Below are 1,153,433 nucleotides of genomic sequence, written 5' to 3' on the forward strand. Positions count from 1 at the left end.
CTACCTCAGTGCACCGTAAGTCATCGTCCCGTGGAGGTAGGCCCATGCCGGCCACAGTGCATCGGGTGCCACTAACTCTATGCACCTCAAGTCATCGGCCCATGGTGGCAGGCTCATGTCGGCCGCAGTGCATCGGGGCCACCAACTCTGTGCACCACAAATCATCGTCCCGTGGCAGTTGTCCCATGCCGGCCACAGTGCATCGGCTGCCACTAACCCAGTGCACCACAAGTCATGGACTCTTTATGATTGAGTCTCGTGGTGCAGACACCATCATGTCACGTCCAGTAGTGGAGAATGTGATGCGGTAGGCCCCTTTTATTAGCAGGCTCACATGTCCTGTGACGCCTGTGCTGGGTGGGTGTGGTATGGGTGTAAACCAGCCCTCAGGGAGTAGCTGTGGCATGCAGACAACTAGACCAGTGATCAGCAGATCACTACAGGGAAGACCTGGGACATGTAGCTTTGTCGCCCCCCCCCCCCTGTAAGCATAAGCGGAATGGGCTGGGCTGGCATACGCCAGTCCAGCGTAGGGGTATGAACAAGGAGCCAGGGGCTCTGGGCGTGGTTCAGTTCTGGGCTGGACAAGGAAGTAACAAATGTGTGTGGCTCTGTTGTACTGTCGGCGCCACCCGGGATGCAATCGGCAATGTTGCACCCTGTGATTCAAGTCCCACAACATGAGCAACATGGACATAAGGGGGTATCACTGACCCTACATTCATCCGTACTTTCATACTTGAATGATCATAGACATGACACATCTGTGTGAATCTGAATGTTTTATTCACATTCATTGGAGTGTTGGAGCAGGAGCAGTACAGGGCCATGCAAACCCCACTTTACATTGTTGCCCCATGGAGGGCCAGCCAGAGTCCTTTAGGGAATGATAAGTTCATCGGAAGAGGAAGAGTTAAGTCCGCAGTCTGATTGCTGAGTCATTGGTAACCAAACAGAATATGGCAGTCCATGTCGAGGTCCAAGGTGAGTGTTGCAGAGTGTATGGTGGGACAGTGGAAGGTGATGATGCAGAGGGCAGAACCAAGCAGAAACAGGCCATATGGCGGAGATGAATGCTACCGCTTCCTTCTTACCACTAAGGCAGAATCATCTGCATCTTCGTCCTTTGATGTCTCATGTGCCTCACATGTGGGTGGTGGGGTTTTGTCTGCAGCACTGTGTGGCACTGACACATCAGGGGCCGGAGGTGGAATGTCTGCCGCACTGTGTGGCAGTGACAAATCAGGGGCCGGAGTTGGATTGCCTGCCGCACTGTGTGGCAGTGACACATCAGGGGCCGGAGGTGGATTGTCTGCCACATTGTGAGGCACTGACACTTCAGGGGGCAGAGATGTGGATGGAGTAGTAGCAGCTGCATTCATATGCGCCAGACCTTGTGGCAGCAATGCCATGATGAGGGTCTGCAGGGCATGGAAGATCCCAGCTACATCTTGCTGGTGTGCAGCTGTGGCAGCCATTCTTTCCACCTGCATCTGCTCCATGTTCTCCATGTTCAACCGCATGTGTCCCAACTGCTGGATGACTCCAGCGATGTCAGCCGGGGATTGTTGGAGAGCATGGAGCGGACTGTAGGTGTCCGTTAGGGACTGTAAGTGATCTCTAATGGGACTTAGACACCCACTTATGGCATCTAGTTTGGCTGCCATGAGGTCGAACCCCACCCGCACCTCATCAGCCATCTTCTCCTGGCACCCTAACACACGGCGTTGGAAGGCCATGTGTTGTTCGTGGGGGTCCTGGGAGATAGCCGTGGTGGTGGGTGCTTCCTGATGTGTGGTCTGTGCAGGGGGTGAGGTCTCCTTGATGCAGCTGGGCTGCCCTGCTCCTGGAGGTGAGGTGCCGAAGCTGTCCATGAGCTCTTGGAGGGCCTTGGGGTCGAAGGTGTGGAGGTCCTCTTCGTCATCAGTGAAGAGATGTTCGGTCTGCTTTGCAGGAGGTGTTGATTTCATGGCAAGACTGGAGGCTAGCATTATGTTATGTGGTAGCGGATTGCAATTCGAGGTATCTGAGGGATTACAGCGACTGGAAATTGAATGTTCAGATTTTCAGGAGGATTTATAGAATTTGGGGTCCATTGGAAGTGGACCTGTTTGCATCGAGGCTGACTTTTCAGCTGGATCGTTATTACAGTTGGAGGCCGGATCCTTTAGCGGAGGAGGTGGATGCATTTCAGCAGGATTGGAGGATAATTCGGGGTTATGCGTTTCCCCCATTTGCATTGATTCAGAGGGTGTTGTTGATGGTGAGACGCCAGAAGTGTCAGGTGGTGTTAGTAACACCATTTTGGGCATCTCAGGCTTGGTTCCCAGGTCTGTTGGAGTTGGCTATGGAGGAACCTTTGTTGATTCCAGAATCAGAAGACGTACTTCTAGGAGAGGGAGGAGTGTTTCATCCTTTGGTTCTAGAGGGGGCTTTGAGCCTTCTTGTTTGGAGGATTTCAGGGGAGGAGAACAGTTCAAGGAACTTTCGGACCAGGCTCAGGAGTTGCTCAGAGAGTCTTGGGCCCCCAGTACCAGAAAGAGGTATTTTGGAGCTTGGAAGAAGTGGTCTGGTTGGTGCTTGGAAAGGGGTTTGGATACCGTGGAGGCATCTGCCATAGAATTGGCAATTTCTTTTTCTGATTTTTTTGAAAAAGGATTGAGTTATAGGACAATTAATTGTTATAGGACATAGTTTGATTGAAGGTTGTTCTGTAGGTAGGGAACCTTTAATATGTAGAGTTTTGAAAGGGATCAAGTTGAGGAGACCTCCAAGGCCTAGGTATAATGGTTTGTGGGATGTTGGTAAAATCCTAACGTTATTTGAAGGGTGGCCAGCTAATAAGTTTATGAGTCTGAAGCAGTTATCGGGCAAACTAGCGAGTCTCTTGTTTCTAATCTCGTTTAGAAGAGTGTCGGACGTAAGGGCTTTAGACATCAGTGGACGGTGTTTTTTGCTGGATGGGGTAATTAATCACCTCTTGACCTCTTCCATTGTCCTCCTCAGCATTCCGACTGCATTCACCTTGCCCACGATGTGTCTTTAATGAAATCCAGATTCTCTCTTCACAGACTTGGAGAATCTACATTCTCCCTCTGCAATGTGAAGGGGAGATGCAGTTTAACATTGTGTTCACATGTATGTTGACGCATTGTTTATATACAGACTGCATGATAATGTACATTGTGACTGATTGGAAGGAGCTGCCTATTTGATTCGGGACAGTGGACATTTCAACAACATCACGGATGTGTGTTTGTACTTGAACATTGCCATCTCACGTTTCCCTGCTATGCCAAATGGGATTGACCAGTTCCTACACACAAGCGGCACCAGTTGTGTCCTCTGTTCTTTTGTGAACGTGTTGCAGTTTGTACCACATTGTTGTCAATGTTGATGTGCTCTGAATGTTATGTGTGTGTGCTGCATTTTGGGAGAGTTGCCCCTGCAGCTCTGATTTTGCTGCCCCTTATCCCTTTCTGGCGGTGTGCCTTTGACGTCTGTGCTTATACAATGCTGAGATGTTGCATACTCGGGTAAATTGGATTCTTGGTGGGAGTTGGGACTCTGGGGCCTGGTTTGTCTGCAGATGTGTTGTTGACGTCAGGGGTTGTTTGTGCACGTGGATGTGTCAGAGTGTGACCTGCTCCTTTACGAATGTGGTCCACACTCAGCCTCCTCAGAGTCATGGCGTGCAACATGTCATGATATATTGACTGCAGCCATGCTATTTGTCATGCAGTGTCACTTGCATTAGTGTGGCTCACAAACACGCCGCTTTGCTGGGTTTGGCACATGTGCACGGGTTGGATGTGAGATTGGTGATGTGTGGGAAGGGCCCCCTCTGGGCACATAGTCGATGGGGCCCTACTTGCTGTTTCTGGGTGTGCTGCAGTGTGCCAAGGGGATCAGGGACATGATCCAGAGTCATTATGGGTGTGCACTGTGCTATAATTAATTGCGCATGTGTGCCATTGAGCCCATATCCCCCCGTCCCCCAGTCCCTGGTCGTTACTTACCTTGTTGCTGTTCTGTCAGGTCATGTTGAGCAGTGTCCGGTCCCCCAACTCCTACCACCGTCTCCACACTGATGACTGTGGACACCATTTCCTCGATCTCATCTGTGGCGCTGGAATCCTACCTCCAGTCTGCAATGCTGTTTCTGGTTGTTGCTGAGTTTCTGCTTGATTTTGCACTTCACATCATTCCAGCACCTCTTGACCTCTTCCATTGTCCTCCTCAGCACTCCGACTGCATTCACTTTGTCCACGATGGACTGCCATATTCAATATTTTTGTTGCCAATTACACAGTGGACGACGAACAGTAGTTGATGGTGTTCTATCACCTCCGTTATCAGGATCCTGTTTTCCTGCGGACTGAACCGCGTCTTCCTCTTCTTCTTCTCCTTGCCCTTCCCTGATCCCGAGGTCCCAGGCTCGTCCTCCGTGGGGCTTGTGGGGTTCTGGCTGTCCTCTGTACTTGCTCTGGCTACCTCCATTGTGCTTCGCAGTTGTTTTGGTTTTGTTTGTGGGTTTTTTTCTGCTTTTATGGTGATTTTTCCCACCTGACGTGTGTGAATTGCAGCCCTGACGCAGCTTATCGCTGATTTTTTAATCGTGTTTGGGCCCATCGCCACTATTTTCACATTAGGCTTGAGATTTTTATCGCCGTCCAGGTAATTTTATCACGGACATTTCACCCGTTATTTGGAAACTATTGCATGTTACCTCTGTGTTGGGAATACGAAGTTAACACTGAGTTTTTTTCCCGCGATAGACGGCGATATGAAAAATTGCGTTAACCTATTTTGGCGATGATTATCGCACATTCTTGAGAATATCCCCCTACGTCTTCTATGTACTACACTATGAGAGCATAGAGTAGCTAACTTGTCTCTAGAATGTCTTGGGATTGAATGCACTACATACTTGTTCAGATTAGAGAAGCTGTGATTATCACACTTCAGTCAAGAGAGAGTATGTTTCTGAAGCAGTTTGGGCTGTCTGCAAGTCATGGGTTTCTGCTACAACATTAAAAAGACCTCTTTTTGAAGTAAAACTGCAACAAATGTATTAGTTTTTTCAAAACACATGTCTTACATGTCAATTTTATGCCAAGGGACACCTTTGATTACATATTAAGGTAGTGGGTACAAGGTTCTTTCACAAAACTGTATTATTTTAGAAACTGTAATCATATAAAGTTGGCTGGGCTCCAAACTGCAGCAGCTGATGTTGTTTAACTTTAAAAACAAACCATTATTCCAACGTGTGTGGTGCATAGGAATACACAAAATAGGAGTTACTGATAATACATGGTACAATCCAGGTATTAAAGGTTTACACATTCCATTCAAAGAAATTTAATCACAAAGTACTGAGTGACCTGGAGGATTTATGCTGCTGGAAAGAATAATAAATACAAGGTCATCTTCATTTAAACAAATGTAGACAAAAGGAAATTTATACAAGTGAAACAAATGTGAAGTGTGCATTTTTGCATTCCAGATGAGCAACCTACATTTCTGTCAGTCATGAATGTGGAAAGTTGTAATTTGGAAGGGAAACAAATGACTCCATGTATCAGCCACGAAACAAGTGGATTTCACTATTAGAATATGAGGTTCCCTCCATTTGTTCAGTACTTAATAAAGTGTAGGTGGATTATTCTAAGCCTTTGTCTTCTGTGTTAACATTTAGGGGCCGATTCCGATCAGGGTTGGAAGGGCACCCAACGCGATCCAGCCGGAAAAACTACGAGCCGTACGCGTGTTTTCCGCCAGACTCGTACAGCTGTACGAGCGAGCAAGTACGATGCGAGCTACGTGAAATTCACCGACCGAGTCGTTTCCGGGTCCGAACCGCTCCGCACGTCTCGGTCGTAAGCTAACCGTGGCGTGCAATGGATGTGATTTACGACCGAGCCAGTACGATGCATGCGTCAGACAGCCAGTGCGAGCCGTAGTGTCCGGCTCGCAAAACGTCTGGGTGGTTGCCTTTGGGGTCCGCGTCGGACCCCCTGTTACCCGCAGCCCTACGACTCGGACACATGGGGAGACCCAAGGGTCCCCCCAACACAGGCATGTACGGTGCGGATGGCACCGACACGTACCCACTGTAGGGGGCAGCCTTGCACGAGTTGTACCCATTCAGTCAATGGGAGCCCATGTACGCGTCGTACGACCGGCTCCCATTGACTTCTATGGGAGTGCGACCGAACTGAGTCCGGCAGCATACTGCCGCAACGTACTCGCTCGGTCAGACTGCAGGACTCCGGCTCGGTCGGAAAACACTCCGGATCCAGCTTGGTCGGAGTGCTTTCCGACCTGGATCGGAATCGGCACCTAAGTTGTATGGCTTAAAAATGGCTATTTCGTTTAGAAGTTGCCAGGGCACATAAAGTCATTGAAGAGTTTGTAAACCCCAGTGCATTGTATTATACTTTTACATGAACCTTGCCATGTTGTAAAAAACCTAAGTCTCCTTTACGGAGGACCAATGCTGAGGACATGATGTTATTTCATGAAAACACTCTTTTGGAGAGTGTGTACATACCATCGTCAATAAACTTAAAGATTGCTTGCATAATCTCTTTATTTCTCTGTCGGATTCTTTCAGCAGCTTCTCTTTCTGAGTATTTCTTCCATTTATTACAAACAGCATATATTTCTGATGCTATAAATCGTTTAGTTCTAGCGGGACATTGTCCCAGGAAGAAATCACTAAAACCCACAATTCCTTTACTTAGGGGACAAATGCTTCTTTGTATCTGAAAGACTGAGTGTGCTAACCAACGGTGGCATAGTTTACCCACATTAAATGTTGTAACAACTACAGGTATTATCCCGGGGATCAGGCGATTAGCTTTTGGATCAGGGGTGTTGGAAAGGAAGCAATGCATGCCTGTGTTGGAATCCTTGGGCCATAAGACCAAACCTTCAGGAGGGAATTGTGAGGAATTTTAAGTTCCATTTAGGAGTATTGCATTTATTTCAGAGTCTAAAATTTGTATTTGTGGGTGCCGGTTGAAAAACAGTGTTGAATCAACCTTTGTCATTGAGTGTATTTTAAGATCTTTCATAGTTCCAACTGCCAGACAGCTACTGTTTTTGATGGGATGAAAAAGCCCATTTCTTTGGGTATAATGCATGGTTGGAATAGGGCTTATTTACCTTGCATTTGCCAATGCTAGGTTCCCCAAATGCATTTCTCAACAATATTTTCCCTATATGGCTAAATTGTCATTAAACTCCTCTGAATAAATCAGCTTGTTAGTTGTAGTAAAGTTTTTCAGGAGTTTTAGATGTTGTGAAAAATAGAAAGCTAAGAGAAGAGACCTGTCCTCACTATGAAAATAGGAGTATTTCTATAAGAAATGTGGATGACTACTGAGGGGTCGAGCTTCACAATGTTCCCACTGTGTGTAGTTGTACATTTCTATGGGATAGCTAGTTCAATGTGTGTAATGGTGTGCATAAAGATGAAATCAATACATTTCTTTCTAATTTAATGCATTGAAATAGGTATCTTCATTGTTGTGGGTTGTATTTTACAGTCTTAGTGTCTCAGTCAGCTAAATTAGAACAAGAAATAATCAAATAGTTCATTGAAACTTTCAACTCATATGGCAATCGCAATGTCTCAGGGGGTCCCATCCCCTCACGGTGAACCCTTTCTAAAATGATGTCCTTGGGCACAGTGGGCTTGCAGTGTAGAGATCTAGTCAAGCTCTGTGGGAAGTAAGATGCAATTGTAGTTCTTAAACCATTGGTTGTGCAACAGTTCTTTTTGGGGCATAATGTCTATTAACTAGCAGCAGAATGATAGTCAGCATTATCATCCACATGATGAAAATAAACATTTGTAGTGATCAAAATTTAGGATCACGTGGTATCAAGTACCTGTCATGAAACAAATGATAAGTAAGAAGAAATCAACGGCATTGAGTGATGGGGGAGTCTGGTGAAAAGCCATCCCTGCAGAACTCAGATTCATTCTCATAATGTGTTGCTTCCTGAAAATGAATCATCACAGTCAATATTGACTGACATGGGGGTTTACAATAAACCACAGTGTTGATTGGAACATTTGTAACTGTAGTAATTGCAATGTTGGATTCTTCAAGTGAATACTAGGTCCAGGCACTAAACTCCGCTTGCAGAGTTTTCGGAATTCGGGACTCCGCACTTTATGGTGGACCACAGACTTTCTGGATTCCACCTTCCAGGCATGAAGCAGAGATTTTTTTTCTGTTTGCGCGCTTGAGACTTGTTTTGGCTCTCGTTCGTGAGCACCACGTTATTCTCGGGCCGCTAGCGAGCGCCACAAAACTTCGCACCTGCTCGCATCGCTTCCAGCCGTGACAGCGCCAATGTAGTGCCGCTCACGAACGCACAACTTGTTATGTTATGTTATGTTATTCATGATTTATACAGCGCACGGCTACTCCAAAGAGTGTCCCGGTGCTTGAGAAAACCACAGACAACAAACCAAAACGAAAAACGCCTCTAGTCGCCGTCATAGAAAAAAAGGAGATCTAAAGCTGAAAAAGCCACGTCTTCAGGTTTCGTCTAAAGGTCAGAAGGTTCGAGCTCTGACGCAGTGAGAGAGGGAGGCCATTCCAGAGTCGAGAGAACTTGAGTAGCTTTTGTGCTAGAGAAGTTGCTAAATCTACAAAAAGAGGTTTTCAAGTGAATTTTATTCTCCAACGGACCGTGCGAGTTGTTTATTCTGTGCATAAGCCCTTTTTTTTTTACTTTTTCTTTCCAGCAGGAAGAAAGTGCCCCAGAGACTCCAACTTCCTTTTCTTGTTCAACAGGCTCCCTCCAGTGTTTTGTCCCTCTCCTGGTCACTTTTCATTTGGATTTGGAGCTGGAAGGATCCCTCTCATTGTCTGCTACATATATACGATTGGATTTAAGGAATTTTGATTTGGGATTTCACAAGTAAGTTCAAAAACTCTTTTATAAGAGTGTTGTTTGTTTGATAGAGGGCATGCACCAGTTTCATTTGTACTTTATTCAAATTTATTGTAGTGGCTGGCCTACAGTTCAATAGGGGCCTACTTATATTTTTGCATAACATTTTCTTCTTTTGTAAAGGAACAATGTTGCACAGTTCAGTAAATTTTCTCCACGCTTGTTGAATTTGCAATATTTATTTATTTTACTATTGTGCCCAGTCTGCCAACGGGCCATCCAGTCAGTTGGCCCAGGCCAGTACTATTAACAGATGCATGAAGCAACTGATTCTGTGGTATATGTTGTTTTAAAACATCATTTTGGCCTGGGGTGGCATTGGATGAAATTCAAAATGTGGTGGATTATTTTTGTACTTCATACTTTTTTGTGTACAAAAAGTGTATATGTGGGGAAATATTTGATGCCTTGGTAGGATGTGTGTTGTTGTAACATTTTTCTAGCTCAGTTAATTTTTGTTTTTGGCATTGCTGAAATAATGGTAGTGTTTTCTTCAGTGTTATCATGCCTCATTTTTCTGGCCAGTGCGTCGTTGTTCTACATGCCTGCCAGGGGCCATTTTGTGGAGTCTGTGTCCATTGGCCTGAATGTGTTATTTTTGTTCCCCATGCCGACTTGCTCACTGTTGTTGTTTGGCCATGTGGCTGGCAGACATTTTGTGGATCCACCCAGTGTGCCTTTGCCATAGGCTTGCATATGTTCTTTATTTCCCATGCCTCTTTGCTCGCTGTTGTTGTTCGACCAAGTGGCACTGGCTGGCACTCATTTTGTGCATCCAGCCATTGTGCCTTTGCCATAGACTAACATGTATTCTTTGATCCCCATGCCTCCTTGCTTCCTGTTGTAGTTTGACCATGTGGCACTGGCTGGCAGTCATTTTGTGCATCCACCCAGTGTGCCTTTGCCATAGGCTTGCATATGTTCTTTGTTCCCCATGCCTCCTTGGTTGCTGCAGTTGTTTGGCCATGTAGCTGGCAGCGATTTTGTGTATCCTCCCAGAGTGCCTTTGCCATAGGCTTGCATGGATGGATGTGATATCCATTTAATAATATGCTTGAGGATCAATGTAGTATATATGTAGGAAGCTGGCTCTGTACTGTCACTATTTGTGATAGTGTGGTTGAGCAGCCATAGACCTAACACAGAGGCGGTGTGTAAGACATTTATTGCACCACAGTGATCAATAACGGACACATGACTCAAAAAAGAGATCCAGACCAATTTTAGATAAATTATACTTTGTTTGTATTAAGACTAAGACCTCCTTGCTAAGTTAAGTATGTTTCAATTAAAGGGACTTCGCACGTTCAAAAGTTGACAGTACAATATTCAAACAGTTCATGGTTCTCCTTTGGAGAAAATCAATTTGAGGGGTGTATCAAGCGAGTATACAACTTACAGTTCCAGTCTTTGTGTGGTCAGACCAACACTGAGTGCAGGGTTGGTCGTGGGGGACTGGGGCACCCATGCGGTGCGGAGTTCTGTATCTTCGCCGAGGCGGTCGATACCGGAAATGATAGAACCACTAATGGAAAGGTGCACCCGGGAAAGAATTGTAGTCTGTGAAGATCCAGTAAAATATTGCAGAATATCCTTTAATTCTTTCCTTATCTTCAATCCTTATACGTGCATTAAACATCCAGCCAACACATTTTGTTCAAAACATAATTTTTTTAACTTCATTAGGGCTCAGGTACGTTGAATTCAAAAAGCCTCTTCCTTTTAATTATTGATCGAGTCCTCATTGATAAAATCAATTGGAATTGGATCATTTAGAGCTATATTTCACTTAGACCAACAACATGCTAATCCAAAATTATTTATTTTGTGTCTTCCATTAATATGGTGTAAGGGGTAAAATAACCCCAAAATTGACACCTTGTTAGGTATCTTGGTCGTCTGCACCGGGTCCACAGGTAAAGCTGTGGACAACATAAATAATTTTGTATATAGCATGCTCTTTGTCTAAATAAATATAACTCTTTATGACCCAACTCCAAATGATGTTATAAATGAGTGACGTCAGTCCTCCCATCTTTTCCGCTTGTGCAGCTTAGTGCCGCTGCCAATTGAGAGCTTTAAGATGGCCACAAAGAAAGTTGCTTCCAAAAAAAGTGGTCAGTGAGAAGAAGCAGTTTTCAACCAGTGGCATGCAGACCACAACCTTTTTTGGGAGCTGTGTGCTTGCCAGACCAACCTCCGGGGACGAACCTGGGAGCAACACTTTCGCATCGACAGCACCACCCCAACCTAAGCCCAGGACCATATGTCATGGTCTAAATACTTATTGCTGTCTGAACCACACAGGAGCAGAATGATGCTAGATCCCAATACCCTTCTCAGAACCAACCCTGCTAGGTCTTTTAGTATTCCATTGCAGGTAAGTTCTAAGGGGGGAAAAGGGGTTGGGACAGAGAAGAGACTGCTCCAATATTCTGCCTGTTCAGCTATGTCTTCTTCTTCTTCTTACAGGACTGCAACATTAACATGTAAAAACCTTTATTTACTGTGTGTTTTAACGTACTGATTTTTCTATGGTGTATATATAACTTATCTTACCAGAAAGTTTACTGAAGCTTACTTCTCTTCTACTTGTCATGTATTGTTTGCTTGGTTGTATGAGAAGTCTTCACTCAAATCTCTTTTCTTTTCGTTCTCAGGTACAATCTGCACTTGATCCTGCTATTCCTTAATGTAAGAAAGATAAGGTAAGTATTTATTTCTGTATTCCTAATTTACGTCTTATTTGGGTTTCTCTTTCTTTCTATGAACTCACTGTTAAGAGACTGGAGTGGGCATTGAACTGGGGTTTCTGAAGTAGGATGACTGTTTTTCTGTCTTTAATTAGTTTTTAAACAATGCTTCAGAACTTAGGTTAAATGTTAAAAGGAAGCGTTCCTTTTATTCAGGCCTTCAGTTTTAATGTTTGCTGGAAGCACAATTTATTCTGCCCCGGTTTTATTGTTTGCTGAAGAGTTAATTTATTCTGGCCATAGAACATTACTGGAGTTCTTAACTGGGCCTTCACTTATTTATCTTAAAACCTAACACTGGCATGAGAAAGAAATATGGGAGCTTTTGACCCTGACTTTCACCTTTTAATTAATTCTCTGAAGAAAGAACAGCCAGGCTTTTGACCCTGACTTTCACCTTTTAATTAATTCTCTGAAGAGTGAACAAGTTTCAGTCAAAGAAGACAGGTGTGTTGAAAGGTCACATCCCAGTCTGACAGATTCTGAAACAGCTGAATAAGGAAAGCAATTACTGAAAGGTAGTTACAGTTTTTCCAACAAAGGAAAATATATTCTGACTTGGTTTCCTTTTTAAATAGAAATTTACCTCTGACACTATAACCTTTTCTCACAGGATGTTTTATTTTAGCTAAATAGTTTAACACTAAACTGATTAGTGAGGGAATGTAGTTCCAACGAAGCTAACCCCGATTTTATCGCAACTACCCTAACTGACTTCCACGATGCTGGGGAAAACAGGTGCTCTTCCAATTATTTCTTCATTGAAGTGCAAAGTAGAATGTTGAAGCACACTTCACCAGGTGTTCTGAAGCCTAAAAGACTAGACTGCTAACAGCAGTGTGCCGTTGCAGTATGTGCATGTTGGCAGCCATCTTGGAGCTCCATCAGTGCCAACAAGCAGTCCAGCTTGAGGGATGAACTGACCTTTGATAATTTAATAGGGGGGAGGTGGTAGCCAGCCTTGCGTTAAAAGGAGGAAGCCTCCCGTGAGTCCTGACAATACCCCCTCCCAACGGGGTGTCCTCCAATCCGGGTTTAGCAGGGAATTGTGCATGAAAAGCTCTAATTAATCGAGGGGCATGGACATTAGTACTCTTTTCCCAGAAACATTCATCAGGTCCATAACCCTGCCAATCAATGAGGTAGAAAAGTTCATTACGTATGAGCTTTGAATCTAAAATTCGTTAAACTTCATACTCTGCCTCACCATTAACAATCAGAGGATCAGGAGGGGAGGTCCTGCGCAACCCCGGTTGAATTGGTTTGAGGAGAGAAACATGAAAGACTGGATGAATTTTGGGAGTGTTAGGAAGAGATAGTTGATAAGTGACTGGATTTATGACTTTCTCAATTGGATAAGGACCCATAAGTGAGGCTGAAATTTACAGGGACCTTTAAGACTGAGATTTTTTGTACTCAATCAGACTAAGTCTCCTACATGAAGCTCAGGTTCTTTTTTACGTTTTCGGTCAGGAAGTGTTTGTAATGATCCTTCGCGATCGACAGATTCTGGGTTACTGAGTGATGGATCTTAGTTAACTGTCGGGCGATATCTTGAACAGCAGGGACATTAACTTCATCAAAATTAGCATGAGAATTGTGATGTCTGCCTGAGTTTATAAAGAAAGGGGCGTGGCCAGTGGATACATTTATAGCATTATTGTGAGCATACTCCGCAGTCCATAAATGGTCAGGCCAGTCACCCTCCTAGTCTAACAAATAAAGTCTGAGGTGTTGTTCTAAGTCTTGGTTAATGCGTTCAGTTTGACCATCAGTTTCTGGGTGAAAACTGGTGGAATACCGATGGTCAATATTTAGGCCCTTGATGTAAGCCCTCCAAAATCGTGATAGGAACTGGGAACCCCTGTCTGAATTGAGAACGCTAGGGATTCCATGAAGTCGGATAACATGTTGATTGAAAAGTTGGGACAATTGTTTAGCAGTGGGTGTACCTTTGAAGGGTATATTATGTGCAATCTTACTAAAGGTGTCGACAACCACAAGAATGGTATCAAAACCATGGGAAGAAGGTAGATCAACAATCAAATCTAAGGATATGGGGGAGTAGGCATGGGTTGTAGGAGACCTTTAGGAGCTTGCCTGTCCAATTTTCCCCGTGCACAAATCTCACAGCCTAACACATATTGACGGACATCTCTGTACATATATGGCCACCAGAAACGACGTTTGAGTAATTCTTCAGTTTTCACAACACCTTTGTGCCCGGCCAGAGAGTTGTCGTGACATTCCTGCATCGCCTTCAGCTGTAGCTCCTTGGTGGGTAAATAAATATAAGGTGGTGCCGAAATAGGGGAGGCCATTGCGAATGAAACGTTGTGGATCTTCCGTGGCCCAGATCTCCATTTCAAGGTCGGACATCAAATTCCGAACGTGATGTTCAAAAGGTTTTAAAGACATAGTTCAAATTAATTTTCCATCTGGTATGATTTGCTGATTTTCAATAGCTGAAGTTTGATTTTCTGTATCGAGTCTTGAGAGGACGTCAGCCTTTCAGTTTTTTGATCCAGGACGAAAGGTGATGACAAAGTCAAAGTCTGCAAAGTAAAGAGACCAACGAAGCTGATGTGGTGTGAGAGTTCGAGCAGATCGCAAAAATTTGAGATTACGGTAATCCGTAAACACTGTTACCGTGTGGTTTGCCCCCATTAAATAATGTCTCCAATCTTTGAAGGCATCCTTGATTGCCAGGAGTTCTTTTTCTGTAATAGTGTAGTTGCATTCTGTAGGATTAAGTTTGCGGGACCGATATGCCACTGGGTGTAACTGTCCCGAGTCCTTGTGCCTCTGAGAAAGTATCCCTCCGATGGCTAGGTCCGATGTGTCTGTCTCCAGATAAAAAGGCTTAGAGGGATCTGCATGAAGCAACACTGGTGCTGTGGTGAATCTGTCCTTCATCAACTGGCAAGCCTCTTCTGCTTCTCCGGACCAGTGGAACGGAACTCCCTTCTTCAGAAGACGAGTCAGCTGAAGTATCTTATTGGAGAATCCATTAATGAATCGTCTGTAAAAATTAGAGATTCCGATAAAGCTTTGAACCTCCTTGATACAGGTAGAAGATTTCCAATCTGTTATCGCCTTCACTTTTTGTTCATCCATTCGAACTCCTGCAGGCGATAACACAAAACCTAAGAGTTCTACGGTATCTGTGTTGAAAAGGCATTTTTCCAATTTAAGGTACAGAGAGTTCTCTCGTAGATGTTGTAAAACAGCTCTAACCTGGTCATGGTGTTCTTCAACCGTGTTGGAATAAATCAGGATGTCATCTATGTAGACTATAGCACATCGGTCAATGAATTCACTTAAGACATCGTTGATAAAGTACTGGAAGGCCGCTGGTGCGTTACAGAGACCGTATGGCATCACAAGATACTCATAAAGGCCAAATTTGGTCCTGAACGCAGTCTTCCACTTGTCGCCTTCCCGAAGTCTAATTAAGTGGTACGCTCCTCGTAGGTCTAGACAAGTGTATATCTTTGCTTCCTTCACTTGATCAATTAGTACCGAAATGAGAGGCAACGGATAACGATTCTTAACAGTTATCCTGTTAATTGCTCTAAAGTCAATACAAGTCCTGAGATCTCCGTCTTTTTTCGGCACGAAAAAAAGTGGGGAAGAGACAGGGGACTGCGACGGTCGAATAAATCCATTCTCCAGATTCTTAGTTAGGTATTCCTTCAAATTAATGTTTTCCTTCTCCGTTAAGGCATAAACCCTGCTGCATGGTAGATTAGCCCCTTGTTCTAAATCGATTTTGCAGTCATAGGGACTGTTGGGGGGTAACGTCTCGGCTTTAATCTCTTCAAAGACATCAGCAAGGTCTTGGTATTCTTCTGGTATCGTAGTAGTTTGGATCACACATACCGAACTTCCACCTTCACACAGCTGGGTGGCTGCACAGGGCACAGAAAAATGTGTTGGATCATTGAAACAATTTTTGGTGCAGTAGTTTGAATTTAATTGAATAGTTCGGACTCCCCAGTCAATTAACGGGTTGTGCTCAGTTAGCCATGGTAAACCTAGAATCAGTTGAAACTGGGGGGCGTCTATTAAACTAAATTGCAAGATCTCTTGGTGTCCCTCGACAGTAGTCATGTGTGCCAATTCTGTATGGCTGGTTATGGGCCCTGAAGTTAATTCTGTACCATCCACCGCTCTGACCTTCTCACTTTTCTCCTTCTTGATAGCTTGTAAACCAATCAGGTTAGCGAATTTTTGGTCGCAGAAATTACCTGTTGCCCCTGAATCCACCATGACGGTTATTCCTGTCAAAACCATACCTCTAAATCTTAATGTCACAGTCATAACCAAATGGGGAGAGGAGGCTTGTAGTGTATTTGCCAATTGGTGATTTTTTGGAGTCGTTTTTCCTTTCACATCCACAGGTCCAACTCCGCTTACCTGTGGTGCCTCTAGTTTTCCTTCTCCTTTGCGGGCAGCTTTGGTCTCCTTAAACAGTTCAGTCGGGATTGAGCATCGGGGAAGATCGTTGGGTGGCACATAAAATGCAGAGAGCATGGGGTCAATAATAATTGCGCTTTCTGCGGGTCTCCATTGAATCGCTCTGGAGGGGCAAGAGGAATTACTGGGGATAATGAGTGGATTACTTGTGGGGGGCAAAGGATGAAGTGCTGATGTTAGGACTATGGGTTTCAAAGGATGTGGTGCTTGGCCTAGATCCCAAAACTGGTGTTCCCGTTTTAAAGGTAATTATCTCCTGTCTTAGTATTTTATTTTCCTATCTAACTGCCCCCAAGTCCCTTTGTATATCACTCAAAATCTCGCCCAAATTTTTTAAATCAAGTCCTTCTGCCATTCTGCTAAGGTGCTTGTACCAACGTGGGCACTTCACTCTGTCACAGTCTAAATACTTATTGCTGTCTGAACCACACAGGAGCAGAATGACGCTAGATTCCAATACCCTTCCCAGAACCAACCCTGCTAGGTCTTTTAGTATTCCATTGCAGGTAAGTTCTAAGGGGCGAAAAGGGGTTGGGACAGAGAAGAGACTGCTCCAATATTCTGCCTGTTCAGCTATGTCTTCTTCTTCTTCTTACAGGACTGCAACATTAACATGTAAAAACCTTTATTTAGGTGCCGATTCCGATCCTGGAAAAACCGGGTACGAACCGTCGGTCGGAGCGTTTTCTCCGTCCGACTCGTACCCGGGAAAAAAACCCTACAAACTTGCAAGTACGATTCGTACGGAAACACCATTTCCGTACGAGTCGGACAAAACACTGACCGACAGTAAAATACATACGATTGTGATCCGGGACACCGCGGACGTGACGTCCGGACAGAGTTAGGCATGTTTTTACGTACCAGCAAGTACGATTTGTACCGACAGCAGTCCGGACGGCAATATTTTTACGGCACCCAAAAAGTGCCGGAAAAGGTAAGTACGCCGCGATGCGAGCGGTATAGGGGGCCCGGTACACGCCACACCCCCCAGCCCCCGTATGTACGTGCCGTCCCCCCAGCCCCCCGTGTATGTACACCCGTGTATGTATGAGACGTACCCCCACCCGTGAATGTACACCCGTGTATGTACACCCGTGTATGTACACCTGTGTATGTACGAGACGTACCCCCACCCATGTATGTATGGTGCGGACCCCAGCGCTACAGCGCTGGGGGTCCACACCGTACATACATGGGTGGGGGTACGTCTCGTACATACACTGGTGTACATACACGGGTGTACATACACGGGTGTACATTCACGGGTGGGGGTATGTCTCGTACATACACGGGTGTACATACACGGGTGTACATACACGGGTGGGGGGACGGCGCATACATACGGGGCTGGGGGGGACGGCGCGTATGCGGGCACATGTCTCCATGGTTGCTATAGAAGTTCACTCCGTACGGTGTTTTTTCCATACGGTTGTACAATCGGACGCACGGGACGGATCGTACTTGCGCGCTCGGACTTCAGTTTTACGATTCGTACGGAAAATCGTCTGGGGACGTGTCGGACACTTTTCCCGACCCGAGGACGTGTCGGGGAATTTTCCCAATGTGATTCGTATGTATTTTTTCCCATACGAATCGTACTTGCCAGTTTGTACGGTACTTCTACGATTTGTACGGAAAAAACCCGGATACGATTCGTACAGGGAAAATTTCTCCAGGATCGGAATCGGCACCAATCTGTGCCTTTTCACTTACTGATTTTTCTATGGTGTATATATAACTTATCTTACCGGAAAGTTTACTGAAGCTTACTTCTCTTCTACTTGTCATGTATTGTTTGCTTGGTTGTATGAGAAGTCTTCACTCAAATCTCTTTTCTTTTCGTTCTCAGGTACAATCTGCACTTGATCCTGTTATTCCTTAATGTAAGAAAGATAAGGTAAGTATTTATTTCTGTATTCCTAATTTACGTCTTATTTGGGTTTCTCTTTCTTTCTATTAACTCACTGTTAAGAGACTGGAGTGGGCCTTGAACTGGGGTTTCTGAAGTAGAATGACTGGTTTTCTGTCTTTAATTAGTTTTTAAACAATGCTTCACAACTTAGGTTAAATGTTAAAAGGAAGCGTTCCTTTTATTCAGGCCTTCAGTTTTAATGTTTGCTGGAAGCACAATATATTCTGCCCCGGTTTTAATGTTTGCTGAAGAGTTAATTTATTCCGCCATAGAACATTACTGGAGTTCTTAACTGGGTCTTCACTTATTTATCTTAAAACCTAACACTGGCATGAAAAAGAAATATGCGGGCTTTTGACCCTGACTTTCACCTTTTAATTAATTCTCTGAAGAGTGAACAGCTGGGCTTTTGACCCTGACTTTCACCTTTTCATTAATTCTCTGAAGAGTGAACAAGTTTCAGTCAAAGAAGACAGGTGTGTTGAAAGGTCACATCCCGGTCTGACAGATTCTGGAACAGCTGAATAAGGAAAGCAATTACTGAAAGGTTGTTCCAGTTTTTCCAACAAAGGAAAATATATTCTGACTTGGTTTCCTTTTTAAATAGAAATTTACCTCTGACACTATAACCTTTTCTCACAGAATGTTTTATTTTAGCTAAATAGTTTAACACTAACCTGATTAGTGAGGGAATGTAGTTCCAACGAAGCTAACCCCGATTTTATCGCAACTACCCTAACTGACATCCACGACGCTGGGGAAAACAGGTACTCTACCAATTATTTCTTCAATGAAGTGCGCAGTGGAATGTTGAAGCACACTTCACCAAGTGTTCTGAATCCTAAAAGACTAGACTGCGAACAGCAGTGTGCTGTTGCAGTATGTGCATGTTGGCAGCCATCTTGGAGTTCCATCGGTGCCAACAAGCACTCCAGCTTGAGGGATGAACTGACCTTTGATAATTTAGTAGGGGGGAGATGGTAGCCAGCGTTGCGTTAAAAGGAGGAAACCTCCCGTGAGTCCTGACACCATACCTGTCAGTAAGGCAGCCACTACAATTATGGTGACAATGATGAGCAGTGACGCTGAATTGCATTTTTCCATTTCACAAAGTAGTACCCAATCGTTTTATTATTTGGGAAACAGAGCAAAGTTTACAGTAACCGCAGTCAGCAATAGTACATCTTTCTGATGTTGGAGCAGAAAAGGAGGCCGAGCTTCCTGCCGAGCAAGAACATCCTCTTTTAGACTCATTAGCTCCCAAACCTCCAGCAAGGAAAAAGAAAGGCTCTACTCCACCATTTTCTCCAAGCGCCACTTCTGATGATGATGATGATAGGGTCATGTAGTGAACCCCGGCAGAGTCCGGGAGGTGCCATGACTAGCAAAAGAAAAGAAAAGTTCCTGAAAGCCTTAGAATTATGGAAGGAGATGATGATTAGGATGACGACGAGCTAGTCATTGTGGAAGGTGACACAGAGGAGTCCGACATTACTATTCAACCTACTCCGAGGGATGTGGCACAGGTAGCATTGCCAGCTCCCATATTTGCAAATCCCCAGCTGAGACCTGCACCAACCCCTAGCTCAGTAGACGTATGCACTGCCGAGAGGCAATCAACGACACGCCCACCTACCTTCATTTCTTCACCCCAGTTTGAGACATTTTCTATGGTTAGCACACAAGGGGAGCACATTGCAATATGCACCATTTGCCACACGAATGTTCATCGAGGTGAGCCTGGTTCAGATTATGGTACTGGAGGCCAAACAACCCATATGAAAAAAGGTTTCTCTCAATCCGGTGGAAGGAGCAACTTAAGAAACTGCTGAACGTGGTTGTTGTGGTGAAGGTGAGGGGGCTGGGGGGTGATGATGAAGAAGGAGAGGGAAATACCCTCACGCACAGCAGTCCTGTCCGCAGCAGTGCACCAGCAAAATCACCTGCCTCAGCGACTTTACAATGGCATAAGAAGACGCAGTGTAAGCTGGAGACACCACGGCATACAGTGACTGCCTCACCATGATGCACAGTGAGTCTACCACCACCTCAAAATTCACCTGCGTCATTGGCCCCAGAAAAGAAGAAAATACAGACTACTATTACAGGCAGATTTAAGCAGGAGGAGCCTACGATTGCAACCACTCAATGGCACGTTTGTACAATAGGAAGCTGACAAAAATGTTAGCGCTGGACAACCCTTTTTCTTTTGTGGAAAGAGTGGGATTCTTAGAATTTGTGGCAGCCATCAGCATGAAATAGAAGGTTCCAAGTCGGACCAAATTTGCCAGAGTTTCTGTTCCAGCGCTGTATCACAATGTGCTGCAGTTGCTTGGACAGTCTTTGCTGCAAAGTGTTGTTGACACTATCCACCTGACGACAGACATGTCAGGTGGCTGATTATATGTGCATCACTGCACACTGGATGTCTTTTGAAGGGGTGAAGCAAAAGCTATCTGCATGGATTGTAAGAACTTTCGGTGGCATGTAACAGTAGCCATGTTTGCCTTGGATAAATCACATACAGCTGCAAACATCATGGATGAATTTAATAGCAAAGTGTCTGAATGGCTGCAACCCAGAGGAAAACTGCACCAGGACAAAGGTGAGGTCTCCGAGCAAAGTGCGGGATCCCGCCGGGGAGGCTGGAGAGCTTGATTCGGAGGACCCCTGAAGAAGGGTCCAGTTGGACCCGAAATGTATTGGGTTGTGAAACACATGATGAATTATTGATGGATTTTCGTTGTTTAAAGCAAAGAAGATAATAAAAGTATGATTTAATGACGCACAAGTATGGACATAAGCCTTATTCATTGCATATAAAATTCATTGTGAATTTGGATAAGGAACTCTATGTTTCATTGAAAAAGTGCGCACATCCACCGGGAACTGGTACGCCTGACCTGATCATTTTTGTGCAACCCAGAGGTCTCAGAATGTGATTTTTTGCAATGGATAAAAGCAGTATCCTAGTCAAGGCCATGGTAGATAGTTGCTATTTCAGGATCCTGTGTTTGGTGCATTGCAGCAACCTGGTGGGGCAAGACATTTTCAAAAAAGAAGACGTAATCAGCAACACACCGACCACCTGCTGAAGAATATGCACTCATTTCAGCCACTCTTTTAAAGCCCGGACGTAGTTACAGATTATTCAGCGTGCTAATAAAGTACCAGTTAAAGCCCTAATACAGGAGGTTCCAACATGTTGGAACTCACCCTTTTACATGTTGCAACGTCTGTTTGAGCAGTACAAACAGATCAATGACCATGTAATTCAAAGAGGAGGGGATGCAATTGGTAAATTTATGACCATGGATGCAGACAAATGGTGCCTAGTCAAATGCCTGACACAGATGCTACTCCCTTTTGAGGTTTTCACACGGTAAGTTAGCAAGGAGGACAGTACGATGGGCCAAGCTAAACCAGCTAAAGAAGGTGTCTGAAAGGTTTGCACTCGTAGGTGTGAACAAAAACACAGAAGCTCATGCCTTGGTTGAGAGCCTAATCCTTCGCTTGGCTTGCAATACAAGGATGCAACATGACATCATCTTGTCCAAAGAGTACATCTGTACCACACTACTTGATCCATAGTACAAAACAATTCTCCCCACTTTGATTTTTTTTTCTGAAGGGGATGTTTTAAAATAATAGAGGTGGATTGTTGAGCAAGCCAGAGACTGGGAAGATGAACAGCTGGAACATAGAGTCCCACTCCACAGTTCTGGGGTGCCATCTTCAACTTCCAGAGAGGGCAGTATTGCCTCACAGCAGCCAACACCAGCAACTAGAACAATGGGAACAACATCAACAGAAGGATCAAACCCAACCTCTGCATTGGATTGGTATCAAAATGACCATTCAGAGGATGTTCCAGGATTATCTAGATGATCCAGAAGAGGTGCATTTGTATCAAAACCCATTGATGTATTGGTATGAGAAGATCCATCAATAGCCAGAGCTCAGCAGGCTGGTAATAAAGTGTTTTGCTCGCCCTGTCGCCAGTGTGTCTGCTGGGCATGTGTTCAGTGCAGCTAACGCAGCCGTTACAGTGAGATGAACTATTCTTTCACCTCAAAATGTGGAGAGAATGACCATGATCAAAATGAACCAACATTTCATACCACACAAATACACCATACCTGAAACAGCACAGGAGGAGGAAGATTGGTTAGAATAAAGTGTGTTAGATGATCAACTTCTGGGTGAACCAGCTGAGTTTGAGAACAATCTCTACTTTCCAGATTGAGTACGCCAGCGCCACCATTATTTTTTTTTTATTATTACTCGTTGAACTTCTTTCTTTGAAAAAAAGTTTAATAAAAAGAACCTTGTGGAATATTATGTTTGTGTCAGATTTATGCTGCCCCACCATTTTTATGTCACATATATGGCCGAATTGTAGTTGGACCTGTGTGCAGTGAAGAAACCTCCATAATTCCTTCATGACATTGGAGACAATGCCTGCCTCCCTCTCATGCCTATCCTTTTTTGTATCACTTAGCAGGGCTGCCCCAGAAGATCATTGATTTGCAAGAGTGCCAATACCAGGGGAAGGGTGTTCAACTAATTTGTAAACTTGATTTCGATGATTAGCAATGTTCAGGCCTGATGGGTGATTATTTTTCCTGAAGGTGATTGGCCCTTTCACATTTAGCGAAATTTACTTGCAGGGTCCACTCCTTTTTTCTGGTTCTTCAGAGACCAGGCCAGTCTCTTTAGTTAACAAACACAAACCTATACAAATTGCTGGAATTTTGTTTCTCTTCATGTTCTTCAACAGCAGAGCACTACACGTCTATCTTGCTTGGGTCGGGACTGGGACGGAGTTACTGGGAATCAGGAGGAGGATGGAAGGACTGAGTTATGGGTGAGTTATCGACTTCAAAGAGAAACCATGACTCTGAGGCCTAGTACTCAACTATGTGGAAATAGAGAGGTGCATTGATTTGAGAAATGCTGCTGAGTGTGTGTGTGTTGCACTGGTGGTAAAAGTGGAACTCCGAGTCGTCCTATGTCTTGCTCTGCATCTGAGTCTTCTTGGTACACTCCTCATGAAGCTTACCTTCCTTCTGTCCGTCTCCTTGTCTTTTCAATACAGTTTCTGTTTTACAATCCCCAGGCCTTTTCCTCTCCTGCATGAATGGAAGGCAAAAGGTGAGCTCAATACTCCTGCCTACCTACTCGACCGGTCTAGTAAGGCACCCAAGAGTGACGGCCATTCCTGAGGAGAATGTGGATACATTACCTAATTTGGCAATGCAGTATCATTTTTATTTTAAAAATAATATTTTTAGAACTGGGTGGGTTCAATTTACTCCTCCATGATTTGATTTTTTCAAACCTAGAAGACAGAACATTTAGATATCTGATAGCTTGGGTCTCTGGGACAGAAGGACTGTTTGCAATGCATTTAACTGTACTGTGTTATACACATTCCTTCGTTTCTTTCCACAACAGCTTGATGATGATGATGTGCTGTTTATAGCCCTGATGAATATTGTTCTTGTGTTGTGTTTGTCATTGTCACACCTTTGCCCAAATCCCCTTTCTCATCCATTCTTCAAACCACTTAACCCTCTTCCCCCAGGCTGTGTGATTTTTGTTTGGTGGTGTGTCTTAATAAACACCAAATAGATCACACATTTGGTGGAGCGGATGTGGTTAAATGCGATACCATCTTACTGCGGGATCTTCTATTACTTGAGCAGTAGCCAACACCAGACCCACTTACCCAACCATGCATAAGTAAGAACATCATTCCTCAACATCAGCATCATCTTTCAGGCCTTTGTTATGCTTGAATAAAATGCTTAAACTTGTTGACTACATAGTACAGACTTTGAGTACATTTTCCCTGATTTGAGGATTTCATAACTTTGACTTTCAAATTCCATGCTCAGAATAATTATAATTTACTGTTGGTAGTTTTTGTTATAATATGTGGTATTATTTGATGTGTCATTGTGGTAGGAGTCTCTCCTGAGTCTGGAGCAGAAGAACTTAGAAAAGAAACAAGGGGTAGAGTACTTAGAGGTGACTGGGTGGTCGAAGGGAAACACACCTAGTGTGTTCAGTTTGTAATGCATTGAAAACTTTGTAAATGCGACATTAACTGAAGCAGACTCACATTTCCCAGCCAACAATGCAGTGATGAATTGAGCCATGCTGCACTTAGGTTATGGGTGTTGAAATGTCATGGGCAGGGACTGGAGGGGGTGAGGAATGTTGATCTGTGGGATACGTATCTTCTTCGATTAACAAATACAGTGAGTCAAGGAAGTAGGCCAAAATTAAAATCCCCCCCACTTTGAACCATAGCTTTTATAATCATAAAACCAAGTAAGGAAAATAGGTGAGCAGCATGACCCTCCCCAGAACAGCTCCCTTGTTTATTAGTCCAAGCAATTATTCATTCATCCTTTCCTTCTCCTATATTCACCCATACCCACCATTATTCAAACTGTACTTTCTCTCATCCAGTGTTTTACAAAAATTCCCAATGCCCCATAACTATCCATTCAGTATCCACACTTTCTTTCAACCATCCTTTCACTCATCCATCCATTTACCCAATACCCACCCACGTATCCTTTCACCCACCTACGCATCCTTTCAGTCATATACCATTTTCACCTCTCCTTTCTTTTAACCTTCTGTTCTTTCCCATTTCCGTCAAGCTATCATGTTTAGTGTTCTTTATGTGAGGTTTTGTGGAGTTGCAGATAGGAGCGGTCTAGAACTCAACCATCGTTGTAGCTGCTAAGGCGGGAGGTTAATGACCAGGAGTCACGATGACGCCCTTGTACCTAGTAAGTATATTAATAATTGTCAAGAAGTAAGCATTGTGATTTGTTACATACCACTGCCCGCTGTCTCTCCCCCTCCAACCGACTCTTCTCCTGCAGCGGAATTTGAGAAGGCACTGGTGGTCTGTCGGACTAGAAAACCAAACTACACATTTTTTAGATGCCATATACGCCTCTCCTTAATTCTTTTAATCTAAAAAATACAACCGCAATACATCACTATAGTTTGGTTAGCAGTATCTTCTATCAAATATCACTCTGGCCATTTTGTTGGTTGACTATGTAAGAAAAGCCAGGGAGTCAAGCAAACAAAATCTTTTTGTAATGGAGGGGCAGAGCTATAGCCGATGATGATGACTCTGAGTCATTGAAGCACAATAAAGGGGTAGAATATTGGTCAATGAAGGATATATGGTGTTGGTTGGCAAATGCAATGGGACCGCATACTTTCCAGCCATGCTGCACTGTCATGGAAACTGCTGGTATACTGTATAAATGAATTACACAGCACAATCCTAGGGGCTGGGGAGTGGTTCATGACCATGGCCACTCTCTTGTTAACTGTTGAAGCATAAGCAACAAAAAGAAAGCCTTCCCAACAAACCCACGTGGTGAATATTATTTATGATAATACCTTACTTGGGCCTGCAATGTTCACAGTGGACAGTAGAGTACCAAAAATCTGTTTTTAGTCTTACAGTACTACAAGGGGAGAGGAAAGGTAACCATTAAAGTGGAAGAAAATTGCAGACTAGTACAGACCACAAAAAGTCGTCTACCAAAAAAAACATGAAATAAGGAAAAAAAAGATAAAGGAGGGATAACAGAAGTTAAACAAAAATTGGATAGGGGAATTGGAAAAAAAGACAGTATAAAAAAAATAAACAAGACACAATAAAAAGTAGTATAATAGTGGGCAGGGGTAAAAGTTTGGGGAATAATCATTTTTATATAATAGGACTTACCGTGCTGAGCAAAGCCCTCGGCAGTAGTGCTGGTGGTCGCCGCCTCCTCCCCAGCTCTTCCCCGACTCACCTCTGTGCTGCCCCTCTTCTTGCCCTTTGGTGCTGATGTAAGAAATTAAAATTTAAAAAAATGATTAGTAGTACAGTTAATCTCTACAAAATCATTATGACAGGCAAACACAGTAACATTGTACTTTTTTTTTCATAAACCTTTTTTATTGGTTTTTGTACAGGGTATATATCAATCAGAAAAACTTTAATCTTTGCATGACATTCATTATCCACATTGACATGACAGAGGAATTCCAGTCCATCGAGGACTAATTCGTCTTGACCCATATGGTGTGCTGAGATGTATGCCTGTTTGGGGGTAGTAGGTGACATATTGGGATGTCTGGTTCTCGAGTGTTGCTGATGCACCCTCGCTATATCTATGTGACGTTGGGAAGGATAACAAATCTGTTAATGCAACAGAACTGGGGAGACGAAACTCAGGGAAATGGGGCAAGGGCTAAGGGTGTTGAATGTCGCTGTGACAGTAACTCCTGGGGGTAATCCCCCATCAGGACGGGTGTAACGTGTGGCTTGGGGCAGTAGGGAGATGGTCTTGTTCAGGCGATGCTTGTGGGGTTAGGGGCATGTCTGGGTGACACGTGGGGTGTCCATGGGGGTGTCTTGCTCTTGTGTGAAGCTATGAAGGAGCATCGACCACTCCATTGATATAGGATTTCGCTGCATGCCGCGCGCTTCTTCCAGTCTAATGGCATCCTCCTTGGCCGCACCCCATTTCTTGACCGCCCCGGCCATGTCGCTATTGGGAGACCGTTAGGTGATCGCCATTGCAGTGTGATACTTCGCTTTGTGAGGACTAGGACTATGATTGCAAAACTGGTCTCCACCTTTCTGTTTGTGTCACTTAAATATCCCTGGGGCGCTGGCCTCCCACGTGTTGAGCCCCGTCAGGCCCGTGACCATTAGCAGTGTGGTGTGTACTCTTGTCCAAAAGGCTTACAGTGTGGGGCAAGTCCATAGCATATGGATGAATGAGGCATCTGGTGTGTGGCAACGAGGGCAGTCAAACTGCGACGTGGGGAAGAAGCGCTTGAGCCGTTGCGGCACGAGATATACACGATGTAGTACGTTAAATTAGATATTTTTAAATCGCTGGTTGTGTGACACTTTTTTGTGATGTTCCAGTGCTGTGAGCCATTCTTTGTCATGTAGTGCGCTACCGAATTCCTCCTCCCACTTGAGTCGAAGCCGCTTTAGCGGCGTATTTGTGAGTTCCATGACCGACTTGGATATCCATGTGATCAGGTGTTTCCCTGTGCCCATGTTTAAAATGGTGTGTAGTACCAGGTATGTTTTAGGTTCTCCAGTGGTAAGGTCCCACGTCTTTCTACAGTCAGCAATGAGTTGCCTGTGTAATAATAACTGTCCGGTGGGGAGCCCGCTCTCTTCCGTCAATCCCTCAAATTATGTCAGTTGGCCGTCAGTGAACAGGGCTGCTATCTCAGTGAGCATGTGATCTGTCCACACTCACAATTCGCCGGCTGCATATTCCCGCTTCCCCTACGGAGACCCGCTAGTGGTAACAATTGGGAGTACATGGGTGCCACTTTAGAGAGTCGATGGATGCGCAGCACACAGGATCTGGCCACTTTCACGAGTAGGGGGTGGGTCGGGTTGGGCTTAGTCCCTGGAAGTATTCTCCGGAATTGTCAGAGTCCCTGCCTGTGCTGTCATTTCGTCCAGGTGTCGGCCAGCCGTCCAGCGTTAGAGCCACTATAGCTGTGCTGCTAGGAAGTAGGCTTCAAAGGATGGGGCCCCCAGCCCTCCCCGTCTTGTGACAACTGTAGTGTCGTCAAAGCCACTCTGCGGTGACCCTTCCCCCAGATCGGTGAGATCAGCAAGGAGTCAATCTCACAAAAGAAGGTTCGCGGGGGGATCACAGGGACATTTGCGAAATAATAGAGAAGCCTGAACACCATTATCATTTTAGATAGAGCTACCATTCCAATTGGGGCCAGGGGCAACGTTTGCCAGAAGTTGATTTGGGTTTTCAACCCTCGTAGGACCCTGTAATGATTCCCCTCCAGTAGATCGTCCATTGTGTGATAGAGTCTAATTCCCAAGTATCTTGGGGCGTCTCCCTTACAGGACAGTGTGGCGTCTCCTACATTGATCTCCCAGTGGGGTGCATCGGGGTGAAGGGGGTAGATAGTGGATTTGGTCCAGTTCACCTTTAATCCTGTTGCCTCCCAAATTCGCGGAGTGGGGCTCAAAGAGAAGTGAGGTCTGCTGTGATGTCCCTGACGTAAATGAGAAGGTCATCTGCGTACAGGAAACACTATGTGTACGTCCCTCGAGTGGTACACCCCATAATTCACCCTCCTTCCTCAGTCTTATCGCCAGCGGCTCCATTGCAAGAGCAAATAATAGCGGGGACAGAGGACATCCCTGGCGCGCTCCGTGTGTTATCAGAATGGGGAGTGAAATATGCCTGCCTATTCGGATGCGAGTGGACAACCCGGTGTACAGCAATTTGATGTATGCTCTAAGTTGGAACCCCAGTCCCACCCGCTTCAGAACCGTGAATAAGTACTGCCACGCTAGGGCGCCTTTTCGAGGTCCAATAGAAGGCATGCGGCACGTGGGAATCTCCCCCGACACTATCTTGAACCTGAAACAGCCGACAAATATTTTGGGAGGTGTTCCTCCCGGGTACAATACTACATTGGTCGGGGTGTACAAGACGGGGGAGCACCTCTGTGAGTCTGTCCGCTAGGATTTTTCCGAGAATTTTTCAGTCCACTACAGTAACATAGTATGCCTATAGTACTAGTATCGACTATCATTGAGTTGGCCATACTAATCCTAAAATCCCTATTCCAAATTCCCTTAACAAAAACTGCATTTGGAACTAATGCATTGCAATGAATTACCTTTGATTCTATCCTCATTTCTCAACCACCTTGATGGTCCAACTCAGGCTCCCTTTTTTGCATTGCATACATGCATACTAGTATTACACATCACTGTGAAATTGCTTGGGACTGTCTGAGCTACATAAAGAAAGTCAAAGAGAATGCTAACTCACTGCTATCACTAATATTCACTATGGTGACAGGAGGGCAGAAGAGTTTGCAATGGGTTCTTAAATAATAAGCGAAAGCGAGTGCAGAGAAGTATGATTAGGTAGCACAGAGCATCTGCCTAGCTCAAACTGGATCACATAATAATATTCTTGATGTAAACTAAACCTACTTTACCTCTGAGTATGAGCAGCATGCTACTCAGAATTATTTTTAGCATTGTAGAACACAACAATAAATTAATATTCACCAAGGCCCAGAAACTGACGCCTAGCAGGTCGAGCAGGACCTGCTCCCGGTCAAGGATATCCGCCTAGTGGTGTGGCAGCTGCTGGGTGGTGTGCTGGGTTTGGCTGGCGCATTGCACACAACTGCGCACCCTGCCACAATGCAGCTGAAGCTCCAGCAGGGGTTACCCGCTGCCAGGCCTGCCGCCTAATGCCAGCATGGAGGGGAGGTGGCGCTGCACGAGAAAAACAAGTGCTGCCCCCTCCGCCTCAAAAAAATTTGCCCAGGGCTGCAACCCATGGCGACTCTCATGTTCGCCCTGCTCAGACATGGCAGGGGAAGAAAGGAAGTACGGGAGGAAGGAAGGAAGGAAGAAGATACAAATAGTAAGGAAGTAAAGGAAAAATAAAAAAAGGTAAAAAACTCACGAAAAACAAAAAAAAAAAAAAAACGATAAATACACAGACACAAAAACACGCACTAATACAATAAATAAATATAAGGGATAGATGGCGGAGGATTGAAAAGATCGATAAAGGATTCAAAAACAGGCCCAGCACCAAGAACAGAACTGAAAAAACAAGATGGCTGCACCAATGCAAACCGCATGGTGCCATTTGTGCGCAATTACCATTGTGAAAACAAACTTCGAGCTATGTATGATGTAAAACGCAATGTGAACGGGCGTGCCGGGAAACTTCACCCACCTGCAGAACTCCACGTAGCGTGATCCCGCAGACTCCGCCCACCCCTAGTGAATACACTGCTTGGCATAAAGCTAGAACCACAGTGGGTTCTAATATCTCCGGCTGGGTACTCAAGCTAGTGATGTTACGGCACTCTTCTAAGGGTATTTCATTCAGAGTAGGGAGAGACTGATAGGGTCTTCTTGATCTCCAGGAAGTTATGCTTTACAGGATCGGCCACATAGTGCTTTTTAGGTCTCGCCTAGGCAGCGCTTGAGCTGTCTCTTCGAGACATGTTGTATTCAGGTATGGACTCTAAGCTCCACCCACTTTCCGCCCATCTTTTCAATTGGTTCCTGTTACTGTCCTTTGTAACTGGTGGCTTTTGATTTGTAAATAGGCCTAGTAGTCCTTTCTCAGTGACGCCTTTTCTCTTGTTGTAAACTCCCATTAGGAATGCCTGTTACATGTGTTGTTACTCAGTATGTTGCATTTACAGTTTCTGAGCACTATTTTATTTATGACTTTCTCCTGCTGCTGTTGCAGGCAGGAAACGCTCTGCCAATTCTGCAAACCATCCTGCGATTTACCTACATAGTAAAGCTGCACACACCTATCATGTTCGACAATGGAGAACACGCCTTTCTTTTCTTCTGCGCTTCTGGACAAACTCTATTTTTTAATATTAAATTTTTTTCAAGAAGTGTGGCATGTCGCCCTTAATATTAAACAATGGCAGCCATGTGGCTCCTGCCTCTATTTTTTCATCATTCATTTTTGAAGCAGCGCTGCACTCCTCCTAATCACCAACATAGGTGGACGCGCCTTGCGTTTCTTCTGGGCAGCTTACCCAACTCTATTTTGTCAATAGTCTATTTTTTTCAATAGTATGGCACGCTGCCTTTCATCTTAAACAATAGGAGCTGCGCGGCTCGCACAATCTATTTTCTCATCATTTATTCATACTTTTTTTGGAAGCAGCGAAGCACGCCTCCTAGTCACCAACAATGGTGGCCACGGGGTCTCAAGCAACTGACGGGAGCCTTTTGTCACATTAAGCTTATTTAAAACTTAAGAATCACACTAAGGAGCATTTGAAAAATGTAAGCAATTTGCAGCATACTGCAGATGCCCATCTGCAAAGGGATAAACTTTAACATTCCATTTAGTTTTTCAATGACAGTCCGTCTTTTCATCGCGATGGACTCTTCTGTCGGGGTTTCTTAAAGGAGAACGGTTAATCTCCCCCATGCCGTCCCCACACACCCACCTCCCATTGTTGAATCATTGCATTGCAAATGTTTGTTGTCTGTGCTTTTGAAACACATCTTTAATCGCGGCTCTGCGGTGGCACACTTGAATGACCCATCTTTCTTTCTCGCCAGGTGCAATTTTAAAGTAACATTTTGTTGTTACAAGTGCATTTTTTTGTGATGGCGCTATGACCCCTGAAATCAATTGTACTTTATTGTCACGCAGATTGTGTGGGAGCCTAGTTCAACTTTAAGGATGACCCAAAAAATTACTTATCGTGGATCTGTTCTCAAACATGATCCTATACTTAAGAGACCCACCCATCAGAAGCTGTTGACACCTTCTCTTTGCTTGTGACTGCTTCAGCATTCTTCAGATTGGATAACTAGTCTCTGACCTCCTAGGTGTTCTGTAAGATATTTAAATGCTGTTCCAGATCAAATTATCTTTTCACCACCCTCCTAGGCTAATCTAGGTCAGGTACATACATGGGCAGTCCGCAGAGTACTTTGTATGGAGTTCGCCCTCTCAGTACTCTACTAGACAAGTCATTTAATTCTCTCTGAACTCAATATAGGTGATGGTACCAACTAAGACCCTAACTGAGCACCCTAGCAGTCAGCTTGTTCAATTGTGCCATTAGGATGCTTGATTCACCCATTACTCTCTGCTCGAAATGGATTGCTGAATTGTAGACATAATCCCAGTGCACACATAGCATCCCTGTAAGCCTTTGAGGCAAACACACAGGACCATTGTCTGAATTAAATGTATGAACTGCTCCCATGGCTATAAGGCACTGCAAGTCCTTTACGTCCGCTCTAGCACCTGCATCTTCCTGATGCCCAACCCATAGTAACCGAGAACATGAATCAGTTGCCACCAATATGTACTTCTGAATGTAATCCCATCTATGATCTAGAACTGGGACTGGAATATAACCAGAGCAGACACTTCTCCCTTAGTGTCACTTAGGATGATTGAAGAAACTGTAAAGACATTTCCAATTAACTTCATGCCTAAGTCTAGAGCCAGTGCAGCCATGTGCTCATTTTGTACTTGTTTCAATACCCCAGAGAGAACGTCTACTGAGGGTGTGCTCTATGTCTTAGTGTAAATGCATGCACATTTACTTCTCATGTGTTGCACCATTCTTCGGGTGGCACCTTTCCAAAGGGAAAACACATAGTTAGTATTCTATGGTTGTCTTAGGATGTTGTGAAGGCTTCCAACTGGTTGGTCTTATGATCAATTCATTGGGCAATGTCATCATGCTTCAGGGACATCTTTCAAATGAGAACGTTTATTGTATTTGGACGGATTGCTTGTACAGCATCCTGCACTACTGGTCCTGCTAGAGCTGGTCTAGTATTCATGGTTCATAGCACATGTTTTATTTTTCCTGTATAAGGGGACTCTGTAATTTAATATTTCTATAACGTCAGCGAGTGGTAGGGTCTCAGGATGTGGAAAGGGTTTGTAGCTTTTGCTGGCCATGTTGCCCCTTCATTACTCAAGGGACCCAATCTAACATTACTGTGTGTGTCTGTGTGGTAACTCACCACCAAGCCAATTTCCAGCGTTCTCGGTAAGTTAACAGGATTTTCAAATATTGGTATGCCCTATAATGTGCAGACGATGCTGCCAGTCTATCAGACTTCAGCTGGGAGACAGTATTCCCTTGGAAGGAAAACACTCTTCACCTAGAGGGGAGCTCCTCTCCTCTCTGTGTCAGCTCTCCAGATAGAAATGGATGCTGCAACAATCTGGCAGGACTCTTTCGAAAACCTGGGACAAAGACCTCTCTAATTCAGGGGTCAATTCATGACAGTTATACAGGGTTGATCATTGACTTTTACCCTACATTGGGAGAATTTCCATTAATCCCAAACACAACGAAGACATAGCTGGTATGAACCAGTATGAACTTGCTCAACTCAGACTACATGTTTATTTTGCACATTCATTATCAGACCTTGAAATGTAGATATCATGGAGCTTGTAGCAGACTTATGTTGCCTCATGTGTTAGCATAGTCATTGTTTGGATGAATTGATACTTTCATGAGGCCTGCGAAAGATAATGACATACTGCATGTGGATGAAAGGCAGATAGGCTAAATTAAAATGTTCAAAATGGAGTCTGGCTTTGAGAGTTTACGACAGCATGTTATTAGAATAAGCCATACATGGATGCAAACTACATAAAATGTTCTGCTTCTCTTAAAAAACAAAGATCTCTCAATTGGGTTTATACCAATTTTGGAATCTTTCAAATAAATAAATAAATATTTTAAACGAATGCAAACAGTATTTTTGTGTAGTTTAGTTTTAACTTCATAAATATGTGTGAATGATGTTTCATGCAGGAATCATCTAATACCTGTTCTATCTAAATTCAATGCTTTTACTATTCTTGTGCTAGTAATGTCACAAATTGGTGCACATTTTCAAATTTCTGCCTTTTTAATTTGAGAAAACTCATTGTTTTGCAGCACACGTTCTCAAGTCTCCAATTGATGTGGTGTGCTCTATTTTATCTTTCAACACATCTTTCCCATGCAAAACCAGCATTGGAATGAATCATAAATATGTATCTTACCATCCTTTCACTATAATTTTCTTTCCACTATGTTTGCTGTATGTGTGTGCTGCTAGTCTGTCTCTCCTGACAGTTCCATTCCAATAGGTGCACCCAGATTTTTCCTTAAACCATGGCACTTTCTTTCCAGGTCCAGCCAATTATATATAGCAGAACAGAAAGACCAGTGAAGAAGATGTAGTGTACTATTTAAATACCACAGTCAGCCCGCAAAAATAAAAAAAAGCACATTTAAGTTATTCAAAAATCTTCTTTTATATGCTAGCCTTACCTTAAAAGAGTACTCTAAAAATAAAAGAATGAAAGTGCATCCATTAAACAATCTTAATTTACATTAAAAATAAAAATTCACTGAAATAAATAAAGGTTAAAGTGAGTGAATGTTAGGTGAAACTGTCATTTAAAAGAAGCCATTAAAATTCCCCAGTTATAGTTATCTCAAGTAACTATAGCTCGTGCATGTAAATAAGTATAACTTGCTTCCCACCATACAATGTTGTCATCAATGATGTCATTACAGATGTTGCAGTGATATTAGTAATGCAGTCATTGGACATGTCATTAGTGTTGTAACATGTGAGGTAATTAGCACTGCAGGACAAGAGTGCTCGCTGTAGTTACTTTAGTGCATCCCCAAAATATCAACGTCGGCCCACTACTGTGCAAAGGTAAAATTACAATTTATTACCATAGTACAGCAAAACGGAAATTAGGAAAACACTGTTAACTGCCTCAGAGATTGTATGTAATAATTAGTTTCAGAAGGAATACACTCCTTTGAGTCAGAAAGCCTCTGCAATGTAATTTTAGGTTGCTGCACAAATGTAACCACTTGAATCCTGTTTTTTTGTTAAATTCCTTTTGTTGCAACAAACAGTGGTGGCTGGTGGAATTTGAAACTGGTGAGGCATATGCAGACAGATTTCTAACTCTATCCTCGACTGGGCTCCCTGATGATTTTAAGATCAAGCATTGGTTTTTGGTGTATTGATCAGCTGCTCTCCCTTTTGATATTGAGTAAATCATGATCCTCAAAACATTTATCTATAATAAATTAACCTCATAAACCATTCACATACCAGGCGATGGAGAGAGAGTGAGCCTTTAACACTGAGCGTTTGAGTTGTGTTCTAAACATAACAGAGGCCATCTTTAAACTCAGTTACTCAGATTGAACAGCATTGCAAAACGTGTGCTGGCTTCCCCTTTACATCAGGTAAAAGAAAAAAAACACGACAAAAGTGAAATTGGAAATACATCTGGGATAAAGAAGTCAAGTCTCGCGCTCACAAAGACTCCTCTGTCCATAGTTATTGGGCAAGTGCGACCCTTTTTCAGTTCTACACAAACACCGTCAGCATTATTTATTTTACAATGTATATAATTCTCCGATACGCGGCACTTCCCGGTCGCGGCCCTTAATATTCGCGAGGGTGGGTGGGAAGAAATCGGAGGGGGGTGTCACGCAGGTGTTGCAGGGGAGGGGGGGATGTAAAAAGAAAATGAAAAGTTAACTTACCTGACTGGGTCTTCCTCTGCTGCTCGGCCGGTCCCGCGCCGTCCCTGCTGCTTCCAAACACAGGAACTTGCATGCTGCTCCCTCCCCTCCTGTAAAGCCAGTCACAACGCTGCAATGGCAGCGTTGTGATTGGCGCTGAGTCCGGGGCAGCGCCAGCCGGGCACCAGTAGGGACGCCATTTTCTCTATGTAGGCTGCATGCAGCCTACATAGAGAAAATGGAGAGAACGCATGACTGCTTTGGTCGGCCCCCGGGGCCGACCAAGCAGTCTGGGCACTTAGAGTGGTGCAAGCCACTCCTACCTGACCCGCCCACACGCCCGCCCCCAAACAGGCATACCCTCCCGCGGGAGTCCCGCCTCCCCCGAACCAGGCATACCCCTGACGTCTGCTTTCTCGCAGCGCGAGAAAGCAGTAGGGCGGCGCCTCAACGCCCTAATGGAGCGGCCGCCACTGGCAACAAATATATATGAAAAGAAATGTCACAGCATATACGATATTTGCAAATGGCCAGAGTGTAATATGCTATCTATTACCAATGTTGAGGGAGGGGAGTGTCATCATAACCCACTTGATGCTTCACCTCTCGTGAGTCATGGCCCACTGCCCACACTCAACAATGGCAATAAATATCATAATATACTCATTTATACATATACAGTTATGCATATACATCTTTTAATATTTGTTGCTAAAACCCTTACCTAAACCATTGCCTATCTCTAAACCCTAAAACCCTCTCACTCTATAACACTATCCATCCATGAACTCCTTAACACCCCTGAAAACTACTCATCCCTAAGCACTAAAAGCTCCTTATTACACAATAAAACTACCCATCCATGAACTCTAAAAACTCTTTACCACCCCTAAAGACTACCCATCTCTGAACTCTAAAAACTCCTTACCACCCCTGAAAAGCATACATTTCTAAACCCTAAAAACTCCTTACCACACCTGAAAAATACCCATCCCTGAATACTGATGTAGTGTCATAACTATGTCATTGATTTACTTGTTTATTGATGTAGGTTTTCAACACATTTAATGTTGTTGTTGGAATTAAAATGTTGAGTTTATCTGAGATTTTTGTACTTCAGCATGTATCAGTTGGAAGTTTGCTGCTTACCTGTGATGCTGTAGTGCATGTTGGTGTCTTACTTTACTTAATCTACAGTAAAGATTGTGCTGCCTTATAAGTACTTTTCATCTGGTTTCTGGACTGGAAATAACCTGAAAACTCCTTACCACCCCTAAAAGCTGCTCATCTTGGAACCCTAAATGCAGACATCACTTAACTCTGAAAATACTTTACAACCCCTAAAACTACCCACCCAATAGCCCTTGAAATCCTTACTAATAGTGGTGGTTCCTTCTAAAGGGTGGAGGAGCGTCGTCCCACCTTCTGCAAGGGCAGCAGGTGAACACAAATTAATCAAATGGTACTTACCATTTTATTATATGTGTGTCACTGGCTTGCGCTGTTATAGTGCGAGTGTGAGGGCTGGGCTGATTCCTGCGGATTGCAGGTTGACTGCTGCCCCTGTCAATGGCAAGTGCACATGTCGGATTGGCCGGCTGTCTTGCGACGGCCAACCCGACATGCTCACTTCAGACCTAGCAATCCCAGCGCTGTGAAACAGCTGGGGGATTGTTGGCACAGGCCGGCAGCCTTAAAATGAGTGCTGGGTTAGCCTGCTGCAACCAATCCTGGAGCTGCTCTCATTGAAAGAAGCATGACAGCAGCTCCAGGATTGGTTGGATTTGCGTTGCACTTGGCAGGAAGGAAGTCAGTCACCTTCCTTCGCTTTCCTGCTCTTTGTCACCCTCAAGATCCCGCCACAAGAGGAGAAACACCGGACAGAGGGCCAGCAGCATCTCCGTGAGTTTTTTGGCCTTGTGCCGCGCTCCAGCATATTTTAATGATAGCAGCTGCCACTGTGACTCACTGGTGTGTTTGAATGTTGATTGAAGGCTGGGTGAGGTATCTAATGACCAAATGACGGTGTCTGAAAGCTGGCTGAGCGCAAAGGTCTCTCAGATCACACTAAGAATGTCTAAGAGCTGGTCTGGAGTGCAGTGAGCCAGGGGTGTTTGAGAGTTAGGTAGGGTTTATTTTTATTTTTATTTTACGTAGTTTTATATAGTGCGAACTTGACCCGAAGGTATCGGTTATCAGAGTACTTTACATAGCACCAGTTGCGTTACATGAGGACACATTAGTTTTTGTTAGGCACGAGAGATTAAGTGATTTACCCAAAATCACAGGATGATCAGCGTCATTGCCGAGACTCAAACCCAGTTCCCCAGATTGGAGGTCGACCGCCCTAGCCATTAGGCCAACTCCTCTCCAGTTGTTTAAAATCTGAAAAAACATCTCTAAGGCTTGGCTAAGGCACCACTGAAAGCCTTGTAGGAGTGTCAGAGTCTATGCTAAGGGTATCTGGGCCTAAATGCAATAGGATTTTGATGGACCAGATTGGTGTGTCTGAGATGCAGCTAAGGGCCTCTAATGGTGAGATAACAGTTTCTGAGCACTAATTGGAGGCATCCAAGTAGCAGCTAGACTCTTTTGAACCTCTCCAAGGAGAGAAAAACAGTGTTCAAAGACCGACTGGGGTATCTGAAGCAGGGCTCTTGGAGGATGGTGAGGATGGGGAGCAGTGGGATCATGTTCCTCATGTCAGCAACTCTAAGGGCAGCAAGAGGTTAAAACATAAAACCTAATTTTCTCCACTCCAGGGTCTGTGTTGAGAACAAATGATGACTAAAATAACAAACAATGCTTAACATGTGTCTCTGAGTTGGTCTCTGTTGAAGCCTAGACTCTCACAACTTCACTTTTTAATCACTGTACTGTGCGGATCTTATCCTCTGAGGTGTGTTTGTGATTTCTAAAATGTACCCAATTCCTTGCGTTTATTTGATAATACAGCAATTAATTTTTATGCAGAGGCACAATTCAGTGGCACCACAAAGAGTGTAGTGTACCTTTAAATTATTGGATGTGTAATATTCTGTGGTCAACTATGCAAGTGGTGCGTGATTTGAACACGCGTGCAGAGCACCGTATGGGCATGTTGATATCCAACTGTATGGCACATCTGTGCTCTGCGGTGTGTGCAATGTTATCTCTGATGTGATGGGGATCACTGACAGAATATTGGAAACAAAAATATCATGTGGAGGGAATATTGTGTCAAAAATACCGAGGACCAAAATATTGAGAAACTAAGTGCAAATAGGTAAGTATAGATTTACTATTCTTAACACTCCACATCTACTTACCTTGAAGATATATATATGGCCAAGGTACATATATGTGGAGTTATATATAGTAGAACCTTGCTTACATATAGAAAGTTACCTTCATGATATTTTTGTCCCTGATATTCTTGACACATTTTTTTTTTCCACGATCATTTTGTTTCCGATATTCTGTTTAAACACAATGTGATTGGCATAAGATGCATGATTAGAAGTGTATGCTTTTGTAAGCATGGATTTATGTACCTATATGACATACATGGGTGTGCCTGTGGTGTTCTGTCCAATACGATCAGTTGAGAGCAATGCTAACAGCCCAATACAAGATATGTATGTAATTGCACAGAAATTCAGAAGATTACCAGCCCTTGCATAGGAGTAAAAACACAGATAGGCAAGGTCATAGACACTGGTGTTAGGGTTCACTGCTGCCATCCTACTTCTTTGGGGAGATACTATTTCCATTGCTAACATCTTTGAGCCACAGATGTCATCACTCACAGGCTGCTCTGAACTGCAGCAATGCCACAGTGGTCTGTGTTTAACCATTTCTGTCATAATAACAGGGCTGTATATTCTTCAAATCCTGATGTAAGTAAATGAATACCATCTCATTTGTGTTCACTTGATGGTAGAAGGTGGCTAATAGATGAGCCAATTGAAATGTTGAAGTGGGTGTAGTGGACATGTGCTATCTTAAGACTGAATACATTATTGAGTGCAAGAGATGGTGTGGATGGCTCTGTACTAAGGTTGAGAGAGACTGGGGTTTTTGAGGTACTGGCACAATAATTTCCCCACCCCCCTTTTTTTAACTTGCAGTTTGTTTGATAATTGTTTTTATTTTAAGGATGTGTTCATATCAGATTTAGACATTCTGGTTTTAAAATATGTGTTGATGTTCATAGATTCTGAAAAGACGGGAGCATACAATACTACTGTCTTGATAAAGAAGGTGTAACATGAATAAACCTTCGAAACGCCTCGACGCCCTTGTTGTTGCCACAAATCTATTCTCATGAACATTACCTTAGATGTATACAATCTGAAAGGCGTCAGGGTATATGTGTACACGTTTTACTTTGGATTATGGCGACTGATGACAAAAATTACTGTCTGTTTTAAGCTCTCATTGTCTTTGCATTATTTTATTGTGATTAATTGTTTTTAAACTTTGTAATATACTGCAGTTTATTCATTGTGATTTTTGTATATATATGTTTATAATTGTGGAGGTTTTGAAAAGAAACGGTGTACATAAATTACAATTATCATTTCATCAATGTAATAAGTAGAAATATGAATGATGAAATGTCCGTTCGTTGTTGGTAACTTCAAGTATATTTATTGATGATTGAAGTTACAGGTATTTAAGTATATAAATAACAAGCCCCACCAGGAGCAGCCTGTACGCTGCTCAGCCCATAGACCAACTGACTCAAACCATTCCAACATTCTAACTCCAACATTCCAACATACACACACAACCTGGCTGAGCAGCATATTACAACATCTCCCTTCTTAACAATGAAAAGGGAGAAACTCTAAAAAGTTATAACAAAAAGTCACAGTAAAAGACTTAAGCGAAAACATGGCAAGATATGAAAATTGAAAGAAAACGCAGAAAACGCCAAGAGAAAATAGTAAGGGGGAAGAAACAATAAGGATCACAGGAGGCACGAAAGACGACTCAACCACCCATCTCCCTTTCTACCATGAAAACAACCGATACACACCCACAACCAAAACAATGAGAAAATAGTGAGTGGGAAGGAACAATAAGGATCACAGGAGGCACGAAAGACGACTCAATCACCCATCTCCCTTTCTCCCATGGAAACAACCGATACACACCCACAACAAAGCAATAAGTGACTCAAGTACAAAGATCATGAAAGCTGGCCGGGCCGACACGAAGGAAGTACAAGAGTACAATCAAGAACATGAAGAAGAAAACAAGACTGCAAGTTTTTGTGCCAATACGTTGTAACCACAAGGTTCAGGGGTGACTTGGGTGACTAGGCTTGAATGTTTGTGGTTTGGATTGTGGAGATGAGATTAGGTGTAGACATAAAATAATCCCAGAGGACGTCATTGTGAAACTATTGTTTAACCATTTCTGCCTGTGACTTGTCTCTGGCTGTCTTCTTTTTTTGCACCAGAGTTTGTCATTCCCTGGAGTGTGCATTCCACTTCAGTCAGCATGTATGCCTCCCTTCCCATCACCTTCGTCAGGGGAATACACTATGTTTTGTTAGTATATTAGAGAAGGAGGCGTTTAGGTCCTTCTGTTAACCCCTTCGCTGCGGCGGGAATTCCGCCGCAGCGCTGGGGGGTGCGGGGGGGCAGCGCGGTGGCGCTGTGCTCATGACGGAGCCACTCCGTCATGAGCCACGGTTGAGCTGTGCTCATGACAGAGCGGTTCCGTCATGACTCCGCCCAGTTGCGCTGTCCCCCCACACAGGCGGGGAAACAGCGCCGCGTGGGCGGAGCGGCCGCCAACGGTCGTGGCATGACGGAACCGCTCCGTCATGAGCACACGGCAACCGTGGCTCATGACGGAGCGGTTCCGTCATGAGCGGGGAAGAGGTTAATATATTTCTTTCAAACGACTTTAGAAAGTGTGAAAATGAATGTAACATTTCACTACTGCATGCAGAGTGCAAAAAGGAGCGAATATGTGACGAGGTGGAGGTAAATAACAAAGTGATGGGTAGAATGCTTGAATTAATTACAAGCACTGGTAATACCTGGGCTGATAATGGAGGTTACATTCTCTCAATATGTAGTCTGTGTCACTGGAGGAGTGCAAACATTCTCAAACTGTGTGTTATTTCTTTAATTTTAAGTGTATGTCCTTGCTGGTTTGGCCTTGTCGTTCCATTCATGTGTCACCCAAGGCTAGCTTTCGACTCTCTCCTTTGGTAAGGGCCAGCTGCAGTGCTCCTTCAATGCATACTACATCTTACAGGCACTATCCCTACTTCTACCTCCTAGTTGTGAATAGTGCCATTTCTTCTTTCCTTGTCCCTAGAATCTATTTAGAACTTCAGCTAAGGCACCATCCGGGTTGGAAGTTCTAAGAGATGGTATGGTCATGGGTGTCTGTGTCCTCAGGAACTCTACAATCATAGATTTGTTTTCCCTGTCACTACTCCCTTCTGTTGATGGACCTGGTCTAGCCAATAACAGAATATATATCCTTGAATTAGCTGAATCGCCAAAGCATAGGTGGCCAGATTGACCTTGCCCTTTTATTTTTGAAATGGGCCAATCTCCTGGAAGGAACAGAGCACAGGTATAGTTTGTGGCCCCTGTCTATAGGTCATGTCCCTTTAAAGGACATACGCAGCTTTCAAAAATAAAGTTGTGATACAGTGGATGAAATCAGTGGAGCATGAAGAGGACCTCTGACGTGTACATTTTATTTTCTTATTTGCGGAAATATCCGAATTTCTGAGATTTATGGGTTACATCCAGTGAGAGAGCTACAGACCTGATTTCCGGGTCACATTTTCATCTCACCAGCTAAACAGCCTCCAAGTACAAAAATGTATTTAAATAATGCAAATATCAAAACAAACAGCTCAGCTATTCAATTAGCATACTCCTTATAAAAGGTAAACCAAAAGTGAGCATTGGCTGCTTTCACCCCAAGCTGTAATGCTATTGGAATATTTCACCCACCGGTGGCAGAATGTTCTGAAATAAATAGGGAGAAACAAAAAGAAAAGCACTAGCATTTGGGAGGAGAAGTTCTATGCTCTCTACCTGCTAATATTTGCCTGGAGCCACAACATTGTCTTCAATATGCTCTCAACATTCCAACTGTTGTGTCAGTCACAACATTGGCGTAACTCTACAGGGGTGCTTTCTCACCCAGCGATGAATGCGAAAGACAAGGTATTGTAGCCCAGCAAAACACTATTCAATGTGTAATTGACATAGAAGTATTACTTTTGAGTTACTAATAATCCCATGAAGGGATTAAGGGCACCGTGAAAGCAGCAACAAACCTTATTTCATTATTCACAGTACCACACACACTGTACTAAGAAGAATGAACACTTTGCGGTAAAAGTATTTATTACTACAGGAAAAATATGTTTCTCAGTACATGTTAGACTTGGCATCCCTGGCGTGGTTTCCCTGACTTTTTGCCTCCGCCTCCTACATTTTTGACTGTGTACTGGATTTCGTTTTTGCTGGCTTAGTTGCTCGGGGCACTTTCCCACTGCTGATAAGTGTCAAAGTGCAAGTTCTCCCTGTGTAAATTGTGATTTGATTGGTTATCCATGATTGCCACATTTGATTTACTGGTAAGTCTCTAGTAATGTGCACTGTGTGTGCCCAGGGCCAATAAATCAAACGCTACTAGTGGGCTTGCAGCAATGGTTGTGCCACCCACCCACCTGAGTAGCCCTGTAAATGTGTCTCAGACCTGCCACTGCAGTGTCTGCGCACACAGTCTCAGACTGCAATGTCGAACTGGCAAGTGCACCCACTTGCCAGGCCCTAACCTTCTCTTTTCTTCCATGTAAGGCACCCGTAAGGTAGGCCCAAGGTACCCATATTGGCAGGGTGCAGTGTATGTGGTAGGTCGGACTTGTATTTTACATTGTCCTGATAGTGAAATACTGTGTTTTTCATTGTTGAAAATCTGGCTTATCCCATAGGCTATCATTGGAGCTGCACTGTAAAATTTACATTTGTAACTTTCAATTGGGAACAGCTAGAGATTTGGAGTTTAGGCTCTGTGAACTCAGAATTTAAGAGCATATCTTTTAGTAAAGTGGGCATTTTCTTGTTTAACCATCCTGTGTGCCTCAGCCTGTTTGTGTATTCACTGTCTGGTTTTGGAGTGACAGGAGCTGTGGATGTGTATTCACTCTACACAGTCACAGTGGGGGGGGGGGGGGGTTGAGGTGTGCCCTGTCTTTCCTGTGTGACTCATAGCCAGGCTGAATGGACCTTTCTGCATTTAGAGTGGTGGGAGGAGTTTTCACTTGCACCTCAATAGGCTGTGTCTGCTCTTCCCAATGCTGTCTCCACCTCCTGTAGTAAAGCTGGACCAGGGAAGACAGAACTGGGTTTTACTGAGCTCAGAGACTCTTGCAACAAAGACTACAAAGAGAAAATGGGGTATAAATATTAGACCTAAAACCCAAGAACTTTAGATCACTTCTGTAATCAAGAGGAACCTCTGCCAAGGAGGAGAGCTGTGACGAGGAGTACTGCCCCTTTGCTGTGTGTTGCTTTGCTGGGTAGGCCTTCAGTTTCGACTTCTGTCAAAGAGAGGACAAAAACTGGAGGTTTGCTATAAACCTGCTTAAGAAGAATCACCAAGAACTTGTGTGTGCCTGCCTCCTGTTCTGAAGTCTCAGGGACACAAAGCCTTTACCACCAGCTTCCTTGAATTCCACTGCTGGGAGTTATGACCTTCCAGGATGTGCCTATTCCAGTTCTGGGCCTCTGGAGGTTGTTCCTGTTGCTGGGAGCTTGAAGGAACCATGAAAATAAACGCATCACACTTCCAGTGCCTGTATTTTCCGAAGCAGCACCACCAAGCGGGAGAAATTTCCTTGCTCCACTGCTGTGCGGAGCAAGAATTGATGCAGCGCCTGCCAGCGGCTGAAAAATCCTCTGCACACCAAGTCCAGTGCACCGACCTCCGAAGTCCAAGATCACCGCACTGACTCCGACTCAGTCCTTGCTGTGCGGCTGAAAGAATCTACACATCCTGGGACAGCGGCTGAAGAAATCCACCCACCGCCTGTTTGCTGCCTCTGCATCAACCTCAGTGTCTCCCGGATTTCCACACATCGCACCTGTGCACCGGACCATCACCCACTGAACAGAACCGTCTTGAAATTGACGCATCACTTCCCCCTATTGTGCTGATTCGACACATCACTTCTCCTACATGCAGCAGAACTCTCCAAGGACTCAGGAACTGACGTATCACTGTATTATTTATGCTTCCCTTCTCTGCGGCTTTTTGGCCTTGTGTAAAGTCACGCATCCATAGTTTTCTATGGACAGAGTTGCATGAAATCTTTTTAATGTCATATTTTGAATTGCGTATGTTGGATTTTTGTCATTTTGGTCTTGTTTGGTTCAGATAAAGATACTTTATTTTTCTAAACTGGTGTGAGGTCCATTTGTACTGCTTTCACTGTGTTATTTTGTGTCTGGGTGCAAATACTTTATACATTGCCTTTGGGATCTGCCTGTCTGCTCATGCCAAGCTACCAAGGGGGTGAGCAGGGGTTATCTATAGTGTGTAACTCCCTTATCCTGACTAGAAGCAAGGGTCCCTACTTGGACAAGGTGCAAACTTCTGCCAACTAGAGACTCCCATTTCTAACAATACATCTAAAACAACTACACCGAATATTATAAAAACATCAATGAGACATTGAGAATAAAATGAACATTCGTAGCATTGTTAAAATGCATTAAAATGTCATGTAGAACCTAACATCCTAATTCCTACTTCTGTGCGCTATACTATAAGAGCATGAAAGGCAGAGCAACTTGCAGACTAGAGTTTCTTTGGAAGAAAAGACACACTGCATACCTTGTTGACTGCAAAGTCTGTCTTTATCAGTGAAGGCGTGAAGACAGTGTTCCCGGCGAAGGGCAAACACCCACTGTGGTAGCAGCCAGGCCTTCTTCCTCCAGGACTTGGCTTTATTAGCTTCAGGCGAAAGGTAACATCTGCAAAGTGTGAAGTGTGCTGACAGCAGGTGAGACTGTCTCTGGCAAAATCACAGGCAATAATCGGGGCAAATGACCTCTCCTGATACTTGGTCAAGTGGCAGTCCTTATATCCTAAATCTTAACAGAAATTGGAATTTCTGACATAAATTTAGGAATGTCTGACATAGATTGCTTGCATCAAGGTCCGTGCCTCAGATGTTTCCTTATGAACAATTCAGGATGTCAATTCAGACTACATTATTTTGTTTATATGTCTGTATGTGTTCTTAGGTAACCTTGACATGATGAGGGGGGCATTTTACCTAGGTGAATGCCATGTTCTATGTTGTATCTATGTCATTAATTGAAGAATTTGAAATCACAATTCTTAGAAAGATATGGTCTGGCAACATCTGCGTTAAAGGGCCGACATGACAATGATTCTGGATAAATCAGCCAGGGAATATGGTGGTGCCCATTGTCTAAGTTGAGGAAGATCAATAAATCAATCAATCAGGGTTCCCATAGAGCACGGCTAATCACCCGTTAGGGTCTGAAGGTGCAGGGGAGGTGGCGAGGGGGTCTCTGCTGTTCAGTCGGAGAGCCAGGTCTTGAGGTCCTTCCTGAATAGAGGCAGTGATGGTGATTGCCTGAGGTGCAGAGGTAGAGAGTTCAGGTCTTCGCCGCGAGGTAGGAGAAGGATCTTCCACCGGTTGATGTCTTGCAGAGCCATGGGATAGTGGCCAGCGACAGTTGAGCAGAGCAGAGATGTCTGGTGGGTGTGTAGAATGAGAGGCTGTGGTTGAAGTATGCAGGTCCGGTGTTGCTGTTGTCTTTGTAGGCGTGCATGAGGAGCTTGAAGGTGATGTTGATCCTGAGCCATGGAAGATGGAGACTTCCATGGGCTAGGATGGAGTGGGGGCCTACATGAGATGGTGTTGGACCTTAGAGACTTTGCGTTTCAACCTTATAATACATGTTATATGTCTTCTTTACTGTTATATGCCTTTACCTCTGGATCGGACGTAATACTCAGGTAGAGAGCAATTAACAGACGATGTAGCCCTGATTAAAAGTCGGTGTGGCCCTTGGCAGTGAGCTATAAAGCTACATGAGCTTCTTTTAAGGTATAATGACTGTGGGTCGGTCAGATTGTTTTGAATGTTTACATTAAATAACATCAGTCAAAATGATAAGTTCAGTAAAAGTCTGAAGCAGATGGCTTGATTGTCTGCCTACATACAACAGCACTTGAGGGAAGGTGCTGGTACCCTTATTGTTGAAATGCAGATGGGCAGTAACAGCCTACATGCCAACCCTCTGTTTTGTTTGCGCTATGTTATTAAACTGCCAAAACGGAAATGCTGATTATCTGTCACCATACATGCCAATAGGCCCGATTCAGGCACATTGCACAGGCACAGGTTTCAGTCTAAGTCAATGGGCAAATACATTCTCCCGACTATTTTTTTTATCTCCCACTTGCCAGCTCTGAAATGTTGGCATGTAGGAGTAACATATTGTTAATTGCCCCTTCCACATTAAGCTCCCCTACCAGAGTGCAATAGTTGCTATAAACCATGGGTACTCACAAACATTTTCCCAGGGGCCAAAATGTTTGGTCTGTGATGTGCCCGAGGGCCACATTGATGCCAGCGGGATGGCAGTTGGCAGTTGGCTAAGGGGGTTGGAGGGTTTAGTGGTAAGGTAGGTGTAGGCGAAGAGAAGGATATGCATCTAGTGGCTGAATTGAACAATGTAAAACCAGAAAATGTGGGATTAATCCCAGCTTCCCCATGTTTCCAAATTGTGTTATCTTAGGCAATTTTTTTATTTAATGTTCCTTCCTGTTCTCTTCATTACCACATATAGGAGGACCGCAAAATACATGACTTCAGGGTGTGCACTGTACAAAACTTGCTCCTGTGTTTGAGTTATTAAACTATAATGTTGTTAATGTATAATAGGAGCCCAGGCCACCCAAGAAGTGCACATAAGAACTGACTTGCCTCTATAGTTCACTATTGTCGTTGTTGTCAGGGGGAAGAATTAATGTTTCTAGATTCATGTTTAAAAACTATTACTTTACATTTATTAATACTTTTCAATGCACTAATATTAATCAATTGTACTTAGGTAAAAAGGTTATGCATGTTTATTAAACACACTTTTTGAATTTTGCAGAGACTGTCATCATTTTACACTTTTGCTGCAAGATGTCTATAAAAATGAAGCTGTTTCTATGGTTAAGCTTAGAACTCCCTAGCTACTTCCTTTTTTAACACCAATTAACCTTGACATAAATGATTGCCTGTCTGCTTAATTTCTTTTTGTTGTCAGTGCTGCTTCGAGTAACAGCAGCCCAGTGCTCCTGTTGACCAGAGGCGTCACATGTAATGGCCAGGAGGGCCGCATGCGGCCCCCGGGCCGTATTTTGAGTATCCATGGTATAAACTTTTGCACAGACTCAGTTTTCCTATATATATTAATTTATGTGCATTCGCGTCCTGCCTGCTAATGGCTCTCATGACACTGTCGGCAGCACCCCTAGTAAAATTGACGTCTCTCTCGGCATGGAAAATTACCTATCTTGAGACGTACTGCCCACCTTCAGCTCAAGCCACCTCTCCATCGTCTTTTCCTCTGCTTCTAATGATTTGCGCCATCAAACTCGGATGTGACCCCGTTTCTGTGGCCAACTAAAGGCATGCTCAGTTGACCAATACGTCCACTTCAGGGATCTGTGATTGGCGCCATGGCCACAGGTTCAAATCTTGGCTGATCTATTTGGCGTTCCAACTTTACAAAGTCAATGAAATGCAATGCTAGAATTGGGAAAAATTTATTCCAGGAACCCATAAATTGGGAGACAAGGTGTGGTAGAGGAAAAGGGGTGGATGGAGCCATGAGGGGGCGGAGCTTGAAAAGCAGAGTCTGGCAGTCACCATATGTATTTATTTAAAATGAAATCTGCTGCAGCAAGTAAGTTGGCAACAAGGACAAATGTGACAGTAAATCTGTTATAGCTTAATGAATTGGTCTCAAAGAGGATTCATTTTAAAATATTTTGCATGATTAATACACCTGCTGCAGAGATCTTTGAGTGCCCAGCAATTGTGAGCGGATTATAATAACAGTAAAATACCTTTGGTGGTTAATACAGTTCTGGGTGAGATCTGAGTTTTTCCCAGTCACAGGTTTGACTCAAAGCAGCTTAGAGGGTTAATGTGCCTACTGCAAAGCAAATTGTGTAATGTGTAGATCGCAGATTTGTATTTTTGTATTTTATGTAGATAGGCAAGTGGGCTACTGTTTTTGACCCTGAGATCATTTTGTTACCTCCAGTTCATAAGTTGCAGTCCTTCTACTATATCACGGTGATCTATTTACTTCCATCAAGGAGATGCATGCAAAGGCAGATGTAGAGACCTGACTCACTACTTCGCAATGAGCACGTGAGGCGATAGTCGATGCCTCCATGCTTGCCCCACATCACAATTAAGATCTGCTGGATTAGGTGTTTGGAAGCTTGTGTATTGTGTCCAGAACTGGATGCAGGCAAGATTCGAGGAGTTGGCCCCTTTGAGGCTTACTAGAACAGCACCTCATCTCAACTCTGCTCCTTGGTTCTCGTCCACTTTACGTACAATGCGACAAGACTGCAAAAAGTTGGAAAGGCAGTGGCGGCGCAAGTACGATCCTGTGGAGCGAATGAATTACCGAGGTGCGATAAAATCCTACTATAAACAGATTGCCGCAGCCAAAAAGAACTATTTGGAGCAGAGAATTGATAAAGCGGATAATACGAGCCGGGAACTCTTTAGGATTGTGAAGGAGTTTGTCAACCCGGTAGTAGGGACCCCGGTCCATTCTCATTCGGAAGAATGGATCAAACAGCTCGCCGACTTTTTTGTGACTAAAATCACAAAGATTCAGGCCACTTTTCCAACGGTGGATTTCCAATCGGTTGACGTTGTGTTAGGGGACAAGATGACCTATTCAGCACCCTTGCAGGCTGAAACTGGGTCCTTATTATATGCTTTTCCCCAGTTGTCCTGTGAGACATCGCTTGAGCTGCTATCCAGGCTGCAATCTGGTTCGCCTTTGGATGTTTGTCCGGCGAAATGCTTGGGCAAGGTGGCTTCGGCGGTGAACAGTCTGCTGAACCCCCTGCTTAATCTCTCATTGAGCTCAGGGGTGGTTCCATGCCAATGGAAACACGCACTCATTCTGCCGCTGATTAAGAAGCCTCTGCTCGACCCCCTGCAATGCGCTAACTATAGACCAATCTCCCTCCTCCCTGCTCTGGCGAAGGTGTTGGAGAAACATGTTCAGCATACTCTGACCACCTTTATTGAGAACAACAAACTGCTGCATGACTCCCAGTCCGGCTTTCGTGCGAATTATAGCACGGAGACGGCTCTGGTTGAGGTCACCGACGCCATCAGGGAGACGCTCGATCATGGGGGTAAGGCTATGTTAGTTATGTTGGACCTATCGGCGGCATTCGACACCGTCCCACACGCAGGCCTTCTCTCAAGACTTAGGGAGATTGGTCTGCGAGGGACGGTGTTGGATTGGTTTCAATCCTTTCTTGCCGACCGCCGACAGGTGATCTGGGCCCCGCCGTTCTCGGCCGAAATGCTTCCGCTGGAGGTGGGGTGCCTCAGGGTTCTATCCTGAGCCCCACCATCTTTAACATATACATGGCCCCTCTTGCGGAGGTAGCGGAGGCGTTCGGGGCCCGGGTCATCTCATACGCTGATGACACCCAGCTCTTGTTCACTTGCAGGAAGGGAGAGGCCTTTAGCGGCGGCAGAATCAAGGACTGCCTGAGTGCAGTCTTTGCGTGGTTTCAACGGCACAGCCTGAAATGCAACTCAGATAAATCTGAGCTGCTCTTTTTCGGCTGTGCCCCTGATCCGGGCTGGAAGACATGGTGGCCCCAGGACATGTCCCCCCCAGAGAAGCCTTCATCCCAGGTAAAAAATCTCGGAGTGGTGTCCTTTCGTCCACACATCCTGGGATTAGCAGGGAAATGTTTCAGCATCCTTAAGATGCTTAGGAAATTTCTTCCCCTACTCTCACTGCAGTATCGTAGGAAGGTAGTCCTGGCGCTTGTGGGCTCCCGCCTGGACTATGCAAATGCTCTTTTTGCAGGCCTACCTAAGTATCTGTTATCTAGACTGCAGATTGTCCAGAATTCGGCGGCCAGAGCTATCTATGGGTTGCCCAGGAGAGCTAGTGCCTCTGCGCTTTTGGCTAGGCTGCACTGGCTCCCAATTTCGGGGAGAATTAGATTTAAGCTCCTCACTTTGGCATTTAAAGCCCTTCATGCGATTGGCCCTTACTATCTGAGGAAGCGTATTGTCTTCTATGTGCCGCGGAGGCTGCTGAGGTCGGCGGACCTGGCTAAAACGGTGGTGCCTGTGGTCAAACGTGTTCGGATGGGAGGTCGCTCCTTCCAGTACGTGACAGCCTGCTTGTGGAATGAGCTCCCACTCTCCCTTCGGAAAGCGAATAATCTCCTGGCTTTCAGGAAGGAGTTGAAAACTCTGCTTTTTACTAAGTAACCTAGTGTGACGGTAGTAGGTTTTCTGTGCCTTTGGTTGCGTGTTTCTTTGGGTCACTTTGCCAAAGCGCCGGGACACCCTTCTGGGGTAGCCGTGCGCTCAAAAAGTGCGGATTAACATTAACATTAACATTAACATTAACATTGTGGACCCATTCGTGGGATGGGGGGGTGGAGTGGGGCTGGGGAGTCAGACCTACGTTGGACCAGTTTGTCTTTTTTTTATGTCCCCCTTTGTTGATATTGTAAACGATTTGCACCTCTGCCAACGCCACATGCCGTGGGCCCTGGAGTGGGCTGACCATGAACCTCAGTAGCGAACCCCTTACACTGAGGTGCCCCCACCATCGGCACTTTAGTAAGACCAAATACCTAGTTCTTTTTTTATTTACAGAGTTTTATATAGCGAGAACTTGACCGAAAGGTATTGGGTATCAGAGCGCTTTACACGAGCACCAGCTGCGTTACACGAGGACACATTCATTTTTGTTGGGCACAGGGAGATTAAGTGATTTGCCCAGAGTCACAGGCTGTTGCGCGTCCCTGCCAAGACTGGAACTCAGTTCCCCAGATTTGAGATCGACCGCCCTAGCCTTTAGGCCAACTCCACTCCCCATTTCATTGTTATAAGTACAGTGTACTGCCCATGTTTTGTGGTTTAATGCTGCTCCCATGATTGTTTTATTGCATACGATATTGCTGTATGCTTGGCAATGTGATTTGTCCTGACTTGTCAACCCCTTACCCCTGTTTAAGATTTAACAATAAAACAGATTCAAACTAAAACGCTATGAACGCCTTCAGTAGAGAGCACCAATGCTTAAATACTGCCTTATATTATTGGGTGAATGGTACTTTGAAGGAGTGAATAAAGATACAAGTAGCTGACAATGGTAAACCCTGATTGCAAATCCCGCAAACCGCTCTGCATATCTAGTAATGCTCGGTGTGCTTGTCTTACGTTCCACTCTATGCATCAAAACGTTTTCGAAACACCTGCTGTTACAAATTAAAAGGTGCAATAATGCACATATTTTACTGTCAGTGCAGAGGAAGCATGCCATCTCTGTCCTGGCGCTTTTTTTGTGTAGCTGTCACCTTTGTCTTTTTCTATGTGTGTTTTTCTTAATTAGGTTGTGTTCTTTTATAGAGGCAGAAGCAGCGAGGGAAGCCGGAACAATAAAATACATTCAGCTGTGATTTATTTTGTTTCAGCGAGCATTGTCCCCCGCATGACACCCCTGATCCTTGTGTTTTGCGGAATGCATCTCAGAAGAGAGTGCAGGAGCCCAGGAAGGGGACTTTGCAGGCGGAACAGATTGCAAACACCCAGCCCCCACTCTGCCAGGAAGCAGCAACGCTCTTGAAAATGCTACATCAAATAATATCTCTTATTAGGTGCAGTTGACATGGCAACTCACATGGCCAGAGCGACTGAAATTGTTTTCAGAATTAAACTAGACATTATGGTAGAGCTCGACTGGAAATCTTTATTTAGCCCTGCCCTCTAAGGCTGATGGGAGCGCGCATTCTCACAGCCAAGGAAGTGTTTAAATGGGCGGGAGGATACGTAATTGGCCCTGTTCTTCAAATGTCAGATAAGTAAACCAGAGCTGAACCATTGGGCTACTTCATAGCTGCTGTCCAGTGATGCGTGTGGGTTGGGTTGAAGATTGTTTTAACACGATCGCACATTTAACACTGTCCTCAGTGTTGGGGGATTTTAAAAATATCTCACAAATTCCCTCGTGTTGTAATTAATGCTCTATTCCTGTCGATGGTCCAGGGCCGCGTTGGACCCAGTCATTGAGGAGGCGTCCTAATAGCAACCCGTGTCTTTCTTGACCGTGTTGTAGCTTCCTTTCGTCTCTGAGCCCAGTCAGCTCTGTTGTTCGCAGGTTATTGTGGATCTGCAACATCTCTGGCTCTTGTGTGTGAGGGTTCATTTTCTGAAGGCTTGAATGTCTACGCCTCTATCAACTCCAAGTGACCATTTGCTAAGCGTCTCCATGCGCCCACATTTCCTATATCAGTGTGGGCCACAACTCCCCCTTGTAGATTCTGTAGGTACCTCTTTCTGAAGAACCATGCTCGAGTGAGGATATTCACACCAGAACATGCGAAATGCGGCATAAAGTACCACCGCACTATGGAAACTGCAGCAGTTCAACACCCGGTGACTTCCCCACTGATCTTCTTTCATGTGAACATCTTCACATGGAACAAAATTTTAAGAAATAGTTGGCCATATCTAGATTTTTTTTTCAAATATATCATCAAAGGGAAGGCCAAGTGGTCTTTCAAAAGAAGTACAAGGCCAGCTTATGACATGCCTTTTGACCTTTGTCCTCGGTGTCAAAAAGCACAGGCTGACTTCATACATATATTCTTGAATTGTCCAGTTTTTCAGACATCTTGGGATCAGGTTACTGCTATGTCTTCTGAAGATCGAACCTGTGTCAAACTGGAGTCTGCAGATAAAGCCTCCTTCCTCAATGGAAAGGAGAAATTGAATTTCATAGGTTCCTTGACCTAGAACTTAATAATAGAAAAACCACAGATTTTCTGTGGTGGGAGAATCCAGTTGGACTGGATTGCAGATGCCTTGCAATATGCTTTAGCTGAGCTTAATTGAAAGATGTTCTAGTCATCCCACTAAAATGGACAAAGCATTCAATGGACACACCACCTTGACCTCTTACTGATGTGCCTAATACCAAAGATCTTGTGCGAGGTATATCTGCTGAAACAGGGAGTGTTAGAACACAATAAGGTGCTCTCCAGGTAGAATAAAGTCCAAGTGTGAACCAGTGCAGAGAGACAAAGAGTTTGCAAAACCTCCCATTCTCCCACCACCATCCAATCTGAGGCCTGTTCCACCCAGCAGGAGCACAAAGACATACAAGCTATGATAGGCAATCATTAGGTGCAGAGAGCTCCTGGTTGGAATGCAGTCTCCTGTTACCATGTCCCTGAATCATGGATGTTGATAATGTGACTCACAGTGATAACACGGGGAAAGAGGGATGTGAAGTCAATAAATGATGTCTTCCTGCTCCATGGTTCCCTTATGTCAGTTCTCAGTACTCTTGTCCTTGCTGGTGTAATCAATTACGAATGATTATTGTTTACTTTCTATGACATTTGATTTTACATTGTGTAGAGCTGTATAGTAAAAAGTACTATACCATTTGTTACTTTTCTGTTGCCAAAATGTCAAAATTCCCAATTTCAGTGGAAGTACTTTAGTCATATAACCTCTGTACCTCGTATATTAACCCCTGAGATGTTTCATTTTTTATGCATTACAAAATCATAAAAAAAGATCTCGCCGTTTCTTCTCCAATTCAAGAGTGCTTAAAAGTAGGTTCCTGCTCATAGGGGCTCCACCTTTCCTGGCCTGGAAGACCAGCTTCATTCCTACATGGGACCAGGTCTCAGTGAGTCAGACCAGTGCACCTGGGGTGGGTGTGGCTGTTTCCAGTGGCAGCTGAGAGGTTTTTGCATTTCTGGTGGATATTTCAAAGAGCGGTCATGCCAGTGCACCGAAGGGTTCTAAGTGAGTGAGTTATAAAGGAGCTTATAAAACATCACATATACCCAGAGGTTTCTGGGCACCAGGACCATAAGCAGCACTGTTTTCACATTTCCGAGTACACCTAGAAATAGATGCCGGTCATATATATCCAGTACACCCAGAGCCAAGTATTTACTCCTAGAGTGTTTCCGCTAGTGGTGCTGGAACAATTTCAAATAGGGGGAGTGCACCCATCAATGTTAGATCACAGAAGTCATAGGGTTTGTGAAAATTCCAAGCGTCACTCAAAAAACAAGTGTGGCAAATGTATTCAGCAGGAGAGTGGTAAGGGTGTAGTATGTAGCTTGCGGTGCATTTTGACACGCACTGTCACAAATATATTGCTAAAGCATGGTGTGGTAGTACACTGCCATTTGCAAACATAACTTTTCTATTAAAATGGCCACCGAATGTGCACAGACACACACTTTTACTTGTAAAACTATATAGAGCACAAACAGTAATGTATGGAAATCATTTTTCAGCAAATACTTCATTTGCCTATCTCCACGTGTATTGTTTCGCTCCTAAAAAAAAATTTGCTTCCATCACACTTCAGAATTACAAACAGTGCGTTTCAATTGTGCTTTCCTAGCTGCCTATACATTCTGAAATATTTGCACAGTTCATTAACAGGTATTTACATTTTGTAGGGTGGCATCTTGCAGCAATTTCTTCCACACTCTCCTTAAACCAGCAAGATTGTCACTAAGTTCACTTTATAAAATCCCCTCACTTTTCAGTCAAAGAAAGAAACTTCAGAATTAAAAGAATAAGCAACTCTTTGGCCAAAGACAGAGCCTGACATTTGATCTCTGTTTTTGATTGCACAGCAATTGTGACAAAGATAAAAATAAAACTAAAGGCATCTTTACTCCTCATTCACATTTTGAACTCCAGCATTGGTGAGTTGTTGGTACTGCAGCACCCCTCCCCTGCACCCTTACTCCCAGGGCCTATGCATGAGTGGGTTTGTCAGAAAACTTTATAAAATCTGATCGGGTTCCTCTCCTTTCACCTTTTAAGCAAAGGCCAAATTGTGATGTGTAAAGGGTATGTGAATACACACAAACAGCTTTTTGATTTTAACACAATTTCCGACCCCCCACCAGACCCACATCCTTTTCCATATCATGTTATAAACTTAGGATGGTGGAAGATCGACAAATACTGATGGACCTTACACCTTTGAAAGTGCATGTTAGCAATCCAAAATTTTGAATACACTGATTCGTTGATGAATGACAATGTGGAATTTAGGCCCAAATGTACAAGGGTTTTTTTTTGGCAAACGGTCCAATTCGCAAAATCAGACTGTTTGTGATCGCAAAAAGACCTTTTGGTATGTAGCAAACAAATTGCGATTCAGTAACACATTACTGAATTGCAATTTTGATTGGCGACTAGTTAACAAATCAGTATTTGGAAGGGGCTTGTTTACGGTATCCCTTCCAAATACCAGTTAGAAATGGAATTTATTAATGTTTTAGAAGTAAAATCATGTTGCAAAACGTGACTATATTGCCGACTACACAAAGGTAGTGGGAACCCATTCAGAAAGGGGGATGGATCCCACAGAGACGCCTTCCCTTTTGTGAATCCACATGTAAGAGTAGGTCCTATAGATCACTGTCTACTCTTAACAATTATTTGTTAAACTTTTCATTTGTTCCCAATTTCCTTTAAGGAAAGCGGAATGGTTTTAAAAAATGTTTGCCTTATTTAAATGCAGTCACAGGCATGGTGGTCCGCTGATTCAAGCACACCACCATCCCTGTGATGGATGCGAATCGCGGTGGATCACAGTTTGTGATGTACCTCATTATAATTCGTAAAGTAGATTGAATTGCGACCCACTACAATTCGGTATTTTGCAACCTGACCTATTAGTACATAGGTCGGTTCGCAAAATACCACACTGGTCTCAAAATTTCTGGTCACAAATTGCTACCAGTATTTTGCAAAATATGCTGGTTTTAGGGGAGGTGTGGGCTGGCAAGGGCAGCATGTGTAGTTCCAGCAGGGTGAAGATGATTTGGTCATATCTCTTCAGCCATCCCTTTGATGAAGCATGCTGCCACAAGAGACCCATAAAGTTGCCCAGTGTGGCGTCTGGAAGGCTGTGCGGCATGGCTTTGCCAATCTCCTGCAGCAAGAGAGTGATGACTTGAACAGCAGTTCTGAAGTGACCTTCTGGGAGGAAATGTTTCCTTAGTAGCGAGAGCTGATGCTAGGCGATCTTCATTTTCTTAGTGGTGTGTTACTTGAGGATGATTTTAGATATCCAGTGTAAATCCAAGTGTCTTGGCATTGGGTGAAATTTGAGGTTCAAATCTATCTAGGTTCATGGTGTTGAGCCAGCATAGGACTAGATGTTGTTTGTTGTTCTTGGTGATCAGAAGAAATTCTGTTATGGTGAGTTTAAGCTTCAGGTAGGTGCCGGACATCCAGGTCTATATTAACTGCACACAGTGTATGAGGCATTGGGTATCTGGAGCAGAGGCGTCCTTTAAATACAGTTGAATGTCATCAGCATATTGATGACATCTTATGTTATCTGTGAGCAAAGCCCCAAGGGACTTCATGTGTAAGTTAAATATGACAGGGAACAAAATAGAATCCTCGGGACTCTGTTGGTGATTTGGATTGTGAGGCGCCCATGTGACCATACCAGTGTTGGATGGATGAGGAGGAGAAGAACCAGTGAAGGTTCTTTGTCATTAATATTATTGAAGACTTTAGGGCATGGATGAGGCAGGAGTTATTGATAATGTTGAATGCAGCTGAGAGATCTAGTAATAGTAGGAGCAGGGGAACTCTTTAGTTATCGTCAGGAGGAGACCACCTATGATTCGTAACTTAAGGTAGTTCTCCAGGTGGCACTGTGCTCTCTGAAGCCGGATTGATAGTCATGCAGGAGATGGTCGGGCTGGTGTGATCTTGTCTGACTAGACTACTTTTTGATGATCTTGCTTAAGAAGGGTAGATGAGTGATGCGTATTTGGCAAAGCATCAGGGTCTAGTGAGTTAAATTAGTGGGCTAAAGAGTCTTGCAGATGATAGCACTATTTATTTGTTAGCCACCTGGGCTACATATTGCAGCAATATTAGTAGTGGATAGGCCACAGACCGTCCTCTCTATCTCTGCCCTCTCTGTCTCTGACCCTGACACTCCCACAATAAGAGCATCTGTCCCTGGGGGAAATACAACATATTCTGGTCAAAATTTCCCTTCACCTTCAGGGTCTAACTGAGTGGAACTGACAGCCACTCCAAAGAGGGCATGAGAAATAGGATCCTGCAGGGATCTGGTGCTTTCAGCTTCTTGAAAGTGGAAAGAATCTGCGGACGTGGTTCTTTCTTTCTGGCATGTGCTCCTCTCAGCCTGCAGTGAGACACTGTGTCCTAATCAATCCTAATTTCCACCTCAGATAGGAAATTTTGTGAGCTAGGAAGAGCAATGGTAAAGTATCATATCAGAGGAAGCCATTATTTCTATTTTGGGATCTTGTCTTAGGGCCTGATTTATATCTTGCGGAATGTATACTCCATCGCAAGGGAGTATAAATACCGCCAAGACTGTGGTCTTGCCACCAGCACAGCAGGCGGGCCTTAGGTTTAATCCCTTCAGAGACTACTCCGTCTCTGCCGTGATTAAATACCTCCAGTGTCTCCGTGGAGCAACAGCATTTGGAGGCAGACCTCTAATTCCGGCTAGGAAATTTAGATGGCCAGGATTAGAGGTCTGTTTTCACTGCCTTTCACCACCAGGAAAACCCTAAAGGGTAGTAAAAACTGCTAAATGCTCCCCTTGCTATGGGAGAGGGCTTCCGTGGCTAGGGATGCATTTTCATTTTTTATTTTCAAAAACAAAATCCAGCTTCAGGATTTTCAGTTTGTAAATAAAAAAGAAACAGTTTGGTGCACGGCTACGTCATGTTGACAGAGCTGTGCCTCAAACTTCAAAAAGCATTGACAGAAACCGCTGCAAAGTAGGATCATGCCAATGCTTGGCGGTCATTTCTCAATTTGGCAGGTGGCACCCCATCAAGGTGTCAGAGAAGCAGTCCACCCACCTGAAAATAAATCAGGCTCCCAGTTTTGCCTATTATCATATTTTAATATTGAACTCTTTTTGGTATGTTGTCTATCATGATCATCACTAGTGAATGTCAGTTTGGTCTGTTTAGGCTAAGGCTTAGGTTGTTTGCGCTGCTTCTGCCCAGGGCACTGATCATTGGTATTCTTCAACATCTATCAATTTATCGGGGACACGCACACCATCATGAAGCGTGTCAAATTTTCTATAATATAGTCTTCATCAAATCAGTCGGTGACACGCACACCATATTGCAGTGTGCGTGCGTACCAGGAGCTTTGTGCTATGACGCTAACTTTGTTAAGCTTATGGAGTATGCATACTAGATATGCTATAGTCTGCTTGTGAGGCGTGTCTGACTTTGAATTTCATTCCATATTATATTCAGTGATACTCACACCTTTCAATGTGTGCATCAATCTTTCGAGATTCATGCTGACCTTTCCTTTCCTCTGCATTTTATATTAACAAAAGTATAAGACAACCTTCTGTGTATTTAAAAGAAATGTATACCTGTATAAAATTCAATTAACCTCTAGTATGTGTCCTTGTATAGTGATTTCGTTTTACTGTACGGTTTTGAAAAATTATTACTTTAATTGTTATACTGCCTATGTACTCTGTGGTACATATGTATTATGTTATAGTGCTGCATGTATTCCCATATGTTCCTTTTATAAAGAGTTATACATTGTTTATATTCATCCTGTTACTCCTTCCTTGTGTCCTCCCCTTGCCACCATGGCAGCCACAAGTAGGTCACAAACACTTACATTTCTGAATGAACTGGGTGAACCCAATTTATCATGAAAAGAGTGGGTTAAACATTTTGAATCATACCTAATAGCCATAGGAGGAGAAAAAGTCAGCCCAATCAGAAAACAGCATGTTTGACTCCACAGCCTAGGAACCCATGAGAGGATGATTTATGAGAGCCTTCCTGAACCAAATATCCCACAAGATGTGGAAGATGGAGACCTGGATGGATACAAAATAACATTTTTAAAGTTGGAAAGTCAATTTAGTGTCAAAATAACTATTGTACTGGAACACCACAAGTTTATCAGCAGAGTACAAGGGAAACAAGAACCTGTTATGAGTTACATTGCAGTTCACAGAAGATTAAGTAAAGATTGTGACATTGGCAATTTAAATGAAAAACTAGTAGAAAAGACACATAGCCTCCAAGACACCATCAAAACTGGAAAATCTATTGAGCATACTGCCATATGCCTCAAAGAAATCAGAACCTCCACAGAAAAAAATAAAGAAATCAAAGAAGAAAAAAACAGAGCAAATAGTATGTAAAATTTAAAATGCTTCTACCCACAACTAAAACAGTGTACCTGAACCCAATAAACGAAAATGCTACTGATATGGCAGCAGTAATCATTTGGCTAATAATCTTGTCTGCCAGGCCAGAACAGCCACTTGTAGAAAATGTAATAAAAAAGGCCACTTCATCAGAGTTTGTAGAGAAAGTGGGAACAAACCATCTGAAGAAAATTCTCAAGTAATAAAGAAAATGTTTTCCAGGTGAATGGAAAGAACTTAAATAATCAAATCAAATACCCAGAATGTACAGTGAACTTGAAAGGTAATCCGATATACATGTTTTCAGACTACTGTTCTCCATTCACTTTAGTAAATGAAACAGACTTTAACCTCCTATCAGACAAGAAGAATGCCATCCTACAATCACCTGATATCTCACCCAGTGAATATAACAAGGATTCCATGACCCTCACAGGCATGGTAAAAGCACACATCACTTTCAAAGATCGCTCCAAAGTGGGCATAGTATACATAGTGGAAGAGTGATCAAACCTTTTAGGATGGCAACACCAAAAAGAATTAGGAATTACATTAGATCCTAATAACACAGAACAGATCTTAGTTATAAATAGATTCATTAACGGAGAGCAGGTATGTGAGGAATTCCCAGAAGCATTCACAGAATAATAGGACTCCTAAATATTATCAGCATAGAGTAATCTTGAAACCAGATGCCAAGCCAGCTATACACAAGACTTACCCTATACCACATCTATTAAAAGAGCCTGTTGGAAACAAATGAACTGGATTAAACCATCTAGTTACAACTGATAGAATGTTTGGAATGGGTAGTCCGTATACTAATAGACAAAAAAAAACATGGAGAGAGAATCAGATTATGTGTTGATTTACGAGACCTCAACAACAATATATGAGCTGAAAAACAACCATTACTGAGCATTCACGAAATGTTAATCACGTTTGGAGAAGCCACGTGTTTCAGTGTGATAGACTTATCTATGGCGTATCACCAAGTGGAACTACATCCGGAATCTATGTGGTTAATTGCATTCGCCACACTCATGGGCACCTTTATGTGTGCTGCAGGATGCCATTTGGTCTGGCATCCACAGTTACTGTCTTCCAAAAAATCATGCAGTATATTCTTAAAGATATACCCATAACACTAAGCATCCAAGATGATGTTCTTATATATAGAGCCATGATTGATGAACATAACACAAATCTAAGAAAGGTACTTACTAAGTTTAAGGAGGCGGGTCTTCCTTTAAAGAAAGATAAATGCCAAATTGGAGTCCGCTCTGTTGAATACCTGGAATGCACTATCTCCAAGGAAGGTTTCAGCCCCAAAATGTCTTTTAGAAGCAGTCAAGAAAGGACCTCCCCCTAAGAATAAAGATGAGTTGAAATTCTTCCTAGGACTAGTGGAATACATGCCCGAATATGTCAAGAAATTTGCTGATTTGGCAAATAATCTTACAGACCTTATTTAAAGTGGCACCCAGTTCAATAGGCAAGAAGAACATCAACAGTTCCTTGAAAAACTCAAGGAAGCAATCCTAACAGTTCCATATATATGCAATAAAGTTCTAGGTGTTACATTATCTCAAATAGTTTAGAGAAAAGAAAGATTCATTGCTGTGGACTCTCACACACTTAATAAATAGGAACTTAGTTACTCAGTTATAGAAAAAGAAGCCCTAGCTTGTTATCAGTGGTAATTTGTCTCTAAGAAATGACAAAATTATACCTGTCACAGACATGAGAGACAAAACATCCTGAAAATAGGTAACACTCCTAGGAAATGCAAGATAAATGATAACGTGAAATATAAACAGCAACTAAATCTGTCACATGTATTAAATTAACGTATTTGCATTAAATGTTCTAAAGTTGATCAGTGTTATTTGCCAGTAAAGTTAAGGACATGAAAATAGAGTCAATGGGAAGCCATTTACATGTCTGTTTTTAATTTGATTTGCAAGTACCTGCCACACTTAAAGCACTGCATATAGGTGTGCTTGTACCGTCACTCCCCCATCCCGCTTTCACTGTGCTTCAATATTATGCCACCCCGTTTCCCAATTTTTTGTTTTTTAATTTTCAAAAACCTTTATTGGAGGTAACAAGTATTGACCACAGCATGGTGCCTACATCCCTGAACAGGCCGGCAACGCAAAGTAATGATCTGCAAAGCATTATAGGCGGGGGAATGATACACAGCGAGCCACCAACAACCACCTCGGGCCGGCCGCGTCAGTTGAGTCAAGGTATTATTCAATTTCTTTAATAATTTTCCAATAGATACAGCACCAAATAACATTATTATGGACCATCAATTCTAGCATTAATCAAACAATCCCTCCCTGAGAAATAAATGAAAACAACTCCCTCCCCCAAGCCTTAACGCCCGTATAGCAATGTAATAAAATACAGAACAACACCTTCAAACCTATATTCTAGATAGATATGACAATGACATTAGATAGGAAACAACAACCATCGGGGACAGGTCATGACTTAATTCAGCTTGAAAGTCCCGGGGAACATTTCTCCCCCCAGTCACATTATCTGGACACTTCCTCGTGATACCTACTTACAAATTTTGTGCCTCCCTCTCACACCCATGAGGGGAAAGGTGCAGGGTGCCTCACTCCTCAAGACATGAGCCATCTCTTCCCATCTCCTGGGTCGACTCCATTGTTTCCTCCTGAGAGAGGAGATATGCGATTAGTGGGTTCCAGATGTTTTTTGGACGTGACTTAACCGGGAGCAACTCGGCATAGCACAACAATTGTTCCTGCCAGGTAGTCAGGTCCTGTATCCACTCCTTGAATTTAGGGGCTCTTCCCCGTCCCCATTTGCAAGCCACTCTGTGTTTGGCTATAAAGAAACCCAATGCAAGGAACTTTCTGTGCACGGTAACTATGTCTTGTGTGCAACCCAGTAGTGCCACTACCGGGTCCGGTTTGAGCTGTATATCTAACATTCGGGACATGCCCTCGAACACCTGTAGCCAGTAGTCATATATCTGCGGGCATTGCCATGCCAAGGGGTAAAAATTCACCACCTCCTCAGCGCATCGCACACACCTATCCTCCTCACATAGTCCGAACTTATAAAGTTCAGCCGGGGTATAGTATAATCTATGTTAAAATTTATAATGAATGAGCCACAATCGACTACAAGCAGTAAGTGCTTCTGTGTGTTTGCAGCCAAATTCCCATTGATCGTCAGTTAACGGTGTGTCTAGGTCTGTGTCCCATTCCGCATGGGCAAGTGGGGTGAAAGATGTCAGTCCTTTTGTATATGTTTGTATAAGAGCGAGGTGACGTGTCCCGGGGGTTCCGTATGTAGAAGTGCATGCAGTGGTGGAAGTGTGGGTGGCTCTGAGGGAAATGACGGCGCGGCGGCTCTGATGCTCTCCCTGAGTCTAATGTACATAAAGAGGTCCATTGTGGTGGGATCATGAGCGCCAAAAAATTGTTTTTTAGTGCAGAAGTTACCTCCTATGTAAAGATCCCCCCATGTAGTGTACTTTAACGCCTATAGCATCCGGCTAAATTACCCCTAGTAGGTAGCGTGCAAAGACGGGTGATACACCAAAGGGCGAGTACAGCATTGGGGCATTCAGTTTGACCGCAATCTTCCTCAAAGCCATGTTGGTGCAATTGACCGTGGACGGGTCCCTTTCTCGGTCCCCTCATGAAGTAAAGAGGTAACCTGAGGGGGATGTAGGGGCCATATGACCCTCTTCTACTGCCAAATGCGGCATGAATGGGGGTGGGTGAAACCAGTACACTGCAAAGTGTGCCTGAGCGCAGTAGTAATAGAATTCAAAATTGGGGACTTCAAACCCCCCTTGTGCCTATGGTAGCATCAGCGTGCTTAAGCTCAGCCTCGCTTGTCTTCCCCCCCAGATTAGCCGAGTAACTTGCGTTTTTAGTGTTTTAAAAAAAAAAACTCCCTGGATTGTACGGAATATTAGTAATAAGATATAAAAAATTTGGGTAGGAGATTCATTTTAACTAATGAGATCCTCCCGGCCATTGAGAGGGGTAAGGATATCCATCGCGTAATGGTATCCGTTACTTTGTCCATTGTGACTCCGTAGTTATTACGCATCAGCTCCTCCTTGTCCCTAGTGACTCGGATACCCAGATATTTAACTTCATCACACTTCCAGACCAATGGGTAGTCTAGTTGGTGCGGCCTAGTCACATCAGTAAGAGGGCACACTGCTGACTTGGCCCAATTTATGTTTATGCCCAAAATGACCCCAAATTTAGTGATTTCTCGCAAAATAGGATTAAGATTGTCCTGTGGGTTCTTCACACATAGTCTGATATCATCCGCGTATAGCGAAACGAGGAGCTGTCTGGAAGGATTTACCAATGCCCGTTCCTTGTGGTGCTGTCTAATTTTTGCAGCCAAGGGTTTAATTGCTAGGGCAAACAAAATGGGGGAGAGGGGGCAGCCCTGCCGTGTGCCTCTCGAAATGGAGAAACGAGCCGATCGGGCACCATTGAGAAGCACAGTAGCAATCTGTTTTGTATACAACAGTTCCACCCAACCCAGAAAAGCAGGGCGCATTCCCATATATTGTGGGGTGCCGAGGCGCTTGTCCCACTCCACAGAATCAAATGCCTTGGTGGCATCAAGGAACACTGCAACGGCGGAACTGTTGGGATCTATATCCTGTAACACTGCCAGGAGCGTTCAGAGGTTATGAGATGTAGCACGATTAGGGATGAACCCCGATTGGTCCGGCAGGACCAGTCGCTCCATCAGGAGAGTAAGCCGGTTAGAGAGTACCTTCGCCAGTATTTTAGTGTTGCAGTTTAAAAGTGAAAGGGGACGATAGGACTCGCAACGGGTCAGGGATTTATCTGGTTTGAGTAGTGAGACAACCTGGGCCTCCCTCATGGTTTTCGGGAGACACTCCTCCTCCTTGGCTTCATAGAAGACTTCTTTTAGTATGGGGGCCAGTTGATTCAAATATGTCTTATAAAATTCTATAGGAAGGCCGTCCGACCCCACACTGAACGCATTTGCATTATGGCCGTAGTGATTTCGTCTAATTCCAGTTCGGTGCTTAAAAATTCCCGTTGAGTATCACAGACCCACGCTGAAGCCGTGTCCTCATAGTATTGAGGGAGGTCAAGTGCTTGTCCTCATTGAGAGGTGTATAAGGCCTCGTAAAACTGTACAAATGTACGCAATTGGTCTGAGAGGTTCCTAGGGATTTCCCCGTCCGAGTCCTGTATTTCGGCTATATAGTTTGAGAACTTGGATGGGCGAACTAAATTAGCTATAACCTTCCCTGGGCGATCTCCCTCCTCATACACTCGTGCTACATGGTATTTACTCCTGAATTTGCATTCTCTGTCTGCCATATTTGCATACTCTGTCAGCTTGTCGTGCAGATTGGCACGGGCCTCCCCCCTTCTGTGGAAGAAAGACTCCGCTCCAAGATTTCAAAGTCCTTTTCCAGCCGGCTTAGCTGTATGTCTTTAAGGATCCCCCCACCCTTTGATATACAATAGCCCCTGATTGTGACTTTAAAAGCCTCCCATACTGTGGTAAAGCTAGGGACCGATGCCGCATTGCGTATTAAAAAATCTTGTATTTCTTGGTCGAGTTCAGTCCTGAAAACCATATCCAGAAGGTGCGTAGGGTTAAGGCGCCACTGGGCATAAGGGGTTTGGTCCGTCTGAAGCTTCAATTCCAAGTGAACAGGCGAGTGGTCCGAATAAGTACGTGCTAGGTGAGTGACCGCGTCAACCCAATGTGCCATTCCCACTGATATAAACACATAATCTATTCTAGACCACGAAGAGTGAACGGCAGAGTGGTGTGTTCCCTCTTTGTGTGTGGAATGTGTGTATCGCCACATGTCAAGGAGGCAGTGTGAAGACACAAGATCCACAAGCAGTTTTTGAGTGGACTTATATTGTGATGCGGTAGCGTTAGATCTCTCCAAATCCAGGAACATAGTTGTATTAAACCCCCTCCCCCCCCAATAAAAAATTGAGCCAAGTGTCTGGAACTTATTCCATGGTACAGTTAAAGTCTGAGGGTCATCTGTATTAGGACCATTATAATTTGAAAACATGATGTCTTTAGATGCTAGTCGCCCCCAAATCAAGCAGTAACGTCCCTGAGGGTCAGCGTCAGTCCATCCCAAAACAAAGGCTGTATTGCGTTTAATAAGGATTGCAACCCCTCTAGCGTATGTGGAATAGGACGCAAAGCAGCGGTGGGAGGCCAATCTTGCGGCAAACAGAGGGGCAACCGTGGGGTCGAGATGGGTTTATTGCATGAGGGCTATGTGAATGTGGTGTCTCTCTAGATACCCTATGACCTGTCGCTTTTTCCGAGGGTTGTTTAAACCCCAGACATTCCAAGAGAGTATGTGCATCTGGTTATTGATTTCTGGCGTGTCATTCATTTCCTCCCTTTAAACAGCTAGGCATTGTACAATTGCGTTGAAGGCTAGGTAGCAGACTAACATCAGGCATTGCAGGGCATAACATTCCCCCCCCTCCCACACCGACTTCTCCAACTTGTCAGGCATAGCTTCCCTCCCTACTCAACTACGGACTAAATAAAAATTCAACAGATAGCTAAAGAATAGGGATCACCCTCACGGAGCAGGCACTAGGGACCTACGACATGCCAGCTCCCTTCCCTGTGTCACACCCACCTGCCACCAGGGTGTCTTCAGCCCAATAGTATTTGTGGGAGGAAGGTGAGTACTCGGGCGGTCAATCTTTTAGAGTCTCTTTGCATGCAAACGTTCACTAATTTAGGTCAAAGCATATAACTACTCGGTGTCCAGATATAGATAGGCAGCAGTTCATCAGGATGTAAAGTACAGCAGTCAGTCCGGAGCCGACACTGGAGATTGGGACCTAGACCGTGATCGGGTGGTCGCCTCTACAGGGGACAGTTGCCGGTGCCTTTTTAGATAATCTTCAGCTTGGCTCGGGTTTTGAAAAAAGTGTTGTGTGATATGAAGTTTCGCTGGATACAGTATCACATACGGGATATCCTGAGATTGCAATTTTTTCTTAACCGCCTCGCCTCTTGTACCTGCTGTGTGAACTCTGGGTAGAAAGCAATTGTAGTGTTTTCGTAGGGGACCCGTTTCTTCCCCCGGGCTAAACGTAGCACCGTGTCCCGGTCTCTATAATTAAGGAATCGGACTATCACCGGGCGTGGAGGCGCTTCTGGAGGCGGACGCGCAGTCAGGGACCTGTGCGCTCGTTCCATCACCATATGTGCTGAGAAGGATTCTCTCCCAAACAGCTCCACCAGCAGATGTTCCATGAAGTCTTCCATTCGGCCCATAGCTGTCGTCTCCGCAAGGCCTAGGATGTGGACATTATTTCGTGCAGAGCAGGCCTCTAACTCTTCATTTTTTTCCACGATGATCTTGAGAAGCTTGTCCATTTGTGAGACCCGCTCTCTGCTCTCCGTGGTGCCATCCTCCAGGTCTGATATCCTGGTTTCAGCTTCTTTGAGCCTGTGGTCATGCTGGTCCAGCTTATGTACCACCGAATCCAGCCTCGCGTTCATGGTATCCATTTTCGTGTCTATGGACATCAGGCTGTTTTTCATACTGAGAAGTAGTGCCTTCCAGTCTTCGGCTTGGCCTTCCGTCACATCTGATTCTGTAAGGTCCGTGGCGCCGGGTTTAGATGGTTTGCGTGCTTCGAAGGGGATTTTAGATTGCTTTGTGTCAGTTCTGCCCATCACGCTCTCTCTATTGCACGTGTGCCCTCGCCACAGGAGTGTAAATGGTCTCTGACACTTGGGAAGCGAAGGGGTGCAGGCTCTGCAATTATATTCCAAGAGTGAACCACTGTTGCACTGCCCCGACACTCTGGTCTTGGCGTATATGGCATCAATTCCAAGCTGCTGCTCAATGATTTAATCTTTACACTGCACAATAAGTGTTCGTATTCTGAAGAAGCAGGGGGTGGAATAGGGAGGAGCCGCTCCCTTTCCTCACACGCTGTACCAATGCTCTGTCTGTTAGCAGTTAACGTGGACAGGTCCCCCTAGGCAGTATGAGCGGCTTCAATGCAATCCCCCACCGGAGGGGAAGGTAGTGAACAAGGGCGCCACCTTACTTCAAGGCCGTTCGGTTTGCTGCGCCACCTGCACTGGCTGGGATGAGGCCTACGCCGCCATTTTAAATATCAATTTGCGCGCGTATACAGGGCCTCAATTCTGACGCGCTTTAATTGCAGTGCGGCATCTGACCCACTGACAGCCGAATTCATAAAGGGCAGACCACGTTGACACTGTGGCCCGCGGCAGCCTCACCAGGTATTTGAAGGGAGGCAGGTGGTTCTGCCTTCCATCACCATCAGCGCCGCTCCGGAGACAATCCACTCCGCACACCTCCTCACCTCGGATATGCAGGTCCCAATCGGAGCAGTGCCGCCGGCAGTGCTGAGTATTTCAGCGGCTGCGGGGCACAGGCCCACGCCTCCGCCTCAGACTGGGCCCGCGCACCGTGCGGGCTCGTTTCTGCGCCGCAGGCCAACAACATCGGACTCCAGCACTGAGCTGCTCAGCCCCACATCAAAGCACCCACAGCTCTGTCACAGTTCGCGTCAAGGCTGATGGACCCCCAGGGATTCCAGCAGCAGTTCGGCTGAAGTAAGAGCCCAGTAGATGGTCTGTAGTAGATTTTATCGCCCGGCTGGCGAGAGCCTTACTGGTGTGCGGCCATCTTGATCGCGCGCCACCTAGTGCCCCCCCCGTTTCCAAAAATGTATTGTTATTTTCCCTTCCCCATTGACCGAAAACATTTTAATAACACTTCTCAATTCCCAATATGCCTCATCTCCTATCGCCTATTCACTGTCTCCAGACTCAAAATATCTTTCAGGCCCATATTTATTAGGGTTTTGCTTCACCCTTTGCTCCTTCCAAAGAGACGCAAGGTCGACGTAAAATCTAAATGAGCTTTATCAAGTCACGCAAGGCCACCTTGCGTTGCCCCATGTGGCTTGATAAATCTATAGCGATTTGCTCTGCCTTGAGTTGCTCACATCCACACATACATTTTGGCACATTCCCAGATTTACCAACACTGGTAAACCTGGGAATTCATCCGAGTTGTACGCCTCCCCACCAGAGGTGCAAAGAGGAGGAATATCTTTATATCTCTAAGCTGTTTCCTCTTTCTAAGTGTGCAAAGAGGAAAATGCCTCTGAGGATTGTTTATGTGTTGGAAGGTGCCCCTTCCTGCACAAAACAATCCTGCCTTCAACGCAGGCACCCTTGCATCAATGCCAATTTTCTGTTTGGAGTGCTACGTGGTTCTTATCAGCACTGGTATATAGAGGCGCAGAGTTTGCGAGGCAGATAGTGTGCGGGCACCCAATCACTGTCTCAGGAAGCATTAACAGTCTGCCTTACTTAGCTGCTTCTGGCACACTGAAACTGTGATTAGAGAAGCGGTATTTCCCGTGAGAATAACGTCCCCAACCTTGCACTCATGAGGTGAATTTCAATCAAGATTCTGCGATTGAAATTCACCTCATGAGTGGAAGGTTGGGGACGTTATTCTCACGGGAAATACCGCTTCTCTAATCAATACTCACCCTTGAGTTCAGAAGGGTTACCAACCCTGCACCACTCACCACGTTAAACCATGATCAAAATCAGTTATTGGGTATAACCTAGGAGTGCTCTATTCCACATTCCAATTGGACTAATTGAACACTGAAACTGTGCTCAGGTGGTTGCACACAATCATAGTGACCCACAGCTTGCATAGGCTATGCTGACAAGATTGACTTTGCTTGGCAGGAATTCCCATTGGATCATTCATTAGAACTGAAAGGGGACTTTTATGCCTCCAATATGGCAGACTTGAGGTTAGCGGTATAGTGTACAGAGGGACAGGAGGGTAACTAACTTGGCAGCATCTGCCTCATCTTCCCTGCTAGCTTAGAGAATACAAGTAACAGTGTCGCGAGGAGCAGGGTATGTCTGGCTCGAGGTAAGCGGAGTTACTCGCAAACAGTGTTTTGTTTATCAATCTTGCCTGTTGATCGATTCTGGTTTAAGCTGGTTTCTAATTTTCTTGCTCTGAATTGGACTTTATCAGACATTATGTGCCGAGATTTGGCTATGGCTGTAGATCTGAGGGGACTTAGTATAGATGGAAGAAATGTGTACTTAATGGAATCGTGGAGCCGTAAGAGAATTTGTAATGTAAATTGAGTCTACATATCACTGGTAACATGCAATAATGAATTGCGGTGATTTTTAGTTTTGTCAGACCAAGATGACCTATTGTTCACTGTGTGAGGTGATACCAGGCTTTGGTATTCACATGGCATTTAATTTTTTAACACACCAGCATGTGGGTAGGAAAGGTGGAATTTTTTTCATGGCTACTCTTTTATAGTTTTGAGGTGTCTGTGAATGTTGGGCCTTCTAGGTGGTAGCACTTGACACTCAAGGCACTACCTATATAAGTGGTGGTAGTGTGGAACAAGTTCTTGAATTCATAGGATGGTTTGGGTTTGTCTAAGATTCATTGGATACATACAGATCATATAACCTACAGCCCACATGAAAGTGGTGATTAACTTGAGAGTTATGGGGTATTGTGGTTTGGAGCATATTAGGGCACAGCGCTAGGACTCAGGGTTTTTCAATTTTTTGTTTCCTAAGTGTGCAGTTATGGTAGTCAGATAACTATGCCCTGAGGAGACCCTTTAAAAAATTATTGGTTGAAACATTGGCAAACTCTCCCAATTGGTTGCATTGACAATTAACAAGAAATGATTGTGAATTTGCTTGAATTTCCCTTACCTCATTCTGTTTTGGCAAAGTGATACAACCATTGGGAATTTTACAGTGTCTTATGTATTGGATGTTGTAAATACAATCACTATTTGAGCACTGCTTCGTCTGCACTATAATCAGTTATATCACATTGCACTGCATATGTACTAACATAATACATTCTTGCTGAAAATTAAGTTTTTCCTGAGCTGTGGTTCTCAATTTGTTTTTTTTTTCTGCCAAATGTAGTTGAAATGAAAATATGGAGTTCAGTAGATGATGGATTCATCCAACGCAGAGACGAGGTTTCTCTTTCTGAATGAGTCCCATATGACTTTGTGTTTGGATAATCTGTATCAACCCCTGTCCTGTGGACCTTTAGGGTTGTCCTTGTTTAGTATGTCTAGGACATTATGGGGATCTCCTTAGTAGGAGCAGTGAATAAAAAATGAACGGCTCTGACCGCTCATTTATTATTCCCTTACTGCAGTTCATTTTCTTGTGGGTGTCCCGGTCCTACCTGGGGCACCGATACATCCGTTTTTCATTGGAGGCTGCGGGAGGAGCCCTTGAGCCCCTGTATCCCCACCGGAGCCCTGCAGGCAGCCCTATTTAATAGGGCCAAGCAGGGGCCGATAATTTTTAATAAATATTTTTTGGGGGTACACCCGAGCCCACACGGGGCACCCCACAAGATTATTGCTGTTGGGAGCCGTTGGGCGAGCCCCAGGCCCCCATGTCACTGCTGGCTTCCTTCTCCTTTCATTTATTTTTATTTTTGAGTGGTGTGCCCTGATGCTCCCGGGGCACCCCACAGCAGGTGCTTCATTGGGGATGGCAAGGGGAGGCCCAGGGTCTCCACAGTCTCACCTGCTCCCATGTCTGCAGCCATACGTGTTGCAGCGAGAGCCGACATTGCTCCCACCCGAAGGAGCAGTTTTCTTTTGCTCCTGCTGGGTGGGAGCAATTTAATGTTATTCCCTGCCCTAGAGCTTGGGCAGGGAAAATGGTTTGTGCTCCCACCTGACAGGAGGGGCTTTGTGCCCCAACGGGTGGGAACACATTACACTTTCAAGGCCCGTGCTCTCAGGCAGGGAAAAAGGCAGTGCTTCGGGTGTTGGGGAACCTGGACAACATCTGGGATAGGGTCCCCAGGGCCCAAAAATGGCTCTGGGAGGAGGGCCGTGTAATCCCCTCCCCATTTTGCAAGTATTGGCTCTGGGGAATGGGGTCCTGTAGGACTTGGCCTTTTTGGCTAAAGTTCCCTAAAACATTTTCTTTCCCCCTAGACCGTTTTCCTGACATAGAGTTGCCAATTTAGATGCTTTGGGTACTTTGCCACTGCTGATCAGTGTCAAAGTACAAGTGTTGCCTGTGTAAAGTGTAATGGCAATTGGTTGGCCATTCTTGGTATGTTTGCCTTAATAGTAAAGTCCCTAGTGATGTGCATTGTGTGTGCCAGGGCTAGTAATGCAAAGGTGCGCGGAGAAGGGAACTCGGGCCTGCAGTGTAGGGCCTGCTCGCAGTTTGCTAAGTTAGCATGTTGTCCTGACAAGTGCAACCACTAGTCAGGCCTTACTTTCCCTTTTGCGTACACAGTGGGCACCCCTGTGGTAGGTCCCGGGTAACCCCTGGGCAGGGTGCAGTGTAAGTAAAAGGCAGGACATATACTGAGATGTGTGCTATGTCCTGACAGTGAAAAACACTCCATTTCGTTTTTCAATGGTGAAAGGCCATCCTGTCCATAGGACAGAATAGGGGAGTCTGGGTATTGTGTTTGTTAGCCTAGTTTCCCATAGGTTTAAAATGTAGAGGTGAAGTTTAGTATGTATGAACACACAGTGTCATGAAAATGGTTTTGTCACTGTGTGTTCAGAAACCACTCTTTTAGAAAGTGGCTGAGTTTTGTGCTTTAAGCATTTCTGTGTGCCTCTGCTGAATGTGGATTGACTGTCTGGATCTGAGAGGTGAGAGGAGCTGGGGGAGGTCTTGACCCAGGACGGGGTTCAGATGGCACCAGGCTGACCTGCATCTGGAGAGTAGGTGTAGGAGAAGCCCCGGGAGATGAAGAGGCCTGGGTTGCTGCTATAAAACAATTGACCCGTCTCCTGCTGAGTGATTAAGGATCCAGACCTCCAGTATCAAAGGGAGAAAGGTGACACTGGGAGGGAGACACCCAGAACTGATTTAGGCAGGGGTTGGGGACCCCTGATCACAAAGAACTTCAAAGACATTTAGGGGTATAACTATGAGAGCTGAGACCCCTGAACGTTGGAATAGAAATGGATTGAGACTGAAAAGGCTTGGACCTATTTCGTGGTCAAGAGGAACCTCTGCTAAGGAAGGAACAACTGAAGAGACTGCGGGGGAAGGACCAACCCTTGCATCCTGATCTGGGGCTGGTCTGCAGTTTGCTGTTCTTACCAAGGAAGAGGCTGTTGGGACTGTGCTTTGTGCGCTGGGTCCCCCTGCTTGAAGAAGACTTGCTTTGTGTCGTGTCTTGTTACCCCAAGGGCCCGAGGTGAGCTGGCTCCCTGTTTGGAAACGCAGGAACATAAAAGTTTCCGGAGAAGTTTCAAGCAATGCGGTGGGCGCGTGTTGTGGCAGCTTCAGACCCTCAGAAGGTGTGCCCTGTGATCTTGGACACACGTAGGAGAGCTGAGACTCGGACGTGCTGGGTGCGTGTCGTGGTGCATAGGAGGCATTGGTGAGGAGTGCCTGGTCAGCATGTGCATCGAAGGTGAAGCGAGTCTAGTACGCGCTGGGTGCGAGTCGTGGTGCACCGCAGGTGTTGGTGAAGAGTGCCTAGTCAGCGTGTGCATCGGAGGTGAAAGGAGTCTCGGACAAGCAGGGTGCGTGTCGTGGTGCAGAGGAGGCGATGGTGAGGAGCGCCTGTTCAACGTGTGTATCAGAAGTGGAGTGAGTCTCGGACGCGCAGGGAGCATGTCGTGGTGCACCAGAGGCGCTGGTGAAGAGTGCCTGGTCATCGAGTGCACAGGAGAAGTGAGACTCGAACACAGTGAGCGTGTCAGTGTGCGGCTGAAGGTGTCGGTGAAGAGCACCTGTATATCGGGGCACCGGAGTTGAAGTAAGTCTCAGTGAAGCAGTGAGCGTGCTTTGGTGCAACCTGGGACTGTGGAGGTGTTTGGCTGATCATTGTGTGCACCGGAAGAAAGTGAGTCTCTGCAGCGCGGTGTGCGTGTCTTGGTGCCAACTGAGACCGCAGGAAGGAGTGCCTGGTGAACGTGCACTCGGAGTCGACGTCCAGTCCTATCAGCGTTGTGTGTGTGGCTTCATGCCAGAGGAGACCCGGAGGGTGCTGTGGTGAACGTGCACCCGGAGTAACGTAATCTCAGGGGCGTGGGGTACGTCTGCCCTGCGGCCGCCTGAGACCTTCCTAACAGTCGCGGCCCGGAACGGAAGCCCCAGAGGTGCTGAGCTGCGAGGCCGAGCTGCTGAGGCCCATTGAGAAAGTTCTAAACGGAAGGCCCACTTCGCTGAAGGAGGAGAGGAGAGTGGGGTCGCGCCCCCAGGTAACGTGCGTGCTCGGCGGGACACTCTCTCGGCCTCTCATTCCTTCAGGCGACGTGAGCCTTTGCTTCGGCTCAGATTGGGGTACGTACTGCCCAAAGGAGTGGCCGTACTGGGGCCAGATTGAGAAGCTGTATTTTATGTCATCATTGATACGTGTGGGGGGCAACTGTTATCGAAGAGGCTGATTTTCGTAATGCCAATATTGCTGCTAACGAACTGCCGGACTGTCTTATGACGCCTGACATTATTTCTGCATAACAAAGTACACGATTGTAGCGCTACGCATTGCATTATTTCCCCCTTGCAAAGTACAGGATTGTAGTAGCCCGCATTGCATTATTTCTCCCTTGCAAAGTAGATGATTTTAGCTACGCATTTTATTATTCCTTAATTTCGAAGTACATGATTGTAGCGGTGCGCTTTGCATTATTTCTTCATTGCAAAGTACGTGATTGGGGCGGGACGCATTGCCTTATTCATTCATTGCGCAGTACATGATTGTAGTGGTATGCATTGCATTATTTCTCCCATTGCAAGGTACCGGGGTGTATCGTTAAGCATTGTATTATTTCTCCTTTGCCAAGCATAGGAATGTATCGCTACGCAGTGCACTATTGTTTGTCCATTGCAACGTGTGTGATTCTAGCATTACGACCAGCATAGTATTTGGAAAGCGGTGGTTGGGATTTGAACCTACCAGCCAGCCGGAACGAATATTACCCTTTATTATATGTTGGCTTTTGTATCGTGTGGTTAGATCGTATATCTTTTTATATAAAATGTATACTCGTTTTATATAACTCGTGTGGAGTTCATTTGTGTTGTCACCAGAGGGTTGCTGTGGGTATGATTGCACATATTGTACACTTGTGCCTTGGAGATAGGCCTGGCTGCTCATGCCAAGCTACTAAGGGGGTAAGCAGGGCTATCTCAAATGGTGTCCTTACCTGGCCTATCGTTGGGGGAGGAGTCCCATGTCTCGCATTTGGTGACAGTGGTGCGGGACGGGGACTCCGGCTTCCAACAGGTGCTCTAGGCCTTTTCAAGCTCATAGTAGGGGTGGCACCCAGCTCTCCTACCCTAAATTAAAATGCCAGCCCCGGAGGATGTGCCCCTGCAGCCAATTAGAGGTTCAGGTATGGGAGCCATGCGCCACCCTCCCCTAATGTTGTATGTCACCCCAGGGGATAGGGTACCTGTGCTTTTTAAGGTTTGGGGAGGGGGGCCTTTTTTTAAATGTCAGCCCTGGGTAGGAGGGCCACAGGCTCCCTCTCCTCTATATAATTAAATGTGTTGTCCTTCATGGGAGTGCTACTTTTGATAGCGCTTTGACCCACACATTTTATTTTTAATTATAACCAGATTTGCGGATCTTCTGCGAAGTTTTTTATAGGATCCGGGACTGAGGCCTGAGTCCTAAGATGGCTGCTATGGCATCCTTCTTGATGTGGTGACAGCTCTCTTAGTACTCAGAACTCAGTCCCTGATCCTACGAAAAACACAACTCGGCTTGAGATCTATTGGCTCTGAGGAAGCTCTGAGGCATGAAATATTCAAAGTTTGTGAGCTTAAATTGATCAAAAACTTCTGAATGGATTTTCACCAGATCACAAAAAGCACATTTTCTGGACAAAGATCTAGCGTTCTGGCAAATTTGGTGTATTTCAGTTCAGCAGTTTTTGCGGTATCGCTGTTCAATTTTCCTATGTAAAAATTAATGGGGAAAACATGTTTTGGAACCAACCCCTTTTTCTCTGCCCTGCTTGTCGGATCACCCTGAAACTTTCCAGGAAGGAGCCGATGTGGGTGAGACTTTTTTTACTGACAGTTTCGTGAAGATTCATCAAATGGAGCCAAAGTTATTAGGAAAACAAATAATGCTTTTCCCATGGAAACACAGACCTAACAATGTCTACCCAGTGACGGTCGCCACTGGGTTGTTATAGTTAGGTGTGCGTTTCCATAAAATTTCTTTTTGGTTTGCACCATTTGACGAATCTTCACAAAGCTGTCCAAAAAGATTCTCTTTTTTTTTTGTCTGGTTTCTTCATGGAAAGTTTCAGGGTGATCCATCAAGCAGGGACCGAGAAAAAGAGGGTCCCAAAATGTAAAATCCCCATACATTTTCCATAGACTTTTTTAGGCAGCACCAAATTTGGCAGAAAGCTAAATCTTAGTCCAGAAAGCATGACTTTTGTGATTTGCTGTTAATCTGTTGAGTAGTTTTTGAGAAATTAAGGACCAAAAATGTTTGTATATCTGGACGGTTGGGTTCAGGGACACTTGCGAGATTCCCTCAAACCCAATTTCAAAAAATTAGAGCATCCTGATTGACTTAGTGGACTTTTTTCCCTTGGGCCAATTTACCCCTACAGGAGTAGTCACCCGTGGGAGTGAGCGGTCTGATTGGCTGCCTGCAACTTGAGAGAAAATGGTGCAAGCAGACATCACTGGACTCAGGGAATAATTACCCTGTCCTGAGTTTGTTTACGTAAGGGGGCAGGGTAGAGATACCCTACCCCACTGGGGCCAAAATAAAAAAACTAAAAATGTGTGCCACGTATCTTTGTGACTCCCATGGGTTTGCGGCATATAAAAATAAAATAAAATGGCGGTCAAGAGACGCTGTGTATAATAAAGTGGAGGGGGCGCGTGGAGCCCCGCCCGAGCCTCATCGAGACTGAAATGTAAGAATAATGGAGGAGGCACGCGTCACCGTTCCCTGGACCATTCATAGCCCCAGTGGCCCCATCTCCCAGGGCCCGGCACTATATGAAAGGGGAGAGGGCACGCATCTCCCTTCCCTAAGCCTCACTGGGGACCCGGGGACCCCATATCCCTGGCCGATTAAAAATTAATGGGGAAGGGGGTGTACGGCCCCCTCTCTATCCCTTTAAAGGCCAATGGGACTCCACTCCCTGGGGCCTACATAGAATGATAGCGGAAGGAGCACATGGCCACCCCTCCCATATCCACTAAAGGCCCTGGTGCCCCCATCTCCCAAGGCCAGCTCTACTGCAAGTAAAACCAACTGCTCCTGTCTGGCAGGAGCAAGGATGGCTCCCGATGTACCCAAAGTGGGGTGTAGAAGGCACTAATCAAACCATTTTTATTGTACAGTTAATTAAAGCCTTAACAATAAAGTGCTTAAAAATTATTTAAGATCAATTTCTATTATAATCATGTAATACAAATGTCAATGTCGTTTTCATGATAATTTCCTAAAAAGGTAATACATGAAATCGGACCATGTTTTTTTAAAACCATTTTAAGTGAACTCCCACAACATAATTTAACCAACGCACAAAAAGATAGGGGCAGACATATCTAATTAGTGTAAGAAGACTAGAAAATTTCCTATGCAAATTACCAGTAAATTATAAAACCAACTGCTTCGTCAGTTTATATAGCCCGTATTTAAATAGGATCAGGATCAAACAAAGTGCATCCAGAAATAGTGCATGGTATGTTGACCTTACGTTAAATTGGTTAGCATCAACAAAGTGCATTATAGGAAAGTGCAAGTGCAGAGAGGATGTAAAGCATTAGTAGAAATCAACTTTTTACCAGCAAGTGTTCGAAATTTTGTATACCGGCAGTTCAAAATAGGGTCCGTAACTTTTAGACTTGCGATTACCGACTGCCCGCCTATAGGTCCGAATCCCACATTTATTAAAAAGGGATTTCAACAGGAGCCTCCTTTCTTGCAGTAAGGCTGGACATAGACAAGTAATGTCTGTGAGATTTTCTTATCCACAATTACACAGTCTGCAACATTCCTTTGCAATAGACCTTTTCCCTGACTTTACGTTAATTTCACCAGGGAGGAGGCCAAAGCGATAGCGCATAAAGTATTTTTAAATGTCTTGACCAGTTAGCCTGGACAAGTATCTTATACGCACTTAGAACTGCCCAGGTGTGCGACCTGGAGGATATAATTGCGGTGTCTTTAAGCACAGATGCTTCTTTCATTACGATGTTGAGCAACGTTTTAAAGGAGGCTGGTGATGGAGAGTTTTCCCATATTGAGTGAATCCCTAGATCTTTAATGGCCATGATAACGCTGGATTCTTATCGTATCTTACCATCTCTTACCACCCTAAAGAATCCTCGGGCGACTGGATCTTTTTATCTGCTGTGAAGTGTAAAGGGGAGAGAGCCAACTCATTCAGATAATATCAATAACCAATCAATTCCGACGCTGAAGAATCACTACCTCCGAGTTAAGTTTAGGGGATTTATTACAAAGCCAAAAATAAATGAACATACAAGCACCTCATGACGAAGTTAAGAAAGTACATGGGCACTAATACAAAGTTTAGTCTACGCAACAACCTAATTCGATGAAGCATAAAAAGGATAAGGAACTCTAAAAATATCAAACAAAAGATAACTGCTCCAATCTCTAAATCAGTCTTCATGGATACCTACAAATAAATTGGTTAGTCTGTCCCTACTCTATCACTAAGGTGACATCCCTACTTAGCATATCCCAAACAAAATCAAGAAAAGGTGTCAGCGCGTGAAGACTTCCTAAGACGTACACTCACATTGAAAGGGTCAGAAGCCAAAACTACTGCTTCATCTCTAAGTCTCCTTCCTCAGTATCAATCTCTTCCTTCTACCCTCTAATGGCTCTCTGCTCCATCTACCCTCATCTGACACTCCTCCCTCGGGGCACCATCCCTAATACAAAATGCACAACGTGGAGGACACGCCTCTGCAACACCTCCTCTGGCTAGGCACCTCTTGTAGGTAAATTTTCACTAAACATGTACTCCGTCCAACAACGGTTGATACGTCCTTGAGTCCCAGGCTCCCTCAGCGCAGAAAGTAGCATCCTCCAATTATCAGCATTCCTGGAGACTCTTGTAACAATTCTCCTTCATACCTAACTCCTAAAACAAAAAAGTTAGTCTTAGCTAACGAGGACGGTGTCCTTGCACCTGCAACAGAAGCATGTGAACAGAAAATCTTTTCCTACACATGAAATTCGCTGACTACCTCCAATTGAGAGTTTTCCCAAGGAAAGTATACTTCGGCCTGCACAATTCAGCTTACATAAGAAATGCGAGTAGGCCTTTCATAGCAAAACACGGGCATTCATTTAGGCCTTTACACATTGATCATTACACACTAATAAACGTTGCATCTGTAAGCACTATATTTCATTACATTCAATATATAAGTAATCATTCCTACACGTGCAAGTCTGATGCATTACATTACCTTACACATGAGCAATTCATTAAGCATTTGCAATGAACAACAAAGTTATATAATCACATTTAAATGCCACTTTACTTTCTCGGGTGGCATGGATTTATTTTCTACCATGACAATCACATTTTTCATTATTACTTATACAATTCTAATGATCAGTTTAGTACCACACTTGATTACATACGGATGCAGGCTACCCACGATTATGATGCACCCCTACAATTTTCAAAACATCATGACGCTCTATCACCCAGGTCAAAGTAACGGTGAGCAGGGTCAATTTCATTTCTTTGTAATTCCTGCCAAAGCACTTGGCACAGTGGCCTTCCTGAGGAGAACCTTATTCTTTTCCATGTTTAACATTGGCCCCTTTCCTCGCTATTAGCTTATTTAATAGGCGGACCTCCAGCCTTATTTGGGCCGGGGAAGCATTTGGAGGAAGGTGAAAAAGCAATCTGAATATTTTAGAAGAGATGTTGTGTTTATGGTTGCCCCATCTCTGCCACAAAGGGCTTTGCTTCCATGAGAGACACTCGGGATGAGGTTTGCAGCTATTATTTTCAGCAGGGGTAGAAAGCTTGGTCCAGCAGGGCTCTTTGCAAAGTGCGAAAGGCAAGAATAAAAGTGCTGCCTCTCCTCATCAAGCCTTTCCCATCCTGCTGAAAAGAGCCTTTAACGTAAAAAAGAACTCCTAAATATCTATCGGTTCTTGCCTTCTCCAGTTGTTCACCATGCAGGAACCATTTGTAACATTTCTTAATCCTGCTGATTAAATCCATAATCTTAGTTTTCTTCAGATTTATTGTCATAACGTTGGTTCATGAATATAAGAATAACTTATCAAAAAAGTTAATGTAAACAGATTTTTTTGTGGCTGAGTAGGATAACGTCATCCGCATATAACAGATTTGAAATGAGCATGGTATGTATTTTGGGAGTGTGCAAATTTACTGCATTGAGAGTGGAACATAAATTGGCAAAAAAAAATGGTTCAACAAATATGGCGCCAAGACACCGCCTTGCTTTAGGCCCTGAGAAGTTGTTATTTTTCTCAACAAAATGGAGCTATCTCCAATTCTCACCCTTGCCTAGGTGTCTGTGTACAGAAGCTGTATGGCTTGTAGAAGGTGAGCCGGAATACCCCTTTATCTTAACTTTTGCCAGAGAAGATTACGTTGCACACAATCAAATCAATGTGGCAGAGATAGAGCGGTTGCTTTTTTTGCTTGAGCTTGTCCAGAATATTGGTTGATGTGCTGGGCCCTTGAGTGAACCCTGTTTGATTTGGGGGCACAATGTGTTTGTCATCAGCCCACCGCAGCAAACTACCAAAGTGTTTGCCTTAGTGTCCATACGGGTGATCAAACGATAATTGTGTGGTTGGTGACGATCACCACTCTTGAAAATTGGATTAATTATGGAGCCCTTCCAAGAGTCTGGAATGATTTGTTGCAAGACACTCCTAAAGACTGTTGTCAATGTGGCAGCCCAGAAAAGTGGATATGATTTAAACAGTGCTTGTGGTAGGCCATTCGGTTCTGAGGCCCCATACTCCCTGCCCCTTGGATTAATGTTGCATGTTTGTTGTTCCAAAAAGGCATCTGGAATGACTTCCGGGCTGTGAGATAGAGATATGGTAGAATAAGCCTGTATATATGGATGAGGGGTGGTCACTTCAGGAGAGATTTTAAAATGTTCCATCAAAAACTTAACCCAAGTTGCCTCTGTTAGGTTAGAACTGGTAGCTGCAGTATGGCGATCCGATATCTTAATGAGCCCCTTTATGTCTCAAGTCTCCCTGCTCCAGCTGCCCACAATTAATCCAAACAATAGTTCAAGAACATATACAATAAATGTACACTTTATAAACAAATGACAAATTAGCAGTCATCACAGAAATGAAGACAGAAAGAAACGAAAAGAAACTGAAGCAAACATGACCCTTATGTATACAATTATCAATAATTACAAATTTAAAGCAATAAATACATGTTTAAAAAGGAAAAAACAATGGAGCTCTATATAATGTGTTGGTAAAATAAGTAAATGCTTTACAGACCAAAAACAGTGGCAGACAAAAATACGTCACAATAACAAGGAACAAACATATAAACAAATTATGTGTCCTCAGTCAATTCACAGGCCACAAGTGCGTCAACGGCGTTTCAACCGCTTTTTCAGTATGCGGTCATCATCAGGACAAAAATAAGTTGACAGAGCATCCAAATTCTAGATTGAGCAAACACTCCACCGTCATTTCATGAAGCATTCAGTAAGCGATGGATGAAGTATACATAAAACCAATAGAGATAAATGATGCCTGCACATGGTATAATTAATCCATGTAGGGAAGACTCCTAGGACGTGCTACAACATTGGCACAACAGTGCCAAATCACTTAGTCAAGTCGGTGCTTTAAATTGCCGATCACTCGATGCTGCCCAATAGGTGCAACCGCTGATTCCTCTCCCAACCGAAACAGGAAGTTCCAATGGTCATGCCAGTAGACATGAAGTGTGGTCTATTGCCATTTTCTGTACACCAAATTGTACTGCCCCAAGTATTCGCAGGGTATGTCCTTCAGCCATGCTCACACTTGAAACAGGGGAGTGGCCATGTATGTAGTCCCTCTTCTCCCACTGCTCATTCTGCCCAGAACCCAGTGTCCATCCCTGCAGTTCCCACTGAGCATGGACTGACAGCATTCTCACTTTCCAAGAGTTTGCTACGGAAACTTCATTGGACTACCCAACCTTTGGTACCCGCTAAAACTTCCTGCCGGTCAATCTGCTCTGAAATTTTTAAGCGTGCTAATTTTGCTTTTGAAGGTTTCACAGAGATTCCACATCCTCAGGTTTTAGCAGCCCGAAATATTTATGTGATTGCATTCAATATTGTATGCACCAATAGGTATTGCGGACAGTACATGCTTATACCAGTGCAAAGTTAGATTTTAGGGCCAGAGTTAAGGTTATAGGAGAGAGAGACCTTACTACCATCTCATCATAAGTACGTCGGGGCTGTGGGAGTTAACATTCTATGCTTCTGGGAATTACCGCAGAACTCTGTGGGGTGGCGTGCGCCTGTCATGCTCTCACAAGGGCGCACTTATTTTTTTCCAATCCTTTGGATGGGGTTGCAGTCCTGAGAAAGGGGGATGGACAGAGAGGAACAACTTTTCACAGCCAGTCAAATTTGAATGACAACACTCTTTTTTTTTTACTTTTCATTTTTATTGAATAGAGCATGCCGAATTCAGTTGAAGAATAAGTGGTAGAGAACACAGCATAACCGAAAGTCAAAAATGACAGGTGGTCATGACATAACTTCAAGGGTGGGGGTTGGGGGAAGGGGGATTAGAGGGCATGATTGAAAGCTGATAGGGACCGACAGCTGTCAGGATTGTCTGTGGGGGTTCAGTAAAGGGTATAGGAAGAGTTTTGTCTTGTCTATAAACAACTGAGGTTGAAGGCAGAGCGGGAAGCAGCAGGAAAGGGACCTGGTCCTATGAGCATAGGCTAGGGGGGCCATGGAGGGGGTGTTGAAAGGACACAGGCACCAGGTTGGGTTATGGGTGCCACCTAAAGGAGAAAAAGGAGGGAAGCACAACGAGAACACCTCCATCGAGGCTATTCAATAACCCTGTGGATTCCCAAGGGGCCTATAATAATGCACTTGCAGGGATACTGCTCTTGCCATGCACGGATTCCCCCACATATACAGACCTGCCAAGTACCACGCCTCAGGCGTTAGACTAACACATTTCAGTGTGATGGTCCCCCTCACAGCACTGAAATGCATTGTCACGGATTATAGCGCGCCTCACAGCTGTCCAGCCGGAATGCCTATAGTGACCCAATGCTGAAAGCTGTGGTGGTAGAGCCATGCACGCTGCTCCGGCAGGCTTGGGGGCTGGTTCGTCTGCTCATGTGCCACAATGTAACACCGTGTGGCCTGACGTTAGGAGAGGAGTCATTGTCAGTGCCCAATGGCAATGGTCAGACAGCGTGAGTCTCTCACTGAGGTGTTATTCAATTTAATTGGGCCAGCCGGCACGTGGGCGACATTAATTTAAAATGGCTAGGCGGCTCAGCTGCAGTTTGCGTGGGATTTTGGCCGTGCAGCTGAGCATGCTGCTTGCTCCACGATTGCAGTGGCATAACAATTCGGTGGGCAGGCCACACCCTCTGCATAGCTGCCAGCTAACTCACAGCTAACTAAGGGGCTGATTAGGATGGCGGGTGGAGGCACATCCGCGGTGCTGGCGGTGGCAGAAAATGCTCTTTTCCGCACTTCATCGGCAGTCCTTGCGTCCGCCTTCTTATGATGGGCATAGATAGCCCACTTCCCGTCCGCTGCGGTGTTTCAGGTTCCGCCAGAAATCCCCTTCTGCACCGGTAGCGGATGGAGCCAATACAGAGGGACCACCGTGCGGAATGTGGTTACGACCGCCGGTCGAACCACGATGCCTCAAACAGCCCATCACACTACAGCAGAGAATCCGGCCATTCGGGGATGGCGGTGGCAATACTGCAGACAGCTCCATGTGTTCCTGACCGCTGGGAAAATGGCGGTCTTGGGCCTTTCTGCAGCAATTGCGACTGCCGCAGACGGGTTTTCAGCTTTTCCGGCGGGGTGTCCTGAAATTGGACTGGGATGCTTTTCCGCCCGCCATCCTAATCAGCCCCTAAGTTCTTCAGAGATCGGAATACTGCGGTCATTAATATGGGTAACGCGTATCAATTTCAACACTGAAATACCAAACTAGTGTAAAAAAATTTTACTACAAAATTCATTTCTAACTTACAGAAGAAAGCGTATATGCAGGCCGATACTGGGATAAGACCGCTAGATTACCAGCTGAGTTTTATTTATTGCTACTAAAAAATACTACAGGAGGGTATGCTAAGGTAGGGAAGGGCACAGGGCAAACTTCACAAATCTCAAAGTACTCCATGTTAGGTGTGAGTGGTTTATTTAATCCTAGTACTACACTGCATTTACTTAAACAAGATTTTCGTTTTGTACCATACATTTTCTAGTGCCACTGAAGGTGTCGCACATGAGACATGAATATCACTCATAGGTGACTTAGGTGACTTGAAAAAATTGAAATGTCACTCATTGCGTACTGAAAACTTGGCAGCTACGGAATGGGTCGAGCCAGTGAGGGTCGGGGGACTCTGGTCACTGGTGACGGAGATAGTGTCACTCATAGTCATTGAAATGTCACTCATATTTACACTGACATTTTGAAAATGTCACACTTAGCAATCTGAAACCTTGGCAGCTATGCATATATTAAACTATAATCCTGAAGTCTGTGGATGTCTCCAACATTTCAGGCTAAATATCTATACAATTTCTCCCCTGAATTTTTGGGCAATTTCTGAAACATGACAGGCACATATGTACCATATCACAAGAGAGTACACAAAAGAAAGTGACCTCTGCAAGCCAAGTTTAATGTTTATATGGCTAGCGATTTTTCCTATAGCAGTGTTTCAGACTTCTAAGTGGGAATTGGAATGGCAAAAGATATATTCAGGACCTTTGTTCTATGCCAATTAGCCTGTGTAAGAATTTACAGGACAGACCAAAATTACATTAACGTTTTTTAAAAGTTTAATGTAGACTCATCAGATAAGTCAACAGTTTTTGCAAAACAAAAAGTACTTTTTCAATGGACCAACGACTTCAACCACAACTACAGTGGTGGCCGTAGCGGGCCCCCAGGGGTTCTGGGGGGTGGGGGGTGCACATGGGGGTTACCTTTGGTACCCCCCTGCAGTTCCTGAGAGCACCGCCCGCCACAATGTCAGGAATGCAGGATGCGCCCGCCAGTGTGGCAGGCGCATCCTAATGTCACCAAAGGGACCCCCGCACCAATGGCGGGAGGTCCGATTCCACGACAGGATGTCCGCCAGCCATCCTAATGACCCTCATAGTGTCTAAGGGGTATGACTGGGCATTGCTGTCTTCCACCAAAATTTAGACTCAACAATATTGTTGGTCAATATTACTGCGCAAACAATTTTGTGATGTCAAGAACATTGTTGGACTTAATATTGCAGGTATGAATATCTTTTTATGTTTGTGTTTATTTTTTTATGTTTAGTATGTAATATTGATTTAAATATCTATTACTTTAATGTTGCTGCATATAATGTATATTTTTCTTTGTTACAGCATATTTTTAATATTATTTTTGCATATGTATGTTGTGATTTCTGTATTGTATTTTTGGGGGGTTTATCTAGTACTTTATTAGATGGCGTTTTATTATTTTTTGGCTTTTTGGGTCTATAAGGGAGTACGGTGGGAAGTAGTCTAAATTACATATGTTTTTGGAGTTAAGATTGTTTATTGTTTAATTATTTTGTTTTTTTTAATTAATCCATTTATTGTTTTTGAATTATAATGTTTATTTTTATCATTTTCCTGCTAGTAATAGATGGTGTTTGTTGATTAATATGTGTTTTGGGGTGGGTTATTAGCTTTGTAGAGGAGTACGGTGGGACATTGTGCACAGTTAATATTGAGGGGTCGATTTCGATCGAGAGCTGTTCGTAGCCTTACCATGCGACCGACCTGTACCCGGAGCGTGTCCGTCCTGTTGATGAAGTACGATGCGCATAACTGCCAAAAGACACGTAGACTGTGACACAAGCTCCATTCTCCGTCCGAGCCGTAATTCCTAACGCCGAACCGAGTCGCCCGGAAGTAGTATCCATAGCAGTTTCCGCCCTGACAAGTACGATGCGTACTTCCTACGCGCCGGACGGGACATCACAGCATCCGGAAAAGAAGCATATCAGCTACCATTCGTGCCACAACTCAATCCATGGCTACGAGACGGACCAGCTTGCAATGGGTACAAGACGTAGCAACAAGCAGCGTGTACGAGACGAACACATCATGAATCCCATCGTGCAGGTCATACCAGTACTCTACATCTATGACCGGATCAGGAACAGACACGGACGGCGCAGACGGTAAGTCAGACACCTACCACACACACGACACGTATCCGCAAAATGGCACACACACACAGGGGATCCATATCCTGGCCACTAACAACAGGCCACTTATGGGTTGTATGGCCAGCGCCACTACCAACCCCACCCATCGGGCTCATGTTGACCATCACTACTGCCACCCCCACTCATAGGGCTTATGTTGCCCATAACTCCTGCCACCCCCACCCATAGGGGACCTGTTGCCCATCACTACTGCCACACCCACCCCTAGGGACTATGTTGCCTATCACTACTGCCACCCCCACCCAAAGGGGACCTGTTGCCCATCACTTTTGCCACCCCCACCCATAGGGCCTATGTTGCCCATCACCCCTGCCACCCACACCCATAGGGGACCTGTTGCCCAGCACTACTGCCACCCTCACCCATAGGGCTTATGTTGCCCATCACCCCTGCCACCCCCTCCCATAGGGGACCTGTTGCCCATCACCCCTGCCACCCATAGGGCTCATGTTGCCTATCACTACTGCCACCCCCACCCAAAGGGGACCTGTTGCCCATCACCCCTGCCACCCCCACCCATAGGGCTTATGTTGCCCATCACCCCTGCCACCCCCACTCATAGGGGACCTGTTGCCCAGCACTACTGCCACCCCCACCCACAGTGGACCTGTTGCCCATCACCCCTGCCACCCCCACCCATAGGGCTTATGTTGCCCATCACCCCTGCCACTGCCACTCATAGGGGACCTGTTGCCCATCACCCCTGCCACCCCCACCCATAGGGGACCTGTTGCCCAGCACTACTGCTGCCCCCACACATAGGGCTTATGTTGCCCATCACCCCTGCCACCCCCACTCATAGGGGACCTGTTGCTCAGCAACCCTGCCACCCCCACTCATAGGGGACCTGTTGCCCATCACCCCTGCCACCCCCACTCATAGGGGACCTGTTGCCCATCACCCCTGCCACCTCCACCCATAGGGCTTATGTTGCCCATCACCCCTGCCACCCCCACTCATAGGGGACCTGTTGCCCATCACCCCTGCCACCCACACCCATAGGGGACCTGTTGCCCATCACTACTGCCACACCCACCCCTAGGGACTATGTTGCCTATCACTACTGCCACCCCCACCCAAAGGGGACCTGTTGCCCATCACTTTTGCCACCCCCACCCATAGGGCCTATGTTGCCCATCACCCCTGCCACCCACACCCATAGGGGACCTGTTGCCCAGCACTACTGCCACCCTCACCCATAGGGCTTATGTTGCCCATCACCCCTGCCACCCCCTCCCATAGGGGACCTGTTGCCCATCACCCCTGCCACCAATAGGGCTCATGTTGCCTATCACTACTGCCACCCCCACCCAAAGGGGACCTGTTGCCCATCACCCCTGCCACCCCCACCCATAGGGCTTATGTTGCCCATCACCCCTGCCACCCCCACTCATAGGGGACCTGTTGCCCAGCACTACTGCCACCCCCACCCACAGTGGACCTGTTGCCCATCACCCCTGCCACCCCCACCCATAGGGCTTATGCTGCCCATCACCCCTGCCACTGCCACTCATAGGGGACCTGTTGCCCATCACCCCTGCCACCCCCACCCATAGGGGACCTGTTGCCCAGCACTACTGCTGCCCCCACACATAGGGCTTATGTTGCCCATCACCCCTGCTACCCCCACTCATAGGGGACCTGTTGCTCATCAACCCTGCCACCCCCACTCATAGGGGACCTGTTGCCCATCACCCCTGCCACCCCCACTCATAGGGGACCTGTTGCCCATCACCCCTGCCACCCCCACCCATAGGGCTTATTTTGCCCATCACCCCTGCCACCCCCACTCATAGGGGAACTGTTGCCCATCACCCCTGCCACCCACACCCATAGGGGACCTGTTGCCCAGCACTACTGCCACCCTCACCCATAGGGCTTATGTTGCCCATCACCCCTGCCACCCCCTCCCATAGGGGACCTGTTGCCCATCACCCCTGCCACCCATAGGGCTCATGTTGCCCATCACCCCTGCCACCCCCACCCATAGGGCTTATGTTGCCCATCACCGCTGCCACCCCCACTCATAGGGGACCTGTTGCCCAGCACTACTGCCACCCGCACTCATAGGGGATCTGTTGCCCAGCACTACTGCCACCCCCACTCATAGGGGACCTGTTGCCCAGCACTACTGCCACCCCCACCCATAGGGTACCTGTTGCCCATCACTACTGCCACCCCCACCCATTGGATGGTGATGCGCCACACATCCATCATCCTCCAACATTAGATATGTCAGCAAAATACATCCCCCCTAACATCATGACAACAGTGTGTAGTCTGTGACAAATACCCACAACTGTGATTATGACTTCGAACATACAATGTAACTACCATCACATGTGTGACCAAAAAATGAGTGTGGCCTACACAAAGCAAGCATCACTATAGCACTGTGTCAATGTAAAAGTAACACCCCCTCACTGTGTAGAACAAAAGTTAAGTGTGGGGTTCCAAACTGCAGCAAATGTCGAGCATTGTGGCGATGGGGTCTAAACTCCCCCTCATCACAGTGACCAAAAGGTAAGTGTCATCATCGTCAAAGCTGCAAATGCCAAACAGCATGTATGATTCCCGGGCCCAACACATGAAACACTTTTGTTGCAAAGTAGTGGTTGTGTCCCATACCCACAGAGATGTGGTGAGGCTAACAGTGCTGTGAAAACATAACATACTCTCGGCCATGTGCAGACAAGCACCACACATGAGGGCTGACAATGCATACAGTGTACAATGACACAAACGCAGAAGTGACCATCACAAAGCATAGACACATCTCGAAAATAGACACACAAATCAAAACAACCTGTGTAGACTGTAGGTGTCAGGTCACAAACTCCCATTCCATGCCAGCAATGGCACCTAACAACCAGGATGAGTGTGCAGAATGATGTGATATGACTCACAGGGACAGCAGGGTAAATCACAAAAACAGCATCCAGACAATGGCCCACAACAGCAATACCAATGCACTGTTGCAGATGCACAAATAACAGGCAATCTCACACTGAACATCTGACACAACATGTGTGTGTGTGTCTCAGTATCCCCAGGCAACTACACAACACATGAGGGGGGCTAAACCACAGTGACACAGATGTGGACACAGGGCCATACAAAAGTAACCCATCATTGGGACCCCCTTAGAGGGCAATCAGGCATTGTGAGATGAGAGGGAGCACAACAGACACATGTGACACAAGCTGGAATAAACACAAACTAACACAGAAAGAGACTGACACACAACAGCACTACCCCCAGGGACCAGACATTGGGGTGACACAAGCATGCATGACACCTCCACTGTGATGACAAAGGTAGATGTCGTACAAACTGTGAAACCCAGACATGTGTCCTGTGCCCCAAACGTACATCACATCTACACAAACACAAATCACTCAGCTTGGCCCGTCATCCTCGAACAAACGGGAGCTAGGGGCCCATCCATGCAAACATATACATCAGTCCACCCTCAACACCACACCCTGGACTGCACCAATGTGCATCTGTGAAGCCCACATGGACAGGTGACATTGCACATGCACCCATGACAAACACAGGAATGTTGGGAGGAACTAAGGTGCACAGACTCATCACACAAGGACAGTTCACAACCCTGGTAAATGACAGACATACTGCACAGTATGCGGTACATGGCCATGATGTCAAAGCTCATGTAACCTTCAGAATACCTGCCACAGTCCTAGGACAATGCAGAAGCCAAGGCGAACCACAAGGCACACATGCTGACACCTGCAAACATTGCAGCCCTGAACCGGACAAGTGGGAGCAGTCACACACACATACACATGTCTCAATCACTGATCACTGAAAAGTATCACCTAGGGACAACTACATGATATTGCGAACAAACAAGTGCCTTGGGGACCCCTGACTATGTCCCATCTGTATCTGACAACATCATCACAACTCAGAACTGACAAATCCCAATGATGAAACACCAATTAACAGTAGTGTGACATGCACCCACACATCCGGTAGCCCATGGCAAAGTTGTGGGATGAACACAGTATCACTCAGCAAGCATAAACAACAGGAACATATCAAGGGAACACTGCCTGTGTATGAAAAGGGATGTGGACACACACACACATGCTCACACAACACACACCATGGGCCCAGGCTATGTCACGGAACAACACACTTACTTGAGGGGACCCAACTCCTGTGTAAGCCCAGCTGTGCCAAACATAGTCACATCACGTCTCAGTTATGTCAGCAGAACACTTGGTCATTCAACCATTAGTAACCACACAATGAAGGCTCTGGTCACAACAGCCTGGGTACGGGAGTCTCCCTTAAGTCATCTGCACATACTCAACACATATGTACAACAAGTTGCACAGAGAACTCAGTTGCTCCTACACCAATGATGCCCACACCTGTAGGTCCAGTGGTGATGCGCCCAAAGTCTGGGAAATAGACAAATTGGACAATGGGAGGCACATCATATGTGCATGTGTGCAAGCCACAGATGTGACCATGCAAATGAAATATTCACAGAGATGTCCACAAATTGTTGATCATGACACACCCATTTAGCTGCAAAGGATGACATGGATACCGACCAGAATAGGATACATATCTCGTGGACCACATGGAGTACCTCACATCAACACCTCAGTTTTCAACATTGGAAATCAAGCATTACAGGTGCAAGGTCATGCTAAACATAATCAACCTAATGTATAGCTAAATCAAGTTCACATGGATAAAGAAAAAAGCTTTATCCAGCAGATGAAAATGTAAACGTCCGTTCAAAACAAAGGCCAATGGCCAGTTCATTATCAAATGACAAGGAGTGAACTTGAGTGACAACTGTCACACGTTGCTTGCCTGCACTGCTAAGGACAGAGGACATTCTCTCGGAGGGGCATACATGGGGGCAGGCCAGGCACCGAAGGGACAGGATCAGGGCGCAGCAGAAGGAGGCAGTGAAGGGGTGGTAGATGCAGGAGAGTCACTTGCAACTGCAGTGGAGATGACTGAAGTGGTGGGTGCAGTCACAACTGTGGGGCACAAGTCAGAGGGTGTGGGTGCCGGCACAACTGCAGTGGGCAGGTCAGATGGAGTGGATTGGGTCCCCACTGCAGTGACCAAGTCACACAGGGTGGTCGTGGACTCCACTGCAGTGCCTAAATCCATGTGAGCGGAATGGGGTGCAGGTGAGGTCGGCAGGCCAGAGGGGGGACACGGTCACCACATCAGTGGCACTAACCGTCTGACCAGGTGTGGAGGAGCAAGTGGTAGGAGTTGGGGGCCTCAGCATTTTGGGGATGGTGTATCTGTGGGTGGGGGAACCTGGGGCAGGGAGTGGCGGGGGAACCTCTGGAGTGGTGGCCTTGGGGATGGAGGACAGAGACTTTGTCGTGGAGCTGCATGGCGGGGGTGGGGTCTTGCTCTTCCGGCTCCGGGGGACTTGCAGGTGGGGGCCTCAGTCTGACTGCGCCTGGGGGATGGTGTCCGGGTGTGAGGGGCACTCCCCTCTGTGTGTGGGGACTTCCTCTTCCCCTTGTAATCTGGATCTGCTGGTTCGGTGTGGAAGAGGCCAAGGTCACAGAGGAAGAGCTTCTGTGGAGATGGGGTTGCAGGTGAGGCAAGGGAAGGGGGCTGGGAGGGAGAGGTTTCGGAGGACTGCGGATTGGTTGTGGATGACTGTGTGTGTCTGCAAACCATCCCCTTTGAGTGTGGTATCAGTCCCCTGCACTTGCTTGTGTGTACGTCCAGACCTTGGTTTGGGTGTTTGTGTGCTGCCCGTGTCTGTGCCTTTGTGAGAATGTGCAGGTGTGTGTGTGCTTGGGACAGGTAGGGTGCTAGAATCGTGGGTGGTGCAGGGGTAGGAGGGGTGTGGGACTGTTGGAGGAGGGACACTGCTGCCGTCAGGGAGGAGGCCATGGACTGATTGGTCCTCTGTAGGGCACAAATGCCCGATTAAATGCCCTCCATGAACGACACCAGTTGGGTCAACAGACTGGTGTGTGCATGGAGGACAATCAGCATTGATGTCTGCCCTACATGGATCTGTCGAAGTAAGTCCACAGACTCCTCACTCAGGGCAGCAGGGGACACAGGGACAGGGGGTGTGGTGCCTGGCACAAAGGAGACATGTTCCCGAGCACGGGAGCCTCCATGTACCTCTGGGATGGGAGCCGATGGGAGGGTGGTGATGGTGGTGATGGTGGTGGTGGAGGTGGTGGCGGGGACAGCCTCCCTAGCTTGGGTTTGGTGGCTGCTGACACCCGCCTCCACAAGGGAGTCACCCTCTGAGCTGCTGTGGCCCTCAGCTGGGGTGGATGGTGCTGAGGACTCCTCGGTGTGGCTCCACTCGCCCTCCAGCCACTGGGTCCCCCTGACTCCTCTCCTTCTGTCCCAGTCAGGCTCTGTGGCTCCTCCTGGTCCGTGCAGCTGTCCCCTCCTGAGGCCGTGGATGTATCTGGATAGAAATAGGAAGAAAGAGAACAACATCAGTCACCTGCACTGACTGCACACACCACAGTGAGTACATCACATCACAGGGCAAGGCCTGGCATCATCAGCTGAACACTGCTCAACACTGTTTAGAATAAGCCAATTGTCATGCTCACCATCAACCATGGCACACATATCCCTCTTGGACTTGCACCCATATGTCTGTTGCATGTTGGATGCTAATACCCCAATGTGCCGACATGCACCACCCACACATTTGTTGGACATGCAAGTCAACATGTAGGAGTATGTCACTATACACACAGCACATCTCTTGCTGCTGACTCAGTTCAGGTGCCCGGATGAAGGGATGGGCAGAGACTCATTTCACATGCTTGTGATGCATGCCATCAACACAAACTATGATGTTCACATGTCCTGATAGTTACTACCACACTGGGGTGCATGGAGCACACTTGAACACAATGCAGGATCACTCATAGCAAGTTAAATGCCATGGCACTGGCATGCCTGGAAAGTCAGTCAACACTGTCTCCTGTCACAGGGGCAGGGCACCCAGACAACAACAGTATGCATTGTGTCACAATCATAGCTCAGGGGTAAAGCAAACTCTAAAGATGACAAGTGCACTTGCCCATCCCCTGCAAACAACATATCCAGGACCCAGAAGACCACACATCATAAAAATCAGACATATGAGTCTCTGCAAATACAACTCCCTGTACATTAGCACATCACAGTCTGCTGTGCATGTAACCCAGCTGCCTAAAGTGCACAGTTGCAGACACCATTGTGCGATGTCAAATGATCACACACCTATATGTCACACAGGTCTTGTCTCAAACAGTCACATCTCAGATGTCCTGCTGACCCTCAAAATCATTAACACCCCAGTTGTACGTAACAGGAAGCCACACCATAATGACACAGAGGTAGACACCTGAAAGCACATGTCATTAAGCACAACCTGTAAGTTGATACACAGGAGTGGGATAACAGAGCGTTTCTAAATGACCTTGAGTAGGCATGACTGCCCAGGTCTACGTGAAACATGCATAATTAGGAAGGCAGTGGACTGCACACTCACCTGCTCCCCTGGTTTTCCATACAGCTTGCTGTACTGTGGAAGGAGCCCGTCCAGCAGGGCCTGGTTCTCCTCCTCAGTGAAGGCTGGGGCCCTCTCCAGAGTACGTGCCATAGCAGGAGCCAGAGGATGCAGAGACAGCAGCAGTGGTAGCAGGAATGTGGTCCAGTAACATGTAGTGCAGGCAAGTGAGCTCCCTGGGGGGCAGCCAGCCTTATATCTGTGCTGCAGAGGCAGACTCTGTGCCATGTGTCCCCAGTGATAGGTCCAACACGGTTGCATTCTATGAATCTGGCCAATCCATGGAAATGTAAGACTCGTACACGTCTTCCACATCGTTCAAATCTTCACCTCCATGAAACCCTAGGAATTGCAACATTGTTGTAGGCATCCAACTGAATTTCCAGCGCACAACTCGTACAAGTTTTGAATCCGCATCCGTCTCCATGACAGTCCAGAGCCAATGGGTGCGCACGGATCGGTCAACTGACTGTACAATGCGTATTTTGAAAATACATATGCACCCGTCTCCATACGAACCAATGGCCAAGGCGTATGCCTGTCTCGGAACATGCCTACCCGACGCGCATGCATGATAGTCACCCGCGTCGGACCTCATTGCAGTCAATGGCAAAGCGTACGCACGGCTCGATCATGCACCTTGCAATGCGTACGCATTGTCACCCGCGTCGGACCTCATTGCTGTCAATGGCAAAGCGTACGCACGGCTCGGTCATGAACCGTGCAATGCGTACGCATTGTCACCCGCGTCGGACCTCATTGCAGTCAATAGCAAAGCGTACGCACAGCTCGGTCATGAACAGTGCAATGCGTACGCATTGTCACCCGCGTCGGACCTCATTCCAGTCAATGGCAAAGCGTACGCACGGCTCGGTCATGCACCTTGCAATGCGTACGCATTGTCACCCGCGTCAGACCTCATTGCAGTCAATGGCAAAGCATAAGCACGGCTCGGTCATGAACCGTGCAATGCGTACGCATTGTCAACCGCGTCGGACCTCATTGGTGTGACTATTTGACGGCTTCAACACACAATTACTTGCCAGGGACACATGTGCACACCTACCACACTACAGCATTGGCCACACAGTGTCCCATGGCATGTAAGGCTGCATTCCCTGCGTGTTGTTTGTTGTGTGGCACTTTTGTTCAGCCACTCCCAGGCTGTGCACGTGTTCATGGGGGCATAATCCTTTGTGTGTTGTGTACATTACCACTGTGATGTGCAACTGTACAGTAATGGGCATGAGTCATGGACACAGTTGCAGGTTGGATATGTTTAGGACATGTCACATACACCCTGAGTCCTGGGAGTGATGGCATCTACGTCACAGTGAGAACTGTAGCCACAATTTTGATGTGCACCCACAGTCTGTGTGCATGTTGTGTCTCAGATGTGGATGATCAAATGTGCCCAATGGGAGACAGTCTCCACATCCATATGATATGTGCAGCAACCTTGATGGTGTGTGTGTGTCTAAGAGACTTACATGTAGGGCCTGCAGAGACAACAGTGGCCACTACCTGTGGGCCTCATGCTCACTTTGTGGCGTGTACATGATATGCCATGTCATGCCAGTGTTGATGTGGCAATACAGGGACCCTGGGTATCTGCATGGCAAAGATCTGTGATGCCTGGGAGACATCAGGCCTCACTTGTCACTGTGGTGTGTGTTTGTAACATCACAGCAGTACATAGGTAGGGTGACACAGCCCAATGAGTGGCCATTGCAATACATGGGACTTATGTGGACATGTGGAATTGAGATGTGAGGTGATGGTCATGTAGGTGACATATGTGTCCATGCCCAACAGCACACACGTCAGTACATTGTGTAATGTCATGATGTATCATGTGATATTGAGCCTGATCATGGCCACATGGGTGGATGAACTGACAATGTTCCTTTGTGCATCTCTGTTCTGCAGGGCACCAGCTTTCCATCGACTGTTCCCAGACCTTGGAACCATGCAGGAACGCGGCTGCATCCAACATTACCGCTTCACCAGGCCACTGATTGAGGAGTTGGCGGAGCAGTTGGCGCCACATCTGCTACCTGGCCGGACATACCTTGCAGCACTGACCCCAGAGGTGAAGGGGATGGCAGCCCTGCACTTCTTTGCTACCGGTACCTTCCAGTACACTGTGACTACAGCAGGTGGGATGTCGCAAACCATGTTTAGTTGTGTGCTACGCGATGTCTTGGAGGGGATGTTGCATTTCCTTGACCTGTATATCAAGTTCCCTAGTCCAGCTGAACTCCCTGAAATAAAGGATGCCTTTTATACACTGGGGAGGATGAAAAACGTCATTGGGTCTATTGATGGTACACATGTGGCCCTGATACCACCACAGGCACATGAGAAGGCATACCAGAACAGGAAACATTTCCACTCCATCAATGCTCTGGTGGTATGTCTTGCAGACATGTGTATCACACATGTGTGTGCACGGTTCCCTGGTTCTGTGCATGATGCCTACATAATGAGGAGTAGTCTCATTGCAACGCTGATGTCACAGATGCCAGATCAGCATGTCGGTGTGTACTGACTGTTTGTCATTATTTGTGTTTGGCAATGTTGTATTCCGCACTCCTACAAAACTCAGCTAATTGTTCATTTGTTTGTGTGTAGGTGACCCCAACATGACGTGGTTGCTGACACCCCTCAGGAACCCTGCGACACCAGCCGAGATGCGCTACAATGAGGCACATGGTCGGAGAGGGAGGGTGATTGAGCGGACATTTGGTCTCCTGAAAAGCCGCTTTCTCTGCCTGGACAAGACTGGAGGGGCCCTCCCATATGAGCCTGCAAAGGTGTGCAAAATTATCCTTGTATGCTGCAAGCTACATAACATGGCAGTGCAGAAGAAAGTGCCTCTCATCCAGAATGACGATGACTGACCTCCGCCACCTGTGGAGGATTCCGGCCTGGGTCACGATGCCAGTGATGATGAAGATGAGGGTGACATCCGCTCACAGCTCATCAACAACTTCTTCACCTGAATGTGAGTTTACAGGGTTGTTATGTCAATGTATGGAATTAGCCTGGAATGTGTTGTGGCTGCTCTGTTGCTGTCTGAGTGTGTCTGTGTGCCACTTGACTGGATGCGCGCAGTGATGTGTCCAGTCAGGTGGTGTGTACTCCACAATAGAGTAGTACTGCTAACGTGTTTCTGTGTAGGTTTCTTGTGACATGTTTTGTGCATGTGTATTGCATTTCTCTCCTGTTGTGCTGTGCTTTTGACTGTGTCTTGTGTCTGTTCTTCCCAGGGTACTTTGCCTGTTGTTTGGTCAACACTGACCCCCAACACCCAGAATCCAACACCAGTGTGGGAGTAGTCAATTGCCATCAAGTGATGTGCCACACACCCCTGGACTTCAATTCTCAGACACTCTGTGACCGTGTGTCCACCGTAACGTACAATTGCCTAGCAACTATTTTTGAATAAACATGTTGCTGATGTGTAATGAACCTGTGCTATGCTTTGTTAGGTGTGTTGTCTGTCTTCCCACATCTGAGTGACATTTGCTTACGTCACCTGTGGACTTGTTACCACTGACTGTGGATAGGTGTTGTGTCTGTGCATACCTATGTGTTTCAGGTCGACATCAATGTGTGGGATGAGTAACATGGCCATGGTGAGTATGTGTTGTGTTGCCATAGTGGTGTGTCTCCCACACATGTGTCACATCACCACGACTCACCTGACGGTGGTCACATTGTTGTAGTATTTGGCATGCACTGTGTTATTTAGCAGATCGACATCTCCATGACACACGACAATTTGGAAACACAACAGAGGCAAGTAGGGTGTGCTGGTGAGATTATTTTCAAACATGTGTGGGGAAAGTGCACAGGATGGTGGGTGCTGTACATTGGTTTTTGAATCCAAAGTTCACAGTAGAGTTGGAAGTGTTGGTAGATGAAATGTCCAGAGTAAAGTCCACAGTCATCTGCTACATTGGACCAACATGAACCCTCCATGTCATGTGGGCGAGTTGTGTGCGATTGGACAAGGTGAACGGGTTGCACACAAAGAACATTGTCCAGAACAGGTTTAGAGGCCCTGGGGGATGTGCTGGGACATCTGCCTCTCACATATCCTTCTTTGGATGACCCCTTTTCTTCTTGGGGGGGGATCCTCAGGTGCAGGCCTCTGTGGTGCAGGGGGCTCTCCGCCAGAGTCCTCCTCCCTCCCTGTGGCACTGGCAGATGGTGTGCCAACAGATGCTGTGGCCACACAGGGAGGTGTTGACATGTTTGTGGTTATCTGGCTGAGGCATTGGAGTATATCCCGATGCACCACAGTAAGGGCATCCCACTTTGCCTCCATGCGGGCATGGTGGGCAACCTGCTCCTGTTGTATGTCCTTGAGGATCCCCACTACCTGGCCAAATTCTCCGGTGCTATCCTGGTACACATCTATGATGCGTGGAAGTTGGGGTTCATCATGCAGTCCAGACCCATCTGCAAGGCGCGCCCTGTGCCTCCCACCCCTCCCAGCACCCTTATCCACACGGGCAGGACCAGCGGCGGGCCGCACAGGTGACACTGGGACCCCTTGGGTGGTGTTGCTGGTGGTGTTGCCTGTAGCTTCCGGGGGTCCTGTGTCCCTGTGCAGTGGGTGTTCAGTGGCCTTGGTCCGTCCGTGTTGGCGGGGGGCCCTGTCTTTTTCCAGATGCTGGAGGCGTGGGTACAGGGAGTGCAGATGTTGATGCTGCTGGTGCTGCATGATGACTCACACCAGAGGGGCCAGGTTGTTCGTCGTCATCCGAAGAGGACAGAGACAGAGTCAAACCAGAGAGCTCAGTGTCCACCAGAGTCTGGGACTGGGAATCCTCTTCATTTGGTGCTGTGTCCCCAGCACCACCTGTGTTTGGAAGAGACACACAATGTAAGTTATGCTTCTACAGGCATCAATGGTTCACAAACATGAGATATTATACTGTACAAACGGATGCCTGCCTGTACACTGCTTTTTTCCGGCTTGTCACGGACAGAGATTGAAATTGTTGTTGCACATTGCCCAGCCATAAAGAAACATTTCAATGTGCATATCGAAGTGTGTACATGCCCAACTCATGGAGAGATTTGTCTGTACATGACCATTATTACTCAAGGGACATCACGTTGCTGACACAGGTGTGTCATCCCTGTATACATGTGAGCTTTAACAAGGACATACATGCTATTCCACTGGGGATATGTTGTACTATTGGGGCATGTGTGGTAGCAGAGTTTGCTAGAGTTTGTGTGCCACATTGGTGTATTGGTATGACCTGATCACAGTCCGGTATGCCTATGATCTCTTTGGAGGAAGTGTTTTCTTCCAGTGTTCCTAGTTCCCATCTCATTACATACAAGTGATGATGTCACCATCATTAATCAGTCTGGTGCTGAGTTTTGTACGTGCATATGTGATTTGACTTGTCAGTGTTCCCCATGTTGACAGGGATTGTGCAAAGTAGCACTCTGGCTTTTCAATGCTCATGATAGTGAGGGCTGTTGATGTGTGTGCTGCAGTTTGGCTGCTGTGAGTAGCATGTCTCCTCCAATGCAGTCCAGGTTTCACCTTGTGTCTACAGTGTCTATGTCAGTGAGTGGTGTGTTGTGTGAAGGATGCCTATGTTTCAGCACGATGTAGGGGTGGAATGCAGCTCACAACAGCACTGAGTGTGAATGAGACCATGCTATAGTGTCGGCTATATTGGTGTGTCCATTCCATTCACTGCCAGATGTCCCCTGTCAATGATGTATATGTGAGTTCCTGTGTGTTTTGTACAATGTACCATATATATGGCTCTCCACATTTGTCACCCCCAGACAATGATTTTGAACATACGGGTGCAATGGCTGTGTGTGCGACCGGGTTTTGTTTGGTCAGTGCATATGTGTCATTGTCAGCCACGTCATTTCCCAGTGTCAGACATCTTGTCAGTCCCTTCCCACTCCCTGTGGAGCGAGCATGTTTCAGTGTGAGCTTGCTGGGCCATGTGGGTGGCTGGGGATTGTCTGTGACTACAACTCCCATCATGCTCTTGACTACACCCCCCTTCTCAGCATGCCCATACTTCCTTACTCTTGACTCTGCTTCCCTGTGAGGGGGTGTGACAGCAATGGCAAGATGGCTGACTGTGAAGTCCTGGCGTTTGTTGGTGCCCAGTTCCCAGCATGGCCCTGTGCTCCCCACAACAGAGCCCAGTGTCAGACATTTTGACAGTCCCTTCCCACTCCCTGTGGGGCGAGCATGTTTCAGTGTGAGCTTGCTGGGCCATGTGGGTGGTGGGGATTGTCTGTGACTGCAACTCCCATCATGCTCTTGGCTAACCCCCCTTCCCAGCATGCCCATACTTCCTTCCTCTTGACTCTGCTTCCCTGTGAGGGGGTGTGACAGCAATGGCAAGATGGCTGACTGTGAAGTCCTGGCGTTTGTTGGTGCCCAGTTCCCAGCATGGCCCTGTGCTCCCCACAACAGAGCCCAGTGTCAGACATTTTGACAGTCCCTTCCCACTCCCTGTGGGGCGAGCATGTTTCAGTGTGAGCATGCTGGGCCATGTGGGTGGGTGGGGATTGTCTGTGACTGCAACTCCCATCATGCTCTTGGCTATACCCCCTTCCCAGCATGCCCATACTTCCTTCCTCTTGACTCTGCTTCCCTGTGAGGGAGTGTGACAGCAATGGCAAGATGGCTGACTGTGAAATCCTGGTGTTTGTTTGGCTACAAGTCCAAAGAGAGCCCCTGTGCTTCACACAGCAGCACCCAGTACGGTGTATCTTTTGCTGATATTTCACTGAGGTGTGGGTCAATGCATTCTACCCCGTGAGTTGTGTGGAGTTTGTGTTGAGGAGTGTGTTTGTCTCCACATGCTGGTAAGTTTGGTCAGAGCTGTCAGTCCTTCTTCCCACCCGGCCAGACATCCCACCATGAAACGTGCTTCCATTGGAGGGCGTGCAAGTTGTCTTTCAGGATGTCAGTCAGTGGTGTCCTGCTTCTGATTTGCACACAAGACCTACCAGGGCCTTGTGCTCCCCACAGCAGGACCCAGTGTCAGCCATCTTGTCAGTCATTTTCCACTCCCTGTGATGTGGGCATGTTTCACAGAGGTCTTGATGGGCCAATTTGGAGGGGGAGCATTATCTGTGACTACAAACCCCATCATGCTTTTGGCTACACTCACTTCACCTGCATCCCCACTATTCCTTCCTGTCAGTCAGCTGCACTGTGAGGTAGTGTGTTTGTGGTGGCAAACTGTCTGGCCGTGTTTATTTGGCTTTGTGCCACTGCCTTGCTCTATTTGTTTGTAGGTTGGTACATGTCATGACACAGTTCCAAGTCACTATGAGGTGGCTGGTATTGTGTTTGTCTGACTAGTATACACATCTTGGGATGATTATCTATTGGTTACTGTGGCTTTGCTTGCGGTGCCTGGTTTCACTGTCCCCTTGCCACACAACATTGAGTATGTTGTTTGTGTACTCACCAGGCTCTGGTATGTCTGTTAGACCATGGACGCTCTCTGGTGGTAGGATGTCCCGCACCTTCTCCTCCCAGGTCCTGAAGTAGACTGGTTTGGCAGGAGGGCCACCGCCGGTGCGCTGACTCAAGGCTTGATCTTTCTCGATGAGTTTCTTGACCCTCCTGTGCACGTCATACCACCTGTTCTGGATATCGTCCTTTGTGCGCAACATTGGTGCTTGTGCGTTCACCTTGTCCACAATCCTAGCCCACATCTTTGTTTTCTGTGACATGGGGGTCCTTTGGACCAATGTACCAAACAAATGTGGCTCTACTCTGATGATCTTATCTACCAGCACTTCTAACTCACTATCTGTGAACTTTGGATTCTTCTTTGGGGGCATGGTGATGGGTGGTGGTGATGAGTGATGTGTGTGTGAGGGTGTAAGTGAAGGTGGGTGGGTGTTGGTTTAGCTAGCTGAATGTGTGAGTGCTTTTGGTGAGGTGCTGATGGTGTGGGAGTTGTGTGATGGGTGAGTTGTGAGTGTGTCTGTGGTTGTTGTGTGATGGTGTTTTCTGCTGGCTGTGTCTCCTATTTGCAAAGGATCATGGTAGTGATTGATGTCCTTTATATAGGTGGAGTTGTGGGTGTGTCTTTGTCCCAGGTTTTTTTTTATATTTATTGGCTTCGTCACTGCTTGTTTGGTCCTTTTTTTGTCTTTTTTCCATTGTGTTTTCTAGGCATGAAGGAGACGTTCTTCTGACCGAGACGGACGCTGATGTTGGCTCGTGCGGGATTCTCCGCCTCGTTCACGCTGCCTATCTTCTGTGTTTCATACGCGTCGGTCGCGGAGATTTCTATTAGTTGTGGGCCCGGTTTTCTGTGCGTATCGGTCATGCGGCTTGGGCTCTGTGCGATTCGGTCTGGTTTTACACGCATTGCATCGTACTGCGCGGGTCGGACATCACAGGTACGCGTCGGTCGGGTTCATTCCGGGTTTGTGTCGGTCGGTGAAACTCGCGTCGGTTTTCCGACCGGATAACTATTTTCCCCTGAGTATCCTGTACATTGTGCACAGGAACCATTGTCTCTCTGTTAGATATTAATTGCCCTAGTTCCTTGTGAGTAGGGTTGCCCTTGTTCCTGGTATACAACACTTTCTAAAAGTGGCATTTTTAAAATAGTAATGTTAAATCCCACTTTGACGTTAATGAGGATTTATCATTACTATTCCAAAGAAATAAAACATAAAGCAGCCACTCCTTTCAGATCAGAAATTACAGCTTAAAAGTGTATTAAGAAATTCCAAATGTTACTCTACCAGAGGGGAAGGCCTCGCAGTAGTGAACACGAATTGAGCTGGTTGACATCACTTGGAAATTTAAAACTTAAAAATACGTGTCCTACCTTTTACTTACACAGGACCCTGCACTTAGTGCTGCCTGGGGCCTACTTTATGGGTGACTTAGGTGTAATAAAAGGGGAGTTAACAGGTTGGCACATAGATTTAAATGCAAAGTTAAAGTGGCAGTAAACTGCACACACAGTCCATGCAATGGCAAATCTGAGACATGGTTAAGGGAAGGGGCTACTTGTGTGGGTGACACAATTGGCCCTGCTGGCCCACTCGTAGCATTTAATTTGCAGGCCCGGGGCACATATAGTGCATTTTAATAGAGACTTATAAATACATTAAATATGCCAAGTAGGGATAAACCAAGATTACCATGTGTAGGGGAGAGAGCACAAGTACTTTAGCACGTTTTACCAGTGGTAAAGTGCACACAGTCCTAAAGCAAGCAAAAACGTGCTCAGAAAAATGGAGGGAGGCAGGCAAAAAGTTGGGGGAAGACCACAGAAGGTTAGGGCTGTCAGGTCTATCACCTAGCAAAACTAGAAAACTGAAACATAATCCCCCTCCCAACTACCCCACACCCTACACTTCCCATTGGGAAGCATCTGTCAACCCAACACATCAAAAACCACCCAAAACTAGTCATTAAACTGCGGGGAGTGCCAATGTGGTCAGCAGATGTTGCTGTGGTTAGGCGCATGAAGTGGCCAAGGGTCTTTATTTCGAAGTGCCGGACAGATTCCTTACTTTTATCAGAATCTGCTAACGTCTGTACCATGGAGGCATCTCGGACACCCAGTCATTGCGGAGTACTCCTTTTTGGGGTCCTCTTTCAGGAGCATCGGCTCCTCCTCTGAACCACTCCGGGAGACCACCACTCCAGCTCCCCCCGTAGGCCTTCCCCAACCAGCTGCAAATCGGTGGCCTAAACTCTAGGGGAGCTCCTCAGTACCCTTCCAGGCCATCTCCGGGTAGTTAAAGAATATGGGTTTGCTCTGAATAAACCCTAGACTCGAGCTTGGTTGGAAACAAAAGCATACATTTTAGGTTCAAGGCAAGGAGTGTTTACTTGACCTGCTCAAAAGACTTCCAATGGGCCTGGACTAACCCAGTGTAGTCTGGAAAGATAAGGACCTTTGAGAACTCATTAAGATTTTTGCCCATGGCTCCCACCAGGTGGTGGATTAAATCCCTGTCCCGGTAGTAAAGAAACAGGAAAATGATAGCCCAGGCAGTGCCCAGGGGGGAGAACACTGGATAAGCACCCGGGAGCTCGTTCAGTAAGGAACAGGTAAATAGTTGGTCTACAGGAAGAAAAGTCGTGAACCAGGTCTTGGGTAGATGTTCTGGGTTTGATCCTTTCTCTGCTCTTTGGGAAGTCCACAATGCTTAGATTATTGCTGCGGGATCAGCTCTCTGTGCCATCTGTCCTTGCTGTAATCTGACTTTCATCCATCTGCAGACCATCTGCTGAAGCTTGGTTATGGTATCCTCGAGGGACGATTTGCGAACTTCGGCTTCCGTGTGACCCGGTCCCTCATGGTGTTTAAGTCATGCTAGAGAAGTGATACACTGATGACACACAAATTGTTGTATCAGCTTTTAACCCGGGCAGCGAGGTAGCAGCTCATTTCCACGACTGTATGCTACCAGTCAGCTCTTGGGGGAGCAGACCCTGCCTGAAACTCAATTCTAATAAGACAGAGGTTGTACTGTTTGGGAATCTCTCTGCCTCCTGGTCCACCACATGTTGGCCAGAAGAACTAGGATCCCCCCGATGCCAGTGACTAAGGCCAGAAATCTGACTGTCCTTATTGCCTCAAATCTTTCCTTTGACCAACAAGTCTGTGCTACTGTCTCCTCTTGCTTTTATATTCTCTGAGTAATCAAGAAAATCCTTCCTTTTATCCTGTTGCATACAAGAAAGACAGTGATCATTGCCTTAATCCTCTCCAAATTAGATTACTGCTATGGCCTTTATATTAATATACATGAAAAACTTCTTAATGAACTACAAATGGTGCAGAACGCCGCAGCTAGACTCTTGCAAGGAATGAAAAATTTCCTAGCCTTCGTCACAGAAAGTTTCAATTCTATTAAGGACTCGGAGGCGAGAATTAGGCTTTTCTTTCTTCTTTACAATATACAGCAACATCACTTTGACCAGGAAAACGCTTTACTTACGCCTGACGACACATCCTGATGAACCCGGGTGGGTCTAGGAGTATCCTAAGGGCGGGCTAATCCTCGTCCCGAGTCCTTAATAGAATTGAAACTTTCCGTTACGAAGGCTAGGAAATTTTAGGCTAGTTCAAAGCTTATTCACCACCAGGGACGCAATGGAGGAGACTGGCTTGAAGTAAAACCTCTTAAAGGTTGAGTCCGAAGACCAGTCTGCCGCATTCAAGATGTCCTCCAAGCGTGCTCCTAGCGTGAAAGCTTTTGAAGCCATGGCACCCCTAGCGGAGTGCGCTCCAAAGACCTTAGTGTCGATGCCAGCTTCAATCATCACCCAACGAACCCATCTTGCGATCGTAGGGGAAGAGACCGCCCGGAAAGGTTTCCGTAAAGCAATTAAAAGCTGACGCTCCCCATGAGGGCGAACATCTGCGGTCATAGCCTCATAAGCTCTGATACATCAGACAACACAGAGCTGCGGACAGTCCGAGAAAGCCGGATAAGAAATTACCCGAGACTGGGTCTTGGTACGTCGGGACACATGAAAAGTGACGCCCTCCGGCGTGAAACATCGTCCTGTAATATCCAGGGCTCGAACATCCGAAACCCATCTGCAGGACACTAAGCATAACAACATGGCCACCTTCGACGACAATTTCTTGCGTGATAGGTATTTGTTACTGGGCCATGCGGCCAAAAAATGTAGAACCTTATTAACATCCCAGAGAACTGAATACCGTGGCTCTGGGGAAAGAGAAAGGCGAATTCCTCTGAGGAGCTTCCGCACCAGGGGATGGTCACCCACTGGATGATCCGCCACCACCGAGTGTCCCGCAGAAATCGCAGATCGGAACGTATTAATTGTTCTATAAGCTAACCCTTCTGAAGCTAGGGAAGCCAGAAAATTCAGGATGTGAACAACATCTGCCCCCATGGGATCCAAACTCCGTTGCAAACACCAACCCATCCATCGGGACCAAGCCGATCGGTATCGCTTAACGGTGCCATCGGCCCATGCCCTGGAGAGGAGTTCTGCAGCGTGGCGCGAAAGTCCAGGGACTTGCCATCGAGACCTGTAATCCGCCACGCCATCAAGGCCAACGAGCCGCTCACTATCAGGGGATGAGGGTTGTCCGAAGGATTGAGCAGGAGACGAGGGAGCCGGGGTAGTCGAATTGGAGAAGCCCAGGAAAGTTCCATCAGAACTGGAAACCAGGCTTGCACTCTCCAAATCGGGGTGATCAGTACCAGATCCGCCCCCTGTCGACGGACCTGCGTCGTCAATCGCATGATCCCGTGACCAGTCCTGGAGAAAGGCATCGGTGGCCGTCGCTCCTGGATCTGGCCGCCAACTGATATACCTGGGGATCTGAAAATCCAGACGAGAAGCAAAGAGGTCGACTGAAAAGGGACCCCAATGACTCTGAAAAGTGAGGAACACCGGTCGGGAGAGTTTCCATAAACTGGAGTCCCGAAGATGACGAGACTGCCAATCGGCTATCTGATTGTCCGACCCCGGTAAGTGTTCCGCAATCACCGACACGTGATTGACCAGGCAGTTTTCCCAAAAATCCTGGGCCAAGTCTGCCAGGGCTTTAGATCGCGTTCCCCCCAAGCGACTGATATAGCGAACCGCCGCCACATTGTCCATTTTGAGGAGGACGCACAAGTGAACTTTGTCCCTTGTCCAACAGCGTACTGCGAAAGAGCCGGCCATGAGCTCTAAACAGTTGATGTGAAGAGAACCTTCCTCGGCGGACCAACATCCTCCTGTAGTGAGATCGCCACAACGCGCTCCCCAACCGGAGCCGCTGGCATCGGATTCGATCACCAGGTCGGGACGGGAACCAAAAATGGCACGCCCGTTCCATGCGTCCATATGGGCGAGCCACCAATGAAGCTCGGCTCTGACCTCCTCGGAGAGCGGTACTTTCTGGTGCATATGTCAAGCCCCTGCGGAGGTGAAACGCCTTGAGACGCTGAAGGGCCCGAAAATGCAGGGGACCTGGAAAGATGGCTTGAATCGAGGCCGACAGGAGTCCGACCACCCTGGCAATACTGCAGAGGGAAGTCAGCTGTTTTCGAAGCAGCTGTCGGATCTCGTGTCGAATCTTTGACATCTTCCTGGAAGGCAAACTTAAGGTCACAGTCACCGAATCGATCACAAAACCGAGAAAGGTGATGGAACGAGTGGGGTGAAGACAAGATTTGGCTTGGTTTATGACAAACCCCAAAGACTGCAGCAGAAGTACCGCCAACCGGAGCTGACACAAGAGGGTCTGAGGACACTGATGCAGGAAGAGCATGTCATCGAGGTAGACAATCATCCTGATGCACTGCGCTCGTAACGCTTCCACCACCAGATGCAACACCTTGGTAAAACACCAAGGGGTGGACGACAGCCCAAAGGGAAGCGAAGTGAATTCGAAAATCTGTCCGTCCCACCTGAACTGTAGGAACCGACGGTGAGGAGGGAAGATGGGAACGGTCAGGTAAGCATCCTTGAGGTCCAGACGGACCATCCAGTCGGCAGGGCATAACAGGTCGAGAAGGAGGTGAATCCCCTCCATCTTGAAATGCCGGTAGACAAGCCATTCGTTGAACTCCAGAAGGTTTTTCACCGGACGCTGGCCACCATCCTGCTTCTGCACCAGAAAAATGTTGCTTTTGAAGGCCCCAGGCTGGGGATGCGAACGACAAATCGCTCCTTTGCGCAAGAGCTCTTGGAGCTCGAAGCGAATCAAGTTTGCTTCCGTCCCCGAAAACCTTATTGGGGCGGGAGGGAGAGAGTTGGACAGGGGAACCGAAGAATTCTATGTGAAACCCCTAAACTGTTTGCAGGACCCAAGCGTCCGACATCAAAGCCCGCCAATTTTCCAGAAACTGGGCTAACCTGCCCCCCAAGCAATGGCATGAGACAATTATAGAACTCACCATGATTGACGGTGCCGCCGGAACATCTCCCACCGTTACGCTGATCTCGGCGCCGGGAACGGCCACTGGTGGGGTAGAAACCCCCAAAGTGGAAGGAGTCTTGGTACTGCCCCCTCTGGGATGGTTGGCTTCTGCCGGAGGCTGTTTGCGAGAATTGGCCAGCCGAGCTCCCCCTGCCACGACCGGCCCCTCCAAAAACCCGTGCATTGAAAATGCGCTTCACCGTGGACTGTGCCTTGTCCAAAGAATTAAAGGTGGACACATACTTGCCCAGCTCTTTGACAAAAGGGTCTCCGCAAAGACCGCCCTGCGCCACCCGGCCCGCCTCAGACGTCGCCAACTCTCCCAATTTGGGGTTCAATTTAATCAGGAGCGACCAACGCCTTTCAGTAGAAATGGCGCAGTTTGCATTTCCCAAGAAAATGATGGCCCGTTGAGCCCAACTGGATAAGGTGTCAGGGGAGATCAGGGCACCAGACACCTTGGCGTCCTGAGCCATATCAAATTTTTTTACCAGGGGACCCGTGATGTCCAACAACTTATCCTGACAGGTGCGCCAGGATCTATCGATACCATTCTTCGGGTCCTTAATAAACTTGGTCAGATATGTGGTCATTTTCGCATCAATCTCAGGGGTTACCGCGACCTTTCCCTCCAGGGAGGGGCACGGGCATTCAGATCTAAGACGCGCACGGACGTTCTGATCAAGGGCTTTCCGAAGGCGCGCCGCCACATATTTGGCCACCTTATCACAAGGAACCCACTGCGAAGAACAGGGATGCATAAGCTCCTCCGGATCAAGCAGATCTGAGGGAATTCCACCCTGGGTAGCTGAGGACTGAACATGTTTCACTGAACCAGAAGGGGAGGGACGCCATGACCTACCCTGGTCCGAGTCGCCATCCGACGCACCCTGGGAGTCCTCCGAAGGGAGGGGGGGAAAGGCATGGGCTCAGGGACCCCCACGGGCAGAAGATCAGCCGGAGAAGGATCAGCCGGCAAGGACGGGGTCTGGACATCCAAAAAAGCCTGACGCAGTCGCTCAAAGGCGCCAGAATCAACTCTGTCGGAACGGGAGCGCTTGCGCGGATTCTCCGGAAGAGAAGCGGGGCTCAACTTTGAAGGTAAGGAACCCGACGGTTCCGGAGCGTCTTCCCTCGCAGGGAGGGGTTCAAGGAGCTTCACTAGGTCATCCAACCGCTTCTCCAATCTCTTCTCCAAAGGAGCCACCGCCTGGGAGACCACCTTCACAATGGAGGAATCCACCGCATTGCAGAATTCATCGGACAGCGGAAAAAACTGGGATTCCTTCTCCTCGTAATAATCATCAAACTCCTCCATGGCGCCGCAGAGAGAAGTTGAGGACAAGCATTGGCATAGCCAATAGGTCTCGCCTTTGGGACCTTATCAGTGTTTAGCCACGCAACAGTTGCATAACTAAACACTTATAAGGTCCCAAAAGTGAGACCTTTTGGCTATGCCAAGCGGCCGTGCAGCCGCGAAAGTGAAAGTAATCACGGAAAAGCACAGTGCGCGCGCACATGCACTGTAGCTCTAGGCTGGCCTGGTAGCACTTTTTGGAGCATGCGCTGGGTCAAGCGAGACCTAAAAAACGAGGTAAGTAAAAAGCAGGGGAGGTAATTGCAAGGGGAATATCACCCAGATCACAGAATGGAGGCAAGAACCAGGGCCCCCCTCTAAACAGAGGGCTAACACCACACTTCACAGAAGCAGGCCCCAAAGCTGTACACCTAGCGCCCTAAAGCGTAATGCGGGCTAGAAATCCTATGCCTGGGTACCTACAAGGTGTGTGAGAGTAAATGCTCAAATCTTACCCCCTCTGGGGTGTTAACCTCAGGCACAGAGACCGGTGAAGGCGCGAGTTAACTCGGGACGCGGGCGGAGGTGCTTCGCAACGGCCGTTATAAGTCCGCGCAAGCTCCGCTCGCGTCCCGTCAAACTCCGCACCGGAAGACATAACAGGGATGCGTGCCCTCTTACGGTTGGCGGACCGTCGCGCTCCCCACCGGGCACCACAAAGTCGTAGCGCGGCCGCGTAGGAGTGGGCAGAACGCTCCCGGAGCGAAAGCTCCGCGCTACCAGAAACAGTCAGGACTTGCGACAACAAAAAAATAAAATAAAACACACACAGAAGCAACGGAGCAGATGCTCCTCCACACACAGCGCGAGCCAATTCGCCAAACAGATTAATAAAGCCAGAGCAATACGCGCTCAAGAAAGGCAAGCAGCACCCACACGGAGCGATACACAATTAAAATGAAAGAACAACAGTGCCCCCTCAACCACCAGCAACGCGACAGAAGGGAAGGACACTTAACTGAGGGAGGCTGCTAGCAGCGAAGAAAGAGGATGTCCAGCACAGAACAGGAGCTGTTATGATATCAGGAGGCGCCTGATTGGACAATGGGCTACTGCATTGCATTGTTGTTTTTTCTGTAGGCTTCATGGGAAGTAAAGTCCTACTATTGTTTTTTGTGGTTTTCTAAGGCTGCTATGTGGAATAAAGAAGAAAGAAAAGCCTAATCCTCGCCTCCGGGTCCTCACATAGAATCCACAAATTTAAATCAGTCTCCAAGGATTTAAGATGTTTGCACTGGGTCTCATTGAGGAGCCAGAATACGTTCAAGGCTCTCAGCACTGCCTTCAAGGCACTGCACAACTCTGGCCCTGCTTTTCTTAAACACTCTTTTGAGTGGTATGTCCCCAGCTTCACTCCTCTGGATCCAAGTTTGTGAAGGTTCCTAGGGTACTCAGAACTTCCCTTCTGGTTATACCATTGTAGCTGTACATATCATGATTGTAAGCTCACCTGCTGCTCTTTAAGCCATGCCCCTCCACCATGTATATGTTACTTTTCAACCCCTGAGTTTCGTTCCACCAGCTCCATCCTCATTCTAGGTGATTTTTTGACATTCTTTAATCTATTTCCTTTAGCCTCAAGCAAGATTTTACTGCTCATGCCCCCTGATGTAAACTATGGCTACTCTGGCGACTTAGGACTAAGCGCCATCCATGATTGATTTATTCACTACCATGGAACTAGAGTTTGCCTAGGTAATTGCATCCTTTTTGATCATTACTTCTTTAGCCACTCCACCAATACAAAACCAGTGCCCGATCATTTTCATATTATTCTCCTTAGAAATCCTGAGTTTGGCTGCCCAAGACTTCATATAGATCCAACACCAGGACCCTTCTGTCGCGGGTTATACCGTGTATCTCAAGATCCTGGATATTCGGCATCTTTTCTCCACATTTGTAGATTGCTCTCTGTATCCTGAGGAAACTTTCTTCTTTACATGTCCATCTAGGACACAGTAAGTGATAGCCACTTACACTTTTTTACGCCATATTCGTTTTTCTTGGTGATTGGCACTTTTTGGACGTCTATTTTGTAGCACTTACACTGTTTTCATTTTATCCTTTTCACGCTGTAGCACGGTGCTCTCTTATCTTGAGACAGTCTTTTGTCTCTTAACTATATCTTTATATCTTCTACTCCATCTCTAATGTATTGCACTAGTTTCCCTTTACAAGTATTGGGTTTCTTTTTCCTTTTCTTTGTGCGAGCCTGCCTCTTACTTGTGAACAAATTGCATATAGATACAGTGTACTCCACTATGGTATATATATGTATATATAGATGACCTAAAATATTCTCTATATAGGTCTCTTAACATCTTTTTAAGAAACAAAGTTCTTATCCACTGATGAAACTGTATGTATGCTTATGTGTTTATATTTGTCTATACACTTCCATTTTTTGTCTTTTTATTTAGGAATTATCTTGGCTTTTTTCCTGTAGAAGGCATCTCAATGCCGAAACGCGCTTAGAAAATTACATCTCTCTACCGAAACTACCACCTTTTCCTCCCTTTTTCTTTTGGTTTTATAAGCCATTATATGTAGTATCCTATTCTTGTCACCATGTATTTTGTTGGAAATTCTGTTTTGTGCCAGTAATGTCTATCTTGTGGTGTTGCTAGTCTTATTGCTTTTTTGTACATATTGTCGGATGTTTTACTGAATATAAATAAAATGATTTAAACTAATTTTTGTTCTTAGTGAGAGTACACTGTTTTAACTACTTAGAATTTTGACATTGATTCATAATTCTATTACTCATGTTTACTGCCTAGAAATGTTATTTTGTTCTTGAACTATTTCCCTGTTCTAGGAGTACCTATTATTTACAGGGGGCCCTTATTTATACATTAGACTTGGTAGGCATTTGGCCATTGGAAGGCTCTCACGGCAGTGGGTGCACTGGTCGAGTCACAGGAAGTCAGGACGGTTGTCACCAGGCAGCATCCCCAACTAGCAGTCCGCAGCAGGTGTGAGGCTGCTGTCCCTCTGTGTTCACCTGTTTTTCTTTGGGCCTGGATCACAGCACCAAATGGTGTCCTGCAGTCCCAGCCACTCCCAGGGACATGCCCAGGTCTCACCATCCACCATTGCATCTCGACTCTCGCAACAGCAGGCCTGAGGCATTTGAATCCTAGGCGGTATCAAAGGGCGAGCAGCAGGTTCAGGCGTCCCCCTGGAAGCATCTCAAGCACCTGTGTAGTGCATGATGTCGGATGGACTATCAAACAAGATGCGCCCGCCATTTTGCTTCTTCGGCAACGCTCCCCTCTTATTTTAATGAAATAATTATTTGGTCAATTTAAATATCTGTTTTTAAAAAAAAATCATATAAATGTATTGTTTAATTAGACTTTTATGTTAAGACTCATTTTATTTATTATGATAGAATTATTAATATGCATGTAGCCGTTTCCATATTTAGGTTTTTGTTACGGTTCTTTTGGTATTAGTATATAATTTATTGGGAGTCCAACACTTCCCTATTGTGTGTAAATTTGAAATGGAAAAAGTAAACGTGGCCTCTCTAAAGTCCAACGCTTTGAACAATGTGGTTACAAGTGGAGTGTGAAGATTGAATGTTATTCTTTTACAGTCCAATACTTTCCCCCATGTGGCTTAGTTTGGAATGTGAATAATAAATATTATCTCTTTAGAGTCCACTCTTTTCCTCTTCGTGGCTTAGTTTGTAGTGGGAATTGCATGTAATACTTTTAGAGTCCAACACTTTCCCCAGTGTGGTTAACTTTGGAATGCTCTTAGTAAATCAGATTCCTCTGGAGTGCAACACTGTCCTCAGTGTGTCTAAGCTTGGAGCAGGAATATTAAATTTGACCCCTTCAGTGTCGATCACTTTTCCCAATGATGTTTAATTTGGAGTGGAGTCCATTTGACTTGATTAGAGTCCAAAACTCCTCCTAATGTAGCAAACTTTGGAGTGTTAGAAGTAAATATGATTCTTTTAGAGTACAGTACTTTTACAAATTTGGTACATTTATAGTGCAAAAAATATTTTTGCCGTGTACAGTTAAAAAAAAATAATAACATTGTAATTATTTATTTATTTATTTGACATATTTCAAAAGTCTTCTTTTTTATAACATGCTACTTTTTAAATATGCTTTTTTTTATTTTTGGAAGGAACATCTTTCAAGTAACAATATAATGCAGACAGTGTTAAGTTTTAATTATTTTTATTTTTGTATGTACTAACATAATGTGCAATATTTTGTTCTGTATTTGAAACAAATATGCAGAAACTATAAACAATGACGAAATAACTTTACAACATATAGCTAAACATTACATATTTGTATATTTTCATTTGCACACTTTTTTCAACAATATATACATTTTCAATATATTTTTAGTACATGTGCATTTTAGATTATTAATAAATTCTGTAAACACATTTTATGCAATTTATTTATCAGTATTTACTAACATTTTTGCACTTGCATTCATCAAATCAGTTTTTCATTATTTGAATGTTTTCATCATTTGTGTTCAATTTATATACATTTTCACCCTATTGTAATTTTTTATATTTATTTTAATATTTTGTGTAATGGAAAGAAAGTTTTTTTTGTTTCAGTTTTGCTGCGTTTTTTTTTACCCGTTTGTAAAAATGTATGTATGTATATGGTATTTCTATAACGTGAACCTAGTCAAAAGACACGGTAGTGCTCACATGGTCAAAAACAAACATAATGCCAACGATTATTAGAAAGGGAAACTGGTTTGTGGACGGTTAATGCAATGAGATGTAGTGTTCTTTAACAAGGTGAGTCCTCAACACTTCCTTGAATTGCAACAGGCCCATAGAATACAGGAATGGTGTTCCAAATTCTGAATGCATAGATGGAAACGGCCTGCTGTTTTTTTCTTTATTTTATTTTTGTACACGTCTTAGTCTGCGGTCTAATGGTGTGCTGTCTGTGGGTATGCTGAGAACCTGCAAAGATTGCATTGTCTGCAAAGCAAGCGGGGGTGCTGGTTGTGATGGCTTTGTAAATGAGCAACGTGTCAAAGTTGTAATGAGGGCCCTCTCTACATGCTGTTCCAACTCGAAATTACTTTGAAATGCATTGGACTAGAAGAACATTCAAGAGACAGCCCAATAGAATAATAGATATTTTTATTAAAAGTAATGGAAACTTAGTTACTCTGAATTTCTACACGCCACAGCAGTTCATCATTAATGGCTACCTGAAGAAGAGAGTCGATGCCTTCAGAAAGGGCCAGTCTTTTTACCACCTATGAGGGCTATGTAGGGGGTCTGACTCCAGATGAATTTGTCAGAGCTGGAAATTCGATCTTGTATCCTTACCAGAGTATTACCAACACCCAATCATCGAAAGTAGATACCTCCTACACCGAGGGAAAGTGTCGGATCCATACCCCTACCGCAAACTCCTGGCCATCTACTATATCGTCAGGAGCAAGGTTTCGGGGGAGACTTGGCTTTCTTGTCTCTTCCCCTCCGAACATGAAACCTGAGTGCTGTGGTTATCTCCAGGAGGGCTAACAAAAAGTAGACTTAGGTTTTGCAGGCTGCTTATCCAAAGACGGCTGTTTCAGTGAGGAGGAATATTTCTTCTCCTTGAACAACTTGTGCAGTTTTTGCTCAAGTTTGGCTCCAAACAACTGGTTAGACTGAAAAGGAAGCCTGAGAGTAGTGGCCTTCTGAGCTAAGTCAATGTGCCAGTCCTTTAACAGCAGGCCTTGCCTAGCAGCCACACAAGGTCCTCCAGAGAGTTCATTGACCCCTCACTACAGAAAAGAATATGTCAGATATATACTCCACCTCTATTTGCTCTAAGAAACCAGAACAATCAGAAACATCATCGTCTTGAAGAGAGTCTTAACGTCAGAGATAATGGACTGAACCTCATATGTTCCATACATCCATGTCCTCAGGGCTTGGTGTGACCCAGAATACACCTTTCGTAAAGCAGCATCAATCTTTCTATCTACATAGTCTCTGAGGACTGCATCCTATGCTGAAGATGTTCTCTCCACTAAACTAGCCACAAACGAGTCAATAGAGATTGAATCTGGCAGGTCTTGATACATATGCTACATACCTTGGCAATAAACCGTGGGAGAGTGATTTTGTCTGGGTCCTTCCATTCTTTCCTCATGACCTCTGTAATATAAGGATGCACTGGGACACCAAGTGGAACAGCACGCTGAAACTGCTGAAGGAGGGAACCAGAACACGTCTCTGGAACCCCGTCCTCTGGAAACACCATGTTGAACTTCACATGCATAATCAGATTAGGTAACATGTCCTTTGCAATATATTTGCCTTTAGGCTCCTCTGTACCAGGAGTCTCCTCCTCTGATTCAGAAGACTGAGAAGACCTCACTGGCAGCATATCCCTATTTTTTACTTTATCAGGAACCAACTCCAACAAAGTCTCTTTAATCAGCCTCTTCAATCTTGCATCATCACTCTCCCTATGTTATTTTGGCAGAGGGGGAGAAGAAGATGACTCAGGGGAGAAAGAGGACTCCACATGCCGCCTCTTCCTAGAATGCTTTCCCATTATAGGCACTTAGAAACGCGGATCAGAACTGTTGCCAAGAATAAATTTAAAAAAATCACATAACCACTATGCAGACCCAATTGCTGGTCTTTTCTACTCCCATTACTTCTTCATTGCTCTGGAGACAAGAAGCAAGCTTGCACATGCTCACTGGCTCCCACAGCCGCGCTTGCATAGAAACAGTTCCCGGAAGTACTATGGACACTTCTCCGATCCACTGTGTTCTTGCGCCGTGTTTCAACCACACGACCCACATCTCCCCACAAGCCCAGCAGGCAGGGAGATGAATATCCATGCTGGTCAGCACCCCCACCCCGCTGGAATGCTGGCAAAGGACCTGGAAAATATCACCGGGTTGACCAAACCCCGTAGGAGCAACCCCTATCCTCATCCTCTACACACCATCTGCTAGCCAGAACAAAAAAAACACAGGAGGAATGCTGGGTAAGTACTGCCTATGTAGTCTCCAGCAGGAGGGGATGGGACAGTAGGTAGAAGCATTCCTCTGTTCTTTTTTTCTGTATGACGAGATAGTTATATCTCACTTGTGATGAGGTGGACGAGGACAAGTGAGACCTGGGAATAATAGATCTGTGCAGAAACACTTGTGATATCAGTGTGGTAATTTATGAAAGATCAGTAGATTTAGTGTGAATCCAGTGCAGAAATTGCAGAAATACTTACAGTATTAGTGCAGTAATCTATGCTGTATTGGTGTAGCAGGTAGAAACTCAGTGCAAGAATTCAGAACTACTTGCAATGTCCTTATTTTTATTAATGCTGTATAATATATAGGAATACATTCTATGTACAGTGCCTGTGTAGTCATATTTGGGCATCAGTAAACGTATTACATTATCAAGGAGGGGAAAAGTAAAGTGCATAGTGTAAACATAGTAATGTTTGCATAATCAGTCCAATTAGTACATTGCCGGAATGCAGATTTTCGTATACTTATGTATGGGTGCAATTACTATTGATTAAGTGCAGAGATGCATGAATGCTTTATTAGTATGATAACATTGGAATTACCTTATTCCATTTTATAAATGTAATTTCCAAATGGGAATAGGTAGGCAATTCATGTTTGGTATCTCTGGAATCATAATTTAAAATCCTAATTTGTGGTGACATTGCATTTTAAATTGCAATTCTGAAAATAAAATGCCACTTTTAGAGAGTTGCCCTTTTCTTGCCTCAGCCATTTGGTGCCTGCAGCCTCTCTCTGGGTCACATGACTGGGTGTAGCTGACAGTTGGACTTTTGTATTCCTCCTAGACAGCCACACACAATGGGGAGCTTATGTGTGACTGGGTGGGCCATCATGACCAGGATGGGAGGGAGCAGCTGTGCCCAGCCCCACTCACACTTAAATTGGCTGTGTCCTCTCTCCACACAAAATACTGCATACCCCCTGTACTTAGTATGGAGCCAGGAAAGAAAGGCATCTGTGCACTTCAAAGGCATTGCTCTAAAATCTTCTCCCTACTTCAAAGACACAACTGTGTATAAATATGGGACATCAGACACCAGCTCTTAAGTACACTTTCGGACCTGTGGATATTATGCAAAGAAGAAGGACTGCAGTGCTGCTGAGAGGTCTGCCACTCTGCTGGATTGCTGCTCTGAAGGAATTGGTGCCCTCCCATGCTGACCTGCTGCCCTCTTGGCCAGGGAGGAAGAACTGAACCTGCACCTTCACATTGAAACCAAGGTCCAAGAGTGACTATAAGGGCTAGGCTGCTGATCTTCAGATCTCAGCCTTGGGGACTTAAAAGGCTCTTCTCAAAATGTTGAGGACTGGAGGTTATAGAACTTCACAGCTCTTAAAGGGTAGAGAGGTCCTCTTAAAAGAGGATGAAGGGATATGCTCTCCCTATATAAATACTAATAACCAAAGAGCATCCCTTCTGGAGTTCAGATGCCTCCACAGGGATAAAGAGGGGTGTATTGGGTATGTGCCACACCTATGCACTACTCCAACTGGAGTAGGGAAGGGGAAGTAACCCTTTTTATTATACAACCCTCACCCGCTCTAAAAGTGGCATGCTTCATCATCAAGTTCACCTTGACACCTAAAGGTTAGAGAGGGCTCCACCATATTCCAGGGAGCTCTTATGAAGTTTGTTAGTTATGGGGCTTAACTTTAAAGATAAAATGACCTCATCCACTCCCAATGTGTCTCTTTATTAGTGGGGTGGATGGGAAGGTTAAAAACAAAGACTATATAGGGTTATTAGAATGTGTAAATTTCAGCAGAAATAATCTAGGGACTGTATCCGACCTGCCTTCAACGCCTGTCCGCCTAAAAGTGTGACTTTGACCCTGTCCAGCACGACCAGAGATCCTGAGTTGGGGCTTTCTGCCATTGTCCGCATAGTTGAAGATGCGAGCAAAGAAGGGGCTTGGTGGAGAGCCTGTCGGGGTCCTCACAGCAAGGGCTCCATGTGCTCTTTCTACCAGAAAGCAGGGAGAGACTTCCCCCGCCAGAACCCAGCTCTTCAGCCAGTCAGTGATTAATTTAGTCCACGTGGTTCCTTCCGCTGGAATACCGACAATTCATAAGTCATTAAGTCATGACCTACCCTCTGCGTCCTCAGCTCTGACCTCTAATTGGTTCATCATTCTTATCAGGTAAGAAAGCTGGACCTTCTGCAACTTCACCATGTCCCCAGGTTCTGAAACTCTACCTTCCACCTCTGTAACTCTGTTGACGGTGCTCTGAAAATCTTGCCAAATTAGGGATAAGTCCAGTTTCAGCTTACCCATTTTGCCCACAATGGTCTCCTGGAGGTCCTGGATAGCTTTTAGGATAGAGGCCGTGTGTGACGCCTTGGACTCAAGCTCGCCCCCTCCTACCGCACCCACCACCTATGCCAGCAGCACCCTTTTTTTATTGATTTTATCATTTTTTGTTGGCCTGCTGAGGCTGAAGGTTTGTTTTGCGCCATATTGTTAGGCTAGCATTTTAGAGCTCATGGTTACGTGGTGCATGACTAGGATTGTCAAGTGCAGCTGCTTGGCCCAATACTGCTATTCATTGTAATGTGGGCCACAAAGGGGGCGCCTTAGGTGGTCAAGGCAGTTGCCGTCTCACAGGAGGGATCCCGTTAGATGTAGTCACTTTTTGGCAGGGCTCCTGCGGGATCAAACTGATTCCCCATTAGGGGGCAGCAGACAGTCTCTGGTTTGGAAGACGGGGTGGGCTTCTTGCTGTGGTGTATTTCCCTTGACGGAAAGGCCACTGCTATGGTTTCGTCACCCCAGTATATTTGTTCTGGCCGGCTAATTAGATGACGCCAGATACAAGGGCCAAACAGCCTAAACTGTTCGCTTGAATATGCCGCAGAGTAATGGGGCCCCACCAGGGGCAACACAGCTGTTTATCGCCCTCATCCTGCACCTGCTAGGTGGCTTTATGAGTTAGTACAGGGCACTCCTCCCAGTTTATACTCTGCCCTTTCTCACACATCACACCAGTTTATCATCCTGTTTCCATGGCTTCACACCCAGCAGATGGCCTAGAAGTATGTTTCTTCAGGGGCATCCTCCAGGGCCCAGCAGTATCAAGTCCTTTCTGTACTGGAACAAAGAGGCATGCTGGGTGCTCCCCATCCTGCAGGATGCCAGTAATCAGGAGAGTGCAAGAGGCCCATTCAAAAAAGTCTGCCATTTGTTTCTGCTGACTTGAACTGGTCAGTCTTATCACCATCCACCTTGCATCACATATGGGAGGGAGGAGAGATGGCTCCTCTCTGCCGCCCAACTCCACCTCCGGGAGGCTTTTGCTCCCCTCTTACAGGTGTTACATGGCGAGCTGCATCTAAGGCACAGTCAGCTCCTCCACATTCTCTCTCACCCAGTCCTCAGGCATTTGCTTCTGCCTGAGGGTTTCCTGTAAGTAGAAACTGCGATGAGCTCACAGTTAGTGTCACACTGAGAGGATCACCTGGCTTGTTTGAACACTGGGGATAAGCATTATTTCATGGATAAATGGTGTAGTGGCCCTCAGCTCTCTCACAGATCAGTCGCCCCCTCTGTCGGTCTAACCACGCCATCAAAAACTCCTGGCTCCACTTTCCTAACTTACGCCAGTTCATCCAGATGTGATCCTTAAGATAGCAGAAGCTTCCTGTCACCGGTGGAGTACCCTATGGCTTCATGCTGTTCACGCCATCCTCAGACTCTAAATGGTGACCTTGGGAAGCTTTCTAACTACCAGCCACATCACAATTCACCAATAATTCAACAAAACGCAATTCTACATCAAAGTCTCTTTCAGCTAGAGTCTCCACATTCAACATCTTAAGCGCAGTCTCCTGCTCCAGACCTAGATGTCCTTCACCGACCTGAAACTCAACCCCAACAAGATGGAATACCTCCTACTGGCTAACAACTAAAGACACAAACTGGCCCTGCATGGGTTACGACATGAACCTGCATAGTTTCAACGGATCAATATCAATAAATGCCAAGTCACTCATAATCAACTGTAGCACCTACCTCATCTTCAAGGTACACATCATCAAAAAAATCGATGTAGCATGGTACCTGCTCTCCCTCTTTTAAAAGGTGAAACTCTTTTCCCCCTTTGTTCAGTTTTAGAACTACCCTTCCTGCCCTAGCACTCTTGCATCTGGATGTAGGCATTGCCTCCACATCCACAGTCTCGCAGGCATCTAACTTGTCCCAAGAAAGGTATCATACAGGCCATGTTACGCCTCACCATGTGCTGAAGAAATTCATCCACATCACCCCTACTCTTATGAACTCCAATGGCTCCGCTTGTATGCCTGCATCATCTTCAAGACCAGCTGCATCACGTACAAGGCCACCATTAATGGCACACTTGCCTATCCTGCTTACAAACTTACTATGTCTTGTGGATCTCAACATAACCGCTGACTGGAACAAAGCCAGACTGGAAATAAAGAAATGTAAGATGGGTAAAAACTGGTTAGGAGACCTTCTCTAGCTACATCTAAGAACATTTCTTTCTGACTTCTTGAAAAGTCCCTTATGATTCACTGACTACAGTTACCCGTTTTCCCTACTTTTTATAAGTGATTGTGGATTGCAGTGTAGGCTGCTGGCCCTGAGTAGCTGTATGCTTCCATTGGCTAGTTTTGTGCTATACAAATAGTTGCATACATAATTCAAAGTCGGTGTGGATCTATAGGCATTATCAATGGAATTAGTATGCTGTTGATGCGGGAATACTTTGTCCCTTATTATTAGGAGGTACCTGAGGGCAGTCTGCACTTGACAATTGTAGGTTTGCCAGTGTCTGCAGACCCGAGATTACTCGGCCTCACAAATGATGGACCTAGTAATGCTAGTAGATGACAGAGGATCAGCTGGGACTGCGGGCAGCCACTGTGCCCGTTCCGCGCACACGACCTGGGAGGAGCAGCAAACACAGCCTAGCTCTTCCCTCTCATCCTGGCCCTTCAACCAGCTGGTAAATTGATACTGATTTGTTCCATTTATGTCCTTTCGAATGGGGAAAAGCACACCAAATTGGACTCAGTATTTCCAGCTCCTCGTGTTATTCCTGATTTGGGGGGAAAATAACTCGCAATTCATGTATTTTGGTACAGGGACACCAACGGAATTGGTGAATCCAGCCCCCGGGAACATATTATAAGGGCATTGATGGTCATTGTTAGAAATGGTATCTCTAATTGGCAGAGGTGTGCACCCTGTCCAAGTAGAGACCTTCACTCTAGTCAGGGTAAGCAGATACACACCCTAAATTAACATGTGCTCACCCTCTGGTAGCTTGGCACAGAGCAGGCAGGAAGGCTTATTTAGTTATTTTATTTATTTATAGTGTTTTGTATAACACAAACTTGGCCCGAAGGCATCAGACCACTTTACAGAGTTGGCAAAGTAGAGGTTATACGAGTTACATATGGAGTACGTACAATTACATGAAATAGATACAAATACATAGAAACAGTATGTTCAAAACGTATGGAATAGAGTCAGACAGTGAAATATGTGAAAGATGCAGTTCTGAATTCGTTATGGTAGAGTGTAGTGAGGGTGGAGGGAGTGGAGGTACAGTTTTACCCCAGGTAGTAGATAGTGAAGTTCAGATTTATTTAGAGAGTGGAGGTAGGAGCAGCAAGCCAGTGCAATGGCTTAGTGGAGGGGGTTTAGGTACTTGTTGAGAAGTAAAAGTTTAAGTTTCTTCTTGAATTGTTGGAATGATTGAATATCACGTACTTCCTGAGGCAGCGAGGTCCAGATTCTAGGAGCGTTCCCAGAGAAGGAGCGGGTGCAAGATTTTTCTTTCTTCAGTTTGGGCGGAATCAAGAGTAGGGTGCTTGAGCTATGAAGAGGTCTCTTTTGGTTGGCTTTTGATAGTTTGCAAGGAAGAGCGTTTTTTTAGTTTGGGCGGAATCAAGAGTAGAGTGCTTGAGCTACGAAGAGGTCTCTTTTGGCTGGCTTTTGATAGTTTGCGAGGAAGAGCATTTTTTTTCCATGTAGAGAGCTTTGCGTGTTATGCAGGCAGTTTTGAGTATACATCTTGCCTCTATTGGTTCCCAGTTGAGTTTCTGAGAGAGGAAGAGGGATGTGGTCAAAGCAACTCTTCCCCGACAGTAGTCTGGCTGCTGTGTTGAGTGTAGCTTTCATAGGGGCTAAGTGTATTTTTGGGGTGCCTGTAATTGTTACGTTACCATAGCCCAGCCTGGAGAGGACAAGGGACTGCACCACCGTCAGGCTTAATTTAAGAGGCAATTGTAAAGTATTTCTGCAACACTTAATACAGTAAAACAGTGACAACACAGCACAAAAAAAATCCACACCTGGTTAGAAAAATAGAGCTTGATTTATTTAACAAAATGGCCAAAATCTAATAAATAGAACTGGAGGTATGAATTTTCAAAGATTATCTTGAATCATAGTGCTTAGAGAAAAAAAGTGCCAACCGGAGCTCTCTGGTCGCACTGGATCTGTTCAAGTATGGAAAGTCAAGCTGACAGCGATGGATCGTGGGTTGGATACAGAAGCCACGCAGGCCCTGCTGAAACAGTACCTTCATGGAGGACAAGCATCGAAATCGAGGAGTAACTGCGAGGAGGGGGGGAGGTGATGCATCGTCGATCGGAAGGATTGTAGGCGATGTGTCTGCGCCGAATCATGCAGTCGGGTTCCGCATCGTCGTCAACCTCTGGGCATGGAAGGAAATGGGGCATCGTCGAGCTGAGCTGTCGGGTCCCGCATTGTCTATGAGCTTCGGTGTTGAAGACAATGGGTCATTGTCAAGCTGCGCTGTCGATACAGTGCAGTACTCGAAACAACGTGCGGTGATGTCGAAGGCGAATGTGTTGGTTGCGACAGCCGCAAAGTTGGGACTGCATGGAGTTTTGCAGAACAACATAGAAAACCCCACTTTCACGGGCCCAAAACTGGATTAGCACCACTTGGCAGGGTAGGACTCACAGCTGGCAGAGTCCAGGTGCTGGTTGGAGAGTTGAAGGCAGTCTTTGATGTACCTGAGACTGAAGACCAGGAGGCAAGCAGACAAGCCATTTGAGCCACTCTGGGCTCAAGTGATGAAAGTCCAGGCACTCTCACTGAGGCAGAAAGGGCAGCAGGCAAGGCAGCAAAGCAGAAAAACAGTTCTTGCTGAGCAGCAGTCCCAAGGAGTAGCAGCCCTTGAGCAGCACAGCAGTCCTTCTTCCAGGCAGAGTATCCACAGGTGCAGAAATGTACTGATTTGGTGGGGTCAGTTCTTATACCCAGTGGTGCCTTTGAAGTGGGGTAGACTTCAAAGAAGGGTTTATAAATGCACACAGGTCCTACCTTATCTGCCTAAGCTCCAGACTCACTACAGTGCTATATCTGCGCTATCACTACAACTAGCACAAATTCAGTGCAGGAATACTAGAATACTTGTAATCTTAAAGTGTCAGTGTAGTAAATGATAATATGTGGTATCAGTGTTTGTTGCTAGAATAAGGGAATACTTGCATTTCTAATGTGTAACATGTGCAATATTGGTTCATTCTGTTCAGAATTGGTGTGACAATTCAGAAGCACTTACCTTGTTGTGTCACATGTCCACTATCAATGTGGGTAATGCATAGTCAGTGCTGGAATATAGGGACTTTTCATGGGCCATTCTACCCAAAAATCTTCACAGACTCAGAGCAGTATTGCAGGAAGATAGTGTTGCCGAAGCTTCGCATTGGTAATCCTTTGTTGGCGGTCGATGCTATAGCACGAAATGGCAGTTGCCAGAGCTTCAGGTTGAACTGTGGTGCGAGCTGTGAGGTCTCGGTGTGAACTGACCTACTCCCTGTCACGAAGAACTCAAAAGTTGAAGTCAGCTCCCTTGAGCCACACCAAGAGTCAAGGACCTGAGGGGCACCACTTGGAAAATACAAACTTACTGCAGCTGGGTCCAGGGGCTGGTGCAGAAGGTTGAGGAGCCTTTTATGTCCCAGAGGCTCAGATCAGGAGACCAACAGACTAGCCCTTGAAGTCAGTATGGTTTCCTGTGTTTAAGAAAACATTTGAAGGTCCATTTCTCTGTACACCCAGAGGCAGCAGGCCAGCACAGCAGGGCAGCAGTTCCTTCAGAGCAGCAGTCCCACGGTGTGGCAGTCCTTTCAGCAGAACAGCAGTACTTCTTCCTGGCAGAGTATCCACAGGGCCAGAAATGTACTGAAGAGTTGGTGTCTGAGGTTCAGTATTTATACCTGGTGCCCTTCCACTGGAAAGTGGGAGAAGCTTCATGAATTCCCCTTGAAGTCCCCAGGCATCCCCTTCCTCTCTGCCCTAGACACAGCTTGTCTGGGGTCACTATAGATTAGTTATAAGCCCTTTGACAGAGTGCTCAAGCAGAGCCTATTTGATGGGCAAGTGTGGTAGGTGACAGCTCCTCCCCCTTGTTAACTCAAGGTGGCCCATCCTGCCAACACCTATGTTCCCTTTGTCTCACTGTCTGGGAGCAATACACAAAGACCAGCAGCCAGCTACACACAGCCATGTGACCCAGGATCAGGCTACAGGCACTAAATGGCTAGCACATGAAAATGCCAACTTTCTAAAAATGGTATGCTCAAAATTGTAACTTAAAATCCAACTTCACCATAAGTTAGGATTTTTCAATTCCAAAGACACTAAACATGAACCGGTTACCTGTTCCCATTTGGAAATTACACTTATTAAATATAATAAGGTAATCCCAATGTTATCATGTGGGAGAGGTAGGCCTTGCAGTAGTCAAAAAAGATTTTCAGACTTTTTTTTTAACTATGAGTACATGTAAAACTTAAAAGTATACTGCACCCTGCCCTATGGGCTGCTTAGGGTCTACCCTAGGGGTGACCTATATGTATTAAAAAGGAAGGTTTAAGCCTTGCAAAAGGTATATATTTCCAGGTTGAAATGGCACAAACAGCCTGCAATGGCAGACCTGAGACATGTTTAAGGGCTACTTAAGTGAGCGTCACAATCAGTGCTGCAGGCCCACTATTAGAATTTAATTTACAGGCCCTGGGCACAGGTAGAGACACTTTACTATGGACTTACAAGTAAATTAAATATGCCAACAGGGAATGAGCCAATTCTACCATGTTTTAAGAGAAGAGCACAATTCTTTTAGCACAGGATTGCAATGATAAATTCTAAGGACAACAAAAATAAATTCAGCAAAAATAGAAGGAGTGAAGGCAAAATGTTTGGGGATGACCCTGCATAATGGGCAAAGTGCAACACTCCTGATGTCCCGGACTTCCTATGTGTTCTGAGCAACAAGATAAAGTACTGCTTCTGCTCTTGACTCCCAAGTTTAGCGTGGTCCAAGCAGTCCAAGGCTTCTTTGTAGGGGAGGGGAGGTAGATACATTGTAGTGAAAACTGGCTTACAACTCACAACTCAAAATACAATCAGCAGCAACAATATATCACTTTTATGGAAAAACTGAAGTATATTTCTACTGCTCACAACACAAAAGAAAAATGCAACATTCACAAACAAGTACACAGTTTCCCAAACCCCCCACCCCACTGAGGTCGATATCTAGTGTTCTTTCAATGGTTACCTGTCTAGTGGCGTAGCTAGATGTACTGCCACCCAGGGTGGCCCCTTAATTTGCCACCGTGGTGCAAGTAGGAGTGGGGGCAACAGACAACTTGTTCTCTGGCCGGGGGAAGGTGGTAGGCGACAGACATGATTCCTGCTGCCCCCAAAAACTGTGATGCCCGGGGTAGACTTCTCCCCCGACCTATGCCACTGCCCCTGTCTGATTTCCTTCTCGCTCTAGGAAAGTGGCTATTCCCCATTCACTATTGGTAACATTCAGGATATGCCCCACTAGTAGTTTGAGTATCAAGAGTCTACTTTGACTCTAGTTAAAGGTCAACAGTGTTTCAGGGCTGGAGGCCTAGCTAGAAGTAAGTTCACCTGGAGCCTACAGGGCAGAAATCAGTCTCATCCAAATTGGAACACATGAAGAGTCTGGAGTTCCTGAGCACTCCCCATCCGTGGACTTCTGGAGCAGCTGCAATTGAGTTCAAGTGCATTTGATGCACACTGTTCAGATGGCTACACTCAGCGGGTGAAGAGTTTTTTGCCCGGGGTCGCGCTGCTGAAGTGACCGGAGTTTCTCTCTCCTCCTTTGGGGTATTTATCCGATCCGTCTCCCAGTGTGGTCGTTGCAATGATCATTACGCGGGTCCCTCATCTTTGTGATGTTGTGCAAGTGCTCCCATGGTGCCCTTGCTTCTCTGGTGGAGGTTGCAGATTAGGTCGCTACTCTTGATGCTTCTAGTATACAGCATACCTCTGACATACGGGGTCTTTCTGCCCTTCTCATCTTCCTCAGCCTTGTCTTTCTCAAGCTCCAACTTCAAGCTCAGGGTCTCTGCTAGACTCAACCCATGCAAAGGATTTACTCCTGGAATTGGTGAAGTATTCTAGAAATCAAAGGTGGTGAGTGTCCTGGTGAAACTCTGGAAAATGCATTAGGGGACACACTGTGCGTGTGTCTGGGATAGATAAGTCCTAAGGGGATCCTGGAGCCTGAATCCGCAGTGTTTTCTTCATGGCTTCCTACCATGGTTCCGTCCCCAGATTCAACTATAGCTTCTTCCCTGTCACCCAGTCTCTTAAGTTCTCCCTAATAGAATTAGCAATGATCTCTCTGTCCCTACTCATGGGAATCCTCCACCCTCTGTTCCTACATAAATCCTTCAGCTGATCTATGGACATGGTGCTGAGGTTAATTCCTAACCCTGTGTTTTCCATTGTCTATGCGTGTCGCCTTTGTGTGTAGGAAAAAAAACTGAACTTATTTACCCACAGCTGCAAACTGAAAATGGCCAATGACACTCCTGTATCCAGTTCCTAAAGGTTAGGTGCCGCCAATTGTCAGAACCCCTATCAGAGGGCCACAGGGGCATCTGGCTGGTCCCAGACACAGCTCTCCCCTGTGCCAGCTGCACTGCCAGCCCTCGCCGGTGCTACTGCTACTTAAACTCTTGCTTCTGGTCTCATCTCGTTTTTTTGTCTCACTGCTCTTGCTCATTCCTTTGATCTTAATCTTTGACTTTTGATCACTGCTCTTTCTGTTCTGTTCTTTTTCTGCTCAATCCTTGACCTTAATCTTTGATTTTTGCTCATTGCTCCTTCTGTTCTGTTCCTTTTTTTGCTCAATCCTTGATCTTAATCTTTGACTTTTGCTCACTCGCTCTACTTTCACCCGTTTTTCCAGCCTCCCATTTCCCCGCCTCCTGCCAAATCTCTTTCCTGATTGCTGCACCATTCTCCTGCCTTCTGCCTAGCCCTGCCACCCACCTCTCAGCATTCCTCTGACCTACTTAATGGAAGCTGCAGGGGCTGGTCTGTGCACATTGGCACCTGGACCACGCCCAGTATCAGGACCCTTGTTCTTCAGCCCACCCGCAGTTGCGATGCAGCCACTCTCCATGGCCTGAATACCGTATGATCCGAACGCTGCTGCCATGCTGCACTGCACTCTACGGTAGGACTGTTCTCCTGTGCCAGATGTGCCTTCTTCGGCACCAGCATGACCACTATCATGCCACAAAAAAACTTGCCAACCTCTCGTCACACCATGCCAGAAGCAACATACTGACCCCATTGCCTACTCCTCAACATGCATTTCATGTGCAAGCATTCCACCATCAGCTAATGGCAACAAAGAAGACAGCCCTCGCCGCAAGCATCGAAACCAGCACCAACAACACCATGAAACGTTTCTACATAGTTTTTTTTTTAAAGTATCTTTATTGGCATTTTCAATTTTTGCAATACAAGTCTTATAAAATAGGCATATTCAAAAAAGTCCTAAGTACAGTTATCGGGATAGCCACAACGCATGATATTTGCCATAGGTCACAATACATGGCCCGTCCTACTCAATACTTGACAATGTGCAGTGTAGGGCTAACCACCAATCTACCAGGGAACCCAAATAACAATTCAAATTTGCAAAATTCCACTTCAATTATCGAAAACATAATTCCAATAGCATGATAATAAAATAACTCCAAAATAAATGGCCCAACTGGAGCAAAAGAAATGAAAAAAGGAGAAAAAACAACAACAAAAACCCCAAACAAAAGACCTTCTGCAGAGGGGGAAACATATCATGTACATCTATTTCGGCTTGTGGTGGGGGAATTTTATAGAAAGAAATTACAGCAGAGAACATGCAGGTTGACACATAGGTGAGAGGCCCATAGCTACCAATAAAGGAGCCTCCTCCAGGATACACAGATTCTGTAAGCTCTTACTCACTCAGCAATTGGACATATTGCCCCATCAGGGCCCTAAGCCTTCTAAAGTAGTGGTAGGTGACACAGGCTGAGACGCCCCTGGGTGTGCATCCGTATTTGATTCGGGGCCCGAACCCATCTCCCTCTACTCCTGTCCCTCTGGATTCTCCCAGATCGCCAGCACTTCCCTCCATTGGCCAGCCATGGGGAGCTTCCTCATACCAATAGATTCTTCCCAACTGAGTGCTCTACTCTCCGCTCCACCCCACACAATAACATCTCTATGCCAGGTCGCGAACCGTGGACCCCTGCCAGATTTCCATTCCAGTGCAATACGGCGTTTCGCTAGTCCCAGCGCTATGTCCACAAGTCTGTTCCCCACCTTACACCTCGGCGGCCTAGGAAAAAAGACCCAAAATGCAAGTCTGTAATGTGAGAGGTAAATCTCTGCCCAGTACTTCAGTTAGCTCACCCAGGACTGCCTCCCAGAAAGGTCGCAAGGCACCACACTCCCAGATCATGTGACCAAAGTCCGCATCGGGGTGAGAGCATCTGGGGCAAGAACGAACCTCACCTCCATATGTCACATTGAGTCGATGTGGGGTCATGTAGGCCATATGCATATAATTAAACTGAATATATTTGAGGCGGGTGTTTCGAGAGATTTTCTTGGGATAACGCAAGACCCTTCGCCATTCCACATCTGTTAACTCTTTACCCCCAATCTCATCCCATTTAGCACGTAGTCTGGTCAAGGGGCGTACCGAGGCCTCCTGGAGGGCCACATAGAACCATTTCACATGGTGCCCCGCCGTGCCGAGTGTGAACAAGGCGTGAAGCACCGGATGTGTTTCCGGTTCGTATCTACCCACCTCCCACAACTGTGCAAATGTTCGGACCAAGCCTTCATAATACAGGAACTGGCCAGGGGGCAGACCATAATCCTCCACTAGGCCATCAAAGGGAATTAGGGACTTGTCCAAGAAACAATCTCCAACCTCGTCTAGTCCCACATCTGTCCAGGGGGCTAGTTGCTCGATTGTAAAGACGAACTGGGGGTCACCATGCAGCATGCCCACCAGGGCCAGCACCGGGTGTATTTATTGATCTGCCGTCCTCGGTTCCCACATCGCCGCCAGGCCTGAAAGGCAGTGCATTGTAGTAAGGAACAGTACGGTGTAAGCGTCCTAGGCCATAGCAATTTTGCTATTACCAATCTAGGACGGGTATCCGGGTGTGCCAAGAATGTACCTTCCTCTTCTATCCACTGCGCCAGCCACTGTAATTGACCAGCTAGCATATAGTATTCAAAATTCGGCACATTCAGGCCACCCTCAGCAGCCGGACGCTGCAGCGTTGCCAGCGACACCCGGGAATGGCCATCTCCCCACACCAGATCCCGAAGCAGAGCATTCAGGGGGCGGAACCACCGGCTAGGCATAAGGACAGGAAGATTGGCAAAAAAGTACAACAAGCGTGGAAGCATGACCATTTTGGATAAAGAGACCCTGGACATCACTGGCAGCTGCAACGTATGCCAAAACTGAACACTCCCTCGTAGGGATCGCACCGCCTTTCCGAGATTTCCCTCCTTTAAGTCATCTAATGAATGGAACACTTTTATACCCAGATATTTAAACGTGTGCTGAGCCCATACAATATTGGGCGCCAATGCGTCCGGCCTAGGAAGGGGGCCTGCCACAGGGAATAGGAATGTTTTCGCCTTGTTAACCTGCAAGCCCCAGAGGCCTCGTTTCTACATAGTTAAGGAAATCTCCAACCCCCCTGCCAGCAAAAACAACCTCACACCCTCACAGGAGCTGTGCGACAACCTCAACGACTTCTTCCACAACAAGATCGCAAACATATACAGAAACTGCAAACCCCAACCCACATCTACAGACTTCCTTAACAGACATGCCACCACCCTAACCAGCACAATCCAGAGACTCACCATTTGGAACCTCCCCTCCATCCAGGACGCCACCTCCTCAATAAAATTCACCAGGATCTCCCACAGACCCATGCCCGCACCACATCTTCAATCTTGGAAACCAAAAGATCGGCCATGGATTCAGTACCCTGCTTCACCTCCATCACCACTGCAACATTTCCAGACAGCTGGAAAAATCCCAAAGTCAGACCACTACTCAGAAAAACCCTCCGCCATCCCCAGCAAACTCAAAAACTACTGGCCAATCTCCCTGCTGCCTTTCCCAGTGAAGGTACCAGTAGCTGCTCGTGAAGGGAGTGCGGCGGGGCGGGCGGGGGAGGGTTTGAGTAGGGGGTAGTAAACTCCGGCTCACGGCCGACTGGAGTAATGTAAGTAAATAAATAAATAAAACAAATTTCATTGAGCGCGCTGAAATGCCAAATGCGTTTCAGAGCGCGCAATGAAATTTGTTTTATTTATTTATTAATTTACTTACATTACTCCAGTCGGCCGTGAGCCGGAGTTTACTACCCACACTCTACCCCTCCCCCGCCCCACCGCCCCGCGGCACTCCCTCCACGAGTCGCTACTGGAATTTACTGTAAAAGACCTTCAACAAGCAACTCATGACACACCTGGAGCAGAACCATCTACTCAACGCCTCCCAATGCTATGATTACTTACCGGTAATCCCCATTACTCTTAGTCCTACTCATCCTCGACCCAGTCATCACTAATGAGGTATTCCACAAGACAGGAAACAAAACAGGAAACGCTTTTTAGGCTCCACCCACCCTCCCGTCAGAGGCTATAAGAACCTAGCCAACCAAAAGCACATCCTGACATACCAAGCAACAAAGGCCCGATCAGGGAGGGCGGGCGGGAAGTATGACTGGGTCGAGGACGAGTAGGACTAAGAGTAATGGGGATTACCGGTAAATAATCATAGCATTACCTCTACGTCCCTCGTCCTCGACCCAGTCATCACTAATGAGGCATACCAAAGCACCCCCAGCAACAGGCCTTTGGCAAACCACACAGAAAACAGAGACCGAACACAAAGAGGCGTGCAGCAAAAGAAAAGTTTATTGAAAAACACAGAATCAGGGAGGAGGAACAACCCCCACAGCACGCAACACACCGCTACCAACATTGGTCCGGTCAGAGAGAGCACAATTCAGGCGATAGTGCCTCACAAAAGTAGAATCAGAGGCCCACGTCCCAGCCCGACAGATTTCATCAAGGGAAACCCCATGAAAAGCAGCCCAGGAAGCAGAAACACCCCTAGTGGAACGGGCCTGAACATCAGAAGGGCAAGGCAAACCAGAGCCCTGATAAGCCAAAGAAATAACAGACTTGATCCAGCGACCCAGAGTAAGCCGAAACGCAGCCTTACCCCGACCAGGCAAACCAAAAGTCACAAAGAGGGAGTCCGAAGAACGGAACCCCGCAGACCGGGCAACATAAAGGGACAAAGCACGCCGCACATCCAGAGAGTGAAGCAACAACTCAGCAGGTGAAGAGGGAGAAGGACAGAAAGAAGGAAGAATCAACTCCTGAGAACAATGGAAACGAGAATGAATCTTGGGAACAAACCCAGGATCCAAAGAAAGGACCACCGCGTCATCCAAGAAACGCAAAAAGGGAGGAGAACAACGCAAAGCAGTGAGCTCACCCAACCGCCGGGCAGAAGTCACAGCAACCAAAAACGCCACCTTAAAAGTGAGGAACTTAAGGTCCACCGACTCCAAGGGCTCAAAAGGAGCAGACTGCAGAGCACCCAAGACCAAAGAGAGATCCCAAGGAGGAACAGGAGAGCGCGAAGAAGGAGAGGACAGAGAGAAACTCCGGAACAAACGGAAAACCAACAAACCATCCGAAGAAGGAAGAGAATCGGGATCCCGGAAAGCCCGAAAAGCAGCCCACTGCCCCCTCAGAGTAGATTAGGCGTACTTCTTCTGAAACCCATCCAAGAAAAACTGCAGAATGGCAGCGATAGGACAAGAGACAGGAGAGAGACCAAGCCCCGAACACCAGGAGGAGAAAGAAGCCCAATGTTTAGAGTAGGAGGACAAAGTGGAACCCCTAAGGGACCCCTGCATCACAGGAATGAGGTGATCAGGCAAACCCCGGACCCCAAGCGACAACCGTTCAACCTCCAGACCGCCAAGGTGAGAGGGACCTGGAGGGAAGGGGAGGGGGACCTCAGGGGAGACGGATAACGGGGAAGAATCCAAGGAGGGCCCACCGCCAGGCTCAACAACAACGGGAACCAGGACCTCTGCGGCCAGTGAGGCAAGACCGCCACCACCCGGGCACCCACCCTCTGGACCTTCAGCAAGAAGGCAGGAATCAGGGGGAAGGGGGGGAAGGCGTACAGCAACCAAGGGGGCCACCCAAGAGACAACGCCTCCACCCCCCAAGCACCCAACTCCGGGGTCCGAGAACAAAACTGGGGGAGTTGAGCATCCGTCCGGGAGGCAAACAAATCCAGCAGGGGGGTCCCGAACCGCCGACAGATCAACCGGAACACCCTGGGGGAGAGACACAGGGAGAGGGAAGATGGAAACCTGCGACTCAAGGCGTCCGCCACCACATTGTCCACCCCTCGGATATGCTGCGCAGAGAGAGCCAGAAGATGACACTCCGCCCAACCCGCAATTGCACAGGCCACCAAATTCAAGAAAGGGCTGCGAGTACTGCCCTGGTGGTTGATGTAAGCCACAGTTACGGAGTTGTCCGACCTCACCAGGACATTGCACCCCAGCAGACGGGAGTGGAAGAAACGAAGAGCCCTGGCCACAGCAGACAGTTCCCTCCAATTGGACGAACGGCGGGACTCCACCCGGAGCCAACGAGCCTGAACAGACCACGGCCCCAGCGTGGCCCCCCAACCGGACGCACTGGCATCCGTTGTCAACACCAAAGGAGGCTGCAGGTGAATCCACATCCCCTTCGAGAGATTGGCGGAATCCAGCCACCACTGGAGAGCTGACACCACCCCCAAAGACACCGGCACAGACTGAGCATAGTCCCGAACCGGAAATGGCACCCAACGCTGAATATGCCACAGCCGAGGCCGAAGATGAACCCTGGCCCAGGGCACCGTGAAGACAGTAGCGGCCATATGACCCTGAACCTCGAGCCACTGAAGAAGGGGGCCGCAGCCTGGGACAACAAGGTCCGCAACAGGGACTGAAGACGCCGAATCCGTGAATCCGGCAGGAACACCTTGCCCAGGACCGAGTCGAAGACGGCCCCTATAAAAGTCCGTCGAGTAGCAGGAAGGAGCTGGCACTTGGGAAAGTTCACCAGAAACCCATGACTTTCTAGCATAAGGATGGTCAAGGACAGGTGCTGAGACATGACCGCCGGGGAAGGGGCCTGGAGCAGCCAATCGTCCAGGTAGGGGAACACCGACACCCCCCGGAGGTGAAGAAGGGCCACCAATGGAGCAACCACCTTGGTGAACACACGGGGAGCGGACACAGAACTGCCAATGATGACCCTCCAGACAGAAACGCAGGAACATCTGATCCTCCCGAGCCACTGGCACATGAAGGTAGGCGTCCTGGAGATCCAGAGTAGCAAACACCCAGCCGGCCTGAATCAGAGGAACCACACGCTGCAAAGTCTCCATCTTGAATGGGATCTTCCTCACAAACAGGTTCAGACTCCAGAGATTGATGACAATCCGAAACCCTCCTGTGACTTTCGGAACCAGGAAAACAATCGAATATGTCCCCAGACCGCACTCCAACAGGGGAACGGGAACAATCGCATCCTTCAAAAACAGAGCCTGAACACCGTCCCTCAAGGACTGGCGACGGGAGCGGCATAAGGGAGTCGGAGTCCGCACCACACCCGAGGGAGGAGGACGGGACAGGAACTCGATCCGATACCCCCGGTCCTGGACATCCAGCACCCACTGATCGGAGGTCGACAGACGCCAAGCTGAAAGGAACAACCTCAATCTCCCACCAACCGCGGGCGCCACTCCAGCGGGACCCACGACCGGAGAGGCATAGTCAGGAACGCTGCGGCCCAGGACCAGCATCACGAGGAGGCTTCTTCTGGAACTTCCGAGGGAAACCACAACCAGCACCTCTAGAACCCTTAAAGGAGGACTGCTGAAACCTGGAAGGCTGGCGAAAGGTCTTGGCCTGAGAAAAGGAAAAATCCTTACGGGAAGGCTGCCTTCGGAAGGAAAAGGAATGTTTGCGCTCCTTGAACACCTTATGCAGCTTATCTTCAAGAGCGTCCCCAAAGAGACGAGGGCCGGTAAAGGGCAAACGCCAAGCCATGGACCTCTGGGCGGCATCAGTATTCCAACCCTTCAACAACAGATTTCTACGAGCAGCGATAGAGGAACCACAAGACAGCGCAGAAGCACGCACAGAATCGAAAGCAATATCCGAAAGGAATTCAGCCTGACGCTCCATCGATTCCAGCAAATCCGGACAGCAGTCATCCTCCTGCATAGTTGAAAACAAAGTCTTAAAGTCAGTCAAGAGTGACTGAGCGACATAAGCACCATAGATACCAGAACGGATGGCCAGGTGAGAACCAGCATAGGATTTGCTTAAAGCAGAGTCAATCTTCTTATCAACTCCATCGCGAAGAATGTTATCATCAGCCATGGAAGGACGACCAACCAAACTAGCGACAATGGAGTCCACATGCACAGACTCAGGAAAAGACTCCTCCATGTCCTGCGAAGGGTAAAGCTTCGACATGAAGCGCGGCAACATAATATGATCTGGGTCCTTCCACTCATTTAAGAGCACATTCATCACAAACGGATGAATAGGAAGCGAAGTAGCTTCCGAAATTGCGGCAGAACAGCATCCGACGAAGTACTGGCCACAGCGTCATCCGGAAACCCCATGTTCTCACGCACATGAGAAAGTAAGTCCGGCAACAGTTCCCTGGAGACATACTTCCCCTTCAGATCCACCGCACCCAAAGAAGCTTCATCAGAGGACCCAGAACAGGAGATGTCAGAATAAAGGGCCGCACCCCCACCAGAACGACTCCCGGCAGATTTCTTGGAGGACTTCAGGTCAGATAAAGTCTCCAAAATCAGACGCTTCAACCGGTCCTCATCCAACCTGGGACGCTTCCCTGCAGGGGCAGGATCCCCACTGTCTGGAGGAGAAGAGGAAGAGGACACAGGAGACACATGCCTCCGCTTCCTATGATGTTTCCCCATAAAGAAGCAGCAGCGAGCAAAGGAACAGCAAGTAATCCAGCAAGACCTACACGGCAGCAGAGAAGCAGAGTAATGATCAACCACCTCCTTATGAAGAAAAAAAACCAAGACAAACCCCGCCCCCCAAGCACCCAGCAGAAGCCCGAAAGTGAGGCAAAAGGGGGCGTGGCCAGGACAGAATTACTGAAAACAAGGCAGCGCGCGGCCGCCGAAGGCAGAACAGCACCCAGCAGCGCAACCGGAGCCCACCCGGGCACCGCGACCATCGCCACCAGAAAGAAGGAGCACTCGGCCCCCAACCCGAGTGCCCCAAAGAAAATAGAACACAGAGCGCCCGGATCCATCCCGGGCGCTCCAACGGAAGGCGGGCCAAGTAAACAACCGAGCGCCCGGACCCATCCCGGGCGCTCCATCGGAAGGCGGTCCAATCAAAACAACCGAGCGCCCGGACCGCACACCGGGCGCTCAGCAACAAAGGCCCTGCCCGGGGCAGCAGAAGCGAGAGCCGGGAATGGAGCCCACGGAGCGCGCGGACCCCAAACCGGGAGCTCCTCCAGCTAAAATGCCGCCAAATGTCCAGCGGAGCACTCGGTGCAACCCGAGTGCTCCACAGTACCGCAGGGAGCACCCGGACCCCAACCCGGGCGCTCCGAGAACAGAACGCCTCCAAAAACCAAACGGAGTACTCAGAGAACCCGAGTGAAGTAAAAATATAACAGGGAGCGCCCGGACCCCAATATGGGCGCTCCAACCTCGCAGGCAATTGAGAAAATCATCCAAACCTCCTAAGGAGAGCCGTGAAGGAGCAGCAGGAGCAGGAACCAATGGAATCCAGCACAGCCCAGCAGGACCAGCAACCAGGAACCCGAAGAGTCCAGAAAGCCCAGCAGTCCGAGTCAATGAAGTCCCACGGAGGTCCAGTAGCGCCCCCAAAGCCCAGCAGAGGAGGACACCACAGGACAACAGCAACTTGAAGCAGGTAAATGCCCGGCACCTACCCCAGCGTCCCTGTCAGGTCCACTGACAGGAAACAAAACAGGATGTGCTTTTGGTTGGCTAGGTTCTTATAGCCCCTGACGGGAGGGTGGGTGGTGCCTAAAAAGCGTTTCCTGTTTTGTTTCCTGTCTTGTGGAATACCTCATTAGTGATGACTGGGTCGAGGACGAGGGACGTAGAGGTAATGCGTCTTTCACAGTAATCACTGCACCTAGAGCATCATGATCGCATCAATCTACAACAAATGAACCCTCCTTGACTGAGGAGAAACAGCAGCCCTGATCCTCCTTGACCTCTTGGCAGCCTTCGAAACCGTATCCAACCACATGCTGATCAAAAGACTCCACCATATCTGCATCCAAGGGAAGGGCTCAGATGGATCACCTTTATCTTCATCGGAACAACCCAGAGAATCCATCTCCCACCTTTCATCTGAGAACCCAAGGATATTGTCTGCAGTGTCCCCCAGAGCTCATCCCTCAGCCCCATTCTCATCAATGCATATATGACCCCGCTGGCCAACATCATCTGATTCCACACTCTCAACAGAATTTCCTACGCAGATGACACCCAACTCATCCTTTCACTCACTGACGCCCCCACCACCACAAGAACCAACAGTAGATGCATGACAAGCATCGCTGAATGGATGAAGAACAACTGCCTGCAGCTGAACACAGGCAAGACGGAATTACTGATCTTCTGCAACAACAGCAACACATGGACACCCACTTTGAACACTCTACACAAGGGGGATGTCTAGAGGACACTCTTGCACATTTTGGGTTGGTCCTCCCAAATAGGAGAGAAGAAGGGGTGGGTATTCCTACTTTCAAGGGTAGGTGTTTGTTCTCCACTATTGTTTATATATTTGTTAGCACAATTGTATATCCCTATGTAAAGGAGTATGTGGTACAATGGTAGCATCTTAGTGATCATAACCCTATTTATATTAGTCTAAGGGGTTGTTTAAATACTACAGAGGTGGTGGAGACCAGTGGCCCCAAACAAATATTGATAACTAGGGATCAAGGGCGTAGATTGAAATGGGCTAAGTTGGTATCAGACCTCTTCTTGACCAACATGTTAAACGTTGTAGGCACCGAGATAGCTATTTGTCTAGACAGCACCCAAGGAGGAGAGGCAACCATTGTAGCTTTTGAGAAGATCTGTAAACAGGTAGATAGTGCCCTCTCCCTACCTATGAAAGAAGGTGTTCAGAAGGCAGAGAGGTGGTTTGATTGTAATTGCCCAGCTGCCCACCGGAACTTATTACTCACCCTGAAACAAATACCCCAGGACAGAAATAGAATAGCTACACTAATGGCAGAGTACAAGAATTAAAAAATTGGTCCGTGACTCCTTTAAGGAGAACTAAATTCCAATCTATCTAGTGTGTGTTACATTTACATTCAACACTAGTATTCAATACCATGTAGAGAGACCACTCCGTTCCATGGAAACAAGAATATATTAAAAAAGCATACAATAAATGTGAAACAAAAGCGCCAGAGAAAATTCAATTAAAGTCTATTTATTCCATATGCTAGACTTAAACCACAATTTATGTATTTGATACAAGGTTGCATAAAGAAGAAGGGAGGGGGGAATGTGCGTGCTCGTGTTAGGTAGGTGAAGGTGAAAATCACTGATTGAAGAGTACACAATTCAAATAATTTCAAGAACAAACTGGTGAGGAAGACCAGTGTAGAGAGACCGGACCCCAAACCGGGCGCTCATCCAGCTAAAATGCCGCCAAATGTCCAGCGGAGCACTCGGTGCAACCCGAGTGCTCCACAGTACCCGGGCGCTCCGAGAACAGAACGCCTCCAAAAACCAAACGGAGTACTCGGAGAACCCGAGTGAAGTAAAAATATAACAGGGAGCGCCCGGACCCCAATACGGGCGCTCCAACCTCGCAGGCAATTGAGAAAATCATCCAAACCTCCTAAGGAGAGCCGTGAAGGAGCAGCAGGAGCAGGAACCACAGGAAGCCAGCACAGCCCAGCAGGACCAGCAACCAGGAACCCGAAGAGTCCAGAAAGCCCAGCAGTCCGAGTCAATGAAGTCCCACGGAGGTCCAGTAGCGCCTCCAAAGCCCAGCAGAGGAGGACACCACAGGACAACAGCAACTTGAAGCAGGTAAGTGCCCGGCACCTACCCCAGCATCCCCGTCAGGTCCACTGACAGGAAACAAAACAGGATGTGCTTTTGGTTGGCTAGGTTCTTATAGCCCCTGACGGGAGGGTGAGTCAGAACATAGGGAAAGGGGACGCCCCTGGGGACGACCCAGGGGATTGAGAGAACCAGTATGGAACAGAGGCAGGGGCAGGGCTAAGAAGCAGGTACACTTTCCCGCGGAGATACACGGCGACGTTCAGACACGTTGCCAATATTACCGTTGGTAAATACGGCCCAAGCTGACAAAGAGAACCCGGTAGTCAACCTATCTGGGTATACTCTTAGCCTGGACGAAGAAATGGTACTCCAGAAGGGCCTATCTTTTGTCCCGACCAACCTACCTGACAATTCCAACCTGAAATTAGAGTTACATCAGTTCTTCAGAAAAGTAAGGTTGAAATATTATTTCACCAAAATACCTTTCAATCCATCCTTCACCAGCACAAGCTTACGACCTCCCTCCACCTTTAATCCTCCATCACAGATGATGTCTCATAAAATCCTGGCATTTGAGCAGGTGATCATGAGGGACGTGATGCACTCTCTCAATCAGAGGGAGTATGTCAAATTCAACATTTCCAAAAGTGAATGAGCAGCCCTTGACTCACTTATCCTGATATTATCATTAAACCAGCAGACAAGGGGGAAGCCATAGTTGTTCAAAATACCTCTGACTACAAACAGGAGATCCTTAACCAACTTGGCATAAGTGATAATTACATCAAACTCAACTCCGACCCTAGTATTAAATTTGCCACATTCATAAAGAACATCACTGGCAAAGGCCTAGATGAAGGGTATCTAAGTAAACATGAACATTACTATTTGAATAACAAACAACCTCGCATGTCCACTATATATACTCTACAGAAAATCCACAAATGCATGCACAGCCCACCTGGGAGGCCGATTATTTTTAGGGTGTGGTTCGATACTGGAGCCATTGTGCAAGTATATCGACTATTTTCTTAAACCTATTGCTATTAACACCACCACTTATCTTAGGGACACTATGGAAACTATTAATTTGGTTGATGAACTGCCATTTGACCCTAGTGAGGAAATACTTCTAACCATGGATATACATTCCCCAAGAGGCAGCCCTAGACGTCATCAGAACTACTTTAGACAAAAGGCCCAGACCCACTCAAGTACCCACGGAATTTATCCTAACACATTTGGAAATAGCAATGACAAAAAACTTTTTTGTATTCCATGGTGACCATTACTTTCAAACGAAGGGTGTAGCTATGGGAGCAAGTTTTGCTCCCAATCTAGCTATCATCTACATGGATGCATATGAACAATCATTTGTACTCAGCCCCACAAATCCGTTTAGAGACAACATCAAAATATGGCGAAGATATATAGATGATGTTTTGATGGTCTGGCGAGGTACAGAGACCCAACTGAAAACTTTACACACTTGGTTAAACAGCAGATCAACGGACATACAGTTCTCCTTAGAGCAATGCACAGAGGAAATACACTTCCTGGACATCACCATTAGAACAGAGGAGGGCACGCTTCACACCACCCTATATAGGAAGGCCAGTGAACGCAATACACTGTTGAGGTACACGAGCCACCACCCGCGTAGCCTCAGGGATAATCTGCCCTATGGGCAGTTCCTGAGGGTCAGACGCAACTGTACCAAAAAAAGAGTACTACTTTATCGAGTCCGCAGACCTACTTAACCATCTCAGAGACTGGGGCTACCCCATAAGGCTCCTTAAAAAAGCTCGCAAAAGAGCTTGGTATAACCATAGGGAGCACCTCCTTGAACCCAAGAACAGAATTTCTTCTACACCGGAGAGATTGACCTGTGTCACAACGTTTTGCACCAAAAGCAATGATATTCTCAAAACGATCAATAAACACTGGCACTTGGTTGCAGACGACTTGGGTTCACAAGATCCTCCCATGCATGCATTCAGGAAAGGCAAAAACCTTAGAAATGTTTTGGTTTAAATCCTTACTCCCATCAAAAACGCCTAATGTCCAATTACCTCTTTGGAACATTGCCCCAATCAAGTTACACTTTAAATGTGGAAACTGTACGGATTGCCCTTTGAGCAAGGAAATCAAGGATTTCCAACACAATGATTACACCTACACCATGAGGGAACACACTAACTGCAATTCATCAGGGGTGAAAAACCCCATTCAGTGCCCCTGTGACTTTTTATACATTGGCCAGACAACACAAGAAGTAAAATTTTGCATCTTACAACACTCCAGCACAATACACTGTGGGGTACAAGGTGCCCCACTAGTGGAACATTTTACCACATTTGGTGGGTTATTGAAAGAGTCCACAGAAATCCTAGAGGTGGCAGGTGGCAGTTTCTCACATATCCTTAACTATCGTGAATGCAAATGGATTCACACATTTGACACAATACTCAGGGGTTTGAATGAATATGAAGAGATAGGCAGACAGGCAGCCACCCTCCACATTGGCTAAACCCGACTACACACCCTCTCTGGGTACTCTGTCACCTCGTAATCCTAGCTTGTAAATAGGCAGCCCAATTCCAATAGTCGAGAATGTAAATCGGCAAGTTTTTTAGCTCCAGCACTGTACATATTGGCACATTCTGTGTAACATTGCATTAACAGTTTTTTCTCCCTACTCTATCTATATAATTAATGATGGTATACATGTATTGTTTTGTGTCCAGCGCTACCCTCATTTCATTCTGTATGACACTGCATCAACAGTTTTATTTTCACCACCAATTGTATATGGTTTATTAGTGTATACAGGTGTGGAAATGTGGATTTTCCTGATCAGTTATGTCCCCTATCTTGGACCCCAACGGTTCTATGTGCATGTCACAAGTACATGTATGTTCCCTCCAGTTCCAGTTTCCAAAACGCAAACATATGTGCGTCCACCGTCAACATGTTCTCTGTCAGATCCGCCATCAATGGGCTGGATATTCGATTCCTAAGTATGAAAGGCCACCGACTTTATATGGCTAAGTTACTCCATTTTTACAGTTCAGGCAAGTAGGCCCGATTCTGTCCTCAAAGCCTTCCCTGCTCTCTGTCTCTGACAGCTTCAGCTTGAGCTCGCATCTGTATCCATGAACTTTGTCCTACTCCCTGTGCAGCTAACAGTGCCTGGCTCGGCCAGTTTCGCCTGCCTGCCAAGAAGCTGTATTTCACCTTCGAATTATCTACTTTGCTTTTCAGCCGATGCATTCCTGTCTAGTGATTTAGGTAAACATTTCCTTTAGCTCACAAGCAAAGGACTCGGCCTTTCCGTCCTCCTGCACGTAATTCATAGCCCTGTTGCCATGGAAAGTTTTCTGCCCCTCGCATCTCATATAGACACTTAGACGCTTGTACACGCACACACAGTCAGTATAGAATAGATTCTGTCCGAGAGTCTTTTTCTTGTGGATAACATCGTTCTCTAAACATAGGATGTTAGATATGATTTGGGATTAGGTTGACTTGACCCCCCAGACTTCTCGTCTCCACATGTAGAGCTAAATGTCAAGTCCCCTTCACCCCCTAGTTGCACGTCAATCACACGTCATACTGCTGCGCGCGCATCTATGTTAAGTATTATCTTATAGATCCACCTATGCATGATAATCAGAGCCAATCATGTTTCTTTCTGCTCCTTATTACGCCTAGTTTCGATTACGTACCACTATGTCATTTCTCTTATCAATTGTTACGCCTTTTGCATTCGTTTCATTGTAAATGTATGACCTATAAAAGTTACTTCTTGTCAATAAAGTATTGTACTTCACTTCCTGAACCCTCGTGGTGACGGAACCTGAAGGCCGCCACTCGAGTCGGCCATTTTGGAATAAAGCCCATTCAGAAAATCTCTTATACCACGGATTCTGCCTCTTGTTATTCTGAGCTATTCTACTTTATTTTAGATTCCGTATGAAATTCAGTCAAGGTAAAAAGAATATTTACCACATAATGGCGCCCGAACAGGGACACTTTCTCATCTCACGCGCCGGCGGTGCGTTGCAGGCCCGGTCTCCTGCCACAGCTGGACGGACCATAAACGCGTACCAGCAGGATTTCCTGTAAGCTCCCTCCGGTCAAGCGGGGGCGACTGAGGCTGCGATCAACCCAGACGAGGCGGTGAGAAGTGCGAAGTATCCCGACCAGAGCCTAGCTGAGAGAGCAAGATCCGAGGTATACAGAGGCCCACCAGGTTTTCGAAATCCCGATGTCCAGAGGGTCCGCTGTCCGCAGTCATCGAGTCCCGTTCATTCTCTGAGGCCTTCCGTTTCAAGGAGCTACTCGGTGAGTACCATCGCCGGGGAGGCGTGTTGACGCGCACATAGGTTGTGCCGGTCAAGACGGATTTGGGTACACAAATCCGGTCTGCACTGTTTAGCAGTGTATATGTACTGTTTAGCAGTATATCAAGTATTCCGAAGTATTCAGTTATTGTCAAGAATTCAGCTTGGTGATTAGTTATGCAGACTGTCATCATTTCCGGTCATTTTTTTAAAAATGTTTAATGTTTAATGTTTGAAGTGTTCAAATGTCTTGCATATTGTGGTATGAATGATTGTTCATTGTTCACCGTTCATTATTGTGTTTTTCGTATTAAGTAAATTCAAGAGTAAGTATCAGATCAGTTGTCAAGATGCCGCTCTTCTCGAAGTTAAGACAGATTACTACCAGAAAAGGGGTGCTTGAAGAAGCAGTTCCTACTCCTCCTAGGGACACTCCAGGGCATTTTATGTATCACAAGCATGGCTTAGATGCCATATTGTTTCTTGATCTATGGGTAGATTATACCAAGGGATTGCCGGAAAGTCAAAGGTGGCCCGCAGCGGGAACCTGGGATGCAGAGTGCATCATGAAAGTGGAGGAAGAGTTATGGAAAAGAAAAGTCAGACAGTCACAGAAAGACGCTGTTGAGTTATGGCGTAAAGAATCTCATAGACGTACAGAAAAAGCACGTAGACAAGAAGAGAGGAGTAAAGAGAGTTCAAAGGAAGTTCAAGAAAATATATTAATTGAGGAAGGTATCCGAGTGAAATCAGAACAAGTAGAAAGACAAAGAAACGCTCTTATGAGTGGTATGTATACCCTCCTAGCCGAAGGACTACCTAAGGCTGTTCCAGAGATGCCAAAAGACTTGCCACCCCCATTATTTCCAATTAAGGTACATCCAAAAGGGCATCCCAGAACCGCAGAAGATGTTTTTCTTTCCTCATATCTAGATGACGCAGCTCCCGAGTATGCTAACCCCACACCACATAGACCGTCTGGCGGAGGGGTTCAACGTCAGGATCAGGTATCTGTCCCCGTGCAACAGCAAGTCCCGACACGAGCTCCGGCAAGCACATCTGTTTCCGCATCTGTCCCCGCAATCGATTCTACAGTGGTATCGACACCTATAGTTGCTGTATCACGTTCGACGAATCCATTCACACCCGACGCCCCTGAAGGGGCCACGGGAGGTGCAAGCAATACTTTTACGCCACCTAGAATAAATAAACTTGTTTTTCAAGAATCAGCGCATTCACGTACACCCAAATTCATAAGTGAACGTACGCTTAAGGAACTCCTTATAGATTGTAGATATGACCCGGTGGTCGGTAAAGAGGACGAAATGGTCCTGGCATCATTACGTATCAGACGAGCCGCAGAGTATTTAGCGAGGTTACCAGGAATGACTACGCATCTAGATAACATATATCATTTTGTCCAAACAGGGCGAGACCCAGAATGTATTAACAGAGCTATGGAATTCCAGAAAGTAGAGATACAGGGGGAACTGTTACGTTTCCTCATAAACTGCGTGATCAGAAATCAAGACCGTCCGGGGGTAGACCCGAATACAATGCTTATTCTTACAAGATGGAGCCAGAATATATCAGAAGGGAGACACGATAAGAAAAACTGTATAATAGCCATGTGCCGAAAAATCCGTAGAGAAATAGAACGTATTCACGAAGAAAGATTGGAAACAGACGAGTTCGAGCAAGATGAAGTATCCGAATCAGGGAATTCCGCAAGACAGTCAGAAACCATAGCATACGTAGGCAGAGGAAGATCCTGTGATAATACTAGATGCTTTTCTGATCCCATACACTCAGAATGTCCAAATAATAGCAGAACGTATCCGACGCCTGTAATAAATTTAAAGTCTCCTGAACATTTGTTCCAAGCCGCAGATAAACTACTACGAGAACGAAGGGGTTACCACCTCCTCGATTCCATGGATGAGCAAGAATTGGCCAGATCAGCCGTTCACTGGATTGACAGTCCTGAAAAATACGGTGATGAGACCGTAGCACACACGTTTTTTAACCTTAGTGCAGATGAACAACGTTTAGCTGGAATCTATATGATTCAGCAACTCCTTATACTATATAAGAGCCAACATGCTGACCCTGGTCCTTTACCTGATATATTAACGGAACTACTCACGAACAGATGGAGAGGTTCTAGTAACAGGTTAATTAAAGAAATATTAGTGTCACGTAAACAGTATGTCCTTTTTGTAAGTCCGGATTCTTTCTCGCTGCCCCGCAGAGAAAGAACGCCGTATTATATGGATAGACAAAATCCCTTACGAGAAGTGCACCCAATAAAAGGCGAAGACAATGAGTTTCACCGTGTATTTGTATACACACCCATATCAAAAATTGAATTGTTAGAAATGAAGAAAGTAGTACCAAGTCATGACAAAGACCCAGCGGGTTTCCACCGAGAAATTAAGGACATGTTGCTGATGGGAGAGTATACCTATCCTGATATTATGACGATATTAAAGGTGCTCTTACCTGCTGGCATTTATGAAAAACTGAAAGAAAAAGAGTGGGAAGTGGGAGACCAAAAGATAGATTGGACAGCATTAGAAACGGAAGAAAAGGCCCGAGCTGCAGGTTCAGGGCTCGGGGATAAAGTCAAAGCATTACCAGGTTTACTAGTACAAGTACTGCCACGTTTATTAACTACGAAAAAGGAAGATTGGGGTGCAATCACGGCCTGTAAACAAAAGCATGATGAAGACACAAGTGACTATTATGCCCGATTTGAAAAATGTTTTGGAATAAATAGTGGTATAAAAACAAGTAGTGAGTCGTATCCACATTTATTTGTGACAAAATTAGTAGAAAATGCTTTACCTCCAGTAAAGAATAGAATATTGAAATTCGAGAGTACCTGGCAAAGTAACACTCCGTCACAAATGCTACAAATGTTACAGTATCATCACAATAGAATTAGAGATGAACAAGAACACGAACAAAGACGTATGAAAGATACAAAAATGAAAATGCTAGTGTCTCAGACAGTACCGGCTGAAGGACATAAAAAGGGTATGACACAGTCCGATTCAGCAGGACCGGTAAAAGGGACATGCAATTATTGCAAAAAGCCAGGTCATTACGTACACGATTGTCCAGTTTTAAAACATAATATCGCCATAGGTAAAACACAAGAAAGATCACGGCCACTCAGACAAGATCAGAATGAACAAGGAGCTATGCCGCATTCCCAGGCCATGCCAGCCGCACAACAGCCAATACAGTTTGTGCCAGCTGCACCACCGTTGCCTGTTACTGCCACACAAACCACAACACGACAAATGTATCAGACTGCACAGTATGAATATCCTGAGTATCAGCGTTACGCATGAACCAGCCTAGAGAGGGAAGTTGACTTACCGCTTATCGAGATTCCTGTAGATCAAGAAGGACCTTATGTACATAGTGAATTATTAGGTCAAGATAGAAAATTCTTACTCGATACAGGGGCAAGTCGAACAACTATAAAACGTAGTGAAGTTCCAGGGGCACCCCTCTCAGGCTCTCAAAATGTTTCCCTTGGTTTTTCAGGAAAACCTATTGTTAATGAAGTATCACAGCCTCTTCCACTTACGATAGGACCTTTGACACGAACTACAGATTTATTGCTTACTAAATCATGCCCAGAAAATCTGTTAGGAATTAAAACTCTGAAAGCCCTAGGAGCCATAATATGTTGTTCTCCGGAAGGAGTAAGGTTGTTTTTACGTGATTTTAAAGGTCACTATGTGTCTAGAGACATGGATCCCCGACTACAGACTTTACCAGCACATCTATGGGCACAAGGCCCTACTGATGTTGGTTGCATGAACATTACACCATACCGAGTTACACTCAAGGCAGGAGTGGTATTACCACGATTGCGACAATACAAGTTACCGCAAGATGCTGTAGTGGCTTTGCTGAAAATCATTGATGAGTTAATTGCCCAAGGAGTAGTTGTAGAAACAGACTCCAATGTATGTAATTCGCCGATAATTCCGATTCTTAAACGAACTGACCCTACTGCTCCGCCAGTATACCGATTGGTTATTGATTTGCGTGAACTAAACAAGTGCATTGTGCCACAATTTCCTGTGGTCCCCGATATATCATCATTATTGACAGCAATTGATTCCGAAGCAACATTCTTTACTGTAATTGATCTCAAGAATGCCTTTTTCAGCGTCCCAATAGATCCGGAAAGCCAATATTTGTTCGGATTCAGTTTAAATGGGCGCAGCTTTAAATTCTCACGCGCTCCCCAAGGATTCACAGAAAGCCCCAGCATCTACAGCCAAGCACTGAAACGAGAACTTGACAGTATCCACATGCCAGTCAACACTGCACTGCTTCAATATGTCGATGATCTGCTGATCACCGCGAGAAGCGAACCTGAATGTGAAAAGTCTTCTCTGACAGTTTTACATTTTCTAGCCGACAAGGGGCACAAGGTGTCTCCTTCTAAGCTGCAATTCTGTGTCCAGCGAGTTATTTATCTTGGTCACTCGCTGTCCAAGGAGGGAAGGCAGCTTACACCAGATCGCATCCAGTTAATTGCTAACATGTCAATACCCCAGACACAAAAGGAGGTGCGGGCTTTCATAGGCCTCACTTCATATTGTAGGCAGTGGATCCCTCAGTACGCATTTCTAGCAAAACCACTCATTCAGTTAACCACACAGGAGGCAGCCACATCGACTGTTCTCCCTTGGACTCAGGAACATACACAAGCTTTTGAAAGCCTAAAGGAAGCTTTATGCCAAGCACCTGTTTTAGCAACACCATGTTATAGCAAACATTTTACACTCTTTGTTACAGAACGCGAAGGTACTGCTTTGTCAGTACTCACTCAGGATCAAGCAGGATCACGCAAGCCATGTGCTTATTTTTCCAGTACATTAGATCCCGTAGCTCAGGCTTTGCCCGCGTGCCTGAAATCAGTGGCAGCAACAGCTTTAGCAATCAGACAAAGCGATGCCATAGTGTTAGGACATCCATTGACAGTACAAGTACCACATGCAGTAGAAGTTCTTGTGAACCGAACACAAACACAACACTTGACCATAGCAAGACTTACCGGTTATGAACTGACATTGTTTCAACCACACATAGAGATCCGACGGTGTAATACATTGAATCCTGCTACACTTTTACCTGTAATTGGAACAGACCCACTAGCTCATGATTGTGTAGAAATTATTGAAATAAAGACGAAACCTAGACAAGACTTGACAGACGTTCCATTGTTAGATCCAGACCTGACGTTGTATGTAGACGGATCGTGCATGAGAACAAGTACAGGAGATTTAGTGGCTGCGTATGCAGTCACAACAGACACTGAAGTTATTGAGACAAATTGTATAGATACTTTGTCAGCCCAAGCAGCAGAACTTATTGCTCTAACACAAGCCTGTATTCAAGCTACAAACAAGAAAGTTAATGTATACACTGACTCACGTTATGCATTCGGAGTTGTACACGACTTCGGCGTGCTGTGGCGAGAGAGAGGTTATTTAACCTCCCATGGTGCCCACATTCAGCACGGAACCCTCATTCATGCCTTGTTAGACGCAATACATCTACCAACTGCTATATCGATTATGAAATGTAAAGCACACACGAAGGTTACTGATATCATTTCTCAAGGCAATGATTTAGCTGACAGAGCAGCTAAACAGACTGCTCAGAATCGCACATTAGACATGACAAAGCCAATAGTTCAGACACCAACACAGTGTATGACAATTAAGGATCCCGCACTTGACGTAATTGACATACAGACACATGCTACTGCAGAAGAATTAAAGAAATGGACTGAACTAGGAGGGATCCAGACAGATCAGGGATGGATGACGAAGGAGAAATCTGTATGGTTTCTTCCTGACTCCATGGTCCAAGCCATTATAGCTACAATTCACAGCCCAGCGCATTTAGGAGAGAAAGCTATGCTAGATAGCATTCAACACATTTGGTTCAACAAACATTTACGAGCAGCAGCTAAACAAAAAGTCCGTACATGTATGATATGTTGTCAGTTCAACCCAGGAAAAAGTGTTCCCGTAGAACAGGGTGGATTCCAGACTCCTGATCATCCTTTTGAAGTGCTCCAAATGGATTATATCCAGATGGAACGATGTCGAGGATTCAAATATGTTCTGGTAGTTGTCTGCGCTCTCTCCCGATGGACTGAGGCGTACCCAGTATCAGATTACACGGCCCCGACTACTGCCAAACAGTTAGTCCGAGAATTCTTCCCACGGTATGGTTTACCACGTGTTGTATATTCAGATAACGGCCAGCCTTTCTCATCCGAATTAATGAAACATGTCTCACTTTTGTTGGGATATCAGTGGAAATTCCACTGTGTCCGACACCCCGAGGCAGCAGGTCTCGTGGAACGACATAATCAAATTTTGAAAATCAGATTGTCTAAAATATGTAAGGAGAAAGGTGTTGACTGGATAGTAGCATTACCAGTTGCACTATTTTACATAAGAATGGTAGCACACTCTCGAACAGGGCTATCCCCGTATGAGGTGATCTTCGGAAGGCCACCAAATATGTGGGGGACGCCTATACCACGTAAAATAACTGATGTTAATTGTAATATGCTGACAGATTACTTGGCTTCCTTGATGTCTGCACTACAATCTTGTCGTTCACAGGTAGCTGCAGCTTTTCCTGACAACACTGAGGTGAAACCCCATGACGTTGCTCCGGGGGATCTGGTGTTTGTAAGAAATTTTGATCGGAAGACCCAGTTGGAGCCCAGGTGGAAAGCACCGAAGCTAGTCCTGCTGACCACAAGAACAGCCGTGAAAGTTGAGGGCCGCAAGGGCTGGATACATTCCAGCCATATTAAGAAATTTCATGGACTATCCTCGGATATAGACACTGTGCCCTGCACTCCCTCACAGACTGATTCAAAACTTCCTTTCGTTGAACAGAATGACTCTCAGTGCTATAAATTAAAGCTTAGGCCCAAACAGTCGAGCAATTTGATTGTTTAAGTCCTCTCCAAGGTGAAGCGGTTGAATTGTCTCCGACATGTATCCCTTGGACCTGAGTAGAGAAAATACCCGAGAAATGTTGAAACGACAGGCGTATTGTAAATCACTGCGTAGCTACTGTATGAGGACATTATTAATTTTGTTTTTATTGAGTGTTTTAATAATTATTACGAGTGTGATTTTGCACATATATCATCCTATTTCTAGACATGTTTATAATGTTGCTGCTGAACATTCTTTTAGTGACCTACCGCCACATGAATTATCTTATAGACTTGCGCTGCGCAATAACACCTTCATTAGTATGTTACATCATTCCCATCAGACTAGTAATGCCACCAATTGTTGGGTGTGTGGCCGACTCCCTCCCTATCAGAATAACAAAGGAGTTCTGCCTTTCTTTCCACATCCGTTCACACACAATGGCTCCTGTGGAGCATGGTTTAGTTTACTAAATTCCATAGACCCAGACACAGCAGTTTATCAACAACATTGCATATGGGGAAATCTGAATCTAGTTTTATTCAAAGTCTGTCATCCTAATAAGGAGGGTCGCCCCAGTAGAACAGGAACTGATCTAGAAAATGAAGTGTATAAATTAGGTAATTTTACACCTAATCTTATGATTCTGAATGTCAAATCCGAAGTTGAACTAATTCTGCCCACTATGTCAGTATTTCCAGTTAAGGGTGAATTATGTGTAAGAAAAGTTGGTTCCATACATATGGGCCATAGCCAATGCGTTACTACAGTAGAATATAGTGATCAAGGTAAATCTTCATTTAGAGCTTCTCGCCATTCTTACTTTATATGTGGTCAGACGGCATATATGCATCTGCCTCTAGATTGGGATGGTACCTGTTACATAGCATTCCTTTTGCCACCTGTTTTCCTAGCTCCCCCTGATTATTATCGGAATGTTCATTTAGCACACAATAGAGAGCGAAGAGATCTCCCAGTTGTCGATTATACTGAGACGGCATGGGACAAGTATGTAGATTTCAATAAAGGCATCTTTCCCTATATAGGTACAATGTCAAATAGTAAGCTGATACGCAGACTAACCAAGACTCTTGAAGCTGTAGTAAACGAGACTATAGCCGCCCTAGGCAATCTGACAGAGGAACAATCAGTGATGAGAATTGTTGTTCTCCAGAATCGTCTTGTCCTTGACGTCATCCTGGCCGATAGGGGCGGAGCTTGCAGGGTCATCGGATCCAGCTGCTGCATATTCATACCAGAAAACTCGCCATCTGTATATAAAGCTATAACACGCCTTCATAAGATTGTGAGCCAGATACACGAGAATCCAGGCACTTGGACGTGGTCCGGGTGGTTTTGGAGTGTGATATCAGCCTGGGGATGGAGAGTTCTATCCTTCCTAGGTATTGGCCTTCTTATGCTCTTCAGTTGTTGTTTATGCCTGCAATGTGGACCAGCGATTTGTGGTCTGTGTGCCACATCATGCATTCCATATCAAAGTTCTCGTTCAGAATGCCGGAAGAAGAAGGAAGAAGAAATGATGCTCCATGAGCAAATCGATGGAATGATGAAGATTGATATCTCTTGAAGGGCAAGTAGGGGACAAGGAGGGAATGTGGAAATGTGGATTTTCCTGATCAGTTATGTCCCCTATCTTGGACCCCAACGGTTCTATGTGCATGTCACAAGTACATGTATGTTCCCTCCAGTTCCAGTTTCCAAAACGCAAACATATGTGCGTCCACCGTCAACATGTTCTCTGTCAGATCCGCCATCAATGGGCTGGATATTCGATTCCTAAGTATGAAAGGCCACCGACTTTATATGGCTAAGTTACTCCATTTTTACAGTTCAGGCAAGTAGGCCCGATTCTGTCCTCAAAGCCTTCCCTGCTCTCTGTCTCTGACAGCTTCAGCTTGAGCTCGCATCTGTATCCATGAACTTTGTCCTACTCCCTGTGCAGCTAACAGTGCCTGGCTCGGCCAGTTTCGCCTGCCTGCCAAGAAGCTGTATTTCACCTTCGAATTATCTACTTTGCTTTTCAGCCGATGCATTCCTGTCTAGTGATTTAGGTAAACATTTCCTTTAGCTCACAAGCAAAGGACTCGGCCTTTCCGTCCTCCTGCACGTAATTCATAGCCCTGTTGCCATGGAAAGTTTTCTGCCCCTCGCATCTCATATAGACACTTAGACGCTTGTACACGCACACACAGTCAGTATAGAATAGATTCTGTCCGAGAGTCTTTTTCTTGTGGATAACATAGTTCTCTAAACATAGGATGTTAGATATGATTTGGGATTAGGTTGACTTGACCCCCCAGACTTCTCGTCTCCACATGTAGAGCTAAATGTCAAGTCCCCTTCACCCCCTAGTTGCACGTCAATCACACGTCATACTGCTGCGCGCGCATCTATGTTAAGTATTATCTTATAGATCCACCTATGCATGATAATCAGAGCCAATCATGTTTCTTTCTGCTCCTTATTACGCCTAGTTTCGATTACGTACCACTATGTCATTTCTCTTATCAATTGTTACGCCTTTTGCATTCGTTTCATTGTAAATGTATGACCTATAAAAGTTACTTCTTGTCAATAAAGTATTGTACTTCACTTCCTGAACCCTCGTGGTGACGGAACCTGAAGGCCGCCACTCGAGTCGGCCATTTTGGAATAAAGCCCATTCAGAAAATCTCTTATACCACGGATTCTGCCTCTTGTTATTCTGAGCTATTCTACTTTATTTTAGATTCCGTATGAAATTCAGTCAAGGTAAAAAGAATATTTACCACACAGGTATCATTTTGCAACCAGCGCTACCCTCATAACAATGTATACTATCACCCTCACTCTACATATTGACACTTTTTTATACGTCCCCACCAGGTAACTGAAACCCTGGCATTTTCTACATTCGGAGGTGTACATGAGGCAACTGCCCCTTTGGCCTCACCGTATATACTCGCACTGTCCATTCATTGGCTACCCGCGTGTTTACAATTCACAGTGGCATCCTGTTAATTGCACTGCTTTTCCACTGGCAACCTCAGGTTGTATGCTCTCAGCAGCATCGGCATCACCCTCGGCACTTTACATAGCCGCCCTTATTTACTTTCGGCCCTTTGGTCTGCAATCCATGGTTGGACTCCACTCACTGTTATCTGTGTTCCATCAACTCAGGGCTCTTAGCTGATTGACGCCTAGCAACGTGAGCACGATGTGCACGCTCCGCAGGCATCGATCGAATTGGATTTAACCGGTTGCCGTCTGCCAGTTCATTCCTTGTTCTGAACTCGGCAGGACGACTACCGCGAGGTGCGCGACGCCCGTTCTTCCATTAAGGTAAACCGCCGCATTGAAACCCCTTGGCCTGATAACTGTTCTTGTGGGATGTATATGCTTACTCCCATCCATAGCTTCATGTTTTCCAGCCCAGTTCGCTGGGTTGTTACCATTCGGATTAGTGATATGTTAGCTCACTCCAACATATGGGATCCTTAATCCCTGCCCGTATGTTTGTTTTCCTTCAGATTCTTCCGATTAATTCGGGTTTTGCATAATTATGGATGCCCAACTCCAGGGTTCAGCTTTCCTTTGAGGACTTCACAAGTCTGGTCCGCCCAAGTAAAAGACACCACAACTAGGGGGTGAGTGCGCCACTAACTCCTTTTTAGTGAGCATCTGGTCATTATAGCCTCTACCCTACTAACCATGGCACGGTCTTTTCTCAGATGACACACCTGTGATGCCGCCGCGGCACCAGGAATAGGCCAGTTTCACCACTACGTTCATCACCAGCCTCCCATGAGTCTCTAAGCGCCCCAGTAATCCATTATTCTCTATCCCCAGGTTGCTCCACCCCGTCCTGAAGAAGACTCTCAGCAGAGGTCTAAATTACCCTCCATGCATTAGTCGAGTCGAAACGTCAACGCTCTCCACCAACACGAGGCCTGTGCCGCTTCCCCCACCCATTTTCTGAAAGTGGATTGATGCATGAAAAATGTGTATACAATGTTGTAAAAAATATTTCATAAAGGACAGGTCTTTCTACACTGGTCTTCCTTACCAATTTGTTCTTGAAATTATTTGAATTGTGTACTCTTCAACCAGTGATTTTCACCTTCACCTACCTAACACGAGCACGCCCATTCCCCCTTCCTTCTTCTTTATGCAACCTTGTATCAAATACATAAAGTGTGATTTAAGTCTAGCATATTGAATAAATAGATTTTAATTTAATTTTCTCTGGCGCTTTTGTTTCACATTTATTGTATGCTTTTGTAATATATTCTTGATTCCATGGAACGTAGTGGTCTCTCTACATGGTATTAAATACTAGTGTTGAATGTAAATGCAACACACATTAGATAGATTGGAATTTAGTTCTCCTTAAAGGAGTCACGGACCAATTTTTTACATTTTCATATTGTACCCAGGTCTGGTGATGATTTTTGGGTTACCCCTTTATTTGTAATGGCAGAGTACAAGCGGGCACTATGCAACCGCAAATCTGAAATCAAACAAGAGGCATGGGATGATCTATTGTCTGTGGATGTGCTTAAGAACAGCGCAAAATTTTGGGAGATCGTTAATAGACCCTTCTTCTCTGACTTGGGGGCTAACATAGTAGAGTGTAACATCCCTGAAGAGATCTGGCTTTCCCATTATAAACATATTTATGGGGACCAACCTGATCAGGAGAATACAGGCCCTACCTGCCCTAATGCTGCATACAGTATAACTTTGTCTGCACATGAGGTGGCTGTGGCTATAGCCCAAATGTCTTGTAATAAAGCACCGGGCCCAGATGGGGTCCCAGCTGATCATTTTAGGTTAGATATCAATTTATGGTCAAAATTACTTGCAAATGTTTTTAATATAGCATGTGCAAAAGGGTTTCCTAAATCATGGTCAACATCTATTATAGTCCCTGTTTTTCAAAAAAGGCGATTGGGGGATCCAAGGTGCTAAAGGCCAATATCGCTGATCGATTCCACCGTCAAGGTGTTGGGGAGAGTGGTCCTCAGCAGATTGACAGGATGGATTGATGAGCGGGGTGTCCTGTCAGACCTCCAATATGGTTATAGGAAAGGCAGAGGCACCATGGACCAGTGCCTTAACCTCTACCTTTTGATAGGGAAATATACAATGGCCAAGAAAGGGACTTTACATCTCGCCTTTATGGACCTTTCCTCGGCGTTTGACCAGGTGAATAGGTTCCAGGCTCTGGGATTTATTATTAGAAATGGGGATGGATAAGAATATTGTATATTTTTTGGCAGACCTGCACAGGGACCTCACGGCAGCAGTAAGGTTGGACCAAAAGGGTAATCTTACGCAGCATTTAGTTATCACAAGAGGAGTTAGACAAGGTTGTATCCTGGCGCCCTTGTTATGTACCCTTTATATTAACCATCTTGAACCGGTTCTAGCCGGAGCTGCTAAGGATATTCCCTTTTTTTTTTTTGTATTTCTTTATTTCCACAGTAATTCTGGCGACAATACAATTTATATATATGGCGTGACTGGATATTATACAAAAATATTATAATCAACCTCTGACAATTTAGATTTGAGACATATTAATACATTAATAACAAGTACCATACAATGTTTCATGACGCAAGGTAGTCTGACAAAACACCCCAAGTTAATAATCCAATACGTTTTTTTCTGACCCCCTTCAATGCATATAAACTCCATTCTAACTCATAGATACTGTAAAATTTGTTTCTCCACAATTCGAATTTCGGAGTGTCAGGGGAAAGCCAATCAGTTGCAATACATAAACGGACCACAGTCATAGCTAAAAAATGAAATATTTATTCTCACTTAGGACAGGGAGACCATTTAAATTTGGTTCCACTCCCAATAACAACATCACAGAAGATATCCTAAACGGATGATGTAGTACCGCTGACATAAATTTTTCAATATTGATCAAGAAAGATGATAATTTATAACATTGGAAAAATATATGCAGCATATCAGCATCGGAATCCCCGCATCTAAAACATTTCCCATCATATTTACTACCCCAACTTGCCATCCGTTTAGGAGTATAATATAATCGAAAAACTGTTTTATAAACTTGAGCTTTCAAATTTGCGGCTAAACATATCTCTTTAGAAATGGATAAAGTATCCTGAATATCCAGTTCCGGCACTCCAAGCTGATTTTGCCAATAAGTATTATATTTTTTCATATCGTCCTCTCTGGACTGCATCAAAATCAAATAAAGTGATCCAATCCTTAATTTCCTCCGAATCCCCTCCACTAAAGTATTAGACAAGGGCACAAATTGTTTTTGTTTTTTTTTAAACAGAAATTTCTAACTTGGAGATATTTAAAAAAGGAATGTTGAGGCAATTGATATTTAACTAATAATTCTGTAAATGTAGCAAATGTACCATTTCCATTATATAAATCTCCAATTCTGTATAAACCCTTTCTTACCCAACTCTTAGCAACGTTGTCCCAGTATACGGAAGGGAGAATTTTATCCGCACTGAAGGGAGTATAAAAGGTGATTCTGCCCAGATTTATTAAATTCCTAACACTTCTCCAAACTTGATAAGCTGAAATCAACACCTTAAATCGAGTATGCTTGTAATAATTACCCTCAAGTTCTTTTAATAAGCATCCTTTTGCTTGCTCACCCAGTAACAGAAAAAATATCGAAGGAGCTTCCGCTTCATCCACCGTAGGTTTGCCAGTCAACATATATCTCATTCTTTGTAAAAAACATACATAATAATAAAGTAAGAAATCCGGTAGCCCACGTCCACCCCTTTCTTCAGGTAGCGTCATCCATTTCATAGCTCGACGTACTTTTCCTGGAGCCCACAAAAATTCCCCACAAACAATCTGAAGTTGCGATATATTTTTAGGAGAAAACTGCAGTGGAATACTCTGAAATAAATATAATATTTTGGCAAGAACCTTCATCTTAATAATGTTTCCTTTACCAATTATTGATATTTGCAGTCGTCTCCATCTAGCCAGCGATTGCTTAATTTGTGATATTGTCTCTTGCCAGTTAATATCTACTATCTCTTGCATATGGGATGTAATTTTTATACCTAAAAATTTAACTACATTGGTAACTCGTGGATCCTTAAACTGAATATTTTGTGTACATAATATTTGAGTTTTTGCAGAATTTAATTTATACCCAGACCTTCCACCAAAATCTCTGGCTAAATGTTCAATCTCGGTGATTGCCTCTCCTGGGTGAGTTGTTACTACTGCGATATCATCCGCATATGCAAAAACTGAATAAGCTATCTCCTTTACTATAAATGGTTTAATATGGGACGATTTCTGAAGACTAATGATAAAAGGATTAATAAATAAAGCAAAAAGCAGAGGAGAACACGGACATCCTTGCCGTGTCCCTCTTGTTATAATAATCTTTTCAGATTTTAAACCCATTGCGGTTATTCTAGCGTTTGGTGTTTTATATAAAACTTGAATTGAAGTTAAGATAGCTTTTCCAAAACCCATCCTTGACATAATTTCCCATAAATATGACCACTCCACCCGGTCAAAAGCTTTCTCAGTGTCAAGTAATACTAGCGCTAAATCCCTGTTTTCCCCCTCTGCAATGTCAAACAAAATGATGACCCTGTTTATATGAGTGGCTGTACCTCTTTTCGGAATAAAGCCATGTTGGTTTATCGATACAAGCGGGGTTATAATCTTAGATAGGCGATTTGCAATCATCTTTGAATAGATCTTACTGTCACAATTAAGTAATGATATTGGCCGATACGACCCAGGTAGCTCCGGTGGTTTTCCTTTTTTACTAAATACCACAATTAAGGCATCCTTCCATGTATTTGGAGCTATTCCTTTTTGCGCCATTGTAAAGATATCTAACATAACCATCTTTAATGATTTAAAAAAACATTTATACACTTCTCCTGGAATAAAATCAGGGCCTGCCGCTTTTACGGAAGGTATACACTTGACTGCTTCCTCTAATTCTTCCATAGAAAAGGGGGTATCCAAAAATTGCGAATCAGTATTATTTAGCTTGTTAAACATCCCCTCTTCCCAATCTTGATCTTCAACCAAGTTGGGTTGATGAGTATATAAATCAGTATAAAACTGTTGAAATATATTTAGTATTTCCCCCGGTTCCTCATGAGTCACCCCTTTCTGATCTTGTAATTTAGGAATTGAACGCGAAGTGGAGTTCATTTTTAGGCGTAAAGCCAAAGACCGGCCTATAGTTTCTCCATATTCATAGATATGACGTTTATGAATTAGATATTTTTGTGCAATCTCTTGGGTCCAAATTCCGGTTATGCTCGTACGACACCGTGCGATTTTGGCTTCTGCCTTATGTATACTGGGTAAATTATTCTCCTTCCCAATTTCATTAATCAGCTCTACCTCCGCGATCCTTAACTTATTATATAGTTCTCGCATGTCAGATCGTAGTTTATTTTGATTATACAAACCATAGCTTATCGTCTCTCCTCTGAAACAGGCCTTAAAAGTATCCCATACACTTAGAATATTAGCCGACCCGATATTAATATTAAAGAAGTTTAATATCCACTTATTCATATAAATTTTATATTGTTCATCAAGACACAATTTTCTATCATATGAAAAATTTCTTACTCTGTATATCTCTTTTGAAATTAAAATATTGATTAATATAGGGGAGTGATCAGAAGTAACTCTTGGAAATATCTGAATCTTAGTCCCGCTATGAATAGATGTAGACATAAAAAAATAGTCCAAACAGACAAATTTCTTATGTGGAGCAGAGTAGTGGGTATACCCTGGGGACATCGGGTAATTTTTGCTCCATATATCCACCAGTCCATGATCGGTGACCAAGTCGTATAAAGCTTTGAAAACTCGTGGTTTACGACCTCTATAATTTTCTAAACCAGCAGCAAGTTCCACATTATTTAAATTGATATTAAGGTCGCCACAGATAATTAAGGGAGATCGCCATTTCGCAAGTTCTATATTCAAGTTTTCCAGAACCTCAGCTTCATCAGTGTTAGATCCATAAACTGAACATAAAGTAAAAAATCCATTTCCCACTTTTAATTCTGAAATCGCCCATCTACCCCATTTATCTGTTAGACTATGAACTGCCTCACAATAGCCGGGTTTTGATAAAATCATTACCCCTCTAGTATTATTGGTTTGTTGAGTGGCCGAAATTAAAACATATCCTAAGTCAGCTATAAGTTTCCTATTATCCCATGCCAGATGGGTTTCTTGCAAGCAAAGGATGTCGGGTTGAATAAAACGAATTTCGGCTGCAATTCTCCTTCTTTTATTAAATTGATTAAGCCCAGATACATTAAATGAGCATATTTTAGTATTTCGCGCCATACAATGTTGATTTCAAAGTACTCAAATCATACCTACTCATAATAAGTAATGAATTCTTTATTCTACATAAACTGATGTTCCAGCCACTATATGTTTCCTCTTGACAATTGCCATCAGAAATTACCATGGTTTTTCCCCTCTTAACCCTTATCACCCCTAGTGCCCACCACCTTCTCCATCCCTCCCCGATCCTCCCCTCTACCCCTCCCTCAATTGGCAACCCCCGCCTATCCCCCCTTAACGAGGCTTCAGGACTTATGGTCCTATCGATGGTTCCGAACTGAATATCCCCCCTACCGTCACCACAGGGAAAAAAAAACTATCCAGATTGCATATCAGAATGCAAAAATCAGAAGATTGTGAATCAGTGATACTTTTAAACTAGCACTACTAACTCTAATAATTCCCCCAAAAAAATACACATAAAATTTTGACAAAATTTCCGATTCCATAAATCTAAGAAAAAATTAAGAATCCTTCAAGGACTGTAAATATTCTTTTGCTGCCCCAACGTTTATAAAAAAGCAAATTTTCTCCTTATAAACCACCTTGAGTTTTGCTGGGTTCATAATATAGGCTTGGGCACCTTTTGTTTGATATAAATGCACCAGCTGTCGCAATTGCCAACGATTATCCATTGTATATTTGGAGTAATCAGGTGTGGCAAAAAAAAAGGAGAATACCTCCGCCATAGATTTCCTATTAGGTTGAGTGCTCATGTATACATCTTCTCTGGCGCGAAAGCTGTTAAAAGCTACAATGAAAGGTCTTGGTTTAATTTTAGTTGAATTCTGATCGGGTCAAAGATTAAAAGGAAACCTATGAGCTCGATCAATTTCACGTTCCCAGTCCCATTTGTTCAAAGTCGGAAAAGCCAGTTGAAAAAGTTCCACTATATATTTGCGCGGATCTTGGCCTTCTTTCTCTTCAGGAATCTGCATTAATCTTAAATTATTGCGACGAGCGCGGTTTTCAAAATCAGCCATCTTCCATAGTAAATCCTCCTTGTTGGCGCTTAAAGTTTCTGTTATCGCTTTCTGCTTGACCAGCTCGTCCTCAATATTGGAAATTCTAGTTTCCACCTCTGTGAATCTTTCCCCAAAATCTGCCTGTGCCTTAGCTAACTTCCGAATAGAGCCTTGTAATTTCCGACATGAATTCTGAATTTTATGGCTCTCTAATGCGGTTTTATCCATATGGCTGAGAATAGTCTGATATATCGTAGTTAACGTAATCTTATCTGGCACATCTTCCACGCCATCTGACGCGTGCACATCACTCAAGCCTCTGACGGTTACAGGACTCTCTTCTTCCATAAAATCAGCTGGTTCACTCTCATCATAATCGCTCTCTGCCCCCTCTAAACTGAGCTGTTTAGAATATTGTGTCGCTAAATCTTCACACGAAGAGGCTGAATTTTCTGAGACTTAGAAGAAATCCACAGATTCAGCCTCTGCAGCCACTACCGATATTGTCTTAGCAGACGTTCGGGGGGAAGGTTTTTCCGTTATATTAAAGTCAGCTGAATTTAACGTAGAGCCTTCTTTCTCTACAGTATTATACTGCTCTTCTGGGTTCACATAATCACTATGAATACTTTGTATTAATGTATCGGAAACATTGGCACTCTGCTGCGGCGCTACCATTAAATCTTCCCGGTGAGATTCTTGCCGAGCTTTTGAAGCCTTTGAAGCCTGCCCCTTTTGTTTTTGCTCTGAGGCCGTAAATAAGGCAGTTATCGTCTGTTTCACTCTAGCAGGAGTCCCCTTTGCATTCTTCTTTGTAATAGTACCGTTTAAAGTTCTCTCACCTTGATCAATATTGGTAGTTGGTGCCTCACACTCTGTTGTAGCCTCTTGTCCGCGTTGCTTACGCGTAGTTTTAGGAGCTATCGTGTGTCTCTGCAAGTTCTCCGAGCGAACGCAGTCGATGTTCTGCTGGTGCTTGCTTCGTGACAAACCGGCTACACCTGTGCGAGTTACCGCCCACCAGGCTCTACGGAGTTTCAGCAGCGCTGTAACTGCCTCCAACATGAAGGTATTTTTTTCTTCACCGTATTTGCAGTTTTTCAAAGTTTTATCGTTTTTTTAGCATTTAACAGAGAATCTCGCTCCTAAATGGTTTAAGAGAGAAAGCTTGAGCTTTAAAAGAGCTCCGAACAGCAAAAGCAGCCGATTACTGAGCGGAGTTATCCGCTACTCCATATCCTATGGTGTCGGTGAGAGAGGTTTCAGCTCACACGTCCAGCACAACCGGCGGCACGTTCGCCATCTTGCCTCTGCTAAGGATATTCCCTATGTAAGGAACCGATTGATTCCTGCATTGCTCTATGCAGATGATGCGGCACTATTAGCACGTACAGCCGTGGGGCTGCAGCACTTGTTGACCGCCTTCACTAATTTTATGGGCTCGTTAGTCTTAAATGTTAACCTGTCCATGTCACATATCGTGAGCCTGGGAGGGAAGTCAAAGGTAGCCAAAATGTTTTGCTGTGGTTGGATCGAACTAACTTAGGTCCCCACATTCTCGTACCTGGGCATCCTATTTGATGATAGGTGTTCATGGGTTCCGCAAAGGAGGGCGAAGAGAATTGCTATGGCTAGATCAACAGGTGCGGTTCTTGACTTTTCCCGAAGGCTGGGCGCCAGGCCCATGCAGGCCTTGTTGAATATTTATGAGGCCAAGAGGACCGCTATTGTGAAGTATGGCTCTGAAATTTGGGGTTATAATAACTGCACAGAGCTCCAAATTGGTGAAAATAAATTTCTAAGAAGCCTGCTCTCCGTCCCCCAATCTATATCCTCGTATATAATCCATCAAGAGGTGGGCCTCGGCTATGATTCTGATCTGATTAAAATGTCTCCCATTCTTAAATGGATCTCGATCTGGTCTAATCCTGATTTGGTGTGAAATAAAGAGATCATACGAGATTGCATGGCTCTAGATAGGGCACGTACATGGTTGAGAGATTTGAAAAGCACGACGGAGTGGTTAGGTCGACCAAACTTGTTTGACAGCCCAGAAAATATATGTAAAAAAGATCTTGTGTGCGCCAAGGAATTTTTTCAGTGCATAGCATCATTAGAAAGAGAGGCCTCGGAATTATTGAAACCCACTGTCCGTGCCCACCAGCTCCTAAAAACTTCCTATTTTATGGAGCCTTACTTGGATATTGTCACCAAGCCCCAACATCGTTTTCTTTTGACGAGATTTAGGTTTAATTATTTACATTTTTTTCTGGCTGATCCTTTAGGCTGGGCCAAGATAGATGACCTGGGTCCCTGCTCATCTGATTGTTTCTCAAGGCAAGACACTATGCATTTTGTCTTATTCTGCAATTTTTATTTATCTATACGTGGGCGTTATATCCTTCCAATTTTAAAGAATAAAGGTTTTTTGCAGGCTAGACCAGCTATACCTGCAGTTCTTGAGTTATCCTTGGGAAACTTTCAGCATTTCTAGCTTTTTAGTAGCAGCAGTTAGAGCAAGGAAAAAAAAGGAAGTAGCGACTGAAACAGGTTTATATGTCTGGATCTTGCTATGTATTTTTGCCCCATTGCACATGAAACGTTTTTATACTGTCTGTATTTTATAATGAAATATGCATATTAGGAACTGCGACTATGTTATATTTATGGATGATTTTATGTAATAATTCTTTTTAAACTTGTAATGTTGATGACTATTTTTAACATACTTTTATGGTTTTTAATAATAACCGAATAAAGTAATTTTGACTGACTGACAGAAACAACTCATGTTGCAATCAGACCTAGGACCCTCAACCGCTCCCTCCGACCACGCCAGAACCCTCAGAATCATCAATGACAACAAGTTCACTGTGAAATCACAGATCAACGCCATCTCCTCAGCCTGCTTTCTCACTCTATGCATGCTACATAAGATCTTCAAGTGCCTACCTGTGCAAACAAGACGCACTGTGACCCAGGTCCTCATCACCAGCCAACTGGACTACGACAATGCTCTCTACGTAGGATTTGCCACACACCTGCCACAGAGGCTTCAGCCCATCCAGAACGCTGCAGCCAAACTCATCCTCGACCTTCCCCTATGAACCAACATCACTCCCACCTCATGCAAGTCCACTGCCTCTCCGTTCAGAAGAGATACAAATTCAAACTGATGACCCACGCACACAAGTCCCAACACAACAAAGTACCCGCCACATGAACCACTGCTTGAACTTCCACCAACCGTTGAGGAGACTACACTCCACCTCCCTATCACTTGCCCATACCCTCCGCATCTACCGAAGCAAAAGTGGAAGTAGCTCCTTCCCCCACACTGTAGCAAAGACCTGGAACAGCCTGCCCATGCAACTCCAGACCATCACCTAGCTTCCGGAATTTTGAAGGGCCCTCAAGACCTGGCTGTTCGAATGAGCCTCTGTGACCGGCTAGCGTCTGGATACCCTATTGGGTGATTAGCCGCGCTTTATCATTTTTGATTGCTTGATTGATTGACAGGGCCCAACCATGGAGGTTGAGGCCTTTTCCTCCTGATGGTCTGGGGCCCGACTTACTATGGATCCTGAGCAACTGGTCCAAGTACCCTTTCTGCACTTGACTTTCAGGTTTAGCGTGGTCCAAGCAGTCGAAGTCTCCCTCGAGGGGAGGAGGCGGAGGAGGGGCAAGCGTTGGTGGATAGCAGGCCTCCCCCATCGTGTGTGTCAGCCCGGGCTGAGACAGCTTCCCGGGCACACACAGAGACAGTTTTTGAGCTTATTGCAGCCGCACCCGAGTACTTCACAGGTCTTTAAAAGACCATTTACGTGTTAACGATGCTTTGTTGTTTTTTCACCCCTTCATCTCCACTCTGCCTATTGCTGGAGGAATTGCCCCCCCCTCCCCCCCCCGACATTTTTAATACCCCTCCCCACCCGAAATTTGGCTCTAGTTGTGCCTCTTGTGGATAAAGTAGTGAACACAGGTTCACAACTCAAATTGAGTGCAGTAGCAACAATAAATCATTGTCCAGCCAAATACTCACTTTTAGGGAAAAAGAGAAGTATTTTATTACAACACACAGGAAAAATACACCATTCACAAACAACTACAAAGTCTGTGTTCATGCTGCTTAACTCCTGGTGAAGGCAGTAGTCTTTCACCACTATGAGGGTAGCGCTTTTGGTGCTCCTCCCGGTCCAACAAGACCCCAATCCGTGAGACAGGCCTATGTCATGGCACACATGCATGATCCGTGTTTGCCAATGGCAGCAAAAACCAGTGTTAGTGATCCATACTTGGGGAGAGGGTACGGGTGCATGTCCATCACCATGCAGAGGACTTTTCTGTCCCAACACTGAGCATTCAGTGCAGAATCAGTGTATGGATTCAGGAGGACACGTGCATTGTGTGCATAGCAATACCTGCAAGATCAGGGCAATTACCACAGACCCGTGTCTAGGAATGCAGGATCGCACGCACATTACTGCGCGTTACCTGGAAACAATTGCGTGGTGCTCATAGAGGATATACTTGAAATTTTATTGTAACATGTGGAGCAATAGCAAGCAATACCAGTGCCATGCAAGCAGGAAATGAGCAATGCCACTACAATGCATGCATGCTACAAGTACTGTGCAGGAATATATATGAACTACAGGAATGCAAGAATGCAAACAATGCAAATACAGCCAGCATGGGTTACTGAAACAGCCTGTGCGCAGGGTCTCCCTAGCATTGCCAGCAGGCAGCGCTCGAGCGTCGAAGCACAGGGGCTCGTGGCGTCCCCTCGGTTGCCCAGGGAAACGGCCGGGGTGGGCGCGAGGCTGTTTGTCTGGGAAGAGGAGCCGCGGACTCAGCACGTGCCGCTCGGTCCCGGGACAGGCGCGAGGCGAGGCGGACAGCGCGAGGCAGGAGCGCGAGGAGCGATTCCGGCAACAGCCAGCGCCTCAGGCTGGAAGACTAACTGGGGCTGCGCAGAAAGCGCAAACTGGGCACGCACCACGAGTAGCACGCGCGCATTGTGCGTTTAACGCGCAAACTGGGCACGGGTCGGGCAGGGGTGACAGCTGTGACAGACCGCGCAGCGGAAGCACGGCCAGGTGCACTGATATACGGTTCCACAAAAGGTGCCCGCTCCCTTGCTAGAGGAAGGAAGGGCACCTGTGAGCACCTGGCTTTTGTTCTGTTTTTGTGGTATCCTTTGTTTCTTCGCTCATCTTTCGAGTTGGCACGAGCGCTGGGATTGGCAGTAGGATGGGCAGAGTGTGAGGCGCCTCTGCCCGGTGTTTCACCGCTGGATTTGGCACCTGCAGCCCGGGGTTGAGAAGCAGCAAGGACCCCACCCTCCGCCGGTGCGCGCGGCATGAAGCCCACTGAGGGTGTCCGCTGCAGCCTGGAGCTCCTGCTCTTCCTGGCTCTGGGAGGTAAGTGGCACCGTCCCCGCGGCATGGCTGCTGCCAGGCACCACATTTAGGAGTTTTACTTCCTGCCGCCGGCGCACTAGAGGCCACCACCATGGGAATGCGGCTCAGGGTGGGTTTTTAGATGAAGCGCATTCATTGCATGGCCATGTTAGCGTGTCTCGGAAGCAAAGCTGTCCCTTTTCGCTAACAAAAGGCTACACCAAAGTTGTGCCCACCTGAGAGTCACTTGACAGCTGAGTGCTGAAGGGCTTAGATTTCTGGTCTGACTCTGGGGCGCCTTGGAGCTGCCACATGCTAAAACCTGGGGTGTAGCGCGCTGTTCTCACTTCTAGGTGCTGTAGAGCGTCTGTGCTGCGTCCCCTGTCTGCTTGTCAACTCTGCTCCTTGGTGTTGAGAAACTTCTGACTGCATGGCGCGGCGCTAGGCCGTAAGTGACATGCTCTGGTCGCTGTCTGTTGTGGACGTGCTCCGCTGTAACTAACCCTTGTGCGCTGGTGGGCCACCTGTGAACTGCTCTGACCCCTCTGAGCTGGGCATCTGCCCCAAACCCTGTGTGCTGGGTATCTGCTCTGACCACTGTACTCTGGGCATCTGCTCTGACCCCTGTGTGCTGGGCAACTTCTCCGAACCCTGTGTGCTGGCCATCTGTTCTGACCCCTCTGTGTTGGGTATCTGCCCTGACGCCTATGCGTTGGGCATCTACTCTGACCCCTATGCGCTGGGCATCTACTCTGACCCCTCTGTGCTGGATATCTGCTCTGACCCCTGTGAGCTGGGCATCTGCTCTGGCCCCTGTGCGCTGAGAAACTGCTCTGACCCCTCTATGCTGGGTGCCTGCTCTGACCCATGTGCGCTTGGTATCATACTAATCTTACCCCTCTGTGCTGGGCATCTGCTGCGACCCCTGTGTGCTGGGCTTTTGCTCTTCTGTAATCTTGAAGGATCCTCTGTGTTCACCCGTAGGTGCTCCCTATTTTGACTCCTGTGTGTTAGCAGCTTGAGCTACTATGGCCTCTATGTGCTGGGGATCTGCTCTGACCGCCATGTGCTGGACATCTGCTCCAGCCCCAGGGGCTGTGACGAGACCTGCCCTGCCCCTGTGTGCTGGGCATTTGCTCCGACCCCTGTGCACTTGGCATCTGCTCTGACCCCTGTGCGTTGGGCATCTGCTCTGGCCCCTGGACTCTGAGCATCTGCTCTGACCCCTTGGCACTGAGCATCTGCTCTGACCCCTTGGCACTGAGCATCTGCTCTGGCCCCTGTGCGCTAGGCATCTGCTCTGACCCATGTGTGCTGGGCATCTGCTCTGACCCCTGTGAACTGGGCATTTGCTCTGACACATGTGTGCTGGGCATTTGTTCTTACCAGTGTGCATTGGGCATCTATTGTGACCCCTGTGTGCTGAGCATCTGCTCTGACCCCTGTGTGCTGGGCATCTGCTGCGAACCCTCTGTGCTGGGTGTCTGCCCTGACCCCTGTGCGCTGCGCATCTAATCTGACCCCTGTGTGCTGGACATTTGCTCTGACCCCTGTGTGCTGGGGATCTGCTCTGACCCCTGTGTGCTGGGCATTTTCTCTGACCCCTGTGTGCCGGGTATCTGCTCTGACCCCTGTGTGTTGGGTGTCTACTCTGACTCCTGTGCGTTGGGCATCTGCTCTGACCCATTTGTGCATGGTATCTGCTCTGACCCCTGTGCGCTAGACATCTGTTCTGGCCCTTGTGCGCTGGGCATCTGCTGCGACCCCGATGTTCTATGCATTTGCTCTGATCCCTGTGCGCTGGGCATCTGCTCCGATCCCTGTGCGCTGGGCATCTACTCTGACCCCTGTGGACTGAGCATCTGCTCTGGTACTTGTGCACAGGGCATCTACTGCGAGCCTTATGTGCTAGGCATTTGCTCTGATTGCTGTGCGCTGGGTATCTGCTCTGACCCCTGTGCGCTGGGCATCTACTCTGATCTCTGTGCGCTGAGCATTAGCTCTGGCACTTGTGAGCAGGGCATCTGCTGCGACCCCTGTGTGCTGGGTGCCTGCTCTGACCCATGTGCGCTTGGTATCATACTAATCTTACCCCTCTGTGCTGGGCATCTGCTGCGACCCCTGTGTGCTGGGCTTTTGCTCATCTGCAATCTTGAATGATCCTCTGTGTTCACCCGTAGGTGCTCCCTATTTTGACTCCTGTGTGTTGGCAGCTTGAGCTACTGTGGCCTCTATGTGCTGGGAATCTGCTCTGACTGCCATGTGCTGGACATCTGCTCCAGCCCCAGGGGCTGGGAGCTGCTCTCTGGGGTGGAGCTCCATATCTTGAGGCCCATGGGTGTGTGATATTTGACCCGAGATGCCCTAGCGTGGTACTCTTGGCTTGAGTTGCGACACCTTGATATCACACTCGTTGGCTCGAGACACCTTGGCGTGGAATTCCGTTGCTCCAGACCCATTACTGTGGCATCTTCAGATCAGGCTCTTCTAGTGTGTAATTTTCTGGTATGAGACACCCTGATATGGCACTTCTGGAGTGGAGACGCTCAGGTATGGTAGTCTTAGGTTGATGGCATATTGTGTGGTATCTGTCTTAGACCCTGTTGACAGTCCCAGGCTCGAGACCTCTTGGTACAGTAATCTCTGGCTTGCCACTCTTTACTGTTGCACTCCCTCACTCAAGATTCGCTGGTCAGACATTCTTTGACTCAAGATTTCCTACTGTGTCTCTTCATGGCTCAAGATTCCTGGTGTGTCTCTTCATGGCTTAAGATTCCTGGTGTGTCTCTTCATGTCTTGAAATACCTGGTGAGTCTCTTCATGTCTTGAGGGACCTGGTGTGGACCTCCTTGCCTCATACTCTTCTTTTATATTCTCCTGGTGTGGTGATCTTGGCTCAAAACCCCTAAGCCTGGCCCCCTTTGGCTCAAGACCCATAGTGGGAGCACTCTGGCGTGTGCCCCCTGCTACGGCCCTCCATGGCTCGAGACCACCTGAAATGGCATTTCTGGAAAGGAGAGCACCTACGGTGGCACACCTTGGCTGGAGGCATCTTGATGTGGCCCTCGTTTAGGGGAGACCCTCCAGGCACTCTCTGGCTCGCAGTCTCATGGTGTGGCAATCTTTGGCTGAAGACCCTCTACTGTGGCAATCCTAGGCTCGCGCCCACAAGTATCCCAGCGCCTCGTTTGAGTCCTTTTGGTACAGAAATCCGTGACTCCAGATGCCTGATGTGTATCCAGTCATTCCTGAACCCCTGTTATAGAATCCTTTCTTTTGAGACCCATGGCACAGCTCAGCGTGACTACCGATGGTCTTCTACACCCCACCCCCTTGAGGTATCCCCTGTGTGAAGACCATCTTGTGTGGCGCCCTTGTTTCAGATGCAGATATGTACAAAAGACTGCGGAGCGCTGCATAGGGCCAAAGGGACAGACATAGTCAAGGAGTGATTGGTGATCCCTTAGCTTGGCACGCCGGGCATGGCACTCCTCAGATTGTCCTCCCCTGGGATGCCACTGTCTTACTCAGGACAACTTACTGTAGCATCAGTGGCTCGAGGGGCTAGCATGGCACTCTGTGGACCTGAAAACAGAGCCTTGGGTTTCACAGCCCTAGAGGAGCACCTCCAAGGCAAGGCTTCTTATAGAATGACGCTTCCCAAGCACGCGCCAGCTCCCTAGGAACTTCCACTGGCGCTTGGTCTCCACTTCTTGGCGCTCAGACCATTGTAAGCTAACACAAGGGCCGCTTAAGGTGACAGCCCTGCATGGCATCCACAGGGCTTGGAGCTTCTCTCCTGGCTCCCACCGTACGAGGCGTGGCAGAATGTAGCTCCACACTTGCCTGAATACACTATTTGCACCCAGACTCGGAGGCAAAAAGTTGCATCTATTAGCCCAGGAGCGGGCGGTATAACCACGACATTTTCATGAACCGACCAGAGCAAACGTGACAATATGCAAATTAATTTTGGGCTGGGTGTTGGTGTAAAATTGCTGAGTAACAGCAGCAACGGTATGTAATGCGACTCTGGTGCAACTGGCCCTCACAGGAGAGACTGTCCGTGAGAGTCCACTCAGAAGGGTGCACGTGACAGTTGCAGGCTGTTTCCACTTAAATGGAGTGCTGTGCCTCTTCCGGTGACAGACATACTCCGTTGCCATCTTCCCTGCTTTCGGACTGACTTCGTAAAGCCAGTTTGACTCCGTAAAGCCTAGCATAGAGAGTACTGCCCCTCCCCCCTCTCCATCGCATCACAACGGAGCGCGTTAGATTTAGGGCACCGTTCACGTGCCTAATAATAACTCTATGCAGCGCTGCTGAGTCAGCAGTTACCGTTACATTTCCCCATCCTTCCACCTCAGACCAGCTGCCAGCCCTTGATCTTCGTCTTCAATCCACCATAGGTCAGAGTTGAATAGTCAGTGGCAGTCAGTGGCGGGAGTTTTTGCTGGTCCATGCACCTTTCATTAGCAGAAAAATCCAAAAATCGAAAGTTTGAGTTCCAGCATCAGTGCCCTGGGAAAGAAGGTGAAACTTGAATGATAGAAAGGCACAAGCGTTCAGAGTTAACCCAAGGATGAATTACGTTTCATACATCCTAATCAAAATCACACTGTCTTCAAATGTATTGTTGTACTAATGGGGTTTTGTGGCAAAAAAAGTGTAGAAGGAAACATGCCTGCTGCAGCCATTGTTGAAAGGAATCTGATTGTCGAGTGGTACAAAAATAAGTAACGTCAGCAAGAGATCAGTCGGGAAAAACCCTAAGAATGTGGTGGTAAGAAAACTTGGATGAGACCTTAAGCGAGAGCGGTATAAACTGACGGTTGAAGAGGAAGTGATCCAACGTCCATGTTATACTATTGACACTTCCTCAAAAGTGCTCTTTATTTCCTACTGCAATTAGAGAACTGCCATGTTGGATTGGGAAGTCCTGCCTAGGAAATGGGGGCGAGAAAGCAAAAGACGCACAATTGATGGACGGAATGCAGAACAAATCAAAACATTCACCCCCAGTCAAAAGATCTGGGTTAAATCCATTATTCTTTTGCTCACCATGACACCCCAGTTTCGACCTGGCCATATGCAAATCAGTCTTGACCCTGTGCCTCTTGGGAACAGTCCAGCCCGAACTGCCAAGCCAGGTCCTCCCTGGACCGGACACAAGCATCCTAGGACCGGTTTCGGGGTTTCACCCCTCTTCAGCCAGGATAGCTTGATTCCAGTGGCACAGTGAGCCCAGGACCCACGTCTGGGCATACCTGGCGCACTTAGGGCGAGAAAGCAAAAGACACACAATTGATGGACAGAATGCAGAACAAATCAAAACATTCACCCCCAGTCAAGAGATCTGGGTTAAATCCATCAATCGTTTGCTCACCATGCCACCCCAGTTTAGACCTGGCCATATGCAAATCAGTCTTGACCCTGTGCCTCATGGGAACAGTCCAGCCCGAACTGCAAAGCCATGCCTTCCCTGGACCGGAAACAAGCTTCCTAGGACAGGTTTCTGGCATTTCAGCCGTTTTCAGCCAGGCTTGCTTGAATCCAGTGGCAAAGTGAGCAAGGGACTCACGTCTGAGCATACCCTGCCAACTTATGGCGAACAAAGCGGTACAAAAGGGGGTGGTGATGGACGGAGCATCAGAACCAATCAAACACTCACACCCAGTCAACTGATCTGGGTTTAATCCATCACCGTTCTTTAGCCCACTCTGCCACCCCAGTTCAGACATGGCCATATGCAAATCAGTCTTGACCCTGTGCCTCATGGGAACAGTCCAGCCCGAACTGCCAGGCCAGGTCCTCCCTGGACCGGAAACAAGCATCCTGGGACCGGTTTCGGGGGCGGGGGGGGGGGGGGGGGTTGACATGTCCTGCTGATGATCAATGCTCTTCTCCTCCCATCCACTGATGCCCAGTGCCAGTCCATGGACCAGAGGCTCCTGGAACTGCTGACCGTTTGCCTCTGTCAGAAACCAAACGAGCTGATCAGGCATCTGTGAAGGAAAAGCCATCCGGATCTCCCCACCTGTCTCTTAGCGATATTCTTGTAGTCCTGACATAGAACATTGTTGGGTGCTTTTCGTTAAAATAGGCATATCATATGCATAAAAATAGGAGATTGCAAAAGAAAACTAGCAGCCTATACTGATTATGGCATACTTGCCCTGTCTAACTCTGAGACTCCTTTTCCAAAACTTCTGAGAACAATTTCTTCATACACAGAGGTCTCAGTAATACAAACTTAAAACCATATTTAGAGTCTGGTGTACATAATTCAGTGTCCAAACTGGGTGAATATCCTACCTGCCATATCACAAATGCCATTGGGTATAATGCTCTTGTAATATGGCAGGCGGGACATCCGCCATATATGTGACACCGTATCCTGCCCTTCAAACTCCCTACATTTAAAAGTGAAGAACTGTCCATCAATGACCCCCTTCGACATTGAAACTAGCAGAGAGCAGAACATACTTAGTAGGTAATTGAAGATATAAATTCTAATCTGAGAATGGTCCCATAAAAAGCATCACATATTGGCAGAGTCTATGTTTGCTCCATTAGTAAATTATTCAACATGTGTGACCCTTATTTCTCCTGATACAGTCTTTCAATAAATTGACCTCAAAGTTTCTATAGACTATTGTTTAGAAAAGTATGTTTACTTGTAAAAACTGGAGGATACAACAAGCCCTACTTAAAAAATATACATGTATATTCAATTGGCCTTTCTAGCTATAAAGACGTGGCGACGTGATTTGGTTGTTAAACTGGTGAGGTGAAATCTTTGCCCAGTTTACCATGTGTAAAAATTACATAACGATGAGGTAAAAATATAAACATTTGCCACAATATTCCCTATAATTTTTTTAGACCCTACACCATCATTTGGTGCTCCCCTGCCGCGTAAAAATAAGGATTCCGACAATTACACAAAAACACGTGTCGCCTTATCCTGCGATTCAGTGCGCTGTTTTGTGGAGCGCTTTTACACGCGTTTCTCATTCAATGATGCATTCATTTAGCCCTCAGGGTGCCCGGACCCTTTTAACCCATGCGAGGCTGCATTTTGTGTTGAGGCGTGTACGTGTACCATGACACCTGGACTCTTGGTACATGTTGTTCCGTTGCTTTTAGCGCATCGCGTTTCTTTGTTGCTCTCCCTCGGCAGCTACCCCCCACCCTCCACTTCCTTTTGAAATGCATACTCTTTTCCAAGTGTGTTTCTATTTCCGTTCACCGCGAGCCTGAGCGCTCCACAGAAACATGGATCGTGTTGAAGTTATCGGAGTTGCGTTTTGTTCCCGGATGTACCTCTGCTGCAGGCAGAGCATTGTTGCGCGTTCTTTAATGTACCCGCAGGCCCGCTTTGGGGTCCTCCCCCCTCTCAGAGTGCACATTATCTGTTATGGGGGAGATGGTGAAACCTTAATATGTCGGGAAGATTGGTGAAAGGCACCATGCACCAATACGTGCACACACAACCTCCCCCTGTCGACCCGCCGCATTCACACGCGTGCATATATTCACATGTATGTTTGTGTATGCCTTTTTTGTCCACCCCAGGGAAACAACAGATTTCAACCTTAGCGGGATGCCCTTGATTGTAAAGAAAAGTGAGATATTTCCTGGTTCCAAGCAGACACCCTTTTCTCGGGTCCTTTGGTATCTATAAAAAGATACACTTCTCGAACACCTCTGTCTCACCTCCTTACTTTGGGGGGGAAATCAGTACAGATGTGTCATCTTCCATCGACACTTCTGCTCGCCACTTTTTAGCACTGTATATATTTCCAGCATGTGATCAGAGCTGTTTTCATCTGTTTCATTTCCTCGGTTTGCAGGTAATTGTTTCTTGGAGACTAAGGGCTGCATAATTTTCGGTGACCATCAACTCTTGGGGGACACCCAGGCTGCCCATCTCTGACCTCCGAGAAGCCTCCCTTCCATTTGCCCCAGACACCTCTGTGTAGAAACTCCATAACTCACCCAACAATTGCCCCCTTCCCTTATACACAAAATGGAATAACTTGGTTCAATATGGAGAATTGGGGTGCAAACGGAATAGCCATCAGATCAAGGTGAGGTCCTCTTAGGTCTAAATGAATGTGTTCAATAGTCCTGAAAACACAGTAACTTAAAACCAATTGCCCAGTGTTGTGTCGTTGATTTATAGATCCCTGTGCAGTTGCGTTTGGTTCCCTGCTGATTAATCAGGAGGTTGATTAGGTGCAAAACAAAAAAACACTGAAGACGTCTGTCAGAGTCGTAGCTGACAATCAGCAAATTATTTGTTGACAGAGTTCCAAAAATATACCAACTTTATGTATGATGCTGCGCTCTGAATTAGCAAGCGACAGCCAGCCGTGTTTTCTGATGTCTTGTGGTCTCCATCAGTGATGCTGAAATTAGGACATCTTCAGTCTTTGAATCAAATTGCTCTATTCTGGTCTCTTCTGTGCTCAGCCAATTTTTGATGATTCCCACAAAAACTAGTAAAGTGAAACCCCTCATTTGCCCCGGAGGGTCTGATCCCAGCTAAATGTTTAGCATATCTGCATAATGCAATTTTGCATAGAGGAAACCTAGCTGGAAATTCCTTGCATTATGTACAGGTATATTGAGAAGCTGGCATGGCATCGATGCATCTGAGGAACACCCCTGAGCAAGTGGCACATTGGCTTGATGTCCAATGGGAGCCTTCCTTGCCCTTCTCATAAGGCCAGGTCCGGCTCCCTGCCTCCACTTGGGTCCATCAGGAGTCTCTACACGCGTGGTGATGGATCCCAGATGCATGACTGTTTCTAAGAGATAGAAATGTATGTTTTATATTTAGCACACATTTCTAAAAGTTCTTCACCGTACGGAGATGGTTCACCAAAGCAATTACGTAACTATATCATGCAGGTTTCGCTACTTTGTGTCTTTGTGCTGTTCATCCAACAAACGAGCTGGGATGGTTGGTTATGCAGTAATCCATTCAATTAAGTATAGCTTTCTAAGTCTTTGGTGTAGAACAGAACTAGCTCTGAGAAGCGGCGGAGCACTTATCAGAGAACATATTTTAGTCTAACAAGAGACTCACACATCTGAGGTGCTGCATGTAGTTCACTAAGGGCTTGGTTTAGAGTTGGGTACTAATGGAAACCCTTTGATAACAGGCAGAGATGGCAGAGTCAACTAGTGGGTAACAAAACAGTTATTTTTTCCACAAATGTGCCATGGAGGGGTAAGGGTGATGTGAAAGGATCAAGAAAAGAATGGTATTGGGGAGTCAACACAAAGTTTGTCTGGCATTGGGTACGTTACAAAAAAAAATGCCTTCTACCGCCTTGGCAATACTAGTTTATTGAGATTTTTATGTTTAGAGAGACATACCAGTGGACAACTTTTGCAAAATACCTAAACTAAAGTCCAAAATGTGATAGTAAATGTATTCTTACTAATTCATTATCATGTATTCAAAATAGGCTGGTATAGAACAGCCGACATGCGTTTTGTGGTTTCATACTGTCCTACGTTCGCACAGCCCTATTGCTCTATTAAGGTTTATGAAGGACGTAAGGCAATAGGGTCCCTTTATTAACAATAAAATCATGTCATAGTTTTGGGGTTGGAGATTGCTCAACTCTCTCTAGCGTCTATGAATTGATTGAGTAGCAAGAAGGCGTTGTAAACGATAAAGTTGCCCGTGATACGGCTTCAGAAATCCGCCAGGTTTCATGTGCATGTAGCTGCTCATTTCCAGGGCCTTTTCTTCTGGGCTTCCTAGAACTGCAAATGATGTTGTGCATGGACCTTCGTAGGTGAGCAGTTTGCCTTTTATGCAAGCCTCTTTTGTGTACCTTTGTCGATTACCTGGCAGTGTGAATGTGATGTGGATCGACAGTCAGTGGAGTTGTCTTTTGGTGGGTCGATGCGTTTGGACTTCCTCTGACTGTTGACGAGCCTGCACTTGTAAAGTTATATCTCTGCAAATACATGACCTCTAAGGAATTGCTAGCACATGGTACCACTTATGTAAAGGAAGGCTGTCCATTTATGTAAGAGAGCTTGGTAAGAGCTGCTCAGAGTGACACTGAGGAGCAGTTTTTCTAAGAATAGAGAAACGTCTCCTTGAACCTGTGCCATAAAGGAAGGGTGTCACCATATGGATAAATTTAGGATTTAGAACCCTTATAGAAAGTGATCCTGTGAACGTGCATACATATAAGTAGATGAATCTTTAGGGAGAGAGGGTCAGGTGGTGAGCAAGGGAAGAGCCTGCAAACTGAGCCTAGAGCAGGGGTGTCCACTGTAGATTCAGGAGAGGCAGGTTCATATGTGATTTCCAGGATATCTGATTTTCAGGATATCTACATCAGACATGTTTCCATACAGTGAATCAACATGGAATTCATACATACAAAGTCACCGGGTATTTTGAAAATCAGTCACTGATCTAGCCCACCTGGACCCACTTTGGCCACCCCTGGTTTGGAGATAGCCACAGCAAATGACATAAGACAGTATGTTACAGAACATGCCACACCGCAGGTATTTGTGCTTTTTATGTGCCACCAGTAGTATTACAGACAGGGCTGGTTTTAGTATTGGTGGCGCCTTGTGCAACCATTTTTTGGCACCTCAATGACCTATTTTCCTCACTTCCACCCTCGTACAGTGCCCCTCATCTCCCCATAGCCCCTCTCTCACATACATTTCATTTGTTTTAAAGCACTAGTTGCGATTGGCTTTACTAATAAGATTCTATTTCTACTCAAATTAACCCTTTTCAGCAACATTGGGGAGACGATGTAGCCTAACGGCTAGGGCGGTCAACCTCAAATTTGGGGAACTATGTTTGAGTCTCGGCAACGACGCCCAACATTCTGTGATTCTGGGCAAATCACATAATCTCCCTGTACATAGCAAAAATGAATGTGTTCTTATGTAACACAACTGGTGCTCTAACCTATATTATGCAGTTTGCATGCAGCTCTTTAATGACAGTTCATAGTTCACTGTACTATATTAGGATTGTAATTTACAAACTGCAAGTAATGAAAGGATCTCTGTGACAAAAGCAGTAACCCACTGAGCTATTCACATAAAGTACAGTTTTGTGATTTGCATAGTACGCATTCTTTCTCCGCTATGATCTCTCTCCGGCAGGAACAATAATCACCTCAGTTATCCTGACATTTTTATTGTTGCCTGAAATCTGATGGGCACACAGAGAACTCTGCAGCAGGTGCTTGTAAATTTAGAAGTTATTTCTAAACACAGTGCCCCAAAGTTAGTGCCAGGTGCGGCTGCACCAGTCGCACCATCCTAAAGCCTGCCCTGATTCCAGATCAGGCAGCAGGTGCTTGTCTGGACCCTTCTGAAGTAAGGATCCCCTAAGCACACATTTTACGCCATCAGGATCTCAAGGGGGTGTTCCCTCATGTGCACGGCGCCATTGCTTTATGCAAATGTGTGGACACTTTCACCTTGGTGTCCAGGTCGTTTAGCAGACTTAAGGGAAGGAGCAGGCCTAAGGTGGACTCGGTGAATGCGAAATAAGAAATGGCGCCAGTCCATGTGCCCCCTGATAGTCAAGGGCGTAGCTAGGCCAATAAGGTTGGGGAGGTGGGGGTCAGCTTCAGATTCCTCTACAGTGACTCTGGGATATCTTGTTTTAAGACATAACAAGGGCTTAATGGGTAGTGGAAAGAAAGAGGAGGGCGTATTGTTAGGGGCATTGAAAATAGAACATTTTTCAAACTAATTAACAGTTTTAAGGACTTCAAACAAAGACGAGATAGTGTGTGCAGTGCGCTTTTTGTCAGTGTGGGCTTGTGAAAAAATCCCAGGTGAAATCACACCAGGGCCGGACTGGCTGTAGCGGGCACTGGGCAATCCCCCGGGTGGGGGCTGGTTTTGGGCTCCTGTGGGCCGTTTTTATTACAGGGCCGTTTTATCGGCCGAAAACCGGCCCTGGCAAAGAGCTCAGTGGCACACACCTCCCCCCACCCGGGGAGGGTGGCCGAGCACTTTGCCAGGGACGGTTGTGGTTCCCAGTCCGGCCCTGAATCAGACAGACACTTCCTCATAACTGACTGAAAGCACATGTAGCCATCTATTTACTACAGAATATATTTTTTAGGGAGGCGTGACAGCCCTCCACACTTCCCAAAAGCCACGCCCCTGCTGATAGTGTCTCTCTTTGGGAGTCCCAGCACCTCACCAGGCACCGCCACACCGGCTGGAGCAGTCACTCCCGCTTCTGGTTGAGTAGAGGGGGAGGAGAGGCGTGTTTACTCTGCGGAAGAACTCTTTATGCTGGAACTGTTCCCTGCCTGCTCACTTCATGCCTGCAAGGGACAGCCAGCACTTCGGAGATTCAGTCTCCCGAATCAGTCAGTTTACCTAATTCCACGTGCATCTCAAATTGTCATCCCGGCACACCTGAGGCGTGTTTTAATGGCCTACTAAAAAGCTCCCTGTGGTGTGTGGCGAGTGACGTAGGGGGTAGGGCGCAGCGCGCGCTGGCAGCCGTCTCGGGCGTTCACCGGGGAGTTGCTGTGCGTGCAACAATGCGTTCCGGCGTAGGGACTAATTAGCGTGTTTAATATGTGGCTCGCCCTCAGGGATGTGGTTTTATATGAATGGATGCATCTTTACATGTCCTACTGAGTAAACGAGGTACCTTCAGTGGAACCCACTTAATTAAATGTACCACCTACTTGTTCTGAATCTGTGCTACTTGTGTGAGAACAAATTGTTATGAGACGTCAGCGCTTTCCCTTAATGCAAGGGAAGGTTGTCCAGTTATGAAGAGAGCTCTGACCCTTCATTGCCCGGGCGGCTGGAGAACAAGTGTCTCCTATGAGATTTGGCCTTCACGGTCACACGCCCGCTCTCCTCTCCTTAGGGCGAACAATAACCGTAAGACATGGGATTGAAGCCACACACCTCGGGAGTGTTTAAAATGTTTCTTTACCCTTCTGCACATGTGCTTTCACAATAGGACAAAATTATTGAGTACGCCCTGCAGGTGATATGTTTAGTGGCAACAGGGCCTCACTGTTTTTACCACGACTGGGCTTCTCAACACACGCGTCACATGCTTACAGTTGTCTCTGATTCTCTGCACAAGGGCATCCCTCAATTCCCATCACGCGCCTCTCAACACACACTCCACATGCTTCCAATTGTCTGTGATTCTCTGCACAGGAGTATCCCTCAATTCCCATCACGTGCCTCTCAACACACACTCCACGTGCTTCCGAATGTCTCTGATTCTCTGACCAAGGACATCCCTCAATTCCCATCACGTGCCTCTCAACACACACTCCACATGCTTCCGAATGTCTCTGATTCTCTGACCAAGGACATCCCTCACTTCCCTTCACGCGCCTCTCAACACACCCTCCACATGCTTCCGAATGTCTCTGATTCTCTGACCAAGGACATCCCTCACTTTCCATCACGCGCATCTCAACACACACTCCACATGCTTCCAAATGTCTGTGATTCTCTGACCAAGGACATCCCTCACTTCCCATCACGCGCCTCTCAACACACACACCACATGTTTCCGAATGTCTCTGATTCTCTGACCAAGGACATCCCTCACTTCCCATCACGCGCCTCTCAACACACACACCACACGCTTACAAATGTCTGTGATTCTCTGCACAGGAGCATCCCTCAATTCCCATCACGCGCCTCTCAACACACACACCACATGCTTCCAAATGTCTCTGGTTCTCTGACCAAGGGCATCCCTCAATTCCCATCACGCGCCTCTCAACACACACTCCACATGCTTCCAAATGTCTCTGATTCTCTGACCAAGGACATCCCTCACTTCCCATCACGCGCCTCTCAACACACACTCCACATGCTTCCAAATGTCTCTGATTCTCTGACCAAGGACATCCCTCACTTCCCATCACGCGCCTCTCAACACACACACCACGCGCTTACAAATGTCTGTGATTCTCTGCACAGGAGCATCCCTCAATTCCCATCACGCGCCTCTCAACACACACACCACATGCTTCCAAATGTCTCTGATTCTCTGACCAAGGGCATCCCTCAATTCCCATCACGCGCCTCTCAACACACACTCCACATGCTTCCAAATGTCGGTGATTCTCTGACCAAGGGCATCCCTCACTGCCTGTTGGAACTGGCACTTTCTAGTTGGCTGGGGCGAGGCCCTAGGCACAATAAATACACTGAGCGTCGCAAAGAAGACTACACACATGATGTATGTAAATAACGTTTGTATTCAACACACACAGTAATCAACACAACATGAACATCATGTATTTCTGGGCATAAATCGCCCTTGGAAATATTACTAGCAGTACTAGGCTCAACCGTGTTGAGATTACATCAGTAGTATGCACATTTGGGAAAGATCATAATCTCCTCCCCCAATACCCCCAGCACCCTTATACGGTGCAACACATCAACCCGAGGCCCACCCTAGCAATTCTTATAATAGGGTGCACTCTAAGTCACAACGATATCGGAAATATGTACATACAGTATTCGGAGCAGTTGCAGGCTGAGGGCACTAGTCATTCACTCAAAAAGGGTTCCAGAAGGGCCTTCTGGCACCAGCCCAGTTCTGCAAATTACAGGGAGGGAGTCATGCAGTCTCTTGACCCAATTCTTATCACTCTCAGAAACCACAAGCCTTAGATGTGGGCGAGACGTCTGGGGCTCTGCACAAGGCAATCCGGTCTCCAGGCACAATTCTTAGTTCCATGCTCACGCCACGCTACCAGCAGATGATCTCGGTACTTAAGATGGCACCGCTCTGCAGGTGTCAGAAGTAGACAGTGTGGGTCCCTTGTAGGACATCTTTGATGACCCTGAGCTCTCCAGAAGAACAGGGGCAAACCAACAACTCTTTGGAGTGCACCCTTAAGGGTGCCACACCGCAGCAGGTAGTCAGCTCAGACCAGCCACTATTCAGAAATGACACATGGTCCCTTTCAATAGCAGTAATCCTCCTTGTGCACAAACACATTTCTCTGGCAGTGTGCACCACACAGCCAGATTTTCCAGTCCAGTGTTCCACAATTGTATCTCGCTCCTGCTGAAGTATGGCACCAGTAGTTATACTGTAGTGTGCCTTCGAAGTGGGAGAGGTTCAGAGGGTCTCCCTTCGTGCCTCAGATGTCTCTTCTAAATTTCAGTTCTGTCTGCCCTGAGGCAGCGGAATGCGATTCTAAACTTTATTGGGGCCATGATCTGGCGGGGCCAAGTGGCAAAATCTCTTCCTCCAGTCTATCCAGCCAGGCCCTCAAATGGCAGAGGTCTTTCATTCCAGTTGCATGCCCAGTGTTTTATATCTGTCTCTGGGGAATGCCCAGACATGCTCCGCCAGCCTCCAGTGCGGGATGGAGTCAAACAAAAAAGCACTCATAGACTCTTAGAGCAGAGAAATGCCCACTTTTTAAAAGTGGCCTTTATAAGGTAGTAATGGCATTATGAGGCTGCCCCACTGCAATCCTCTATTGCAGCCTGAAGTAATTTTAATCATTTCCCGATGTTAGCCTATGGGAAGAGCAAACTTCATAGGTAGTGAATACACTAATGAATATTCCTCACTACCCATCAGGGAAAGACTTGTGTACCTGCCTGGCCCTTCACGTACCACTCGCTTCACCGTTTAAGACGTACCCTGTGGGTGCTCTAGCGGTAGTGAAAGGTCCTCTCAGAAATAGCTACTGATTTAGAAAGGCCAGCCTGAGCATAAGTGCAATTGCGCACACACATACCTGCAATGGCAGGCTGGACACATGTTTAAAACCACTGTAGATGCCGGTACGCAGACACCGGCCTGCATAGCACGCTTGACACTTATTTAAAACCCCTATTGGTGCAATTGCGCCTACACCGGCTTGAAATGGCAGACTGGACATATGGTAAAAGTCACCATAGGCGCAAATGCGCACACCCCGGGCTGCAATGTCAGGCTGGTGGCATGTTTTACAAACATCAGGTAAGCACCACTTAATAACATTGGGGGGGAGGATGCGCATACCCTCACACTGCATTTACAGTGGGAAAAGTGCCCTTAGCCCAAAGGCCACAACAAGAGAATCAGAAAAATGCAGGTGGTGTCCCATGGGAACAGCCAACTCCATAGGTAGGGAAAGCCCACATGGGGGTTCTTCACTACCTGGGTCGAGAGCATGCATGTGTACCTACCTGGCCGCTCACCTACCCCGAGCTTCACCCTTCAGGACTTAGTCTAGGGCACTCTGGTGGTAGTGAAAGGTCCCATCAGGGATGGCTAATGAGTGAGAAAGGCTAACCGGAGTATGATACATGCTTGACAGACTATTCTGATGGGTGTCACAATCAGTGATGTGTCCCACTACTAGCCAGTGGAGTACCCGCACTGGGTATGTGGTGCACCTTTTTACAGGACACTCACAAGTATAACACCTAAATGAATCAAGTAAGCACCCCTTCCTGTAATGTGTAAGAAGGGCTTGTGCGCTTTCCCACTGCAGTACATTGAGAAAGTGCCCAGAATCCTATGGTCATGAAAAGAGAGTCGGCGAAAACCAGGAGGACAAAAAGCAATTTGTTTTAGGAAAGTCCCCCTAAGAAGAACCGTGTCCAACACTTCCCATCATGTGCCTCTCAACATGCCAATCCACAGCCTTCAAAAATGTCCTTGATTCTCTGACCAGGGGCATCCCTCACTTCACATCATGTGCCTCTCATCACACACACACCACATCATCCAAAAGTCTGTGATACTGTGATCAGGGGCATCCCTCACTTCCCATCACGTGCCTTTCAACACACACTCCACATGCTTCTAGATGTCGGTGGTTCTCTGACCATAGGCATCCCTCACTGCCCATCACGTGCCACTTAACACACAACTCCACACCCTCCAAATGACTGTGATTCTCTGACCAGGGGCATCCCTCACTTCCCACCACGTGCCTCTCAACACACACTCCACATGCTTCTAGATGTCTGTGATTCTCTGACCATAGGCATCCCTCACTTCCCATCACGTGCCACTTAACACACAACTCCACACCCTCCAAATGTCTGTGATTCTCTGACCAGGGGCATCCCTCACTTCCCATCACATGCCTCTCAACAAATACTCCACATGCTTCTAGATGTCTGTGATTCTCTGACCATAGGCATCCCTCACTTCCCATCACGTGCCACTTAACACACAACTCCACACCCTCCAAATGTCTGTGATTCTCTGACCAGGGGCATCCCTCACTTCCCATCACATGCCTCTCAACACACACTCCACATGCTTCTAGATGTCTGTGATTCTCTGACCATAGGCATCCCTCACTTCCCATCACGTGTCGTTTACCATATTGTCTACCTTGTGTCGTGTTCCCGACCCCACAGACCACACGAGACACGCCAGAGCTTGCAGGTATTCTTTATTCTTATCGTCGTCTCACCACTGGGCCCCTGACCTCTCGCCCTGAGGTCCTGCCCTGGAATGCCCCTTTCCTCCCCTTGCCCCCTCCCCTCACCGGAACTGGTGTCCAGTGTCCTCTGGCCTCTGCCCTTGTGTCCTGGGGTCCTAGTGCCCTTGTCTGGGCATGACATCTCCCCCCTAGTTGCAAACAAAACTTTTTTTTTTGTATAGAGAGAGAGAGAGAGAGAGAGAGAGAGAGAGAGAGAGAGAGAGAGAGAGAGAGAGAGAGAGTGTCTCACGGACCTCTGTCTCTTCACATTTCTTCAATTAGTCTTTTTGTTTTCTTGCATTCTCTTCTCGGTCGTTGTGTTCTGTCGTCCGCCTGATCTCTTTCCTCATGTGTCTCTCCCTTCAGCTCTTGTATTGGCAGCTCCTCTTCTTTTGATTTCAATTCTCTGAAGTGCGAGCTGTTGCGAGTGATGTGGTACGGCCCGGCTGAAGCCGTTATCATTGGCCCTTTGACTCCTGTCACTGTCAGTGGGTCCCTTGAGAAAACACTGTCTGACTTTCGCATTTGTCTCTGCCGTACTACCACAGTGTCTCCTTCTTCTATCTTTGTGCTTGCCGCATGTCTTCTCCGATCGGCATATGCCTTCATCCTTTCTTTCGCTTCGGTGTCTCTCGTTGCTATGTCATGTCGCTCTATGCTTTCCTTTTCTTTCACTTGTGGCAGCCTCGTCCTGCTTGATCGCCCCAACACCAGTTCTGCGGGGCACCTTCCTGTGGAGCTGTGCGGGGTGTTTCGATAATCCCTTAGGACCTGGCACAGAGCTTGTCCTATTGAGATCTGCGTCAACTTTGCTCTTTGTACTGCCTTTTTTATTGTTCCCATGAATCGTTCTGCCATCCCATTGGCTTGTGGCCATAGGGGAGTTATTCGTCGATGATTGATCCCGAGGTATTCCATGAACCTTTTGAATTCTTCGCCTGAAAATGGGGGCCCATTGTCCGTCTTCAGTGTCTGTGGTGAGCCCCATGCTGCGAAGATGTCGTCCAGGACTGGCAGTGTTGCATTTGCTGATGTCGAAGCTACCTGCCTCACTATTGGGAATCTGGAGAATTCGTCTATTATTACCAGCAAGTAATTTCCTGTCTCCAGAGGTCCATAGAAGTCAGCTGCCAGTTCTGTCCACACTGCCTTTGGTAGTTTGGACATTTGCAGTGGCTCTGGCTTTGATGGGGGCCCTGTTACTTGGCAGATGTGACAGTGCACCACGGTCTCTTCCACCATGTTGTCCAGTCCCGGGAACCACACTTTTTCTCGTAGCATTTTTTTTGTTGCTACAATCCCTCGATGTGACTCATGTGCTAGTTCTACTGTCCTTCTCCTCAAAGTTTGCGGAATTACAATTCGGGTGCCTCTCATCATTATTCCATTTTCGCTTTCGGAGAGTTCTTCACTGATCTTTTTGAATGCAAGCAGTTCTTCTTTTCTCACTCCTTCTTCCCAGTTGTTGTTGTTGTTGACGTGCCTCCACCTTTGCTGTTTCGTCACTTTCATTATTGCTTGCATGGTGGGGTCTTTCCTTGTCTCCTGTTCCAGTTCTTCCATTGATATCGTTGCTGGTGTGTTGAGTTTGAGTGCAAAGTTTAGGTATTCCTCCGCCATCGTTGTCGCTTGAGATGCTTGTGGCAGGGGGTGCCTTGACACATAATCCGCAGGATTGTGTTCTTTCCCCGGTTTGTGTATTATTTTGAAATTGTAGTCCATTAGCCGTATCCCCCACCTCTCTATCCTGGGCGGTATTTTTGCATTTGGATTTCCGTATATTGTTATCAGCGCTTGGTGATCTGTTATTATTGTGAACGGTTTTCCGTAAATGAACATGTGGTAGTGTTCACATGCCCATACTACCGCCAGGCTCTCTTTTTCTGGCTGGGAGTATCCTTTTTCGACATCCGATAGGCTTTTGTTTCCATATGCTACTACATGTCTTGGGGAGTCTTTTCCTGGTTGGTGTTGCGCCAGTATTGCCCCTAACCCCACTGGGCTGGCATCTACTGTCAGTTCAGTGCATAGCCTCGGATCGAAGTATGCTAAGTGGTCTACTGCTGTTACGGCGCTTCTGATCTCCTCAAACGCTTTGCTGCACTTTTCAGTCCATGCGAAACTTTGGCCTTGTTTTGTTAGTTCCCTCAGTGGTGCACTTACTGTGGCGAAGTCTTGAATGTACCTTGCACAGTAGCTGGCCAGGCCAAGAAATGACCTCACTTCTGCCACGTCTCTTGGTTGTTGTGCTCTTTCCAGCGTTTTTACCTTGTTGCGATCTGGTCGCATTCCCTTCTTGGAGAAGGTGTGGCCAAAGAATACTAGTTCGTCTCGCTCCAACTCACATTTCTCTTTGTTTAGTGTCAGCCCCGCCTGCTCTAGGTGAGAGCACACCTCTCTTAGCGCTTTGTCGTGCTCCTCGTTTGATTTTCCAAACACCAGGATGTCGTCGCTGTAGTTTAGGCTGTTCTTTACCGGCCTTATTACTTGTCGTATTGTCTCTTGAAATATCTCTGCAGCCGACGATACGCCAAAGCTCAGACGTTTGTATCTGAACAGGCCTAGGTGTGTGGAAAACGTCGTGATGTATCGAGACTGAGGATCTAGTTCTAGCTGGTGGTATCCTTTGCACAGGTCTAGTTTAGAGAATCGCCTCATGCCTGTTAGACAGCTGATCATGTCATCAAGGTGTGGTCCGGGATGTCTCTCGCGTTCAATTGCTTTGTTTGGTATCCTCATGTCGACACAGATTCTTATTTTCGACGTATCTTTCTTTGGTACGGCCACAATCGGAGACACCCATGGTGTTGGTCCTTCTGCTCGTTCTATGATGTCTTGCTTTAGTAATGCATCCAATTCCTCTTCTACCTGTGGCTGCAGGTGTATTGGTACCCTCCGATGATGTTGCGCTATCGGCCTTACTGTCTCATCAATGTGTAGTGTTATTTGCCGCCCCTTTAGCTTCCCTAGGCCTTGCAGTAGTTTGGGGTATTCATTCAGGATGCTTCCTTTGTCTGCTATATTGTAGGTCATTTCAAAAAGACCCATCATCTGAGCCGTGATGTTGCTCAAAAGGCATGGCGCTTGGATGTCGCCCTTTAATACATGAATTTCTTCCTTCATCTTTTGGTCTTTGTATGTCAGTTCTTCTGTGAATTTCCCCATGTTTGTTACTGGTGTTCGGGACCCCCAGGTGAAGACTTTAATTCGGGACGGCCTCAAGCTTGGCTTTATTTTCATTTTTTCGTATTCCGACGCACACATGATGTTACACGTCGCGCCACTGTCTAAAACGAACTTTGCTTTGTGTGACCCTACTCCTAATGTCACCGATTCTGTCTTTTTGATCTTGCTTTTGTCTACCAGACATATCCTTTCTCTGCTTTCACCCTCCTCATTTTGTTCTGTAGTGACATCCGACATGAGGTATAGTCGTCCCGTCGATCCCTCTTCTTTTTCTTCTTCTTCATCTGATCCTGTTGAGGAGCTCCTTGTTCCTGTGTCGACGTGTCGAACATGCCTGCTGGCTGGTACTCGTGGTCTTTCTGTTCTTCCTCTGTCGTTCCTGAATTGCATTCCTTGACACACACTGGCATAGTGATTTCTCCCATTGCATTTCCGACACGTCTGACCAAAAGCCGGACACGGTCCTCGATGTGGAAATTCAAGTCCGCACCTGTAGCACGTCCCTTCCGGTCGTTTCTTCACTGTCTGGCCATTTCTGTCCTTTTTCCATCTACTTGTGCTGTTGTTGTTTGTCATGCGGTGCACTTGGTCCACTGACCGTTCCTTTCCTCGTTCCATTTCCTTCGCTTGTGCTGTCGCTCTTGCTTCTGCTCTTGCTAGAGACAGGATGTTTTCTAAAGACGTTGGTTCTTTTAGAATTCTTGCGCGAAATTCCGTGTCACGGCAGCCCTCTATGATGCGCAGTCTGATTGCTTGTTCGTTATCGAATTTGTCGAACTCGCAGTGCGTTACTAGCTTTCGCAGTCTCGTTGCGAAGTCATCCAGCGTTTCATCTTGTTGTTGGAAAGCGATCGTGAAAGTGTATCGCTCAAAATCAACATTTCTCTGCGGGTCAAATTTGTTTGTCAGGCACGCCTTTAGTTTGTCGTAGGTGGTAGTCTCCTCTTTTGGCAGTGTCACTAGTAGGTCTTCAACCTCATCCCCTGCTAAGTTTAGGAATAGGCCTAGTTGCTTCGCTGCTGTCACATCAGTCGCTTCCATGTATCTTTCAAAACGCCTGATCCACTTCTCCCACCGTATTCCTGCTTGTGGCTCTGATGGGTTAAATGGTAGTGGTCTCCGATATTGCGCATTTTGTCTTTCTGCCATCCTTTTCTTTTTATTGCTGCCTCTTTATTTGCCTTTGCCAACCCTTGTTTTCTATTACGGGTATTTTTTTTTTGTCCTTGCCAATGCTTGTTTAGTCCTTCTTTCCTTTTGTTTGTCTTTGTCAGTGCTTCTTTTCTATTTCTGGTGTTTCTCTGTTTGTCCTTGCCAATGCTTGTTTCTCACTTATGGTGCTTCTTTATTTGCCTTTGTCAGTGCTTCTTTACTTTTTTTTTGTTTGCCGTTGCCAATGCTTGTTTGCCGTTGTCAATGCTTGTTTCCCTCCTTTTGCTGTTCTATTAGGTATCTCTTTATCATTGCCTGACTTCAAAATGGCCGCCGCGCTGTTCTCTCTTCCTATTGGTCGTTTTTGCCTGACCTCAAAATGGCCATCGGGGCGCTGCCTGACTTCAAAATGGCCGCCCACTGCTTCTAAATACTTAATGTCCTTCTTTCCTGCCTGACCCTGCCCTCTTCTCGCGATATCTCGCGCTTGAAACAGCGCGCGGTCACTCGGCTTCCACTCTCCTTACCGGGTGATGCAGGGCAGTCTTCTTGCACTCTGTTACGGTCGGGGTGGGCTCCCGCGCCGTGTTTTCTTCAGTTGCTGCACACACGAGCCAGGGTGGGCTCCTGGTCTCGATTATGATGTCTTTTGACACGGTGAATCGCTGCACTTCGATCTTCTGCTGGGCACTGGATCACGCACCTTCGTCGCCAGTTGTCGTGTTCCCGACCCCACAGACCACACGAGACACGCCAGAGCTTGCAGGTATTCTTTATTCTTATCGTCGTCTCACCACTGGGCCCCTGACCTCTCGCCCTGAGGTCCTGCCCTGGAATGCCCCTTTCCTCCCCTTGCCCCCTCCCCTCACCGGAACTGGTGTCCAGTGTCCTCTGGCCTCTGCCCTTGTGTCCTGGGGTCCTAGTGCCCTTGTCTGGGCATGACACCTTGCTTGTCTGTTAATGATTAAATAAGCTTTAGTTTTGGGCTCTGATGGTTTCATTCGCTTTGAACAATTGACTTGTTATTTTTTTATATCAGTTTTCCAACACCAGCAGCAGGAGGAAATTTGAAGCGAAGTGCTTACAAGTTAGCCACAGTTTTTGAATAACCATTTTTAGAAAGGCTACACTCTTTAAAACTAATTTTGTAACTCTAATTAACAATGAAAACTGAGCGTGTTTTAAAAAGGGGTGAATGATGGAGAGACCAATGATTTCCCTTATTTGTTTTGAAAAGTATAATTGTAAAGTTGAAATTATTCTATAAATTGAAATGGTGAGGTGTACCTACGTCGGGATCTGCAGGCTGCAGGGACCAGGCGTTACATTTTTAGTATTTTTGTAAAATAGGATTTTATTGTCCTGCAAGAATGAATGTATTATATACATTATTTCTCACAAAATGGCGTGCTTATATGGTTTTTTAAATGTTTTTGTTACTTTCAATTAGTATGCTATTTTATTTTTCTATTCTGTGGTTTCCACATTTTTCACTCAGCATCGTTGTGTCTTTGGTGGTTGTTAATTGTGTCGATGCCTGAGTATTCTCTGTGTGCTTGGTGTGCTGTGGCAGGCAAAGCTCTCGATATCTACTGTTCCTGTTGGAGCGCAGTCTTGAAACTAGACGAGATCTGAAGGGCACGATGTGCCCATACTATTTTATTTAAGGAAAACAGTTCCCCCTATTTTTTTGTAAAAAGACAACCATCCCAGGACTATTAATTCCGACAAATTATATGATTCAGCAGAAGTTTAAGACAGTGAGGCTCCTGGGCTGTGAAACCGAAGGAAGGAGAGACAGCTAAACAACCCTTCTTGCCAGGGTGCCTGTTTGCCTGAAAGATATGTAAATGTGAGTAACTGGTTAATCTGCAAATGTAAAGGCTGTTTGGAAGTGGTATTGGCTTTGATTGATGGAATAACTTGAAGCTTCATGATGACACAGATGTATTATTTTTGAGTGGTATTGCAAGGGAGATACCAGCTAAACTGTGAAGTGTGTGCTTTTAAAGGACAGTTATAAAAAGAATTTGCACTAGGACATTCCGGGTATTACTAAAATCTATATGTTGGAAACACTTTTTTATCTTAAACTATATTTGGGCATTTTGTAGCAGCCCATTATAAACCGTGTGTAATGCAAGTTTAAAATAATGACTTACATATTCACAGTGCTTTCTGTCACAGATGGAACCTCGTAGCACTAAACATACACAAGTAACTATTCTCCACTGCACCAATCAGGATTCAATTCTGTGGCTTTACGGTTACAGACACAGTCACAGACCTCTGCAACGCATTAACTAATAGATGTTTCACAATGTACAACACTGTATTTCCCACTGATTAACTTCATTTGCATTTATTTTTCATTTAAGCTGTGATTTATTTTACATCCCTCCACCTTTGTAGCACAATCCCAAGGCCTCTTGCAGCGGCGGTCCACAGTGCGTATGGAAGCCCCTATATAACGTGTTCCGATCACTTTAAAGCTAACCTGGTTCAAGGAACTATCAAAGAAATCAGCTGTAGTCCCAATCTTATGCTGCCAGTAAGTCTTTATTTAAAGCGACGTACAAGCCCTGACGCATTTCGGAGAGGGTATCTCGTTGTTCACGTGTTGTGGACTGCATACACCCAAAGTGCTTAAAAACCATAGTAAGTGAAAACAGACTGTATGGTAGTTGGCTGGGTCTTTTCTGCATGAAAATATGCAAGCCATTTTATAACAGTACACAATCAGGCAAACTGACAGTTAACAATGATAACAGCAACCAAGTGTACATAGACCTCAATTATATGACTGGCAATGTGCTATTCAGGCATCTATCTGATCCTAATTGACTCTGAAATAACAGTGCAATACATATAAGTTATTTGCACCCATTTGCCCGTAGATCAAAGTAGCTGATTAATACTTTACAATACATGAGGCCTATCATCCCCATACTTGATACAGTCATCTGCTCTGATTTTTTCCTTGTACAGTTGTTGTTATGAACCAGACTTTTACATTATGACTTCATACAATCAAACCCCAGTGGGCATAACCTGCTTCATTTAAAAAAAAAAAAATGTATTGGCATTTTCTCTAATTAAATACATCACATCAGTATCGGTGACATTGATATAAGATGATATATCACATACATTTTACACCTTGACATAAGGCTGGATAACGTCATGGTCTATAGCCTCCCGTACAGTCCCAAAGTTGGTGATGTTTCTAACGAGCGAGTGTTGAGGCAGTATTGACATTCATGCAAGGCAGTCTGTGTTATGTGATGGGATGTGAGGCGCGCTCTCGCTATTAGCCCCGTATTGTAGGGGTTGTTTTGTGCCAGTAATGATAGGAACTTGTACAAACCCGGGAGGTAGAACTGGGAAACACTGTGTCATATATTGCTCCATTTGGTGGTAGCCGCCTGAGTGTTGCAGTATGGCATGGTGGCTAGGTAGGCATGCGCAGTTGAAGGGGGGGAGAGTTTGGGGGGTTGCGCGTGTGGTAATGTATCTATGGCCCGCTCGTGGCTGTCAGTTGCGACCCGTCGGGCACCTGGCTCCTCCAAGAGTCACCCTGAGTTGCAGGCATAACCTGCTTCATGAAGTGATTTCCTCACAATCAAATTAGGAAAAAGGAACAATAATAAGAACCGAAACAAAGATAACAAAAAAGAGCTATCTCTGGGGTCAAGCACATCGAAGGCCATCAGATATATCAGTCTCTAATGCATTCAATTCCAACTCGATACGATACAGTTCGTTAATTACCTGTGAAAAATAAAACATAAAATTAACTGTCAGTTTAAAAATGAGTGTAATATTTCTTATTATTGCTTGAGACTCCAAAACAGGAAGTTGAAAGCTCAAAAGTATATATATCTCCATATATGATCTACGAAGACTGCTCCAAACTTGAGCTGGGTTTGGACAGAGATCACCTATAGCTGATAAACAGAAATATTGCATAATTTAAAAAAGATGTACTGATAGTTATTCATTTATCACCTTTTAAAAAATCACTAGTGTCTCTGATGTAAGATGCAAGGGATTCAACAAAAGGTCTTAAAAATAAGTCTGAATAGCTTGATGTATTTTCCAGCAGAATACCGATGAAAGACTCACTTGGTCTGCCTGATGAGTTTGTGGGGCTTTTGTGCAATTTGTGCAGGAAATAAAGAGCTGGAGTTTTAGGAAACTCACATTTTAAAAATTGGTGCTGCTTCCATTCAATCAAATTCTGATCACGTCAATCTATAAGTTTATCGTAATAATCCTTATTGGTTTGTGACATGACCTCTCTGTTAGATACTTCATAATTTGAAATATCTTTGATTTGCCTGTATCCTTCCCGTAGATACATATCTAACGGGAGTATCACCACATTCCTGCCCTTGTCTGATTGTTTTATCACAATCTAATTGTTCTCTTGCAACTCCCTTATTGCCTTTTGATGTCTTACTCACAAATTTCTCCACACATAATTCTTCTGATATCTCAATTTTTAAAATTCTCTGATAACCCCCGCTCAAACACATCAATTTCATTGTTGGTCATGGGAGATAAAAATCCAGACTTTGGCTTAAAGCCACTCGGACAACACCTGTCAAAATCAATATCCACATTAACTAAATTTAGAATGGATCAGAGGTGGAACTTGCGTTATCTTCTAATACGCTTAGTGTATATAGAAACCCAATATCACTTATACATAGGGTAGAGGGAATCTCCTTGGCCCTGGGCTTGTCCTGTATACACTTCATAGCAAACCATCTTTTGAGTTTCAGTTTTCTAATAAAACGGAACAGGTCTATACGACTCTGTGTGTAATCATACAATGACATCGGGCAAAAGGAAAGACCCAATGAAAGTACTGTGGCCTGTGAGTCACTTAAAACAAGGTTTGAACAATTTACAACCTTTTTGCGATCCATTACTTTGTGGATGTTTGGCCCCTTGTCTACATTCCCATTGAGACTCCAGTGTTGCCTGCTCTTCTTATACCTCTTCTGTTTCCACCTCGTTTGCTTCCACCACTTCTGTCTTGGGACCCGCTGGTTGGTAGTGATTTAAATCTTCCTAGGGTCATATCGTGGAATTCTTTTAAAATATAGTTTTTTACTCCCCCTATATCAGAATCAACTGAAACTTCACTCTCGCTGGTATTGCTTCCTGATTGGTGCCACTGGCCATTATTGGATTGGCAGACCGCCTCAATTTCCGAGCCCGTAACCATCTCTGTTCCAGTCCTTGTCACCGGATGGTTCCTGATGATCCTTCCGTAGGGAATCACATTTCCTCCCAAATGTTAATCTTCAGCCACTTTGGTAGTCAATCAGGTCTCCTTGAAATTTCCTTTTTTTTTTTTTTGCCTTTAATTCCTCTTCCGCTTTATCCAGTCTGCTATCCAACGTGCTCATCTCCGTATCATATTCCTTTTTTGTACACTTTTCATTTAACAATATGGAAATTCTCTCTATTTCAGCTAATAGTTTGTCCCGCTCCTTCCATGCATACTTTATCAGTATTTTCAGCATAGTTGTTGAGCAATCATGCTTGTTTACTGCCCATTCGTCAATTAGTTAAGGATCAGGATTATTGTAAGTGGGAATTGTAGAGTCCTCTAGGTCCCTGGCCACATACTTCTGTAATGTGACCACCTCCCACAATTTGGTCCATTTACTCTTCATTGTTCATTGCTCTCCATAAAGATTCCCATAACTGTTTTATACATTTATTTTACGTGTAGTTACTTGAAAGTTAAAGACCGAAAAAAGATACATAATATTTTGTGTTTTAGCCACGCCTTTCGCTGCGCCCCCACTCTCACTCACTCCAACTCCATTGCGCGCACCATCACAGTCCACATACTTTTTTTCATGCCCTTCGACTGCTGTTGCTGCGTCAGTGTCTCTGTACTTGCAGAAAGAAGAATCCTGCGTCAAACCTTGACTGTGCACTGCTTCCTTTTGAGGTACATCTGAGAAGCCCTTTCAGGGCACCCCCTCCTACGACTAGTGGAGCTTAGCATAAAGCAACTTCCGACCAGGAAGCTCCCGCTTGGCCACACACTGTGATGCTGTAAATATGACTTTCAACTTCCCTTGCTTCCCTCACCTACAAAAGTTGGGCTCCTTTATGAACAAGCTGACAGTCAGGTTTAAGGTCTGTACTTAAAAAAATCTTTTTTTTATTCAACTGAATATTTCTTTTTTTTTACTCTTTTCAATCGTTTCCAACCTATTTCAGATTCCTTCTTCAAGTATTATTTATGCTGGAAAGCGCATGCAAAATTTATACCACAAGACTGAATTTGATGTTTTTCGCACCACCCCAGGAATGTAGCTGTCTCTTCTGTTTTCTGTTGCTAGTGATGTTTTCGCTCCTTCAGAATATTTTTTTTCATTTAGCATCATTCATACCTCATTTAACTTAATTTGCCAGCAGTTTCGCCACGAATTCCTCCTGCTGAAGCCTTCCTTATTTGTGAATTGGTGCAACTCTGGCTGAAAGACACTGGTGGCTCGACTTCTCTTTGCATGTGTCTCTTTGTTCCTTTCAGTCACATGCTGGTGACAAGCGTGTCCGGCACTAAACGACTTACTAATGGATCCCACTAAGGGACAGCCGCAGCCCCCCTTGGTGTAAAAAGGCTGATGCCCTCATTTGCTACCAACATGACAAAAAGGAAAATTAAAACAAATAGGGGCTTGTTTATGAGCCCTTTGTGCTGCCGCTGGGTCACTTTTTGTGACGCAGCGGCGGTGTGAGAAATGTGCCATGTTGTGTCATATTTACAAAGTGATGCATCTAAGCAAATGCATCACTTTGTTAACCCCTGCCCTATATTATACCTGCGTCAGGTATAATGTATGCATGGTGGGTGTACCCCCGCAATAAAGGATCTTAGAAGTGGCGCAGTGAAATCTATCAGATTTCACTGCGACACTTCTAGGAGACCACTGCGTCAAATCCTTACGCCTACCTCACAGCAGGCGTAAGACTGACGCGGGCCGTTTCACATAGGGCTTGCCACATGTGAAAGGACACATTGCTGGAGTTGTGTCTGTTTTCAGACACATACCAGTAAGTCGTCACTTTTGCACCTACAGATATGTCAGGAATACTGACGTATCTGGAAATCCTTGCGACATGGACCGCCGTACAGTAAATACGGCGCATCCATGGTGTCGCAAGTAGGGCGCAGGTGAAACTGTTGCATCGCTGTTTTCACGCAGCGATGCAACCGTTTTCATAAATGAGGCCCATAACTCCTGATTCACAAAGATTTAGCTTTGACTTAAACCATACAGTGCTTCCGACTTATCTCTGAATTTCAGGAGTAAGCTGGGAGTACTGCTGGAGTATAAGAGTAAGCAAAGAGTTCTATAAGACTAAAGGTATGATTTAGAGTTTTGCACAAACGTGGCAGAGTACCATGTCCACCAAACTGATTGTCCGCCCTCTCTGTTTTGAGTCAGTTAGGCCGTCATGTTTCAAGCTCCCACTGGCTTCATTATCGCAAACCCTACACTGACAGCCCGATAGATCGGGGCTCGATTTAGGTGCTTCAGAGCACCCATCCTATTTAATGCAGACAGTCTGAAGTCATTTTTTTTTCAGTTTGCTACATGCTTGAAAAAATCCGAAAAAAATTAAAAAAGGACCCCCACAACCTGGCAGAAAGCTCCCAGGGTGTCAGGGTCATTAGAGTTTGGGGGGTTTTCAGAATCAATTCAAGCTTTAAGGGATTTGTGTTTGAAAAACAAAAATGTTTGCTGAGCCGTCACCTGAAATGTGGAGGCCACTCAGCAAAGTTTCCGTGCCTTCAGAGAAGTCTCCAGCGACGTATTTTTTTAATTGGGCCCATAATTTGCATTAATCTTTTATGCACATCTAGTTAAAAAGAGAAACATGGTGTGAAATATTGATAACAAATTTCCAAAATACACCGGTTTCAGATAAAAAGGAGGCTCCCATGGCTGAACCAGACCACTGTCCTCACTGCTAGGATTGCCGAAAATGTCCCTCACAGGTGGAGCGTAGAGGTGGAGTTCTTTAGGCAAACGTTGCAGACCAGCCTTATCCGAAAGATTTGGGCTAAAAAAGACATTACTGGTTGATAGGCTTGAGACTGTGGAAGTGGAATGCCCTCAGCCCCTTCCCTTAAATCTGAGCTCAGTCACGCTTATCAGAAGACTGAACTCTTCAGACTCGCTTTTAAATGCACCTTACAGATTCATGAGGCCAGAGACTGCTTGACATCAGCTATGGGCACCTACCTTCCCCTACATTTGCTTTCTCCAGAGCTGACACAACTCCATTCCTTCTTTGCGCTCTGAAGTTACAGGAGGTGAATTATATAAATATAAACAGATAGAAAAGAGGCAACAAGTATCATATAGGCGTCAATAAATTCCTTACTTTCATGTGGTCTGCTACTTAACGGCAATATCATTTTATAACACTTGGATATGTGAAGCATGCCTTATAAACTAAAGTAGAAAATGAAGGATTTGAAGGATGTGGAAAAGGATCAGGCATTGAACGCCAAGGTGGTCTGAAAGATGAGGTTGGTGCGTTGCAGGCCTAAACAGCTAAAGCTTTGCCTCTTGATCCACGCATTTGCTCCTGGCCTACCTCTGTCTTTTTTTGGGCTCAGAATATCTCCCCTGACCCCCAAAAAGGCAACGAAGGTGGGCTCATATTTTTGGTGCAAACTGTGTCGAGACATACCTGAAAAGGCAGCTGCTTCAGCTCTATCAGTGTTAGACTTGGCATCCTTGGCATGGTTTCCTCTGACTTTTTGCCTCCACCTCGTGTATTTTTATAGTATGAAGGATCTCGTTATGTGGGTTTAGTTGCTTTGGGCACTTTGCCACTGCTGATCAGTGCAAGTGCTCCCTGTATAAATGGCAGTTGTAATTGGTTATCCATGATTGGTATATTTGATTTACTGGTAAAGTTCCCAGTAAAGTGCACTGAGTGTGCCCGTGGCCTGTAAATGAAATGCTACCAGCGGGCCAGCAGCACTGGTAGTGCCACCCACATGAGTGTGCAGTGTCTGCGCGCACAGTTTTAAACTGCCATGTCAACCTGGCAAGTGCATCCACTTGCCCGGCACTAACCGTCCCATTTCGTACATGTAAGGCAACCCTCATGGGCAGGGTGCATTGCATGTAAAAGGTAGTGCATGTACTGGTGTGTTTTACGTGTCCTGATAGTGAAATAATCCCAATTTCGTTTTTCACTATTGAAAGGCTATCTGTCCCATAGGCTAAAATGGCAGTTGCTTTGTAACATCTTAGAAGTATAACTTTCCATTGGGACAAAATGGAGAAATGGAGTTTAGGCTCTCTGAACTCGGAATTTAATAACACATCTTTTTAGGAAGATGGTTTTTAAATTGTGTGTTTTAAAATGCCACTTTTAGAAAGTAGCCATTTTCTTATTTAACCATTCTGTGTGCCTCTGCTGTTTTGTGTATTGACTGTCTGGTTTTGGAGTGACAGGTGCTGGGGATGTGCATTCACTACAGACAACCACAAGGAGGGTTGATGTGTGTCCTGTCTTTCCTGGGTGACTCATAGTTGGGCTAAATAGACCTTGGCTGCATTTAGAATGGTGGGAGGATTTTCACTAGCACCTGAATAGGCAGTGTCTCCTCTGCACAATGCTGTTTCCACCTCCTGTAGTGATGCTGTATTAGAGAGGACATAACTGGTTTGGACTGTTTCAGTTTCAGTTTCAGTTTGGACTGGGCTCAGAGACTCTTGCCACAATGAAGGGGTATCAGGATTGGACCTGAACCCGAACCCCTAGACAATTAGATCACTTCTGGACTCAAGAGAAACCTCTGCCAAGGGGAAGCGCTGGAGAGCTGTAAGGAGGAGTACTGCCCCATTTGCTGCTTTGCTGGGTGTGCCTGCAGTTGCTTCTTCTTCCAAGGAGAGGACAAAGACTAGAAATTTGCTCTGTATCTGCTTGAAGAAGAATTTCCAAGGGCTTGTGTGTGCTGGCCTCCTGTTCTGAAGTCTAAGGGACACAAAGACTTTGCCTGCAACCCACTGACCAGCACCTGGACTCCTGCATTCCAAAGGGCGCCAAATCCAGTTCCTGGGCCTTGAGAATTGTTTGGTTGGTGCTGCAATGCAAAGAAACCATCTCCGACATCGTCAGCAACATCACTGTGAGGCTGTGACCTGCACCCAAAAGGCTGGTGTCACTGCTCATGAAGTGCACAACGCACTGCAGTGCAGCTCCAACGCCCTGTGACGCCTGCCGACACCTGCAGTCATTGACATTCCCGAAGCTAGCGCTTGCACCAATGCCGTCCCCGCCAGCACCTGCATCCTGTTATTGCATAGATAATATGCAACGAGGGTGACTTCACAAACTCTGTGACTTCGCATTGCCTCAGCGGAACCGAAGCCTCACCGCCGACGCTGCCAACTTCCCCTGTCCTGGATTCGATGCCTCGCCTCACAAACTCGGCGCTTTCCCCATGGCAACCAGGGAACCGGTCTCGACTTCTTCAACATTGTGCATAATCCATAGACTTCGTTTTCCAAGGTACTGTTGTTTGGGGATCCATGCGACTCCGTGCTCGACGCTGCGCGCCTTGTGGTTGGCATGTACTTTGGATTTACAACGTCTTAATAGCCCCAGTTGGAGCTATTTTGTTTCTACAAGTTCTATTTCTGAACTAACTTCTAAAATTGTAATTTGATACATGTATGATGGATTTTTTTTCGTTTTGGTCTTGTTTGGTTTAGATAAAGATACTTCATTTTTCTAAACTGGTGTGTTGTTCATTTGTGGTGTTTTCACTGTGTTACTTTGTGTTTTGAGTACAAATACTTATACATAGCCTTTGGGATAAGCCTGGATGCTTGTGCCAGGCTACCAAGGGAGTGAGCAGGGGTTATATAAGGTGTGTAACTCCCTTACTCTGACTAGCAACAAGGGTCCCTACTTGTACAAATGTGCATACCTCAGCCAATTAGAGACTCCATTTCTAACGATCACAAATACTCATTTTTATGTCATTTTCCGCTGTGCAACCACATGAGCAAGCACAGGGTTAGTACTGAGGCAGCATTCATTCCTAAGGACTGCCTTTACAGGAGCGAGATGCAAGCTGACAGTAGTGATTTGCTGATTTAGCATAGCAGATATTATTGATATTTTCATGAGTCTCCTATGACCATCCAGAGTTGCTTGGTTCTCCTTTGTTGCCCTCGCGCCGCCCCTCTGGGTCTTGGTGGCCCAAGCCTCCCCGCTCCCCGCCATGCTGTGAGAGAGGAGATAGTTGTAAAAATGACAGCAGAGACAGCAGCTGGGGCACATGAGAACAGATGGGCCCTTCCACCTCGATTATCCGAACAGCCTAAATATAGAAACATATCTGTATACATCTCTGTCCATTTTGAATTACCCGAGGGGGCGGTCTTAGGACACACCAGGCCATGGTAGCAAGTGCAAATAGAAGTCATCTGCTGACAAAGAGGAGCGCCAGAGGTGTCTGACCACTGCAAGTTTTAATATCTCACGATTTAAAAAAAATATGCATTCCTTTAAAAATTCAGTGTTGCTGGTGCAGCTGACAGCTTCATTTGTTCGCAATCACATGACTTTGCCGGTGCCAGCATAGTTGTGTTGTTTGATCATCTCCAGCAGTGTTGGCAGAAGTGGGATCCTTGCAAAGTGTGAAACTGTAGTGTGTGCTTGGTGGATGTGTGTATCTGTTGCTGGCATGTTTCCTTACTGAGATGCTATAAAATATTTAAACTGCAACAAATATTACGAGTGGCTCAGTGGAAAGTGTACATAAGCAGAACAGGTCTGATGCAGCTGGTTGTTGATAAACAGTCACTGGTGAGGATGCTGGGAGCCGCGCGCTCTTCCAATTCGCTTTCATTGAGTCTGGTTTGACGCGTCCATATCGCTGATGGGTGTGCATGATAGGCCGAGCAATGGGGGAGGGGTATAGAGCGGTAAGGAGGGGTGTGGCTGGACGTCACGTATTTTATTTATTTTATTTTTTAGATTTTATATAGCGCAGTTATGGCCACAGAGGCATCAGAGAACCTTACACGCATACAGTATCAAACCTTCACAGCAGGAGTACATCACAGAGATAATCCAGGAAGAATTAAAAGCAGAAAATCGAGAATAAGTGGGAGTTTTGCTGTACACAAGTACAGTTCTCAAACAATCGAGTATACTCCAGATACAACAAAGGAAAATTTAAAAGCAGACATTGAATGGGGAGAAAAAGGATTCAACCCAAGTGTCTTTCAAAGAGAAGAGCTTTGAGATCTTTTTTTGACGGTAGCGTGTGGTTGGAATATTTGTAGCACTTCCCAAGAGTGACTGGGTCATGATTCACTTCCGTTTAAAGGTGGGGAGCTCCAGGAGACGGAATTGTGGGTTTCTTGAGCCCTGTTTTCAGTCCAAATTGTTCACAAAATTCAGTTAGGTATGAAGTGCAGTGCCTTGTGTGTTGTGCAGACAGTTGTAAATTGGGCTCTCGCCTCTACGGGTAACCTGCCATTGGAGGGATAGCAATACAGAAGTGAGGTGGTCAGATTTCTTTAAACCTGTAACAAAGTGGGCTGCAGCATGCAGAACTGTTCTGAGCTGGGCCTTAGTCAAATTTGGGGATACCTCTAAGAGAGGAGAAGCAGCGGTGTGCAAGAATCCGGGTCAGGGAAGCAACAAGGTGCAAGGCCCATGCTATCACCATTTGAGCACCTGTATTTCTGAGCCTCCTGGAAGAAACCATATTTCATTGCCTCTGGGGCAGTTAAAGGGTGTGGCATATAAATATACCCAGTTATAATGAATGAATGAATAGACACTTATAAAGCGCATGGCTACCAAAAGCCTCTCGGAGCTAAAGACAGAGCCTAAAACCGCATAGGTCAGGGAATTCAGGAGAACAGCAGAGTCTTCAGCCGTTTGCGGCATAAGAGATGGTTGCCCCTTAAGCCGAATATAATCTGGTAACTGATTCCAACATTTCGCCGCGACGACAGAGAAAAGGCGGCCACCGCTCCGAGCTCGGTTGACTCTAGGGACAGTAGCAAGATGTTTTTTCTCAGAGCGAAGGGATCTTTTAGGGAAATACAGGGAGATGATGGATCGCAAAATCGGTGGAGCACTGTCCGACAGTGATGCGTGGGCAGTACATAGTGCCTTAAATTGGATTCTTTCAGCCACTGGTAACCAATGCAAAGAGTTAATATATGGTTTGGCAGAATCCCTGTTCTGAGCCTGCATAAGGAGACGTGCCGCACAGTTTAGTACCGTTTGTAGTTTTTTTTTGGTTGAGCAGGGGGAGCCAAGAATAGAGCACATTGGCGTAATCCCGCCGTGAGAGAATCAGGGCTTGTACCAGCAGTTTCCTGTCATTAAAAGGCAGAAGGAACAAAATCCTCCTAATCATTTTCAGGATGCCATAGCAGGTATCTGCTACCCTGCACGCCTGTACCTTGGAGTTCAGTTTATGGTCCAACCATACTCCGAGACTTTTTATCTGGTCTTTGGGGGATGGCATGGTCCCGAGACATATAAGCCAGAGTGCGCTGATCTCCAAGTTGGTGGTCTTACCTAAAAACATCAGTTCGGTTGTAGCAGCATTCAGCTTTAAGAACGAAGAGTCCATGCATGCTGAAACCTTTTTCAGACAATTGGCCAGATTAGACTTATTGTTGTCTAAGAGATTGAGGGACACAATAAGCTGAGTGTCATCAGCGTATGTGATGATCTTAACCCCGAAAGGCTTAACCACCTCAGCCAAGGGGCGCATATAGACATTGAAAAGTGTGGGGCTCAGGGAGGAGTCCTGAGTAACCCCACACTGCAGTGGCATCCATTTGGAGGCAACATTGTCCTCAAAAACTTGAAAGGACCGATCTACTAGGAAGGACTCAAGCCATTTGAGTAAAGTTCCAGTCACCCCACTCTCTCTAAGTCTTTGCTAACAAAAGCTGATGATTGACTGTGTCGAAGGCTGCGCTAAGATCAAGTAAAATAATGGCTGCGGACCCTCCGACATCGAGGATTTGCCTTGATTCTTCAGTCACCGCCAGCAGGACTGTCTCAGTGCCTTGCTGGGGTCTAAAGCCCGTTTGGGAGGAATGAAGGCGTTCATTCTCCTCCAAGAAGGCGGAGAGAATGGAATTAACGTATTTTTCGCTTATTTTAGCAATACCAGGTAAGAGTGAGATCGGGCGATAATTGGCAAGGACTTTGGGGTCCAGGGTAGGCTTCTTCAAGAGAGCTCTAACCATGGCCCGTTTCCAAGGGGAGGGAACGATCCCGGAGAAGAAGGAGCTGTTGACCAGATGCAGAATAACCGGGGCGACAGACTCAAATACCTGATTGAGAATGATGGGGGGTGCAGCGTCACGAGGGGAACCAGATTTTAAGCGTTCAAAGTGCATTTTTAAGACTTTCATATCCATAGGTGGAATGGATTCAATAGAAGGGTGTAGGGATTGGGATAGGTCATTAATCAAGGGGGAGCTTGCCGAGGCTAGTAGGGGGGGAAAAGCCGAATAGATGTCTTCAATTTTCTTAAAGAAAAAGTGGGCCAATTTACTGCACTGTCCTGGAGTATCCTCTGATGGCATAGGGGACTCAGGAGGTTTCAAGAGTGATTTAATAATTTTAAAGATTTCACGGGGGGAGTTGGAGGCTGAGATCATTTTCTTTTCGTAGTAGCCAGATTGGGCAGTTCTAATTTCTGCCTTGTAGGCCTTAACGGCGTCTCTATATTTAATTTTCTCAGAAGTTGAGAAATCCTTTCTCCAACTTCTCTCAAGGCGCTTACATAGCTGTTTCAGCTCTCTAAGTTTAGGAGAGTAGCATGCTGCGCCGTGCGCACATTTTTTGCTGGTCATCCAATTTTTAGGGATTAGAGTATCTAATGACATCTCAAGCCATTGTTTAACTTTAATGTTGGCAGATTCAGGGTCGTAACCTAGCACCGGTCTCATAATAAGAGCACAGGATAATATATTTTTCTAAAATATATTTTCTAACTCCAGTCGCTAAATAGTTGGGGAAAGTGTATTTTGGAGTGTTCGTGCCATAGTGTTGGCAAGCGAATCTGGGCATATGACTGCAATTGCAAGAATGCATCCATCCACATGCTTAGAAGAGGTCGCAGGGCTTTGAAAGAGAATTACCTTCAACATATGAAATACTTGAAGCTGACTGGTACTGCTTATGGGGTATCATGGGGACATCCGCTGTCCGTGAGAAATGATGGAAAAGAAGAAAAGAGAGTTCCTGGGCAGCTTTCACCATGCCAGCAGCCCACTTATTGAATCTGCAGTGATGGAACGGAAGGGAATGGCGGCGTCATCATGTAACCATCTGTATTTGGGATCCCACAGGGGGTCTCCAGAAATCTTCTGACCATTGAAGTTGTTTCTTTCTTATTCTTTTGTCGATTGTTTTTCAGAAAACATTGACTTGCGATATCCATATAAAATAAATCTTCATGTTTGCAGGATTTATAAAATTATTGATTTGATCACAAGAATCATGTTCCCCCTGTCGACAATTGCTGGCCCAATATATTCACTTCTCAGCCGACTCAACCCTTGTTATGTAGTCAAAACACAAATCACATCAATAGAAGTACAGTCGACACGTACGTCCTGAATTTTAGTTTGATGGCCGTAGTATATATAGTCTGTTGGGATGAAGGGAGGACATTACATCCTCCATCTCAATGAACTGTACTCTATCTTCAGATTTAGAGGTGACTTCTGGCCCAGGGATCAGCTTGTACCTGGAATGGAACCACAGTTAAGGTGGTTCCATTCAAGGTACCAAAAGCTTGGTGGACGGAAGTTTGCTTCTGAAAAGCGAAACATAGGGTGGACGGCTTAATGCCATTGGTCCGACAGCCTCTACTGCGTTGGACCATCAGAGGGAGGTTTCTGCCCGTGGAACCAACAGGGGCTCCTTCGATGGAAAGTTTACTGTCCTTTCGTCTCTAATGAGGCGGTGGACTAAGAATTTGGTGGAGGCATGACTCCATCACGTTTGTGGCAGCTTACCCTGTCCACCAAACTCTAAATCATCCACCATACTCTAAATCATGCCCTAAATACGTTTTGCTGCAACTTCCTCTTACTAGATTAGGAATTCTTTTCAATTACTTAACCAACGTATGAGAGGCCATGCGCTCATCTATTATAAGCAATGAAATGTAAGCCCGAACTTAAGTCCATCAATCAATCTTTTTATTACAAAAAATCTTATCCCAAACTGTCTTTTATTTGTAAACACACACACACCCACACATGTGCACGCACGCACGCACACACACACTCTCTTTCCATCGACAGTTCCTGATGATTGACAGGTCAGTTTACAGCTGCCAAAGTCGTCACACAAACAGCATTCTTTGCTTAGGGGCCTATTATGAATGGGACGGTTTTCTCCCCTAACCCTCCCCACCCCACTACTGCTCTCCCCTGTGAATTAGTGAATAACTCGAAGTATTTTTGTTGGTAATTGTTAGGAGGATCACTCCATAATTTATGATATTCTGGACTGAGCTGCAGGAATCAGTGTTTCCATGCCAGTTCATGCAGACCTTCCACCTTGAGCAGGTGAAGTGAAAACACAAAATACGCGGTGTTCCTACATTACTTGTAGCCCTGATGGTCCTGGTAGCTCCTCTTACTGCCCCGTTCTGAATAACGGGGCGCCAGTAATCGAGCCCTACCTAAACATTCCAGTCTTCACAGAGTCCTAAATTTAGCCAGATGTCACGTGGGCAGTGCAGCTCCATGTATCAGATCCAGTCAGCTGGCATGGTGTGGTGTCACAATATTGCCTTTTAATTACCCAGTTCAATGGTCAGCCTGCACCAATATCGACTGCAGGATATCACCTTGGACAGTATCCTCAAGGTAAGTAGATGTAGAGCGAGATTGGTAAATCGATGTTAGGTTAGTGGCATATTTTGCGGTCTATATTGTTGCTGTACGAGTTTTTTTGATTGAGTATTTTGACATACAATCCTCCAAACGCATCCAAAATAAAAACATTACAAATGGTGATTGAGGCAGTAAATAAACACCACGCGTATCTATGTTTTCCTCTAAGTAACAACAATGCTCTTGTCCTGTTTGGGGGTACAGGAGTAAGCAGGGACCAATCACTCACTCCCCTCCAGTACAGAACAGCAAAAGCGTGTTCTATTTAGCCATGTTTCGCAGTTATTCACCCCCCTCATCCATGCAGATATCTCATAATTCAAATAAAACCAATTTGTCATCTATTATTTTCTTAAATTCAATGTTTTTTTCTCTTTTTCAGTTTTCATGGTTCTAACAATGCACATAAGTCAAATCAAATCAGATGAACCTTTATTCACATAAAACACACACAAAAAAGTCACAGCAGAATAACGTCGTACAGTTAGGTCGCAATACATAGTTAAAAAAAACAAATAAATTATAAATCATGATGATCAAATAGACAGCAATAAAAACATCATAAAATCAATTGCATACGAGTTATATGGCATATCTTGTCATTGTTTTGGCGGGTAAACCCTTCTATCTTATTGGTATACTGGTATACAGTACAATGATAACGTGCAAAAATTCACCATTTAAAAACACAAATAATATAAAAGTGAAGGGGGAGGGAGGCGAGGGCCTAGGAAGATTTAAAATCAGGTATTAAAATAGACAGTAATAAACATCCAAACTCATAATCCGTGGCAATAGATTGTTTGGAGGCCAATAGTCCTTATTGCATAACTACATAAGTAAGAGCCTCCAAGTGTGTAAGCAGCTTCCTTCTATGAATGGCGTGGGTGTTGTAAACAGATACTCTATAGCATAAAGCCACATTGTCAAGATTACATATCATGTTAAAAGCATCTTTATAATAGGTGAGACTTTCTTGTATGTACAATGGTTGCAATATTTGTCTCCTCAGGTCACTATAAAATTTGCAAAAAGAGCATAAAGTGCACAGTGGACTGATTTAACTTCCCGTCGCATGGGCACTTAGGTAACTTTTGGAACCAGGCCCGATCTTAGGGAAAGCGACCATGATATGTGGAATGCCCAATCTCAATCGAGTGAGATAGAATTTGTGCTGTATATTAGAAACCAATAAAAGATAGCTCCTTGCTCTTTGTTGTACCTGGCCTGAAAGATACAATGGCACAGTGGGCTTAGGGCACTCTTTAGATTCATAGTCAGCCATCCTTATGCCAATTAAGATTTTCTTTAGATCTCTCTTACCAAATTGTAACTCACTGGCAGGGTCCTCAGTATTCATGGTCCCGTCCACCTTCTTTAGAAGGCTGTTCACGAAGGCCGACCATGGAAATCTTCCTCTATGCTCTATGTTACGGCAGTCTACAATCACCTCTGTAGTACATTTAGTGCCAGCTTTGTGCCATATACTGTACCATAAGGTAATCGGACTAACCTACAGGCCATCCTCTAAAGAGGGAATCGCTAATTCATTGTGGACTATAAGAAGAGGTTGATCGTGGCACAGCCAATAGTCTACATAGGAACAGGTTCTCCTGTATCTGTAAAAGGGAAAAAATCAATTAAACCCCAGAGAGAACCCCATAATTGACACTAGGTATACATTTACCTCTATATAAGGTCAAAAGTTCTCTAATGGGCTTGTTTCGAATTTTAGTTGCAAATCTGAAATGTGCTTCCGAAGATCTTCTAAATTTTATTCTTGCTGCTTTCATGTGTGGCCCCCAATGTCCGCTCCTAGAGAAGTGGATGCCCAAGTAGGTAAAACGTTCCACTTCTGCATGTGCCTCTCCCTTAATGTGACAGGTTTTCCTTTTCGGCTTCCCTTTCCCACAAATCATAGTGAATGTTTTCTCGATGTTAATTTTCATATCTCTGTCCGCCATGCATGAGGTGAAACCATCTGTCAAAAGCTGGAGACCATTGGCAGTTCTGGAAATCAGAACCGCATCCTCATGTACAGGAGGACAGGGTTACACAGTCGCCAACCTTAGGGGCATCTGCCTTGATCTTTTGCCGGTATTCGTCCATCCTGTTAATATACAACAAGAATAAAAACTGAGCAAGACCACTGCCTTGGGGGAATCCCGCTTGTAGCTCTAAAATGTGTTGTAACTGCTACCCGTATTCCATATCGTGCCCGTGCTGTTAACTTTGCATATAGCTGGGAAAGGAAGGTAACAGATTCAGTGGGAGCACCCATCTTAATCAGTAACTGCCCCAGCTTTGCATGATTGACCAAATCAAATGCGCTGCTCAAATCAGAGAAAGCATAAATGAATGTGACCCTCTTTGGCCAAGCCGTATTTGCAATGAGAAGATGTAGATTGACCCATTGTTCGATGGTTCCCACATCCCTTCTAAACCCGTACTGGGAGTCTGTTAGGATCTGATTCTCTGTCACCCAAAAGTCCAACCTCTCCCGGAGGACCTTGCACATTAGTTTGGCTGAAGAGTCCAGGAGGGCTATCGGGCGTTAACACTGTGCATCCTCCTTACCTTTTTTTAAAATCGGGACTATAATGCTTTCTGTCCAGGAAAGGGGCAGACACCCAGTTGCTGCCGCATTGCACACCTGAGTTAATATAGGGGCCCATAAGTTTGTGAATGCCTTAAATGTATCTATTGGGACCCCATCACGTACTAGCTCCTACCTATTTGCATATTTTTTTAGGGCGGTAGTAACCTTCTCCAGACTAAAGGGCGCAAGATAAGATTGGCCTACCACTCATATTGCACCAGAAAACAGGTTCAGGTCTTGGTTACGGGATTAAAAAATACCACCGTAGGTTCTTACCCAGTCAGCCTGTTGTACAATTGCCGACGAGTCCTTTAGCACTGCTGATTAATGGTTTTCAAGAATAATGTGGCACCCCCTGTGTCAGCTGCCTGTTGTAAATTGGCCCATGCTAACGCCTGCAAGTACACCCTCTGTTTATAGGGGGTTGTTTATAGGAACATCAATGTTGTGATTTCCTCTCTATTTCTAGGGAGGGTCTGGAGGGCCTTTTTAAAATTCTGGTTTGCCCGCGAGCAATTGTGGTCAAACCATTCAATAGATTTATTATTAGTCCTCCTCCCGGTTAATCTCAAATTCCCAGCAATTGAAATTAATATCTTGCTAAAAGCAGCTATTATTTAGAATGGGGTAGAATTGAATTCTCTGCAGAAGGAAATTTCAGTGGGATTATCTTTGATAACCTTCCCCAGCAGGGCAGATCCGTTAGCTTGATGTTAAATACCATCAACAGAGGGTTGGCTTGACTTTAAAGAAGTCAATCAACCCCTTTGCACTCTCCGAGACAGGGGCATGATCGATGATAGAACCACAGCCATTGTCTTATAAAGTAGGCATTGTCGTCTCTTCTCTAACTTGTGTATTTACCATAAATGCTAGGCTGTATCTGAAAAGGAGTTTATTTAGTCACATAAGTCAATGTATCTTAAATCATGAATGGCTTTAGTCATATCCATTAACATGGCCAGACAATTGCTTTTAGCCTTATAGTCAGCATGTTTTGTTCTTATAGAACTTCTTCGGGGAGTAATGTAAACTGAGGCTGAAGAAGGCGAGCAGGGCAATGAAGGCTATCAGGAACAGAGACCGGTATTAGAAAAGCATTATGCCTCGCTCTACTTTCTTTTCAGGTTTTTTCAGGTTTTCATCTGCAGATTTCAACCATTTCATATCACTGTTCTTTCTCCAACCCAGCCGACCCACTCAAAATAAATGCTTAACACAAAACAGTGAACTGCTTAAAATTCAAAACCAGGCGATGCTATGTGCAACTGAAAACCGTGCACCAACATCTTTGGAAATGCTTTTATGTACAGACTCGGTATGAAAATATTAAGGTTTTAATATGATTCATCCTAATACCTGTAGATATCTCTGTATCCTGTCCGCATTAAATTAGTGTACATAGTGCAAAAAGGATGGCTTGACACTGAGGTTCATCATTGCTGTATTGCTTTTTCAATCTCAAGGATTACCCTGTCCTACATTCTCTTGAATAAAGCTTTGGATGGTCCAAGATGTAGTGGTAAATTGGCCAGAACCAAACCACGCCTGCTGGCATCACCACTAATAAGGAACCATTTGGGTTTTTAAGAAGATAGTTATGTGTACCCTCCAGTTCGTGGGGCGCGCTCACAAATGACAGTCTGGCATATCTCTGTCTCTTTTCTGGTCAGTCACAGTGCCCAGTTTTGAATAGTTGCAAGTCTGCTCCTTTGGCCTTTAATGGATTCACAGTGAATCCCTATTCCGGAAATATTTTAAGGCTGCAGGTTCCCAGGACTGCTTGAATTGCGCAAAACTTACCAGTAAAAAATGTGCCCCAGCACGCATACCGTTTTGTTTATATTTCTCTTTGTATTTATCGTGTGCAGTAAGCCATTTTTCTACAAATGCAATACGTGGGTATTATCTTCTTCTTTCCACCCTATGGAAAGCATTTACTTTCACAGTAGTAGATCTGTGTGTGTGTTGGGTGTGCTTCTGTTTATGTGTGGTGCTTTGGAGTTAGAAGCTACATGCAATATGTTTGGAAATACCTGTAATCACACATTAACCCTCTTACACTGGATCCAACCTGATTCCCCTCTATTACTGTAAAATTCCAAAAATCATGATCTATACTTCTTTAGTTAAAAAGATTAACATTTAATGAAATAAGGGCAGTCACTCACGAGGGAACACTGAGTAAAAATTGTAAAAGCAATATTATAAATATAAAAAAATCACCAAAAAATAAAATGGGCCACATCATCTCTGAAGTCTCACTACTGTTTTGGTTCAGTTCAAAAATGCAGTTAGAATTTAGATCAGTAGTTTTGGGCTACCCTTTCTTGTGGCAGTGATGTGGAATTCCAAGTGCCCAGGCTTGATGGCCTGAAGGCATATTGAGCAATGTTGGAGCGCTGGCTCAAGAATGTTGAATATTTGATGTGAAAGAGTCAAGTCTCTCTTGGTGCATGTTCCTCTCAAAGGCAAGTTCTTTTCAGGGGGGGATTTGCCAGATGTCCCTTTGATCCCAAAAGGTAGTAAATTTGTCTCCCTAGTTCGTGGAGGATAATGGTAGAGGAGGAAGTTCCAGTTAGAGCACAGGAAAACTCTTCCAACAGGTCTATGGTAGAGAGACAGGATTTTTTTGTATAGGAAACAGGAAAGTCTTTTGTGTTCTCTTCAGCTCCAAGCAGGTATTCTGCTTGCTGTGTCTTTAGCATGGATTTTTAATGGTTAACTAATTTTCTGTGGCTGGTGAGCCCCTAACCATTCCAAATTCATTTCTCAATTACTTTTGTTACTCTGTAGTTCACTTCCTGATCCAGAAATGTGGTTTAATTATCAAATCTGGCCTAGTGTTCCATGCACATAAAAACGAATATGGTGGGACTCAGTCTCGGCAGTGGAGTGTTCTTCTCTGCCTCCCAGCCATAGCGTCCCCCTCACACTTCAGCCCCCGGAAATTCAAAGTAAAACTGCTCCTCAGCCAATACTTGGTGTAGAGAAAATCTACTAGGGCTTGGGAAAAAAGTGGAGTTAATTATCTTTGCATCCCAGATCTCTGTTCTTGGGAATGTCCCAGGGAACTAACACAAATAGTTGTTTTCTGAAAGGGACATTTGAATATTTTTAAAAACTACAATTGTATACCTTCGAAGAGAGTACTTGTGACTTGACGAAATAGGTCGGCTATAGCCATAGCAAAGTCACAACACAATATGTCCAGATTCTAGAAAACAATTTGAGGAACACACCACAACTAATGAATCCTCACACTTATCAAATGTTTGAGGCCCTCATAATGAGATGCACGATTTTGAGTCTATGTGCAAACATGTTTGTGCAGGGATTGAATACCTATGTTTAGCTGCAATTAATGAATCCCCCAATTTTCCCAGTGAATTGCCCCAAGTCAAACCTGCAGAAATGTACCATGAAAAAGTGTCCTGCAATTATCAGTAGATACATATTTTAGTGCGGGAAGCACCAAAATCTACGTTATTCCCCATTTGGATTAGGAAAAAAAATTCATAGCAGCTATTGATTGAACCAAATACCGATCAATAGCATATTGAATTTAGCAGTAATGCTCAGCATTCGTTGCTTAGACGTCAGCTTGCTGTCCGAAGTATTCGCAGCCTGTTAGGGTGCCAAATTCCCCCTGTCGGATATCACACGGTAAGGATCACCAGAGATCTGCAGGAAGCAAACAAGGGCTTATCAATGAGTATTCGCACGAGAAGTGAGTGACACTTCTGCAGATCCCAGTCATTAGAACCAAGCTGTAGTCATCTTTCTTGACTTTGACTCAGAGGAATGCATGGTAGGTTGTTGCATGGGAGCAAGGCTTTTGTTTAGACGAGATGGGGATAGATTTATTTAAATAACACAATTCTATTGAGAAACAAAATAAACATTTTCCCGATGTAAAAAAGTCACTACAATTTTGAATTCAATAGAGCTAAATCATCATAGGAACCATAGATATTGTTCTAGTTGAAATGGTAACTTTATTTTATGTTCTAAGAAGAAAAATATATAGCATTTCATTTGGTCTTTTCTGTACTATTTCAGACCCGTCACCTCCTCTCCCTTGCCTCCGCCATTCTCTGATCCCTGGCTTCATAGTGTGATTTCTTTGTGCTTGCCCATGCCTGGCATGCAGGGCCGGACTGGCCGTAGCGGGCACCGGGCAATCCCCCGGTGCGCCGCACGAGTGGGGGCCGGTTTTCGGCCCCTGGGGGCCGTTTTTGTTACAGGGCCGTTTTTGCAGCATAGCTGCAAAATCGGCCCTGTAACAAAATCGGCCGAAAACCGGCCCTGGCAAAGAGCTCGGCGGCACCTCCAAACGCCCCACGAGGGGGGGGGGGCGGTCGAGCACTTTGCCAGGGCCGGTTTCGGTTCCCAGTCCGACCCTGCTGGCATGCACTCCTATCCCGAGAGCATGCAACTGGGGATACGCTTCCTGGGTGTATGCTCTTTGTTGCATGTACTTGTTGTAGTACAGGACTCTCTCCTCGTTTCTTCCTCTGCCCTTCTGCCTCTTCTCCCTCTCTCTGCGTGTCACTTCAGCGGGGTCAGTTCCCAGATCTACCTCTGTAGTCTGACCACGCTGTTGGTTTTCTGTTTGCTCATTTACTAGAAACTGGAAACGGACTGAAAGAACTGCAGAGGAGAGTGTCTAGGGGTGAGTGTGATTTGTAAAGCATTATACAATTTGAAAAGAGATGCAGTTCCGGGTCAAATCATTATTTGTGAATAGCACCTGCTATGGAAATTCTGCTAAAGAATCAGTGGTTAGCAGGATATAATGGATTAAATTGAGTTGATGATAAAATGACCATATAGTAATCTAACCATTGCTCCTATATAGTGTTTGCAAGTAACAGAGATATAATTTGGTGTTCTCATCCCCCCCCCCCAAGACGCATCCCCTCCAACAGAAATGAATATCAGGTTCCCTGTGACACTGCCATTACAACAGAACACTAAAATGGCAATTGAGAGACAAAGGCAATATCCTTGTATGGCAGTCTAGTGCCTTCTGTAGGGATCTGTGTCTAACCACCAGGACACTGGTTTGACGTGCAGCAGAGGCAGCTCAGCATTTCATCCTTCAATGAGGCGTAAACTGGGTACCACCGAATCAACTATTAGGAACATTTCTTATTTATACATCTACAAAATGGCAAAATATGGCACGCTCTAAATAAAGCAAAAGCTAATATTTACTGGTTTAATGAAAAAAACAAAGGTGTTAATAGTTGTTAAAGTTAGGGTGGGTATAGGTTACAATACATAAAAACGAACTCATCGCTAAAGCACTCAAGAATCAGGAAATGTTTTTTTTTAATACAAATAACCTTAACTATTCCTGAAATAGGGAGTAAGTCGAATCATAAAATATTGGCAATCATTCTGAATTAGGTGCTAATTTTGTATAACACTATTATGTGGTTTTATTTTTAAAAAGCACCTTCACTGGTTGACTACAGAATATCGAGGGGGTAAAATATTGTGTCAAAAATAGCGAAGACCAAAATATTGTGAAGTTGAGTTTATATAGGTAAGTATAGATTTAGTATATTTAACTCCACATGTATGTACCATGACAATATATATCATCGTTATGTATATGTGGAATTAAAATGGTAAGTTTGTACTTAGGACGTATACGCTCTTACCCTCTTGATATTTTGGGCTCGATATTTTAGACACAATGTTTTTGCCAGGCGCAGCCGATACATGTAAGGGCGGTGGGCTGGGGGTGGAGCAGGGAGGGGGGAAGTCAACAGACAACAAATTGGGAAAATAAAATAAAAAGAAATAAATCCACTTACCTTGTGCTCGCCGCATCACCGAGTCGGCGATGAAGCGAAAGCAAGGTAAGTCGTTTTAGTAATATTTTTATTTTATTTTCCCTATTCCATCGTCTGTCGACTCCTCCCCCCGCCCCCCGCTGTTAACTATACCGTCCACGCCTGAGTTTGGCCTTGATATTCTGTCAGACAACAATTCAATCTATGCTTATTTGAGAGCACTACATGCAGTATTTTTTCCCTAATGAATAAGGCTTAATTTATGGTTGCTCGACTTGGTGCATGTTAAGCTGGATGCTATAAATATGATGTTGTGCAGCTATTGTACAAGTGTGCATTTTGTGGTGAATGCACATTCATTGGTCTAAAACAGGAGTCTCCAACCTTTTCTGTATTAAGAGCTACTTATGTTCAATGAAAATCAACCCCAGCTATATTATTGTTGAAATAGTTTCCACAACAGATACGATTATCTGGCATAGTGGCCACCCTCTGCCAGATTACCAGTAGTGCATCGGGCAGGCTTGCTAGCAGAAATGTAAAAAAAGTCTTTATTACTTTGAAGTGTCCGTACTTATTTTTTTTTTAATAAACTTTATTTTTCAATTTATAAATTACAAATACAAAAATAAAAGCATTTGGCATCAAATCAGTATATGTAGGCATATCATTGCCATTATTAATGGCTTATAGGGCAAAAGGTGGCATCCGGGAGGTAAATGTACAGTGGAGAAGAGAGAAAATCATTTACAATCATATCACAGTGAGGGAGGAATCAGGGCACATTACTGAGGTCCAATGCGTACATTACTAGGGTCAACTCTCCCGCTCCCCATCGTGATTGGACCCACCGGCTATATCTAACCCACTCTCCTCGTTGTCAGTTACATCTTGCCGAGAGGGTCCCCCCTCTGCCAACCCAGAGTTACACATGTCACACCAAATTAGTAGATCTTCTTGCAGCTTCTCATCCCTTCTGGTAAGTTTCATGTGAACCTCTTCAGCTAGGGACCCTTCACGAATGTCTTTGAGCCAGATGTGCACCTCTGGGGCCCTTTGCCCCATCCAAGCTATAGCTACCCTGCGCCTAGCGAGCACCAGCATTAATTGTAAAACCTTACATAGGAATTTCTTTTTCTTAGGCTTCCGGACCTGTGCCAGCAAACAATACAAGGGTTCAGATGTCATCCGAAGGCCAGTGGCTGCTACAATCATTCCCACCACCTCCATCCAGAACTGCAGGACCATTGGACAATCCCATGCCAAGTGTAGGAAACCCGCCTTTTCCGTGGTACATCTAGGGCAGCTATCCCCCCTGTCACTAGAGATGCATTTCAGGGACACCAGGGTTAAATACGTTCGGTGTAGGAAGTTGAAGTGCGTTAACTTAAACCTGGTGTTGCATGACACTGAGCGTGTGAGGGAGCCCATGCGTGCCCATTGTGTATCGTCTAGCTGGGTTGCGATCTCCCTTTTCCAGGCCGCCCATGACGGCGGTACCGGGGGGGGGGGGGGCAGTTGAGTCCTGCTTCATCGCTTTGTACAAGAGTGAAATCAATTTGCGGCCGGCACCGCAGCAGAGTATGATATCTAAGGTGTGTGTCAGTGGAGGGATGTCTGGGTACTGAGGCCAGGTGACCTTCACCACATCCTGAATTCCCCTGAAGTGTAGGAATTGGCCCTGTCCAAGGCTAAAATTCTCCTCTGCCTGCTCGTAAGTGATGAAGGTCTCGTTGGGCAAGAAATCAGCAAGAACTTCACACCCACCCTCCCTCCAAGGTTGAAAAGAGATGTATTTCCCCATATCTATGAAGGGGGCCAGAATCCAGATCGGGAGCTCCCTGAGAAAGGGTGCCCTTGTTAAGATTTTCTCAACAAACCGCTGCCATATACCAGCTGTGTGCCGTACGATATAAGGAAGAGATGTGTCCGACCCCCTGCCCTGCATCAGTGCTTCTTGCAGCGTCTGAGTGTCCACCCTACCGGAGAGGAGGCGTTTCTCCCAATTGTCCATGTCGGAAAACCAACGTGCCGCAGGTTGTAGCTGTGCCGCGTAATAGTACAAGTCGAAGCGTGGAGCTTCCAGACCGCCTTCTTCATAGCTAGGAACAATAGTGTTGAGAGCAACCCTGCTGCGTCTGCCCGCCCAAAGCAGAGACGTAAGTAAGGTGTTGAGAGTTTTGAAAACTCGTGGCGACACCGGACATAGTGAGTTCTGAAGTACGTACAGTGTCCTAGGTAGCGAAACCCTTTCCGTTCCCAGCACAGTCCGAGGTCTGGGAGATCCTCCGGGGGCACTGAGGCCAGCCCCGCCAGCGAGAAGATCAGGGACTTACTGCAGTTAAGTCATAATCCAGAGATCTCTCCAAACCAATCTAGCTGGTGTAGCAGTACCGGCAGGGCATCCCGAGGAGAGGCCATATAAAACAGGGCGTTGTCAGCATATAGGGAAAAAATATGACTCGTGTTCCCCCTTCTAATTCCCCATTCTTCCATAGTAGTCCGGACATGGACCGTGAAGGGCTCTATGGCCAGGGCGAACAATAAGGGCGTGTACCCCTTCCCAATTGCCACTCTTCTGACCTCGCGCCCCCTAGTTTTACTCTAGCGCGGGGAGCCATATAAAGGATGCAAATCCATCGACAAAAGTTGGGACCCAACCCCACAGCGCGTAGGACCTCAAGAAGGTATCCCCAGTCCACCGCGTCAAACGCCTTGGCGAGGTCAATAGATACTAATACCAACTGTTCCTCCCGGTCCCGCACCTCATGTAGAACGTGGTTCAGCCGTCACAAACCCACCTTGGAGTGCACCAAGTTTCCCGTTGGCTCCCGCAGGGGCGTATTCCTGGCAGAGAAACCAGGCCAAAAGACGTCCTGATTTATCTCCTTCCCTATGAAGGCGTTGTCTGTACTGTTTGAGGGTGTATTTGTCAAGCCTGTCCCAAATGTCACGAATGCGTACCCGGATGCCATGTTCCACCTCCCTCTCCATTGTGTCAGATGCCTCAGATGTCTGTACCTCTAAGCAGTGGCGTTCCTCCTCTTGCAGCTCTCGTTGGAGCTAATTTCGGACCCCACAGGTGAGGCTTATGCATGACCCTCTCACCAACGCTTTCAGGGCTTCCCACTTCGTGACCTGTGATAAGTCCGACCCCCCCCTCCCAGTTTAAGTACACATAATCAGTTATGACAGTTTCTAGGTGATGTTTCCCTACCTGGTCCTCGAGGACCTCCGCCGGCAACCTCCAAGTTCGCGGGCGACGCATCGGACCCCCCAGCTAACCACACATGCAACAGGGGGGTGATCAGATAGGAATCGCGCTTGGTGGGTCACCTCAAGGGACATGGCTGCATCCGGATTTGCGAGTAGGACCCTATCTAAGCGACTGTACATATTAGGAGTGGATGAAAAGCAGGTGTACACTTTCTGGGTTGGGTATGTTTGGCGCCATACATCGTGGGCTCCTACATTCCCCATGATCTCTCGGAGTTTCATTGTCATCCTCGGTTTTGTGCCAGTGCGTGGTGGGAACCTATTCAGGACGGGGTCTAGGATAGAATTAAAATCCCCCAACCAAAGTAGTGGCACCTCCAGTTCCAATACCAGGATCTCCTGCAGGGAGTGAAAGAAGTCTGGGTCATCGGTGTTTGGGGCATAAGTGTTCATTATGGCCACATCTCTCCCATCTAGTTTAGCTCTAAGGAGCAGGTATCTTCCATGGATGTCGGCCTCCACATACTGTATGGCAAATGGAACCCCAGGGGCCACCCTCACAAGGACCCCTCTGGCATAAGAAGAGAATGAAGAGTGGAAAACCTGTCCCCGCCATTTCTTTGCCAATTTCTGTGCCCCTTCATCCGTGAGGTGACTCTCTTGGAGGCATGCTATTGAAACCTGATGCCTTCGGAGAAAGGATAGGACCCTGTATCTCTTGGTGCATGTTCCCAGCCTCCTCACATTCCAACTTAAAAATGTAAACCCCATGTACGGTATGGTATCCAATCTCTGTGCGTTATGTGTCCCGTGTAGCCACCCAAGACCTGTGCCCTAAATGCGATACATACAATGCCCGAACAATACCAACAACACCCCCCCTGAAACACCCTCCCACGAGCAATTTACTGACAACAAAACATGCAGACAAGTCCTTCCCTTGCTGGTGCCAGAACAGGCACAGCTGTCCCATTATTCCAAACGGGGCCAGAACTGTCCTACAAAATAAGAAGAAAACCCCCCAGCCCCCAGGTCAGCTACCGACTCAACCCGCCACCCCATGGCATAATTCAAAGTCCCGAACTTGCCATATATGTATCCGTGGGCAGTCATAGCCGAATGATAGATAAACCCGCCAAATGGTTACATCAACATTCTATTTCAACAAGCAATTCTCCCAAGTCCCCATATGGTGACAGTCACTAGTCCCCTCATGTTTGGCCCCGTCCACCCCAACAATAGGATATCATCTTCAGGACGGTGCTGTATTGGGCGTCAGTGGGTCCCAGACCATCTCCAGGACCACATGAGTGGTCGACAGAAGCGTCTCAGGTACCAGGTTCTCTTCAGGAGTCTCTATCACAGTCGGTGGGGGAGGGTCGTTGGAGTCTGATGATTCCACGCGTAGGGCACCGTGATCCGCTGTCTCTCCACTTGAGCTGCGCTCGCAAGATGACTCCTACATCTGCCCCTGTGGCTCCCAGGAGGTCTGGTCACACAGGTATACCGAGATCCCCTCTGCTCACGTTGGGGGAGGGCCACTCCCCTGATGTCAAGCCATTCCCATTCCTCATCCGGAGAGTCAAAGAAATGGGCCTTCCCATTCGTTATTACCTTGAGTTTCGCAGGGTACAGTAACATGTACTGTAGGCGGAGTTCACGCAGCTTCTGCTTAATGCCGAGAAAGGATTTCCTTTGTTCCTGCATCTGGCGGGTATAGTCCGGATAAATGGACACCTTGGCATTGTCGAAAGTAAGGTCTACCGCTTCTCTTGCTGCTTTCAGTATACAATCTCTGTCCTGATAGTTCAGTATTTTGGCAATGAGGGCCCTGGGGGGAGCCCCCAGTGGCGGCGGAGGGACCAGCGCACTGTGGGCTCTTTCCACCTTAAAGACCTCCGACAGACCTGTAGGGCATAGTCTAGTACGTATCCAGTTTCCAGAAATCGCTCTGCATTACCTTGTTCCGACCGCTCCGGGATGCCCAGGAACCTGATGTTACTTCAACGGGCCCGCCCTTCCGCCCTTCCGCCTCCTCCGCTCGTCACTCAAGAGCTCCGGTGGTGTTGGTGAGCTAAGAGACCTGTTGCTTCAGAGAGGCCACTTCCCCTTGTAGCTGGACGATGTCCCCCTCCGCCGTGGAGACCTTATCTGCCACCTTCCGCAGATCTGCACGCAGGAGATTTACATCAATAGAGACAGTCTCAATTTGTTTTTCCAGGGCAGTACGGGACCCCTGTATCACCTCCAGGAGCTCAGCTCGTGATGGCTCATTGGAGACATCTCCCTCCCCATCCTGTCCCGTCTGACGAGTAATTCGCTGCGTGGCTAGACGTTGCGTAGTATATTGTGTGATGGTGTTGGAGTTGGAGGTGCGAGGTAGCCTGTCCTTACCCATAATGTAGCCAGACAAGTGAAAGAGGGCTGTACCCCCGCCCTGCAAAATCCAGGGAGCCCAGGTCTGCTGCATCCAAAGGGAGGGTCCGGCAGGCAGTCTAGCATTGGTCTTAGCGCAGCTCACCTCAAGGTTGTCACCTGTGCGATGCGTTTTGGTCAGTTATCTGCCGGTTAGGGCCCCCGCTGTGCACCTGGACAACAATATCGTCCCCACAGTTGTGTCCAGCCAGGCAGTCTGTATGTATGTTCCTAGGGGGAGCTCAACACCCACTCATCCCCCGGAGAGGGCAGGCAGGAAAGGGATGGGCCCAGACGGGTGTCTCCCCACATGTGGCAGGGGTAAATATTCTGCGTCCAGGCAGCCTCCACACTACAGAGCCGCCGCTAGTCCGCAATAGCGCACTCCTCAGTATCTCCTAAAGCCAGTGGGCCCTCAGGCACCAACAGGGAAGTCCAGTATGTCCCCACCCGGGGGGCGGAGCGGGCAATGCGCCATGTCCCAAAAGTGCAAGACCACAAGGCCAGCCAGGCCGAGCGCATCCCCCCAGCTCCAGGAACACCACTGCAGATCAGAAGGGGAATTCACAGCCCCCCCCGGGCGGCCACCGCCGAACACAGCTCCCTGAAGACCCCCGTCCGGGATTGTTCCATGGCCCAGCCCCCGAGCCACAGCACACTCCAGAGCCAGCGGGAGAGGGCAGCCTGCCCACAGATCAGTGAAGGGGTCCCAACAACGGCGTGCACCCCAGTCGCAGACTCCAGGGCCTCCGGATCGGGCGATGGAAGGCTCGATCCCCAGGCACACCTCAAGGCGATCCTCTGTGCTCCGCGAGGCCCCTAGGGGTGGGCCGCTCGACTCCTCAAGGCCCAACAGCAAGGGCCGGGCACCGCAGAGTCCAGGAGGTCCCCGATGGCAGAGGGCGCCTCCTCGGCAGTCTCCGATGGCGCCGGGCAAAGAGGAGGGACTCGACACCCCGGAGGCAGGCACACACCTCCAGCCAGCAGACCTCAGCCGGGCAAGCAGAACGGAATCCGCTGCCCTGCAGTTCCCCAGCCGGTGCAGGTCTTGTCACCCAGCTCCCCCGCTGCGGGTGCCGGCGTCCCGCGATGCCTCCCCAGGACCGCCTAGCTCCTCACTGCCCAGCAGCGAAGCCGGGGTCAGCGGTGTTCAGGAGGCGCCCGGTGGCAGAGGGCACCTCCCCGGCAGGTATGGATGTCGCCGGGCACAGAAGAAGGATCCACTGCCCCCAAGGCCCGAGCGAACCCCGGTCGGTGTAGGCCTCATCCCCGGCCTTGCGCAGCTGCAGGCGACCAGGTCGGCAGTCACGAAGCTGTCGCGGCCGCTCCCAGACACCTCCTTCGCCCCGCTCTCCCTCAAAGGTGCCCCTGCAGCATACAATGTTCCAGCCGCACAAGGGGGACTTCCGTGGGCGTTATCGGACATGATAATTCAGGATTCGGTGGCTGGCTGGTCAGGAGCGGAAGGAGCTCACGTCCTGTCGGCCATGTTGCTTGGCCACGTCCCCTGTATCCTTACATAGTTAATACACAACAGCCAGAGTGCAATACTGGTGGCACTGAGCTGATTATATTAGTAGTAAGTCCAAACAATGTCACATCATTTATCATTCATGTACCAGTAGTAAAAAATGTTTTGGAAATTCAACCATTTTTCTTCAAACATCAATTTATGAGTTCTGAAAATACACACATTTTTGTATTAAATACACACATTCCAATTTTGGTATACCTATATTAATTCAATTACACATAAATGTATACTTTAGTAGGATGGACTACATATAGGAGAGCTACTTACAGTAGTGCTACCAGTAGCTCACTAGCTATTTGTTGGAGAAGCCAGGTCTAAATATACATCATTTGAATCAGTTGTACATTCATAGGTATGAATGTACTTCATCCATCCAAATACATATTTGTTAGAATAAATATGGACTTCTTTGTGTGAATGTACGTTAATTAGAGCAATTGTACATTCAATTGAGATCCTTTCATTGTATTCCAAATATTTAATATCATGGACCTTATACCGGCTTCTTTACGGAATACCTATTTCATTTTGACAGGGCGCTAACTAAACTTGCAAAACTGTCATTGTTAATACTTTTATAAGAACTCCCTACATAAATATTTTCATATTTCGAATATTAGTTTTTTCTTTCTGTGCACACAATTTCCATGGATAAGTTTTCATCATATTTTTTCTCTGAATTGGTGGATGCAGTTTTGGCATTTCTGAATGTGCATGTGAGCCAAGTAAATTGTATGTGGTGAGCTGCAGCCAGAAGGCTTTTTCCATTGAGGACTGCCAAGAAGCTGCGCGCCTGCTGCGTCTTATCGGGTCTGTAGAGTCGCATACCTCCTCACATTGGCGTAACCTAATATGATGCCCTCCACTCCCCGCTGAAGAATATGAAGAGCGGTCCCTGAGTCTCTCATATCTCACAGCTATTCATTGGCCTTTGGGAGGATTGGAGCCCCCTGAAGGACCGGGGAGCCGCTCAAGGGTTGGGGCTCCCGTGCACGTCAGGGGCCTCTGTTAAGCCCCTGCCTTGCCTTCCTGATGCCGAGAGCCCCAGAGAGAGACTTATGTGGGGACCATAATTCCCTGCAGAGGGATGTGAGGCTGCAAGGAATGCTCTATTACTTACCGGTAATCTTCATTACTCCGTGTCCCGTTGTCATGGCCCCTTCAGTGACAAAGTGAAGATAACCATCTCCCGACCATAGGAATGCTGGGACCCTAATACTGCCCCTCCCACCGGGAATACATAAGCAGTACTTACCCAGCTTCCCGCCTGTACAACCAAGCCCACACAGGAAGGCCGGCCGCCCAGAAGGGAGCGAGGGGCGTATGAATGGGACGAGGACAACGGGACCCAGAGTAATGAAGATTACTGGTAAGTAATAGAGCATTACCCCCAGGTCCCTTATGTCCTCGTCCCATTCAGTAACAAAGTGGAGAGTACCAAAGCAGAAACCCAGCCTTCCAAACCCCTAAGCACACCCAGGAAACCACACCAAATGCAGCGACACATGGGAGCACAGAAAGAAGGAATCGCAGTAAGCAACCAGCCAGCAACCCAGAACAGGACAGCAGGGACACAAACAAGGACCGGAGACAACCAAGAAAAAACAGAAGGCCAGAGCCACAACAAGGAGGCTGCCAACCAGAGAAACCAGGGACAGAGCAACAAGGCCCAAAACACAAAAGGACACGGCCCAGGGAACCCACCGGACAAGGCCGACCAGCCCAGAACCACCAGGAAGGCACACAGGTCCCAGCATCCGCACACACACCGAGCAAACCCTGGCCGCACCAGAGAAGGCTAAAGAAAAGAAGCCAAGGCCGGTCAACAGGGCGCAGGCACAAGCACCCAGCCAACAAGGAAGGAGCCAGAGCACAGGAGCAGCAGAAACCCCATGAGGCCAAAGTCCAACAGGGAAGAAGGCAGCAAACCGAACCAGGACCGGACACAAAACCCCAGAGCAGCAGGGGCAGAGGAGGCCAACCCCAAAGACCACAGGCCAGAGAAGCTCCCCCCTAAAAAACCAGCAGACAGCCGACCAAACAACAAAGAGGCCAGCAAAGTCTGGAAAATAACAACAGGGAACCGAACAGGCACAGCAAGGGCGGGGACAGGGCCAACAGCCACAATCCCAAAACCCCCAACCCCAAAGGGAGGGAAAAACAAGGCAGGGCGCAAGCCCAGGGCAACCGGGAACCCCCGGCAGACCCCAAACCAGGAACCAACCAGGCACGAACCCGCCGAACCACAGAGGGCAGACAAGAACAGGTGCCAACAGGATGGAGGAGAGGAACCAAAGCTGGGGCAGAAGGCAAAGGACCGCACAGGCCCCAACACACAGGCCCCAACTCCCAGGCCCAGCCTTCAGTGAGGACAGGAGCAGCGGAAAAGGCCGAGGGCGCACCGCACCCCGACCAGAACCCCATCAGGCCCGACCCCAGCCAACGCCGGAAAGGAGACAAGAAAATAGCCAAAACCAGGGCAACAAACGTAAAAGGAACCAGGAAGCCAGGACCAGAGCCAAGCAACCTGCCGACGCAGTAGGACCCCCAGGCCCACCCAGCCCCCGGAAGGAGACCACGCAGCACACAGGCCAAAGCAAAGGGAAGGGAGGCCAACAGAGACCCCCAAGACACACACAGAAGGCTGGAAAAAAAACAGAGGCAACAGCCAAAGCGGAAATCGGAGGAAGCAGAGAAGCCAGAGGCACAAGCAGCAACCAGGAGAACACACCCCAAGAGCGGCAAGACAACACCTTCAACCGCACCCCAACAGGGGAGAGGGGCACGCCGAAAGGCACCCCACACCGGGAGCAGAACCCAGGGGAGCCCACAGGGAAGACAGGAGCGAGCCAGGACACCAACACCAGGAAAGGGACCGGGGAAGCCAGACCAACACACCCCAGAGCCAGCACAGAAGCCACAGTACAGCCAGACAAAACCCAGGAGGCACAGCTGGAGGCCAAGCCGAACCAGCCGCCAGTCGGCAAACCAGGAGGCAACCCCGGATACGACAACCCAGGGGAGCAAAGGACACGAACCCAGCACCAACAACGCGTGCTGGAGGACGAGGCCCAGGCAATGCATCAAGCAGAGCCAGCGGGAGCCAGAAGGGACCACAGAATACCAGGGCCCCACACAAGCCCGAACGAGGCCAGACACCGCCCAGGGCAAACAGAGCGGATATGCCGCCAGCCACAAGAAGGGTCAAACGAAGGAGGAGAGCCAGGGCAACGGAAGAAAATCGGAGCCCAACACCAGCCCAATGAACCAAACCCAGGAAGAGAACAGAGGGCAGGACGAGGCCCAGGAGGGCACACAAGGGCACATCCGAAAACACCGACGTGCCAAGCCAGGACATCCAGTGAATGCCCAGGCAAGGATGAAGGGGCAAAGAAGGCACCCAGGGAGGAAAGGACGGAGGGGGAAACAAGCACAAGGCCAAGCAACCCCACCAGAACCCCAGGCGGACCCACAACAGGGAGAACAACAGAGGAGCAGGAAAACCAGGTGCCAACGACCAGGACATAGCATCAACGAAAGACAGCCCAGCCCAAACAGCAGTGGCATGGATCTCGGACCCCTGGAACCCCCGGAAAAGGGAGCAAAACAGGCGAACCGCCATACAGAACGCACCGCAGGGGGGAACCGGAGCAAGAAACAACACCCCTGCAGCCCAAGGTGCACCACCAGCCAACACGCCAGGGCAGGAGGAGCAAACACCGAGGGAGCAGGCACCCCGGGGAAAGAAAAGACCAACCCACAGCCAACAGCCAGGCTGCAAGGAGGCCGAGGCACCAAGGCCCCAATGGACAACCAGAGGCATACCCCAGGCGCACCGCCCAACCACAGAAAGGAAGACCATACAGCGGGAATAAAGCCCGAAGAAAACAGGGACCGAACACCAGCACCAGCCGCGAAACAGGAGGGCACAGCCACCAGGCAGAAGCACCCAGCAGAAAGGGGCCACAGCAGGAGCAGCCAGAGACCGAGCAGCACAGCTGGCAGAACCAGGAGACAGGCGAAACCTGACCCAAGGAGAAGGCAGAGACCACTGAAGCAAGCCCCAGCCAGCAAGCACAAGCACGGGAACAGCAGAGAGCCCAGAACGCCTAAAAGACGAACCAGGGCAACCCCCGAAAAGCAAGCAGAGAGCAACAGAAGGGGAACACAAGGGCCAAGCCAAGTAACCCACAGAAGCCAGAAGCCACGCAATCGCACGGGACAGCAGCCCCCAGCCCGGAAGAGACAAGCAACCGGACACGGCGCCAGCCCGCCAGCTGCATGAAACAGCCCAAATGCAGAGGACAAACCCCCCAGGCCTCATGAAGCCAACACCAGGATGGAAGAAAAGAGCGCCGCACACGCAGGGGGCCCGGGCACAAACCACGGCACCCCCAGGCCACACAGGGCCAAAGAACAGGAGCACACAGAGGCCAGTGCAGCAGGAGGGGATAAAAGAAAGGAAAGCCAGCCCCCCCCCCCCCCCCCCCCCAAAGAGGAGACCGACCATGCCAAGGCACGCCCAGTGTGCAGAGAGTCACACCCCGACAGGGACCGACAGCGGGACGAACCCCGGACCAAGGCAACAGGGCCACCGCACCCGAAGACCAGGGCCGGCTCCACCAGAGCACAAACAGGAGGGCCAAAGCTGAGAGACCCAGGAGCAGGGCACCAGACCAGAAACATGAAAAGCACAGCGAAGCATGAGAACAGCGCCAGAAGAATGGAGCCCCAGCAAACCCAAAGAGAGCAGGAACCCACAGGGTGGCAAGACCGCAGGCCAATGGGGGAGCACTGCAGAACAACAGCCGAGAAGACCAACACACAAACACGGATGGCACCCAATGTGGTGGCGGGAGGAAGACAGGCCCCACGCCAGCCGGTTGTATGACATAATTTCGAAAGACAAAAATTCGACCTACAAAAATATCGCAACAAAAATATCGTGGTCAAGAATATCGACATCCTATCTACAACATGGTAAGTACAAAAATATCGATAATTTAATATCGATGTCAAAAATATCGTAATTCAAAAATATCGTTTTTTTTTTACTTTAAAAATATATGTAAAATAAACCAAATAATACTTATAAATCAAAGAAACATAATTAAATATATTTTATAATATGTAAAATTTATAATAAATATATATAATTAAATAAAACTTTAATTAAACATATATATATAATATATAATATATACACTTACTTAATAATTACTTTTAATAATAATGTCTGTAACATATAAATTATTAAATATTTATTTTAATTACCAATACATGTATACACATAAAACAATAACATTAATAAATATTAAATAATTACATATAGCAAATAATAATCATTATTTTTAATTTGAATAATTTTTAATATTAATTATATATTACAATAGCTAAAATATTACAAAACATATTAAATATCAGACACAATAAAACTACTAGTCCAACTTCAACAAAAACAACAATAAGGAAAATGTTGGATAGCGTAGGGGTAAAAATAACTATTCCAACTCCCAAGAGTGCAACAGTAGGGAAAACATTGGATAGCGTAGGGGTAAAAATTACTATTCCAACTCCAAAGAGTGCAATAGTAGGGAAAGTGTTGGATCGCGTAAGGGTAAAAATTACTATTCCCACTCCAGACAGTGCAACAGTAGGGAAAACGTTGGATAGTGTAGGGGTACAAATAACTATTCCAACTCAAAAGAGTGCAACAGTAGGGAAAACGTTGGATAGCGTAGGGGTAAAAATTACTATTCCTACTCCAGAGAGTGCAATAGTAGGGAAAGTGTTAGAAAGCGTAAGGGTAAAATTTACTATTCCCACTCCAGAGAGTGCAATAGTAGGGAAAGTGTTGGATAGCGTAAGGGTAAAAATTACTATTCCCACTCCAGACAGTGCAACAGTAGAGAAAACGTTGGATAGCGTAGGGGTAAAAATAACTATTCCAACTCCAAAGAGTGCAACAGTAGGGAAAACATTGGATAGCGTAGGGGTAAAAATTACTATTCCAACTCCAGAGAGTGCAATAGTAGGGAAAGTGTTGGATAGCGTAAGGGTAAAATTTACTATTCCCACTCCAGAGAATGCAATAGTAGGGAAAGTGTTGGATAGCGTAAGGGTAAAAATGACTCTTCCCACTTCAGACAGTGCAACAGTAGAGAAAAGGTTGGATAGCGTAGGGGTAAAAATTACTATTCCAACTCCAAAGAGTGCAACAGTAATACATTAATTAGCAATAACAACAAATAAAATACAATTATAAATTATTTATATTTACTATATTTAACTAATAACAATTAATTAATAATAATTACAAATAAATAAAAAATATCATTATTTATTTTATTTTAATTACATCCCACCCTATTCCCCTATAAACCCACAACCCACTACACATAAAAATTCACATAATTCATTTAATTATCAATTAATCACTTAATAAAATTAAATCACCAATTAATTACTAATTAACAATTAATTAATTAACAATAACAATAAATAGATATTAATAATAAACTAATTATAATGTATATAATTACCAATTCATAAAATATTTTTACAATTAATAATTATTTAACAATTAATTAATCAATTAATATAATTAATTACCAATTATTAATTAATTACATATTAATTAATCCTAAATACCAATTGAACAATACATATTAATTCATTAATTATAATTAAATTACTTCCCACCCTATTCCCCTATAAACCCACAACCCACTACACATAAACATTCACATAATTAATTTAATTATCAATTAATCACTTAATAAAATTCAATCACAAATTAATGACTAATTAACAATTAATTAATTAACAATAACAATAAATAAATATTAATATCAAACTAGTTATAATGTATATAATTAACCAATTAATAAAATATTTTACTATTAATAATTAATTACCAATTAATTAATCAATTAATATAATTAATTACCAATTATTAATTAATTACCAATTAATTAATCATAAATACCAATTAAACAATACATATTAATTCATTAATTATAATTAAATTACTTCCCACCCTATTCCCCTATAAACCCACAACCCGCTCTGATACTAAAACGCTAAATTAAATTTAAAATAATTATTAATCTCTAAACATTTATTTTTAAATGTATTAAAATACATTACAATAATGTTTAACATACAAATAAAATACATATTAAATTACATTACACTAAATAAATATCGATATTATTGACATCGAAATTTTTGCTTACGATATTACTTACATCGATATTAATTACTTCGATATTATTAACTTCGATATTACTTACCTTGGGATCGATATTCTGTCCATCGATATTCTTGACTTCGATATTCTGTACCTACGATATTAAAAACACGATATTATTGTAGGTCGAAATTTAAAACTCGATATTTTGGCTAAACACCACGCCAGCCGCAGGCAACCAACACCCCAGAAGGAACACGCAGCAGCTGTGCAACCCCACTAGCAGCTGGTAGCAGGAAACCAGGACAGCCGAGAGAGCAGCAGCAGGGCATCCAGCAACCACCGGTGCAGGCATATGCAGGGCCAGAGAAGCCAAAAGAGCCGTGGAGGTCAGCCCCAAAGCAGCGCCCAGCAGGGGCAGTATCCGGAGCCCCATAACCACGACAAAAGGCGGCGGAACAGTCGCCTGCTTCAGACCGGCCCCGGCTGACGGCCGGGCCAGAGCCGGGACCAGAACCGGCGCACCGAAGCTCCCGCCCTTCACAATAGCCACACAGTGACAACCCCAAAGGGCGAAGGACACGTGAAGAGGTGTAGAGGACCAGCCGGGCATCAAACCCGTGAGGACAGCCCTACAAAGGAGGAAACACTGCACTGTGCCAACATACAAACGACATGACATGAACGCGGGCATGAAACCACCAGTTAGCGTAGGAAGGGGAAAAAAAAGACCGCTATGCGGTACTCACCCGGACCGGGGGCCGAGACACCACCAAGAACACGGCCCCCCCTCCAACAGCCAGCCCAAGGGATCCAAGCCGGCGGTCCCATCAGAGCCGGGAACGCCTGGAAACCAGCAAGCGTGGCGCGTCTCCTGCTCGGCCAGGCCATAGGAAGACGTGCACGTGACCCGGAAGCATCCGGGAGGCCTGACACCAGCCGCAAAGGGCCGGGCGGCAAGGGGCAGAGCCGGCCACGAACAGTCCTGCCTCCCAGCAAGCCCTGCAGACCAGGAAACACCCCCCCCGCCCCCCCGCCGGGGCCGGACTGGCCGTAGCGGGCACCGGGCAATCCCCCGGTGGGCCGCATGGGTGGGGGCCGGTTTTTGGCCCCTGGGGGCCGTTTTTGTTACAGGGCCATTTTCGCAGCATAGCTGCAAAATTGGCCCTTTAACAAAATCGGCCGAAAACCGTCCCTGGCAAAGAACTCGGCGGCACCCCCAACCCCCGGCCGCACAGCCAGGTAGCGGAGCGGGGGGAGGAGAGCAGAAACGCCACCCCAGTCCAGCAGGAGCAGCACCAGCACATCCATGACAGAAAAAAAGAACAGGCGGGATGCTGGGTAAGTACTGCTTATGTACTCCCGGTGGGAGGGGCAGTATTAGGGTCCCAGCATTCCTCTGGTGGTTTTCTGCCGGGAGATGGTTATCTCCACTTTGTCACTGAATGGGACGAGGACATAAGGGACCTGGGGGTAATAGGGCGGGGTTGATACAAAACTATGCAGCCTTCATTTAAGATGTATACACTCTTACTTTTATAATGCAATGCAGGCTTCTTGTGAAATGATGATCATGGCGCGGAGCGGCTTGTAAGCGCTACCTGAACTACATAACGTGTGAGCTGTTCAGTATTTTTTACACTACAAGTTTTTGAAACAGGGAAATGTGTATTGAAAACAGTACTAGTTAATACTGCTGTATGCTGTAGTACTGTTCAGCTTTCTAGCCTTCTGGTTGGTTGAAATCTGTGCTCTCGGGGATAATGTCATTTTAACGAAATAAGGAAAAACAAATAGTTCATAGGTATGACGTCATTCCTATGAAATATGGGATACAAAACTACTGATGAAAGGACTTCATAACTATGATCGGAAAGCTAAAAATATTGACCGGCACCATTTATGGTGAGCTATGTTTCCATAGCCCCTGATGCACAGCTCGTTCTCTAGCCCCTAATGCACAGCTCGTGCTCTAGCCCCTAATGCACAGCTGGGGCTGTGCTCTAGCCCCTAATGCACAGCTCGTGCTCTAGCCCCTGATGCACAGCTCGTGCTCTAGTCCCTAATGCACAGCTCGTGCTCTAGCCCCTGATGCACAGCTCGTGCTCTAGCCCCTAATGCACAGCTCGTGCTCTAGCCCCTAATGCACAGCTCGTGCTCTAGCCCCTAATGCACAGCTCGTGCTCTAGCCCCTAATGCACAGCTCGTGCTCTAGCCCCTAATGCACAGCTCGTGCTCTAGCCCCTAATGCACAGCTCGTGCTCTAGCCCCTAATGCACAGCTCGTGCTCTAGCCCCTAATGCACAGCTCGTGCTCTAGACAATGATGCACAGCTCGTGCTCTAGCCCCTAATGCACAGCTCGTGCTCTAGCCCCTAATGCACAGCTCGTGCTCTAGCCCCTAATGCACAGCTCGTGCTCTAGCCCCTAATGCACAGCTCGTGCTCTAGCCCCTAATGCACAGCTCGTGCTCTAGCCCCTAATGCACAGCTCGTGCTCTAGACAATGATGCACAGCTCGTGCTCTAGCCCCTAATGCACAGCTCGTGCTCTAGCACCTGATGCACAGCTCGTGCTCTAGCCCCTAATGCACAGCTCGTGCTCTAGACCCTAATGCACAGCTCGTGCTCTAGCCCCTAATGCACAGCTGGTGCTATTCAGGCATGCTGCGTACTGGAAATATCCTTCTTGGAGAACATTCTGGACATGTTATGCCTAAAGGGTGTAGGGAGAGTCCTGCACCCCTGCCTTGTGCTGAGTGCCTTGCTTCCACTCTCTGTTATGCACAGCCTTCAGCTGTGCTCTTTGGGACAGGGCAGATGTCCTGGTGTGTATCGATGCCCTGTGTGTGGCCAGTACCCGTGCTGTCAGTACAGATTTGGCACTGGGCACACGGCATGGCCCATGGTTTATCCATGAGATGCTGCATTCCTGTGCATCTAGTTTTCTCTTCTTAGACATGTGAACATTGTGCAGATGCTGTCAGTGTCTAAAACTCTCCTGGAACTCTTTGCTGTTTTTCACCCGCTCCTCCATGCATCTTCGCGTTCCAGTCACGCTCCTCTCGGCCTTCCCAGACCCAGAGTCCTGCAGCCAGGGCTAATAACGTGACACACGCCTGTCTGAATGTATGGGTGAATGCAGGGCAGCTGGTCTGTGCAGTGGTCCCTGTAGGCCTGGGTGCAAGGGTGCCCGGTCACTAGCCGACGTGCATAGGTGGATGTCACTGTGTTGGGCTCTGTGTGCATAGATGTCTTGGTATCATGCTTTGCATATTTGCAAGGGTGCTTTGTTTACGTCAGTGCGTATGTGGATGTACGTGCATGTGTGCGTGCAACTTCACAGACGTCTGACATTTTGACGTTGTAAATGTGTGTTTATAGCTAGTAATCACTGGTACTTTCATGGTGGCTTTAGAAACTCCTTCAAAGAACCACCCTTCACATGTGATGAGAAAGCAGAACCGCGTTCCCATTAGCCCTCCCGACCCAAGCAGCAAGCAGTTAAAAGCAAATCAGAGACCTGCTGAGGCTGAATATTCAAAAGCCACTGCTCAGAAGCTGGGAGCTTGGCTCGTGATCTCGCCCCGCCCTCTTGTTTTCCATCCCCTTGTTTGCAGCATCACACCCAGGAGTTGGGGGGATGCCCCTGTGTCAGGGGTGCACCCAGATTTCCATGGGAATGGGGAGGCTCGCTGCTGGAACTCTCCCGGCTCAGGCACGCGGACAAGGGCTGCTCTGTTCAGCTCTGCTCGCCCTGCCAGCTCTGACGCAGCCCCTTCATCGCTGAAGGTTATTCAGGCCTTTCATGCCAGTGGGGGAGTTTGGGTAACTTTTGGTGCCGCTGGCAGGGGATGTACTGGAAGGGCATGAGACTGATCAAAGTTAATACATGCCCATAATTTTATTTTTAAACAAGTCTCGAGTTACCTTCTGGTGGATGACTCAGCATACTTTGAACATGCCAAGAGCTTAGAAGTTAGTGGGCCCAGGTGCAGGCGCTATAAAGAAAAGCCTAGACCTGAAATAAAAATCAACAGAGCACTGTAGAGGGTCAAAGACAAGCACCAAGTCAACAAGTAGATGGGTGATGTGGCTGTTTTGCGGACTGTTAATGCTTACTGAGTTAGTGTTCTTTAAAGAGGTGAATCTTTCTCTCTTTTCTAAATTGGAGCAGCCTTGGGGCAGTCCTGGTGGACATGAAGATGTTGTTTCAGATCCTGGTGCAGATGGAAAAGGCCTACTTCCTTATTTTTTTTTTTTACGATTTACATTTCTTAGTCTGCAGTAAGATGGTGACCTGGCTGCAGGTGTGCAGAGAAACACCAGAGATGGTGAGCTTGTCTGCAAGATAATGATGCGTGCTGGCCTTGATGACTTTTTAAATGAGGGAGCTGTTTTTGCAGATGGTGTGTGATAGGAAGGGGAGCCAATGGAGAGCTATTGGTCCGGGGGGGTGGGGGGGGAGATGATCATATATCCTCGGGCCCTGAATGAGACGTCCTTACGGAGTGCCACGGTAGAATCTGCAAAGCCACTGAGCTGGGCGTTACCACCATCCGGATGCTAGAGCATAAGAGCTTGAACAGCAGATCTTAATTCCCTTTCTGGAAGAATTGGATTAAAAGAGAGAGCTGTCTTTGGTTTTTGGAAGTGTGCTCCTTGAGGGAGAGTTTGGTGTCCAGGGTGAATCCAAGTGACTTGGCATTCAGTGAAACATGGAGTTTGCAGCTGTCAAAGTTCAAGTAAATGAGCCAGGTTTGTACTATTTCTTATTTGTTGTTCTCTACAAGTAACAGAAATTCTGTCTTGGTTGGGTTTAGCTTCAGATAGGCAGTGGACGTCCAGGTTTGAATGGTGTGCAGGCAGTGTTTGAAGTGGAGAAGACTTTCAAGTAGGGTTGTGTTCAATCGGCATGTTCGTGAATCTTGATGCTGTGATATCCTTGAGATAGGAGACCCTGTACCTGACACAGTTGGATGTTGAGTCAAGGGGCACTCCCTCTTTTTTAGTTATGTTGTTGTAGATGTTTACTCTTTGAATTTTCCAGGAATCTGTAAAAATGTGTTTCAATAAAGGGTACTGTGGGTTAGCCAAGTGGATGGATTGAAGGTTGTTTTTTTCTTTAGATCAGTGTCCGCTTCCTTTTTGGTTTTATTATGGCTGAATGTTAAAGTAGAATTTGAGACTGATTTTTCAGGAAAACTGATATATTTGAGGACTCAGTTGTAATGCATTATGTTTCTCTATCAATACGAAGCCCAGTCCATATTTAAGGAGTTTCAATAAGCTTGATGTCTGTCATATTTACAGATTTACCCGCTGAGCTACTGTACCTTCCGTTTGCGTCTTTCTTGCGGCTTCTGAAACAGGCAGGAGTTTCACAAGAGTTCCAGAAATCCAGATGCTGAATTTCCAGTATGGGCATCTGAGGTGGATGAGGTCTGACAGGCCTTCTGGTTATCATTTGCGTGTCTCCTTCCTTTATCGCGAGCACTGCGCGATGCGGCTACAGTAATGACACTTTGCTTTTGCCAACCTGAAATCTCTGTCTGCAGCTCCATGAGGCAGCACATCTGCTTCTTCAATTGCTATTAGTGTCCAGGACTTTCTAATTCAACATGGAGGACAAAATATTGAACTTGCATGCCACTGTCAGATGCAGTTTGCCCTGACAGTAGCTCACTCTTTTTGGTCTCCTCAACTTTTTGGGTCCTGTAAACAACAGAGTAACATAGTAGTTTATTGAGATGACAGATATTTTTTTCTTTTTAACTCCAGTCCAGCAAATAATGTGGAAAGTGCATATATACGGGGGATAGGTGTCACATTTATTACACCCAAATTATAAAAGTATCCATTAAAAATGGTGATTTCAAAACATGCATGGAATAAGAGCATACTGGAAGGAAGATTCCGTCCACTTATTACATTAATTTTTATGGAGACGTTTATTGTTGGGTGGCTATGAGACATCTGCCCAAAACTGGTGGATGTCTCGCTCTTCCTATTTAGAATGTATACAAAAACTTACTGATTTCCCGCCTGCATTAATTAGAGTGCATAGAAAAGTAAATGCTCTAAATAGGCCAGATGCTAAACCACTAAACTCTTAATGACCCCCTTTGGATGCTTTACACAGGTAAGTCCCAGAAAAGATTCAACAACTGTGCTAGAACATAATGTTGTGAACTGATCTGTGCATTGTATTTACCTTTTTAAGCATTCCAAGTTTACAATGTATGCAGTGGTAGAGTCTGCAATATCTGAAAAGGGCCTCAGAATAATGTACTAGTACTAGTCATTGATGTGTTGTGCCTCTGGCAAATGCATTACTCTCATGTCATGTCCTGTCATACTTGAACAACATGGCTTGAAAAGGCCTTGTAATGTGTAAGCCTCTGCGCATTGCTTCACCGATCCAATGCTGTGAGGTACAAATTAAAGCTATAAGCCACATTGTAAGAGTTTTGAGTTTGATTGAACATGTGCCAGTCAGCTTTGTTTCATCAAACCCGCTGTATGCAGTCCTGCTACTTTAACCAATGATACTTTGCTTGATGGGACTTTGATGCTCATACTTGTAGGAGAAAAGTTTATTCTAGAATTCCAGGCATATCTAATGGTATTGGCTAAAGTGTCAGGGCTGGATGAAGGTAGCCCTGATGACTATGGGCCATTTGCCAACTCCGAATCAGAAATCACAAAATTAAATTTTATAACTCCATTCCTTGTTGCTTATGTTAGTAATATAGGAGTTTCATATGACCTAGATTAGGCATTAAAACAATCCTGGGGAGGAGCCACATTTGCCTAGAGCCCTTATCTCTTTGCCAGCCTAAGCTTTGTCCTCCCCATAAGGGAGGTCAAATTATATTATCCGTCAACATGGTCTACCAATTCTCATACACACAGCTTTCATGTGGGATTGGCTTTTAGCCCATAGCATGTATCTATGTATGTGTAGGAGATTGGGTTACTGGTTGAGGGGAGTTCAACCCTACTCAAGCAACAACCACAATTCTTGTTAAGGTAAAACACAAGCAAATCCCAAATTAACCTGTGCTTAATTAACTCTCTGGTAGCTTGGCGTAAAAGCAGGCTTAACATTAGAGTAATGTGTAAAGTATCTGTGCAGTACACAAACAGTAATAGAGTAAAAATATAAGAAAAGGAAAATCTCACACCAATTCAGAAAAAAATGACTAAAATGTAATACATTATTTGACACCAAAACCACACAAACCTAATCAGTAGAGCCGGAGATACACAATATTAAAGATTTAGGTAAAAATGGTGATTAAAAGCACAAAGTGGCAACTGTGGTTATCTGGTCGCATGGGACTGGGACAAAGTCACAAACTCAGGCCGACCACGATGGACTGCGGGCAAGGTACAGAGACCAAGTTAGGCCTGCTGAGTGATGCGTTGTGCAGCGACAGTTCCTTGGTGGTGTGAAGTCCTGCGACGGGATGCGTCGTACAGTTGAAGTTGCCAAAAGTAAGATATAAACTTTATATTTTGTTGATCATCTCATTAATTGTTTTGATTCTGATGGAATAAGGGTAATAAGTATTTTACCCAAGGTTATACTAGTGTGTGATGGCTAATAGTGGTCCAACCTCGTGTGACTTTAAGGACCCAACCCCTCTGCGTTTGTTTTGAAGACTGACTAGTAGCATTTAACTTACAGGTCCTGAGTACTATTTTACTTTGTTCTTACAAGTAAATTAAATGTGCCAATTGGGTGTCAGCCAATTTTACAGTTTTTAAAGGTGAGTGCACAAGCACTCTAGCACTGGTTAGCAGTGGTAAAGTGTGCAGAGTCCTAACAGCCAACAAAAACAGGCTCAGGAAATGGGGTGGAGGCAAAAAGCTTGGGGAGGACCCTGCAGAAAGGGTCAAGTCCACTACATATAGACTATTATGCATGTCAGCTCCAATGGCTGTCCTACTGGACAGCAGGCAGAAATCTGCAGGAAATAGGTTACAACACCCGCGACTTAGAACGCGGAACCCTACACAATTTACTGCTCCCAAAAATAAAAATTCCCCTGGATGGACCTCCATTGCTAAAAACTGCACTTCAATGTTGGAGGAAGGCCCTAAATTACACCTCAGGGATGATCCCATACGCAAGGAATATCCCATTACTAGGTATACCATTCCCCGGGGGCAAGCTCACGAAGACCAGAATACAGGACTGGGTGGAAGTTGGCGTGGAAGAGATTGGGTCACTATTTAGTGATGGCACCCTTCTAGACCATGACACTTTTGTACCAATTACCGGCGTGCCAGATCGCCTTTATCTGCTACACGCAACGATCGTTCACTATGTTAGGGTGACATGGGCGCCCCAGCGCAACGAACCATCAAAACATGAACTAGTACATTTACTGTATTACATGGGGATGGGCGGCCATCTAGTTAAATGGCTATACACAGGAATTCGAGCACAATCTTCTATTGCTCTCACGGATCTCCGCACAAATTGGGCAGGGGCTACCGACACGGACCTAACTGATAAAGCCTGGGCGGGCATCGTAGAACATCCCAAACAGGTTTCCCGTAATGCTAAACTCAAATTTATACAAACTATGGTCCTACATAGATCCTACTTAACCCCAAATACAATACAGCGCATGTTCCCAGAAGCCCAACACTGCTGCCCACGATGCAAGGCGGATGAGGCGGGCTTCATCCATATGCTGTTGGCTTGCCCTCACATCCGAGATTATTGGGGTAAGATCCGGAATACGCTTGGGGAGGTTACGCACCTCAAAATTTACGACAACTTCTTGGAGAGTACACTCGGCCTCCGCAAGCGTACCAGTGCACTGAAGGTCCAATTGCGCTTCTTGGACCTTGCCCTTATATTGGCCATAAGAGCAATCACTATGAGGGGGAAATCTCCTAGGTGCCCTCCATTACCTACATGGCAAGAAGACCTGATCCATTGGGGCAGTGCCGAAAGTGTGGCACTAAGACGGGAGGAAGCGCGTGGACTACGGAAACACCCCATTTCTATGGAATGGGACCTCATGTTAGAAGTTTTTAAACAGATAGATCTCCTACCTACACACATTCATCCTACCTTGTTATATATAGAAGCACACAAGCCACAGATCCCAAACAGACTCTATCTGCAATCCACCCGCACACCAGCAGCAACGGATAGAAAATGATATTTTTCTAGGCGTAATAGGCCGACACTCACACAAGAAGCGGCAGACCAGGAAGGAGGGTAGAGGGAGGGAGGGAGAGGGTTTACGTTGAAGGAATAGTTCAAATTATTGTATGCACTCACCTTCAGTGATCTTGTCACATCTTCAATGCTTGCGTTAATTGTCACTTAAGTGTACTGACTGTACTATGTTATATTGTTATGTACGACTCGACTTAAGTCTGTACAAAACCGATATTTGTATACGATTGTAAAACGAAAAACACCATATGTATTCGATGAGACACACTGCAATCTACTTATGGTTTTCAATAAAGTTTGTTTAAACAAATAGTCCCCTACATATATATGTGCATGTATGTAGGCATGTATGTATGTATGTGAATGGTTGTTGTTTTATATTCTGCTGCTTGTAGTATTTATTTGCAGTTGTAGTGTGTACTGCATAGTTCTCTGTTACTGTTTATAGTTACTAATAGTAGAAGGCAAGAGGGCCGGGTGTTGTCTTCCTTAGGAGAGAGCACAATATGATGGACGCAAATGTTTCCATACATTTTACAACTGGTAATTACTCTGATATAATTCCATTCTGGTCATTTACAGATAGTGTCATGACAGGGAGGGACCAACCATATGCACATTGTTTTTGGCCCTGCCAAAAGCCATATTCCAGCCCAAAATGCTACTCTGAACTCTTGGACAAAATCCCTGTCCACATCTCATCCCAACTCATTTGTCTCCTTTCTCACAGTAAAAGGTGTGGACACCGGAGAACGCTCACCCATCTGGACTATTTCCACGGCTGCCATGGAGGCGGGCACTTTAATTGCAAAACCCGGATTTAAGGCTGTTAAGTTGTCCTTTAGTCTTTGGAAAACGCAGAACATCTGCCAAAAATCATTGGTTGTGCTGTCCTCCAAACCTACAGTTTCCTTGCCTTATTTAGAGGTGCGGGAACCTCCCTGTTGCCTGCGGCAGAGCCTAAACTAGCTGTGATTGGAAGCCAGAGACCCATCAACCAAAGGACAACATGCTTATGTGATTTTAGTTTTCATGCTGCAATTTGGTGCTTGTAATTCGGAAACTGATGGAGAAAACACTCATCCTTCCCAACTGCACCCCTCATGCAAGCAAAGGAAGAACAGACCCTCTAATCTCTACCTCCGCGCCCGACTCCTAATTCAATAATCTGTGAAAACCTGGCTGGAGGATGAACTTCACCCTCTTGCATGCCTGTCAATCTCTAAGTAAATCTCAACATGTGAGCGAGGCAGAGGCCAGAGCCTGTATAAGGGGGCAAGCAGTGGGGATCCTTCAGTGCCTAAGCAGCCAAGGAGGTGGTCAGCCTGAGGGCAAAGGGCATATCTTTGAGCTGCACACTGCTCAACAGCTACTCCCACCGTCCCCCCAAACATAAAGACTTCTGGAACAGCATTTTTAATATTTTGTAAAGCACATAATATATCCTGACTGTGAGGAGGGCTCATTCACAAGCTAGGGTTTGCAGTGCACTCTGTGTTCACTGTGCAATATGCCTCTTCACTGGGACACAGCATTTCAAGCTCCGATACAGTGGGGCACTGTGTGAGTTGACAGGTCAACCTCTGGTTAACAAGCCAACACATTTTACCCTACCTAAATGTATAGAAGCCTCTTCCTTTTGCCTTGCCATTCCTTCCAGGGACTCCCTCCTTTCTTATATTATGAGATTAATCTGATGTCAGACAGTAATATGGTATGATGGAACTTACTGAAACACATTGAGAAGCATTGAGAAAACCACTGGCTTTTGGTTATAGGAAGCATTTGCTAACAATTGTGTGGCTTTGGGTGTTGGTCCGAGATATCCTAGAAAGAAAATCACATAATCAAGGAACATTTTGGACTACAGCAGCATGGAAGCTGGGAGAATGGCACCTTCGCTGACTAGACTGCATTAGCTGTAACCTCAACAACGAGTGTTACAAAAAGGAGTCCAAAGATGAAGGTTGCTTTGTAAATAACACAGTTTGTAGCAAGCCTGGAAGAAAAGGTAGTACACCCAGCCCTAAGACACAATACATTTCTGGTGCTGGGGGACCTAAACATACATTTCGATGACACACAAAACCAAAAAATAAGGGCGATTTGCAAGGATATGTTGACACTGAATCTAATGCAAAAAGTGGAATCACAAACCCATCAAGGGGGCCACATCTTAGACCCTATTTTTTCAAACTTTACAGAGGTGGAAGTTGGAGCACCATGGCCAGTCCCATGGTGGGACCACTACTTAGTCCCCTTCACAGTACCATCTCATAGAAGGACAGCACAACACCTAAATAAGGAAATCACTACTAGAAAGTGGAACAAATTCAATCCCGTATCCTTCACTCGAGCTCTTAGGGAGAAGAATCTAACGCTGGATAAAGATATTAATCTAGCCATGGATTACTGATGCACTAGATAAGGTAGCACCTTGGAGCACTAGAATCCCTAAGAGACATAAAGTAACAGCACCCTGGTTCAATGATGAACTAAGCAAGGCCAAAAAAAAGGTGTAACAAATCAGAACGAGTCTGGAGGAAAAGTTATTGCAATAGGGCCAAAGATGATTATAAAAAGGAACTAAAGGAATATCATTTACTAATTAAGAAAATCAGATGTGAATTCTACACGGATAAAATAGAAAAAGCCAGCAACTCTAATAAAGAAATGTCCACAATTCTGAAATCTCTCAAAAAACAAGAAGAGAATAAGGATATAACAGCCTAAGGTGGCAGAATTTTTTGCAAATAAAGTAACAAAACTATATGAGACCTTTCCAATAGAAGTACAGCAGGGCACCAATCTATCTGGTATAAGCCTTGGGAACTTTGTAGGAACAACGCTGGATGAATTTAGAATACAGGATATTGAGGAACTCAAAGCCACAGTGAAAGGAATAAAATCTGGTTCCCCTTTAGATCCTGCACGACCAGAGAGAGTAATGGAGGGGGCAGACATGATCATGCCGTACATCGCAGAACTCATACTCTGCTCCTTCCAGAGGGGAGTAGTCCCAACCAAATGGAAACAGGCCATCGTCAGACCACTCAGGAAAAAAACATCGCTAGAGTATACAGTATTAGAAAACCTTCGCCCAATCTCATTACTACCATTTGTGGCTAAGATCGCAGAAAAAAATCACAAACGAACAGCTGGTCGACCACATCAATACTAACGACCTACTACACGCATCTCAATCAGGCTTTAGAATGGCGCACTCCACAGAATCAGCACTACTGATGGCCACAGAGACACTACGAAAATATGCGGACGAAAGGCAAATGGCCACGCTGATCCTATTGGACCTTAGCACGGCGTTTGACACCGTCTCGCACCAACTACTCCTCCAAAGACTAGAGGCCTGTGGCATTAGGAGGAATGCTCTGAAGTGGCTGACATCGTTTTTATCCGAACGGAGCTTCCAAGTTGCACAACAGACGCATCTGTCCGATAGCTTCCCTCTGCCCCAGGGGGTCCCTCAGGGATCAATTTTGAGTCCCACCCTTTTCAACCTGTATGTGGGACCACTAGCAGAATGTGTAGAGAGACAAGAGGTGTCGATAGTGTCATACGCGGATGACACGCAGCTAAATTGTAATGCTGTCCCAAGACAAAGATCAGGCAGCGATCTGTTTCTCTAGATGTCTGGAGGAGGTGGCTGACTGGATGTCAAACCATTGCCTCAAGCTAAATGGGAATAAGACAGAGGTTGTGGTGGTAGGCAAGACACCAACCATATGGTCATCCGCATGGTGGCCAGAATCACTGGGCCAAGTTCCTTCCCCAAAAACAGAGGTGAAAAATCTCGGAATCTGGTTCGATTCCAAACTGTCATTTGACAATCAGATTCAGAGGGTAGCTGGTAAGTGCTATGGGGCCATGAAAATCCTGAGGAAAGTTATAGATCTGTTACCATCTAATGCCAGGAAAACCATAGTACATGCAGTAATTACTTCCCAACTGGACTATGGAAACGTACTATACCTCGGCGCTTCCAAAAAAGCCCTATCCAAATTGCAGAGGGTACAAAACGCAGCGGCACGTTTGGTTCTCAGCCTTCCAAGAAAAGCAAACACGAAGAAATCCCTGACAGCCTTACACTGGCTGCCAGTGGAGCAGAGAGTCGTGTTTAAGGCGATGTGCCACTGTCACCGCATCCTCTACAATAAAGGTCCTAGAGACCTTCATGCACTACTGACTAAATACACCCCAGGACGCAATCTAAGATCCAGGGGGATGGCACTGGTGTCGGTTCCAAGAATAATCAGAGCACGTATAGGGGCGCGCTCCTTCAGGTACTTAGCAGCTAAAATCTGGAATACCCTTCCAATTGCCATCAGAACAGAACCAAGCGAAACTATCTTCCGCAGACAGCTGAAGACATGGCTGTTCACAAAAAATGGAATATAGTGCAGTTTCACGGGCCATATTGGGGGCAGCAGCAGACTCATTAGATACGTCTCAGCGCAGGGACACACCGGTTGGTGTAACCATGCGCTCTACAAATGTATAAATAAATAATAAATAAGTGCTGAAGCCGAAAGGCACACACTGCAACACATTGCATAAAAGATGCTTTTGACAAAGGGACAATATTTCCAATGCATCTTTGATAAAGCCTATTTGTGTGCACATCTTTACTTTGAGAACAAAAAAAGCTGTAAATCCAACAACATATGATCATGACAGCAAGGTAAAACAAATGAACGTGTAATGGTGCTAAACCAATAGCTTTGATGTTTATGACAGGCTAAGGCATCCAAGCAGCATGCAGTTCCTTCCCGGACAAAAAGTCCCTAAATAAGCCATTAATTGTTTTTTGTGTCAGCAAAGAAAGTATAATAAAAACAAAAACACTGGTTCTCAATTATAAGCTACACATCTGAACTCTTACGAAATAAATACAGCACTGAACCCTAAAAAGAACTAAAATGGGACAATGTAAGTATCCGTGAAACGCTACCGCCTTGATTAACAACCCTTCCTAGCAATGGGAAACCATTAAAAACACACAAAAGCCAATGGATCAAAGGGGCTGACCTGAAGCCCACCTTCTCCCTGCACTTATTTTTAACTCCCTATGGGAATAAAATACAGTTGTGGACTAATTCTTCCCAGATTTCTGAATGCTCTGTTCTAGCATAATAACGAGCCAGTCAAATCTCTGACGAGCAGTGAATAGAAGACAATGACCGTCAGTGAGGGTGAGAGGAAGGGAAACAGTGTATTATTATGTTATAGGAACAATAGGCAAGAGCGAAAACAATAAGCAATTTAAAGAAAGCATGACCTATTTTTTCCGATTTTAGTTTTTTTTCTAAATAAAAAAATAGTTTGGCTTTCATAACCCAAAGTTGACAGCTATACAAAAAACAAGAAAAAAATGACTTAATGAAAAATACATTTATCATCACAGGACCTTTATTTCCTGAGAGAAAGGATAAACCTAAGTATTCATTATATAGGGAAGAGTAGTTTGTGTTCCATCATGAAAAAAGAAATGTAAAACAAAACGATTCCTGTCAGTGCATGATGATATATCTTTGTAAATCATGGCAGGTTTTTTTTAAGACCTGCTTTTTTCTTTGACCATTATTGTGATTATTGCTTTCTAGAGTTCTGGGGCCAGATGTACAGTCGTTTTTAGCGGTCACAAATGGAGAATCCGGATGTTTATGACAGCTAAAACAGCTTTTGCAGTGCACTAACCCAATTTTGCAAGTCGGTAACCTATTACTGACTCACACAATAGGGTTTGTGAGTCGCTATTAGGAAGGGGCGTTTCAAGGGCGCCCCTTCCTAATAGCGAGTCACAGGGGCATGTAATAATGTTTCGCGACCAGAATACGGTTGCAAAATATTCATATTTTAAAACTCCGTGAAGGAGGTGGTAACCAATTTGCAAACAGGAAGGGGTCCCCAAGATATCCCATCCCCTTCTTGAATGTGGGCGCCAACAATTTTCAAGAGCAGGTAGTGGTCCCATGGACAAATGCCTACTGTTAAAAAATGAAAAGGAAACTTTTCATTTTTCTTTTTAAATTCATCCTGTTTTCCTTTGGGGAAAACGGGCTGCATTTCAGAAAAAAATGGCTTTATATAAAAAGCAGTCACAAACATGGTGGTCTGCTGACCCCAGCAGGCCACCATCCCTGTGGTAACAGACCATTCCCAATGATTCGCAAAATGTGGTGTACCTCATGAATATTAATGAGGTAGGTCATTAGTGACCCCATTGGGAATCGCTAAATGTGTCTGAGACACATTAGTACATTTCATTTTGTGACTTGCTAATTAGAAGTCGCTAAAAATCACAATTTGCGAATCGCAAAATGAAATGGTCGTACATCTGTCCCATAATGTTTATGTTTGAGACTGGCGGGAGTGCTTTTCACATGATTCTGCCCCAGGCGTAATTCCATCTTATTTATTTATATGTGAATACGTTTGGGAAAAAGGAACTACAGAAAATACATCAATTTCTGCATCAAGTTAGGTAATAAAACAACAGTGATTCTATATCGCACAGATAGATTGATTAAATCGGCTTTATCATAGATGCTTTAATTATTTTGGTGTGTAGCGCCAACCTGACATCTTTCGGGAGCATCAAAGGCCTTTAAGGTTTTGGGAGAAATTGAGCATGAAACTAAAGGCAGAGGCAGTAAAATAAGGGTGTCCCAAAGGAGGGCCCATCATTCACTTGTCTGCTGCGCCATATCCTATTTTTTAAAGAAAGAAAGATATCAAAGGTATATCTCCTATTCTTTAAAACAAATAAGGTGTCAGGCTCCAGTGAAAGTTCTGTTTTTCACCCAGCAGAGTGAACTTAAAAAGTTATGTGTCATCTGGTACCTCTTAGTAAAAGAAATAGGTAAATTACAAATGCGTCCTTCACAAGGTTGTCTGATAGAATATGCACGATGAAAATATCGTGTGGACAGAATATCTTGTCAAAAATATCAAGTAACAAATTATAGAGAAGGTAAGTGCAAATTGGTAAGTATTGATTTAGTACTCTTAACTCCACATCTACGTACCTTGAAGATATATACATTGTCAACGTACATATATGTGGAGTTAAGTATAGTAAAACTTTGCTTACTCATATTTTTGACACAATATTTTGTCCACATAATACTTTTAACGCAATATTTTGTCGAAACAACGCTCGACATGCAAGGTAAAACAAGGGAATACGTAATGAAAGGTAGGCCGTACTCTGTGAAGATTGTAGTAGGCAATTTGAATCCCGAATATTGACGTAACAGTATCATTACAACAATATTGAGGAATAAAATATTGAAAGGTAAGTGTACAGAGGAGGTAACAATTATCACAAAGTACATATATGTAGAGTTAGGTATAGAAAATGTATAGAAACTTACCTTTTTATATTTTGTCCTTTGATATTGTTGCAATAACATTCTGTCCCATCAATATTCGGGACTCAATATCCCAGTGTATCCTATACACTCTTTGAGAGATTCAACCCTCTGAAAGACACTACTGAACTAAGCTTTACCAAGGAAGAACCTCCCCATAAAAGAGTCAACTGACATATACAACAAACTTCAAGCCACTCCACTCCTAAACCTGAGCACCATCATCGTCACTCTGAATGTGGTCGCTATAGACAAGTGCTACCACAACTGTGTGTTGTACAGACATTACAAATAAATTAAACTCTGTTTCTTTTAACAAATTCCCCTTCTCGGGCTCCTTGTAGAATACACATTTCATGCTAAGTGCCTCTCCATTTCACCTGAGAGCTTCCAAAATACCAGCCAACCAGATGCCAAAGGTCAGTATCCCAAAACCTGCGGACCACTTCTTGACCAAAATATAGATCTCTTCAACCAGAGGTTCCTCCTTTTGGACCTTTATACATTAAACATGCCTTAAACATAATGCTGGAAGTTAAGTAGATGATTGAAGACCCTCTTGATCATTCTGCCTATATGAGGCCATATCTTGGGACCCTGACACATTTAGGGGCTACTGTGCATTAGCTATGTGGCGAGTATTGTTTACTTCTAAAGTCTCAGGGTCTTCAATGCTGTTGAACACCAATTGGATATCAAGTTACTGCCATTAAGTGCTTAACTCTTTAGGGGTAGTTGGGTCAAGCAGTCAAGGTTTGTTCAAGTATGCCATAGGGGTTATACACTAAGATATGACATGGCCCAGTAAATAACACTGAATATGCTCAATGTCCAGCTAGTGCTATAACTTCAAAGAGGATCAGGGGTTTATTTACACTTAAATTAAAAGATCTGAGAAAAATGACATAGACAAGTCCAGAGGGTGTCACCACCGTCTGGGATGGAGATACAGCTCCAAATGATTCTGTAGGCATATGCCTTAGATGCTAGATATTCTATAACAGTGATTCTATGGCCATCATTATCTTGCAGGGATACTCTTGGGTCAATTTGTGGAACCTTGTCCCTCATCAGGTCTTATACGACAATTCTTTGGTAGTCAGGTCAATGGGACAGTTTGTCGACAAAGATGATGCAATGTAGGCAAGATATAATGTGGAGATATTGGGCCCTCTGTTTCAGTAGCTCTAGATGTCTGGACGGATAACTCCTGTGTCCTAGGAATGCTCCATGTCATCCAGCTGCATAATCTGAAATATGCAGAACCTAGCTTTCATAACAAGCTTAGCTTTCTACAGAGGGTGAATGGGGCAACTCACATAAAATACCCCCTACCCAGACCCTGAACAAAGCTCTCCCTTCCTCAGTATTCATCACAGCAAAGGCCTGGAGTCTAATGCTTCAGCCTCTTCAGTGGCTCGTTTTGCTCAAACTGGCATTCATACAAACATAGTTTCTGCATGAATTTATTCTTGATTCAATCAAATACAACAAGTACTCTTTGATGGGTGCAAACACATGTTCTGTCCTGTAAGAGTTCTACTTCTACAATGGTATATGCTTTACACGCTAGCGAAGTGTTTATTTTAGCAGATTAGTTCCACTCACCGTTCTACGACATTATTCCATTCTGGTCAGAGATTCATCACCATGTGTATTGGAAAAGCTTGTGCATATGTATGCATCTCACCTGAATGTAGTATCTGTTATCGAGAATTGTGGCTGAGAGGGGCAAGTTAATTTGGCAGACAAGACTGTTGTTGGTTTTTTCACTTTCCAGCGTTTGGCATTATTTTATTGCGCAGAAGTTGAAGAAGTACCCCTTCCAGACTTTACCATGGTCAATCAACCAGGATAAGGCAACAGTGGCTGATGACAAGTGTGGGGCTATCAAAGAAATCTGTACCCCAATTGAGTGCTAAGTATACCACTTTGTTTATATACGTTTGAACCCCCCTGGTGTTAGCTCCAAAGCATCACCGTGTTTTTTTTATTGTGTTCATTAGATGACTAGTATTAGACTTTGGAATCACAATTTCCCTGCCGTCTTGGCTTGGTAATCTATTCCCAAGAACAGAAGGTCAGGGAGCTGCCATATCTCACCCAACCCTACTTCCTACAACCCACTCTACCTCCTACCTAACTCAGTTGTACTGTTACGTCTTGGATAACCATCAAGTACTTTGTCAACTCAATTGAGTTGATGACACAGACGTGTAGCGAGTAAGACCTCACCCATGCATTTCTTTGGCTTCAAACGTTTTGAAGGTGATTGAAAATTAACACTTGCCTGGTAAAGGCATCTAACTAGTTGGTAAGGGGATGAATTCCTATAGCTGAGTAACGCCAGGTTGCTACTGTGAAAATATGTCCTTGTCCCTAATTGGATGTTGTGTATTGACAATGATTTTAATTATTAATTCTACAAAAGGTAAAGGCAAAAAAATTCATATAATCCTGGAGACTCTTAAATTGAAGTTTTGTCGAATAAGTATTTGGAGAACGGAGGTGTCTGTTTAATTATATTGGGATGAATGTAATAGGCCCTCCTACATGAAATAAGAAAGAAACTAAAATTCATTCAACCGTTTTAAGTAATCCCATACCTTCTTCTGTTGGGATGTATCGCTGTTCAATCTTTTGAGTTTAGAAGGGGAATCGACAAGCAATTTTCTTGGCCTCAAATACTACCTGTGATGGGCAATAAGGATGGGACCATAAATAAGGATACTGCAGAGCTAAAGAAGGCATTGGAAAAGTGTGTCTGGCAAGAGAGTGACAGTGGTTGCACTTTGACTATATGTGTACACCACAATACCATGACATGGGGATCTTTCCTGCGGCAGTCCAACATAGGACTCCAATGTTTGTATAATACTGTTTAGAAGTTAAAGAAAGCTAAGCAACCTATGACCAACTTGTCAAAGTTGTGCAAACGCTCATAGATATTTATACTTTCTTCATCGTTGATACATTAATTGGGTTGTTCTCTTGGACACTGGGTGCTCAGGCCAGCGAGAATGAATCTCCCGCTACAGCGCCTAAGTGACGTGTCCAGCGTGCCCCTTCTGCCTCACGCCGCTAATGAGATCCACATCCTAATTAAGCAGTGCAGGCATTTCATATCTGATTTGCTATGAATAGTCGCCTGTTACTGATTTCCTGAGAGAGGGTTGCGCTTCCATTGCTACGTCCTATTGCGCTGTCAGAGTCACCTCTGCACGTTGGAGGCAAAGGAGCCCTTAGGGCAACCATGGATCACATACACATGATTTGCTGTGCCAATTGCTTTGTGCAAGCCGGAGACAACCAATATGGGACAAGCATAAGCACCAGCATCCCCCGGAAAATAGATAACCCCGGGACAAAACGTATTGATTCAAGAGAATATATCCATTCGGTCAATGACAGCTGCGGGTCACACAGCTTGCAGAAACCATCCAAATGATGCTGATCGCATAACACCCGGAAGTAATTGAGGCCTCATTACAGACCGCTTTCCACCACTGATCACCAATGGTGTTATTTTATTTATCAATCTTGTGTCTGAGGCAGGTGGGCCTGATATGAGCAGGACATGGATGTAAACCCACAGGATTCAAGCTCTGCAGTTCGCTTCCAGGACAGGGGGACACACGCTGATGGGTCATTGGGTAATTATTGACTAGTTCTGAAACTTCGACTTTAAAGTTGGCACCTGAAATTTACTCCAGTGATTTCAGACTCCGGTCCTGTTTTCCACTTGATTGCGTGCCTCGGGATTGGTGGTAAAGGGGCTGATTCTGCCTGCTGTTGTGTCCCTGGCGTCATGGTCAGTGTTTGCACTAGACGAAAGGCAGAGAGATCTTGGGAATCCGTATCTGAAGAACATTTATCATCTTCACGGACAGCCGCCTGTTTATATTATCTCTATTGTGGCTTCAGACAGCTCTGGCAAGATACTAATGAATGATTTGTATAAATCCTCCTGGTTTAGTCCACAAATGACATATAGATCATGTAAGAAGGCAAATCTCTGAAAAAGTTGACCCTGTCCATTGCCCGTCTGTCCTCGAAATACAAGTGTTCACCACTTCTGGGGTGTCCATCTTTACTTTTTTCTCGCTCGTGACGTCACCAGTGTCAAAGATGGCTGCAGGCCGCAGCAGATGCTGAGTACTTTTTTGTAAATAATAAAAAAGGCATTTCCCAGAACTTCCTATCGCTTTGGGGTGTGCAGGGTGCGATCTTTTGTGTTTTTTACGTTTGGACTACATATTATTGTCTTCAGACAAATGAAACTGCAGGCAACTGTTGTCAGGGCTTTCTAATAGTGTCAGCACTTATTCCATTCGACTTTTTTTATGTATGTGGCCCTGTAGTGAAGTTGCCTTTCTTACTGTTCTCTTTGATTACAGAATACATATTTTTTACTTTTGCTTTTGCAAATAGGTCCCATAAATACTTTGTACCAATGACGACCAGATAGCTTCCAATGCAATTCCTCTGTATTGTAGTGACGACTCATTGCGGCAAAGATTAAGTTATTTCACATGCAGGAAGTGATGTCACATGGAGGTACACTGCCAAATAGCACCACATATGTCAGCAATACGAAAATACAAACACAAAATAAAAAACAACTCAGACAACCCTTATTTCCCACATAAAAAAGTCGGTCAAAGGAGCACTCTTCACCCTCCCTCATCTCAAGAAAATTAAACCCTTCATCCCTGCTGACGACTTCAAATCTGTTGTCCAATCCCTGGTCCTGTCGAGAATCGACTATGGTAATGCTATCCTCTCTGGAACACCTAAAGTCCACCTAGCCCCACTCAAATCTGTTCTCAATCTAGCAGTTAGGCTTATCTCCAACTACAAACGTTTTGACCACATCTCCCCTGCCCTTAAAGCCCTCAAATGGCTGCCCGTCGAAGGCAGATCCACCTACAAGATTGTATGTATCACCCACAAAGCCCTTCACAAAAACACCCCACTATACCTCTCAGATAAACTCCACGAAGTGGGCTGCGCCCGACCGATGAGGAGCGCCAACGCTCTCATTCTAGTCCCCCCTCTGTTAAATAAGAAAAGCACACAAGCTCGCTCCTTCTCCGGAAACGCTCAAACCATCTGGAATACCCTCCATAAAGACCTGCGCTATAACCCCTCCTACTACTGCTTCAAAAAAGACCTACAACTGCACCTCCTCAACAAATATTGGGGTCCTTAATACTTGCCTTTGACACTGAACTGACACCCACTCTGCTCCCCCCGTCAGGTTCCCCTCTACTGCCCTCCAGTCTCTCTCATCCCCATTCCCCCTCTTTACTCGTCTCCCTCATTCTACTCTCTACCCTCCCCTCTAACTCTCCTCCCTGCCCCTGCCTATTCGTCCTAGGTCTATCCTTACACATCCTCTCCCACAGTCTCCCGCCTCCTATACTTCTCCCCCTTCCCTTATCTTTTCTTTACAGACCTTCCCTAGCCTAAATACTCACTGCCCTCTTAAGGTTAACGTAATCTTTATGTAAATAGCCCTCGTATTTATCTGTTCTCTTTGGTCTAATGGTTCTCATTGCTATTTCGTTGAACAAATGTTTTTTTTTATTTCTGTTCCTCCTCATACTCCTGTAAAGTGCTCTAATACCCCTGGGTCTAGTCAGCGCTATATAAAACCTTTAAAATAAATAAATAAAATAAATAAATAAACGTACAACGACATAAAACACAATCAACACAGTATGACACCAAACCAGTACATCTCAATGCAAATCATACCTTTGTAGAACAGTACACGACAGCCAAGGAGTGTAAAAATGCATCAAAACCACACAACTCAAAAGACACCACTACACCACAGCAACAAACTCTGCCCATCACCTTTCAGCCTTCAACACTGTTCAAAAGGGGCACTTTCCTTTCTGTAATATATACAGGTCAAGCATTTTGACAGTGAAAACATGCACAGTGTAGGGTTTCATATTTGACAAATGGACTGCAGTTTTCAGGCACGTAGTGTAAGTCTGTGGACTCTTTGGGAGATGGCAGTACTCGACTATAAACAGCATATCCGTGTATTGCTAACAAGGGGCTCTGCAGAAATCGTAAAACATTATGCTGAAGGCCACAACCCCGGGGGGGGGGGACCATGGAATGGTGGGTGGGCAAGTTTTGGTTTGTGGAGCAATGCACAACTGTTTTTTTTTAAGGCATTTGTAGGTTTTGGTTTGTAACCATAACACCATAACACTTTGTGTGTCTTTTTTTAGTGAATGTAAAAGTTTTAAAAAACAATGTTACTATGCTAAGAGTAAAAGAAACCATAACCACCTTTTAAACATTTTTTCAGTGATTTTTGTTTTTTAAACATTAAACTGCACACCTTTTTGTGGTGCCGGGCCGCTGCCAAAGGCTTTGTACAGTGGGGGTTGTCCCAGGGATTCATCTTTGGCTAGACACTGCAGTGAAACAGGCTATGCACCTAACCCCCCACTGGGCACCGCCTTTGAGAGCTGTGGGGGTTGACTGAAGGACCTGGCCAAAATGAATTAGACCCTTCAAAGACCACCAACACTCTTTTGTAATGCAAATATCGATAAAACGTCTAATTGAATTTACAAAAACCGAAGCAAAGGCGCGCAGCTGAGTAACGTTATTACACTTACATGCAGTTCCCTTTAGCAGGTCTTGCTGTAGTGGAGGGCAAAGTTTCCAATGAAAGGTAACATTGAAAATACCCATCGCTTGAGCCTCCTTTTCATGCAGACTCACATGGCACAATCGTTATAAGAATTTTCTATTTTTATTTAACTTTGACCCACCCGCTTAATATTTATAAAAAAACTTCATATGCCAACAACAACATAAACAAACCTAATATTGTGAGGAATTGTCAAAAAGTTCCAGACGAAATTAACACTTCTGTGGCCCAATTTCCGATTTCCCCCTTTAACTGGGCTGCTCTTTGACGGTTCCACATGAAATTGTAAACATGTCAACAAAGTGAAACATGTTAAGTCTCTGTTAAATGTTGTGCAAGCCTGTCAAATGATGATCAAGTTACCGGCAAATCAATAGCTGTAAAGATATCTCTATAAGTAACTCTTTAAAGCCCACCCACAACCATTCTGTAATTTAATTATCTCAAAACCATCTGGACCAATTTACATCAAGTCATCAAACCAATGAAAGGCACGCCTCTGAGCAAAGGACTGTTTTCATAGCAAGTTTGATGTAAATCTGTCAAGCAGATTTTGCTGTACAGAATAGCACGTTTTGTTATGCAGTTAAAATGGGAAACTTTTTTTTGGAACCACCCTATATTGTTTCCCGTGGACAGATGTGCGTGAAACCTGGCACGGCAAAATGTAACCACTATTGATATTTGATTAGAAAGATTCGTACAGATTCATTCAATGGCGGCAACGCTATAAGCAAAGGTATAACTTTCTCCTGCAAACTCGATTTTTGCTTTGCTCATAACTCTGATGCTGTTCGACGAATCTGCACAAAACGTTGCAAATAGTGAAAGTTCCAAAGCTCACTCTGTCACAATAGGAAGGGGGCCGTATGGTTGAATCTACAGCTTGTGCATGTCCCCTGGCATTCATGAGCATGCCTTTTGCACTGGTCTGTAAGGCCACAAGGGGATGTGACCACTGCCCTCCTGCCTCAGATTGCAACTTGGGGGATCTATGGTGGACCACGGGCGAATTGCATCCATCTTCAGGAAAAACTGCTTGCTTCACATAGGTACGTGGACTATTCCTGAAACGTGCACTATTGCTTTGCCCACAAATTGCCGAGACTGACCAGTACCAGACCACGGTAATTATGATACAATTATATATTTTTGTGTAAAGTATCAATACTCTTCAAGGTTCAGTGTCATTTAGCCACACTAATGTCCTTCTCGGAGGGTGATGAAGACCTTGGACATCCCGCTGTCATTTGCTATTGCAGTTGTGATGTATACCCTCTGCAGCTCCAGCTCTGCTGAGATTATTGTTCCAGCGTCATACATTTGCTGCATCTGAGGTTCTATCTGGGATGTTTGTGTGTCCTTCCTTTCCATAACTGCAGAGGTTGTAGGTCAAAAATGATCAATGGAAGGGATAAATATTGGTCTTTGATTCCATCTCTAAATTCTTCCTCCAAGTGTTCTATTCGAAAAAAAAAAGTTTATTATGCGTTTGCGTGTATACAGTACATTATATCTCAATACACAAACATCAGAAGCTGGATATGCTGATGAAATTGAACATGCGAATACTGTGATAAACTACAGATTAACTCTTCGTCATACCACAGGATCCACAGGCCAATGTTTCAAAATAATTCGACGTCAAGTATGAACTCAATAGGTACTGGTTCATGAACACTTGTGAACAGATAAGAAATTTTTTACTTATTAACTTTAGCGGAACAAGTCTGCACCTGTCTACATGGGTCACCAGTAGGGTTGTAGTGCCCTTACATTTACAATAGTGTGCAAATTCATGGCCGTGTGGAGCTTGCCATGTTGTGGGCTTCAGGTAGCTACATGGGATAGCTAGCGGGATCCCATGTCCCATTTTGAGGGACCAATCCTCAGCCCGTGTAGTATCCTAAAATTACGACAGAATGACGTTCCACGTGGCTGCTATGGGTATTTTCACAGCACCTTAGCATCCTCTCAGTGCAGGGCCCTGCTTTCAGCTTGTGCCCATGCAGTCACAGTTTCCATAGTCGTGTAACCTGGCGCTTGGTGAGTAGTGTGGGTAGATCAATGAACCGAGCCGAGGCCCTGTTTTTAGGTCTCGCGCCTAGCATTGCAGTGTGCAGCGAGAGACCTCTTGTACGGGGTTTGAAAAGGGGCCTAGGAATCGCACACACTCGTGTGTGTGCTCTTCCTTTTGGCCCACGCTATTGGCCTTTGCGTGCGTCTTTTTATAAAGACAGCACGCAATTGGCCAAAGGCGGGCGCATTGCTCCGCCCATGGCCTATTGGTGTCTATTACGCGCACCGCTGCCATGTGGTTTCAATTATCGTGCCTAGACACGGGCGCGATAGTTGAAACCACATGGGTCGCTGTGGCGCGCGCGCGCGCGCACCACTCGCAAGCTTCTTCTTTTTTGGATCCATTTCACAGGGAAGCAACTAAATGAAAGAAAGAAAGAGAGGTGAGCTGCTCGTGCGCACCACCCGTTTCCTTCGGCTGTTGCTAGTTATATGTATATTGTCTATGCACTTTTATACTGAAATTTTTATGAGACAATGCGTTTATGCAATGGCAATGAATTGAGTGACGCCTGATTACTCGACTTCCCTTGCATTCCGACACGCTTCTGACCTCGCGGCGGATCGAAGCTTCCATAGAAACGACCATCCATTGCATTTTTTTCAACCTCGGCCCTTTGAAGCGCCAGAATCTACTTTAACTTAATATCATTTTGTTTCCTTCTGCCATCGCCCCTGTTCACTCTCATCTAAGTAATTGTATTGTTATCAAAGTATTTGTTATCAGAAAACCTAACAAGGTAATACGGTTGTACACCGGATATGTAACTTTAATGACTATATAATTAGATGAGTGGTAGAGGTAATGAATTGGAAAATACGATTAAAATCAGCTAATTGCATCCCCCCCGCGCTTCGATTCGCCTATAGTTTTGAGTAAGTGCTATGCCAGCAGCGTTAAACACCATGAACCCTTCCCTCTTAACCCCCCCCCCGATCTTTAGCACTTTGAAACAGCCTTATAATAGCACAGGCAATAAACATGCGATCACTTGCAATATGACATTCTGGACCAGGTAGCCCTGCCCTCTTATCCATCATTGAGCCTAGTGAGTGCGTAGGAGGGGCAGACGTTCAGTTCGCCAGAAGTAAGCTGTTTCTCTCTGTCTTGACAGTTAACATTTACGCAGACGTGATTGATTACCCCCGGCAGCTTGTGCGACATGGAAACGGTATGGCGCACAGACCATGCCAGTACCCAAAAATATTTTTGGCTGGTAGTGTTTATCTAGAGGCGTGGTTTATGAAACATGAGTGCTGTTTTGTAAACCTGCTGCTAATCAGAAGAGGCAGTTCCCGCAAACTCTCCTTGCTTATAGAAGCGAAGGCCCTCTTTCGAATGCCCGCATTAACGTGATTTCTGCAGTTGTGTAGTATTCTTCTTTGTCCGTACAAAGTAACGCATATACCTGCATCTCGGTGGTGGTGTGCAAACCTGCTCACAAAGTGTCTTATTTATTCGGTTTTGTAACGTTGAGCCGCCTGGGTGATAAATTCCTTTGCCAGCTCTCGCAGAGAAGCTCAAATATTTCGTTTGACGGCCAAGAGCGACCACCGCTCCTCCCTGTCATGCCTGGGTTTTCACACTGCCTACAATGTCTCCAGCACTGCTTCACCCACTCTTGTTACTCCGGTTTTTGTGTATATTATGACTATTTTTATCTTTTTTTTTTTCCGGCGTGGAGGTTGTTTCACGGGTTAATTTATCAGCGCAAAAAAATAGTTCGGCTATTACACTTGTTCCCCCTTATTTCAGCTGTTTCGTGTGGGAGGTAGTAGTGTGAAAAGTTTTGAGCTACTACTGCGATGTGTTTGTGCGGCTGGGTTCCGCCGAGTATGTGGTTATGTTTGGGTACTCTCTGAGCGAGTTGTTGGGCAACGGGTGGGATATGTAGTCTGATGTTTGGATGAGAACTTTAGGCTAGTTTTATTTATGCATGGACATAAGGCTTCTCCAGGACTCTTCCCTCAGATCCCGGTACCTGACAACAATCTCCACAGCAAATGAAAAAGCAGCGACGACAGACTGGAGATCTGAAGGAACTATGGAGGCGGTTGACTAGGTCATGTGACCAGTTCGGTTTCTATTCCTCCCAACTAGTCTCTAAACTGCCTTCCCAGAAAATTGTGTGACTTGTGGTTCACAAGCAACAACAAGTTATACAGGAGCTTTGACTGCGAATTACAATCCCCAGGATGCAAAGTGGCTCACTAGCTATAGCGTTTCTGCAGGCGCTGTCACAATGTGCAAGGGGCGGGCCTAAAACCATTTCTATTGCAGGTTTTAGGCAGGTGGCTGCGTATTGGATGATCTTTGTACAGTGAAATCATGAACGGTAAATGTCTCCCCAGTGTTTTAAAAATGGGATTACAAAGTTTGTTTTCTTGCCGTGAGAAGACAGCGGCAGAGTGGCACTACACTGTTTTGGAGATTACTTAGAGATATCATTGTTTGGTGTGCTTTGCTCTGAAGGTTCGCTGTGGAGGTGCAGGTCATTTCTTTAATTACATGACAAAGGACAAAAGGACTTAAGAAGAGGTTAGTGATAGAAACATGTTTTTACCCTTTTTTGAGCATTCAGATATCGGATCTGTCTTCTCGCATTGGGCTTATGACACAGATGGACACTCCTGTGTCTTCGGTTCGGATTCTTGATCGTTACGAACTGCACCACCACTGCCCATTCAGCAAGAGAGGCACCAGCAGTAGAAGTAGGAGCTAAAACAATATTATTCACCCCTTGTGTGTGTTTCAATGTTTTCGCGATATAGAATGTATTTTATACCTCGGGCGTCGTTTGTCGTTTGGAATCACGTCCTTCACAAGTACAGCTGCGCACGCCCGCACAAATACAACATACCCACTCGGGATGTGTAAGGGACAGTATCAGCTCCAGGCATTTTATAGATTTGCTGTCCTCACCTTGCGCTGTATGTGCTGCTGTCGCTCGTCCCGAGAGAAAGGGATTACTTTTGATATTTTCCAATCACAAGCATTGCTCTATTCTGTGACTTTCCTAATGTCTGCAGACTGAATCATGTCCAGCTGGATGCAAATGCTGACATTTGAATAAATACACATATATCTCTCAATTATAGTGTGCTCAGACCTGTGTTGTAACAGGGACTTGAAGCATGACATTTAAACTGGCATTGCTTGTGAAGCAATTCTAAACTAAGTAATTGAGATATAGAGTAACATGTTACACCCAGTACCCTATGCAATAACCACAGATCACAGAATAGCTCAAACATAATAGCTAGACTCTTAAAGTGAGGTCTTCTTAAATGTATTTTTGTATCCCAAAAGTTACTTTACATCTGACACGTAAAACGTATTACACTTCAGTGCAAGTTAATATCCATTCAACCTACGGCACAGTACAAATGACATACATCCACTATACACCACACACATCCACTACACTACAAACAAACTCAGACATAAAACAATATTGTCATTTACAACGTTAATAGCCCTAACTCTAAGAAATGCGAGACCTATTGCATTGAAGATGCTTGTTCTTGGTGTGATGAAGCTGGCCTAGTAGGGAAGCTCCCCACTCATGTAGTATTGTGTGTCCTGTGCATCTGGCTAAGTGGGTTGTGACGGTGCTCCAATACTGAGAGTGTCAGACACGCTCAGAGCATGTGAAGAAAGCCTGTGCCTATTTTGTGGCAGCGTGGGCAAGCTGCATCGGTGCAGTGAAACCTTCTGTTGCTTTATGGCGTACTGAGGTATGTTCTGTGGAGCACATAGCACTGTATAAGGTGGAAACAGGCATTACGGAGCACCAAAGTTAGGTACCTCCAAGTGTTGTATTATTAAGAGATGCACAGTGGTTCAATAGCTGGTTGTGTGAGTAAGTAGGTTAATAATTGGAGAGATGTGAGTCCTACCAAACTGAAAAGTCCTAAACACTCAGTTTCAATAACTTAAACCTGGGATCAACCCCCCCTGATAGCTACGGCACAGAGCAGACAGGTTTAATTTTGGGAAAAGTGTACAAAGTATTTAGCAGTATTAAAAACATTAACCAGTCAAATATAACACAATAAAACTTCTACAACCAATTTCTAAAAAAAGGAATACGAAAAGTGACACCAAATTATTAAAGTCCAATAGTGGGAACCTGAGACAAGAATATTTAAAGCTTTAAGACAAAAAGCAGCAAGGAAATGTAAAGTGCCAATCAGAAGACACTCTTTGCGGTTTGATCAGGTCCTAGGTGCGATTTCAGTCCAACTGCGATGGGGCTGAGGTCGGATACACCAAGCAGATTCACCCCAGTCAAAAGTTTTACCACCTAACCTAATCTCTGAAACGGAAGTCGAAATTAAAGACAAGGTTGAAGAATGTATCCAGTGATATCCTCTTGAAGTCAGATAGCTATTAGACAAAGTGCTGCCGAAGCCTTCGGTTTTAGCAGGAAAAGCTCAAAGCAAGAAAGCTCAACGTTTGCACCCGAAGTCCTCTTGTTGGACGGATACATTTTGTGCCTTTTTCTAGTCAAGATTTCTACTTTGAGACTTAGTCTCTTTTTTGGAGCTCCAGAACTTCAAGTGGGACAGACCTGGAAGCTGTAGCCAGGCAGGTCACACCAAAGCTAGATACTTTAGCCATGATGATCCAATGAAGCATTTTGGATGTCAGGCAGCTCTGAGTGGAAACAACCTGATTTTCATACCTGCCAAGGTTGAACGTTAGGTGGATAGGCTTGGGTGTATAGTTTGGTCTTCTGGAAGTGGAATTTTATCAAAGTGCGAACTTTTTTAACTTTTGTAGTAGCTCCCCTTGGTCACGTCAAAGGCTCCCAGGACTCAGGGACAGCCTTTAGAGTCAAGGACTTACTCCAGCAGAGGCCACTAGCATAGTCCAATCCAGGTCGACTTGCCACCAGTGACCTTGTACTTCCATGCAAAGGCTTTATGAAGCTTTTGATGTCCCTGTGGCCACACAGGAGGTCACCTAACTGCCTCTTGGAGCCCCTTCTCAGTCCTAGGTACACATGTGTACACGTAGGTACTCGTTGAGGATCCACTCCCTGGATCTTGATTCTGATGTCACCTCATCCGAAAATGAAACAGTGGAAAAAAATATGGAGTCAAATCGCATTAGCCATCATCTCCTGAAATAAAATAAAGTCACTGTTGTCTCTGTGTTTATTACATGAATTGCCAAAGGTGCTAAGGGCATACAGACATGGTGACATCTGTTTGGACCATTTACAGCCTGGAAGGGCCAGAAAGCCATTAACCGCTGCCAAAAGCAAAATAAACTGTGATTGAAAAAACGCCTTCTACCAGATGCTGTACTAATGAACATTTAAAAAGTCTGGCAGATAACTGGCATTGATCCTAAACTGACAAAAGTGCTAAAAACAACTAAATCCTGTGAAAATCAGATGATGAATTTAAAGTACTTCCTACTCTGTTGTTGTTGTGTAATCAATGCAATGTCAGCTGTTAAACATTCCCAAGACATACACATCCCCTTTGATAGACCTGGCATCCATGGTGTGGTTTCCCCTGACTTTTTGCCTTCAGACCTTCTGTTTTTGCTGACTTCATTTTTGCTGGCCTTAGGACTCTGTGCACTTTACCACTGCTGACTGGTGCTAAAGTGCTTGTGTTCTTTCCCTAAAATCTGGTAACATTTGGCTTATCAACAATTGGCATATTTAATTTACTTCGGGCCCCTAGTAAAGTGCACTGCATGTGCCCAGGGCCTGTAAATTGAATGCTGCTAGTGGACCTACAGCCCTGTTTGTGCCACCCACTCAAGTATCTCTTGAAACATGTCTCATGCTTGGCATTGAAGAACCTCTGCATGCAGTTTACACTGTCAAGTTGACTTGGCAATTTAAATCTCCTGCCTTTTTTTTAATACGTATAAGTCACCCTCAAGGTAGGCCCTAGACATCCCAAGGGCAGGGTGCAGTATATTTAAAAAGTTGGACATGTACTTTTAAGTTTTACATGTTCTGATAGTGGAAAACTTTAATTCGTTTTTCACTACTGGAAGGCCTGTATCTCCCATAGAATAACATTGGGATTACCATATTACATTTTATAAGAGTAATTTCCAAATGGAAAGATATAACTGATTTAAGTTTGGTGTCTCTGGAGTCACAATTTAAAATCACAACATATGGTGGAGTCGGATTCAAATTGCAATTCTGAAAATATCCCTTTTAGAAAGTTGGTATTTTCTTACTTTAGCTTTTTGGTGCCTGCAGCCTGTCTCTGATCACATGTCTGGGGTAGTTGACAGTTTGGCCTTATGTATTCCTCCTAGACAGCCATACACAATGGGAGCTAAGATGTGACCTAATGGGCTATCCTGGCATGATGGAAAGAAGGATCTGGGTACAGCCTCACTTAACCCCTGTATAGGCTGTGTACTGTCCACACACAAACGGCTGCATATCCCCCTGTGGTGAATGTGTGGAGCCAGGGTAGGAAGGACATGGATGTTGTGCACTTCAAAGGCATCTCTTTGAAGTCTCACAACCTTCAAAGGAACACCTGGGTATAAGTACTGGACCTTAGACCACCCCACTTCAGTACACTTCTGGACCTGTGGACACTCTGCTAGGAAAAATGACTGTGGTGCTGTTAAAAGGGCTGCCACTCTGCTGGATTGCCACTCTGAAGGAGCTATTGCTTTGCTTTGCTGACCTGCTTCCTTCTTGCCTGGGAAAGAAGAACTGGATCTGGAACCCATCTGTAATCCAGGACCCCAGACTGCCTTAAAGGGCTAGTCCGCTGGCCTCCTGATCTGAGCCCCAGGGACACAACAGGCTACCCACAGCTCCTGGACCCATCTTAAACAAATCCCTGACCTCTAAGAGGCACCTCTAAGTTTCCTGGGTCCTTGGTTGGATCTGCAGCTTTTAAAGTCAAGCTTTTGAGCTCTTCGCAAACGCGGTGGTTTGCTCCGGAATCTCATTGCTTGCACAGAAATCCAGTGCGAGTGGCCGCAAGTTCATCTCTTCACATGGCAAGTATCATAGCTTGTGACAGTGAGGCCCTAACCCGCCCATCCAGGAAACCAGGTGGCTCTTCGTGCCCCGCTGACCATCACCAGCAATGCTCTCCTTGCTCCCGGCGAACTTCTTGTCTGCAAACGGGACTCTTAGTACAATACTTGAGAAGGTTAAACTTCAGCAGGGCTTATCTGGGACTGTATCCGACCTGTGCTCCATCACGGTCGGCTTAAACTTTTAGATTTGACGCAGTCCAGCGCGACCAGATATCTCTGGTTGGTGCTTTATGCTTCTAAGTGCTATTATACAGTTTATTCTTTAAAAATTCATAACTCCGGTTCTACGCATTGAATTTTTCTCGTTTTGGTCTAGTTTTATTTATAAAATTAAGCTCTATATTCCTAACCTGGAGTGAAATTCTGTTGTGTGGTGTTTTGTCAGTTTTACTATTTGAAGTGTTGCACCAATACTTTACATATTTCCTCTTAAGTTAACCCTGACTGCTCCGTGTCAGGCTACCAGACGGTGAACACAGATAAATTTAGGGTGTATTTTGTGACTTACCCTGACTAGGATTGTGGTTACTGCTTGACCAGGACATCCACCTCAGTCAACCAGGAACCCAGTTTCTAACACCCTTAATAACCAACAATCTAGATTTCCTCCTACTCACAGTGGCCTGGTTCTTGAACGGTATGGTCCCTGCTTCTCAGCATATTTGTCCCACAATCTGCACAAATCAACTGACGAAAAATGTGCAGGGGAGGCAATTGTTCACAGAAAAATGTTCCTATTCACACCCATTTTCAATTTGCTCATAGCAAGAGTTGTGAGACTGTGGAGAACAGAACCATGAGTTGGATTTAAGTTGTAGTGATTTCCTTACTCTGAGTTTAGAATGTCTTCCATTTACCCATGAGCCACCTTCTGTCCTCACAGATCTGTCTTAGTTCTGAGACCACCCTGGTGGCTGGCAGTTGGTATGGGATGAGAGGGTGAGGTACACAGTGCATGCACGGGGAAAGGCTGGATTGAATGGCAGCCCCAGGCATCATTCCTTGATATCACTTTATGCAGCCTTTGTCGGTTTATCTAATGGAGTCTGCAAGGTACCATGAATGTTCTGAAAACTGTATGGATGGCTTGCAGCAATAAGAATTCCAAGCTTATTATAAAGACTGCACGTTCAGAACCAAGGGGCATTTTTAGAGTTTGGTGCCAAATGTCCTGCATCTGCACACTTTAGTCAGTTAGGTAAGTAATTACTTATTTAGTGCATATAGGATTATATATGGGTAACATCAAATCTCTCAATGGAACCCTGCTCAAAACCCTAAACTGTCTAACCTCCAACCATCTCAAATGAAACGTCCTCAAGACCGAATTCATCCTCATTGCACGCGCTAGGCAATCCACCACTGTTGTGAAATATCTCTGTAACATCACCGCCCTCAACTGCACTCCACACATCATTGACTCCACTAAATCATTGGAAGTTGTGCTAGACAAGAAGCTAAACATACACGACAACATAAGATCATCGACTAACGGAGCAAGCTTCCAACTTTGCATCCTTAGAAAACTCAAACCCTACCTTCCCCGAGCCGACTTTAAATCGGCGGTGCAATCACTTGTCATCTCTAGACTAGAATACGGCAGTGCTACTCTTTGCGGACTGCGCAAACTCAGTTTAGCCCCCTTCAGAGCATCTCTAAATGCTGCTACTAGACTCATCACGGGCTCTAAGTAGACCAGCCACATTCCACCGGACCTGAATTCGCTCAATTAGCTCCCCTTTGAGGCAAGGATCGCTTGCATGACCCATAGAGCACTACACTTCAACACCCCACTCTACCTGAACAACAAGCTGGAACTATCCGGAGGCTCCAGGTCCACCAGGAGCACCGGCACACTGCTGCTCAAGCCAAAGAAATTTAATAAGCCTAAAACCGACAAGCGCTCATTCTCTGGCCTTGCCCCGAGAATCTGGAACTCCCTTCCAGTGAAAACAAGACTGATTACCTCTACACTCGCCTTCAAAAGGGAAGTCAAAGCTCTACCAATGAACAATGCCTTGAACTAGACGCTTTGCTCCTCCTGCCTCTGGCTTACTGCACACGTATCACTTGTTGCGACGCTTTGTCGCCGGCCATATTATCTGGTTTGCTCTTGTTGTATATTGCCCTACTTTTCGTTCTCACCCAACCTGCTTCCTATGTCCGCTTTAATTTTATCCTGCTCCTTTTGTATTTTGTCCCACTGTTTCTTGATCTCTCTCCACTAGCTGTTTTCCTATTTCTGCCTCAACCGTATGTAAAGCGCTCTGATACCCAACTGGGTCATTTTCGCGCTATACAAAAATTCGAAATAAATAAATAACAGTAAATTAAGGGTATGTTTTTCACCAACTTGTTCTGAGTGACATCAAACAGACAATGAGAGCAAAGCCCAAGTTGTCTCTGAAGTCACTAAGGACCCCGAGATTAAAAATATCCCCGTAATTCACTTTCACACATCTATAATTTTATGTTATTTATGGCTTCAAAAATCATCTTCCCAAGCTTTAAACTGCTACTCAGAGGCAGAAGAGTCCGGACCCGGCGGCAAGAGGCTCATTAGGTGACATACGGGTGCTGAGCAGCAAGGGCGGTGTGCCATATTGCTCCCACCCCCCCTCCCGGGATCCTTGAGGCATCAAACGGATTGGCCTCTTTAATAAACTCGTTGCTCTCCCCCATTATATATATTTTTTGGCGGATTTTTCACTGTAAATACTTTTTCACACAGCAGTCCACGGTAGGGTGAACCTTAGCACGTTCATACCACCGGGGCTCCGCACTCCCACTCTGGTCCTGATGAAAGCCTGTTGAACACTCACTGAGGCAGAAACATGTTGACCGCCGTGGAGTGAAACAGGTCTTCTATTTTTTGACCTTCACTCCTTTTTACTCCTTTCCAATTAGCAAAATTATTAAAACTTTATTTTTTGACTCAGTTGGAAATTTTAAATTCACTACCACCTCACACGAACCCCGCTCCGCAGTAACCTGACGTTGTAGCACACTGGGATGACATTCGGTCATCCCAGTGGAGCCCGATGATGAAGCATGTCACCAACCAGGTTGGCGAGTGAGGGCTTTTATACCAACTGGGTAATATTTATGGAGGTCTACATTCTTCTCAACAACATATCGGCTTGTTCTGAACTTGTGGATCAGTGCTCTTCTAATTAGTAGTGCCTTGTTTTTACTGACTTGGTTTACACTGACTTTGTTGTTTTTGAACAATTCCTTGAGGGGACTAGTCGTGTTGATCCCTTCCTCTCCTGTTGGTTATTTGTAATGTGGGATCCATACATAACATGACCTCTCCTCCCTGATCCAAATGTATAAAAAAAATACCTTACCTTCCAACCTTAAGCAACCCCCACCACGTTCCCTGTCTTCCTCCCCCCTCCTGCAGCTGTGCTTTGTGCTTTGAGTCAAAGCCGACGAGCAGCGCTGCGCTGACAGGCTCTGAGAGAGCCCTGATAGCCTGGCCTAGAAGGCCGCCATGACTTAGCAGCAGTGGGTAACGCATTTATTATCTACTGTTCCTACATTATAGCAGTGAGTTACTAGAATTAGAATCCAGTGTAAATAATAGAGACGTCCTATACATAACATATCATTTTCTTCCTCGGCAACAAAGCTACCACTAACTAACCCCTGCCCCATTCTATTCTCTTGTTCTGTAAATTTTTCGGATAATTCCTTTCAAAAGGACTGTGGTGCGTTGCACCACGGCCAAGTGAACAACTGAGACAGGTCAGAAAAATACCTAGAATGGCCTCCACGGAGATTATTATTCTTTATTCATTCTACACTTTTCTTTTGATTCTCTTTCCAGAAGTATTGGCCATTTTGGCCAGGCAGAGGTGCCACTGGTTCGTTCAATAATGCAGATCTGCTTGCGTAATCTATTTCTTATTGGCTGGATCCTGGCGAATGAACATGCTGGCCACTGTTGTAAAGTAGATTTTCTTGGCCTGTAGAATCGGTTACATTACAGGCATCCTTGGCTCAGAGGCAGGTTTAGTGGGCTAGTATGTGTAACGAGAGGCCGGTGGCGGTGCGAAAGGCTACTCCACCTACCTCCACCTATGACAAATTATCAAGCTTACAATGGGCAGCCGTGGCCAATGCAGGTAAGAGCGGTGGGGCCGGGTGGGGGGGGATTTCGACAGACGAGGAGGAGGAAAATTCCAGTGGGTGGGATTTCGACAGACGACGAGGGAAAATTAAATAAATAAATAATTTCCCCTCGTCATCGTCTGTTGAAACCCCCTCCTCCCCCCTAACCAGGCCCCACGGCTCTTACCTGCACGGGCCGCGGCTGCCAATGGGACCTCAAAACATGTCCCAACTACGGTGCTGATCTCAGTGTCCCATGTTTTTTAGGTCTCGCTGAGCCCCAGCGCTTGCGCTGGCTCGGAGAGACATTTTATAGTTGGGATTTTCAAAGTGCTGCCGTGGCCTAAAGCTTCAGTGCACGTGAACGTGCACGCGCGCAGCGCCATGTGTCTTTCCTCGGCAGCACGCGATCGCAATCGCGATCACTTTCACTTTCGTGGCCGCGGCCGCGTGGCGAAAGCTTGTTGTTTTTGCACATTGAATCATGGCGGCCGGCAGCTGCGCGTCTTATTGTGCACAGCTCTCCAACTCGTTGTTACATCAAGGTGGCCGTGCGTCTTGAGATGAGAAGGAATGTTGAGATCCAGTTCCCTCTGTGAATCCTTACTCGGGACCAACTGCTGCCGTTCACAGCGCCACATTGCTGTTTCTTTTTCCACTTTACGCCCACAAACGGGCACACACGAAACACACAAACACCCCTCGCTCTCACTAGTCCTTCGGTATCTCTGGCACTGCCCTCGCGACGTCAATTCCCGGGAATCGTGGACAGAGTAGAGGGGTTCAGAACTCCCTGTAGTTTCAACACCTTGCCGACCCCCCTCAACCCATCACCCTTTCGGAACAAAAACAAAGTATGTTATTGAGGGGTTAAAGGTAACACTACGATTCAGCCCTGCAATGTCATTTGGGGGTCAAAGGGCATGTAATATCACCTGTTACGATTTGAACTTGCTCAGTCAAAATACATGCAATTCACTGGGTCCGTGCTTTCAAAGGGTGTCCAACACAGGTCCAGGAAGGCTAGGTCCTGCATTATGTTTTCCGGATAACCGCTGCCTACGTAAATAGTTTTCATTTACATTATTTCTATGTACATTACGTAAATATGTCTAATGTGGACATCCTGAACATCGTGCAGGCGTCTGGCTGCCTTGCACCTAGGTCGACCCTCACCGGTTTACTTCCAATCAACAACATACTGAATACGTGCTGCTGAAGGCTCAATGTCATTGCGTCCAACAACACTTAAATCATTCACATCACTGTAGGCACACCCATATACTGGGAGGTTGAGTGCCAGAACCGTACCGAAAACGACATTCCAGACAGCGCTACAAGGCCATAGGAAATTGTGGATGTGCGCTACAGAGCGCTTTAAACCAGTGTCTACTCACAGATACAGAGTACATGTGTTTTTTTAATTTTAAGGGAAAAGTCCCTGTACTTCTCTGTGCAGGGGTGCACATACTTGTACTTAAGGATCGTGATTAGCGAGTTCCTGCTCTTTTGTATTCCAAGCACCTAAAAATTCATAACGATCGTCCACATACCAACAAGCATTGAAATGCAATAAGTCTCGCCTTTGATTAAGTTAAAGCCATTTGCTTTGCTGATGGTATTGTATAGCAAAGCAAATGGCTTTAACTTAATGAAAGGCGAGACCTATTGCATTTTTTAAGTTTCTTGTGGTGCAATACATGATAGTTCCCAAATCCGGCCAGTCTGCTTAGATTGTTGACAGGCTTGGTCTCCCACCCTCACTCGTCGTTTACTCACACCCACTTGCTGCTCCAAATCACGCGCCTGTGAACCTACCTCACTTATTAACACTATTATTCACAGCCACCTGTGACTGCTGAATACCTTTGAGCCATATCTGCCGTGGGCTGCAAATGGCACGACTAAAGTCATGTGTGTGTTTGACGGGGGGGGGGGGGGGGGGGGTCACCATTCTAAACTTTTGCCTAGTGTTCCGATGTTCATAGATGTTGTAGCACCCAGGATAATGTGTTGCACGGCTAAAAACTTATAAGGTCCCAAAGGCGAGACCTATTGGCTATGCCAATGCTTGTTTGGGTTTACTCTGGGCATTTTCTGCACATATGCCACGCCCGTGGTTACCAAACCCTCACACGGCTGCCCTCAGTTCTACACCCATTGATTATGGTTGTATTTATATGGGTGGGCTGGGCAAAAATACACCTTGCTTTGGCAGCAGAAGACATGAGAGAGACCTGGGCCTTTTGCCTTAGCACTTCACAATTTGTTCTGTTTTTACTACAGCATAGAACTCAAACACAATTAACACTTAGGTTCGAAAAAAATAAAAGGCTGAGTTGACCTTGCTTTGATGTTAACTCGCACAGATGCGCGTGCCCACATTTAAGCCGCAATGTTTATTTCCCATGAATACAGCATTTGAATGAAAGTGACCCACATAGACTAGTCACGTTTGGAAGCATAATCCAGGCCCTCAGTTTGTTGTGCTGGTTTGTTAAGATTCTTTCCTGTAGGAAAAAAAAGATTCTAAACATAGCACTCGGGCACTAATGACGCCGCCTGTCAATCAGACACATGCAAGGAGTTATTTTTGAACAAATATCTTGTTCAATCAGGGCTCTTTTGCTGTGTATTAATGAGCTAACTGTGCTTGCTTTGAATTTTAAGTGACAAGAAATGCTAATTTGTGCTTCTCCATATTTAGTTTTCACATTGTGTTTTTTTCTTCCTAAGTACGACTCTGTCTTGTCCTTGTAGAAGCACGGGATTCACCTATTGCGTCACTGCTCTGTCCGACCCTTCTGTGTGTGTGTCCTGCTGCATTGTGGGAATAATAATGACACTAGCTGTAGTGTTTGTTTCATTCTATTGCATTTTAACTGCATTTATATAAAGCCTACTACCCTCTATGAGGCTTTGAAGCGCTTTATGACTCATAGTTGACGCTGTCAAACAATGTCTTTCATGGTTCTGCAAAAGGCATATATTACTATAACTTAAGATGGTATATTACTATAAATCAACATAAGGGGTCATTATTCCCCATTTATTGATGCCTGGGAGGCTGCTGAAACAATAAAGCTGACTATAGGCCAGACCTAAAAATGGAAGAAAAATTCAGCTGATCTCAGACCACCTTTTGGAACTGGTATTGCAAACGGGGGGACACCGTTGTCGTGTCTACCTTTACTGCTACAATGAACACTGTTTCAGATAGCACCTGAGCTGAGGTAATAAGAAGGGAGCAGATCTAATCAAAGAGTTTCAGGGCTTTAAGAGATCATACTGGATTCCCATAGGCTGAAGCATCATAAAGCCAGGACCCTGCTGCTCCCTGCTGATTAGGAGATCTGTGTAACAGGTGGATTAACTCATGAAATATCTTACTGGGTTTGAAGTGCAAAGGCAATACAGGTGTAGCATGAAATCAGTATCCAGTGGGGCCAAAGGGGTTAGACTTTGGCCACTGTTATGGGAGGGCTGCTAGTCAGAAAGTCAATTGTCTGCTAGGGCAGTAAGTAATGAAAAGTGAAGACGAATGGGTTACGTCAATGTTTACCAACCTGTGAGTCGCGACCCGCTGGTGGTTCGCCAGCCAGATGAAAGTCCCGATCTTCAAAAGGTGAAAGAGCAACAAATGAAGATGCCTTACAAATGTGCATTTATCTTGTCACATCTGCTGTGCTTCAAAGACATAGGTCAAATGTCAGGCTATGCCTTCTGACAGATAGCTGCTTATTCTTTTAACATGGGGATTAGTATTTACTTTTCTCTCTGTGGCTGCAAAGTGAGAGGAGTTTTTAACGTGAACTATGTGACAGTCTTGCTAGGCTTATGAGTTCAGAATTTCCGAAAATATTGGCAGTTAGGGAAGCAGAAATTCTGCACTTTTTTCGTAATTCTGAAGTGTGATGGAAACAAAGATATAAGATCTAAATAAATCAAGGCACTTTACTTGGTGATGCGCAAATGATAAGTATTCACGGAACCGGATTTCCACACATTATCAGTTGTGTGCTGTATAGTTCTATCAATAAAACTGTATGGCTGTGCAAGTTTAGTGGCCATTTCAATGGAAAATGTGCTGCCTGTAAATGACTGCGCTGCGGCTCGATGCTTTTGTAATATATTTGCGAGACAGTGCGCTCCACAATATACCTCCAGCTATATGCAAACTACACGCTTACCACTGTCCAGCTCAATACATTTGCTACACTCGTTTCTTTGTGTGAAGCTAAGAATATAATGTAACATTGAAGTCAGCACCCTCGTTCAGAAAATAATCCTAGCACCACCCATGTATGACTTTCCCACATAAATTGAGATATCTGGATGCAGCCTAACAGCCAGAGCTGCTGATTTTGGATCTGGGGACATCAGGTTCGAGTCCTGGCATTGGCTCAATATTCTTTGATTCTGGGCAAATCACGTAATATTGCGTGCCTAAAATAAACGTAATTCATGTAAAGTGCTCCAATTCCCCGGGGCTGTGTTTGTGCTATATAGAAATCCAAAATAAATACATGCGTATATATGTATATATTTAAAATATTTGAAATAAATGTGAAAAAACCATTTTGCAGCCGAGTATGTGGTTAGGCCTCATATCCAGTTTTACCTTAAAACGAGGCCTACTGGTGCATTTTGGAGTGTACGTCTATTTTCAGAAGCCTAGTGATTTTAGTGAATGCACGCCACAGGCCAGCCCCCCACACTGAAAGCTGTTCCAGCCTCAGACTCCGGTGCAGTTCACCATCTGCACCTTTTATAGGCAGATCAGTATCGTTGGGTTGGATCTAATGAAGACATATCAAAGGGCGCGGTGAAGGTCATGACATTTACAAACAATTGCTGATAGAGAGGAAGGCAAACAATTGTAAAGAGTATGATATTTTGGTAATCCACAGAAATTTGAAAGCTTATTTATTATTACATTAAAACATCGCCCCCCCTCATGTCCACTAGAGCCAGGTGGATTGCAGATGTTAGTTGATCTAAACATTGGGTCATGGTTTTAAAAAGTTTGGGAAACACTGGGTTAAGGAATTGAATTCTTGGACAGAGCAAGTAACCTAAAGAGTACTTTCTGCACTGATGTCCCGGTGGCTAATCTGAAATGCTATACAAATATACAAATTTCCTATAAACCATGAATGAGTGCACTTAGAAAAGACCCTAAAAGTGACCTAGTCAACCTTGTCAGCCTTGAACACTTGCCCAGCTGATGTATGAGGGCTACCCTCAGACCACTGGGGCTCTTACTATCACACACCACCGACACTTCTACCGGCTCACCTAGCCCGCGGTCCACCCTGTAGCGGTCATGGCTGCTTACCCTGCCACTCCACAGCCCCTGTTGCTTCTCACCACCCCCAGACCTATGCTCCCATCCCCGGAAGCCCTACGCTACCACATGAAAAAAATGCCTATTCTCTCTATATTTGAAACTACCATACTTCAGTGACTAACTCGCTGGGCCAATGCTCATTGTACAAAATACCTGTCAAAACTGTGTGTGGAATTGCTGGTTCTTTCGCTGCAACAGAGCCTGACCAGCTCTTGCAAACTTCACCAACCTCAGTGTGGCTGGCAGCTTTATGAAGTGCCTAGAAGCAATTATGTTATGCAACGTGCGCCTTACAAACATAAGCATACTTGCATAGTCTAAATCCATGAATCTTTTTTACCGCCCGTCCATGTTTTCATTCTTTCAGCTATCCAGTTCACACAGTTTGTTTTATGCTGACCTATGACCTCCTTATGACATGCTCTTACATTTCCAGGAATAAGCCACATCTACTCGTGGAAAACGCGTTGTTCGCCGGTCCTCTGTACTATCATGATGCTAGTTACAGTGTCTCCGGCAGAACATATGTTTTCGATGACAGTGACGCGCAGTGTGCTGCAGGTGCTGCAGTCTGGGAAGGTGGGTGGTGAAGGGCAGCACGCGCCTCCCTCCCAAAGCCCCACCTCCGCGCGCGCACTAGAGGCTGGTGAACCCGAGGAAGGTGGAACACTTTTTATTCCCGAAGGAAGGCAAGTAGCAGTCAGGCTCCTTGCCTCGACCTTTAAGGTGCCTCGAAGAAAGATGACAGCGGCCAACAATTAAAACGAGAGGAAATAAAAGTATTTGATGCTTCCTTGCTACCATGACAACCAACCAGCATCTTCAAGGTATTCAAAGAGCGTGAGAGAGGGAGAGACAGTCTCCTCACTCCAGAAACCAGCAAAACCGTGAGCTGGTCTACAATTCACAGTGATCTTAAAATAGACGTGAGTGACAGCGAAGAGATAAAAATTCCTGAGTTTTTTTTGTCATTTTTTTCTGTCCTAAAACATTAAGGACCCAATTTACAAAGGTGAACTTACACCTTTGTGAAAGATTACGCTTTTTCGCTGTTCACAAACAAATTATTTGGGGGCCTATTCCGATCCGGGTCGGAAGGGCACCGAACGCGATCCGGCCGGAAAAACTATGAGCCGTACGTGTGTTTTCCGGCCGACTCGTACAGCTGTACGAGCGAGCAAGTACGATGCGAGCTACATGAAATTCCCCGACCGAGTCGTTTCCGGGTCCGAACCGCTCCGTACGTCTCGGTCGTAAGCTAACCGTGGCGTGCAATGGATGCGATTCAAGACCGAGCCACTACGATGCACGCGTTGGACAGCCTGTGCGAGCCGGAGTGTCCGGCTCGCAAATCGTCGGGGTGGTTGCCTTTGGGGGTCCGCGTCGGACCCCCTGTCACCCGCAGCCCTACGACTCGGACACAGAGGGAGACGCATGGGTCTCCCCAACACAGGCATGTACGGTGCGGATTGCACCGACGCGTGCCCACTGTAGGGGGTGCACTTGTCCGCGACGTACCCATTCAGTCAATGGGAGCCCATGTACGCGTCGTACGACTGGCTCCCATTGACTTCTATGGGAGTCCGACAGAACCGAGTCCAGCAGCATACGGCCGCATCGTACTCGCTGGGTCAGACTGCAGGACTCCGGCTCGGTCGGAAAACACTCCGGATCCGGCTCGGTCAGAGTGCTTTCCGACCCGGATCGGAATCGGCCCCTTAATAGTAAATTTACGACTATGGAGACTCCACACATAAAAAGATAGGCTTGCCCTTTTATGGGATGGCCGCACAAGGTCTGGCCTCGCTTTGCTAAATGCAGCCGGGAGCACTTATATCTGCTAGAATGCCTGCACAGATAGATACACCATAGGTTTGTCAAAGTACCAGAATAGGAACATTATTTTCTGTTTTGATGATTACATTGCACACATTTTGATTTTAAATAGCAGCTTTATAACTAGATTAAAAAGTTCATCCAAAACGTGTTTTTAGTATTTTTTTTGCACCAAATTCTGTTTTGTGTGAAAGAACACAAGGCAAAAGGGGTTAAGTCTCTCACTCAGTGCTCTTCTTTGGGTCATGATGCGTACATTAATATATTTGATTTATAGTAGAACATGAATATACATGCTTGGACTTTGAGTTTACAAGACTATGCAAGATCAAAATGTAGAATTAAGTTAAAATAGAAATCTAGGGGAGTGGATTGCATGTGTCTCTTACAAGTGCTTTTCACAAATTCCAAACGCGAGCGAGGTATAGAAAACCTGATATGGACAGTGTGGTATGAGAGGATGGGCATGACCCAGAGACCTCTGGAAAATAGTCCTTTCTATAGGAGCTGAGCCAATCAGAGGAGGAGATGTTGTCTAACAGCCAGAGTATATGATCTTGGAACTCGTAACCCGGTTCGACTCCTGGCCCCAGCTGAACAGCTTTTAATTGCAGACAAAGCACCTAATCTCTCTGTGCCCCCCAAAAATGTGTGAAATAATCTGACAGACATGTAAAGTGCACTAATGGGTTTGGGACAAATTTGTGCTTGGTAAAATTGAAAACAAAAAGTCAAGTTCAGGAGCTACCTTTAGTCATCGTCCAAAAAACAGCGCATTAAAGTTTGCTGCACAAGGGTTTGGTATGCTGACCATCAGCAACCAATGAGGATTCCCCGATGAACCCAGAAGCAAAGTTGACTCTACGGTGATTGTTTTGTATCTGAGAAATAAAAGGAAAGACACATAAGAACATCAAAGACCTGTTTGGTGAGTCTGAGGTGATGCCAAATTGTAGACCTACTAGATTTTCACCATCACCTCCACAGAAGAGATCCGGCTTATCGGACATACAGTACTTGCGTCATTTCCATTAAGGTTCTGTACCATTTACAGAACCAAGTTTTCAAGAGACATGTTTGCAGGGCTTTGTTTGGAAGGTGTTAATATACCATATTGCTACAATGCAGTTTCCAGAATTTTGACTTTTTTCAATTGGTTGTTCACAGACTTCTCCTTCAGTCAAACTTATTTTTGTTCATTCCAAATAGATTTTTAACAGCACTGGTTTTCATGCCGTCCCAAATAGGTTTTTTATTTAATGCCTTTTTTGTTTCTGACTTTATGCGCGTCTACTTTCAGGCATCTTTATTTTTGGGGTGGGATTTATCAGCATTGTTTTATTACTGCTGCCACCTACTTCCCAAGGGATCACTGACAGAATATCGGAAACAAAAATATTGTGGGGACATAACATTGTGTAAAAAATATCGAAGACCAAAGTATCGAGAAGGCAAGTGCAAATAGGTACGTATAGATTTGCTATTCTTAACTCCATATCTAGGTACCATGAAGATATATAGATCCTCAAGGTGCGCAGATGTGGAGTTATATGAAGCAAAACTTTGCTAAACAGTTGAAACTTATTTTCACAATAATTTTGTCCTTGATATTCTTGACACAATATTTTGGCCCATGACGTCTCTGTTTCCAATATACTGTCTAAATACCCTTCTAAAGGTATGTTTTCTGCTAGCCTGCAAAAGTGGGAACACCAGTTCTCTACATGCATGTGATGAAATTTGTCCATATGTTAATGTATGTTACACAGAACTTTAAGTGGGATTACAAAATAGGGGGGGCGGGGTCTCTCAAATGGGCGTTGTCGATGTAATTAAGTGTGTAGCCTACATCGCAGCCAAGACCTGGACCGAGCTCACGATCGACATCAGACACAACCCCTCCCTGCACATCTTCAAGAAGACACTCAAGACCTGGCTCTTCGACTGAACGGAGCTGCTTACCCCCTCCCTCCAGCGCCTTGAGACCCTCACAGGAGAGTAGTGCGCGTACAATTCCCCTGATTTGATTAGTTGATTGATTGATTAGCTTAACGACATTTGAGCTAAAAATCTGTGCTTATCTTAGTGTGCCGCCCGACGGGTATTTTGCTGCTTCTGTCATTGCGTCCAGATATATAATACAACAAGCGCCATTACACACACAACAACCCATGACTACTGACTTGGTTAATGGTTGTTAGTTGCATAAGATAAATAAGCACCAACTAAGGCTTCGTTGTATATAATACTGAAAATGCTTGAGTTCTGAAATGATGATGCTGCAAAAAAACGATACTGAGTCTATTTGAAGTTACATCAAAGCAGAATTAAGATGTATTTTTTCATCCTGAGGGTGAGGGCAAAAATGAAGAGCCCCATAGGGACCCATCTCAGCACCTACTCTTTAGAACTGCTGGTGTTGAGTGCTGGCAGGACCCGGCCCACTTAAAGCCCTCGTGTTACATATTATTTAGTTGGGCCTACGGGCAGGGGGGGTATAATTCACAAAGGTATTTTCAGCTGTAAACAAATGTTTACATTTAAAAAATACTTCCATTTATACCTGCCAGGAACTCAGAAAAAGATTCCTCACACATGTAAATGTATTTATTTATTTTAGACCCTAAAGTGATTTTACAACTGGAGATTTCTTCGCCTGGAGAAATTCACAGACGTATGGTGTAGGAAAGGGCTGAACAAAGCAGAGTTAAGCTTGTACACAAGGCAATGCCAACAAAGGGGTGCATTTGTGAACATTCACACACACTTATGCAACCCTTTTCCACCCTGGAAATGGTTGGAGATTTGCTTTCAGGATGGGGAGGTGAATGGACAACCCCCAGATGTTTGTAGGGGGAACGACTTTCCCGTGGAAAACAAGGGTGTATGTGCACAACTCGCTGCATTCGACCAGTGCCCAGTTGTAGAATTGTGCTCACATGAAAGAGAAGCCATGTGAAGACGTCACATGACATTCCTAGAAGTACATCTTGAAACCCACACCAGATACAACGCCCTAGGCGTGTTACTGCTGGAAATTAGTAGGAAGACTTTTATGTGCGCGAATTGAAAGCTTTCTTTGTCATTCGCCCCCTTATATTTCATGGGGCTAATGTGGAGACTGACTGAGAACGACTCCATAGCCCCTCCAAGGGCTGGTGTGCTTAGGGCTAATGAAGATTCATCACAGTGATGCAGAATTATATCAGAGGCCTTTGTACTCTGCCAATAAATGCTACAGAGAAATCATTTAATTTTACTAAAATATAAACGAGAAGCAATCGCACAGGGCATATAAAACATGCCTGGTAGGAGCAGGCGAGCATCGGACCATCACGGTGATGGAGACCTCCTCTAAGAGTTTTGGTGTCCATATTTGAGGGCGAGCAAGTCCGGAACACACAATATACCCTGGTGTATTTAAAGACTCGTGTTTGTTTTTTGTCGATTTTATCATATTTTGTTTTCTTATTGGTAATTCATCTTTCTGTTGTCTAAGTCCCGAGTGATTACTGTTTCTAACATTACTTCAAAAGGCATTACATGGCGTTTTTTCATAAAGAAATTGCATATCCTAGACCAAGAATGTGCACAGATGCTTCTAAGGTGGCAGTACTGCATCACAGGTGTGGCACAACAGAAACCGATTATCAGTGCCGTCCTGAAAGATGCTGACTGTGCAGTTAATCCCAGCCTGTAGCTGGATTACCCTGGGTATCTGCACCTCCCTCTCGTCTCTGTTGGGAACCCAGATTCCAAAGTAGCAGGTAACTCTTCTGGTGCTGAGTGGCTGCTCGGGAACATCCAAGTTGCAGATGACATTTGGTTATTTAATTTAGTGGTATTTGTATAGAGCTTACTCTGCCATAAGTACGACCTCAGCGCTGTCAGTCGTCACGGTGTCTTCCGCATATGTCCACTTTTGCCCTATGATGGTATATTTTGGATAGGACGTCGTTTAGTTTCTGAGTTTGCTGAAAATGTCCTCTGATAACGATTCATTTTTATAATTCTGTGCTTCGATTCTATACAGACTTTCCTTCCCCCTTCCCCGCAATTCATTTCTGATTTATCAGACTGAATGGATTTTTGGACTGCCCTCTCTTTGAGGCAAAACATGTCTTCGCAGCAGGCGCATTTCTCCCAGCAGAGCCTACAGTGACGCTCCTACCAGATCTCAATATTGGCTCATATTTTATGCTGTGTTATGTTCATTTTTGTTTATAAGGCGCAACATATGCGAGTACTTGTTGGTGTGAAAGTAACATAACACTAAGAGAGAGGACAGGGAGAGAGGTCAAGAGGATTCAACCAATACTGCAAAATATTTGGCAAAATAAAATAGATCAGCAACAAGCAGCAATAATGAAAAGTAGCCTGGTGTGTTAGGAACATAGCCTTGTTTTTATGTCTCGCCTACTCTTTTGAGACCTTTTGTTATCTTGCAGTGGGCTTAAAGGCCACCCATTGTGTACCATTGGTTGGCTTCATTGTCTCTCTCATTTACTTGTTTCTTATTTGGCAGATCCTTAGGCTTGCTTCCTCTTTATGTGCTTGGCCATCCCCTAGAGCATCAACACATTTCTGTGCCCTTCCACCGCCCGCTTTTTCAGGCACTACTTTTTTCTTTTTGTTTAAGCACTCTACAAGAGTGTGTGTGTTTTTCAGCTGTCTCCCTTGTGTGCTTCTCCCCTCCTTGTGCCTCCATTTACTCCCACCCACCATCCTTCTGTTGTCCGTGTGCTTGTCCTAGCCCCCCAACCCTCTGTTGTCTGTGAGTTTCCCCAGCCCCTTCTGCCCACCCTCTGTTGTCTTTGTGCTTATCCACGTGCTTGCCCTCAGCCCTGCCTGCCCAGCCTCTGTAGTCTGTCTGCTTGCCACCAGCCCTTCCTGCCCACCCTCCGTTGTCCACTGTTGCCCCCGTCCCGCATGCCCACTATTCATTGTCCATGTGCTTGCCCCAGCCCTATCTGCACCCCTTCATTGTCCGCATCATTTCCATTTTTTGCGTGCTTGCCCCCAGCCATTCCTTCTCTCTGTCCTCTGTGTCCACGCCCCAGCCCCTCCTGACCACCTTTCTTTGTCTACTTGCCTCGCTCCAATCCCCTGTTGTTTGTGTGGTTGCCCCTGGCCCTAATTGTCCACGTGATAGCCCTAGCCCAGTCCAGCCCGTCCCAACCATTCTCCATTGTCTGTCTCCTTGTCCAGCCCCTCGCGACCACCCTCATTGTCTGTCAGAATTCCCTCAGCCCCTCCCGAACACCTTTTATTTTTGTCTATCAGGGTGCGACCAGCCCCCTCGTCTTTTCTCTCCCCCATGCGTGTCCTTCTCTCCCTCCTTTCTTCTGTCCGTGTTGCCTCGGGAACACCAGGCTAAAAATAATAATTAAAGAAGTGATATGACCCAGCCATCGCTAATGCGCTTTAAAAAAATCATGGATTAGCACTGGTCGCGTCATACCGCTTATTATTTTTGACTACTTTTAGCCACGCTGCACATCAGTCGCTCTGCTATACATCATGGTTACAAAACATTGCCAAAGCGATTCACTCTCAGGGTGAGACCTATTGGTTTTGTCAATGCTCGTTACATTTTTCTTCAATTTCAATAGGTGGGATTGTTTCTGAATGTCACACTTTTGCTGCAACAACATAAAAAAAAAAAAAACCAAAGGAAATGATGGATGGAGTGTTGAACATTGCAAACACTCACCCCCAGTCAACTGATCTGGGTTTAATCCATCACTGTTCTTTAGCCCACTCTGCCACCCCAGTTCAGACATGGCCATATGCAAATCAGTCTGACCCTGTGCCTCATGGGAACAGTCCAGCCCGAACTGCCAAGCCATGTCTTCCCTGGACCGGAAACAAGCTTCCTAGGACCGGTTTCTGGCATTTCAGCCGTCTTCAGCCAGGCTTGCTTGAATCCAGTGGCAAAGTGAGCAAGGGACTCACGTCTGAGCATACCCTGCCAACTTATGGCGAACAAAGCAAAAACCAAAGGAAATGATGGATGGAGTGTTGAACATTGCAAACACTCACCCCCAGTCAACTGATCTGGGTTTAATCCATCACTGTTCTTTAGCCCACTCTGCCACCCCAGTTCAGACATGGCCATATGCAAATCAGTCTGACCCTGTGCCTCATGGGAACAGTCCAGCCCGAACTGCCAAGCCATGTCTTCCCTGGACCGGAAACAAGCTTCCTAGGACCGGTTTCTGGCATTTCAGCCGTCTTCAGCCAGGCTTGCTTGAATCCAGTGGCAAAGTGAGCAAGGGACTCACGTCTGAGCATACCCTGCCAACTTATGGCGAACAAAGCAAAAACCAAAGGAAATGATGGATGGAGTGTTGAACATTGCAAACACTCACCCCCAGTCAACTGATCTGGGTTTAATCCATCACTGTTCTTTAGCCCACTCTGCCACCCCAGTTCAGACATGGCCATATGCAAATCAGTCTGACCCTGTGCCTCATGGGAACAGTCCAGCCCGAACTGCCAAGCCATGTCTTCCCTGGACCGGAAACAAGCTTCCTAGGACCGGTTTCTGGCATTTCAGCCGTCTTCAGCCAGGCTTGCTTGAATCCAGTGGCAAAGTGAGCAAGGGACTCACGTCTGAGCATACCCTGCCAACTTATGGCGAACAAAGCAAAAACCAAAGGAAATGATGGATGGAGTGTTGAACATTGCAAACACTCACCCCCAGTCAACTGATCTGGGTTTAATCCATCACTGTTCTTTAGCCCACTCTGCCACCCCAGTTCAGACATGGCCATATGCAAATCAGTCTGACCCTGTGCCTCATGGGAACAGTCCAGCCCGAACTGCCAAGCCATGTCTTCCCTGGACCGGAAACAAGCTTCCTAGGACCGGTTTCTGGCATTTCAGCCGTCTTCAGCCAGGCTTGCTTGAATCCAGTGGCAAAGTGAGCAAGGGACTCACGTCTGAGCATACCCTGCCAACTTATGGCGAACAAAGCAAAAACCAAAGGAAATGATGGATGGAGTGTTGAACATTGCAAACACTCACCCCCAGTCAACTGATCTGGGTTTAATCCATCACTGTTCTTTAGCCCACTCTGCCACCCCAGTTCAGACATGGCCATATGCAAATCAGTCTGACCCTGTGCCTCATGGGAACAGTCCAGCCCGAACTGCCAAGCCATGTCTTCCCTGGACCGGAAACAAGCTTCCTAGGACCGGTTTCTGGCATTTCAGCCGTCTTCAGCCAGGCTTGCTTGAATCCAGTGGCAAAGTGAGCAAGGGACTCACGTCTGAGCATACCCTGCCAACTTATGGCGAACAAAGCAAAAACCAAAGGAAATGATGGATGGAGTGTTGAACATTGCAAACACTCACCCCCAGTCAACTGATCTGGGTTTAATCCATCACTGTTCTTTAGCCCACTCTGCCACCCCAGTTCAGACATGGCCATATGCAAATCAGTCTGACCCTGTGCCTCATGGGAACAGTCCAGCCCGAACTGCCAAGCCATGTCTTCCCTGGACCGGAAACAAGCTTCCTAGGACCGGTTTCTGGCATTTCAGCCGTCTTCAGCCAGGCTTGCTTGAATCCAGTGGCAAAGTGAGCAAGGGACTCACGTCTGAGCATACCCTGCCAACTTATGGCGAACAAAGCAAAAACCAAAGGAAATGATGGATGGAGTGTTGAACATTGCAAACACTCACCCCCAGTCAACTGATCTGGGTTTAATCCATCACTGTTCTTTAGCCCACTCTGCCACCCCAGTTCAGACATGGCCATATGCAAATCAGTCTGACCCTGTGCCTCATGGGAACAGTCCAGCCCGAACTGCCAAGCCATGTCTTCCCTGGACCGGAAACAAGCTTCCTAGGACCGGTTTCTGGCATTTCAGCCGTCTTCAGCCAGGCTTGCTTGAATCCAGTGGCAAAGTGAGCAAGGGACTCACGTCTGAGCATACCCTGCCAACTTATGGCGAACAAAGCAAAAACCAAAGGAAATGATGGATGGAGTGTTGAACATTGCAAACACTCACCCCCAGTCAACTGATCTGGGTTTAATCCATCACTGTTCTTTAGCCCACTCTGCCACCCCAGTTCAGACATGGCCATATGCAAATCAGTCTGACCCTGTGCCTCATGGGAACAGTCCAGCCCGAACTGCCAAGCCATGTCTTCCCTGGACCGGAAACAAGCTTCCTAGGACCGGTTTCTGGCATTTCAGCCGTCTTCAGCCAGGCTTGCTTGAATCCAGTGGCAAAGTGAGCAACATAAAAAGCACACTGTCTAAAAGTGGCTGTTGAATGGCACATGCACTAGTACAGTTTCGGTTGAATGCAGTGCTCCTCAAGGGCTGTGCCAGCTGTGTACCAAAGCCGGAAGCCAATGTAAAGCACGCTGAATGGGGAAACATTAGGTCAGGTGACCTGCAGCATTTTGCATTGGGTGGAGCATATAAGGTCGGTTTTTCCAGAGCTGACACATATATTGCTTTGCCAGACTGGACCAGAGCATTGACAGTTTATATATGAAATTCCAATTCTGCAAAATATAGAATGTGTTTAAAAGATAGGCTAGAGCAGAGGTTCCCAAACCATTTAGAACCATGATCCACTTTTTAGAGCCACAAACATTTGCAACCCACCTACCTTTAATGCACCAGGTGGGCAATTTATGAATGTAACTAAAGCATCGTGTGGTAGTGCATTGGTATTTACAGACAGCACATTTTCAATTGAAAAGGCTGCTAAACTTTGCACAGGCATACACTTTTACTGGTAGAACTACTTAGAGCACAAATGATAATGTGTGGAAATAGGGTTCCTCTGAATATTTATCATTTGTGTATCACCAACCTAAGTGTTCTGATTCGTTTTGATCCTATTTAAATGTTTCCAGCACACTTCAGAATTACAGAAATATTTGATACATTTTTGCTTTCTTAACTGCTGGCTGCACACAGTTCATTTACAGGTGTTTACATTTTGTTGTGAGTTGCAAAAAAATGGACAGCCTTTCCTTTCATATTCCCTGTACTTCAGCAAGATTGTCACAAAATTCACTTTCAAAACTCCTCTCTCTTTGCAGTGACCGAAAGAAAAGTAAACACCAATCCCTTAGCAATTTGTCAGAATTCACCTGATGTTTGACTTCTGTCTTTGAAGCACCTTAAATGTGGCAAGTGAAACACTGAATTTACAGGCAGCTTTATTTATTGCTCTGACTTGCCCGGTTCACCAAAGATCTGATCCGCAGCCCACCGTTTGGGAAATTCTGGGTTAGAGTCTGTCCTTACTGCTAACTTGCAGGCTGTTTTGGCTGGAGGCGCAGAGAGCTGTGCCACTTTGAGGAATTATACAATGGAGCAATTCCTCTATCAAGAGCTCCATTTAAGTTAGGGAAGGACAAAATATCCTTTTTCACAAATTGCAGTAAGCATTTGCAAAACTGTGGGCAATGCCTCTATTTCCTCAGCCTCTTGCCCTGGTCTAAAAAAGGGAGGAACACAGGCAACAGGCTATGTAAAACAAGAGGCTCTCATTCCAGGCATTGAGGACTGCAAGGGGCACGGTATTCTTGTAGTGCCCATCACTCTCATGGGCTGGCCATTGTAAGCACTTTAGGTTACTTACAGTGGCCTAGCCACTCACAGTGTGCTTCAGAGCAAGTTTCCCAGCAGGGAAAATGTGGGTGAAGTCTGCCCACTAGAGTGTCAAGAGGACCCTTGAGGCAGGCATGACACACAGACGTTTCGGCTGGGAAAGATGCTTTGAAGTGCAGAGTCAGGGAAAAAATGCTTCAAAAAGCAAATCTACTTTTTGTTTTTTTGTCTACCCCTGAAGCAGTGGATCCATTTTAATTCCACTCCATGGGTGGGGAAAAGGTAAAAATCCTGCTTTTTCGTACCACGTGGGAATTTCATCTCTTGTTTTAAGTGAGTTAAATCTAAGAAAGTTGAATAATATCCACCAATGGATTAACGAGGGACAGTTGAACAAAGATGGTAAGGCGCAACCCTCTAGTTTTTGGCTGGATGACTGAGTGAACCTATAGAGCAGCGGGGTGCTGTCGGCAGGCGTGTCGAATTGGATGCCAGGAGAGGATAACAAATTGGCAGGGTGCACATGTAGGTATTGAATAATAAAAGTGACCTGATCGATCCCAGTGGAACCCAACAGGTGATATCCTTTGGCTACGGTGGAATGAGTTAGGGCAACAGACGGACCCCTGCCCAAAAGGAGGGATTGTATCCAAGCCAAGACGGTTCCAGTCATGCCGGCTTTAGCCAGTGGTGAGATCAAAATTGCATGGTCTGAGGTATCAAATGCAATCGAGAGAGCTAATAACACCCGCACCCCTACATCACCTTGCCTACCAGTCTCCTCAAATCACCTATCGCAGACACCAGTTTGGTACTCCTTTGTGGTCGGAATCCAGCCTGGGTGAAATTAAGCAGTCTTTTACGTGCTGCCATAATTGACTGAATGCCGGTTGTTGAGGAATTTTGCGGACATATAGGGTGAAAGCTGTGAAGATCCTCTGTGGATATTGAAGTCTTCTTAAGAAGAGACTTGACTATGGTCATATTCCAAGCATATGGAAAAACTACTGAGGACGGTGAGGAATTACATAGAGCTTGTAGCATTTGTTTATTAAATGAGGGGCTGTCTGCTTCATGTATTTGGCTGCAGGTTCATCCCCATGAGACCCAGATGGCCTACTATGTCCGAATGTCTCCAATAGCTATTATGGGAGACAGGAGTGAAATGTACTAATAATGTAGCAGGTCATTCAACAGGAGGCAATTAATGCAGGAAGGAAGGAGCTGGATTGAGTTCATGTTTTATACTTCAACACATTATTTAAATTCTGCCTGGTAAAAAGGATGCCAGAACTTTTCAAAGTCTGAGAGATGTGACCAACTTGGATTTGGATACTGCCCGGGACAGTAATTATTCTGTAAAGTTCTTTGGACAGAATTGGGGATTTACTAATTCTAATGGAAAATAATTCTGTTTAATGACATCAGTTTCTTATATGAGTCTATCTGACCTCCAGTTGTAAATTAGCCAAACAAGGTGAGAACCGTGCATAGGATACACGTTTCTTAATTTTCTTATGGCAGGCCGGAGGGATCTGATATTGGACATTCAAATGTGGGGTGACTGAAGATGGATGGTTGGCGATGGCTGTCTGGGCCCTGAAATCAGCCAAATCTTGAGGAAGACCTGTGAGGAGATGGTCTTTATTGAATTGCCTCCAGTCTCTTGCTTGGAAATTGAACTGAATTCCCTGATACTTTGAAGGGGATGGGACACCTATAAGAACTAGTATCCCCTGTAGATCTCTCTAAACAAAGGGAATCCCATTCTTAATAATAATTATTTGATTTTTTCCAAAATGATTCTAAAGCGCATTATTTATGCGCATTGTAAAACTGAACAAACTGTTACCATTAACATTAAAGAAGTCATCATGATTCAATGCAATAAAAGCAAACCAGCAGCATAAGCTGTATTGGCGCAAGGTTTAGTGAGCTGCATGGCGGGGAGATGTACCCTAAGCAGGTGAATCGTTACCTGGCAACAGAAAGACATCAGGTTGGAGTACAGTCCAAAGTAATTTGGAAGAACATTCCGCAATGTGGTGGCAGCCTCTGAGATTGATTGGTGCTGGGTCTGGGTGTTCTATCTCAGAGGCTTTCTGGTAAGGAAGTACCCTTGCTTCATAAGCCTCATTTGCCACCATAGATTTCAAACTGGTGAGGTAAGACTGTGTGTTGCGATGTAGATCCTTGTGTCTGAGTTATTCCAGTTTGAACTTGGAACGTGCCTCAACAGGAAGTCAAAATAAAGAAGTGAAGATGGGGGTATGTGATCATATTTATTTTTTAAGAAGAATTGTTTTGAGGTGTCTTGGTAGGTTCATATCAGTGGACGGAGTGTGGATTGTGGTGCACCCACCAGAATTGCATTTCCAAATTCTAATCTAGACACAATCACGCATATGTTGCATATTTTGGTTAGTCATATGTCAAAAAAGGATGTATTTTCTTTACAGATTGCAGGTGGAAGTTTGCTCCTTTTGAGACTTATATGAGGTATCACTGAAAGGGATAACTGAAGTGTGAAACCCAGTGAGATCACTGTGTGGGAGAGAACAGGAAAAAACTTTTGGATACATTAGTTCCTTAATCGGTTCCAGGTCAGTGATGATTTTAGATTTAGGTGTTAAGAGTATATGTTTTGTCTTTTTATAGTTTTTTAAGGTAACAGCACGTCACAAGGCAGCCCATTGAGCGCCCATTCCATGATAAATAGCATTAGCAACAAAGACACGTGCGTACCCAGGCCAGCATATACGACAATAAGAGACACAAAACCTTTTTTCCCATTTTCAGCTTGGTTCGATTCCTGTATTTGCAGTCTCATACCCCAGACTTCCTGTCGTGAGGCCCCCTGGGTTTTCTCCTCGGGATGACGCTGATGCTATAGAGGGGTCCCCCTCCCATCCGTCCCCAGCCCGGATTCGTATAACAGACCCTCGGGCTCAGGAGACAGGTGGGCGAGGGAAGGAAGGGAGGAGGCAGCCGGGAGGGAAACCTGAAATGAGACAAGGAGAGGTGCTTTAGAAACTACTCGTTCTCTCCCGGGGATATAGTACGTTCTGCGGTGTTTCCTACTTCACCTGTCTCTCTCTCTCTTCCCTGTGTAGAGTTGGGGTCTGGTCCCTGCCCGGGACTGGTTTGGTTGCCTGGCCACTTCTCGCCGTGGAGATCTCAGGCCGGCCGCTGGAGTAGCTTTCTCGGCTAGCTCTTAGGCGCGGTTAGCCCAATGCGTTTTTGAGCTAGGCCTGAGCCTCAGCGGTTGCTACAACTCAAGGCCCAGGTATCCGTGGGGCCGAGGAGCGCTGAACTAGCGGTTCGCTGGAGGGAGCTGAAGGTAAGGCAAAGTTGGAAGCACACTGTAGCCGCCAACGGCGCTTCGACTCGAAGCCCAGGTATCCGTGGGGCTGAGGAGCGCCGCAGTAGCGGTTCGAGTGATGGGACTGACGGAGATTCCCAGGTGCGGTAACTTGCTGGTGAAGCTCCTGCACCCGGGCGCTGAGAGAGTGCAGCACGGGGCCCCCGGAAGCAACTCCTTGATTGCCAGAAGGAGCAGAAGGTAAACCTTGGGCGCTTCGGGAGGGGCGCCGGCGGAATCACTCACCTCGCTCGCCGGGGTCGGAAGTTGAGGCGGGAGGAGCTTCGTGAGTGCTGCGAGTCTCTGGCTGGATCACGGGCTAACGGGTTCTTCGGAATCCTCGGTAGAGGCTGGCGGAGGGCCGTTGACGGGAACCAAAGTGGTACGAATCATTGGCACCGCCTCCTTGCGTTCTTACGTCTTTTATGTCTGCGGTGCTGTGGGACACGGGGGAATCGTAGGCGCTACTCCTTCTGGGTGTTGTAGTCCCTGCGCGTGGTTCAGTCACGGAGTTTGCGCGGGTCCGTTCCCGCCCGCCGGGGTGATCATGACAGCACATCCCCCTTCACACCGCGTCCCGCGGCGAGAGAGGGCCCGGGTTTGTCAGGGCTACGGCGGTGAAATGCCGCCACTAGGCGATCAGCATGAACCGCAGAAGCTGGTTCCCAGGAGTTCTCCTCCGGGCCATAACCCTTCCATGCTAGGAGGTACCACAATTTGCCTCTGGACAACTTGGAGTCCAACACACGTCTCACCACATACTCCTGTTCGTGTTGTATCCAGACAGGGGCTGAAACCTTACGGATCGGACAGAAGGAGGGTTTCAGCAGAGAGACGTGAAACACGGGGTGTATTCTCAGAGTCTTGGGTAGCTGCAACTGCACCGCCACCGGGTTCACATGTCGAACCACAGGATATGGTCCTATGAATTTCGGGTTGAACACGCTGGGCCTTCGAATTCGGATGTTTTTCGTGGACAACCACACCTTGTCGCCTTTGTGGTACTCAGGAGGGGCTCGGCGTCGTTTATCGGCTTGAGCTTTATAGCGGATTTTTGCCAGGCATAGATTGTCGCGGGCTTGTTTGAGAGCAGCGCGAATATTCTTTATTCTGTCTTGTACTTCCCGAAGGTTGCTGTGTGTGTGTGGGAGGAGAAACGGGAGGAATCGGGGGTGATGACCGGAAGCAAGAAAGAAGGGTGAGTGATGCGTGGAGGAGTGTCTGGAGTTGTTATAGGCGATTTCGGCCACCCAGAGCCAGTCCACCCAGGAGCCCGCCGCTTGATCCACGTAACAGCGTAGGTACTGTTTTAGGGTCTGGTTCAGTCTTTCGGTCTGACCGTCCGTCTGGGGATGGAAGCTGGTGGATAGGGAGGATTGAATGCCGAGTTCGTCGCACCATACCTTCCAGAAACGGGCTGTGAATTGCGACCCCCTGTCTGATACGATCCCGAGGGGAAGGCCATGGAGCCGTACTATGTGTATCAGTAGGAGTTTTGCCAGGGCCTCCGCAGTGGGTACCTGTTTGCACGCGATAAAGTGGCCCATTTTGGTGAGGTAGTCGACGACGACTATAATCGCAGAGCAGCCCTGGTCCTTAGGCAGCCCGACGATGAAGTCGACAGAGATCCTTTCCCAGGGTAGTGTCGGGGTCGGCAGTGGCATCAGGAGGCCTTGTTCTTTTTGTCGATCTGATTTCATTTGGGCGCAGACGGGACAGCTTTTCACCCATTGTAGAACATCGGGTCGCACTGAAGGCCACCAGCACTGTCTCAACACTAATTCTAGTGTTTTTGTTCCTCCCATATGACCGGCGCATGGTGCATTGTGACACCAGGTGAACATGAGTTTGCGCAGCCGGAGAGTAGGGAGCAACACTCGAGAGCCGCACACGGGAAGGCCGCTGCGTATTCGCCATTCCTTGTGTCGCTTCAGCCAGTTCACCCAGGTAAACGTTCGTATGCCTTTCCTTACTTCCTGTAAGAATGATTCGGTCTGTAACCTGCCCACCACTTGACTTGGTGACATTATGGGTTGGTCGATGGACTCCGCCGGGGAGCCGGGAGGTTCCTGCCTCGATAAGGCGTCCGCCTTCTTGTTTTGGGCTCCTGGCCGGTAGGTCACCAGGAAATGATACTCCGCAAAAAAGAGCATCCATCTTTTTTGGCGGGCGAGAGATGTCTTGCGGATCGGAGGAACTGAAGATTCCAGTGATCGGTGAACACCGTCACCTGGTGTTGTGCGCCCATCAACCAATGCCGCCACTCCAGGAATGCTTCCCTGATGGCGAGCAACTCCTTTTCTGAGATGGTGTAATTCAGTTCGGCGGGGCATAGCTTTCGGGATATGAAGGCAACCGGATGGAGCTGTCCGGTATCAGGTTGTCTCTGCGACAAGACTGCCCCGACCGCCACATCGGATGCGTCTGCTTCCACGATGAAGGGAAGGTCGGGCTTGGCGTGGCGGAGGATGGGAGCTGAGGTAAACGCCTTCTTCAGTTGGTCGAACGCCGTTTGGGCCTCAGGAGACCAGATGAAGGGAACCCCTTTTCGAGTCAATCTGGTGAGAGGGGTCACGAGTTGTGAGAAGTGGTGGATGAACCGTCTGTAAAAGTTCGAGAAGCCCAGGAAGCTCTGGACCTCCTTCACGGTTCGAGGTTGAGGCCATTCGACCACGGCTTGCACCTTCCGATCGGCCATGATTTACCCGGTGGGGGTCAACAGGACACCAAGGAATTCCACCGTTGTTACATGGAACTCACATTTCGAGAGTTTACAAAATAGCCGATGTTCTCTCAGGGCTTGAAGCACGGTCTTTACGTGATGTATATGGTCGTGCGGTGTAGATGAAAAGATCAAAATGTCATCAATATACACCACGACGTATTTGTCTAAAAAGTCCCTCAACACCTCGTTGAGGAAAAACTGGAAGGAGGCCGGGGCATTACAAAGCCCGAAGGGCATGACCAGATACTCGAATAGGCCAAACCTGGTTTTGAAGGCGGTCTTCCATTCATCCCCTCTTCGTATGCGGACCAAGTGGTATGCCCCTCGGAGATCTAACCTGGTGTAGATGTTTGCCTCTCGCACTTGTTCCAGGAGCACGGGGATTAGTGGAAGGGGATATTGATTTTTGATGGTCAACGCGTTTAGTGCACGGTAGTCAATGCAGCAGCGGAGTTCGCCGTTGGCCTTCGGAATGAAGAAGAGGGGTGATGCCGCTGGAGACCTTGAAGGGCGAATGAAACATAATTTAAGGAATTCGTCCAAGTACTCCCGGAGATGCTGGGTTTCGGGGCCCGTAAGGGCGTATATCCTACTACATGGAACTGCTGCACCAGGTATCAAATCGATGCGGCAATCGTATGGCCGGTGTGGTGGTAACTCTTCTGCTCTTTGTTTATCGAAGACGTCTACGTAGGTGGAGTGCCAGTGCGGGAGTGAGACGTCCTTCTCGGCTGCCGTGGCCACATGCTGGATGGGTGCGTCATCCGTGCCTGTTTGACAACTCGTTTTGTTGCACTGCTGTTGACAGAAGACAGAGTTGAAACTTATTGAGTTGTCTGCCCAAGTGATTTGCGGTTCGTGCAGTCTCAACCAGGGCAACCCCAGGATGAGGTTGCAACGTGGGGCCTGGATAACGTTAAATGTGAGCCACTCACCATGATCTTCCCCTATGGTGACCCATAGGGAAGGGGTTTGACAGGTTATGGGACCGGAGTCCAGCTCTTTACCGTCCACCGCGTAGACGAGTTCTGGCCGTTCCTTGAGCCGTAGCGGGATTCCAAGCCTTTCAGCCTCGGTTTTATCAATGAAACATCCCGTAGCTCCGGAGTCGATCATGGCTCGCACGGGTTGGGGACAGTGGTTCACAACTACAGATACGGAAACAAAGAAGTGGTTGGGTTCCTTGGTGGTGTCGGCTTCGGTTGAAGGGATGGAATGGTAACTCGAAGATGTCCCTTCCTGAACCTTCAAGCTCTCTGGTTTCCCGGCGGTTCGTCTTGGGTAACTGCTGCTGCTTGGCCGCTGCGGTTGCGGCCGATCTTCGGACGCACGGGGCATTCTCGCAGGAAGTGTCCTTTCTTGCCGCAATATAGGCAGAGTCCCTGCTTCCGTCTATGGTCTCTTTCGCTGAGGGTTAGAGATGCTCTGACGGTTCCTATTTCCGTAGGTTCGGTACGGGGTGGACTGTGCTCCACGGCGCGGGGGTGATCGTATGACCCTGAAGTCTTCTCCTTACGTTTCTGATCTCCTTTTCGTTCCCGCAGCCGATACTCTAGTCGGGATGCCAATTCGATCATGGCCGCGCAGGTGCGGGGCTGGGGGTCTATTTGGGCGATCACGTCTTTTAGTTCTTCGGTTAGCCCTCGGTAGAAGATCGCCGACTGCTTGGATTCTGGCCTGTCTGTTTCGGCCACTAACCACCGAAAGCTGTTGATGTAGCCGATGAAGTCGTTGTTGTTCTGACGAAGGTCAAGGAGGTCGCTGTCGGCTGAGAAGGTGTCCGCCCGGCGATCAAAGGTCTTTTCAAACTCCAGCCGGAAGGCGTCCCTGTCATAGAGGAGTGCGTCGTCTCTCCTGACGATCGGAACGGCCCATTGCGCGGCTTCTCCTGCCAGGTAGGAGATGAGAAACGCTACCCTGGCTTGGTTGGTCACAAACAGTTTCGGTTTGCAATGGAAGTGCAGCAATATTTGGGTCATGAATACCTGCACTTTCTGTATCTCCCCGTGATATCTTTCCGGAGGAGCTAAAGGTACGTGGGAAGGCATCTCCACTACCACTTGGGGAGAGGTTGGAGGGAACACGGTCCCTGCATCAAAGGGGTTTCTCTGGAGGCGGTCCAAGCGGGTATGCAGGGCCGCTGTTTCCGCTCTAGAAGTGGCCAGGTCTACCTGTACCTGTGCCAACGCGGCTAACACGTCCTCCAATGTGGCCATCTCTATGTCAGCGTGATCAGGAGGAGGGGAAGTCGTGGGCCAATGATTCTGTCGTGAGGCCCCCTGGGTTTTCTCCTCGGGATGACGCTGATGCTATAGAGGGGTCCCCCTCCCATCCGTCCCCAGCCCGGATTCGTATAACAGACCCTCGGGCTCAGGAGACAGGTGGGCGAGGGAAGGAAGGGAGGAGGCAGCCGGGAGGGAAACCTGAAATGAGACAAGGAGAGGTGCTTTAGAAACTACTCGTTCTCTCCCGGGGATATAGTACGTTCTGCGGTGTTTCCTACTTCACCTGTCTCTCTCTCTCTTCCCTGTGTAGAGTTGGGGTCTGGTCCCTGCCCGGGACTGGTTTGGTTACCTGGCCACTTCTCGCCGTGGAGATCTCAGGCCGGCCGCTGGAGTAGCTTTCTCGGCTAGCTCTTAGGCGCGGTTAGCCCAATGCGTTTTTGAGCTAGGCCTGAGCCTCAGCGGTTGCTACAACTCAAGGCCCAGGTATCCGTGGGGCCGAGGAGCGCCGCGACCGAAGGCGTGCTTGAGAGGCAGGTAATGAGTAACAGCCAACCGCACTTCTACTCAAAGCCCAGGTATCCGTGGGGCTGAGGAGCGCTGAACTAGCGGTTCGCTGGAGGGAGCTGAAGGTAAGGCAAAGTTGGAAGCACACTATAGCCGCCAACGGTGCTTCGACTCGAAGCCCAGGTATCCGTGGGGCTGAGGAGCGCCGCAGTAGCGGTTCGAGAGATGGGACTGACGGAGATTCCCAGGTGCGGTAACTTGCTGGTGAAGCTCCTGCACCCGGGCGCTGAGAGAGTGAAGCACGGGGCCCCCGGAAGCAACTCCTCGATTGCCAGAAGGAGCAGAAGGTAAACCTTGGGCGCTTCGGGAGGGGCGCCGGCGGAATCACTCACCTCGCTTGCCGGGGTCGGAAGTTGAGGCGGGAGGAGCTTCGTGAGTGCTGCGAGTCTCTGGCTGGATCACGGGCTAACGGGTTCTTCGGAATCCTCGGTAGAGGCTGGCGGAGGGCCGTTGACAGGAACCAAAGTGGTACGAATCATTGGCACCGCCTCCTTGCGTTCTTACGTCTTTTATGTCTGCGGTGCTGTGGGACACGGGGGAATCATAGGCGCTACTCCTTCTGGGTGTTGTAGTCCCTGCGCGTGGTTCAGTCACGGAGTTTGCGCGGGTCCGTTCCCGCCCGCCGGGGTGATCATGACACTTCAATATGTTTAGTAGGACAACCTCTTGCCTCAGACACAGGCTTCTCCTGCAGCGCACACCAGTCTACCCCACGCCTCCAGGGCAAGAGCATCGGTGCCTTGGAGGCCTTCCACCATGCTGCAATATCTTTCTTAGCCGTCATAAAAGCAATACCGAACACAGTCTTAGCCATACAGGCACCTCCATCCCTTCATCTACCCCCAACAAGATCAATAAGGGGGAGAGTTCCGATGTGAGACCCAACACCTCCAAAAGTTCAGCCACCACTGCCTCCCAATACAGCACCATGATTGTGCATGACCATACCATATGAAAGAAATCCGCGGGCGTGTGGGAACCGATAGCCAACTTTTATAATAAGTGTTCATTCTGATAGAAAAGATGCAAACCTAGTCAGCACTGTTCTCTGGATTCCCATGCGGCATTAAATTACTAACAGGATCAGATGTGTCAAATGCCGCTGTATGATCTAACAGGACCAGGAGACATGAATCTCCTCCATAAACCTATGTACACCATCCAGAATTTTCAGCGTGGCTGTCTCCACACTATATATCCTCCACGGAAACCGCAATGGCAATTAGATATTCTCAGATCTAAGTGTATGTTTAACTGATGAATACACATTTCCCGTCTTGCTAAGCCAAGGAGATGGGTTATGTAGATTCGAATCAAGGTTAGGTTTCTTTTGGGTAGATGTGATTAGACGGCATTTTAGGGAGGTAGGGAGTTCACACCAATTCTCAGAAAAAGGTGGAGTTCTCTTTGGTGATTATATCAAAGGATGCGAAGATAGGACCTGAAGTGTGGTTGGTAATGTAAGCAGGTTTGGGAATTCTTGAAGTGAAGTTTAAAAACCTACAGTTTTTGTAATAAATTGGCCCCTGGGCAAAAATTGTCATCTTGCTACAATGTGAAGTTATCTAATACAATGACAGTATGTTTTTGAGGGTGAAATACCCTAGTTCAATAGGCAATAGGCAGGGCAACTTAGTGCGAGATTGACTAAGGGGATGAATAATTGAAAACAATTGTAAACTGATATTTGCAGCTTAGCAAGCACAGGCTGTAGCTTCAATGTCAGGATCTATTAGAATTTTACTGGGGAAGACTTTCAGTGATAGCAATAAAATCCACATCTTGTCCTGCACCTACCTTATGATCACACCCATACAAACTTATCCAGAACAGATTCAAACTCACCTGAGAGGTATGTCTGTGAGGAACCATATGTTTAATTTATGAGATGAAAGCAGTTCATCCATATGTAGTCTGCGCTTTGCTGTATTCCTTGCATTGCAGATAATGGCTTTGATGCTTTGATTAGCATAGTTCCATATGAAGTGGGCAGGCCTCATTCTTTGCAAGAGAATAGCATGAACAAGGTTTTGAGAGCCAATTCGGCACATTCTGTGAGATGATGGTTAATGGAAAATAGTGAAATGAAAAGTCTTGTGTGAGTAATTCTTTAGTGTTATGTGACCTGGGATGCTCTCCATTAGTATACAAGAGCTGGTGGCGCTTACTTGGTTATTAAATGATTCAAGCTTGGATATATATGGCGAGTGAGGACATGCCTGGCTGTGACTGGTAGCACTTCTTTACGGGTGGCCTTGCACTAGGCGATCCTCTGGCCAGTAATGAACCACTGTGATGTTACAGTGAAATTGGCCTTAAAGGCAGACGTGCTTACATGTTACATATTGATACATTGACTCATCCAAGATGGAGGTTGGGAGTGGCCCAATCATTAACTACACTGAGATGGCATCTACTTTACAAGTTCTTGACAGTGAAAGTGGATATCACTACGACCATAGGTTTGGAGGGACAAATTAGTGTTAATAGGAACCATCCCGCTCAGCGAGACTCACCAAAAAAATGGCGGATGATTGAAAGAACTGTCACATCTTAAATACTGGGAATATCTCCTTGTAGTGTTCATTTCAACTAAACTTGATGGATGGAAATGTTGAGGGTGTTTTTGTTCCTGTATAAAGGGGACTTGGTTCTTGAACACTGGGCAAGATTGTTCCTATGTGGAAGGGCCACAACAGATTTGCATGTGGTTATCCGTCTCTGTGATGGCACAGACAAGCTAAAAAGCAATGTAATGGAATGTTACTGAGAGGAATTTTCGGTGGCAAAGAAGATTTGTTGCAAAGCATTTCCAGACAAATATTTTTAATTGTCTATAAAGTATAGGCCAAGAGTGGTAAGCTTGTGATCATCTGTACATTCCCACATATTTAAGTAGTAATTCACTTTAAAATAACATGACCTTAGCAAACAGTACAATTAGCTAAAGAATTCTCAGCAAATGCTGAAGCTATAATTGGGATTGGAACTATAACAACTTGGCTAGCACCAGTCCAACAAATGAATCAGTTGTAATGCTATAAATCCATTGTTGCACTTATTAAAAGCGAAGGGTTCAAAACAGCCACAGTCAGTGGGGTGGAGGAGCCGCACGCGCACACTGCAGTGAGCCCTCGTAGCACCCCTCCCCCACCGCATTTGAGATCTCCCAGTGCTGAGATGAGATTCAGAGACATATGTAATCCCTTTTTATCTTTGTGTCTTATCTCCTCTTAGCTGTCTACTAACCTTTGTTCTGCCTATGGGTCGATTGTACCGTCTTTGTAATTCCTCCACCTCCTTAGGGGATTTTCAGTTAAACACAATTTTAATAATGCTTATCTGGCAACCTGTATTTTTCTCACAGTCACAGTACCTACGTTTATTAATAGTAATCTTCTTGGATTGGCTCGTGGGTGGCAATTGCTGAAAACTTTTTACTTAGGCATGTGTACAGTACATGCGAACTCACACATACAAACACACTGCAAATATATCATAACTATAACTCGCGCGACCGCATTCCACTGCTGATGACGTCACATATTACATCACTCATGACATGGTCAGTGGCATCACTCATGACATCACTGATGACATCTTTTTTTGATAGAGTGGCGGTCGCGCGAGTTATAGTTATCTGAACTAACTATAACGGGGGAATTTCATTGTTTTTTTACGAGTGAAATGTCCACCTAACTATAACATGTGTGAAACCGATGGTTTTTTAAGTGAATTTGCAAGGTTTTTTAAATGCTAATTCCTAACTATAACGTGTGTGAAAGCTATGGTTTCTTCAGTGAATTTGTACGGTGTTTTAAATGCTGTTATGTTTTTTTTATTATGTTTTTTATATATTTATTTTACAATAAACTACGTATTAAAATTTTTTTTTGGGGGGTTTTTCACCGTGCGAGCACCCCGCGGTTTTTAAAAAAAAAATTAAAAAAAATTTCTGCCTTCGGGGTCCTTCAGGGACCCCCTGACAAAGGCTAGGGGGTCAGGAACTCTCTACCCTGCCCCCTTTTCACGTTCGCCACCTTCCTTTTTCACTCTCGCACTCAAAACAAACAAAATGGCGGCCGACACTTCCTGATTTCGACCGACTCGAACGTTGACTGACATGTAACCACCAATCAGAATTACGCTCGCGCACGTTAGGGTGCGCGGCTATAGATATTTATGTACTTTAACTGCAATTTTCTCAGGAACTACTGAACAGATTGACTCCATATATGCAAAAGGCACATCCCTGACCTGAGGACTACCTCTTTGCCAAATTTGAAGTAATTCTGTTCAGCCGTTCGGGCTGTACCTTCGACTAAAGGTCCTATGGGAAAATGCATGGGGAAAACGTGTTTTGGGACCCCCCCTTTTTTCTCGGCCCCGCTTGACGAATCCCCCCGAGACTTTCAGGGTAGGAGCTGAGCGGAGCGCCCCATTAGTTTTGAAAATTTCGCGAGGATTCGTCAACCGGCGCCAAAGTTATTCAAAATAGAATTTTGAGATTTCCTATGGAAACACGGTCCTAACTATAACTATCTACTGGCGACCGCCAGTAGATAATATATATATATATATATTATATATATATATATAAAATGTTTTGATACATATGCCATGAACGTTAAAATAAATGTGGCCGAATAACACAGAGCAATTGTACTATTAACGAAGCATTCACACATTTATTACTGCAGTGCAAAGGTCAAATTGGAGCTTATTACCCCAGTACAGTAAAAGTGACATGAGAGTAAGACTTTTACTGACTCAGAATGCACAAAACAGTTACTTTCCACCTGGAAAAAAGTTCCCTAGTAGTAATAAGAAGAGACGTTTTAAGGCATGGACAGAGTGGGCTCTTGCCCAGGGACCCAGCCTTTCAGGGGACCCCCTGATATAGCCAGTTCTGTTTTTCAGAGAGTCTAGCCCTGATGAGCTTGAATACTTCTTAAATAGAATTGTTTTAAATACCCCTAGTACCTTAATTTATTGTGATGTGTGAGAGTCTATTACAAACATTTTGCAGAGAAATGTTGTGTTTATCTTTCATGCAACATCCATTTCTTTTCGATCAAAGCAGGACCTTGCGTATGCGAAATGGGATGATGTCACAGAAATTATTTGCAGTAATATTAGTGAGCTACTCCTGTGTTATAGTATTAAAAAACACATCACTATTCCTGAATATTAGATCGTAAACACGTTTAAAATGTGGACATGTGTGCCTGTGCACTGTCAGTGACCTGTCCAAAGAGGGCATGAAAGAGCTGAAACTGGATCATAAATTCAAAACTGTTCCGAACAGGGTCCCTAAAATACGTTTGGCCAAGGGCCCCCAAATCCTTAAACTGTCCCTGGTCATAATATCTCTTGATTGTGATTTTATCTTGCTGCATGTCTTAATCCTTGCTTCCCAGTATGGTTAAATACCTATGATGAAACGCCATATCATAAACCATATATGCAGATGCGTACAGTATAATGTGCTATTTATTACCCTTGTTGAGGGAGGGGAGTGGCCACTGCATACACTCAACAATAGTAATTAGTTATTCAAAGCAACTGTACTGATAGACACATGTCCAAACGTTCACATATTTATTACTACTGTACAGCAAAACTAACATGAGAAATAACACTGGTTTCTGTTTCACAAACTGCGGGCACAACAGGAGGATTTTACCTTATTAACCTTCTGCTTATGGGTTTTGATTAAATACCTTTTTCTAAAACAAAGGAAAATGTTCAAGAAAAAGATGACAGGCACAAATCAAATATTTAGATGCATAGATAATATTTTATTTATTAACATTATTAAGGAAGGGGAGGGGCTTCATGACTCACTTGAGGCGTTGACTCAGTAATCCAGGTCCCCCCTCATCACACTCCACAAATGTAAAAATTAAGATATTAAAATATTAGTAATAGTGCATTTTTATATATATGTGTGTGTGTGTGTGTGTGTGAGTATATATATATTTATATTTATGTATCTATACACACACACACACACACACACACACATGTATATCCAAAACATGCTAAATAGAAATGTTCACTGATCCTCCTTTGCTTCTTTCTAATCGGAACAGTCCTTCCTTTCAGAATTCTTCACTCCCCACATATTTGCTTTTCTGTTTTTTACTACAATCTTTAGGTTGTACTGTACTCCACCTTTCCCACACTTCCTGGAAGATGAAAATTGCTATTTTTAGCTCAACCTTCTTATAAATTGTCTCTACATAGCACCTGGATACAATCCCGGGTGATTACCTGTGCTTTATAAATCCACTGATTGGTTGATTGATTTTTAGTTCCCCAACGTGTTCATGAAAATTGATACTTTTTAGATTTAACCCTCTGCTTAAGGTGTAACTTTGCAGAGCCTTAAAGTGCAGGTACTCTCTATTTCAAAGTGCATGTTTGCTACTCGAAGGTGCCAGTTTTGTCTCATTAAAAGTATTGAACCTCTCGCTGAGCAGTTCTTGTCATTTCCATTTCAAATTAAAGATGTGAAAGTGCTTATTACCCTTCAGTCTCTGTCCATTTAACACACTGACTCTGTAAATGCTTTATTTAATCCTCCTTACCGTCTCCTCTTGACTTTATTTATCTACTTTATTCTCTAAGATCACTGATTATTTCACCTGAATCTCCTCTTTTATACTGTTTGCACTTTTCTCTTATTCTTTATTCGACTTTGTGATATTTTACCTTGTTTTAATAGCACTTTATACAGTGCTTCTGTGCAAAGTACTCTGAATGTACTATACACAACTAAATAAACAAAAATAAAATAAAATCAGGCAGAGCCCTTCCATGACCTCCAGGTTTCTGCATGCGTAGGGAGCAGACTCACGCGCTTGTACTCTCAGATATGAGAAGGGACTGTCCAAATATGCATCACAGGTTTTTCTGTGGAAAATACAGATTTCTTAGTTCCATGCAGATTTTGGACATTTTGAAAGCAGATTTACATTTTTTTATTATAACTTACTAGAAGATGTTCTGCCTGTGCCTGAATTTGCAGACAGAGGATAGGGGGGAGAAACCCCAGAAAGGAAGGAGTAGTGAATGGGTCCAAGTGAGTGGAGCCGCAGTGGCAGCTATTCACAGAGACTAGCAATACTGCAGGCACTGGGTAAGGGGTTCATTATTTTTAGGTCGAGCCTGAGCCAGCACGCATGTGCTGCTCTGACGATATGCTGCCGTGGAGTAGGGAATAGAATCCCCTTCACTCGCCACCCATATTTGACATTGGCTTGTGTCATTCCCCGTCCTAAATGCTGGCTTCTGATTAGTAAATAGGCTTGTTAGTCCCTCCTTAGTACCGCCTTCTCTACATACGACTGCCCCTTTGCTTGGGTTGTCACACGGTCTGTGTTATTTAGACTGTGAGTACTATTTTATTTATCTAGTTTCTCTTACTACAGGCACGACGTGCTTTGGAACCTTACAACCCCGCCCTCCCTCCCTTTATCTGTGCCTTCTTTACCTCATCACCCACACTCCATTGTTGTGCCTTCTTTACCCCACACCCTCCCTCCCGTAGTCCGTGCCTTCTAATCTCGTCTCCCTCCTATTGTCCGTGGGTTTGCCTGCATAAAAGACGCTTTTGGGAATAACAGACACTTATCACTTAGTTGTGTTTCCTCCAAGTTTAAAGTGTCCGCGCCGAATAGATATTAACCGCTGCTTTCCCGTAACTGGCGGAATATTTCCATTTTCAACAGGCTAAGCATTCCATAGGAAGACCGTCTCATGTGGGAAATGGAAACTGGCTGCGTCGGGATAATGTAGGTCAACGGTTGGAACAGTAAATGTGGCAAGAAAAAATAGAAAAAGTCTTGTTTTAATGCTTTTCACCACGTAGGTATGTACAAACTCAGCAATTTACTACAATCAATTTCTTAAAATTCACTCCACTGCCATCAAAGTCAAAGCGCTCCTCTTCCAATATGGCCAACTCCCACTATAATCGAGATGGTCTAGATGGTCTTCTACGATACTTGCTATTGTAGTTCTACTACTGTGGTACTGTTTCTAATAGTGTTTTTGAACATTTAGCGATTCCCGCCCAAGTTCCGCCTCAAATGCCGCTTAGCCTGAGCTCTTACTACAGAGGGCATATAGTACGGTTGCCGAGGTTGAGCTTTCTGGTTAACTGGTTTTTGTTTTGCAGATATATATAGCGCAAACTCGACCCGAAGGTATTGGAGCGTTTTACATGAGCACCAGTTACATTACCCAAGGACACATTCAATAGGTCGAGCCTGAGCCAGCGTGCATGCGCTGCTCTGGCGATCTGCTGTAGTGGAGTAGGGAATATATGCCCTGCCCACTCTCCACCCATATTTGCCATTGGCTTGTGTCATTGTCATTGCCTCCCCACCTCCCTCTCGTTGTCTGTGATGCGTACCATTTGCAATAAGTCTTTCATTTACGTGAGTTTGAACTATTGGCATTGTAAATGACAATGCCTTTTATTTATGTTCTGGTTTTTAAAACAAAAATAAAATGCATTTTCATTTACAATGCCAATAGCTTAAACTCGCGTAAATGCGAGACCTATTGCATTGCAAATGCTTTTTACTAGCATTGTAGCTTAGCTGCAAAATGAGCTGAGCAGTGGGCACTAGGATAGTCAGTCGTTGTGCGGTATCTGCAGGGCTTTAAGTGGGCCGGGTTCATTCGAGTCTCATGATTAAAATTGGAAACTGAGACTAGTCCCTTTCCGGCCCTGTATCATTCTCCCTAGTTTTACTTATGAAAACCCCTGATCGATTTCTGAACAATGAATGCAAAAAACATTAAGGTAATTAATCCATGTCAACGATTTATTTCCTGTTTCTCTTTCACGTTTTACTTAACCTTGCATTCCCCAACAGTGTTAGCTATTTCCAGAATCTTGTTACTTGCAATTTTTCCATGTTTCATTTTACTCTTGTATTTCACTTTATCTTAAACTTCTATCACTGACAAAGCCACTAGTCCGGGTAGTTGGTGTGTGCCAGTTTCGGTATTTGTCTGAATGCAATAACAGAAAACTTACAGAGGCACAAAAATACAGGTTGCATGTCACACTGTGGGAATCACAAAAATGTTACTTAAGTGTTTAAGCCACACCCAGAATTGCCTCTTCTAGAGAATCCCACCCTCCCTTCACTTTGCATCCCAGTTAAAGCCCTGGGCATCTGACCAGCTGAAGCAAGTTACTCAGTGACCCCTTGAATCCTACGATCTATAACTGAATGCATGTTTTCGCCCAGGGGTGTATAACTATGCCAGCGCGGGTGGTGGAAAGGTGCGAGAAGGTGCAGATCCTTAGCTGCTAAGGCCCAGCATCAGGACACAGACGTCTGCTAAGGGCAGAGACGTTTTAAGGCATGGGCAAAATGGGCTCGGTCCAGGGCCCCAGTCTTTCAGGGGGACCCCAGATGGAGCTAGATCTGCTCAGCACAGTCTTGCCCCGATGGCCTTGAATATTTCTTAAAGGGATTGTTTTAAATACTGTTTTCCTTTCATTTATTATTCATGTGGGTTAAGCCTGAGAGTCTGTTGCAGTGTGTCAAATGTTGTGTTTATGTTTCATGCAACAGCCATAAAAGAAAGTTTCTTTTAGATCAAAACAGGCCTCACATATGAGACTTGGGAGGGTGTCACAGAGATTATGTACAGTAATATCAGTGAGCAGCAGCTGTGTTACAACATTGAAATCACATCATTATCCCTGAATATCAGATGTAAACACATTTTGAATTTGGACGAGTGTGCCTGTCAGTGTCAGTGACCTGGGCCAAAGGGGGCATGAAAGGGCTGAAATTGGATCATACATTCAAAGCTGCTCCGAACAGGGGACCCCAAAATCCGTTTGGCTCAAGGCCCCCAAAATTCTTAAAATGTCCCTAGATGAGGAGGGAGGAAGGGAGATGTGCGAGGGTGCTGGGCACTTTGACATGACAACTCGCCAAGTGTCGCTGAAAATAGACCCGATATATATTGGAATTTGTTTGCTTTTTAAACACCTAGAAATGCTCAAAGTAAATACATTGATTGCACGCTGATGTACTTATTGTCATTTGTCTAAGAAACATTAATATGACGTCTCACTGTAGTTTCCTTCGAATTGACCACTTTTTCCACAGAAATGTGAAAATATTTCTGCAGATTTTCACATAATTTTCCTCAAATAAGGATTTTCTGCTGGACTCACAATTTATTACAGAAATTAAGCAAGTGTTCCGTTCCTATAAAGTGCTTTAGCAAGCATTATATAAATGCAGTAACAAAACACTATATAGGAGACCATCTGTGGTTATTGAAAGATATTGTTTTGTGGTGTAAGTGTGACTCACTAGGAAAAAGTAGTGATGTACCCATGTGTACTTTATATGTGAATCACAAAGCATGGAACATGTCTATGTGACGTTATTATATATATAGTATAGTTTCACAAGGGGACCCTAATTTTTGAACCAGGGGTATTAATAGTTGAAGAAAAAAACAGTGGTTCCTTAAATTAACCAATGTTTTTTTCTTCAACTATGTGACGTTCTTGGCATTGGCCTAGACCTCAAGGCGCTGTTAGTAAAGCCTTCTTGGCGCTTACTTTTCCGCACTGTTGCAACATTTCCTGCACAGAGCAAGGCCTGAGCCGTTCTGCGTTAACATGTGTGTACAGTGGGGCAGATTTACAAGCCCCCTTGCGCCAATTTTGCGTCACTTTTCCCATGTTAAAAGTGACGCAAAGTGGCGCAAGGGGCTTGTAAATCTGCCCCAGTATCTGTAACTCATGCCTGCCCTTAGAACAGAAGTAAATTAAGACTATTGGGAATCTCAGAGCAGCTGTCAGTGAAATTCAATGCAAAGGATTACAGTCGTAAATCTGTAGGTATTCTCAAACATATTGCGGTGAGTTTCTATGCTTATTGTCTGCGTATCTTGCGTACACCTACGGAGGGTGTGCGGGTAGAAGCAGTGCCATTAAATATCAAACTACTTACAAAGACGTAAAAGCAGAACTGCAAAAAAACTACTTTCTCACATGTATGTGGATTCTGTACACATTCTCAAATACATTGACACGCTTAGTTTACACAGAACATACATGCACATGTATAGTTGAAACACACAAACCGTGACAATCCAGAATGGTGACTTACGCGCGTGGTTTACCTTTATGGACCAGTCCTCTGTGTAGTAGGCTGCACACACCCGCCTCTGTCACCACACCCCAGGAGGCTCAGTGCAAAGCAATGGGCGATGCCACATAAGGCCCGCTTGCAATGCCTCTTATAGGCACATTAGATGGAGATTTAAATAGGCCCATAGAGAGACATATCTGCAGTGTTAAAATCGTTGAGACATTAAATGACCCTAGAAGAAGCGTAAAAACAGATAACGCGTTCATATCTCAGCCAGAATATACTCAGGGACCCTACTTTCCTCATCACGGCCACAAGACAGTCAGTCTTTGTTGCGCTTTGGCAGTTTTTTCTACCGTCCTCCTAAAGCGCTTTTTGACAAGGCACAAATGTAATATTTCCCATTTTTCTGCTTTCTTCAGAAATGCACGTTATACCATTCCGAAAGCAAGTTTGTGCTCACTGACGCCGCTGACACTTCTCGTCACCTGCTCACAGGGAGTGACTGTTCTCAGCCGCGCTCGCGCATCAACACAGCCTCTTTTCTCACTGCACAAAGTTAAATGGCGCTGTCATGTTCCCGTTCTGCAGGTTGTGAAATGCAGTCAGATCACCCATTGAACATGTCAGCTTTCACATCTGTTAATAGGAAAATCCGCTCCGGTTTCCTTGAGCGCTTCACACACAAAGGCTCACCATCACCCTCAGGGCCAGGAAATCAAAATATTCATTAGACTCAGACGGGAGGTATAATCCTCCCAGACACTGACTCTGGCTCTTTCTGGGGGCCAGGATCGGCAGGGTTAATGAGGCACAGTCGGGAGCCCCTGGAGTATCGACGCCAACAATATTGTGGTGCAAAGATATTGAGGACAGAAATTGTGCGATAAAATATCTCAAGGTAAGTGCACATAGGGACGCACACATTTACTATTCCCATTTCCACGTGTATGTGCCTTGGAAATATATGTACTGCATAGGGTACTGTAAACACCCACATATAGGATAAACGTGCACAGGCAGGGTCTGTGGAGCTGATACCTTTGGCAATTATATAACAATTATAGCTCAAAGACAATCCTCACAGTGGACAAGAAACACAACGTAGGTTGTCAGCTGTGCGCCCGGATCCTGGTGATCCGACAGGAACACGCAAGGTGGTAACAGCAAGGGTTTAGGCTAGGAGGTGGCAAAGCGGAATGCTTTAGAGGAAAGAAGGGGAAACAAAGGGCAGACTTGGCAGAAAGCAAGTAACAACAACACAAGGAAACTAGAAGCTAAGATAGCGGGAAGGAAAAGGTAGAAAACTAGAAACTGGGACAAGGGAAAAGAAAGCTGACACTGGGAAAAAGGTAAATACAGAAGGAGATAGGGTTCAAGGGTGTACTAAAACATGGATAGCAAAACAAGGACTAGCAAATGCTCAGGAAACAAAGTGTCGGTCTAACAGGAACCCTGCTACAATGACCAACGCTGGACTGATGAAACTGGGGTATAAAAGAGCTCACTGTTGTCACATGCCTCAGGTGAGAGCAGGCTTGCACCTGCTAGCCACGGGTGTGCTGAATTCCTCTAGCCATCCTGGGCCCGCAATGGTGGAGATGAAGCAATGGGCAGGGAATTCTAGGTCATCGAGTATTTTTAGCATGAGCAAACTGGCTTCCACAAAACCTGGCATGTATTACAGCTGGAGCAAAATTTAAGAATAAAGTCCAAATGGCTGGAAGTCAGTATATATGTACAGGGGAAGGTGTGGAAGCTTACTAGAACACAGGAAAACCCACAGTTAGGCCCCCTGGTGGGGGGCATGAGGGAGCAAGGAACGAGTCGTGACAGCAACAGGAGGTCAGCAACTTGACCCTTGCGGAGCAGCTCAATTTGCTGGTTGTCAGCAGGAGTCATGAGTCATTAAGTCTTCTTTCCCATCAGTCAGGCAGAATCTTACTTCGTCCTAATGTTCTTTCCATTTCCAGTAGTCTGTCTACTGACCAGTTACTAGAGTCCCTCATTCAAGATGGTTCTAGCCTTCTTCCCTTTGAAAGAGCCTGGTGTTCTCTTTCAGACACAATCCTATTGAAATGAGATAACCTTCCCTCTCCCTGTGCTAGAACCAGCTTCGCCTCTTGCGAGCACAGTTAGAATGTCTGAGTGGGGTATGGGAATGGATGGTGTCAGTTCCTGAAACACACATTTGGTATCTGCACTTCAAAGGAAGAGCATTTGTGGCAAACCTTATAGCTGCAGTCTGTTCTTGCCACCCTCCAAGATGACTCTAAGGGTCACTGTTGGCATCAATTTAATCTTGCGCTCCCAGAGACAATCCCATTGTCCACTTGTCATTGACACCTATTCTGGAAAGTGCATTTATGGCACTGAAATGACGCCACCTAGCAAACTGGTCTTAAGCCAGTTTTCTCTCTGGCAACCTAAAGCGCAGTTTTTTAAAGTTGCTTTCCCAACACACTTATCAAAAATGTACTTTCATCATTGAATTAGATTTCAAATAATACATGAAAATAAATTTGAAGTATTTCTTTACCATTTCCTTGCTTAAGTTATGAAATTTGATGGAAAATGGCGTTGTGCCTGCACGATGAGAAAATGCTGCAGGCAGCTGTTCACTGTTCGGACATAATTTTCCTTATCATTTATGTTTAAAGTATTTTATTCAAGCACGTCACATCCAAACTCCTATACAGCAACATGGGATCAGCCATCGAAAGGAAGCAAGAGTCTGGCATGACACAACATATCAATACAAACAACCCCCACCCCTCAAATGCCCCAACGTCCCCCCAACTCTCCACCCCCCCCCACCCACCCCACCCACCGTCCAGTGCGCTACTAACAGACAGCCCCTCTCCCCAACGTGTTGGAAACGGGGCAGGAAGGATCCTTCCCCCTCACGGAGCCGGCGCTAGCGGGCTCGTAAGCCTCAGGAGGCGAAGGTACCTCGGACAAGAGAGCTCCCTAAACTCTGTGACCAGCAACGAGTGGAATGGTTGCCATAGTTCATTAAATTGCGTTACATCTCCAGCCACCACCAAAGACAGTTTCTCCATCCCCAGCACATGCCACAGCCGGTGGAGCCACCCTGTTATCGTGGGCACCGTGTCTGTACGCCAGTATATCAAGATACTCTGCACTGCAGATCCAAGTGCAATGGCGATCTGCCTGCCCCTTCTGGACTTGAGGGGATACATTAGGTCGTTTGGGAGTCCTAGCAAAGTGTAGGCTGGGAAGCGCGGGAGCTCTATGCCGAAGTGAGAATCAATTTCGTCCAGCACCTCTTTCCAGTAGCCAATTAGCAAGGGGCAGTCCCAGAGAATGTGCGTGAGTGTACCCCGGAGTCCGCACCCTCGCCAGCATGCGTCTGTCTTGCTATGGTCAAACTCGTGGATCCGCTCAGGCGTATAGTACCAGTAAGTGGACACTTTAGTAAAAGTATCAGTGAGGCCCATGTGATATGCTGAGTGGCGCGCCCTAAAAGAAATGTGTTCCCAGTCCTTGGGGCTCAGTGTCCTCCCAAGCTCCCGTTCCCATCTCACCCTCCCCGGATTATAGAAATGTGTAGGAGGCTTTTGCAAAAACTTGTACAGGTCCGAGATTAGTTTCGAGTCCGATGTACGGGACAGCAGCCATCTCTCACACGGTAAGAGCCTCCTATCCGCCACCTCCCTCACCTGTGGCTGAAGGGCCCAATGCCGAACCTGCACATAGTGGTACCTCTCCGTCTCGGGGAGCGAGAAGTCCAGCCGAAATTGTGTGAACGGGATAACACCCTCGGGGCCATACAGGTGACATAATGCTCTACATCCCGCCTGCCGCCAATGCGTGAAGGCTCCCTTCTCCATCCCAGGAGCAAAGGCCGGATTAACCACTATCGGCGAGAGCGGCGAGGGAAATGTGGTGAGGCCATATCTAAGGTAGGTCGCATCCCAGACCCGTAGTGGCCCTCTAGTAATAAAAGAGGCGTAGAGGTTCCTAGGTCGGTGGGACCGGTGCAGAAACGGTATCTCCTGCAGGGGCCGACCCGCCACCGCCTGGTCTTGAAAGAGCCAATGCTTATCCGACTCCCACTTACACCATTCGACCAGGTACCGCAATTGCGTCGCCTGGAAGTATTTACGAAAGTCGGGAATACCTAGGCCTCCAGCGTCGGTAGACAAAAGGGAGAGGGACCTAGGTAACCAAGGCTTTTCCCCCGCCAGACGAACCGGGCCACGTCCGACTGCAATTGCTGTATCCACCCTTTAGGCGGCGGCAGCGGCAGAGCCCTGAACAAGTAGAGTACTTGCAGCAAAATCGTCATCTTGACGGCAGCTATCATGCCCAACCAGGCTAGAACGCTGCGGTTCCAGCGGCTGAGCTCACTCTTGATTTTGGCACCCAGGGCCCGATAGTTGGCCGAAACCATAGCTGACACCGTTGGAGCAATCAGAATCCCTAAATACGGTATTGCCTCCGAGGACCAAAGTAACGGGAACCTGTTCTGCAAATATGCCTTAGTATCAGGTGCCAGGGAAATGTCTAAAGCCACCGACTTCTCCATATTTACTTTGAAGCCCGAAACCACGCCGAACGCCGCCAGTTCCTCCATACAGGCTGGCAGCGATGTCCGGGGTGTATCCAGTGTAAAGATGACGTCATCCGCATAGAGGCTAACCGCATGGGTAAAGCCCCCCATCCGTATCCCCACCACCGCCGGCCGCGTCCGCACCCGCTGAGCGAACGGCTCCATGTAGAGGGCAAAGAGCAAGGGCGAGAGCGGGCAGCCCTGCCTAGTGCCTCTCTCGATGGGAAAAGCTGCCGAAGTGTGTCCGTTAACCCTGACCACCGCCGAAGGCCCTCTATAGCAATTAAGAATCATAGTACGGAACCGTTCCCCAATGCCCGCCTTCACCAGCACTTGTTCCAAAAAGGGCCAATGCACCCGATCAAACGCCTTTTCTGCGTCAACCGCGAGCATCATCCTCTCACCCGGAACCCGGGAAGCCTTTTCCAGCAGGTGGACCACTCGTTTCGTATTATCCACCGTCTGCCGCCCCGGAACGAACCCCGCCTGATCCGGGTCGACCAGGTCGGGCAGATGCAACGCCAGGCGGCGTGCCAGAATTCCAGTATAGAGTTTCAGGTCGACATTCAGGAGAGATATCGGCCGATAAGAGCCACAGCGTTTCGGATCTTTCCCCGGTTTGGGGATGACCGTGACGGATGCCCTCAGGAGGTCAGGCGAGATGGCTCCAGGTTCCGCAAAAGAGTTGAAGAGGCGGGCGAGGATGGGTGCCAACGACCCGCAGAATGTCTTATAGAAGAGGGCAGAGTAACCATCCAGACCTGGCGCTTTGCCGTGCTTAAGTCTGGCAATGGCTGTCACTACTTCCTCTATGCTAATGGCCCTGTTCAGGTGGTCAGCCTGCCCTGGGTCTAGGGAGGGCAGAGTGACTGAATCCAGATAGGAGGTCATAGCCGGAACATTCGGCGGATCACCCGCGTAAAGGGTTCCATAGAACCCTCGGAACGCGGCCGAGATGCAAGCATCATCCGTAACCACCCCGCCCGCGGGATCAGAGAGTTCCCTCACCAACTGGCTCTGCCGGGTGGCCCGGAGTCTGTTAGCCAGAAGCTTGCCACAACGGTCCCCCCCAGTATAAAAAGCATGGCGCAATCGGAGGGCCGCATACTCCGCTCGGTGTACATCTAGGGCGGCAAGAAGCTTCCTCGCTTCCTTAAGCTGCCGCCAAATCCTCGGAGCCCCAGTTCTACGGTGAATCAACTCCAGCTCCCGGACTCTATCCGTAAGCTCATCCCACTTAATCGTGCGCTCCCTATTTTCGGCCGCGGAAATGGACAGGAACTCCCCCCGGAGTACCGCCTTCAGCGCCGCCCATTGGGTGGCTCTAGTGGTGTCCGTGTTATCATTATGTGCCAAATATTCCCTAAGCACCCGCTCAATACGATCCATCACCGTTTTCCTGTGCAGTAGGGTATCCCGGAGGTGCCAGACCCTCGCCGGGGCGGCAGACGGCGGCAAGCAAAAAGAGGCCTCAACAGGGGCATGATCCGACAAGGAGATAACCCCCATGTCCACCTCGGACACCAGGGCCTGCGTCGGTGAGGTGACCAGTAGATGATCAAGCCGTGCATAGGTCTTGTGCGCGTGGGAATAGTATGAGTAATCCCTGGCGACGGGGTGTTTCTGGCGCCAGAGGTCCCGAAGGTCCACCTCCGCAAGCCTAGCCTTACAACCCGCGGAGAATTCCCCGATTTGCGGGGAGCGCTGCGCCGATCTGTCGATCACCGAGTCAAAGACCATATTAAGATCTCCCCCGAGGATAACATGCCTATCCGGCGAGGCCGAAATCTCCTCCACCGCGGACTGCAAGAACCGCTCCTGTTTATCATTGGGACTATAAAGGGAACCCATTGTGAATGTGATGCCCCCGCCCGAAACCTGTGCGCCAGCATCCTCCCTTTTATTTCTGCAAATTTGTGGATGTGTTCCCCTCGGAAGTGTCGAGCCACTAATATCGCTACCCCGGCCGTCTTCGCATTACCGGAAGAAAAGAACTGCGTCGGAAATTTACAGGAGCGCAGCCTATGTGTATCCTGTGGCAAGAGATGGGTTTCCTGTAGAAGGCAGATGTCCGCCCGGGTGTTTTCTAACAAGGAAAGTACCGCCCGCTGCTTAACCGGGTTGTTCAGACCCCTAACATTCAAATTCACAATCTTAAAAGTATGTGGAGACATAGTAAGAACTACGTAGGAAGGCGCAAGTGTCCTGCATGGTGACCACAGTGGGAGGGCCGAACCCCCCCCCACTCAAATCTCAAGCTAGGCTCCCAAAAGCAGGAGGCAGCGCCTCTCCCCTCTGCGGCGCGCATCCTAGCACCAATCACCAACCCCAGTGCGACCAGGTCTCTCCCCCCCTTCCCGTCGACCCGGCACTCCGCCTCTCCATGCATCTCCCCTAAAGCACAAAGCAAAACAATGTGGGGAAGCGCAAACAAAGCAGCAAATCCCTGCACAGCGCACTGGACAACCCCTACCCCCACACCCAACTCCCACGACCCCCCCCAGTACCCCAACACCCCTAACCCACCCCTATCAACCCAAACCCCCGTCCCCGTCCCCCCGAGAAGGAAGGCAGGGAAACCATTGTCCAAGGCCAGCCCAACGGCAAGTCTATGGAAAAGTCTCGAAAGTGGACGTCCAGCCACAACACCACACCCGCTCACCCCCCCACCCCCCCAGGCCCCCAAACCTGCAAAAGAAGCAATGTCGGTCTCCCCCCGGAGAAGTCCTAGGCAGTCAGAGCGACCTCTTCCGCCGCCGTTTCTCTGGCGACCTCACGCACCGCATTGTCCATTTCAGCCCGGATAGTGGGCGAGTCCGGTATCACCGAAGTGGACGAAGATCTGCAACCGGGGACCGACCGCCAGCCATCCCGGGTAATCCGGCGTCGACGTGGAGTGGGGGCATCGTCATCAGTTGCCGTTATGCCCAGGACAGTGCAGGTTTCCTGAAGGGAGCGCAACTGATGCAGTATTCCGTTCCAGCGGAAGATAATACGAAAAGGGTGGCCCCACGAGTATTGAACACCATGTTCCCTCAGGAAGTCAGTCACAATTTTAAAGGACTTGCGCTTCTGCAGGGTGACCACAGAGAGATCCTGGAAGAGGGCCACCCTGTGGCCTCTGAACTCCAGAGAGGGCTTAGTGCGAGCCACCCGCAGGATCCTCTCCTTCAGGGGGTAGTCGGATAGGTAGGCCAGAAGGTCGGGGGGGGCGCCGATGCCCCGCGCCGCGGGCCCACTCTATGAGCCCTATAGATCCTGATGGAAAAGTCTGTCGGCTCTCCCAGGACCTCCCGGAACAAGTCCTGCAGGTAGGTGGCCACGTCCTCTCCCTCTTCTCCGAGCGGCACGCCCCGGACCCTGACGTTGTTCCTCCGGGAACGGTTCTCGAGGTCCTCCACATGTGCCTGTAGGTCAATCTGCTGGTCCCGGAGCCTGATCACTTCCTGCTGGAGCTGGGTGAGTTCCCCATCCCGGGCATGGCCCGCTTCCTCCACCGACGAGACCCTCTCACCCAAGCCATCAACCTCTCTCCGGACCTCTCGCACCTCCCCCGCCACTTCCTGCTTGAGGGTCTGGAAGTCCTCCCGCAAGGAGCTGAAAAGCGACTCCAGGAATGACCTGGTAACTGGCGGCTCCCCTCCGCTCGCCCCCTGCGAGCTGCCAGCCGCACCCGGGGAGAGCTGTCCACGATCCGGCCGGGCAGTGCTCCTGCTCAACAGTTCCGGTAGGGTGCGGTCCCCCTTTCTGTTCCCCTTGCTGCCGGCCATCCTGGGCGCCGAGGGAAAGCGCACAATCCACACCAGCGGCAGCAGAGCCCACCGCACCGCCGAGCCACCCGGCCTGAGACCGCCCCAGCCGGCCAGGCAGGCCGCTCGCTCCTGTGGCAGAGGCCGCCCCCGCTCACCACCTCGTTCGCGTTCTTCGGGCGGCAGCGCCCGCCAGCTCTACTGCAGCGCTAGGCCGGCTGAACGTACCGCCAAGCGCCCGATCGCAGCCTCAGTCCTCCGAGCACTGCCACGGCAGCAGCTCCCCGGGCGGGCCCAGGTCCTGTCCTCACATGGGGGCAAATAGTTCACCGCAGCCTCCACGGTCCGCCGCTAGCATCCGGGGCCCCACTGGGCCTGAGAGGCACCGCCAGGCACTCCTCACCTCCAATTTGGCTGCTCCGGCGGGTCGGCCTCGCGCTTCTGGCCGGTCCAGGCAGGGCCCTCAAAGTCTTTGAAGCCGCTCCGATCCCGCACCCGGCCGGGAATCGGCCGTCTGCCGCAACAGGGCACCAACGTCTCTCCACCTCCGTCCCTCGCGCTCTGCGCCACAGCCCGCAGCTCCTCTTCCGGCCGCGCCGGCGGCCTCCGCTCCGCGCCGCAGACTCGAGTAGGTGCTCCGGGCGGACCCAATGGCACTTCCGGTCGGGTCGCGGCCTCCGAAGGTCGCGACTCAGCGTCCCCGGCTGCCGGCAATGCCCGCTGGTGCGCTGATTTTCCCCCCGGCAGGGTCCGCAGGCTCTTCACCACCCCCTCCGTCGCTGGTCATCAACGACGGGGGGAGACCAGTAGCGGCAAGTGTGTTCCGGGGCCCGGGTCGGGGGAGCTCGCTTAGGCCGCGTCCTCCTACCCCGCCATCTTGGCCACGCCCTCTTTCCTTATCATTTAGAATATCCAACTCTTACCTATTAATCACTCCAGCATATAGCTTTACTAGGCACACTTAGGAGTGACTTACGCAATATATCAAAGTAGGTTTCCCACATGGTCAATACCAGTAGCGGTCCGTGGAGGGAGTTCGGTGGGGCAGTGAGGCGGGGCAGGGGAGGGGCAGAGTGGGGAAATGTAAACACCGGAATATGGATGAACGGAGGTAAGTACACATTTAAATAAATAAAACAAATTCCTTTGCGCGCGCTGCATCGCAAAATGCGATGCAGCTCGTTCAACGAAATTCATTTTATTTATTTAAATGTGTACTCACCTCCGTTCATCCATATTCCGGTGTTTACATTTCCCCACTCTGCCCCTCCCCCGCCTCACTGTCCCACCGAACTCCCTCCACGGACCGCTACTGGTCAATACATTTTCCTTGTGGTACGTCACTGCAGTGGCTTTAAAACTGCAGCCCAGCCAGAGCACAGTGGTTTTTCCCTGGCGTCATAGACTTTGGTCATATATGTTGGTGGTATAAATAAACATTGCAGCCGGCAAATGACATTTAACTTTTATTCCACTGATGAATTTCATGAGCCGGCATACCATGCCTTACTGGAAATGTGAATTAGCCAATTGGGTGTAACCAATTTACAATATGTTTAGGGCAAAAGAACAAGCACTGTGACACTGATCAGGATACTGCACAGAGTCCCAAAGCAGACAAAACCATACAGGAAATTGCAGGGGTGGGGCAGGGCTGCTACAAAATGAAGTAGTCGAATAAACTTATTAGACTCACTGGCTCTCCACTTGTCCTTGTTGCCATACGGTAGTAGTAAAACATATATTTTTAGTACAGGATTTGTAGTTTGTCAAAATTTTGCATGAAGATTGGGGTGAGTGGTGCCTCAGTGGACTAGTACATTCACTGCATGGATCTGTGCTTGACCCATGATATAGACTCAAACCTCTCCAGGTCTATTCAGTCTATTATCCTTCTGAGGTTGATAAAATGAGTACCATTGATTTGCCAATTAATATACAGCTGTTACTTTTCAGTAGTTTCACTCTTTCAGTGGTTATCCGGATATTTAGGTTACTGTGCCCAGCTCTGGCCGTCTTCCAGTGACAAGTGACTAAATCTGAACAAGCCCTTCCAGTGTTATGTGACTGAACCAGCCCTACTCGCCTTTTAAAGCTAATACACATATGTGTCCAACTATTCCCCAGTTGTGACAGCCTCTTAATTGTAACGCTGACATGTGATGGTCTATGCTTCAAGTCTGTTCACTTTTCATGTTTAAATCTGTTTTATTGAATCTGCATAAAAAACTTCTGTAAGAATCTCCACATTATCGCTTAATGTCAATATACCACTTCACTGAATATAAGAGGTAACCCTGAATAAACATTTCCGCTTCCCCTGCGGGAACAAGGAAGATCGGAAAATAACAGGTGTCCAAGCTTCATCCTTATCACAATTAATTCTCAGACTATGCCAGAAGTCCATCCTCCCCTTCATAACCCTAGTGCATACGGGAGAATTTCACACCGGGACCTCCATGGCATCTTAAGCAGCTACATGTAATTCGCCCAGACCGCGGGGCACATGCTTCCAACATTTGGCCTCCAGCAAATCCCGGGCAACATGTACCTGAGTGAACACATAGGTTTTGCCACCTTCCACCGCTCTCAACCTTGCTGGAGAAGCCATCAAGGTCAGTTGTATGAATCCCCTGCAGATCCTGTCTCCTTCGCATCGCCATCCTGCTTAAATTGAGAGACATGCAAATGTTGTTACCTTTGACTTGAAGATGTCTCTGCTTCGCGGTGGTCAACATGATCACTTCCCGTTAGGTTGGACCACTCAACGCTAGAACAAGTGTGCCTACTCCCACAGTCTCAGACGTGGTCTTTCCTGATCCTCTCATGGGTCTCTGCTTTCATGGTAGGTATCTCCGGTTCTGTTGCCCCTAGCAACATGGTGCTTCTCAGAAAAGAAAGTTTCAGGGCTACCTTGCCCTCCCCCTTAGGGAGCACAGACAATCCCAGTGCTCTAAGACGAGCAGCTCTCATCCTGTTCCCAAGGCTTTCTATTTCAGACTCCATTCTCAACAGGATTGTTGCCACGTTGTAGCATATGGACTCATTCTGGCATTTCTCATCCTGACACGCTTCTTTCTGGGTCTCGACAGTAGTAAGTAGGTTTTGTTCCAATACTCTGACCATCCGCTCCGTCCCTGAAAGCCTTGAGGTGAGGCCCACCTAATATAACCCCATCTTGACCATTCTTTCATCCACACTAGACACCAAAGTGCCTAGAGACTTCAGTCTCCATAATCCCACCCTCTCCCCCCGGCCAGGTCAGTTGAGCCTTCCTGGGGGGTCCCCATCTATTCTTCTTGCTTCATTCAGGATGCTAGTTTAGTACTGCCTGCTGCCTGAATGAGACATGTTCTGCCTAAAGGCTTTTTTGGACTCTGCTCCTAATATCACATGTATTTCCCTTCAACGATGGGCCATTCCCAGTCCTAACTTGTTTACAGTCCCTGGGATCTGCCAGGGAACTCCACTCTCACTCTGTCACCACCATCTTTACCCTGTGCCCTCTCCCAGGGAGCCTTCACCACTCTGGGCAGACCTGGACAGGCATCCCAATGGTGCCGGTTTGCCACGGGACGGGGGAGTCAAGGTGCAACGTCCTCCCCGGCTAACTCAACGCTGTCTGGTTTCTCTGGGATGATGAAAGCACCTCCATCTCCTTAGTTTCTTTTTCATCATTCAGCGATGGTATTCACTTTATGGTTCCTGTCTGCACCATCTTGTTTTCAGCTGCAGCTGCCAGCCGTGCCGGCACCTACGTTTGTTGCCACAGGGAAGGTGACCGATCCAAACATATTCCTTCTCAAGGTGGACCACAGTATCTGAAGTCTAGGACTGCCCTCCTGTAGGCTTGACCATGCCTGCCACTGGGATGCTCAGACCTGAAATGGGTGTTAAGTCGGAGTGATGCGGAACATGTCCATCCAGCTCTGCTTCCAGCGCTATGTACTTGCTTTTCAAATATGATCCTGACAGGTGACTGCGATGTTGACAAGTAGCCCCATGCCATGCGTGCCATATTCAACCAGGCTGGCAGCCAGCCGCACACTCCCTTCTCTGACTTTTGTTTTGCATAGGTGTGGGGTCTCATTATTTGAAGCTCCGAATGCAGGCATCACGTATGACATGGGACCACTGACCAGGTATGCGACTGACTGACCCACAACCCTACCCACCTTTCAAAGGCCAGTGAGGGAGAGGTGGTCATGCTTGCAATTAAAGATAAACTATGTCATTAGCACGAGAAGCCAGGCAACTGCTTCAGTAAACGCAAGGATAATTTAAAAAAACATAGGCATTGACCCTTTTGAGCCTTTTATTTTCCATGCTTGGATCCATGGAGAAATGCACACTGATGAGGACATAACCAGGTGATGGACAGCTTGCTCTCGAAGGATGCGGCTGCATAATTTCCACAAGGGACACTAACCCGCAATGAATGCATTCGACACTTGGTTCAATTAAAGATATCAAAGCACGCAACCTCAGGAACTCCTTGTCGCTATTACAGGTGGATGAGAAAATATTTTGCGGCCTGGTAAATATTGAAATGATTGCGGTTTTTCAAACCCATACACGTATAGAATTTTTAATATATTGTTGTGTGTAGAAATGACATTATTTACTGTATCATACTCTTGAAAGAGGGTCAAATCAATAAAGGGATGGGTAGTACCAGGGGTTTATTTGAAGAAGTGGCTGCATTTGGTGGGCCTCAGCACTCACTTTTGGGGATCAAGGCTTATAGTTCATCAATAACCTTTGACCCAGAGCAAGAGAGCAAAAGGAAGAATAGGGAGAAAGAAGAAGTAAGAGAAATATAGGACAACAGTTATAAAAGGAAAGCATGGATGAAAAGAACCTGCAAAAGTGAGTTAAAGAGACAGGAAGTGTAGAGTGGTGGAAAAAACAGGCAGGAGGTGGAACTAGGACTAGGCAGACCTAGAATTTAGTAGTTGGGGAAAGGAGGGGGTTAATTGGTTGGAAAAGTGTTGGATTGCTACTGGACCAGCAGTGAGCTCCTAATAAATATATTTTTACAAGTTAAGCACTGGGTAGTACTTACACTGTGGTGGTGGGTGATTGTTTTGCAGTGTGGTGTGTGTAGGATGCAGTCTGGTGCGCTTATGCTGAGGCCAGTACACAAAGGCTTTTAATGACAGGAAGAGGAGTTAGATGCAAACAGGAGAAATTGGGGAACGGGTATGAGGCTGTTTTCATCTGTTTCAGGTCATTTCCTCCAATCACATTAAACTGCGCATGTTGCTTTATTGAGGTGAAAATCCCAGCAGCTCAAAAAGTTTGTGAGGGTTAACTATTTGATATGTTTCCAATCATCCACTCATTTGGTCACTGAAAGCCTCATTAATCTTTCTGTTTAAACGTCCATTTGTCCTCCTTCCTGAGAAAAAGAAAACTATCACCTCGCCTGTCAGCTCGCGCTTTTACACTTATTTTGTCGTCACTAATATTTTTAGCTCCGATATTTACCGAATGAACGATAAAAGTGCTAATTAGTGACGCTTCTCAAAAATGATCTTTTATTTCTCGGCGCTCGTTATCCTATTTGTGGCGGTGGCAATTAGGAGGGATGAAAGGGAGGGAGGGCGGGAAGGGGCGGATGGAACGTCGTTGATAAAAATGCAGCGTTAGAGAAAGAAGAAACACTTCAGCCTTCCTCTGCTGGCGCCGCGCCTCGCGCTGCCCCTTTCATCGCATCTGTGCCGGGCGCTAATTATTCAGAATGGCGAATCTGGATAGTTCTCGTGTGTTTTTTTTCCTAAACGTCTCCAACCACGCAGTGCAACCAAATTTTGAGTGTCGCTGCTCTCCTGTGTTTCTATGGCGGGTGGCGGGTGCGCTTAATTTATATATCATGAGTTTTATATAGCGCTTAACCAGTCGCGAAGGTATCGGAGCGCTATAAGATGGCAGCGTTCAGCAGCGTTCCTGCTTGAGTGGCCTCCTTGCTTGGAGGCAAATTCAGGGCAAAGACGGTTAATACTTAGGACAAAAACTCAAAATTCAGGACAAAAAATCAGTGCAAAAAGACACTTTTATGCAGGGGTGTAGTTCCAGGGTGTTGTTTGGGGTGCTGCACCCCCCTAAACAAATGTATTCTGTAGTAAATAGTTGGGTACAAGTGCTGTCAGTTGGTAACGTGGAGTATCTGTCGGATTTGACATGCTATTTTTACATGCTCCCACAAACAAAAACACACACACACACACACACTGGTCTATGTTTCGAAGGCCTTAAAAAATGATTTGTTTTAAAAAATATTGCATTCTAAGTACCCTAAAAAATCCACACTCCTTTCTTTTTCTGTCCCTCAAGTCCCCCTCATGTCCTGCCCTTAATAAAATGTGTTTTAATAAGATTTCTCAGCGTGATTGTTGGGAAATCTGAAACTCGCACCCCTTCAATCATACTGAGTAGGCTCTACCCTGCTTTCATGGACACGTATGTGTGTGCCAAGCAATAAAATATTATTCAGTGAACAGTCAGCCAACACAAACGGACGGTCCGTGAAAATAACGGATGGGGGGGGGGTCATGTTAGTTCCAACAACATTCAATAGTATTGTGTATGGGCCCCAGCGATGGTCCCAGATCACAGCTCTAGCGTACTTTGCTTGCTAATCCTTCTAGATTGTTTTTTTTCTGTAAAAAGCATGGCTGCTAAATTTCAAGCACATTTGACCTAATCTCTTTTAGCCCACCTATTAATCCCACCAGCCATGGGCATAATCTCACGGATAGTACTAGTGAGTACACCTAACTTCCAATAATTGAATCCACCACAAAGAAACTGGAGTCAATGCATGGAATGGTTTCCTTGAGAGTACAAGACTGATCCAATGACCAACAATAACTATTAACCTTGAATATGGAGCAGCATGCTGCTAGGCAACTGCGCTTCAACATCTCGCCTGGGTAGTAGGAGCTATATAAACTCAATTACAATATAACAAGAGCTACAGAATGCCCTTCTTTTCCAGCTCTCACCCCTGTTGCTGTGTGCCCCGCTTCTCTTCACAAGTTTCCTGGTACTAGTTCAGTGTGTGATAGTGCATCCGCCTTCTGTTGAGCCGTGTTATCTTCCTTGCATTTACACAAGACCATTCCTTCTCATTCCAATAATGAGACACTTTTAGGTCAGTAAGTATGAAACAAAGTTCAGAAGGTTGCCAGAATTATGCAAAACAGAAGGAAGAACTCTGGGTAAGCGGCCGTCACAAACTCAGTAAAGTGCCTGGGTCCTCTGTGGAAAGATCTGTTTGCGCTTTCGGTTCATTGTGTTATGTACCGCGCAGGCCTAGTGTCCTTGCAAATGTTGGATTATTTCTGTTCCCCCTAAAGTAAATGTAACCGTCACAGTGCAAGGCTCGTATAAAAGTACCCTTTGTGGGCGTGATCTCATTCCGAATGGCATCCAGGCAAAGAAGTTTCAAATCTCATCCTTTTGTTGAGTCATAATTTTCTTTTATTTTGCTCCCAATAAAAGGCGTTGCTTTTAGTTATTCAACAGACTGCAATTCTTTCAAAAGGTGTGTGTTGGTTCTCTGTGCATTATCGGTTCACTGTGCCAAATTGTCCCGCCTAGCAGCAGGTACACGTATACCCCTTCACTGGACGCGGTCAGTATAGGGACCATGTGCACACAGGCTGCAGCAACATTTTTTGCAGTAACATGGTGTACTGCTCGATTTTCCCGGCCCTATTGTGTTGACGGGTGATTAGGGTGACTTCAGTCTCTTACCATTCAAGCCTAAGGGTTAGAGTAGTGAATGAAGTCTATTTACTAGGCACTTCGACATGATCCTGTGTTCTTCCCCATAGATTAGGGCTTGCACACATATCCTAGGGGATAGATTCGTTAGTATTAGGGATAACCTGCCCTGTAGTGAGGGTATTTCATGGAGCCGTGCTGAATTCAGGCCTGGTAGGCCTCAAACGGGAGAGACTCCATCTTTCTTTCTGCTCCGGCAGCTTGAGATGCTTCTAGGTTAAAGGGGATGTTTTAGTTATGAGGTGTTATTCGCTTGGAGAGAACCGGTTCAGACCGGCCCTTATCGAAGGATTGTATTTTTCTTCATGCCGAAGACACTACATCAGGCCGGCCGGCTGGGAAAGTGTCCTTGGTACGGGGAGGTTCAAGAATTTGGTGGGCGGCAGGTTATGGGCCGGAATTTTCCATGAGGAAATGCACCTCTATATTAGTGAAAGTCTGAGGCAGTTACGTGGCACTTACTTCAGTCCGTAGGCGGCATCTAGCCGTTAGCAGTAAAGCTACTACTTATTCCAGGGAAGACAGATGACAAACTTGAAGGCGGAGAAAAACCGAGAGACAGATACTCTTCTAGCAGAATTGCCAGAGAGGAGAGAGTAGCCGATGAGGAAGAGGTCCCAGTGACTCGGAGAAGGGAGCCGTGACTACGGAGGTGTGACCTCCAGGCGAGCCGAGGCACAGACGAGAAGGGAACCTAGATGACCATTGAGTGCAGGCTACACACGACTAAGGTGATGTCGACCCCTTTCTTATTAGAGTGTACAACCTAATCTTTCACTTTTCTTTGCAGGTTATGTGTTACACAGTAATGTTATGTGATTGCGTATATAATGAATAATAAAGTATCCAGTTTATAGTGAATCAACATGTGCTGCGTGTTCTTGTATAAGAGGGTAGCCTATTCTTCTAGTCAGCTGTGACTTGACATGAACAGATGTTAACCCTGATCAGGTAAGTGGTAACTGAATAAGGGAGAGAGGAGCCCCTCGAACCAGAGAACAGGTTGTGCTCAAACTGGCAGTTCTTGTGTGATCTGATAAATAGTAAAACTGATTCCCCTGTTGTATGTTATGGTAATCATAGGATGAACTTGTACTGAGGCTGCCGTCTGGGTAGGAAGTCCTGGGTCCGTCTGGGACCGCGAGGCTAAGGCTGCCGTCTGGGTAGGAAGTCCTGGGTCCGTCTGGGACCGCGAGGCTAAGGCTGCCGTCTGGGTAGGAAGTCCTGGGTCCGTCTGGGACCGCGAGGCTAAGGCTGCCACCTGGGTAGGAAGTCCTGGGTCCGTCTGGGACCGCGAGGCTGAGGCTGCCGTCTGGGTAGGAAGTCCTGGGTCCGTCTGGGACCGCGAGGCTAAGGCTGCCGTCTGGGTAGGAAGTCCTGGGTCCGTCTGGGACCGCGAGGCTGAGACTGCCGTCTGGGTAGGAAGTCCTGGGTCCGTCTGGGACCGCGAGGCTAAGGCTGCCGTCTGGGTAGGAAGTCCTGGGTCCGTCTGGGACCGCGAGGCTAAGGCTGCCGTCTGGGTAGGAAGTCCTGGGTCCGTCTGGGACCGCGAGGCTAAGGCTGCCGTCTGGGTAGGAAGTCCTGGGTCCGTCTGGGATCGCGAGGCCGCCACTTGTATTATAAGAGGTCTAGATACATATATATATATATATATATATATATATATATATATATATATATATATATATATATATAGTAGGAATTCCCTGTCCTTAGGTGGTATATACATATATATCGGTGGTTACTTGTTGTGAATAGGCCCTAGGGAGAGGGTAACGTTCTGGCTGGGTTAGAGAGGCTCTGATGAGCGGATTCTATCTGATCCGAAAACCCAAGCAGAACACATGGATACCAAATCATAGACTACCAAAGTCTAGACGTCGCCCAAATATCTCTCTTCAAGAACCTCGACCTGCAGCATATTCCTTGATCACAGGTTTGCCCGCAATATGTTAGATTTAGAGATGAAACACGAGGATGAGAGCAGGGCTAGATTTTGGAATTAAAATGCATGTCTAAATAATTAAAAGGGCGGCGTCAGTAAGTTCCAGATTTTGCCAATCTGTATTTCGTAGCCCGTGTTTTTGCAAAAGATGTTTTTGCAATCGGTGTTTTCACATAAAACTGTCAAAATGTACCAGGATTGCAAAACCCCTTGAACTTGCCTCTTCCACAGCATTTGGTGTGCAGCTTGTGCTGTAAAGGAAAGCAGAGACTGGACCACGGTATCGGCTTTGCTTGTCCTTTAGTGGTTGGCCAGGGCAGGTGCTAGGATTCTCGGTATGTAGGCACAGTGGCATTTTGCTGTCTTCTGGCGACCATCAGCTGTGCCCTAGAGGGCGGCCTCCATTTGCCTTGCTGTAGCATGGGTCTTATCTCAAGGCATGGCTATAAATGTTGAGTTGAATTGGATGCGCAAGGAAATCAGGTGGATGCTCCGCCTACTGTCCCAGAATTCACTGAGAACCAAATCATAGCAAAATATTGCACTGATGCCTATGAAAAATGTGTAATATTTATGCAGTTATTATTTAATTACTTGTTTGTAGCATAATGAGACGCTTCATGGTGCTAAACGTGATGTTTACTTCCGCATTAGGATAAGATTTGCGCGTGATGGGGTGACTCACCAAAAGTGATGGTGGGAAACTTCGAAAACAGTAGAGAAGGATTGTGCAGATTTTGTTGAAATTAGGGGTGCATTGTAGGATTAGACGTATGCAACTGAGCTATGGACCTCTCCTCCCTTGCAGGTAGGAACCCAGATCAATCGCTTGCTGTTCAGAAAATTGATAAAAGAAAGAATGTGCCTATTTCATCTTCACCTAGACTAAATCTGGCCTGATGGAGATTGCCTTTACACCGCCAACTATTACCATAGATTATTCCTCTCACCTGTTCCTCTACAATTGTGCTGTACCTGTTTCCTGCTCCTCGTAAAGCGTTCTAATACCGCTTGGTGCACTGGCACTATAGAAAATTGTTAAATAAAGAAAGCATTAAAATAGATTAGGAGTCTGTTTAGTGCCAGGAAGACTTGAGATCCTGTGCTATTGTTTTAAATGATTCATTCATCTACATCTTCATCAGTCGTCTTCAGTCGCAGGCACTTGGCAGTGGGCCGCTGCTCACATCCTCGCGACTCGCGTGCTCCGGCGGATATGTCCACTGTTTAACTGCTGAGCAAAAACCGCTGCTGAGCAGGAATTTATTAATTCCTGTTCTCAGTTTTTTTTTCCTGCAAATGCTCTAAGGTTAACCTCCTTACTCCTATTGTTATCTCACACCACCTAGTAGCGCAAGATGATGTCTTACCTATTATTTGCTTCTAAGCGGCGCATGCTTACAATAGCTAGGGTGATGCATAATAAAGCGAGGCCACTAGGTACCTGGTAGCTTTAACCGTCTCCCTTGTAGTGCTGTGGCTTCTTTATAAGGCTCATAGGCAGCACGCTTCAGGCCGCGTGCGGTGACAGTAGGTGTCAACTTGTTCTTATTACATGAGTTGAGTGAATCAGTTAGGTGTGTGGGAATAGATATTTGTTATAAAAAGAGACAATGCACAATATACTTCCAGACATGAACCTGTGGAGATAGCACAGTGTTCTGCAGATCAACCCAGACTGGATACAAGCGAGACCCTTGTGGCATGACGGAAGCGGCTTGAAGAGTACACAAGAAGAGAAGCGACACGTGAATAGAGTTATCCTAGCGGTCTATGCTGTAAAAGTACTCGTTCATCGCTGAATCAGTGCCTTAGTGTTGAATAATTATTTGGTATATATTACCTGTAGGGGAAATTTTAAACTCCAATGTGGTCTACCAAGCCCCAAGAAACCAGTTCTCACGTAAATATCCACAACAGGTCATTGCTAATGGATGTCAATTCACTAAAATGCAAGGGGTCGTGGAAGTGACATCACACAAACTTTGACCCAAAATGGCAGCAGTGATTTTCCTTGTCCCACCCATGCTGCCGAGGAGCTAGTAGAAAGGCAAGACCTAAATGAAACACACCTCTTGGAGCCAGGTTTATTTTCTGCTCCTGTTGTTGGCTTCATCATTAGTCTTTAGACAACTGTTAGCAAAGGCAGTGTTAGGGGTCTGAAGCAGCAAGTCCTTGGCGGCGGCAGATATTCCTGGCAACCTTTAATGGACTTTCACATCAGTGCTGTCAACCAGAGAAAATTGAAGCAGCTTTTCAGCTTTTTCAAACACCTAAATGTTCCTCCTTTGATCGAGGAGATGGGGCCAGACCGTTCTCAGACCGCGATGTCCCGACTGCAATTACCCAACCATGCAGCCCTGGTTTGTCATCTTTGCGCTAGCCGCCACTTTACAAGAAACTCTCTGATGAGTGGGCACTGTGCATGGGCGGTAGGTTCCTGGAGTGGTTTTTGATTACACTGTCATTGTTGTGACTTGGGTGGCATTACTGGCTACTTCTGGTTTGATTGCCAGCCTGCAAACATGTAGGAGATGTTTTTCCCTCCACTGACCAAGATGGCTCAAGCACCGTCAGCATGTTCATGGAATAGATGCTTCAATAGGGCCAACTGGAGGGTCTCATCACTGAGGCGAGCGGGACAGGACCCCCTGTCCGTGGGCCATTGTGTCCCTGAGGATCGCACTCTGATCTCAAGGGCTTACCCCCTGCTACTTGCTGTGGAAATTGGGGTTGCAGATCAGCTTGGAAAGAATGTCTGTTACACGTTGAATTTAATGTATTGTAAAGGTCCACATGTGGTATTGTGGGCTGTTACCCCCAATATAGTCCTGTGTGCTGTGTATAATGTTTTGGAAGTGATACCTCGCTCAACGGGGTGTCAGTGGATTTCTTTCAAGAATGAAAACGAAAGGTTCAGTTTTCTCAAACTAAATCAAAGCCTTGCGTCGCGCACTCATTATCCGTTGTAGTTCTTGGCTCTGTTCTTAAGCCCAATAGGTTATGGTCCAGGCACTCTGTAACCCTTCAGTACCCCCTGTGCACCAATGGAAGTACCCTCCAGAGCTGTAAATGGGTGCTGTGCACTAATGCTGTGACCTGGCCAGTCAGCATCAGGCGTCGTGCTGGCTTCTTGAATTTATCGGAAGGATGTAAAGGCTGCCTAGACCCACAGGTCCTCAAACCTGTGGCCACACAGGTCCATGCAGTGGAGTCATTTCTTCATTGAAGCACCAGTGAGGATTTAATATTACCCCTTTATACGTAAAAAAGGTGCTTGCTGTGTGACATTCCTATATACAAACAGATACAGCTATAGGTCATTAGTGTTTAGGGTTGGGATTAAGGGCGCCTTGGATCGTGCACTGTGAGTGCATGGGTTAGATAGTGCTGATTCAGGATACAGGAGGTGTGAGGGGGCAGGTTTGATAGTGTTGATTCAGAATACAGAAGGTGTGAGTGCGCAGGTTAGATAGTGCTGATTCGGGATACAGAAGGTGTGAGTGCGCAGGTTAGATAGTGCTGATTCGGGATACAGAAGGTGTGAGTGCGCAGGTTAGATAGTGCTGATTCAGGGTACAGAAGGTGTGAGTGCGCAGGTTAGATAGTGCTGATTCAGGATACAGAAGGTGTGAGTGCGCAGGTTAGATAGTGCTGATTCAGGGTACAGAAGGTGTGCAGCTTAGATAGTGCTGATTTAGAAGACAAACATGTGAGTGCATGGGTTACATTCAGGATACAGAAGGTGTGGGTACATGGGTTATATGGTTCTGATTCAGGGTGCAGAGGGTGTGAGTGCCCCGGTTAGCTAGTGCTGATTCAGGATACAGAAGGTGTGAGTACATGGGTTGGATAGTGCCGATTCAGGATAAAGGAGGTGTGAGTATTTGGGTTAGATAGTGCTGATTCAGGGACACAGAAGGTCTTAGTGCACCTGTTAGATATGGGGTGATTTAGGGGTACAGAAGGTGTAAGTGCACATGTTAGATATGGGGTGATTTAGGGGTACAGAAGGTGTAAGTGCACAGGTTAGATATGGGTGATTCAGGGGTACAGAGGTGTGAGCACATAGACTGGATATTTTTTATTCATGGGCACGTGCCCAGTTATGTAATGTAAGGATTAGGCATTGTTGATCTATATGTACAGAAGGTTTGTGTGCCCTGATTATAGTTTCTGAAAGACCAGTACCTTTGCATGACTGCACAGGTTAGATATTGGTAACTCAGGTGTATGATATGTGAGTCTGCACTTCTTAGATATTGTTGATTCACTGATACAGACGGGTTGAGTGCGCTGTCTGATATTGTTGGTTCACGGGTACGGAATGTATGAGTGCACAGTTCGATGTTGGTGATTAACCAGTACAAAAAGTGTGAGCATGCGCCAGATATTTTTGTGCGTGATTTTGATACGAAGAAAACCAAAGGGGATGATGGACGAAGTGTCGAACATTGCAAGCACTCACTCCCAGTCAACTGATCTGGGTTTAATCCGTCATCATTCTTTAGCTCACTCCGCTACCCCAGTTCAGACATGGCCATATGCAAATCAGTCTGACCCTGTGCCTCCTGGGAACAGTCCATCCCGAACTGCCAAGGCATGTCTTCCCTGGACCGGAAACAAGCATCCTGGGGCCGATTTCTGGCTAATCAGCCGTCTTCAGCCAGGCTTGCTTGAATCCAGTGGCAAAGTGAGCAAGGGACCTACGTCTGGGCATAGCCTGCCAAGTTATGGCGAACAAAGCGATACCAAAGGGGATGATGGACGGAGCGTTTGAGCAAATCAAACACTCACCCCCAGTCAACTGATCTGAGTTTAATCCATCATCATTCTTTAGCTCACTCCGCCACCTCAGTTCAGACATGGCCATATGAAAATCAGTCTGACCCTGTGCCTCATGGGAACAGTCCAGCCCAAAATGCCAAGCCATGTCTTCCCTGGACCGGAAACAAGCATCCTGGGGCCGGTTTCTGGCTAACCAGCCGTCTTCAGCCAGGCTAGCTTGAATCCAGTGGCAAAGTGAGCAAGGGACCCACGTCTGGGCGTACCCTGCCAACGTATTTTGATACTACACATATTAGCAGAAAGCTATGAAAGCATTGTATTTTTCTTACAGTGGGTTATTCATACCCCATGGGGAATATCTTTTTTGTCATTAATTTTAGCAGTATTAATATGTATCTATGCAGTATAGGTAACGAAGGTGTGAGTGCATATGTTAGATATTGCTGATTCATGATTACTGAATATGTGAGTGAACGGTTTAAATATTGTTGAGTCACTATTGTGTTGATATGAGTGCATGAGATTCACTGGTATTAAAGGTGAGTGTGCAAATTAGATGCTGTATGCGCATGTCGTGTACAGAAGGTATGAGTTCACTCTTTAGATATTGTTCATTCACTGGTACAGAAGGTGTGTGCACAAGCTATTGCCTTTTGATTCGCTAGTGCGTTGATATGAGTGCTTGGGTTAAATTTTGCTTATTTTTTTGGGGGGGGCGGTTTTTTAAGGCGCAAACTCGACCCGAAGGTACTGGAGCGCTTTACATGAGCACCAATTACGTTACACAAGGACACATTCATTATTGGTAGGCACGGGGAGATTAAGTGATTTTCCAAGAATCACAGGATGTTCAGCCGACGCCGAGACTCAAACCTGGTTCCCCAGCTCCCAAGTTGGCAGGTCTGGCCGTTAGGCATAGAAGAGATGATTTCATGGGTTAGATATTGTTACTTCACAAGTACTTTGGTATAAAGTGCATGAGTCACGTGGTGTTGATTCAGCAGTACGTTGGAAAAATCCTTGTTTCAATGGCACATACGAGGTAAGCGCTGCATTAGATATTGTTGTTTCACCAGTACATTGGTAGGTGTGCATAGATTTTAAATTATTGATTTAGAGGAACGGGAGTTGTGAGTGTGCAGATTAGATATTGTTGATTCACGATTACAGAGAGTGTGAGGGCACATGCTAGATATTTTAAACGCATGGGTAATGAAGGTGTGAGTTCACGGGTTACAAAGTGTGAGTTCACGAATTTCATTATGTTTGATATCAATAGAAAGTGTGAGTGCACTAATTAGACCAGCGGTCTCCAACCTTTTCTGTAATAAGAGCTTCTTATATTCAGTGAAAATCACACAGAGCTAATAGTATTAATAGTCAGAAAGTGACCAGAGACCGGCCTGATTTAGATATTGTTGGTTTTTGGTGCAGAAGGCGTGAGTGCACGGGTCAGATATTGTTTCTATGTAAGTGTATATTTATTTCTTTTTTAGGTCTTGCCTAGACAGCACGCATGCGCTGCTCTAGGAGGGCCTTTAGCCATCGGTCATCACTTTTCAAGCACTGCACTCGTGCTTGTGGCGGCATCCACCTTGCAGGAGCGAGCTGTGGCGCGCTACAAGCATGAGTGCAGTGCTTGAAAAGTGAAGTCTGCTCTCACAAGCGTGCACCACTCGCAGGCTCACCTCCTGCATCCCCTCTCTCTCACAACCTCTTCCTCATCCTAAATCACTCCTTCCTCCTGGCACCCGACTTACTTCTCTGTTTCCCCAACCATGCACCCCCCACCTCTCTCTCTCCCTCTGGCTGCACACATCTCCCCTACCATTCTGGTATCCTCCTCTTCTACCCGTTGCTTTTTAGGTCTCGCCTTTTTTATATACTTTCAGCGCAAGGCGCGCCCGCTTGTTTCCCTTCTAAACAGTGCATGGTTAGCTGCTGAAGGTGCCTCCTTGTTTGATTTTGAAAAAACATACCGCATGGGAGGAACGTTTGCTGGTGCTGTGACTTAATGGCTGAAGTTCCATTTGTCTTAGCATCGCACGCCCCGCGCATACTCAGTTCGAGTCCGAATATCAGAAATGTTATCGCGGGGTAAGAGCTTCTCCTCTCGCGACACTCAGCCGCTCCATCCACAATCCTGCGCTTGCAGTGACCGGGGCTTCGCAGTGAGAATGAACTCTTTCTTCAGCCGGCCCAGACACCCGATGAAGAAGCAGAGGAGCATCCGCAGCTTTCTTGACAGGCGAGTGGACGGCACACGTTGACAATGAAGAAACATTAGGCGCCGTGTAATAATTACATGCCATGTTACCTCCTTCCTTTCCGCCTGGGGCCTCTCTCCGTCCATGCTGCCTTCTGGTAATGTGGGAGCTTTTGATGTTGGTCTTGGGGTCCTGGCGAGGTCTTTAAAGGTCTCGCAGTTGCAGTCCAGCCGTTCCCGCTCTGGCGGGAAAGTAAATATGGCAGGACAATAGCTGCTAAGGTTTCAAGTCGCTTATGTGTGACATTTCTATGATTTCAGTCTGCCCATGAGTGACATTCTATTGTCGAGTGTAACACTTCAAGTGACATATTCTTGCAAGCAAATCAAAGTAATGACCATTATGTGTGTTTCTTTCAGTTAATTTATAAAATTCACACAGCAGTAAACATACACCTAAACTAAGACATACCCAGAGCTTTAAATGGGATGGAAAAACGGTGGGGGGGTGGGGTAGGGGGGGCTGGTGGAGGGGGTTTCTTAAAGGGGCGTGGCTGATGTAATTAAGGGTGTGGCTTAAAATACATGAGCTCAAAATCTGTGCTTAGCATAGTGCGCCACCCGACGGGTATTTTGCTGCTTGTGTCACTGCCTCCATATATATAATATAATAAGTAACATTACACCTACAACAAGTCAGGGCTATTCGCTTTATCAATGGTTGTTTGTTGAATAAGACAAATAAGCAACAACTACGGCTTCGTTGTTATAAAATTGAAAATGCTTTGGTTCTTAAATGATGAGACTGTGAAACAAGCATTGGCATAGCCAATAGGTCTCGCCTTTGGGACCTTATAAGTAGGCCTGGGCGTAGTTCGCGAAGTAGCACTTCACGAAGCTACGCAAAGTGAAGTTCGCACTACGCGAGCTACGCGTAGCACTTCGCGAACTGCGTAGTACCTTGTTTGCACTGTGCCAGATGACGTTTTCAATGATTGCACAGTGCGGACAAGCAACCGGCACTGTGCAATCATTGAAAATGGTATCTTGCACAGCGCGAGCTGTAGTTTTCTGCTGCGCGAGTAGATTTTTACTCGAGCTTCAGCTTTCTCAACGCGAACTGGTAGTTTCTCATCGCGAGCGGTCGCGAGCATACGCGACCACTCGCAATGAGAAACCTGACCTACTCGCGTTGGGAATCTCGCCGGGAGGTTTATTTTCCATGCTCGCGATCGCCAACTTGAAGTTGCTGATCGCGAACAAGGAAAAAGTCTCGCCGGGATGTCATTTTGCTTGCTCGCGGTCGCCAACTTGACGTTGAGGACCGCGAGCAAGCAAAAAATTACCGCAGCACTACGCAACACTATGCTACGCGTGTTCGCACTGTGCTACATGCAGTTCGCGTAGTGCGAAGTAGCGCGAACTTCGCAAACTACGTGAGCGTAGCGTAGTGCTTCGCCCAGGCTTACTTATAAGTGTTTAGTTATCCAGCACAATATCCTTGGTGCAACAACATCAAGTGTTGCATGGCTAAACACTTATAAAGTCCCAAAGGGGAGACCTATTGGCTATGCCAATGCTTGTTTTCTTAGCATTGCGTCAGATATAGGCGAAAGGGATTATGAGTGTAAGGGGTGTTGGGCAGGCAGTAGTAGGAGTGCATCGGTGTTATATGTTCAATACATAAAATGTCTTACGTTGAGGTGCCAAGGTGTATACTCTGTGAGGAGGAGTCTGATGGATCTCATGCAGAAACACCGACCTTGTAAGCTAATGGGGTTGGTTCATGCAATCTTGCAAATAGAACAATTATAGGTGCTTGGTGTTAATAACACCAATTCTCGGGCCCAGTGGCAATAAAAAATGAGAATGATGAATAGGCAAAAGGTGAGCGTGATTTTGATACGACATATATTAGCAGAAAGCTATGAATACATTGTTTTTTTTCTGGCAGTGGTTTATTCATGCACCTAGTGAATAACTTTTTTGTCTGTAATTTTAACAGCATTAATGTGTATCTGTCTCGAGGCTTTAATAAATATGGTTTGAAAAAGTACACAAATGCTGAGGACCACTTGAGACTTAGCACATTACACCCACTCAAGCCTTAAAAACGGAAAATAACATTTATAAATAAATGAAAATCAGAAGTTAAGCATGAACATGTTGTTTCAGCTTTCTGTTGCTTAACTACCAGCAACTTCCAAAACATTAATCTCAGTGTTTCTAATACTACCTTCAAGAATATTGCCATACGAGCCATGACATTGTTATCAATGTCACGAGTAAAGCCTTCAGTGTCAAGAGCATTGCCATCAATACCAAGAGCTTTGACATTAGTGCCAGTAGTACTGCCATCAGTGTCAAAAGCTTACCATTAGTGCTAAGAGCATGACCTTCAGTGTCAGTAGTATTGCCATCAGTGTCAAGAGCTTTCGCATCAGTGTCAGTAGTATTGCCATCAGTGTCAGTAGCATTGCCATTAGTGCCAGGAGTATTGTCCTTAGTACCAAGAGCTTTGACATCTGTGTCAGTAGTATTGCCATCAGTGTCAAGAGCTTTGACATCAGTGTCAGTAGCATTGCCATCAGTGTAAAGAACTATTGACATCAGTGTCAGTAGCATTGCCATTAGTGCCAAGAGCATTGTCCTTAGTACCAAGAGCTTTGACATCAGTGCCAGTAGTACTGCCATCAGTGTCAAAAGCTTACCACTAGTGCTAAGAGCATGACCTTCAGTGTCAGTAGCATTGCCATCAGTGTCAAGAGCTTTGGCATCAGTGTCAGTAGCATTGCCATTAGTGCCAGGAGCATTGTCCTTTGTACCAAGAGCTTTGACATCAGTGTCAGTGGCATTGCCATCAGTGTAAAGAGCTTTGACATCAGTGTCAGTAGTATTGCCATCAGTGTCAAGAGCTTTGACATCAGTGTCAGTAGCATTGCCATTAGTGCCAGGAGCATTGTCTTTAGTACCAAGAGCTTTGACATCAGTGTCAGTAGCATTGCCATCAGTGTAAACAGCTTTGACATCAGTGTCAGTAGTATTGCCATCAGTGTCAAGAGCTTTGACATCAGTGTCAGTAGCATTGCCATTAGTGCCAGGAGCATTGTCCTTAGTACCAAGAGCTTTGACATCAGTGTCAGTAGTATTGCCATCGGTGTCAAGAGCTTTGACATCAGTGTCAGTAGCATTGCCATCAGTGTAAAGAGCTTTGACATCAGTGTCAGTAGCATTGCCATCAGTGTAAAGAGCTTTGACATCAGTGTCAGTAGCATTGCCATTAGTGCCAAGAGCATTGTCCTTAGTACCAAGAGCTTTGACATCAGTGCCAGTAGTATTGCCATCAGTGTCAAGACCGTAGCATCAGAGCTAAGAGCATTACCTTCAGTGTCAAGAGTATTGCCATCAGGGCTAAAAACACTGCCTGCAGTGTCAAGGGTATTGCCAATAATGTCACCCTGGTTGATTTTTTAACTTATACATGTGAACGAGTATGCTGCTACCCATAGGGGGCCTTGTGCTGGAGTCATCTGTTAAGCAGAGGGCAATTATTGAGCAGCAAGAGCAATTTAAAGATGTTCATGGTAGTGAAGATGATTAGAGGTGTGCTGAAGAGTAAGAGGAGGAGTGAAATGGTGGAAGAAGAGCTTTGCAGAGGGCAGTATTTTATGTGAAAAGATGTGGCCGTCGAAAATGTGGACTGTCAGAAATGCCATAGAAGGGGATCGAAGAGAATGGGCAGGCCCGAAACCTGTGGCTCAGGTACAGAGAGACAAGTGACTGGACCGGCACATGAACTAGGCAAAGCCACTCTAATATTATTGCTTTCACCGTAGGGGATTGGAAAGTTGAGATGCAACTTAAGTCCCCCCAAATTTGTGATCTTGGTGGAAAGTAGCATGAGCAGGGAGAGGCCCAAGAATAAAGGACTCCAGGCATCAGTCCAGGCAATGCGAGGACCGCCCAGAGCTAACACCTCCATCTTGTCTGAATTAAGCTTCAGTGTGTTTTCTTACCCCCACGCTGCAGCAGAAAGCATACAGTTTTGAAAGTTAGTATAGATTCACCAGCAAGGCCCTGAGGTCAGGCGATAAACTGTGTGACATCTACAGGGACATTAAATTATAAAACCAAAGTATCCAATAAAAGTAGCCAAAGGAGTGGCATTCTTATCAAAGAGCATGGGCCCAAGTGATGACGATTGAGCAACTTCACACTAGGAGTCTGTTGAATAAATTGGACTTAGTGTCCAGTGGTAATGATCTGACTCCCATCTCGTGGAGGCTGACGATGAGTCAAGGATGGATAACAGTGTCAAAAGGCGCTGATAGGTCTAAAAGATCAAAGGCAGCAACAGTCCCTCCATCTAACAATATTCAGATGATTAGCCTGTAAACATAGCAGAGATACTCATCGACAATTCCTTAGGGTCTGTGGTTGGCTTTTGCAAGAAGCTGACACAGTAGCAGGGTTAAGACAAGAGTTATCAAGCACCAAGGCCATAGATAAATTCAAATGGTGGCAAGCAACAGGCAATGACTGAGGAGGCTTTCTGCAACTGGTGGGCGAAGCAAAGGCCCAAAGCAAAATCCGATTTCATTGTGAACATTCTCTTGGTAACTTGCTAAGTGGAAAGAGACAGGAAGTTCTCACAGCTCTGAGCCATGCCATGCCTCAGAAGTGTCTATCTAGTTTCCAAGGTGGGGCTGTCAACGTCTACACAATATTGCGAACAATGACCAGGAGACTGACATTCCTATGCAGAGTGTTTCCATCTGTGTCTGCAACATTGCATCTTCAGATTATTTTCCACCTCCCCTTGACTCTTCCCATCAGTGCTAAGAATATTTTATTTTCATATAGGGTCAATCTATTCCATTTCTATCAGTGTTGCTAGTATTGCTCTTCTGCCTTGAGTATTGTCACCAGTCCTTTTACAGTTACCATTGTGTCCTAGATATTGCCATCAGTAATCAGAGCAGTAGTGGCTGGTCCATACGGGCGTCAGGGCGGCGCCTCACCTTTAAACTGCTAACTGTCTGCAGTTCGGCAACGGAATGTAAGCAGACGAATTGACAGCTTTCAATTTGTCTGTTTACATTTCCCAGGCCGGGCGGGTAACAGTGCGCATGCCACCGCACAGCGCATGCAGGGGAGGGGGGGGGGGGAGACTGGGGCGAGCACTCAGAGCAGGAGTCCAGAAGATGGTGGTCTGACTGCGCATGTGAGTGAGGAGCGTGCGCTCCTCACTCACATTCAATACCATTAGGTATGCTGTGCATGCCTAGTGTAGCGTGCAGGCCTCTGAATAGGATCCTGCTCGGGCGGTGATGCGTTTTACGCAAAGTCGCCCCATGCCCTATCAAATGCCAGGGTACAAAGTAAGTAAATAACGGTCAGCCGCCTCCCGTCGCATCCAGTCTCCTGATTTGGCAGCTTAGTATGCAAAAGAAAAGAGCGGGGTTAGTTCCACCACGTTGCAGAGGAGACAAGCGGAACCGAAGGAGAATGGAGATGCCTGGTAAGTTTATTTTTTTATTGTACTATTTATTAAATTAAGGAAGGCCTACTGGCTAGAAATTGCTGCCACTCAGTCAGTCTACTCTAAAGCCCTCATTATTAGGGAACTCCATTAGTAATACCGCACCCGGGAGTAATGATACCACGAAGATGGGTGTTTCCACGTTGCAAGATACTGGTCCACTATTATGTGCTCGGAAATAACTTCATGAAACTCAGCTTCCGCACCAATTGCAGCCGGGATTCCCGCCATGCTGGTCGGGTTTCTACATTTACATTACACCAGAAAAACCCCAGTTGTGATTTAACGCACATTTTGTAATCCCAATTTAGGCAGAGACTTTTGTTTATGCCCGCATCCGAAGTAGAACGGAAAATAGAATATGGGATACTGAAAGAAGTTACTAGAACACGATCTTTAAAAATGCGCTTTGCTTTCTCTGTTGAATGTATTTTCTAAGATGGTTTGATTTTTAGTTTTTAGCTTGAAATTATCGGTTGCCGTCTCACTCGCTTAAGGCCGCTGGCTTGTAACACGTGAGTATATTAGTGGCCAAGCTTTGCTCCCTTGTAGCAAGATCTTGCACGCCGAAGCCTTTCCGTACAAAAGACACGTTTATATATGAAATATGAGACGCATCCTAAGGCACTGAATGGTCTGTGGTGGTTAATTAGTTACATGAAATGTATGTCTGCCATATTATGGGGTAACTGTGCATATGATGACAGACTGATGTGTGATGTGACACTTTAGTATATAAAAGAAATGGCAATCATTGATGCAGGTTGTATTTTGAGTGTATATCCTAGAGAAAAGTGGTGTCTTTCTGTGGTTATACTGAATAGGCAGCTACCAATATCATTTTCATGTGAAATCTTTTTAATTGATGTCACAACTACGGTTTCACAAGTGCCTTATTAACCTTCTTACTTTCTCAAATTTGCTTGAAAATGCACCATTTTCCACATCTTTTTTCAAAAGGTTCTCAGGGGAAGAACCCTCCTCCCGCCTCCAACCAAACTTTATGACAGTTGGGCTAGCTCGCTACGCTCGCTTGATACACATCAGTCATGCGATTTTGTTTACGCCTCACCACTTTCAAATGTCACCAGCCGCCCCTGAATCAGAGTACTGCCAGTTTGTCCAGAACATTGCCAAAATGTACTGCTGACACTTGTTTCGCCGCAGGGACTCTCGGTTGCACAGAAGCTGAATTTTGCTGGTACAACGTTTCTTCATTTAATTGAAATACAACCTTATAACATAGGATATTCTGCCTTGAGAAAGCCCTGGCCTGCTGGCCCCTGGGCGAAACACGTGTCGGGTGTTCTTTGTATATGCACATGTCTTCAAATAAAGAAGAAAGGACTGTTATAAACAATCACTTGACTTCCTGTATATACTACGTCCAATACGAAATCTTGGTATTCATTCACCCTGTAAATTCATATGATTGAAAAAGAGCACAAACCAATCACACATGTGAATACTTACCTTAGAACAGGTGGCCTCTTGGTGAAACCACCGTTTTGGTATGTGCCACAGCCCAAATTGGGCCCTCTTAATTGTGTGTGAATCCTGGTAACACCCAGCAGTTGCAAAAAACATATTTTATTGCCATTACTTACCAGACTATCGTATAGTTGTCAGTGCCTTAGTATTGTGCTGCTATCAGTGCCCATAGTATAGCATCTCATCCGTTCTCACTATCGGCACTACAGATATTGTTTTGCCATCGATGCAAAGTGCACAAGTGTCCACAGTAATAAATTTCTATGTGCGTAGCGTCATCAGTGTTCATAGTATACACTACGCAGTTTCTGTCTAGAGCAGTGGCCATTAACCTGTGGTCTGGGGACCCTTTAGGGTCCTCAAAGCCTTCTCAGGGGGCACCCACCTACTTCGAAAATTAAGTAATATTTACAGATTAATAACATGCATATAAATAAAGAAGCAAAATTTGAAAAAGAAAAGTTAAAAATGTTCTGCAGATGTGAAAGAATTTGAAATTAGAGTCTAAAATATAGTTAGTATTCTCAGATTGATTTGTGGGAGCAGCGCAAGTGAATCAAACAGAATATAGGGCCAGATTTAGATCTCGGCAGACAGGTTACTCCATCACAGCAGTGACGCATATCCTGTCCGCCGAAACATAAATCCCATTATAAACTATGGGACTTACATTTTGGCGGAAGAGATACCTGTCACCGTTGTGATGGAGTAACCCGTCCGCCAAGATCTAAATCCGGCCCATGGTACAGATGATGTGTGACCTCCATTGAATTTAGAAATGATCCAACCTTCCCATTAATATTATAAAACGTATTTTTATTATTTTTTATTGGTGACTTTCATTTGTGTCTTTGTTCGATGAGTGTTTGTTTCTGTATTTTTAGCATATAGTTTTGCGGTTCAAGTCATCAAAAATGCTTCGGCCAGGGTCCCCAGCTTAAACTAATGACTTATTGGAGGTCCCTGGATTCAAGTAATGATCAGGGGGGACCCCGGGTGTCAGTAATGACTAAGTGGGGGTCCACAGAAGTCAAAAGGGGTATAAACCACTGGTCTAGACTACTATCTTGCCCATCAGTGCCCAGAGCGATGAATTGTCAGAGGTGCCTAGAATATGCCATTGGTTCAGAGAGCACTGCATTTGCATAATCATCAGGGCTAGGATCAGTGATATGCCAAGAGTGCCCGAAGCATTGTAATGCAGTTAATGCCCAGAGTACAGTATTACCACAATATCGCTTTACTAGCAGTTCCTTTTTAACAAAAAGGACAACATTCACAAGCGTGCAAAGTAGTGGCACTATGTGACAAATTGGCACAATTTGTAACAATCAATCCTTTAACTCTACACACTCCAGCCAGATGACAGCATCTAATAACAAGCATTGGCAAAACCAATAGGTCTTGCCTATGCAGGAGCTGTTGGCTTTTCCTATGTGTTTTAGCCATGTTGCGGGGCTGCTTTTCAGCATGGCTAAAAGTTAGTGTTGTAGAGTAGAGTGTCATGAGTGAAATGGCGAAGAGTGGAGTAGAGTGTTGTGGAGTGGCAGAGAATGTTGTGTATTGGAGTGACATAGTGTGGAGTCGCGTAGAGTGGCGTACACTGGAGTGGAATAGAGTAGAGTGGACTGGTCTAGAGTGTATTGGCCCTATAGTGTTGCAGAGTACAGTGATGTAGAGTGCAGTGGCACTGAGGTCACTGGCATTGAATTCAGTGGCGTGCAGCATCATAAAATGCAGTGGCATAGATTAGAGTGGTGCATAGTAGAGTGGAGTAGCACAGATTGGAGTTACTCAGAGTGGAGTGTTAGAGTGTAGTGGTATAAAGTGGAGTAGAGTGGGAAAGAAAGCAGTGGCGTAGAGTGGAGTAGAGTGGCAACGAGAGCAGTGGCGTAGAATACAGTAATGGAGAGTAGAGTGCAGTGGTGTAGACTGCAGTGACGGAGCGCAGTTGTGTAGAGTGCATTGGCGTAAAGTACAGTGGTTGAGAGTAGAGTGGCATACAGTGCAGTGGTTAAGACTAGAGTGGCATAGAGTGCAGCTTTATGTAGTGGCATAGAGTAGAGTGGCCCAGAGTGGATCGTTTCAGAGTAGAGTGCAGTGACATGGAGTGGATCAGGTTGGAGTGCTGTTGAGTAGAGTGGTATAGACTATAATGGTGTAGAGTGAAGTAGAGAAGAGTGCAGTGGCACACAGTGGATTGGGGTAAAGTGCATGAGTTGAGTGTTACAGAGTAAAGTGCATTGGTGCACAGTGTATTGGCATAGAGTGCAGTGGCGTAGAGTGCAGTTCTGATATATTCTGAAATACTTACACAGTTCATTTAAACCTTGTCCTGTGCTAGAAAAAAACTCTTTGCTACCACCAGCACCCAGCAAGATTGTCACACGAATCCTCGCACTTTGAAGTCAGAGAAAGAAAAGTAAACAAGCGCCCTCGGAAGACAGCGCCTGACATTTGACCTATTAACAAGATTTACAGGCCTGTTTACAGAAATGGAGCACTCGGAAGGATGCTGTAAATAAGGTTTGAGTAAGGGGAGGTACAAACTCAAGCTGGACAGCCGAAAACAAATAAAGCCAGCAAATGGAAAGCAAGAAAACGTGAGTTACAAACCACAAAGCCAATGAAAGCAACAGGGAGAATGCATTCCTAAGTCAACTTTCTCAGTGTCCCCAAGATGTCTTAGAAAACCTGACAGCGAGTCTGATAGGCTGCGACCTCAAAAGGTGACACTTCTGCCCTTCTTTTGTGTTACTAATAACTTAGTGTCCGCTTTAAAGAGACAGGACACTGAATTGTCTCTCTCCGCCATCAAAAGCAGAATATTTAGCACTCTCGTTTGATAATCGTATAAATCTAATTAAAATACGCCTAATAATAGAATGGCATTTGTTCTGTCTACTTAAAAAGCAGGCATTAAAAGAAGGCGTGACTATCGCTTACTGATCCTTAATTGTACCCAAAATGCTTCGCAAGTTTATCAGATCTTGCAAAAAAAGAAAGATACATGATGCCGACATCAGCGATCCGCAGCCTCCGACAGAAGAGACTTTGTTCCTGCTGCAGTTGGTTTCATTATTCTAAAAGCTAGCCAGATCCTAGCGAAAAATAACTGGAGTACTCCCAGGGCAACAATCCGCCTTTGTAAAGCATTCCCTCCAAGTGACTCCAGCAGTTCTGTGAATGTGAGATACCGATAATGCAAGACCCTTCCCGGATCAAAGGCTGCCTTCCCTCGCTCACCCTCCTGCCCTCTCTCGCTTTCCCTCCCCTTGCCCTCACTCTCCTCTCCTCTCCTCACCTTCCCATGCTTCCCCTCCCCCTTGTCTTCACCTCACCTCACCTCACCTCTTCTCTTCTCTTCTCTTCTCTTCTCTTCTCTTCTCTTCTCTTCTCTTCTCTTCTCTTCTCTTCTCTTCTCTTCTCTCCTCTTCTCTTCTCTTCTCTTCTCTTCTCTTCTCTTCTCTTCACTTCTCTTCTCTTCTCTTCTCTTCTCTTCTCTTCTCGTCTCTTCTCTCCTCTTCTCTTCTCTTCTCTTCTCCTCTCCTGTCCATGCTTCACCTCCCACTTGTCTTCACTTCCTCTCCACTCCTCCTCGCCTCTCTTCACCTCTCCTCTCCTCCTTCCCCTCCACTCATCTGCACTCCTCTCCTTCCCATGCTTCCCTTCCCTCCTCCCTTCCCTTCAGTCCTCTCCTCCCCCTCTCCTCTCATCTCTTCTCCTTTCCTCTCCTCTCCTCTCCTCTCCTCTCCTCTCCTCTCCTCTCCTCTCCTCTCCTCTCCTCTCCGCTCCTCTCCTCTCCTCTCCTCTCCTCTCCTCTCCTCTCCTCTCTGCTCCTTCCCAAGCTTACCCTTCCCCTTGCTTTGCTCTGCTCTCCTCTCCTCTCCTCTCCACTCCCCTCCCCTTTCCTTTCATCTCCTCCCGTCCCCTTCTCTCCCCTCCCCTCTCCTCTTCTCTCTTCCCTCCTCCTTCCCCTCCACTCCTCTGCTCCTCTCCTTCCCCTGCTTCCCTTCCCTCCTCCCTCTCCTCCTCTTTTCCCTCCCCTTCACTCCTCTCCTCTCCTTCCCATGCCTCTCTTTTCTTCTCGTTCCTTCTCCCCTCCCCCTCTCCTTTCGCTGTAGTGTCTCCAGGCGACAGAGGCCTCCTTTGTTTTGCCTGTCCAGGCTTCCTAATGGAATAACAGAAGGGCGGATTGCATGAGATGGGACCGTGGTACCCAGGCCTCTCTTGCAGAGGGATGCATGATGCTAGGTTTTATGGTTCATTGAGTCACTGAAGCACACTTTCCGCTTAGTGGCAAAGCTGGAGAGTGGAGAATGCCACTGAGTGAGAGGGGTGACCAGCTACGTCCAGGGACGGCCCAAGACCGGGGAAGAAAGTCACTTGCTGCATTTAAATGTCCAAGAAAGAGACAACCTTGGTGCCAAGGAGCTCCAACAAGCCACAAGGCAATGTGCAAGCCGTAAAATAAGTGGTATGTTACACTAGCACTTCTGTAACTCACATTCTGCCACGGGCATGGCCTCATGCTTCCTGCTGTCCAGACACTTTACGGATGGATCTGGAATTAACATCGCAGATTGATCTATGATCGCCTTATGATGACGTGTTATGGATGCTATATCCTGGACATGACCTCGATTAGGTGGCTAAAGGCCTAATTTAGAGGTTGGAGGACTGGTACTCCAACACAAATATCCTGCCGCTTTATTACACGTGTATTAGCATGTAAGGCGCTTGTAATAAAGCACATGGTATATCCATTAAGCCTGGGCAAAGCACTACGCTATGCTCGCGTAGTTTGCGAAGTTCGCGCTACTTTGCACTACGCGAATTGCACATAGCACAGTGCGAACACGCGTAGCGTAGTGTTGCGTAGTGCTGCGGTCATTTTTTGCTTGCTCGCGGTCCTCAATGTCAAGTTGGCAACCGCGAGCAAGCAAAATGACATCCCGGCGAGTCTTTTTCCTTGTTCGCGATCAGCATCATCAAGTTGGCGATCGCGAGCATGGAAAATAAACCTCCCGGCGAGATTCCCAACGCGAGGAGGTCAGGTTTCTCATTGCGAGTGGTCGCGTAGGCTCGCGATGAGAAACTACCAGTTCGCGTTGAGAAAGCTGCCGCTCGAGTAAAAATCTACTCGAGCAGCAGAAAACTACAGCTCGCACTGTGCAAGATGCCATTTTCAATGATTGCACAGTGCCGGTTGCTTGTCCGCACTGTGCAATCATTGAAAACGACATCTGGCACAGTGCGAACAAGGTACTACGCAGTTCGCGAAGTGCTACGCGTAGCTCGCGTAGTGCACTTTGCGTAGCTTCGCGAAGTGCTACTTCGTGAACTACGCCCAGGGTTCATATCCATCCCGTTGGTGACGGAGCACCTGTCTGCCAAACCTTAAATCCTGCCCTTAGTCTTCTAGTTTGAGCTGTGGGTGCATGATTTTGCTAATCAAGGGTTTATCCTGGAGTGCTTTACCAATTGCTTAGGCATCTTTTAGGTTGATGGGCAAGCCCATGTCATAAAATGTCACTGGATAGGAGTCGGCTGATGAACCAAAATGCCATGGCAGATCTCCCCACCCTATAATTGGTGCTGTAAACTGTTCCCTAGACAAGGTTGGCCTGGGCTCTAGTGGGTAAATGGCCTCCAGTGGAGCTGAGGGCCTGGGTCCTGATGTGTGCACTGCATTTCTGAACAAAGGCCCTGGTTGGATGCGGTGACCTGGGTTGAGAGCCATGTAACATGTCGGGAGGAGATACCCCCACCCCAATATCATTTAGGCGCATGAACAGCTCCCATGTGGGTCAGTCTCTGCCTGCAGAGGAGACTAGATGTGCTCACTCTGTTCTCCACACTCCCAGATTCGTGCACTGTTAGGAAAGGATGCCCTTGTGATTTGTGGCTGCAAGTGAAGCCCGCCAGCTGTTGGAGCCTGGATGTGGACAGGGCAGCTGGGGGGTTCACTCTATTGCCTGAGTATTCCAATGGGAATCTATGGGAATTATTTGCATTAAGTAGGTCAGGCTTACTACATACGTTCCAGTTAATAGAGTGAAAAATGTTATGTTTGGATTTTGGATTTTTGGGAGCTGCTTTTTTATGTATTTCTTTTGTTATTGTGTTGGTTTCTCAAGCATAGACTCCTTCTTTCAGAGTCCTTACTGAGCTTAAGCTTCTTGTTTATACTTGCAAAGGTGGGCAAACTCAATACAATGTAGGGCCACCCCCTCCCACCAATTTTTGCAGATGGTTTTAATTTGCATTATACCCCTTTTGTGTGGCCACCCTTCATGACCCCGGGGAGGCTAAGTGAAAGCCGCATCAAAAAAGGGAAAGAACGTGAATTAAACTATCTTCGGTTTCAAGGAGTTCAGCAAACCGCAGCTTAGCTGTGAGCTTCTGCAAACCACACCCAAGGCCTGTTAAGGTTCCACAAGCCACAGCCTGGGTCGCTTGAGTTAATGCAAACCCCAGCTTGGGCCTATTGAACTTACCCATACCGCAGCTTTGTGCTATCGAACATCCACAAACCACAGCTTGGGCCTGCTCAACAGATACAAACCCCAGCTTGGGCCTATTGAACTTACCCATACCGCAGCTTTGTGCTATTGAACATCCACAAACCACAGCTGGGGCCTGCTCAACAGATACAAACCACAGCTGGGGCCTGCTCAACATATACAAACCACAGCTTGGACCTGTTCAACAGATACAAACCACAGCTTGGGCCTGCTCAACAGATACAAACCACAGCTTGGGCCTGCTCAACAGATACAAACCACAGCTTGGGCCTGATCAACAGATACAGACCAAACCTGGGGCCTGCTCAACAGATACAAACCACAGCTTGGGCCTGCTCAACAGATACAGACCAAACCTGGGGCCTGCTCAACAGATACAAACCACAGCTTTGCCTAGTCAAGATTTACAAATCACAGCTTGAGCCTGTTGAACTTACGCACACCACAGCTTGAACCTGTTGAACGTATGCAAACCACAGCTTGAGCCTGTTGAACTTACGCACACCACAGCTTGAGCCTGTTGAACGTACGCAAACCACAGCTTGGGCGTGTTCAACATATACAAACCACAGCTTGGCCTAGTCAACATTTACAAATCACAGCTTGAGCCTGTTGAACTTACGCACACCACAGCTGGGGCCTGTTGAACTTACGCACACCACAGCTTAAGCCTGTTGAACTTACGCACACCACAGCTTGGGCCTGTTGAACTTACGCACACCACAGCTTGGGCCTGTTGAACTTACGCACACCACAGCTTGGGCCTGTTGAACTTACGCACACCACAGCTTGGGCCTGTTCAACAGATACAAACCACAGCTTGAGCCTGTTGAAGTTACGCAAACCACAGTTTGGGTTCACTGAGCGTCAGTAAACCACAGCCCGGGCCAGTGAAGCTGCCTCTTTCTCATTACAGGCAGAGAGATCGCGGTAAAAAGGTTGTGCATAAGATGGATGAGTGCGTTGTTCAGCATTTGAGCAGCAAGGCTGTTCGGTTCCAAATGTTATGAATCAGAAATCAGGCGTGTGCCATTCTCAGCCGCCCCAAGAGCCAGGCCCGGCGACGGCGCTGAAAAGGCCGTTTTCGCTTCAAGTGCCTTTTGTTGCAGCCGCTAATAATAACAACGCGAGACTGAGTTTGTCATCTAGCGCCAAGAACTGAAATAAATAACCAAAAGCCGGAAGCCTGTCCTATTCAAGCACTTTCCAAAGATTTTTTTAATGACCAATACATCTAACTCTGTTTATTTTTAAATCAAATTTGTAGTAACTTCAAATAAGAAAAGAAGAACAATAAATATTAAGATAGATTTAGAAATAAACAGGTTTAGGGTAACGAATAACATTGGCACCAGCACAGTAATCAGCCACCAACATCCGACTGTGTGTTTAGAATAAGAGGCCGGACAGCGCACATGAACTAACAGGCGATGGATGATGAGAGAAGGGGCGCGGGGGTTTGGACAACTCATCCAGCAGGGATCACAACTGATGCTGTTATTGTTCTGCATGCAGTGTCTGCTTGAATGTTTAGAGTTGCCACTCATTTGCATTGCGTTAATAAGCTCCCCAGTGCGGAACACTGCACCCCAAGAGCTCATTGGAGGAATGAGAAGTAAAGTATCCGCGAGATGAGACGGGGAAGCGCGGTTTGTTGGCCTGTCGGTGCGAGGCCGTCAGCGCGGCGTTGATAGGTGGTGTCAGCGGGGAAGAGGGTGCCAATGAGTAGGGGTTACGGTGCTATCTGAGTGAGATGTGGGGTCCTGCACTGCCCCCTTGGTGCCCCTTGCTTTAGTCTGGGGTCCATCAGGTGGGGCAGGATCGCGTCCTGAAGCCGCAGCCGTAAAGGTACGTCCGCAGTTGTATTTTTAATGCCTTCGCTTATAAAATGTAAATGTAAATGTGTAGATATTTATATAGCGCAAATCACCAACTGGTCTCTAAGCGCTTGCTTAGGGAACCCGTCCTGGTATTCCCCTGTGAGATAACCCAGCAGGGCATCCACAAGGTGAAAGCCAGGCATCCCGCCGCGAGGGGCCATTGTGGAGATTAAGCAAGCTATTGCCCAGAGTTGCAGAGTGTGAACTAATGAATTGAGTATGCACTGGAGCGAGAATTATCGAGTCCATGGACAATTTATGGACTCAAGACCCAGCTGAGCTGGGAATTGAACCCTGGTCCCGGGCTGACCTCTGCTTCCAGGTCTGCCTACTCTAACCAGTGAGCCACACTTCTCCACTCCCGTTATTGTACCTGCTCTCAGGTTGTCCAAGAGATAATACAAATAAATGGGGATGTAGTCCCCTGTGCAGTGATATGCACAGGATATGACGAAACTCTCTCAAGTTTTTGAGGGCATTGGAGGTAGCGCTAAACGTCTAAAGACAGGCATGGTTCTCCTTACAAGGGCGGAATCATTACATGGGCAAGATTGTCCCTATAAGGGTGGGTGATTCGAATGGACAGGGCCCTCCTCATTAGGGCAGGTAAAGTGAATGGGCGCAGCCGTCCTTATAAGGGCCATAGAACTTGGTTGATGATTGTCCTCTTGGTCACTCAACTCGCTAGGTAGGAACCCGATAACTGACCTCGAGGGCAATCGCGTCCCATTTTACCCATTTGGGCTGTCAGTATTTCAGTGACATGCACCATTTGCGCTAATGTACCAGGATCTGTATTACAGTAGGAAAGTCTTTTGAGTGAAAAAAAGAGTTGTAGGTTTCACAACAACTGGTGTTGCCTTGAACACGTCCCCCAGTCTAGACGCATCCGTGTTCAACGGAGAGAGGCTCTAGCTGCTAGGCTTTCCAGAGCCACCTTCATGCGGGATGGCTGTGGGCACATGCCCTTCCTGGCCCTAGCGGGGGCTCGACTACTTTCACCTTGAGACGATGCTCTGTCATGGAAAGTTGTATAGTCAGGCACACAAGGAGAACCTGGCTAGCAACCCAGGCTCCCTTCCCACAACAAGCCCCAAGGTGAGAAGGAGGCAGTGGATCCCAACAAGAAAAGAATGCTAGGGGTACGCTTATGGGTTAAAGCCAACAGAACTGGTGGGTGGTCTTCACTTCATCAAGGTGATGGGATTCCAAGCAACTGCTTCAGACTGTTGAATCCAGGTACACTGAAAATGTACCCATGCTAGAATAAGGGTATGGAAGGGTGATGGCGTCCACGAATGAGTTATAAATTGTGACTCGCGAGGTATACTGCCTGTTCGATGTTTTACCTACGTAGTTGATGTACGACCTTCTGCTTTAAACCTGAAGCGGACAAGATCTTGGCGTGCTGAATGTGTGTTTGCTGGGGCATTGTTTACCACCGCATACCAGAGACCCATCTACATTCACTCCCCCTCCTCCTTCTACCCTCCACTTTTAGCTGACTTCATGGGAACTGGACATTTGACTGCTCAACAAATGTCAATCCCAGGAGTGTACAGTCCAACATGGCCTTTTTATTCCCCTTTTTGTATACATACTTGCGTACGGCTGTTACTCTTATTCTATAGATGTTGCATACTGCTGTTACTCTATTACCATGAAAATAAATAAACACATGATGGGAAAAAGTGTGTTATTGACAGCATTATTGACAGCAGGGAGAAGAATGAAAGTCACTGATGTGGTATCCACCTAGGGCTTGCATGATGCTTACGTGTTTGTCCTGCGGTCTCTAGTGGCCTTGCCTTTGTGGTCTGGACCAGGAGGTTGGCTGAAAGAGAGAAGCTGTATGGAGGTTTGCGGTGGCAACTGGGAAGGCTGCGGGTTTGGTCTTCGACTGTATTTCAGGTGAAGTCACTATAGGAGATTTTGCCTTGTCTTTTTTTGGCTTTCCTAGGAGGCCGTTTTGGGCTTCACTGAGAAATCCGATTCAGTATCCTCGAATACATTTACATTTTTGCAAACTATTAGAATTTTATCAAACAACTGAGCAAGGAATCCAAAACGTGAAACCAGGCTCTATTGAACTTTGCACTTTCGTTCAAGAAGTTTCCCACCAGTCTTCCAAATGCACACTTTTGTGTGCCACTTTCCCGGCAATGTGCCTTGGAGCAAGTCTGTGTGTTTTGTTGTGGGTTTATTTTAGTCAGCTTTGCACATTCTGAAATGTAAACTGGGCCCAGACTGTGAATTGAGCCCACGTGCAGCTGCCAACTCACTCATATTTGAAACCAGAAAAACTAAATAAAGCCAATGCAGCCAGCGGGCACCAGTAACAAGCATTGTCCTTAGTCAGTTGTACTTCCGGTGTCACTCACGGGTCACTGCAGCCAGACCCCATCCTTCCGTACTACGGCACCAGGTAATGCAGGAGCACCCAAGAACTGTACAGAAGAATATGTACTGTGTGCTGTACATCAGTGGTTCTTAACCTATGGTCCGCGGGCCCACACGGTGGCCTAAGGGAGCCTACTCATGTTGTCCTCAACTGCTAGGACACCCTTGGGTATTAGTGCGCTTCATAAGCTCCTAAATAACTAAATAAATAAATAATATTAGCAGATTAATACAATATAAATTAAAAAAGAAGCAAAACGTAAAACTAAAAATGTAAGACCTTCTGATAATGTGAAGGATTCTGAAATTGGAGGCTAAAACTTAAGTTGGCATCCTTTGCTTGATTTGTGGGAGCAGCACAAGTACAGCAAACAGAATATAGTGTGGACAATGGGGAGCCTTTGAAACGGCAACAAAAAGAGAGCACGCGTAAGACAGTGACAGTGTAGAGTCCTGCATACTCTTAGCCCTTTAGAATTAAAATCCAAATTTAGAAAAACTCCAACATTCCTATTAAAATAAAAATCTTGATATTTCTATATTGGTAAATAAAAATAAAGAGAATTTGATTGTAAATGTGAGTTTGTTAGATGTATACTTGTTTTTAGGTCAAGCCTGGTCAGCCCATGCGCTGCTCCGCGTGGCATGCTGTATTAGAGTATGCACTTGAAGCACCGTCCACTCTCCGCCCATATTTTTGATTGGCACGTGTCTTTGTCCTTTTTAAATGCTGACTTCTGATTCAGTAATCGGCTTGTTAGTTCCTCCTTAGGGCCACGTTGTCTTCATTTGTAACCTCCCATGAGTCTCTTCTACTTCAGTTGGTACACCGTCTGTGTTATTTACTCTGTAAGCACTATTTCCTTTAATAGGTTTTGCCGTACTGCCGGCACGACGTGCTTTCCTTATATTCAGCGCGCCATGTGTGCTTTCACTTTCCAAACAGCCGAGACAATGGCGGCCACTTGTTTGCAATGCCATAGGTCTCGCATTTAGGAGAGTTTGAGCTATTGGCATTGTCAATGACAATAGCTTATACGCTCGCAAAAGCGACACCTAATGCTTTATAAATCTTTTTTTGTCAGTTGTTTCCAAGCGCCCCATGCAGCACTTGCACTTAATAGAGGCTGCGGCCCTTTCTTTAGATGCAACTCGTATAAAGAAAGAAGGGCGTGGCCTTTATTAGATGGAAGCGCAGCATGGGGCGCTTGGAAACAAACAATATTTGCAACTCAAATAGGTCTCACGTTTGCGACAATTTAAGCTATTGACATTTACAGTGCCAAAAGCTCAAAGTCTCGTAAATGCGAGACCTATTGCATTGCAAATCCTTGTTTTTTATTTTTGTGTATTGTTTGGAGGTTCAAATCGTCGAAATTATTAGGGTCCGGGTCCCCTGTTTCCAGTAATGATTCAGTGGGTGTCCACAGAAGTCAAAAGGTTGCTAACCACTGTTGTACATAATTATTTAGTATTCCTACTGATACACTGATATTGGTACTGAGCAGGCCTAGCCATATGGGCAGCTTAGCGAGCTTTATACGACAAGAGGATACACTATAAGAGATTGAGAAAGAGTGTGAAGTTAAAAAGACGGGTGTGTGTAATAATGAACCCTTCATAAATACCAGGAGGGAATAGAAACCAGAGTGGTAACATTGTGAAGCTAAAGGGATAGCCTTCTTACTGTTTATTTACTAATTATATTTATATCGCAAGGACCTAGACACATGGGTAACTGAGAGCCCTTCATATATCGCAAGAGCAGTGCTTAATTTGTGCTGGTGGTTTCCAGTGTTTGGCACCGGCCTTTAATTGAATTGTTAACACCAGCACTTATGAAAGTCTGCCACATGGTGGTGCTGGTTTGGTAATTTAGAGATGAGCAGAACAACAGTTGTTTATTAATTCAAAATACATTGAAAGCGACTAAAACCTGCCTCCCAAGACTTCTTATAGCTGTGGGGGCCCGGAATAGTCTGAATTGTCTCACTTGTGGGAGTGAGATGGCTGGTAGTTGTGTACGTACTGTCATCGCAGCGCTGGCCTCCTGATGAGGGCCCTGGCACTTATGTTTTTTTTACAAATTAAGCGCTGCACAAAAGGGTGTACCAAAAACTAGAGTGCGAACCATGTGATGTTACCGACTCAGAGAGACTAGTAGTAGTGTTATTTATCCATGATATTTGTATATAGTGCTGACCAACACACTAGAGCAGCGAAGCGCTTCACGTATAACAGGAGGGTACGAGAAACTAGAGTGATGAAAGTGCAAAGTTAAAGAGACAGGGAGAGCAGACTTACTATGTATTTATTAATGATATTTGTATAGCGCGGATCTATTACTCACTAGAGTGATAACAGAGTGAAGTCAAAGAGACAGGAAGAGCAAACTATGTATGTATTTATTAATGATATTCGTATAGTGCTGACCTAGACTCTTGAGCGGCGGAGCGCTTTATGTACAACAAAATGGCACAATTCACTAGAGTGATAAAAGTGCAAAACTAAAGAGACAGGGAGAGCAGACTTTAAAAAAAAAAAAGAATTGCCCTTTGTTAAGTTTATCAGAAGAAAAGATCCACAGAGTTCCATAGGTGTCATGAAGAACAGATTTAACATGTATTTATTAATGAAAGTTGTATAGTGCGCATCTATTGCTCACAAGAGCGATAAGCGTGCAAAATTAAAGAGACAGAGAGAGCAGACTTAGCATGTATTTATTAATGGGATTTGTACTGCCTGCCTCCTAGATGGAATGCAATAAATGTGAAGCTCTGAAAGTTGCTCAGGTAATCCTATTGCTAAAAAAAACCCTGAGCTCAATCCATCCATTCATCTATTTACAAGCCTTGCCTGCTTCGGTAGTGAGGTTACTTGAAAAAACACCTCTGCAAATCTATCAAATCTATTTACATTCTAGATGATGCGCAAACAGGCTTTCGACCTGGTCGCAGCACCACGATGGTGATTCTCGCAGTGCACAATGTTGGCTGATGTCAACAGTGTGAATACTCTCATTCTTTTAGACCTGTCAGCTGCTTTTGACACTGTTGACCATATTTTGACACTGTTGACCACTGGTGAACGCAAGGAAAGCAAAGTGGTTTAGGTCTTTTCTCACTGGGAGAGCCTGGCAAATTGTGCTGGCCCCCTTCTCCTCCGCGAGTGGTAAGTAGGCTCCGCGAGTTTCCCAAGATTCAGCTTTTCCACAGTACCTTTTCCACCTTTCCAGTCTTTATCTCAAGTCACTGGCTGAACTGATTCACTCCTTCTGAATCGATTTATACACCCGTGCAGATGATACCAGCTCATTTTCAGACTCAGTGAGGGAACACTGGAATAGCACTGGAATGATGTCTGCCTGCAGTGCATGCATGAATGGGCGCTCATCGGCTCCAGGTGGATGTTGACAAGACTGAAGTCCTGATCCCTCTCATTGGCAATCCAGCCTTTGCCCCTGCTCAGGTGGCCTCCACGAGGTCCTCTTGTGTATTCCATATGTGAAACCATCACCCCATCCTCTTTCCTCCTCTTAGAAAGTAGGTGGTAGCTGGAGCTGCTCTTGCTGGACCACGGGGGGATTATTGCCAGAGTTTGTACCTCGCATGTAAAAAAGAAGCCTTGTTGTCCAGCTTCAGTCGATCAAAAACCATGTAGCTCTTCTTGTTACCTCCCCCTACCCCCAGCTCTTGTTCTAAACTCTTTGCATTGTTTCTGTACCCAAGAGTGTATCTCATTGAAAGTACTCTGCCTGTCGCATCAATGTGTTCATGGAAAGAACCTTCTCATGTGGCTGTTGCAAACTACTGTCCTGGCAGAGCTCTCCTTTCAGGCACATTGCTTCTTCTGTCTGCTCCTGGATTTCACAGATCCAGGTTAGGGGGGCGCGCTTTTGGTTGGTTGCCTTTCTCTTTGGAAACATTTCTTCTTTTCAGGAAGGCTCTTAAAACCTTGTTATGCTCTTGCTTGTAAATTCTTATGGTCTCTCTCTCTCTCTCTCTCTCAACGTGTGTCTCCATGTCAAGAGACCTTCTGGTTTTAGTGGGCTTTAGCAAGTTCTTAATAACTTAACATAACATAACATAACACAACGTAATGTAAGGAAACATGACATAGCATAGCATAGCATAACATAGGATAACGTAACATAACTAAACATAACTTAACATAACCAAATATAACATATCTAAACTGGACATAACTAAACATAGCACGTGCACCTATCACTTACGATTGTGATAACAGTGCAAAGTTAAAGAGACAGGGGGAGCAGTCGCCATATGTAAATAACTCATGATATTTGTATAGTGCGGACCTGGGTTGCAGAACCATTCATCGGAGTCGCACAATGTCAAAGCCAGAGGTTCTCTCTGAAGGCGCACTCAAAGGGCGCCCAGTGCACATTGAAAGCGGATAGAGCCTCGTGCCCCCAGCCGAGAGACCATCTGCTGGAGTATTCCAGCTCCGCATAGGATTAAACAAGGGCAGAAGCCGGTCGCATCATTTAACCTAGATTTCCGCCCCAGCGTTTAATTTTCCCTGTTATTGGATTTGGGGTTTTAGACTGCTCATATCTGCGGGACTTCACAGGCACCCCGAAAGCATGGACATGCTTGAGGTCAGATACCGGAGCAGTCTGAGTGCTGCACTAAAGGGACATTTTTTCACAAACTGGATTATTGGCATAAATTGCTCCTGTAACTGATCCACCTTCAGCAGCCAATTACTCGATTGTAAGGATAAGAAGGTCAACCTGAGTGACCTTTCTTGCAATGAACCTGCTGCAGTTTCTTGGTCCTTGTCACGAAAGCGCTGTATACTGTGTATCAGCGACTCCCCTGATGCGCTCGCCATGGTCCAGCGCGTGGAGTCGTTGAGCAGCAATCACATGAAATGTCCCTCACCGGCCTCAGTAGGGCAGTGATGCCAGAGGATACTGAAAGTTCTGGAGACTGGAACCCACTTTCCACATTTTGGTGGATGACTAGAAGTTCTATTGTCCAACTACCCTCATCACAGACCGATGAAGCGTGGGAGCTCACCCTTTAAAAAGATATGGATACAGAGTTGGTTATAGGTAAGTACACCACTCAGTGGTGTATCCCTCCAACTTCGATAAAAGGAGTTCCATTCAATGACCTGACAAGAGGACCAGTATTTATTTGACAACAAGTGTGGGTATCCGACTCCATCACAAAAGAACTCCAGGGTAAGCGATCGGTCTCAAAAATTGATTAAAGCAATTGTTTAATTGGCACATTTAGGAAGCAAATCCTCACATGAAAGAAAATGGCATATATGGCCCGATTCACAGAACTAACTTAAGACAAAATCCTAAACTTACTACCATTTTGGTATTCACAGAAGGCACTTACTCATTTCGGTATTCACAGAAGTTAGGACTCCTAACTTTAGAACTCCTAAATGCCTTCTGTGAATACCGAAAGTCTTAAAATTAGGATTTTTCTCAGTTTAGTAGTAGTAAAGTTAGGACTCCTAACTTTACTACTCCTAAACTGAGAAAAATCCTAACTTTCCGACTTTCGGTATTCACAGAAGGCATTTAGGAGTCCGAAAGTTAGGACTCCTAACTTCTGTGAATACCGAAATGAGTAAGTGCCTTCTGTGAATACCAACATGAGTAAGTGCCTTCTGTGAATACCGAAATGGTAGTAAGATTAGGATTTTGTCTTAAGTTAGTTCTGTGAATCGGGCCCATAGAGACATAAAGTGATTGAATTAGCACAGATAGCACTGTGTTGAGCTTGTACAACCCTGCCTATGCTATCTGAAGTTATTCACAACTGTCTGCAAATTTACACCCCATTGGCGTAAAGTAACTCAGAGCCTCTTCTACCACTGCCAATACACCTAACATAACACGCCATTTGACCTGAAATAGTGTTGTTTCCACCTGGGACACATTATTGGTCTGAAATAACTCTTGCTTTCAGTACCATCTTGAAACCTGTGGTGTCACTATGGTCGCCTGTATCATTGTCAGCAGAGTCCACGGGCTGAAATCCAAGAAATACCGGAAGAGATCCCCTTCCCTGTGGGTAACGCTGTACGTGACTATTTTTTTTATTTGTGAACCACCTGGGAGAGAAATGTCCTACCAGCCCCACAGATGTATATAAATGCCAGCCCCACAGTTACGCAGTGTGTATTGTTGAATGGTGACATATGGTCTCAGGAGTTTAAGCTTCCTTTTTATTTTATTTTTATTTTTTATTTAAGCAGGGCAGAAACACAAAAAGAAAAATATTGTATTACAATGATACATCCAATCAAATATTATCAATTATAAACATTTTCATACATATCTTATGGGTATTCTATTAATAACCATCAGAATTTTTTTTTAAAACAGATCTTATAAACTGATACTCCATTCCGGTATATATCCAGTCTTGGTCATATTTACACTTTCAAAGTATACATTTTTACTTTCCCAGGTCTTCCTATTCCATTTATTGCCTTTCTTTCAACCAATTGATCATTGGTGCCCATATCTTACAGCCTTATTTCCTAGCTCGATATCCCTTGGTTTCATATAGTGACATTTCTTGGGTATATATATGAAAAAAACGGTAAAACCATGCTAAGTAGCTAGGTGTTTCTTCCTTCTTCCAAGCTGTTGCAATCAACAACCTAGCTACTGCCACTGTCATAAATACAAAATCTGTCTGTGATGATGATAGACCTAGTTTATAATCATATCCGAATAGCATTAAAGTCGAGGTTAAGCTAAGTTTTTTATTAATAGTTTTTATCCAAAACTCTTCTATACCGGTTTTAAGGGATATCAATTTACTACATGTAGAAAACATGTGAATCATATATGCAGGGCCATCCTTACACCGAGGGCAGAGATCATTCTCCCGTTTCCCCCATTTAAATAGCTTCTCCGGAGTATAATACAAGTTAAATATAGTTTTGTAGTGTTGTGATTTGAGACTGGCCGAGAGAAGATTCTTTTTTGCTAGTTCTAATGACCGATCTATATTTATTTCCTCATCTTCTAATTTCTCTGCCCATTTAGCCTCGGTTTTTCCAATATCATCCGGGAGATTTTTCAGCAAGATATTATAATATTCCCCAATCAGAGCTTTCCCTCGAAAAACTAGTTCTAAAGCTGGTCTAGAGTCCAAATTTAAAGTTTCTTAAGGAAGTGTTCTCAGCCAACTCCAGATTTTAATATATTTAAATTGAGATTGTTCATCTATTCCTTTGAGTCTAACCAAGTCCAAAAATGTTATAATTTCTAATTTATCATTATACAAATGGCTAATTGTGTTGATTCCAACCAATGCCCACCTTCTTGCCATAACATCATCCATCCCAGCTGGGAACAATGATGAGCCCCACAATGGGGTATATCTATTATATTTTGTAATTTTTAATGCTTTCGTGATTTTCCACCAAACCTTCCAGGCAGATTTTAGACATTTAAAACGTTTTTTTTTGTAATAGCTGGGCTCTATCTTCTTTAGAAACATACCCGAAGCCTCATTACCGATGGCTAAATGATATATTGATGGCAAATCATTTTCACATAAGGTAATAGAGCCATATGATGTAAAAAAAACTGCCCAATAATACAGTTGTAGATTTGGTGCTGCCCACCCACCTCTATCTTGGGGAAGTGTTAGATATTTTAATGATCGCCTGATTTTCTGAAATTGCCATACAAAATTAGAAAACATTGTCTCCATTTTACGGCTCAACAACCCTGGTATTTCCAAAGGAATTGAGCGAAATAGATATAACATTTTTGGGAAGACTTTCATTTTTAAAACATTGATCCTCCCCACAATAGTTAACTGAATTTTGTCTATTCACCTTATGTACTTCCCAATTTCATCTAATGTTTGATCAAGATTATTTATCCATATTTTATCTAAATCAGCTCCTATCTTTACCCCTAGATAAGTTGCCTATTCAGTTTGCCGTTGATCGGAAAAATTACATTTATTTGAGCAGATAATTTGTGTTTTGCTTCTATTAAGTAAATATCCAGATCTACTTCCAAATTCCTCCGCCATCCTTTCAATTTCTCTTATTGCTAACTCTGGATCAGACGTCTTGATGGCTATATCGTCTGCATAAGCCAGTACTTTCGTTTCATACCCATTAGTTTTCATAGATCTAATATTTACATTTCTTAATAGTTGTTCAATAAAGGGGTCTAGATAGATGGCAAAAAGAATCGGAGAACATGGACATCCTTGCCTTGTCCCTCTAGCTATTTTTATGGTTGATGAAGTATTGCCCATAATCTGTAATTTAGCTATCGGGTTATAGTACATGGCTCGAATAGCTGTTAAAAGTCATGGTCCAAACCCCCGTGCCAATAGAACATCCCAAAGATATTGCCAAGCCACACGATCGAAAGCCTTCTCGGCATCTAAAAAAATTATAGCTATCTTTTTTTCGTTGGCCTCAGCAATATCCAATAGCGAGATTACCCTTCTAATGTGATCTGTAGTTCCACGGCCTGGGATAAAGCCATGCTGCCATGGTGACACTAGCTGAGCAATCACCTGCTGTAGCCGATTTGCTAGGACTTTGGAGTAGAGCTTTGCATCTGAGTTTATTAATGCAATCGGTCTATATGAGCCCGGTAGCTCTGGTGGCTTAACCTTTTTTGGGAAAATAACAATATCAGTCTCTCGCCATGAAATAGGTGGAATACCTCGATATTGTACATCAAGAAATAGATCTAATATTAGTGGAGCCAGTTCTAACTGAAGTAGTTTATACAATTCAATTGGAATTTTATCAGGGCCACATGCTTTCCCATTAGATAACGAAGCCATTGCAATCAATATTTCTTCCATTTTAAATTCCTCCTCTAATTTTAATTTGGCTCCTTCCTCAACCTTCCTCATCTCTATGCCCCTTATCTCACTGCTCTGTATGGTTGCCCTTAGCTGATCCTCTTGATATAGCTTTTGATAAAATTGCTTAAAAACCTCGATAATTTCCTTCATATTTGTCTCCAGTATGCCGTCAGTTTTCCGTATTTGTAGTATATTATTTCTAGTCATTCTCTGCCGAGTGCGAAGAGCCAATAGTTTCCCTGCCTTCTCCCCATACTCATACATTTCCTTTTGATATACTTGATATGTTTGAGCTACTTGTATCTGGAAATGTTTATTTATTTCACCTTTAATAGCGGCAATTTTCATCCATAGTTCATTCAGTATCGCCTGTTCACCATGTAAAATCTGTTTAGTGTGGTCTGTCTCTAATTGTGCAAGTTCTGACATTAAATCATTAATCATATTTTGTCTCTGTTTTTTCTGATGTCCTGCATATTTTATCGTTTCCCCCATAATCCTGCTTTATATGCGTCCCATACCATACTCCTTGAAGCACTATATCTATTCATTTCAAAGTATTCATTCATCCAACTTTTTATATAGCATTTATATGTTTCATCAAATAATAATTTACGATCAAATGTCCATTGCCGTATTCCATGACTTTTACATTGCTGCCAATTTATTTTTAATATCAATGGATTGTGGTCGGAAAAAATTTGTGGCATTTTCTTAATTTCCATATTTTCCAATAATGGGATGGACACCATAAAATATTCTAAATGTACGTATTTCTTGTGTGGATGCGAATAATATGTATATCCCGGATCATTAACATACTGATAAACCCAAGCATCAGTCAGCCCGTATGACTCTCGACATGCTTGTATCGCCCGGTAAACCTGTGGCTTCCTACCTTGATACTGATACTGAGTACATGTTGATTGCACATTATCATTATGTATGTTAAAATCTCCACAGATTATTAGAGGAGTCGACCAAGTTGGTAGCTCTACTTCTATGTCTGTCCAGATTTTCGGGTCATCTTGATTAGAGCCATACACCGTAGCTATTGTTAGCCCCATTTCTAATGTGACAATGGCCCACCTGCCCCCCTTATCCGCCAAAATACGTTTTACAGGTCCTATATTATTTCTCGAATATATCGCTACTCCTCTTATCGTTGTCATTTGTGTTGAGCATATTGCCATTTCATATCCTCTTATCTGCAAGTATTTTTTATTAGCCCATGAAATATGCGTTTCCTGTAAATATATAATTTGTGGATTCCAAAATCGTAGAATTTCAAAAACCCTTTCTCTTTTCTTCCTATTAATGAATCCTCCCACATTCACTGAGCACACCCTAATTTTCCCCATAGTGTTCCTCTCGAGTTATTTCTTTCATGTAATCTACCATCTCTTTTGACATATTTATTCTACCTCTCCCACCTTTATCTGCTCTGCCCTGCTTACATTTTTCTCTTCTTTTCTCCACCTTCCCACCCCCCCTCCCCCACCCTGACTGACCCCTGACCCCCCCCCCCCCTCCCCCTTGGAAGTTTCCAGACCTAGGTCTGGCATTAGATGGATACCGAGCCATATCCCCCGATCCATCCCCCCCTCCTTCTTCACATTCAGATTTATCTTATTCTTTTTCCTTAAGTCTTCATAAGATGCTATACTCCCGTTAATCCCCAAATTTCCAGATCTTTAGAGTAATAAATCATATATATATATTTTTTAAAAAAAATTTCCCCCCTCCTCTCTTATCTCGGTAAGTAATCTAGAAATTCTTTAGCCTTAACTCCCGAAGTAAAAAAACGAGATCTATCCCCAATCACAACTTTTAGTTTGTCCGGATTCATAAGATAGGCCTGAGCACCGTTCTCTTGAAATATATTTATCATTTGACGAAGGCGCCAGCGCCTCTCTACAGTGATATGGCAAAAGTCAGGGCGCGTAAAAAACTCTAGCCCCTCTATCTGACATTTCTTGTCTGGCCTAGCTTTTTCAAATATGGCCTGTCTAAGGAGATAGTTCCCGAAATATACCAGTATAGCCCTAGGCTTTTCGTTATTTTGAGTATGCTGCTTAATATTTAATGGGATTCGGTGAGCTCTCTGGATTTCTTGTGACCAGTTCCAGCCTGTAAGGTCAGGATAAGCGTTGGCCAATATATCAATCATAAAGAGACGGATATCCGTCCCCCCCTTATCTTCTGGAATGCCCAAAAATCTGGCGATTTTCCTGCTCCTCAATTTTCCACTGGATATCTACCAATCTTGCCTCTTGCGACTCAACTTGTTTTTGGGCTACCATGACATCCTTTTCCAAGTTTTCTGTTCTTGTCTCCAACATTGTAAGTCTATCCGAGATTTCTCCACACACTTTAGCAATTTTACGGACTGAACCTTGCGTCTTGCGTATAGCGGTTTGTGTCCGCTTATTTTCTTGTTTGCTTTCCTCCCGATGAGCCAATACAGACTGCAGTATGGTATTCATTGTTGTATTAAGGCTGTCTCCCAGCCCCGACATCTGATCCCCAGTAAATTGAGTTGTGGGTGTATAATCCCACTGCAGTTCATGTCTTTCCTGATCAGGAAGAGTAGGTGTCTGGTTGCTCTTCCTTCTGATTGTAGCAGAATCCTGCCCAATAACATCTGATTTATTTCCCAAATCGCTCTCTTCCTCGGTTGAACTCGAAATCGTAGATGATTCCTCAATTGATGTTGTTCCTTCGGAAAGGGAAAAAAAGGGCTCTGACATTTCCTTCTCCATATCTGTTATATGTTGCCTTTTATTAACTACTAGCTGACCTTCATTTAGTTTATCAGCCTTAGATCCTTGCCTTTGTTGCCTATAGATTGCCGATGGTTTCTTATTCCAGCTTTTAAGAGTATTCTTGTTTCTAAGTTTTTTCTCCCTTTTTTCATTCTTCATACTGACACTCAGATCTTTTCCTTGTTCCTTCTCCCTTACATCGGTACTGGAACATTCAGATCTTGGTGCTATTGTTTTCGGATCAGCTTGTACCTCACCATCATGATCTTCGATCCCAGCAGTAACATTACTGAGCGTATTGTTCATTTGGACTGCCTGAGCTAAGGTGTTATTAAGCCGGTCTGATTCTTCTGCTTGCCGAGCTCTTACCCCGGTATCATCAGTCGTTATGATATCTGGAACCTCCAGACTCAATATTTTGTTTAATAAACTCCCCCCCTCCAGCATCTGTCTGGCCTGTCTAGCCTGTTCAACCTGTTCAGCCTGTTCAGTTGAAATTATCAGCTTACTTATGGCCGTACCTTTCATGTCTTGCATGCCTGGTGCCTGATCCGGGTTTTGTTCCTGGGCTGGCTGGGGTACACCTGCCAAGTTGATAAGCGTTTGGGGAGTAGCATCTCTATATCACAAATAAGAGAGGGGGGGCCAAGGAGCTATTAAAGGTCCAGTGTCCATGCTCCAAAAGTCTACATCCAATATCACAAAGGGACACTGTTCCTATCGCAGGATGCAAAAAAGTCATCCATGCTTGAGGGTGCAAATAGTCACCCGCGCAAAAAGAATAAAAAGGGTGAAAAGGTAGAAAAAGAAGAAAGAAACAAAAGACATCCTAGGTGAAGCATCTCTAACATCTCCAGCGAGGTCTACTTCCAGTTCCAGCCCTTCACTATCTTGCTGAATTTGGTCAGTAATACAGGCAGCACCAGCAAGTTTCTTTCCCCCCGAAAACAGCTCCGCAATCGTCGGGCCGATCTTGAGCTGGCCATCCACCTCGGCTTTTCCCTTTCGCCTTCTCTCCTCTGCATGATCCTTTCGATTCATCTGAGCGCGGCGTCCCTGTTGCCGCGATCTCCTGGCGTTATACCGGCCGTCGTCAATATCTCTACCGGCTGACTTTGAGCACCCGCCGCCGCCTTCCCCCGGGTTAAGACTGCCGTACCTGCGGCCGCCGCCGTTACGGGACCCTTCGGCTTCATGTCAGCCTGGGTATCTCCGCTATAGTTGCTCCGGCGAATGTCCAGTTGCTGAGCTCCACAGGTACATCGCAGTTCCCTTATCTGTTGTTTTAGTATCGTAGAACAAGGGGGGATGCACTGACAGGAGTTAGCCTGTAATACAACTAATATCGCATCTGCAATCTCTTTTAACATCTTTGAACATCCCACTCATCTAGGACATAGTTTATCGATCTGTGGAAAGGGATTCTGTAGATCGGGGGATTTAGCTCAGTAATCGGTGCCTCAGCGTTGCCTCAGCCTTCCGCCATCTTGCTTCCCTCCAGGAGTTTAATCTTCCTTCAGATTTTAGATTCAGGAAAGTTTCTTGCAAGCGAGCTAGTGAAAGGATAAAATAATTCTCTTGGGCACGAGCCAGACCTCTCACAAAGAAGGGAAAACAATGTTCTCCCTGGCACCACAGACTGTGTAGTGCCTTTGCTTCAGCCCTTGCATGTTGAGTAGATGCGTTGACAGCTATTCTACTTTCCTGGACGATCAGACTCTACTTTTTCTGTTGCTGTAGACGCGGGATCACTGTATAATGCAAAAACATATATTTAATTTTTAAAATGTGCTAGCCAACTTTCAAGTTGAATTAGTCATGGATAGATGCACATCATTACAGTCTGTAGTTAATGCATATTTTTGCTCCTTGGATGAGATGAGCTGGAAGGCGAAATATGACTACTTACCTTTTCATGAATTAAAACAGTCTTTTTATTTTCCAAATTAGTATTTTTGAGGGTCTAACATTTGAACATTTCAGTATTCATGTTTGGTATTTCTGCTGTGGTAAATCTGCAATTATAAGCTAGAAATTCAAAATGTTTGTGGAAACATTGTCAAAAGAATCACTTTAATTAAAAAACATATTTATCCTGTTCAGGAGATAGAGTGAAGAAAGGACTGAGGATGGCTTGTTTCCTTCAAAAAAGGGACAAGAGGCTCTAAAGAGGGCTTAGGAACTTCTCTTATGCACTTAAGGTATTGGTATGTCCCGGACTTCGCCCTGTTGGTTCATGGGAATGCAAGCCTGCTACTGGAGAAGACCAGGGAGCACCTTTGTGCAGCATAATCACAATGTCGCATCGGAAGGAGATACCAGGTGTACAATATTTGTTATCCGTGTGGGTAAAGAATTTAGGCCCATATTCATCTCACTGGCGTCTCATTCATTACCAGTGAAGTAGTGTGACACCTCTTGAGGGGTGTGAGGGAGTATACAAATGCAACTACAAACATGTAAACTAAAGCAATTAGAACGAGTTGCTGCATGGCCGCTGACCAACATGTCCGAAGCCTCCCCACAGCACATTCTCTTTTCTCCAGATGTAGAGACTAGGGGGCCGATTCACAGAACTAACTTTAGACAAAATCCTAAACTTACTACTTTTGGTATTAACAGAAGGCATTTAGTAGTAGTAAAGTTAGGATTTTGTCTTAAGTTTGACTTAAGGCAAACTTAAGACAAACTTAAGACAGACTTAAGACAGACTTAAGACAGACTTAAGACAGACTTAAGACAAAATTAAGACAGACTTAAGACAGACTTAAGACAGACTTAAGACAGACTTAAGACAAACTTAAGACAAAATCCTAACTTAAGTCTGTCTTAAGTCTGTCTTAAGTTTGTCTTAAGTCTGTCTTAAGTCTGTCTTAAGTCTGTCTTAAGTCTGTCTTAAGTTTGTCTTAAGTCAAACTTAAGATAAAATCCTAACTTTACTACTACTAAATGCCTTCTGTGAATACCAAAAGTAGTAAGTTTAGGATTTTGCCTTAAATTAGTTCTGTGAATTGGGCCCCGGATACATTGCATGCACAACTCCATCTTAGCCACTAGAACCTTTCCTCCCCACTGGATACCTTGTGTTCGTTTAAGGGTTTATAGCAAAGTAAACAAGGATTCCTTCCAGACAGGTATGTAAACCACTGATTCAGGTATGTCTAAACCCACAGGGCACATGAAATTCAATAAGATAAGCATATGTTAACACCATATATATAACACCATACATGAAACTTCTGTAACACCTCATGAGCTCCCCTACAGTAGAGTAGTAGCTCGCACCAAGGATGATAAGGACGGTCCTAATAATGAAGCATGCGACCCACTAAGTGGATGAGGGCTTTTCGTCTTGAAAACAACAATGCTTATCTGCTTACCTGTTGGACCCTAAACATCCTTTTAGAAAGCTGCCATTAATTATCATATCCTAACCATTAGGTGCCTGCAGCCTCTATCCTGGGTCACATGACTAGGTGTAGCTGACAGTTGTTATTTGTGTATTATTCCCAGTCAGTGAGACAAAGGGGGACAGATGTTGGCAGGATGGGACATCTCTGACGTGATAGGGGGCGGAGCTATTACCTACCACGCTTACCCATTACACAGACTCTGACTCCGCACACTCACAGAGGGTTTCACACTAGTCTTTGGTGTCCCCAGACAAGCTGAAGCCAGGGCAGTGAGGAAGAAAATTCCAGACACCTCTGTGTGCGGAGGACTCTTGAAGCTTCCCCCACTTCAAAACTGGCACCAAGTATTAATATTGGACCCTCAGACCCAACTCCTCAATACACATCTGGACATGTGGAAGACTCAGAAGGACTACTGTGCTGCTCAGCTGCAAGAAGGACTGTTACTCTGCTGCCCTGCTGCCTGAGTGAACCCAGTGAATGGACCTGTATCTTGAACCAAGGACCACCAAAGGGACTCCAAGGGCTATTTGGCTGGCCTCCTGATCAGAGCCTCAGGGACAGAAAAGGCTCAAACCACCCTGAACGCAGTACCTGGACTCTGCCTGCTGCAAGACTTGCTCCTCAAGTAGTGCCACCCGAATCTTGGACCCTTAGAAATGGGCCTGAAGTTGCTCTGCAAGTCCCTCTGTGAACCTAGCAGAAACAACGCAATGGGCGCATTTCTGATGCAAGACCTCGCAGTGCCTCAGAATTACCTAGGTGTGACGCATACTTGATGCAGGACCTCGCATTGCACTTCATAGATCCTCAGACCCACTGCTGCATGATGCATCCTCAAAGCAGGTCCTCGCACCGCAGCCCCGTAGCTCCTTGGAATCACTGCTGAGTGATGCATCCTCGATGCAGGACCTCGTAACACTCTGCAACCAGGATTTAAGGTACTTTGTCCAGCAGGTCTAACTGGGTCCCTATATCAGGCCCGCACTCCACCGTAGTCATTCTGAACTTGTGACTTTGTCTGATCCGGTGCGACCAGAGAAACACAGCTCGCACTTCCTTTTTCATGTAAATCTTTAAATTGTACTCTATTTTTCTAAATTGGTGTGGAATTTTTCTTATATTTTGTTTTCACTTTAGTACTGTTTGTGTACTACAGAAATACTTTACACTTTGCCTCCAAGTTAAGCCTGACTGCTTTTGTGCCAAGCTACCAGAGAGTTAAGCACAGGTTATTTTGAGGTTTGCTTGTGTTTCACCCTGGCAAGAATTGTGGTTGCTGCTTCAGTAGGGTTTCAACCCCCTCAACCAGTAACCCAATTTCCTACAGTTTCCTATTGCTAACGGTGTCTATATTCTAGCAAGAGAATGTTTTGTGGTTATGTAATGGTTTTTTCTCTGGCAACTTAATAGTACTGAACTGTTACTGATAGAAATAAAATGAATTTGTAAAGAGAGAACATTTCATTAATGCAGTTCTGAAGACAGCTTTGTGATCCATTTTAGTGTGTGGCTAGCTGAATATGTCATGTTCTCAAAGCAGAGCTCCCTCCTGCCTTTCCATGATTGATTGCACAGAAGCAATTGCCAGCAAATAAAAAGATGCAGATAGCTGGGCATGATGACATAATTAAAAAGATTTTGTGAGGCCATTAAAAATGGTAACAACATTCAACCCGTATGAAAAAATAAGCCATCATAAACAGCAAATGCATGTTTGTCGCAGAAAAAAAAAAAAGAATATGCTGAATTTCTATGCATTTTTTAACTTATAAAGTGCCAAGACTCACAAAATAAATATATTTTTAGCTACTTTGGCCAACTTACACAGCACACCATGTTCTTGGCCCATTGCTTTCATTTAACATATAGGTGGATTCTGGGAATGTAAGTTTTCATTTGCTTGAGTTAGCCAACACATTTGATAATTATGGTTAGTAATGGCAAAGTCCAGGAGATGGTACATCATTTTTCATTTAGATAGAGGTAGCTTGTAAACCTTTGTTTCCATATGTTCGAATTAATGAAACAAAGGAACTGAATTATATCACCCATTTAACCTTCTCTCTCTAAGGAGGGGCCTGGGACTGATCGGGCGTTAACACTGCTGGTTCCTCTAATTCAGATCTGTTTTGTCTGCTAGGGGTGTACAGAATAGGTGGACATGAAACCTGTATCCACATATCCGTGTGACCCTCTTTCTAGCAGCTTTTCCTATTCCCCTATGTATACCTGGTTGTGTGCTGTCTGACTGAATGTGTTTTGTGTGGGAATGTAGATGTGCCTGTATGTTTTTTGTCTGTATATGTCAGGCTTTGTGTGTTAATTTGTAAACATGAATTTCGAATTTCAAAGGTTTCACTGCATAGAGAATTGTAATTTTATTAAAGACAAGGAGGCTAGCATTATGCATTAACCTTTATTCGCCACTTCTGAGCAGCAAACGCTTCAAAGAATCCTGAATAGAACACTAAACAATAGAAAATAGAACTCCGCAGTCTAATAAAAGCTTCCTGTCCACAATCTTCTTCGTCTTTTCTTGTGCTCTCCTAAAGTGATCTAGCTCCTTTTACACACGTCCAAAGTCGACAATTAATTCTCTGCAAAACAAAAATATCATTAAAACATCTATTAATCATATGTACAATTCCACTTTATAGTATGCCGCCAATCTTCTTTTAATTAAAAGGAAAACTAACCTCACAAAATAGATCCATAACTATTTTCCCCCCTCCACATCTTTCGTCTAGTGAGGGAGGGATAATGCTAGCCTCCTTGTCTTTGATAAAATCACGATTCTCTATGAAGGGAAACCTATGAGAATCAACATTTTATGGCAAGACAGGAGGCTCGCATTATGCATGTTCAAGGCCTTTCAGCATTTTCCCTGAAACATGCTCAACTGGTCTGAAATAAAACTTACTAAACATCTCTGCATTCGACCCGACTGCTGCCTTCAAACTTTCTTCCAGTCTTCCCTCATTCAAGAAATCTTTACTAGCCAAAGAGTGTGCTGCAAAGAGAGATAAATCTATACCTCTGTCTTTCATCACTGACTTCACCCATCTAGCTATAGTAGCCATCGAAACACCCCTGAACGATCTCAGATAAGAAATTGACAGTTGATCCACTCCATCACTCTTATTCTCCAATGCTTTTGATTCATACTCTTTAAGACACCTAACCACACAGAACTTTGGGCAATCATCAAATCTGAGATAAAAAGCAGACTCTTTTTCCTCCTTCAAATTTCAAACATAACACCAAGCGGTTGATAAAGTCTACTACTCATATCTAATGCTCTAATATCTGAAACTCTCTTAAAAGAAATCAAGCACGATTAAGTTGCCAACTTTCATGAACATTCCTTGAAGCTAAGATACTTATTTCCTGCCCATTCGTCAAATAACTTGAAAATCAAATCGGCATCCCAAACTGATTCTTATCTCGCTCTAGGTGGCCTCTTCAACCACATTCCCTTCATCACTCTGCAAAATAAAGGACTGTTATCAGCTGTCGCACCCTGCACTAAGGAAGGACCTGCTGCAATCGCTGATCTGTGGCAATTCACCATTATGTAAGAAAAACCTCTCCGAAACATGTTTGCTAAAACGTTTGTTGCCATTGCCTCCACTGCATCCAAATCCCTTGCGATGCATCAACGTAACCAGACACTCCGTGCACGCCTATATCTCTTCTGCATTCTTGGAGCCCAAGACTCATTGAGCAGTTCTGAAGCTGCTCCCGAAAGATCTATGAATCTGCTTGATGTCCGGATATTTTCTAGACTAGAAGGTTGAACAAACTTTCCTCCACCAATTAAGGTTCTAGTCCTTCTATTCCACTCAACAACCCTTTGCAAGCTCTTATTAAATACGGAACTTCAAATATTGTCTCCATTACCGACTGGAACCACACTTGAGGTGTGCAGAATGGAGTTACTAACACCAACTGACAACTCTGTCTCCTCACTTGAATTAACACCCTGTGTATCATAGAAAATAGTGGGCACAAATGCCCCCTCATCCCTGTCCAGTCGTGTGTGAAAGCATCCATCTGTCCTCCAGCTGATGTAATCCTTTAGCTGATATGTCAACATGGAAGCAAACAGATCTACTGTCAACGGGCCAAGACAATCCCGAATCTTCCGAAAAACTACCTCTTTCAATTTCCAATTGCTGAAATTGATTTTGTTCCTTGAATCCCAATCTGCCACTACATTTTGTTTCCCTGATAAGTAGTTGGCCCTCAAGCCTATTTTGTGCTCCAAACAAAATTTGCTAATTTCCTTAGCTAGATCCGATAACAACTTCAAGCTGCTGACCCCCAAGTTATTTATCTAAATTACTGCATTAACATTGTCTATTTTCAACATTACTGAAGTTTCCTGGATCTGAGAACTGAAACGACACAAAGCACAAATCGCTGATTTCCTCTCTAAACAATTTATATGCGCTTCTCTCTCCATCAAACTCCAACTATTCTCAACACATCACACCCCATCCTATATTTCATGCATCTGTCTCCATAACAAAATTCTCCAGTCACCATCCTAATTCCTTTCTTGTTTCTTTGGACAAAACCACATTGTCCCGATACCATAATCCTTTCACAAGACTTGAAGTCTTCCAGCAATGCAAAGCTCTGTAATACAACGGTCCTGGAAACACTGCTTGAATCAAAGAAGACAAAAGACCAATCTCACGGCCAACTCCCTCAGCTGTGTCTGATCTTTCTTCAAAACCAATTTCACCTCTTTTCTTGATTTTCTTTTCTAGAAGTAAAAAATGTAAGTTGTACCCTTACGGTATCCACAACTAAGCCTACAAACTCTGAATTCTGATTCTGAACCAAGACAGACTTCTTCAGATTTATGATAAAACCTGAAGACTCCAACTACTCCTTCACCATATACATCTGAGACCTTAAACTCGCTGAACTCTGATTCAGAATATCGTCCAGATAAATTATCATTTGAATTCCTCACTCCGTCAGAAAAGCTACTACCAGTCTCATCACCTTTGTAAAACACCACGGGGCTGATGAAAGGTAGGCACTGAAACTGGTAAACTGACCCTTCCGTCTAAATTGTAAATACCACTGGCTTTCTTCAGGTATTCGAATTGTAAAATAACCATCTTACAGATCCATCTTCACCATCCAATCATACTCTTGTAAAACATCTCTTAATAGATGTATCCCCTCCATTTTGAAATGCCTGTATGCCATAAAATAATTAAATTCTCGTAAATGTATCACTGGTCTCCAACCCCTGTCGTTCTTTTTGCCAAGGAACAGATTGCTTACAAACCCAAGCTGATCATTTTCCACTTTTATAACTGCACCCTTCTCTAACATTAATTCTATTTCCTTTATCACTAATTCCTCCAAACCTTGCTTGAAACAAATCCCTCTAGGCTCCTATGCTTACTGTGGTTCTGAATTTAACTCTTATTTGATAACCTGCTACAGCCACCAACACCCAAGGATCCTTTGTAATCCAACTCCATTGCTCTAAATGAAATTGCAACTTTCCCTCTACTTTCCTTTAGATACAACCATCAGTAATCTTCATACTCACCTGTTCCTGAGGTGGCAGTCTGTCCTTGACCTCTTGTTGGTCTCTCTCGGTGCCCTCTTCCTCTTTGTCGGACAAAAACTAGAACTTCCCTGAGTTCCTCAAAAAGCTTCTCTGCCTGATCCTTGGGACTTATAGAAACTATGGCTGAGAGGGTGCCCTCTCCTCCCAACCCTGCCATAAAAACTCTTTGCACCTCTGAAAGCCTGCGCTTTGTCCAATGCTGTGAATGTCTGAACATATTTATCTATAGAGTTAACCATACCTTCTCAAAACAGCAAGCATTTTGACATAGCATCTGCATTTGTAAAGCATGTGTTCACCCTGAATAACAGGTATTTATTGTTACCCAACTGTACTCATTTTATCGACCTCAGAAGGATAAAAGGCTGAGTGGAGCCTCTAGTATTTGAACCTGTGACTATGAAGTCAAACACAGTCCCCTACAGTTGGCACATTAGTCCACTGAGCCACCCAAACTGGCTAGGGGTGTATCCTCCTCACTAGGCTCATTCTTTGCCAATTCCCCCCAATTATGACTGACATGCAGAAGAACTGCCTTGGGCCTTTCTGCATTCAAACCTGCATTTGCATTACCCAAGAAACATGTTGCCCTTTGACACTAACCTTTCAACAAATCGATGTCCAATTCCATACCCTTCTGTTGGAAATGCACTCTCTAGTTGGCAGAGGTTTGCACCCTGTCCAAGCAGAGACCACTACTCTAGTCAGGGTAAGTCAGATATACACCCTACATTAACCTGTGCTCAACCTCTGCTAGCCTGGCACAGAGCAGTCAGCCTTAATTTTAGAGGAAATATGTAAACTATTTGTGCAACTCTTAAATTACAGTAACTCAATTAAAGCACCACAAAAAGACTCCACACAGGTTTAGAAAAATAGAGAAAAAATGTATCTGAAGAAGGCAAAACCAAAACGAAAAAAAACAATAAGTAGAAATTGGTAAATACATTTTTAAAGATTAAATGTGAAAACAGTGCTTAGAAATCACCAGCCGTCAAAAGGTTACTTGAGGTCGCGAGGGACTGGTGAAAATTCAAAGTTCAGGTCCACCGTGTTGGAGGGCAGGCTGGCTAGAGGACCCAGACAGGTCCCGCTGAAGAAATATCTTGGATGGAGCTTTGTCAACAGCGAGAGCCTACTGCGTCGTCGTCGAGCTGCGCAAAGGGGGTCCCACGTCTTAGTCGAGCTCCGTTGAAGTAAATGCAATGTATTGTCATCGAGCGGCACAGAGCATCGTTGTTGAGCCGTGCAGGGTATGGATTCTGCGTTGTTGAGCAGCCTCTGTCTCAGCTTTGAAGGGCGATGCAGTGAAAACGTTCACACAGTTGTGGCAATGCGTCTGTTTTTGCAGAAATCAGCTGCAGAACCCACTTCTAAGGCCCAGGACTGGAGGGGGCACCACAGACATGGGTAGGACTTAGAGATGGCAGAGTCCAGCAGCACCAGCAGGATTGCAAGACGTCTTCTGTATTGCTGAGACTTCAGGAAACAGGAGCCAAGCCTGCAAGGCCTTGGAGTCACTCTGGGTTCAAGTGCGATGGGTCCAGTACTTGTCCTCAGCAGGGCAGAAATCAGCAGGTGGCAGGGCAGCTCTGCAAAGCAGAGAAGCAGTTCCCTAGAACAGTAAGTCACAGCAAAGTGGCAATCCTTACAGCTCAGCAGAGTTCTTCCCAGGTCTAGCAGTGTGCTGATTTAGTAGGGTCAGGGCATTGGTAGTTGTACCCAAAAGTGCCTTTGATGTGGGGGTGACTTCAAAGGAGTTCTCTGAAGTGCACCAGGATCCCTTTAAGCCCAGACCTGTCTGCCAGGCTATCTGTGGGGGGTAATCAGCCTTTTGTGTTAGGACAGGACACAGCCTATTCAGGTGTAAGTGTGAGGGACCTCTCCCCCTTCCTGCCCAGGAAGGCTATCATAATGCAGATGAATGCAGATTTATGCTCTGCCGCACCCAGCCCTTCCTGTGTTTGTGGCTGTCTAGAGGGAATACACAAAGTGTAGTAGTCACCCAGCCCAGACGTGTATTGGAGGCAGGTTGGAGGCACACAGAGCAACGTTAACAGCACAAAAATGTCCACTTTCCAAAAGTGCCATCTCTAAAACGGTAATGTCAAATCTAACTTTATCACTGAAACAAATTTATCACCACCATTCCAAAGATATGAAACATGATGTAGCTACTCCTTTCTAATCAGGAATTACAGCTTAAAAAGTGCTTTAAGGAATCCCCCATACTAGCCTATGAGAGAAATAGGCCTCACAGCAGTGAAAAAGGAATTTAGCGGTTAGTCTATGCCAGGATATGTAAAACTTAAAAATACATGTCCTGCGTTTTAGTTACACAGCACCCTGCACTTAGGGCCTACCTTAGGGATGAGCTATGTGTAACAAAGGGGAGTTTAAGGTTTGGCAAGTGGTTTGAAATGCGAAGTCAAGGTGGCAGTAAACTACACACACAGGCCCTGCAATGGCAGGCCTCAGACAGTTTCGAAAGGCTACTTGTGTGTGTGGCTCAACCAGTGCTGCTGACCCACTAGTATCATTTAGATTACAGGCCCTGGTTATATGGTATACCACTTTACAAGGGACAAAGTAAACTAACTATTCCAATCAGATGTACATTGTTAAAATGTTTAGGGGAGAAGCACTTGCACTTTAGCACTGCTCAGCAGTAGTAAAGTACTGAGAGTCATAAGACAACAAAAAAATACAGCAAAATGTGGAGGGAAGCAGGTAAAAAGTTGGGGGATGACCAGCCTAAGGATGACAGGTCTAACACCCTCAGATAAACGTCTTCTGTAATGTCAAACATCTTTGTCAGAGGTCCCAAGGTATAAGTTTGTCTTCACACTGCTTTAGTGACCTTTCCAGTCCCTTTCTCGGATCTCTTCCTAATCTGAAGAGGTATGTGATCAACTCTCGATCCAAATTTGATGTCATTGTTTCTTTTTCTTCACTAACCAGATGCGGGAGCATTCCACCTTCATAATACTTCTTTCCTCTTACTCTAGAGGCCTCCTTATCCAGTTCCAGATCCAGTTTTCTGACCCCTGTGGATGCCTTAAATCCTTTGGATCAGATAATTTCCGTCCTAAGGGATCAACGACTAATCTCTGTTTATACTAGCTGTCCTATCCCTAAATTCCTCATCCAAACTATCTTTATAATTTAAACCCAAAATATATTCATCATACCCTTGTCATCTCCAGGGATATCCTGCCCATCCATTGTGTCCCTCTGGACACCAACCCTCTTTGAGCCGCTTGAGACTCCCCTTCCATCAGACACACCATCCAAACGCTTCCTCTTTTTGGAACATTTACCACCTGGACCTGCGTGTGCTCTTTCTTCCCCTTCAGAGATTGAGTAATATTCTTCTTCTTTGTCATAAAGCCTCCCTTTCTATCATTCAAACCTGACCTAATTGATTCCTGTACCATGTCTTTCAATTCTTGAGTTAAAATATTTTTAAACACACTCTCCTGACTAGTCTCACTAGTATCTAGTATCTTGTTCAGCCAGATTAAGTTGATTTAAAATGAATCTTAAGTGACTGAAAGTTTTGACAAGACAAACCTTTTTCCACTCTGTAAACTCAAATATCTGCAACTATAATCTCAAACCTCTCTAAAACCTGCTGAATAACTGCTATTGTGATCACTGTTAAAATGGCAATGCACGTTGCCCAGCAACATAGCCGTATTCCTATCCCTTAAAGAAACAGTCCCTAATGTAGCATAACATTTCCAAGCAACTATCAAAAACAAGTGTGTCATACATGCATATGTGCCCAAATCAAAATGGCCATGGATTTTCAACTACCAAATGCAAGTTCAAATGGCTGTAAATTCAAGCAAGTCATACTTGGATGCGCGCCCAATACAAAATGCCCACTGACATCCACCGGCTAGAAAGATTGCTACGGGGCTTCAAAAGACGCAGAACCCTGAGCGTGCCTACCCAACGGTAAGTGCCGCTCTTAGCATTTATTAAAACCCAAACAGAGAGATTCCTAAATGCTTCTCTTCAGGTGATGCAAGTTTTAGTTTAATATGTTTCAAAGAAACTCTTAATCAAAGACTAAGCTTAAATCACTGTATACTATAATTGATATTTCACAAACCTAACCACATTTAATTTAAAACATTTCAATACTTATTAAAAAATGTCCAATCAGCTGAATCACTCAACCGAGCCGTAGATTGGGTCAAACTGTTTATATTAAACATTACCACTCATAAATTAAGTAAATAAATGAGTTACTTATCTGCTCAGAAGCAGCAAATAAAAAAAGAGGTAGATGGTGGACAGGAGGCTTGTATTGGCCTGCTGAGTTCTATTTTCCATTGTCTGATGTTTAGAGTTCTATTCAGGATTCTTTGAAGTGTTTGCAACTCAGAAGTGTTTATGCATAATGCTAGCCTCCTGTCTTGCCATAAAATCCCTGATGCTCCTGGCTGGCCCTGGACTTTTCTAACAGGCCACCAGCCTTAACTCTCCAACAGGCCATGATATCTTACGCTGTTTGCTCCCGCCACTCCGTCTCATGCCTACAGCCTAGTTTCTTCCTCTCCTTGCCATCTCTGCACCTGATCTTGGCTACGAAACAACCTAACCATTTTCAGATTAGTTTTCCATTCACAAGGGTCGTTTCTCATTCCATCCCTTGTTCTTTCCTTTTTAATCTCCTACATCATCTAGCATCTTGAAATGGGCTAAGATTAGATGAAGCAGTTTACGCGCAACCGATATATGTATTTTTCACACAAAATATGAATTTTGGTGTGTGTGTGTATAGCTGACAGCACGTATGCCAGTATTTATTAAGAGATGTGAGGGAGATTACCAAAAAGAAATTTGGAGAAATTAAATTCCCATATTGGTTCGCATTGAAGTGGGCGAAGATTTAAGTGGGAAAAAACTAAACTGAACTCATTATTGCTCTTAAAAACGTGTTTTCAAAAGTCCCTCCTTACTTCGGAGTGCTAACATGTATGTAACTTTGTTTTAGATTATCTGTGTGCTTGAATGCATTTGTGTCTGTGCGCATAAGTACCTTTATGTCTGCTAGTCTATGTGTGTGGGTGTTTGTCGTGTGCTGGTCTGTGTTTCTAGATATTCTTGGGTGCATTGCTATGTCTGTTTATTCCTATGCAACTTTCACCTAGGTCACTATGTGCATGGAAACGGTGTGTCTCTGCATACACTATGCAGAAGTCATCCCTATTGGCTTTGTCAGTTGTGGTTTTCTTGTATGCAAATGTGTCCTGGAAAAAGTCGACCTGATTGTTTTTTGATTTTATGCGGCTCATAGGAACTCAGGGGCATATTAGCAAGAACTTGCGATATTTATCGCAAAACGCGCTTAGCGCGATATTTTTATCGCTGCCTATCGCTGGATATTTTAGCGGAGAAAAACATGCTATTAGCAACGTTTATCTCCACTGTGATAAAATATCCAGCGATAGCGGCGAAATGCCTGAATATTGCTGGAAATCCAGCGATATTCACACAATAACGCCATGGTGGACTTAGCCTGAAAATCCTCCTCCCATTGAGGAATACAGGTAAGTCAGGTTTTCAGCAGGTGTTAAATACTAGCGATAAGCGTGCTTAGCGTGACTTTTTTTTATCGCTTTGCCTGCGTTGGTAATAGGGGGAAGTAGTGTTAGCGACTGTTTTCAGTCGCTTCTAGTTGGGAACGCCCACCTTGCATGTCATTAGCGATAATCATCGCTGGCATGCAAGGCGATAGGAAAACCGGCCGCTATCGCCAGAACGCTGTCGCTAACGCCTGTTAGCGACAGCTTGCTGATAGGGCTATAGAAAAATCGCCACTTTAGCGGCAAAAAGTGTCGCTAAAGCAGTGATAAAGCCCTTGCTAATATGCCCCTCAGTGTTATTTCACTTTGAACGGATGTAAGCATGATTGTGCAGTGGCGGGGGTAAGGTAAGTGTGCTAACGTCAGTGCTCGATCACGCTCGAGGCAGCTGAGGTCTGAGAGGAGCAGATTACACCTGCCTCTAAGTGCTGACAAGCTCAGCAGTGCCGCCGGGGTGTGTAAGCTGCTCACAGGGGGCAGAGTAATGGGGTTAACTAAAGAGCATTCAAGCGCTGTGCGCCCAAGGACGTGGCTCGCAGGCGCTTTGCTGCATTTGACAGCATGTCCAGGTCTGTTGGAGAAGAAACATGGAGGGTCTGTGGAAGTCTTTCTGTGAATGTAGCAAGGTTCACCCGGGCTCCTCTGAGGCCCAGCAGGGGTCGAGCTGCAGTAGACGGGGTCTCTCTATTCCTTCCTGTCACTCTTCCTTCTGTCCTCGGGAACAGCCGCTGCCCACACACGACGGGTTCCACGGGGAGGGGGGATAAACCTTCCCTTCAAGCACCGCACGAGATCTGCGGTGCGCGTAAAGCTTTGATCTGCACTGTCTGCAGGTGAAACCTGGGTGCAAGTGTGAGTGCGGTGTAGACAAGGAGAGAGGGAGAGAGGGAGGTACTGCACAGGAAAGCAGTGCATGGGCTAGCGCTGCACAGGCTGCAGGCAGATCACACGCGCTGTGGAAGTGCTGGGGTGCAAAGTGCTGTCTCATCATCCTTTGAGCAGTAGCGTTTACGCCCCTGCTCTTGAGGCCATGTGTCCTACCAGGCTGGATTAGGCAGAGACCAGCAATGGTGTGGTGGTGGTAGGTGCTGGAACCACTGTGTGGGGAAAAGTCCATGTTTCTATTTAGAAGCACGCAACATATGGTATCTTGTAGCTGCACCCGGCCATTTAGTGCACATTTGCGTCCTCCCCCTCGTCCTCCAATATGTTGGAACACACATGTGTGGCCAGTGAGATAACTTCTGCCTTCGGATGCCCTTTGACCTTGTCTCCTATGATCATCTGCTCTCTAGTCTTCTATTTCCATTTTTCTGATGGAGATTGGTGTAGCTGTGCTGATCTGGAGGTGCAGGTCCTGGCAGGTGGGTGATACTGGCACTTTTAGTGGGTGAAAGGGAGCACCTGCACTTCTCCCTTTATCTTCTCATCGCCTTCCTTGGTAAGGCTGGTGATGTCAGAGGTCATTCACCTGCGCACAGCTATGCAAAGTAGGCCCTATGTCGCAAAACTTAAACCGTGAGCAGATAAGCAAAAGCTAAAGCAATCAAAAAAAGTGTTTAGCTCCTTCCTAGAACAGATTAATAGCTGGATTTACAAGTGTAAGAATATTACTCCTCTGTGCTTGCGTAAATCCCACTCCTGCAGGTTAGCTTTGAATGTTGGGAAACACCCACAATCTCAAATATTTGTGGGATCCTTCAACGTTTCCCCCCTATCTATTCACATCCCAGAGATGCCTGGAAGACACAGTGCCATTGCTCACCGATGAGGAGATTTCTCCATGCACATTTGTGTACAATGTTCAATTCCTCTTGCAGAACTGACTGACAGTTGGGCTGTGGGAAGCACCTCTACAGAATTGCAACAGCAAATTTACAAATGTTTAGCAGGAGCGCGGCTGGAAATCTAGGACTGTTGCAGGTTTCCAGGTACACCTTATATATGTTTGTGATTTTGAAAATGCACATGTACTCCCATGCAAGGGCGAAAACCTCCGGGTGCAGATTTACTCTTATGTGAGTCTGGAGGCGCAAATATGCCTCCATCCTCATGGTATGAGAGCCTCTTACTTAAATCAACTTAGCAGTCAAGGTAGGAGTCTGTTCAGGTGTCAGAGCTTTGTAAATAGAGCCACCTGGTTTGAACCAAATTGGATACTCGGGCCCGTATTTATCAAGGTTTTGCGTCACCCATGCACCACGCAAGAGGACACAAGGGTGACGCAAAACCTAAGTGAGATTTATCAAGCCACACAAGGCCACCTTGGCTGGATACCTCTAGAGAAATGAAACGCAGCGCAAGTAGCTGCCTTGCAGTACCCCGCCCCATTGGGGCGTTCCATGAGTGGAGCGTGGGTATTACCGCGCATCCACTCATTGATTATGACGCATTCCCAGATTTACTATTAGTGGTAGACATGTGAATGTGTCAAAATGCTACAGTGAGGCGTAATGAGGAGAAATATCTTTATTTCTGCTCTTTTTTTACTCTTTCTATGTGTGCTACACACATAGAAAGAGAAAAATGCCCATCAGATTGTTTTTGTACACATAAACAATCCTGCCTACAATGGAGGAACCCTTGCACCATGATGTAAGGATGTCTGCGTTGGCGCTAGGCAGCCAAAAATGCGCCAATGCTAGGAAAGTACAGGAATATGATGTTAAATATGGTGCATTCCTGTCTTTTCCCTTTCACACAGAGTAGCAAGATGGCTTGCTACGTTGAGCTGCGTGGAAACTTGATAAATATGCCACTCGATGTGCAGCCAATGCAGAGATTAGGAGATTGAAATTCCCTACCTCTGCCGTAGCACAGCTGTAAAATGGAAAATGCTCTTCAGTGGTTAAGATTGTATTCTCATCAACGTCGCAGGAACATAGTGAAAGCTATTGGGAGGAAATAAATGCATTTACCTCAGTAGGGACAGCGGATATTCAGCAATTGCTGCCTTCACTTCCTGTTTTCAAAGACAGAGTCTGGGATACAGCAAAAACTGCAGATATTTATCAAACTCCACCAGTGTTGGTGCGAAGGTATCTTCAGCAAGACTAAAATGCTATATTTGAGGAAGTCTATTAGACTTCCTGGAATGACGAGTAAGAACTCAGATTTAGAAAGGCTGAATTCTAAGCTTTGTTTATTTAGAAGCAGCTCTTCAGAAGATGGTCTTCAGCCTGAGGTTGCCCCATAAATGCAAACACTAGGAGTACCAAAAGAGACCACGCAACTCACCCAGGGGACACAGTCTGATGCTGAGTGCAGTGAGCGGGGTGACTACGCCGAGCCGAGCACAATTCCCCCAAGCCCATGCCACTGGGACAGTTCCTCATTGTCAGCGGTATCAAAAGCCGCTGATAGGGAAGGATGCATTGAGCAAGGGATGTAGCAGCAACCAGCCAAGTAGGTTGTAGCACTTTGGAAGACAGACTTACAAGCTACTAGCTATGGTGAGCAGATAGCATCATCAAAAAAGCAAGTGTGCTTTAGTCTTATTGCCAACGAGAAACATTCTGATAAAGGATTTGCATTAAGCACCAGAAGTGGAACAACACACGGAACGGAGAGAGGGACTCGGGCCAGATGCACTTACAACTGGTTGCAAAATACTGGTCGCAGTTTGCAACCATTGTGGTAATTTGCGAACCAACCATTGTACTAATACGTTGGTTTGCAAGTTACTGATTCGTAGTGGTTCGCAATTCGACCTACCTCATGAATATTTATAATGTAGGTTGCATATTGCGACCCACTGTGAATCACAGCCATAACAGCGATGGTGGCCTGCTGAGGTTAGCAGACCACCCTGTCTGTGATTGCTTTTGAATAAAGCATTTATTTTTTTTAAATGCAACTCGGTTTCCATAAAGGAAAACGTAATGCGTTTAAAAAACACAAAATGAAAAGTTAAATTCACATTTGTCGATGGACCACTGTCTACTCCTAAAAAATAGTTTTTCCAACATTCACAAAGGGGATGCGGGGCACCTTGGGACTCCTTCCGATTTGCAAATGACCTTACCACTACCTGTAAGTTGTTGGTAAAAAAGTTATGTTTTGCGACTGTAATTTGGTTGCAAAACATTAGTACTAAACTAGCGCAAATTGCTGTTTGGAAGGGATGCCCTGAACATGCCCCTTCAAAATAACAATTCCGTATGTAGTCACAAACCTAAATTGTGATTCGGTAACATGAAAACATGTTAACATGTTACCAAATCGCAGTTTGAGTTTCATACATACCAAAATGCCTTTTTGCGGACACGTTCGGGACAATTTTGCAAATTAGCCCATTTGTTTTGCGAACACAAAAAATCTTAACACACCTGGCCCTAGGTTTATATCATTGTCTTGTTCAGAAAATAGTTATCAAATAGGCATTAAGCAGGTTAAGACTTCTTCAGAGAGTCCTGCTGAAAGACTTTATGCGTAGAGTCTTCTGCGCTTGTTACTGTAGCAAATAAATGCGTATTTTCTAATTTATACACCTTTATCAATATTATATTGGTCGGTAGCCTCCGAAAGTGACTGTGTGCACAAGGGGAGGGGAGGAATATGATACGCACATCAACGATCAACCTGAAAAAAGATCCGCTGTTGACTGGAAGAATTCAGGATTTATTCAATAAAAACTATAAAAAATTGAAAGAGACTATATTCACAAACTTGCAAAATTGAACTGTACAGATTGACACTGCATAAGCAACTGAGGATAAAGATTCTTGTCATTATGATTAGCAATCTTAGATCACTTACGCTAACCTCATCAAATTTCCTCTTACAGGATATGCTCTACGATTCTTAACCTATTGATTTCTTCATTCCTATCTGCCATCCTCCAAATCACTCTAAACGCCAGCCAGGTAATCTTTTGCCTAAACAGCCCAACCTTAACAGTGAGAAACCCACCTGCTAAAGTCCTTTTCACCCATGTCCCCATCATGGTAAACTATAATGACCATTTCTAACTGCCCCAAGGTTTTCAGCTCAATCTTCAGTCCTGGTCGATCAATTTGTTGCAGAACTGCCGCACACCCTAATGCTTATGGAGCAGCGGCATGCCTTTTTCTGATCCCTTTAGCAAATTCTCACAAGGCACAGTGCAAAAATCCTCCTTGACGATGAGCTCTCCTATAAGCAATGCGGGCTTCATTATGTGACTGTTGGCTACATCAGTGGAATATTCTGCGAATAACTCTTGTATCTGCACGGTTGAAACTTGGGGGCTCTAGTTTGCCTGGGGCAGAGCCTCTTGCAAAATCACGGAACCATGTCATCCCAGGTGATTGTTCTCCGGGGCACAGAAGTATCAGCATGTTATAGTAAATGAGGACAGTGCAGAATTTAAGGACTACAGATTCAGAACAAAAGTTGGCGGCAAGACTAGCTGAGGTCTCCAAGGAAATCACAGCGCAAGCTGTGTCGGCTGCTGTCTGCGTCTCGGTCTTCGTTAAAAATTAATTCAAGCCTTTCTGATTGTTCCTGCTTGTGGAAGTTAACACAGCATAATGTCCTTGCTGAAAAGTCTGCAGAATTTCTGCCAGATTTAGCATGCGATTTCTGAGAGGATTTCTGCCTCCGAAGCCCTAAGACCATCAGCATGGATTAGACATAGTCAGCGAACATACCATGTCTTCTTAGCTTTCTTGGCTGACTTTCATTTGAAGATGAGCACTCCTTTCACCAAAAAGAGCTAAAGAAGACAGCGTAAGCCAGGAGATGCTTTTTCTTAATTATCCTGTAAGAAGATGTTCTTATCTTCTTCAAGTGCAATCATGTGGTCTTTTCTTGACCTCCTTCTTCTCATCTGTCCAGTGTCCATTTTATTCTGATCTTGTCCTGACTAGAAAACTATGTTTTACTTTTTTTGTACTCTATGGTTGGGAATCTGCAGCAGTCAGCAGCTGAACAGAAGCCCACCAATGGCTGCCCACACACACATGGCTGCAAGAGCAGCGCGCATTGTAACTGGGACACGTTCTTTTTCATAGAAAAGTGTCAGAGAAAAAACAGAAGCTGCTTTTGCTGTTTTTGTGGATATATTCAGTTGCAATGGGGGAGGTGTTAAGTTGTCTAGGGTAAGTTAACTGGATCAGTGCAGGGTTTCTGTTTTTTAATGAGAAAGTGAGAAATTTCCGTGACAGGCGTTATGTTTCTTAGAAATGATACGCGGCAGTGTTTCAGAGCGTTTTCTTGTTTCTGGGTGCTGGATAACTTACATGAGAAGGAACGAAGAAGCAGCTGAAGCCTGTTTCTTCTTCTTTACAGTTTCCATGTATGGGCGTTGATTCACCAAAATGACAGGGGTAACGGAAGTGGCAGCATATACCCTTTGACATTAATGACATCAAAGGAAGTTACATCATATGACCCTTGACCCTAATTGTTTCTTTAAAGGCATGTCGCATGATCCTCACATCACAACAGTTGACATCGAATTAAAAGAATGGCCTGAAATTGTACATTTTAAGGCAGAATGTTCACATACATTTGCTAAAATGCCATAGGCAAGGAAAGGCGCTCATTAAATAATAAGTCCTTCCATGGTGTGCCAAGCCAATAAAACCTGATGTTCCCCAGGAGTTGATAGCATTTTCTTCAAAATATGATTAGGGTGTCCCAATATGTCAAAAATTACCTCCATTGTGCCAGGTCCAGCATATTGTCATGGGTGCCTCTTATATAACAAAATGACATAAAATATGCCAGAATATTGCAATTTATGCCTTCCGTATACCATAGGTGATCCATATGTCAAAAATTACCTCTATATGTGAGGCCCAACATTTTGTCATGGTTGCCACACTCCCATAACCCAGGTTGTCTTTTTCCACAGATGTTCCACATGCCAAGGAGGACCTCTATCATGCCATTTCCAGTATTTTAACACGAGTGTCCATTTTTCCAAGACGTTCCTCCATAGTGCTAGTACCAACATTCAGCCACTGATATACATTTGTCAAGAATGCTAGTACCAATAATTTAGCATTGGTGCGAGACAGGAATTTGCACCAAAATGGTATGCCTCCTCGAGGCATGTGTAACGAGGAGATATGTTTAATTTCTCATTCTTTTTCCAACTTTGCATGTGTGCTGCATTGTGCAACACACATAGAAAGTGGGACTAGCTAAAAGCATAGCTCTTGTACTGGAAGGGACTCCTTTCTGTGCAAACCTATGCTTTAGAGAATGCACACACCCTTGCACCTTGGCACAAGTGTGTGTGCGTCGGCGCATGGCTACTAAAAGTGCACCAGCAGAAGGATAGAGACAGAATGCACATATCTTAGTCGATATAGCACATTTTCCCCTCTTTCTTTGACACAAGGTAGCACAGCAGCTTAGTTCAGCATTGCTGTACCTCAACAAATAGTATATCCGGGCCTTAATCTCACACAGTCTGACTCACTGTCAGTGACACTGACTTTGACTCACGTACACATGCTTGCACATACAAACACACTCGATCACACATACACACGCTTTCTCAATTAAACACACTCTCATCCTCAAGCATGCACACATAAATTTAAAATCAATTTTTCTTACCACAGCTGCCACTAAAGGACCTAAGTCTGCTCCATATCTTCATTACACTAATAGTGAATAATAAAACATTATTCAATATTAGTATATTGAAAAATGGACAGAAAATAAGGAATGCAGAGCCGCTCCAGTGTTCTTGGCACTGGTTTTGCCACCTCTGAAGCCACGGGCTGCAAAGTCAGTGGCAGGGGTCGCCAGGGTCAAACCAGGGGTTGCAGCTGAAACCCGTGGTGACTCCTAAATGACTTCTATGATCCCACGGTCAATTGTTGATTCATCGCTGACAAAAGAAACCACCACATCTATCCCCCCAGACCAAATGTCAAACAAGCCTCTGAAGACCCCAATCCTGAATATTTCTCTCTTTTTGATTGTCTCTGGATTGTTTGGTCCATTGGTAAGAAGTCCCACCACCCCTCGTCTCATGCTATCGCAGAGGACTGGGAAGATCCCAAAGACTTATCCATTCCACCATCTCTGCAAGTTGAGCATGCTGCCTTCTCCCACACATGACAGAGAAAGCACAAAGGACGAAGTGTGGGCACCTTTACGAAAAAGACACTCACACAATCACTACCCCAACACACGTCCCCGACCGCCTCTTTTGTGTACCGTACTGGTATTGCCCGTTTAATGTATATATCATGTCCCTTTTCCACCCACCATGACCAATCAGATAATTTTTTTAAGATCTCACAGATCTTCTTGATTCATGAGTAGGGCAACCGGTTTTATGGTATTTATGTCTTGGACGTTTTCTTCTGTATTTATCCGTATTTCTTTTTTGCTATTTTTATCTGTATGTATCCATGTTTATTTTGAGTTATATGAATAAATGAAGTTGAAACTAGTATATTTCCACATTTATGTGACTGATAAATGTGCATATGTGCTTCAGCGCGTGCTAGGTTCCAGTGATAAGAACACTCACAGATGATAAATCAGTACACTTATATGAAAATATGAACATTTTAGTGTCAAGGTTGTGCATATCTATGGTGTTTAAGCCACTTTCCTAAAAGTCCATTCTTTTTTTAACCCCTTACCTGTCATTCTGGACAAGTATTAGCCTGGCAGTCATGACTGACAGCATTTAAAATCTCTCAAAATAGAATCCAATTTCCGTTTTTACCCACATTTAAAAATAAAAACAGACAGGAAAATAAATGGCTTTCTGTCTGTATTTATCTGTAAAAATCAGTAAAAACAGAAAACAGGGAGCCTTAATCACGAGTCATGGCCCCACCTCCCACACAACAATAATAAATAGCATATTACACACTGTGCGTTGCCATGTACACCATAGATATATACATTTCAACTGAAAAAAACAAAGTTTAGAGTGACATTATAGTTAGGTGTAGAAACCACTGGAATTCATCAGTTATAGTTTTTTGAGAACTATAACTCGCACCCTGCACATGCACTGCTTATTCCCTCACGTAGTGCATCGGTCATGACATGTTAAATGGCATCTTGATGACATCATTGGTGACATCTCAAATGACTCTTTAAAGTATAACTGGTGGACTTTTGTTTTTGGGTTTTTAAAAACTATTTTATGTTATTCCTACAACTAACTATAATGCCTCTTTAACCTTAATATTTTTCAGTGAAATTCTGTTTTTTTTTAACCTAAGGTAAGATCTTATTACCATAGTAAACTATAATGTCACTTTAACCTTTTGTTTTTTTCACTGAATTTCTGTATTTTTTTTATGATATTCAGTCAGTTCCCCCACTGTGCACAGTTTCAGCCTCATACAGCCAGGACCGTGCCCAACCACCAGTGGCCAGCAAATCTCCAGAGCACACAACCATTGGTCGTGCACAGCGGGTGTTGTCTGCAGCCCTGGCCTCTGGCCATATCCTGCTCTCAACTCCCATGCGTAAAGAACTAGGAGAAGCCTGCATTACTCTAAAGAACCTGGGTATCAAATATTTGCAAAGAAAGAGTTCTCTGAAGGGTTAGATTAACCTACAGGTTCTTTGTCTACAATAATATCGTTCGTTATTATTAGTCATATAACTCAATTTACCTATATACTGAATTCCTTATTATCAACCGTAATCTTCTCAATAGACAAAATAGCCGAATTAATATAATTATCTGAACTATATCAATTTCTACTCAATATTCAACTCATTTCATTGCTTAAATTTGTAACATTATTTATATTTTACAAAAACAATCCTAATTATAAAATCATCATTATTGTTCACACCGTCCTTGTTAGCATAGGCTTTAAGTCAACAAGGGGTTAATTTTCGTGAGTTCTTCAAGGTATACTTGTGGGTAGTCAAACAGTCAGTTACTGGTCTATGTTCAAGATGCTAATCATTCAAGATCTCCAAAGCGACCCCTTTTCACTTTGAGCCGTATAGTTTTGTGGTGAACTCCGCACTAACATGGTTGACACGTTTTGGCCAGTTGATTTCAGGCATCCTCAGGACTCAACAAGGCATGTGATCATTTCACAAGACATTATATACCGCGTCACCGCAGAGTCGGCATAAGTACCATTCGCCGTTGGTTCAGGGTGCCTTTTTCCATCTTTACTTGCACTCTTGACAGCTTCAACAGTGGTCTGCCTTTATGCCTCTCTTGTTTTTCAGGCTTTAAATGTTTCTGTGTAGTCTTAAGTGCTTTGCCGCCCAGGTTGGTGAGGTCTGCACTGTACAAATATTTGTATAAATAGATAAAGTAAATAGTGCAAATAGCCTGAGGAATGTACCTGGACATGAATGAGACAAGCTGCAGGTGGACACAGTTATTAGTATAAGTAACACGGTTGTACTCTTAGGAAGGGGGTACCACTTGTGGGGTATGTTACATGTGGGTAGGTCGAATGGCTTGAAGTATGATGAGGTATTCATAGCTATTAAGCTGTGTGTAATCAGACAGGATGAGGTACAGTGTTATCCTGAGATGGGGCAAGTAAAATCTATTGAATTTGTTTACCCAAAGCCCTTGCAAAGTAGAAACTATTCACAGAGATACACAGAGCTGACTCAGGGAATAGAGAGCCCCCGTGGGGTATTACATATCATTTAAAGTGAGAGTTCTTCTGGCTATAGAAAACAAGGGCAGCTCTCACTTTTGAAAATCAGCCCTAATCCATTTAAAATGGTATAATTTCTGTAATGAGGGATAAAGTTCCAAGAAGAGATAAGAGCCAGCTGCTTGTCTTCCCTTCTATGGGATCTGAGAAGCTACCTTAACTAACCTTGTCTCCCACACATCCTCCCCTGGCCCACACCGCAGGCCCCCTGTGTGTAGGACAAGTCAAGGCTGACTTTTATCTTCTGCTTAAAGTGAGAACACCTTGAAGTGCAGAGAAGCGCCGACACCTGCTTTTAACCGTAACCTTTCTTGTCCCTCACTAAACTGTGAACAAAGATTCTCGGATGCTGAAGTTCTGTCTCACCATATCATTGTCCCAGGGAGTAGTAAATAAAAAGGCGATGAGAAACTCAATAGGTCTGGGTTTAATGTGCTAACCCAGGCAGCATTATCACGTTCAAACAAGACACACCAGAACCAGACAGAGAAGACTATTGTTGTAAAGTAGTCTCTCATGCAGTTCAATGCAAGCAATAAATCAATCAATCAGAATTTGTAGAGCACTGCTGTGTCACTCGTGAGGGTCTCGAGGAGCTGGGAGAGCATGCTGCCTGTTCTCCTATTGATTGAACATCCATAGGAGAACAGGCAGCATGCTCTCCCAGCTCCTCGAGACCCTCACGAGTGACGCAGCAGTGCTCTACAAATTCTGATTGATTGATTTATTGCTTGCATTGAACTGCATGAGAGACTACTCAGAAGCAGACAAGCGTGATTTCAGCGCAGCACCTACCAGGCTCTTGGGGCATTCGCAACCTTCTCCAGCATCGTGTGGACGCCCGGTTCCCCTGCCGCTGCCGCCTCGCGCCACCTGAGGCTGCCGCAGGGTCGAACCACAAGCCCCAGCATTCCCCTTTGCCCCGCCCACTTACGCAGGACTACGCGCCCGGAGGCGCTACTTGTTCAGAGGCTCCCTCGGTGGAGCGGGGGGTCAACGCTCAGAAGCAGACAAGCGTGATTTCAGCGCAGCACCTACCAGGCTCTTGGGGCATTCGCAACCTTCTCCAGCATCGTGTGGACGCCCGGTTCCCCTGCCGCTGCCGCCTCGCGCCACCTGAGGCTGCCGCAGGGTCGAACCACAAGCCCCAGCATTCCCCTTTGCCCCGCCCACTTATGCAGGACTACGCGCCCGGAGGCGCTACTTGTTCAGAGGCTCCCTCGGTGGAGCGGGGGGTCAACGCTCAGAAGCAGACAAGCGTGATTTCAGCGCAGCACCTACCAGGCTCTTGGGGCATTCGCAACCTTCTCCAGCATCGTGTGGACGCCCGGTTCCCCTGCCGCTGCCGCCTCGCGCCACCTGAGGCTGCCGCAGGGTCGAACCACAAGCCCCAGCATTCCCCTTTGCCCCGCCCACTTACGCAGGACTACGCGCCCGGAGGCGCTACTTGTTCAGAGGCTCCCTCGGTGGAGCGGGGGGTCAACGCTCAGAAGCAGACTAGCGTGATTTCAGCGCAGCACCTACCAGGCTCTTGGGGCATTCGCAACCTTCTCCAGCATCGTGTGGACGCCCGGTTCCCCTGCCGCTGCCGCCTCGCGCCACCTGAGGCTGCCGCAGGGTGGAACCACAAGCCCCAGCATTCCCCTTTGCCCCGCCCACTTACGCAGGACTACGCGCCCGGAGGCGCTACTTGTTCAGAGGCTCCCTCGGTGGAGCGGGGGGTCAACGCTCAGAAGCAGACAAGCGTGATTTCAGCGCAGCACCTACCAGGCTCTTGGGGCATTCGCAACCTTCTCCAGCATCGTGTGGACGCCCGGTTCCCCTGCCGCTGCCGCCTCGCGCCACCTGAGTCTGCCGCAGGGTCGAACCACAAGCCCCAGCATTCCCCTTTGCCCCGCCCACTTACGCAGGACTACGCGCCCGGAGGCGCTACTTGTTCAGAGGCTCCCTCGGTGGAGCGGGGGGGTCAACGCTCAGAAGCAGACAAGCGTGATTTCAGCGCAGCACCTACCAGGCTCTTGGGGCATTCGCAACCTTCTCCAGCATCGTGTGGACGCCCGGTTCCCCTGCCGCTGCCGCCTCGCGCCACATGAGGCTGCCGCAGGGTCGAATCACAAGCCCCAGCATTCCCCTTTGCCCCGCCCACTTACGCAGGACTACGCGCCCGGAGGCTCTACTTGTTCAGAGGCTCCCTCGGTGGAGCGGGGGGTCAACGCTCAGAAGCAGACAAGCGTGATTTCAGCGCAGCACCTACCAGGCTCTTGGGGCATTCGCAACCTTCTCCAGCATCGTGTGGACGCCCGGTTCCCCTGCCGCTGCGGCCTCGCGCCACCTGAGGCTGCCGCATGGTCGAACCACAAGCCCCAGCATTCCCCTTTGCCCCGCCCACTTACGCAGGACTACGCGCCCGGAGGCGCTACTTGTTCAGAGGCTCCCTCCGCGTCGCGGGATCGCGCGCGGGTCGGCGCCGGGAGAAGCCCGGGACAAGGGCGGGACCGTCTGTGGCCGTCCGGGGCCAGAGGAGGCTGGGCCGGGCCATTACTCTTGATCTTCGAGTCAAGTTCTGGACACCTCCATATTTGCCAGAGGACAGTGGAGATAAGTTACGGGGGCGTTTGTGGGTTATACACTGTTATCGGACAACACCCACTGTTTTGTGTTTGTTATTGGCTAGTTACAAGTGGTCGACTAAGGGATAAAGCTTTTCTGTTTTTAAGCGGTTGTAATACGACATTATAAACCCGTTAGGCTAAAGTTGCGCCATGGGTAAAACCAAAAAATCCCACAGTAGAATAGGGGGAGGAGTAAAGGGAACCCTAGACGCATTTATCACACGGGCAGAATCCTTGCTAACACACGAAATATTACTGACGGAGCGTAGGTTATCCCTCGACTCCCTCCTGGCACACAAACGATCTTCGCTGGGGACAATTGCTGAGTGTGTTACACCCGGGGTGAGTATCCCTGAAGGTCAGGGCATTTCTGCCCATAGTAATACCCAGCATGTCACCACAGTACAAGTTCACACAAAGACGTTAGTAGATGGGGAACAAGAGTTAATAATATTGGAGGGGTCTTTAACTCCCTCCCGCCAACATCACACTTCTCCCCCGAGACCGAACGTAACTGCATCAGGAGTTTTCGAGCCAGTTACCCCGGGTATCAGGGAAATCGGAGATGAAGAACAGAATGGGATCGCCACTGGGGGGGAGAGGGAACCTGACATCCCATCAGGGAGGGAAAGAGAAGTGATTACCCGCTCTAAAAAGATGTTATTGGTGCCAGACCCCACCCCAGCTTCCGGCCTTAGTGTGAATGTAAGGTCCCCGGCTAACGCATATCGTAAAGGAACCGAAAAAACTTGAAATGTTAATAAATCGAAAAAAGGAACACTCAGGAAAGTACCGTTAGTTACTGAGGACGTAAGAACCCGGCCAACTTGTACACAATGCGAAACCTGCTCCCCGGTAAATAGGAAGGAATGGTCACAGGAGATATTGAATGCATTAGAGTCCAACATAGAAGCCCTTCTCCTTAAACATTTGGCCCCCTTAGCAGAACATATTAAGAAAATTGAGGGGAAAATAGTTAGGTTGTTAGAAGCACAAAACGGGGAACACCCGGTGGCCCAATTAATTACGATTCAGGAAGGGTTGGGGAGCGTTTCGCGTCCTGCCAGAGCCGATACAAATAACAGTAGGCTGGTAGGGAGCAACTTGAGAGCGGCCCCTATAGCGAGCAAGGACAGAGATACGCCTCCCAACATTGCAACCCCTAGATTACAGCAGGAGGGTAAGAATAAAGGGCCGGTAATAGCTCACAGTCTTGCAGAAGCACAGGTGCAGAGTACCCCGGGTCTGCAGACATTGGACCTGCCTCCAGCCTCTTGCCCATATACAATAGTCCTGGCGGGAGTCCCAGCCCAAAACTCCGATAGAGAAGAACCTACTAGCTCCCTGATCAATAAAACTAATCATTGGTTATATAACAATGTGAAGGGAGTTAAGTTGAGGAATACCCAAATTCTTATGGCAAGAAGGGTAGCTTGGGTTGGACCATCAGAGAAAAAATTCCCAGGGGACTGCGTTATTGTTAACTTCAGAGACCCGCAAATGGTAAAAGAATTACTTGCTTCTAGTTGTGGGTTCTTTGATAGAGGGTCGACAATAAAAATGCTTCCACTTAATTTTTTCTACAGGGACCACTCAACCGAGCCACGACAAACGACTTGGAGAAAATGGGTAATACCCACCATAAGAAACAATAGTCCGTGGTCTGGCCCAAACCGGTTCACCCCACTATGTGAGGCAGCAGTGATGGACGAACTGGATTGACTGGCTCATGAAGAGCTCCTAGAGCCCTCATCCCCCTCAGCTAAGTCAATGCACAAGGAGATCACGGATATCACGGGAAATATCCCCGTACTGTCCACCAGGCAAAATGAAATTACACCAAATCCTGTAGTCAAAAGCTTGGTTTTGGGAGGGACTTGCCCTGCAGGATTCCTCGACCAAAAACAGTCTACCCTAGCCAGGAGGACAATAAACTATGAGGCGGAGGAACTTAGGGTGGTTTCATGGAATATTGCAGGAATCTCATCCAAGCTAAAAAACAAGGAATGGTTGGATTTCAGTCAGAAATTTCATATTATTTGTCTACAAGAAACGTGGGAGACGGATAGTAGTGCTGCACACCTAGAGGGATATAAAATGTTTTTCGTACCTGCCCGGAAATCTAGTATGGGAAGAGCGAAAGGAGGACTATTAACATATGTGTCTCTCAAACTACAAGGGACCTGGGAGGTCTTGGGCTGGAGTTCGGATAATTTACAGGGTATCAGTTATTGCAGGAAGGGCTTAAGATTTGTTTTAATAAATTTTTATAATGCGGTCCAGCCAACGCAGAGGCTGAATGAGCTTGAGGATAGATTGTCAGATCTACATTCCAGGGGAAATAACCCCCCAACCCTGATTTTGGTGGGCGACTTTAATTGCCATCAATGCCCACACTTAAAATGGGAAGGGGCTAAATGGGATTTTTGCCCCTCTACCAAGGATTGGCACCTAGAACATACACTGGAAGGTAGCAAACTGGGTAATATTCTGGGCACATATGATCTAATCCCTACGATGGACCTAATCAAGCCCATGAACTCTAATATTATTAACCCAACGTTCAAAGGCAGGGGCAGGGATACAATTATTGATTTTATTTTTGTTTCAAATTGTCTTAAATATAGGATCGTAGATTTTAGTATACAGATTAGCATTTTTAGTGACCACAACCCCTTGGTGTTGTCATTGATGGGTGAGGACTCTGCCACTCAGGCAAGGGTCAGGATGACGAGGGGCAAATTGGAAGCTACCGACCAAGGCAGGCGCATACGTTGGTCTAACATAGATGGGGAAGCATTTTACAAAAAACCTATTGCATCCCCCGATAGTGGGATCTGGATGTGTTTAGACCAGGATGTCAAAGGCAAAAAATTGATAAATGTCTTTGTAAATATGGCAAGGGACATTGATAAGTTACTCAGGGCTAAATCACTACCTACGTCCAACCTTCAACCAAAATGGTTTGACAAAGCATGCTCCAGTGCTCAAAAAGAATTAAAACGGGCACTTAAAAAGGTACCGAAAGACAGGAGTAGGATAATGGAATGTAGGGCCCAATATAAGTCGGCCATAAAAAGAAGGAAACAAACTATCCAATCTGAGGCTTGGGAGAATTTAAAGGAGGCAGCGGAGTTGAGAGACATGTCTAAATTCTGGAAGGTGATAAATGACCCAATTTTTCAGCCATTAAATAGCGAGAAGATGGCCTGTAACATCCTCCCAGAAGAATGGGTTTCTCATTTCAGTAAGTTGTATAACCATGGCAGTGCACCCGCCCAACAAGCCACAGATGTGGGGACTCTTCCAAACTCATGGGTGGAGTTCACAGTGGACGAGGTTAAAAATGGAATACTTGCCCTGACAAGAAACAAGGCCCCGGGGCCAGATGGGATTCCTCCAGATTTATTTTTATCACAGGTTGAGCTGTGGGCCCCTATACTAGTGAGAATTTTTAATACAGCCGTGGAAGAGGGACTACCAAGATCCTGGTCAACTGCCCATATTGTCCCCATATTTAAAAAGGGAAACAAGAGCAATCCACAATGCTACCGCCCGATTTCTTTAATCGATGTGTCGGCAAAGGTGCTAGGGAAGGTGATTCTAAATCGTTTAATGGACTGGGCGGAGGAAAAGGAAATTATTACAGACACCCAGTACGGTTTTAGAATGGGCCGCTCAACAACTGACCAATGCCTCAACTTATATAACCTGGTCGCAAAATATACTGTGGCTGGTGAAGGCACAGTTTTTTAGCGTTCATGGACCTGACAGCAGCCTTCGACCGGGTTAACCGTGGAAAATTATGGGAAATTTTAGAGTTGCTAGGGGTAGATTTAAGTTTGATATTCATTTTAAAAACATTACACATGAATACCACAGCCCAGGTTCGGTATAGCAACGAGGGGAATCTCACCGATCACTTTTCTTGCACAGGGGGCGTGAGACAAGGCTGCATTCTGGCGCCTTTTTTATTCACATTGTACATAAATGGTTTGGACAAAGCTCTTAGAACATTGGGAGTTGATTGCCCGAGAGTGGCAAATAGAAGTATTCCTGTCTTATTGTATGCGGATGACGCAGTACTCCTCTCGCGCACAGGGAGGGGACTGCAGTCTCTTATTGATGGCTTCTGTGAGTTTATGGCAAACCTAGATTTATCCCCTAACCTAACAAAATCCTAAATCATGGAAGCAGGAAAAAGACCAACTAAGAATTTTATTTTTAAAATTGGGGGACACAAATTAGAGAAGGTCGAGGTCTTCAATTATTTAGGGATCATCTTCGATAAACACCTCAATTTAAATAAACTAATCACTGAAAAATGCAAACAGCACGTGAGCATAATGGGCTCAATCATGAATCGTGCCACGAGATTAGGTCGTTGGTCAGTGATGGAAATATTGAACTTATATAATTCAATTTGTTGTTCCAAAATCATGTATGGGAGCGAGGTTTGGGGATTTAGAAACATGTCTACTGTACAATTAGAGGAAAACAAGTTTCTTAGGAGGATTTTGCAAGTTCCTCAAAGCATACCGGCCCATATTATTCACGAGGAGCTAGGGATTCCCTATATCTCCGACAGATTAAGTTTTAAGCCATTACTGTGTTGGATTAAAATCTGGACCAACCCTGAAGCAAGTCTAAGCAGAGAAATATTAATAGACTGTATTAACAGGGACAAAGGTCATAAGATACCATGGCTTAAATATGTCCAGGATAAACTGGAGTGGCTGGGTTTTGCAAAATACTTCAAGGAACCAACGTCCCTAACTCCGCAGCTAAAGGTCACGTTAAAAGCAGAATATACGAGGCGGATAGCCTGCGCCCGGGAAGACAGCGAAATACTGAAAGGGTCAGTGCGATCTCATATATTAACAAAATCTGTTGTAGGACTAGAACCCTACCTGGCACAGATCTATAATAAAAACGATAGGTTTTTAATGACCAGATTCAGACTGGATCTCTTACATCATATTTTAGCAGTTCCCGCAGGGTTCACGAAAGATATTGGTTCAAAGGGTCCCTGTGGCTGCGATCTGGGATCTCCACAGGACACCCTCCATTTTGTATTCTTTTGTCCACTATATGAATACCCGCGGGCTCTTTTTTTGAAAACCATCCTAAGAGTGAATAAATTCACCCAAGTTAAAGTAGCTCTTCTATATTTAAAACACTCCGCGGAACCCTTTACCTTGTTCTGTACTGTACATTTTTTAAGATTAGCTGTGAAATTGAGGAAATCTAGAAGGGAGGCGTAAGTTACTCTGTTTGCCGGATACTGTAGTTGAGGCATCCGGATTAAAGTCCCTCCGTAAGATAGTTATACATTGTACACAGAACAGGAGATAATTCGTGGAGTTTTTGCAATTGTTGTCTCGCAATGTTTAGAGTACTTAGGATGTCATAAGAAGCTCGTTTTATTTAGGCTACGGCTTAATTTAAATTTGATTGATTTTATGTAAACTACGATCTTGCATTTTAATCATTATTAATGTGTTGGTATCCCATATCTGTATAGCTGTCAGCACACTGCACTTTATAAAAACTACGAATTTGTAATTTAGTACAAATCTTAGGCCCAACTCTGCTATTGGGATCTTGGAATGGCCCATTAGATATGTTTTATTTTAATGTTTTATGAAGAACTGCTCATATTATTGTATATGAAATGTGTAAATATATTGTTCTTTTCCTGGATATTTTAATATCCGAATAAAGATACTTTGATGATTGAACATCCAGGTCTTGAGGTCCTTCCCGAACTGCTGGAGCAATGGTGAGGCTCTGATGTGCAGGCAGGGGAGGTTGTTCCAGGTCTTAGCCACCAGGTGGGAGAAGGAGCGGCCTCCACTGTTCGTCTGGTGGCTGCTAGGGAGAGGGATTCAGAGCGGAGTTTCCTGATAGATTGGTGGAAGTTCATTTGATTGTTGAGATACACCAGTCCTCTGTTGTGTAGTGCCCTGTAAGCTTGGGTGAGCAGCTTTAACTGCCATCTCTTCACGACTGGTAGCCAGTGGAGTTTCCTGAGGTTTGGGGTGATGTGGGTCCATCTGGGGAGGTCAAGGATGAGTCTGGCTGCTGTGCTCTGAATCGTCTGTACTTTCGTCATGAGTTGGGCTGTTATTCCTATGTAGAGGGAATTGCCGTAGCCTAGTCTGCGGGTGACGAGAGCATGCGAGACTGTTTGCTTGGTGTTAAGTGGGAGCCAACTGAAAACCTTCCTGAGCATTCAGATGGTGAGGAAGCATACGGAGGAGATGGTGCTAACATGTTTCTTCATGGATAGCTGGCTGTCAAGTATGATGATACCAAAGTTGCTGGCATGTTCGGTGGGTTTGGGGGTTGGGCCCAGCTCAGGTGGCCACCATTCCAGAGTGTGTCCTTTGCTTTCCCGAAGATAAGTAATTCTGTCTTGTCTGTGTTGGTTTGAGACAGTTGTTGTTCATCCACGTGGCCACATCTTTCATGCATCTTTAGTACTTATCCATGGAGGTTTCTGGGTCTTTGGTCAGGGAAAGGATGAGTTGGGTGTCGAGTAAGGTGGAATGATGTGCCCATCGAACCAATGACCGACTCATTGCCTCGTTTAAGGTGAAAACCTGATTGAAACAAACCAATGAAAGGTTTGCTCTCTTGACTTTAAAACCGGTTGTGGCTCACATGAATTTAGTTGGGAACGAAAGATCTGAACCAAATGTGTCTGAAATTTGACAGGTTCGAAATGTTCGCAGTTCTTGTTCAGGTCTGACTCACAAACAGTGTGCACAGTATATAGAACATATGTTAGGCATTTATTGAGCACCAAGTATTTAGTATATACAGTAAGCAGCGATAGGGCACCTGCTATTTAGTACATAGAGAAGACCTTTACTAGGCACCGAGTATTTCCTAAGTACAGCAGGCATTTATTGGGCTGCCAGTATTTGATACATGCAGAAAACATTTAACTTACACTACCAAAAAATGTGTAGTTGAGGATGATCTACTATTCCAAATTCCAGTTGTAAACTATTGGATAGTAGTGGTGCACACAGGTTTTAATAATGCGATAGTCTGCCGACAACGCGGCCAATGTCCGCGATACAACCACCCCGACGGAGATAAAAACACAAACCACAATACCAGAAAAATCGCGATGAGCCCATCCGCGAGTAGGAAAGCAGAGATAAGCACCGCCTGGACCGCGAAACACATGGCAGGCGGGAATAAGCACAACCAAAGCACAACCAAAGCCTGAAAAAGTAAGACAGACCAAACAGAAAACAACAGCCAACCACAATGGAGGCAACCCGAGCTAGCAGACAACCCCACCAAACTCATTGGCAACAAAACATCGTACATGGCAGCCCAACGTTGGCAAGATGCATCCTGAGAGCGGAGGTCAATGGCACAAGACCATAACTCCAGCAATGATGCGAAAGGCACAAACAAGCAGAAACACGCCAACAAAAAGAAGGCAGCAATGCACACCGGAGGTGGGAGTCCAGCGCCACACCAGGAGCTGGATGACATGGAGGAAATGGGGTCCACCACATAAGTCCGGAGATGGTGGCAGGACTCGGGGACTGCAAAATGCACCAAACAACAGACACAACAGCAACAGGGAGAGGAACCAGCAGGGACTGGGGGACGGAGGGAGATGGGCACAATGGCACACATGCACAGCACAACAGCAGACAAACTATGCCTACGAGCAACAACACCAACCAGGTGCACAAGTCACACAACCCGACAATGTCACACCACTGAGCAGGCACCAAAGTGAACACACCACCGCCTGAAGGGGAGAAGGGTGAGCCAAATCAGAGCTGAAGGGACATCTCACACACAATGCAGCACACACACATAGGAAGCAGAGCACCCCAACACCCAACACAATGTGGTACAAACACCAACTTAAGCACAACCAAACACAGGACACAAGTGCACCCGCCTGTGTCCGGTAAAAGGCCATACGCATCTGGAAAAGCACGAAACAGCGACATTATAATGTACATGTACAAACACACAGTCCAGATAGGATATCAATGCACGTATGGCAGGGAGCCAGAGAGTCCGTGACACACGTTGGTATGCAAATCAAGACACAACACAGTTGGAGACAAGTGAAAGTGCGGAAACTTTATCAACAAGTGCAAGTCAGTACGGACAAGAGAAGCACCACGACATGCAGACCAATGCAGCACCATGTCCGAATAAGGAATGTAGGAAAGCGCCCATGGCCATCTCGGGGGAGTCCCTCACCAACACAAGTCAATACCAACCTATGTTGGTTGTCCCCGCCTGGAACATGAGTCCTGGCCAATGTAGCCATGTCCACTGACGTCTCTGGACTGGTGACCACATCCACAACATGCAACCATGTGGCGTGACAAGTGCAATGACTCACATCCAGTTGTGGCAGCAGGTACCTTGTCACTCATCCATGAACGTGAGTGCAGCAGCGTAGGCCAACATCTCCAATGAGCGATCGTCGGCCACCACATTTGACATGTCCTCGACGTAATCCATCAGCTGACCAGGACAGATGTGCTGACTCCAACCACTGGACCCAATGTGCACCAAAGCCCAATCGGGTAGTGGCTCAATGTGCTCACTGCACACGACAATTCGTGCAGTCTCCCAGGTCCAGTTTCCAGCCTGCATGCCGAACATCCATGCATGCCATAAGCGGTCATCCTGGTGACACCCCTGGTCGTGGTCCAACAGGGGGCGCACACACACATCAAAATCCACGTCAGCTACCGTTACGTTTGAGAGGCAGACATCCATGGACCACTCGAATATGCATGAGCGACAATGCAACACAGGCTGCACGCAGGTGACGTGCACAAGGCGGAAGCTCAGACGGTAACTGATCCACAGCACTGCCAACGGCAGAGCCCCCAGTACATGCAGCAGATGTGCACGGTACAGCTCCATGAGACTGGAGTAGATCATTTGTCCGGGATGATCTGCCATTGCGTCAGTGGCTCTGCTTGAAGCAGGACTGGCCTGCCCTGAGACAGTCCGAAGGGTGAAATGGCATAGCTCGGTGCAATGAGCAGTGTCTGTGTGCAACGGGTGCAGGCCTTGGGTGGGGTGGGAGTATGTGCGAAGGCCATATCACGCACGCCAACTACAACCAAGGACCACTGCATGTGGGATGTGTACACGTCGGTCTCACGCCGGGCAGTGCGTAGTGTGGGAGTCCCAAGCAAATGCCCTTGTACCTGTCAGGGGGTGCTGCTCGGAGCTGCAGATGTGCTATCGCCTGACAGTACTGACAAAGCACCTTTCATCCCTACGTAAACTTCGCCAGCTGCATGCATACAGGAGCCGTACAGAGGTCGGTAGTGGGTGTGGTGGGACGTCAGCGACCCTGGGAATCATGGATGATTTGCCCAGCACGATGCACATGAGCTGACTCACTGTGTGTCACATTGCCACACAGGTTCTCCACCCTGCCACGGGCACCCACACTTGTGTGCGCTGCACGCTTGCATCGCGTGCACTCCTACAGGACACCATTCCGATGCCTGTCCGCGCATGTCCAGCGCCATGCCAACAACACCGGGATGGCGGCCTTCGAAGGTGAGCGCCCACTTGGGTATAGGCCAATGGTCCGGACAGGGCGGACACAGGTGTCCAGCCCATGGCTGGCCGGGACCGCGCAGTGAAAGAGGACAGGCAACAGACTCATGCATCCGCAATACTGATACACATCACACCTGGCATGCATGTGCCAAGAGCCCGAGGGTTCTAGCGCTCCTACATGTCCCCGTACCTGCGGGCCCGCCCTCCTGGTACATGCCACATTGTAACATTGTCTACTGTGGCCCTGGTGGTGACAACACCCCAATACAGAGACAACCTTACCGCACTTCCTGCACCTGGCCAGGTCCGGACCACGGCATGCCCCCCTGCCGAACAAGCACATGCAGCCTGTGCATGCAGGGGGGCAGGAGCGGGCACACTGTGATGTTGCAGGTCCTGTGCACATCAAGCTGATAATGAACACACAGACACACTTGCTCAGATGGTGTGAATGGCTATGGGAACGTGTGCACGGACACATTTATTAGCAGGCACACCTTACGAGTGACACCTGTGTTGGATGTGTGTGGGGTGTGTGCACACCAGCCGGCAAGGCCTGCCTGGTGCAGTCAGAAATCGACAACAGTGCACATTGTAAAGGACACAACCATACATCCATAAATGCCCCATGATTTGTACTGCACAGAGTTAGTGGCCCGGATTTACTACGTCCTGCATGGGCCTGCCGCCACGGGCCGCTGACTAGCCGTGCACTGGGGTAGGGTCACGAGTGCAGAGCAGGTTCTGGTAGATGACAGGGGCTTGTCGCTGAGTGTGTCTGTGGACAGTGGAAGGTGTGCCCCCAGGGCAAGATGCAGGACACCAAGACCGGTCCAGCCAGATGAAGATGCAGGAAACCACCAGCCTCTGGACTCAGTCGCCACCAAGGTCCAACCAGATAGTGCCCATGACTCATTGCGCACAGAGTTAGTGACACCAGTGCCGTTAGGGGATGCCGCCTGCAATGAGGCGTGTCCAATGGTGTTGGCTCCTCCACATCTTGGCCAGGACGCAGTTCCACATGTGTGACATACTGGACTGCAGTGTAGGCCTGAGGCAGCGGTCAGCACGGGCCATTCACCTAGTGTCGCTGGCTTAGGTTGGATGGCCCCAACGGCCTGCGTAGTTCAGGTTCGGTGGCACCACGGCTCGCGGACTTGCGGTGAACAGGATTGATGGCATCAGGTCAGTTGTTGATAGTGTGTGATCACCTCCATGACTCGGATCCGAGATTCGTCCGGACTGAGCCGCATCTTCCTTTTACTCTTCTCCGTGCGTTCACTGGTGTGGACTCTGCTATTCATGATTCACAACTAGGTGCTAGATGTCGGACCTACTGGTCCGCAGGGTAGGCCTGAGCCCTCATCCACGTGTCGCCGGCTGGCGTTGAACAGGGTCAGTGGCACCACGTGAGGCAAGATGCCCATATGGAACTATGCCTCACTGATTGGTGGGGTCTGGTGCTGTGGCCGCTGCCCAGGCTTTAGGGTCACTGCCATTCAGGAGTCAGGACACAGTTTCACATATGGGACCTACTTGGCCGAAGAGGACACCGGTGTAGTATGTGTTTGTGAAAGCAGTAATGTGGGCCAGCGTCGGGGGGCCAGGGATGGTCTGCGGAGGCAGCAGAAGTCACGTAACTGGTGCTTGGAACTTGCACTGGCACGTGGTGGACCCTCCTTGACACACGCCGATGTCGGCAGGTGATCAGTGTAGCCTGCCTGCGCAGGGGGGGGGGGCCTGACGGGTTTGTGGTCCAGTGTGCTGGGGTCCGGCAGGCGCACAGGATCGCAGGCAACTGCGCTCACAAGGAAGGCGTTGGCCTCGTGGCATGGTGAGAGGCGCTGCCCTGGCAGAGATGTTGGGCTTTCTGGAAGTGGACCACGCCCAGGGCTAAGTGCCTTTTATTCACATCCCTACGCTGGCCTGGCGTATGCCGGGCAATCCCACTCCACTCACGCTTATGGGGGGGACGTGATAGGCAACATTTGCGCTTACTCCACCACTGGCCGGGGAGACATGGTTGCGTCCACTGTCCACCACACTCCATACACCAGTGGTCTGTGTCGCCATGGATATGGGTGTGTTCTGCATACTGCTGTCTGTCCACCACATCTCTGCCACTCTTGGCAGTGTGTTCTTTCCCAATCATGGTTCTCCTGCCTCCTTCACACATGCCTGGTTGCAACCTCTCCCCACATTGGGCTAGTGTGTGGCTGAGGTGCCATGCCGTTGATGGCTCATGTGCACGGCTTGCCCAGGTTACCATTGGGAGTTGTTCTGTCTTGTCTGGTGGGTGGGCATGTTGTTTGGCATGTTGGTTTTGATTTTGTGGCGTGTTCATTGCCGGAGTTTTGAGTTGTATTGTTGTGTGGTTGATGTGAATGGGGTGTTACTTTTGAACTTGCCAGGGGGCTGTGCATTTCCCTTGGTGCCATCCTGGGGACGCTGGTTGCTGATGGACTATCGGAGGATGACGGACTCATGTACACTGGCTGTGTATTTGAAGGCGACATTGTTGGAGGTTCCACTGTGTTCTGTTGTTGCCTGTACATTGGGATGGGACGTGTGCTTTCTGTTGCGGTGATTGTGTGCTGTGTCACCAGGGGGCACAGGTGGGAAATGTGTGCTGTGGAATGCCCCCAACATGTGCGTGCATCCTGCTATGGCATATGATCCGTGCTTGGTCTCCAGCGTGACCTGCGCATTGTGTTGGACGTATGGGGACTGGGGTACCAGGGTGATGGTGATGCCCAGGACAGGTGTGAGAGAATTGGATGATGGCAGTGGCACTCCTCCGACTCTGACGGGTGTTGGTTGAGGGGTGCCAGGGGCCAACAGGTGCAGCCAAGCCAGCAGCGTGGTGTGGGGTGGGATGTTGGTTGTCTGCTGTGTTGGTGCCGTAGGCCTGTTGGGCGATGATTGTCAGGATGCGTGGGGTGGTTGTCCCTTTCAGCCAGTGGTGGACGGTGACATTGTCAGAGGTTGGGTCTGTGCGACTGGTGCGCTTCCTGGGGGTCCGCTATCTTTGTCTGCGCTGCGTCTGTGGTGCTCCAGGGGGGTGTTCTGGGTCTGGGTTGTGGTCCTGGGGTGGTGTCGGTGGGTGTTGTGGCCCTCTTCTGTGTCCGGGCCGCATGATGGGTGGCTCCATGGCATCTGTTGCCCTTCCGATGTGGCCCTGGGCTGGTCTCCCTTTTGTGGTGCAGGTTGCCGTCCAACTTTACATCAGGTCAGTGCAGGTGTAGATTTCCTGGTGCTAACGTGCCTTATCGCCTGTTTTGTGTTTTTATCGCAGTTCTGTCTGGTCGTTGAGAAGGTTGATGTGTGATGTTGTCACAGCTTTTGGCACGGGAACGCCCACTCTGCATCTCATTAGCGATAGCTGCGGGGGGCCTCTGTGGCGATGTTTTTTGCAGCTGCTATCCCGGGTAAACTGGTGTTGTGGGCTGTTAACACCAGCTTGTGAATGGGGCGATGGATTTATCGCAACTTTGGCTGCGATAAAGTGCCGTTGACTCTGCAATAGTTTCTTGGGAATATGCCCGAATGTGTTATACAGAAATCCAATTTTACAATCTCTAGAGAAAGGGTTGAAATCCTCTCTCACGATTTCCCAGTAAGGATTTGTTTTTATAAACGGTTATTGGTTCACCAGTGAAGTGACCTCTACCATTCCAGAAGCTGTTTTCTTTAAACACTCTATTGTTGGTGCATATCCTAAAAGTCCCCTGCCTTCTATATCGTCGACCCCTTGTTCGCCTTTGACGATTCCCAGCAACGCCTGACTTAGTAACCCTGATTATTTTGCTTGTGTATTGTTTATTTTTCCTATTAACTATTGATTTGTGTGTACAGTATTGATAATCTGGCTGTCTTAGCATGGCAGCTGTGTGCAGGTAGTCTACCTACTTCAGGGAGCAACCATCATGCCTGGCTCATGAACTTTACAGCAGTGCTCAGAACGTCGCCCAGCATGCCTGGCTCATGAACTTTACAGCAGTGCTCAGAACGTCGCCCACCATGCCTGGCTCATGAACTTTACAGCAGTGGTCAGAACGTCACCCATTATGCCTGGCTCATGAACTTTACAGCAGTGGTCAGAACGTCGCCCATCATGCCTGGCTCATTAACTTTACAGCAGTGGACAGAACGTCGCCCATCATGCCTGGCTCATGAACTTTACAGCAGTGGTCAGAACGTCGCCAATCATGCCTGGCTCATGAATTTTACAGCAGTGGTCAGAACGTCACCCATCATGCCTGGCTCATGAACTTTACAGCAGTGGTCAGAACGTCACCCATCATGCCTGGCTCATGAACTTTACAGCAGTGCTCAGAACATCACCCATCATGCCTGGCTCATGAACTTTACAGCAGTGGTCAGAACGTCGGCCATCATGCCTGGCTCATGAACTTTACAGCAGTGCTCAGAACGTCACCCATCATGCCTGGCTCATGAACTTTACAGCAGTGCTCAGAACGTCACCCATCATCATGCCTGGCTCATGAACTTTACAGCAGTTGTCAGAACGTCACCCATCATGCCTAGCTCATGAACTTTACAGCAGTGCTCAGAACGTCATCCATGTGAATCTCCCTTTACTACTCACTACTGAGGGGCATGTCTTTAACTCTGTGTGATTTATCAACGAATCATGAGGGTCATACATTCTGATGTAGGTTTTTTAAGAATAATTTTAATAGCTCTGATGTCTTAATGATTATGTCTTGAACCTGACTTTGAAGAAAAGACTTTCTATCCAGCATTGAACAGCCTTTTGCACAATGGTGTCCCTGGAGTCAATAATGATGCCTTATTTCCTTCTACTCGACTATTTTACAGGGGTTACAGCCTATTCTGAAGTCAAAGCTTTAAGTGGGCCGGTTCCTGCCGGTGCTCAGCAGATGCCAAGACGGGTCCTTATAGAGCTCTCCATGTTTGCCTTCACTCAGGGTGAAACAATAGTCTTAGCTCTGCAGCAGTGCCACCGTCCCCTGCCTTTGAGGTATCTTCCAAGAGACTCCATATAGTTCTTTCTCAGTCTCAACATTTCGGAACGGAAGCATTTTCAATCCTACATACAAGGAAGCCTTAGTTGTTGCTAATTTTATCTTACGCAACTAACAACCATTGTCAAAGCCAAAAGTCCTGGCTTGTTGCATGTGTAACGTTCCTTGTTGTATCTGAATATCTGGCTACAATGATAGAAACAGCAGAATACCAAACGGGCGGCACACTGACTATGCTATGGAAGGTTTATAGTGTAGGTGTTTTTAAGCTACGCCCCTTTGAACGACCCCCCCCCCCCCACACACACACACACACACTTTTTTCATCCCACTTAAAGCCCTGTCTGAAGGGGTTCTACTTTGTTAATTGTCTGCCTTACAGTTATGGGGTTCAGCCGATGCCGGTAGCATATAGAGCAGTAAGGAGCAGTTAACTGTTGTTAATGCCTGGCAGCATCCAAACAGTCTGGCTTTTACTTTCGTCCCACTAACATATGCAACTGACCAGGCCAGCTGCCCTTGCCTTCTGATTGGTTTGGTGAACGGCGACGCTCCACACAGGCTGCTAATATACAGTGCTGTTTACTTCTTGGTTGTAATAAAGATGGCTGAGCTGATAATCCCACGCAGGTGTCTCAGAGGAGCGAATGGTGAGCTGTCCCACAAAATAAATATTTCTGTTTGCGTTTTCACCGCAAGTAACGCGCAGCTGTCACCCGATGACATGTTTAATAAGCGACATCGCGAAGGCTTCCGTGACAGAGGACAGGTCCCTCTGGAGTATGCCTCCACGAGACAGTGGCAGGAACAAACCAAGCTGTAGATATGAGTTAGTTACGTAGAGTGAGTGACAGATGGCCGGGGTCTGTTTGTGAACTGCTATTTTTAGATCAATGTCAATGGTAGTATTGTGCCACAGAAATAGAAATGCCAAAAAATGGGGAAATGTGTCTGTCAGCGGCAGCGTCCATCGTTGTCATCCAGCCTCGTGCAGCCATGAACTGAGAATGATCGCGTCCAACAGGAAGTGCTCAGGGAGCTGGCGGTGAGGGCGGGGCGCGGAAGGATGAGGCCGTCTGCTGGGTGCTGCTACCAGCAGCAGGCTCTTATATGAATTGGGGGTACGACGCAGGCACCAGAGAGCATTCCATTGGTAAACCTCGAGCGGCGCCCAGTGCTTTAAATGGGAAAAAATAAGTGCAGATACTGATTAAAATAGAGGCGTGGCAAGTGGGCGGAGCTGCGGGCGGGGCTAAGGGCTATACATGCCTACCTTTCATGAGTAACAGTACTTTCCTCACAGTAGAGAAGTGCAGTACTTATAGTGATAAAAATAAGAAGTGCTGGTACTCAGTACCTGTGAGTGCTGGCCCATTTAAAGCACGGCCACTGCCCTTTTCCCTTTGACCTGGCTCTTCCTGTCTCTTTCTGGTTCTGTGTTTTTGCATCCACATCTCCTCTCCACTCGCCTCTCATCTTTATCCGGCCTCTAACCTTCTCTCGCCAGTTCTGCCCCTCGTACTCCCATTTCTCGCTTGCTCTCTATACAAGTCTCTTACATTTTCTCACTGGACTTGCCTCCTGTTCTCCCTTCCATGCTGTACTCATCCCCAAAGTTTGCCAGCTGGTCACTATTTTGTTCTGTTGTATTTTTTTTTTTTTGTATATATGTATACATATATAAAAGTTAACCAGAAATGTACCAGAGTTTTGACTTTACACACATTTGTGTTAACATACCATTTCTAAGCCCATTTATGATTTCAGAACTCAACAAACATGTGACATTTTTATCTGAAAAAGTGGCAATCCTAACTTCACCTGTCACCTCACTTCTTTACATCCCTCCCTCCCACTTCCTTCTATGTTCACCTTGTCTTTCCCCCAACCAAATGCATCAGCAGTTGTCATGGGAGCTCATTCCTGGAGTGCGGCAGGTCCCTGCTATTCATTGCCCTAAGGGCAGGGCTACCTTCGCATCCATGAACCCATTACCCAGGACAGTTGCTGTTATCATGTAAATGCAGCGATTAGTGTTGGAGGGGCACACCAAGGGAAGCAGCTCCTGTGCTGAACAAAAAACATGAAAAGAAAACCAGCTTTGAGGAAGGTGGAGGACTGTCTTGAGCTGCCTTACTCTAAATGAGACAGGATTAGTGACTGGAGGCCCCAGCTCATGTCACGCACCTGACGGAGGGGTGGGCTAAATTTCACTGGACTGGTCTCTGAGCACCTGATTGACAGTGCAGGGTCTGTCTAGAAACCCTGTCCTGTTAATCACAGCGTGACACAAGCCCTCTCAAACCCCTGCTGTTTGGGAACATTCAAATGGGCGCTGCTGAGATCTTCAGCAGCAACTCTGCAAAAGGCTACTTCAAGCTCCTTGGAAGCAGAGCGGCCTCTGCCCTGGAGAATAAACCTAACCTGAGCCTGCCATCGATCAGGGTACCGGTACTCTCCCTGGCTACAGAAAAGTGCCGGTACTGACTGCAAAAATATTCAGAAGTGCCGGTATTCAGTACCAGTGAGTACCGGCCCATTTAAAGCACTGGTTGCGCCCCCAGCAGTAGAATGCGGCAGCTGAGTGTGAATGTCATGTCCCACCACTGTGATGTCATACTGGGAGACAAAGCGCAGTGGTGCAACATCACTCCCATCAAGAACACCTTTCAATGGATTCCTCATTAGAAGCTCCTCCCCGCGCCTGCCTCATCTGCTCCCCATCCCTAGTCTCAAGAACTGCTTTTTTACTCTGCATCCCTATTAAATAGAATGCATGCAGAGAAGAAAACTCTGAAGGCAGCCAGCTCTGCTGCACAGGATCCATTTTCCATTTGAAAACTCTACAGAGCAGGGGCTTCTCAAACATAGGGTGGGGGGAGGAGGGTAGCTCACATTGGTATGGACCACCCTAAGTCCACCATCGCACCTAAAGCCGTCTGCGTTGCAGTACCACACCTGATCACCTGTCAGCACAAGTATGACCACATCACTCCTCCTCCAAGGACCTTCACTCCTTCCATGACGCATTGAGTGAATACCGCTCAGCGCCCACTCCAGGGGGTGGGATAGCAGGAAACATGAAAAACTCCCTTTGATTTCCCCGGCAGCACCAATCCCAGGACGCTGGAGACGCGCAATCAGAAAGAGTCTTGTGTGTCCACGCCCTCTTGAGACTGTGGTCTTCCTCTGGACCAGTCCCTGGACCTCTGGCTTCTACTGAAGACCTCATAAGCTTTCCTACTTCCCTTTACCTGCTCGATGCTGCCTACAAACACTCTGCTTCCTACCACATAACGTCTGAGCTCTTTGATCAAATAAATGCTTTTGTTACTCGTTGAAGAATTTTTTTTTCCGGAGCGTCTGTAAATGTTGTCTCATAGTGTGTAAAGCACTTTGCTGCCTCGCAGGCCAGGTTTGTGCTGCACGAATACCTGCAATAACATGAATATATCTGTGTCAGGGGCCGTCATTTTCTTACCTTTTGACGTCACAACACCCCTGTACCAAGAAAATGTTGTGACTACTCATTTGTTATACTTCATTACAAGCGAGCAGTCACATCACGTTGTCATGTACTCTAATGAATGGCAGTGCTTCCAAGCTTCCAACCCCCCGCCCTCCTCTCAGTTACAGGCTGCATCCATTATCTGTCCAGAGCTGGATTGCAGAGCCCGTGGGCATCTGACAGAGCTCCTGCCCACTTGTCGCTCTGCCCTCTGCTGCCTTTCTTTGAGAGGGGGCATTGAGTGTAGTCTGAGCTGGGCAGCCACTGCCAGGCTGTGCAGGCTCTCTCACACTCATCACCTTTCATCTTGCAACAAGCAGGTCTTTGACCTCTACCCAGCTAACGAACGGCCTGTGTCATCTTAAGGATTGTGGGGCCCCAGGGCAAGATATGTTTTGGGGGGTGCCTTGTTTGGAACAACTTTGAATTTTATTATAATTTTTTTTGCTAATTCAAGCCGTATGTGGGCTAGCAATATTGAATTACATGTTAAAAGTTAAGATCCCAAAATACACAGAAGGGAGCTAAAGAGAAACTTCACTTTCCCAGGGGGTTCCTTGGAAGGTGGGGGCCCAGGGTGGTTGCCCACCTTGCCCGTGCCTTAAAACGCCACGGCGAACACCTACAGGGGCAATCCACAATGATGCAGCTAAACCTTCATTAAAAAAGGGGGCGGGGGGGGGGGAAGAAGTGTAATTCTTCACACAGATTTGCTGTTTTAAAACTGTCTTTCCAACCCATCACAAAGTTTGTTTAGTTACCAGGTCAGGTGTGACTTATAAATTCAGGACTTGTGAATTAAGCTCTGTTTCTTAGTTTTCATTCCAGGGCTTGCTGATGTCCATTAGTCAGTCAAACAAAACTAAAATCCCTTCATGTAAAGAACATCCAAGACTAATTACACTACTCACTCCTTAGTTGGAACAGCCTAAGATGTATGAGTATGACAGAAACACCCTCTTACTATATGGAATAATATACCCCAAACTTTACAGTAAAAACAATATCTTGCCTCATCTTTTATCTTCTTCGGAGTCACAGCAGAGCACAAGTTCTCTAATGAAAAATAGCAAGTGGTATTTTTTCTCGCCCGGCGGTAAAGCTAGGCTCATGGGGATTACATAAAGCACGAAGTAATCCCTCCATGCTTGGGGAAGCAGAAAAGCAGGCTCTTGTTCCGTTTGCAGATGTTTCATTTGGTAATAAAACCTCTGGTCTCCCTAGGGTGACCACACTGTCTACAGCCCTGAATCTTTCACCTACAAATCATTGAGTTCAGGTGTGTTAGACTAATACGTGAAATGGGAGCAAATCACGACAACACCCAGAATGTGTAAGGCTATGACGCAGTAGAACAGGACTGCAACTGGTGTCCGTAATGAGCTGGAGGGAGGTGGCACCCCATGCCAGGCCAAGAGCATAATAGCAAAATGCATGAAATAAATCTGCCAGGTTTTTCAGTCCTGCAAGTGGCTAGATGCCCCAATCCAGGTTTTTTGTACTCTTATCAATTGAAGACTTGTTTTTCCATATATGAAACCAGGGCTACAAGTCCCAGAATTTAAAGCAAGTACTAAGAGTGGAGCAGATAGTCCCAAATTGACTTGGAAAACTTGGCAGCTATGATAACAGTGTCAAGAAGGGTGGTAATGTCTAGTAAAGCGTCAATGAAGACATGAGCAAGGAACATTTACTTGGCCCCACCCCCATCCACTTGCTGACCAGCCCTTTGGGTGAGGAGGAGCACTGAGCACCCTTCTCTGCGGTATGATGTCTAGACATTAGGAGCAACCAGGTGTTTGGCTTGTGTTTGAAATCAGCTGCGATGCTCGTATTTGACGTAAAAGGGTGATTATAAGTTTTGCCCTCTAGAGGATTGTGGTGGCTTCACAGTAGAAAGCATGCATGTCGTGGAGGAATAATTATTTACAATTTATAGTTGCTTGTTTTTCTAGCTGTGGGTGTTGACGTTTACCCAATTGCACTAGATGTAGGGGGGCGGGGTTGCTGCAGCAACCCCAAAATAAACATGCTGGAGCTCAGAAGGTGAATGAGCAATAAAGATGTCTTTAAATGTTGCTTTCCTCTGGTCACATTTGCTATGCGTTCCAAGACAGAGGTCAAACGTCAGGCTATGACTTCTGTCAGATTGCTGCTTATTCTTTTAACACTGAGATTTGTCTTTCTCTGACTGCAGGGTGAGAGCCATTTGTAAAGTGAACCATGTGACAATCTTGCTGCGGAAGAGTGAGTGTGAAAGAAAAGGCTGTAGGATGTCAATTTCTTTTCTAACACACACAAAAAATTAAATACCTGTAAATGAGCTGTGCAAATTATTCAAAATATATCAGGAGTTAGGAAAGCACAAATGAAGCACTTTTTATAATTATGAAGTATGATGGAAACATTGATTTTAATGAGATCAAAACACATCAAGGCACTTTACTTGGTGATTCCTAAATGATAAATATTTGAGAAGCCCGAATTCCAAACATTACCGTTTGTATGCTATATAGCTGTATCAGTAAAACTATGTCTGTGCACAATTAGCAGCGTTTGAGTGGAAAATGTGTTGCCTGTAAAGGGTTGTGTGCTACCATGCCATAGTAATATATGTGCCACAGTATGAGCCAAAGTGCACCACTCTGGAATATACCACACCCATACCATTCTGCAGTTGAATGGGCATGGCTCATTTAGAATACTTGTTCATAATGTGGCACTCACATTTTTCACAGTCCCTATGGATGCAGTGATGTAACTTGGAGGCCACACCCCCACTCTAAGAATCGTCCCAGCTCCACTGCTTTAAACCTGGAGAAGAGATTGCGTCACTGGCGTAACGAAAATTGAGGGGGCCTCCCTGCAAGGAACGTGAAGGGGCCCCCTTCGGGCTCAATTAAGAGCTCTCCGGCAAGACTGCTGTGCTGAGGGGGCCCACTGGAGCTTGCCCCCCCCCCCCCCGCACTGTGGGGGCTGCGGGGGCCTGTGTTACGCCCCTGGATCGCGTCTTCCTTTGACAGTGAAGCGGTAGGCTTTAAACAGTGGTTAAGCCGTGAAGGCCCCAACCCCTCCTCCCTCGCTGAGTGGCAGCTGGGTAATTTATTCATCTCAATGGTAATGGAAGAGGTTGCCCCATCACGTACGCCTCAGTTCATCACATCCTCGTTTGTTGAATGCACTTTCTTTAAATCACATGAAACCTATTAGCGATGCTGGGCACTTGAGTCTGTGAAGGGTAGGACATTATCTCTGAAGTTCCTCATGTTTTTCGGTCTTCCATTTTTTATAATTCCTCCAGGGAGACTTGCCTTTCAAACACCTCGACTATATTAAACCAGACGCGTGGAGTCAGTCTATGGAGGGGGATGTGAGCTTCAGTTCGCGGGTGTTCTGCGAGGCTCTATTCCCCAGGCTTCAGATGTTCAATATGCCCATCAGTGATGCGTCACCGTGTGGCCTGGCTTAAAACCCCTCTTCTCAAGCTCTTTACTGCCAGCGGGAGGATCACCTGCAGGTCAGATATCACTAAACTCCTTAGTAAGGGTGTAACATGTTCTCCCCACACTCTTCCCACCAATCCTACGCTGCCTCTCTCCATCCACATGTCCATCTCCTCCCGTACAACCAGCGGAACATGACACCGCCCTCTCTGCGCCGCGAGAGCAGTGAGCCCCCTTCACGAAGAACTTTCTATAAGTAGATGTAATTTATTCCTGTAGTACTACTGACTTACTCCTGCATTCCACGATTAAGCAATGGGAATGCCGGACCTACTCCTGCCTAACAGCTGGAATTCAGGAGTACACCTTGGCAACTAAAAGAGTGAGCCACAGCAAAACCTTGGTGAATCCGGCCTCCTTTCTTTGACTTTATTCCCTAATATATGATCTGATCCGTTCCCTTCTTGCGCGACCTAAACCATCGTTGTGTTAAAGGAGTAATGCATATTTTTTTTTCAAATAATTTATCATAGAACCTGTATTGCTTAGCACATTTCTATTCACCTGTTTATTGCCATTGTTTACAAATACATTTCTTTTTTTTGTTTTGCATTTCTTCCTCCTGCCAATCTCTTCTTACTTATACTAAATATGTTGAAAAGCAAGAAGGTATTCACTTTGTTCAGAGCGAAATAAGTCTGTTTTCCATTTTTACTTTATATGACAATTCTTTCATAAAGCGTCTTGATGTCCGTTGAGGTCGAGGCAGCCTATCGCTGACAGCAAGGGCCGCCCTCGCAGTCCAGGCTTCCCTTTCCCCTAGCTCCTGGCTGGTAGGCGCTAATTTGGACAGTGTTATTACCTGCCAGCCTCGCTCATCTTTCTGCAGGGTTAAGAGCAGGGGAATACGAGCTAATGGTTTCACAGTTGACACAGCGCTCTAGGAGTCGGGCCTATCTGTAGGCACAGATGCCCGGGGGCAGATGAAAAATTAATGGCGAAGATTCCTATCCCGGCATGTTCGCAGGCCATATTAATCCTACAGGCATGTGTAGGGTGGGGCGAGAGCGAACGGGGTTGTCAGCCTGAAAAACTGTGCAGGGCCGTGGTGCGTCTCAGCTCGCCATCCCTGGGCGTGCAGGGCCCTCGCTCCAGTCCCAGCCCCGGACGCCCACCGCCAGCCCGCGCCGCGCCGCCCCGGCGACGCTAATAGGATTTAGCAGCAGTTTTATCTTGGACGCCAAAGGGGCTTTCAGGCCTTTGCCAGATTTCACCGCAGGCATCTTCTCACCCCCTGAAATAATTTCACGCTGTCCTCTATAAAAAAAACAACAACACATTTTTTAAGTCCTTTCCGCGAAATTGGAATTTTAAAAAGTAGGCCGTGTTTATTTCGCCCCAGTGGTTAGTTGGTCAACGTGTTGGAGTACAGTTTGTGTAAACAGCGGATGGTTACTCAATGAATGCTAATACAAAAATGCAAAAATTCAGCTAAAAGCAGGACATACACAATTTATTAAATAAGGAAGTGGGCGGCGTGAAACGAATGACGGACCGAGGTGATCATATTCAGGGAGTCCACTCTCGGTGGAGTCTGACCCCAGAGGGCAGAGTTATCCTGGGAGCTGCCTGAGGAGTTGTGGCGCTGTCCATCAGCTGCTGTGAGGTGTTAGGCGGGGGGGGGGGGGGGGGGGGGGGGGGAAGTCCTGGACCGAGCAAGTCGTGGAGATGAAAGGGACATGTAACTCTGCTAGGGAAGAAGGTATGGGGTAGGCGAACCAATGCAGGTTGGTGGGACCACCCTGAAAGGGCATAGCTTTGTTGTGAAACTGGTGAGAAACAGGGGGAAGATGAGAAAGAAGAGGTAAAGACCCCAATGCAGGTTGTCTCCGAGTTGCTGTTGAGGCTGTTTTGGTTAATGTGCTGTATTGTAACATCCCCTGCGTTGGTTGTACTGCCCTGGTGTGTTGGTTCACCTCGCATTTTGACCTCTGTGCATGGGGAGCAGGCAGTGTCAAGAATGGACTCTCCTCAACCTGCTGGCTGGTTCCATGGATAATTATCCCAACCATCAATCAAAGGGGTCATCTGGTGAATAAATTCATAATAGGCCTCAGAACTAACGCGGACATCATCAGAGAAAGGAGCACTCGAGAATGCGTATTGTTGAATACAGCGAGTGGTGCAGAAGTATGTCAAGAGAACAGTTTCTCCCTCCTCGCTGGATGTGTCTTTAACAGTCCACAGGAAGGGTCCTGAGGACAGCATGGCTGATCACTAACTGGAACATGTGTGTGCAAGGCAACTCCTGTCATGCCTGTGCCAGGAAAGGATGTTATAGATGCCCGGCTGGAAAGCCAGAAACCTTGTTTGTTGTTTTTATTTTCCATTGAGTTGGATTGTCTGCCATAAGCAGTTGTCTGAAGTTTGCTTCTCCGGTGGGTCACATCACACAGCCCGTCCAAACCCCTCATTCGCTGCGAAACCACCAGACAGGGCCTGAACTGCCAACACCGCGGAAAGACTCCACGCTCTACCTATTCTATTCTTCATGTGTAAAGTGGCATTTCCCACCAAACCAATCGTCTCGGACCCTTACTGGACACGTCATGGCCTTATGTTAACCTAAGTCCTTTCGAAGAATGATGGTGGAGCGGATAACACTGAAAGCGCCTCCAACTCATTCAGAAAGACCTCAAAAATGAAGATAAATGGAGAAGAGATTAAAAATGATGTTATTCCTTTAGAGCTGTGGTACACTTAGTTCTCTTTTATAACCTATATTGTCTTTAGTCTTACGCTATAATAAATCAGTTTCTTCCCTCTGAGTTGTAGTTTACTTTGGGCCCCCTCGGGTTGGAAAAGAAGGGAGTGGAGGAGGCTGTACATCTGTGGACATTCTCCGCCAGGCCCAAGAAACAGAAGCCAGACAGCTTGCACAATGCTACATATTTGGACTTATGGATCAGGAACACCACTCTCAAACGAGTATGAGCTCTTACAAGTTGCCATTCGCTGGATGAAGACATGAAATATTGCATTATATGTTCCCTTTTCCCTGAAGTGTGGGGGAGTTTCGGTCCAGCTCAGATTTGAATGTGATATTGTGCCACAGGTATTTGACTGTTTTAAGCTGTAAGGGTACACACAAATATATTTGTAAAACAATCAGTAGGTCAAACTCCATGACACTTAGTATGGATTGGTAGTAGTGTTTTAATCGATCTTGTTTCCAACTAGAAGGTATAGAAACATAGTTACTTCGGAAACAGACAACTCATGTTTTGTCCAAATGACTTTTTCAAGGCTGTAATAAAACGGTAATGATAAATTTGTACATCCAAAAACATATTCATCAGAACATGTGTTCGCCATCGAGAAACGCATGGATATAAAACAAGTAGAGAAAATCTCAGATTAATTAGTGAAAGAAGTGCTTGATTCCAACTTCTTCGTACATAACCACAGATGATACCGGCAACTAGAGGGTGCTGCTACGGGTTCAAAATATTCCCCTTCTTATGGCAACCGCTACATCGGCTGATTTGGAGACACACACATCTGGAGACATTGCTCACCTGACTATATACGGAACATGTTGTTTACCGAGACAGATATATTGATGATGTTTTTATGCCCTGGACAGGGAGCAGTAGGACCTAAGAGGGTTTCTTTGAAAATCTTAATCGCAATCCCTACAGCATCAGATTTACTCACAACCATAGGAAGCTTAATACTTAGTACAGAGTAGTTGGGTGTTACTCTGTGTGATGAGAATGAACAGATAGCCTCACACATTTACCCAAAAATGACAACATGTAGCTCCATTTTACATGCCACCAGTGCACATCCCAAATCACACATTTCAACAGTTCCTGTGGGAAAATGATGGAACTAAGGAGGAACTGTAGTAACAATACAGTGTTTGAGAAGGAATATACTTATTTGGAGCAAAGATTACTCTCCAGGAGCTACCTCCTCTTCACATAACAACTGGCCAAAACACAAAATGCAACTATAGGACGCACACACTGCTGGTCTCCAGTGAATCTCACAAGACATCAACTAAGGAGTTCCCTGTGCTTATCACTTCATTCAACGCTCACAGCAGTCACATTTATAGAATCCTACATAAACACTGGCATTTGCTCCCAGTAGATAGTTCACTACTTACCCTGCTACAGAGAAGGCCGCTTCTTTAACATTGCAGGGCTAGAACTATTCGAGGCAATGCCTTCCACAGTTATCTGGATCATAAATCTCCCACCACCGCATCAACTTGTTTACCACAACTACCTCACATTTCTTTTCAAATGTGGTAGGTGCAACTTGTGCACCTCTGCCTGGGACAAGACCACCAAATTCCAATATAGCAGCAACTCTTTCAAAATCTTGGATTTCATTAACTGCAAAACTCGGTTTGTGGTACATGTCATCATTTGTCATTGCTCAGAGATCCATGTAGGCAGAACCATCCTCCCTTTCAAGGAGCGCATCCATGAGCACACTAGGGCTATTGGAAATAAAGATGACAACTTACTTTGGGCCCAATGCTATAACACTGAGCACAATTTTAAGTCGCCATCAAGTTTCATGCAATAGCATAGGTAAAAATGTACCCCAGAGGAGGCAACAGAGCTTTGGACCCCTGGAAAATGCAAACAAGATGGATGATTCGACTCACAACAGTCGTCAAGGGGATAAACCAGGACAGAAAACTCCGTCAATTCCTCATAGATTGAAGAACTCTCCCCACGTACTTTACCCCATGCTAAGAAGGTTAAGCCTACAGACACAGAATTAACAAATGCCATCTTGTAATCTGTCTGTTTGATAGTCAATTATTATATATAATCAATATGTTAACATGAATCCTCTTTTTTCTGCTAATTTTCCTATCTATACGGTGAACTATGTATTTGGCGATTTGTTTGGTTGACACATATCAACATTGCTGATGATACTATGTAGAAGCTGTGCACAACCATTCACATGTATTACAATGGTGTTTACGCAACTGCACTATTTGTTTTGTGACCACGTTCTTCTAATCCGTACTAGAATATGTATAACTCTGCCTTTTACGTTCAGCAAACATAAAACAACACATTGCACATGGTGAGGCCTGAACTGTTCAGAGTAACGTTGATCTGTACTTTCATATTGTTTTTTACCGCTATCCTTTTCTGAATATGCCGTTGTTATTTGCACCTTTCCTACTGGTAATTTCTCAAGCAGCCTCTCATTAACCCGTACATGATGTGATTATTCCCCTTTCACTTAACTGTTTTATATTTTCGTTACCATCTCATTTATTAAGCTGCTTATGGACACATTTTTGATTGTTCCTCTAAATTATCATTTCCATCAATATTACTCCCATCTTTAAAAAAAAATATGTTCTCCACAATCCTCTTTCATTGTTCCTCTCCCAAACTGTATTTGTAATTCCACTGCCTTATGGGCTAAACTGTGGTTTCTCTTATCAGTGTCTGTTGTAGGCACATACTTGTACCCCTACTCCACCACATTGATCCATCTCACTCTATTTTTACTTGTCTTGTCATCGCCAACTCCCATTTATCACAAGCCCCCTTGCCTTTACACTCTAATATGATACCAATATGAGGAAAACGTCACCTTAGTCCTTCTAAAATTTCTGGTGAACCTGCTGTATCACTTATTTCATAAGTGATAAATGCACTCCTGTATACCACGCTATTTGGAACACACTGGTCCTTCTTTCTGTCTTTCTTTTGCTGTCATCGCCTACTCCCTTTCTCTTTTTACCTTCTTTCCCATTTTACACGTACATATACACAATACGCCCACATGCCTTTATACTGCAACATTGCACCAGTGTGGGGGCATCAGCACCCTGGTCCAGCTTCAATTTCTAGCAAACATATGTGTTAGGAATTGGGTCTCTAGTTTTCAGAAGTATGCACCCTGGCCAAGTAGGAACCATAATTCTAATCAGGGTAAGCCAGTTACACACCATAAATTATCTTGTGCTCACCCTCTGGTAGCTTGGTACTGAGCCAGCAGGCCTAACCTTGGAGGCAATGTGTAAAGTATTTGTGCAACACAACACACAGTACCACAATGAAAACACCACACAAAGACTCCACACCAGGCTAGAAGAATAGAATATTATTTTATAGAGAAACCGATACCAAAACGACAAAAATCCAATGAGTAGACGTTGAGAAATTAATTTTTAAATCATAAAAGTGTCTGTAGCACTTAGAAGAAGTAAGCGCCAATGGGGGTAATCTGGTCACACTGGACCGGGGAAAAGTCAAGAGTTCAGGCGAACCGAGATGGTGCATAGGCCAGATACTGGAGCCATGTAGGGCCCGCTTAACACAGTACCTTGATCCTGGTCACAACAGCAAGATGCGGGGTGCCGCAGAGCAAAGCATCAGTGTCGATTCTGCAGTTGAGGTGATGCGTTGGTTTTCTTCACGCAGTGGCGTTGATGCGTCTGTTCCATAGATGATGCACCGAGCTGAGAGAGTGTTTGTTCTGTAGACAATGCGCCGGGTTTCTCCACTCAGTTAACGGGATACAGCGATTTTACCACACTGCATTGGCCGCAATGTGTTGGTTTTGATGCGTCTGTTCTTTAGGACGATGCTCTGGTTCTGAGTGTGATGCGCTGATTCCTGTCCTGAAAAACAATCAATGCTTTAGTTCTGCTACACGCAGACAGGAGATGCGTCGGTTTGACTGGCGCAAGCATCTGGGACCACTTCCAATGACCAGGCACAGAGCAGGAGGTGAGACTTTGATATCACTGAGTCTCAGAAAACAGGAGGTAAGCCAACAAGCCCTTGGTGATCACTCTAGGTTGAAGGCAGAGTCGAGCTCTTCCTCAACAGGGTCAGAGGGCAATAGGCAGCAGGGCAGCACAGCAGAAAAGCAGTTCTTCCGGAGTAACAGTCCGGCAGAGTGATAGTCCTTGTAGCAGTACCACAGTTCTTCCGACAGAGGTTCTTACAGGTCCAGAAGTGTCTGATTTGGTGTGGTCAGGTCAAAGACCCAGTACTTATACCCAGTTGGGCCTTTGAAGTGGGGATGACTTCACAGAAGGGTCTTTGAAGTGCACAGATGTTCTTTCTTTCTTTCTTTCCAGCCCTGGCTACTCCTTTCTAATCTGGAATTTTGACTTAAAAGTGTAATAAGGAATTCCCAATGTTAACCTATGAGAGGAGTAGGTGTCACAGTAGTGAAAAATGAATTGAGGTATTTTTCACTACCAGGACATGTAAAACTTAAAAGTACAAGTCCTACCTTTTACTTACACAGCACCCTGCCCCGTGGGCTACCTAGGGCCTACCTTAGGGGTGACATGTAATAAAGGGGGAATTTAAGACTTATCAAAGTGTTCTAAATGCCATGTCGAAATGGCAGTAAAACTGCAAACACAGGCTGCAGTGACTGACCTGATGCATGTTTAAAGAGCTACTTGTATGGGTGGGACAATCAGTGCTGCAGGCCCACTTGTAGCATTTAATTTAGAGGCCCGGGCCCAGTTAGTGCACTCTACAAGGGACTAGCAGAGAAACTAAATATCCTAATTGTGCATTACCAAATGTAGCCATGTTTAGGGGAGAAGCACATGCACTTAGCACTGGTCAGCAGTGGTAAAGTGCTCGGAGTCCTAAGGCCAACAAAAAGGATCAGCAAAAAGAGAAGGTAAGCGGGCAAAAGGTTTAGGGAGACCTCACCCTAAGACAGACAGGTCTAACAATATTTTATTAGCGTATTGGCACCCCACACGACATGCTGATGCTACAGCGACACTCAGCTCTGTACCAGGCGGCCCCTCCTTCCCATCCATTCTCCTTTACATTGCTCTTATTTCTCTGTGCCGGATTGGGAACAGTTTACTTCCTTTACTTCCCCTTTTCTACCATCTTTCCTTTACTCCGCCATTCCTAATTTTGCCCTTTGTTCCTTAGACAATTATTTTCCATGAGCATGCACACGCTATATTTCGTTACTTCTTCACTACTGTCTATTCATAGAATACCCTATGGTTAATTTACCTTTTGGCATAGTGTAGCCCATGGCGAACTAAAAGAATATATAAGACCCGAAACCCATATCCAGCCACATGATAGGGTCTCATATTGTACTGATTTATATGTGCTTGCCTCTTTGGTTTACCCCACTCTTGTTCCATCTGCAGTAAGTCCTTAGGTGTGAGACTTAAGGTGCATTATCCCGATTAACTCCTCTTTAAGTGACACCATAAATGCAACAAAAAAAAAATATATAGGGAAAGCCCACAGTTTGGATAATATCTCTTGCAATCTGCTTCTTTCTGAACTTTTTTTTTGGCGACCTTACATAAATTAATTATCGAATGTTATAGGTGCTGAGGTGCCGATGCCTGATACATGTAGGGGTGCAGAGACTTTCCCTATATATCAGGGCTTCTGTAGCCTTTCAGAGAATTACCACTCTTTAAATCTAATTGAAAACCTACAAAAATGATGTTCTGCAAGCAAGTGTTGGACAGGTTAAACCCGTGGATGGGCGATAACCAGATATTGTCTCACTTCTAGGCTGGGTTTAGATCAAAGATGACTACTGTAGTCCAGGTTTTTCCCTTCCTTTGAATCAAGTGGAAAACTGTTGACATAATCCTCTGGCATCTCTGTGTGTCGTTAGTCGATCTGCAGGCTGACTTCGACCTAGTTCCAAGAACTAAATTATGAAAAGTGTCATTAAAGTGCGAGTCCCACTAAGCTGACTCTCCTTAATAATTTAACTCCATTCTGAAAATTATGCCCAAATTCGCTGGGGTGTAAATGGTGAACTAACAGCGAGAATTAAGATCAGACGAGGCGTTTGGTAAGGGTGTGTACTTACTCCAACACTCTTTTAACATTATATAAATCATTTTATCCATTTGATGCTAAATTGTTGAAATGATTCTCCTTGTATTGTGGGCCAAAAGGTCTCTGCACTTTTATTTGTGGACGACACTCTCGTGTTGTCCCAAACTCTGATGGGCCCTAAAGTGTTACTAGAAATTCATGTATCCTCTCCAGTGTAAAATCACTCGTAAGCATCAAACCTCTGAAAGATTTAAGAGGGTTGAAAACCATAAATTTAGATTTAATAGCATTAATTTCAAGCTCATTATTTGCGCAGAACAAACAAATTATTTCTAGTATTGTAAACATGAAGCTCCTCCTACTTTGGATACCTATCTGGACCGTAGATTAATTAAAACCTCACAGAAAAGTATTATGAGATGTTAAACACAGCCACGCAGTTTTGAAATTAACTTGGATTTCTTATGTTAAATCATAGTTTGACACTTTGGGTTTGTGTGCTACTGGTCGAGTCGTCGAATCATACATATTGTTTGTTAGAAATGGTTTCAAAAATTGTAAATACCAGATACTGAGAAATTGTTTGTGGTAAGTGGCTAGAGGGGTCTCCTAGAGGGAGCCTTCTAGAGAGATTTCTAATATTTAAGAGCAATATTAAATTTGGTGACTCACTAGATTACACTCCCCACTTTCATCGAGGGTGTTATACATTCAATTTAGGCTTGCTATTCTTCCACTGTCCGATTTTACCCACAAGTGGACTAATAACTCTCAGAAGTCCCACATTTGTACGGTGTGTAATCTTGCGAGAGGGAGTGAGGAGCACTTTTTTTTATTCTTCTTCTGTAAGGCATATTGCAAACCAAGACTCTCTTTGTCAGCGTTTGGAAATTACACTCTTTTGGGTGATTTTGAGGATTTGTGAAGAAGTCTCCAGTATTCGTGTATTTTTTGCAGTTTCTAAATTTTCACAATTGGTGTGGTATATTAGAGCAAAATTAGTTAAGCACAATCTCCATTTTAACTCTACATAGAGATTTTTTGTATTCTAAATTACATTTTGTGCATCTTTCGAAAATATTTTTATGAATGTTTTAATTGTGTTGATGGGTTATTTACCTTAATTGAACAAATACATGAATGTTTTTATGGCCTTCCATATTTCTTTCACCTCCCTTGTTACATATTCATACTCTAATCACGTCGAAAGTGCTCGCAGGTAGACGCCATCCACTCATCTTCCCTGCCAAGAAGTTGGGACCCACAGAAATATGCCGAACTTTTCCGGGTGTAATTTCAAGACACCGGGTCACTTTCAGCAGCGTCTGCACGTTGTCTGCTTTCGTTACGAACAGCAACATGTAGGCGAGTGGACTTTGTTATTTTAAATTCTAGCTGGGCCCAAACCAAAGGCCGAATTTAAGCGGCCATCAGGCCTCCCTTTGTTGGAGTATTCTGGCTGGCAGCTACCTGGAGCCTTACACCTAGATGCTAATGCAATGGAGGGGAAACACAGGTACACGGCTTGATATGACTTCACAAGCACTTGAGAGGCATGGGTTTGACTTTTTTCAGTCCCTGTATATAAGAGATATGCATGCACTGTAAGAATGCCGGCTGTGTTGGCCTGTCCCAGTATTTATAGAAATAACAATAAAAATACAACTATTTTGCTCTGTTTCGTTTATAGCACTATAATGCTCCTCATCCCAATTTAGGGCGCCCTAGTGCTTTAATTCACACATACACATTATACATTGACAATAAATCATAAGTGTGTAAATCAATGTACAGGATGTGTTAAATAAAACAGTGATGGTTACAAGGTGTAGGAAACACTTGTCCTTCATAGCTCCCTGTGCTATATTAGAATTATTACAATTTATAAACTGCAAGTAGCGAAAGGATCTCTGTGTTGAAAGCAGTGACTCACTTACCCATTTACATAAAATACAAATATGTAATTTGCATGTTATATGTTGTGCTTTGCAGGAGGCACTTTAACCCTCAATGCAGCTTTAATTCAAAACTAGGACTAGACAAAACACAGATCTCTCCAGTAAATATGTCAACCTCCTGAGTTATCTTACCGTTATTATTATTGCCGGGGATTTACAGGGCCATAAAGATCTCCGCAGCAGGTGTCTTAACCCAATAAGATAAAAGTTCAGGCTTTGCAACCAATTAAGCAGATCCGATTTACTGCCACAATTCTCCTTGTTGCCAATTTCTTTGTGGCATAGTTTTAAAAATTTATTTAAAAGTTGAGGCCCAGAGTTTGCGTCGGGGTTGCGTCAATTTTTTGGCACAACCCCTGTACAAAATCTAATTTGTTAAATATTGTATTGCACTCAAATGTACTCATGATAGACACGCTAAACATATGTGTGAGGTCTTAAGATCTGATGTAACTTCTTGTAATGTCACTTCCTGTGAGATCATGGGTTGTGATGCCACTTCCTGTGATGTGTCGTGATGTTGCGTGCTGTGATGTTATGCGCCATGATGTCATTTTCAGACTGCCTGCCATGGTTAGTCCCCCCTCTTCTTTTTTTAGGACTTGTGCCCTTCCTTTAGCTCTTTTATAATTACATGCCTAATGTCCATTTATGCTTTTCAGTGACCTTTCACAGCTGTTTCTTCACATTCAGTATGAGACCCACCGTGCTATTTCTGCCATGACTATCGATTGGTATGATATTCTATACATTTCCTTCTCTTATTTTACATTTGCCTTGACTTCAACCTCACATGAGGAGTTCTGTTTGACAAACTTTCCTCTTCCTCCCTGTCCTGTGCCAGGAACTCTCTACTCGTCATTCTCTAGTGGTGCAGATGCACTTTCTATTACTGTCATATTGGAGACACAGACGGATGCTTTCACAAGAATCACCTTCCTCTGTGACCCTTTCTTTCACACCTGTGAGTACATCTCTCATGCAGCTACTTTATCCAGGCTTCTTAACCAACTTGCTAGGTGTTTGAACAGAGTTTGTCTCCTCAAGGCGTGCAGCTGTTTTTATTTGATAGTTTTTATCTGCCTGGGATTGAAGTGCAGAGAAGTGATTGCCCTCTCTTTTACACAGTATGTGACCCCAGTTTGCGTATAACCAACCACACCTTCTGATAGTGTTACGCACTTGTGGGCTTGCACCATCATGTGCGTTGCCCAACATTGGCCACTCGATTGACGCTGTCATTTCACATCTACAAATTGTGTGAATTTTTTGTTGAACCAAGCGATGAACGACCACATTTGTCAAGCCCATTCAGAAATTACATATGTATGTTGTACATATGCATTGCTCGTCTATGCACATGTCCCGTACGGGTTTGCCTTAGTGGTGCGCACCCTTCACTCGGGCATACACTCCTTTCGTGTCTAAGAGCATCAGTTGTCTTTCTAAAGCCCAGAGAGGTCCACCGTTTTTTGACTCACAACCCCAGATATCAGATTTGTTTTTCCATTTTGAAAATTCCTGTTCACCATGCTGCATAGCGCTCAAACCACAGTCTATACATTAACACCAAGCGCATAATTGAAGAAGCGTAGAATTCCAATATTGAAGTAATGAAATCCGTCAACGACCTTCTTCTATACGTCTGACAGCGGATGTCACTCTGCACAACTTTGCCCTCATTATCATTGTGTACACCCGCGCCTCTCATTATCTCCTGCGTCACAATAATCCCGGCACCCAATCAATTCTGTCAGCCAATCCACATTTGCCTGTAATTAGTCAAACACTGTTGGCAGACATAATTAGATCCAAGCTCACAGTGTGGGGGTCTGGGCAGAGAGCAAGGCTGCGGTCCAAAACAAGCGCTACCTCAAAAAGAAAACAAAGTAAACGGAGCAACAACAAAAAATAATAATAGAAAAAATGAATTCAATAGAATTGCACTACGATATTCAGTTTGTCATGCTAAACGCCACGGTAAACAACGTTTATAACGAAACTTTTTGTACGCAGGGAATCACAATGCGGTCGTTAGAACAACCGCTTTGTGATTCCGCATACCAGTACTCCGCAAGTCGTAACAACGACTTGCGGAGGGGGGGGGAGGTGTTGGATTTAAAATCAAACATCTTCCCTACTGTCCGCAAAGACTGGAGTTGGAATAGTAAATTATACTATTCCAAAATCCAGCGCCCCCCCCTCCGCGAGTCGTTGTTCCGACTTGCGGAGTAATGGTATGCGGAATCACAACGCGGTCGTTGTAACAACCGCGTTCTGATTCCCTGCGGACAAAAAGACTGCGTGATAAGGAGGCATATTCATTTCAATAGTTTTTTTATTTCTCCAAAACTATTTATTTTCGAAAAGGAACATGGAACCACTCTGTCAAATGACATTTTCTCGTAGTAGAAATGAAAGAGCCTGGACGAAATACATGGACGGGGAAGACTGTTTCTCCAGGGTTCACAATTTGGAGACGGAGACGTCGTACCCTCAAAGCATTCCTTCCTCACTCACCCAAAATGGCATCGACCTAGGGCTTTAAGTGGGATGAAAAAACTAGAGGGTCTCTCAAAGGGGTGTGGCCAATATAATTAAGGGCGTAGCTTAGCAACACGTAAGCTAAAAACCTGTGGTTAGCACAGTATGCCGCCCGACTTGTATTTTGCTGTTTCCGTAATTGCATCCAGATATATGATACAACAAGTAACATCATATCTACAACAAGTCAGGACTATTGGCTTTGTCAATGGTTGTTAGTTGTATAAGATAAATAAGCAGCAACTATGGCTTGCATATAATATTGAAAAAGCTTCCACTTAAAGCCCTGGTGACACAACGACAATGTTGCTGCTCCTAAGTTTCAAAAAGAGAAGGGAAATCCAGAGAGACAATAACTCTCTTTAAAGGATTTCCCTTCCCCTACAACGCTCACCTGGCATGTCGTCATGCCGTAAATTCTCGTGCGAAGTGAGCAGCGCACATCGATGTGCCTGCTGTCACTGCAGTCCGGAAAAAAAGGAGTGCTTGTGCCAGGGCACAAAACAGAGCCCGACACAGACCCTTTTCGAGGCCCCCTTTAAAAAACCGCCGGTTTTCAGCACCGGTGAGACCCGGCCCACTTAAAGCCCTGCATCTACCTCCTTGCAGTAGCGGCTGACCACGATGCAAAGTGATAGGGAGGCAGGTGTGGGAGGTGCATAAATCCATTAAAAATATATATATATAAAATAAATAAATACATTTCGACTTACCTGACAGTATGTCTTCAACCTCTCCTGATCCCCGACTGTCCCACAGTGCGCAGGATCCCAGATGCCAATCCCGGCTTTGCTCTCATGCTGGGAATGCTATTCCTGGCATGAGAGCAGTGCTGGGATTGGTCTGAGCGGCCTGCTTTGCCGCTCAGACAGTGCCTGGGAGTCTCTGTCATTTCTCCACTCCGCTGTACGACACAGCCGGTTGGAGAAATGCGAAGTGCACATGTCGGTTTGGCCGGCCTAAAACAGCCTGCCAATCCGCCATGCTCACTTAGTATGCCCATAACTCCTTCTCCAATCATTTTATTCTCATTTTCATTTTTACTGTTGCCTCTGCTGGGTAGCAGCAGTGGGGCAACGCTACTCCGCCATAGCGGAGGAGTCGCCCTTGCCTCGCTGACCAAGCGCTTGACCCTTGCACTTCACTGCCCATCTCTCACCGGCATACAGCAAGACCCCTTTACATTGTCTCAGCTCTCTCCCAGCCCTCTTCTCCCATTCCTTGAACCAGACATTGAACAACCTAGCTGGCTAAATTATGCATAATGGAGAAATGATGCCGAAAGGCGTTCGAGATATGCCTTTGAAAAGGGAGGCGCTGCAGCACAATAGGTGGTCTTCTAAGAGCAGCTTTAGCAATGTGCTTTTACCTTTAGAAATGCAAATAAGGTGGCACCTGAAGAGATGTAGTCAAGAGGCCAGGGACCATCTGGGCGCGGCCACTGTGCCTTTAAAGCTGCCCCGCCCATCTGCCATTTGCGCAGTTGACTTAGTGGTGAGTCAGCCCCAGGTCACAGGTCAGCACATTATTAGGATATTCACCATTTAATTGTAGATGAGGCTTCAGACAGTCTTTGAATTTTTGCTGGGACTGCAAAATGAGTCCATCATCAAACCGGTAGTGCCTGAAGCTTGGTGGGCTCTGGAGCTCGCACATCAGAACAGGTAGGAATTGTGACATTATTAGAACCGACATAAAAACCACATCAAACAAATATAATGTTAAAACATTTTTATAGTTCATTTACCCACATACCAGACTTCCTTGTGACCAAAGTTGAACCTGGATGCTGGTCAAGTGACCACTCGTCCCCTTATCCCCCGCCCTTCGCCAACACATTCTACTGTGATACGCAGTCTGGTCAACTTCTCCTTACAAAAGTTAGTTGCACAATCTATAGCAAAATGGTAGCAGCTTCTTCGATAAATAGACACAATTTAGCCCAAACTATTCCCACCAATTACTGACCTATAGTAGGTCTTCTTCACGAAGAGCAAACAGCAACACAACTGTGCGCCCTCCTACATCAATATCCCCTGCTAGACAGACGCCAAACTGACTTTTGCCAAACAGAGGAGATGGCGACACATATTTGTGGGACTCCTTTTCGAAGCCAGTTTACACAGCGTTGTTTGATTGTATGTGGTTTAACTAGAGGGATACTGAACACAATGCAGGTGACCAGAATTGAGGACTTGAATTGACAAAAAAGAGTTGGAAAAATCAACCTCTTATCCGAGACCAATTCAAAACGATACTATTTCGGTGTCAACAAAGACCATCTTCAGGAGCCTGTATCTGTAGTGTCTCTGTGTGTACAGTGAGCATCAAGAAAGTCAGTTGAGAAATTCCTTTTTTCCCAAAATACCAGAGTGATTCTGTCCTTTGGCAGCATTTTCTTGAGCCATGTCCTTTTTTGACTTACTTCGGTAGGAAGGCTGACTTACGGTCTTTTGTCGTGGCATCAAATTCTCAACCTCTTTATGAGAGACAACATTTCCGAAAAGGATGATCATTTATTAAATTTAAGGCAGTCTCATTGACATTTCTTATACCTAATCCTCAAAGCTGATTTGCCAACAGGGATTTCTCTTAGTGCAGCGAGTAGAGACGCGCAAACATTAAGCTCTCAGTTTAAAGATTCTCCGACTCTCTTATGCCTGTTCTTGCATGCACTCTTCCTTGCGGGCTGGCTAGCACCATCCTCCCTGAGATTCAGAACCTTATTATACTCTCGTAAGTATTAAGTTTATATTTTCTGGATGTGGAGTTACTGAACTGGTGTCCTAGACACCCATGGGTCACAAGTTAGCCATCTGCAAAGGCATGGTCAAAGCCCTAACCCAGATATATCGCAGGTTACTTTATTGTTATGTATGGCTCCCACAGAGAACCTCCATTACCTCTATTGTTTATTTCCCTTTCTGAAAGTCATAGCTCACTGCTATGACATAGGAACTGTTGTGATGTCATAAAAGCCTTCGAGGCCAGGTGATAGGGCTCTCTGAGAGCCGGTCAGCGCAGTCCTGCTTGTCTGCTTTGAATAAAAGTACAACTGCGGGAGCGGGAAGAAAGGCAGGGAAGGTGTTGGAGTTGGTTAGGGATGGCTGGTAAGTTTTTTTTTTTTTTTGGGACAGGGGAGAGAGGCTCTGTTAGCTATGGCTTCCCCATTACTTCTCTCTCTGCCCCTGTGTAGCAGTTGAAAGCAGGGGAAAATGATTTTAAAGCCATTTTTACCATAGCATTGTACATGGGTAACAGTGAATTACGGGGATGTTTTCCACCTCGGGGTTCTGAGTGACATCATAGACAAGTCGAGCTTCGCTTGTTTATTTGATGTCACTCATAACTCTGAGGTGAAAAACATCCTCGTAATTCACCGTTACCCATTTATAATTCTATATGTGAACAGCACTGAGATCGCGGACATGTAGTGGGCATGCACATAATGTCTTGGCTGTTATTTGGGTACCCAATGTTACTATTTATGTGTCCAGATATGATCCGCATTATTATCTCAGCTACGGGAACAGAGGTCGTGAGGCTGCTACCCGCATAGAAACAAGATCCATATTATTACAGGACTATTGTAAGAAACTCTCTGACCCCCATTTTATTTTTCATAAAAGGAAAATAAAACTATATGAACAATTATTAACTTCGGTTCAAGGATATCCTATGCAGATCTTTCGTGCAATAAATGAGAGGATTTAAGTCCCTGATTTTGACAGGACTCTCTGAACTGCCTAGTTTTAGACTCTATAGTTTCCGCCTTGGGTACACCCTTCAGGCAGTCCTTGATCAGGCAGTGCAGAAAATAGGAGGTGGTTGCCCCTGAAATTCAGATATATTAGTAATCTTTTGCTCAAGATATATCTATATCTCTTGAAACCTCTATGATTAAAGAGGTGAATTTTATTGTTCCTGTTTTTATCAGTTTTCGAGAGTCATAATACGTTGGTCTTGAAAAAGGTGGCATTATAATTTCTCCACCGAAACGCGTCGACGCTTGATTCATTAGGACCACAATCTGTATTATTACTGAAACTTGAGTGTCAACAGAACACAGCACCCAGTCTCAGTGTTCGAGAAATAAGTATTACAGATGTGATCAATTTAAGACAAAGTGTTTGGTCTGTCTATTGTACTCTCGCTTCTATTTTAAAATTTATACTGCATGGTATGTTTGCAAAAATTTTTTTTTCATGAATTGTAGTGAAATTGTACTATTGTGTTTTTTTATCTTATGACACAGTGTCATTTATTGTACAGCAATGTATGGTTTGGATTGAATAAAACCTTTCTAACTTTTAATCTTTTTGCCATTAGTTCTGCATGCATTAGTAGCGTTGGGTGTACAGAACTATTCTCCTATCCTGACTGTGATTAATTGGATTGAGTGATATGGTGGATGACTCCCTCTGGGTGTAAGATATTAGGTTGGCTGCATAGTGGAGTCCAAAGGAAATCTTTGTGATTATATCCAGATAATGATGTCACAGTATGTCTCAGAACCCCATCAGACAAAGGAACATTCTAGAATTCCTTTTTATTGGTGATTGTTAGTGATGCAGGAATGGGAAAGAAGCCATTCTTTTCTGTTCACTGGATGGCGTCTTGAATTATTTTGTTGATTTGTCAGCTGATATATTTTTTAACCCCTACAGCTCGGCGCGGATTATGCACTGTGCTGAAGTGTTCGTGCGCGGGCGGGGCCGTGACGGAACGGTTCTGTCATCCGCACAGCGCGACCGACGCGCATGACAGAACCGCTCCGTCACAAGGGTTAAGATGGCGTTAAGGTGTTGTTTAACTAATTAACAACCTTAACGGGCAATCCACCTTTTTTTGTAATCGTGATAACTGTGCAAATCTATATGTATCTCAACATTGGCACTAGTCCTGTGTAACTGGCCTTGACTGCTCAACCAGGGACAGTTATAGCTTTAGTGGTGCCTGACGTGACAATCATTGCCCCCTCCACACCACCACCCCCGAAATACATGTGTAAATTTGTCTATAGAAAATTCTACACAAAACAATGAGGATTACTAGGTGCAGGAATCACATGTCAGCGTTACTCGTAGCAGTATATTTTTAGATTGTTTGGTCTGGAGAAGCACATACTCTGGATTTAAAATATATTACAGTGGTTTGGGTTGGCTTGACTAATAAGAATGTATCTCTACCCAAACAAACCCTTTTTAAGAACATTGGGATAATGAGAGACTGGGGGAAAACATGAGGTTCCAATCCTATTCTTTGCAGTTTGCATGCAGCTCTTTGCTGACAGTTCATAGATCACTGTGCTATATTAAGATTGTAACTTATGAACTGCAGGTAACAAAAGGATCTCTGTGACAAACGCAGTACCCCAATGAGCTATCCACATAAAATACTGTTCTGTGATCTGCATGGTACACACTTTTTGCAGCAGGCATAATAACCCTCTGCGCTACTTTATGATGATTCAAAACTGCCACTAGACAAAACTCACCCTCTCTCCAGCAGGAAAATTAATCACCAAAATTATCTTGACATTTTTATTGTTGCATAAAAATTGCTGGACATACAAGGAACTGTGCAGCGGGTGCTTTTACACCCACAAGTTAAGTATAAAACAGTGTAACCTCAGAGGCCAACGCCAGGTGCGGCTGCACCGGTCACACCGCCCTAGAACCTGTCCTGTTCGCATCCGAGCCACCCCGGAGAGTAACCGAAAACTTGGAGGCAAATTGTACACATCACACCAAGTACCCGCATGATGGTCACTAGGGGACTAACGCTTTGTCATGTTGAACATTGCTAGGTGCCTTCTACAACTCCCTGGATCAGGTGAAAAGCCTGAAAACAGGCATAGAAATGCAGAGGAAATATTATTAAAAGGAAAGGACAGATGTGTTTCCATCGTCCTCCAACAATTTCACTGAAGATAAGAGCCCCTCTGTAAAGAGGTTTGATAAAAGCTTCTGCCACGTAGAGAGCATGCAGACCTCTCTGAAGAGGGAGAAAGCAATTTATTCCAACCCGTTTATCTGCATTAGAGTGATAAGCAGCCTTGTTTAATTTCATTTAATTTCTATAAGTGCCTTTACGTCCTCTTCCTTTCTGTCCTCTCCTTCTCACCACCACTATCCTTTCTAATCTCGCCCTTCCCTCCAACCACACATGCTAGCCGCTCCCCGGCTGTACTCAGCTGCCGCCCTGTGCTTTGGATTGTTGCTGAGCACCCCTGGAAGTCACCTCTAGGCTTGCATAACCTTCTGTATCACCCCCTTCCTCCCTGCCCCATCCTTCTATGCTAAATCCAGTCCATTCACGTGGTCTTCACGGTAGGGACGCCCAGTGAGAGGTAAGGGTCTGTCAGTACACAGCACCGCCCCTTCCAAGAGAGGGTTTCAGGAGTGAGAGAGAGAAAGGAATTCGGGTTCCACCTTAAGAAGTGTTTTAAGAAAAATTGTGATAGAGGATACATTTAGAGGCAGCGAGTGCGTACAGGCAGCCAGTGCTTAATTTGAGCTGGTGATTTGCGGTGCGTGGCACCGGCACTTAATTGTCAACACCGGCAATTATAACAATCTGCACACGAGGTGGCACTGTCTCTCTAAATTAGAGATGAACAGAACAACAGTTGTTTAGTAATTCATTACACGTTACAAATGATTAATACCTGCTGCTCATGCCAGACTGATACATTTGTGGGCCTGGAATAGTCTGAATCGTCACCCTTATACTGTGTGATGGTTGGGAGTTGGGCTGGGTCTGTCAGTGGCGACGCTGGCAGTGCCAGTGGATGATGCTGGCTGCAGTGGCACCTTGGCACTTACTTCCTGTACAAATTAATCCCTACAGGCAGTATATTCTAAGTATGATGGCCTTCTACTAACACTGACATCTCGGAGAGCATTGAAGGGTCATGAATGAAAAGCCAAAAGCCCAGACCTTATAGCTGCCCTGGATCAGGATTCACCCAAGTCTGTAAGTCCCGTGGACCCAGAATGGGAAGAGGTATTGCAAAAATGAAGCCAGAACCTTTTAAAGTGCAGGGAGCCTAAAACAACAGAATGAATTCCCTGGTTGTCAAATATCACTCTGTGCTGTATCAATTTCAGCCGCGTTATTGGTGATCTGTGGCACTTTTGGACATTCAGACTTCTTTGGTACTGGGTGGGGTACAGTTTTTGTACAGTTTTTCTTGACAGCAGAGACAGCAAAATATTGATAGGATCATGTGACATATATTCCATTTTTTTTATACACTAGCACCGTCCTAAAATATATAAACGACTGTATATGAGCAATGTCAAGTGATGTGATGCCAAGCTGGGATGGCACGCTGGGATGCCACTCTACAATGGCATGCTGGGATGCCACACTGGAATGCCATGCTGGGATGCCATGCTAGGATGCCCCGCTGGGATGCCACACTGATATGGCACGCTGGGATGCCATGCAAGGATGCCACGCTGGGATACCATGCTAGGATGCCACGCTGGGATGCCACACTAAAATGCCACGTTGGGATCTCACTCAGTGCCCCACAGTGTTTGACCTGCTGTAAGATGGACCTAGTGTTCCTTTGTAGTGATGCTCAGTCATCAACCTCAGTTTGACTGACGCATCAGAGATGTGCCTGGCAACCCCTTCTTTTGGATGGCATCACCTTCAGCCGTAACGGTTTCACCGATTCTGACTTCTCCTGCTCTAACGCTTCCTTGGTTTACCGCTGTCACCTACGGCAACCGCACAACACATTATTCCTTCAACCCTTGGACTGCACCAACCTCAAAATAGCCGTCTTTCACTTGAGTTCCCTACTCCTCAGTGTGCATGGTCCTCAGTCCCTGAGCATTAACTCCACTCTGCACGGATGTCCAGTCGAGATGCATCACCTCAGTACCCCTTTCTTGGTACTACATGGACCTCTTGGTGGCCCCCCATCACTGCATCCCCAGGGTCTCCACCGCCTTGTGATGGACAAGCCTTGCCTCAGTACTCCTTTCTTGGTACTACATGGACCTCTTGGTGGCCCTCCATCACTGCATCCCCAGGGTCTCCATCGCCTTGTGATGGATAAGCCTTGCCTCAGTACCCCTTTCTTGCTACTACATGGACCTCTTGGTGGCCCCCCATCACTGCATCCCCAGGGTCTCCACCGCCTTGTGATGGACAGGCATTCCCTCAGTACCCCTTTCTTGGTACTACATGGACCTCTTGGTGGCCCCCCATCACTGCATCCCAGGGTCTCCACCGCCTTGTGATGGACAGGCATTCCCTCAGTACCCCTTTCTTGGTACTACATGGACCTCTTGGTGGCCCCCCATCACTGCATCCCAGGGTCTCCACCGCCTTGTGATGGACAGGCATTCCCTCAGCACACCTTCCTCTGTCTGTATGGACCTCATTGGAGGATTTTCCCAGCTTAATTTTTATAAGGTTCTGCAAACCTTCACGGTATTAGGGGGGCATTGCAATATCACAGTGAAACATCTCAAATAAAAGGCATTAACAGCAGTGTTACAGTACAGCACTGAGGTAACATGGGCTTCCACCTCCCGCGGTCCAGCAACTACATCCTCTATGGAAAAAGAACCATCATTTCGTGCTCAATATAAATCAATATGCATTTACAGTGAGGCATCTTCACTAGTAGATTCCTCAGCAGACATACATTTGTAATCGAGGTACTAGCTCCGACAATGCTGCTAGGTTTCCCACGGCATTTGTTTTTGTTTCATATATGTAACAAATTGAAGCCAGTTTCCATCAAATAGTATACATTTGATTGGGAATAGCAGCTGAGAGCTCCTCCGTCGCAAACATGGTTCAAACCCTACCCCACTATAGATCCCTTGCTGAAAGAACGCGCTGCCTCCACATTTGGGCCAGCGTCAATCTGGCCACCAGTACAAGGTTAGCATTGAGTTTTCCAGTGTGGGTGTGTAGAGGCTCTATGGAATCCTACTCCGGATTACCCAGCAAAATTGTCAAAGACTGGAGCGGCAATGATACGTCTCTTAGTGACCCTATAGGAGATAAACGTTTACGCCAATACGTTTCGATGTGGATTCAAGACCACCACATATGTAGTAATGTGCTTGTTTCACCACATCCTTTCCTGCATCTCTCTGAAATAACAGACCTTGCTCTCAGCCTTTTGGGTGAAAGGTACCAACGAGTTTGCAGTTTATAAGCATTTTCCTTCCATTGTGTGCATATGGACGACTCGGCTGCTCTTTTCCAGGTGGTCAGACAAGTTTATTCTGGAATTTCTAATTCAAAGTCCTTTTCCCAATGCTGCATATACTTATGTTTTGACAGAGGATTTAGTTCCAATATGGCCCGGAGGAGCCATGTAATGCTGCTCTTCCTTACTCTGTTAATCAACAGGAGTTTCCAACAAGATTCATCTCTCTTCACCTTAATCTGCACTGCTCGGGCACCCACACAGTGTACGGGTACCCACCCAGTGTACGGGTACCCACCCAGTGTAGAAGCTGGGATCTGCAAAACTTACCTTGAGGCATAAAATGTAACTTCCTTCTCAAATCCTCTCTTGGGAGGAGATTTCCACTCTCAAATAGCTCTCCGAGCATTAGCGGCGTGGCCCCACGCCAACGGTGGAAGCCCGGTTCAATTTGACAAGGTGGAAAAACAGAAATATTCTCAATTAGAGTAAAATGAGATGGCTGCGAGGAAGCGCCTTTCTTTCTTAATATTTGATGCCAGTATTCCAGTGAAATCTTTGTAGTTTGCAAGTATGAACCTGAGTCAGCTCCAGATTGAGGTGAGAGCCACAAGAGATGGTGTAATGCAATTGTTGAAAAGAATTGCACTACTCGCAGCCAGGGCTTGCTTTCCGGGCCTTTATTCCATTAAGGGACTGGGGGGCAATTGGGCAGCCTGGATATGCGATTTAAAAAACGGAAAAACCCGGCTGATTGGGAGTGAAATCATGTCTCCCGCGATAGGCACAGCTTTCTCTCTTTCCAAGCAAATTCCAGTATTAGCATGGATTTGCGATATAGCTGATAGAGGAATTTTTAGTAGGAGCGTTAGGCAACATACTGTAGGGACAGCAAAAAACATAATTTATAGGCTAGCAACCAACCCTACTCAGGACGTCTCCAGCTTCCCACTGCAATAATGATTTTTGTACAATGTCTGTAAAAGAGAGGGATTTCTTTGCCAAAGATGTCCCTTGTCAAAAAAGCGAGACGGATCCCTGGATATTTTATGGTGCTAGCTGCCCAAGCAAACCCGGCCCTGGTCATTGATGTATAAACTAAGTTCTACGGATCTACTACCCCCAGGACATGTGCTTAGGCTAAACTAATTCTGAAGACTAATACCGCCAGCTTATTGTACCTCTTACTCCCCACACACTCTACAGTCACGCTGGCTAGGCCTTATTGGGGGTCCAACGTCACCTCAGTAATTCTACACATAGACTACATGGACCTCGCTTGGGCCCGGCGTCACCTCGGCAAATCCTTTCATCCTGCAGAGCCTCTGTCATTGGGCCCTGTCATAATCAGCCTGGTGCATTTTACAGTTTCTTCTTCCGTCCGTCAATCAGTGGGAGGGATATCTTTCTTCCACCTCTCCAGCACCTCTGATGTTCATTCAATATCTCATCAAACCTCCATTTCTAACCCACCCAGCTGATGCCTCTCACGGTGCCTTGCCTTTGGTTCATCTGGGTTGGGTTGAAGTGCAGTGGTCCTGAGAGATGATGGATCCCAGCTGTGGCAACGGGTGGATGTCCACTGAACTATACCTGGGATGGGGGACCCTGCAGGGATCCTGTATCCTGTTGTGTCTTTCGTCTGTCATCCCAGCTCTGTGTCTGTCCAAGGATGTGTTAAGCTCTTTAACCATGCCAGCTTCTTGCAAATCTATACCTGGAAAAGCTGCGCATCTCAGGAGCCCATATAGGATCATGACTGTTGGCAGGCATTTCTGGTTCAAGATACTGCCCTCTGGCATGAACGTGGTGCTCTGTGATAGTAAAGGTGTTGGGAATGGCTGCCGCATCCCTGAACTTCCGGGCATGCTTTCTATCCACCCGTCTGGATACCTGGATGGCGAGGGCTCCTACCCCCTTATTCTGCTTTCACCTGGAACCCAATGCCTGAAAATCTGACAATGTTCCAGCCCTCCTGGACTTATGATGGACAGACCTGCTGTATGTTACATTACACGTATTTCTATAGCACACGTTCGCCCACTGGACTCGCACTGGAGCAGCTCCTCGCCCTGACTTCGAGGATCCGACACAGGCCGCCGTCTGGTTGGGTCTAGCAGCGGAAGCGTCATTAGTGTATTTCTTGTTGTGGTGCAAAGCCTACGTTTGGTGCATTAGTCGCTGTATGATTGCGGAGTTGAATGCGTCTTGTGAAATCAGGCCCACATCCTTTACCTGCTGGAATGGTGATTTGTTTTGCCCATTGCTCTGCTTCTGGAGTTGTTGCACGTGTACACTCTATTTCAGCATTATGTAATGAGGGAAAACGTGTTTGTCCACACGGGTTAAGCCTTGCTTTTAATCCCCAAGTAAAGGAATGCATTAGTGCAGAAAAACAGCTGTCCCTTTCTCCAAGGATCCTTCTCAACCTAAAATGCATGGTGCACATGAGGAACATTTCAATCCCTTTTCATGGGGAGGTGGGAACACAAGCACTATACTTCTTATTGTTCTTCGGCTAGTCGTGCAATAGTGACCCAGTTGCACATTTGGGTCCAGTGACCTCTGTCTTCGATCCGCTGCTGCCCTTTTTCCGCGCATCATTACTGAGCCCAGAGAATTACAAAATAAAACGTTTAAGGCTAAGAGGATTTATACTCTCGCGCTGCCAGTAAATGTTGCTCATTTTTTTGTTGCTTTTCCAATTATTTAAATGCACGAGACTCCCGGTACGGGGTTTGCTCTCGCAGGGAGGTCGCCGGCTTCCGGTTGACAGCTGGGTTCGCGCGCGCATGTCCAGGGGATTTGCTGTGCGCAGCTGCGGCCCCGGCGAGGCACGAGCCCCGAAGCCTTTGCAGTTTACCGAGAGTCAAGCGTCATTTCATCCTTGTACGAACGATGTGCAAACATATTCTCCAGATGTGAGCTGGAAGGGATGCCTGGAGGACACTCGGTACACATTTACCAGCAGCATATGCGCCAACCTACCTTCTGTTGTCATGAATGATGTCAATAAGTGGGTGAATATGTTGAAAGCTTGTAGTGCTGACTCACAACACTGAATGGGATGTCTGTATCTTCATATCAGCTCCCTGAACTCTGGAACAACACACGGTGTAGGCAGGTCTACCGGGATTATGCAGCAGTGGCAGACCAAATTATGAGGCATGGCTGCCTAAATTATGCAGTAAAGATAAGGCAAATTATGCGACCTGGCAAGAAAAATGGTGCCACGTACCCCACGAAAGACAGATTAGATGACAGATTATGTGGCTCTCTCTACCAATATTAATATATTTATACCTTTGATACAGAATGGATTCCAATGATATTGAAAAGTCTTTCTTAAGAGGGAACTTAACAGCCAGAAATTGTTCAAAATATTGGTCACCAACATTTAATGATTTTGCCTTCTTGGAAACACCGAATGTGCTTTCATTACAGCCCTACTTTTTTTTACCTCTTAGAGTATAATAGTTTGTGTAAAATTTGGCAGATTGCTGGGCACAGCCACAAAAGTGCACAGGTCATTTACTAAAAGGTGCTTCTCCTGTGCATTCCAGTTTTTTTAAAATAATTTCTTTTTAGAGTTCTATAGTCAGTAGCGTAGGCAATATAGGCTGCACCTGTATAGTATTCACCTCGAGTATTTAGATGTAAAATAATGCTCAAACTTGACGTGACCCCACTACTGAGAAATCACATATAAAAGAAAACAAGTTTCTCCCAATGTAAATGATAAAGTCAAGGAGCACCACAATCCGTACAATGCCACAGTAAAGTACACTGCAATTATTTTCAATATATATAATTTCCATAAATCATCGCTAACTTGATGCTACAGGGGATTCACAGCGCACTCTGCTGAAACACCATAGTTGGAGGTTCGCTCCACTAATATTGAATTGATTGGAATACTAACCCTGATGAAGTTCGCATAGGACGAAACGGGTTGGCAGGGCTGTTGCATGTATTCTTGCACCCGATTAAGAAAATAAAGGAGAGAAAAAAAATAGAGCACAGGAACTTGTGAGATTCCCGTCTTCATGATTTATGGAAATTGTATATATTGAAAATAATTGCAGTGTATTTCTATTTAGGGGTTATCCCGTTTTCAGATACTATTTCCATTAAAAAACATCCTTGCAGAACATGAATGTACACTACATATTTCTTGTATATGGGTCTCACCAGGAGGAGACATCAGACCTAAAAAAAAATGGAACTTGTTTTGGATTTGTGAAAGTGAGACACCACATGTCGGGAAGCCAAAAGTCCAAAATGCGTGTAATGCAAAAATAGTGAGTATCGAAGCAGATAAGAAACAATTGTCATTTTAACAGACCAGACCTCTCGCCCAAAATGGCCAGTTGGAGCATGTAGTGCTAAAATGCATGCAATTTGATCAGTTTATATACATGATTCCCTCAGTACCAGCCTATGGAGCGCAAACATGAGACTGAACCTTGGTAATTTCAGCGATATTTATCCAATGAACAGGTGGCAGGATCTTCTCTAGGAGAAAATGCGAGTTGTCCTTGAAAGCAAGATAAAGTACCTGAAGACACTGCTTTCATTAATTTCTTTAAATTGCGCTTCTAGTTGACAATATCGAAAAGCGATGCTGCACATTACTAGAAGGTGCAGCAAATGCGCTAATATACAACCTCGTATAAAAGGTTTTCCAGGTCTGCTGGAGTCTGGATATTTTTAGCAGGCACAATGGGGCTATGGAGCACAGCAAATTATTAAGAAATCATTAAATTTTATTAGAAAACATATCAATGTATGTTAAGATATACAGGTGCAAAGGAGAACTTATTTTAAAGAGAAAGGAATACAAGATGATGTTTTCACAGATTCTTCAAAAGCCTGAGTGCTCTCTTTAATTAACTGCTGCTTTCAGAACAGCATCTGTGGTCAAACATGACATGTTGTGAAAAGTTAAAGGAAACAACTTGGTTACTGGTTGAAGGGAGTGAAACCCAACTCAAGCAGAAACCACATTCCTGGTCAGGGTGAAGTCACAGCAAACCACACATTTTCCTGTGCCCAATTGTTAGAAATGGTGGTCTCTGGTTGGCAGGTGGTTAACCTGTCCAAGTAGGGACACTTCTTCCTAGTCAGGATAAGGGAGTTACAGTTCTAAACTATCCCCTGCTCACCCCCTTGGGAGCTTGGCACAAGCAGTCAAGCTTATCTCAGAGGCAGCGTGCAAAGCATTTGCACATAACCATCAGTAATACAGTGAAAACACTACAAAAGGCCACAACAACAGTTTTAGAAAAATAGGCAATATTTATCTGTGTAAAAGATGGAAAAAATGATACAAATCTAACATAAGGTTACTTAAAATACTCATAAAGCAAAAATAGACTTTAAAAACAGTGCCTTAAAGTCGATAGCTCCCTCCGGGGCTATCACGTCATTGTGAACAAACAAATCCAACAGATCTCGCTGACCACGGCGTCGAGGGCCAGCTACATTTTTGGGAACACCCGCAAACAGTACCTTTAGAGATGCAGGGCGTCGGTGACCTCGCGATGAGCTCTGAAGAGCCGACGTCGGCAGGCGTCAGTTCCAGAAGTCGGTACAGGATCGTCGGGCCCTTGAAGTCACACGCATTGCAGATCAAACACTGTGCAGTTAAAGTACGGAGCACTGGCGTCTGCCGGCATTAGGGGGGCGGTGTGAAGTGCAGCAGCGTGTCATGCCCTCTGGTTGCGGTGCAGGCAGCGGCTTGGTGACTGCATCCAGCTGCGTCGTGGGATGATGCTCGTCGCGGTGCTGGCAGGTTACGATGCAGGTAGCGGCATTGTCGTTGCTGTAGCACTTTCGTCAACTGACAGACTGGAGTAGACTGGAGTAGATGGCGCCAGCATCGGTAGGCCATGTGGGATGGGGCGGTGCGTCGTGTAACTTACGAGCGGTGCCCCCAAACCACGGTGCAGGCAGCGGCATAGATGTAGGTGTGGAGCGTCATCGGCGGGGATAACAGGGCGGTGATGTGATGTGTGGTGGTGCAGAGTGCAGTGCCCACAAGTCCCGGTGCAAGCAGGGGCTCAGTGGTGGCGTCGATCAGCGTTGTCGGTAAGACCAGGGTTGCGGAGCAAAGTGCAGCGGTATCTTCTGTGGTGCGGTCAGGTCATGGGTCGACAGCGGTGTCATGGACGGTGTCGGGTTGCTTTTTTTTCTGTTGCAGTACGAAACACAGATCCCAGTGGTAGCAGATGAACTTGAAGACTTAGCTGTTACTGAGACTTCTTGAACAGGGGGCAAGCTTTACCTCAAGCCCTTGGAGAAACTCAGTAAAATAAGATGTAGAAAGTCCAGTCCAGTCCTTTCAATGCCCAAGACAGAAGCAGACACTGCAGACCAACACAGCAAAGCACACAGCAAAGTGGTAGTTCCTCCTCAAAGCTTCTTCAGCTCTTCTTCTTGGCAGGTTTCTTGATCCAAAAGAGTTGTAAAGTTCTGGGTTCAGGGCCCCAATTTTTATACCACATTTCCCTTTTGAAGTTGGTACCAACAAAGTTCCACTGGCATTCATAAACCAGCCCCGCCTGGCCCAGTCCAGGTTCACTCCAGAAGGTGGAGACAGCTTTGTAAGAGGCAGCCACAGTCCATTCAGCTGCAAGCAACACAACTCTAAATGCAGCCAGGTCAATTCAGCCTGGCTATGAGTCACCCAGGAAAGGCAGGACACACCTCAACCCTCTATGTGTCTGGTGTGAATGCACAAACCAGCCCCGGTAAGTCTTAAGCCCAGACATTCAATACACAAACTAGGCAGAGGCACATAGATGGTTAGACAAGGAAATACTTACTTTCTAAAAGTAGTATTTCCAAACACACATTATAAAAATCAAATTTACTAAAAAAAATGTATTATTAAATCTTGAGTTCAGGGACTCTAAACTCCACTTTTCTATCAGCTCCTGTTGTCCAACTACATCTGTATAAGTGTGACAAAGCAGCCACCATGTTAACCTGTGGGAGAGATAGCCTTTCAACAGTGAAAACGAAATGCACAGTTTTTCGCTATCAGGGCATGTCCAACACACCAGTACATGTCCCACCTTTCACAAACACTACACCCTGCCCACAGGGGTACTTTGGGCCTACCTGCGGGGTGTGTTATATGTAAGAAAAGGGAAAGGTTATGGCCTGGCAAGTGGGTGTACTTGCCAAGTGGACATGGCAGTAAAAACTGCGTGCAGACACTGCACTGGCAGGTCCGTGAACCCTTTGAAAGGCAGCTCGTGTGGGTGGCACAATCAGTGCTGCAGGCCCACTAGCCAATCATGGAAACACCAGTCACAACACAATGTACAGTAGGAGCACTCGCACTTTATCACTGAACAGCAGTGGGAAAGTGCGCAGAGACACCAAACCAGCAAAAACGAAATCCAGCATACCATCAAAGCAGGAGGTCAGAATGCAAAAAGACAGGGTAAACATGCCAAAAGATGCCAGGTCTAACACGTGTCCCCTCAAGCTAAAAGTAGGGAGAACTACCCACCCACCTGGGAGTTCTCTTCACTAAGGTGGAAGAAACTGGACAGACCATCAGTGTTGGCGTGTTCTGTGCCAGGGCGGTGTTCCACCGTAAAGTCAATTCCGTGTAGGGAGATGGACCACCTCAACAGTTTTGGGTTCTCCCTCCTCATTTGCATCAACCATCTGAGGGGCCTGTGGTCTGTCTGAACTCCGAAGTGAGTCCCAAACAAGTAGGGTCTTATCTTCTTCAGTGCCCAGACTAAAGAAAAAGCTTCACACTCAATTGCACTCCACCTCTGTTCCCTTGGGAATAGTCTCCTCCTAAGGAAGACTACAGGCTGGTCTAGACCCTCATTGTTCAGTTGTGAGAGCACTGCTCCCACACCAAGCCCTGAAGCCTCAGTCTTCACAACAAATTCTTTGGAGAAGTCAGGTGCATTAAGCACAAGTGCCGTGCATATGGCTGCCTTCAGGGCATCAAAAGCGGTCTGACAGGCATCAGTCCAGATCGCTTTCCTTGGCTGCTTCCTGGAAGTCAGCTCAGTCAATGGGGCAACAATGCTGCCATAGCCCTTGACAAATCTCCTATAGTACCCGGTGATACCTAAAAAGGCTCTCACCTCTGTCTGGGCCTTGGGGGTTTCCCAAGCCAGAGTGATGTCACTCTTAGGTTGTAGGGGCACCACCTGGCCACTCCCTACCTGGTGTCCCAAGTACACCACAGACCCCGCCTGATCTGGCACTTACTGGCCTTGGTTGTGAGGCCTGCCTTCTGCAGAGCCATCAGCACTTCCCAGAGGTGGTGCAAGTGATCTTCTCAGCTGGAACTGAACACAGCGATCTCATCCAGGGAGGCGGCACTGAAATCCTCCAGTCCGGCCAACACTGGTTGAAAGGTGGCAGGGGCATTCTTCAACCCAAAGGAAATCACCCGGAACTGGTAGTGCCCCTCTGGTATTGAGAATGCAGACCTATCCTTGGCCCCCTCAGTCAAGGCAATCTGCCAGTACCCAGACGTTAAATCAAACGTACTGAGGAACTTGGCAGCTCCCAACCAATCGATTATCTCATCAGCCCTGGGGATGGGGTGTGCGTCAGTCCTGGTGACAACATTGAGCCCCGCAGAGCCGAAGTTCCAGAATGGCACTGGGTGTAGCAGCCTTTGGGGCCAAGACCACTGGGCTGGCCCAAGAACTGTTGAAGGGCTCTATCACCCCTAATGCCAACATCTTAGAAACCTTCTCTTTGATGCAGGCTCTGACCCTGTCAGTCAGTCTGTAAATTTTGTGGTTTATAGGAGGACAATCCACAGTAACTTTTAATAAATAAATCAGGACCAACACAACAAAAATCCAATCATTATTACCAAAGATATGGAAGTTTAAAGATTTCTGTGAAAATACCAACAAAAAGCACAAAGTGCCTACTGTGGTTATCTGGTTGTGCTGCATCAGGACAGAGTCACAAGTTCAAGCTGACCACAATTGACCGAGGGCCGACTAAAGGGACCCACTTAGGTCTGATGAACACAGTACCTTCATCCTGGTTGGAAAGACATGTCAAGGAAGTGTTATGCCGCAAAGGCGATGCAAAGGCCAGGCGAGGAGATGTGTAATGCAGCAACGGTTTTGGGGCGCTGCGAAGTGAGATGTGATGTCCTTGCATGGAGATGCATTGCGCAGCAACGGTTCTGTTGGGCTGTAATTGGCAATGCGAAGTCCTTGTATCAGGAAGGTCTGTGCAGCAGAGGCGATGGGTCGTTTCTGAGGGCGATGCACTGAGCAGCAGAGGCGATGCTCATGTTAAGTGGGAGATGCGCCGCGGTGGTGATTCATCGGTAATAGTGAATGCACAGATTTTCTGGCAGAGCACCTTCAGGCCCACTTCCAAGGGTCCAGGACTGGTGTGGCACCACTTAGGAGTGCAGGACTCCCGGATGGCATAGTCCAGGTGCTGGGTTCAAGGTTGTTGGAAGCCTGTTCTGTGACTGAGGCCAGCCAATCAGCCCTTGGAGTCACTCTAGTTCCTGGGTTTAGAATTGCAGGTACAGCCCTTGCCACACAGGCAAGAGACAGTAGGGCAGCGCAGCAGAGCTGCAGTCCTTTCAGCAGCACACCAGTCCTTCTTCCTGGCAGTGGGCCCACAGGTCCAGATGTGCACTGAAGAGTTGGGTGTAAGAGTCTAATATTTATATATGATGTCCACTTTGAAGTAGAGCAAGCTTCTAGATGTTTCCGGCCTGCTGAGGTATCAGGCATCCCACTCCTCCCTGTCCAGGCCCAAGCTTGACTGGGGTCATAAAAGACCAGTTTCAAACACTTTGTGGGAGTGCTCAGGAAGGGCTTGTGTAATGTGCAAGTGTGGTAGGTGACAGCTCCCCCTCCTCCCCCCTCCTTAACTCAGAGTGGCCCTTCCTGCCAGCACCTGTCTTCCCTTTGTCTCACTGTCTGGGAGAATTACACAGAGACCAACTACCAGCTACATGTAGTCATGTGACCCAGGATCAGGCTGCAGGCACGAAATGGCTAAGACAAGAAAATACCAACTTTGTAAAAGTGGCATTTTCAGAATGGTGACAGAAAACATCACTTTACCATTAAACAGGGCTTTTAACTACTATTCTTTAGACACCAAACTTCACATGTCTATCTGCTCCCAATTGGAAGTTATCATTTATTAAATGTAATAAGGTGACTCAATGTTATCCTATGGGAGAGGTAGGCCTTGATGTAGTGAAAAATAATTTTTAGAGGCTCTTCACTACCAGGACATGTAAAGCTTAAAAGTACATGCTCAACCTTTAAAGACACTTCACCCTGCCCTCTGGGCTGTTCAGTGCCTACCCTGTGGGGGGCTTACATGTTGCAAAAAGGAAGGTTTGGGCCTGACAAAAGGTTTGTTTTGCCAAGATAAAATGGCAGTTTAAAACTACACACATATGCTGCAATGGAAGGCCTGAGACAGCTTTAAAGGGCTACTTAAGTGGGTGGCACAATGAGTGCTGCAGACCCACTAGTAGCATTTATTTTACAGGTACATGTAGTACCACCTTACTAGTGACTTACAAGTAAATTAAATGTGCCAATTGGGTGTTAGACAATTTCACCATGTTTAAAGGAGAGAACACAAGCACTATAGCACTGGTTAGCAGCAGTGGCAAGCGGTGACCCTCAACACTGGAGAAGCATTGAGGGGACCGAGAGCCGAACCAAGTGCAGACCAAAAAGATTTTTTTAAAATTAAAAATGTACTTACCTGTGTTTTGCTCTCCTCCGCTTTTTGCTGCCGTCAACGCAACAGCACCTCGTGGAATCTCAGGCAACACCCTGGTGCAAATCCCGACTCTGCTCTCCTATTGCAGATGAGCATCATGAGAGCAGTGCCAGGATTGGCTGGAGCGGACTGCCTCAACGCTTCAGCAGGCACAGGATCCCTGTGCCTACCCTCCACCCAGTTGTCTGAGACAGCTAGGTGGAGAGGTTTACACGATGCAAGTGAGGCTGGCCGTTGCAAGACAGACGGCCAATTGACTTGCGCAGTATATACTGGTGGAGTGAGCACCAGTCCCCTGCGCCCAGTCAGCAGCAATGCCCCACCCCCAAACGCTGTATGGGCTGGGAGCAGTGAAAAATAAAACAAATTCATTATATTACTGTTTTATATTTCTCTTTTGCTGCACAGGCAGCGGGGGGGGGGGGGGGGGGGGGACGATCCCTTCCTGCACAAAAACAATTCTGACCATAATACAGGCACTCTTGTGCTATGGTGCAAGGGTGCCTGCAGTGAGCCAGCGCAAAGGGAGAGCAGCAATATAGAGCATTTCTGCACTTTCCCTTTCACACAGTGCCTCACAGTAAGTTACCTTGCTGCACCACGCTGTGTAAAATAATAGTAAATGTATCCCTAGATTGCGTGGATACATACCTTCCAACTCACACGGTGCCACAGTGTGACACACAATATCGGCTCCCATCACATGGTCCCCCGGCGAGGAGCCGATATCACACAGTGGCAGGGAAAACAGCCTGAAAACCACTGTAATTAGTGGTTTTCCCACTCGTTTTCCGAGGCTTTGAACTGCCGACGTCCATTAAGGGGAGTGAAAACACCCCAGGACATGGGCACAAGCATCAGCAAGCTGTTTTTGTGTGTGTTTGGGATGAGGGGTTAGGGGAGGGTGGGTTCAAAAGTGCCTCGTAGGTACTTCTCGGCACGAGGCCCTGCCCCTTCAAGTCCCCGACCCCTCCTCACACGGTGATATTGTTCTTCAAATTGGCAGGTATGTGGATACATACACCAACCAGACTGTAGGCGTCCTAATTGTTACATAGGAATTGTGGGTGTAGGATAGTGGCGCTGGAAGAGAAGATGCAGTGGCAGTTCATGGCACATGATTCGCATCACGCTCTGCAGATAGGTGCCCAGGATCACCGAGTGATGCCACACGGCGGTATGTCTCTGGCCTCCAGGTTTCAAGTTCGGCCACCTCACCTTAAGTGCACGTATTTTTCAGCACTATGTTAACCTACAGCCAGTGCTTTAAATGGGCCGGTACTCACCGTTACTGAGTACTGGCACTTCCGAATTTCTTAGCCCTCAGTACCGGCACTTCTCTGTAGCCAGGAAGAGTACCGGTACCCTGATCCACAGCACGGCAGGCTCGGGTTAGGTTTCTCCTCCAGGGCAGAGGAGGCTGTGCTTCGGAGGAGCTTGTAATTACCTCGGCTGAAGCAGCCTTTTGCAGAGTTGCTGGTGAAGATCCAGCAGCACCAATTTCAATGCAGGGGGTTGAGAGGGCTTGTGTCACGCTGTGAGTAACAGGACAGGGTCTCTAGACAGACCCTGCACTGTCAATCAGGTGCACAGCGACCATTTGGGTGAAAGTGCCACCATGACTTCCATTTTGTGTAATGATTTAATCTGTTGTTTTACATAAACACATTTCTCATGTCTTTTAATATGTGCTGTAACTGGTACAGAAGTCATTATAGAATGATCATATTTTGCCCGTAAACCCGCCCCTAGCCCCGCCCACTTGCCACACCTTTTTTTTTAATGAGTACCGGCACTTATTTTTCCCCATTTAAAGCACTACAGCTGCTTGTCTCCTGATCACTTTCATTACCAGGGAACCACTGGGCTCATATTTTGTGAAAATATAAGCGGTTTGGCAGGCATTATGCGGCACAGGTGAAGTCAGGCTTGCCCAGCAGTGCGGCCTGGTTTCTGCTGCGATTTTCCCTCCTGGTGTGTATCTTTTTTCGTTTTCAGCAAATCTAGGTTATTTTTTTGTAATTATCTAGGTGTTTTCCCCTTGAAAATGCATATTCAATGAATTCGGCAGGCGCTGGTTTCACGTCGGCAGTGTTGCGGAGGAGGGCTGGTGTAGCGGCTGGAAGTAACGCGGGCTTTGTGTTCCACCCCCTACTCACCTTCTGTCTGATGCTGGGCTTGTTTTTAATGTTCTTGTGACTCGCCTCAGTCAGATGTAATTAGTGGCAGGGAAATGTCTGCGCAAAGAGGAAGCAAGACACAATTACACGCTTGTTTTGCGGATGCCACTAATACGATGCGAAAATTGAATTTCGGTACTTCATTTTTTTTTTCATTTTAGTTGATGAATGTAAGTGCATTCTCTTTGGTTACTTCTCAAACAGAACATTTTGGATTATACAAACATTTTTGCCTCTCGGATTCTGTTTTCTCCTTAGGATTACAGTCCCAAAGTCCTGTAGGGTGTCACACAGAAGCAGCTTGCACAGGAAAGACTGGTGGGCTGGTGATGGGTGGGGGGTGGTGGAAGTCGACAGACAACGGGATAAGTAATATTAAACAAATAAAACCACTTACTTTGCTTGCGCTCGCTACATTGCCGACGCAGCGATGCGTCGAGTGCAAAGTAAGTGGTTTTAATTTAGTTATGTATTTAATATTACTTGTCCCGTCGTCTGTCGACTTCCGCCACCCCCCACCCTGGCCCGCCCTGCACCACCACACCACTGCCACACCGCTCTTACCTGTGCAAGCCGCCACTGGTGTCACAGTTACATTGCACTGTGTTGTAATTGTATTTATATCGCTCTAACAGCCCTTGAGGAGGTGTTGAAACGCGTGTTATTGTGCAAGCATAGCCTATGCACTGTTATGCCCCCCCCACATGCTGTGAGGCCTACCATTTGGGTATATTAGTGGCGTATTGGGGACGATTTTAATGTTCGTTTTGCACAGTGCTTAATTTCTAAAAAAGTAAGTGCCAGGGACCTCGTTCGGAAGCCCCTGCAGCTTGCACCACACATTGCCCCTGCCGGCTCCGCCAATAGCAGTACCAACACAATTACTAATCATCACACTCTTAAAAGTGGGACAAGTCAGCCTACTCTAAGCCCCCAAAGCTATAAGAAAGGCTTGGCCTGCAGTCAATAGTCATTTTTAATAGCGCCACCATGTGGCAGACTGGTACAAGCCCCGGTGTTGACAAATAAATGCCGGTGCTGAGCACCAGAAACCACCAGATCAAAGTAAGCACTGGTTTTGCACCTTCTCCATTAACTGATCATATTGGCAGAGAGGAGGGTGCTCACTGGGGTATTCCGGCAATTGACACCGCCCCAGTGAAATATTTGACAAAGGCGGCCTTCCACGTGGTTGATGTAACTCTCTCTCTCATGGTGTTCGAGCATGTAATGGGCATTCTAAGGAGTCCTAACTTTACTACTCCTAAACTGAGAAAAATCCTAACTTTAAGACTTTCGGTATTCACAGAAGGCATTTAGGAGTCCTAATGTTAGGACTCCTAACTTTACTACTCCTAAACTGAGAAAAATCCTAACTTTAAGACTTTCGGTATTCACAGAAGGCATTTAGGAGTCCTAAAGTTAGGAGTCCTAACTTTACTACTCCTAAACTGAGAAAAATCCTAACTTCAAGACTTTCGGTATTCACAGAAGGCATTTAGGAGTCCTAAAGTTAGGGCTTCTAACTTCTGTGAATACCGAAATGAGTAAGTGCCTTCTGTGAATACCAAAATGGTAGTAAGTTTAGGATTTTGTCTTAAGTTAGTTCTGTGAATCGGGCCCTCAGAGGTCTACAGATTCTGGTCAACAAATTCAGTGAGTTCTACAAAAAATAGGTGAGAAATTAATGCATCCAAAAACAAATGTATTACTTTCAACGCCAAATGGCGATGCAGCGCGCGCAATGTCATTAATTTGATTTATTTATTTATTTAGTTAACTCTGTTCTGCCGCATGCCGGAGTTTACTACCGCCCACCCTGACTCTCCCCCGCCCCGCAGCACTCCCTCGAGGAGCCGCCATTGGCTGTAAGTGACTTAACAAGCAGATCCTACGTCCTAAATGTCCCTTGGCTACAATACATCACGAGGTCATGAACTAATCTAGGATTGGGCAAGTTTTGGTCTGATCCAAGTACGATCACCTCAAGTGCACTCTTGCCCGTTAAAAAGACCTTCTGGCAAGTTATGCTGAAGACCAGCGGAGGTATACCTTCTCTCGGGAGTCTGACCAATTCCTTTTTGAAACTCAAAGTATGCTATCCTTTTGAAGAATTTTTAGATCTTCTGCAAACTCCGCTCTCAAGGAAGCTTTACATCTAGCTAAGGATGGGTACTGCCCCCTTGACCTCTTCAACGAACACCTGGTCTAAACCTATGACAAATCACGGCATTTGTCGCGTGTGCAACTCAGGCCGCGGAAATGCCGAGCGTGTTCTCTTTTTTTTTTTGCTCTGCGTTCAATAAACCTCGAAATAAATGGATTAAACCACTTTGCTCAAAAACTGGGTCTAGACACTACCTAGAGGCCTTGAGAATGTGTAAATCAGATACAAATCCAATGATTGTGCTCCCTGTCTCCAGCTTTTTGCAAGCAGCCTGGTTCATGGGAACAAGATGTATTGACAAGAAATAACCTGCTCACAGGATTAGTGGTCATTTATTGCCCTGATCCAGGGAACATTTGAACTCGGATTATCCACCGCTTTTGAACAGCTTGTATCTTTGCTTAGTCACTGACCTGATGTATAGCTTTTTTATTCCTTATAGGGAAAGTGTTTGCTAACAGGCTTTTACTGCTCTTTATTGTTTTGATCGCTTTTACACTTTTACAGTTTTTTAAATTTGTATTTTAATCAATGTTTATTATTATCTGTATTGCTTTTGTTTTGTGGATTCATGTCATACGAAGTGACACACGTTACACGGGTATATTGGTGGCATATCGGTGGCACAGGATGCATACATTATGAAGTTTTACAGGAAGGCTTCACTCTGCCTGAGCGGTGAGCGAGTGATGGGTGATTTGTGGCGTGCAAGTTGTCTACTGCCCTACAAGACACCTGGATCTAGGTTGTCCAGGAACTGAGTGACCCCCTCAATAAACATAGATTCACACTGCATGCCAACCACCTTTACACAGGGATTCACATTATGGGCGTTTTGTACTTCCGTATTTTCTATCTTTGTGAAAGTAGTGCAACGTCACAATCTTTGCAAAGAGTCACATCCACACTTATTTCACATATATCCTTATTTAACCCTAGCAAGATGGTTTTGCATAAGGTATACTTCATAGAAGGTAATTAGGGGTCCTACTCTTGTACAGTTTTATTGTGCATGGAAAGCTTTCTGAAATGGAAAGCTGCAAAGTGAATTCTGCATACCTTTTCCAGTTTTCCTGGGTTTGATGACAATAAAAATGATCCTGCTAGGCAGAGAAAAACTTTGTACTGAGCGAAGACAGAAGCAAATCAGGAAATTTTGCAAAAGAGCAGAGAACCAAATTATCAACTTGAAAAAACCTTGCTGGTGGAAAACAATCTGCTCATCCCTAATACCCAAGGAGAGATACTGATGGTGACCCTGTCAGGGAAGAGGCCCGTCCAGGCCTTCTGCTAGCAGCCTGGACGAACATATATACAGTCATTCACTGAGTCACGCACACGGCCCAGGTGCACCTTCAGATGAACGTTTAGGAATTATAAGTTATGGCACCAGGTCCCAAACTCTAGTCCTAACTTTTATTTAGGGTTCCACATTGAAGATGCCCAACAGCTGGTTGTTGTTGTTCTAACACTGTGGCCTTGCTTGCAAAAGCACTGCACTGTACTGCCAATGATGCGGGGTTTCTGAATGCAGTGAATTGAGTCCCTCTCGTGTCAGCAGCCGGCTATGAGAGGTCAGATGCTGGGGTCAGATAAGCCAATGGCAGGTCACGATCAGCTTAGTAATGTAGAGAATGTGGATTGCTCTGTGACCTTGTGTAGTGGGATACATGTTGGTTTTCCCTAGTAAGTAGGGTGGCCTGATGGACTTCATGGTTAGGGCCTGGCTGTCAGTGTGCTCAGGGTGAGCATGGCATTGGCCTGGGTGTTGGATGGGCACGCCTGAAGTCTAGTTCTTTCAGGATCTTCTGCAATTATGAGTCACTCAGTGCTGGAGTGTCTGCAGTAAAGGAAGCATCCAATGAGGCTAGTGTTAGCATCGCTTGGAGAACTTCCCTGAAGTCCTCTGCCAAGAAAAGGTCCCACCCGATATGGGACGGGGTCCAGTGGGTGTCACTTAAGTAGGATTGGTCAAGCTAACTCCCCACTTTTAAAAATTTCAAGAACGTCACCTAGCCCAGGTCTCAGCCGGCATCTAGAAGGATGATTGTTTGTGTGGAGAGGCTACAAGGCTCGCAGTCCCGTTCCGTATTCAAGTCTGAAAAGAGCTATGCGAGTTTCTCCGGCCTGTGTTTGGGACTGGCTCCAATAGCACAAAGTCATCAAAACTGGCATGAATGCTGCAGCCTGGATTTTCAACAAGACTCTCGATGTCAGCGACAGCCCTATCTCCCTTGCAGGGCTGTGTGCGTTAATCCATGCTTGAATAACTGGCTGTTTCATGCCTTTATCCTGCCTTGTCATATGCAGTCTGTCCCAGGTCTTCATGAGTCTCCACTCACCTGGGCTCCGAGTACCACCCCTAGTCAAAAATCTAGTTGCCACCAGGGCTGCTTGTCATTAGGTTTGTCATCTAAGAACTCAGACGAGGTTGGATGTTTCTTTACCCATACGAATCACTGCCATGCAGCATACGCTGCCGCAGGTCCATCTTCAGAAGTTGCTCAACAGAGCTTTAAAGAGCTCCTGGCATGGCGGACTTTTGCGCACCTGTGAGTCCATTGCAAAGCCTCATGCTGAAAAAAATGAAGTTGAAACAGTTCCCGAGATGAAATGCATCACCAGCTTTCCAGCTATTCAGCCGCTTCTGTTCTTATGAACATAGACAGCAGATTTGTTGAAAGGGATTCCTTAGGGGATCCAAGCACCGCTGACCTGATCCCCACTGCTCTAAGGGATTCCTTAGGGGACCCAAGCACCGCCGACTTGATCCCCACTGCTCTAAGGGATTCCTTAGGGGAACCAAGCACCGCCGACCCGATCCCCACTGCTCTTAGGGATTCCTTAGGGGATCCAAGCACCGCCGACCCGATCCCCACTGCTCTTAGGGATTCCTTAGGGGATCCCAGCACCGCCGACCCGATCCCCACTGCTCTTAGAGATTCCTTAGGGGATCCAAGCACCGCTGACCCGATCCCCACTGCTCTTAGGGATTCCTTAGGGGATCCAAGCACCGCCGACTCGATCCCCACTGCTCTTAGGGACTCCTTAGGGGATCCCAGCACCGCGCTCCTGATCCCCACTGCTCTTAGGGATTCCTTAGGGGATCCAAGCACCGCTCTCCTGATCCCCACTGCTCTTTAGGCGGGTGGCCCCACAGGATGCTTCAGAACCCATAGTTCTCTGTTAATAACAGAACGCTCCCTCGGCGTCAGTGGGGACCGTCTCCAATGGCACGGAGGGCTGTCAAGTGGCCCTGAAGTTCTCCAACTCTACTATGTCCTCCTGCCGAGGCAGCCATTCGAAGGACATTTCCTTGCTGCATCGGCTTGTTTCTTTAGGTCTTTTCAGGGTGGGGGGGGGGCGGTCATGGAAGCAGGTGAGATTTGTACTACTCTGTTATTTAATAATGTGTTTTCAGATTGCTTTGTCTCCCATTACTGAAGTGCTGGCAGACACACCCTTCCTCCGAAATCTTTGTGCCGACATTAGATGGAGTCCATGAGTACAGCCATCTTCAGGTTCCAACACTGTTTCCATCATCATGTGACTTTTGCAAAGCTTTCCCTTCGGAGTGTACAATAATCTATCACAACACACCTGCTCAGACACTTGACATTTCTGATCTAATCATTGCACATCATTTTTATTTTTTGCTTCTCACCAACCCTTGAGTTTTCCGCTCCTCTACCTGATCTTTCGACGGAAATGCTTTTTTATTAATCATGTTTACTGTACTAATACATTAGGTGACGTTTGCCATTCATTTATAAAGATCCTTCATTCTGTTCTGCTGAAATTGTTTTACTTACTTTATTGCTATCAGTCTTACCCTAATATAGGCGCTATTTATTCTTTCCACCACTTGTTACTGTCCTGACTTTGTTCATGAGGTTTGGCTCGTTCATTGTTGCAATATTTAAAAAAAAAAAAAAAATTCAATCTTGATTGCCTTGGGCATGAGATTTCTCTCTCCTCGATACTGTTCAATGCACGGTGCGCACAGTATAAACAAACATAAAACACGCCGTACAACCTTCTCAACACAGCCCCTTTGGGAGGCATGTCAGCCAGATGTTATGATGGACCTCAGCTGACGAAAGCAAAGGCGATTGCCAGATTTGTGGCAGATCTGTCCATGGCCTCAAAAGTTGTAGGCTAATGTAAAACAACCGCATTTTATGACGTGCCAATTTAATTGCATCGTTTTTCAGATCAGCTCAAATAGCCTTTTCGTTTGAGCACATTGATACAATACACAATGAATTGAGCTGTAATCACTTGCAACGCCTGAATGAACCCAGTTCTTTCCTTAAAGCTTAGAGCTTCTCCTTATCTCTAAAGTACTCTCAGACTTTGACATCGACCAGTCTGGTTGCATTCTTGCATATCTGTAAGGTCTCTAAGGCAGAGAAAAGCATTAATAAACTGGGCATCAGAAGCGATCAGAAGTTCTATTTGGACTGACACAGAACATTAAGAATTCAACCTATGCGCTTGTCACCTTCAAAGAGAAAGGTTGTTGAATATTGTCTTCCAAGACTTTTTATTTCCAATTGGACAGCCTTTTGCATTCCCAAACTAACCTCTGAAATGGATCCATCCCCACTCTGTCAAGCAGAAGCGAATTTAGAGCCTCACAGGTGGGTCGGTCCATGATGGACTATGCAGGGCAGCTACAGGGCGCTTCCACATATTTTAGTCAAGCAGCACTCCCTGAACACCAGCTCGAAGGCGGGCACGTGCTGCCATCTTTCCCTTTGTGTTGTCTTTTCTAATCTTACTACGCTTGTCTTTGGGGATAGAAGTTCTTGGTTTAACAGTATGAGAGAGTTACTCCTAGCCCTAAAGCCACACTATTCACAACAACTCACTCTTCTCTTCCCTCAGCTCACGCTGATTATAGTTAAATCCTATTGATCAGCGATTACTAGAAACACAAATGGGGAAGCGCATTTGTAGATGACGGAATATTTCATGATGTATTAACAGGTTAAGAAAAGCAATGTAACTGTTGACCCGTATAAACATTTACGGGTACCTTTTATTCAATGTTGTTGTGTCCTCATTTAGTTTTGCAAAAATGCCTCTGAATACCTTCCGGCTACCTTCCGCTTTATTTCTTGGAAAGCCTTTGGAAAGGCGACCCGCCTGGGTAGTGGCGCAATATAAAAGCATTAAGTCAATCAGTCTGTCTGTGAACCCGCTCATCAAGAGAAAAGCTCTTATCCGGAATGTAATCAGATTTAATATGCATGTGCCATTAGCATTATCCTTTTATAAAGACTGCTCTACTTTTCACTGCGCTGCAAGCATGCGCCCTTGGTGCGTATGATCTTCTGATCGTCAGACCAGTAGCGGATGGTACCGGACGGGAGTGGTGGGGCGGCAGAGGGGGGAAACGCGGCGAGGGGATGGAAAAAAAGAAGAAAAAGGACTTACCTGGAACGGCCGGCAGCCACCTCTCCTCCGTCCTCTTTATCTTCCTGTCTCCAGTTCCGACCAGCAGCAGGAAGCTCCCAGGCACACAGGCTCCCCTGAGCCAATCACAATAATGCAATGCAGCGTTGTGATTGGTCTGAGTGCCGTGGTTCGGCGCTCAGATGGGGACAGGAAGTCTTGCTCACCAGGCTGTGTAATGCAGCCTGGTATGCAACAGGCAAAGCGCGCATGACTGTTTGGCCAGCCCAAGAGGACTGACCAAACAGTCATGAGCACTTAGGGAGTGCTCAGCCCACGACACGGTCATGGAGACCGAAAACATCTTTGTTCCCTTCTGACCTGATTGTGCATGTGTTTTTGGATTGACTGTTAGTTTGAATGGTGTGGTTGAGAGTGAATGTAATTTGAATTGAGAAATTCTCGAATTGTTATTATGTAGACAGGGGTTCACTGTTGGTTATAATATGTTTGCGTAAAGTGATATAGAATTTATTGCAATTAATGACGTGCAAAAAAAGAAAAATAAGAAAAAATATTTTGTATTAGCATGTATGTTTTTTATAAAATCTTTGTTCACTTTCTGATAAAATAAAAGAAATAAGTACAATCATCATGAGAAAATATTAACAATATGTTTGAAATAAAAAGAACGTTGTTGTGAAATATGCAATGTCTTAGAACATAATTTTGTATAGCCCTATGGAGCAGATGGAGCCCATGAGATAAAGCAATATAGGTCGAATGGGAGGTCGATATACTAGTTTGCTTATTGTGGTTGTCCCCTTTTTCTCCCTGACCTCATTAACTTTTAGAGGGGTTCCCCTTTCTCACAAACACTTAGGGAATGCAAACCACTCCTCCCCCTGCTCTGGCCAGCCCCGCCCCTGACTGCAATAGGAAAAATAAAATGATAATGACGTTACGTTATTGTCATTTTTTTTTCCTTTTGAGCAGTGGGGTGACGCTCCTCCGCCTTAGCGGAGGACCTGCCTATGCATCAGACCTTCACAGACGGAAGACGGGAGGGGTAACATTTACATCTCCTTTCTGTTCGCAGCATGTTGCTTTCCATAAGAAATTGGGTTACTGGTTGAGTGGCGTGAAGCCCTTCTTAATCAGCAACCACAATTCTTCTCAGGGTGAAGTCACAAGCAAAATCTAAATTAACCTGTGCTTAACCCTCGGGTAGCTTGGTACAGAGCAGTCAGGTTTAAATTAGAGGCAATGTGTCAAGTATTTGTGCAACACTTCAAACAGTAACCCAGTGAAAACACAGCACAAAAGGATCCCACCTCAGTTAAGAGGCATACATTAATTTCTAATAAAAAAAGAAAACAAGGCCAAAATAATAAAAAGCCAATCTGTAGAACAGAAGAGATTCAGATTCAAAGATTTTAGTAAAAATAGCGTCAAAAACCAGAAAGCGCCACATTTGGATATCTGGTCACAAGTTCAGGCCGACCACGATGGAGTGCGAGCCGGCTGTAGGAACCTAGTTAGGCCCACTTACCAAAATAACTTAAATCCTGGTTTGAGGAGCGTTGTGCGGATCTGTGTCGAAGATGTGTTGTGCAACCAAAGTGATGCATCAGTTTCGAGGTGCGGCAAGTATCCGATGTGTGGTCTCACGTCGTCAACGATGGCTTGCGATGTTATTTCTGGCATCGGGGATGCATCGCGCAGTCGAGGCACTGCATCGGTTCTGAGGAGCTAGAAGGCTGCGATGCGGAATCCGTCATCATCGTCAAGGCTGGCGTCGCCGAGGGATGCTAGATCCTGCTTAGAGGATATGTTACACAGCGATGGTTCCGAAGAAGCTGCGGAGGCGATGCGGGTCTTTGAGACGGTTCCGACCCATGCAGCAGCAGCGATGCGTGAGCTCTACTCGAGGTTGCCCTGCACAACAGAGGGGATGTGTAGGTTCCGCTGGACCTATAGAGGCTGACAGAGCACCTTAAGCTGACTTCCAAGGGTTCAGGAATAGGGTGGCGCCACTTTGCAAGGTAGACTCACAGATGGCAAAGTTCAGGTGCCAGTGCAAGGTGGTTGGAAGCCTGTTGTGTCCCTGAGGCTTCAGATCAGGAGGCCAGCCAACTAGCCCTTGAGTCACGCTGGGATTATTGTTCAACAGATGCAGTTCCAGTCCTTCTCACCCAGGCAAGAGGGTAGCAGGTAGGAGAGGATAGCAGGTAGGAGAGGGTAGCAGGTAGGAGGTTAGGATAGCAGGGCAGTGGCATTCCTTCCAGCAGCCCATCAGTTCTTCTTCCTGGCAGAGTATCCACAAGTCCAGAAGTGTACAGAAGAGTTGTGTCTGAGGTCCAGTATTTATACCCAGTTGTGCCTTTGAAGAGGGGTAGAAGCTTCTAAACGCTTCCCTTTGAAGTCCCCAGGCAGCCTGCTTACCCTGTGCTGGCTCCAGACTAATTGTAGGGGTATGCGGCCCTTTGTGTGGAGGCGGGGCACAGCCTATTGAAGTGTAAGTAGGATTGTGCTCAGCTCCGCCCTCCCATCTTTCCCAGTGATGGCCCATCCACTGAAGGGTTGGGTGAGGGGCAGCAAGGTCAATGATTATAATGAGCAGCACAACTTGATTCTCAGGGAGCACGTGCTTAATAATTGTTTTGCAGAGCTGCGACGGTACCTAGTGGACAGCAAGCGGACTGACCGCAGGAAGATTGCTGAGGAGACAACCACTGTGTCAGCACCAGAGTGTCCAATAAGGCATCTGGGGGTACTCCTAGAAAGGTGGTCAGAGGTTCCACCAGAAAAAAGAGGGGGAGAAAAACTTAAATGTAAGGAGTTCTCAAAAGGCCCCCAAAATAATTCCCAAGGGAATAGTGGCAAACAGTCCCAGCCCGAACCCAAGAAGAGGGGATTATTTGAAAAACAGACAGGGAGGTTTGTCCCCAAATGTACAGTGTTACAAATATGGGTACTCCAAGGGAGCCACTAAATCTCCCAACAGGGCATAGCCATGCACCGGTGGGCAGACATCTGCGTTGGTGAGTGTAGCACTTGGAGAGGAGGTGGTCCCAGCTAGCTTTGAGAGGCAGACAGAGGTTCCCCTAGTGTCCCTAGGGGAAAAAGAAGATGGTGCCTAAAGCCCATATGCCTGTCAATACTTCTAAGTGAAGGCAATGGGGACACCATGAATGGGCAATGGGTGGAGGCTCTGAGGGACAACTGTTGGTGTCAGCTGGTGTCAGATCACCTTAATCCCACTTCCAAGGATCCAGGACTGTGATGGCACCACTTGGAAGGGTAGACTCACTGATGGGAGAGTCCAGGTGCAGGTGCAAGGTTGTTGGAAGCCTGTTGTGTCCCTGAGGCTTCATACCAGGAGGCCAGCCAACAATCCCTGGGAGTCACTCTGGGGTTCTGGGTTCAAGAGATGTAGGTTCAGTCCTTCTCATCCAGGCAAGAGGGCAGCAGCCAGCAGATGTGCACAGCAGGGCAGCAGTCCTTCAGAGCAGCAGTCTGGCATAATGGCATTCCGTGCAGCACCACAGCAGTCCTTTTTCCTGGCAGAGTATCCACAGGTCCAGGAGTGTACTGGAGGTGGTGTCTGAGGTCCAGTATTTATTCCCAGTTGTGCATTTGGAATGGGGGTTGTGTCTTTGAATCGTTGTGAGTTTGATACTCTACCCTGCACACTCTCCATTGTCAGCTTGCTCTCCCAGCCCCTTCCGCCCACCTCCATTGTCAACTTGCCCCCCTCTCCCTCCCACCAACTCTGTTGTCAGCTTGCTGCCCCTATCCTCTCCCACTAACCCTTCACTGTTAGCTTGCTGCTCCATTATCTCTCCCTGACCCTCTGTTGTTAACTTGCTTCTACAGCCCCCCATGCCCACCCTTTATTATCCTTGTGCTTTCTCATCCCCCCTAACCCACCCTCAGTTATCTGTGTTTCACTCCAGCCCCCCTGCCAGCACCATGTTTTCAGCTTGTTGCCCCAGGGCTTCCCATTCTCCATCCATTGTCAGCTTGCCGCCCCAGCCCCCCCAGCCCATCCTCAGTGGTGTGCTACCCCATTGTCCCTCACATGTCCTTTCCCCTCACCCAGCGTTTCTTTTTTCATGTTCATTGTCCCTCAAACCACTCCCTCGTTTGGTTTTGTCTTTTTTCTTTTTATAAATAAAAAGGCGCATTAATGCTGGCCATGTCATAGAGCTTTTAAAAAAAGATTTTTACCGATGTTGCCCAGCAGCCATGCAGCTGTAGAGAATGGCTAAAAATCATTGTGAATGCAAATAGCTCTCATAGGAGAGACCTATTTCCTTTGCCAGTGCTTGTTTTGTTAGCGGCTACTAAGCTTCTCACTGGCCAGTGAGCAATGGTACACGTTCTCTCTTTGGAAATAAATGAAAACTTTTAAGTCTGAAGTGACTTTCCCAATATTGTGTTTACAATTACTATTCTGCAGGTTAAACGTAATTTTAAATTTTAAAGAAGTAGTAACAGATTTGGGTCAAATGTTACATCTGCAAGTGATAAAGATGCAACCACTTGAAAACAGTTTAGCAAATGGCTGGATGGGTGGGTGGATATGGTATTTCTATAGAAGTCCTTACAACTGGAGTTGTCTGACTGGCAAGGAGATAACCTAACAGATCAATTTTAAGTATATTTTGTTACTCTTATGAGAGGTCATTTCACAGCAATCAACATCTCTTTAAATTTTAAATTCTCATTAAAATCTCGTAAAGTGTGCCATCTTCAAGCAGCTGCAGGTCAAACAAGGACCTAGTTTGGTGAGATTAATTTGGCTGCCAGTATTACACCAAGGTCAGACAGATGTGTGGCACTAAATGCACCTTCAGCATCCTGAGGCTGACGAGCATCACTTTTTCATGGTTCCCATCTTGGTCCATCTGGCATCCCGGGCACAGGATAATGCTCTGCACAATACTCAAAACTGAGAGCATCCACATGCACCAGGGCTGTCCAGCATTGGCCCTGGAGGGCTGGAGCCATGCCAGATATTCGAGATATTCATTTGAGATGTATTTACATGCAATGATTATCAAAGACAGACACTAATATATTCAATGCCAGCCCTGAAAATTAGGCTTGGCTTTGGGCTACGAAAGCATTTGTAGTCACAGTTAATGGAGTGTAAAGCTATTAGTTCACCAGCTTTGACGTATTTTCAATTCTAGAGCTAATAAAAGCAGGCTGCGTGTGAAATCTCTGAAATGTTAAGGGTGTGCAGGGTGGAACCCAGGGCCATATGTACAGAATTTAAGGATTGCGAGTTTCTAATTGCGAATCGGGGCAGATCGCAATTAGGAAATCGCAACTCCTAAAGTAAAAACTGTACAAGTCAGTAATAGCGATTCCTAATGTGGGTCGCAATAGACCTACCTCATGAATATTAATGAGGTAGGTCGCAATTTGCTACCCATTAGGAATTGCTGCCATCACAGGGATGGTGGCCTTCTGGGGTCAGCAGACAGGGGTGTAACCAAAACCCTGCAGTGCAGGCCCCCTGAGCTTTAGGGGCTCTCTCTGGCCGTAGCAGGTCCCTAGCCCGAGAGCACAGGACTGGGTCTGAGGCACGGGGCCCCCCTGCATGTAGTTTGCAGGTGGCCCCCTCAAGTTTTGTTATGACACTGTCTGCAGACCACCATGTCTGTGATTGCTTTTTTATAAAGCAATCTTTATTTTTATTCTTAATGCAGCCCAAAACGAGATGCGTTTCAAAAAGAAAATGAAATGTTTATCTTTCATTTTTTTAATAGTAGTCAGCGGTGTTTGGATCACTGTCTGCTCTTAAAAATATTTGTTTCGACATTCACAGAGGGGAATGGGGTTGTGTGGGGACCCCTTCTCATTTGCAAATGGTTGCCACTCCCCTTGAGGTGTCGGTAAAAAATGGATACTTTGCTACTATAATTCGATCGCAAAACATTCATACATAGCACTGCAATTCAGTATTTGGATTTGGATTCCGAATTGCTAAACACAAATTGCGATTCAGTAACATGCTACCTCAATTAGTGCTTTGTACATATGGAAGAGCATTTTGCGGTCCGTAGTGATCCGATTCTGCCCCAAGTGTCCACAAATGAGAACAAGACTGAAATCAATCATCCTTGAAGTATTAGGGGGTAGTTTGATATTTCCCTAAAAAGTTCCTACGGGCCCTCAAGGCCAGAGATCTTGGATGAACAAAGTGGGCAAATGCCCCGCTCTCCCAGGGAAGGCGTGAGCTGCAGGGTCCAACAGGCTTAATATACTTTTGTAGCTGGAGCCTGCATGCATGGAGGCTGAATTAGAAGCTGCCTAGCCCTGGAAATAACACCTTTTTGGCCATATCTGTAGCAAAGGTCCTCTCTCTAGAGATGAGGGCAGAGTCCATATGAGGGAAGAGAGGAGTATGGGAAGAGACCAGGCAGTGAAGATTAGAATGAAAGTGAACTTGTGGACACATATGAAAGCTGTTTTTGCAAGACTGACATGTCATGGAAGAGCTGGGCTAACATGGAACAAAGTGCTGCTGTCCTAGCCGAAACAATGGAAGCAGGGTGGGTACCTTTCCTTTCACCACATTGGCTCTTTCTCTGCTGAAATGTCATTTTCTGCTAATAATGAAAATGGAAGTTGACTTGGAAGAAATTCGACCAGGGCAGGTGGGCACTTCCTTGTGGAAACTAAAGGGAGCAAGGGTCTGTGAGAACTTAGAAAATGGATTGGGCGCGAGGTGTGAGGACAGAAGGGTAGCATGGAGTAAACTGATTTGTTATCACACTGTCAGGTCAAGCACCTAGCAACGCTTCGTTCCTCACGCCGTGCATACAGAGTGCAAATGTGCCCATGTTCTGAGCCACGACCTGACTGCAGCTTGCTCAAGTGGTTCTTGTAAGCCCTAAAGGAGCTTGGGCGTGAACCCATATGCAAAATAGTGGCCTACTTTGTCCTAAGAGGAGTAGGTGGAACCTGGGCCTTTTAATAGATTGTGTAGTGTTTTCTCAGGTTGACGACCATGACTGCCGTTCCACTTCTTCCCTCGCTCATAAGGTGTATTACTACAGCAATACATCCCAGCATTTAGAAATGTGCATCAAAGGAAGCCATTGGGCTTCCTCTTATTCCTTTGAAAACATCTCTGCACAGCCTCTCTCCAATGCCTATGTTGCTATGAGGATTAATGAGCCTTCTTTGTATGCTTCGCCCTACCTCCTTTTTGTGTAGAACCTCACAGCAGCCTGCTGGCCCTCTGGCTGAGTTGGTGTTGTGTAGCTGTCTATGTAATTCAGTCTCACTGCAGCTTCCCGCCACCCTTCCATCAGATCTCAACAAACACAACACTGTCAAACACACACTTCCCGACTGCATATTATTGTAATGGTCCTTGATCATCACAGGTGGGAGAAGTTCAGTGTATCAATGAAGGAAGCACTCTGTCCATTCCCTAGCGGGGCAACTTGTGAGCTCCTCCATGACTTTCCATCTCCTCTCCACAGGCTCAACCACCCCTGCTGCGGCTCACCGCTGTCAATCACCGATGCTCCACCACCTTCAGGTTAGACCTTGCAGTGTTCTGTACTAGAGGGGGTTCAGTGACTGACTTCACAGACAAAGCAGGGCTTTCAAAGGTTGGAGATTTACTCCTGTAGGATTACTCCTGTGCTTGGAACCGATTTTTAGCATGCTCATATATGTACAAACACTCCCAGTAGTATTACTGGACATCAATGCCAGATATAGATTTCTTAGAGTACTCTTGCAAGACAAAAGAAACATTTGCAAGAGTAAATTGTGCAGAAATGGGCATTGTAATTGTATTTAGTTTCTATTATCCAAAAGAAACATATTTCATTTTAACAGACGAGCATTCCCTTTTCTTTGTGGATACACCTCTCCCTCCTCGACCCTCACTAATTCTCTCCATGTTTACTCCGTATACACATATACTCTTCCCATTCACAGCAGGAAATTATCAACCATTGTCAAGATGGAAGTGAGCTGCCAAAGGTTTGGGAATGCCAAAAACCCACAGGTTGGTCGTTGTTCCGAATATATGTTGTTACTACGCATTCCGTTGCAACGCATGCCTGTACCACGCATGCGTTACAACGGAATGTTTTTGCTACGCATAGCCTTTACCTCGATTTTTCCTTTACCACGCTTTTTCTTTTTTGGGGGGGAGACCCCCCCAGCCCCCTTTTTTCTTTTTTTTGCCTTTTTCTCACGTCTTCGCCGACACTAAAAAAGGACTGACGCATTTTTTCGGATGAGGATGAAGACGTTCCGTGAAGACGTTGCTTGCGTAGTAACGACAGTCGTGGAAGCAATACGCGTTGTGAAGACGTTTACGAGGTAAGTGTACCGTTGTAAACGTATCGCGTAGAAAAGCCTTCGTGGTAAAGGCTGTTTCCCCGTTGTTCCTGAACTCAGGCTGGCATCACAACACATCCCATCGAGTAAATGTGTTTACATGTAACATCATATATTTATATACGTTTGTGTGTCACAAAATGCATTTACACTCGGGAGCTGTGGTTTTTCCACACATAGACTCAGCACAGGTGTGCAGAGACCTTTGTGAATAGAATCCAATCTTGTGAGCAGCTGTGACTTATGAGTAAAATATATTTGCAGTGCCTGGATACCCTCACGGGTGATAAGCAGCGCTCTACAAATCCACCTTAAATTACATTATGTACATTACAGTCAGAGTGGTCTTGAAGAAGCGCATATTGTTGGCTGCGTGCTCTGTACAGATGGATCCACGCTAAATAATGTTGCCTGTTTATTTCACAGACATGATAGAGCAGAGGTAAATATTAGGGAAGAGCGCTGGCGGGGTGGAAATTAGGAAGACGGAAGTGCCAGAAAAGTCTAATTAGAAAAGATTTTTTTTTTTTTAAAGTGAAGCAGGCCTCACACTATATTTTTAAGATATTAGGCTGCCTTCTTAGGGAGCTTCGAAATGTGACACTTTATTGCAATTAAATGCCTCAAATATGGACGTTTGTAACGGAGAGTGAATGCATAAAAGGCAAAGCGCCACTTGGCTTAGGACTTACATCAAGTGGCTCTGTTGCGAAAGTGATCTTTGATTTTTTTTTTTAAATTGTGTAAACATAGATAAGCTTTTTCCTCTGAAAGGATAGGGAGACAATTTGTGTAGGACTTTTGGGTTGGTTTTGGGGCCAGCAAAGCATGTGTTACATGGTCTAGATCAGCAGTTCCTATCATTTTGACTACTGTGTACTCCCAGTTAAACACTTCTGAAGTTGGATAATTAGGATGTCCAAACAATACACAGAAATACAGAAACAAGTGTATATCAAGCAAATACACAATCATTTGTGTTTAATTAATTCAAAAACCGAAATTATTAATGTTAACAGGAAGATTGGAGGGTTTCAAAATATGGTTTTATTTCCAATAGACAAAGCAATCTTCTAGAACCAAGCACATCATTTTGCCCTTTTTGCCTCTAGTGTGTGCTCTCTTTTGGTTGCCACATGCCAGTGCTTCAGTCGAGGCCACCAAATGTCCATACCTGGCCCGTTTGCTGTACTTGAGCGCCTCCTCTGAGTCCAGCCAAGGATACCAGCTTAAGTTCTAGCCTACTGACTCATATTTCTTCACATTTACACAACATTTAGAGGTGTACAATCTTACATTTGTGTTGCCATATATTTATTTATGTTTATTAATCTGTAAATACTATTTCATTCTCTAAACACTAGCAGACCCCCTGAGTTGTCTTCAAGGCTCTCCATGGGCTCCACACACCTTAGGTTAAGAACCATTGGTCTAGTGGTTGTTAACTTGTGGTCTGGACACTCTTGGGGTCCAAGATGCCTACTCCGGAGTTCTGTGACTGCTTAGAAAATTAAATAATATTAGCAGACTATTAAAGTGCATATAAATAAAAAAGCTAAATTTGAAAATGTTAAAACGTTCTGTAACTGTGAATAAATTTGACATTGCAGGCTAAAAATTAAGTTGGTATCTATCCTCAGATTGATTGATGGGAGGAGTGAAAGTTCATCAAATGAATGCTTGTTTCCATATTTTTGTGTCTTGTTTTGCGGTTCAAATCATCGACATTGTTAGGTGGTGTCCCCGGATTCCAATAAGGACTCAGCGGGAGCCCTCAGATTCCAACAATGACTTAGCAGGGGTCCCCAGACGTGAAAAGGTTAAGAACCACTGGTCTAGATAATGCTGGGGTGTCTGATTGTCTTTTCTGTCCTTACCCTTTTCACCAAACTGCCAAGCACAGTAAAAAAAAAAGGAACACGTAGTCTCAATAATGACGAAATTCCCTTCCCTCATTTTATTTTCATGCTGCACTCTGTCTCAATGACTTATTTATCACAAGGAGCGTACGCTGCGACGAGCAGGGAGCGTTTTAAAAATTAATATGTGTATCGGGGAAGGGGTTGGTCGGGAAAAAAGTAGCAAAGCATACACACATATTTTAGAGGTTCTTTCTTTGTAAAGTTTCTTGCCTTTAGCACTTGTGCAGAAGGCGACTGGAAATGATAACGAGACCCCAGAGATGATGCAAGGGCATAATGGCGTCCATGCACAGTGCACTTTGTTTTGGGTCTCAGAGAAAATGGCGTCAGTTCTCGCGTGTTCCCCAGCTAGAAAAGAGTGCATTAATTTTGTAGCAAGCAGGCTTTGAAAAAAAAGAATGTAAACAATAGAAGGGCTGCAGATGCAAACTGGATTTCCAGGAGGAAGTAATACATAAAAATAGTTCACTCAGCAGCTGCCGAAGCAGAGATTAGCTAACATGGTTCATTTACAAAAGGTTTTGAAAAAACGTGCTGGAAAAATTGCAATATAACATTTGTATGTATTGAATCACTCCAATAATTAGATATTGACAGTGATGTCAGAACCTTGCCCCATATAATCTGACCACTTCCTGCTGAAACTGTATACCTTCTCGTCTCCAGCCCTATCTTTTTTCATTCAATGTTAAAACTGATTGTCGTTTAAAAACTATTTATATTTATCTCCCTTGAAGCCGCAATATTGGTGTGTGCAACATGCACAACCTCTTTAACTATTTTTTTTTAATTGCTGCTTTGCGCAATCATAACCTGAAAAGAATACCACCTTTTTGCACAGTGCAGAAAAACTTGTAACAATAACTTCAAGAACTTGACTTTGTTCAGCATTCTGTCCGTCAATTGTTCTTTTTGCATTTGTCACTCCGAGTAGGACAGGTATGCCCAGATGTGGGTCCTGTGCTCTCCATGCCACTGGAGTCAAGCTAGCCTGGCTGATGAGGGGTGAAACCCAACAACCGGTTCCAGGATGCTTGTTTCCGGTCAGTGGATGACCTGGCCTGGCAGTTTCGGCTGGGCTGTTCCCACGAGACACTGATTTGCAAATTGCTGGGTTTAATATGGATGGCATGGGGAGCAAAAAAAGATGGATTTAGACCCAGATCTCTTTACTGGGGTGAATTTTTGACATTGGTCAGAATTCTGTCCATCAATTGTTCTTTTTGCAATAACTTCAAAGCCAGGCTGTTAGAAATAAAGTCTCTAGGTTGCATAGATACACACCCTATCCAAGTACGGATCACCACTCTAGTTAAGGTAAACTAGATACACACTAAAAGATAACCTGTGCTCACCCTTTGGTAGCTTGGCACAGAGCAGTCAGGCTAAGAGGCAATGTGTAAAGTATTTGTGTAATACACACACAGTGACACAATAAAAACACCATGAAAAGACTCCCCTCAGGATTAGAAAAATTGAGACTAGTTTTATAAATAAATGAAAACTAAGACGACAAAAAGTCAATATATAAAAGTCAAGTAATTAATTTTTAGTGAATAAGGAGAGCTCTAGCGCTTAGAAGTAAAAAGCACCAATGGGGGTTATCTTGTCCTGCTGGATTGGGGCAAAGTCAACAGTTCGGGCCGACCTTGATGGAGCACAGGCCAGCTACTGGACCCACGATGGTCCCGGTGAACAAAGTACCTTATCCTGATCGCAACAGCAGGATGCGGTTCACAGTCAGGTGATTTGTCGAGCGAATCGTCGATTTCGATCCCGCATTGGGGGCGATGCACTGGTTCTGTAGATGAAGCGCCGAATTGAGATGTATTGGTTCCCAAGTGCGATGCGCTGGGTTTCTCCACGCAGATAAAGGATGTGTCAGTCTCTCCACACTGCTGTGGCAGTGATGAGCGGTTCTGAGGCATCGGGCTCCCACGAGCAATGTGCGGATTCTACTCCGCAACCAGGTTGATGCTACGGTTCTGCTACACACAGACTGGAGATGCTTCGATTTCTGTGATGCAAGCATCTGGGTCCACTTCCAGTGAGCCAGGTACAAGAGTAAGGGTAGAGACTTTGATATCCCTGAGTCTCAAGCAACAGGAGGCAAACCAACACGCCTTTGGAGATCTCTTTGGTGCAAAAGCAGAGTCCAGCTCTCTTCAGAGGAGTCAGAGAGCAGCTGGCAGCAAGGCGGCACAAAAGAAAAGCAGGTCTTCCAGGTCAGCAGTCCAGCAGAGTGTCAGTCCTTGATGAAGCACAGCAGTTCTTCTAACAGAATTTATTTGTAGGTCCAGAAGTGTCTGATTTGGTGCGTTCAGAGACCCAGTACTTATACCCAAATGTGCCTTTGAAGTGGGGGTAACTTCAATGAAGAGCCTTTGAAGTTTACAAGTAGCCTTTCTTCCTCAGCCCTGGCTCCAGACTATTTAACGGGGGTAATCATCCCTTTGTGTGGGGTGAGGCAAATACCTATTCAGATGTGAGTGTCAGCCACTCTCTCCCTCCCTGGCCAGGAAAAGACTTTGGAATACAGAGAAGTGCTCAGACACACTCAACCTTCCCGTGGCTGTCGAGAGGGAATGCACAAAGTGAAGCTGTCACCCACCCCAGATGTGTATTGGAGACAGGTTGCAGGCACACAGAACAGTAACAGCAGAGAAATTTCCACTTTCTAAAATTGGCATTTCTAAAATAGTGATGGTAAATCCAACTGTACCAGTAAAGATGATTTTTCATTACATTCCAAAGATATATAACATGGCCCTAGTACTCCTTTCTACTCAGGAATTGCAAGTTAAAAGTGCATTAAGGAGCTTCCAATCTTAACCTATGAGAGGGGTAGGCCTCATAGTAGTGTGAAATGAATGTAGCTGTTAATCACTACCAGGACATGCAAAATTTAAAAGTACATTTCCTACCTTTTACTCACACAGCGACCTGTCCTGTGGGCTACCTAGGACCTACCTACCTTAGGGATGACTTATGTGTAATAAGTGGGAGTTTAAGGCTTGGCAAGTAGTACTAAATGCCAAGTAGAAGTGGCAGTAAACTGCACATATAGGCCCTGTAATGGCAGATCTTAGACAGGTTTGCAAGGCTTCTTGTGTGGCTGGCACAATCAGTGCTGCAAGCCCACTAATAGCATTTACTTTACAGGCCCTGGGTATTTGGTATACCACTTCACAAAGGACGTACAAGTAAATTAAATATGACAGTAGGGGGTACACCAATGTTACCATGTTTAGGGGAGAAGCAACATGACATCATGGGCCCGATTCCCAAAGGTAATCTTTGAACTGAAATCTAAGTTTAGACTTAAAGTCGAACTTTAGACCCAAAGTGTAAGTTTAGAGCTGAAGTCCAACTTTAGACCTGAAGTCTAAGTTTAGATTTCAGTTAAAGTTAGACTGCAGGTCTTAAGTTAGACTTCAGGTCCTAAGTTAGACTTCAGGTCTAAACTTAGACTTCAGGTCTAAACCTGGACTTCAGGTCTAAGTTTACGTTTGTGAAATGGGCTTGATGTGTGTGTACCCAAACTTAAGAGGCTTCAGCCTTGTAATTGATTTGGTTGAGTTGGAGAGGGCCGGGATCCATAGCTGGGAGACTCCAGTTTCAGTTTCACAATCTCAGTGTGAGGCAGCTCCTTCAGGGATGTAGAATGCTGTGCTTTTACAACTTAGTGTAATTGCATTGTAAAAGTTCCACTTTCATCGAATATGGTGTGGTACTGTTTTCTTGTAAATTCCAATTTAGCTATATGCTGATTTCAGCTTTTCCTGTTGCTGTTTTTTCTTAATCTCTTTATTGTTTTGAACAATATACAAATACATAAATACCAGCACAGTGGTGTGAGGGCGTCTTAGTAGCAAGAGCTGAAATAGTGTTGGCCTTAGCTGTTGCCTAGACATAACAGATCCCTAAGCCAGTTGTCAATAATCGGGGGGGGTGAGGGAGATTTGCAAACCATCGCATTATGCCACTTAAACAAGGCCAAATCCAAGGTCGAGTAACAGAAGGGTGTATCTATCTTTCTTTGATTGAGGTACGAGATCCAACAAGCACAGCTGGGGTGTCATGGAGAGGCGATGCGACATCAGATCAGCTATTGCCTCTATACCTTTTGCCCACCCCTGCACCAATCCCAGGCAGGGCCAAAATATTTGGCAGAAGCCCGCATCTGGGCATTTACATCTGAGGCAGTCTGAGGGCGCTTGCTGAAACATCTGACATGCGCTGAGGAGTAAGATAGGTCCTATGTACATTGTTAGATTGGGTAAACTTCAGCCTGAAGTTAGATGGCACCTGCTTAGCATAAGCCACAGTTGTCTCCCATTGGTTGGCGGAGAGCTGCAGGCCCAGGGAAGCCTCCCATTTACGTTCCACGCACAGACTGGCAGAAGATGCTGCAAAATCAGAAGAATACAAAATACAATTGCTATCATATTCCGTCCATGCGTTAATAATCAGCACAGAATGGTGAATACGTAAGGGTGTAGTAGGCTCCGACCCCCATAACCAGCACAGTTCTGACACCAAGGCATTATAAGTGAGAAAGAATCCCACCTCCAATTCATGATGGTCCTGCAGAGGTGTGCAGAGGCCACTCTCATCGTACAAGTCCCCTACAGAGTGCACTCCAGCGCTGACCCATGGCCTGCGGTCATGCAACACTGCTGCATCTGTCCATTTGAACCACCCCCGCAGAGGCAACTGCAGGGCATACAGAAAGCCACATCTACACCTCTGCACATATCTGTGCCAACAGGCCTTTGCTGTGGTTGCAAACCAACCCATCCCCGGTTGTGAAGGCACAGGGGCCAGCAACCAGTCTAGAATTGGGGTCGCATGTAGCTCTTGCTAAACAGCTGCTCTCTCCAGATGATGCACATCCCTCAGTCAACTCATTGGCCATTGCACAAGGGCCGCAGCGTAGTACAATTCAAAGTCGGGGGCTCTGAAGCCTGCCTCCAGCAGGGAACGTTGAACCTTCCTAAGCACCACCCTTTTTCTGCCCTTGCCAAAAATTATGCCAGACAATAAACCAGGCAGCCCTGCGAAAAACGCTCTCCCTAGGGACACTAGCAGAGCCACAAACAGGTAGAAAAGCTGCAATAACATATCATTTTGGCCACTGATACGACCCTCCAGCTGACGTAGCGGCAGACCAATCGAGAAGGGAAGAGACCGACTGGCTGCCAACAGAGCCCTGCCCTGATTTACATCAATTTGTCTTCTTTGTGGTGGTAGACATTGATACTAAGGTATGTAAAGGTGTTGAATTTCCAGTCCAGACCTGGAATGTGTAAACCCACCTCAGTTGTCAGGGGACCATAGCAACGGGGGAACAAGCAGCTCTTGGATCAGTCAACTCGGAGCCTCGAAAAGTCCCCTCACTCATCCAACAACTGCATCAACTCAGGAAGAACCCTATGGTGTTCCCGAATGTAGATGAGTGCGTCCTCGGCATAAAACCAAATATCACGCACAAGAATGCGCGTGCCCAGCCCCGGCAGAGCAACAAGCACACCAAAAGTTCCATGGCCAGCACAAAGATAAATGGGGCAGCTGTACCTCATGCCCCTATTCACTGTGAAACGCTCCGGAATCACTGAACCGGTTTTAACTCTAGCCGGCGGACCAGTATACAGTAGATGAATCCAGCGGAGTATTACTGGTCATAACTCCATGGCCTCCAGTGCTGTAAGAGACCAGTCTAGAGTATAGAATGCTTCTTCTATATCAAGAGACACCGCTCAGATTTTGTAGTTGTTCGCCCCTTTATGGTAATAATTTTCAGCTTGGTGTCTGCTGCGAAAGTGACGACAGCCAATGATTTTATTAATATTGTCTGCATTCCGAGGGCAATTGGTGTTTTGATATTCATTTGCATTTTAGCTGCTCACTTTGAAAGCTAGAGGTGGTGGTGAATGAAAGTGTAGCAGTTACCAAACCCACACTGAGGGCTCAGTACATTTAATATTAGAGCTGACACATCTGAAAAGCTTCCAGCTTTGTGAGAGGGGAACTGAGCCACTAGGGTTGAAGTGATGTACCCCACATCAAGAGACATTTCAGGAGGCAGGGTTTAGAGCTCATGTCTAGTACGTTGTTCAGCAACACTAAAACACAAATTAAGTGAAAACACAACTAAAATAAAATCCCAAACCAATTTAAAGCAATAGAGTGAATTGTACTCAATAAAATGGAAAAAATCTGAACAGTAGAACTGGAGTTATGAGTTTTTTAAATTTTAGATGAAAATAGCGCCAAAAAGCATAAAGTGCTAATCGCGGTTATCTGGTTGTGATGGACCGGGGTAAAGTCATAAGTTCAAGCCGACCTGAATAGAGTGCTGGTCGGATACAGGGACCAGGTTTGTCCTGCTGAGTTGTTCACCTTACTAAGCCGAAGTCCATGTGAGGAGCTTCGGGTCGAGGTCGACATTGGTGGGTGCTGATAGGAGACCGTTGTCGGCGTGAGGAGCCTGTCGGACATTGCAGAGCCAGTCTTTGCTGGTGTTTTACATTGGCTTGGCGGTTGACAAGGGCTGTTGCGGTGACATGGACTGTTGCGGCTGGCACTAAGAGCAGTCATCGCATGGTCGCTGGTAGGCATTGCGGATGGTGGTCATTTGGAGCGATGAGTCCACGTTGTGGTTGCGAGAAGGGCAAAACGTCTGAATTTTCACTTTATGTTCAAAAGGAGTACACTGTGAGGCCAAGGAAGGGTCTAGGGCCTTGGGGGCACTGCTTGGGGACCAGGCCTTACTCAAGCAGAGGCCAGCAGCAGGGCTTAGGCATGTCCAATTGGTGCTGGTCAGCTGAGCAGTTGCAGGGAGGCCTTTAGCTCCTTGTTGTGTTCCTATAGCTCAAACCGCGGCCAGACAACTGATCCATGGAGTCACTTCTGGGAGTGTGGGTTCAAGACAGGCAGGTCCAGTCTTCCTCCTTAAGACAGCAGGGCAGTCCTGAAGCTTTCACAGGTCCAGGGGTCTTCTGATGAGAGGTTCTGAAGGTGCCACCTGTATACCCAGGGCCAGCCTTTGTGTGAGGGGAACTCCCTGGCCGGCTTCCAAACTGGTTCTGGTCAGTTCTGCCCCATCCTCTAGGTTTGGGCTCTAAGATGCTTAGGGTGAAAAAGGCCTGGGGAGCCCTGGTGTCAGATTCCTTTGTGTGTACTGCAGCAGGGTCCTTTTAAGTGTAATCAGGACACAGCTCCTCCACAGCCTTCCTGCCAGGAGGCCCCACTCACTCCACACCTAGCCCTCTTTTGTCCCAATGTCTGGAAGCAATACACAACACACCACAGGAGAGCCATTCACAGGTATTTATAAATACTAAAAAGGGAAGTTTAGGCCTGGTAAAAGGGTTAATTTGCTGAGTCAAAATGGCAGTTTAAAACTGCACTTGCCCACTAGTAGCATTGAATTTACAGGCCCTGGATTCATGTAGTTCAATATACTAGGGACGTAGAAGTAAATTAAATGTACCAGTCAGGGCATGGAGGTCATTTGGGAGTAGTCAGGGGTCGCAGTTGTGATCTCTTAGCTTGCTCCTTGCTACTTCTCACACTTCATTGTGACTCCTGGCTTCAGAGGAAGAAAGGTTTTGCCCCCTCTGAGGCCAGAGGGTCTCCTCTGAGAACAGGGGTCGCGAAGGAAGTGCCAGGAATAGCAGGCAGCAAGCTAGAGGTCACAGCTGCGACCCCTGACTGCTGCCAAATGACATTCAGGAGTGAGGGATAAACCCATTTTATCATGTTGAAAAGGGAGTGCACAAGCATGTTACTATTGGTCAGCCAGGGTAAAGTACTCCGAGTTCTAAAAGCCAACAAAAACAGGTCAGGCAAAGGAAAGCACAAATCAGGGGTGACCCTGGAAAGAGGGCCCCTTCCAACAGCAAGAGCAGCAGTATTTACGTGTGCGGCGTCATCACCCCTCCAAAGCCTGACTCGAATAAGGAGTCTGCGGCTCCCGGGCCGCCCTGCCGCGGCTCACACAGGCTGCCACTCAGGACCCTGCGCGATGAATCGGAAAATGGTGGCTTTTCATGCGAGTCAAACTCTTAGCGATGTAATCCCGCCGAGCACCGCGTCTCCGCACATCACCGTGAAGTGGGGCAGACAGAGCCGGGTGCCGGCGACAGCCCCGCTCCTGTGCCGGGCGGCGAGAGGGCCGCACAGGCGAGCCGAGACGGCAGGGAAAGGCAGAGTTTAAATCCCAGAGCACATCTGTCTGCTGGACCGTCCCCAGCCCGGATCAGCCGGAGCAGCTGTCCAGTGTAAAAGTGTCCGAGGTTATCACGTGCATCATATAGCGCACACCAGAAACTGGGATCTCTCGCAGCACTTACATGATGGCTGTGATGGAACAGGAAGGGGACAGCCGCCCTATACATCCTGTCCCTCGTTTCCTGACCCCAGTCTAGATGTGACTTCACTAGTCACCGGGTACACGATAACATCACCCCTCTCCTGTGATACCTTACAGCGCTGCACGGTGTACTGTAGTGTCTCACTGAAGTGCCCTGGCGGTGGGCACGACCGCTGGGATCCGGCTACAGGTTGCCACATGAACCATTAATAGTCTTCCCCTCTGACAGTCAACAATAAGCATTCCAGAATGGTGCTTTGTTTGGTGACGTCAGCTCGGGTGTTGGGATGTATTCTGACATCATTCGCCGCATGGCCCCTTTAAACTGTTTGCCGCATATTGCTTGCTAAGAGTCTGTTTCTTGCGTTTTACTTCATTGCAATACCTTGAACTCTCTTGCCCCAGAGGAAGCGAGGGGACGAGGGTTTCTAACTAATGAACAGGGTACCCCCCGCCCCCCTATTTGTACAAAAAGGATATTGTAGGGTGTCTCCACTTTCCTGAACCTGTACAGCCTTGATCCTGTGGGACATGGTGCACGTCCTCGATAGCTTGCAATATAATGTCCCATGGGGACCTCTGTCCCATTCTCACGGTGCTGCAGTACCAACTGTGTCTTCGTCAGCAGACAGACCTCTGCTTGAACTCGACCATGTCACTGTCCAGGTTCACAAACATATCTGCAGTAGGTTCTCAACCTACTGAGCTATCCTACCTGGGATTTCCTCCTGTTATTACTTTTATTGCAAAGTGACGCAGGTAAATTTCAGAACCAAGCAGGACAGCGTGATAAATATACTGAACACAGCTTTGCAACCTGCTTCCTCTGTTAAGGAGCCCGTGCCTGTATTTGAGTCATGTTGGTCATCTGAGAGTGGTCCTCTCCGACAGCGGCGCCTGTATGCGGATGCAGGCGCGCCTGCCTGCAGAGAAACCTGCAGGGTGGAGCAGTGCAAGGGCACAGCGCCTCAGACAATCCCGTTTATGGAGAACACGGGGGTTGTCGGTTTCAATATCGGAAACACAGAGACTTCTTGTGCACACAGAGCACATCTTAGGCTGTGGAAGTGCTTTCTTTAGGACAAGACAGGACCTTACAATGAGGTTTTAGGCAGATTTCCCTGCAGGAATATTCAAAATTCTATGGGTCGACCAATGAATTCATTACTTTTGTGGGTACCAGTGACTTGTGTAGATTTACGTATTTTTGGGGAGTAGGTTTGAATTTCCACACGTGCTGATATAACCCCTTGTTGTGCCTTGAAGCACCGTCTTCAACCAACCAGTCCGTAAGTTTAAGGACAGGGTAAAACGAGCATTTGCACTTTTTTGATGCCATCTTTTTCTTCGTGTGAGAATAAATCCATGCACAGAGACCCATTTCCCTGTGCCCCTGAAGTGATGGGGGTGTTTGACCACATGTCCTAGTTCTGTAACTCAGGATATTCAGTTTGTGCCTGCAGGCAGCACTTCATGCGCACCAAAGGTGAACCTTGTTGTGTCAAATCGTGTTGTGAATCAGGACCATTGTGATCAGGCGCGTGCCCGGAAACAGTGAGCGACTTCACCAGCACTCTGCACGTTAGAATTTTGCTTTGGTGAATTCTGTATAAAGGATGCACAAGGATTTGAGATCCTGCACCCAGTACTCACACTTTCGCAAGGCACTCAAAACTTTACTTTTTACCCAAGCCTTCCCTTCTTAATGCCCTCAAGGTGACCCCGTTCTTCTGTTCCTCGGGAATTTCGTAGTACCTCACAGTGCCATTAAACCGCTCGGTGTACGTGCGCTTAAGACATATTTTAAACTCAAACTCAAACTCAAGGAGACGTGTGTTAAGGACAGAAAAGCGCCATTCAGGCAGCATTAGCAGGAACCAGCAGAGTGATGGACGCTATGGGAGCGCTGGTGTCATTGCAGAAAGGTGTGGATGGAAAGGGAAAATTCCAGTTTTTGAGTCTGATGTGTCTAAAGTAACTCAAGATCATTTATCTTGCAAGCCCTTGGTGAAGGCCATTACAAATGTTTACTTGTTAAAAAAAGGAATTTCCAGCTCCTCTTTGACAAAAGACAAGCAGTGTGCCAGCAGCCATATTGGCTACTCAGCCTTTCATCCATCTTAGGTCGTTAAAATGAGTACCATTGAGTTGGGTAACAATAAACATCTGTTATTCAGCGCCAAGAGGCCCCGACGGGGTAAACGTGAGCTTTACAAATACACATGTTATGTTATGTCTTAGGACCATTGCAATAGGCCTGGCTGCATCAAACGTATGTGCTAAGCAAGGATGTCAACTTTACTTTTCATCATCAACTCATTCCACGCCTTTGGACCAAAACTTAGTGTTACGTATGGACTTAAGAATGCAATATAATGCACAAGACGTATGTTAATGGTGAGCTTAAAGCAGTAATTTCAGTCCATTTTTCTTTTTTACAAACCATTGTCATCTAGAGTTCAAATGGCTTTGCCAGGGCTCCAATTCCCAGAATGCACTGGGTCGTTAATGACTGCTCAAGACTAAAAGATGGCGTCCTTGAATCCACGGAGTCACCTAATGCTCTGGTGCTTAGGTCCAGGAGGGCAATATATGGGATTACATCATATCATTGATTGAGCTAAAAGTAGTTCACGACTTGTTTGAACTGGGATCAGATATCAGTACATCTCTGAAAACTCGTCTCTTCCAGACCTGGTCTGCTCACTTCCGGTTTTTATGGCACCATGAGATGTGTTGGGTGTAAGTGTGTTCTACAGACGTAACATGACAAGTCCTATGAAGAGTGACACTCAAATGAGATAACTAGTCCAGATGCATATTGTACAGCATGTCATTGACATGGAATTACATAGCTAAAACATACAAACTGCGCAGGCCTTACTCACAAAGCTCTTTGCACCTGTAAATGGCCTTCAAACGCAAATACCCCTTTCTACGAGTGGAAAATGACTTTTCGAATTCACAAAATTAATTTTTTCACTTGTAACATGATTTACTCCTGCTGAGGTGTCTGTGTGAGTAAATTTCCTCTTTTTGGGAGAGGAGTGGGCATTCCAGGAGAGGAATGTTATGGAAGTTTGGCACTCCCTACAAACATACTTTCTTAGGTATGCTTAACTCCTGCCCTGCGCCTTCCTGCCCTAGAAACTGTCATATATTTACTCCTGACACGGGCAGAAGTAAATCCTTTCCCAGGGTTGGAAGGGATTTAAACACGCCGAAAATTAGTGGGATATATTAAGAAGGCTTTTCAGAGAAAGCAAAATAAAAGTTATAAAGCGTACATTTGGAGGTGCTCTATTGTTTATTTTCGATTGAGAAAATGGAATTCAAAAAACCTTCCAAGATTACTTCTGTCAAACTCCAACTGACGCAGAGCAGCAAATGGTGCAGGACTCAGGCGGGCAACTACAGCCAAATTTCGGGGGGGGGGCTGAAGTCCGGTGAGCCCAATGGGTGTTGCGCGCCTGGTGCAGGTATGAATCCATACATATAACCCGGAAAAGTGTTGCGAATTCCAGAGTTGTAGATCCGCACCTGTGCGAGGTAGTAAACCTGTGAGTTCAGGTTTACAGATGTGTTTGAGAGTGAGGCTCACAGCTGGGGGAACACGTGGGAGTCAGTTTAACATCAGGAGTTCAGCTTCCCAGAATGCAGCAGCATTTGAGGCCGAGATGAATTCTAGGCCTCTCTGACCGGAGAAGCTGAAGGCGTGACGTGTAGGCTGACAACCAAGATATATCGGTCGGGGCCTATCTGCTTCCCAGCCCCGGCCTGCTCCCTTTTGGGAAGTGTTTTCCTCCGAGGTGAACTTGGTCCCTGAGACGGCCCAGAGTGACGTCAGTGCGGCGTCCCCTCCACCTGTCGAGCTGTCTGATTCTGTCCCTTGACAAGGCGGGGGGTGGTCTGCTTTTACCCCCTCCCCTCCCCACCCTGCACCGCGGTGTATTCCTGTAAGATGCCGCCACCTCCTATTAAGAGCCGCTCTCCTGCCCCAGAGGGTAGAGTTACAGAAGACGGTGGGCGAACGCTCTATTCTGAGGGGAGGGTTCGGTGTCTCTCTTAAGCACCCTCTCTCCGCGGACCCGCGTCTCTAGCATTCTTCAGACGAGGCTAATGTTAGGCACAGACTGAGCCCCTTTTAATCTCTGGCGGTCTCTTGCAGGTACCAGAGTGACGCCAGCCCCCTTCGAAGGTTGTGGCTCCCATTGGTGCATCAGATCCAAAGGCACGAGGGTCCACAAACCTTTTGTTACCCCACAATTCAGACCGTTTGAAGGGGGCTATTTCCTTCCTTGCACCTGGGCCCATGACACAAATGCTACACTACTGCCCTTTTGCACTATACAACATACGGGTCACCACTCACCTTACATATAGAGTTGAGCGTCACCATAGAACCCATTAACAAATAAATTTAGCAATAACACGTGCCTCGAGTTATACCGAATTTGACAGTTACACAGGAGAGACTTGAATGAAAAACAAGCATTAAAGATAGTTCAAAAAATACAGTGGCAACAAAGACAAAACTCTTTGAATGTCAGTTGTCAAGACATCTCAGTGAGTTTAACGCCCACTACTGACATTTGCTGTCATCTGCAGGTGACAAGGTCACCGCGGCAAGGCTAACACTCGCTCTTATGCTCAGAGAGGGAATCAACCCTTGCCGAGAAATTTCTTGAAAAGGTCACCCAGGAGACACAATGTACACTCTCGAATCGGGACTGGCAGGCCATATCACAGATAGGGCGCAAGGCCCTAAGAGCAGCCAACTTTAAAAGAATGGCTTTTCTGTCCCTATGGATGGCATACTATACACCCAAAGCACTACATGAAATATGTCCAGAATTGGAGAATAGATGCTTGAGCTGCCAGGCAGAAGAAAGAGGAGATTGGCTGCATACTTTTTTTACTTGTCCGAGGTTAGTGCAGTTTTGGGAAAGGATCTTCGCGGCCTTATGTCGGGGGATCCAGAAGAGATTAGATCCCGAGGCAGATGTAGCTCTCTTCGGTATTAATAAGCAAGGTGCAAACCCGGCAATGACAAGAGGTGAGTAGACATTTATAGCAATTGCCTCCCTTGTAGCCCGCTCTCTGATACTCCAGCATTGGAGGTCGTCGAAACTACCTACTTATGTGGGATGGTTAAATAAGATGAAACGAACAAGGAAATTCGAAGAAGCGTATGCAAGGAGAGTAGGGGCTACTAAAAAGTTTACTGCTGTATGGAATTTTATGGCCAAGTTAGAGATTACGCTAGAAGAATAAGATTATATTGCATTGCAAGTTTTGTTTAAAATGAAAGGGTGTTGATTAAAAAAATGCACTTTAATATCGCACTTTAGGGTGGGTAGTTTAGGAAGATGAAGGAAAGTTGGCACTGGATGCACTTTACTACTTTAAGTACTGCACTTTAAAATAAAGTAGGATATTAACCACAGTATTTTATAAGAATTGTATCCAGTCAGGCTATTGCTGGAACATGCCATACTGCACTTTATAAGTGTCTGCTTTACTCAAATGTTTTTTATATGTTTAAAAATTAATATTGGACTAATGGTGTTTTAATTCCCTGTTTTTTTAGATATGATTGTTTTTCTTTTCATGCGTCTGCTCCATAAAAAAGAAAAGAAAAAAAAGGCTTACACTCGCTTTATTCTTTTGAGGTTGGTAAAACGAGCGTCATTAAATTGTACAATAGGAACACTGATATGAAGTGATATATAAAACAGCAGCATTGTGAATTACTTCTAATTCGGGCGTGTGTAGATGAGTACACCGAAAGCATACCAGAGTTTGTATTTACCCAGGCATTTTATCGTGTGTAAAGTAGCACTGTAATACTCTTTTACATACTCTTACCTGGCTTTGTGAAGCAGCCCCAAATTATATTAAAATGGGAATGTTCTGGGGATATTCAGACACAATTAGTAAAAGCAGAACAGAGAGCGCTCCCTTTGCACTTTATGAATAGGCAGTTGGACGTTTCAGGCGATGCACAAAGCACGTAAAAGAGTCCCCCTGGAGCACTACTTCCCATAAGCAAATGCTATCGCGAACCGGCCCCAAAATGCACAGTGCTGCTCAGTATGATTGTGAATAAAAGTTTGGTTGCTGTCTGGCAGTAACCACATCACCTTTGTTTAAAAATCAGTACGAATTTCACTTTATTACCTATTTGGAATATGCGAATCTTTGTCAAAATGAATATACCCACCTTTCAATGAATGCTTGTTTATTTGCTCCTGAATATGCACACCACGGATCAAACAAATAGGTAAAGTTGACTGAATGTACCTTCATACAAAAGTGTTTACAATTGCACTAGCAATTGCTATGTTATGCTATCTGTATTTGTAAAGTGCTCTATCGCCAGCGAGGCTATCCTGGCACAGAGAATATGTGTGTTTCTAGTCCTGCCTTTGGAAGGATGGTTAATTGAAAAACCAGGTCTTCAACTACTTGTGCAATTCGAGAAGAAAGGAGGAGGCTCTGCTGGTGAGTGGGAGGCTGATCCATGCTTTAGAAGCGATGCAAGAGAATGCCCGTCTCCCTGATCTGGCTCTGTGTATGTGTGGGATGTGAGCGAGTAGGAGTCCTGCGGAGCAGAGGTGTCTGTTTTGTTAGTGAAATGAGAATCGACTGTTCATGTAGGTCAATCAATCAATCAATCAGGGAATTGTAAGCGCGCTACTCACCTGTGAGGGTCTCAAGGCGCTGGGGAGGGGGGGGGGGGGGGGTCAGCAGTTTTATTTCAGCCGAAGAGCCCGTTCTTGAGGGTCTTCCTGAAGGTGTTCAGGGAGGGGGCGCATCTGATGCAGATCGGGTGCTCGTTCCAGGTCTTGGCTGTGATGTAGGAGAAGGATCTCTGTAAAGATCCACTCCAACACAGAAGTAAAGTTGGTTGTCTTTATTGATGGTATGCAGGTACAGGTACCTCCAGCTTACTCTTCCAACTTCACAGCATCAACTCCCCTTACTTCAAAGAACAACATTCCATCCTAGCAACAAGCCTTACATTCTACCATTGAGAAGATTCCACATATTTTCCCCCTTACATGGAATAACAATAAAATAAATAAGAGAGAAGGAAAAAATAACATAATACAAAACATTCCTACTCAATAGCACAGGAAGGCATAAATGTGCAGAAGTAACATTAATCATGTAAAACTACCTAAGGAGCATGGCATTTAGAAACATTCCCAGTACTCCAAGCAGACCCATCCACTAAAATAAGAATGTTCTTCTTCACTTCCTTTACTTGTATAGGTTGTGTAAATTTACTCTCACCTTTGATGACAATTCCTCCTCGCCTTACAACAACCCAATCTCCCTCTTTTATGTCAGGAACCTTGACTCCTTTTTAATATTGTAATAACTTGCAGCAGCTTTTTGCTGTTTCACAACACTATGCTCCACTGCAGCACGATTAACCCACACACATTCCTTGTTTTTAAGCCATCCAGGAACTTCTTTCACACCAGGCTCACGTCCTTTGAGAGAGACGGATGGAGATACTCCAGTTACTGAATGCGGCGTCACTCTATACAACCACACCAATTTTTTAAGCTCCTCAGACCATGATAAGCCATTAGAAATTGAGAGCTGAATATTTTCCATTTTTAGCCGGTTAATTCTTTCAACTAAACCATCAGCCTGGGGCCTGAACATGGCGACCCTCTCATGATTAACTCACAATTTACAGAGAAACTCTTTCATTCTTTTAGAGATTAGTTGGACTCCATTGTCCGATACAAGTGTTTTAGGTATTCCTTCATTCATGAACACTCGCTCCATGAATCCGATTACTTTTCCAGTTTCAATGCAGTCAGTAGTTTCAACAACGAACCATTTAGAATGGTAGCCCACAAGAACCATTAAAAACTTACTACGTGAACCAAGTTTGGAAATGGGACCAAGAAAATCAATCGCCACCCTTTCCCATGGACGTTTGGGAAACTCCATACATGCAAGGGAGGTTGCCTTACAATTTGTGTCTTATCATTCCTTGTGCACGCATAGCACTCCTTAACAACCTCCTCTATGTCATTGTCCATACCTGGTCACCAAAAAGACTGCCGGACACGCCTCTTAGTCTTGTTTCTGCCCAAATGCCTCTCATGAGCTATGCTCATTATCTTACTTCTAAGACTAGCCGGTAGCACCAATTTGTTCCATCTCCACAACTTTCCTTCACTTACACTCAATTCAGTCTCAATATGGCAGTAGTTTCTGGAACGAATATCTTGGCAATGATTATCTCCCCATCCTCCTGACATACAATTCATGACTTGCTGCAATATCTCATCATTCAACAATGCAGTGTCCCACTCCTCCTTATCAAAGACTTGTTCTTCATTACATCTGATCACTTCCACTCCATCATACAAATCCTCCTCAACAACATCCACCGTCATCCTAGATAAATAATCGGCCACCACATTTTTCAAACCTCTCATGTACTCCATTTCGAAATTATACTCAAGCGCTGATAATATCCACCTGGAAATCCTGGGAGTCACACTGCCTTCCAGGCCACTACCCCCTTTAAACAAATGTACCAGAGGCTTGTGGTCAGTGCGGACCTTAAAAGGCAACCCCCAGACAAAATATCGAAAATGCTTAGTGCCCCAACAGCACGCCAGAGCCTCCTTCTCAATCACAGAATACGACACTTCCGCTCTTTGAAGTCTTCTAGATGCAAATCCAATAATCCTTTCCACTCCATCATACACTTGAGTCAAAACAGCCCCAATTCCTACAGCACTAGCGTCTGTAGTGATAAAAGTCCTAGCATTAACATTGAAATGGCCAAGACTGGGTGCATGGAGGATACAACTTTTCACACTTTTGTGCGCCCTGTCACAGATGTCGCTCCATTCAAATGCAACGCCATTCTTCATTAGCAATCTTAACGGTTCGACTATCTCAGTAAATCCATTTACGAATTTAGAACAGTATTCCGCCAATCCTAAGAAAGATTTCAGCTGGTCCTTATTGAGAGGAGTAGGAGCATCATTAACAGCCGAAACAATGCTTTTTTTTGGTTTAATCCCTGCCTCAGATATCTCGTGCCCTAAATAGGTCACGCAATTCTTCTTCAATTGACATTTTTCCTTTTTTATAGTCAATCCATGACTCTCCATACGTTTCAAGACCTCATTCATCACTTTGTCATGATGTTCACTATCCTTCCCTACAATTAGCACATTGTCCTGGAAACACAAAACATTTTTCATTCCGACAAAAATCTGTTGCATAACCCTTTGAAACACCGCTGAGGTAGATGCCAAATCAAATGGCATTCTGCGATAGTGAAATGCACCCAGTGGTGTCACTAATGTGGTAAGGTGTCTTGATTCCTTGCTAAGATCATTTTGGTGATAAGCCGCAGACATATCAATCACACTGAAAATCACTCCTCCACCCAGGGCAGTGAGCATTTCGGAAATGTTAGGCAGAGGTTGCCTGTCGACCCAAATATTTCTATTCACGTTGCGCAAGTCAACACACAAACAAATTTTGTTCCCACCATCTTTGGCGCGACCACAATGGGCGCCAGCCATTCTGATGCCTCAATAGGCTCAATAATACCTTGCTGCAATAATTTATTAAGTTCATCTTGAAGAGGACCTCATTCAATGAGGAACATTCCTTACCTTATGAACAACAGGTACTGCATTCTTTTAAGGATAATTTTGTGAGAAAAATTCAGGAGTTTTCCCAATTTGTCAGAGAAGACATTGGAAAATTTCTCCCTCACACTCGTCTCATAATTGTCAACAGTATGAATAGCAGAGGATTTAACAGGTTCACTAGCGTTAGGGTTCAGCATAATTTCGAACCCTGGGCATCGTGCTCCGCTTCGCCCACGGAGTGCACGTAGCACTGCCTGCTTCGCCGTTTAAGAAGTAGGTGTAGCAGGCAGCGCTACGCACACACCGTAGTGAAGCAGAGCTGCCCGCCACCCGCCTCCCGCCCGCCCTAATTTAAAAATAATTTAAAGAAGGTTAAAGGTAAATAAACCTCCTTACCTTCAGCGCGGCGTCCCGGGGCTCCCTCTTCTTGCTGACGGTAACTTCTTCAAGCAAATGCACATGCGCGGAAGCCCGCGCATGCGCATTTCTCACGAGAAATGCGCATGCGCGTGCGTCCGCGCATGCGCATTTGCGTGATGAAGTTACCGTCAGAAAGAAGAGGGAGCCCCGGGACGCCGCGCTGAAGGTAAGGAGGTTTATATTTACTTTTAACCTTCTTTAAATTATTTTTAAATTAGGGCGGGCGGGAGGCGGGCGGCGCATAGTGGGGCTACGCGGCTACGCGAGTGTGCGTAGATTTTGCCACACTACGCGCTGCTCCTCGTAGCCCCACTACGCCCACTACGCCCAGGCCTGATAATTTCTAGGTCTTTTTGATGACGCCAACCTAATAAGTTGGAGCCTTGTTTTGTAAGATACACTCGCCCATAGACTTTCTTCCTTGCAAAGCTTATTACCATCCACTTAAAGCCCAAGATGTCAATGGTTTTACCACCATAGCCTACAGCCTTAATGTTGGGCATGTTTTAGGAGTCCATATTACTCATGTCACCCATGCCTTAAAAGATACATATCTTTAGATAGCGATGTATACAAACTTCCCGATTCAACTAGCATCCTTACATTGTTCATATCCAAACTTATGATACAGTGTGGTTTTTCTAGTTTATCGGTGCTTTCTGTAGCAATATCCACATCACAAATAGCACTGGAACATGTCTCATCAGGAATAGAGGAGCCATCTACGCACAGCATCAGGTCATGAATGTTTTCACAAGTATCATCAACCTCTTGTACATACTGGGTCTTGGAATTGCAGACCTTAGCAAGGTGTCCTCTCTTGTCACATGCCCTACAGATTGCATTTCTAGCCATTCACCTAGTGCTAGAAGCAAAATGACCAGGAGCACCACACCGATAACACTTGAAAACGCGTGTAGTGGTCCGTGGAACCATATTACCTGAACGGGGAACCTCAGTGGGCTTATTAAGAAGCTTTGATTGCAACTTTCCTATATGTTTCACCACTTTAGTTTCATCTACACATGCATGGATCTCTGACCCTTTAGAAGCTAAGTCCTTTGACCCCAAACATCACATCCTTTGGTACTTTTGAATTGCTGCACTTGTACATTTCTTTTATCCATAAATCAGTGTGTTCAAGATCCTTAGCTATTTGTATTGCTTCCTCCAACGTAGAGTCTTTAATAGGTAATTTCTCACGCACTCTCTTGTTATTAGTACATCTGACAATCTGATCACGTATGAGTGAATCCCTATATCCTTCAAAGCGGCAAGTTAAAGAAAGCCCCCTTAGTGCAGCAACATAAATGCGATGTCTTCATCCGCTTTTTGCACACAACAAAATAATGTATGCCTTTCTAGCACAACATTTACCTTGGTGACAAATCTCACCTCTAACATTTGCATGCTCATGTCATAAACATTACTTGGTTGTCCATCACCCAGACCTAGGGAAATTTCATGGCGATTCTCATACAAACGACGACCTTCAACACCTAAATGGTGGAGCAAAATAGCTTGCTTGCGTACTGGACCATATTTATCTGCACCGGTTGCTAATATATAAGTCAGGAACAACTTTTTCCACTCCTTCCAAGGAATGGAAGGCTCACCAGGGGTCGGGAGAAAAGAAGGAGGGGCAGCTAACCATTGATCAGCCGTTAGAAGTGATGAGAAACAACCAGGGGGAGACAAAAAACGTTCAATGTTCAATAAGAGTACCTGTTGATAACAAGCTAGCCCTTCTATACCAGTTAGGGTATGTTAATCACCTCAGATAAACAGTTGAGACAAACTATAAAACTGTAACCTTAGCTGTTGATAATTTGAAGTCCACCTGAAAGAAAAAAACGATGTTAAAGAAAATAAGAAATTTAAACAATAAATTACTGTTAGGATTTTTGAAGGTGAAGCAGTTCAGTCGGTGAAGAATTCCGAAAATCAATTCATCCCTTGAAACGATGAAGATCTGACATCGCAGATGAATAAATCATTTGAAGAAGGACAAAGTACTGGTTGAAGGTTTTCCGAACCTCTTAAAATGGCCACCGTGCGTGTTGCACATCACTTTCTAGAGGAAGTTGGGCACAATTGTCAGTAAGAAACTGTCCCAATTCCTCAAAATGGCCACCACGTTGTCAGAGTGCGTGCGTCTTGCGTGTCGGCTGGAACGCTGTGAGTAATTTGAAAAATGCCGGTCAGAGACTCGCGAGCAGACTTAGTGTGCTCCTGGAAACGGTATTGTGTGTTTCCTTTTACTTATCTTTGGTACAATGTAAAATGGCACAATCCTGAACGCGCTAAATGCGGAGTACACTGCAGGAAACACAGTAGAATACAGGAAATGCAGCACAGCGTGCAGCAGGCAAGGACGAAAATTGTAGATCAGCGCGATGGAGAACACAAAATAGAAATAGTTGACACACTGTACAGCAACAGTGAAACACAATGCAGAAAAGGCTGAGCACTCAGTGACAGTTTAGCAGACAGCAAACAGTTTCAGCAGTCGCACTTAGAAGTTGTAATAGCTGACATTGTACTCATTCACGGCACGGCACGTTAATGAAAACAAAACTGGCAGTTTGAGTCAGAAATTGTTGATGGCAAGTCAGCGCTGCGATAGTAGAAGCGCTGGAAAAGTAATAGTAGTATATAGAAATGTAGAAACGCTGGATTCTTGCAGGATACAAAGCACATACCAGAAACTTAGCATCTTGATTATTCATTCAGGGAAACACTGGGTTCTTGCAGAATACAAAGTACATACCAGAAACTTGCTATCTTGGTAACTGATCCAGGGGTGGAGGTACTTGATGTCTGCGCCCTGCGCAGATCGGTTCACTCGTCGCCAATGTAAAGATTCACTCCAACACAGAAGTAAAGTTGGTTGTCTTTCTTGATGGTATGCAGGTACAGGTACCTCCATATTACTCTTACAGCTTCACAGCATCAACTCCCCTTACTTCAAAGAAAAACATTCCATCCTAGCAACAAGCCTTACATTCCACCATTGAGAAGACTCCACAATCTCCCCCCTGCTTTGGCTCTGTGGATGCGTGGAGTTTAGGCGAGGTCTTGGTTGGCGGATCGGAGGTTCTTTTTGGGTATGTGGAGTATGATTCTGTCGTTGAGGTATTGTGGTCCAGTGTTGTGTAGGCATTTTTAGGTGTGGGTGAGTATCTTGAAGGTGACTCTTTTCGCGATGGGGAGCTAGTGGAGCTTCCATAGGTGTTGGCTGATGCGCTTGTGTCGAGGGATGCCGAGGACGAGTCTGGCGGCGGTGTTCTGTATAGTCTGGAGCTTGCTGAGTAGGGACTTGTTTATGCCGGCGTAGAGGGCATTACCGTAGTCCAGCCTGCTGGTGACAAGTGCATGGGTGACTGTCTTTCTTGACTCGGGGGGGATCCATTTGAAGGTCTTGCAGAGGATGCGGAGGGTGTTGAAATAGCTGGAGGTGACAGCGTTGACCTGTCGGTTCATGGAGAGGGAGGAGTCGAGTACGATGCCGAGGTTTCTGGCGTGGTCTGTGGGGGTAGGTGGGTTGCCGAGGGCGGTGGGCCACCAAGTGTTGTTCCATGCTGATGGGGTGGTTCCGAGGATGAGGACTTCAGTCTTTTCCGAGTTGAGCTTTAGGCAGCTGTTGCTCACCCAGGCTGTGACGTGTTGCATTCCTTGCCGGAAGGTGAGTCTGGTGGTGGTGGGGTCCTGCATGTGGGAGAGAATGAGCTGGGTGTCATTGACGTAGGATACTATGCTGAGGCCGGGCTGTTGGACGATGGCGGCGAGGGGGGCCATGTAGATGTTGAAGAGGGTTGGGTTGAGCGATGATCCCTGTGGGACTCCGCAGTTGATTTCTGTGGGTTCAGAGAGGAAGGTTGGCAATCTCACTCTTTGGCTTCTGTAACTGAGGAACGATCGGATCCAGTTGAGGACGGTTCCTCGTATGCCGGCGTCGTGAAGTCTGGTTGCAAAAGTGCAGTGGTAGACTGTGTCGAATGCTGCAGACAAGTCAAGTAGAACCAGAGCTGTGGTGTGGGCTTGGTCAAGGAGGGTGCGAATGTCGTCTGTGGCGGCGAGTAGGGTGGTCTCGGTGCTGTGGTTGCTGCGGAATCTGGATTGAGAAGGGTCGAGGATGACGTTATCTTTGATGAAGGTACGTGGGGCCTAAGTTGTGTATTGTCTTAAATTTGTGTGCGTGAGAAGTTTGAAATGAGTGTGTTTGAGTATCGGAAGCCACTGGAGCGCCATGGGGTGTGGTGTATGGTTAGTTCTGTGTCGGGGTTGAGGATAAGTCTGGCTGCTGTGCTATGAATGAGTTGCAGTCTTCTAGTGAATTGCTTGGTGAGCCCAATGTAGAGGGTATTCCCGTAGTCCAACTTGCTGGTGACTAGGGCATGAGTAGCAGTTTTTCTAGTGTTGCTTGGGAACCATTTGAAGCTCTTCCTCAGCATCTTCAGGGTTTTGAAGCAGGATGCAGTGACGGCGTTGACGTGTGTGGTCATGTCCTGTTTGCTGTCAGTGATTATTTTGAGGTTCCTGGTGTGGGTGCAGGGTGTGAGTCCTAGTTCAACCAGCCATGAGTTAGAGTTCCATCATGAGGCATATTTGCTGAAGAGCACTACTTCTGTCTTGTCGGTGTTGAGCTTTAGACAGTTGGCTTTCATCTAGTTAGCGACTTTGGTCATGCAGGCAGTGAAACTCTTTCTTGTGTTGGGGGTCTTATCCGCGAAGGAGAGTATCAGTTGGGTGTCATCGGTGTAGAAGAGAATAGTGATGTTGTGTGTGTGGATGACGTTGGGCAAAGGAATCATATATGCGTTGAAGAAGGTGAGGCTGAGAGTGGAACCTTGAGACACTCCACAGATGAGTTTGAGGACTTCCGAGGAGTAAGGTACCAGGCGGATTACTTGTGCTCTATCCGTTAAGAAGGAGCAGGTCCAGCGGAGGGTGGGTACTTGGATGCCAATCTTGTGCAGACTCCTGATGAGGATAAGGTGTGAGACCGTGTCAAATGCTGCTGAGAGGTCCAGGAGAATGAGGGCTGCTGTGTCTCCTCTGTCAAGGATCATGCAGATGTCGTCTGTGGCAGTGATTAGTGGGATTTATGTACTTTGGCTGGGCTTGAATTCGGACTCCGTGGCATCTAGGCGCTGGCGGTTACTGAGATGGTCATCGAGGCGTCAGTTGATTAATTTCTCTAAGTCCATGCCGGGTATGGCAAGAGGGATATGGGTCTCTAGTTGGAAAGCATGGCTAGACCAGCGCATAATTTCTTGAGCAGGGGCATGACGGAGGCATGTTTCTAGGTGTCCTGGAATGTGGCTGAGTTTGTGTGCTAGTGTTTTGCTGATTGGTAGGAGTCCTTTGGTGTAGGTGTGGTGGGGGGCAAGGGTCAGATGGGGTCCCCGAGTGGATGGTGTTCATGGTAGTAGCAATTCTGATGGTGGTTATGCTTGGTCACAAGGTCAGGGTTTGTTCTTAGGCCGTGATGAGAAGTTGAGTTGTGATGGTGATGCGGTCCAGTTAAAGATCGAATATGTATGGAGGTGAATTTGTTGCAGAAGAATACAGAGAGCTTGCTGGAAAGGTCTTGTGAAGAAGTGATGTTCAGCTGTGCACTTGGTGTTCCGTATCTGCTGGTGGTAGTGTGTTAGGGCTAATACGAAGATGCCTTTATCTGTGGTATCTCAACTTGTTCTCCATTTGTGTTCCAGTTGCTTGTAGTGGCGTTTCATGAGCCTGAGTTTCTCTGTGTACCAACTGGCCTGTGGTTCGGCTCTTGCCATTGGATTGGGCTTGAGGGGAGCGAGGATGTCAGTGCATGCTGTGATCCAACTGAAGAGGTTCTCGATGAGTTTCACCAAGTTGCTAGTGCGCTCAGGCCAATGGGCTGAGAGGATGGAAGCCCATTCCTATTCTGTGATGCTTTTCCAGATCCAACAGGTGGTTTCTGTGGTGTGTAGGTCTGTTATGGTGCGGGATAGCAATACGGAAACTGATGAGGATGTGGTCTGTCCAGGTCATTTTGCTGAATTGTCGATTGTGATGTTGCTGATTGAGAAGAAAATCTGGCCCAATAGGTGTCCAGTGTTGCGGGTGGGTTCAGTAACGTGCTGGATGAGGCCAAGGTTTGCCAGGTTTTCTAGAAGGGCCATAGAGTTTGGGTTGGGGCAGTCAACTAGGTGAAAGTTAAGGTCTCTGGGGCGGATGAAGGTGCTGGTGTTGATGACGAGGACTGTTTGGCGCCGCCCGACATTAGTTACCATCTTATCGTTTGCCAGTTCTTAGATTGATCGTACACATCCAATACCGATCTTGTTTGTCGATGACTACTTCTCTGGTTCACAATACGACCTAGTCTTGGCCCCACGGAGTACAGAATTTTATAAAACTCATGCCCTGAAGAAGGTGGCACCCACATCCTTGGGTGATTGCACCGAAACGCGCGTTGGCGTGTCCTACTGTTTTGTTTGGTTGATTGATACACATACCAACATTGTATACCAACCAATTGTTAAGAGGATTTCTGTTCGAATATTTTTATGTGTAGTTGACGAATGTGTAGTACAATTGCTGGTTATGAATGGTTTGAATGTGATGCATGGTTAATATGAATGTGAGATTATATTCGACATACCCCCTTGTGATTTCTCTGTGGGGTCCAGTTCTGATATTGTAAATATTCATTGAAATATTGTATTCTGTGGTGTTTGTATATCTTATTTTTCCAATATACACCTACTAAACTATCAATAAACATTGTAAACTTTGATCATATATTTGGTGTCCTCCTCCCCCCTCCTTTCCTATGGTCCAGCCTGAGCGACCTCGAGGGTTAATTATTATAAAGATTCAGTCTGTTTATCATCCAGTAAGGTTGAGCAAACTCTTGTTCGTTGGAGGACTGCAATAAAGCCTGTGATGTTGGTGGCAAAATTAGTGCAAAGTCCTTGTGGTCTGTTTAAGAGGGTTCTGTCCAGAGAGAAGGTTGTTGTGATGCATATCTTGAATGTGAGGTGTTCCATGTAGTTGGTGGGGATATCTATGTAGGTGGTGCAGCTGATGGTGTCTTTGAATATCATGGTGACTCCACTTCCGGATTTGTGCCGAGGGCCATGCCTGTCAATCTTGTAGCCGGTAGGAATGTTGGTAGCGATGTCTGGTGTAGAGGTTGGGATGAGCCTTATTATGGGCAGAAGATTATGTCTGGAGCATGGTCATGTAGTAGGTTCTATATGTCTGTGGCGTGTTTGGTGAGCAAGTAGGAGATGAGTAGCATGCATGAGAGTGTGGTGTGATGTGGGTGATGTTTGGTCTGTTTGAGTATGAGCAGGTGGCTGGTTTGTGTGAGCATGTGAGTTGCTGGGTGGTATTGGCGCGGGAGTGGTGGGTCTGGGTTGTGAGAGAGTGCATGAGAACTTTCAGGAGGCGCATGTGAATGCTCCTTCCATGCTATGTGATGCAGTGTGGCAGCAGTGCGGCGAGCATGGGCTGGGGTTGATAGCACAGAGGAGTGCAGCTGAGGGGAAACAGCCATTAAATTGCATGCATAGTAACGCATGCAATTACAACGCGGTCGTTACAACAACCGAGTTGTTACATCGCAGTACCATTACAACACAAGGCGTTACAATGACTTGCTGTAGGGGGCGCTCTAAGATAAGGAATAGTATAATTTACTATTCCAACACCTTCCCTACTGTTGCACACACCGGAGTTGGAATAGTAAATTATACTATTCCAACATCCAGCACTCCCTACAGCAAGCCGTTGTAACGACTTGCGTAGTAATGGTACTGCGATGTAACAATGCAGTTGTTGAAACAACCACGTTGTAATCGCATGAGTTGTATATGCATGCGATGTAGAAGTATATATTCGTGGCTGAGTAGCAGTGAGTAGGGGAAGAATCAAGGTCCCCGGTGCTGGGTGTGGTCCAGGCGCAGAACGGCTCAGACAGGCTTGCCTTTGGCATGCCAGTAGTGCACCAGATGTGTGTACATCTGGGTTTAAGCTGCCATTAAGTAGGTCCTGGGAGAGGGGAAGATTTCTGGGTGATATGAGCAGGAAACCATCGATGTCACTACCTGTGCAGATGAATGATGGGAGATCCAGTGATGTCATTTACTGAGCTGACGAGTGATGGAAAATGAAGTCCTTTGCTCAGCTTCTTCTTTTAAAAATGGTTTTGGCGGGAAACCTGTAATGTAAATTCCTGTGCAAATGGATGGTGGAAAATCCAGTGATGTCACTTCCTGTGTCAATGGATGATGGTAGATCCACTGATGTCACTACCTTTGCTGATGGGTGATGGAAAATGCATACTGATAACAGTTAAAGTACATTTGATAAAACCAGTGCTCATTTCTATAGTCTAAGCATAGCAGCACCTGTGTGAAGTTTTGTTGTAAAGTAGTTTTAGGTTTTAGATTATAACATAATGTTTCTTCCACAGAAGCTTTTTAATAATAAGTGAAATTATTTATCCCGATCTAAGTATAAAACCATAGCTTACCAAAATTGGTGAATTTTTGTGGATTTGTTTAAAATACTTTTGCTAATGGCCAGTTGTTAGACCTGTCAGCCCTAGGGTGGTCTCCCCCTGTATTTTTGATTGTGCCTCATTTTTCCACCCTCATTTTTGTGTTGGACTTAGGTCTCCGGGCGCCTTTTCATTGCCAATCAGTGTTAAGGTGCAGGTGCTCCCTTCCCCTAAGATGGCTGCCACAGGCCCCTGCTACTGCGGAGTGGCCTTTCTAGTGCACCCTAGCTGCCAGGAGCTGGCTGGGACCCCACAACAATGTTGCGACACCAGCCCGCCTTTTTTGTCCTATACCTAGAGTGGGGAAGCTCCTGGAATGTGCTGGAACCTTCTACAAGAAGGGTGGGGTTTTACTTTTGCCGCCTTAGGAGGTGGTCACCTGACCTAGGGCTACTTAAGAGAGGGAGGGAACTTTTTCTAGGCAGTTGGAGTAACGCAGACCTGGGGAACCCACGCAGGAGTTTTAGGCGGTAGGGCCTAGGCAGGGACTTATGCCTCTGAAGGTGACAGGGTTTAGGCACTGCCCTTTAAGTGAGTGAGGGATCCTGTCCTACCCACTGATCTAGCCCAGCGGTAGGGAAACCCAGGGGACCTCTGCCAGACTTGACTAGGAGGGAGCTAGTCATCAACTCACCCCCCCCCCCCCCCCCAGGAACAGAACTCCTAAGGGCGCGAGAACCAACTGCGCCACTAAGACTGCAGAAACGTAATGCTGAAGTTGATGGCAGAAACGTAATACTGAAGCTTACTGCTGAAAGCTACTGCTAAAACTGAAGACTGAAACTTATTCTCAAAGGCCCCCTACTGGACTGCTGGGGGATCGACCAGGCACTAGCGCTGTGACCCCTGCGCTCCCCGACCTTGCCTGGGATCCCCCCTAGTCCGTCCTGTCACAGGCGCTGGACGCCGAAGTCACCCCCTTACTTTCCACCCCCCCCCTGGTGAAGGGGATCGAAGGTACACTCACCGCTGCGGCCCGGGGCCAAGAAGCAGACTCCCATCGTCACCGGGGCCCGCGGAGAAACCCGGGGCCCCGCCGCTGCCGTCGCAGCCGAGGTATCGTGGTCCGAGGGCGGAGAAGGCAGCCGGAAAGCAGCGAAGGCCGTGCAGGCCTGAAGCCAGGCACTCAAGTCACCTGGCGGGGGCGGACTGCTAAAAGCCGCCCCCGCCGTAGCCCCATTGGTCGACTGGGCCGCGCCCCCGCAGACCGCACTGCCATTGGCGGCTGCGGGTGCCGGCCCCTGAGTTAGTGAGGAGTTCCCCAGAACCATCGATGAGGCCAGCGGAGCTCCCCGGTCACGTCTGACCCGACCGGGAGCCCCGCGCTTTGTCCCCCACGCCACTCAACCTGGCGGGAGAAGCCCGCGAGGGAGGCCCTCGGCCCGGACATCGCCGGGCGGCCTGGAATTCCGCTGTGAGGTCCCCGCCGGGGAGAGCGCTGACTAGTGCAAGGTAGAGAGGAGGAGGGATCCCCTCCCACCGGAGAACCCGTCGCCAGGGCCGAGGGAAGGCCGAAGCACAAGGTAACCCCTGGGGGAGGCGGGCGGAAGGCCGTAAGGAGGCCCAGAGTTCACCCCTCCCCTGGGGAGAGTCCTCATTAGGCCCCATGAGCCACGGCCCTCCCCCGGATCCGGGATTCTGGTCACCGACACCCCTCGCCCTCTGAAGGGCTCTAGGAGAAGATACTTTGGGGCCCAAGGCCCCCGCCCTAGACTGAGTGCCCCGCTTGCTGCCCGGTGTACTTGCCAATAGCGCTGTGAGTTCCTATGCCATACTAGGCCCTGGGCAACACTACCAGAGACTGCAAGGTCTGACGCTTGAAGGACAGGGCCTGGTTGTAAGTGCTATCAAATGGCTATTCGCAGTGCCATGTTCATGCCGCCTGATTTTAAGTGCTATTAATTGTGGTGCGCAGCGCTATATTCCTAGAACCTGACGTTTTATTGTATTCAGGTGTTGCCAATTTCCAGTATGATGAAATGCTTTTGAACCTGACGTTTTATTGTATTCAGGTGTGGTCAATTGAAAGTGCAGTAAAAATGCCTTCGAATGTATACGGGTACTGCCAGTGAGAATCTAATGAATTGCCTTTGAACCTCATCTGAGCTAGATAAACTGATTGATTTTCATTGAACATACTGTGTGGTGTCAGTTTTTGAGTGCGCTTCCTGCTTCAGGGGATGTGTGTGCTGTATGGTTGCTTCACACTTAAGCCTTCGGGTGCCCAACCGCTCGAGTCACGTTACCCCCTTAGGGCCCGGTGACCCCAGGTCCTACATTGTTGGCGAGCGGTGGGATAAGGACCTGTGACCATACAGCACCCTCCAGTGAAGCGGAGGGCGCCGCAATTAGACGCCTATTGTGGTTAAGCTCTGCAACTGTTTATTACGGCATTGATTGAATTCCACTGTCCAGACTGAGGGTGTAGAATCCTAGTAGCCTGAAACTGTCACCCATATCCTAGGATTTTTTCTTCCTTAATATCTAGGTCCCCGCCTGTCACGATGGAGTTCCGGTTAGCCGGCCTCGAGGGGTACACTGTAAGGCAACTGAGAGAATTCGGGCAGGAGATGGAGGTGCATGGGGTGCGGAGGGCCAAAGGACCGGAACTCCGTACCGCCTTAAGGGCATGGGTAGAGGCCCACCCAGAGGGGAGAGGGGATGAGGGACAGGAGGCGCAGGATGCACCTCAGGAGGAGAGCGCGCAGGAGGTACTAGACCTGATCAATGTGGATGTGTCCGAAAATGGGCCACCAGGGAGACGTTCTGGGGCCAGCAGTAGGACAGGGTCTAGGAGGAGCGCGTCTCCAGAGGAGTATGAGGACCGGAGGGAGGAGAGGCGGTTGAAGTGGGAGCTTGCCAAGTTAGAACAGGAAAGGGAAAATAGAAGATTAGCGATGGAAGAAAGGAAGCTGGCGCACGAGCTTCAGCTGAAAGAGTTGGAGCTGCGCGCTCTCCAGTTGAATGCGTCCAATAAGGACAATGGTGGCACCGTACCAAAGACTCCCCAGGAGTCAAAATTCTATTTGCCCAAAGACGTGATTGCCAGTTACACGAGGGGGGATGACATCGCCAAGTGGCTGGAGGCATACGAGGTGGCCTTGACAGCCCATGGGGTACCTGAGAGTAACTGGGGGGGTGGCCTGTATCGCTACATACCTCCCGATGTCAGGGACACCCTTTTGTATTTAGCGAAGGCAGATCAGGTCAGGTATGCCCCCATGAAGGAAGCCCTGCTTAAGAAATTTAGCCTCAACCCCGAGAGGTATCGGCAGAAGTTCCGTGGCAGCCATAAGCTGTCCACGCAAAATTGGGTGGATTTTTTTTATTACGCCCGTAAGGCGCTAGATGGTTGGGTGCGTGGCAGCGAAGCACATGATTACGAGGGCTTGTACAATCTTTTTTTACGGGAGCAACTCTTGGATAAGTGCTTTCCGGAGCTGCGCCAACATCTTGTGGACCGCAAGATAACGGATCCCCGTGAGCTTGCGGAGGAGGCAGATATTTGGGTGAGCACCCGGGCGTCTCACAAGGGCCCCGGGGGAGATGGCTCGAAAGGCGGACAGGGTTTCCCCCAGAAGAGAGAGGGGGGAGATAAAAAGGTGGAGTTCTCAAAAGGTCCCCAAAATAAGTTTGGGAAAGGAGTAGGAACCCCACCCCCGTCCAATTCCACAAAACCCACTTACCCTGACAGGAGTCAGCAGCCAAGGATTGTGAGGTGCTACGAATGTGGGGAGATTGGACACTACAAGGGAGATCCCAAGTGTCGCAAGCGACCCCCAGCCCCAACGGGCGGGAAGAGCCCCGGGGTAAGTAGTGTAGCGCTTGGGGTGGAGCTGCCCTTAGATAGGGAAGGGGAGTGGACAGGCCTGACCCTGGTTTCACTCGGGGATAGAGAGATGGTTCCCGTAGTGTCCCTACCCCCGAATACTGCTAAATACCAGCAGAATGTGAGAATTAACGGGGAGGAGGTGGAGGCTCTGAGGGACACAGGGGCCAGCATGACCACTGTCGTGAGGCGGCTGGTGTCCCCAGAGCAAGTAATCCCAGAGGAGTTCCATCCGGCCGTATTGGCTGACGGCAGTGTGAGTCACTATCCAGTGGCTCAAGTTCCCTTTGAGTGGGGAGGAGTCAAAGGCCTACTGAGAGTTGCGGTGAGCCCTGCCTTGCCTGTGGGGTGTTTGCTAGGGAACGACCTGGAGCACACCAAGTGGAGAGAAGTAGAATTTCGAGCTCATACAGAGATGCTGGGGTTACCAGGGTGGACTTGCGTAGTCACGCGGTCCATGGCTGCCCGGCATGGAACTCAGCCCGGGTTGGAGCCTGGAATAATGGCCCAACCCAACACCGATGGTGGAGAGGAGGAAGTGGTGGAGGACACGCCCCGTGTGATGGATGGGGAGGCCGCAGAGGTGCCCCCGGAGTCCGCGGAGGTGGATGTCGTTCCCGTGGAGGACTTGCCGACCCTTGCCGACTGGCATGTGGAAGGAGGGCCTAACCGGGAGGAATTTTGTCAGGCGCAAAGGGAGTGCCCCACGCTTGACGGCATGCGGCGGCAGGCCGAAGCCCAAGCGGCCAATCAGGAGCCTGGCGGTTATCACGTATATTGGGAGGATGGCCTCCTGTATAGTGAGCCTAAGGTGCCGGTGCATGGATCTTCGAGGGCCGTAGTGGTCCCCCAATGCTACCGGGCTTTCCTGTTGGAGTTGGCACACGAAATTCCCTTAGCCGGACACCTGGGCCAGGACAAAACCTTTGCGCGGTTGGTCCCCCATTTTTATTGGCCTAGGATGAGAGTTGCCTCTGACACCTATTGTTAAGACCTGTAAGTCTTGCCAGGCAAGTGGCAAGACTGGGACTAACTTGAAGGTCCCTTTGGAACCGCTCCCGGTGGTCGGGACCCCTTTTGAGCGGGTCGGTATCGACATCGTTGGGCCATTGGACCCTCCGACCTCATCGGGACACCGGTTCATTCTGGTCTTGGTGGACCACGCCACTCGGTACCCAGAGGCTATTCCTCTGAGGACCATCACTGCACCGGTGGTGGCGTGGGCCCTGTTGGGGATTTTTACCCGAGTGGGATTCCCCAAGGTCGTGGTGTCAGACAGGGGCACTAATTTTATGTCGGCCTATATGCAGGCCATGTGGAAGGAGTGCGGAGTGACCTACCGGTTCTCCACCCCTTACCACCCCCAGACTAACGGGCTCGTAGAGCGCTTCAACAAAACGTTGAAAGGAATGATCCGGAGCCTGCCAGAGGGCTTGAGGCGTAAGTGGGACGTCCTCCTCCCTTGCCTGCTGTTCTCCTACCGTGAGGTGCCGCAGAAGGGAGTCGGGTTCAGCCCTTTTGAGCTGCTCTATGGCCATCCCGTTAGGGGGCCCCTCAGCCTAGTGAAGGAGGGGTGGGAGAAGACTTCGCAGAAGCTTCCCCATGATATTGTCAGCTACATGCTGGCATTCCGCAGCCAGATGGCCAAGCTGTGGAAGGCGGCCTCAGAGAATCTCGAGGCTAGCCAGGCCGTCATGAAGGAGTGGTATGACCGCAACGCTCGGACGGTAGAGTTGGACGCTGGACAGAAGGTGTGGGTCATGGAGCCTGGGGAGCTTTGTGCCCTCCAGGACCGGTGGACTGGTCCGTACGAAATTGTGGAGCAACGAGGCCAGACCACCTACGTAGTTGACCTGAAGACCCCCCGTCAGCCCCATCGGGTGCTCCACGTCAACCGCCTGAAGCCGCACCATGAGCGATCTGAGCTTGCTCTCCTCATGGTGACGGATGGGAGCGAGGAGGAAGAGAGTGAGGCTCTTCCTGACCTTCTGGCGGCCCAGGAGAAGGATGGCTTGGTGGAGGGCGTAATCCTCTCCCCCTCCTTGACCCCAGAGCAACAGAGGGACTGCCGCCAGGTGCTGGGGCAGTACGCCTCGTTGTTCTCCCTCACGCCTGGAATCATTCATTTGTGTACCCATGATGTGGACACAGGGGACAGCCCACCGGTGAAGAACAAGTCTTACCGGCTATCTGACCGAGTGAAAAACAGCATCCAGAGTGAGGTCGCGAAAATGCTGGAGCTGGGGGTGATCGAACCTTCCAGCAGCCCGTGGGCTAGTCCGGTGGTGTTGGTGCCGAAAGCGGCCCCACCGGGAACCACATCAGAACTTCGGTTCTGTGTGGACTACAGGGGGTTGAACTCTGTCACGAAGACAGATGCTCACCCCATCCCACGTGCAGACGAGCTGGTGGACCGGCTGGGAGCAGCCCGGTACCTCAGCACCATTGATCTGACATCCGGATATTGGCAGATTGCCATGGCCGATGGAGCAAGGGAGAAAACAGCATTCTCCACCCCCGAGGGCCACTACCAGTTCCGAGTGATGCCCTTTGGGCTCAAAAATGCTCTGGCCACATTCCAGCGGTTAGTGAATCAGGTACTATCTGGCCTGGAGTCCTTCTCAGCGGCATACCTGGATGACATAGCTGTCTTCAGCAGCACCTGGGAGGACCATCTGCAGCACCTCCAGGAGGTTTGCAGGCGCTGCAACGCGCTGGCCTAACCATTAAAGCCAGCAAGTGCCAGATTGGACAGGGATCTGTCGTGTACCTGGGACACCTGGTGGGCGGGGGTAAGGTGCAACCCCTCCAGGCCAAAATAGAGACCATCATGGCCTGGGAGACCCCCAAGACCCAAACTGCGGTCCGAGCTTTCCTCGGCCTCACTGGGTATTACCGCCGGTTTGTCAAGGGATATGGCACCATCGTAGCCCCCTTGACAGAATTGACGTCCAAGAAACAACCTCTCAAGGTCATATGGACAGCTGCTTGCCAGGAGGCATTTGAAACGCTGAAACATGCGATGTGTACCGCTCCAGTACTCGCAACCCCAGATTTCAGTAAAGAGTTCATTGTACAGACGGACGCCTCAGAGCACGGCATAGGTGCGGTGCTCTCGCAACTCAACACCGAAGGCCAAGATCAACCTGTGGCCTTCATCTCCAGAAGACTCCTCCCTCGGGAACAGCGATGGAGCACCATCGAGCGGGAAGCCTTCGCGGTGGTCTGGGCTCTGAAGAAGTTGAGGCCATACCTCTTTGGATCTCACTTCCTGATTCAGACGGACCACCGCCCCCTTCGCTGGCTCATGCAGATGAGAGGCGAAAACCCCAAGTTGCTGAGGTGGTCAATTTCCCTACAGGGGATGGACTTTCGGGTGGAACATCGGCCCGGAGTTGACCACGCCAATGCTGACGGTCTCTCCCGGTTTTTCCGCCTTAGCGATGAGAACTCCCTAGAGGTTGGGTAGCTTTCCCCTCTTTCGGCTGGGGGGGGACACGTGTTAGACCTGTCAGCCCTAGGGTGGTCTCCCCCTGTATTTTTGATCGTGCCTCATTTTTCCACCCTCATTTTTGTGTTGGACTTAGGTCTCCGGGCGCCTTTTCATTGCCAATCAGTGTTAAGGTGCAGGTGTTCCCTTCCCCTAAGATGGCTGCCACAGGCCCCTGCTACTGCGGAGTGGCCTTTCTAGTGCACCCTAGCTGCCAGGAGCTGGCTGGGACCCCACAACAATGTTGCGACACCAGCCCGCCTTTTTTGTCCTATACCTAGGGTGGGGAAGCTCCTGGAATGTGCTGGAACCTTCTAGAAGAAGGGTGGGGTTTTACTTTTGCGGCCTTAGGAGGTGGTCACCTGACCTAGGGCTACTTAAGAGAGGGAGGGAACTTTTTCTAGGCAGTTGGAGTAACGCAGACCTGGGGAACCCACGCAGGAGTGTTAGGCGGTAGGGCCTAGGCAGGGACTTATGCCTCTGAAGGTGACAGGGTTTAGGCACTGCCCTTTAAGTGAGTGAGGGATCCTGTCCTACCCACTGATCTAGCCCAGCGGTAGGGAAACCCAGGGGACATCTGCCAGACTTGACTAGGAGGGAGCTAGTCATCAACTCACCCCCCCCCCCCCCCCCCCCCCCAGGAACAGAACTCCTAAGGGCGCGAGAACCAACTGCGCCACTAAGACTGCGGAAACGTAATGCTGAAGTTGATGGCAGAAACGTAATACTGAAGCTTACTGCTGAAAGCTACTGCTAAAACTGAAGACTGAAACTTATTCTCAAAGACCCCCCACTGGACTGCTGGGGGATTGACCAGGCACTAGCGCTGTGACCCCTGCACTCCCCGACCTTGCCTGGGATCCCCCCGAGTCCGTCCTGTCACAGGCGCTGGACGCCGAAGTCACCCCCTTACTTTCCACCCCCCCCGGTGAAGGGGATCGAAGAGTACACTCACCGCTGCGGCCCGGCGCCAAGAAGCCGACTCCCATCGTCACCGGGGCCCGTGGAGAAGCCCGGGGCCCCGCCGCTGCCGTCGCAGCCGAGGTATCGTGGTCCGAGGGCGGAGAAGGCAGCCGGAAAGCAGTGAAGGCCGCGCAGGCCTGAAGCCAGGCACTCAAGTCACCTGACGGGGGCGGACTGCTAAACGCCGCCCCCACCGTAGCCCCATTGGTCGACTGGGCCGCGCCCCCGCAGACCGCACTGCCATTGGCGGCTGCGGGCGCCGGCCCCTGAGTTAGTGAGGAGTTCCCCAGAACCATCGATGAGGCCAGCGGAGCTCCCCGGTCACGTCTGACCCGACCGGGAGCCCCGCGCTTTGTCCCCCGCACCACTCAACTTGGCGGGAGAAGCCCGCGAGGGAGGCCCTGGGCCCTGACATCGCCGGGCGGCCTGGAATTCCGCTGTGAGGTCCCCGCCAGGGAGAGCGCTGACTAGCGCAAGGCACGAGAGGAGGAGGGATCCCCTCTCCCCGGAGAACCCGTCGCCAGGGCAGAGGGAAGGCCGAAGCACAAGGTAACCCCTGGGGGGAGGCGGGCGGAAGGCCATAAGGAGGCCCAGAGTTCGCCCCTCCCCTGGGGAGAGTCCTCATTAGGCCCCGTGAGCCACGGCCCTCCCCCGGATCCGGGATTCTGGTCACCGACACCCCTCGCCCTCTGAAGGGCTCTAGGAGAAGATACTTTGGGGCCCAAGGCCCCCGCCCTAGACTGAGTGCCCCGCTTGCTGCCCGGTGTACTTGCCAATAGCGCTGTGAGTTCCTATGCCATACTAGGCCCTGGGCAACACTACCAGAGACTGCAAGGTCTGACGCTTGAAGGACAGGGCCTGGTTTTAAGTGCTATCAAATGGCTACTCGCAGTGCCATGTTCATGCCGCCTGATTTTAAGCGCTATTAATTGTGGTGCGCAGCGCTATATTCCTAGAACCTGACGTTTTATTGTATTCTGGTGTTGCCAATTTCCAGTATGATGAAATGCTTTTGAACCTGACGTTTTATTGATTCAGGTGTGGTCAATTTAAAGTGCAGTAAAAATGCCTTCGAATGAAAACTGAAGACTGAAACTTATTCTCAAAGACCCCCTACTGGACTGCTGGGGGATCGACCAGGCACTAGCGCTGTGACCCCTGCGCTCCCCGACCTTGCCTGGGATCCCCCCTAGTCCGTCCTGTCACAGGCGCTGGACGCCGAAGTCACCCCCTTACTTTCCGCCCCCCCCTGGTGAAGGGGATCGAAGGTACACTCACCGCTGCGGCCCGGGGCCAAGAAGCCGACTCCCATCGTCACCGGGGCCCGCGGAGAAGCCCGGGGCCCAGCCGCTGCCGTCGCAGCCGAGGTATCGTGGTCCGAGGGCGGAGAAGGCAGCCGGAAAGCAGCGAAGGCCGTGCAGGCCTGAAGCCAGGCACTCAAGTCACCTGGCGGGGGCGGACTGCTAAACGTCGCCCCCGCCGTAGCCCCATTGGTCGACTGGGCCGCGCCCCCGCAGACCGCACTGCCATTGGCGGCTGCGGGTGCCGGCCCCTGAGTTAGTGAGGAGTTCCCCAGAACCATCGATGAGGCCAGCGGAGCTCCCCGGTCACGTCTGACCCGACCGGGAGCCCCGCGCTTTGTCCCCCGCGCCACTCAACGTGGCGGGAGCAGCCCGCGAGGGAGGCCCTCGGCCCGGACATCGCCGGGCGGCCTGGAATTCCGCTGTGAGGTCCCCGCCGGGGAGAGCGCTGACTAGTGCAAGGTAGAGAGGAGGAGGGATCCCCTCCCACCGGAGAACCCGTCGCCAGGGCCGAGGGAAGGCCGAGGCACAAGGTAACCCCTGGGGGAGGCGGGCGGAAGGCCGTAAGGAGGCCCAGAGTTCACCCCTCCCCTGGGGAGAGTCCTCATTAGGCCCCATGAGCCACGGCCCTCCCCCGGATCCGGGATTCTGGTCACCGACACCCCTCGCCCTCTGAAGGGCTCTAGGAGAAGATACTTTGGGGCCCAAGGCCCCCGCCCTAGACTGAGTGCCCCGCTTGCTGCCCGGTGTACTTGCCAATAGCGCTGTGAGTTCCTATGCCATACTAGGCCCTGGGCAACACTACCAGAGACTGCAAGGTCTGACGCTTGAAGGTCAGGGCCTGATTGTAAGTGCTATCAAATGGCTATTCGCAGTGCCATGTTCATGCCGCCTGATTTTAAGCGCTATTAATTGTGGTGCGCAGCGCTATATTCCTAGAACCTGACGTTTTATTGTATTCAGGTGTTGCCAATTTCCAGTATGATGAAATGCTTTTGAACCTGACGTTTTATTGTATTCAGGTGTGGTCAATTTAAAGTGCAGTAAAAATGCCTTCGAATGTATACGGGTACTGCCAGTGAGAATCTAATGAATTGCCTTTGAACCTCATCTGAGCTAGATAAACTGATTGATTTTCATTGAACATACTGTGTGGTGTCAGTTATTGCGTGCGCTTCCTGCTTCAGGGGATGTGTGTGCTGTATGGTTGCTTCACACTTAAGCCTTCGGGTGCCCAACCGCTCGAGTCACGTTACCCCCTTAGGGCCCGGTGACCCCAGGTCCTACACCAGTGTTAGAGCTGGGGTCTCTAGTTGGCTGAGGTAGGTACCTTAGTCCAAATAGTGACCCTTGCTTCTAAGTCAGGGAAAGGAAGGACACCTTCTCAGATAGCCCCTGCTCACCCCCTCGGTAGCTTGGCACGAGCAGCCAGGCCTATCTCCAAGACAAATGTGTAAAGTATTTGCAACCACGATCTCAGCAACACAGTGATAACACCACAAATGGACTCCACACAAGTTTCATAAAAAACAATTATATGTTTATATAAAAAAAAGATATAGGATGAGACCACACGGAAAAAATGCATGCGCATTTGTAATATTTCACCTTGCTGGTTTTTAGGCCAGCAAGTACTGGTAGTTTCTTGCAGTATTAATGAGCAATTTTCAGTGATCTAATGCAGTCCCAATGCAATGCTATGCAGTTCGTAATGCAAGAATCAGGCAGTTCGTAATGCATCAATCAGGTAGTTCATAATGCAAAAATAATGCACTTCATAATGCAACAATCAGGCAGTTCGTAATGCAAAAATAAGGCACTTCGTAATGCAACTCCTCTTCAAGTACGGGCTGCGATTCGGACTTGACCGGAGGCTCGCGCTGCAAAGATGCGTTTCTCTTGGAGCCCGCACCCCGCCCCAGGCGGCGACACATGCACACTTGCTGAGCGTTGACTGGGGTGCGATCTCTCTCTCCTCTCCTCGCGGCATGGGCCTCCGGTGCGACTTCGTTGATCTTGGGCAGTGGAACTCTGACCCCCGAGGTTGATGGTTCAGGGTCTCTCCTTGACAAAGGCAGGCTCGGGCTGGCGGCGATAAATTCCCCCAGCTCCTCTGGGGATGCCGGTCCAGGCCGATGGCAATGACGATCGCAGCACTTCTAATCACGCTGTCGATCGACGGAGAGAACAAGACTGCTCCGGGACACACAGTCACGGGCCGATTTCTCACAAAAGGTCTCAGGCTGCCACAGGGCACACACACACAGCGTCGCTGAGACTCACTTGAGCTCCTGGTGTACACGATCACAGGGCAATCTTCGCAAAGGTCTCAGACTGCACGAAGCACATGCACACAGCGTCGCTGAGACTCCCTTGACCTCTGGGTGCACACGATCACAGAGCAATCCTCACAAAGGTCTCAGGCTGCATGAAGCACATGCACACAGCGTCGCTGAGACTCACTTGGACTCCTTGTGCACACGATCACAGGGCAGTCCTCACAAAGGTCTCAGGCTGCACGAAGCACACACACACAGCGTCGCTGAGACTCACTTGGACTCCGGGTGCACACGATCACAGGGCAATCCTCACGAAGGTCTCAGGCTGCACGAAGCACACGCACACAGCGTCGCTGATACACACTTGGAAACATTTATGTTCCTGAGTTTCCACAACAGGGAGCCAGCTCTCCTCGGGCCCTTGGTAACAAGTTACTTCAGGACACAGCACACAGCAAAGTCCTTTCAAGCAGGGGAACACAGCACACAGCAAAGTCCCTTAGCCTCTCCTTGATAAACTCAGCAAACTGCCGGCCAGCCCCAGAACACACAGCAAGGGTCAGTCCTTTCCTTCAGTCTCTTCAGCTGTTTCTTCCTTGGCTCCTCTTGACCACGAAGTAGTTTCAATCCTTTTTAGTCTTGATCAGTCCAAAGTCCAGGGGTTTCTGCTCTCATAGTTATACCCCTAAATTTCTTTGAAGTCTTTGTCTTCAGGGGGACACTGACCCTTGTCCAAACCAGTTATGGGTGTCACCCTGCCATTGACACCTTCTTCCTTTGATAGTGGGGGTCTGGGTCCTCAATCACTCAGCAGGAGATGGAGCCATTGTTTTATGGCAGCAGCCCAGGGCTCTTCACCTCCAGGGGCTACTCCTCCCCCCTACACTCCAGATGCAGGTCAGCCGTGGCTGTCTCACCTACACCTCCCCTGGGTCAAGACATTCCCCAGGACCTATCACATTCAATTACAGACAGTCAATCCACAACCAGAGACACACAGAAGTGTTAAAACACAAAAAAAACAGCCACTCCTAAAAGTGTGGTTTCTAAACACGCAATTCAAAAACCACCTTCACAAACAGATGTGTTATTAAATTGTGAGGTCAGGCACACTAAACTTAACCTTTTTATCTTAAGCCTATGGGAAGATAGGCTGGAAACATATTACACAGCCTCCCCCATTCTGTCCTATGGGCAAGATGACATTGCAACAGTTAAAAACGAAATGGGGAGTATTTCACTGTCAGGACATGGTACACACCTTAGTACATGTCCTACCTTTCACATACACTGCACCCTGCACAGGGGGGTACCTTGTGCCTACTATAGGGGTGTCTGATGTACATAGAAAGGGAAGGGTAAGGCCTGGCAAGTGGGTGCACTTGTCAGGACAACAAGGCAGTTTAACAACTGCACGCAGGCACTGCAGTGGCAGGCCTGAGTTCTCTCTTTAAGGCTACTGGCGTGGGTGGCACAATTAGTGCTGCAGGCCCACTATTAGCATTTGCATTACCAGCCCTGGCACACATAGTGCACTTTACTAGGGACTTTATTAGTAAGGCAAACATACCAATTATGGACAACCAATTACCATAACACTTTATACAGGGAGCACTTGCACTTTGACACTGATCAGCAGTGGCAAAGTGCCCAAAGCATCTAAGCCAGTAAAACAATATCCATCACAGCATCAATAATAGAGGAGGTAGAAGCAAAAAGTCTGGGGTAATCACACCAAGAAATGCCAGGTCCAACAGCCAAAGTCATAAATTGCTGTGCAAAGCTTTTGTCAATGCACAGCATCCAGTCGGCGCAGGACACTCCACATGGCATTCAAATACTCCCCTCTGCACTGTCCCCATATAGGCCATGTGCAGCAGGCGTTGGTGACACTATTGACCGTGGCATGTGAATAGCTCCTGTGTTACAGGGCCAGCTCCACATGCCCTTTGGTTGTACTCAGTGGACAAAGGTCTTGGTATTCATTCATGCCCTGCTGCCATCAATGTGTCCCAAGAATCTGCTGTGTGCAGCAGGCATTCCATGCAGGGGTGATGGGCAGCTTTCCAGATCTACTTCTGCAAGTGTTGGTGAATAATTTTGCTGTTGTGAATTGCATAAAGAAGTTTGAAAAAATGCTCAATGGATTTAATACAAAACAAAGAAGCACTGTCAAAGTCTAATTCCCTGGCTTTTTTGCAGCGCATGTGCTGCTGTGCACATGATAGCTTTTGTCGTAGGTTGACTGACACTCACACTTCTTGGTGCGGTGCACAGGATTGATTGTATCTTAGGTTTGGAATGCCAATGCCTAGTTGTATGTGCGAAAGGGTCAGACTTTCCTAACGCTTCTATCTCCCTTTACCACGGCTCTGCTCATGGAATTGTTGCCCTAGTGGAGGTGGGCGCATCCCTGGACCACCCTGCTGCCTCGCCTGCCCGTGCACCATCTGAGCACCATCTGAGCACCATCTGAGCACCATGCTTCCCATTGACAAGCAGCTCACAGTGGAGCTCGACAGCCTGCCATGTGTCTTTGAGCCAGAGGTTGGTGAATGGAACCAAGATATGGGGCACACGCCTCAAGCCTCTACCTCATACTGCTACCTCAGAAAGTATGTTCCATCTTTCATGGCACTTAGAAACGAGATGCATCATAGCGCTTAGCATCAAGCAAGACAGGGGCTCTCATCAGCTGCAATCCAGACAGGGGCTCCCTTGCCACCAGGCACCTCTGCAAAATGTGTAACTGCACAATACTCCTGTAGGCTGATCTACGCGTGGAAGACACTGCACTCAAGCAATGACTGAAGGGGGGTGATCTACAACGACCAATGGCAGAAGGGAGATGGACCAAAGTCCCATCTGTGGATTATATTGACATGAATTCTGAGACATTGCAATATTTCTCTGATGCCAGACCTCAATAAATATCTGTTCTTAAGTCATGCTTTGTATAAATTTTTTGGGTGTTTTTGGTGTTGTGGAGAGAAAAAAATCCTATGAGACTTTAAATAGGAAATGCTATTTTTGGTTACCCTCATTAAGTTTAATCTGTACGAACTTTGAAAACAAAGAGTATTAGTTGAACTGACTTGGTAGCTTCACAGCTCGAAACATATTCATCAAAAGACACCAAATGTGTATGCAAAAACACAAATATACATTAAATGAATCCTTCTAAGCCTTCTACAACACTTTTATAAATGCATGTATCTCAAAAACTGACTGGATTGTCAGCAAACCAATCAAATTGACATTAAGGAACTGCGCTGAATGGACCAGCCATTGGCTAACTTTCATGCAGATTCTTCACGCGGCACCAGTAACCGAAATTTGTATTATTTTACATAGTAACCAGTTCAACCATAACTAAAGTCAACATTGGTTGCTTAATTAATACTAAGAACGTTTAAAGAAAGTTATGTTCAGAATTTAAGATCTGTAAATTTTCATATAAAAATGCTAAATAACTTTGAAGTGGTGGGAGGTTATGTTTACAGTCTAAAATATGAAAAGAAAAACCTGCTCATATTCATCTGTTCACCAATTCACGAGCCATGACGTCACTCGCAGCATCACAAAGAACCAAATTGATGATATTACTAGTGTCATCGGCTTATGACTAATCCATGTGTGAGCGCGTGGGGATTGCAACTGCTGCCAGGTTTCATGTCTTGAACTTGAGGGAAATCCACCCTCCGCTTACCTTTGCGACAGTCAGAACCCTCATTATTACTGCTGTGGTGACAAAACTTGACTATTGTAACAACCTCCTTGTGAGTTCTCTGCTCTGGACCATCTGCCCCCAGGACTCAGTTATAAACTTCCATGCTTACAACTTTGGGATCCAATCTCTACCTCACTGACGAGGCCTCACAAGGCTGAACCGGTCTGGGGTTGCTTGTGTCCCTTTTGGACGGGTCTCGGCCGGCAGATCAGGATGGGCTGCTCCCATGAGGAGTAGGGTCAGTAACTTATTTGCAAACAGATGGTCTCTGCCTAGAGAAGTTGAGTGAGTACAAAATGTTGGATTGGAATGATACTCAACGTGATTACCAGACTGTTTGCAAGCATTCCTCATATCACCTTTTGTGTGTTTGAAGCCCAAGTGGCTTAGGCATGCCCAGACTTGGTCCCTGGCTTGTTGTGCCAAAGGAACCAAGCTGTACCTCACTGATGAGAGACCTAATAAAGCTGAAAACAGTCTTGGGTTGCTAGTGTTCTCTTCTGGAGAGGACCTAACCTGATAGTTTGGGATGGACTGTTCTCATGAGGACCAGGGTCATTCCTGATTTGCAAAGTGGCATAGAGGTCAAAAAATGATGGACTGGAATGTTGCCCAAAGTGACTACCAGCTGCTTAGATTATTTGCAAGCATTCCTCCCATCTTCTTTTGTGTGCTTAACACTTTCCAACCTCCATGGTTAGCAACCACATACTTCTTTTTAAGCCATCAGACTGGCTAGCGGCAAAAAATAATACTCAATTTAAGCTCTAGAACAGTGGCTCTTAACATGTGGTCTGGAGACCCCTCGGGGTCCATGCAACCTACGCAGGGGGTCCGGACCACCTTAGAAAATGAATGAACATATACAAAAGTGTATTTAAATAAAGAAGTAAAATGTTAAATAAATGTTAAGGAATTTGCAATTGGATGCTGAGAATTTAGTGTATGTCCTTAGATTGACTGGTGGGAACATTGCAAGTGCATCAAGCAGAATATAGGATGGACAATGAGTGGCCTCAGTTGAATTTAGAAATGCTCCAACCTTCCCATTAAAATCAAAATCTGGATTTTTATATATTTGTGGATCGCATAAAATGTTTCATGTGAATACTTGTTTCTATATTTTTTATTATTTTTTGAGGTTCAACTCATCCATTTACCGAATCCCTAACTTCCAGTAGTGGCTCATCGGGGGTGACTGGAATCCATTAATACTTTAGTGGGGGCTGTGGTGTAACAGTAGCCCCTGTAGCCCCCTTGGTGCGGGGGGGGGGCACCCAAAGCTCCATGGGGACTCCCACAAAGCAATGTGCACGGGCGGTGGAGCCCCTGGCCTTAAACTCCTGACTGGGTCCGGAGCATGGGGGGCCGCGTCTGTGAACTTGGCAGGGGCGCCCCCTCTAGTTTTGTTACGCCACAGAGTGGGGGTCCCCGGATTTCAGTAATGATTCGGTGGAGTCCACAGAAGTCAAAAGGTTAAGGCACAGCTTTATGGCCCTTGTCTCACCGGTGCTGAGCACTGGCAGTTTTTTAAAGTAGGGCTCGAAACGGGTTTCTATTGGGCTCTGTTTTGTGCCCTGGCACAGGCGGTCCGTTTTTTCCAGACTGCAATGACAGGGGGCACATCGATGTGCGTTGTGCGTGTGCTCAAACTGCTCACTTCTCACTAGTGGAGAAGCTACGGCATGACGTCATGTCAGGTGAGCGTTGTAGGGGAAGGGCAATCCTTTAAACAGAGTAATTTTATCTCTGGATTTCCCTTCTCTTTCTAAACCTCAGGAGAGCAGCAACATTGTGGTGGTGTCACCATGGCTTCAAGTGGAAGCTTTTCCAATATTATATACATAGTTGCTGTTTATTTATCTTGTGCAACTAACAACCATTGACAAAGCCAATAGACCTGACTTGTCGTAGGTATGATATTACTTGTTGTATCATATATCTGGATGCAATGACAGAAACAACAAAATACAAGTCGAGCGGCACACTATACTAAGCACAGATTTTTAGCGTACGTGTTTTTAAACCACGCCCTTAATTACATTGGCCACGCCCCTTTGGGAGACCCTCCAGTTTGTTCATCCCACTTAAAACCCTGGGTTAAGATGCACTGCTTCCAGGCGCCTCTTCCTCTTACGTTTCCCAAACCCTTACGTATTACATACCCGCTCGCAGTCTGCACTCCATCAGCAAAACTGTCCGTCCCACACCTAAACGTCCAAGTCCGTCTCTGTTCTACGACTTTAAGTTAAAGGACCTTTTCCTCTGTAACTTTTTGCCAGTGTACCTAAGAGTTATTCAGCCACGCCCTAAACGTGCCCCTCCTCCACCCGTAATAGCGCGTAGCTCTCACCATTCACACCTCACTGCGCCTGACCCTCAACTCCCCAATGCCTCGAGCAATCCTTCAGAAGTCGGATAAACGGGTAATTTCCCATGTGTCTATCATATGAGTCTTGTCCTCATCAAAACTCATCTCTTGCCATTGCTTTTTATGTAGCGTGAAACTCTCAATATTTGTAGGGGTGGGCGGAATTTGCGAAATTCACTTTCGCAAATTATTGCGAAAATGTTAAATATTTCCGCAAACACGCGGAAATATCGCGAAGATGCGGAAGTTTTTTTCCCGCCCGTTCACGGTATGTTCTGCATGGTCGCGGCTCGCCAACTTACCCATGCGGTTGCTCGCGGGCGCGGCCATCTTGTTTTCACTTGTCTCGCGGTGCATGATCGCAAGAAGAAAGACGTGATCGCGCGACGAATGATGTTACTGTGGGAGCGAACTGTCGCGAGACAGCGCAAATGGCTACCAACAATCCAACATCTCGTGGAGAACGCGACCGGATCGGGAAAACTTGTCGGCGAACGCGGGGATTCAGGTAAGGCGATCGCGCACACGCAAGAATATATTATTTTACAGCGCGAGCAAGCAAAAAATTTCCGGTAAAATGCGGATTGCGGAAATTTTTACATTTTCGCGCTCCCTGCGGAACGCGAAAATGTCAAATTATCGCAATTTCCGCGAGCCGAACGGATTTTTAGCCCAGGCCTAAATATTTGTCATCTCTAGCGGAAGTAAAAGTAGTTGGAAATCCTGAATTTAATGGTAAACAAATTACGTAACTTGTAAGGGTGGAATCTGACCTCACTGTGAAGATTCGAACTCGTGACTTGCAGGCCACAGCAGATGTCAGCAGCGGGCGTTTGATTCAGTCATCTTAAATGGCATGTACATTGTGGCTATGTGTCATTAATTTGCTTTGCACAGTATATATTATAGAAACGCTTCCATCTACTCAATAAAAGAAAAACTGCCAACAGTACAGCCAAAAAATGTAACAATTCGGATAGTCAGCCCTGTGCAGAATATGTGCGATGGACAGCGTCTGAAACACACAGAAAGCTCTCAGGGGCACAGGAGCCAGGAAGAGGCCTGTCTAAGAAACCAGAGCCGCCCGGCGGTATCTCATTTCATCTTAGTGGCCCCCTGAAAGCCGAGCTCGGAGCGCCCTGATGAGCGGCCCCTCCCAGGCCCGGCGCGGCAACGCGCCTCAGCGCATCACCTTAAGTTTACGGCGCAGAATAACTTTTATTTATAGGAAGGTCTTGCAGCTAGGATTAACGCCGAATGTAATCGTTGCTGCCGTGGCATTCCGTTTTTAATAGCAAGACAACTGTTGAGATTTGTAATTTTAGAACTTGGTTTTAGTCCTTTTTAAAAACCTTTCCCAGCCAGAATGAGAAGTTCAAAAGGAATGAACAATTTAGGAATAGTGTACTATGGGGCTTATTTACAAGCCCCGTGCGCCACCTTCACGTCACTTTTCCCATGTTAAAAATGACGCAGAAGTGGCGCAAGGGGCTTGTAAATCTGCCCCTCAGTACTTTGTCACACCCAGAGAAGGTGGTAGACGAAATGCGTTAAAAGGACAAACATTTTTATGAAACAGGTTCTCAAAAGCAGCTGGAAGGCCGCACGGCTCTTGCGGTTTCCTTGCGGTTTCTCGCGGCCTGCGCATTCAAGCACTTCTTTTAAGAAAAGTCACAGCTGTCTTTACTGCGGTGGTCCGCTGCGACAAGTGTATGTGCGTGGCTGAACGCTTTGGTTGCAGTTGTACAAGTTTGTGCACTGGCTTAAGGAAACATGAGGTGGTCCCCCTGCGAGGTACATGGAGGGGCCCACTCCGGACTCCATCAGGAGCTCTCTGGCAAGAGTACTGTGCTGAGGGGGCGCCCTGGAGCTTGCAGGGGCTTGTGTTACGCCACTGAGTTTGTCTTGGTCTGAGGTGCCTTATTGAAAAAGAAAATGGCGGCATACAGGCGTCTATTCCAAAACGCGTGGCAATATATTGCACATTCAAGTTTTCGGGCAAAATGGCACATTTTAATAACCACTAGAAAATGACTGTGTGAAAAAGGCCGCTTTAATGAGATAGATGTGTATTACATCATTTCGCCATCTCAGCAAGCACCATGCCGCCTATGAATGAAAAGCCTCGCGAATACACCATTTTTCTTGCCCCTCCTCCTGACCCACCCCCACCCACTAAAGACAACCCTCTTGAACTTCATGAACCATAGCCCCCAAGCCAGGGCTTTAAGTGAGATGAAAAAACTTGGGGGTCTCTCAAAGGGGCGTGGTCAATGTAATTAAGTGTAATCTGTGTTTAGCACAGTGTGCCACCCGACTTGTATTTTGCTGTTCCTGTCATTGCGTCAAGATATATGATACAACAAGTTACATCATACCTAAAGGTCAGGACTATTGGCTTTGTCAATGGTTGCTAGTTGCATAAGATAAATAAGCAGCCACTGGCTTGTATATAATATTGAAAACACTTCCACTTAAAGCCCTGGTGGTGACACCACGACAATGTTGCTGCTACTCAGATAAAAAAAAAAGAAGGGAAATCCAGAGAGAAATTGACTCTCTTTAAAGGATTTCCCTTTGCCCTACAACACTCACCACGCGCACCTCGATGTGCCTGCTGTCACTGCAGTCCGGAAAAAATCAAACGGACCGCCTGTGCCAGGGCACATAGCAGAGCCCGATAGAGACCCTTAAAAAAACTGCTGGTGCTCAGACCCGGTGAGACGCGGCCCACTTAAAGCCCTGCCCCAAGCAAACATTTGTCCCTTCCGGGATCAACCTCTCATGCCTCACTGAACCTGTTAACAACTCTGAACTCAATACCCCGTACAGCAGAGTAACCAATATTGTTTCTGTCCTTACCTATGTGTCTACAATTTGCCACTCAGAGAAACCCTCCAAGGATTTTTTCTGTACTGCCTCCCCTTTCCTTTCAGCCCAACTAAAGCTTCTCTTGTAACTGCTGGGCCGGGGTATCTTGAAACTGCAATATATATTGCTCCATTGCTTCTACTGACAAGTCCACACCATCCTCCCTGAAAAATTACGGCACCTCATATCTTGTTTCGGCATGCCCAACTCGTTCTATCCTTCGTTCTCCCCAAATATGCCTCATTTCCCTAATTATCTCACCGCAAGCCTTGCATGTGCGTGGCTTTGGGCTTCACCACTCCTCGCCATGGTCTCTTGGGCATTAACTCAATCCAAACTATGTACATGCCCAAGCAAAACTGTTCCACTTCCTTCAAATCCCATTTCATCTCTTTCAACAATGCCAGACCTTTCATTTTCTCATAGTCATTTTCACCCAGGTGTATTAACAGCACTTCCAGACATCCCCCAGCATTTTTGCAGTTTGGACAATGTTGTTAACACCCCCCGCCCCCAATGCATGCCGCCTTCTCCAAAACATAAGGCAACCTTAGGGTGGGATCTACACAGCCCAGAGGGCAGGAGGCAGTGTATTAAAAAAGTTTGACATGTGCTTTTAGGTTTTACATGTCCTGGTAGTGGAAAACTCAAATTCATTTTTCACTACTGTGAGGCCTACCTCTCCCACAGGATAATACTCGGTCCCCTTATTATATCTAATAAGTGGTATCTTTCGAATGTGAGCAGGTGGGAATGCTAATTTTGGTGTCTATAGAATTTTAATGTTAAACCCTCTTTAATGGTAAAGTTGGACTATAAGTCACAATTCTTAAAAAGCTACTTTTAGAAAGTTGGCATTCTCTGTTCATAAGCATTTGGTGCCTGCTGCCTTATCCTGGGTCACATGAATAGGGATAGCTGGAAGTTGATCTTTGTGTATTGCTACCAGGCAGCTAGACAAAGGGGAAATAGGTGTTGGCAGGATCTCTGACTTGATGGGGAGGAGCTGTCACCTACCACACTTGCACATGACAAAGTTTATGCCTGAGCACAGTCCCAAAGGGTTTGACACTAGTCTTTTGTGACTCCAGACAAGATGGGGATAGGGTAGGGAGGCAGGGAATTGAAAACACATTGTAGGGTGAAGGCCTCTAGAAACTTCTATTTCAAAGTTGGCACCAGCTATAAATAATGGACCCTCAGACCCAACTCTTCAGTACGCCTCTTGACCAGTGGAAGATTCAGAAGGACTGCTGTGCTGCCATGCAAGAAGGACTACTCATGCTGCCCAGCGTCCCGAGTGATAAGGACTGGACCTGCATCTTGAACTCAGTATCACCAGAGTGACTTCAAGGGCTAGTAAGCAGGCCACCTGACCGGAGCCTCAAGGACAGAAAAGGCTACTAGTACCTTGAACCCATCATCTGGACTCTATCTACTGTGAAAACTACCCGCTCCTCCCCAAGTCGTGCCACACCGGCTCTGGACCCTTGGAAGTGAGCCTGAAAGTGCTCTGCCAGTCCAGTTGTGGTTCTGCGAGCAGAACCGATGCAGCATGACACATCGCCTCGCAACTGCAGTAGAAACTTGGCACCCCTGGTGTAGGACCTCTCATCGCAACCCACAACCTCCTCCGAACTGCCCTTGCGACACGTATCCTCGATGTGGGATCTTTGAACGGTCTGCAAACCGGGATCTAAGGTACTCTTGTTCAGCAGGCTAACATGGCCCCTGTATGTGGCCCATGCTCCAAGCACTGTTTTCAATTTAAATCAGTAAAATTGCATTTCTCCAGTTCTACTAATTGGACTTTTGTTGTTTTGTTCTTTAATAATCTGTTACATTCTAACATATTTTTCAAAATTGGTGTGGGATTTTTCTCGTGTTGTGTTTTAACTTTGTTGCTGCATAAAAACTTTACACATTGCCTCTAAGTTAATCTTGACTGCTTTTGTGCCAGGTTACAAGAGGTTCACGCACCAGTCAATTTGGGGTTTACTTGTGTTTCACCCTGACAAGTGTTGTGGTTGCTGCTTGAGTAGAGTTTCACCCCTCTCAACCAGTATCCCACTGTCCTACACTCACCCACACTTAAATCTCACCCCTCCCACTCCTCATTCCTTAACTCCCCCACCCAACAGTTTCGAGATTTGGAAACTGCCAAAGAATGACCATGCCATGGTAACTGAGAACAATACCACCTCTTCTGATGACACCCACTCTGTCTAGTAAATTCAGCACCTTGCTTAACGACCTCATTGAAACACGTTTCTCCCTGGCCCAGTTCGCCAGTATTCTCTTGCCCATTTCCCCAAATTGCCTACCCAGTTAAGCCTCTCAACCTCGCCCCTAGCCCAAACTGTCTAATCCCTGCCCAGCAGAATGCGGCCAGCTCCACTTGTCTGAAGACCCAGGGTGAGCAAAGTCTCCAAAGTCGCCTGACCCCAACACCCCATTTGGACATTGCTCGAGGATGGCCAGATTTGCGTTTTTTGTAGTGTTGAATTCCCTACCTTCTTTTTTAAGTCAGAAGTCTGTTCCATGTAGGTTTAATAGCATGATTAAGTACATTTACTATGTAGTGGGAAACCAAAAACATCCCTAAGAGCACTGGTGAAAACGCACACAGGTCACAGTTTTCTATTAGTGTCTCTCTACATTTACTCCTGTGGGTACCTCTCTTAGGTTTTGGACTCCGATGTTCTTTGTAGTCAGAAGGTTTGGGTACTCGAAGGTTTCGGTAGATGAGTTAAGTTGTGGGTCACCTTGTACCATGATAGATAGGTTCTCATACTTGTTGAATTCTTCCTAAGATGCTTGGATCTTGAAATAATATGTTAGCTGCCTTGTTTTTAACTTTGGTAGGTTTGAAGGTCGAACCAAGTCTTCTCTGGTTGGATGTCACTTGACTGATGACCGTGCACTTGAGTCACTAGCATGCTCTCAGCGGCTTGGGCTGTCTTGAATGAAAATTACAACATTGCCAGCAGTGGCAGAAGTCGTCTTTGTTTGCCATAACCAGATGCACCAGGAAGACTTCCCCCTTGACCTGTGAGATACCAAGATTATCCCTACTAGTGGAAATTGATGACTTGGAGCCGCTTTATGGAGTTAGGCTAGGGGAGCATCCTTCTTAGATATGTATTGGGCAGCCACTTGGGCAGACCTTGGTCTCCCACCAGTAGCTGAGAGAAATGGGGGGGGGGGCATTTGGAACTGGAATGTCTCCTTACTTTTGTTACTTGTCTTCTATTTTATCTTTTAATGTATTTGGTAGATTGGAAGGCAAGTGAATCTGGTGTATTCTCATAGAGTTAGGTTGGGAGGAGCCATATTTTATGACTTGCATGTTCCCTCTTGATAGATCTAAAAAGCTTAGAGAATTAAACTAAAATGAGAACCAAAAACCATCTTGTGATTTTTCTAAAGATAACCAGCCCTGCTGATGAAGATGCTAATGCTGTGACTGCAGCAAGCGGAAGCGAGGAGTGTTTTCACACACGGCAGCGGAGTGTTAACTGAGAGGCGGCCTCGTCAAAGTATTTCTTGGCAAAAAAAATGCAAAAATTACAGGATTCAACCACAGGTGTCTAAAAATATCTTTAACTGCTTTCTCTTTGCTTTACAATTAAAGAAGCGATCTGTCTAGTACACAGGTATCTTCTTAAACTAAACTTCTACCCATTGATTTTAACATTTTATACAAATTATATGTAGTAAACAACTCAGTTTTCGTCGAGAACGCTGTATTTTGATTAATTAATTAATCAATGTTAGCATAGCTTTTACTATGGTGGAAAAATATCTATACTGTACTTTATAAAATGGTAAAGATACCAAGCATGCAGAAGCCCAGAACTGCCCATTAGGACTTCAGAAGATGATGCGCTAATGCGCATAAAGGAGGAGTGGGGCAATGGACTGCAGAGGAAACTGGATTGTTAACAACGTTGGGCAGAGCCCTCAGTCTTAGGGGCTTATTACAATGTTGGGCACCGTCTTGGAAACAGGACCGTCCGACCTCCGGTCGGCAGTCCCAACTGCCTCATTATGATGCACCCGCACATGGTGCAGTCGCATTCCGACATTTCTCTATGGGAGCATGTGTTACGGCTGTAAACCGTCTGTAGTACATGCTCCCATAGGGAAATGTGAGGTGGTGTTAATCCCTGCACCCCGTGGCACGCACCTCTAGGATTAACAGGGTGGCACCACAGGTGCCCCATCGACCTCCAACTGGAGGCTGCAAAGAAAAGGGAGCCCTGCTAAGGGCTCCCAAACCCGCTTTCCGACAGGGTTTCCTTATCGGAAAGGCCGGTATGGAAACCCACCTGGAAACAGTGCATCACAATCCGGATGGCATAAACTGCTGCCCATTTAGATTATGGGCCAGTTCTAACTGGCCACAGGCTACTTGAGCCAGTCGGAAGACAGCCGGAATGACCAGCCGTTTTCAATTCTGACCGGCTGATCAAAATCAGCCAGTCGGAATTGAAACCGATGATTTCGATCGAAGGTCTTACAACCGACATCATAATAGGCCCCTGTGTGTGAGTTATGGCTGAGCTGTCACAAAGTGCCTAGAAGTAAAAGCAGATTTCTGTGTGGCATGCTGAATTTACCCTTGAGCGCTTGGCACTTGCAGCAAAGTCTGTCTTTTTTAGCAGGACCAAAACAAGATTATATTTTACAAAATAAATACAAATAATTCCACAAACCCAGTTTCAGGTAGGCGGTCCTTGATAAAATACACTATACCTTGGCAGTGGGCAGTCAGAGATGGTTTTTGAGTCCTTTGTTTTCAGAGACCCAGTGAGTCAGTGGACCGTTTTGGCCCTGGCACAACATTACTAATATGGTAATTTCAAGGTTAATCTAATGCTTTGGAGAGAAACCTTATTATAAGTCAGTAGCATGATGTCTATACACCAAAATGCCATGGATAGTGATATTGAAATAGCATACCCTTTGAACTGCGATTACATCATAGGAAGTGATGTCACACAACATCGCCCAAGGTAATTTTAAAGTAACTGTGTCTCGTGACCTTTGATCCTTTTGATATCGTAAGTAGTGACATCATGAAAGGTAAAAACAAAAGTGCAATAAGGGAAAAAATAAAACCAGGGTTAATAAAATAACAAAATGGTAATTAAGGTATATGGCTATTTTAGCAACTGTACAAATTCCAAAAGGGCTGCAGTTATATCAGGGATATGGGCATCACATACCCTGGGGCAGCTATCCTTTGCCAGATGGCACTGCTATGCTGCCCAGTTACAGGCCCCAATGTTCAATTACTTTGCCCAATTACAGCCGCACTGCCACATGTAGAGGCACAACTGTGACTAAAAGGGACCGAGATGAGGCGCAGCATAGGGTGCAGTGCAGCTTCAGCCGCACTCATAGACTTCTGATGGGAGGGTTCGGGGGGATTTTTCAGAGAACATTTTGAGAAATAAATATATAAAATTTCACACAAATTGGTTCAAAAGCCATTGGTGTGCCAAGTCAGTGCAGCCTGATGCTCCCCAGTAGTTGAACACATATTTCAAAATATGAAGCGGATGCCCCTTAAATGTCAGTGTGTACATCAAAAATGAAATGAGTGTATCCCCTTATGCCAGGAGTTACACATAGTATGCCAGAGCCAGAAGTCTGCCAAGGATTACATGCATTATGTCAGTGTCACATTTTTTCCAGTTTCCCTCACACATATGCTCACAATTACACGTGCTAACTCTCATGGGCACAACATTTAACAGTGTTTTCCTCTTACCTGGCTTCCTCTGCGTGCACTGGTCCACTTCAGCTGCTAGTCCATTGACCCTCAGTCAGGCACTAAGGGCCACATGTACGATTGAATAATTTTGCGAGTCCCTAATTGCGATTTTTTGCGACTCACAATTGAGAGCTCACAAAATGCAATGTAGAAAGGTTTCTCACACATTTAGCGATTCCTAATGAGGTTGCAATTGACCTACCTCATCAATATTCATGAGGTACGTCTCAATTTGCAACCCATTGGCAATTGCAAAAAACACAGGGATGGTGGCCTAATGGGGACAGCTGGCCACTATGTCTGTGTTTGCTTTCAAATAAAGCAACTTTAAAAAAAAAACACAGCCCGTTTTCCATAAAGGAAAACAAGATGCGTTTCAAAAAGAAAAATGAAACATTTCAGTTTAATTTTTGTAAGAGCAGGCAGTGGTCCTCAGTGGTCCAGGACCACTGCCTGCTCTTGAAAAACATTTTTGCTCCCATTGACAAAGGGTAAAGGGTACCCTGGTGACCAGGGGCGGCTGGTGACATTGAAAGTGGTGGGCGCAAACTTTGTGTCGGAGTGCACCGTGGCGAGCGAGTGGGTAAACGGTGCATTTTCAAGCAATTTTGAGAAGCAAGAAGGTTAATGAAGCAATTGTGAAAGTGCAGTTATGACATTAATAGACTAGACAACCACACTGCCAAAAGCATACTGTTGAGCAACTCTGGTACAAGGGACCAACCGACTCGCAGCAAATCTGGCTCTCATTCAAAACTGGCACTCCCAGGGGGCTGCAAATGTGAAGCACGCATCACCTGCACAATTTCTCTCCCCCACCCCGTCAGTCCCCCAGACCTTCAGCAACCAGAATAATCCCCACCCCCCAAAGTGCATTTCCACCTCCACCATTAAACACCACCAAGAGCAATGCAAAGGTCTCAGCGCATGCTCACGTCTGTCAGACACCAGTGGCATTCACGATGCCGCCATTTACTTTGCACAGTCAATCTAGTGACGTACATGTGCGAATGTGTGTACTGCTAACACAGGCACACCACAAACTGACATGTACCCATACTCTGAAGAAATGTCTGCTTTACTTATTGCTGGCCTTGTTGCTTCACTATAAAACCTACACGTCTCTTAACATTCGAAAAATCCACATTACTAATTACGGACCAAAACAATTTCAAAGCTTAAAAAAAAATCACATTTTTGCAGTCCTATATTATCACGATTTTTCGCAATTTTACTAAGGAACACAGCCTTTTAAAAAACCGTAAAACGTGTGAGTCAGAGGGCAAACATTTTATACACATGGGAATATTCATCACATACCCCCAGTAGACCGCACTCGAACGTCCACCCCATATTTCACTTGAATGTACGTTTATTTTATAGTTTTCATACAACCCTTCTTCGCTTAGCAGTAGACAGGGCCTCATAAGACATGTTTGAACTTTGTATTAAAACTGTCAAAGATCTGTGTTGTCTTCACACTCCTTGTAGTAACAAATAAAAATAAAAAGTGCTGCGTGCAGCATTTTACATTGGAAAAAACAAGCTTTGCCATATTGATTCGAAAAATCTAAAGGTTTTGGTCTCCCTTGCCCCCACGCAGCCCTGGCCTCAACCCTTCACACCTTGCAGCCTGTCTCTCTCCCCGGAAGTGGAGAATGGCTCCCTCTCACTGTAATACACTGAAGGATTCACACGAATGCCAGGATACATTCAATTGCTCTAACAAAGAAGGCCGTCACGTCAAAGTGCTAACAGCCCCTTCCACAACCATATTATTAATAAAGCCCCTCGTATTCCTGTCTAAAAAGTACTGTCTGGGTGGTTTTCACTGCCTTAATGTTGGGGGGCGTCCGCTCACGGTGTTCGACCTCTCTGCTTGCTGCAGGAATTATTTGTCGTAATATCAGGAAAACTGAGAGTAAAAACGTTCTCACCAGAGCATAAAACAAGCCCACAAGCAGCCAGTAACCCAGTCCATACACTACTCTGGAAGACCAGCCCTTCTGGCACTGCCGAATTGCCAAATACACTAGTCCGTCCAGGCGTCACTGAAGGAAAGCACATTTCCAAAACAGCATATATGGGGAAATTGTTGTGAGTGTTGAATTTACATTTCAGTCAAAACGTCCCTGGAAAAAAGAAAAACAAACCCTCGAACTTTGTAGGATTCAAACAAAAGACTGAACGAAGTGGACAGTGTTATTGAACAGAACATGGAACAAAAGTGACTTTTTTTTAAAGTTCTGTGTTAACCATCTATGATGGTCGATACTGCACAGAAGCAGATAAACGCTGCCATCTGAAAACAGGAGCACGGGGAGGGCATCTGCTTAATGTAAGCCTGTCCTACATACACACCAACCCCTGCACAGACCCTCCAAAGATGTGTGTAGGGGGTCTCGGTTACTTAATCGTGGGCCTGGTGTTGCGAACAATAAAATTATTCCATTTGTTATTTATGATTGGCGAGCCCCCGAGCAACCTGTAAGATTATGCCTCCTGTAAAACCGAAACTTTGCCAGCAGCAAGCACATGCGATAACACCTGTGATCTAAAACCAAACTATAAACAAGCATTTGCAATGCAATAGGTCTCGCAGTTACGCGAGTTTCAGCTATTGACATTGTAAATAACAATGCCTTTTAATTTATGTTTTTAAAACAAAAGCAAAAATAACAGGCATTATTATTTGCAATGTGAATATCTCGCGTAAATGCGAGACTTATTGTATTGCAAATGCTTGTTTTTAAATAGCGCTTCATACCACACTTCTACACTTTCCAAGCAATGTAAATTCCCAATGTAATGGTAGACAATTTACCAACCACAAGAGGATGGAAAGCGGAGTCTGCCTTGCTAGGGATGTATACACGTATCTTTCAGGCCCCTGCTGAGGTCTACGGAGAGAATTATCTCTCGGGACACCGATTCACCAAAATACCAAGGGCTGCAGAAGGGAAATCTTACACCTTCTAACTTGGGTTTGCATCACAATATGTGCCCAGCAGCCCGCTATTTCCTGCTGGGGGGGAGTCAGGGGAAGGGCATCGAGTGCAAACAACCGAAAGTAAACAGGGCTCACAGAGGCTGCTTCCTTTCTCTACTTGGTGCTGCCAGTCGCGGCTCGCGGGGGGGGGGGGGGCAATGAAATATTTAATTAAAAAAAAAAAACTTACCTCACAGCCGGTCCCGTCCACGCCACCTCGCTCTCAGACCTCTGATCCCCTGGGCGCCTTCACTAGTAACGGTACTGGAGGAGGGGCCTGCCAACCCCTCTCAGCCAATCCTGGCGCTGCCAGCAGCGCCAGGATTTGCTGACGGCACAGCTTACGCTACGCCCGCCGCCTGCCCATTAGGAGACCGATGGGCTCCTAATGGGCATGCGCAAGGCAGTAAAATCACAAGTATGCATGACTGGGCACGGAGTAAAAATTAATCTCCATGCCCACTCATGCGCACTTGTGCTGCCTTTCCCTAGCTTGTGACAATGCATGTCAGTCAACATGACGCCGGACCGCCCACGGTCCGACGTCATGCTGACTGACATGCATTGTCAGTTAGTTCTCCCCCACCCTCGGCGTCTCTGAACTTGCGGGCGCGGGCGGGGGGCTACGCCCCAACGCCCCAATGGACGATCCGCGCCTGCTGGTGACCCCTTCCCTTTTGCGGCCAGCTTACCACCTACTTGAAGTATGCAGTAAACTGCGAATGTTTTGCTACCACATTCCAGTTGCAAAACATTCTTACATCCCCCTGCAACTCGCTATTAGGAAACAACGCCCTTGACACGCCACTTGCTAATATCGACTCGCAAACCCTGTTTTGCGAGTCGGTAATAGGTTACTGACTCGCAAATAGGATTAGTACAAAAGGCTCTTTAGCGGTCGTAAACCGCCCGATCCTCCGTTTGCGACCGCTAAAACCTATTGCACATGGGGCACAGTTCCTTCCTCTAGCACCGGGACACTGTTAAGTAGCTCTGTGCTTTTATAAATCCCTTCAGTCGTTCATTCATTCATTCATTCATTCGTTCATTCATGCCTCAGACTGTGAGGCAGGAAACTGAAAGCTGATGTACTTGTAGAGAATACATTATTCACTGCGCAGACTTCAGTGTTTCGCTTCTTGATGTTTCACCCCATCCTCTCCCTCCGCATCACAGGGTGATGTGAGGTCTGTGAGGTCTGCCGACTCCACCCTGTGTAGAGATGTACGGTGGAGTGGTGACAGCCTAATTAACTGAAAGCGCTCAGCACTGCAGGGTTACGCCTAAGCCACCTGGGGCGCTTGCAGAGGATCACAAGTGGGTAGGCACCTAGATGTATGAGACACATTTGTTTGATGGCTGGTGATGGCGCCTCTCTGTGTCTGAGCCTGCCACCAGACACATTCACTGCCGTTCTGACAGCGATGCCTGAACCTTGCAGCAAGAGTTGGAATTTTGTATTGTACCATGTGACTAATGGGCTTAAATTCATCATTTGTGTAAGAAAAAAAGGAGCAAACTTTAAGGCGGGTAGACCTTGGACGCACACAAGGGCAAGCTTCTACTGCTGTGTTTATGACAGGTCACTCCATTGTATCTTTCCGATGCCCACCCCCAGGTGCCTGGCACCACTGGTCTCTTTCACTGCTCGTTTATGAAGTGGAATTTAACTCCGGTGGGCCAGAAGTAAGTTTCGGTTCACGAGCAAGAATGATGAATAAGAATGGTTGTAACGCGTTATTAGGATTAATACAGTTAGCTGTTGGATAAAGGCACAGGCCAGCATATACTAAAACAGCATTTTCTAAGTGTCAACCCCCCACAGAGACTCCCTCTTTCAATGTTGCCAGTCCTGTGTAGCTGTTTTCCTCTTCTTCGCTTTCAGTGAAGTTGGCACAGTGTATCAGTGATGTACCAAATGCCTATACTGCAGGGAAGCTTCCATGGACCCGGGCTCTGTAACCGGACAAATTGTAACAGGTGCTGTGCAACTGTTTACAATCTCGCTGAACCAACCACAGTCTGCTATTTTAAAAGGAGAGGGGCACACTGAAAACAGAATTCTCTTTTCCTCGTGTTGTTTGCTCACTACAACTGTTCCCATGAGGCACAGGGTCAAGACTGATTTGCATATGGCCATTTCTGAACTGGTGTGGCGTGGTGAGCAAAATAACGATGGATTACACCCAGATCTGTGACTGGGGGTGAATGTTTTGCCAATGTGCAATATTCCATTCATCACCTTGTGTGTTTTGCTGTTCGCCCTATGTGGGAAGGGTATGCCCAGACGTGGGTCCCGTGCTCACTACGCCACTGGAGTCAAGCTATCCTGGCTGAAGAGGGGTGAAACCCCGAAACCGGTCCTGGGATGCTTGATTCCGATCCAGGGAAGACATGGCTTGGCAGTTTGGGCTGGACTGTTCCCATGAGGCACAGGGTCAAGACTGATTTGCATATGGCCATGTCTGAATTGGGGTGGCATGGTGAGCAAAATAACGATGGATTAAACCCAGATCTGTGACTGGGGTGAATGTTTTGCCAATGTGCAACATTCCGTCCATCACCTTGTGTGTTTTGCTGCTCACTACAGCGCCCAGAGGTTGCAAGAAAAATGCCAGGGGTTGCAAAGGAGAGCCCAGAGGTCACAGCTGCATACTCTGGCGACCCCTAAATGACGTCCACCGTCACTTCCGGAGCCTTAAACCCCAGGTCCATGAGTAAACTGATGTAAAAAAAACAGCTTGGAGAATATCAAAGTTTGGCAACATTTCTAGAAATTATTCTTAGGACATTTGAGCTAAAAATCCAAGATGGCCAAAGATTTAGATTTTTCACTAACTAGTACCATATTAAAATAATGACTTTATTAGTTGGTCTTCACCCAAGTTGTCAAAGCGGGCTTTTAAAACAATCAATACATTTCACCAGTTTAAAATACCACTTACCACATGTGGTAAAATAAACAATATGTCCTTATCCCTCTTTAAGCATGCATGTTGGTGCAGCTATCATGTTTTAAATCCCGCTATAGTGCCACAGGTATGTGCCGCATCATGGCCCACTGGCATGGGATTTACTTCATGTGAAATGTGTACCTTGGATGTCGAAATGGGGAAGCAATGAATGTTTAGAGTTGACCGAGGGGTATGGTAGAGGGTATTAAAGAAAGGCGTTTTAGATTTCACAGAAGGGTAGTATTAAGGGGTAGTAAGATGTTTTTAGGGTTCAGGAATTAATATTGATAAGGGGTTGTAAGTAGTGTTTTGGGTTCGTGGATGGGTAGTATATAGGGGTATTAAGGGGTATTTAGGGTTCAGGAAAAGAGGTGGTAAAGAGTTTTTGGGATTCAGGGATGGGTAGCATTAAGGGGTTGTATGCATTTTTCATGGTTCGGGGAAGGTCGTGCCTAGGGAATGTAAGCAGGTTTTAGGGTTCAGGGATGCTACTGTATAGGAGTAGGAAGGTGCTTTTAAGGTTCGGGGATGGGTAGTGCAATGGGTTAATGAAGGTTTTTTTTCTGTAAAGGGAAGAGTAGTGCCTAGCGAATGTAAACCGGTTTTAGGATTCAGGGATGCTAGTGTATTGAGGTAGGAAAGTGCTTTTAGGGTTCGGGATGGGTAATGCTAAGGGTTAATGAGGGATTTTTTTCTGTACAGGGAAGAGTAGTGCCTCGGGGTTGTAAGCAGGTTCTTGGATTCAGGGATGCTAGTGTATAGTAATTGGAAGGTGCTTTTAGGGTTCAGGAATGGGTGGTTCTAAGGGTTAATGAGGGTTTTTTTCTGTTTAGGGAAGCGTAGTATTGTGGGGTAGTAAGGCTATTTTAAGGTTAAGGGATGTGTGGTGTTCAGTGGTAGCATGGATTCATTTCTCATACATTTATATATGTAAGCAACTGTTTGTATGTTTCATCCAACCAGACACCGGCACACCAACTGATTGTTTGGAAATCCCAGTTCATTTATTTACATACAGCTACATATGGCAGCAGAGGATGATGTGTTTCGGCTGAGATTCTGCTTTGCTCATGTCACCATTACTGAGAGTTTTCTTTTGAGCCACGTTATATGTTTCGTGATGGGAACATGTTTTTGTAGATTACAGCAAAATGGTGCCCATCTTTTCGTGGTTTCAGGTTCTTGTCATTAGGGATAATGTTGCAGTAACTACACCTTATTTAAAACTGGGCTGGATTCTACTGCTAGTATCACATCCGTCATTAAGGCATCTCCAACAACTTCATATGATCTTCACTGTACGTTAAATGCTCACTCTTTACCCAAGCACACAACTGAAAAAGAAAAACCTATTCGTACTAGAAACCTTTTATCTAACACATGGCTTCGGGAGTGGCATTGCCCTGATATTGCACTTGATTTACCCTCAAGCTTCAAAATTCTGCATTTGGACATACCGGACAAAGCAGGAGGCTGTTTAGCCATTATCTATCACTCATTCTTAACATTTACAATCATTCAATCTAAATTTTGTCCCTCTGCATAGGTACTTTCATTTTACATTGATATTACATTCACATACTCTGGATCGGGTACATAATTATTTAGTCAACCAGGACCTTGTAGAAATGTTGGCACGTTGCTGAATTAATATATTTCTTTAATATATGCCAATTGTACTATCATCAGTGAATATATATGCACTTGTCAGCTCTTTACCTGTGTGCTGTTTCCCTCCATGAAAGAAGACAAGACAGACACTCTATTGTGGTCTCCATAAAGGAGATGCATTTAATACACCTCATCAATCACTCAGCCCTGGTCCAACTGTCAACTACTCATACATCAACATTCTCTTAGCCCAAAGAGGAAGGATGTTGGTATACAAAGATTCCTACACAAAATGCACATTCATCACCCCACACTTCTCCCTGTTCAACAAAACAACTTAACATTGTAAACAAATACAATAATGAAATAACTAACACATACTGGCTAGCCAGTTACACATCACAAACATAGTCTTCCATGAATATAGGTACCTTACGCTTTCTTACCGCTCTTCGTCTTGCTAGACTGTTGTAAATCCTCATGGCCAACAAAACATCCACAAAGTTGAGAGTTATCAGCCACTGATCCATACTCACCACAAATGTCTGTGCTACCATGTTGAGGCTAAAATACCACAACTCGGTTTTTATTCCAGATCATAACATTATCAGTTTTAATCGCATTTAAGAACAACTCCACCACCTTCCTCTCCTTGAGAATTTATACCAGTGTTGACACCAAACAGTGCCCTTATCTTCACCACATCCCTCAGAGAAACTCTGTGATTTTCCACACATTTCTTCGTATCAAAATAGTTCTTCCTATCATATTGATGTTTCAGCTATTTCACTCTCCACTCATCTAGACTATTACATTTCAAACCTTTACTAAACCTAATCCAGCTTGGGCAGAGTATTGTGTTCACTGTTCTCCCTTTAAAATGTTTAAATTGTGTTTTCTCAGTGGTGGCATCAGGGGACATATCCAATATAAAAGGGGACCCCTGAAAGTGACTTAATAGGCCGATGGTGCAGGGGAGAAGTTAGACAAAATACTACTGAAAAAAGCCACCTGCCTACAAGTTTAGGATATATATGAGCCCAAAAAGGGTCAGACCAATATAGACAACACAAAACCAGAGCTGACAATGGGACAAAGTCAAGGCAAAATTACAAACAATGAATTACAAAATAGCAATTTATTTTATTGTAATGGTTCAAAATACTTAATCAATTCACATCAACTTTCTCAAGACGATAAAATAAATACACAATACAAAAAATATATATACAGGTCCCACACTGGAGAGTCCTAAGAGTCAATCATACCAACATTCATTCACACAACATACTCATTTACTCATCATTTACTCGACATAATCATACATAATAGTTCATAAAAGAATCTGAATCAAAATCCAATGGAGATAGCGGATCAAAGAGTCTTGTGTTTCCTCCCAATCAACGATGGAGACAGGGTTTCCAAATATACACGAGAAAATCACGCCAACGTGCGTTTCGGTGTTTGGCCCGGGGGGGGCTACACCTTCGTCAGGGCAATAGATGTATAGGTCGTGTGAGACACACAATTGCACCTACAGGAATCAAGATGCAAAAAAAGACAACTTAAATGACACATTCTCATTTTCACGAACAAAAGCTTGCAAACATGGAGCAATTTCAAGAACATTCTTCACAGCAACAATATCTTTCTTGCAGTTATCATCCCATACTAACTCAATTTTTTTCCCCAACAATCTCCTCAGAGGCACTGTCTTGTCCCCATAACCATATATAAACTTATTGTAATCCTCAACCATCCCTCCTTGGGAGGCAGAAATATCAGGCAGAAATATCATTGTCAGGAATATCAGTTTTTTGGGTAAGCAATATCGTTGTTAGGAATATTGTTGTTTTTAATATTGTTTAAAAAAAAATAGTAGTTGAAAATATAGTTTTTTGATTGTTTTAATGTGTTTTAGTGCATATATTAGTTTTATGTGTTAGTGTTTGTATAATTGTTAATTGTTTTTAATATAGTTGTAATTTTAAGTGATTTAAATGTATAATTCAATTGCTAATAGTAATTTATAGTGTTGTAGTGGGTTGTTCAGTTTGTAAGGGGATAGGATAAGAAGTTAACTAAGTAATAATGAATTATTAATAATTTTTAAATAAGTAAGTGATTGATATTAAGTTTGTACATTATATCATGTTGATTTCTTTTAGTTTTATTTTAGGTGCGGGTTGCTAAGTTTGTATAGTATAGGGTGGGAAGTGAATTGGGAAATGATTAAATATAATTAGTTGAGAATTTCTCTAAAAATTTAATTGATGAATAATTATGTGTTTTGTGAAATAATTATATATTCTAGTTATATTTTAGATGCGGGCTGTTCGTTTTGTAGGGTGATAGGTTGGGACGTTTATTAAGTAATAATTCATTAGCAATTATTTATTAATTAGTTAGTTGATTGTTTATTGATTATTTAAATTGTTTAATTGTTTATCTATATGTGCATATATATATTTATAAGAGTTAATATTCATGTTGAGTTTTTAAAATAAATTATTGGGGTGATTAAAGTACGTATATGTTTGAAGTGAAATACTTTTCCTACTGTTGCACAGACTGGAGTGTGAATAGTAAACTTAACCCTTCCGAGTCCAAAACTTTCCCTTCTGTAGCACAGACTGTAGTAGGAATACTATATCTTATCCCTCTAAAATCCAACACTTTCTCGACTGTTATATAGACTGGAGTGGAAATAGTATATTTAACTCCCCCCCCCATCCCACCCCCCCACAGTCCAACACTTTCCCCACTGTTGTACAACCTGCGTTTTTGGTACCGAGCTCGGCGGACATCAAGGGAAATCTACCAAACCCCGACATTTCTGAAAACTAGACACCTGGGGGAGTCCAGGGAGGAGTGGCTTGCATGGATTCCACAATGTTTTCTTACCCAGAATCCCCTGCAAAACTTCAAACTTATCTAAATAAAATCATATTCTCATCACATTTCTGTGTGAGAAATTTGTAGGATCACTGGGCCGGCACTAATTTTCTACCACCCAACGTTCCCCCGGGTCTGCTGATAAAAATGCGACCTCCTTTGTGTGGGTGGGCCAAGTGCCCAAGACAGGGAAGGGCCCAAAACCTATTATGGAGACATCAAATTTATCTATCACAAAACGACCTGGTTTTGCAAGTAGGTCACCTGCGTTTTTGGTCCCGCAATGAGCGGCCATCTAGGGAAACCTGCTAAACTCAGAAATTTCTGAAAACTAGACAGGGAGGTGTGGTTTGCTTGGATTCCCCAACGTTTTCTTTCCAGAATCCCCAGAAAACCTCAAATTTAGCTAAAAAAATCTAATTTTCCTCAAATTTCTATCTGGGATCACTGCAGCGGCACAACTTTCCTTACACCTAGTGTTCACCTTGTTTTCGCGATAAAAATTATATCTCACTTGTGTGGGTGGCCAAAGCAGAATCAACCTTAAAATGTTTTTTTTCAAATCGAGCTTATGAACATGCTGTGATAACCCCTAAATCTCAACACGTTTTTGGCCCTTCCCTGCCACAGGCTTTTGGCCTACCCACACAAGTGAGGTGTAATTTTTATTGGGAGGCCAGGGAGAATGCTGGGTGGCAGAAAACTTGTGCTGATGTGGTGACCCCAGACAGAAATGCGAGCAACATGTAATTTTTTTGCTAAATTTGAGGTTTGCAGAGGATTCTGGATAAAAAAATGTTGGGGATCCACGCAAGTCACACCTCTCTGGACTCCCCAGGCCACCTAGGTTTCAGAAATGTCTGAGTTTGGTAGGTTTCCCTAGATGGCCGCCGAGCCTGGGCCAAAAATGCAGATGACCCCCTTGCAAAACTAGTTCTTTTTGTCATAGAAAATTTTGATGCCGTCACAATATGTTTTGGGACTGTCCCTGTCACAGGCACTTGGCCCACTGACACAAGTGAGGTTGCATTTTTATCAGGGGACCGGCGGGAATGTTGGGTGGTACAAACGTTGTGCCGGCATGATGAGCCCACAACTTTCCCACACAGAAATGTAAGGAAAACTTGATTTTTTCAGCTAAATTTGAGGTTTACAGGGTATTCTGGGATGAAAACATTGGGGGATCCACACAAGCCACACCTCCCTGGACTTCCCCAGGTGTCTAGTTTTCAGAAATGTCTGGGTTTTGTAGGTTTCCCTAGATGGCCTCCGAGCCCGGGTCCAAAATGCTGGTTTCCCTCCTGCAAAATTGATAATTTTGATGTATCCACTATATGTTTTAGGCCCTTCCCTGTCGCGGGCACTTGTCCCACCCACACAAGTGATGTAGCATTTATATTGGGAGATCTAGGGGAACTCTGGGTGGTAGGATATTTGTGGTTTCTTTTTGAGTTTGGAAGAATACGGCACAGTAATTCAAGAAAAATGTATGATTTCAGTCACATTTTGAGGTTTGCTGGGCATTGTGGGTAAGACAACTTATTGTGATTCACAAGAGGCTCACTATCCTGTACTCCCCTGGGTGTCTAGTTTGTAAAAATATCTAGAATTGGTAGATTTTCCCTAGAGACAATGGCAGAGAAATGAACAAAAGACAAATATTACTGCATAACCATCAAGTATACACATACATACGGGTTTGATTTGGCAAGCGGTTGAGTGAAAGGTTCAAAATGTATATTTTATTAACAAGATAGTTCATAAAAATGAAATACACTGTTAACAATTGAAAGGTCAAAAAACGGAACCAATGACTCACAGCTCGTGAGATGTTAAGTAGCGACAAGGCACCAACCGCTTTTCAGGCCATTCACACACCATTCATACGTGACACACACAAGACCATTCACACCGCCAGCCATGGCCGCAGTACATTACAACACTGACATCAACAGGCAATGTAGAGACTGTGTATTCCCTGGCAGAGAAAGACAGAAAATACAAATGTTACTTCACAACCATCTATTCCTCAAGTACACACATATACTGGTTGGATTTGGCATGAGAGTGATTGAAGGTTCAGAACATAAACTTTTGTTAACAAGAGATTTCACAAAAAGGAAATGCACTGCTGATAACTGAAAGGCCAAAATACATACCCAATGACTCACTACCCACGAGCTGTAAAGCCGCAACGAGGCACCAACTGCTTTTGAGGCCATTTACTCACCGTTCATACGTGACACTCACAAAACCATTCACACTGCCAGCCACGGGTCCAGCACATTACAACACTCACATAAACAGACAGTGCCATTCAAAGACCCATGACTTTCATATGCCGAAATGACTGACACAGCAATCACACCAGCTGGCAGCTGACTGAGTGTGTGCACTGGCATTTGGCTAGCAGTGTGTTGTGACCATGAGCAAGTCACTACTGGCACACCGCCAGCCAAATGTCTCCCACACAAACACTGCCAGTCAAGCACCAGCTCACACACACTGCCAGCCAAGCGCCAGTCCATACATGCCAGGCAAACACCAGTCCACTCATACCACCAGCCAAACTCAATACACACCGTCACCCAAACGCTAATCCACGCACAGTGCCAGCCAAGCACCAGTCTACGCACAGCGTCATCCAAGTGCCAGTCCACACACATCACCAGCCAAGCGCCAGTCCATTCACACCACCAACCAAATGCCAGTCCACACACACCTCTATCATATTTTTTTTTAACAAAAATGAAAATTCAAATCAATTGGAACTAGATACAAAACTATAACCACAAACACAACAGCTCTAACTAAATACATCACACTAATGCTAACCACGAAATCTGAGCAAAAAATATAAAACGATACAGACTACTCCGTTTACTTTTATGCTCACGGTTGCTCCCAAAAACTATGGTGCGTGTGGTACAGTTTAAAACATGTGGGCACACACAGCCCAGGATTAGAAGGACGATAGGGCCAGTACATACGACTCTCCTTTCGCATACCTCTTCATACATCCAAAATAGGCTTATAGTAAAATGTCTTGAATGTAGATTCAGCAGACCAATCAGCTGCACTCATTATATCAGCAAGACTTACACCCATAGAAAAAGATTTGAACACCATCGCCCCTCGGACCGAATATGCGCCAAATTTTGAGACATCAATGCCCGCTTCTTCTATGAGCCCCCGCACCCACCTAGATAAAGTGGTGGGTGTCACTGGTCGAAAAGGCTTTTGCAAAGCAATGAACAATTGACCCCTCATATCAGACCTGAATTCAGCCGTACCTACCTCGTACGCTTTCAAGCATTGGACTACACATAGTTTAGGATTATCCGGGAATGCCGGATAGGAAGCCGAGGTAGAATGTCCTTTAGTTCGTCTTGAGATAAGAAAAGTTACCCCTTCAGGAGTGAACCGATGGCCCGCGAGATCAAGGGCGCGTATATCCGAAACCCTCTTGCAGGAAACCAGACATAACAGCATGGCTAACTTCACTGAAAGCTGTTTTTGAGAGAGATATTTGTTGGCCGGCCATGATTCCAAAAACAGTAGGACCACGGATACGTCCCAAACGACTAAGTATCTGGGGCACGGAGGTTTCACCATCCTAATACCCCGAAGCAGTTTACAAACTAAGGGATGTTCTCCAATTGATTTACCATCTATTGGAACGTGGCCTGCCGAAATGGCGGAACGAAAATTGTTCACGGTCTGATACGCTAGACCAGAGGACGCCAGGGAGGCCAAGAAGTTCACTACCATGGAGACAGATGCTGTATCGGGATCCGTGTTCTGTTGAGAACACCAGCAACACCATCTGCTCCATGCAGATGAATATCGTTTATGAGTGTTGACTGACCATGCCTCATTAATGAACTTGTGAGCTTCACTCGAAAGTCCTGGGATTTCCCAGCGATCCCTGAAACTCGCCAAGCCATCAGCGGAATCTGTCCCGACTCTATCAAGGGACGAGGAGCCTTCTGAGGATCTAGCAATAGATTCCATTTCTGAGGAAGGAGAAGAGGTACAGCACAAGACATTTCCAGAAGGGTCGGGAACCAAGACTGAGCCCTCCATAGCGGGGTGATAAGTATTAACTCTGCTTGTTGGTGCCTGGTTTGGGCCAAGACTCTGGGAATCATCGAGAATGGCGGAAAGCATAATTCAGAGTCTGGGGCCATGTCTGGAGAAACGCATCTGAGGCCAACCCCTCCAGATCCGGATGCCAACTGTAAAACGCCGGTAACTGCCCGTTGAGACGGGAGGCAAAAAGGTCCAGATGACACGGACCCCATAGGAGATTCAGAGCGAGGAAGACTCGAGGATGGAGTCTCCAGTCCCTGAAGTCTTGAAGGTAGCGAGAATGCCAGTCGGCTATCTCGTTGCTTCGACCCGGGATGTACTCTGCCACTACTGAAATCCTGTGGAGTAGGCAATAATGCCAAAAATCCTTGGCTATATCTGCCAGAATCCTCAATTTCGTTCCCCCCAGTTTGTTGACATAGCAGACCGCTGAGACATTGTCCATTCGCAAAAGAATGCAACAATCTGTCTTGTGGGGTGAGAGACTGCGGATCGCGAAAGAGCCTGCCAGCAGTTCCACGAAATTTATGTGCAAGGAGAGTTCTTGTTGGGACCACCGTCCCCCAGTGGATATTGAGCCGCAACGCGCTCCCCAGCCCCAGCGGCTGGCATCCAATTCTATCACGATCTTGGGATTGGATCCGAATATGGCTCTGCCGTTCCATGACTCCATGTGTTCGAGCCACCACAGCATCTCCCACCTCGCCTCTTCAGAAAGAGGGCTCTTCTCTGTATATCCGAGGCCTTTGCGGAGATGTTGGATCTTTAAACACTGGAGTGCCCGATAGTGAAGAGGGCCTGGGAAAATGGCTTGTATCGAAGAGGCTAACAGTCCTACAATCCGTGCCACTGACCTCAAGGAGGTCAATTCCTTCTTGATCGTTCTGATCTTTTGAGAGGGAAGCAGTAGCTGGCAGCTTTGTGAATCTATCTGAAACCCTAGAAATTCTATGGACTGCGTGGGAGACAAAATGGATTTTTGAGGGTTCACTACAAAGCCCAGACTCTGAAGGATAGAGATAGACCATTCCAGATGAGTGACTACTACTCGGTGACAACTTGCCATGAGAAGGATGTCGTCTAAATAGACGAATAACCTTACCCTGCGCGCTCTCAAAGATTCTACAACCGGGCGAAGCAGCTTTGTGAAGCACCACGGTGCAGAAGAAAGCCCGAAAGGGAGGACTTTGTACTCGTAACACAGGCCTTGCCAGATGAATTGGAGGAAGCGACGATGCGGGGGGTAAATAGGAATGGAGAGGTAGGCGTCTTTGAGATCTAGACGCACCATCCAGTCCCCTTCTCGTAAAAGATCGCGCAACAGATGGATGCCCTCCATCTTGAAGTGGCGATAAAAAATCCAGCCATTGAATTCTTTCAAATTGAGGACCAAGCTGGACCCGCCCCCTTTTTTCTATACCAGAAACACATTGCTGACAAAACCCCTCGGGTGGAGAGGTGACGGGGCGATGGCTCCTTTCCGCACTAGAGAATTGATCTCGTCTGTGATCAAATTCTGGTTGTGTCGGGAAAAATATATCGGAGAGGGTAAGGAACCCTGACTGGGGCTGTTGTACATCTCTAGCTTGTAGCCCTGAACGGTCTCCAAGACCCAGGCATCTTGCGAGATCGTGCGCCAAACTGGAAGAAAAAATTGAATGCGTCCTCCCAAAATTACCTCTGAAAATAAAACCAGTCTCACCTGATTTTCCGGTGTCGTGCTGGTTGGCTTGGTTGCCGTTGTATCTGCCCCTGCAGAACCTATTCCGAGCTCGCCTGGTGGGGTAGATGGAGGAATTGGAAGAGTTAGAATAATTGGAGTCCTGATGGCCTCCACATTGTTGATGTAACTGGCCCCTTGGGATGCCTTGATTTACTCGGCCGAACGACCGCCCTCTATATCGCCCGGCCCGAGTGAAAACCGGGCGGAAAGCCCGTTTCAAAGACTCTTGTGCCTTATCCAGGTCACTGAAGGTCTCCACAAACTTCGTTAGTTCCTTTAGGAACGGCTGACCAAAGAGGAGGCCTTTGCGATGGGCCCTGCCTCTGATGTAGACAATTCCGCTAGCTTGGGGTCTAATTTAAGCAGAATGGACCGCCTCCTTTCGCTAGACATGGCACAATTAGCGTTGTCCAGCTGGCATACGAGACACTGTGCCCAGTCAATCAGTTCATCGGGATCGATGGGTGCTCTGGATTCCTTGGCCTTGTATCCTAACTCTAGAATTTTTGTGGCGGGGCCTGACAAGTCGAGAAGTTTGTCCTGGCATGAGCACCAGGCACGGTCAATGCCTTTATTTGGGTCCTTTGCATACTTCTTCAAATACGTGAACATGGTGGGATCCACCTCGGGTGTATCCGCCACCTTCCCCACCAAATCCGGCCTAGGACATTCAGAGCATAGTCAGGCCCTGACGTCCTTATCGTAGGGCCGACAGAGGTTTGACTGTACATAGTCTGCCACCTCTGGCGACAGGAGCCACGCCGTCGAATTGGGATGGATAATATCAGCCGGCTTAAAGGTAAGTACCTTACTTTGGACGGGGGTCGCCAAATGGTGTTCCTTCCTCTTTTTCTTGGCTGGCTCAGCCGCCTCCTGGTCATCCGACTGCTGATCGGAGGATGCATCATCAGGATCCCCGTAGAGAGATTCCGAGGGATCATCCTGAGCGGAGGAAGCCTGATCCTTTGCCAAAGAATCGGCCAACTTTGCAAAATCCTCCTTATGTGGATTAACAACTTTTGCAGCGCTAGGTTTAGGCTTAGGAGGGTTGGGCGTGGCGGGAATTTATCCCTGCTGCAAGGCGTATTTATTAGGGTGTCTCTTCAATGGGGCGATAGCCCTTGCCAAAGCAGAATTGACAGACTTCTGGACCCCAGCATCTAATGCTTCCACAAGGTCATGCTCTAAAGAACCAGCAGGTTCTGATTAATAATAATAATCTTCCTCGTACATATAGTACGCCATGATAAAGCCCAGTCAATTAGCTATGCTATAGATTAAGCGCATAGTGGAGGATAAATCCTCAACCAACGTCTAAGGCTGGACAGTCAGGGGGAGAGGCACAACCCCAGGCAAGCCAAGATCTATTAATCCTTTTCTTGATATGAGTGGAGGGAGGGGCTTGCCAAAAGCCTCTCTAGGCAATGCCTATGCACAGATTATAAAGCCAACTGCCTGCGCTAAACAGCTGGCATAGGTGGGGGCTGAAACGGGCGAAAACTATTTGAATTTTTGTTCTTTCCCGCCCCGAAACTGATCGCTCGGGGCTTTGCGGTGAAATTGACCTAAAATGGCTGCCGCGCATGCACGGGAGCTGCTGCCCGTGAAAATCAAAAGAGGACTGCGAAGTCGAGCGACGCGCATTCCTCGCCCCCTCACTCCCTCTCCACAAGATAAACTGCCCAAGGCGCGTCGCACCCTGCAGGGGAGGCTGCTGCGCTCCCAACACCAGAACGGGAAAAAACAGCAAGTACACCAAGTAAACTGCGAGGCGAAGCAGACTCGCGAACAAGAGCGCGAGGCAAAACTGGACTTCGCCGCCACGCTTCCCCTACCGAAGGAGCTGACAAACACTCACCACAGCGGACGTGCGATCACGCTAAGCAAGCACACGTATGATCAAATATACCTCAGCATACAATCCAGCAATGAGTCAAAGCATAGAACGACCACACATTACACAATGCAAATAGGTAAAGTAAGAGGCACTTAACTGGCTGCAGAGCAGCAAAGAAAGAGGAAGTAGTGCCTCAGTTGGGACATTTATATGTTATACTCTATCGTTATCATGAGCGCTGATTGCTCATGGGATTTGTAGTTTCTTTATACATAAGTGTTTTGATTGGCTGCTGAGTAATAAAAAGCGAAGAAATGAGAAGCATAATCGGAGCCTCCGGTCCTGACATAGAATCAGGGTGATCACGTGGCAAATCTGACACATTATCAAGAAAATGAGGCATCCGAAGAAGAAGCAAATACCGATCACGATTCATGGTTGCAGGAAATATAGCCGTTGCCATCAAGGGACTAGTAAACCAATATGAAGACAGCAACAGCTTCCTTATCAAGCCCATCAAAAAAAATTAAAACCCAAGAACTTCTTCAACTCATCTACATTTGTGGAAGTCCACTGGGTGGCTCTAGAGTGGGGCTTAAGTCTGGCACTGTTGTCCCTCAAATAGTGTTCAGCATACAAATTAGTCTGGTCAACAATCTCATCCAAAAATACATTGTCCATAAACAACTGAAATAATTTTCTAGGTAAAAAGTTTTCAATAGTCACTATACACCCTGCGACTCCACAAACGGCGGGCAAAGCCGGCTGCAGCATGTTTGGGGCATCCCAGAGTTCAGCTCTTCCAATGGGAAGCCTTTCAGTCCCAGGCTGCAATCCAGATGCCTCTTGCTGCACTATGGGCACATCAGTGTCCTCCTCTAAAAGCGGCACTTCATCCACACTGAGAGTGGCTTCATAATCAGATGATTCCTCTCGGACAGAAAATTCACTGCCAGAATCCTGGACTTCCTCTTCTGCCTCAGATGCAGAGTCTGTCTCTTAATAATGGTCAGAGGAAGACTTGAAAAGCATTTCAACAACCCGCAAAGCAGTAATCCTGTGGCTAGCCATAATCCTTACTAAGAAAAGTAACTTGACAACTAAGTCAACAATACCCAACATTGTGTAAAATAAGTAATAAACAAAGTGTAGCTTTATGAATAGCAAAAAGTAAAACTGCTGGTAATCTGAAAGGAAAAGTCAATCATTACATACCACACAAACACTTTTATATTGAAAAACAATACCACTCACTTTGCAGAGGCAGCTATACTCACCAGCGCCTACTCTGCACAGACACGGCAAGCACCAACGATATCCCTCTAAAGAGGAAGAACAAAAGAAAACTGCACACAAGACAACACAATACACATTGTGCAAAAATCTAAGGAGAATTTCGCACACAAGAAGCTCCAAATGTTGTTGTTATTACAGCTTTTAAAAATCACATTAATGCAGTGAAATGATACTCATTTACATTAAACAGTACAAAACGTTTTCTTACCAAACACGTGCAAATCTACCAGTGCTGAAACCGCAAGCAGTAATCACTCTACAGGAAATAAAAACCTTTGCGCTGGAGTAAAAAGGAGAAATAAAAACGTTACAACCACAAATGATGACCAGAAATAAAACAGATAACATTATAAAACCCTATGTCTGCCCGTCACCACCCAAATGCCAGCCACAAACATCATCAGCCAGAAACCAGTCGACACACACAGCCAGCAGAATCCCCAGTTCATCAGAACGCCAGCGGGGGGGGGGGGTTGGGGTTGGCAGTGGAAGTGCTTCTGCTGCCATCCCTGGTGCTACTCTATGCCATTCTGCTCTACTCCACTCTGTGCCACTCCACTCTGTGCCACCCTACTCTACTCTGCACCACTCCACTCTACGTCACTCAACACCACTCTACAACACTCTGCTCTATGCCACTCCACTCTATGAAACTCTGCTCCATGCCACTCTACTCCAATCAACGCAGATTTGTTCCACTCTACTCTATGCCACTCCACCCTATGCCATTTCACTCCACACCATGCCACTCTATGCCACTCCACTCTGTGCCACACTACTCTACACCACTTCACTCTGTGCCACTCTATTCTACGCCACTCCACTCTATGCCACTCCACTCTTCATCACTCCACTCTACTCTATGCCACTCCACTCTACTCCACCCCACTCTACTTTATGCCATTCTGCCTTACACCACTTTAATTTACGTCACTCCACACAATGCCACTCTATGCCATGCTATGCCACTCTAGTCTACTCCACTCTACACCACTCCGTTCTTCTCCACGCCACCCCCCTCTTTGCCACTCTACACTAAGCCGTTCTATGCCATTGTGCTATAGGCCACCTTATGACAATCCAATCTATACCAATATACTCTACGCCACTCTGTGCCACTCAACTACATGCTATTCCACTCCGCTATGCGCAACTGTAGACCACTCTGCTCTACGCCACTCCACTCCACAAAATACCACTCTATGGACCTCTACTCTATGCCACTCCACTCTGTGCCACACTATACCACTCTACACCACTTTACTCAATGCCACTCCACTGTACGCCACTCTACTCTATGCCACTGCTGTCTGTGTCACTCTACTCCACTATACTCTATGCCACAACACTCTAAGCCACTCTACCCTACACCACTCCATCCTGTTGTAATTGTATTGTATTTATATAGCGCTTACTACCTCTGACGAGGCGTTAAATTGCTTTTGGTGAGTGGCATGCTACTCCACCCTATGCCACTCCACACCACTCTAATATAGGCCAATTCACTCTATGCCACTCTCCTCTATCCCTCAGTGCTCATAAAGGCAAGACCTATTGGCTTTCCTAATGCTTGTTATGACACATGCGTAGCATGACCGAGCTGGTGGAAGCTGTTCCTCTCCATATTAACTGAAGCACTATGGGTATTGGTAAGTTAGGTTAGTGCCAAGGGCTCTCTCTGAGGAGGTAGAACACTGCATGAAAATAGAATGCACTGAGGGTAGTATGTCATCTAAAGGATATATGCTTTTGCCACAGGGTTGTACACCCAGGGTCATTTTATAGAAATGTTGCACTGGTTGGTAAAAACAGGGTAAACCAATTTTTCACCACCATTTTTGCTCTCTGGTTACCAGGGACACGGGCAGATTTTATTCGCATCATTTGACTGATGTCAGACTATTTTTGCTGTGCTTAATACAAAGTAGATCAGATACTTTCTTTTTAGATGTGATAAATGAGGCAATGTTTGAAGGAAAATCAGTTTGTTCCATATTTTTACATGATTAGAATACAGTGCAAAATCAGCATGATCTGTTTTTAAATGATTTTTTGTGGATTATGCTATCCTAGTTGAAATCTATTCTACTCGTTTAAATTTGTCAGTCATTTATACGTGTTATGTGTGGTTTCATGTGCACTTTACTGACCCAGTGCAGAAATATTTCTGTTAATATTGATTGAACCAACTGTGTTTGATCCCATCGCACATTACAGAAGCATCGAAAGTGGTGCCAATGGACTTGGCCTGTTTTGTCTCACAAGTGAAAAGGTTTTGCCACGTGTGTTCCCTGAAGAAGGGGAGAATGCGGAGGACATGTTTACGGTGGTGCGACCCCACATGGGTGTAAAGGACCCGCTTTCTCCCCTAGCATGCATCGAGAAGAGCAAGGGAAGCGGCCAAGTTTGTCAGAGGGGCTGGGGCAGTCAGATGGCTCAGAGCTTCCAAATAACCATCGACAGACTCGTTCTTGGCCCCTGGGGCAGGCCGCTCTGCCCTGGTTTTGGAGCCTCACGTGGCTGTCATCAGCCTGCTGATGTCAATACCAATTTCAAGGAGAGTAATTAAAAGCAACGAGCTTCCCCTTCAGACAAACATGTGACTGGTGGACGTACAATAGGTCATTTCTACTTAGTTCTGTTAAAAACGTGCTTCCTGTGACTGCAGTGATGGTCTAAATATACATATGGTTAGCCCAAAAAGTATAGTGTTTAGAGGTAGAAAAGTCAGAAAATATCAACTTAGTGGAAACTCTTCATTCACTTTATGGTTTGTGTCTATCTTCTGCTATAAATTCAATAGATTTGAACAAAAAAAGAAATAGGAACACAGGCTTCAGACATCTCATACTTGTTGTATTTGATATTCTATAAATATTCCAGATACAAGAGAACAAATGTCTGGGAGTGTCTCTCGTATTGCACACGTATCCCCCTGGGCACACTGCTGCTCTACAGAAAGGACCGTACACGCTTGTGCAGCGTCTCTCGTATTGCACACGTATCCCCCTGGGCACACTGCTGCTCTACAGAAAGGACCGCAGACGCTTGTGCAGCATCTCTCGTATTACACACGTGTCCCCCTGGGCACACTGCTGCTCCACAGAAAGGACCGTAGACGCTTGTGCAGCGTCTCTCGTATTGCACACGTATCCCCTGGGCACACTGCTGCTCTACAGAAAGGACCGCAGACGCTTGTGCAGCATCTCTCGTATTACACACGTGTCCCCCTGGGCACACTGCTGCTCCACAGAAAGGACCGTAGACGCTTGTGCAGCGTCTCTCGTATTGCACACGTGTCCCTCTGGGCACACTGCTGCCCTACAGAAAGGACCGCAGGCGCTTGTGCAGCATCTCTCCTATTGCACACGTATCCCCCTGGGCACACTGCTGCTCTACAGAAAGGACTGTACACGCTTGTGCAGCGTCTCTCGTATTGCACACGTATCCCCCTGGGCACACTGCTGCCCTACAGAAAGGACCGCAGACGCTTGTGCAGCATCTCTCCTATTGCACACGTGTCCCCCTGGGCACACTGCTGTTCTACAGAAAGGACCGTAGACGCTTGTGCAGCGTCTCTCGTATTGCACACGTATCCCCCTGGGAACACTGCTGTGCTACAGAATGGACCATAGGCGCTTGTGCAGCGTCTCTCCTATTGCACACGTGTCCCCCTGGACACACTGCTGCTCTACAGAAAGGACCGCAGGCGCTTGTGCAGCATCTCTCCTATTGCACACGTGTCCCCCTGGGCACACTGCTGCTCTACAGAAAGGACCGTAGACGCTTGTGCAGCGTCTCTCGTATTGCACACGTGTCCCCCTGAGCACACTGCTGCTCTACAGAAAGGACCGTACACGCTTGTGCAGCGTCTCTATTATTGCACACGTGTCCCACTGGGCACACTGCTGCTCTACAGAAAGGATCGCAGACGCTTGTGCAGCATCTCTCCTATTGCACACGTGTCCCCCTGGGCACACTACTGCGCTACAGAAAGGACCGCAGACACTTGTGCAGCATCTCTCCTATTGCACACGTGTCCCCCTGGGCACACTGCTGCTCTACAGAAAGGACCGTAGACGCTTGTGCAGCGTCTCTCGTATTGCACACGTGTCCCCCTGGGCACACTGCTGCACTACAGAAAGGACCGTAGACGCTTGTGCAGCGTCTCTCTTATTTGCCCACGTGTCCCCCTGGGCACACTGCTGCTCTACAGAAAGGACTGCAGGCGCTTGTGCAGCGTCTCTCTTATTACACACGTTTCCTCCTGGGCACACTGCTGCGCTACAGAAAGGACCACTGGCGCTTGTGCAGCATCTCTTGTATTGCACACGTGTCCCCCTGGGCACACTGCTGTGCTACAGAAAGGACCGCAAACGCTTGTGCAGCATCTCTCGTATTGCACACGTGTCTCCCTGGGCACACTGCTGCTCTACAGAAAGGACCGCAGGCGCTTGTGCAGCGTCTCTCATATTGCACACATGTCCCCCTGGGCACACTGCTGCTCTACAGAAAGGACCGCAGACGCTTGTGCAGCATCTCTCGTATTGCACACGTGTCCCCCTGGGCACACTGCTGCTCTACAGAAAGGACCGCAGACGCTTGTGCAGCATCTCTCGTATTGCACATGTGTCTCCCTGGGCACACTGCTGCTCTGCAGAAAGGACCACAGGCACTTGTGCAGCGTCTCTCGTATTGCACACATGTCCCCCTGGGCACATTGCTTTGCTCCAGAAAGGACCGCAGGCGCTTGTGCAGCGTCTCTCGTATTGCACACGTATCCCCCTGGGCACACTGCTGCTCTACAGAAAGGACCACAGGCGCTTGTGCAGCGTTTCTCATATTGCACACGTGTCCCCCTGGGCACACTGCTGCTCTACAGAAAGGACCGCAGACGCTTGTGCAGCATCTCTCGTATTGCACACGTGTCTCCCTAGGCACACTGCTGCTCTACAGAAAGGACCGCAGGTGCTTGTGCAGCATCTCTTGTATTGCACACGTGTCCCTCTGGGCACACTGCTGCTCTACAGAAAGGACTGCATGCGCTTGTGCAGCGTTTCTCCTATTGCACTCTTGCCCCCCTGGGCGCACAGCTGCTCTGCAGAAAGGACCGCAGATGCTTGTGCAGCGTCTCTCTTATTGCACACATGTCCCCCTGGGGACACTGCTGTACTACAGAAAGGACCGCAGACGCTTGTGCATTGTCTCTTGTTATGCACACGTGTCCCCTGGGCACACTGCTGCTCAGCAGAAAGGACTGCGGATGCTTGTGCAGCTACTTTCGTATTGTGCACGTGTCCCCCGGGCACACTGCTGCTCTACAAAAAGGACTGCAGACGCTTGTGCAGCCCCTTCTGTAATATCTCTACTGTGGGAAGTGGGGCCACACGTGAGGGAACATCTTTGCCCGTGCGCCGGTGCCATATTACCAGTGTGGGTGACTGGGGAAAGAGGCTGTTGGGAGATGCACATTTTTCATCACCTAGAACTCGGCACCCAATTATGGCCCTCAATAGTACCCAGTGAGGGGTGTAAAGAGCCAGAGAGACCACCCACGGCGGTGAGAAGTCATAAGCGGTCAGACACACATTTACAAGTAATCTTTATAAGTCTGGCAACTGCGATTCCACACTTGGTATTACCATGTGCTCTTTACTGTGTCACTCACAATCACCTCTTGCCCCCATTTAAACAGTAGTCTGGTTCTACCTGCAGTGAAAGATGGAGTGATGCTTCAAATCGATGATGCGACTTTCACTGATGTCTATTCCATTAAAATTATTTGGCAAAAACATAAGAAAGCATACTTAAATCCAGGAACTCCTAATATAAAGTGTATCTCTCAGTTTCCATGGTGTGCAGGACCAAAGGAGGACTCCATCTTTACACCTTAGAAGTATATATATAGTTGCATTTTTTTTGTATTTTGTTTAAATCAGGAAACGGCCACTACAACGCGGCAGTTTCCACGCAAACCTTAACCACGCATGCATTACAACGCATGCATGGTTACCATGAAAGCCTTTACCACGCATACCTTTACTACGGGATACGTAGTAAAGGCATGTGTGGTAAAGGCTAAAATTAGAAAAAGGGGGCTTGCGGGGTCTCCCCCCAAAAATAAAAAAAGAGTGGGAAAAAAAGGGGGCTTGGGGGGTCTCCCCCCCCCCCAAAAAACAAACTCACCTGATGTCACGTCAAGAAGTGCAGGCAATCAGCGTTGTTTGAGAGGAAACAGAAAGAAACTTCAGCTTCCTCATTACAACGTACAACGTCACCACGGAAGATGAAGAGTAGACGACGTGAAGAGGTAACGGGAATTTTCGTTTTTAAAAAAAATATATATAAAAGGATTGAGGGTTAAGGGCAGGGGTAAATATAAGAAGGATTGGGGGCTGAGGGGTCACGTAAGTGTACAGGGGAGGGGTATTACCTTTACCAAGAGTATGCCCTTACCATGCATAAAGTTACAACGAAAATCGTTGTAAAGGTTATGTTATGTTATGTTATGTTACAGGGAATTTGTTCAGCGCACGTTCACCAACGGTTTCGGTTTCTTGGCGCTAGGAGAAACAAGAGACGGCAGAAGGAAAGAAGGCTAGTTGTTATAGGCCTGAGAGAATAGCCAAGTCTTCAGTAGTTTCCTGAATGAGGCATAGGTGGTGGTTGTCCTAATCTCCAGTGGAAGTGAATTCCAGAACTGCGGGGCCAATACTCCAAAACGAGCACCGGCCAGTTTTTTTCGTTTAAAGGTAGGGGTGACTAGTATGTTCCGGTGAATAGACCGGAGGAAGCGGTTGGGGACATAACGTATGATTTTTGATGAGATGAAAGCTGGACAGTTACCGTACAGGGATTTGAAGATAGTGCAACCCAATTTTAAAAGACCACGTTTGGCCACTGGCAGCCAATGAAGGTTCTTCATTAGAGGATGAATACGGTGCCATCTAGGCTGCTGAAAAATCAGTCTGGCAGCCTGGTTCTGGACAAGTTGGAGGCGTCTAAGCTGATATGCTGGGATGCCTACGTAGAGGCAGTTGGAAAAGTCCAGTCGGGAGATGACCAGGGCTAAGATTACTAAGGTCAGGGCTTCTTGAGATAGGAATCTGCTAATTTTCTTGATTCGGCGCAGTTGGAAGAAACCGGCTGAGACCACTGAGCTGATCTGGGCCTTCATCGAGATGTCGTTGCTGACCAGTATTCCAAGGCTCTTGGCGGAGCTGGCCGGGGTGGGAGGGTTGCCTAGGTAGGATGGCCAGAAGTTGGAGTTCCATGGGTTAGCAGGGCCACCCGTGAGGACTAGCTCCGTTTTGCCAGGATTGAGTTTCAGCTGGTTTCCATTCATCCATTCGCTAATAAAGGTCATGGTGTCTTAGAAGTGAGTTAGCGAGGAGGGGAGGAGGCTAATATTGAAGACCAGCTGAAGGTCATCCGCATAATTGTAAATTACGACTTCCCTGTCCTGAAGAGATGAAATTAATGGAAGAAGGTAGAGATTAAAAAGGAGCGGGGAGAGGGAGGAGCCCTGAGGAACTCCGCAAGAAAGTTTCCTCTTTTTTTACAAGAAATTGGCGAGACAGACTGATTGAGATCTGTTGCTGAGGAAAGAAGAGAGCCAATCCAGAGCCCGACCCTGGATCCCGACATTATTGACACGGTCCAGGAGGATGTCATGGTCGACCGTGTCAAAAGCCGCGGACAGATCCAGAAGGAACAGGGCCTGAGTAAGCCCTTTATCAGCACCCCCTCTGAGCTCGTCCATAACTGTCAGAATGACAGATTCAGTGGAGTGAGAGGGTCGAAAGCCAGCCTGGTGGGGGTCCAGAATATGATGCAGTTCAACAAAAGAGCTTAGTTGAGTGGAGACATAAGCCTCTAAGACCTTTCTGAGGTATGGTAGTAGTGATATGGGGCGATAGTTGCCAGGGGGAGTGGCGTCAGCACCCGGTTTCTTCAATATGGGGATGATTTCCGCAGATTTAAAGAGGTCGGGGACTATGCCCTCTTCAAGTGATTTGTTTAGGAGAGAAAGCGGATGATCAGGACACCTGGAGAAGGTCCCTTGGAGAACGTGAGGGGGGCAGCAATCTGTTGGGGACCCTGAGCCGACTCTTTTTAGTAGCCCCAGAAAGATTTCCAAGGAGATTTGGGGGAACTGGGTCATCAGGGGTGGCAAGTCATTGGTGTTAGGAGGATTGGGGGGGGTGTTGGAGGGCAAGATGCTGGCTTTAATATCAGTGATCTTGTCCATAAAGTAGGAGCTGAGTGAATCGCAAAGAGATTGAGAAGGGGTTAGCTTAGGCACTATTCTATCAGGTTTAGATAGCTCGCTGACTATGGAAAAGATGTCTTTGACTTTATTAGCTGAGTCCACGACTTTTTTTGAAAAATAGTCCATTTTAGTTTGGAGAATGGCAGTTTTATATTCCTTTAATAGTTTGGTGTAAATGTTTTTGTCAACTGAGTAGTAGTGGAGTCTCCACTTACGCTCCGCTTGTCTGAGTGCAAGTTTCTTACTTTTTAGGTCCGCGGAGAACCATCGCTGAGCATCATGAGGTCTAAGGGTTTTAGTATATTTAAGCGGGGCGACGCACTCACTTGCAGATTCAAGCCATAACTTGAGATTTGTGGCCTGAGCATGGATTGACTCTGTGGCAATAGGGGCCGTAAGAGTAAGATGGGAGCAGAAAAGATCAATGTTAGCGTTTTTCCAGCTCCTTGACTTAAGATTTTTGGTCGGTTTAGGTTTAGCGGGCTGAACTTCCGGAAGAGTGAAGGACACAAAGTGATGATCCGACCAGGTACATGGAGAAATCAAAAGGGTCGAGGGGGTCATGTTGGCTGTCCAGACCTGGTCTAAAGTGTGTCCCTTGGTATGGGTGGGTACCTGCACGTGTTGGGTGCAGTTCATACCTAACAGAAGATCCGTTAGTTCAATAGAGCTGACGCTCTCCATTGCATCTAGGGGCCAATAATTGAAGTCCCCTATGATGAGGAGTCTGGCGTGAACAATCGCCAGATGAGAGATCATTTCTCCAAAAGCCTGGGGAAAAGTGGGCATGCGGCAGGGGGGTCTATAAAAGAGGGTGCTGGTGAAAGATGATTGGGGGGATTCCAGTTTAAAGACTAGGCTATCGACAGAGGGCACACCCTTAATCTCCAGAGTCTTAAACTGGTGGTCCTTGAGGACCACCAGGTAAAGGTTAAAGGTATGCCTGGTAAAGGAATATTCGTGGTAAAGTTTATGTGTTGAAAAAGCATTCCGTTGTAACGCATGCGTGGTAAAGGCATGCGTTAAAACGGAATGCGTTGTAACGACATACAACCGTTTCAATCCCATTGGCACTTTCAATCATTATGAATACTGTGCTCACAGTGTTCAAGTTGCTGATCAACACACACAACCATCTGCCCTATTCCTCGGCTCCCCTCCCATCCACCTTTGTTCCACCCAGAAAACTGAAAGTCAAACACCAGGAGTGTGTTTCTCCAAGACGCAGCTATTTAATAAAACAAGGTTCCGTCAGGAATGAAAGGACCCTCATGTAGAAGTTAGAGATGAGAAGAAAGGTTAAAGAACAAAGCACACAGTCTGTACAGCAAGTGTCTCTTGAAATATATATGGAACTATGTACATTTTTAGTCAGGATTCCTCAACCAAAGCAGTGAGGAACTGTTCCAAAATGCATTGTATCCAGCAGATTCTTTCTATTTGCACACTCCGCAGGGGCAGGCGCCTGGTGGCAACAATTCACCCTCCCCTTCCAAGAGTACTTGAGCAAATCATGTCATCAACATCCTTTGAATGCAAGAGACACCTCTGACTGACAGAGGAATTAAAAATAAATGCAGTTTTGCAGCCTGAGTTTGCTGCCAATTACTCCACAGCAGGACACTGCATAAACTTCGTCCCTGCCGGGGTATCTGCCACCAGGCAAAGCCCCCATCCATAGTCAACTCTAGGCAACTCAGGGTAGGGCTGAAAGGTCCAGGACCAGCAGCAGGCGAGTCCCATCTCCAGGCAGTCCCATGCCCACAAAGATCAACACCTCCACAAGGGGTCAAAACCAGCAAATTTGTCCAGTTTCTTGGGTAACCCTGTTATTTTCTGCTGAAAATTCCACCACAGGGCTATGAGGTCACTGGTGAACGTGACAACCCCTTCCCCCATTGGCATTTTTAAACACTCAGAAGGAGCGATGCTGCTATTGCTCAATTTGCTTGTACTTCTTATGGTACCTCTGAAAGATGAAACTCTTAATCAGACATGCGGAAATTCAAGTCAGAGGCGGCCATTTTACACCCTGTTTACAGTAGGCACAACCAAAGCGCTGTCTGTGCCACATCAGTGACACAGACAGGGGGATTTTCTGCTTTATTCTAAGCCTTTAAATGCATAATTTATAGGTAAGAGCATCACGATTTTCTGAAATCGTACATGGCACTCTTAAAAAGGCACACCACGCGGTAGAAAATGACACGGAGTCGGGGAGTGGTGGGGGGACAGGAGTGTTCTAAATTTAGATGGAAAAAAGCTGCTGTTAAGCAACAACCTCTCATTTCCATGGTGAAGATTAGGCAGCCCGCAGTTATTTTAGAGGTGAAGGGTGGGGTGCGCGTTCATGAAATATTAAAATCCACAGACACAGTATTTGCTCCACCTTGCGGTACGCACGTCTCACAAAGGCAGGCCTCTGGGTCATTCCCTCTAGTGTTGGAATGCACAAGACCACAGCTTTCAGCGTACTCAGTGTCATGCACAGTGCTTAATTTGAGCCGGTGATTTCCGGTGCTCAGCACCGGCACTTAATTGTCAACACCGGTGTTTGCGACAGTCTGCCACAAGGTGGCGCTGTCTGGCTAATTTGGAGATGACTACAGCAATAGCTAATTATTGCTTTAATATACATTAAAAATTACTGTTACCTGCTGTCCAAGCAAATCTTATAGCTTTGGGGGTCTGAAATTGTGTCGGAAGAGTGAGGCAACTCCAGCAATGTTCCTTTCACAAGGAGCAACCCCATGTGAAAGGGCCTGCGTCACCCTTGCGCCTGCCATGAGGCAAGCAGTAGCATCTTAGAAGTGGCACACTGAAGTTTTATGGATGTCAATGCGCCACTTGTATGAAGCTTTTTGCGGGGGAACGCCCAACCTGCATACATTATACCTGGCGAAGGTATAATGTGGTGCAGGGGTTTACAAAGTGAACCATCTGCCTAGATGTTTCACTTTGTAAATAGGGCGCAATGTGGCGCATTTAGTACGCCGCTGGTGCGTCACAAAAAAATATATATATATGTATGTAAAAATCTTCATATAGATGTTATGTTGAGTTAAGAATAGTAAATATGTACGAATATTTTTTAGACTTAGGCCCTACATTATTACGTTTATGCCTATTGATCCCAAAATGTTTACATTCTTTGTGCTTGATTCACAAAACAAAACTGTAAAAGTAGAGGCGCAGTTGTACATCTCACTTGAACGTATTTTCATATCATTTTCCAATTCACGGACACTTGTAGAAGTACTTCTGGAACCCAGCACCGAGCCCAGGGCTCTTGGTTTACGACTGGAAATGTCGTGGTACACATTGCCCCGGCTTTATTTCCTGGAGTGCCCAATTCTAAATAGTGGAGAATTACAGTCACGCCAATAGCGCTCCTCATGTAGGTCCACCCTTTTTTCCTTTTTATATTGTTCACATTTTCCCGGAAGAGATAACACTTCCCCCACGCCCCTAAAAATCTGGGTGTGGTCTGGCCCACCATCTCCAATTTCACCACCATGCCCAGGGTGGCAAGCTTTTCAATTGAAGTTGGTGGGCACTGGGCACCCGCAAACGCTCATGTTTGAGATCTTTCATAAAATAAGGAGCCAAACTACGCATTGTAAAGAGGTATTTGCGGTCGTTATCGTGTGTTTACAGGTGAAAATCTCATTATCGACAGAGCGCTTTGTGAATGAGTTCCAACTTGCTGCCATCTTTCTACCCCAGTGCCACCGCGGTACAGCCATGTGACTTGTTCTTCACCAGAGCTAACCCGGCGCACCCGCTGACACCACCGCCCTTTGTGTGCCTTGCACAAAAGAGCCATTGTGCGCGGCAGAAAGCATACGTGTGAATTGTGTCCTCACTTGGCCGTCCATAGTGGAAAGCGCCTGTTCGAATTGCAGAAGCTGCTGATAAGGAGACACCATTGCAGCTTCCGTTATGTTCTTTTCCACACCCTGTTTTATTTTTAATCCTAGCCGAGGTGAGCGAGATACTCCTTGTCGCGCTCGGCTGATGGAGCCTTCTTCATACAAGATTGCATAAGATAAGGCGGGCTTTCATCGCCATCTTAGCTGCTTCCCCGTGCCGCTGAGCTATTGCCATGGCTACATCCCCCACTGTTCCCTCGCTTTCTCATGCCTCAGCCACCCTCTGATATGGCTCTTTGCTTCTTTTTTAATGGGAATTCTTCACAAAAGCTCACAGTCTGTGATTTTGACACATGATGCACGCGTTTTCATTTCCTGTAAGAAAAGCGAAAGGTAACCTGTGCAAAGCGCTCGCTCCCTCACGCGTACACACTCACAAGTCAACAAATCACAAGCACAGTGACACACAGAAACAACACAGGCAAACTCACAGGTACACAAACACACACGCCGAGAGACTGAGAAATATACTCTGAGATACATTGGCACACTGAACACCAATCTCACAAAATGCACGCGCGCACACACACACTGACACAATTACATACACTGACCCAGTGACACACACAGATACGCACTAACACACAGAAACAACACACACAAATTCAAACACAGACATGCACATACTGACATTCTCACATACACCATCACAGACGGACTAATATACATATCACACACATTTACACACACAATGACACACACATTCTTTCACGCTCATAGGCACACACATACTCATGCAGTACACACTCGTAAACTCTCATACAAGCGCAGTTGCTCGCATGTACGTGAACTTATATCCAGTGTTGAGGAGAATAAAACACACTATAAAAATATATTTTTAGAATATTTATTCGATTTTCTCCATTATTTACGGTCATAGAACTGAGCAGAGAATTCCCATAGAAGCCCATGTTGTCACCAGAACATGGGCTTCTATGGGAATTCTCACGGGCATATTATCAAGCCCATTATCGCCGCTTTAGCTGCAGTTTTCTGCCGCTAAAGCGGCGATAATTTTAACACCGTTTCTTGATAATATGCCCCATAGTTCTATGAATATTAGGCTGTGTAACAAGACACTCCTTCAAATCAGAAGCAGAGTAAAGAAGCTATGCTCCAAGGGAGGGACACACACAAGAGGACGGTCTGCCATCGAATAAGAAGCAAGCAAATGAGATTGACAAAAAGCCAACCAATGATAAGCAAAGGGCAGGCCCAAGCCCGCTGTATTTGTCTTGTTCACTATAGAACTTTGGACAGCAGACTGCTAAAGCTGTCTGTAGGTGAGACCTAAAAAAGATTTTTACATGGTGAAAGGGATCATGACATGAGGTAGCCCTGGCCCATGTTGCCCCAAAACTGTTTGCAATGTGATGGAACTTGCCTGGAACGCTTCATCATGCCTGGATAGCTGATTGGATGGTGGGCACAAGCATCGGAGTGAAGGCATTCCTTCCTCGACAAGCATACTGGTTGCAAAGATATGGCTATTTGCTCGCAACAGTTTTGGAGGGAGTCTTGGTTGGGTCACGACAGGATTTGGAAGGTAATAAATATATGAAAATTGTATGATGTCACTAAGTCACAGTTGGAATCTCACATTATGATAAGAAACAAGTTAAGTGAGCGGTGGCCTTGCAGATGGACAGTTGGACAGGTAGCCTGGACATTCCTCAAATGATGGGGAAGAAGGTTCTAGAGCCGGTGGGAGAGATAGACTTTTATAGATCACAGTGGAGGTTTAAGTATCTGAATTAACTTGCTATTTAGGGTTTTATTAGGGGTTTTACTTGGCAAGGGTTCATGGGAGCAGTGGAAATGTAGTTATATTCCACCTCATCTTAAGCAACATTTTATAATCTTAAAAATGTCTATGATTCTCCACGCCCCATTCCAATAGATCTCAATATGGAAGAATGAAATGCTGAACCCGGACCAGCTGATGCTAACAAGGGGCCCTTTTGAAAACGTTGTTTGGGGCCCATAGTAAATATCTGGCGCATCTTTTCAGTAGCAGGATGGCACTTTGCAAATACCAATGCCGTAATATTATGCACTATAAAAACGAATAAAAAACTGCTAAAGACATGATAAAAAGCATTGTTGAGCACCTGTGGTGGAGGAGAAAGCATACTTGTAGTTCCGACAGCCTGCTTGTGTCGGTAGCTGCAGGTTTATAGCTCTCCACATCACTGGTCAGGGGTCCCTTTAGGCGGAAAGCATTGAAATGCACAGATGCTGGGCCTTCTGCGAATGTCTTATGTTAAAAACTCACATAGCAGCAGATAAAAGCGAATAAACTTAGAGCTATGTACCTCAAGGAGGGTGATAGCAGCAACCTCAGAAGAACTGATGGATTCTTGTGCTTCTAGCGGCTTAGCCGACCGATGCAGTACTGTGTACATAAAATAAGTGCCGGCACAGGGGTCACCTTTGGCTACGTCATTCAACATGTCTAGGTGTGGTGCTAAGTCCTCAAAAGTTAGAAGCTGTTCATTCACCCCTTTTTCAGTGACATGCACACTAACTTGCAGAGCTAGTTCCTTGAAAGACTATCATGGAAAAGGTAGTAAAAGTTTAAATCAACCCCTACACATGTTATATCTGTTTATCGCAATAAAATTAAGATATTTGTATCACAATTTAACTGCATGAGAAAAACATGTACTATCTCAAATGCATGTCGGCACATGTACCTATCTAAGAACTTTGCTATTCCTAGTTTGTGTTCCTGGTTGAGTTGTAGAGCGGGCAGACAACTTATAGGTCTTCTTTGAGTTAAATAAACCTATAACAACATAAATAAATACAAAAGTAACTCTTACCTGGGTCAAACTTTAGCTTCCAGAGATGAAGAGCAGATATGCATTTTGCTGTTCATGTCTTTTGTAGGTCTGTGGTACTGTGGTCCACAGCATTCTTTTGTCTCTTTTCATCCTTTGATCTGTCAGCGTACTTTCTCTACCTTAAATCCCATTCATGAAGCACACCACCAACTAGGACTGTGAGCGCTGAAGTCCCAGTATTGGCTTTGGTGCTCCCGACTGAAGCGGTCACTCTTTTTAGGTTCAGTAACAGTTGCAAAACATTTTGATAAGAATGACAGAAAAGGTTTATAAATTGAAGAGAATTTAGGCAGGTTACAAAATATATTATTAGGGAATTTTTGCAGCTAAGCACTCACAGCTATTGCATTTTCAGGTTTTGCATGCAATCCTGATTGATACTCACGTTGTTGCTCTCCTTCAGTCACATCATATCTCTGGAACCAGGATCAGGTTGGAAATGGGTCAATTTAGATCTCGGGGCAGACCGTCTGGACCATGACGGTGCAGTACTCGGTTCTATGGCCAATTAATTGGAGTGGGCTCCAATCGGAACCATCACCTCTGCTACCTGATCTGTAAGTACTCATTCTCTACCTTAAGTCCCATTCTTGGGGCCCTCTAACAACTAGGACTGGGACTGGTGTCGTCCCAGAATGGACTTTGGCGCTCCAAGAATAGAACGGTCACTCTCTTTGGGTTCAGTAGCAGTTGATAAGCATTCTAATAATAATAACAGGCAAGGGTTATACATTTAAATTTTTATATAAGAGAATTTAAGGCAGGTTACAAAATATATCATTATGGAATTTTAGCAACTAAGCATATAAGTCATAAGTCTGGGTGAAATTCGGCATCTATTCGCCTTCGAAGAGTGGGGTAAAGGGAGATCTCTTTCCATAGAATTCTACATCATATTATAGGACTTTAGAAAAAAGCCAGTCACACATTCTATCTACATTGGTGCACGTTTCCCAGGATATGCACCAATAGAGAAATTAGCAATAAGAAACAATTTACCACAGAATACATTTTAGGACTTTCCCATGGTAGCATTACATTGAATCTGCAGACATCTCACAGTTAGTTCGGCAGCACAAAGCATACACTGTTTGTTCATAGCCTGGGAGGGTCGAAGCGCCCTTGGAACATAGCAAAGAAGTCTCTGGGAATAGTTTATAGTTTATTAGTGTGAGTCTTGAAATCCTATATTTGAAACGTAAGAATCGGCAACACGACCACATAATTTTTCACGATGCCAGTACAAGATTCAGGACATTGTAAACACAACTCAAGTTAGCATAAACCCAAATTGTAATGCAGATAAAACAAAAGGAGAACAGCTGCCACAACCCCACTCCCCCTCTGATGATTTCCAATCATCACTTTAATTCTTTATAATAAAATGTCATTCATTAATTTTGGGCGCTATTTGTTGGGTTTGCCCAAGTCTTTTAAGGTGTCATATAGACCCCTCTGCATTTCTTCAATCTTTGCATCCTGTACAACCTCTGTCCTCAATTTGCTGGCTAGTTCTTATATCCACAATCCATACCATTTTGTGATGAAATTCCTTAGTGAAATTCAGTGGAAACAACCACACAAGCAATGTCAAGCAATATAAGCAAAAGCGGAGTTAGAAGCAGTTTCAGAATTCCGACCCCCCACTGCAAAACCATTACTGTATCTACGCAAATCCTTTTCCAATTGATCCAACTATGGCTCCTAATCTTTCACAGGCACCTGACTCTTCCAGATCTTTAGTTTATGCGTTATATTTGTAATGTTAGTAGTGTACCCATCAAGCTTCTTATCTAACCACGGAATGTCCCAACAACATTCCTGAGCATGAATGACTTTGCAAACTCCACTTTCCTTAGCGAGGAACAATTCCAACGCAAGGCTATTTTGCATAATCATAGGTCGCATTGCAAGCATCTCTTTATTTATCACAGATAATGCGACTGATGTGTTAGTAGCAAGCCGATCAGCAAAAATGGTCAATTTTGTAATCTTTACATCATTGATGCCGCTCCTATGGATGGTATAATGACTTCAAAAATATCACTAAGAATCTGTTTGAAACTACAATTTCCCCTCCTTATGTATAGCTCAAGATTACAGTCTAACTCGTTAGCGTAATATATTGTAGGGAAAACTAAGAGTGCATAACAACTTATGTAGTAGTTGGAAATAAGCTGACTTTACACACACATAATAGATCCCTTTTATACTTGTATCCAAGTTTGAGAAGGTCTTTTCCTTCACCAAGTAATTATGTTTGCATTCGCTCCAACCTAGTTTCTCAGCAGTCTCCCCTCTGGATACCATATAATGCACCAGGATCCCTGCTTAGTAACTTCAGTATTCAGCCTCGTGGGTGGTTCTTTTAATTTCTCTTCCTCTTTCCCAATAATCTGTTCGACACTAGTCTTGCCCTCGCCCCTTTCTTTGTCTAATCATATGTTTTCATTTAATTTATCTATGAACACCTTCTCATCTTGGTTGATTTTTCAGATTATGTCATGCATGCACTGGTTAGTAACTTTAGTTTAGTTAAGGGGGTAAAGAATTGAATCATATACTCATTCTGATCCCTTGACTTAGACCTTTGATCAATCAATCAATCAAACAGCATTTGTATAGCTCAGCACTGTCACCCCAATGGGTATCTGGGCACTGAGGGTGCCGTGTCTAGATCGAAGAGCCAAGTCTTGAGCCTCTTTCTGAAGTCTGCCACGGAGGGTGCTGTTCGGAGCTGGATGGGCAGGTTGTTCCAGGTCCTGACAGTGATGTAGGTGAAGGAGCGCCCCCCTGCTGCAGCTGCGACAGATGCAGGGGGTGTGCGCGAGGGCAAGTAAGGAGGAGTGCAGGTGTCTTGAGAGTAAGTGGAAGTTCAGTCGATGGTTGATGCAGTTGTAGGCGAGAGTGAGGATGTTGAACTGACATCCCTTCTGGATGGGCAGCCAGTGGATGTTTCTGAGGTGGGGGTGATGTGGGTCCTTTTAGGGAGGTCTAGGATGAGTCTGGCAGCAGCATTCTGTATGGTCTTTTGAGGAGCTGGTAGGAGAGGCCGGCGTTGAGAGCGGAGCACTAATTGAGATGGCTGGTGACGAGGGCCTGAGTGATGATCTCTCTGTTGTTGACTGGGATCCATTTGAAGATTCTGAGGAGCATGCAGAGGGTGTGGAAGCAGGAAGAGGCGACTGAGTTGACTTGTCTTCTCATGGAGAGCTCACAGGCCCAAGGCCCAGCTCTTCCGTGCTAATGCACCGTTCTGCTTCCTCCCTGTTTTTCTGATTGCTTTACTCACTTTCTTATACTGTTTTCTCCTTCCTTTCGCCCTGGTTTTCTGAGTACTTTCACCTACTTTGTCCCTTTTTTCCTCAATGCTTTCTCCGGCTTTTCCCTTATTTTCACTGCCTTGCCTTTTTCCCCCCCTCATTATGCCGCTCCCGCTACCTGTTTTCCTGCCTCTGGCCTAGCCCTTCCCACTGCCTTCCATTGCCACTCCCTCCTCCCAGAACCTACTTAACGGAGGCCGCAATTCGACCCTACTGAGCAGGTCCCAGGCCCTGCTCTCCCATGCTGCTGCACTGCTCTGATTCCTCCTAATTTTTCTGAGTGCTTTCTCCTGTATTTTCATTGCTTTTTTTTTTACAGCTTTCTCCTTATTTCATGTCATTTTTCTGAGTGCTTTCTACTGCTTTTGCCTAGTTTTTTTTACTACTTTCTCAGCCCTTTCCCCCTGTTTTTTGGAGGGCTTTCTCCTGCTTTTGCCTCATTTTCTTTTATTGCTTTCTGCTTCATTCCCTCTGTTTTTCTCAGTGCTTCCTCCTTCTTTATCCCTACTTTTCTACTACTTTCTCCTTCATTTCCCCAGTTTTTCCGAGTGCTTTCTCCTGCTTTTCTCTTAGTCTTGTACTGCTTTCTCCGTCATTTTCCCTTGTTTTTCTAAGTGTTTTCTCCTGCTTTTACAAAATCTTTACTGCTTTCTCTGTCGTTTCTCACTGTTTTTCTGAGTGCTTCCTCCTGCTTTGGCCTCATTTTCTTTTACTGCTTTCTCCTTCGTCTCCCTCGTTTTTTTGCGGTTTTCTATGTGAATCAGCTAGCAACTCCAGTGCCTTGAGACCTTCATGGGTGATTTGCTGTGCTTTAGAATTCCTGATTAAGTAAATCCTGATTGATTCGCTGTCGTGGGTGATGCCTTGGTTGCGTGCATTGTCTTTTGGTGTGGTTGTTGGTTTGAGCCACCAGCTATGGTCCAAAATAAAAGTGTTATTACCAAAGTATTACAGTACTTCTGTCTTGTTAGAGTTGAGTTTGAGGCAGTTGCCCCTCATCCATTTGGCTACATTGGTCATGGCATCACAGAAGTTGGTTTTGGCATTGGTGGGAGGCTCCGGTGAGCGAGAGGATAGTTGGAGTGTTGTTAGTGTAGGAGATTATGTTGAGTCCTTGGGATCCTATGACATCTGTGAGGGGGTTCATGTAGATGTTGAACAGGGTGGGGCTGAGAGATGATCGTTGGGGTATGCCGCATATGATTTCCCTGGGTTGGTAGGTGAAGGGAGGCAGCTGGATTCTCTGTGTTCAACCTGTGAGGAAATAGGCGATCCACTTGAGGGTAATGAGAGCGAGAAATGTGTTTAGTAGCCCACAAATACCGGTTATCACCATTAACAATCAACACCTCCTCCAATGGATCATCAAAGTCAGAATAAAAGAGTTTGATTGAGCTCTTGCGATAGAAAAGGTTCATGAATATAGAGCAAGAGAAGGAATAGGAACGGGGTTTGTGGAAGTATGCTGCTCCATCAGCTGCAGAGGCTGGAAGATAGGAGCAAACATAGCAATCCTCCTCCTCCATAAGCTTCACATATTCGGCTAACATTTGATTATATACTTTCTAGTTGTACACACCTTCATGTCGGGTAAGGTGAGTCACTCTACTCGGAGGGGAATGTCTAACTATGGGTGCGAAGGCAAAGTTAATTGATATATAAGAGTTATCCCCACCCAACAGATAGACATCCAACAACCATCTAAGCATAGAAACTGAGATGGCAACTGCCATACTCATGAGCAAAGTTATGAAGTGTGTCTTTGCCATGTTAATCTAAATCAGATCAAGAAAATATCAAGTGGAACTGTTAGTTTTCTAGTCTTTATCCTATTGTCTCTAACCTATTTCAAAATTTACCAGGATTTTTAATCGACGTCTGACTGTTGCCCTATCTCTCTATCAGTCTCTATCAGTCTCCTCAGCGGTTGTCAAGGGCAAGTGTGAATAGGTTCCTGTCATCACGTCCTTTTGTCTCAGGGAGGCTTATCAACATCGGTCAGACAGTCTTTGCAGTCAGATCTGATTTTGGCAATCTATATTCAGTCCGACTTCCGATTGACCTTTCTTTCTTGTTCGTGTCGCCTAGTACAGGTTAAGTCTAGGTCTTTGTCTACAAAGTCAATCTGGCCAGTCTGATCTTGCTCTGATGAGGCAGATTTACTCTCCGAGGTAGACCATCCATGTTACACCGCAGCCTCTACTCCTTGTGAGTTTTGCTGCTGTAGATTGGTCTCAAACTTCCATGAGTTATTGTGTTCTAGGTGAATGTGTATTATTAATTCAGTAGTGGGTATCACATTAGTTTCTGGAACAACAGCATTATCGAATACCTCTTGCTCTGAGAGAGACTCCTCTGATGGGGACTGTGAACCTTCAGTCTTGACTGCCTCTTCTTAAGAGGCCTCAGGCACCTCAAAACTGGGGCTACTCATGGAATTAATGGAAGTTTGCTCAGCTCCTTCCTCTTCGTGCCTTGCCCTCTTGGTATCGGAGATGTGAATCCAAATCATCAGACAAGCACACTTGACAGCGGTGTTGGTGACCAGAAGCCTCCCCAGTGTTCCTCCAGGCAGGACTTTCGGACATTCTTCTTGATGTGAATCCAGTCGCCCGGGTTTAGGTTATGCACTGGGGACGCTCGTACAGCTGGAGTAGCGGCATCGCCTGATGAGAGATAAAACGCACCACTTCAGATAATCCCATGCAGTATTCGAAGACCAGGTCATTTATGATATTCACAAGGATGGCTGCTGGCACAGAGGATATTTGCATGGCTCTCCCCATCAACACCTTTTGGGGTGACAAACCGGTTCTTTTATAGGGGGTACTTTGGATATTCATGAGCACCAAAGGAAGCTCGTCAGGTCAATTCAGTGATGTGGAGATACAAGCTTTGGCTAATTTAGCTTTGATCACCCCGTTCAGTCTTTTGACAACACTTGATGCCTCTAGTCTGTAACTACAGTAGAATCTCTGGTCAATCTCTAAAGCTGTACATAGTAACTCCATTATCTCACTCTTGAAATGGGTTCCTTGAACTGATTCAAGATATATGGGCTTCCTGAATCGTGGTATCTACTCCTGCAACAATAGCGTGACAACTGTTAGACTGTCACATCTCCTAGTGAGATATGCCTTGTCCCATCGTGAGAGCAGACACACGATGACGAGGAAAAACCTTAATTGGTTACATCGGAGAATCTCTACAAAGTTGATTTGGGGATGGTTGACAGGATAATCAGACATCCCAATGTGACTTATAACCACCACAAATCTTTTGCCAACATTCTTCTGACATATGATGCATTTCTGGCAAAAACTCTCTGCTACTGATTGGAAATGGGGGTTATGGCAATAGCTGCAAACGGTGGACACCATCCCATTTCTACCCATGTGAGTTAGACCATGCATGGACTGGACCATCGCAGGCAAAAGTGAATTAGGGAGAACAGGCTTGCCTTTTCTGGATATTCTAATGTCACTTGCATCTCTTACACATCCCTTCCTTTCCCACTTAGCCTTTTCCAACTCTGGGGCTGTATGTTGTAGTTTCCTCTACTCAATGAAGGTGTGTACAGTATTCAGCAACATGTTGGATACATTTCTCCTTCTGCATTACATGGTTCATCCAAACGAAGGGTGCTGGACTTAAGAGCACAGTATCAGGCAATCTCATTTGCATTACGGTTGCCTCTGGTGACAAACTCTTTACCGCTCTTGTGTGCAGCACACTTCACCACAGCGATATTCCTTGGCAGTTGTAAAGCATCTAGAAGATTTGAAACATACAGCACATTCTTGATAGAGGTGCTGGCTGACATCAAAGTTCCTCTCTGTGACCACAACTGACCGAAGTTGTGCACAAATCCAAATCCATACTGGCTGTCATTGTAAATAGTGACTTGCGAGCCCTCTGAGGTGCAGCATGCTCTGGTAAGGGCAATGAATTCAGCCACCTGGGCAGACGTTACATGGCACAAGTAAGATGCTTCCACAACCCCGCTCAATGTAGACACAGCGTAAGTAGTACTTAAAATGCAGCATCGGTCCCTTAGGGAAGACGATCAACAAAAACGGTATGGTCAGATTCAGTAAGGGGAATATCCAGTATGTCGGGTCTTGGTTTTGTGCACAATTGGGTGACAGTGACGCCTGCTGTATGCTAAGGCACACAGCTGAAACCACTTTCAGACAACCAGACCAAGAGCAGCTGAGAAATAACCAATTGGGTGCTTCATCTCCCTCCCCATGGGCTTGTGTTACTATGGACAAAGCACACCCATCTCCTTCGTTGCAAAAGAGCACAAGTTCTTTCGTATAGTCTGGCATTCCAAGAGTGGGTGCGCTACAAAGCAGATTTTTGAGCTGCTGGAAGGCTTCCATGCTTTCATTGTCCTTTGGTACCGGGCCATTGACATCAGTATGCATCGGTTTGATCAAAGGCTTCGCGACAAAGGAAAAGTTCGAGATTGTCAACAGTAGCCGACCATGCCCAAAAAGATCCTCCCATCTCTTTAGGTGGTTGGGAACTTAATCTTAAAGACTGTCTCTATGCGCTCATGCTCCCTTCTCTGTCTGATGTTCTAAGTACACGATCTTTCGCTGACAGCATTGTAGTTTCTCAGGTTAGACCTAGTGCTCATATTCTGCCAAATGCTTCAGTAAGGAAATTGTATCTTCTTTGCATGCTTCCTTAGTCATCAACGTGATCAGAAGAGCCTCAATGTACTGAATCAATGTCGAACTACACAGTAGCTGCAGAGACTCTAAGTTATTTTGGAAATTATCTGATTGAAATAAGATGGGCTTTCAGGATACCCTGGTGGGGTGCGACACCACATGAGGGTCTTCTCTTGGAACCAGAATGCAAAAAGAAACTGGTTCTCTTTATGCAATGGGACCAAGAAGAAAGCTTTGCAAAGGGCAATGACAGTGAACCACTCAGCCTCTGGGCGTATTTGTAATAAGATTACAGCAGGGTTCGATACCACAGGATAGCATGGAATGACTATTTCGTTAATCTCGTGGAGGTCATGTACAATCCCCTACTTGTTGTTGAACTTGTGTAAGCCCATGATTGGGAAGTGACATGGACTCCTTATAACTTCCTTCAAGGTGACCTGTTCTGTCATGCTCTTGATGACGGGGGTGATCCCTGCAATAGCCACTGGGGACAATTTGTAAGGGTGAGTCTGTGGAAAAACAGCAGTAGGTTGGAGAGTGATTTTAAGGGGCTTGGAATCTTTAATCACCATAATCTCTCTTCTCCTGAAATCCAAGACTTCCTCTTTAACCATTTTCCTCAGATCTACTGCCAAATCCTCTGTCATAATGACTGGGTATAACCAAACAAAAGGCTCTTGGGAACGCAACTTAAACTTGGCATCAGCTGCCTGTGTTTCAATTCCGACCCCATCCTGGGTGCAATATATTACACAATTGAGTTTACATAGGAGATTTCATCCTAGCAGGTTTACAGGATTAGAATCACACATTACAGACTGATGCTCCTCTCTATTATCTCCTATTTTCACTGGTATAGGCAGTGCTTAATTTGCGGCGGTGGTTTCCGGTACTCGGCACTGGCACTAAACTGTTATTACTGGCACTTAGGGCTGTCTGTCACATGGTGGTGCTGTTAATGTGATGTCGAGATGAGCACAGCTACAGTTGTTTATTCATTCAAAATACATTACAAATTATTGAAACCTTGTGTTAAAGCTGTTCTTATAGCTTTAAGGCCTGGAAGAGTCTGAATTGTAACACTTGTAGAAGTGTGATTGTTAGAAGTTGTGTTGGTACTTTCGTTGGCAGCACTGGCAGAGGAAGGTTAGTATGAGCTGCAGTGGCCTCCTGACGAGGGCCCTGGCACTTATTGTTTTACAAATTAAGCACTGGGTACAGGGGCAGTAGTTTGATTGGTGCACTGCTAATTTGTAATGCCTACACCTTGGACGTCCGTTCCCGAGAGGGGTAAGTTAGGGACCTCAACTATTCTAACTGTTGAAAAAGTGACTCCACTGTATATTCTGGAAGGATACGGGATGCCCGTTAACTACTCCATCCACATATGGTCAACTTTGGTCCAGTTTCAGGACTTCGCCAAGTACGCACTCTCCTCCTCCCGTCAATCACCGTCATTAGCTCTGATTTAAATCTTGGGAAGTCTCGAACATCATATTCCGTGAGTTATCATCGGGTTCTGGGGTACTCTATGATTTGTCTAAGGATGGTGAATACCTCCTTGCACCTGCATCGGGTTGAAAGAATTCGGGCAGAATTCCAGATTTTGGGACCTTCTGTACTGGAGGGAGCTCTCCTTGTCCTGTTAAGCTCATCTCCTGGGAATCTGCCACAGTGCGGTCTAGATTGTACTGGTACTTTCAATGCCTCACCTCCTTACAGATGGGACACTGCGTAACCTTCTTCAGGGCACGTTCCTGTCGTATTCCCCCGACCTTTCCCCATTCCTGCTACATTCCCATTAGAATTCAAAGAAACTCCTTGCATCACTGCTCCCAAACTGAAGTCTAACCTGGCTCCTTGGAAGTGAAGCTTAACCCCTTAGCTACTCTGTTCTGTGCTAACTGTGTTTGGGCTATCATAAACTTTCTTCAAGTCCTTTGTGCTCTGGTTCTAGCTTGTAGCTGCAATATTTCACGTACTGTAAGATCTCATCAATTGGCTTGCTCTTTCAGCAAAGGACACATTGGGTAATTTGTTGAGTAATCTGTGGCAGTAGACCATAAACAAAGTATGCTAGAAACCCGCCCATGTTTTATACCAGCGGGCGGTTCATTTAACTGTGCTGCCAGCACGCCTACATCAATCTCTCAAAATAAGCATGCACTGACTCCTTTGGCTCTTGGGAGGTTTGGAATATCTTAGACCAATTAATCTCCTTTTGGGGAACCTTTGTTTACAGGTGCTTTTAACCTCATCTTACTTGGGTTTAACAATAGGTGAAAGGGCATTTGTCCCTGCCACCCGAGGTGGTTCCTGTGTAGGCCAATCTACTGCTCTCTTACGCTCTGCCCACATATCCTTTGGGTTTGCCACCTCAAATAACATGTCCAAGTCTTTCCACAAAACCTTGGATATTGTCACGCTTTGTTTCATCTGGGTGAACCATTTATCCGGATTCTCTCTAAGCTTTGGAAGAATATTAGTGAAATGGAAAAGGTCCAATCGAGACTACGGGACCACAGGACACGTACATAGACTGCTCCGTGTACTTCATGCAAGAGAAACTCCTTTACTGTTTCCTCTGCCTTTCCTTCCTCTTTCCCTTTCGACTCTTCTCCTTTTGACTTTATCTTGACCTTCTCTTTCTTTGACCACAACTCCTTAACTTTCTCTGTATCACTCCATTGTCGAATGTTCACAATCAACATCCCTCACAATGATCCTCAACCTCCTCAATTTAAAAAACCTTAGCTCCTTCTCAGTCATTGTCATCCTAGCATTCTGCTGCAACCTCTTTTGCTGAGTTATGTCAACTCACCATTTATCTGCCACCTTCTCCATCCATGCATGCACCTCTCGCCACTCTTGCAGCTTCCTTTCTCAGGCAAAGCAGCTCATTCTCCCCATAATATTCTAGAAAGTCCATTCCCACAATTCTCATTGCCATTTCTTCAAACTCAGTTTTCAGCTGAGCAAGATCTATTCGTTGTAATGTCTGCACTACATCTGGTGAATTACCTGCTAGGTCTGTGAAAGTAGTTTGGCTCCCCTTCCCGCCACTGACTGATTTCTCCCCTTGTAAAGGAACTAACACCGCCCCTCCAGGCCTCAGTGCTGAGTCCTGAGGTATACTTGGGATCAGATGGTTTTGGGATGGTACTATCCTTAGCCGGAGGAATGATCAGGGTAGTCATCGAAGACAAGGTGCTTATTGCGACAAGTGTCTGAGCAACAGGCAAAACGGTGGTCTCTGAATATTTTGAAGGTGCACGGGCCACTGTTGGGAATTTGCAACTGTCGCTGTTTCAGCCAATCTCGGGGCAGTAGCACTCGGTGTGTCAGTTGCACATTATATGTGGGATGTCGTATGCTTAGGAGCTCATCTATGAAAAGCGTCTTTCTCTTCGCTCTCTGTTTCCGTTTCCTTCATTGATTTTTCCATTTCTTCTTTTCGCTTTGAAGTAGGGAATAGGCCCCAACAGTCTCTTACACTTCCTCTGTCCACTTCCTCTGTCCTTCCTCATCCTGCGGGTTTCTCCAAGAATGAGCCCTAGTGCGGATATTGATTTCAAATGTATGTATCTTTTTCTTTTTGCTTGCCTTCTGCTTCCACAGGTGGGCTTCAAATTGGATAGACCTAGGTTGTGGTTTCAAACCGTGCAGTCTTCTCAACTTCTCTGTTCGGGGGATGTGGAAAATACCGCTCAACAGGAATTGGCATTCCCTGTCTTTGGATGTATATTTGTTCCGTTGGTTAAGCCGCATGCTCGTGTGTAACCCTTTCTTCAATGCCATTTCCCTGGCAGGAGTGCCTTCAGAAGGAAAAGTTTCCTCTCTATTCAAGTCCTTTTCTTTCTTTGACTAGGGATTCCCCATCCAAACAGTTTCTCGCTCACTCCTTGTTTCAATCTCCCACCTTTTCCGCACCAACAAACTCACACTCTGTCCACCAATACCAGCGCATCTCCGTCAAAGGCCCTATCACAACTCGACTACAGACTCCGCTAACCAAACACTGTACAGTACCTCAGTGACGCAATGCTCTGAAGCCGTCAGACCGCTTCTGAAATCTTTATTTTGTACAACTTTTCCAACATTTGCCTGCTGCAACTGCACATACGCCGCACACACTACACAAAGTTTCATACAATAGTGAGCCCTCAGCCTGCAAAAGTCACTATACTTGGCGCGTCCACTTCCTGTGCACAAAGAACAAACCGCCACCTAGCTCTGTTAGTACACCTGTGCAAGAAATTATTACATCTCTAAATTAGTGTATCTGACAGTGCCTCACAGTACACCTCAGCTAACAGGCATGTTCAAGTTGCGACATTCTAACTTGAGGAACCTCTTTCAAATGTCAAAAAATATCAGCAAATAGCACCATAGCTAATATGCCGACATGTATAACAATGAAAGCCACATAATAATTTCTCTCAAATTCCTTCCCCTACATTCCACCCCTTATGCACCTACTACAGCTTCCAAAATGTACTGTTCCAGAGCTATTGCATTTTCACGTTTTCCATGCAATCTTTATTGATGCTCACGTTGTTGCTCTCCTTCACTCACCTCATCTCTATGGAACCAGGATCAGGTTGGGACTGGGTCAATTTAGATCTCGGGGAAAACTGTCTCGACCATGATGGTGCAGTACTTGCTTCTATGGCCAATTAGTTAGAGTCGGCTCCAATCGGAACCATCACTTCTGCTACCAGATCGGTCAGCGCGCTTTCTCTACCTTAAATGCCATTCATGGGGCACGCCCACAACTAGGACCGGGAGCGGTGTAGTCCCAGTGAGGACTTTGGTGCTCCCCGACTATACCCATCACTCTCTTTGGGTTCAGTAGCAGTTGGTAAGTATTTTAATAAGAATGGCAGACAAGGGTTATCAAGTCAAAGCTTTATATAAGAGAATTTAGGCAGGTTACATAATATATCAATGGGGAATTTTAGCAGCCAAGCATGTAAGTCCTAAGTACAAAGAACTCAGTACAGTTCTAGGTGAAATCCGGCATAGATTCGCCTTCTTAGAGTGGGGTAAAGGGAGATTTCTTTCCATAGAAATCTACATGGTTTTATAGGACAATAGACAAACACAGTCACGCATTCTATCTACATGGGTGCACGTTTCCCAGGATATGCACCAATAGAGAAATTAGCAATAAGAAACAATATACCACATAATGCATTTGAGGACTCTCTCGTGGTGGCCTTACATTGAATCTGCAGACAAATTAACAGTTAGTTCGGCAGTACAATGGATACATTGTATGCCCATAGCCTGGGACAGTTAAAGCATCCCTGGAACATAACAAAGAGGTCTCTGGTAACAGTTTTCATTTTATTTTTGTGAGTCTTGCAATCCTTAATTTGAAACAAAAGAATCAACACTAACACATGATTTTTGGTGACGTCAGTACAAGATGGATGACACTGTAAACATAACTCGAGTTAACAGAAGCTCAAACTGCAATGAATTTAAAATGAAAGGAGATCAGGTCCCACAACCCTTAGGAAACAGATTTGAACTGGTTTAAAACGTCATTTCAGGTCTCCTTGTGCATGCCACATCTGCCTGAAGCTGTGCCTCTGGAAAGAGTAATCAGTGACATTCTGAACCTACAGTAACAGTTTGCTCTGATAAAGGCCTATCTGGAAAAGATCATGTTTTGGAGTGTGTAGTTACTTTATTCTACATGCGTGGGTTACCTCTGACAGGTGCCATAGCTGTAGGCCAGCACGTGTGTTTGTTTCCATTTTTAAAATATTTTTTTTTATCAAAGAGAGCAATAGCATTCAGTACGTTCCGGGCACACACCAGCTGGATTTCAACATAATCTGCTTAAAAATACATTAATCCGTTGTTTGATCCCGTGAACGGTGCATACTGCGTCTCGCTAACCGCCCATGGATCTACTCTTTGCTGGAGTCTCTTTCTCTGACCTCTTCTCATTTTCACTCTCTCTGTCGTGTCCTTCATGTTCTCCCGTTTCCCTCTCTGTGCTGGAGGTCAGACGGTTGTCTATTCATGTCCTTCCACTATGTCCTACTTACTGCTAGTTCTGCATGTGTGTTTGTGTGTGTGTGTGTGTGCCCCTGCACTGGTGCCCTTTTGGTAGCATAAGGCCAACGCAGGCACCCTTGCATCATGGAGCAAGGGCGCCTCCGTTGCATGCAGGATTGTTGTTTGCAGAAAGGGACACCTTCCTGCACAGAAACAATCCTGCGAGGCACACTCCTCTTTCTATGTGTGCCACAGGATGCAGACAAAGCACACACGTGTTTACATTTTACCCAAAAGGGTCTCAATATTGAATAAAGGAACACGTGAAAAGTAACTAAGGACTGCATTAGAGTACATACTTCTTAATCAACAGTTCTGTCTACTGCATAGGAAAAAGGTACAAAGAGATTACAAGTTCATGCCAACTTTCAAAAGTTGAATGAAGTGATTGACATTTACTAATCACTTTTTTAAAATTAATAATGCAGCTCCTGTCCCGTTTGTACCCATAAAAGCAAGCAAACCAAATAACGTGCTTCATTGATCTTTTTTTTATACAGTTATAGCCTTATGTCTGAATCCTTCAACCCTTTTGAGATAAACAATAAACTATTTTGATATGAGCTGCAGTCTTTTTTACAGACCTTGAGAGGCCTGGAAGAATTCAACGTTAATAATGACGAAATACAGGTCTCTTTCATCACTCCAGTGTGTGATAAAGGTACATGGGTTAATTTCTATTTCAAGTTGAGGCTTAAAATTAATAAAAGTAGCAATATCATTCATATCATAAAAACCTCTGAAGATCTATTTTTAGGTACTAATAAGACTATCTTATATCTTAGTGCAACCCTACACCACTTTGTTCCATATTCACAAGGAGCTATCGCTGAATTAACGGCACTTTATCACAGTCAAAGTCGTGATAAATTTACATCCCCATTCACAAGCTGGTGCTAACAGCCCACAGCACCAGTTTACTCGCGATAGCAGCCGCAAAAAACATCGCCACAGAGGATCCCCGCAACTATCGCTAATGAGATGCAGAGTAGGCGTTCCCGTGCCAAAAGCCGTGACAACACCACACCTCAACATTCTCAACGACCAGACACATCGGCGATAAGAACACAAAACCGGCGATAAGGTGCGTTAGCACCAGGGAATCTACACCTGCTCTGACCCGGTGTTAAGTTGGATGGCAGCCAGCACCACAAAAGGGAGACCAGCCCAGGGCCACATCAGAAGTGCAACAGATGCCATGGAGCCACACATCATGCGGCCCGGACACCCAAGAGGGCCACAACACCCACTGACACCACCCCCCGGACCACCCCTGCCTGGCACCCCCCCAACAAAGACATGCCACATCAGCTACACAAAAACATGTACAAATTATTCTGAATGATGTCGCACAATCACAATAGTTGAAATGCATGTTTCGACACAGAAATGAGCATCACACATTCACTTCCGAAGCAACAAACAAAACTTTATTAAAATGAACACCGAAATCAAATGAAAACACATGGCGGCTCCCCACGGGACAGTCCGTAGGTCACAGCCTGCCAGACAAAAAACATGACGAGAAGGTGTGTCTTGCGCACATCAAAGGACAGAGAGAGAGTGAAGGAGAGAGAGAGAGAGATAGAAGAAGAGAGGGGGTGATAGAGAGAGAAGAAGAGATGGAGAGAGAGAAAGAGAGAACAAGAGAGGGAGAGAGAGAGAGAAGAAGAGAGGTGGAGAGAGAGAGAGAGAGAAGAAGAGGGGGGAAGAGAGAGAAGAAGAAGAGAGGGAGAGAGAGAGAGAAGAGAGAGAGCCCCCCTGCGCACCCAGGCCACACAGCTCACCTGCTGCCACCGGTGTGTTTCCAACCACTTGCCAGCATGTAGTGCAGTCCATTAGGTCACACATCTGAGTCAGAGCCATCATCTGAAACAGAGTCCAGCTACATGACTGGCACAGTACATACACTCGCACAAGACAACAGCACCTGCCTGCCCATGCACAGCCAGGCAGAGGCATCGCAAAGGCACCCGCCGCCCACGGAGCATGCCCGCCCATACACACCCAGGCAAAGGCATCACAAAGGCACCAGCCGCCCACGGAACATGCCCGCCCATGCACACCCAGCCTCAGTGCTCACCTTCCGCCACCGGCGTGTAGACTGGATGTCCCACCACGTGCCGCTGCAAGCCACAAGCCCGGGCCCGCGGACTTGGCACCCTCCACACCATGCAGCCATGCTCGGCAGGCCACCAGGTCTTACGTGTGTTGCTGGGTCTTGAATACTCCATGGCTGAGGACATACCAATGCACGCGGCAACATCGCAGGCTGCACACCCACTCAGTTTTGCTTTGTTCAGTATTACATACATCAATTGTGTGTCTTTTGCACACCCGATCAGCCCAATGGGTGCCACTAAGTCTGTGACCCGGAAGCGAGGCCACGTGGCGGTAGGCCCGCGCTGCCCGCTGGCTCTGGCCTACACTGCGGTCCAACAGGGCACACAAAACCTGAGTTGCCCGGACCGCCGGGGCGGGGCATCATCGCAGGGTGCCCACCCACTTAGCAGCGTAAGGTGCCTCTGACTCAGTGCACCCAAAGTCACCGTCCCGTGGCGGGGTGCTTGTGCCTGCCGCAATGCGCCGGGTGTGACTAACCCTGTGGAACCCCAGCCAGAGCCACGTGGTGGTCGGCCCGTGCCGTACACAGGCCTGGGATCCCACTAACCCTGTGCGCAACAAAACTCTTGTGCCCTTTATGATTGGGAACCATGGCGTCCGTCATCCAGTCAGCACATGCCGAGGAGAATGTGACGTCATCGGCCACTTGTGTTGGCGGAGTCACATGGCCTGTGACGCATGTGCCGGATGGGTGTGGTGTGCATGCAATCCTGCCCTCAGGGAGTGTCTGTGACATGCTGACAACTAGACCAGTGACCAGCACACCACCAGCGAGTACGCCTGCGAAGGGTAGCAATGAGGGCCCCCCATCGGAGCGTAAGCGGAGTGGTCTGGTCTGCCGTACGCCGGACCAGCGCAGGGCTTGCCACAATGACACTTGGGCTCTGGTCGTGGTTCAGTCCATGTCCAGACAAGGAAGTGAGTGATGCGTGTGTCCCAGCTGTAGAGTCCACGGGACCCAATACACAAAATGCAATACAGGACCCTCTGACTGGCATCCCACAGGATGTGCATCATTGAGGCAAGGGAAATCACTGTCCCTACATTCATCCACACATGCATACATGACTGATGATAGACATGACACAGCAGTGCGTCAATGGATGTTTATTGCACATCCAGTGCAGTTATGCAGCTGCAGCGGTTCAGGGCAATGGCCAGCACACTACACAACATGGGCCAGTGGAGGGCCAGTTAGAGTCCATCCGGGGATGACAAGTCCTGCTGAAGGGAAGGGTACAGTCCGCAGCCTGATCGCCGTGTCATTGGGCATCGATCCGGAAGTGGCAGTCCATGTCGCTGTCCATGGTGAGTGCATCGGAGTGTATCGTGGGTCAGTGGAAGGTCATGAGGCCATGTGCGGGACCAAGCAGACACAGGCCAGGTGGCGGTGATGAATGCTAGTGCCTGGTCCTTCTGACCACTGTCCTATCCACGTCCTCATCCCCGGGTGTGTGCCCTGTCCCACCTGTGGGTGTTGCAGAACCGGCTGACGCACTGTGTGCCACTGACACATCACTGACACATCAGGGGCCTGAGTGGATACGGCTCCAGCACTGTGTGCCACTGACACATCGGGGGCCTGAGTGAATCCGGCTGCCGCACTGGGAGGCACTGACACACCAGGGGCGGGGATGTGGATGGTGTGGGCACAGCAGCATTCATCAGCGCCACGCCTTGTGGCGGCAATGCCATGGTGGAGGTCAGTAGGGCATGATAGATCCCAGCTACATTTCGATGATGTGCAGCGGTGGCTGCCATCCTTTCCGCCTCCATCCGCACCATGTCCTCCATGAGCCTCCGTATATGTGCCAGCTCATGGCCGGCATCGCTGGAGCCACTCTGAGCAGACAGGTGTTCTTCTCTCCGCGTCATGACTCCAGCTATGTCAGTCAGGGCTCGTTGGAGACCATGGGGCGGACATAGACACCCAAGGATGGCGTCCAGTTTGGCATACAAAAAGGGAGGAACCAAGAGCTTTTGTACTGAGGTCCTGCACAGTGCTCCAAATGTATAACCAAAAAAACCAGGAGTGCAGTTCCTCTGGAAGAGGGGGGGGGGGGGGGGGGGGAGAGCGATTAGTCTCTATAGAATGTCCAGTTTGGCATCCACCCGCACCTGCTCAGCCGTCTCCATCTGGCACTCCAGCACACGCCATTGGAAGGCCATGTGTTATTCCTGGAGGTCTTGGGAGGGTGTCAGGGCTGTGGGTGCCTCCTGCTCATTGGTTTGGGTGGTGAGTGGGGTCTCATCGATGTAGCTGAGCTGCCCTGAGCCTGGAGGTGAGTGACGGATGAGGTCAATGATGTCTTGGATGGTTTGGGTGTCGATGCTGGCGTTGTCCTCCTCGTAATCCGTGAAGAGTGGCTGGGACTGCTCTGCAGGAGGTGTTGACGGTGCCCCTGCTATGTGAAAGGGAGATGGTGTATTACAATGTGTCCACATGTGTGTAGACGCATGGTACAGGTTGACATTCAGACAGATCTGGGCGATGACCCAGAGTCATTGTGGGTGTGCACTGTGCTCTGCTTGATTGTGCATGTGTGTCATTGTGCCCATCTTCACCAGTCCCGCCAGTACCTGGTGGTCACTCACCCTGTTGCGGTTGTGTTGTGTCCTGTCAAGCAGTGTCCGGTCCCCCAACTCCGGCTTCAGTCTCCACACTGATGACTGTCGACACCAGCACCTCCATGTCATCCAGCTCCAGCTGTGGCGCTGGGCCCCCACTTCCAGTCTGCATTGCTGGCTTCTGGTTGATGGAGAGTTTCTCCTTGGTCTTCCTCTTTATGTCATTCCATCGCCTCTTGACCTCGTCCATTGTCCTCTTGTGCTCCCCGACGGCATTCACCTTGTCGACGATGTCCCGCCATATTGCAGTTTTGGTGCCCAGTGACATGTTGGAGGTGACGAAGAGTTGTTGATGGTGTTCCATCACCTCCGTGACTATGATCCTGTTCGCCTGCGGACTGAACTTCGTCTTCCTCGTCTTCTTGTCCTTCCCTGTCCCAGGCTGGTCGTCCGGGGTGCTTGTGGGGTTGCGCTTGTCCTCTGCGCCTGCTCCGGCTGCCTCCATGGTACTTGGGTGTAGGTCAGTTTGTGTGTGGGTGTTTTTTCTGCTTTTATGGAGATTTTTCCCACCTGCCAGGTGTGTGTTGCAGGCCTGGCACTATTAATCGCTGATTTCCTCATCGCGCTTTGGCCCATCGCAGGTTTTTTGGTGTTGTGGTTTGTGTTTTTATCACCATCAAAGGGGTTTTATCATAGACATTGTCCGCGGTTTCGGCAGACTATCGCATGCTACCGCCTTGTTGTGAATCCCACGTTGTCACGGGGTTATTTTCCCGCGATGGGCTGCGATATTGAAAGTTGCGTTACGCTACTCTTGCGGTAGTTATCACATGTTCATGTGAATATACCCCTCTGTTTCTCCCTCCTCTTTTAATATTGGTCTTCTCCTGTCTCTTTCTGGTCTACCTACCTGTTGGCCAGCTAATACATTCCTTCATTCTGGTCTTCCCATTTGACCCTACCAAGCCATGATCCCCAAGTCCCACATTAGTTTGCACCCTTGAAGGTGTGTGCAGCACTGCAGGTGAGTCAGATTTCATGGCACTGTACTTGCTCACTCTTCACAGTCATTAGTGGTTGTCGCACCTACCTGAAAACACTTTGGTTACAGATAACTCTAAATGTGTCCCTCAGAGAGGTCCATAGGGAGGGAGCAAGATCGCTGAAGGTTCTAACATCCAGCCTTTGTTGGTAAAATCTTGGCACAAAAGCAAGCTGGCGTTAAGTGGAGGCACAGGAATGACAAGTTTAATGGTCTACTTTCTGACTATGAATTGGGGGAGATGATGGAGAGACTGTACTTACCATTCTGGGTAAGTCTGCTAGCATTTCCATAGCAGTCTTTCTCAGATTTAACTCTGCAAAACATGATGGTAGACCAGTGAACCCTGGTTGTATGGCTGACCAGCCTGGTAGCTTGAACGCTAAAGTGAGCAGAAAAGGGTAACGTCCTCCATTCAACGCTTTAAGGCTTGTACTCCCTTTAAATTTCATAAATTAAACCTTGGTAGAGCTGATGGCAGAGACAGAGAAACTGCCAGCAATGGCATTTCTTCTATCTGGTGTACAGCACTTTTCCTTTTGCCAAAGAATGTGACATCCACAGTTTTTAAAAAGTGTGTATAGCATCACAGAACAGATCAGAAAATGCACATCTATTCTTAAGACTCTTTGAAGAGAATATTTTGCCGGCTCCAGGATTAGGCTCTGGAGATTGAGTCATTCTTTGTCAACTGTGTTCTACCTTTGATTGTTCAAAATCCCATAGGGTCTCATTTCATGGATATCAGTGTATTGAGTCCTAAATTAGACCTAGCTTATGCAACAAGAGAATGGAGACAATGTCTCTGTCCCGCTTTAGTGTCCCATAGCTTCTACTTGGATCTGTATGTAGACCCAGGTTCCGTCCAGGTGTGCGTGAGTGTGCTTGAAGTGAACTTTGTGACTGCAGGACATGCACTGCATGTGCAGCTGAGCAAGAGGCAATCCATGTGTTTGGAGATTCTATTCATTCTAGGCATTTGTAAAGTGCATACTGTGGGAAATTGGGTTGTTGATGGACAGGGGTGTGAGCCCGGGGCAAGCAGCAACCACAATCCTTGTGAGGGTGAGGAACAAGTCAGCCCCAAATAAACCTGTGCTCAGCCCTTTGGCAGCTTGGCACAGAGCAGTATGGCGTAACTTAAAAGCAATGTGTAAAGTAGTGGTGAAACTGTTTAAACAATAATAAAGTGAAAACACCACATAAAAAGGATCTCATGCCAAGTTAAAACAAATAGAACGCTCTTTAATAAATAAAACAAGACCAAAATGATAAAAATCCAAAGAGTAGAGTCAGAGATATTCACTTTTAAAATGTTTGGAATAAAAATAGCATCAGAAACCGCCAACTGGGAAAATCTGTTCCGCTAGAACGGGACTAAGTCACAAGTTCAGGCTGACCAAGATGGAGCATGGTCTGGCTACAGGGACCCAGTTAGGCCCGCTGAACAGAGTATCTTTAACCCTAGTATGCAGAGCATTGTGAGGATCCGTGTCGAAGTTGCATTTCGCAGCTGAAGCAATGCATCAGCTCCGAGATGCAGCAAGGGTGCAATGTGAGGCCCTGCATTGTCATAAAAGATCCCGTAGATGGGGCTTGCAATGCAAAGTCTGGCATTGAGGATGTGGCATGCAATCGGGGCAATGAGTCAGCTCTAAAGACCTGTGAGGCTGCGAAGCTGAGTCCGTCGTCCAGGCTGTCATCAGTGGGGGATGTGAGAGCCTGGACCGAGGATGTGTTGCTCAATCGGGCGAAGCGGCAGTTTTGAGGAGCTGCAATGTGGGTCTTTGCAGTGCGTCCAATCCACGCAGCAGCAGCAATGCGTCAGTTCTTCTCGGGTTTGTGTCGGGCAGCAGAGGAAATGCATCGCTTCTGCTGGATCCACAAAGACTGGCAGAGCACCTTAAGCCTACCTCCAAGGGTCCAGGACTGGGGTGGCATCATTTGGCAGGATAGACTCACGGATAGCAGAGTCCAGGTGCAGGTGCAAGTTTGTTGGAAGCCTATTATAACTTGAGGCATCAGATCAGGAGGCCAGCCAACTAGCTCTTGAAGTCACTCTGGGTTCTGGGTTCAAGAGATGCCGGTCCAGTCCTTCTCACTCAGGCAAGAGGGTCAGAAGAGCAGGGCAGCAGTTACTTCAGAGCAGAAGTTCAGTAGAGTGGCAGTCCTTGTAGCAGCATAGCAGTCCTTCTTCCTGGCAGAGGATCCACAGGTTCAAAAGTGTAATGAAGTGGTGGTGTCTGAGATCCAGTATTTATACACAGTTGTGCCTTTGAAGTCGGAAGAAGCTTCTAGAGGCTTGTCTTTGAAGTGCACAGATGCTGAGCCTTCCTGACCCTGGCTCCACAGAACTACAAGGTGTATACAGTCCTTTGCGTGGAGAGAGGACATGCCTATTCAGCTGTAAGTGGGGCTGGGTCCAGCTGCTCCCTCCCACCCTGCTAGTGATGGCCCATACAGTCACACCTAAGCTCCCCAATGTGTGGCTTTCTAGGAGGGATACACAAAGCCCAACTGTCACCCACACCCAGTCATGTGACCCAGGCATGAATTGTAATTTAAAAACCGACTTGATTATACGTTAAGATTTTAAATAATGATTCCAGAGACATCAAACACAAAGGGGTCACATGTTCCCATTTGGAAATTACACTTCTAAAATGTAGTAAGGTAACTCCAGTGTTATCCTATGGGGGAGGTAGGTCTTGCAGTAGTGAAAACTTAATTTAAGAGTTTTTCATTCCCAGGACATGTAAAATTTAAAGGTGCACAGTGGCGGCCACTAGCTGGGGAAATCGGTGTGGCAGAGTGGGGAGGAGAATAAAAAAAATAAAAATGTACCTGCAGTCTGATATCTGCAACCTCTTTAGACGGTATTCACACAGGCTCTCAGAGTGCCCTGTGCCAATGCTGATGCAACTCTCATGCTGGTATTAGCCTGCATGAGAGAAGTGTAGGGATTGGGCGGAGTGGGCTGGTTCCATGCTCCAGCAGGGAGCCTGTGCTCCTGAGCCTGCTAATATTTCCAAGCAATAGCCTGGAGATATCCAAGTGTCGGTTTTGTCATCCTAAGACGGCTGGCCAAATCTATATGCACATTGGCAGTGCCCTGAGCCCACCACTCCTCCAGTTCCTGATTGCCCCACCCTCATGACTCAGCAGCAGCTGTGGAGTAAAATAAAAAGATATTATCATTTTATTTTACATGCTTCTGCTGGCTGCATCAGTGGGGCGACCATAACGGAGGAGCCGCCCCTGAAGGTACATGCCAAACTTTTTAAATTACAATGCACCCTGCGATCTGGGCTTTCCAGGGCCTACCCTAGGGTTGACTTACATGTATCAAAAAGGAAGGTTTGGGCCTGACAAAATATGTAATTTGCCATATCAACATGGTAGTTTAAAACTGCACACACAGGCTCTGCAGTGGCAGGCCTGAGACTTGTTTAACGGTTTACTTGAGTGGGAGGCACAACCAGTGCTGAGGGCCCACTAGTAACATTTAATTTATAGGCCCTGTTGACAGGTAATGTGACTTTACTAGGGACTTACAAGTAAAGTGAATAGGCCAATTGGGTGTAAGCCAATGTTACCATGTTTGACGGAAAGAGCACAAGCACTATAGCACTGGTCAGCAGTGGTCAGGGCCGGCTTTAGCGGTGGTGGCGCCCGGTGCGACAATCACTTTTGGCGCCCCCAGGTTCCATGACCGCCTCCTCTGATTCTTTCCCTACAACCAGCAAAAGTGCTCCTCATCTCTCCTATCATAAGATATTGCTAAACACAGTGCCCCCCAGAGGTCACAACGCCCCCCCACAACAGGTCAGCGCCCAGTGGGGCCGCACCAGTCGCACTGCCCTAAAGCCGGCCCTGGCAGGGGTGCATGGAATCCTATGGCCAGCAAAAACAAAGTCAGCAAAAACAGGAGGCCTGAAAGCAAAAAATTAGGAGAAACCCACACCAAGGATGTCAGGTCTAACAGATACCCATAAGGCATCGCAGCACTGAGATCAAGGGGGAATCTGACTTCATCTCTCCTCCAGGAGAGTAGAAGGATTCCAGTGGTAGAAACAAAATGGACTGTCAAATGTGTGACAAAAACTAGGTAGTCCTGGGTTTTTCCAGAATAGGACTTGGTAAAACTCTGTCCATTACAAGCCCAAGTGAACATGTCGTACTCATGGAAATCCATGATTATGGCACACCCAGGTCACTCTCAGGATCACACCTTAGGAATTCAGAGGCAAGTGATACCCAGGACAGGAGCGAGAGACAGCTACATTCAGACAACGCTTTGCAAAGGATGAGATGGCATTGAACAATCATCAACACATCTCAATAAAGCGCAGTCGCTACCAGACCTTAAAAATAGAGTCATTGTGTGCACTGTTTTACTCTCATTACTTAGTTTCTCGAGTGCTCCTTATTTCTAAAAAGATAATTTTGTATCTCTTTTTTTGGCAGTTGCCCCTAGGGATTATCTGCGAAGAGTTAACATTGCTAATTCTTAATAACCATGAAATTGTCACTGGCATGGTGAAATAATTGGAACATAATTTGCAGCTTTAGTTGGAAGTGATTCGTCATCAATTTCACTGTCTGTACCGTCCACCGTACTGCTGTTCTTCTCTCTCCTCATCTTTTCCAACACGCACGCACACACACGCACACATACACACATACAAACTCTCTCTCTAATCCAACCTCCCCATCTCAATTTAATATGCTCACCAGCCAATCAGAACAGGCCCCTAGGCGCAATGCTGCGCTTTAATCTGAACTCATTCACCGCAGCCTCGTCCTGTTTGCCGCTGGCCGCGCGCTGCTTTATCTCTTCCGCCGCCGAGCAGCCGCGCGCGCGCAGGAGAGCGTCACAGGGGGGCTTTGGCAAGCGAGGCCATTATGTGGCATCTTCCGCGGCTCAGCGCTGTCAGCACAGAGCAGCTAGAGACACATTAATGTACACCGCTTGTGGATGCGCTGTGAATAGTCTTCAAGCCGTGTTTCTATAACTTTCGCACATTACCTATCCTTGGTGAAGTCTGCAAAAAATGTTCACCTGCATGCTATACAGCTCTTTTATTTTCTGATGCATCTCAGTGTAGGTATGGCATATCACTATACATACATTATATAGGGGCATACGCTAAGTTGCCATCATTTGTGTAGCACACTTCAGCCATCCTTGTCTCACTTTTGGAGTCGGGGCATTTTTGTGGTGGAAAGATGCGACTGCACACCAAACGGGGACGTTTTTCCAGCAAGCTTTATAGGGGACACAACCTGGCGTCTGTCCTCTCCAAGGTGCCAGGGTCAACTGGCCCCCCCTGGAATTCCTTCCACCTTACAATGTATAAAGGAACCTTTAATATGGGACACATGCAAATGTGAAGGTAGAACACATGCAAATGTACCTATATTACAACATAACACTTCCCTTCCCCCAATAAATGAGGACCTTCCTGGAATGATCTTGGGGTTTTCAGTGACTGTCATGGGGTCATGGCGCTCAGTTTTCGTGTCAGCGGAGGTCAGTCTATTCAATGTCGTATTTAGTAATGGTTCGAATTGATTGCATCTGTGAGTTCACTGTGTCGGTTTCTTGTTAGGAGCAATGAAAGACGGCCTTGTTTATTGATAATTAATGACAGAAGATTATTCCTGTTTAGGCTGTGATGACCGCGGTCATGGTGGTCTGTTGTCTTGTGTTTAATAGGGAGGATCACACAGTGTGATGTCATCTTCGGTGATGGCTTGCATTCATTGCCTCTGTGAGTCCACTGTCTCAGTGGCTCATAAGCAGTGATGAAAGACTTCCATGCTTCTGTGTTTATTGACAATTTACAGCAAACATTTTTCTTCCAACATTGCTCTTGTTTAATCTGCGGTCATCTAGTGGTGACCATTGTTTGATGATTTAATCGGTTTTTGGCTTCACGTTTTACGCACAATCAGTTCTGTGTTTGGTGATTTACTTTAACCGAGAGCCAGTGCTTGAATCTCTTTTGTTTTTCATTCTTACGAAACAACACAAATGCATTCAGCATATCTTTCTATATAAGACTGTAGCTACATGGACCCAAATGATGTTTCAGTGACGCAAAAGGCATGCCCTAAAACAGGTGAACCTTTAAAATGTTTTCCAAAAGATGTATATTTGAGCCAGAAGGGCATGTGTTCTGATTTCTATATATTGTTTTGACATTAGCATAGGTCTTTAAATCACCAAGTCACAACATGAACTGAAACTTTTCAAAGGTTAGGAAAAGGAAGTAAAGGCGTCGCACTATCTTTTAGTAAAAACTCCAATTCCTTAAATATCTGGAGCACTTAAGTGCTTCATCACCTGTACACTCTCCAGAGGATGGAATCTGGAAGGGAGCACAGGCAGGGCCGTACTGGGAACCAAAACCAGCCCTGGCAAAGTGCTCGGCCGGCCCACCCCCCGGGGCTTGGGGGTGCCGCCGAGCTCTTTGCCAGTGGCGGTTTTCGGCCGATTTTGTTACAGGGCGACGGCCCCCACCCTGTGCGGTGCACCGGGGGATTGCCCGGTGCCCGCTACGGCCAGTCCGGCCCTGAGCACAGGCACCACAGCAACACCCCTGTGACCCAGCACCACCAATGCACAGGCTAGGCACCACAGCAACACCCCTGTGACCCAACACCACCAATGCACAGGCTAGGCACCACAGTAACACCCCTGTGACCCAGCCCCACCCATGCACAGGCCAGGCGCCACAGCAACACCCCTGTGACCCAGCCCCACCCATGCACAGGCCAGGAGCCACAGCAACTCCCCTGTGACCCAGCACCACCAATGCACAGGCAAGGAGCCACAGCAACACCCCTGTGGCCCAGCCCCACCCATGCACAGGCCAGGCGCCACAGCAACACCCCTGTGACCCAGCACCACCAATGCACAGGCCAGGAGCACAGCAACACCCCTGTGACCCAGCACCACCAATGCACATGCCAGGTGCCACAGCAACACCCCTGTGACCCAGTCCCACCAATGCACAGGCCAGGCACCACAGCAACATCCCTGTGACCCAGCCCCACCCATGGACAGGCCAGGCACCACAGCAACACTCTGTGACCCAACCCCACCCATGCACAGGCCAGGCACCACAGCAACACCCCTGTGACACAGCCCCACCAATGCACAGGCCAGGCACCACACCAACACCTCCGTGACCCAGCCCCACCCATGCACAGGCCAGGTACCACAGCAAAACCCCTGTGACCCAGCCCCACCCATGCACTGGCCAGGCACCACATCAACACCCCTGTGACCCAGCACCATCAATGCACAGGCTAGGCACCACAGCAACACCCCTGTGACCCAGTCCCACCAATGCACAGGCCAGGCACCATAGCAACACCCTGTGACCCAACCCCACTCATGCACAGGCTAGGTGCCACAGCAACACCCCTGTGACCCAGCACCACCAATGCACATGCCAGGAGCCACAGAAACACCCCTGTGACCCAGCCCCACCAATGCACAGGCCAGACACCACAGCAACACCCATGTGACCCAGCCCCACCAATGCACAGGCCAGGCGCCACAGCAACACCCCTGTGACCCAGCACCACCAATGCACATGCCAGGAGCCACAGCAACACCCCTGTGGCCCAGCCCCACCCATGCACAGGCTAGGCGCCACAGCAACACCCCTGTGACCCAGCGTCACCAATGCACAGGCCAGGAGCCACAGCAACACCCCTGTGACTCAGCCCCACTCATGCACAGGCTAGGCACCACAGCAACACCCCTGTGACCCAGCACCACCAATGCACATGCCAGGAGCCACAGCAACACCCCTGTGACCCAGCCCCACCAATGCACAGGTCAGGCGCCACAGCAACACCCCTGTGACCCAGCCCCACCCATGCACAGGCTAGGCGCCACAGCAACACCCCTGTGACCCAGCACCACCAATGCACATGCCAGGAGCCACAGCAACACCCCTGTGACCCAGCCCCACCCATTCTGCTAAAAGGAGGCAAGAAGAGATGAGGAAGGACAGTGTGGAAATCAAGAGAGGTGGTTGGGGGGGGCGAGGCTCTAAGCATTAACGCTGCTTGGCCTATCCCTTTCTGCAAGGAAATGGGCAATGGGTATGGTCTCTAATGGGTAGTTTGTGAGCTACTGGTAGCTCGGCAGTACCTTGGGAGTAGCTCTCAGAAGTGCAGTCCAAAAAAGTATGTAATTCAGAAGGTCTAGCCACATTGAATAAGGAAGCATTACACATCTTTATTTATTTTATTTTTATTTTAAAGGTTTTATATAGCGCTGGCTAGACCTGGAGGTATCAGAGCGCTTTACATGAGTATAAGATCATAGTTGCAGGTTACATCGTTACAAAGGTTACACAGTTATTAGAGCATAGCTACATAGTTACTTGTAAGGTCGTGATAAACAATAAGCACATATACGTAAGGGAAAACGCAGGCAAGGGGAGAGATTCAGGGGAGGGGGTTAGGCGCAGGGGAAGTAGACAGAGAATGAAGGAGGGAAAGAGGAGGGGAGGGGGAGAGACACAGTGTGGAAAGAGGAGGGGGAGGGCGATGGGGACACAAACCGGTAGACGAGTCAGAGCTGCGTCCACAGTCCATTAAGCTGTGATCATAGGGGAAGTGGTATCATTTCCCCATCTCTGTTGCGAGAGGCTCCCTTTACGCAGTGGACTCTCTCAGAGGGGTCTCTGAGACTCCAAGGCCTACATACTGGATCCTTCCCCAAAAAGGGGAGAGGGAGTGCTTTGGCAAGGGGGGCCATACCATACCTCAGCTGTGAGTGGCTCCCTTGGCGCTGTGGACTCTCTCAGCAGGTTCGCTCAGACTCCAGAGTATAAATATTGGATCGTTCCCCAACAAGGGGAGAGGGAGTGCTTAGTCAAAGGGCACATCTCCGGACTCTTATAGTGGCAGCCAGCCTAACCAATGGGAGGGCCACACACGTATACACAAACACACACGGTGACAGCCTGCGGGACTTGCAACTTGACCACCTGTCTCCGCTCTCAGCTTTGTAAAGTCACATGCAGATTTGTCACCCTTGCAAGGCACCCTCTATCAGACATACAGAGTGTGTGAAAAACATATGATTTTCTTGGAGTGTTTTTATAGAAAATTAAAGGAGCATATTTGATAGATAATTGTGTATTTTGAAAAAGTGAAATGCAGAGTTTTGAAAACAAAATGATTGAAAATCCAATATTTTTTTTAAGCTAGTCTTTGAATGATGATTTACGGTGTGTTTAGGAGATTTAGAGCTGTGAGTATTTGCAGAGTAGCAGTGGCCACTTGATGCAGTGGCTGTTATCTCATTAGTCATGTGGAGCCATTTAATATTGATAAAGCTTTTCTTGACATTGCTGTTGATATCCCTTTCTTATGTGATGGGGTAGTTGAGTGTTCTTTCACAATATCACATTCTAAATATCGTCCTGCCAGAATAATCTATCCGGAATATTAACAATCAAAACGTCATGAAAGTGAGTATATGTATAGCCGAGCATAGTTATTTTTATATTCCTAACTCCACATCTTGAAAATATATATATCTATCAATTATATATCTGTTCGAGGGATGGAGAAGTGGAGCTGTGAATAGTAAATCTCCACTTGCCCATGTATTGGTACCTTCAATATATATAACCAATATCCTGAATACAACATTTCGGATGTTTGTCTGACAGTATTTTGTCACTCGATATCGTGACATACATCTGGACAGTCACTACTATAATCCTGCAAGGTGTGGTCACTATTTGGTTGTGGCTGATGTGATCTTTAATACAACAATGATTAATACTATTAGTAGCTCGGTACTAATTTCCTTGATCAGAAGTAGCTCTCATTATAGAAAAGGTTAGAGAGATGGAAGGATTTATGATACCCGTGCAGGCTAGAACAATGGTTTTGCAATTATCAGAAGAGGCAGATCCCAGTGATGTACTCCGAACTCCCAGTAAAAGTGGTCTTTGTTCTTTTGGCAGAGTGTTCCTTGAGGGTGGGGGTGGGGGTGGTGTCCAGGGTATATCCAAGTAACTTGGAATTCAGTGCAAGTTGAGGTTCGAAGCCATGAAGGTTCATGTCATTGATCCAGGTTTGCACTGGTTGTTGTTCTTGGCAAATAGCAGCAATTCTTTTCGGTGAGGTTCAGCTTCAGGTAGTCTTAGACATTCAGGCCTGGGTGAAGTACAGGCAGTATTTGAGGTGTTAGATATCGAAAGTGGGGAAGACTTTCAATTAGAGTTGTGTATCATCAGCATATTGCTGAATTTTGATGCGTTGTCTATGAGCAGAGCCCAAAGGGCCCAATCTCACTACTAGACTGAAAGGATAAGACTCTAAATCTGGTGAGGAGGCACCTTTAGGAGAAGATTCAAAGGTGGGGTGTGTGCCTATTGACGCTCGAACCTTGCGGAGGCTCTCCAGGTGCACTGCCTCTTGGGACCCCACATGACGAGATAGGGCAAGTGCTTCCGAGGCGGCAGAGAGGTCAGCTGTGCTAGGGACAGAATGGGGATATACCCCCAGATAGATGGCACTGGTATAGGGAGTAAACAAGCCAATGGTGCAAAATTCAAGCGTGGGCCAACACTAAAAGGCACCTAGACGACATCTAAGAATTTTTTGAGCATTTGGCAAAATTACATTTTGCTGTTGTGTCTCCTGCTCTTCAGTAGCAAAAGGGAGATGTTTGAGGCTTTTGACACCCTTTTGCTGTGGCATTGTAAGTCGTCTATCTAGTATTGACTTAAGGTTGTGCTGGTCCTGTTAGGAGGGCAACACTCCAGGAGGGCAGAAGAGCGGAAGTTGTGGTGATGCCAGATGATAGAAAGAGGAGCCAACACAACAAATGAACCCTCAATTGTCATTATAGCAAAAAGAGATGCCCTCTAGGAATGTGAGTGCACTTGATGCAGACAGCAGTGAGGCTTTGGGCAGTGGTAGTGCTCTGGAGGTTTCTGTAGATGGTCATTTCCCATTGTTTGCTTTTAACAACTTCTTACAGTGAAACAATTCTTCAAACTCCGCCTGAGGTATTGAGTGTATTTAAACAGTGCATGTCTGCCAACGTCACGCGGCCTCTGTGGCGTCGCTGCCTGGAACCTTACCAGTCTTTGCACATCTTGAAATGGGAGCAAGAGGCGCTCGAGCCCTCAGTGGCGGGATTGCCCAGCGCGTGGGCTAGTGGGGGCATGATAGGGTGACTGTCCATAAATTAGCCCTAATGTCTGTTGCAGGGGACTGGTGTTTCAACAGACAGCATGTGTCTGTAATTTTAGCATTTCTTCCTAAAGCTGAGATGCCTCAGTTTAAGAGGGAGGGAGTTTCCTGTGCTGTGAGGAGGAGGGAGAGGCAGGCAGTTACACAAACAAGAAGGTGCTTGCTGTCCTAAAGAAATGCGCGTGCATGTCATTAGTTAGTTTAAAAATGTAAAGGCTAATGAATGCAGTCACTTGAAGCATCCTGATACTCTTTTGGAGAGATGTTGTAAGGGTGTTACCAGCTGATCTGTGGAGTGAATGCTTTCAATGGACAGTTATAAAAAATGTATGCACCAGGAACAGCCTGTGTATGTCAGAACCCCGTTCAGAGGGCCTTGGGGCATGCAGGGGCTACTGGCCCAACGGTAGGGGTTGAGGCCTTTCATTCCTGATGTCCTGGGGCCCAGCATACTATGGATCATAAGGAACTGAGCCAAGTACCCCTTCTACACTCGACTGTCAGTAAAAAGCGTGGTCAAGCCTTAAAGACTCCCTCGGGGAGGTGGGGGCTGGCGAAGCATGGATACATATTGGTGAACACAGACTCACAACGGATGTATGACGTAACAACGCGAGTCAGTACAACGCGTGCCGTTACATCGCGCTCATTACAACGACTGCGATGTTACCTCGCTATGCCATTACAACGCAAGTATTTACATCAACTTGCGCTAGATGGCATGCTAACATTAGAAAAGTGTAATTTACTATTCCAACTCCAGTCCAGTTAACAGTAGGGAAGGTGTTGGTATAGTAAACTACACTATTTGTAATGTTAGCACGCCATCTAGCGCAAGTCGATGTAAAGACTTGCGTCTTGGCATAGCGTGGTAACATCGCAGTCGTTGTAACGACCGCGATGTAACAGCATAGCGGTATACTGACTGCGATGTTAAGGATGTTTCCCCTCACAACTCAAAATGCGCGCAGCAGCAGAAACAAATCATTGTCCAGCCAAAATCTCATTTTTATGAATAAAGAGAAGTATTTTATTTCTACCACTATCCACACAAAGGAAATATATGACATTCACAAACAGTTGCACAGCCCAAGCTTGAGGTCTGGGCTCTAGCGTTTCTTTGACGGTTCCCTGTCCCATTCACTCCTTGCCTTAGCGATCGTGGTTATTCTCCATTCACTATCGGTTACATTCACAATGCACACCCTCCTCAGTACCACATAATCCCTGAATTGCACCCGTCCCTGGCACACGTACACCCAGTGCAAATACGTCACTTCTGTGCTGCGCAGCACTTCAGACTAGTCTGATTTAGCTAAGGGTCAGTTAAGCACACAGCAGTGGAACTTATAAAAGTGAATGAGTCTGTCGGCCTCACTCCAGTGACACAGGTTAAAAAGGATCAGTTCACTCCTACTGATCAGTACACGGTATGCTGCCACCACTGTGCTCAAGCTGCTTAACCCCTGGCGAAGGCAGTAGCCTTCCACCACTATGAGCATCGATCTTTCAGCGCCCTTCTGGTCCAACATGACCACAATCCATGATACATGTCCTATGTCATAGCACACACACATGATCCGTATTCCCTTATGACAAAAAAAATCTGCATTAGGGACATCAATAAAGTGGGGCACTCGGGGCAGGGGTGCATGTCCAGTACTATATAGAGGACTTTTCCATCCCAACAGATGCTTCTCCCAGATGAGAACACCCTGAACTAACTCCTAACCTGGAGATGTTGGGTGGGCAGATGGGTAAAACCAGTGGGAGAGTCTGTCAGCTTTCTCGAGGCTCAATCTCGCTCTGTACTCCACCACAAATTCTAACCCTCGCAATTCATTGGGATTCTCTTCCTTCATAGCCATCAACCATTGCAGTGGCTTATGATCCGTTTGCACCGCAAACTAAGCGACAAACAAATAAGGGCTGAACTTACAAAAGGCCCGCACTATGGCAAAGTGCTCCTTCTCAATAGCGGCCCAGTTTTGTTATCTAGGTAGTAATCTCCCACTAATAAAGGCTACTGGGCGCTCTCTTCCTTTGTCATCCAGTTGAACTAACTACACTCCAAGTTATTTGTCATAGGCATATGTCTATGCAACAAAGTACTGACTGTAGTCAGGTGCTTTCAGAACAGGTGCATTTCATAGTGCCTTCTTCAGTTCCTCAAATGCTTTCTGACACTCTGGAGTCCACATCACTTTTTTGGACTGCTTCCTAAAAGTCAAAGCATCAAATGTGGCAACTATACCTCCATAATTTGCCACAAAGTTCCTGTAAAGGTTTCCTAAAAAGGCCCTCACTATAGCTTGGCACCTCCCACTCAATCACTGACTAAACCTTGGCATGCAATAGGTGCATTACCTCATTCTCTACCTCATACCAAAGGTAGACTACAGAGGAGTGCCCCACCTGACACTTGGTTGCCTTAATGGTCAGTTTTTCCTTCTGTATCCTTGCCAACACCTGACCTGGGTGTCTCGGGTGGTCCTGCCATGAATTGGTGAGAACAATATCATCCAGGCAAGCTACACAGAAGTCTTCCAGGCTTGCAAGATCATGGTTCACCAGGTGCTGAAAAGTGACATAAGCATTCTTCAACCCAAAGGGCAAAACCTTGAACTGATGCCGCCCCTCTGGCATAGAGAATGCAGTCTTCTCCTTGACATTTGGATTCAAAGCAATCTGCAAGTATATACTAGTCAAATCCAAGGTGCTCAAGTACTTTGCATCATCTAACCAATCCACAAGTTTATCCACCCCTGGCATTTAATGGACGTCGGTCTTAGTTACCTCATTGAGGGCTTGGAAGCCCACACAGAACCACAGGTCAGTAGACCTTTGCTTTGGCACTGGAACCACAGAACTAAACCAAGGACTACAAGATCTCATAATGACCCCCGGTCAAACATTTTGGCAACTTCCGCCTTAATGCATCCCAAAACGCTGTCAGGCAATCTGTACATTTTGCCCTTTACTGGCAGACTGTCACCCTTATCTATGTCATGCACACAGACAGGTGCCAACTCTGGAGTCAACGTGAAGAGGTTGGCGTTCCATCCCACTACCTGTCTACATATCCTCTGCTGCTCAGGTGTTAACCCATGGGCTAACTAAACCCCTTCCACATTGCTATTCTCTATGCCACTATGCAGCTAGTTAGGAAGAGGCTCACTGTCTTCCTCTACTTTCTCTGCCATAGCCATGACATTCACTGTGTAATGTCTCCGGAGGCAAGGCTTCAGCCTGTTCACATGAATCCCTTGTGGCACCTGTGTCCACCAAGTAGTTTACCTCAGAAATCTTCTAAACTACCTTGTATGGCCCACGCCATTTTTCCTCGAAAGCCCTGGGGAAAATAGGCTTTAGAACCAACACCTCCTGACCTTCCTCATACCCCGTCACTGTAGGTTTCTGGTCATACCATTGCTACATCAGTGTTTGGCTGGCCTGAAGGTTTTCCTTGGCCTTACGCTTGTATTGTGTCATCAACTTGCTGAGAGCAATCATTTAGTCCACCACATTCTTCTGTGGAGACTCCGAGGTTCCTTCCCACCCTTCTCTGACCAAGATGAGTGGACCCCACCCTGGGTGTCCATACAGAAGCTCAAAGAGACTGAACCCTACCACTTCTGCGGAATCTCTTGGTAAGCAAACAAGAGACATGGCAGGAGAAGATCCCACTTTCTCCTGAGGTTCTCCGGCAGAATTACTATAATGTTCTTCAGTATCTTGTTAAACCACTCCACCAAACCACTGGTTTGTGTGTGGTATGCTCTGGAGAAGTGGTATGTCACACTGCTTGCTCTCACATGTCTCTCATATAAGAAGAGATGAAGTTTGTTCCCTTGTCAGAAATTACCGTCCTTGGAAATACGATCCTAGAAAAGATCCAGCTACAACCCATGCAGTCATGCTCTTCAGAGGTACAGCTTCAGAGTACCTGGTGGCAGGATCTACCACCACAAAGGCATGTTGCACGACTGTGGGGGAAGTGTCGAATGGCCTAACTATGTATACTCCTGTCTGCTCAATTGGAACAACTAAAATTGGTAAAGGCACTAACGGTTCCTTAGTCCTCCCTCCTGTTTTATCACTCCCTTGGCAAGAGGGACAGGTGCATGCATGGACAGTAGAAAAGTGGGTCCAACCTATCCTGGGTTTTTCTAATCCTCAAGTGTCCTGCTAAGAGCACTTCATGGGCCAGCGACAACAGGAATTTCCTGTGCACTAATGGAACCACTACCCTATTGCTAGTTCTGGCTCAGGATTTACTGGCTCACTATAAAGTAGGCCATCCTCCCAGCCAACATATTGTTTCCCCAATCACTGTTTTGCTGACCTGGTCCTGGGCTTCCTTCTGAAGTCCCACAAGCATAGGTCACTGCTCCTGTGTCTTGTAGAAATCTTTCTGGGTAGGCCCCCCAGCAACTAGCAACTTCTGCAATCCTAGAAGCGATCCAAACTCCAGCAACTGGTTCACCTCTGAAGGCTCATGCTTCCCTCCCTGTGGAGCAGAAGCGATGAACTCCACAAAGATTGCTTTCCCAGAGTATACTCCTTCCTGCAAACTACCTTGTCCTGGCCCTTGCAAATCAGGAATGATCCTAGTTCCACTCTGAGACTGATGTTTGGCCTGTGCTCTGGTCAACACAGCTGACGTTCTTCAAGGCTTCTGGTTCTGGCATCAAGCAAGGGGCAATCAAGTAATTGCCCAAGAGACATCCAGCACCTTGTTTTTCCCTCTCCCCGACATCAATCATGGCCGCCTTGCCATTGTGCTCTATAACAACTCAGACAAGCGTACTCTCGATGCCCACTCCAATGGCTACCAAACCTGTATCCTTGGTTCCAGGGAGTATCTCCTTAAGTTTAAGGTACTTTCTGTCAACCATGGTTTTGAAGGCTCCAGTATCCCTCAGGGCAGACACTTTCCTCCCATTGATACCAAAATCCTGTACAAACCCCATCATGTTAGGATGAATGTGCTTGAGAGGATCCCTTTCCTAAAAGTCCATATCTACTAGGTTGAGTGCACCCTGCCTCTCTCGGATCCCTTCATCCACATGTAACAGGCTTACTAACACAGGTGCTGCTGGGTCAGGATATTTCGCCTGACAGTCCCTCTTAAAGTGTCCCACCTGGTGGCACTTCTAGCGATTCACCATTTTGAACTTGGAAGGACTTCTCTGGTCTCCCTTCTCATGATGCTGCTTCTGGGGCACACCATTACCATTCCAAATTTTCCTGGGACCAATTGGGGTCCTATGAGGATTACCTTGGCTCTTACCCTCCGGATTAGAACCAGTCTCTGGAGAGTTCTTTTTCCCCTTTGGATTAGAACTCTCCTGCTCTAGCCCTTTGTGAATCCTGTTAGCCAACCACTTGTCAGCCAACACTGCAAGTATCTCTGGATTCCTCCCTGTCAAATCAGACAGGTATTGCCTAAGACTCTAGAGCACTCCCTTTGAGTTGCTCTGTCCCCATCAGCTGGTTAAGGGACTGAAAGTCTTGACCTCCACCCTATAACCCATTCATTCCAATCATGCAATATACTATGAATCAATCGGTGTCCTGTAGAGCGTGACTACTCAACCGTAAGGGTGTCAAGGTACAGGGGAGGGGGAAGGGGGGCTGGGGGGTGTGAGAGCTGCCGGTCCTTTGAGGCGCTGTGGTTCAGCCAAAGAGCCAGGACTTGAGGTCCTTCCTGAATTGAGACAGTGACGGTGATTGCCTGAGGTGGAGAAGCAGGGTGTACCAGGTTGTTGCTGTGAAGTAGGAGAAGGATCTTCTTCTGGCTGTGGTCCAAGTTTCAAAAGAAACATCATCTGCTCTCATGAAGTCACGGAACCTCTGAAGGTACTGAGATGGCTGCAACCCTCACCTCCTATCCCGTGCTCCCTTCATTCACTCATTGACCATGTGGTCTGCCACAGGCATTCTTCTAATGACAGCTGTCCAGTCCAATGGCACGTGCCCCATTAAAGCAGCCAATTAGACACCTCATTTAAGGCCTGCACCTTACCTGCAACCTCAAAGCTCACAAACCATTCCAAAATATCCTGGCCTTCCACATATACATGCACAAGATAATTTGGAACCTTGGCCACAACCTGGCTTGAACTAGATCTAGAGTCACGTATCCCAGATGGAATTGTCCTTGCTGCCATCCCAAGCTTCTCTCTCTCAAGGGCTGTCCGCTCCGTTTCCAGCTCTCTTTCCTTTTCCTTCTGTATCTCCTCCCACTCTCTCTGTTTGTCCTCCTTTTCTTTTAGTTTATTCTCCCTCTCTTGCAATTATTTCTCCTGGGCCTAGTCCTCCTGTATCTCCTAAAGTGCTTGCCACCTGTAAGCTCAGGGTCTCTGCTAGACTCAACCCACCCAAAGGATTTACTCCTGAATGGCATTGGTGCCATTGGTCCCCTAGAAATTCCAGGTGGTGAACACATATGTGGCATTCTAGAAACTAAAGCATTAGGGGACACTCTCTGTGTGTGACTGAGTATGTTCTGTGCCAAGGGGATCCTAGAGCCTGAATCCAGAATGCTCTCTTACTGGGTTCCTACCATCGTCCCCTTCCAGAGTCAACTATAGCTTCCCCCTTTCACACGATATCTTCAACTGGTCCCTAATGAAATTAGCAAGGACCTCTCAGTTCTTATTCTTGGGAACTTTCCACCCTCTGTCCGTACATAAATCCTTCATCTTATCTATGCACATGGTGCTGAGGACAATTCCCAACCCTGTATTTTCCATTTTCTATGAGTGCCGCCTTTGTGCGTAGAATCAATTGGACTTATTGTACTACTGGCTCAAATTGGAAATGGGCCGTGCCACAACTGTATCCAGGCTCCTAAACGTTGGGCATAACACTGCTGCCAACATTTTGTGAGAACTGCAATCAGAGAGCAATGGGGCACGCAGGGGCTACTGGGCCTAACCATGGAGATTGCAGCATTTCACTCCTGATGACCCAGGGCCCAGCGTACTATGGATTCTGAGCAACTGGGTTAAATCCCACTTCTGTACTTGAATCTCAGTAGTAAGCGTGGTCGAACAGTTGAAGGCTCACTTGGGGAGGAGGTGTGGGTGACAGATGAGTGAACACGGGCTCCCAACTTACAATGCATGCAGTACAGTAATAAATCATTGTTCAGTCAAATACTTACTTTTATGAAAAAAAGAGAATTTATTTCTACTGCTATCTACACAAAGGAAAAATATGACAATAACAAGCAATCACACTTAGCCCTCCTTTTCAGGTTGGGATGCTAGTGTTGCTTTGGCGTTTCTGTGTCCCACTCCTCGCGTTATAAAGCATGGTTATTCTACATTCACTATTGGTAACGTCTAGGATATGCCCCACTAGCACCCCAAGTCTCAAGAGTCTACTACGACTCTGATTTAAAGACAATAGTGTTCCAGCAATATCACACTTCAATTAGCAGCAAGTTCCCCGAAGCAAGTTGGCCCAAAAGAACTCATACCTGCACCGGCAGGAGGGAAGTGCTGAGTTCTGGAGTACGCCAGTAAGTCAGGTGAGTCGGCTGCACATAGATTCAGTGACTCCACTCGGAAGGTGCACACTCTCTCCCTTGTGGTTGCGCTCCAGCAGCGATCAGAGGTTTCCTGTGGCTTTTTCCATGGGCTAAGTGTTTGTTCACTCCCAATGGGGCTGTGGCTAGGATGATCCTGTTCTGGATCCCATGATTAGGTGACTGTGGTCCCACGGCGCCCCCCTTCTCCATTGGGGTAGAATACGTATCAGCCTTTGGTGCTCCCGGTGACCCCATCTGACACACAGAGGCACCACTGTTTTTAGTGTCCACGGGCTATGGCCTGATCAACATGTGAAGTTCTCCATGGTGGCCCCTCCGGGCATGTGGGGGTCGCCGCACTGCTTCCACACAAGGCTTTGCCTCTTACCACATGGCAGTCTTTGCCACATCGGCACATTCTGGCATATGGGGTCTCCGCACTGCTACCGCACAAGTCTTCGCCCCTTACTGCATGTCATTATTTCACTTGGCTATCTTCATGATGGCCCTTTCTTAGTATATGGGGGTTGCTGACTCAGTCCTGCACATGGGCAGTGACTCGATCAGTGCAGCAGCCACTTCTTCACACCTCGCAGAGGTAGTCCATTTGACAGGGCTCCCCTATGGATCTCGCTCCAGGTCTTCCTCACAGGGCACACTGGTCTTGGCAAACAGGCAGACGTTGGTGCTCCATGCTCCAGGGGAGGTAGTCTTCAGTTCCCTGGTTGATGTTCCCTCACCCAGCAGGGGGACTAGCAGGCCTTGGCTCCCAATCCTGGCCACTGGCAGAAGTTTTGCAGAGCTCCCGCTCCTCACATAGCCTGTCTGGCTGCTTGACAGTGTTAATTTTTTGAGTCTCAAACTCCCCTCCGTATAGTCCATTTCGAGACACTAATCGTGATTTAGGGTCTGAGTCATTGAAGCTTTATGTTTTGGTTCTGCTTCCTTTGAAGTGCATAGTCTTCTTTATGTTACACCATGCAGGCCGGGGCGTTTCCTATTGATTCGTTTAACTTGCATTTATTTTCCATTGAAGATGTGCGTTACTTTATATGCAGTGACCTGTTGGTGATCGATCAACAAAATAGTCCCAGAATATTTTGCTCTTTTTAGTCATAGCTTTGCTCCGCCTCCACGCTCACTGATCCCACCTCAATTGCACTCAGGATCACAGTACTCAAGTACACATAATTTTTTAATGCACTTTGACTGCGTTGAGTAGCTTTGTAAAATCTGGAGTCCTGCCTTAACTTACCTTTATTATGTACCTTTTTTTTAGATTTCATATCAGCATTACCGTGTGATCTGTATTAATTTAACAAAGTACTGTTCATCTGATAAAATTGTACAAGAACACTGTCCTCTGATGTTCAACAAGATTTAGAAAAAGAAGTTAATTTAGTCTGTGGCTTAATTGCACTACATGTAACTAGGAAACCTAGGTTCAAATCCATGCTTCCCTGCATGACTAAATTATGTGATCAATTTACTTCATGTGTCTAATGTATTTGATAATAACATTTGAGAGCATTTTCAAGTAGCTCAGTTCAAGATGGAACTTGTACAAAAACCTCACTTGTATGTGCTTTAATAGCCTGTAATGTTTCACCATGCATAACAATATTATTTGCTATGACATAAGCGACAACGGCCAACTAGCTCACTTTCTTCACTCATGGCCTTCTCAGGAGGGAGTGCTACTAAATATTTCAGAGTTCATGTTTAGAAACCTTCACTTCAAATACATATCAATGTAATGTTGTGATCTAATGTCCAAAACTGAAACACTTCCATATATTAAGGACATACTTTCTACTTGTTAAAGTTTTTATCATTTTCTTACATTTTGTTTGCTGGATAATTTACATCCAAGTATTTTGAAGGTTCAAAATGTTCTTTAGCATTCAGGGATGACCCAGACCACCAGTTTGGAATTGGCTCAACTGCATAGCCATTTTGAGACATAGGGGGAGTAGGAAGTTGCCCAAAGCCGAAATTTCCAAGGGGCCCGGCCCGGCCCCTGACCACGTCCACAAGCACCACCAACGAACCATCAGAGTTTGCCAGGATGGGTACTGCTTATTTAACCACTTGACAGTGCCTTTTCTGATTCAGGGCTGTTTATTGAGATTACTCTCAAGATGCACAATACTTTTTGATACTTATTTAGGGTCCAACTTGTCTGATTTTAGGAAATGTCCCACGAGTTCTTCTCCTCTTATTTGTCGGGTTCCTAGCAACATACCTTTGCATCAGTCGATCTTATCTTCCATCAGTCTTAACTTCAGCCAGGTTTTTAATTCTTTGGTGGTTCAATGTTGGACCTGACATCCTTGGCATTGTAATCCCTAACGTTTTGCATTCAGAACTCCAGGTTTTGCTAATTTTGTTTTTGCTGTTCTTAGGACTCTGCACACTGCTAACCTTTGCTGAAGTGCTTGTGCTCTTTCCCTAAAACCTGGTAACACTGGCTGCCACCCAATTGTCACATTTAGTTTACTTGTAAGTCCCTAGTAAATTGGTACTGCATGTATGCATCGCCTGTGAAATAAATTGTGCCGCCAATAAATTAGCCATTTAAACATGTCTCAGGCCTGCCATCGCTTAATTACTTGTGGTCACTGGAGTTATGTGGACAGGAAGGTAAGTAGACATCAGCCCTGGGTAAGCTGCAGCACCCTGGGAACTAAACCGTGGTGCCGCCAACTAGGACCACAGCAAAGGGTTCATGGGTGACATTTGCTATTTTTGAGATGCTTTTACACAAGCCAAAAGAGGGGAACATGCAGGATGACCTGTGGGACAAACTACAAGTGTGATGAGTGCAAAGTAGGGCCGGCAGCAGGAACCAAGTGCACAGCCAGTCATGAACCCTTGTCCTCACACTTAATAACGCACCATGTGGGATGTTTTTCTCCCTTTAACCTGTCTTCCGTTTCCACTGTTTCCCCGGCTACAGTGGCACCAGTGAGAGAGGATGTTTCTCACTGCCAGGCCCAGTGTGCTGTTCTGATCATTTCTCTTGCTCTAAACCATCTATAGTGACATCATCTTGTGCAAAGATGATGCTACAGCGAAGAGCACCTGACCTTTGCATTAATAAGCACCACACTGTCAGCTCCTGCTCTGCCTCCTGATTCTCTATCCTCAGATGTTTACACGTTCTACTATATCTGTTTCTTCTATACATTATTGCGGCATGAAACTGTGGGGAGTCCCTGCTGCTGGTTCCACCGGCTCCCCTGGCCTCTCCCTTGGCTTCTTGCTGCTGGGCCTTTGTGCGCTGCCCCAGTCCTAGATTTCAAAGACCACACTGGATCCAGGTACCAAAAGCGAACTTCTGTCCGGTCAATAAGGTCTGGAGGATATTGGACAGCAGACGAATGCAAAAAATAAGAAAGGGAGATGTGCAGACCTAGCACATTTACATGCACTGAGTCTAAATGAAGCTCATTTGCACAACCAGTTATTTACCAGAAAATCTGGAATAGATCCGCCCTCCTGGACATACGTTAAAATCCTGTGCAATGTACATCAGTGGTCCCAAGCATTAATGGGGGATCTGGCCCACCTGGACATACCTTTTTACACCTGTGCAATACCTGTACATCAGTGGTCCCAAGCACTAGTGAGCCTCAATGGCCCAAGGAGCAGGGGACACATTCTAGAGGAGATGCTCACAGCTCCTACCGACACAGACTGTGACACTACATCCTGCAAGGCAGTTTTGAGCCTTTCCGCAGCAATGGAATACTATCCCACCCTTGTGGCTCACTGCGCTGCTTACACCGAGGTACATGACGTCACATATTATGATTCTTTTCCACTGAAAAGAATTGTAGTATGTGCCGCCATGTACCACAGAGGTGTTTTCACAGATTACAGGAACCAAAAATATTATGGGAGAAGATTTCGTGTCAGGAATATTGAGGACAAAAATATTGTGAAGGTAAGGTTCTATTGGTAAGTAAAGTTATACTATATATAATTCAACATATAGTTACCTTGACAATATAAATATATCCCCACGGTACGTAAAGTCAGAATTAAGAATAGTAAATCTATACTGACCGATTTGCACTTTACTCTTTAGGTACCGAACCAGACTACCTGAGCTCCTCCCTTCCATTCCATGCAAAATATACCCTCATGCTAATGCGCTTTGGACTAATTCTGTTAAGGGGTTATTGGTATGGTCGTAAGGAGGGGGAAGAAGACGCAAGATGCAGGTGGTGTGGTATAGCAGAAGAATCTTTAATACACGGGATCTGCATCTGTGAAGCTCTTAAACCCTCGGGGCGCTACTGGCTTCGGCCTATAGTCCATATCTTAAATGTGAGGGCATGCTGAGCCTAAGCTGTTTACAAGGAGACTCATGCCAGCTATCGGGGCCTATCCTAAGGTTTATGAAAGCAGCAACAGGTACCTAAAATGTTAATAATGATGGCCATTGCATGCATGGAGCACCTATGACCTCTTTAGCATGCATAAGGTTTATGTGAGCAGTGACAGGCGACTTAAAATGTCCACGGTGGCCTGTCCATGCACCTCTGATCTCTCTGGACTGCACTTTTCATGCTGCACCCTACCCGTAAAGGAACATGAAGCACCATCAGCCTCCGTTTTATTGGAACTGTCTATGACCAAATTAGTATGCAAGGCGCGCCTCTGGTCTGCATCCCACTGAGCTGCACCCTACCTGCAAGGAAGCTTGAAGCACTGAGCTCTATAGGTCAGTGCATTGCTGCTTTTATGATTACTGGCCTGTGCGAGGTGCTGCACTGAGATACTCTAACAATAACAGGCAACTGAAGAGGTCCGAAGCGGCCTCACCCTTCAAGCATGGAGCACTTTGCGTCATTTTAAGAGCCAGTGTGAGGCCATGAACTAAATGATAGTGCATGGAGGGTGAAGGGGATGCCCGATGCTGATGGTGCGTGATAGCAAACCAGCATCCCAGAAGCTTCATCGGGGTACTTGGTAAAGATGATGAAGGCATGCATGGTAAGCCTCAGATGTCAATGAAGACCTTACAATTGTAAGCACTGAGCCCTTTCTGATTTGTATGGATTGTACTGCACTGGGCCGCACTTGAACTGCACAGTTTGGCCCATCTCTCAGCACCTTAGAGTCTGCACACTTCTTTGTGGCTGCATCTCAATGGACCATATCTTAACCGCATGGACTGGTGAAGCTATTTTCAGCCTCAAGCATTAAGATCTGCACAGTCCCACTTGATTCCTTATGAGTGGCACTTGGGGCATAGGTGAGATGAAAATTGTGCTCCTGTACAGTCTTGTGGACTGCACTATTTAGGTCAGGCTAGGCGACAACACTTGCACCATGCTGTTTAATCAGTGAGTAACTCATACTCTTTTATGAATTATTGCTTTTATTATGTTTCCTTGTATGTGATCTGTTTTATATGAAGATGTTATTAGTTTAATTAACTGAATATCAATAAACTAAAACGTGAACTGATTTTCACTTAGCCTTCTCCATATCTGGGTCCTCTATATTCTGTCCACAGGATATTTTTGGTTCTGATATTCTGTGAGTGATCCACCAGGAGCAGGCAGCGCTGGGGCCACTATGGGCCACAGAGCAGTTTTGTTGAAAACAGATGCATGATCCATTTCTGTAGCTGTTCCAGGGCCCCCCTTGCATAGGTGCAGGAATGGGCCGGGTGCCTGTTTCCAGTGAATGGTACTGTTGACAGCACATGCTCTACAGCAGTAACTCTACAGGCTGGTTCATGAGCAGCAGACAGCCCGGCTTGGAAACAGAGTGCTGCGGCTGCTTTCCGTTTCCGGTGAGTCCCCTGGCCTCTCTTTATGTCACTCTGGACGAACCTGGTCACCTGGTCATGTACTTCTGAGACCACTGTTCTGCTATTTCTTTACAAAACATTCCTAATTCATCCAAGCTTGTGGGGCTTCTGATGCAGTGTAGGGTGTCTTGCCAGGGCAGTTAAAGGCTGGTAGACCATGATAGTATGGTCATAACAAGATCACAGAGTCACAGAAGCAGCTTTGCACAAAGAAACAAGAATGAGAACCCTTCTTTATCCAGCTTTTTTCATTGTAATTATAAATCACTCTGAGGAGCTCTTTAGTTGTCTCCCAACTTTATAATAGCATTCTGCGTGATGTTAAAGTCATTTGCATTTCCTGCTATTAATTCTCGACAAACTTTTGGAATATTTTCACCTCTGAATTAATGTTGTTTCAGATTTTGATCATAGGTACATACATATTGAGTTACATTTAAATTGCCACCAGTACACACACTCTTAAACCCCCTTAGGTACCTCAGTCACATGCACTTGCTTTGGGAAGACAGAAAGCTGACACTCAAAGCATTATACTTGTTTTTTTAAGTAGAATATTTTGCATCATTCTTTCCATATACATGAAAGAACATGATTTACAACTACAAGGATGTTAATTGTAACTGTATTTCCAAACTTTTGATCCAGTTGTGTTAAGGACAGCAGTCTCGTGTTTTACTTGGTTCTAAAGCCTTACACCTAATTTGAAGCGTAGTAAAAACCCTTTCATTGTAAAGCACCAAATATTATAGAATCAAAAGTACTTCATTTAACCCTACACTCTAATTTCAGGTCTACGCTCTAATCGTACACACAGATGCCAGCCTTAAACCTAACTAGGCCATAATCTCTCTGGGTGCTTTATGTTTCCTAGGCTCTGCTTCGTGTGAGTTTTCTAATCTATAAATGAGATGCTTTGAACGACTCCTGTTTTACTCATGTGCGATTGCCATGCTAGGGGTTTACACATATGTCACCGCCCTTTCTAGACTGAATGTTTTCTAACATCCTTCCTCGACAAGCCCTTTTTTTGAGAAGGTGAGTGGGCTAATGTATGAGCAAGAGAGGGATATATGCCTCAAGGACTACGTTAATAATGTTCTTACTTCTATATTTAAGGGGATTTGTATAGTGTTAGCATCCCACCTTCTGGCTTCTTCAGAGAACTCCAATCCAAGATGCTTATCTCACAGAATATCAGTAGGTAGTGACAGAGGACATAACCCTGGTGCATTAGGGATCTCATGTCCCTGGCCACTGGGGCCTGGGTAGTAGTACAAGCCTGTAATGAAGAGGCCCAGAAGTCAACAGATCCACAATTCCTCTTATCCACAAAGAATAGAATTCTGCTTTTGTTACTGTGAATCTTTATAAACAAGGGCTACAGCAAGCAAGAGTCCACGGAAGATCGTGGACAACTCCTGTTGGCTCTAAGGGGATCATTAATGAATTAAGCTTCGATGATAGAGTCGCGGAGAGGGTGAGAGTCGAGTTGAGCCATCTTGTAGAGTCACGACCATAGTTGATATTGGTCACTCTTCAGCCTTCTAATCTTTGGCAATTGAATCATGTCCCGTCCACACGTATCACAATTTGGGCTTCTCTGCTCCCGGTGTAAGCCTACTCGGAAGACACAGCACGCAGGCGTCGCTGCCAGACTCGCGTCGAAGCCCATTGAAAAGCATGGACATGAGGAGATGTGGGCTTCTTCGTGGTGGGAACTCTGCGTTTTTAGTTCGATAAAGTGCCCTTGTGATTTACCCTCCCAAAACCAGTCTCAGAAAATGTATCCTAACTCTGTACTTCTAAATATGCCCACATTCATGGAATTTAAATTGAGTATAATACAAATGTACTTATGCAGTCACTCAGTCATTATTCCTTGCTCTCACTCAACCATCTAGGGACTTGATCACTCATCCACTCTTGCACTCACTTATTCATCCATGCACCTAGCCACCCATTAATTCATACATGCAATCAATGATTCAGTGTGCTCCTTATTTACTTACTCTTGAATTTGATCAAGACACTACACACAAAAACTCATCACTCAATGAAAAGACCACTTCCAAAAGAAGTCGGATTTGTTGGCTTTCCTAGTGCTTGTTAATCAAGCTCCATGTCGGAAATTAAACACACCCAGAGACAGAGGTGCCAATTCTCAGATAAATGCACATTCTATTGAATATTCAAACATTATCGTCTGTAATTAAATATATTTTGGTTAAAAAAACATTTACATTCCATCCTTTTCTTTGTTCTCTAAATGCTCCCTTTCTTAAATCCCACTTCTACCGTGCTCCTAAATATCTCATTCTTTGCTCTCTTTACAACCTTTTACTCTCATCTTTCTTCCTTACATCCTCCCTCGCCCAGCCTAACCCCCTCCACATCCATTCCCCGCTTCAGGCTTCCTTCATCCTTATATTCCACTTTCATTATCTTCCTTCCTGCTTCGTTGCATCACTCACTCTTTCCGCTCCTCCCTTCCTTTCCGCTTGCCTGTTCTTTATTCCCGAAATCCTTCCCAGCCGCAACACGCTCAGCATCTATCTCTGGCTTTTATACTTCTTCCGTCCATCAAGTCTCTCTCTCTCTCTCTCCCTCTCCTCCCTCTCCTCCCTCTTTCTCTCTCTCTCCCTCCCTCTCCTCCCTCTTTCTCTCTCTCTCTCTCTCTCTCTCCCTCCCTCAGCTCTCAATTAACAGTTTAATGCAACCCTTGGAGGTGTCCACTGAACTCTTTTACGCGCTCCTCCCTGGTGCCGACCCCTGGCACTCTCCGATGCTCTCAGCCCTTCCCTCCGCTTCCAGCCCCAGCCCACCTCTCCCCTCTCCTCCCAAGCTGTTCCCCTGCCCTCGCAGCGCCTGGCTCTCACCGCGAGGAGCTCTCCCTCTTCCAAGCCCTCCAGCGCCATTAGAATTCACGTGGAGCGGCTAAAAACGCACGTTTTAACAGCTGCTAATGCTTTATTTTTACACAAAGCGCTCGAGAATATGCAAATAGGAGGCTGGCGCAGCTGATATGTCACCGTGCCCCCTTCTCCTCTCGAGGACAGAGAGGAAGCCGTCCTTTCGAGCTGTCCCCGATGTATAATCCTGGCTGCTGCTTCCTAGTTTAATTACTCTACTTAAGAGCTAAAATAATAAACATTGACTTGTTTTAACATAGCGGTTCGTTCTACACTTCCGTCGTGTCGCAGCGCTGTATGTAACTGGTGTCTGTATCATCGAATGTAATGACCCTGGAAAGATGAGCCTGCAAGGGCCGGGATTAACCCAGTGACCTGCCGATGACCGCCTGTTTATGGCTCGCTGAGCTATACTTTTGAATGATGTCAAATAGTAAACACAGGTGTCTGTCATGCATTTAAACACAAATTAAGGATGCACAGTTTGTTTAAGAATCTATTCAATCTTTTAAATATATTTTGAACTCACCAAGCTGGTATAAAAAAGGCATACGGGAAGAGAGCGATTTGTGATACATTTAAAAATGTGACACTGGAATTAAGGATTGTGACTTTTGTTAAAGCTCTGAAGCGGCCGCTACACTTCCTGAACGCTTGACAGGAAGACGAAATAAACACAACCACACAAAGCAAGGTAAAGCGATGTATTACATTTATACATCAGTAATCTCCATTCCTCATATATAGGGGTTTTTCCAGTTTGGAATGACTCAAGCTGACAACATTTTTAAACACATGCGTGGCACTTGCTGGTCCTATTAAAAAGTAGCAGCTTTCATTGAGAAAGTAAAGACACTAAGGGGCATATTATCAAGGTCCGGCGTTAAAATTATCGCCGCTTTATCGGCAGAAAACTGCAGCTAAAGCGGCGATAATGGGTTTGATAATATGCCGCAGAGAATTCCAATAGAAGTCCATGTTCTGGTGTCAACATGGGCTTCTATTGGAATTCTCCAGGGCATATTATCAAGCCCATTACCGCCGCTTTAGCGGCAGTTTTCTGCCGATAAAGCGGCGATAATTTTAACCCGGACCTTGATAATATGCCTATCAAGCCAGGCGATAACATTATCGCCAGAAAACTGCCGCTAAAACGGCGATAATGGGCTTGATAATATGCTCTACGGAATTCCAATTCAAGCCCATGTTAGATGTCCTTCACATCTAACATGGGCTTCAATTGGAATTCCATAGAGCATATTATCAAGCCGTTTATCGCCTGGCCTGGGGGGGGGTGGGGGGGGAGACGGGGGTTATCCACACACCTGCATCCGTGACCGACATGTTCCCTGAGTAAACCGGACACAAATTGAGCTCTCTGAGGTTTTGTGCTTGCATTTACCACCAATTTTTAGGCAGTGCTTAGAAAGAGCAACTTCTCTTTGCCCCTAATGCGGAACTAATTCCCAGCAATGCATGCATCAACCATTTGCGGCTGTAATGCCCCATTTTTTGCCAAATATGTAACTCTGGTATTGAAATGCACCTGTTGCCGGGCAGAAATATAGTTTGCATCAGGGTGGTTATGCGAATGGATTTTACACCGGCGCTAAAAGAGGTCCGAGCTGCTTAGAAGAGACGTACATTATAGGTCTACCTCCCGGGTTGGGGGGTTCCTTAAACCTTGTACCAGCCACCGACCAAACAGAGCTGGAGCAGCGATCAAGTCTTAAGAAGTTAGTGGATGTGCCATAAGGGCCTAGATTTACGAAAAATTCACACAACGCAGCAGGAAAAGGAGAGAGCAGAACAGCGCCATGTCAATTACGATATGGCGCTGCTTTCCTCTGTTCCAGCACTGGCGCACTTTTTTGCTATGTGCCAGTGCAGACACCTTTGCACTATATAGCAAGGTTGTGTGCGTACTGTAAGGAAGAGTTTTTGTAAGAGAAAGGAGCACTTCCGGTACAAAAACTATCCCTTAACACTTTTCCTGCTTTGTAGGTGTGCTGTACAGGGCAGCACACGTTATATCATTTCTCCGCATTACATCTGCCTCAAGGAGGCGTACGACTTTGGTGCAAATTCCTGCCTACGAGTATGTGTAGATAGAGATTTGCATCAAGACCCATGGGTGGCTGTATTGGAACACCCATATACCATTCATGGAATGCCTCCTTCACGCAAAGCAGCGCATAGCACAACTTTACGTTACCTTGGGAATGTGTCCAACGCAAATCCCGATTCACGCAAAAGTAACGCAGACCCAGCGCAAGGCGTGAGCAAATCGGGGCCGATAAGTCCCAGGTCCTTGACCACTGGGCATGGGTAGTACAAGTCTGTAATGAAGAGGACCAAAAATCAAGAGGTCCACAGTTCCTCTAATGCACAAACAATATTCTGTTTTTGTTACTACCAATCTTTATACGGCCTTTCTGCATCCATGAACTGATACCGGTCAGGCATGAGCATACGAGTGCGGATGCCGCATCCTGGTTCAGCCTAGGAGCAATCTGTGTCATTGGCAATTCCTCAGACTCTTCTTGCACCATCCTGTTGCTTTCTTGTATGATAAACTATTATTCGACAGTCCTTTTCACTCCTGCATGACTGTGCTTTCTAGCATACATGATCCCTACAGCCTTTGCTCCACACTGTACCAGTTTAGAATCAGACAACTAACACACAGTGCTTCCCAATTTGTTTTAGAACCAGAATCCAGTTTTTTGAATGACAAACTTTCTCTCTCGGCACACCAACCTGTTAAGTGGACATGATTTTTAAATGTAACTAAAGCATCGTGTTATAGTGCACTATAATTTACTCATATGACATTTTCCACTGAAATGGCCACTAAATTTGCACAGACATACAGTTTTACTGATAACTCTATATTGCACTCAAAAGATAATGGCCCATATGTAGGTACCTAAATACCGGCCGGTAATGGCCGAAAATCGGTAAATATCCCGTTACCGACCGGTATTTAGGCAATTGAGATGTAGGTGGCTGGATTTCAGGATTCGGTAATTTACCGAATCGGAATCTTAAGAAATCGGTAAAATACCGATTCGGTAAATTACCGAATCCTGAAATCCTATGTAGGGGGCACTCAAGTGAGTGCATTTGTGGTGTCTGGATTCGTTATTTACCACCAACTACAAGTTGATGGTAAATAACGAATACCTTTTAAAAAGCAATTTTTTGCTGTTTGAAAAGTGCCATGTGGCAGACATACATGCCCTTAGGGCATGTATGTGCGCCACATGTGCACACATGCACGATTCAGGGGTGACACCCTGCCACCCATGAATATGCTCCCCCTATTACCGAATCGGTATTTACCGAATCGGTAATAGGGAATGGCTTCCCATTCATTCCTATGGGCCTCCAGGCCCATGGGAATGAATTGGAAGGGATGCATTATTACCAAATCGGTAAATACCGATTCATAAATACCGAATATTACCGATTCGGTAATAATTACCGAATGTTTACCTACATTCTATTTACCGATTCATAAATACCGAATCAGTAAAATTCGATATTTATGAATCGGTAAATAGAACTTATCTACATATGGCCCAATGTGTGGAAATCAGATTTAAGTGAATACTTATCATTTGTGCATTTTGTTTCAATTAAAATTATATTTCCATCACACTTCAGAATTATTTTAAAAAATTTGATTAATTTTTGCTTTCCTAACTGCTGAATGTGTGCAGTTTATTTGTAGTTATTTAATTTTTTTGTAAGTTTCATAAAAATTACATCCTACAGCCTTTCCTTTCATACTCTCAATACTGCAGCAAGATTGTCACATTATTCACTTTACTTTTCTTTTACTGATAGCAAAGTGGGAGGAGTTTGTAAACATAATTCACAACGTTAAAAAACATAAGCAGCAATTTGTCAGAAGACTTAACCTTTTTCGGGCTGGACTGCTCCCATGAGGCACAGGGTCAGACTGATTTGCATATGGCCATGTCTGAACTGGGGTGGCAGAGTGGGCTAAAGAACGGTGATGGATCAAACCCAGATCTGTTGACTGGGGGTGAGTGCTTGCAATGTTCAACACTCCGTCCATCATTTTCTTTGGTTTTTGCTTTGTTCACCATAAGTTGGCAGGGTATGCTCAGACGTGAGTCCCTTGCTCACTTTGCCACTGGATCCAAGCAAGCCTGGCTGAAGACGGCTGAAATGCCAGAAACCGGTCCTAGGAAGCTTGTTTCCGGTCCAGGGAAGACATGGCTTGGCAGTTCGGGCTGTACTGTTCCCATGAGGCACAGGGTCAGACTGATTTGCATATGGCCATGTCTGAACTGGGGTGGCAGAGTGGGCTAAAGAACGGTGATGGATCAAACCCAGATCTGTTGACTGGGTGTGAGTGTTTGATTGGTTCTGATGCTCCGTCCATCACCACCCCCTTTTGTAACGTATTTGAAGCACAGCAAATGTAAAACAATAAATACAGAATTTAAAGGCATCTTTATTTATTGCTTGGACTATCCCGACTCACCAAAAATCGACTCGCGACCTACAAGTGGATTGCGACCCACAATTTGGGAAACACTGTTCTAATATTTAGGTTGTAGTGGGGACCAATTACTCGATCACTTATACATATGGAGCTTGATTTAATGTTGTCTAACAGAAAATCCAATGACTTCTGGGGGAAGTTCGAAATCTGGTGCACATTCCACAATCTGACAATTTCCCAGTACCACCCAATCGGGATTATCCTTTTCCACCTAATCCAAAATCGAGTACATCACGTCTGATAACTTCTTCAAAGGTAGCAGGGTTTGGCTTGAGCCCTGCCTACTTAACTATATTTTCATGAAGCAACTTTGTGAGACCCACTGATATGCATCAGCCCCTCACACATCTTTCACATTCCATTGATTTTTTTCTCCAGTAACACTTTTTCTCTTGTTCTACCTCTCTCTCTTGGGAACATCTCCTTATTTAAGTTTACCTCAGCGGCAAGACTTATGGTTTTGCGTTTGTTTCCAATGCATTCGAAGTTTGCACTTACTGCTACAGCTTTACACTGGAGCATTTACATATCTGATGGGGTTGCATGCTGACGAGTACTCTGCTACCTTTTGTTCCATCCGTGGCATCCTCTTAAAGAGAATATAGATTTGGTTCCTGTATTCACTGCAGAGCTTCCTTTTTTTCCCAAATTTAAGCTGTCTGTAAGGGGCATTTTATCAAGGACGGCGTTAAAAATTATCGCCAGTTTAGCAGCAGAAAACTGCCGCTAAAGCAGCGATAATGGGCTTGATAATATGCTCTTGAGAATTCCCATAGAAGCCCAGGTTCTGGTGTGAACATGGGCTTCTATTGGAATTCTCTGCGGCATATTATCAAGCCCATTATTGCCGCTTTAGCGGCAGTTTTCTCCCGCTAAACCGTCGATAATTGTAACGCCGTCCTTGATAATATGCCCTTGAATTCCTTCTTTCCTCATATTAAGCTGTGTATAAGAAAGTGTATCTTGTTTTTTTACAATACCCTAGTAGCACTGTTGCTACACCTTGTGTGGCTATGCTTCTTAGGTCTGTTGGTTGTACCATCTTTCACTTACCAGCCTGTCGTAGCCATCTCTGTACTTGGTCGTCAGTTCTCTTTGTTTGAGGTTTTTAACTGTTAGTAGATACGCTGGTAGGATGCACCTCTTAGTTTATATTCCTTAGCACTTGTTTTTATTTGAGCCTATATTTACAAGTGGGTCGTATTTCTTTTTCAGTTTCGTTTGCTTTTTTCAGATTTTTTTATGTTTATGTGTAGGCATTCTCCTACTAGAGTTTTTGTTCTCTTTTACTGTTCCACGTGTAAGGCTTTTAATTGGAGAGAATTGCTGTTGCCTGTTCTGGAATTTAATGATATTTTCTTTAGTACTGGTCCTGCTCAGGTACATCACAGTAATTCCAGGGCCGGCGCTAGGCATGGGCAGTGTGGGCAGCTGCCCAGGGCCTTGAACTCAGCCTACCAGCATGGGTCCCGCACAATTGCAACACCCTACAGGTCCTCATGTACCACTGCTGATCAAATTGAAAGAAAGGTGTCTCTTTACTATTGGTCCAATGGGAGGGGGCCCTCTCAGGGATGGTGTGGGAAGGCCTAGCGGAGGGGGACACCTCTCGGGCTGCCCATTCTGGGACTCCACGGGACACACATTGACAGAACTTTAGGCCACACAGGTTTAACTCTCAGCCCCCAAGCAATTCTCACTCCTTCAGCAGGAACTGAGCTGTGAAAGATGTACTTGTAGGTGGCTGAGAGGAGGAGCTGCAGCCCTGGAGAAGTCTGCACAAAGCAGCTTCCGGAGCCCAGATGGTGTCACTTATATAAATCTTAAGGGCCTCGCACCTTCCCCTTTGCCCAGGGCCCCGAAAACCCTAGAACCGGCCCTGAGTAATTCCACTGGATCTTCACTATTTGTTGAGAACAGTAGATCCATGCTTTCTGTTTGGCTAGATTGCCACTTGGTTTAATTTCTGCGGGCATCACTCCCATAGAGAAGAATCGGGTTGACAACTCCATCACATTTATTTATGTCTATAATATCATATACAATTACATTTTTTGTATTTTTCACATAGCAAGCAACACATACTTTTTATCGTCATCTACCATTGGTTGATTTTTATAACTTTGTTTGTATACTAGTTGTATGACATACCCGCTTTTTATCTATTTTATTTTTTATTCGTTATGTATTTTTTTTTTTTAAACAATTTTTAGTAACATTGACAGTATATCACACAAGGTGTACATACAGAGAAAGGATATTGTACACAGAGTACTTCTATCACATTACCCATCGGTGAATGTCTCCCTAGACCAGCTAAATCCAGTGAACCCTCAGGGTGCGCCTTTAGAGCGCCATATATTACTGTGTGTTTATTCACTACAGTCTGACTCAGACTCATCTGATACGGGGGGCTCACAAATATTCCCCCGATATGTATTCCAACTCCCCCAAACCTTTGTCCATTTTTTGGGGCATCCTCGATGTACATATACAGACTTTTCCGCCATCATCGCCATATCCATATCTTTGCACCATTTATTAAGAGTAAGGCTAAGTCTGGACCCCCAATGTTGTGCAATATTCCGTTTTGCCATTGTCATACCTAGAGTAACCCAGTCCTGAGCAATAGTGTTGAGGTTCGTAGGTTCCCAGATGTGGAGGAGACAGCATCTCGGGTCTGGGAGAATTGTGACACTTGTGACTTGGGAGAGCGTACGCATCACCGCTTTCCAATAGCGTGCTATCACAGGGCAAAGCCATATGGTGTGGTAATATGTTCCTGCGTCTCCACAGTTCCTGAGGCAAAGCGGTGTGGCAGCCTGGTGCAGTGTATGCAACAGTGTCCTGGTATAGTACTTGCGGTGTAGGACTTTTTAATTGCACTAATCTAAGCCTCGATGATATTGCATCCTCTCTAGGGGACGCCAGTGCCTCCCGCCAGTCTGCCTCATCAATGTCCCCATCTCTAGTTCCCATTTTTCATAGCTATACGGGGAGTTTTCCCGTCCCAAAGCAATCTCCACACTTCTGCACTTTTCGCTGTAAAGTACTTCAAGGGGACCGGGAACGGAGTATTCTGAAGTGCATAGAGAAACCTAGGAAGTGCCATCATTTTAAAGAGGGCAGCCCTTCCTAGTAATGTCAGTGGTAGTGTGCGCCAATGCCTAACGTCTCTTTTGAATCTAATCAAGGGCTGTGTCAAGTTCTGCGCAATAAATTGCGTGTGGTCATGCGTTATGAATATCCCCAGGTACTTAAGACCATCAGTGGCCACCTTCACTGCACACCCCCGCGGAAGCCGCAGCGGGGATCGCTGTAAAATATAGAGAAGCGACTTCTCCCAGTTAATGGTGTATCCCGACACCCGTCCATATGACGCACATATGTCTAAGAGGCAGTTAATGGAACGCGCCGGGGACGTTAAGTACAGTAATATGTCATCCGCATATAGCGATATACGGTCTTCCCAGTCGAGTGCCCAGCATAGTCCACGTATCACTGGGTCCTGTCTGATCCATGCAGCCAGAGGCTCGAGCACTAGTGCAAACAGGAGAGGTGACAATGGACAGCCCTGTTGTGTCCCTCTCCCCAGTGGAAATGTAGTTGACACATGGCCATTCACCACCACCTGTGCCATTGGCAGCGTATATAGCAATTGGATCCAGGCACAAAACTTGGGCCCGAAACCCAGATGTTCAAGGACTGCGAACAGAAAGGGCCACTCAACTAAGTCGAATGCCATATGTGCATCCAACGATAAAATCACTGCGTCTTCTGCTATGGTCGATCTGCGCTCCATCCCCCCATGTAGCCTTCTTAAATTGAGAGCGGTATTGCGGTTGGGCATAAATCCGGACTGATCCGGATGGATCACTGTGGATAGATGAGGTTGCAGTCTCGTAGCCAGCAGCTTCGCGAGAATTTTGGCTTCTGCGTTAATCAAGGATATTGGTCTGTAGGAGGTACACTCCTGTGCTGGTTTGCCCGGCTTATGTATCGCCACTATAGTGGCAAGACGCTGGTCTGTGGGTAAAATCCCCTTTTCTAAGCTATCTACATACATGGCCAACAAATGTGGCACCAGCTGGGGCGCCGCCAACTTGTAGAATTCCACCGGAATCCCGTTGGGTCCTACCGCCTTTCCCGTGTGCAGTGCTCTAATTGCCTGTGTGAGTTCCTCCAGCGTGATATCTTCTTCTAGAGCCGCCAGTGTTTCTGGAGCTAAGGTGGGCATGCGTATGTCATGGAGAAAAGCGAGATTGTCCTGCCTAGTTGTGGTAGCGACTGGCGTGTATACTGTCTGATAATGTGTCGCTAGCGCTTCTGCGATTTGCTGCGGTGCAGTCGCTAGTCGTCCGTCCTCTAATCGGATCTGTGTTATCCAACTATTCGCTCTTTCGTTCTTTCCCAACCAGGCCAGCAGCCGACCCGCCTTATTGCCATGCTCGTAGAGAGTATACTGTGTTTGTGTGAGTGCACAGGCAGCCTCCTCCCTTGTGTAAACTTTATATTCCTGTTGAGCAAGGTGAAGTCTGTGTGTCGTTTCATCCATAGTGTCCGCCGCATGTGCGGCTTCCGCCAACGAGACCGCCAGTTCAAGTTTATCTATGTGATTTTGCCGTTCCCTCTTCTGTCCCACAATGAAGGAGATTGCGTGCCCACGAAGTACTGTCTTGTATGCCTCCCACAGAGTCGTTGGTGAGGGGACCGAGTTTTGATTTTCCTCAAAATAGCACTTCGTCGCTTTAATGAGGTCTTTGCTTATTTTACGATTTTTGAGGTACCCTGGGCGGATTGGGAACAGTCTTCGATTTTGTGGGGCGAAGGGCGCATATGCGATGAGGATCGGTGAGTGGTCTGATATACCCCTGGACAGATGCGTGATATCTGTCATTCCTAGCATACCTGTGGCTAAGGTAAAGACATAGTCTATTCTGGAGAGACTATTATGTACCCCAGAGTGGAACGTGTACTGCCGTCCTGTCGGGTACCTGGTCCTCCAGACATCTAAGAGGCCAAGTGCGTCTGCAAATTCTACTAACTTGTGGTTGGGTCCGCTAGGTTCTCTAGGGGGTTGCCGATCTATGGACGCATTTTTGGTGGTATTGAAGTCTCCCCCCATAATCAGTTCTCCACCGGGGAGTGCGAGTAGGAATTTCCCTAGCTCTTGAAAGACAGTCTGGTGCATCGCGGGTGGTATATAGACTGAGACTATGTTATACGTTCTACCGTCCCATTGGCATGCGATTGCCGCAAATCGTCCCTGATCATCCTTATACGTCCCTGTAGCTACTAAGGGGAAACGCCTGTTTATTAGGATCCCAACACCTCTGGACCCAGAGGTAAAATCGGAGTGGACTATCATTTTGAACCCCCACCTGTCGAGAGCCTTTACAGTCGTTCCCTGCAGGTGAGACTCCTGGAGGAGTGCCACAGCAATGTTTTTCCGTCTAAGGTAGTGTGGTACCAAACCTCGTTTTATTTTGTCCACCAAGCCATTGACATTCCATGAAATCACTTTCAGTGGTGGGCTGAGTCCCCGGGAGGCCTTCGTCTGGAGGCCTGTGTCACCGTCTTCTAGATTCGTACTTGCCATAATAGTCAGTGATGGGCAGCCGATCTTGGGCTGATTTGAATTTGTCTCGTGCGTTGTCACCTGTGTTAACCCCTGCTGTAGCACCTACCATAAAGACTACCAACATAACTGAAAAGAACATCATTAACTGACCCCATCCCATTACCCCCCTCCCTGCCTCCCTGCCTAGCGGATTTAGAACTACCCGCCTCCCCAACTCAGCAGAGTGCTTTAGTCCCATAACTGTGTACTTGCGTAAGGGGGGAGAGTCACTCCGAGTCTCCCGCTCTCTCCCGACCATGTCCTTGTGGTCTATAGTGTATGATCTGCAACTTGCAGTCTTGTAGTCTGAGTCGCAGTTGTCAGATATAGAACCCAGCAGCCATCGTTGTGGTTGTCATTCAGTCTGTCGGCCCAGAAAGCACCCCATCAGGTCGTCTTTTCCTTGGCATGTCGGTGGGTTATTTCTTCGCAGGGCAGTGCCGCCTCTTGGCGAGCTTATGGCCCTGGGCCTGTCGTTGAAAGGGTCATTCTGTGTCTCTTCCGCCCCTGGGTCGGCATTTACTTCTGTCAAGATTCCTCGTTATGTATTTTTTAACTGTGTGATTTTGTTTATGGTTTTAATTGACTAATAAACTAACACTAACACCTTATAACTTAGTATTTTTTTCTGGGCTTTGTTTTGTTTGTATTCTGACTTAGTTCTGAAGAGTGCAAGATCTTTGCCATAAGCCTTGTTTTGAAGAGAACAGGAGTAGGGTTGGATGAAAAGTAAATTACCCTGGAGTAATTTGTGAAATTTCGGAAACTTCACGCTACAGTTGTTGCGCAGAATTCTATCATTATGCCATGTTGTATAATACGTACTGTTTACAGTAATATTTTAGCATGAGTGTCCAGCATAATGCAACTAGCCAGAACGAAAGCGGCTGTTTCATTTTTTTTTGCTCCAAAATGCACCCTCACCTTTAAAATTGATGGAAAAATACATTTTGCACTAAATTCTAGAGCTAAATGATGGATATGCATTTTGCATATTTTCATGTAATCCCCCCCCCCCCCATATCGCGTAATTACGTGAAATTAGCAGACCCCCTTGTCAGGAGGACCCAACCATCTGTGTAGAGCAAGTAGGACATCTTTGTGCCTTCCGGTACTTTCCATTAATTGACGGCTATTCTGTGGGGAGTGTTAGGTTGTTTAATTATGGATTGTATGGAGTTGGGTGTTGGCAACATCCTTTGTCTCACCCTTTGGCCTTCCTTTTAACACGCAATGTTTTTGTTGTATATTTTCACACAGCCGTCCAAGTGTGCATTCCTTTGATTACATCAAATAATTTGCCCCAGTACTGCTTCGATGAGTTTAGAAGTCGCCCTGTGGCCCAGGTTGAGAGAAGGCTCTGAAAGTCAACAGGAGGGTTTATTTTCAGTTCTTGCCTTTCTTATCTATCAGGCAGAATTTCTGACTTCTCTTCTTGGTGCATCTTGCATCCCCTGTCAGGCTTCTTTTAACTCTACCAAAACTCAGGGTGGCTAAGTTTGGGCGGGGATCTCCCAGGATCTCAGGCACATTACTTTGTAAATCTGTCCCTCTTACTTCGAAATCTAGAGATAAGAGAGTGTTCTTACATTTATATTTCTTACAGTTAGTGGAAAGATAAAATTGTTGCTATATGTCAAAATCTGCTAAGCAGGGAGGATTCCTTTGTCGTTGATGTAGGCCTGGATCCTGTAGCTCAGGATGGCACTTGTTGTTCCAAGGTACACAGCAGGGGCTTTGGGTCAGACCCCTTAAGCCACTGATTGCTTTGTCACAGCTTCCTTCAGCCATTGCTTCAAGGCTTTGAGACTCTCTCCAATGCAGCTCTTACATTACAATGCAAGAGGGCCGTTGTTTTCAGCATCTGGTAGGAGTATGTGTGAATGCACGCGCTACCTAGAAAAGTGGCCTTCCTGCACAAAAACAAAGGCATTTTCCATTGCAATCAAATGCCTACTTGAATTATGAAGTAAACAAGTATGGAAGCGCACTATAATGTGTAGCCTTCGTTTTTGGATGTAAACACTACACATGATATGCAAAACAAATTATTATATTCAGAAATAAGTCCCGATAGTTATTAAAGCATTTGAGTTCTTTCTTTGTTTTTAGGTATGGCTTCTTCTGGATTCTGCACAAGGGAAAGAACATGTTTGGAATGTCCATGACTTAAAGAGATCACCGGATCACAGCTCCCATTGGTTGCCTTGTAGGTTTTGTTTGAGGGCAGGAGGCAAATGCTGAAGGTGTGTACCCCTTAGCATCATCAACAGGGAGACCTATATTCCAACTGCTCCTAGCGGGTAGGCTGACAATGACTTTTAGATGGAAGGGCCCTGAACAACCAACATTAGAGCTATGGTGATGCAAAACGTGGAGTATATGTGCAGTGGAACATAGCAATCCTCCTCAATAGAATTGTATGTTTTGAACAGTCTTTGTTTCCCTTCCTTACATATTACATGAATGTCCATGGCAAATCTTTTTTTGAGACTACATCCAGTCAGCATTCATTGACAGCAGTCTTACTGAGAGCTGGCCCTTGGGCTCTTAGAGGCTCACAGCCAATCCATTAGGAGAAAGTATACTGTAGGAATGCAAAATGAATTTGGATTGGTTCTGGCGTAATGGGCTGGCAGGTTCTTGTTCTTGTTGGTTGTTGACCCTCACAAACCGAGTAGAGTCTTGCTATTGGCTGGCGGAATCCCTGCTAGTTTCATCATTGCCTGCAGTGTTGTGACTCTGGTGCTTGGCGCAGAATTTACCGGCTGAACATCTCTCTCCACAGAAGAGACTCCAGATCTTCATTTTCCTTCTATCATCACTAACAGAATCTTCATTTTGCCAAGATTTTCTTTGCAAAGAATTTGTTGCAGAACTAAAAAGAACAGTTCATATAAAAACTTCTATCGCTTTTTTTGACCTGTAAAAGGGTCCATCTCCGGCATCAGATAAAAAATGCAAAGTAAAACTTGTCACAATTGAGCAGCACTGTCATTAATTCTCTATTCAAAAGATTTCAAAGGCTGCATTAAGGATGCCCTGCCTTCTGCCTTCTCCACTCGCATCTTTCAAATACTTCATTTGTGAGGATTGGTGACAATTGAAAGAAAGGAAATGCTCCCACTGCGTGATCTGACCCCAAGGCATCATGAATATGCAAATGAGCCCTGGCATAGATGCATAGACAGAAAGGGATTGTGTTAGGGAGTGACTCTCCGAAATGGAATGAATATCTGAGCTCCCGTCTTATACTGGGACGTGACACATGAGACACCATCCAAACGCTCACAAGCCGCTGGGCGCATCTTGATTAAACGTCCACTCACAACTATTGACCAACATACGATGATAATATTTTATATCTGATGTTGATAGATATTGCTTCATATTTGTAAAAGTGCAAAGTCAGTGCGTGGTGCAGATTCACATTGCTTTTATAGCGACAGTGACCGAAGAGCGGTGGAGACATAAACAATCACTTCACCATTGGTACAAGGATGTCAGATCTGTCCATAGTCAGAAACTTCACCCTTTCTCCTGGCTCCAAAGGGACCTGATAATGACCCGACATACTGCATGCACCCCTACTGCTGGCCTGAGGGGGAGCACGAGTAACTATGTGAGATACTGCACCCCTGCTGCGGACTCCAGAGGGACCTCTAGTGGCGGCCTGTGGTGCCTGCACCAGTGTGCTGCTGGCTGCATAAGAAGGCAAAAAGCACGTAAATCTGTTGGGGAAGGGTTGTCATAGCGTCAGCATAAGCACTATATTAATTACACACGAAAATGCCTTATTGTAATGTTAGCAAATGTGGCGTTTTTGTGTCTGTTTGCAAAAGGAGTGAAACAGTATCACTGAGCGAAGGTGCAAATATCGGTATGTGCTCGGGGTGCTGGGTGTGGCCTTAGTGCACTAACGTGTGAACTGTAGCAGCCTGCCTTCGACCTCATGGTCACAGGTTCAAATCCCAGCGGGTCCGCTCAGACTTTCACCCTTCTGAGGTCGATACAATGAGTACCATTGAGTTGGGTAACAATACACATCTGTTATTCAGAGCCAAGATGCCCACGGGTGAACGTGAGCTTTCCAAATGCACATATTATGTTATGCTAGGATCAATGAGTGATGATGAAGATCGCAAATTGCATTATTGATTAGTTGATGATGGTTCATATCTGAATATATACTCCAGGATTGATTGCCAGTGCATTTGCAGTCTAAGTGACGGTGCAAATCCAGTCTCACATTCAAGAGCTGAGAGTGCAAATCTGAAGAAGTAGTTAAGACGAAACATGCTCTGACCAAGATCCAGATGTCATAAGACTCTGCTTTATGATTTCCATACATTAAAGCAAAAGGGTGATGTTTTTTATAGATGATAAATGCAGGTTACTGTGGCATGAATGATCAATAATGATTCGCTTTCCTCTGCTGCAGTAAATGGTTATGATTATGTTTAATTGATACATCATAGTTTGTTATGTTAGCATGTGAAAATATACTATAAAAACATATCTTTCAAAAAACATAAACTCCGGAACATAGACTGCCTAAATCTGTATCTCACTCAAATATCTCCCTACAATAATCTCGATTTTTACTTGGCCCTAATTTCAAAAAACGTCTTCACCAAATATGCTGGGACTAGGAGTAGAATAGTGAATTAACCTGCCCTAAAATGTAGGGTGAGTGAGTTTGGCTGCATTTAGCAATTAAATGCAAGTCTAAAATTGTGCAGATAAGTATCCTTGAAAAATTGGTAGTCAGTTTTTTTGAGGCTGTGGCCAGATTTACTATTTACAATCCGCAAAATACTGGTTGAAGTTTTCTATTAGTATTTTTGCAATCAACAAAGAATATTAATAATCAATCGGTGTGCTCATTGGCTGGTTTTTAAAATTCTGAATCCTAATGGGCTGAATCTGACCTATCACATGCATATTAATGAGGTAGGTCACAAATTGCGACTCACTACGATTGGCGGCCACCACAGGAACGGTGGCATGCTGGAGTAGGCAGACCACCGTGTCTGTGATTGATGTTCAATAAACCAATCGGTTTATTTTTTTTAATGCAGCCTGTTTTTCTCAAATGAAACAGGACCATGTTTAAAAAGAAATGTTTACTTTTTATAGTTTGTTTAACCCCTTCCATGCTGCGCAAATTCCGCCGCTGTGCTGACGGTTTCTTGCGCGGGCATGGTCATGACGGAACGGTTCCGTCATGAGCACAGCTCAACCGTGGCTCATGACGGAACCGTTCCGTCATGAGCACCGAAGGGGTTAAGAGGAGGCAGTGTCTCCTCAACCACTGCCTTTTCTTAAATAAACTTTTTTTAATATCACAAATGAAAAGTACTCCCAAAGGGACGGTTTCCCTTTTGCAGATGTGTTACTACCTCATTGAAGGTGTCTGTATAATATCAATGATTTGCGGCCAGATTTCAGTCTCAAAACATAGATATGTTAGCTATCAATTGGTATTTGTGAGGGATGTCTACAACACACCCCTTTCAGATACAGAATGGTATCTTTTTGCAATCCCATTTTAGGAGTCAGAAAAACTTTTGTGACTGCTAAAAAGGGATTAGTACATAAGAAAAGAACATTTTACAGTTGCAAATGCTGAATTGGAGCAATTAAGCCTATTAAAATGCTTAGTACATCGGGCCTCAAGTTTTGTTAAAAGGTGTGATTTCTTTCTACATTTTTATATAGCCCCTTTAGCATTCTGCCCACTGTGCTGATGTGGCGGTCTTAATAATTATCTTAAAAAAACAACAACAAGTTGATTTGTTCCACTGACAGGGTAACACATTCATACTAGGATGAATCCGGGACAAATTCTGGCACTGAGGACTCTGGCTGTTGGCACAGTATGTTGTACACATGGACACTTTTCAGTATCTCCTGTGAGGAAAAGAGGAGGAAGTGAACCAACGGCATGTGGCAAACTAAGGGATTCAAGTTCTGTTGGATTTGAATGGTGGACCAAAAATGCTGGATGACCTTGGAAGTCGTACTCCGCAGGGGCGGCTCCTCCGCAACGGCGGAGGAGCGTCACCCCACTGGCTCAGAGCCAGCAGGTGAAAAATAAAACAATATTCTAACATCGTTTTTGTTTTCACATGCTGGCTGAGTCCGCGTGGGAGGAGCGGGGCGGGGCCATGGGGGAGGGGAGGACTGGTTGGTGCACTTTTAAGTGCGCATGTGTGTTTGCCTGGCTGTCTCAGGCCGACGAAACACACATGCGCACTTAGGTTTCTCCAACATGGCTGTTTTGAACAGCCAGGCTGGAGTAACAGCACAGACTCCCTGTCCTGAGCGGTTTCTCAAAGCAGCCTGCTCAGGCTAATCCGTGCGCTGCTCTCATCGCATAAGAGCAGCGCGGAGATTGCACATGGAGTCTGTGATGCGACCAGGAAGAAGAACACTGAGGCGAGACGCGGGAGGCGGCCAGCAGCTTCAGGTAAGTCTTCCTTTTCTTAAAATTATTATTAAACTACCCCCCCGCACCTTCTCCCCCCAGCACCCCATCCACCCTCCGCACCACTTTTTGATTGTGGCGGCCGCCACTGATACTCCACAGTTTCAATTATTGTACATTGAGACATAGGAAAACATGGACATGGGGAGAAACGGGAATGTATAGGGGCAAAGGGCACTGGGAGGAAAAGAGAGACACAGAGATGCCAATAAAGGTAGGAGCAGGCATGTTTGTTCCTTCACGCCAGTAAGACTCACGGCTGCAGCAAGCCTCCACTTCCAAGTGTGAATACACTTTCCGTAAAGCCCACGGCGCAGTAGTAAGCCCATAGCAGTGGCAGAAACGCACTACACAAGTGCACAGGAAGAACACATGATTGTGCGTACACAACACTGTTGACCCATAAAGCTAATACCGTGGACTTTACTGATTGTATTTTGGGAAATTTACAAGCTGATAGGCGGGGACAAGTGCTTATTTTTAAAAATGACACATTAGTGTGTGGCAACAACATTAAGGCATTTAATTAAAAGGGTCCTGCTAATTTCGGGCAAATTTAAGAGTATTTGATGAAAATGGCAAGCCAGTGTTTCAAAACAAAACGTGTGTATTTCCAAGTCATCTGAAGCCGATATTTGTAGGCAAATTCGTGCGGATTTGAGGTCACTTGTGTTTGGTGTTATAGAATAATGTATTTATTGCTAGAAGGCGCTTTTGTGCTGGCAAGACAGTTATTTCATGACTGTGAGGTTTTAAGCTATTTCATGAGTGGTCGTTCAGACCCACGTGAAATTTCTGTAAAGCCCGTTTCGATGAGTTATAATGCCACAGAATGAAAATGCACTTTTTGGCTACATTTTGTTTGCCAATCTCAAAGCTCCTTTAGGGCGCAGGTGACAGCGCGGATGGACAGGGCGTTCTGGCTTGCTCACTTCGCACGCTCTGTCCATTTCAGGGCAGAACTTCACATCACCAGTTTGATAATTCACCAGGCAGCCCCGCTGGCTTATCTCACATACCAGAGCCCTCCTCCCTGCCAGCTCAACTCTCCCCCTCTCTCCATATAAGAAGAACTTGGCCGAGCCCATCTCTGGATTGCCTCGCCAAACCGGATCGCACTAATCATTTCACTGGCCAAGTGCACAGCGGAGATCAAAGCTGGGCACTGCTGCCAGGCGCTGGAGGGCGTCTTGACTCTGTCCTCCCAGAGTGCCGAGGATTCTGGTTAAGGCGCCCGAGGGTGGATTGGCCCATCCGAGGCGCCGTATGAATTACTAATATCATAACATATGCTGTGACAATGGCGCGGTCTGCGGGCTGTTTGTGACGGGCTGTTTATAAATATCCCTTTCTGTTGTTACACAGAGTGCCCGCAGACGTGATGCGCACTTTATAAATCTTTCACATTAATAAATAAGTCTGCGCTAAATTAAGCAGGGCCTGTTTGGAGGGTGACCCGCGTTTATCGTGCATAAGAAATGTTATGGCAGACGTTCCCCCAGGAAGAATGCCTGGTGTCCATGTTCTGAAAAATATGTCAGCCTTGTTCAGTCACTGGGCCTTTCCCCGCGCCTAAGAGGCAGACAGCTATTGCTAAAATAAATATAATTCTCAGATATTACTCCATAAAACGTCAATCGGCTCACGTGTGCCTTGAAACGTAATGTAAGCAAGGCTTCCTGAGCCCGAGAGCCCTTAAAAAGGCACGGCGCGCGCGCGGCTGCATCCTTGACCCTTCCTGGTATTAAAAGGTTTCGTTGACAAAAGAGTCACTTTGTGGAAATGTCCCTCCGGGGCTTCTGTAGCGAGCGGGTGAGTGTGTACGTCGCTCGTGCGTCTTCCGCGGCCCGTGCCTGACTCCTTGTCGCTTCGGTTCACTTCCCTCCCAGTCCTGATGAGTCCTTTCACTGGCTGCCTCCGCGCAGGTTGCATCGGGCTTAAAAAGGAAAGCTCTGTCCTTGACAGACCGCTGCAGCCGGTGCTAGCCACGGGGCCCGAAGCTTACAATGGAAGAAGGCACAACGCATTAATAGACATTTTCTAAAATGCCCCGACGTTTTTAAGGCCTTGTCCGAACTATAGATGACTGACTAAATATAAATAAAGATCCCAAATGAGCTGCATTAGAAAGTGCGTAATTTGTTTTTTTTAAAAAAAGTAACTGTCAAGGTCCAAGAGAGGTGTGGCGCAGCGGCCAAGGGGCTGACTCAGGAGCACGGGACTCACGGTTCGATCCCCGGCTCCTGCCGCTGCTAAGCCCAGCACCATGTGACTCTGGGCAATAACTCGCTTAATCTTCCCCACGGCTTTTAGACCCTTAGTAGCGATTAGTTCACACTGTCCCTGGCAACGCTACCTACAAACTATCAAACTCCTGCAAAAGTAATGGTTCGGTCTATTCTAGGTCATCCAAAGCTGTAAGAATAGTTAGTGTTTGTTAGGCTTGGCCCCTCCCTCTTTGTAGGGTCACACCAAATCTTTTGACTTCTCCCCTCCTGCATTCTAAACCCTTTTTTGTTGGCTTTTAGGACTTTGTGCACTTGACCACTGGCGCTAACTGATACTAAAGTGATTGTGGCTACTCAATAAAAACATTGTGAAATTGATGTACACCGAATCAGCACATTTAATTCACTAGGAAGAGCCTAGTACAGTGGTACTACAGGTATCCAGGGCCTGTAAATTAAATGCTACTAGGGGCCCTGCAGTTCCTACTGTGCCACCCATTTAAGTAGCTCTTTGAAACATGTCTCAGACCTGACATTGCAGCTTGTATGCAGTCACAAACTGCCAATGCAACCTGGCAGAATAAATCTTTTGCCAAGTCTAAACCTTCCTTCTTAATTCATATAGGCCATCCCAAAGGAGACCCTAAACAGCCTACACAGCAGAATGCATTGTATTTAAAAAGTAGAAAATGCGTTTTTAAGTTTTACACATCCTGGTAGTGAAAAACTCCTAAATTTCACTATTTTAAGGCCTACCTCGCGGTGGATGGGGGGTTCTGTTGGTATATTATTTCTCAATACATCTTTGTCCACCCGGGTTAAGGGCAGGCCTATCCCCTGTAATGATTGTTGATTCGTAATGATGTGCTCTTTACTTTGTTTTCTACGCTTTCAATGCACATGTACACAATGGTGGAGAAGTGTGGCTCAATGATTAGAGCAGCAGACCCTGATGTAGAGGTCTAGTCCAGGACCAGGGTTCAATTCCCCTCCTCGGCGGGTCTTGGGCTCAAAAATTCCACAGACCTGATAATTCTCGCCTCGGTGCCTATTCCAATCATGGAGTCCCACTCTGCAACTCTGGGCAACTCTGGGCAATAGCTTGCTTAATCTCCACAACGGCCCCCACAATGCTAAGGATGCCTGGCCTCCACCTTGGGGGTGCCCAGGAGTGGACGCCTCACAGGGAAAGCCAGGATGGGTTCCACAGCGGTATTCGTACAAGCACCTTGAGACCCTTGCGGGTGAGTAGTGCGCTATACAAGTATCAAATTTTAATGTTTGTTTAAAAAACATAAGTGCTAATGTTTAATTGGGAGAAGGTAAAAATGTCCTGTGTGTATTCAAATGAATTGCAATTTAAAATCGGTATTATATACACTTACAAGCTGCAAGCTTCAATAAACATAGTACCAAAAAGCACAAAGTGATAACTGTGAATATCTGGTTATGCCAGACCGGAACAACGTCACAAGTTCAGGCCAACCAAGATGGAGCATGGGCTAGCTACAGGGACCCAGTTAGGCCAGCTGAACAAAGTACCCTCAATCGTGGTTTGCAGAGTGTTGCGAGTATTCGCGTCAAAGATGCGTCACGCAGCCGAAGCAATGCATCGGTTTCGTGGTGCTGCGATGCAAGGTCCTGCCCATCGTTGAGGAGCTCACGCGAGGGCTTGCGATGTGAAGTCAGGCATTGGGGATGCATTGCACATTTGGGGTAATGTGTTGGTCCTGAGGAGTTGCGAGGCTGCAATGTGGAGTCTGTCATCATCGTCGAGGCTGCGGTTGAAGAGGGATGTGAGGGCCTGCGCCAAGGATGGGTCACACAGCGGTGGTTCCAAAGAGGCCCCGAAGGCGATGCCTGCTTTGTGACAGGTCCAATCCACGCAGCAGGAGCATGCATGCGTTGGTTCTGCTCTGAGTTGCGCCGCGCAGGAGAGAAGATGCATTAGTACCGCTGGTTCAATAGAGCCTGGCAGAGCACCTTAGGGCCTCTTCCAAGGGCCAGGACTGAGGGGCACCGCAGACTCACAAATGGCCAAGTCCAGGTGCTGGGGTCAATGTTGTTGAAGTGGTCTGTCCCTAAGGCTCAAGTCAGGAGGCCAGCCAACTAGCCATTGGAGTCACTCTGGTGGCCGTTGGTTCAACAGATGGAAGTCCAGTCCTTCTCACCCAGGCCAGAGGGCAGCAGGTCAGTACAGCAGGGCAGTAGTCCTTCAGAGCAGCAGTCCTGCAAAGCGGCTGTCCTTTCAGCATCCCAGCAGTCCTTCTTCCTGGTAGAGTATCCACCTGCCCAGAAGTGTACTGGAGAGTTTGTGTCTGAGGTCCAGTATTTACACCCAGTGCCTACTTTGAAGTTGGAGAAACATCAAGAGGCTTCCACCCCACTGAGGGGTCAGGCATCTCGCATTCTCCCTGGACCCCGCTTATCTGGGGTCACAATAGCCTAATGACAAGCCCTTTGTGATAGGGCTCAGACAGAGCCTTTGTGATGTGCAAATTGGGTAAGTGACAGAGCCTCTCCCTTTGTTAACTCAGAGTGACCCATCCTGCCAACATCTATTCTCTCTTTGTTTCACTGTCTGGGAGCAATACACAGAGACCAACTGCCAGCTACACCTAGTCATGTGACCCAGGATCAGGCTTCAAGCACCAAATGGTTAGTACAAGTAAATGCCAGCTTTCTTAAAGTGCCATTTTCAAATCTGATTTTACCATTAAAGAGGGATTTTAAATTACAATTGATTAGACACCAAATTCGACCTGTCTACCTGTTACATTTGAAAATTACACCGTATTAAATGTAATACATCAACTCCAATGTTATCCTATTGCAGAAATAGGCCATGCAGTTTTTCAGTACTAGGGCATGTGAAAGTTGAAACTATATATCCTACTCTTTACACACATTGCACCCTGCCCTCTGTGGAGGCCAGTTCAAAAAGAACTATTGATGGACAGAATGCAGAACAATGTCATACATTCACCCAAGTACAGAGATCTGTGCCTAAATCCATCGTTTATTTGCTCACCATGCCGTTCCAGTTTGAACCCAGCCATATGCAAATCAGTCTTGACCCTGTGCCTCATGGGAACAGTCCAGCCCGAACTGCCAAGCCAGGTCCTCCCTGTACTGGAAACAAGCATCCTAGGACCAGCTTTGGGGTTTCACCCCTCTTCAGCCAGGGCCTACCTTGGGGGTGACATATATATTTAAAAGGAGGCTTAGGCATGCCAAAAGTTAATTTTGCCAAGTCGAAATTGCAGTTTAAAACTGCACACACAGGCTGCAATGGCAGGCCTGAGACCTGATTAAAGTGCTTCTTAAGTGGATGGCACAACCAGTGCTGTAGGCCCACTAGTAGCATTTAATTTACAGGCCATGGGCACAGGTAGTGCCACCTTACTGGGGACTTACAGAGTTAATTAAATATGCCAATTGGTTGTAAGCCAATCCTACCACGTTTAAGGAGAGAGCACAAGCACCTTAGCACTGTTTAGCAGTAGTAAAGTACGCAGAGTCCTAAAAGCCAATATAAATGGGCTCAGAAAACAGGAGGGTAAAGGCAGAAAGTTTTGGGATGACCCTGCAGAAAGGGCCAGGTCCATCACGAACCTTGGCCATGATGCTCTATACTTGAATGAATCTTGACAGCTCAGATCTGGGTTCAGTTAAATACAACCTGTTTACACCTCCTTTAGTCAAAACAGTCCTGAGGATGGTCTCACATACTGAGGACAACTGAGAGTGAAACGTTGACAGTGCTTCCAGATCTTCCTCATAATCTGTTTTTCGGATTTGTGTCCAAGATTTTCATGTGCTATATATTGTACTGGTTAAATAGGAAGGAATGGACTTACCATACATTTAGATTTCCCATAAGTCATTTATACCAGACATGATTGATGTACGATGTTTTTCATGTCATATATCCCAAATGTTGTTCTTATTCACAATTTATATTATGAAGTTATATATTTCAAGTAAATTCATATTATCTACGCTTGCTTTTCCGATCTGTTCTTACACTTTATCTTGTTGCATCGTTTAATTTAATATAAATGTCACCGTTTTGGGACATAAAAATACATTCATTCAGATAATTACTTTTTTGTAACTGATCCCCTTGCTGGCCTTTCACCTTATTTTACTTGATACCCAGGCTCACGTCGGGTTATTGGGTTGCCAGATTCCCTTTCAAACTTTTAGAAAGTGGCTTTTTCCTGCCCTCAACCTTCTTAGAAGTTCTAGGAGTTTCCATCTGCCTGCGCTTGTTAATTGGTCCCCCACCAGGACTGCGTATAGGGCCCAGACCGTGAACCATAAGAACTGGGTGTAGCTGGGAAAGGGCCATAATGCCAGTATGGGAGAGATGGAGCTGTTCCCCGCCCCACTTACATTTCAAAAGAGCTGTCTAAGCAGTCTAACAAAAGAGCATAACACCAGGCTTTTGTCACCCCAAACATCTTGGGATCTGGGCAGAGAGGAAGGACAATTCAGAACTAACTGGGGGTGCTCAATTTTGCATGTGAACAGACAAAGCTTCATGCTCTTTCTGTGGAGCAACCAAAATGAAACCTTGAAAAATAATTAATGTTCAAGCTAATGTTTACAGACAAACTAGAAGCAACTAAGGGAGTGTTTTTTGTCACGCATTTTACATAAAATTCCCCCTGAGTAGAACAATATGAATCCTCTAATTTAAAATGTCTGATGCTTATGTATTACATATATATGATTTATTTAACCTCTATGGACACTGATTTAAAACAGATACAATAAAAAGTGAAGTGAATCCTTGTTAGTAAACAAATTATTTTATTATTTCAATTCAGTTGACATTGTCTAGATTGTTCCTTATGAAGTTTTGAAGTTCATTCCCCATGAGCTCCTTCTTGCCGCGGGCAGCGACTTCCATCTTAACAACACATAGGAACTACTACCGCTGATGGACGTTTCAAGTAGACCTTTTGATTCTGAGTCACTTTGGCCTTTTCTATCCACTGACAGTAGCTAGGTGAGGGAGGAGGGGCTTATAGCAAGGTCAAGGTTGGGCAATCCATATTGTCTATACTGCTAACCGCAGGGCTGGCAACAGGCTGGCATGTTTTGGTCTGGAGTGAGAGATGGGAGTATTTCTTTATAGTAAAGGCAGAGGACGCATGGTGGAGATGCGAATGATTCTTGGAAGATACGTACAGAAGAGAGAGTTACTATGGAATGAGATCTCCTGGGGCAAGGGTTCCAGGTCACGTGCGAGTCATGTCTTTTAAGCCTGGGAAATAACTCGGGTACATTTATGATGCAACTTGATTTCTATGTGTACCATGTTTAGAGATTTTATCTTAATGAATACCTTCCTAAAGAAAATAGTCTAGGACCATTGTTTTCTATACCGATCATTACCCAGGTCCATGGACTAGTATTGGTCACCCCATTATTATATAAATGTTTTTTAATCCAGCATCACTTTTCCTTATGGGACTTGTGCACTCATATTTATAACAGTAAATGCAAAAACTGTAACTCTAATAAACACGTACAATTCTGCTGGTAAAACATTACTTGTACAACGTGCTGCACAAGGCTTGGGGCCAATTGGTGGCTACAGCATTGGTAAGCATAGATCATGGTCACGCTTATCTCTCACAGTTCCTGCTTTTCTATCAGTTTTTGTTTGGAGAAGCAGAAAGAGAGAGCGGGGCAGATTTACAAGGTCTGGCGCATCTCTGCAAATCAGCAGGGATGCGCCAGAAAACGTGCAACACGCAAAACTACCCGTCCGCCACCACGGATTCGCCGCATTTACAATGCGGCGTGCTGTGGTGCACGGATAGGCAGATGCATCTGCCGGCGTAAGGTTGGCGTAGTGCTAGAGTTGTGTCGCGGGCGCAACGCAACACCAGCATTGTTCCAACCCGGCCTATCTCCAACATGCTGCATCTCGCCTTACACCTGCTTCAAGCAGGCGCAAGGTTTTGACGCAGCGGCGTCGGAAAAGTGACTAAGTGAAATCTTGTAGATTTCACTCAGGTATTTTTCCGAGGCTTTTCTGCGATGGACCGCCCACACTGCGACGGTACGCCCACATTATACCTGACGCAGGTATAATGTGGCGTAGGGGTTTACAGCGTGACGCATCTCCCTAGATGCGTCACGTTGTAAATCCGTTGCAGCATGGTGCTTGCTTTGCGCCGCCGTTGCGTCACAGAAGTGACTCAGCGGCGGCGCAAATGCGTCGCAAGTGCCTCATAAATCTGCCCCAGGGTGTGTGTGTTTTGTGTGTGTGAGAAGGAGAGAGTGTGGGAGAGATTGTGTGTATGAGAGAGAGAGAGCGCTCGTGGTAAAAGCATCTTCCCACCGCCGAGATAACAGTTCCTTATAGTGTGGAGTTAAACAAATGTTAGAGTCCTCTCTTGTGCACAGATGACGTATGAGATATGAGTCAAGTCAGAAGCCTCACAACACCTCTACATTGTGATTGGAATCTGATGCAATGGAATCTTGTGCAGTCGATGTATGTAAGTAAACAGGGCAAGACTTTTAATCTGAGTTTGAAAACTGCTTGAACACATGAGGCAACCAAAGCCGGCGCCCTGGAGCCACCGTCCAAGAGGCAGGCGGAAGTGCTCCCAAACACTCGGGGTCGTCCATGGCAGCTGAAATCAGTCAGTCAGTTTACATATCCTGTTCTGTTCCAATGAGTGCCTAGCAATTGGAAACACCAGCAGGCTTTGCGCTTAGGTCTGTCTTCGGACCCTGGGTTGTACTAGGCTGTGAGGTAAATGTTTTTGATGGCCTGAGATCCCAGCATAAACCCTGGAGACACCATTTGATCTTGGTCTTATGACTTATTTGCTCTCCTGCGCCCTCGGCACTTGTTAGTCTGGAGGCTGAGAGATTGTTTTATGTGCTGTTTGGCGCCACGCTGGTTCTTCAGTAATGCGTCCATTTTGTCAGTGTCTAGTCACAGGCTACTAAATTCCAGTACCAGATTCATATCTTGGTTAAATGTTCCTCACATTGCTGCTGGCTGCATGCCGTGCATAAATTAGGGGTATTTGTTTTACTCTGCATGACATGGTGGGGGTAATGCATGCTGTTAATGCATTCAGATGTCTTAGAGGCTGAGATTCTTTTATAAATGCTTTTAAAGAGATGGTAAATACAATAAGAGAAAGTGGGTTTGGCGGCTCCAGATAATTTCATCGTTGTCTCTTCACAAGGATTGGCAGGCAGCAGGTAAGGGAGTGGTAGTTTGAGGCTGTTGGAGATAAGGGCGTTGGGTGGCTTGAAAAGGCTGGTATTTTTTTTTTAATGCATTTATTTATTTTTTATTTTTATTTTGAAGAGAATCCAGCGGCTTGTGGTTGATAATTTTAGCTCGAAATGTTTTGGAAAAGTTAGCTATAGAGGCTTTTTTGCTTTCAGTTACTAATAAGGACGGGACATATCAGCAACAAGAAGCGATAAACATCGCTAAGCGCGCTTAGCGCGTTTCAACGTAATGCAGGCTATCGCTGGATTCTATCGCAGAGATAGCGCTCTATCAGCAACGCTTATCTCCAATGCGATAGGAAATCTAGCGATCGCGGCGAAAGTGTGCCATTAACATGACGGCGATAATCAGAACCTTGTTGATAGTGCAGGGCGGATTCATCCCTACAAACCACCTCCCATTGGATGCAATGGGTAAGTCAGTTCTGAAGCAGGCGTAAACAAAGCTGCTATAAGCGCGGTTAGCGATATTATTATCCACGATACGTGGATTTGCGCCCTGATAGTAGTAGCTCGTGTTAGCGAGATTTCTCAGGTTATTTTACTGCAGAATGCCTACTATGCATCTCATTAGCTGTGAGATGCTGGGCATTAAGGAAACAGGCGCTGAGGCATGGATTCATGCGATAGCGTGACCTTGCTGATCATGCGATAAAATTATCGCCACTTTTCGCCCGAAAACAGACGCTAAATCGGCGATAATTTTATTGCGGCGCCTTGATGATATACCCCCAAGTTCGGTGGCTGACGTTTAACCAGAACATTTTCCTCTGACCCCCTCTATATCCATCTTCAGGATGCTGGCAAACTGTGGTGGCTCAGTGAATTGAATGTTTCCTGCTCGTTGCTATCTCAACTCAGCCTTTCATCCTTCACAGGTTCTTAGATTCATCACCAATAAATTAGGTAATACTGACACCAGTCATATACAGTGCATGCAAGTGGGAGAAGTGTGGCATGTAGCCCTTTTTTATAACAACAAGTTATACTGATCTGTTACCCACCAGGTTTTTTGTGCTTTTCAAGTTGTATTACAAGTTTAATAAATTTCCACCCCTACCTCTTCGTTGCCTCCTGCTCCCATCATTGACTGCAGCAGCAGGAAGCTTCTCACGAGCTTTAAAAGAAACTATTCGTATTAAGAGATTTGGAGAGCAGCAGTATGTGTTTACAGTCCTCAGAACATAGGGTAGTAGAGAGGCACAATCGTAGGGTTGAAATACAATTTAAATTGCTGGTAAATTCAGAGTGTACATTAGCATTCAAATGAAATAAAATGTGACCACCCTGAGATCGGCGTACCTCCATGGTACCCTCCCTAACCACAAATACACGTGCAAACTGCAAGCAACTGTCCTCTTGTCTTAAGGTACCTCTGATACTGTTGTTGCTGTTGTATTTGCTATTCGTTGCGTTCGCCTAATGTTCGCAATCATTCGGGTTTGAGAATGCATAAGGTAACTCAAGAGCTGCCAAGTGCCCAGGTAGATGAAGGTTTTGCTGTTTACCATTTTATAAGGCTATTCCTATTCCTAAATCTTTTCATCCTATTGCCATTTGCAAACTTCTCATGTGATACCTATATTCCACTCCATCGCAGCGTTGTCTTTCGTGCTGGCAGGTGTTCAAGGCAGGTTTGAAGGTTTGTGATCTGAACAGCTTTGCAAACATTTAGAACTTTTTCACCCATGGCACAGAGTAACTATACAGAGGCCCTGGTTTATACTCTATTGCGGCTGCTTATCTCTGCTTCTGTCTATTGGCCCCGCTTAAGACTGCCGCTGCCAGTGACAAAGTAATGGCACTCACTGTGCAATGTCATTCCCATTGTGAGGGGGTTCGGGAATTCCACCCAAATCTTAATGTACAGTAACAGAAATACTGTATATTGAGTTTGCTGTTCGATATTAGGTAGCATTGCTTTTTGTGACCTAATCGTTCGATTTGATCAGTTTATACTGTAAGTATATTTAATACAGGACTTAGCATTATGCATGCAGTCCATACACAATCCTTGGCTGCACGGCTATACTTCACTTATGATGGAATAACTGTTTTGCTCTGTACTGCAACACACCTCAAACTCGCTATCCGGATTTAAATCACGTGCAAGTTGCCCAACTCCAACCAGCGAGACAGTCAAGAAGGCTTACGTGCACCTCCCCTGGATCCATAGATCCCATCCCATAGAGGGGGAATGGCTCTCCCTTGTAGCGCCATTGATTCGCATTACCCATGTCCCTATATACAATCTCTAAAGCTCCCACTCGGGATATCCCCTTGCCCATATCATTCCTTGGAATGAACATGATCCATATTGCTATTCCCTCAACCTCGTGTGAACCCTGTCACACCACTGGTTGCTTTAATATCCTATTGTTTGGCTGATCCAAGCCTAGAAGCCTTCCTGGCTACGAATTTTATGCACCTTTGTTTACAGTCTAAACTGGCCTATGCTCCCGTTGCCTTGATTGTTACGATGACATTGCAATTTGCAAAAGTTGGATGTCCGAAACATGCTGCATATTGCATTGTTTATATACGCTTTTTCAATTATCTTCAATAAAAAGACTTGAAGAAAAAAAAGAAGACTTAAGTAATTGCGAATTTCTGTTGTCTCTTTACCTTTAATTTCTTTTTAGCAGTTTTATGTAGCGCAAACTTGACCCGAAGATATAGGAACGCTTTACACAAGCTCCATGGACAAACACAAGGACACATTTAATATTTTTATAGGCACTGGCAGATTAAGTGATTGGTCCAGAATCGCAGGATGTTGAGTTGACACCGGGACTCGAACCTGATGCCCCTGTTCTAAATTCAGCAGCTCATGCCGTTACGCCACTTGCTTAACTGCCTACTCATAGATACTAGATGCAAAGCTCTTACTTCTCTAACTAACCACTCTGTGCGACTTGGCCTAACAGCCTGTCCTAATACCATTGGCCTGCAGAAGTTAAAGAGGAACCTGCTAGTAGATGCAAACAGCACACTACTTTTGGAAAGAGAAAAACACTAAAGGACTGGGATGCAGTGGTCTCGTGAGCCCCCTGTCCGCCCTCCCAACACCATGAACTGGGGGGAGCTGTAGGACAGTAGAATACTGGTTGGAACTCAACGGGAGCTTGCCATAATTGACAGCACCATCTCAGTTTGCAATGGCTGAGCTTCATGGGGGTTGTAGTTCACTGGCTAGTACGTCTTGTGCCTGTTATGGACTGCAACCACCAGAAGGACTCCTCGGGTGGTTCATCTCCGAGAATGCCTGTGAGATGGTATCCCATCCATAATCCCAGCCCCCTGATATACCTCCTAAAAAAATTGATGTCCAGAGATTTTCATTTTTGATTTGTGTTATTGGATCATTAGAGAAGTAATTAGCTTGGGCAGACACTGCTGATTCGGGCCAAATTTTTCTCAACAACATTTTTTAAAATGACAGATGTGTTGCAGTGATGATGTAATATTTCATTAACCATGAGACCTGTATACTTTATTTTGGTGTCAAAACATAGGTTTTGGGGGTCAAGTAGTCTTATAGAGACAGATATTAACTCCTCAGAGCAACCCTTCCGCCATTTTCCAAAATGGCAGCTGTAATAGACGAAGAGACATATGTAGAAATGAAACAAATAATAATGCTTTTATATTCTTTTATGTATACCCCAAACAATGTTTATGATCTGAATATGAAAAAAAGGAATGTTTATGACTCCTGTTTTAGTTTACTTTATTTATTTGTTTCAGTAGTCTCTCGTGGTACATTTGCAGAATTTTGAACATTTGAGAAGAGCATATTGACAGGGTAAACATTTTGTAGCACATGTTTTACAAGTACATGTACGTGTAAGTTCTATGGGTAGAGGCTTTAGACATTTCGTAGGTTTTAGCATCCCATCAATATCTTCCCAACCAAATTCACACGGATATTTCTCTACATATGCATGATCCAAAATATTTACACATCTTCTGATCAAGTAGAATGTTCTTTTAATGTGTCACGCACAGAATATGACGTTGGTGGAACGGCACTTAGCGAGACTGATCTCTTGAACTCACTGTACCGAAGATCGTCAAATGTGTGACAGTCAAAACTCATTTTCCACACACGCAGAAATATTTTTCAACTTCCTTAAAGTCACATTCTTCTTCTGTATCGTAAAATCCCTTTAGAAACTTCACAGGTTCAGCAGTTAAAGCTCCAAGCTTTGTTCCAATTTTGCTCATAGTGTCATCACCCATAAGAATATGTGCCTTGATAAGAACACTGGGCATCTCTGGGTCAAGTTCATTGTACAGAATATGAAGCGGGATTAAGTGTCTTTTCTCACCTGTTCCATAACATATCCATAACTCTGACAATCCTTGGCTTATGAACATTGCAACAAATCTAAGTAGCACAATAATATCTGTGTCATTTGATATAACAGTGACTCGATTGGAGCCATTTTGAACAGCCCACTCAACATGTGGCACAACACGAAAGTCAGCTTCCTCCAATTTGATGTTAAGTTCTTGAACAGTATGGCCCATATCTTTTGAATATATCTCTACAGGCACCAACTCCTCATTGAAATCAAGGAGAGAGGGCTCTAAAATCCAAAGGGATGGAGCACCCAATAACTATGAATTAAAAAATTATTCCCTTTAGATATAGCATATGCTCAATCTTTCATATTCACCAAGTTTATACTCAACACATAGCACATTCAACAATGATTAAGGCACTCATAGATTGATGTCCACTACCTGTCACAATATTATTATATTTTAATCAGTATAAAAGGCATACAAATCAATATTGCACATAGAAAATTAATCACATAATTAAAAAACACCAAATTATCACAGAAATTTAAAATCCACTATTTAAAAAGGAGAATTATGAAAAGACAATTCACTGTGTCATCTGAATGTTAATTTGGATATATACAGACAGCATAAAGCATGGATCAAAATTCCAAGACTAAAACTTGTTGCTGACTTGTCCAAATTTAACACAGCATATACTCTAGGCGTCAACGCGTTTCGGTAGCACTCTTGTGATACGGCCACCTGCTTCAGGACAGTAAACTTATTTCTCCTCAAGATTAAAAATAATCGGTCTTAAATTGACCATGTATCGCACTCAGGTTGAGTTGCTGTGTTTCCCAAATCGCTGTAATTTTGATCCATGCTTTATGCTGTCTATATATATCCAAATAGTGGACATCAATCTCCTCATTGAAAATCATTCCACTTGCAATAATTGGAAATTCATTGTTCACTGAAGCATCAGCAATGTTTTGGAGAGTTGACATCTGCAAGTTCATCTTGTTCAATTACCAGAATTTATCAAGATGCACAGGTATATGTGTCGAATGTTTGATTGTTCTTTTTATAGACATTCGTCTGATTCTCTCAAATAATTTGACAGATAGTTCAAGATAACTGTCAAAGACACTGTGCAGTTCTTGAAAGGTGCACACTGATTTTGATATCTGTAGAACAGACTGAACGACCTTTCCGAAGTGTTGCATGGATAAAATCTTGACCATTTGCATATATTCCACCAAAACAGCAGTTTTCAATGAGGACACCTTTTCAAATTGAAATTCTTCAGGTGAAAGTTTTTTTTCAAGCTCTTGTACGAGTTTGTGCTTCACAGGTTTTATTGCAGCATCTCCATGAAATAATGCATTTGTCGGAAGAAGATCGTGCAATAGCATGTCCTTGATAATTTCACCCCATTCTTTTGGTACATCCATTTCTCTATGTGCTTGCGAAAATTGTTTTTTGAAACCTGTTTTGTAGTGACTGGTTGGACGACACTCTTACTAAGGCAATTAAAGTGCGGACGTTCAGCTTTAGTGATTATGTCAAACAGCTTTTTGCCTTTCAATACAAATCTCTCCTGTTTTAGTTCATGTATAGTTTCGATCTATTTTCCAGGACATCTAGTAGACGTGTCTTTATATAATTATCCACATATTATTTAGTCACAAAGTTGTGTAGCCACATGGGCTCCATCATTTCAAAACGTTTTGATGCTGCTGCATGAAATAAAGAAGGTTGTCAACATGTTTATTAAAACGTTCACCTCTCTTTCCCACAAGTTCGTGGTGAGAAATTGTTTCACAATGGTCTATTAATTTTGAATTTGTCATCTCTCTGAAAACATTGCAAATAGAAAGGACTTCTTGGTAAACTAGCTGCCATTGAGCAACATATTCACTTTTACGTGTCTGACCAACAATTCCCTTTGGAGCTTTTTTGTGATCTCTGGACCGTCTGTTCCATTTTCATATCTGGAGCCACAGCTTTGAACCTTCCCTCTCTTTCTATCACCAAAAATGTCTTTGGTTGAATTTTCAAAAGAGGAATGGTTTTTCCACCTCTCGCTTCTTTGCTCTTTAGAAATACCAGGATCCGTACCTTAGGTAGTTTATGCGATAACATTTGCAAAACAAAGTATTCAGTGATTCTACAGTCTTCACGTGCAGTTCCCAATCACCTTACCGACCAGCATATGCCAAGATTTCCATTAGAGCTATCATGTGTAAAACATTTCCCTAGTACTTGGAAAGTTCTGATTTTTCTTCCCATTCTTTAACAAACTCTACAAACTTGGTTTTCAGATTTTAGGACTTTGAACTGAGTGTATTGAACGTTGCCTGGCTTTGCATTATGTCTTTGGAAGGAAGCGCACCCTGTGCATTGTTCACTTCTGAGATAACATATGCAAAACCTAATTTGTCTTTCTTGTTCCAGAAAGCATTCCAATGCAATGTTTGTATAGGCTCAGATATGATGAGCATACCTTGTAACACATTAACTTAATGAGTTTTACTCAATACTGACTGGACAGTTTTGTTTCCAAAGATTGCAGCCTCAATAAGTGCATCATCCATGCCACATCCACTGAGAATAGCTTACTGCACGTCGGAATGTGACTTATATGTCATTTGGAAAACACCCATCATTGGATAAAGATCATCAAATTCTACTGGATTCTTCATAAAAATGTCAGAAACATTACAGAAAAAACTCAATAGCAGAAAAGTGGCATGATAGGCTGGTTTTAAAGCTGAGCATGCACATTTTGGATTTTTTTTTAGAGCTGTGTATACTATTGAGTAGTTTGTGACTGGAGATGGTATTACTGGTAACAACCCAACCTTCTTCAGTGTAATGGTATTCTAGGAGATCAGAGCATGAATTTCAGCAGACGGAGGAACTGGCTTTTCTTCATCCTTCAGTCCGCACCAAATAAGCAATATCATAAATTCAGTTAAATCAGCTTTGCGGACCGCAGCTTCAGGTAGAAGATCCATGTCCTCAGCCATTTTGAAACCTTCTGGTAGATTGGGATGTGTTGATGGCTTTTAGTGAAATTGCACATGTTGGCAAGGCAGCTGGGTTATAAGTTTGCAGCTTTGTTTGTTCATACCGTCAGCTGACACAGCTTGTTTTCCAGCAGCTACTTCATTGGTACAGTCTTGAAAAAGCACCCTGGCAGTATCACATGTGCTGGGTGTTCCAGAGAAAGAAGAGCTATCTTCAAATTCAAAATAACCAATAGCAGCAATTGTAAATTCTTTCCTGGGAAAGTGACTTGGAAGTGATGTGCTGTCGGATTCACCAAATTTTACAGCATGAGCTGCTAACAAGTTCCTCCTCCGTACTATGTCATTATAACTTGTTGATACACCAATCCTATTCATTGAAGTGATTAGCTCTCTACTATTGCACTTGTCACAGATTGCATGGGCAGTCATCATGTGTAGGGGAGTTTTCTTTTTGCCGTGATGTAATTCATAAAATATGATTTGGAAAAGACAGTACATTTGTACAGCATATGCCTGTTGGTTCATGGGATTGTCTTCCACTTCTTCACTTATATCTTCAAAGCCATCATCAATGTTTTAAGCTTCTGTTCCAAACTCAAGAACTTTAGTTTGTAACAGTTTTGCTTTTCTGATATAAAACAATGATGTAAAAAAATGTTAACACAACATCAGGTATTCTTGTTGACTCCCATGGTTTGCAGAGCTCTGGGGCATCACACAATTTGTCATTAAGTCCAAAATCTAAATCTTTCAGGACGGTTCTTAAAATGCTGATTTTACTGCATCCTGTGATCTTATTTTGGCAGCAAGAACTTCAGGAGTCAAATCATCTGAGAACACCATAAGTGGCTCATTCTTTTTGTTAGACTGACCAAAACAAATTCTGTCATTGTACATTCTCACCAGAGAAATCTTAATTTTTTTATTATTGATCCACACAGTTTCATCAATGTTGACCATTATTTCTCTGATCTCACTGAGTATGATCCCTTAGCCAACACTCAAGAGTGGCTTTAAAACTTAATTTGCTTTTTCAAAGAGTGCAAACTTAACTGAAGGCTGGCGGTTACGTTGCTGCTGGGAGCTCATTGTACATTCATATTTTTGCATGTATGCAAGCCTGCAGTTTGGGTGGGGATACAAATCGGCTGTAAATACACTGAGCTTGCTGTTTAGATCAGCTTCTCGGCTGAAACCCTCATCATGGAAGAATCTAGCTGCAGATAAAAACATGTTTGCCCTTTGAGACTCACAAAGCCTGTAGTTTGTTCTTCAATCCCTTTGGCCCTTGTCACATTGAAGAGCCTCTGCTTTATGATCAGTTGTTGGAGGTGGACGAGGGGTAGCCATCATTCTTTTAAGTGGAGGGGGATTGGGTTTGGTTATTGTCGGTTTCTCAGAGGACTTGGATTCTTATTATGATTCACTGGTTTCTGCTGTGTTTGACAATTTTTTCCAGTCTTTTTTCCACTGTATATGACTTGTAGCATTTGTTTTTACTATGATCAAATATTTAATCCCCTTCACCCATCAGTTTCAATCCTTTATCAGCTTTGTTTTTCCATAGTTCTGCAGCATCTCGAACTCTCTTCTGTCCAGCCGCAGTTGAAGTTAACTTTTCTTCCAGATTAGTTTGGCACATTTCACTTTTTTGCTTTGTTGAAGGAGTGCTCAGGTTTTGTAGTTAGCGACTCTCTATCAGGTGATAAAGATCCTCTGCTACCACCTGCTTTGCTCATGTTTACGAATTTGAATCAACGAAAAACCTGAAACAAAAACCATATTAAAATAAATTACCAATATGATGGCTAAAACACATCATTAAAGAGCCGCCATTTTGGAAAATGGTGGAAGGGTTGCTCTGAGGAGTTATTTTCGTGCTCTGTAAGACTACTGGGATCTCCAAAACCTATGTTTGACACCAAAATGAAGTATATAGGTCTCATGGTTCCTGAAATATTACATCATCAATGCAACACATCTGCCATTTTTAGGTCTCGTAGACCTGCGATGCAGCGCGCATCCGCTGCTCGCGTCTGCAAGACATATTGTGGGTGAGTATATTTCAGAAGGGGGCTTTAAGCCCCACCCCTTATTTCCATTGGCTGGCGTCACCGTTTATGGTAAACGGTGGCCTGCCATTGGAAATTGGGGTTTTTGGTGGATGCCCTTTGGCCTCTGAGCTGGACTCGGTGGCCTGCTTTGCGTCGGTCGCAAAGCAGTTTCTTATCTTTATGGGACCATGTGTTAGAAACACATGGCCCCATAAAGACAAGACTTTCCGGATCGCTCTTGTTTTAAAGAATGCAGAGTGGGTTACGCGAGCAGTGATGTCAAGAGGGGCGAGGCTTTAGGTTACAGGGCAGGACAGGCCCCACTCTAGGCAGCAACAGCTGCACAGAGAGGGAGGGAGGAAGGAAGGAACCAAGGGTGCCCTGGTAACTGACAGAAAAGAACCTCCAACCCTTCAAACAAGAAAAAACCCACAACACTGCTTCCTGAGCGCCCTTGCAGGGTGGCCCTCTCTCCTCTCCAAAGGCCGCTGGTGGGGACATCTGTCTGGTCGGAGGGAGTGTTCACTAGGGCCGCTCCCTCCTCACCGGAGGCTGCCGGGCATCTCTCTGCTCGGAGTTAGGCGCGAACATCAATCTCTTCTCTGCGGTGGCTGTTTGCAGAGACAACTCGCTCATGTCCAGATTTGGAGCTGTTGGCGCACGCTCTCTTCTCGGAAACTTTGGGCTTGGACATCGCTCTTTCCTCAGGAGAACTTTGCTGGTGTGTCTCTTTAGACGGTCCTAGGGGGGCAGTGCTGTCCCTGCCAGGAGCCTGACTTCTTACTGCCTGCTATGCCCTATCCACCCTACCTACCCCCTCCAGTGCACCCGCCCCTGCCTGCACACCCTCCCCCGCAGGCGGCGAAGAGCTCCCAGCGGGCAAACCGGGCCTTCCTGCAGAGCTTCCTATGCATGCTGCGGGTGCTGCAGCTCCTGGCCGGGGCCGCCCTCTGGATCACCATCGCCTGCAAGAAGTATGAGGGCGCCATCCACTTCGTCCTCTTCGTGGCCGTGCTCTTCTGGCTGCTGACCATCGCCCTATACCTGCTGACCCTGCTCGACAAGCAGGACCTGGGACCCTGCTGGGCGGCGAGCTCTGGCTGACCACCAACGCCATACATGGCCACCTGCCTGCAGGCCGCTGCCGCCGGCATCATGATCCACAAGACCCTGTGGCACAAGTACTGCAGCGTGTCAGTCTACAAGCACGACTGCCTCTACCACATCTACCTGGCCGCCTCCTTCTTCGCCTGCCTCTGCTGCCTGCTCTACCTGCTGTCTGCCATCGCCTGCGTCTGCAAGAAGTGCCGGGGCAACCAGGGTCTCATCTGAGCCCACAGCCTCAGGCCGGCCGGATGTGGAGAGTGAGTGAGAGGGCTTGGATATAGCACTGTGGCAGATCGAACCACCTCCAGGCGCTTCCAATCTGAACAAAATGGTCTGTCCTGTTCATTATTCTATAGTGCTGAATGCTGATGATCTGTCCGTTTCTAAGCACTTCCACATTTAGGCAGCTAAGGAAAAACATCACGGGTGTGACCCTGTGAAGTGGTTTGCCCAGGACCACATGTTCGAGGTCACATCTTTATGCCGAGATTAGAATTCATTTCTCAGCCATCCACCACACCTCTTAATGATGTGCCTTACAGGAACAACAATTCTATATATTTAAGACAAAACATGAAGAAATTATAACATTGTGGTACCACATTGGAAATATATGGATACTCATATACAAAAGAAACAAGGATCCCTTACATACAAAGTGAGTTTACAGTATTAAAAAACATGGATGTCCTGTTACACGCTGTCCCGAGGTCAGATGGGATGTGAATGCCCAGGTTTTTATGAATCTCCCAGTAGTGCATTAAGAATGTTTGGTACGCACCAGGAGGAAACCTGATTTGCTAAAGGTGAAGAATTTTTTTTCAAAGGAGGAAGTTGAGATTAGAACTTGACTTGAACTTTGACAAGAAAACATTGGACCTTATCTACTACTGAAACTGCGAGGTCGAAAACAAATTCTTCCTCCCAACAAGTTTTTAGTTTTTAATTGTTTATAGCAACCTCGAGAATAAACAAAGAATTACTGTACATTTTGAAAGGAATCTTGTCATTTTCTCTCTGCATTCCCACCACACATTCCTCCCCATCACAGTTTACCCCCCACGTTTGTCTTCTTTGTAAAGCGTGGGATTTAATTTTTATTAAAATATTTTGCTTTATCAAAACCTCCAAGTACTCTATGCTGCATAGTTTTAAGACATATGTAAAAATTGTATGGGAATGTGAAACAAATCCCTCTCGAGTTTAATAAAAAAAAGATACTAATGTTAATTTACCATCAACATTTCTAATTGATGAAATGTAGATTATTTTCAAATGCTTTGAATTTGGACTTTTTATGTGACTAAACAAAGAGTGATAACCACTCACTCCTCAGGTCTTATTGTTAACTTGAATTCACCTTGAAGGACCAACCCTAAGACATTGATACCCTTGCGTTCTACATTGCTGACCATGTGGAGGACAATACTTGAAAGTGAAAACATGCCAAGGTAAATCACATCTGTAGCAATTGTGACTGAAATACTGGAACATTTGATTTACTCATACCCCTACCTTGTACACTGTAGCAGTTGCTGGTTTGCTTACCACAGCACCCAAAAATGACACTTTGTTGAATGATTCTTCTAACAACGTCACATCCTCACAAGAACTGTCTATACTCTTAGCTATGTCTATGGCCTTATCTAAAGATGGATTTTTAGTCGTGAGTAATCGTGACACATCGCTGCTGACACACCGCTGCTGACACAACGCTGCTGACACACCATTGCTGACACCCCACTGCTGACACACCACTGCTGACACACCGCTGTTGACACACCGCTGCTGACACACCGCTGTTGACACATCACTGCTGACACGATGCTGCTGACACAACGCTGCTGACACACCGCTGCTGACACGACGCTGCTGACACACCGCTGCTGACACACCACTGCTGACACACCATTGCTGACACACCACTGCTGACACACCACTGCTGACACACCACTGCTGACACACCGCTGCTGACACACTGCTGCTGACACACCACTGCTGACATGATGCTGCTGACACACCGCTGCTGACACACCACTGCTGACATGACGTTGCTGACACACCACTGCTGACACACCACTGCTGACACACCACTGCTGACACACCACTGCTGACACACCAGTGCTGACACACCACTGCTGACACACAATTGCTGACACACCACTGCTGACACGACGCTGCTGACACATCACTGCTGACACACCATTGCTGACACACCACAGCTGACTCACTGCTGCTGACACACCGCTGCTGAAACACCACTGCTGACACACCACTGCCGACACACCACTGCTGACACACAATTGCTGACACACCACTGCTGACATGACGCTGCTGACACACCACTTCTGACACGCCACTGCTGACACACCGCTGCTGGCACACCGCTGCTGACAAACCGCTGCTGACACGCCGCTGCTGACATGCTGCTGCTGACACACTGCTGCGGACGCATCACTGCTGGCACACAACTGCTGACGCACCGCTGATGACGCACCGCTGATGACGCACCGCTGATGACACACTGCTGATGACACACAGCTGCTGACAACCCACTGCTGACACACAGCTGCTGACCACCCACTGCTGACACATCGCTGCTGACACATCGCTGCTGACATACCGCTGCCCACACACCGCTGCTGACACACCGCTGCTGACACATCCCTGCTGACGCCGCTGCTGACACGCCACTGCTGGCACACAACTGCTGACACATCGCTGCTGGTGCATCGCTGCTGATGCACCGCTACTGACGCACCGCTACTGACACACAGCTGCTGACAACCCACTGCTAACACATCGCTGCTGACACATCGCTGCTGACACACCACTGCTGACACATCACTGCTGACGCCGCTGCTGACACACCACTGCTGACATGCCGCTGCTGACACGCCGCTGCTGACACACTGCTGTTGACACATTACTTCTGACACACCACTGCTGACACACCGCTGTTGACACACCGCTGTTGACACACCGCTGCTAACACACCGCTGCTGACACACCACTGCTGACACACCGCTGCTGACACACCATTGCTGACATACCATTGCTGACACACCGCTGCTGACACACCGCTGCTGACAGGACGCTGCAGACAGGACGCTGCAGACACACGACGCTGCTGACACACCACTGCTGACACACCACTGCTGACACACCATTGCTGACACACCACTGCTGACACACCACTGCTGACACACCGCTGCTGACACACCACTGCTGACATGATGCTGCTGACACACCGCTGCTGACACACCACTGTTGACATGATGTTGCTGACACACCACTGCTGACACACCACTGCTGACACGACACTGCTGACACATCACTGCTGACACACCATTGCTGACACACCGTGGCTGACATACCACTGCTGACACACCGCTGCTGACACACTGCTGCTGACACACCACTGCTGACACACCACTGCTGATACAATGTTGCTGACACACCACTGCTGACACGCCACTGCTGACACGCCACTGCTGACATGCTGCTGCTGACATGCTGCTGCTGACACACTTCTGCGGACGCATCACTGCTGGCACGCAACTGCTGACACACCATTGCTGACACACTGCTGCTGATGCACCGCTGCTGATGCACCGCTGCTGAGAACCCACTGCTGACACACAGCTGCTGACAACCCACAGCTGACACATCGCTGCTGACACATCGCTGCTGACACATTGCTGCTGGCACACCGCTGCTTACACATCACTGCTGACGCTGCTGCTGACACAGGGCTGCTGACACACCACTGCTGACACATCACTGCTGGTACATCACTACTGGCACACAACTGCTGTCACTCCGCTGCTGACACATCGCTGCTGACACATCGCTGCTGACACACCACTGCTGACACATCGCTGCTGACACATCGCATCTGACGCCGCTGCTGACACACCACTGCTGACACATCACTGCTGACGCCGCTGCTGACACACCACTTCTAACACACCACTGCTGACACGCCACTGCTGACACGCCACTGCTGACACACCACTGCTGACACAACTGCTGACACAACTGCTGACACACCGCTGCTGACACACCGCTGCTGACACACTGCTGCTGACACGCCGCTGTTGACACACCGCTGCTGACACACCACTGCTGCTGACACACCACTGCTGCTGACACACCACTGCTGCTAACACACCACTGCTGACACTCCACTGCTGAATTCAATGCAGCCAAATTTGGAAGAGGTGGGGACATGCACAACACAGACCCACGTCATCTGAAGGAGTCAGGGCAAGAAGCAGGGTGCAAAAAGCTACCAGCACAGCTACGATAGGAGGAACAATAGACAGGTGCATGAAAGACAAGGACGAAATCCATTTGATCCCAGAGCGGAGTCACGTGGGCAGGCGATAAGAAGGTGGGTGCAACTAAAAGTGGAGTAGGGGGAGGCAAGAGCTCTGATGTAAAGAAACAACTAGCTCTGTAGAGCAGATGGACGACAAGGGGTGCTACCAGCAGCCAAGCTTAACTTAGAGGCAGTGTGCATGCATTTATGCAGCACACAAAGAGTAATATAGTGAAAACCCCACACAAGAACCCCCCCCACACAAATTTAGAAAAATAGAATAAGAAAAGTAAATGAATTGACACCAAAATGAAAAAAATGGAATTAGCTGAACAAGAGATACGTAATTTCAAAAGTTAAGGTAAGTATAGCACCTAAAAGCGTAAAGTGCCACTCAGAGTTATCTGGTTGTGTGAGACTGGGTGAAAGTCACAAGTTCCGGCCGACTGCAATGGGATTGCAACTTAAATACAGGGGCCAAGTTAGTCCTGCTAAAAAAGTTACCTTCTAAAATCCAGCAAAAAGAGTTCCATTTGCAGTGGATGAGGACCTGATGAGCAGGGAGAGTGTTGCCGATGGTTGTTGCTTTAGTGCGAAGAGCAGGCCAGGTGTCGCAGACATTGGTTGCTATAGTGAGAGGATCCTGTTGGGCGTCACGGACGGTAGTTGCTGGAGATCTACCTTGGCGGTCACCAATGCTGTTTGCGAAGTACAGATCTTGCGTTACCGGTCGCGGTCGTTGTAGCGAGAAGTGTCGGATTCACCGGAGTGCCGCATTGACGGTCGGTACAGGTAGCATGATCTTGGCATGAATGGGCCTGTTGACAGTCACAAAGAGCCCAAACCTCAGGATTTCTACTTTTCTTTAAGGAGCAGCACAATTGATGCCACACTGCCACACCATCGGTCCAGGACCTAGGAGGTACCTCTTGGGGATCAGGAATTCACATCAGCAGAGGCCAGCAGGGCTCAGGCAGGTCCTGTTGCTAGTCTAGGCAGGTCCAGGTGCACCAGGTCAGCTGGGAAGCCTCAGAGAGGCCTCTGGAGTTGTTTGTATCCCTGTAGCTCAGAATAGCAGGTCAGTCAGCTGACCCTTGGAGTCACTTCAGCTTGGGATTAAGGGTGCAGGTCTAGTTTTCCTTCACAGCAAGCATTGCAAGCCTCCAGCAGCAAAGCAACACGGTGTACTTCTTCTTTAGTATCTACAGGTCCAGGAGCGTACTGAGAGTGGGTCTGAGGGCCCTACTTTTATGCCTGGTGCCTCCTTTGAAGTGGGAGAAACTTCTGGAGGCTTCTTCTCATAGACCTGTCTAGAATATTCTGCCCTGGTCCCAGTCTCTAGGCAGGCACAATAGGCTAGTGGAAAGTTCTTTGTGTGAAACCAGTACACAGTCTTTTGAAGTGCAGGTGAGGCTTTGCACAGCTCCCCCCCCCCCATCATGCCTGTGAATGGCCCACCCAGGCACACCTAGTCCCTGTATTGTGTGACTATCTGAGAGGAATACATAAAGGCCAACTGCCATCTACATCCAGTCATGTGACCCATGAACAGGCTTCGACACCAAACAGTTAGGACAAGAAAATGCCATCTTTCTAAAAGTGGCATTTTCAGAATTAACTATTAAAGAGGATTTTACATTATAATTCCTCAGACACCACACATGGCTTTCACCCCAGCTCCCAATCAAAAGTTCTCACTTATTAAATGAAATAATTTTGCTATCCTTGAACTAGTGAAACATACATTTGAGAGTTTTTCACTACTCGGACATGTCAAACTTATAAGTACATGTCTAACCTTTTAACACAATGCACCCTGCCCCATGGGCTGTTTAGGGCTTACCCTAGGGTTGACATATGTATTAAATAGGAAGGATTAGGCCGGGCAAAAGGTTTATTTTACCAGATCAAAATGGCAGTTTAAAACTGGACACATAGGCTGCAATGGCAGGCCTGGAGCAAGTTTTAAAAAGGCTTCTGAAGTGGGTGGCACAATCAGTGCTGTTGTTCCACTAGTAGCATTTAATTGACAGACCTTGAGTACCTGTAGTACCACTTTACTAGGGACTTACAAGTAAATTAAATTTGCCAATTGGGTGTAAGCCAATTTCACCATGTTTAAGGGAGAGAGCACATGCACTTCTAACATTGGTTAGTGGTAAAGTCACCAAGTCTTAAAAGGCAACAAAAATGTGTTCAGAAACAGGAGGGGCGAAGGCAACAATTTCGGAGGTGACCCTGCAGAAAGGGCGAAGTCCATCAAGTAAATATGACTATATCAGTGAATTGACTGATATTTCTTGAATGTATTTTTAGTTAAACATGAAACATTCAAGAATACTCCCATGCTGTGGTGACGTTGGCACAAGTTATATTTTTATTAAATGTCAAAATTCTTTTATATTAACTGTATATAAGTGAGGTTTTTGTAGGGGTAGATCCTAAATATTATTCCATCAATGTACTCTCAAGCTGGATGGTTAAGGAAAATGACGTGTGGTAAAGTAAAGCGATGGGACATGATCACACAATTTGGTTAAGTGAGGAAGCTAGGATTTTAGCCCAGGATTGCGTATTGTGCAGTTTAGAAACTGTAGGGTTACATCCTTATCTCTTCCACTTAACACGAATGGTCTGTGCTTTGTGTTTAGTTGTTCAATTATTTTATTCAATTAGTGTCAGTAAATGAGTTCAATAAGTTTAATTATCAGATGTGAAATCAAACTGATTCTATACATACAACAATATACATGTGCGTAGTCATAAGGTTTGAAGTTGCGCTTTTCTGTTCGGAGTGTTTCCACAGACCCTGAAGGTCAAACACAGTGACAGAACATCCAATACATTCTAATGAATGTATGGAACCCTTGATTTATATAGGAACTTTAAAATATATTTGTGCTGATTCTCATAACAAATAAAGTCTCTTCAGTATAACATCTGGATATATATTTTGTATTCCTCAAACATATGTTGAAAAACTCTGGTTATAGTGCTACCTAGATTATTGATTTTTTTGAAACAGTCATCATGTATTATTGTGTTATTAACTCCTTTGCAGTCATTCCTTTAAGGGGGAGAGTGAGCCTTTCCAACTTAGCAGTATATCATCGATGAAGCAACTCCAAAAATGTATTTTAGCACTTAGGTTATCATATCTCTCATTCCACAGCTAATATTGTTTAACGTCACCCATTACTAGGCAGGCATATGGTGGCGCAAAGTTTGCTCCCATTGCCGTTCTTTTTTGTTGTAGGTAGATAGTTTTGTTGAACATGAAAATGTAAATTGTTAATCAGATTTCAAGCATCTCACCAATGATCTGGTTTCTTTCCAAGAGGTGTCCTGATCTTGTTGCTTATGCTTTGATTATTGCTTCCAGCCCATCTTTTAGCTTAAAGAAAGTATATAAACTGACAACATCTATAGGAGCCAAATTATAATCCAGTTGCCAATCAATATTGTCTAGTTTCCTCTGGACAACTTTTGTTTCTATCCAGATTTTCTGATAACCTTTTTTGAGTATCCGACATAGGATTCCTAGTTAGTTTTCGATAGCAATTGGGATCATCCAACTGTCGATTAACTTCATATAGGTAGTCTTTATTGCGTAAATTCACAATATTTCCTCCTTTATCCAGCCGTGCAGGTACGAGCGGAAGGGTGGGGGTTGGGGTGGACTGCGACAATCGACCACAAGGGAAAGTTAAATAAATAATGAATTTCCCCTCGTGGTCGTCTGTCGAAATCTGCCGCCACCCAACCCTACCGCCCCACCAGTCTTACCTGCATGGACCACGGTTGTCTTTATCTGCCTCTTTGATTATTACTTCAGGATTATGATGTAGTTCTTCCAGTGCCCTCTATCGTTCCTAGGTGATATTCTCTGGAAGGTATTTCGTTTTCAAGATGTACTTCTTATATTCCTTCTCCGAGCCATGAAGTATGCTGTGTGTGCTCAAGTGACAGAGCAAACTTTTTTTGCTATCACTTTAAAGTAAACGTGAAAGGAGAGAGCACAACTGCTGTGAAAGAAACCCCTCACCCACCTACCTAGTAGGTGGCATGCTTCATCATCGGGGCCCAACTGGATTCGGACCCGATCGTCGTCCTAGGTACCTCGGACCTTACTTTCCCTGACAACTGTCAAGAGGGGAGTTACACGGCGATCAAATTCCAGAGGCATAACTACCTCTTTACTCAAGTAATCTCAAACAGAGATACTGTGAGTACATTACCACTACACTCACAGCACACTTTAGGGTGTGTGCTGATATTTACACGTGGCCTATACCTTGTTCATATGGCCATTCACCTTTTTCTGGTCCTGACGAAAGCCTCTAGAACCATCCAGAAGGCTGAAACTAGTTGACCTTATTTACAAGGGATTTCAGGAAAATAATATTCCTAACTATATATCCTGCATAACTTTTTTACATTAGTCCTGGGACCCTTCTAATAAAAGTTTTTTCCATAGGGCATTTCCCAGAGACTTTTTTAACCCATAATCACATCTCACATAGCACGCCACTCTCTGCTCAATATCCTGCTCCGCTGTAATCCAGGCGTTGTAGCACAGCTGGATTGTATTAGGCAATCCAGTTGGGCCCCGATGATGAAGCATGCCACCTACTAGGTAGGTGGGTGAGGGGTTTCTTTCACAGCAGTTGTGCTCTCTCCTTTCACGTTTACTTTAAAGTGATAGCAAAAAAAGTTTGCTCTGAATCATAAAAAACTTGTCCATTTTGTTTTGCCAAAGTCATTGGGGAAGAGGACAAGTTTTTCTTTTTCCTCGCTCTCTTTTTGTTCCTAATTGCTCAAGTGACAGAACATACCTGTCTGAAATTGTGCTGCACTTCACAAAAACATTGTGTCTCTTTGAAAGGATGTTACCTATGGTGCAAACGCTGTGGGTTCTCCGAGACCTCTTGAGTTTTGCTGATTACTTAATTGTGGTTATTAAATATTTAACAAAACAAAGAGATTATCAAACCCACACATAGTCTGCTTCTCGGGTTAGGCAATGCGCCTCATGACTTTATGGGATTGTGCTCTGTCTGCCACTGTTTAATCACCAGTTTCTACTTCAAAATCTGGCAGGGGGTATTGTCCCTTGAGCCCCCACTCACTCAAAATCTGGGGTGGGGGTTAAATCCCCCTGTCTTCCAGAGTTCCTACACTCGTGCGCCTTCTCTTCTCTGGCTCACCCTTTGAAGCACTTAGATCTCAAGGCACTTAGGACACAACAAGGACAACAGGCCATTGAAAGGAATAGTGCGCATGTGCAGATGTCAGACTCAGGGGGCCCTATTGCAGGCACGGATCTGCATGCTTATTTTGGACAGGTCGTGACTTGTGACTGTCACTCAACGTGACTCCTGTTTCTAAATCTATCACCAGCTGTGGGATTTATAGTCACTCAGAAAGCAGAGTTATGGGTGAGACCGAAACCCACTACCTATGATTTGAGACCTCTGCTTCAAAGCTTTGTAGTTGTATTGCTGTGCAGGGTGAGCTACATTTGTGTTTTCTGAAGGGGAAGCTCTTCTATGAAGTGGGGTTCGCATAGTTTTGCTCCGAATCACATGCCTTAATAACATTAAAAAAATGAAAATTTGAGATTATCTAGTTTGTGTTGGGCTTAAGAATGTGAGCTGGTCTAAAGTCCGGGAACGCCTCCTTCTGTACTCCTTTCCATGTGATGTGCCCAAAATACATGCAAATGAAGCAGCAATGAAGGGAATGTAGCACGACAGATGCACATTATTTAATTATAGAACAAACTCTAAAGGAATACTTAAAAATCCCAGGGAACGAGATTCTGAAACTGGAACACATCATACTAACTGCACCCATGTATGTTTAATGCGCCCTGAGCATCCATGAACTTATTATGTGGAAAATACAAAAAACACTAATGAATGTTGTAGACCATCTCCTGCCTTGGACACATAGAATATTCAGTGCGCATGGGGAAGACCAGTCACGTTTAATGGCCCCTCAGTACAGCCCATCTGGTTGGAAAGAGACATGAAACACAGGTATTCATTACTGCTAAATGCACCACCACGTCTGCCCCTTTAACATGCCTTCAGGCCCTGTCTTCACTGAGACTTTATTTCGCTGCACAGAAGTAACCCTCTTCTGCACACATTTGACTATTTAGTGATTGTTTAGCGGCAAGCATGTGGCATGAACATGTAAACAGATTATATTTTTATCGAATAGAGTGAACACAATTTTGGATGCTCAATACATCCCCATGAAAGTATTTCTCCTTACTTTGAGGGTGCAGCATTGCCTCAAACTGCACAATTTGTATATGATAAAAATATATAGGTTAAAAAACAACCTGCCATACATTATAAGGATTTTGCAACTCACCGATTAGTTCCATGAACTTATAGGGATAACTTGCAATATCCTACAAATCTATGGCAGAGAATAATTTATTCCTTATAATACATTGTCATATCACACCCTTAACTAAATCCTCTTAAATTATTGGTGTCTTGCTCTTTCATGTGAAAGAGGTAGTAGCAGGTATGAAGAATTGAAGCAGGATGTAGTGCGAAATTAAACACATCAAAAAGCAGTTAGCAATTTGTTGCAAAGAAGATATTAGAACCACTTTAAAGAAAAACAGATGAAAAAATAGACAGGGCTCACAATACATGATAAAATAAATGCGGGAATATACTGTTTTTCATCTAATGACCTTTAGTGTGCCAAAATAAACATATTGCTATAAATATGTGCTTTATTTTCAGCACTGTTGATTTAAAAAAAAAAAAATGAAAAGCCTTCTTTAATTTTCACTGCTTTGTTTAAACTGCAGCTGTGATGATGCTCTGTGGCCTGCATTTCACCTTGGCTGCTGACTCGGGCAACAGGCATTATGATGTCATAACTGCTGCTGACTCGGGCATTATGACGTCATAACTCGACTATGAAAACTTCCTACAGTTGGGTAGCCATGTCTTATTACAAGTGACTAGAGATGTCACAAGTCGCCTGTAATATGGAAATTAGAGACAGATTTTTATACAAGTCCAGTCTACAATAACAAGAATAGAAGTCTATTTCTTATGCAATAGTGTTTGGGGCCAAAGGTGTGTGGCTTTGTAGCAATGTGAATAGTTGGTGTTGTTAGTACCCAATTAAAGGGAGCGCTTTGTATCGGCCTAGGAAATATAAAAGGTAGTCCACCCAGTTGACACGTACACTTGTAGTTCTCAGGTTGCATGCATTAGTGGATACCACCCCCTTGTATACCAGTTAAGTATTAGCAAACTTAAGTTTCTCAAAGGGCTGAGACATGGATTTCATTACACATTCTTTGGCAAATTACAATATTAACTACTGATAAAGTATGTTTCACAATTAAAATTGTGCCTTAAATCTTTTTATAAATATGCAGTATCATTACTTAATGCAATGCTAATGTTTAATGTAGTTTGTAAAAATGTCAGAATGAGTCAGCCCTGCTGAGGCTCGACTGTGGCCTGCTAGCTGCAGAATTCTCTGCAGCTGGCACTACATTGTGGCACTGAATCCACTGTTTACGTTGGTGGTGCCGTTGAATATGGAAGGTTAGTTCTTGAATAGCCCTATCCCATCCCCAGCCGTGAAGGTCCGCCACCGTGGACAAGCATCACTGGTTATGTTGCTCATGGATAGCATGCTACGGAACCCTGATGATGGTGGGTTCAGAAGGGGAGTATCCTAAGGGCTTCTAGGAGATGGGAAAGTTTCTTTCATCAAACATGATTTAGTTTTTTGTTAACAAAGCCATACCGTGAAAGTTTTTAAGGGCATGGCGAGTTCCAGAGTTGTTGTTCCAACACTGCATCAAACTCCCTTCATACTTTTAATGGCTGACCCTAGCCTCCGTTGTGAGGTCTGCCTTCCTTGATCTCAGGTGATGGCCAGGTGTGTATGATGGGGAACGTTGCTCCTAATACTTGGACCCCAAACCCTTCTGTGCTTTGAAGGTGGTACACATCAGTTTGAATTTTATTCTCACTGCCAATGGGAACCTTTGAAGGTCTTTGAGCTCCAGGGAGATGCAATCTGATTCCTTCAAATTTGAGGCAGATTTTGGCTGCAGCATCTATCATTTTGCAGTTGTTTTTTCTGGGGTTCTGGAATAGATGATAGTGCAATAGACTCTCAATAACACCGAGGCCCAGACCAGTTCAATGCAGCACGGAACCTGGAGCAACAGGGAGACCCCTCTAAGGGCATGAGGTGCAATTGGTATTTTTCCACTTATTTGTTGGTAAAAGAAGAATTTCTCATTCAAAACAAACCCTATATTCTGTACTGCATGGGTGTGAGTTATGGTGGCTACTAGTTCTCTTGGCTGCATGAACAATAGGACGACAGTAGGATCATGTCCTATTCTAACTCTAGCGGTATCAGTGTTAGAGTCACTCAGGCACAAAGAGCTCTCAGTGTTCTAACAGCGTACGTGTGTTAGACATATGGTGATGTTAGATATGCAGTTATGTTTTTGTTCTGTTCATCCGATGAACCTGGATCGGATTTGCACGTGGATGTCATCTGCGTACATTTGGAACTGGTGATAGTGTGGTAATATCTGGGCCAGGGGTGGAAAAAGATCTGTAGATTGTAGACATATCTGTTAATCTGTCGACCAAGATGATCCAGATGTGTAGCTACAGAATGTCGACCATATTTGCATAAGGAAAATTAGGTTGAGATACGAGTGGCTCAGAGATCCATAAACTGCAGAGCCATTTCCTCAGCGTTGTAAGTGCGCATTTTTCTAAACATGATGGATTGCACCATTTTTGATTGGACTGATTTATAACATTCAGGGAGTTGTTAGCCACATCTGTCCTGATGTAGACCCTTCATTGACAGTCTTGAAACATTGACATATTTACTGTTTAGGTCACACCTAAGTTAGATATCAGAGATTCTTGAACTGTCATTTTAGTCATGGAATGTCCACAAAAGGTTTGAACACAACCTTTGCAGTTACTTATATTGTACACTTTATTTGGAGTTGGTCACTTGCCTAGCGCAGTTGATCTCGGGTGCACCCGTCAACTATGATCACAATAACGTTTTCTTGCATCCATTCGGTGGATATTTGCTGAAATATTCTTTCTGATAATGGAGTTTTGTTTTCTAACAGTTATTGATGATATACTGCGTTGACTCCCCTTAACTCATTTAGTGATGAGGAGATCCTGTTGACGTCCTCAGCACTAGCTCTGTATTGTGGAAGACATCTACGGGTCTTCCTACGACCTGTAAATTAATGTTTCTGGTGAAAACACCAGACGCTTTTTTTTTGTTGTTGAATCAAGTCGGAGTAGTGAGGGAAGAGCTTCCTTCAATGTCCCAAGTTGTATTATTCTTTGTTCTGCCTCAATGCCAGTGCGCAGCGTGCGCTGACGTCAGAACAAAACAAACAGTACGCCGACCGCGCGACTGGTCACGTTTGATCAGTACCAAGGAGCATAATTCTGCCCCTGAACACCGATCAACACAGGTGAGGCGGCTCTGGACATCGACCACTTTCCAGCGCTCCTGGGTCGCTTTTCATGCCAGAAATGAGATTGTTCTCTCTATCTTTGGCTTTCAGATGTAAGTCGCGGTGAGATAAAAATACATTTTGCAAGATGCCCTCCGAATCATATTATAGTATGGGTAATCCCAAATTCAGAGGTTTACAAATATCAATTATTTTATAACTCAGTATCATGTGCACATTTACAAAATATCTAGCTTTTCTTCGTGCCTATTTTTTATTGATTAGATTTTACCATATGAATTGATGCATGATCAGCACATAATGTAAAATCATTGCAAGTGCGGCCTTGGGTATCATGTTTCACCAGCAAAGACTAAATCCCTGCAACCAGAACAGTCTGACGCATGTCACAATACTTTTGTAAATCGGCCAACGGGGGGGAATTACAGATGAAAATAGTTCCACCAATTGCTATTTTTCTTACTTATTTTCATTATAACTTTATTTCAGTAATTTTTTTCTTTGAAAAAACATAAGCAAGCTACACAAATGGCCCTTTTCTGAATTATTTATTTTATCTAGTTTTCAGAAATGTATAGCTTTCTGGGTTCTCAAGAAAGTTCCATACCTGTTTCCACCACAAACTGCAAGTGGGTTGAAACCACAAAAAGAACAGGAAAATGGGATATCAATTAGCAAAATGCAAAATCTGTAGTAAAGATTGTTTTATTTTACAACTCTACTTGTTCCTGAAAGCTGGGAAGATGGTGATCTTATGTCAGCAAACCTTTTATTTATGCCATTTGTTATTGGAAAAAAAACATACAATTTCTTGCACAGTACTTATTTCCATTTTTGCAACAAAAATTGTTGCTATGTTTTAGATATTTTCTTGGTTTCCTCCAGTGGAATCTACAAACACTGGATAGTGCTCAACACATCGAAAAATGGCTCAGCACTCGGGTGGGAATAGCCCCAGCAGCTAAGGGGTTAGTTAACATTAACATTTATTCTTGAAAAACTCCTCGGAATCATTGCTTGTAATATTACACATTTACTCAGGGACGGCCTTATTCCTCTTTGGTTCGCCTGGAGCTACAGCAGGAGGGACTTTGATGGTGGTTCATCATGTAGCGAATAACACTAGGAGGTGATCAGATGTAAGAGGTTAGTTGTGAGGGAGCCCTTGTGTTGTATTTCCCTGCTTTGGAACCAGACACATTTTTCAGGAAATAAGACTTGACGGCTGTCAAGAAGTTGGATGAATGTGGGCTCAGGTAGACGTCCTTCGTGGACACTGAGGTCCCAATTCACAACGGGCCTCTGCACTCATGGCAGAAGCCCCGCAGTTGTGGCTGGGGCCTACACTCGTGGCAGGATCTCTGCATTGGGAAACTGCAATGCACAGGTCCGATGGGCGAGTGCGGGCCCCCACCAAGACTATGGGGCCTTGCTCGGGGGAACATATGCCCTGTGGGTTGTTGAAAATGTAAAATATCTTTGCTGCAATTGCGTAAGACATAGAGAGGGCTGCCTTGGCTTCTCTTTGTTTATATGAGGCTTGGCGGTTCATTGATGTGCATACTTTGTTGTAATTAAACAATGTAAACCTAAAACAAAAGAAGGGTGCAGAGCCTGTGAAGTGAAATATGTCCATGGATTCTGATTCTGACAACAACAATTCTCAAAAAGTTATTCTGTAGGGGGGTGCATACCTTCCTGGGGCATTTAATCTGGGACATTATGTTACGTTATGTTCATTATTTTATGTTGATTTGTAGAGCTCGCTAATCACCCATGAGGGTATTCAGGCGCTTGGGCAGGAGTGTAGGCTTGCGGTCTCCGCGTGATTATTCGAAAAGCCTGCTCTTCGGCTTCTTGCGGAACTCAAGAAGCGAGAAAGAGGCTCTGGTGTGTTTTGGGAGGTCATTCCATGTTTTGGGTGTGATGTAGGAGAATGAGAAACCTCCTTCTCTCCTGGAAAGCGAGGGGTGTGTGCAAGTGTGAGTGAGGCTGAGCGTAGGTTTCTGGCAGGCTGGTGAAAGTTAATGCAGCTGTTTAGGTATGCTGGTTCAGTGTTGTGCGAGGCTTTGTATTTGTGAGAGAGGACTTTGAATTGGCTTCATTTGGGAATGGGGAACTAGTGGAGCTCTCTGAGGTGAAGTGAGATATGAGTGGCATTGGAGGTTGAAGATGCGTCTTACAGGGGCATTCTGGATGGCCTGGAGTCTGTGTCTGAGCTGCTTGGGTGTTCTGACTTAGAGTGTATTGCTGTAGTCAAGTCGTCTGCTTTATCATGAGTGCTTGCTTGATAGATTGTCTGGTGGTCTGTGGCAGCCGTTTGAAGATCTTTTGTATCATACATAGGACGTGGAAGCAGTCAGCACTCACTGCGTTGACTTAAGTGCCATGTTGAGCTTGTTGTCCATGATGATCCCCAGGTTCCTGGCGTGGTTGGTGATTGTTGTTATTGGTCCTAGTTCTGCTGGCCACCAGGTGGAATCCCATGAGGAGGTCTTGTTTTCGAAGACCAGTACTTAAGTCTTGACGGAGTTGAGCTTCGAGCAGTTAGTTCTCATCCATTCTTCTATCATAGTCATGCAGTTGAGGAAGTTGGTTCTGGTGGTTGTTGTCTTGTCCGTCAGGGAGAGAATGAGTTGGGTGTCATCAGCCTAGATGATGCTGAGGCCTTGGGTTTGGATGATGTTAATGAACCGTCTCTCATGTGAAGGCAGGCAGCTGGCTCTTTGGGTTCCTCCCATGAGGAAGGAGCAGATCCAGTTAGGTGCGGGTCCTTGGATGCCGAGCTAGTATAGTCTTCTGATGAGTGTGTTGTGGGAGACTGTGTTGAAAGCTGCATAGAGGTCAAGCAGGATGAGGGATGCTGTCTGTCCTCGGTCCAGGAGGGTCTGGATATCTTTGGTAGCTGCGAAGAGTGCTGTTTCGATGCTGTGTTTTCTTTAAAAATCCTGATTGGGTGTTGCCCAGCAGGTGGTGTAGTTCTTGATGAGCCATGAGTTGCTTACTAATTGCCTCCTCTATCAGTTTGGCTGGGTAGCGGAGCAGGGAGATCGGACAGAGGTTCGGCTGACAGTTTCTTGAGCAAGGCGTGGCATGTTTCCAGTCTTCAGGGAATGTGGCGGATCTGATGGAGGTGTTGATGATGGGGGTGTTGATTATGCTTACACTTGAGACAGTATTGCAACAGAAAAGTCTAGACAGTATTGCAACAGGAAAGATTAGAAAGCAAACAAAAACTACACTTTTGGTAAGGTTTTGGCTCTCGCGCTAGTTGCATTCGCTTTTTTCTTCCATTAAGTTAAGCTGGTCAATGTACTGAGAAACTGTCCCTTAATCTGCTTGATCCATAGACTACTGTATTTTCCCTCCATAGTTAGAGTTCCACCCTTGAGTTCTAGATTAACTAGAGCTTGGATTTGGGGTTCTGACGTCTTGTATTTTTTTCTGCTACATAGGTTTCGTAAGCACGCTGGAGGTGTCTGTGAGCTCAAGTAGTGTCCAAGTGGCACGGGGAGAGACAGCAGTCCTGCACTGTACCTTCATCACTAGCGCTGCCCTCACCAACCTCAATGTTATCTGGATGGTAACGCCACTGTCCAATGCCAATCAGCCTGAGCAGGTGAGTACCGTATCTGCACTTCCCTTTAATGCCCCTTTAGTTCGGTTCACACTTTCCAAAACCAGTGGAACCAGAGTTAAGCGGTGCATTTTTTTTTACCAGCAAAGTAGCTCATTTTTGCACTCCATGAAGCTTTCTGTGTTTTTTTCTGGTTTACCTATGCCAGTGCGAACGTTTGGAAAGGTTAAGTACTTATGTATATGCTAATTACTCCACCTCACGATATAGTAAATTGTGAGTGCTCAATCAATGTACTAAATATGTTCCCAAATTGTAATAATGGCCTGGTCTGTGCAGAGTTAGTAATATGCAGCACCATTTTCTTATTTTAAAAAAAGGACACATGCAATGTACATTTTTAATTGTCCACTGAACCTGGCAAAAGCTGCAAAAATGCACACAAAAAACTTCACAAGTCACTGGTATAGCATATGTGTTGTGTCTTGCAAACCCTTAAATCCACTATTTGTCTTTCGTGTAGGTTCTAATCTACCAAGGCGGGCAGATAATCAGTGGCGCAGCCCATTTCACTGGGCGTGTTGGGTTTGAGATGACCATGCCAAGCATCCGGGCCTCTATCTACATCAATAACACCCAGCTTTCAGACACAGGAACGTACCAGTGTTTGGTGAACAACCTTCCAGACATAGGTGGCCGCAACATCGGGGTCATCGGGCTCACAGTCCTAGGTGAGCAGGAAAAGGATGGCATTCTTTGGGTCATTATTTTGCTATTGCATTTCTGCAGTAAATACCTAAAAAGCCATACTATCATGTTTTGGGTATTCTACCAGCATTTACAGTTTGAAATAGCATGCTACAAAAATATTGTGGCAGAAATTGTGACCAAAAAAATATTGTGAAAGTTAATCTATATAGATAGCTATAGGTTTACTACACTTAATTCCATATATAAGTATCTTGATAACATACCTTTAAGGTACCTATGTGGAGTAAGGAACAGTAAATCTATACTTACTTACATACTTAATTTCATAACTGTTGGTAGTCAATATAATTTCTATGGCATTTTTGCAGCAAGATATGTTTGTACTTGATATTCTGACTTAGAACTTATTTTTGATGCTCAAAATAAACATCACGACTTCTAGATACAGGTAGAATTACTTATTACTTTCTAGGGACTGAAGCTATTATGTAGATACCTACTTCCAGAATCCTTGATCAGAATATGCGTTCTAAAAAAGATAGTTTTTTAAATTAAATAATAAGACTAACTATGTAAAAAGCGAGGTATGTGACTCCCTGTAAGGATGTAAATTATTGGAATAAGTTTTACCCTTCATTTCAGACTAGCTCTTTTCTCAAAAATCTCAAATCAAATTTCGTTTTTCATAGTCAGTTCATTTAATACAATCATTGGAAGTGAGAGTAGAAGGGAAATCAGTTTTTTGTCTCACAATATTTGAATGTTTAACTCTGTCAGTGAGTGTTACCCTCTGTATGGTTAGTCAAATAGAATTTGGAAACTTTTCAAAGCACACTTTTCCTATTATACTTGGTCTGGCTACAAAAAGCTTCAGTTGTGTGGTAGATCTAATTTCATCAATTCTTCAAAAATGTGCAAATGAAGTATAGCGAGAGCGGACACTGAGTCTGACCCCTACAGACTCTGGATTTGATTGTTTTTCATGGCTGGTTATTGGCTGGTTAAGGTCTCCAACAATCCATGACATTTTGTGTATCGTTTCTTTGCCCCATTTGTGTCCCCAGTGGGTTTTGGTAATGGAGCTAGGAGCAGCTTAATTTGTTTAGACTCTTAAATGTCACAAATTTATGTTGATTATGTGCCGTTAGCACAATGTAAACTCAGCGTACACTAATATTAATAATAAAATGATGGTTTCAAATGTATTTCTGAAATGTTTCATGGTAGAATAATAAAATCACATAATATGTGTATACAATGTTTACATTGTTTTTGACAATGTAGTTCTCACTCATAGTCACACAAGTGTTTTTAGATGTAACTTTCAGACTCACATGTAGTATATTTGTAACCATGATTTTACATTCTGAAGTGTACTTATACAAATGTATCGATTTTGTGACCACACGTGCACATATATTCAATTATCGGGTGCACACTAATTGTTATGTTTACTTAGTGTGACCAAAGGCCTTAAGCTTTGGGATTTCAATCTCTAACCGTTAACATAAGAATTGCTTGCTTGCATATTTCTCTCCTGAGCAGGTGCAGACCTAAGGCTTCATTAGTTAGTGAAAGGGCATTGTGTATTGTAGTGATAGTAAGGTACGGGAGGAAATTTTTGGCAAGAAGTAGAGGCGCTAACAAAGTTGGAGACGGGTTCTCATGGCAGAGTAAAGGAAGCTAAAGGTCGATCGAATGTTCCCACTTGGAGGTGTGGGAGGAATATAGAAAGTTGCCAATTGCTACCGTGGAAGCTGGAAATGTACTTGAGACGATGACGTTGATTACCTTGAATACTTTGTGTGCAAACTGGTGTTGCATTGCTAGTTAGAGGGCAGAGACCCTTAGGATATCATGAGGTGCAGACCTCTTTGCTATTCCTCTCACTGTGTGGCTTCATGCTATACATTCTTTAGACTTAGAGTACCTTCACCACAGACTCCATTTTGCTGACACCTGTTCCTTGTTTTCCTTAGATTAAGTAGGGTTTCCCAAATCTAGTGTAGAGTAGGGTGAGTGAGATTCCTATATTTACTAATGACTAGGCAGGAGGATCAAATTCTGAAATATAATCTAAAGATCCTCTTTCTTACCTTTTGCATAGCTGCTGCAGAGTTTCTCGTATGTTTCTTGTTGTTTAGGCTGAACTTTATTAGGAGATTCAGATTTATTCTTGTGTTCTTGTATTTATATAATATGCTTCTGAGACTCATTTATATCAGCTTGTTTCTGAGTCTGTAATAAACTCTTTAATTCCATTCAGTAGTCCTGGCCTTATTGTGTGAGTAAGTGGTTACAGCACTGTTATTGGGACTTGAAATGTACTCTAACTCCCTCTTATCTCTCCTGCCACTATAAAAGATTCACCGACCAGAGAAGAAGATTTTATAGAAGGGCTCAGAGCATTCACAGGCTCAAATAGACCCTTTGGTAGGGTTGACCCGTGTGTGTCCCTGATGTATTTGCTTTACTCACACACCATTTTAATTGCTGATCTATGTATTTTTAGGAAAGGCGTGTTGTTAGATGTTTTAGCCGGTTACAAAAACAGAGAACCAGTTGTCCTTGCACGTTAATTTGCACTTTTTTGTCATGAAAACATAGTTAGATTCACAGCTTTGTTTCATACATAGTTTGAGAAATAGTAAAGATACCCACACAAATAGGCAGTCTTAAGGATGCAATGAAAACACTGCCCCTTTATCAAATGGATCTAGTCAGCACGTGCCTTTTAATTTGACCACTTGGAAGAAAAACGTCCTCCCCTGTCTCCTTTTCATAACAGTTTACCTCTGCTGCACCAGAGCAGTGAAGGAGCGCTCTTGCCAGCCTCCACATTGTTGTAGGCCAACGGTTGCTTCCTTATGGGACTTGGCTTCTAGTACCTTAGCAGCAACACACTCTGGGCCTTATTTATGAGCCTTTTACGCCGCCGTTGCATCACTTTTTGTGACGCTGCGGTGGCGTAAAATATGAGCCACACTGCGCCATATTTGCAAAGTGACGGTTCTAGACAGATGTGTCACTTTGTAAACCCCTGCGCTACATTATACCTGTGCCAGGTGTAATGTATTTGTGGGTGGTCGTTCCCCGCAAAAAAGGCTCATAGTAGTAGCACAGTGAAATCTCTGAGATATCACTACACCACTTCCAGGACGCCACTGCGTCAAATCTTTACACCTGCTTCACTGCAGGCGTAAGGAGTGGCGCAGGCCCTTTTACACTCAATACGTTGAGTTAATATTGTCAGTGATAAAAATGTATTAGTACCTCAGGATGATTGTCCTTTTGCAGAAGTAGCTCTCAGTATAGCAAAGGTTGTGTACCCCTGGTCCAAATACTTAATTTCATACTTTGGCCGCAGTAGAGGATATCTAGTGCCCTGTGTACAAGCTTTCTCTGCGGATCCTTTTTATTATAAGACCTTTCAGAGGATGAGAATTGTCACTTATGGATTGGGCTGCTTTATGCAGATACATTTGCTTCTTAGACCAAGATTCTCATTTAGAAATGCTGTGGTGGATAGATGCCTGAACTGTCAGGACCATCATCTATTCATACATGCATCTACATTTAGTGCAAGGTTTGGCCTGTTCTGAGCTTGTGAATCTTGGTCAAGAAAGGAGTTATTCTTTTATATCAATTGTTTGAACTTACTACTTTTATGTTTATTCACCACAGCAAGTTTGATGAAGGGCGAACTCTGTGCTATTTTACAATTATTGTTGGTTAGCAATCAGAAACAGCACAATAATAGTTAGTTACCGGTCAGAAACTCAACCACTAGAAGCAGTCCAAATTTAAACCGCTGCCCAAGAGCTTTTGGGAATTCTGCCTCCTACCTTGCATTTTAGTCCAGACTGGATATCTCCATAAGATTGAGAACATTGTGGCAAATTGTCTCTCCATACATTTCTGTGACTGTTGCAACTGGCTTCTTCATACGTATGTTCCCACCAGGTTGATTCCTATTGAGATTCCTAGTTAAGAGACCATTTTTCTTCCTGTCTCAAGTCCCAATTTACCAACCTCTTCGGCTTAGAAGGTAATCTGGTGGTCTTTAGTCAGTACTTGTCTCTGAGTTTTCATTATGTTTTACATCATTTTTGAAGATTCTCAAACGGTCTCTACTTCATGCCCACATTCATGGAGAAAGGCGGTTCTTAACTCTCTAGTTGGACACCCTCCCACCAGCCAGTCACTCTCCCATCATTCCTGAAATTGTTTTCCAAACCTCTATTGCTTTCTTATGGTTTGACTTCCAATCACAAACTTCAGTTTATAGCCTAGACAATCAGATGAGCCTGGAGATTTCCACGCATGCCGGAATCCGCTGCTAATTCTATCTGCTGTTCCTTAGCCCAAAAGCCCCTGGCATTTTGAAGGCTAAATAATTTTCTATGCACTCATATCAAGTGTTTATGGGCAGCGAACAGGTTTCTTTCATCCATTTCAGAGGAAGACATGTATATAGAGCTCACAGGAGAATAGTCTATTGTTTGCCAATCAAAATTGTCTCAAAATATCTCCTTTTTTTAAAATAATGTTTTTAATGAATATTATTCTTGTTGAAAATCTGATTTCTGGGTGGCCATGCAATGGGATGCCTTTCCTTCCATCACTATTGAGTATTATCCCTTCTCTGTTGTATCACAACCATATGTTCCTCCAGAAAAGCACCAAAGTTCAGTAGAGTGCTCAGGGTGGCAGGGTTTCCTCCAGTTCAAAGAGTGCATGTTCTTAGTGTGAGGCTAGAGACCCTGACAGAAGGTTCAACCTAAAGTCACCACCAACCCTTCGGGCTGGCCTCCTTTGTCTTGATCATTGAGGCCGAAGGACTCAGGTCCACAATGTTGGAGGTATACCTGGCCAGGTGCCACCTCAGGATGTACTTTTGTCTCTGGAGGGAAAATTGTTTCGGAGACAGAGATTACATTCTTGAGATTCATAGGCTCTGCCCACCAGGGAAGCAAGATGTGACAAACTACGCGTTTCATGTGAAACCAAGCCAACAGAACCACAAATATTGAAGCAGCCATGTTCTCCTGAACCTGCAGCCACAGGCATAGTATTGACAAAGAACATCTCAGTAGAGTGAAGAGGGGAGACTGCAACTTTTGTATACAATGAGGAGGAGGAAGGAACCTCTTCTCCCCACGATCTCGAGGCACATACTTCCCTGGAGGTGGCACTTGACCATGTTCAGTATCCACTGGTAGTCCTGAAAGTGGAAACAAACACAGAGAGTGTCCTGAGCTGCCTGCTCGTAAGAAGGAGCGTGACCAGCCAGCTCTCTAGGTAGAGATGACTGTGACTGTGGAGGAGAGCCAGCAAAGTAGCTGAAGTGTGTGGTAGGGGTTTCTAAGTAATAGATGCGTGTTACTTACAAATCAGACCTCATTGTATGCCAACCTGAAGGGCACTAACTACATAGAATGGTAAGCATGAAGCCTAGGGCCTACAGAACTACTATTCTAAGTGGTGGTGTTAGCCAACAAGTGTGTGTGAGAACACCATATTATTTTATTAGCAGGTTGACATTAGTCTAACTAACACGAAAATATTTGAAATCCAGCAGAAAGCTATCTTCCATTCTGCCACCCTACCATCCGGCCTCGCAAAAAACAAGTTTGGAAGGAAGAAGGAAGCAACATTGTTACAGTTGCATGTCTTTTAATCATGTCCCTGACAGAGGCATTGTTAATGCTTCAGAGTGCAGGTTTGAGGGGCTGCATATCACCCCTCCCCCCTCCAGTTTCCACATAGAATCATTGGAGATAGGTATAAAGAGGTCCAGGAATTTAGGAGGAGCAGACACGAAAACTCATCACCAGAGGGGACATGCCAGAGTGCCACGGTCCATCTCTCTAATGAAGGAAGTGATCTTCATCGTCATCTCTTCTTTTGGTCAAGAATGCACCTGGCATTCTTTTCACTCCAGCCAGAAGGTACTCAGTATATGCATCGCAAACGTCTTGGCATATCGGCAAAGCGCTGCCCCAAGAAGCTGACAGTCATGTAACTCACTAACTCTCCGAGAACCCCATTCCCCAGGCCTGCCAAGAAGGAAATGGAGCAGCCAAGGGTGAGCCGGGCGTGGCCATGCTTAACAGAAGCCACTGACCTTGTTTTATCATGCCTCGATGGAGGGGCATCTTGGAAGCGTAACTCTTTGTCAGCTGCCCCTGTACAGCAAGGTCGGACACCAGTCAGAACTAGAGAATCCGACTGGAGCGTCTGCGCGGTAGTGTCCCAATACGAACATGCAGGTGTGAAGAAGATGAGACCGGCACAGTGCACCTCCCTACAAAAAAGGGAGCAAGAGAGAACATGGGGCCTGGTGTACTATTATTGCATTGACAAAATATGGTCGCAAATTGTGCACCGACTTTTTGCGAATGGAATAATAAATTGAGAACCGACCTATGTACTAATAGATCTGTTCACAAAATACTGAAACGCAGGGGTCACAGGAAGATCTGCCTGATTAATATTCATTATTCAGGTTGCAATTTTCAATCCCCTTTGGCTGCAATCAGAGGATGCTGGCCTTTTTTTTAAAGGAGTTTGAGTTCATTAAAGGGACATTGGAGTTTTTATAAGAATTTTTTTTTTTCCATTTTGGAAAACTTCAGAGGTAACAGGCAGTGGTCCCGTGGGCCACAACCAACTCCCTCCCAAAACGCGACGTAGCCAGCACGATGGCAAAATGGGATGGGGTCCAAAGGGATCCCCTCCCTCTTACGAATCAGTTACCACTCCAGCTCCAAAGTTGGTGACTCATCAAGGCTTTGCAAAGCAATTACAGTTGTTGAGCGCGCTATAAAACCCTTTATAACATAACATAACATAACATAAAGCATTAATACATTTCTTTTCGACTAGGAAACAGGAGAGTGACACCCGAATTACGCCCCCTCATATTTATGATTCAGAAAGGATCATAAAAGTCCTTATCCGAGTGCGTAATAATTTTCTGACTTGTTAAAGGGCTTTTGTACATTAACAAAAGCCCTTTCGCGGTCCCAAACCCTGTGGTTTTGTGAATTGCAAGTTTAGCAATCGTAAAAGGGCTTTGTACATGATGCCCCAAATCTTTAGTTCAAAAGTCTAGCTTTACCTAAAAGGACAGGCATTGAGGAGCCTGCTTCGATAGGATCTCGTTTGGGCAAAAGGAGAGAAAAAAAAAATTCGTTTATGGTTTAAACTGGCCTGTCTCCTCATAGGTGGGTCTCCTCCTAGTTTAGGACTAGGACCATAAAGGAGGACAGCGTGGCAAACGCTCTTATCCTGCCAACAGGAGTGGCGGGCAGTGACCCTCAACACTGGAGAGGCGCAAAATGAGCTGACAGACAATCCTGATGGGGGCCAAATAGGTAATTTAAAAAAGAAAAAAAACATACTTACCCCTTGTTTCCATTCCTCCGTGTATTCTTTCTTCTGCCATCAGCGTGACAGCACCTTGTGGAGCCTCAGCAAGCCCCCTTCTGCAAATCCCGACGCTTCTGTCATGCTGAAGATGAGCAGCATGAGAGCAGCACCAGGATTATTTTTATTACCGTTTTATTTTTCACTTTTGTTGCGCTTGATGAAGGGGAGCGACGCACCTCCACCCTAATGGCCAACAGTATGTTCAAATATAAACAATTGCTTGAGTGGTTTTATTTTTTTGTGGAAGGGGTTTCTAGCAGCGTTGATGGAGACCCGCAGACCTTCTGAAATTATGAAGAAAGTCAATGCATAGGGAGATGGCCTATTCTAACTACATGGTGTAATACATTAGCTCTTAAACTCAGTTTGTGCTGGTACTTATTTATTTATTGTTGCATAAAGTTCAAAACTCACCCAGCAGGGATTCATAGCAACGTAATACGACTGGCTTGAGTAGATTAGAACAAAAAGAACATCATATGTGCCAACCTTCCCGCTTTTGCAGTGGGCCTAATCGTTAGGTCTCCCCTTCCTGACGCTTGGGAGGCCCAGTCAGGAGGACAATTACTGCCACTGGGAAGTCCACTGCTGGGTGGAAAAAGCTAAGTGCGCATGACAGTCTGGCCCTCCTATGACGGCTCGACAAACCGTCATGTGCACCTATGGTGCCCACCACTCCTCCTCCCTGCTGGCTGCTGCTGTCCGTCAGGATAGCACAGCCCGCCCCGGCTCCATATTGAAAAATGAAATGATAATGACTTTATGTTATTATCATTTTTATTTTTCGTTTTTGCACTGCTCAGAGAGCAGTGGGGCGACGCTCCTCTGAAGGCCGCCCCTGGAAAGAACGCCCCTGGGAGTGCAGGTACTGAGGCTATGGACGGGACAGGCATGGCGGGGGCCATAGAAGAGCAGTGATTGGGGGTTGCAGGTGTTACCGAAGGACACATCTGCATACTCTGTAGATAAAAACTCAACCAGGCACAAAATATAAATACGTGCACAGTATCCTATGGGCTGTAGTATAAGGAAGGAAATTGATTCCTGCGTTCCTGCTTGAATGTTGAAGTCAAGCACTAGTCTGGTTTGCATGGGTTTTGGGGCATGGTGCCACTGCACCTACTCCACATAAGGAAGTTATGGACCAGTAAAGGTAGTTGCGTAGGCTAGGAGACGAAGAGGAAGATGGAGAGCCATTTGTCAGGGGGCTCTGATGAACATATCTTGGTAGGCAGGTTTGTAAGAAAGGGACAAGGCTGTGGGGCTGTGAAAGAGCACACTTTGGGGCAGATTTATGTTGCACTTGCGCCACTTTTGCGCCGCCGTTGCGTCACTTTTGTGACGCAGCAGCGGCGCAAATCCTGCGCCATGGTGCGGGGTATTTACAACGTGACGCATCTGGGAGATGCGTCACGTTGTAAAGCCCTGCGCCACATGTAGGCGTTCCAGGGCAGGTGGGGGCGTTCCGGCACAGGAACGCCTCCTAAAAGTGGCTGAGTGAAATCTACAAGATTTCACTCAGTCACTTTTAGGCCCATGCTGCGTCAAAACCCTGCGCCTGCTTGAAGCAGGCGTAAGGATTGACGCAGCATTGTACAGATAGGGCCCCCCAGAACATTGCTGGAGCTGCGTCGCGCTTGCGACGCAACCCCAGCAATGCACCACTTTTACGGCACAGATGCGTCACGCATCTGTGCCGTTTTTGCCCCATGGTGCGCCGCATTATAAATGCGGCGCATCCATGGTGGCGCAGCTGTGGCGCATAATAATTGGCGCATCCCTGCTGATATGCAGGGATAACAAATGGCGATAGTAAAGTCTAGGAACGTAAACTGCATGTGAATGCTGAACAAATATAAGAACATGGAGGGATGGTGTGAAGCTTAATAGTGGAAAAGGGAGAGGTGGGGTGGTGGCTTACAGAAGTACAAGGATCAGAGTTTATCAACATTAATATATGTGCTGGGAGAAGGATGAAACATAGAGAACGGAGGAAAAGCATGCAGTCTCATTGAGTGCTTGTTTTACAAAAAGAATAAAAGGTTACCAAAATGCAGGCACCTTCTGAAGGCCAATCAGAGACCTGATAAAGAGGCTATTCTTCATTGGAGGGACAAACAGGAGCTGAACGGGCTAAAACAAATAAAAACTGCAAATAAAATGCAAGAAACTAAAAGTGACAAAACAAAAAGTCAACGGAAAGCAATGGGCGGACTTGCTTTCCAGGTCAGCTAACCACAGGTTTTCGATAAGACTTTCACAACCAGACAACTGCTTTCTGGCAGGCTTCAGCCTACTAAAAGCAGGTCCAGGGCAGTCTAAACGAGGCTGCCCCTGACTGAGAGGACCTCTCAAGCCAGTCACGTGCTGCTGCACAGCACTGGCGGCCAGTGAGGCCGGGGCGGGGTAGGCTATCACTGTTTTCCTTCTTGCAGTACCGTATGAACACGGGGGCAGATTTACTGTGATTTTGCTATAGGGTTGCGTTATTTTAATGCAATATGCAGCAGACATAGAAAGAGGAATATGCCACAAAGGATTGTTTTTGTGCAGGATGCATACCTTACTGCACAAAAATAATCCTGCATGTAATGCGGATACCCTTGCACCATGGCGCAAGGGTGCCTGCATTGAAGCTAGGCAGCCTTAAAGTAGATTTGGTGCTTTTCATCTTTCTTCAATTCACCCAACGTAGCACAGCAACTTTCCTTGCTACATGGCGTGCATTCAAAGTAAATCTGACCCCCCCCCCATTGGCTTCACAGGTGTATGGAGCAAGACCACACAGCACTCCAGCTGGTGAAGGAGGATTGGGAGGGTGCCTCATGCCAGGGGGTCTCTTGTATGTTTTTGTCCAGTAGGAAGCTCTTCCTCTGGCGAAGGAGAAACTAGAAAGAGATAGGAGTATTCAGATTCAAAACCAACTAATTAGCATTCTATCTGTTGGATTTGACATCCTTGGTATGGGTTTCCCCCAACATTTTGCCTTCCATCCCCCTGTTTTTTGCTGACATCATTTTTGCCTTCGCTCTTTCCTTTACACATGGTAAATCTGGCCTACACCCAATTGCCTTATTTAATTCATATGTAAGTTCCTAGTAAAGTAGCAGTACACAGGCCTGTAAATGAAATTCTGCTAGGGAGCCTGCAACATTAATTGTGCCGCACATTTAAGTAGCCTGTAAAACATGTCTCAGGCCTGCCATTGCAGTCAGTGTATGCAGTTATGCTGCCATTTTGACCTGACAAAATAAACCTTTTGCCAGGCCTAAACCTTCCCTTTTAATACATATACATCACCCCTAGGGTAGACCCTAAGTAGCCCCTAGGGCAAGGTGCGGTGTATCTAAAAAGTTGGTAAAGTACGTTTAACATTTACATGCCCTGGAAGTGAAAAACTCTCACATTGGTTTTTCACAACTGCAAGGCCCGACTCTCCCATAGGATAACATTGGGTCAACTTACTACATTTCATAAGTGATATCTATCAGTTGGGAGCAGGTAGGAATGTCACATTTGCTGTCTAAGGAATGGTAATTTAAAACCCTCTTTAATGGTAAAGTCAGATTTTAAATCCCCATTCTGAAAATGCCATTTTTAGAAAGTTCGCATTTCCTTGTCCCAACCATTTGGTGCCTGTAACTTGGTCACATGACTAGGTTTAGTTGACAGTTGTTCTTTGTATATTGCTCCCAGACATTGAGACAAAGGGGGGAAGAAGTGTTGGCTGGATGGGCCATCTCTGACTTGAAAAAAGGGTGGAGCTGTTCACCTACCACATTTGTGCATCACTTAGCTCCTGCCTGAGTACACCCACAAAGGTGTTTGAATGCTAGTCTTTTATGACCCCAGACAAGCTGGGACCCGGGCAGAGAGGCAGAAAATTCCAAGCACCTTTGCGGGTGGAAGCCTCTAGAAATGTCTCCTACTTCAAAGTGGGAACCAGGTACAAATATTGAACTCTTAGACCGAAATATTCAGTAAACTTCTGGACCTGTGGAAGACTCAGGACTGCTGTGCTGCTCCACAAGAAGGATTGCTACTCTGTTGCCCTGCTGCTGTCCTGCCTGAGTGAAAATGACTGTACCTGCATTTAAACTCAGGACGACCAGAGTGACTCCATAGGCTAGTTGGCTTGCCTCCTGATCAGAGCCTCAGGGAAAGAAAAGGCTTCAACCACCTTAAACCCAGCACCTGGACTCTGTCTTCTGAGTCCAGCCCCCCAGGTGGTGCCACCCTAGTCGTGCACCCATGGAAGTGGGCATAAAGGTGCTCTACTTACCCAGCTGTGTTACTGTGAGCAGAAATGGCGCAGTGTGACACATCTCCTCGCAGCAGTTTCAGAACCGACATTGCATGATGCAGGCAGCCTGCTGCTTCCTCAGAACCTCTGCTGCGCCACCCATCCTCAATGCAAGCCATAACATTGCAAGCCCCTCGTCTACCTCATCCTTGATGACAATGCAGGACTCCCCATTGCAGCACCTCAGCTTCCTCAGAACCTGCACTGCACAATGTATCCTCTATTCTGTTCTTTTCTTGGAACTTCTAGAGCACAAGGCTACCCAACGGGCCTGCCAGTGCTGAAAGATCATACCAGTCTCAGAAACGTTATGTATTAGGTAAAGAGATATGCCTTCAGCTGTTTCATGAAGCTACGTTCCTCCTTAATCTTTCTCAATGAAACTCATGGAGTATTCTATAATTTGGGCGCTAGATAGGCAAACAAGCACCCTCCCCTCCTGGTTTTCTTGATGTGAGGGACTGTAAGTAGTCCTCGATCCGTGGATCGTAGTGATCTTCTATGACAGTAGGGGCTTACCAAATGTTGTAGAAGTTGCAGACCCTTCTTGTGCACCGCCCGATGAGCTATGCAAAGGGCCCTGAACTGTATCCTCTTGAGTAATGGCAGCTAGTGTAGGGAGGCTAAGGAAAATGTGACAAAATGAAGTTTTGGTTCTCTCAACAAAGTCCGAGCCGCTATGTTTTGTATCCCTTGAAGTCTATTGACGACTGATTGAAGGGTCCCTATATATAGAGAGTTCCATAGTCTAGGCATGATAGCACTAGGCCTTGTACTACAGCTCTTCATGTGGAGCGTGGTATCCAGCTCAGCAGTTTCCTGAGAGTCTTCTGCGGGCCAAAACAGCTTGAGGCTAGTTTCCTGGCCTCGACGCTGGCTCTCCCAGCGCTCCGCAAACCAGGATTTAAGATTGTTTGTTCAGCAGTCTAATCTTGGTTTCTGTACCAGGCTCCATCACTGTTGGCCTGAACTTTTTTACTTCCAACTTTGAAATTGCTGCTTCTACTAATTGGAGTTTTATCATTTTGGTCTCAAATAATTTATTACATTTTACTCTACTTTTTTAAAATTGGTGTGAAACTTTTCTTGTGTTGTATTTTCACTTTATTACTGTTTGAAGTGCTGTGTAAATGCTTAACACGTTGCCGTTAAGTTAAGCCTGACTGCTTTTATGCCAAGCTACCACAGGGTTAAGCACAGGTTAATTTGAAGTTTGCTTGTGTTTCACCCTAACCAGGCTGGTGGGTTTCCTCCCCGTCAACCAGTAACCCAATTTCCTACAAAATCACAATGAATTACAGCACACGAATGTTGGCTCAGTAATGTCACTGCATAAATGTGTTAGCAAGGGGGCGCTCCATAGTTGTTTGTGTTAACCAAACTTGGTGAAATCCAAGTATGTTGTATATTAGAAGAGAAGTAAAACAACATTCCCTCACTTGCATGTTTTATTTAACCCCTTCGGTGCTCATGACGGAATGGTTCCGTCATGACCCACGGTTGAGCTGTGCTCATGACGGAACCATTCCGTCATGACCACGCCCGCGCAAGATTCCGTCAGCACAGCGGCGGAATCTGCGCAGCATCGAAGGGGTTAAGACCCTCACTAACTGTTTTGAATTTGCCAAAGAAGAGCGTTTTCAAATATAATAGTCTGGTATCTTGCTTCATTGTATTTATAGACGTAATCACGAAAATGCGCAAGTGAGGAAACATTGGTTTGCTCACAAAACACACAGTTCTAATATACAGTATACGTGAATGTGCACAACAAACACTATTACAGCCAATAATTTTGACTTTTGTATGGTAAAAAAAGCTTTGGAACACCCTTTTACACACTGAGGGGCTTATTTACAAACTCACTGCGCCGTCAGTGCGTCACTTTTTTTGTGACCACAGTGTGCCTGCCCATATTTACAAGGCCATGTAAAGCCACCCTGCGTGGCTTTTCATGGCTTTGTAAATATGGCCCCCTTTCATGCATTACTCCATGTGAAAGGGGCATTCCATGGGAGATGCTGTGGGCGTTACCAAGCCACCTCCATGGAGCCTTACGCATTTCCAGATTTACAAGGTTTTGTAAACCTGGTAATGCGTCAGATTCCTACACCTCCCCAGGGGAGGTGTAAGGGAGGCGCAACGAGGAGAAATATCTTTGTGTCACCTTGTTTTTCCTTTTTCTAAGTGTGCTGCAGCTCTTGTGACTGTTTTTTTGTGTGTAGCAAGGTCTCCCTTCCCGCACAAAAACAATCACCCCTACGACGCAGACACCCTTGCACCATGGCACAAAGGTGCCTGCGCTGGCGCATGGCAGCCCATTGTGCACCTGTGCAAGAGAAAAGGACAGGTATGCACCGTATCTTGTAGATACGGCACATTCCCGCCCTTTTCTTATGACGCACTGCTGCACAACCATGCGTCAAAATATTGTAACTGAGGTCCTTCATCCAATGCTTTCAACTGGCCAACAGATATGCGATGTAAATTGTACTAATTAATGGCTTTCCCTACCTCTTTTTCATAATGGACTGTTGGAAAGTATGGAACATATCTTTAATAATTATTGTGTTTTTTTAGCTGGACTGAGTAAAGCCTGAGTGACTTAACGGAAATAGCTAAGAAGTACTTGGAACTGTTTAGTGCAGTTTCTATTGAAAAAAGTGTGCAGTGGTCCATCGTTGGGGCAAGAGATGATGCGCTCTGCTCCTCAGTCGCAAGACATAATGCTTTGCTCTCGAATAGGGTGGGATACGCTCAGAGCATGTCAGGTCTAACCTAGCTGCTTTATGACGGATTCACGAATATTTGCAGTGGAGCAAATCTAGAGGAACTCTGGCCAGGTTGGAGATGTCAGTTCGTATTCAAGATGCACCAGACCAATCTTTCCGGACACTATTTTCATTGGCTTTTCAAACCTCCTGATTAGTTAATTCAATTTGCAGGAAGGTTTCTTAGGGGTGTGCTTGCCATCTCCAGATGTGTGTGTCTTTGGAGAAGTGGTACATTCAGATCTGAGGTGCTACCAGCAACTGCGAAGCTAGCAAAATGCAGTATTAACAAACACTGTCAGACCCATCGATCTGGCATCATTGTGACAACTTATGCAAAAGCAGGCATACTGAAATTTATTTATATACTGTTCCAATGTGTAACAGCCCCAGAGACATTATTCCTAGCTGTTAGCAGGTCCCAAGGGAAGCATGTGCTTATAAATGTAGTGTCCCTCACTCACCCGAAGGTGCTATGCTTCATCATAGGGCTGTGCTCATCGCCAGGCCGGCACTACAGTGCCTGGCGGGCCCACGAGAGGGGTCTTTGTCAAAGATCTTTTAATCAATATGTCAATAGAGCAGTGTAGGGCGAAGAGTGGTATGTCCTACAAAAATGAGAAGGTTGGTGAATGGTGTGAAACTAAAATCAAATACCAACCAGATGCCGCCATACTGTTTAACACATCGGAACAGTGTACTGATATTGCATTTCTATTATTTGGGGAGATTACTGGACCGTTATCCTCCCTGTCCCTTCCTTTGTTAGAAATGTATTTATATGCAATAGTACATTAAAACAAACCAATTGATTTTGACAATACTTGGTGGTTGCTTTGGTGGTGGTGGTGGTTTGGTATTGGTGGTGATGGTACTGGTGGTGGCAGCAGTATTAGTGGTGTTGGTTTCAATGGTGACGGTGTTATTGTTGGTGAAATTGTAGTAATGGCAGTGGTGGTGCTTTTCTCATTGGAGTTGGTGTGGTACAAGTAGTTCTGTATTATTGGTGGTGGTGTAGTACTGGTGGTGTGGAATTGGTGATGGTGCAGTATTGGTAGTGCTATGGTTTTAGTGGTGGTGGTATTAAGGGTGCTTTTATGTTGTTGGTGGTATTGTAGTAGTGATATTGGTGGTGGTATTGGACATGGCGGTGGAACGATACTGGTGGTTGTGACATTGGTATTGGAGATATTGGTATTGGTAGTAATGTTTTAATTGCATAGATGGTCCTCAGTATATTGGCTGCATTTGTATTGGTGGTATTGGTAGTGATGGTGTTATTGGAGATGTAATGGGCCGTATCGATGGTGATGGTATCGGTGATATTAGAGGTGCAGGTATTGCATCAATAAAACAAATAAATGATGTGAGAGAAATGTGTGGTATTTAAGAGGTAAAATAGAACCTCATACATTGCAATGCAAGCACTGCACAGCGGTTGTAATGGTACACCAAAGAACTGAAAACATGAGGTGTGATAGAAATACTCCTCTTATTGGCACCCAAGCACACTCTATATATATTGTAAAACTTAGTCACTTAAAGTATGCACACGTCGAGAGCTACATATAGCCATACCTAAAAATCAGATGAGAAATTATGGAAAAATTGGGAAATATCCAGCACAAATATTATTTGTGCCTGGGAGTTTTAGTGTCTGCCCTTTGTGCTGTAAAAGACTATGAAAGTGTGACCATCAGTCTTTCTCTTCAGCTAGAAGACGCTACCCATGTGGTCTTAACCATTCGAATATATATTGATAAATAGCTCTTAGCACACAATATGCTTAGTTGTGTGCCGCAGTGGCAACATTAGCCCCATCAGCACCAAGGGATGCGGGGGGCTTACTCTAAGGGCCCCCCTCTAGCACTGTGCACAGTAAGCGAGCCACTGGCCTCAGAGCTCTTAAATGGGTCTTGGGGGCGGGGGCCTCTGTGTGATTCGCAGGGGGGTGCCCCCAAGTTTCGTTACGCCACTGGTATGCCCTCATGTTTGTACGTGACTTTCTTCCTCCATTATCTTACACATATACCATTTCTTTCTGTTCATTTGCAGTACCTCCTTCCGACCCTATTTGCAGGGTTCAGGGGTCACTGGACATTGGTAATGACATTACCCTAACCTGCACCTCTGAGGAAGGAACGCCTAAGCCCACTTACCTTTGGGAGAAACTCGACAGCGCTCCCAGGTTGCCTGTAACTTCAACGCAAGGTAGGTGTTTCTAACTGTTTAAAACATTGTTCCGGTGTCAGAGTGGAAATTGTATTTCCCAGATACCTGTGGATATGCTTCACACATAGGAGTCTGCTAATTAATAATTTTATTGCTGTAAATTGTGTAAAAATCTTAAAGTTGCAGTTTTTGAAAATTACAAAGTTGTGATTTTTTCAAGTAGTAAAATTCTCCTATTTGTGCCGGAAAGTATTCATAAAAATATTTTGTTCATAGTCTTTTTTAGGTCTCGCATGAGGCAGTGCATTCTCTGTCACTTGCGAGAGATTTTGTTTACATATACGGGGCTTACAGCCCGTCCATTACGTACCATTCGTTGGCTTCATCATCACTCTCATTTCCTTGCTTCTCATTCATTAGCGCATGCCAGTTTCACTTTCTCTTCGTGTGTTTGTCCCTTCTGTGGAGCATGGAACAAATACTGCTTCCTGTCGGTGTCCTTCCACTGGTCGTGCACTTCCAGAGGTACTTTTGTTATTTAAGTTGTAGCATTCTAAAGAGTGGATGTGTTTGCAGGCAATCTTCCTTGTCCCGCTTTACGTTGTTTCTTGCCAGTTCCCCTCCCATATTGTTACCCTGTCATCGTTGCTAGCCCCATCCTCCTCCCCCTTCCTGCATTTTTGATTGACCTGCTCCCCTCATCCCCACCATTGTTTCTTGCCTGGCCCTCCTCCTGCGTGTTGCTCTTTTGTCATTGCCTGCCCCGTCCCCCGACCATGTTGTTGCTTGAGCCATTCCTCTACCCCCTCCCCTCGTTGTTGCTTCACTCATGTCCCCATACTGTTTCAATGCTTGCCCCATCCCATCAGCGCCTCCCCTCATTGTAGCTGTCCACATCCTTGGATTCCATTTTACAACCCTGAGCCGGTCTGGCTCTGCACAATACATGAACTCAGCCACTCTGCACACCACTCTAACCATGCCTTCAGCCACACACTCCACAACCTGATTACATCCTCAGCCATATTTGCATACTGGAGGTGACGCCTTTCACGTTCTTTTCCCCCTCTATCTTACCTCAGATACGTTGCACACTGCCTGCCCTCCATGCGGTGCCACAGTCTTCACGGTCTTAGTTGGCACTGCATCTGCCACCCAGCATCTTCACCTACTCTGTGCACGGTCCCATTCTCTTGCTCTGGGACATCAGTAATCCTCAGCCACGCTTTCCACTATCTCTTATCTGCACTGGAATGAGGACATAGGAATTCTATGCACCTAGAAGGAGAAAAAAGTCCTGAACGTTTGGTGCAGAGTTTGCAGGGAGAGATAGTACCCCTGTGTTACCACTCCTGTGCAGTGCCAGGGTGCATATATCTGATGCAGTCCACTTGACCGTGATCCTGTCCCAAGGACTCCCACAACCATTGTTGTTAGCCCCGTACCCATGCCCAAATCCCCATATGATTGCTTGCCTTGTACCCCCCTCCCACCATTATTGCTTGCCCCATACCCTTCCCACCAGAAAAAAAGCACTATGACATAGTGCTTTTTTCCTAAGCGTAGGCAAAGCCAAAAGGTCTCATCTTTGCGAGATATATTGTACTGGCTTTGCAAATGCTTTTTATAGCTGAGTATCAAACTCCTGGGGTCGTCTTTTCTATTATGCAGAAAAAAAGCAGAATTCAATTTCCATACTTTTTCCCTAATAAAACTTTTTTTGTAGGCTCTAGTCCTATTTCTTGCATAATAATTTTTTTAATTCTATGACGTTTGCAGAGTTTTATTCTTTCTTTCTCCATTTTTTATATTTGAGCTTTCTGGCTTGTATATCACACGTTGGGACCCAAGTCGGATATACTTTTCTACTGAGCACTGTAGCTGCATTGCAGAACAAGGGGGACAAGGGAGCACAGTAAAAGATGAACATGTGCCGAATGTATGATGAAGTTTCCTTTCACAGCCAGCAACCTTTACTGTAGTTTGTGCAGAATCCACCAACAGTAGGGATGACTGTGGCCTCTTCTGCACACACATGGCTCACTAAGGTACATCATGCAGTACTCTTTCTTGACTGCTGGCCTTTGGCTAATTCTGATTTGTAATTTGTTGCCCTCTCTCTGTTGTGCTTCAGGGTTTGCTAGAGGTGTCTCGATGAAATATCTCAACCAGCAGAAGCTCATTATCATAGCACCTTCTAGGATCAGTCAAGTGCAGGGGAATGCTTCGGATGCTGCCTGGGGATGGGGTTTGTTTTTGTTCTGCAGGTATCAGTTGTTTGGGGTGGGGCATAAGTTGAAGCAACATTTGACTTTGCGTAGATCAATAACAATATTTGCAATAAAAATGGGTGCTACCAAAGTATCTGTGCGGCAGTTAGTGAGTGCAAGATGGGTTTCACTTTTCCACAGGCATGTACATTTAGAAGCTGAGTTCCCCTCATCAGAGTGCACTTGCATCTACAGAATTAAGGACTTTTTGAAAACGACTTTGTTGTCCAGCTGGAAATTAAATTGCATCTTATTTTTTCCAATTGTTTAACTTTTATTGTTAGAAATAGGTTTCATAGCCATCCTTGTGCCTCCTCCCACAGTTTGAAATGTAATGTAAATGAACTGTATGGGGTTGATATGTTATACTTGTCAGCAGCCCTTGGCTACCTGTTGAGTGGTGTCCTCCATTGCTCTTCAAGCTCTTTTCAAGGCACACTAGATTTCCTAACATAAAACAATGGGTCAAGTTGGATCCTAGGACCATCTAAGAATGCTATTTACAACTTCAAGATGAAGTTTCAATGAAGCAAGACCCCAACTATATCATTCAGCTTATTTCAGAGTGCCATGTTATTTGCCATTATAAAGTTGGTATTTCCTTCCACGTCTGATATTGATTGTGTTGTCTCTTTCTTGCTGTCCTTGTCCTCTGTGCAGATATGGCCCAGGGCACAGTCCTCCTCAGAAACATAAGTACCTCTACCTCTGGACTTTACCAATGCATGGCCTCCAACGTCATCGGAACCAGCACCTGCACCATGAACCTGCAAGTCATTGCACGTAGGTACATTGATTAAAGGTAAAAGATACCACTAGCCCTCTCCCTTCACTGATATATAGAGTATTCAAATGACAAAGATTATGGCATTTGCAAGAGTGGTGAATTAAACAGTGCTACAAAAGCATGTAAATACAAACTAGGAGGAAGTGGGGAACAACCTGAAGGAAAGGATGAATCAGTGGTGTTCTTCGGAAGGTGAATGAGAATGAGGGAATTTAATCTTTTAAGGATGGTAGCCCTCATGCACCATTTGGTGGAATGCTTCATCATACGTCTCCTCATGCCAATGGTGGGGGTTGCTACAGCTTGGAGCAAAAGAGTTATTTTGGTTTAATGCGGCGGAAGTCCTATGATGAGTAGCTATCCTAAGTGAAGTAATGGAGGTGATCTCACATCTAATACAGAGATAAAGTACAGTTAAAAATACCTCACGGTGAGTTGAACAATTAATTTCCTGTCCTTATATGGTATAACTTAAAAGAAAGGGAAGTAATTTAACCCTTTTAAGTGGTCGACATGTTTCAGCCCTTACCTTGTCCTACTAAGAGGTGCTTATGGCTTTTGTCAGGACCTAAGTATTATTCTTTGTATCAAAACCTCATTAGGCTATGTACATTTTGTAAAAAGGACTTATCCTTGACCCAGTGATGCGTTGGGTGCTTATGTCACCAGGATCAATACAATTGGATCCTTGGTGTTCTAAGATAAGCCTGCACTCAGGTAACCGATCTAAAGGGCCACCTCTCCTAGCGTTCACCGCTTCAACAACGTTGGTCGGATCCTGGCATATCGACCTAAGGTCTTACGCACTTGGTACCTTAAGTTGTTCTGCTACAAAAGCATGCCCAGTTCACAAAAGAGACCGACGAGGAAGGGTTGGATCTGCAGGCGGTCAATGGAAGTATGATGGAACTGTATCTTAGCCTGTAGGAAGGCTAAAGGAAGAAGTCCGCTGAAACGTAAATATGTGAGGTTATGGAACACGAAGGCTAAAACGTTTACTTAAAACCTGCTGAACCTTCCAAAAATCTTCTAAAAAAAGAGCCTAATGCGAGTGTGAGGAGAGATAAAAAGGTGCAAGGAGATCAAAGAACGGAAAATATGTGCTTCCTGGAAAGTACCATACATGTTACTTTAGCCAGACACCTGTTTATGCAAGATCCCCAGCACAGCCACCCACAGTTAATAGGTGGGGGATTGTAGCAAAGGATAATCAGAGGTTTTTGACTGCAAGTAATTATGTTGCAGAAAGTTCCCTTGTTTAGGGAAATGTAATGTTGACATTTTGTAACTTTTGAAGAGCAAGCACAATTCAAGCCAGTTCATAGTTGGGGTGGTAACATCACTGGCTAAGTAACTTTCCAGCTCTCTTGTAGTCTTGCAGAAGGTATGAGATATACAATAATGTTGCCTGTACTCAGCTGCATTGCATTCCAATAACATACACATTTCTGTACGGAATCATTCTCACTTCACACCTGATTTTTGGTCTCCTGACCAGCTGTCACTCTCACTCAAAGGAGTGGGAAGTTAACTAGCTGAGCTATGCTTATCTAAACATTGTGTTTTACTAGTAAGCTGATCCCAGGACACATTGCTTCTGTACCTGGTGCATTTATTTTTGAGGTGTTCATTGTCATGTTATATATATAAAATTCTATTTAGAAAACAAGCTTTGAATTTTAAACACAAAAAAGCCCAAGAAACTAGGGGGCAGATTTATGAGGGACTTGCGCCCCTTTTACGCCGCCGTTGCGTCACTTTTGTGACGCAGCGGCGGCGTAAACCCTGCGTCACTTTGCGCCTTATTTACATCGTGACGCATCTATGGAGATGCGTCACGCTGTAAAGCTCTGCGCTACATTAAACCTGCGTCAGGTTTAATGTATGCAGGGTGGGCGTTACGGCGGAAAAAGCCTCGGAAAAGTGACTCAGTCAAATCTATAAGATTTGACTGAGTCACTTTTCCGACACTGATGCGTCAAAACCCTGCGCCTGCTTGAAGCAGGCGTAAGGCTTGACGCACCATGTTAGGGATGGGGCAGGTTGGAACAGTGCTGGAGTTGCGTCGCGCTTGCGACTCAACTTAAGCACTGCGCCAACCTTACGCCATCGGATGCGTCACGCATCTGTTTATTCCTGCGCCATGATGCGCCGCATTGTAAATGCGGCGCATCATGGGTGGCACAAGGGTAAACTTGCGTGACGCATCTTTCCTGGCGCATCCTTGCTGATTTGCAGGGATGCGCCAGGAAACATAAATCTGCCCCATGATTGTATGTTTTCCTAAAGTTCAGTATCACTCTGTGTGTAGATATTTGGATGATTGAAAGAGGAGCAGCTGCTTACTGGACGGTCAGTGGGCAAATTAGGGGTGTGCAAAATCGTATAACTTTTTCTCATGAAATGTTTGAGAATTTACAAATTTGCAAGATTTCACTTAAGGAGTGAAATGTGGCTTGCTGCTATCTTGCGTATTTTTTTTTATTTACCTGAGGGCACCCGTGTAAAAAATTCTTGTGAGAGACTGGTTTAAGTAAAAACAAGTTTGTGAGTGAGACTGTTTCTGTGCGAACCAGTTTTCCTCTGTTATGTGGCAAGACGTTTTTTATGCAAGGTGAACACAAAATTGTGTAATGCAAAATTTGGTACATTTCACAGCCAATGATGCTCGGATATTTGACAAATTTTGCTAGTGTAATTAAAATGCAATCTTGACCTACTTTAGTGTATCCAGTGGTACCAGTTGTAGAGACACTTAAATATTAAGTTGAGAGGGCTAACAACAATCAGGTGCCGAGCAAGAAATGAATGAGTTAGATGACATTTGGTTGAAACTGAAAAATGTACATCACTTAAGATGAGAGCCCTGCTAGCCAGACTCGTTTTAGGACTAGTTTGTAGAGACACACATATTTAAAACTGTTTATGATTAGCTACCTGCTCACCTCATGGAAGATTGTAGTGATGTGCTTGCGGCAACACCACACCTCTCTGAAATAATTGACCACGGCCTGAGTGTCGCTGCCAGTGCATCACCTCAAGCAACATGAATGAGGACTCTGAGGGTCCTAATGGCAGCAGAGGGCAGAGTTGTACTACAGAACTGGCAACAGTGGCGGCTAGCATGAATGAATTATGGCGAGGCTCTTCTCTGCCAGGACCCTTGTTGTCCACGAGCAGGAAAGGGAAGGACTTCCTCCCTGCTCAGTAGAATGCGATCCAACCAATCCTGGAGCTGCTCTGGGGCTGGGGGCCTGTGTCAGCAATCTCCAGACTGTTTCACAGCTTTTGGATTGCTAGGTCTACAATGGGCATGTCAGACTGCCCGTCGCAAGACGGCCGGCCAACCCAACATGCTCACTATAGACCGGTGCAGTCATCCTGCATATGCAAGATTCAACCCCGCCCCCACCCTGGAGCTGTACACAGTGCGAGCCCACAGCAAATAAATAAAATGGCATTGATTGCTTTCTTATTTATTTGTGTTTGCCTGCTGCACTCGCAGCAGGTGGGGCGACGCTCCTCCACTCTTTAGGAGGAGCCGCCCCTGACTGGCAGGTAAGTATATCCTTCACTGAGCCAGAGAAGTTTTAAAGAAAAATACTTTGTTTGAAAGGAGTTCTTTGTAGATCCTCTTTATGTGCACAGAGTAGTGTAAAGTGTGTGATTCGGGCAAATATTCATAAAAGAAAATTTCACTCTATCTGGAAGTATGTGCAAAGTATGATTGAGTTGGATCCACATATTAAGTGTGTTACCATTTTTAAAAAGGTAACCATTTGAACACATGAAAGCCGCCAGTTCAAATCACTAGAATTGCTATGGAGCACAGAGCCCAGCCTGAATAAGAGCAGTTTATACAGTGCTTACTTTGTAAAAATATAAGTGCCAGTGCCTTTTTCAGGGGGTCACTGCAACTTGCACTACCCATTGCCCCTGACAACACTGGCAATGACAGTATCTACACATCTACTAACCATCACACTCCTACAAGTGTGACAATTCAGACTCTTCCAGGTCACCTAGTGCTAAATCAATGGCCTTGGCAGCAGATATTAATCATTTATAATGTATAGTGAATTAATAGACAGCTGTTGCTGTGCTCATCTCTAAATTAGACTAACATCGCCACCATGTGGCAGACTGTCATGGGTGCCGGTGTTGACAATTAGTTGCTGGTGCCATGCACTGAAAACCACTGGCTAAAATTAAGCACTGAGTTTATATCAGTTGTTTGTAAGCCTTACTTTCCTATTGTCACTTGTAAAGACCTACTACCTTCTCATTGCAGCTCAGCATCAGAGTGTTGGGCTGATCGCTGGAGCTGTGGTCACAGCGGCACTGGTCCTGATCGTCTGCATTATCCTGGTTGCCGTCTTTTTGTTTTATTGGCGGAACAAACACAAGGAGGAAGAGGAGGACATCCCAAACGAGATAAGGTGTAGTACTAATGTGTCCTGATTATATAACACAGCATTGTTACTCATTGCCATTGATAGTACTCACTGACTTGATCAGTGCAGTAAAGTGGGGGCCTACAAGAGCTGGTGTCATTCCACATGTTCAGGAAAACCCCAGATTATATAAATTATATTATGTCATGCACTTAGCCTTTGCAAACACACATTAGACACCCTTGGACCACACACAGGGCAGAATTATGCTGTGGCTACATCAGCTGTGGAGCTAAGAATACAGCACAGTGTGAGAGTGGGATGGGGTTAGGGATTCATGCTGTCGCTGAAGCATATGTCTGAGGCTTCTGTGAGGTAGTGCAGTGAATTTAGCTACTGGTTACTTGTCACTATTATGCTGATGTGAAAACTCATCTAGTTCACCTCACAGCAGAAGGTATTTCTAAATGTAACCCTGATCAACATACATCAATGATTAGAGCAGTGGTTCCCAAACTGGGGTCCCCGAAGCCTCCTGAAGGGGTCCCCGACTACTTTGAAAATTGAATAATAAAAGATCAATAAAGTGTAGATATACAAGGAGGCTAAATGTACAATTGAAATTTTTTAAACATACTTTAAATGTGAAGGAATTTGAAACTGGAGGCTAAGAATTAAATTAGTATCCGAAGATTGATTTGCGGGAGCAGTGCAAGTGCTTCAAACTGAATATAGTATGGATGATGAGCAGCCTCAATTGAATTTAGAAAAGCTCCAACCATTCTATTAAAATTACATTTTGATTTCTTCTTTATTTATATGTTTTTTAATGAAATAAAATGTGTTTTGTATATTTGTTTGAATGCTTTTTTATATTTTTGTGTATTGTTTTGTGGTTCAAATCATCAATATTGCTTAGGCCGGGGTCCCCGACTTCCAGTAATGACTCGCGGGGCCCCCGGATTTGAATAATGGTTCAGTTGGGGTCCCCGGGTTCCAGTAATGATTAAATGGGGGTCCCCAGAAGTCAAAAGTTTGGGAACCACTGGATTAGAGGATATTTGGTGTCAATTGACTTGTCCAGGAGTGGATGGCGATCTATTGACTACTGTACTTCGATGTTATCTGGGCCCAAAGTCTGTCTTGTTCACCAGTATCCACATGATGCAGGGTTAAGTGATGACCATGGCCAAACTAAGTTATTGTGCATAATATTGTTCCTTGTTTAGGAGGGACTCTCACCTGCCATGGATCTGTCCAGCCCTTCAAGCTGAACAGATAAACATAATTCAGACACTGACGTGCTTGCTGATTGGATAGCATGACTTATGGATCAGTTAGAATCTAGTACAACACTTCTTTACTGATAGGCCCCACCTTTCCATCCTCTGCTCAGACATAGGATGAGACTCCCCTTTACACTGCAGTCTTTCCACAACCTCAAGTCCTTCCGATTGGGGAACATACTATGTGCTCCTCATCGCACTTGGGTAGAGCATGAGGTTATCAAGAGCTACACACAATTATTGGGTTAAGACATTAAACAGTAAGGGCCTCAGGGGTTGGCAGGCTTCTCTGTACAGTATCTCTGGTTGAGTGAGGCTAATGCATCCCTCTGCCAAGGATTAATAGGGACTTAAGTGACTTGGCCAGGTTGTTCCAGAGCTGCACATCCTGTGTCTTTCCTTTGTGCTTTTATATCTCAGTGGCACCATTTACAAAACTATCAGTTCAGTTCAGTTCAAAAACTTTATTTTGATAGGACCATATCCATGAAAGCACAACACATACAGAAAATTAAAAACACAAATTCATATTCACAGTAAAACAATTTCAATAACATGGTTAGAAATGCATAATATTTTTTAAAAAAACAAGTGCAACAGGTTACTAAGAAAAAAGCCTGTGTATTTAAAACATTCTTCATAGGTTGTGCATCGTTTTACGAGCCCATACAGCCATTCTCAGAAAAGTACCAACGCGGAAGACTAACTCATCATCTTCCAATTTAAGGGTACTCCTGAGCGCATCTACTAAATGAATGGGTGAGGTTTTAAAAAAAAAACGTTATTAAAAATGTTGGGAAATGAGGCAGTATCTGTGAGGCCTGCACAAATAACATGTCACATTTGTCCTTCACGGGGAACCAAACACCCTATTGTAGCACTTGACTCTCAGAGGGTAGCGTTGGAGAGCAGTCTAAGGCTTTCTCAAGGGAGATGGTGTGGGCTAGTAATCTCCATTACAAGTACGCAGAAATACCACTCAATAATTGATTGTCCAGTCTGTACTTTGCTTTATAAAAGTAAGAGTACATTTATTGAACACACACACTACTCAATACTATGCTACAATTTACAAATATACATAAGTTGTTGGAATTACTTTGTCACATTTCATAACACCCCCACCCCTCCCGCGGGGGGGGGGGGGTGTCTAGTACCACCACTTCCATGTATGCACATTATCTTGCCCCTAATGCATTGGGTTGACACAACCTAGAGCGAGGGCCTTGCCAACTGGTGCAATCCCAGAGGCGACCCACCCCATCATCTCAACAAGCATTAAAAATAGCTGCACCTGCCCTGGGGACACATAACCCTGACTGAGCATCTCATACTGCCCATACAGTATTCACCTCTACATCTTGTGGCTAACAGTCTGGGCTGTTCTTCCCCTTAGGCAGTAGCAAATAGCCATGTTTCGGCATCACTTTCAATGAGGTACTCAGCATAGCTGATAACAGTTGTAATGCATTGCAATTAAAGCCCCTACAAGGCATCACAGTTAAAATCACAGGATTAAGCTGATACAGCCAGACACCCTTGCAGGAACGTCCAGCAACATAACTCCACTTTGCTTATGACTTCACCTTACACAGCTACTTCACATTACACATGTGACTTTCAGTCCCTCTAAAAAGAAAAAACATTGGTAAATGCATTTATCGTGCAATTGCACCTCTTCACCTCCAGGGGATGCCCTTCTCCAGACATCCCCAATACAGCCCTCCATGCATTGATGCAATCCCTAATGCACACCCAGCTGTATAACCAAAGTTCCAGGCCCAGGACGCTTAGACTGTGAGCTGAACTCTTGAGGAGTTATTTCTTTCCAGTCCCCCTGAGACTTAGGGAGGACTCTTCTTCTCTTCATGCTGGGGGAGACTGAGTTGCTCCTGCACCTTTTTCAGCAAATGGGGGTGATCCCCCTCCTCTGGAGGCCACCAGGCCCCAAAACCAGTAGCTTCCCCTATGCCTTGAAAAGCATTATGAGGCGCTTCGTGCTCAGCCAATGCATATTATAGCAGTGGCTCTCCTGCTGCTCCGGGGAGAGCCGCGCTGCCCCCGGCAGCCTCACGCCGTGTCTCCAGACCCCCAGGTGAGTGGTGGCAGCTCGGGGAGCCCTTCCCTGGCAGCCCCTTCCGTCTCATTGCTCCTTGGGGTCCCGGTCCCACCCCGGAAACCCTCACTGCATATTTGATGGAGAGCCACTCGGGGAGCCCAGCCCCGGTGGCTCCCGCTGGCTCCCCGACTGGCCAGCACCCTCAGGTGCTGCCGCAGGAGCCGGGCCCCCTCTTCTGGTCTGCCCACTGCTGCGGGCAGACGTAAGGCAGCCTCCGGCCTGGCAGGTCTTTGGGGGAGTGCGACGGCACTTCCCCTGCCTTCTCCCTGCTGCGGGGGAGTGCGACCGCACTACCCCCATCCTCTGCCTTCAAGTCGGGGCCTGGAGATGGGGTGCCGGGCCCCAGGTCAATTATTTACGGGGAGCGCAACGGTGCTCACCAACTTAGCTTCTCACGTCGGGGCCTGGAGTTGGGGTCCTGGGCCCCTGAGGAGTCTTCACTGGGAGGCCCAGGCTCCTGCTCACTGGTCCTGGTCTTCCCTTGTGGTGCAAGTCAGGGTCCTGGGCCAGTCTGGAGGTACTTCCTTCCATCTGCCCATGGTGCCAGTCTCCGGCACCAGTCTTCCTCAGCAGACCACAAACCAGAGAGCTCCTCTTCCTGTGCAAACTCTTTTTAAAGAATTTGTAGGGGGCTGGCAGAAAGTCTCTGTTTGTCCTATCAAACAGCGACACATCACTACTCTGTCCATGCTCCTTCCTTCCTGCCCAGGCCTCTGGGTTTGTTCAATATGGCGTCGCCCAGGGGTCTGATGCCACATGGTCTCTGAGAAGCCCCTTCCCCTCTTGCTGCCTTCTCTCCAGAGCAGCTTGGTGCCTGGCACCAGGTGAGAGCTGCTGATGGATTAACCTGTAGCTCCACCCATCTTCTCTTCTTGGAGAGAATGCTTTCACCCTTGGAATGCTTGTCGTGAAGGGCTAGGCCTCTGAGGCTACAGCTTGGGGAAGAAGGTCATTAATCCAGCCTGGCAGGGTCTGTAAGGGTCGTCAGTTATGTTCCACAGGAGCGTCAGGAACCTGGAGAAAGTCCTCAGTCGTCCCCCACGGTCTCCCGACTCTATCAGACTCTAGAGTAACGGAAGACGCAATAGGGGAAAACAGGGAAACAAAACAAGGAAAGGCGGGGGAAAGAAGGCTGGCTGTACAAGTAGACCACTTCAGGTTGAGGGGCAGGCAATCTCAGCTGTAAAATAAATCATATATTAAGGGACTCACAACCAAGTAACATTAGGGTATTAACAATGTGTTATGAAAAGCCTACCTCAGTTAATGTCACCATTCGATATATGTGGACTCCCAACTGGTTGTAGTTATTGCAAAACGCTAGTGCTCCCTATGACAGGAACTGTGTTAATAACTTATCATAGACTTTGAATTGAAGCTGATATAGCAAACGGTTAGGCTCACCCCTTAATTCTCCTATGAAATGAGGGAGGTATCAGATAAACTTTCTCTTCAGTTACTCCACTGAATATAGAGATTTACTAAGGGGCAAATAGGAGAAGACAATGAATTAGTAGCGCAAGAAGAACCTTCATATGTTGCTCCTCTTATGTAACTATTACGCGCATTTACCAGGATTCTGCGCTGCTGCCTCTTTAACTGTAGCACTATGGTCCACGCTAGTCAACCCCACCATAAACGTCCTCGGGAGGAAATGAAACGTGGGAACAATAACACCTCACTCCTTCAAGTAGAGAGATTCGGAGCGAGTATTTACAAGGATTTCAGGGCGTGTTGGCACACCGGCATAGGAACAACATAGGTACGCTTTAAACATCAGCTGGATAAACAGAACTGAGATGCCGGTTGTGAAACAAAGAAACAGCTCGCATAGAGAAGAACGCCCACAACTCTTTTGAGCTCAATCACGAATGTGAAACCTTACTTGGTAACAGGTGCTCTCACGAGCAAAGCAACACCAACCACCATGAGAGCGCATTCAAGAATAACGCTACACCGAAAACCAGCAGCGGCACGCCGGCAACAACAGCAGGGCTCCGTGGCTCACAACTCACGAACGCCGTCAGAAACGGAAATAGGAAGTACATGGGAACGGAAGTCAGGCAAATCACTGTGGGGACGGAAAAGGGCTAAGTGCTAGAACGCTAAGCAGCGTCTACTCGCGTCTCTGCTCTTTATATACCCCTCGTCAATCTGGGTCAGGACCGCGGGGCATGACAGTACACACCCCCTACAACACCCCCACTTGGCTTGGGTTTGTCTGGGTGCCTCAGATGGAAAAGTCGTACCAGCCTAGGAGCATGTACGTCACAGGCAGATTCCCAGGTGCGTTCCTCCACTCCATACCCCTTCCAATGCAGAAGATATTGGAGAGAACGACCCACAGTGCGCGAGTCTATTATGGCTTCCACCTCATATTCATCATCGCCTTGAACCGACACAGGAGCAGGTCTCTTAGGGATCTTAGTCCCTGGTTCAACTGGTTTCAATAAGGAAACGTGGAATACCGGATGAATCTTAAAAGAAGCAGGTAAGTCTAGCTTCAAGGCCACTGGATTGATAACCTTAAGTACCTTGTAAGGACCGATGTATTTGGGGTTGAACTTGCGAGGACCATGAAGCGCTATGTGTCTTGTGGAAAGCCACACCTTATCCCCAGGAGTGTAAATAGGGTCCAATCTCCTGTGTAAATCCGCCCCCTCCTTATACCTCGCCTTGGCCATATCTAGGTTTTCTAATATCTGTTTGTGTATGTCCTGTAACTTCTGCACCAGGTCCGTGGCAGCCGGGGTTGGGCTGTCAACGGGGATCCCTACAGGTAACAACTTAGGATGGAACCCGTTAGAACAAAAAAAAGGGGTCTGATGGATGGAAGAATGTGGACTGTTATTATATGAGATTTCTGCCACCCACGCCCACTCATCCCATTCTGTTAGAGAGTGCAGGGCTTGAGTACGCGCATACTGCTCAAAACACTGATTAACTCTCTCAGTTTGTCCATCCGATTGCGGATGATGACTAGAGGAGAGGTGAACATCAATCTGCAGCATGGAACATAAACAGCGCCAAAACCGAGACACAAATTGGGCCCCCCTATCAGAAATCAAGACGGACGGGAAGCCATGAAGCCGCACTATCTGCTGTAAAAAAATGGAGGCCAATTCTGCAGCTGTAGGCAACCCAGGCAAAGGAATGAAATGAGCCGTTTTCGTGAAGTGGTCTACTACCACAAGCAAGGTTTCATTCCGTCGCTTGGTCACTGGCAGTTCTACAATGAAATCTAGGGACACCGTGTGCCACGGTCCAGGAGGGGAGGAGAGTGGGAGGAGTAGGCCTGCTGGATTCTGATGGGAACTCTTGGTTTGGGCACATACTGAACAAGTTCGTACATACTGCTCTATATCTTTCAGCATAGTTGGCCACCAGAATCGTTCACGTATTGCCTTGGTGGTCTTCTTTATTCCCGGATGACCTGACAAGGGATGTGAATGATACCACTCCAAGACCTGCGCTTGCAAACCCGGAGAGGGCAACACCACACCCCCTTGAACACACACACAACCTTCTTCAGTGACTATTTCATGGGATCCTATTATGTCCTGCATCTCCTCAGATTCTTGCCCCCGTCTGATCTGGTCCCTGAAAGTGTCCTCAGAGAGCACCCCCCCTATGATGTAATCACTGGGAATGATGGAGGGTGCGTCTACTGTTTCTGCGGGTTGAAGAAATCCCAGCCGGGATAATGCATCGGCTTTACCGTTTCTCCTCCCAGGGCGATACTGTATTGTAAATTCATATTCACAGAAGAATTGAGACCAGCGAAGCTGTCTCATGGACAGTGCTTTGGCGGACTTAAGGTATTGGAGGTTTCGATGGTCCGTATAAACTACTGCTGGAAATCTAGCAGCTAGTAGATACTGCCTCCACTCCTCAAAAGCCTTTTTAATCGCCAAGAGTTCTTTGTCCCCCACCGCGTAATTATACTCCGCAGGAGTGAACTTGTGGGAGAAATATGCAACGGGGTGACATTCTCCAACCTCTGGATCAACCTGACTCAGAACTCCTCCCGCTGCCACCTGAGAGGCGTCCACCTCCACCACATAAGGCAAGGCTGGATCAGGATGACGCAAAACAGGAGCGCGTGTGAAGGCCACCTTTAATCGGCGAAAAGAGGCATCCGCTTCCTTAGACCAGACAAATGGAACTCCCTTCCGGAGAAGGGCAGTGAGTGGATGAGCGACTTCAGAATAACGCTGTATAAAGCGCCGATAAAAATTGGCAAAGCCCAGGAAACTCTGCAGGTCCTTGACAGTACCAGGTGCCGGCCAAGAGAGCACGGCCTCGACTTTGACAGGATCCATACTGAGTCCGTGAGGTGAAACAATAAAACCCAAAAAAGGCACTTCCTGTGTATGGAAGGTACATTTCTCCAGTTTACAATAAAGGTGGTGGTCACGTAAGCGCTCCAACACCTTTCATACATGACCTACATGTTCTGACATGGACGTAGAATAGATCAGCAAATCATCGATATAGGCTATGACGCATACATCAAGCAGGTCCCAGAGTACTTCGTTAATGAAGAATTGGAACGCAGCGGGGGCGTTACACAGCCCAAAGGGCATGACTAAATACTCATACAACCCGTATTTAGTGCAGAAGGCTGTCTTCCACTCGTCACCCTCCTTGACACGCACTAGATGGTAGGCGCCCCGCAAGTCCAATTTGGTGAAAAACTTGGCATTGCGTACTCTGTCAAGGAGGGAGGATATTAGAGGCAGGGGATAGCGGTTCTTGATAGTGACGTTGTTCAATCTCCTGTAATCGATACAACACCGAAGACCCCCTTCACGTTTAGGAATGAAAAACAAAGATGAAGAGGCAGGAGATCTAGACGGCCTAATGAACCCTTTCTCCAACATGGTATCCAAATACTCTCTAAGGTACACGTTTTCTTTTTCTGTAAGGGCATAAACCCTACTGCACGGGATCCTGGCTCCTGTCTCCAAATCCATCCTGCAGTCGTAAACCCTATGTGGGGGCAGAACTTCTGCTTCTTTGGGATCGAATACTGTGTACAAATCTTGGTAACAAAAGGGTAGCTCTGGCATCGGGACCTTCTGGGCTGGTTCATTTATTGCTTGAGCGGCCGCTATTCTGTAGTCTTGTTGTATAGCCTGACGAAACGTAAGAGTGGAAGTCTCCCAATCGATGATAGGATTATGTATCTGCAACCATGGGATGCCTAACAACACTGGTATCTGCGGCGAACAAATTAAGTCAAACTCGATATCCTCATGATGATCGGGATCTATTTGCATGTGGAGACTGACCGTTTTATGGGTTACTGGCCCTGAAATGAGTGGACTACCGTCTATTGTCAAGACTTGGGTAGCCACTTTCTTTTTAACACATGGTATTAAGTTGTTTCTCGCCCATTCCGCATCCATAAAGTTCCCCGATGCACCTGAATCAATCATGATAGATACGTGGAGTCCTAACTGTTCCAGAGAGATGTATGCTGACACATAAAGGTGTCTGGTATGTCTTTGATCATTTTCAGAGAAGGAGACTGTTAGTCCGGATTGGCCCAGGATTCCCGTCTCACCGAACCCCGGGCTTTCTAGTTTCCCGAACTCTTAGAAGGGGTTGGTTTAATGGGACAAAAGCGCAAGAAGTGACCCGCTTTTCCGCAATATAGACAGAGCCGATTGGCTCTTCTTCGTTGCCTCTCTTCTGACGTTAACGGACCTCTCACCATACCTATCTGCATAGGCTCGCTCTCGTCCGGGGTCCTAGCTGTCTCACCCTTCTTTTCTTTAATGGGCGCATAGCGAAGCTCTCCCTTCCCTTTCTCTTGCTTCCTTTCTCGAATACGGTGTTCGATTTTAACTACAAGATCTATGAGGTCCGTGCAAGAAACTGGTAAGTCCACAATCTGAGAAAGAGCGTCCTTTAAGTCATCGCGCAACCCCCTGTAAAACAGTGTACTACGCTTCTCCTCTGGCCAATTAGATTCGACCACCAATCTTTGAAAAGATGTAATGTACGAGACCAGCTCTTGACTACCTTGGGTTAAAGCCAAAAGTTCGGTATCAGCAGAGTGTGTATAAGTATGCCTGTCGAACAATTTACGGAACTCCCTCTTGAAAGCTTCGTAATTGTATAATAGCGGGTCGTCACGATCTACCAAAGGTATGGCCCAGTCGGCCGCTGAACCACTAAGGTATGACACCATGAATGCTATCCGGGCCTGATCTGTTGGAAAACAGGTAGCTTTACAAGAAAAATGCAGCTGACAGTGACTAAGAAATGCAGCACACCTAGAAGTATCACCTGCAAACCTCTCAGGGGGAGCTAGGGGTATGGAAGTGGGAGTTGTAACCTGAATCACTGGGGAGGCTGCATCTGATCGCCCTCCTGTAGCTGCCAAGTTTTGTCTTTGTTGGAGGGTATCTATCCTAACTGCTAAAGCTTGAGTTTCTGCCTGCAAGTTGCCTAACATACCAGCAACGTCCGCAAGCGTGACTGCTCCTAGTTCCATGACGCTCGGGCAGAACCCACTGTATAGGCTTAGTGTTCTGTAAGGGTCGTCAGTTATGTTCCACAGGAGCGTCAGGAACCTGGAGAAAGTCCTCAGTCGTCCCCCACGGTCTCCCGACTCTATCAGACTCTAGAGTAACGGAAGACGCAATAGGGGAAAACAGGGAAACAAAACAAGGAAAGGCGGGGGAAAGAAGGCTGGCTGTACAAGTAGACCACTTCAGGTTGAGGGGCAGGCAATCTCAGCTGTAAAATAAATCATATATTAAGGGACTCACAACCAAGTAACATTAGGGTATTAACAATGTGTTATGAAAAGCCTACCTCAGTTAATGTCACCATTCGATATATGTGGACTCCCAACTGGTTGTAGTTATTGCAAAACGCTAGTGCTCCCTATGACAGGAACTGTGTTAATAACTTATCATAGACTTTGAATTGAAGCTGATATAGCAAACGGTTAGGCTCACCCCTTAATTCTCCTATGAAATGAGGGAGGTATCAGATAAACTTTCTCTTCAGTTACTCCACTGAATATAGAGATTTACTAAGGGGCAAATAGGAGAAGACAATGAATTAGTAGCGCAAGAAGAACCTTCATATGTTGCTCCTCTTATGTAACTATTACGCGCATTTACCAGGATTCTGCGCTGCTGCCTCTTTAACTGTAGCACTATGGTCCACGCTAGTCAACCCCACCATAAACGTCCTCGGGAGGAAATGAAACGTGGGAACAATAACACCTCACTCCTTCAAGTAGAGAGATTCGGAGCGAGTATTTACAAGGATTTCAGGGCGTGTTGGCACACCGGCATAGGAACAACATAGGTACACTTTAAACATCAGCTGGATAAACAGAACTGAGATGCCGGTTGTGAAACAAAGAAACAGCTCGCATAGAGAAGAACGCCCACAACTCTTTTGAGCTCAATCACGAATGTGAAACCTTACTTGGTAACAGGTGCTCTCACGAGCAAAGCAACACCAACCACCATGAAAGCGCATTCAAGAATAACGCTACACCGAAAACCAGCAGCGGCACGCCGGCAACAACAGCAGGGCTCCGCGGCTCGCAACTCACGAACGCCGTCAGAAACGGAAACAGGAAGTACAAGGGACCGGAAGTCAGGCAAATCACTGTGGGGACGGAAAAGGGCTAAGTGCTAGAACGCTAAGCAGCGTCTACTCGCGTCTCTGCTCTTTATATACCCCTCGTCACTCTGGGTCAGGACCGCGGGGCATGACAGGGTCAGCCCCAGCCAGGCTCTGGATATGAGCTGACTCAGAGGGACATGACTTTTCTGGATGACCCAAAAGCAGTACAGATATGACTTTGGACGCTGCAGAATACTTCTTCTCACCTAAGTTACAGTGGACTTTAGTGCGTGTCTGGATTTTGTAGGCCCTAGGAAAGTGAAACTATCCCATGTGGTCCACATCCTCATAGGAGACTAATGAAGCGGTCTTTCAGTGAAAACATTAAAGCACACTGACTTTCCCTTCCATGTTTCTACCCATTGTATAAAGCCTATTCCATGTCACTGCCCAGCTCTGCATAATTCCTGCTACACCATTCAATTTGTAGCTGCTCCTGCGCTGCGCACGCCAGGAATCTCCCCTGTGCAGCCCTTACACTTGTGCACATGCATGTACACATGTGTCTGCATGTAACCAGCCCGGTGCCCCTTATACCGGCTGCAGCGCAGCGGCCTAGTCTCACCAGGGGAACACCAGTAAAATCCACATGCAGTGTCTTTCTTCATGAGTTCACTGTGGGTGAGTCCCAACTTATGAGGCTCTCCCACAGTAAAAGCTCAAAAATTAGCTGTTCAAAAAGCGAAAAATCCGGGTGGCTCAGATAGTCAGTACCATCTTCTAACAAAAAGCCATTGAGCATACTTTGTACAAAATTTGCAGAAAAATAAGAAGTTTAAATATTTAAGACTAAGACTTGGTACACGGCTACTAAGTGCTTTATTACGAGTATGGCGGTTCATAGGACCGCAGTACTCGCAGTGGCAGTCCGACCACCGCCACACATTCACACCTTGTGCCCCACTGGAATTGCACTCCTGTTCCTGCACAGTGTGGCATGCACGACATGGTGCATGCCACACTGTGCAGGAACGTGCTGCAGGCGCTCTCACTGTGGCGGTCTGCATGTTAGGCTCTCCTATGACCCTAACAGACCAGTGCAGTGAGACCACCACAGCACCGCCTGTTCGCCATGGATTACATTGATAAACCGGCAGACGCACCACAGCTTTGGTGGTCCTCCTGCGGACGGCATGGTGGCGGCACTGCAAGAGGACCACCAAACTCATAATGAGTCCCTTAGTCTTGAACTCTCCACAACCCCATCACCAGGCCCTCCAATGGACACCCATTTTCACTTTCTTCTCCTGAGCGCTTCAATTAATTCCTCATCACTCATTAACATAAATCCACTACACTCATTGAAACCATATTCTCTCTCTCTCACACACACACACACGCACACACATCATACCATGTTTAACCTGCACTCAATCTCCAACTTCAGTGGTACCATGGATCATCTTCTGTAAATCTTGACCATTATCTTTCCTTTAACAATATTGCAGTCATGCAGGTACTAACTTCAGACCTGTTTTTCTTCCTTTCATGGCCTCAAATGTGAAATGTTCTTAACAGTGTTCACTATAGTATAATATGCCTGTACTAACTCATTCACAAAGTTCACCACATCATGCCTATTTTGTAAAACCATCTGAATCAATCCCCTTGATAATATAATTAGCTCTTTTAGCAATTCCATTTGCTTGAGGATTATAAAAAATGCATGATGGTGCTTGATCCCACAACCATCAAGAAAAATTATGAGAAGTCAACTGTGTTCCAATATCAGTAATACGTAACTGTGGAAAATCCTCTTCCATTATGTTTAAACGGTTGCCTTTCTCATGAACTTGACAACTAACCACTTAGAATTAACGCACACCAAAATTATGGCACATCTCAACTTATTCCTCACGCCCTCTAGTGGATCAATGAAACATATGCTGCACCACACTTGCCCAGGATCATGAATATGTCCCATATCAGTTTGTGCACCTACTTTAATTATTTTCTCACTATCTTTACACTCACTACAAATGTCAACCCCTCTCACTGTCTGATCATCCATACTTGGCTTCAGAACTCTTGGTCAAAGTTTGCACAGGATGCCCATTGTGAGCTAAATTTATGATCCTGCATCTCAAATTCTCAGGGGGAACAAACCTATCATCTCTCACAATCACATTCCGATCACATACATTTAAATCCTCTAGCACCTTAATAAAAGGTCTTACAGGTGAGGCCACCACACTTTCTTTCACTCCCCTTTTTCATCTGAGCAGTTTCTTTCAGCACTGTATCACCTTTCATACTAGAATCCCATTCTTTTTGAGTGAACACACCAATACCCCTTTGTTCAATGTCATTCATCCACGTTACCACACCTTCTCATTGCTCTGCCAATACAATTCTTCGGTTGGTGTGTGATGGACAATATTTGTCCACCACACACCAATACACAGATATTTGAGAAAGGCAATGCTCAAGTGCATTCGCCAATTGAAATTTACTCCACAATATATCGATATTCCTGCAGCTGAGATGCAAGGTTCACCAGCCCTGCCGATCATTTTCCATCACCATCTGGTATAAACACGTTCATCAATGGTTTATGATCAGTACAGAGTGCAAAGTTTAAACCCCACAAGTACATCTTAAAATGCTTGGTACTCCATCCACGGCCAATGCTTCACGCTCTATGACAGAATAATGAGGTTCAATATCTGGCAAACGAAAGCGAAACAAGTGCTGCAGTCTTCTGGACACCTTTATGCATCTGAGATAAGATGGTACCAAGGCGTGTGGCACTTGCATCCTTAATTAAAACAGTTTGTATCTTTGTATTGAAAAGAACAGAATATCAGCATTACAAATCTCCCCCTTAATCTGATCAAAATGCTTTTGCTGTTCCTGTGCCCACTTAAATGCACACCTCTTTCTCAATATGACTCTCAACTGTTCAGTTTTAGTGGCAGAAATTTCAACAAACTTAGAATAATATTCAGTGAGTCCCATAAAACACCTCAATTGATAATTATCCTGTGGTGAGGGAGGTAACTTAATGGCCTTAAGCAGATTTTCTTTTGGTCTCACCCTCTCACCATAAATAGTTTGGACCAAGTAGTCAACTTCTCTGACGTACATTTGTCCTTTCGTAAGGTGAGACCTACTTCAGAAATTCGATATTAAGCATGTCTCAAAGCATGACTGTGTTGCTTAATTGTTTTTCTATAAATAAGAATGTCATCTGAAAAAATATAATGTTAGTAAATCCTTGGAAAACTGCTGACATCATTTCCTGAAAGGTGCTTACTGCAGATGACAGCATTTTTGTAAAATGACAAATCCCTTTCAAGGTGATGGATGCCGTAAGAGCTTTAGAGTCATCATGTATTTGTATTTGATGATAAAAATTCTTTAAGTCAAGTTTTGAAACAACAAAACTAACTAACTGATGCTGGGCAGAGGAACATTGTCAGTAACCTCCTAAGATCCACACAGACTCTTAAACGGTCACCAGCCTTTTCATTAATAACCACAGGTGACATCCAACTAAACACCTCCTTAGGCTCAATTATTCCATCTCTCATCATTTCTTCCAGAATCTTCTTAACCTGAATTCTAACCACTAGAGGAACTCTTCTCAATCTGTGCATTATAGTTATGGTCCCAAGCTTGAGAACTATCTTGTGCACATACCCTTAGAATTAGCCTAATAATTTCCTGATAACTATTACTTGCTCCGCACCAAATGCCATCACTTGGTTTGGAGCGTGTGGGTTTATGACAATTTGTATATCATATTGGTACATCCAACTATGTACAGGTGGTCAAAAGACCGGTCCTGTGCACACATACAATTATGTAATCAACGATCGATACAGGTAAGTACAATGCATCAAAGAAAACATCCATATATGAATTGAAAATTCCGTTTAATAAGCATAACCAGCCGACACGTGTTTCATCGTGGGAAGTGTGAACCACGAATCTTCAGGGCTGGAAAAAATACAAAACGATTCATGCTAAGACAAGTGCCATAAGCAAAGCGATACTACAAAATAATGATCATTACAAACGTAGTATATCAAATCAGTGCGAAGATATACAGGAAGAAAACACCACAACTCCAAGAAGGTGCTGAAGTAATAATAAGATAAAGGTGTAGAAAGTGCCTACACCACCAATCGGTGTAAAGTCAAAAAAAAAAAGGAAAGGAAGAAAGGAAAAAGCAACTAAATATCACCAATAAACCCGAAAATGTGGAGCGAATCAAAAACTAAGTCCCAAGGGTAAAAAAGAACTAAACAAATGTACACCCAAAACCATACCTGAAGCTAATGCCAAACTAGCAGTAAATGCTGTAAAGTAAAACAGTACAAACAACAAATAAACAAGTGTTCTTAGATACCAAGACAATGGAAAGCGAGGCGTGTAAAACACAGTAAATAGGGACGTCTTACCCCACTACCGGTGATATTTCCAACCCGGTAGGGTAAATACAGGGTCAGTCGGACTGCACAGATTAGTTACGTATCTGTATGAATAAAAAATAATACACCCAATGTAGACAGCACATGAAAGCGTAGAAGAGTAAGTACAAGCAAACGATTAGTGCTAAAATAACTTAAGTGCAAGAAAACAAATCGTACCTTCAAGTTAAAACAGCCACGATCAAAATAACTTCATACCGCCAGTCACGTAAAATCCGATATACATAAAAAGTATCTTTAGGGAGTAATTCCCGCTAATAGTAGTCAGGTGACGTGTTCGTTAAGACAAGTCTATGCCATCCATTATCTAGAATGCAAACCACAACGGAAAACACATTAGGTGAAGTTAATGTCACCCATGGCGTATACTCAAAGTAGATAGGAGATGTCAGAATCACATCTCTCTCGTCTACTACACAACGAAAAAGAGTAGCAACTAACTAATTACTTACGAATGAAGCGAAGCGTCTGAGCGGCCTGGCGGCATATATTCCGTATGTTAGTGTGTCACAGAATTCTGACCCGGAAGTGCTTATAAAGCCGGAAAGTACCGGAACACTAGAGCGTAAACAAAAATAAACCAAATGGTACCCGGAAGAAGACAGACTTCAAAGTAATTACGATGAAGTCTCGTAAATATAAAAACTACAAAGAGTCTCATGATTGATAGTAGATCAGCCCTCGCTAAAAAAGCCATTGTCCTAGTGCCATATTCACAATATGTCTCGAACTGTTACTCATCCGCGAAAAGGAGAGTGAAAAAAATATCGCCAAAACTCGCAGAAGAAGGTGCGAGTAATGCGTGTTAGTACCTAAAATTGCCACGGTGCGCTAACCTATGTATAAATGTAAATTACAAACTATCAAGTGTATGCAGAAACTATAAGATTCAATCCCCTAAACAAAGTGAAAAAGATAAAGGAAAAAGGAAAGGGTAAAAGGGAGCGACAGCGTAAAGAGAGAAGGAGGTAGGACAATAGATACAGGTGACATCCCTGTCCAATAATTATCATTAATTATGACTCTTAGGCTGACATCAGGTAAATCCATATATGAAACATTGTGGTATATGGCACATTGGATCAAACAAGGCTGGCCAAACAAATGTCAAATAGTTAAACCAGCTAATGACGAGATATGTTAGCAGTGAAAGAATATATAGTATAAGAATGTGATTATCATGTTACAAGCACTAAATGAGTTAAACAGCAAAAAAAGAGAGTATATACTGAAACTCAGAGCACTAAAGAATTCGTCATTCATAATTGTAGTAATATACCGCAAGACATAGATATAAAAAAATGTTTTTTAAAGAGTACATTGTTTACAGTAACGTATATAAAGGTTCAACTTTACAGGCTCAAAGGCCAACCGGAAAAAGGCAAGTATAGCAAAAGTGGGGACCGGACAAATTATAAATACAGTAAATGTCACGCACACCAACTAGCAGAAATACAAATAGCTAGTTGGCATAATTCCACCCACATAAGTATTGGATTTTATAAAACCCAGTTAATTATTCTGTGACAACATCACAATTAGTACAGAGCAAAATATCAACATACCGTGTTGGGCACTAGCACAGAGAGCAGAAAGAAACACCAGCATATTTAATCATTGGTGGATAAAAATACGGAACCATTTCATTTCAACCCAAGAAATATTGCATTTCTGAGTCGTAATTGAGCCCATGCTCAACCGTCTGTAAGCGCATAATCCACATGGCCTCACACTGTCTCAGGCGAAGTTCTCTGTTGCCCCCTCGTGCCCCTACATCAATGGTTTCTATCCCGAAGAATTGGAAACCTCCCCGGCTGTCCTGAGTAGAGCAGCTAGCAGTGTGTAGAGCTACTGGGTATCTGGCATCTACTTGATGAATTGCCCTGGTGTGTTCGCCAATTCTCTCCTTGAGTGCTCTGATGGTACTACCCACATATTGTTTCCCACACCTACACTCTTTTTACATCAATTTTACATCTTGGGATCATACGAACTGCAGTGTTACATCATCACTATTGGCATGACCGTAGTTCTTATCGTTCCCTTCTGTTCTTTCCATTTTGCATAGTCTTACAGTCTTATCATCCATACCCCCTTACGTGTGCCCCATCTACTCTGCCGAGTCACTGTCATCTGAGTCTAGGTCATCAGACGGAGGGGGTTCACAGATATTTCCACGATATTCGTTCCATCCCCCAAACCTTTTCCCACTTTTTGGGACATCTCCGGTGAATGTATACTGACTTTTACGCAACCATTGCCATATCCATGTCTTTACACCATTGATCTAGTGTGGGGCAGTTTCTGAATCCCCACCGTTGGGCAATGTTGCGCTTGGCAATCGTCATGCCCACAGTCACCCAGTCTTGAGCTACCGCATTTAAATCTGTAGGTTCCCAAATATTGAGCAGGCAACATCTTGGGCTTGGGAGTGTCCCAATCTGCGTGACCTGGGACAATGTACGCATTACCGCAGCCCAAAACCGCACTATTTTAGGGCATATCCAGACGGTGTGGTAAAATGTGCCTACCTCCCCGCACTGCCGGGGCACGTCTCCTTTTAATTACTTCAGAGTCTTGAATTACTTGAAAAACAAAAATTCAACTTTGGTCATTTGTAAAAGTTATGAAAGCCCAATTGGTGAGGCAAAACCTTGTCCGATGTTCCCTCATATACTGCATGAAGTTCATTTAAAAGACAATTTAAAATGTTATGTTTTTAGCTCTTTTAAAAAAAAAATGTTTGTAGATAGTCCGGCTCTCAGGCGTCGACCAGGCCTTTGACAGAGCCTTGCGCTCCCAGGATCCGCCTCCCTGTTTACGCCATTCAAAGGTTCATTGGTGAGGAGCCGAGCAGTCATTGGCGGAGGCTGCTGCTTGCTGAGGAGAGGGGTGCTGATGCCTGCAAGTGTTGAGGGCCAGTCCCACAGTCCATCTTGTCGACAATCCAGGGGGGACCTTGAATTCGATCCTAGATCCCACTAGGAGCCAATAAACCCCCCTCCAAGCTGCTCTGCTGTGGTCATATTTGGGTGGCATCTCGCACAATCTGGTTGCCTGGGTTTGCACCCTTGAGAGCTTGTCTTTGGGAGAAATGGGTAGCTGACATTGCAGTTATAAAGGCTTGCTTTTCCGTAGAGTGAACCAGTCCCGAAGGCAGCCAGAACACTTTACAACGCCTCTTAAAAATGTCTGATTCACAACGGAAGCTGCATTCAATCTCTCGTCATAAGACTCCACCTAATGAAAATTACACTCAGCCTAATATGCAATGAAAGAAAACGTCGGTAAAGTATTTTGATGAAATTCTGCTGAGAGAACCTAAAATCTATTTGGGAGGGGGGGGGGGAGGGGGACAGGGCTGTGCGTAATCTGACACTTGCTGCACTTAAACCCGTTTGGCATCTTGAATCTATAGACTTCAATCTCATCCGTTACAACCAGCCTATCATGCTTCTGGGGTCGGTAAAACTTAGTTCGCACCGTTAAGTAAGGTGAGGGTGATATGTTACTTGTCTAAGTGCTACAAGGAGGCCACCATGTCCGTGGTCTCTCCCAAGAGTCATGGCGCATCATTCAATGACGTCACCTACAAGGCTTTTTATACTTCTGTGGGCTGAATCCAGAGAAGGAAATATTTTTTTAGGGGTTAAATCGCTGATAGTGAGGAGCTGGGTTCTAATCTCAACTGTGGGACTTCTACCCAAAAGGTTCTTGGCAAACCCTTTATCTCCCTGTGCCAGAAGCTGTAAGAATGTGCAGCATGACGTCGAGCTGTAAGGTACTTTCTAAATTACTTGTCCCAGTTATATTTTCCAGACACTAGTTTCTGTCAGCTGGTCTCCACTCAACCCTGCACACTTTTCTGGTTTATGTAAAACACGGTATTTTTTAGATGCCCCAGCTGTGACGAAGATGTTTTCTACAAAAGGCTTTACTGAATCTTGGTGCTAAGTCGCAGCTGTTTCATTTACCACATAAACAAATATTGGCAAAACCAACAGGTCACGTAGGTGATACAGGGACACATACCTCTTGGCTTTCCAAATGCTTTTTTTTTTTTTACAAATTGCTGCTGTGTGTGGACTTGCATGGCAGCAATCTTGGAGTAGTTTCATAAAAACAGTTTTAAAAAGGAATTGGAGAAGGCTATCAGTTTAACATGCGCACACCACAGCCTCCTTAGAAAGGTTTTTTAAAGTTTTTAAAAAAAAAAACTATTCCAAGATGGCCACTTGAATGTGCACATGCACAAGTTGGGGTCTTGGACTGCTTTGAAAATCCATGTCAAGATGGCCCGCTGCTGCTGTGTTAGCAGCAGGTTGCAGACGGATGCTGACAAGACAAGAATCCCATCAAAATATGAGCACCCAAAGCCTACTCTAAACAGGGCCACTGGAATAATGAGATTCAGCTGCGTTTTCGCATAATTGTGGAGTTGCCGCATTTGCCACATAATCCATCATCTGCTGAATAATCTTTAGAGTTTAACAAAAAAAATGTTTCGAGCTCAAACAAACCAAACGTTACTAAAAACGTGACGATGTGGGTGTGTGCGCAGTGGAAGGCCCTTTGCAAAGGTTAACTGGTGATCTTTTGGTTTCTTTTGTCTGTATTTTCTTGTTAAACTGGCACTTATGAGGTGAAATCTTAGCACAGGCAGTTTTGTCATGTGTAAAAATGACAAAATAATGAAGTAATAGCATAAAAAAATGTGTTGCGTTATGCCACATAATTTGCCTTTTCTTGCTGCATACTTTAGTGAGCGTTTACGGATAATTTAGTGCCGTTCTGCCGCATAATTCCAATGGCCCTGACTCTAAGTCCATATTGGATACAATAGGCCTGTTGCCAAGTGAGAGCTAAAGTTGTCTGTAAGCAGGGCAAAAAAAGTGAACCTACAATACAACTAATAGTTTCTTTTTTATCATTATGCCTCAAGATTATCAAGGAACAAGACAATAATCACAGAATGCATATACAGTGCTGCCCAGTGGACATAGGCATGCTCACATCATTAATGTAACTCACATCGCTGCTCTAAGCAATGGGCTTTTTTTCTTCCCCACTTCATAAAGTAATCTTTAAATCCTATTATGTTTTGACAGGTTTTAGTGCCCTAAGGAGCTTACAATTGCGAACACATTTCTCAATATGTCCTTGTGGGAGACCCCTCAACTCCCTCACTTTAATCCTGGAGTTTTGGTTCACGTTTCTGGTTTGAGGTATCTACACAAGCAACATTCGCCACAATTATATTTCTCCACAAATCCTCTCAAGCACGCCCCACGCTCCCGACTCGCCGATTTTTATTCAGTTTGCCCCTGCCAGGCTGGCCCTTCTGCTTCCACCCCCCCCCCCGGCCCCCTCCCCCGTTGCTTTTAGAAGACAGGTATTTATTGTGTTCAGCAATGATTTGGATTGTCAGGGATTGGTGAGAATCGGCTTCTTGTATCTCTTGCCTTTGCTGCCCTCTGCTGCTGATTAGCTGTCTTGCACTGTTGCAGTCATCATTTTTAGGTCCCGATTATGACTTGGGTTTAGGAGCTGGTGCTGTGTTCGGAATTATTCGGGTGCAAAAATGGAACGTATTCCAGGTTTTTGGGGACTAACGTGTGAATGCTGGCGCATACTGCCCCAAAATCTGTATGTTATGGTACATACCGCACTGTTTTCCTCTGTTAAATTCCAGCATGTTTGCCTTGATAATTAACAATGGGTGGGATATTTCACACATACTGTAATTACTGAGTCGCGTAAATACCACATAACTCAGAATTCCGACCTCTGCGTAATGGAAAGCAGCAACCAACTCATAACCAGGGACGTAATGTTCTGCAGTGATTCAAATCCACCCGATTGTTTTCCCTCGCCTGGCATTCACATCCTCCAATAGGCAATGCAAACTTAACTATAAAACAGTAATTTATAGGTGTAAATTATATAATCCAATAAGAAGATAAAAATAGGTATGCATTCTTCAAAGTGAAGAAGGAGCGAACGATGAGAGTATAAACATAATCACACTTTTGCAGAACACACACGAGCTTTTGAAATTCTGGGTTGTTTATTCCACGTGCTGGCACTCAGTTACTGTGAATGAAAATAACCAGGATAGTTCTAACACCAGGGAGGGATGTGTGGGAGGACATGAGTGTCTGAGGTCAGGGCTGCAGGAGATGGAGAGCAAACTCAGCCACTGTCCACAGTAATATGCTGAGTTACACAACAAGTGGCCACTGGTTGTGTCACCCCCATAGGATCCACCTACACAGAAGGTGAACTAGCCACTTTAAGCAAAAGACACAGTAGAGAGGGAAATGAATCACGTTCGAGAAGAATATTCCCACTTCTACAATGCGTTGTGGCTTCTCCATCAGTGGAGAACTGCAGTGCTGCCTTCAGTAACCACTTTTGGGAATAAAAAGGCTAGGCATTTGCTTATGAAAACTACTAGTGCAGGAGGCTTCCTGATTTCGTGTTAGTGTGAATAATGCACAGTATCTCTTGAATTTGCAATCATTTGAAGGTTAAATATCTGAGAGCTGACAGCATCTGTGAGCATCCATAGTAACTCGTTATTCAGGTTTTGCGACATGTCCAGGCGGGTAGCTTCACGGGGAAGTGTGATGATACTCCCCAAATAAATACATTCTTAGCTTGAGAGTTGGGTCTGGGGGCACTGAGTCGGGTCTTCTATGCCTTTGTTGGTTTTTCCCGTTATTGTGGTTTGACTAAAATGTTTATTATGGCGTGGCCAAGATGGCGGATGGCTGAGACGTGTTTTCATGTCTCTCTGCTCACCGCTAGGCCAGGCTGTCTAGTGCAGCATCTTACAGGGACCGAGTTCCCTGAAAGGTCGGGCAGGACAGTCTGAATAGTGGAGTAGAGCGAGGACCACGTAAAACGCATCAGCGCGGCTCCCCTGCACGGATTGCGGAGCCGAGAGCGGCCTGGATGCTTGGATTATTGTGAGAAGGCCCTACCCCACTGGTCGCGGTTTCCGGTGACAGAGCATGACCTCATGAAGAAAGCTCTGATTGAGGGATTTGGATTCACCACTGAGGAGTATAGAATTAGATTCAGGGGGGCTCACAAAACCCAGACCCAGTCCTGGATTGATTTTGTAGATTTCTCAGTGAAGAAACTGGATGGTTGGTTAGCTGGACATGGTGTGCAGGATTTTACTGGATTGTACAATTTATTCATGAAGGAACATATTTTGAGTAACTGCACAAATGAAAAGTTGCATCAGCATTTGGTAGACCTAGGTCTAATTTCTCCCCAAGAATTGGGAAAGAAGGCAGACCACTGGGTCAAGACTAGGGTGACCAAGACAACCACTGGGGGTGACCAAAAGAAAGTGGTCACAAAACCTCCCCAGGGGAAAGGTGGTGAGAATCCCCAAGATAAAAAGTCTGAGTCTTCCAAAGGGCCCCAAAAACCTGTTCAGGTGGGTGGGACGCAAACTACTTCCTATGTGCCTCAACCATATAGGGGGAAGAACTTTGATCCCTTAAAGGCCTGGTGTAATACCTGTAAAAAGCAGGGACACCTAACTGTAGCTTGCCCCCAAAACAAAGCCCCTAAGGCCCCCAGTACAGCTACTCCTGGGGCAGCAAGCATACAAATGGGATCAGAAGTGTACCCTGAGCAAATCTGGGAACACACTGAAGCAAGTTTAGTCTCCTTGGGAGAAGTGGAGTTTGCCACTGTAGCTGTGTGGCCCCCCAGCCTAAAGAAATACTTACAGTACCCCTGGATGAATGGAACTAGGGTAGAAGCTCTGAGGGATACAGGTGCCAGTGTCACTATGGTGAAAGACACACTGGTTTCCCCTGAGCAATACTTGATTGGGAAGTCTTACCCGGTCACCAACGCTGACAGTGTCACCACTAGTCATCCCATGGCCATGGTAACATTAGGCTGGGGGGGGGGGGGTTACTGGCCTGAAACAGGTAGTGGTCTCTCCAAAGTTGCCAGCTGCCTGTCTGCTTGGAAATGATCTGGAAACCTCAGCCTGGGCTGAGGTTGAACTGAAGGCCCATGCAGCCATGCTGGGCATCCCTGAATTGGTGTGTGTGCAAACCAGAGCACAGAGCAAGAGGAAGGGTGAAAAAGTAGGTCTGGAGTCTGGAATAATGGCCCAGCCAACCAAGAGAAAAGGAAAGAAGACTGAGGAACCAGCTTCTACACAGCATACCATTCAGGACCCCTCTCCCCAGGGAGAGGATTTGGATACCCCTAAGGGAACTGAGTCCATGGAGCTTGACCCTTACCAGGTTGAACTCTTGGGCCCAGAGGGACCCACTAGGTTAGAGCTGTGCCAGGGTCAGCGAGACTGTCCCACTCTTGAAAGCCTGAGGCAGCAAGCTGTTTCAGAAGCCAGGGGAGATGTCAGTGGTACCCACAGAGCTTATTGGGAAGAGGGATTACTGTATGCTGAGGCAAGAAACCCCACTCCTGGAGCCACCAGGAGGGTGGTAGTGCCACAGAATTACAGGGAGTTCCTCCTAACTTTGGCTCATGACATCCCCCTAGCTGGACATCTGGGGCAATCCAAAACTGGGGAAAGGCTAGTGAGTCACTTCTACTGGCCCCAGATGCACCAAAAGGTGAAGGAGTTTGTCAGCTCCTGTGTCACCTGTCAGGCCAGTGGCAAGACAGGTGGCCACCCAAAGGCCCCCCTCATTCCACTACCAGTGGTGGGGGTCCCCTTTGAAAGGGTAGGAGTGGACATTGTGGGTCCACTTGAGCCACCCACAGCCTCAGGGAACAAGTTTATTCTAGTGGTAGTGGATCATGCCACTAGGTACCCTGAAGCAATTCCCCTTAGGACTACTACAGCTCCTGCAGTAGCCAAGGCCCTCCTGGGTGTCTTCACCAGGGTGGGTTTTCCTAAGGAGATGGTTTCAGACAGAGGTTCCAACTTCATGTCTGCTTACCTAACACACATGTGGAAGGAGTGTGGGGTGCAGTATAAGTTTACTACCCCCTACCACCCACAAACCAATGGCCTTGTTGAGAGATTCAACAAGACATTGAAAGGTATGATCATGGGGCTCCCTGAAAAACTCAAAAGGAGATGGGATGTCCTGTTACCATGCCTGCTTTTCGCTTACAGAGAAGTGCCACAGAAGGGAGTAGGTTTCTCACCCTTTGAACTTCTGTTTGGTCATCCTGTAAGGGGACCACTTTGTCTTGTAAGAGAGGGCTGGGAGAGGCCTCTTCAAGAACCCAAACAAGACATAGTGGACTATGTGCTTGGCCTAAGGTCCAGAATGGCTGAGTACATGGAAAAGGCATCCAAGAACCTTGAGGCCAGCCAGGAGCTCCAGAAGCACTGGTATGACGAAAAAGCTGCACTGGTTGAATTTCAACCTGGGCAACAGGTGTGGGTTTTGGAGCAAGTGGCACCAAGGGCTCTCCAAGATAAATGGAGTGGCCCCTACCCTATCCTAGAAAGAAAGAGTGAGGTCACCTATACAGGTTGACCTGGGCACTAGCAGGACACCCAAAAGGGTCATCCATGTGAACCGCCTTAAACTCTGCAATGATAGGGCTGACATCACCATGCAGAACAGGAAGCAGAGAGTGAACCACTCCCTGATCTCCTATCCTAAAGCCCAAAAGATGGGTCAGTAGAGGGTGTGATTTTCTCAGACACCCTCTCTGCCCAACAGCAGACTGACTGCAAGCAAGTCTTGCAACAATATGCTAGCCTCTTTTCCCTGACCCCTGGTCTGACAAACTAGTGTACCCATGATGTGGACACTGGTGACAGTGCACCTGTCAAAAACAAAATCTATCGACAGTCAGATCAAGTCAAGGAAAGCATCAAAGCTGAGGTCAGCAAGATGCTGGAGTTAGGGGTCATTGAGCCTTCTGAGAGCCCCTGGGCTAGCCCAGTGGTTCTGGTCCCCAAACCTCATCAACAGGGTGAAAAGAGGGAGATGAGGTTCTGTGTGGATTATAGAGGGCTCAACTCTGTCACCAAGACAGATGCTCACCCTATCCCAAGAACAGATGAACTGATAGATACATTGGGGGCTGCCAAATTCCTCAGTACCTTTGACTTAACTGCAGGGTACTGGCAGATTGGCATGGCCCCAGGAGCAAAAGAAAAGACAGCATTCTCCACCCCTGATGGGCATTATCAGTTTACTGTGATGCCCTTTGGGTTAAAGAATGCCCCTGCCACCTTCCAGAGGTTGGTGAACCATGTCCTAGCTGGGTTGGAGTCCTTTAGTGCAGCTTATCTTGATGATATTGCTGTCTTTAGCTCCACCTGGCAGGATCACCTGATCCACCTTGGGAAGGTTTTAGAGGCTCTGCAGAATGCAGGTCTCACTATCAAGGCATCCAAATGCCAGATAGGGCAGGGCACTGTGGTGTACTTGGGCCACCTTGTAGGTGGAGGCCAGGTACAGCCCTTACAGCCCAAGATCCAGGCCATCATGGACTGGATAGCCCCAACAACCCAGACCCAAGTCAGGGCATTCCTTGGCTTGACTGGGTACTACAGGAGGTTTGTGAAGGGGTATGGGTCCATTGTGACCCCCCTCACAGAACTCACCTCCAAGAAAATGCCCAAGAAAGTTAACTGGACAGTTAGTTGTCAAAAGGCTTTTGACACCCTAAAAGAAGCAATGTGCTCAGCACCAATTCTAAAAGCTCCAGATTATGCCAAGCAGTTCATAGTGCAGACTGATGCCTCTGAGCTAGGGATAGGAGCGGTCCTATCCCAGACCAATGATGAAGGCCAAGACCAACCTGTTGCTTTTATAAGCAGGAGGCTACTCCCCATAGAGCAGCGTTGGAGTGCCATTGAGAGGGAGGCCTTTGCTGTGGTTTGGTCCCTGAAGAAGCTGAGGCCATACTTGTTTGGCACCCACTTCCTAGTTCAAACTGACCACAGACCTCTCAGATGGCTAATGCAGATGAAAGGGGAAAATCCAAAACTACTAAGGTGATCCATCTCCCTACAGGGAATGGACTTTGAAGTGGAACACAGACCAGGGACTGCCCATGCCAATGCAGATGGACTTTCCAGGTTCTTCCACTTAGACAATGAAGACTCCATAGGACAAGGTTAGTCTCATCACCTTTCGTTTGGGGGGGGTTGTGTGAGAAAGTGCTATCTTTCTTGCATGGTATGCCCCCACTTTTTGCTAAATTGCTGAATGTACTTTGATTAAGTGTACCCTGGACTCCTGCCAATCAGGTGCCCAGGGCCTATGTTCCTTCCTTAAGACACACCAACTCCAAATTGGCAAACCCTAGCCACATGTCGGCCCCTGGTAAATGGTACCCTAGGGGCTGCAGCACTCGTTGTGCCACCCTTAGAGGCCCTGTACCCTTACACACACACACTGCCTTTGCAGGCTGAGTGTCTGGGTGCAGGACAAAACAAAGAGTCGACATGACACACATCTCTGTGTGCCATGCCCATCACCTACACTGCCAAGGCATATATCAGTCACCCCTCTAGCTGGGTGCCTTACGCCTATGGTGTGGGCACAGGAGCAGGAGCCCTGTGCCCCTACAGTACCCGGGTCCATTCCTGGGCACTGTAAGTGCAGTGCTGCCATTTAAGAGTACATGGTGCTGAGAGCTCGTCAAACACGAGCTCCACAGCACCATAATGGCAACACTGAAGACTGGGAAGTTTGGTATCAAACTTCTCAGCACATTAAACCCACACTGATGCCAGTGTGGGATTTAATGTACTAAGCACCCCAGAGGGCATTTTAGAGATGCCCCCTTACAACTAACCTACAATCCACGTCTGCTCTGAGGCTGCCCAGGCTGCCACACAGCAGACACGTTGCTGGACCCCTGGGTGGGAGAGCCCCTGCTCTCCCGGGCCTGCAACAATGCACATCCTGGGTGAGGTGATAAATCTCCTCCCCCAGGATGAGCAATGGGAAGCTTCAAAGGCATGCCGCCTCTTGGAGTTTCCACAGGCCACTGCAACCCCCCACTCTGGCGGGAAGCTTGGCCGGAAACCCCATACAAAGACAGGGGATGTGCCAGCCTGCCCACCCCACCCCTCAGGTGGGGGAGGCGAGGTGAAGCACATCTCCGGGCTCTCGCCATCTTGAAGATGGGGGGGCCCTACCCTATCAGGATTAGGCTACTGCCCCCCTCCCACAGGAGAGAGGCAGGATAGGGGGTGTACCCACCCCAGGACAAGGACCCATTGGTCCCTGGCCTTCACCTACCTGTAACGCCCCTAAATCTAGTATTTAGGGGCACCCTGAACCTTCCTTCCCCAGATTCCAGATTCGAAAAACTACAAGAAGAGCAAGAAGAACAAAGACCTGCCCTGCAGCTGCTAAAAAGGGAAGAAGACACCAACTGCTTTGGCCCCAGCCCTACCGGCCTGTCGACTCCCGGACCTGCACCAGCGCGGCATCCCACCGCTGCCACCAATGTGAGAAAGTGGCTCTGTATATACTGTTCCCTAATAGGTACAGGGTGTACAGAGTCCACAGTCCCCCAGGGGCTGATAGAGGTTAAAGTTAGGTATGACCTTTCTCTCTAAAGTGGTAGCTTGGTCGAGCAGTAAGGCAGTACCAGAGGACAGTGTAAAGCATTTGTTGTACACACTCAGTCAGCAAATGGTCTCACACACTCAATAACGGAACTCTAGGCCAATGGTTTATATATATAAAATATATGCTTGTTTTATTTTTAGAACCACAAGGGAATAAAAATATACTTTCTCAGAATGAGAGGTTGAATATAAATACTTTTGCAATAAGCAATGGATTTTTGTAAATAGTCACAGTTGGTTGCAATAAACAATCCTATTTCCTAAACATAACAATGCATTGAGCTCAATGGTAAATTCAGGTTATTTGTAATAAATTACTTTTCAGATTACTTTTGGAATTCCAGGTCTGGCTCCTAGATCCAGCCCTGGGACAATATTCAGAATCAAGTGGTGAAAGTCGACTTAATTACTGTACTGATTTTTAAATAATATTTAGCTATTTCAAAAGTTGACACTTAGAAAATATTTCAAAGAAAACATTCAATGGATCTCTATGGCAAGAAATTCAAGTTGCAGGTAGAGTACTTTATCGTTACTGTTGCAATCCAGGTCTGAGTACCTAGACTCAGCACTGGGGTCTTTATCAGAAACAGGTAAGTAATTACATTTGCAGAGATTGTACGATTTTAAAAGAATATTTCAAGATTGCAGAAATCAACACTTAGAAGAAATTTCACAGAAAAGCAGTCAATGGTTTCCTATGGAAGAAAAAGGAGTTAAAGGTAAGTGTAGTTGTGGGTACTTTTCAGAGTCAGTGCTGGGCACCAAGATCCAGCACTGGGAGCTCACCTAAGAGCAGGTGAGTAAATTCGTTTTTGGTACTCGGCTGATTTTTGGGGAATATTTTGAGTTTTGAAAAGTTCACACTTAGAAGAATTTCCAAGAAAAAGCCAGCCAATGTTACCCTATGAGGAAAATGAAGATCGCGGTTTAAGGGTAAGTTCTCGACTGGCAGAGTTGAAGTTCTGGGCATAGACTCAGGGGTCTCCCAGTGTCAGGTAGGTACAGTCAGTTCACCCTCTGCGGTTTCAGGACGGCCGGGTGCAGAGAGAGTTAGGCCCAATGTTAGCCTACGAGGAATAGGGGGGCCTGGTTTGGTGGCTGCTGACTAGCAGGCCACGCGGCTGTGGGAGCTGGGCTCCTGGTCACCCACTCAGGGCAAGTGGGGAAATAGGCTAGTGTAGAGATTGCACTGCCAGGGCCACTCGGGCGGCTGGGTGCAGAGTGCTTTTGAGCCGTCGGACGCTCAATGGAAATCAATGGGAATGTTCCGGTTTGGAAAAAGGCTGCAAGTTCGGGGACAAGGATGCTTCAGGTGCCACCACCACTTCGAGAGGTAAGTTGGGTAGTTGTAGGTTAGGTGGGTACCCCGGGATTGGGCACAGGGGGCCGCAGGGCGCCGGGTGCAGGGGTGCCTTTTGATGTCGGAAATCTTACCCTCTTGTTGATCGCGGTTGGGGTGGCACTCTGTTCTGAGGCTGCAGGCTTCTTCCGGAATGTCGAGGGGGGTCCTTGGGTGCCAGACTCGGGGACACAGTCGCCGTGGCGTCGTCCTCAGGGTTTTTGTCCACTCCGGCACTGGCCAGGCTTGGCTGGTGCAGAGTGTGCTGGGTTCGCGGTTCCGGGCTGCTGCCAGGGGTTAGAAGTAGGTTTCTGAGTAGAGCCTCTACTCATGGGAGTCCCAGGGGCTTAGAGCCAAAAGGTAGCCAGGTCCTCCGGGGTTTGGTGAGGTTGCTGGCCACGAGAGATGCCGCGCTGGTGCTGGTCCGGGAGTCGACAGGCCGGTAGGGCTGGGGCCAAAGCAGTTGGTGTCTTCTTCCCTTTTTAGCAGCTGCAGGGCAGGTCTTTGTTCTTCTTGCTCTTCTTGTAGTTTTTCGAATCTGGAATCTGGGGAAGGAAGGTTCAGGGTGCCCCTAAATACTAGATTTAGGGGCGTTACAGGTAGGTGAAGGCCAGGGACCAATGGGTCCTTGTCCTGGGGTGGGTACACCCCCTATCCTGCCTCTCTCCTGTGGGAGGGGGGCAGTAGCCTAATCCTGATAGGGTAGGGCCCCCCTATCTTCAAGAGGGCGAGAGCCCGGAGATGTGCTTCACCTCGCCTCCCCCACCTGAGGGGTGGGGTGGGCAGGCTGGCACATCCCCTGTCTTTGTATGGGGTTTCCGGCCAAGCTTCCCGCCAGAGTGGGGGGTTGCAGTGGCCTGGGGAAACTCCTAGAGGCGGCATGCCTTTGAAGCTTCCCTTTGCTCATCCTGGGGGAGGAGATTTATCACCTCACCCAGGATGTGCATTGTTGCAGGCCCGGGAGAGCAGGGGCTCTCCCACCCAGGGGTCCAGCAACGTGTCTGCTGTGTGGCAGCCTGGGCAGCCTCAGAGCTGACGTGGATTGTAGGTTAGTTGTAAGGGGGCATCTCTAAGATGCCCTCTGGGGTGCTTAGTACATTAAATCCCACACTGGCATCAGTGTGGGTTTAATGTGCTGAGAAGTTTGATACCAAACTTCCCAGTCTTCAGTGTTGCCATTATGGTGCTGTGGAGCTCGTGTTTGACGAGCTCTCAGCACCATGTACTCTTAAATGGCAGCACTGCACTTACAGTGCCCAGGAATGGACCCGGGTACTGTAGGGGCACAGGGCTCCTGCTCCTGTGCCCACACCATAGGCGTAAGGCACCCAGCTAGAGGGGTGACTGATATATGCCTTGGCAGTGTAGGTGATGGGCATGGCACACAGAGATGTGTGTCATGTCGACTCTTTGTTTTGTCCTGCACCCAGACACTCAGCCTGCAAAGGCAGTGTGTGTGTGTGTAAGGGTACAGGGCCTCTAAGGGTGGCACAATGAGTGCTGCAGCCCCTAGGGTACCATTTACCAGAGGCTGACATGTGGCTAGGGTTTGCCAATTTGGAGTTGGTGTGTCTTAAGGAAGGAACATAGGCCCTGGGCACCTGATTGGCAGGAGTCCAGGGTACACTTAATCAAAGTACATTCAGCAATTTAGCAAAAAGTGGGGGCATACCATGCAAGAAAGATGGCACTTTCTCACACAGAGCCCGGTCCGACTTCCGTCCCTGTGGACGGCTGAGCTGGCGGAGTGCCGGGGCTTCGACAGAGGCGGAATCACAGTGACTTATAGAGGTGAGGGGAGACACGATCGACCAAGGCGGTAGCCTGCCCCCCAGACACGAAGGTGAGGAGTAGAGGGGGAGACCCCGCACGCGGCATGGTTTGAGACGAGGCCCGGCGCTATGGCTCGCCCTGAGGAGCTCTTGCACCAAGGCCTTGAGTAGCGCTTCGAGAAGAGGAGTCCCCCAGGAGACTCACAGGCAACATCAACCATGGGGAGCCTGCCCTGGTTCCTTTGGTGCCGCTCCTTACCCACCACAGAAGGAGCCAACGGTCCACTGTCAGGGGGGGGGCACAAACACTCCACCAGTGCACACCGGAGCAGCGGGTGTGGGATCCACGCTGGATACTGCTCACCCAGATGCGTGCCCCCTACATACCTGAGTGCCGCGGCCCACCTGCAGGATCACTGACAGGCCCGGGGGCGGCCTGCAGCAGGGCCTCCTACGCCGCAATGTAGTATTCATGGTGCTGGACACCATGGGCCGCACACCCGGACCCCGCTCACAGGAGCACGGCCACAACAAGAAAGTAAGCACTCCGGCCTAGAGAGCGATATAGGCTGTTGCACGCCTGACCCCGGGCCCCCGAGACTGCGCAACAAGGTGCCTGCAGGTATCCACAAACCCTTCCCGTGGCCTCCGTGGGGCCCGGCACACCCCTGGGCATCGACTATGCCAAGGGAACCTGAGTGGTGGGGGTGTGCGGAGACTTGGTGCAGCAGTGGACCTGGGCCACACACATTACGTGGTGCACCCTAGAGGGGTGGATTGCCCGGCCGGGGGAGGCCAGGAGCATAGTCACCAGAAGACAACCCAGACAGCGGGGTGGCAGCGTGGAGTCGCAGTAAACCCTGTGCCATCTCTTTAGCACAAATCCTGGCATTCCTCTGCCCCAACATGGCAGCAGCAAGGGGAAAAAAGACAGCAACCTCAAAGATATGTAACTATAGCCCGCAGGAGGTACACCTTTGAAGGCGCCTGAAGGGCTCTCTTACCCTGGAGCCACAGACAAGCCGATCACCCGCCCCTAACTGGAGTCGAAGTTTGCGCCCCTGTGTGAGGACCATTGCTCTTTAAGGAAGGAGGTCACATAAGAGTTGAAGGACACACGGCGTGGTCTAGACGGGCTGGGCGAGAGAATCTCCACGCTGGAAGATCATGAAACGAGCAGGGAGGAGGAAATTGAACAATTTCAACAGGAAATTCTGCGCGTCAGATTAGAACCTGGACCTCCAAGCCCATACAGAAGACCTGGAGAGCAGATCACACCAAAACAACATCTGGATTCTCGGGGTTCCATCCAGAACCGAAGGTTCGGACATCACCTCCTACGTGAAGGACCTATTCCGATCCATCCTGGAAGTAGGCCCCAAGATAACCATCCAACTCGACAGAACACACAGAGTGGGCCCCAAACGCTCGCCTAAAATCCCACCACTGGAAATCCTCACGTGCGTTCACAACTTCCCCTTACAGGAACGTATCCTTCAGAAAGCCAAAGACAAGCACCCCCTGTAGTATCAAGGCTGTCACCTGGTCTTATATCAAGACCTCTCAGCAACAACCCTCCAAAAACGAAAAGACTTTTGCCCCATCACTACACACCTTCATGCAGCAGGTGTGCGCTACTCATGGGGGCACCCCTTCCATATAATCTTCCATCATGAAGGGAAACAACATCAAATCTGGTCTCTGGAAGAAGCGCAAAGCATACTTGACTTAAAGGGAGCCCCACCCAAACCTACGCGGAACAGCAGAGAGGAAACAGATGGAACGAACAGCCGTGCGCAGAGGGGCTCCGGCACCCCCGTTGAGCTTCGACCAGATCCTGACACAATAGCCAGAGAGAAGCAGGCAGTCATAGACACACTACTGGAGCCTCCTCAAGACCTGCATCACCCTGACATGGGGGGCCTCTCCTTTGGGTCTCCTATTGCTACTCCTCTGCTCATATCTGTCTCTCCATTCTTCTCCTACCTTGACACAACGTTGTAGCGGTGGAAGGCGGGGCCCGGGATGGGAGGGGGGGCTGCACCCACGACCCCACTAGTGATTAAATGGACATATCAGAAATGGACTCTAATTTCCCTTTATACCAGTTTGAATTCTTTGTTGCTATTGTCTGTTATGACTTTAGATAGATTTGAATTTATTTTGTTGAACGGACCTAGGAACTATCGTCGTGAACCCTTGACCGCTACATTCCCTACATTACGCTCCACCCACATTGCACTTATTATATATTTTCTATATCCGTGCCCAATGTCAGACCAACTGAGAATTCTCACACTAAATGTCAAAGGCCTCAATCACCCCCTGAAAAGGAGCACTATCCTATCTTACCTTGAACATTCAGGGACCTACGTGTGCCTACTACAAGAGACCCACCTGCCCCGCAATGAGCACAGGCTCTGCTCCAAACACTTCTCGCACCAATACTTCTCTTCCTCCCCAAACAAAACAGCGGGTGGCCATTTTAGTCTTTCGACACTTCAGAGGCAAGGTGTTATCCAAAGAGGCCACAATAGGAGGGAGACTGTTAGCGTTCTCACTACACACAGGCACCAACATAATCACAATAGCCTCTATATACTCGCCTAAGGAAGGGCAGGAGGCAATCTTGAGCCAAGCAGTGACAGAGGTCATGGGGTCCTCAAGCCACCTGGTCTTAGTGGGGGGTGACCTAAATCTTGTCTTCGATAACGTTATGGACAGATCTGCACAAAGACAGGGTCAGACGGGTGCACTTTCCAGGGAGGACATGGCCTGGCTTAACAATAGGGGCCCCACCGATATCTGGAGGAACACACATATGCAGGCACGAGATTAGACATATTACTCATATGCGTGTAAAGCGTATGCCAGGCTAGACTATTTACTGGGCTCCCCAGACCTTGTCGCTCGGGTGCAAGGCATCACTATTGAACCTCGATCCCTGTTGGATAACATGGTTGAAGTAGGCAACATAGACATCCCAAGACATGGCCCAAACCACAACACATGGCAACTGCAAGACAGTCTCCTGCAACGTCCTGGTAATATAGAGCAAATCACTAGAGCGATCAAAGACTATCTGGCCATCAACGACACCACGGACTCTGCCGTTTCCATTATTTCGGACTCAGTGAAGGCTGTGGTAAGGGGGGAATTGATTGCCATATTCTCAGCTGAAAATAAAGAGCGCAGGGATAAAAGGGAAAACCTCTCCTAAAAAGTTGCAGAACTCGATCGCATTCACAAACGGACCAGAGTCCCCCAGTTTTGGAGGCGGTTGGAGGCCGCCAGAACCCAATTAGCCAGTATGGATAGGGTAAGGACAGTATATGCCGCACTCCGCTTAAAGCATCAATATTATTGCGGGGCGACAGGACAGGCATCTCTTGGCCAACAGGCTGAGGATCTGGTCCATAAGGTTTTAGACTCCGAGGGCCAGGCGCAGACTGAAGATCCCCATATAGCAGAGACATTTAGAGACTACTATCAAAAGCTATATGCAGCGCATAACCTCCAGCCAGAGGGAATCCCATCATATCTCCAGGAAGCACATACATCCACCCGCACCTCAGAAAAAAGGGAGGAACTGGACAGTCCAATTAAAATTTCCAGCCATCTTTTATAAAACGTTTTGCCCGATCTTGCACCCCTCCTTACTCATCTTTTTAACGCCCTTGGGAACTCGGCGTCCCTCTCTCCATAAATGAAAATGGCCTTCATCGCTGTGATCCCCAAACCGGGGAAAGATAAAGCCCAATGCTCCTTGTACAGACCGATTTCCCTTCTAAATCATGATCTTAAAATATTCACAGGTATCTTAGCGTCTTGACTCAACCCCTTACTTCCTGGCCTCATTGACCTGGATCAGGCAAGGTTTGTCCCACAACGTCACTGTGGTGACAACACCCGCAGGGTCCACCACTTCATAGATAAGGCTCAGAGACATGTCCAAGAACATATGATCTTATCGGTCGACGCTGAGAAAGCGTTCGACAGACGCCACTGGCCCTATCTCGAGATCACCTTGGAGCATTTTGGTATAGGAGACAGTTTTAGGAGGTGGATCTCTAGCACCTTTGACGGCCCTACTGCAGTCATTCGGATAAATGGCCATTCTTCCACTCCATTCATAATTAAACTGGGCACCAGACAAGGGTGTCTGTTATCACTGTTACTCTGTGCCCTATGTATGGAGCCCATGGCCCACAGAGTCCAGTCCCACCCTGCATTTAAGGAAATTGAATTTGGTGTGGACTTCCAGACAATCAGCTTGTACGCCGATGATGTTCTGGCAACGCTGGAGGACTCGGCCTCATCCTTGCCGGACTTCCATGACAAACTCACAGCCTTTGGCCAAGTAGCAGGTTTCAAAATGAATATCCACAAGTCACAATCCCTAAACCTAACAATGTCACAACAGTCATTAACTACACTTCAACAGGCCTTCACTCTCCAGTGGTCCACTACACACACCAGGTACCTGGGACTCCAGATCGCCCCCATGATATCTGAGACAGTGTCCCTCAACTAATGCGCACTGACCCAGCAGATTCGCTCCGACCTGAGTCGCTGGCGGCAACACTCTCTCTCTTGGCTTGGGAGGATAGCAGCAGTGAAAATGGCAATCTTACCCAGGATCTAATATCTATCCCAAGAATTGCCATTAGAACCACCCTCGGGCTCAATTCAATCACTTCAGGATGATTTGATTTATTTTGTCTGGGCAGATAAATGTCCCAGACTCCGCAGAGATCTAGCCTACATGTCTCCTTCGGAGGCTGGTTTGAGGGTTCGGGACCTTGTTTGTTATTACCCCACCTTTACTCCGACCCTAACGGACCCTGGGTTCCACAGCTGGACCCAAGCAGGATGTAGATCGGTAGGGCATCTGTTTGACACAGAAGGTCCCATCCCGTTCGATTTAGTCTGCCAAGAACATGAACTTCCCGAAGGACAGAGGCGGCATTACACCAAGATCTGCCATTAGATGATGCAACCCAGAGTATGCCCAGGGGCACAACGACACCTCACCCCATACGAACGTTGACTACTTTCTAGCATGACAAGCACATGCCTCCTCACTCATTTTTATAGGCCCCTGGCCACTGAACGCCCAACTGCGAAATCCCAGGACCATTGGCGGTGGGAGTCAGGGATAGGGAGGGGGCTGTCCATGAAGGAATGGGACAAAATCTACTAGCGCGCCTGGCACACAGCTCATAACATCCCAGGCGTTGAAACGCCCACTAAAATTACAACGTACTGGTATCTCACCCCTGGTAGGTTACATAAACGTACTCCATCTAAATCACCTGATTGTTGGCACCTATGCGGTTCCTCAGGATGGTTACTACACATTCTATGGGAATGCCCAATACTGGCTGCATACTGGGCTCAGGTTCTTAAAGACATAGACATGCACCTAGACACTGAAATTCCTAGATTCCCAGCATATATTCTCCTCTGCCTCCCTAATGCACTCACTTTCCAATTAAAGTCCTGCAGAGGCAGACAGATAGGTCTAGCGTTACTCACAGCCCTTCAGAACATATTAATGCACTGGGGCACCCAAAATATTCCTACACATCAGGGCTGGTTTCACAGACTCTGGAATATAATGGGAAAGCAGCGAATCACCTTCACATTGATGAATCAAAGCTCTGCATTACCCAAGCTTTAGAAGCCCTTCTTAACCCTTCTGACAACAGAATTTTGTGAACTCACCTGCCCTAAATACTAACGCTTACTCTGCTTGTCAGTTTGTCACACCACCAACACATAATCATTGATTCCGTACGGGAGTTGGAGGATTCAGATCCCTTTTTTCTCACCTCTTAGCATATGTAACCAGGTGTGGGTTGGTTGGGTGGGTGGGTGGGGGGAGTTATGGGATCAGTTTACTGTTGCAATTACCACAGCTGGTAGCTCTAAGCCACCTGTAATATGTCTGTTGTTACAGGAAATACAATAAAAAAATGTGAACCATAAAATGTATAGGAACTTAGACAAAAGCCCACCTAATGGAAATCAGTTGTGAACCTGTTCCTCATGGGAATAGTGTATAAAAATCTTGGTCACCCCTTCACCCTTGACATACTGTTTTTTTTATTAAGGAAGATTGGTGACCCCCCTTTCCTCCGAATCTCACTGACTGAGCTACACCCCCGGACATGTCCTCACAGAGACTTGGGTATTTGTTTCCTCTTAAGAGAAGTCTTTTAGTCTAGTGTGGTAAAGGATTTCAATTGAAGCATGCTTTTTTAGGAGCACTCACTATATTTGAGGTCTGATCGTGCTCGCAGGCTTCCCCTGACACCTTGAGCAGATAATACATTAATACCAGGTCCGTTTTTGCTTTGGTAAATCCCGAAAAAGTTACAATTTTCCGAATTAAAGAAATTAAATTTTGGTGACCTAATGTTTGCTCTTCTTTAAAATAAGTATTTTGTTTTTTTCTCTTTAGAGAAGATGACCTACCCCCTAAACGCTCTGCTTCCAAGAGGGCCTTCCAAGCAGATGCTTCCTCCTCGGAGAACGACACCCTCACGTCATCCAATACGTACAACAGCAACTACTGGAGCAACCCCAAGCCAAACTACGCCACCGGGTCATTCACACGCCTCAACGGCAACAACTCATCGCACCAGTCCTTCTCCGCTCCCACGGGAACAACCTATGCCAATGGGGGGCAACCGCCGCAGCCGCCCCCTAAGATGCTGGTTGTGACTGCCAACTCTGCTCCTTCACCCAAAGCAAGACCCAGGAGTAACGGCTCTGTCAGCCGGAAGTCCAAGCAGCCGCACACGCGCTCTTATGCAGTGAGCCAAGCAACGCTTGAACGGATTGGTGGAGTGCCTGTGATGGTGCCTGCTCAGAGCAGTGCTGGGTCCCTGGTGTAGGGACGGGGTATGATGGGAGAGTTCAAAGGGGGACTTAAGATGGTGCACTAGATGACAAAGGCACTGCCGAGAGATGTGTCTGGCTGCTGCTTTCCCATTGACAGGTCAATGGGAGGGTTACTCCATTGCGGACGGTGGTATTCGGTGGAAAGGATTTAAGACTGCCTCCCAACAGATACCATAGTGGGCAGCATTGCACGGATAGTTGCTTTAAAGCAACCGCACATGGAGAATCTGGATTTTATAGTGCCAAGAAATGCAAAGAAGCGGGAAAAGCAAAACACGCTTAAGCCCTCATTCTGCCATGCACAGACCACTTTTTATATAACGCCAAACTAACTTCCTTTACTTTTCTCTTCTTTTGTGTGCTAGCAGTGTGCTTATATTTTGTTTCTTTTAAAAAGCCAACAGAAATGCCAACAACGGAATTTGTTGAGCAGACGTCTGGAAAACCTTTATTTTGAAGAAGTGATGTTCAAAGTTAGTTTTGGTTCCACGGTTTTCTATTAGGCAGTTTAAGATATTCCTCAAGACCTGGCTCTTTTAGCTGTCTGACACCTTCCACCCTGGGTGTGGCCAATCTATGGAGCTGCTACAGTGCCAAAAGGTCCCAGCTGAGGTGACCCATGCGCTTTATAAGCAAACCTAACACAACAACGCGGTCAGGTGCAAATGTCGGCCCCATTGTTGTGTTGACTGTGTCGGCATACCGAAGTAACAGAGAAGCCAACAACTAACTGCACAAAATGTCTATTTAAGAACTTGATGAAGCAGTAAAAAAGAACAGAGCTAGGCTACACTATGTTTTCAAAGTGTGCACCATAAAAGAGAAAATAACAATAAGCACATTGAAATAATGAAAAATATATGCAAAGTTCTTGTGTGTGTATATATTTGCATTAATTATGAGAACAAATTGTGTAATATGGCCGGCCACCTTCTGAACATAATTATTGTTATGACTGATGCTGCAAGCAGTTATGTATTGGAGCAAGGATTACAATAGTGAGGTGGCTATTGCAGGTAGGCGCACATGGGGAATGCAAAATTGAAATGCAAAAATACTTGAATGTGGGGGACTGCTCTCAGAATCTCTTCTACCCAGCTGCACACCAGACCTTGTCTTAAAGCAACATGTGTATATGTGTGTATACATATATATATATATATTTATATATGTGTGTGTGTGCACACACATACATAATTGTATACATGTACACATGTATACACACACATAATATATATACATGTATACACATATATATGCATGTGTGTACAACCGCACAAAATCTCACACACCTACAACCATATATTGCATAACAGTCACCCATTTGTAGAATTGAGTGACCAACTCCAATGGCCTCATACTCAGGGATTGGGAGAGCCAATTGGCCAAAATGTTGCATCGATATAGGTGGAGCAGGAAACACTACATCCATCCAAGGAGAAGAAAAGAAAGTTTATGTGTGGCAAAGAGTTACCTTATATGAGCTTGTTTTCAGAGGCTATTAAAGATCAGCGAAAGCCGCATGGTGATGGCACAGGGCGAACTGACAACACTCGTGCCTATGCCTACCCAACCAGGGTCGACTGCAAAGAGTACTTTTCCTCCACAGCATGCTTCTATGGGCCCTTGTGAGAAATAGGACTTCACACTAAGCTTGGGTTTAAAGACCTGGAACCATATAATTATTTTATAGAAATTGTTTCCAAGGTCAAAGTATAAATACCACCAAATCACTATTAGTATTATTTATAGAAATACTAGTAGGAGAGAGAGACCCTATGCCATCTGTGGGATGGAATTGATTGTAGTAAAGAACAGGGCTGTAGAGATCAGACGGCACAGCAATGTTCAAGTTAACTCGTAGGACCCAGTTTACAAAGATGCTAGGCAACAGAGTGCAACAACTAAAGTTGCCGCGTTGCATGACAAGGAGAGAACAGGACAGCGCTACGTCTACAGACAGATGGCACTCTTCTCCCCTCTCCCTAGCGCCGGGTCACAATCAGGCAACCGTGCGCCACCCACACACCTTTGCTCAATAGTGCAAGGGTATGAGCCTGAGTCTAGCATAGGATTTGTACTGGAATTACAAAATGCGATGCTTAGACTAACTTTGAAACTTTTCTTACTGTGTATATGTGCTGTACAGTGCTGCACACATGCAAAGTCAGAAAAGAAAGGAGAAATAATAGTATTTCTCTTTTTAACGGCTGCTTTGAATTGGCATTATCTTGTGGTGCAAAACCCTGTCTGCTAATGTTTGTAGATAGGGTTTAGCATAAAAAGCATGGGTGGTAGCAGAGGAACAACCATGTAACACCCCTCCGGCGCTGAATAACGAAAAGCAGCGCTTTGCACAGCTTTGAGTTACTTTTGGAAATGGAAGAGGTGTGGCGCAGTGGCCAGGGCGACTAGCTCCGGATCCTGGTGCTCACGGTTTGATCCCTGGTGCCGGCGGCAGATCAGCCCAGCACCATGTGGCATTGGGCAATAGCTTGCTTAATCTTCTCGACGGCCCCCAGCGCCGGGACACCCCTCTGGAAGTAGCTGTGCGCTTTACAAAATACTGGACATTTACATTTTAAAAAGCAACTTTCCAGCACATGTTTTGCACTGGAAAGTAAATCTAACAGGAAACATTTTTCTCTAGCTTGCTTCACTTTCGAGATGCAAATCCAGCACAAAAGGTTTGTAAATATGGCCCGTTGATTCAATGAGAGAAAGCTGTGTTTTAGGGCCTGATTATGAGTTTACCGGTGCGGCACTCGGTCTGCCCTGCACCGCCAAACCCATTTCTCTTGTCTGGCTGTTTTTTTTTTATGTTCCCATGACGGTGCCCCGAAAATGGATACCGCCATGGGAATGCCAAAAACAGTTCCTGCATGGCATGGACTCTAAAATCCATGTTGTGCAGGAATTGTGGTGTATGCTCACAGGGGGGCACATGTTGCGCCCCCTTGCATGCACCCCATGGCACAAGGTCCCTTGTTGGGCCCCTTTGTTTCCTCTCTGCCACGGTTTTCATGGAGGAGCAACCACCATGAAAACTGTGGTGGAGAGGAAACTAGTAATTTGCTTGGCGGGGCCACGATGGTCCCGCCAAGCATAATGCGGCCTCCTTACCGCCGCAACACTGCCAGGGAACGGCGGCTGCGGCGGGGTAATGGTAGCTGCCGCAGCCGCCAGGGCTATTACTAATTGTATAAGGGCGGTCGGAAGACCACCACTGCCGCACCCCCATGAGTCTGATGGTCTGTGATGTGAAAGAGCCCTTAGTAAGCACTGTCCCATTGGCTGCCAGGAAGTAGGAGACATTTAAGAAGTAGAATGAAATACTACACAGAATAGAAATATAGGTAAAAAAGTGATCATTCTGCGCATAGGGATCCCAAGAAATATTCAGAAGGCCTTGCGTACATTAACCACACGCTGCCTCATAGGTAGCTGGCGTCTGCGTCCAAATCACAATGGATGGCCTAGATCATGTTTATTTTTATTCTTGCTTCTGCTACAGGGTTCTCCAGGTCATTTTATACTGAAAGTAGGGGGGATTAAAAATGTATTTTTGGGAAGGTTTTTACCACCGCTTTCTCCATGTTGTGAGTTGGAAAACAGCATTAATCTCATAAGCAAAGAGGCTTTCTGAAACCGTTCCGAGCTTTGAATGGAATAACCACAGCAAACGTGCACTGATGAACTTCAAGTTTGTACTGACATTTGAAGCAACCGCAGTAGTGCAAAAGGCTGGTTAAAAAACACAGTTGTTTCAACAGTCGGTTGATAAATTTAGTTCAGGCCCTGGTTGGCCTGTGGAAAGTTGCACTGAGTCAGTGCAGAGTTTCCAACTGTGCAATGCCAGGTGATCAATAGCACAGGTTCTTTCTCCACGGGCGCCTCACACAGCGGGGTCGATCTTTGCAAATTCCTTCTCTTCTAGGGCTGGATTTACAACTTTTTCCTTGAGTAGTTGTGTCTTGCTTACAGCTTAGGTCTAACTTACTCCCAAGGATCCAGGAGTAAAGCACAGAAATAGCTTTATGACTCTTACCACTAGGTTTCATGGAGTTTCTCTGTCTTCCGATAAAACCCGTGATACCCCTTGCTTTTCGTTTTTTGTCTTCTTTGCTCACACTTTTCTCAACAGAACTGGCCAGCAAAATGTTGTCCTATTCTAGCATAATGTTGTCCTGTTCTAGCATAATGTTGTCCTATTCTAGCATAATGTTGTCCTGTGCTAGCATAATGTTGTCCTGTTCTAGCATAATGTTGTCCTGTGCTAGCAGAATGTTGTCCTGTTCTAGTGTCTCAGAGGTGAAGGAGAAGCGAAGGTTTGATGAATAAGTGGTTGAAGTGACTGTCTTACAAGAATGCTAGATGGATGTGGGTTGAATGCATAAATGAATGGTATAAGAATTCTAACAGAAACGCTTATGCATAGATCAACACTTCTTGGGGTGCAGGGTGTCCTCTGAGTTTTGGTGTCTGATTAGGGTCTGATTATTAGTAACCTGAAACCTTCTTGCACAGGGGTTGGGGTTATGTGTTGTGCAGATTCTCACATTGGTAACTATAATAAATGGTGCCAAGTTAGGCCTTCTGGAATTTAAAGAGTTACAAAAGCCCCCAACAGATTCCAATTCCAAGGGTGTCAGACTTTTGGGTGTCAAAAAGCAATAGGTGTTGCGTGGGAACACTTACATCAGCACCCATGACACGCTCCTTTGACGCAGATTACTACGTCCTTTACGTGGCCTTGTAAATATGGGCCGGCACACACGCGCCACTGGAGTGTCAAAAAAAGTGACGCTCTGATGGCGCTAGGGGCTTGTAAATATGCCTCAAAGTTTCGACTTTGTGGCATTTCAGAAAGGTTTTGCAGCACACCACCTCCTTCTTTGGCTGCTTTTCTGCACTCCCCCAGCTGGAAATGGCAGATATTTAGACTTGAGTAGCTTCGTGCATGTTTACCAGCCCTGATTCCCTGAATCAAAGTTTTCATTGTAGAACCGAGATGCACATTTTTGTCATGCAAGGTAAACAAACCTACGCCATCTGCTGGTGTATATTTAGCCAATGTGAGAACTGGTCCAAAATTTACCAAAAGTATTCTGTTTAGATTTGTTAAAGCACTTTGTCACACTAAAACAATTTCCAGGCTCATATTAGTTCTTCCTGAATGTACATATATGTAAATGTATGCAAATATGTTCAAGAAGTGCAATCTATCGAGAGCACATTAGCCACCACACAATATTTCAAGAAGCTTCACGTGGGGATGCTATACGAGAAGAGACAGACACTTTCAATATATTGAGGGGCACATTTATCAAAGATCACACAGCGCATCAAGCCATCTTGGTGCACTGCATGATCGGTAAAGGGCAGGAATGCGCCATATTTGATTTTACATGACGTAATCCTGTCTTATTCTTGGTGCACAATGTGCTGCCTAGTGCCAATGCAGGCCCCCTTACACCATGGTGCAAGGGGGCCTGCATTTTAAGCAGGATTGTTTTTGCACAGATAGGGACACCTTCCTGCACAAAAACAATCCTCTGAGGCATATTCATCTTTCTATGTTTGCTGCAGAATGTAGTACACATAGAGGAAAAAACAAGGAGAAATACAAATATTTCTCCTCGTTACGCCACAGCAATGCATTTTGATGCATTCACAGGTCTACCAGTAATGGTAACTCTGGGAATGCAGCAAAATCCAGGGGTGGATGTGTGGGAACACCCCGCTCACCCCATGGAATGCCTCCCTGGGGCAGCAATGCAGCGATTTGTGCTATGTAGCGTTACTCTAGATTTATCAGGCCACGCAGGGCCAGGCAAGGTGTTAGTAATTTTATCACCCTTACGCCCCATTGAATGGCACAAGGGCAACGCAACTGCATGATAGATATGCCCCTGAACATGTACAAACTAGATTTAAGATATACTAATGGGATGCAGTGAGCCATAAATCCAAAAATGGGTGTAATACAACTTGCATGAGGGGATGATTCTTCTACAACCAACTGGGATCAACAAAGGCTGTTCACTAATTTTGCTGAGGTTTGAAATTGAAATTCCTTGACCGCAGAAAAGTACATTCTGAAAGCCCAATGAGACCCTACACACAGTACAAAAGGTATGGTCCATGTTTACCAATGCTTTGCTCCAAGTTTGCATTAGAAAAGTGACGCTAACCCAGGGCAAAGTGTTGAAGTGGTATTTACTATCCAACTCAAACCAGGATTTGCATTAGAAAGTACCCCAAAAGTAACACCAGGGTGTGGTATGCCCTACTTTATGCTACTTTGTGTCAATGGGGTATTCCATGGGTAGGATATGGGGGTTCCCACACAGCCACCTATGAGATTTGATGGAAATTCATATGTACTAACATTAGAAAACGGGGATTTGTGGCAAAGTCGTACTCCTCCTCAAAGCAGGTATAACAAGGAGACATTTTTTCATTCATTTAAATAGCACACAAAGTGGGAAAAGCCTTGAAGGATAGTTTGTGTCCTATAAGGATGCCCTTCCAGTACAAAACCCGTGCTTTAGAGAGCCCTACCTTTGAAAGGTGTGCGCTGGAGGGGCAGGAGTCTTTTTAAAGCTGTTTTTAAGCTCACTGCAAGGAGGCACTAATAATATTCTCTCAGAGACCTTCAGCATTTCAAAAACTATTCCAGGAGATGCCTGGATACAAACTGAGACATTACCTTTATTTTTTTAAATTTTTGTTTTCATCTACATTCATATTTTTGATAAATCCCATTGATTAACTGATTTATACTTTGCACTTTAAATCCACCTATTTTGTTCGAATACCATCCTAGCTCCTATATTCCTGATGGTTGGTGCTGCGCTCTCAGGGACCCAGACTAGCATTGTTTGCGGGACAATAATTGGAAATGGTGGAGTCAATGGACTGGGAGGAAGACGCAACTGGGTTTTTAGAGGCGGTAAAAGCATCAAAAAACCTTGCATAGACCAAAGTTGTTCGAACATTTCGTGAAGTTGTCACTCTGTGCAGTTCTTGGTCTTCTCCCAAACTTCTGAGAACATTGTGAACATCATTATATTGGTAGCTGTTGATCCCAAGAACATACAGAACTTCACCAGTTTGAATGAATTGATTACTTACATGAGGTCCTCTTCCACTTCCCAGTCCTTATGCATGAGTGCATGTGGGTTCATAAACCTGGCAACAGGTTCCTTGCAGCACTTTAGGTTAGGAACACTTTCTTCGCTTTTTGCCTCCATCCACGTCAACGTGAGGCATGCGAGGTCCATTGTCAGGCAGAAGTCCACAAAGCAACAAGCACAATACCTAAAGTGAATGCCACCATTTCTGCTGGCGATTAGGGTCTGTGGTGAAGAACATCAGGACTCAGTGTAATAAAAATGAATGGTACATAATCAGCGCATTGTTACTCCATTATTCTTCCATGTCTCAGTCCTCCTTCATGAGGAAGTTGCAAGTAGTGTTGCCATTTGTACTTGTGGCACAAAGACCAGCTCGCTGCTTCTAATGTTAATGGTAAAACATACCTAGGAAAGCGAACACACATTGAAGGGAGCACTGCAAAACAAATGTGGAGCCAACGCCTACAACCTAAAGCCTCTAGTGTGTAATGAACTTGATAGTTGAATACCAAGATGCACCATGAAAAATGTCCATCAGAGACCCTCAATGCTCGGTCCTTGAGGTTGCATATTGTATAATGGAGTGACCGAGAGTGGTGGTACTTGAGAATACTCTAGGCAAATGGCTACCCTAATCCATCTTCTGAGGCTAAATATTAGGTTTTATTCCACTTTGACCAAGGTCGGAATTCACAAACTGGCAATCAGAGGAGTGTTAAGCAAACATATGAAAGCAAACCACTATTGCCCTACCAAACCCCAACGCGTGTATCTCAGGTTCTTTCTAGAAAGACTGAGGAAGATATAGGTAAGACAGAACCATATGGAGATGGGAATGAAATTATGAGAACATTCTGGTAATTACATGAGAGCAGTAAGCAGCAGAAGAACTAGGAGGGAAATAAAAAAAATCGATCTGTACAGAACTGCACCCGATTCTCACCTAACCTGTGGGCAGATATAATTTCCACTAGGGAGGGAGCATGAGGGGATTCTGTCTTAAGGGGGGTAGCTTCAAGAGGTATTCTGCTGACCCCAGTAAGTTTAATAGAGACTTCGAGATGGGGGAGGAGTCCTAATTAGATCCAAGATTTGCAGAAGGTAGGAAGCATAAGTGCCAATGTCTTCAGTGCTGTGATAAAGCTTTTTTACTTCAATGGGCCATTCAGTGGTCACTCCGAACCCTTCGTCGCCAAATATTGTGAAGTTTAAAACAAGACAGGCAGTGCAAACCTTTGCAAGAACTCTATATAAAAGACCAAACCAAAAAGGCTTACTTTGGGGAACAAATCCGAATTGCTGGATCTTCATCCAAAGTGTTGTTTAAAACTATCTCCATGCTTACTACCTCCGCTAACTCCAAGACCGAAAGCAATTCTGAACTATGTGAGACCCTGGCGGCCTTTTTTCTACAAAAGGTCGAAAACATATTTTCCTCCTCTACTTTTATGTCCACTGTCACTAATGAGGCAGCACTATCAGGGCTGTCTGAGTATAACAGGCCCACTCCCAAATTTGACCATTTTACATCTCTGGATCAGCATGGAGTTATCAAACTTCTATCAGAGATTCGATCAGGCTCCCCCTTGGACCCCTGTCCAGTCTCGGTACTGAAAGTGGTTCCAGAAATTATCGGGGAGGCTCTTACCCCACTGTTTGGCTCCATCTTTAACACTGGTCACTTCCCGGGTTCCTGGAAAACAGCGTCTATTCTTCCCCTGCTCAAGAAACCCAATTTGGATCCAAAGGACCCGAGTTATTACAGACCCATTTCTCGTCTTCCCTTCCCGGGAAAGATGATTGAGAAGGCTATGAATGGCCAACTCAGCCTGTTCCTTCAGACCAACTCTTTTTTAGATACCACGCAGTTTGGATTCCGTGCGGAACATAGCACTGAGCTGGCAATAATAAAATCTACAGACGAGATCAGAGAGGCCTTAGATCAGGGTGGTGCCGCCATACTCATCATGCTGGATCTCTCGGCCGCATTTGATACGGTCCATCATGAAGTTCTGATGGACCGTCTGTCAGCGGTCGGAGTCCAAGGCAAGGCCTGGGATCTCCTGAAATCGTTTTTGGCCAGTAGAACACAAACGGTGGACCTCGGCAGGGATAGTTCTAAGCCCTTCTCACTCCCTTGCGGAGTGCCGTCATGGATGGCGTCAAACTGTCTTAAACTTAATGCAATCAAAACCGAGGTTATTCTATTCGGGAACACTGCCAATCTCTGGACACCGGATTGGTGGCCGAATGCAATGGGCATGCCTCCAGTTCCGGTGGAAAGGGCGAAAAATCTAGGAGTGATCCTTGACTCGAAACTTGCCTTCGGTGATCAAATCAGCAGGGTCGTCTCATCCTGTTTTTTCATTCTTAGAATCCTACGTAAAATTAAATTCCTCCTCCCGGAAGACAGCCTGAAAACTGCAGTCACAGTGCTCATTCTGTCACGGTTGGATTACTGCAACAGTCTCTACATTAACATCCAGAAGAGACATTTGGTCAGACTCCAGATCGTGCAGAATGCGGCAGCCAGGATGCTCACAGGTACTCCCAGGTTTGTCTTGGTGAGGGCGGGACTCAGAACTCTCCATTGGCTCCCTGTTGAACTACGGATTCAGTTTAAGGTCTTGTGCATATTTTTTAAAGCCCTTAATGGTATCGGCCCTGACTTCCTGAAACATTAAATACAGTGGTATGTTCCGGGAAGAGCTTTACGCTCCATGCATGCCAAACAAGCTATCCTCCCCCGCTATAATAAGACTAGCTGGGGTGGTAGGAGTTTTCGCCACTGCGCCGCCAGGGCATGGAATAGCCTTCCCTTCCTTCTCAGAAACTCAACAGAGCTTCTCCCTTTTAGGAAAGGATTAAAAACATGGCTATTTACTTAAAAGGTCATCCTAGCTAACAGTCACAGATGTTCTATCGGTTGGTAGCGTACAGCGCCAGAACACCTCAGGGTAACAGAGCGCTTTAAAAATTCCAGTAACATAACATAACATATATAAGAAAAAGAAACACAAAAAAATGGAAAGAAAGCCACTACATGGCAACACACACAGACTATACATATACCAACTGCCTCCCCAGGATGCTCTGAAAGCTCTAAGTTCTACCAGCTGATACTGTGAGAGTGCAAACGTCTCCTCCTAAAAGATCAAGTAACTTTAAGGGTTGCACGAGGGTGAACGAAGGTCCTTAAGAGACCACCTCTTAGCACCTTAAGCTAAATATTGAGTATTGCACTAAAGAATTGGTGGAAACTGGGAATGGCCAATGGCACCTCCTAGAATAGCTCAAGGTCTTGGAAGCCATTCTCATCAATTTACAGGGCGTCGGACAGAAACACTGAATGGGAATGATATCCCACTTGTGAAAGGGTGACCAATCCCAGGCAATAACTCTGTGTGATCCTTAGACATCTCCTCACAATTTCTGCAGTCAGAAGGGGATTAGCAGGATGGTTGATGCTCCTTTTCTCATGAAAATTAGACTGATCAGCTGATCAGTGGGAAAGGTGAGAAGACTTAATTGGTGAGACTCGGTGAATGACACCATGCTCATGCAAGTTCAGAGTCTGTTGATGAGAGAAATGCCCCACTGAGCATGTCAACTCTCACAATTTACATCCCAAGATGTAGATGCCATGCCTGTCTAGGATCATTTGGTGATGGAAGGATGCAGGAACAAGCTAGTCGCCCAGAAAGGCATGAATGTGAAATGTCCTCCCCATTAAAGAGCCCCTTAAAGAGAGCCAACATGATTGGGCAGAGCCAAAAGGCACTAGAATTAGTTGCTTGGATCAGCAAAACATGGGAACTACTGATGTGCTGACAGAGAGGGAATATTCATGTAAGCATCCAACATGGCTTTAGGTATTATGTAGCCAACTGGAGAAAGTATAAGGATTATATGGTGGAGTGTGTCCGTTTAAAGGGGAATTTATTGGACCATTTTATCACATCACCTGTGAAACCAATAATGGGTTCATACTTCCTGGAGAACTTCAGCACCCAAAATGGAACTGAATAGACACCCGTCTCTGGTTCCTTTTCCGGAACCAGAAAGAGTACTGCCTTGAGAGGGAGCTCCCAAACCCCCTTCTCGGGGCACTGCACTTCAGGGAGCTCTTTAGCCATGGTCTCATTCCAAACACCAGAGGAGAGAGATCTCAACAAACCTTATGGTGTAACCCCAGTGGACATTATCAAGACCCGACAATTCATCTACGGACTTACCAAGGAGCAATGGAAAAACTTAGGGGTTCCCCGTATTCTCGGAAGGAACCCGGAGTGAGTACTTATTGTGTCCCACATGTTCTAGGATGTGATAATTATCCCACTAAAGTGCCTGTATCTGGCTCCAGCCCAACAATCCCTTCCCGTTTCTATAATGAATCAATGTTTGCAAAAGTTGGGATGAAGTGGAAGGGTCTCAGGAGAAAACCTTCTCAAAACCTAGGGAAAAGACTATGCTACTGAGCAAAGGCCAGACAGTTTCTGTCTAAGGAAGGATAACGTGAAACTAAAAGTGAGAAGTAAATATATGGAGGACGGGCTTTGCAAAATCCATCTTCTCATCCGGGTGGGCAACTACCTTGTCTCGGGCCTCCTTTTCGATATATATTTGCCCTTAGAACCAATGCCAAGCTTATCCTGTGCGGAATGCTCCTCCCTATCCACAGTCTCCGGATTAGTCACAGAACAAGCTTGTGGCAGGAACCCAAAGAGTTTAGGGAAGATGCTTCTCACAAAGTAGTGCCCTAAATCATTTGTTTTAACACTTGGGATGCCAGTGTTTCTGGGATGCCCACCCACACGATGTAGGCCTGTCCTCGCTACTACCACCTGTTTTCCCAATTTGCAGCAGCACAGCCACTGGTGGTTAGGCTGCTTGCACTCTGCTGTGGGCATAGCAAATATCAGCGCTACTCTCGCAGTGGCGTAACAAACTTGCGGGGGCCTCTCTGCAAAGTGCATGGAGGGGCCCCCCACGCACTGGACCCAGTTAGGTGCTCTCTGGCCCGCCCATGTACAGTGCCGCAGGGGGTCCCCTGGAGTTCGCCCCTCCCCCAACTTCGTGGCGGCAATTGTTACGCCACTGGAGACTGCATCTTTTACCGTGTATCCCCAACCTTTGCATGATCCTTGGGCAACTTCTAAATAATGTTTGGCAGCGACACTGAACATGTGTTTGTGGGGGAAGCATTGGCGCCTTTAGCACTGCTGAGGAGAACATCTGTCCAGGCTGCTGTTACTGCAACTCTACGAGGAAGTGACAACACTGTTTGAGCCTTAGGCCGGAAATGAGAGTGAGATGAAGAGCACAGCATGACCACCTACGGTAAGGAGCCAAAACTAGAAAGACTTCAGCAGATGCCCATCGTTTTTAATGTAAATGACCAAAACGCCAAGTTCTTCGGAAGTGGCAGTAAATCAGGACTTTCTGCTCATGGGTGACCCTGGTTATTTAATCCCTTCTAGGAGGAGGAGGATAACGAGTCCATACATTTAAAACATGAGATTTCATTCGCGTGTACACCTACAAGTTGCCTTCTTTGGGTGAGTTGATCTCTTTGATGATCAAAAAGGGCAAAGTAATAAACTTGTGGCTATCAGGGATAAAAAGAGCACCATGCTCTATGCCTGTCTTTCTCCAACGAGTTAACCTGGGCTAACCATGCAAGGGAGTTGTGACTGTAGAAAGCTCTGCTGCAGTTGCAAACCCTATAGTTTGCAAGATTACAGTAGTTATGACCACAAAAGGGATTTGTAGAACAAACGGGGGTCCCTTCCAGTACGTATCTCCTTGATGTCTTCTCAAATGTGAACCTTTCTTGTAGTGTAGCACCTATCCCTTTAATATACATGGCCTACTTTAAAAAATGTTTCCTATGCCTGAAAGTAAATGCAGGGCTGGAGGTCTGTTGTTCCTTGCAGGCCTCCGTGTCTGTATTCACAGCCAATCACAGAGGACCACAAATTACAACCTGTCCAATTAGAATTCTTTAAGCAGGTCGCAACTTAGTACATAGGTCGAATTACAAGTTGCGTTCACATTCACAAGCCAATTGGTGTGTAAATTTCACTTCACAGTTTAGCGAATAGGAATAGTGCACATTCTCCATGGTTCATGATTGGTGGTGGGGGTGTTTTTTGGCGCAGTTGATGAATTGAGTCTTTACTACATTACAAAAAATTGGATGGAGTGCAATTAAGTAAATCTGTAAAGGTGGAACAGTTTTGGTTTGTTCCAATTATACATCTGGAGGGATTAACAGCAAAAACTGTTGTATTTAAAATAGCGAGCTACTGGAATTTTCTACAGTGGTAGCCAGTATTTTATGACCAGCTTAGTGAAACATTAAAGGGTACAGATCGTGTATAATAGAGGCGGACTACATCCAAGTTACTTTGATAAAGAATGTGTAAGGTAAGCAAGTTGCCACAAATAGTTTAGAGCATGATTTCAATATTTTCTGCAAGTAGCATTAGTGCACAATGATAATGTCAGCTTTGGCAGTTGTATATTGCCAGAAGATATCTCTCAATATGCACCCTCTGCCACCAGTTAAAATGCTGTATTTTTGTACACACCCACACTTTGCCTTGCCTTGCAATCGTTCTGCGGTACACAACTTTTTTTCCCAATTTATTTTTTAGTATACCAGTAAAGTCACACATAGAAGTGCCAAGCTAAGGATGGCATCTAGATATGCAGCTACAGGACCAGTTCACAAGAGGGCATTTGTCTGTTCTTGTTTTAGAGGAGTTCTTTTAAATCATGTGTAAATCATATGTCAAACTTTAAAACAAAATGTATACAATTTGCTCTCAAAGCTTAGAAAGCATATCCATGTCAACCACTTGTTTCCAAGTAACGTCCTTATTTTGGACAAGGAATGACAATGGATATATTCTGCTTCTTATACACACAATAATCTAGTTTAACCTACTGTTAACATTACTTTTGAGTGGGGTTGGAATGGTTTATCATGATAGAAGTTCCTACTAATAGTTGCATTCAGCGGTGTCAACTACTTTAACCTGACGTCACAGAGGACATCTTTAGATGTAATTTTGTTTCCTGCTCATAGGTCATGTGATGTGTGAATTCCACGGGTAAAGCTGTGAGCGCACTGGTAGAGGAACCCTACAATTTAGAATTTTTTTGTGGTGTAAGGTAGGACCTACCCTCAATTGCTGTCTTCTAGGATTGTTAATCGGCACTCCACTAGTAGAAATGGAGATGCATAATTAGATATTTCCTTATTGCGAATATTTGGCAAGTTAAGTTTAAGTGCTATGAATGTATACCCCAAAAACTTGGAATCCATGTCGCGGAACAAAGAATATTACTTTTGGTTAACAATGTGTCTATTGTTGAGCAGTTCCGCCTATGGCAATATTGTGCCCAATACTACGTTTTGTCCCTGAAAGGAAAGCATCCCTCTTGCACACAGAGGAATGTATACCTTTTTTTGGAGGCTTTGCACCCTTAAGATAAAATACACCAGGAAGCGAGAATGAAACTAAGAATTGTTTAATAACAAGAGGTTTTGTTTAATTCCTGATCAAAGAGGAGCTGGTTTATGGAGTCTTGGGTTTTACCTACATAAATCAAGGACAGAGAAACAAAATACCTGAAGGTTCTGCCTCTAACTTGTGGTCCAGCCTGTCTGTTTTGTTCCATCACAAATACTGCACCTGCCACCTGGCCCTAAGTCATCAGTCCCTTTTTCCGTTTACACAATCCTTCATTGTTGTTCATGCAGGATATTGTAAGCCTATAGTCATAAAACAAGCAAAACAGAAAGTCCCAGTGTGCAAAACACGTTTGGCTAAAAAGTCAGGACAAGCAACAGCTCATCCTGAAGGTCTGGACTGAGGCTCTGCAGTTTTAGAGCAAGAGAGTAAATTAATTTGCGTCTACTAAATTTTTGGTGTCATATTATATGGCAGAGCTAGCTACAAAGGTGAAGTGTCATAAAACAATGTGTGCCTTACTTGGATACCCTCTTTTTCCAAAAGACTAAAATAATGGAAGATAGCCTCCCCATTACAGTTATTGATTGCCTGAAAATCCCTGGCCACTGAGCAAATTGTTTCCTAGACCCTAGGTAAGATGTGTCTATGGCTTTTTAGAGCTGATTCTCAATCACACTTGAAACCATGCTTCATGCAATACTATTTTAACCTCTGATCAAGGCAGATTTCACAAGTGTGTTATTGTCAATGCAGCTCACAATGCCGTGTAATGGTGCAAAGTCAACTTATGTTTACCCAACCATATATAATAGCACATAGAAAATGTATGTAAATAATTAGTTACCAGTAAGAATACTCTGCTGTATAGGACTACTCAACAAATAGGGCTTCCTGGTTATGTCATGTTATACTTCATTGCTTTTCTTTTCATACATAACATCACAAGCTTTTGTTAAATAATTTCAAGGACCTCTTAGCTCATTACAGTTTACAAAGATTTATTTCCTCTTCAGTTATGTTGCATTTCTTGTTAAACACAATCGTTGACCTAAGGTACACTGCAATAACTTAATGCCATGTTGGCTGTATAATCTTTGCAGGGTTTTTCAATATTTCTTTCCCACAAGAACCCACATTTGTTCAAATTGTTTGTTTACATTTTTGTTGCACAATAAAATTAATGAACAAACATTTACAGCATGGCAGTGTGATTGTTTGGACCAATTTCAGTTACAGTTGGTTATTTTTTGTCTCATCCATTATTTGTAGCTTTCCAGTTTGTTCTTGATGTAACCTTTTTGCTGGAAAACTACTGTTCTAGTTGGGGCCTGATTAGTCAGTACAATAGGAAACATTTAAAAATAATTTGATTGACTTTGTTAGGTAAAAATTTAAAGTCTACAGTTGATTGAAAATGGACATCCACAAAATCAGACTTGTTTTTTTTAAAGAAACTGCCAGTAGTGCTGTAATCACAGCAAATATTTAATTAGTTTCAAAAGGTGGAAGTCAGTAAGTTATATATAGGATGAAACTCAGTAGAAAATCTACTAATTCAACTTAGGAGAATAATGTATGCTACATTATTGATAATGATGAACTTCTGTTTGATAAGTGTCAAAAATCTGAAGTGAAGCATATTAAATTATTCATCCAACATAAAAAAGGCATAATTAATTATGTTCACGAGGGAAGGAAAGCAGGAAAGAAAACCCTATATATTGCAAGACATCGTAGTCTCAGTTTTGAAATGCTGCTCAGCAAATCGAACTACACAATGTAAAATATCACCATGCCGTTAGTGCATTTGAAATCAAGACTTTTTCATTAGGTGAAACTGGATTACTCTTGTAAGCACAAAGGATATCTTACTTACTCTTGGTTTTCCAGTCAGTCAGTATTTCTTTTTTCCTGCCCCCATTGCTCTAATAATGCATGTGTTGTTTCTTGAATTCTAGAGACTTTCTTGGGCCAAATAATTAAACATAATAACTCTTATTTGGGTTAGCAAGAGAAATCCAGTTATCATGTCATTTCTTACAATGACCTCACTCCAAAATTGATCAAAAGGTCAGCCAAAAGATAAAAATGTCAAGGGACAAGTCATAGTATTACACTTCCAACATTTATCAATGTGATTTTAGCATCTTTATTGGGAACCAATAGGATCTCCACAGAATCCTCCACTAAATCTCTGTTGAGTCAATTTACGATTCATGCCCATCTCAGGTTTGTTCACAGGATCTCCACAGAATCCTCCACTAAATCTCTGTTGAGTCAATTTACGATTCATGCCCATCTCAGGTTTGTTCACTTCCGAGCAGCTGCAACCATACATTAGCGTGGGACAGCATCCACCTTGAGAATTCTTTGAGGAAAAGAGTATTTTAAAAAATATAGTTACATTCAGGAAATGTGAACACGGGGTGACGATCTTCATCCCTGCATTTGTAGGCATTCACAGAGGGTTGTAAAATGCCTGCTGTTACATGACGGAATATTATATGAGTAAGATCACAAAATAAAGCTAAGGTCACACCTTAACCGCTGCCCTGGAAACACCTACTGGTTTTCCGTCTTCGCTTGATACATCTAGTCTCTAATATTTGTGTTTCTAGTGTGAAGAAATGAGATAAAGCTTCTGAAAATACTTGAAACAATTCTTGGAGCATCACACTGGCAAGATTTGTACAACATACACAAGTTTGTTGAGATTTATCATTGCAATAGCATTTATTTAGCAAATCCTATTTTAGTTGCATCAAGGAAAGTGCAGATATTCAGTAGGAAAGACATTTTGTAAATCCATTGGTATGTTTTCCTGTTATGAACGATCTAATTGCTTTCTGAATGTGGATTTTGTCAAGCCCCAGTTTACTGTTAGGAAAATAACTCACCAAATCTATACATGGCATGAAATAGACCTGCAATGAAGTGTTGAGGATAAATTAATGTCAAAGCAATGTAATCTACAACGGCTTACTGTTTTAGAAATAGGCTGGTATATTTGACCCCTGAAATTCTGGCATCTCTTCTTGTTGCAATAGCTAAAGGTTCTAGTACTTTATAAAGTAACAGAGGGGAGCAGGGGCATGCTGCGTTTGTTTATTTTGACAGAAGAGTAGCTTCTGACATGTTACCATGAATGTTCATTGTCCAGTCAGTGCTTTTTCTTATAAAAAAGAAAAAGATTGTTATGACCCATACACTACTGAATACTACACATTAATTTACAAATATTTACAAGTTAGCAGGTGGAAATATCTTTGGTGATAACTTCTAACAATTGGCATCCCAGCAAGCTATGACCCCTAAAGCCCTAATACTGTACCACTTATGCTGGACGCAATGCAATGGGATGCTGTTATCAAAAATCAAACCTACTGGCTTTGTCAAGGTGTCACCACAACAATATAAGCAGAAATACATCATTAGGACCCAATGCAAACAACATTAAAACCTCTCAGGATAGTGCTGTCTTACAATTACATTAATTAACACGTGCAATGAGTGATTTGAAATCTCACCAGCATGGGTTGTCAACCATCATGAAATTACCATTTCCATCATCATTAAATGTAGTCAAGTGCTACAAGACCTGATACACAATGCCAAAGATAGTTGACTGGTCAGTTGTGATGTACTTACTAGTACATTCTTTAACTCAACCATATTCTTTTTTTGGTCTATATTGAACCTGTATTCAATTACAAATAATGCCGTAAACTTGCATACACCTTTTACAAAGTAAAACACCCTGTTTTCGAGATGATGAAATTCCATATTAAAATGTCCAAAGTTTTATGGCAAACAAAATATGGATATTAGTCAAAAGTTAATTACTTTGATCCCATTCAACTGACAAATTGTATTTGTTCACCTTAATACCAAAATGTAATTCTGAACATTAATAAAACAGACAATCATACATGTCAGCCTCTCTTCCAGTTGTGAAAGATTACATGCAGAAATACAATAAAAACATGTGATCTAGATGATTACAAAGAAGAATGCTAATGGGATTTAGTGGAAACTGGCATTAGATGTTACTGGATAATCAGATGTCCTAATGCAGCTCACTCTGATTGAAATGTTTACTATTCACAATATCAATGAGCATGCAATTTGCCTTAAACATTTTAAAATGCAGATTTAAAACATGTATCTCTTTTTAATGGTGATATTAATACTTTTAATTAGCTTAAAGTTGTATCTTTTTTTCTCCAGTTGGATATGTCTTGCCTTCACAAGATGAACAAACTACTATACATAACAAAGTAGGACAGATTACATTAATTTGAAGGAAAAGATTAGTGGATAGTTATAAGGTTAATATTTATGCTAATCTGTTGGACAAAAATGTTAAAATTATAGGTATATGGAATTGTTTTGTCTGTACTTTTCTTCCTTCCTCTATAGGTGAAGGCACAACATATCTCGAACTACCATTGACTCACAGTTTGTCTTGTAATGTTTTTGTTAGAATATTTCATAAGCAAGAACATTTGTTTCCCTATCTTTCAGGTTTTAGCAGGTCTCTGGAAGAACTTCTTGTTTCTGAAGGCTCATGGAAATGTGGAACTATTTTTAAATATTTGAGAAGGATTGCACAACCTAACATAAAGATTAACACAAGTAAAATAAGCCTATATGTAGTTTGAGTGAAAAGGTGTGAACATTTTTTAAGGAATGTAATGAGAGGAGAGTGAAACTTTTTATAGCTTGGAATACACAAGTGAAATTAAGTAACAAACTGAGGCTGGATAGGAATTTAGGAATTCAAATAAGCATTTGAGGTTGAGAATGGAGCTTGAAAGGAGAGGAGAGTAGTGTATGGTACAACAAGGGTCTAATGCAGTGGTTCTTAACCTTTTGACTTCTGTGGAACTACCGAACCATTACTGGAGTCCAGGGACCCCCAATGAATCATTATTGAAATGCGGGGACCCCACTGAGTCAATGTTGGAATCCAGGAACCTCAGTCTAAGTAATTCCGATGATTTGAACCACAAGACAATACACAAAATTACAAAAACAGGCATTCATCAACCAAATACAAAAATGATGAAATATTTAATTTGATTTAGAATAACTCCAAAAACTAAATGTTAATTTTAATTGGAAGGTTGGAGCTTTTCTAAATTTAATTGAGGCCCCCTATCAGTCATACTAAATTCTGTTTGATGTAGTTGCACTGCTCCTACAAATAAATCTGAGTATACCAACTTAATTTTAAGCCTCCAATTTCAAATTTCTTCACATTTTCAGTACGTTTTAAAATGTTAAGTTTTATATTTTGCTTATTTATTTACACACACATATTATTAATGTGTTAATAACATTTATTTTCAAAGCAGGTGTACCCGGACTACAGCTTAAGAACCACTGGTCTAAAGGAATTAGATCAATGGAATTTGTTGGCGTGAAAGGAGTTACATGTTAAGGTTGAGCTTTTGATTGGTGAAGAGCCGATATTTCAAGGAATTTCTTATGCGTGTGGTAAAACTGCTTATTTTAACTAGCTTCATAATTGGGTAGGGAGCTGTTATCTTGATTTGGTATTCCCTCTGTGTTTGACCTGTCGGCCTAAGTGTGGTCTTCCCCCAGGCTTTTTGCCCTCATCCTGCATCTTTGCTGATTTTGCTTTTGCTGGCCATAGGACTAGACACACTTTATCACTATTAACCAGTGTTGAAGTGCATGTACTCACTCCTTAAAACATGGTAACATTGGCTTAGACCCAATTAGCATATTTAATTTAGTTGTAATGCTCTAGTAAAGTGGCACTACATGTGCCCAGGGCCTGTAAATGACATGCTACTAGGTGGGCAGGCAAAAGACACACAATTGATGGATGGAATGCAGAACAAATCAAAACATTCACCCCTAGTCAAGAGATCTGGGTTAAATCCATCATTCTTTTGCTCACCATGCTACCCCAGTTTAGACTTGGCTATATGCAAATCAGTCTTGACCCTGTGCCTCATGGGAACAGTCCAGCCCGAACTGCCAAGCCAGGTCCTCCCTGGACCGGAAACAAGCATCCTAGGACCGGTTTCGGGGTTTCACCCCTCTTCAGCCAGGATAGCTTGATTCCAGTGGCATAGTGAGCCCAGGACTCACGTCTGAGCATACCTGGCGCACTTAGGGCGAGAAAGCAAAAGACACATAATTGATGGATGGAATGCAGGACAAATCAAAACATTCACCCCAAGTCGAGAGATCTGGGTTAAATCCATCATTCTTTTGCTCACCATGCCACCCCAGTTAAGACATGACTATATGCAAATCAGTCTTGACCCTGTGCCTCATGGAAACAGTCCAGCCCGAACTGCCAAGCCAGGTACTCCCTGGACCGGAAACAAGCACCCTAGGACTGGTTTCTGGGTTTCACCCCTCTTCAGCCAGGATAGCTTGATTCCAGTGGCACAGTGAGCCCAGGACTCACGTCCGAGCATACCTGGTGCACTTATGGCGAGAAAGCAAAAGACACACAATTGGGCAGGCAGCACTGATTGTACCACACTCTTAGGTAGCCCTTTAAACAAGTGTCAGGCTTGTCATTGCAGCTTGCGTTTGCAGTTTTTAACTGCCATTTCAACCAGAATAAATAACCCTTTTGCCTGGCCTAAACCTTCCTTTTTAATACATGTAAGTCACCCCTACAATAGACACTGGACAGCGCAGAGGGCAGGGTGCAGTGTACTGCGAAAGGTGGGCATGTGCTGTTTAAGTTATACATGTCCTGGTAGTGAAAAACTACTACATTTGTTTTTCACCACTGCTAGGCCTCCCTCTCCCATAGCCTAACATTGGAGTTACCTTATTACATTGAAAACGCTGTAATTTCCAAATGAGAGTAGATGAGCAGTTCAGGATTGGTGTCTTTCGAATTGTATTGAAAAATCCTAACTTATAGTGTTGTCAGCTTTTAAATTACAATTTTGAAAATGTCACTTTTAGAAAGTTGTCTTAACCATTTAATCCCTGTAGCATGTCTCAGTTCACCTGACTGGGTGTAGATGACAGTTGGGCTTTGTGTATTCCTCCTAGACAGCCACACACAGTAGAGAGCTTAGCTGTGCCTGGATAGAACATCACTGGAAGGATGGGACAGCGGAATTGGACCCAGCCCTACTTACACTTGAATATATTGTGGCCTGCCTGCACCCAAATGGATACATACCCCCTGTAGTTAGTCTGGAACCAGGGAAGGAGAGGCAGGATGCCTAGGGACTTGAAAGGGAACCCTCTAAAAGCTTATTTTCCACTTCATAGGCACAGCTGGGTATAAATACTGGACCTCAGACACCAACTCTTCAGTACACTTGAGGACCTGTGGCTACTCTGCTAGGAAGAAGGACTGCTGTGCTGCTAAAGGGCTGCCACTGTGCTGAACTGCTCCCCTGTTAGATTACTACCTTTCTGTGCATCCGCCTTCCTGTGCTGTCCTTCTGCCTATTTGCCTGGGTGAGAAGGACTGGGCATGCATCTCTAGAACCTAGAACACCAGGGTGATCCCAAGGTCTAAATGGCTGGCCTCCTTACTTGAACCTCAGGGGCAGAAGGCTCCAACAACCTTGACCCAGCACCTGGACTCTGCCATCTGGAGTCTACCCTGCCAAGTGATGCCAGTCCTGGACCATTGGAAGTGGGCCTAAGGTCCTCTTATAGCCTCTGTGGATCCAATGGAAATGCGTATCTCTCTGTTGCTTTTACCATCTATGAGCAGGAATTATGCATCACCTCTACTACGTGGATCGGAACCACTGCAAAGACCCGCATCGCATTGCCGCCCAACGCCACATCGAAACTGCTGCTGCACTACACATCCTCAGCGCAAGCTTTTGAATCCTTCGTGGACAGCAGCCATGACGAAGAAACCGGACTGAGTATTGCAGCCTCGCAGCTCCTCAAAACGAGATTCATAGCCCGACCACGCGGCGCACCCTTGACTCTCAAATTTCATCGCAAGCCCTGGTTGACATGATCCTCAACGATGATGAAAGACCTGCCACTGCAGCCTCGCCGCATCTCGGAACCAATGCATTGCTTCGGCTACGCAACACATCTTCGACATGGATCCTCGCAATGCTCTGCAAACCAGAATTTAAGGTACTCTGGTCAGCAGGCCTGATTGGGTCCCTGGAGCCAGCCCTTGCTCCATCACGGTTGGCCTAAACTTGTGACGTTTTCCCAGTCCAGCGTGACCATATATCGACAGTTAGCGCTTTATGCCTTTTGGCACTATTCTCACTAAAATCTTTAAAATGGAATATCTCTGGTTTTACTGATTGTTTTTTTTTTTCCATGTTATATTACCTATTAAAAATTACTCTATTTTTTCAATCTGATTTGGGATCCTTTTGTGATGTGTTTTGATTGTTTGAAATATTGCACAAATATTTTACACATTGCCTCTGAGTTAAGGGTGACAGTTCGGTGCCAAGCTACACAAGGGTTGAGCACAGGTTAATTTAGGGTCACCTGTGACTTCACCCTGAGAAGAATTGTGGTTGCTGCTTGAGAATGCTTTCACCCCCTCAACCAGTAACCCAATTTCTTACACTTCGGTTTGCCATGTAAATGTGATGAATGATGCTCTTGTTTTTAAAGGAGTAAGGTGTGGACTTGGATAAGTCATATTAGATATATTAGGTGCTATGATTCTGTTTTTAGGTGTGGCTATAAAGGATGTGAAAATTAAATAGTTATTTATGCTTGTGGATCACCTGAATTTAATTGTTTACACTTTCCCACTGCTAACCAGTGCTCAAGTGCTTGTGCTCTCTCCTTTAAATATGGTTAAATTAGCTTACCCCCATTTGGCATATTTAATTTTACTTATAAGTCCCTAGTAAAGTGGTACTACATGCAACATTAAATGCTACTAGTGGGAGGTCAGCAGTTATTGTGCCACCGACTAAAGTAGCCGTTCAAAACATCTCTCAGGCCTGCGATGCACAGCCTCTAGTGCAGGGTTTAAACTGTCAATTCGATCTGGCAAAAATAAACCTTTTGCCACACCTAAACCTTCATTTTAGGATATGTAATTCACCTTTAAACTAGACCTAAATGGCCCATAGGGCAGTGTGCGTTGTATTGAAAAGTTAGGACGTGTGTTTTTAAACTTTATATTTGGTAGTAAAAAACTCCTAAATAAGTTTTTCACTATTGTAAGGCCTATTTCTCCCATAGGATAATATTGGGTTACCTTATTACATTTAAAAAGAGCTAACCTTTGGTTGAGAACAGGTAGAAATGCCATGTTTGGTTTCAAATGAATTGTTATTTAAAATCCTCTCTAATTGTAAAGTCGAATTTTAAGTCTCAATTCTGAAAATGTCACTTTTAGAAAGTTATTTATACTGGGGGGTTGGGCCCTACAACTACCAGCCAAATTGAGCCTCTTCAAATTGGGTAAATGAAAGCAATAGATGGCTGTAATAATTTGGAAACCCTTATTCTCACAAATCAAGTCAAATCAATGTTTACCTTGGTCTGTGTGTTTATTTCACATTTAAGACTGAAAATATTAACACATTTACTTAATGTAATTTTTCAATATGTCATAAAACATCACTATTCTCTTATTGAAAGAAGACAAACTTTTTAGCAGATATTAAGTGTGTTAACACAAACTAGCGTGTTCAACAAAGTGAAAAACAATAATAGATCATTTGTAAATCAACATAAAAGAAAACACGACAATTAAAACAAATAGAATAGTAACCGATAGATAATTGCATGCACTCACAACAGTTTGAGCATGATTTGAACAAACATAGTTCAGTGCATAGATAATCTTGTGGGTGTCATAAAGACCAACATGACAATACCAGTCTTTCAGGATTAAGAAAACCAGAGGTGATTATCACAGTTAGTGTAAATGTTGTGACCCTCTATTGCAAACATGATCAGGAGTGGTATAGATGTTTTAAATTGTTTTTCACGAGCTGTCATAATTCATTCTAAGTTGATCCACTCGCATTTGCCGTTGATGCGTTTCGAGCCTCTCAGAATTTTGGGTTCTCTTCAGGACCTAGACTGGGCATTTTCTGTGGAAAAAAATGATAATAGGTTAGTTGGTTGTCGCTTCCTTATTTTGTTCAATTGTATTAAGAAATGAAGACATTTAGAAAGTGTACCTCAACGCTTCATGAAGGAGATGCTAGAGAAATATTTCCTCTGCTCTTCTTTGTGGATAACCAATAACATGTATTTGGGCAGGCTAGCAGTCTGAAATCAATGGATTGGGGTATCTGAGACTCGCTGAGCTGCTTGTGAATGAATCATAGAGTGTATGTGTCTCAAAGTGTCTACAAATAGTGTTTGCATGTTGTTTAAGTGCTCATGGTCATAGTTTGTGCAGTACATAAGTGTGCAAAGCTATATGTTTGTATATGTCCAATTATGTTTAAACGTATGTCTTGTGTATGCCTATGTGCACATCGGTTGGTAATTATTGTATATCTGTATTACTATCATTGTGCATTTAATTAAATGAAGGGGAATCTCTTGCATGCGTGCACATCCTTAACTGTGTAAGTAAGCATGTCTGTACATGGGTAGTTACATTTCGGTGTATTGTGGTGTGTCTGCATTTTCATGTGTTCCATCGTTTTGTGTGCATATGTCTCTGTGTTTATGTAAATCAGTGTCTTTGTATGTGTGTGAGATATGTGTGTGTGTGTCTGTGGCACACACATATCATACACTGTATGTGTGATTGCAAGTTTCTATCTACTCGTAGGTGTATCTAAGCTATATAAAAGCTCAACATGAGTTAACTTTATCTAGGAAATGTTGAAAACGACTCTGAATAGTTTTGTCAGTCTAGTTTAACATGTAGCGTTTGATGCTCCTTTTGAGTCTACAGTGCTACATCTGCTTACTGCTGATGGTGATGTATGTACTTCATTCCTGCCCGTCTGAAATTCTGTCTGTACCAGGAGGCCTGGGTGTATGTTTGTACTCCTGTATGTGAGTGCATGCCTGTGGGGTAGATTACTGGTGTAAGCTGTTGACATCCACTGCAGTTTAATGTGTGTACACGAACATGCACATACTTATCTTGTTTGCTGGATACGCTGTAAAGTGAGTCGGATGCCACCCACCTGCACCTCTCCTTCTCCATGGGAGACTGTGTTGCCACAGACCGGTGCTTGGATCACACATACACTGAATGAGGGTCGTATTGATTAACATTCACTGAAGCAATTACTCCATGCTTGAAATTGGCAGGTTTGCTGGACAAACATGTGGGATCTTTGACCTCTTCACCATCCCCATTGCAGCACAATGTCTTCCTCCACTGCACCTCCCTCGTGTTGCTTCCCACCATCACCCTCCTGCTGTCTGTGTTGCTACTCCCTCCGCTGCACCTCCCTCGTGCTGCTACCCCTCCATCCATCGCTTCCACCCTCCTCCCTTGCGTGGTTTGTCCCCTCACATTTTTTTTTACATACTGCACAGCAATGCGGGCTGCTGTGCAACATGTCTTGAGGATTAAAAAAACACTATGGCATGGTGAGCACTGACCACATTATAGCACTTTTTTTCTTTTACTTTAGGCCATGCTGCTGTGGAACATGTCTGAAAAAGCATTGACAAAGCCAATAGACCTCGCAACGGCGAAACCTATTGGCTTTGCCAATGCTTGTTAAGTCAGTCCTTTCCTATTTGACTTTGGGGCATATTCTTAATGAGCTATTGCCGAGTTAACAGCACTTTATCGCAGCCAAAGTCGCGATAACTGTATCACCCCATTCACAAGCTGGTGCTAACAGCCCATAGCACCAGTTTACCTGCGATAGCAGCCGCTAAAAACATCGCCACAGATGACCCCGGCAACTATCGCTAATGAGATGCAGAGTAGGCATTCCCATGCAAAAAACCGCTACAACACCACTGCGCAACATTCTCAACGACCAGCCAGATTGGCGAAAAGACCACGAAACATGCGATAAGGCATGTTAGCAGCAGGAAATTAACACCTGCTCTGACCTGGTGCAAAGTCGGACCACAACCTGCAACAGAAAAGGGAGCCCAGCCCAGAGCCACACCTGAAGAACAAGAGATGCCATGGAGCCACTGAACATGCATGCTGGACACCCAAGAGGGCCACAACACCCACCGCCACCACCCCCAGGACCACCCCCCCAGCCCCACCCCGGGCACCTCCCACCTCCCCCAGATTAAGACACTGCACATCAACGGCACGAAAACATGAGCAAAAGCTCCCACCTGATGTCGCACAATTGCAACAATCAACATACATGTGGGCACTGAAACCCTGATTCATACATTAACCATTGAAAGACCAAACAAAATGTCACATCCTAATTTGTCACCAAACAACTATTTTGAAGAGTCACGGCGGGGCATCCCTGGACAATCTGTGACTCACAGCCTGCAAGACAATATCCAAGATAAGAAGGTGTGTCAGGCACCCATCAAAGGACAGGGAGGGAGAGAGAGAGAGAGAGAGAGAAAGAAAGAGAGAGACTGTACAAGGAGCGCAAGGCCAATCGGGCCCTTGGCTCATGCAAACATGCCAACAGCTGCATGTGTCTTGGAATCAGTGCACCCCAAATCACAGGCCTGGCATCTAAGTCAGCGCGAAGTCCACATCACATTTAAGAAATGCAAGCAGTAGTCAAACTGAAATCAGGAATAAAAGCCCCTTTGTGTCAACACACAAGGCTGGAGGCCAACCTAACCCCCGACCTTGGTCCTGACTGCGGCTGGCACACCCTGCATGAGATACCATACCAGCCACCGACGACTCCCACACCACGTACTGCGCTAATGAAACACCAACGTGCCTACACCCCACACACACTTGTCCCTGCACGACCTACAGCTGCAAGGGATGCCCTTGACACATTGGCTAAAAACTACCCATACGTCCAAATGCTACACACAAATACGACTCATTTCCAAGAGCTGTGGCATATCGTCCACCGAACTTCCGCCAGTCTGAGGAGTGCCGGTGCCACGAGCCCAACAAACGCAATGGCAGGCAGTCCCGGGCACATGCACAACCCCTGTCACGTGGAATTGTACAGTGCACGAATGCTGCATCTGTTGGGATCCCAGTCAATGGCAGAGTTGTGAATCAGTTTCCATCTGAGCTTCAGTCTTGCCTACGTCACCTTCGTCCAGCTCTGGTTCCACTGTCGATCATGCACATTCGAGTGGCCCATGGAGGTCTGTCTATCCAACGCAACGGTAGCTGAATTGGATTATGACCTGACAGTGCGCCCCCTGTTGGCCCACGAACAGGAGTGTCACCGGGATAGCCATGCATGGGATGCACTGATCTTTGGCGTGCGTGCTGGCAGTTCTGCATGGGAGATTGCACAACTCCTCGTGTGCAGTGACCACATCGAGGCGCTCCACTATTGGGATGTGTTACGGATTGGGGAAAAGGCGTGGACTGAGCACATCTGCCCGGAACAGTTAATGGATTGGTTCACCCTGGTGTTCCTTGAACCCGACAACAACGTACTATTGGAACACATTGTACATGAAGCTGCGCTGGCATTCGTGGACGAGTAACTACGTTCCTGCAGCCACATCGAATTGTCATCCCCAGCACAGGTCCCAACACCTTGTTGCATCTGGGGAATGCTCACATATCCCACCACAACAGAGGACATGTCTGCCCTTGTCTGGACTTTGAATGCATGTGCGTGGAACTACGAGTGTGTACACACACCTGTGCAAGGTAATGCAGTTCCATGGTCGGAGCAGCGCATCGTCGTTTGGCAACGTTACCAATTCGGACACACTGCTGGGGGAGAGCACACACATGGCAATGTAGCACTACATGTGACCTTGTTGGACCCTTTCAACTTATCACTGTCAGCAGAGCAGACGTTCGGCGCAGTCCGGTGGCAGAGCACTATGCAGACCCCTTGGGCTGTAAGTCATGCACCCTCACACGGGGCAATGGGCGGACGCCAAACAACACATGACTCATCCAGCAAGGCAAGGTGGGCTGAGACCGTTGCCATCCGTAATGATTGCCTCTCCATTTCCTGCACCTCGACATGTTCCCATGCTGCATGTAAGTGTCTTAAGTGTCTTAAGCATGTCCCTGCATGTTGTGGCCGTTGCCTTGTCCGTACTGACACGCACATGCCAATAAAGTCTACGCAACTTCACTGGTGTCTAACTATGATGAGTGTTGATTAGATTGACCACTTGTGTGCCACAATGAGCATCGTCCCTACACAGGGAGGGTCTGACTGATTCATATACAATGGGGGTTGGTCCCTTTTGACAGCTCCACCTCTCTGAGCCAGACATTGTTTAGGGATAGTTGCTGGCAGACCTGTGAACTTACGTGTCTTCAGCAATGTGAGTATGATGTCCAACCTCTGACCATGTGGAGCAATGTCATGAATCATACCAGAGTGTGTCCACACAGATGTGTGTGAGTAGGTATGCAACGTGAAGTTCTGTTGTCACGTGATGTAGGACACCACTCCTGGCCTGCTACCGATTTGGTCATTCCTACAGACAGCCCTGTTAAAGACATGGACGTGTGCCTACGTTGGGGGGTGTTAAAAGGTAGAGGCAGTCGCAGTCGATAACCTTCTAAGTATTGCCCGGCGGTAATCGCCTCTTATACCATTCGATGATAAATCAACAGAGAGGCAGGCGCCGGAGACTGGAAGGCAGGAAACAAAGTTTTATTCTCTCCGGAGGAGAACACATCAGATCAGACAGCAAGGTATCGTCACGAGGTGCTCTAACCACATCTCTGAGGCCTGGCCTCTTATACACAGGTTTATGACTTTATTGCAGGTTTATCATACATGGCACATTCTTGAGATTGCTTTGATACATGAAAGAACATCCTCGGAATCCCCACTTCGAGCTCGTTCCCACACATATCTACAGTGGAAGTCCCCACCCCACCCACAGTAGGAGATGGCTATCACACAGCTGGACATTCCGCCAATTCCCGGGGGTGTGTGCGACTGGTCGGGTCTCAGGGGGTGGGAGGGCCTTGATCTACTGTAATCCCTTTGATGTGGGGTGTTTCCCTTACAGTAGGGGCAATAAACTGCATCCGCAGGGCTAGGTGATGGCCTGGGATCGGCCCGGACAATCGGGCGAAGAGGAAGGGGGTTATCAAAGAGATGTATGACCATGTATGGGATGTCGGTCAGGCGTGGGATGTGGTTCCATGGCAGGGTCGCGCAGAAGGAGAGGGTTTATGGCCCGTGTATGAGAGAGCGGGGGTGGTCAGCACGTTGGGGGATGTCCGCAGCGCCAGGGGGACGCGTTGGCGATCGACAATGAGCAGGGAGAGAGGCCATGGTGCCTAAAATGGCTGCCGTGTGTTTTTGCGTGTGGTGCTGGGGAAAGACAAGATGGCGCAGATAATGTTCAGATACGAACTAAATTTCCACAGTCCTCCCTTTTAACATATCTCGCCAGCTTGCTTAGTTCGGATCTATCCCCATAATATTACGCATTTCTACTTCATACAAAGCTTTCATACGTTCGGCTTCAAAGTCCAGAGTCTTAGGACAGATACAGTTTGTAAAAAGTGAACACAGAGGTGGCAAGCATTGAATACCCAGGCAGCATCCACATAGTATCACGATTGGTATCAGGATAAACGTAAACAACCTCCACCCCCAACTTTTAATAGTGTCCCAAAACCAACTCCCAAGCGTCCATCCTTCTTGCTCCTGATGAACCTCTGCGGAAAGTCTGTGGAGGTGTTCAATCGCCTTGTAGACTGAGGGTGACTTATCCGGTACGTAGGTACAACAGCTGGACCCAATGATGCGGCATGCTCCTCCACGATCGGCCAGAACTACGTCTAGAACGAGGCGGTTCTGAAGAGCTACCAGGCGGACGGCCTGAAGCTCAGCGGTGTTGTTGGTGAGGATGCCGGCTGTAATGTTCATTGTTGTTTCGACTGCTTGGGTTAAGTGACGGATGGCACGGCTGTTTGCCATTGGGCCCCAAAGTGGAACAAGTCCTTTTACTGCGTCCATGAACTGTGCTCCGGTGGAGTCGGCTTGCACAATGTCTTTGGCACGTTTCTGTCGGTGATGGTTTGCTGGAGCCACATATGTCGGAGGAAGGACAAAAGCGATGTAGCAGGTGCCGCCCCAACCTCTCGGAAGCCAGGTGTAGGCCTTAGTACCACAGACGAAGTACATATTTAGGGAGGTAACAAAGGAGGGTGGATCAACTGAGTCCAATGTTCGGGTGATGAGGCAGGAGCTGTGGCCCACCAGCTGCGCCCCCAGGCCTTCGAGGCACACAAGTCCAGTGATGTTGATGACGGATAGGGCCACTGTTAGGGTGGCGGCCGTTCGTTTCCGGAGGTAAGAGAAGGTGGGTCTGGCTGGGTTGTTGAACACCTGCATTTCAACTCGTTCTTTGGCAGGGATGTCCATGTGAAAGGAAGTGTTTGATCTCAGAGGACAGAAGGGGGCAGAAGTTTTTCCAGTTTTGTTCAGCCAGAACTCATGGTAGAAGTGTGACACAGTTTTGCCGGAAGTGGCATTGTCCTTGTAGCTTTCTTGCAGGAGGATTAGCCAGGCGAGGCAGGAACCATGGACAGAAAAAGGTGAAGGGATGAAAGGGATAGAGTGTCCAGTGGCATGTGGTAGCAATCAACAGATCCAGCAATTAGTGGCATTGGCGGCAAGATTGTGTTGGTGGAGCAACTGCACAAAAGAGTTATTCCAGAACTCCTTACGCCTTTCTCGGAGTTGGGGTGAAAGTGAGATCAGATGCAGATGCAGATACTTTTGCGGTAGTCATAGCAGTGTTGTCGCGAGTTGGGTAGGCTTCCACCCTCTTGCTGAAGGCACACACAACGACAAGTACGTACTTCAAACCTTGGCACCTTTCTAATTGGATGTAGTCCATTTGTAGGACTTCAAAGGGGTGATTAGGAACCCCAAACCCTCCCCGGGGTACAGCAGTTCCTTTCCCAGGGTTGTGTTGGAGGCATACCAGGCATTGTTGGACCAGACGTTTGGCTGAGTCTGGGATCTTGTCATTGTGCCAAACTTTGAGATGAGTTCGATCATGGGGGCAGAACCTATGTCTGCGGGGGAGTGTGCCATGGTCAGCATGGGGATCAAGTATGAGTCAGGTAGCAACCATTTGTTCGAGTCTTTAGTTCGCCAGCAACCGTCATCGTCCTTCAATCCCACCCGTGCCCATTCAGTCAATTCGTGTGGTGAGCTGGCTAATTGGATGTCCCTAATCGTTTCTCTAGCATCCTTCCACTTCTCAGTTTGTGACCTGGTCACATACATGCGGGTCGTGGACCTATTCTCGGCTGTGGTTCGGGCAGTAATGTCAGCCAGAGCATTTCCCTGTCTTATAATGTCTGTCACCTTCTTGTGTGCCTGGCATTTGATCACAGCTAGCCGTGTGGGGAGGAGGACTGCTTCGGTCAAAGCGGAGACTAGATCTCCATGTAAGATGGGTGTGCCATGTGAAGTAAGGAATCCCCTCTCTTTCCATAGGAGCCCAAAGTGGTGAACTACCCCGAAGGCATACTGGCTGTCAGTGTAAATGTTTGCGGTTGTTCCCGCTGCTAGGATGCATGCTCAGGTGAGAGCAATCAGTTCAGCCGCCTGTGCGGATCGCTGTGTGATACGGGCTGTCTCAACAACTGTTCGGGCCGTGGTAACTGCGTAGGCGGCTGAGGTGGTGCCATCGGGGAGCTTGATGCATGAGCCATCTACCCACAGTTCTCCGTCAGGGTCCGGGAAGGCAGTATCTCGGAGGTCAACCCTACTCTTGGTCTGTTCGTCGGTGAGGGTCACGCAGTCATGTATAGGGGACGCATTGGGGTCAGTGTCAGGGAGAGGTAGTAGAGTAGCTGGATTCAGAGTGGTGCATCGTTTCAATGTGATGTGGGGTGCAAGCAGAGTCAGTTCATAACCAGTCAGTCGTGCGCTAGTCAGGTGCTGAGTCTTGGTCTGGTTCAGGAGGGTGTCAACCGCATGGGGTACTAACACAGTGAGGGGGTTCGAGAGCACGATCCCCTCACTTTGCCGGATAGAGACAGCCGCGGCGGCTACTGCTCGAAGGCAGGCGGGCAGAGCTCTGGCTACAGGGTCAAGAGTGGCAGAGAAGTAGGCACAAGGGCGTTGTTTAGGACCTATGGACTGGGTTTGAACAGACAACGCGCATCCCTCCCTTTCGTGGGTGAAGAGGGAGAAAGGTTTAGTGTAGTCTGGGGTTCCTAGGACTGGTGCTGAACAAAGGGCATCTCGCAATTCTTTGAAGGAGGACTGGCATTCGGGTGTCCAGGGGAGGGGGAAGGGGACGTCTTTAGCCAGCAGGGAAAGCAGAGGTTTTACAATGAGGCTGAAGTTTGGCAACCACTGTCGACAGAAGGAGGTGAGACCAACCAGGGACCGCACTTGCTTCTGAGTTTTGGGGACAGGGGTTTCTAAGATGGTCTGAATTCGGTCAGGTGTAAGTTTCCTCCCGTCTTTGGATAGGAGGTGGCCTAGGTATGTCACTTGAGGTTGGCAGAATTGTAACTTCTTCCTGGAGACCTTGTGACCGTTCTCAGCAAGGAAGTGGAGGAGGTGAATGGTGGCTGTAATTGCAAGTGGAGTGGTGTCGGCCGCCAAAAGAATGTCATCGACGTACTGTATTAACACCACTCCATCTGGTAGTTGGACTGCATCTAGTTGTCTCTTGAGGGCTTGGCTATAGATGCTGGGGCTCTCAGTGTAGCCTTGGGGTGCCCTACAGAATCTTTATGAACGGGCTTTTAGGGTGAAGCCGAACAGGTAGCGGCTGTCTGGGTGGATGGGGATGGAAAAGAATGCGTTCTTGAGATCAATAACGGTAAAGGTGGTGGCAGTGGACGGAATCAGGGTGAGGATGGTGGTGATGTCCGAGACCACGGGGTACTGGGGTATGGCTACTTTGTTAACCTCTCGCAAGTCAACAATGAAGCGGTATGCTTTCTCATCTCCCTCGCCTTGCTTCTTTACAATAGGTAGGATAGGGCTGTTGCAAACATTACTGGCTACTTCTTCTACCACTCCTGCATCGACTTGGGACTGGATGATTTCCACCAATGCCTTCTCGCCTTCGGGCGATATCCGATACTGTGGAAGCTTTGGGAGCACTGCGTCCGGTCGGACGGTTATGTGTACAGGGTCGATCACCATGCGCCCTACATCTGAGTCGGTTTTAGCCCATATATGTGAGGGTAACGTGTCGAGTAGGGACAGGTCAGCATCGGTTATAGAGAACATACGTCGTGTGAGACAAGGCCTGAACAGATCTGGGTTATCTTGCAGGATGACTCGAACTCCGTCTGGGGAACATCTGATGGTAGCTCGGAAATGTTTTAGCAAATCAAGTCCCATGATAGCATCGGGGGTGTTGGAGGAGAGCAGGAATGTCGTATCAGTGGTGTTACCTTCTAAGTCAAAGGAGATTGGTGCTGACAAGGGGTTAGTGGAGGGCGTTCCATCAAAGCCTATTGAGGTTACGTGTGAGCCAGACAAGGGTGCCCTAGGAATCAGTCGTTTAGATAACGCACTACGTGTCGCCCCAGTATCTACCAAAAATGGAGACTTTGTGCCCAAGACCTTAGCAGTGACGTAAGGACCTTGCTGGTCAACACGGAGTTCGACTGGATCCCTCCCTTGCCCCTGGCGGTCCTATGCAAAGTCATGGGTGTTCTCGTAGTCGGGCTGCTGGCACTGGTTCTGTCGGGGGCGGTCAAAGGTGTTTGGTCTGCCTGGCCTGTCGTTTGTGGCGTCGTTCGTGTACCCTCGTCCCTGTCCTCTACTTCTGGGGTCATGTGCTATGTCTCTGGTGTCTCTATTTCTGTTCATTTCCAGAAGGACCGGGCACTGAGATTTCCAGTGTCCGAACCCTCTACAGAACGCACATTAGTTCCCGTCTAAGTCTCTTCGTCCAGCGTAGGGTGCAGGTGTATGGTCTCTAGGGGGTAGCTTTCTAGGAGCGGTCTGTTGGTAATTTCCTTTGGGAGGCTCCCTCCCTATGGTCACCCCTTGTAACTGAGCTATCATTACTCTTTCCTTCAGTTCCTTTTTCTTTCTTTCGGACGCCCTATCGCTCTCATTCTTTTGGTGTTCGTAGTATTGGGCCATCTGAAGGATAGCTGCGTGTTTGGAGGCTGCCCAACTACTTTCGCTGGTCTGTAGCTTCTGGGAGACTTCTTGTGACAGACCCTTCACGTAATTCTGGACAAAGAGGTGGTGTCCGGTTGCAGTGGTCATGTCCTGGCCACTATAATCGGAAAACACTGTCTCGAATCGAGAGAAGTATTCAGACACATCCTCCTGGGGTTTCTGGCGACAAGCCGTCACTATCGACCAGTCTACCTTTCTTTCTGGGATTAGAGTCTTCAATTTCTGTACAATCTTGTCTGGGAGCTCCAATATGGCTTTTGGGGGTTTTTGTCCCTGTTCTCGCTGTTTATCTATGGTATCGAGTTGTACCCAGGTATATCCGAACGGCTCAGCGTGGTCGACTTTCCGGATTTGCTTCCACACATCAGCCGGCAGACATAACCCGAAGAACAAGTCGATATCTGCTAAGGTCATTATTGTTGAACCTAAGGCTGTACCTAGTTCGGTGTAGAAGGCAGTTGGGTTCTTTCTTAAGTCGGGTAGGGTTTTTCTAAAGGTCAAAATGTCTTGTCGGTCCCATGGCTGGTAGACCCAGTTATATACAACCCTTCCCTTCGCATCTTGGTGGTTGATGTCGTCGTGTGTTCCCTGACCTCGTGGGGGGACCCAGTAGGGGGCGGCTTCTTTGATGGGCATCATGGTATCAGCCCTTCCTGCCTGGGGTTCAGTCGCTATGGGGGTCTCTGCTTTGGTTGTCTGTCTGTGTTCGTTAAGATGCCGGGAGACCTCGAGTGTACGAGTGAAGAGGTCCGTCACATCGTCCTCTCCTCCTTCCCCAATGTCTACCTTCCTATATAGGGTCGCTAAGCCTTCGGGACCTTTATCGTGGTACCTATCCTCATATGTATTCAGGGCGTGATAACAAAGTCGTACGACGAAGTGTCGTCTGTGGTTGTCGGCATACGAGTTATACATGTCTGTTATATACTCCTCACTTTCCTTTCGCTCTACTAGTGTCCTTACTATCTTATCGATTCCGGTTCGTTCATCCTTTGTTAGTCGATTCACTCTGGCGGAATCTTTCTTTCTCATTTCAGGGTCATCTAACGTTATTGCTAACGTTGTGTTCAGCACAAGAGGCTCAGCTGGCGCGGAGGCCGTGAGGACCGAGGCCCTGGTACTGCTTTCACTTGCGTTTGGGGGTTGGAAGGGGGCGTATGGAGGGGGCATGTAGATGGTCGGGGGACCTAATAGTAATTCGTCATTTGTTTGTCGCCTGGAAGGTAACTCAGGGTAGAGCGTAGAGGAGGTCCTAACAGGGCACTGGCCTGATGTTTCAGACTCTTGTTTTAGTTTAGCTTCCTTTCTCTCCTTTATCTCTTCCTCTAACTTCCTAGCGGCAAGGTGAGCTGCCTTTCGTAATTCCCTTTCTGCTTTTACTTCTTCCCTCTTTTTCCGTTGCGTTGCTTCTTTGCGCCACATGCCGATACTGTCAAGCATAGTAGGCGTTGTTTTATTACTACGTAGAGCTATTTCTAGTGTTTCTATTTTGTGATCATCGAAGGATCCCATCAGTGGCCACTGACTCTCGGGGTCTCTCTTTGTATATTTATGCCATAGTTTGCTATAAGCTACGGCGACTAGTCCATATTTAGTGAACATGTCCTTATTAGGGGTGCCTTCCAGTGGAGCCGGATGGTTCACCTCTAATAAGCGGTCCGGGCAGAACCAACTACCAATCAGTGGGGAGAAGACAGGCATGACGGGTTACAACGGGGACAAAAGTCTGCACTACCTATCTTTTCACTGCTTGCAAAGACTAGACAGAATATCTCTATTCCTTGTTATTTGCAAGCAGAGAATACCTCCAAAGAACCAATATCGAACAACTAGTGTTCGGACAATCAATCAATCAATGGGGAGATAAAAATAGGCACGACGGGTTACAATGGGGACAAAAGTCTGCGTTACCTACCCTTCACTATTTGCAAAGACTAGACAGAATATTTCTATTCTACGTTATTTGCAAACAGAGAATATCTCAAAGAGCACTATTCCTCAAAACAATCAATGTTCGGACAATCAATCAGTGGGGAGATAAAGATAGGCACGACGGGTTACAATGGGGACAAAAGTCTGCGTTACCTACCCTTCACTATCTGCAAAGGAAGAGAGAGTATTTCTACTTTTCTCCGTTTGTAGACAGCGAATATCTCAAAGAGAACAATCAATAAGCAATACTAGTATTTTCAATCAATCAATCAATCGTTTTGCAATTTGTCGTGTTTCACGACCTTACCCGGACCGCATGTACAGTTTCTCATCTTCCGCCTCCAGCGCCCGATCGTCCTCTACTCTCCGTATTTGCCGCGGCACTCCTGATGGTTTCCAGTCAGGACCGTAGATCACTCGAGAGAGGTCTGTTCGGAACCAGTGAAGTTCGGATGATCGGCTGCCAGACGAGGGTCTATCAGGCAGGAGCTCTCCCGATCGCTGCAGTCGTTCACTCTGTCGTTGGGACCTCTCTCACTGGATCCACGTGTCGCTGATGGGCCCCACGCTTGGGACGCCAATTGTTAAAAGGTAGAGGCAGTCGCAGTCGATAACCTTCTAAGTATTGCCCGGCGGTAATCGCCTCTTATACCATTCGATGATAAATCAACAGAGAGGCAGGCGCCGGAGACTGGAAGGCAGGAAACAAAGTTTTATTCTCTCCGGAGGAGAACACATCAGATCAGACAGCAAGGTATCGTCACGAGGTGCTCTAACCACATCTCTGAGGCCTGGCCTCTTATACACAGGTTTATGACTTTATTGCAGGTTTATCATACATGGCACATTCTTGAGATTGCTTTGATACATGAAAGAACATCCTCGGAATCCCCACTTCGAGCTCGTTCCCACACATATCTACAGTGGAAGTCCCCACCCCACCCACAGTAGGAGATGGCTATCACACAGCTGGACATTCCGCCAATTCCCGGGGGTGTGTGCGACTGGTCGGGTCTCAGGGGGTGGGAGGGCCTTGATCTACTGTAATCCCTTTGATGTGGGGTGTTTCCCTTACAGTAGGGGCAATAAACTGCATCCGCAGGGCTAGGTGATGGCCTGGGATCGGCCCGGACAATCAGGCGAAGAGGAAGGGGGTTATCAAAGAGATGTATGACCATGTATGGGATGTCGGTCAGGCGTGGGATGTGGTTCCATGGCAGGGTCACGCAGAAGGAGAGGGTTTATGGCCCGTGTATGAGAGAGCGGGGGTGGTCAGCACGTTGGGGGATGTCCGCAGCGCCAGGGGGACGCGTTGGCGATCGACAATGAGCAGGGAGAGAGGCCATGGTGCCTAAAATGGCTGCCGTGTGTTTTTGTGTGTGGTGCTGGGGAAAGACAAGATGGCGCAGATAATGTTCAGATACGAACTAAATTTCCACAGGGGTTGTGAGATTGTTGTTAATGTGCAATGGGACACAGCTAGTACTCACCTTCACAGTCATCCAATTGGCCATGTGTCCCAGGGATAAACATGCGCATTGATGTCATTCACCAGGGTGTACCTTCTTGTGCAATCACTGTCCCTACATCCAGCCATACTTTCATATGTGAGTGAACATAGTCATGACACATCTGTGTGATTTTGAATGTTTTAGTCACATTCTGGTGAATGACGGAGCTGGAGCTGTACATGGCCATCCAAGCCCACATAACATGGAAGCCCAGTGGTGGGACAACCAGAGTCCTTTGGGGATTGAAAAGTGATTTGGAAGAGGGAGAGTGCAGTCCGCAGCATGATTGCTGTGTAATTGTCAAGCAGTGAAGATGTGGCAGTCCATGTAGGGGTCCGGGTGGATTTCGCAGAGTGTTCCGGGGGTCAGTGGAAGGTTTTGTCCCAGGTCATGTTGCATAGGGCCGAACCAGGCAGGGACAGGCCATCTGGTAGTGATGGATGCTACTGGCTCCTTCCTCACACAGTAATTACCATCCACATCTTACTCCTCTGATTCTTCTTCTGTGTCCGGTGTGTGGCGGTGTAATGTCTGCATCACTGGGTGCCACTGACACATCAGGGTGCGAAGGTGATGGGGCTGCCTCACTGGGTGCCACTGACACATCAGGGTGTGAAGGTGATGGGGCTGCATCACTGTGTGCCACTTTGTCCCAGCGCCGGGATACCCGTTGGGTCACAGTGTGCTTTACAAGTAGAGTTTACATCACATTACATTACATTACATTACATTACTGACACATCAGGGGTCGGAGATGTGTGTGTCGAAGTTCCTGCTGTAGTTATCTGGGACTGGCTCAGTGGCAACAATGGCAATATGATGAACTGCAGGGCATGGAAGATCCCAGCTACATCTCGCTGGTGTTCAGCCGTGGCAGCCACACTTCCAGCCTGCATCTGCTCCATGGTCTTTATTGTCCTCCGCATCTGTGCCAACTCTGTGCTGTCATCGCTGGTGCCTGTCTGACTAGACAGTTCCTGTATCCGAATAATGGCCCCAGCGAGGTCAGCCAAGGATTGTCGGGGAGCATGGTGTGGACAGGGGGTGTCTGTTAGGGACTGTACGTGGTCCCTGATGAGACTCAGACACTCATGTGTGGCATCGAGTTGGCTGCCACGAGCTCGAAACCCACCTGCAGCTGATCCACCAACTCCACCTGGCAACCCAACACACGGCATTGAAATTCCAATTATTGTTCGTGGGGGTCCTGGGAGACAGTCGTGGTGGTGTGTGTGTTTCTTGGTGTGTGGTCTGTGCAGGTGATGGGGTCACCTCGAGGCAGCTGGCCTGACCTGCTCCTGGGGGTGGGGTGCGTAGGCTGTCCATTATCTGTTGGAGGTTGTCTTGACATATGTGCAGGTTGTCCTCTACATCATCAATGATGGAATTTGTGGTTTGCTCTGCAGTAAGTGTTGATTGTCCCTCTGCAATGTTAAGGGGAGACGCAGGTTAACAGAGTTTCCCATGTATGTTGACGCTTTGTAGATGTTTACATACAGACTGCATGACAAGGCACATTGTGACTGTTTTGGTGGAGCTGACTATTTGATGGCAGTCAGTGGTATTTTTGACTTCATGACGGATGTGTAGTAGTACCCGTACATTATAATCACACAGTGTCAGTGCCAGACGTGAGTGGACAGTTACTACGCACAAGCGGAACCTGTTGTGTCCTCTGTCCTGTGGTGTAGGTGTTGCGCTTTGTACCACATTGTCGTCATTGCTCTTGTTCTGTGATTGCTATGTGTGTGTGCTGCATTGTGGGGGAGTTGCTCCTGCAGCTTTGATTTTGTGTACCCATATCTCTTTGAGGCGGTGTGCCTTTGAATTGTGTGCTTTTCGGGGGCTGCATTGTTTGCGACTTTGGTCATATGTGCTCTTGGAGATTTAGTGGGCTTGTGCATTGTTCGTCTGCTGCGTGTATTGGACGGCATGGGTTGTGGGTGCACGTGGATATATCAGAGTGTGACCTGCTCCTTTACGGATGTGATCTGTACTGGGCCACCTCCATGTTGAATCGTGCACCATGTCATGTATTTTGGCTGCTGCCATGCTATCGGTCATGCAGTGTCACTTGCATAGTCAGTGAGGTTCACACAGCCGCTGCTTTTCTGGATTCATCACATGTGCGTGGCTCGGTTGTGTCATTGGTGATTTGGAGGAGGCCCATATGTGCACCTTGGTGGACAGGGGCCTACTTGGTGTTTGCATGTGTGCTGCAGTGTTGCAAGTGTGTCAGGGACATGTTCCACAGTCATTGTGCATGTGTAGTGTGCTACACATGATTGCGCATGTGTGCCATTGTGCCCTTCTCCCCTGTCCCCCAGTCCCTGGTGGTTACTCACCCTGTTGCTGTTGGGTCAGGTCATTTCGAGCTGTGTCCAGGCCCCCAAATCCTGCCACCATCTCCACACTGATGACTGTGGCCACCATTTCCTCCAGCTCATCCAGCTCCTCCTGTGGCGCAGGACTCCCACCTCAAGTCGCACTTGCTGCCTTCCAGTTGGCAGCGAGCTTCTCCTTGGTTTGGCTGTGTACTTCATGAGTGCGCCTCTTCACCTCCTCCATTGACCTCCTCGACACACCAACTGCATTTACGTTGGTGACGATGGACTGCCATATTTCCGTTTGGGTTGCCAGTGCCACAGTGGAGGTGACGAACAGTTGTTGATGGTGTTCTGTCACCTCCGTGACGATGATCCGGTCTTCCTGAGGACTGAACCCCGTCTTCCTCTTCTACTTGCCCTTCCCCGAACAGGCGGTTCCTGGCTTGTTCTCCGTGGGGCTTGTGGAGTTTGGCTTGTCCTCTGTACTCGGCCCGAGTGCATCCATGGTGCTACGCAGTTTAATTGGTTTTGGTGTTTTTTTTTATTTTGCTTTTATAGTGCATTTTCCCTCATGACACGTGGAAATTGCAGGCATGTCACTGGTTTTTGCTGATTTTGGTATCGCGCTTTGGGACATCGCAACTTTTTGGGCGTTCGTGTTTCGCATTTTTTGTTTGTCGCGTTGGTTTTCACACGGTCATTTGACACAATGTCGTGCTGCTATCCCATGGTGCCGCCGGATTGAGAATACAACGTTAACACGGCGTTATTTTCCCACGATGGGCTGCGATGTCCAAAGTTGCATTAAGCAAATTTTGCGATAGTTATCACACGTTCCTGAGAATTTATACCTATATGTTTTAAATGCTGTTGTAATCCTATCTCACGGGACACACTGCCTCATAACTTTGAGGTTAACAACATCCTTGATCCACAAACTGGGCATAGCACTGTCATCTAGGTTTCCTAGGCGGACTACAACCACACCAGCAAGAACCAAATCCAAAGCCACACGCGAGTTATAAGCCTGCGCTTAGACCTATAAGGTCCATTAGGCTATAATGCTTTATTTACAGTGTCTCCATTTTGACTATTTAGATAACATAATATATTTGTAAAGCACACTTTCACCCCAGGGCACCCTGGCACTGAATCACAGATGTTTATTGTTATCCAATTTAATAGTACTCAATTTTTTGCCCTCAGAATGATGAAAGGCTGGGTGCACCCACCAGGATTTGAACCTGTGACCATGAGGTTGAACACATGCCCCTACAGTCGACACATTAGTGCACTAAGCCACTAGATCCAGTTACTGACATATCTTCAGACCATTTGTCCATTCTATGCATGGTGTACTAATACCTCATTGCTGAGTGCTGCGTTATAATTAATAAACAGGAATCTCCTTGAGTATAAAGTGTTCTTTTATTTATGGAATTTTTAGCAGGCAATAGAAAATGTTCATGCAATAGACTCTGCTAGACTCCAGTTTTTCTTACATTTCTCCTATACTTCAATTTTCTGTGGTACAGTCATCACTTGTTCACACTCCATCCTCAAATGCAAATTCATTTTTAGTATATGCCTACTGGTACAGCTTTTCCATAAATGAGCTCAGACAACAGGATTTGATGATAAACACTGCTCAACCATAGCTCAATCTTTCTAGAGGCGCCTTTTAAAGGCAAATGTGCTTGCAGATTACCTCTGCATTATTGCCTCCTATTTCCTCATTTTCCTACTAAACTGTCATTCTGACTCCACTGACCGTCCTCCAGATCTTCAGGTACAAGAGGTCACCCAGTTACGTCAGTGCTGCTCACTCTGCCGAATGCTGGTGGTTTTGTAGAGGTACTATTTACCTCTACAAAAGAAGGTGGTTCATTGTCTCAGGAAGTTGGGACCTCTCTAAGGATAAACCTGATGGATGAACCAGATAACTCATAAAACATGAGTTACTCCAGGGGTAGGAGGTCATCTGTCAGGAAGACATCTGTCAGGGTTACCTGTAACATATGTGGCTCCTGGCCTCTGACCCTTATCTTCTCCTCTCCCAACCCCCATATTTTCAGTTTCCTACTCCAAGCTACTCCAGATGTTCACCTCAGTACCAGCTCCAACATTCCAGTAATTACATCAGAGGTGCCTCAGTTCTGGCCAGCTCCCAGGCATTTTGCACAACAGCCCTCTTACATACATATGACATACTGCCAAGCAAACAGAACATTTCCCTGCGAACTGAAACTCCAAATCTATGCAATAAAGGCTGCCCAAACGAAATACAATTTAAGGTTAGATTTTCAGACATTTTGAGCTGAGTTAGCGTCACAAAAGTGACGCTAAACAGCACAAAATGTTGTTTTTACCAATTTAATTTCCAGAGCAACACTTGTTTTGTGTTGGAAAGCACTCTAAAAGTAGTGCAAAGCAGCGCGAAGCATTGCTTTGTGTTATTTAGCACCAAGGTGGAGTTACATGGTTGGTAGATGGGCATTCCCATGCAACCACCCATGCCTTTTGATGCAAAACCCTATCTACAAACAGTTGTAGACAGGGTTTAGCGCCAAAAGATAACGCCATCTGAATGGAGACATTAAAGGGAGAAATGTTTTCATTTCTTCTTTTCTTTCTACTTTGCACGTGTGCTGTACTGTGCAGCAGGCGTACAAAGTGGGAAAAGTGTTTGAAGTTGTCTACGCATAGTATTTTGTACAGAAGGGTACCCTTCCTGTACAAAACCTATGTTAGACTCATCATGGACCTTAACGCTATGGTGCTAAGGTGTGTGCCTGGAACACGGCAGCTGAAACCAGCGCTGGCGCTTGGGAGAGGGGAGGAGAGAGCCCTATCTATGTAGATATGGTGCTTTCCTGCTCCCTCCCTGTCACACAACGCAGCGCAGAGCAGCATTTTTGGCTGCTGCACTGAGTTGTGGGACTTATTTGAAAATCTGCCCCTAAGGCACAAACTAGTGTGACAGCATTACTCCTGCTAGGACAGTTACACCCATGCAAATGCTTGAATGATTGTGCTCATAGGAGCTGCATGCTTGTTTCTGCCTGATGAACATGCTAAGGAACATTGGGGCTCAATTATGAGAAAGTCACGCAGTGCAGCAAGTCACCTTGTTGCACTGCACTGCGTGACAGGGAAAGGGCAGGAATACACCTTATTTAAGGGAATACGACACATTCCTATCCATTCCCCTGCACTGGCTCCTTTTTGGCAGCCTAACGGGTGCAAAGGCGCTTGTGCTGTCTGCAGGATTGTTTTTGTGCAGTAAGTGGCACCTTCCTGCACAAAAACAGTCCTGGAAGGTATTTTTCTCTTTTTATGAGTGCTGCCGAATGCAGCACACATAGAAAGAGGAAGAAACGAGGAGAAATAGAGATATTTATCCTCATTACGCCTCCCCTGAGAAGGAGTAACTTTTTGTCTCATTCCCAGATGCATCTGGGAATGCATCTGGGAATGCATCAAAAACCAAGGGCCATATTATCAAGGATCGGCGATAACATTATCGCCGCTTATGGGGCAGGAAACTGCCGCTAAAGCGGCGATAATGGGCTTGATAATATGCCTTGTGAATTCCCATAGAAGCCCAGGATCTGGTGTGAACCTGGGCTTCTATGGGAATTCACAAGGGAAGATTATCAAGCCCATTATCGCCGCTTTAGCGGCAGTTCGCCGTTCCTTGATAATATGACCCCATGGGAGTGTCCCCAGGGATGAGTAACGCAACACAGTGATTTGCGCTATGTTGCGTTACTTCAGATTTATGAAGCCACTCAGGGCCACTCGAAGAGGCTTTGTTTGTCTTCAGAAATCTTACTTGAGGTTTGTATTGCGCATGTACCACGTGATACAAATGCAGCGCAAACCTCCTCATAAATATACCCCATTGTTGGGCAGTCATTGCGTGGGATGTCATAACGAGGATGTTAAAATAGTTCATCGGCTTTAGAGCAAGCTCCCACGCTTCAGAGTGATGGAAAGGGAAGCGGGCTTATATTTATACTTAGTGCCCTCTATAAAAGAGATGGACTTGGCTTTCGACACCCTGAACTTTCCCTTGTGTCTCAGAAATCCTATTGGAAAATAATTACGAATGCTTGGTCCATCCTCCCAGAGATGGTGATGAAAAGATGTAAAGAGCTTTAAATATGCCCTGGAACAGAAAAAGATGGACAGTGATATGGGCGGAATAACAGAGGGCAGACGAGGGCAAAGACGCTAAGGTGTGTCACGGAAATAAAGCATTCAGGTGGCCGTTATCTTCTGCCAAATTCTGTGACTCCACGCTTGGCCACCACCACGACGGACAATAAAAGATGCGAATCATTACAGCAGCTATGAACATTTTTCATTTTAACGACTCCATTATTAGTGGTGTACTACTGCCACCCAATGCTTATATCTGGAAGCGCGACCAACGGAAAAACGATTCTGTGCGTTCTATCACAATTAATTGCAGACCAGTTGGGCGTATGAAAGGGTATATTAGTACACACCGGTCACGTGGCAAGAATAACTCTTCTAAAGGTTCATTTTCATGCTTTCCCAGTTTTTGTGGCTTCATCAGCACTCTTACTGAGCACAATAAAGGCAGTGGATGGGAATCAAAAAATTACATTGTTTTTCACAAAACGCCACTAGCACTTGTATGCTTTGCTTGCACGTGGCTTAATTTAAGACGGTAAATTCACGTTTTGTATTTATTAAACATGAATATATACGCCTAAATATAATTACTTTCATGTCATGTTACGCCAATTATTATATTTTGTCCTATCCGATGTAACACGAATCTAAAGTTCTATTAAATTATTTTAATAACTTATAACAATGATAATAATCCTACAAAACAAGAAGTATATTAACTATAGTTATACGTAGGGGTGCTAACACAAACACAGACTCATACAAACGAAAGGGCCTAATTAGAATCTGGCGGACAGGGTACCATGTCAAATGCAAGACGACTGTCCCGTCTGCCGTGTTGCATTATAGTCAATGGCACTTTAATTACAGCGGACAGGAAATTTGCCTTGTTTTCACGGGGTACCCTCTCCACAAAACTCTAATGGGCATATTTCCCAAAAACCATCGCTGAGTCAACGGCACTTTATCGCAGCCAAAGTTGCGATAAAAATACCTCCCCATTCACAAGCCGGTGTAAACAGCCCACAGCACCAGTTTACCCGCGATAGCAGCCGCAAAAAACATCGCCACAGAGGCCCCCCGCAACTATCGCTAATGAGATGCAGAGTGGGCGTTCCCGTGCCAAAAGCCGCAACAACATCGCACCTCAACATTCTCAACGACCAGACAGAACTGCGATAAAAACACAAAACAGGGGATAAGGCGCGTTAGCACCAGGAAATCTACACCTGCTCTGAGCTGGTGTAAAATCGGACGGCAGCCTGTGCCACAAAAAGGAGACTAGCCCAGGGCCTCATCGGAAGGGTAACAGATGCTGGACACCCAAGAGGGCCACAACACCCACCGACACCACCCCAGGACCACAACCCACACCCGGAACACCCCCCTCCCCGGACCACCACAGACGCAGTGCAGACAAAGGCAGCGGACCCTCAAGAAGCGTACCAGCCGCACAGACCCAACCTCTGACAATGTCACCGTCCACCACAAGCTGAAAGGGACAACCACCCCATGCATCCTGACCATCCTCGCCCAACAGGCCTTCGGCACCAACACAGCGGAAAACCAACATCCCACCCCACATCAAGCTGCTGGCTTGGCTGCACCTTCTGGCCCCTGGCACCACCCAACCAACACCCGCCAGAGTTGGAGGAGTCCCACTACCAGCCACATCCAAGTCCCTCACACCTGTAATGAACATCACCATCACCCTGGTACTCCAGTCCCCATACATCCAACACAATGCGCAGGTCACGCTGGAGACCAAGCAAGGATCATACACCATAGTAGGATGCACGCACGTGTTGGGGGCAATCCACAGCACACATGTCCCACCTGTGCCCCCTGGTGACACAGTACACAATCACCGCAATAGAAAGCACAGTCCCACCCCAATGTGCAGGCAACAACAGAACACCGTGGAACCTCCAACAATGTCGCCTTCAAATACACAGCCAGTGTGCATGATTCCCTAATCCGCCGACAGTCCATCAGCAACCAGCGTTCCCAGGATGGCACCAAGGGAAATGCACAGCCCCTTGGCAAGTTCCAAATGAACACCCCACTCACCTAAACCCCACAACCATGCAAATCACAACTCTGGCAATGCACACGTCACAAAATCACATCCAACATGCACAACAACATGCCCACCCACCAGACACGACAGAACAACTCACAATGGTTACCTGGCCAAGCCATGAACATGAGCCGTCAATGCCATGGCACCTCAGCCACACAACAGCCGAATGTGGGGAGAGGTGGCAAACAGGCATGTGTGAAGGATGCAGTAGTGCCACGATTGGGAAAGTACACAATGCCAAGAGTGGCGGAGAAGTGCTGGACAGACCGCAGTATGCAGCACAAATCCATATCCATGGTGACATACACCTCTGGTGTATGGAGTGTAGTGGACAGTGGACACAACCATGTCACCACAGCCAGTGGAGGACCTCGCTAAAATCTTGCCTGTTACGGCCCCCCTAAGCGTGACTGGAGTGGGATGGCCCGGTGTATACCACGCCAGCGTAGGGGTGTGAATAAGTAGCACATAGCCCTGGGCGTGGTCCTCTTCCGGAAAGCCCAACGTCTCTGCCAGGGTGGCGCCTTTCACCCCACCACGAGGCCGACGCCGTCCTCTAGAGCGGAGTTGCCTGCGACGCTGTGTGCCTGCCAGACCACGAACCCGTCAAGCCTGCCCCGGCACAGCCACGCCTCACTGATCACCTGCCGACACCGGCGTGTGTCAAGGAGGGCCCACCACGTTCCGACTCAAGCTCCAGGCCTGAGTCCCGCGACCTTGGCAGCCTCTTCAGACCATCACGGCCTTCACAACATGGGCCCGCTTTTGTCCTTTTTCGTTGACGTACTCTACTGCCGCCTCAGGCCTAATCCTCGGCGCAGGAGGTCCCATGTGTGAAACTGTGCCCTGAGTCATGAATGGCAGTGACCCCAAATCCGGGCCACCGGCAACAGCACCAGACTCCCTTCGATCAGTGGGGCATAGTTCCATATGGGCTTCTTGCGACACGTGGTGCAACTAACCCTGTACAATGCCAGCCTGCGACACGTGGTGCCACTAACCCTGTTCAAAGCCAGCCGATGACACGTGGTGCCCCTAACCCTGTTCAACGCCAGCCGACGACATGTGGTGCCACTAACCCTGTTCAACACCAGTCGGCAACACGTGGTGCCACTAACCCTGTTCAACGCCAGCCGGCGATACGTGGATGAGGGACCAGGACTACCCTGCGGACCAGTAGGTCCCACATCCAGCACCTAGGCACAAATCACGAATGGCAGAGTCCACACCAGTGGCCGAATGGAGAGGAGTAAGAGGAAGATGCGGCTCAGTCCAGAGAAAACCCGGGTCACATACACGGAGGTGTCCCAACACGTGGTGCCACTGAACCTGAACTACGCAGGCTGGTGGGGCCATCCAACCTATGCCAGCGACACTCAGTAAATGGGACGTGCTGACTGCTGCCTCAGGCCTATACCACGGTCAGGTAGGACACACATTTGGAACTGAGTCTTGATTACACCATGGAAGTGAACACCATTTAAGGCATAGGACAAGTCACTATACTCACTTCGATGTGGTGCCAACAAGTCTGTACATGGCATCACAACCACACGTGTCTGTAGCCCTACACGGACTACTGCCCTCGGCCTACGCTGTGCATGAGTGGGTCACAGATTTGGAACTGAACATTGGTGATTCAAAAGGCAGAATACATGTCATCGCACTCACGGAGAGGCGTAAGAGGATGACGCGTTGCAGTCCGGAGGGAACAAGATCATTGTTACGGAGGTGATCGAACACTACCGACAACTGCCCTTGTGTCACTAACTCTGTGCCTCGCCAGCCAACTACATGTGGCTGTGGGCCACTGCTGACCGCTGCCTCCGGCCTACACTGCGGTCCAGTAGGTCACAGAGTCTTCATTTTGCAATTGCTGAGTTCATATCAGCATACCGGCATCATTGCAGACAGCATCCCCTTTCAGCCCCGGTGTCACTAAGTCTGTTCCCCGACAATCATGGACACTCTCTGGTCGAACTTTGGTGGTGTCTGAGCCTATTGACTAGGGTGCAGTTTTCATCCTCATGTAGCTGATACCTAATTGGTGGTGGCAACGAGGCTGTCGCATTCCACTCCTCCATTTGCTGCTTCCGGATTAAATCAAACCTTTCGGCGTCATGCCCTGGAGGACACCTTCTACTGTCCCCTGATACCCTGCGCAACATACACCTCTGACATTGATGGTGACCCGCTCAGGTCGCATGGCCTATCTGATTGCACGGCAAGTCACCGTCCCGTGGCCGGGTGCCTGTGCCGGCCGCTGTGCATCCAGGGCCACTAACTCTGTGCTGGTCAGGTCCGGGACCCCTTCTGAGATATGGGATGGCCCCTGAAGCAGTGGCCTTGGGGTCATCAATGCCATTTCTCTGTGGCCCTTGTCTGTTTCTGATTGACTTTTGAGCTATGGAGAGGTTGCTCAGCTATGTCTCCTCAGACAGTGTGGGGGCCCTGAGACGTTGATGGGGAAGATGATGCAGGTATGACACACCCCACTGCATCTGCATCAGGTGTCTGTCAGAGGGACACAATCCGAGACTTTTTCTTCACATGGGCGTGCTCATCTCTAGTGTTCCATCCCCAGTGCACTGCAACTCACGGACACTTCTGTTTGCATGTTGGCTGTCCTCTGGACTTTCTCCTGCTCCCTCCATGTTGCTCAGCAGTTGACTCTTTTATGCATGTGTTTTCTGTTTCCGTTGCACTGGTGTCTAATGTTCAAGTGGTTGCCAGCACCAGACATTCCGTGCAGAATGGCTTACACTCACCCCACACACATCCAGCACTGTACATGTGGCCCTGCCAATAAAGGGGCCGTGCACATATGCCCGTAGCCAGTTCAACATGATATCTGCGTGTGTCCCTGTGGTCTTGTTTATGCATAAGGGCCCTGGGCCCGACGCCATTACATTGTGCTGTGTACATCGGATGCAGACGTGTCACCGCATGCAGCGGGTTTGAGCTTGGACATGTAGCTTTGTCGTCACCCACTCAATTCATAAGGGGTGTGGCCAGGGCCATCGTACGCAGAGCCAACATGGGTGTGTGACTGCAATTTGAGCGCCCCTGCCCGTGGTTCTGTACTGTGAATGTGCAACTGCATGTGTGTCTATGGCAGTGTGGGTCTCCTCCGTGGGGTGTTGGTGGCCCCGAAGGGTGATGGACACCTACATATGCGTCCTGGTTCGCATTCCATGGGTTCGGCCCCCAACCACACCTGTTGGGCCACCTCCTTTTGGCGTTCAAGAACGTGACATTGGGGTGCGATGTGTGGGTGAGTGAAGTGTCGTGATCCAGCTGTACTTGCGGGTGCTTCCTGCTGTGTGGTCTGTTGCAGGCTGGGTGTTCTCCTCTGAGTAGCTTGGCTGTCTGGGTCCTGGGGGGGGGGGTTGCGTGGGTTATCCATGTGCTGTTGTAGGGCGTCGATGTCGACGGTGTGGTGGTCCTCTCCGGCATCACTGATGTGTTGTATTCTGCTGAAGGTGTTGTGTGCCCCTTTGCGATGTGAAGGGAGGTGCGTATTGACTTTGCGTTGATATATATGCTGGCGCATTGTGCAGGTTTGCATGCAGACTGTATGGCAATGTACGTTGTGACTGTTTGGGGGTGCTCGATTCTTCTGCAGGACAGTGTACATTTGATCTACATGACGAATGTGATGTTGTACGCGTACATTTCCATTTCACAGTTTCTGGCTCCGTCAGATATAGTAGGCATGTTTCTGTGCATGTGCGGAGCCAGTTGTGTCCTCTGTTCTGCAGTGCCGGCTATGTGCGTTGTTCCTCGTTGTCATCAATGTGGGTGTGCTGTTTGTGCTATGTGTGTATGCTGCAGTGTGCCAAGGGGATTGGGCCCATGAACCGGGGTGATTGTGGGTGTGCAGTGTGCCCCACCTCATTGTGCATGTATGCCAGTGTGCCCACTCCCCCCGTCCCCCCAATCCCTGTTCGTTGCACTCCCTGTTGATGTTGTCCGTACTCCCTACTCCTTTCACCATCTCCACACTGATGACCGTGGCCTGGGTTTCCTTCAGCTCCTCCGGTGGCGCTTGACTGCCACCTACTGTCGCCGTTGCTGCCTTCCTGTTGGCAGCGGGTTTGTGCCTGGTTTAGATAGTCACGTCATGCCAGTGCCTATTGGCCTCCTGGATTGGACTCCTGGCCACTCAGACTGCAATCCAGGTGGTCTGCTAGTGGGTCAGTTGGTGGTAGTGTTCTGTCACCTCCATTTTCTTGCGGTCTGCACCCCGTCTTTCTCTCCCTCTTCTCCTTGGCCTTCCCCGAACCCGTTGTTTCTTGCTGGTAGTCTGTGGGGGTTGTGGGGTTCGAGTTGACCCCTGCGCTGTGTCAGGGTGCATCCATGTTGCTACGCATTTTGGATTGTTATTGATGTATTTTTTCTGTGGTTTTTATGGAGCATTGTTCCTCCAGACGCATGGGATGTGCAAGCCTGTGGCTGGTTTTCGCTACTTTTTGTACCGCGGTTGCCTCATCGCCTGTTTTTTTTGCATTTGCGTATCGCATTTATGCGGTGTGGTTTTGATTTTCACGCAGAGATTTGGCGGGTTATCTGGTGACTATCGCATGCTACCGCCTTGTTGTGAATTCCACGTTGGCACAGGGTTATTTTCCCGTGATAGGCTGCGATATTGAAAGTTACGTTAAGGTACTCTTGCGGTAGTTATCACATGTTCTTGTGAATATACCCCTAAATAAGGCCAAAAGTGTTTTATGAATATTTAAAGAATTTTAATAGATACGTATTTAAAGAGAGCATTTTGCAAACATCACTTTCTCTCGATTCATTTTGACAGGTGGTCATTACTGTCTTGCCCACCAGTGTTGCCTCCACCCATATGGTATTCACCAGCTACCATGCTACTTTGCTGCTAAGGGCTTTTTATGCTGGCAGGTCACATATTCTAATGACCTCTGCTTGGATGTGAGAGGCAGCATCTTTTCTGGGGCTTGAATTGCTGGGTTAGCCTTCACAAGTGTCTGATTTGTTTGCGTAAAAGAGCGAGTTTCCAGCTCATGTACCGCAAGAGTCTGAGGAAACTCTCCTGTGGTAATCTTGCAAAAGTTGGTAACTACTAAGAACTGTAAGCCATATTTTGCGTTGCCATTAGAAAAAGCATGCAGATGAAAACAACCCTCACTTAATTTCTGAAAACTCAAAACAAGACAAATATCAGGATTTTGCAGGACTTAAACAAGGGTCTGATAAGAAGACATTAATCCCAAGTTTCTTTTATTAGATTTGAGATATTGAGAGTGCAGCTTTTAGCACTGTCTGAAAGGGATTCGCTTTTTTCCCTTATGCAATATCAGGTATAATTTCCTACAGATTATTGTCACGATGACTGCTCTAACTCCTCCCTTCCAGAGAGGAATGACCCCAACCTCTTTGTCTTTCATTACGTAACAAAAAGCCACAACCATTCCGTGTATGCCATTGGGAACCTGCTCCACCTCTTTCTGAGACTTTTTGACAAAAAATAAATACCAGTAATCCTGGCCCCACTTATACCATTTCAATGCAGAATTGATCTGCCATCAGATACGAATATACCCTTTGGTCAAATGTATGCTGTGATCGCAGCTGAAATGATAATTAAAAAAATTATTTAAGGGGAAGGTTCCAGATTGTTTTTATCAATCCTTCACAATCACAGATGGTTTTCCATTACTATTTGTACTCAAGTAAAAAATAAAGTTATGTCAATGCATTGACTGCCACGTTCTTAACAAAGTGTCCGTGAAGAACCGTTATCATTGCTACTTATCTTGATTTGCCTAAATTAAATTTAAATAGTCAAGGTCCCTCTATATTTGACATGCATGGGCCTTACAGCTCAGTCCAAACTAAGAAAAAAAGATGAATGGAAACCTGCATTTAATACACAGTATGAACTGTATGAACATATGTTAAAGAATGCTCCAGTCACCTTCCAAACCTTTGTAAATGAAATACCTAGACATTTTAATCTACATTTATATAATTTATAACTTTTTCAGACATCTGAAATGATGACAGAACATGTTGATCAAATGTCCGTTGGCCCTCATTATGAGGGGGCCAATGATTTCTAATATGTGCAGTAAATTGTGTAACTGCACATAACAGAGTGTTGTAGTTTTTATTGCACTCGGTCAGTGGAGAAAAATGCCTGGTAATTACAAAGACAAAATCAAACTGTTGTGTCTCATCTCATGGCCAAAACATGTACTAGGGAACATTATCAAACTTGATAAAATCCAAACACTTCTGTGCTGGATTTTATAAATGAAATAATAATTTAATCTAAAACCGGGCCACTCATTTTGTGGACCTTAATGTTATAAAAGCAGAGTGAAAATGGTTCCAGTGGCAAGTTAAGCACAAACAGGTTAACACATCCACCATGACTTGAGGAGATTTTTTTGTATTATTCAGGAAACACAATTGACCCACTGCTTAGTTTGTAAAAGAATGCGTTCCAGTGCCCAAATCTCTGCTCAGAAGCCCGCAGCTGGTAGTATTAAATATTGAGCCACTTTAATCTGCTACCAGACATTCCCTGCCCCTTTATCTCAGTCTTATGGGCCCTGATTCCTCCCTTTTTTCCATAGTAACTCTTTATTGAAGTGTTACTAGACATATACAGTCAGACATTTATGTAAAAAAAAAAACAATAGTAATTGTGTGCCACAGGACAGTACCGTTCTGGTATCTAGGGACATCTCAGGGTGATGTACCTCCCACATCTACAGGTGTGCTCTTTTGGGCATTCCCAGGACCAGGGCCAAACCGGTTGCTAGGTGAGCAGAGTGAAGGGCTTCCATGCATTGCGTCTGCCTAGAGCTACTCCAATGAGTCCTAGTAACTAAGTGAAAGCAAACTCATCACAACAATTTCCCAACTGCTTGTGACTGTCAATGTCTGTAGCATGGAAACAATCCATTGTCATCTTGTGATGGATTGCCTCATCTCTGTGTATCCCATCTACTGAGTGTGAGGGGGAGACAACCCATCACCAAGCCCTTAAAGGGAATCCAGGGCAAAGTAGAGCTAAATGTCCTATGGACTGGTGTGGGGGAGCAGCACAGAGAGGGATTCGGCCATGTGAGTATTCGGCGTGTTGTCAGAGGGATGCCTCTGATGATGTTTGCCGGTCATGCTAGTAAGCGTCAGTGCCTGGGTTTAGAGCGGTCCCTTGTCTGTCTATGCGAATAAATTGTCGAGGTACGTGCCCAACATGTCCCATGGAGTCGCTGCCCCTTGCCATGTGGGGAGTGAGCGCCAAATGGTAGTCTCAGCATATGCCCACTTAAGAAGATCTCTCAACCAAAGGGACAATGAGAGTGCTACAGCAGTGGGCCCATATAGACCCTGCTGAGGTTGTCTGTACATAGTAGGTCAAAAACTGTCCTTCATAAATGTCATATTGCTCTTGGAGGTCTTGGAAGGACAGAAAAATGTTAGGTTCATTCAAGTTGCCCACCTCTCCTGTGGTGTGACGGTCTCCCACCTTGTAGAGTGTTTGCACCATCCACAGCGGCAGAGCGAGTAAGTACAGTGCTGAGTCACACTGTGGGGTCACATACTCGCACCAACACAGTTTGGCTGCTTCGGTGAAACATCATACATTCAGGGCGTCCTGTCGGGGGTCGATAAGCCAGTCTAGCGTGCTGTGGCTGTACATAGCTCGGAGGACAAGTGACCGCTCAGGATTAGTTGCCATTGACAGGCATTGCATGGGCCACCGTAGCTGGGCAGTTGCATAGTACAGCTTGTAGTGAGTGGCTCCGAGCCTTCCTCTCTCCAGTGGGGCGTATAAATTGTGTAAAGCCCCTCTTTTCCGCCCCTGACCCTATACTAAATCAGAAAGGGTCGTATTCAGTTCCTGTAAAAAGTGTTGGGGAAGGGAGATCAGAAGTGCTGACAAGTGATAGGGGCAGTATCAGCATTTTCGCAATTGCAACTCTACCCATTAGGGAGAGCGGTAAGGAAATCCAGAATGTCAGAGAGCAGCATGTGCATGTCATCGCCTTCACCAGGTTACCCTCTAGCAGGTTGTGCTTGGAGTGGGGTAGACGTTTAACCCAAAGTAGTGAGAGGTGTCATATTGCCAGAGCAGCCCCAGTGGTATGGTCCCTCCCACTCTAACTCAGGGAGTTTGCACAGGGGGAAGAGGTAGGATTTAGCCTAGTTTAATCTCAAACCAGAGACTTTACCGAAGTCGTCCAGTACCTCCATCACCAGAGGCAAGTCTCTATGCATGTTCCAGAGTTATATTAGGGTGTAATCTGCAGAAAGCAAGATCGTCTCTCAGGAATCACTACTCAGAATTCACCATTGTGAGCCTAGTTGTCGGAATAGTCCCGCCAGTGATTCTAGTGTCAGGGTGAATATAATCTGTGAGAGTGGGCATCCCTGTCTAGGGCCTCTGCACACTCGAAACAGTGGTGAGATTTCTTTGCCTGTGCACACCCTGGCGACCAGTTCTGTATATAGTATATCAATCCACTTCAATAGCTCCAGGCCCATGTCCATTCGCTGCCACACCCCCGAAGATAAGGCCAGCCCATTGAGTCAAAGGCTTTTTCAATGTTCAAGAAGAGTGCTACATATGGGGGCGACTTGGGTGGATGCTCATCCACGAGGTGGAACAGGCCCCTCAGATTCAGGAATGTGTTTCTTCTGGGGACAAAAACCATTCTGGTCATGGAGGACCAATATAGCGACATTCTGCAACAGTCAATTCGCTACTGCCTTCCAAAGGATCTCACAGTCCATATTAAGGAGGGACAGAAGTCGGTATGAGCGTACCTCCAGTGGGTCCCTATCCGGCTTGAGAAAACCACTGTCAGTGCCTCTCTCATGGGCTCAGGGAGGGTCTCTTTGTCTTAGGTGGACTGAAGCAGCTGGAGTAAATTTGGGGTAAATGTTGCTCTGTAGGTCGAATAGAATTTCACAGGGAGCCCATCGGCCCCCAGGGTTTCATTATGTGCCATTTGGTCTATCGCCAGGCAAACCTCAGCGATTGTTAGTGGCTCATCAAGGGCACAGTGTTGGAGGGGGTTTAGTTGTGGAATCGGTAAGCTATCAAGGGAAGCTGACAAGGTGAACTCAAGCTTGTCGGCCTCCCGATAAAGAGAGCTATAGTAATCAAGAAATGTCCACGGTACATTGAGCATGTCTCCCGTCTGAGCCCTAATTGTGTTCAGTAGTGGTCTATCGGCCTCTAAGCGCAACAACCAAGCCAGAATACATGTTTAGGCATCATTTAGAATGACAGTACTTATATCTGATTACAGTTATAATGCATTACAATAAAAGTCCCTAAAAGGGCATCACAGTTATAATCACAGGATTAAGCATATACCACATTAGATTAAGCATATGTCACCCTTTGCATGTTGTTTGGCTACATATTTGCATAGTCCAGATTTCAGAATCTGTCTACTAGTGCTCTACAGTCTGCCCTGAGAGTAGTGTGCTCGTCCACCCGATCTGTGCTTTCTCCCACCCAATCTCTGCCTCACGTAAGGCAGCTTCTTCATCTTTATGCAGTTTCACTCCATATTCAGTCTTGATACAGAGACCCAATGTCACCACCTCAAAAGCATCCCACTCCATCCTTCTGCCATTTGCTGTGCCATCAAAGTACTGGAGAACATCTCTGCTCATGGTTTCACTGAGCATATCATCCAGGAGAACTTGGGTATGTAGCCTCCATGTGGGGATCAGAGTTCACCGCACATCCCAGTATTTTGTTGCCTTGAGGTGATTGTGGTCTGACAGTGTGTAACCCAGGTATTCGGCAGATCTAACAAAGGGTGTCAGGGTTGGGTTACAGAGAAGAACGTAAATTCTTGTCTGGAGCTGGTGGATCTGGGAAAGGTATGAGTATTTCCTCCTGAATGGATGCATGGAGCACCATATGACCTGAAGCTGGCAGTGAGTTAACCAGTCTGCAAAGGAGCTTGCAGTCTGGGCCATCTGGGTGCCATGTAGTGGGGAGTTAGACCTATAATTGTCAGTGTCATGTACACAGTCGAAGTCCCCACCCCATATGCTCATGCATTAAGGTCGTGAACCATCGCAGGGGTTAGAGTGTCTAGAAATTGGGAAAGACCAGCATTAGGTGCGTAGATCGCAACAAAGGGTAATAGGTGCACCATCTAACCTCCCCTCCACCACCATATGCCATCCCTCAGGAACCAGCTTTCAGCATGTTATCACTAGTGGCACGATAGATACCACTCATATCAGCACTCCTCTAGCATATTCTGAGAAGCGGTACCCACAATCTGACCCCTCCATCAGTGGTGAAGTCTGAGCAGTTCCATGGCTGTCATGTATGTTTCTTGGTGGTAGGTGTTTCTACAGTAGGCTATGTGGATTTGCCTTGGACTCAGGAAAGAGTAAACCTGATGGTGACGCCTGAGCATTGCCATCCCGTGCACATTCCAGGACAGAAAGTTATATGAGGGTGGGAAATTAGCCGGGTGAGTAGTCATGGTTGGTATTTCTTCAGTCCCACTCCTGTCTGCCCTCTAAACCTCTGTGGGTCATGTGTGCTCCCGTGTCCCCCCCTTCATTGGTGACATACTGTTGTTCGTCCACACAGGAGGAAACAAGATAAAACATGAACATAGCCCCAACTCCCCTTCCCAGGTCAGAGCAAGAACAAGCCCTGGACCACTCATAAACCATAGAACTTAGCAAAGGTAACAAAGTCCTCTAGTTTCGGGGGAATGGAATGTCCATTTGTGGTGATAATGTGAGGACGTGGCATGCCCCCATACAGAAGCCGTGATGCCCTCTCCCACATACAAATATGGCATTCCAATGTACAGATCAATAATGCAAGATATAGTCCTCCAATTCAAATCACTTGGTCGTCAGTCATTGGGATGAGGGCAGGGCAAGTTAAAAATTCAGGAGGGATATCGATTATGGCATGGGCCTGCACCCCAATCGAGGGAGCACACAGACCGATCAGGTGAGCCTATGGTTTGGCTGTGGTGAGGTTCTAGTTCAGCGATCACCAGCGCCCTCTCCCTCATGGCCTGTTCTTCCATTGGTCTGGGCGTGGGTGAGCCATGTCGCTGTCAAAGGGGTCGTTGTTGCCGCCGGCCACCAGTTCTCATTGTGCCGCAAGGTGGTGGTATGACCTCTGTGGACTCCAGCCACTCCCATGCCACAGCCTGAGACACGAAAAAGGGAGTATTTCTAGAGCCCATGATGCACAGCTTGGCCTGGATAATTAGTCAGTATCGCAGGCCCATTTGTCGAAGCTGTCACTTAACCGGCATGACGGATCCTCGCTGGTATTACCCGTCCACCGTGTAGTCTGGATAAATGTTCATTGGGCTATTGTCCACCTGCCAGGGGCCCTTCACATGTGCCACTAGTAGGATATGCGGTACAAAAGGGTGTGGTGATGGACGGAGCATCAGAACCAATCAAACACTCACACCCAGTCAACAGATCTGGGTTTGATCCATCACCGTTCCTTAGCCCACTCTGCCACCCCAGTTCAGACATGGCCATATGCAAATCAGTCTGACCCTGTGCCTCATGGGAACAGTCCAGCCCGAACGGCCAAGCCATGCCTTCCCTGGACCGGAAACAAGCTTCCTAGGACCGGTTTCTGGCATTTCCGCCGTCTTCAACCAGGCTTGCTTGAATCCAGTGGCAAAGTGAGCAAGGAACTCAACGTCTGAGCATACCCTGCCAACTTATGGTGAACAAAGTGGTACAAAAGGGTGTGGTGATGGACGGAGCAGCAGAACCAATCAAACACTCACACCCAGTCAACAGATCTGGGCTTGATCCATCACCGTTCTTTAGCCCACTCTGCCACCCCAGTTCAGACATGGTCATATGCAAATCAGTCTGACCCTGTGCCTCATGGGAACAGTCCAGGCCGAACTGCCAAGCCATGCCTTCCCTGGACCGGAAACAAGCTACCTAGGACCGGTTTCTAGCATTTCAGTTGTCTTCAGCCAGGCTTGCTTGAATCCAGTAGCAAAGTGAGCAAGGCATGGCTTGACAGTTCGGGCTGGACTGTTCCCATGAGGCACAGGGTCAGACTGATTTGCATATGGCCATGTCTTAACTGGGGTGGCAGAGTGGGCTAAAGAACGGTGATGGATCAAACCCAGATCTGTTGACTGGGTGTGAGTGTTTTATTGGTTCTGATGCTCCGTCCATCACCACCCCCTTTAGTACCGCTTTGTTTGCCATAAGTTGGCAGGGTATGCTCAGACGTGAGTCCCTACCTCACTTTGCCACTGGATTCAAACAAGCCTCGCTGAAGACGTCTGAAATGCCAGAAACCGGTCCTAGGTAGCTTGTTTCCGGTCCAGGGAAGGCATGGCTTGACAGTTCGGGCTGGACTGTTCCCATGAGGCACAGGGTCAGACTGATTTGCATATGGCCATGTCTGAACTGGGGTGGCAGAGTGAGCTAAAGAACGGTGATGGATTAAACCCAGATCTGTTGACTGGGTGTGAGTGTTTTATTGGTTCTGATGCTCCGTCCATCACCACCCCCTTTTGTACCGCTTTGTTCCCCATAAGTTGGCAGGGTATGCTCAGACGTGAGTCCCTTGCTCACTTTGCCACTGGATTCAAGCAAGCCTGGCTGAAGACGGCTGAAATGCTAGAAACTGGTCCTAGGTAGCTTGTTTCCGGTCCAGGGAAGGCATGGCTTGACAGTTTGGGCTGGACTGTTCCCATGAGGCACAGGGTCAGACTGATTTGCATATGGCCATGTCTGAACTGGGGTGGCAGAGTGGGCTAAAGAATGGTGATGGATCAAACCCAGATCTGTTGACTGGGTGTGAGTGTTTTATTGGTTCTGATGCTCTGTCCATCACCACCCCCTTTTGTACCGCTTTGTTCGCCATAAGTTGGCAGGGTATGCTCAGACGTGAGTCCCTTGCTCACTTTGCCACTGGATTCAAGCAAGCCTGGCTGAAGACGGCTGAAATGCCAGAAACCGGTCCTAGGTAGCTTGTTTCCGGTCCAGGGAAGGCATGGCTTGACAGTTCGGGCTGGACTGTTCCCATGAGGCACAAGGTCAGACTGATTTGCATATGGCCATGTCTGAACTGGGGTGGCAGAGTGGGCTAAAGAACGGTGATGGATCAAACCCAGATCTGTTGACTGGGTGTGAGTGTTTGATTGGTTCTGATGCTCCGTCCATCACCACTCCCTTTTGTACCGCTTTGTTCGCCATAAGTTGGCAGGGTATGCTCAGACGTGAGTCCCTTGCTCACTTTGCCACTGGATTCAAGCAAGCCTGGCTGAAGACGGCTGAAATGCCGGAAACCGGTCCTAGGAAGCTTGTTTCCGGTCCAGGGAAGGCATGGCTTGGCAGTTCGGGCTGGACTGTTCCCATGAGGCACAGTGTCAGACTGATTTGCATACGGCCATGTCTGAACTGGGGTGGCAGAGTGGGCTAAAGAACGGTGATGGATCAAACCCAGATCTGTGGAATGGTTGGAAGAGGCTGCAGAGGTTCCCTCTCATTGCGTGCTATTAATCCCAGTGCGGGTGTCTGTCATCGGAGGGTGACCCCCGGTGCTTGGAGCAACTTGCTGGTGTGTCCTATTGGGTGGGGTCAGGCACCACTGTATCGCCGTCTGAGAATTCGCCCTACCCGCGGCCTCGCAGGATCATGCGAGGTACTGGCTGCAGCTTGCTGCAAGACATTGCTAGCATTCACTGCCGTTTCCTGCCTGCAGCTTGACCCAGATGCCAGTGAGACCCTGAGGGTCACGGTGGCCCTCATGTTACTCGGGAGAGAGTCCCTGATCTGCAGGGTGAAGTCATGTGTGCGACAACCACAAAGTTGTTTACAGCGCATCCATCCTGGCCTCCACCTTGGCCATGCCTCTCTCTGACTTCTCTCCTAGTTATGTTCTTTCCATCCAGTCTCTTTCACCTTCTTTCCTACTGGCGTGTTTAACCCTTTCTCGCTCTCAATCAATATCTGATCAGGAAAAATTAGAGCCAGTCCCCAAAAATGAGTGCCAGGGACCCCCACATGCAACCACTGGCCTAAATTGAGCACTATATGTACCCTAAAAGGGTAAAGACAATCTCTCAGATTCTTATTCTAAAATACATATATATATTTTACTGTATTTTAACAGATACTTCATTAACGAGTTTTATGGAATATTGAAGTCAACAATCAGGTTCCTCCAAAGAACTGCACAGTAATATTGTATTGTAGGTCATCGTGGTCATAGTGGCTATGAAGTAGGAGATGCATAGTAAGTAGCAATATCCGGGAAGTTATAACAAGAAAAGACTACTTACAATCAATGTAAAGTGTGTCAGGCTCACAAAATGTCAACACCTGTTCCACCACTGAGGGGGTGGATTCAGGCATTAGCAATGATATCACCAAAGTCTGGACCGGTGTCACCTTTGTGGTGGCAGGGGTAGCAGGGTTCATCTTGTGCTCTTGAGTAAATGTGACTTCGGTTGCTGCCATATATCTGTGGTGGGAGGAGATCTCCATATAGTTCAAGTGGACCATTTCAGTAAATGAGGGATTCTGGCCATGCTTTGAAATTGGGGGCTTTGCCACTACCTCAAAGGCATGTCACCAATCTCTTTGCTAATAACAAACATAGAGCAGTACATTGTTCATGCAGCGTGGAGAGGCCTTCCACCCAGCTCAGCATGATGAGCTTGTGGTCCAGTGGGATCGTATAGCCTAGCATTTTTGCCAGGATGACCTTGATGCGTCAGACCTGCACCGGGTAGCAAGCCCATGGCAGGTGTACAAAATCAGTGTTGGAAGTTCTGCACCGGGTACAGTTAGAATGCCCCTAGAAGCCATACCTTTAAAGCCTATCCAATCTGCAATATGCCCTGCGTAGAATGAATGATTCAAAGTCTACTGATAGGTGACAGTATGCCAGTATGTCTGCAGCAGAAGCACCACACCTTGGGGTATATTTACAAGGGAAAAGTGCCCCAGAACGTCACTTTTAGTGACTTTCTAGTGGCGTTATGCCCTTCTCCATATTTACAAAGTGACATTAACCCACTGTTTGTGGCTTAACGCCGCCTTGTAAATACGGCACCTTTATGTTATGTTATATAAACTTGTACCGCGCACGGATACTCCGAGGAGTGTCCCGGCGCGAGCCTGGCAAGGGTACAACTCAACAACAGATAAAAGAACTAAAACAGAAAAGTTTACAGCTTTTTTTAAAAAAAATCAAAGGGTTCTTAATGCCCCTCAAAGTTAGTTCGGGCTGGACTGTTCCCATGAGGCACAGGTTCAGACTGATTTGCATATGGCCATGTCTGAACTGGGGTGGCAGAGTGGGCTAAAGAACGGTGATGGATCAAACTCAGATCTGTTGACTGGGTGTGAGTGTTTGATTGGTTCTGATGCACCGTCCATCACCACCCCCTTTTGTACCGCTTTGTTCGCCTTAAGTTGGCAGGGTATGCTCAGACGTGAGTCCCTTGCTCACTTTGCCACTGGATTCAAGCAAGCCTGGCTGAAGACGGCTGAAATGCCAGAATCCGGTCCTAGGAAGCTTGTTTCCGGTCCAGGGAAGGCATGGCTTAGCAGTTCGGGCTCGACCGTTCCCATGAGGCACAGGGTCAGACTGATTTGCATATGGCCATGTCTGAACTGGGGTGGCAGAGTGGGCTAAAGAACGGTGATTAATCAAACCCAGATCTGTTGACTGGGTGTGAGTGTTTGATTGGTTCTGATGCTCCGTCCATCACCACCCCCTTTTGTACCTCAAAGTCAATGGCAAAGCATTCCACGCCTGCGCCGCCAGCCGGGAAAAGGAACTTCCACCCAGTCTTAAATCGAGGAGTCTCTGCCAAAAGTTGAGAAGACAAATGTAGCTGTCTTGCCGGGGTCTTGCTTAGCGTAAAAGGGGCATGCAATGGGTGTTGCCATGGGCGTTCCACCTCAACATCCATTGCTTTTTGATGCTGCCCCAGATTTACAAGGATGTGTAAATCAGAGGCAGCGCCAAAAAATAATACCATGAAAAATCAGGCGTTAGAATGGCGAAACAAGGAGAAATACTTTTATTTCTCCTCGTTTTTGCTTTTTCTATGTGTGCTGCATTCTGCAGCACAAATAAAAAGAGCAAACCGCCATTAATGATTGCATATGTGCAGGAAGATGTCCCTTCCTGCACATAAACAATCATTAAATAATGACAATTTGATGCTTCTATGTGTGCTGCAGAATGCATCACACCTAGTAGTAACAAATTGACATTATGGATTGTTTATGTGCAGGAAGAGTCACCTTCCTGCACATAAACAATCATTCACTGAAATGTAGGCACCCTAGCACTATGGTGCAAGGGTGCCTGCGATGGCGCTAGGCAGCTAACTTTAGCTCCAGCACTAGGGAAAACAGAGGGGAGCGCTGTATTGTTGAAAAAAATGCGCATCCCTGCATTTTGGAAATGTCGGAGCATGGCATGGCCAAATTTGGCGCAGGGCTGCGCTCCGAAGTTTTGTTGTAAATATGCCCCCTTGTCTGTAACTTCCTACCACAGATCAGTCTCCCATCTGAGCCTGGTCGAACTGTCCATGCTGGGGTGCCTCAAAAATCGAGCAGTATTTCCAGGTATTCAGTTGCTTCTTCAAGGAATTTTCCAAGAATTTATCTAAGGTCTGGAATACCTCTGGCTCTAGTAGGAAGGCTGGAATCCCAGATTTACATACAGAGCGAAAATAGTAGTAAAGAAACATATCACAAGGGGAGCTCGTGTCCCCACCCTAAATACCTACTAATGCTATAAAGCTGCCATTTTGAGGCCAAGAGAGCATAGCTGAGATATTGCCTTGGGCTCGTATATTACCAGGACTTAGGGGGTCCATCCCCAGCATTGACTGGAGCAGTAAGGGGACCATATTGTTTAATATAACAGCGGTGTGCTGCAAATGTTGGAAGGGGTTGAACCAGTAATGTGCAAAGTGGGCCTGTTCACAGATATAGTCTTGTTCAAAGTTTGGGGCCTCCAAACCATTGAGGAGAACAAAAAAAGTACCTGCCTAGTGGAACAGGGATAGTTTGGGGCGAATAGCGGTTTTCATTAGAGCGATACGCCCCACAAGCAACACTGAGATGGCAGACCAATGAGTAACCTGCTCAAACTGTTTATCCATAGCGACCCCAAATTTCTCCCTAATCACCACCTTGGTGTCGCGACTGATCCAGATGCCCAGATATTTAAGTGAACTCTTGCACCATATGAATGGGAAGTCAGGGTTTATCTGGCAGTGTTCTCTGTCAGCTGGAAAATGTGGAATTTATTCCAATTGACGTTCACCCCAGACAATATGCACAAGAGGAGGTACTCCCTTACACTTAGGATTGGAACTGTCACTGGGATTCCTCAAGTATAAGGTCATATCGTCCGCATACAACGAGATAAGGAGGTGATGACTTGTTATACCTTTACATGATAGCAGTGTTATAGATAAGACACAGGAAATGCACATCATAGACCTAGAATGTTTAGGTGGGGTCACTCCAAAATATGAATGGACAACAACGGATGGCCACAAATTTACATTTAATAGCTCAAACAGATGGTGTCAAAAGATCCAATTTGTGTGCTACACTTTACCATTTAAAAGACTTTCCTTTTATTTTACAACAAAATATTTTCTTCACATTCAGAGTTTGTTATAGATTGCATTGTCCACAAAAAAGGAAATGACTGACAATGAGAGACCTCAGGGCTTGATTTGCCTTATTCCAAAACCACAGTCTTCATCAGTGTCTTCCCTGATCATCACTCTGTAGGTTTCTAGTAGCCCTCAGGTAAGCACATGTAGATACACTTACCAGATTGAGGGGGTAAAACAGACAAGTTGGCATTCATGTATCTGTCTTAAACTTACTCAGAGAGGTTCTACTAATGAGTATCAGAAGCAACAATATTGTGGTACACGAATATCGAGGACAGGTTATAGAGGGAAAAAATATTGATAGGCAAATCCATATAGAGAAGTATAGATTTCCTATTCCTAAGACCAAATCTATGTACCTTGAGAATATATGTACTACACAGGTGTATATATATATATATATCTATATTCACTGAAAAAACCATAGGTTTCAGGGGCGTTATAGTTAGCTGGACTTTTCACTCGTACAAAACCATTGAAATTCCCCCGTTATAGTTAGTTCAGCTAACTATAACTCGCGTGCCCGCAATGCACTGCTGATGACGTCACATATTACATCACTCATGACATGATCAGTGACATCACTCATGACATCACTGATGACATCTCAAATGACATCACTGATTACATCATCCAGTGAATGTGTGTTTTTCTGAAAATTACATATGTTTTATATATGTATATCTCAAGGTCGATGGAAGAATAAATGGGTATATATGTGTCTAAATGGATGATTTGTTTTTTAAAAATTGATTGTATAACTGACTGATTAAGTGTATCTTAGTGAATACATGGCTTAGTGAGTAATGTTTAAATATGTAAATATCTGTATCAGTCTCTCACTTTGTGTATAAGTGGCTGCATGGGTTGGCGAGTAGCTACATGAGTGTCTATATAGGTTATTAGTTGGTTTTTTGAGTATCAGTATGAGTGTCTGAGTGTCTGTATGGTTCGGTGGGGGGTATTACGTAGTGCATAGGTGCATGAATGAGTGACTCACTGTTTGTATGTGTTGAAGACAGCATGTGTGCAGGACTGTATGGGTGGATGAGTATGTGCAAGGGTGTGTTAGTGAGTGAATGACTGTCTCAATAGTGTCTTTATGAGTAACTACATATGTTTTAAACTAGCATATGTGACTATTGGTGTATATAAGTGAGTATATGTGAGAGCGAGAGATTGAAAGAGTTCCTGTATGAATAAGTATGTGTTTCTATAAGTGATTGTTTAAAAGACTAAGTATGTATAAGCTTCTGTAGAAGTAAGTGTGGTGGTGTGTGTATAACTGTATATGCAAGTAAATGGATGTTTGATTCTTTATTAGCATGAGTGACTATGTGTGTGAGTAACTCTATGGATGAGTGGCGTTGTGTAACAGGATGTATAGGTGTATGAGTACATATGATGAGTGAGTACATGTATGAGTGACTGTATAGGACTGTTGGTGAATGAGTGGATGTGTATGTGGATCTTAGAATTACTGAATAGGTTGTTGTAACTGATATTGGTATGTCCATTGTTTTGAAAATTTTAGTTTCTATTTTTGAATGTGTGTATCAAAGGTTATATTAGGGGGATAGGAGGTCTGCCACTCTATCAAAAGGATGATGTCATCAGTGATGTCATTTGAGATGTCATCAGTGATGTCATGAGTGATGTCACTGATCATGTCATGAGTGATGTAATATGTGACGTCATCAGCAGTGCATTGCGGGCACGCGAGTTAAAGTTAGCTGAACTAACTATAACGGGGGAATTTCAATGGTTTTGTACGAGTGAAAAGTCCAGCTAACTATAACGCCCCTGAAACCTATGGTTTTTTCAGTGAATTTCTAAGGTTTTTTAAATGCTAATTCCTAACTATAACATGCCTGAAACCTATGGTTTTTTCAGCGAATTTCAAAGGTTTTTTAAATGCTAATTTCTAACTATGCCTACAGAGATAGAACATGTGAAGAAAGAAGAAAAAACGCACAGAAAGAAAAAAAGAAATGCAGAATGAAGCAACAGAAGTCTTCAAAGACGAAGAAAAGTGCAGGAAGAAGGATAACGTGCAGAAAGAACAAACAGAAGAGCAGAAAGAAGCCTTGTTGCAAAATCATCCTGTACCCTCAACTTTTTCAGATGGATACTGGTGGTAACTGAGTCTGACTAACCAGTCCTAGAGCCAGTGCTATGTTAAAAGACACTCAGAATACAGTGAAAACACCTACATACACTAGGGAACACTATACTTTGGGGTCCCCCTGTGATCAGCATGACCTCCTCTGTAAGCCCCTAGTATATAATAGGGCAGTGGATTAAAACCACCTCTTAAAACGCGCCACAGGTCGTGTTTGCACACGTCACCTCAGGCCCCGTCCCCTCACTTCCCCACTGTGTAAACACGCCCTGTGGCCGTTTTAAGTTGGGAGATTAAGTCCCCTTGAATCCTGAGGGTCCCTAGGGTCCAACTAGACCACTAGGTACCTCCAGTAAGCGCCACAGAGCTGCGTTGCAGAGAGATGTAAAAAGGGGCACGGCCTAGACCACCTCTCTGCAACGCAGCGCAGTGGCGCTTACTGGAAGCACCTGGTGGGCTAGTTGGCCCCCAGGGTCCCTCAGGATTGAAGGGGAATTATTTCCCCAACTTAAAATGCGCCACAGGGCTTGTTTGCACATGTTAACTCAAGCCCCGTCCCCTCCCTTCACCACTGTGTAAACACGCCCTGTGGCCGTTTTTAGTTGGGAGATCAAGTTCATTTGAATCCTGAGGGTCCCTAGGGTCCAACTAGCCCACTAGGTACCTCCAGTAAGCACCACAGAGCTGCGTTGCAGAGAGGTGTAAAAAGTTGCACGGCCTCGACCACCTCTCTGCAACGCAGCTCAGTGGCGCTTACTGGAAGCACCTGGTGGGCTAGTTAGACCCCAGGGGCCCTCAGAATTGAAGAAGAATTATTTCCCCAACTTAAAACGCGCCAATGGGCATGTTTGCACACATCACCTCAGGCCCCGTCCCCTCCCTTCCCCACTGTGTAAACACGCCCTATGGCCGTTTTTTAAGTTGGGAGATTAAGTCCCCTTGAATCCTGAGGATCCCTAGGGGCAAAATAGCCCACTAGGTACGTCCAGTAAGCGCCATTGCAGAGAGGTGTAAAAATGGGCACGGCCTGCACCACCTCTCTGCAACGCAGAGCAGTGGCGCTTACTGGAAGCACCTGGTGGGCTAGTAGGCCCCCAGGGTCCCTCAGGATTGAAAGGGAATTATTTCCCCAACTTAAAACGCGCCACAGGGCGTGTTTGCACACGTCACCTCAGGCCCCATCCCCTCCCTTTACCACTGTGTAAATGTGCCCTGTGGCCGTTCTAAGTTGAGAGATTAAGTCCCCTTGAATCCTAAGGGTCCCTAGGGTCAAACTAGCCCACTAGGTACCTCCAGTAAGCGCCACAGAGCTGCGTTGCATAGAGGTGTAAAAAGGGGCGTGGCCTCAGAACACCTGTCTGCAACGCAGCTCCCTGGCACATACTGGAGAGACCTGTTGGGCTAGTTGGCCCTCAGGGACCCTCAGTATTGAAGGGGAATTAATTCCCCAACTTACAACTGGCCAGGGGGCACGTTTGCAGAGTGCTGCAAGGAGGGGGCATGGCCTCCGGCGCGATGCCGGTCTTTTATTTATTTTATTTTTTTAAGAAGGAGGGCTGTGTGGCCCCCCTTCTTTTTCTAATTTACTGGCCCTGGGGACCCCATCCCCCAGGGCCTGCACCCTAATTTTTTTTGTTGAAAAAAATAAATTTGGCCCTCTCAAAGCCTTAATCGCCCCCGGGGACCCCAACCCCCGGGTCATGACCTTTTTTAAAAAAATTCTTTAGGAGGGGGCTGCGTTGCCCCCCTCCTCAGGCCACTTATGGCCCGGGGACCCCATCCCCCGGGGCCGGCCTTTGTTTTTTATTATTTAAAAAATATATATATTTATAGAAACACCTAGGACATGCTGGACAAACCGTATGTACCTATAACCATGACGATTTGTGTGATATTCATTAAAAGGCGACTATGCATAGAATGAATCCACATGGAATGTATTTACACTGCTAGTGAAGCTCTGACATGTCTGACGCCCTACCGTGCCTAATCTCGGCACCCCCGCCGGTGGGTACTCTCCAAGTAGACACCCTTGTCGTTTATTTATACAAACATGGGTAGCTATTGACAGGCACATTTAATATACACGCACACCAAGACATTCAAAGGGGAATCGACAAAAATTCAACCAAACTATGCAAGAAATTCACCTCACGGTTAATAAAACACACATCCACCGCCGGATGTGTAATACTTTTTATTTTACTCTCTGGAAAGGAGACGATCCTCACTTGAGAGTCACAGCGTGCTCCTGGCTGACCCCAATGCTATGTTACACCCACCAGTGCCCGCCGAGTGCCTCACACCTCTGTGTTGTATTCCACGAGCTATTGCGTATGCTATGACACTCTCTAGCCCATGTGCACTGTAACACCACCCCGTGAATATGTCATGCCACACTTGCCTTCGCACGGGTTATATTGCCCCATCTAACGTGCCTTCCTCGATGCCTATGTTATAACGCACAGCGCTATGCCATAGATATTACAATCTGGGATCCATATCTTTGTCACAGTGCATATGCAATGTTACACTCCCCAGCACATATTTTATATTACAACTTTAGAGACTAGTTAGGTTACACAACACTGCCCTGTGCATATTACACTCCAAGGCGCATATCGCATAGCACGCGCTAGTGCCTGTGCTATCTCGCGCTCTCCAATGAATCTGTCATTGCGCACAATGTATTGCATATTATATTTTACGCCCCGGTTCATCTTATATCACACTTTTTAGTGCATAGTTTATACCATATACTATATCTAGTTTTCATTTTCAATCGTGCTCTCAGGACTATGTTCTATATAACACTGCGTCCACCTACCCTTTTCACGGGCATTACATTTTGCGATGGGGGGTGGAGGGTCAGGGGGTGTTTCTGCCAAGTGAGCCCGGAGTCACAGTCACAAACGTCCTCTTCTTCCTGAATAAAAGGGAGATTATGCTGCATACTTGTTCATATTTTAAGTGGTTTGCACAGACACACATTTTAAAAACAATAAAGTTTCTAATACCCACCTTTTCTGAACAGTTAGCTTCCTTCCCCATCCACCTCCTCCCTATCCTCTGTTGTCTGAATCCATGGACTAGCCTTCTCCCTCCTGCCATGCATGGTCTGATGTGCTGCTGCTGGAGCGGTTTATGCAAAATTTTTGTATACCCATCCCATTTTGCATGTCGTTTTATTAATTAGATTAATTAATTAATCATAATCGTACTAATGGTTTGGAGTGATGTGGAAATAACTAATCAACCTTATTAATGACCGAAATACAATGGGATTTGCATCTGCATGGCCTAATTAATTACATGAACTAAATTTCGTACGCATATTAATGATAGATAATTAGAACATTGCATGATATATGTCGCTTTGGTGATGAAATTGTGATTCGTGCTTTATTTAGTAAGTATAAACCGCATTGAGTGTTGCTTTTGGCTAGATAAATACACACACATATGGGTATTAGCGAGGAAATAACATTTAATTAGTCATTTCTATGTATTAATTACGTTTTTGTGTTTCTTTGCTTAAGTTGACTATTCTGGCCTATCAAATGATGGCTGCTTTTGGTGCCTAACCCAACTGCCGACGCTGAACCAGGCTTGGGTGAAGTGCGCCTGCGCTAAAAGATGAGCAACAATGGCTCTGTCTCGACCCCAGGCAAGCTGTACTTATCAAGGCCACTGGGAAAGGTGCAAAAACAACTGGGAAAGGTGCCAGCGCTACAGACAAAAGGCTTTCTTAAAGAACCGGAACCAGCAAGTATGCTGACAACATGGACTAAACCTTATGGGAACGGAGAGGTTGACCCCTGATCAGCCAATCAGAACAGTTTAAAACTCAATATTGTTACATTTTGCTATTGAAATTATTATAAAACCCATAGAATAGAGAGGTTGGAGGGTCGCTCCTTCGATTTCCTGATGATATGCTGACGAAGAGGACGGTGACACTGCAGGACAGCTGTTAGCCTGAATCTTTGAAGGACTGAATTAATGCCCAAAATCCTGATGAACTTAACCTGCTAAATTGATGGGCATAGATTTGCGAGATTGCCAGATTTGACATAGAGGACGACTTTAGCCAGAATAGGTAAATATGAATGGCAACTTGATCAAATGAATGATTTAATCTGCAAAATTAATATAAATTTGGATTTGAACATCTACAGAAATGAGTTGGGTTGTTTATTCATTGAAATGTGTTAATGAAAAGGTTAATTAGAGTATTAGAAATTCACTTAAATGTACAACTAACAGATCCATCCCGGTCATGAGGGGAATACCAAATGTAGAATCTAGGGCCTAATGAGTATAAGAAGGGTTTGTAGGTTTGTTGCTCATTAGGGTAAAGTGGTATCTTCCTCCCTCATTATGCAGCACTTGGAAGGATAATTGCCTCTCGTACGGACTGATGGTGAGTGTGTGTTGGTGTTATGGGCCCCACCAGCAAATGTATGGATAGTGTGCGTGTGTGAGATCTTTTGGTCCGCAACGGTAGGGAGGGATTTTGCACTCCGCGCTGGAGCACTGCCACTGCCCTCCATTTAGCATGATGTACCAGTCCACTCCTCCTGCCCTCCATTGCCCAATTCTATGGCCCATCATTGACCTCCTGATTAGCCTCTGTGCTTAGCTTGCTGCCCCTATTCTCCTTCCCCCTGCCCTCCGATGTCTTTGTGCATGCCCCTGCTCCATCCTTTTTGCCCACCATGTTCCATGTACCTGCCACTTCTATCTACTCTGAGTGTTCTGTTGAGCTGCCACTCCACTCCCACCTGCCTAGCATTGTCAGATGACTGTAAACTGTCCCTGCCACCTCCACCCTGCCTGTCCACATGCCATGCCCCTATCCCCTTCCTCCTGTCCTCCATGGTCATTTTTACTGCCACACCCTTCTGTCCTCCCTGGTCTGTTGTGCTGCAACTGCTCCTCCTGCCTGCCCGCGCGGTCTGTTGTGAGGCCCCTTCCCCTGAACTCTCTTGTCTGTGCCCAGGTCCTGACCCTCCCTTCTATCCTCCATGGTCCTTTGTGCATGCCCCTGCACCCTCCTTCTTGCCCATCATAGCCATTGTGCTGCCACTAACCCTCCCGCTTGCCATGCATGGTCTTCTGTGCTGCCATGGACCCTCCCACCTTCCCTGTGTGGTCAGCTAGATGCCCCTGACCCCCTCCCACCTTCCCTCCATGGTCTGTGTGTATGCCATCATAGTCTCATTGTTGCTCTCCATGGTGTGTTTTGTTTCTAGTGCCCAACCTGCCTGACCTCCATGGTCATCTTGCTGCTCCTGCCTTGCCCCCTTGCCCCCAGCCCTCTGTTTCCATGTGCAGACCCCTATTCCCTCCCTCCTGGCTTGTCTGTTCCATTGTAATGCCCCTGATCCGTCCCTCCTGCCCTTTATGGTCTGTTATGCTTCAGCTTTCTCTCCTGTCTGCCCATTATGGTCAGCTAGCTACCATTGCCTCTTTCCCCTCTGTTCTCTGTTGTCCATGTGCATGGTCCTTCCCCCTCCCTATTGCTTTCTATGGATTGTTGTGCTGCACTCCTGTCCCGCATGCGCTGTGTGGTGTATTGTGCTGCTGCAAACCCTGATGCATGCCCTGTAGGGTCAGTTTGGTGCACCTCTCCATGTCCCTCCTGTCCTCTGTTTTCCGAGTCCATGTCCCTACCCCAATTCCTCCTGCCTACCATGATCCAATGTACCATACTTGTGAACATTTTGAACTTGGTAAGAGGGAGATTTTGAAAAAAAACTGGGGTATTGATTTTACCCCTTTGATTTACATTGAAAAAGAGGAGATTGTAGACAGGAGAGAGATCAAATAAAGCCCATTTGAGCTTAAAAACATTGGACGTTTCCTGGCTGAAACGGGTCTGTTGGCATGTATGGTTGTACTACCACTGCCTCTTCCTTCTGCCCACAATGGTGTATTATATTGCCACAGCCTCTCTTACCAGTCCTGTATTGTTGGTTTGTTGCCCCTGCCCCCCTTTCCACTGCCCTCCATAGTCTGTTGTGCTGCCACTGTTCTTCCTGCCTGCCCAGTGTGGTCAAATTGTTGCATTTGCACTCTCCTACCTGCCTTCAATTTTCAGAGTCCGTGCCCCTGGCCTCTGCCTCTCAACAGTATCCCAATGAACAACTAGATTGCTAACATTCTATATTTATTACAAAAGTGTGGGACGCCTGACGTCATCTTGATGTAATCAAAACTGTAATACCTAGAGTATTTCCTTTAGAAATTACATATATGAGAGGGTCTTATTTGCATCAAAATTATGGTCAGTGCTCTAAAAAACTAAAATGAGGACATATTTTCTGAGTTTTCAAATAGCGACAAAGAACTTTTACATTATTTGTCTTCTTTATGTTTTTTTTATCCAGTTGACCACTTGATTAAATGTTGCACCTAGGGAAGAGGATGTGGTGTTACTTCCGGAGCTGCAGACTTTGCAACTGGGGAACCAGGTTGGAGTTTCTGCTTCAGCTCAACATTCTGTGATTCTGGTCAAATCACGTAATCTCCACATGTCTACACCCACAATGAATTTGGTCTTGTGTGATGTAACCAATGCTCATGTAAAGCACTCCAATACCTGACAAGTCTGCACTATATAAAACTGCAAATACTCAAAAAATAAGTGTTTTGCACACTTCTGTCATTGGGCTACGTGTGGGCTACATCTGGGTGATATTTGTGCTGCATTTGGGCTCTTTTGTCTCTGGTGGCCATCATGGGAGATTTATTTGTTATGAAGTTTCCTAATTTCCTCATTTACTGCAGTCTCCCCAGTAGGAAATGCTTTCAGTTTTTTACTTTGATTCCATCAAGAAGGTATTCAGATATGTCACACATTCGCCATAAATTCTGAATGTTAGCACTCTAGTTGCTCATTAGATCACTGTAGTAAAGCTACTGCTCACCACGGAAGTCTGCTGCTGGTATTAAAAGTGCATGTTTCAGTCTGCATATCAGAAGTTTTTAATGAAATAGAAGAGGATTTGAGAAGTCACTCAAAATGTGCCCTAATTTATCTTTCTTCAGCACTAATCATAATTTCTATGGCAAAATGAACCCCCTCATTGTGTTCCCTTTTAAATTAAATGTTTTAAGTGTTATCAGTTTTTTCCAATCAAGATGGCTTCAGGTGTGCCATACTTTTGTCATAAGCAAGACAGTAAGCGCTCTAGTTGTTCTTAAGAACACTCTGGGACATTCTGTCATTGTGCTATACTTGGGCTACATCTGGGTGATATTTGGGCTACATTTGGGCTCTTTTGTCTCTGGTGGTCATCTTGGGAGATTTATTTGTTATGAAGTTTCCTAATTTCCTCATTTACTGCAGTCTCCTCAGTGGGAATACTTTCAGTTTTTTATTTTGGTTCAATCAAGAAGGCATTCAGATGTGTCACACATTTGCTATAAAGTCTGAATGTTAGCACTCTAGTTGCTCATTAGATCACTGTAGTAAAACTACTGCTCACCAGGGAAGTCTGCTGCTGGTATTCAAAGTGCATGTTTCAGTCTGCATGTCAGAATTTTTTTATGAAATAGAAGAGGATTTGAGAAGTCAAAATGTGCCCTAATTTTTCTTTCTGCAGAAATAATCATAATTTCTATGGCAAAATGAACCCCCTCATTTTGTTCCTTTGTAAATTAAATGTTTTAAGTGTTACCACTTTATTCCAATGAAGGTGGCTTCAGGTGTGCCATACTTTTGTCATAAGTAAGACTGTTAGCGCTCTAGTTGTTCGTTAGAACACTCTGGGACATTCTGTCATTGGGCTATACTTGGGCTACATCTGGGTGATATTTGGGCTACATTTGGGCTCTTTTGTCTTTGGTGGCCATCTTGGGAGATTTATTTGTTATGAAGTTTCCTAATTTCCTGCAGTCTCCTCAGTAGGAAATAGTTTCAGTTTTTTACTTTGGTTCCATCAAGAATGCATTCAGATGTGTCACACATTTGCTATAAATTCTGAATGTTAGCACTCTAGTTGCTCATTAGATCACTGTAGTAAAGCTACTGCTCACCAGGGAAGTCTGCTGCTGGTATTCAAAGTGCATGTTTCAGTCTGCATGTCAGAATTTTTTTATGAAATAGAAGAGGATTTGAGAAGTCAAAATGTACCCTAATTTTTCTTTCTACAGCACTAATCATAATTTCTATGGCAAAATTAACCCCCTCATTTTGTTCCTTTGTAAATTAAATGTTTTAAGTGTTACCACTTTATTCCAATCAAGATGGCTTCAGGTGTGCCATACTTTTGTCATAAGTAAGACTGTTAGCGCTCTAGTTGTTCGCTAGAACACTCTGGGACATTCTGTCATTGGGCTATACTTGGGCTACATCTGGGTGATATTTGGGCTACATTTGGGCTCTTTTGTCTCTGGTGGCCATTTTGGGAGACTTATTTGTTATGATGTTTCCTAATTTCCTCATTTACTACAGTCTCCTCAGTAGGAAATACTTTCAGTTTTTTACTTTGATTCCATCAAGAAGGGATTCAGATGTGTCACACATTTGCCATAAATTCAGAATGTTAGCACTCTAGTTGCTTATTAGATCACTGTAGTAAAGCTACTGCTCACCAGGGAAGTCTGCTGCTGGTATTGAAAGTGCATGTTTCAGTCTGCATGTCAGAATTTTTTTATGAAATAGAAGAAGATTTGAGAAGTCACTCAAAATGTGCCCTAATTTTTCTTTCTGCAGCACTAATCATACTTTCTATGGCTAAATGAACCCCCTCATTTTGTTCCTTTTTAAATTAAATGTTTTAATAGTTACCACTTTATGGCAACCAAGATGGCTTCAGGTGTGCTATACGTTTGTCATAAGTAGGACTGTTAGCGCTCTAGTTGTTCTTTAGAACACTCTGGGAAGCTGCAGTAGAACACAAAGGAATCAACTGACAGTCTCTGCCCTTGTTGAATGTACATGTTTTACTGAGAATGTCAGACTTCATTCTCACATGACTGAGAAAGATAATGTGAATTTACAGAAAATATGCTCTCAGTTTAGCTTATAGATCACCTTCCAAACCTCTGTGGGAAAAGCATGAGAAAATAGTTTTCTCTCAAACATGATTCATGATATCACAGCAGAAGGCTTTTTCACATGGTAAAATCACCTTAGAACACACCACAATTCCTAAAATGAGTATGGTACCATCAACAAATGATTTATAATGTAACTAAAGTCTTAAAACCTTCTATTAACTGCAATGCTTTTTAATGAGGTGCTATCATGTATATTGGTCCCAAGATGGCTGCCAACACTTCTTGGATGAAGTGCTGACAGTCAATCATATCTCACGATGAGATGTGTGGTTAGGCTCCGCCCAGATATATATGTGATTTTACTTTTGATTTACTCAGGAACTACTGAACGGATTTACACCATATATGCAAAAGGCACATGCCTGACCTGAGGACTACCTCTTTGCCAAATTTCAAGTAATTCTGTTCAGCCGTTCGGGTTGTACTTTCGACTAAAGGTCCTATGGGAAAATGCATGGGGAAAATGCGTTTTGGGACCCCCTTTTTTCTCGGCCCCCACTAGACGAATCACTCCGAGACTTTCAGGGTAAGAGCTGAGCGGAGCGCCCCATTAGTTTTGAAAATTTCACGAAGATAAGTCAACCGGCGCCAAAGTTATTCAAAATAGAATTTTCAGATTTCCTATGGGAACTCGGTCCTAACTATAACTATCTACTGGCGACCGCCAGTAGATAATATATATGTCATGTGATCAAGTTCCCTGGAGCCGAAACGCGTAATGGCCGACAGAGTTTGGAGGCAATAAACTAGATTCTGCGCATCTAACTGTGGTCCGTGCTCCATTTTGTTGAAACAACATAGCCGCTGTGCAGTGGAGTTTTCAGGATATATATATTACCTACTGGCAGTCACCAGTAGGTAGTTATAGTTAGGACCTATTTTCCATAGGAAATCCACAACATTCTATTCCCAATAAGTCTGGCGCCGGTTGACGAATCCTCGCAAAATTTTTCAAACTTTTGGCCAGCTCCGCTCCTACCCTGAAAGTTTCGTGGTGATTCGTCAAGCGGGGCCAAGAAAAAAGGGGGGTCCCAAAACACATTTTCCCCATGCAATTTCCCATAGTATCTGTTGTTGCAGCTACAGCCCGAACCGCTGAACGGAATGACACCAAATTTGGCAAAGAGGTAGTCCTCAGTTCAGACTCGTGCCTTTTGCATAAATGGTGTGAATCCGTTTAGTAGTTCCTGAGAAAATTAGAGTTAAAAGTACATAAATATCTATGGCCGGGGAGGATCCGCGGACCCTACCCGCACCGTGAGCGCACCCTCCCCGAACTAAGCGCGCACCCTCCTGATCGCACGCTGAATGCTAATTGGCTGTCGAGTGTCTGTCTACATTCGAAACCAGGAACTGTTGTTGGCCATTTTCTGCCTCGGTAGAAGCGAGGGGAATAAGTGTGTAAAACATATAAAGGGGGTAGAGTGGAAATACTCTGACCCTCTAGAGGTGCTTAGGGGGTCCTAGAAGGACCCCCTGGGGTCTCCTTTAAAAAAAAAAAAACGGCGGAATGCGCGCATGGTGCGCGCATTCTATCGCGTTGGGTGCACGGATTCTCTCGCGTTGGGTGCGCGGATCCACGGAATTTTTTTTTGAAAAAAGGCATGAAATAATTGGTTGTATGACTACTTTCTACACTGAAAGGTAGGGTGTATATTTCTGTTTTTTAAAGGTATGATTCTTATTGGTTGACAAAAACAGATTGTAAGGAACATTATATATGATAAGCTGATATGTTGAAAAGTCAAGCACACTTCCTGTCTTGTTTAGCAACATTGTGTGCTGAACGTGTGACCCGTGTGCTCAGTGCAGTGTTCCATGAGCTGTTTCTATGGTAACAGGTAGAAGGCAGATTGGGGGAAGGGTTGAAATGTATTTCAGTTGGAAAGGGTTGAAATGTTTAACCAATGGAAATGTGTGTTTGCTTTTGAGTTTATGTGTGAAGGATTGTGATTTGATGTTTACATGTATATGTGTGGAAAATGAAAGGGAAACTTTTCCATTCTTTGTTTTTGCTGAGAGGTGCACAGTGCAGAGATTCTGTAAAAGAAAATATGGTGAGTGACTGATATACTTCTTAATCTACAAAACAACTTGAACGGTGAGTTATTTAATTGTGAGGGGATGTATGTAGACTATTTTGATTTTAATCAGACCAATGTATTTCTCCTGCTAAAGTGTAGGGAGTACTTTTTTCTCTACAATCTTATTGACAGTGTGTGTGCATGTAGAAACCATTCTGTGATAATCATTTGTTTTTTTCATGTGTTTGCAGACAGATAACTGTGCTGTTTTTATATTTTGGTAGAATTAGAAACCAGTCATTGTTTATGAATTTGTGAAATGAGTTATGTTATCTATCTATACTAAAATGTAGTACTTCTTCTAGATGAAGAAATGTGTTTTGGTATAGTGCAAGGGATAGTGTTGTTTGTCTAGAATCACACAGTGAGTCTGTGTGCATTTGGGAACCACTGTGAGAGAAGCATTTGGTAACATTGTGTATTTGCTGACAGATAACTGTTTTAAAACTTGCCTTGTTGTCAAGTTTTAGTAGCATTAGAAGGCAGTTTTTGCTTATGCTTTGATTAAATGAGTCAGGCTTTGACACAAAGGTGCAGTCCTGAAATATGTAGATTGTGTGCAGTTCCCTTACCACTTGAACTGTAGTGAATGAGTTTTGGTAAACTCCTAGGAATAGTGGTGCTTGTCTAGAATCACACTGTGAGTTAGTGTGTATTTGGGAACCACTGTGAGAGAAGCATTTGGTAACATTGTGTATTTTCTGACAGATAACTTTTTTAAAACCTGTCATGTTGTCAAGTTTTAGTAGAATTAGAAGCCAGTTTTTGATTATGCTTTTATTAAATGAGTCAGGCTTTGACAGAAAAGTGCACTCCTGAAATTTGTAGATTGTGTGCAGTTCCCTTATCAGTTCCACAGTAGTGAATGATTTTTGGTAAAGTGCTAGGTATAGTGGTTGTTGTCTAGAATCACACTGTGAGTCTGTGTGCATTTGGGAACCACTGTGAGAGAAGCATTTGGTAACATTGTGTATTTTTTAGCAGATAACTCTTTTAAAACCTGTCATGTTGTCAAGTTTTAGTAGCATTAGAAGCCAGTCTTTGCTTATGCGTTGATTAAATGAGTCATGCTTTGACACTAATGTGCTGTACTTAAATATGTAGATTGTGTGCAGTACCATTATCTCTTCTAGACTAGTGAATGAGTTTTGGTAAACTGCTAGGGATAGTGTTGCTTGTCTAAAATCACACTGTGAGTTTGTGTACATTTGGGTAAGGATTGTGAGAGAAGCATTTGGTAACATAGTGTATTTGATGACAGATAACTGTTTTAAAATCGGTCATGTTGTCAAGTTTTCGTAGCTTTAGAAGCTATTCTTTGCTTATGCATTGATAAAAATGAGTCAGGGTTTGACACTAAAGTGCAGTACCATGTACTATTCTCTTCACTGTGCCAGAACTGAAAATTTTAAAGTTTTACCCAGGCACTAAGCTAGCAGTAGTCTGATGATTTAGTCAGTTTCCAAGTACTCATGTTGTGAACCATACATTGCCACATAGATTGTTTCGAATGTCTATGTAGTATGCATGCAGTCTTCTAACATACTATACACTTGTCTTTCACATTTTCAATTCGCTAGTCAGTATCCATACACTTCCAGGAAACACCCTGTAACTCCCTTTGCAGACCTCTAGTGACCCATTCAGCATCATGTACTAATCCATTCACTGTGCCAAAACCCAAACACTTATAAATTCACCAAGACACTCTCTTTCCAGTACTCTAATGATTCAGTCACTGCCTAAGTATTCATGCACTGAGCCAGGCCTTAGCACATGGACTGCTTCAAACCCCTATCCACTATGCATTCAGTCTTCTAACCACCTAGACACTTGTCTTTCACACTTTCAATTCCCCAGTCAGTATCCATACAGTCCAGCAAACATCTTGTCACTGCCTTTGCACTCCTCTAGTGACCCATTCAGTATCAAGTACTAATCCATTCCCTGTGCGAAAAGACTAGCACTTAAAAATTCACCTAGGCACTCTCCTTGCTGTACTCTAATCATTCAGTGAGTACCCAAGTAGTCATGCAGTGAGCCAGGCCTTAGCACATGGACTGCTTTAAATGCCTATGCAGTATGGATGCAGTCCTCTAATCACCTACACAGTTGTGTTTCACACCTTCAATTCCCTAGTTAGTATTCATACTCTTCTAGCAAACACCCTGTCACTCACCCAGTGTGTCTCCGTATAGTACTGTAATAATTTAGTCAGTTAGCATGTAGAGTTTTAGTGAGGTAGGCTTTAAGGCATGAACTGCTTCAAAGTAGTATGCACTATGCATGTAGTGGTTTAACGATCGTCACACTTGTGGTTCAGGGACATAGTTTCTTAGTCAGTATTTATATAAAATGTGTTTGTACAGTAATGGAATAGTATAATATTGAAAGTTATTAATATACATTTATTTGTGATTCTTTTTTACAGATACAGAATAGGAGTGTTTCTCATCTGTTTGCACTCTTCTCGTGCAAGATTGTTCGGATGAAGGGTCCTTAGGTGTTTCATCATACTTGCCGTGCCGTACGAGTATTTCTTGTTAGGATTCCCTCGTGGCAGAACTCTTTTGCAAATCTTGCACGTGACCAAGGTGGCATTGGTCTTTGTTTGCCCCTTGGGAAAAGTAAAAAATTTCCTCACCACTGAAGAAGAACGTTGTGGGCGTAGTGCCTTCTGCAAAAAAATTTCCTCAGATTCGGTAAATATTTTAAAGCAGCAACATTTACAGTTTTTGTAAGTTAAACTTATACAATTTTGTTAGCTGTATGCATTTTATATATCTGTGATTTGTTTCTTGTGGTATTTTGTTGAGAATAGCATGTTGTTTTTTTTTAACAATCTGTCTGATTTTCCAGGTCTGTCGTCGACATCCATTGTCCCCACAGTAGTGTTCTGCCTTATTGTTTTGTATTATTGTTGATACATTTTGTTTATTAGTTTATCGTTCATATATATGTTAATAAAAAAAGAAAGGTTGAAAATAGTTTATCGTTTACTTATTTATGATTATAAAAAATAAAGTTTGAAAAAAAAAATAATAACGTTTTTGGTTGTTCTCTTAACTGCTGTGTGACTCTTTCTTGTTCTGATTACTGTTATTTGATGGAGTCCACCATGGTGTTAAATTTTGGGGCACTTATCGCTGGAATACTGGTGATATCTGCAGTTTGCACCAACTTCTGAATAGTGTGTTAGATTTATCTCACCTTTACTTCTGTTAAAGTGCTGATAATGAAATGGAGACTAGCCGTTCCCGTGCAAAAACACACGAGGTGCACCTTTCCGATTTATTCTAAATACTAAAATCCTGTATTGAATTGCACTGAGGTATTGGCTGCACTTACAGTGTACACACAAAATCTATTAAGAAATCTCATTGTATTTATATTGATTGGGAATAGTGCGTCAGGTGCTGGATCTTGACGAGATACACTGCTCAGTTCGTATATTGTTCTGCACACGAAAAAAATCACATCACAACTTTCACACCAATTGCAATGCGAAACAAATTCCGGCGATAAGACACGTTAGCACCAGGGATTTTAAACCTGCTTTCTGCTGGTGTTAAGCAGGACAACTACCTGCACCATGAAAGGGAACACAGCCAAGAGCCACACCAGAACACCCACAGGTGCCATAGAGTCAATGAGCATGATACAGGGATACCCATGAGGGCCAGAAGACTCATCTCAACAACTCCAGGACCGCCAATGCCCCCCAAACCCACATCTTAGCAAGTGTGTCCCTGTGGTCATTGTCTTAGCATGATAGGCACGAGCCCTGCAACATCACAGTGTGCTGTCACCTCAGCGTTGGCAGTGAGCCTGGACGTGTAGCTACGCATGTATCCTCCTGCATGCACAACTGGCGTGTGCTGGTCTAGGGTTCACAGGTCAGTGCAGGGGTGTGCCTATCCGGCAAGGGGAACGGGGTGTCTCGGACATGTCCGTGTACAGGAAGTGCGGTAAGTGTGTTTCTGTGTTCTGGTGTGGCCTGCTACAAGAGCCGCAGCAGTCGATGTTGTAAAGTGGCATGCACCACCTCCAAACGGCACTGTGATGGTGTAGTTGGAATGACGCAGGACATGCGCAAATAGGCATTACAATGGTGTGCCGTACGAGTGCACGAGATACAACAGCGCACCGTACAAAAGTGTGGGGGCTCGTGGGAGGGAGGAGCAGCTGTTTGGCAACATAACACACAGTGAACTCGACCATGTGCCACATGCTGGGCATCTCATCCATGATGACCACGGTCGCAGACATCCCACAACACCAACGACTGGCCTTTGTACACATCCTGTATGAATGCAGCGTGGTTTTCACTTCTATGCTCGTTCAGTGGTGTGATGTTGTCGGGTTGTGTGACTTGTGCTCCTTGTTGGTGTGTTTCATTTTGGCCATTGTTAGTCTATATGTGTGTTGTACTTAATTGTGCATGTTTGCCATTCTGCCCATCTCCCTCCCTCCCCCCACTCCCTGCTTCTTCCTCTTCCTGGTGCTGTTGTGTCTATAAGTTTGTTGCTCCACACATTAATACATGTAAAGAATACATTAGAATAGTTCCTTGATTCTTTTAGGTTTCAAAACTTCTCTATTGGTTTCTTTTTAATCTTCCATATGAACCGTTTTTTAAATATTCAACAACACATAGAAGTCAGAAGTGCAACGTATTCTATCAACACACTTTCTAGAACATTCTACAACACGTGCAGGTTAAAAGTTCATCAATTTTTTAAAACTTAACGATATTTTTTTGCAACCTTTTCTAGAACATTTAACGACACGTGCAGGTTAAAAGTTCACGATTGTTTTAAGTTCGAACAGTGCCTTCCAAATGCAAGTAGCAGGTGTGGTTGAGCTGAGCAAATTTTATCCTATGATATGTACTCCACGTTGAAACTGCTTTTTCTTAACCAATCACAAAGATGCTTTTCCACAAAACTAATGTGCACCCTACTTTTAAAAAAGAATGCTTTTCATGATATCTTTAGAGATAAGTTATAGATAGGAATTAGCATTTAAAAAACCTTTGAAATTCACTGAAAAAACCATAGGTTTCATGCACGTTATAGTTAGGAATTGGCATTTAAAAAACCTTTGAAATTCACTGAAAAAACCATAGGTTTCAGGCACGTTATAGTTAGGAATTAGCATTTAAAAAACCTTAGAAATTCACTGAAAAATACCATAGGTTTCAGGGGCGTTATAGTTAGCTGGACATTTCCCTCGTACAAAACCCTAGAAATTCCCCTGTTATAGTTAGTTCAGCTAACTATAACTCGCGCCCCCGCAATGCACTGCTGATGACGTCACATTTTACATCACTCATGACATGGTCAGTGACATCACTGATGACATCACTGATGACATCTCAAATGACATCACTGATGACATCACTGATGGCATCATCCATTGAATATGTGTTTCTGAACAGTTTTAATATGTTTAATATATATAGGGAAAGGCCTGTTGAAGAATAAGTGGGTGTACAAGTGTTTGAATGGATGATTTTCTAGGTGCGAAACTGACTCTATAAGTGAGTCATTAAATGTATCTTACTGCAGACTAGTGACTAAACTGTGTGAATGTCTGTATGTGTCTGTGTGTTGGTGTATAAGTGGCTGCATGGTTTTGTGAATAGCTATATGAGTGTCTATATGGGTTATTGATTGGTTGTCTGAGTATCTGTATGGGTGCCTGAGTGTTTGTGTGGGTAGGGTGTGTGTGACTCTGTGACTAGATGTGTGAGTGGGTGATTCAGTGGGTGCATGGTTTTAAGAGTGCATCTGTGATGGACTGTATGGTTGGGTGACTGTATGTAAGGGTGTGTTAGTGATTGAATGTATATCTCAGTTGTACATGTGTCAGTAACTACATATGTGAAACGCAGTGTATATGTGTGTAAGAGTATATAACTATCTATATGTGAGAGTGTGTGATTTTGGGAGTGGCTGTATGCGCCATAGTGCAAGGATATCTGTGTCATGTGCTGTTTGTTTTTCTGCAGGAAGACACAGAATTTGTTAGTATTTTATGGGTAAGTGAACTTGAGTGTGTTTAACTGTATAGGTGAGTAAATTGGACTGTGATTAATTATTTGCATGACTGACTAGATGTGTCAGTACCTCAATGGATGATTGGCGGTGTGTGAGTGTCTATATAGGTGTATAAATGCACAGTGACTGTAAGTATGAGTGACTGTACAGGTGAGTGAGTGGACATGTATGTAGACCTAAAAGTCAATGAGTGGGTGTGTAGTTATTGGTATTGGAGTATCTATGGTTGTCAAAATGGCCGTTTTAAATTTTGAGTTGGTGTATCAAAGGTTATATTAGGGTGTGAGAAGGTGCACTAATTTGTCACATGGATGACGTCATCAGTGATGTCATCAGTGATGTCATTTGAGATGTCATCAGTGATGTCACTGACCATGTCATGAGTGATGTAATATGTGACGTCATCAGCAGTGCATTGCGGGGGCGCGAGTTATAGTTAGCTGAACTAACTATAACAGGGGAATTTCTAGGGTTTTGTACGAGGGAAATGTCCAGCTAACTATAACGCCCCTGAAACCTATGTTTTTTTCAGTGAATATATATATATATATATATATATATATATATATATATATATATATTACCTACTGGCGGTCGCCAGTAGGTAGTTATAGTTAGGACCCCTTTTCCATAGGAAAACCTCAACATTCTATTTTGAATAACTTTGGCGCCGGTCGATGAATCCTCGCGAATTTCTCAAAATAGGTGGGGCGCTACGCTCCGCTCCTACCCTGAAAGTCTCGGGGGGATTCGTCAAGCGGGGGCTGAGATAAAAGGGGGGTCCCAAAACGCGTTTTCCCCATGCATTTTTCCATAGGACCTTTAGAACGAGCTACAGCCCGAACGGCTGAACAGAATTACTCGAAATTTGGCAGAGAGGTAGTCCCTAGGTCAAGGAAGTGCCTTTTGTAGGTTTGGTGTAAATCTGTTCAGTAGATTCTGAGAAAATAGCCTTTAAATCAATATATATATCTGAGCCCGCTTACGGTACGCTTACCGTACGCTTACCGTAAGCGTACGGTGGCGTGCGCGAGCGCGATTCTGATTGGCTCTTAGATCTTAGTAAACATTCGAATCGGCCGAAACCAGGAAGCGGCGGCCGCCATTTTGTGTATTTCACTCAGAAAAAAAAGAGTGAAAACAAGAAAAGGGGGCAATGAGGAGAGTTACAGACCCCCTAACATTTGTGAGGGGGTCAAAGAAGGACTGTAAAGTACAAAGAAAACATTTATTGATTTTAAAAAAAATCACGGGGTACGCGTACGGTAAGCTTACGGTAAGCGTACGGTAGAAAAAAAAAAAAAAAAAAATGAAAATCAGATTTAAGTGTTTAGATATTAGGGGGCTCTAAAAAGAGCCGTTGTGTTTATGAAATGATTTTTTAGTGGTACCTACAAGTAAGTACCGATGCAGAGTCTAAGGTTCAAGAGGAAGACTCTGTTCCCTTCATCATTGAAGTGCACACCATCTCCTCTATAAATGTCTTGCATGTCATAACGCAAGTTGTTGTGGTAAATGGCACCCATACCATAGTCACGGAGGAAAGCAGAAACAGATTTGTTGACGTGCTTTCTTGCTTTGTCATCGCACCGCGTGCCCACCGTGCGTGCACGGCACTAACTGCGTAAAGTGGGCGCGCGGTGCGCGAAGCGCACCGTGCGCGCACGGAACGAACTGCGTTAAGTGGGCGCGCACGCCACGAATGGCGTAAAGTAACTTAGCATTTAAAAAACCGTACAAATTCACTGAAAAAACCATAGGTTTCACACACGTTATAGTTAGGAATTAGCATTTAAAAAACCTTGCAAATTCACTGAAAAAACCATAGGTTTCACACATGTTATAGTTAGCGGAAATTTTACTGATAAAAAACCAATGAAATTCCCCCGTTATAGTTAGTGCAGGCAACTATAACTCACGCGACCGCAATCTTCTGCTGATGACATATGTGTCTTTATGAAAAAAAAATATTTGTAATATATGTATAGCTAAAAATGTATGGAAGAAGACATGGGCAAATAAGTGTCTAAATACAGTATTAGCATCAGCAGAGGATTGCGGTCGCGTGAGTTATAGTTGCCTGCACTAACTATAACGGGGGAATTTCATTGGTTTTTTATCAGTAAAATTTCCGCTAACTATAACATGTGTGAAACCTATGGTTTTTTCAGTGAATTTGCAAGGTTTTCTAAATGCTAATTCCTAACTATAACGTGTGTGAAACCTATGGTTTTTTCAGTGAATATATATATATATATATATATATATATTACCTACTGGCGGTTGCCAGTAGGTAGTTATAGTTAGGACCAAGTTTCCATAGGAAGAGCATTTTTTGTTTTGCTTATAACTTTGGCGTCGTTTGATGAATCTTCATTAAATTTTCCAAACTAATTCTTTGTTCATATCAGCTCCAATGTTAAAAGTTTGGGGGTGATTCATCAAGGGGGGGGGGCGAGTAAAAAGGGGGTTCCCAAAACGTGTTTTCTCCATGCAATTTCCATAGGAAATTTTAGACAAGCCTACAGGTCGAACGGGTAAACAGAATTACCCCAAATTTGCCAGGGAGAAGAGTCTTGGTCTAGAAAGCACGCTTTTGTTTATTTGGTGTAAATCTGTTCAGTAGTTTTGGAGAATTATCGAAATTTACAGATATCGATATTTGAGAATTCTGCCATCTGATTGGCTGAGGCGTTACGAGCACGAGCTTGCTGCTTATTGGCTGCGAGCTGTTGCAACTAGGAAGTGTTGGCAGCCATTTTGTGATTCCGTTGAAACGAGTAAGGGGAAAAATTGCGAAAAGAGTAGGAAACAGGAGGATAGGAGCACTGTAACCTCTGTGGGGGAGTGCGGAGTGAAGTACTCACTCCTACCGGTCTGAAAGTGCGGTGTTGCTCAGAGTGACATGGTGCTGAGATGAGATGCTGCTACACTCGGGTATGAAACCGAGAGCCTAAACTGTGAGCTCATTGCTGTAAAGTGATGTGCTCTGGTCTTTGTAGCAAACCTGTGGAAATAGTGTTAGTAGGCGTTTATACGATACAGGGAGTGGGTAGTGAACTATTGACCCCTACGGTGCGTTTATACTATACCGGAAGTGGGAAGCGAAGTACTCACGCCTACCGATGTGAAGACTCGGGGATCAAACCAAGCTGATTGCTGTAAAGTGATGGGCTCTGGGCGCTGTAGCATACTGGTCGCTGTAGTATAACTGTGTAAGTAGTGTTAGTATGTGTTTATACTATACAGGGAGTGGAAAGCGAACTACTCCCCCCTACTGGTCTGATGACTCAGGTATTAAACTGTGAGCCTAAACCGTGAGCTCATTGCTGGAAAGTGATGTGCTCTGGGTGCTGTAGCATACCTGTGGAAGTAGTGTTAGTTTGCGTTTATACAATACAGGGAGTGGGAAGCGAACTACTCACCCCTACTGGTCTCAAGACTCGTGGATGAAACCATGAGCTCATTGCTGTAAAGTCATGTGCTCTGTGTATTATTCCAATGTAAGTCATAGTAGAATGTTAGTATGTAATGCTACAAGAATGTAAGTATGTAATGTTAGAATATAGAGCTGTCATGAGGGGAATCTTGGGGAGTTTGTACACGGTGCTGGAGAAGACGGTTGCCTTGCTGTCTGCTCCTGTTGGTGGCTGTTTAAGCTGTCTTCTTTTCCTGTAATAAATCTACTTATCAGATCCACTGCTGTCTGCCTCTTCACTACATAAATTTGGCGAGGAGCGGGAGAAGGCAAAAAGAAGGCAGCACTCACCAATATTTCGAGCTTCCTTGCGTTCTTCTGAAGACCCGTTTTCTTCGTGAAGCTGTTTCTACTCATCCCAGGGTCGTCGGCTCATCGAACTATGTGATCCGACCTCTGGTAGGATTTATATTTTTTGATTATGGGCTTCCTCTGCCTCTTCACTACACTTTGCTCGCTGTACTACACGTGTGCAAGTAGTGTTAGTATGCGTTTATACTAATTCTGTAGTTATGCAGTAACCAATGCATCATGGCTCTAAGGAGCGCCACTTCCCAGGCGCAGCTCATACAATGTCCCGGGGTGTGCATCTGCGGGACATTTATATTTGCTATTACAGGGCGGGAGCATGGCTTCCACCCTGTGATAGCAAATCCTTGTTTGCCTCATTGAAGCAAGAGGAGGAAAACCTCGTATCGCTTCAATAAAGCGGATCCAGATGGTAAAAATGGAGAAAAGAAATAAAGCGGGGTCTCATCCGTTCATTTAAATGAGCCCTGTGGTGGGTAATGTTCGGGGCCAATCCTATTATTATATTGCGGGGTCTCTGCAGCACTGGGGACCTTAATCTCACATGTAAATTAGGCGCGGGAGGGCACAGAAACGTTTCGCAGCCTAGGGGATTGCCACCTCCCCGGGTATTGTTTACTAATTGTTCGAGGGGCATCGAGGCCAACTCAAGTCCAGGGATCAGCAACCTCCGGGGCTTTACTTAAATATGCAGGGTGGGCCTCGCCAGTCCCTGAAGCGTCGATGGCCTTAGGCAGTGCCTTATTGGTTCTGTAATCACACGGACAGTACTCATAGTGTTATAAAGTGATACACTCATAGAACACTTGCAGTTGTAGAATTAACCAGGCTTCATTTATGTAATAGTCTGTTGGTTTATATTTGGTAGGTGCACCGCAAAATTACAAATGTTTTCCCTCATAACTTCCTATCAACCGCCGATTTTTACAATAATCTACAGACAACTGTTGTCAGAAAAAGAAGACCCATACACTCACTTATTTATTGGTAAAAAAAATAACCTAGAGGCGGGATGCAAGATGGCGGTTGCTTCGGCGGCTGTGTGAGTGGCTTGTGAAGTACTCCCCCTGCACACCCCCGATGAAGGATTTTCCGTGACTCTCCGTGATTCTCCTTACCTGTCCTTACCTGTGCGGAACACCCTCCTCCAAACCAGGACTAAGGTTATGCTGTGGCGGCATTTTTGCCGGTCTGCATGCGGAGGAGCTGTCGGAACCAGTGCACGAACTGGAGGCAGCCTAGGGCGTCTCGCCCTCCTAACTCTGCTTCGGCTGCGGTTCCGGTGGCGGAAGGACTGCGAAGCAACCGAGCAGAGGTGAGCAAGCTCAATGGCCCCAAAGGGGAGCGGGAAGGGTGCCAAGACCCGGGGAACTACCGCAGCAAGCGCAACAACAAATATGCCGGCAATTTCAACTCCCCCTTCCTGTATGGAGAATGATCAGGCTGAGCTCAGAATGGTGGCGGACTGCGGATCGGTGGAGCCAGCGGAGACGGAGCGGGCGGAGATTGTTTCCTCCTCTCCTATAGGCGGTGATGCGCAGAAAGGAGGCATGGGGCAAAAACAACGAATGGTGCCTGCTATCTTCAAAAAACTTGCCGGGATAGGTAAACCTGAGGTAAACAAGCCCGGGGCCAGGAGAAAGTAAAATCGGGGGGCAACAAAGCATCCGCTGCTGAGGAAGATCAATCGCATAATTCTCTCGAGAGTGAGACAATGTTGCACAATATCGCTGTGTCAGGCAGCTTGACTAAAAAAAGCAGGAATGAGGCTGGGGAAAGTTGTGGTGCCACTTTAGGAGCTAAGGGGAAGACTAGAGGGGCAGAAATACTGAGTAGGGATATATATCAATCAGAGGGGGAGAATCGAGATGATGAGATAATTAATGACTTGGAGTCTGAAGATTCAGGAGTGAAATTCTACTCAATGTCCGATCCCTCTAACTCCTCTGAGAGTGAAAGCATTGCAGGGCACTGGGCCGACGACAATAGTTCCCAGCGTGATGAGGAGGAAGTAAGTTTTGATGTTTCTATTAATCAGGGGACTGCCCGGAAAATTCTAAACCCCAATATCCCGTGTGCGAAAGAAAAACCAGCCCATTCTGCAGTGTGGGATTGCTCACTCTCCCCCCAGATGGCGACCGATAGCAACACAGTTAATAGCTCTATGGCCCCGGTGGTGAATATAGCTAAAACAGCTGAAAGTGAAATTACCCTTAGCACAATCTATCAACTAATAATGGCACACAGAGAAGAGACTAAGGTGGAAAGTATGCGGAGCCAGGCCGCGGTCCGCAAGCTATAGAATTCGGTGAGACGTGTAGCAAAGACGTGCTCCGAAATTGCAACAAGGATTGGGGAAGCAGAGGAGAGGATTTCCGCCATAGAATATCAAATACTGCAGCAGAAGGCGTTGATAATATCCCTTCAAACCCTAAGAGGTGACACTAACTGGAAGCTAACTGATTTAGAGAATCGCTCCAGAAGAAATAACTTACGTGTTTTGGGTATTCCAGAGGGGCGGGAAGGGAAGGATGTTAGGCAATTTGTTATTGAGGTATTTTTGGAAGCATTTCCCGATCTTAAACATTGGAATTTGGAGACAGAGATTCTAAGAGCACATAGATATCCTTTTTCTCTAAGGGGTGGAGCAGGAGGGCCTAATGAAAAACCTAGGGCAATACTCATCTGTTTGAATAATTATCTGTTAAGGGAGGCACTGTATGACCTGGCCAGGCCAGACAGGAAGAGGACTGGTAAGGGGTGCGTCTTTTTTGTCTGTCCAGACTTCTGTCAGGCCACTGTTCAAGAGAGATGGAAGCTACGCCAATTGATTCCATCCTTTCAGGCCAAAGGGGCTCAGGCCTTTCTGTTGAATCCTTCAAAGCTGAAAATAGTTTATAAGGAGAAGACTCAAGTTTTTGCGTCAGTAAATTTAGCAGAGGAATTTTTGAAGGCAATAAGATTATATGCTATTGTGATATAAGATTTCATCAGTATGATATATATCTGTCTCAAAAGTCCTTGGTTTGGCTCTAGGAGGGCCACAGGGGAGGGGTTTTTCTTTTTTTGGGGGGGGGGTCTCGGGCGGTGCGTTTTCAATCCACTATCCATCATTGAGGACTCTGTCCTTACGCCTCATTTGGGTGGGAGAAGGGTGGGGGGGACAGGGGGTGGAGGTCAGGGGAAGGGAGGGGGGGAAGGCACAGAGGGGCGGCGGGGGCGGTTGACAATTAGAATGTATATGGTACTTATGATTTTGATGTGGATTTTAATATACTTGAGCTTCTGTTTGAAGTTAATGGAGGACAGTCTAGAGTGCTCGATCAATGTTGCTGATATAAACCTATAAAGTCTATGGCTCGATTGTCTATTTGTTCGTGGAACATATGCGGGTTAAATGACAAAAGGAAAAGGGGGGTGATGGCTCAGATGCTGCGGATGCAGCGATATCATTTGTTATGTGTACAAGAAACACATATAGCGTGGAATAATCGCAGATGACTTAACGATCTTGGTATGGAAATCTTAGGATTTATCAAACAAAGCTTTAATACTAGAGGAGTAGCAATTCTTATGAGGTATGGGTTAGGAGTTTGTAAGCGGGTAAAAGAGGATGCCCTGGGGCGTTGGATAATTGTTGAATTGGTGGTTAATTGTTTTTTATGCACAATCTGTTCAGTATATGGATCCAATTTGGATGACCCAGAGGTGCTATATCATTTAAGTATTGAACTGGCAGCTTGGCCATCGCCCCTCATCTTCTGCGGGGATTTCAATCTCCACTTGGAGGGGGGCTTTGATATCATGGGAAATAACCCATATATGGGCAAGAAGACTAAAGTGTTTAGAGCAATTAAGGGCATAGTCAAAGAGTTCGGTCTTGTAGATGTATGGTTTGCCCAGCAGAGAAATATACCCGGCAGTACTTTTTATTCTGCCCCTCATAAGAAACATGTTCGATTAGACTTTTTTTTATTTCGGCAAATATGGTGGCAAACGCGAAAATAGAGATTATGCCGAGGATAATTTCAGACCATAATCCGTTGGCACTTGAACTCGATATTAGAATAAAAACACAACCAAGGGTCTGGACCTTTGAGCGCAATCTCTTGTTAGACCCCGAATATTGTAAACTTATGTGTGAGTGGATCCCCGAGTTTTTTAAGATTAATCGTGCTACAGCCTCGGATCCCATGGTATGGGACACATTTAAAGTGGGTGTGCGTGGGGTAACACTGAGCTATTCGATACCCAAACAACACAATTAAAGAGGAGATGAAACAGCTTAGGCTCTTAGAAATTCGTTTTATGGAAGAACTGATCCATCTGTAAAATGTTGACGAAACTTTAAAGGTTATCGCTATTTTGAAAATGAAAGTTCACCAACATTTTATAATAAAGACTGCAGCGAAATTGGCCATACACAGAGCTCAGGTTTATGAAGCAGGAGAAGATGCGGGTAGAATACTGGCTAAGAGGCTTCAGCAAAGGGAAATACAGAATCGAATATGTATGATTCAGGACCATCATGGTAGGATACAGGATACACCAGATGAAGTCGTGAAGCTCTTTTGTAATTTTTATGCAACCCTTTACACAGAGGATGTAACAACCAATGTAGGAGGGCTAATGAAGGAATCTGGTAACAATGTTGTAACTAATAAGGTATCAAACAATCAAAACGATCAAAATGTGCTATTGGCAGCAGATGTTACTTTGGAGGAGGTGGAAGCTACAACATTATCACTAGCTAAGGGCAAAGCAGTGGGTCCCGATGGCATTCCATTGGAATTCTATAGAACTTTCCGTCAGGTGCTTATACCAGAACTCATGATCCTATTCTGTGATGCCCAACGTGGTATTGCAACAGAATCATGGCGAGAAACCATGATTATTGTTTTTTTTAAAAAGGGCAAGCCTGCACTCTCTCCATCATCATAGAGGTCGATCTCACTGATAAATTCAGACAGTAAGATCTTTTCTAAAATACCAGCTCAGCGATTAGCGGCCATTATTACCCCTCTTGTCTCCATTGTCCAGCATGGGTTTATCCCAGGGCGGGATACTGCTGACCATGTTAGAAGGATTATTGCCCTTTTGGACTGGGCTCAGGCAACAGACTCAGCGCTAGGGGTGATCCTGTTGGACACCGAAAAGGCGTTCGACAGGGTCTCGTGGAGGTATTTGTGGGAGGTTTTGCGCTGGAAGGGTGTCAGTATGGAGTTTATTCAGACAATCAAGACGTTATATATGAATCCAGTGGCCTCTATACGAATTTCAGGGTTAAAATCAGCGGTATTCAACATAGAAAGGGGCACAAGTCAGGGGTGCCCGTGCTCCACCCTCTTGTTTGCTTTATATATTGATCTATTTTTGGAAAAATTAAATTGTCATAAAGATATTAAAGCCATTACAGCTGGAGAGGCAGAGTATAGAGTGCTTGCCTATGCTGACAACATTATTATAGTCTCCAGTGATATTGTAACTGCTCTTCCGGTAATAAAAGAACTAGCGGCACAGTTTGGTCAATTTTCAGGCTACAAACTCAACATCGAAAATACGCAGGTACTTTATTCCGGTAAGGACCCTCCGACCGATGTAGTAATAACATCAGAGGCAACATATCTGGGAATAATAATTGCTCCAACCGTGGATAGAATTCCTGCTTTGAATATGCTACCAGTTATTGGGAAGGTCAATGCAACTCTGGAACGCCTGGATCATTTACATCTCTCTATTTATGGTAGATGCAATGTTCTAAAAATGTTAGTTCTCCCCAAATTTTTGCACTTATTTAGAACAATCCCTATAGAATTCCCTAAGTCAAGTTTCATTCAAATGGAGAGGATGTGGTCAAGATTTCTGTGGGGATATCGAAGAACTAGAAGAGCTTATAAGAAAATGGTTCTTTCAAGAAATCGGGGGGGTTGGGGTATCCCAAATTTCTTAATGTATTACTGGGCTGCCATGATGCAGATCTTGGGGAGTAAAACCTCGATCCCTCTTTGCCATAGACCACCTGTCTTCGAATTCGGGTTAGATAGAGATGCAAATTGCTGTTTAGTAACTAGGATAGAACCAAGTTAGTATAAAAAAAAGCAGGTTCAAGATCCTTAAGGCTGCATATAAGGTTTGGCAACAAATTAAACGGCTATATCATATCCCTAAAATAAATATATACACTCCCTTTAATGCCTCTGGGTTACTTCCGGGTATTTTTCGGGATCATGTAGCCTTCAAATGGGGTCTAAAAGGAATTTGTTGTCTAGGGGATTTGTTTGATCAGGGGAGTCTAGTAGCATTTTTAGACCTTAGAGAAAAGTTTGGCCTAGACAAACAGGATTTCTTTAAATATTTACAAATTCGAAGCTATATATATATAAATTGGGTGCAGATATTGGTCAACATAGTATTATTATAGAGAAAATGAAGAGCAGAATTACGATAGGGCAGTATTATGAACAGTTAGTTGAAGTCTTCCCTGATGATTTGAAGGAATGCCGAAGGAAATGGGAACTCAAATTTGGGGTAGATGAACTCAATAAAGCAAATCACTTGAGCTCGCTAACAGCGTCTTAATGACAGGAAGAATGCGCAGTCAGCATTATATGGCCCTGTTTGATCTTTACTATTCCCCTAGGAAGATATCCCGGTGGGGGGCTACAACTGGGGTTAACTGTAATCGATGTGGGTTATTTGCTGCTGATTCACTTCATATGTTTTTTTCCTGCCCGAGATTGGGGAGTTTCTTTTTTGAGTTGGAGGAATTTCTAAAAGTTATATTTGGAACCCCCATACAGATCACGTCTGATTTAGTTATTATTGGGGTAGGTTCGGACCCAATTGCTAATGCAAGAAATGATACACTGAGTGCACTTTTGTTTATTATGATGGCAGTGGCTCGTTCATGTATTACTACTGAGTGGATAAGCTCCGATCCCCCCACTTTTTTGAATTGGAGAGCAAGACTGTTAGCTATGTATAATTTTGAACTTTCAATTTATAGAACCAAAGGGCGAAGGAAGAGAAGGTTGGGTTATAAAATTTGGTTACCCATTCAGGAATGGATTTCTTAAAAAAACGAACTCTAGAGGTTTGATATATTTGTTTGTACCATTATTATATTGAATATTGTATGTGTTCCTTTTGTGCCTGGGGGGAAAAATGGGGTTGTAAAAACCTAATAAAAATAATTTTTTTAAACAAATAAATAACCTTTATTAAAACAACACAAATAAATGGAAACACAACTTTATTCGAAGAAACAATAGTATAATATGAAATAAGTGGGTGGGACTCTTCCGGAAGCAGCGTACAATACCTGCAAGACAAAAAATAAACATAAGTATGTGTGCCATGTCCAGGAGAAAGAGAAAGGTAGTTAGAATGAAAGGAAGAAAGTGAGAATGGGACAGAGAGCGAGTGGGTGGAAGGGAGAAGGGGAGGGAGAGTCAAAAGAACAGAGGGAGGAGGAGACAGAGCGTCGGCCTACTGCACCCAGCCCTCACTGTTCACCTCCCGTCACCCGTGTCTGGGACGCTGGGGTCCGCAAGAAAGAGTGCCGTCCAGCATGTCCTTAAAATGAAACAGAGATATGAATGAGGCCAGAGATTACATTATTATCTACGGAATCATCGCTTACCTGCACCTGTGCATCCAGGCTGCTGCACCCCAGCCCCTTCCCCCGCACTGTTCCCAATTGCAGCTCCTGCGCACCGAGGCTTCACGGCTCACCTGCCACCACCGGTGTGTCCAACGACGTTCCGGTGCGAGCTCCAACTCCGGGGTGCCTCTCTCAGGGTGGTACAGCAGGTCTCCGGTCTGGGACGGTGTCTTGATACCACGATGGAAGGCGTCAGAATGCCCAGAGCGTCATCACGGGCTGAGCACCTGCTGCATGCATTTTTGTGCAACTAACTCTGTGTCTGAAAAGGGAGAAATAATATAATGCTGGAAATGTCTTGAGGTAAATGAAGGTTTATTTCAAACTTAATAGAGAACACCAGTTGAGTGCATCCTTCCTTCTTGAAGTACGATCTACCAACTAATAGTGGTAATCGTGGTTCAAAGAGGAGTTGGAGTGTACGAGAATACACAAGGTTAAATAATAATATGTTATGCCAACGTTCACATACAAAGGATCAGAGCGCATGCTAGAAGGATAATGTGCACGTGTAATGCAGTGGCGCAAGCCTTTGTGCATGTACACTTAGTAATCAGCTCACTACTGTGCCCCAAAAGCCAATGCCACGTGTTTGTAGGGCAGCGCTGCCCGCTGGCTCAGGCCTACAGTCCGGTCCAGCAGGTCCTTAAAAGAGACAGAGATGTGACTGAATGAGGTCAGAGATCACATCATTACGCACGGCAACATCGCTTGTTCGCACCTGCGCACCCAGGCTGATGCACCCCACCCCTCCTGCAGTACCGTGCTCAATTGCAGCCCCTGTGCACCCAGTCCCCATTGCTCACCTGCTGTCATTGTTGTGTGTCCAAACACGACAGCCAGCACGGTTCACAATTCAAATTGAGTATTGATTGCGAGGATGGTGTACACCTCATGGATCCCTTTTTTTTATTGCGCATTGTGATATGCAAGGTAGATGCGGCCATATCACCTGAGGCAGTGTGGAAGAACTGAGACATTTGGCGTTGTCGTTATCCTCTTTATACGTACGCAAAGTGGGCTGGGCTTGCGTACGCCAGGCCAGCGTAGGGGTGTGAATAATTATTCTGGGGACCTGGGCATTGTTCAGTTCCTGCCTGGCCAAGAAGTGTACTTATGTAGGTGTCCCTGTTGCAGTTTTGACGTCGCACAATCCGCAATTTACATTAATGTAGCATGTACAGGGAGGGCGGCAACTATCGGTAATGAGATGCTGTCCAAAAACATTGAATGGCCAACATCACATGTCGTTGTCAAGCTTGTGGATATGCGCAGACACGCATGTCAATGGTGTGCCGTATTATTGAAAGTGTGAATATGCTCAGATGGAGGGAGGATCAGCAGTGAGGCTACGTCATACACAGTGATAACGCTCATGACAGTCAAGCAATGCATGTCAAACGTGAATCTGAAAGTCTCACATACGACACACCACTATACTGGTAAAGCCTGACAACAGAGCATACTGCAACACAAATCTACACATTTCTCTTTACTGTTTGTCACATGTGATCTGGGATGTGCACTCTGCCCATGGCAGATGATACCCCTTTGAGCCACCAATACCCAGGCCGAAAGGCAGCACAATAATGTGCACACACAAACCAGGGGCATCGTGTAACACACATTTGTTTTTTGATGTAACGTTTCAGATGCATGGCCATCACACGTGGAAGGCTACGGTACAGACCATGAATTTTGATCAAGATGATCGTTGCATGTTGTGTGTAGTATAAGATATGTGTACACAGCGAAAAACTTTTCAAAAAAGCTCTCTAAGCAGTAGAGGTGTCTCTCATCAAACGCTGTAGAGAGAATCACTAAAATGGGTGGGGTCCTCCAACTGTTACAATGGGAAATGTTATGAACCAATCTAATGCTTTTTTTTAAGGTCACATGGCAATCGCTCACCGAGCACGCAAGGAGGACGCACCTGACGCGATTTTGAGAAAATATATGTACCATAATATAAGTTTATTACAGTTAGAAATATATAAATGTTTAAAATATTTTAGATTATCGCTTGCTCTCATATACACTAAACTTATTTAAATATAGTTTTGAGACCTAAAAAAAAAATGAGGGAATGGCATACCCGGCGCGACACCATACGTCTATGACATAACACAGGGCCTGGCATCGTGCACTCGTCGCATACGCAACGTGCAGTGGGCGTGACCCCCTATGTAATGACTTAATGCATGGCTTGGTACTGCGTACCCGTTGCATACCAAAGTAGCAGCTGGCGCGACCTCATACGTATATGATGTTATGCGGAACGCGGTGCCACAAACCCGTCAGATAAGAAATGCGCATCATTTATGAGTTTAGCAATATGGCGGATAGGATTCGCGTGCTAATGAAACTTGGTACACTACCGGTACGGGACTCCAGTTTTCTCCCCAAAAAATATATATATACATTTTTTTTTTTGAAGATATAAAACATTACATAATATTTAAAGTTAAAAAAAAAGGATAATAGAGTTCCAAAATATAAAAAAAAAATATAGGCTTTATAACTATTAAAATATGAAATTAACATTTAAAAAACCTTTGAAATTCACAAAAAAACCATAGGTTTCAGGGACGTTATAGTTAGTTGGACATTTGACTCATATAAAACCATAGAAATTCCCCCGTTATAGTTAGTTGAGCTAACTATAAATCGCGCGCCCGCAATGCACTGCTGATGACGTCACATATTACATCACTCATGACATGGTCAGTGACATCACTGATGACATCACTGATGACATCTCAAATGACATCACTGATAACATCACTGATGACATCATCCATGTGATAATCTGATGCACATACTGATGCCCTAATATAAACTTTTATACACCCACTCTAAAATACAGACTACTATTTTTGAAACCACACACACAACAATGCCAGATACTACATACCACTGACTATTTCCTAGGTCTACACACACATCTAGTCACTTATACATGCAGTTACTCATCAATACAGTACTATAATATGCACTCATACACCTATACATACAGTCACACTCCGCCACTCATCCATACACACCTAATCAGTCATGCAAGGAATCAATCACATAACCATTTACTCATGTATACAGTTATACACACCAACTCCGTTATTTATACACACACCACATCACTTATTTATGCAGATACAAACACATACTTACTGTCTTATACAATCACTGATACAAGCAGACACTCATTTATACATCCACTCTTCAAATAACTTACTCTCACGTATAGTCATTTATATACTCCAACACTCACATATACTGCCTTAAAACATATGTAGTTAGTCACACATATACCACTGATACATTCATTCCCTCACCAACACACCCATACACACACTAACTCACCCATACAGCCGTTCCCAGATGCACTTTTGAATCCATACAACCAGTGAATCACCCACTCAGACATCTATGCACAGAGTCACACACACCCCCACCCACCCACACAGACACTCAGGCACCCAAACAGATACTCAGACAACAAATCAATAACCCATATAGACACTCATGTAGCTACTCACCAACCCATGCAGTTACTTACACACCAACTGAGAGACTAATACAGACTTTCACCCAGTTTAGTCACTAACCCATGCATTCAGTAAGACACGTTCAATCACTCACTTATACAGTCAGTCACACACCTACTAAATAATCCCTTCAGGCACTTGTAAATACACTCATTCTTCAATAAACCTTGGCATAGATATATATGAAAAATATTTAAACTTTACAGAAACACACATTCACTGGATGATGTCATCAGTGAGGTCATCAATTATGTCAGTTGAGATGTCATCAGTGATGTCATCAGTGATGTCACTGACTATGTCATGAGTGATGTAATATGTGATGTCATCACCAGTGCATTGCGTGCGTGCGAGTTATAGTTAGCTCAGCTAACTATAACGGGGGAATTTCTATGGTTTTATGAGTCAAATGTCCAACTAACTATAACATCCCTGAAACCTATGGCTTTTTAGTGAATATATTTATATATCTATATATATATATCTATTCACTTAAAAAACCATAGGTTTCACACATGTTATAGTTAGCTGGACATTTCACTCGTGAAAAACCATTGAAATTCCCCCGTTATAGTTAGTGCAGGCAACTATAACTCACGCGACCGCAATCCTCTACTGATGACGTCAGATATTACATCACTGTATTTAGACACTTATTTACCCATGTCTTCTTCCATAAATTTTTAGCTATACATATATTACAAATATTTTTTTTTCAGAAAGACACATATGTCATCAGTGATGTAATATCTGTCGTCATCAGCAGAGGATTGCGGTCGCGTGAGTTATAGTTGCCTGCACTAACTATAACGGGGGAACTTCAATGGTTTTTCACGAGTGAAATGTCCAGCTAACTATAACATGTGTGAAACCTATGGTTTTTAAAGTGAATTTGCAAGGTTTTTTAAATGCTAATTCCTAACTATAACGTGTGTGAAACCTATGGTTTTTTCAGTGAATTTGTACGGTTTTTTAAATGCTAAGTTATGTTATTTTTTTTTTTTAAGTTTTTTCACCGCACCGTGCGCGCGCTGTGGGCGCTTGGTGCGCTTCGCGCACCAAACGCCCACGATGCGTTGTTTGTGCCGTGAGCGTACGGTGCGTGCACCCCGCGATTTTTCGCAAAAAAAGTAATTTTTTTTTTATCCTTGGGTAGGGGGTCAGGACCTGTCCATCCTGCCCCCTTCTCACGTTTTCCCCCTTTGTTTTTCATTGCCTCAGACTGCGAGAGACAAAATGGCGGCTGAGACTTCCTGATTTCGACCGATTCGAATGTTTACTGACATCTAACAACCAATCAGAATTGCGCTCGCACACGTCACCGTGCGCGTACGGTATGCTTACCGTACGTGCACGGTGCGCGCTTATAGATATATATATGCTTTTAACTGCAATTTTCTCAGGAACTAATGAACAGATTTACACAAGACCTGCAAAAGGCACATCCCTGAACTGAGGACTAGCTCTCTGCCAAATTTCAAGTAATTCTGTTCAGCCGTTCGGGCTGTAGCATGGACTAAAGGTCCTATGGAAAAATGCATGGGGAAAATGCGTTTTGGGACCCCCCCCTTTTTCTCAGCCCCCGCTTGACGAATCCCCCCGAGACTTTCAGGGAAGGAGCGGAGCGGAACGCCCCACCTATTTTGAAAATTTCGCGAGGATTCGTCAATCGGCGCCAAAGTTATTCCAAATAGAATGTTGCGGATTTCCTATGGAAACACGGTCCTAACTATAACTATCTACTGGCGACCGCCAGTAGATAATATATATATATATATATTCACAGAAAAAACCATAGGTTTCAGGCACGTTATAGTTAGGAATTAGCATTTAAAAAACCTCAGAAATTCACTGAAAAAAACATAGGTTTCAAGGGTGTTATAGTTAGCTGGACTTTTCACTTGTACAAAACCATTGAAATTCCCCCGTTATAGTTAGTTCAGCTAACTATAACTCGCGCGCCCGCAATGCACTGCTGATGACGTCACATATTACATCACTCATGACATGGTCAGTGACATCACTCATGACATCACTGATGACATCTCAAATGACATCACTGATGACATCACTGATGACATCATCCAGTGAATGTCTGTTTTTCTGAAAATTAAATATGTTTTATATATGTATATCTCAAGGTCGATGGAAGAATAAATGGGTATATAAGTGTCTAAATGGATGATTTGTTTTTGAAAAATTGATTGTGTAACTGACTGATTAAGTGTATCATAGTGAATACATGGCTTAGTGAGTAATGTTTAAATATGTAAATATCTGTATCAGTCTCTCACTTTGTGTATAAGTGGCTGCATGGGTTGGTGAGTAGCTACATGGGTGTCTATGTAGGTTATTAGTTGGTTTTTTGAGTATCAGTCTGAGTGTCTGCATGGTTCGGTGGGGGTATTACGTAGTGCATAGGTGCATGAATGAGTGACTCACTGTTTGCATGTGTTGAAGACAGCATGTGTGCAGGACTGTATGGGTGGATGAGTGTGTGTATGGGTGTGTTAGTGAGTGAATGACTGTCTCAATAGTGTCTTTATGAGTAACTACATATGTTTTAAACTAGTATATGTGACTATTGGTGTATATAAGTGAGTATATGTGAGAGTGAGAGATTGAAAGAGTTCCTGTATGAATAAGTATGTGTTTCTATAAGTGATTGTTTAAAAGACTAAGTATGTGTAAGTTTCCGTAGAAGTAAGTGTGGTGGTGTGTGTATAACTGTATATGCAAGTAAATGTATGTTTGATTCTTTATTAGCATGAGTGACTATGTGTGTGAGTAACTCTATGGATGAATGGCATTGTGTAACAGGATGTATAGGTGTATGAGTACATATGATGAGTGAGTACATGTATGAGTGACTTTATAGGACTGTTGGTGAATGAGTGGATGTGTATGTGGATCTTAGAATTACTGAAGAGGTTGTTGTAACTGGTATTGGTATGTCCATTGTTTTGAAAATTTTAGTCTCTATTTTTGAATGTGTGTATCAAAGGTTATATTAGGGTGAGAGGAGGTCTGCCACTCTATCACAAGGATGATGTCATCAGTGATGTCATTAGTGATGTCATTTGAGATGTCATCAGTGATGTCATGAGTGATGTCACTGACCATGTCATGAGTGATGTAATATGTGACGTCATCAGCAGTGCATTGTGGGCGCGCGAGTTATAGTTAGCTGAACTAACTATAACGGGGGAATTTCAATGGTTTTGTACAAGTGAAAAGTCCAGCTAACTATAACACCCTTGAAACCTATGGTTTTTTCAGTGAATTTCTGAGGTTTTTTAAATGCTAATTCCTAACTATAACGTGCCTGAAACCTATGGTTTTTTCTGTGAATTTCAAAGGTTTTTTAAATGCTAATTTCTAACTATGCCTACAGAGATAGGACATGTGAAGAAAGAAGAAAAAATGAACAGAAAGAAAAAAAAGAAGTGCAGAAAGAAGCAACAGAAGTCCTCAAAGACGAAGAAAAGTGCAGGAAGAAGGATAACGTGCAGAAAGAACAAAAAGAAGAGCAGAAAGAATCCTTGTTGCAAAATCATCCAGTACCCTCAACTTTTTCAGACGGATACTGGTGGTAACTGAGTCTGACTAACCAGTCCTAGAGCCAGTGCTATGTTAAAAGACACTTAGAATACAGTGAAAACACCTACATACACTAGGGAACATTATGCGTTGGGGTCCCCCTGTGATTAGCATGACCTCCTCTGTAAGCCCCTAGTATATAATAGGGCAGGGGGATTAAAACTACCTCTTAAAACAGGCCACAGGGCGTTTTTGCACATGTTAACTCAGGCCCCGTCCCCTCCCTTCACCACTGTGTAAACACGCACTGTGTCCGTTTTTAGTTGGGAGATTAAGTTCATTTGAATCCTGAGGGTCCCTAGGGTCCAACTAGCCCACTAGGTACCTCCAGTAAGTGCCACAGAGCTGCGTTGCAGAGAGGTGTAAAAAGTGGCACAGCCTGGACCACCTCTCTGCAATGCAGCTCAGTGGCGCTTACTGGAAGCACTTGGTGGGCTAGTTAGCCCCCAGGGGTCCTCAGTATTGAAGGGAAATTATATCCCCAATTTAAAACGTGCCATAGTGCGTGTTTGCACACGTCACCTCAGGCCCCGTCCCCTCCCTTCACCACTGTGTAAACGCGCCCTGTGGCTGTTCTAAGTTGAGAGATTAAGTCCCCTTGAATCCTAAGGGTCCCTAGGGTCAAACTAGACCACTAGGTACCTCCAGAAAACCCCCCACAGAGCTGCGTTGCAGAGAGGTGTAAAAAGGGGCTTGGCCTCTGAACACCTGTCTGCAGCGCAGCTCCCTGGCGCATACTGGAGATGCCTGTTGGGCTAGTTGGCCCTCAGGGACCTTCAGTATTGAAGAGGAATTAATTCCCCAACTTACAACTCGCCAGGGGGCGCGTTTGCAGAGTGCTGCAAGGAGGGGGCGTGGCCTCCGGCACGATGCCAGTCTTTTATTTATTTTAATTTTTTAAGAAGGGGGGCTGTGTGGTTCCCCTTCTTATTCTAATTTATTGGCCCTGATGACCCCATCCCCCAGGGCCTGTCTCCTAATTATATTTTTTTGACCCCAATCCCCAGGGCCGGCCACTGTTTTTTATTATTTTAAAAAAAAATATATTTATAGACACACCTAGGACATGCTGGACAAACCGTACGTACCTATCACCATGACGATTTGAGTGATATTCATTAAAAGGCGACTATGCATACAATGAATCCACGTGGAATGTATTTACACCACTAGTGAAGCTCTGACATGTCTGATGCCCTACCGTGCCTAATCCCGGTAGACACCCTTGTCGTTTATTTATACAAACATGGGTAGCTATTGACGGGCACATTTAATACACATGCACACCAAGCCATTCAAAGGGGATTCGGAAAAAATTAGACCAAAACTATGTAAGAAACCCCCCTCACGGTTAATAAAACACACATCCACTGCCGGATGTGTAATACTTTTTATTTTACTCTCTGGAAAGGGGACGAACATCACTTGAGAGTCACAGCGCGCTCCTGGCAGAGCCCAATGCTGTGTTACACCCACCATTGCCTGCTGAGTGCCACACACCTCTGTGTTGTATTCCACTAGCTAGTGCATATGCTATGACACTCTCTAGCCCATTTGCACTGTAACACCACCCCGTGAATATGTCATGCCACACTTGTCTTCGCACGGGTTATATTGCCCCATCTAACGTGCCTTCCTCGATGCCTATGTTATAACGCATAGTGCTATGCCATACATATTACAATATGGGATCCATATCTTTGTCACAGTGCATATGCAACGTTACACTCCCCAGCACATATTTTATATTACAACTTTAGAGACAAGTTAGGTTACACAACACTGCCCTGTGCATATTACACTCCAAGGCGCACATCGCATAGCACGCGCTAGTGCCTGTGCTATCTTGCGCTCTCCAATGAATCTGTCATTGCGCACAATGTATTGCATATTATATTTCACGCCCGTTTCATCTTATATCACACTTTTTGGTGCATAGTTTATACCATACACTATATCTAGTTTTCATTTTCAATCGTGCTCTTAGGACTATGTTCTATATAACACTGTGTTCACCTACCCTTTTCACGGGCATTACATTTTGCGATAGGGGGTGGAGGGTCAGGGGGTGTTTCTGCCAAGTGAGCCCAGAGTCACAGTCACAAACGTCCTCTTCTTCCTGAATAAAAGTGAGATTATGCTGCATACTTGTTCATATTTTAAGTAGTTCGCACAGACACACGTTTTAAAAACAATAAAGTTCCTAATACCCGCCTTCTCTGAACAGTTAGCTTGCTGCCCCATCCCCATCCTCCCTATCCTCTGTTGTGTGAATCCATGGACTAGCCTCCTCCCTCCTGCCATGCATGGTCTGATGTGCTGCCACTGCCCTCAATTTAGTATGATGTACCAGTCCCCTCCTCCTGCCCTCCATTGCCCAATTCTATGCCCCATCATTGACCTCCTGCTTAAACTCTGTGCTTGGCTTGCTGCCCCTATTCTCCTTCCCCCTGCCCTCCGATGTCTTTGTGCATGCCCCTGCTCCATCCTTTTTGCCCACCATGTTCCATGGACCTGCCACTCCTATCTACTCCGAGTGTTCTGTTGAGCTGCCACTCCCCTCCCACCTGCCTAGCATTGTCAGATGACTGTAACCTGTCCCTGCCACCTCCACCCTGCCTGCCCACATGCCATGCTCCTATCCTCTTCCTCCTGTCCTACATGGTCCATTGTACTGCCACACCCTTCTGCCCTCCCTGGTCTGTTGTGCTGCAACTGCTCCTCCTACCTGCCCCGTGCGGTCTGTTGTGAGGCCCCTTCCCCTGAACTTTCTTGTCTGTGCACAGGTCCTGACCCTCCCTTCTATCCTCCATCGTCCTTTGTGCATGCCCCTGCACCCTCCTTCTTGCCCATCATAGCCATTGTGCTGCCACTAACCCTCCCACTTGCCATTCATGGTCTTCTGTGCTGCCATGGCCCCTCCCACCTTCCCTGTGTGGTCAGTTAGCTGCCCCTGACCGCCTCCCACCTTCCCTCCATGGTCTGTGTGTATGCCATCACAGTCTCACTGTTGCTCTTCATGGTGTGTCTTGCTTCTAGTGCCCATCCTGCCTGACCTCCATGGCTATCTTGCTGCTCCTGCCCTGCCCCCTTGCCCCCAGCCCTCTGTTTACATGTGCAGACCCCTACTCCCTCCCTCCTGGCTTGTCTGTTCCATTGTAATGCCCCTGATCCGTCCCTCCTGCCCTTTATGGTCTGTTATGCTGCAGCTTTCTCTCCTGTCTGTCCATTATGGTCAGCTAGCTACCATTGCCTCTTGCCCCTCTGTTCTCTGTTGTCCATGTGCATAGTCCTGTCCCCTCCCTCTTGCTTTCTATGGATTGTTGTGCTGCACTCCCGTCCCGCATGCCCTGTGTGGTGTATTGTGCTGCTGCAAACCCTGATGCCTGCCCTGCAGGGTCAGTTTGGTGCACCTCTCCATGTCCCTCCTGCCCTCTGTTATCCAAGCCCATGTCCCTACCCCATTTCCTTCCATGATCCAATGTACCATACTTGCGAACATTTTGAACTTGGTAAGAGGGAGATTTTGAAAAAAAACTGGGGTATTGATTTTCCCCTTTAAGTTACATTGAAAAAGAGGAGATTGTAGACAAATAAATAAAGCCCATTTGAGCTTAAAAACATTGGACGTTTCCTGGCTGAATCGGGTCTGTTGGCATGTATGGTTGTACTACCATTGCCTCTTCCTTCTGCCCACAATGGTCTATTACATTGCCACAGCCTCTCTTGCAAGTCCTGTATTGTTGGTTTGTTGCCCCTGCCCCCCTTTCCACTGCCCTCCATAGTCTGTTGTGCTGCCACGGCCCTTCCTGCCTGCTCAGTGTGGTTAAATTGTTGCCTTTGCACCCTCCTACTTGCCTTCAATTTTCAGAGCCCGTGCCCCTAGCCTCTGCCTCTCAACAGTATCCTAATGAACAACTAGATTGCTAACATTCTATATTTATTACAAAAGTGTGGAACGCCTGACGTCATCTTGATGTAATCAAAACTGTAATACCTAGAGCATTTCCTTTAGAAATTACATATATGAGAGGGTGTTATTGGCATCAAAATTATGGTTAGTGCTCTAAAAGACTAAAATAAGGACATATTTTCTGAGTTTTCAAATAGCGACAAAGCACTTTTAAATTATTTGTTATCTTTATGTTTTTTTATCCAGTTGACCACTTGATTAAATGTTGCACTTAGGGGAGAGGATGTGGTGTTACTTCCAGAACTGCAGACTTTGCAACTGGGGAACCAGGTTGGAGTTTCTGCTTCAGCTCGACATTCTTTGATTCTGGTCAAATCACTTAGTCTCCCCATGTCTACAATCAAAATGAATTTGTTCTTGTGTGATGTAACCAATGCTCATGTAAAGCACTCCAATACCTGACAAGTCTGCACTATATAACACTGCAAAAACACAAAATAATAAGTGTTTTGCACACTTCTGTCATTGGGCTATATTTGGGCTTCATCTGGGTGATTTTGGGCTACATTTGGGCTCTTTTGTCTCCGGTGGCCATCTTGGGAGATTTATTCTTTCTTCAGCATTAATCATAATTTCTATGGCAAAATGAACCCCCTCATTGTGTTCCTTTTTAAATTAAATGTTTTAAGTGTTACCAGTTTATTCCAATCAAGATGGCTTCAGGTGTGCCATACTTTTGTCATAATGAAGACAGTAAGCGCTCTAGTTGTTTTTAAGAACACTCTGGGACATTCTGTCATTGGGCTATACTTGGGCTACATCTGGGTGATATTTGGGCTACATTTGGGCTCTTTTGTCTCTGGTGGCCATCTTGGGAGACTTATTTGTTATGAAGTTTCCTAATTTCCTCATTTACTGCAGTCTCCTCAGTTGGAAATACTTTCAGTTTTTTACTTTGATTCCATCAAGAAGGCATTCAGATGTGTCACACATTTGCCATAAATTCAGAATGTTAGCACTCTTTTTGCTCATTAGATCACTGTAGTAAAGCTACTGCTCACCAGGGAAAACTGCTGCTGGTATTGAAAGTGCATGTTTCAGTCTGCATGTCAGAATTTTTTTATGAAATAAAAGAGGATTTCAGAAGTCAAAATGTGCCCCAGTTTTTCTTTCTGCAGCACTAATCATACTTGTTATGGAAAAATGAACCCCCTCATTTTGTTCCTTTTTAAATTAAATGTTTTAAGAGTTACCACTTTAATCCAAGCAAGATGGCTTCAGGTGTGCCATACGTTTATCATAAGTAGGACTGTTGGCGCTCTAGTTGTTCTTTGGAACACTCTGGGAAGCTGCAGTAGAACACAAAGGAATCAACTGACAGTCTCTGCCCTTGTTGGATGTACATGTTTTACTGAGAATGTCAGACTTCATTCTCACATGACTGAGAAAGATAATGTGAATTTACAGAAAATAAGCTCTCAGTTTAGCTTATAGATCACCAGTAGATAATATAGATATATATATATATATATATATACAATGAGAGAGAGAGAGAGAGAGAGAGAGAGAGAGAGAGAGAGAGAGAGAATGAGAGAGTTAGAGATGGAAAATCTAGACTTACTTAACAGTTGATATTTTTTTCTTGATATTTTGTCCTAGATATTCCATCCCACCGATTGGGTTGAATATTCTGGGGACCCACCCCTGGAGGGAGTGTGTTTTAGGCACAAAACAAACTTGTCAGAGACTATACAGGATTATGATTTATTTGTTGTGAGTTACAGAAGAAACACACAGAAAAATTCAACTATTTCTACAAGGCTTTATTTAAATTTAAAGGCAGTTTTAGTTCAGAATATGTAAACATATAATTAAAAACATAAAAAGATTAACAGTGATTATAAATAAACAAAATCTAAAAATTATAAAAGCAGGCAACATGACGTATTATGAATAATCTTTCCATACCAAGTCATATCTAATAAACATATTAGAAACAGAAATCTGCTATTCTGTGAGGATTCAGTAGGTAGGGATGTTTGTTGTTGCATATACGAACTTCATCTCTCATTTGCAGTTCAAATCCTGTCTGCAGGACAAAGCTGGATTATGTCTCTATGCATCTTTGTTATCTGGTAATGGCCCTGGGGCATTTACCTGATAACAAAGAACTGCTCTGCTGCTCGGGATTCAGAAGCTACTCTCTCTCCTCTCTCCTCCAGATAGCTATGGCAGCTAATTTTATTTCATTTCAAGACATTATTTTGAGAACTACATCCTTGCGAGAAGTGACATTAGATGGAAATAAAAGCGAGGGAATTCACTTACATATTCATTTAAAAGCCACTATGTCCTTCTCTAAGTTGTGCACATTACATGAATATATGAGCCAGAAGTATACCTGTGGAATACATGATAAATGTAGCACACATTATTACATGATAATCACCACGCATACTTATAAACTAATCAGCAGTTGTAAATAATTAGCGGCATTTGGGGCCCTATGCCATGATGAGCAAATGCGCAACATAAGTGGCTTTTAGTAGGCATATAAAGCAAAACAGATGATGCCACCACTCCTCTGAAGAGCAATTTCTATGGATTTCAATCTGAAGATACCATCTGCAGAAGGTTTGGATGGCATTCTAGCAAAAGTTTCACCTTTTGTCCCAAATAAGTGGATTTGATTTGCAAGTACATCAGCTTAGGTACATTTACAAAGCCTCAATTTGTGCCCACGCTGCAGCATTGCAAAGGCAGCGCAGTACTTTGAGCGAATACTGACGATGGAGAATAAGTATGAAAGATAAGACAGGGGAGGCATCTTGTTCGCTCTAGAAATGGAGATATACAGTGCAGGCTTAGAGAATCCTGCTCATTGCAAAGTCTTTGATTTCACCTGAGGTTGAATTCGTTTTCTTCCTTTGTCACCACTCAGCTGAAATGCACATGTATTCCTTTATAAATCAGTCTATAACTTGCACACTAGACCATTTAGGTTTATTTACAATTTTTGGCAGACCAAAAATAAAAATGAAAATTCATTGTTTTCCATTTTTTTTTTTACAGCAGCCATTTTCTTATGTTAATTGTGTATTGCTTTAGTCCAGAATGTAGAGTTCATCGTCATATCCGGGGCCTTCGCCTAGAAGACGATCATTGCCCAAACTTAAGACTGTGACAATTGCATCAGCTGCACTGAAAACAAACTCTGAGGATACACTTGCATGCTAGATATTATATTGCCAGCCTGCTGAGAGCTGGCATCTCTTCTTTTTTTCCTCATACCAATTGACCAATGACTCCTAATCCAAGCATAATTTTTGTTTGTTATCCAAGTAGACTTGTACCACCTTTTTACTGCTATAGGTGTTGGCATTTGCTGTTTCCTAATTTTCTGCGCTTGTGTGCTTAATAGAAGTTTGTGGAACCGACAAAACCTAACCCATTGCAGCGGTTGAATGAAGTGATACTGCTAGCATTGCAGATTAAGTAGCAGGTGTGTTTTGGGATGATGATTGTTTTAGCACTGTTGTGGTCTGCTGCTCCATGTGTTACAACAAACAAATGATGGACGGAATGCTGACAATGCAGACATTCTCCCCCAGTCAAGAGATCTGGGTTAAATCCATCGTTCTTTTGCCCACTACGCCACCCCAGTTCAGACATGGCCATATGCAAATCAGTCTTGACCCTGTGCCTCATGGGAACAGTCCAGCCCGAACTGCCAAGCCATGTCTTCCCTGGACCGGAATCAAGCATCCTAGGACCGGTTTCTGGCTATCAGCCGTCATCAGCCAGGATAGCTTGACTCCAGTGGCGTAGTGAGCACGGGTCCCACGTCTGGGAATACCCATCCCACTTAGGGCGAAGCCTTACAACAAACAAATGATGGACGGAATGCTGACAATGCAGACATTCTCCCCCAGTCAAGAGATCTGGGTTAAATCCATCGTTCTTTTGCCCACTACGCCACCCCAGTTCAGACATGGCCATATGCAAATCAGTCTTGACCCTGTGCCTCATGGGAACAGTCCAGCCCGAACTGCCAAGCCATGTCTTCCCTGGACCGGAATCAAGCATCCTAGGACCGGTTTCTGGCTATCAGCCGTCATCAGCCAGGATAGCTTGACTCCAGTGGCGTAGTGAGCACGGGTCCCACGTCTGGGAATACCCATCCCACTTAGGGCGAAGCCTTACAACAAACAAATGATGGACGGAATGCTGACAATGCAGACATTCTCCCCCAGTCAAGAGATCTGGGTTAAATCCATCGTTCTTTTGCCCACTACGCCACCCCAGTTCAGACATGGCCATATGCAAATCAGTCTTGACCCTGTGCCTCATGGGAACAGTCCAGCCCGAACTGCCAAGCCATGTCTTCCCTGGACCGGAATCAAGCATCCTAGGACCGGTTTCTGGCTATCAGCCGTCATCAGCCAGGATAGCTTGACTCCAGTGGCGTAGTGAGCACGGGTCCCACGTCTGGGAATACCCATCCCACTTAGGGCGAAGCCTTACAACAAACAAATGATGGACGGAATGCTTGTTTCCAGTCCAGGGAGGACCTGGCTTGGCAGTTCGGGCTGGACTGTTCCCATGGGGCACAGGGTCAAGACTGATTTGCATATGGCTGGGTTCAAACTGGAATGGCATGGTGAGCAAAAAAACGATGGATTTAGGCCCAGATCTCTGTACTGGGGTGAATGTATGACATTGTTCTGCATTCTGTCCATCAATTGTTATTTTTGCATTTGTCACCCCGAGTGGGAAGGGTATGCTCAGACGTGAGTCCCTTGCTCTCCATGCCACTGGAATCAAGCTATCCTGGCTGACGAGGGCTGAAAGCCCGAAACCGGTCCTAGGATGCTTGTTTCCAGTCCAGGGAGGACCTGGCTTGGCAGTTCGGGCTGGACTGTTCCCATGGGGCACAGGGTCAAGACTGATTTGCATATGGCTGGGTTCAAACTGGAATGGCATGGTGAGCAAAAAAACGATGGATTTAGGCCCAGATCTCTGTACTGGGGTGAATGTATGACATTGTTCTGCATTCTGTCCATCAATTGTTATTTTTGCATTTGTCACCCCGAGTGGGAAGGGTATGCTCAGACGTGAGTCCCTTGCTCTCCATGCCACTGGAATCAAGCTATCCTGGCTGACGAGGGCTGAAAGCCCGAAACCGGTCCTAGGATGCTTGTTTCCAGTCCAGGGAGGACCTGGCTTGGCAGTTCGGGCTGGACTGTTCCCATGGGGCACAGGGTCAAGACTGATTTGCATATGGCTGGGTTCTAACTGGAATGGCATGGTGAGCAAAAAAACGATGGATTTAGGCCCAGATCTCTGTACTGGGGTGAATGTATGACATTGTTCTGCATTCTGTCCATCAATTGTTATTTTTGCTCCATGTGTGGCATGCTTCTGGAAACTGAGCGACCGATGTGCACTCCAAAGGCTGGTAAAGACAGCATGTCAGTTGTTCTTTCCCCTCAAAGCTTCAATCCTTTATCTTTCAGTTCAATCGATTCTTGACAATCTATTTCCTACAAATGGAGACATTTAGAGGAGAAAAAGGAATAAAAGTAGACAGCCATTGTTTGTGATCATACTATGAGTGAAGGTGCTGCTTCTAATAGCATTATCTTTTTCATAATCAGCATCTGTTCAGTTCTTCTCTCTCAGCAATAAATATTTTTCTAGGGGCTTTTTCTATAAGAATTGCATGTTTGTTTTTCATGTGCGCCAATTGAGAACCAAAACCATAATGTCCTCCTGGCTTCCCACAATGCACTGGTCTGAGACAAACTGTGTAATCTCCATCGTGGTCCTCAGTCATCCTAAGTATAAAACAAAGTCCCAAATTGGGGATGAGAGCTTCTTTATAGGGCCATAGACAGTGATGTGACAGATTTAGGCTGTATTTGCTTTTTTCTTTTTACCGTGAACTGTCTCTGTAGTTGGGCTTGCTGGTGATTGTTTTTGTATTTTTAAGAAGACAAATGCAGGTGGTGGCAGTCGAAGAGCAGGTTGAATAGAAGTCATTTGTGCTTTCTCTGTGCCACTCTTGCTCAACATATACTATCACTGGTTCAGCTTAATCACTTCTAACTAGGCTTTCTGGAACCTTCTTTTTCCTTTCCTTACTGTAAAAAGGACTTGGTGGTCCACTGCATGATGGAGGGAGGGAGCATTGGGGAAGATAGGGCAGTGGTCTTTATGCACCTTAGAACAGATGGTAAAGATGATGTGCCCGATGCAAGAGCAGTCACAGCATCCTGCTGTATAAAAAGCTCAACCTTCTGGTATGCTCCTAACACCGGGACATAAGATATAGCGAACTGTTGTTGCCGTTGAGTTTCCTGGGAAAAGTTTGTTTGATGAGACAATTCCAGTTCATACTCACTGGTCTGAGACATGACAGCAGTCATTACAGCACTGAGAGACATCTGCTTTGGTTCCCTTGCTCGAACAGACTGAGCCTTGTCCCAAAGTCTTCCTGTGCAAAAGCACGTACAACGGGTATGTCAGGTTGCGCTCCTTGGTGAAGCCTCTTTCTTAGGTGCCATCTTCATCATTTCTTGTTGGTCAGCAGCACAGTCAGTAGCACATAGCAGAGGGCCCTCCTGACTCCAATGTCAGCTAATTCACAAACTTTTCTCCTTCTCAGTCTCAGACTCATACACCTGCAAGGAATTATAAATAAGAAAGAAGACTTTACATGTCTAGGCAATGCAATAAATCCCTTCATCATAACATTAATACCTCCTTAAGTAAACAGTTTTTTAGACAGGGCAGTATTTGGATCAAAGTCAGTGAAAGATGCAAAATAAATACACTGTGTCCTTCCAGGGCTCGTGGAGCCCCGATGGAAGTCTGGGGAAGGCTGGCAAAAATTAACTAAATTAATTAAAAAGAATAATACCAAGGCATAGAGGCCAAATTCATGTGGTGTAGCATGTGAAACAACATTCTAAAGGTTCATAGTTTCCTCAATGACTGATGGAACCCATGTGAGATTCAGGGGCACACAGGTAAAAATCAATTAAAGTAATTAGAAAATAATAATAAGCATGAACCACAGGGCTCAATCCAGTTGGCTGAATCTGTGAAAAAATGAGAAATAAATACCTTGGGTCCCTCCAGGGCCCACGAGACCATTATGGGAACCAGGAAGAGGCTAAATTGAATAAATTAATTAAACATATTAATGATCATGGCCCACAGACTATCACAACCAACCCGAATACACAAAATAATATCAGGGAACATATCAAAATCAATACAAATATGGAAAAATTAGCAAAAATATCTGTGGGGTTCTGAAGGGCTATAACAAAGCAATGCTTCCTTGAGGAGGCTTTAATTGTGGCGTAAAATCAAATGGATAATAATCAATGGTCAGAAATTCATAATGGTTTCACAAGATTGTGGACAAGCGCACAGCCTGCCTAGGCAGAAAGCATGGGCAACAGACAAGATAGCCACCTATGAGGCACACTCTGGTTTCATGCAAAGGTGGGAGAGCACATGGCTTGGCAAGGCAGAAAGCATGGAGACCAAAGACAAGATAATGACTTATGAGGCACACACTTGTTCCACCATAAGGGTAGTTGAGTGCATGGCTCGGCAAGCGGAAATACTGGAAAGCACAGACACGGTTGATGGGTATAAGGCACACTCTGCTCTCACAAAATGGATGGCAAGAAAGGAGGAGGCATGGAGGACAAAAACAAGAGGGTAGCCTATGAGACACCCCCTGGTTTCACAAAATGGTGGCGGCATGGAGGACAAATAAAACATTAATGCTTGCCTCACAATCTCCTACTCCTCCACCAACAAGCAGGTGTAGCATTGCAGAAAACGATGGACCAAAATGTGCCTGAGCCCTATTCATGGACCCATATACCACTAGTAAAACAGCCCCAAGAAGGTCAATAATCAACCCAGATAATAATTAATAACAGCACAGCAACACTCGAACTGGTTAAATATTGACAATGAACTTTAAATATGGCACGAACACAAACAGCCTTGGGCAACAATTACCTCAGCAAAAGACTTCTAAAAGTTGGTGAAATGTCTATTAAAGGGCCATCTCACACATATACAAACACACACAAATGGTTGGCAAGCACCATGGGAAGAAAGTGGCTAAGAAGAAAGGGCAATGTCTTGTTACGTTATCATGGACTCCAGTCACCCCCACTCCTGCCACCAACAGGCACATGTAATCGCAAATAACCTCAATTTGACAGCAATTCAAGCCGTCCAGCAGCCCCTAAATTCAAAATAGTCTGGGACAGCAGCAGTGGGATCAGAAAAATTCATAAAAAATTACATCAATGGCCTACAGCAGACTAGGCCCAAACAGTAAAACACCAGGGTATATTAACAAATGCGAACAAAAAACATGTAAATGGCCCTTGCATTCTTAGCCCTTAAACCCATAAGAGTCTGTCTTTCACCTCATGGTCCAAACTCAAGGGCATTCAGCAAAATAAACAAGCATTAGCATAGTCAATAGGTCTCACCTTTGGGACCTTATACGTGTTTAGTTATGCAACACAATATCCTTGGTGCAACAACATCCACTGTTGCATGGCTAAACACTTATAAGGTCCCAAAGGCGAGACCTATTGGCTATGCCAATGCTTGTTTTATTTTGAGAGGGAGAGCACCAGCACTTTTCAAGAGCGACGTAATACTTTTAATTGGAGAGTACCGGCACTTCTCAGAAACATGCAGGTACTCTGCAACAGAGCACCTGTACTTCTATTTTTCCAATTAAATCACTGTCCATTAGTACTCCAGGAAAGTCGAGATTGTCTCAGCTTTCCAGAAGCACCTGTAGAAATGTTTGAAATCCAAAACATTCATACACCTACAACCAAAGTTAGGCATGAATATACAGGTCCAGATCTACATTTATTTTGAAGAACCATGTCCCTTGGCCTGTCCTCCATTGTTTTAGTCTCCATATTAATTTTTCCTCTATATATGCATAAGCATCGGCACTGTCGTTTTCATCTACGGATTTTGAATGAGTCTAGGCAGGGTAATCACAGTCATATTTAGGTACTGGTCAGAGAGCTAGGTGGCAGCTAGACAATACGTCGTCTAGCTGAAAGTGATGTTCTCTCCAAGTGAACCAGGTAACCAGTGTCGTCTTAAGGAATTCTGTGGCAATGGGCAAGACATCTTTTGTGAGCCCGTGTTGGGAAAGACTTTGATTTTTCTTACCCAGTTTCTGCTCATTCAAGCCCACATTATGCCATACAAAGTTTCTGAAAAGGGGTCAATCAAAACCAATAAAAAGTGTTTGCAAAAAAATAAAATATGCCTTGCATTGGACCCGAAAAATCCTTAAGATGACCCTGAAAAAATGGAGACAGAGTTAGAGGAAGAGTAAGGAAGAAAGAAAGAGAAAGGTTTATATGTAAAGTTAGACAGAGGTCAGACAGAGAAAGTTGACTTCCCCAGGGGGCTCTTGTAAGGTCGGCCCTGGGCAATAGCTCACTTTGCCTTAAAACGTCTCTGCAAGTAACAACTCACCAACACTACAGGGAGAGACTAAGGAGAGTATGCAAATCCAATCCTGGCCTAGAATTATGCTAGAATAGAACAAGGTGCGCCAATTTCATGTAGTGAAAAGCAGAGGCGCTCTGTGAGTCCGGCTTATCCAATTAACATTCTTTATTGGGACATGAAGTCCTTAACCTCAAGGCCTGAACTATTTGTCAGTGGTGTTCCTTCTTCGGACCTCGATAGAATTATGCAGAAAATAGGAACGATTAATGAAAACATGCTTTTGTATAATAACTGATGTATAATACGGTTTGGTAAACTGCTGCCCAAAAAAATGTCTAGACTAATCTAGATTTGTATTTAATAGTGTGGAACCCTTCACACGATGGACTAAAATGTGGAAATTTAACCATTATAATATTTCAGGATTACCGAAGATAGCAGCATGAGATTGATAGGTAGGGTTTACACCACTGGGTTGGCCAAAAATGTGTTTGCACAGGCACAACATCAGTCATACGGGATCAAAGAATGCGTAGATAGAGGAGGGAAAAAAGTTATAATTAGTGAAATGCCAGCAGTTTGGTGGTAGAGACGTGCATGTGATGTAGTAATTGTTCAAATAAAACCAAATAAAATCACAGAGAGAACAGTGGCTTATGCTCAACTTTTGGTCCTTTCATAAGAAAATTTAACTTTGCCGAATATAATTTAAGGATCACCCATATACACACGCTGCCATAGCCGCCCCTGCACGGAAGCGAACTTGGTTTGTGAATGTCCCCCCGGGAAGGAACAACATCAAAGAGCCGTGCGGCCGCGAAAGTGGAAGTGATCGCGATCAAACATCAAATCGGCCGCAAAAGTGAAAGTGATCGTGAACAAGCGCGGCGCGCGCCTGCGCACATGCACTGTAGCTCTAGGCTGGCCATGGTAGCACTTTTTTGAGCCCTCACAAAAAGTCTCGCCAGACCAGCGCATGCGCTGGGTCAGGCGAGACCTAACAATCCAAATAAAGGTAAAGACAACTATTGGTGCCTGCCTTCCTTCAAACATTTTGCAAAGTACTGCACTGTATATACTTGATTTTCCTATTAAATGCAATATTCAATGAGTGGATGATACAGCAGAGATTGCAGACAAAGGACGAGTGATGCTTTACCTCCAGAACCCAGTCAAAATGAACGAGGGCTCAAGAATGAACAGGGAGGAGTCTTCTGCACAACAATAAAATGAAGTTGATACTTCATGAACAGTAGCTTCATGCTCTATGGCAGTTACCCTGTAAAAAACAAATGAAATAAATAAAAAAGATGTTTCTCACCAGGAAAGTTACCAGAATGGTTCGCACCTGTAAGATTTCAACTCAAAATGAATTCTTAAATTGATTTATCAGTGTTCAGTGTTGAAACAACATCCACTTGAATTCACTTTGTTTGCATTTCTCCAGCGATAGGATTTTTACCTGATGAACTCTTGGTTAAGCAAGTGGTGCATAATATTGGGCACTACTTGTCACATCCATAATGCAAAATGATGAAAGCTATCAAAATGACTCTGTGTAAAGAAAATTCTGCCGAGGCTTAGTGTCACTCCCATTAATCAACAGTATGATGTCACCCATGTCCTATAGTTGACATTTCTTATAGTTTTATAACTCTCAGATTAAGACTGTGGGAGGACTCCTCCCAGAGTCAGGTCTACTCTAGATAGTGAACCAGGCACCTTTCACTCAGTGCTTAATTTGTAAAATATTAAGTGCAGGTGCTCAATTTTATTTAGGAAACCACACCCACATCCTCTACTGGCTCCACCTACTTCCTCTACTGGCTCCACCCACTTCCTCTACTGGCACCTCCTCTACAGCCACAACTAGCACTGCTGAAAGACAGATTTAGGACCCAATCGGAATTTCAGCAAGCGACTGACTACAAGAAGAAAGATCTTTCCTCCCAACTGTGACTCACATCGCCTGATGGAGAGCTATCCAAGAAACCTGTGCAGTGATCAGTGTGCTGCAGAATTTTCAGAATGGGGCCCTGATCTCATCAGATATAGGCCCACTTTCACCACTAGCCTTCCCCAAGGTTAATACCCAACCACCTTTGACAGCTCTCTATTGAAGCAGAAGACCTACCTTCTCACTAGGAGTGGAGATAGAAGAGGATTCCTGCTACCCACTAGATAGAGTCAGAGCCCTCAGCACTACATGAACACAGTAGAAATCACCTATAACAACACCAAGGCCACTGTGGCAGATAATTCATTACTGCCAAGTGGCCTACATCATGTTTGACCCTCAAACAGTTCTGTGTTTTAGCTAACTCTGTCTCTAACACCTGGAATGAAAATTATCATTTGAAGCTTCAGAGAACCCCTTGGCACATTTCATCTAAACATCCGAACACCCACACTGTGCACACACACACACCATATGCATTGATCTTCTGAAGTATGAGTGACGAGAAACAACTGTTCATGTTACATTTCATTTATAATTTTAACATTTTTTAATGTGTTTTGTAATTACCAGGACAGCAAAGACTATAGTCCCTGGCATTAAGCAGAGGCTAATTTAATGACTTTTTGTGAGTAACCATATCAAAGATTGTGGCTGTTTCTTTGGTGGACTTTCACACTCTTCAACCAACACCCCAATTTCTCAATACCAGTTGAAATCTTAATCATGAGTACTGTCCCTAGTTGTATACTAGGGCACTGAAAAATAAACCAATGCGTGTTTACATCTGCCACAAATAGGGTTTTTGTTAAGTTACTCTTTATTTCAGAGTCTGATAGCTATTACAATATGAGAAGAGTATCAAACTGCCATGATTTTTTGCTCCCCAATATTCATTCCAACTTAACAAAACACTCAGTAGATTGAAGGCTGTCGATCTGTAGGGCCAACATTCCTTTCGGCATAATGCCGTTTATAGGTGGTACACAAGAAATGCCATTGCTTTTTAAAAAAGAAAAAAATATATGAAGAAACAAAAAAAAGTTGACCAGGAGCACAAGAGCTACCACTTGTAAACAGAACTTTGTTGAAATACCCTTGCTCTTCACCTTATTTTCCGTCAACAATAGATTTCTGTAAAGGGACAGAATGTATGCATAGGAAAAAAAGAAAAGCCTTCGGTGCAAAATAGCTGAGTACTGTGGAAATTCTCATAAAACATGAAAAAGCAACATATATATTTCATTAGGGTCATTGTAGTTATTGGTTTTCTAACACGTGTATAAGCGTTTGGCTGCAGCACACTCACAGTGTGCATTTTGGACATATATTATGGATTCATCTATTGGCCGGTGGGAATTAGGGGTGTGGAAAGATGTTTTTAAGCATTGATCTGGAATGCCAGGTTAGTGGTTAGTCCATGGAAGTTGTGATTAGTAATGTGCTCTCAGGAAAAACTGCATCCATTTTTTTTTATGTTAATATCAAGTAGGTGTGATCATTCTTGGGGGCTTTGTTTGGGTTTCATAGCGATTTTTGCTTTCTCTTCCATGTTTGGGAGTCTCTCTACGCTCATATTTTAAGTGAAGAGGATAGAACAAAAGGTGGGGGTCGCTTGCTGTTGCCATCAGAAATGTAGAAAAATCTATAAACATAGCGCTGTTCGATGAGCTTCGGTAGCTACCAGCTCTCTCCTTTGCACAGACAAATCTCAAAAACGAAGGATCAGTTTAATACAAAAACAATGCATCTACCACTGCACTGCCTCTATAAATACACTGGTCAATGCAGTTTTACATCTTATACACTTTCACGGTTCTGGAAGCAAACAAACAGGTACATTGATTAGACCATATGCCCTCTACTTATTCCCTTCAACTAAGCTGTGAGAATGGCTGGTTTGCGAGCAGCTGACCCCTTCATTCACATAATTTTAGACAACTCTTTCCAAAGAGTGCTGCAGCCAGGTTCTAAAATTGTACAAATTTGAGTGCATTTGTAAATCGAAGGGTGTCTTTTCAAAACTGCGGCTGCCCTCCCCTTTTCATTAAAGCCTATTTGAGATGAACAGCAGGAGGCGCCTGTTGCGAGCTCTTGGAGGAAGTGGCGCTGATTTTTTATTTGACAGTTGATAGCTTTTCTGGGAGTTCTTTATTGGCTAAAAAGCACCAACTGTGCCAGTATACATGTTTTCTGGGAAAGTCAGCGAAGCAGGGCTTGGGTATACAGGAAAAGTGAAAGAGTATATAAATTCTTTTTTGCATGCTCATATTTATAAAGCTTCATGCTCTCAGTGCACCAGTTCTTGCATGTTCATACTTCAATAACCATTCGGATTACAACTTCTGATTTTGGGAACTGAAATGGCACACACTACTACGCTGCAAAAACTGTGCTCTGAAGTACCCCATGAAAAAGGTAGCAGTGGAAAACAGGGCAAACTCACATTTTGTGCCTGCAGCTGCTTGAATTCAATTCCTGGACAAGGAATTAGAAATCTGTGCGGCCTTCGGGATTGTTTTTGCTGCTTTCGCGCTGAAAAGGCTCTAACTGCAGGAAAGCATTCAATTCCTCCTCAGTGCAGGCCTGCTAAGCGCTAACAGTTTACAAGCGCCCGAGAGATTATTATAAAACTGAAAACATGGTGGGCCTGTGGACAGCGGCGATGGCCAAAAGTAATACCACATCTAACAGGCCTCAGCGGCACGTCCTCAACTTTCCCAGCTTGCCTTGCCCCCACCTCACTATCCGCCCGCCCTCAGCCAAATTATCCAACGGAACAAGTATGACGCTCTTTGGTGTAAGGCATGCATGCACTGCTGACATCACTAATGTGATGCAGTCATCATGCCTGGACCTGGGTGGGCCGTTCTCTGCTGACATACCATGCTGGCCTCCGAACCGAATTGGGAACAGGTGCGTACATTTATTTTTAATAATCACTGGCCTAGGGCAGGGAGAAAATGTAATAGACCTGGCCCTAAGATATAAGTGCCGGTGCTAAGCACCGGAAAGCACCGGCACAAATTAAGCACTGCTTTCACTAGTGTTGAATCCCCACCTCGTCACTGAACCGATAGAGAGGCAGTTGTGGTTCATGGATACTCAGTGCCAGATTTATCAACAATCTGTTCCTGTGCAAAGTCAACAAAACTGGTGCAAACATCCACAGAGTGGTTATTTGTTATTGATTTTCCAGTAAAATACTTGTTTTCTGCTAGAAAGTTGCCTAAAAGTAAGAAAAAGCAATGCATTTTTCTGCTTTACGTTACTTTGCGTCAAAGGGCGTCGTGTGAGTGAATGCATGGGAACACCCATGTACCACTCATGGTTTTTGATGAAAAGCCATATTTATTAACATTTGTAGCAAGTGCTTTGTGCCAAAAAGTTATGCCTCTATGAGGCAGGTGCAGAGATCGGGAAAAGTTGAATTTTCTCTAAAACTTTCTTACTTTGCATGTATACTGTACTATACAGCACGCATAGAAAGTAGGTAAAGTTTAAAAGTGACTCTAAGCATATTACTTTGTACTGGAAGGAGACACTTCCAGTACAAACCCTGTGCCGGAATCATGCAGACACTTTATCTTTGTGCTGTGGTGCAAAGGTGTGCATGTGGCATCAGTACTTCGGAGGAGAGCAACAGCACCATGTCTTTGAGTGGGGTGCTGTCCTACTCTCTCCCTTTCACGCAACACAGCACTGCAACTTTGGTTGCTGCACTGAGTTGTGTGGAAAAACAGTTAACTTGCAATTCAAAGTCAAGCAAAGAACCAATGATTAAAAGGCAAAATGTTAATATTGTCTCATTTTAGCTACCATTTCAACAACACATATCAGTGCTCACCATCTCCTATACAACTACCAGTCTGGCTTCAGATAACATTGCAGCACAGAGCTACCTTGTACTTCATAAACAGTGTCTTCTAGATCACATATGAAGGTGACCCCTGCCTCTTGACATTGCTGAACCTCTAAGCTGATTTCGACCCAGACAATCATCCCACCCTCATAGGTTCTCTGGAGTCTCAAAACGGATTCACTGACACTGTTCTCCACTGGTTCTCCTGCTAGCTTTTCAACGGCCACCAGTTTGTTAACATGGGCACCTCCAGGTCCCAAAAGATCCCTATCACCTGCGGAATCTCTCAGGATTCTATACTGTCTCCAGGCATCTTTCATTTCTACATGGAGCTTCTTGGTGCTCTAATCACAGTTAACAGCATGAGATTCACTAATATGCAGATGATTCACAACTATGCTTGAAAGTCTCTGGTGCTTCAAACATCACAAAGCCTCAAACACTGCTTGCACATCATCCAGACATGGATGTTTATCGTGTACCTGAAGCTCAACCCAACCAATCCTGTTATTTGCCAAGAACAAAAAACTCTAACCCTGGCTCAATGACAAGAACCTTGACAGCTTTGAACCCCAGCTTCTACTGAATTCCAAGTTACTTGGATTCACCCTGGACAGCAACCTCTCCCTCAAGGAACAAACAAACAAACAAAGACGGCCTGGAACCAGTCTTCTCTTCTAAAGAAAGGGAAATAATTTATTCCAGAAAGCTACTTCAGAAGTGCTGTTCAGGCCCTCATACTCTCACATCTGCATGGTGGCGATGCCATGCCCGTGGATCCCAGACTCCTACTGGCACCCCTTAAGGACATTCTAGATGCCGCAGCGCATCTCATCCACGGCCGGAAGAAATACGATCAAATCACCCCTATCCTGATGGAGCTTCATTGGCTCCCTTGCTGGTCCACACCATCTTCAAAAGCAGCTGCACCATTTACAATGCCATCGTGACTAGCACTGTGTTTATTGTGCAAATAAGCTCACCATCTCTGGTGGTTCTCTGAACACCCTCAATCAGGACACTGTCAGAATGCAATGTAAGAAGTGTAAAAAAGAAAAAAACAAGGCAGGAGGCATTTTTCATCTATACACCCAGGATCTGGAAAAACATCCCCATAACCATCAGGACCACCCCAACGTTGCTCCAATTTAGGATTAACTTGACGACTCACCTCTAAGTTCACACTGTAGAATACCATATACATACAAGCACAAAAAAGGTTCAGGGGGTCTCCTCTCACTTGCGGCCTCATTACAATGTGGGTGGGACTGCCACCCTCAGTCTGTCGGTGGCGGTCCCATCGCCATTGACCCTGCATTACCACCCGCCACATTATGATGACAGGCGGATGGTTGGCGGTCGGAGAGACACCGACCGCCATGGATCCAACGGGCCCAAGGTGCCGTCGGACTGTTGGAGGGTCCGCTATCCCTATAATGGTGATGGTGCCTGCCAGGCACTGCTGAAGGGATTACGATGTCCCTTCCCACCAGCTGTTTCATGGTGGTTTACCCGCCACGAAAAGGCAGGCGGAAAGGGACATTGGGGGCCCATAGCGGACCCCCTTCCCCTCTGGCCCTCCGACGAGGGCCATGAGGGGACCCTATGGTGCCCCCTACATATCCCTGCACCATGCCACGTAGTGCAGGGATATGTACAGAGTGTATATTTTGTACTGCAGCGTGTGCTGCTGCCCACAGGACACACCGCAATACAAAAGATAAACATTGCGACCGCTGTGATACCGGTTGCAGGACCACCAACAGCTAGTCGAGCGGTCCTGTTTCCGAAGGGATAGTGGTCAGACGTAAGTCCTAATCAGGCCCTTAATTATGCTATTGCATTTGACGTAATGGATGGTCAATGGGCACCAGCAGGCCCATTTCCATGTATCTTTTAGATTCAGTCCCCAATGAAGATGTGTGAACAACACATGAAGGCCCTATATTACTATGTGGAAACTCCATCGTGCAGATATTTATAGGCTGAATAGTGTTAAAAATGTATATTTGGTGTTAATACTACAACCTAGTAACACTGTGTGATATACAGCAAATGTGAATTGAAAAGGAGGTATTGCATTTGTTTTTTTTAATTAAACTATAAGGATTGCCGTTATTGCTTTTTATGGAAAATGATTATTGCTCCTTACGCTTGTTTTAAGCTCATGAATGCTTACTTTTTGTTTCCAAGTGAAGGGAATGCAAATCACTTCCATTACAGATTCATGTGGGTATTCGCTCCATCTTTCTCTTTCTTGCAAGGCAAACATAATGATAGGTTTCTCTCTTCTTGTTAATAAGCAATCTTCTGCCCCAACTAACAGGCCTTCGTGTTTGATCTCAGCTGGCCATTTCACGCTGTAGGCATTGACCTCCCTCTGTGTTCAGGAGCAGCAGCAACAGCTCCCTCTGTTATTGCTGTATTTATTAATCTTCCTTTTTAGGTCTCGCCTGGCGTAGGCTGCGCACATGCGCAGTCTCGCTGGCGAGATTTAATGATTTGGGGTATTTTGTGTAAAGGGCATTAAGCCCCGCCCCTCTTTTCCATTGGCTGGCATCACCGTTTATGCTAAACAGTGGCCAGCCATTGGAAAAGAGTTGGTTGCGACGTTTTCGTTCGGCTTCTTCTGCCGTCCCACTTGGACGGCCTAGCCTGCTTTCCTTCTGAAGTAAAAGGCTTCTTGTCTTATGGGGAAACACATGGCCCCATAAAGATAAGAAACATTTTACTTCAGAGGGAAAGCAGGCGAGGCCAAGTGGGACATGCGAAAAAGCCAAAAGTATACGTCATGGCAAGCGCTTGTTCATAACATGCTTGACTCCTTTTGCTGTAATAACAGTGCACACATAGTTTAAACAACTCAAAAATATTTGTATATATATTTACTATTGTCATTGGGTGTCATACCCGCACAAGAACAGACATCCCAGGCAGATTGATGCACTAAGAAGGCGCGGCTGGCCCCACAGTCAATTCAAGAACCCCTGGCGCACACTCGAATCTGATTGTCAATACCCAGACTCAATGCTGGGACATTTGTCAGGACTGACCTACAGACCACATAGCACATTCTAAAGTGAGCCTGCACCTAAGAAGCTTCTGTGTAGAGGTGTATGTATGGATCGGGTACTCCTAGCTAAAAGGGCAGCAGAGTGCTGTATAGGGTGAATGGCAAGCATGTTGTCAATGAATAATTGGATAATGAGCTGGTTATTGGATTTCTACTGCATTGTGGCGTAGTGTTCTTAAAGAGGAGTGTCTTCAAGTCTTTCCTAAATTGGAGCACCTTTGAGGTGGTCATAATGGACACCGAAATGTTGGTTCAGATCCTGGGTGACAGTAAAAGCCTAAGATCCCAGAGGTGCATGTGTTGTACCTCATGCCTTCAATATTTCTGTCATTAACATTGTGTTTTGGAGCATATAAAAGTGCTTCCCTTTTTCACAAAAAGAGCCGCTGGACTGGACAGAAATGAATGTATTGTCTGCATAACTGTTGAGGTCTGAGTCTCTGCCCCCTCCACTCTACCTCCTTGAGAGGCCTTGGTCTGTTCGCCTCACTAGCCCTGAGGGCCAAGTGCTTAAGCGGTGTACTTGGTGTTGAGTTTGCAGGATCCAAGTAAGTCAGGCACTGTTACAGCAGAGGACAAACGTCCTAAACCACCATAGTGGAAGTCCAGTTACCCCGGCTCGTCTGTGGTCCCCAAACGGGTTCTGATGGTACCATTTTGAGTAAAACATCTGTTATTAAGTTCTACTTCCATGCACATCAGGGACATAGCCTGATCAGTGAGTAACTGGACCTGACAGCCCAGTGTTGCAGCTGTCTATTATGATTATTTATTTCTTGAGGCCATTTGTTGACAAAGAACATTGAACTCAGCAGTGGGGTGGACAGCTAAGCAAAGTGAAATAACTTAAAAAATGTATGTACAGTTCTCAAAAACATTGCAGTATCTTTTCACCAATATATTTTTCAAGTGCACTAATATACACTTATTTAACATATCAAACAAAGGGTCACATGTATGAAACCACTCTGAGGTCCCTAACCGTTCAATTCACAAAATCACAGGATCTGCCCCAGTAAAATGTGTTTTTGTTTAAATGAACTTAAACCCTATCACAATTTAAACATTCTGAAAAGCCTTTAGAGTGGATGTGCAAGGCTCCAGGCCCCCTTTTTTAGGTTGAGCGACAGCGCGCATGCGCTGTATGCAAGGCCTTTGGTTGTCTCTAAAGGCATGTAATTCCATTTGCTTTTCACCATGGGTTCATTCATTTGTCAGTGTTCCTTACTGACTTCTCATTGGTCGGTGCTCCCAATACATCACTTCCGTTTTTTGCACGGGAACACAGGCCAACTACAGTTTAGTTACACTGTAGATGCATGTATGTTCATGTGGGGACTACTAGTTTAATTTCCGGCTCAGCGCAAGAGTAGAGTAGGAAATACACAATTGATGCTGATATTTCCTCCTTGTTATTTTATTGGTGCTTACACAAGGCTTCATATTTAATGGAATATTAGGTTTAGTTGTGTAAAACGGACGCAATGTGGAAGACTATGCAGACCGGTGTGCATTTGTCTATAATTAAAAACTGGAAATATGTAGTGAAATGAACATAATACAAGCATGCCGTATAGTGTAAAGGATTAAGGTAGTGGTCTGGTACCCATACGTTAACCATTGCTTTTCCTGGACGCTCTTCCTTAACCTTTCCCTAGTCCCACTTCTGGTTCCACCGGCACTCCCACCTCCACATGCCTTCCTCCAGTTCTGCCCCGACTGCACTCTGACTGCACTCTATCAGCCGTTTAAAGAGAGCATTCACAGTGCCTCTGCAACACTAGTTATGATGTAAACACACGTAATAGCAACTACTGAGTAAACAAGGCCGATCAGGAAATCAAAGTAGTCTCAAGGAAGACATAAACACCTACCGTATGCAGTGTGTGTTTACATCATAACTAGTGTTGCAGAGGCCCTGTGGTGAGTGAGTACAATGAGAACCCCCCTCACCCCCTACGTGGGTGAATACAATCAGTGAGCGCCATGCCCCCTGGTCTGTTCACATTGCAGCCAATAGTGTATGACACACTGTGGTGCTTTAACAGCATTTGTCCGCCCTTGCATGTGTTCGCATAAGAATAGATAGTGCCGCAGGAAGCACTGTGGGCCATGCGTGCACCTTCTGGTGTGTGTTCACATGGCTTCTAAAGCATACTGGCACTTCCTGCCCTTCGAGACTTCAGCCGTCCACCCATTGGCATTCTTCCCCCCATGCCAGACTCAGGAACAATGGTGGGCTTGCATGTGGTCTGAGGACGGTTCTAGGCAGCACCTCTGAAATGTCCGAAAGAGCATATAACACTGAAGTAGAGGTTAGGGTCGTGCACTCTATTACTCACTGGGATTAGAGTCAATGCACTTCAGAAGTAAGGTAGGCATGCAGGGAAATCATGGCGCGGTTTATCGACCAGCACTCGCCTTTTGCCTCAAACACATACAGCTAGGGACAACGGGGCACATTTACGCCACCGTTGCGTCACTTCTGTGACACAGCGGCGGCGTAAACCATGCGCCACGTTGCTCCTTAATTACAACGTGACGCATCTTGGGAGATGTGTCACGTTGTAAAACCCTGCACCACATGAAACCTGCGTCAGGTTTCATGTGGTCGTTCCTGCGCAGGGTAGGTGTTCCGTCGCAGGAACGCCTCGTAAAAGTGACGCAGTGACATCTACCAGATTTCACTGAGTCACTTTCTCGAGGCCGCTGCGACAAATCCTTACGCCTGCTTGAGGTAGGCATAAGGAGTGGTGCACCACATTCGGTATGGGCGGCCCCTGTGCATTGCCGACACGACTCCAGAATTGCGCCGCCCTTACGCCACAGGATGTGACACGCATCGCCCTATCCTTGCGCCATGGTGCGCCGCATTGTAAATGCGACTCATTCCCAGCAGTGCAAGGAGATAGATGCATGTCGCATCTTTTCTGGCGCATCCCTGCTGATTTGCAGAGATGCGCCAGAACTTGTAAATCTGCCCCAACATGTCTGTTTAATATGCTATTTACATTCTTTCGCTTTTTCATGATATTTGTCGTGTTCAGAATATTTTATTGAATTTTTGATCAAATACAACTAAAAGAGAGACAACACATAAAATATAATGATTGAGCAATAATACATAGATAACATTGTATATCATAATCAAAATCATAGAAAAAATTATCTTAGGTAATAAGAAAATACCTAATCAAAAGATACAAAAAGGGCGGATAGAAGGAGGAGGAGGGAAGGAACAAATATAACAATTAACGTAGAAGATGCAAACAGAGCTACTATATGCCATAATAAGACTAATCATATTAAGTTCAAATCTGAATTGAAATTATTAATACAACATTAAATGGATAAATATGCATCAACAGGTAACCAAAAAGCTTGATAAGAGAAAAAATTATGATAATTGAGCACCTCTTCTAGAAAAAATAACCCATGACACCAAGCATTAACAGATAATACAGAAACATCTTTCCAACAAAAAGTAATGGATTTTAAAGCAGCAGAAATAAGAAAATTGAAAAGTTTACTCTCTAAATCATGTATATTTTGTGAAAGAATAGCAGATTTACAAATTATTAACTGATAGGAAAGATCAATTTGAAATTTAAAAATCTTCTTTATGATATCCCAAACTTCAGACCAAAATTTAAAAACCAAAGGACAATCAAAAAGCATATGTTGTAATGAACCAGGGTGTGATTTACAATGCCAACAATCAGGAGAGGGGAGAAGTTTAGCTTGGAACAAACGTAATGGAGTCCATAAACGATTATAGAGGATATAAGAATTAGTTTGGTAGATTGAAACAGGCAACCACCCAGATATACTATTAAGCCAAATATCTTTCCATGTGTCAGTAGACAAGGAAAGTGAACGTTCATTATTCCAAAAAGTGGATATCATCTCTATATTGCTACCTAGAGTATCAGATAATTTTTTATATAAAATAGAAACCCCATGAGATGATTTTGAAGCTGTTTGAATATAAATTGCTAAGTCAGCTGTAACATTAGAAGGGATGGCATTAGGAAAGGAGTCTAAAATTGAATTGCACAAATATTGATACTTAATAAAGTCAGATTTAAATAAACCAAAACGTGTTTGCAATGTTTCAAAAGAAATAAACGTATTATTGGAATAAACATCTTTAAGATAAAAAATGCCAGCCTTAATCCATGAAAACCAGAAATTAACATTCCTGTTCAATTTAATAACATTACTATACCATAATGATAATTCAACAGTGTTGTTCATGGGAAAAAGAAAAATTAAGTCAAGATCATTAAATAACATTTTAGTGGATTTAATAATAACTGACTTTTGAATAAATGGAGCATTATTATGCATGGACACCAAAGTAGGTAATGGAAATGGATTCGTAATTGATTTCTCAACACGGACCCATTTAGGAGAAATATTTAAAAGGAGCAATTAAACCATAGTGAACTTTGTTTTAAAATAAAAGCTTTATGATAAAGAAAAAAGTCCGGGATATCAAATCCAGCATTACGTTTAGCAACTTTTAATTTTTTATAAGTAATACAAGGAGGTTTGTTGTTCCATAAAAACTTTGACAAAAGTTTATCAACATCTTTATAAAACTTTAATGGAAATTGAGTAGGGACCATGGCAAGGGTATAGAATATTTTAGGAGCTATAGGGCCATATGTAGGTAGAACTGAATTTGCGATTCTGAAATAGCGATTTTTGGCGAATCGTAATTTTGGAATCACAAATTCCGATGTAGGTATTTTTTCGCTATTATTTAGCAATTCCCAAAAATTCGCAGAATTAATTTGCGATTACCCAAATAGCGATTCCTTAATTGCGAAATCGCAAATAAGGAATCGCTAATCCGGGAATCTGCAATTCAGGTGCAGAATGATGACATCACACCCAGGAAGTGTGACTGCCCATGCTGCACCTGATTGCCAGCAGCTGTGTTTGAGCCAGTAGCTGTGTGAGAGCCTGTTTGGAGAGGAGAACAGTTGTGCTCAGCTACTGAAAGCAAGCCAAATGGATTCCCAGGGGCCAGAGAAGCAGCATGAAGAACCAGCAAGGAAAAGAAAGCATAAATTCATCGACAGGGAGCTGGAGGTCCTCACCCAGGAGGTTGTTACCAGCCATGATCTCCTATTTGGGAAAAGTTCCCTACGTGTGCCAGAGGCCAGAAAGAGCAAAATTTGGAGTGACATCCAAGAAAAAGTGAATGCCATTGGTGTCACACACCGCACAGTCGAGGACCTCCGAAAACGGTGGTATGACATGCGGCAAAGGTCAAAGGAGAGGGTGGCCACAAGACTTGCAGAGGCCAAAAAAACCGGTGGGGGGCCTTCCACTGCAACACAACCGACGCCCCTGGAGGAGATGGTGGAGGGCACACTGCAGCCTGAGAGTGTGAGTGGAGTGGCTGACCTGGACAGCTCCGAACACACAGACACCAGACAAGGTAAGATGCATGCTAAAGCCCCCTGATACATCCCCAACCCACTCACACCCCCCAAAAGGCCACCTGACTGCAACTCCAGTACATGTCAAACAGCACACCCAGAAATGCATTATGGGAGATGTAGTCACATGCACTGATAACTGTGCCAGTGAGACACAGCCAGGTGGAATAGGGAGGACTCCATCATGCAGATAGTGAAAAAGACAGATAGTACCCATGTGAATGTATTGTGTAAAATGTAATGCATTACAAATGCCAGACAGGACACAGAACTTATGTGTGCCATTCAATTCACAGCACCACCACCAACACAGGAAATTGAGGATGAATGTGAGGAAACAGCTGAGATGGAGGACGAGGCAGGGCAGGAGGAGCAGGGCGAATCCAGCACTGCAGACGCTGCACCATGCAGGCGGTGCAACATTGCCACACCACTTCCACTGTTGGAGGCGCAGGCACCAGGCACAGCAGAAGAGCAACAGCCAGTGCACAGGCAGCGTGCAGGACAGCAGCAAACACAGGCCCCTGAACACTCCAGAGTAGGGAGAGGGATGAGACGCAGGGCACGGGCGTCCACCAGCACTGCTCCTGGCGAAGAGGACACGGTGTTCTCCAATCTCCTCCTCGGTCAGTTGGAAGAGGGTGATGCGTGCTCTGTAGATCCTTTCCTGGCGTCTCCTTCTCTGCGTGGCATCCCTGATTCGCAGCCTCCTGGCTATCACTTAGAGGCCAGCCATGGTGGGAAGTCCCAGTGGCATTGTGGGCCTGTTTAAATAGGTTGCACTTGGTTACCACCTGCTCAGAGTTGGTGGTAATTGAGAAGTGCAAAAAAGCGAATTTCGAGGATTAGCTATTTGCGATTTTTTCTTACATCTAATTTTGCGAATTCGCAATTTGCGAGGTCGGTAATAGTGATTCTCGCAAATAATGGCACGCAGACTGCGATTTCGCAATTATATTCGCAGATTCTGCAAAGCGCAAAAATGCTAATTGCTAAATTAGCGATTCGCTTTTTAGAGCAGCGGACACCTTTCCTACATTGGTGCAGTCAGTTTTGCGATCGCAAACACCCAGATTTTTGCGATTCGCAGTGTTTGCGATCGCAAAAGTGATTCCTACATATGGCCCATAGTCATTTTAAGAGAATCCATCCTACCCCACCATGAAAGATGTAATGCTGACCATTTAGATGTTTTGTCTTTAGTATAGTTTAAGATAAAATCACAATTTAGATTGATTGTCGATTTTATGGAAGAGGAAAATAAAATTCCAAGATATTTTAACTTATTCTTTTGCCAAATAATTTCCTGCGTGGGAAGCATATCAGGAGTGCAATAAACATTTAAGGGAAAGAATTCAGTTTTGTTGGTATTTAAAGTGTATCCAGAAACTGCAGAATACTTTGTCATAATATCCATTAATGAGGGAAAAGAAGATATAGGGTCACTAACAAATAAAAGCACATCATCCGCATAAGCAAGGGTTTTAACAGTAACATCCTTAATAATGATTCCTTTAATATGATCACGATTTCTGATTAGATTAAGAAAAGGTTCAATGCCAATTAAAAATAAGAGAGGAGAAAGAGGACAACCTTGTCTTGTACCTCTAAAAAGCGAAAATTGAGTTGAAACTTGGCCATTAATAAATAGACGAGCAGTAGGGGCAAAATATAGAGATGAAATCATGCGAATAAAGGTATCTCCAAAATTAAATGAGGACAACGTATGGAATAAAAATTGCCAATGGAATTTATCAAATGCCTTTTCAGCATCTATGGCTAAAATTCCAGATGGCACTGATAAAGTAGGACTTTGTTTAATAATATGTAGCAAAGTTCTCGTATTATTAGCAGAGTATCTATTCTTCATAAAACCAGATTGGTCAGGGTTTATATTAGAATCTAATATGGGGCCCAATCTAGTAGCAAGTATTTTAGCATATAATTTACAGTCTTGGTTAATTAAAGATATAGGACGATAATTAGACACTCTGGTGGGATCTTTATCTGGTTTTGGAAGTACTATAATTAAAGCTTCTGTAAAAGAACCAGAAGTAGTTCCAGTGGATCCAAAAGACATAAAAAGTTGGTGCAAAAATGGTAAAAGGTGTGACTGAAATTCTTTGTAGAATTCCGCAGGGATCCCATCAGGACCCGGAGATTTGTTCTTTTTAAGAGATTTTATAGCTGATAGGATTTCATCTTTGGTAATAGGTGCATCAAGTCCAATTTTATAAGATTGTGAAATCTTGGGTAATTTACATGACTTTAAAAAGGAGTCAATTAAGGAGACCTCCAGAAAATCTGGTTTATTATATAATGCCGAATAGAAATTCATAAATTCATTAACAGTTTCATTGTGAGATAGAGCAAAATTACCATGAGGACCAAGAATTGAGTTGATTTGAGTTTTATCTTTTTTTATGCGCGAATAATTAGCTAATAGTTTACCGGATCTATTGGCATTAAAACTAAATCTGGCTTTAGCATTAGAAATTTGAATACCTGCTCTTTTACTAAGGATTGAATTGAATTCATAACGCAATTTTTGTATTTTACATTTATATTGAGGATTGTTGGATGTAATAAAAAGTCGTTCAAATTTCGCAATTTGTTTTTGTAAGTTTTTCACAGTAGCATGGAAGGTTTTATTTTCATGAACCATTATAGATATAGTTACGCCCCTAATATAAGCTTTGAAAGCGTCCCATCTATTTATCATAGAAGTAGACCCTTCAGGATTAAGTATAAAATATTCTTGAATAGCAGCTAAAAGTTTGGGCTTGTTATACCCATTCAGAATTATACCAGTGTTCATTCGCCATCTAGATTTCTTAGGATAAGTTGACTCCAAGTTCAAAACCAAAGAAATCATAGCATGGTCTGAAATATCAATGTTACCAATATTAGGAGCAGTTATTGAACTAATTAGGTGCCTGGAAACCAATAAACAATCAATTCTAGAATGGGAATTATGAGGATTTGAAAAGAATGTGTAACATTTTTCTGTAGGAAAATGTAACCTCCAAATATCAACTAATTTATTGGCTTGAATAAATGATTTAAAAGCAAAAAATACCTTAGAAGGGCAAAACTTAGTAAGAGATGATCTATCTAATAAAGGGTCAAAGATAACATTAAAATCACCACAACTAAAGGGACATTACCAATCTTTAAAACCTCTGTTGTAAGATTAGACCAACAAATAGGATCATCTGCTGTAGGACCATGAACATTTAATAGAAATAGAACTGAGTCATGAACTTTAATTTTAACAAGTATATATCTACCATCCTTATCAGAAGATTTACTCAAAATTTGACAGTGTAGCTTTTTTGCAAAGAGAATAGCTACACCATTTTTTTTTACCATTGGCAGGAGAAAAGACAATAGCATCTCCCATTTCTTCTGCATATAATCTAAAATGTTATCATCTATATGAGTCTCTTGTATAAGACAAACATCAGCTTTGCAACTACCTGGGTAATCTAAAATTTTTGTACGTTTAACTGGATGGTGCAATCCTTTAACATTTAATGAAATTACTTTAATATTATGGATATTAGCCATAACAGAAGAAAGGAGAAAAGAGTACAAGAAGTGAAAGATAAAAGAGGATCAAGAAAATGAGAAACAGGTAGCTCCAGATAAAGAGGAAGGAAAGGAAAAATGAAAAAACGTGGAAAAAACGACAAACAGAAGACATAAATGTGAAATATGAAACGCACACACGCTGTACAAGCATGACCAAAACCGCTGGAGCCCAATAAAGAGAAATTTCAGAACTGTGTCAGAAAGAAAAACACAACCGGCAAAAATCAAGTAGCAGAGTCATTGGTATCCATAGAGTGCAGAGACTGCTGATCCAAAAAATGCTTCAAATCTTCTGGACGTTGAAAAGATTTCGAAAAATTATCCTTCCAAATGCGCATCGTCGATGGATCAAAAAGACCATATTTATAGCCTAAACTGCGAAGTTGCGGGAGAAGAGCAGTGAATTCTTTGCGAATTGAAACAGTTTCTTTGGCATAGTCTTGATGAATAAATATTTTATTCCCATTAACCATCAATGAAGGTATTTCTCTAGCTGCTTTTCTGATTAGAACCAAATGGTGGTGTCGAAGAACTTTAAAAATCATTTGTCGCGGTTTTGTGTGCTGAGGGTTCCTGTGTGAGGGAGTTCTGTGGGCTTTATCAATTTCAAACTTTTCTGAGAATTTAATTTGTAGAAGACCAGGTAATAATTTCTCCAAATATAGTCTACAGTTATCCCCCTCAACATTTTCAGGAAGATTAAATATGCGTGAATTATATTGTCTGTTACGATTCTCCAAATCCAATAATGTTGAGCATATAGGAGAAATGTTTTCCACCAGTGGAGTAAATGAGTCAAGTTTGACCTTATTATCGTGTATTTTGATGGAATTATCTGATATTTTCATTGACAGGCTGGCCATATCTTTACGCACATTTTTTACTTCAGATGCAATAGTATCTGTATTGACTTGAAGTGCCTGAATCTCCTCCAATATTAAAGACTGTGAAGGTTCAGAAGACTCCACTACTTTTGATTTAGCAGGAGGAGGAGAAACTTGCTGCCTCCTTTTATTAACAGAACTCTTATTTTCCATTTTAAAGTGAAAAAGAGTCAAAGATATAATTGCAGACACAAAATAACGAAGGAGGAAATGAAAGCTGTGGAGAACACCAAGGAATGACTGGTGCAGCAGCTAAAATGGGCTGGGGGAGTGGTTAGGCCCAAGCCAGGCCCTTTCCTACAAGCTTGCTCCGCCCCCTTGACTGAAAGCCTGTCTGTACCTGAATGCTGTGCAGGGAGCAGGAACCAGGCAGCGAAAAAACCCACTTCCGCAATGCAAAAACGACTGAAATTGCTCCACAGTGCAGGGCAGGTGAGACCTTCATAAACGCAGCGACCTCCTCCAGGGCACTTTTCTGACAAAAATCAGAGTTTTAGGAACAAAAACGGGCTGAAAACACGCGACGACTCTCACGCGGCGGCCATCTTGGAGCTGAGTGAGGGGCGCAGTTTATCTGGCTACAACGCTATTGTGATTTAGAGGCCGTAGTTTGCATAACTACATAAATCTGTATAGTAAGGTGATGACACCTTGCTGCAACTATATTTAGCCAAGACCTTTTGATTTTTCTAGATTATACAGGTAATTTGCTTACTTTTAGGAGCCTTCATCCAGCACGTCATCCATTGGACAGTTGTATCATTTCCATTTTTCTTCGGCCTCCTACAACATACAACATGGGGCAAAGGGTCAGCCTAGGTCAGGCATTTGCTAGCTTCACTCTGAGTGATAACATCAGGGGGGGGCGTAGCTTCAAGGGGAGGGGTGCTTGGGGCGTGATGCCCCCTAAATAAATACATGCTTGGCTTGGTAGTTGTGTCTGGGGGGGTCCTAAGTCGAGTCTGTCACCTTTGTGCCTGTTTTTCTTGCTGTGAACCAAGAATAAACAACTAAACAGTCCGCTCTGATGTAAGCAGGAGAGAGAGATGTAGACAGACCCATCTCTGAGCTGACGTTTAAAATGTGAAACCAGTCAACCAAATCAATATCAATTTCCCTGCGTGTCCAAATTGTTTTATCCTCAGCAAATATTTCATTTCACATAGCCTCCTATGTCTTCATTATCGCACATGAGCACACTTTCAAGTACTTCGGTTCAGAGTGTATGTTATAAATCACCTCTTATATTTGATTTAATAGACTGTAATGTTGTTTCATCGAGGCCACGTTTAGGCTTTACATGGCTACTGACTGGCCTCATAGTTCACTAACAGCTTTGTCGTTGGGGGACGAGTCAGGAGTATTTCTGAAAAATATCACTTTTAATAAATGTCTGTCTCTGCAGTGATAGAGTCTTAGGTTTTGAGGTGAAACGCTTCTGCAGGTTAAATAAACACTCTTTTTTTAATTGTGAAAAGATTGTATCATATTTTTACATTATGCTTGCTGCACAATCTACATGTGGAACATTTTCATACCTCGGCTCATTCACAGACTCTTACAATCAAGCCAAGCCCATGGCCTGGCTCTTGCCCAGACCGCCCTGTTAATTTGCCTGCACTTCCTCCTCTGTTTGTGACTCAGGCTCAGTGCAGGGGTCATCAGCCACTTGATAAAATTATTTGCAAAATGTGACAACTAGAACTTTTGTGCCCACATGCACCGATTTGACCACTCTACCATCAAGACTTCTTGTAGGAAAGATGAAGTGTGCACGCAGCAAAAATGCATTTAAAATAAGTGATCATAGAGCAGGGACACCAGGCCGCTGTGTTGTAAGTGACCATACTGCGGCATACCCAGGGGAAAGTACTAAGTCATGAGCGTCGCTTCAGCAGGGGTGTTTGGGGACACCGCTCTAATGCATTCTTAACTTGGTGGTCGGCCTGGAGGCCTTGAGTCCAGTCTGTCAGTTTTTCTCACTATTCTTTATTCACAAAGAGGTTTTAACTTGCTCATTTTTTGGATCAGTATCTTAAATATATGTAGTAACAGGTTTACCAAAAGAAGTAGTAAATTTGCACCTAGAGAAGTACTCCTTGAATGCATGGACATTTAGTACCTTTTGGAATTTATAAACATTGGCAGTGGTAGGCTATGCAAGCCTCACGTATCCAGATATACTACTGGCAAGCAAACACCCAAAAGTTGATGTGATGAATGTTGCCGACTCTAGGGCATATTAACAAGGGCTTCATCTCAAAAAAGCGGAGATAAAACTATTGCCCTATTTATAAGAGGGTGCTAACATGCATAATTGCATGTTAGCACCCTTTTCCCCGACGCCTCTCTTTGCATCACCAATGAGATGCAAAGTGGGCATCACTGGGGGTACTCCGGATTGACTACCTTGTAAAATATCGCTGATGTTCACATCGCGATATTTACAAGGCAGCCCACAGGATTTTAGCACACATTAGATTTGTCTAATCTGCTAACGTCTGCTAAAATCCTGACTTACCTATGCTTAACATAGGGGGTGAATTATGCTGATATGACTACAGGGTCGCAAAATGGTGATTTCCCCGCTATCGCTGGATTTCTTATCGCCGTTGTGAAAAGCGTTGTTTATACAGCGCTATCACGGCGATGAAATCCAGCGATAGGATAAACATCGCTAAACGTGCTTAGCGATGTTTATCTCTAATCGTTCTTGATGTGCCCCCCTGTTCCTCATGAAAACAGACAATTCCCGAAACCTGGTCTTCTCACCCTTCCACCCTGCAATCCAGGAAAGCATTTGCAATGCGATAGGTCTCACATTTGCGAGTGTATGAGCTATTGACATTGTCAATCACAATGCCTTTTATTTATGTGTTTTGAAAACCTGCAGGAGGAACGTAAACATGCACTTTGCACTTATAGTCTTTGCTTATGAGAAGCAAGGCTGACAGTAGAAGAGGCTCAGTTACTGCCAGCCTTGCTTCTCGTAAGCAACAACTATAAGTTCAAATTGCGTATTTACACACCACTTGCAGGTTTTAAAAAAACGGCGCTGTCATTTACAATGCCGCTAGCTCAAACTCTCGCAAATGCAAGACCTAGTGCATTGCAAATGCTTGTTGTGATTTGCAGTGCGATGGATCATGGTTTGTGATTGCATAACGGATCATCAAAAACTTGAAAAGCTACTCACACCTCAAGCAAAGGGATAGCCTTCCCAGGTGGACAGGTTCCCCTTTTATAATTGTTTTGACAGACACGGGGAGGAGCAGACATGATGCTCTCTACTACTGCTTGCTCGCCTCGATGTCTTCCCAAATGAGAATCCATTTTTTTAAAGCAGCACTTGTTCCCTTAAGGCACATAGGACTACAAAAAAACTTCTGTGAATGCAACGCAGGGATGGTGGTCTGCTTTCTCTTGCTCGCCCCCGTTCCTTTGTTTGCAGCCAATTGAAGGGTGCCTCAGATAGCAACCTGTGCTTTGAATATTCATTAGGCAGGTCATTCCTTGACCCCTGGTGAATGGGACCATTGTGATGTGACCTACTAGTGCATACGTCACACCTCAAAATAAATGACAGGCGAGGAGTAAACTGTGGGTGCAAAATTTTCACCCACTACGTGCGACCTCTGTTATTACATCTGACCCGAATTCTTGAACGTCCCAAAGTGAGTGTCTAGAACAATGATTGTCAAAATATTATTACTACGCAGTGCCTGCAAATACATTTTGCACTTAAGAATTAATGGGGCCTATTTACAAGCCCCTTGTGCCGCTGATTCGTCAATTTTAATATGGGAAAAAGTGACCTACCGGCGGGCGAAGGGGCTTGTAAATCAGCCCCAATGGGCCTGATTAAGATTTTGGCAGACGGGTTAGTCTGTTCACAATGGTGATCCCATCCAGCAAAATATAAATCCCACAGAATATAACGGTATTTATATTTCGGCAGACGAGCTATCCGTCACCGTTGTGACAGAGTAATCCATCTAAATTAGGCCCAATGTTTTTCAGATTTTAGAAAGTGAAAATGAAGTGATCTCTTTGTGGCAGCAAAACAATAATGTCACAATCATCTCATTTCTAAAGAGGAAATCTGTGTTTTTTTGATAATTTACAGATCCTCTCATGCGCATAGCAGGTGTATTAGCTACCAGGTGGCCCACATCATGTTATTTTATGTTCTGTGCAATTGTATAGGGCACAACTCACCCAGGAGTGTGTCCAGGCGTATGTGTGACACCATCAGACGTGTCGGCCCTTCTCAAGCTGATACTGCATTTAGGCATTTTAGGCTCAACATGTAGAAAGATGCTAGCCAAGATCCCGGGATCGTCTGAAGTAGTCGCAGATGACTAGGCACAAAGATAGGTTCGCTCTGATGCACTTCACTATGTACTCTCATTATTAATCACCATGTGTCCCTGTTGCACGTCACCTTAGACCCAGTAACTCACAAAGGCATGTACTTCTGAACTGAACTGTAAGTGTTCAATACACCTCAGAATTCAGATAGGGCACATCCCCCTTTAACATATTGGAGAGAGGTATTCAGAGGCCACGCCTCTTTTTACAACACTCTGCAACACAGCTCCGTGGCGCTTACTGGAGGTCCCTGGTGAGCTAGTTGGTCTCCAGGGACCCTCAGGATTGAAGAGGAATGAATTCCCCAACTTAAAACGCGCCACAGGGCGTATTTGCACAGTATCACCTCAGGCCCCGCCCCCTACCTTCACCATTGTGCAAACGCACCCCGTGGCGTGTTTTAAGTAGGGAGATTAAGTCCCCTTGAACCCTGAGGTCCCTTGGTGGCCAACTAGCCCACCAGGTACCTCCAGTAAGCGCCAGGGAGCTGCTTTGCAGAGAGGTGTAAAAAGGGGCAAGGCCTCATTACACCTCTCTGCAACGCAGCCCCCTGGCGCATACTGGAGGTTCCTGGTGGGCTAGTTGGCCCCCAGGGACCCCCAGTATTGAAGGGGAATTCGTTCCCCCTCTGCAAACGTGCCAGGGGGCGCGTTTGCAGAGTGATGAAAGGAGGGGGCGTGGCCTCCTTCCCATCCCGTTTAAAAAAAAAACATCTTTTTAAGAAGGGGGGCTGTGTAGCCCACCTTCTTTTTCTTATTTTTTGGTCCTGGGGACCCCATCCCCAGGGCCTGCCACCAATTTGTATTTTTTTTATAAAAAAGAAAAAAAAATCAGGAAGGGGGCCGCATGGCCCCCCTCACCCCCACCTGAGGCCATAATTTGCCCCGGGGACCCCATCCCCCGGGGCATGGCCTTTTTTTATGTTTTGTTTTTGGAGGGGGCCGCCTTGCCCCCTCCTGTGTCCCCTATTTATTTTTAGGAGGGGGCCGCGTGGCCCCCCTCCCGGGCCACTACTGGCCCCAGGGACCCCATCCCCCGGGGCCTGGCCATCTCGTTGGGGACCGTGGGGGGGTCCCAATCCCCGCTTCCTGCGGGAGCCGGCATTGCTTTTCCACATGGGGAGCAGCTAACACTCTGCTCCCCATGTGGAAAAGCAATCGTCTATGCTTCATTGAAGCGAGAGCAGGTATCCCTGCTCTCGCTTCAATGAAGCAAAGCAGTTTGCAATGGCAGGGTGGGAGCCGTGAGGCTCCCGCCCTGCCATTGCAAACAGCAGTGTCCAGGGGGTGGGCACCCCGGGACAATGCAGGAGCTGGCCCTGGGGGGTGGTCCCTGGGGCTTGGGGGTCAGTAACGGACCCCCTATTTTAAATAATTAGTGCCCCGGGGAGGTGACGGTCCCTGGGGCGTGTAAGGGGGGGGCTCGAGCCCCCCACACAGGTTTTTAAATTTATTTTTTAAACAAACAAGCCCCGGGGGTGGCGGTCCCCGGGGCTACGGGGGGGCCATGAGCCCCCCGCATACATTAAATTAAATCCCCGGGGGGTGGCGGTACCCGGGGCTGGGGGGGCCCCTCTGGGCCCCCCATTATGATAAAGATATTGCCCCCGGGACTTGGCCCCCCCGGGGGCTAAATAAAAACAAAGCCCGGGAGCCCGCGCTTCGTTTTTTTTTTTCGTCAGCGGGATGTGCTTGGATTTTTTGGCCTTGGGACCCCCTGAGCAGGCCTAAGGGGTCAAGGTGTTTCTAGCCTGCCCCCTTGTCGCATTTTGTGCCTTTATTTCGGTTTTCCTGTGCCTCGGTTCTACCGAGGCACAAGATGGCTGCCAACACTTCCTGATTCAGAGTGTTGGCAGCCAATTAGCATTCAGCTCGTGCTCGGGAGGGTTCGGGGAGGGTGCGGGGAGGGTGCCCAGATCCTTCCCGGCCATAGATATCACTAACTATTTTACCCTAATTTTCTCAGGAACTACTGAACGGATTTACACCATTTATGCAAAAGGCACGAGTTTGAACTGAGGACTACCTCTTTGCCATATTTGGTGTAATTCCATTCAGCAGTTCGGGCTGTAGCTGCGACAACAGATCCTATGGGAAATTGCATGGGGAAAACACGTTTTGGGACCCCCCTTTTTTCTCGGCCCCCGCTTGACGAATCACCACGAAACTTTCAGGGTAGGAGCGGAGCAGAGCTGGCCTAAAGTTTGGAAAATTTCGTGAAGATTCGTAAATCGCCGCCAGAGTTATTGGGAATAGAATGTTGCGGATTTCCTGTGGAAAATAGGTCCTAACTATAACTATCCACTGGCGACCGCCAGTAGATAATAAATCAAATGATGGCGCAAAATAACAGACAACATTCAACATTCATTTTTAGTGACAAGAAATGGATGATTTAGCTAGACTTAGAGTTTATCAAAAATAAATTTTGTAATTTAGTACAATTATTTCAATAATGTCCATGAGGAAAGGCTGTCTAATTATTCAATCAATGCAATGGCGCAAGTGACCAGTATTTACAGTGACAAAGTGAATAAAGTGCAGATGTGACATAATCAGTGTATTTAACATGTACGTGATACTGTAAGCTGATAAAGAGATATTTACAAGTTGAAAATATGAAAAGTGTCCAATTTCAAAGTATGACACAAGTGTCTCAAGCTCAGGAATTGATCTACATTCGTTTTTAAGGCAATGAGACCTATTGAGGATTGGACTTTTAACAACCGTTGACGTTTCGACCCTTTGATTAGCAATGATATAAGATTGTCAATGTGGGTCTTCATCAGGACAAGGAGGGGATCAGACAGCCTGCACAGAGAAAACTGGAGGTAAATATATGCAGGGTCATAACGTCGATGGCTGTTATAAGTCCAATCATCAATAGGTCTCATTGCTTTAAAAACAACTGTAGATCAATTCCTGAGCTTGAGACACTTGTATTATACTTTGGAATTGGACACTGTTTTCATATTTTCAACATGTAAATATCTCTTTATTAGCTTACAGGATCACATACATGTTAAATACACTGATTATGCCACATCTGCACTTTATTTACTTTGTCACTGTAAATATTGGTCACTTGCGCCGTTGCATTGATTGAATTATTAGACAGCCTTTCCTCATGGACTTTGCCAAGACTTGTTGACTCTCTCCTCCAGAGATCTTCGTGCTCCAAGAAGCTCCAGCCACAAGCATATTCTGCAGCCAAGATCTTTGCCTGGACTATATCCTTTGAACCGTGGGCCTTTATCCTTTGGTGAGCTGCTCGAGGTCCTCTGGCGACTCCTGTGCCTTCGGCCTTTGGCTCCTCGCCAGGGTCTTCTTTTGCCTCCAGTGGGTTCCCCTGATTCGCGGGGCCTTCTCTGACTTACCTTCTCTTGGTGAGTCACTTGGACCTTGCTGGTCCTGACACTTCACCTTCTTCGACAACTACATTGGTTGCCATTGCCAAGGCTTGTTGGTGCCCCTGCTGGACACTGACTCCTTGGCTCTTGACATCCAACGTGCGACAGCTCGTGAACGACGCCTGGTCTGCACAGCTGCAGCTTCAAGGGCACCTTCAACTTCCCAGCATCTCCGACATCGGACGGCATTGGTCTTCCGTGCCTGCTGGTCACGCCTGAGTGGCATAGACTCTGTCCCCTCTGCTTGCAGGTACCTCTCATCTTGAATCTACCTTTAGGTTCCACCAGACTCTTTCACCTTCTTCGCCATCCGTATCTTTTCTGAAGTCCTTCATTGTGGTCTATGGTGGTTTCTGACGTCACTTTGCACCTATGCACCTGGCTTCCCTGGTGTAGGTATCCTGATTCCTGGGGTATCCACGGGTGGGGTGACTCTCCAACCTTCGATCTTCTGATCACTGGGTTCCTTCAGGGTCTGCTGGGAAGGGTCCTTCTTCTTTAAAACTGCAACCACGACTTACCCATTGACTTGCATTTGTGTGTATTGTGCTTACATCTCCGGGTAGGAGATAATGCAATGTGTTAGTGAGTGTTTATATTAAGTAAATATTTTTATAACTACACTGTGTGGCTGGTAAAACAAGCTGCTTTACACTCCTTCTGGACTAAGCCTGAAGGCTGCTCTCCACAGCTACCACTTAGAGATCTTTCTAAGGTTGTCTAAGACCGCTAAAATCACTATAAGGGTTGTCTGGATTAGTGCAGGGTGCTACAATTACATAAGTGAGCACCATATACTAAGCCAGCCTCCTACAATAGTGTATGGTGAAAGTATGTATGCATGTGGAATTTGTGCGGCACAAATCTAGCTAAAAGGTTGCAGAGCTCAGTACAGGGTACATACAAGCACACAGTCAATGAGAGAGGAGAGGTAACTTGTTTGTGGACTTTTAATACAGTGTGATGTAGTGTTCTTTAAAGAGATTTGTCTTCAATTCTTTCTTAAATTGAAGCAGTTTTGGAGTATTCCTGATGGATACAGGGATGTTGTTCCATTTCCTCGAAAAATAGATGAAAAAGACTTCCTGCATTGTTTTTATCTTTTTTAAACTTCTTAGTCTGGAGTCTGATAGTGTGCTGGCTCTGGGTATGTTGAGAACCACTAGAGTTGGTGATCGTGCCTGCAAGTTAAGCAATGGTGCTGTTCATTATGATCTAGTAAATGAAGCCGCTGGTTTTGAATATGGTATGGACCGACACGAGCAGCCAGTAGAGTTTCATCAGGGCAAAAATACCACTTTTGTCGACAAGAACAACAGCACATTCTAGGACAGGATTGTCTCCTTACGAGGTCGTATTCGGGCACCCGGCAAATGTCTGGGGCGTCCCACGTCCTCGTAAATTTTCAGAGGAAGAAAAGTTTGGAGCCGCGCTTTAACGGGCCTGAACAGGTTTTTTTAGTGACACGTACTGCTGTGAAGGTTGCTGGCAGTAAGAATTGGATTCATGCAACTCACTGTCAGAGTGTTCCTTTACCTCTATCCTATGAACAGTGGGTTAAGGATGGCATTGGGTACTCAGAGTGCGAGCAGGTGCCTCGGTTTGTCCCTTTCAGTGATGCCAAGCTAACTTGGACCCAGTCGAATAAAGAGACTGAGAATGTGTTGAAGAGGCTTTTCCACTGGAAATACGAGCTATTTAAGAGCCTTTGTTCACTGATCACACGGTACCTGGGATCGCCAGATACAATTTGCGCGCTTGGCTGAGGGATACGGATTCCAAGGAGAAGAGAGATTAAGGTTTACTGAATTGTGGTGCTAACGGAATTAGCTGAAATTAGTGTAGAATGTTTTGCTCACTTTTTCTTAGTTGTTTAAACATTAGTTAGGAAAGACTGAAGTATACCGTGAAGGTATACCATCTTCAACGTGGGAATTATCCAAAGAGCTTAGGACAGAGCAAGCTCCACCGCCAGTGCCCAAAAGTGGCAACATACTGATGGACAACAAGAGCCTGTACCAGTGAGGCTCCGACGGACACTGGGAATTTTTGTATATTTGCATCTTGGCCCTTGTTATTATACATTATGCATCCCTTTGGTGGAAAGGTTGCTGACAAAAAACAGCCTATGGTTATTGTTGCCCAACATAGTATGGTGTAGACCTGAAAGAGGAAAATAGCATGTGTTGTTCTGCTGATCCTACTGATCATAATATTGAGTGGGGTGACATGGATTTTAGAAAATGATTACAATGTGCCTTTACGCAGCAAGGGTAAAGATATTGCCTCGAAAAGAAGTAAAAGAACAATCCCAAGTGATGTATTCTTAGATACACATGAGAGATTTTTCGGAGAAGGAATAGCTTGTAATCCCACTGATTATGTTACTAGTTAATGGACTGCATACCCATTGTCACTTGTAAACTATACATATACTCGTCCACTGCAGTTCACAGAAGTAAAGGGAGTTTTTGGTTTCGGCTATCCAGGTCCATGTCTATATAATAGGAAACCATTGGGAATGGGTTTTCCAGGTTGTGACAATATCTATATGGAGAGGAAGAATGTCACATTGGTGAGTTGACATTATAAAGAACTGGTAGTCACCCGGGAGGCTGGTTATTATCCTGCTTGTTGCCCTATCATGAATAGTATTGACACTTTCTTGTATATTAATTGTTCTGGAATAGTACTGTGTAAAAATACAATGCCTTTGGTGAATGACAAAGATTCAAGTACTTTTGGAATGAATACCAGATATGCTGCAGTAGACTATGAAGGGCGGATTTATGTACACCCGGGGTTTTACTTTTTGTCTAATGGTAACTATTCTAATGTTCATAATGGTACAGATGATGTAGCTTTTGGGATGGTGTTGCCCTTAGGTGTGCCTTGTAAATATTGTAAGCCTAATATCCGTTTTGTTAAAAGGACCTTGACCAAAGAATTCTGTGAGGGATTGACTGATATAGAGGTGAATAATTATAGTAATGGGATCTCTTTTGGATACATTCTTTCTTCCATAATTACATTTGGTGGTACTGCTATGGCCAGGGGTGAGAAAGCCAGAGAAAATTTCGGATGCAAGCTGCAAATCTTGTCTAATTCCACAGTAGCAGGCTTGTGTGACATCACCACTCAATTGGAGAGTATGCGAATATATTCAGAACAGACTAGGTACTCAGTATACTTTATCTTAGCTAAAAGTGGTGGTATATGCACGGTAGTGGGTGATCAGTGTGTAGTAGGGATCACAAATATGGAAAAGAATATCACTAAACACATATTGGACATTCTTGAAAATGTTGGGGGAATGGAAAGTGGGAATTGGAGTTGGTCTCTATTCGGCAGCTGGGGCTGGAATCTCGAAAAGGTGATTTATCTTGTTGCGGTATTGGTCCTTTTCTGTGTTCTTGTTCAGTGTCTTCCCTTTTGTTGTTCCTATTGCACCACTATTCTTATCCCTAAACGGAAAACATTGATTCATGATACGAATGCTGCAATTTTGGTGTAGAAAGAAATAGACGACCTCCTGAACATAGATGAGGGCATTTTCGAGACTTCTTTCCTTCTTACAGTTTCCTTTCCGATACTGAGAATATGGAATGCCCATTAGAAGTGTTATTCATGGTCTCCTGTTTTTCTGGTTTTATATTTTTCTTGATGCTGTTAGAAAATGTTTTAGCTCATGCTAAAAGGAAGGTCTGTTAGAATAGAAATATTCATGTTTGTGCATTGCCCTATGGAAATTAGCATTTGCGACACCATATTCTATTCAGGCGCCATTTTATCTCATGATCGAAACGAATCCTTCGCAAAGAAAAGGCCCCTGTTACGTTTCATTTCTGCAGTGTTCAGATTTGCTCCACTAATTAATAACCTGTTTATATTAGCACATACCTTTCTTCCTAGATAGAGGTCCTCTCCCACTTGTCTGGTGGCGGGTGCAGAGTGAAGCGACCTTGGGTTGTGTTGGGTAGTGTGAGATATTGGAGTCAAAACTTATTTTGTTTGCATTTCGAAGCCGAGAGGTAGTCATAGGACCCGAGTGACCCTAAACGGGTTACCTCCTTCAAGCTACTGCCCCACACTGACATTGACGCCACTGCCTGCAATGTGGCCAGTTGACACCACTCGTGAGGCACATGAAGCATCGTCCCGTCCCACACCTCAGCTTTGGTTCCCCGACGTCGGCGCCATCGACTCCAGCATAATCAACCGATGCCGCTGCTTGCACCGCGACCTGCGGGCACTGCATGAAGCATCACCCTGCTTAGCATTGCAGAATTGGCTCCACCGACCACAGCGCTTCATAAATGATAGTGCTGCTACCTGCACCATGACCTGTCGACACCGCATGTCGCATCGTCTTGCTTTGCACTGCAGCTCTGGTCTCACCGATGACAGTGGACGCTGTAACCGAGCCGCTGCCTGCATCGTGACCTGTGGCACTGCACGTCGCATCATCCCGCTTCGCACCGCAGTCCCGACGCCATTGATGCCGCTGCTCCTGACTTCAACCTCACAGAGTTCAATCTGCAACGCATGTGACTTCAAGGGCCCAATTACTCCTGCACTGACCTCTGGAACCCACGCCTGCCAAGGTTGCCTCTTCTGAGTTCATCGCAAGTTCCACTATGCCCTGCATCTCCAAGGTACTGCTTGCTGGTCTTCCCATCACCGAAGCTGGCCTGCAACCTCTTGGTCAGCCAGAATTGTTGGATTTGTTTGTTCACAAAGCCGTGATAACCCTGGACGGTGCTATCAACTTCAAAGAACTATATTTTACGTTGACTCTTGCAATATCATATCTTTATTACTGTATGTTGGATTTGTATGGTTTTGTTCTTGTCTTACACAGATAAATATTGGCTATTTTTCTAAAACTGGTGTGGTGTTCTTTTGTAGTTTTTTCACTGTATTACTGTATGTTATGGACAAACACTTTACACATTGCCTCTGAGATAAGCCTGACTACTCGTTCCAAGATAACAAAGGGGTGAGCAAGGGTTATTTTAGGTGTGTAACTCCCTTATCCTGAACAGAAGGAAGGGTGCCTACTTGGAAAGGGTACAAACCTGCCCACTAGAGACCCCCATTTCTAATAGGGAAGATTCAAGATGTGATGCTATGGAGGAATGGAGCCCCCTTCCAGAAATCACAGTATGGGTATGGGACTAAGGACCCGAGCCTGGTCTGCCAAGACATAGTCTTTCTCTGCACCCAGCCGTTCAGTCCAAATTGCCTGCAGGAGATTTATAGTATTCATTATTAGTCGCTGTCCTATAAAGGACCACTGATGGGTAGGAGAGAAGTAGGATCCTTGGCCATACACGACCTAGGGCCAAGATGTCAGGCTATGGAGAATGGTTCCAGATCTGTCCTGCCTGCATCGGTCATGTAAGTAAAATCTCTGATGGGGGTTCAGTCTTGTAAAATTGGCTGTGGCAAATGATGTATACACAAAATTGGGCTCTCCCTAGTACGGACTCCTACAGAGTTTCCTCGAGATGCGTCACCAGTGGGGGCATCTCATAAAAAGTAACGGACTGGCCTCACACACCACCCCATGTCATGCTTCATCATAGGCTGTCCTCGCCCTCTAAAAACTCCATTTGATAGAGGACGGGCATACACCTGGAGACAGGATGCACTTCTAAATCTAAGTGATGGTCAGTGATTAAGTGAGAGGTGATCTAAAAACGATTTGCATTCGTCAATAAACTAATTTTATTCAAGGAGCGAATGCATGGTATTAAAATAAGTGAGCGGTGATATGGGATTTTATTGTCCCTTCACCATGCTAAGTGAGGTCAACATGTTTCTGCTTACGTGCCCCGCAGGGTACATAGCATTCGTCAGGACCAAAGGGTCTCTAAACATGGGTTCAACCTTTCCACACGTAGCGCAAAAAGGAGCTACCACTAAACGGTCGGGGGTAGTGAAAATCAAACTCCCCGGTCAGTGTAGTACTAGTGTGAGCGTTTCTGTAGGAAAAGAAAAGGAGACAAAAAAAGATATACATACCGAAAGTGTATAAATATATACTGGTAGCATAGTTGCCTTTCATACATCACCACACTTACTGCACGTGTGGTGGGAACTATGTGAGAGACATGACATCCATACGTGTCGTCAAAGACAAATGAGCGAAAATGACAAGTACGTTTCTTACCCTGGATAACTATCCTACTTACTCCATGGGAGGTGGAGGGTAGAAGGGCCTACTGTGACATTCTGCAATGGAGAGGTACAAAGCATGTTGTTGTGGATACAGGTTTATGACATACATAAAAACATACAAGTGTCCTGTTAAAAAAATGCCTTCCCTGTGTAGGCAGTGCATACACATGCATCAGAAAGTGAACCAAGGTTGCACCTTCTCAATCATCCATGTCAATCACACTCTTACTGTCTACTTCAGCGCTTCCAGCAGTCTTATCTACGATTGTCCACTTCGCCTCCTCGCTGTTGGATTGTGGTGAGTGAGGAGCGGGTTTATATACTGTGGTCAAATGGCTGATTACTCGCTAATTAGTTGGTAATTGGAAACGCCTGCTGCATATCCTGTGTACCGCTGAGAACATGCCTGACCGCTTGGTGCAGGGCGTGCCTTCGTTTATTTGCTCCCTCATTGGTTTGGTTGAGGATCTGCATGTCTGAGCCGCTCTTTGTGCACCGATATTGTGTTCTAATGCGTGCGCATGCCCTATGTGACCAGAGTATCAGTTTTGAGTTTGCTTCTCGAGTGGTGCCGATACTCGCAGTGTCATTGTCCGCGCGCCGCAGTGGTGTCCTACTGCGTGCGCATGCGCTTCGTGACCCGCATGTCTAGTTGCGAGCTTGCGCCTATGTTAACAGTGTCATTGCCCATGCGCAGGTTTAAACAAAGAAAGAGTCCCGCGTGAAGTAGAGCTACTACTTTTTGGTACAGGGACCTGCTTGTGTGGCCACAACGTGGGAAAAATTACTGTGTGCAATTATGCCTGCCGAGGGACATGTGTAACTAATGACTCATAGTCATATAATTATTAAAAAGGCAACTCCGTGGTCGGGTTCCTGAAATGTTCCATGGGACTGGCATGGTCCACTATAATGTTATTAGGCTAATATGTCCAGGGGTTCGATGTCTGTATTAGCCGATACAGAAGGTAGTGAGTTCCTTAAAGTGTCGATTTTTATAATTTATATAACATGCCATTGGTGGGCACAACCACTCCGCTTTGATGACGTCCTCATACTAAGTTCATAATACTGGATAGGGTCAGCTGTAGCCAAGGGATTTCGTCATTCAGACCTCTTTCCTATATGCGCAACCGGTATACCCAGCGCTGTTCCCGGATATGCAATTGCCTGCTAATGTCTGTTTTTTGTTTTCTCATCACCTCCAAAACCACCCAGCGTAGTTTTTTTGGTGAAATGTTTCGTCAGTTTGGTGTTGGTCTTCCTGCCCCGGATTGTACTGAGATGTAAACAAAAAACAGACATTAGCAGGCAATTGCATATCCGGGAACAGCGCTGGGTATACCGGTTGCGCACATGGTTAAGAGGTCTGAATGACTAAATCCCTTGGCTACAGCTGACGAGGTAACCCTATCCAGTATTATGAACTAAGTGCGAGGACGTCATCAAACCGCAGTGGTTGTGCCCACCAATGGCATGTTATATAAATTAACACTTTAAGGAACTCACTCCCTTCTGTCCCGGCTAATACAGATATCCAACCCTCTGACATATTAGCCCAATAACATTATAGTGGACCATGCCAGTCCCATGGAACATATCAGGAACCCCACCACGGAGTTGCCTTTATAATAATTATATGACTATGAGTCATTAGTTACACATGTCCCTCGGCAGGCGTAATTGCACACAGTAATTTTTCCCACGTTGTGGCCACACAAGCAGGTCCCTGTACCAAAAAGTAGTAGCTGTACTTCACGCGGGACTCCTTCATTGTTTAAACCTGCGCATGCGCAATGACACTGTAAACATAGGCGCAAGCTCGCAACTAGACACTCGGGTCACGAAGCGCATGCGCACGCTGTAGGACACCACTGTGGTGCGCGGAGAATGACACTGCGAGTATCGGCACCACTCGAGAAGCAAACTCACAACTGATACTCTGGTCACATAGCGCATGCGCACGCATTAGAACACTATATCGGTGTACAAGGAGCAGCTCAGATGGGCAGATCCTCAACCAAACCAATGAGGGAGCAAATAAACGAAGGCACGCCCTGCACCAGGCTTTCAGGCATGTTCTCAGCGGTACACAGGATACGCAGCAGGCGTTTCCAATTACCAACTAATTAGCGAGTAATCAGCCATTTCAACACGGTATATAAACCCGCTCCTCACTCACCACAATCCAACGGCGAGGAGGCGAAGCGGACAATCGTAGATGGGACTGCTGGAAGCGCTGAAGTGGACAGTAAGAGTGTGATTGACATGGATGATTGAGAAGGTGCAACCTTGGTTCCCTTTCTGATGCGTGTGTACGCACTGCCTACACAGGGAAGGCATTTTTTTAACAGGACACTTGGTTTTTTTTATGTATGTCACAGACCTGCATCCAGAACAACAGGCTTTGACTCAGTGGACCTCTCCAGTGCAGAATGTCACAGTAGGCCCTTCCAACCTCGACCTCCCATGGAGTAAGTAGGAAAGTTATCCAGGGTAAGAAGCGTACTTAAGCAATTTTCGCTCATTTGTCTTTGACGACACGTATGAATGTCACGTGTCTCATATGGTTCCCACCACGCGCGCAGTAAGTGTGGTGATGTATGAAAGGCAACTATGCTACCAGTATATATTTACACTTTTGGTATGTATATCTTTTTTTGTCTTCTTTTCTTTTCCTACAGAAACGCTCACACTAGTACTACACTGACCGGGGGGTTTGATTTTCACTACCCCGACCCTTTAGTGGTATCTCCTTTTTGCACTACGTGTGGAAAGGTTGAACCCATGTTTAGAAACCGTTTGGTCCTGACGAATGCTATGTACCCTACAGGGACACGTAAGCAGAAACACGTTGACCCCACTTAGCACGGTGAAGGGACAATAAAATCCCATATCACCGCTCACTTCTTTTGATACCATGCATTCGCTCCTTGAATAAAATTAGTTTATTGACAAATGTAAATGGTTTTTAGATCACCTCTCACTTAATCACTGGCCATCACTTAGTTTTAGAAGTGCAACCCGGTCTCCAGGTGTATGCCCGCCCTCTATCAAATGGAGTTTTTAGAGGGCAAGGACAGCCTATGATGAAGCATGACACGGGGCAGTTTGTTTCTTTTTATGAGATGCCCCCACTGGTGACGCATCGCGTGGAAACTCTGTAGGAATCAGTAGGAGTCCGTACTAGGGACAGCCCCATTTTGTGTATACATGTAGTATTGGAGGCTGGCTAGTCCCTAGGCCCCGTGCCTCTAGTTCCCATCCCCGGCAAGGTCTGGGGATAGTGTGTGTGACTGTGGCAAATGATGCACATGCAGGATCAAGTGTGTCCACGAAGGTACAACCTGAAGGAAATGATATTCTAGAATTTCCTTGCCTTTCTAAAATTACCAACCGGCAGACAACACATCGACACACACAGCAGAATATGAGGGCTGTCTAAAACCAGCCTGATGTACAGGACACACTTTGACCCACAGCATCACACCAAACATTAATGTGTACCCAATTCTGACACGTTATAACCGTACCTAATATTCTGCAAGGTATGTTAGTGGACACCCCCTGTAGACTAAATACCTATTAAATGAATACAGCAGCCAGATAAACATGGGAGAATGCTGCCGGTGATTTAAAGATTAGTTGTACACTTGAAGTAAGACTCTGTTTCATGAGATGAGCCAACTTTTGGGTACCATACTGCACTTATTCAATTCAGAATACACAACATAAAAGTGCCTGGTGGGGTGCCTCAGGAGGAAGAGGTAAAGGCTGATACGCACTGAGATTGTATGTGCAATCTCAACAATACCCATGTGTAGGATTTTTTTAGCCAGGCCACATGGACATAATCACCATGGCAGAAACAAGAACTGGGACACATACTTAAATTATGACTGTAAATAACAAATGAAACCCACCACCCCAATAGTGCAAGCACACAAGAAAGTGCACCTTCCTCTATCATCCTTGTCCCTTCCATAACCCAACTCTCTTTGGGGCAGATTTACAAGCCTCTATCGCCACAAGAACATCACTTTTAAAGATGTTTCTTTGGCGATACGGGCTTCGCCTTATTTAAGAGGCAGCGTTAAGCCACTTAATGTGGCTTAACGCTGCCTTGTAAATAGGGCACCATTTCACGCTATACTTAGCATGAAAGGGGTGGACAATGGGTGTTGCGGTGGGTGCAACACCCTTTGATTTTGACGATTTTGATTTTGGTTGGCGTAAATAGGAGGCAGTGCCAAAATTAAGACCAAAAAAACCCTGCTTTATTTCTCCTCATTTTTTGCTGTTTCTATGTGTTCTGCATTGTGCAGCACACATAGAAACAACAAAAGCCATACATGATTCTTAATGTGCAGGAAGGTTTACCTTCTTGCACATAAACAATCATTTTTAAAATTACTACAAGAATCTTTCATCCTACCTCCCTCCTTAAATCTAGCATTTGCTGACATCCCACTTCCAAAACCCTAACTTACCAGTCCTCCAACATCTTACCCTAACCATAATTTCCCTTACCTTAACATTAGACCATTCTCCCTCCAACCCCTATCTCAAGTTCCCCAGCGATTTTACCTCTCTCTCTATCCTCATCAATTCCTGTCATCTCACCCTCCCTCCCTCACTTGCCTCAAATTACCCCTACCATCTTACCACTCTCCATAGCTTTATTATTTCCTGTGATTTCATCCTACTTTCCTCTCCTAACCCAAATTCCCCAGCCATTTTACCTCTCTTCCAAACTTTATCATCTCTTGTGACAGATTCCACTTCCATCTTACAACCCTGGATAAAGTTGGTAGTCCCTGATTCCATCGTCTTCTCTTATCATAAAATACTGTCAGCCCCCAAAAGTATAATCGTGAGCCGATTTTTGGTGGGTCACGAAAGTCCAAGCAATAAATAAAGGTGCCTTTGAATTTTGGGCTTATTTATGAGCCCCTTGCAGCACTTTTAAACCACTGGTCCGTCACTTAGTTGATGCAATGGCGGCGTAAATAATACGCAACGTTGCACCATATTTACAAAGTGAAGCATCTAGGCAGATGCGTAATTTTGTAATCCCCTGTGTTACATTATACCTGTGTCAGGTATAATGAATGCAGGGTGGGCATTTCCATGCAAGTAAGCCTCGTAGAAGTGGCATTGTGAAATCTATGAGAATTCACTGCTCCACGTCTAGGATGCCACTGCATCAAAACCTTACGTCTGCCTCACAGCAGGCATAAGGGTGACACAGGCACTTTCAAATGGGGCTTGCTCCATGTGAAAGGACACGTTGCTGGAGATGCGTCTGTTTACAGACACACCCTAGCAATGCATCACTTTTGTGCCTACAGATACAACCGGATTCCGGACGTATCTGTAAATCCTTGTGACATGGAGCGCCATACAGTAAATACGGCGCATCCAAGGAGTCGCAAGGAGGGCGCACTTGAAATTGTTGCATCGCTGGTTTCCCCCAGCAATGTGACACTTTTCATAAATGAGGCTCTCAGTATTTATCTTCTCACATTTGCTGCTTCAGAGATAGATGTTAAATGTCAGGCTACGGGGCTTATTTATGAGCGCCCTGACTCACTTTTGCACCATGTAAAGTGGTACATGCATGACACAGGGCTCTCATAAAGATCTGTGAAGCCACGCAAAGCTACCCTGTGTAGCTTTGAGTGGCCTCATAAATCATGAGTAAGGTAATGCAGCCCTGGAGGCATCCACACAAAACCCATGGAATTTGATGCTGCCCCAGATTAACAAAGTGATGTAAACCTGGTGAAGCACTCAATTTGAATGCCTCCCAAGGTGAGGCGTAATGAGGAGAAATATGTTTATTTCTTGTTGATTTTTTCTCTCTCCAAGTGTGGAATTCTGCAATACACATAGTAAGAGGAAAAAGCCTCGTAGAATTGTTTTTGTGCAGGAAGGTGTCCCATCCTGCACAAAAACGATCCTGCATGCAACGGAGGCACCCTTGCACCACGTTGCAAGGGTTGCCAATGTTGGTGCTCGGCTGCCAAAATGGCAACAGCACAGGCAAAAAAGAACAGGAATGCACCGTAATGCTTAAATACGGCGCGTTCCTGCCCTTTCCCTTTGGCTTAGGGAAGCACAGCAAGGTGCTGTGATGCTCTGCCCTACGCAACAATGCCATAAATGAGGCCCTATATTTTGTGACAAATTGCTGCTTTTTTAAACACAGGATTGGTACTTGCAAACTCCTCTCACTTTGCAGTCAAAGAAAGAAAAGTAAAGGAATTGTATGACAATCTTACTGGGTAACAGTGTGTGAAAGGAAAGGCTGTATGATGTCATTTTTTGTGAAACAGCAAAATAGCTGTAATTTAACAGTACACATTTAGCAGTTTTAAAAGCAAAATAAAGCTCATTTTTTGTATTTCTGAAATATGTGATGGAAACAAAGATTTTAATATATTAATTCAAATCAAGACATTTTACTTGGTGATGCACACATGATATATATATTCACTGAAACCTCTTTTCTACACATAATCATTTGTGTGCTGTATAGTTTTATCAGTAAATCTCCATGGGGTATATGTACAAGGAAGTGATGCAGCGTGGTGTTAGCCTTCTTGGATAAACACCGCTCTCCGCTACTTCTGAAGCACAGGGCTACACCGTATTTATACCAATATGGTACAGCCCTGCGTTTCCACCTACGCCAGTGGAAACGCAGGGCTGCAACATATTGTTATAAATACGGTGTAGCCCTTTTGCTGCCTAGCGTCAACGCAGGCAACCTTGCACCATAATGCAAGTGTGCCTGCATTAGGGGGAATGGTTGTTTATGTACAGGAAGGCCCTTCCTGCACGTAAACAATCTTAAATGGCGATTTGCAACTACTGTGTGTGTTGCTTTGTGCTGCACACATTTAAGTTGCAACTCGTCATTTATAAAATGATTGTGTGTGTGCACGAAAGAAGACTTCCTGCACATAAGCAATCATGCACTGCATTTTGCTGTTTTTATGTGTGCTGCACAATGCAGGACACATGGAAACAGCAAAAATGAGGAGAAATAATGCATTTCTCCTCGTTACGCCCTGTTAAGAACAGGTTTATCCTTGTCTTCATTTTGGAGCTACCCCATATATACGCCACCCTTGTAAATATGGGGCAGCATCAAAATCAATGGGTGTTGCTGTAGGACGCCCACCCAAACCCCAATTGCTCACCCCTTTCACACTAAGTATAGTGTGAAAGGGGGCCTTATTTACAAAACAGCGTTAAACCACATTAAGTGGCTTAACGCAGCCTTGTAAATAAGGCAAAGCCGGTACCCCCACAACAACGTCAATGAAGGCGACGCTATGGTGGCGATAGGGGCTTGTTAGAATGCCCCTGTGTCTGTGCGAATTAAGTAGCCATTTGAATGGAAAATGTGCTTTCTGTTAGTGAGAGAGCTCTAGCACATGATGCTTTCGTTACATTAAAAAATCGCCCAACTCAGACGTTTGTTGTTCTAAAACTTGGGCCATGATTCTAAAAGGTTCGGGAAGCACTGCCTTAATGTGTTCTGAGAAATACTGTTGAGGGGAAACATGGCCACACAGGTAAGGGGCATATTATTAAGGACAGCGTTACAATTATCGCCGCTTTAGGGCTCGATAATATGCCGCAGAGAATTCCAATAGAAGCCCAGGTTCACACCAGAACATGGGCTTCTATTGGAATTCTCCATGGCATATTATCAAGCCCATTATCGCTGCTAAAGCGGCGATAATTTTAACTCCGTCCTTGATAATATGCCCCTAAGTTCTTCAGGTCCAGCAGTGGGGGGGAGTTAAGATGTGAGATACTTAAGCCTGGCAGCAGACCTGAAAGCCGCGGAAGCACACGGCCAACAAAGAGTTCCGCGCCACTCCAAATAAGCCGATTAGTATTCCAAGCGCATGGCTGTCTGCAGATGTAAAAAGAGCTGAACTATGAGAAGGGGGCCATTAACCGCAGGCCGCCCCCAATAAGCGCTCAGACCTTTCCTGCTTTACTACCTTTCGCCGCATTGAGAGATTTATCGCCAGTTGGAGGCATTGCGGGGATTTAACAAAGCATTTAATAACAGGCTGCTTAAAGAGGCCACAGACGCAATATCCTGATAATCTCATGCATTTTGTTTTTTAATTTCTTTTCTCTACACACCCCCACCTTCCCTCTCCCCAGCTGCGGAGCTCAAAGGCTGCATTGTGATCCTGAAAGATATTCAGCAGAGCCAGGAGCAGAGGAGATAACTCTCTCATAAAGGTGGCATTCTACTTAGTACTTTAGCACTTTCAGCCAGTTTGGCTGATCAGAGACAAACCTATGCTAACAAAGTTTTACAGTCTAGCCAGGCTAGCCAATGAACGTGTGACACGCTAAGAGTGGCTAGCCAATGAGAGTTTGTGATACACTAGGAGGGGATGGTCCTGACTCAGCTCCCGCGTAACCCCTTTTGTGAAGTGTTGGAAGTGCAGGAAACCATGAAGAAGTAAACACGGACCAAGCAGATGTAGTTGGACGTGAAGTTTAATAACACGTCTGTAAGCAGTGAAGTCAAAAGTATCAATACCGTTACCACTACCCCAAGCTCATTCCCAACCACCACCATATTTCGAAAGCAAACATTCTTCCCCTCATCACGAGTCAGTCACGAGCTGGAACACTGAACACCGCTCGTGACTTCTCGTGACAACAACCACGTTCCCACACACCTTCCCCCCTTTAAAAAAAACAATGTACAAAAAGTAAAATAAAGTAACATCTTGACTAACTTACAAAATTAATTCATGACAAAATCCTTGTACTTAGCAGGAAGGCGATGAGTGCGTGCCATCCTTGAATTGTCAGAAACACCACTGGGAAGTGATAAGGCCTCACTGTCATTGTTATGCCCCACATCCAAAAATACATTACTGGTGTGATCTTCTTGATAAGAGGTAACCCCCTTAAACAAAGAAACCCTGTTTAGGTTCCAGACAGAACCACCCTCAATTCTGACAGCATTTTTAAATGTTTCAATTACTTTCCTTGGGCATGACCAAGTTGACAAACCTTTATTTACACCTTCTTTTTTCTTTATGCGGACAAAATCCCCCACTTTGATCACCTGTTTAGTTACCGTGCCCAATTTCTTTTCCATTGCACATTTCATTTTATTTTTGTATGACTCTACTCTTTGTTGCACCGCTTCATAATCCACATTAAAAAAATCATCGAACCCATTTAAATTTTTCTTCATCCACCAAGGAATCAAATTAGTGCTAGGTTTACGCCCTCTTAAGAGTTCAAAAGGACTGACCAAAGTAACCGAATTTGGGGAAGTTCTGTACGCTAATAACATGGATTGCAAAGCATTTCGCCAATTCAAACCACCCTTAACAGACAATTGGACAGCCTCCTTGACCACACGATTGAATCTCTCCACTTGACCATTCGCTTCAGGATGGAAAACAGCAATTCTATTGTGAGTAATTCCACACTTACCAAGAAAATCTTCCATTTCCTTGCTAACAAACTGTGGTCCATTGTCCGTTACAATTTCTTGAGGAATGCCTTCCCTACAAAAAACTTCATCTAAGAATTCAATAACACTCTGAGAAGTGACTTCCTTTACCATCTTAACCTCAGGCCATTTGGAATAGTAATCAATAAGTACTATTCCAAACGCTTCATGTTTCGGTAAAATATTAAAAGGGCCAATGATATCTAACCCAAGTTTACACCAAGGACCAAACGGAAATTCTACAGGATGGGGTTCCGGACGTAGAGCCACAGCAGACTTGTCACTATTGGAACAATGGATACATGAACGTACAAAATGCTCAACTGATGCATCAATACTTGGCCACCAAAAAGATTCCTTGACACGTCTCCTCGTAAATGAAATCCCTAAGTGTCCTTCATGAGCAATTTCAAGAATGGTATTCCTAAGAGAAAAAGGAGGAACAATCTTGTCACCCCTTAAAACCAACCCATTTTCCACAGCGAGTTCTTCTTGAACCTTAGAAAAACCCATCATATCTCCAGACAATTTCCTTTGTTCAGGCCAACCTTGAAGCAAATACTTCTTGACATTAATCAATTCAATGTCCTTCTCCATTTCCAACAACCAAATGTTTTCTTGCAAACCCGCTTGTTTACCAAAAACTAGATTAATATCACCCACGGTAAAAGCTACCTCACAATCATCATCTTTACTTTTGTCTTGAAACTCCATGGGTGAAACCAACCTAGACATGCAATCAGCATGTACATTAACTTTGCCTTGGACATATTCCACTTGAAACTGAAAAGATTGCAGTCTCGAAGCAAGTCTTGCGAGACGTGCAGACATAGTACGTCCACCACCAGGTGCCATCAAATACACTAACGGTTTATGATCAGTCTTAATGATAAATTTAGTACCCCACAAAAAGGTTCTGAAATGCTCAGCTCCCCAAACACAAGCTAACAACTCCCTCTCTATTACAGAATAATGTTTTTCAGCATCCCTCAAAGCTCTTGAAGCATATGCCACAATCCACTCTTTACCATTGTCTCTCTGTAAGAGAACGCCACCTAACCCAGTACTGCTAGCATCCACCATGATGATGCATTGTTTACCACACACAAAAGGTTTAAGACAAGGAGCCTTAACAACAAAATCTTTTAAGTCATGAAATGCCTTAGACATATCTGTGGTCCAAATAAATTTTGCATTTTTCTTTAATAAACATCTAAAAGGATCCACTTTAGAGGCAAAATTTGGTATGAATTTTGCGTAAAATTCAATGAGACCTAAAAAAGCTACAAGTTGTTCTTTGGAGATAGGTGTGGGAGCATTTACAATGCTTTCAATATGATTTCGTTTAGGTTTGATCCCATTTGCACTAATTGTGTGCCCTAAATATTCTACTTCTTTTTCTTTGATTTTGCATTTATCAAGACGAAGCGTAAGACCTTTTTTTGCTAAAGCAGCGATCACACTTACTAAGTTTGAATCATGTTCCTCATTGTTTTTACCAAAGACAAGAATGTCATCTTGAAATGCTATCGCTCCATTTAGTCCCTCCAAGGTATCCCTCATGAGTCTCTGAAACACTGAGGCAGCACTAGCAAGACCAAAAGGCATTCGACAGTACCTGTAAAGCCCTTCAGGAGTGATGAATGCAGTAATATTCTTTGATTCTTCAGAAAGAACCACTTGGTGATAAGCACTAGCCAAATCAATGCAGGAAAACACTTGAGCACCAGCCAACGTGGAGACCATCTCATGAAGATTTGGTAGAGGATGAGAATCCACCCATATCGCATTATTTACACTGCGAAGGTCCACACATAGCCTAAGCTCACCTGAAGACTTAACTGAAATCACAATGGGAGAAACCCAAGGTGATGACTCAATAGGCTCGATGATGTTTTTACTACATAACTCCTTGAGAATATCCTTCAATTTGCCCCTGTAAGTAAGAGGAACATTTCTCACTTTGTGTCGCACAGGAACTGCACTATCGTGTAACTTGATAACATGTTCAAACCCTTTGTATCTCCCCAACTGTCCACTAAAAACCTCAGGGAAGGATTCTTTCAACCTATTAACTAATTGAGAATTCTGATTATGGGACAATTTGCAAGAATCTACCACATAGACAGGAGGATTAGCTCTGGGATCAATTTTTATCCCTAATTGGCATTGGTGGGGCCATCCTAAGAGTGACAAACCTGATCGTGCTACATATATCTTCCCAGAAATTTGACGCCCAGAAAACTTTAAATTTGTACAGAAGAACCCTACAAGGTCAATTTTGTGTCCTGTATACCCACCAGGAGAAACATCAGGTGGAAACAAGGTCTTTGTGGGCCAATTGTCCTGAAAAATGTTTAACGAAATAATAGTGTACCAAGCACAAGAATCTACAAAAAACTCTAAGTCAACATCACCTACAGTAATGAAACATGACGGAAATTTAGTACCTTTGCCCCCGTCACACATGTTAATAACAGTGTTGACTTCATATTCATTGTCATCACATGCATTGTCATTGTCATCACAAATATAATTGACTTTCCTAGGAATTGACTTACAAAATTTCCCAAAATGACCCTTCTTATTGCATTTGGTACAAACTCTTCCTATTGCAGGACAATTCTTAAAATCAGCTAAATGGCTGTCACTTCCGCATCTGTAACAAAGTAATGGGAAGTTATTCTTTTCATATTTTTTACTTTTGACTTTACCCTCAACTCTAAACGACTTGTCAGACTTTTGTGGAAATTGTTTCCTTTGTTTGTCAGAGTCTTTGGAAACATTAAAAACATCATTTTTATCATTTCCTCTAATTTCTTTTACAAATTTTTCTGAATGTTCAATTGACTTCGCAATATCAATGGCATTATTTAATGACATGTCTGAAGTGGTCCAAAGACGCTCTTGAACTTTTTTATTGTTTGTTCTCATCAAAATTTGATCACGTAGGACTTGTTCATAACAAATATGCTCAAAATCGCAAGTAATAGCTAAAGATCTGAGAGCCGATACAAAGTCTTCGACAGGTTCATCATCTTTTTGCTTCCGTGAATAAAATATATACCTCTCCATTACAATGTTTTTTTTTTTTCCGTATCGTAAATTTAATTGTGAAGATGCATAGTCATATACGTTGATGTTGCCAGGATTAATCAAAGCAGGTAAACTTTTAAATTCTTTCAACGCAATTCCACCTAAACAGTGTTTCAAAAGTGAAAGTTTTCTCTCCGGTTCACACTCCTCACCCTCTAACACCTCTACATACGCTAAAAAAAACAGGTTCCCATATTTCCCAAGACATGGGAGGATCACCAGGAGAAGCTAAAAAGGATGGAGGAGGAACGATGCCAGACATAGTGAAGCAGCAAAAGTAGGAGAAACAATAAAGATAAAAAAAAAATAAAAAAAAAAAAATAAATAAATGAATAAATAAATGTCAATATTTAAACATATTGTGAATCTGCAATGTGAATAAACATAGTGTAAATGACACACGGTGTGTGTGTCACCGAAGTAGCAAAAGTTACCTAAGAACTGCTCCCATGTGAGACCACGGTGAAAATCCTTGTTGTCAGGAAAGCAGAATTATTTTTGAAACGCTTTCAAAATGACAAAATTATTTTCGAGAATGGCGCGGTGCGCAACGTTTGCGCGTCCTTGTTGCCAGGAAACGAAGTGAAACAACCAACAACAACTTCCTGTGTGACGCGGTGCGCAACACCAACGCGCTTCCTTGTTGCCAGGAAACGGACGCTCTTAGCGCACAACGCTGACATCAACGCGTGCGTGCGTGCACCTCGAAACAACGATGATGTCTGCCCATCCAGGATTCGATCCGTTACAGTGGTGGCTTTCCGGTAGAATCCTCGAGCAAATATCGCAAGAAGTAAGCAAAACTCTTTAACGACGTCCTTCACAGTTCTTCTTGTAAGAAAAATTGAGTAAATCGAGTAAATTGAGTAATCTTTTCCTAACGAATCTTCACAAGGAAATAAAAAAAAAATAATAATAATAATAAAAATTATCGGGATAGTCTTAGATAGAGTTCCGCATCCCGCTCGTCGCCAGTGTTGGAAGTGCAGGAAACCATGAAGAAGTAAACACGGACCAAGCAGATGTAGTTGGACGTGAAGTTTAATAACACGTCTGTAAGCAGTGAAGTCAAAAGTATCAATACCGTTACCACTACCCCAAGCTCATTCCCAACCACCACCATATTTCGAAAGCAAACATTCTTCCCCTCATCACGAGTCAGTCACGAGCTGGAACACTGAACACCGCTCGTGACTTCTCGTGACAACAACCACGTTCCCACATGAAGGGTCACAACCAAATCATGGGGCAGATTTACAAACCCCGTGCGCCACTTTTGCACCGCCGTTGCGTTACTTTTATGAAGCAGCGGCGGCGCAAAGCTAGCGCCATGCTGCGACAGATTTACAACGTGACGCATCTAGGGAGATGGGTCACGTTGTAAAGCCCTGCGCCACATTAAACCCGCGTCAGGTTTAATGTATGCAGGGTGGGCGTTACGTCGGAAAAAGCCTGGGAAAAGTGATGCAGTGAAATCTACAAGATTTCACGCAGTCACTTTTCCGACGCTGGTGCGTCAAATCCTTACGCCTGCTTCAAGCATGCGTAAGGTGTGATGCACCATGTTAGGGATAGGGCAGGTTGGAACAGTGCTGGAGTTGCGTCACGCTTGCGACACAACTTCAGCACTGCGCCAACCTTACGCCGTCAGATGCGTCACGCATCTGCTTGTCCTTGCGCCACAATGCATCGCATTGTAAATGCGGCGCATCTGCAGTGGCCCAAGGGCAAACTTGCGTGATGCATCTTCCCTGGCGTATCCCTGCTGATTTGCAGGGATGCGCCAGGGAACATAAATCTGCCCCCATGTTTTTTTGACCAATATTTTCATCATTTTAAAGAGCTGTTGTTAAATGTTTATTCTGGGTAGCAGTCAGGACTTGGAGTGAATCATGAGTTGGCACTTGGAGCCAAGTCCTACTTTTATGTTGGCTTTGGCCCTGCCTCATTCAGTTTTAAATCCAGATGTACCAATATGTGACGCACTGCGGCAAGTTGCTGTACTGCTTTGTATCGAAAAGGGAAGGAAACATTAACCATATATTCTAGGGTATGGCACATTTTTTTGTCTCCCCTGTGCTGGTGCACTTTTAGTTCTCATGCGCCAATGCACACACCTTTGCGCCATAGTGTAAGTGTGAGCGTTCTCTAAAATAAAGGTTTTGTACTGGAATGGAATTCTTTTAGTACAAAAACTAACCTTTAAGGCTTTTCTCACTTTGTATGTGCGCTGTACAGTGCAGCCCGCATGCAAAGTGGGGAAAATAAGGAGTAATAAAAACATTTCTCCTCAATACGCCTGCCTCGAGGAGGGGTACTTGCGCAAATCCCTGACTAGGAATGTGAGTAAACATGAATTTGCATCAAAACCTATGGGTGGTTGCAAGAGAATGCCAATGTACTACCCATGGAATGCCCCCTTGACGCAAAAAAGCCCAAGTGCAGCTTAGCATTACTTTAAGACACTTTCCAATGCAAATCCTGGTTTGCATTGGAAAGTAAATTACCCTGCAAGCATTGGATAGTAAATTGCCCTGCAACACTTTGGTGCCGATCACGATCCTGCAAAAACCGGGTACGAACCGTCGGACGGAGCACAATCTCCGCCCGACGCGTACCCGGTCGTCAATTTTCACAAACAAGGAATTACGATTCGCACGGGTACACCATTACCGTACGAATCGTAAAAAAGCCCGACCGAACAAAAAAACACCTACCAATGCGATCCGGGAAAGCGCCGACCTGACGTCGGGACGCTCGCAGCCAGCCATTCACGACCCAGGAATCACGATTCGCACCGACGTCACCCCGCACGGTGAATATTTTGCGGCAGCCAAAAACTGCCGGGAAATCAGGATGACGCGAACAAGGACCACCAGTACGCGACGGACAGACGACGACGCGAACAAGGAGGACCAGTACGTGACGGACACACAGGACGACGCCACCAAGGAGGACCCGTACGCGACAGGACGACGCGATCAAGGAGGACCCGTACGCGACAGGACGACGCGAGCAAGGAGTACCAGTACGCGACGGACAGACATGGACCCGAACCTACGAGTCATCCCTGCCCTCATAGCAGTCCACCTCCTCTACAGGTTACGACGCAGACGCCGCAGAAGGTCAGAATAACTAAGGGAGGGGGGAAAGTGGGGTGGGGTGGGGGTGGCAGGACCAGGGCAGGCCACAAAACAACCACATAAGTCACACACCACACATGGCCTGGACATACCTGACTCCCATGCCCTGGTCACCACGAGGGGGTGGGGGCGTGTCCTGATAAGCCAGCGACTGCCACAACGGAAGTCCGTCACCACGCGAACCGGCAACACAACCAGACAGGTACGTCCCGTACCCACGCCTGAAGAGCGTGGGTACGAGTCGGACCACGCCCACACACATCACCCCAACAATGGCGGGATGGATCGCACCCACGTGGCAAAGGCCTGGGTACGGGCCGCACAAACATCACATAGCGTGGGGACGGATATGTACGGACCCTACCCCCACCCGCGTATGCATGGAGCGTACCCCCCAGCCCAACAGTGTAAGTACGACTCGAACCCTCACCCGCGTATGCAAGGAGCGTACCCCCCAGCCCAACAGTGTAAGTACGACTCGAACCCTCACCCGCGTATGCAAGGAGCGTACCCCCCAGCCCAACAGTGTAAGTACGACCCGTACCCCCACCCGCGTATGCATGGAGCGTACCCCCCAGCCCAACAGTGTAAGTACGACCCGTACCCCCACCCGCGTATGCATGGAGCGTACCCCCCATGCCAACAGTGCAAGTACGACTCGAACCCTCACCCGCGTATGCAAGGAGCGTACCCCCCAGCCCAACAGTGTAAGTACGACCCGTACCCCCACCCGCGTATGCATGGAGCGTACCCCCCATGCCAACAGTGTAAGTACGACCCGCACCCCCACCCGCATATGCATGGAGCGTACCCCCCAGCCCAACAGTGTAAGTACGACCCGTACCCCCACCCGCGTATGCATGGAGCGTACCCCCCAGCCCAACAGTGTAAGTACGACCCGTACCCCCACTCGCGAATGCAAGGAGCGTACCCCCCAGCCCAACAGTGTAAGTACGACCCGTACCCCCACCCGCGGACGTACGGAGCGTACCCCCACCCCAACAGTGTAAGTTCGACCCGTACCCTCACCCGCGTATGCATGGAGCGTACCCCCACCACACCAGTGCAAGTAGACTCGTACCCTCACCTCGAATGCATTGAGCGTACCCCCACCGTGTATGTGCCAAGCGTACATATCCTGAAATCGGAGGTGTGTGTGCAGAGTCCACCCAGCAGTGCCCTGAGACAGGAGGGGTGGGTGTGGAGTCCTCCCAGCAGTGCCCTGAGACAGGAGGGGTGGGTGCCCATCACTCCCAGCAGTGCCCTGAGACAGGAGGGGTGTGTGCAGAGTCCTCCCAGCAGTGCCCTGAGACAGGAGGGGTGGGTGTGGAGTCCTCCCAGCAGTGCCCTGAGACAGGAGGGGTGTGTGCAGAGTCCTCCCAGCAGTGCCCTGAGACAGGAGGGGTGGGTGTGGAGTCCTCCCAGCAGTGCCCTGAGACAGGAGGGGTGGGTGTGGAGTCCTCACAGCAGTGCCCTGAGACAGGAGGGGTGGGTGCCTATCACTCCCAGCAGTGCCCTGAGACAGGAGGGGTGGGTGTGGAGTCCTCCCACCAGTGCCCTGAGACAGGAGGGGTGTAACACATGTGTGTGAGGCCAGAATTATCCACATGCATACTGGCTACAAGGGAACATGTCCCCATGAACTCATGTCAACAGACTCCACACACAAGTACAGTGATCACCAAGGATGCCACGATTGTTGCAGGTGGAGACATGGCCCTGCATGCATGGCCAACGTAGAAGGGCTCCGTCACACACACAGCTCATGTAGACACAGCTCTGCGCTAAACATTGGGAACACCCTGCAGGGAAGAAAGCTGGGTACACAGAGGAAGGAATACACCCTGGGACAAGTGCACCATGCAGTAACTGCTTACATGAACAAAGAAAGTTAGCCAACACCTTGTGATGGCACACAGATCACAGGGTCCCACCAATGAGCAGTACACTACTACATATCCCACACACCCAAACCCTTACACACCACCAAAAACCATGTAGCAGCCCCACCAACACCAATACCAGCATAGCAGTAGTGTGATAATGAAAACAAAATTAAGCTTTAATCAGCATGAGCACAATGTCCGTGGATCGCAGGCAGTTCAATCTTCCCAAAGCCCATAGGGCAGTCAATGATTCTCAGCTGGATGGGGGACACAGTGGGATGCGTGTCCCCTACCTTGCCTGCACAGTCAAATGGCATCGTCTTCCACACTGGTGAGGGCATCAGGGGGGGGGGAAGCAACAGGCACCGCAGGGACATCAGGGCAAAGGGGCGGCGTTGTGGGTGCAGGGATGGAGGACTCCACCACAGGGGGTGGGTCAGTGCCAAAGGCGGAGGCCAGGATGGCACTACACACCTTTGCAAGGTCCTCCAGGGAGTCCCCTGCACCCGAAGGGACCTCATGCCCCAAGGAGGGGGGGGGTCAGAGGGATGGGTCGCAGCGCCACCGGGGGAGGGTGGAGACAGGGGGGGAGACTCAACCACCCTGACCGGGGACCTCCTTGACCGCTTGCGTGGTGGTGTAACTGTGGGGCTCAGGGACAGAGCGGCCATGAAGGAGTCCTTGGGGGAGATGTGGCCAGGAGAGCTGAGGGGAGGGGATTTGGAGGGAGTGGACTGGGTGGAATGCGGACTCCCACTATGGCTGCGTGTCACACGTTTGCCCCCCGACCCAGTGGGTGTGCCTACCTCACCCTGTGTGTGCGTGTCAGGAGGAGTGCGGTGGACCTTCCCTGCTGGTGTGGTGCCCGTGTCCGTTGATGTGGGTGCATGCCGACGTCTGGGTGTACGTGGGACAGGCATGGGAGTGGGAAGTGTGGATGGGGCAGGGGTAGGTGGGGGGAGGTCGCGCTGCAGGAGACCCACTGCTGCAGTCAGTGTGGAGTCGATGGACCTCAGCAAGTTGCGTTGGTCAGCCTGCGATGAATGAATGCCCTCCAAGAAAGCCTCGATGTTGGTGAGGGTTTTGCCGTGGGCATGGAGGACATTAAGGATCGCAGCCTGACCAACCTGCAGTTGCCGCTGGATGTCCACAGACTCTGCATTGGCGGCAGCAGTGGAGACAGGGGCAGGGGGTGCGGTGCCTGGCAGGAAGGAGACATGCTGTGACCGGGCACGCTGGGAAGGGACACGAGCAAGTGGGAGGCGGCTGATGGAAACTGAGGGGGCGGGGCGAGGTGTTGTTCCGCTGTCAGCTGCTGGTGCAGCCTCCGCCCACTCGGAGACATCCTCCTCGGACCTGTCAGCTTCGTAGTCTGATGTGCCAGTCGACAGGTCCTCGGCCACACTCTCCTCCGCCTCTGTCCCACTCGATGTGCCAGACCCGATGTCACGGCTGGCACTGGTGCTCGGTCCCTCCGCCTGGTCTGTGTCCATGTCTCCCTCTGTGTCCCCCGACGATGCTGTGGGCAGGGTGGAGAGACAGAAATTAATCAGACACCTGTACACATCTGTCACATGAGTCCAATCTACATAGGTAACATTGCATAGCCTGAAAAGGAAGATCCCTAACATCTACTGAACAAGGTACCGATGTAGGGCATGAAACACACAGTTGGTTGAGCCACCATGCCACTGAAATACCATGGAGAGCATGAGACAATAGCTAAACACAGGAAACGGAGTCTGACATAGCACCCAGGCCCTGGGGACAATCCAGCACTGCATCTGCACCACACAGCGTTGGCGAAAATACCGATGACCAGGGACCATATCCATGAACTTGAGACAGATGCTGCATAGGTAATGCTGAAAACATGCCCAACATGACTCGGTCACTGCACATTGCGTGTGTGTCCAGACACATCACACACTGCCCAGACCCAGCAAGTAGAAATCAGGATTTGACACATAGGCATTGCCCGCCCCAACAAGACCCTACATGAGGCAAATTGTTGAGACACAGGTGGCACCAACATCTCATAGTCTGGGTGATACACACAGGGGCAGGCAAAAAGCAAGAGTGTACGCCAAACAGCCAAGGTGCGCCTGTACAAATAATGAGGTACCAGTGCCCATCCTCAGATGAGTATAACAAGACACACAGGCACTGGCAACTGTGAGTATGAAGAAGGACAATCAGGTCAGGCTGCACAGTGGACACCTGTACAAAATAGCACGTCTATATACATGGTGACAGGGGACAATGGCACAGAGCACAACCTACGCTGTAGACACTGAGATTGGCCACGTTAATGATGACACATACACCACTGAGGAAAAGGTGCCCCAGGGGACAGTAGTGGGCACGCAACTACATGCTACTGAATGGTAATGACTGCAACACACGTCACCATCCCTGCACTATGTGTATCGCACACTCATGCACATCATGTCACAGGCCACTACATAGGACATGCGCGCTGTAAGGCATGACACATGAGAGACCAACTCCCATGTCTGGAGTCAGCATCAGTGCCAACTGACATGGAACCCACATGCAGTGAACTTGACAGTGCACAGGCAAGGTCCCACAACCTGTTACACACCACCCCCACACATGATGCTACAGTCATTGCTCTCGTGGACAAAGCGCCAGCCTACATTACCTTGTGAAGGAGTGACTACACACAGACCAGGGAACACATTGCAAGGAGGGGAAGGGTGGCAGGGGCACAGCGCTATACTGGGGCAAACAGGATCTGCACAGCACCTTTAAACCCTGCCAGTGAATTCATGCTACTGTGCCCTTACAAATGCCGGTGACACACAACAAACACACATGTACCTACCCCCTTCCGGCTGCTGCATCGCCTGTAAGCGCCTCTCCAGGTCTGGAAAGACCACCGGCAGCACACGCCTGTGGAGGTGGCTCAGACGGCGGTGGCCGCGGTTCTTGTGGCTCTCAGGTGAGTCCCCCAGCAGGAGCCGTGCAATCCTCCGCGTCCAGCACCGGATATCCTGCCAGCGTTTCCTCACCTGGGGCAGGCTCCGCCTCCGACCATCCACACCCCTCACGGCACTGACGGCGGTCAGCCAGATCTGCTCCTTGGCAGTGGTGCCTACCTGTGAGGAGGAACAAGTGACACCACATCAATACACCAGCCACATGTCACAGAGAGACATATGGGTACAAATTAGCTGGTTACAACAAGGCATGTCATGCAGCCAACGCATTGCACCTTTGTCATAGGGACATCATCCCCTGGTGAGGGAAAAAGCATTACGTGCCACAGTGGGTACACAGGTGGAATGATGGCAATGTCACAATCAATGATCAAGGCTCACACTGTGCATCACACCCACCCCTCCTGTCTCAGGGCACTGCGGTGAGTGATAGGCCCCCACCTCTCCTGTCTCAGGGCACTGCTGTGAGTGATAGGCCCCCACCCCTCCTGTCTCAGGGCACTGCTGTGAGTGATAGGCCCCCACCCCTCCTGTCTCAGGGCACTGCTGTGAGTGATAGGTCCCAACCCCTCCTGTCTCAGGGCACTGCTGTGAGTGATAGGCCCCCACCCCTCCTGTCTCAGGGCACTGCTGGGAGACATCTGGCACACCCCCCCTGGGACCCCCCCGACAGTACATGGCATGTGTGTTACACCTGGACGCAATGGCAGAAGTCACAGTCACAACATAGGGACAGTCTGTGGCAGTGGCCTATGCACTCACCTGATACTCTGGTCGCCCATACAGCATGGAGTACTGTGGGAGGATCACATCCAGCAGAGCCATGTTCTCCTCCAGGGTGAATGGCTGTGTCCTCTCCACAGCCCTTGACATGGTTCCAGGGAATCAGTAGCAGCAGCTGGGTCGACGAATGCAAAGATGTGCAGGCAAGTGCTCCCTCATGGGACCTGGCTGCCTTATATGTGCCCTTCTGCCCAGTCTCATGCACAGGAGTACAGAGTGATTGGTCATTCACATTTGCATCCTATGTTTCCACCAATCCCTTCAAACCTAGCAGTCTGTGGGTTCTCTATCGGTTTCATTCTCCTGCATGATGTCAGCCCCACAAACACATTGCAACAAAGTAGAAGAATTCCAACTGACTTCTGCTGTGCACCTTCCAGAACAATTTCGAAATTTGAACTTGGTCTCCATGACAACCAGCATGCATGTAGGCCTTAATACTTGTCCCCTATGTAATTTTGAGCATCACACACAGGTACGGTGCGTTTCGGGGCCCTAGGGCACCCCAAATGCATGGCAACGGCCCGTACATGCATGCCTACGTTCACTATCACTATGGGTCTGCACGCGTATGCGTACCCGTAGTGTTACGGACCGTACACACGCATGTACGCTCTCTATCACTATGGGTCTGCACGCGTATGCGTACCCGTAGTGGTACGGACCGTACACTCGCATGTACGCTCACTATCACTATGGGTCTGCACGCGTATGCGTACTCGTAGTGCTACGGACCGTACAAATGCCTGTACGCTCGCCATCACGATGGGTACACATACGGCAGCACTCCCACAGTGATTTGGGAACATGCACAGGCCCTCTCAGCAGCAGTACGGCGGTTTTTACACATCACTGTGGTGATAGGCGACACACAGGTAGGAATAGGGCGGACATACTTGTCCATGGATGGACATACTTGTCCAGGAATGGACATCAAGGCATCGTATGTGCATTACTACATGTGTGGGGCACAGGTGTCACAGGCTGTGATGTGGAACATGCCTCCTGAGTGGAGAAGGCACCAGATGTATGATGAGATGTGTACATGTGTACTGTGTGAGGGTGCAATGTGTGCCAGGCATGCCCTTGACTCCTTTGACATGTGTGCATGTGGGACTGCGCACTTGGGGTGAGCGTCACTGGCATGGCACGGACACCAACACACGGAAGTGTCCCATGATGCCCGGTACAGGGGTCATGACACATGACTTGTCACTACCCACAGTGCACAATGTGACTATGTCATATATGTGTCCGGGATTTACATCAGGTTGATGTTGTAGCACCCTCAAAAGCTGCAGCCGTTGCAGCAACCAACATGTGGCTGTGTGTAGATTGTCATTGCACACTGTTCCGCACACCATGCCACATGTGTTATCGGATGTGAGGTGCACATGTATGCATGGGACACGGAGTAGCGTGACAAGGCCATGTCAGCATCCTCACAAGGAATGTGTGGTGAGTCATGACATGTGCACCTTCATGGCAAGGTGTGTGGGCTGGACTAGTGTAATGTCATGTGACCTGTGGCTCCAGTGTTCCGCTACCAGTCTCTGCAATCGGCATCCTACTTCTGCTGATGTGTGGGCGTATGTCACTCCTGTCTTGCGTCGGGCTGTGCACTTGCACTGGGACACAGCTATTAACATGGCGTGGCATGGGGAGGTTCTCAATCACCGTGTGTAGCTGGGTCTTGGAAGGAGTGTCACCTTGCATCCATACGTGTCCTGGGCATGTAGCACATGCCTGACTCCCTATGTAGCATGTGTGTATTGCCAGATTTACATGTGCTCAGTAGACATGAGTTGTTCTCGTAGTGCACTCACTCTTCCTTGTCACTTCCAAATTACTGCAGAGCGCCTCCTCTTGCCCGAAGAATTCCAGACTTGGCTACCATGCAGGAGAATGACAGGATCCGGCTCTACCGCTTCAGCCAACCGTTGATTCTGGAGCTGACGGCGAGACTGGCACCACACCTGCAACCGCAGCACAGGTATCCTACGGCACTGACACCCCAGCTGAAGGTAATGGCTGCCCTACATTTTCTTGCCACGGGTACCTTCCAAAATACCATAGCTCATGTTGGTGGCATGTCCCAGAGCATGTTCAGCGGTGTGCTGCATGATTTCTTGGAGGCCATGTTGATTCACCTGGATGACTTCATCAAGTTCCCAACCCCTGAACAGATGACTGAGGTCAAGCGTGGATTCTATGCCCTGGGAGGGATGCCCCATGTCATTGGGTCCATAGATGGGACACATGTAGGTTTGGTACCACCACACGCACGGGAGGTGGCGTACCGCAATCGGAAGCACTACCACTCCATCAATGCCCTTGTGGTGTGTCTGTCCAATATGGTGATTTCACATGTCTGTGCTCGTTTCCCAGGATCAGCACACGATGCCTACATCATGAGGCGTAGCGGGATGCCTGATATGATGATGCAGCTGCGCAACGAACGGGCATGTGTTGTTGGTGGGTACAGTCTGTCTGTCCTGTATTCTGTATAGCCGACCAGCACGACCGCTTCACCAGTTCTAACGATGTCCATGTGCTTCCCATGTAGGGGACGCTGGCTATCCCAACATGCCTTGGCTGCTGACACCTCTCCGCAACCCCATCACGCCGGCCCAGCTCCGCTATAACACCGCCCATGGCCGGACAAGGCGAGTGATAGAGAGGACGTTTGGCATGCTGAAGAGCCGATTCCGGTGCCTCCACAAGACCGGCGGTGCACTCCCTTATGCCCCGGCGAAGGTCTGCAAGATCTTCATGGTCTGCTGCATGCTGCACAACATGGCAGTTGAAAGAGCTGTGCCACTCATCCTGAATCAACATGACGAGGACCATCCACCCGTGGAGGACGAAGGGCTTGGCAATGGGGCTAGTGATGTGGAGGATGTGGAGCCGCAAGAGGACATCCGGACTCGGCTCATACGCGACTTCTTTGCTTAGTGGTGAGTACCAGGGTCTGAGTGTGCACGCATTGGTCCCCTTGTGGCATGCGTTGTGATGTGTGTCTCCACCTGCATGTATGGCACGTGGGTCAGAGGTGTGTGTGGGTGTGTCACTGGAGTGATGGTGGCAGTGATGGTAGTATTTCCCCAGTCATAATTGTGACCTAGCATGTTGTCATCCATACATGTGTCGAGTAAATGCACATGCAAGTGGCTGTGCTTTTTGTGGCTGACTTCTTGTGTGTCTCTCTTCCCCAGGTACCTGCGCATGCCGTTTGCTGGTTGCATTGTTGTGGCACTGCTATTCCTCATGGACATGACATCGTGGGCTGACTCAGCGTTACAGGCACGGACACGTTTGGAAGTCTCCATGGGGTAAGGGATGCATCTGGGGTGTATTGGGTGTGGCAGTTGTTCACGATGTGTGCACACTGCCCCGGTCGGGGTTTGGTTCCTCTGCAGACATGTGGCATCCCCATGGGACACGACATGCAGCTGGGTACACCTGAATAGATGGGCTGCCTGGTTGTCAGTCATCAGTGATGGGATAGTGGATTGTGATGATGGCATCAATGTGTGTGACACTGCCCTCGGACGCATACGGTTAACATTGTCTTTACATGGCGTGGGACTTCCACATCAGCGGATCTATGGTGTATGGCAGGCTCTCCGTGAGCAGCTGTGGGTGTTTAGCTGTTAGCCGACGCTTGTGTGCCAGTTCCATGGCTATCACGCATTTGTGCTGCAGAAGGGGGGTGCCAGTGTTGGACCCACATGTTCCTCCACATGATGTGTTCATGTGTACTTCAAGTTGCCTCTGCAATCCCAAAAACATGACTAATAAAGGTGTCCCTATGCCTCCAAGGTGCCTCTTCTCAGTCAATGCTGGTGTGTTGGCATGGTGCATCCTGCATGTCTGGCATGGTATTCCCTGATTGTGGCTATGTGTCAATGTGTCGAGTGGCAAGATGCAAGCTGTGTGTGTGTGCTGAGACTGTGTATTGGGCATGATGTCCATGACTGTGTGGGTATTGTGACATGTGCCATCCCCATGCATCCAACGTTGTCCATGACCCCATTCTCTGCATCCACCGGACTCAAGCTTGCAGGACATGGTTCTGCCACCTGTCTACACATACCTGGGTGCCCCCCAGGACACTGGCCAGGATCCCTGACCTCTGCGCATGACTGTTGCTGTACTCAATGTGTCTGTCAGCACGGTTGTTCGGCCACCCCCTCAGCTGGTTCTGACCATCACGGGTGTGTATGGTGCTCCATGTCTGTCTTGCCTAATAAACTGTGACCCATGTGTCCTGTGCCAGACTCAGGCCCCAGGGTGTGGATGGTTGAAGTGAACAGATGACTCAGGCATGTTTAGACTGTACAAGACACATGTTAGGTAATAATGCTACCAGCAGGCATCTACTCTTAATAGTGTGATTTATTATTGGGGGGGGGGGGACAAAGTGAGGGGCTTTCCGGGATTAGGGAATCCAAAGTTCAGTAGGGGAGTTGGTGTCCTTGCCATTGGAAATCCTCAGAGTCCATGCCACAGTCTTTGTCAACATTGGTCAGCCAGTGACCAGCAGGGCCATGTGGCAGAGAATGTCTCTTGATGCTGTGATGCTGTTGCTCCAGTGGGCCAGGTGCCAGGCCAGGTGTCCTGGGAGATGGTGATGTAGCAGCCACCCTCACGGTCCTTTCCGTGGACGACCCGGCTTCCTGCGGGGAACCTCAGCAGCAGGCCGTGACGACGTCTGGGATGCTCCGTCGGATGTTTCCTCCTCCTCCTCCTGATCCCTCCCTGTGGGTGGTGATGTTCTCCGCCTTCTGGCACAGGGAGGGTCGGCCATGGTGTCGGCCATCCGACGGAGTGTAGCGTGAATCCCCTGGGACGCCGTCACTTGCTCAGCCTGTCTGTCCTCCATCCTCCGTTGGTGTACCTGTAGACAGGCTATTAGCTCCGCATGTTGCTGGGCCTGCTGGACCTTGATCCCCTCGAGGACGGACACAACCTGGGCCATGCCCGTGGTGTCCTGCCGGTATGAGTCCAGGATGTTACGGACATGGGAAAATACCGGATCCCCAGCCAACTGGTCAGGCTCGCGCCTCCGCCGTCCTCCACTCCCACCACCCCTGCCCACTTGCGTCTGGCCTGCACTTGTGGGCACATCGGGTCTCCGGGACCCCTGAGGGGTGGCATTGGCGTTGTCGCCTGCCTCCTCCTGGGTGCCCGGGACACCGTGTCCCTCCTGGCGAGCCTGGCTGCATTGTGGTGTTGGGGCAGGGATCCTGGGTGTCTCCTGGGATGTGGCAGGAGTGGGAGTGGTGGTTGGCACGGTTGTACCTGCCGCAGGTGCTGCAGGTGGTTGGACACCAGAGGGAAAATCAGAAGAGTGAATCACTATGTTTTTAAAAAGAACCCTCACTCACCAACCTAGTTGGTGACATGCTTCATCATTGGGTTCCCACCGGAGAGACCGAGTGTCTCCCCGGTGTGCTACGACACCTGAATTACAGCGGAGCAGGTTTTTTTGTGTGTGGGTGCAGTGCAAAGAGTGATAGTGTAAGTTTAAAATATGTCGCAGTTTCAACCAATAATGAATTTAATAGTGGTAAACCGGACACAGTTAAAATGGTGTGGCGGACGATAGGAACTGGTGATAATTAGACCAGCTACGTCCTAAATCAAGTGCATAGTGAAAAAAGTGGTCAACATGTTTCTGCTTCTTGCGTCAGTGCACGAAGCATTCGTCAGGACCTAAAGTGAGACCACCACGGCGGTATACGCACGCTAAGGCGTACCCTAACCTGTGGGGTCAGAAACCGCTTGAGACTTACGGTTGAGTTTACCCTTCAGCAATTTCTGAGAGGTTCAGTTCTGTTGAAATAAAATAGAAAAAGGACAATACAGAACAAACAAACAGAGATTCACATCATACATATATAATTGCACATGAAAACAGGCTTGAGCTAAATCACACACGTGTCGTGAGGATATTTCATGCACACACATGGTGGGAATTTCCCATTGCTTTGAAACTACGGGTAGTAAAATTCACTAGTATTAGCCCGTGTTCAAATTCTAAAGGCATGTGGTGCTCTTTAGCGCTATCACTAATTGTGCCGATAAAGTGATACACCCTGTTTTTTGGGGGGTGATACGGCAAAGCGACAAAAGTATATGGCCTTCACATTGATGGTCAGCACTGTATTATGGCCAATCTGTAGGAGGCGGTAGGGAAAATAAAATGCTTGGATTGTGATGGAGATTCAAGGGTTAATGTATCAAGTGGAATTGTGAACATCGCGAGAGCCGATCACAGTGCTTACGTGATGTTCAATTCTGTTTCACAACATGAGTCCGGGTGGGAGGCGGGACTTATAGTCACACTCTGGACGTGGAGTGAAAAGAATAAGAAAAGTTAAAAAACTTACACGGTTGGAGTGAAGGTATAGGAATCCGTCCTGTAGCACCATTACTTACTACTCCAAAGCCACCAGCCCTCTGCAACACCTATTCGGCCCTCCTGCGGACTCGGATGTTGATATCCCGAGCCGCCGAGAGGAAGAAATAGTGAGCGTTTTCCAATTGGAACGGCGTCACGTCATCACGTGAATCACGTGGGACGTAGACGCGGGGAAAACAAACTAGACTGCTGCTTGTCAGGGGCAAAGTGAATACTTTGTACACTTCCGGGAAGCATCGATAGTTGTCTAGCGGTTCAGTGACAAAAGGCTGAAAAGATAAGGGGGTATTTGCGTTAACCTGAAAAACCGTACAGCCTGAAAATAATGTTTCCATCTCAACTCTATCTACAAGAGAGAAATTTTTAGTGGGAAATATCGTTTAGTGTGTTGCAGTATTTTAAATATAGTAAATATGGGAAAAGTCGTGCCAGAGAATCAGTGTGACAATCATTGCCTGGTCTGTATTCAGGGGAGGCGGGGCTTAGTGTAGAACATGTCCCATAGTTCAGTTCCTAATGTTGCAAGCCAGTAGAAATGAAACGTAAATTAGTGTTGACGCACATTTCAATAAAGGCAATGGTGAGATTGTGTGGAATATTGCCTCCTGGGTGGTCAAAGAGGCCTCAATTTGTTCATTTGAAATGCATCTACAACAAGGAACACAGTTAAGTAGTGTCATAAGGATGGAGCAGAGCCATAAGGTGACTGATTAAGGGTATCATTGGTATATTATCCATATGGCTTATCATCTTTTCAGTACTGTGCCCCAGGGGATGTTATCGTTAAAACCTGTGATGTAACTGGACAGGCGATAAATCCAACGTTGTTCCTTTTCGAAAAGGATGTTGGTCGTTCTGATTCCTGGATTAATTTGCTCAATTATGGTCCAGGTTAGGTCGTCAGGAGTGTGTTTGAGGGCTGAGTAGTGCTCTGTCATTTTGGTGACACTCTTTCCACAGCGTATTGTACTTCTATGTTCGACAATGCGTTGTTTGATTTTACGTGTAGTCATTCCAACGTATCTAATGCCACACGGACATGTGAGTAGGTAGATGACGTTGGATGAATTGCAGTTCGTGTGGGTACGTTGACTCCACACTTTGTCTTGTTCCAGATTCAGAGTTTTGCTTGCTTTTGTGAGGTGGCACACACTGCACTGCCCACAAGGGAAATGCCCTGTTACTTTGGGAAGGCCCCAGGATTGTAGGACAGACGGGGTGTTGTCAGGTAGTGATATTCGTGGTCGCGTGTGTACTAGGGCATCTTTTATGCTTCTTGCCTTCTTGAAAGAAAATAGGGGTTTTTCCCATTTCAAGTTGTTACTCAATAGGATGCCCCAATTTTTGCGAATGGATTTGGTGACAGCATTGGAAGCCGTGCTGTAAGTCGTTACACATGTCAAAGGGACATCTTCCGTTGTTTTTACTGAATCCTCAAGTAAAGCCTCTCTGTGTTGATTTTTTGCCCTCTTGCAGCTGCGTTTTAGAATTTTATCCGGGTAACCCCTTCTTTTCAGTTTTGTTGAAAGGTTATCAGATTGAATGCGAAAATCTTCCATGCGACTGCAGTTGCGTCTGATACGCAAAAATTGGCCAAAAGGGAGGTTTTCCCTAAGCGGTCGTGGATGGAAACTTGAGAAGGCTAAAAGATTGTTTTTTGAGGTCGGTTTATAATATGTTTTTGTGACCAGCTTGTCTTCACACTTGGTAATGGTAAGATCCAGAAAGATTATTTCGTTCTGGTCATATGTGTTGGTGAACTTCAGACTCGGATCGCAGGTGTTGATCCATTCAAAAAACTTGACGAGTTCGATTTCAGGTCCTTTCCAGATCACCAGAATGTCATCTATATATCTTTTCCAAAAAGATATATAGAGAGAGAAAGGGTTGTTGGGAGTCAATATGTACTTCTGTTCGAAATCGTACACGTAAAGGCCTGCCACACTAGGGGCAAAGGTACTCCCCATGGAAGTACCGGTAGCTTGGAGGAAGAGGGTCCCCTTGTATTCAAAGAAGTTATTTTCTAAGGCTAGAGTTGCACAGTCAACAATGAACTGTTTCGAGGTCTGAAAGTCCCAGGGACTCGTCTCCAAAGTTTCACTAATGACCCTGATGGTATCTTCCTGGGGAATGCTGGTATATAGACTTTCTATGTCTAAAGAAACCAGGAAGGTTGGATCGTCTGTCAAGGTTACATCCTGTAAAAGTACCAGCAGACTCTTGGTGTCTTTCAAGTAGGTGGATGTGCTCTGGATCAAGGGTTTTAGGAAAAAATCACAGTATATTGAAAGAGGCTCCAGAAGGGAGCCAATTCCAGAAACAATGGGACGGCCAGGCGGAGGGGACTTATTCTTATGAGTTTTGGGTAACGTATAAAAGTAGGGAATAATCCCTTCACTTTTAATTAAGAAGTCAGCCTCATGTCTGCTTATATGGCCGTTGGACTCTGCCTCCTCCACCAGGTTAATGATCATTGTCTTCAGCTCTGGGGAGGGGTCAATGGTTAAGGGGGTGTAACTGATCCTGTCCGCAAGGAAGCGTCTGCATTCAGTATCATAAGCTGATGAATCCTGGATAACAAGACCCCCACCCTTGTCTGCTGGTTTGATGACAATGGAAGGGTTGGACTGGAGAGTTTTTAGTGCCTGGAACTCATCGGCACTCATGTTCTTAAAAGTGCCAGTGTCCTCATAAGCCTCAATGTCATTGAATACTGCCTGCTCAAAAGCAATGAGTTCTGCTGGGACAGTATGAGGTGGTGGAGTGAAGGTAGATTTTAGTCGTAATCCTGTGTCGCTCTCTGGTAAAGAAGGGCTACTGGCTTGATGTTTTTCAAAGAAGTGTTTAAGTTTTAGCTTTCTAAAGAAATCCGACAATTCACAGTGTAAACGAAAACGGTCAAGGCGAGCAGTTGGAACAAAACCTAACCCCTTCTCTAAGACTCGTTTTTCAGTGTCTGTGAGTACGAGGGAAGATAGGTTAGTCACTAAGGTCTCTGGTTGCTCGGTCCTGCTTGCTGAGCCCCCGACTTGCTCCTCGTGTTGATCCCTGTTTCCTCGTCTGGTCCCCAATGTACCTGATTTCTTCTCCTTCCCCTGCCTCTGCGGCCTCTCTCTAAAAAAGGGGGGCGGTACATATTGGGTGGATATGGGGGAATCGGCATGAAAGCTGGATTCCAACCCATCATGGGGAATTGTGGAGGTTGATGGTATTGGTTAGGGAGGTTGGTGCCTTGATTAGGAAAAACAGGCCAATGTTGTTGGTAATTCAGGTACCTGCCCTTACCCCGACCCCTCTGTCTGCTCTTAAAACTACCACTGCTTGAACCACTGGTGGTGGATGTGTCGTCATCAGATGTATTGTCTGAGTATTTGGAATCACGTTGCGGTGGTGTATAGTTTGGTTCGGCATAGGGGTATACTTTGGTGAATGCAAAGCGCTTAAGGTCTTTTTGGAACTTTTGTGCCTTGGATTGTGTCAGGTTCTCTTTATACTCGTTTATTTCTTTATTTAGTTCATCAAGCTTCTTCTTATACCCTGTCAATGTTGTTCTGAAATGGGTTTCAGTGAGTTGGATCTCGACCATTAGTGCTTCAGACAGCCTCAGGGCCGTCTTAATGATCAAGACCAACCAGTCACGGGTACAGTGCCAGGCTATTTGTGCCCACTCTTTCCTGAAGACAGAGTCTTCTAGAAAGATGCGCGGGGCATTGGTCACCAATAAACCTCTAGGAGCTATGTTGTTACGTAAGTATTCAGTAAGAATAGTGCCGTGTAAGATGGTGCGGATGCGATCACGCTTTTGCTCAGATAGTTTATCCCATTCTGTTGTTTGTGAGATAGTCTGGGCAATGGATGGGTCAGAAAAGAGGGAGGGGTCAGCCAGCAGGGCATCGACCTCCTCATCAGTATAGGTTAAACCAGGATTCTCCATATTGAAACCAAGCAAAAGGACAAAGTAATTTCAATTTTGAACACCAATTTATGGGTCAATGCAATTTTTGTCCAAGAGAGTAATATTTCAAAGAAAAACTCTCGCAGCTGTGCGCTGCCGAAATATAAATTAACAACAGGAGAGAGAGGGAGTTTTTTGGAGCCACTCTTAGTCCCCCAGGGCTAGTATGAATCAACAACAAAAGAGTGTGTCCATCAAATGTGAACAAGTGCAGGAAAAATCAGAAGAGTGAATCACTATGTTTTTAAAAAGAACCCTCACTCACCAACCTAGTTGGTGACATGCTTCATCATTGGGTTCCCACCGGAGAGACCGAGTGTCTCCCCGGTGTGCTACGACGCCTGAATTACAGCGGAGCAGGTTTTTTTGTGTGTGGGTGCAGTGCAAAGAGTGATAGTGTAAGTTTAAAATATGTCGCAGTTTCAACCAATAATGAATTTAATAGTGGTAAACCGGACACAGTTAAAATGGTGTGGCGGACGATAGGAACTGGTGATAATTAGACCAGCTACGTCCTAAATCAAGTGCATAGTGAAAAAAGTGGTCAACATGTTTCTGCTTCTTGCGTCAGTGCACGAAGCATTCGTCAGGACCTAAAGTGAGACCACCACGGCAGTATACGCACGCTAAGGCGTACCCTAACCTGTGGGGTCAGAAACCGCTTGAGACTTACGGTTGAGTTTACCCTTCAGCAATTTCTGAGAGGTTCAGTTCTGTTGAAATAAAATAGAAAAAGGACAATACAGAACAAACAAACAGAGATTCACATCATACATATATAATTGCACATGAAAACAGGCTTGAGCTAAATCACACACGTGTCGTGAGGATATTTCATGCACACACATGGTGGGAATTTCCCATTGCTTTGAAACTACGGGTAGTAAAATTCACTAGTATTAGCCCGTGTTCAAATTCTAAAGGCATGTGGTGCTCTTTAGCGCTATCACTAATTGTGCCGATAAAGTGATACACCCTGTTTTTTGGGGGGTGATACGGCAAAGCGACAAAAGTATATGGCCTTCACATTGATGGTCAGCACTGTATTATGGCCAATCTGTAGGAGGCGGTAGGGAAAATAAAATGCTTGGATTGTGATGGAGATTCAAGGGTTAATGTATCAAGTGGAATTGTGAACATTGCGAGAGCCGATCACAGTGCTTACGTGATGTTCAATTCTGTTTCACAACATGAGTCCGGGTGGGAGGCGGGACTTATAGTCACACTCTGGACGTGGAGTGAAAAGAATAAGAAAAGTTAAAAAACTTACACGGTTGGAGTGAAGGTATAGGAATCCGTCCTGTAGCACCATTACTTACTACTCCAAAGCCACCTGCATTTCAAATGAACAAATTGAGGCCTCTTTGACCACCCAGGAGGCAATATTCCACACAATCTCACCATTGCCTTTATTGAAATGTGCGTCAACACTAATTTACGTTTCATTTCTACTGGCTTGCAACATTAGGAACTGAACTATGGGACATGTTCTACACTAAGCCCCGCCTCCCCTGAATACAGACCAGGCAATGATCGTCACACTGATTCTCTGGCACGACTTTTCCCATATTTACTATATTTAAAATACTGCAACACACTAAACGATATTTCCCACTAAAAATTTCTCTCTTGTAGATAGAGTTGAGATGGAAACATTATTTTCAGGCTGTACGCTTTTTCAGGTTAACGCAAATACCCCCTTATCTTTTCAGCCTTTTGTCACTGAACCGCCAGACAACTATCGATGCTTCCCGGAAGTGTACAAAGTATTCACTTTGCCCCTGACAAGCAGCAGTCTAGTTTGTTTTCCCCGCGTCTACGTCCCACGTGATTCACGTGATGACGTGACGCCGTTCCAATTGGAAAACGCTCACTATTTCTTCCTCTCGGCGGCTCGGGATATCAACATCCGAGTCCGCAGGAGGGACGAATAGGTGTTGCAGAGGGCTGGTGGCTTTGGAGTAGTAAGTAATGGTGCTACAGGACGGATTCCTATACCTTCACTCCAACCGTGTAAGTTTTTTAACTTTTCTTATTCTTTTCACTCCACGTCCAGAGTGTGACTATAAGTCCCGCCTCCCACCCGGACTCATGTTGTGAAACAGAATTGAACATCACGTAAGCACTGTGATCGGCTCTCGCGATGTTCACAATTCCACTTGATACATTAACCCTTGAATCTCCATCACAATCCAAGCATTTTATTTTCCCTACCGCCTCCTAGAGATTGGCCATAATACAGTGCTGACCATCAATGTGAAGGCCATATACTTTTGTCGCTTTGCCGTATCACCCCCCAAAAAACAGGGTGTATCACTTTATCGGCACAATTAGTGATAGCGCTAAAGAGCACCACATGCCTTTAGAATTTGAACACGGGCTAATACTAGTGAATTTTACTACCCGTAGTTTCAAAGCAATGGGAAATTCCCACCATGTGTGTGCATGAAATATCCTCACGACACGTGTGTGATTTAGCTCAAGCCTGTTTTCATGTGCAATTATATATGTATGATGTGAATCTCTGTTTGTTTGTTCTGTATTGTCCTTTTTCTATTTTATTTCAACAGAACTGAACCTCTCAGAAATTGCTGAAGGGTAAACTCAACCGTAAGTCTCAAGCGGTTTCTGACCCCACAGGTTAGGGTACGCCTTAGCGTGCGTATACCGCCGTGGTGGTCTCACTTTAGGTCCTGACGAATGCTTCGTGCACTGACGCAAGAAGCAGAAACATGTTGACCACTTTTTTCACTATGCACTTGATTTAGGACGTAGCTGGTCTAATTATCACCAGTTCCTATCGTCCGCCACACCATTTTAACTGTGTCCGGTTTACCACTATTAAATTCATTATTGGTTGAAACTGCGACATATTTTAAACTTACACTATCACTCTTTGCACTGCACCCACACACAAAAAAACCTGCTCCGCTGTAATTCAGGCGTCGTAGCACACCGGGGAGACACTCGGTCTCTCCGGTGGGAACCCAATGATGAAGCATGTCACCAACTAGGTTGGTGAGTGAGGGTTCTTTTTAAAAACATAGTGATTCACTCTTCTGATTTTTCCTGCACTTGTTCACATTTGATGGACACACTCTTTTGTTGTTGATTCATACTAGCCCTGGGGGACTAAGAGTGGCTCCAAAAAACTCCCTCTCTCTCCTGTTGTTAATTTATATGGACACCAGAGGGGCCAGGTCGGTCGGGGTCGTCCGCAGAGTGGTGAGAGTGGTCGCTGCCGGTGGGATCGGTCTCCTGCAGATCCGGGTCCTGTGAGTGTTCCCCCCCAGTGTTGGGGGGTGCAGCACGACGTTGACCTGTGTGTGAGAGAGAAAATGTTAATTTTGGTCCATGCAACATCCATGTTTCATCCGTTTCAAAGTTGGCACATTTCCTCTTGGAATTAGGATCTGTCTTGCATTCCACTCACAGTGCACTTGTGCATGGGTGTGTCCCTTGGGCACCAATTTGGCCCCTTTAACTATGTGTGGCACAGTCTTACTTGCTGCATCAAGTGTGACTGCAGTCAGCAGGGGAGTGTGCAGGTGTGGCGAGCCATGCATTTGCGCCTTCCTTGTAGCACTGTACATGTGCACATGGAGTGGATCCACACACTTATATGATGTAGGTGGCTGTCCTTGTGCTCGTGTACAGGTTGGGACATGGCCCTGCGTTTTGCCATGATGAAGAGGGGGGGTTCTGGCACTGGCCACCCTTGTCTACATGCACGCAGTCCACCTGCTGACGAGCAGACATTCCCACACACCAAAGGACTGATTTGCTCTCCCTGTGTCTCCCTCCTTCTCTGTCCCCCTCTCCCTCCCTCTCTGTCCCCCTCTCCCTCCCTCTCTGTCCCCCTCTCCCTCCCTCTCTGTCCCCCTCTCCCTCCCTCCGTGTGTCAGCCTCCTCCCTCTGTCCGTCTCCCTCCCTCTCTGTCCCCCTCTCCCTCCCTCTCTGTCCCCCTCTCCCTCCCTCTCTGTCCCCCTCTCCCTCCATCTCTGTCCCCCTCTCCCTCCCTCTGTCCCCCTCTCCCTCCCTCTCTGTCCCCTTCTCCCTCCCTCCGTGTGTCACCCTCTGTCACCTTGGCCCAGCTTCCTGGGCACACACTGTTGGCAGATCTTTGAGTGGCCCTTGGCCTGTTGATGTGAGTTTGTTTCTGATCTCCAGGCACCCATTTTGTCTGCTGTGTGGCTGTGCGCTGCTGCTGTGGTGGTGTGTGCTGCCACTCTTTCACAATGTTGGCTGTTCATTAGCTGCTGTCATGTGCAAAACAGTGCCTTCACCCCCATGTGTTGATGCAAGGCGTCCGCCATTTGCTGGCAAGTCATTCCTGTGTTGGGACACAGTGTTTGTCTGGCTGTGACCTAGGCCATATGGGCAGAGGGCATTGTTGTCTGCTTTGGAGTCGCACTATGTGATTTTTTGTGCCCAGCCTCCCGCCATCCGGGTTACCGTGTCATGTGTTGTTGTCTTCTGTGGCCTGTGACTTGACATTGTCCAGCTGGGTGCATGGGGCATGGTGGCAGCAGTGGCATGTGCCTGCTCATGGAGTGTGGTTGAGTCATGCGATGGCTTGTGGTGGTTGCGTGCCTGTTAGTAATTTTGGTTGTGGTTGCAGTTCCCCCCATGTGAGGTGCGTTGTTTGTGTACTCACCCGGGTCTCGGAGTCCTTCTACTCCTTCAACTGCCTCCACCGGCAGTATGGCCATCACCCTCTCCTCCCAGGGATGGTACTGTACGGGTCTGCGGGAGGGCCCTCCTCCGGTGGCGTTGGCCTGGTCGTGTTCCTCCTGCCTCTTGGCTCTGACCCTCCTCCGCAGATCGTACCACCTGTTCTGGCAATCCTGCTTGGTCCTCCTGGTGTCCGCAACGGCATTCACAGCATCGACGATGGTCTGCCACATGGCTGTTTTGGCTGCCTGGCTGGTGCTTCTGACCAATGTTCCAAAGATCTGTGGCTCAACTCTGAGGATTTGATCAACAAGGACCTCCAACTCTCGGTGACTGAACTTTGGATTCTTGGTAGTGGGCATGGTGAGGGGTGTGGGTGGGGATGGTGTGGGTGGGGGGGGTGTGTGGATGTTGGTGGGGGGGTGTGGATGGTTGTGTGTGTGTGTGAATGTGATGAGAGGGTGTTTGTGAGGGTGGTCGTGTGAAGGTGTGCAAGTGTAAGGTGTGGTGTAGCTTGTAGTCTGGTTCTGTGGTGTCTGGCAGCAGTGAGTCTGTTGCAAAGGCTCATGGTTTGTGTGTGTGGGCCCTTTTTATTGGTCCATGGGTGGGTGTGGCAGTGTTTGAATTTTGGGTGGGTGTGTTATAAGGAGTGGTGGTGTATTGGGCCTCTGTTTGTTTTTGACAGTTGCAGGTCAGTGATTGTGTTATTTTAGTGGTTGTTGGCCATGTTTAGTGGCTGTGTGCCTTTCGAATGGTGTATTCTTGTGTTGTTTTGTTTTGTCCTTGTTGTGTACGTGCGTTTTGAGCGTGTGTACGGTGTGTACATGGGCCATTTGGTTGTACAATTATGTCCTTGTGTGTGGCTTTGTACGACTCGTACATGCGGTTGTGATGTTGGGGCATGGGGTGCGCTCCGTACTTAGGAGGTTGTGTTGGGGGTGCGCCAGGAACTACTGGGGTGTACATGGACGGTGGTACGACACGTACAGGGGTGGGGGGGTGTACATTGACGTTGGTACGACACGTACTGGGGTGTAGGTACACGGGGGTATGACACGTACTGGGGTGGGGGTGGGGCTCGAACGTACTGGGGTGTAGGTTCACGGTGGTACGACACGTACTGGGGTGGGGGTACGACTGGAACGTACTGGGGTGTACATAGACGGTGGTACGACACGTACAGGGGTGGGGGGGTGTACATTGATGGTGGTACGACACGTACAGGGGTGGGGGGGTGTACATTGACGGTGGTACGACACGTACAGGGGTGGGGGGGTGTACATTGACGGTGGTACGACACGTACTGGGGTGGGGGTACGACTGGAACGTACTGGGGTGTACATAGACGGTGGTACGACACGTACAGGGGTGGGGGGGTGTACATTGACGGTGGTACGACACGTACAGGGGTGGGGGGGTGTACATTGACGGTGGTACGACACGTACAGGGGTGGGGGGGTGTACATTGACGGTGGTACGACACGTACAGGGGTGGGGGGGTGTACATTGACGGTGGTACGACACGTACAGGGGTGGGGGGGTGTACATTGACGGTGGTACGACACGTACTGGGGTGGGGGTACGACTGGAACGTACTGGGGTGTACATAGACGGTGGTACGACACGTACAGGGGTGGGGGGGTGTACATTGACGGTGGTACGACACGTACAGGGGTGGGGGGGTGTACATTGACGGTGGTACGACACATACAGGGGTGGGGGGGTGTACATTGACGGTGGTACGACACGTACAGGGGTGGGGGGGTGTACATTGACGGTGGTACGACACGTACTGGGGTGGGGGTACGACTGGAACGTACTGGGGTGTGGGTAGACGGGGCTATGACACGTACTGGGGTGGGGGTGTGGCTCGAACGTACTGGGGTGTAGGTACACGGGGGTACGACACGTACTGGGGTGGGGGTACGACTGGAACGTACTGGGGTGTAGGTAGACGGGGCTATGACACGTACTGGGGTGGGGGTGGGGCTCGAACGTACTGGGGTGTAGGTACACGGGGGGTACGACACGTACTGGGGTGGGGGTGCGACTGGAACGTACTGGGGTGTACATAGACGGTGGTACGACACGTACAGGGGTGGGGGGGTGTACATTGACGGTGGTACGACACGTACAGGGGTGGGGGGGGTGTACATTGACGGTGGTACGACACGTACTGGGGTGGGGGTACGACTGGAACGTACTGGGGTGTACCTAGACGGGTGGGGGTATACATATACGGGGGGTACGTGTCGGACGTACGGGGGCTGGGGGGAGTGTTGGGCGCGTATGCGGGCACATGTCTCCATGGTTGCTATAGGTGTTCGGTGCGGACGGTGTTTTTTCCATACGGTTGTACGCTCGGACGCACGGGATGGATCGTGATTCCTCGGTCGGACTTGGATTTTTACGTTTGTAAGGTAAATCGTCCGAGGACGTGTCGGACACATTTTCCGACCCGAGGACGTGTGGGGAATGATTCCCAGTGCGGTTCGTATGGACTTTTTACCATGCGAATCGTGATTGCCAGTTCGTACGGCACTTGTACGATTCGTACGGTAAAAAGACCCGATACGAGTCGCACGGGGGAATTTTTTGCCGGATCGTGATCGGCACCTTTGTGTCTGGTTTGCTTCATGAAAATGAAGCTAGCCAGAGGCAAAGCATTAGTGAACCTAGCACTTGGTTTGCAGTGGTCCCTTCTGTACAGAAGAGTGTGGGGATTATTCCTGCTGAAAGCACAGCCAAAGCAAACCAAAATGTTAATGTGCATGAAAACAGAACATCTGCTACAACTTTGCATCTAAAGCACACTGATTAAACCATGTTCAGAAATCATGCCAATGACATGTTCGTGACTTCTATGATGTATTCTACTTTGACTTTACACCTACTCATACAGAACTAGGTTTACCTGGACTTCATCAAACATCCAAAGGTGACAGCGGGCAGACTTTTCAACTATGGAATAAACCTATTTTTCTCCATTCTGAGGCCATTAACGTCGCTTCCCATTGTGTTTAGTACATGAGGTGTCCAGGACTGAAATATTTTAATAGAGAAAGGAGGTTTGTCTCCTCTAACCAATTATAAGTCAACTATAATACATCCTCCATTACTTTTTTTGATAGCCACTACAATTCCAGTTAAGGAATAATTCCTGATCCACATATATTAGGATATCATGGCCTTTATTTTAGGATAATTACTTTTCTGTCGGAACTTGGTCGCCAAATACAGGGTCTTACTTCTCAAAAGGAATTTTCATGGCTCTGTTTGTGGGCTCTTCCCGCCCCATTTTCTCTTTAGACAGTTCCTGCTTAGACTCTTGGGTCTCTCCTATCATTGGCAGCGTTATGATTGAAACTGTGCATAAGTAAAGCACTTTTCCTTTGGCCCATGTCTTATCTTCCCTCATGACCTAAACAGTCAAACCTATAGACTGATAAATAGGTTTCAGAAAGGATTTTGTACATTATCATATTTTCAGGTTATAATGCTGCTTATATAGTTTCCTGTTGTCTCAATATGATTTATACTATATAAACATGCCTTCCAATAAACCTCAACATTTACGTATCATATTTCTGCTTTTTTATGCACCGCAATCCCAACCTCAAAGTGCTGTAAATTAAGGTTGGGAGAGCGACCAAAAGAGTGAGTGTAAAGCAGACATTCAGATCAGCTCTGCATTATGGCAGCATTACCAATTATCGCACAACAGTCAGATTTGTGTCCCTCCATAGTACAATTAGTCATAAAGGTAAGGGTGTGTGTATCTATAAAATAATACATATGATGCAGAATATTCATGATGACATTTGGAATGCTTATCTGCTGAGACGGTAGGTAGCTGCAGAATATGTGATCAGTTACACTAGCCAGTAAGGTAGGGAGAGCATTGGTTATCCAGGGCTCAGAGCCGCCCAAGTAGGAAATGTTGGTGGCCAGGCCATCATATAGAAAAAGAAAGCAAGGATGTAGTTGACAGCTTGAGAAGCCATTTGTTAGTGGTGGTTAAAGATATTGTTGCAGTGTTCAACAGAGAGGACGATATGGGAGTGGAGATTAATGGAAATGTGAACTTAAGAACTATGGGGCATATTTATGAAGGGGTTTGTACAAGCACGATGCAAACCCAAAATGCAATTTATGAAGCCATGTAAGGCCACCTTCCATGGGCGTGATTTGATTCATAAATCTGGAGTAACGCAGCGCAAAAGACTGTCTTGCGTTACTCTGCCCTGGGAAGGTATTCCATGGCTATTGCGTGTTCAAACGCAACTCCCATAGATTTTGATGCATTTTCCGGATTTTCCAAAAATGGTAGACCTGGGAATGCGCCAAAAATATACACCTCCCCAGGGGAGGTGCAACGAGGAGAAATATCTTAATTTCTCATCATTACTTTCTCTTTCTATGGGTGCAGAGTGGTGCAAAAAGAGGGCGTGGCTTAGGACCACTCTCAGGAATCCAGCTGTGTGGGGCTTACCTGGTGGACTAGTTGGCCACCAGGGACCCTTAGAATTCAAGGGGACTTAATCTCCCAACCCAGAACACGGCAGGAGGTGCGTTTGCAGAGTGGTGGAGAAAGGGGGAGTAGCCTGTGTCCACCTGTCAGCAATCCCACTATCTGGGGCATACTGGAGGTATCAGGTAGGCTAGTTGGCCCTTAAGGACCCCAGCAGCGAAGGGGACTTTAATCCCCATCCAAGAGCGCACCACGAAGTGCGTTTGCAGAGTGGTGGGGAAAGGGGGCATGGACTGCTATGATAACTTAACAATCCTGCTGTGTGGGACTTACTGGAGGTAATAGGAGGGGTAGTTGGCCCCCAATGTTGACCTTGGGGTCCAACTACCCCTCCTGTTACCTCCATTAGGTCCCACACAGTGGGGATTGCTAAGGGGTCTTCGGATGCCACGCTCACCATTCTGCAAACACGCCTTCTGGCACAGTACTGGTTAGGGGATAAAGTCCACTTTACTCCTGACGGACTTTGGCGGGCAAGTAGCCCTCCTGGTGCCTCCTGTAAGTTCAAAGCAGCTGAATTCCTCAGCGCTGGTCAGAGGCCCAGGCCCCTTTCTGCATCACTCTGCAAATGAGACTACTACGTTATAGTTAGAAATTAGCTTTTAAAAAACCTTACTAATTCACCGAAAAAGCCATAGGTTTCAGGGACTTTATAGTTAGAAATTAGCCTTTAAAAAACCTTAGAAATTCACTGAAAAAACCATAGGTTTCAGGGACGTTATAGTTAGAAATTAGCTTTTTAAAAAACCTTGGAAATTCACTGAAAAAACCACAGGTTTCAGGGACGTTATAGTTAGATGGACATTTCACTTGTACAATACCGGAGAAATTCAGCCATTATAGTTAGTCGAGCTAACTATAACTGCGCCCCCGCAATGCACCGCTGATGACGTCATATATTACATCACTCATGACATGGTCAGTGACATCACTGATGACATTACTGATTACATCTCAAATGACAACACAGATGACATCACTGATGACATCATCCAGTGACTTTGTGATGCACCTCCTCACAGCCTAATATAACCTTTCATACACCTACTCTAAAATACAGATTACCATTCTCGAGACCATAGACACACCAATACCAGTTAGTACATACCCACTCACTGATTCATAGGTCTCTACACACATCCACTCACCCATAAAGTCACTCATACATGCAGTCACTAATCAATACAGCCACTGATATATGCACTCATACACCTATACATATACTCACACACTGCAACTCACCCATAGATTTACTCACACTCCTAGTCAGTCACCCAAAGAATCAATCACACTGCAATTTACTCATTATACAGTTATACACACACCACCTCACTTATTCATACAGATATTAACACATACTTACTCTCTTCTACAATCACTGACACAAGCACACAATCACCCATACAGCCACTCTCACTATCACTCACTCTCACATATAGTCACTTATATACTCCAACACTCACATATACTGCCTCTCACATATGTAGTTACTCATACATGTACCACTGAGACATTCATTCACTCACCTACACAGCCATACACGCACTCACCCACCTACATACAGCCCCTCTCAGATGCACTCATGAACCCATAAACCCAGTGAATCACCCACTCACACATCCATGCCAGGAGTTACACACCCCACACACACAAAGACTATTCTCAAGGACTCATCACTGATATAGCGGTACTTTTCCGCCATGAAAGTGGCGATAGATTTATCGCCCTATTTACGAGCCTGCGCTAACAGCCAACATCATCAGTTTACCTGCGATAGCTGCCTTGAAAAGCATCGCCAAGGCTGACAGCGACAACTAACGCTAATCATATGCAGAGTAGGCATTCCCATCCAAAAACTCACGATAACACCACTTCGCGATATTTTCAACGACCAGCCAGCTCGGCGATGCGGGCCAAAAACAGGTGAAATGGCACTTTAGCAGCAAGGACTTAATACCTGCTTTTTTCTGATCTTAAGTAGGGCGAAAACCTGCAGTATAAAGGCAGCCCAGCCCAGAGCCACCACTGAAGACCAACAGAACTACTAATCATGTAGCTTGGAGACCCAAGAGGGCCACAACACCCACCGCCACCACCCCCAGGACCACCCTCACCCCAGCACCACCCCCTGGACTACCACCAATGCAGGATCTTGTCTTCCTGCGGACTGAATCATGGGCTCCTCTTCTTCTTCTCCTAGCCCTTCTCCTTCCCCGAGGTCCCTGGCTGGTCCTCCGGGGGGGGTTGTGGGGTTCTGATTGGCCTCTGTAGTTCCTCCAGCTTCCTCTATGGTGCTTCTCAGCTGTTTGGTTTTTTTTGCAGCTTTTATGGTGATTTTCCCGCCTGACGTAGGAATAGCAAGCCTGGCGCTGCTTATCGCGGATTTTTTTTCACTGTTGGGCCCATCGCCACTTTTTTCACGTTCGGGTTTACTTTTTTATCGGCGTCCCGGTAATTTTCAATGTGGACATTTGACGCGTAATCGAAATACTATCGCCGGTTGCCGGCATGTTGAGAATACGCCATTAACACAGCGTTAGTTTCCCGCGATAGACTGCGTTATGTGAAAGTGCGCTAAACTAGGTTTGCAATGATTATCACCCGTTCTTGAGAATTTCCCCTTTAAACTTTTCAAAAACACTCAGTCACTGGATGATGCCATCAGTGATGTCATTTGAGATGTCATCAGTGATGTCTGCAAGGCTTGTCACTGGCTCCAAAAAGAACAACCATATCACCCCTGATCTAAAGGCACTGCAGTGGCTCCCTTATGAAGCAAGATCACAGCTAAAAATTGCCTGCATGACACACAAAGTCCTGCACTTCAACACACCAAAGTATCTAGCCAATAAACTGGAATTATCAGGCAGTAGCAGAACTACGAGAAGTACCAACACCTTGCTTTTGAAACCACAAACATTTCGGAAAAAGAAAAACTATTCCTGCATCACCTACCAGGATCCACGATGAACTCTAAGAGAGAATAACTAACGCACTTCTGAATACCTCTGGACCTACAACGAGTACGGACAACATTTACGCTCTCCTGTTAGCTACTCATATCTATGTGCCTAGCTCTCACTTTTTTTCTTTGATGTAACATTTGTAAAGCGCTCTGATACCCTCACCGGGTCTAGTTCGCGCTATATAGAACTTTATAAATAAATAAATAAATAAATGTCATCAGTGATGTCACTGACCATGTCATGAGTGATGTAATATGTGACGTCATCAGCAGTGCATTGCGGGGGCGCAAGTTATAGTTAGCTAAACTTACTATAACGGCCAAATTTCTCTGGTTTCGTACAAGTGAAATGTCCAACTAACTATAATGTCCCTGAAACCTGTGTTTTTTTCACTGAATTTTATATATATTCACTGAAAAAACCATAGTGATGTCATCAGTGATGTCACTGACCATGTCATGAGTGATGTAATATGTGACGTCATCAGCAGTGCATTGCGGGGGCGCGAGTTATAGTTAGCTGAACTAACTATAACAGGGGAATTTCAATTGTTTTGTATGAGGGAAATGTCCAGCTAACTATAACACCCCTGAAACCTATGTTTTTTTCAGTGAATTTCTAAGGTTTTTTAAATGCCAATTCCTAACTATAACGCCCCTGAAACCTTTGGTTTTTTCAGTGAATATATATATATATATTATCTACTGGCGGTCGCCAGTCGATAGTTATAGTTAGGACCGAGTTCCCATAGGAAATCTGAAAATTCTATTTTGAATAACTTTGGCGCCGGTTGACTTATCTTCGTGAAATTTTCAAAACTAATGGGGCGCTCCGCTCAGCTCCTACCCTGAAAGTCTCGGGGTGATTCGTCAAGCGGGGGCTGAGAAAAAAGGGGGGTCCCAAACGCGTTTTCCCCATGCATTTTCCCATAGGACCTTTAGTCGAAGGTACAGCCCGAACGGCTGAACAGAATTACTTGAAATTTAGCAAAGAGGTAGTCCTCAGGTCAGGCATGTGCCTTTTGCTTAAATGGTGTAAATCCGTTCAGTAGTTCCTGAGAAAATCAAAAGTCAAATCACATATATATCTGAGCGGAGCCTAACCACACATCTCATCGTGAGATCTGATTGGCTGTCAGCACTTCATCCAAGAAGTGTTGGTAGCCATCTTGGGACTAATAGACATGATAGCACCTCATTAAAAAGCATTGCAGTTAATAGAAGGTTTTAAGACTTTAGTTACATTATAAATCATTTGTTGATGGTACCATACTCATTTTAGGAATTGTGGTGTGTTTTAAGATGATTTTACCATGTGAAAAAGCCTTCTGCTGTGATATCATGAATCATGTTTGAGAGAAAACTATTTTCTCATGCTTTTCCCACAGAGGTTTGGAAGGTGATCTATAAGCTAACTGAGAGCATATTTTCTGTAAATTCACATTATCTTTCTCAGTCATGTGAGAATGAAGTCTGACATTCTCAGTAAAACATGTACATCCAACAAGGGCAGAGACTGTCAGTTGATTCCTTTGTGTTCTACTGCAGCTTCCCAGAGTGTTCTAAAGAACAACTAGAGCGCTAACAGTCCTACTTATGACATACGTATGGCACATCTGAAGCAATCTTGTTTGGAATAAAGTGGTAATTCTTAAAACATTTAATTTAAAAAGGAACAAAATGAGGGGGTTCATTTTGCCATAGAAAGTATGATTAGTGCTGCAGAAAGCAAAATTAGGGCACATTTTGAGTGACTTCTCAAATCCTCTTCTATTTCATTAAATAATTCTGACATGCAGACTGAAACATGCACCTTCAATACCAGCAGCAGACTTCCCTGGTGAGCAGTAGCTTTACTACAGTGATCTAATAAGCAACTAGAGTGCTAACATTCTGAATTTATGGCAAATTTGTGACACATCTGAATGCCTTCTTGATGGAATCAAAGTAAAAAACTGAAAGTATTTCCTACTGAGGAGACTGTAGTAAATGAGGAAATTAGGAAACATCATAACAAATAAGTCTCCCAAAATGGCCACCAGAGATAAAAGAGCCGAAATGTAGCCCAAATATCACCCAGATGTAGCCCAAGTATAGCCCAATGACAGAATGTCCCAGAGTGTTCTAACGAACAACTAGAGCGCTTACTGTCTTACTTATGACAAAAGTATGGCACACCCGAAGCCATCTTGATTGGAATAAACTGGTAACACTTAAAACATTTAATGTAAAAAGGAACACAATGAGGGGGTTCATTTTGCCATAGAAATTATGATTAGTGCTGAAGAAAGAAAAATTAGGGCACATTTTGAGTGACTTCTCAAATCCTCTTCTATTTCATTAAAAAATTCTGATATGCAGACTGAAACATGCACTTTTAATACCAGCAGCAGACTTCCGTGGTGAGCAGTAGCTTTACTATACAGTGATCTAATGAGCAACTAGAGTGCTAACATTCAGAATTTATGGCAAATGTGTGACATATCTGAATACCTTCTTGATGGAATCAAAGTAAAAAACTGAAAGCGTTTCCTACTGAGGAGACTCCAGTAAATGAGGAAATTAGAAAACTTCATAACAAATAAATCTCCCAAGATGGCCACCAGACACAAAAGAGCCTAAATGCAGCACAAATATCACCCAGATGTAGCCCACATGTAGCCCAATGACAGAAGTGTGCAAAACAAAACACTTATTTTTTGTGTATTTGCAGTTTTATATAGTGCAGACTTGTCAGGTATTGGAATGCTTTACATGAGCATTGGTTACATCACACAAGATCAAATTCATTTTGGTTGTAGACATGGGGAGATTAAGTGATTTGACCACAATCACAGAATGTTGAGCTGAAGCAGAAACTCCAACCTGGTTCCCCAGTTGCAAAGTCTGCAGCTCTGGAAGTAACACCACATCCTCTCGCCAAGGTGCAACATTTAACCAAGTGGTCAACTGGATAAAAAAACATAAAGATTACAAATAATTTAAAAGTTTTTTGTCGCTATTTGAAAACTCAGAAAATATGTCCTCATTTTAGTTTTTTAGAGCACTAACCATAATTTTGATGCAAATAAGACCCTCTCATATATGTAATTTCTAAAGGAAATACTCTAGGTATTACAGTTTTGATTACATCAAGATGACGTCAGGCGTTCCACACTTTTGTAATAAATATAGAATGTTAGCAATCTAGTTGTTCATTGGGATACTGTTGAGAGGCAGAGACCAGGGGCACGGACTCTTAAAGGCAGGTATGAGAGTGCAGAGGCAACAATTTGACCACACTGGGCAGGCAGGAAGGGCAGTGGCAGCACAACAGACTATGGAGGGCAGTGGAAAGGGGGGCAGGGGCAACAAACCAACAATACAGGACTGGCAAGAGAGGCTGTGGCAATATAATAGACCATTGTGGGCAGAAGGAAGAGGCAGTGGTAGTACAACCATACATGCCAACAGACCCGTTTCAACCAGGAAACGTCCAATGTTTTTAAGCTCAAATGGGTTTTATTTGATCTGTCTCCTGTCTACAATCTCCTCTTTTTCAATGTAACTCAAAGGGGAAAATCAATACCCCTGTTTATTTTCAAAATCTCCCTCTTACCAAGTTCAAAATGTTCGCAAGTATGGTACATTGAATCATGGTAGGCGGGAGGAATTGGGGTAGGGACATGGACTCGGATAACAGAGGACAGGAGGGACATGGAGAGGTGCACCAAACGGACCCTACAGGGCAGGCATCAGGGTTTGCAGCAGCACAATACACCACACAGCGCATGCGGGACGTGAGTGAAGCACAACAATCCATAGAAAGCAATAGGGAGGGGACAGGATCATGCAAATGGACAACAGAGAACAGATGGGAAAGAGGCAATGGTAGCTAGCTGACCATAATGGACAGACAGGAGAGAAAGCTGCAGCATAACAGACCATAAAGGGCAGGAGGGACGGATCAGGGGCATTACAATGGAACAGACAAGCCAGGAGGGAGGGAATAGGGGGTCTGCACATGGAAACAGAGGGCTGGGGGCAAGGTGGCAGGGCAGGAGCAGCAAGATGACCATGGAGTTCAGGCAGGATGGGACTAGAAACAAGACACACCATGGAGAGCAACAATGAGACTATGGTGGCATACACAGAGACCATGGAGGGAAGGTGGGAGGGGGTCAGGGGCAGCTAGCTGACCACACAGGGAAGGTGGGAGGGGCCATGGCAGCACAGAAGACCATGCATGGCAAGCGGGAGGGTTAGTGGCAGCACAATGGCTATGATGGGCAAGAAGGAGGGTGCAGGGGCATGCACAAAGGACCATGGAGGATAGAAGGGAGGGTCAGGACCTGGGCACAGACAAGAGAGTTCAGGGGAAGGGGCCTCACAACAGACCGTGCGGGGCAGGCAGGAGGAGCAGTTGCAGCACAACAGATCAGGGAGGGCAGAAGGGTGTGGCAGTAAAATGGACCATGGAGGACAAAAGGAAGGGGATAGGGGCATGGCATGTGGACAGGCATGGTGGAGGTGGCAGGGACAAGTTACAGTCATCTGACAATGCTAGGCAGGTGGGAGGGGAGTGGCAGCTCAACAGAACACTCAGAGTTGATAGGAGTGGCAGGTCCATGGAACATAGTGGGCAAAGAGGATGGAGCAGGGGCATGCACAAAGACATCGGAGGGCAGGGGGAAGGAGAATAGGGGCAGCAAGCTAAGCACAGAGGCTAAGCAGGAGGTCAATGATAGGCCATAGAATTGGGCAATGGAGGGCAGGAGGAGTGGGCTGGTACATCATGCTAAATGGAGGGCAGTGGCAGCACATCAGACCATGCATGGCTGGAGGGAGGAGGCTAGTCCATGGATTCGGACAACAGAGGATAGGGAGGAGGTGGATGGGGCAGCAAGCTAACTGTTCAGAGAAGGTGGGTATTAGGAACTTTATTGTTTTTAAAATGTGTGCCTGTGCGAACTACTTAAAATATGAACAAGTATGCAGCATAATCTCACTTTTATTCAGGAAGAAGAGGAGGTTTGTGACTGTGACTCCGGGCTCACTTGGCAGAAACACCCCCTGACCCTCCACCCCCATCGCAAAATGTAATGCCCGTGAAAAGGGTAGGTGGACGCAGTGTTATATAGAACATAGTCCTGAGAGCACGATTGAAAATGAAAACTAGATGTAGGATATGGTATAAACTATGCACCAAAAAGTGTGATATAAGATGAACCGGGGCGTTAAATATAATTTGCAATACATTGTGCGCAATGACAGATTCATTGGAGAGCGCGAGATAGCACAGGCACTAGCGCGTGCTATGCGATATGCGCCTTGGAGTGTAATATGCACAGGGCAGTGTTGTGTAACATAAGTAGTCTCTAAAGTTGTAATATAAAATATGTGCTGGGGAGTGTAACGTTGCATATGCACTGTGACAAAGATATGGATCCCAGATTGTAATATGTATGGCATAGCGCTGTGCGTTATAACATACACATCGAGGAAGGCACGTTAGATGGGGCAATATAACCCGTGCAAAGGCAAGTGTGGTATGACATATTCACGGGGTGGTGTTACAGTGCACATGGGCTAGAGAGTGTCATAGCATACGCACTAGCTGGTGGAATACAACACAGAGGTGTGAGGCAACCGGCGGGCACTGGTGGGTGTAACACAGCATTGGGCTCAACCAGGAGCACGCTGTGACTCTCAAGTGAGGTTCGTCTCCTTTCCAGAGAGTAAAATAAAAAGTATTACACATCCGGCGGTGGATGTGTTTTTTATTAACCGTGAGGGGGGTTTCTTGCATAGTTTGGTCAAATTTTTGTCGAATCCCCTTTGAATGGCTTGGTGTGCATGTATATTAAATGTGCTCGTCAATAGCTACCCATGTTTGTATAAATAAACGACAAGGGTGTCTACTTGGAGAGTACCCACCGGCGGGGGCGCCGGGATTAGGCACGGTAGGGCGTCAGACACGTCAGAGCTTCACTAGCGGTGTAAATACATTCCATGTGGATTCATTCTATGCATAGTCGCCTTTTAATGAATATCACGCAAATCGTCATGTTGATAGGTACATACGGTTTGTCCAGCATGTCCTAGGTGTTTCTATAAATATATATATTTTTAAAATAATAAAAAACAAAGGCCGGCCCCGGGGGATGGGGTCCCGGAGCCATAAGTGGCCTGAGGAGGGGGGCAACGCAGCCCCCTCCTAAAGAATTTAAATAAAATAAAGGCCATGACCCGGGGGTTGGGGTCCCCGGGGCCGATTAAGGCCTTGGGAGGGCCAAATTTATTTTTTTCAAGAAAAAAAATTAGGGTGCAGGCCCTGGGGGATGGGGTCCCCAGGGCCAGTAAATTAGAAAAAGAAGGGGGGCCACACAGCCCTCCTTCTTAAAAAACATAAAATAAATAAAAGACCGGCATCGTGCTGGAGGCCACGCCCCCTCCTTGCAGCACTCTACAAACGCGCCCCCTGGCCAGTTGTAAGTTGGGGAATTGATTCCCCTTCAATACTGAGGGTCCCTGAGGGCCAACTAGCCCAACAGGTATCTCCAGTGTGCGCCAGGGAGCTGCTTTGCAGACAGGTTTTCTGAGGCCACGCCCCTTTTTACACCTCTATGCAACGCAGCTCTGTGGCGCTTACTGGAGGCACCTAGTGGGCTAGTTTGACCCTAGGGACCCTTAGGATTCAAGGGGACTTAATCTCTCAACTTAGAACGGCCACAGGGCGCGTTTACACAGTGGTGAAGGGAGGGGACGGGGCCTGAGGTGACGTGTGCAAACACGCCCTGTGGCGCGTTTTAAGTTGAGGCAATAATTCCCTTTCAATCCTGAGGGACCCTTGGGGCCAACTAGCCCACCAAGTGCTTCCAGTAAGTGCCACTGCTCTGCGTTGCAGAGAGGTGGTGCAGGCCGTGCCCCTTTTTACACCTCTCTGCAATGGCGCTTACTGGACGTACCTAGTGGGCTATTTTGCCCCTAGGGATCCTCAGGATTCAAGGGGACTTAATCTCCCAACTTAAAAAACGGCTACAGGGCATGTTTACACAGTGGGGAAGGAAGGGGACGGGGCCTGAGGTGACGTGTGCAAACACGCCCTATGGCGCGTTTTAAGAGGTAGTTTTAATCCCCTGCCCTATTATATACTAGGGGCTTACAGAGGAGGTCATGCTGATCACAGGGGGACCCCAACGCATAGTGTTCCCTACTGTATGTAGGTGTTTTCACTGTATTCACAGGTGTTTTCACTGTATTCTGAGTGTCTTTTAACATAGCACTGGCTCTAGGACTGGTTAGTCAGACTCAGTTACCACCAGTATCCGTCTGAAAAAGTTGAGGGTACAGGATGATTTTGCAACAAGGCTTCTTTCTGCTCTTCTGTTTGTTCTTTCTGCACGTTATCCTTCTTCCTGCACTTTTCTTTGTCTTTGAGGACTTTGTTGCTTCTTTCTGCATTTCTTTTTTTTCTTTCTGTGCGTTTTGTCTTCTTTCTTCACATGTTCTATCTCTGTAGGCATAGTTAGAAATTAGCATTTAAAAAACCTTTGAAATTCACTGAAAAAACCATAGGTTTCAGGCACGTTATAGTTAGGAATTAGCATTTAAAAAACCTTAGAAATTCACTGAAAAAACCATAGGTTTCAGGGGCGTTATAGTTAGCTGGACTTTTCACTCGTACAAAACCATTGAAATTCCCCCGTTATAGTTAGTTCAGCTAATTATAACTCGCGCGCCCGAAATGCACTGCTGATGACGTCACATATTACATCACTCATGACATGGTCAGTGACATCACTCATGACATCACTGATGACATCTCAAATGACATCACTAATGGCATCACTGATGACATCATCCTTGTGATAGAGTGGCAGACCTCCTCTTCCCCTAATATAACCTTTGATACACACATTCAAAAATAGAAACTACAATGTTCAAAACAATGGACATACCAATACCAGTTACAACAACCTATTCAGTAATTCTAAGATCCACATACACATCCACTCATTCACCAACAGTCCTATACAGTCACTCATACATGTACTCACTCATCATATGTACTCACACACCTATACATCCTGTTACAGAACGCCACTCATCCATAGAGTTACTCCCACACATAGTCACTCATGCTAATAAAGAATCAAAAATACATTTACTTGCATATACAGTTATACACACACCACCACACTTACTTCTACAGAAACTTACACATACTTAGTCTTTTAAACAATCCCTTATAGAAACACATACTTATTCATACAGGAACTCTTTCAATCTCTCACTCTCACATATACTCACTTATATACACCAATAGTCACATATACTAGTTTAAAACATATGTAGTTACTCATAAAGACACTATTGAGACAGTCTATCACTCACTAACACACCCATGCACACACTCATCCACCCATACAGTCCTGCTACATGCTGTCTTCAACACATACAAACAGTGAGTCACTCATTCATGCACCTATGCACTACGTAATACCCCCCACCGAACCATACAGACACTCAGACACTCATACTGATACTCAAAAAAACAACTAATAACCTATATAGACACTCATGTAGCTACTCACCAACCCATGCAGCCACTTATACACAAAGTGAGAGACTGATACAGATATTTACACATTTAAACATTACTCATTAAGCCATGTATTCACTAAGATACACTTAATCAGTCAGTTATACAATCAATTTTTCAAAAACAAATCATCCATTTAGACACTTATATACCCATTTATTCTTCCATCGACCTTGAGATATACATATATAAAACATATGTAATTTTCAGAAAAACAAACATTCACTGGATGATGTCATCAGTGATGTCATTTGAGATGTCATCAGTGATGTCATGAGTGATGTCACTGACCATGTCATGAGTAATGTAATATGTGACGTCATCAGCAGTGCATTGCGGGCGCGCGAGTTATAGTTAGCTGAACTAACTATAACGGGGGAATTTCAATGGTTTTGTACGAGTGAAAAGTCCAGCTAACTATAACGCCCCTGAAACCTATGGTTTTTTCAGTGAATATATATTATATATATATATATATACACACGCACATACTCTTTACGATTGACTCTTGTGACCCTTGTAGGTGGCCTACATGTTTACTCTGAGGCCCAATATGTTCTCCTCCTAAAATTCACTCTAGATATCTCAATGTAGATATGAAGAAGGATACAAAGCCAGACAGAAAGGGTAGCAGACCAACAAATAGGTACAAAAATTAACAGTCATCTAGTCAGTACAGGTGGGCAGATGGATAGACATTCTGGCAAGTAGGCAGATGAACGGTAGGAGAGATGGTCAGAAAAGTAGATAGGCAAACAGATAAATAGGCAAACTATCAAACCAATATATTGTTGTCACTTACCACTTGTCCACAATCACCTATCTCCTGAACAGAAAAAAAACTGCTAGGATTGATCTACCATGTTTATATTCTCATAAAGCTTAAATCAAACTCTAAAGCCACTTATTTCCTTACTTAAAAAGCACATGTTTAACCTCACTGAAAACACAATCAGACTGTAACGCTTTAGATACCGTCCTTCTTCCCTGCTCTCTTCCCCTTCCTCCTACCTGAGCTCTATCTGCATGATGCCCGAACCTGACAGCGCCCTCCAAGGGTCAAAGTCAAATGATAAGGACGGCCTGCCCTAAGAGTGTCACCACTGATTACTGTGCACAGAGACTGCTTCCTAATTAACATGCAAATGCAGACTCCAGCATGCTTCATTAGCGAGCTCAGCACACCGAGGAGGGTAATTAGGGGTGACAGTAGAGCACACCTTGCCGCGGCACAGGTACCGCTGCAAAAGTCCTGCACTTCTGCCCATTACACTGCGGCAATGCGGCTAATGTCGCTGGAAGGGGAAGTCACAGACCCAGCATACTTCTGACATTGCTGTAATCTCTCATGGTGGCTGGTGAATACGGCAGCACTTCCAGATGAAGTCAGGTCAATGAAGGTTGACCACTCATTGATCACTTCCATTATCATCCTGCTAACTATCTGAAGGTGTCTGGAGAGCCTGTGAGATCTTGCTATCTTATTCCCATACCTAAGCACCTCTGTCCTGTGCATCCAAAAAACCTCAATCAAATGGAAGGGGTGAAGCTAAGACATTTCCTGTGCTGCCAATTATTTGTTCAAATAAGTACCATGCCAAGAAATTCAACAAACTGATCCTGTAAAGTTCTGAACTAATGAAGACCTAATCTCTGCCTAATTGGCGGAGAAGATACTCCGTCACAACTGCAACTGAGTACCCTCTCCGCCAAACTGAAGGTCCACTTGCTTGATTTACAGGCGGGTAAAACTTTTGTATGTCAGCTATGGAGCATTCTCCTCCAATGGAATTAAATCTTGGATTAGGAGCTAGCTATTGCCAGAGGAATCGAGAATCAAAGTATATGTGAGAGATGGCAATAGCCACCAAAAGTAGCGATTAAAGGGAAGTTTCTACTTTGAGTGAAAGTAAAACTCAGGGGATTTTATGAAAAAAGAATGGTTTTAATAGGAAGGGAAAATAATGGCTGTTTCATTCTAGCAGCATGTCAAATTTTGGAAATATGAAAACATGTCGGTTGGGCGTGTATCATAGTGTATCAAACAGAGGCACATACAATTGTGTAAATCAGAGAGTTTTGACAGGAAGGTCGTGATTATGGTGTTGTGGGAGCGAAACACTGCACCCCAAATTCTAGACACCCCAAAAGTTACCTCTAACAGTGTTTCCCCCTTTCACTGTATAGGAGATGGTGTCAATCCACAATTTCATGAGGCACTGTGTCCCTGCGTTATAGCATCTTCCAAAACATAAAAAAATCTGAAAATTAAGGGGCATATTAACAAGCCAGGCGATACAATTATCGCCGCTTTAGCGGAAGAAAATTGCCGCTAAAGCGGCGATAATGGGCTTGATAATATGCTCTATGGAATTCCAATTGAAGCCCATTTTAGACGTCCTTCACATTTAACATGGGTTTCAATTGAAATTGCATAGAGCATATTATCAAGCCCATTATCGCCGTTTTAGCGGCAGTTTTCTGCCGCTAATGCGGCGATAATTTTATCGCCTGGCTTGTTAATATGCCCCACAATTCGTTAATTAATTGAGCCCACTCAATAATTGAGTCCTAGATTAATGAAAAGTTATAGCATTTTACTACAAAATTAAAAAATTAAGCAGTACTGAGTCCATGCCATGAAAGCTCTCAATACAGAGTTGCACCAAGTATGCAACAATCAGAAATAATTTTATGTCCTAAATAGGTAGCAAAATCAATAGAAAAACAGACAGCATTCCTAGCAGCATTCAGGAATACTCTCAGAATGTACTGGCTGACTCCTAAAATCAACAGTTCAAATGCTCTATTTTCGAATATTAAATCAAAACGTCTTCAGATTAATCGTGGTGTGAGTAAATGCATACTTTTTTCAGCAAATCAGAGCACATGACAAATAATCGCCATATTGTCCTAATACCTCAGCACTAACACACTACAAGAATAATTATTCAGCACCCTCTCTGCTAATGTCATCCAGAGGTGCTCAAACAGAACAAGGTACATGAACGATAATAACGTTATTAATGAAGTGGAAAACCTTGTGACATGGTGCAAATTACATCTGAACTGGGAAATGTCCATCGTGAACAAAACAACAATAACAGTAGAAATAAACAAATACATTTCAACCTGATTGTGTGCTACGCAGCTTGTGGAGGGAGGATCTGTGCAGGGGGGAAGCACAGAATGAAGGACAGAGTTGACTTCCATCTTGAATAAGATGACGGTCTGAACTAAAATCAGGCCTAATATAAGTACCCTCCCTGAAGGCTGGGCATTTAGAAAAGTTTTTTTTTTTTACAGAGTTTTATATAGATCAAACTTGACCCGAATTGGGTATCAGAGCACTTTACATAGCACCAGTTGCATTACATGAGGACACATTCGTTTTTGTTACGCTTGGGGAGATTAAGTGATTTGCCCAGAATCACAGGATGTTCAGTGTCATTGCCGAGACTTGAACTCAGTTCCCCAGATTCAAGGCTGACCGCCCTAGCCATTAGGCCAACTCCTCTCCCTAAATATGCTTCAAGTTCTTCTTACATTACTATCCCTTTAGCTTACCTGCCTAGATAATGACCAGAAAATGGTAGACCCAAATAGTATGTAAAGAGTTTCTTCAATAGAGAGTTTACAGCTGCCTTCCCTAAATCAGTAGTGTATTCGTTCTTAAAGTTATTTAAGGATTTATAATGAAAGTGTTTATTGTATATATATATATATGCTCTTTGATAAATAAACTATGGCCATTGTGACAAAAGTTCAATGCTAGAGACCTGGCAAACAGACTCTGTGAAGTCTCTTTTGGATGGTCGATTTCAAAAAACAAAAAGTAGTAGGACACACTAAGAAATCTTGCAGTTGTGAAGGTCCTTCAAAAAAGACTTAATGACATTGTGCTTGACAAAAGTCACCATGGAAGAATTTGGTGACAACCACTGGGAAGAGTTTGATTGTAACCATTGTAGACAGTTTGTTCATAACCACTGAAAGAGTTTTATGCAAACCACTGGAAAGAGGTCAATGTTAACCACTGAGAAGGGTCTAATGATAACCACTGAAGAGGGATTGGGGATAACCTCTGGAAAGTCCTTATTACTAATAACTGGGAAGAGTTTAATGATAACCACCACACAAAGTTTGGTAACAACTATTGTTATGCTATGTTATTTTATATGTATTGTTATGGTATGCAGATTTATAGAGTGCACTCTCACCCGGGACAGTATCCTGGCCCTGAGTTTAACAAAACCTATTGCTTCTAGACTTCTTGAATAGCCAGGTCTTCAGCTTCTTGCAGGATTAAAGAAGTGAGGAGGAGGCTCTTATGTGTACCGGCAGGCTGTTCCATAATTTAAGAGCGGTGTAGGAGAAGGCTCGACCACTGGATCTGGTTTTCTGTCTGTGTGGCATGTGTGCCAGTACGAGTCCAGAAAAGAGGAGGTGTCTGGAAGATTTGTGAAAGCATATTGGATTGTTGAGGTATGCTAGATGAGTGTTCTGTAGTGCCTTGAAATTGTGGGTGAGGAGTATAAATTGTGCTTGTTTGTGTTAGGGGAGCCAGTGGAGCGCATTCAGGTGTGGTGTGATGTGAGTGCGGAATGCAAGGTGGAGAGTGATTCTGGCTGTTGAGTTCTGAATGGTCTGCAGCCTTCAGGCACGTTTTTTGTTGATCCTGGCATAGAGGGTGTCCCAGTAGTCCATCTTGCTTGTGTTAAAGGTGTGTGTGATGCCTTCCCTGGTGCTGACTGTGAGCCATTTGAAAATCCTCAAATGGCGACAGCTTTGACTTGGGCAGTCATGTCCAATTTGCTGTTGATGATGAACTCTTGCTGTGGGTGATGGTGGTGGGTGTAAGTTCTAGCTCTGTTGGTCATGAAGTGGAGACCCGCGGTGAAGTGATATTCCTGAAGATCATGATTTCGTTCTTGTCTGTGTTCAGCTTCAGGCATTTGGTCTTCATCCAGTGGAAGTTTTCATTTTCAGTCATGCATGCATTGAACTTGATACGGGCACGGGGTGCCTTGTCTGTGAGGTAAAGAATGAGCTGTGTGTCGTTGGCACAGGAGGGGACATTTATTTTGCGAGAGCAGATGATGCAGGCTAGAGGAAGCATGTATGCGTTGAAGTGAATCAGGCTCAGGGAGGGTCTTTGCAGAACTCTGCAGAGGAGGTCACAAGAGTCTGAGGTGTATGGCAGTACGCTAACTCACTTGGTCCTTCCAGGCAGGAAGGAGTGGACCCATTGGAGTGCATGTCCTTGGGTTCTGACACGTGTAGGTGATGAATGAGGATGGGTGGTAGATCATGCCTAACACTATGGCTAGATCCAGGAGGATGAGGGCAGCCGTGTCTCCAATGGAAAGAGTTTCTCACTAACCACTACAAAGGTTTATAGATAACCACTGGAAAGCGTGTCACAAAAACTACTTGCAAGAGTTTGGTGATAACCACTGGAAAGAGATATTGGTAATCACTGAAAAGAATTTGATGATAACCTCTGAAAAGAGTTTGGTACTAATCACTTTGGAGGGTTTAATGCTTAGTGGAAAGGGTTTGGTAATAACCAATCTAAAGAGATTGGTGAAAAGCACTGGAAACAGTCTAATGAGAGCAACTGTAAAGAAATTCATAATTACCACTGGAAGAAGTTTGGTGATGTGCACCAGTGCAATGCTTTATAATCAGTGGGAAAGTTTTGATCATATCCTGAGGGAAGGAGTTTGTCAAGAAACACTGAGAAAAGTGATAACGGTGATGAATGAGGAACAATTTAATGATAATATCTGCATAAGAGTCTGTTGATAACCTGGTGTGAAAATGTTGATATTGACCAGCAGAGAAGAGCTTAAACCCCTCTGACAAAATGAGATGCTAACCACTGGGATATTAGTGTCATCCACTGCCTGCTCATCTGTTGTCACTAGGGCTGAACTAAACTTTCATTAGAAGAAGTAATCAAATTTGGTGTCGAAAACTGTGCCATTCGATGTTTTGAATATTTAAATGCTTTTATGCTGAAAATTGGTGGTGATAGCTTCCACAATACATTTAAAGGATTGTCAATACTTACTCACCATGAGAGCTGAAATCCTTCTGTCTTGGCTTTATTCAAGTTTGAAAGCAAAATAGAAGGCTTGGCAGCCAATAAGATTACTAAGAGACCAAACTGCGAGTGGAGTTAAAATCCCAGTGAGGAATCCAGCAGAGGACATCTGGCAATCAGCCAATCTAAGAACACCTTTGAGTTCCAAAGATGGAAGCCACTGCAGCCCATGGAGACCCTTCCATACCTGGCTTCTTGTTCTGTACTTTTTCTGTTATTTTCTGGCCTTAAAATCACTCAAATAGCATTGATTGTTTCTAAATGTTTTCAGCTGCGTGTCCTCTGTCCACATGGCAAAGCCTACTGTACTGAATCATTGTAATGGCCTGACCCTGAGCTTCATGAAGCAAGCCCTCATGTCATATAAATCCATTTGCAGTGAAGGACAGCGCTAATTAAGGCACAGTAATGAGCAAAGCAAGGGCTGCATGGAAATGAGAAATTCACCTGCTCCATTTCCCTGGAGCCATGAAACTTCAAACTAGGGAGGCATATTGTTCTTCCTCCATATTCTTCATTATTCATAATTTTTTGTGTGGCCAAAGAGCTAGTGTGGTTATTTAAAAATAATTTATAAAGACTGCAGTGTAATTGGGGATAAATATTCAGGAACCGCGATCACAGGTTTAGCTTCCACAGGTGTGAACAAGAACAAGGCTTCACATTCACAAGCAAGGAAGAATGGGAATAATGGAGTCTGTTCACGTAATCGATCGATCAATCAGTAGATTAATAGAGCACTACTTTTCACCTGTGAGGGTATCTAGACGTTGAAGAGTGTATCTGAAGTGCACTTCACGGAGTACACGGTTATCATTTGTGCATATGCAAATATGAACGTGATACACAAAATTACAAGTACACTGAATGAGTAAAGGTAGAAACAAGATGCACAAAGATTGACTTACATGGTAAACAAGCACTGACAACGCCAAAAGGTAGGGAGTTTAATGTGCTGACACATACAGCATTGGTACATTAGATTGAGACACACTGGAGAGAGTCAGCAAGACTTGGACAGATAGGGCTAAAGTTGCAAATTAGCTCTTCATCTTCTTCAAAACCATTACTGGATTAGAAGTAGATGGATACAGTCAAAAAGCCAATAGAATTAGGTGAAAAATGAATACTCCACAGGGCTGAGCCAAACAAAGAGTGGATCACTGAAAGAGGCTGGCAAAAGAAAGCCACTGGTTGAACGGGGTGGACTGAAAGTCTATTCTATGAATATTGTAAGCAATGGTTCTGATTGGCAGCTGTGCTGTCAAAGCCAGACCTACTAAAGGAAACTTCTATGAAAAGCAGGGAAAATACATAATAAAAAATTGATTTTTATAGACATGACCAGGTGATGTGGTTGGAAACGGAGCAAAGGGGCTAGAGAGAGACTTATACATAACAAACACCAATGGGTTTAGGGAACAGGATCATTAAATTATGCATGTGACCTACTCTTGTAAGAGCAAGAATCTTCTTGGCCAAAACAATCTTCACCCACAATTTGTAGCATGCTTCAGCATTGAGTCCTGTCTGCATTCAAGGAGAATGGTGATTCTCCAAGCGTAGTGAAACGAGAATCAAGATTTTATTAAAGACACAGAGGCTAACATTATGCATTACATCCTATAATGCTAGTCCTGCAGCACCTTTAAAGAACTTACAACATGTACAAAACACTGGAACTAGAACCTTCCAGTCCCTAAATAACCCTTTCACTAAACATTCCTTCTTTTTTAATGCAGCACCAACTCCTTCTTCAATATTTATCTCATGTTTCACATAAAACTGATCCAAGAGTCCTTCTTCTTTTATTCTGTAGATTGATCAAAAATACCATATAGATCAAAGCTTCTTTATCCTTATTACTTATCAAAACCTTTTATCACAATACTATGAAATAATATCTACATATATACATATGCAAAATCAATCCCTTCTTTCCCTCTTAACAAATTTCATCATCATTTTTTATTTTTATCCACTTAACATCATGGGCGAAGGAGGGTGGGGTAATGTTAGCTTCTGTGTCTTTAATGAAATCTTGATTCTCATTTCACTATGCTTGGAGAATCACCATTTCATTTCAAGACTGGAGGTTCCCATTATGCATGTTGGAACCCCTTCAACACCACATTTAAAGATGCTTAATAGGTCTGAAGGTATGCCTTGCAAAAATACCCACATTCGACCAATCTGCTGCCTTTAAAATTTCTTCCAGCCATCCACCCGACAAACAAAACTTACTTGCCATTGCAGAACGTAAAGAATGTGATTTGAATTTGCTATATCAACACCACTTTCCTTCATAACATTCTTTACCCATCTTGCAATCGAAGCTGAGCTCACCGCACGATAAGGTTTTACATAAGAAATCAATAATTGATCTTCCCCATATTTTTTCAACTCTATTACTCTGCTCTCATTCCCCATCATGGAATCCACTACACACAACTTCTTTTTCTCAGCAAATATTCAATAAAAAACTGAATACGACATGGTTTTTGTTTTCTTCCAGATCTCAAAATACACTCCATCTGGTCCTATTATTTTGTCCCTTACCTCTAATGCCTTCACATCTGAAAATCTCTTGTGTGACACTAGACATAATAAACTTGCCATTTTCTCTTTAAGTCTCTTCAAGTCTAAGTACTTGTTTGCTATCCATTGCAAAAAGAGTGACAGCACAGCATCGACATCCCACAGCACACTGTAATGTGCTTTAGGAGGCCTCTTAATCTGCATACTCTTCAGAACCCTACATACCATAACATTTCTTCTAACAGATGTCATCTACTTGAGCATGACCTGCTGAAATTGATGACCTGTAACAATTGATTGTCCGGTATCCTAACCCTTCTTCAAACTTTTCCACCAAAAAATGAATTGCCTCAACTACAGGAGCCTCCACGGGATCCAAAGCCCTTTCAATGCCCCAACTACCCCATAGTCTTCAAATCTCTTTATACCTACTCCTAGTTCCTGGAGCCCAGGATTCTTCCAGCAACTCTGCAGCTTTACTCGAAAGTCCTTCGAAACAGTTAGATCTCCAGACACTTTCCAAACAAGAAGGTTCAATACCCCTCTCTGAACTATAGGAAGGACCTCTTCTTTTGCGTTTTTTATGAGTCCTACCTTGGCAGGAATTAAAAAAGGTTCTGCACATGCTAACTCTATCACCGTCGGAAACCAGACCTCTGACACCCAAATAGACATCAGTAACACTATCTGACACTTCTCCTTCCTCAATTTCAAAAGCACCCTCTGTATCGTTGCGAAAGGAGGAAAAGCATAAGCTCTCCTCCCTCACCAACTCTGTTGGAATGTGCCCACTGCAGATGCCAAAGGATCTCTTCCAACTGCTATGTTAGTCAACTCGCAAAAAAAGTCTACTCTCAGTGGACCCCACACATTGTCTATCCTGCAAAAACAACTGTGGTTCAACTTCCAATCACTGAAATCCTTCAAATTTCTTGAATTTGAATGTGTGCTTAAATACGATTTTCTCAGCAAGTACTCCACCGTCACCACAATTCTGTGTTCCAGACAGAAATTCCAGAAATCCTTTGCCAAATCTGCTAGACCTCGGGATCTCGTTCCTTGTTCCTCCTAACCTGTTCACATTTCTCACTGCTGACACATTGTCCATCAACACAGACTGTCCTTTCAGTTATTTCCTGAAACTCTTTAGTGCATCCAAACCCACTGTCAATTCCAAGCAGTTCATATGTCCCAACCTCTCCTCCTTTGTCCAAACTCCACCTGTCTCCACCTTTCCTAAACATGCTCCCCATACACTCAAACTTGCACCAGTCCCTAAGACAAAATCTGGAGTACTTTCAAATATAGCATGCCCAATTCAGGCCTCCATATTGTTCATCCACCAGAGCAACTCTTCCTTTGCCTCTGCACTCCAAGAGATTGTCTCTATACCACAAACCTTTACTTAACGCGTCCCCTTTCAGCCTCTTCAACACACGATAATGAAGGGGCCCTTGAAAAATAGCCTGCAATGAAGAAGCCAGTAAACCGATTATCCTTGCCAACTCTCTCAACGTTAAAAACTCTCTTTTCAAATTCTGATGTATCTCCTTCCTTATCATTTTGACCTCTTGCGTTGGTAATTGCAAAAAAAGGCACACAACCATATCTACTTGAAACCCCATGAACTCCAAATTCTGAGATGGTACCGGAACAGATTTCTCTTTGTTTAGAATGAATCTTAATTCCTCTAACTTCCTCACTACCTGATGCATCTCCCTTTTCAGCTCTTCCTGCTCCTGTGACAACATGAGAATATCATCTAAGTAAATTATCATTCGTATTCCCCTCTGACGATAAAAAGATACGATCATCCTCATCACCTTCGTGAAACACCAAGGTGTTGAGGAAAGACCAAAAGGCAGACATAGAAATTGATAAAGGTTCTTCCACCATCAGAACTGTAAATACTTATGTCTCTCTCGAGCCATAGGTACAGTAAAGTAAGCATCCTTTAGATCCAGTTTCACTAACCAATCTTTCTCCATCAACAAATCCCTCAGACAATGTATCCCTTCCATCTTGAAATGTCTGTACAGCAAAAACCTGTTTAATTCACTGAGATTTATGACCGGACGCTAGCCTATGTCCTTCTTCTCTACCAAACAAATGTTGCTCACAAAGCATTTTGCTGACTCCTTTACCTGCTCTATCGCATACTTCTGAAAAAGGGACTCTACCTCTGAATCCACAACTTCCTCTTGTTATTTTGACCTCCTTATCTCCCTTTGTTCTTCCTTTTGCTGTGGACAGCTCACAAATTCTATTGCATATACTTCTATTGTGTCTAGCACCCAAGGATCCTGCGTTAACTTCTCCCATTCTCTTTAGAATTTTTTTTTATGTACTCCTACTCCTTTGTGGAAAAAAAAAAAATAGTCTCCGTACTCACTATGTCCTCCTTTTACTGAGCAGTCCTCGTCCTCTCGAAAATATTCTGCTTTGTCTCCCTGCTCTTTCTCTGCTAGGGCAAAACCCTGAGATTGTTTGGAAATCTCTTCTTCTGAACTGATTCCCGAACTGGGAATTGTATTGTGTACTATATTGGGACCTCTGCATTCCATGGCCAGTATAGGGTCCCTTCCTACTGGCCCTACCAAATCAGCAAACACCTTTCTCATATTTCCCTGCGCTTTATCCAAAGCTGTAAAAGTATTCACATACTTCCTAACAACTCTCGCCAGGCCTTCTCCGGACAGTAATCCCTTTGCATCCTCACGAGTCTCATTTTGTGCCATATCCCCCAATTTAGGATTGATTTTCAAGAGAAAATCTCTTCTCCTTTCATGCAGTAAACTAGCATTTGCATAATTCTAGCTAACGGGCCCAAAATGTCCAGGATTATATCTTGACATATCTTCAAGGATCTCTCAAATCCTTTCCTTGGGTCCCTACCTAAGTGGAACAAATAACTAATGAGACCCAGGTCCAAATTTGGGGTGGCACATACCTTTTCATCAATTTTTGGCGTTGAACACTCAGCTCTCATCAACCTCCGCACCTCCCTATCCAAGGGCTTGCGAATCCATGTTTTAATAAATTTTCCTACATGTTCCTTAAGCTACCATTCTCCCCTCCTAGGATGCTTATTATTTAAAGGTGTAAACATATCTGCCCCAAAAGAATCTCTAACCTTATTGGATGAACATTCCACTTCCATATCCTCAAAGTCATCAGTAAATTCATGCTCTTATTGCAAATCTAAAATGTAGTCATCTATCTCTTTCATTTTAGTAATGCCAAACATATTCATACTCATTTCCCTTACAAAATCTTCTTCCTTCTGTGTGCACCCAAGGCATCCTTTCCATGTGTGCCACTAGGGACACCCATTCTACTTGTGCCGCCAAGCCCACTTTGTTACATTTTGACTTATCAATTTCTTCTATATGTCTGGTCTTTTTTGTGCTTTTCCTTCCAGTTTCTCCACTAACTCCCTCTCCCTAAGAAAGGGAATACAATTCTTCACCTGACTGTACCTTCTTTCTCTTTCTATTTTTTAGAAACCCTTCTACTGTCTCTTTATCACCTGTTTTTTCATTTCAATTTGTATCCATTTTTTTACAATCTCCTCATTAACCATATTAACAGTCACATTAAAATAACTGTCCTGTTCACTTTCTATGTCCTCAATCTGCTGCTCAAAATGCCCATAAAATCCTGTTAAACAAACACACTTCAACGATATAAATATATATCACACTAACTGTATCTTTCCCTCACTATCACAGAAAAAGTGACTAACCCCATCCAAAGTGGGCCCTTTCATCTCGCAAGAGGAGCGTGTTTATGCGTGTTGCTCATATGCTGACCTACGCGCAGCAACACGCATTACGTCTCAGGTCGCATCTCTCTACAATGCAATGCCCACCCTAGCAACGGTCATGCGGACAACAATGCCCTCGCGAGCACCAGTCCTGCAGTCAGAGGAGAGAAACGTCAATGAATTGGCCGCAGGTCAGTAAACGAGGTTCTCAAATGCCGGCATTCTTTGAAAAGTAAACATAGTCTTCTTGTGTCGATATGCGTGCTGTATTAATAATAGGCAAAAGACACACAATTCATGGACGGAATGCAGAACAAATCAAAGCATTCACCACCAGTCAAGAGATCTGGGTTAAATCCATAATTATTTTGCTCACCATGCCACCCCAGTTTAGACCTGGCCATATGCAAATCAGTCTTGACCCTGTGCTTTATGGGAACAGTCCAGTAAGAACTGCCAACCCAGGTCCTCCCTGTACCAGAAACAAGCATTCTTGGACCGGTTTTGGGGTTCCACCCCTCATCACCCAGGATAGCTTGAGTCCAGTGGCACAGTGAGCCTGGGACCCAAATCTGGGCCTACACGGCACACTTAGAGAAAAGAAGCAAAAGACACACAATTGATGGACGGGATGCAGAACAAATCAAAACATTCACCCCCAGTAAAGAGATGAATGAGAGAGTATTTATAGAGCGCATGGTTACCCGGAGGCATCCCCGACAGACACTCGGCGGGAAACAAGAGAATTACTGAAAAAGAAAGGTTTTCACCAATTTTCTGAATGTAAGATGATCTGGTCTTGCCGGAAAAGGCAACAATGGCAATACCTTTCTGAATCTCCTAAGCAATCCGTAGCAATTCGCTGCTACTTTACGCGATTCTACCTTAAAGTCCAGGTTATTATCCATTTAACCCCTAAGCTCTTAACGCAGCCCTTTGGGACTGGTGGGGCACCCAGGCAGCTAGGCCAAAAATGAGAAATGTCAGAAGGAGCCGCTTTCCCAAAGAGCATTAGCTCGGTTTTAGAGCCATTCAACTTCAGGAAGGAGCTGCTCATCCAATCAAAGACCACCTGAAGGCAGGCTGCAAGATTGGGGTCTGAGTGATTTGGCTGATTCAACGAGACAATCAGTTAAGTATCGTCGGCATAAGAGCCCACCTGTATCCCAAAGGGGAGGATGGCCTCATGCAGCGAACTCATATAAACGTTAAACAACGTGGGGCTAAGGGAGGATCCCTGAGGCACCCCACAGGTCAACGTAATGGCCTTTGATGAGCAGTCTCCTTCAAATACCGAGAAAGCCCTATCTTGCAGAAATGACTGGAGCCATCTAAGAGCCAGCCCTGTCACTCCCGCAGCCCTTAATCTATGACCCATAAGAAGATGGTTGACAGTATCGAAGGCTGCGCTGAGGTCCAGAAGGATAAACGCAGCGCAGCCTCCACTGTCAAGAGTTTTCCTAATATCTTCTGTCGCTGCCAGTATAGCCGTTTCTGTTCCCTTTTGAGGCCTAAAACCAGTCTGGGTAACATGCAGCCGATTGTTATTTTCTAAAAAACCAGACAAAATCCTATTAATGTATTTCTCCACTAATTTACTGACCCCTGGCAACAGGGAAATAGGGCAATAATTTCCCCAATTCCCTCGGTCAAGATTAGGTTTTTTTAGGAGGACCTTGACTCTCGCAAGTTTCCATTGGGCAGGCGCCATCTCAGTTGAAAGTGATGAATTTATACAGTCCAATATGAACGGGGACGCTACCTCAGCTACTTTTTGAAGAATCCTAGGAGGAGCCGCATCCAAGGGAGAACCTGATTTAAGCTCCTTCAGCAGTTTTTGCAAAGTCTGGAGGTCCAATGGGGGAAATTCCTCCAATACCGGAGCGGGGGGCAAGAGATCAACTCTGCCACTTCCTCCCTCAATTTTTATACTATCAGCCGATGAAAAAGAGTCATAGATACTCCGAATTTTTTCTGCAAAAAAGTCCGCAATTTGGTCGCAACTCTGTTGCGCTTTGTCGGTATTAATGACAACAGAAGGTGGTGTGAGCAGATTATTTGCGATTTTAAATATCTCCCGAGAGGAATTAGCAGAGAGAATCTTTCCCTGATAGTAGAGTGTTTGGGCGGTTTTAATTTCCTTTTTATATATTTTAATAGCTTCGCGATATTTAAGTTTACTTGCTGCTGAGAAGTCCTTCCTCCAAAGTCTCTTTTGTTTTTTGCAAATTTGCTTAAGCTGACGTAGATGTTGAGAGTACCATAGGTTTTGTTTAACTCCCACTTTTTCTGACATTTTAATTTTCGGAAGAACAGCGTTAAGTCCCCGCTCTATCCTGTTGTTGAAATTTTCATTCACCAGAGTAGGATTAGAATGAGACAGAGGGATTGTGTCATTTAGTTTACTAATGAAATTATCTAATGGGAGTTTTGTCCATTGCCGTGTAAATTTTCTCGTTCGCACAGTTAGTGTATTTACCTTAGCTAACCTAAAACTAAAGCAAAGTAAGAAATGATCCGACCAAGGAATAGGGACCGCTTCTTCTACCCCCATCTGATCTATGTTGGTAAATATAGGGTCGAGCATGTGACCTTTAACATGAGTTGGACTATTTCCTTTCAATAAAAGTTGAAACATAGCTAATTCTTCAACTAATTCTTGGGTGAAGGCTGAGGAATGATCATCGAAATGTACATTAAAATCACCCAAAATTGTAAAATTGGGAGTTGAAGTGGCCAGATTTGCCGCTATTTCTAGTAAGCCTTTCTTAAAGCCTCCAAACGGGCCAGGCGGCCGGTAAACAATAGGCCCTGAGAAAGTAGATGTGGGTGCTAAATCGATCATGAAAGAAAGACTTTTGCAATTGGGGAGTGGATTGGCTATAACTCTACAAACCAAGTTAGTTTTATATATTATGGCTAAGCCTCCACCTCGCCCTAAGCGGCGATCAAGCCTTTGAATAGCATAATTTGAAGGAAGAGCTTGGAGAACATCAAAATCCAAGTCATCATTTAGCCAAGTTTCGGTTAAAAATAAAACATCCGAACTCCTCTCTTCGAGGAGTAAATGGATCTCTGTTGAATGTTTAGGCAAGGAGCGGCAATTGAGTAGCAACATAGCAATCTTTTTATCCCTACGCGTATCCCGTAAAATGGGAAAATAATTTTGCAAATTATATTTACAGAGGGCATTGATAGCTAAAATCAGGCAATAAAACATGAGCACATTTACTGGGTACCTATTTTCTCATGGCATGCACTGTGCTGCCTCAAAAATGATCCTTTATTTGTCAGCATCTGTAAGATGTCCTGCCCCTGGCCCCAGCCGGACGCGGATGGGCTCAGACGGGCTTGCCTTTACGGCATGCCCGCTGCGCGCGGCCGCATCATGGGCCAATTTATCGTGGCCGAGGTGACGTCAGCTAGCGTCAACAGCTAGACCGCTAACCCCTCAATTCGTGCCCCCAACTTCCCCTGAGCGCTCTCACCGCTCGCTAGGAAAAGAATGCACAATGTTCCCCCAAACTTAGTACACAGCACACAGCTTTAAAATCAAATTAAATGTCGTTTTGTTTTTGTTATATTTAAAAATCATCAAACAGCAGGCAGGCCTCGAGATAGCCTATGCTTATCCAGTAGTTCAATTGAGAGCCGGTGGAGATCTGGGTTAAATCCATCATTCTTTTGCTCACCATGCCATCCCAGTTTAGACCGGGCCATATGCAAATCAGTCTTGACCCTCTGCCTCATGGGAGTGGGATGGGTATGCCTAGACTTGGATCCCATGGTCCCCACGTCACTGGAGTCAGGCTATCCTGGCTGATGAGGACTGAAAGCCCGAAACCGGTCCTAGGATGCTTGCTACCAGTCCAGGGAGGACCTGGTCTGGCAGTTCGGGCTGAACTGTTCCCATTGGGCGCAGGGTCAAGACTGATTTGCATATGGCTGGGTCCAAACTGGAATGGCATGGTGAGCAAAAAAACAATGGATTTAGGCCCAGATCTCTGTACTTGGGTGAATGTATGACATTGTTCTGCATTCTGTCCATCTATTGTTTTTTTTGCATTAATAATAGGGTCACATATTGATACATTTAAAAATAACTTACTTTTTCACATACCCACACCAGTCACTGAACTAATTAAAAAAAACAATTCTGATTACATACGTCTCTTTCTTTAAAACATACTCCTTAGGAATAAACCACCATTAAAACTCTCAATTATGACATTTGCTTCCATAAATTAGAAGTTTAGGTTAACATTTACACCAATCACTCATGCAAAAATACTATCCCTTCTTGCATCAAAATTCAATACATTTACCAAAAGATTATAAAAAAGGTACTTATCTCCTAAGAAGAAAGAATTAAAAGACAAGGAATGTTCGGTTTTCTATTGACTGGAAGGTACTAGTTCTAGTGTTTTTACATGTTGTAAGTTCTTTAAAGGTCCTGCATGAGTAGCATTAAGGGTTGTAATGCGTAATGGTATAATCCGTGCCTAAATGGGCAGAATAAACACTGGGAGCTTTTATATATCACATGGTTGGAGGGATCCAAAAAGTTAAAGATTTAAGTTAGTTAGTAGTTCACTTGATACATTTTATTAAGGGGTGCCTCTGACAACATAACAAACCTATAAAAATGATACATACAGGATGATAATTATTTCCACATCATCAGAGTCATCAACATGTTTCAGCCAATAATGAAGCCCAACTGGGTCTGTGGCCTGCTCCGGGACTTGGTAAATCTAATTTCAAACCTCCCTGCCTAAATTATATCTTGTGCGCAGTATATGGAGTAGTGAAACGCTCAATTTACAAACCAAACAATATACTCACAGTTGTGCCTGATATGGTTCAAGTAGTTCCCTAATGTAACTGGAATAAAACCCCATAGGGGAAGGAGGTAGGCATCTCCCTGAAGTTAAACATTTGTCAAGAAAAATTGCCCATTTATAAACCTACTTGTCTCCTACCACCTTTGAATTTTATGATTCTGTTTCTCTTCACCTTTTGGTGCTCGGCATGAAAGCCGGGTAAAATATGAGTAAAAACAACTTAAAGGCATGTTAAGTCGTGAAAAGTAACAAATATTTTGTTTAAAAAACATTTTAAAAACATTCCATTTAGAGAGAAAACATAGCACATCTTCTGGGAATTGTGCTCATGTGTATGCTGATGAGGAGATGTAGAGGACACTGAAGGTTATTTTGATGCATCTGGAAAAAAGCGGTAGAATAGACAGATTTTCACCCTATATACTCTTTAGATTAGTGTTAGCAACATGTGCTCAGCCAGCCAGTGGCATTCCAATGCACATGAATCACATTGCCTACATGCATTTCTTTCTGGTCCTTGAAAAAAGACCGCGTGTTGGGCCTGGCCCAATGTAAGAAATTGGGGGGCATATTATCAAGGACAGCGTTAAACATTATCGCCGGTTTAGCGGCAGAAAACTGCCGTTAAAGCGGCGATAATGGGCTTGATAATATGCCCTAGAGAATTTCAATAGAAGCCCGTGTTCTGGTGTGAACATGGGCTTCAATTAGAATTCTCCAGGGCATATTATCAAGCCCATTATCGCCACTTTAGTAGCAGTTTTCTGCCGCTGAACCGGCAATAATTTTAACGCCGTCCTTGATAATATGCCCCTGGGTTATATTTTGAGGTGGTAGGGGTGGAAGCCCAACTCATGCAACAACTTGTCAGGGTGAACCACCAGAATTCACAAATTTAACCTGTGCTCAACCCTGTGATAGCTTGGCACAAAAGCAGTCAGGCTTAACTTAGAGGCAATGTGAAAAGTATTTATGCATCACGCAAACAGTAATAAAGAAAATACACAACACAAGAAAAATCCTAAACCAATTTAGAAAAATAGAGTAAATTGGAATAAATCAAATGATTTCAAAACAAATTAATTCCAAGTAGTAGACCCGGAGTTATGAATTTTATGTGAGATTAAACAACTTTTTTCCAACTAAAACATAAGCACTGGGCTGGACAATAGGTTATTATGTTTAATACAGCTGTTAAACTGTCAGATCTTGTCCCCCACAATACCTCCCTAAAAAGCCTTGGACTGCTCCCCATCGATATCCTGACAGTCGAGTAAGGAAAAGGTTGTACTTAGCCTGGTTTGCAGAGCCATATTAGGACAGATGACGGGACACAAATGGCAAACATCCTCAACCCCCACGGTTGATGACCAGTATCCCCAGTCTGCTGTGGTCTCTCAATTGGATCAAACACATGCTGAAGTCTGCTGTTGTTGCTCCGGGTTCAAACCATGGGTGATGATGCAGCTGAAGTCGAAAATATGCACAACGTTATTCCTGGTGTTTGTTAAACAATATCTCGCAATCATGCTGCATTGTTGTATTGTTCAAAAATGGGACAATCCATTTCCATCCTCTGACCTGGAGAGATATTTATAGAAAATATTTGGAGCAACAACTCACCATGGCTTCTGGAAGACTGGGAAGCATACATTTTTAGAAAGTGACTTTCATGTACTGGCTGAACAGGTAGTGAAATAAGAGTGATGCCTTGTGGGAAACTTCATGGTCCAAACCCCTTCAAAGTTAAAAACCAGCATGTGGCAGGCCCCTGCAAAAAAGGTAAATGCTGTCTTCACCGAGCCACAGACAATGGAAGCTTGCAAGAAACAGTTTAATTTTATTTATTTATCTATTTATTTTTCTGTTTTATAGCGCGCGAATTTGACCCGTTAGGGTATCAGAGCGCTTTACAGGAATACAAAGCTTGCATAGACAGGCTTAGCATCGCCAAATAAAGGATCGGGTAGAAGGGGAGGCAGGATACATCCGAGAGCGAGGGCACGTACTTACAGATTACATTCACGGTTATTAAAAGCGAGACAATAAATTTACAGGTTACATTTACAATTACTCAAGATAAGTTCCCAGTGTTCTTGGTGGGGTGATTAGGTAATCCGAAGGGAGGCAGTAGGCAGCCAAAGATCAGGGCCATAGTGGTGGATGAGTCTGAGGTTAAGCGAGAAATGTACCCATCAGGAAGGTTTTGGCATCCTTTTTGAAGCGAGCCAGAGAGGGATTCTTCTGATGGCAGGTGGGAGAGAGTTCCATATTCTTGGAGCAGCCCCGGAGAAGGCCTGATTGTAAGTTTTTTTCCTCCGAAAGCGTGCAAGTTGGAGCAAGAGGTCTCTGGCCGACCGGGAGTTTCTGATTCCTCCGGAGATCACAAGTTTCTGTGCGAGGTATGCAAGGGAGTGAGAGTATAAAGCCTTGTGCGTGATGCATGCTAGTTTGAGCTGTATTCTTCCTTCAAGGGGAAGCCAGTTCAGAGCTTTTAGGTGTGGAGAAATATGGTGGAATTTCCCTGTGCGGGTAAGTAGTCTGGTGGCCGCATTGAGGCAGGCTTTTAAAGGTGCAAGGGAGATGTTGGGTAGACCCAAGAGGGTAGAACAGCCGTATTCCAGTCTAGAGGTGACAAGTGCTTGGACTGCCATTTTTAGGCCGGGAGCATCGAGGAAGGGTTTCAATTTTCTAAGGTAGCTCAGGTGGAATCTGGCTGATTTGACCATCGAATTGATGTGGTCCCGCATGTTCTGGTTGCTGTCGAGGGAAATTCCCAGGGATTTGGCCGAATCTACGATTGTCGTTGGGCAATTTAAGGCTGTGATAGCTTCAATCCATGATTGAATCTCAGGGTTGGTGTTGGGAGGGGAGATAAGAAGAAATTCTGTTTTCTTTGCAATGATCTCAAAAGAAGAGTGAGAGATCTTGCAAAACATCAAAAAGCAAGCTTTGTCGAAGAAGAAGTCCACAACCAATGCTGAAATTGTACTATTGGGAAGAGACATTCTGTGGCATTGTTAACTTCCGTTAATCCCGCCACGCCACTTGACGGCTTCTCGAGAAAAGGGTGCATCGTCTCCCTCTCTTGTCCATCTCTGACCTACTACGGCGTAATAATTTCAGATGACAGCACCTCTAAAGGAATCCAGCACTTACAAAGACGATCTCTACTCTAAGACCATCATTCGAAAATCCGGCTTACATCTGGAAGCCAACGGCAATTTACGATAAAGGGAGACACGCTCCCCTTCGGATTACACACCCAGATCCTCTTTGACTTGGAAATTAGATGCCAATAATCAGATCCAAAGGACTGTCAGTTTCCTCTCCCTCACATTGAGTGCCCGGCTGGGCCTCATGTGAGTAGAGAACACCACTTTCTCTTCTTCTCTACACTTTGTGTTGAGCCACATAAATACCAGTGTGCACCTCTCCACCCTCACAGCCTTTTGCTCAAGTTTCAGGTGTCCCACATCGTTAGGTCCTGATCAGACCCCTCATCTGCCCTTGGGGTTGAAACGCCGTCCACATGCAAACCAAATGAACCACTTCCCAGCCTTTATTAATGTGTTAAAAGGCTGATGATACTTTGTATATGTGTATTTGTGGTTGTTATAAACTGAAAATCTATTGTATTTCACATTTTGTCACTTTGCCCCTCCCTTTCTTATTTAGGTTTCAGCCACTTGGGACACCGAGCACGCCGCTTTTGTAACTGTTTTCAAATGTGTCAATTGAACAAATAAGTACAAATCTCAGAAACTTCATCCATGTATGGTCTTGCTTCTCGATCTGACAGTCCATTCCCCCAAGGCAGATGCCATTGAGATTTTCTAGTATAATATTTTTTCTACATAGTCCATGGGAACCACTGTTCCTTGTTGCATTATTAATCTCAGCAGCATAGGGAGCATTGCAGGGGGCATATAGGTTGGCAGAGGTGAAGAGTCCGGTAAGTCATAATAAACGTAAATGGAAAATTGAGTCAGTAACATGTTAATTGTAATCTATAACATATAAAGCCACCTTTTACATCCATGCATTTTGTAATGTCATGAGTAGCTTTACATGCCTTGACAGCAGGCCCAGCTTTACCACTAGTGGCGCCCTATGCAACAATCTTTTTTGGCATCCTCTGCCCAAAGACCTCCTTTTCCACAAATTTCCTCACTCCCACCCTCCAACAGCACCCCTCATCTCTCCATAGCCCTTCTCTCCCACACATTTTATAGTGCTGCTCATAGTTCACTCAAATTCAGTTCTGTGATCTGCATGATGCAGGGCTGTCAAAAATAATGAAAAAACACCTTACCTCTTTGCCACGTCTCTCCGTCGTTGCCGCGACTCTCCTCAGCCAGAGACAGGAAGCACATCCAGGCTCCCCTGACCAATCACAATGCTGCAATGCAGTGTTGTGATTGGTCTGAGCACCGTGGTTCAGCACTCAGCCAGGGAATGGGAGAATGGGGATGTTTTTCATCCAGGCTTTAATGCAGCATGGATGGAGAATATGCAAAGTATGCATGACAGTTTGGCCGGCCCATCGGTCATTGCACACTTACAGTGTGCCCACCACTCCTCCCCCTGATCTGATAGCAGAGCAGCTGTGCCCCGAAAAGATGCCCGCAGCAGAAACAAATAAAATGATAATAACAACAAGTTATTATCATTTTATTTATCCTTTATTTCCAGTGCTGAAAGTAGTAGGGCGACGCTCCTCCACCTTAGCTGATGAGCCACCACTGTCCCTGAGTGCTGCAGTATTTCTGTCCTGCAGTAGTATTGCCTATCAACCTTCTGCATTGTCAGCTTCATGACTTGACACATCGATTGTCTGGATTTCCACATCGGGCATAGGTTCGCAATGACATATGGCTACATTGTGGTGCATGCACATAGAATACACTTTCTTTGATGCATAAGCTTGTGCCCCACCGCTGAAGATTGTCGACCCAGGAGTAGTCAATATGCCCAATCTATCACATTTCGTATTCTTGGATGTGACTCATTATATGTACATTAGGATAGAGCTATAGGATCACGAATGGGTGTCATCAGCCACTCTCCCAATGGATAACCCTCGTCATCGAAATGGCAAGAAAAAAACTACTAAGTTGCATTGAAATTGGAACATGGCCCTTACATTATATCTTTGGTTAAAATATTGAAAGCATACATTTTGCTATAACATGATGGGTTGTATTTACTATAACTGTAACATTGTTATTCTGTGGTGTTTATTAATAGCATATCTAAAAGTATTGATTCATACGAAGTAATTTAAGATTACAAATGGAAGACCCATACTTTTTTAATACATGACCTTTCCTATAGCTTAAATGATTCTCTGGGGCAGTAAACAGGGTTCCATTTACAGAAACGGTTCAGATGGAAATAGGAGGAGCTTTAGTAGATGAAAAAGTGTTATTTATTTTGTTTTATATGGCGCGAACTTGACCCGAATCGGGTATCAGAGTGCTTTACATAGCACCAGTTGCATTACATGAGGACACTTTCATTTTTGTTAGTCAAGGGGAGATTAAGTGATTTGCCAAGAATCACAGGATGTTCAGCTGTTATTGCCGAGACTCAAACCCAGTTCCCCAGATTCGAGGGCAACAGCCCTAGCCGTTAGGCCAACTCCCCTCGCCATCATCTCCAGCTAATTTCTTAGGAAGGGATTTGACGTGCAAACTAAATATGACAATACATTTTGGCTAAGCGGGCACAATGGTCTGTACAACTCCTGGGGTTTCAGAAAAAAGAGAAATGATATTACTTATGAGAACAGAGATCAATAAAAAATACTGAGCCAGGCCCACTGATGAAAAATAATTTCTAAGCGCAGTATATGCTACAATAGCAAATGCCCCCCCAACTGAAGGGGAGATTAATAGAAATACCAAAAGAATTCCTGCTCAGATGCCAAGAAACACACCAATCACAGCAGTTGCAGGACACCACTCTTGATAACCATAGATGAAATTGAAATAACTTCCGCACATGGTATACTATTGGCCACTGACAAGCACCAAACAACCTGAGCATGTGTAATATTCATTAACCCTGAGCTAAGATTATAAAACCTACTTGATGAACAACTATTTAGAGACAGTAAGCCAACAACTTCCACAGTGGTGTTTGAAAATACAGTTCTGATTTGGGTAGAATTAGAGATAGGAACATCCACACCCAAGCTAAGTCCCAACTCTATGAAAGAGCAAGATTTAGCAAAAGTACCACAGCAGTTGTGGACAACAGGACCATAAGATGTAGGTTTGATACAGACAGCAACCCCTGTACAAATTACCATAAAGGCATGAGCACTTTTATCTAGGATTAAGTAGTATCCTTTGTCAAAAGAAGCAGATGAGGGTTAGCGCCTACTGTTACAGCATTGGTGCAGCAGGGAGTATTATATCCAGGACTTTCATCTGGTAATGCTTCAATATACCCAGTAAAGAAATCAAAGGGGGGTACTTGGAGGATGGTTCAGGATTTTCGCCCACTCAATAATATAGTGGTACCCGAGTTCCCAGTGGTCCTGGATCCGTCAATAATATTGACAAATATCTCAGCTGATGCAACACATTTTTTAGTGATTGATTTGGAAAATTCTTACTATAGTGTCCCCCTGCATCCCAAAAGTCAATACCTAACAGCATTTACCTATAGAGGAACCCAGTATTTTTATACTTGTCTGCCACAAGTAGCCCTACTATATTTAACAGGTTAGTCAAAAATAACTTTTCAAACTTCCAGTGTGACAGTGTGCTGCAGCAATATGTGGATAACATCCTAATAAGTAGCAGGTCAGAAATGATACAATCAATCTGTTAACCGTCTTACCACAAAGATGGTACAGCGTTGAAAAAGAAGAGGCAAAATACGCAGTTCCCGAAGTGCATCACTTGGGCCAAATAACACCCGCCTCAGGGCGAAGAGTTACACCAGAAAGAGCAGAGTGTAGCAGGAAAAAGACAGAGCCTAAAACAGTGAAAGAGATGCAGCAATTCTTAGGCCTCTGCAATGATGTCAGACAGTGGACATTTTATTGCAGCTCACTGATAGCAAAATACATTGGACAGAGGAAATGATAGCAATGTTCAAGAAACTAAAAGAAGAGATAAGTATCCAGATTACAGTAAAGAATTTTACCTGTTCTGCCATAGTAATGGAACAACCAAGACAGCTGTACTAATATAAAAATATCCTTTGGGCCATAAACCAATCGCCTACTATAGTGAATTATTAGATCCAATAATGAAAGGACACTTTCCATGCGAACAAGCACTTGCAACTGCTGCTTTTGGTGTTGAAAAAAGCACACCTATTGTGATGAGCTCTTCTCTCACTTTGTATGTGGAACATGCAGTGTTTGCCATAATACAGAAAGCAAAAGGTACATTAACCACACAATAAGTTTCAGGTTATGAAATAATATTATCTTTACCTTCATTGAAAATAGTGAGATGTCACACTGTAAATCCTGCCAGATTCATAGCACACCCAGTACAGGAAGGAGATGCAGTACATGACTGCTTCACATTTACCCTAGATGAGGTTATAAAGGCAGAAGAAGAACCAATACCCGACAGTACAATATACTTTGTGAATGGTTCATCCACAACTGACCAAGAAACAGGAATATGACATACCAGTGCCACAGTAGTGGAAGGTAAAATACACAGTGATATGTTCTTGATAACAGAGCAAATAACACTGCCCTCCTGGTATTCGGCACAGGCAGCAGAACTCATAGCTCTGCTGGCTGCTCTGGAACATGTGAAGGGATATTTTAGAATTCATCATAGAAGCACTAGAATTGCTAACTAGAGTGGCGTTAGTGAAATATTCAGCACACACAGGAGCGTAGGACTTTGTGTCCAGAGAAAATGAGTTAGCAGATAAAGCTTCAAAAGAAGCAGCTAATGGCACACAGCCAACACACCAAATGTTCTATGCAGGACAAAAAGAGGAAAACGAAGAGAATACGCCAGATGAGATAAACATATCCAGAACAACACCATATGTTGAGAATTCCCAGCTACATCTCAGAGAACTGAAAGAGGCAGCACCCGAGTTTCAAGAAAGATCTCTGAAAACAGAGAGGATGTCAACAATCTAGTGCTACTGGATATTCAGACAAAGCACTACAGGCAAACCAGTGATGCCCCAACAGCTATTGATAATTACTTTAGATCAAATACATCACCCTGCACACACTTCCATTACTCCTATATGCAATGAGTTGCAATTGGAATGGTTCATACCAAATATACGTGAGATGGTGAATATGTATTTAAGTGAGTGCCAAATCTGTCATACATTTTCCCTAAAACCAACTCTAAAAGTGGTCACCTCAACAATACCACGCTCACAGGGTCTTATCCGAGCTCTGCAAATTGACTTTGTAAATATTTTAGATAGATACAACAACTACAGGTATCTATTAGTTGTAGTCTGTCCATTTTCAAGATGGATGGAGGCAGCCCCATGTGTACATTGTGATGAAAAATCAGCTGCTAACTTCCCAGTAGGAGAGTTTATAGCGAGATGGAGAGTCCCAAAAGCAATAGGATCAGATAACAGAAATAATTTCTCAAATGATATCTTCAAGCATATCAAAGAAATGTTAGGAAAAAAGCATAAATTGACTTCAGCTTATCACCCACAAAGCCTTAATGACCTTCTAAAAATCAAAATTAGCAAAATATCAGCAACTTTAAACAAAAAATGGTTACACTGCCTTTCCATTGCATTATTTTCACTACGAAACACACACCAAGTACTGATCATCACCTCACACCCCATCAGATAGTGACAGGGAGGACTATTAAAATGCTGCATCCACCATCCTGAAGAAAATCTGATGCTGAAACAAGTAGTGAGGCACTAGGAAAAGAAATGTATGACTATTTGTCTTACTTCAAACACAAGAAGATGATGGACAGAGTGCTGAAACTTTTCAGACACTCACCCCCAGTCACAGATCTGGGTGGAATCCATCATTGTTCTTTAGCTCACTTTGCCACCCCAGTTTGGACCCATCAATATGCAAACTGGGGTGCAATCAGCCTCAGCAAGCAAAGGACTCATGTCTGGCCATAACCTTTGCCACTTAGGACCCTAAGTTGGCAGGGTATGTCAAGACATGGGTCCCTTGCTCACTTTGCCCCAGGATTCAAGCTAGCCTGGCTAATGAGGGGTGTTACCCCGAAACAGGTCCCTGGATGCTTGTTTCCGGTTCAGGGAAGACCTGGCTTGGCAGTTCAGGCTGGACTGTTGCCATGAGGTACAAGGTCAAGATTGATTTGTATATAGTTGGGTCTGAACTGAAGTGGCGAAGTGAGCTAAAGAATGATGATGGATTCAACCCAGATCTGTGACTGGGGGTGAGTGTCTGAAATGTTTTAGCACTCCGTCCATCATCTCCTTGTGTTTGTATTTGTCTCAACTAACAAAGTCGGCAGAATTGTTTTCTAAACAGGATTTACGGTACCAACAAAAGAGCTCAAACTATCCTGCAGAGGCAGACACAGTCCCACAACCAGGCAGCACAGTGTACATCAAAAAGATCATCAGGAAGATGAAAGACCCTAAGTTTGAAGGACCTTACACAGTCACTGAATCAGCGGATACAGCGCTGAAAGTGAAAGACAGAACACCATGGATTTACCTAAGCCATATACAATGGACAAACAAAGCTTAATACCAAGGGATGTGAAAGAAATAAAAGGGGGGTGGGCGAAGAAAGGAGAAGCGACCGGCGACATCCTCCCCTCCAGGATGACATTTGGAATTTGTTTCACCACAAAGTAATATGAGATATGAATTTTGTCAATTTTTCTGTTATGCACGGCTAGGTTATATATGTATATATATCATAATAATTCACCTAAAGAGTTAATGTGCAACAATGCTAGGGGTAAGATTAGCAATAGTGACAATGATAGAATAAACAAGCATATATGTAGAGAAACTAGTGAAACAATAGTGTACACTCAAACAATTAAACTAAGGATGACAAGATTCATACAGGATTAAAGGATAACACATGGTATGCACATATGAAAAACATTAGAGAACACTCCTCATAAACATCATGATACGTGTGTTCATTAATACCTCACTCAACGTCTGCCCCAATTTTATACTTAACAAAAGAAGTAGACCCAAACATCACCCTCTGCTTCATACATTTGCTTGCCTGTAGAGTAAGAGGTCAAATACAGCCCTACTTACTCCAAGCAACAAACAGATTCACAACGGCTATGAAACAAGTACCAGTTTAACCAAAATCATAACAGACACATCCATGATATGTAAAGCTCTAGAAGATATGGGAAGACGAGGGCAGGTTTTAAGGAGTTATAAAAGACATGAATTCCTGAAAGACTATATGATACAGCTGGGAAAGCAAGCACTCTACGGTCCCTATCTTAGGTGTAATAATTACACAGACATTCATGAGACTCCCAAGATGGGTGTGAATTAAGGCCAACAATGCTAATAAATGCATCCATTTACTCACAGGAGGGGTGGAGTCTGCGATACAAACACAAAACAGGTGATAAGGCGCGTTAACACCAGGAGCTCTACACCTGCTCTGACCTGGTGTAAAGTCGGACGGCAGCCTGCACCACAAGGGAAATTTTGGTACAGTTCATTTTAAATAAAGCGGTGATAATGTTATTGCCGTTCCTTGATAATATGGCCCTAAGTTTTCATAATTTTAAAATGCATAGAATATGCCAATGTTCATTTAATGAAAGACGCTTAATCATCATTAAAGCAAAAACAAGTATATCATATAACACATTTCAATAAAAATTGCTTTACAAAGAATTGAATGGTCAGGTCATGCAGAATGTTTATTCACATTTTTAAAATTGTTCTTACTTTCACCAAAGTATACTTCTGAGTGGCAGAAGAAAGCAAAACTATTAAATGAAAAACATCACTTCATGATATAGTAGTTGAACATCAACAACTTAAAAAATATTCTATAAAAAAATTCTATTTCTTTTTAAATTCTGTATTTATGCATTTGCTAACCTACTTGACTGACTCCGGGTATGCTGCACAGTTCCTCTTTCAGCTACCCGTATGCTGCTTTGTCTTGATGCCGCCTCACTCTCTGAGACAGCAAGAGAAGCATTTATAGCCATGTTAGACATTTAAAATTCCTTTAGAGGAAATGTAGCATTAAGTAGGGCTTTTGATAAGTCAGAAATATAGAGAGCAGTTTCTGAATGAATATTTACTGTGCATCTACAAAGGCTTTCTGTAGCACCAGCCAGTTGATCAAATGTCCACAAGGTGCTGTTGTCTTCTTTTAGACTTACTTTGTTACTTTATTGCTGAATGAAGGGCTGTTGTTGCTGCCTTTGATATATCACTGACTGTAGCTACGACTGACTCAAAAACATAACTGATGGTATTTCTTAAGGCAGAGACTGAAGTGCATAACGTTTCTGTTGGCCTCATATTTCATTGTTGTACTTGTAACCTTCTTTTCAAATTGTTCAAATTGGGATGCAGTGGCTGTTTAATCTTCTCGTTGCTGTGCCAAAGCTGTACCTTTGGATTGGGTACTGAGGCAGATGTCCTGCTTCTTCTCAAAGTAGGTGCTGCCAGGCAGTCATGACAGGAGTAAGAATAGCTTGAGTCGCTGTAGATGATGATGATGTTGTGTTTAAGACTGTAGTGGTTGTGGTAAGTGGTGCAGAGGATGCCACAATTACACTTAAGGTATTGTAATCCACATTATATGACCCTGTTATACCTTTTCCTTTTCTTGGAGGTCCACTTCTGTTGCACCTTAAGGTGAAATGTGTCTACCTATGACTAATCACAATAATATTCATGTTATTTGTCATATGTGTTAAAACATACAATATATTATATTCAATATACCACTGACTATTATATTAAAAAACATAACATGCTATTGACATATGGGGGCCTATTACGATGTCGGGCGGGCTTACGTCAGGCTGACACCTTCTGGGAAATAGGACTGAACGACCTCTGGTCGGCGGTCCGGACGCAACTGAACACTGTTTGGTTGCATATTCCCATTCCTCTATAGGAACTTGTGTTACGACCGTATACCGGCCGTAACACAAGCTCCCATAGAGGAATGGGAGTCTGTGTTCATCCCTGCACTGTGTGGCAGTCACCTCAGAGTGCCCAGGGGTGCAGGGATAAACAGGGGGGCATCATAGATGCCCCCTTGCCCCCAACCAGAGGCCGCAGAGGCAAGGGGGGGGGCGCTACTAGGGGCACCAATACTCGCTCTCCGACAGGCTTTCCATGTCGGAAAGCCCGACATGGAAAGCCTGCCGGAGACCAAGTATCGTACTCACAAGGGCGGAAAGGCTGCCCTTTGGGATTATGGGCCAGCCTCCAACTGGTTGACGGGCTCCTTGAAAGCCAGCCGAAATGACTGGCCGGTTTTATTTTCAACCACCAGCATTGTAAAGCGGCGGTCGGAAATTAAACAGAGATGCGGCCCTATTGTGTCAGAAGTTAATTACAGGACTCAATCATGCTAAAGTATAAAAACTTGGCTAAAAATATAAAACAATCACGATTTGATTTTTTTTTAATGCAAACTCATCTGATAATAATACTTTAGATAAAAATATAAAATATTACAATATGTCTGTAAATATAAATTTTTAGGAAGCCCAAAGAAAGATGACATTTTATTTATTCATGTATTGGAAAACTCATACCCAATACAGTGATCACTGGCAAAGTGGTATTAATTGCAGCTGCACCAGAGGTGGATTTTGACTGAAATGCAGACTCAATTAGTTGATCCTTGGTTGTTGGTGGAGGTTTTCTTTTAATTCCACCCGAGTTAAAGAAGCTTCACATTTCGTTCAAACAAGTCTTTATATCGTCCCAGCATTTGTGTATCTCAGTACTTCTGCTGGTAACTCTGACTACTTTACCTCAGTCCTGGATTGATGTACAAATCCTCCTCTTGGTTTGTTTCAGCGACTGACAGGGATGGTTTTCCAAATGATTTATAACTCACATGTACACACTCCTGAATAAATACTTGAAGTTCACTATCACTAAACTTTCATTTTCTCTCCTGGTGCTCTCATGTCCCCCATTTGGATTCTAACTTACCATTTTCTTTTTCTCAAATTTCAGATTTTCTTTTCTGCTCTCCTGTGTTCTTCAGTAAAAGTGAATCTAATATTAAAGCAACATCCTGGTTCTTTTGATGAAACCATTTTGCGAATCGTAATGAATCACAAATAACAATTCAGTATTTTAAAATAGTGAAAATTACGACATTGCTAAATTAAAAAGGTTCACATGTATACCTAACAATTATAGTCCTTAATAACCTTTTCTTAAAATTCTCACTAACGGAATCATTAAAATATCTTTTCGTACATCTGGCACTAGTTGTATGGATAAACTGTTTTCGTCAAATGATTGTGTAATTTACGTTTGCCTTATATATGCATTATTTCGGAAGGCAATTTTGGTTAGGATACTGGAGGCATTCTACTCGCGGCGCACCACTATACCATTATCTTAATTTAAAATGCAACATAAATCCAATGGTTCTAGAGCCTCTTTCATACAAGAACTGGAAAGAGGCATTTTTGCGTTTTCAAGATGAGGGGAAAGTCATCTCCAGGCGCTACAAATGTTCCCCTGCACATCTTTTCATCTGCTTCGTGTCATGCACTCTCTAAACGCAGTGAATAAATTACCCAGCGCACTGATGAATACATAAACTTAAAACAAACAAACACATATACATATACATCTGTCAACTCACAATTCCTGGTCTCTTTGTGCCTAAACCTGTGCATTGGAACACATGGGCCTGGTGGGGAACAGGGGCATTCTCCCGGGTTCCGTTCCAGGGAGGGAAGGGTAGCCTGCGCGACGATTCCAGGGTGCTCCAAATTCTGGGAGGGTGGTCTCCGAGCCGTTCAGGGAAGGGGGAATTAATCCATCGAGGTGTGAGTGGTCAGAGGAGCACAGATTCCAAGGATGGCAGCCGCCATTGTCCAGGCTGCTTACTGCAGGCCCGACGTGTTGTATATCTATGAATTGCATTGTTGATGTAGCGTGACCTTCACAAGCGTGTTGTTTGTGCTCGTGGAGATCACGCGGGGTTGTAATGATTCAAGAATGGAGGGTTGGTGAGAGAAACGTTAGAATCGGTTGTACGGCATTGATAAGATGCACGGCTGGAGTAAGGACGAGGAATAAACTACTCCGTTGTTACAACTACTGTCGTCTCGCTATTAATTACTTCTAAGGGTGGATAAATAAGGCTTTTCCAACACTGGCGACGATTGGGCAAGAACAAAGCATTATCGGATGGTCATCGGAATAATAAGTTTTTTATAAAAAAAAAAAAAAGGGAAGAAGCAAGTTTCAAAACCACCCATCGACGCAGTAAGGCTTTGAGTAAGCGAAAACGGCTACGATTCTTTTGTAAAAAAAAAAAGAAGAGAGAAATTCATTCGTAGCGGACGATGAACAGAAAACATTATTTTAAATACAGTTTCAAGTAACAACGGTACCGTAAAGGAGTACACCATTCTTCAATCCAGCAGGAACTTGGAATCGGCGCTTCTTCAATCCGCATGAAAATGAAATCGGCGAGTCCTTCGAGATTTCGGTGATCCTCAGCTACGGAGGGGTGTTGTGGTCACGTGAAGTCTCGCGTTACCATCACAACACGCTGCAAATATCACCGTGAGGCGTGTTGTAATCATCACCGTGATTGGAGGATTTGGTTTAATACGTTTTTTCTCCTGCTCTAGTTATTACAACACCTGAAACCCGACGAGTGAAAGAAGCAACCACTGCTTACATAGAACAAACGGAGAGTTGTCTTCATACTTGGAGAAACGAGGTAAAATAAAATTAAAGTGATTGTACAGCGTGTGAGAGGAAAAGCAACTTTATTTAAAAATGTCAGGAATTGTTCCGCCCCCTTCCTTTCTGTCATCATCAGGCGATCCTCCTATGCCATGGGAGGTGTGGGAGCCTGTGTTTTTGGCCTATGTAGAGGTTCTAGAAGGAGATGATTGTGAACCTGAGAGGAAATTGTCATTGTTAAAACATTGTCTTGGGGGTTTTGGTTTGAAGGAGTTTGCAACACTTCCAGCCTTAATAAATCCTGGCAGAATAAATGCATACCAGTATGCTTCATCGCAATTGAATATTCGTTTTGGAAAGAAAAAGAATGTAGTAATGGAAAGATTCATCTTTTATTCACGGAAACAACGCCAAGATGAGTCAATTGAAGATTATGTATCTGCTTTAAGATCTTTGGCGAGTTCATGTGCTTTTGAACGAATCTCATATGAGCAAGTTTTAAGAGACCAAATATTAATGCGAACCAACAGTAAAAAAGTCCAAGAGAAGTTATGGTCTACCTCTGACTTATCGTTGAATGCTGCCATTGACATTGCGAAATCTATTGAACATTCAGAAGAATTTGTAAAGGAGATCAGAGGCAATGAAAAGGGAGATGTTTTCAGCATAAACAAAAATCAAAAAGAACATGTCAAGGAAAAAAAAGAAATAAGTCAAAGGCCAGTTAATACCAGTAAATATGAGAATAAGAATAAGAGTCAAGGCACCAGTCAAGAAAAAAGGAGCTATTCATTACTATGTTTTAGGTGTGGTAGCTCAAACCACTTAGCGAATTTTAAGGGGTGTCCAGCTTTTGACAAAGTATGTTCAAAGTGTAATAAGAAGGGACATTTTAGCAAATATTGTAAAACTGTCATGAAGAAGGTAAACCATATACAGTGGTTAGATGATGAGCACAATAGTAATGATGAAAGTGAAAATGAGATAAATACTGTGATCAATATGTGTAATGAGGTCGGGAAATCAACATTTCCATCAGGTATAATTAAGGTTGATGGGAAAGATTTGAGATTTCTTGTGGACTCATGTGCTCTGTATTCGATTATTTCAGCTAAGGTTTTCAATGAGAATTGGCCCAGCAGAACACTAATTAATCCTGATGTATCTCCAGGGGGTTACACCGGTCATAAAATTGACCTAATAGGTTATTTTAATGCGGATTTAGCGTTCTCTGGCCAAGGTACTGTAGGGAAAATTTATGTAGCAAAGTCAGGGGAGTCTTTACTAGGGTGGCCACATCAATATGAATTGGGCATTAAACTTGATCCGAGAGCGAATCCTCCTGTGTTTGCAATAGACTCTAGTTCCAGGCAAGGGTCAAACTTTGTAGAAAAATTGATTAGTGAATTCCCAAGGGTTTTTAGTGGAAAACTGGGGAAATACGTTGGGTTTGAACACGTGATCAAACTCCATGAGAATACAGTTCCCATAAGACATAAGGTAAGGAATGTCCCTCTCTCTTACAGGAATAAATTGAGTGACATGTTGAAAAATTTATGTAATGAGGGTATTATAGAACCAATAGAGTCTTCCCCATGGGTTTCTCCCATAGGTATTTCGCTAAAATCTTCAGGAGAACTTCGTCTATGTGTTGACTTACGCAGTTTGAATCGTGTAATCTGGGTAGACGCTCATCCTCTTCCTAATTTACATGAAATGGTTTCTAGTTTAGGCAATGCACAGGTTTTCTCATGCATTGACTTAGCAAGCGCGTACCATCAGGTAGTTCTGGCAGAGGACTCTAAGAACTTTACAGCCTTTATAACTCCAGATGGGTTATTTAGATACTGTCGCATGCCATTTGGACTTGCTAGTGCAGCCTCTGTATTTCAGAGATTAATGAAGGAAACCTTGGAGGGATTAGCTGGGGCAATAGCGTTTCAGGATGATATCTTGGTTTATGGGAAGGACGATGAGGAGCATGATAGAAATCTTTACAATGTCATAGCAGCATTAGCTAAGAAGGGTCTGACTTTGCGATTGGACAAGTGCAAATTGAAAGCCAAGGAAGTAGAGTACTTAGGGCATACGATAAGTGGTAAAGGAATTAAACCAAAGCAAAAACATGTTCAAAGTGTTGTTAAGGCTCCAGTACCATCATCAAAAGAACAGTTAGTTGCGTTTCTGGGGCTCACTGAATTTTACGCTAAGTTCATTCCGAATTACTCAGTCAAGGTTGATCCTTTTAGATGTTTAATGAAAAAGAATGCAAAATTTGTGTGGACAGAGAACATGACTCAGGCTTTTGAGAACCTCAAGGAATTCATAGTAAATGCACCTTGTTTGAAACCGTTTGTTCCAGGGGCAAAGTGCATAGTCATGGTGGATGCCAGCAATCTGGGATTAGGAGGTGTGTTGATACAAAAGGACGATTGCAATGAGTGGATTGTAGCGTATGCATCTAGGGCATTAAGAGATGCAGAGAAAAACTACTCGGTGATTGAGAGAGAGCTTCTTGCATGTGTATGGGGTGCAGAACATTTCAGAAGTTTTCTATGGGGGAATGAATTTATCATCAAAACTGACCATAAACCCCTTGTGTACTTAATGTCTCCTGGGGGTGGAAGATCAATGTCTGCACGATTAGCAAGATTATCATCAAGGTTACAATCTTTCAGATTCAGCATTGAATATGTTCAAGGTAAAGCAAACATGCATGCGGACTGTATGTCAAGACTACCCATTGTTGGTGAGGAACATTACCAATGTGATGACTGTGAGGTAGCTTTCACTACACATGATTTAAATGTAATACATGGTACGGGGAAACATTTAAGAGAGGAAGATTGGATGATGGAAATGGGGAAAGATAACGAATTGAAGATGTTAAAGGAATACATTGTACAAGGTTGGCCAGAGATAAGGAAGGTGTCGGGTGATATGATGAGTTTTGCTAAAATTCAAGAAGACCTAGCGCTTGAAAACGGTTTGGTTATGAGGGGTGACAAAATAGTTCCTCCTTTTGGCCTCAGGAATGCAATTATGGAGATTGCTCATGAGGGACATCTCGGAATTTCATTCACTAGAAGAAGGGTTAGGGAAGCATTTTGGTGGCCTGGAATAGACTCTGCAATTGAGCAATATGTGAGTAAATGTAGTATTTGTGCTAGCAGTGATAAATCTGCTGTTCCTTTACGGGTAGAGTCTCATCCTGTTCCTTATCCCAATGGTCCGTGGAGGAAATTGGGTATTGATATCATTGGGCCTTTTCAAGTGTTGCCAAAGGATAAATGCTTTGGTATTGTACTCATTGATTATTTTTCTAAGTGGCCAGAAGTTAAGATGGTTAAGGAGGTCACTTCACAAAGTGTCATTGAATTTTTAGATGAGACATTTTGTAGGGAAGGGATTCCGCAGGAAATAGTCACAGATAATGGACCACAATTTATTAGTAAAGAGATGGAGGCATTTTTACAGAAATGTAATGTAAAACACAGAAGAATTGCTGTCTTCCATCCAGAGGCAAATGGTCAAGTGGAACGATTCAATCGTGTCGTGAAGGAAGCTATACAGTTGTCCCTTAAAGGGGGGTTGAATTGGAGCAACGCATTACAGTCTATGCTTTTATCTTATAGGACGTCACCAAATTCAGTTACTCTTGTCAGTCCTTTTGAGTTGTTGAGGGGACGTAAACCAAGTACTAGTTTGGTACCATGGTGGTTAAAGAAAAATTGGAGTGAAAAGGAATTTAATGCTGTTGATTATGATGTTGTTAAGCAAAGAGTTAGTGAGCAGAAGGGGAAAATGAAATCTATAATGGACAAGAAAAGAGGCACTTGTAGCAAAGTAAGGATTAGTGTTGGTGATCTCGTTCGGGTGAAGAGGAAGGAATGTGTTTCCAAAGGTTCACAGTGCTGGTCGGATCCTAAAAGGGTAATAGAAGTGTTAAGTAATGCTGTACGTGTTGAGGGAGGAAGTGTTTGGAATTTGAACAGGATTTCATTGTTTAAAGGGATTGCTCATTTAGGAAAAAGCGTTGAAGTGAGTTCAAGTTCAACTGAAGATCACAATGAACAGCATCCCCACTGTTCAAAATGGGGTGGTGAATCAAGGGGGAAACGTGAACATCATTACCCAGGGAGATTCAAGGATTATGTTATGTGTTAAAAAAAAAAAAAAAAAAAAAAAAGGGGGAAGATGTGTTGTATATCTATGAATTGCATTGTTGATGTAGCGTGACCTTCACGAGCGTGTTGTTTGTGCTCGTGGAGATCACGCGGGGTTGTAATGATTCAAGAATGGAGGGTTGGTGAGAGAAACGTTAGAATCGGTTGTACGGCATTGATAAGATGCACGGCTGGAGTAAGGACGAGGAATAAACTACTCCGTTGTTACAACTACTGTCGTCTCGCTATTAATTACTTCTAAGGGTGGATAAATAAGGCTTTTCCAACACGACGTGCTTTGCTTACATTCAAACACATTGTGTCTGCAGTAAGAGGAACTCAATAAAGAAAAAAATGCTTACTGACTAAATAAAGCATCCTGTGTAACAACAGAAGTAAAAGAACTAGTCGCCATGGGAGGTTACAAATGAAGACAAGGCGGTACTAAGGAGGGACCAGCAAGCCTGTTAATGAATCAGAACCCAGCATTTACGAAGGACAACGACACCAGCCAATGACAAATAAGGGCAGAGAGTGAGCGGGCCTCTATTTTATACTCCACTCCAAGTCTTGCAGAGCAACGCATGCACGCTCACTCTAGGCTTGACCCAAAAATGTGTGAATGAAGTATGGTTTGATTTTTGAAAAGACCTATTTTATTGCAAGAGTACTGTAAGTGAGAGTTCAGGTAAATTGATTATATTGGTGGTGAAAGTTAATTTCCTGTAATTACATTTTGTGGCCTACTCACTGTCAATGTGTTAAGCAACCAAACTCCCTTTTAACTTTAGCTTCATAGGGAACATATTATTTTTTGTTTTGGGTAAATGATATGATAAACGTTTCTAATTTTATATGTTGAAAGTATATGCCACTGAATATTTATGCTGTCTCATAATATCACTACTCTTGCTACTCGGCCCTACTGTAGATGCTGCTGTCCTCCAGTGTCTTGATTGTGTCAATGCATCTATGACTGCCTCCTGTACCATATGCTGCACCCAGCCACCCTTCTGTGAAGCTCTTCTTGGACCTGTGCCTCACAAATACTGTTTGTTTCCATTTCAGGGGATTCCATGGAGATGGAGATCTCTGATCATGCTAAGGATGAGGGAATGTGATGATGTGTGTGTCAGCATCCAATGTGTGTCTCTGTGGGTGGCAGATGGGTGTATGGACATCTGCTTGAAGAGCAGGGTGGGTATGTATGTCAACCCCAGAACCTTCAATAAAATTGTTAAGCAGGATCGTTCTTTGGAGAAAAGTTTATTCAGCTAAATGACATGGGACCTCCTGGAGTTCCGGAAAGAAGTCTGCTGAAAAACTCTCAGCCTAGGTAGTCATACTCTTGTCCGGCAATCGGAATGTACTCAACAGTTTTGTTCTCAGGCTTTGCAAACAGATTGTCACTCATTATTTGTGTAGCATCTTCTTCTTAGTACATTGATAACACAATAAATAGTGTGCTCTTCCCCCAACAGCTGCAAACTTGAGAGTCATTTGCAAAAGCCAAAATGAGAACATTATGGGGCTTATTATCAAGAACGGCGTTAAAATTATCGCCGCTTTAGCGGCAGAAAATTGCCGCTAAAGCGGCGATAATGGGCTTGATAATATGCCGCAGAGAATTCCCATAGAAGCCCATGTTCACACCAGATTATTTTAACGCCGTTCTTGATAATATGCCCCTGTATTTGATCCCTTGCCTTCACATGCCATCCAGAGCTGAGTTCTGCAAAATACATGCTGTTGTTAGTTGCTGAAGGTTGTGCATGTATTAGCACTATAGTAATACAACAGAAGATGTTCATCTCTGTGGTGATGTATGATTATGTATGAGTCGGCAGCTCAATTCAAGTTTACTCATGATTTGAACTCCGAGTAGGTCCACACAAAACACTTTCATTTAGTTTAAAACAGAACATTATTCCTCAATGTCGTTAAAACATCCATAAAATTCCTTAAGTCATACGAACATTAACATCACTAAATCAGTTTTCATACTAAAACCAATATAAATATAAAAAACATTTTAGAAAGTTACAAATTCGACAACAGAACATTTCATTAGGGAGATTAAACAATAGTTGTAAATATTTCGAGGAATATTGTACCAACAATTTCAGAAATATAGGTCTCAACAATTTACAGAGATGCAATAATAGGGCAGGGGAAAAAATAAAACGTGCTTCAGATCTTGGACACCATTCTGACAAAGAGTACAGATTTCAGAATTTCCATACCATTTAGATGTGAAACAATTTAGGGGCAAAATATCCAATCGGAACAGTGTCCAGAAATGTCTAACCCCAAGGGGCATATCCCATTTCACATACGGTTGGACTTTCTTTATAACAATGGTATCTTTTATCCTTTCGTAGACCATTTTCTTACCACAAGCTTCGCTGTCCAAGCAAAAGCTTAAAACCTTCAAAGCCTGTGATAAGCAGCCCTTTACTTGGGAGAATGAAAGTGAAAGCACTAGACTTTGGTCAAGCCCCAGTTGGTCTAAGACAGATTTGTAATTCTTGTAGAATATCGATTTTTTCCTTTTTCTCCACAAGAATTTCCTTTCTCATATACCTTAGAGTATCCCCTTCACTTTTCTCAAGGCAGGAAGCCCATCAAACAATACCCGCCAAACCTTGTACACAGGCACTTTTAATCCCAGATTTCTAGGCTTAGGGCTGCCGCTGATCCTTAGTTGTTGCAGTATATACGTCTTCTCAAAACCTGCCCCTCGACTTAATTCAGAAATCCCCATCTTGATGTATCTATGTCAGCATCTTATTGTGCACATGTGTATGAAGGGTATGTTTAGTTGTCTTATTGCGTAAAGGTGTCTGATGGTGTCTGTGAGTGTCTGGTGTGCATGGATGTTTGATGGCATGATTCTGTTTTGTAGTGTGTGGGTATCTGACGTGTGCCTATGTGTCTGGCGGTGTGTATGTGTGGGCGTATGACTAGTCTGTGTGGGTGTTAGATGGTGTCAGTATGTGGACATATGGTGGTGGGTATGTAGGCATCTGATGCTGTCTGATTGCGAGTGTGACAGTTTGATGGTGCACATGTGTGTTGTGTTTTGTATGTGGGCCTCTGATGGTGTGTTTGTGGGCATTAGATTAGTGTGTGTGTATGTGTGTCCATTTGATGGAGTGTGTGGATGTCTTATGGTGGACGTTGTGGCATCTGAAAGAGGATGTGTATAAGTGCCTCCTATCATGGATGTGGACAGCTCTTGGTATGTGCGGATCTCTGATGGTGGGTGTTTGGATGGTGGATGTGTGGGTGGGTGTGCCGAACATGGCTGGGCATATGCTGATTGAAGTGTCAGTAAGTCTGATGATATATATGTGTCTGAGGGTACATGGTGGTGTTTCCGATTGTGTACACAGGGATCTAATTATCATGTGTGAAGAAAAAGCACAGATGAAAAAATGTCTTTTACCTTAACGCATTTCACAATGGAGGAAGGGTGCATTAACATCAGAGGGGCCAAAACAAGTGACTTTACATTCTTCCAACTTGCTCATACGATGTGGGCAATAATTAACTTTCTCATCTTCTTAAGGGGAAGGAGGTATATTTCTTTTTTGTGTTTTCCTGGTGTTCACACAAAAATTAAGTCAACTCCTGTTTTCCAAGAAAAAGCAATTTTCTTCTGAAATGGTGGACCTGAGCGTGAGTTCAATTGGTCCTTGGGCTGGTAGCTGTTTGCAATGAAAAAGCAATGTCGTCAAGAAAACTGACCTTTTTCAACAAAATTGTTTTGCTGATGGTAAGGAACATTCAGGAGGTTCATTTTTTACAAAAAAGCAATTTTTTTAAAGATGAGTTCCATAACAAAATTGCCTTCTTTCTGTAAGGAGGAGAGGAGAAGCGCTGCTACATACAAGGGCGAGGGGGGGGGGGGGTTCGTTTAGGTTTATTTCTTTTTAAATGTTTGCAAACACCGGGGGCACGTTTACTAATTTTTTCCCAAATGAAGGGCAGCATATAAAGTTGCTGGGCTGCAGTCTGTGAAATGGGTAGAGTACAAATGTGCCATTTCTACTACGATATAGCGTAGTTTTGCTCCCTTCTAGCTTAGGTGCACTGTGTGCTTCCTAGCGACAACTCAGGCACCCTTGTGCATCTTGCAAGGGCACTGGTGGTACAGGAAGAATTGTTTTTCTGCAGAAGGCATACCTTTCTGCACAGAAACAATCCCAAGAGCCCATTTCCTCTTTCTATTTGTGCTGTATAATGCAGAACACATGGAAAAAGGAAATAATGAGGAGAAATAAAGATATTGCTTGCTACGCCTCTCTGTAGTAGGAGCACGATTTCAAGTTTACTATTCTTAGTAAATCTGGGATTGCGTCACATTCCATAAGTAGATGTATGTGACTGCCCATGCACCACCCATGGAATGCCTACCAGAATGAACGGTAATGCAACGCGTCGCAAGCTTCTGTATTGTGTTACATTCCTTTACAAAGTCATGCAAGGTGGTGGAAATAGCACCTTGTGTGGTGTTTTTAAATATCAATTTAGGACTTGTGTTGCCTTCCAACAACTTGTGTCATGCAAGGACAATGCAAGTCCTTGGTAAATCTGGCCCCAGGAGTTTAGAAAAGGATATGGGTGGGTAAGTGGTGGTGTTGTGCCATACCCTGCCAAACTATGTAATGGGATAACTTTATATATGCCCACCTGTGCCATTGGCCAGGGACCTTAGGAGCATTTTACACCTGACGCCTTGCCCAAGTGTGGGTGTAAAATGATTTACTACATAACCTTGCCCAAGAGGAATATATTTATCACTCACCCATACCTTGCTCTTGGGGTGAGGAGGGTTAATTGTAACAAAGACTTCCCCACCTTGCTGAAATGCATGGTGGTGTATTTTGCTGTGCTGAAGAACAATAGGGGGTATTTTGCAAACAAGGTGGATAAGCAACCTTGCACAAATACAATCTTTCCTGTAACGCAGGCACCCTTGTATCATGATGCAAGTGTTCCTGCTTTGGAGCAAGGCAACACACACTGCGGCAGAACTAAGAGACTGCAGAAATGTATCATATCTTAGTTAATATGCTCATTTCTGCTGTCCCTTTCACACAATGCAGCGCAGCAACTCTGCGTTGCATGAAATGTAAGTAAATATGCCACTTACATTTTAATTTGTAAATCTGAAATGGAAACCAAGAAAAGGCATTGAATGACTGGAAGACCGCAATTTCTTTAAAGTTTGCTGAACTTTCATCCATCTGTGTTGTACTTCTATACAATTTCTGTATGTTGAACTCGTTTCCCCACCTGCACTACATTCAGCATTCACCTGGCTTGAATTTTGAATGCTGGCTCATCCTAGTTGGCTCCAATTGGTCAATGATGGATACAGGTGTCAGGCAGGATCGCACTTGCCATACAGGGCACCGGGCATTTTCCTAGAGGTCTGAGACGTTAGGGTCTGGTTTTACTGTTGGTGGTGGGCAGTTTTGTTGCTGGTGACCAGGCTGCCTGCAGCACTACAGCACTATTTAAACAAACAATGCAAAACAAATGGTTTTAAAGCAGAACCAGTCAGACTGCGCTCACTGCAAAACCACTTGTTTTTATATTTAGTGAGTACATGTCTGTTAGAAATCACTTGGCCAATCGGGCCTTTGTCAAAACAACACAAGTAGTGCATAAAGTAAATACTTGTAGGCTGCACATGTCACCAACATGTGATGAGGACATCACCTTGTAATATGTAAGCACATTTTAGGCCACCATCACATAAGTCCCCAGGGTCACTGTGCCCTTAGGCACTTATTACGAACACCTCTTGGTGCTTCCAAAGCATACTAGGTTGTGCAAAACACACGCTGCAGAGTAGGCAGACACGGCTTCACTCACAGTGAAGCAGAAGCAGTATTCTTCCTGAATGCGGGTCCCAGGCACTGTGGTGAGACAGCTTCCCTCTCAGGGAAACAATAATACCACTTTCCTCGCTCTTGCACCGGCCTGCCCTTCTCTGCCCTTGGGATGGGGACATCCAAATGGCAATGGGTTGGGGGGAGACCTTCCTGGGTACCCACTGCAGTTCTAGCCACTCAAGAAATTGGCCAAAACGACCGTGGCCGCCCAGTCCACCAAGGAGGGTAGACCTCACTGGGTCCACTCTGGCAGGATTTCCAGGCGTGCAGCTGCCTGCGAACGTGCAATGCAGCTGCTGCAAACCCCTTGTGACTGCCTAGAGGGAATGTATATCCCCACTCAACTGTCAGTCAGAACCAGATGGTGAATAAACATCCAGGCACAACGAAACATAAGCACACAGAAATGCCCTCTTCTAAAAGTGGCATTTCTGAAATAGTAATAATAAATCTGCTTTCACCAATAAGCAGGATTTATCACTACCATTCCAAACATACCAAACATGGTCACTCTACCCCCTCTCAGATCAGAAATTACCACTGACGCACATATCAGAGAATCCAGTGACGGCCCATGTAGGGCGTTTTACCGGGGCGGTGACGTGGCGCAGAGGAGGGGCAGGGTGGGGGGTTGCAAAACGCACACCCTGAACTGATGTATTTCAAGGTGCTCTCACAGGATGATGAAGGAAAAGTAGGCAACAAATGGTTGACTCGGATCATACAATGTCGTCAAGTGGAAGCCGGGATTGAAGCATGGTTCCTTGGGTTCACATTGTGCATTTCAGCAACTACATGGTTATTTCTTTCTCTCTCTGTTTCGGATCAAAGCTTAATGTTCTGTGCATTAAGAAATTCTTTGTGGTGATAAATCAGTGCACTGTGTTAAATACATCCTGTCTCCGAAGATTTCACAAGGATTGTTGGGGTAGCGTTTGCGAAGGGTGATGTTTTAATGCAGGATCTAAGATGAAAACCTGGGTACCAACCTTTGGTGAGTGCATCGAGACAATTTGCTGCGCGAAGCTTCAAGTCTGTATTCTGTTGTCATCCATTCTTGAATTAATTCATCCACCCACTCCTCACCCTTCTTATTACTCATTCATTCACTTACCCAGGCAGCCATGTCTACACTTTCCATCCAGCCATTCATTGATTGGGCAAAGTTCTACAATGAAAGATGTTTGGTAAAACACACCATGGGGCATATTCAGCAATGAGGTGATAGAAAATTATCGTCGCGTTTGCGGCCTTTTTCGGCCGAAAAGCGGCGATAATTTTATCGCCTAATTAGCAAGGTCACGCTAACGCGTGAAACCTTGCTTTAGCGCACGAAATCTTAACGCCCAGCTTTGCATCTCTAATGAGATGCAAAGTGGGCGTTCCTGACCTAACATGACAGGAGAAATGTCGCTAAGCGACATTTCTCCTATCATCAAGCCCCACGCTATGAAGCATAGCGGCAAGAAAAGTAGCGATAACCCCTGTTATTGCTACTTTCCTTACGCCTGCTTCAGGACTGACTTAGCCATGATATCCTATGTAGGATGGATATCATGGCTAAGTTTGTGAGTCCCTATAAACAAGCTAACGCCACACTTTGTGAGATTATCGCTGGGTTTCCAGCGATAATCTCATGTTAGGCAGTTAGCGCTAGGATTTTTATCGCTTTTGAGATAAGCGTTGCTAATAGCACGCTATCTCAGCGATAAAAATCCACGCTAGCCGGCGATAATTATCCTAGCGCTAAGTGCGATTAGAGATAATTATCGCCGGATGTTGTTGATATGGCCCTATATTTGCAATATGTTTCAAACATGGCTTTGGGGGATAAGTCCCTCAAAAACCCCTTGCAGTGGTGAGGCTCACTCGCTGCACTCGCTCGCTATGTGCAGTAAGAGGGCTGGCCTTATACAGTGTGCCAGGGCTGCCTTGAGTACCCAGTTCGGCCCTGGCATCAGCAGGGTGCAAGTCCCTCTATTTAGTGAGTTGCCATATTTACCTGCAGAGCTGTGGCTGCACGTCTGTCATACCGAGCGCAGACAGAGATACAAGGCAGCTTGAACAGAACAGAGCATCACTTTACCAGACAGTCCTTGCAGGATGTAGAACTCTTCCTCCATCCACTCAGCGCTAACAAGCACTGACAACTACCTCAGTCAAGCCGCGTTAGCGCGCGAGGCATCACATCCGAGCCCTGGGTGTCTCCCGGGGATGGTGGAAGACAGAAAGGTACACGCTTCTTCATTAATCTCACCTGGAGAGGCAGAGCCCTGGAGCTGATGACGCCGATGCATCATCTGATTGTCAGGGAGAACTCTGCCATCACCTGCCGGGCGCTTCTGCAGCTCTCGGTGCACAAATGGTGCCACTGAGTGTACTTTAAAGCTCACATCTCTCCTAGATGAGTGACTTCGACCCGAAGAGCCCTATAGGATGAACCCAGCTTTGGAATCTCACTCAGCGTCAGTAGCATTGTCAGTATGACATCTCATCCACCTGGCGTCCGTCGCAATCACACTTTGACTTGCAACCTATGTCAGTTACCTCCATGGGCTCAGATCACCAGTCTCAGCCCTCGAAGCACAACACACCTTCTGCAAGTAATCGAAACACACTCCTCTGAAGAGCCATTGCCGAGCCAGATTGCACAAGCATTCCTTATGACCATCCTCCAGATCATGCTCGTTCTAGCCCCACGACAAGTTTATTTTCAGGTTTTTTTTGTGCATTTTTGGGTTGTTTTTTCTAATAGCCTTTTTTATGCAGTATGTAGGTAAACGTGGTTCCTTTCTCCTGCCTCGAACATATTACCTCTTGGTGTGGAAGTGTGAGTGAATGAGTTCATTTATTCAATACTCTTATTGGCAGCTGTTGGACATTGGACTTTTTGGAGTGCGAGCTGACATTGATGGGACCTGTATATATTTTATAAGAGTGAAATATAAGTCCCCTTTTTCTGCTTCTCACCATTTACATACCAAGTTTATCCTTTCTGTCATGCTGGTTGCTTTTAACACTGTTAACAATTCACTGTGTTGCTATAACAAACTGTGTTTATTCAAAAATCCCGCAAATGATTTTGTTTGATTTACCATTTGAACATTATAACACAATGTTGCATTATTTGCAGGGCTCCGTGATTGATGTCAAGATTACAGGTGCATAGTGCTTCGTTTGAGTCAGTGGTTGCAGATGGGGCCCACCAGTAGTCATTCATGGGAACCAGAACTTATTTTTCCTCAAACTAGCTGATGGCTGAGGAGTAGGCTGAAGAACTAATTCAAGAATGGCTGATCAATGAATAAAGGCTTTTAGCTAACTGAAGCAAGAGGTCTCAGGGCGTGGCTTGACACCAACGAAGATGGCCGCCTGCTAATGCAGTTCCACGGCTGTTTGGGAGGGCTGGCTACCACCTTTCATCTGGCACCACCTTACATCCTCGAAAACAGAGACATTTAGGGCCCGATTTTGATCTCGGTTGGAAAGCAAACCAAACGACTCGTGTCTGGAATGCTTTCCGTATATCTCGTGTCATTGGAGTCTGACCGAACAAGTACGATGCGTTTGAATGCACCCGGATACAATTCGGTCGGACTCCTGTTGACTTCAATGGGAGCCTGTGTACCGAACATGTACACAGGCTCACATTGAAGAAAGGGGAGACTGGGGAAAATCGTGAACCCTATGGCAGGCACCCCTTGGTGCCTGCCACAATGTGCATGGTGTGAAAGGGGGACCCATGGGTACCCCCAAGGGCATGATTCAGAGGGCCCTGGGTGAAGGGGGGCTTGCAATGGGCCCCCAAAAACCAATTCCGGCAGCCTTTTCAATCTGGGCACAATGATTCGCAAAGGCTGTCCGAATCGTTCATCTTAATTGTTCGTTTGGAAAACCTAGTCCATGGAGCTGCACGATTTGGCTCCGGAGGGCTCTATCTCTCCGTATACCTTCCGTAACCGATTTGGTCAGCGCTAAGGTTTTCCAGGCATCGTACTTGATCGTTCGTAATTGGGAACCAGGCAGTCAGTAAAACCAAATACCTTCCAACCGAGATCGGAATCCGGCCCTAAGGGTAGAAATGTCTGCTAACCCCAGAGATGGTCCCAGCCTGCTACGGTAAGCGATGAACACCTCATTTTTTCAAAATTTCGGACGGCGCATTTTTCCTGTCAGGAATCGCATCTGCCATTTTGTCTTTTGCCTGCATCTAGCTTCTTCAAATTACAAAACTCAACGCTTTGCTAACAGCACAATATTCAATTGGTGTCTGCAAACATTAGTCCTGAGATTACTTTGGAGGCATTTTTTATTTTAATATTTTCATTATGCCATTTTTTATAACGGTACCAGCACTCGTCACCAGTTTCCTCTTCAGAACTGGAAACTGTGCCTAACAATATGACTAGGATTGAGGAGACATGGGCAACAGTTTTAAATTGCAATGTAGGGTGAATGACATACTTCTGCACAGCAATATTTTTACATTTATACATTTGACCCAACATTTCTTTATTCAACTTATGGAAATTATACATTGTAAAGAATTACTCTTTATTCTTGCAACTTCTATGACAAGGCTTCATTGGGTTTGATGACTACAACATTCAACTCATCCTTGCAAGCACTTCTACTCTGTATTAGGTGGAGTTGGCTGTCATGCTATTTGTATTTTCTTATCTAATTCAGCCCTCTCTGCCCATCAAGGTACATACCTCTTACAAATGGTTTTGTACTTGAGATTTGTCACTGTTCCTATCTTCAAATGCTCTTTTATACATTGCAGTTTCTCCTTAAATAACAACACCTGCCTCATAGTAACATGTAAACCTTAATCAAATGAGCAGTTATTGCCACCCTATCATATGTGTTTATGGGGAAGACGAAGTCCTTCGGATACACATCTCTTTTTTCAACATCACAAACTAAAACTCCAGTTTCCTTGTTTTCTGTCCTACAAGAAGATATGGAAGACTCAGAGCATGGTAACTCACCCCCTCCCCATGAGCAGCAGTTCAAATATACCATTACCAGCTGCTAAACATGCCTTTAAATTGATTGGCTCTTCGGCACTCTCAGGGAACAAAAGTGTTATAAAAGATCCCAACTTCACGTGCTAAAATCCTTCCATCCATAACTATGGAACTACTTCTAGAGGACTTACGAGCTCTCAAACCATATGTGGAAGAAACAAGCAAATCGATTTAAAACATTTATGACAAATGGTCCACTGTTGAAAATAAAGTTGCGCAAGTGGAACAAAAGGTGGAAGCAATTCAGGTTACTGCTCAACAGCTTCCTCCTCTAAAAATGGACGTTTCTCATCTTAAAAAACAAGTGAAGGATCTTGAAAACCACAATAGGTGTAATTATGTGCATATTTATGGCTCAGCAGAGGGTTTAGAAGGATCCATCCCTATCTCCTTTTTTCGTTCACTCTTCCCGAAAGCTCTTGGTCTTTCTGAAATGCCAGTATTGAATATTCAATGAGCACACAGACTAGGGCACAGTCCACGCACTGCATCCTCCTCTCAGAAACCAAGAGGTGTCATTCTCTACTTTTGGAGTATGTTGATTTATTGAAAGTCTTACAAGCAGCTAAACTAAAAGGTTGAATATCATGGCAAGGATCTGTGTTGTTCTTTTTTCAAGACTATGTCGAAGCTATGGCGGATAAAAGAAAGAAATTTCTCGACATGCGACCGACACTACGGAATCTCAACGCCAGATGTGGACTCTTCCATCCTTGTCTTTTTAAACTAACCTACAAAAATAAGACCAAGACCAATGAGGATCTTACTCTATTACAATGCTTTTTAGACAGTTGCAGAGAGGAAGAAATGGAAGTTGCAAGACTATCTACTACTTGATTATTCTTTATAAATATTGCGCAATGTTCTGTGACCATATCTTCTATATGGCTTTTTTGTGTTCATAGTATGTTCTGAATGAAAATATCTTTTCTTCTTTCTTCTTCTTAGGCAATGTCAGCTTATCTGGTCACTGTTCACCCATAGTCCGTCTGGATGGTCTACTCTCCATCCTGACCGGCCCTGGAGTTGGAGTCAGTTGTGTCGTCTTCCCAATGTGGCTTCACCACCCTTGATTTATGTTTGTGTTTTCAATATGCCATTTTATTTACTTTCTATATGGAATTTATCTCCTTATCATTCTTCTTGTCCTTCTCCCCCCCCATCTCTGTTATGGCCTTTCATATATCTTTACTACATCTACTATTTCCGTATCATCTTTCTTGCTTTTCAGAAAGTGTTTTTTCATGTTATATTGTAGATTCAATGTATTGTAGTAACTGTAATTTGTATTTAGTAACTATGCGTCTTGGTTAAATGACATTATGCATTATCTCTTGGAATTTTAAAGGATTGGGTACATGTATTAAAAGGCAAAAAGTACTTACCTGTGTATCCCAATATAAAGCAGACATAGTATTTTTTTCAAGAAACTCAAGTGGTTTCTTCAAAAACTTAAACATGGATGGGTGGGAAATGTTTTTTCTTCTCCTGGCTCTGGGAAAAGAAATGGAGTTATTATTCTTTGCCACAAAGTACTTCATGTTACGCTTTTCTTCCAAAAGTCAGATGATGAAAGAAGATGGGTGATTACTCATCTTACGATTAACAATGTTTCTGTCTCTTTGTTTAACGTATATGCACCTACCAAAACTGATGTGTTCCGGCCTGCTATTTCTACTAAAATAATATCTATAGCTGCAGAATATGTCATATTTGGTGGTGATTGCAATTTCATTTTATATCCTTATATAGATCACAGCTCTAAGAAAACTTTTGTCCCATCTACCATGCATCAGCAATTCACTACAACTATTGCCCAACGATCTCTTGTTGATTCCTGGAGAATTTGCAAACCACTACTAAGAGAATACATGTTTTTTTCTCCCACACACCTATCCCAATCTTGAATTGCTTATCTGTTTGTCTCCAAATATTCATCACAAAACATCATACTCGCAGATATTGGCTCTATATTGATCTCAGACCATGCCCCAGTAGTATTAGATTTAGAATTGCTCTCTACTGTTGCTAGTAATAGAAGATTGTTAAGTACATTGGGCCACCCAATAAACCCTTGAAGGCTTGGGTAACAAAAAGATTTATATCAGGTGACAGTGCCTACAATGGATTTCGTTTAAAAATACTCAGACTTAGTTTATCAAAATCAATTGTGAGTGGCCAGATTTGTGGCCTCAGATATATTAATTATAAGTATGAATTATAAAAATCGAAAGTGAACATATCAAGGAGAACAACAAGGTAATGGATGATGGAGTTTTTGTTACTAGACCCAATTTTCACCTCTGCATTTGAGTCTTTCTTTTCTGATTTTCCCCCTTAACTCATACTCCAGTCTACCGTCTCATGTTGTATGGGATTCACTCAAAGCGTCCGCTGGGGATTTTATTATTTCCTATATCTCTAAGAAAAAAAAGATTTAATTCTCAGAAAGTGCTTTATATTTTGAAGCAGATTAAACATTTGGAAACTCTTTATACTACTACTAATTCCACTACTCATTTCAATAACCAAATTGTAGAAAAATGTGTATATAAACTCTGTACAGAAAGTGCTGTCTCCTATCTCCTCAAGGGAAGGGCTAGATACTATGGAGGTCAAAACAATGCAGGTATATTACTTGCTACTTACCTTGAAATTAATATAGAGTGAAATAAAATTTAATCTTTTCTAAACACAAATTCCCATCCTGTTTTTAAAGATGAAGAAATGTTAGAACAATTCAAAACATTTTATACTTCTCTTTATTCCCTTCCATGCGCACGACGGCCGGGAGCCGTCGTGCACAATGGGGCTCGTGTGGCACAACGGCTCCCGGCCATCATGGCACATGGCACCGGAAAACCCTCTGCTGCAGGCACCAGAGGGATTTCTATTTCTCCCCTGTAGCCTCGGGAGCTGGGAAAGGGCTTCCCCCGCTCCCGAGGCCCCCCCCCGTTTCAGTGAAATGACGATCAGCGCACACATCGCGCTGACGTTATTTCACTGAAACCGAAACTGAAATGAGCCTTTAGGCTCACTTTCTACGTGCTCAGGAGGCTATCTCAGCCCCCTGAGCACGTAGAAAGACAGGAGAGGTATCATTGGAAAGCAGAGAAGCCCCAATCTGCCCCCCAGTGGGGGCACAAAGCCCACTAAAAGCCAGGGATTTTTTTTGCACATTTGTTTTTAGGGGGAGGCTGCCCAAAACGGGCACGCCAATGCCCCCACCCCCGCCACCATTACAGCCTTTCTACCACCCCTGGGGGGCAGATGGAGGCTGCAGCCCCCAATCTGCCCCCCCCGGGGGGCAGAAAGCCCACTTGATGCCAGGGATTTTTTGTTGCCATATTAATTAGGGTGGGGATTGCCCAAAATGGGCATGTCAATGCCCCCACCCCCTGCCATCATTACAGGCTTTCTGCCCCCTGGGTGGCATATGGGGGCAGTAGCTCTCAATATGCCCCTCTGAGGGGCAGAAAGCCCACTAGATGCCAGTGATTTTTATTTGGGCAATTTTAATTAGGGTAGGGGCTGCCCAAAATGGGCATGCCAATGCCCCCATCCCTCCACCACGATTACAGCCTTTCTGCACCCCCCGTGGGGCAGATGGGGCAGTAGCCCCCAATCTGCCCCCCGGGGGGGCAAAAAGCCCACTAGATGCCAGGGATTTTTCTTTGGGCAATTTGAATTAGGGTGGCCCAAAATAGGCATGTCAATGCCCCCACAAAAATGACAGTATTTCTGCCCCCCCCGGAAGGCAGATGGGAGCTGTAGCCCCCAATCTGCCCCCCAGGGGGCAAGAAAGTCCACTAGAATCCAGAGATTTTTTTAAATTTGTGTAGGGGTAGGGGCTGCCCAAAATGGGCATGACAATACCCCCCCCCCAGGAAATTCCAGTCTTTCTACCCCCCCCCCCCCGGAGGACAGAAAGCCCACTAGGCGCCTGCGATTACCCTGGCTTTTTTTATGCCAATGGACCCAACCCCACCAAAAATAGCCCCAGTCTTTCTGACCCCCTTGGGGGCGAAGCGGGGTGAACCACCCCCTCCCCCGATTCCCCCCCAGGTCGGCAGAAAGCCCACTAGGCATTTACTTTTTTGTAGCAATGTGCCTTTCTGTGGACTTTGGGCCCTAGCGCAGCTGGCACATAGGGAAACCTAGGAAACCTGTACATTTTTTAAAACTAGACACCAAGGGGAATCCAGGATCGGGTGACTTGTCTGGCTCTCACCAGGTTCTGTTACCCAGAATCCATTGCAAACCTCAAACATTGTAAAATAAACCACATTTTCCTCACAATTCTGTTGTGGTAAAGTTCTGGAATCTGCGTGGATCCATTTCCTTCTACACAATATTCCCACAGGTCTCCTGATAAAAATGGTACCTCACTCGCGTGGGTGGGTCAAGTACCCGCAACAAGCAAGGGCCTAAACCTAGTGAGGCGACATCAAAATTACCTATCACAAAACAAATCTGGTTTTCAAGGGGGGTCCCATGAGCTTTTGGCCCTGGGCTTGGCAGCCATCTAGGGAAACCTAACAAACCCACACATTTCTGAAAACTAGACTCCCGAAGAATTATAGGGAGGTATGGCTTGCGTGGATCCCCCAACTTCTTCTTACCCAGAATCCCCTGCAAACCTCAAATTTAGTTGAAAAAATCACTTTTTCCACATATTTTTGTGTGGGAAAGTTGTGACATCACCGGGCTGACACAAATTCCCTATCACCCAGCTTTCCCCCAGCTCTCCCGATAAAAATGGTGCCTCACTTGTGTGGGTTACCCAAGTTCCCACGACAGGCAAGGGCCCAAAACGTATTGAGGCAACATCAAAATTGCCTATCACAAAACAGCCTGGTTTTGCAAGGGGGGTTACCTGGGTTTTTGGCCCCGAGCTCGGCAGCCAGCTGGGGAAACCTACCAGACCCATACATTTCTGAAAACTAGACACCCGGGGGATTGTAGGGAGGCATGCTTGCGTGTATCCCCCAACTTTTTCTTGCCCAGAATCCCCTGCACACCTCAAATTTAGCTGAAAAAATTACTTTTTCCACACATTTTTGTGTGGGAAAGTTGTGGCATCACTGGGCTGACACAAATTTCCTACCACCCAGCGTTTCCCCAGGTCTCCCAATAACAATGGTGCCTCACTTGTGTGGGAGGCCCATGTACCCGCGACAGGCAAGGGCCCAAAATGTATTGAGGCGACATCAAAATTGCCTATCACAAAACGGCCTGGTTTTGCAAGGGGGGTCACCTGGGTTTTTGCCCCGTGCTCGGCAGCCAGCTAGGGAAACCTATCAAACCCACACATTTCTGAAAACTAGACACCTGGGGGATTCCAGGGAGGTATGGCTTGCGTGGATCCCCCAAAGTTTTCTTACCCAGAATCCCCTGCACACCTCAAATTTAGCTGAAAAAATCACTTTTTCCACACATTTTTGTGTGGGAAAGAGGATGGCCTTCATATATTCTTTCCGTGCTGTGGTATACAGAAGTTCCTTGTCAGGGGAGTACTTCTGTCGCCACTGCCTCTCTAGTTGGCGCAAGGCCAGTTTCTGAGTTTAAGCCCGGTAGAGAATCATCTCTGGGCGTCGGCGCGGCGGGACAGTTTAGCTTTTTATGGGGTGCGTGCTTGTTGCTGGCCTCGAGTAGCCAGTCAGAGAGATTTGCTTCAGTTGTGTTGATGTCGAGACCAGGTGGCAGGGTTGTGCTGGCCAGAGTGTCAAGGAAATATTTTTTATTTATGGCGTTCCATTTCCTAGCAAAGCCACCTTCGATTCTAAAGGTACATTTTAAAAAGCTAACAGCAGCGATTTTGCGAGGCCTACAAGTAGCGTTCTGCGGGTAGTAACAATAGCCTAATGAGACTCTCCTGTGCTGCGGGCTGCATTAGTCTCCGGTGTCCGCCCACAGCTCCTCCCTCTCACAGCTTGATTGGCTGCTAACGGGGGAAGTTGCCAAGAGCAACTAGGAAGCCGTAACAGCCGTCTTACGCGCTGAGGTCAGTTTCAGTAAAATCAACAATTTTACACAGTAAAAACAGATTCTAAAGGTACATTTTTAAAAGCTAACAGCAGCGATTTTGTGAGGCCTAGAAGTAGCGTTCTGCGGGTAGCGACAATAGCCTAATGAGGCTCCCCCGCGCTGCTGGCTGCATTTTTCTCCAGTCTCCGCCCACAGCTCCGCCCTCTCACAGCATGATTGGCTGCTAACAGGGGGAGTTGCCAGGAGCCCTTGCCTGTTGCTGGTACTTGGGCCTCCCACACGAGTGAGGCCCAAATTTTATCGGGAGACCTGGTGAAACGCTGGGTGGTAGGAAATTTGTGTCAGCCCAGTGATGCCACAACTTTCCCACACAAAAATGTGTGGAAAAAGTGATTATTTCCACAAAATTTGAGGTTTGCAGGGGATTCTGGGTGAGAAAAAGTTAGGGGATCCACGCAAGCCATACCTCCCTATAATCCCCCGGGTGTCTAGTTTTCAGAAATGTATGGGTTTGGTAGGTTTTCCTAGCTGGCCGCCGAGCACGGGTCCAAAATTCCAGGTGACCCCCCTTGCAAAACCAGGTCGTTTTGTGATAGGCAATTTTGATGGCGCCTCAATACGTTTTGGGTCCTTGCCTGTAGCGGGTACTTGGGCCTCCGTCGCAAGTGAGGCACCATTTTTATCGGAAGACCTGCGGGAACGTTGGGTGGTAGGATATTTGTGTCAGCCCAGTGATGCCACAACATTCCCACACAAAAATGTGTGGAAAACGTGATTTTTGTCAGCTAAATTTGAGGTTTGCAGAGGATTCTGGGTAAGAAAAAGTTGGGGGATCCACGTAAGCTTTACCTTCCTATAATCCCCCGGGTGTCTAGTTTTCAGAATTGTGAGGGTTTGGTAGGTTTACCTAGCTGGCCGTTGAGCACTGGGCCAAAAACCCAGGTGACCCCCCCTTGCAAAACCAGGTTGTTTTGTGATAGGCAATTTTGATGTCACCTCAATACGTTTTGGGACCTTGCCTGTCGCGGGTACTTGGGCATCCCATACAAGAGAGGCACCATTTTTATCGGGAGACCTGGGGGAAAGCTGGGTGGTAGGAAATTTGTATCAGCCCGGTGATGCCACAACTTTTCCACACAAAAATGTGAGGAAAAAGTGATTTTTCAGGTAATTTTGAGATTTGCAGGAGATTTTGGGTAAGAAAAAGTTGGGGGATCCATGCAAGCCATACCTCCCTGGAATCCCCCGGGTGTCTAGTTTTTACAAATGTATAGGTTTGCTAGGTTTCCCTAGGTGCCGGCAGAGCTAGGGTTCAAAATCTATAGCTAGGCTCTTTGCAAAAAAAGGTCATTTTTCACTGTGAGTATGTGGTGTGTCCACGTTGTGTTTTGGGCCGTTTCCTGTTGTGGGCACTAGGCCTACCCACACAAGTGAGGTACCATTTTTCTCGGAAGACTTTGGGAAACGCGGGGTGGGTGGAATTTTCTGGATCCACACAGAATCCATAACTTTCCACCACAGAAATGTGAGGAAAATGTGTTTTGTTTTTACAGATTTTGAGGTTTGCAGGGGATTCTGGGTGAGAAAATGTTGGGGGATCCACGCAAGCCATACCTCCCTATAATTCCCCGGGTATCTATCTTTCAGAAATGTATGGCCTTGGTAGGTTTCCCTAGCTGGCAGTCGAGCACGGGGCCAAAAACCCGGGTGACCCCCCCTTGCAAAACCAGGTCGTTTTGTGATAGGCAATTTTGATGTTGCCTCAATACGTTTTGGGTCCTTGCCTGTAGCGGGTACTTGGGCCTCCGTCATGAGTGAGGCACCATTTTTATCAGGAGACCTGGGGGAACGCTGGGTGGTAGGAAATTTGTGTCAGCCCAGTGATGCCACAACTTTCCCACACAAAAATGTGTGGAAAAAGTGATTTTGTTCAGCTAATTTTGAGGTTTGCAGAGGATTCTGGGTAAGGAAAAGTTGGGGGATCCACGCAAGCTATACCTCCCTATAAGCCGCCGGGTGTCTAGTTTTCAGAAATGTGAGGGTTTGGTAGGTTTCCTTAGCTGGTCGTTGAGCACGGGGCCAAAAACCCAGGTGACCCCCCTTGCAAAACCAGGTCGTTTTGTGATAGGGAATTTTGATGTCACCTCAATACGTTTTGGGACCGTGCCTGTAGCGGGTACTTGGGCCTCCCATACAAGTGAGGCACCATTTTTATCGGAAGACCTGGGGGAACGCTGGATGGTAGGAAATTTGTGTCAGCCCGGTGATGCCACAACTTTTCCACCGAAAAATGTGTGGAAAAAGTGATTTTTTTCAGGTAAATTAGAGATTTGCAAGAGATTTTGGGTAAGAAAACATTGGGGGGATCCATGCAAGCCATACCTCCCTGGAATCCCCCAGGTGTCTAGTTTTTAAAAATGTATAGGTTTGCTAGGTTTCCCTAGGTGCCGGCAGAGCTAGGGTTCAAAATCTACAGCTAGGCACTTTGCAAAAAAAGGTTATTTTTCACTGTGAATATGTGGTGTGTCCAAGTTGCGTTTTGGGACGTTTCCTGTTGCGTGCACTAGGCCTACCCACACAAGTGAGGTACAATTTTTCTCTGAAGACTTTGGGAAACGCGGGGTGGGTGGAATTTTGTGGATCCACGCAGATTCCATAACTTTCCACCACAGAAATGTAAGGAAAATGTGTTGTTTTTTTTTTACAGATTTTGAGGTTTGCAAGGCATTCTGGGTAACAGAACCTGGTGAGAGCCAGCCAAGACACCCCATCCTGGATTTCCCTGGGTATCTGGTTTTCAAAAATGTATAGGTTTGCTAGGTTTGCCTAGGTGCCGTCAGAGCTAGGGTTCAAAATCTACATCTAGGCACTTTGCAAAAAATAGGGTCATTTTTCACTGTGAAAAGGTGGTGTGTCCATGTTGTGATTTGGGCCGTTTCCTGTTGTGGGCACTAGGCCTACCCACACAAGTGAGGTACCATTTTTCTCAGAAGACTTTGGTAAACGCGGGGTGGGTGGACTTTTGTGGATCCACGCAGATTCCAGAACTTTCCACCACAGAAATGTGAGGAAAATGTAGTTTTTGGGACAGATTTTGAGGTTTAAAAGAGATCCTGGGTAACAGAACCTGGTGAGAGCCAGTCAAGTCCCCCCATCCTGGATTCCCCTGGGTGTGCAGTTTCAAAAAATGTATAGGTATGCTAGGTTTGCCTAGGTGCCAGCAGAGCAAGAGTTCAAAATCTACAGCTAGGTACTTTGCAAAAAAAGGGTCAGTTTTCACTATGAAAATGTGGTGTGTCCATGTTGCATTTTGGGCCGTTTCCTGTCGCGGTCACTGGGTCTACCCACTCAAGTGAGGTACCATTTTTCTTGGAAGACTTTGGGGAATCCGGGCTCTGTGGAAGTTTGTGGATCCATGCAGATTCCAGAACTTTCCACCACAGAAATGTGAGGACAATTTGTTTTTTATTACAAATTGTGAGGTTTGCAAGGGATTCTAGGTAAAAGAACCTGGTGAAAGTCAGTCAAGTCACCCCATCCTGGATTTCCCTGGGTGTCTAGTTTTAAAAAATGTATAGGTTTGCTAGATTTCCCTAGGTGCCGGCAGAGCTAGGGTTCAAAATCTACAGCTAGGCACTTTGCAAAAAAAGGGTCAGTTTTCACTGTGAAAATGTGGTGTGCCCACGTTGCCTTTTGGGCCGTTTCCTGTCGCAGGCACTAGGCCTACCCACACAAGGGAGGTACCATTTTATTTGGAAGACTTTGGAGAACACGGGGTGGGTGGAAATGTTTTGGATCAACGCAGATTCTAGAACATTCAATCACAGAAATGTGAGGAAAATGTGTTTTATTTGACAAATTTTGAGGGTTGCAAGGGATTCTGGGTAACAAACCTGGTGGGAGCCAGACAAGTCACCTCATCCTGGATTCCCCGTTGCTTTTTGGGCCGTTTCCTGTTGCGGACACTAGGCCTACCCACACAAGTGAGGTGCCGTTTTTCTTGGAAGACTTTGGGGAATGCGGGGTGGGTGGAATTGTGTGGATTCATGCAGATTCCAGAACTTTCCACCACAGAAATGTGTGGAAAATGTGGGGGCTTATTTAGAAGCCCCTTGCGCCATCAGTACGTCACTTTTTCCCATGTTAAAATTGATACAACGGCAGCGCAAGGGGCTCGTAAATAAGCACCCTTGTTTTTTCTGACACTATTTGATGTGTGCAAGGGCTTATGGGTAACAGAACCTAGTGAGAGTTACACAACCTACCCCATCCTGGATTTCCCTGGGTGTCTAGTTTTAAAAAATGTATAGGTTTGCTAGATTTTCCTAGGTGCTGGTAGAGCTAGAGTTCAAAATCTACAGCTAGGCACTTTGCAAAAAAAGGTCAGTTTTCACTGTAAAATTAAAGTGTGTCCATGTTGCGTTTTGGACCGTTTCCTGTCGCAGGCACTAGGCCTACCCACACAAGTGAGGTGCCATTTTTATTGGGAGACTTAGGGTAACACAGAATTGTAGAGCAACTGTTATTACCTATTGACCTTCGATGCATATCTGACTTCCAAATGAAAGACAATGTGTAAAAAAGAAGTCATTTTGAAAAATGACCTATAAGTCTCATGCTAGCATGGGTACTCACAATTTCGGAAATGTGCAAATATCTACTGTTTCTAAACTCTATGGGGCATATAACAAGCCAGGCGATAAAATTATCGCAGCTTTAGTGGCAGAAAACTGCCGCTAAAACGGCGATAAAGGGCTTGATAATATGCTCTATGGAATTCCTATTGAAGCCCATGTTAAATGTGAAGGACGTCTAGCATGGGCTTCAATTGGAATTCCATAGAGCATATTATCAAGCCCATTATCTGGGCAGTTTTCTGCCGCTAAAGCGGCGATAAATTTATCGCCTGGCTTGTTAATATGCCCCCAAAGTTTGTTCCAATTTCAGAAGTACATAGGTGTCTTTCATACCGATTTTTCTATGTATATATTTTCCCAAATTAATTGCTATGTCCCCGGAACATAATGAAAAAACATTGCAAGACGCTGCTCAGTTATTGGCTCTGGGTTCGTTGGGTTCTTGGTGAACCTACAAGTCCTATATATCCCCACAACCAGAAAGGTCTAACAGATGTAATGGTATATTGCTTTCAAACAGCTGTCACAATTAGAAGAAGTTACAGGTGAAAACTTTGGCACAAATGGCTGTTTTTTTCAACTAATTTTCAATTTTTCCTATATTTAACAGTTAGTTTCTATTAAAAAAACTTGAAGGATATACACAAATGACCCTTTGCTGAATTCAGATTTTTTTCTACTTTTCTTAAATGTATAGCTTTCCAGGATCCATTATTGCTTTAATACCCATTTCTACCATTAACTGGAAGGAGGTTGAAGGCACAAAAAAGAGCAAAAATAGGCTATGTCCCAGAAAAATGCCAAAACTGTGTAATAAATGTTGGATTTCTGACAAAAGCCTGCTTGTCCCTGAAAGATGCGAAGATGGCGATTTCAGCACCACAACCCATTTTTTGCAGGGAAAAAAACAGTCGATTTCATCTGTAGCCCTTTTTTCCCATTTTTCCCCCCCAAAAAAATGTTGCTGTGTTTTGGCTAATTTCTGGGTCCCCTCCTGGGGAATCAACAAACTCTGGGTACCTTAGAATCCCCATGATTTTGGAAAAAAAGGACGCAAATTTGGCATGGATACCTTATGTGGTCAAAATGTTACAGGGGCCTAAGAGCGAACTACCCCAAATAGCCAAAAAAAGGCTTAGCACAGGAGGGGAAAAGGCCTAGCAGCAAAGGGGTTATACCCCTGAATCTATTCCAGATACAAATAACATACAACAATATCTTTCCTTTATTCAGAAGGACTTTGACACCAACATATATTACTCCTCATTCGAAGTAGATCTATCCCTTAAAGATATATCTCAAGCAAAAAGATTGAATAAAACAGAAAAAGTTCCAGGACCAGATGACTTTCCTATTAAATTTTATTTGCATTTTTCCAAACTTCATGATTTATTCACTCACCTTATATCTTCCAAAGCATCCAGTGGCACATTTCAAGAGGCACTTATTTGCCTCATTCCTAAGAGCAGATGTTGCCCAAACTTGTGTTAAAACTATAGACTGATCTCCTTAGTAAATTCCGATTATAAAATATTTGCTAAAATCTTTGCTCTTCGTCTAGATCCCTTTTTAGGTCTCGCCTGAGCCAGCGCATGCGCTGCTCTGGCAAGACTTTTAGTAAGGGCTCCAGAAAATGCTACCACTGTGCCCTAGAGCTTGCGTGCATGTGCGCGGACGTGTGCGCAGCCGCCAGCTTTTAGTGCCCGAGGCGCCATCTGAAGCACGATCACTTTCACTTTTGGTGCTGACGCACGTGCACAACTCGCGTGCTTCTTTTTAAATTGTTATTTTTTGGGCACGCGCGCGCACACACAACTCCCGGGCTTGCGGTATCGGCATAAAGCATGCGCCGCCTTTCTCTTCTTATGCACGCCGTGGCGTGCTCCATCCTGCCTGTTCGATGTTGTCTCTCCAACTACATTGAAACATCTTGAAGTTTTAACCTGCTTTTACAAAGCACTCATCTGACCACTTTCACTTTTTTGTCAGCTAGGTGACTGAGAGGCGTCTCCGTGCCCGTATGTGCTTTCACTTTAGCTGCGGCGGGCACTGGCGCCCGCACCACTTTCAAAGCCGGTGGTTTTTTTTGTTTGTTAGTTTTATTTTAAGGATAAGCTAGTGCTACCTTACATGTGAGCGCCCACACTGTTTTGTCAGCTAGGTGACTCAGAGGTGTCTCCGCGCCCGCTTGTTTTGGGCTCCTCGAGACCATAGACACGAAATGACTGAAAAAACCTACATTCAACTAAAAGGCAGGAAATTGTCTCGGCGAAGTCTCAAGTTTGTAACCACTTGTCGGAATATTTAACTCCACAATACTCCTCAGGCGTGCTGCTACCCAGCAGCTGGTTGCCCAAGGGCCTCTTATTGTTGCTTGCAGGGGCTAAACAGCGGCGTGTGGGTTTCTGAGGCTAAACCAGGCTGGTTTGTAATTCTGCCGGCGTCGCCTGTAATCTGCTTCCATGAACTGAATGTCCCGTTTAATAACACCCAGGTCACCTCTGTTTACAGGGGCCTCTGTCCTCAAGGTGATGATGTGACGAAGCCGGGGGACATTGAAACCTCTCATCTCGCGCGCTCTGCTGCGTGGCCGGGGCCCTTGGAAATCGCAGTGACGTTCGATTGACGAATAGGTGAGCTGCTACTCCAAACTTGCTGTATTTGATGGTAAAAGGTTTTATTTGGTGTCTTTTTTTTCCGAAACCTTCAGACCAGTCATGAACAGACAAAAAAGAACAAGTGAGCGAGAATCGAGGAAAGGGGTTGACCTAGATGAATGTAGAACAGCTGTTTAAGTAGCCTTTATCTGCGATTATTTATTTTATTTAAAGCCGTAAAGCGCATTGCGTTTTGGGTTTGTATTCATGAAACTAAAAACAAAGAATGAGAGATTCTTGGAGGATTCCCAGATAGACCTAGATATTTAATTACTGTGGGAACCTTACCATAAGTCGAAGGGCAGTTTGGTTGCTTTGCTTGAGAGCTTTTTACTGTGGATATCCTGGCGCGCCCCAGACTGTTGAACATAAGACTGAACAGGTAAACTCTTTACACCAAGGTTTACTCAGGCTGGTGCTACGAGGTAGAAATATGGAGCTCGAACAAATACGTTAGTGAATATTTATTGAGCCAGTGCTTTACATTGAAAAGTAAAAACATATTCACAACAAACAGTACAAAACTACACATGAAACACAGACTTTGAAAATAGTACACACACAGGTATCACTGGGGAGTTGAGGGGGAGGGGAGAGTTAGCCAATCCCAGCTGCAGGTCACTCTGATTCTTTACCCTTCTCTGATTTATTTTCCAGGCCCATCTCTCAGCCCCTCCCTCCGTTCATCCACTCTCTGCTTCTCACTTCGCTTTCTTTGCCCCTTCCCTGTATCCCAGCTCTCCTTTCACTTGTCTCACTCTAGCCGGTCTCTCCTCTCTTCCACCTTTGCTGGTCCTCTCTCCCCTCTCCCATTTGACTCCCTGCCTCCCTCCTTCTCCCCCCTCATCGCCAGGGCCAGGTCTCCTTTCACTGTTTACATGGTATGTTTTATGACAGAGCCGGGGTCATATAAATAGATAGACAGAGCCTTCTCTGTGTCCTCCGCTGCAGGTATCATTACCCTATCCTTGCTGGGAGCACCAGGCCAGCTGGAGAACAGTCCAGCCTGCAGCAGGAAGCATGCACACCTCCTGGTTACAGACTAAACCTTTCAGATTCAAATATGCGCAAGTTTGTCTGCAAACCTATACCCCCGGGGTTTTGTACCTTCAGATTCTAGATTCGGAAAACAGCATATTTCGTAGTTCTCCAAAAAACATTTGTCACCTGAAACCATCTTTGCCCCGACGACCATCATTTTCAAACATAGACGACTGTGTTCACCATCAAATCGAATACCAGCCCCATGACAGATGGCAGGAGCCACTCTCCTGCAGCCCAGAGTTTCAATTTAAAAACGAACTGCATTCTGGGATGTTGCCCTGTGTCAGTGTTGAAAAGACAGTCTCTCTCTCTCTCTCTCTCTCTCTCTCTCTCTCTCTCTCTCTCTCTCTCTCTCTCCTTTAACTAGTGCCACAGAAACCACAAGCCTCCACATTACCACCACCACCCCATAGACAGAATCCCCAAAACCCATCAACCTCCACAAACCATCCTTGTCAATCCAAACAAATCACCAGAACCTCGGGACAGATCACCAATATACACACACTTTCTACTGTGAAGTTTATGATAATTTGCTATAACACAGGGATGTTTAAAATAAGACCAACCCAGACTCAAAGGAATGTTTAAAGATGCATTGTAAGAAGAACAAGCATTGGCATAGCCAATAGGTCTCGCCTTTGGGACCTTATAAGTGTTTAGCCATGCAATAGTTGATGTTGTTGCACCAAGGATATTGTGCTGCATAACTAAGTACTTATAAGGTCCCAAAAGTGAGACCTATTGGCTATGCCAATGCTTGTTGTCACTTCTTATTGGTAAAGAACAGTCATGTTTCTTTAAAGGCAGGTATATTTCAGATAATACTAGGGTGTTCTTCAATATACTAAGTAAATCTAATAAATCTCCACACTTACTGGCAGCTATTTCCCTTGAAGCTTTAAATGCTTTTGATCACATTGATTGGACTTTTATCTTTCATACATTTTCCTGGTTTGGTTTTGGCCCTAAATCTATCTCCTATATAACCTTGCTGTGCACTATGCCGGCAGTCTTCATTTATGCAAATGGTGTTTCCCCTTTTTTTTTTCTTTACAAACAGGTGTAAGGCAAGGATGTCCCCTCTCCCCAATTCTTTTAATTCTCACATTGGAACCTTTTCTTGCAAAGATAAGACAAAACTCTAGTATATGTGGTTTCAAAAATTCACATAATCATACTAAATTGTGTGTATATGCTGATGATATCCCTATGTTCGTGTCTAAACATGAATCCTCTCTCCCAACTTTCATTTCTGAAGTCAATTCCGTTTCCACTCTTTGGGGCACATGCATCAAGGTAGGCTTTTGCAATTCCTTAATTGCGATTATTAAGGAATCGCAGTTATGGATTCGCAAACACCTATGCATGTAGAAATCACTAAAAAAGTAGCGATTCCTACACATTCCTTAATTGCGATTCGGAAATTGCGAGTCACAATTAAGGAATGGCTTCCCATTCATTCCTATGGGCCTACAGGAATATAGGAATGAATGGGAATTGCATGCGCAATTTGTGAGTACCCAACAGGTACTCGCAAATTGCGCATGCCATTTCAAGGGTGCAAGGGTACCGAATGGACACCCTGTTGCAAATTGATGGTAATTTGCGACCCCTAATAGCGAAATCGCTATTTGGGATTGCATCATGCACTGCATTTAGAGAATCGCAATTTGCGTTTCCCTAAATGCAATCGCAATTTAAGCAATTGCTATTTTAGCAATTACTTAAATTTCGATTTTTGCATTTGGGATGATGCATTCCAAATGCAAAAATACTGGTTGCAAAGGGGCAGATTCTGCGAATCTGCCCGTTTGCCACCGGTTTTTCGGTTGATGCATGGGGCCCTAAGTGATGATATGCTAAATCATGAACTTCTCCCCCTTAATATTTTTTGTTTTAAACTAGATTTTTCTCAATCCAATTTTGCCTGGAACCCTCATAAAATTAAATATCTAGGTGTTTAGTTTTCATCTTCTATTAAAAATACTATGAGGTCCATTAGGATGACGGGCGGAAAAGCACCCCGACCACCATGGTACCGGGAGAACACCGCCCGACAGGACCACGGGAAAACTGCCGGTCCAATTATTATGCTCCGCAGTGAAAATCCGACCGCGGCGGTTGGATAGCGGCGGTTAACATTGTAGCGGGCGGTGCTGCCAGCATGTCCTGCATGTCCCTGCACTGTGTTGCAGGCACTGCTCAGTGCCTGCCACCTGGTACAGGGACATGTAGGGGGTTACCCATAGGGGGGTACCATGGGTACCCCCCAGTGCATCCACACACCCCCCCAACATATTGGGGGTCCGCAATGGACCCCCAGAGACATTCTCCGCATGCCTCTCCATGGCGGTTCCACCGCTGCGGAAAGCTGGCTACCGCCGGCATCATAATTGTGCCGGCGGTGCTTGGCCCTGATCCGCCACAATTGTAGCGGTCCAGCTCCGCACGCCAGGCAAGCGACTGGCGGAAAAGTGGCGGGCGGGAAATCACACCGCTGCGGTCACGACCGCAATGCTAATCGAACCGGCGGTGTTCTGGGCTTCGATGGCGGGCGGATGTCCGCCGCCGATCCAGCGGTTGCTACCGCCCGCCCGGCGGAGGACATCCATCCTCCATCCTAATGGACCCCTTAATCTTTAAAACTAAACGCTGTTACTAGCACCTTATCTACTTCAACTGCTAAATGGCATCCTCTTTATCTATCATGGTGGAGTATACTTGACACAAAAAAAATGATGCTTGCCAACATTTTATATACAATCTCTGCCATTCCCCCTACTATTCCTGCTTACTTTTACCTTCTTCTTTTTTATGTAATTATAAAAAAAACAGTATGTCCCTTCTCAAACTTAAACACAGTGAATATCAAAGAGGTGTGAATTTCCCTGATTTTCAACCTTATCATACTGCAATTCTACTTAAACAAACCTCCAAATGTTTATTAGAATCTCCTATGGATTTTTCTCCCCTTTTGAAAGATATTTAATTATGCTTTTTATCCCCTTTTCATTCAAAGAATTTCTCTAATTTTCTCAGAAAATGCACTTTCAATCATCTCCTATTCCCTATAAGCTACCTAAACCAATGCTCTTCTCACATCTTCCAGATAGAGAACAATTTCTTTGCTCTTCTATTTGGTATAACAGACTGCTAAAAATCAACAATTGAAATATTTTTGTGGAAATCATGGAGAGATAAAGGTTTGCTTTGGATTCACCAACTCTGTTCAAATGACTCTTTCATTACATTTACACAAGCAGAATTATTGTTCAACCTCCCAAAATCATCTTGTAATAAATTCAATACTCCTGCTTCAACATACACACAATAGTCATCTTCTTCCTTTATTATCCACTCACACCAATGCCTCATCCATTTACAAAATACTTATCAAAATTCCAGCACACAGAGGAAAATCATAAGTTGAATTACAATGGGAATGAGATTTCCAGATTTCATGGCGCGCTTCTTTTTGGGATATAAATCGGTTGAAAATACACAAGACATTAAGATCTGCTAACACTACTCAGACTCTCTTTTTTATACATCACAGACTTATGATTATCCCAGCTAACTTACATAGATTTAACCCAAAATCCTTGTCACATTGTTGGTCATGCACCACTAGCTCTGCAGATTTATACCATATACTTTTTTCTTGCCCATATACTCATTAATTTTGGCTGAAAGTATTGTCTCAGATTACAGCTATTTTTTTAAAAAACATTACATTTTCATCTGCAAATATTTCTCTTGGTTGTCTTTCCGATGTTTGGCAACACATCACTTCTAAAATCGTTATACTAAATTTACTAATTGTAGTCACCTTTCAGCAGATAACTAAGAACTGGAAGCAATACTCGCAAATTTCCTTTCAAGCCTGGTGGTATAATGTATTTATAATCACCGATTAGATAGAGCATATGTTTCCCAGTTTCACTTGTTATTAAGAGGGATGCTATTTGCTCACCTGCTGCTATCTTTTTAGACACTTGTGCTCAAACATTTTCTTTTCATCAACCTCTTTTGGAAGATGTCCCAAAGCCTCTGTGAAATGTATTTTTATACTTTTTTTGTTAATATTCCTTTTATAAATCTTTCTGATATGTTGCCACTGACTTTATACTAATACACTTACTTTTCACTCTCCTCTTTTGTCCTTCCAATAGATATCATTGACATTTCTTCTATTCTTTCCTCTTTCTTTCTCTCTCTCTTTCTTCTTCTTATTATGCTATAAATTATTTCTATTAACTCCAATAAGATGCTATATCTATTTATAAAATATCCTATTGTAAACTTTACATTTACATTCTTTAATGTATCTGTGTAAAACTTGTTGCAATCTTCTTTAACAAATTTCTTTTAAAACTTAAAAACAAGTGGTCTCATTGCACTGACATGGGTGGGTGCTGTGGTTTCATCTTAGTTCCTGCATTAAAACATTACCCTCCCAAAACACTCCCATCATCAATCCTTGTGCAACATGCATAGCGCAGATGTATATAACACAGTGCACTGATTCATGAATTAAGTACAGAGCAATAGGCTTTAACCTGAAATAGGGGGTTCAAGCGATTACCATGTAGAGGCTAATTTGCACAAAAACCTTGCTTTGCATCAATCACAGCTTCCACTTGACCACATTGTGGGATTCTAGGCAATTATTTTTTTCTCTTTTTCCTTTATCTGATCCAGAGCAAGAGAAAGAAAATCACAAAAAGGGGTAAGAAGACAGGAGAGAAAGATGGGAGAACAATGACAAAGGAAAAAGGCAAGGATTTAAAAAACCCAACATTACCAAGTTTTGGTATTCGCACCCCCCAACCTTAGACAGTTCTGGCTGTGGGCTTCTGTGAAAAACTTGGGGTACTTATTGTTTTACAAATTGACAACCACCCGTTCGAGCACCTAATGCAAACAAACCCAGCCTAAACGCTGTGTGATGATCACAAACATAAAAAAACACACATGAAAATGCTGCTGAGGGTTTTGTCCAATCCCTGATGGGCCCAGCTATCAAATCTACAACATTCACACATGGACCACAAGCGAGGATGGGTTAATGAAGCAAACATACTTTGACATTCTCAAAAGACATACAAAACTCATCAACAATTTTAGCATGGCTACAGCCAAGGCTCTGGTGATATGAGCCTCTTCTTTCTAGGGATCAAGTAGATTTCCTTAGCCCAGAGCTGCTTGCCATGTCTTTTTTCCTCCGAAATGAAAATGAAAATAGACAGGTATATTTCACCAACTCCTTTGGGTTATACTGATCAGAATATTAAGGTTTTAGAAATTCGAAATACCTGCCAGAGAAGCTCTTGAAGGGAGTAAATGAGGGGCCATATCCCAAGATGCCCCAAATCAGTGCATACCCAAACCTTGGAATTTTACAATAATAATTGCTTACAATGTGCTAATGTAATCTGTATTGAATGTATGCAGATAATCAGCATAACAACGGTGTTGGAACCAGCACTTTCTGGTTGGCTGATGGGATGCTCTCAGCCAGGCAGGTCCTACCACTCCCGTCAAGGGTGGGTGATTGCACTTGCTGTATAACTTGTGCTCACCCTTGGGTAGCTTGGCACTGAGCAGTCAGGCTTTCCTCAGAGGCAATGTGTAAAGCAAAGGCACAGCAGTCACCTGCGATAAATACACTTAGTGTCACAAAAGAGACTTCACACAAGATGTAAGTAAATAACGTTTATATTCAACACACATATTAAATCATTAATCCATGAACATCATATACATTTGGGCATAAAATGCATTTGGAATTATTTCTAGCAGAACTAAGCACTCTTGTATTGTTATGATATCAATAGTATAGACATTGTGCACAATTCCTATTCCACCTCCCCATAGAGATAGGGCACCTTTATGTGGTGCGACACGCTATCCACACCCAGGCCCACCCTAACAGTCCTGATAATATAGTTCCTCACAGTTATAGGGTACACCCCAGGTAACAACGATATCAAAGTTATGTACATACATGATATGAGAACACTTTTTAGCAGCACCTTGGGCCGGAGTCAAGCGGGTAAACTCAATTTCAAATGTATTGCTCTTTTGGCATGAAATCAACATATAAAGCGTCACCGCCGGACAGTGTCATGAATCACAGGCGGTCCGCTGACTATCACTCCCACTCACACACACTCACTCCGCACCAGTACACTATGTGAGAGGTACCAGCCCAGCCCAGCCCATATAGAACGCTCTTACACACATACACACTCAGCACCCTAATGCAGTGCTACTGGTACCCAGCAGGTCAATGGATCACACACTGCAGACTCCATAGCTCCAGCCTCCCTCCACCTTCTGACTCACCCCAATTGTCCTATACCCCAGAATGGAAAATATTCAGCACCACCTCCCAGATACTAGGCTGCATGCGGCCAAAGTCACACTTAGTCTGGGTCTTCAGGAAGCAGGTGGGGATATGTCCAAGCCTTAATTAAAAGGTAGACGTAAACAAGCGAAGGTTAGCAGCCACTCAGGAAGTTCACCCACAGGTCTCAAGACACAATGGAATCACACAGTCTCTTGACCCACCTCTGAACTGTCTCAGAAGCGTTCCTTCAACCCAGTAAATATCTCTTCCACAACAATCTGGTGCCAAGATGTCTTCGGGAGGGGCCAGGTGTGGAGAGGGATGTTGGCCTGCCGCAATGAGGGTCAAAAAGGGATCAACCGATGAATGAGGAGTAACACAAGAGAGCCTCTCCATAGGAGGAGGCACCTCAAGCGGTACACTATGATTAGGGTTGTTCCCAAGCAAACCAGGCACAGCCCCTGGGGCGCATTGGCATGAGTAGCACCAGACACTTCAGGTCTCAAACATGAAGAGTTGCAAATTCTGTACTTCCCTGCAAAGAGGCACAATGACCAGTGAAAGTTGATATGCGTTGCACCAGGCAATTCCGGTCACACAATGAAGAGTCGTAAATTCTGTACCTCCCTGGAAAGGAGGTGCAACATCTGGTGCACGATGAAGTCCAGTCACACGCACATTTCAGCAAAACCACATGAGGTAGAATGAGGCACTACTACAGATAAACACCCACCTCCGAGGGTCATACCCTGTGAATGGGACACCACACGCAATGAGCATGCAGTCAGCGTGTTGCACAAGAGAGGCGACACAAACGACAAAACGGATCACACAGGGTCCTGCAACCGGTGATCCACTCAACACCAACTAGATGCTTATGAGTATTAGGGTCCCTGCAGTACAGGAACCACATGCCTTAGATGTGGGCAAGGTTCCTGGGGCACCGTACTAGGCAATCCTGTCTCCAGACATAAGTCTTAGTTTCATGCTCACACCACACTACAAGTTGGTATTCAGTAGCTGATGTGAGCACTTGAGAGGGCACTGCTCTCCAGATGTCGCAGTTAGATGGTGTGCGTCCCTCGCATAGAGACCTTTAATGTCCCTGAGATCTTCCAGGGAACAGGAGGCTTGTAGACCGGCACATGGAGAGCATACTTTAGGGTGCCATACTTCAGCAGGTGTTCGGCCCAGGCCAGCCACTATTCAGAAAGGGCACTCGGTCACCTTGATGAGCAATTATCCTCCATGGGCACAACAGAGTCCTTTGACAATGTGCACCATGCAGTCCGGGTTCTCTGGTCCCGCATCCCAGCATGCGTATCTCACCCCTTGCTGATGTTTGGCACCAGTAGTTATACTGTTGTGTTTTTTTGAAGGTAGGAGTGATTTAAGGGGTTTCCCTTTGAACCACAGATGAATTCCCTAAGTTGTAGGCCTGTCTGTCATTGGGCCATGGAACGCAGATCTTTATCTTTAGTGGGGCCATGATCTGGCCCCGAGAGGCTTAGTTTGAAAAACTCTCTCCAATCTATCTCATCCATCCCTCAAATGCGGGGTCTTGTCACTCTAGGGGTATGCCCATGGTTTATGATGATCACTGGGGAATGCACAGATGTGCTCCCCCGGCCCCTGGTGTCCACTGGAGCCAGGCACAACAGCACACAAAACTCTGAGCGCATAGAAATGTCCATAATCTATAAATGGCATGTCTAAGCAAGTTATGCCAAAACCCACTTTACCATTGGGAAGGGTTTGGCATGGCAAACCCTTTGATAGGAAACATCATGAGGCTGCTCCACTGTAATCCACTATTGCAGCCCCAAGTAATGTCAACTACTCGCCTATGTTAACCTATGGGAAAAGTAAGCTTCAGAGATAGTGAAAACACATAGGTATTCCTCACTACCTGGGCGCATGTGTGCTAGTGCGCATACCGACCTGCTATGGCAGGTTGGGCACATAGTCCCCAGCACAGGGAGTGTAAGTGTACCGATCTAAGTTTACAACAGCAGCTTGGACACAGGTTTAAGCACTACATGTATCATTGCGTATGCTCCAGCCATAGGTGTGGGTGCGCACACCTAGAGGCCTGCACTGGCAGGCTGCTCATGAGTTTATTCACGATAGCTATCAGTGCGCTCCCCCTGGTCAATGATGGCAGACCGGGCCATGGGCTTACCCAGGCCCTAGCACCTTAGGTGCGAGTACACTCTCACTAACCTGCCTGGGCAAGCCGGACTCTGATCGAACCCATTAATGGTGTGCCTGCGACGGTCAGCTGTGCACCCTGCCACTAGCACCAGGGGTGCAAGCGCTTGGACAGGCCTGAACTCCAAGGCAGGGGAAGCCGCACATCGGGGGTTCCTCACAACCTGGGCAGGGAACATCCATATGTACCAGCCGTGCCTATAGCCTACCACTCCCATGTGCCCGTCAGGGCTTCCCAGGGGGGGGGCCCTCATGTTATAGGACGACCGACTCAAGGTCGGCTGAGGAGTAAGTGATGCCAACGTAGGCAGGGATCAAATTGCGCCCCACAGGCCTACAATGGCAAGCCCGACAGGCTATCCGGTGGATGGTACACTCATTGCTACATCCCACTACTAGCCAGTACTGTACCCACCCTGGGTATGTGGTGTACCTGTTTACAGGGCGCACGGAGGTACGGCACCTAAACCCATCACGTACAGACCCCTTGCCCAATGCGGGCAAAGCAGGCATGCGCACCTTTCCTCTGCAGTACAGTGGGAAGGGGCCCGGATTCCTAAGATCATGCGGGGAGAGTCAGCAAAGACTAGGAGGAAAAAGTGAAAAGTTTTGGGGCAAATTTCCCTAAGAAGGGCCATGTCAAACACCCTCCAAGTGTGATAATTTAGGTTATTCGAGGCCCCCATAGCTATTGGAATGGCATGGCAGCAGGTATTCGTTATTTTTTATGTACATTGAATTAATAAACAACTGCTGTAGTGTTCATCACTAATTTAGACAAACAGTATCACCATGTATCAGACTGTCATAATTGCTGGTGTTGACAAATAAGTGCCAGTGCTGAGCACATGAAACCACCGCCTCAAATTAGGCACTGGGTAAAATCTGCACATTTTACAGAAGATGAGGCAGCATAAAACAAATGCAGAAAATCCAAAATTATGCGGAAAACACAGCAACAGAAGAATCACATAATCCCATTGTCCCTGGTTGTCAATCAAAGAAACACGGCTGCAACTGTGCAAATGGAGTTGCGCACCCATTTCTGCACTGGTGCACAATGTTACTAATGCTGGCCCCGGTATTTTCCAAACTATGCCTCAATTTTCGATATCAACGTAAAAAAACAGCCGAGTAACGTGTGCAGACGTATTGTGCTCGGTTTGATCACCAGGTAGTATTGGTGGGATTGTGCAAAAAATAGTGTGTGCACCTCTCACACATGCAGTTGCTTTTCTGCTATTTATACGCCCAATCCTCGTTTTGTGCACTCGCCTCTGTTGTGATTAGTGCAGATGCAAGTTACATAATTTTGCAGTTAATTCACATTACATGAAGTTGTTCCTTGCTGACAATATGGTGAATTTTTCCCATATTCTCAATTAGGAGCATCTTAATTGCCGCACATTAGAATTTGTTCTTCATCTTCACAGACATTTTACTCTCTGAGCCTGATGAGCATTTAGTCCTGGGCAAGGATGAGCGACTACAGAAGACTGGGGTTTGAGGGAGTATGCAGCTTCAAGTAAAGCAGAGGGATGCCGAGAGTCCAGAAGCAAAAATACAACAAGCACTGGCAAAGCCAATGGGTCTGGCCTCTGCAGGCAGCTGCAATGGTTTGTTTTTTATTACAAGCACATGCAACAGAAATAAATAGAAAAAGAGAAAACATGCTGCCTCCTCGTCATGGCTGCCATATGCTTAGAATAAAAAAAATCAATTAAAACCAAGCCTAGCAATTGTGCAAACACTAACTAACCACTTAACTAATCACCCAGACAGCAGGCTGCTACAAATTTACAGTGTCGTTTTATAACAGCCACTTAAAAATGGAAAATTATCATTTAACCAGGCACCCAAAGTAAATAGCTAGTATTTAAAGATAATTTAAGTTAATATAATTTTTTTAAAAACACTTTGAATTAGATATGTCACTGAAGAGAATGTAAATATGTTTCTTTGTATGTGAACATAAGCTTTATGCAGTCACTCAAAGTGAAGGGAGCAAATGGGCCAAGTGGGAGTGCCTGTTATCCCATACTGTAAGCTGTAATGTGAAGAAGCAAAGTGTGATTGACAACTTAACAGGCCAATGGCTGAAGCTCACAGACCTAATGCCACTCTATGCATTTATATTCTAAATGTTTTTTTGTTTAAATGAATAGTCTGACAAGACAGCTAAAGTAATTTAGTTTTTAAATGAATAGTCTGAAAAGACAGCTAAGGTAATTTAGTTACCGCAGTAGTATATGCAAAATAAAGACCTACATTTCTTAAGATGTCTTAGTCATACAATATAGTTTCTCAACCAGTGGCGGCTGCCATATAAACAAAGTAGATGGGTGGGGGAGAGGGGAGGAGCGTGGGACGGAGCACGGGAGGGGGCATGGGAAGGGGTGCGGGAGAGGGGGGAACTTAATAAGAGTGAAACAATCAAAAAATGATTGACTTACCTGCTGTCGGCCGCCTCCTGCATCACGCCTGGATGCTGGGACTTCCTTGTCCCAGCAGACATGGCAGAATATTCGCAGACTCCCTGTCCAATCCCTGCGCTGCAGAGCAGTGCGGGGATTTGCCTGAGCAGGCTAGAAAGACGCCCTGCTAAGACCAGGGAATCTGTGAGGTTTCTCTAAATCAGCTGTTCAATACAGCCGGGTTAGAGAAACCTAAGTGCGTATTTGAGTTTTGGTCGGCCTGAGACAGCAGGTCAAACACACATGAGCACTTAGGGAGAGGGCCGCACTCCTCCTCCTCCCTCCCATGCCTCAGCCCCGCCCCTCCCGGAACACGCTGGCTGAGCCAGCGGCTCAAAAATAAAAACGATACTGAAATATTGTTTTATTTTTGGGGGCTGGCTCTGAAGCAGTAGGGCGACTCTCCGTCGTCATTGCGTATGAGCCTCCCCTGTTCTCACCACTCAGTTCCGTATTGCATCGACCCACAGCACACAAACCCAGAGTGTGGACATTTCGATCTTTATAGCATTAAATGCAGTTCATCTTAAGGACAAGCTATTTCAGAAGGCACCCACAGTTGCATAAGGCATACACCCTCCTGAAATATTAAATCTTGGATCAGTAGGGGCATTGTCAAGGTAAATATTACATTCCAATGAACAGGGCAGACGCAAAGCTTAATTAGGCACACATATATTCCCTGATGATTTTTTCAATGTATCCATTAATGGCAGCAAAAAGGTCAGGTTTGGATTATCAAAAGTGGGTAATGCAGTCAGAGCTGATGTGGGTATCAAGATACGAGCATTCGAGGAGATCCCAAAAATATACTGAATAGATCAGTCCCATAAGCACATTTGAAAAAGTTGTGTCAAAAGCTCAGTCTCTTCCAGTTGGTCAATCGATGGCCTTCCATTAATTGCTGCCGCAGTGTGGAAGCAATGTGCTCTGTCCTGTGGCTCTGACAGCTGACGCCCCCTCCATGATTCTTCTCCAGGGATTCCCTCACTACCATGCTCCAGCAGTGCCCATCTTCACTCCATAGCCCCTCTCTCACATGCATTTCATTTGTTCTAGTGCTACTCATACCAGTGTAGGGTGCCAGAGCACTTAACATCACACAAACACAAATAATACGGAGACAGTGAATCATACGTGTGTAAATCATTTTAAAGGAAATGTTACATAAGACAATGAGAAATACAATCAGAAAAATCTCTTCTAAACCTCTATTCAAAAGGGAAACAAAATCATTCCTGATGAGCAAATTCCTCCCTTGATTCCGCACCTGCCTCACCGTGCGAGGCACTGTACCAGTCTACTACTTCAAACTTGTCTCTACAATCCCCTAAATGACTCCTTCGCCTCTATGACTTATTCTTACTCAAACTTGTTCCCACTGCTCCGAACAAATCATCTCTATTACCGTTTCTGCTACTTGCCGAAACTTGTTAAAAATGTTTTGATACTTTCTGTGATCTGTTTGTGCAAAATGTTTACACTTACTCTGCTTTGTTTTGTAAAGCGCTCTGATACCCTAATCTGGGTCTTGCTCGCGCTATAGAAAACTAAATAAATAAAAATGAATAAATAATCAAGGTGTAGGAATCACATGTCATCCATACTAGTAGGCAGCAGAACTTAAGAGTGTTTGGTCTGGAGAAGCACAAACTCTGGGTTTGAAACGTTCCACAGTGGTTGGGGGTTGGTGTTACTAATAAGACTGTATCTCTATCCAAAGTGACTCTCTTTAGCAGCATTAAAATAATGAAAGGCAGGGAAAAACGTAAGGTTCCAAACCTGTGCCTTGCAGTTTGCATGCAGCTCTCTGATTACAGTTCAGAGCTCCCTGTGCTATTTTAGGATTGTAACTTACGAACTGCATATAACAAAGGATCTCTGGGACCAAAGCAGTACCTCTCCGAGCTAGCCACATAAAATACCGTCCGGTGATCTACAGAGTACACGTTCTTTGCCGCAGGCATATTAACCCTCTGCGTCACTTTATATTGAGTCTGAACTGTCACCAGACAAAACTGGAACTCTCTCCAGCAGGAACATTAATCACCAGAGTTATCTTGACATTTTTATTGTTGCCTGAAAGCTGTCTAACACACAAAGAACTTGCAGTGGTTGCATTTAAACCTATAAGTTTTTTTAAAACACAGCACCCCTGAGGTCAGCGCCATGTGCGGCCGCACCAGTTGCACTGCTCTAAAGCAGGTCTGGGGCAGAGCAGGGCAGGTATGCGCTCCTCCATGGAGTTTTTTCACCTCAGTTAGGGTCTGGAGATGCAATGTAGTGTATCATTGATTCCTGACCATTTAGGGATGCACTGCAGGATAAGCCAAGCAAGAAGAGAGACTATTTGGTTCAGATAATCTCTCCTAACCTTGGTACCCATCATTTTCACAATTCTCGCAATACATTTTCTTCTTAAACCTATCTGTCACGGGTGAAAAATGTGTGAATAAGTGTAACCACATGAGAAGAAAAAAATTGGAATGACCGGAGATTATGCTTTCCTAATAAAGATTTCGTCTGAGTTTATTGTGGAAACATGAAGGAGCTAATTAGTCATTTTAATGAAACCTCCAGTAAAGGGCAAAGTCCCACCCCTTTGAAGGAGGGTCCCTCTGTTTGTGAGAGTATTCCTGGTGTGTAGATTTCAACAGGTTTGGAATGGATAATAGAGCTCCTGTGTTTTAAGATTTCTGATTTTGAAGACCCTTACATTTTTCAGCATGCAGTAACATAGGAGAAGCTTTACAAATAATTATTTACTGAGGTGCATGTCGATAGAGCTGAGAATAGGTTTGTATTAGGGCAAATAGAATCCTACCGACACCTGTTCAATTCAAATCCTATAATGAGGTTTGGCTTCCATAAACCCAACTTCTACAGACTCAGTTGACAGAAACATTCGTTCCTAGGGTCCAATAGGCCCTGCTGTTCCATTTCCAGGAATACGTAATTGAGATCCTAAGAAAGGTTAGGATTCCTAGACCAGTAGCAACTACCCATTTTAAAATTGTCCTCGGTGTTTACGTAATGACCAGGGTCGGATTCGCCTATAGGGCAACCAGGCAGTGCTGGGCTGGCTTGACAGATCTGTGTATGGGATGCAGTTTGGCTGCTTGTGTGCTTGTTTTACGATCTGGGGGTTTGTTTTACGGTCTGGGGGGCTTGTTTTACAGTCTGGGGGACTTGTTTTATGGTCTGGTGGGATAGTTGTTACTGCTGATTTTTCTAATATTATCACAAACATTGCTTGCAGCAAGCACACATGCATGCAGCCTCCCATACCTTGCAAAACATCTGTACAGTCTGTCTTTGCAAGTCTAAAACCACCCTGAAATGCAACCGTGAGCCACTTTTTGGCTACCTGGTTCAGTAACAGGGACCACTTTTAATTTGGTGCCTGGGCCTATTTTCTATCCCAGTCTGAGCCTGGTGTTGCTGAACTACTAAATCGAATAGAGGCGCGTTTGTGAGGCCACAGCGCTCTCGAAAGAGAGCACGGCTGTATTGAAAGACGTATTGAAAGAGTCTGCATGCTTAGAGCAGGCCTTCTTAGCACTTGAATAATGAACTCAAGATCTAGATGCACACAGCATGGTGCCTCCATCGAGGTCTGATTTACGAAGACATTCTTCAGACGATGACTCCCTTACACCAGTTACATCACATATACACCATGTACATCAACAGGCGTAAGTCAATGAAATAGGTGTTCATTACTTCCTCGTAAGTCTTCCTCGCCACATGACTAACAAAGTGAGCTTCAGCTCCACACCAGAACCCTCCAAAGCAAAAAAGTCAGCCTCCCATGCCTCCTCTCCCTTCCCAATATGGCCGGCCAGTACACACCTGACTTCTATAAGAAGCGGACCAGCCCAACCCTACAGCCTGTTTTTTTTTTGTTCTGCGCAAGATTACTCTCCAGATGCGTGTTCAGGTAAGTGGTTCATGCTGTAGCAGGTACATGGGTCCCTGGTTGGTGGTCTTGCTCTAGCGGACCTGTGAGATCTAGGACCCTCCCCTCTTCCTTCCCCCGGTATCCTACAGTGCCGGTTAGGCTCTGCCTTAGCGAGCCTAGGGTTTACAGGGGGGCAGCCGGGGTGGTCTGGGGTTTTGGCTTGACATTAGCTGTCATACATTGTTTTTGCCCAGGCCTCCCGTGGGTTGGTCCTGTTGTTTGTGACATACGGCTAGGGCGGTCAGATGCAAATTTGGGAAACCGCGTTCGAGCCTCAGCAATCTCCCCGTGCCTGACATGTACTTGTGTATCATCCACTGGTACTCCAGTAAAAGCACTCTGATTAATTCGGGTCAAGTTTGCGCTATAAAACTCAGACACATACTGTTCTTGGCTATGGCCTTGGGTGTTGGGCGGGAGGTTCTGGTGGCCTGTTCTGTAGTCCCCGGCCATGACCCCCCATTTTCCTGAGTTCTCCCACTCACTGTAGCGCTGTGTCCCGCGTTGGCGTTCTGCGCAGGCTGCAGCTGAGGCCTGGGGTCTTTGGCTGCGTCCAAACTCCTCGGAGTTTAAGGGTTTACCTGTTTGCCGCTGGGACGGGTGCAGTTCCCTGGCCTGGCGTTGGCTTGTTCCTCGAATGCGTGCGGCGGGGCCGGGCTCGTCCGGCTTCCCCCGGGCCGATTCACTCCCTGTCCCGTTGGATGCCTCAGTCTCACCCGTTCCTCGGTCCGTCAGCGTGTGGCTGGTATTATATCCTTTGGGGTGTCACCTGTCTTTTTAATACTTATGGTGGTGTCGGGACCTGGTCCGTTGGCTGCACCTTTTTTCGTTTGCTAAATAATGTAGCTTCTTTGCTTTGTTTTTTTTGTCAGGTGTCTTGCACTCACGCATGCGCTCTACACAGCGAGACAGTATCCCTGGTTTCATACTAGCAGTGACTGTGTGCTTGTTATGTTGGGGGCTCTCGCTTCTACTACTTTCACGTTTCACACTAGAACGGTATCGCTGATATTTTCTTTGAATCATTGTGACCCAGTGCTGTAGTAATGGATCTACGGACTCTGGGTGTGTGTGTTATGTATGTATATATATATTTTATTGGTCCTGAAGGTTTTCGGACGCACAGTTGCAGTGGTAGGTATGTGTTTGCCGAGCTGTTTTTGTTGGTTTGTAATAGTTACTTTCCTGCTTCAAATCGCATTACGTGAATGGACTAGTGCACTATGGCTCTGTGGTCGGTCTTGCACCGCTGGTGGCGCCTGCTCTCCCATGCCGTGGGTTCGAGTTCTGCCTGTGATCCACATTACTGATTTGTGCTTTGTGTACGTGGGTCTTCTACATATGAATTCTTATGGTTTTATTACCTACTGGTCGTATTTTAAGATTTTCGTAATGCCGATTTTTTTTGAAGTGGCATCATGGGGCTGTACGCACACTATGACGTGCGCTGAAGGTTGCAGCTTTTTGGCCTTCCATGTGTTGTCTCATTGTTTCTTTCTTCTTGGGTAGACATTGAGAAGCTGGATCTGGTGGTTCAGTGGACTACAGTAGCCACTGCAGGGGCCTGTGTTCGACCTCATGGTTATAGATTCATATCCCGACGTGTCTACTCAGCCTTTCATCCATCTGAGGTCAATAAAATGAGTACCATTGAGTTGGGTAACAATGATGAATACAGGCCCCAGCTAGGCCCGCAGGACACAAGGGTTCGCTCTCCTGCAATGGAATCTATAAGGAAGTTGGCACGGAAACTGCAAAGTACAAAGACAAAGTTTATTAACCCTTAAGGGTGGTCCTACAATCCATACAACACCCTTCAGTATTGCATAGAGTAGCACACAGAACTTGCGTACACGGTCCCCTTTTATACACAACAGAGGGGCTCATAAGTGGGTGGATACAACATGAGGCAAAGAATATTACCTTTTATGGTCATTTTCGATACTGAATCAATATATGGGCGGAGCTGACACACTCCTTGAGCCCGCGAAAACATGGTCAAGCAAGGACTAACTGATAACAGATGTGGTCAAGTCTGGGCATGCGCCAGACGGACAAAGGAGCTATTTATAGACTGTTACTAGGCAGATTGCAAGAGCAACTAACACGAAGATAGGACTCTTCTCGTGTTGAGCACGTGGAGACATGACAATACAAAATGGAGTCCAGACTTTAGTCAACATAACGAAAGAGACTTGGTCATAAAGGGGAATTCATGTCTTTAGTGAATGCTTAATCACATCGTTGTTTCAATTTACAACAGACGACCCTTTCAGCATTTACTGAAGACATCCGGTTTGTTAGGATAATCTTCGTATATGTCAATTGTCATCATTTCTTCTACTTGCTTAGCTAAATGTTTCTGATAAGTGACATCGGCAATAGCTTTCTTATCAGGAATACAGAATGATACACATAAGGAACAGAGCAAAGGACCACATTGGACACAAATGCAACAAGAAAACAGAACTGCTACAATAATACAGAGACCAGTTAAGACCTTCCACCCCCAAGCAGTGATCAATGCCCAAAACCATCCAGAAAAGGTCCAAGTGCCGTTTTCTGTATGGATTTCAGCTGCAATTTTATGCAACCTGTTGATAGCATTATAGACTGACGGCGTGTGGTCAGGGATAAACACACAACAACTACTTCCGATAATTTTACAAGCTCCACCTCGGTCGGCTAACATAACATCTAACACCATACGATTCTGCAATGCAACAATTCTAGTAATCTGTAATTCTTCCGTAAGATTCCCAAGAGCAGCAGCGGTTTGGTTTGTCACAGCCTCTACCACTCTTGTTAACCTTCGAACTTTCCTACTATTTAGGGCAGCTCCAACGAAGAAAAACAATCCTAAATTAAAATCAATATACTGCTGCAGACTAGTGTCAGTCTGATCCACATCACCAATTGATAGAGTGCGTTTGTACCTATTTACAGTCACATTATTTAACAACTTCAAATCCTTATGATAAGATGCAGGTGCCAAGAATACGGGGGGCAATAGAAATGCCACATAACATACTCCAGACCAACCGGCTGGCAAACGGTAATAACCTTTATTTCCACATACGAAGTATGTATTATGGGATGCTAAGAAGGTACTGTTATTCAACCCGTCGATATTTAATATGGTAATGCAATCACTAACACCAACAGGAATATAACCCACACTCTGGACACACAGGTCCGCTTGAGCTTGTGCCACTTGAATCACAAATCTGTCTTTTCCCACAGTGTCTCTGGTGTTCGTGAAAATATAGGGAATCGATTCATTGTCTGGTCAATACTCTTCCCATTCCCAAATTGTCCCATTCGCTTGCGGATATCCATCTTTATGCTGATGACATTCCCTATTGAGTCTGAAGAGTAATCGTCCCACTGTGGGTTTCCGGGTGGCAAAAAGTAAAGTGTACCATGCTCTACAAGAGCCATTATGAGAGAAAGGAAGAGGTATGAATGGCGTTCCTCCTTTCTTCTGATGAGCTGGCATCATTCCACATATCCAACAGTTCGTAGCATTCGTGGCAACGTGGGTGTGATGCAACATCTGGATGAAAGTGTTATTCAAATAAGACTGACGATGCTTCAACTCCTGGTACGGTAGTGTATAAAAATAGTGCTCCTCAGGCACTGGAGTAGTCAACACAAGTAGCTTTCGAGCGGGAGTCACATCCTCCACAAACCATGTGGTTATCCCAACAATAGCTACGGTAAGCATAAAACCTGATGCACAAAGGATTTTCTTTTTCTCCATGTCAGAATAAAGGATCAATATCTTCCTGAAACTAAAAGGTTTGTCAGAACTCTTCCCCTTGGGCAGCGGTCGATTTCTTCACCAGCGGGCCAAGACGGGTGTCGCTACACTAATGCAGGGCTGATCCCCCCCCCCCTTGCCTCATTGGCTCTCCATTTCACTAACCCAAGGGCCGTTCTGACAACGTGTCTTGGTACTGAAGAATTCACTTCCTTGGCCTGAGATGATATCGCTTTCCTCCAGGAGTCGCGTGGTCCGGGAAGAGCTCCTCAGTGTCGTTCGGTTCCCCAGCACGGCCTTTCTCTGCAGCCAGAATTTCTCGTTGATCGGTCAATACAGCAGGCTCCACCAATCCGGGCGGTACTTTGCGACAGTGCAGGGAATGGATCCAATTCTTTCTGTTGGAAACTCGCACAGCCGTCCTCGTTGCAAGTAGGACCTGGTCAGGACCAACCCATCTCGGCTCCAAGCTGTTCGTCCTGTCAAAAATCTTCACCATGACATAGTCGCCAGGCCGGAGACTATGTCCTTCACCGGTGGACCGATCAGGGAGCGCCTCCCGGACCTGTTGATGAATAGAAACCAAGTTATCCGTTAACTGCGCCAGATAATCATTCATCATTACACAAGGTACATCATACACAGCCTTAGGTTTTGGTGGACCCCAAATATTCATTGGGCGTCCAAAGACAATCTCGTACGGTGTAAGACCGGTTCGAGAGTGCGGTACCGATCTAATTGACAATAACGCCAGCGGTAATGCATCTGGCCAAGTCAAAGACGTCGAAGCTTGGATTTTAGCGATCTTGAGCTTCAGTGTACCATTATACTTCTCGACTAGTCCCGCAGATTGAGGGTGAAACACTGCGTGAAACTTCTGGGTGATGCCCAGACCCTTCAAAACATACTTTATAATATCCGCTATAAAGTGGGGTCCGTTATCACTCCACAGAAGTCTACAAACGCCATATCGAGGGAAGAACTCCTTCAATAGCATCTTGGCGGTAGTCATTGCAGTATTGTCTTTCGTAGGGTATGCTTCAACCCATTTACTGAAGGCACAAACCACTACTAGAACATACTTCAAATTGTTACAGCGCTCAAGCTGGATGTAATCCATCTGCAGAACCTCAAAGGGTGCAGTAGGTGTCACAAATCCTCCTGCTGGAGTTCGAGTACCCTTTCCTGGGTTGTACCTCAGGCAAATCATACAGGTCTGCACCACCCTCTTTGCCGTGCTAGCAATCTCTGGATGCTCCCAGACTTGGGTAAGCAATTTTACAATTGCGGAAGCTCCAACATGTGCTAGCCCATGTGCCATCTGAACCATAGGTTGTACAAAAGCCGTGGGTAACTTCCATCTATCCATCTGCTTATTTCTCCAGCAACCCTCATCATCCAATTCTCCCTCACTGGACCATTGCTCCCGTTCTTTATCAGAAGCGGTCCTCTGTATTTCTCGCACTTCTTCCTTCGCATCGTGCCATCTTTCTACCTGCGACTTCACTACATACATGGCAGTAGCACCGGGCTGCATCGCAGTCTCTCGTGCCACCCGGTCTGCTAACGCATTCCCTTCTCCAACTTTATCGACTACTTTCCTATGGGCACTACATTTAACGATGGCAATTTTCTTTGGATATGTCAATGCAGTTAAAAGATTGTGAACTAACTCTCCATGCATTATTTGTACTCCATGTGACGTTAAAAACCCTCTCTCCTTCCAGAGCAGGCCGAAATCGTGCGCTACTCCGAAGGCATACCGGCTATCTGTATAAACATTCACACACAATCCTGTACTGAGCTCACATGCTCGTGTTAATGCTATCAGTTCCGCTGCTTGAGCTGATTTCTGTGGTATGCGTGCTGTCTCCACTATTGTTTGCAATGTGGTAATTGCATACGCTGCTGAAGTCGTACCATCTGGCAGCTTCAGGCATGATCCGTCCACCCACAGTTCTCCATCTACATCTGGAAAGGGCGTATCCTGGAGATCAATACGACCCTTTGTTTGTTCCTCAGTCACAAGAATACAATCATGTGCTTTCTGTGCTTCAGACTGAATCTCGGGGTATGGCAACAATGTGGCCGGATTTAACGTTACGCACCTCTTTAACGTAATATGAGGAGCCAAAAGCGTCAGCTCATATCCCGTTAAACGGGCACTGGTCAAATGCTGCGTCTTTGTCTGATTAAGCAGGGCATCAACAGCATGGGGGACTAATACCAACAGCTTATGAGATAACACAATTCCCTCGCTTTGGCGTATTAACACAGCTGTCGCCGCAACCGAACGAAAACAACCAGGCAATGCTCGGGCAACAGGGTCAAGTACAGCCGAAAAATATGCACACGGGCGCTGCTTGTCGCCGTGCATCTGTACCAAAACTGATAACGCACATCCATCTTTTTCATGCACATACAGCGAAAAAGGTTTTGTATAATCAGGAGTCCCTAACACTGGTGCTGAACAAAGGGCCCGTCGTAATTGCTGGAAAGCAGCGTCACACTCATTTAACCAAGGAATCGGAATAGGTGTGTCTTTTGTCAAAAGGGCTAATAATGGCTTAGCTATGTGTGAAAACCCTAATATCCATTGCCTACAAAAAGAAACAAGCCCCAAAAATGCACGCACGTCCTTCTGCGTGGACGGCGTCGGCGTGTCCAGAATTACTTGGATACGATCTGGTGTGAGTGCACGCCCCTCCTTAGACAAAAGGTGACCCAAATAAGTCACCTTTGGTCTACAGAACTGCAATTTCTTCCGAGATACTTTGTGATTGTGGGATGCCAAAAAGGAAAGCAAGGACAACGTACTCTTTTCACACAACTCCGGAGTGTCGTCCGCCAGCAAGATGTCATCGACATATTGAATGAGGGCGACACCCTCGGGCAGAACAAAGGAATCCAATTGTCTTTTCAAAGCTTGACTGTAAATGCTAGGGCTTTCTGTGTAGCCCTGAGGGACTCTACAAAATTGATAAGACCTATTAGTCAGAGTGAAACCAAAAAGGTATTGGCTATCGGGATGAATAGGAATCGAAAAGAAAGCATTTTTCAAATCAATAACTGAAAACGTGGTCGCCGTAGGCGGGACCAAAGTAAGCAACGTCGTGATATCAGAAACCACTGGGTACTGAGGTATCACGATCTTGTTTACTTCTCTCAAATCAATTATAAACCGATAGACTTTGGCATCCGTATCCTTTTTCAAAATGGGTAGAATCGGGCTATTACAGACTTTGTAGGGAACTTCCTCCACTACTCCCACCTTAATCAAATCCTGCACAATCTGTATAAGAGCCTCCTCCCCCTCCTGGGAAATACGATACTGTGGGAGGCGTGGTAACACCGCCCCCTCCTGGACACTAATGTGAACAGGCGGAATCACCATCTGTCCCACATCAGTATCCGAAGTGGCCCACAAAGTACGAGGGAGGGTCGCTAACACAGCATCCTCTGCAACCACACACATCCGTTCAGACCGAGGGTAATTGTCATTTAATATCACCCGCACTCCAGCAGGGGAGCAGCGGATCGTAGCTCTGAAGTGCTTTAACATATCAAGGCCCATAATGTTGTCCGGCGTGTTCGGGGCAAGCAAAAACGGACAGGATGCAGAAAAAGAACCAACCTGAAATGTGAGGGGCCGCGAAAGAGGGCTTCGGGAGAGTGTACCGTCAAACCCTACCGATGTAACCATTAAGCCAGATGGGGGAGCCCTCGGAAACAATTGTTTAGACAGCGCACTACGAGTCGCTCCTGTATCCACTAGGAACTGATCAGTAGAACCCAAAACCTCAGCTGATACGTAAGGACCCTTCTGATCAACCGGCACCTCAACTGATTCTAACCCCCATCCAACGCATTCCTATGCATGCTGAGAATCATGGTACCCAGAGCGGTCAATCCCCGACAGTTGATACTGGTTTTGTCGATCAAAAACATTAGGTCTATCTCGTTGCTGCCCGGCAGGGTCAAAACGAGCGTGATCGTTAGAATTCCCTCTAAAATTCGAGAAACCCCCTCTACCTCTCGGGCCACCCTGATTATGTCCCTGACGCGAAGCATGCAACGCCGGGCAATCTCTGGCCCAGTGTCCCGATTGCTTACAATACGCACATTGATTCCTATTCAAATCAGATCGGCCCGAGGGAGGACCATAAAATCCTCCCCTACCTCTATTGAGACCCCGACGGGGCGGACCATATACTTGCGCCAACATCACCTTCGTTTTTAAATCCTTCGATTTCTTCTCCTCCTGTCCCTTCGCTTCTTGCTCCTGACGCTCATAATACTGAGCTATAGTCAGGAGGGCTGTCGGGGTCGCAGAGGACCAAGAACTTTCACTCGCTTTTAGGCGGGCTGCGATCGCCGGTAGTAAATTCGCCACATATTTATCAGCAAAGAGGTGTCGACCCGTATCATCCGTAAGCGACTGACCACTAAAATCATGAAACGTCTCCTCAAAGCGCGTAAAGAAATCTGCAACTGATTCGTCAACTTTCTGCTTACACGAGGCTAGCATATTCCAGTCAATCTTTTTAGGGGGGATGATTGTCTTCAACTTAGTCAGAATAGCAGCAGGGAGATCTAAGATAATCTGAGGTGGTTTCTGCGCGGGCTTCCTCTCCCTATCCTCATCCTCAAGCTCAGACCACCGAGCCTTAAAAGCGGCAACATCGTCCACCTTACGCACAGATCGCCACATATCTGGTGGTAAAATAAGCCCAAAAATCAGATCTATATCTGCTAAGGTCATAGTACAAGAATTCAGGGCCCCCTCAACTTCTTCGTAGAAGGCCGCTGGATTCTTGCGGGGATCAGGCAATGCATTTTTTAATGCCATGACATCAGCCCTATGCCAAGGACTATAAACCCAATTGTACACAAAATATCCCTTAGCATCGGCGGAGGTAATATCCGAACTAGTCCCCGCTCCTTTAGGAGGAACATACAAAGGTGCCGCCTCTCGCATTGGTTTAACATGCACTAGGTCGCTCTTATCTGACTGGGGGGGAGACGGCTGCTGGTCATCCGCCTGCAAGGTCAAGCTCTCCTCTTCCTTGTTCCGGCGCGCTTTTTCCCGCAGTCGAAGCATTTCATCCCGTAGCGCAAACAGACGTCGGACCGCATCAGGCACCTGGGAGGGAGAGAAAGTACCATTACGCAGTGCTCTAGAATCCGACACTATCTCCTGCGGCTCAAAAACATCAGAATATTTCCGAAAGGCAGCTACCACTTCATCAGAGAAAACGGCAGCAAAATACACTTTCTCCCTATCCTGCCATCCTTCCAGATCCGGTAACAGCTCTGAAAACTACAGCTTATTTGAAACTGCACGATAAGAAAGTTTCCGAAGCTCACCCGAGCGCTCAAGAGATAACATGGATCGTGTGTCTTTCTTATCTTTACCCGATCCAGAATCCTGAACTGTCGGAGCAGACGCACCTACATAGGGTGGCGGGGAACGATCTAATAGGAAAAAATCATCATCAAGATTAGTAAGGACAGGATAAAGAGGCTGCCGAACAGCATATTGACCCGACACTTGTAGCCTACGCTCCTTCTCTTGTCTCTCCGCCTGTTCTCTTTCCTCCCGACGCTTCGCTTCCTGTACTCGCACATGATCGGTCTTCCGTTGCTCTTTATCAAACAGCGCTTTCTCACGTTTCTCTCGCTCACGCACTTCCTTCACCCACAACCGGACACACTCAAACATATCCTGACGAGCACGCCGTTTACACATACACTGTTCCACATACTCAATCTTACGCATATCGAACGATCCATACAAAGGCCAGCGCAACTCAGGATCCTTCTTGGTGTATTTCCTCCATATTGTGCTGTACATTATAGAGGAAAGACCATGCTTCACATACATATCCCTATTAGGAGTCCCCTCTGGGGGAGCTGGAGCAGATTCCTCGAGGTTTAACCGGTTTCCAAAGCAGCAGCACCACTTACGGAGTGCGCTAAAAGCAGGCATGTTCAAAAATAATGCAAAATATGCAGTATTATCAAAAAATGGCACTAAAACGTTGTGCCGTCCAAAGTTACACAGTTCCGGAGAAATATCTCCACATTACCTGCCTATATGTGTTGCAACGCATATATTCTCACAATAGCCAATACAAGATATGACCGGTCATCACAAATCAAACTCAAATAGCCAAACCTGGCTTCAAAAACTCGGAGCAAGTACCGTACAACGGTTCTTACCAATCAAGAGTCCAGATTCCAACTGCCAAGCTCCAAAATTCGCCCAAACGGCTGTCACGGCAGGACCGACAGAAGAGGTCTCAGTCGAGGACCGGCGCCACCCAGATGGTCAGCTCGGAAGGGAAGGAAGAAAACCTCGGGATGCCAGGACTAAAATGCCTCTGGCAGTGATCACATCCCCGGCCAAATTCCTCACCTTCGTCACGACCAGTCCTTCGAGCATCCGAGTCGCCGATGAGCCCCACGTGACGGGCGCCAATTGATGAATACAGGCCCCAGCTAGGCCCGCAGGACACAAGGGTTCGCTCTCCTGCAATGGAATCTATAAGGAAGTTGGCACGGAAACTGCAAAGTACAAAGACAAAGTTTATTAACCCTTAAGGGTGGTCCTACAATCCATACAACACCCTTCAGTATTGCATAGAGTAGCACACAGAACTTGCGTACACGGTCCCCTTTTATACACAACAGAGGGGCTCATAAGTGGGTGGATACAACATGAGGCAAAGAATATTACCTTTTATGGTCATTTTCGATACTGAATCAATATATGGGCGGAGCTGACACACTCCTTGAGCCCGCGAAAACATGGTCAAGCAAGGACTAACTGATAACAGATGTGGTCAAGTCTGGGCATGCGCCAGACGGACAAAGGAGCTATTTATAGACTGTTACTAGGCAGATTGCAAGAGCAACTAACACGAAGATAGGACTCTTCTCGTGTTGAGCACGTGGAGACATGACAATACAAAATGGAGTCCAGACTTTAGTCAACATAACGAAAGAGACTTGGTCATAAAGGGGAATTCATGTCTTTAGTGAATGCTTAATCACATCGTTGTTTCAATTTACAACAACAATGAACATCTGTTATTCAACGCCAAGAGTCCTACGGGTAATCAAGGTTCCATCGGGTGGTGCTCCTCTCGTATAAGTGGAGCTGTTTATTTTGATGTTATTTTCCGTCCTGGTGGAAGCAGATTTTTCATGTCTTTGTGTACCAAGAGCTATAGCTCAATGGTAAATCATGTGCCTGTGTGGGAAAAGGATCTCAATGGACAAGGGTTCAACTCCTGCTAATGTTGTCACAGTATCCTAAGGTGGCGGATTTTCAATTTCTGCTTTAAAAGGTTTACAGGGGCTGTTGGCTTCTGCGTTTCTGATGGGGGCGGGCTGCTATTGGCGTCTGTCCTTTCCCATGGCTGCTTCTGTGGGTGCACAAACGGACTGGGATGTTGCCATCTTTCCTCGTCTGTTTCTTTCGCATTCCCCGAATCCCTACTGGGGCTTGGGACACTGTGTTGAGCGGAGGCGCAGTGTTTTTTTTTTCTGCCCTCCTTGTCTTCTGCTTATGTTGCGGCAGGAGTGTGGCTCTCCACTGTGCAGCTTGTTTTTGGCCTCCTTGGCCCCGTGGCTGGGGGTCCCCTTCATCCCAGAAGGTGCTTCCGTCTAACGGCATGGCCGAGTATGTTTTTCAGCATTTTGTGGGGCCCTGGTTGTGCCTTCCCTTGTCCGTGTGTCGCTGTGGCCTAGTGGTTGGGGCTTCTTGCTCCTCTAGGTTTTGTGTTCACTTCTTTTTCTAGTGTCCCCTTCACAAGGTTATGGGGGATTCTGATGGTGAGGGGAGACATTCACCCATTGTTAACTGGATTATGTTTGGATGATCTGGTGAGGTGGTTGGGTGTCCCCTTCCTTCCTCTCTGTGGCACCCTCTCCGGTATCTTTGTGCACTGAGGGGTGGCTTGCTGCCACAGTATTGGGGCACTGCGCCTTGGCATTTGAATGTATCCTCCTGCTTCCCGTACTCGGTCTTCCAGGGCCCCCCTGAGAGCATCTGATCTCATCTGATCTGGGTAGTTAAACAGGGTCTGGAATGGTTGGCACCTTGAGGGGAGTCCTCCTGGGACTACCAGGTGCTGTAGGCTAGGTCTCCGGTGGGGCCCTTGTCTTGTGTGGTTTGTGGCTCCGCATCTTCGGACACTTCCTTTTTGGGCCAGTGGTCTTTCTGTTCTGGGTTACCCTTCCCGGGTTTTGGTGGCCTTTGCCGTCTTTTGGGGCGTGCGTAGGTTCCCGGTTGGTGCTGGGTCGGTTGGACTGCCTTATGGCGACCGTTCCTTGGCTTATCTGGGCTTTGCCCTGGCCCTGCGGGGGCTTCTTGTTGCTCTCCTGGCGGTTGCTCCCCTTTCTTCGAGTTCCGGGGGGTTTGCCCCTGTTGTTTTTTTGGCGCGATGGTGCTGTCCTTCCCTGAGTCACTTTTATTCTGGTTTGTGTCCCCAGTGTTGGCTCTTCGGCCTTCTCGTCCGGGCTCCCGGCTTTGCGCTTTCCTAGGGTCCCTTTTCTTCCAGGGGTTCTGGGATTGTTTTGCCTGGCCAGAGCTTTTGTCCTGTTGGTGGTGCTCACCTGGGTGCTTCTCCTTTGGCGTCTGCTGCTGTGGATAGTGGACTTGGGGGCTGTTGCTCAATGGTCCGTGTTATGCCTCTGTGGGCGCGGATTTTGTGTCCTGCCCCTGCTTTCTGGCTTTCCCTTGGTGGTTTTTGTTTCCAGCAGTGCTTTTGGGTGTCTGGGGTTGCTGGGGTTCCCGGTTCTCCTCCCCCCCCAGGTGGGGCCCTGCGCTTCCAGTGTGGATTTTGTGTCCTCTTCTTCTTTGTTCCTGGTTTTGGGGTCATGGCTCGAGTTGCGCCCTGGGTGTGTTGACATGGCTCTGGCTCGTTTCGCCCAACTCTTCCGTCCTTCTCACCTTTTCCTCCCAGTGCGCACCTGTTCCTGTCATTTCTTCTTTGTGCGCCTGGGCCGGGCCTGGTTGTTGGCTGGCTGTGTGGCCACCTGGGTGCTCGCTTCGGCGACTCCCTTCCTTCTTATGGTACGTTACTGGGACGCTTTGCTTGGTACCTGTGCGGGGCGGTCTCGCTCCTCCGTGCTGCGTTCCCCTCCCTGCCGGGCTCTATGTGTTTTCTTCAGCATGGTGGCCTCTGGTGGTCATTCGCTTCCTTTCTGGTGGCTTGGCCTTGGGCCTGGTCCCTTCCGCTCTTCGGGTTCCATGGGCGGCCTTATGGGCGTTCTGCTTTTCGCTGTTGGACGGTTGGGTTCCTTTGCTGTCCGGGTCTCGTCGGAGTCGTTTCCTGCACCTTCCTGGGTCTATTTTGCCTTGTGCCTGCCTGGGTTCTCTCCTTGGTGTTGTGCTCCCTTCCGGGGGGTCTTTTGTGCGACTGGGGTCCGTGGCCCACCTGTTTGTCCTTGCGGGTGGGGTTGTGGTGACCTTCGTTTTTTGGTTGTTCGGTTGGCATGCTGGGTTTCTTTTGCACCCCTGTCCATTCTTGCAGCTCCTGCCAGTCTGTTTGATTGCGTCTGGCTCCGCTGCCCCGTTCCTGTGGTGGTTTCGGCTCTCTCATGGCTGGTGAGCCACCGTGCGGTGTTGCTGTGTTCCTGTCGGAATGCGTCTCTTTTCTGCTGTGGCTTTTTGTTTGGTCGCCATGGTGGGGATGCCCTCTTTTTCTTCGGGTCCTCTGTCTGGGCTTCTGCTCCCCTCTCGCCTTTGGCTGTCCGTTGGGCAGTCTTGTTGTGTTTGGACCGGCTTGCTGCTTTCTGTTCTGGGGCCTGTTTGCTGTTGCTTTTGGCCCCATACGGTCTGGTTCTGTGCCTTCTCTGTCCTCCTTCGGACTTTGGTTGGGGCGGGTTTTCTGGCGGCACTACGTGTCTCGAGGGTCCGGGTTTTCGGCCCTCCTGGTGTCTCTCTGTCCGGGCTGGTTCTTCCTGCCCGTGGCTGCCTCTCTCTTGGGTGGTCCTTCCATTCGTCTGTTTTTTGGGGTTTACCCTTTTCCTGGGAGTCCCATTCTGGTCAGTTGGTTCTTGTGAGTTTCCATGACACCGCTTGGCTTTGGTATGTGCTCACTTTGTTAGTCATGTGGCGAGGAAGACTTACGAGGAGGTAATGCCCTGGTTACTTATCGGTAATCTTCATTACTCCGAGTATAGTCTTCCTCGCCACATGAGTTCCCATCCCTCCCTCCCTGTCTGGCTATCGGCTTCATGTTTATGCTTGGTAGTTTCAGGTTGTAGGGTTGGGCCGGTCCGCCTCTTATAGAGGTCAGGTGTGTAATGGTCGGCCATATTGGGAAGGGAGGGGAAGCATGGGAGGCTGACTTTTTTGCTTTGGAGGGTTCTGGTGTGGAGCTGAAGCTCACTTTGTCAGTCATGTGGTGAGGAAGACTATAGCCGGAGTAATGAAGATTACCAGTAAGTAACCGGGGCATTACTTACTCATGTGTGCATCACTTAGGCACTCTGAGGTTTTTGATCAAGTGCGATTTGTGGCTGTCCCGAGGGGAGTGTCACAAGAGTGACAAGGGAAGTCTCATCCAACGAGTGTGCCCTTTGACGCTGGTGTAACGTTTTTGGCATTTACCAACATTTTAGGTGCATTTGCCACACATTTCTGCAGAAGGGCCAATTTAAGCTTGGGTCTACGGAGTGCAGTTTGTCAGTGTGGTCCACCACCTGGATCTACTACAGTCCATCAGAATTAGAGATGACCACAAGACCAACAGTCATCTGTTTGTTAAAAGGAACCACCATCACAGCACTTCTCTTTCAAGATATGGAAAGTTCGGTGGGCGGCAGCCATCAGTTTTGAGGGCTGACCACCAAACTCTTAAAATTGTTTGTTTTTTAAAAACAAACTCTGAAAGCTTGTGAGGGTTTGTTTAAAAAACAAAAAACGAATCACTCCCAGAATGTGCAGGTCATTGTTTTCCTGTCCCTCACTGCCGGATTGTCCCGGAAGGTGACCGACATGGACATCACACTGTCCTTGCTACATAGGGTGGTGGTGTAATGCCCTTCCTTTGATGGCCCGACGGTGCCCTCAAAGGAAAGTTAACGGTCCACTTGTCTGTTAATTGACGCGGGCAGACTGAGAGTTTTGGCAAATAGGTTCTAAGTTAAATTTGAAATGACCTACTATGTCTGCTAAACTCCAAATCAGTCCCTTAGTTTAATACTGGAAGGTCCAGCAGTAACTGCTGTAGAAAGTGTGGAAGGAAGGTGCCCCAAACATCTCAGTTTCGATAGAACTGCGTGGAAAGAAAGGACATGTAAAGAAAAAGGATTTTAAAGTGGAAGATGAATGGATTTTCAAAGTCAATTCAAAAATGTGTAAAACGTATAAAATCTAAAATAGTGTATTTGATGCCTATTTAGTAAATATGCAAACTTGTTGTGAAAGAGACATATGTGCCTTTTGTTAATGAATTCCATATATATAGGCACAGCTCCTAGGACAGTCGTACGTAATGCCCATTTGGAAATGAAGGTTACCGGTAAGTAATGGAGTCAATACCCCAACAGGTATGAGCGTCACTTCCAGGTAAATTACGCCCGTTTTCATTACTCTAGTTACGCTGTTTGTCAGAGAAGCACTAACCCTGTGATTGCCCGGCGCCATAACATGATTCTTTCATCAACCTCAAAAGAACAGTAGAAGAGGGCGGACCCCCAGAGCAAGCTATGACTTTTACTAATCGCAGGGCTTTAAGTGGGCCGGGTCTCACTGGTGCTGAGCACCAGCAGTTTTTTGAAGGGGGCCTCGAAACTGGTCTCTATCAGGCTCTGTTTTGTGCCCTGGCACAGGCGCTCAGTTTTTTTTCTTCAGACTGCGGTGACAGCAGGCACATGCATGTGCATGTGCTCACACTGCTCACTTCTCACTAGTGAAGAAGATACGGCATGACGTCATGCCAGGTGAGCATTGTAGGGGGAGGGAAATCCTTTAAAGAGAGTCTTTTCTCTCTGGATTTTCCTTCTCTTTTTGAAACTCAGTAGCAGCAACATTGCCGTGGTGTCAACAAGGCTTTAAGTGGAAGCGTTTTCAATATCCAATATCCAAAAATTCTTTATTTCGACCATTATAGGTCATAAAAGATACAACAATAAAATCAATAACAATATGTACAGTAAATGTAAAATCACGTCAAAAGTCCGTTGGGTTGCAATTTACAAATAACCATAGTGTCCATATTTGTGGTTAGAGAAATGATAAACATGAAGATACAGTTTTCCCCAGTTTGGCTTAGCTAGATATTAGTTTACGCCTTCTAATCCACATGGCTGTCAAGAACTTGCTTACCGCAAACACCACAGAATTTAAGGTACTAGTCTTTAAAATTCTAAATGATTGTAGGCAGTTTTTAAAACCTAAATTTCTGCATAGCGGGATCAGCCAATACTTCCTATGTTTACTATAGGTGGGACAAAAAAAGAGCACATGCATTTCATCTTCCGTGCTACAATTGCAACCTGGGCAAATCTTATCTAGTGAAGCTGACCATTTACTTGTGAACACTTTAAGAGGGAGAGTACCATATCTCCATTGAATAAAAAGTTTTCTCGATAAAATTGGAAAAACAATATCCATAAAATCCTCAAAATTATAGGAACTTTTGGAGGCCAAAAATAGAGCAGTAAGAGTGCCAGCTTTAGAAGTACATAGTGCCGAGTTCAAGCTCTTCTCTTTGAAGAGCCCTGCCAAAGTCCTTTGGAATAGCGCTGAACACCCCCTCTCCGGATCACTCCACATATCGCACAAACCCAAGCATTGGAGTTGTCGTTTTACAAAAGCCAACCAAGGTATTTTATCTGCATTGCAGAGGCTCATTACCTGCTCCAGCTCCTGTCTATAGTGTGACAGATCCAGGGTAGTCCATAGCCTATGCCAAAACCTTAGTGGTTTCAATGCTAATTCATCTCCTATAGGTAGGAGTCCCAGATCTAGTCTTAACGGGAGGAGTGGGGTACTTTGTGGGAGTGACAACAGCCGTCTGACAAAATTAGATTCCAATTTGGAAATTTCAGAACAGGCAGAATGACCCCACAGCTCTTCCCCATATAGTACTGCAGCCCCGGCTTGAGTTTTATCAATCTCCAAGGCTGGGCTAACTGGCTTAAATGTAGATGAATTGGAGAGCTTCAAAATCCCACCCACCCGTTGGGACAACTTTAAGCGAGATTTTACTTGTTGTGGTCCCCAGGAAAGATTTTCATGTAGTGTTACCCCGAGATACTGGAACGTACTAACCCTTTCCAACCTTATAGGGCCCAAGGTCGGGTTTAGACGTGTGGAGGCCTTAGGATTAAATATCATAAACTTTGTTTTGTCTGCATTAATCTCGAGGCCCCTAGATCTGCAGAAATCCCCAAACCCATCCAAAATCCGCTGTATCCCCATAGGTGATTTGGAGAGCAGGAGGGTGTCATCTGCAAACATAATTGCTGGTATCCTCCTGCCCGCCAACCTTGGTGCATCATTATTTGGGACACTGTCAAGGTGCGAAATTACACCATTGACATAGAGGCAAAACAGGGTCGGTGCGAGCACACAGCCCTGTCTCACCCCCCTGCCAATTGGAAACCTGGATGTCATTGCCTCATTCCTTCCACATCTGACCTGGGCAAAATTCCCCTCATGCAGCCTTATCAATAGGTGCAAACTTTGTGGTGGGACACCCAACTCCTGAAGTACCCACCACAATTTCTTCCTAGGTACTAGGTCGAATGCGGACCTGAGGTCCACAAATACCATATAGAGGCTGCCACCCTCTATCTTTGCCGTTTTCCAATAGAGGAGAACAAGGCGAAAGACCTGGTCCATGGTAGATGTGTTCCTCCTAAACCCTGCTTGCAGTGGACTTAGGACCTTATGTTCCTCCATCCAGTCCAAGAGATGGTCGAGTACCAGGCGTGCAAAAAGTTTTTGAGGGACGTCAATCAGACTTATTGGCCTGTAATTGGCTGGGAGCAGGGGAGAACCCTTTTTGAAAATTCGGACTATCTCCGCTCCCAGCCATGTACGAGGAATCTCCATACCCCTTGCAATTGCATCAAAGAGTATGAGTAGATAGGGGGCCCAAATCTCAGGTTCGTGCTTGAATAAGTCACCAGGAAGTCTATCTAAACCTGGGGCCTTTCCCCTCGCAAGTTTCCCTATTGCTTTATGCACTTCACCCAACGTAAACTCTAGGGGGTCATGATATATCTTTGGATCCATTGGGGGGGTGCAAATTTGTGTACCGGGTTCTTGAGAATAAAGAGCCTTAAAATGAAACTCCCAAGTTGAGGCGTCAATGTTTGGGTCTACTGCAGCTTTAGGTTCCCCTGACCCTGTATTAATTAGGGACCAAAAGCAGCGTGCATCTCTTAAATCCAAGGCGCATGTTAGATTTTGCCACCTGTCCCAGTCCCATTCTCTCTTTGCATGCATCATCACATCTTTGTAGCACCGTCTGAGGTGATGTATTTTATTTTTCTCATTATCAGACTTTACTGCAGAGATCAGCTCAGTCTTAGCTTTTCTACATGCAGAGTTGTACCAAGCCGATACAGGTGACTTATACTTCCTTTTGGGTACCAGGGGATTAAAAACGTCTCCTAACCCAGTGACTAAATTTGCGTGGATGGAACCTAGTTTCTCATTATATTCTACAGACTTTGGTTGACTAATCAAACTGTCTACCTCGATGAGTCGTGAATGGACCAGATCATACATTTTTGCTATTTTCTCTCGTGAGTCTACAATTTTGCCCCATTTTACCCTTCGCCTATTGTTGGATAAAACTAAAGTTCCTTCCCCCAAGACCTCCATTCCTGGAGTAGAAATTATCTTAGGACCAGGGAACACCACATCCAAACAAAGAGCATTGTGGTCACTGTCGGCCCTTGGAATAACTCTAAAATCAAGGACCTTAGACCACATGCATGCCTCCACTCGCATGTAGTCTATCCGTGATTCCTGCCCCTTCCTATTAAAGGTACACACTGAAGGACTATCAGACTGGGTACGCCCGTTACAGGCCCTCAAGGAATAATTTAGTGTGAAGGACATAATCTGGACCGCCAGAGGAGACCACGATTTTAAACATGGTGAATAGCATGGTGGAATCCCCCAATGGTCGTCCTCACCTAGAAGGGCACCCTCACTCACCCCCAATAGCGGCTCAAACTGGCAATTGAAGTCTCCCGCCACAAGAAGGCGACAATTGCCAGGAAGTGTGCTAATAAAGTGTAACAGGTCAGTTATGGTGGGCAAATCCGAATTGAAACCAAATGGGCGGGAATACACATTCACAATGGCAAGTTTATAAGCGTTTGGCCATTTGAGGAGTATACACTGAAGATCTGTAGAGTTCGTAGGCATAATCTCTGCTGTACAGCCCAAGTGGACAGCTACCCAAATTGCAAGACCACCTGACGGGCGCCCTCTGCCGGCCCACCTAGCAGGAACATAAAATGTTGCAAAACCCTCTCTGGAATGATCCTCCCTAGCCCAAGTCTCCTGAAAGAGACAGATATCCTTATGGTCTACTAGGGATCCCCACTCTATGCAATTTAACTTATTTGGCAAATCCACAACATTCCAGGACACAATAGACATTTTCTGTATCTTGGGAAGGGACGAACTTCCCAAGTTGAGCCCTTCCAAAGAGTTCGACTGGGAAGATGGCATTTCATAAGATGGAACTGAGATGTCCGGGTTCACATTGCCTATTTCCAATATGGGTCCCCCTGTTGATATGTGTGAATCTATTTGAGGGCTTGGTGAACCCCGTTTGAGCATCTCTGCCTGTCCCCCTAGGTTAGCTTTGTGACCCAAGGGAATTCTTGTACCTTCATTCGTGTTACTACAATGCAGTCAATCTATCGCATCCAGGGTACTAAACCTATTCTGTAGAATTGGGTAAGTATGCATAAGTGGCTTACCATACACACCCCTCTCTGGCCTGGGCCTACGACTGTGTGGCACTAAAGTCCACTCATCATATTGCTCATTCAAATTACCCGGAGGATAAAAGAAAGGCAGGGGGTGTGACCCAATTGTTGACCCAGTACTATGTTGATTCCAGTTGCAGATATACTCAACAGTGCAAGGGTCCCTAACATTAACCAAAACGCAGTCACCTGCAATAGTTTTGGGAGAGGGACCCACCCAAGGAATCCTTCGTACCATCAGTATTTCACTTGTAATATATGAGGGTAGTGGTCTATTGAGATTTAGCCAGTACGTAACCTTATTTCTAAGAGACCCATATGATTCCTGGTCTGGTTTACTTAGTGTGGGAATACCAGTTAGAACCACCACGTACGGACTAGTTTCCGGCGGTAAGTCAGGTCTAGGAACCCCTCGAGCAGATGCAACGGGCGGTATTTGGCCGCTCTCATTTAGTTTCCCTGTGCCAGACAGTAAATGCTTGGTTGAACTAACAAGAGGAGTTTCGCACAAATCATGGGTTCTCGGTGGCAGTGTATTATTGTGATCAATGACATCTACAGCAGTAGATGGAGGTTTATATGCTAGTGCCCCATCAGATCTAAGAGTAGTTACACTGTTACCCTGCTCCAGAATATTGAAATTAGTTTTAGACAAGGAGTCTCGTATATCTTGGTCTAGTTGCGTAAGCTTTTTTTCAATACAATCCATTCTTTCCTCTATTGGACCAAACCAGGCCCTAAATAAATCACCCATTTTTTCCGTGATAAGTTCTAAAAATGCAATGGTGTTTGACACGGGGCAGGACACGTCCACAGAGCCATGACCAACATCCAAGTCAACATTCAGTGGGCATGGACCCTGTGCAGGCTGGTTGATCTGAACACGACCTCCCTTGTCTACAATTATTCTATCAACGTGAGCTTTAGCGCGTTTGGATTTTTTCCCACCGGCCGCATTTATTACAGCACACTTTTTCCTAGAGTTAATCCCCTTGATGTTTTTCTGAACATGAATTTTTGGGGAATTCCCTAGCAGGACCGTCATATTAGGAATTTCTTCAGACGAGGTGACCTCGGTGGCTAGTTGGGAGGCCAGTGGTGGTGAAGAAATCTGATCGGATGCTAGGGGCAGAGTATGTACAATGACTGGAACCAACATAGAACTCCTGGAGCAAACACGGTCCGGGGTTCATACGTTGGCAATATGTCCCATGGACGAACGTTTGGCCAAAACCAGATCTTGTGATACACGTCGCTCCATCAAGGTTATCCCCTGATCAATCACAGAGTTAGCCCTGGTAATAAAGTTATCCAGGGTACCTGTGATTTGGCTCCTGGGGATCATTGTTTTCTTTCTCAGCTCCCGGGCTGCCATACCTATATAAACTATACACTATCAATTACAGAGGAGCAAATAAAAGCCTACTTTCTATAACCTGGAAATCACAGCAAAATATGAGTATGGGTACAGAGATGCCAAACCCAACAGGAAAGAGAAATGGCCCAGTCCAGTCACTCACAGTCTCGAACGGGCTAAAACGGGCCCGCCCTTGGCCCGGGCTTCGCCAGGCGCGCACCCGCGCCCATCCCGCGAAGCGGAGGCCGCGAGCAGTTTTCAAGCGGCAGGCAAGGGCGGAGTCAGAGGGAAGAGGACACAGCTGTTAGAAGAAACGGGCTGCTGGTCCTCGCAGTCCACGTGCACCAAGAGTCACAAACAAATCCCACTGCTACGAGCGGCACCCGCGAGGCGGGGGCCGCGAGCAGTTTTCAAGCTGCAGGCAAGGGTGGAGTCAGAGGGAAGAGGACACAGCTGTTAGAAGAAACGGGCTGCTGGTCCTCGCAGTCCCGTGCACCAAGAGTCACAAACAAATCCCACTGCTACGAGCGGCTCCCGCGAAGCAGTGTCCGCGAGCAGTTTTCAAGCTGCAATCAAGGGCGGAGTCAGAGGGAAGAGGACACAGCTGTTTGAAGAAACGGGCTGCTGGTCCTCGCAGTCCCGTGCACCAAGAGTCACAAACAAATCCCACTGCTACGAGCAGCACCTTTTGTTAATGAATTCCATATATATAGGCACCGCTCCTAGGACAGTCGTAATTAATGCCCATTTGGAAATGAAGGTTACCGGTAAGTAATGGAGGTATGAGCGTCACTTCCAGGTAAATTACGCCCGTTTTCATTACTCTAGTTACACTGTTTGTCAGAGAAGCACCAACCCTGTGATTGCCCGGCGCCATAACATGATTCTTTCATCAACCTCAAAAGAACAGTAGAAGAGGGCGGACCCCCAGAGCAAGCTATGACTTTTACTAATCGCAGGGCTTTATGTGTGCCGGGTCTCACTGGTGCTGAGCACCAGCAGTTTTTTTAAGGGGGCTCGAAACTGGTCTCTATTAGCCTCTGTTTTGTGCCCTGGCACAGGCGCTCAGTTTTTTTTCTTCAGACTGCGGTGACAGCAGGCACACGCATGTGCATGTGCTCACACTGCTCACTTCTCACTAGTGAAGAAGATACGGTATGACGTCATGCCAGGTGAGCGTTGTAGGGGGAGGGAAATCCTTTAAAGAGAGTCTTTTCTCTCTGGATTTTCCTTCTCTTTTTGAAACTCAGTAGCAGCAACATTGCCGTGGTGTCACCAAGGCTTTAAGTGGAAGCGTATTCAATATTGTATACAAGCCACAGTTGTTGCTTATTCATCTTATGCAACTAACAACCATTGACAAAGCCAATGGTTCTGACTTGTGGTAGGTATGATGTTACATGTGTCAGATATCTGTACGCAATTACAGAAATAGAAAAATACAAATCGGGTGGCACACTATGCTGCTAAGCACACATTTTTAGCTTACCTGCTGTCCATCCAGACCTACAACTGAAAATGAAGTTGTGCGGCCTTTGACACCTGGATTCAATTCATCCGAAGAACAGGAGTTAAAATTGCGCAAGGGAAAATAATTAGCGCACCTTCCATTTTCCCCTCCCCATTTTGATTTGTTTATGACGGAATAAGGAATAGCATGCGGTTTCCGTGTATACCTCCAGAAACAGATGCAGGTTTGTTCCCATTCAGCCTGCAAAACCACCCAGGTGCAGAGTTTATTTCCGCGCAAAAATTCCTCCAGTGAAGCCTGGATCATGTTATGCATGTGGGGAACATACCTGTCGGAGGAAAATCATCGCTCTACTCAGAATGTCAGATTAGGCGCAAAGACCATTCCCATTGGAAACCAGCGGGTGAGGCCTGGTCTCTACAGCTCTCTGATCACAAGGGGGCTGTCCAGTAGGTTCATGGCAGGAAGTTCTGTCCCATAGAGTGAGCTGGCGTCTCTCCTCCATCCCTCCACGCGCATGACATCCGCAGCCTGCTCTCCTCAGCGCCGGATCGGAGGTGCGCAGAGCCCGTCTCGGCCCAGAGGGCTCGGTTTGATTACATTGATAACGCGCGTGTTATTGATGTACAGCCCTAAGCGGCAGAGATCAGACTTTGAAAGCGATGCGAGCTGTCGGTGGGAAGCAGCCCAGTGATCTAAGAGCCCCGATGATCAAAGCCCAACCTGAGCCACTCGCTGCGGCAACCTGGAGACCGAGCACATTAATGGGTGGCGGGGGAGAGAGGCTGGATCTGAGGGAGGGAGTTCAATGCATTAACACACTGCAGGAGACTCGCCTGTATAATCACCCACTGCAGCTTCATCTGCTGCGCTCTAGTGTGTACCATTTGCCATGAGTGAAATGCTGTGTGGGTCGAGCCTGTGGGCGCATTATTAGCACAAGAATTCGCAAAGATATTGGGTGTCGCCTTTGGGTCTTGTTGGCTTTGCCAATGGTTTTAGTGACGCTCTACAGCGTCCCCAGTGCAGAGCAGCACAGCTAAAGAGTAAACAGACAAAAAAAGGCTCTATGATACATTTGGCTGTCTCATTTTGTAGGCGTGCGAAACACACATAAGCATGCCTACAAAATGGTTTGGGTGCTTTTCAGTGGCGGCTGCCACCGAGTAGCACGGATGGGGCGGGGGGATAGAAAAATAAATTAAAATGTAACTTATCTTACTGCCCGACTGCTGTCTCACGTCGTGTTCCAGCTCAAAGCAGGAAGCATGCCCAGGCTCCCCTAAGCCAATCACAGCGCTTCAATACGGGTACAGGGAACATGCATAGTGCACATTGTGGTTTGGCTGGCCCTAGATGGATGCCAAAATGTTATGCACACTTAAGTGCCCACCACCCTTGCTGGCTGTGACGACAGCCCTACCCCGTAAACCTGCATGACGAAGGGGAAAGAAATGACAATAACATAGCTTTTTTATCATTTTTATTTTTCCTTTTTCCAGTACAAAAAATTTAGTTGAGGGCGCTCCTCCGCCTTAGTGGAGGCACTGCCACTGGTGCTTTTTGTCTTTTTATTTACGATCTGAGTTGGATTGCTCTAAAAAGTAAAAAAAAGTAGCATGAAAGTGCTTTTTCTTTTTTTCTCAGGCATGGGTGGGGAACCCAACATGAAGGGTGCAAATGGAGGGAAGAAACACAGAGGTTGTGGGTGGGGAAGGAAGCAATGTGGGGCTAAGCAATTTGGGACATAAGCAACTCTGGGTGGGTGAAGCAATATGGATGTCAGGATATCAATGCATGTGAGAGAGCGGAAGGTAGAGCGCAGGGGGGAAGAGCATATGAGCTCGAGAGAGAAACATGGAACTATTGGAGGTAAGTGCATGTGAGAGAACGCAACATGAGGTAGAAGCACACATGGGATAGCACAACACAGGGAGCGTGTGTGAGAAACACACTGGCATGAGAGAGCAGCACTAAGCACAGCAGATGGGGAAGACCAGTACACAGGCAAGATAGCTGGAAAACACATGCATTCTCTTGGAGCGCTGAACCTAAGAGAAAAAAAGCAGTGCTTCAAAAGTGAGCAGTGGGAGGACACAAGTAATGCGTCCATGCTCCAGCAAGCCGACAAATACTAGAAAAGAAGAAAAGCCCATGCATGCTGATGATAAAACGCAAGCAAATCAGAGTGGCAATAAAACCAATCCATGGTAAGCAACGGGCTGGCTCTATTCTTTCGAAAATAGACTACTGCAATGCACTCTTTCTGGGCATTGACAAGGCTCAGAGGACGAAACTACAGATAACTTGGCACCCGGCTCGCAACCACACAGTATGCGGTCGGCGAGGCTGGTCTCCATTAGGTGTTCAAGAGTGTGGCTTGAAAAGTACAAGTGAGTGACAACACCGCTGGGGGAAGATCTACCCGTTTCCCCTTACTAACGGAGATCGTTTTTCTTCGTGAATTTTTCCCGCGCTAGGTCTACAAACAAGACGGTACTCCAGATTTTTTAACAAATCACTTGTACCTTCTCTTTAGGTGTACGAGTGTCCACACCCCCTCAGTCGACCATGAGGCATAGTATTGCCTGTTAAGATGTATGTATTATCGTGCAATTGTCAGTCCTTTGTGTATTTTGTCATGTCAGACGCATGTTTTTTGTTTGTTTGATTATATGTGCACTGTGTGCATTCACAGACACTTTTTACTCACGTTATAGCGAAACGCCCGCATGAAGGATGTATTTGCTGGAGAGCAATATAGTGGTACAATAAGAAAACATTAGTAATGACTATTACAACACAGGTGTATAGTGTAACCACCATTGTTTTTTATAGAAATATTGCATATTGTGTCTTTTTTCCCCTTATCTTCTGTATTTTTATATCCTACAGACCTTACTAGACGTACATTACGTATGTATTATCCTTAACGCATGCTTATTAGGCGCAGCGTTTTTTCACTTATCTTTGCACCGGAATTAGGTCTACTAGGAGTGGTACTTGCACTGGGCTGGTCCCAGTGTAGTCCTGAAGAAGAGCTAGGGAAGCTCGAAACTAGTCGACCATATGCTAGGTACACTTACCCATTAAAGTAGTTTATTCTAGCATATTACCCACCGTTTAAACCAATTAGCTAGGAGCAAGAATAAAATATATTTGGCCTACTAGTTGATTATTTTAATTCACTTCATTCCACTCCACACCACGACACTTGCACCACACATCATTTGGTTTAGTGCTCCTACGTAATCCGCAAGTTGCAGCACGCCTCAGTCCGTAGAGGACTGAGAGGACCCCAATGATGAAGCATGTCACCGTGGGGAAACCCTGGTGAGTGAGGGGACTCAAGAAAGGAAGTGTTCTGCCCCTTTCTTTTCCTTGGGTGTTTTTCAGGAAACAAGTGTCTTCCTGACACCCCTAGGTTAGGTTCCTATAACCTGAAGGTTCAGGCTATTTATTTATCTATGTATACAGTTGGAGGGCGAACCTAACCTCTTAAACCTCTCCTTCCCTCCTTATTTTGATATAGGCTTTTGGGGTACCTATACCCTGGATACATGGATACCATATACTAGGGACTGACAAGGGTACCCCAGTATCCAATCTAAAGTGTACCTAAGTACATGACATAACAGTTTAGGGAGAAAGCAGATAGACTGGGGCCCTGATTAGCTGGATCCCAGTCAGACTAGTCAAAACAATATCACATGAAGCAAAAAGTGGGGGTGACCATAAGAAGCAGATCCTACATTCCTACAACCTGTGTCCTATCATAGCTTATATTCAGAGAACAACTTTTTTTATTTTAGCTCTCCATGGGAGTGAATGAGTTTTTTTTTCCTCTCCACTATGTATGCTGCTTCCCCCATCACAACCCCAGTTCTCACCGTACCACTCTCCCACTCCAGTCATATTGCTTCCCTCACCCTTCCTTTTCCCGCTCTGCTTTTTTTTTTTTATAACTACCCCTTCATTGTTCCCATATTCTACTCTGTTTGCCCTTGCTGGTATCGCTCCCCCTATTGCCCCCTGCCTTTCCCATCTTCTTTTTTCAATGAATTATATTTAAACTTTTAGGAAGGCAATACATCTGCAATTTGCTGCTGGGTCACTTCTTTCTAAAAAAAAATCACTATTACTTATTTTCAAATATTCCACTCCAAGGGCATGTGCCACCCTGGAGTGGAAGTTTAATAAAAAATTAGCCGCTGCATCATGGCACATTCGTGCAAGTGAATGTTGACGCATACACACAAATACACCCTCACACGGCGACTGCCCTAGCTTCATGGCGCAGATGTGCACATGCATCAGCAGGCAGGCAAGTGCATACATCACACTGGTCTTCTTTAACAATGCTGTACAGCATCAGCAATAACCATTCTATTTCTATAGGCTGAATGGCATCAGTAAAAACCATTGTCTAAGCCAGTAGGTCTGCATTGGCAAAGTGGAAAGGCCAGACTGATGATCTTTGTCAATGCTTGTTTTTTAAATTGTTATTTTACTAGAGGATACCATACAGCTTCTGTGCGATTAGCAGTTCTACACATTGCAGTGTTTGGGCTTCACTCCAATGAAGGTGTCCAGATGTGAGTGGAGTTCTCTGGCGAAGCTTCAATGGCATTGCCCACCCTTCTCCTTCCATGGATGGACCATTAGCATGCTAATTAGCCAATCAGTGAATTCTAAGTTTCAAAGGGGTCAGGAAAGTCCTGCTGGCCCAAGTCTCATCGTTGCGTCCATCTCTCTGTTTGGTTCACCACATGGCCCCGCATTTAAAGAAAGGGGTGGGAAGACTTCAGATTGAAAGTGCTCTTGGCCCCACTCAAAGACCTCTGATGTCCTGCAATTCAGAGGAAACAGCCATTGTAATAACTCCTGATTGAACCACCCTTTCTCAGCGTTGGCAAGATCACATTTTCTGTCTGCACACAAAATATACAATGACATTAGGAGGCCCAGAAGAAAGGTTAAACTTCTTCCTTGCAAGAATGAATATCTTTCAAGTATAGAACTTTACTACCATTGTTCATTTGTCCAGGACTGAAGTTGTCATTGTTATTGAAAAGGCACAGACGAGTTGTTGCATATAAATGCTCCTTTCCTCTGGAGAACTCCATCAGCTCAGCAGGAAAGAGCTGTCCAGGACCGTCCAGGCAGCTAGCTTTTCTGATTACAAGGAAAAGCTTTGGCTCCCATTTCGAGCCCGAGCACAACAAAAAGCCATGAGCGGAATCGCGAAATTATTCTGTGCCACTAGTAATTATTTTGCTGCATTTCAGTCCATCATTTTCGGTCCTTGAGCCACATAAATATTGAGCGATCATAGGCAAATCAGTCTTGGAGGGATGTGTACAAGGAAGTGGAGGAGAGAGGTGTTAGCCTTCCTGGCTTAAAGCCTCTCTCCACCACTTCTGAAACGCAAGGCTGCACCATATTTACAAGAATGTGGTGCAGCCTTGCGTTTCCCTCTGCGATAGCGCTAAGTTTAGCAACTTAGCGCCAACACAGGCACCTTTGCACCAGAGTGCAAGGGTGTCTGCGTGCAGGGGAGGATTGCTTATGTGTAGGAAGGTGTCCCTTCCTGGACATAAACAATCCTAGAAATGCCATCCTGTCACTGTCAGGCGTGCTGCTTCATGCAGCACACCTGAAAGTGACAAAATGGAAGTTTTTTTAAAGGTTTGTTTATGTACAGGAAGGGACACCTTCCTGTACATAAACAAACCATGGCATTTTGCTTTTTCCATGTGTGCTGTACCAGGCAGCACACATGGAAAAATAAAAACGAGGAGAAATAATAAATTTTCCTTGTTTCTCCAACTTAAGACCAGTTTTTACCTGGTCTTAATTTTGGCACTGCCTCCTATGTACACCACCATTGTACTTAAGGGGCAGCATCAAAATTAATGGGTGTTGCTGTGGCACAGCCACTGCAACACCCACTCCCCACCCCTTTCAAGCTAACCATTGCATGAAAGGGGCCTTATGTACAAGGCAGCATTAAGTGTTTAGTGGCTTAAAGCTGCCTTGTACACAAGGTGCAGCCCCTATCGCCACCACAATGTCAATATAGGTGACGTTGTGGTGGCGATAGAGGCTTGTACATATGCCCCTTGGTTCTTCCACAGAGAGGAGAATTTATACAGCACTGCTGAACCATACCCCTTCTGCACAGCAACACAAGCATACACAGCACGGGGTGGCCTTAAACATCAGAAGACAGGTGATATTTGAGTTGCTTCCGGTGCCCACATTAGTGTTCATCTCTTTCATAGTCCACTTTGCTCCTATAGACCAGAGCCAACCATCTGTCTCAGCTCTGACCTAGAAGCAGTGCTTTAAGTAGGCCAGTACGGTCCGGTACGGAGTACTGGCACTTTTTTATTTTGAGAGGGAGAGTACCCGCACTTCTCAAGAGAAATGCTATACTTTTAATTTGAGAGTATGGGCACTTCTCAGAAACAAACAGGGACTCTGGTAGAGAGTGCCTGCACTTCGATGTATCCATTTCAAGCACTGCCCAGAAGGGACAGTCACACTTAGGGTTACTCAGTAAAAAGAGCGCGAAGTGGTGAATGGAAGGCTTGGTGTCATCCCAGCCATTCCAGTTCATCGCGTTTTTGCTCACTGTGCCACTACAAACAAGGGCCAAACATATGTAAATTAGCATCCAAAAGGCAGGGTCCAGACCATAACCACTGGGCCACACCTCTTCTTTTCAAATACACAAAAAAACTCTAGGCCTGGAAGACTAGTCACTATTGTCAACTACACGATTATCACACACACCTCTGACTTGGTCATTATTTTCTGTAATAAAGACTGCTTCTTCGCATTACAGCTTGAATCCGCCCTGTAGGGGTACCATGAGTATTTCATCGTTTCTTATAATGTCCCCTCGTAGGTGTTTTCTGTCAGCAAAAGTAATGTGTGAATAAAAACCTTAACCCCTGTCCCTGTCCCGCCTCGATGGCCTTCTGTACCCTTAATACTTTTATTACTTCAAAATAACAATAAAAAGCTACAAGGCCTAAAATGTGTCATTCTTTCTAAGGTCACCGGCAAAAATAAGAATTAATAACACAACAAGCCCAGACGGAAGGAGGAAGATACAGCCAGATTTCTCTGATGCAGGATCTGAGCAGTGCTTAGTTGATGGGCAGTGCCAGGCAGCCCCACTTATCTAGGGTGAAACCCGCAGGAGAATGCTTGGCACTGTAGAGGAAAGAATAGCGATTTCATGCCAAGACCGGAGGCACCCATTGTGCATAAACATGTCCTTGATGCTCTCAACACACAGCACTTTAAGCCAAAGTTCTGAAACTTAGAATAAACAAACAAGCCCCTATAAGGGCCCGGACATCAGCCATCTTCCTCCCTTTTTTTGCTGCATCTCGTGAGATAAGGAGCTACATTGTTAATTATTCTTGTAAAACGATTGTGTAAAAGGGATGCTTCACTCTCAGCCTGCTTCTTAACACTGACGGAAACTTTTTTTAAAAAAATCTTTTATTCTGTTTTCAGTCAATGCATCCGCAGCTGTTATGAAAAACCATATTAGGGCGCCGGGAGGTGCGGGCGTAGTTATGATGGCGCACACATGGTAGAATAATTTTAATTTTCTGTGGAAGATTTTTTTTTAAATGCATCGAATAATAATTTGCCTTTCAAAAAGTTTCGCTGAAATGAAATGCCATCAGAAGTAATTAGTAAATGCCTACGTGTTTTTTTTTCACATCAATAAGCGCGTCCAATTGTTTTTAGCTCGCGGTCCCTGTTCCGGCTCATTCTTCCAAATGCGACAATTCCTGGCGCGAGGCCAGCGCATGTAAATAAAGAGCACGACCTTCCAGGCACCTCTGATCGCTCCATGAAGCCTGTAGCCCTGATAAGTGATGTGGTCCCGGATGACTTCTCCCGTCTCCAGCGCCTCTGAAGCGCGCAGACTCGGGTTCTGACAATGGTTTCCATCGGCCCAGCCATGTCTTCAGCCCCAGAAGGTCGGAGCCGAACAACTTCCCCATCCCCGGCGGCGTGTCCGCCACAAAGCCCGTGGCTTGGAGAATGCACCGCTGCGTCCTGCGCAGATTGCCAACTGAGCGAGGCATGTAGGTGTCAACTACTGTGCGTAAATACGGCACTGTCCATTGTCCAATCCACACCTCTGCCACCAGCCCAGCCAACCCTGAATCACCATATTATCCCCTGAGAGTAAGCCTAAGAGGTCTCCTACCTTAGAGTAAAACCACACCTTCCGCCTCCGCTGAGGCGGGGAGCGTCGCCCCACTGCCCACTTCAAAAAGGAAACATGAAATGATAATAATGCAATGTTATCACCATTTTATTTTTCTGTATCTGCTCAGTTGTTTGGGGTAGGGGCTAGGCTGTCAAGAGCAGGGGGAGGAGTGGTGTGCACCCTCTAAGTGCGCCTGACGGTTTGGCCAGCTGTCCTGGTTCGGCCAAACTGTCATGCGAGGATCTTGTTCTCCACCCGGCTGTATGCAAGGCGAGTGGAGAACCTTCACAGGCTGCCACTCCCTGTCTGAGTGCCGAACCAGGCCTTTCAGACCAATCACAACACTGCTGTCATGTTGGTGACAGCAACGTTGTGATTGGCTAGGGGAGTAAAGGAGCCTGTGTGCTTCCGTGGTGCCGGAAAAGAGAAGAGGATGGAGGGGAGGTGGCGGCCATACCCAGGTAAGTGCTATTTTTTTTTCATTCGCCCCAACCTCCCCCATTAGGTAGCAGCCACCACAGTAGTATATATCAATCAATCAATCAAGGATTTGTGAAGTGCGCTACTCACCCAAGGCTGGGGGGGAGGTGGGAGGGGAGGCCGTAGAGCTCCCAGTCAGCTGAAAAGCCGGGTCTTGAGGCTTTTTTCTGAAGGTGTACAGAGTGGGGAAACATCTGTTGTTGATCGGAAGTTCGTTGCATGTCTTTGCCGCGATGTAGGAGTAGACTCTTCTACCCGTTCTGGCGATGCGGATGCGCAGAGTTTCGTTGAGAGAGAGAGGTTTCTCTTGGGTGCGTGGAACGAGGGACTCTTTCGGTGAGTGTAGGAAGGTGGATATCTGACTATGGTTACCCCCAACTTTTTGCCTAGTGTCTAGCTGGTTTTTCGACTTAGTTGGCCTGAGATCCTGCCATTCAGGGTCTCAGGCTGTCTGCTCTCTCTGTAAAATGGACTCCATGTACCCTAGGTACATACACAATTGGTAAGGATCACCTTATTGGACCCTGTACAGTGTACCCTAGGTACCCAGGGCATAGGTGTACCCTAGGCCTCCCAGGGGCTGCAGCATGTATTATGCCACCCCTGGTCTGGCCTGCCAATCAGACACAACTGGCTGATCACTCAGCTGGGGCAAGGTCGTGTAATCACCCCTTGCTTAGATATAGTATGCCTATATCTGCCCTTATATATAGACACATGTGTACCTATCAGTCACTCCTATGGCAGGCCTTAACAATCCTGGAGGCAGAGTGCTTGGTAACATGTGAGATGGTGCTCTAGCATGAGCTGAGCCTGTCTGCAGCTTTCGGAACCATGTCCTTATAGCTGTTCTATGATATAGCCTACCATATACTCTTAAAGTGCCTTATAATCTTAAACGGTTATGGTAACTATGGTTTGGCTTTATCAAAACATGTCGTGTAAGGTGTCTAACACTTTGGAATAATACCCCCATACCATTTCTGGTGATGAGGATATTATTCCTCCCTTCTAGAGGGAGAGACATGTTAAAATCCTACTTTGCTGTTTAACTCTAACCAAAGCCTCAGCATCACAAAATGGATGCTGCTGCCACAGACACGAGTCTGACCCCCGGCTGCTGGGAGTGATCCTGGCAAGGGAGGCTTGGACAATAGGTTTCCTGCTTGGGGAGGTGCTAGCACCTCCCCAGACAGCCTTTAGTGTATTGGGGCAGGGTGGGCTGAAAGGAATGAGACATGCCTGGGGCACACAAGGTGTTCCTTGCATAGTCCAGTTCAAACCGGCGCTGGGGCACTCCAGCCCCAGCTCTGGCGCGAAACTGGACAAAGGGAAGTGGGAGTAACCACCCCCTCCCAGGTCCCACCCATAAGGCGTGACCTAGCAGGTATCCCAGCCCCCCAGATTAGTATAAGAGTGGGAGTTGGGCCCCAAGACTTTAGATTATCCTGAACCTGCAAAACTGAACAGAAACTCTGGACCTTCGACATTCGACGAAAGAAGAAGACTGAAGAATCTCCCTTGTAGCCAAGGAGTGGCTACCCTGTGCAAACAGGCACCATCAAGAGACTACCCTTTGCTTTGCCCACGTTCTACGAGGAACCGACGGCAGAGCCTGACCAGAGCCTTGACTTCCAGACTTCTCCGACCCTGATCCACATCTACAGCAGAGCTGAGATCCGTGGAGGTGACGAGCGACGTGGGACCGGCTACCTGGGAAAAGTGGCTAGTAACTTAAAGCGCAGCTTCTGAGGTACCCTCGAAGTTGTGCACCGGGGATTGAGAAGCCCCAACCCCAAGCACCATCTGCACCGAAGATCAGCCCCCCACACTCCACGAGTCCTGCGTGGGGCCCTTCAGCATTTTCCTGCTTGCCGCGTCTGTCCGGTTGCTTGCCCGCTGGCTAGTGGCCTTTGTGACGACGCACCCTGAAATCTTCTGCGCTGGTTTGGCTCCTCCAGACTGGCTCCCGCTTCTCTGCAAAGAAGAAGCACCCCAGACCTTCCTGGTCTGCACCAGAAGCAAGTCCTTCGTTCTTCGTGGGTTCCGCTTGCCAAGGCTTGGTGAGTCCTAGTCCAACTTCGACGCCGCCGACAGCAAGAGCCTTCGCGGGACAGCTCGCCTCCTGGTCCTGGTCGTCTTCGACGCTTCCTGGTCCTCCTGGCTGCAGCGACAAGCTTCACCTTCACCTGCAATCTTCACGACATCGCCTGGTTCCTTCCTGGTTCCACGTGGTCTCTGGCTAGTGACCTTGACTCTGTCCCTTCTGCTTGCAGGTTTCCTCTCTTCTTGATCCCAGCCTTGGGATCCACCGGACACTCTTCACTGACTGCCTGTCAGCATCTTTCTTCAGGCATCCATAGGAGTCGGCGAAGAAAACGACGCATCTTCACCCCTATGCACCCGCAGCCTGTGGGCTAGGTAACTTGGGTACTCCGGTGCTCATCAGGATAGTGACTATCCTAGTGTCTAGTTTTCAAGTCTCAACTTCCTAGCTACTCCGGAAGTGTCCTAAATCTACCGTTTTCTAAACTGTACTATTGCTATTGACTTTTACGCATTACGCGTGAGTGTTTCCACTCTGCACACGAATCCCGTGGGCCTCCCACTTCCTAACTAACGCTAGTGTAGTGTAGCCCCAGCGATTCCCTAGGCCTAGGCCTATTCTATTTCCGTGACAGTGGTTCTTATACCACTTACGTAGTATATGGTTTGCGTGGCCCCTAGGGCCTAACTGTATTACTTACCTGTGTGACTTAATGTATGCATAAATAAGACTGTGTTGTACTTACCTCTAATCTCATAAAGAGCGCTGAGGGTTTGCTTAGAATAAATACACTTTATTTTATATATATATCTGTTGTGGTGTCCTTTCATTTGGTATTCAAGGGATTATATATGGTATCACAGCTGGCTTCACATGCCATTCAGAGTTCAGCCTAAGACTGCTCTTGTCCATGCTACCACTAGGATAGCTGGTCTATAAGGTTGACTTTACAACCAATCACCATAAGGGTATTTGGACTGATATAAGGTGTACACTATAACTAGTGACATCATACATCAGGCCAACTTCTCACAGTGAGGCATTGGGGTCCAGTGTTGTAGAGGGATATGTAGGCGTGAGTGAGTAGCTTGAAGGTGACTCTTCATGACGAGGAGCCAGTGGAGGTCTAATAGGTGCTGGGTGATGTGTTAGTGTTTTGGGATGCCGAGGACGAGCTTGGCAGCAGTGTTCTGGGTGGTCTGGAGTTTCTGGAACAGAGATTTGTTGATTCTGACGTGAAGGGCATTTCTGTAGTCCAGTCTGCTGGTTATGAGTGCGTGGGTGACAGTCTTTCTGGATTCAGTGGGAAATCCAGTTGAAGGTCTTGCAAAGGATGTGGAGGGTGTTGAAGCACAAGGAGGAGACGGCGTTGAACTGTTGAGTCATGGTGCGGGAGGAGCCGGGTATGATGCTGAGGTTCCCAGCATGGTCTGTGGGAGTAGGGAGGCTGCCGAGGGTGGAGGGCCACCATTTGTGCCATGCTGAGGAGGTAGGTCCGCAGAAGAGGACTTCTGTCTTCTTTGAGTTGAGCTTAAGACAGCTACTGCTCATCCAGGATGCAATGTCTCTCATTCCTTCCTGGAATATGAGTTTGGTGGTGTCGGGTTGCCTCGTGAGGGAGAAGATGAGCTGGGTGTGGTCGGTGTAGGATACTATGCTGAGTCCATGGTGTTTGACGATGACGGCAAGGGGGGCCATGTAGATGTTGAAGAGCGTGGGGCTGAGCAACGATCCTTGGGGTACACTGCAGTTGATCTCTGTGGGTTCGGAGAGGAAGGGCAGGAGTCTGATTTTTTGGGTTCGGCTGAGGAAGGAGTGGATTCTGACAAGGGCAGTTCCCCGTATAGCGGCATCGTGGAGTCTGGCGGTGAGAGTTCGGGGGAGACAATGTCGAAGGCTGCAGAGAGGTTCAGTAAAATGAGGGTGAGGTTCCGTGTGAGACGGGACGGCACTTTTTGAATGGTGACGAATATGGATGAGTTTGGTATCTATGAACCGCAAATGACGAGTATAGTGGGTGTACGAAGTTTCGCCATGCAGCCACGTATGGTTCGCCTCATTTTTGGGTTCGTTCATCCGAACCCTCGGGTTCCATTTTAGATACAGCGTCCATTTTGTTTCTTGCCCTCAGGTAGCCAGCGAACGGGCTTCTTGTCCGCTTCGTGACCCGGGAACTCTCAAGCTTACACGAAGGACACGTGTTTCTTTGAGGTAACTTTTACGATGAGGGGAATGACACGAGTGAGGCAGATGGCCCCGCTCAAGGCTCATCTTGCCGCGCCGGTCTATTGTTTCAGCCACGCATACATTAGACACGAGGTCTTTGACCCTCTATCGAGTTTCCTTTATTGCCCCCAACACTCTTTTCTAACCTGTTGTGCATCCTTGTCCTTTCCTTACATCTGTTTTCCGTCCTTCCTCTTAATGCGTTTATGGTTAGGATGGAATGTGTTTATCGCGGAGGGGATATGTTTTTACAGTTGGGAACCGGCAAGACTGTTGTAATTATGTTCCGGCCTCCTGAAACATGAACGCGACCCTTTTGAAGTTTATTGTGGGAACCGAGTTGTAACCTTTGTTCACCATACTGTGCTATGGCAAAAATGTGTATAAAAGGAGCGACCCACTTCTACGAATTTGAAGCAGTCTCCGAGAACCTACACGTTGTGTACTTCTTGTGACCTCTGTATCCCTGCAGTAAATAAACGCTGATCTCTGACGTCGCTGGAAGTGTCCCGTGTCTCTGTGTTTGGTACGCCAGAACAGGTAACCCACGAAGGTTTCAGGTGTTGTCCCCTGGCACCGCTGGGTCTTAAGAATAACCCAGTCCTTCAGTTGGCGCCCAACGTGGGGCGACATCAACGGTACCGGTCCAAAGCCCGATGATCGTGAGGAACTTCGTGTGAAATCTCCGAGGGAAGGTGCACCCCGCTTCATCGATCCAGTTGTCGAAATAAGTGGCCCGACGTCTTTTCCCGCGAAGATCCCCGCCTCCTGACGGCTGCGACGGACCGATGCCCTGACTGTCGACCTGTTTGGCGCCTGGCGTAGTCCTTTGTACGGCGAGACGATCAACGGGCCTTCCTGGTGACGCCATTGTTCTTTCAGTTAAGTATTTGTGGGTCGCTCCCAGTGTTGCTTTGTTGTTTGCATGGTTCCATAGCATTCGTGGTTCTTAGTTGTTGGGTTTTATTTGACGATTGCAATTGCCAAAAACCGAGGGTCTTGCATTTTTTGCGAGGACATCGTAATTCGATAGCCCTTGAAGTTTGTATACTCGGTTAGTGTGCACGATGCCTGGCCGTAGTACTTTGTTTGGGTTTCTCAAATGTTGCAGCATGGATTCCCGGCTGGAGGATTCATGTCCGATACCTCCGGCTGGAACTCCGCTTTATGAGCTCTATAGTCGCCATGGCGTGGGTCCTATCGTATATAATGCATATTGGGTTCGTTACACTAAAAAGGATGGTGTCCTTAGTTGGCCACCTCATGGTAGTTTCGAGACTGCTATTTTAGATAACTTGGAAGCTAAATTATTTAAAAGGAAAGCTAGGCCGGCCATGTTTGATTCCTTCCGGTTATGGCGGAAAGAGGCCAAACAGAAAGAAATCAAACAGAATAAGAAAAATAAACGAGAAGGTGTTATTACGGTGATGCGCAATGCAGAGCAGTATCAGTTAGATAAAGATGAGAAAGAGCAGGAAGTTAGTGCTCGGCTTCACCACATGGCAGTGGACAAATGTTATCCGGCGCTACCTTCTACGACCGATAAGGCAGGAGAAGAATCAGTGGAAGATTCGCTTTTGTCTTATCTGATGAAATCGCCACCTCCCTATGCTCCTGATGTTATGGGTCCCGTTCGTCCACCTCTTCCTCAACCCGCTGGTTTGGCGGCTGCTGGTCAGCCCGCCGTTCCTCCCGTACTCCCGAATCCCCTTGGGCCACAGATCGTACATCCTCTTGTCCCGGCTTCTCTCCCTACTGCGCCTTTCCAAGTTCCTCCTCAGCCTGTCGTTCCCGCTACTCCTGCTGCTGCGTCTACTTCTACCGTTTCCACCCCTATGGCTGCTACGCCTGCATCTTCGTCTTCTTCTCTTTCTGTTCGTAGTCGTCTCTTGACTGCTGTTGCTTCTCTTTATTCTCCGCTCTTTGGGCCGATACTTGGTTCGACTCTTTCAGATGTTGCTCAAAGACGTAGCCAGCTTCCTGATGGTAGGGAACGTGAATCGTTGGTGAAAACTGCACGTAGGTGGATTCGCAACCCTGTTAAATACACCCCACGTGTAGTGTTCGAAACGTTTTCTCAGTTTAATGTGCCCACGCAACGGTTTGTGTTTGAAGAATTGTGTAAATCATTGAAAGAGGAGTGGGACGATGATATAGCTGATGATATACCACCTGAGGTTTCCGAGCTACAGCTTCGGTTTGCCACGGGTGTCATTGTAGGTGACAAAGTTCGAGAGGCTCTGGAACGCTTGTTATCCTTTCGATGTACAGTGCAACCACGTGCGCTGTTTAAGGACGCGACCGCAGAATGGATGGCACAACCTGGTCAATATCCTATGCGGGAAGTTCCCCCGGTATGGATGCCAGGTGACGCTGCTGCTAACCCTCCTGTCCCAGGCCATTTCCAGAGAGTGTGGATACACCTCCCTTGGAAGCGATCGGAAGTTTTGCAAGTGAAGCAATCCCTACCTGATCCCCGTAAGAATCCTGCAGGGTATTATAAGGAGCTGTCCCAATTGGTGGATGCTACTGTTATGAATCTAGCCGACATTGATATGTTGTTTGGCAATGTGGTGCCCCAGCCGATTTGGGCGAAAATTCGGCACGAGAATCACGTAGCCGAGCTAGGCGGTGACTGGGCTGCCCTTACAGCGGCAGATGCCCGGCAGGTCGGTGGGGCTAAACCCGAACAGATTATTGTGGCTTTGCCCCAGAGGATAATTACCCTCATGGAAACGCTTATGCCTGCGATGCGCGTAAATTGGGATAAATTATCGGCGTGCAGGCAAAAGAGAGATGAAAGTGTTTCCGATTTCTTTACGAGGTTTGAGGAAGCGTTCATTGACCATAGCGGTCAGGACATGGGTTCCGAGGGTGGTCAGCGGCTGTTCGTTGATAAGTTTGTATCGAATTTGTTGCCCGACCTTGGCAACAAGTTGAAGAATTCTGAGAGTGCGTGGGCTGTTTCTACCACTGCCCAAATATTGGCTACGGCCCAATATTACGAAAATAGAGAAAAAGAGGAAAGTGAGCGTGCTGAAAAGAAAACGAAGGATCTCAAAACTAAGGTCTTGTTGCAGCAAGCCTATCCATCGCGTCCGAATTTCAGTGATACACAGCAGCCAAACAGATCGCAATCACAGTTCTCTAGACCGCAGCCGCGCAATGCTTCGCCTGCGCCTCGCTTTGTGCTGGGATATAATCAGTGCGCGTATTGTCGTGGGGAGGGCCATTTGAAGTTTGATTGTCCGGTTCTCCGTGACAGGGCCAATGGCGTATCGGCTCGGGGAGGACGTAGCGGTCCTCAACAGGTCTCTCGTGGTAGAGGTCGCGGAGTTACCCAGAATCAGGCCGAACGCTTTGCGACGTCTTCGGATTCGCAAAATTGTTTCGATCGGCGCGAACAATCGTCCGGTCGGTCTGCACAGTATCATGTGGATGATTGCTATGTTGAGTGTGATGTTGATGCGGATGGTATCTATTAGGACAGCCATAGACAAAGGAAGGGAGAAGTATCAGTTCCGGTTGATCAAAGAGGGCCATACGTTTCAGTAGCCACTTTGGGCGTCGTTGAGCCTTTTCTGTTGGACACTGGTGCAGCGAAAAGTTCCATCATGCATTCAAAACTCCCTGGCGCGCCTTTGTCTGTCTTTACGAATGTTTCCGTTGGATTTTCTGGCGCCCCCGTTAGCAATCCAGTTTCTAGCCCTTTGCCCCTTACAATCGGGTCTCATGAGCTGGAAGCTCCTTTGATTTTGACTACTGGTTGTGGTGAGAATCTTTTGGGCCTAGATTTGTTGAAAAGGTTACATGCGACTTTGTACTGTTCTCCTACGGGTGTGGAGCTCACGTTGGGTAAGAGCGTGATTTCCCCTATGTATGTCTCGATCGATAAGCTCCCATCGGAATTGAGATCTCTTCCAGACTCTTTGTGGGCGACAGGTCCCAATGACGTGGGCCTGTTGGATATACCACCTTATGTTGTCCAACTTAAAGTTGGTGCGCGTTTGCCACGTATACCTCAGTATCGTATTTCCCTGGATGGTGAAAGGGCACTATTAGCGATCATTTATGATCTGATCGCCAAAGATGTTATTGAGGAGACACGAGGTAATGTGTGCAATAGTCCCGTGTTGCCTATTCTGAAACGAACGGATCCCTCCAAGCCTCCCGTGTATCGTCTAGTTATCGACTTACGGGAGGTGAATAAAGTAGTTGTTCCGCAATTTCCTGTGGTGCCAGATATTACAGCTTTACTGACTCTGATTCCAGCCACTGCATCATGGTTCTCGGTCATCGATCTGAAGAATGCGTTCTTTAGCATTCCAATTGCTGAGGAAAGCAGAGATTTGTTTGGTTTCTCATTAGGTGGTCGTAGCTTCAGATTCAAACGCGCTCCACAGGGCTACTGTGAGAGTCCATCAATCTACAGTCAAGCTCTTAAGAGTCAGCTTGATGTGTTTGTGTTACCGGCTGGTGCAGCCTTGATTCAGTACGTTGATGATCTGTTAGTTGCTGCTGACACTGAACAGCTCTGTAGAGCCGCTACAGTGTCTTTGTTACAGCATCTCGGTGTTTTACATCATAAAGTGTCACCTTCCAAACTACAATATTGTTGTCAAGAAGTTACCTATCTCGGTCACTTATTGTCAAAGGCGGGAAGAAGGTTGACCCCTGAACGAATTGCAGCAATTGCTCGAATGCCTGTGCCAGCAACTCAGAGAGATGTGCGTGCCTTTTTAGGTATCACGTCATACTGCAGACAGTGGATCCCGAATTTTTCACTGTTAGCGAAGCCATTGGTAGCTCTCACGTGCAAGGACGTTTCAACTCCTTTGCCTTGGACGGAGGAATGTCAGAAAAGTTTTTCTGAACTACGTGATGCGCTGTGTTCGGCTCCTGTGTTAGGTACTCCTGATTACAGCAAGCCTTTCACATTATACGTCCATGAGAGGGACGGTTGCGCGTTGAGTGTCTTAACGCAACAATTTGGTGATAAGCAGCGTCCGTGTGCATATTTTTCCTCGACCTTAGACCCGGTGGCTAGAGCGTTGCCAAGTTGCTTGAGGGCGACAGCGGCAGCTGCGGCGTCTATTCGGCAGTCCGCAGGTCTGGTCATGGACAATATGCTCATAGTAATGGTTCCGCATGCAGTTGATACTCTCTTGAATCGGACAAAGACTCAACATCTGACGAGTGCAAGGTTGTCCGGGTACGAGCTGACCCTTTTGGCAAGTCACGTACAGATCAAGCGTTGTAATGTGCTGAATCCGGCGACATTGTTGCCGATTAATATGGAATCAGATGATGTGCTACCACATGATTGTTATTTACGGACTGAGGAAGAGACAAAAGGTCGTGTGGACCTGAAAAACACTCCTTTGTCAGATCCCGATGGTACTTTGTATGTGGATGGCTCTTGCTTCAAATTGCCGAATGGTGATGTGACGACTGCGTATGCTGTAGTGACGTTGAGTACGGTTGTGGAAACTGCGAGATTGAACCAGAATTCCGCGCAAGCGGCAGAGTTAATTGCATTGACAAGAGCGTGTGTTCTGTCGAAGGGAAAGCGAGTGAATGTGTTTACCGACAGTCAGTATGCGTTTGGTGTTGCGCACAATTTTGGAAGATTGTGGAGAGAAAGAGGATTTATGACATCGCATGGTACAAAGATCCAGCACGGGCATCTCGTGAATGATCTTTTGGATGCACTTACGTTGCCTAAACAAGTGGCGATCGTCAAATGTAGTGCACATCGGAAAGTGACGGATGATGTTGGTCGTGGTAATGCATTTGCGGATGAGATTGCTAAGGAAACGGCTAAGAATCTTGCGACTCGAATGTATGTCACGAGTTCAGTAAGGTGGCCGACGGAGACTGGTATGTGTGAAAATACTGTTGAAAGTGTGAAAGAAATTCAGAACGAAGCTACTGAAGCTGAAAAGACCAAGTGGAAAGAAAGTACAGGGAAATTGGATATGCATGGATGTTGGGTTGACCTGACGGAATGTCAGAGGTGGATGTTACCGGATGCGTATGTATTAGCTGTTGTGACGATGGCTCATGGGTTGTCACATATTAGTGCGAAAGGAATATGTAAGTTCTTGTCTCCTGTATGGAGGAATGATGGTATCGCTAAGTGTGCCGAAAGAGTGGTTAAGAATTGTATGGTGTGTTTGATGCATAATCCCGGAAAAGGCACCCCCACTCCACCTGGTCATTTCGCTCCTCCTGTTTGTCCCTTTGAGGTTATCCAGTTGGACTTTATCCATATGGAGAGATGCAATAACCTGAAGTATGTTTTGGTTGTGGTTTGTGCGTTCTCTAGATGGATTGAGGCCTATCCTCTTAAGGATAATACTGCCCTGTCCACAGCAAAAATCCTGCTGAAGGAGTATTTTCCTAGGTATGGAATGCCGCGGATTGTATGGTCGGATAATGGGAGTGAGTTTGTGGGAAGTGTAATGCAGAGTGTGTGTAAGGGCCTTGGAATACGACAGAAATTCCACAGTGCTAATCATCCTCAGGCAGCGGGTTTGGTTGAAGGGTACAATGGTACCCTGAAGCTGAAACTCGCTAAGATTCAAGCTACGACTGGTCTGTCATGGCCTGATGCCTTGCCTCTGTCTCTCCTATCGACCAGAGCGACTGTACACTCTCGAGTAGGGCTCAGCCCATATGAGATTGTGTTCGGTCGCCCTGCGAATATTTGGGGAGTCCCGAGACCTAGGGCTTTTGATAGTCTTGAATATCCAATGTTGATCGATTACTTGCATGATTTGACCACTAAACTACGGTTAATTCACCAACAGGTCTTTGAAGCTCTACCAGCGCAGACAGAGGGTCCTGGACATCAGCTTCGGCCAGGAGATTGGGTAGTTACCCGAAACTTCGGTCGGAAGCGTAACTTGGAGCCCAGATTCGTCGGACCCCACCAAGTCTTGTTGACGACGAGGACAGCGGTTCGACTGGCGGGCCGGAAAAATTGGGTTCATGCCAGCCACACAAAGAAGGTACCGATCCCCTTACCAACCGACGGTTGGGTGAGAACTGGGATTTCGGCCGCAGAAACTGAGACTCCTTTGCGCTTTGTGCCATTTAGCGACGCTCACCCTGTGGAGGAGGATTCGTCATTGTCAGATCCACAGGTGGAGTCATTAGTAGCAGAGAGCCCAAGGTCCGACTCGTCATCTGTTTCATTGAACACTGTTGCGCCATCTGAACAATTGTTCTCAGAGCAAACTCGACCTGGAAGAAGTCGATACTTTCTTCGTTCAAGGACTAATAAAAATTGACAGTATAGTGGTCTTCAACGTTACGAATATTATGAACAATTACATCCTTTCTTTCTGAGTTTTTGTGCTTTCCACTGCTAAGAGACTTGTAATAAATCGAGGAAACCTCGCCATCCGGGTCACCGTAGGGCCGTGCGGGTACTTCTTTCTGTTTAGCAGGTTTCTGACGTTAGGTTGGTTACTTTTGTCGATCTCTGGGAACTCCTGGGGATTGATAATCGCTACTCAGAACGAAGTGCGTCAAGTACGTCACGGACGGTTTGTAGAGGATGGCATTCTCTAAGCTGGTGGAAGAAGAAAGGGTGTTGGCACAGAGATCAGAGTTATGGAGGGTTGCACGAACAAAATGTTTTTTGTTTCAGGTGTTTCTATTGTTCCTAACTGTATCCATGTTATTGGTGGGTGGAGTGTATTTCGGAGTATCACAATTCTTTCCTTCTGTTTCACCTACTTTTTCTCCTGACTCAAGTTCCCTCACCACTGTTTCCCCACATTCCTTTCATCCTTTGCCTCAACATGAGCAGGTTAGACGTGCGGAATTCATGAATAATTCCTTTATTCAGCTCCTCCATCAGCATCAGTTGGTGGTGAATACTACCAATTGCTGGGTGTGTGGGTTAATGCCACACACTATGGATAGGGGTATTCCGTATTTGGTCCTTCCATACAGCTCCCAGGGTTCAGCTCGAGCATTCCAAACTATGTTCCGCAGTGCACTAGATTCCTACCCCAGTCGAGAGCCACGGTCTGTCAACTTTGGTCCTGGGCCGTACCACAAGCCTTTGGCGATAGCCATAGCAGATCTGGATAGAGATGTTATTGATGCATCACTCATTCCAGATGAAGAAGTGCAGGCCTATAAGGATCTGAGCGAGACTGAGTATAGTACGTCAGTGGGTGATAGACAACTTAAGAGCTCGTCCCCAATATGGATTGTACCGCACCTTGGAAATTTCTGCTTGCAAGGTTTGGGTCGAAATCCGAGAGCACAACTTGGGAACAGTGCTTGCACTGAAACGTACGTCCTACCGATGCTCTCCTCCCCTGTTTTTCTGACTGCTAAGGGCACCTATTTTGTGTGTTATGAACGCGCATATACATGGTTACCCCGCGATTTTTCGGGTACCTGTTATATTGCGAATCTTTTGCCTCCAACCTTCACAGTTGCTTCGGACTACCACAAAACTAGAGTCATGAGAGGCGTTATTAGCAAAGAGGATACTGCTGGTCAAGAAGCAGGAGACTTCTTTAAGGGTTTCTTGCCGTTCTGGGGACCTATGGTTAATAGTAGGAACCTAAGACAGTTGACCCGTGTGGTAGAATCGACTGCTAATATTACTGCAAATGCCCTTGGTAATCTAACAGCTGAACTACAGGCGGATAGACTCATGACGTTGCAGAACCGTATGGTTCTAGACGTTGTTCTTGCAGATAGAGGGGGCGTGTGTAAAATTATCCATTCGAGTTGTTGCATTTTTATTCCTGACAATGCTCCAACTGTTTATCAAGCCATCTCGAAGTTGCACAAGATTTCTGAGTCCATACACGTGGACGAAGGTAATTGGACGCTCCTAGGATGGTTTTGGGGCCTGATGTCAACCTGGGGTTGGAAGATTCTGATGATCATAGGGGCTGTTGTAGCGTTTCTGTTCACGTGTTGTCTTTGTGTGCAGTGTGGTCCTGCCTTATGTGGCCTATGCGCTGCGACGTGTATAAGGCGGCCATCTGTTACCAAGGAGACATTGATGAATAGAATGATGTTCCAGCAGCATCTGAACGATCTGATGAATATTGATATAGATTCCGATCTTGACTAGTGCTTGCCTACATGAGGGCAAAAGGAGCGTCTGAGGTTCCGTGTGAGACGGGACGGCACTTTTTGAATGGTGACGAATATGGATGAGTTTGGTATCTATGAACCGCAAATGACGAGTATAGTGGGTGTACGAAGTTTCGCCATGCAGCCACGTATGGTTCGCCTCATTTTTGGGTTCGTTCATCCGAACCCTCGGGTTCCATTTTAGATACAGCGTCCATTTTGTTTCTTGCCCTCAGGTAGCCAGCGAACGGGCTTCTTGTCCGCTTCGTGACCCGGGAACTCTCAAGCTTACACGAAGGACACGTGTTTCTTTGAGGTAACTTTTACGATGAGGGGAATGACACGAGTGAGGCAGATGGCCCCGCTCAAGGCTCATCTTGCCGCGCCGGTCTATTGTTTCAGCCACGCATACATTAGACACGAGGTCTTTGACCCTCTATCGAGTTTCCTTTATTGCCCCCAACACTCTTTTCTAACCTGTTGTGCATCCTTGTCCTTTCCTTACATCTGTTTTCCGTCCTTCCTCTTAATGCGTTTATGGTTAGGATGGAATGTGTTTATCGCGGAGGGGATATGTTTTTACAGTTGGGAACCGGCAAGACTGTTGTAATTATGTTCCGGCCTCCTGAAACATGAACGCGACCCTTTTGAAGTTTATTGTGGGAACCGAGTTGTAACCTTTGTTCACCATACTGTGCTATGGCAAAAATGTGTATAAAAGGAGCGACCCACTTCTACGAATTTGAAGCAGTCTCCGAGAACCTACACGTTGTGTACTTCTTGTGACCTCTGTATCCCTGCAGTAAATAAACGCTGATCTCTGACGTCGCTGGAAGTGTCCCGTGTCTCTGTGTTTGGTACGCCAGAACAGGTAACCCACGAAGGTTTCAGGTGTTGTCCCCTGGCACCGCTGGGTCTTAAGAATAACCCAGTCCTTCAAGGGCCGCTGTGTGGCCCTGGTTGAGGAGAGTGCGGCTGTCATCTGTGGTGGCGAGGAGAGCGCTCTCGGTGCTGTGGTTGCTGCGGATTCTCTATTGCGAAGAGTCAAGGACGGAGTTGTCTTCAATGAACTTTGTGTGCTGGCTTTTGACGATCTTCTCTGTGATTTTTGCCGTGAAGGGGAGGAGAAAGAAGGGTCTGTCGTTTTTTTAGGTCCGCCAGGTCTGCGGAGGGCTTCTTCAGGAGGAACTTGACCTCTGCACGTTTCCAGTCATTGGGGAAAGTGCCGGATTCGATAGGTGGCATTGATGGTGCGTCGTAGCTCAGGTGCTATGGCGGTGGCAGCTCTGTGGAAAATGTGCGGCGGGCAGGGGTCTGTGGGGGCTCCTGCATGAATGGTTTTCTTGATCCTGGCGGTGTCTTAAAAGGGGACCGGGGTCCAGGAGGAGATGGCAGGCTGGCTGGCATTGCTGGGGGTGGGTGTGGTTTCGGCATCGGGTGTCTGTTCGTTGAAGTTGTTGTAGAGGGACTTGATCTTGTGATGGAAGTAGGATCCGGGTTTGTTGTCGAGGTCCTGGGAAAGGGTGACGTCCGTGGCTTCGCTTGGGGGTTTGGTGAATTCCTGGATGAGGCTGAAGAGTTCCTTTGAATTGCTGGAGTTGACAAGGAGTTTGTCCTGGATGAAGGTCTTTTTGGCAGATCTGATGAGTTGGTGGTATTCTGTCATGGCGCTCTTGAAGGTGGTCCGAGCTTTTGGGGTTTTGGTGTTTCTCCATAATTTCTCAAGGTGTCTGCAGATGGGTCTGGTTTCTCAGAGGTCAGTGGTGAACCAGGTGGCTTTCATGGGGCGCTGTCTGTCGGAGGGGGGCAAGCTGGTCTGCGCAGTTGGTGATCCATCTGTGGAGTTCAAAGGCTGCAGAGTTGATGTTGGTGGTGGTGGGGGGGAGGTTGTGGTTGAGGGTGGACTTGAGGTGGTCCTCGTGATTTTGCTCCAATTCCTTCGCTGGGGCGAGGTGTAGGTTTGTGAGCGGTGGTTTTTCGAAAGAGAAGTGTACGCAGTGGTGGTCAGTTCAGAGGGGCTGAGTGGTGTGGCTGAAGCAGATGTTGTTCCCTCCTGTGAAGATGGGGTCGAGGGTGTGTCCTGCCTTGTGGGTGGGGTGGTGATGAGCTGTTTCAGTCTGATGTCATATATGTATCCTCCTGTTAAATAAACAAAAACAGGTACACTTTTCCTTTTAAACACAGTCCCTTTTACTTTAAGAAAAAGGCAGCATATTATAATTAAAATCTGGCTTTATTAAAAAACAATCACAAAATTGGTGGTCTGCTGACCCTAGCAGGCCACTATCCTTGTAATGCCCTCCAATCAAAGTGACTAGCAAATTATGACCTAACTCATTGATATTCATGAAGTAGTGTAGGTTCCAACACTACACTTTGAAATTTTAAAAATTAACCTAGTGGTACATAGATCGGCCCTTCCATTTCTTTACTGCTATATATATAGGTTGTCATGTGATCAAGGCCGGCAACAGCTGAAACGCGTAATGGCGGACAATCCACAATAAATGAAAATATACGCACAACAATTGTGGTCCGTGTTCGTTATTCCTCATTCAGCAGGTGCAAGTAACGCAAATCATGCTATATACATACATATATATATACTTTTTAAAATTTCAAATATTTTTGGGAGTAAATTAAAATATACATGTATATCTATTCAATCCACTCCTTTAAATATTTGAAAATAAATTTGAAATAATACTAGCGTGTATACATTAATATTCACAGAAAAAAACATAGGTTAAGATAACTTTATAGTTAGGTGAATATGTCTGACAACACTAATGTTATGAACTAAAAAAACTACAGAAAAAAAGACACAGAAATTCACCAGATATAATTAGCGCAGCTAACTATAATTTGTTCCCTGCCATGCACCGCTTATGATCTCACACGTTACATCACTCATAACATGATCTATTACATCGCTTATGACATAACTGTAACATCTCAAATTACATCCCCATGAATAATAATATCCGCCCTGGGGATGGGAACCCCGGGGCTTCTAATGGCTCGGAAGAGGGGCTTCACCGACCCCACTCTCCTTTCTAAACACAGTCCAGGGGGCAGGCTCCCTGGGTAGTATACTAAATAAATGCGGCCCGATCATCATTTCCCCCCCCCCCCGATCTCATGAGAGTCTCGTTGGACCGAGACACTTTTTGCCATTTTGCTTTCTTTTTTGGCCCCAGGGGTGGTCCCTCTGGGTCCCCCAATGGGGGCTAGGGGGTCCTGGTATCCCCACACTGCCTCCATATGTCTTTTTCTTTTTAAGAACTTCAGGACAGGGGACTAAATACCTGAGTACTGTAATGGCTTCCAGCAAAATGTTTCTCATGTTGCTGACAGCCAATCAGAGTGCTCGCTCTTGTGGGACTCTGATTCTTGTGGGAGCGAGATGGCCCAAGGGAAATAAAGCTCCCTGGGCCAAACAAAACACTCTATTTTTAAACTGGCAGTCCCGCAAGAGTCTCAGAGACTCTAGTGATCTCTAATGCCAAAATACAAAATTATTTTTGACTTTTATTATCTCAAAGGCTACTGAACTGATTTACAGCAAATCACAGAAAGCACAATCTGCGAACCAAGATCTACCTTCCTGACAAATTTGGTGTAATTCTGTTCAGCAGTTTTTGCTATAGTCTTGTCTAAAGAAGTCTATGGAAAATGAATGGGGATTTTGCCTTTTGCGACACCCCTTTGTTCTCAGCCCCTGCTTGACAGATCACCCCAAAACTTTCCAGGAAGGAGCTGAGGTGGATGAAGTTTTTTAGAAAGTTTTGTGAAACTTTCTAAGAATGATTTTTACATATTTTACAATTCTAAGATGGCAGATGCATTTACTACAACAAAAAGACCAAATAGGCATTGTACCGGACACCGGATGGCAGGGGAGAGGGATCTGGGACAAAGCCAACAAACCGACCAAGTTAGGCAGGTGGGAGGGGCTATGGCAGCACAATGTACCATTCAGGACAGGCTGGAGAGGCATTAGTAGAACAGCTGACCATAGAGGGCAGAGGGGGTAAATGGGAGCAATGCAGCAATTAAACTGCTCAGGACAGGTGAGAGACTGTGGCAGTATTACAAACTGTGGAGGGCAGGGGGGATAGCTGCACCACAACTGACCATGGAGGGCAGGAGGGATGGGGTTGGGCCACGACTTAGACAATAGAGGGCATGGGGTATATGGCAGCGGCAAGGATAGTAGCAATACAATAGATGGCACAGGGCAGTTGGGAGTGAAGTGGCAAAACAGTGGACCATTGAAGGCACAGGGAAATGGTCATAAGCACACATATGCACAACGGAGAGCAGTGTGAGGGGGCAGGGACAGCAAGGTGACCACACATGGCATGCGGGAGGAGCAGCAGCAGCACAACGGACCATGGAGTACAGGAGGGCTGGGGCAGGGGCATGCCAATGGACCATGGAGAGCAAGAGGGAGGAGGGAGGTGCACAGACTCTGACAACGGAGGTCAGGGGCAACAAGTTCACCGCACAGGTGAGGCAGAGGGACAGTGGTTACACAACAGTCCATGCAGAGCAAGCGAGAGAGGAGTGGCAGCATAGCAGACAATGGAGGGCAGGCAGAGGCAGGAGGGACAGTTTCAACACAATGGACCATGGAGGGCAGGTGTGAGGGAATATGGGCACTGTCTAAGACAATGGAGGGCAATGGGGAGGGGACAGGGGCAGCAAGCTGATTACACAGGGCAGGTACGAAGGGCAGTGTCAGCAAAACGGACAATGCAGGGCAGGTGGAAGGGGCAGTGACAGCACAAAGGACCATGGAGAGTAAGGGGAGAGTAAGGGACATGTACACAGACAAAATAGGGCATGAGAGGGAGACAGGAAGGGCAGCGGCAGCACAATGGATCACGGAGAGCAGGAGGGACACGGCAGGGGCAGGAGAAGGAAGCTGATTATGAAGGGAAGGTAGGATGAGCAGATGAAGCACAACGTACCACGAAGGGCAGGAAACACCAATAGGGGCATGCATCCAGACAATGGAGGGAAGGAGGGAGGGGTAGGGACAGCAAGATGACCATGTAGGGCCATTGGGAGGGGGAGTGGCAGAACATCAGACCATGTATGGTAGGAGGGAAGATTAATGACATCATAACGGACCATGGTGAGAAAAAGAGAGGAGGCAGGGGCATGAACAAAGGACCAGGGAGAACAGACGGGAGTAGACAGGGGCAGCAAGCAGACCACACAGGGCAGACAGGAAAGGCACTGGTTGCATAATGGACCATATAGGGCAGGAGGTAGAGGCAGCACATTGGGTCATAGAGGGAAAGAGGTAGAGGAGGGGGTATGGGCACACACACGAACAACAGAGGACATGGGGAGCAGTGTGAGAGTAGGCAGTAGGGGCATTAGCAGCACAACAGATCATGCAGGCTAGAATGAGGGGGCAGGGGTTTGGACATGCGCACAAAGGGCAGGGGGAGAGGGACAGGGTAAAGAACAACCAGCTAACCATGGATGGAAAGTGGGAGGGGCAGTGGCAGCACATTCGACCATTCAGGACAGGAGAGAGAGGACAGGGGCATGGACTCAGACAACACAGAGAAGGGAGGAGTTGGGTTAGGGCAGCAAGCTATGCACAGAGGGGGAAGCAAGAGGGGCAGTGACTGCACAAAAGACCACGCTGAGCAGGAGGTTTGGGATAAGACTCAGGCTCAGGCAAATGAGGGCAGTGGGAGGGGATCAAGACCTGCTTGGACATGGGCATCACAACCGACCATGGAGGGCAGGAGGGAGGGTGAAGGGGCAAGCACAGAGAAAAGAAGGGAAGGAGGAGGGGGCAGGAGCAGAGGTGGTAAGTTTACCACATAAGGCAGGCCAGCATGGACAAGGGTAGTAAGCCACCCAAACAGAGATGGCACGGTGGGCAAGGGCATAGAGATTGTGAACATAGGGTAGGCAGATCGTACCATGGGCAGCAATTTGATCATGGCAAGCAAGCTGGCATTGGTAGGGTCAGTTCAGTGGACCATGGAAGGAAGGTGAAAGGGGCTGGGGCATGCACATGGAGAACAGAGGGTATGGTGGTGGAAGGCAGGGGCAGTGTTAGCAAGCTGACCACAGTGGCATGGGCAGTGGCAGATAAATGGACCATTGAGAGCAGAAGTGATAGTGAGAAGTGATGTCATCAGTGATGTAATTTGCGATGTCATCAGTGATGCCATCAATGATGTGACGTTATAGTTAGGTGAAAATGTCAGTTTAAATGCAACATTTCAAACTATGACAACACGGAACTTCAGCAGTTATAGTCAAGTAAAGAAACTATAACTCTTTCCCTGCCATGCTCAGCGTCATCATCGATGATGTCATTTTAGATGTCATAAATTATAGTATAAATGATGTCATAGTTCACGTCATGAGTGTTGTACTATGTAAGGTCACAAGCACTGTATGGTGAGGGTGCGGGTTATAGGTTCAAATGTTAACTAAAACTGGTGAATTTCATTTTTTTTTACTTTAAAATGTTACATTTAAGCATACATAACTATAACGTCAATTTCCCTTTGATTTTTTAAGTGAAGTCCTTAGGTTTTCTTAAAGGGTAAAGTAAGATATTATTACCATACCTAACTATAATGTCACTTTAACCTGTGTTGTTTCAGTGAATTTCTACGTTTTTTAAAATAAAGTAAGATTTTATACCATGTGTATCTCTGCCAACCTCCGTGCATGCAGGGGCAACTCCTCTGCTATGGCAGAGGAGCGTCACCCCACTGCTGAAATGCAGCAGTCAGAAAAAAAATAAAATGACAATAAAACTATTTTATTGTCATTTTATTTTTACTTCCAGTTTGCCAAGTCAAGGGCGGGCGGGACCAGGCCGCAGTGTCACGCAGCAGGAGGAGGAGGAGTAGTAGGCACAGAAAGTGTGCATGTTGGTTTGGCCGGTCGGCCACAGCCGGCTAAACCGACATGCACTCTTGGATAGGTCCAGGCTGTTCCTTGGAGATATCCTAGTGCTCAGGGGCACAGGTTCCCAGACCCTGCTGGAGCACAAAACTGACCTGCTTTGCCCAATCCCAGCGCTTCTCTCATGCTGGGAGAATCGCTGGGATGGGTGGGGTCTGACAGCCTGTGCCAATAGGAATAGTGCCCGGATGGGAGCAGAGGAGCAGTGCAGCGCGGGAGCAGATCGCAGCGGCTGGCAGGAAAGGTACATTTATATTTTTATTATTCCCTTTTTTTACCACCCCCCACCTCGTATTGGCAGCTACCACCCCTGCGTGTATTGCGTGATGTTGGCCAGGTCTTGCACATGATCCACTGCGGCTGGTTAATCCCCCCACTACGCATGGCCTTTGGTCTAGCACGGTATGAGATTGGCTGCAGGCCCATCGCCCAAACCACCACCACACCCCCAGCCCAATTCACTTGAAAAAAACACAATTAGTGAGTTAGTTCTGGCTCACATGTGACAAGCCACTGAAAGTCGTCAGTTATGGTTAACAAAGCACACAACACACGCCATAACTTGTGGCGCCCACCAATTTGCCAACACCATAGTAATACATAAAACAGTTATCCGAAGAACAACATTGCATGTGGCGCAAGTTAGGGCGTGTGCTGTGTGCATTGTCAACCATAATTGACGAATTTCAGTGGCTTGTTTTGTTAGAGCCAGAACTATAACTCTGTGTTTTAATTGTGGTTATTTCAGTGAATTAAATGTTTTTGCGGCATACTATCTGCGGCCAGGCTCTGCACTCAACATTCTGTGGGTGCACGAGACCTACTACACCCAGTCCTCAGGTTGGCAAAGAGAAGGTTGTGCCCAGGACCGGCTGGGTGTGCTGGCCCTGCACGCGACCCTCTGCGGGTGGGTAAGCACAGCTGCACATGGCCTTCAGCTGTGCACAGTCAGAGTTGCCTACAGGGCCTGGTATGCAGACAGCCTTGTTTGCGCCCAGACACTGCACCCAATTCGCTTCAGGCACCCAGCTCATGCTACATAAGGCCTTCAGCAGCGTGCAGCAGGGTTCCATTGCCTGCAGCCTAGTGTGCAGGTGACCCTGCGTCCAGCACGCAATCGCCACCCAAACCGCGTTGTGCACAGCCATGCGCAGGGAAGGGCCAGATGTGTCAAGGGCTTTCCCGTTCGCAAACAGGTCGATTCGCAGAATCTGCCTGTTTGCGAGCAGGAAAAAGCCTTTTGGGATGTATCATCTCAATAGGCCATCGCAAAATAAGGAATCGCAAAATGTGCGATTACCTATTTTGCGAATGCATTTAAGGAATCGCAAATTACGATTCCTTAAATGCAATTTCGGAAGCACACAAAATTTGCAATCTGGCTTAAGGAATCGCAAATTACCACCAACTTCAGGTTGGTGGTTATTTGCGATTTCCTAGAAAAATGCACGTTTTTGTATTTTTCTAAGTGCCATGTGAAGTGCACAAATGCATTTTTAAGGGGTGCAACAGGGTGTCCTTTTGGCTCCCTTGAAATTGCATGCGCAATTTGCGAGTACCTATTGGGTATTTGCAAATTACACATGCAATTCCCTTTCATTTTTATGGGCCTCTTGGCCCATAGAAATGAATGGGAAGCCATTCCTTATTTGCGACTCACAATTTGCGACTCGCAAATAAGGAATGCGTAGGAATCGCTATTTTAATTGCAAAACCTACATACATTGCATTTTACGAGTCCTTAAAAGCGAATCGGTAAAATTCGCTATTAAGGACTCGCAAAATGCAATGTTGATACATCTGCCCCTTGACTTGTTAAAGCTCGCCAAGGGTTGGCCCTTGCCGCGTGGTGTATGTAAAGCCAAACGAGATGAGTGAAAAAGGAAAGAGGGAAGAAAAAAAACCCAATCAAGTAACAAATTAATAAAATGAAGAAACAGTACTGCAGCCTCGGCTTGTTTTGCCCTGGCAGTGTCTTATTCCCACTGCAGCCTTCATGGTTAATGGAACTCTACCGAGCTCGGTTTTAGTCAGCTCCGAGCGCACAAGTCTAGATGCGTACGTCTTTCCACTTAATTCAACTAATGCGCGCATCAGTTTAGACAAAGCCGCTTTCCTAATTGCCGAGGCTTGGAGATGCTGCATACGGGTTCTCTGGCAAAGGAGGGTGCTTCTGATAAATTAAACTGTCTACGGAAATGTACCTAGCAGTACATCCATTAGTTTCTAGCATCTGGACACATGAAATGCGTTCATTACTATTTGAGCCAGAAAGCATCTGCAATGAGCAGCCAGGCTCGCCTGGTGGCGCTGTTGGACCCAGAAACGTGGGTTTAAAATAAATTAATTCCGTAGAAAATGTGCTGGAAACAGCAAGGCAGTGCGCGGCGTCTGCAAGGCGGGACAAGGAGGAAATACAGAGGTGAGCCCGGCAGGCTGTCCTCACCTCACCCATCCGTCCCTCCTCGAGGCTGCGTGCGTGGACTCTGCTGCATCTTCACAGCTCTGCAGCCTGTTGTCCTAAACGTACCGTAAAAAGGTGGAGGGTGTAGTGTATGTGGAGGGAGGGGGGAGGAGGGGGGACAGCCTTGTCTGATGAGCTCTTCCACCCTCTCTAAGCCACCTAGATGTCCTACTAGTAAATGCTTTCTTCCATTCTCTCTCATGTAGCGCCCACCTTGTGGACACACAGCAGCACTGTGGCTTTAAGAAAGAACACAGGGGCAGGCGATAAAATGATCGCCGCTTTAGCGGCAGAAAACTGCCGCTAAAACGGCGATAATGGGCGTGATAATATGCTCTGTGAATTCCAATTGAAGCCCAGGTTAGACGCCCTTCACATCTAACATGGGCTTCAGTTGGACTTCCATAGAGCATATTATCAAGCCCATTATCGCCGTTTTAGCGGCAGTTTTCTGCAGCAAAAGCGGCGATCATGTTATCGCCTGTCTTGATAATATGCCCCACAGTCTGCTTTTGGTTTAGGGACTTGGCGAAAAGGTCTATTGCTGCTAGTGAAAAACAGCAACATTGCTACAAACATCTCCGACCGTGGGTCCCACATCTGAAAATTGGGCGCCTGTCTTCTAGGCATTGTAAAAGTGGCCAAGAGTAGAGATGAATGACATTTATATATATTCAGCTCACATAATTACCCATTTTAGGGTTTCAGATCTTTCACATTTTTTGAGGTCTGGCATTGGGCAAGACCTTTTGATTTCACTAAAATTATACGTAAAATATACTTCCATAAAGGGTCTTGCATTTGCAGCCACCTCTCTTCATCCACTTGCAATTCACATTTTGCTCTTCAGCCACTGGCTATCTTCACGTCGAGTGACTGCATTGCGGGGTATATTTATGGATGGGTTGGGTCGCTTTTGTACCACGCAACAGGGTGCATGTGCGACCCCACCCTAAAATGCGATTTATGAAGCCACGCAAGGCCACTTTGCGTGGCCCGGAGTCTGGAGCAACGTAGCGCAGATCGCTGCGCTGTGTTACTCTGCCCCCGGGAGGTGTTCCATGAGTGTTGCATGGGTGTTCCCATGCAACACCCATGGATTTTGACACATTCCCAGATTTACCATTACAGGGCTTCATTAGTTCCTGTCTCCTGCCAATGCTGTTGTAAATTCCTTTTTAAAATAGCCTTCCTTTATCTTCCTGCTGCTTTTTCACACAATACCAGCAGCTCCCATGAACTGTGAATGTAAGCTCATGAGGGTGCTCTCTCTTTGTAATCCTGTCTGTCACTCTTTCTATATTTTGCTCCATTCTTTCTTTCCTTCTTTGCTTCTGTATTTCCTTCTTTGCTTCTTTCCCTTTACTTTCTTTCCTTTTTCTTTCATTCTTTCCTTTTCCTTCTTTCTTTCTTTGCTTTCTCTTTCTTTCTTTCTTGCAGTCTATTTTATTTCTCTCTTTGTTGCCTTCATTCGCCTCTCTTTCTCTTTCTTTCTTTCTTTCTTTCTTTCTTTCTTTCTTTCTTTCTTTCTTTCTTTCTTTCTTTTCCAAAGGAAAAAGGCTGACTGACAATGCCAGATCAATTGGAATTTTAAGTATGTGCTGGCCAAGACCTTTTGAATTTACCAAAATTATGTGTATAATACAGCTACCCATAAGCGTTTCCAGCCAGAATTCTTCCATTAGTCTGTGGTTCTGTCATTCAAATTTTTCTTCCACCCACTCCAGCATGGGGCCAAGGGGCAATGTGTCTACTTCAGCCATTGCCTGACTTAATAGAAGTTACTGCCTACTGCCCTTTCACAAGGAGCACATCAACAAAGTAGTTCCCTTCAGTGCAAAGGCATACTATGGTAATTGTTGTATTTTTGAGAACAAAACAATATTTCTGAAGATGTCTCAGCAGTTTCCTGAACAATAAAGGCGTGCAAAACCATGACAAAATAAGAATTGCCAAAAGGCTGGTGGCCAATGAAAGACCAATTGGATTTCCCAATGCTTGTTTAATTATGCTTTTTTGAGCAATTTTCTCCTGCCTGAGATTGGTTCCAGTAGAAAATGTCTTGTGGGATCTCTGAACTTTTGGGGATGAGGTATGCCCTCATGTTGAAGTTTTACACCAAAATACGGACAAGTTTATTTTGCATCTCATACGTAACTTCATGTAATTTTCTCCAAAAAAGAATTACGGAATTTGGTCCACCAATTCATAGGAAACCTTTAGTGTGAATTAGGGATTATCATCCCTGTTGTTCAATGCTCTTACACCATAGCTGTGACAAACAACTTGTTTTTTTCCTAGCAGTGACGTAATATGGGTAAACCTTTGCTTCCCCGTATTTCCCTTGCATCACCACCCATGTCTCTCGATATCCAAGAAAATCCCTGGACGCATGGACTGCCTCCCCCATGTCTCCAGTGACTCACACGAGGCAATGGAATTGCTGATGACAAAGTTATGTTCCTCTTCTTTCTCTAGCCATCCTGAGGTCTCCATAGACACAAGGAAGCGGGGTATAAAATCAGGTAATCTTCAATATGAGAGTTGGAGGTGCAATATGGGGGGAGGAATGTTGACTGGGTTGAGAGGACTATAATTCGGGGCAATTAAGATTACCAGTAAGTAATTATTTAATTAGCCCCTCATCTGTCTTCCTTGTCCAAGTCTTTACAATGGGCCTGATTTAAGTTTAGGTAGACGGCCCGTGTGTCTGCTATGGGGACGGAGTAAATTACCCTAGGCCACCCAACTAATTTATAAATGAACGCCAAGAAGGTGGTCATTTATAAAGGCTTAGGCAAGAACCAGCGTCACAGCAGATCCTGCCAATGCATTTTACTGTTTGCTACAGGGCTGCGTAGGAAAGACGCAGCCCTGTGGTAAACAGTATTCTTTTTTCTTTTAAAAGAAAATCCAGAAGCAGGATAAGCAATCCTTCCCTTGCAATGGGAGTCTTCTCCCATGGCAGAGGGAGCGTTATCATGTTTTTACTAGTCCCTTCTACCAGGTTTTACCCGGAGGTAAGAAACAGTGAAAACATGACTTCATGTCCACCTATTTAAATTAGGCGGGCGGACATGTAGCCATTTCTGTGACGGCTCTTACTCCTTAGGGCTGTTGGAGAAGTTTGGGCGTGGAGGAGAACGAGTAGTCTCCGCTACTGCCAAACATAAGGTGCGCCTGCAATTTAATTTTGTTGTAGGCGGATCACTTTATTGGTAGGAAGGGAACTTCCTCTCCATTGCGACAGAGTACACTCTCTGCCAATATATAAATCAAGCCTGTAATAAGCAAATAAATGCCAAGCATACACATTTTCACCAACAAAAGATGATGCTGAAAAAAAATGTATTATCAACGATCACTTCATTGCTGATTTCGTAATATCAGAGCTAAATTTATTCAATGAAGATTCACTAAGGTCCAACCTATAATGCTTTGCAAATGTTTTATGAGCTGACCATGTGGCCGTGCTAAAGATTTCTTCCCAGGATGCTGAGAGTACTCTAGTTGAGCAACCCTGAACATTATCTGGTGAATGATCCCCCACTGATCTATATGATCTGTATGACCGAAAAATTGCTTGACGTACTGATCTTCTCAAAGTAGAGAAAGAAGTCCCTTTTCCCTTGTTAGCTGCTCCATAAGATACAAATAGAGGATTAGAAATCCTAAACTCCTTAATATGGTCTACGTATATTGTCAATGCCCTCTTAGCATCAAAGGATGAGGGGACTCCTGAATCCGGGCTTGGCTGAAAGACCGGTAGGACAATCTCTTGATCAAGATGGAATGTAGAATGTAATTTAGGGACACCTTTAAGATCTGCTTCTAAGATCGACCCTTCCTGGAAAAAATTAAGATAAAGATATGAGTGTCAGATTTAGGAGATTTACGCTTGATAAGGACCCTTTAGTTTGATTAGAGTAGACAGCCCAGTTCTTGGTCTGCCAGAGATATGGGCGACTTCTTCCTAGATGACGCCTAAGCAGATAGTGCCTTCCAGAAAAGGCCCTGTTTGGAGGATGAAAACCTCCAAAAGTTGGTATCGCTGGAGAGAGCAACTGGAATATAAGTGGTAGTGGAAACATGAGCAGGACCTGAAACAAGAGGATAGCAGGACAGGATTTAAGACTCAGGACTGAGGAAAACAGTAGGGAGAGTAGAAACTCTTGACAGGACTGACAAAGCATTGCAACTGTAAAGCGAGGCAGTTCTTTTCTCCTTATATGCAGAAATTTTAGAAAATGACATCAAATGAAAAGGAACACTTATCGGTTGGGGAGGGACCACTGAAACACTAAAGATGGCCGCCATATTGGATTGGGCAAAATATAATTCCTCCCATACGAATTTGGGTGGAAGAAACACAAGAAACATGGAGGTATACAAGATACCTTCTAGCAGCAAGCCACACAGGATTGGAATGGTGGTACCGAGAACAATACCGCATGGCCGGCCACCTTGAGGTAAGTAAGCAGAATGAGCAAGGTGGCCCACCGGAACCCCTCGCACCATCACCAAGGAAGAGACGCTACTTATGCCTGAGGCTATATTAGAAGGTTGTGTTGGGCTGTCGGGCATGACTGTGGAGCCACAATAACACAACCAGTGCTCATAATTCCCCCAACTTTCTTGCTAGTGTTGTTGCAAGCAGAAATGCCACTTTCACAGACAACCAGTTAAATCCTACTAATTCCAAAGCTTCGAAAGGCTTTTCCTATAACCCCCTCATAACAATTGACAAATCCCATGTAGGTACTGGATTAGGCACAACTAACTTTCTAAGCATAACACTTTAAAGTAACCTAAGTATCAATGGTGAGATCTTAGAAATATCCCCTACCACCTCTCTAAAAGCTCTTATTGCTGCCCACCATGAAGAGTGTGTAGCTGGAGCCAATTCTTGAAGGAATCCATCTCTTAAAGGCTCAAGTATCTGAGAGGGATCAATAAAAATAGGGTTTTGATTTCATATGTGGCCATCACTCTTTGCGTGCTTGCTGAGAAGCCAAGCAAACATGAGCATGTAGTCTGAAAAAATTGAGACCCCTTGACCACTGCTGTGAGAAATTTGCACTGTCTTCAGCCTCAACTCCGGAAGCTCTGAATCCCGTCCCGCCATGAACAGTCTTCCACAATCTGAACTCACCTGGAGCCCTAGTGGAAACTCAGTTTACAGTATGCACTATACAAGAGTCTGACGTGCCCTCCCTGTTTTGACTGTTTTTGCTGGCGTAGTGTTTCTGCGCACTTTTCGCACTGCTGTTCATTGGTAAAGTGCAAGGACTCCTGTGGTAAAGTATGTTATGGATTGGTGTTTCCATGATTGGCTGTTTGGTTTTCTTGTCAGCCCCTTGTAAAGTGCACTGAGTGTGCCAGGGCCTGGGAACCAAATGCTACGCGTGGGCCTGCAGCACAATTGTGCCAACCATGTGAGTAGCCCGGAAAAGGGTACCTCAGACCTGCCCAGGCAGAGTCTGTGCCAAGTTTGTAACTGTCATGTCGACTTGGCCCGTGCACACACTAGCCAGTCCCTAATCTTCCCTTTTCTTACATGTCAGGCACCCCTAAGGTAGGCCCAAAGTACCCCTGTTGGCACGATGCAGTGTATGTGAAAGGTAGGACATGCCCTGGTGTGTGTGGCATGTTCTGATGGTGAATTACAGCCCATTTCGTTTTCCACTATTGCAAGGCTACCTGTTCCCCATAGGACAGAATGGGAAGTTTGTTTATAACATCTTATAAACATAACTGGCCCTGGGAACTAGGTGGGAAAATAAAATGTAGTATGCCTGAACTCAGAATCTAATGAAGCATCTTTTAGCAAAGGTGATTTTCACACTGTTTGTTTTAAAATACCACTTTTAGGAAGTAGGTATTTTTTTGCTCAGTCATGCTGTGTGCCTCTGCTGGAATGTGGATTGCCTATCTGGGTTTTGGACGACAGATGGCTAGGCAGCAAGGGTGGCTCCCGATAATCTAGGTAGATCAGGAAAGGGCTGAATAGACCTGGCCTGCGATGGGGGAAAAGGGAGGAGATTTCCTTGCACCTCAAAGGGCCTGGTCTGCCTCTGACAATGCCGTCTCCACCCCCTGCCGGGACATCACACCAGAGAAGGCAGAACTGGTTATCCTAGAGGATCAATGGATTTTTGGACACAAATACTGGGGCCCAGACCCCTGAACTTTTAGAACTCTTTTGGATCAAGAAGACTGCCAAGAAGAAGAGCTGGAGAAGCTGTGTGGAGGGACTACCACTGTGTGCTTTGCTGTGTTGGCCTACAGTGGCTGCTTCTGTCTTGGGCAGTGAAAGGACTGGACAGAACTTTCTGCAATCTACTTTTGTGAGTTTCTCCAAGGGCTTGAGGTAGAGCTTGCCCCCTGTTCAAGAAGTCTCAGGAACTTCACGCTCTTCTGCCCTCAGCACTGGGGACTGTGTGTTTGTGCTGCAACAGAAGAAAAGCAACGTCTACCACGCCGCTGCCAACTCCGTGTCCTGAAGGCACCGCAGAGGGCACCACCGCAATTCAGCACCTAGGTCTCACCGACGACGCCTGCTGCCGCCACCACCGAGCTGCTGCTTGCAACGTGACTTGTGGGCACCACACTCCACACCGCCTTGCTTCACGCCGAAGCCTGGGCACCGCAGAAAGCACTGCCGCAACGGCGCACCGCGATACTGGTCTCACGGCGACACCTGCTGACGCCGCCACCGAGCCGCTGCTCACACCGCGACCTGTGGGCCCCGCACTCTGCACCACCTCGCTTCAAGGATGCCTTGGCCTACCCGATGCCGCCGCTCCACGCCAAAATCGATGCCGCTTCTTGCACCGTGGTTCCAGGGCACCGCTCGTAAAGTTACACGACGCACCACCCCCATCCCGCACCGCAGCCTTGGCCTACTGACGCCGGCACCATCGACTCCCGTTCATTAGCCGACGACAGCGCTTCAGCAACAGCGACGCCTCTGCTTGCACTGTGACCTGCCAGCACCGTGACAAGCACTGCCTTCACTTCGCACCGCGGCCCTGGTCTCACCGACCACGCCATCTGACGCCCCCACGAGCTGCTGCTCGCACCGCGACCTGATGGCACCGCACGTCGCACCGCTGTACTTCCCACCATAGCCCCCGACGCCTGCTGACGCCAGCGCTCCTGATCCCAACAGAAAGGAGCTCGACCTGCAATGCGAGTGACTTCAAGGGCCTCGGCGCCCTGAATCTCTAACAGATACTGCTTGCGGGTCTTCCTGACACCGTAGCTGGTCCGCGACGCCGCAACCAGCCTGAACTGTTTGGATTTGATTGCTCACAATGCCGTGATAGCCCTGGACAGAGCTATCGACATCAAGGAACTGTTTTTAAAGCGTATTTTGATAACTGTAGATTTTTATGTACTATATTGTGGATTCTTCTCGTTTTCGGTGTTGTATACAAAAGTATTGGCTATTTTTCTAAACTGGTGTGGTGTCCTTTTGTAGTGCTTACACTGTATTACTGTCGGTTAATAGCAAATGCTTTACACTCTGCCTCTAAGATAAGCCTGACTGCTCGTGCCAAGCTACCAAGGGGGTGAGCAGGGGTCATTTTAGGAGTGTAACTCCCTTATCCTGACTAAGAAGAAGGGTCCCTACTTGGACAAAGGTGCAAGCCCTTGCCAACTAGAGACCCCCATTTCTAACAGTAGTGTTGAGGAATTAGTTGGTGTTTTTGTCTGTAAAGTCAAGGACATGAATATAGGGCCCGATGAAGACCTGTCTCAAACTCACTTTTTAAAAATTGCAGAGTCTTTGATCCAGCAGGACTTGTCCCACTTAAAGCCCTGCTGATGCACCTAGGTGTGAATGAAGTAAAGTTTCCCTGACTTTGTCTGCCTTTCCATGAAGCAAAGTTTTGCTAACAAGACTTAGCAGCTGGATGTCTCATCCAGGGAGAGTGGGGCATGAAGCTGCAGGGAATCGTGGGTGGAAGGTGCCAGGGAAAGATGGGAAGCCTCTCTCACTCTATCACTGGTGGTGCTTTTCTCCCTTTGATATCAACATTTGTTTCAAACTTCGTACCTCAGCTGCCATTAAGCACATAATGATTAAGTAGGAAGACAAACAATGGGAAGGACAGAGAAAAGATAAGTCACCTAGAGAGCCCTGGTCTGGTCCCTTTGTGACTGAAGGCGTTACATAGGAAGAAGTTATCAGTGGAGATATAGAGATCTTAGTTCTGAGATACATTCCACCTGACATAGACTTAGCAATTGTCCAGCCAGTTCTTTAAAGACCCTCGTTTAAGGCTGATGATATGGCCAACTTTTAACCACTATGCCTTCCACCTTTTTTCACCCACCACCCTGTTGGACAACAATATTACTATTGCATGAGATTATTTAGTTAAATTTGATGTCACGTTTCTGTCAGGGTGTGAGGTGCTTAGGCTCTCTAGCCGTTTCAAGTAAGTATTTTCTGCGATTGGGCGCTTGTGCCTCATTTTCAGGGCCGCTGGAGTGCTTTCACACGCTCCGCTTGCAGCCCCTCAGCTTGCTGGCAGTGCGGTGTGTTATTCGTAAGCCTAGAGGACGAGTGTCCGTGTCTCGTTGTCCCGAGCCGCACTATCACAACGGGATCAACGAGAGCAAGACACGGTGCCACACTGCCATTTACTGCCACTCTGCCTGGAAGCCAAGATGCCAGCGAGTCCAAATATTGCAAGTGACTGCCTCACTGACGTCTGCTTGCGGATCTGTACTCTTTGACTTTTAAAGCGTTGTCATCGAGAGTCCCTGTGAAGGGAGGAGGTAGTTGGGGGTGGGCCCAGGCTTAGTTAGACACCCATAGAAATAAAAGGGTGAGTCGCCTAGATAGTGGGAGGACCCTTCTGTCTAGCTCCGTGGGGATCCCAAAACCAGTGACTCAGTCACGACAAGAAAAGCCACAGACTGAATTGGGCAAATTGTTGCACCACAGGAGCACCCTGGGAGTAGAGGGGGTGCACAGAACAGCTAACAGGGCTGCACCCTTATATTACCGGTCCCTGCGCTGCCAATTAACACTTGTGCCCAATAGCCACTTGCTAGTTGCACATAACTGTCGTCATGGAGGAGGATTATACAGAGGAGGAATCTCTACAGGTCCTCCCCCTTGACGATGAGTTTTGTGCTGTGGTGGATGCGTCCATCCACCAGGCTGTGGCAGCCACTATGGGCCCCTTTGAGTGCTGCATCATGAAGTGTGTTTACGCCAGCCAGGCAGAGCAGCCGCAGCGCACTCAGACACGTAAAAGTGCCTCAAACATTGACGTGGGTGCATTCAAACGCTTAAAAAGGGCGTTTTTAGCCAGATGAGATGTAGCCCCAGGGGACCCTAGTCTAAACAACGAAGGGGAGGATTCCATGGGAGAATCCATGGACGAAGTGGGCCCTTCCAGGCCCTGGCGTCCCTTAGGGTCACCCTCCTCAGGTACGCCCAAAGGCTCAGAGGAACCCTCGGACATGTTAGTCCCAGAAGATCTAGTGTATCCCCAGTCCGCAGAGGGGGTGCCCTCTCCCAAAGTGTCTGCTTTCGTGAAAAGCTGCCTACATGAGCCCCTAGAAAAGGAGGTGAGAGACTGCTTCCGGGCAGAATTCCCCCAACCCACCCTACAAGGTGAATCCAGAGAAGAAGGGGATCGACAGGTCATAGAAATCCTGTCAGGATAAGTTGTTAGATGTAGCGGGCCCCTTACCAAGATTTTAAAACTGGCAGAAGAAGCCAAGCTGGCTTGCACTCCGCTTTCCCCTGAAAGGGTTTCCAACTGAGCGCAGCATGCAATAGTTTTCTTAGGGAACGCCAACTGTGCCCTCTCTACAGAGAGGAGACGTGCTTTCCTTCTGAAGGTGGAACCCAAACTGGAGGATTTGACTTCCTCGGAGGCGGGCACGGTAGCTTAAGGTGGGCTCTTCTGACACCCATTTATCAAGGAGCTAACAAAGTTTGTTGCCACATTCACGTCCTTGGATAAGGTGCAGGCTTTTATTAAGAAGGTCTTCCACCCAAAATATTTTGACGGGGCCAACCGTGGCAGAGGGTGCTCCGAAAGCCGGTTTTACACGCAAGGCCCTCAAAGAGGCGGCAAAAAGGCCCAAGAGCAAGGTTGACAGGAGTTCTTCCAGTCGAGAAGAGGCTACAGAGGCCACGGTGTCAGAGGAGCATCCAGAGGCCAATCCCTGGCCACACAAGGTGAGCATTTCCTCTCTTTCCCATCTAAAGGTGGGTGGAAGACTGGTGGTTTTCAAGCACAATTGGAGATCTATCACGTCAGACGCGTGGGTTTTTGCAAAACCTCAAAGGGTTTCAAATAGAGTTCTGTGGCTCCCCGGTCCAAGCCGTTTGCCCTCGTCCGCTGCTTTTTGCACAGGATCAAGTCACTCTCATAGAACGGGAGGTGATGGATCTGCTGCAAAAAGGAGTGGTAATCCCAACTCACCTCCACCCGAGGGGTTTCCTCAGCAACATCTTTTTAGTAGACAAAAGAGACGGTGGTCAGCTCCCGGTGATAAACCTGAGGGAGTTCCACCAATGGTTAGTCTACCACCATTTCAAGATGGAAGGCATCCATCTGCTGAGGGACCTCTTACCACTGGACAATTGGATGGCTCGGTTAGGCCTGAAGGATGCATACTTGGCGGTTCCAATTCTTCCCCCACATCGTCGTTTTCTGCAGTTCCTTTGGAACGACCAAGTGTACGAGTTTGCATTCCTTCCCTTCGGCCTTTCGTCCGCCCCTTGGTGTTTCACCAAGGTCCTCAAGCCTGTGGTGGGGACGCTTAGAGCGAAAGGCACTCGTCTCATCATATACTTAGACAATATCCTGCTCTTAGAGCAGTGCCCGGTCGGCTTCTACAGCTGTTACAGGAGACAGTAGATCTTTTCCAGAGCCTGGGGTTCGTGATCAATGCCAAAAAGTCACTTTTGACCCCCTCCAAGCAGATCACATTCTGGGGGTTTGTCATAGACTCGACATCCCGTAGCCTGAGTCTCCCAGCAAAGAAGATGACAAATATTCGCAGAGAACTCAAGGGGATGTTGGCCCGCTCCTCAGCTTTTTTGAGACAGGTGGCACGTCTGGTAGGCCTCCTAGTGTCCTCAATACAGGCAATCTTCCCAGGACTGTTGCACTGCAGAGCACTGAAACGCCTGAAGGCCTCACATCTTCGCAGGGGACTGCAGTACTCCGATCAGGTACCTATCACAGAAGAAGTCCACTTGGAAATGAGATGGTGGCTGGACCATATGGAAGCCATCTTCGGTTGTGACCAGATTTAGTGATAGAGTCCAACGCCAGCAAATCTGGGAGGTGCGCGTTGCGGCGACTCCTTTACAGGAGGAAGGTGGTCAGCCGAAGAAAGTCATTTACACATCAACTGCCTGGAGTTGATGGCAGGTTCCTTCGCAATTCAGTGTTGGACGAAGGACAAGGTCTCTTGCAACATCCTCCTGAAGATGGACAACGTCTCAGCCGTTCGTTACATCAATCACCTTGGAGGAACACAGTCCAAGGTCCTAGTAGACCTCGCCAAGGACCTTTGGACATTTTGCCTCTCCAACAACATCTCTGGGATGGTGGAATACTTACCGGGAGCTTCCAATGTAGTAGCAGATTGGTGCTTGAGGAATTGTTCGGACCTGAGCTTGTGACAACTGCAAACACAGTCATTCCAGAGGCTACATCACCACAGGGGCCCATTCTCGATAGATCTCTTACATCGCGCATGTACTATCAGCTTCCTCGGTTTTACAGCTGGAAGCCGGATCCTCTCGCAACTGCGAATGACACATTTTTCCAGGATTGGTCCAGGGATACGCTTTACCCCCATTCACGATGATAATGAGACTCACGGCGCAGATTCGCAGGTGGTGTTAATCACACCGTATTGGAGGTCTCAAGTGTGGTTTCCAGTTCTTCTGGAACTTTCTTGGATTCTCCAATCCTTCTACTCCAATATCCATTTATCCTGAGGGATCCATAAGGCAACCCACACCCCCTGGTCTAACAAGGGAGAATGCCTTTTATGGCCTGGTAGATTTCAGGCATCGCTGGAGAGTCTCAGGCCTATCGAATGAGGCTCAGAAGCTACTAGGAGCAGCTTGGGCAGACCGCACAAATAAGCACTATAGATCAGCATGGACCAGATGGGTTGGTTGGTGCATTCGGAATGACCAGGACCCCTTGGGGTGCGAGGTGGTAATCATTATGAACTTGTGGGTGGAGTTAGTGGCACAAAGCTTAGCATACAGCACCATCAATTCTTATAGATCAGCGATTTCGGCAGGCCATCTGCCGGTTCAGGGATCCCGGTGGGAGAACATCAGATGGTTTGTAAGTTAATGCGGGGAATCAGCCTTACGCTCCCTCCGGAACCCAGGTATTCGTCACTATGGGACGTCAATGAGGTCTTAAACATTTTCCAGTTTTGGCTACCTAATAAATACTTGTCTCGTAAAGAGTTGTCAGCTCAGCTGTCGATGCTTTTGTGTCTGCTGTCATGCAGAAGAGTGTCCGATGTGAGGGCCCTGGACGTCACGGGAAGGATGTTTACACCTGAGGGGGTCCCCTTCCATATTGTCTGGAGAACTAAATTGGATTCCAAAAATGTGTCTCATCAGTCTTTTGATAAATTCCCAAAGTTGTGCGTAGTCCGCTGTCTCATGGAATTTGAGAATATGATGGAGGAGACATGTCCACTGGGAGAACGACAGTTGTTAATTTTTCTGAGGAAGCCTTTCAAGGCGGTTTCACCACCAACTATTGTAGTGTAGTTCCAATAGTACCCTTTTATGCAGGACCTACGCATTTGCGGATAACATAAACTGTGGGTCTGGTGGCAGACTGACTCCGAACACCCCTGCCGAATATGTTAGCCTGTTTTCGCATTAGCTAGCTCGCAGTCCCACTATAATCTCCTGTTATCAGAGAGATATGATTTTTTGGCAACCTTAGAACACAATAACCTCAGACTCGTGGAAACAATATACTACTTTTCACCCAGTCACTCGTGCTTGCTTGTTTTGATCTCAGAGAGACACATAGAAGAAACAGTCAAGCGTGTTTACAATAAGAATTTATTGTACCGTTGTTCTTCTCATGTAAAATATATGTGCTGCTATAACTGTAACACGAAAACTATAATGTGTGTGGCTCCAATCAGTAAGGCTGAGCCCTTTTAACAATGGGAACAAACCACCTGCCAATTCTGATAATTAATGATAAATCCAAGTTGAAACGATGCAAGAACGATAAATCAATGCATATCGTCACTACTTAATAGTGTTTTATTCAAGCACTATCATTTTGTTCAATTTTATTTTCTCTCAAAATTGTGTTTTATATACAAAAACTACCAAAAACACCACTACAATAATACAAAAAAGTTTTTTTAGAAGAAGAACTAAAGGCCACATCATACAAGAAAGTTAATCTCAACCAACATACATCATTCATACCACATTCCACATTCATCAACAACTAGCACCCTACAAAAAAATTCACATGTCCATTCCTTGAATCCCTAAATCAATTCCCTAAAGTATGGACCAAGGGACTTTAACCAAACGAATGAGAAATCTACAAAGCAATTGGTTGTGCAGATCATCTAATCTCACCAAAATTTCTAGATTCAAAACGTCAATTATTTAAGAAAGCACAACAACAACAACAAATTTTAACAATCCAATTGTTTGGAATATACAGAAGGTCTACGCGTTTCGAACCCCCTTAATGAAAGGGTTCTCTTCAGGACCAAGACACTGTAGGATAAAAGAAAAGAAAAGGAAATTTTACTGAAAAGAATGACTGATTCGCTGACGCACGCAACTACCTTGTTCAACCTCTAAAAAGCCGTCTTACCTATTCGTCTCTCACCAAATGAGGCAAGTGTAAACAAGTATTCTGATGCACCTGCGAAAAACACACAAAGAAAAGAAAAGAAAAAAGACTGAAGAAATCTGTAAATGTCAAGTTTGATGTCATGAACCAGAGGAATAAAACCACTAGATAGAATCACTTACTTTTGTTACTTGCAGGCAATAACGTGATGTTAAAGAAACGTGCTTCTGACATTATTTTCTTTTTCCTGTTTCCAGAGCTGAAATAGAAAGAATGAGCAGCTATGGTCTAGCGGACTGACAAAACAATTCTAGCGATTAGCGTCTCTACTCTGAAGACGACATACCTGGCAAAATGTTAAGGAGCGATCTCCGCTCGGCGTATTATTTGGTTTGTCCTTGTCGCTGTAAAAGACATGGAACACCAATTAAGGCGATTCGCCGCGGTTGAAAAAAAAGGGGAAAATCAAAGTAACAAGCTTTTTGATCATAGCCTACCTGATCAAAGGCTAATCCAGCTTCAATCACGGGGAGGAAACTCACGGGGAGGAAAATCACTGGGAGCGAATCACACTCGCATAATCGGTTAGACGATTACCGGAATGGCCTCCATTGACACTTACGTAGTGGGACGCTCGCAACGTGTCATGTGATAGTTTGTACAGAATTGTGGGAAATATAGTCCATTATTGGAAATAATGTATAAAAGGGAGAGTATGCAGTCCGTAGACGCTACCCTTGTGTTAGTACCACCGAAAAATGAAGCTTAAGCTCCATTCTGGAATAAATGAGGGAACACCAAGAATTTGTTATTTGAAAACATCTGCTTGAAGAATAAAGACGTTATCATATTTACAGTTTATATATCTCAGAGAGTTCATTTAACCCTGACACTGCAGTGTCAAATTTCACAATAAGCATTGCTTCTCGTTGGGATAGTTTTTGATCCAATTCACCACCTCTAGGGTGTTGCAGGGATTCTGCTCATGCACAGAACTATGCGTAGGAAACCAGGACCTCAGTGAATTGTGGTGTACCAAAAACTCACCTCAGTACCCAGAACCCCAATCCGACTACCATCAGTGTCCTATTCGTTATCCGTATTCTCTCGGAGCTCCCAATGTAGACAACACAGAACAAGCGACTTACAGTATTTTCAGGAATGGTGGAAATCAGAAATACCTGTTCGTTATTATTCTCATATCAGTCCACAACAAGAGTAATCAGAGACACTGTAAAGTTTAAAATGTTTATTTTATAAACTACGTGTCCTAAGATGCAGTACTTTGGCTAACATAAGCAGACAAATGATTACAATTAAAACCATCAGCATTGTTACAATACCATAGAAAATGAAGGGAGCAATCATGGTATAAATGACAGTGGAATACAGCCACCTTCCCTTCACTAGTAAGCTAGTATTATTAGACTAAGAGAAGGTCTCTAGGTTTGAATGGGGAACCCCATACTGTAAAGATCAGCTTAGGATCAGCTTTGCTCTGCGCCTGGAAATGTTCTTCTCCAGAATGTGTTTTTAACGCATGCAAACTGTAATATTAAAGGCTCTCGACATTCAGGTATCTGCAGCTGTGTGCGTGTTATGGCTACAGAGTGGGCCGATCAACCTGAACTCAAAAACAAGCATTGTCTGGCGGCTCAGACTGTTTCTGCACACACTGTTCAGACCAAGGTCGTCGTGCACGTCTAGGGATGTGAACAACAGACGGTTCTCATGTGAAGAAAAGGCAAGCAAGCAATTTTCAAATAATAACATGTATCTGCAGTGGCGTGTGCAAAAGCAGCAAAAGGGGCAAGATGGCTTTTCTAACATCTAACGCTCTTATGCTAACATAGCAATGTATGTATCTAAATCACTGCCTTCACTACACCCCCCCTTGATCGGACCACGAACAAATAGGGATACAAAAAGGAACGCAGAGTTCAAGTTCGACAGAGCGGAACCAAGTGCATGTATTAGAAATCCAAATAAAGAGGAGTGAAAGTTCGAAAAAAAAAACGTTAAGAAAAACAAAATGAAGGGGAAAAAAGAAAATGATAAGTCAAAACATCATGCAAAGGCTCAACGAGCCCAGATGTTGGAACACACAAAAAAATGTGTGGTTTTTGCAAGGGAAGCTGGACGACATTCAAGTTAATCCATCAATGTGTAAGCACAGTACGTAGTGACAGCTTCCAAGAGAAAGTCATTGGAACGATTTGCAAAAGTGTCCGCCATCCAGTCTAATAAGGTAAACAAACATACATGTTCCTCCACAACCGGGGCCTCGAGCACAATCAGAGGACAAGTGGCGTGTTCTTCAAGATAACTTCTTGCCAAGAAGTCATACGCTGCCATTCCGATGTCCCGCGAGAATCAACGGGAGCCCGCCAAAGACACTGGAAAAAATAGAATGAAAAAACGCCGGTATCACACCAAAAATTGTTTGGAAGGAGGTCACGAGGCCGGAGCCCACAATTTTGAAAAAATGCGCCAAGCCAGTTGTTGACGAGGCATTAAATATAGTTTGAATCAGGGCACCAAAATGAAGTGGGAGATCAGTATTTAAAAGCGCCTGCACCTCGGTGCGGGTGTTGGACACGTGAAGGACAAATGTTTCATGGGACGAAGTCAGAGCGACTTATTTTTGAGACAATAGAGCCCTTATTCTGCTCATCTTGTTGAACTCTGCTTTCAAGGTTGGAACGGAAGGCCAGATGGATACATCCAGCCGCCCATGCGGGGGTGGGAAAAGGACATTTTTACAACAGACTACTCTCTGCGATACAGTCACAATGTAAGGAATTCCCACTAGCATCCCACAGCAAGCCTCGTTATTTAAAAGCAAATAACTACTGTTAGTTAACAACGTGAAAGAGGGTGTAATAGCTGGCACTGGAATCCCTTTCAGGACGCATGCTAAATTAGGCGCTTGCACATTGCACGCGCCATGCAATTGGATGTGCCTACAGACTACAGAGTGATCAGGTGTGGAAGAGCATTCCTCACCCTTCAAATAAACTTCTTTATCTTCTCTCATGCACCTGTATGTAAATGGGAGTGACCAAACTTCATGCAGGAAAGCGGTACCCAACCGTTCATATCTGCCTAGGGCATAATGTTTCATGCACAAACTGAATTTACACAAAGGAAATGGCAATGTGATTAACCCGTGGATAAGCCACACAGCTGAGTTCAATTCGGCCACTGAGAAAGGCAAAGGTTCTAACTTTTCAATATGCAGTAATGAGTATGTTGCATCTTTCATGGACATGAATTGTTGTTTTACAGTTAGATTAAAGGGAAGGGATAAAGATGAAGTATTCATGTAGTCCCAGGGGACTTTCCCAGCCTTTAACGTTTGCAAAGTCCATGCAAACTGCATTATAGAACGCAATTGATTCTGACCATGATACAAAACAGACATATCATCCTGCACAATATCAATGACAGATGAAACAACATTATCTAACGTGTAAATTCTGGAAGAAAGGGTGTTAATGCTATTATCTATAACAGCTAGTACTTTCTCCAAATTGGCTTGATCAATAGCTCTCAATCTGGAAGCAACTTCAATTTGTGATAACTTCCAAACCTCGTTATAAATAGCATACACCCATCTTTTGGACGTGCCACCCACAGGACCCTTAACAAAATCATTCAAATCTATTTTGTCATGAAATTTAGATAAATGAAGTTTAACAGATGCCAAGGTGGAATGTTGCAGCCAAGATTGGCATAGCTTCCCAACAGAGTAGGTAGTAACAGAATGAAAAGATTCAAAGTGGGGGTCTACGCGAACCTGCGTATACCCAGGCTGCAGACCCAAAAACGATGTTGACAGGAATCTGAGCTTGTCTGCCAAGTTAACCATCCTTCCGAATTTAATTTGGAAATATTGAATGATGTGTTAGTAATGTATGACTGCAACGCATCAAGAGACAGATCTGTATGATTATCCCAATTTGGATAAGCACCCAGATCTGGAATAGAGGGGTAATTCAGCTTTTTAGAAGTAGCCAATCCAAAACAGGTGGTCTGAAAATAGTTGAATTCAAAAATAAAATGTGGTTCGGGATGAGGCAGTCACAATGCAAAGCTTCTGTTCCGTGTACCTGCTATGGTTTAGAACCCCAAACAGATTTAAGATCAATAGTAGCTTGCCACAGATCATAACCCCTGACCGCCAAATGATCCATAAAGGATTTGGAATACAATAATTTAGTGTGTGTCAGCCTAACCTTCGAGGCAGACTCCGCTGCCACTTTAAAATAAAAGGTGGCAGGTTTTGAAACACTGAAATCAGTAAAATAGGCAAATTTGTTCACCAATGTGCTGGAGCTGCCTAGCATTGGCGTTGGACAATGTTCCCATTGCGTATAATTCACAAAATTACGATACGTATTGGCTTTATGTAGGAAATGATTGCCATAATGTTGATAGCAAAACAGCTCCCCGTAATTAGCAGTATCTAAATACAAATCTTCAGCATCAAAAGCGGCATAATATTTCAAATCAGAAAACAGTGCTTCTATGGCCTGAACGTCCCAATCACCAGAGCGGATGTTTTGTTTAACCACATCACCCATAGAAACACGAAATATATTCGGAACATTAATAACCTCAGTGGGTCCATGAATTTGAAATTTAACAGCATCCCATGCAATCCCATCTAACACAGGCCAGGCAGTAATATTCACAAAAGTCTGGTCTCTCTTCATGATGTGTGATGAGGAGTGGTGGGCCAAAGTTCCATCAATTAGTCTAATTGTCGATCTTTCTTTTAGGTAGTGTCCATTCACAAGACGAAATAATACCACCACAAACCCGATGGACATAAACAAAAAAATACATATGAGCATCAGCCAAATTTAAGTCCAAGGGGGAATCAAAAAATGTCTTTTAAACCAAACAGCAAAAATAGAAACTTTTGATGGGGAACTGGAAGTCATAGAGTTAGTATCAAAGGAGAAACGTGACTGGGTAACTGCGGTTGATTGCAAAACAGGCAATGTTACATCTGCAGGATAAGCATACTCAGTATCTTCAGGTAGACCACCAGGTGGTGGTATCAACAAAGGAGCAGTAACTGTATGCATCTCGATGGCAATATCAGGCATGGTGGTAGAAGCCGGAGCCAAAACAGAATTTCTCAGCATCGCAGGGCAAGAGACCGCTGGAGTCATGCTAAGAAGAATCGGCCACTCGCTATAGTTTAACATTGTCAATGGAGATGTACCTGTTATCCTTGCGACCAGGAAGTGGAGGTAAAATGACTGTTCTTGTACCCTGCACGCCAAGCACTGGAACAGGGGCACGATAAGAGGGGCCAAACTCCTTCTTGTTCTCCACCTTCTCACGGACCAGGTCACCAACTCGAGGTAGCCAGCTGACTACCGGAATCTGAAACGCAGCATCAGATGTGGAGGGCAAGTGTTCCTTCGTGAGACGGTCTCTTGTAGACTCTGTAACACAGCACAGTGATCATCTACGTCAAAGGGAGCGGCAGACACCGCCATGTCTAGACCATCAAGGTCCGGGACAAACATTTTTATGCCAAAGAGCATCATGTATGGGGTCCGCCCACCCAGAGACCTTCTAGGGAGATTATTAAGTGCACGTTGAACGTTATACAAATGGGCTAACCAGTTCCGGCCAGTGTCTAAAACCCTGGCTGTCAAGGACTGCTTTAAGTCATGGTTCATTCGTTCGCTACACTATTACCCTCAGGCCGGTATGGAGACGAAAATTTGACTTGGACCCCCAAGGATCTCATGGCTTCTTTGTACGCCTTAGAGGCGAACGCAGGGCCCTGATCAGAATGAAAGGTACCACACACAAAAATTCCCACAAAGACACGCAAATCCCTTATGACAGTACGAGCATCAGCACTCCTTTGTGGCCATACCCAAAGAAAATGTGTGCACGAATCCACTGCAACTAAGATGTACTTATTCGCAGTATCAGAGGAGAAAGGACCACAGTGATCTAGATAAACACACCCAAGTGGTTTATTAGATATGTACAACTGAGTTTGTGGTGGGCGCACAGCAGTTGAAGGTTTAATCTGCTGGCAAATGTCAAGGTCAAGAACATAAGTGCGGGCCTGTTTATATAACCCGCGCCACCAGTAACATTTTTGTAACAGAGTAACAGTTGCTGCAACGCCGGCATGGGCAGAGGCCACACCCTCGTGAGCCGCTGTTATCAAGGACGGCCTGCAGTCCGCGTTGGGAATCAATCTGTCTCCAACGTCGTTAATTCTCACTAATGGGACGTTATCAGGACTTAAGTGATAATGGTACCGAGAAGGGAAACCTCTCGGGTAATTACTTCCCTTCTCTCTAGCAGCAATAGCTGCCAAAATGTCATCATCGATCTTACTTTTGGATCTTGTAACTGCTGCTACTAGATATTTCGCCACTGCTGTTTTCGCTGCCTCATCAGCTAAGCTGTTGCCGACAGCGTGGACACCAACTAGGGATGGGCAGAATTTGCGAAAGCGACTTTCGCAAATTATCGCGAAAATGTTTAAAATCTCCGCAAACACGCGGAAATATCGTGAAGATGTGGAAGTTTTTTTCCTGCCCGTTCGCGGTATTTTCTGCGTGTTCGCGGCGCGCCAACTTACCCATGCGGTTGCTTGCGGGCGCAGCCATCTTGTTTTCACTCTTCTCGTGGTGCATGATCGCGAGAAGAAAGACGTGATCGAGCGACGCATGACGTTACTGCGGGCGCGAACTGTCGCGAGACAGCGCAAATGGCTACCAACAATCCAACATCTCGTGGAGAACGCGACCGGATCGGGAAAACTTGTCGGCGAACGCGGGGATTCAGGTAAGGCGATCGCGCGCGCGCAAGAATGTATTATTTTACAGCACGAGCAAGAACCAAATTATCGCTAAGCTGCGGAATGCGGAAATTTTGACATTTTCGCGCTCTCCTCGGAACACGAAAATGTCAAATTATCGCAATTTCCACGAGCGGAACGGAAATTTAGCCCAGGCCTAACACCAACTCGCTGGTGACCTAGAGTGTGAATTACATTCACGAGAGGCAGATGCTGTTTAAGTTCCGCCACTCGAACCCAAAGCATTTTATGCTTGATTGTGCTACCCTTGGAATCACGATATTCATTTTGAGACCAAAAGAATAGATTGTTGTTAAAGGACTGAATACAGTAAAACGAGTCACTCACTATAAGAGTAGTAACCCGAGGATCAGCAAACTCCAGTGCAAGCACCAGAGCACGGAGCTCTGCCAACTGTGCGGTACAATCACCCAAAGACTGCGTATGCACGACATCAGACTGGAATTCACCATTCACGAAAGTACCCGCCACAATTGCGCAGGCTGCTGAATAGGCATGCTTCAATCTCGTCGCCGGTTGCGCCGAACTGTCAGTGTAAATGACACAATCGTAATCTTCGAGAGGGCGCAAAGACATAGGAGCCGGATGAACGAATTCATACTGCAAAAACTCCTGAGTCTGCAATGAGGCATCGAAGATATAGGTGACATCTGGCGATGTCAAAGAAGTGGCCCATTGTATCCAACGCGGATGCAAAGCTTTAGAATTAGGTACACTGGCTTTCGTCACTGCCTCTAGAGCAGGATATGGTGTAACCACTAACATGCGCTTTCCTTGCGACAGCGCTCGTTCTTTAAGAATCGCCATCTGCACCGCAGTCAAAACCTTTTCAACCGTGGAAAAGCGCAGTTCAGCCAAAGTGTACAAGTGTGATTTGTATGCAATGGGGGCGGTATCGCCCTCATTGAACGTTAAGTACGTGAAACCCACTGCGCCTGGCACAATACTTATCACCAGGTTAGTGTGGGTATCACGTGTCAGTAAATATTTCGAGGCAAGAAGATCAGCCTGCAAAGATTGCAAAATAGCTGAATGCTCTGGTAGCCAGCTCGATTTGGAAAAAGTAGGTTGTACCAAGGCATATAGTGGCTTGATACGCCGGGCATAATCGGGAATGTACGTACGACTGAAATTCAGAAAGCCCAGCAAAGACTATAATTTTTTCAATGTTGTAGGAGCACGCAGGCATGCGCACTTCTCCTGAAAGTGAGGAGCTAATCCTCGACCCTCATTGTTGAACTCGTAGCCCAAAAACAACACTGTATACTCTACAATGTGAGACTTCGCAAAGTTGAATTTGTAACCGAAGTCTGCAAACATAACAATAATGCGATCAACGCGACACAGATGCGGCCACAACTCGTTGTCTGTGAGATAGATATCATCAACATATGAGTACAAATCAGGGTCAATGCTCTCTAACAGAGAGACAACACGTGCGGCAAAGACGCCAGGGCTGTTTTTATAGCCCATGGCTAATCTCTTAAACTGCTTTTGTTTGCCGCCAGAAGTAAACGCTGTCCACTGACTACTAATAGAGGACAGGTTATGGCTGTAAAAGCCATTGGATATGTCAAGCGTGGTCTTAAACCTTTTTCTCACAAGACTATCAACGAGGGCAGAACTGTGGGTATTCTGTACCTCGCACATCCGGCAATGAGAGTTCAAATGCCGGTAATCCAAAACTAGGCGGTACGACCCATCAGGCTTCGTTACAGTGAATAAAGGATTATTCATTGGTGACACACATGTTTCAATAACTCCCTGATATTCCAATTGCTCAAGGATTTCCGCGACGTGAGATCTAGCTTCGCGGCGCATGGGATATTGGAGTTGTGGTTGAGGCATAGACCGCAAGGGAATCTCATGGCTGGGAGACAATTTATCCCAGCCCACCTGAGTACGATACAAAGCCGGTGCAAGCACCTGAGCCCACTCTTCGGCAAACCTTTCACCTACCTCCTCCCCTCTAGGAGCATCTAAAATGAAAGCTGGGGGCCAGTCCGCCTCTGTCAAGAGAATGTCATAGGAATCCCTTGTATTGTACGTTGTATGTCACCTTCAATTAAGAGGACTATGTCATATAGTCTGTCAGGGGGAGCCACTCTAGTGTCAGCAGTTTCTACAGTAATGAACGTGTCAGTTGCTGTCGCATCCAGATATGGACGCAGTGCTTCTGCACTACTGTAACCTCCGCTGCGCTGTCGAGCATGTCAGGTTCCGAAGCTGCGTTCTCACTATCTGTGGCATACCTCGTTGTTAGTGCAGCAACCTTCTTCTTCTGAAATGGGGGACGTTGACGTGCAAACTCGTCCTGCTTGCCTTTACCGTCAGGCTGACGGGGTTGCTCACGTCCTTGTTGGGCACCCCGTCCTTTGCCACGTTCTCCGCCACTGGACTGTGAGACCGATGTTTCCTGTGAAGAACGAGGAGAACGTTGTTCAGTAACCTGAAATCTATCAGGTGACCTAATACTAGTGCGATCGCGCAAATCGTATGTGCGTTCACCAGTCGCCTGTACTGGAGACGCAGGACGAGACCCCTGTTTCTGTTGCTGCTTCCCATGTTTCTTTGTTCGCCAATTTTGTTTAGGAAAAGTTGAACGATTGTCTTTAACCGATGAGCTCACCTTAGTCTGCTGTATCAAGTCTGGAATGACTATAGTTGGCTTAATCCTCAAACTACTGTGGCCAATAGTCTTATATGCTTCCGCAATAATTTTAGGCAACTCTCGGGGCTTATCGAGCTCATCGACGGGGGCTAAGCCATTAGCCACTTGGAATTGTACCGCATCTCCCTTGAGATTACCAAGGACGAGAGAGGCAACTACGTTGAACACACCGACAAGCCGCATTCCCAACTCGACGGCCGCCTCCGGACCGTGGTGATCTTGAACACGTTTAATGATGGAGGGAATCACCGCCATAGATGGGGTGCCGAAGCACTTCGAGTACACCGTTGCAAAACCTTACCCCAGTTGTCACAATCAGACAACTCTGGGACTAACTCTTTCTGCAAACTAATGGTGATGATCCTGTGTTTCTCCACAGGAGTAGAGTGCGGAAATACTGCTTCCAGCTAGTCAAATTTCTCAGCAAGCCAATAAGGCAAATCGTCCTTATTCTGGGGGCGCTTGCCCATTACCGAGTTAACCATGATGGGACTAATAACAACCGCGGCTTGACCAGCTGGCTGTCCCGCAACAGCAGGTGCTCCCACCTGCACGTTACGCGAAACGTATTGCACTAAAGCCCTATGTACTGTAATCAGGGCTGTATGGAGGACACGCAACTCATCCACCGCAACATTCAAAAAGAAGGGATGAGGTGTAAATCCAGCCAGCACCGGCCATGTGGCCCCTGGAATTGACAAAGGGCCCATTCTAACCAGCGTAACCACATGGGGAAGGGCGCCATTAAACCAAATGCGATGCTGCCAGGCTGAAATAGGAATTTCTTGCGTCCTATATGGCGTGTAGTTTACTGGGGGGGCGTGTGAGTATAGGAATGAAACGTACCATCATCCACATTTACTGCCGGCAGCGTCACCCAAGAGTAAAACAACTCGTAGCGGTAGGACGCATCGGCACTCACCACAAAATAACAGCCATCCCATCGTCCGGCACTCCAAACTGCGTCAAATGACGCCGCAGAGGTGTACGGCTATGCGCAGCAATTTTGACCGCCATAAGGACACAGAGAAGAACAACAATGGATTTTACAGTAGCACAAGGGTTCAGAAAAAAACCTTTTTAATTAACAAGCTTGATCGAACCTAAAGGTACTAATAGGTAGGTTATATCCGTCACTCCCGCTATCCGGAAACAAGAGTGAGGGTGTTGTGGACTAGTATAAGCACTACTAAGGCGTTTCAAATCAGAAGACCAAACGTTAGGTGCGCCATGTTGCAGGGATTCTGCTCATGCACAGAACTATGCGCAGTAAACCAGGACCTCAGTGAATTGTGGTGTACCAAAAACTCACCTCAGTACCCAATCCGACTAGCATCAGTGTCCCATTTGTTATCCGTATTCTCTCGGAGCTCCCAATGTATAGACAACCCAGAACAAGCGACTTAGAGTACTCTCAGGAATGGTGGGAATCAGAAATACCTGTTTGTTATTATTCTCTTAACAGTCCACAACAAGAGTAATCAGAGACACTGTAAAGTTTAAAATGTTTATTTTATAAACTACGTGTCCTAAGATGCAGTACTTTGGCTAACATAAGCAGAGCAGACAAATGATTAAAATTAAAACCATCAGCATTTTTACAATACCATAGAAAATGAAGGGAGAAATCATAGTATAAATGACAGTGGAATACAGCCACCTTCCCTTCACTAGTAAGCTAGTATTATTAGACTAATAGAAGGTCTCTAGGTTTGAATGAGGAACCCCATACCGTAAAGATCAGCTTAGGTGAATCACATCACAGGATCAGCTTTGCTCTCCGCCTGGAAAAGTTCTTCTCCAGAATGTGTTTCTAACGCATGCAAACTGTAATATTAAAGGCTCTCGACATTCAGGTATCTGCAGCTGTGTGCGTGTTATGGCTAGAGAGTGGGCCGATCAACCTGAACTCAAAAACATGCATTGTCTGGCGGCTCAGACTGTTTCTGCACACAATGTTCACACTAAGGTCGTCGTGCACATCTAGGGATATGTACAACAGATGGTTCTCATATGAAGAAAAGGCAAGCAAGCAGTTTTCAAATAATAACATGTATCTGCAGTGTCGTGTGCAAAAGCAGCAAAAGGGGCAAGATGGCTTTTCTAACATCTAATGCGCTTATGCTAACATAGCAATGTATGTATCTAAATCGCTGCCTTCACTACAAGGGTCTCGTTCGATTTTTGAAATGATTGTCCAATGTAAGTCTCTTTCTGTGTGCGATTTTTTATTCCAATGATTTACCAATGGGGCAGTCTCCACATTCTTTCTAATGCGGGATTTATGTTGTGTTATTCTTTGGCGAACCTCCTGATTCGTTTTTCCTATATATAACATCAAACATGGGCATATAGTTCCATAGATCACGTATTTGGTCTTGCAATTTGTAAATGCATCATGCTTCCAATGGACTCCATTGTGAGAAAAAAGTGCTCCTTCAATTGTTTGTTCGCAGCACATGCATGTGCCGCATTTATGGTGGCCTGTCACAGGTGTTAAACCCATCAACTCCCTCAGGGTTAGTTTGGGATCTTTCTTTAACGCTGCCCGAACTATATGGTTAGATAAACTTTTTTCTTTTTTGAAGGCAAATAGTGGAACATTTGAGAAGGATGGATCCAAATTCTTCACCAAGTGCCAATTCTGATTGACCACTTTTTTTTAAAAGATTTGAATTCGGACAAAAAGTAGTGATGATGAACACTTGTCGTTGCATCAAAGGTTTTTCTTTTTTGCTTATTAATGTTTCCCTTGGGGTCCACCATGCCCTCTTCATGACTGATCTCACCAATTATTTGGGGTATCCTCGATCTCTAAGTTTGTCAACAAGATTATTAGCATGTACGGTATATTTGTCTTTATAAAAACAATTGCGACAAATTCTTAAAAACTGCCCGTACGGCACGTTTTCTTTCAAACTTCTCAGATGGTTACTAGAAAACAATAATGCCTTATTTGGGTCTGTAGGTTTCTTAAAGAATGTTGTAACTAAGCCCCCTTCAGCTGGATAAACTTCTACGTCAAAGAACAACATTTTGTAAAATGAATGGTTGATACTGAACTTGATATCTGGTGTTCGTTGATTGAGCCAATCAAAGAAATGCATTAGTTGTTCCACACTTCCTGACCAAACCATAAAGATGTCGTCAATAAAACGCATCCAGGTTGTTATACATTGTTTGAAGGGGTTGTTGTTGTATACAAACTTCTCCTCGTACATTGCCATAAACAATACAGCTAGTTCCGGAGCGAAGGGACATCCTATCGCTACTCCTTTTATCTGGAAAAAGAAATCACTTCCAAAGGTGAAATAGTTTTTTTTAGTGCAAAAGCAGCCAGTTCAAGACTAAATTCTGATGGAACACTGACTGGTTGTGTTCTTTTTTCCAGAAAATGTGACAGGACAGCCAATGCTTCATCCTGTGGGATTTGAGTATATAATGGAGTGACATCTAGTGTCACCATTATGTCTTTGTTGTTTTCAAAAGTCACTTTTTCTAGTTTATTAATGAAGTCCGTGGTATCTTGCAAGTATGATGGAACATCAGTCATGAATGCCTTCAAGAAATAATCAACGTATTTAGAAATTGGCTCTATCAAGGAATCGCAGCCAGAAACTACCGGCCTGCCTGGAGGGCAAGTCTCGATTCTATGGGCCTCATTTATGAAAAGTGACGCATCACTGCGGGAAAACAGTGATGCGTCACTTTTCACTGCGCCCTCCCTGCGACTACAATGATGCGTCATATTTACAGTATGACGCATCATGTCGCAAGGAGTCACAGATACGTCAGTATTTCTGATGTATCTGTAGGCGCAAAAGTGACGCATTGCTGGAGTGTGTCACAAAAGTGACGCAACTCCAGCAATGTGTCCTTTCACCTGGGGCAAGCCCCATGTGAAAGGGCCTGCGTCAGTCTTACGCCTGCTGTGAGGCAGGCGCAAGATATTGACACATTTGCACCCTAGAAGTGGCGCAGTGAAATCTCGTAGATTTCACTGCGTCACTTCTACGATGCTTACTTACGTGGGAACGCCCACCCTGCATACATTATACCTGACGCAGGTATAATGTAGCGCAGGGGTTTACAAAGTGACGCATCTAGGTAGATGCGTCACTTTGTAAATATGGCGCATCGTGGCGCATGTTTTACGCCACTGGTGCGTCACAAAAAGTGACGCACCGGTGGCGCAAAAGTGACGCAGGGGCTCATAAATGAGCCCCTATGTACTTTAGGTAAAACATAAAAAACTGGAATTCTGGGATGTTTGTTTTGCAAGAAATTATATTCTTTTGGACCCAAAAATCCTTGTTCAAAACCAGTTTTCAAAATAAAAAAAAGATAACCTTGGAGTTCAGCCGTAGGATCTTTCAAAATTCGTTTATAACAGACAGGATCATTTAATGTTTGAGTGCCTCTGATGTGTATTCTGGGGTCCCCCAGACCACATTTGAGCCCCCTTTTTCCCCCTGTTTTATAGTGACTGATGAATCATTCTTAAGTGAGACTATAGCATCTCGTTGTGCCTTTGTAATATTGTGTTTCACATATTTGGTCTTTTTTTCCATATCCGAAATAGCAGAGAGTACAGTTTTTTTAAACAACACAACTTCTTTTGGTATCTTATTCCCCGGAGGGCAGAATGTAGATTTTTTCCGAAGTCCTGTTACTTCATTCGAGATTGCCAACTAATTTCCAGTAAAAAACATTTTTAGACGGATTTTGCGGCAAAATTCAATAGTTTCAGTTTTCATTTTTATGAAATCTGTGTTTTTTGTGGGGACAAAAGTAAGCCCTTTTTCCAAGATGCCCTCTTCTGCCTTGGTGAGAACAAGTCCAGATAAATTGAAAATAGGGGACGGAGTTAATTTCTGTAATGTTGCCTCCGTGTAGTCATCTCCCAAGGTTGATTGATGAATCTGTTCCGTCCTCTGGATCTTTGCTGGCCTCTCCCTAAAAAAGACGGTCCCTGTTGTTGTTGGGCATTCCATCTCTTATTCGTATTAGGGCGTCCTTCGCTACTATCTCTTTCACCTCCAGATGAGGATGAGGTGTCAGAAAATGTAATAAACTGCTTCTTTGATCTTCCTTGATATTCTGGTAAATACCTGCGTGATTCTGCTCTAGTATAGAAATCTGCCTGCAAATAGGGATATACAGTATCTAAGGCGAAATTCCTTTTATCTTTCTCAAATTTATTTCCTTTTTGGTTGATGGTGTAGTCTTTAAACTCCAGGATTTCCTTTTCAACTTTTTCCAACAAGGCTTTTGAATCTGTGATCGTTTGATTATTCTTGATTTCTGTTTCCAGTGCAGCTATTTCTTCCAATTGTTATTGTGAAATTCTAAGTGCTGTTTCAACAGTAAGGACCATAAGATCCCTACTGCATTTAGTTTCTATACAACTATATCCCTTTTTATAAAGTGGATCGTCAGTGAAAATATCTGGTGTGTTACGTTTTTGAAGTCCTCCAGGAATTGTACCTGCCTTCAGATGTTCTAGCAGAAAATGGCCATGTAGAACTGTCCTAATTTGTTTTTTCTTTAGGTGTAAAAGTTTATCTGATTCGTTTTGAGTTTTGGCTGTCACACTTAAAGAGGCCGAGGCAAACAAAGGTGGAGCGCTCATCAACTTTTTGATGTGATCTTCGCTGTATGCAAAAGTGTCATTTTCAGTCATTGTCAGAGAAAGAAAAAATCTAAATAAAATAAAAATGAAATAATATAGAAGAAAAAATGACAAAATGATTCTATTTCTACCAATAATACACAACGGATCTAAAAGGAACCGTTGCTTGAAGTTTTTCCAAAGAAAACACCTCGTGGGTATGCACCCGCCAATAACAACAAAGCAATAATGGGTGTGGCTCCAATCAGTAAGGCTGAGCCCTTTTAACAATGAGAACAAACCACCTGCCAATACTGATAATTAATGATAAATCCACGTTAAAACAACGCAAGAACGATAAATCAATGCATATCGTCACTACTTAACTTCATTTTTCGGTGGTACTAACACAAGGGTAGCGTCTACGGACTGCATACTCTCCCTTTTATACATTATTTCCAATAATGGACTATATTTCCCACAATTCTGTACAAACTATCACATGACACGTTGCGAGCGTCCCACTATGTAAGCGTCAATGGAGGCCATTCCGGTATTCGTCTTACCGATTATGCTAGTGTGATTCGCTCCCTGTGATTTTTCTCCCCGTGATTTTTCTCCCCGTGATTGAAGCCGGATTAGCCTTTGATCAGATAGGCTATGATCAAAAAGCTTGTTACTTTGATTTCCCCCCTTGTTTTCAACCGCGGCGAATCGCCTTAATTGGTGTTCCATGTCTTCTACAGCGACAAGGGAAAACCCAATAATACGCAGAGCGGAGATCGCTCCTTATCATTTTGCCAGGTATGTCATCTTCAGAGTTGAGACGCTAATCGCTAGAATTGTTTTGTCAGTCTGCTAGACCATAGCTGCTCGTTCTTTCTATTTCAGCTCTGGAAACAGGAAAAAGTAAATAATTTCAGAAGCACGTTTCTTTAACATCACGTTATTGCCTGCAAGTAACAAAAGTAAGTGATTCTATCTAGTGGTTTTATTCCTCTGGTTCATGACATCGAACTTGACATTTACAGATTTCTTCTGTCTTTTTTCTTTTCTTTTCTTTGAGTGTTTTTCGCAGTTGCATCAGAATACTTGTTGGTACTTGCCTCATTTGGTGAGAGACGAATAGGTAAGACGGCTTTTTAGAGGTTGAACAAGGTAGTGGCGCGCATCAGCGAATCAGTCATTCTTTTAAGTAAAATGTCCTTTTCTTTACTTTTATCCTACAGTGTCTTGGTCCTGAAGAGAACCCTTTCACTAAGGGGGTTCGAAACGCGTAGACCTTCTGTATATACCAAACAATTGGATTGTTAAAATTTGTTGTTGTTGTTGTGCTTTCTTAAATAATTGACGTTTTGAATCTAGAAATTTTGGTGAGATTAGATGATCTGCACAACCAATTGCTTTGTAGATTTTTTCTTTGTTTGGTTAAAGTTCCTTGGTCCATATTTTAGGGAATTGATTTAGGGATTCAATGAATGGACATGTGAATTTTTTTGCAGGGTGCTAGTTGTTGATGAATGTGGAATGTGGTATGAATGATGTATGTTGGTTGAGAATAAAGTTCTTGTATGATGTGGCCTTTAATTCTTCTTCTAAAAAACTTGTTTGTATTATTGTAGTGGTGCTTTTGGTAATTTTTGTATATAAAACATTATTTTGAGAGAAAATAAAATTGAACAAAATGATGGTGCTTGAATAAAACACTATTAAGTAGTGACGATATGCATTGATTTATCGTTCTTGCGTCGTTTCAACTTGGATTTATCATTATTTATCAGTATAACTGTAACAAAGTAGCAGAGATATAGAACCAGCAGTACAGTGAATAAAAAGGAATAGTATTGTTCTACCATTTTGCAATAATCATGAACACATACATGAATATAAAATGCATTTATATAATAAAGTGCGTACTCCTAAGATGCCTGTCTAGATGTACCTAAGTGTACCTAGCATGTGAGTAGGTGCTAAAGAGCCTAAGCCTAGAGCCTAAGGTGCCGATCACGATCCGGCAAAAACCGGGTACGAACCGTCGGACGGAGCATATTCTCCGTCCGACGCGTACCCGGTCGTCAAAATATACAAACATGGAATTACGATTCGCACGGGTACACCATTACCGTACGAATCGTAAAAAAGACCGACCGAACAAAAAACACCTACCAATGCGAACCGGGAAAGCGCCGACCTGACGTCGGGACGCACGCAGCCAGCCATTCACGACCCAGGAATCACGATTCGCACCGACGTCACCCCGCACGGTGAATATTTTGCGGCAGCCAAAAACTGCCGGGAAATCAGGACGACGCGAACAAGGACCACCAGTACGCGACGGACAGACGGCGACGCGAACAAGGAGGACCAGTACGTGACGGACACACAGGACGACGCCACCAAGGAGGACCCGTACGCGACAGGACGACGCGATCACGGAGGACCCGTACGCGACAGGACGACGCGAGCAAGGAGTACCAGTACGCGACGGACAGACATGGACCCGAACCTACGAGTCATCCCTGCCCTCATAGCAGTACACCTCCTCTACAGGTTACGACGCAGACGCCGCAGAAGGTCAGAATAACTAAGGGAGGGGGGAAAGTGGGGTGGGGTGGGGGTGGCACGACCAGGGCAGGCCACAAAACAACCACATGAGTGACACACTACACATGGCCTGGACATACCTGACTCCCATGCCCTGGTCACCACGAGGGGGTGGGGGCGTGTCCTGATAATCCAGCGACCGCCACAACGGAAGTCCGTCACCACGCGAACCGGCAACACAACCAGACAGGTACGTCCCGTACCCACGCCTGAAGAGCGTGGGTACGAGTCGGACCACGCCCACACACGTCACCCCAACAATGGCGGGACGGATCGCACCCACGTGGCAAAGGCCTGGGTACGGGCCGCACAAACATCACATAGCGTGGGGACGGATATGTACGGACCCTACCCCCACCCCGTATGCAAGGAGCGTACCCCCCAGCCCAACAGTGCAAGTACGACCCGTACCCCCACCCGCGGACGTACGGAGCGTACCCCCAGCCCAACAGTGTAAGTACGACCCGTACCCCCACCCACGGACGTACGGAGCGTACCCCCAGCCCAACAGTGTAAGTACGACCCGTACCCCCACCCGCGGACGTACGGAGCGTACCCCCAGCCCAACAGTGTAAGTACGACCCGTACCCCCACCCGCGGACGCACGGAGCGTACCCCCAGCCCAACAGTGTAAGTACGACCCGTACCCCCACCCGCGGACGCACGGAGCGTACCCCCCTGCCCAACAGTGTAAGTACGACCCGTACCCCCACCCGCGTATGCATGGAGCGTACCCCCCATGCCAACAGTGTAAGTACGACTCGAACCCCCACCCACGAATGCAAGGAGCGTACCCCCCTGCCCAACAATGTAAGTACGACTCGAACCCCCACCCACGAATGCAAGGAGCGTACCCCCCTGCCCAACAGTGTAAGTACGACCCGTACCCACACCCGCGGACGTACGGAGCGTACCCCCACCACACCAGTGTCAGTAGACTCGTACCCTCACCTCTAATGCAGTGTACGTAACCCCACCGTGTATGTGCCAAGCGCACATATCCAGAAATCGGAGGTGTGTGTGCAGAGTCCACCCAGCAGTGCCCTGAGACAGGAGTGGTGGGTGTGGAGTCCTCCCAGCAGTGCCCTGAGACAGGAGGGGTGGGTGCCCATCACTCCCAGCAGTGCCCAGAGACAGGAGGGGTGTGTGCAGAGTCCTCCCAGCAGTGCCCTGAGACAGGAGGGGTGGGTGCAGAGTCCTCCCAGCAGTGCCCCGAGACAGGAGGGGTGTGTGCAGAGTCCTCCCAGCAGTGTCCAGACCCAGGAGGGGTGTGTGCAGAGTCCTCCCAGCAGTGTCCAGACCCAGGAGGGGTGTGTGCAGAGTCTTCCCAGCAGTGTCCAGACCCAGGAGGGGTGGGTGGTGAGTCCTCCCAGCAGTGCCCTGAGACAGGAGGGGTGGGTGCAGAGTCCTCCCAGCAGTGTCCAGACCCAGGAGGGGTGTGTGCAGAGACCTCCCAGCAGTGCCCAGAGACAGGAGGGGTGTGTGCAGAGTCCTCCCAGCAGTGTCCAGACCCAGGAGGGGTGTGTGCAGAGTCCTCCCAGCAGTGTCCAGACCCAGGAGGGGTGTGTGCAGAGTCTTCCCAGCAGTGTCCAGACCCAGGAGGGGTGGGTGGTGAGTCCTCCCAGCAGTGCCCTGAGACAGGAGGGGTGGGTGCAGAGACCTCCCAGCAGTGCCCTGAGACAGGAGGGGTGGGTGGTGAGTCCTCCCAGCAGTGCCCTGACACAGGAGGGGTGGGTGTGGAGTCCTCCCAGCAGTGCCCTGACACAGGAGGGGTGGGTGCAGAGACCTCCCAGCAGTGCCCAGACACAGGAGGGGTGGGTGTGGAGTCCTCCCAGCAGTGCCCTGACACAGGAGGGGTGGGTGCAGAGACCTCCCAGCAGTGCCCAGAGACAGGAGGGGTGGGTGGTGAGTCCTCCCAGCAGTGCCCTGACACAGGAGGGGTGGGTGCAGAGTCCTCCCAGCAGTGCCCTGACACAGGAGGGGTGGGTGCAGAGTCCTCCCAGCAGTGTCCACACCCAGGAGGGGTGTAACACATGTGTGTGATGCCACAATTACCCACATCCATACTGCCTACAAGGGAACATGTCCCCATGAACTCATGTCAACTGACTCCACACACAAGTACAGTGATCACCAAGGATGCCACGATTGTTGCAGGTGGAGACATGGCCATGCATGCATGGCCAAAGTAGAAGGGCTCCGTCACACACACAGCTCATGTACACACAGCTCTGCGCTAAACATTGGGAACACCCTGCAGGGAAGAAACTGGGTACACAGAGGAAGGAATACACCCTGGGACAATTGAACCATGCAGTAACTGCTGACATGACCTAAGGAAGTTAGCCAACACCTTGTGATGGCACACAGATCCTAGGGTGGCCCCAAAGAGCAGAACACTACTACAAATCCCACACACCCAAAGCCTTAAACACCACCCAAAACAATGTAGCAGCCCCACCAACACCAATACCACCATAGCAGGAGTGTGAGAATGACAACAAAAATAAGCTTTATTCAGCATGAGCACAATGTCCGTGGATCAAAGGCAGTTCAAAGTCAACAAAGGCCATAGGGCAGTCAATGATTCCCAGCTGCATGGGGGACACAGTGGGATGTGTGTCCCCTACCTTGCCTGCACAGTCAAATGCCATCGTCTTCCATACTGGTGAGGGCATCAGAGGGGGGGGAAGCAACAGGCACCGCAGGGACATCAGGGCAAAGGGGCGGCGTTGTGGGTGCAGGGATGGAGGACTCAACCACAGGGGGTGTGTCATGGCCAAAGGCGGAGGCCAGGATGGCACTACACACCTTAGCAAGGTCCTCCAGGGAGTCCCCTGCACCCGAAGTGACCTCAGGCCCCAAGGAGGGGGGGGGTTCAGAGGGATGGGTTGCAGCGCCACCGGGGGAGGGTGGAGACAGGGGGGGAGACTCAACCACCCTGACCGAGGACTTCCTTGACCGCTTGCGTGGTGGCGTAACTGTGGGGCTCAGGGACAGAGCGGCCATGAAGGAGTCCTTGGGGGAGATGTGGCCAGGAGAGCTGAGGGGAGGGGATTTGGAGGGAGTGGAATGTGTGGAATGCGGACTCCCACTCTGGCTGCGTGTCACACGTTTGCCCCCCGACCCAGTGGGTGTGCCTATCTCACCCTGTGTGTGCGTGTCAGGAGGAGTGCGGTGGACCTTCCCTGCTGGTGTGGTGCCTGTGTCTGTTGTGGTGGGTGCATGCCGACGTCTGGGTGTACGTGGGACAGGCATGGAAGTGGGAAGTGTGGATGGGGCAGGGGTAGGTGGGGGGAGGTCGCGCTGCAGGAGACCCACTGCTGCAGTCAGTGTGGAGTCTAGGGACCTCAGCAAGTTGCGTTGGTCAGCCTGCAAAGAATGAATGCCCTCCAAGAATGCCTCGATGTTGGTGAGGGTTGTCCCGTGGGAATGGAGGACATTCAGGATCGCAGCCTGACCAACCTGCATTTGCCGCTGGATGTCCATAGACTCAGCATTGGCGGCAGCAGTGGAGACAGGGGCAGGGGGTGCGGTGCCTGGCAGGAAGGAGACATGCGGTGACCGGGCACGCTGGGAAGGGACACGAGCAAGTGGGAGGCGGTTGGTGGGAACTGAGGGGGCGGTGGCAGGTGTTGTTCCACTGTCAGCTGCTGGTGCAGCCTCCGCCAACTCTGAGACATCCTCCTCGGACCTGTCAGCTTCGTAGTCTGATGTGCCAGTCGACAGGTCCTCGGCCACACTATCCTCCGCCTCTGTCCCACTCGATGTGCCAGCCCCGATGTCACGGCTGCCACTGGTGCTCGGTCCCTCCGCCTGGTCCGTGTCCATGTCTCCCTCTGTGTCCCCCGACGATGCTGTGGGCAGGGTGGAGAGACAGAAATTAATCAGACACCTGTACACATCTGTCACATGAGTCCAATCTACATAGTCAACATTGCATAGCCTGAAGAGGCAGATCCCTAACATCTGCAAAACAAGGTACCGATGTAGGGCATGAAACACAGTTGGTTGAGCCACCATGCCACTGAAATACCATGGAGAGCATGAGACAATAGCTGATGACAGGAAACGGAGTCTGACATAGCACCCAGGCCCTGGGGACAATCCTGCACTGCCTCTGCACCACACAGCGTTTGTGAAAATACCTATGACCAGGGACAATATCCATGAACTTGAGACACATGCTGCATAGGTAATGCTGCAAACATGCCCAACATAACTCGGTCACTGCACCTTGCGTGTGTGTCCAGTAACATCACACACTGTCCAGACCCAGCAATTAGGAATCAGGATTTGACACATAGGCATTGCCCGCCCCAAGCAACCCCCACACGATGCTAATTGCTGAGACACAGGTGGCACCAACATCTCATAGTCTGGGTGATAAACACAGTGGCATGCAAAAGGCAAGATTGGACGCAAAACAGCAAAGGTGCGCCTGTACAAATAATGAGGTACCAGTGCCCATCCTCAGATGAGTATAACAAGACACACAGGCACTGGCAACTGTGAGTATGAAGAGGGACAATCAGGTCAGGCTGCACAGTGGACACCTGTACATAATAGCACGTCTATATACATGGTGACAGGGGACAATGGCACAGAGCACAACCTACGCTGTAGACAGTGAGAGTGTCCACGTTGATGATGACACAAACAACACTGTGGATAAGGTGCCCCAGGGGACAGTATTGGGCACGCAACTACATGCTACTGAATGGGAATGACTGCTACACACGTCACCATCCCTGCACTATGCGTAGCGCACACTCATGCACATCATGTCACAGGCCACTACATAGGACATGCGCGCTGTAAGGCATGACACATGAGAGACCAACTCCCATGTCTGGAGCCAGCATCAGTGCCAACTGACATGGAACCCACATGCAGTGAACTTGACAGTTCACAGGCAAGGTCCCACAACCTGTTACCCACCACCACCACCCATGATGCTACAGTCATTGTTCTCGTGGACAAGGCGCCAGCCTACATTACCTTGTGAAGGAGTGACTACACACAGACCAGGGAACACATTGCAAGGAGGGGAAGGGTGGCAGGGGCGCAGCGCTACACTTGGGCAAACTGGATGGGCACAGCACCTTTAAACCCTGCCAGTGAATTAATGCCACTGTGCCCTTACAAATGCCGGTGACACACAACAAACGCACATGTACCTACCCCCTTCCGCCTGCTGCATCGCCTGTAAGCGCCTCTCCAGGTCTGGAAAGACCACCGGCAGCACACGCCTGTGGAGGTGGGTCAGACGGCGGCGGCCGCGGTTCTTGTGGCTCTCAGGTGAGTCCCCCAGCAGGAGCCGTGCAATCCTCCGCGTCCAGCACCGGATATCCTGCCAGCGTTTCCTCACCTGGGACAGGCTCCGCCTCCGACCATCCACACGCCTCACGGCACTGACGGCGGTCAGCCAGATCTGCTCCTTGGCAGTGGCGCCTACCTGTGAGGGAGTACAAGTGACACCACATCAATACACCAGCCACATGTCACAGAGAGACATATGTGAACATAATAGCTGGTTACTACATGGCATGTAATGCAGCCAACGCATTGCACCTCTGTCATAGGGACATCATCCTCTGGTGAGGGAAAAGGCAGTACGTGCCATAGTGGGTACTCAGGTGGAATGATGGCAATGTCACAATCAATGATCAAGGCTCACACTGTGCATCACACCCACACCTCCTGTCTCAGGGCACTGCTGGGAGGACTCTGCACACACACCTCCTGTCTCAGGGCACTGCTGGGAGGACTCTGCACACACACCTCCTGTCTCAGAGCACTGCTGGGAGGACTCTGCACACACCCCTCCTGTCTCAGGGCACTGCTGGGAGGACTCTGCACACACCCCTCCTGTCTCAGGGCACTGCTGGGAGGACTCTGCACACACCCCTCCTGTCTCAGGGCACTGCTGGGAGGACTCTGCACACACCCCTCCTGTCTCAGGGCACTGCTGGGAGGACTCTGCACACACCCCTCCTGTCTCAGGGCACTGCTGGGAGACATCAGGCACCCCCCCCCTGGTACCCCCCCGACAGTACATGGCATGTGTGTCACACCGGGTCACAATGCCTGAAGACACAGTCACAACATAGGGACAGTCTGTGGCAGTGGCCTATGCACTCACCTGATACCCTGGTCGCCCATACAGCATGGGGTACTGTGGGAGGATCACATCCAGCAGAGCCATGTTCTCCTCCAGGGTGAATGGCTGTGTCCTCTCCACAGCCCTTGACATGGTTCCAGGGAATCAGTAGCAGCAGCTTGGTCGACAAATGCAAAGATGTGCAGGCAAGTAATCCCTCATGGGACCTGGCTGCCTTATATGTGGCCTTCTGCCCAGTCTCATGCACAGGAGTACAGAGTGATTGGTCACTCACATTTGCATCCTATGTTTCCACCAATCCCTTCAAACCTAGCAGTCTGTGGGTTCTCTATCGGTTTCATTCTCCTGCATGATGTCAGCCCCACAAACACATTGCAACAAAGTAGAAGAATTCCAACTGACTTCTGCTGTGCACCTTCCAGAACAAAATCGAAATTTGAACCTGGTCGCCATGACAACCAGCATGCATGTAGGCCTTAATACTTGTCCCCTATGTAATTAGGAGAATCACACACAGGTACGGTGCGTTTCCGGGCCCTAGGGCACCCCAAATGCATGGCAACGGCCCGTACATGCATGCCTACGTTCAAAATCACAATGGGTCTGCACGCGTATGCGTACACGTAGTGGTACGGACCGTACAAATGCCTGTACGCTCACTATCACTATGGTTCTGCACGCGTATGCGTACTCGTTGTGGTACGGACCGTACAAATGCCTGTACGCTCACTATCACTATGGGTCTGTGTACCCGTAGTGATAGTGAGCGTACATGCGAGTGTACGGTCCGTACCACTACGTGTACGCATACGCGTGCAGAACCATAGTGATAGTGAGCGTAGATGCGAGTGTACGGTCCGTACCACTACGTGTACGCATACGCGTGCAGAACCATAGTGATAGTGAGCGTAGATGCGAGTGTACGGTCCGTACCACTACGTGTACGCATACGCGTGCAGAACCATAGTGATAGTGAGCGTACAGGCATTTGTACGGTCCGTACCACAACGAGTACGCATACGCGTGCAGACCCATAGTGAGAGGGCCGTACACTCGCATGTACGCTCACTATCACTATGGGTCTGCACGCGTATGCGTACTCGTTGTGGTACGGACCGTACAAATGCCTGTACGCTCACTATCACTATGGTTCTGCACGCGTATGCGTACTCGTTGTGGTACGGACCGTACAAATGCCTGTACGCTCACTATCACTATGGTTCTGCACGCGTATGCGTACACGTAGTGGTACGGACCGTACACTCGCATCTACGCTCACTATCACTATGGTTCTGCACGCGTATGCGTACTCGTTGTGGTACGGACCGTACAAATGCCTGTACGCTCGCCATCACCATGGGTACACATACGGCAGCACTCCCACAGTGATTGGGGAACATACACAGGCCCTCTTAGCAGCAGTACGCCGGTTTGTACACATCACTGTGGTGATAGTCGACACACAGGTAGGAATAGGGCGGACATACTTGTCCATGGATGGACATACTTGTCCAGGAATGGACATCAAGGCATCGTCTGTGCATTACTACATGTGTGGGGCACAGGTGTGACAGGCTGTGATGTGGAACATGCCTCCTGAGTGGAGGAGGCACCAGATGTATGATGAGATGTGTACAGGTGTACTGTGTGAGGGTGCAATGTGTGCCAGGCATGCGCTTGACTCCTTTGACATGTGTGCATGTCGTACTGCGCACTTGGGGTGAGCGTCACTGGCATGGCACGGACACCAACACACGGAAGTGTCCCATGATGCCCGGTACAGGGGTCATGACACCTGACTTGTCACTACCCACAGTGCACAATGTGACTATGTCATTTATGTGTCCGGGATTTACATAAGGTTGATGTTGTAGCACCCTCAAAAGCTGCAGCCGTTGCAGCAACCAACATGTGTCTGTGTGTAGATTGTCATTGCACACTGTTCCGCACACCATGCCACATGTGGTATCTGATGTGATGTGCACATGTATGCATGGGACACGGAGTAGCGTGACAAGGCCATGTCAGCAAACTCACAAGGAATGTGTGGGGAGTCATGACATGTGCACCTTCATGGCAAGGTGTGTGGGCTGGACTAGTGTAATGTCATGTGACCTGTGGCTCAAGTGTTCCGCTGCCAGTCTCTGCAATCAGCATCACACTTCTGCTGATGTGTGGGTGTATGTCACTCCTGTCTTGCGTCGGGCAGTGCACTTGCACTGGGACACAGCTATTCCCATGGCGTGGCATGGGGAGGTTCTCAATCACCTTGTGTAGCTGGGTCTTGGAAGGAGTGTCACCTTGCATCCATACGTGTCCTGGGCATGTAGCACATGCCTGACTCCCTATGTGGCATGTGTGTATTGCCAGATTTACATGTGCTCAGTAGACATGAGTTGTTCTCGTAGTGCACTCACTCTTCCTTGTCACTTCCAAATTACTGCAGAGCGCCTCCTGTTGCCCGAAGAATTCCAGACTTGGCCACCATGCAGGAGAATGACAGGATCCGGCTCTACCGCTTCACCCAACCGTTGATTCTGGAGCTGACGGCGAGACTGGCACCACACCTGCAACCGCAGCACAGGTATCCTACGGCACTGACACCCCAGCTGAAGGTAATGGCTGCCCTACATTTCCTTGCCACGGGTACCTTCCAATATACCATAGCTCATGTTGGTGGCATGTCCCAGAGCATGTTCAGCGGTGTGCTGCATGATTTCTTGGAGGCCATGTTGATTCACCTGGATGACTTCATCAAGTTCCCAACCCCTGAACAGATGACTGAGGTCAAACGTGGTTTCTATGCCCTGGGAGGGATGCCCCATGTCATTGGGTCCATAGATGGGACACATGTAGGTTTGGTACCACCACACGCACGGGAGGTGGCGTACCGCAATCGGAAGCACTACCACTCCATCAATGCCCTTGTGGTGTGTCTGTCCAACATGGTGATTTCACATGTCTGTGCACGTTTTCCAGGATCAGCACACGATGCCTACATCATGAGGCGTAGCGGAATGCCTGATATGATGATGCAGCTGCGCAACGAACGTGCATGTGTTGTTGGTGGGTACAGTCTGTCTGTCCTGTATTCTGTTTGGCCGAGCAGCACTACCGCTTCGCCTGTTCTAACGATATCCATGTGCTTTCCATTTAGGGGACGCTGGCTATCCCAACATGCCTTGGCTGCTGACACCTCTCCGCAACCCCATCACGCCGGCCCAGCTCCGCTACAACACCGCCCATGGCCGGACAAGGCGAGTGATAGAGAGGACGTTTGGCATGCTGAAGAGCCGATTCCGGTGCCTCCACAAGACCGGCGGCGCACTCCCATATGCCCCGGCGAAGGTCTGCAAGATCTTCATGGTCTGCTGCATGCTGCACAACATGGCAGTTGAAAGAGCTGTGCCCCTCATCCTGGATCAAGATGACGAGGACCATCCACCCGTGGAGGACGAAGGGCTTGGCAATGGGGCTAGTGATGTGGAGGATGTGGAGCCGCAAGAGGACATCCGGACTCGGCTCATACGCGACTTCTTTGCTTAGTGGTGAGTACCAGGGTCTGAGTGTGCACGCATTGGTCCCCGTGTGGCATGCGTTGTGATGTGTGTCTCCACCTGCATGTATGGCACGTGGGTCAGAGGTGTGTGTGGGTGTGTCACTGGAGTGATGGTGGCAGTGATGGTAGTATTTCCCCAGGCATAATTGTGACCTAGCATGTTGTCATACATACATGTGTCGAGTACATGCACATGCAAGTGGCTGTGCTTCTTGTGGCTGACTTCTTGTGTGTCTCTCTTCCCCAGGTACCTGCGCATGCCGTTTGCTGGTTGCATTGTTGTGGCACTGCTATTCCTCATGGACATGGCATCGTGGGCTGACTCAGCGTTACAGGCACGGACACGTTTGGAAGTCTCCATGGGGTAAGGGATGCATCTGGGATGTATTGGGTGTGGCAGTTGTTCACGATGTGTGCACACTGCCCCGGTCGGGGTTTGGGTCCTCTGCAGACATGTGGCATCCCCATGGGACACGACATGCAGCTGGGTACACCTGAATAGATGGGCTGCCTGGTTGTCAGTCATCAGTGATGGGATGGTGGATTGTGATGAAGGCATCAATGTGTGTGACACTGCCCTCGGACACATACGGTTAACATTGTCTTGACATGGCGTGGGACTTCCACATCAGCGGATGTATGGTGTATGGCAGGCTCTCCGTGAGCAGCTGTGGGTATTTAGCTATTATCCGACACTTGTGTGCCAGTTCCATGGCTATCACGCATTTGTGCTGCAGAAGGGGGGTGCCAGTGTTGGAGCCACATGTTACTCCACATGATGTGTTCATGTGTACTTCAAGTTGCCTCTGCAATCCCAAACACATGACTATTAAAGGTGTCCCTATGCCTCCAAGGTGCCTCTTCTCAGTCAATGCTGGTGTGTTGGCACGGTGCATCCTGCATGTCTGGCATGGTATTCCCTGATTGTGGCTATGTGTCAATGTGTCGAGTGGCAAGATGCAAGCTGTGTGTGTGTGCTGAGACTGTGTAATGGGCATGATGTCCATGACTGTGTGGGTATTGTGACATGTGCCATCCCCATGCATCCAACGTTGTCCATGACCCCATTCTCTGCATCCACCGGACTCAAGCTTGCAGGACATGATTCTGCCACCTGTCTACACGTACCTGGGTGCCCCCCAGGACACGGGCCAGGATCCCTGACCTCTGCGCATGACTGTTGCTGTACTCAATGTGTCTGTCAGCACGGTTGTTCGGCCACCCCCTCAGCTGGTTCTGACCATCACGGGTGTGTATGGTGCTCCATGTCTGTCTTGCCTAGAAAACTGTGACCCATGTGTCCTGTGCCAGACTCAGGCCCCAGGGTGTGGATGGTTGAAGTGAACAGATGACTCAGGCATGTTTAGACTGTACAAGACACATGTTAGGTAATAATGCTACCAGCAGGCATCTACTCTTAATAGTGTGATTTATTATTGGGGGGGGGGGGCCAAGTGAGGGGCTTTCCGGGATTAGGGAATCCAAAGTTCAGTAGGGGAGTTGGTGTCCTTGCCATTGGAAATCCTCAGAGTCCATGCCACAGTCTTTGTCAACATTGGTCAGCCAGTGACCAGCAGGGCCATGTGGCAGAGAATGTCTCTTGATGCTGTGATGCTGTTGCTCCAGTGGGCCAGGTGCCAGGCCAGGTGTCCTGGGAGATGGTGATGTAGCAGCCACCCTCACGGTCCTTTCCGTGGACGACCCGGCTTCCTGCGGGGAACCTCAGCAGCAGGCCGTGACGACGTCTGGGATGCTCCGTCGGATGTTTCCTCCTCCTCCTCATGATCCCTCCCTGTGGGTGGTGATGTTCTCCGCCTTCTGGCACAGGGAGGGTCGGCCATGGTGTCGGCCATCCGACGGAGTTCAGCGTGAATCCCCTGGGACGCCGTCACTTGCTCAGCCTGTCTGTCCTCCATCCTCCGTTGGTGTAGCTGTAGACAGGCTATTAGCTCCGCATGTTGCTGGGCCTGCTGGACCTTGATCCCCTCGAGGACGGACACAACCTGGGCCATGCCCGTGGTGTCCTGCCGGTATGAGTCCAGGATGTTACGGACATGGGAAAATACCGGATCCCCAGCCAACTGGTCAGGCTCGCGCCTCCGCCGCTCTCCACTCCCACCACCCCTGCCCACTTGCGCCTGGCCTGCACTTGTGGGCACATGGGGTCTCCGGGACCCCTGAGGGGTGGCATTGGCGTTGTCGCCTGCCTCCTCCTGGGTGCCCGGGACACCGTGTCCCTCCTGGCGAGCCTGGCTGCATTGTGGTGTTGGGGCAGGGATCCTGGGTGTCTCCTGAGATGTGGCAGGAGTGGGGGTGGTGGTTGGCACGGTTGTACCTGACGCAGGTGCTGCAGGTGGTTGGACACCAGAGGGGCCAGGTCGGTCGGGGTTGTCCGCAGAGTGGTGAGAGTGGTCGCTGCCGGTGGGATCGGTCTCCTGCAGATCCGGGTCCTGTGAGTGTTCCCCCCCAGTGTTGGGGGGTGCAGCACGACGTTGACCTGTGTGTGAGAGAGACAATGTTACTTTTGATCCATGCAACATCCATGTTTCATCCGTTACAAAGTTGGCACATTTCCTCTTGGAATTAGGATCTGTCTTGCATTCCACTCACAGTGCACTTGTGCATGTGTGTGTCCCTTGGGCACCAATTTGGCCCCTTTAACTATGTGTGGCACAGTCTTACTTGCTGCGTCAAGTGTGACTGCAGTCAGCAGTGGAGTGTGCATGTGTGCCGAGCTATGCGTTTGCGCCTTCCTTGTAGCACTGTACATGTGCACATGGAGTGGATCCACACACTCATATGATGCAGGTGGCTGTCCTTGTGCTCGTGTACAGGTTGTAACATGGCCCTGCGTTTTGCCATGATGAAGAGGGGGGGTTCTGGCACTGGGCACCCTTGTCTACATGCACGCAGTCCACCTGCTGACGAGCAGACATTCCCACACACCAAAGGACTGATTTGCTCTCCCTGTGTCTCCCTCCTTCTCTGTCCCCCTCTCCCTCCCTCTGTGTCCCCCTCTCCCTCCCTCTGTGTCCCCCTCTCCCTCCCTCTGTGTCCCCCTCTCCCTCCCTCTGTGTCCCCCTCTCCCTCCCTCTGTGTGTCAGCCTCCTCCCTCTGTCCATCTTCCTGAGTCTCCCTCCCTCTGTGTCCCCCTCTCCCTCCCTCTGTGTGTCAGCCTCCTCCCTCTGTCCATCTTCCTGTGTCTCCCTCCCTCTGTGTCCCCCTCTCCCTCCCTCTGTGTGTCAGCCTCCTCCCTCTGTCCATCTTCCTGTGTCTCCCTCCCTCTCTGTCCCCCTCTCCCTCCCTCTCTGTCCCCCTCTCCCTCCCTCTCTGTCCCCCTCTCCCTCCCTCTGTGTGTCAGCCTCCTCCCTCTGTCCATCTTCCTGTGTCCCCCTCCCTCTCTGTCCCCCTCTCCCTCCCTCTCTGTCCCCCTCTCCCTCCCTCTGTGTGTCAGCCTCCTCCCTCTGTCCATCTTCCTGTGTCTCCCTCCCTCTCAGTCCCCCTCTCCCTCCCTCTGTGTCCCCCTCTCCCTCCCTCCGTGTGTCACCCTCTGTCACCTTGGCCCAGCTTCCTGGGCACACACTGTTAGCAGATCTTTGAGTGGCCCTTGGCCTGTTGATGTGAGTTTGTTTCTGATCTCCAGGCACCCTTTTTGTCTGCTGTGTGTCTGTGCGCTGCTGCTGTGGTGGTGTGTGCTGCCACTCTTTCACACTGTTGGCTGTTCATTAGCTGCTGGCATGTGCAAAACAGTGCCCTCACCCCCATGTGTTGATGCAAGGCATCCGCCATTTGCTGGCAAGTCATTCCTGTGTTGGGACACAGTGTTTGTCTGGCTGTGACCTAGGCCATATGGGCAGAGGGCATTGTTGTCTGCTTTGGAGTCGCACTATGTGATTCTTGGTGCCCACCCTCCCGCCATCCGGGTTACCATGTCATGTGTTGTTGTCTTCTGTGGCCTGTGACTTGACATTGTCCAGCTGGGTGCATGGGGCATGGTGGCAGCAGTGGCATGTGCCTGCTCATGGAGTGTGGTTGAGTAATGCGATGGCTTGTGGTGTTTGCGTGCCTGTTATTAATTTTGGTTGTGGTTGCAGTTCCCCCCATGTGAGGTGCGTTGTTTGTGTACTCACCCGGGTCTCGGAGTCCTTCTACTCCTTCAACTGCCTCCACCGGCAGTATGGCCATCACCCTCTCCTCCCAGGGATGGTACTGTACGGGTCTGCGGGAGGGCCCTCCTCCGGTGGCGTTGGCCTGGTCGTGTTCCTCCTGTCTCTTGGCTCTGACCCTCCTCCGCAGATCGTACCACCTGTTCTGGCAATCCTGCTTGGTCCTCCTGGTGTCCGCAACAGCATTCACAGCATCGACGATGGTCTGCCACATGGCTGTTTTGGCTGCCTGGCTGGTGCTTCTGACCAATGTTCCAAAGATCTGTGGCTCGACTCTGAGGATTTGATCAACAAGGACCTCCAACTCTCGGTGACTGAACTTTGGATTCTTGGTAGTGGGCATGGTGAGGGGTGTGGGTGGGGATGGTGTGGGTGTGGGGGGTGTGTGGATGTTGGGGGGGGGTGTGGATGGTTGTGTGTGTGTGTGAATGTGATGAGAGGGTGTTTGTGAGGGTGGTCGTGTGAAGGTGTGCAAGTGTAAGATGTGGTGTCGCTTGTAGTCTGGTTCTGTGGTGTCTGGCAGCAGTGGGTCTGTTGCAAAGGCTCATGGTTTGTGTGTGTGGGCCCTTTTCATTGGTCCATGGGTGGGTGTGGCAGTGTTTGAATTTTGGGTGGGTGTGTTATAAGGAGTGGTGGTGTATTGGTCCTCTGTTTGTTTTTGACAGTTGCAGGTCAGTGATTGTGTTATTTTAGTGGTTGTTGGCCATGTTTAGTGGCTGTGTGCCTTTCGAATGGTGTTTTGTTGAGTTGTTTTGTTTTGTCCTTGTTGTGTACGTGCGTTTTGAGCGTGTGTACGGTGTGTACATGGGCCATTTGGTTGTACGATTTGGTCCTTGTGTGTGGCTTTGTACGACTCGTACATGCGGTTGTGATGTTGGGGCATGGGGTGCGCTCCGTACTTAGGAGGTTGTGTTGGGGGTGCGCCAGGAACGTACTGGGGTGGGGGTACGACTGGAACGTACTGGGGTGTACATAGACGGTGGTACGACACGTACAGGGGTGGGGGGGTGTACATAGACGGTGGTACGACACGTACAGGGGTGGGGGGTGTACATTGACGGTGGTACGACACGTACAGGGGTGGGGGGGTGTACATTGACGGTGGTACGACACGTACTGGGGTGGGGGTACGACTGGAACGTACTGGGGTGTACATAGACGGTGGTACGACACGTACAGGGGTGGGGGGGTGTACATTGACGGTGGTACGACACGTACAGGGGTGGGGGGGTGTACATTGACGGTGGTACGACACGTACTGGGGTGGGGGGGTGTACATTGACGGTGGTACGACACGTACAGGGGTGGGGGGGTGTACATTGACGGTGGTACGACACGTACTGGGGTGGGGGTACGACTGGAACGTACTGGGGTGTACATAGACGGTGGTACGACACGTACAGGGGTGGGGGGGTGTACATTGACGGTGGTACGACACGTACTGGGGTGGGGGTACGACTGGAACGTACTGGGGTGTACATAGATGGTGGTACGACACGTACTGGGGTGGGGTGGTGTACATTGACGGTGGTACGACACGTACTGGGGTGGGGGGGTGTACATTGACGGTGGTACGACACGTACAGGGGTGGGGGGGTGTACATTGACGGTGGTACGACACGTACTGGGGTGGGGGTACGACTGGAACGTACTGGGGTGTACATAGACGGTGGTACGACACGTACAGGGGTGGGGGGGTGTACATTGACGGTGGTACGACACGTACTGGGGTGGGGGGGTTTACATTGACGGTGGTACGACACGTACTGGGGTGGGGGTACGACTGGAACGTACTGGGGTGTACATAGACGGGTGGGGGTATACATATACGGGGGGTACGTGTCGGACGTACGGGGGCTGGGGGGAGTGTTGGGCGCGTATGCGGGCACATGTCTCCATGGTTGCTATTGGTGTTCGGTGCGGACGGTGTTTTTTCCATACGGTTGTAGGCTCGGACGCACGGGATAGATCGTGATTCCTCGGTCGGACTTGGCTTTTTACGTTTGTAAGGTAAATCGTCCGAGGACGTGTCGGACACATTTTCCGACCCGAGGACGTGTGGGGAATGATTCCCGGTGCGGGTCGTATGGACTTTTTACCATGCGAATCGTGATTGCCAGTTCGTACGGCACTTGTACGATTCGTACGGTAAAAAGACCCGATACGAGTCGCACGGGGGAATTTTTTACCGGATCGTGATCGGCACCTAAGAGTCTAATAGCCTAGAAGTCTAATAGCCTAAGAGCCAAGACTCCCACAAGGATTTAGTCGAACCCCCATACCTGAATAGTGAGAATGTGGGACTTTGTCCTGGACTTGAGCTGGACACCCCGCAAGGGATGGTTAGACCACTGTCAGCTGGAGCGATGGCATGCCGGAGCCGCAGAATCTCTGGTCAGTGTGTCGGCCTTTAAGTCTCGGTTCCTTCCTGACTACTGATAGCAAGAGGTGCTGTATTTATACAGTCTATGTGCGTATGTTACCCATTGTTCAGAATGAGGATGACGTTGGGGATTAATCCTTTTTGCGTAGATAGGAGAGGTGAAGTATTCCCCCTGGAGAGTGTTCTCATAAATTATTCATATGTGCTAAGGATGACGTCTTAGCAATATCGATCGGGCAAAACCCACCCTCGTCATGAAACTTGGTGAAAGGTTTAGTCCTTAAAAGGCCTCAGTCCTTATAAGGCGTTCAGTCCCTATAAGGCATTCTGTCCTTATTTGGAGTTATGTCCTTATAAGGCTCGTTCATATGAAATAAAGGGGAGATGATGTAGGGAAAGAGTACGATGTTCTCTAAACCTATGTCAGGGTACCGATATGAAATATAACACTATAGCCGGTTAGATTAGATGGGTGATGCAAGAGGCGTGTATAGACGTCTCAAAGTCTCAAAGTTTGGCGCCCATTCAATAAGGGGTGCTGTGGCTTTAAAAGCTTTCTCCCTAGGAGCCAGGTTGGAAGATAATATAAATGCTGCAGACTGGTCATCGGACTCCGTGTTCAAGAGGTTTTACTTCAAACCAGTCTTCGACATGGCGTCATTGGTGGTGGATAAGCTTTGAACAAGCATAATCCTCGCCTCCGGTCCTGACATAGAATGAAAAATTTCCTAGTAATCACGAAGGAAAGTTTCAATTCTATTAAGGACGCGGAGGTGAGTCAGTGTTGGTGCACTGACATTGCAGATCGGTCAGCTGCTTTAAACGCCTGTGCTGCAGCATCTCCATGATCTGGAATTTGTGGGAAAACCACATTCTTGGATCAAATCTTTCTCAGCAGAAAGATATCAGGCAGTTCAGGTTTGGGCCTTTACCTCTGCATATTAACCTGTTTCTTGGGAGGATCCCAGTCATATGCGTTCTCCCATTGATTTTTTAAATTTTCTTTCTTTACCTGCTTATCGTCTACATGAACTTATTCAGCAATAGAACGCTTTTAAGATGCTTTGTATTATTTGCTGTAAGTTTTACGGTAAGACCCCTAAGTTCAATTTGTGGAAACTGATAAAATACACCCCCATAAGAGGTTCCATTCTACAGCCTTAGGGGCATATTATCAAGCACAGCGTTAAAATTATCGCAGCTTTAGCGGCAGAAAACTGCAGCTAAAGCGGCGATAATGGGCTTGATAATATGCTCTATGGAATTCCAATTGAAGCTCAGGTTAGATGTCCTTCACATGGGCTTCAATTGGAATTCCATAGAGCATAATATCAAGCCCATTATCGCCGTTTTAGCGGCAGTTTTCTGTCTTGATAATATGCCCCTGAATTTCTTGTTTTCAGAAGACTCAATTTTAGCTTGGAATAATTCAGTATTATCCCTTGCTAGGGTATCTGCTTTTTGGGGTATTTTCCCCAAGTAGGGACTTAGGTGGATGTAAAAAGAAACATGTAAATTGATTAGGTTTTCACTTGACCTTTGGATAATTTTCTTTACTCAAGTATAAACTTTCGTAAATCCTGAATATTGGGCTGTCTGTGGCTCGAATAATGTCCTGTTTTTCCTATGTCTAGGTCAACTGTATATCTATTTCTGGCGTCAGATTTGGTTTGAAAAGAAATGATTTTTGCCAATTGGGAAACTGGGTGTATGCCACAGCCACATGCCCTGGCTAGCACCAGGCGCTGTGCGACGACAGAATGTGGTTTCACTTACCCTGGCACAAGTATCGCGCAAGCCCAATATGCAAATATGTACCTCATATTTGCCTCAAACCTAACTGGTCATTGGAAAGTGAAACGCAGGTGAGGTTATTTATTCTCATGAACAGATAGTGAAAATGAGAATATTGTGATAAAACGCTCTGAGGAAATCATAATTGAAACACATATTCAGCCTCTGTACATTTTAAAGCCATAGATATTTTGTGAAATACATGTACCAAGAGATGAAAAAACTATGGGGCATATTATCGAGGACCGCGTTAAAAATTATCGCCGGTTTAGTGGCAGAAAACTGCAGCTAAAGCGGCGATAATGGGCTTGATAATATGCTGCAGAGAATTCCAATAGAAGCCCATGTTCACACAAGAACATGGGCTTCTATGGGAATTCTCCAGGGCATATTATCAAGCCCATTATCGCCGCTTTAGCGGCAGTTTTCTGCCGCTAAACCGGCGAAAATATTTAACGCGGTCCTTGATAATATGCCCCTATGCGCCTTCACCCATCACTTGTGTGCACCCAAACGCGGTGGACTGACCAGATCCTCTGAAGACAAGAGGCAAATCCTCCAAAAGAGAAGCCCGTTGGAGGATCAAGGGGCATATTATCAAGCCAGGCGACAAAATTATCTCCGTTTTAGCGGCAGAAAACTACCGCTAAAACGGCGATAATGGGCTTGATAATATGCTCTATGGAATTCCAATTGAAGCCCATGTTAGATGTCCTTCAAATCTAACATGGGCTTCAATTGGAATTCCATAGAGCATATTATCAAGTCCATTATCGTCATTTTAGCGGCAGTTTTCTGCCGCCAAAGCGGCGATAATTTTGTCGCCTGGCTTGTTAATATGCCCCTTAGGGGCATATTAACAAGGGCCGGCGATAAATATTGCAAAGCGCACTTAGCGCTTGCATATTTATCGCCGTCTCTCTCTGGAATTTATCGCCCGGTTAGCGCGTTATCAACAACGCGCATCGCCGAGGCGATAAAATTCCAGAGATAGGTGGGATTTCGCCGTTTTCCATGGTGGAAAATGGCGATATCCTAGTTAATAGGGCCTGTGGTCTTAGCCACACAATCCACCCCCCATGTTAGGTATGCCTTAGTCAGGAATTTAACAGACGTTAAATTCCTGAGTTAAGGCATACTTAACGCGATTTTATTTATCGCTAACCCTCCTTGATAATATCGCGAAGCTTCCTTCGCGATATTATCCCATGTTGCTTTTCACAGCTACGCCTCTTTTGCATCTCATTATCGATGCGAGGCGAGGCGTGTGAAAAAGGGGCGATACATCAAGGAATCGCGCGCTAGCGTGCCCTTGATGATAATGCGATAATATTATCGCCGCTTTGCGCCCGAAAACGGGCTCTAAAGCGGCGATAATATTATCGTCGCCCCTTGATAATATGCCCCTTAATTTCTCTGCGTTTTGCTCTCCTAGATATGAAAGTTCACTGTTCGCAAATTCTTTTAGATTATACGTTTATTACATGTGCAAATGTAATTTCCCATTTCCTTGCCGACTGTGGAGACCTGTACTTCGCTATTCTAGTACATGTCCAGCAGCATAAACATTACCTGCGCCCAGATACCCCTAAGGGTGACAGTGTTGCGCTTTGCAAATGCTGAGTGATTGACCTCTGAATACTGTAGCCGTGTTGGCTTAATTTTGCTGTTACATTTGCAGGGAATTTCTATCACAATCAGTAGTCCATACTTGTTACTGTAACCCTGTTTCCAGTTTATTTAACCACACTTTCATAGGGCTTAAAACATTTAGAATAGCAGAGGGACATGGTGCTAACTAATTATTTTTCTTTAAACCACATTCTCTCCTGCTGTAAACTTAATGTAACTAAATTAACCAACACAACTTTGATCAAAGTGGCAATTACTTTAAAACAAAAGGAAAATGCTGCATATATTTTAATGCAAATCAATAAAAGCGCTTTTAGTCAGAGTGGAGGGATTCTGTAGAGAAGAGAATTGTTTAAACCACCGAAATTGAATGCTGAGTGCACTGTCGTGAAAATCAATGACTCCATCTTCACTAACGCTTTAAATGCTTAATACATCAGAACTCAACTGTATTTACAGCAGACATATTGCCTAGAAGTGTGTGTGATCTTGCATGCATTGGCGGTAAAAATGACTGTACTCTTGTGCAATAGGTCTTGAAGCATGTGAGGTGAGTAACTCAAATGCTTATAGTATCTGGCACAAACGTACGCCCTAATTTCCATACATGTGCAGTAGTTGGCTATAATCTTCCGGAGCAAGGTAGGGTGTATGGAGCAGTAAGAGAAAGGGGATAAAATATACTTAACTGTACAGAATCCACCAAGACTTCAGAGAGGTGCCAACACCATTCCAAGTTCTGAGAGAAAAACAGGTTGTAAAAGTGGTGTTCGTCCAATATTTAGCATGCACTTGTCTTTTGTCTTTAAGTAGAGAGGCAGGTTTAGGGTTAGAGGAATGGAATGATGAATTGTGGTTGGGCATATCACGTATCCCTTCCCTCTGAGTGATCTCCTTGGATTTCAATCATTTTATTGGCTTTAACAATGTTGAATCAGGACTGAAATTCACATATGATGTCCAGCAACAAAATACCGCTTTGTTAATTAATTTTGAGCTATTTCATAGAATTTAAGCATTCTAGCTGTCTCACAACAAAGAGCATGACCGAAGAGGGTGGGCGAATAGAGAAGGAACGTAGACTAGCTCTAAGCCATAGCCAGACCCAAACCTCCATTATGAATGACTTTAATTAACAGTCCCTGCATGCTTCTGTAATTTGGAAGTGGCTATTTACCTGTCCACTGGCCATGTAGTACATCATTTCTGCTATTTTTATATATACGGTGGCCGGCAAAATAGTACATAATCTCTGCTGTTCAGCCGACAGCAGTCTAGATAGTAGCTATGATGTGCCGTTTGCTGGCAGCTGGATAAATAGCATTAAGGAGGTCTTTATTTAGCCGGCCATGAAGAGAAAAGAGACTCCAGACAACGGTTGGGTGGTGGCCATCAGGCAATGGGGAGGCAGCATGTGTGAAACGTTAAGTGTTAGTGCATGTACAAATCTGCAATTGTTTGTACATTTGTAAGTGCATACATTAATCCAAGCTGTTTACAGATGAAAAAACAGTCAAATAAATTAGGAATGAAAACATTTATGTTATTTTACATGGAAAACAAACTTCTGTTTGAGGAGCTTCGGGATGTGGCACATAGATATTTTGTGCGACAGTCGAGGAGTATTTGGCTGTCTGGAAAGAATAATGGATATGGTTTTAAAGCATTTTACATCAATGATTTCTTCACTCATGATAAAGCGTTGTTTGTTAATGCCCACCCACCCCTACAAACCAGGCTCAAACCTCTGCATCATCCTCGACTCCTCCCTCTCCATGAACTGCCAGATCTACGCCGTTGCCTCCACTAGTTTCAACTGCCTTTGCGTACTCTGTAAGACGTTCAAGTGGATCCCATCCGACTGCAGACGGAACGTCACCCACGCACTCATTACCAGCAGTCTGGACTACGGCAACACTCTCTACGCCGGAATTAAAGAAATATGCATGCACAAACATAATAATTTATACATATACATATATTTACTTTAAAATAATTTATTCACTTATCTTTGTTTAATTTTTAAACTTTTAAATTATATAAAAATAAAATATATACATATATCAACAAAACTCTCCTGCATAGACTCGAGACCATCCAGAACACCACTGCCAGACTCGTCCTTGGGACACCGCGCAATGAGCACATGACCCAATGCTTAAGAGGCCTCCACTGGCTCCCCGTCGAGAAGAGGGTCACCTTCAAACTCCTAACCCACGCCTACAAATCCATCCACAACATTGTACCCAAATACCTCAACGAGAGAGTATCCTTCCACGTACCCAAGAGGAACCTCCGCTCCGCCGACCTCGCCCTGGCAGAGGTCCCCCACATCCACAGACACAGGACAGGCGGGAGAGCCTTCTACTACATCACAGCCAAAACCTGTAACAAGCTCCCTGTGAACATCAAATGCTCCAGACCCTGCACACGTTCAGGAAAGACCTCAAGACCTGGCTCTTTGACTGATCTGGAGCCGCACCCCCCCCCCCCCCCCCCCAGCACCTTGAGACCCTCACGGGTGAGTAGCGTGCTTTATAAACCCCCTGATTGATTGATTGATTGATTGATTGTTAATGGCCATGGTACTCCTTTTGATGATTTTTGAGGGCTGGGCTCTTTTTTGGCTTCTTACGGAAGGTTTTGTGCTAGCCGTAGGCTTCTTTCTGGTTCACTGACAAAATATCGATGGTAAAAATATAGATGACAAAAATAGATGACAAAAATATCAATTAAAAATATAGAATGCAAAAATATCGACTCCCTGTAATTAACCAGGTAAGTGCAAAAATATCCAATCAAAAATATAAAAGTAAAAAATATAGATGTGAAAAATATCAAAATAATATATATTAAATATATAAAATATATATATTATCTTTAACAAAAGTAATTACATTTAATATACATTGTAACTAAATATAAAAAGGAACGTAATTAAAGAAATATGCATGCACAAACATAATAATTTATACATATACATATATTTACTTTAAAATAATTTATTCACTTATCTTTGTTTAATTTTTAAACTTTTAAATTATATAAAAATAAAATATATACATATATCAATAATTTAAAATACAAAAACATTCTATAATTAATTAAAACATTAAACTATTTTAAAATAATTCAACGTACATTTCGCAATACAATAAATACAACAGTAGGAAAAATGTTGGATAGCGGAATAATTACATTTACTATTCCAACTCCAATAAATACAACAGTAGGTAAAGTGTTGGATAGCGGAGGAGTAAAAATTACTATTCCCACTCCAAAGAGTGCAACAGTAATGAAAGTGTTAGATAGCGGAGGGTTAACATTCACTATTCCCACTCCAGTGAGTGCAAAAGTAGGGTAAATGTTGGGTGGCGGAAGAATTACATTTCTTTTTCCAACTCCAGTGAGTGCAACAGTAGGGAAAAAGTTGGATAGCGGAGTGGTAAAAATTTCTATTCCCACTCCTGTGAGTGCAGTAGGGAAAGTGTTGGATAGTGGAGGGGCAAACATTACTATTCCCACTCCAGTAAGTGCAACAGTAGGGAAAGGATTGGATAGCGGATGGGTAAAAATTACTATTCCCACTCAAGTGAGTGCAGCAGTAGGGAAAGTGCTGGACAGTGGAGGGGTAAAAATTACTATTCCCTCTCCAATGAGTGCAACAGTAGGGAAAGTGCTGGATAGCGGAGGGGTAACAATTTCTATTCCCACTCCAGTAAGTGCAACAGTAGGGAAAGTGTTGGATAGCTGAGAAAGAAAAATTACTAATAACAATTGAAAACATGTAAATAATCTTAAAATTAAATAAACAATATTTTAAAATACACAATTAAACATATTAAACATATAAAAAGAACACATATTATAATATTAATTACATATATCAAAAAGGTACACGCATTATATAAAATAAATTAATAAATACATTTATAAACAATATTTATTTTATTTCCATGATTAACATAATTAATCATGAATTAAAAAAATATAATTATTAAAAAATAAACATTATTTGAGTACACATTTTTTAAGACTATAATATCCACAGTACACAACTAAAATGAATTACACAATTACCATCATTAATTACTAATTAATTAATCTAAATCAATTAACAACTAATTTTTAATTCATCAATTAAAAATGAATTACTTCCCAACCTTCCCACCATTTTCAGCTATAAACACAACACACACCTAAAATTAATTACACAATTACCATAATTAATTGCCAATTAATTAATTAAAATTAATTAACAACTAATTATGAAATCATTAATAACAAATTAATTCACACATTTAACACTATAACATCTCAATTAAACAAATATTAATAAATAAAAATTATTCAATAAATATAATATAATTAAATTACTTCCCACCCTATTCCCCTATAAAACTAAGGAACTAAAAACGCTAAATTCAAATAAAAAAAATTAATAACTACTAAAAATAATCAATGCATTTTATATAATTAAATTACTTCCCACCCTGTTCCCCTATAAACCTACAGCCCGCTACAGAACTAAAAACACAAAATTCAAATAAAAACAATTAATAACTTCAAAAATTTTAACACATAAATTAAACATACAAACAATTCTTATACAAAAAACATACATCACACACATATACAATATATACTAAAATACATAACATTAATAAAAATCGATATTTTTAACAACTATATTTTTGAAAATGATAATAAACACTTAGATATTGTTTAAATCAATACTACTTACCTAAAATCGATATTCTTGACCACGAAAATGTGTCTGTCGATATTCTTGACCCACAATATTTTTGACACAATATTTGTGCAATACGATATTTTTTACTTGATATTCTGTCTCTGCACCCTTGTTTTTAATGATTACTGTGCTTGCTTAGTATTTCAGACTTAGCAACACAGCAGAGATAGATGGCATATGGGCCCCAAAGAGAGGGACACGTGCAGTAGGCAATTTGTGCTTGAGGGCACACTGCTTTGGGACACGTGTAGAAGGTAAATTGAGCAGGACGCAGTAATGGGGCTTCTACAGAATGGGGAAGTGAAGATAGGAGACAGGTAAGTAATGCATGTCTATAATCAAACAAGGAGTCAAAGAGGGAAAAACTACCAGGTCGCCCTCCACTCAGTCACTAAATACACAGCAAAAGACCTGGTAATGTATAGGCACCATTTATAAATAGATAGGATAGGCAAAAGGGTAATGTAAACAACTATTACTCCTGCAGTAGTAGTTCCCAGCATGAACTATCATTCCATCCCTCGTACCAAAAAACTTCATATTTTGTAAAACAGTCAAAAACAACCATGTGCAATGTATAAAACCCCAAAGAGTGTAAGGGAATATTAGAAACAATTGTGAAAAACTGAGAAAGTATCTCACGTGCGCAACACCAGGGGAGCTGCTGGCAGGTTCTCACCAGTTTGCTCACGATTTTCTCATCATCGATATCTTTCTCATGTGTAAATGATAACGTTTCCCAATTACAAACAAAAGGGGGGGAACAGGGAGACAGAGAAGATTTTTTGAAGCAGCCCGGAACCAAAAAAGGGAGAAAAGGAAGATCCGTGAAATCTTTATAGATAAAATTAGGTATGGCTCACGACCATAATCAAAGTAGTTTATTCCAATCCGTGAGTCATCCCAAAGTTAAAACCACGGTCATGTTATGTAACCACATTAAGGAATGGCCAACATGTTTCATTGCCTACTCATCTTTGCGGCAAATTCATCAGGGCGTCAAGGGTCTGCACTCGCTTCCCTGGATTTTTCTATTTTTAGAAAAGAAGAAACCTGCATGCATGCAAGAGATACAATAGACACACATGGATGATGAGTGTAACAAAGAAACCAAATACACCCCACTACAATTTTTGATTTTTAAGGCATGAATCCTGAGTGACAAATGTGCAATCACTGCAAGTTACCTAATAGGAGCCACGGGCCCGCATACCGGCTCTCGATTAATTATAGGAATCAATGCAACTTGCACTTTGTTGTCCCCGGTAAAAACACCTTCGTTGTTTACACCTTCGTCTAAGGAAACAAATATAGAATCATGTGTTCAATGAAGCCTTTACAGACAACAGCCATTCGTCCCCATTAAAAATTGTGTTGTTATCCGTCAATCAATAACGATCCCCATCTATTTCACCAACTCGATGACATCAATTAATTAACAACATGTGACAAGCGCCGAGGTAGTTCATATAATCACTCGACGTCTATCATCATTAGAGTAGGGAAACGACATAGTATACATACATATTGTCCCTTCTTCCCAATGCTTATTTCTTTGCCACATAAACCCCAAGAAAATGACAATATTTCTTGGTTTAACAACGGGATTGGTCATGCACAGATAGCACCCATCTGTTTTATCATCTCGCTGGCATCAGTTAATAAACGGGGTTCGACAGACGCCGAGGTCGTTCTTGTAGTCACTCTATATCTATAGTGATTCACGTCGGAAAAACGGCGTAATACACATATGTACAGTCCCGTCTCTCAATATTTCTTGCCATTTTAAAAAAAGGGGGGGGGTTGGGGGGTTGTGCCAGACTAACCCACAAAGGTGCCGCTATGTCCCGCTTACAACAAAAGAAAGAAATCATCGTAGCCTAGGAAAGCCCATCCCACAGCTAACTATTTTTACAGCGGTCTCCCTCTTACCGTAAGGTTTCTAAGTCGTCCCGTTTCTCATTCCAGGAACAGTGGAACTGACGAAGCGGACAAAATTTAAACCCGAGATGGGAGTAGCACATTTCCGGTTGGATCTCAGAAATAAAAGAAGGCCACCGGTGTAACGATAAAGTTGGACAAATACAGCGGCCATCTTAGAGTGACAAAAAATGAGTGGATTTTTTAAAAGAAATAACTAATATAACACTCAATTTGTAGGGGCTTCAAATGTCTTAATGTTATCCCGCAACCCGCACAACTCACTGGGTGTAATGATATTGATCCCATATCGATAGCATTACTTATGACAATGCAAGTCACTGCCTAATCATCAATGCAGCAGTGGAAATTGGACTAGTGGGCCGGCCATTATGGAGTGGCCGAGCTATAGAGATTATTTATATAAAGAACGCTCAACATATAGAGTCAAAAGGGCATCTCAGTAGAATCCAACGGTCAACTTTAATCATCATCGATTATATATTAACATAAAGCCCCAATCATTATAGGAAAGTTGTAAATTTAAAGTGTTTATGCTACTTTCAACGTTTATCAAAAGTAATTCAAAAGTAATTTCTTGACATGCTTATGGCAGTATACAAAGTGACTCGAATTCGGGTGCCACAAAGCTCAAAAAGTGTATTATGCGGGTTGGGGGGACAGTTAGGAATAACCCCACTTTCATAGTATATATATCTTTCTCAAAAACATCAAGAATAGCTTCATCTGGTATCTTTCTCTACCTGGAGATCTTGTTCCATTCGATCTGATCATTTAATCCCATCTGATCTGCCCTCTCAGAATAAATCCACCGCGCTTCTTTCAGCGCAAGTATATTCTCAATCTGACTAGCCTCGCCCAGGACTCTCTCTAACACCACCCATTTCACTGCCTTGCAATTATGTTGGCTATCCTTATAATGTTGAACCAACCTTGTAGTCAATTTACCATTCTTGATGGTACTGAGATGTTCTTGTATCCTCACTTTAATTTTTCTCGTAGTGAGGCCGATGTAGTGGAGTCCACAAGGGCACGTGAGTCTGTAGATAATATTGACTGAGTTGCAGTTGCTAAATTTATTCAAGTACCACGTACGTCCATTCTGCAGGTGCACATTTGTTGTCCTCTCATTTAATTCACATACTGAGCATCCACCACAAGGGTAATGCCCAGGGGGAATGTTGGTATTTGTTGCTTGTAACGAGGACCTCGTATGAACGAGTCTATCCTTAAAGTTCTGAGCTCTTTTAAAGGCAAAACGCATAGTATGTCTCAGGCACAGAGGCTTATTTGTTCCATGGCATGAGTGACCCCTGCAACCACACTGACATTTACTCACCTGCACAAGGAGGGTTGTACTGGCTATTTGACATTTTTTAAGAGTCTGCAAAGGCCTGAACATGATACTAAATAGGGTTTTATACAAAATGAAATGTATTTATTCCTAACATTACTTTTTTGCTCTAGAACATGTCTAAAAGTGCTTTCTGTTTATATTTGATGTTTCTACAGATAAGGTCTAAAAATACCGGTTTTAGGAGATTTCGCTTATTTTTGTACTGACCGGGACATTGAAGTCGAGGTACTGGTGGAAAAATGGTCAATTGGCACCCGTATGCACAATGTATCTTGAGAATGGTAGTTTTGATGTCTAACATGATAAGCAGTGTTTTAGGTGGGTTAAGTGTTGTCTCCATTGAGCACTCATTTCTGTCCTAGACAGTGGTGTCTCGGCAAAAGAAATAACAAATATCTGAGTCACAGACTTGGAGGCTGTACCTGACAAAAATCATTGTGGAGGGGGTGCTGAGGAAGGAAGGAGTGGGGCATGTAAGAGGAGGATGATGACAACTAGGAACATAAGGGCTAGGAGGTGGAACACTAGGAGGGCTAGGACGACCAAGGCCACAAACACCAGAACTAGAAGAACCAGTCCCTGGGAGACCTAATCTACGAAGATCAGGGTTACCAATACCAGAGGGGACCAGGAACAAATAGATAATGATGCACAGGACAAGGAAAAACAGAACTAGGGGTACCAGGACCAAGGTGAGAAGGTCATGAGGGCCAGGAGGATGTAGAACAGGGGCATGAGGACCCAGTGGACAAACGTTTGAAGGAACAGAAACACCAGGGAGAAGAGGAACAGAAGGCCCTGGACCATAATGAGGAGGTGAGCTAGGAGGGCCTGCGTGCACCACCCAGGACCAGAGGGACGAGGATGACCAGGGCCAGGAGAATCAGACACAGATAAACAGAACAGGAGGGCCAGTGCCAGTGCCAGTGCCAGGAGACCAATGGAAAGAAGGACCAAAGACATCAGGGGCAAGACCAAAGAGATAAGATCAAGGTGGACCAAAGACCCAGAAGTGAATGGACCAGAGCCAGGAAGGCCACAACCAGTAAGGACCAGGGCTTGCAGGACGCAGAGACCATAGATTAGAAAAAGCAGGAGGGATATAAAGAACCATAAGTCAAGGCCCAGTGAGACCAGGATCAGAAGGTCGATGAGAGATCCTAAACCGGGGTGACAAGGACTACATGTAGAGGTTTGACCCGCAACATGGGAACTAGGTGAACGAGTGCCAGAGGGATGAGGAAGACCAAACCCAGCAGGACTATTACTAGGAGGACCATGATAGAGGTGACAGGGGTCAGATGGACAAGAACAGGGTGAACCGGCAAACCAGGAGACAAGAAGCGCTAGTAGTACTATGATGCCGCAGGAGGACTGGGAGACTAGAAGGTTTAAGGAAATTAAGGCCAATGGGACCAGTACCAGAAGACCTGTTACATGAGGAGCAGACAAAGGAGAACCAAAGCTAAGGCTCTGACAACATGGACCAGGAGAACCAGGAGCAGAAGCATTGAAAACAGGCAAAGAGGGGAATAAATACACCAGGGGAGTAAGACCAGGAGGACTGATTGACAAGAATTAAGGTGAGGGGGATGAAAAAGTCCAGGACCAGGAGCATGTGAAACGGGAGACAGAGGAACCAAAGGACTAGGTGCAGGAAGGAGTATTTGGGAATGATGATCAGACCGACCAGGAAGTACAGACCCAGGAAGTTCTAAGGCTAACATTAACCGGAGGTCAAGGAACATCAGAACTATGAAAGGCCAGGATGATCTGCGGTGTGCTAGATAAGAATTATTGGAGAACCATAGGGGCAAAGACCAGAAGGATTGGGGCCTGGAGAATCAAGACCAGATTGATGAGAAATACGAAGATCAAAAACTGAAGTGCAAGGACCTGTAGTACCAGGAGACCAGGATAAGCAAAGCAGGGACTGGGAAGACCAGGGGTACCAGAACAAAGGGTATGGAGGAAACCAGCACAAGGAGAACTCAGTGAACTAAAAGATCATGACCAAGAGGACCAGAAACAGGATTAAGAGGGCCAAGAAGATCAAGATCTAGGGGACCAGGGAAACGGTTACTAAGTAAGGCAGAGCAATCATTACAAGTAACAGGCCCAGGGTGAGGAGGATCAGAGGCAAATCTGGAAGACCAACGGAACTGGACAGGGGTGGCCAGGAGGACCAAGACCAAAATTACCAGGCTTTGGATGACCTGAACAAGGCAGACCTGGATCAAGAGAGCCAGGATTAATGGCTACAGTACCAGAAAGATTTAGAAGGCCCCAAACAGATCCAGGAGAACCAGGACAACCTAAATTAAGCACTGACCAGAAACAAGAGACCAGGTGGACTGAGGGGTCGAGCAGGACCAGGCATTATGTAATAGGAATGAGATGAGCAGGGAGAGAAATATCAGAATGACCAGGTCAAGGAAATGAGGGTCAAGAGGATCAGGAAGGAAGAGGAAGAGCTAGGAGAACAACTGGGATGGTCATAACCAAGAAGATTAGACACAGAAAGACCCAGAAAAGCAGAACCAGAAACAAAGGGTTCATGTCTAGTGGGAACAAAACAAAGATAACACAGACTGTGAGGACCAGGAATAGGAAAACCAGTGCTAGGGAAACTAATCTAAAAGTGAGGAAGACTATGAGAACAGGACCTGGAGAATCAGAAAGAGATGGCCAGGCAACCAGAGCCAGCACGACCAGAGCTAAGAGGACCAGGGCAAGGAGTACAAGTTGGAACATTGCCAAGGGGAAAAGGAAGATCGAGTCGCAGAGACCCATGAGTATCAGGATCTGGCCTACCAGGTCAGGAGGGGGATAAGGAGGAAAAGAAAGAATAGGACGCAGAGGGTCAGGATGACAGGAGCCAGGATGACCAAGCCATGTGGCTAAGAACAGGATTACATGAACAAGAAGGATCAGGATTATGTGGACAGATTAGTGAAGAAACCGAGAAGGAACAGGAGGACCATGGCCAAGAGTATTACAACATAATGGAGGAGGACCGGTAGAACTAGTCAATACTGGAGCAGGTGGACTTGAGCCATTAAGACCAGGGGCCAGATGGAGGAGGATTATGTGGACTAGGAGGATCAGAAAAAGCAGGACCAGGAACAGGCCTAGGAGAACCAGAGGGGTTAGAACCAAGGGGACCCGGACCTGAAATACCAAGTAAAAGCAGGAGGACCAGGAACTGGGTTATCAGGACCAAATTGATGAGGATTAGGGGGAGCAGGACAACCAGAGCCACAAGGACCAATGGGACTAAGAGGAACAAGCCCAATTCTAAAGGAACTAATAAGAAGACCAGGACCCATTGGGCACAGTGCCAGGTGGACCACAAAGAGAGGAACCAGGACAAGGAGAATAGGATGACCCAAATGAGGAAGACCAGGAGCACCTAATCTTGGAGAACCAAGACAACAGTGTTAGGTGGAGAATTACCCAGCAGACAAGCGGGATTAGGATGAGGATAAAAGTAGCACCAGGATGAGAAGGTAAGGATTTGCTAACACAAGAAGGGCAAGAAACAGGGACATGAAGACATGGCTCAGTAAGTACGAGAACCAGTAGCATCAGATTCAAGAAACCAGTAGCAGGGAAACCAGAAGTAGTTGACCAGGACTAAGAGGAGAACGAAGAAGGCCAGAAGCAGGAGGACACCTATGTGATTCTATGCTACATGTATTAGAATTTCCCTTTTGAAATGGTTCTTATTCATGCTTTTTATGCAATCAACTCCTAGAAACCCCACCTTTTTTTCACCCATGGTAAGTATTTGTTGAAAAATCAGAGCATGAAGAGTGAAGGAAAATCCAGGACTTTTACACTCTAACCTCATACTGATAGCATATATTGTCTGATGCTGGCACAGTAGTCTGATGGTGGATCTGAGGACAGAGGCACTGAAACTTGCCAGAAGAGTCTGAAGGTGAATGGATAAAAGGAGTGTGGTCTGTGAAGAATGGCAGGAAGGGTATGAAAAACTCAGATGGCTGAAGTCAACAAAAGTGGTTAACAGCTCTCAACAGATATCAGGAAAGGGGAGCCAAGAATAATAAGAAGGCTAAGATAAGCAGAAGAGGGGGATTGAAGGCTCCAGATAGATCATCTCAGAGGGTCCAAAGATGGCTTCTGAGTAACAAAGGGCTATAATTGAAAGCTGTAGTAACACTGAGAACCAAAGTCAGCAGTGATAGCTTCAGCATCATAGGAGCAGTCTGTGAAACTCTAAGGACTAAATGAAGAGTGGTGGAGATACATATGTGGCAGAAGCCTTTGGAAGACCAGCAAATAGACAATGAGTGTCAAGACCGGTAGATTAGTCTGTGTGACTCCAAGACCTTTGAGTTGACAATGTGCATGTATGTGCAATGAATATGTAACAACTGTGAAGTAGTAAGACTCCATGTGCAGTAAAAGTCTATGTGCATGGACCAGTGGGATCCATTTTCCATGATGGGATGAGGAGTTGGAGAGTAATGCAGCATCCCTAGACTATAGGGGTGCATTGACTGCATCCCTGTGGCTGGAGAGCTGAAACCCTGCCTCTAAAGTGAGGTAGGGTGGATAAAAGGCTTTCCACAGCAATTATGTGAGGTCCTTGTTAGCAAAGGGCTGTTGAATAGTTGTTCCTGAATGATGACGTGGGGTAATTGCTAAAAGAGAATGATGACGTAGGGTAATTGTTAAAAGAGAGGGGTAGGTCAGAGATTTCCCTTGTAAAAGGTGACAAAGTTTTCAAGCAGGGCTGCTCTTTTCTCTGTGTCTAATGACTGCTCAGTAAGGCTCTTGAAAGCAAGAGACAAGATCTCATGCTTCATTGTGTTCTTCTTTTGGATACTCCTGTTTCAAGCCAACACTATTGCTATTGCTGTGAGCCATCACGTAGCAAAAAGGCTGTGTATGAGCTACAGCCAGAAAATTTAATTTGACAGAGAATCACCTCAAATCAGTTCTGAAACCTCACTGTGTAGCCTATGGTCCTAGGACCCACCCTAACAATTCAAGCAAGAAACCTCGGGCCATCATCAACAGTTAGCTGGACATGTCCGCCCAAGTCATTACTTTCACCTCTGCCTTCTACACCCTGAGGATGCTGAAAAAGATATTGGAGTGGCTACCTAACAACACCAGTAAAACAGTCACCCAGGCCCTCATCACCAGAAAGCCAGATTACAATTCCCTCTATGCGGGAATCACCAATCATAAAAAGACTTCTGACCATCCAAAAATGAAGCGACCAGACTGGCCGTCACCCTCTCATGTCGTCCTCACATCACACCACACCTAAGGGAACAACACTGGCTCCTTATCCATCAGCACAAATAATTCAAGCTTCTCACTGATGCATACAGAGCACTACACAACACAGGCCCACCAACCCCACCAGCCACCTGTGCTCTGCCAGCCAACCATCATCTTTGACAGTATTGTCCATCAAATATTTCCACAATAGACAGGAAGCACCATAACAGCAATTCCTCTCAATGTAGAGGTCGTCCACAGGGCTGGCGGACAACTCTAAGTTTGCAGGCATAAGTCCCATATTGTCCTCCGCCATGCTGACAGAGTTAACTCTGTCCCCCGAACTCTTAATCAGGCCCATACTTTTTCTTCCTTCCATTATGTAATTGGAATAAAGCCTCTCAAATATACAGTGTTGACAACTTCATAAGGTGCCCTATGCGATTGTTCCTATAAAGAGCACCCTAAATATAAGATGGTGCTATGCCATTGGGTACCACATTTCCAGGTCTGGTCTTTACATTTACAAATCATTGTTTTCAGGTGTTTTAATCTGATTTATTTAATTGAATTGAATAGAATTAATAACTTTAGTATGCACTTATTTGCTGCAGAAATTAGATGTTCCGATAACATGGAGTTTTTTGGTAACCTTTTATCTGGCCCTGGTACATTGCCATGGCTTTGTGAGTAAGAGCGAGTACATAGCTGTAGAAGAATGAACAGCTTCAACTGGTCTTGAAAAGGTTCTAATCATCTTTATTATTTGCAACCTCTGTAGGTAAACCTAAAGGAGTAGGAGCAACTCCATAAAGGTCCTCCAAAGTTGCTGTATATTGGTCCATGGTGTAGTTGAGTGGCATTCAGTGCCATATCTTTTAAATAGCTTGGAAACATTAAAAAATGTGGGAACTTTAGACCAATAAGTAGAGATGGGTGTAACTAGTATAATTTGCTGTAATGTAATTATGTGGAATTACAGCACAATTATGTGGATTTATGAGAGGAGCATAACCCAGCATTTAGTGCTGTTTGCTTATCTCAAATTGCACCTTTGCATCCAAAATGGACCCAAGGATGCACTTAGAAAATAGCACTTAATGCAACATAACAGAAAAAGAAGCAGCCAACAGCCGCTTGTGCTCGTTAATTTTATTGTATCGGTGCTCCTGTGATTGGATTTTTACTCCAACCGCAAATTACTGACTTTACTTTGATTACTCTGGCGTAATTAACATTTGCCCAGGCCTATCTATTAGTTAGTGCTTCCATCTAAGCCATTTTTAGCACTAAGTGCATCATAACGTAAAATCACAGGGTTTGTGACCACATAAGTGCTTATTATGTACAAAACCTCTTTTGTGAGTTGAAAAATTCTTTTGACTCATAAAAGGACTGTTGCAATCGTTTCTGAATTGCAAATAGGATGGGTCATGAAAGGCGTTCCCCGGTCCCCATTCCAATTCGGAAAGGAATTTATTGATAGTTTACGACTGCAATTGCTGTCAAAAACCATTTATGAGCTAACGCCCAATGAATTGACATGGTAACTAATTTGCAAAGGGGAAGAGGTCCCCTTAGGGGCCTTTTCCCATTGAGAATCATGTTATCAGCCTTAGGGGTGAGGCATTTTCCATTATGGAGTGCAGTCATTGGGATGATGGTGTGGTGGAGGCCCACAAATTGGCACCTTGTAATGATTATTAATTCAGGCAAGTCACTCTGCAACCCTCCGAAATTCAGTATTTTGTGAATCAACCCAATAGTACAAAGGTCGGTTTAAAATACGATTCCATTTGCAAAAATATGTGTGGAATTCAGGACTCTAACATTCATAAGGAGATGGATGGCAATTATATTCATTCTTTGCTTGCAGTCTGCATCTGCATAGGGCATAATAACATAAACTTTAAGCTGTTTAGACAGCAGCTGAGTAAATAGTAAAGTCCTTTGTTATTTGCACTGCTACTGGCCAGGTCGTCCATACTGTCTGCTATTTCGGCAGCCCCCAGGTAAATACTGAAGTTTCTTTTCTATTTGCAAGGCCACCGGCCAAACAATACATCATTTCTGCAATTTAGCCTGCAGCTGGATAAATATTAACATTGTTTTGTTATTTGCCAGGCACCAGTGAATAGTATATAATGTCTGCTATTTAACCAGCATCCAGGAAAATAATTAATGTATTTGCTATAGTAGGCGCACAACGTGACATTCACTCTTCCCATTTGCCCAAGAACTCTCAGAAACAGAGCGTGTTGTTCATGGCGTAGCCTTTTTATTCACGAAACAGGTAATTCCTTCCAGCGCACCCCGATGACGTCACCTCATTCAGCCCCATTTTCGGCCCTGGGGAAGGTCCAGTCCCGTGGCGCTACTAAGGGCGCCCCTCCTCTAGGCGCGGGGGGCGCCTGTCATTTGCATGACTGCTGGCTAAATTGTAAATAATGTCTGCTGTTTTGCCAGCAGCTGAGTAATGAATGAAATGTCTACGCTGTTTTGTTGACTGCTGGCTAAATAGTACTTAACCTCTGCTATTTAGCAAGTGGCCAGGTAAATAGTGAAGCTTTTTTGCTATTGTAATGAAAAAGGCAAAACAGGACAGAATCTCTAATATTTAGCAAGCCATCGGGTAAATAGCTTCTCTGCTATTTTCAAGGCGGCTGGCCAAATAGGAAATATTTTCTACAATTTATCCAGAGGCCAAATAAATATCAGAGAAAAGTCACTATTTACCCAGCGATCGGCTAAATAGCTGCATACTTTAAATTTGCAAACACTTGTTGGCACAGGGATCACAGTTACAAATGGTTAATTGCTTATTACACTCAGTAATTCCCAAATGTGATGAAGACTGCACTTTTGAATGTATCTGTTTTATTTTGGCAGGTCAAATGAGCCAACATTTTACAAGAATAAAGGCTCAATAAATATCTGGTCATTTCCAAAATTCCAAAACTTGCATGTTATGTCCATTTTGCAGAGCATAGCGTGTTCTAGTTAATATAAATCTCCCCGGATAAATTTTGATCCCCAGGGTAACAGTATTTATTGGATGAGACAAATAGCACTTGCGCTACAGGGGTGGTTGAAATCAAGCCAGTGCTGTCTGCTGCATGTCTATCTACATATTACCCAATCTTCAAAAATTAGGGTGGTCACACATAACGAATGGCATCACAACTGCCCCAATTGCAAATCAATGACCCTTTACTTACTCTCTAGGGGCACTAACTCCGCCTTCCCTGCAAAAAAATAAATCTTAACTTCATCCACCTGCCTGAATACCTGGCATTGCCACTCCAGTTGTACCTCATGTTTTGCAGGGTGCCATGAAGCCGCTTCCACTCCAAGAGGGATCACGTTTTTTATAATGTGCTGTCGCTTTTGCCTCCTCATCTATGCGGACTAGATACAGTTGAGGAAAAACTGAATCTTCTTTGCATCAATAGAGGCTTCTTGTCCATTGATTTTTTTCAAATTGTATTTATGTTTATTAACTACAAGCCACATATACAGATGGTGTCTTACAAGCATCATGCAGCGTAGTTGCTTGTCAGTTTGCCAGCTCGTAGAAGTATCTCGCGGTCTGCGGCACTGTCTAATGCCACTATTGCGGTAATAACAGTCAGCATCTTCTCTCAGAACAGAGCTCCCCCTCCAGTCACTTGCTGACTTTTGTCTTGGACTCTGCACAGCTCTCCACTGAATTTCAGCAAGATTCATGTCACACAAATCCCACAAACATACACATACATGCAAATGTGATCTCAGTGCCTCACCTCATGATCTTAGTCATAAAACTATCACCCTGATTATTAGTGGGTTAATGTTTTGCGACCCTTATATAAATCACTGTTGGTCTTGGCCCTTTCTGCGCGGTCATCCCCAAATGTTTTTGCCTTCACTCTACTATTTTTTTAACCTAGTTTTGTTGGCTTTTAGGATTCTTCAGACTTTACCACTGCTAATCAGTGCTAAAATGCTCGTGCTCTCTCTTTTAAACATAGCCGAATTGGCTTATTCTCAATTGGCATATTTGTATTACTTGTGAGTCCCTAGTATAGTAGCACAACATGAACCCAGTGCCTGTAAATTAAATGTTACTAGTGGGCATGCAGCACTGATTGTGTCACCCACAAGAGTGGCCCTTTAAACTGCCTCAGGCCTGCCATTGAAGCCTGTGTCTGCAGTTAGAAACTGCCATTTGGATCAGGAAAAATAAACCTTTTGTGAGGCCTGAACCTTCCTTTTTAATATGTATAAGTACCCCTAGGGTAGGCATTAAACTGCCAATAGGGCAGGGTGCAGTGCATTCAATAGGTTGGACATATACTTTAAACTTTTATATGTCCTGGTAGTGAAAACTCTTGACATTGTTTTTCAATACTTCAAGACCTACCTCTCTCATTGGATAACATTGGGTTGCCCTATTACATTTAATACGTGCTAACATTTGATTGGGAACAGGTAAACATTTCATTTTTGGTGTCTGAGAAATTGTAATTAAAAATCCTCTTAAATGGTAAAATCGTATTTTAAGTTACCATTTTTAAAATGCCACGTTAAGAAAGTTTGCATTTTCCTGCCCTGACTATTTTGTGATTGCAGCCTGTTCCAGGGTTACATAACTCAGTGTAGTTGGCGGTTGGACTTTGTTTATTCCTCCCAGACAGCCAAACAATAGAGGGATTAGGTGTGGCACGATTGACCATCAACTGGCAGGATGGTGGCAGAGCTGGGAAGAGCCCCACCTGTTACTGAATAGGCTGTGCCCTGCCTTCACAAATAATGACTAGTCACCGCTGCGTTGTTCCTGCAGCCAGCTTGGAGCCAGGGCAGGGGAGGCAGAACATTTCAAGGGCTTCATAGGAAATTCTCTAGAAACTTCTCCTACTTCAATGAAGGTGACAAGTATTAATAATGGCACCTCAGACCAAACCTATAGCACACTCCTGGACCTGTGTGTACAACAGACGAAGGACTGCTCTGCTGCTTTGCTGCTAGGATTGCCATTCTGCTTCCCTGCCACTCTGCTGCTCTCCTGCCTGTAGTCCTGCTTGCTAAGAAGGAAGACTGGGCTGAAGGGACTCCAGCAGTCAGCTGACTGACCTTCTGTTCTGAACTAGAGGGACATATCAAGCTCCGGACGCACCCTACAACTACCCAGCTGACCTACTGTCTGTACCAGCAACTGGACCTGCCTGAGCACTGCTGGCCTCTGCTGTAGTGAGTTCCTGACACCCAAGAGGTACCCTTTAGGTCCTGGACCCTTCGTGTGGCATAGGTTATGCCTCTCTCCAAAGAAAATGAGAAATCCTGAAGTGTTGGGCTCTTCAGGAAAGGGCCAGTTTGTGCCAAAATCTTGCCATCCCCTCTGTCCGGCAACACGAAGCTCTGATGAACCTTATTGTTTGTGCCACAGCGACCACCAGTAAGGTCTGGCAGCTGGAGATCTGCACTACAAGCTACAGAATCGACAGCTCGTGGTGACCACCAATGCAAAGATGCAGCTATTACCATCTGCAAAAACCAACAGGATCTTCTTGCTACAATGATGACTGTCCACGAAGCCTGGCCTACTCTACATAGATGACAACCCACACCATTCTCCCTGCTCCTCGCATCCCTTATCACCGTGAACCGAACTCTTTGCACTGGACTTTAAAGGTGACTCTTTCAGCTGGACTAACCTGGTCCCTGTATCCGACGCATGATTCATCGCAATCGCGAACTTGTGACTTTCATCCTAAATTGGTGTGGGACATTTCTTGAGATTTGTTTTAACATTATTACTGTTTGAAGTGCTGCATAAATACTTTACACATTGCCTCTAAGTTAAGCCTGACTGGTTTTGTGCCATGCTACCAGAGGGTTAAGTACAGGTTAATTTGGGATTTGCTTGTGTTTCACCCAAACAGAGCTTGTGGTTGCTGCTTGAGTAGGGTTGCACACCTTTCAACTAGTAACCCAATTTCCAACAACCAGTGTTTGTTCAAGGATTGGAATTACGAATTAGGTGGTATTTAACACATTTTGTAATTACGGATTGGGTTAAATATCTCAACCTTCAATAAATATTGGCAAGTCAAGCCAGCTGGAATTTAACAGGGGAAAAGTGAACAGTATTTACCATACCACACAGATTTTGGTACAATAAATTCCACAATCCACATACTAATCCACCAAAACACATAATAGGTGCAGTTTATCGTACTCAATAAATAACATACCTCAGCCTATCATTATTGACCTGGTGCAATAAAAAACATATGGATTATTACAAACTGGGAATCAGGGCATACATTTCTAGAAGTCTCAACTGGGTGGCAGGCTCTTGAGTAGAGAACTTCAATGTCCATGAACCTTTGCATTGTAGTGATAAGGGAGTCCAGTCTGTGGTGTTGTCTTGAAACACCTAAAATACAAGGATTAAAGATGTCTGACTGCAGCCTAAAGGACACTACCAAATGCCTGGGAAGAAGTGGGAAAATGCGCTCTCTCTGGGGCCTACATTAGGAAGATAAAGGTTCCCCTGCTATCAGTGGCTGTCGAGAACAGTGAAGGCTCTATCCAGTTGGGGTCCTGGAACGTTTCTCTCACAATCCTTGAGCACCAGAGGGAAAGTAAGATGCACAGATATGTGGGTCAGGCAGTAAATTACAGAGCAGAATTCAGTAGTCCCTTTGCCCTCCAAGGTTACAGGTAAAAATACGAGCATGTGAAACTAGAATCAGCAACCACCAATTGCCAGTCTTCACCATGCCTGTTTTCTGCTTGCAGAAGCAACACTCTGCAGTGGGTGAGGAGTACACCATGCATGTCCATGTAATCAAGTTGCCACAGCAAGATAAGGCAGTCCACCGAGACATAGTCGAACAGGGATGGTGGGCCACAGGGTCTACTGACACCCAACATTCTTGGTACTTCACTCTCTTTTTAGGGGATTTCTTTCTGCCTGTAGCGCCTGTGAGCACATGTCAGATGTTTGCATAGAAATTACTGTTTCAGCATGAGTAATGCTGGTACATTATAAAGCAGTAAACTATTATTTAGTCTTGACATTCATTGCAGGAGTTCTAGTTGCATATTGGCAGGCTGTTCACTGTTTAGTGACTTGTGTATGCAAGTGGACTGTGGTGCATTATGGTCCAGTGTCAGCCAGAATTAATGTTTCATATGATGTCATCATATAGAATATTGTAGCTGGTACTGTAGTGAGGAGAATGGTACAGAGTTTAGAGTTCAAAGTTGGGAGAGTTTGAAACTGGAAACAAAATAGTAGGGGGGAGGCTCGAGCCACAGCCTTGATGCAGATAATCATGGCCATTGTTACATACAAGTAGCCCTTGTGTAGCTCCTAATTTCAGAGTGTTGCCCAGAGCCTTGCACAGGCCTATTCTGAGAGAGGCCTTATGTGCCTGAAATCACAAAAGGAGTTTTAGTGAATCAAACTCCTTTCCTCAATCAGAGAGCAGCTGGATGGGATGAGGACCCTATGACCAATAATTCTTAGGTGAGCTGCCAGGATTCTATAGGGTGGCAGCATTGGGCAAGCAGAGTTCCTTTCATTTTAACCTCTTCATTTCAGAGAGCTGTCTTCTAGTGCTGTCAGAAAGTAAAAGGTGACTGTGTTCAGTGAGAAATACAACAACATGCTCATTAGCATGTACCATACCATGTGTGGACGTTATGTTAAGACCACAGCCAGTGGTAGGAAACATTTTCTTGGGGGAAAAAGTTAATACACATTCACATAACACATTCACTAATGTCTCAGGGAAGAAATGTATTTAGATTGGAAAATATTTTTTTCTCCCTGAACCAGTGACCTATAGATGTAGAATTAGTTCTGGAAGATCTGCACTCTGCCCAAGTTTCCATGCTAATTGAATTCATAATAGTCAATCTGAACATGAGTGCTCGCAGTGTTCATAGTTTCATGTTTTATTATTTGGACAGAGAATGTTGAATTCCTATAGAGTTATGTTTTTATTTCAGTTGCCTGTTACATGTTTAAGTAAATAGAAGAATGTTTCACACACAAAAAAGAGATGGTGTGGACTATTAATATTTTTTGTAAAACATACAGTGCACTGCGTACCTATTTGTCCGCGATTATGTATTTGACCATCATGCACATATCAGAAATATAAATCAAAAGTGATTATTTTTTAGGCAGAGGTGAGTCACTATGGTGCTGATTCACAGAAGTAAATTTATTTGTGTAGTTTTACTCACATACATTACTACTACTGCACCTAGGTGCACATCAGCAGTTATTTGCTATTCGCCATTTCTGAATGTAGAATTACGGCCTATTCACAAACTCTATTTTGTAGTATGTGAATAGTACTGCAGTAGTACTGATCATAGAGTACACCACTGTTAGAACTGGGGGTCTCTAGTTGGCTGAGGCAGTTACCTTAGTCCAAATAGGGACCCTTGCTTCTAGTCAGGGAAAGGAGGGACATCCTCTTTGATAACCCCTGCTCACCCCCTGGTAGCTTGGCATGAGAGCCAGGCTTATCTTCAAGGCAATGTGTAAAGTATTCGCAACCACACTCCCAGTGACACAGTGATAACACCACAAATGGGCACCACACTGATGTATGAAAATAGCGGTATCTTTATCAAGAAGTAAAATACGGTAAGACCACATGATAAAAATCCAACATATGCGTATTCGTAATATTTCACTTTGCCGGTTATTAGGCCAACAAACACTTATAGGTTCTTGCGGTACTAATGAACAGTTCACGATATTCAAATGCAGCCCTAATGCAATGCTATGCAGTTCGTAATGCGGTTTGTATTGTCAGACTAATGCAGTTCGTAATGCAAGAATAATGCAATCCTCAATGCAAGTAATCAGGCAGTTCGTAATGCAAGAATAATGCAATCATCAATGCACGTAATCAGGCAGTTCGTCATGCAAGAATAATGCAAAAAAATTTTTTTTGCATATTTATATAGCGCAAACTCGACCCGAAGGTATTGGAGCGCTTTACATGAGCTCCATATTTACATTACACATTCAGGCATGGGGAGATTAAGTAATTTGCCCAGAATCACAGGATGTGGACGCAACCTTGAGGCTTGAACCCTGGTTTCCTGCACCAAAGTCGGCAGTTTAAGCCAACGGACCACATCCTCTCCCAATCCTCAATGCACGTAATCAGGCAGTTTGTAATACAAGTATAATGCACTCCTTAATGCAAGTAATAAGGCAGTTCATAATGCGGGAATAATTCAATCCTCAATGCACGTAATACAGCAGTTCGTAATGCAAGTATAACGCACTCCTTAACGCAAGTAATAAGGCAGTTCGTAATGTGGGAATAATGAAATCCTTAATGCACGTACTCAGGCAGTTCGTAATGCAAGTATAATGCAATCCTGAATGCAAGTAATAAGGCAGTTCGTAATGCGAGAATAATACCAGGCCAATCGATGTGATTAGCGTGGGAACCACTAGCCCCAACCACAGACAACAGTCCTGAACTTCCGAGGGTGGCCCGTGTACTGCCAGGCAGGTCCGGGCCGCTCGAGGACTCAGCGCGTCCAACGCGATGCAGCGGGAGAGAGATGGGAGCACTCCTGTACTCCTTCTGCACCTCCCCAGGCCACACACTCTTGCGGCTCCCGACTGGAGTCCAAGCCTAACCTTGGGGATGCGCTGCCTCCTCTCTCTCTCTACCCGATCGTCAGACATCCTGCTCAGCGCTCCCGATGACGATGCAGGTCCTATGCAAGGCAACGCTGTAGCCGGACAGGTTACGGCGCTGCCTTCTCCATTGCTGACAATCTTGGGCAGATTCCTCTTGCGAACAACAATCACGATTACCTCACAACTTCCTCAGCTTTATGAAATCCTTCAGCACGTTGTGGCTCGGGCCAGCAGTGGTGATCTTGATCCGCAGCCTCAGTTACGATGACGGCTCGGGCCACAAACAGCTACACAGCAGCATGGACGATGATTCAGGCTGCGGGGGCACTGCAGTCACGGGGCACTTTCCAACCAGTGCCACGGACCCCACGGCAGTGTCAGGGTGCACACGCACAAAGCGTCGCTGAGATTCGGTTGGGCTTTGGGCCACACAGTCCCGGGGCAATGCTTACGAAGGTCTCAGGCTGCAAAAAGCACACGCACACAGTGCCGCTGAGACACTCTTGGAAACTTTGATGTTCCTGAGTTTTCACAACAGGGAGCCAGCTCTCCTCGGGCCCTTGGGGACAAGTTACTTCGGGACACAGCACATAGCAAAGTCCTTTCAAGCAAGGGGACACAGCACACAGCAAAGTCCCTTAGCCTCTCCTTAGTTGAATCAGCAAACTGCAGGCCAGCCCCAGAACACACAGCAAGGGTCAGTCCTTCTCTTCAGTCTCTTCAGCTGTCCTTCATTGGCAGAGGTTCCTCCTGACCACAAAGTAGTTTCAATCCTTTTCAGTCTTGATCAGTCTAACGTTCAGGGGTTTCAGCTCTCATAGCTATACCCCTAAATATATTTGAAGTCTTTGTGTTCAGGGGGCACTGACCCCTGTCCAAACCAGTTCTGGGTGTCTCCCTGCCAGTGACACCTTCTTCCTTTGATAGTGGGGGTCTGGTTCCTCAATCGCTCAGCAGGAGATGGCAGCAGCCCAGGCCTCTTCATATCCAGGGGGCTACTCCTCCCCCTTACACTCCAGATGCAGGTGAGCCTGTTGCTGTCTCAGCTGCTCCTCCACTGGGTCCAGACATTTCCAAGACCCTATCACATTCAAATCAAGACAGTCAATCCACAACCAGGCAGAGACACACAGAATTGTTAGAACAAGAAAAAAAACATCCACTTCAAAAAGCGTGGTTTCTAAACTCACAATTCAAAAACCACCTTCACAAAAAGATGTGTTATTAAATTTTGAGTTCAGGCATACTAAACATCGCCTCTCCATTTTAAGCCTATGGGAAGATAGGCTGGAAACATATTACACAGCCTTCCCCATTCTCTCCTATGGGCAAGATGGCCTTGCAACAGTGAAAAACGAAATGGAGAGTATTTCACTGTTAGGACATGGTACACACCTCAGTACATGTCCTACCTTTCACAGACACTGCCCTCTGCCCAGGGGGGCACCTTAGGTCCACTATAGGGGTGCCAGCTGTACATGGAAAGGATAGGGTAAGGCCTGGCAAGTGGGTGCACTTGTCAGGACAACATGTCAGTTAGCAAACTGAGCGCAGGCACTGCAGTGGCAGGCCTGAGTTCCCTCTTTAGGGCTACTTGTGTGGGTGGCACAATTAGTGCTGCAGACCCACTAGTAGCATTTGCATTACCAGCCCTGGCACACATAGTGCACTTTACTAGGGACTTTATTTAGTAAGGCAAACATACCAATTAAGGACAACCAATTATCATCATACTTTATACAGCACTTGCACTTTGACACTGATCAGCAGTGGCAAAGTGCCCAAAGCATCTAAGCCAGTAAAACGCAATCCATCACAGAATCAAAAATAGAGGAGGTAGAGGCAAACAGTCAGGGGTAACCACGTCAAGAAATGCCAGGTCTAACAGCCATGCTAATGCCTAAACTCAGGGCAAAGACTTCTGATTCTCCTATATTTCCTGTCCAGAGATCTTCGCATTTGCAAGCCTAAGTTTTAATAGTAAATGTGGGAAGGGGGCAAAGAAGAGTGGCCGGAAACTTTGAAATGCATACTAGTAAATAGGAGGTACTTAGGGAAAAGTAAGAAGGGGTTTAAGGAGTGACAGGCTCCAACAAACATCCACCCAAAAAGAGTAAGGGCCTCATTTATGAGGCCCCTTGCGCCTCCGGAACGTTACTTTTTGTGATGTTCCATGGCGCAGAAGCCTGCGTGATATTTATCAGGCACACTCACCACTTTTTTTGGTTTAATGCTGCCTGCTAAATATCAGTCAAAGTCAAAGTCAAAGATTTGCTTTATTCGGTTAATATTTAAAACCATCAAAGCACGGTACAATAATTCATGGTACGGGCAGGTACAAAAGAATTTCACAAAAAATACAAAACATTGGCGCAATACACATTAAAAGTATGTCCAATAAATAAATCTAATTAATTACAGTTCACTAAAAACATTTTTACATCACATTCCAAGTATCATAAGTAAAAAACGGTACTCCGAAGGCCTGGGGATCATTACTAGTAAGATCAAACTCTGTTTCTGCGCCTGATGGCACCTGTAATGAAGCTTGCTACCCCAAAACATACCACAGGGAAGTCAAGCATTTGCAAGTATACCAAAGCAGGCCTCGCCTGCACAAACTTTTGCTTCTTCAAGATAGGCACAATATATTTTTTACGAAGTACAGAGTAAAATTCACAAAAGAAAACCATGTGCAACAAATTTTGTTCGGAAGTATTATCACAGGGGCAGGGCCCCTTCTTTGAAGAAACCCTTAGGGTGGGCCAAAAGCCAGGGAAGCATGCCATATTTAAACCTTATTAACAGAAACAAATGAAAAGGTTTGTTTATAAAGGTAAGGTAAAATTGAATCCCTCTGACTGTACTTAACATGACAAACCTCCTAACTGTCGGCTTTCCCAATTGTTCTTCTTCCCTAAATGACATGGCTTTACTCAAGAATTGATTCTTCACGGTTTTTATTTTCATTTTACTCAATGCGCATGGCCTATCAAACAATTCAGGGCACCCAAGTGATTTCAGATTATTTCTAACGTACCTTAACCAAGGGATAGACATAGCCCCATCAAGGGACAGGCAATCTTGTACAATAAGTTGACCTAAATTTGGGGGTTGCTGGGCCCACACTCTAAGCCAACCTAGTAATGGGGCAACAGAAATCTCTCAGTCCCTTTAACGCATTGTTCTGCATTAAAGGGGCATACAATGGGTGTTGCTGCGGGCGTTCCCAGCAACATCCATGGCCTTTTGACACTGCCCCAGATTTACGAGAAATCGTAAATCTGAGGCAGCACCAAAAGCTTACGCTGACCCAGGGAGGCACAATGAGGAGAAATGTCTTTATTTCTCCTCGTTTTTCCTTTTTCTACATGCTGCATTTAGCAGCACACATAGAAAGAGGAAAAAGCCTCTTGTGATAATTTTTGTACAGAAAGGTTTCCCTTCCTGTACAAAAATAATCATCCCCGCAGCGCAGGCACCCTTGCACCATGGTGCAAAGGTACCTGCGTTGGCGCATGGCAGCCCGTTGTGAAACGGCGCAGGGGAAAAGGTCAGGAATGATAGATACGGCGCATTCCTGCCCTTTTCTATTGCCATAGGGCAGGGCAGCAGGAAGGCCTGCTGAGCTGCACAACAGCAAAATCTCATAAATTAGACCCTAATGTATTTTGGTTATCACACTTTTAAAGTTACTAAAGGAAACTAAAGGTTACTAAACAGTAGTAAATATACTCCTGCCTAGCCTTGGATTCAGTCAAGCACCACGCTTGGCCATTCACAGGTATTGCAAAAGACTTCAATGGGGAATATTCGGGCAAGTCCTTATAGTAGCACTCAATAGTAATGATTTCAAATAAATGAAATCAATAAAATAGTTTTTCCTTTAAAAAATATATATCTATGCATAGTTTCATTTGAGCAATTATATGTAATTATTAAATCATTATTTTACTATTTTGAAGTTTAATAAAAAGCTATTTTATTTCAACATATAATTAATTTAAACTTTACATTTTTGTAAAACAATGATAAATAAGTTTAATGAATTCCACGCATGAATTTGAACAAACGCTAATACATATTAAATACAAATATTACTGTGCTTACAAATATGTTTTAAAAATTATTAAGAAATCTTATTTTATACATTACATAAATATCACACGTTAAATAATATAGTTTGCTATTTTAAAAAATCTAGGTTTATAAGAAATATTTTTTATTATTTAGCCTTTATATTTTACATTACCATATTTATAGGATGTTCATTTTAGTATTTATAAAGTATAATAAATGCTAATATTTCTCCCTATACTTTCCCATGGGCAGCAAAATCTATGTTTGAAAATTGAGGGGTTGGAATGAGGAATTAGGAGGGGAATCAGACCAAGAATTACCAATTCCTCTGGTAATTCCTCATTTCTAAGGAGGCCCTCATGGTCCAACTTGTAATGAAACTTTTTTTCCCCAACCCCGCATTTACCAATAACCCTGGTATCAATAACTCTAAGGGTGTGGAAAATCTGTACCATTTCCTGGGCCACTAGTAATGATGGCCATAGTTAATAAGATCTTCTATAAATTAACCCTGGGCGGAGTACATGGAGGGCCACTACGCGGTGTTTCACGGAGTTAAAAAAAACTCTGTGGCACTCTGCTCCACTCCACCCTCCCACACTAAAAAATTGTAAAAAAACCCACTTACCTGCTCTAGTGTCTCCGGGCTGCCCTCCTCCTCGCCGACCGGCAAGGACGAGGACAGGGACGGAGAGGAGGAGAGACCACGGCGAGGAGGAGGGCAGCCCAGAGACGCAAGAGCAGGTAAGTGCTTTTTAAAACTATTTTTCAGTGTGGGAGGGTGGAGTAGAGCAGAGTGCCAAAGAGGATTTTTTTACTATTTTTTGGACGTGGGCAGGGGCTAACTTGGAATTCCCAATGGAACCCGAAGTTGGCTAATCTCCGCAAACTCCGCTGGCAGAGCGGAGTTTACCACCCGGGCTTACTGTGAATGCATTTTCTGTCCTTTCCACATTCTTTCCATCAATATGCCCTTTTTACTTACCTTGTTCCCTCCTTCCATACTTTCTTTCTCCAATCCTCCTACTTTACTCTCCTTCCCACGTTCACCACTTAATTTCTTTCCTTCTCTTTTACCCTACCTTGCATCCTTCATTACTTCTGTCTCATCTTTATATTCCCACTCTCGATTTTCAGTCATTACTTCTTCCCTGTCATCCTTTTTCCATATTTCCTTCCTTTCCTCCCCTTCCTCCTTTACATTCTATTTTCATTTGCCGTGAATTTTGATCTTTAGTGCAACAAAATGCCTACAAATCATCACACATCAAGCATAAGATTCAGATAATGGACTCTCCATATTACAATCCTTTTTCTCATAACATTGTGCCTGTATGTTTAATGCCTATTTTATTGTGCCAAAATTTGACATTTAAAAACATCTATTCGCTCATACTTGAATTTTGATTGCTTATAATGCACTCTGCATTCCCTTGCCTTGAAAAAAAGGCCCATTTACATCCATACCGTCGTAAACTGACATTTAAGTGCACGCATTAAGACATGGGGAAAATGCAGCATTTAGAACATTTTATGCTCCAATACCTTTCGTACAAACCTAAAATGTAGCTTAAGATCTGCCAAATTTAATTCTGCACCTGCATTTCTTCTGCCAGATTACTCTAGCAGACAGATTACACACAGCTTTATTAATTATGATTACGATATAAAAACTGTTATACATGCCCAATACAAATAGATTTTTTTTTTGACAGGCAACAAAGCAATGAACGCCAATCACATCACAAGTGTGCTAACACAGAAGGGTTCCATTTTTAGATCTGGCGTTAGCCAAGATCTTATGGGGCTTATTTACCAGCATGTTGTGCCACCGGTGTGTCACTTTTATTAACTCACAGGCAGCGCAATGGGTTTCTCCATACTTACAAGGCCCAGCGTGACTTTTCATGACCTTGTAAATATGTTTCACGCACAACTCTGCATGAAAAGGGCTTTCCATGGGTGTTGCTGTGGGTGTTCCCACGCAACATTCCACACGCAACTTAAAATACACCTGTTCAAAGACTAATCAGTCACATGCCCACATATGGGCCACATACCTAGCGCCGGGATACTCTCGGAGTAGCCGTGCACTCTACAAATCACTCTATTCATTTATTCATTCAACATCCATGGAACGTGATGCATTTCCAGATTTACATTTTGTAAACCTGGGAATGCGTCAGAATCCTACGCCTCCTCTTAGCTTTGGAACGCTTAGAAGGAAGAAATATATTTCACAAGTTAAGAGTCATTATCAGAAGCTTTCTCAGTTGGAAATGGAATTAATAGCAAAAGTGAGAGATAAAATGGAATTAACTGGAATCCTGGATTCAATCTTAGTGACTAAATTAGCCCTAAGCGATCTGTATCTAAGTAAGCTAGCAGGTACATATTTAGCCAGGGAGCAAGAATGCTACGAATACAGCGAAACGGCTGGGCGATTACTTGCAGTCAGGACTAGGCAACAAATATCTGCTCGACACATAAGCCAAATTAAAAACATGAATGGTGAGAGAGAGATTAGAGATTCTTTTAAAGATTATTATAGGGCTCTATATACCGCAGATACACTACTTGGTGAAGACTATGACTCTCTCTTTTGCCTAAACCAAAGCTGACAAAGGAGGAGGCATGTCACCTTGATTTAGAAATTTCATACGATGAACTTCAGAAAGCGCTATATGATCTACCGTCAGCTAAAACTACTGGCATGGATGCCATACCGCTAGAATTCTATAAAACCTTTTTTAAGGAGATAGGTATGGAGCTTCTTGCTCTCTTTAATATTGTCAAGGGGGGAGACGTTCCACCGTTGTCTTGGGGATCGGCAAATATTGTAATATTTTTTAAAAAAAAGAAAAAGACCCGTTAAATATGGGCCCTTATAGACCAATTACGCTCCTAAATAACGATGCTAAATTATACTCTAAGATTTTTGCCTCCGGCCTTAATAGAGTGATGCAGCAATTGGTCTCCCGTGGCAGCATGGATTCATTCAGGGAAGGGGGACAGAGGATCATATAAGGAGATTTATTACATTATTGGACGCTTCTGATGTTCTAAAATTTCCTTTAGCAGTGGCCTTCCTAGACGCAGAAAAGGCGTTCGACCGTGTTTCTTGGAATTACTTGTGGAAATGTCTTGAAGCAAATAATTTAGGAGGAGGCTTTATTAGGGCAATCCGGGCCCTTTAACATAAACCTTTAGCTCAGGTCCAGATTATGGGAGGCCTTTCTGAACCCTTTCCTGTAGAAAGAGGGACAAGACAAGGATGTCCATCTTCGCCTCTGCTATATGCATTATATATGGACCCGTTTCTTAGGCTTTTGGAGGCTTCAGAGAACATATCTCCCTTTAGCCTGAACGACATGGATACGAAAATATTGGCATATGCCGATGATGTTGCCGTTGTCACGTCAGAACTATCTAATACATTGGTTGAGGCTGAAATGCTGGCTGAGAAATTTGGCCGAGTTTCCGGGTATAGGGAGAAAACAGATTGTAGCTAATACATTTATGGTCTCTACAGACGATAGAATAGTGGAGGAGGCGGTGTACTTGGGATCCGAGTCAGGGCCCAAACCAAGGAAATAGTAGAGGCGAATCTCACCCCAATAATGTCTAAAATTAAGAAGGATATTGGTCGATGGGACAATCTGAAGTTATCTATTATAGGGAGATGTAATCTGATTAAAATGGTTGTTCTGCCGAAACTATTATACATTTTTCGTACAATACCTCTGGAAATACATAATATATTGTTCCGGCAGATTGAGCGTGAGATAGCGAGATTTAGCTGGTCCTTTAAAAAAACGCGTCGTGCAAATTGCTTTCTAACACTCCCATCTGAAAGAGGTGGACTAGGATTACCAAATATTAGATTATATTACCTAGCGGCGTCATTTAAATATTATTGGCCTATGTTTCGGTTAGATAATAAGGTAATCGTGACCTCAAATGATGTACCTTCTTATTTTTGAGATTCTAATGGGCCTGGGAGCCAGTGGCTGTTTGTTAAAAATATAAGAGCCTAGCTATTTTAAAAAGACTCGATTTAAGACTTTAATAATTGCATATCAAAACTGGACTCGTGTCAGAAAAAAACTTGGTATGGGCAGGTGCAGTAGATACACTCCATTTTTGGATAACAGCCAGATCTCTGCAACATTGTTGGATGGATATTTTGGGAGGTGGATAAGGGCGGGTGTTTGCAGTATAGCGGACTTATTGGATGGGGACCAGCCAGCTACATTTGAAATGATTAAAAATAGATTTAACCTTAGTACTAGAGATTTTTTTAAATTTCTACAAATAAGGGATTTTATTACTAAAAAAAGTGGTGGTATAACTGGTTACTCTGTTATTCCCTTGATGGAGGCTATTACTGGTAAGGACCCTCCTTCAATTTCAAAGCTTTATAGGATATTTCTTGAAGGGGTACCAGATGATATTGAAAAACATTCTGTAAAATGGCAGGAAAGGCTGGAGGTTACAGATTCAGGTTTGGAAAGAGCAGTTGTATTGGCTAATACTGTACTATTCACAGTAAACCTCAGTGCACAATGTTTCAAGACATTTTTTGATCTTTATATTACCCCTGCTAAAATTGTTAAATGGGGGGGGGTCTGGAGGGCATTTACTGTTTTAGAAGTAAAACTTCGGGGGCAGATTTGGTGCATATTTTTTCTACATGTCCGGTTTTGGATAAATTAAGGTCGGAGGTCACTATGTTTCTGCAACACGTTTTGAATAGAAGTGTGCTGTTAACTCCCCAACTTATGTTACTCGGAGTATCAACATCTGAAGATAAATGCAAGGAGTTTCTATTTATTGCTATGACTATACTTAGATTATGTATTGCCTCCTCGTGGCTAGACCCGCTACCACCTACATTTGGACAATGGAAAATGCGTATGCTACATATATTCAACTTAGAGAAGGCCCTTTATGCCCGAAAGGGGAAAAGAGGAAGAATCAAGGGACTTAAGATCTGGAGACCACTTAATGACTGGGTAAATGAATTCAACTAACAAAAGTTAAATACCGGAGTGGTCTTCAGTCTGGCGATGTCCTCCCCGCTCTCCTTTTTCTCTCTTCTCTTTTTTAATTTTATTTTCTTTTACATTTTCTATGATATGTGAACTGTAAAAATGTGCCTATTGGTGTGTTTATTGAATAAGGCGGAATTGTTAAATATTTTATTTCTCCAGTCTGTATGTATGTACGTGCATATCAAATTAATTGGCAATTCAAAATAAAAAACAAAAAAACAAAAAAAAAATGAAATCACATTCACTGCAAATACACATGCATTCACCAGCAAATGAATGCTTCCTGTGCTAATCATTGTTGGAAGTGCAATAAAGAATGTGTGGCAGATTAGGTCAGAGTTTCGGGTTATAGGGTCGAAGGTCTTTGAGTGTTTTTCTGTCTTCATTCAGATATTTCAGTGTTTTCCATCTTCAATATATAACTTGCAAAGCAATTATAATTTGCTGTTTGTAATAAACAATTGTACAAATTTTGCATAAAATAGCTGGCTGTGAGCAGCAATTTGAGAGAGAGCTTAACAGCTTGCCTGTGAATAAGGAGGATCTTTCTTCCTGTTGTGACTGTTAGTAAAGAACTGTCTTTGCATTGCCAAAAAAAACAACAACAAAAAAAAGAATCCTACGCCTCCCCAGGGGAGGCATAAGGAGGCGCAATGAGGAGAAATACTTTTATTTCTCCGCGTTTTTCCCTCTTTCTATGAGGAAAGAATAAATGCCTTTTATGATAGTTTTTGTGCAGGAGGGTGAACAGGAATGCGCCGATACTTGTAAATATGGCCCATTCCTGTCCTTTTATTTTGACGGCAGTGTAGCAGGAAGGCTTGCTCAACTGCAGTGCATCAAAATCTTGTAAATGAGGCCCTATGATTTTGCTAATATTTTATGAATGCTATATGTACTTACAGAGGATTTTGGACAGCCCTCTTCATCCATTGGTTGTTTGTTGTGTGATTCACTCTTTTTCTTCCATGCACTTCTTCATAAAGCGTGGGGCGGTGAGTGTGAGTGATTGCATTCTGCTCTTTTACAAGGAGCAAATGTTCACATGAAATAGTTCCCTTCAGTGCAAGGGACTACTATGGCATTGTGTGGTTTTTGAGACCAAAAACATATCCTGCTTTTAGCCAATTTTTTGTTTTTTTATTATCGAGGGCACAGCAGCTCTCCCAACAATGGAATTTTAGAAAACAATGATAAAACAAAGCAAGCATTTACAAAGCAAAAAGGTTGACAGACAACGCCTGATCTATTGCCAATTCTTGTTACGACTTGCACCTGACAACGGGTGTGAGTTAGGGGTAAATGGTAATGGCAATTCCTCGATTTTTGGTTGAAGTGATAAATCCAGTGGTATTTCTTCGACCCTAGGGATCAAAAGGTAGAAGATGGGGTTTTTCCTTCATATTGAGCACTTTCCCAGAATCTGAGCAATTCCTATTACAAATTGCTCAGTATTCATCCCGTAAGTTGTCTCTCCATTCTTATGTCTAAGAGAAGCTCAATGCATTTGCAACGCGAATGATATAGCACATGGTGCATTGAAAAATAATTAAATAATGCGGAGCAGATGCTGGAAATCCTACATTGTTACAAAAATATGTTGTAGTTTGCCTGAGTTCAGTAATGGGAGACTGCATACACTTACATGTTCGATAAACTGGGTTGAATATGAATGTGGCAAATGAGCATTTTCTAAGACCTAAGTGATCTGATTGCGTCCTGAGAGTCAAATGTTCAATCAATCAATCAATCAATCAAAGTATTTATATAGCGCACTACTCACCCGGAGGGTCTCAAGGCGCTGGGGAGGGGGGTCCGCTACTGCTCGAACAGCCATGTCTTGAGCTGCTTCCTGAAGGCGAGGTGGTCTTGGGTCAGGCGGAGGTGGGTCGGGAGGGAGTTCCAAGTCTTGGCAGCCAGGTAGGCGAAGGAACTTCCTCCTGTTCTGGCTCTTCGGATGCGGGGGACGGCGGCGAGGGCGTGGCTGGTCGATCGGAGCTGGCGGGTGGGAGTGTAGAAGTTGAGGCGGCTGTTGAGGTATCTTGGGCCGTGGTTGTGCAGGGCTTTGTGAGCGTGGGTGAGGAGACGGAAGGTGATTCTCTTGTTGACTGGGAGCCAGTGCAGGTCTCTCAGGTGTCCGGAGATGTGGCTGTGTCGGGGGATGTCGAGGATGAGTCTTGCTGAGGCGTTCTGGATCCGCTGGAGTCTCTTCTGGAGCTTGGCGGTGGTTCCGGCGTAGAGGGCGTTGCCGTAGTCCAGTCGGCTGGTGACGAGGGCCTGGGTGACCGTCTTCCTGGTCTCGGTCGGGATCCACCGGAAGATCTTACGTAGCATGCGCAGGATACTGAAGCAAGACGAGGAGACGGCGTTGACTTGTCTGGTCATGGAGAGGGAGGAGTCCAGGATGAAGCCCAGGTTGCGTGCGTGGTCTGTCGGTTTGGGTGCGCTGCCCAGGGCGGGGGGCCACCAGGAGTCGTCCCAGGCGGAGGGTGAGGAGCCCAGGATGGGAACTTCCGTCTTGTCTGAGTTCAGTTTCAGGCGGCTGGTCATCATCCACTCGGCTACGTCTGTCATCCCTTCGTGTAGGTTGGCTCTGGCGGTGGCGGGGTCGTTGGTGAGGGAGAGGATCAGCTGAGTGTCGTCGGCGTAAGAGATGATGTTGAGGTTGTGTTGGCGTGCGATGGCCTCAAGGGGGCTCATGTAGACATTGAAGAGGGTGGGGCTGAGCGAGGAGGCCTGAGGGACGCCGCAGATGACTTCGGTGGCTTCTGATTGGAACGGGGGTAGGCGGACTCTCTGTGATCTTCCGGCGAGGAAGGAGATGATCCACTCCAGTGCCTTCTCCTGGATTCCGACGTTGCTGAGGCGCTGCACTAGGGTGCGGTGGCAGACAGTGTCGAATGCCGCGGAGAGGTCCAGGAGGATGAGGGCCGCTGTTTCTCCGTTGTCGAGCAGGGCTCGGATGTCATCGGTGGCTGCAATCAGGGCGGTCTCGGTGCTGTGGTTGGCCCGGAAGCCAGACTGCGAGAGGTCGAGGGATCCGTTCGTCTCGAGAAAGGCGGCCAGCTGCTTGTTGACGGTCTTCTCGATGACTTTGGCCGGAAACGGGAGGAGCGAGATGGGGCGGTAGTTTTTGAGTTCGGTGGGGTCCGCTGATGGTTTCTTCAGTAGAGCGCTGAGTTCGGCGTGCTTCCAGCTCTCAGGGAAGGTTGCGGTGTCGAAGGAGGTGTTGATGATGTCCTGCAGGTGGGGTGCGATGACAGCGTCGGCCTTGTTGAAGACGTGGTGAGGGCAGGGGTCGGTTGGAGATCCGGAATGGATGGTGTTCATCGTGCGGATGGTGTCTTCGGTGCTGATCGGGGTCCAGGCGCGGAGTGTGGTGGTGGGGGGCGTAGGTGCGGTCGTGGGGAGCGTTGGTTGTGTGCTGAAGCTGTTGTATATGTCAGCGATCTTGTTGTGGAAGTAGGGGGCGAGGGAGTTGCAGAGGTCTTGAGATGGGGTGATGTCGTTGTTTCCGGCGTTGGGGTTGGAGAGCTCTTTGACGATGTTGAAGAGTTCCTTGCTGTTGTGTGCGTTGTTTTCCAGTCGTTCCTTGAATGTAGTTTTCTTGGTGGCGTGGATCAGTTGGTGGTGTTTTCGGGTGGCGAGCTTGAGGGTGGTCATGTTGTCTGGTGTTGGGTCTCTGCGCCAGGCTCTCTCGAGGGCTCGGCAGTTCTTCTTGGAGCTCTTGAGTTCGTCGGTGAACCAAGGTGCTTTCTTACTGCTGGGTCTGCTAGGCGGGGTCCTCAGTGGGGCGAGGTCGTCTGCGCAGCTGCTGATCCATTTCGTGAGGTTGTCGGCGGCCTGGCTGGGGTCCGCAGAGCTGGTGGGGGGGTGCTGGCTCAGGGATGCGGCGAGCTGGTCGGCTGTGATCTTGTTCCAGCTTCTGCGTGCGACTTGTTGCTGGTGGTGGTGGACCGTTGTTCTTCTGAAGCTGAAGTGGATACCTCTGGGCCGGTCACACCACGCACCGCGCACACTCCCCGTGAGTGAGCCCAGGCTGCCCCGATCCCGCCGCTGCCCGCAGCTGTGCTCCTGACCACTGGTGTGGTATCCGCCTCCGTAGCGCAGCGCTGCTCTTCACCTGCTGACTGCTGTTTTCTCCCCTGTTGCCCGCAGAGTGACCAGCCACTGTCTCCTGTGATTTCCAGTTTGATTCCCCGCTGACTGTTGTTTTATCCTCCGTTGCCCGTATCGTGCCCAGCCACTGTCTCCTGTTATATTTAGTTGTTCCCTTGTTGCCCTTACTGTGCCCAGCCATTGTCCTCTGTTTATTGGTTGTTCGCTGTTTCCCTCTTGCTGTGCCCCGCCGCGTTTCTCGCCACCTCCCCGTTCCCCGCCGCTGCTCCCCTGCGGCCCCTCCCCCGTCCACCTGGGACCCTTCCCATTCGCCGCCCCGCTCCCGCCTCCCAGCTGCTCCTCCCTCGCCCCGCCCCCCCCACTCTCCTCATATGGCAGAGAGGCAAACGCGCAGCGTTGACGCGCAGCGAGCGCGCCATAAGCGTGCCGAAGGCGCGCCAAAGGCAAGCCCGTCTGCGCCCGTCCGCGCCTGGCCCGCGCCCAGCGCCAGAACCCCTGGCCCCCGCAGACACCAGCCCCCCCGCCGGACCTACAACACCACCGAACTCAACGCACTCAACCCCGGCCGGATCCCGGGATGCTACCGAGCCACCCCGAGACGAACCCACGGACCCATCAGCTGCCACTCCTGCAAGTTCACCTGCATCCGGACCCGCACCGCACCCGCCAAGCCGAGCACCAGCAGCAACCACCTGAAGTGCATCCTGCTCAACACCCGCTCCGTCCACAGACACGCCGTGGAACTCTGGAACCTGCTCAACACCACATCTCCAGAAATCGCCTTCCTCACGGAAACCTGGATGAACGCCTCCTCAGCACCCGACATCGCCATCGCCATCCCGGACGGATACAAGATCACCCGGAGGGACCGCGGCAACCAGACAGGAGGAGGCATCGCCATCATCCACAGGAACACCATCCGCATAACGACCAACACCGACGACACCCTGACCACCGCCGAACACCTGCACTTCCAGATCCACACCGACCCCAAGACCACCCTCAGAGGCACCCTCATCTACAGACCCCCGGGACCACGCACACAATTCAGCGAAGACTTCGTCTTCGCATTGTCTTTGTGCTGCCCAATTCCATCCTACATAGCTTCTATAGTCTGCTTATTGCCCTACCCATGCTCCCTACTCTACATTGCCAGCGTGCTGCCCCTACCACTCCTGCCTACCCTCAATCCTCTGTGTGCCGCCCAAGCCCCTTCCCACCTACTCTTCATTGTCAGATTGCTGCTCCTCTCCTGCCTACTCTCCATTATCAGTTTGCTGCCCCTGCCACTTCCACCTACCCTACTTTGTCTATGAACTGCCCAAGACCCTCCCATCCTCCCTCTTTTATCGATGTGATATCTAATCCCATACCACCTGCTTTGCATTGTCAGCTTGCTGATCCAGCCCCTTCATACTCTTGATTGTCAGCTTACTGGTCCTGCCTCTCCCACCTCCCCTCCAGTGCTGACCAAGCCTCTGTCATGTTTCCTGCATTGTTATGGGCTGATCAAGTCCCTCCCACCTACCCTCAATTGTCAGAGTGCCGCTCCTGCCAACCCTCAGTTGCCTGCATGCTGCCCTGCCCCTCCCACCTGCCACCCGTTGTCTTTGTGCCACCTGGCATCCATTGTCAGCTTGCTGCACCTCCTGCCTACCCTCCATTACCAGTGTGCTGGCCAAGCTCCTCCCACCTACCGTCTATTGTTAGCTTGCTGTCCATGCCCCTCCCTCCTACTCTTTGTTGTCAGTGTGCTACTCAAATACCTCCCACCTACCTTCCATTGTTAATGTGCTGCCTCTGCCTCTCCTGCATACCGTTTGTTGTGAGCTTGCTGCCCCTGTCCTTACTGCCTGCCTTCCTTTGTATGTATGCTTCCCAAGCCTCTTGCCTACCCTCCTTTGTCAGCTTGCTGCTACTGTCCCTGATCCTTCTGCCTACCGTTGATTGTCAGCTTGCTGCCCCTGCACCTCCCACCAAACCTCCAGTGTCCATGAGCTTCCAAGCCCCTTCCACTCACCATCTGAAGGAAGTGGCCCTATTAGGGTTACACGGGTCACTCGCGACCACCTCTCAGCCTTCCATACCAAATGAAGAGTCGGTCAGACAGTAGAGAATACAAACCAAGTATATTTATTCTGATACACTCGAGTGAAGCCCAGTCTGACCAGCCTCTTAGGATTACTGCAAAGGGACGGACTTCAGCAAACATGAAGATACATTATGGACAATTCAGAACCAATAAAGACATGCCCAGAGGCAGCTACACAAAGAAGTACAGAAGGATAATTTTGGATCCTGAGACCGGACACACACTATCTCTCAGCCAAGGTCATTCTGCCCGCGCCCATTGCTAGACCAGTGGTAGCAGGCTTCTATCTAGTGGGAAAGGTATATGCTAATAAGATCAGTGTATTCATTAGTACAGCAAGGCTTAACCTTGGAGACATGAAACTTATCAAAGCTGCTTTTCGCAGACAGCTAAAGAAATTAGTTTCGATCATGGCTCAAAATGGCGGGCAAACATAAAATGGTGCTGCAAATGCTAACTTCACATAGAACAATACACGAGCAACACAGCGAAAATATTTTTTTTCTAACTCATTCATCATCAGCTTTCTGCCCCTGCTCTCCCATGTACCCTCAGTTGTTCGCATGCTGCCCCACCCCCCCACCTACTTTCCATTGTCAGCTTGCTGCCCCTGCCTCTCATGCCTACCCTGTATTGTTAATGTGTAATCAAAGCCCCTCCCACCTACCTCACAGTGGTAGTCTAGGGGCCTTTCTGCATCAGCACTTCACGGTCCTCATGCAGACACATTTTCCTTCCTGCACTCTCCAAACACAGCAGAAGCCTGGCGTATCCCATCCTAGGGCAGCCAAGAGGACCCTCTCCTTCAGGGTTCGCAGCATGTCCAACCTCTGCTGGCCCTAACAGGGACGTGGAGAGAAGTGACACTAGCTCTAAAGGCAGAACCAACATAAGTCCCTGTGCCCATCCACTCCAGACAAAGATTCATCCATGTGGTGAGTCCTTTCTTCACCTTCTTGTTCTTGTCTTTTCAAAGGCTGTTTCCTTGTAGAAGGGTTTAAAAATTGAGTCAGAATGTGTTCTTCAGGGAGGCAGTCCATTTCCAATACTGAGAGCCATGACATCCCTCCACTCCAGACTGGTACTTCCTGGGAACTACTCACAGGCTGTCAACTTCAGCCCCCTCCTCCCCACACAGCTTTATGTAAATTATTATACAGATAGATAGAAGCAAGATTGAGAAAGACCTTAGGAAAGACCTCCGCTTTGAGCCAGGCACTTCTCAGTCAGGTCTGGCTCCACCCTGGTGCCAGAGTTCTTCCTGCCCTCTCAGGTGATTAGTGTGTAATGTCTCATCATCGATGTCATGTCTATCAACTCATGTGATCTTATACAAATCAACATAGCATTACACAACACAACACAACACATTGGTTGCAGGGTTGTCAATAGAAACTGAAACGTGTGCATACTCAGCCATAACTGCCAATAGTGTTTGTAATATAGCGAACTGTAGTGGTAAAATGGATCCGTGAACTGACACTTGCCTCCCCGAATGTGATCAGTGAGGAGGCAAATATACGGCTCATAAAAGAAACCCACACATGCAGCCCTCATATCGCCAGATGTCTAATATCTCACATAATCATGTGTGCCCGCTACACCTCATTTGGACATTTCCAGCTTATGCATACGCTAGCTCATCCTATTTAAGATCTTTCTGGCAGTTGTGGACTGCATTATGCAACTGGAAAGTTAATAGTTTTGCTGTTTGGTCCTTCTGCTTTGATTAGTTCAGCAAATGCAGGCCTGAACAAAAATATATCTTTATTTGACATTTCCTATATACTTGTGATAAGACTGTAGTCACAGAATATGAAACAGTCTCTCTATTCTTGTGGCTATCACACCAAAGACATTACTGAAAACAATTAATTGTGATGGTGGACAGTTAGAGTACAGTAGTACCCCTTCTTGTGCAGCCCCCAATATACAGAGGAGAAAGGGGAGATTTCAGAAGTACATGGCAGGTATTTATCAAGGCTCTAACCTCAGCATCTGCGGCTCCAACCATCACAATGGATATTAAATAGGCCGAGGCTGAATGCCTGGAAAACTCCTGGGCCAATTCATAGCACTGTTAAATCAAATCAAGCAACATTGGTAAAGCGCAACACTGTCACCCCTAGGGGTATTTGGGTGCTGTGTTTCCATCCAAGAGCCAGGTTTTGAATTGCTTTCTGAAGTCTGCCAGTTAGGGGGCTGTACAGCGCTGGAGGAGAAGGTCATTCCAGGTCTTGGGAGCGATGTAAGAGAAGGAGAGGCCACCCTTGCAGATGCGACAGATGCGTGGAGTGTGTGAGAGGGCAAGTGAAGAGGAGTGCAGGTGTCTAATGGGTTGGCGGAAGTTCAGTCGATGGGTGAGGTAGGCAGGTCCTAGGTCATGGAGAGCGATGTAGGCGTGCTTGAGGATCTTGAACTGGCATCTTTTCTGGATGGGGAGCCGGTGGAGGTCTGTCAGGTGGGGGCAATGTGGGCTCTTTTGGGAAGGTCCAGGATGAGTCTGATTGCAGCATTCTCTATTATCTGGAGTCAATCAGTCAGTCAAAAATACTTTATTCGATCTAACATACACATAGATCATAAAAGCACAAATCACATAATTTTCATATAAAAACACCTGTTTACAAAAAATCATCTTATTAAAAAGGTAATAAAAAATATATATCCATAGAACTACTATATGTCACAGTTACTTAATAAGCCTTTAGCGATAGTCATAAAAAAATGCTATCAAAATGCAGACATAGTGATCATGGAGCATTTGCAGGAAATATAAACCTGGTCGACATTGTCGAACATTTTATTTGCACATAACTGGAAGAATAAAATGTTTCTGATACAGTGTGAAATATTTACAAAAAAAAAGAAAAAGTGAAGATCATTTTGTGTTGATACTACATCACATGAACAAGGTGGCCTAGTTTGCTGTGAATAGATACCAGAGGGATAACCCAGTGTACATGGTAAAAGGTTTAATCTAAACCGTAACAGTACAAATCCATTCTGAAAATTAGTTGCAAATGTCAAGTAGTTAATGGATCCCACAGGGAAAGCCGGTATATTCAGATACGTTGAAACCATTGTTCTATTATAATTATGTTTAATTCTTTCTCTTTCTGTTTTACATAAAAATAGTTTTTTAATGAATTGTTTAGAGATAGATACACATGTCGATAGGGTCTCAAAAAGATTTTGTAAACCTAGGGTGGTAAAAGTATGTCAGACATACAAGATCCATGAGAGATTGTTGGGGTCAGTAGAGGCTTTCTTTAGGAGGACTCTGACATCTGTGTGTATCCATCTGTCTGGAAAGGTGCTGTGGAGATGGAGGTTTTAAGGATGCTGGTGAGATGGATGCTGATTGGGTTCATTGCAAGTTAGTAGAGGAGGTGGAGGCAGGGGTCAGTGTGCACCCCTGAGTGGAAGGAAGACATGATGGCTGAGGTAGGGAGGTGAATGATGACCAGGTGGGGATGTTTTACCTGGTGTTCAATGGTTGGTTGAGGTCCTCAGGGATGAGTGTGGCTGGTTGGTGTGGAATTTGTCAGCTAGGGTGTCGTAGAGTTGTTGGGAGAGGTGGATGGTGTTCTCTATGGCTGTCGGGTTGGAGAATTCTTTGACTATTTTGAAGAGTTCCTTTGTGTGGTTGGCCGCTGAGTCGATGCGGTGTGTGATGGCTGCTTTATTGACTTCTTTCATGTGCCGGCGATAGTTGCTGAGGACTGTTTTGTGAGCTGCTCTGTCGGTGGGGTTCTTGCTGGTGCACCATTGTTTCTCTGTTTGGTGGCAGTTGTGCTTGCTGGTCCTGAGTTCTAGGGTTTACCAGGTGGCATGTTTGGGGCTCTTGCTGGATTTTGTAGGTTTCAGTGGGGTGACTCTGTCGGAGTTGCCGGTGATCCAGGCGGTGAAGTTATGGAAAGGTCTGTTTGAGGTCTGTGGAGGCCTCGGGTTGGGAGGTGGTGAGGGCCTTTGCCCACTGAGTTTTTGTGACGTTGCTCCAGCTGCAGTGGGAGGAGATCTGATGCCTGGCGATGGTGTGATGGACATCATTGTTGGTGAAGTGCACGATGGTGTGGTCAGTCCAGGTGAGTTCCCTGGTATGGCTGAATTTGATTCTGTCGCTTGAGGTAAAAATGGGGTTGAGTATGTGTCTGGCTTTATGCGTGGGTTCAGTGGCTACTTGGGTGATGCTATGATAAGCCACTCACTTACACTCCAGATTGTTCTGCTTTGGCTATGACAAGTCCCCCAGCCCTCTGGGAGCTAACAAAAGGGCAATAGGTAGAAATACACACTGCCAATCCGTGAGCCCCCAGGGGGAAAGGGGATTGGGACGAGAAAAAGAGACAAGATAATGAAGACACCCAGATGTCTGGCTGGGCTGAAATGTTCTGCCTCTGAATGTCTGGGATATTTTTAATCTCAGGGGTCAGGAATTCAAACTGCAAGCAACTCTTTCTCAGAGAAACTGTTCTTCGTATTGTTACTAAGCATTAAAGGAAAAGAACATACATATGAGCGATCATATGAATTACTCAAAGTGCACTATATGTTATCTGCAAAGCACATTATATATCTTACCTATTATTGCTTAAGTATTTGGTGCTTCTGAATATAGTCACTTTTGATTTTGTTTAATGAACTTTTTCAGGCAGGAAAATAAGGAGCGATCATCCTGTATAAAGAATCAAGACTTATAATTCTGACAACATTCCCTGCTATATATTTCCTCTAATAATTACATATATAACTCCAACTTACTATCGGCTGATCTTGCAGCCGAGTTCCAGTTCACCTTTTTGTTTGCAAAAGAATATACTTAAATAAACGTACATAAATAAAAAGTTGCACAGAGCACAAAAGATCAATAACTGTTCTTTTTATGTGACGGTAATCGTGCCAGTGTCTCTATGCAGCAGATGAAAGTTTCTCCATAATTACATTTAAACTTCACCATAATGTTAGTCTAGTTTTCCTCTGCTTTTCAATATTGACACTTATTTCACTTGAAAAGAATTACTCTTTTAAAGTATGTTCCAAAGTCGGAGCACTCAATGAATAAAAACGTTTTAGCTCACAGGAATGCGAGTGAGTTGTCTGTTTTACCTTGCTTTGATTATTTAGCTGTTTTAATCATTTTGGGGCATATTACCAAGGGCTGGCGATAACATTATTGCCGCTTTAGCGTCCGTTTTCGGGCAAAAAGCGGCGATAATCTTATCGCAATATCATCAAGGATATTCTAGCGTGTGCTTCCTTGACTTAGCGCCCGTTTCCAGCGCACCTAATTTCGCATCTCTAATGAGATGCAAAGTGGGCGTTACTGGGCGTACCCCTGATGGATTACCTTGTAAAATATCGCGAAATGTACATCACGATATTTACAAGGATGCCCACGCATTTTTGCAGACGTTAGTTTTTGGCAAAAACTGCGGTTTTCGCCAAAAACTAACGTTTGCAAAAAAGCAGACTTAACTATACCTAACAATGGGGGTGGATTATGCTGATACGACCAAAGTTATCGCCGTTTTCCATGGAACATTGCTGGAAAACCAGCGATGTTCCATGGAAAACACCGCTATAGCTGGGAAATTATCGCCATTCCGCTATGCGTTGTTAATACAGCGATAGCATGGAGATTATTTCCAGCGATAGCCGGCAATAAAAAAAATCTTGCTATGAGTGGCCCGCGATAATTATCGCTGCCGCTTGATAATATGCCCCTTTGTTCTTTCTCGTGTTTCATTTTACAAGATGCGTGGATGTGATGGTGAGAAACAGGAAGTAGAGGGACGTCGGAGGCAACACAGCCGGAAGCGAATGCCGCAGGAGAAGGACGGTGCCGGGAAGAAGAACTCCAGCAGGGGCGGTCGCTGACCAGGATCTGGAGCCAGGTAAGTGGTGCCGATAAACAAGGCAAACAAGACTTGAAAAGCAGGAGTGGTTTAAATCTGCTCGCTCAACCACTGTTGGTTCTTCACACGTGTAACACCTTTTTGACAGTTTGAACGTGTGCACGTTTAGGAGAAGGATGCCGAGGAATACTTAATTTGAATACTCGTGTTTCCAGCTAGTTCAGTTTTTGCACATTTGCATACTCGTGTTTCCAGCAAGTTTAATGTATTATTTTTACAGCAATCGTTGTAAGATTTTTCCAAATACCAAGTCTTCAAACCAAGCAAATAATATATCACCATGAAAACCTTGCATTTAGCTATCCTTGATCTTACACTGCGCATCCCACAATTGTACTGCATTTTACCATGAGGTGAGTTGAGCAGAGACCATACCCAGAACAAGAGAAGCCAATGGTGTTATATGCCACTAATTCTCCTGGGAGCAGTTAACAGCCACACACAATGAAGGACAGCTGTGATGTCAGAGTACTGCCACTTCGACAGATGTCTCAGGTCATCCACAATATTACCAGAGCTCTCTAAAGATCTCTCTAAGTTGGCTGTCAGATCATGCCTGCAGACGTTGTTGAAGCAGGAAGCATTTACCCTCCACTAGAAAATACAATCAACCTTGAGTGGCAGAATGCCACTTTCTCTCAGATGTCCTTGTACTGTGTTGAGTGCACCCCACCCTCAGAATAATCTAAATAACCTAGTACCCCATCCCAGTCATATACAAACAACAGTTTAGAACTGCCAGGTCCAGCATCACCAGCAACCCGATACCCTGGTAACAGGAGGAAACAGACTGTAGCACAGTGGAAATATGTCTTCATCACCATCAATACATGTGCAGTCCCATTTAGTGAACCATAGACCTTATACTTTGTAGGCGTTACACCTCATCATTCTGTGTGTATATGTGTGGATGCATGTCTCCTGTGCATGTTTTTTTAATGTAAGTGTGGGGTGTACAAATGCAAGTTCCACTGTGTTGTGGATCCTGGTTTATTGTACACATCATTTTCTTTCCTGGTACATCCCAGGGCAGCCAGCCTCACACAGAAGAACAATACAGCTAAATCGATGTAGAGGCAGGATGTAAAGATACCATGGGACACACAAGGTGTGCCTTTGCTAGCTAGCTAGGTGTTCCAGATCCCCAATATTTTTCCAACATAGTATTTAGCAGTGTCAGATGCATACCCAAGCTGCCTCAAACATTTAATCAAGATGAGTTTCCTCATTAGCCTCTTTGGGAGACCTTGTATGAATGCCCGGGAGAGGTCAGTGGTTAATGGCTAGTATCATCGGTGTGTGCCGCTTTTTATTATGCAAATACCGCCTATAGCAAGTTGTACTCTAACTGGATAACCAGGCACCTCACCAGGGGCCACATGTATAAATGCTTTTTGTGGTTGCAAACGCGCCGATGCGAATCGGCCCATTTCTGAAGGCAAAAAGGCTTTGTCACATGTACAGAGCTCTATTTGCAATTCGGTAACCTATTACCGAATCGCGATTCGGTAGTAAGAAGGTGCGTGTTTAGTGTGACACTTCCTAATACTGAATGGCAGTGGTATGCGTGAAAGTTTTGCAACTGAAATGCCGTCGCAAAACATTTGCATTTTACCACCTACTTTTTAAGAGCAAGCAGTGGTCTCACAGATTTTTTTTAATGCATTTGTATTCCTTTTTAAATAAAGCAGTTTTTTATTTTGGAATGCAGCCTGTCTTCGTTAAAGGAAAACGGGATGCATTTAAGAGCAGGCAGCGGACCTTGGGACCACTGACTACTCCTAAAAAATGTTGGCGCACACATTCATAAAAGGGAAGCCAATGTGAATGGGTTACCACTTCCTTCACGGAGTCAGTGAAGTATGAATGATTTGCGACTGCATTCCGGTCCCAAAACATGCATACATGCCCCTGTCACGAGTTATTAGGAAAGGACGCCCTTGCTATGCCTCTTCCTAATAACCACTTGCAAACCCGATTTGCAATTCGCTATTAGCTTACCGAATCGTGAAAAGGGCTTTGTACATTTAAAAATGCTTTTTTTTCAGGGCGCAAACGGGCCAATTCGTGAGATGAAAAAAGCTTTGTACATCTGGCCCCAATATTCATGAGGTAGATCTATTTGCAACCCACTTGGAATTGCATAATGTTTTAAAGACACATTTGTACATTGGTGTTTGCAATTACCAAATAGCGAATTGCAAAAATTCACTATTTGGTAATCGCAAACAATTACCGTTGTACAAATTGTACAGTAGATTTGCACCTCAGATACAATATGGCAAAGTAATCAGTCACAAAAAATCAGTGTCCACTCTAAGCAAGGGCCTTTGAAAGATTTGTTTTATTTACTTTCAAGAATTGTAGAATAGTTCGACACTGCAAAAAAAAACAGAAGGTCCTGGTACCTTCTACGAGGGATCTCTGATAACAACCTAGGGTTTAAAGGATTTAAGAGCCAAATCCCTTTGGTGAAACATTTAGTAATCTGACTGCCTTCAGCTTCAGAGAAAGCTTTTACTGTTCAGTTCAGTTCTGCCATTGAATGGCTCGGGGACCAGTCTCAGATGTATCAGTTAAAATCCTTTCAATGGACAGCTACACAGTATCCCATGTACTGTGATGTGTCTCGTTTGTTAACTTTTCATCTGCATCGACAGGGTCATCGAAGGTAGGGCAGTGGGTATGTGATGGAGCCAGGGAAAGTAAGTTTAAAGTGCACAACCCAGCAACTGACCACCCAAAAGTAAACTGAAACCCACACATAGAAAGGGGATTGTAATTTAGCAAGGAAACCTGCACAAGCATGGATTTACTGAACTGCCGTGCATTTCAGGTTCCTCCAAACTCTGGTGCTGGTAACAGGTACTACAGGCCACAATTCATGGGACCAACAAAGACTTCAGGGGCATATTAACAAGGAACAGGGAAAAGTAACGCTAAGGGCGCTTAGCGCTAATTTTTTTTACGCCCGCTATCGCTGGATAATATCGCCTGGTTATCGCGTTATTAACAACGCTAACCGCCTAGGCGATAAAAAATCCAGCGATAGCGGCATTTTGGGAGGTTATCGCTGGTAATGCAGCGATAAAACTACAAGGATAGGGATATTCTTGTTGATAGCCCATGGTGGATTTAGCCATGTAACCCACCTCCCATTGGATTACATGGCTAAATCTGAAAATTTGCCAGTCTATATTGCAATCAGGACAATGCCATTTGCCGGCGTGAGCACTTAAATCAAGGCTGTCCAATCAGCCATTGGTAATCTCTTAACTCAAATGTTGCAAAAAGTCTTACTCGTAGAAACATCGATTTAAGGCAATTAATTTATTGATTCTAGAACAGTATTTTCGTTCTGTATTTTCCAAAATGGATAATGTTCAAAAACAGCTAGAAACAGTCATCCATCGTGATTTAACGATCTACCCAATGCATTTCGGGTCAAACCCTTCTTCAGGGGTAATCTTTGACAATCGGAATAACTACAAAAAAAGAGAGGCAATCAAACTGGAGTCCTCATAATCATCATAAAACAAAGTATTTACAAACAGCTTTTCATTTAAGGTTGCCAAGCAAAGACCACATGCAATACATGACGAAATTCATAAACGAAGTGCGCGTTGTGTGGTGCAAAACTATGTTAATGTGAATTTCACCAAGGCAGATAAGGGTGGCGCCCTTGTCGTACTTGATACAACCTTCTATGAAGAAAACGTTATGAACCATATCATGGATGCAGACACGTATACGAAATTAGACCAAGATCCTACACAGAGCTACCAAAACATCTTGAACCAGATACTCACACGAGCTGTAGAAATGGGCTGGATCAATCAAAAAACTGAGAAGTTCTTATACACTACCTACCCACGAAGACCCAAACTATACATGCTGCCTAAGATTCACAAAAACTTGGAGAAACCACCTTTTCGCCCTATAGTATCAGCATGTGGATCACTAAGCGAACCAATAGGTAAATACCTTGAACATTTTTTTCAACCTATTGTACAAAAACAGCATTCTTACCTCAAAGATACCACGACTTTTCTTAACCTTCTAAGAAATCTTGAAACAGAAGACATAAACAACTGGTTATTATGTACCATAGATGTAACTGCTTTGTACACTTCAATCCCGCATGCAGATGGCATTGAGGCCATTGAATGGGCCCTACTGAATGAGAACCATGTGAACACAGAGAAAATATTTCTCATTGAATTGCTCCAGTTTGCATTGTACCACAGCTACTTTGAATGGAAAAATACTTTTTACGCTCAGAATAACGGTACATCTATGGGCTTTGCCGGAGCACCTTCATACGCGAATATTTTTATGGCGAAACTGGAACATGAGCACATTTTGAAGAACCAAGCTTGGATTGAACATCTGGTAGTATACAAGCGTTACATTGATGATATTTTCATCATTTGGAAGGGTGATCGCAGTAATCTTGAAACCAACATTCTTCATCTCAATCAGATTCATAGTCGCATTAAGTTCACTCACCAAATTGAACATCATCAAATCAATTTCTTAGATGTAAGTGTTCAAATTAATCAAGGCTCCATTAAAACAAATGTTTACAGCAAACCTACAGACAGGAATAACACTTTGCACTATGAAAGTTTTCACCAATCAAATCTCAAAAGACATTTACCTTTCTCACAATTCATTCGCTTGAAAAGAATTACATCTGATCCACAAGAAACTAATTCCATCATAAACCATTTTTCCAAACGTTTCCTTGAGCGAGGTTACCCATCATGGATTTTAGAAGAAGCTCAACAAAGACTTGAAGAAAAAGATCGCTTGAGTTTATTAAAACCCACAGACAAACAACAAAGTAATCCTCTGGTATGTGTTTTAAGGCATTCAACTCAAGCAGGAACCATTAAATCCATAATAATGAAACATTGGAATATCATAAGCACCGAACCTGAACTATCGACTCTATTTCCAGAGAAACCAACATTTGCGATGCAAAGATCCAAAAACTTGAAAGAAATGCTAAACCAAACATCAAGGACGTCTGGGTCCACATTCAAAGGCATGCAAAAATGCCAAAATTGCGTGCATTGCAACAATGTAATAACTGGCAATTGTTTCATCCATCCAACTAAAGGTCACAAAATTGATTTACGCCATTCAAGTACTTGTGACACTTCCAATGTCATCTATGCACTAAAATGTCAGTGTGGAAAAATCTACGTAGGAAGAACTGAAAGGAAAATCAAAATACGTGTTGGCGAACACAAAAGTAACATTCGGTTGACAAATGAAAAGTCAACTGTAGCTATGCACTGGAAAGATGCTAAACACAACATTTCTCAACTTCGATTTACCATTCTAGAAGCGCAGAAACCAAGAACTGATATTGATCCACAGAAATCTCTCGCACGTGCTGAGTTTTATTGGACTAAAAAACTACAGTCACTTCAACCCCTGGGTCTCAATGATCGAATCGAATTTAATTGTTTTCTATAACATACTATATGTTGTTAAGTGATTTATTTGCGTATTTCTTCAATTTTTCACCCAACTTTATTGACTTGAGTATAATTTGGTTTTTATCACAGTCTGTCTTTTGTCTTCATGCTCACACATCACGCTACTGAATAATCCTGGCTTGATCTGCACCTTTCTCTATGTTGTTGACACTTTACGCTTCAAGCTGCTTTCTATTTTTACTATTTAAATCCTCTCTGCTTCACGCTAACGTGCTTTCCTGCTTCTGACGCGTCTCGGCTGATGACGCGTTTCCGATAGACTTGAATTCAACTTTGGAATGGGTACGTTTACGGTGCGCTCTACCTTTCATCTCTAATCACTAAAATCACGGGTGATTTCCACTATTGAGTCTCTTCTCGCTTTTTGGAAGTTTTTGATCTTTAATCACGGATATTTTTGATTTTTTCATGAACTTTGTTTCGTCTTGAACATGCACATTACAGAGTCACGGTATTCTTTATAACCTTTGTTTCCTACTCACGAGTATACTACTTTATTTTATTCACATTAACATAGTTTTGCACCACACAACGCGCACTTCGTTTATGAATTTCGTCATGTATTGCATGTGGTCTTTGCTTGGCAACCTTAAATGAAAAGCTGTTTGTAAATACTTTGTTTTATGATGATTATGAGGACTCCAGTTTGATTGCCTCTCTTTTTTTGTAGTTATTCCGATTGTCAAAGATTACCCCTGAAGAAGGGTTTGACCCGAAATGCATTGGGTAGATCGTTAAATCACGATGGATGACTGTTTCTAGCTGTTTTTGAACATTATCCATTTTGGAAAATACAGAACGAAAATACTGTTCTAGAATCAATAAATTGATTGCCTTAAATCGATGTTTCTACGAGTAAGACTTTTTGCAACATTTGAGTTAAGAGATTACCAATGGCTGATTGGACAGCCTTGATTTAAGTGCTCACGCCGGCAAATGGCATTGTCCTGATTGCAATATAGACTGGCAAATTACCCACGTCGCCATTGGATAGGCGATTTGGCGTTCGAAGCACATAGTTGTTGAAACTGGTTATATTTGGTTTGAACAATTAAACAGTGTGCACGTTGGCTATTGACTTGTAAATCTGAAAATTAGCAGACGTAAAAAAGCAGCGTTAAGCGTGGTTAGCGCTGCTTTTTTTGTCTCTAACAGGGTTAGCGTGAAGCTTGATAATAGGAGAAATGTCGCTTAGCGACATTTCTCCTATTATTTTGCTCTGGAACGCCCACTTTGCATCTCATTAGAGAATCAAAGGGAAGCGTAGTGAAAAAGGGTGCTAACATGCGATTTTGCACGTTAGCACCCTGTTGTTGATAGGGCGATAGTTTTATCTCCGCTTTTTTGGCTTTTAAAGCCAAAAAAGCGGAGTTAAAGGCCTTGTTAATATGCCCCACAGTTTGTTCACACAGACTATTCAAGGCACCAACTACTGCGGAAAGCTAGATTAATACTAGGACTGGGCAACATTTAAATTACGCCGGCATGTTTAGAGTAATTGCTGAATCTTGCATTGCACTTATTACATGAAATTCACGAAATTAAACCATTGTGCAACTTTGTATAATTATGTGCCGGTCACAAATGCATGGGAACAGTGAAACAAGCGGCTGTTGTCTGTGGTGCTTTTGCTTGTTTGCACCACAGTTTTAGTCCAACACTCGTAAAATCGACTGCATTAAGCATTTCAATAGAAAATATGGAGTCGAATGACAGATTTGCATTTTATATAGTTCCACGTAATGTTGTTGTAATTTTCTGGAATTGTAGGGAATCAAATTACCCACGTCCCTAATCAGCACCTCAGTCTTTAAAGGCCCAATCGCGATAACAGTAATAATGTTCCCTTAGTGCCCATCGACTTGGCTGCCACTCACAGACGACACCCTGGTTCAGAGCTAGGGTGCATTCGGACTGTCAGTCATTATATGTTGACAACTGTCCAATTCAACAGAGCTGTTCAATGCCACCGAGTTTAGGGTTTCCAGGCTCAGTGGCACAACCATCAGGCCACCCTAGGCATGACGCCCGGGTGTCCAATGAGAGTCTGTGAAGCCATTGCCCAAGGGGGAACGTGCCGCCCATCATCACTTTGATGATGCTGGGATGTCCAGGACCCCATACTGATTCAGATGCCCAAGAGTTGCTTCAGGTTTGGTCCAGGTCGGCTTGGCTACACACCCTCTGGTCGCCTCGGTAAACTCATTTCTAGAGGTATCCTCCACACAGGTCTCACTCAGCTGGACCGTGGTGTCGTCCTCATAGCCATCTACTTTGCACTGCTGAGGCCCCGGCTCAAGTTAAGTTCTATCCATTGCAAAACAAGGAGTATCTAAAAATTGCAAGATGTACTTGAGAGGGCCAGTTTATACGAGAATTAGCTCCACTGTGCTTAGGTATGCGAGATGCTCAAAGGGCGTACGTTCAAATGGGGCACAATTAGTGATACGGATGCGTTTCATTACGACATCACTCTGAATTTGTCACTGTACACACTATAGATGCACTAACCGATCTTGTGTGTGTGTTTTTGAGCGATATTCTTGGATTTGACAGTTCTGTGCAATGACTTTCCACATTGTCTGTCCATTAAAGCAGGTTGTGGTATGTCATGCTGCTTAAAACATCTAACCAGGCCCGATTAAAAAAAAAAAACAACCATTTGCAATGAAATCGGTCTCGCCTTTGGGACCTTATATGTATTTAGCTATGCAGCTCATTAGCCTGGGTGCTGAAACATCTACTGTTCTTTAACATGGAGGGAAAGTAAGCCCCAAACTGCCTGCTGGTCGTTTTCTATCAAGAAAGTTAAATAGAGGCAGTTGAACAGAAAAAAAAGTCCCTAAGCGGAAGCAGACAAGTCCTAGGGCTGATCTCCAGAGCCCACAAAGTACATACACAAATAAGTATATACTAAAGTATATAAAAGAGGTCTCCAATGCTCGGCCTAAAAATACCTGAAAAGGGAGGAGGAAGGAGTGAGGAGGAGTAGAGACATATGGGGAAATGAAAAACAGAAGCGTGGGTCATAAACAGCTGGGGTAACAAGCGGTACATAAAAGCTGAATGACAAACCTTGAAGAAACATGTTCCACAACTGAGGTTGGGGGTTGATTTAGAGGATGGCTCAGTGAGTTGAGCGCCCTTCCTTTATATGCAGTAATCTGCAAGTCATGAACCACTGCAAGGATGACCCAGCCTTGCTTACAGGATTAGCAAATTGACTTTGATTAAAGCACTGATTATTAGTTATGCAGAGCATAATTACATCCACGTACTTATATGATGGCCAGTTTTACCCCACCCGTATTTCCTGCGTGTGGGAACAGCAGAATCAATTTTACTGACTGGAGATTGCAGCTTGGAAAATTGCTTGGGTCAAGGACCCCACCTAACCCACAGCCAAGGCACAAGGGAAGCACATATGTCTCCCCACTGCCAGGTGACATCTTCCTCCTCCTGCCCCAGACTTCATTTCACCGCCCCACACCACACAGGAATGAACACTTGCAGACATTGACCACTTGCCCAGAGCAGGTAGAAGGCATGAGTGCTAAACCCAACAAAATCAGGAGTACCTCTGGAATTCTGGTAAGAAAAACCGAAGTCTGCCCAGTTATTCCCCATTCCCCACTTGTTATTGCAGGAATTCCATGTGTAGGTTCCTATTCGTATTGGAAATTCTGGCTGCCTGGAATCTCCGCATGGAATTCTGCAATACTAATTGCCATTATTTTAGTTTTCTAAATAATAATCATCAACATCATTTGTCTTACTGCATTACCAAGAATTCCATCTTTAATTCTAGCATTGAAGGGGAACCTAACTGGGCTCTATGGTGTGAAAAGTAGGGCAGGAAAGAGGAGTCCGACAGTCCTCAGCTGCCCTCAAACACTGTTTCTTCGGTGAACGCATTTCACAAGATGAATGTGCAATCCCTACATATATACATCATAAAATACATTTTTCTGCTTCTGGCTATGGTTTATTTATGGAATAATTTAAGCACTTCTCTGTTTCATAGGCCTCTGACTCTGGAACAAATGGTTTCTCTTTCCCAATTTATTGTATTTGTGTCTTGACGCTTCCACCAAGAGATAGTGAATCTTTTCAGGCCACACATCGCTCTAGAAATAAATTTTGCATTTATGAGAATTGGAATTCAAATGTATTAATGTTTTTCATATGTGGGTCATTTTAGAGATAATCCTTTACCTGTAAACACGTTATAAAATATTTTTACTGGGCACTTTTATAATAAACTTGCTGTACAGTAATACTTCATAGATACTTGGGTCACCAAACACAATTATTTATAATTATTTTTAGATGTCTGTTTTTCTTCTTTGCATTGGTTAATCACTGGAATGCAAATAGATGCAACCGTATATTGTACATAAAAAGTGCACCAAATATATTCAGCGAATCTGGCGAACATTGTTAACAAGTGTATACAATGCAAATGTAACATTACTAGGAAAAAAACTACAGCCAATACTCGTCTTGTAAATATAATATATATATTTTTTTTAAAAAGCCCCCCCAAAAGAAGGCATGCTGCAACCATGTTTACAATTGTGTGGGCCTACAACAACCACCCAACATGCACACTAATAAACCAAATAGAGAACAACAAACAAAAAACAGCACTTGTGTATTACAATTCAAGATATTTTCCAACGTTTAAAAAGAAATGAGCAAGTGAAAATGTATAAGGGTGCACTTGGTGCAGCACATTAATTGTACAAGTCCCTTGTTTACTAAAGATGCTTGAACAGTTCAATAGATGAGTTGTTTAAAGAGCACAATGACGGCCCCCGGGGGAAGTGAAGGTCGCAGACCAGTCTTCCCCCAGGGCTATTCGCGCAAGGCCGGAAGGACAAGGTGGGGGAGGGATTTAGAGTTTGGGAAGGGGCGGGCGTTAGGTACAAATATAAGGTGTCAGGAGAGGAGGATCCAGCCTCTTCCTGACACCTTAGCACCACCGGGAGGGTTAGAATATAAAGTTTGTACAGGTTGGTGGGGCTGTTGGGGGGGTTCGCTAGGCGCAATTCGGGGGCCGACTTCTAGGGGTTTCACTGGGGCTCAATGCGACGGTCGGGAGGTCGGGGGGGGAGGCACTCGGCTGGGCACTCGGCTGGGCCGGGCACTGTGGCCGTTCTTGTCCTCGGGACCCGGGGGTCTGGGACCGTCTGTTGGGTGTACGGGCGCTTTGCGGCATTTATGTTTGGAGTCTGGGGGGGGTGCCATGGCGAGTCGTTTGTCCCCCCTTTGCGAGCCGCTTCGTGGGTCGCGGGGGCGTGGCGGTTGTCGCCAGTCGGTGGTTGGGCCCGGCGCGGTATTTCCTCGGTGCCTGTTTGGGAGGGGAGGGGGGGGCGGAGTCACCCGGGCAGTGTGCCGGACTCCGTGGGAGCCGTGTGCGTTTCTGCCCGCCACCGGCTGCAATATGGCACCTAGGGTTAAAGTGGGGAGGGTTGGCCGCGGCTGTAACATGCTGTGATATCGTCCCGTTATTACACGGCCCACTCTGGGGCGGGAGACATCGTGGCAGCTAGCGGTGGTGGCAATTTCGCGGGGGAGGCGGCCGGAACCCTCCCCCGGCCGGCCTGCTTGCGGGACATGGTTTTCTAGGCTCTAAGCTGCAGCGGGTGTTGTAGGCCGGCCTGGGCCCTGCTACCATGTGGCCGGCCATGCGGGCGGGAGAGCTGCGTTGCGCGCGGGGGTGGTGGGTCCCGGCTGGGTATAGAGCCCCGAGCCTGCTTCCAAGGGGGGGGGAGCGGGCAGCTATGTGCATTGCATGCTCTTTCCCCGAGAGGTCTGTGGGATTTGGTGCGCAGGGGGTGGTGCCTGCGGGCCCTGTTAGAATTGTGTGCCCCTGCAGTTGGACGCCATGCGGGTTACTCTGCCTTTTGGCGAGGCAGGGCTGGGCGTCAGGGCTCTTTTCAGTGGCTGGGGGGGCCCCCTGTCCAGCGGGCGGGGTGAGGTCAGGGCTGGGTTTTTTCATGCGGCGCGGGGGGGGGACAGGGCTTGCGGCGGGCACGGGTGCTCGGGTTGGAGGAAAGGTTTGTTGGGGTTCACGGTTTTTCCCATGGTAGGGGTGAGGGACTGCCAGCCCGGCAGGAGGCCCGGTGGTGCTGGGGACCCTCCAGGTTGGAGCAGCCTGGGGGGGGGGAACCTGGACCGATTGATGCCAGCAGTAATGGGGCATCGCCAGTGGGGCGCACGACGGCCCTGGGGGTGCTGGCCTGCAGCAGTGGGGGGTCCGCGGCGGCCTGCCCCTCCAACGAGGGATCGCACAGCGCACTCTGCCATGCGATATTACACTCTGCCATGCTATTTTACACTCTGTGGAATGATTGTTTGGTGGGAGGCTCAGGATTGGAAGTATGTCGTGGTATGACGGGATGGGAGCTTGGAGGATAGAGGTCATGTGATGATGGCTGTGGCTGAATGGGGTTTTTTCGGGGATGGGGATGGGGGTCAGTTGGTGTGGTGCGAAGGGAAGTGTTGGGAGTGTGACGTGGTGACGGAAAGGGGGTGTTGACCGGGGACGAAAGGGGTTTGTTGTGGCTGAATGGGGGTTTTACAGGGGTGAGGGGGGGTTGCGGTAATCAGCCTGTTTTAGTTTTTGCAGGAGGGAAGTATGGCCTTGGACGGACATGTGGACGGGAAGCGACGGGGCGCAGCAGCGCCGGACGGGCTGTGGAGGTCCTCTACGGACTCCCAGGTAATGAAATGCAGTGAGAGGGGACTTCAGCTGGTCGGCTGGGGTGTGTGGGGATTGTGAGGGCTGGGCATGGTGGCGGGGCAGCGGCGGCATCCTGCTGGAATACTGGAGAGCCTGGCATGTTTGTGGAGTCACTGTGGCCTAATGGTTAAGGTCTCTAACTCTTACAATCAAGGTTAAGTGTTCAATTCCTGATGTCTCCATGTATAAGATTCTAAAAAGGGAATGGTTCCGGATGGACATGGTGATACCACACACAATGAGGGTCTACCCAAGGGATCACAGAGTGGGGCCGGCCAGGCTGGAAGGGGGTCTTGGAGGGGGCTGGGGGTTCTTGTTTATGGAGGAGGATGCTGATCTATACTGGGCTCACATCTTATAGGGAAGTCACTGTGGACTACTTGGTAAGGTCTCAGACTGTTGCTCTCAAGGTGAAGTGTTCAATTCCTGGTCTTTCAATGTCTCCTTTTCTTCAATTACGCATAGAGACAATAGTACGTCATCGGGGCGGTTGCCCTGTGGTTTCGCTATGATGGCAGCTGCGCTGCAGGCGGGCTGGTGGTTGTTTGGCATGACAGAGCATAGGGAAGAAGGGGGCTAAGATTCGCCTTGACTCATCTAAACCGAAAGGGGCATTTCTTTGTTGGCTAGCGTCTGTGCAGAGCGAAGGTCTCCTTGTGTCATCGGCGGGTTCCGTTCGGATTGGGTAACTTGGGGTTTGGGACTTGAGAGGCACACCCTTTCATAGGGGGTACGCAGGGCCCCTTCGGGGGACCTCAAGGAGAGCGTGGGGGTGTCACTGTGGCCGACTGCTTTAGAGTTTTTGACTCCTATTCGCCAGGTTGAGTGTTCAATTCCTGGTGTCGATGGTATCAGTTTCTGCATTGGCAGGTGTAGGCCTTGGTAAAGTTACAGTGGGTTTGGTGTGGGCAGGGGGTCCGTGCACTGTTCAGGGAGGCCAGGGGCTTCTGTCGAACGTCTTTTTCATGTCGGCAGCCGGTGCTGCGGTACAAATGGGATTCTCAGGCGTGGGTGGGGGGGCGCCGGGGTGGCGTCGGGCGAAAGAGGCAGGCGCTTTGCAACAGGTGGCTTCTGACGAGGGATGGTGGACTAGGGGGGTTTCAGGCATCGGCGGGGTTGGTGGTCCGGGGGATCGGCCCTCATGGGTGCACGTGGTCAGACGCAGCGACAAGGGGGTGGGGGACGTGCCTGGGGGGCTGGTCAGGTATGGGGCTCTTGACGGACGTGTTACACACATGCTGGGCGTGCAGCATATAATAGGGTTGGGGTCATGTATGTCTGCCTCGGCCAGGATGGGGCGGGGGACGCTGTTGGGTATTGAGTTATATGATCCGGGGTGGGGGTTTTCGGGGGGCGCCGCAGTGGTTGGTTTTCCTCCGGGGTTCTATGGAGCACTAGTGAGTCCCAAGGGTACTGGAGACTTAGTTGTTAGACACCAGAACAGTAGCACGTGGTTCCCCTCCCAGGATGTGGGGATGCAGGACGATGTATGGGCGGATCTCAGTCCTAGGTATGCAGTGCAGTGGAGCAGTACGCATGGGGTCTGATTACCATCATCCTGTGGGCCGAAGTGTGAGGGGAGTCCATTGGGTGGGGGACGCCTCGGTTCGTTGCCTTGGTCGGTGGTGTAGTGGTGAGGTGCAAGAGTTCGGGTCCTTGCTGATGCGGGCGACGGAGGGGTTGCATCTGAGGTCCATGGGGAGTGCGTTTTGTGGCCTGGGGAACGTTACCAGAGGAGATTCGGCATGGGGTTGTCTTTTGTATTTGCAGTTTCGGTTGAAGGGGAAGAGAGTAGGCAATCTCGTTCTGTTTCCCGGTTTGTCGTTGGGCAGTTGGTGGTTGGGGTCGGGGGAGACCAGGCCTGGGCCGGGGGACCGGGAGACTGATTGAAAGGGGGCCTGGGATCTGGCAGGGGAGGTTGGGGATTAGTCACGGCTACGTGGGTCTACGCAACAGGTACCTGTGGGGCAGGCAGTGGGGCCTGGGACAAGGGCGAAGTTGGGGGTGGTTGCGTTCGGTGGGATGCAGTGGACAGGTGCAGTGTTGTAGGGTCATAGCGGATGGGGTGGCATATAAGGACTGATGGAGCATGGACATAATGTTTGCAGGACTAATCCTTCTTTTTCTGCTACAGGCAACGGGAGTAGATCGGACACCAGTGCGGTCGCATGGTTGGGTGGCCATTCGCCTAGGCACTGGACGGCGCTGGAGGCATACTGGCAGGCATACAGTCGTCACCAGGCGGGGAACACAGTCGTCGGGGTGTGAGACGATGGGGGAAAAGTGAATGGCAGTGGGGGGGGAGTGGTGACCGGTACGGCTGACAGGGTGTCACAGGGAACACGTGGATGGGGGATACCTGTGGGGGAACGGAGTATTCTGGGATATGTCTGGTTTGGCTTTGCCATTTGGGATATGGTAGGGGGTATGGTTCACTGACATGGAAGGTGGGCTACTTTTGGGATGTGCATGAGGGTGCCTTGCGGATGAGGGGAACGGGATGCTATCGAAAGGGATGGGCAGGTTGAGGCTCACTTGTGAGGAGATTTTCTCGAAGGGACTCAGACGGTTTGTTTCACAGGAGACAAATGTTATGGTCAAGGCTTGGCCCGGTTGTTCTTTATTACACGGGCCGCAGTTAGGTGGTGGATGGTCGTTCACCGCGATGGGGGAGCCCCCACTTTGTACAAGGATTGGTCTGACCAGGTTGCTTGTTACACGAGATGCGGGTACAGGCGGTGGATGGTTGTTCACCGCAGTGGTAACAATTTTCTAGAACGAGGATTGGCTTGAGCAGGTTATCTGGTTTGCGCATAATGCGGGCCCAGGTGGTGGATGGTCATTCACCGCGATGGGGGGGGGGCCTACTTTGTTCCCGGACAAGGATTGGTCTGACCAGGTTGCTTGTTACACGAGATGCAGGTACAGGCGGTGGATGGTCGTTCACCGCAGTGGTAGCAATTTTTCCTGGACGAGGATAGGACCGAAAGGGTTATCGGGTTGGCGCATGACGCGGGCCCAGTGGTGGCTGATCGGTCACCGCGATTGGGGGGGGCACCTTGTGTGGACAAGGATTGGCTCAATGGGAACCAGTCCACCGAGAACTGCAGGTGGGACTCTAGATGCGCTGGAACTGGAGGAGCAAAGTGGTATTGCGTAGGTTTGGCGCCTTTCGCAACAACATCTGTCACAACGATAGTAGTCTTATATGGGACACAAGTTTAGGTGGTGGATTGGTCGTCCACCGAGTGCCGCGAGGTCGGCTGATGGAGGAAAAAGGTGCCTAGGACCTGGGGGGGGGGGTGGGGCAGGGAACCGCCCTACAGGGGTTCCCTGGTTGGCGGTACTTTGGAGGGGTGGTGAGTCACATACGGGCGGATCCACCCCT

The 1,153,433-nt window shown here is 45.7% G+C and overlaps 1 protein-coding gene and 1 pseudogene across 1 annotated transcript; both read left to right on the forward strand.

Moving 5' to 3' along the window:
* The first annotated feature begins 165,390 nt into the window (after positions 1-165,390).
* On the forward strand, positions 165,391-711,291 carry IGSF11 (immunoglobulin superfamily member 11). Its single transcript, XM_085621149.1, has 7 exons — positions 165,391-165,949; positions 647,364-647,527; positions 648,009-648,216; positions 664,760-664,915; positions 667,807-667,929; positions 672,225-672,372; positions 709,967-711,291. The coding sequence occupies exons 1-7, from the start codon at positions 165,889-165,891 to the stop codon at positions 710,400-710,402; spliced, it is 1,296 nt and encodes a 431-aa protein (XP_085477275.1). The 5' UTR covers positions 165,391-165,888; the 3' UTR covers positions 710,403-711,291.
* LOC146801668 (MARVEL domain-containing protein 1-like) lies at positions 629,741-630,280 on the forward strand (annotated as a pseudogene).
* Positions 711,292-1,153,433: the final 442,142 nt, after the last annotated feature.

This window comes from Triturus cristatus, chromosome 8 (genome assembly GCF_964204655.1).
Source record: "Triturus cristatus chromosome 8, aTriCri1.1, whole genome shotgun sequence".
Classification (NCBI taxonomy): Eukaryota; Metazoa; Chordata; class Amphibia; order Caudata; family Salamandridae; genus Triturus; species Triturus cristatus.

Bases quoted from the DNA above. Each gene is read 5' to 3' on its own strand.
- IGSF11 (XM_085621149.1), top strand. From the start codon at position 165,889: ATGAAGCCCACTGAGGGTGTCCGCTGCAGCCTGGAGCTCCTGCTCTTC. The intron at 648,217-664,759 runs GTGAGCAGGAAA...GTTCATTTGCAG, and splicing joins CATCGGGCTCACAGTCCTAG to TACCTCCTTCCGACCCTATT. The intron at 672,373-709,966 runs GTGTAGTACTAA...TTTTCTCTTTAG, and splicing joins GACATCCCAAACGAGATAAG to AGAAGATGACCTACCCCCTA.